This window comes from Narcine bancroftii, chromosome 5, assembly GCF_036971445.1.
Source record: "Narcine bancroftii isolate sNarBan1 chromosome 5, sNarBan1.hap1, whole genome shotgun sequence".
In the NCBI taxonomy this organism is placed as follows: Eukaryota; Metazoa; Chordata; class Chondrichthyes; order Torpediniformes; family Narcinidae; genus Narcine; species Narcine bancroftii.
The window spans coordinates 116,193,809-117,338,808 of record NC_091473.1 but is presented as its reverse complement, the minus strand read 5'-3'; the positions used below and the strand labels follow the sequence as shown (position 1 = coordinate 117,338,808).

Sequence of the window (1,145,000 nt, the reverse complement as noted above, 5' to 3'; positions counted from 1 at the left end):
ATATGATGTATCACTAAGTTTAAGTGGCCAATAAATGGGATTAAATATTTTTGGATTAGAGCAGATGACAATTTGAAGAATTTATATAAATTGAATTATCTTCCCTTGCCTCATAAAGTTGAAGAGAACTTAAAGAAGTGGATGACATTACCTATTACTTTAGTAGGGAGAGTTAATTGTAGAAAGACGAACATTTTTTTGAATAATTCAATATCTCTTTCAGACATTATCTATTTTAGTACCTCAGAAGTTTTTTTAAGGAATGCAATGAATGGATCCGGATATTTTTTATGGAAGGGTAAAATGTCTAGAGCACACATGTCAAACTCTGGCCCGCGATATAATTATATTTTGCCCGCAAGATCATATTAAATATATATTAGAGTTGGCCCGCTGGCCGCCGTGCCAGTATAGCGCATGCACACTGAAGGTGAAAATGAAGACGGCGGAGGTGTGGAGGGATCTCAGAGTCCCGAATCCCGGGGATCGGAGCACCGCACTCAGCCCGCCCGGCACATAGACACACAGACGCGGCTGGAGTTGGGGACCATCCTCGCTGGGTCTGCACTTCAGCGGTGACGCCGGACCGAACGTCTCGTTGGCGATGCCTTCCCCCTCGCTCCATGCGCGGCGGACCCTGCCTCCCGCTCCTTTTGTTGGAGACGAGCCTGGCGCCGTGAGATCGCAGTTTAATCCCTCTCCAACCATGGGAGGGGGGGTGGGAGCAATGCGCTCTTCTCAGCCAATTCCTCCACCGACCCGGACGCCGGCGTTTCAACGGGGGGTTCGGGTGCCTTCGTCAGGCGACCGACCTGTTGGTCCAAGACAAGGGGAGAGCGTACAAACTCCACACAGACAGCACCTGAACTCGGGTGAACGTGGAGCTGCGACCCCACATTCCACATCAGGACTGTGTGTAAGATTGGGAGCAGTGAGACGGAAGCTTATTTTGTTCCTGTGATTTAAGCCTTTCTTGGGGTGGGGGGAGGTCCTTCTCTGACCACTTGCCTAACAATTAACCTAATCAGATGTGGAGTTACCACAATACAACAGTTCTCAACCTTTTTATTTCCACTCGCGTCCCTGTGCCATTGGTGCTCTGTGATTAGTAAGGGATTGCTTAAGGTGGTCTGTGGGTGGAAAGAAAAAGTTTGAAGACCACTGCTTTAATCATCCCTCATTGACTCATCATGTGCACGGTTTCAGAACGCTAAAGGAAATGGGCCAATGACAATTTTTCTCAAGCAAAATATTTCAGTAACAATTGGGTCTAGAGCAGTGATTCACACCCTTTCCTTCCCACTCACATCCCACCTTAAGCAATCCCTTACTAATTACAGAGTTCCGATGGCATAGGGCACACATGTCAAACTCTGGCCTGCGGGCCAAATTTGGCCCGCAATATAATTATATTTGGCCCGCAAGATCATTTCAAAAATGTATTAGAGGTGGCCCGCTGGCCGCCGCGCCAGTATAGCGCATGCACAGTAATACAACAAATCCCAGAATGCATTGGCGTCAGCCTGCTAATCGCCCCCACCTCCTCTGTTACGTTGCAGGGTCTCACCGTGGACTCTGGTTTTGGGGCCTGGCCGGTGTCAGGGGAAGCCAAGGCCGCTTCCCAGCACCCGGAACCGGAGGCCTCGGGCCTGACCTCGCCAGGACCGTTGCCCACTCCCCCTCCCTGCCGCAGGCCGATCCGCGATTCATGGTGACGGGGCCACTGATCCACCGAGATGCCGCCCTGCAGCGAGAGCCGATGCCCCCGCACTGTCGTTGTCCAACCCGATCGCCTTCAAACCCCGCCCTCCCGCACACAGGCCTGAGTAAGTATTATGAACTTTAATCTCAGGATAAAACGATCTTCCAATAGTTTCATGGTTAAAAACGGTCCTGCACCTGGATACAAGCTCATTAGGCATAAAACTTGAAAAGTGTGTCAATCAAAGGATATCTGTACCAATGGAAAAAGGGCATGGCAAATAACCCTGCTAGAGTTCATACCCACAATCAGTCACCCATTTGATTGTTTCAGGAATCATGTTATTCTCCCACATTCTCAATAGCCGTCAGATTTTACTATTCAACAGCACACTAGCAACATTTGACAAATCCTCTATAGAGAAATATTATTTATTGAATATTTTATTTCTCATTTGTTAATGCTTCTGGAAAGAGTTTATCCAAAACTATTATTAAACATTTATTTTAATAAGAAAAAGTTTAATATTACATATGTTGAAAGAAGAGAAAACATGCAAATGTTGTTGAAAATTTTCAATAAATATTTAGTTCGGCCCTCGACTTAGTCCAAGTTTTTAATTTTGGCCCTCCGTGAATTTGAGTTTGACACCCCTGGTCTAGAGTATCGATGCAGAAATTAACAAGGAAATATGAACTGGGGGGGACTGCAACTCACAATTTTTTAATAATTATTATGGAGCAGCTCAGATACATTTCATTGCATCTTTTTTTGAAGAAGAAGAGACCATACCGGCATGGATTAATATAGAATTGGGGAAAATTGGTGAAAGGTCAGCTGCAGCATTTATCTATAAATGGAGTTCAAGATGGATGAAAGGAAATAAAGATATACCTTTGATGAAGCATTTAATAAATATTTGGGGTAAGATAGATGGGGAAATTGGAACTAAGGGAGATATATCACCTCATACCCCTTTGTTCCAGAATAATTTGATACCTTTCTCGCAAGATAATAAATTCTTGAAATTGTGGTCCAATAAAAGAGTTAGACATGGAAGATTGCTATGAACATGGTCAAATGAGGGACAAATATGGAATAACTAGAAATATGCTTTTTTGTTACTTTCAAATAAAATAATTTCTAAGAGACATATAGGACCAGAGAGTTTGTTACCCCCATCTAGTGAAATGAAAACTCTTGTTAGTCAAGGAACAGTACTTCTGCAATTTATATTTTATTGCAAAGAACAACCTGTAAACTGGGACTTTATAAATCTCAACAGAAGTGGGAACAGGATTTGAGTATTACTATTGATGAACAAACATGGATGAATTTGTGCAGAGACTGTATGTTAATATATTTAAGGTACGATATATATTAGTATGGTATAATATTTTCCATCAATTATATATCATGCCATACAAGTTGCATAAAATAAAATTGGATTTATTAAATAAATGTTTTAGATGTGGTATAGAAGAAGGTACCTTTTTGGATTCCACATGGGCGTCTCCAAAAGTTAAACATTTTTGGGGAAATGCTAGAACAAATTACTGGTATTCCATACCCCACAAAATCCTGATTTATTTTTATTAGGGAACGTGGAAGGAACAAACCTTAAATTGGAACATTCATCAAATTAAAGGAAATTTGTGAAAGTAGTACTGGCAGAAGGAAGAAAGTGTATTGTACTTACTTGGAAGTCGGACCCATGTCTGGGTGTTGACAGACTATACATAAGATAGGTATTGCGGGTTAATTTGTTCTCTTCCAATCACTGATTCCTATGACCTCACCAGACGATGTAGATAACTACTTGATGGTTAAGTCCTTGGTGTTCCATGGCCTATCATTAGTACAATTCAGTAGTCTTTTGCTTTTTCTATTTTCATCATTATGTTATTGTATAATATTAACGTGCATAAGTAATGATTGATTTATATTTTGGGATTGGGGGTTAGGGAGAGCTTTAGCTTTAAGGGGAGGGGGTGTAACGCTTTTGTAGTCAGAGTTAATCTGTATGCAAATAATGGATGTAAATGAATGTTATATACTACATGTATGAAGACTTTAAAATAAAGTATTAATAAAAAGAATGCAGCCCTGTGGTGCTCCAATACTGATGGAGATTGTGAATTTGTAGAATGAAATCATAATCGTGGTTTGCCTGGTCAACTCTCATAATCATTTCAAAATGCTCCGAAGGAGGACGCAAGATGAATGGAATGGATAAGAATCAGACCAATTGTTTGAAGTTACCTGGATGAATCTTTCAAAACGGGATACTGAAGCCTTTTCTAATGTTTCTCAATGTCTGTGATTCTATAGGCTCTCAATGATTGACTCAGTGAAAATCTATTTTTATTGTACAAGGCTTATGGTTATCATATCTGCAAAATCCATAGTCAACATTTTATTGTCTGTTTATTTAGTTGAAATATGTTATTTAATGATCATATCCCAGCTTGGTGAGCTGAGGTAGCAGCAAGCAAGCAGAGAACTCAAAAGACTGTACAACAGGCTTTATTCTGGTAAAAGTTTGAACACCAGTTCATGCTTTGGTGGCTCCCGTGTGACTGGCTCAGGAGGGGCCGGCTCAGGTCTATATTCAGGTCAGCTGATTGACACCGGGCCAGGTGGAGTGGGCCCTTAGGTGGTCTTTCTGCAGGTATAGAGATCGTCCCCTGAAGTGGGCTGGTGGTCGTATCACCACACCCAGAAGGAGAAGCTCGATTCTCTCAGCATCAAAGTTACAAATTGATGTTTCCTCCCTTACTGTGGGTGCTCAACAGGTCAGGTAACATCTGTGAGAAGAGAAGCAGTTAAGGTTTCAGTCTGGAAACGTGCTTTTAAACAAGGAGAGAAAATCAAGTTTACAGGAGGAGAGACGGCAGGGAAGAGATGGAGAGAAAAGAGATATCTGTCTGTCTGATGTTAATGTGGCTCATTGGGCCAGAGTATATGAACAGGGTAAGAAAAACTGAGACAAGATGAGGGAGAGACATAACTCTATAACTCCATGAGACAAAATTTGGTCAGTTCAATTCTGATACAGACAAGAATAATGAATTGCCTAAAAATGGCGAATTCGACCATGTGCTGAGATGGTTAGATTAAAGCGTTGTTTCTCAAACTTGCAGAGTATCTCATTGTAACAATGTAGAGTGCCACAGAACAAAAGGTCAGAGGGAGAGTTGGATGGTGAATTAAAGTGCAGGACACTGTTTGTTCAGGCTCATTATTGAAGACTGAATACAAATGTGCCACAAAGTGAGCATGCAGTCTGCATTTGATTTCTCAAAACTATTGTTGGGCACTATCAGTAGCCCCAATAATAACACAGACAAAGACTGAGGGGAATGATAGGCTTTATTGTACTAGAGACTGCTGGCCCTGGTCCAAGGCTAGGAATGAGCAGAAAGGAGAGGGGTCTCAACCTTTATGGCCTGGGGTGACATGGGCAGGACTAAGGGAGGAGCCAAGGTAGAAGGACACCCGGAGAGCGGGCCAGCCAGTACATATAATCATATCAGTACATTCACCCGCTCTTTTAAAAAATGGAACCCACCGGAAAACAGACAACAAAACCGGGGGTGATAACAGCAAGGATTGCAATAACAATACAGTAGGCACAACAGTCGCAGTATTATCACTTATTACAAGGGGCGAGAGAAGCAGACACCCTCACCGGCTAGAGGTTGAGCCGCACGGACGGCCTTTTCTGTCTGCCAGACGGCTGTGGAACCGGTGTGCTTGTACAGCGTTCCTCCGGAGAGGGGACCGATGGGGGAGTATCCACTGTAGGGAATGTCTGAGATGGGGTGCTAGCAGTGAACTCCTGGAGTGCTGCAAGGCAGACAGCTCAGGCTCCAGGGTCACGCTCTGATGCAGCACAATTGGGTCAGCGGCATGGTCAGTAGCCGGCAAGGTGGTCTCAGGGTCTCCAGCTCTTGCCAGGACTCGATTTAGCACATACCTCACAAATTCATATTCAAAGTTTGCATGTATGAGGTGCACTGCTTCAACCAATGGGTCTGTCTTATGGCTCCTGATGAGCTTCCAAAGCAGAACTGGCCCTGGGGTTGTCAGCCAGGGAGGGATGGAGGAACCATTCACCGTTCTCCTAGGAAAAGCAAAGAGGCATTCATTCGGGGTGGTGTTAGTAGCGGTGCACAGTAATGACCGGATGCCATGGAGAGCTTCGGGCAGAACGTCCTGCCAGCGGAACACTGGCAAATATCTGGACCTAAGGGCTAGGAGCATCACCTGCCAGATGGTACCATTCTCCCTTTCCACCTGGCCATTACCTCTGGGGTTATAGCTGGTGGTCCTGCTGGTAGCTATGTCCCTGGCCAAAAAGTACTATCACAGCTCCTCACTCATTAACGAGGTCCCCCGGTCACTATGAATGTAGTGGGGGTACCCGAACAGAGTGAAGATACTGCTCAGGGCCTTGATGACTGTAGCCAAGCTCATATCTGGGCAGGGGATTGCAAGGGCGAACCTGGAGAATTCATCCACCAACGTCAGGAAATAGGCGTTCTTATTTGTGGTTGGGAGGGGAAATCGTCACTAAGTCATTCGAAAGGGTGAGTGGCCTTAATAAGGTGTGCCTTTTCTGGTCAGTAGAACTGAGGCTTACACTCGGCGCAGATTTGGCAGCATCTGGTCGTGTACAGGAGGTTTTGTGTCTTGACAAAATGGTACAACCTCTTGACTCCAGGGTGACACAGATGGTGGTACAGGATCTAGAGATGGTCGAGATGTGTGCTGACACACGTCCCTCGGGATAGGGCATCCGGGGGCGTGGGGGCATTGAGCTTACCCGGCCAGTACAAGACGTCATAGTTGTAGGTGGACAATTCAATCCTCCACCTCAGAATCTTGTCATTCTTGATTTTACGCCATTGTTTGGCACTCTAGTGACTGTCCTCTGGTCAGTCAATAGGGTAAACCTCTTACCAGCTAGGTAGTGTCACCAGTGGCGCACTGCCTCAACGATAGCTTGAGCCTTCTTCTTGACGGAGGATTGCCGGAGTTCAAGACCGTGCAGGGTGCGGGGAAAAAAATGCTACCGGCCTGCCTACCTGCCTGGTTTAATGTGGCGGCCAGTGTGACACCAAAGGCATTTCTTTCCACCTGAAAGGGGACATTTTCATCCATGGCATCCTTAGCGGTGTCTCCTCGAATTTGGTCAAAAGCAGCCTGGGCCTCCGCCAATAATGGAAAGGTGGTCGTACAGATTAGGGGGTGGGCCTTATTGGTGTAGTTGGGTACCCATTGTGCATATGAGAATAGCCCCAGGCACTTCTTCAGCGCCATTAGGGAGTTTGGGACAGGGAGCTCCATGAGGGGTCACATGCGGTCTGGGTCGGGGGCAATGACACCATGTGCCACGATGCATCCAAGAAGTGCCAGGCTCTCCGTGTTGAACATGCATTTGTCCTTGTTGTATGTCAAGTTGAGGGACTTGGCCACTTGCAAGAACTTTGTGAGATTTGCGTCGTGGTCCTGCTGATCATGGCCACAGATGGTGACATTGTCAAGGTAGGGGAGCGTTGCCATCAGCCCGTGTACCTCCACCATCTGGTCCATCACTCTCTGAAAGGCAGAAATTCTGAGGGTAACCCCGAAAGGCACCCGCAGGAAGTGGAAAAGTTTCCCGTCCACCTCAAAACCCGTATAGATTTGATCGGCTGGACAGAGGGGGAGTTCGCGGTAAACTGACTTAAGGACAATGGTCAAAAAAATTCTGTATTTAGCGACCTTATTAACCAAGTCGGCTATCCGGGATAGTGGGTATGCGTCCAACTGGGTGAAGCGGTTGATGGTCTGACTGTAATTAATTACCACCTGGGGCTTACTCGCACCTCTGACCATGAGGACCTGCGCCCTCCAGGGACTGGTGCTAGGGGCTATGATGCCCTCCGCCAGGAGTCATTGAACCTCAGCCCGGATGAACTGCATGTCCTCCAAACTATAGTGCCTACTTTTGGTGGTGATTTGTTTGCAATCCGGGGTGAGGTTCGCGAACATTGACGGGGGGGGCACCCGTAGAGTGGTGAGGTTGCAGGACACTGCCAGAGACTGGGTGCTGAAACTACAGGACGGTGCCGGAGGCTGAGTGCTGGGACCACCAGGCACTGCCGGGGACTGGTGGCTGTGGACGTTAAGCGGTGGTTGGGGGCCCCCGAACGCCATCGTCACACTCCTGAACTGACTCTGAAATTCAAGTCCCAGGAGGATTGGCATGCAGCGGCGAGCCATAATTAACAATACAAAATCGTTATAACATTCCCCAACCATAATCGGCAATGCTACACAATGCCCCCAGATACTGGTTTGTTGGTCCCTTGCAACCATTGAAACCATCCCAGTCATGGGTCGGACCAGGAGGGAGAGTCTCTGGACCACGTTGGGTTGCACAAAACATTCCATGCTGCTGCTATCAAAAAGACAGTTGGTTTCATGCCCATTCACCTTGAACCGCATCATGGAGTTCGAGATTGGGTGAGGGCTGGCTTGATTCAGAGTGACTGATGCCAGGATAGGCATCCCTTCATCGTCGTCATGTAGATCCCCTTGCGGGGCAGAGGCGTCGCAAATGCTTGGACTGCCCACAGAAGTTGCATCTCAACGATGCTGTTGGCATAATTGCAGCCGTGGTCGGGTCGGTAACACCCAACGCTGAGTCTCATGGTGGACATATGGAGATGGCCTGCTTCTGCCCGCGATCGACACTGCGTGGCGCTGGGTTGAGTCTAAAGTCCTGATCAAGTTGATAACCTTTTTGAGTGGGCGCGGATCCTCCTCGAGGAGTCGTTGGGGATGTAATCCGACCTCAGACCCGACATGCAGTCATCTCGAATCAGTTCTTCCACGCACTGAGCTAGGGATATAGTGGCTGTGGGTTCTCCCAAACAGTCTTTTCCCAGTGTGACCAGGGACCAGACGAACTCTTCAGTGGACTCACCAGGCTGTTGTTTTCTGGATGCCAGCAGGTAACGGGAGTATACCACATTCACTTTAGGCTTGTACAGTGCCCACAGCTAAGCCATCGTTTCTTTGTAGGTCACACTGCTTTGGATGGTCAGGAAGGCCCTCTGGCTGACTCATGCCTGAAGAATTTTTAACTTCTTCTCATCAGAGTTGACCATCTCAGCAGCAGCGTCGAGGAAGTTGTTGAAGCAGTTCATCCACTGCTTGAAGAGCACCGAAGCACCTGGGACTTAGAGGTCAATTTCTAGCCGTTCTGGGCGCAGCAATTTCTCCATTACTGAGACCTCCAAGATCCAGTACAATAAATTGTTGGGCGCTATCAGTAGCCCCAATAAAAACACGGACAAAGACTGAGGGGAACAATAGGCTTTATTGTACTAGAGACTGCTGGCCCGGGTCCAAGGCTAGGAATGAGCGGAAAGAAAAGGGGTCTCAACTTTTATGGCCCAGGGTCACATGGACAGGACTGAGGGAGGAGCCAAGGTAGAAGGACACCTGGTGGGTGGGCCAGTCAGTTCATATAATCATATCACTACAGCTATGAAATGGTAAATACTTCATAAACAGAGCTAATTTCATAGTCCTTATGATTGCAGTGAACTGGAATTCAGTGTCTGTGTGTTGTTCTGATGGGCGGCTCCTCCACTGGCTCCACCCTCACTTACCCCAATATAATCCCTGGTTTTCCTGCCTTACCTCACCCGAGGACTATTGTATCTACCAACCATTGATTGTAAGCTATTAAAAGTATGTTTGTACTCCTCACAAGTCTCTGAGTGCAATCAGTCGCATTACAATGATCTTGCAGAACTTGATGCTACAAGCTTGCCTTGATACTTTGAGATTTCTAAATGTTTTTTAAATGATAATGATACAAAAAGGACTGTTAATGACCTTGAACGACATTGATTTAACAGTATCTGCAGGAGAGGGATGAGCTCTTCAGGCCATTGGTATGGGCAGACATTTATTGGTCACATATGCTTCTTGTATCCCCTTATCTTCAATTCTTTTATCAATCAACCTCCTATTAAATGCAGCAAAATGCAAGATGATGATTTTTGTAAGAGAAATAAGGGCATAAATGCATTAGAGGATGATAAATTAACTGGGATAGAGAGAAAACAAGAGATGTAAACAGTTTTAACCATTCTGTGATGGTGCAACACTTTGATCAGGTGGAATTTCTAAACCTTTTATAATTCTGAACACCTCTATCAATCCCCTCTTCTATTTGCGAGATAAAGGAGCACCAGATATTCAATCACTTTCTGATAGCTGCATCCTCTCAATTCTCTTAATATCTCAGTAAATCATTCTTTGGTGCTTTAGTATCTTTTCTGTGTTATGGGGAGTGAAACACATATTCTCCAGGTACAGTTGAACTGAGTTTCGATTGGAATCAGGTATTATATGTCCATGTCTGGATCTCATTTCCCAAGAAATGATCCAAATACATAACACATTTAATTTAAAAAAAAATGACATACAGGACAGAAAAAGTTGCCAATTGCGCCCAATTAACCTACAAGTCCCGCACATTTTGAACGGTGGGAAGAAACCAGAGCACCAGAGGAAACCCACACAGACACAGGGAGCATTTTATGAGGTTATCAATTGGGGCTTTTAGTAAATTAGGTATCATTATCCCCTGATTTCATGAAATAAAGTGATGTAACATCAGATCATTTAGTTCATCTTATATTGTTCAGTTAGTTTTATGTCAAAAATGGCATTTTATACTAATTTTCTCTTGTTTTTTCTCTATCCCAGTTAATTTATCATCCTCTAATGCATTTATGCCCTTATTTCTCTTACAAAAATCATCATCTTGCATTTTGCTGCATTTGATTTGCCATTTATTTACCTTGTCTGCAACTCTGTTTAAATCTTCCTTTATTGCAGGTATGGCTTCCAACTTGGAATTCATTGCAAATTCCTTCGAAGATCCACTTTTCTGTTCTTGAGCAATAGATCTGTCCCCTGTTCCCTATCTCCATGCCAATTCTTTCGATTACCAATGTAATTGACTGCATTTCCTGACACTAAACTAAAATCAGTGACCAGTTGCACAGTAGAGAATCAGAAGCGGATGGCTGAAAGGATTTAGTATCGATGTTTAATTGTTACTGTGTAGCAGCCGTGTCGCATGCCGAGTGGGCGCACAGTGCAGCAATGTGATCTGTCACCGGCGCGGTTCTGCGCGCACGGGGAACCATAATGCGAACATCTGCCTACTCACCAGTTTATCAATGGCTCCTTTTTTTTTGCATTATTTTCTACTTGGAGACTAAGTAACTCTTACCTGCTTTAGAGCATTTGCATTAGATATTCAATACAGAGTGAACTCTCAAGAGTGCCAAGGTACTGAGGTTGATGCTTATTTTTAATATACCGACATATATTTGACAAGAAGATATGGCAAACAAATTTAAACAAAATACTAAAAGAGCAGCAATGAAAGTTGAGAAAGGTTCTAAGTATTTTGTTTCTTTCAAAGAGTCACAGTTATACAGCATGGGTACAGGCCTTTTGAACCAACTTGTCAATGCCAACTACGTTTCCCATCTGAGCTGGTTCCATTTTCTTGTGCTTACCAAAATCCCTCTAACCCATTTCTATCTGTGTACCTGTCCCAATGTCTTTTTAGTGTCAGACATCTGCCCACCTTTTCCACTTGTTCTGCCAGCTTGTTCTATATGCATCACCCACCATGTGAAAAGGTTGCTCCACAGGTCCCCTTTAAATTCCATCCCCCTCACCTTCAACCCTTAGTTTTTCATTTGGGACTCTCCTAACCTGGAGAAAAGATGTGAATTTTCTCCTTATCTGTACCCCTCATTATTTTTGTATACCTCTGTAGAGCTCGTCGAAAGAACCAAAGACTTGTTGATCCAAACCAAGGCTTTTATTAGCAAAAGACAGGAGCTCTTCACAGGTGGCCGACCAGTCCGGAATGATCCGACCTGGCTAGGGACACAACCCTTTAAGGCCCAGACAATAGGCGTGGCTTAGCTCTCAGCCAATCGCTGTAAGCACAGTCTAGATACAGTAACTATATACACTATGTACATTGGTGATAGATCTGTACTATCACAACCTCTATAAAGTCACCACTCATCTTCCTGTGATCCAGTGATAAAAGTCCTAGCCTATTCAGCCTCTTCTTATAACTCAAACCCCCTCCAGTCCCAGCAACATTCTTCTAAATCTTTTTTGCATCCCTTCTTGTTGGTTTCTAGTTTAATGACATCTCTCCTGCAGCAAGGCTACCATAACAGCACATAGTATTTCAAGTGTGGCCTTTCTAATAATACAGTGGTTAAACGTAAAGTAATTAGTGAGGCATTATGAAGCAAAAGAGAAAGCTTATGTTGAATGAAAAAGTAATACAGCAGACCAATTAGTCAGTGGCTTCAGTCAAAAAATTTTGGTATTACTTGACTATATAAGAAAAATGCTGGATATGTTTTTGGCTTACATTCAGACTAGTGATTCCCAAAGTAGGTGCTCCCACCCCCTCCTCCCCCCACCATGGGTGGTGGAAAGATCCAAAGAGCAGTGGTCAGGGGGCGGTGAAGAAATGGGCCATGTTCCAAAGCTTAAATCTTTTTATTTTTCAGTTTGCTGCAAATTTTAATGAAGAAGCCAGTTCAGTAATTTTCTGGCCAGACTCAGGGTGGCAGTAGTGAGGAAAATAAACGGTGACAAGGCCTTCTCGCGAGAGCTGGTCTCGGTGGCCGCCATGTTGTTCTGGTGTCACTTCCACTCCCCCTGCTCAGCACCACAACAACCACTCCCCCTCAGTGCCACCACTGGCCCCCCTCTCAGCACTGTAACCACCAGCCCTCTCAGTGCCATTATTAACCCCCCTGTGGTGATATGTTTCTTTCATTATATGTAGTTATTGTTGGCTACTGTATATATGGAGCTGGACCGCCCACTGATCACTCATACCCTATGACTCCTCCTCCATGGTCTTGGGCCATAAAGGTCAAGCCACCTCTCCCTTTCCTCCATTCCTATACCTGGATCCGGGCCAGCAAGGTTCTTCTGTATATTAAAGCCTATCATCCCCTCAGCCTAGTCTTGGTGGTTAATGATAGTGCACTACACCCCCTCTCAGCACCGCCATCACCACCCCTCTTAGCGCTAACACTACCCCCTCTCTGCCGCCACCTCCCCTTCTTAGCAATGCAACTACCCCACTCTCAGCACTACCACTAACCCCCCTCTCAGCACTGCCACTACCCCCTCTCAGCGCCACCACTATCCCCCCCCTCTCAGTGCTGCTCCCACCACCACCCCTCTCAGAGCCGTTACTAACCCTTCCCCCCAGAACTGTTGGGATGTGGCCTGGAGGCCAAGTGGGTGGCAGCCCAAAAATGTTTGGGAACCATTGATTTAGACTATCAGTCCATAAGATCCAGGAGCAGAATTAGGTAATTCAGCCCATCAAATCTGCTCCTCCATTCCATCATTAGCCGATCCATTCTCCCACTTAGCCTGCCTTCTCCCCATAACCTTTGTAATCCTGACTATTCAGATACCTCTCAATCTCTGCCTTAAACACACCCAACAACCTGGCCTCCACAGTTGCCTGTGGAAGCAAATTCACCACTCTCTGGCTAAAGAAATTCCTCTGCTTCTCTGTTTTACATGGGCACCCTTCAATCCTGAAGTTGCACCCTCTTCCCCTTTTGGGAGAAGAAGGGATATAAACCAAAAAAGGTTGCCTGTTTTTTTAAAATTGTAATAAAAAGGATTTTCTGTACCTTTTTATCTCATCAACTTTCTTTCATGTGGAAGCAATGATTTCTCACAGGAGTATAATTCACTGCATATCACATATGCTTGAGTTCTCTAAGTCTTTCCGAGACTCATAAACAAATCTAAAAGTGTGCTTACTTTATCAACTAGAGCAGGGGTGTCAAACTCCAATTCACAGAGGGCGAAAATTAAAAACTTGGACTAAGTCATGGGCCAAACTAAATATTTATTGAAAATTTTCAACAACATCTGCATGTTTTCTCTTCTTTCAACATATGTAATGTTACACTTTTTCTTATTAAAATAAATGTTTAATAATAGTTTTGGTTAAACTCTTTCCAGAAGAATCATTAACAAATGAGAAATAAAATATTCAATAAATAATATTTCTCTAAAGCCTTTAAGCTCCTTTTAAATGTATTTTTTTTCACAAGCCAACAAGTCAAAAAAATAACAACTTGCTTCAATGAAAATCCAATCTTTCAACTATGAACAGTCCAAAGTTAACCAAAGAAAATATTAATCCAAGCTTAGCTCTGATGCACCTGGGTCTAAACCAGATACTTGGCATCTCTTCTTAGATGCAAGGTCATCAAACTCTGGGGTCAGAGTTTGCCTCCCACCTGTCTTGAAAGGTCCTGTTTTCTATCTTTCGTTTGGACATTTTTTGTAAGGGGTTTATTACATGTGAATTAGGCGACAGGTCGCAGATACTAATGAAAGTAAAGAGAGGAGGTGGGGGCGATTAGCGGGCTGACGGGCCGGCGCCAATGCATTTGCAAAGCATTCTGGGATTTGTAGTATTAGCTGTGCATGCGCTATACTGGCACGGCGGCCAGCGGGCCAGCTCTAATACATATTTGATATGATCTTGCGGGCCAAATATAATTATATCACGGGCCAAATTTGGCCCGCAGGCCTGAGTTTGACATGTGTGAACTAGAGTTTCTGCAGCTCTTTTGCCAAAGTTATAATGAGCAAGTGAGTTTTTCCTGACCCATATCAGCTTTTCTCCTTTCAAATTATTGCAGAGGTATTGAAATCCATATTATTAGAGAGTAAATACAATTATTACTATCAGTAATGCTTGTAATGTTTCTGGGTAATCCTGGCACAATTTTCTTCATTATATTTTCTCCCTATTCTCCCTATTCCCATGTCATGACATAAGAGGCTACTTAAATGTTATTTATTTCCAGTGCGGTAGAACCCTAGTCTGGCTATTTATTCCTAAATACACCCAAATTAACCTACGTTTCCTGTACATTTTTGAAAGGTGGGAGGAAACTGGAGCAACCAGAGGAAACCCAGACAGACACAGGGACAACAATGGATTTAAACCGGACTCTGGCATTATAATAATGTCGCACTAAACACTATGCGAGCGTGCCTCCCTTTAACCATGCTGAGTTTTATTGTGGATTATTGATGGGTGTTCAGTCTGGTCAACCAACCTACATCACCCATGCTAGGAAGTGTACCATGACCTGACCAGTGTTCAAGTAAAAAGGTGTGAGATATACCCATTCCTTGGCTATTTTGCACTAAATTTACTGGAATGTATCAACTGGTGACATCTAATGCTTCTTATCTTATATCCAAACTTGGGCCTAACCTTGTTGTAACCATGAAATCTAATCTAATAGCTTTTCTTCCCACTCCTACACATCAAGGATCTACCCTTGGACTTTCCTGTGTCACATTTATTTGTTGCCCCTTGTGTGGTTTCCATACTTGGGCCATCAAATTCTGTTCAAGGAAAGCAGTGAAATGTAAAAAGGGAACAAGAGTTATTCCGATTATAGCTATAAGCTTTGCTATTTATCACCTGCTGAAGTATTTTGAATGAAACTTAAAAAGAATGAGTGGGAATCAGTGCCCCAAAAACAAAAGCAATCAATGCATGAACACAGGCAGAATCACGTTTTTGTGGCACCATTGCAGGAACTGACTTGGGAAAGTTCATGTCGTATACAATAATAATATAATCTTTAAATTTGCTGACAATACCACTGTTGTGGGCTGTATAAAAAGGAGTGATGAGTCAGCGTATAGGAGGGTGTACTAATAACAACCTCTCACTCAATATTACCAACACCATTGGATTTGGGCAGAAGAGGAAGAAGGTTGACATAGTAAAATTGTGTAGGAGTGGGAAGAAAAGCTATTAGATTAGATTTCATGGTTACAGCAAGGTTAGGATGAAATCGGCAGAGTGCAAACCAGCCAGATCGATGGAGGAGATGGATTTCTGTATTGAAGGCTGAGTGAGGTGGCGGAAGACCAGGAGGGAGATCACATTTGCATATGATGCAATTAATGACTGATAAAGACCCAGCTTTGTAATATAGGACATCCAACAGGTTGATTGGAAGAAAACTTGAAGGTGGATTGTGGGATTGATGAGGAGGGAAAACCAATTGTGGTGGACCGAGACAAAATTTTCAGATAGTGGAGTACTTCTGAGGAGAAAGGAGACAGGTCAGTACCGGTGGGAGGTGGGGGGTGGGTGAGAGGCATGCTGGGGAGGGTAGGAGGGGGAGGAGAGAAAGAGAGGGGTAAGGGGGAGCGAGAGAGAGAGAGAGATGCTAACAACATCTTCCAGCTCATGTGGAAGGCGGAAAGAAAATATTAACAGCAATGTCCTTGTTAAAGAGGAATTTAGAAAAAAGTTTAAAGATATGCACAAAACATATTTCATTTGACAACAAACGGTTTGATACTTTCTTGAACAGATGAAGAGATATTGTGGTAAACTTGCTGTTAGAACCGTGCTATGTTCACAAGATACTGATGATAGATAATTTTGAAGAAGAAAATATTTATGTACAATTACTTTCTTGCTTATAAACTCAAGTCATATGGGGTGCTTTCCATTTTTCATGCAAAAATGAAGTAAGTCAGGGTCTGTCACAATAAATAGGGATTCACCTCTTTAAACAGAACATATTTTAATGAGATCCAAGTTAGCTGTGTACCCAATGGGGAGTTTAATGTTATACAATAACAAGCAGTCCTGACAGATAGTGGCAAGCCCCTGATAAAAGCATCACCCAGCTGAGGCCTGCAGTGAGTCAGATTTTGCAGACGCTGATAGATAGTCTTCAGTGACAGGCAGAGGAGAGTGTTTGGATCAGCAGAGCTGAAGTCAACAGCAAAAATTACTTGGAGATCAAGAGAAGTGATACAAAGCAAATCTTGTCACCTATTCATTCCCTCTGGAATATTCAGTTCATTCTGCAGTTCCTCCGCATCAGATATGCTTCCAGTGTTTAGTATTTGCATTGAGTACAGCCTATGGGCAGGATGGTGTGGAAACAAATTGTACACACGGCAGAAAGATCCTGGATTGTGCCTATAAATTCTCACTTAGTTTATAGTATTCCTGAAAGGCCCAAAAACAGAAGCATTGAGGAAAGGCTGGTTACTTCCGCCCAGAAGGAAAAGAACGCCCTAGCATGGGAACCACACAAATCTTGTAAAGTGTTGACATTGGGGCCTTTCCTACACCAAGTGATTTCTAGAGCAATCTTTTCTCACTTAGGTTTAAGTTTGACAGTTATACATTTTAGAGTAAAATGTAGTAGCAATATGCATTTTTGGGTGGTCGCAGAGGAAGCCAAATCATTATATATATATATATATATATATATATATATTTAAAGTGGAGATAAATATATATGTTCAGCAGATTGAGGAATTAAGGGCTATGGGGTACAGGCACAAAACAGAAGTTTAGGCCAGCAGAGGTGAGACACACTCACATTAAATGGTGGGCCAGAATTGAGGGACCTGGTAGCTTATTTTGTTCCTGTTTTCTTGTGCTCTTGCAATAAGATATGGTATTGGGTTTCTGATTCAGACTGGAGGTGGGATTCTGAGATTAAGATTTGCAAATTTAAAAAAAAAGCTATTTTACATCAGAGACTGCAGTTGCTTCAGTTACAGAAAGACAGTCCGAAAAGAAACTGGCAAAGTGTGATAGCGACTGGACTTCTCCTTAATTTTGTTTATACTGAGAATCAAAGAAAACAATAATTCATCGCAGGAACAGAAAACACTGGTTGCACTCAGGAGGTCAGGCTTGAGGCATACCTTTGGCGTGTCGCATTTACAATTCAGATGGTCTATATTTTCATTTTATCTTCATTACAGAACAATGCACTTCACCGTGGCAAAGGGATCTTGTTGTCGTGAATGTTTTCCTGAATGATTTTAAAAATTTGCAAGGAAATTTAATGACCGTGGGACAAATTTTCCCAAAAGAGCTGAGATATGATGTTCACATTCAGACTGTGACTGCCTCATAAAAAGAGGAAGAGAGAGGATGGGAGGTGTATTGTCAGGCTTTGTTAGGGTGATGCTGAGGATTTGAAAACAATTATTATTTAGAATTATGCAGCTGTGTTAGATTACAAATCATACAGCTGCTGCAGGGAGGAGGACATTAATAATTTATTTTTAAGGAATCAAGAAATCATAATTTCTTTGCCGCTGGACTTAAGTGAAGGGAAGTAATACCCTGAAACAAGAAAGGCTGCAGACGCTGTGATTATAGTAAATACACAACATTTCTGGAGAAACAGATGGGCTCAGGCCCAAAACAAATTGACTTGTATATCTTTGAATCCTCTGGATGCTGCAGGACTTTCTCCAGAAATGTTGGGTAATTCACTTAAGTCGTACCCTGCTATTTCCTCCTTTTCTGCACCAACGAAAGTGCAGAAGCTGGCCCCGTTGTGTTCAGTTGGCTCCATTCGTTGACAGACGCCAAGTGGCTAACTGGAGGCAATAGCTGACAATCTTGATTGGCTGGTTAGTTGAGCCAATACCCAACAAAGCCTGGGAATGGCCAGTAGTTTGACTCAGTTTTCTCACTGGTTAAAACAAAATAGTTTTGCAATAAAATTGAGACCCATGCCATCCAAAAAGCAGCCAACTCCTTACTAAGCGAGTATTAATCAATGAAATGAAAATAGCAAGTATTAAGGGCAATGCTTGAATTATTTATTCATCTCATGCATAAATAGTGTACTGGGATTAGCAAATCACAATCGAGTATTGATATCCTGAATGATGCATGTTTCACACAAAATAAACTAATCCATTAGCTTTGTCTTACAGTAGTCTTCATCATAAACCTTTCAGAAGATTGGATAAACACAAGGAAGTTACAAGAAGGTCTTGAACAACAAGGAACCTCACTGTTACCATTTCTGGGTTATTCCATTGGTAATAAGAATGCTTTGCTAATTAGGGGGCATGACATCTGCTAGTGGTAGTGAGCTGTGATTGTGATTGAGAAGAACAGCACTTATAATACGCAATGTGATAAAATAAATAATTAAAGGATGGTAACAGTGAGAAAGATACCAGATGATTGTAGACTTATGTATAGACCAAATAAATGATGGTGCAGAAATGTGGCACATGAAATATAATAGGAGGAAAATGAAAGACTTGCATTTATATAACATCATTCACAGCCTCAGTTTGCTCTAAATTATTTTACAGCCTATTAAGCATTTCTGAAGCCAACAACGAGAAGCTGGAGGGGGTCAGCAGGTCAGGCAACCGGTCTCCAAGTGAACCAAATGTATTACTCATTGAGGGTGGGAGTAAAGCAAACATGTTTTTAAAGCAGTCCATTCACGTCGTTAATAAACTTAAAGAAAAGCTCTGTGAAAATTCACTGGCCATTTCACAATCACAAAACCATGATTTATTAATAAAGAGGGTTAAATAAAGGAATAGGATAGCGATCTTCAAGTAACATTGTTTCCCACAAGCACACATGGATGCCTTCAAACATATGGATAAGGAAGCACACAGTGCTCAACATAGTAGGAACTGGCGCAAATCTAATAGGTGCAGTGGACGTAGGTGATGGCAAGTTATCAACGCCACAGAGTGATAGAAATGGTCCTGTTAGTCATGCAAGGGAAATACACACCAAAATAAAATAATGTCTAATTTTAAAAGTAGCAGTGAAGAGGAAACTTCCATGAAAGATTTGTTTTGTAGTTTCCTATTGGAAATTAGGATAGTGGGAGATAATGATTAGGTTGAAGACTATCAACCATGCAGCACAAAATAAAATTCACCTCAGGCAGGTGCTGATACGGACTTCGCCTACTCAATCCGTTTCATCAAAAGTAAAACAGACAAATAAAAGGACATTTGGAAAATTTTTATGTTTTGAAGTTTCAACCCGTGAACTGTAACATTAAAGAAGATGAAAATGATGAGATTAAAAATCACTGTAAATCAGGATTTTTACACTTCACCTCTAAAACATAAATGAAATCAAAAGCCTTCAGTTGCTTGGCAAGTGATTATAAAATAGAATTAGATCTAAAATTTAATGTACAGGTATCATTGGTATTCCAAGCATCCCTTGTATTGTGGAGAAGGACAGAAATATAGGAAAAATTATTTTCATTTATCGGGTGGGGTTTTGCTACGGCATGGACTAGTAGGGCCGAACTGGCCTGTTCTGTGCTGTAAGTGGTTATATGGTTATATGGGTGTCTTTCACATTTCTTTTAGAACATCCAAAGCATCTTTTACATAAATACTGAACTCTTTTAAAGTGTAGGGAAAACTGAATCAACTGGTCCACAGTTGCACCAATGAAGTATTGGCCAGGAATCTCTGAATAATTCCTTAATTCTTCCTTGGGTCTATGCAAAGGGATCTTTTGCATTCATTTGAAAAAATAGAAGGGGCATGCTCCAATGACTCAACTGTAGATTAGTTCAAAGAACTCAAAATATATTACAGCGGTGATTAAGACTAAATTTATAGAAGAACCAGGATACAGAAAACAAGATTGAATTTTCAAACTTGCAAGTATGTGGCAAAACAAAAGGCATTCCTCAAATCTAAAATAACATGGGAAATGCAAAAAGGAAGATGTGTACCCATGTGTGAGAGTTAAGGGTGCGTCAGTGCACTTAAGTCTCCCTCATGGCCCAACCAAACTCCAAAATGCGAACCCACTGTACATTCCCCATGTGCACAGGAATCAAGATGGCCGCACCCAGCCTATGGACAGCAGGACACCGAATAACAAAGTAAGTATGCACATTTTGGCTCTTGCATACCCTGTATCCCTGTTATAGTTTGTCAAATACATCAACAATCTATGATGTAAAAAAATTTGATTAAAAAGATTCTGGTACTCTATGCGCACAGGCAAAATTCCAACTTAAGTCCATTCCAAGGAGATAATCCCCAACTTACGACTCATCCTTCGGTCCTAATTACAGTCATAAAAGTTGGGGACTTCTTGTTCTGCAAAACTCAGAAAATGTGAGGATCTTGATATTTTATTGGATAGCATGGACATGCTCTCCAAGGCAGAGCTAAATGTAGAGGCTACAGGTGATTTTGTTGAAGAACAACATGTGATTTTTGGAAAAACTGGATTTTCATTAATGAAAGGCTCCAACAATCAATTGACATGATGAAAAGATTGTGAAGCTAAAATTAATTTTGCTCAACATGATTCCAAACACTAAAATGTCAATGCAGGTCAGATTGAGAGATTTAGTTAAACATTGTAATTTGGGATTTTATTGGCAAGCCCTTTTAGGAGTGTGTGTGTGTGTGTGTGTGTGTGTGTGTGTGTGTGTGTGTGTGTGTGTGTGTGTGTGTGTGTGTGTGTGTGTGTGTGTGTGTGTGTGTGTGTGTGTGTGTGTGTGTGTGTGTGTGTTGAGCAATGAGAGAATACAAACAAATGTCTTCAATGTCCAAAATCTTAATTTTGAGAAAGCAAAAAATATTGTGGCTTTGATGAAAATGACATTAGGAAATGTGAAGGAATTTCAGTACGTTCAAGCAACTGATGTGATATTATTGGACAGTATCAGACTTCCCCATTAGATTTCAGATTTATTGTCAGAGTACACACATGTCATCACGTACAACCCTGAAATTCCTTTTCTTGCGGGCGCAGCAAAATTAGTGCAAAGAAATCTACACAATGTACACATGTCAACAAATAAAGAAACAAACTGAATGTGCAATACAGAGAGGGAAAGAAAAACAATAAAGTGCAAACTAAGAGTCCTTAAATAAGTCCCTGATGAGTTCATTGTTGTGAAGTCTGAGGGTCGAGGGGTAGCAGCCATTCCGGAACCTGGTGGTGCGAGTCTTGTGGCACCTATACCTCTTTCCAGGTGGGAGCAGCGATAACCGAGCATGTGTTGGGTGGTGTGGATCTTTGATGATTGCTGCTGCTCTCTGACTGCAGTGTTCCCCATAGATGTTCTCAATGGTGGGGAAGGATTTTCCTGTGATCTTCTGGGCTGCGTCCACTACCTTTTTGCAGGGCTTTATGCTCAAGGGTATTGGTGTCCTTAAACCAGACAGTGATGCAGCCAGTCAGCAAACTTTCCACCACACATCTGTAGAAATTTGCTAAGGTTTCTGATGTCATACCAAATCTTCACGATGGGCTTTCTTCATGCTGCCATTAGTGTGTTGGATCCAATAAAGATCCTCCAAAATAGTGATTCCCAAGAACTCTGATCCTTCCAATGATCCTGAAGTCAACAATCAGCTCCTTGGTTTTGGTGATATTGAGTGCAAGGTTGTTGTTAGTGCACCATACAGCCAAGTTTCAATCTCACTGCTTTATGCTACCTACTTGTTCCTTTTTTTCCAACCCACTACTGTGGTATTGTCAATGAATTTATAAATGATGTTGTCGTACTAAGCCACACAGTCATAGGTGTAAAGTGAATGGTGCTCCAGTACTAATGAACATTGTTGGAGAGATGTTCTTACCAATCCTCACTAATTGTGGTCTGGATTTGAGAAATCTTTGATCCAATTACATAATGGAATGTGGAGTCCTAGGTCTTTGAGTTCGTTGATCAATCTTGAGGGGATGATGATGTAATATGCCAAACTGTAGTTGATGAAGAGGATCCTGATGTATGCATCTTTACTGTCCAGGTGTTCCAGGGCTTTATGTAGAGCCAGTGAGATGGCATCCACCGTAGACCTGTTGTTAAGATAGGTGAATTGGAATGGATCCACGTCGCCACTCAGACTGCTTCAACACCAGCCTTTCAAAAGACTTAATCACTGTTGATGTGAATGCCACTGGTCGACAGCCATTTAGGCATGTTACGACACTCTTCTTGGGCACCAGTATGATTGACACCTGTTTGAAACAGGTGGATACCATGCCTTGCCAGAGTGAGATGTTGAAGATATTCATGAATACATTGGTAAGTTGGTCAGCACAGAATGTTAATACTCGGCCTGGTACTCCATCTGGACTGGCATTGTAGGCATTAGGAGCAATTACAGCAGATAAACACATGCAACCTGAGGTAATGAGATTTTACTGTGGCTTTTGACAAAGTCATCTCTGACATTCTCGTAAAAGTCCACATGATCAAATAGACAATGGCAGCAAGGGAAAGACAAAAGTTGATGTGTGTTTTTTGACTGGAAGGCTGTTACTGGAGGGGTTCAGAGAACCACGGTGCCTTACATTTTGTAATACATATCAGTTAATTAGATGTTAATGTAAGGAACATAATAAATCCAAATGATCAAAAAACTAGTCATGTCCTTGACAGTGAGAGAAAAGCCTTAGACATTGGGAAGATATAAATGTGCTTGTTAGTTGGGTAGAAATGTGCCAAATTTAATCCAGTTAATTTTAAATTAATGCATTTGATGAGTTGCAACATGTTAAAAGAATACACAATAGATTGGTGGAGGAGCAACGGGACCTTGGACTATATTTTCTCAGATTCTTAAAGGTACCAGAATAGGATAATAAGATGGCTACGTAGACGCATGAGGTGATTTCCTTCATGAGCAAAGACTTAGTATATATGCTGGAACTGTATACATCAGCTCTTCAGCCACAGCTTAGGCACTTGGTGTCACTTCTAGTCAACACATAACATAAGATGTGAATGCGCTGGCGAGGATGCAGAGGAGATATATGTAGATGTTTCCAGGCATGGAAAATTGTTGCATGAGAAGCACCAAAGATGAGTGAACTTTATTCATGCTCACTTCTGTGCACAGTCCAAGAATGCCCGCAACCAGTGAGATTGGACTGTGATCCAAAGTTCTTTGGTGCTTAACAGGCAAATGGTGACCACTCATAAAGGTTTTTGCTGGTTTTCAGAGAGATTCCTTTTCCAGGACAATTCCTTCTCAATCAGTCTTGCTGACAAAACTTGTCCCCTTCTGAGTTCTCCAGATGATCCTCTTTCTTTCAGGTCACCTGCCAGATTGCCAGTCTTCTCCTTTGACCAGGCAGTCTCCCAAAGTTGGCCAGCTTTGTCCTTCTGGAAAGCATTTCCGTGTGCAGTTTGGGTCACCAAATGAGAGGAAGGTGATAAACAAAATCGAGAGAGTGCAGAGAAGGTTCACGAGAATGTTGACAGGATGTCAGGGTTTGAGTGACAGAGAAAGGTTGAGCAGCCTGGGGCTTTTTTCTCTGGAGTGTAGAAGATTGAGGGGGGATTTGATGGAGGTGTTCAAGATTTTAAAAGGGACAGAGAGAGTCAACGTGGATAGGCTTTTTAAATTAAGAGTGGGGGATATTCAAACCAGAGGCCATGGTTTGAGATTGCAGGGGGAAAATTATGAGGGGAAATTTCTTCACACAAAGGGTGGTTGGGATGTGGAATAAGCTTCCAGCAGAGGTGGTTGAAGCAAGGATGTTATTTACATTTAAGGAAAGACTGGATAATTACATGGAGGGGAGAGAATTGCAGGGCTATGGACCAGGTGCTGGTCAGTGGGACGAAGAGGGTGGGGATTTGTTCCGGGATGGACTCGTAGGGCCAAACTGGCCTGTTCTGTGCTGTATATGGTGATATGTGATATGGTGAGGGAAGATTTACTACATTTATTTTGACTAGAGAAAGCTGAGGGGAGATATTTAATTGAGATGTATAACATTTTGAGGGGACTAGACAAAACATATAGGACCTATTTCCTTTAACAAATAAGGAAAAAACAGCTGTCTCCTAGCCTGACCTCTTATGAGTAAAAAATAATGCCATGTAATGTTAAATTGTACTTTTCTCTTTAACAATATACCCCCCGAACTTTTTTTTGAAATTATAACTGTTCCCTGCCCATTAATTTTATTTTTGCAATTCATAGGTTGAATTGCCTGGATAGCACACAAAATGTCATTTTTTCACATTATCCAGGACAGATAACACTAAACAATTCTATTCAAAATGGCTACAGATTTAGAGCCAGTATTAGAGAACAATGAGGAAACTCTTTTCCACTTAGAATGCAATAACAATTTATAACTTGCCATCTGAATGGGTGTTAGAGGTAGAAAACACTCACCATATTCAAAGAGTGCTTGCATGTGCACTAGACTTGCAAGGAATCAGACCTAGTTCTCGGGGTGGGAATAATCCTCAATGACACAATGGGCCAAATGTCCTCCTTCTTTATGGTAAACATTTAATGATTTTTTTTGAGTGGCAGAAGTAAGGATGTCAGGCAAACCATATAGTTTCTATCTGCCCACTTCAACCATGTAATAACATTTGACATTTGGCACCGGCTTGCCGAGGCAAACAGGATGTGGCTGACATAGAAAATTGCATTTTATGGTTTGCCTAGAGGCAAAAATAATATGCCTACTAAATGCACCAAGAGAAGGACTTTGATTGCTATTTAATTTTAAAATGACATCGATGCATGCAATGTGGAATAGTATCTGCACAGCAAAGAACAACATGATGAAAAAGTACAGTGAGCTCACAATTATCATTGAAGATGATGTAGTTTGAGTGCAGATGCAGTTACGGAATAAGACACCCACAAGGCACAAAAATCCCACTAATGAGAAACAAAGGGACGTCAAGCTGCCAAAATAAGGGTGACAGGGAGCACTTAGGACTAACACTCTCTGCTACAGTTCAATACTGGTAGAGTGGGAATGGAGAAGCAGGGGCAGGCAAATATGAAGCATGCAAGTCACTTCTCTTGCAACTTCCACAACTATAGCTTGTAAACGCTAGTTGTAGGAGTTGAAAGAGAAATGGCTTGTTTGTTCAGAGTTGTGGATTGCACAGACCTTGGATGACCAGTTGCGAGCAATATTCTGGTAAAAGTGACAGGTCCAAAGAAAAGTGAAAATGGATGTTCAAAAATTTTCAAAGCTTGTGATAAATCTAGCTAATGAAAAAAAGTTCAAAGGCTTGAAAGAGGCACCAAGAGCCTGCTTTTGAGATAAAGGACTGCTGGTCCTAACTACCATTATTAATTCTGAAAACTGTATGTGTGCTGCGGGAAAGAGAACACCAGTTTAACATGGTTAAGAAAGTTGGACACACCATCCATATGATTAAGCTAACTGAAGAAACTCAACAGTGGAAACATGACTGACACAGAAGCGAAAGAAGTATCAAGAGTATCAGGAAACTCAGTTTGGAACTGCAATAAAAGGGGTGTCAAGTTATATCAGACACAAGGGAGGACTTGTCTGAGTTAACAGGCTGATACTTCTTGAAAGGTCATCATATCCATCAGGTATTAACAGACAGGAACAAAGGTAGCAACATGCAGATGATGCAGTAAATTTAGCACTGGACCAAACACAACTGAAGTGTGGAAGCTGCACTGGAGCCTTACTTTAACTCTTTTCCTTTTCCAGCATCCGGGCATCCAAACAATTGTTGCAGATGCAATTCATTTGCACTTCTTCCTATCTAGTCTTCCAATGTGCTCTCCTTTACATCAAGGAACCAAATGTCGATCGAGTGTCCAGTCTGTGGGGTATGTGCATTCAGCCCATACCACTTTTAATCCTCTGTTCCACTCCCACACTCTCTGTGTATGGCCTCCTGCAATATTATAATAAGCCCAACAGAAGCTTAAGGAAGAACAGCTCATCTTCTGTCCGGACACCTTGCCGCCTTCCAGACTCCATATTGACTTCTACAACCTCAGATAACTCACTTTTACTATTGGCATCAGAACATGTGATTTCTCTTGAAAGCCACCAATCAGTGACATTGCTCAGTTTTACTTCCTCCATTGGCACTGCCTGAGCTGCTGGGCATGTTCTATAAGCCTGCAGCTTGTAATTTCTTGCACTCCTTTGTATTCTCACTCTTAAACTGTCTCCATTAATCCATCAAAAGAATGCCACTACAAATTCCTCCCATGGCAACTCTGGACTTTTATTTCTTTTAGAAATATTCCCTTTGACCTATCTACCCTCCAACCCCCCCACCCCCCCCCCCCACCCCATGTTCTTGTAATATAAAAGTAATGTTTTCTCCTTTCTCCTCTCTTTCCCTGATTTGATAAATGGTCTTAGATTCGACACATTAATTCTGTTTACATTTTCACAGTTTCACAATTTCTGTTCTTATTTCAAATTTCGATTTTCATTTAATTGTTACAATAAATAGTTACATTTAACTTAATGTTCCACGTCCGAGTGATGAACAATTATAATGATACTCAATACTAGACGAGTTAAAAGGAACCCACAGTGGACCACAGGCAGTGTAACCCAATGACCACCAGTGAAATTTAGAAGAATATGAAAAGATAATAAAACTAAGATTACGTATGAAATTAATGGATTCATGATAAAAGATCAAATTGTATCAATTTCTCTCCACTTGTTTCTCACCTCCCACCACAGAGCTTGGAATTGAGTGTCTATTTCAGGAATCTGGTGTGCCTTCTGCAAGTGGCACAACCTGCTAAGTATAGCTGACAGTGGATAACTATGCCCTTGGTGTTGAGAAGGTTAGCCTGGGAGAGGACATGGGCATTGATTTGCTTGTCCAACCAGTGAACACAGAAGATTTCGCAGAGACAGCAATGGAAATTTATTCCAGTGCCTTCAGATGCCTACTATAGAGGGCAGGAGTCCAAGTTAAGATCAAGCAAGAGATTTGGTAATGCTTGGAATGACACAAATTGCGTAATGTTGTAAATTATTCTGCACATTAAAAATAACAAGTTGATTTCCCTGGCCTACATTACACAGGAATATAAATTCAGCTAACATTGGAGGGGAAAAGTAAATGCAGATCTTACTGCCAATGTTCATGCTGTTCAATAGGAAGGGGAAATGGTGAAAAATACCACAAATTTAATGTTTACTCAAGGAGTTTACATGCCTATAATGCACATCTTCAGTTTTCAGCTTGAAAGACACAATGTAAGGCCAGGACAGCATGCATTCAGAAACTGTGTGCTGCTGGATAGAAATGGTCAGTTAATGTTTCAGGGACCATAAATGTTGACTGCCCATGGATGCGGCTTGATCCATGAAGTTTCAAGAGGAACTCATTGTTTGCAAAAGATTCCTAGTATCTACTGCTTGGGCATTTTTCTGCATTCAGAAACAGTTAGGTATTGCTTGTAGTTTAAGGTGATACATTCACATAATCACAAAATCTCTTGAAGAAGATCCTAAAAATTAGTTTGAAATTAAATAGGAATTCTATTTTATGGATTGGCATATGAAAAATGATTGTTTTGATTATGGCTGCAAATACCTATCAACGAAAAAAGAATAGTGTTCCACAAGCTGTTAGCTTTTAGTAACCATATGGTTGATATAAAACACAAAAGCTGCAGATGCTGGAATCTTGAACAGATTAAGAACTGTTGCAGGAATTCAGCAGGTCAGACAGTGTCCATGGGAAGGAATAGTCAGTGTCTGAAACAAAGATTAAAATTGAGAAGTTTACATATATAAAGGGGGAAAGGAGCTGGGGGATAGGACCAGAAGTGATAGAGCATAGGTCAGAAGGTATGGCAGGTGGAGAGACAGATAGAGGAACATCACATTCAAAAGGGTGGGGGGGGGGGGGAAAGAAAAGTTAGAGAGAGAAAGATTGGAATCAGATGGGGATGGGAAGCTTAGCAAAATTTAGAGAAAAAAAATCAATGCTTAGGCCATTAGGTTTAAAGCTGTCGAGGATCCTCAACTTGATCCTCAAGTTTTGGCTTCACCCTGACAATGTCATTGTAGGAATGGTTGGGGGAGTTGAAATGAAAACACTGCATAGGTGACTGCTTTGCCGAACATCTACGCTCAGTTTATGAATCTAAACTTCTGTTTCCTGGAGCCATCCATTTCAACTCCCCCAACCTATGCTTTGAATCAGTAGGGAAATCCAGCCCTGTTATTATAGGGTGAAAAAGGCCATTGCTGCACTCTGGGAAAAGAAAGACTTGAGTGTGGAGAACAATAATTTTATACTACACTATTCTGCAGATGTGGATATACATAAGGCTTTATGTACTGTAATTTAGATGCTCATTTTTTATATTTATTATCCCAAAATGCTTTTTATAGTTTTCATCATTGTGTTCTTTAAAATTTGATTATAGGTGATGCTCCTTTAACAGTCATTCCTCCTGCCCATCGAGTTATCAGCATGATGGTTAAATGGTGTAAGTCTTATTTTCCTAACCATATCCATTATCATATCTGTGTAATCAGCTACTGTTTTATGAGTTATTTACATACACCAAATGCTTAATCCCATTTTTATTCTTTGTACAAAAATGTTTGCAGAATATGTCCTTTTTAACTATAAACCATATTTCTTTCTATTGATTGACATTTACACTGTATGCCTATGTACGTAAGAACTGAGCTAATCTACTTGCATGGTTATCAGTCTCTTGTTTCTTTTGGAAACAGTCTCTCTGTTCCTGTTCCTTTATTCACCTATTCATATTAATTTACTCCTGTCGTTGGCGATCTCTTGGTCTCTTTTCCTGCTTCAGTGTGTCATTTTCAATACCTATCAATCTCTTTTTTTCTATTTTCTTTGTTGTTTTCTTCTCAACCATTCTTTCCTTCCCTCTCTTTTTTTTTGGCTCAGATAAAGCTATCTGTTGTCTGATATTAATTCTTTCAGGTTCACAGGTTCAGAGATTAATCAAAGTATCAGAACCATTCGGAGCTTTTCTTTCAATAAAATATGATCGTGGCTCCAGTACAAAAAAAAAATTGGGCATGCACAGAATTGTTCCATCTTTGCCTCTGATCTTAGACAACTGAGGAGCACAAATAGGATAAAAAAAAATGTTTCTCTGGATTACAGTACAGCTGGGAAATAATATCAAAATAGCAAACATAAAAGAGAACAGATTTAAAACACTTCCACAGAGTTTTTGTGCTTCTAAAGCACATGAAGTACGTCATTTAAAATGCAACATTTCATCAACTCTAGAGGGAATGAACCCAATCTCAGCATTTGCCTCTCCTCCCCCTCTCTTTTGTGCATATGTGTTTATTTACCAGCACACAGCAGCAAAACTGATGGATTCACTGAATCTGCTCATGACTTAAAGAAGGACCTACGTCCGCTTTCTCAAGGGCAAGTTCATTTTAGCTTTCCTGCTGTCGCTGAGGTATTAAAGCAAATCAGCCATGAAATAAGCTTCTTCCTCTATCCTTAATCTAGCTGTCCGAAGTCATTCACAAAGATGTCAAGTACACTTTGTCTAAAGCAACTCCTCCCCCATCCCACCCCTGCCTTTGGGTTTTGGAGGATGAAGTAGGATACAAGTGTGAATCTGAAAATTAGACTAGATAGAAAGATACATACACACATGAATTCAGGGCATGTCATTCAATATCCTACCTCAAATGCAATATTGGCAATGTACAGATCATGTCATCTCACCTACAAAGTCAGTTTTGAAATAATTTAAAGATATCTCAAAAACAGTCACACAGTCATATTCATGCACATTTACTCATTTTGTGAACTAGAAAGATCATTAAATGGATGTTATATGTCAGACGGAAAAACCCCATATAAATAGGGAATAGAATGTACAGCCAGGTTTATACAATAACACTGCTGTTAATAATAGCTTACAGTCAGTGACCTGCATTTGTCTCAAGCAATTGAATCTATAAATCATTTCATGTAAATTTGTGTAAAACAGTAGACCATTTTATCTTGAGAAACTTTAAGCTTTATATTGTGTGACTGAATTCGCATTAGCCCTCACAGAATAGTTTCCTGCCGAAAGGAGTAGAAAATATCACTGGGCAGCAGAATTTTATTAATCTTTCAATATGACCAAGTTCCACCTCAATGCAGAAGTGGGATGTCTTGACCAGAGTAATCAAAGAGAATACAGTAGTGTTCAATCAGGCACCGAGAAAAATTACAGTTGAAAGCAAAATTAATGTGTCATTTTAATTTTTCTGTTTCAAATATGATTACTATTCTGTGCTGGTTTGTTAATGTAGTCCTTTGCTTCTGAGGCAGGAAGTTCCAGGTTCAAGTATCATTCCAGGAACTTGATGACTAAAGCTTAGGCTGATTTTTCAGTGAAGTTCGGAGGGAGCGTTGCATTGCTGGAAGAAGTATCTTTGGTTAAGATATTGAACAAAACCCCTGTCCGACCTCACAAGGAAGCCAAGAAAGAGATTTACTTCAGTACCCTGAAAAAAAAGCATCTCTCAACCTGCAATACTGAAACAGTTCATTGGGTTTTTATCAAATTAAAGTTTGAGGGAGCTTGCTACGTACACATTAACATGATGGGCCAAATGGCCTAATTCTGTTCCTATGCCTCATGGTCTTATGGTTTACTACAGCACAAAAAGATCTATCTGCACTATTGAAATGCCACCTTTTTGGTTGAACCCACCATAAGCCTGAATGTTTATTATCTCTTTCCATATGTATACTATTGGTGTTTCTATATATATATATATATATATGTATATGTACCTATTTGATTGCAGCAATAGTTTTGGTGTGTATGTACACTCCCCTGATGTCTATGACAATAAATCATTATTAAGATCATTATTCACTGGTATAAGAGCTGAGATTCAAATATAGGCCAGCCTCATATACACAGTTATATACATCGTGCTCATTACAGATTCATAAGTAGACCTTAATAAATTTATATCCTTTAGCTTCTGTGTTTTTTTTTTCAAAAACCTCATTGAATCCTACCTTCCTTTCTTTTTAAAATATTTTTATTGAATTTAACAAAAACCCTTTACACAAGGTTTACTAATGTTAACATAAATCAATTCATATCTCATACATATCACATATCAATTGTAAATTAGAAGCAAGACTATAATTATTATATAAATTATTTCACTCAGAACATCAAATTCTGTAATTATAATCATTAAACAATTAAATCATAACTCGTACTATGTCCAAAAATAATACTGAATACAAAACTTATATAAATAACACATGTAAAATTCCCTTATATAAGATATTTTATACTTCTCTGATGAGATCATGTTGTTCAGTAATATGATCCATAATCTGTAGATAGAATCCTACTTTTCTAATAAAGTTTTCAATTTTCACTTTAACCTTTTTTCAACAACGTTTTGTACTTCTTTTTTAAAAAAAAACTATTTATTTGAAGAATCATTGATAGTAATACAAAATACATTCCATAAAGACAATTTTATATGAGTATATATTAAAAAAATAAATCAAATCCCCACCCCCCCCCCCCCACCCCATCAGCCAACTCTCTTAGGGAGAGCTAAAAATATATAAACAGAAACTAAAAGTATATAATAAATCAAAATATATCTAAATGCATATATTCCAAATATGGTAACCACTTAACAAAAAACGAATAATTGTCATGTAGATTATATGTAATTGTTTCCATAACAATACAAGCTTTCAATTAATTATGCCATCGCATTATATTAATCACTATATTATCTTTCCAGTACTTGCTACACATTTTCGAGCTACAGACAATGCTAAATATATAAGTGCAATTTGAAATTTATCTAACCCTAACCCCCTTAAAGGAATCATATAACCCATTAAAAATATAGATAGATCTAATGGTAACTTAAAATTATATGTTTTCCAAAATTAACTTAATTTCATCCCAGAATGGTTGTACATGCACACAAGACCAAACAGCATGTAAAAAAGTTCCAGTATATATACCACATCTAAAACAAGAATCTGAATGACTAAAACCATATTTTTTCAATTTCTCTAGTGTCAAATACAACTGATGTAGAAAATTATAATTAACCATTCCATACCGCACATTCGTCAATTTATTAACACTATCATGGCACATATCTGCCCAGTAGTCTTCAGGAAAAACAAAAGATAAATAATTTTCCCATTTAAGCTTAGACTTTTCCCATTCCAACTTATCCATATTGTCTTGTAATACTTGGTACATAACAGAAATATAACCCCTTTTTGGTATAGAAGAAATCAAAGACTTGAATTCCATCAAAACAGGTAAAATCATCTCTCTACCATACATATTTTTCACCAAAGATCGAAGTTGATAATAAACAAATAAAGAATTTTCAGCAATATCAAAATGCTCTTTCAATTGATTGAAAGAAAGGAACTGTCCTTCTACAAAACAATCCTGTCGTGTTTTTATACCCTTAGAATCCAAACTCTTTAAATGACTATTAAACATTGAAAAAGAAATAAGCTGATTATTATATAATGGAGTTAAAAATGACAATTTACCTTTTGATCCTAAAATCTTATTTTTTAAAATCCATAATTTTAATAAATGTTTTAATATTGGAATATTATATTCCCTCAACAAATTTACATTCTATCAAAATATAAATTGATACATCTCGACTTCAGAAATACTGGCCATATCAACTTTAGCCTAACTTGGGGGCTGGTCCAAATCCATCAATCTACTAATAAATTTCAACTGGGCTCCTTCATAATAATTTTGAAAATGAGGTAATTGAAGCCCACCTAGCGGATACTTCCAAGGAAGTTTATTTAATGCTACTCGTGGTAGTTTACTTTTCCATAAAAATTCTCCCATAACTTTATTTAAATCCTGAAAGAAACTCTTTGAAAGAGAACACAGTATTGATTGAAATAAATATTGAATATGAGGAAAAATAATCATCTTAATACAATTAACTTGACCAATTAAAGTTAACGGAAGATCTTTTCACTTAATTACATCTGCTTTAATCATTTTTAATAATGGAACATAATTTGTATAAAGATTGATACTCAGTATTTACAATTATTCCTAAATATTTAATTTTATCAGACCATTTGAGTTTTATAATATTTTTATACTCTGAATAATCTCCTTCTCCGACTGGCAAAATTTCACTCTTGTCCCAGTTAACTTTATATTGTAATAAACATTCCCGCAAATGTGGCAATGATTGTTCTGGCTTTGTTAAATATATCAAAACATCATCTGCAAATAAATTAATCTTATACTCTTCATCCATAACTCTCATCCCTCTTATCTGTTCATTCTGCCTTATTGTTTGAACTAACGGTTCAATAGCCAATGCAAACAGAGCTTGTCGAGTTGAACTCATCAATTTAAATGATGATGAAACTTGACCATTTGTCACCACCCTAGCAGTCGGATTTGTATATAAACCTTTAACTCAACCAATAAAAAAAGGTCAAATTTAAACTTCTCCAATCCTTTAAATAAAAAATCCCATTCGACCCTATCAAAGGCATTTTTCCGCATCAAGCACAACCACCGTTGGGCTGCCTTCGATATGCATTGACCAAACTAATTAATCGAAGAATATTATCTGAAGCATTTCTATTTTTAATATAACCTGTTTGATCAACATGTATCAATTTAGGTAAATACTTAGCAAGTCGATTTGCTAACACTTTTGCCATAATTTTATAATCAACATTCAATAAAAAAAATAGGTCTATATGAAGACACTTTCAACGAGACTCTATCTTTTTTCAGGATTACAGTAATTAAAGTACTAGAGCAAGATTCTGGTAACTCATACTGTTCAGTCACTTGTTGTAATACCTCGCCAATCACCGAAGATAAATCTTCATAAAAAGTTTTATAAAACTCCTCCGAAAACCCATCATCGCCTGGTGACTTCCCATTGGGCATTTCCAACATAGCCACCTTAATCTCTAATTCTGTCAATGGAGCTTCCAGATCCATAACATTCTCCTTTTCTAATGCTGATAATGTTAACTTAGATAAATAAGAATCAATAGAACCACTATCTTGTTTCCCCTCAGAAGTATATAATTTTTTATAAAATGAATAAAACTGATCATTAATTTCCTGAGATTTATAGGTAACTGCTGAATTATTTTTTACAGCATTAATAATCCATGACACCTGTTCCTTCTTTAATTGCCATGAAAGTACCTTATGTGCCCTCTCACCCAACTCATAATAACGCTGCTTAGATTGATTAATGAAATATTCAAATTGATAAATCTGCAACGTATTATAACGCAATTTCAATTTAGTCAAAGCCACTTTTTAAAAAAAATCTTCTGTCACTTCCTTCTGAAATTGCTTCTCCAATTCACTAATTTGCTTTTCTAATTCAAAGCTTTCTGCCATATACTGCTTCTTAACTTTAGTGGTATAACTAATAATCTGTCCTCTTAAATAAGATTTTAATGCATCCCATAACACAAAACGACTTTTTACTGAATTAACATTTTCAGACAAAAAAGTAATCTGTTCTTTAACAAAAATAACAAACTGGTTTTTTCAACAACATTGTGTTAAATCTCCATCTATAAGATGAACGTACCACTTCTGAACTTACATAAGAAAAAAATAATAAAAAATGATCTGATATAACTCTGCTTTTATATTCTGCCTGTGATACCCTTCCTTGTAAATGTGCCGATACTAAAAAAAGTCTATTCTAGAAAATGAATCATGTCAATGCGAATAAAAAGAAAAATCCTTCTCTGTAGGATTAACCCTTCTCGAAATATCCACCAAATTTAAATCCGTCATTGAGGCCCCAATTTGTATCGCCATCTTTGATTTCTTTATACTTTTTGGGGATCTATCCAACAAAGGATCCAAGACACAACTAAAATCTCCCCCAACTAAAATATTTTCATTAGATTGATTTAATAACAAAAAAGCATCCGAAATAAAACACTCATCGTCCACGTTAGGTGCATAAACATTAAGCAAAGTCCAAGATTAAGTAAAAATTTTACAATTCACCTTTAAAACCCTTCCAGAATTCCCTTCCATAGTTTGCAACTCAAAAGACAAATTCTTATGAATTAAAATTACTACACACCTTGCCTTAGAATTAAATGAAGAAAAAAAAACACATGCCCAACCCAATCTCTCTTCAATTTCAAATGTTCATTTTCAGTCAAATGTGTTTCTTGTAAAAAAAAGCAATATCAGTTTTCATTTTCTTAATATAAGCCAAAACTTGCTTTCGCTTAATCGGATTATTTAATCCCTGAACATTAAAAGTTGCAAATTTCAAGTTAGACATCCTTACAAATTAACAATATAATCACCTACTACAAAATATCGCTCCCCTTCTTGTAAATAAAAACCACTCTCACTCCCTTAAATATTTTTAAAAAGAAAATATATATATAGAAAAAAAAATAATTATTTTCCCCCCCCCCAAAAACAAACACTACCCAAAGGTTGTAACACCCTCAAAAACTGGGTGTGGTAAACCCCATTAGTGGCAGATGACTATCAAAGATTTCAGTGCAATCCACCCCCCCAGCCAGAAATACATAATTCTCATCAATACAATCCAATACTGGAAATATATTCAACCCAATGACTCCATTGCCAATTATTGTTCTGGGTCTTCAATGTCAATAAGACTTTGTGTTAAAACCTCTTTCTTTCCATTTTTTCCATTCTTCCCATTCTGTCCATTTCCATTTGCCCTCTTTTTGGCCGAAGATGGTGAAACTTTTCCATGTCCTCATAAATCTGGTAATGAATTAGCAAAAATTAATTCATCATGATCATTCTCAAAAAATTGAGATTAAAAGTTACCATAAAAGATTTTTAACACAGCAGGATATCGAAAAGCAAATTTATAGCCTTTCCGCCACAGTACTTCTTTACCCGAATTAAATTCCCATCATCGCCTAATAATTTTTTGACTCAAATCTGCATTAAAAAATACTCTGTTATTTTGAATCATAATTAGAGATTGACTTTGTCTTTCCTTCTGTCCCGCCAACCGTAATATCATTTCTCTGTCTTGATAGTTCAGACACCGAACTAAGACTGCTCGTGGTGGTTGTCCCGGTAACAGTTTCTTTTGTAAAGCTCGATGTGCCCTCTTCAATACTAAACCTTCCGAAAAAAACTCTTTGCCCAACACCTCCGGAATCCAACTCTTGAAAAATTTTATTGGATCAGACCCTTCAATGACTTCTGGAAGACCCACAATTTTCACATTGTTTCTCCGACTTTGATTTTCCAATGAATCAATTTTTTTCATTAAGTCTTTCTTCTGGATTCCCCAATCCACAAACGAATCTTCCACTTTCACTATTTTTTCCTTATTATGCACAACTTGAATTTTACATTCAGAAAAGGCTGCTTCAATTTAAAAAAAAATTTCTTGCACTGTATCTACTGATTTAATACATTTACTGACATCCCTCTTAAGTGTAGATATATCTTCAGACATATTAGATATTTTAGTTGTCACATCCAAAAATCCTTGAGTTATTTATTTAGACATATTGTTCATATGATAGGCAATCCCTTCCAAAACTGTACAGACTCCATTCCAGGTTCCAGTTCCACATCTTGAGGCCGACCTTCTCTAGACTCCATATAACCATATAACCACTTACAGCACAGAACAGGCCAGTTCGGCCCTACTAGTCCATGCCGTAACAAATCCCCACCCTCCTAGTCCCACTGACCAGCACCCGGTCCATACCCCTCCAGTCCTCTCCTCTCCATGTAACTATCCAGTCTTTCCTTAAATGTAACCAATGATCCCGCCTTGACCACGTCTGTCAGAAACTCATTCCACATCCCTACCACCCTTTGCGTAAAGAAATTTCCCCTCATGTTCCCCTTATAATTTTCCCCCTTCAATCTTAAACCATGCCCTCTAGTTTGAATCTCCCCCAATCTTAATTGAAAAAGCCTATCCACATTTACTCTGTCTGTCCCTTTTAAAATCTTAAACACCTCTATCAAGTCCCCTCTCAATCTTCTACGCTCCAGAGAAAAAAGCCCCAGTCTGCACAACCTTTCCCTGTAACTCAAACCTTGAAATCCTGTCAACATTCTCGTGAACCTTCTCTGCACTCTCTCTATTTTGTTTATATCTTTCCTATAATTTGGTGACCAAAACTCTACACAGTACTCCAAATTTGGCCTCACCAATGCCTTGTACAATTTCATCATATCCACCCTACTCTTGAATTCAATACTCTGATTTATGAAGGCCAACATTCCAAATGCCTTCTTCACCACACCATCTACCTGAGTATCAGCCTTGAGGGTACTATTTATCACAACTCCTAAATCCCTTTGTTGCTCTGCACATCTCAATAGCCTACCATTTAATGCATAGACCTATTTAGATTTGCCTTTCCAAAATGTAGCACCTCACACTTATCTGTATTAAATTCCATCAGCCATTTCTCAGCCCACACCTCCAGCCTTCCTAAATCACCTTTTAATCTACGGTAATCTTCCTCACTGTCCACAACACCACCAATCTTTGTATCATCCGCAAACTTGCTATCCAATTCTCCACCCCTACTTCCAGATCGTTAATATATATAAAAAACAATAGTGGACCGAGGACCGATCCCTGAGGAACTCCATTAGTCACCGGCCTCCAATTGGACAAGCAATTTTCTACCACTACTCTCTGACACCTCCCATCTAACCATTGCTGAATCCATTTCACTACCTCCTCATTTATACCAAAAGCCTCCACCTTTTTTCCTAACCTCCTGTGGGGAACTTTGTCAAAAGCTTTACTAAAGTCTAAATAGACAACATCCACAGCTTTCCCTTCATCAACCTTTTTTGTAACCCCCTCGAAAAACTCAATCAGGTTTGTCAAGCATGATCTACCCCTGACAAAACCATGCTGATTACTCCCTAGCAATCCCTGTACCTCCAAATATTTGTCAATACCATCCCTCAGAACACTTTCCATCAACTTGCCCACCTCCAATTATTCCTGGGAACTGCTCATTAAAGCTAAGTCTTCTTCTTCCGACATTGTTAGGCCCTTCCCGGTGCGGCTGCATGTCTGTGGTTGGGACGCCGCCGCTCAGGCCCCCCCACAGCCCACACGGACCCTTGAGGCACTGCACATGCCTGGCAAGGCTAGGGACTGTGCAGAGGCAGCTTCCAACGCCATTCTGCGTGTGCTTGGCTCACCCGACAGCAGCCCGGGCTCAAGGGCCCTTCTCTCAGCTGGGTTGCCCATGCGTCCGACATCGTGAACGCGCGAATGAACTCCAGCCAAACTCGTCAACATGCCGGTGCCATCTTGTGGAGACAAGGTTGGCACCAGTGTAATACTCACCCTGGCAGGAGTTCACTGTGCCTTGGAAGTTCCAAACAACAATTCGGGACAGGTAGGCCTCAATTCTTCAGCACTTTTAAAAGGTAATTTCTTCTGTAATTGAGCTTTCGTTTTTTTTAACATTAGTCACCATTAGTCACTAAAGATACAACTTTTATTCACTTAGATAAACTTTAAAGATGGGTGCTTAAAAAACTGGTTGAGGAGGAGTGGGATCACACATCTGCCCTTTACGCCATCTTGCCACGCCCCCCATTTTGTACATCTTAAATTTTCTGTCAGCATACCATAAATTCAAGTTTTGCTACAGCTGTTAATCGAAATATCCTGAAATATTCAGGACATATTTGTTGGTTTATGCAGATGAACCAAGCAGAGGCCAGAAATATGGAATCACTTAGCTTTTAATGTAACTGAAATACTTTCATTCACTCTTTCAACTCCTAACGACATTGAAATCAGTAAGTCTGCTTCTTACAGATGACATCGATAACACCTGTCAATGAAGATTTTGCTTCCTTAACACTCTTGAGTGTATTTTATGGATTTTGGGCTGATGATCATGAATATCACCTTAAAATTCTCTTATGTACTGTTTTGTGGATATAACCTATTTTTCTGATTTCCTGTCATATTTTTAACATGCTTCAAGGATACAAAACCACGAAGTTCAGGTTGTCATTGTAAATTTGTGTTTTGCATTCGCACTTGGACATTTTCTCTGCTGTTCTTGGCGCGGTCGTTGACCAACATGGTGAAAGGTTTCACCAGGACATTGCGACCATGGAAAATTGGCATTATGGCAAATAGAGTCATCAATGCTGGTTGACAAATGTTAGACACTGATATGTGAAGCTTCAGATGCTTGTGATGTTTCTTTTTATTGTAATAAAGAAACTTGTGTTCTTTTAAAACAACCATACATTATTAGCTAAAGTACACATACACGGCCTTGTAGAGGCATCCATCTTAAATCCAACCGAAACTGTCACAAATTAATCTCTGACTCCCTCTAGTGGTCAGGAGGATCACTAGCACCCTATCACTAAAATGCTGAGTACAAATGAAAATCAGCGGAAAAATATTTTTAGCTTAGTTGACACAATGTGTCAGCATCATTATGTGATTGAACATGCTAAGTTCAATAAAGGTTAATTTAATGTTTCTCCAACTTCCTACATGATACAGAAAATCTGAAATTATTGTTGTATTCAGCTTGACGTTGTCTATCATAATCCCCAAATTATTTTCAGGAAGCAAACATTAAAAAAAAATTGTTGTCCAGTGTAATGGACCATTTTCATCTGCATAACTTAACAAACCTCTTGGTTATACGAGCATCATAGCTGAGTCCATTTTGATTTCATTCTTAGGCTCAAGTGTGTGATTTTAATAGATATTATTGAATTGCAAACAAAAGTAAGAACTTTTGTGTAGCCTGTTCTTCATTTGAGAAATCAAGAGTGCATCTCTTCAGGAGATCATCAAAGATTCCATGAAATAATTTAAAGAAGAGCGAGACGTTTTCTAAGTGTCCAAGTCCTCACTCACTCATCATGAGTTGAAATGCGGTTTCTTGTTGTATACGAAACTGTCATTGTATTCTTCCATTGAGAAATAATCAATGTTCTCTGGTTGGTCATTGCAAATGAGTGTCTTTAATAATTTCTGAGCAGCATTGATAAGATATCTAAGAAGCCTTTTTTTTCTAAACTGCCACCTTCTAATTATTTATAATTGGATTGATTTTTTGATAAGCTCGCTCAGCTATCAAATCAATTACATATATTCACTCTCAAAAGCATTCAACTCACCTTGAGCATTCAAGAATAGTGAAAAAAGAGCCTTTGATCATTTGATTGTACATTGATTATCAAAAAGCCAGGTAAGACATCCTAAGACATGTAGTCATACATACATCATAGAGCTAATCTTTCTTGCTTGTTTTTTTAAAGGGAAGAAGAAAGAATACAAGTTGATGACGGTAGAGAAAATAATTTTACCATTAAAGTGGAACCTCAACCATGACAAACTCCCCTGACACAAGAGTTAATCAGGAAAGTCAGGAGATGCTGTGATTGTGGTGAAATGCACAAAAGTCCAGGTCACGCAACATTAATAGGATGTAAAGTTAACCAACTTTTCAGGCTTGAGACCTTCAACAAGGTAAGACCAAGGACACAGGCCTGAAATGTTGGTTACCCTTTACTTCTTATAGATGCTGTGTGTCCTGCTGAGTTTCTCCAGCACTTTTTGTATTGCCTGACACAAGAAGTCAGATTTTGCTTTTTACTGCAAGTCTTTGAACATGTCGAGGAACTGAAACAATAAGCAGTTAGCAGCAGTATGATCTGCACTCAAAATACCACCATAAAAGGGTGGGAATATTCTCCTCTTGAAAACATTACATCTAGAGATTCTTTCAAATATTAAGGCTATATCATGCAACCTCTGTAATGTTCTAAAAAGTTCTAAAGTAGCCATAATATTCCATTGTGTGTTTTAAGAGTAGACCTTGCATTTTAAGCCATAGGGATCCTTCAAGTATTCTGCTGCAGAATCATTGGACCTTACCAAAAAGCTCTGCCTCATTATTCTCGAGGGCAGGGACCATACCCTCAAGTTAATAAGAGGCTTATGAGGATGCTGACCATCCAACTTGCGAGCACCTTTTGTTCAAAGGGTTTACATGGACCCTATCTGAAGATAATAATGGTGAGGAAGGGCTCCAACAGGATCAATATTCTCACAAGGATGGTCACAACATTTCTTTATTACATCCACAGCTCTTTTCACATCTTTTAACACAATTCCTTCCATTGTACTCTGTATCTCTCTCACTGACATGTCTTTTCCTTCCCTTCGAAATTCCATAAGGAGTTTGTTTGTTCTCCCCATGTCTGCATGAGTTTCCTCTCGTGCTCCTCTTTCCTTCCACCCTTCAAGACTTATGGGGGGTTGTAGATTAATTGGGTGTAATTGTCTGGTATAGGCTCATGAGCTGGAAGGCTCTGTTTCACTGCTGTATGTATGTATAGATGTGTCATGAGCCTGCTGCTTTCCGGAGTCTCTCTCTCTTTCTCCCTTTCCCCACTGCTCTGGTGGGTTGGTTAATTAGCCACTCTAAATTGTCCTTGGTATGTGCATGAATGAAGGAACCTGGAGGGATTTGGTGAGTAATAAGGAGAATTAAAAATCGGATCTGTGCAGGATTACTATAAATGGATGATTGATGGGTTGTTCTCTGGGCTGAAGGGCCTGCTTCTACACTGAATGTTTCCTTAACTCTATGAATCCAACCTTTGGGCAAGTGTGGCCTCTGACACACAATGACTACTTGAGTATAAATAACTGGAACTGACCGTTAGAGGGGTCTGTTGATGGTCCACCACAACTGCACGTCGAGATATTGCACTTCCTCCCTGTCAGTGAGTGTTGAAGTGGAGAATGGGAGCTGCAGTGGCCACCTGAGTGAGGGGCTGCACTCTGGAGATGGCAGCAATGGCAGCAAACACCCATCTGTCTTCGCCATTGAAAAATCACCCATTTTTGCACTAACTGTAACTATCCTTTTATATATTTTTATTTCTCTGTTTGTCTTTTGGTGCATGGTCATTTTATTATACTATTTTAACTGATGTATCTTATGTAACTGCATTGAGTAAGAATTTTGGTGCATCTGTATATTGTACTTATGAATTTGACAATAAAGTCTCAGAACGCACACTCCCATGCCTACTGGCCCGCTCCTGAGGGGTATGATGGAGAAGTAAATGATATCTTGTTTTGTAAAGCAGAGCCTTATTCAGCAGTGAGTAGCAAATTGTGATGAATGGCATAAATCAGTAGCTGGAGGTCGAAAGATCCTGAAACTGTGTGAGGATGACCTTGGCTTTGACAGTGGGAGCAGTGTGTGCACCTGCGTGAGGTTTGATGAGATCGCAAGCCTCAGTGAGGATGACGGTGTAGAAGCACTGCCTGCGTCCATATTTGCTGCTCTGAGTAAAATAAGGGACCCCGGGAAGCCTGGATGGATAAGCTCAGATGCTGAGCTCTGCAATGTGGTTCGTGCATTTGCCGAGTGCGCCTGAAAGCCATCCATTAGTGAAGATGAGTGTTCTGAACACAAGCAACAGAAGATGGTTGAGCAAAGAGAGCTGGAGGGACTCGACAGGTCAGGTAGCATCCACGGAGAACATTGCAAGTCAATGTGTCGGGTCAGGACCTTTTCTTCACACTAAAAGGGTCCCAACACTAATTGCTGATTGATTGTTTCCCTCCATTGATACTGCTTGACCTGCTGGTTGTTCAATCCATATCGTGAGTCAGTTTTGTCAGCAATGTGCTTGAGAGTTCAAGGACATGTCAGTGCTGAGTGTGAGCCAAGTGTAGAGGAAGCTGTGTGTGGTGGACCGTAGTCTGATTTTGAATGTGTGATTAGCCCCGATTATTGCTTTTAAACAAATCGCAATCAGCAAAAGTTGATGTTGTGAGATCGACCGACTGTTGTTTTTCTGACGTGGTTGAATTTTCCGATTGCATTTTTGTTGTTTTTGTCTGAGAAGCTGAATAAATGGAAAGAAAAACATGCTAATGGTCATTGCAATAGCTATCTTTGTTGTCCTTTTATGCAAGCATCCTCAATTATGCGTGGGTTCGATTTGTTCTTCTTACGAATCATTGCTTTCAAAATAGAATAGAAATCATTTGTGCAAGACTCACCCAGGTTCCAGGAGGCAATACATTATTTTAACCAATGCTATTAACCAGCACCCTGCTATAGCTATTTTGCTTTAATTTTCCCACTGCATCAATCCCACACTAAATTAGATAATTTTGTACTCCTAAAAGAGATTTCCGTAGCAATGATAAATGAACTAGAGGAGTCCATGTGAAGCATTAATATTAGGATACTTTATATTTTGCCTAAGAGCACAAAAGTGACCTTGCACTCCAATCCAACAAATTCTCACTAAATGATAATGAAACAGGTCTCTGTGCAGTAATTTACAGTTGCCCAATTATACTACAGCCCATGAAAAACAAAGCTGTTGGCCCTTATCCCACGAAAGCTTTTCTATCCATGTACATGTTCAAATATTATTTAAAAGTTGTAATTGTACCCACCTCATCAACTTCCTCTGGCATATACGCACCACCCTCTGTGTGGAAAAAGGTGCCCCTCAGGTTCTTTTTTAAATTTTGCCCACCTCAACTTAAAACTGCACCTCTAGTTTCCCATTCTTCTAACCTGCAAGAAAGACTGTGACTATTTACCTATCTATGCCCTTCATAATTTTGTATACCTCTAACAAGGTCATCCCTCAACTTAGTCTGTTCCTCCAGTCCCAGTAACATCCTCATGAATCTTTTTTTTACACCCTTGTACATTTTAATCACACTTTTCCATTGGCAAGGCAACCAGAACAACACATTGTATTCCAAATGTGGCTTCACCATCATCTTGTACAGCTGTAGCATGATGTCAGAATCCCATACTCCATGCAATGACCGTGAAGGCAAGTGTGCCAAAGGCTTTCTTATCCACCCTGTCTACCTGTGTCATGAATGTCTGCAAATTATATACTGGTACCCCTAGGCCTCTCTTTTCTAAATCAGCAGAAAGATTTAGGAGTAACGGTACATCGTTCCCTGAAGGTAGAAACTCATGTGAATAGGGTGGTGAAGAAGGCTTTTAGTATGCTGGCCTTTATCAATCATTGCATGGAATATAGGAATTGGGAGGTGATGTTGAGATTGTATAAGACGTTGGTGCGGCCTAATTTGGAGTTCTGTGTGCAGTTCTGGTCGCCTAATTATAGGAAGGATATAAACAGAGTGGAGAGAGTGCAGAGAAGGTTTACCAGAATGTTACCTGGGTTTAAGCATCTAGAGTATAGGGAGAGATTGGACAGATTAGGTCTTTATTCTTTGGAGCGTAGAAGGTTGAGAAGTGATTTGATAGAAGTATTTAAGATTATGAAAGGGATAGACAAGTGGATGTGGATAGACTATTTCCGTTAAGAGGAGGAAAGATTAAAACAAGAGGACATGAGTTAAGAATTAAGGGGCAGAGGTTTAGAGGTAACATGAGGGGGAACTTCTTTACTCAGAGAGTGGTAGCCATGTGGAATGAGCTTCCGGGAGAAATAGTGGCGGCGGAGTCAATTGTATTATTTAAGAAAAGGTTGGACAGGTATATGGATGAGAAGAAGATGGAGGGTTATGGGCATTGTGCAGGGAGGTGGGACTAGAGAGGGGTGTTTGGTTCGGTGTGGACTAGAAGAGCCTAATGGCCTGTTTCCGTGCTGTAATTGTTATGTTATGTTAAGGTTATCTAGTTGTACCTTCATGTTGTACAGACTACTGTACCAGTTAAATGCCTCAAAATTCATCTCCAATCCAAAGTGCCAAATACATCATAAGGCAAGCGCGGAGCATTCTGAAGTTCTATTGAGGTCATTAGAAGCAAATGTTGGAAGCATAGTGGAAATGATACAGCACATTAACTCCTTCTGATTGGGATCTGCTAGGCAAGTTTTATTTTACCTGGGGCTGCATAATGCTGTGAATGTGGAGAAAATAGGAGGGAAATATTGAGAACAAAGACAATCCTCATATCTTTCAGAATTTAAGTGCTCTGTTTCTTCTCTAGAGGTGGATGAACACTAGTTCAGCTAGCTGTGGGTAGGCAACTAGTTGGGAGTACTTTAGAATATTTTACACTTTGTACAATTATTTATTCATTATGAGTTTAAATTTTTGCTCTTATACTATGGAAAAGATTAGAACTAAACTCAATTCTAATCTATTCCTATTGTATTGAATTTAAAACACTGAAATGCTGGAGGAACTCAGCTGGTTTCTCAGCATCCATAGGAAGCAAATATATAGTATAAACACCTCCTTCCTCACGACCATTTGGGTGCTAAAATAATCCTTCCAAGTGAAGCAAAACTTAATTTGTGAATCTGCAGGGATCAACTGCTGCGGCCAGTGCTCTCATTGTGGTCTCCTGAATATCAGAGAGACTCAGGGTCGGCACTAGATGTATCGGGGGGGACATTAGTGATTTTGAGGGGGGCTCATTTAGCAGGGTGGGGGGGATGCTAACAGGGACTCGTCGACGGGTCAGGGTAGGTACTGGTAGGGACCTGCGATGGGGGTGGTGGGGGGGTTGCTGGCAGGGACCTGTCAATCTAGTGGGGATAGGAGGTGCTGGCAGGGTCCTACCTGTCATTAACGCCATCTGCTCCTCTGACTTGGGGCACCAGGATGCTCTTTTTATTGCGTCAAGCATCACTAGACACTATTGATGTTTGATGCACACTAGTGTGGCAACCAGGGGTGGGTGGAGAGTCACCAGCATGCATCAACCTAGACACTACTGACGTGGGAGGGAGTGGGGCAGGTCTGACTGCCAGGGATGACCATGACTGTATGGAGGGTGCACAGCACCTTGTTTGGGGGGAAATTCCCACGGATGCCAACACCCCCCCCTCACCCCCCACCCAGTGGTAGAGACTAGAAGATTGCTTGAGCACCTCTGCTCTGTCCACTGCAATAGTATGGATCTCCAGTGGGAATCTATTGCAATTCCCTGCCCCATTCCCTTGCTGACATGTCTGGCCATGGTCTCATGCACTGCCAGACATTGGAGGAAAAACAGCTCATCTTCCGTCTGGGCACCCTCCAACCAGATGTAATAACTTGAGCTCCTTTCACTCTTGCATCCCACTAAATCGGCCATTCAGTGTCCTGGGATAGGAATGGGGGTTTGGTGTTTCACACTAGACCACTCCGAACTGGGACTCTGAATGCTTTCACACTTGCAAGGGTTTATCCCTGGCATTTAGTCTGTTCTACCTTTAATAGAAAGTGCCTGCAATGCATTTGCCCATTTCACACTTGCCTGATCTCAATGCCAGCATCTGCAGATTCCGGGGATTGTTCTGGGGTCAAGGCCAGCAATCCCCGGCATGAGATGATGTTATATGATGCCAGCATTGAGTAGATTTTGCTTTCACACTTGCCACTTTAAAGGCCGATTGGCGTTCGATTCCTGGGATCACTGGCAAGTGTGAAAGGGGCTATTGACTTTTTCAGTTTCTGTTAGAAACTCCTCCCCCAACTCTTCCCCATCCCCTTTTCTCCAGCTCTGCTTCTCGATCACTCTTCTCTTTTCCCTCTGTCTCCTTTCACAGATTCAAAATCTATTCTCACCTTTCCTCTTATAGTACCCAATTAACACCTTTTATTTGGGTCTGTACTCCTCCCCCTCCCATTCTTTCCCAGCCTTTTTTTACTTACACCCTGGAAGGGCTAAGGCACTAAAAGTCATTCATATATTCTTACCTCCTTTGGACACTACAAGACCAGCTGAGTTCTTCCAGTATTTCTGTGTTCTGACTACAATCGCAGCATCTGAAGACTTTTGGGTTTCACTCTATTGTATGGAATTTGCCAATGCATTGAGATTAAGCACACATATTTCCAAAGATGTTATGCATTTGTAAGACAGCTTGTACAGACTTAAAGCTGTCTGTGTCGATGTTACCCTGCAAAGCATACATAGCACACAGGGATGCAAGAAACTGGATCTATCTTGAGCAAATAATGAAAGGATGGAGGGACTTAACGAATCAAGCAGCATCCACAAAGAGAATTGAACAGTCAACATTTTGGGTTGGGTCCCTTTCCCTAGACTATGTAGCCTCTTTATGGATGCTGCCTGAGTGCTTGAATCTCTATGGTTTCTCATTTCTTTACTCAGCCATACTGCGGAACTCTCCTATCCAATTAGAATCACAGAATGAAGACAAACATGGTAGGCCAACATATCCTGGCTTAAAGAGACATTACCTCAGAGCTTGTTTCTGACAATGTCCCTTAAAGAAAATGATGCACGTTATATCTCAATACACACATGTAATGAACAATAGCTATAAACCTGCCCAATTTATCAATTTATAGTGTATTCATGATCTCCTTGCAGGGTTTGGTGTTATATCAACTTCTGGGCTGTTTGGTTCTGGATTTGGACTTGAAAAAGATTCACCCTTGCTTGGATCACTACTTCACTTCCCAATATCTGAAATGGATCAAACTCAAATGTAACTTCATGATTGAATGGTTCAACATCCAGCTTTGGTTCCTTTCTGAGATCATATAATCTTGAAAAAAAGATTAATAAAAAATGTTGCACATGCAGCACGGTAACAGGCCATCTTGGCCCATGAGTCTGTGCTGCTCAATTACACCCAATTAACCTACACCCCCAGTACTTTTTGAATGGTGGTAGAAACTAGAACTCCCAGGGAAAACCCATGCAGACACAGGGAGAACGTACAATCTCCTTACAGACAGCGTGGGATTCGAAACCTGGTCCTGATCATTGGCGCTGTAAAGGCGTTGTGCCAATCGCTATGCCAACCATGCCACCACATGAACAGCTGATTTTGTCACTAGGTGGGTATCATCTGCAGAAAGAAAAGTAGTTAACATTCCAAATCCAAGACCATTCATATGAACAGAGAAAGAGAGAAACAAGTTAGTCTGAGTAACATAAAAAGTTGAGGGAGGATAATAATTAAGGAGCAGATTGAACCAGGAAGTCTACAGACACTGTGACAAAAGGTGCTAACACTGGACAATGAAGATTTTGCTTCCTGAACACTTTTGGGTGTATTTTATGGATTTTGGGTTGCTGATCACAAAAATCACCATAAACTTTCATGGTAAGTTGACGGACCAGGTGGACTTCACATCCATCCCATCAACTTTGCCTCTGGGATGGATAACATCTATGATTCGATTCTTTTCATTGGATGGGTTTATCCATTTGTTTGGAAAGGCAGGTGCAGGATAGTGTTTTGTTTTAGTTTTATTTAATCTTAATGTTTATAAATTTATGTTAAATTTCATTATTTGAACAGATTCATGTTTTGGATAAATATCTATTTCATTTCCAGCATCCGCGTGATTTGCTCTATATTCTAATTTAATATTTTAATGAAATCATTCAATGATTTAAACAGATTTTTTAAATCATTTTATCCAAGTCATGTATAAACAGTTAAAAATGAAAGGCCTTCAGTATCTCCCAGATCAAGGCCTCAATATCCAACTGAAACACAGTTGGTGCTCAAGGACTGTTGGAGAACCATCCTGGAGGAAATCTGGATCCGTGTTACTGCAAGAATTGTGCAAGTCTGGCAAGAGGCATTAGCTGATCCAAGCATGATCACAATCAATTTATCTGTCAATAGAGATCTTTCATTCATTAAAGATGGATCAATATACAGTGGGATCTGAGGGTCTGACCTTAATTCCCTGAAAGTGGCCACATAAGTAGCTATATTGGTAAAGAAGGCACTTGTAATGCTTGCATTAATTGTGGAGGAAATTGTGTAAAAGAGTTACGAAGTCATGTTGCATTTCTCTAGGCCACATTTGGAGTAAAGTGTGCAACTCCAGTCACCCCTTTACTAGAAGAATGTGGAGGCTTTGCAAGAGTGCAGAGAGATTGACCAGGATGTTGCCTGGATAAGATGGAATGAGCTATGGAGTGAGGTGGGACAAAATTGATATTTTCTCTGGAGATTTGGAGGCTGAGGGGAGACCTTAGAAACTCATAAAATTATGAGAGGCATGCAGTCAGAAACTTTTCCCCAGCATAAATGTGTCAAACACTGGAGGCCAAGCATTAAAAGTGAGAGGGGGAAGTTTAAAGGAGTTGTGTGTGAAAATTTCTTGTTTACAGAGAGAGTGGAATGGAATAGTTGTATTTAAAAGATTTTTAGATGGACATATGCATATGCAGGGAATGGGGGTGGGGTGGGTGGGGTGGTGGGAATATGGATCATGTGTGTGCAGAAAAGATTTAGTTTAATTTTGTGTTAGGCACAGATATTGTGAAGTATATGACCTATGTTCTAAAGATTGCTATGTCCTGAGAGAGCCAATTCTGACAAAGAAACCATGTTGGATAGCTTGATTGCTGTTTCCATAGTATCAATGTAGTGGTAATAATTGATAACTGATGAAAGAAGAATGACCAGAATTTTTCTCTGAGTGCAAAAACCACAAATGATAGCCAAGGGTCACAGTATTGGAAACTACCAAGATTACACAATGTGGGAAGATGGCTGGAAAATTCCAAATACAGTAAAACCCCTATTATCTGGCACCCATGGGGATTGGTAGATGCTGGATCAGTGTATTTTCTGGTTGTTTAAGATTGCTGGTTGTGTGGATTGGCGATCTAATAATGAGGTGCACCAATTTTAAACTTGCAGTTTTTTAAAATTTTTCTCAATTTTTTTTGCTGGTTGCTTGAGACAGCTGGTTTCTTGAATTTCAGACACCAGAGGTTACACTATATAATGATAAGCTGACAATTTTAACCTTTTGTAACACGTCGAATGACTCAAAGACGTGTAGACTCAAACCAAGGCTTTTATTACCAAAAGACTGGAGTGTAGTACATCGAGGTCAACCAGTCCAGACTGACCTGGATCTGATCAGGTGCAGCCCTTTATGACCTGGCCAGTAGGTGTGGCTACAGCTCTCAGCCAATCACTAGCATGGCATACAAATATATACAGAGGTGACCTTTAAATTCTAACAGGTTATAAAAGGGAAGGAAGAATGAGGCAGAGATGCATCCATACATACAAAACTAATACACACATACACAAGAAAATGGATTTCAAAAGTTGCTCCTATGGTAAAGAATAGAAGCTACATTAGTGTGAAGATATCCTTCCATTACCAACACCACAGAACAACTGGCAGTAATTGCATAGTGGCTATTATTAGCTTTTCAGGTAATTTTGATCAGTCTCTGACAATGCCCTCTCCCTAACAACACTGCAGCAACAGCCCCTTGAAATTCTGATGGAATGCAAAAGGTAGATCTCGTCATAAATACAGTGCAAAGGTAATTCAGATCACAGTCCTTTCTTTGAGGCCGCATGCATTTCAAGTTCAATTATGCCAATGCATTTAATAACATGCACACGACTGCTGCATGACTTCCCATGGTGTAAAGTGCTTTGAGTGCCACAGTCGAGAAGCTTTCCTAAAATGATCATTGTCAAAATTGAAGTTTGAAAGAACCACTAAATGTTTTTCTAAATTTTGAAATTATTACAAATCAAGTGACTGCCAGCATGTTGTAAAAAAAACCTAACCATTCTTACTTGAAATGTAGTTATGCCTTACATTAAAGGATTTATGTAAGGCCCTGTCAGTGAGCTGTCACTTTACTGCTTTGGTTAGCAGAGGAAAAAGGCCTGAAATTCATCTCTCAAGGCTGATTAGGCCTCCCTTCCCTCATGCTTCATTCACTGACACTAATGAAACAGGTCCCTCAGGCTTCCACCTTCCTGTGAGGGCCTCTGGGAAATGGCTGCTCTTCGCTGATAAACCCCACAAGTAATGTGTCTTCATGCAGGTGCAGTGAGCCACAAAGAGAAAGGTGGGAGGAGGGGAATTGTAGTGGAGAGGAAAGAATGACTGGGTTGAGTTGTACGTCCTTAATGATTCTTTTATCAAGGAAATTAGTTTTGAATTTGGAGTCTTGGATTGGCAACTGACAGTGGCAATGAATACATTTCATTTAAGGTGTTGAAACCCTTTCTAATGAAGTATGAGATTACTGGCTATATCGAAAGCAATAAATGGCACCTACTGCATTACTTTTGTGATGTCTAATGACTTTGGAAACATTTCTTTTTGTGTGAAGTGATTAGAATTCAAAGCAAGGCTTACATTTCTTTTTTGTTTTGGATGAAATATTACACAGAAATAAAGATCTGAATAAAAATAAAATCATGAAATATCTTCATTCTTGAAAACATTAAATATGTTACAGTTCTTGTGTATTTTGCTGTGCTTGATAATTAGGAATTGAAATAGAAGAGCAAATTCTTGCTTCTATTAGCTTGAGCACTGACAAATTTAGCATATTGTACACAGGTTGGAATTTCTTTGAACGAAAGAGAGTTATTTATGAAAGAATTTTCCACACTTAGCGCAGGCAAAACTAAAACATTCTATAATCAAAAGAGAATTATCATAACGATGAGACCTCGGGAAAGATTCATTTACTGTGTTAATATGTCATGTATTCACTGCCTACCCAAATTAAAATCCCCTTAATTCATTAGACACCAAAAATATGACAGACTTGCACAAGGTAGGTAAAAGAAAACAAAACCAATATTATTTTTTAAAAATTTTATTTAATATTTTCAAATTACATAAAAAAATACATATAAAGTAACTATAACTATATCCCCTCCCCCCTTATTAAAAAACCCAAGGATCAAAAGGAAAACAAAAGCCTCCCCTCCAACCCCCTCCCCAAAACCTTACAAAAATATATTCCCTGATTGAGTGCCAACCTTACCACAATTACTTAATTTCTATAGCCATATATTGCAAATATAAACCCCACATATCAATAAAAAAGACTAATTATTTCTTACATTATATGTTAGTTTTTCTAAATTTAAATGAGACTGCAGTTCATGATGCCATCTACGCAAACTTAATTGTACATCATTCTTCCATGGAACCGCTCTACATTTTCTTGCTTTTGCTAACCCTAATCTTAGAAAAGCCAAATATGGTTTAGGCATTTTTGAGTCAACAAATGGAACATTAACATAACCCAACAAACATAACTTTGGATCCAATCGAATATCCATTTCAAACAAATCTCTCAAAAAATTTATAATTTCCTCCCAAAAATATTTAATTTTCTTACATGACCAAACTGAATGTACAAAAGTACTTTTATGCTCCCTACATCTAAAACATAAATCTGTTATTTCCATATCTCTTCAATTTCTCAGGAGTTCAATATAATTGATGCAAAGAATTAGAATTAACCACACTATATCACACATTAATTAACTTTGTAACACTATCATCACACATTTGTGACCACTCCTCCCATGCCAAAACAATATTTAAATCATTTTCCCATTTCTCTTTAACTTTATACACATCTACTTTCTCCAGTTTTTCCTGCAACAACCAATACATATTCAAAATAAAACCTTTTTCACTTTTATCTGCAATTAGTAATTCAAATTTCGTTTGACTTGGTAAATTAATTTCCTTACCATAACTGTTCTTTAAAAAATCTCGAAGTTGATAATGAACAAACAAAGAATTTGACGCAATACCATATTTTTCTTGTAACCTTTTAAACGAGCAGAACTTCCCAGCTTCAAAACAATCTATAACATTAACTATTCCTTTAAGTTCCCAATTTTTAAAATAAGGACTATTCAATGAAAAGGGAATTAACTTATTCTGATATAATGGTGATCTTGTCAAAATTATCCCTTTAGACCCTATAACTAAATTGTGATTATACCAAATATTCATTATATGCTGTAAAACAGGTAATTCAAATTCTTGTAACATTAATGGATTCCATTTATAAATAAAATGCTTAATATTATCTTCCAAAATCTGATCCATCTCAATCTTTGCCCATCTAGGAGACTGTTCAATATTAAATAATCTATTAATAAACTTTAACTGTGCCGCCTCTTAATAATTATAAAAACAAGGTCATTGCAAACCACCTAATTCTTAATGCCAAGTCAGTTTTTGTAAAGAAACCCTCGATAATTTACCTTTCCATAAAAATAACCTAATAGCTTTATTTATTTCCTTAAAAAATCTTTTTTGGTATCATACAAGGAATAGACCGAAAAAGGATATTATTTAAATATTAATCTTTATACAATTCGCTCTTCCCATTAATGTCAATGGTAAATCTTTCCACTTATCTAAATCAACTTTAACATCTTTATATAATGGAAATTACAAATCATTAAACACTTTATAAAACTCTACCGTAAATCCATCCTCTCCAGGAGATTTCCCATTAGGCATTGATTGCAAAGCTTCTTTCAATTCTAATTCACTAAATAAAATATCTAAATTCTTTACTTCAACTTCATTCAACACTAGCAAATTTAAATTAGATAAAAATAAATCAATTTGATCCATTTCTTGATCACCCTCTGACCTATATAAATTTTCATAAAATTTAAAAAATTCATCATTAATATCTTCTCATTTATAAGTAATTTCCACATTCTTCCTAATAGGATTAATTGTCCTTGATACTTGCTCAGTATTAAGCTGCCATGCCAAAACCTTATGCACTCTTTCTCCCAATTCATAATAGCGTTGCTTAGACTGCAAAATAATTTTCTCATATATATATGTTTGTAAATTATTATAGCACAATTTCAATTTAGATAATTGCATCTTATTGTCCTCTATACATTTTTATTGTAATTTCTTCTCCAAACTTTCAATTTATTTTTCCAAATTTGAACTTTCTAATAAATACTGTTTATTATCTTTGTTGTATAGCTAATAATTTGTCCCCTCAATTGTGCTTTTAAAGCATCCCACAAAATAAACTTACTTTGAACTGAAGTTTCATTCATTTGTAAATAAAAAATAATTTGATCTCTCATATACTTAATAAAGTCTCTTCAATAACATTTCATTAAACCTCCATCGATAAGCTGTCTCAGTTAATTCAGTACGTAAACATCTAACTAATAGTAACGAATGATCTGACAATAATCTACTTTTATATTCTGCGAAATTAAATCTACGTTGTAAATGCGCAGAAATCAAAAATAAGTCTATTCTAGAAAAGGAATTATGTCGAGCTGAATAAAATGAATAATCTTTCTCAGTTGGATTTAATTTCCTCCAAATTTCCACTAAATTTAAGTCCTTCATCATCTCAATTAGTCTTTTCGCCATCTTAGTTCTTTTAACAATTTTTAGAGATTTATCCAACAAAGGATCCAAGCAACAATTAAAGTCACCTCCTACCAATACATTTCATTTGACTGATTCAAATTAAAAATGCTTCTGAAATAAATGTCTGATCATCTTCATTTGGAGCATAAATATTCTTTAAAGTCCAACTTTCAGAAAAAATCTTACAATTATCAATTAACAGTCTTCCAGCATTAGCAAAAAAAGAGTCTACAGCAAAATATTTTTTATTTACTAAAATCGCCACCCCTCTAGCTTTAGAATTAAATGAAGACAAAATTACATGTCCTACCCAATCTCTTTTCAACTTCAGATGTTCTTTATCTGTAAAATGAGTTTCTTGCAAAAAATGCAATATCTACTTTTAACTTCTTAATATAATCTAAAACACGCTTCCTCTTTATTGGATGATTTAAACCTTTAACATTAAAAGTTGCAAAACTTAAACTACTCATGAAGTGCCAGTTGATGAAGTAGACAAAAATGATGTGGTCAAACAATAATCATGGCTTTTATTAGCAGAAACTCATGGTACAATAATGAAAGTCAATAGGTGCATATACAGTTATACCCAAGGGGAGTGTCCTTAACAGTAGAGATAATGCACAGCCAATGTTAGTACAGCAAGGCTCGCCAGAGGGGAGACAGGCAGCTTGGCAGACATTCACCACAACTCATTACAACTTATATAATGGCACTCGATCTTCCTCACTTAACTTAAAAAAACCCTTAACAAACAATAAACCACCCCCACAAAAAAAATCCTTAACCCCCCCCAAAAACTGCAATGCAGTAACCCCCCCTTATTAACCGGGTACAGTTAACTCCAACAGTGGTTGATGATTTCCGACTTAGCTGGGATGATATCTTTTCCCCAGCCGAAGAGCAACGGAACCCTTCAGGTACTAGATGCTTCCAGAATTTCTTCTTGTGGATCCATCAATTGCTCAACTTCCAGTTGCTTTTCAGCTTTCCCATTTCCAGCTTTGCTCAACACCACCAACGGTTTCGAAGAAAAATCCTGGTAAAGAGTTAGCAAAAGTCAAAGCTGCCTGTGGATTTTCAAAAAATTGAGATTGATACTGCCCATAGAAATTTTCTTTAATTGCTGGGTATCTAAAAGTAGATTTATACCCTTTTTTCCATAAAATTGCTTTAGCAGTGTTGAACTCCTTCCAACTCACAACAACCACATGACTCAAATCTGCATTAAAAAAACTTTACTGTTCTGAATTACCATTGGGCCATTCATACGAGCCTGGAAAACCGCAGCATGTAAAATCATCTCATGGTCTTGATACCTCAAACATCTCACCAAGACAGCTCGAGGCAGTTGCCCTGGCAATGGCTTTTTTCTTAACGCATGGTGTTCAAACCCTCTGGAAAATATTCTGGACCAAATATTTCAACAATCCATTCTTTAAAAAACTTTGTAGGATTTACTCCTTCAAAACCTTCTGGCAACCCCACTATTTTTATATTATTTCTCCGACTTTGATTTTCCAACGATTCCATCTTCTGTAAAAAAAATTTCTTAATCTGCCATCCAGCTACTGCTTCTTCAACTTGGTCCACTCTACCTTCTACATTTTTAATTTTATTTTCGACTTTATCCACTGCTGTCAAGCATTTATTAACATCCACCTTCATTGAAGCAATCTCACCAGATGTGTCAGTGATTTTAAGTCTAATGTCTGAAAGCTGTTGGTCAACATTTTGAAAACTGGTGGAAACATAATCCATCAAACTTTCATTCTGCTTTGTAACTGTTTCTAACATTACCATCACATAGAAGGGGGCAAAGGACTCATAGTGCTGGGAGATGTATAAGGTGACGGTAACTTTAAAGATGTAGAAGTACCTTCTACTTTGGATGCAGCTAATAAAAGTTGATTATCTTCTTCCTCCAGGTAATACTCAAGCTTCCTCATCCACTTCTTCCTGTAATTCAGCCTTCTGCACCTCTCTTGGTTGGCTGCAGGTCTGCTTCTCACCCAGCCCCCGCAGCCCTCACTCGCTCAAGGGTTTTGCGCATGTGCAGCGACCGCATAGCACTGGTAGGCTGTCCCTGGCACAAGACGCAGTTGTAAGCGGCATGTCACACCCCCTCCCCCCAACACTGCCCCACGTTCGGCTGCGCTACTTGATGCACTCAATGCGGCAGACTCACTACGTCACACACCTCCCGTAGTGACATTAAAGACATGGCAACGGCGCCATCTTACGTCGCTCTATGCATAGAGGATGCCGTCGCTACCGCCAACCTCGCTGAAATAGATCGCTGAGTCTTAGGCTCCATCTCCAACTGACTTCGAGGCTCCAAATCTTCAGTAAGGCCAGATTTTTCAGATTCTTCCATTTTCTTCAAATGCAGTTTTTTTGACTGTTGAACTTTAGTTCTTTTAACCAGTTTCCTTCTCATATCATATATAGTATTTTCATAAAACTCTCAAACATATATTAAGTCTTTAAATTCGGGTTCTGAACTTTACAGCTGAGGAGAGATAGGTTCCCACCTCTTCAACCTATGCCATCTTGCCACACCCCCCCCCCCCCCCCGCCACAAAACCAATAGAAAACAGAAAACAGAAAGCACAAGAAATTGCCTGGTACCTGTTTCATTAGTGTGAGTGAATGAAGCATGAGGGAAGGGAGGGATAGTCAGAGCTGCTCATTAACAACCAGAGAACCAAGTTAAAGAGTTCATGGAGGAGGAGAATTTCCCATCTTCAGTGATGTTGAATCCAGGATGTGAATTCCAAGGCCAAGGCAGAATCATATACAAAGCAGATCACCCATTTTGGCTTTCTCCTGATATTTCCACCATTACAGAAGGTAGTTGTCAAACTATTTTATTCACTTCACATAATGCTCAGAGCACGGTATTCAGCAATGGCTATGGATCCAGAGAACATCCCAGCTGCAGTACTGAAGCCCAGTGTTTCTCAACCAGCACCATTTCTTGTCAAGTTGTTTCATTTCCAGTTACAATACAGATATTTACCCAATAATGTGAAAAATTATCCACATATGTCCAGTTCATAAAATAGGCAGGAAGAATCTAATGCAGTCAAGTATCACCCGGATGTCAGTTACTAATCATCTGGCAAGTGTCAGTGGCAGTAGTATCAAACAGAATTTACTCATAACATCCTATGATCTGAAGTCCAGCTTGGGTTTTGCCTGATCAATTCAGCTTCAGATGTCACCACAAATTCAAACTAAAGAGCTAAATTCCAGTGGTGAGGTAAGATATCATGCATCCTTTAACTAGTGTCTCCTTATATAACTCCAGTGGGACATCGATGGAGCACACAGGACAATGACGGCAATCTGTTTACACCTGGAGCAAGGAATGAATATGGTGTGGATGGGCATTTCCATTGGCCTAAGATTCCAGGTTTCTCGGGCTTTCTATGTTTACTATGAAAGAGTGCCTGGCTTGATAGAAGGATGTGTACCTGGGACTTGGACAGACAACCCATCTGAGTCTATTGGGAAGGAAGGAATGATATGAATGGAAAGACAGTTCTGTGACAGATTATATCATATTTTATATTGTATATAGATATGTTTTTGAAGGAGATAGATTGTGGGAGTAGTGTAGGTCACAAACAAACACTTCACAAAACAGATCTCATTTAAAATGCAAGAGCTCTGCTCAAGCCAGACAGTCCAGGCTCTGAGTGTCTTGGCAAAAACTTTGAAGAATGCTTATAGAGTCTTCACAAGTAGGTGTTAATTGGACATGCTGTGGAGTAATGGATTATCGTTTTGAAAGCAACAGATGAACGGACTCAGAAGATTGGGTCCGGTGTCGCAATCTGTCTGAATGCAGTTTCCTGTTCTAAAAAGGTCATGTGGTTTTGCAAGCAGAGAGAGAGGAGAGACCAAACGGGCTTTCTCTAAGATAGAGAGAGAGAGAGAGAGAGAGAGATTGGAGAGAGAGATTGGAGAGAGAGAGAGGGGAGAGAGAGAGAGAGAGAGAGAGAGAGAGTGAGAGAACTGATCTCTGCAGCATGGCAAGCTGGCAGCTTGTTTAAAAACCCCATTTTGAAGACAGGTTATGAGTTGTAAGTTCAGCCTGTTGAAACAATCCATGTGGTCCATACAAGAGGAAATTGCTGGCTAGAATGTTTCTCCTGTTTTTTCGGCAAGACACTGAAGTAACTGATGGAAGTAAATCAGTTTGTGTGTGTCCAATGAGCAACAAATCTCTCTCTGAAAACTGACAAGAACCTTCCTGAGCGTTAACCATTTAACAGTTTCCATGAGAGCCTGGTGAAAATTCATAAATGTTAAATTCTGTGCACAGAATTGCCTGATACCAGTGAACTTGGAGGAGTGAGAAGTGAGATTGAACTATGAATCAAAGAAGTTTTCTGAACTTATACACATTCATACATGTACACTTAGAATTAGAAGGGGATTAAATTAGATTAAGTTAAGTTATTAAGCAGCAATTGATATGCACTTCAACAAAGGATTATTTAAACAAAAGTTGCTTTTAATCATCTTTGAACATGAAAATGGAATCAAACTTGAACTTATCTCTATTGAGTCACTTAACCTACTTAACCCCGCTCTAACTCTAAGCACATGTGTGTGTAATGTGTGTGTAAGTTCAGCAAAGTTCTTTGATTCACAGTCCAATCTCTCTGGTTGCAGGCAATTCTTGTACTGTGCACAGAATAAAGTTCACCAGGCTTTGGTGCTTAACATGCAAGGGTTCTTGTTGGTTTTCAGAGAGAGAGTTTTTCTTGTTTCAGGTTAATACAGAGTTTCTTTCTGTTTCTCCTATTCCAAGGGAAATACTGGACAGCCAGTCTTCTCCTTTGGCCAGGCCGTCATCCAAAGCTTGTCAGCGTCCCTCTGAAACCGATGTCTATGTCTCTCTCTCCTCTCTCTCTCACTCCCCCCACCCCAAGTCTGAGAGCAAAGCAGGCTTTTTTCTCTGCTCTCTGTCTCCAAAGATCACCTGACCCTCCAGACAGCATGTTCTGTTTTCCAGACAAAGCTGCTACTGCTTGTTGTTACATTTGTTGCCCTTTTGCAAACAACAGTCCATCATGAATCTGAGCTCTCTTGCAAAAGCTCCTGCAAAAATTCTGTGCTTTAAAGTGTATGTGTGTGACCTGCTCTTACAAACCTTTCCCAATTTATTTCCCAAACACCTCTATATACTCTGTCATATAAGTTAAAGTTTGATCCTGTTTTCATGTTTAAAGATAATTAAAAGCAATTTTTGTTTAAGCAACCATTTGTCTTGGTGAATATCTGCTGCTGGGTTTTGGGGTCTTCTGGGCCCGTAACATTTGAGGGATCATCTTTTCAGATTGAATATTTGGAGTTTTGGGTTCTTAAACTTTTGGAGTTTTTGTGATTTATTAGTTAATTGATTTTTACAAGCTAACTTAAAGCTTGTATGCGTGGGAAAACAGCAGTAATGGATGTTTGAACATTTTTGTCGCAACCATCACCTGCAGAGCTACAGAGCAAGAGAAAAGAGGAAATGATGCTCATTGCTAAGGCATTAAAGCTGGTGGAAGTCAAGTATTGGATGAGGAAAATACAAATTCAGAAGATTTTAGTTAAATATTATATAGGTGAGGGAAAATTTGTTGAGGAAGACTTAGAACATATTCCGGAGGATAGATCTGTTGAATTACAATTGGAATTGGAGAAACTGAGGGTGGAAGAAGAAAGAGAGAAATTGAGGGTGATGGAAGAAAGAAAGAAACAGAACTTTGAGTTGCAGAAACAACAAAATGAAGAGGATAAAAAACTGAGGATATATTATGAGGCAGAGGAAAGCTGAAAAATGCAGGAAATATTAGTTAGAGGCAGATAAAAAATGAAGGAAAGATGATGAAGGACAGAGAAAATGTGACATGGAAAAAATTGAAAAAGACAGATAATTTTAATTAGAGAAATTCAAAATTGAGATGGAGGGAGGTAAGAGAATTGAGGCTATAAATTCTGGGGATAGGTTTTTGGCAAGTAGAGAGGTAAATCTAATTCCTTCTTTTGATGAGGGAGACGTAGATGTATATTTTCAGCTTTTTGAAAAGATTGCTGAGAGCTCAAGATGGTCAAAAGAAAAATGGCCTCTTATGCTCGAAAGTGTATTGAAAGGAAAAGCACAAATTGCATAATCTATTTTGACTCCAGAACAAATGGCAAGTTATGACACTGTTAAACAAGCAGTACTGAAAGCTTATGAGTTGGTTCCAAAAACATATAGACAAAAATTTAGGAGTTTGGAACCAATCTTATGTGGATTTTGCTCTGGGAAAATCTGTATGATTTGACCGTTGGTGCACCTAAAAAGGAATAAATAATGATTCTGACAGATGAAGAGAATTGATATTAATTGAGGAAATTAAAAGGTGTGTTCCAAATGAGATTAAATTATACCTGATGAGAAAGATGTGGGGATGTGGCAACAAACAGCAAGGTTAGCAGATGAATATGCCCTGATTCACAAAAATACATTTGAGAATAGTAGGCATTTTCAGAGAGTGAATGTGGATCAGCCTAGTAAGCCTGAAATTAAGTCTGGGGAGAATGTTAAGAGAAAAGATGAAGGTAAGGTGGGAAAGGACAGAACTTCTGGATTTGTGTCATTTTTGTAAGAAACCTGGTTATGTTATTGCAAATTATTTGATGTGGAAAAAAGATGAGAAAAGGAGATATTACCAGTTGAATTTAAGGAGAACAGATGTTCCATACCTGGTAAGGATGTTATGGATGTATTCAAACCTTTTGTGTCAGAGGGCTTGGCTTCAGTCAAGGATGGAAAATTACAGGTTCCAGTTAATAGAGATTCTGGGGCTGCCCAGTCACTGTTGTTGGAGAATGTTTTAACTCTTGATCAAAAGACAGACACAGGAGAGCTGACTTTGATTAGTGGTGTTGGAGATGAGGTAGAGTCAATATCTCTTCACAAAATAATGTTGAATTCAGAATTAGTTAAAGGACCTGTTGTAGTAGAAGTTATTTCAAAGTTACCCATGCAAGGAGTCTCATTTTTATTAGGGAATGATTTGGCAGAGGATAAAGTTGGGTCAGTTTTGAGATTAACAAATAAGCCTGGTAAGGATGACATTGTAAGATATATCCTGCATGTGCTGTAACAAGGTCTTTGTCTAAGAAAATGATCAGAGCAGAGGAAGATCCAGCTGATAGAGATTTCCCAGTACTTTTGAAATAATCCTGAAGAAACAAGTTAATTGTGACAGTCAGGATTTCTTTTTATCAAGGAGAGAGTTAATTGAGCAGCAGATGAGAGATGCTGATGTTACTGAGGGGAAAAAGCTGTAAACGAGGACAAGATTAAAGAAACAGCCTGTGGATATTACTTGAAGGATTAATTGTTAATGAGAAAATGGAGACCTCTTGATGCTCCTGCTAAAGAAGAGTGGGCGGAGATTCATCAGGTGGTCATTCCTAGAATTTACTGGAATAAAATTTATAAATTAGCCCATAGTACAACTTTGGGTGGTCATCTTGCTGTAAAGAAAATCATGAATAATATTTTGAGCCTGGTTTGAAGAAGAATGTTGTAAATTAATCCCGGATGAGCCCCCAAATGTTACAGGCCCAGAGGACCTGAAAATCCAGCAGCAATATAAATTCGCCAAGATAAATGGTTATTTAAACAAAAGTAGTGTTTAATTTTCTTTAAGCATAAAAACAGGATCAAAATTTAACTTATTACTATTAACTTAATCTAATTTAACCCCCTTCTAATTCTAAGCGCACATGTATGAAATGTGTATAAGTTCAGAAAAGTTCTTTGATTCACAGTCCAATCTCACTTCTCACTTCTCCAAATTCACTGGTATCAGGCAATGCTTATTCTGTGCACAGAATTTAACATTTATGAATTTTCACCAGGTTAAATGGTTACCGCTCAGGAAAGTTCTTGTCAGTTTTCAGAGAGAGATTTGTTGCTCGTTGGACACACACAAATTGATTTATTTTAGTGTCTTGCCGAAGAAACTTGCCCCATCAGGGATTTCCAAATGATAACCTCTTCTTATGCAGGTCATCACAGAATTTCTTTTTGTTTCCCTTATTTGAGGTGAAATATTCTAGCCAGCCATTTCCTCTTGCATGGACCACATGGGTTGTTTCCACAGGCTGAACTCAGAACTCACAACCCATCTTCAAAATGGGGTTTTTAAACAAGCTGCCAGCTTGCCATGCTGCAGAAACCAGTTCTCTCTCTCTCTCTCTCTCTCTCTCTCTCTCTCTCTCTCACTCACTCTTAAAGAAAGCCTGTTTGGACTCTTCTCTCTCTCTGCTTGCAAAACCTCGTGCAAGGAATTTAGGGCTGTGAGTGAAAGTATTCAATAACAGCAGCATCTCTTCATGTACTTTCTTCAGAACCTGCTCTTGACATGACTAAAATTGTACCACATGTTTAATACACTTGCCAACAAATCTTCCTCCATAATGTATCAAGTATAGTCTTTAAGTATTGCAGAAATAGTCTTTGATACTCTCAAAGGAATATGGTCTGTTTTCACAAGGATTTCTATTCTGACCTCTGACTGGTTATGATGCCAGTGACATTAGAGAATGCATTTTCTGGGTTGTACTTGCTTCCTCTGGAGGACTCAGGCCAAATGTGGCTCATCCTCAGTTGTTGCTAAGCGGAGGTGCCGCAGCTCATTACTGCATTTGCTACTGCTGTCAGTAACTGGTACCTTGACAGTCAAAGTGTATTTTATGTCTCAGGTTCCGACTTCGTCATAAATCCATCTACGGGTTGGTAAGTTACTTTACTGCAACTCACTCTTGCACTCTAGTAAAATGCAGCTAATCAATTTTTTGCTGTGGTTTCCTGATGAATTAAGGTTTTAATTTCAAAACATGCTTGAGATAAACCTTTGTTATTTTACATGTCATTTTATCCCATTGAAAAGCTACATAACATGCTTAAGATATATAATGTTACAAGATAATATAATCTCAACATATGGGTGTGAATAGAAACAATAATGTGTGAGAAAATACACAGGAAAACTAATTTTCTGATTCTGTCAGCATTAAATCTATTCCATAAATGTTCCATCTATTTCCGTAAATGCACTGGTTAATATGGAGAATGGTTTTGAGGGTACGTATTCTTTTGTATCTTGCCTCGAGGCTGGTCTAGATGAAAAGTGTATGGCAGTTACTCGGTCGAACGCAAGTTACTCAGTAAACCAATTTGTGATTCATTTACAAGATGTAGGTATGACTGGTAAGTCCAGTTTTCATAGACCATCCATGATTGCTCTTGACAAGGTACTGTGAGCTGTGTTCTTAAAAGACTCCCCAAAACTCTGAACATTGTTAAACTCTTCATTTAATGCATGATAATCAGAGGACACTTTAACCGATGTTAAGTGGAAAGTGTTAGTCCACAGCCTGTTATTCTGTATGCAACTGGCATGGAATCTTCTGGTTATAAACTGGATGTGGGGGGAAAAAACACTGTAAATTTATTTATGCATCATCAACTTGAAACTTAACTTTAACCCCCCCCCCTCTCTCTTTCCCCCCCCCCCTCTCTCTTTCCCCCTCTCTGTGATTTCCTATCATATTTTATTCGTACATTGCCCACAAAACAAGCTGTTTTGGTCAGTCCAAGCATGCATGGGCTTGTACTCAATGCAAATGTCTTAGGCCTGGGCATGCTTGGAAGGCATTTAAAGATGTTGGTGAGAATTTTCTTGGCAACTATAGATCACCAACTACATCCAGCTGATTGACAACATGCTTCAAGCATTCAAAACCATGAAATGCAACATGCCATTGAAAATTCATTTTCTGCATTCACATTTAGATGTCTTCCCTCTTGATCTTTGGTGCAGTCAGTAACCACATGGTGAAAGGTTTCACCAGGATGTAGTGACCATGGAAAACTGCTATCAGGGCAACTGCAATCCATCAATGCTGGCCAACTATTGTTGGAAACTGAAATGAGAGTCATCAGATGCTGAGTACAAATGAAAATCAGCGGCAAAATATTTTGAGGTCAGCATCATGTTTCAATTAAACATGCTAAATTCAATAAAAGTTAGATTAATGTTTCTCCAACTTCCTACGTGATACAGAAAATCTGAAATTATCTTTATGCTCATTGCTACCATAATTCTAATTGTTTTTCAGGGAGCAAAACTTTTGAAAAAAAAAATTGTTGACCAGTTTAAATATCCAAGTTTGCAGCAGATAACTTTATGAGATCCTCAGAGGACTGGCAGTTTGATCACTGGATGTTCAACACACCGATGAAAAGGCAGAGAACCTTGAGAAGCTGGCGAAGGAATTGCTGAAGAAAGTTTAGTTATCACAAATAGAATCCTGCTTGAGCCAGGACATCTGTGAGAAGAAGTGCTGAATACTTAAGGAAGACAACTGGAAGCAGCCAAAAACATGCAGGCAGGCCACTACCATAAAAGACTTGCCATAAATTGGGAGACTCAGTAAGGTTGAAATTACATCAGACCAACAGCTGGCATGACAAAGATAGTGAGGGTTCAATACTCAATCCCTACCAGATCACGCAAACCCATGAGAGAGGAGCACTTCCTGTATCAAGAAGCAGGAAAGGGAAGAGGCAGGCAGTGCAGGGCACCCCTGTAGCCATTCCCCTCAATTTTGGATACTGTTGAGGGGGAGAGTCTGGCCCTGTGGCTAAGAAGGAAAGGGAGGAGAAGAGGTGAGCTGTAGTGATAGGGGATTTCATAGGGGGACAGATAAGAGGTTTTGTGTAAGAGATCACGTATCCCATATGGTATGTTGCCTCCCAGGTGCTAGGGGCCAGGACATCTCAGATTGAGTTCACGGCATTCTCAGGAGGGAGGAAGGGAGCCTGATGTTGTTGTCCATATAGGGACCGATGACGTGGGTAGGAAGGGTGAGGGGCCCCTGCAAGGAAATTTCAGGGAGTTAAGTTGAAGGATAGGATCTCCAGGGTTGTGATCTCAGGATTACTACCTATGCCACGTGCTATTGAGGTTAGAAATAGGAGGATAATGCAGCTTAACGTGGTTAAAGACATGATGCAGGAGGGAAGGCTTCAGGTTTCTGGATCATTGGGCTGTCTTCCAGGGTAGGTGGGATCTGTTCCAACAGAAAAGTTTGCATCTGAACTGGTGGGGGACTAATATCCTTGTGGGAAGTTTTGCTATTTGATGCTCCGGTGGGTTTAAACTAGATTTGCAGTGGGCTAGGAACCAGAGTGCCAGAGCAGATAGAGGAGTGGAGGAGGGAAAAAAATGATGTGAAAATTGTATGCACCATACGAAGTCAATGGGTTGTACATGGTGGAAATGTTCTCAGGTGGATCTATTTCAATGCAAAGAGTAGGAAAGGCTGACAAGCTTAGAATGTGAATTGGCATGTGGAATTATGACATTGTGGCCATTAGTGAAACTTGGTTGCAGGAGGGGCAGGACTGGCCTGTTCTGGGCTACCATTGCTTTAGACATGATAGAACAGAGGGCCGGGGTGGTGGTGGGGTGGGGGGGGGGGGTGTGAAAGGGAGAGGGATGGCATTGCTCATCAGTGAAAATATAACAGCTGCACTCAGGCAGGACAGGCCAGTGAGCTCATCAAATGAGTCTATGTGAGTGGAACTGAGGAATGGGAAAGGTATACCACATTTATTGGGTTTATTATATCCTGCCCAATAGTCAAGAAGAATTTGAGGAGCAAATCTACAGAGGTGCAAGTAACATAAGGTTGTGATAGTAGGAAATTGTAATTTTCCACATTTTGACTGGGACTGTAAAAGGGTTGGATTGCTTGGAGTTTGTCAAATGTGTTCAGGAAAGTTTTCTAAATCAATATATAGCAGTACCAACTGGAGAGAGTGCAATATTGGATCACCTTTTAGGGAATGGGACAGGACAAATGACAGAAGTATGTGTAGGGGAACATTTTGAGTCCAGTGGCCGTAATACCATTAATTTCAAGTTAATTATAGAGAAGGATAGGTCTGGGCCTAGGATTGAGATTCTAAATTGGAGAAATGCTAATTTTTGAGGAAATGAGAAAGGATCTAGAATGTGTTGATTGGGATAAATTGTTTTCAGGCAAGGATGTGCAAGGTAAGTGAAGGACTTTCAAAGGTGAAATTTTGAGAGTACAAAGATTGTATGTTCCTTTCAGGATTAAAGGCAAGGTTAGAAGGATTTTCAAGGGATATTGGGGATTTGGTTCAGAAGATGAGAGAGGTGAGTAGCAGGTGTAGGCAACATGTAGCAAATGATGTACTTGAGGAGTATAAAAAATGCAAGAAAAACTCAAGAAAGAATCAGGAAGAATAAAAGAAGACATAAGGTTGCTTTGGCCGACCATGTGAAGGAAATTCCTAAGGGTTTCTACTAGTATATTAAGAGCAAAAGGATAGTAAGGGATAAAATTGGTCTCCTTGAAGATCAGAATGATCGACTTTGTAAAGAGCCAAAAGAGATGGGAGAGATTTTAAATGTTTTGTTTTCATCAGTATTCACTCAGGAAATGGGCACAGAGTCATTGAAAGTAAGAAAAATAAGCAGTGAGGTCAACGAACCTATACAGATTAAAGAAGAGGAAGTGCTCACTGTCTTAAAGCAAGTAAGGATGGATATATCCACAGGGCCTGACAAGATATTCCCTCAGATCTTGATGGCGGCTAGTGTAGAAATTGCAGGGGCTCTGGCAGAAATATTTAAAATGTCTTTGTCATGGGTTCCGAGGGATTGGAGGGTAACTCGCATTGTTCCGCTGTTTTAAAAAATGTCCAAAAGTAACCCTGGAAATTATAGGGCAGTAGTAGGTAAATTATTGGAAGGTGCTCTAAAAGATCAGAAATACAATTATTTGCTTAGCCAGGGACTGATTAGGGATAGTCAACAAGGCTTTTTATGTGGTAGGTCTTGTTTAACCAAATGGTTAGAGTTTTTCAAGGAGGTTACCTGGAGATTTGATGAAGGAAAAGCTGTGGGTGTTGTCTACATGGACTTTAGTAAAGCTTTTGACAACGGCCCACATGGGAGGTAAATCAGTAAGGTTCCAATGTTAGGTTTTCACAATGGTTGGACAGGAGAAGTCACAGAGTAATGATGGATAATTGCTTCTCAGACTGGAGGCCTGTGACCAGTGACGTACATCAGGGATCGATGCTGGAGCCATTGGTATTCGTCATCAGTGATCTGGATGATAATGTGGTAAATTGGATCTGCAAGTTTGCGGATGACACTAAAACTGGAGGTATTGTGGACAGTGAAGAAGGCTTTCAAAGCTCATAGAGGGATCTAGACCAGTTGGTAAAGTAGGCTGAAAAATGCCAGATGGAATTTAATTCAGGCAAGTGTGAGGTGTTGCATTTTGGAAGGACAAAGCATGAAAGGACATACAGTAAATAGTAAATGGTAGGGCACCGAGGAATACAGTAGAACAGAGAGATTTGGGAGTGCAGATACATAATTCCTTGAAAGTGGCATCACAGAAAGATAGGCTTGTAAAAGGAGCTTTTGGCGTATTGGCCTTCATAAATCAAAGTATTGAGTATAGGAGTTTGGATGTTATGTTAAAGTTGTTGAGGCCAAATTTGGAGTATAGTGTGTAGTTTTGGTCACCTAACTACAGGAAAGATATCAATAATATAGAAGGCGTGCAGAGAAGATTTACCAGGATGTTGCCCGGACTTCAGGAACTGAGTTAAAGGGAAAGGTTAAACAGGTTAGGGCTTTATTCCCTGGAGCATAGAACAATGAGGGGAGATTTAATAGAGAGAGATAGACAGAGTAAATGTAGATAGAGTTTGTCCACTGAGGGTAAGTGAGATACAAGCCAGAGGACATGGGTTCAGGGTGAAAGGGAAAAAGTTTAAGTGGAAGATGGGGGGATCTCACACAGAGAGTGGTGGGAGTGTGGAACAAGCTGCCAGCAGAAGTGGTGAATGTGGGCTCAATTTTAACATTTAAGAAGAATTTGGACAGGCATGAGAGAGGGTTATGGAGAGCTATGGACTGGGTGCAGATCAATGGAACTAAGCAAACAAAATGGTTTGTCACAGATGAGAAGGGCTGAAGGGGCCTCTTTCTGGGCTGTAATGTTCTATGGTTCTGTCAGAGGAACAGGGCCATCTCAGAAGAATTAGCAAGGGGGCTTGGTGACTAATGCACAGACGAAGAAACTGACTGATGCGCTGCAGAGCTGTAGAGCAAAACTAACGTCGTCGCAACAGAGTCAGGTGAACTACAAGTAGTTAGATCAAATCAGGAGTCATTACTCTGAGGACTTTGTGTTAGTAATTAGACAGTTATATGGATGTTTGTTTATCTTTATTATTTTCATTATTAAAATATGGATATTACACATGTGCCATATAGAGAATTAGAGATTATTCTATTACTGCTGCAACATCCTCTTTTCAGTTGATTAACTGCTTCTATTGTTTCAAGTGTTTTGGGTCAAAAGCAGGCTGCTTAAAAGAATGTAAGTAGATTTGTAAACTGTTTTGTGAATAAAATACCTTTGTTAATATATAAAACCACCCACTATTTCTAAGATCTTCAGGAGTCAATAAGGGAGGTACTGAGAAAGGTAACTCCCTGCTCTTCTGCAGAATAGTGCAAAGGGATCTTTAGTATCCTCCTGAGAGGACAAATGGCTTCTTGCTTTACTCTCAACAGAATTCAGTGTCAGGAGCTGGGTATAATCAGTGGCCAATACGAATGCATGCATTTTCAAGACAAGTCAAGCTTATTATCATCTGATTGCACAAGTGCAACCTGGTCCTCGATGCAAAACACGCAGACACACAACCAGGCAGATGAACAGACAGGCTGAGCAGACGGTTTTGTGCGCATTTAACCAAAAGAAAGGAAATGCAACAAACCTTGATACCTTGATAAGATTACAAAACAATAATCCAATCAAGGTGTTCAGGAGTCAGACTAAAACCTCTCAAACCCAGTGGCAGTACTAGTCTTGTTTCATCTGAACCTCTCAATTAGGTTATTGCTTCATTATCACTCCAATCACCTATTCCTCTTCATAGATCAGAGTCAAACTAATTTGCTTCTAGCACTGACTGAGCTCTGTACAATGAGGAGCTGCAGAGCTTAATGAAGATTTTAAAAACATCTTGCAGATTAAACTTCCCTAAGCATAATTTTCTGTTCTAAATGATTGAGTTAGGAGGTCCTCAGGGCTTTCAGAAGGGGATTCATTCATTCTATCCTATTCTATCAAGGAAACTTATTTGACTCAAGTTCTTGCCTCTGGGCAATGTTATTTCCTTTCATTTTCCCTTGTGGTCCCAGCATTTAAACTCAAAGGCAGAACATTGTTTCTAGTTCATTCTCCCTGCAGGTAGCTACAGGGTATTTGATTTTCCAAAATGGTCGATTAATTGGACCATCAGCAATGCTGATAATCCGCAAAGCAGGATACTTTTAAAATTTAGACAAAGGGAACTCATCGAAGCAATGCATGCCTTTTCAATACTTGCAAGAAATATTTGCACTCACTAGTATATTGGGAACAATTTTTTTCTCCACCTCTGAATTTATTTATCAGTTTGGGCTTTGTCTTGAAGAAAGAAGCTGAGATACTTACAGGTTTACTGCAAATTTAATATTGGAAGTGCTTTCACAATAACATGCTCTCAAGAACTTCAAAAGCTTCAAACTGAAATAACAATAACCTGGATTAATTATTTGATGATTGTATGAAATTATTACTGACAAAAGACCTCAATCTAGTGTAACTTCAATTCCCTTTCAATATGAGTAAAACTAACTTTGATTGTATTTTCCTGACTTTTTTCCATTGCTGTGGTAACAGGTTAGACATCTGTACATTGTCATTTCGATGTTGTCAACACAATCATGGCAATTCTCCACTCTCATCACAGAAAGACTGTGGCATGAAATTCTGATTGGTACCACCCATTGCTTTACTGTTGCAGATGCCATTTGGATGTCAACATTAGTTACAGATGAAACAGAATTGAAGTTTGGGAGTTATTTTCCGCTCAGACTAACACAGGACAAGGGACTTTGGACAGACTTGTGGTTAAAAAAAAACCCTTTATTTTTTTCCCCCCACAAATATTGATTTGTGCAACACAACAGTTGGAATCAACTTGGAATTCAGAATATTTTGTAAAACATCAATTCAGCCCTTCAATTCCATTAAAACCAGGAGGAAATCAAACAAAATGGTAATATCAGGACAGGTGGCCAAACTCTTCTGAAAGGTGTAGTTTGTTCAACAGGAGTTTGAATGTAAAGAGATGTAGCAGTTTGGGAAGGAAATTCTGGTCCTAAACAGCTGAAGACACAGCTAACAATTATGAGGTTGATTGTGGAAAGTGATCAGATTTGGAAACATGTAGATTTGTTGCATGGGGGGAGATGGCAGAGAAAAATTCAGGGCAGGCATAGGTTATTTTACCCTTTAAATCTGCTATGCCATTCATCGGGATCATGGATGATCTACAGCTATTCCCATATCCTTTGATTCATTTAATATCCAGAACTCTGGACATCTTTGTCTTGAATAATTGAATAATCTCCTCAGTTCTCTGAGTCAGACAATTCCAGAGGTGAACCACCTTTTGATTGAAGGAATTTCTCCACTCCCTCAGTTCTAAAGGTGGAACCCTCTGTCTGAAACTGGTTAGGAGAATCTGACACTTTATTTGGAGGAAACTTTGCCCATGAAACATACATTTGTAAGTTTATCAAGATCGTATCTCATTCTTCTGAACACCAGTCAATTTGGCCTTCTTTCTTAATTTCTTCTTGTATGAAACCAGACCATCTCAGGAACTCGGCTAGTGAATCTTTGTTGCATTTCCTCAATGGAAGATAACTCCTTCTTTAAGTAAGGAGACCAAAATTGAATGCAAAATGGCACCAAAGTCCAATATAACTGCAGCAAGATGTCTTTACTCTTACAGTCAAATCCTCACGTAATAAAAGCCAAAGTTCCACTCATCATGAGAAGTTGTTGTTTCTGGCAAGGCTCGAGGGAGGGTTTGTGAATTTACATCATTGAGAACTGGTGCACAAATGCCTCAGTTGTAAAGAATTTCTGCTCAGCAGAAATAAAGTATTGGATGATAAAATGAAGACCCTTCTATCTGCCCAAGGAATACACAGCCATGATGTTAACTGCAGTTTATGTACCACCTTCAGCTAGAGAGGGTGATGGAATGAAGGAGCTTTATGGTGTCATTTGCGAAGCCCAGACATCCCACCCTGATGGTGCCATTATTGCAGCTGGTAACTTCAAACACACCGAACTAAAAGCAGTTCTTCCATGGTTTCAAATGCATGTCAACCTTGTCACCAGAGGAGCAAAGGCCCTAGATCGGGTGTACACCAAGGTCCCTGGTATGTACAAGGCTGCTCTTTGCCCCTACTTTGGATATATCAGTCCTGCTAATAGCAGCATACAGATGGATGGCAAAATTAACAAAGCCATTTCACCAGTTAATCTTAGTTCACTGCATTCACCCCTTCCTGCAGAATTAGCGTCTGAGGATGAAGACAGAGAACACAGATTCAGCAAGAAAAAAAATCAGATCATATACAATTAATTACAGATTTAAACGATCCGGGGGTCTGAAAATCCTGGAAGAGTGCCTCAGCATCGGTGGGCCTTTGGCTCTTTGGGTCTCCTAGTTCCCTCATAGGGGAGGTACAGTGGGTGGTAGGGTCTCCAGTTCTATGATGGAAGGGGATGATTCTTCCTCCTGAACCGAATCTCCTGTGGCCCTGATTGGAGGTGGTGAAAAAGGGTTCTAGAACTCATGGGTCACAGATGTGGCAGGGGTGGATGGGGTGGTCACAGCAGTGCTACAGATTGCATTGAGACCATGGACTGGAGAGTTTCAGGGAGACAGCCACCCACAACAGTCAAGATGTATACAAGGTCAATGACTAGCTACATCAGCAAGTGGATTAATGATGCCACTGAGATCAAGTGGTTCACAAGCAAAGATAAACAGAAATAATGGGTGGGTGCAGATATCTGAGCATTTAAAGCTTGTGATGTTGCCTTCAGGACAGGAGACAAGATGGCACTAAGATCATCTAGGGCTGAGGAAGAGCAGATTCGGGACCACCTAGTCATGGGAGTCCTCTTGAGATATGTGATACTTGAGTTGAGTAAGAAAGACTTGGCCAGCCATGTTGAAATGGCTAAGTCCCTTGAACAGGCCCAACTCAAGACCGACGACCTCAAAGCCAACGACAACGCTTTCCCCAGAGAACCCTTCCCAGGACCGGCAGGATCCACTGCCCCTACCCTTATGGCAGCTACCTTCCACACTAGGGAGAGCTTCTTCTGTAGTAGAAGCCAGCAACTTCATTCTCGATGCCCAGTTAAGGGCTCGGTCTGCTCCAGCTGTGGTAAGAGGGGACATTAGACAAGGGTCTGCCGTGCAAAGGGAACCCCTAGGAAATCCACAGCCTGCACAGCTCCCGACTCCAACTCCAACCCCAAGCCATCACCCTCAGCCCTGAACTCGCCAGAGCCTACCTGCTGTCCTACATGCCAAAGGAGGATGGCAGTTGGAAAATGGTGCAAAGGTCCCAGCGGCCATCTTGCCGCAATTCAAATTTAACGCCATCGTCGTCAGAGGAGGAAGAAGGACGGCCATCCTGCTGTGCCACGAGGTTGACACCATCTTGCCTGCCAGCGCATCAGGAAGGAGGGGGCTACTCGAGCGAAGAGGTCTATGAAGTCTCCGGGATCCTAGCATCGATGGTCTGGACCAAGACAGACCACATCAACTCAGCAACTCTCTGGTGACTGTCAAGGTAAACGGACACTCAACGAGATGCTTAATTGACACCGGTTCGACAGAAAGTTTCATAGACTCTTAGACTGTTCGGGAATACAAAGTTAAACTATATCCTTCTAATTACCATATATTTTTAACATCTCATTCGCACTCAACTTATATTCAAGAACATTGTACTGTACATTTGTCTTTTGAATGGGGGGAATTTTGTAAACTTCAGTTGTATGTGCTTAATAATTTATGTGCTCCTGTACTGTTGGATCTTGACTTTTTGTGTCACCTTAAAGAGTATTCTGGTCAGGTAGGAGTCACGTGATGGAGTAGTGGCCGGTAGGGGAATTCCAGCCCTCTCCAGAAAAGTAAAAAAAAGGTAGAGAAAAAACAAAGTCACTAACACAAAAACCATAACAAATTGAAAGTGAACATGTGGAGAAAATGGTAGCAAAGAAAGAAAAACCAAAAACAACAGGAAGAAAAGAAGAAGGAAGGATGTCGGAAGAGGAAGGTGAAGGCCTTACCGGTACGAGGAAGCCCGCCGTGGAGAGAGAAGCCCGCTCCCTGAGGTCAGTGGAAACCCTGAACTCAGGACTACAAAGATGGCTCACGGAACCAAACAAAAGTGCGCAACTGCGCATGCGTGAATCCTCGCGCATGCGCGATGCACAAGGCAAAAACAACACCGACGGGAGGGGGGACCAGCTGAGGAGTAAATCTCCACAGCCGAAACATACAAGTATAACACGACAGCAAGACTCTCAACAGGAAAACATAGAAAATAACGGGAACAAGAAGGAAGAGAATAAAAATAGGAAATCAAAGGAACAACAGATGACCAACTCAGAGGAAGATGACCAACACTAAGACACTTTTAATAAAAATAAGAAGAACAAAAATAAAATAAACAACCCAACAAGAAAGTCAGAAGAGACAGAGGTAAAGCACACAGATCCTGGAGTGGACTCAGAAGAAGAGGAGGGAGAACATCAAGCTCTACACAGAGAAATGGAAGATGAAGGGAAGGGACAGTACATGGATAAAAAAAAATTAAAGAATATATGGAAACATTAAAAGAATGGCTGACACAAGAATTCAGTGAAATAAAAAGAAGAATAAAAAGTACAGAAGAAAAAGTGAATAGATTAGAGATGATCATGACAGAAATAGGAAAAAGAGTAGAGAAGGTGGAAGAACGAGAAACAGCCATAGAAATGGAGGTAGACGACTTAAAAAAGAAATTAGAAGAATCTGATAAAAAGGTTAAAGAAACACAGGAGCTGTTAGCTCAGAAGATAGATATAATGGAAAACTATAATAGGAGAAACAATATAAAGATAGTGGGCCTTAAGGAAGATGAAGAAGGCAAAGATATGAAATAATTTATAAAAGAATGGATCCCCAGGGTCCTAGGAAGAGCAGAATTACAGGAAGGAATGGAAATAGAAAGGGCACACCGAACATTAGCCCCTAAACCACAACCACAACAAAAACCAAGATCCATTCTAGTAAAATTCCTAAGATATACACCAAAAGAAAATATATTGGAGAAGGCAATGAAAAAAATAGGAGAAGACAAAAAAACCACTGAATACAAGGGTCAACATTTTTTTTTCTATCCAGAACTCCTGAAGAAGAGGAAGGAGTTGAACGCAGCAAAAATGACCCTATGACAAAAAAAAGGTTATAAATTTATGTTAAAATACCCAGCGGTACTTAAGATAGTTATCCCGGGGCAGCAAAGCAAACTATTCTCGGATCCAAAAAAGCACGAAAATTTGCAGAACAACTGCAAAACAGACAGAGAGATGAAGAGATGTAACAAGAACAAAAATGACAACAAACTATATATATATATATTAAAAAAAAAGAGTATAAGTAAGAACTAAGAAGGGAAAGAAAGGGAAGAAAGGAAGTAAGGAGGGAATTAAGAGAGTGACCTTTGTTATTTATGAAGATTAAAATATTTTCTGGGGGTGGCTGGGTGGGGAAGAATAACAGTCACTGCAAAATCAGTTGACGCTTGCGAGCGGATTCGCAAATCCAAATGGAGAGGGAAGATATGGTTGCCCGACAAGGGACAAAGGGCAACTCAGAAAGGGGAGGGACTATTGGGGGTTAAAGGAATTTTAGATATGAGAATAGTGGAAATATTTTATGTTTTAGAAATGTTGTCCTATAATGTGTTCAAAAAAAGAAAGCAGAAATGGATAAGAAGGGAAGGTGGTGATGAGGAAACGGAAAAGAAAGATAAACAAAGTATGAAATGACTATGTTGAACTATATGACTTTAAATATTAATGGAATACATAACCAAATCAAAAGAAAGAAACTTAAATTTACTGAAAAAAGAAAAAATTGATATAGCATTCGTACACGAAACACATCTAACTAAAGTGGAACACAAGAAATTAAAGAGAGATTGGATAGGACATGTAACAGCAGCATCATATAATTCAAAAGCCAGAGAAGTAGCTATATTAATCAATAAAAATGTACCAATCAAAATAGAAGAGGAAATAATAGATCCAGCAGGGAGATATGTAATGATAAAATGTCAGATATATTCAGAATTTTGGAATTTACTCAATGTATACTCACCTAATGAAGAAGATCAAAAATTTATGCAAGATATCTTTTTGAAGATAGCAGATACGCAAGGGAACATACTAATAGGAGGGGATTTTAACCTTAATTTGGACTCAAACGTGGATAAAACTGGAAAAAAAAACTAACAGAAAGAACAAAGTAACCAAATTTATAATTAAATCGATGCAAGAAATGCAACTTTTGGATATGTGGAGGAAACAACACCCAAAGGAAAAGGAATATTCATATTATTCGGGTAGACACAAAACATACTCAAGGATAGACCTATTCCTGTTATCAGCCCACATTCAAGGGAGAGTTAGGAAAACGGAATATAAAGCTAGACTATTATCGGATCACTCACCCCTGTTATTGGCGATAGAGCTAGAGGACATCCCACCAAGAATGTATAGATGGAGATTAAACTCCATGCTACTTAAAAGACAGGATTTTAGAGAATTAATTGAACGACAAATTAAAATGTACTTTGAAATAAATACGGAATCAGTGAAAGATAAGTTTATACTATGGGACGCAATGAAAGTGTTCATCAGAGGGCAAATAATAAGATGAAGAAGGACTACAATCGGGAAACAGAACAGTTGGAAAGGGAAATAACAAATACAGAAATAGAATTCGCAATAAAGGAAGATACAACTAAAAGAAGAGAATTGGCAGACAAAAAAATAAAATATGAAACACTACAAACATATAAGGTGGAGAAGAACATAATGAAGACAAAACAGAAATATTATGAGCTAGGAGAAAAAACGCACAAAATTCTTGCGTGGCAGCTTAAGACAGAACAAACTAAAAGAATTGTATTGGCATTAAGGAAAAAGGACAAACAAATTACATATAATCCAATGGAGATCAATGAAAACTTCAGGGAATTCTACGAACAACTATATCAAACTGAAAACGAAGGGAAAGAAGACAAAATAGATGAATTTCTAACTAAAATTGAACTACCAAAATTACAAACAGAGGAGCAAAATAAATTAGTAAAACCATTTGAAATGGAAGAATTACAGGAGATATTAAAAAAACTACCGAACAATAAAACACCAGGAGAGGATGGATTCCCAATAGAATTCTATAAAACATTTAAAGATTTATTAATTCCTCCTCCCCTGGAAGTAATCAACCAGACTGATAAAACACAAAGCATACCAGATTCATGCAAAACAGCAATAATTACAGTAATACCAAAGACAGAGAAAGATCCACTAGCACCAGCATCATATAGACCAATATCTTTACTTAACACAGATTATGAGATAATAGCTAAACTATTAGCAAACAGATTGGCCGACTATGTACCAAAAATAGTAAATCTAGACCAAAATGGATTTATTAAAAAAAGACAAACAACGGACAATATCTGTAAATTTATTAACTTAATTCATGCAGTAGAAGAAAATAAAACTCCCACAGTAGCGGTTGCTTTAGATGCAGATAAGGCCTTTGACAGAGTAGAATGGAATTATTTATTTAAAGTACTACAAAAATTCAGCCTACCAGAGAAATATATTAATTGGATTAAAGCATTATATAAGTGGCCATTGGCGAAAGTGACAGTAAATGGATATATATCAAAACAATTTAACTTAAGCAGATCAACAAGGCAGGGATGTCCACTAGATAGGGTTCGCGTTAGCTATAGAACCACTAGCAGAATTGATAAGAACAGAAAATAAAATAAGAGGGATCAAAATAAAAGAGAAGGAATATAAAATCAGTCTATTTGCAGATGACGTTATAATATACTTAACAGAACCAGAAATATCAATAAAAGAATTACATAGGAAATTTAAGGAATATGGAGAAGTATCGGTGTACAAGATCAATGCAAATAAAAGTGAAGCAATGCCAATGAATAATGCGGCTTTCACAAAGTTTAAGAAAGAATCACCATTTAGATGGCAAACACAAGCAATGCAATACCTAGGTGTACAACTAAATAAAAATCTTGGCCATCTGTATAAACTAAATTATCATCCATTATTGAAAAAATTACAAGACGACTTAGAGCATTGGAAAGACTTACCACTAACACTGATAGGAAGGATAAACTGTATTAAAATGAACATTTTCCCAAGGATACAATACCAATTTCAGTCATTACTAATTCACCTAACAGAGAAATTCTTCAAGGAGCTAAAGAAAATAATAAGGAAATTCTTATGGAAAGGGAGGAAACCGAGAATAGCACTAGATAAATTAACAGAATGGTACAAACAAGGGGGCTTACAGCTACCAAACTTTAAGAATTATTATAGAGCCGCACAATTAAGATACCTATCAGATTTTTATCAAACAAGGGAAAAACCAGATTGGACCAGTTTAGAAATAGATAAAATAGGGGAGAAGATATCTGAACATATACTATATAAATGGGATGAAAAATTGGTGCAACGTAGGAATTCACCAGTATTGCATCATCTGCTCAACATTTGGAAGAAGATTCACGTAGAAAGGAATAAAACAAATTACCAACTACCAAAACTAATATTGACGCAAAATCAACTAATCCCTTTCACAATAGATAACCTTACCTTCAGAGAATGGGAGAGAAAAGGGATCAAAAGAATAGAAAATTATTTTTCAGGAAATAAATTATTATCCTTTGAACAAATGAAGGATAAATAAAATATAACTCACGATACAATGTTTGCATACCACCAACTGAAAACCTACTTGAAGGACAAATTGGGAAACAGTCTGAGGTTACCAGAAGGAAGCAATTTTGAATATGTGATTACAGACACAATGATAATTTAAAAAATTATAACAAACATGTACATCAAACTGCAAGAAAAGGAGAACAAGGAAACAAACGAGGAAACAACCTAAACAAAAATGGGAACAAGATCTAAACATAAAGATGAAGAATGAAACATGAGAAAAGCTATGCTCCGGAACTATGAGAAATACAATAAACATGAGGTTACGCATGATACAATATAACTGGATACACAGGCTATACATTACACCTCAAAAGTTAAATAAATGGGACCCAACAGTATCACACAGATGTTTTTGCTGTAAAAAGGAAACGGGAACAACAATTCATGCAATTTGGACATGTGAGAAAGTGAAAAAAATTTGGGAAGATCTAAACCAGATATTAAATAAAATCACAAAAAGCAATATACCAAAAAACCCAGAGATCTTCCTCCTAAGTAATATAAGAAATAAAGAATTTGGACTCGATTTGGATGGAGCACAAAAAAGATTTGTTATGATAGCCCTAGCTGTAGCAAAACAATGTATTATGTCAACCTGGAAATTAAAAGACAACTTGAGAATACAACAATGTTATATAGAAATGAATAAATGTATTCCATAAGAAAAAATAACATATAATTTAAGAAATAACATCACAATATTCGAACAAATATGGGAACCATACATGAAACACAATAGAGAAATCCTACCATGGACCTCCACCACCTAAAATAACAGAAGGAGAAGACAACGAAATGAACTGACTCAATAAAATTTCTTGTTTATTTTTATTAAGTGACAACATTGTTTAATGGGTTAAATGCATCTTATAGATTGAACTTCAAATAAATGGGGAAGGGGGTGAGGGAGGGAGGGAAGGGAGGGGGGGAAATGGGGAGAAAATGACACTGTATATATTCAAGAGAAAAAATGTCTGTATGTATCTTGGTCAATATGGTTTATAGTGTGAAAAATAAAAAAAATTTAAAAAAAGAGTATTCTGGTCTGCTCCCTCCCATAACAGTTCGGAACAGATAGCCTTTAAAATCAGAGCCAACATGCAGCCTCTCCCCACCTTTCTTCCCAAGCCTGTCTCCGAATTGCAAGCCGATTGCTACAAAGAATAGGCAGTGCAGTCCTGCTGATTGAGAGTTCAAAAAATCGGAGACTCAATGTCTGCTCAATGAGAAAATCATTGAACCAAGCACTAGCCCATGGAGAGCGCAAGGGGTGATAGTAAAAGGGAAAAATAAGTCCAGGCTAGTAATTGACTATATCCAAACAATTAATAATTTCACACTCCTGGATGCATAACCCCTTCCTCGAATTTCGGACATGGTGAATGATATTGTGCAGTATCGGGTCTATTTGACCATTGAACTGAAGGCTGACTATCACCAGCTGCCAATCCGTTCCAAGGACCACCCCTATACTGCATTTGAGGCAAACGGCCGACTCTATCAATTCCAGAGGGTTCCTTTCGGTATTACCAATGGGTTTTCGATCTTCCAGAGGCATATGGACAGGATGGTGGATGAGTACAGGTTGAAGGCTACCTTCCCCTACCTCGATAACGTCACCATCTGTAGCCACATCTTGGAGGATGATAATGCCAACCTTCAGAGCTTTCTCCACACAGTGAAAGCCCTGAACCTCACTTATAACTCCAACAAATGTGTGTTCAGGACTAAACAGCTGGCTATTCTGGGCTACGTGGTGGAGAATGGTATTAATGGCCCTGACCCTGATAGGATGTGCCCCCTGTTAGAGCTCCCTATTTAAAGAATCATGAAACCTTTGAAGAGATGCCTGGGGTTTCTCTCATATTATGTCCAGTGAATCTCTCAATACACCAATAAGGTTCTCCCCCGCTTAAAATCCACTACTTTTCCCCTCTCAGCTGAAGCCCAAATGGCTTTTACCTATGTTTGAAGCCACATTGCTACGGGCATGAGAATGTACCTTTCCAAGTGGTAAGTGATGCTTTGGATGTGGCTCTGGCCACTACCCTTAACCAGGCAGGCAAGCTGGTTGCATTTTTCTCCTGGACGCTGCAAGGCCACAAGCTCCGGAACCCCTCTGTGGAGAAAGAGGCTGAAGCCTTTGTAGAGGCCATCAGCCACTGGAGTCACTATCTGGCTGGTAGGAAATTTACACTCCTCACTGACCAGCGCTCTGCAGCATTTATGTTCAATATCGTCAAGAGGCGGAAAAATTAAAAATGACAAAATTGATTGGTGGAGGATCGAACTCTCTACCTACAATTATGGCATCACCTATCGGCCAGGTGCCCTTAATGAGCCTCCAGATGCCTTATCCAGAGGAAACTGTGCCTCAGCACACACCAACCAACTGTGGTCTCTGCATAATGAGCTCTGCCATCCAGGGGTTACCTTCGTCAAGGCTTGCAATCTGCCCTACTCAATGGAAGATATCAGGGAAATGACCAGGACCTGCCAGGTCTGCATGAGTGCAAGCCACACTTCTACTGCCCCGTTAAGGCACCCTTGATTAGGTCATCCAGACCCTACGAATGGTTCAGTGTAGATTTTAAGGGACCTCTCCCCTCCATGAATGGGAATACATTTTTTCTCTATCATTGTTGAGTATTCCCACTTCCCATTCGCTCTTCCATGTCCAGACATCTCGATCTCATCAGTAATCAAGGCCCTAGATTCTATTTTCACCCTGTTCAGGTATCCCGGCTATATCCAAAGAAACCGGGGCTCATCATTTATAAGCAAAGAGCTACATCAGTACCTGCTGGCAAGGGGCATTGCATCCAGCAGGATTACTAACTACAACCCCCAGGGGAATGGGCAGATTGAAAAAGAAAACGCCACGTTTAGGAAAGCTGTCAAATTGGCCCACAAGTCAAGAGGCCTCCCAACCTAATGCTGGCAGGATGTCCTACCCATGGCTCTCCACTCAATTCAGTCGCTGCACTGTACAGTGACCAATGCAACTCCTCATGAGTTTTTATACAATTTTGAAAGAAAATCGGCATTGGGACCTACACTCCCAACCTGGCTCACCACACCAGGTCCGGTCCTACTAAGAAAGCACGTGAGGAGAAGCAAGACTGAAGCCCTGGTGGAGAGAGTGAGACTACTCCATGCCAACCCCACATACGCCTGTGTGGAGTACCCGGATGGCAGGGAACACACCGTCTCTATCAGGGACCTGGCACCCACCGGAACAGAGTCCATTGCCTCAGGTGACCCATGAGTTCTAGAACTCTTTTTCACCACCTCCAATCAAGGCCACAGGAGATTCAGTTCAGGAGGAAGAATCATCCCCTTCCATCATAGAACTGGAGACCCACTGTACCTCCCCTATGAGGGAACCAGGAGACCCACGAAGCCAAAGGCCCACCAATGCTGAGGCACTCCTCCAGGATTTCCAGAGCCTCGGTTCATTTAAATCTGTAAATAATTGTATATATTCTGATTTTTTTTTCTTGCTGAATCTGTGTTCTCCGTCTTCATCCACAGACCCTAATTCTGCCGGAAGGGGTGAATGCAGTGAACTGAGATTAACTGGTGATGGGTTGTATTGATGGCTGACTCCTCCCTCAGGCTCTGCCCCCATCTGCCCATATATAACCCAGGTTTCCCACCTAAACCCTGAGCCCTACTGAAGACTATTGTAAGACCCTACCCTTTGTTATAAGCTAATAAAAGCATGTATTCTCCCTCCAGTTGTGAGAGCTTTTATTCACACCACAATGGGTAAGGTTATGTTAGTGGAGACAAAATTGCTGCTCATCTCCTTTGAGTAATGAGGTCATGAACAGATTGGTCAGTTTGGGGCAGTGGGTAGAGAAAGGGATGGACTCAATGTCTTATAATTGGACCTGTGGCAGAGATTGAAAATAATAACCTTGGTGTTAACTGGAAGACACTGGCTCCTGGGGAAGAGTATTACCAGTGGAAGATAGTAGCAGTCGTCAGGACTAGCCTTTTTTAACCTGTTTATGTAATTTCTGGAGCTCTGTTGCATAAGAGCATTGGAAAGAGTCTTACGAAACCTGGTACATTGCCATTCACTAGAGGCATCATCAATGGCTGGACTCCTTCAGCTCCTCTGAATGCCTGGAGATGCATTTAGACTGCAGGCATTCTGTGAAAATCTCTAGGAGTCCAGGAGGTAAAATAATGTGAGCGTGCAGTGGTCTCATGCAGGAAAGAAACCTCAGATGTGCTGGTGGTGTTGGCATTACCTGGCATTCTCACAGACAAAATTAACATAAAAACATCAGTAAAGGTAATAACTCGAGAATGGACATTACAGTTTCTCGTACCTTCTCTCCAATTCAATAAGATCGCAACGAACCAGTCTCAATCTGATTCCCAAAACACTTGGTTTGTTTAAAAATCTAAAATATATTAAAGCTAGTCTTAAATGTTTCACTAACTTATCATCTACACCATTCTGCAGAAGAGAATTCCAAGCTTTGTAAGTGTTTAAATGAAAATGATCTTACCTCAGCCCTAAATGCCCAACTAAGGAACTATTATAGATGACACTTTCCAATCTCTCATAATTGTCAATTTCAAAACATGTCGTCTTCTAAGAAATGTAAGCTTTGATATTCCAAATTACAATCTTATCACTCCAATAAACCAAACTTTGTAGTTGCAGCTTTATGTAGCCTTTTATTAGTTGATATAACCATTTGCATAACTTCATATCAAGATTTTCAAAATGAGTAACAAAACATTTAATTATATTTAAAGACATAAAGATATAAAAAATGATTAGACGATGATTAAGATAAATAAGATGAATTCAAAGAAAAGTATTTCGATCTCACATATCTTTCCTGGTTCTCCAAAGAGTGAACATAAGCTCAGAGTCGGCATGGATATTACAACATATGACATCATAGTAACTTTGGTAACTCGACAAAACAACATCTTTCTTAAAGGGATAGTCATAAAATTAACAAAAATCAAAAACACAAGGTTTCAACCTTTACAACTATGCTGCCCTGGTTCAGACACAGTACTGAGGCAAATTACCCCTTAATATCTATCTCATAAGCCCTTCTCAGAATACTTCAGGTTTCAGTGAGATCACATCTCGCTGTTTTAACTTCAAAGAGAATACATTGATCCATAAAACTTAATAGAGAAACATTTCTGTTCAGGAACCAGTCTTGTGAACTTTGGTCACACCATTTCTAAGGCACATACACTATTCTGCATTTATGGAGGCCAAAACTGGAAATAGGATTCCAGGTGTGGTTTTGGAGCATGTAGTTCTCCTTGATCTTTGTTCCAACTCTGAGCAATCCCGCTTTCTCATTTCCCAGGTTTTATCTTACTTCCTTTTCAAAATGGTAACTCTACATCCAATTTTTACAATTTTTACTTTCCAAGGCTCAGTCTCAAACCAAGCAATATTAATAAACTCAAATGATTTGTTTACTCTGAGCCATTTGTCATGCACCCTTAATTTTAGATTTTTAGTTACATTAAGTTTCAAATTTTTTTTATATCTACACCCTCCTCTTTAAAGCCATCATCAATTCCTTCAACTAATATGTTTTTTTACACAGCTGCTGCATTCCAGAAAATTGTTCAGAAAATTCCGGAATGCAGTCTGTGTAAAAGGTCCTGGTAAACTATCATTCCGGAACATTATTTTACCTCCTGGACTCCTAGAGATTTTCACAGAATGCCTGCAGTCTAAATGCATCTCCAGGCATTCAGCAGCGACAGGGGGTATGAATGAGATGCTTGAATGAGGTGCTTGATGACGGGTAGTGTAAACGCGCGGTGAGATCCGAATGTTTGGTGTTCTGGTCATTACAAGTGCAAGAGGCCACTCCAGAAGGTAGGTGTGATAATTGCCGAGGGAAAAACTTGTCAGTTATATGTAAAAAACATATAAAATGGTTAATTTTTGCATTCTTGTCCCATCTGGCTCACAATGCTCTCACCCCTTAATTTCCCTTCCCTCAGGCAATCACTTAACCTTTACTTCTTTCAGCGTTATCTCAAATGCCAAGAGGTAATGTGGATTTGAAGGCGAGTATGGAGGAGCATCATTGTGTTGTGTTCCGGTGTTGGTGTAAAGGCTATGCTATCACTCTCAGTCTCATTTGTGCTGTTGTGAGCAAATGTCGGATAGAGACCTGTAATTCATCACAGCAAGAAGAATATAAATGGGAAGCGACCTTCAATTTGAAAAAAAAAGCAATGGGGCAGGGAAGAAAAAAAATGCACCTGGGTTTTAACACTGCACATGTAATTTTTTGATCTGTGTATCCCCGTTTAAATTTACAGAATATAAATGACCTGTTATCAACTGTAGGTTAAACTCATATTGTCCCTTTGCATTGTAAAGCACTCTCAAAGCCGTTTTTTGCTCTGCAAAGGTGGTGATGAGCTTCCAGTTTATTTTCATTATGTCTTTTGTTTTTTGAGACTTGGAGAATCGGCCAGTGGCACTGGAGGATAATTATTGAACCTATTCAGTTCTGTAGCCTTAGTTGGTAGTGATTAGAGTTACCAGAGTGGAGATAATTATGTTATTTTCTTCCCAATGGCTATGTGATTAGTAATTATACCTTAAACAACAAACATATTCATTTAGTGGCTGTGAGAAAGGAAGATGAAGGCTGTTTGACCTGAATGTACTCCATCTGAGCATGAGAGAAAGAAATGACAGGTGAGTGTGCTTAGCCGACACTGCACGAATGGCACAATCACAGGAACGAGAGTGAGTATCAATCACAGATGGCGGTGAAGCTCACAATGTGGCTAAAACAAATTAACGACATGAGGTATGTCAGGGCTGGGGGATTTCAGATTTATTGTCAGATTACATACATGGCATCACATTGCTTTTCTCCTGCAGGTGCGGCAGAATTACCACTAATTGGGGGCACAAAAAAATTAACTGGGCACAGCATAAACATGTAAACAAATAAAGAACTGTAAACAGATAACGTATATAAACAAACTGATAGTTCAATACAGAGAGAACAAAAAGAAAATCAATAAAGTGCACAAGAGCCCTGAAATCAGTCTCTGATCGAGTTTGTCATTGAGATGTCTGATGGAGGGGTAGCAGCTGTTCCTGAACCTGGTGGTGTGAGTCTTGTGGCACCTGTACCTCTTTCCTGATGGCAGCAGCGAGAACAGAGCACGTGCTGGGTGGTGTGGGTCTTTGATGATGGCTGCTGCTGCCCTCCGGTGGCAGTGTTCCCCGTAGATGTACTCAATAGTGGGGAGGGTTTTGCCTATGATGTTCTGAGCTGTGTCCACTACCTTTTGGAGGGCTTTATCCCTCAGGATATTGGTGATACAAAATCTTCGGAGGTATCAAGAGTTAGATGCAGAATAAAAACTCCTTCAGTCTTAGAAAAGCTGCATTGATGTAATAGTGAAGTTTCACTCTCACTGATTTCAGAGTGAGAATTCCAAATTATCGGCAGTTTTGTGAAGTAAAACAAATATATTATAATTTATGCATTAATGAGAAGGGATTTTTTAAAATGCGTCATTCTGAGGCTAATATGGAATCATCAAGCTAGTGTGCAAATCGCTGTGAGATAATTGACCAGTCCATCTAGTTTTAAGGAGAATTTATTGATTGTGCATGGACAAAGAAGATTTGTTAATCAAATCCTGATAATGGCAAGACCTCTTTAAACTTGGTTACATTATATGGGATGATACTTTAAAAAAAAATTTATTCATACATTTTAAAACCACAAATAAACACTTATTTCACAATATTACAAATACATGAGAAAAAGAAGTAAAAAGAGAGAAACGACCTGCACCCCACCTTCTCATACCTGGATAACATCATGATCTGTAGCCAAGGCGTACAAGGCCAAGACACGAACCTCCAGAAATTCCTCACCAATGCCAAACACCTGAATCTGACCTACAATAGGGATGTGCGTTTTTTGCACTACCTGATTGGCAATCCTTGGCTGCGTTGTGGAGAATGGGGTCATTGACCCTGACTCTGACTGCCTGAAGCCTCTCCCTACAGCCTCAAGGCCCTGAAAAGGTGCCTGGGGTTCTTTTCTTATTAGCCCAGTGGGTTCCAAATAATGCGGATAAAGCCTGCCCCCCCTCCCTTTCAGGTCCATATCCTTCCACATTACAAATGAAGCACGGACAGCCTTCTGCCACATAAAGGAGGACATCATGAAAGCCGCAACGTATGTGGTGGATGCATCTGCTCTCTTCTAGGTGGAGAATGATGCATACGAATTTGCACTGGTCGCCACCTTTAATAAGGCAGATCACCCCGTTGCATTTTTCTCCTGTTCCCTCCAGGGCTCTGAAGTCCAACACTCCTATATAGAGAAGGAGGCTCAGGCGGTAGTTGAGGCAGTATGGCACTGGAACCACTATCTAGCTGGCAGCTGTTTTACCCTGCACATGGACCAACGGGCCGTGGCATTCATGTTCAACAATAAACAGCAGGGTAAGATAAAGAATGATAACATTTTGAGCTGGAGGATTGAGCTCTCCATCTACAATTACAACATCTTTTACCGACTGGGGAAGGTCAACGAGCCCTCAGATGCCCCGTCACGAGAGATATCTGCCAGTACTCAGATGGATCGCCTCAAACCCTCAATAACCTCTTCCATGAGATTTTTTCACTTCATCAAATCTCGGAATATGCCATAATCCATTGGGGATTTCAGAGACATGACCAGGGTCTGCAGGGTCTGTGCGGAGTGCAAGCCGTACTTCTACCAACCAGACAGGGCACTTCTGATAAAAGCCATGTGCCTCAAGCGCCTGAGCATGGACATCAAGGGCCCCATTCCCTCTACCAACCGCAATACATACTTCCTCACGGTTATTGACATGACCACCATAATAGTCATTGGGGCCCTGCGCAACGTGTTCACCCTGTTTGGGTACCCATTGTACATCCACAGCAACCAGGGGTCCACATTTATGAATGATGAGCTGCACCAATTCCTGCTGTCCAAGGGTATCGCCACCATCAGGACCACGCTTATAACCCCTTGGGTGAACAGTCAGGTAGAGTGAGAGAGAAAACAGCATCATGTGGAAGGCCATCCTCCTTGCCCTAAAGGCCAGGGGACTGCCTGTCTCTCACTGGCAGGAGGTCCTTCCAGAGGCGCTCCACGCCACTTGATTTCCGCTATGTACTGCCACTAACTCTACCCTACACAAAAGAATTTTCACCTTCCCCAGGAAGTCTGTGTTGGGGACTACCCTACCCTCCTGGCATCATCTCCAGGACCGATTCTGCTATGAAAACACGAGAGGCTATAAAACCTTGGTCATAAGGGCTCAGTTTCTTCACGTGAACCCCAACACGCATATGTAGCCTACCTGGATGGGTGTGAGGAAACGGTCTCCATCCAGGACCTTGTGAATGTGAGTGCCTCTGAGGAGCACACCCACCAAACAACATGCCCCTTCCTTCCGTGGACATGCAATACGTATCATTGCACCTTCCCCCCGCCCAAGTCACTCTGGCCAAGCCATCAAACTCCCATCAGGCCAACACAACGCTCGAGGTCCAGGACGAGACAACGGCCCCTGCTGCAACCCCACAACTGGCATTCCACTAGTCAGTACAGAAGATTAAGCCATCGGACTACCTTAATCCGTAAGACTTTGTTCCCCACGTCACCCCATCAGACAATAAAAAATACAAGGGGTGAATGTGGTGAACTGTTGAACTGCTGTATTCCTGATTAGCTGGTTCTGCCCTGTTCTCTGACTGTACCTGTGGCCCCTCTCTCTTTTGACCTTGTATAAAGCTCTAACACCTTGACTCTTCCCCAGAAAGCCCGGGTCATGTCATAGGATGAGGTCCTTGTCCATTGTGAATAAAAGCCTGTAAATCAGTGATTCAGTCTCAGCCTCTCGAGTTATTTACTGCGCATCAGTACATACTCAATTTTAATTTAGGTTTAATCACTTTACTATCACCTAGTAAAAATAACATTGAATCCTGTGGGAATTTAACCCCCATTATTCATTCTAATAAGTAACCTATTTCCAACCAAAAAGGTTTAGTCTTAGGATACTGCCAAGTAGAATGCAGAAATGTACCAACTTCCCATTCACATCTAAAGCATAAATCTGAAAGGGTATGATTCAATTTATTTAACTTTTGGATGGGATGATACTTGAAGAACTTTGGACATGGCATCTTTGATAAAACTATGATAACATCAGAGATTAAATCAGATAAATCAAGTTGAAATCTCTCTGTTGTACTGTCACTGTCAAAGTTGTCAGTGGAGTAGTTCAACAAATTAAGGAATTTTCCTCAGGTTTCTCTGCCTTACGATAGGATTCATTGTGTTGAATGAGGTGATGGTGAAAGATGAACAATAGCAGAGTTCTGGGTCTCCCTTGTTCATACTTCAGAAGAGCAGATTGATGGGATCATGAGATAAGTTCTTGCAAACATCACAAGCTAATTGTGGCCATTGTGAGTGTTAAGAGATATCAGGTTGCATTTAAACAAGAAGTGACCAACATCCTGGCAGACAGGTTCATTAGTGCTACTACACTGGTGGGTGTAAACTAGATTGGCAGGGGATGAGGTGGGATCCCATGCAGGACAGAGGCAGTTGAGAGATTATGGATTAAGGATGAAAGGGGGAAATCTTAAGTGGAGCATCTTCACACAGAAAGTTGTGAGAATGTGGAGCGAACTGCCAGTTGAAGTGGTGAATGCAAGGTCAAGTTCATCATACAAGAACATTTTGGACGGGCATGGATGGGAGAGATATGGGTGCAGGTCAGTGAAACTAGGCAGAATAATGGTTCAGCATAGACTAGAAGGGCCTGTTTTCTGTCTTGCGATGTTCTATTCTTCTATGGTGAGAAGTTGGTCTGGCCGATTCAGGGACGGATTAAGGTATTGCGGGGCCAAATCTACGTGGGATTCGAGGCCAACGGCAAACTATTTCACTTCCTGCGGGTGCCTTTTGGAGTTACTAACGGTGTCTCTGCTTTTCAGAGGGTTATGGATCGGATGGTGAAGGAACACAAGCTGATGGCATATCTCGACAATGTCACTATTTGCAGCCACAACCAGCAGGACCACGACGCTATCCTCGCCAAGTTATTACGTACGGCCAAGTCCCTCAACTTGACGTACAATAAGGACCAGTGCGTGATCAATACAGATCGCGTGGCCCTTCTCGGATGCTTTGTGGCACATGGTGTCATTGCCCCAGACCCAGACTACATCCCAACACTCATGGAACTCCCAGTTCCAAACACCCTAAAGGCACTGAAGAGGTGCCTGGGGCTGTTTTTCTATAATGCACAATGGGTGCCCAATTATGCGGATAAAGCCCACCCCCTGATTAAGTCCACAACCTTCCCATTATCGGCGGAAGCCCAGGCTGCTTTTCACTAGATCCGATGACACATCGCAAAGTCCATGATGCATGCCGTGGATGAAACCATCCTGTTCCAGGTTGAGAGCGATGCCTCCGACTTCACACTGGGTGCCACACTTAACCAGGTAGACAGTCCGGTAGTGTTTTTTCCCCACACCCTGAATGGTCCCGAAGTACTGCACTCCTCCGTCGAGAAGGAGGCACAAGTGATCATTGAGCGGTGTGCCACTGGCGACACTACCTGGCCGGCAAAAGGTTTACCCTGCTGACAGACCAGAGGGCAGTGGCTTTCATGTTCAATATGAAACAGCAGGGTAAAATCAAAAATGACAAGATTCTTAGATGGAAGATCGAGTTATCTGCCTATAATTATGATATCTTGAATCAGCTGGGTAAACTCAAAGATCCCCCAGATGCCTTATCCCAGGGGACGTGTACCAACGTGCATCTCAACCGTCTCCAGGCCCTACATGATAATCTGTGCCACCCCAGAGTCATGAGGCTGTACCACTTCGTCAAGACTCGGAACCTCCAGTCGTCCATAGAGGACAACTGGTTGTGGACCAGACACTGCCAGATCTGAGCGGAATGTAAGCCACAGCTTTACCGGCCAGAAAAGGCACACCTCATTAAGGCCCTTCGAACAACTCAGTGTCGATTTCAAGGGCCCCCTCAAATAGGAATGCCTACTTCCTGATGGTGGTGGACGAGTTCTCTAGGTTCCCCTTTGCTATTCCCTGCCAGGATATGACCTCGATGACGGATATCAAGGCGCTGTGCAGCATCTTCACTCTGTTCAGGTACCCCATAGTGAACGATGGTCCTCGTTCATGAGTGAGGAACTGTGACAGTCCTTCCTAGCCAGAAGCATAGCCACCAGCAGAACCACCAGCTATAACCCCAGGGGTAATGGCCAGGTGGAAAGGGAGAACACCACTGTCTGAAAGGCAGTGCTCCTGACATGCCAGTGTCCCTCTGGCAGGATGTTCTGCCTGAGGCACTCCACACCATCTGATCGCTGCTGTGCACCATTACTAACACCACCCCACATGAATGGCTCTTTGCTTTCCCTAGGAGATCGGCGAATGGTTCATTCATCCATCCCTCCTTGGTTGGCAAACCCAGGGCCGGTCCTGCTATGGAAGCATGTCAGGGGCCATAAGTCGGATCCACTGCTGGTAGCAGTGCACCTCATTTATGCCAACCCCAATATGTGTTCATGAGGTATCCTGATGGCTATGAGGAGACTGTTTCAATCCGAGACCTGGCAAGGGCCGGAGTCCCCAAAATGTCCTGTCTGCCAATGACCAGCCTACACTACACTACACAGGAGCACATTCCTGGAGTCTGAGCTGCCTGGCTCCTCACCCCAGGAGTCAACCCTCCGCGAGATATCAGACCATCCATTCCCCTGGGAGACCCCAGCATCACCCTGACCCAAACTGTTCCCACCCTGGCCTCTCCTGCGACGGCCTCCTCCCCCAAGGAACAACGCATAGATACACCAGCCCCTCGTCAGTCCGGCAGAATGAAGAAGTCACTGGTGTGACTGAACCTCTAGTCAGAGAGAGAGAGTCTGCCTTTCCCATTATTTTTCTCTTCCTCTTTCTCTCTCTCTCCCCTTCCTCATTATCATTCCCGGGGTATTTTAAAAGAAGGGGTGAATGAAATGATATGGTATTGTATGTACTGACAAGCATAGGCACGGGCTGGCCCACCCTCCTGATGACATCTTCTCCTAGATTCATCCCTGGACTCCTTCCCTGTGACCCAGGCCATAAAGGTCAAGCCACCTCTTCCTTCCCTTCACTTCCCTAGCTTGGACCCTGGCCAGCAGTCTTGTGTGTAATAAAGCCTATCATTCTCCTTAGTTTTTGTCTCCATAATTATTGGGGCAACTGGTAGTGCCCAACACATATCTTACAAAATCTTGGTGAATCTTACCTGCAGCAACTCTAGTGCCATTACATTCTTCCTGTAGGTCTCATCCATGTTGAGCACATTTATCAGCTCACAACATACATGCCAAACTGATTAATAGAAGTAATCCCTGAAAAATCAACACTTCCTTCTTCCATCCTCATTTTAATTATTGTTGAACAAGTCCAGGCTTTGCCATTATAGCTCTAACTTGAAGATTGTTTTTCATAGAGATGTGAAGAGTTCCCTGAAATGCACCCTGAAATTTTATTTTAGTTTGAAGCTACAAACCTGCAATTTAATTTGAATTAATATTGTGCATTAACTTTGTCTATATACTGAAAGGACAGAATTTCAAGAATGAAATATTTCCATTTTTCAGCCCTTTTCAGGTCTTGTTGAGTATGTGTCAATTTTGACAGAGAACCATCAAAATTTAAAAAAAATTACACTGACATAGCAAAAAAAAGGGTCTCTATTTAAATCCTGACATTTTCTTTGTTTGTTAAAATAATTTTTCATGAAAATGTATTATGCAGCAATGCTGTGTATATATAATGAGATTTGATTTATATTTCTATCTATCACTCTGCAACCAAGTTACCAGGTCACACAACTCTTGCAAATCTAAATCAAATCATATCTTAACAACTTTCATTACTCAGGTTAAGGATCTCATAAGAACAGGAGAGATCAACTTTCGACAGTTGGTGGTTTTGGAAGAAAAGTGACAAAGCCAAGCTCTATTGTCAGTCAAGGTTTCAGACTTCAGGGTGGTATGAAAATTAAGGTCAAAAAGCATTGCAGTATTTAAGTGCTGTCAGGATTAATATAGTGAATGAAAGCGGTCCAGTCAATCTTCCAGCTATAGAAGTAATGAAACAAGAGGATATATAATTGCTATTCACCATCCTGAAGCTGTATTTCTTTTATGTGCATGTGCAGGTTTAGTTATGTGCTGGAATGATTTACTGAATATTTTGGACCACATTCACTGCTCTATTTTTATTTCCTATTTTAAACCTAAAAATTAACATTTTATTTATTTTCTGAGTGGCAGTACATGTACAATGACATTTTGTACGAGCAAGCACTACAGTGTTATAAAAGGCTAGCAGTTATTATAATGCAATACATTTAACATTTAAAAAAATACTTATTTGTTCATTAAAGTTTTCTTTAATGGTTATTCATTCATTATTTTTAAATTATAATTATTCTCTCACACCCATCTTCCTATGCAATGGTTAAATCTGTTACAAATAAATCATAACCTCTGACTAGACAACCTAATACTTTTTTATTTTAGTTTTTCTAAAATTGGGAAGATGAACACTATAAAATGTATTCATAATTAAAGCTGTTAACTCATTCCTAACTCCAGGCAAGAACTTGGAATGGTCAATGAAAGCAGGGTACGGGTATTGACAAATCATAGACCACTCAGAGACAGTACAACACATATTTATTGCACTTTAGATCCATAAAGAACACTTGCCATCCCCACTTCCCACATCTCCATTTCTTTCCATACTCAGGTGCTGGTGATAGATTGATGACTGTGGCTAATTTCCAGATTGCTTTTTGCCTACCTGTTTGTTTTGCTTTGTTGCTCCAGCATATTGCCAAATCCACCACGTGCACTGACCTCCTAGCTGTTGAAGACAGCCAACATCATAAAGGACTTCCATCACCCAGGCTGTGTTCTCTTCTCATTGTTACCTTCAGACAGAAGATATATGAACAAGAAGCCGGGCACCTTGAGGTTCAGGAACAGATTTTCTCCATCAGCTATCAGACTGCTGAATCTCTCCATCCTACCCTAACCATATTACTACAAGAGAACCAAAGATCTGTCTACAATACTGATACAGCATATCTTTACACATTGGCCAACTGTGATTATGCATTATTTATTTTTTCTCTCTTATGTAATGTACCAAGGAAGCTGCAGCAAGTGAGACTTTCATTGCCTCTATACATTTTATCTACCGTATGATAGTTGATAGCATGTGATAGTTGATACTATGTAAAAGTCAACCCCTCTTTTTGGCCCAAAAATCTGGTATTTTCCATATATCGTGTATAAAAGTTGACCCCCTATTTTCAGACCCGGCCGCCCACCCACTGAACTCATGACACCCTGACCACCATCTCTCACCCAAGCCACCTGCGAACTGGAGCTCCGACCACAGACTTATGCCTAGGTCCCGGCCACCCACCTATCTGAGCTCCTGACGTCCCGACGACGAACTCTTGCCAAGGCCCCGTCCGCTTGCCCACCTATCCGACATCCCAAAAGCAGACTCTCTCCTAGGTCTTGCCCACCAGCCCATATGAGCTGCCGAAACCCTGATCGCGGACATATCATCCAGTCCTGGCTGCTCGCCCGCCCATCTGAGCTCCCAATGCCTTGAATGATGTAAGTATTTACCATGGTCAAAAGTAGTATGCATATAATAGTCGACCCCCTCAATCTTAATCTAAAAATTGGTCCCCAAAATTTGACCATTATATTCAGTATGTATTTGACAATAAACTTCATTCATTGTTCCTTCTCCATCATATTTGGTCAGTGCATGGGATATTCCTTTAGATTGCCAGGTCTTGTAAATTAATATCTAATCCTGCATGTGTCCTAGAGATATCTTTAGTCAGCTCTAAATCATAGTACTTCTACCAATTTATTGTCCTGCAGCAATGGCCAATTTTAACATCCATTTTTCAATTGTTCTGACAGTTGCTGTTCAAGCATTTTTTTTCCCCAAATTTACATTTTGTTTTTCACAATCAAAAATTATTGCTGTTACATTATTGTCAATCAAAAATCATTGTTCTTACATTGTTGTCAGTTTTTGTCAATCAAATTTTTTTCCTGTGAAATTGTAATGTAAAATATAGAGATTCTATAGTTGGGTGCTGCAGACCCTGAATAGATGAGTGCAGAACCTACATTTCCTTGCCACAGAGAATTGGCAGGCACTGTTGCATAAATTGACCAAGTTTTCTCAAATTCTAGAGATCCATGGGGAGAAATCACTGATGCTAAAACATGTAAGATTTGAAGGCAATAGAACCAAATTGTGGAAGGGAGAACAGCTGCCACTCGATACTCTCATGTGCACTTAGTACTTGTAACTATTGATATATTTCCCTCACTCCTTCTGGAGCTTGAGCCCGCAGTTAAAATGTCCAGAAAACAGAGAAGCCAGAAATTTTGACAATCCAATGTAACATAAATGTAATAAATATAATCTTGCAACAAAACACACTTGAAAGCAGTTTATGTATTTACTGGAAAGAATATTTCACCAAACAAAAAATGAAATAATCTTTTCTCCTTAGAATTGATTATGAACATTGAATGGAGTAAAGGGAGATATTTATCCTCTTTCTAGCTGTGAAATAATCAACTTTAAATTAATTTAAAAGTTCTAACTGTCTACAGTTTATTGCATTTCCATGCTTTTTTTCAATTCATTTCAATACACATACATATATACACACAAACATACAGACAGACAGACATACAGCATGGTAACAGGCCCTTTTGGCCCATGAGCCTGTGCTTCCCAATTACACCCAACTAACTTACACTGCCGGTACATTTTGAAGGGTCGGAGGAAACCAGAGCATCCGAAGGAAACCCACACAGATGTAACAGTTGAAATGCATTTTAATAATTTTTATTTTCAATTCTGTATTTGTGAATTTTATCTCAATGAGTTATTTATATTTACCTTTATTTTAATAATGTTTCTGGTGTGAACAATTTTTCGGTACATACCTTTTCTGCATCTCTTAAGCCCTTCCCTTCATGTTCTTCACACTAGAGGTCAGTGTGAGGAAAAATTACTGCTAGGCTATTTTATTGTTTTATTTGAAAAATGAATTCTTTATGTTATCAGTCTTTTTTTTGAAAACTTTATTTATAATTTTAAAATACAAGTGTTTTTTATTTACGCAAGGGGAACTCTTTTTTATATTTGAATTAGCTGTGTAAGTTGTTTTTTTAGTAAAATATTGCTAATTTGAATTTTGCAACTTTTAATGTTCTGGGTCTTAATAATCAAATTAAACATAAGTGTGAATTGCGTATATTAAAAAGATGAAGATTAATATTGGTACATAAAAAGATACCGTTTGAATTGGAATCATTTTCTGAAACAGACGGCAGAGTTTTGATGGTGAATTGTAAAATCTTTGCAGAATCGTGGACATTGTTGAATGTTTACGTACCTAATGTGGATGATGAACGATATATATCTGAAACTTTTTTGACTTTGAATCAGGCTTTGAAAATATTTTAATTGGAGGAAATTTTAATTGTGTTTTGGACTCATTATTGGATAAATTTCCAAACAATGTAGAGAAATCTAAGATGGCTGTACAAATGACATCATTGATGAAAGATTTGAATCTGGTTGAAATTTGGAGAAGATCAAACCCAACAGAAAAAGATTTTTCTTTTTAATCATCGCGTATGACTCTTTATCTAGAATTGATTTGTTTTTAGTATCGGCACATCTTCAGGCTCGGATTATTCAGGCTGAATATAAGAGTAGGATTGTGTCCAATCATTCTATGTTATTTATATCTTGTGTTGGTTCTGAAGTCATGGAGATTACTTATCGTTGGAGATTTAATGCAATGTTATTGAAACAACCTGCATTCATTAGCCATATTAAAGAACACACTGCATCCTTTTTACAGATAAATATTAATTTGGTACAGAGTAATTTTGTTTTATGGGATGCTTTGAAAGCATATTTGCAAGGTCAAATCATGAGTTATTCGGCAAGATTTAAGAAACAATTTTTGGCAGAGTGTTAGAATTTGGAGAAAGAAATAGCAGTTTTGGAAAAAAGATTTTCAAAAGAATTCTACTGAAGATAAAAAAAAAAGCAGCATTGACTAAATTGAAACTTCATTATAATACAATGCAAATGTATCAATATGAACAATTAATAGATATATAAATGTTATTATGAATTAGGGGTAGAGCCCATGAGGCATTGCCTTGGCAGTTGAAAGCTGAACAGGCTTTGAGGACTATTAATGCTGTAAAAAGGAATTCAACAGTTACCTATAAACCCCAGGAAATTAGTGATCAATTTAGTTTATTTTATCAAAAGTTATGTACTTCTGAAGGGGTTCAAGAAAATGGTTCTATTGAGTCTTTTTTTAAATCTGCTTTAGATTTGCCAATTTTAAGAGATGAAGACGTGAAGAAATTGGAGGCTTCATTTACAGATTTTGAAATTAAGGAGGCTATACAGGCTATGCCAAATGGGAAATCTCCTGGAGATGATGGGTTTACTGTAGAGTTTTATAAGGAGTTTTATGAAGTTTTATCTCCTATATTTATGGACGTACTTAAACAGGCAACAGATGAGCAATAATTACCAGATTCTTTTTCAAGAGCGATAATTACAGTAATTCCAAAAAAAGAGAAACCCTTTGAAAGTAGTTTCATATTGACCAATTTCTTTATTAAATGTAGATTATAAAATAGTAGCTAAAGTATTAGCAAACAGACTTGCTAAATATTTATCAAGCAGGTTTCATTAAGAATAGGTATGCTTTCGATAATATTCTTAGATTGATTACTTGGATCAATGCGTCGAGATATCAGCCCAACCAACCAATGGTTGTCGCACTTGATACAGAAAAAGCATTTGATTGTGTGGAATGGCATTTTTTATTTAAAGTATTAGAAAAATTTAAATTCAGGCAACTTTATACTAGTTAGGTTAAGGCATTATATAAAAAATCCAGTTGCTATGGTGGTGACAAATGACCAAGCTTCTTCATCATTTAAATTATCGAGATCAACGCATCAAGGTTGTCCATTGTCACCAGCCTTATTTGCATTGGTCATAGAGCCATTAGCTCAAGCAATTATACAAAATGATAAAATTAAAGGAGCAAAAATTGCAGAAGATGAATATAAGATTAATTTATTTGCAGACAATATGTTGATATATTTAACACATCTGGAACAATCTCTGAAACATTTGCAAAAGTGTTTGGAGCAATATGGAGTAATGTCTGGGTATGAAGTAAATTGGGATAAAAGTGAAATATTACCAGTTTCAGATGATGATTATACTGAGTGTAAACAGAATACAAAGTTTAAATATTAAATATTTAGGGGCAATTGTTGACATAAATTATCAATCTTTACCTAAATTAAATTACGTACCATTATTAAAACAAATTAAAATGGACTTGAATAAGTGGAGAGATCTTCCTTTAACATTAATAGGTTGGGTGAATTGTATTAAGATGAATATCTTTCCGCGTATTCAATATCTTTTTCAATCAATTCCATGTTCGCTTCCAAAGGCATTTTTTTCAGGAATTGAATACTGCGTTGAGGAGTTTTTTGTGGAAGGGTAAGTTAACTAGGGTAGTATTGCAGAAATTGACTTGGATATATGCTTTAGGTGGACTTCAACTGCCTCATTTTCAGAACTATTATGAGGCTGCACAATTAAGATTCGTTAATAGGATGTTAGATGTTACTCAACTTTCTGGTTGGGCTAAAGTTGAATTGGCTTGTATCTCTGAGTTACAGGTTCATCAATTTATATTTAAGTGGAATTGTTGTTTGTTACAGGGATATAATATGCTGGTTTTAAAACATCTATTAGCGATTTGGACTAAAAGAAATTCCATTATAGGTTCTGGGGTTAAGATTATGGCCCAAACCTTGTTATATCAAAATAAAGTTATTCCTTTTTCATTTTTTTTGAAAATTTTATTTAAAGATTTTACAAAATGTTAAACATAACCAGAAAAAACAGCAACAATAAAAAAAATCCCTTTACACCCACCCCCACCCCCCCACTTCCTATCTAAGCTATCCCATCCCACCCACCTACCCCTCGGAGCTGTAACAAAAAAAAAGGATTATTTCCAGTTATTTAATAGAAACTGTTTGGTGTGCCAACTCTGTACATATCATCTACTTAAGATCTATAACCATATGTTCTAAATATAGAATCCACATTTTAACCCAAAAAATTTTTTTTGTAGGTTATGTTATTTTTTGCAGATATAAACATGATTCAGAATAATCTTGCACAAACTTTACTCCTTTCATTTCCCAATCTTTCATATAAGGGTTATTTAAAGAAAAAGGAATCAATTTATTCTGATATAATGGTGATTTAGCTGAAAATTTTCCTTTAGGTCCTATGATCTGATCTCACTTATACCAAATATCCATTAAGTGTCTCAATACAGGTAACTTATACTTTTGTAATAATAAAGGGTTCCATTTATAAATAAATTTACTTATTTTATTTTCAAATATCTGATCCAATTCAACCTTTTCCCACATAGGTGGTTGATCAATATCAAATAACCTATTAATAAATTTTATTTGCACCACCTCATAATAATTTTGAAAATGTGGTAAAGGAAGTCCGTCTAATTCATATTGCCATGTTAATTTTTGCATAGAGACCCTTGACAATTTACCTTTTCACAAAAACATACAAATCTTTTTGTTTAATTCCTTAAAAAAATTATTCGATACTGCACTTGGAATAGACTGAAAGAGATATTGTATATGGGGATACATATTCATTTTTATACAATTAACTCATCCAATTAAAGTTAATAGTAGATCTTTCCATCCATGTAAATCAGCTTTGATTTTTTTAACAACGTTATATAATTTTAACAATATAAATCATGAAATTCTTTGTTCATCATAACTCCTAAATATTCAATTTTGTTAGACCATCTAAATTTGGTATAATCTTCATCTGATATAGGTAATATTTCACTTTTATCCCAATTAACTTTGTAACCTGAAAGCATATCAAATTTTGTAATGGTTCTAAAAAGTCTTTAGGATATGACAAATATATCAACACATCATCTGCAAACAAATTAATTTTATACTCTTGTTCACCTATTGTAATTCTTTTAATATTAGAATCTTCTCTTATAGCTTGAGCTAAAGGTTCTATTACTAAAGAAAACAAAGCTGGTGAAAGTGGACAACCCCGTCTAGTTGATCGAGACAAATTAAATGCTGATGAAATCTGTCCATTTGTCATCACCCCTGCAGAAGGATGAGAATATAAAGCTTTAACCCAACCAGTGAAAAGTGGTCCAAATTTAAATCTTTCTAACACCTTAAACAAAAAGTTCCACTCAACACAGTCAAAAGCTTTTTCTGCATCTAATGCTAATATCATTGGTTGATTAATCTGTGTCTTGACACATTGATTATTGTGATCAATTTGGTAATATTATTGGCAGAATATCTACTTTTAATAAATCCTGCTTGATAAACATGTACTAATTTTGATTAAAAAATAGCTAATCTATTAGCTAATACCTTTGCCACAATTTTATAATCCACATTTAATAAAGATATTGGTCTATATGAAGCCACTTTTAAAGGATCCCTATCCTTCTTTGGAATAACTGCTATCAAAAAGACTCTGGGAATGAATCTGTTTCTGTCGCTTGTTTCAATACTTCTGTATATACAGGAAACAGCAAATCATTAAATTCTTTATAAAACTCCGCAGTAAATCCATCCTCTCCGGATGATTTCCCACCAGGCATAGATTGCAGTGCTCCTTTAAGTTCCAAATCAGTAAATGGACTATCTAAATCCCTAATATCCATTTCATTAAATAATGGTAAATTTAAATTAGATTTTAAAAAATTCAATCTTATCCAAATCTTGAGTACTTTCAGATGTATATAAATTTTGGTAGAATTTTAAAAACTCCTCATTAATTTCCTGTGGTTTATATGAAGTCTCTGAATGTTTTCTGATGCATAAATCATTCTTGATACCTGTTCAATTTTCAACTGCCAAGCTAAAACTTTGTGTGCTCTCTCTCCTAATTCATAATAATGTTGCTTCGATCGTTGAATCGTTTTTTTCATATTTGTAAGTTTGCAAAGTATTATAGGGAAGTTTTAACTTAGATAATTGTATCTTATTATCTTCAGTAGAATTCTTCTAAACTTTTTTTCTAACATTGCAATTTTGACTCTCTATCAAATAATGTTTTTTCACTCTTGTTGTATAACTAATAGTCTGACCTCTCAAATATGCCTTCAAAGCATCCCACAAAACAAATTTTCTCTGTACCGAACCTTCATTAAATTTCAAATAAAAAACAATTTGATCTCTTATGTACTTAATAAAGTCAGGTTTTTTTTAACAACATTTTCATTGAATCTCCAATGATAAGCAGTTTGTACCAACCTCAGGACTCACACAAGAAACTAATAACAATGAGTGATCAGACAATATTCTACTCTTATATTCAGCATGAGTAAATCTACCCTGCAATTGTGCCAAAACCAAAAAATAAATCAATTCTAGAAAAGGAATTATGTCGGGCAGAATAAAAAGAGAAATCTTTTTCAGTTGAATTCAATCTTCTCCTTATTTCTAACAAATTTAAATCTTTCATAAGTTCAATTAGTATTTTAGCCATTTTAGTTTTCTTCACAGTTTTTGGAGATTTATCCATCAATGGATATAAACAACAATTAAAATCCCCTCCTATCAAAATATTCTCATTCAAATAGTTCAAATTTAAGAAAGCATCTGTAACAAATTCTTCATTATCTTCATTTGGTGCATAAATATTCATCACCGTCCAAGTTTCTGAAAATATTTTACAATTAACTGTCAGCACTCTACCAGCATTGGCAGAAAAGGAATCCAGAACAAAAGGTATTTTTTTATTTATCAAAATCACAACTCCTCTAGCTTTTGAATTAAAAGAAGATGCAATAGATATGGGGATAGTGACAAATGTCATTAGATATGGGGATAGTGCCGGAGGATTGGCGCATTGCGCATGTGGTTCCGTTATTTAAAAAGGGTTCAAGGAGGAAGCCTGGCAACTATCGGCCTGTAAGTTTGACGTCTGTGGTAGGTAAATTAATGGAGAAAATTCTTAGAGATAGTACTTATAAACATCTGGATAGACAGGGTCTGATCAGGAGCACTCAACATGGATTTGTGGGAGGAAGGTCATGTTTGACCAATCTGATTGAATTTTTTGAAGAGGTGACTAGGAATGTGGATGAGGGTAGCGCAGTGGATGTTGTATATATGGACTTCAGTAAGGCCTTCGATAAGGTACCACATGTAAGGTTAGTTAGGAAGGTGCAGTCTTTAGGTATAAATTTTGAGATAGTCAAATGGATTGAACATTTGCTGAAAGGGAGAGGCCAGAGAGTGGTAGTGGATAATTGTCTGTCAGGTTGGAGGCCGGTGACCAGTGGTGTGCCTCAAGGATCTGTATTGGGCCCATTGTTGTTCGTTATATACATTAATGATCTAGATGATGGGGTGGTGAATTGGATTAGTAAATATGCAGACGATACTAAGATAGGTGGAATAGTGGATAATGAAGAAGGTTTTCAAGGATTGCAGAGGGATTTGGGCTGCTTAGAAAAGTGGGCTGAAAAATGGCAGATGGAATTTAATGCTGATAAGTGTGAGGTGCTTCATTTTGGTAAGAAGAATCAGAATAGGACATATGTGGTAAATGGGAGAGCATTGAGGAATACAGAAGAGCAGAAAGATTTAGGAGTAACGGTACATCGTTCCCTGAAGGTAGAAACTCACGTGAATAGGGTGGTGAAGAAGGCTTTTAGTATGCTGGCCTTTATCAATCATTGCATGGAATATAGGAGTTGGGAGGTGATGTTGAGATTGTATAAGACGTTGGTGCGGCCTAATTTGGAGTTCTGTGTGCAGTTCTGGTCGCCTAATTATAGGAAGGATATAAACAGAGTGGAGAGAGTGCAGAGAAGGTTTACCAGAATGTTGCCTGGGTTTAAGCATCTGGAGTATGGGGAGAGATTGGACAGATTGGGTCTTTATTCTTTGGAGCGTAGAAGGTTGAGAGGGGATTTGATAGAAGTATTTAAGATTATGAAAGGGATAGACAGAATGGATGTGGATAGACTATTTCCGTTAAGAGGAGGAAAGTTTAAAACAAGAGGACATGAGTTAAGAATTAAGGGGCAGAGGTTTAGAGGTAACATGAGGGGGAACTTCTTTACTCAGAGAGTGGTAGCTGTGTGGAATGATCTTCCGGGAGAAATAGTGGCGGCGGAGTCAATTGTATTATTTAAGAAAAGGTTGGACAGGTATATGGATGAGAAGAGGATGGAGGGTTATGGGCATTGTACGGGGAGGTGGGATTAGAAGGGGGTGTTTGGTTCAGTGCGGACTAGAAGGGCCTAATGGCCTGTTTCCGTGCTGTAATTGTTACGTTAATAACATGACCTACCCAATCATGCTTCAATTTCAAATGCTCTTTCTCTGTCTTGTAAAAATGCAATATCCACCTTCATCTAATTAATATAATCCAATATACGTTTCCGTTTTATCAGATGATTTAGCCCTTTAACACTAAATGTCGCAAAATTTAGGTTATTCGTTGTTCCCTATAGAGTGACACCCAATGCAGCCAACCCTTACACTAAGTTACACCTCCTTCAAAAAAAACCTCTCCTAATAGAGACCTCTCTCTAATAAAAAGAAAATTAAAAATACACAAAAACAAAGCTTAAAATTAATACAAAAAAAACCTCCCCCCCCCCGAAAAAACTGCAAAGCAGTACCCCCTCGTTTGACTGGGTGTGGTCAATACCACCAGCGACAGATGACTTTGAATTCTGCAGGGTCATCTACCTCTCCCCAACCAGACCTTCAGAAGGTACAGTCCATTATCTTATTGTCCAAACTGACTTTGAGTATCTTCCACCACTTCAACTAGTTGTGCCGTTTCCAGCTTCTTTGTCCCATTCCCATTTCGATTCTTAGTCTTGACAACATTTACCAATGGTTTCATTGACAAATTGTGGCTCAATTTATTATCTGGCAAAGAATTGGAAAAGGTTAATGCATTCCTGAGCTTTCTCAAAAAACTGATATTGGTATTGCCCAGAAACACTTTCAACACTGCTGGGTATCTAAATGATGATTTATAGCCTTTCTTCCACAACACTGTCTTGGCCTGATTAAACTCCTTATGTCTCTGCTTGACCTCCTGACTTAAATCCGCATAAAAGAAAACCCTTCTACCCTGAACCATTATTGGATTCTGATCAACACGGGCTTTCTGCACAGCAAGACATAAAATTGTCTCCCAATCCTGATATCTTAGATATCTAATTAAAACTGCTCGTGGAGACTGCCCTGGAAAAGGTTTCCTTCTTAATGGTCGATGAGTTCTGTCCAATTCTAATCCTTCTGGAAATTATTCCATCCCCAATATTTCTGGAATCCACTTACAAAAAAATTTCGTAGGATCCTGTCCTTCAATGTCTTCTGAAAGTCCAACTATTTTTACATTATTTCACTGACTTTGATTTTCCAGTAAATCAATTTTTTGCAAGAATTCATTCTTCTGAGTGTCCTGTCCTGTTACCAATTCTTCAATCTGATCCATTCTATTTTCCACCTTCTTACATCTCTCTTGTACTTCATCAACTGCAGTTAAACACTTATTAAGATCCACTTTCATAGCTGTAATTTCTCCACACATATCAGACATTTTCCCTTTTACCTCAGTAAATTGTTCATCTATATTATGAAAACTAGTAGTCATATAAGTCATAATATTTTCATTTTGCTTTGTTAATTCATCAAACATTGTAAACACATCAGGTCTAGGTGAAAGATTTGTTAAAGTAGGTGAATTAACTAATTTAAAAGGGGAAGCCATTTTTGTAGCTCTGGGCCTACCTTCTATTGCTTCTGCTGCCATCAGTAACATTTCTTGATCATCTTCATCTAAATATTCTACATGTTCCTCTTCTTCTTCTTCTGGTGCCAAAACTTCCTCCCTGGCGGCCCTGCTGCGGGTTTGGAACTCAGTCCTCATCAGCACAACGTGGAACGGGTCCCCCTGGAGCTCGGAACCAATCCAGGACTTCACGGAAGCGCAAGGTCGTGCGCATGCCGAAAGGGCACATTGTGCAGTAGTGAGCATCAGTCAGCATGTCACTGCACATCAGGACGCTGCCAATCACGCTCTCCCACTCATGCCCCGACATGGCCACATGGAGCTCACCACCCTTGGCCGTGCAGGTGACATCGCGCCTGCACGTCCTGGCTGACTGCCAGGATACTTGCATCGGTGCCATCTTTCGCCGGTCTTTGCTTCGGGGCATTCAACCTTCCCTCGGATTCCCCTGGAGACGTCCTCTAAGGCTTCAGGTCCATGGCAAATTGATCCTGATGCTTCTTTTGAATGGTAGGCCCAGTTTCTTCACTTTGTCCAACAACTTTAATAACCAATTTTTTTGACTTCTGGCTTCTCCCTCTCTTCATTTCTTGAAACTTCAACACTTAAAACTCTGTCTGATAGGCTTTTTATATTTTAACAGTCTTTAAATTTCGGGCATTATTTAGTCCAGTCAGGGAGAGATGAATCCTCATGTCTTTGTTCTACACCATCGCGCCAATCCCCCTCCCCCCCCCCCCCCCCCCACCAAGTTATTCCTTTTTCAATGAATTATTTGTATTTAAAGATTTGGAATTCTAAAGGTATAAAGGTGATCAATGACTGTTTTGAAGATGGACAGTTTCTTTCTTTTACTAGAAATGTTATCAGTCTTAATGTATATTGTTCATTACTAATATTATTATGTTTTACAGTTGGTTTTGTATTGTTTTGACCATTATTGTACGTTTTAGGGATGTTTTTATCTAATTTGTGTTTTGGTGCCATTACCATGTGTTGGTTATGTGATCTGCATAGTGTTGCTGAGATTTCATTGTGTAAATTCTGTCATTTTGCATGCTTAAGAACAAAGGTGCAGAAAGGTTGAAAAACCAGAAGGCAGTTGATGTGTTATGTCACTTTCTACAGGTACAAATGTTCCTTGTCAAATGGCTATTCTTGCTAGTCAGTTTTTCTATGCAGTTTTTAACTCACCCACCGGATGTCACTGTTTTCAATTTTGTACACAGTTTTTCATAGTTTGAGAAGACTTTAAAATGTGAAATGTTTTCCTGCAAATTTAGCTCTCATCTAATATCATGTACACTGAGTTGAGTACATATGAAAATGTTAAAATAAGGTATATGTCCTTAGTTTGAGGAAAAGAATGAAAAGACACACTGCCAGTTACATTGCTAGAAGAATAAAGGTGCAGAAAGGATGAAAAACCAGAAGGCAACTGACTTGTAATGTTGTTTTCTACAGGGAGCAAATAAATGCTGGAAAATAATTTTGTGAGTCGTCTCTTTTTCTATGCCCAATGCAAACTGGTTTACACTGGTGCCGTGACTCTCTGGACTTTCAGATCAGCTTGATGCTCATCACCATGGATGCTGTGCTGCCTTCCCAATTTGCAATTCAAGATTATTGTGTGGTCTGATTTAGATAAGACTGTGGATTTGGGGATAGTGCTTTAAATCGCTTATCCTCAGTGAGTTAGCTACTTCTAAGTACTTTTTTGTTCTTTACCATAACTTGTCTTTCTGCTTTATTTTCTTCCTTTATAAATGTACACAATGTGGGTAAATTTAATAGATGAAAGGATTTGCTACAATAATAATGGATGGGTCTGCTGGTCCTAGGTTACCAGAAGGTAGGGGCTTTGAGCTTAGTGATATTGCAGACAGTAGGGATGTGGGACATCCAAAGCACATAACCTGATAGTTGTGCAGATACAGAGTTGTACACTGGTTGTACTCCTGGTGCTGGGTCTGCGAGAGAGGATCCCCACACGTCCACACTTGACAGTGACATGCATGCCATCCACCATCTCACAGACATGTTTAAGCAATTATGTGCTCAAATTAGTGAATCCATTGCAGCAGATCTGAGGTCGGCTGGGATTGTAAGCAGGAATAGTGACCACCAGGCTACCTCTGCCACCCAGAATACACAATGTGATGTTGACAGACATGTGACAGTCCATGTTAAACCTGACAAAGAACTCCAGACACTCAGAGATGACAACACTGACAAACACTCCATTCAGGACTGGATCAACATGACTAAAATCCATCTTGGAAAGCAAAAAGTTCCTGTGTATGACCAAGCAGAAGAAATTATGACCCATTTGATGAGCAAGGCCAGAGACGATGTGAAGATTGCCTTGTACTGAAGTTTGAGATTGATTTTAACCAGGAATCTGAAAGAATATACAATATTCTCCTCTACTATTTCAGTGATGCCCCCCTCATGTCTCCCTCTAACAGACTTTTATGCTACTCTGCCCAAGCACAGAGAAAACTCAGTCGACTAGTGGATAAGGCTGAACAAGGCAGCAAACCTGACTTTTGAGGGCTTGTGCAGACAAGGAAAGTGAATGGAGCATGTGATTAATGAAGTGGCACTCATGCTTGCCAAGCATTGCCCTGACCCTGAACTATCCTGTACAGTAAAGTGTAAGCTAATTCACAAGTAAGTCTCACGTGATGTTCAGCTGAGGATTGATGATTATCGGAGAGAGTTGAGGGTTAGCAACAGAACCACTGGTGTTGCACAGCTTAAAAGAAACACACCACGACAGTTACCTCTGAGCAGCCCAATCTACCTTCATCAAGCCTGGCAGTGTCTGAGCAGTGCAACTCTCTGAATCCCTCACCTTCCCCCCTCTAAGGCTCATGTGTATCATCCTCCTTGCTCCCTCATATGTCTGTCCCAGTTCAAGGTGGTCCAACATGCTCTAAGCTCTGCCCTTATACCGGCTCTGGCACAAAATATTCAAAAGTCAGGCTTCTCACTCATATGGTTGACATGTTTCAGGAGTTGATGAAGAAAATGCAGCAGAGCAAGACTTCTCATCCGAGGCAAGGTGGGAGGTTCCAGCGTGCCTCTTGTGACAGGCATCCCAGAGAAGCAGTTTGTAAGGTCTATAATGACTCAAACCATACCACCATTTCACACTGCAGGTCTGAAAGATTGCATTTTGCCTGTCTCTCCTTGGGCCATACCTGAATGAATTGCCCTGCTAATAATTCTTTCCAACCCTAGGCTGAGGGAAACTACCTGACCTGTATTCGGAGGGAGGCAGTACAGGTCGCACCAAACTCTGAAACTGATGACCTGTCTGACGCTGGGAGAGTTTTCACATCTGTGAGAAACTTATGTAATGACTCTGAAGTTGTTGTTTATCAGAATATTCACAAAGTTGGCAGTAGTGACAGTCTTTTCTACACACCTGTGGTAATGGGTTGGACAGTGAAAATGAATGGAATATTGGACAGTGGCTCAAAGGCCTGCAGCATCAGTGAAACAGCCGAGGTGATACTGAGAAAGGCTGGGGCGATTATGGACAAAAAACAGATTGATGTGAATGTTGTCCTTGTTGATTGTTAAATCAAAGTGTGCTTTCGACGTAGAGATGGAGGTAGATGACTGTAAGATATTCATCCCATCATGATAAGTTGTTACTAGGGACCAATGTTTTCAAACACATCCTACATCAGTCTCAGCTATGTGAGTCCTATTGGAAGTCAATGTCCAAACAGAGACCCTGAAACTGAACATTTCCTCTCTATACTCTGGTCTGTGCCCCTGTAGAGGTGAAGATACTCCTGACAAGTTCAGTACTGTCAGATGTAACTCAGATACCTGCCTCGAGCTTGGCCATGACTATCTCATCTGGGGAAAACTGCCCAAACACACCATTGTTTCCTCAGGCAGCAATATCATGACAGAAGCCACACCAATGAGAGAAAGATTCTGCCAAAGATGAGCACAGATCAGTTGGGCTAAGTGCTGTTGACATTGACTCCTGCGAAGTGTCAAAGGTCTGTTAGAAGAAGATAGCTGACCTTGTTTTGAGGCACAAGGACATCTTTTCATGTCACCATCCTGACTGTGGGGAGACGAAGGGCTTTGTGCACCTCGTACACAAATCATTCAGACTCTCATGCAGATGAGTGCCCCCTAGCCAGTACCAAAAGCTGCACCAGACATTGAGCGAGATGGAGAAAAAAGAAATCATCAGAAAATCAATGAGCGAGTGCGCATCGTTATCGGTGCTTGTGTAGAAAAAATCCGGAGATCTTTGCATCTGCACAGATTTTTGCTTGTTGAATGAAAGGACACTGAAAAACGTTCACCCTCTTCCCCCTCAGGCAGATGGTTTTGCAGCGCTGGGAGGCAACTGCCTTTTCAGTACGATGGATTTGATCTCCAGGTTTTACAATATGCCACCCCATGAAGAGGACAGGAAGTACTCTACCTTAACCATTCCCATGGGCCTGTATGAGTACATCTGCCGCAGGGCCTCTGCAACAGCCCTGAGTTTTATGCACAAGATGACTACCATTTTGGGGGATCAAGACTATTTGAGTCTGCTATGTTATTGGAATGATTTGCTGGTGTTTTCCCCTGATGAAGCGATGGCCTTGCTGCATCTGGAGATGGTGTTGGTCCCCCCCCAAAAAAGTGATTCTTCCTCAAGAGGTCTGTAAAGTTTCTCGGTCACATAATAGATGAGAACAGTGTTTCAAATGACCCCAGTAAAGCACTGACCTCATAGAGCCTGATGGCGTGACCTCTGACCCCGAGGAAGAAAAGATCCTTTTTGGGGATGATAGATTACTATTAACACTTCATGCCCAGATACCCTGCCATCGCCAAGCTGCTCTCTGATTCTGCTGAAAGAGGTAAAAAGGAAAGGCAAACATCTTAAAAACAAACTGTCAAGCAGGAAGTTGTGCGTGTCCAACTGGACACCGGAGCAGGTACAGGCCTTTGAAAACCTGAAGTCTTCACTGGTTCGCAGTGACGTCCTGACCCATCCCGACTTCACCCAGCCCTTCACACTGTTAACTGATGCATCCTTGGATGGCATAGGAGGTGTTCTATCTCAAATTCCAGAGGGTAAACAATGAGCTGGACCTATTGCTTTTGCCATCAAGTCGTTATCTCAGTCACAAGGGAACTACCCGGCTCACTGATTAGAGTTTCTGGCTTTGAAATGGGCAATCTGTGACAAGTTCAACCAGTGGCTGAATTCACAGTCTGGACTGGAAATAACCCGTTGAAATAACCAGCTGAAGCTGGACTGTTGTGAGCAACACTGGGTAGTCAAGCTGGCAAGTTACAATTTTGATATAAAGTATGTCCCAGGTCGACTGATCACTGTAGCTGATGCCCTAAGCCATATACCATTTGTCAAGGAGAATGTTGGCCACAGGCTGCTCACTGAACCGTATGCAGGTCTTCTCACTGAGGTCAAAGATATGTCGAGTACCTCAGTCCAAAATGTCTTCCGATCATCCAGTGGTCACAAGAAACCCTCTCCAGTGAGTAGAAATGGCCAGTCTGCATGCTATTCACTGCACGTCCACGCTCAATCTGTTGCAGTAGAGGACGTGTCTGCTGTACTACAGTTGCTCATTAAGTTGGATTTTAGTCTGAAGGTCATGTTATTGAAGTGTTGCAGTACCTACCTCAATTGATTCAACCTGGGAAGGACACCGGAAAGGACCTCCGCGATAAGCAACACATGGCTGAGATGTCAGTCGCTGAATATGATCAACTCACATGGTTGAACCTGGATGAAATGCTCTTCTTTCAAGAAGATTCATAAATTGTGCACTCAGAAAAGATAGAATGTCGCTAGCTCTCTCGTGTTATGTTCTATGTTCAGAGACATCGGAGGCTTTCTAGGAGAGAAGATTTAGAGCCTATCTCTGTCACAAGATACTTGAAGCACTGGGATAAAGTTATTGTGAGAAATTATGTGCTGTACAGGAATTCGAGTGTCCAGAGGACAAAAGCAAAGCACTTACAATATATTGTTCCTGACTCACTTAAGGTTGAGGTTATACACGGAATTCACGATGAAGCCAGACATCAACCTCAGTTCAGGAGCCTCAGCTTGATGAGATAGAGGTTTTTTTCTGCCTAAACCTTGAACGAGATGTGAGAGACTATATTCGTCAATGTCAGCGATGTATCGTCAGCAAGACAGGTGAGCCTGGAGGAAGAGCCGCCCTAGGAGAACATAACATCAACCAGGCCACTGGAACTAGTCTGCATTGATATCTAGTCGGCTGAAGACTCTGGAAACAAGTCTATTGATGTCTTGGTGATACAGACCATTTCGCCAAGATGGCTCAGGCGTTTCCATGTAAAGCAGGTGCCAAGAGTTCCCTGGAATCAGTATTTCTGTTTTTTTTTGGTTTTCCAGAAAGGAAACATAGTAACCAAGGTGATCATTTGGAGAGTCAGCTGATAAGTGAGCTTCTCAGGTGTCAGTGAATCACACACAAAACTTTACCATCCAATGGGAAACAGGAGTGTGGAATGATTCAATCAGACCTTAGGTGGCATGATCCATACATTGCCCCTGAACAGAAAGCCAAATGGCCACAATGATAACTTCTCAGTCCATGAGACAACAGAATAACCCCCCCCCCCCATTTTTATCTTATGTTTGCCTGTGTTCCCCATCTACCTGTTGATGCCTTCTTTCGTACTGTCTTTCATGACTCTGATGTGACAAATTATGATAAGTATGTGGCATGTCTCACGAATGATTGCCCAGGACCATGCTGTAAAAGAGCAGAGTAGACATACTCAGCTGTACAACAAGAAAGTTAAGGTTTCCCATATTGGAATCAGTGACAGAGTGCTCTTGGCCAACGGGAAGGAAAGAGGTAAGATGACCAATGGAGATCAACCATCTACACTGTGGTGGACATGAACACAGAGATGCACACATACAGGATCTGTGACACAATCACTTGATGGGAGAGGGTGACCCACAGGAACCTACCGATACTAGCAAATGTCCTCCTTGTACCTGTACATGTGAAATGTCTGACCTGCCTCATCCATGCCTGTTACAGAATCCTCAGCCTCAGGAACTGATGATGTAGGAGAAGCAGAAGAGACCTTGTTTGAGAGGGAGAGCAAGACTTCTCATGTTACTAGTGACTGTGGAAAAGGGACAGGTCTGTCAACTGATCCAGGGTCTGTGGAGTCTTAGATGAGAACTACAGATTGGATTACACAGTTGTCTGTACCAAGTTTGTCGGGGGAAAATGTTACTGACATCAAGTGATGTCAACTGCCAGGACACCTCAGTTTCACCTGGGAGTCACATGGAGGGTCAGTCTTTAATATGTGATTTTAGTTTTGTGATGGCCATGAATATTCCAGCATATAGGAGTCAGTCAAACCCATAGGTCAGGTCAAGATTTGGTTGCCTAGTCAAACCTGTGAACAGGTTCATACAAACAGGATGTTGTTCAGGACAAGCTCAATGTAAGACTGTTTGGAAATCTGTGCTTCAGACGCTACTTACTAACACATTAATCAGATAGCCTATGGGTTAAGAAGTTCTTGTTCCACTGTTTCACTTTCTTCACAGTCATAGGCCTGCACTACACATGTGCTGAGGTCTTGTGGGGTATACAAGGCACCCTGCTACCAGTTGTTAGATTAAGGGACAAGCGCTGCTCTCACATCACTTCATCCCAATGGGATACCTTGGTGCTGGTTTTCTTGTCAGTTGACGTATTTTCTTTCATGCATTCTGTTTACTGGAAGCTCATATTCTAAAAGGTTTGGGGGGGGGGGGATGTAACAGCTAAAAGAATATTCTCAATTCTGTATTTGTGAATTTCATCTCAATGAGTTATTTGGATTTACTATTATTTTAATAATGTTTCCGTTAGGAATAATTTTTGTGGTGCACGCCTCTTCTGCATCTCCTAAGCCCCCCCATCTTCCTGTTCTTTACATTGCCAGTATTAGGAAAAATTGGTGCTGGACTATTTTATTGTGTTCTTTGGAAAATTAATTGTTTATGTTTTCAGTCTTAATGTATATTATTAATTCCTAATATTATTATATTTTACAGTTGGTTTTGTGTTATTTTGACCATCATTGTAAGTTTTATGAACATTTATATAACGTGTTTTGGCGCCATTACCATGTATTGGTCACGTGATCTGTGTAGAGATGCTGAGATTTCATAGTGTGAATTCTGTCATGCTTAGTAGCAAAGGTGCAGAAAAGTTGAAAAACCAGAAGGCAATTGACCTGTTATGTTGCTTTCTACAGGTACAAATTTTTCTTGTCAAATGTCCATTCTGGCCAGTCAGTTTCTCCATGCAGTTTTTAACTTGCCCACTGGGTGTCGCTGTTTTCACTTTTCAATATATAATTTTTCATAATTTGAGAAGACTTTAAATGTGAAATGTTTTCCTGACAAATTTTATCAGTTCTCGGCAATATTGTGTACACTGAGTTGAGTAGATATTGAAATGTTAAAATGTGTAGTTTGAGGAAAAGAATGAAAAGATCCACTCCCAGTTACAGAAGAGCAAAGGTGCAGAAAGGATTAAAAAAAAACAGAAGGCAATTAATGTGTTAAGTTGCTTTCTAACGGGAGCGAATAAATGCAAGAAAACAATTCCGTGAGTTGTCCCTTTCTCTATGCTCTAGGCAAACTCATTACACAGACACGGGGAGAACTTGCAAACTCCTTACAGACAGCATGGGATTCAAACCCTGGTTACCGTAGCTGATGCTGTAATAGCATTGCGCTAATCTCTACGCTAAGATTGTCACCCACAATACCTCTTTCTTTAAATTTAAGGTTCTTTAATAAATATGTCTGGTGTGCTGCATCCTAACTTCAAAGAATTTTTCAATTTAACATGATGATTGAAATCATCCACCTCCGAACCTTTACATTAATTTTCTTTTATTGTTAGGAAATCATTTGTATCATCCTTAATATATTGTTTATTCAAACCAAATTGTGGTGTAATAATCTTATGAGCTTCTTTCTTTGCCTTTATTTTGAGAAGCTCATTGAATAATGTGATGCTCAATTCACCTTCCATTAGACACCATAACATAAGCAGCTGCAATGAGAAATGTAAGAGAGTTATTTGATAGGTCAGAGTTCTACAGTAATCAAGTTCACATTAAATCATTTTCACTAATTGACATTGAGTTACACAATTAAATTGGCACTCTAAGAATTGATCCTCCTTATGGGCATCAATTCTGAATTAAGGGAAAAACTAAAACTGTAGATACTGGAATAACCATATAACAATTACAGTCCGGAAACAGGCCATTTTGGCCCATCTAGTAATCTCCTCTAGTCCCACCTACCTGCAAGTTGCCCATAACCCTCCAATCCCCTCTCATCCAACTTTTCCTTAAATGACAAAATTGACTTTGCTGTGACCACCTCTTCTGGAAGGTCATTCCACTCAGCCACCACTCTCTGAGTGAAGAAGTTTCCTCTCTTGTTACTTCTAAACTTCTGCTCCCTAACTCTTAACTCGTGACTTCTTGTTTGAATCTCACCTACCCTGAAGGGAAAGAGCCTATTCACATTTACTCTATCTATTCCTCTCATAATTTTAAATATCTCCATCAAATCTCCCCTCAACCTTCTACGCTCCGGGAGGAGTCACGTGATGGAGTAGTGGCCGGACGGTGAACTCCAGCCCTCTCCAGAAAAGTCGGGAAAAACAAGAGAAAATACAAAGGCACAGAAATACAAGTTAAAGAAAAGTGAATATAAAGGTGGAAAGAAGATGGAGACAAAAGGAGAAAAATCAAAATCAACGGAAAGAAGAGAGGAAGAGAAGACAACGGAGGAAAAAGGTGAAGGCCTTACCTGTCCGAAGAGGCCCGCTGTGGAGAGAAGACCCCACTACCTCAGGTCGGTAGAAAGAGAACTACAACAATGGCTCACAGAGCCGAGTAAAAGTGCGCAACCGCGCATGCGCGACTCCTCGCGCATGCGCGATGCGCATGAAAAAAAACACACCGACGGGAGGGGGGACCAGCTGGGGAGTCGATCTCCACAGCCGGCAACGACAGCTGCAGAACACCTGCAGCAAGAAGAGACCACAGAAGACAATGGAAACAAGAAAGAAGAGGAGGAAAGGGCAGCAAAGAAACAACAGATGGTCAACCTAGAGGAAGAAGAAGAGGAAGAGGAAGAGTACAGGGAAATAGAAGAAGAAAAGAAAGGCAAGGTAAAGGAGGTACTTGCTCTTGTTAGAGGATACATGGAGTCATTTAAAGAATGGCAAACACAGGAATTCAATGATTTAAGAAGAAGAATAAACAACACAGAAAAGAAAATAAATAAAATGGATATGACCTTAACAGAAATGGGGAAAAAAATGGACAAGATGGAAGAACGGGCAATAGCAGCAGAAATGGAGGTAGAAGACTTAAAAAAGAAATTGGAGGAATCTAATAAAAAAACTAAAGAGACACAAGAATTACTAGCCCAAAAAATAGATATAATGGAAAATTATAACAGAAGAAATAACATAAAGATAGTGGGCCTTAAGGAAGATGTAGAAGGCAAGAATATGAGGGAGTTTATAAAAGAATGGATCCCTAAGGCCCTAGGATGTCCAGAACTACAGCAAGAAATGGAAATAGAAAGGGCACATAGAGCATTGGCCCCTAAACCACAACCACAACAAAAACCAAGATCTATTGTAGTAAAATTCCTAAGATATACTACAAGAGAAAAGGTACTGGAGAAGACAATGGAAAAAGTAAGAGAGGGCAACAAACCACTGGAGTATAAAGGGCAAAAAATCTTCATTTATCCAGATATAAGCTTTGAACTCCTAAAGAAGAGAAAAGAGTTCAATGCAGCAAAAGCGATTTTATGGAAGAAAGGATATAAATTTACACTGAAGCATCCTGCGGTATTGAAAATATTTATTCCAGGACAACAAAACAGACTATTCTCGGATCCAGAAGAAGCACGAAAATTTGCAGAACAATTACAAAAATAGACTGAGGGATGAAGACGGGTAATGAGAGCAAAAATTATCACGATTGATATGTATGTGGGTAAAGACAAAAATAGACTGAGGGATGAAGACGGGTAAGGAGGGTAAAAATGACCACGATTGATATGTATGCGGGTAAAGAGGTATAAGAGTGAATAGAGACAATGGGCATATGTGAAAGTATCTGTAATTAGAGGAAAACATAGAGAGTATAGACAAGAATTAATAAGGGAAGGTAATGGAATAGAGAGAATAAGGAGGGAACTAAAAGAGTGACCTTTGTGACATATAAAAAACGAAATCTTTTCTGGGGGGGGCTGGGTGGGGGGAAAAGAGCGGTCACTGCAAAATCAGTTGACGCTTGCGAGTGGATTCGCAAATCCAAATGGAGAGGGGAGATGTGGTTGTCCGACAAGGGATAAAGGGCAACTCAGGAGGGGAAGGGGAGATTGGGGATAAAGAAGATAGAAATAGGAGAATAAGGAAAATGTTGGATGTTGTAGGAATGTTGTCTGGTAAAGAGTTGAAAATAAGAAAACAGAAATGGAAAAGGAGGAAAGGTAATGATGGAAAAACGGAAAGAGAAGATAAACAAAATATAAAATGGCTACGCTGAACTATATGACTCTAAATATTAATGGAATACATAACCAAATTAAAAGGAAGAAACTACTAAATTTACTGAAAAAGGAAAAAATAGATATAGCATTTGTCCAAGAAACACATTTAACTGAATTGGAGCACAAGAAATTAAAGAGAGATTGGGTAGGACATGTAACAGCAGCATCGTATAATTCAAAAGCAAGAGGAGTGGCTATATTAATTAGCAAAAATGTGCCATTTAAAATAGAAGAGGAAATAATAGATCCAGCAGGGAGATATGTTATGATAAAATGTCAGATATATTCAGAGCTTTGGAATCTACTTAATATATATTCACCTAACGAAGAAGATCAAAAGTTTATGCAAGATATCTTTTTGAAGGTAGCTAATACGCAAGGGAACATACTAATAGGAGGGGATTTCAATCTGAATTTGGATCCAAATATGGATAAAACGGGGAAAAAAATTAACAGGAAGAACAAAGTAACCAAATTTATAATTAAATCAATGCAAGAAATGAAACTTGTGGACATATGGAGGAAACAAAACCCAAAAGAAAAGGAATACTCATACTACTCGACTAGACATAAAACATACTCAAGGATAGACCTATTCCTGTTATCAGCCCACATACAAGGGAGAGTTAGGAAAACGGAATATAAAGCTAGACTATTATCGGACCACTCACCCCTGTTATTGGCAATAGAGCTAGAAGACATCCCTCCAAGAATGTATAGATGGAGATTAAACCCCATGCTACTTAAAAGACAGGATTTTAGAGAATTTATTGAAAAACAATTAAAAATGTACTTTGAAGTAAATACGGAATCAGTGGAAGATAAGTTTATACTATGGGACGCAATGAAAGCATTCATTAGAGGGCAAATAATAAGTTATGCAACCAAGATGAAGAAGGACTATAATCAGGAAACAGAGCAGTTGGAAAGGGAAATAATAAACATAGAAAAAAAATTAGCAATAAAGGAAGATACAACCAAAAGAAGAGAATTGGCGGATAAAAAAATAAAATATGAAACATTACAAACATATAAGGTGGAGAAGAATATAATGAAGACAAAACAGAAATATTATGAACTAGGGGAAAAAACACACAAAATCCTAGCATGGCAGCTTAAGACAGAGCAAACTAAGAAAATGGTATTGGCAACAAGGAAAAAAGACAAACAAATTACATATAATCCAAAAGAAATTAAGGAAAACTTCAGAGAATTCTATGAACAATTATACCGAACCGAAAACGAAGGGAAAGAAGGGAAAATAGATGAATTTTTGACTAAAATTGAACTACCAAAACAACAAATAGAGGAACAAAATAAATTAACAGAACCATTTGGAACAGTAGAAATACAAGAGATAATAAAAAATTTACCAAATAATAAGACACCAGGAGAGGATGGACTCCCAATAGAATTCTACAAAACATTTAAAGACCTAATAATACCGCCCCTCCTGGATGTAATCAACCAGATTGATGAGACACAAAACTTACCAGATTCATGTAAAACAGCAATAATTACAGTGATACTAAAACAAGGGAAAGATCCACTCTCACCAGCGTCATATAGACCAATATCTCTGCTAAACACAGATTATAAGATAATAGCTAAACTATTAGCGAACAGATTAGCAGAACAGGTACCGAAAATGGTAAATTTAGACCAAACTGGATTTATCAAAAAAAGACGCACAACAGACAATATTTGTAAATTTATTAACTTAATTCATGCAGTAGAAGGAAATAAAGCACCGGCAGTAGCAGTTGCTTTAGACGCAGAGAAGGCCTTCGACAGAGTAGAATGGAATTACTTGTTCAAAGTATTGCAAAAATTCAGTTTACCGGAGAAGTATATTAATTGGATTAAAGCATTATATAAGGGACCGTTAGCGAAAGTGACAGTAAATGGACATGTATCAAAGCAATTTAACTTAAGCAGGTCAACGCGGCAGGGATGCCCACTATCACCATTATTGTTTGTGCTAGCTATAGAACCACTAGCAGAATCGATAAGAAGAGATAATAATATAAAAGGAATAAAAATAAAAGACAGGGAATATAAAATCAGTCTGTTTGCGGATGATGTGATAGTGTACTTAACAGAACCAGAACTATCAATAAAAGAACTATATAAGAAATTGAAGGAATATGGAGAAGTGTCGGGATACAAGATAAACGTAAATAAAAGTGAAGCAATGCCTATGAATAACGCGGATTTCTCAAAATTTAAGGAGGAATCCCCATTCAGATGGCAAACGCAGGCAATAAGATACCTAGGTGTGCAAATAAACAAAAATCTAGGCCAATTATATAAACTCAATTACAATCCACTAATGAAAAAATTACAGGACGATTTAGAGCATTGGAAAGAGCTACCACTAACACTGATAGGAAGGATAAACTGTCTTAAAATGAACATTTTTCCAAGGATACTATACTTATTTCAGGCATTGCCAATACAACTGACAGAAAAATTCTTCAAAGAGTTAAAGAAAATAATAAGGAGATTTTTATGGAGAGGGGGGAAACCGAGGATAGCACTAGACAAATTAACAGAATGGTATAAACAAGGAGGCTTACAATTGCCAAACTTCAAAAATTATTATAGAGCCGCACAATTAAGGTACCTATCAGATTTTTATCAAACAAGGGAAAAACCAGACTGGACGAGACTAGAATTAGATAAAATAGGGGAAAAGATACCTGAACACATATTATATAAATGGGACGAAAAATTGGTACAACATAGAACTTCTCCAGTATTACACCATCTCCTCAATATATGGAAGAAGATTCATGTAGAAAGAAATAAAATAAATTACCAAATACCAAAACTAATATTGACGCAAAATAAGCTACTCCCTTTTACAATAGACAACCTTGCCTTTAGAAAATGGGAAAAAAAAAGGATTAAAAGAATAGAAAATTGTTTTTCAGGAAGTAGATTCTTATCCTTTGAACAAATGAGTGATAAGTACAATATAACGGGAGATACAGCGCTGGCATATTACCAACTGAGATCCTACTTGAAAGATAAATTAGGAAGCAACTTGAGTTTACCAGAGGGAAGTAACCTTGAATATGTGATTACAGATACAATGTTAATCAAAAGATTTATAAAAAATATGTATATTAAACTGCAAGAAAAGGAAAATGAGGAAACAAATGGTAAAACTAAACAAAAATGGGAACAAGATTTAAATATAAAGATAAAAAAGGAAACATGGGAGAAGTTATGCTCTGGAACGATGAGAAATACAATAAATACGAGGCTGCGTATGATACAATATAATTGGTTACACAGACTATACATTACACCGCAAAAGTTAAATAAATGGGACCCAACAGTATCTGATAGATGTTTTCGATGTAAAAAAGAAAGGGGAACAACAATTCATGCAATCTGGACATGTGAGAGAGTAGAAAAATTTTGGGATGATCTCAATCAGATATTAAATAAAATAACAGAAAACAATATACCAAAGAATCCAGAGATCTTTCTCCTAAGTAACATAAAAAATAAAGAATTTGGAATTGACTTGGAGGATGCACAAAAAAGATTTGTTAAGATAGCCCTAGCTGTAGCAAAAAAATGTATTATGTCAACCTGGAAATTGGAAGATAATTTGAAAATACAACAATGGTATATAGAAATGAATAAATGTATTCCATTAGAAAAAATAACATATAGTTTAAGAAATAATATTGAAATATTCGAACAAGTATGGGAGCCTTACATTAAATACAATAGCGAAAACCTACCGGGAACAAACATTACCTAAGTTGATGGAAGGAGAAGAAAAGAAAAGAATGGACTCAGTAGAATTTCTGGTGTATTTTTGTTGAATGACAACATTGTCTAACTGAATTAATGCAACCTAGATTGTATAACTAAAATGGATGAGAGGGGGGGGGATGGGGGGGTGGCTTGGGAGGAGGGAGGGGTGAGGGAGAAAAAGTCACTGTAAATGTGTGGAAAAGAAAAAGTGTATATCATGGCTATTGTGATTTATGGTGTGAAAAATAAAAATTTTTAAAAAAAAAATAAAAATAAAAAAAAAAAACCTTCTACGCTCCGATGAATAAAGACCCAATCTACTCAATATTTCTTTGTAATCTTGATTCGGAAATCCAGACAACATTGTAGTACATCTCCTCTGCACCCTCTCTAGCTTATTGATATCCTTCCTATAATTTGGGGACCAGAACTGCACACAGTTTTCTAAATTTGACCTCACCAATGCCTTGAATAGACTCAACATTACTTCCCAACTCCTGTATTCTATGCTTTGATTTATAAAGGCCAGCATACTAAAAACCTTCTTCATCACCCTATTCACATGAAATTTCACCTTCAAAGAACAATGAACTGTTATTCCTCAATCTCTCTGTTCTTCTGCATTCTTCAATGCCCTCCTGTTTACTGCATTTGTCCTATTTTGATTATTTTTTCCAAAATTAAGCTCTTCACACTTTTCAGTATTTAACTCCATCTGCCATCTTTCAGCCCACTCTTCTAAGCATTCTAAATCCTTCTGCAATCTCTGAAAACCTTCTTCACTATCCACTACTCCACCTATCTTTGTATCATCTGCATTTTACTAATCCAGTTTACCACTCCATCATCCAAATCATTAATGTAAATGACAAATAACTAGGGACCTAATACCGATCCCTGAGGCACACCGCTCATCACCAGCCTCCATCCTGACAGACAGTTATCCACCATAACTCTCTGCCATCTACCATCTAGCCACTGTTGAACCCATGTGACTATCTAAAAATTAATACCTAGAACTTGAACCTCCCTTACCAACCTTTGATGTGGAACCTTATCGAAGGCCTTACTGAAATCCATAGAGACGACATCTACTGCTCTACCCTAAACCCATCGACCCATCGACATTCCTAGTCACCTCCTCAAAAAATTCAACAAGATTGGTCAAATATGACTTTCCATGCACAAACCCATGTTGAGTATTCCTGATCAGATCCTTTCTCTCTAGATACTTATATATATTATTTCTAAGAATACTTTCCATTAGCTTACCAACCAATGTTTGACCGATGTCAAACCTGCAGGCCTATATTTCCTAGGCTTACTCCTTGAACCCTTTTTAAACAAAGGAACCACATGTGTGATACACCAATCCTCCGGCACTATGCCCCTCTCTAATGACTTTTGAAAAATCAGTCAGAGCCTCCGCTATTTTTTCGCTGACTTCTCTCAAGGTCCTGGGGAAAATCCCATCGGGACCTGGAGATTTATTCACCTTTATAAGCTTCAAAAGCTCCAATACTACCTCATTCCTGATCTCTACATTTTACATAATTACCCCTTTTGCTTCCCTTATCCTGCACAATTCAATATCCTTCTCCCTAGTGAATACCAAAGAAAAGAACTTGTTCAATATCTCCCCCATCTCATTTGGCTCCGCACCCAGTTGTCCACTCTGATTCTCTAAGGGACCAATTTTATCCCTCACTCTCCTTTTGCTATTTATATATTTATAAAAACCCCTTGGATTTATTTTCACCCTGTTTGCTATAGCCACCTCATACCTTCTTTTCACTTTCCTAATTTCTTTCTTAAGCTTCTTTTTACAATCAATGTATTTTCCAAGCATCTCGTTTAAACCTTGTTTCTTATATTTTATTTGAACCAAATTTTTAATCTCCCTTGAAAACCACGGCTCTCTTGAACTTTTGGCTCTGCCTTTTATTCTAACAGGAACATAAAGATTCTGTACTCTCAAAATCTCACCTTTAAAAGACCTCCAATTCTCCTCTACATCTTTTCCATAAAACAAATCATCCCAATCCACTCCTCACAAATCCTTTCTCATCTCTTCAAATCTGGTTTTTCCCCACTCAAAAACCTCAATTTTTGGACTAGACCTATGTTATTATAATTATATTGAAACTAATGGCAATATGATCACTGGATCTGAAATGCTCCCCAACAAATACCTTTGTCACCTGCCCTATCTCATTCCCCAACAGTAGATTCAACACTGCCCCTTCTCTTGTTGGCACCTCAAAGCATAGCTGCAAAAAACTATCCTACACACATTTTACAAATTCTAATCCATCCAGCCCTTTCACAGAATGTGTTTCCCAATCAATGTCTCCCCTTTCTACTTCATTCTGGATAAAGGGGCTTAACCTGAAAAGTCGATTGACCATTTGTCTCCATAGATGCTTCCTGGTCGAGCTCCAGCTTCTCTTTGTTAACTCAATTCCTTTGAATTGTTCAGATACCAAAAGAGTTTCCATCAGTTTTCAATTAAAAGGTACAAATGTGAAATTAATAGGAAGGCAGCCTGGAGAAAGGGCTTTGTGATTTTGACCGTTCTTGAGGTCAGGAGTCCTTTATTCCATTCTTTGGAAACCAACCAAATTTAGTCTTTGCAAACAAAGAATTTTGTATACATCAAAGAAAGCCATATCAGAGCTCAAGATGTCAGAATCAAGTCAATCAATTATTGTCAGCTCAATGTCAAGTTAGCATCAGAAAGTGGAGCATTATGGAGAGAATTAATGGAACAATTCCACCTACAGCAGTGTCAAAGGATGCCTAGTATATTTTTTTGGTGGGAGGAAGGGTGAAATGTTCCTGCAGCATAATGTTGCTCATTAAAGGAGGCAAAATATTCTTCTGCACATTTGAAAAAAGAGTGCCTTCTCAGGACTTGTAGGTGTACTGTCCATAATACCCTTGGGCTAGTTAGGAGGCTTCAAGTAAATCTATGGACAGCAAGGCTTAAAATGGTCTGCAGATTTTATTTCATTTAACTATTTCAGGCCTTAAAAATCTGCTCCCATTCTATTCCTCTGTTCATCTTTCTTTTTCTAGCCACTCATTATTTTCAAGAATCCTTTCATCAGTTTGTTCCTTTCATGTCTTGATCTCCCCACCCACATCTACCACATCCACCCTGTTCTATACTGAGGAAACCTAGAACTATTTTATGTTAGAGCATGAACACTACCACTGTAAGAGCGCATCACCCTTGACAGTGGTGCATGTATTGTATCAATACGTGACCCAGTAGCTGAATGTGAGTAAAGAAATGTGCTGTTAAACTTATTTATAAGCCTTTCTAGTGTTTATTAAGACCTCCGATGGTACAACTTGGACACAACATAGTGGCAGCAGTGGGATAGATCGAACCCCACACCATATAAAAATAAATAGATAAACAAGGAGAGAAGGAAACAAAGAAAAAGCAGCATTATCTGATTACCAGTTGCTGGAGAAGAACATGGCCGCAGCAGAAGCAGTGTTTCACCCAGCGATGGACGGGAAAGCCGACGACGTCATAGAAGCATTCAAAAAGTTCAAGCAGAAGTGTAACCTGGCATTCAAAAGTTTCCTTAAGGGAATCACACCAGAGGAAAAGGTTAGTTACATCCTTCTTTGGATGGGGGAGCGAGGACTAGACCTGTTTAAGAGCTGGGAGCTGGCTGAAGAGGAAGAAAATAATCCAGAAAGGATATTTGAAAAATTTTCCTCTCATCTGGAACCACAATCCAACCAAAGAATAAAGCGATAAGAGTTCCAGGGATTAAAACAAGAGCCTGATGAGTCAGTAGGTAATTTCCTCACAAAACTAAAGAACATGGCAGCAAAATGCACATTCAAAGAAATCAAGGAGAGAATAGTCGACCAACTAATCTGGCGAAGCACTCATTCCAAAGTGTAAAAAGCTCTCATAGGAAAAGACAGCTTGAAACTAGCAGATGCTGTAGATGCAGCTAGGGCCTTTGAGGAGGCAAATGCAATCCCTTTCCATGCAGGCCAACATGCAGCAAGGTGATAGAAGGGTCGATGCCATAAAGCGCACACAGAGAAAGCCGCAGACATCTGAGAACTGTAGGAGGTGCGGCAGATTACAACCCTTCAAAATGCAGGACCTGTGGGAAGGTCAATCACCGGGAAAAGATGTCTAGGTCTGGCACAAAAAGAGAGAGAAAACAAGAATAGAGAAGGAAAGTATACCACGTCGAGGGAAGCAACAGCAGTAGCTCCGGCACACTGACACTCGATATCGAAACAATACTCCTCCATGAGACATCCAAAAAAGGGAAGAGAGGAAAAAGTGAATTGCACACCACGATCCAAGTGAAAAGAAGCATCAGAAACAAACTGACAATATTCAACTTGAAAATAAAGTTGGACACTGAATCACAAAACAATGTCCTCCCGCTCAGATTTACCGTCAGATGTTCTCCGAGAACATGGGGAACGGGTACCCGGAGAAAGGCACACTAGAAGCTGTGAATGTCATGCTCACAGCCTACGGTGGCCTCGTGATTAAACAACTAGGAAATGTCCAAATAAAAGGCAGACTTAAAGGAAAGAGCATCATATTCACAATCTTCGTTGTTGGCCCCAACGGACCAGCAATCCTAGGCCTGAATAGCTTCCAGGAATTACAACTAATCTCTGTAAACAATAAGATCAGTGAGAAGAAAATGTCCAAGAAAATCAATAGTGACATCCTGCTTCAGCAACGCCGTCCAATCACAAGCAAGGTGGGCTCAGGGACATGTACCCTGAATGCTTTGATGACACAGTCAGGTGCTTTGGAAATTTCGAATACCACATAACCATAGACCCAGGATGCAAACCAATAATCCATGCTCCATGGAAGGTGCCAGTAGAGCTGAAACAAAGGCTAGAGCAGGAGCTCGAAACAAAATGGAAGAAAAATGAGTGATAGTGTAAGTGATGGAGCCAAGTGACTCTAATAAAGGAAAAACTGAATGGCCACCTGAGGATATGTCTGGATCCAAAAGACTTAAACCAAGCAATCAAAAGGGGTCACTATCCAACACCAATGCTGGAAGACATCACTTCTGAACTAGTGGGATCCAAAATATTTAGCAACCTCGACGCAAAGAATGGATATTGGAACGTGAAGCTGAATGAAGAATTGACACTGCTCACAAGTTCTTGCAACTAGCTTTAGGCCTAAAAGTGAATCAAGATGTCTTCCAGTAAAGGACAGATGGGACCTACAGGGGATGCAGTGGCGCTGCTGGTGGAAAACCCACGATCTTCGCCTACATGAGGCCATGGAGAGAACAAGAGGAGCCAGCATCAACTCAATGCATATAAATGCATCATTAAGGAGAAAGAGTGGCAATTCTTCAGAATGGTGTATACATGTGATAGGGTCAGGCCAAGCCATTGCTGAAATGAAACACCCATAGGACATATAGGACTAAGAAGCTTTCTTGGCCTGATCCAGTACATGTGTTCCTTCACCCTACACATGTCAGACCACACAGCCAACCTCAGAGAGTTTCTGAAAGCGAATCTGGAGTTTCAGTGGTCACCATCGCATCAACAAATTTTCGACAAGCTTAAGGAAGAGATCTGCAGAGAAATAGAACTGAGCTACTACGACACATTACAATAGATGCTTCCATCAGAGGCCTTGAGGCAGCAGTGGTGCAGGAAGGAAAACCGATAACCTCTGCCTCAAAAGGCCCTGACAACAGCAGAGACCCAATGTGCCAATATCAAAAGGGAGATGTTGGCAGTCATATTTTTCACAAATTCTTCTATGGGAGACAGTTTATGGTAGAGAGTAATCATTGCCTGCTAGAACACATCCAGAAAAAGAACCTCAGTAAGGCACCAGCCAAATTAAAGAGGCTACTGCTCCGGCTCCAATGTTATGACTTCACCTTGAAGTTCAGGCCAGGGAAGGAAATGGTGCTCGCTGATGCCTTGTCACGTCTTTCCCCTGATGAAAAATACAAAATGAAAGACATGAGATCAAGGTACACACCTCGTCAGTGTGACCAGTAACAAACTAAACCTGATTAAAGAAGAAACCATAAAGGATGAAGTGTTGCAGCTGCTCTTGCAACAGGTGATACAGGGGTGGCCAGAAAGGATAAAACAGGTACTGCCTACAATACGCCAGTATTGGTCTGTCAGGGACAACATATCCCTGGAGAATGGTGTACTGCTGGCAGGGTCTCGGCTGATAATACCAGAGACAATCCAAAAAGAAATTCTCCAGAAAATACACCAAGACCACATGGGAATGGAGAAATGCAAACTTAGAGCAAAGTCAGCAGTTTTCTGGACAGGCATGTACAAGGACATTGAAAAAATTGTGGCGACATGTCCAGCATACCAGAAATACAGAACTAAAAGAAGAGATGATTCCTGTTGAAATACCCACCAGGCCATGGCACACTGTGGGAGGAGACCTATTCACAGAAAACCAAGAGTGGTATCTCATTGTGTCCTGCTACTACTCCAAATTCCCCTTCATCAGGAAAGTGAAGGACCTGAGAGCACCAACCATCACTGCTGCAGTACGAGCACTCTTCACGGAACAGGGGAGTCCTGAACAAGTGATATGTGACAATGGGACACAATTCACATCACTTGAATTCAGAGAAATAGCTGCAGAATATGGGTTCACCATCACCACATTACCTCAAGGGCCATGGATTTGTTGAGAGGCATGTACAGACAATTAAACACACTCTCACTAAGTGTTGAGAGACAAAGGAAGACCCTTACCTTGCTCTTCTGTCACTGTGAGCAACACCCTTTAGGGCCAGCAGAGATTCTGAATGGCAGAAAGTACAAGACAACCCTGCCAAGCAAAATCTGTCCATCAGATGACCAAGAGGAAATAAGAAGAAAGTTGACTAACATACAAGATTTTAACAAACATTATATAACAAACATCACCAGAATTCTTTCACAGGGCAACATGTGCATGTTCAAGAGCCAGTGATAAAAATTTGGAGTCCAGCAAAGATTGTTAGAAAAGCTGAGACCCCCAAGGTCACAGATCATTGAGACAGAATCTGGCAGGCAGCTGAGATGAAACAGGACCCACATTCGCCCAACACCAGATCCGACACAAAAAGCACCAGAAGTATCAGCAGTTTCTGTAATTCCATCAACTTGTGAGGGAACGTGAGGTGAAACCCCCCCCCCCCCCGACCAACAACACAGCAACAACTGCACAGCAAGCAGCAGGAGAACCCACAGGACCAAACAGTTGCTACAAGGTCTACAAGGTGGAGAAGAAACATCCTGTCACCAGCAATTCTGTGGAAAAGAATATAGAACTGCAAATGTGTAAATAGAATAGTTAATTCTCAATTGCAATCGCAGATGAAGAAGCAGTAACAATTTATTTTTAAGAAATTTTAAATTTAAAAAAATTAAGAAGGAGGGATGTTGTATACTGACGAAACCTGAGACTATTTTATGCCAGAGCACTAACACGGTAAGAGCCACATTACACTTGAGAGTGGTGCATGCGCGGTGAGATGCATTGACCCATGGAAGGTGCCAATGCATTATACATGACCCAGTGGCTGAATGTGAGTAAAGAAATTTGCTGTTAAACTTATAAGCCTCTCTAGAGTTTATTAAGACCTCCAATGGTACAACCTGGACACAACACACCCTAAGGCAACAACTGTCTTGCCATAAATTTTCCCACTCCCTTCCCCATTCACCCAAAGATAATAATTTATTGTCAAGGGAAGACTTGCAGTGGGAATCTTATGAAATGACTTGTGGAAGGAAGGAAGGAAACTGCAGGACTTCAGGAATTCACTTCTTTCCTCTTGGCATTGACTAACATTGTGCCATCACAGTGGGCTTTTCCATTGCTGATTCCTGCCAACCCTCCTAGGAACCAGGTAAAGTTCCTGGGAAGGCTGCACCTCCAGAGGGGCCTTTCACACTGCAACATGAATTATCTGATAAATCGTGTTGCATGACGGGCGAACCAACCATTAGATGCACCAAATTCAAACCCATATTTTTTACCTATTTATTTTGCCAGTTGCTTGAGGCTGTCAGTGGCTTGAATTCTGGATAACGGGGATTTTTCTTGAGATAGATAAAGGGAGAAGGAAGCTGAGAGAGGGAAGCAAGAGGTGATAAGGTACAGGACAGAAGGTGTGAGAGGTGGAGAGACAGGTTGTCTGAATGACCACCAGAAAGGAGGGAGGGGTGTTAAGAAATGTTAGAGAGGGGGGAAAAAAAAGTACAGACCAGGTAAAGAAGAGATGGAAGCAATGGAACCAGATTCGGGAGGGGGTGTGGGGAGTTACCTAAAGCTGAAAAAAAAAATCAATCAGCCTTAGGTTTAAGGCTGCACATGAGAAACAGTGAGGAGAGAAGCAGAATGATCATTCCAGGTCCTTGATCGTCTTGCATCAGAATAGCTGAATAAACTGATTGAAAGTGTTGGAAATGGGTCAACTATTTTGTAGACATCAAGCTCCCACAAACAGCTCAATGAAAATACCTGGATAATCTATTTCATTTGAGAAATTCTGATTGGTAGATAAATAACGGGTAAAATACATAAAAAACACAAGAAACTGCAGATATTAGTAATCTAAAATTAAAAAAACTGAAAATATTGGAAACACTCAGTTAATCAGGCAGTATTTGTAGAGAGAGAAGCAGTGTTATCATTTCGGATTGAAGATCTTTCATTGGAACCAGGGAAGAGAGAATATTAAGTTAACTAAATTGGAGAATAGGTGTGAAAGGGAATCATGGGACAAAGAGAATGTTTCCAATATTCTCAAGGATGTCATGGTGATAAAGTTGTGAAGGTCATCCAATGCTGGGTTAAAGTGTAGAAGAAATGTGATGAGATGAGTGTAGTTAGTGCATGAGGATATAAAGGAATGTGTGAAGATGTGAAATGCAGAGCAGCAGGACAAACCCACCAAGCCAGGCAATGCTAATGGAGAAAGAAAAATTGACCCAATATCACAGGGTAAATCACTAATTTTTCTTTAGAGTCATGCTAAGGTATCTTCTGTGCCCACCTGAGAGATCTGCAGTTTAACTCTCCATCTGCAACAAAGTAGCACCCCCTCACTGCTGACATACCGCATCACTTTAATTTCTGGTGTGACTTAAACTCAGTTCCTGTTAACTCAGAGGCAAGAATGTGGCCAACTGAAGCACATTCAATAGGTTTTGGTGTTAACTGTTTACCTGAAAGATGCAGCAGGCATTCCTGAAGACCCTTAACAAACTCCCATAAACACAATGCCTCCAACTCAGAGTCTGCAAATTCTATCATAGTCAGGTTGGCAGAAGCATTTATCTGTTGTGTGAACTAAGCGACACAGTGGTGAACCTTTCTTGCAAATAAACACATAGTAAAGAAATGAGTTTACCATCAAGAAGCAATGCAGACCTGTCACATCATCTGATATCCCTTTGATTGTAATTGGAATTGTAGGACAAAGGTTTACAATAAAAATTGGATGGATGGTGGCATGGTTTAAAATTTATTTTATTTTTTTTTCATTTAATGTTCTGTTTTTATCAAGTTGTAAACTTTTTCAAAAAATTGCAATAATTTTTCACTTTTAAATTACAGTACTTATTTCAGTTTTATTGTGACGGTACTTTTCTATCTAGCAAATTTCTTGAAGACATTCCAGGGAAAAGATCTCTTTATTATGCTGTTGGAGAGACAGTCACTTTCAAGCCATGCTAATCCAGCATCAGACCAGGTAGGTATGGAATCTAGGAGTTGGGGGGGGGGGGGGGGGGCAGGAATATCTGCTGTTCACTGAACTGGCAAATATTTTACCCAAAAATCATAGCTCCCAGCCATAGATTTTAAATTGGTGATAATTAGTATGTGCCCTGAATCTGAGTTTCATTACAGTTGTTTTTAAGGTTTAAGTTGGATGTCCCGGTAATTGCACCCTGCCTTATCATACCTTATCAAGGTACATTGTATGCTGTCTAAGGGAAGCCTTTCTTCTAAAATGTGCATAATTAATAATTACACCAAGTATAAACCCATCATTGGTACCCAGAGCTACCTCTAGAGGGCAATGACCAGAAAGTTTCCAGGTTCAACATGTTCCTTTGCAGCAAAATAGACTAGTGCTTTCTTCCAAAACAAATATTTAGAACATTACAAGTGCACATAAACTTTATGTACAAAATTAATTCATAAAAACTTAAGAAATAGGACCAAGAGTAGGTCATTTGGCTGGTCAAGCCTGCTCTACATTCAATGAGATCATCTCCACCTCCCTGACTTTTCCCCATATCCTTTAATTGGCCTGCTTTGTAAAATCTATCCAACCCCGTCCTAAATATATTCAGTGAGGTAGCCTCCACTGCTTCAATGCGCAGCGAATTCCATAAATTCATCACCCTCTGGGAGAAGCATTTCTTCCTCATCTCTGTCCTAAATCTACTACCCTGAATCTTGAGGCTATGACCCATATTTCTAGGCTCTCCTACCATTCAATGCCAACATTCCCAGAAAAAAAATGTAAAAATAATGTGTGAAATTGGTATTTCGACAGGCCTGATATAACATTAAGTTTGAGTACCTAAGCATTCAGATTATTGTTAGATTCACAAAGTGCCACTGTTCCTCTACACTATACTGCATGCTGGTTGTTAATATGCATTGTTGCTTGTCATTGACCTTCCTTCCCCTGACCCTAGCTCTCACTCTCTTCTGTTAAAAATCAGCAGTTTAGAACAAAACCTCTTAATTAATTAATTAGACCACTAGTAGATAAAACCACGTAGCACTGATTCAGTACATAAATTGCTTTTTACTAGTACCCAGCAAAGAGGGGAATAAATGGGTTTTCTATAGGCTGGAAGACTTGAACCATTGGAGTATCAGAGGGAAATGGTGCTTAAATCCAGGTATTTAGATTTCAGTTTGGCCAAAGGAACTGTATGGTCATAATTACATGTTTTTCTGTGCTGATCATACCAAACTAGATGAGACTGAGCATGGAGGGGATGAAAAGAGGCTTCAAGGGGATATAGAGATTCTGAATAAGTAACTGAGAATATGGCAGGTAGAACATATGATGGCAGCTCATTTCAGGCTGAGTTGAGAAATTTCTTTGCTGAGGGGATTAGAAATCTCTACTTTGGAGAGTGGATTCAAAGCAGAATTGGTAGATTTATTAATGGATCAGGGGATATGCGGACAGTGAATGTAAATAGAGGTCTGGTACAAGATCAGCCCTTGATCTTGATGAATGGCTAAGGAAGCTTCAAGAGCTAAATGGCCTCAGGAGAGTGGACAATATTTGGTCACAAAATGATGGATATCTCCATCTTATTTTTAATATTGACGTTCCTCACAACAAGATTTATCTTCCCCATCACAGATTTACTTACTGGGGTTTGTAGTTTGGCATTACTTCCAGAGTGTGACCATAAAGAGGAAAGTTGAAATGAGGAAAGATGATCAGAAAAAGCCTTATTTTAATTCATTTCAACCTATGTTAATAGAATGCAATTAATCATTAATTAAATAATTGATTGTTTATATATGTCCCTTTTTCCATTCTGTGTTGAAAACGTGGGCCTCTGCAACTGAATCATCGGAAGACCAAAGTCAGTACGAATTGGAAACAACGTCTCTTCCTCACTGGCAATCAACACAGGTGCACCTTAAAGATGTGTGCTTAGCCCACTGCTCTACTCGCACTACACCCATAACTGTGTGACTAGGAACAATACAAATTCCATCTACAAATTTGCCGATGACACCGCAGTCAATGGCAGAATCATGGACGGCAATGATGAAGTGAGATAGATCAACTAGTTGAGTGGTGCCATAATAAAAACTTTGCACTCAACATTAGCAAAACAAAGAGCTGATTGAGGACTTCAGGAAGTGGAAGTCATGAAATCACGAACCAGCAGTGGAAAGGGTTAAGAATTCAAATTCCTGGGTGTCAACATCTCTGAAGATCTATCCTGGGGCCTTCATGACGATGCAATCATGAAGAGGTCTCAACAGCAGCTATACCTCATTAGGAGTTTGAAGGTATTTGGTATGTTGCCAAAGACTCTTGCAAATTTCTACAGGTGTACCATGAAGAGCATTCTGACTGGTTACATCACTGTCTGCGCTGCCAATGCACAGGAAGGAAAAGAGTTGTGAACTTGACCAGCGCCATCATGAAAATCAATCTTCACTCCTTAAGGACATTTACAAGAGGTGGTGTCTTAAAGAAAGCAGCATCTATACTTAAGGACCCTCACCACCTAAGACATGCCCTCTTCACACTGCTACCAATCAGGAAGGTGGTGCAGGAGCCTGAAGACGAACACCTGATGGTACCAGAAATAGCTTCTTCCCCACTGCCATCAGATTGATGAATGGACAATGATCCACAGACACGACCTCACTTTGCTCTTCTTTGAACTAATTTCCTTTTTAAAAAAGGTAATTATAGCAAATTTGCACCTGTAATACTGTTGCTAAACAACACATTTTGTGGCACTTCCGTGACAATAATCCTGATTCTTTTTTGACTGGTTGTACTTCATTCATGGTAGAAAGGATCTAAAATATTTTAATCACTTGTTATAGTTTTGGATGGAAGTTTGGATTGTTTTCCATGACTTTTTGGTTTTAGCTTTTATCGAGTATCTGATCACTGGACTCTTGCCTCTGGTCTGGGAATGAACAAGTGTCCTTGTGGATTATATATTGTATTCTCGAGCTGGTGACTCAAATGGTGTTATGATTGGACTTTTTTCTTAATCCACAGCCATGTGTTCACAGTGCACTGAAATGAAAATGTAAACAGAGGCCTAATGGCAACAAAATCCTATTCATTATAAATTATTAAAACAGGATTCAAAGATTATCAAAGAAATAATAGCCTAAAAGCAATCACACAAGTTTCAAAATATTTATAGCATTTTTCACGATTTTTCTGTAAAATGACTGTGTCTAATTACAAGATGTTCACAAATAAGTGAAAAAGGGCATGTTTCAGAGACTGGACTGTTTATTCTGTGAAATACACATGTAGCTTTTTAGCAAGCTGGGAAAATCCAATTTTAGAGGAACATTGCTTTTGGAATCTAGGCTCATTTAGAATGCATTGAAACTTCATATTCAATTACATCGCCATTCAATTTTTAACTAATTGATTATTCATTGTAACACCTATTCTTATGCCAAATGATTACTTTCTTTTACAGTGAAACGAACAACTTGTGACTAGTTCATTCTTTCTCTGGCCCTTGCAACCTATTCATGACTTTAGGCTCGACACTTTCTCTTCAGGGAGAGTAAAGAAGAATTATTACTTTAATAACTGAGAAGTGAGTCAACTCTGACCAATAGAAAAAAAGTTTGTTGCTTTCAATGTTCCATTTAGTGATTTACTATCATCCCAAACATGTACTTCCTGGTCATTTTCAGTGATGAATAAAATAGTTCCCTTCTTCCTCATGGTAAATACAGTAAACACCCCCTTGGTATCCAGCACCTATGAGGATTGGTAGATGTCGGATAAATGAATTTTCCAGTTGCTTGAGTTTGCGTATCGCGTGATTGGTGAACTGACTGCTGGGGGCGCCAATTTTAAACTCTTGTAGTGGCAGCTACACTGCTACTGAAAGAACACACAACCAGACGGGTTGAGCTCAGTGAGCAGAACTGATTTATTGCAGGCTGCTGGGCTGGACTTATACTCCCAGCCCGGACCTGGCTGAGATCCGCTCTGGGGGGGCGCTGACATCACTTGGGAGGCACATGATCCCCCAGCGTGGGCTTCTGAGCCCTGTGCTGAAAAGAAAGGGAAACCCCTGATGACGCCATTTTGGCTGGCTGCCTCGCCGTGTGGATTACAAGCGGGGCTGGTTCGCCTGCCTAGTGGTACGCCGCCACACAGCCCCACCCCCCCACCCCCCAGAACCCATACCAATGTCCTTTTAAGCTGAGCGGCCTCACTTCTTGGGCTGGGCCACAATCACTGGTTCAGTGGGGTCAAGGTGCATTGGCTTCAGCCTATCCACAGTAAACAGTTCCCACCTGCCACCGACGTCCAGCGTGAACGTAGACCCTGAATGCTGGACAACCTTGTATGGCTCCTCATAAGGTCTCTGCAGAGGGGCCGTGGGCAGGCCCCGCTGAATAAAAACGTAATCTGCGGAAAGCAGCTCGCTGGGGATGTGAGATGGCAGTGTGCTGTGTCTGGGCGGTGGTGGGGGTCCGAAGGAGTCCAAGCAGTTAATGCGGCGACTGCTGGGGGTTGTGAGGCGTGTTGATGAACTCACTAGGAAGTACCAGCGTGTGCCATAGACAAGCTCAGCTGATGACGCCTGCAGATCCTCCTTGGGCATGGAGCAGATGTCCAGGATCACCCAAGGCAGTTCATCCACCCAGTCTGTTCCGATGAGGCAGACCATAAGTGCCGAATTAAGGTGGCGTTGCAGACGCTCGACCAGCCCATTGGCCTGCGGGTGATAGGCCACGGTGCGGTGTAGCTCGATCCCCAATTTGTTGGTGCCCAGAGCACAGGGGTGAACTGGGTACCCGGATCGCTGATGAGGTGATTCGGAACACCGAACCAGGTGACCCAACCATGCAACAGTGCACGGGAGCAGGAGTCCGTGGAAGCATCTGGCATCGGGATCGTCTCGGGCCAACGAGTGGTGCGATCCACCACTGTGAACAAGTAATGGTTGCCCCAGGAAACGGGTAAGGTCCTGACTATGTCCACGTGAATGTGGCATGTTCCCGGACATTCTCGAACTCTTGCACATGTGTCCTGGTGTGCCTGTATACCTTGGACATCTGGCATGTTCTGGCCCAGCCCACGATCTGCTTCCGCAGCCCGTGCCAGATGAACCACTCTGCCACCATCCGGACCATGGACCTGATGGATGGGTGCAAAAGGTTGAGGATGTGATGGAAGACTTGCCTGCGCCACTGCTGGGGGACCACTGGCCGTGGGGTGCCCATGAAGACATCACACAGGACGGTGCTTCTGCTGCTCGGAGTTGGGAGGTCTTGGAACTGTAGGCCCGTGATGGCAGTCCTGAAGGGTCGCGTCTCCTCGTCAGACTTCTGGTCCTGGGTGAGCTGGTCGAAGTCGAGGCCGGGCATCAGCACGCAGAGAGCCGGTCGCGAGAGTGCATCGGCGAACACGTTGTCCTTCCCAGCCTTAGCTGAATCTTGGTGGTAAACTCCAACACAAAGGAGAGATGACGCTGCTGGTGGGCTGACCAGGGGTCCTTTACCATCGCAAGTGGCTGGGTGAGGGGTTTGTGGTCAGTGAAGATGGTAAAAGTCCTCCCCTCCAAGAAATAGCGGAAATGCCTCACCGCCAGGGACATGCCCAGGAACTCATGGACAAAAGCACTATACTTGTGCTCTGGTGGGCAGAGAAGCCAGCTGAAGAATGCCAGCGGCTTCCATTGTCTGTTCACCTGTTGCTCCAGGACGGCGGCGACGGCTGTGGCAGAGACATCGACGGAGAGCGCCATATGCAGGTCGGTGTGCGGGTGGGTGAGCATGGTAGCCTTCGCGAGGGTGTCCTTGGTGGCCTCAAATGCACTGCAGGCCTCTGGGTTCCAGGTGAGCGTTTTGTGCTCGGCTGTGATGAAGGCGAATAGCGGTTGCATGATGCGCGAAGCTCCTGAGATGAATCGGTTGTAGAAGTTGACCATACCCTCAAACTCCTACAGCTCCTTGAGGTTGTCCGGGCATGGGAACTCCCTGATAGTGGCGACCTTTGCAGTGGTGGGCATGGCTCCTTCTGCCGTGATGGTATGGCCCAGGAACTGCATGGACTCTTTCCCGAACTGGCACTTGGCCGGGTTGATGGTAAGGCCAAAGTCAGCCAGCCAGGAGAAAAGGGCACGTAGGTGTGCCTTGTGTTGCACCCAGTCCTTGCTGGCGACGAGAATGTCGTCCAAATAAAGATGAAATCCAAGTCCTTGCCCACAGAATCCATGAGGCTCTGGAAGGTCTGAGCGACATTCTTGAGCCTGAATGGCATGTGCAGGAATTCGAACAAACCAAAGGGGGTGATGATAGCCAACTTGGGTATGTCCTCAGGGTGCACTGGGATCTGGTGATATCTGCGCACCAGGTCAACCTTGGAGGAGACCCTTGTGCCGTGCAGGTTGGCCGTAAAGTCCTGGATGTGAGGGATGGGGTAATGGTCAGGAACGGTTGCCTCATTGAGCTGTCGATAGTCTCTGCAGGGACGCCAGCCACCGGAGGCTTTTTGAACCAGGTGGAGTGGCGAGGCCCACGGGCTGTCGGTCCGCCGAATTATCCCCAGCTCCAACAGGTGCGAAAGCTCCTCCTTCGCTACCTGGAGCTTGTTAGGTGGGAGCCGGTGCACCTTGGCGTGAACCGGTGGGCCCTGGGTGGGGATGTGGTGAAACACCCCGTGGCGTGGTGAGGCAGCAGAGAACTGTGGCTTGAGGTTTGTGGGGAACTCGTCCAGGATTTGCTGGAACTTGTCTCTGTGCATGCTGATCGTGGCCAACTGCGGTTGCTCCAAGTGGGAGGCGTCGAGGCAAATGGCCTAGAAGGTACGGGCATCCACCAGGTGCCAACCTCAAATGTCCACCAGAAGCCTGTGTGCGAAGAGGAAGTCTGCAACCAGGATGGCAGTCAGGAGCGACGAGACGGTGAACCTCCACGCGAAATTCCGTTGGCTGATCTGGAAGTGGACTGTCTTATCTCCATACGTCCGGATTGCCATTGCATTGGCTGCACGGAGGGGAGGTCCATGACATCTGTTCCTGGACTCGATGGCCGTGGCCAGGATGACGCTGATCTGGGCTCCAGTGTCAATGAGGAACCGCCGACTGCTGACTGAGTCCCGCAGGTAGAGGAGGCTGTGTCCTTGGCCAGCCACTGCAGCAATTAACAACGGCCAGCCTGGTCATTTCCCTGGAACGAGCAGGGTTGACGACACTTCCGAGCCTTGGCTCCCCAGCGCTGGTGGTAGAAGCAGAGGCCTGAAGCGGATTCTGTGACCTTGGTTATGCTCTTGGGGGCCCCTGCAGGGGCCGGGTTCTCTACCGCAATGTTAGGGGCGGGTTTGGCGTGGTCGTGCCTGTGCCTTGTGACCTTCTGGACCACTGAGCCTTCTGAGAATCATGCAAGCCATAGCTCTTCGGGCTTCTGAGTGACCTTCCTCAGGTCAGTGAAGCTCTCCTGAACCAGCAGCAGGCGGATGTCCCTGGGCATATGTTTGAGGAAGATGTTCTCGAAAAGTGGGCAGTTGGTGTGTTCACCAATGAGCGTGAGCATCTCGTCCATCAGTTCCATCGGGGACCTGTCCCCCAGGGCTTCAAGGTGCAGCACCCAAGCGGCATGCTGGTGTCTGGATAGTCCGAGGGAACTTGCAAGCACTCGCTTAATGGTTTCGTACTTGTCCTCAGCGGGTGGGTGCTGAACAAGGCGCAACACGCTTCTGGTGGTGGCCTGGTCCAGGGCAGCGACCACATGCTAGAATTTGGTTGTGTCGGATTAAATCTGGCGGAGGTGAAACTGGGCCTCCGCATGGCCGAACCAGGTCTTCAGCTCCTGAATCCAGAATTCAGGGAGTTTTACGGCTATAATGCTGATCCCAGGCTCGCTCATGATGGGTTCAAAGACGTTTGAACCAGTCGGGGTCACCAATTGTAGCGCCGGCTACATTGCTCCTGCAATAACATACAACCAGATGGGTTAAGCTCAGTAAGCAGACTAGTTTATTGCAGGCTGCTGGGCTGCACTTGTACTCCCAGCCCTGACCTGGCTGAGAACCGCTCTAGAGGGCGCTGACGTCACCTGGGCATCACGTGGTCCCCCAGTGCGGGTTTCTGAGCCCTGTGCTGGAAGGAAGGGAAACTCCCCCCAACGGCACCATTTTGGCCGGCTCCCCCGCCGCGTGGCTTGCAAGTGTGGCCGGTTCGCCAGCCTTGTGGTGAGCCGCAGCAGTATGTCAATTTGGAGATGGGGAGAAAAAACTTCGTGAAATAGAGTTCAGTAACTTCAAAATACTGTCTTTTCAGTCTATCATTTTACATAATACTAATTGATCTCCCTTGGGATTTACACTCAATTAAGTAATTTTGGAAGTAATTAAGTAATTCATCTCCTGTTGTAGATAAATGATTCAGCTAATTTGTGCACAGCAAAGCCCCATGAGCAACATGGATATAAACCACCAGGTAATCTGCATTTGTAATGTTGATGATAGATAAATATTAGGAATAACATGGTGAAGACTGTATTTCTTTGATTAATGACTGACATCTTTGTGTTCAACCATGAGAGCAGATAGGGTATTGCTTTATTATCTCAATGAAAACAAACTGGTATTTCTAAGAGTGTAAGTACATCTTTGGTCATCAATGTCAACCTTTGTTGAAAGGTGACTTCTTACACCTGGGAAGTGATTCATGCTGACCAGAATCTCTTCATTGTGAGGAGATGCTGTTCTCTAGTAGAGATAGATTAATAACATTCAAGTTCAATTTTATTTGTTATCTGATTGTACCAGTACCACCCAGTGAAAAAGTGTTCCACAGTGCAGAACAGTGCATAACACACATAGAGACAAACAATACATGTACACACTACTTATGTACATGTATTAAAATAAATATTCTTAATAAATGGTAGAGTTATGGAGAATTGTTTTAGCAGTTATTCTCACTGCCCGAGGTGAGAAACTGTTTCACAGCCTGGTAGTGCTGGCTTTGATACTTCCGTTGTGGAGTAGCTGTGGGTGGGATAGTAATGATTTTGCAAGCCCTCATTAAACAACAATGCCAGTAAATCCCATTGATGGATGGATGGTGGGGTGGGGGGGTGGGGGGGGATGGGAGAGCCTCCCTAGTGATCCTCTCTGCCACTTTTTTGTGGATTGACCTCTGATCCATTGCTCCATAGCAACCATACCTCACAATGATGCTGCCGGCCAGGACGCTCTCAATAGAGCTCCTGCAGAAAGTTGACAGGATGGTGACCTGTATCTGTTCTGAATTGGAAGGATCCTGCTGATTAGCCACATTCCAGCAAGAAGTAGCCTCAAGGCTGATACTCGGGTAGATGGTGTGGTGAAGAAGGCATTTGGAATGTTGGCCTTCATAAATCGGAGTATTGAATTCAAGAGTAGGGAGGTTATGATGAAATTGTACAAGGCATTGGTGAGGCCAAATTTGGAGTACTGTGTGCAGTTTTGGTCACCAAATTATAGGAAAGATATAAACAAAATAGAGGGTGTGCAGAGAAGGTTCACGAGAATGTTGACAGGATGTCAGGGTTTGAGTTACAAAGGTTGAGGAGCCTGGGGCTTTTTTCTCTGGAGCGCAGAAGATTGAGAGGGGATTTGATGGAGGTGTTCAAGATTTTAAAAGGGACAGAGGGAGTCAACGTGGACAGGCTTTTTCAATTAAGGGTGGCGGAGATTCAAACCAGAGGCCATGGTTTGAGATTGCAGGGGGAAAATTATAAGGGGAACATGAGGGGAAATTTCTTCACGCAACGGGTGGTTGGGATGTGGAATAAGCTTCTGGCGGAGGTGGTTGAAGCAAGGACGTTATTTACATTTAAGGAAAGACTGGATAATTACATGGAGGGGAGAGGATTGGAGGGGTATGGACCAGGTGCTGGGCAGTGGGACAAGGAGGGTGGGGATTTGTTCCGGCATGGACTAGCAGGGCCAAACTGGCCTGTTCTGTGCTGTATATGGTTATAAGCTAGTAGGAGATCCGCTGCCGTATTGCAGTGTGGAAGATTGAGGAGGTTGGTACAAATAAACAGCTTTGCTTGACTCAAGTCCTCACTGGGAGAGAGGGCTCGTATATCATCAGAGAGCACACAGAGGAATAACTAAACTGAAGAATGATCCTCCACAACATTTCTCAACCCATGGGGTGGAAGGGCTCAGGCCTCCTTTACCTGCTGAGTTCCTCCAGTGTGTTTGTTTCCTTTACTACAATTACAGCGTCTGTAGACGTTTATGCTTCACTCCTAATAGAGTGAAATGCTTTGTAATATTTAAAAAAAGGTTCAATTTGACAAGATGTGGTGTCCATTCATAGGCTACTATCATAATTGGAAGACTTAAGAAGTTTGGATGGTCCAGAAAAGCTTTGTCGAGAGTCTGAAAGTTGTTATTCGATCCATATCTTTACAATTTTACAAGTTAACCTTGATTAGAGGGATGGGTTAGAGGATATTTGTTCTCTCTTTTTTCATATTTTCTTTTTGTAGATTAATTAGTTAAATATGGGTTTAAATATGGTTTATCATGGATCATATCCTTAATTAAGATAGAATTTACCCTTTGTTTATATAAAGGGATTGCTTAATTTTAGTCCTATCCATTTTTTATCCAGAACCATATTTTGTAGTTTGTTATATTAGATTACTTTTTATGTAGGAATTACATAATGAAACTCAATTAAAATATTTTAAAAAGAAAATAAAGGGCAGTAAGGCTGATGAACCGTGATTTGTGCCATCTGTGATAAAGACTGCTTGAAACCTTGAAACCAGCAGTAAACCCCTGGTCGACTGTCCAGCAGTGAACTTCACCTCCTGTATACTTAATGGCATCAAAACATTGTAAACATAACAGCAACTAGTGTAACTAGTAGAGCTACTTCACCACATTTGCAGCAACAGGAAACAGTTTAGTGTTCTATCTCTATGGATAAGTGATCCATTATCATATTGTCAAGCAACCTTATATTCCTTGTATTCAGTTCCCTTTTAGAAGTTTATATTGAATCTGACACCAATTTTGGCCAGCATATTCCAGACCATCAGAACTTACTATGAAAAAAGCATTCTCCACACCTTGCTGTTTTTTTTATAATTGCATCCTCAATGCTGGTTCTTTACTATTTCAAAGACCAACTGTCCCCAATTAATTTGAAGAACCCATGCTGCTCCAGAGGAAATAGTGGTTATTTGTTTTCAAAGGAAAAACTGAGTACCGTACAATCCCCATTATCTGGAATTCAAGCATCTGGCAGCCTCAAGCAACTGGCAAAAAAAAGGCAAGCAAAATACATTAGTAAAAAATATGAGAGTGTGGCGGCACACCACTAGGCAGACGAACCGGCCCCGCTTGTATTCCACGTGGCGGGGCAGCCAGCCAAAATGGCGCCGTCGGGGGTTTCCCCTTCTTCTCAGCACAGGGCTCAGAAGCCCGTGCTGGGGGACCACGTGACGTCTGGGTGACGTCAGCACCCCCCAGAGCGGTTCTCAGCCAGGTCCAGGCTGGGAGTATAAGTCCAGCCCAGCAGCCTGCAATAAATCAATTCTGCTCACTGAGTTCACCCTGTCTGGTTGTGTGTGTTATTGCAAGAGCAGTGTAGCTGCCGCTACAATTGTTGACCCCGACTGATTCAAACATCTTTGAACCCATCATGAGCGAACCTGGAATCAGTGCTATAGCCGTCAAGCTGCCTGACTTCTGGGTTCAGGAACAGGAGACCTGGTTCGGCCACGCGGAGGCTCAGTTTCACCTCTGCCAGATTTCATCCAACACGACCAAATTCTACCATGTGGTCACCGCCCTGGACCAGGCCACCACCAAACGCGTGCTGCACCTCATTCAGCACCCACCCGCCGAAGACAAATACAAGACCATCAAGCGAGTGGTCACCAGATCCATCGGACTACACAGGCGCCAGCATGCCGCTCGAATGCTGCACCTCGACGCCTTGGGGGACAGGTCACAGATGGAGCTGATGGATGAGATGCTTGCGCTCATGGGTGATCACACCAACTGCCCACTCTTTAAGCACATTTTCCTCAACCATCTGCCCGAGGACATCCGGCCATTACTGGTCCAAGAGAGCTTTATCGATCTGAGGAAGGTCGCTCAGAAGGCCCAAGAGCTATGGCTTGAGCGATTCCCAGAGGGTTCGGTGGTCCAGCAGGTCACGAGGCACGGGCATGACCACACCAAGCCCTCCCCTAGTGCTGCGGTAGAGCATCCGGCCCCTGCAGGAGCCACCAAGAACATAACCAGGGACACAGCATCTACTCCAGTCCTCTGCTTCTACCACCAGCGCTAGGGAGCCAAGGCTCGGAAGTGTCGTCAGCCTTGCTCGTTCCAAGGAAATGACCAGTCCAGCCGTTGTTAATGGCTGCGGCAGCTGGCCAAGGACACAAACTCCTCTACCTGCAGGACTCAGTCAGCGGCCGGCAGTTCCTTGTCAACACTGGGGCCCAGATCAGCATCATCCCAGCCACCGCCATCAATTCCAGGAACCGACCATGAGGACCTTCCCTCCATGTGGCCAATGTAACAGAGATCCGGATGTATGGAGACAAGACAGTCAGCTTCAAGATCAGCTGACAAAAGTTCTCATGGAGGTTCACTGTCTAGTCCAGGGGTGCCAAACTCAAATTCACGGAGGGCCAAAATTAAAAACATGGACTAAGTCGAGGGCCGAACTAAATATTTATTGAAAATTTTCAACAACATCTGCATGTTTTCTCTTCTTTCAACATATGTAATGTTAAACTTTTTCTTATTAAAATAAATGTTTAATAATAGTTTTGGATAAACTCTTTCCAGAAGCATTAACAAATGAGAAATAAAATATTCAATAAATATTATTTCTCTATTGAGGATTTGTCAAATGTTGCTAGTGTGCTGTCGAATAGTAAAATCTGAGGGCTATTGAGAATGTGGGAGAATAACATGATTCCTGAAACAATCAAATGGGTGACTGATTGTGGGCATGAACTCTAGCAGGGTTATTTGCCATGCCCTTTTTCCATTGGTACAGATATCCTTTGATTGACACACTTTTCAAGTTTTATGCCTAATGAGCTTGTATCCAGGTGCAGGACCATTTTTAACCAGGAATATATTTATCACTGTGACATGAAACTATTGGAAGATCGTTTTATCCTGAGATTAAAGTTCATAATACTTACTCAGGCCTGTGTGCGGGAGGGCGGGGTTTGCGGGCGATCAGGTTGGACAACGACAGTGCGGGGGCATCGGCTCTCACTGCAGGGCGGCATCTCGGCGGATCAGCGGCCCCGTCACCGTGAGTCGCGGATCGGCCTGCGGCAGGGAGGTGGAGTGGGCAACGGTCCTGGCGAGGTCAGGCCCGAGGCCTCCGGTTCCGGGCGCTGGGAAGCGGCCTTGGCTTCCCCTGACACCGGCCAAGCCCCAAAACCAGAGTCCACGGTGAGACCCTGCAATGTAAACAGAGGAGGTGGGGGCGATTAGCAGGCTGACGCCAATGCATTCTGGGATTTGTTGTATTACTGTGCATGCGCTATACTGGCGCGGCGGCCAGCGGGCCACCTCTAATACATTTTTTAAATGATCTTGCGGGCCAAATATACCCGCGGGCCAGAGTTTGACATGTGTGGTCTAGTCCCTTCCGACTGCCATCCTGGGTGCCGACTTCCTCCTCGCCCACGGGCTTCTTTTGGGATATTCGGGGTAGGCGCCTGGTGGACGCCCATACTTTCCAGGCCATTCACCTCGATGCCTACTGCACAGAGCAGCCACAGATGGCCACGATCAGCACGCCCAAAGACGAGTTCCAGCGAATCCTGGATGAGTTTCTGCTGAAGTCAGCACACCTCGATCCCACTGAGCCCGCGGTCGTTGCCCAGCCCAAGAAGCGAGGCTACCCGGCAAAAACGGACATTGGCACCAGTTCTGGGGGGGAACCTGTGTGGCGGCTCACCACAAGGCAGGTGAACCGGCCCCGCTTGTAAGCCATGCGGCAGGGCAGCCGGCCAAAATGGTGCCGTCAGGGGTTTCCCTTCCTTCCAGCACGCTGGGGGACCACGTGACACACAGGTGAAGTCAGCGCCCTCCAACGCAGTTCTCAGCCAGGTCTGGGCTGGGAGTATAAATGCAGCCCAGCAGCCTGCAATAAACTAGTCTGCTTACTGAGCTCAACCTGTCTGGTTGTGTGTGTTATTGCAGGAGCAGAGTAGCCGCCACTACAGTACAAAATAACCTAAGCAGAACTAACTGATCAAATAAAAAGTTTTCAATTCCAACACATTGCAGACTATCCTTTTAAAACAAATGGATTGTAGCACATTAGACTGAGATCCATGATTAATAGGCTTTAATCAACTTAAGACATCAACACATCTCAGATGTTGCTGACCCGGTTCCAAGGCAGGTACTGAGGGGGAGTTTGGGCTTAACAGTCCTTATAGGGCAGGGGGAAGGGGTCAGGGGGCAGGGCAGGGGGCAGGGCAGGGGGCAGGGCAGGGTGCAGGGGGTGGGCCAACCCTTACAGTACATTCATACAGACAGTGCTAATAGCTATACAATGGTTCCACCCCTTCTTTTAAAACAATGTCCAGTGGGGTGAAGTGAGTCAATGTCCATGACAAGTTCAGCCTGTCTGGGGTCTCGTCTGTCATTGCGACTGTTGTAGGGTTTGCTGTGGCTCAGCTGCTGGCTCCCAGGTGGTGTCTTGTGTGACAGGCCTCTAGAGACTGAGGGGGATTAATAGGACCATGGGGCTGCTTGGACTGGGGATGGAGTGGGGCACAGGACACAATTAGAGGGGCCAGCTGGCCAGGGTTACCATGATTGGTTGGTTGAGGGGTCCCCTGCATGCGCCAGGTCTTGGGTGGAAACTGTGTCCTGCTGCCCATTCTGCTACTCTACTTAAGTGTATTGGGGGATCGTGTGGAAGGGATGGACCTTCTCGACTGGAGAGACAGTCTTGTGGCTTCTGGTATGTCTCCAGAGCAGGACGAGCCCAGGGGTCATCATCCAGGATGACAGTGTGGTTCCTGACACTGACTTCCTGGGGAAGGAAAAGAGATTTTCATGCGGTGTTGCATTAGCAGTAGTACAGACGAGGGATCTGGTGGCCTGGAGCACCTCAGGGCCACTGGGAGTTAGGCAGGCCTTTCGACCTGAGGCCTAGGAGAATTGCCTTCCATACACTGGTGCTCTCCCTCTCTATCTGGCCATTCCCCGGGGGTTATAACCTGTGGTCCTGCTTGTGGCTATGCCCTTGGCCAGCAGGTACTAGCACAGCAGGGGGAAAGGTTTGTTGAACAGATAGTGCCTCCAGTGGTGCACAGTTTCCACTATGGTCTGGGCCTCCTTCTCAATGGCTGAGTGCCGGAGTTTGGGGTCCTGGAGGTTTGGGAAAAATATTCCATGGGCCTGCCCACCTGGTTGAGCGTGGCAGCCAGGACAAAGTTGGACGCATCACTCTCCACCTGGAAGGGGATGGATTTATCCACAGCATGCATCGCCACCTTGGCGATGTCGCCCTTGATGCGTGCGAACACCGCTTGGGCTTCTGCCGACAGGGGAAAAGTTGGTGATTTCACCATGGGGCAGGCTTTGTCTGTGTAATTCGGGACCCACTGGGCATAATATGAAAAGAAGCCCAAGCACCTTTTCAGGGACTTGAGGTTATGGGCATGTGGTCAGGGTCGGGCCCAATGACGCCATTCTCCACCATGCAACAGAGCCCACACATCCTCCCTCACCATCATTTGGAGCCTCAAATAGTTCTTCTAAATGAAGGAACACTTCACTTGTAAATCTGCAGGAGACATCTACTGCATCCGTGAGGTGGCAGGATGGTATGGAGGGATCGACCAGTGAGGCTGTTTGGGTGGAATTGAGGGTTGGAGGAGGCAAGAGGGTGCTAATAGGGGTGTATTACAGACCACCAAATGGGCCAAGGGAATTAGAGGAACAAATTTGTAGGGAGATAACGTATATGTGTGAAAATCATAGGGTAGTGATCATGGGAGATTTTAACTTCCCACACATTGATTGGGATACCCATACGGTTAGAGGGCTGGATGGACTGGAGTTTGTTAAATGTGTTCAGCATTGTTTTCTAAATCAGTTAGTAGAAGAACCGACTCGGGATGGTGTAATACTGGATCTCCTGTTAGGGAACGAGCTAGGTCAGGTAGTGGACATTAATGTTGGAGAACCAATTGGGTCTAGTGATCATAATTCTGTTAGTTTTAGGGTAGTTTTAAGGAAGAGCAAGGAGAGGCCTAAAGTTGAGATTCTGGATTGGAAAAGAGCAAATTTCGAAGGAATAAGAAGGGATTTGGGGAGTATTGAGTGGGACAGGATATTTTCAGGTAAGGATGTTAATGAAAAATGGAGGATATTCAAAAAAGAAATTTTGAGGGTACAGAGTAGTTATGTCCCAGTGTGGATCAAAGGAAAGGCTGGAAGTCATAGGGAGGCTTGGTTTTCGAGGAATATTGGAAATTTGGTTAGGAGAAAAATGGAGGTGTACAAGAGGTATAAAGAGCAGGGAGCTGAGAAGTTGAAGGAAGACTACAAGGAGTGTAGAAGGAATCTTAAGAAAGAAATTAGAAAGGCCAAAAAAAGGCATGAAGAGGCTTTGGCTGACAGAGTAAAAATAAATCCAAAGGGTTTCTATAAGCACATTAAAAGTAAAAGATTAGTGAGAGATAAAATTGGACCCCTTGTAGATAGCGAGGGTAGGCTATCTGAGGAAATGGGGGACATTTTGAATGATTTCTTTGCCTCGGTATTCACTAGGGAAAAAAATGTTGAACTAGTTGAAGTAAAGAAAAATAGTGGGGAGGTCATGAAGCATATAAGGATAACCGAGGAGGTAGTGATGGCTGTGTTAAAAAAGATAAAGGTGGATAAATCTCTCGGACCGGACAAAATATTACCTAGGACACTCAGGGAGGCTAGTGGACAGTTAGTGGGGCCATTAACAGAGATATTTAGGATGTCACTGGCCATGGGGGTGGTACCAAAGGATTGGAGGGTGGCGCATGTGGTTCCTCTGTTTAAGAAAGGGTCCAAATGCAAACCTGGGAATTATAGGCCTGTAAGTCTGACATCTGTGATGGGCAAGTTGATGGGAAGTGTTCTGAGGGATGCTATTTACAAATTTTTGGAGGTACAGGGATTGATAGGGAGTAATCAGCATGGTTTTGTCAGGGGTAGATCATGCTTGACAAACCTGATTGAGTTCTTCGAGGGGGTTACAAAAAAGGTTGATGAAGGGAAAGCTGTGGATGTTGTCTATTTGGACTTTAGTAAAGCTTTTGACAAAGTTCCCCACAGGAAGTTAGGAAAAAAGGTGGAGGCATTAGGAATAAATAAGGAGGTAGTGAAATGGATTCAGCAGTGGTTGGATGGGAGGTGTCAGAGAGTAGTGGTAGAAAATTGTTTGTCCAATTGGAGGCCGGTGACTAGTGGAGTTCCTCAGGGATCGGTCCTGGGTCCACTATTATTTGTTATATATATTAACGATCTGGATGTAGGGGTGGAGAATTGGATAAGCAAGTTTGCGGATGACACAAAGATTGGTGGTGTTGTGGAGAGTGAGGTAGATTACCGTAGATTAAAAGGTGATTTAGGAAGGCTGGAGGTGTGGCTGAGAAATGGCTGATGGAATTTAATACAGAGAAATGTGAGGTGCTACATTTTGGAAAGGCAAATTTAAATAGGTTATATACATTGAATGGTAGACAATTGAGGAGTGCAGAGCAACAAAGGGATTTAGGAGTTATGGTAAATAGTACCCTCAAGGCTGATACTCAGGTAGATGGTGTGGTGAAGAAGGCATTTGGAATGTTGGCCTTCATAAATCGGAGTATTGAATTCAAGAGTAGGGAGGTTATGATGAAATTGTACAAGGCATTGGTGAGGCCAAATTTGGAGTACTGTGTACAGTTTAGGTCACCAAATTATAGGAAAGATATAAACAAAATAGAGAGAGTGCAGAGAAGGTTCACGAGAATGTTGACAGGATTTCAGGGTCTGAGTTACAGGGAAAGGTTGTGCAGACTGGGGCTTTTTTCTCTGGAGCGTAGAAGATTGAGAGGGGACTTGATAGAGGTGTTTAAGATTTTAAAAGGGACAGACAGAGTAAATGTGGATAGGCTTTTTCAATTAAGAAAGGGGGAGATTCAAACTAGAGGACATGGTTTAAGATTGAAGGGGGAAAATTATAAGGGGAACATGAGGGGAAATTTCTTTACGCAGAGGGTGGTGGGGATGTGGAATGAGCTTCCGGCAGATGTGGTCGAGGCGGGATCATTGGTTACATTTAAGGAAAGACTGGATCGTTACATGGATAGGAGGGGACTAGAGGGGTATGGACCGGGTGCTGGTCAGTGGGACTCGGAGGGTGGGGATTTGCTATGGCATGGACTAGTAGGGCCGAACTGGCCTGTTCTGTGCTGTAAGTGGTTATATGGTTATATGGTTATCCGGTACTCCTTTCGTGGCCTTCTCTACATCGGAGAGATTGGATGCAGATTGGGAGATGGCTTTGCTGAGCACCTCTGCTCTGTCTGCATCACCAGCCCCTTTCATACTGACAAATTCTAGTAATTAACAACCAATACATTAGTTAAGGCTCCAGTGTGAAAGCTCCTTAATTGGCATGCAGGTGTCAAATCACGCAGGGATGGACCAACTAGGTATGTTGTGTCATCCCTGGGGTCATCTGATGGATATCTCCCAGTGGCCAACTGTAATGGAAGATTTAAACTGTGTTTTTTACTTTTCCAGCCTTTGCTTCTGCAAGGCTGAGAACCTGCTTGTTGTTTTTTAGAATCAGCAGACATAAGGTAAATTCCACCGTGGGGCCAGAGATGCAGTTATCTGACGAAAGGACATCTGTGTACCAAGAACATTTAATCTTTCTGCTTATTTTGGTCACAGACTGTCAGAGGCCTAGCCTTGATGTAAAATAAACCATTGTATTCAAAGTGATAAGCTGAAAATTATGTTATTTGATAGAAGCCTTGCATGCTAGCTTGCTCGCTTATCTTTCTTGCTGTGCTGGGAATAGGTGCTTGGGTAAGCAGTTTTTGGGTAATATAAGCCATGGTCCCACTGCTGAAGTTTGAGACTCTCCGAGAGGTGGCAACATCTCTCAGCAAGAAGAAGAACTTCTAGAGACCAGCCAATGTCCTGGTCGGGGAGGTGGAGAAGCTGCTACCAGCGCCCTGACAACCTACTACAAGTGTGCAGTCATTGCCTCGCTTCAGCAGTTGCGATGAGTCCAGGCGTTGATAAGTATAGTTGGGAAGGGCTTGCATATTGTAGTTTGAAATCAGCTTTTGAATTTGTAATAAACATTTGTATAAACTGAACTGTTCTCAGTGTGTGTGTCTATTTTCTTTCGGTAGCTCAAACACTGTGACCAATCTAAAACAAACAAAATGAGAGGTATAAGTTTACCCAAGACACCAACCATTTCAATTCTGCACCCCACTCTTGTGCCAACATGTCTGACCATGGCCTCATTTTGCCAAACCAAGGCGACCTGTAAATTGGAGGAGCAGCACCTAACATCCTGTCTGGGCACTTATCAACCAGATGGCATTAACACTGACTTCTCAGGTTTTGCCTTGACAACTCCCAATTCTCTCTCCCCTATCCCTCTGTCTTCTTTCCTCCTGCTCTTCACTCCATTCACAGAGCCAACCACCTCCCTCTGTTTGTTGGTGTGCCTTCCCTTCCTTATCCACCTATTGCCTCACCTGTGGGCCTGTGCTCTCTCCCCCCCCCCCCCAACCCTCCCTGCCCACCATTTTATTCTGGCACTTGCCTACATTTTGCTCATACCTTGATAAAGGGTTCAAACATTGGTTATGTATCTTTATCTTTGCTGTAGAAAATAGGCTGTTTGACTTGCTGAGTTCTCCATTATTGTGTTTTTATGGCAGATCTTGGTCTCTATTTCCACTTTCCTGCCTCTTCTATACAATCCTTATTGACCTCCCCACAGATCAACATTCTATCTATTCTAATATTGAACATATTCAATGCTTCAGCCTCACAGCTCTAGGCAGAGAAATTCAAAGACTCCTGTCACTTAAAGTTGAGAAACTCTTTCATATTCCTGTCTTTAATGAGAGATACTAATTCTGATGCAATGCACCCTGATTTGAAATTCTCTCATGAGGGGAAAAATCCTCATAATATTAACACTGCCAAGCCCAATCTGAATATTTGATGTCTGCATAATACCACACCTCCTCCCATTCTTCTAAATTCTTTCCTCGTAAGTCAACGCCTTGAACCAGGAAACAAATTAAATGAACCTCTTTTGAACTGTCTCCAGTGCAAGAATATTTCTCTATAAATAAGATGAAAACTATAGACAGAACTCCAGCCAGAAAAACTGAACAAAAGTGCCTTATTTTTATATTCCATCCTTTTTTTTTTAACTAAAAGCCAACTTAAGCTTTTGCTTCTGAACTGGTTATCTCACAATTCCCTGCAATATACTCCATTGCTATTTTTTTTTTTGCTTGCTTGCTTTATCCATCTATTTTGGTTTGTAACTCTTTGCACACTTTTCACAACCTATTTTGCCCTTTCTCTTGCACAGCTACTGAATGTGCTACAGTGTGCTTAGCTTCTTCTTTTCAATCATTTAAATAATTAATGTTGCAAGTGAGGGCCTGTGATGTTTCTTTAATTAGAATAAAGAAACTTGGGTATTTTGAATTAATGATATTTTGTTAACAACTCACAACCTTATGAGGCATCCATTTTGCATCTAACCTGAGCTGGAATATTCATCTCCTACTCCTTGTTGTGGTCAGGAGGATCACCAACTCCAAATCACTATATCCCCTTTCCTTAAGATGTTCAAACTAGCAACATTACATGGTAATACGGTATTCATTTCAATTTAAAGCAGAGGTTCTCAACCTTTTTCTTTCCACTCACATACCACTTTATGTATTCCCTATGCCATAGGTGCTCTGTGATTAGTAAGGGATTGCTGAAGGTGGGTATGTGGGTGGAAAGAAAAAGTTTGAAAATCACTGTTTTAATTGTACCTATTTGACTCGTTATGTGCACTGTTTCATAACTTCAAAGGAAATGGGCCAATGGCAATTTTTCTCAAGCAAAATATTTCAGTAACAATTGGGTCTAGAGCAGTGATTCTCAACCTTCCCTTCCGATTCATTTACCACCTTAAGTGATTCCTCACTAGTCACAGAGCACTGATGGCATAGGGATTACTTAAAGTGGTATGTTGGTGGAAATAAAAAGGTTGAGAACCACTGATTTAAAGTTAAACACAAACATAAACAGAAATTTCAGCAGCACAAATTTTTAAGTGTGCATTTCCATTTTGTGTTAGAGATTCAGCCTGTCAGGTGCTTTGATAACACATGTGGATCTTCTCAACACAGACACATGTGTCAGCTCCACTGGTTCACTACTGTCTAGCACTGGTGATGTTGTCTCTGTTGCTGTGCAAGCTGGATCTTGCAGTGTCACTTGCATTTTCAGCAGGCTCTTTCAATTCCTCCTCAGTATTTGACCCTCCTCTATTCTGACCGTGTAGGATCTTGGATTTACTTCCTCCAGAACAGTTGCCTTTTTGTCCCAAGTATTGGAATCTTTGAGTCTCACTGTGACATGTTGTGTCAGTGGCCCTAAGCTTCTTGTTGACTTGTCATAGTTTGAAGGAAGTGTGGTGCATAGACTACATCACATCAGGAGCTCAGTGGGTGACATGCCATGTTCAAGTGGTGAAGTTCAGTAACTTAACAAAACTAGATAAGGAACTGAGTCACTGTCTTGTTTTTTTTTTGAGTAGCTGTTTAACTATGTGAATTCCTTTCACTGCTTTATCATTTGACTGTGAATGCAGAGGAGTTGAACTTACATGTTGAAAATCATACTCTTCTGCAAAGTTCTGGAATTTTCTACAACTGTAGCATGGTCCATTGTCACTCTAGATAATTTGAGGAATTCCATGATGTGCAAAGGTCGATTTCATATATTTAATCACACAAGCAGCAGACATGTAAGGAAGCAACACAATCGCCAGATAGTTCAATAGTCAATAACTAGCAGGTAATTCTTTCCATCCAGGTGGAACAGATCATTCCCAACTTTCTGTCATGGTTCCTCTGGTAAGTCCGTCATGATCATGGGTTCCTTTAGCTGCTTTGTGTGATGTTTCGAACAGGTCTCACAGCTGGAAACCATCCTGTCAATGTCTGCATTTACCCCTGGCCAATAAACAACAGTTCTGGCCCTCCTCTTGCAGTTTTTTCATTCCATGGTGCCCCTAATACAGGCTTCTCAGCACCTACTGTCACAGTAATTGAGGAATAATAATTCTACTATGTCTGAGCAGAAGCCCATTGACAACACTGAGCTCAGCTCTGATGCTATAATATGGCTGATATTCACCTCTTGGCCAACCTTCATTCAGATCCTTGATGACCTTTTGTAGAACTGTGTCCTTTTCTGTTTCAGCTGCAATCTGCTTGAATTTCATGTCAAATACAGGAAGAGATTCAGTGATCAGGTTCACGTGGAGATTCACATTTACCTCAATGGAACTCTCATTGTGTGCTTCACTCTATGTCATTGCCCTGGACAACACATCAGCCAGCACAATAAATTTCCATGGTGTATACACCAATTCAAAGTCATAACATTGTAGATTCATCTTTAGTCTTTGGATTCTCAATGACATCTCAGTGAGGTTTTTCTTGATTATTGCTATTAATGACTTCTGGTCTGTCTCTGCTATGAATATTGGTAGACCAAACACAAAACTGTGGAATTTCCCAAGTCCATAAACCAAACCTAGGCACTTTTTCTCTATCTATGCACATCGACATTCAGATGTTGTCATCGTCCTTGATGCGTATGCCTCTGGCCTCCAATCTTCTCCCATAGCCTGAAGTAGTACGCCACCTATTTCATCTTTTGAAATGACCGTAGATATTTTTGTTCTTCTAGATGGATCAATGAATATGAAAAGTACCAGTTCTGTAGTTGGAATGGTCTTCAGTTATCCACTTGATTTCACATTTGACATGTAACAACTTCCTCATGTACATTGTTTTGAATGAAAGGTTTGGTATGAATTTACCAATGAAATTGATCATTCCCAGAACCCTCAATATGCCTTTTTTGTCAGTGGGTCTGGGCATCTCTAAAATTGTTTTCACCTTGCTCTTGTCTGGTTCCACACCTGCTTCCAACAGCTTATCTCTCACAAAGGTGATTTATTTCACATCAAACTGCCATTTTGCTCTATTTAACTTTAATCCACACTTCTGGATATCCATTGTAGCACTTTTATGAGTCTCTGATTTTGTTGCTCCAACGTGGATCCCCAGAGGATCTTGTCATACATGAACACACGTAACACATTTATGCCTTCTCTGATGTGCTCTATTGTCCTGTGGAACACTTCCAGAGCTGAGGAAATTCCAAAAGGCATCCTGAAACAGCAGTATCTGCCAAACAGTGTATTGAAAGTACAGAATTTTGTGCTATCTTCATGCAGTTTTAATAAGCCCTGGGATGCATCCAATTTGGCAAAAAACAGTAATTTCATCCCTGGTTGGAATCTGATAATGTTCCCTCTATATAGTGGTATTCATGTCTTTGGGGTCCATGCACATGCGAAGGTAATTGTTCATTTTTTTGACAAACACCATTGAATTCACCCATTTGATGGGCTTCTCCATTTTATTTATGACCCATAGTGACATCATTCAGTTGAGTTCCTGTCTGATGTTTTAGTGTTTTTGAGTTCTTTTAGTGGCACTGGAACCCGCTTTGGGGCATGCACTACTGCCTGTGTGCCCTCCTTTAACTGTATCTTATAGGTGAATGGTAGAACACCAAACTCCTTGAAGATGTCTGGAAATTGATCCAATATGTCCTCTACGTTGTTCTGTGCATTGGCACTGTTAATGTGGTACACCCTCTTGACTACGTTTTTACTTGCTTTGTCACCAAGTGGTGAATCATGTCCATCTGGGATTACTGCAAACATGAAGTGGTGTTCTTTACCTTTAATGTTTACCTTGAATCTACATGTGCCTTTCTTGTTGATGCGCTGTCCCTTGTAGGCCTTGAGTTGAACAGAATTTGGATGGATGTGTGGCTTTATCTTCATTGCACTGATATCGCACTCACAGATCAAATTGTCTTTTGCCTGTGTCCAGCTTGAAAGGAATATCTGCTCCATCTGCATGCAATGCCACTGTCCACTTGGCCTGCTCAACTCTGTTCACACTTGGCTATTTGGTATAAATTCTTCCTGCGCCGCCATTTCCACAAAGAGTGCATCACTGAGGGCAGTTCTTCTATAGTATGCACATTTTCACCTTTGCTTTGTTTCCCTTTGGAAAAACGTTGCTTTGCATAATGATTTTGTCCTTTGCACTATTTACAGACTTTTCCATAGGCTGGGCATTATTTTGATGGATGTTGAGTGCCATTGCCACATCATTTACAATTGAATGTCTCTCCATCGTTTGGTTGTTTCCTATGTCTCGTTCTCTTTTTATGTGCATTCCAGTCACTGTAGCTACAGCTGTGCCTTTGTTTTCACATGCCCTTGCACTCTCACCAAACTTTCTTGCATGCTGCAGAGCTAATTCACTGGCGTGGCACATCTTCACAGCTCCAGCTATAGCAACCTCTCTCCACTTTCATGTCAATAATTCTGAGCACAATTTGATCATGGATCATTGAATCTTGCACCTATCCAAAATTGCATGCTGAATGAGATACATACCTCTCAAACATTTCATTTTACTTTGGTGAGCAGTGTTCATCAAACATCTGGATAACTTTATCAAACTTGCCCTGGTCAACTGCCTCGGCAAAAACGAACGTGTTGAAAAAACTAGTGTTTGAGGTCTCGCCATGGTAAGTAGCATCCGGTTTGCTATTGAGTCTAATGGCTTGCAGATACAGCATGACTCTTTGTTTCAACAACTGCCATTCATGGTCAAGGCTCCCAGTCCAATTCACAGCATCAGGAGGCTTCACACTTTCCATGTCTCCTGCTCATACTGATCTTGATGTTTTTTTAAAAATTCTAATAAAAAAATCTTTGGTTGTTTTGCATTAATTATATTTTATTAACAATTCACAGACCTCGTGGGGCATCCATTTGCATCTAATCTGAGGTGGAACATCCCTCTAGTAGTCAGGAGGATCACCAACTCCCAATCGCCACAGGGCCTTGCACTGCTCTCCATGGCAACCCACTACTTGCCTGACATAAACCATCTGTTTCTGTTTCTGTATTTTTGACGAGCAAGAAAGTGCACCAATGCTTATACATTCTTAGTGGACTAAGGGAGTTCAGCATGTCATCCCTTGTCGCTCAACAACTTCTACAAGTGCGTCATCAAAAACATATTTGCGGGATGCATCACGGTATTGTATTCTCAGGATTGGAAAAATATACAGAGGCTAGTGAATGCAGCTCGGAACATAATGCAAATGTTTCTCCCTCCCCATCTAGGTCTCCCATTGCCTTTGAAAGGAAACTAACATATTAAAATACCAATTACACTCGAAACACAATGGAGAAAGCTTAAGAGTGTGAAACCATGCATCAACTGGTTTAAAGACAGAATTCTTCCTTGCAGCCATCAGACTCCTGAATGTGTTCCACTAAAGTGCCATCATGCTGCCTTTACTTGGTGCTAATTGATCTTCATTTTCATTGTAATCCTATACTCTGTAAATTGTACTTTCTACGCACTTGTATAAACGTTAGAGCAAACTGTTAGCCTGAAATGTGGTTTATGTATCTAAGATCGTGTTATATGGCGAGCTCTCCACTGGCCACCGTGACAGAGGTGCACCAAAGAAAAGGTACAAGGACTGCCTAAAGAAATCTCTTGGTGCCTGCCACATTGACCACCGCCAGTGGGCTGATATCGCCTCAAACCGTGCATCTTGGCGCCTCACAGTTTGGCGGGCAGAAACCTCCTTTGAAGAAGACCGCAGAGCCCACCTCACTGACAAAAGGCAAAGGAGGAAAAACCCAACACCCAACTCCAACCAACCAATTTTCCCCTGCAACCGCTGCAACCGTGTCTGCCTGTCCCACATCGGACTTGTCAGCCACAAACGAGCCTGCAGCAGACATGGACATACCCCTCCATAAATCTTCGTCCGCGAAGCCAAGCCAAAGAAAGAAAGAAAGTACACTGTTTGACCAGCTGAGTTTCTCTAGCATTATGTTTTTATTTCAATGACAGTGTCGGCAGTGTTTTACTTCTTGTTATTGACATCTGTCAGACCATCTGGGTTTATTCTGCTGCATTCTGTCTCTTTTCTTTCTTGAATGGGGGCTAATGTTTGTTCTTTTCCAATTTGACTGCACTTCCCAGAATCTAGGGAAATTCAAGTAATCAAACCAAGCCATCTCTGTAACTACTCCTGACAAAAAAAAGCAGCCATCCAGGCAATCTTTTGACTTTCGTCCTAATAGTTTGCCCTTTTATATTTGCTTTAAATTCCTCTCTCCCTTTGTTATGGGATTTTCTACTGCTATTGAGATGCTTTGAATATCTCCCGTCGTATAAAGGAATGCAAAATATTTGCCACCCCTTATTTTCTGACATGAAATTCCTCAATTTTATCTTCTATGGGACTGATGTTTACCTATGATATTTCCTTCCTCTTAAACTTATAGAAAATCTTCCTATGTGGTGTTGTTTCTTGCTAGTATTCTCTCCAGCAGATCATATTTTATTCCCATAACCTATTTTCCCCTTTGTTTAAATCATCTTTTGCTAATTTCTAACTTTTTCATAATCTCCCATCTTAAGATAAATCTTCTCAATTTTGTACTCCTTTTTAAAGTTCATATTATCTAAACATCCTGAGTTAGCCATGGACGAATCAATCCTTTTGCAGAGTCTTTATTTCTCTGTGGGTCAATCTTATGAGATGTCACCTTAAATGTCTGCTATTGCTTATCTTCTGTTTTACTTTTTAACCTCTTTTCATGCTGGATTTTCGCCGACCCTTCTTCATACCTTTACAGTTGTCTTCATTTAAGGTACAGATATTTGTTCCAGACCTATGTTTCTCATTCTCAAAGTGAATTTGAAATCCTGACTTATCATTCATCCCAAAGGATTCACTGTTATGAGGATCATTCATTAATTCTGTCACATTACACAAAACCAGATCTAAAATAGTTTGATCCCCAGATGATTCCACAATACATTATTGAACAAATTGTCGTAAATATACCCCATTAACTCATCCTTAAAGCTAACATTGCCATTTTCTCAATCCAATCTATACGAAGATTAAAGTCACTAGCAATTATTGCAGTAACTTTCTTGCAAGACCCCATTATCTCTTGATTTATATTCTGATCTCCCATATGTTTACCATCAAGGGACTACACCCTCCAGTGACTTCGTTCCCTTGCTATTTCTTATCCTTATCCAAAATTATTCTACTTCTTAATTGTGAAGATTATTTTTTCACCACCAATTTAATCTAACCATTTCTGAACAGTTATGTAACTTCCTTTTCCTTTTGGTCTATCTTTCCAAAATACCAAATATTGTACCCAGAATATTTAGTTCCAGGACTTAGTCATTCTGAGATATGATTGTAATGTAACTATTGGATCTGATCTATTTATTTCTATCTTGTTTTAAAATTGTCATGTATTAAAATGGAGTGATAAAGTTTGCTTTATAAACAAGGCAGCTGGACATCTCATGCATACCACAAGACACAGCACAGAAGTGCAGAATTACAGAGAGAGATTTTAAATCGTACAGAACAAAAACAAAATAATATTACTATTGTGAGGCTCATTCAGGAGTCTGATATTGTCTGATAACAATGGTAAAGAAACTGCTTGAATCGTGGTGTGGGATCTTCTTGATGGGGTGGTGGGGAGGGGGGGTGGTATTGAATAGAGTGTGGCCAGGATGGGATCTTATGTTAACATGTTGCCTGCTTTTCCAAGATAGCAGGAGGTTTAGATGGAATCGACAGGGGTTGGGTGGGAAGGAGAGATGGCATATGTGAAGGCCTGAGCTGCCTTTACAAACCTCTGTAGTTTTTTGTGCCCTTGGGTGGAGCAATTCCCATACCTCGCTGTTATGACCCTGCCACTATAGTGCATTTGTAGACATTGTTGAGGAATACAGGTAGCTTCTGAGGAAGTAGAGGTGCTGGTGCATGTTCTTGAAACTTGCATCGATATGTGTGGACCACATCATTGGAGATGTTTACTCATAGGAATGTAAGCCTGTCTCCAATTTCCAACTCATCACCATTGATGCAGACCAGGGAGTGAGCTCCTCCTCTCTCCTGGAAGTCTATAACCATCTCCTTAGTCTTGCTGATGCTGAAGAAGAAGTTATCATCATGGCACCAAGCCACTAGTCCCTCTATCTCACTCTGGAACGGTGATGTCATCTGTAAATTTATAGATAGATTCAGTAAGGTAATTAAATACGTATGGGGAAGTTTTCCACGGTTAATTAAGGCACAGTATATTTGAGCAAGGAGCTTAAGTTTGGACTGAACACAACCTTGTTCTAAAATTGTCCTAAATGCTGGAGGAACTCAGCCGGTCTTTCAGCATCCATCGGAGAACAAGATATATTGCCGACGTTTCGGGCCTGTGCCCTTCTTCAAAGGAAGCATTCGTTCAGCCAGCTTAAGTACTTCATTTGATTCTCATCATCATATTGCATGAGCAAAGATTCCAAGAACATTTACAAAGACTTTGCGGTGACAGGGATGTTTTAGCTGCATGGAAATTTTGAGGACGTTGGAGTTCATTTGTTTCAAAAAGAAATGCTGAAGTAAGACTTAAATGGGATGTAAAATGTTTTGAGGGTCAAGCTACAATCAATATGAAGGGCCAATCTTATTCATTGGTAGTGATAAAAAACCAGGATGGATTAGAAAGTAGATAAGAAAATTGATTTTTATCCAGATCATGGTAGGGTCTGGAATCTACTGCCTGTGAGAGAGGCGGAAACAATAATTCTCATCACAACACATTGCTTGGATATGTACTTGATAAGCATTAACCTAAAGGAGCAGGTCGGTAGCTATTTTTCAACTGCACTAAATGAAACGACCAATGGCTTCCTTCTCAGTGGTACTTTGTCAATGCGTTTATGATTTCATGAAGAAAAACATGAGGAAACTAAAGTTCACGGAGACAATAATATGGGATCTTTTCCGACGACGCTCTGCCTAATAATGAAATGGCTAAGAGTGGAGCCAAACCAGGGGAATTCCACCCAACTAAACAAAGGAATCAGAGAAACAAGCTACAGGTTTGTACCAGTGAGAGGGCTTTGGCAAATAAGATAAAGGAAAACACTAAGGAATTCAACAAGTCTATCAAGAGTAAAAGGATAACCAAGGAAAGAATAAGTCACCTTACAGGGAACACGTCAATGTTTAGAGCGACGAGAGGTGGGCTAATTCTTGAATATTTTCCTTATTCTATAATTCCCTCCATCACACTGGGCATGAAGACTTACAAAAATACATTGGCATATGGAATCTGAGCCAGAATGGGTTGCTCAGATTCCACAAATTCAGTTAATTGAAAAGCTTCTTAATGGAAACCAGGCAGCAGAATTGACACCTCTTTACTCTCATACATTATTCCTCTTGAAATAAATGCTAACATAGCATTCACTTTCTTTACTGCCGATCCAACCTGGTGGTTAAGGTTATCCTGCTCGAGGATCCCCAAATCCCTTTGCACTTCTGAATTTTGAATTTTCTCCCCATCCAAAAAATAATCTGCCTGTTTATTTCCTCTTTCAAAGTGTACAACCGTACACTTCTCAACATTGTATCTCATCTGTCATTTCTTTGACCACTCTCCTAAGATGTCCAAGTCTCTCTACAACCTTTCGGTTTATTCACCACTTCCTACACCTGTCTTGGTGTCATCTACAAACTTCGCCACCAAACCATTCAATCCATAATCTAAATCATCAATATGCATTGTAAAACGAAGCGGCCCCAACAGCAACCCCTGCAGAACACAACTAGTAACCAGAAACCAACCAGAACAGGATCCCTTTATTCCCACCCTTTGCTTTCTTTCTGCCTATCAGTCAATGTACCATCCAATCTAATATCTTTCCTGTAATTCCATTGGCTCTCATCTAATTAAGCAGCCTCTATGCATCACCTTATCGAAATCCTTTTGAAACATCCACAGTTTCTCCCTTGGCTACCCTACTCGAGATTACCTCAAAAAACAGACGAACTACATTTGCAACCTTCCAATCCTCCAGAACCATGCCAGATTTCTGGATAATCAATTCCAATGCCTCCACAATCTCGGAAGCCACCTCCTTCAGAACCCATGAGTGCACATTATCTGGTCCGGAAGATTTATCTATCTTTAGTCCATTCAGAGCTGAGTAACTCTCAGATCTTGGCCCCTGGATATTTGAGACTCACTTTCCCGATGCAGCAAGATGATTTGGAGCTGCAGTCATGACACAGTAGGACTCTAGATCTCCTTATGATTCACCACAGGTTAACTACCACTAGCATTCACTTCCCACTGAATGCATGGAAAATTACCACACCACAGTCACAAACCAATTAGCAAAGGATTATAGAATAACAATGAGAGAAACAGGGGAGCCTGAATAAAACATTTGTTTATTTTGAATTCATTTAAAAAAGCATTGGCTTGTACAACAGGCAACAATTCAATATGGTTTTCATAATTTCATCAGTCCACAGCCTCATCTGAATAATTGATAAAGTATCTCAAAACCTATCTAGAAAGGTTGTGTCAGTGTTTGGGGAGTGGGAAGGGGGTTCTGGTAAAACTGTGAACAGCTGGATTTATTGAACTTGCTTCATGTTTTTTTTCTTAGCTGTGCCTGACACAATTTTGAGTTGCGCACCCCTCACACTGAAATAAATACATGATTGAAATAGGCTCTCGTATACTGAGTACAAAATGCTGGTTAGTGTGTGAACATTAGAGTTCAGGCTTGAAGAGTTAACGCAATCACTGGACAGGGTTTATCCGCTCTGTCCTGCCACTTATCATGTGTTCAGTGGCCTCAAAAGTCTTCTGATGATGACATTAATCTAGTCCTGCCCTCATTTCACTGGTTGTCAGTGAATCTTTCCACCCCCACTGAGGGTCCCCACATTAATGATCTGCGACAGAATTACAGGACTGCCTTGTTTTCTAAGAAACCTATTTTACTGCAGACTGTCATTTGCTCTAAACATGTAACAGATTTTCAGAAAAATGCACAGAGCTTTGGTACTGTAGTCAAATCAACGAATGTTCCCTCCTGTGCCATGCTTCATTGGGTGAGGACTGGAACACAGTCTGAAGATTTGACAGGGGAAAAAAAATAGGTCATGATTTGCCATCTGTGTCACGATAGCTTTGTGACTTACAGAGACCCAAAGTATTTATTTATAGAAGGGGCTGGGGAAAAGCTGAGAGATTTCTTACCCTTGAGAAACAAATGTCTTTTGACCATGACCTCGAAGGAGGACTAGGTCTGTGATCACAACAGGCAGACTGAAGCTCATTTTTTGAGGAAGAAGAACGTTAAAGCTGTTGGTGGTAAAGTAGGTAATTTGTCTGGATATATGAACATTTTGTTGTCGAACTTTGCCATTCTGCCCAAAAAAGTTTGTATCATTATCTTCACCAGGCGAGGATACAAGCTCATGGCATTCAAAAACATTACTGTTTTTTTTATATAATCAATTCTCTCGATCTCTTCAGTAGAATAAAGAAATGAGAACTCTGCTTCAACAACAAATGTGGCAAAAAAAATCCTCATTCTAATCACCTTCTGCGCAAAGAACTTTTTATGACTTCCTATTTCAATAGAAGTGATATTAAATTTCTCTCACTGTTCTTCTCACAAACCAATAAACATATTTTCAATTCAACCATGGTTTGAGAAGACATTTGGCAAATTATCCCACAACCTTGTCAGCTGGAATAGAATTTCTCAACATTCTCTCTATAATTATAAATACTCACCCAGGCATCTATCTAATGGATTTCAATCATCAAAATATTGTGAAGTCACAAGATCACAAGATAAAGGAACAGAAGCAGGCCATGTCTATGCACTAAGCTAAACTAAACTCACCCCTAATTCCAATTACCAGCCTTTTCCCCATAGCCCTTGATAGCCTTACTAATGAGATACCTATCCACTTCCTGTTTAAATACTCCCCATGATCTGGCTTCCACTGCTTTGTGCAGGATGAGTGGCTTTATCTTCATTGCACTGATATCGCACTCACAGTTCTTCCTCCTCTCTGTTTTAATTGGATTACTTCTAATTTTAAGACTATGATCCCTTGTCCTTGACTCACCCTTCAAGGGGAACATTTTACCCACATTCACTCTGTCAAAGCCTTTCAATATTCAAAATTTCTCTATGGGATCCCCCTTAATTCTCCTATACTCCAAGTACAATCCTAGAGCTGCCAAACGTTCCCCATACGTCACCCCCTGCATTTCAGGGATCATCCTGGTAAATCTCCTCTGCATCCTTTCCAACAACACAACTTTTCTGAGACAGGGGGCCAAAAACTGCACACAATACTCTAAATGGGGTCTCACCAGTGCCCCAGAGAGCCTCATTAACACCTTTCTATTCTTATACACTCTACCCCTTGAAATGAATGCATTCACCTTCTTCACTAACAATCCTACCTGGGCATTAACTTTTAGATTACTCTGCACAAGGATGCCCAGGTCTCTTTGCACCTCTGAGGATTGAATTTTCTCCCCATCCAGATAGTCCTCTGCCTGTTTATTTCCACCGCCAAAATGTAGAACTGAACACTTCTCAACATTGTACTTCATCTGCCATATATTTGCCCAGTCTCCCAAATCTGTCTGTATCCCTCTGCAATTTTACGGTTTCTTCAACAGTTCCTGCTCCACCACCTATCTTGATGTCATCTGCAAATTTAGCTGCAAAACTATTTAGTCCACAATCCAAATCATCAATATAAATTGTAAACAGCAGCAGCCCCAACACTGACCCCTGCGGAACTCCTCTTGTTGTAAAAAGCCATCCTGAATGGGATCCCTTAATTTCACCCCTTTGGTTTTTGTTTATCTGCCAATTTTCTATCCAATCTAATAGCGTCCCTGTAATTCCATAGGCCTTCATTTTATTTATCAGCCTAGCATGCGGCACCTTATCTAAAGCCTTTAGAAAATCCAAGTAAATAGCATCCACAGCCTCCCCTTTGTCTATCCTACCTAAGATTTCTTCAAAAAACTCTAATAACTTAGTCAAACATGATCAAGTCTTTAAAAAACCATGTTGACTGGGACCCATCCTGTCATTCATTTCAGGTATTCATAACTTAATCATTGAGGATTGACTTTAATATCTTCCCCACCACTATCGTCAGACTTATAGGTCAATAGTTCCTTTTTTTCTACTTCCCACCTTTCTTGTACAACAGAACCACATTTGCAACCTTCCAATCCCCCAGAACAATGCCAGAGACTAATGGTTTCTGGAAGATTGTCACCAATGGATTTTCAATCTCCAAAGCCACCTCTTTCAAAACCCATGGGTGTACCTCATCTGGTCCGGGAGATTTACCTATCTTTAATCCATTCCATTTACCTAGCACAATTTCTCTTGTAATCTTAACTGTACCCAACTCTACTTGCTGAAGCCTCTGCCTATCAAGGATATTACTAATGTCTTCCACAGTTAATACAGACATAAAATATTGATTTAATTCTTCTGTCATATCTTTGTAACCCATTATAATGTCCCCAGCATCATTTTCTATCGGTCCCATGTCAACACGTGCCTCTCTTTTATTCTTTATATATTTTAAAAAACTAAGTATATTTTTTTATATTATTTACCAATCTCCTTTCATAACTCATCTTTTCTTCCCTTATGACTTTCTTTATTTCTTTCTGTAAGTTTTTAAAGGAATCCCATTCCTCTGATTTCCCACTAGTTTTAGTTTCCTTGTATTCCCTCCCCTTTGCTTTTATCTTGGCCTTAACTTCTTTTGTTAGCCACATTGGTACCATCTTTCCTTTGACTACTTTCCTTTTTCTAGGAATATATCTATCCTGCATGCTTTTTATCATTTGCAAAAATATCTTCCAATCCTGCTCTGTTGCTCCTACTAGTTTGCTTTTCCAGTCGACTTGGTCCAGTTCTTTCCTCATACCACTATAACTTCCTTTATTCCACTGAAAAATTGATACATCCGATAACCTTTTTTCCTTTTCAAATTTGAAATTAAATTCAACCATGCTGTGGTCACTGCTTCCTAGAGGATCTCAGACCTTTAACTCCCTAATGACTTCAGGTTCATTGCACATGGCCCAATCTAGAACTGTGGATCCCCTGGTGGGCTTCTCAACAAGCTGTTCAAAATATCCATCTCTTAGCTTTTCTACAAACTCACACTCCTGTGATCCAGTAAATTCATGTCCTTTCCAATCCCCTGCCATATTAAAATCTCCCATAATTAATTTTATATGATCCTTGCGACATGCCCTTTGTATTTCTAATTCTATCTCATAGTCCTCTTCCCGGCTGCTGTTTGGGGGCCTGTACCTGCTAATATAATCTTTTTACCCTTGGCATTTCTTAATTCAACTCATACTGATTCTACCGTTTTAGACCCATGTCCCTTCTTTCTATTGATTTAATGATATTACTTACCAGAGCCTCCCCTCCACCTCTACCCCCCTTCCTATCTTTTCTATACACTGTGTATCCTTGGATTTTGAGCTCCTAATCGCATGTCTCATTGAGCCACATTTCAGTAATGACCACAATGTCATACCTTTTTAGTTGAATCTGAGCAACCAGGTCATCCTCCTTGTTTCTGATGCTTTGTGCATTTAAGTGTCATGTCCGTAAGTCGAAAGCCATTATCTTTGATCCCAATTACAAAACTCTCGGTTTTCTCCCTGACATCATCTAAAACAAAACCAGGTTCTTTGCAACCTTAGAGCAAATTATGACCTGGCTACTGTTCCAGTAACTCAGCCACTTATCATGCAGACCTGGTCAGCTGAAGCTACCATAGAAGTCCTAAAATCCAGACTTCTTGGCGATTGGGTCGATCCATATTTTCTGGATTCTTGGGCAGTACTTTTAAAATTAAAATTTAAGGAGGAATAAAGAAGAAATGAACAGATATGTTTTGATAATTTATTCATTAGCAAATACAGCATGCTTCATTTATCAAAACGAGCAGTTTTAAAGAAAAATAAAGTCAACACAACAAAAAGTGTGGTCATTTGTTGCCACTGTGCATCGGTGGTGCTTATGCATGCACAAAAGCACGTTAAATTTTTAAAGTTTGAGAGTTTTTGAGAAGTCCAAATTCTTGGGTGGTCCAGGTATCTGGCATCTGGATTTTTGGACTTTTACTATAGTAAGAATTTTGGACATATTTACATTGTACAAAGTATATGTCAAGAGATTCATTATCAATTCCCTGTGAAGTAACTTTGGATGGCAAACTTGCTATATAAATTTAAGTGTGTTGATGTTGAATCTACATTGGGCCCTTTCCATTTTCATTTGTTCTATGCATGTACTGTGTAAATCCACCTCTTTCACAATGATCATAAAATTAAATATATCCCCATCCTCATTGTTTTGAAGTCCAAGATTCCTTTAACTCTCTAAAGCCAGCAACTAGAGCGAAGCCAGAGAACCATGTGATATGTATCTGCAGTTTGTCTCACAGTTGTAATATTTTTATATTTATGATAATTTTTTCTTTCATTTAATGCTAATGTTAATATTTGACATGCCCTGTTCTTGCGGAGCTGCAGCAAACAAGAATTTCAATGCTTCTTTACATTTTATTTATTTATATGTCAATAAATCTCACCATCATCAGTGATGTATTTCTTGTTATTTAAAGGAAAATATGATCAAGACACCACTACCTGGGGTGTGTGAGCATGTGTAATTGCTTTTGTTAGTGGGTGGATGGAGAAGGGGGAAGCAAAGGGATAGGCCAAGATGGAGAAGAAATAAGATTTTTTTAAAAAAGAAAGAAATCTGAACAATTAAACAACTTTGAAAAATCTACAGTCAAGAGAAATATAAAATGGAACAGCAATTCCAACTACAAATGGATTACAATAATCTGAAATGGAATGCTGTAATCTGTAGAGCAAAACGTTTATGTTTTGCTGACACTGTGAAAGTGAGCAGCTCTTTCATGGCAATTTTGCAGAATCTGTTGATGAATTCTCCTAATCTCATTGAGAGAATTGTGAAAGAAGCATCATACAGACTAGTCTCAGGAACCACATATTAATTCAGGGAGTTCAGACAATAAACTAAAGAATGTAAACTAATTTTATAGCACTTCTCATAACTAAGGTTAATGACTTAATTTGATCCCGCTATTTATGTTTTAGTGGATGATATTGTCCCGTCAAGATCTAAGCTGAGTAACTCTCTATAGAAGGAAAGGGTGGCAAGACCACATGTGATCAGAATGGCCACGGTTTCGGCTTGCGTAAAAGGATTAAATAATGGGACAACAGAACACAAATTTTATAATTAAATAAATAGCTGGCTCCTTCTGGTTGAGATCTGTGGATAATGTATTTTGTCGAATGAAGTACCTCTTTGGCTAGACTAAAGGGTGTTCAGAAATAAATTTCACTAAAATAATCTGCTGGGAAATTATGTGCATTTTAATTGAATGCTCTTTACAAGGTACAAGAGTTCATGCAATCAAAGGAATGAAGTCTCGGGAGTGTAATTGCAGTGAAAGTTAAAATGAAGAAACAAAATTCTGATTGAAGTCACACTGAGTTTGCAATGAAGGAAGGTTGAGAGGAAGGAGATACAGTTCCTAGTATGTTTTTGTTATTTCAAAAAAAGGGAAAATATACATCCTCCCAAATGGTCAACTTGGAATACAATTCAAAACTATTACATAACAACTTAGCAACATGAACTGTCAAGGTCACTGTCTATTAAGTGAATCACCAAATATGATATTTTGATAATTACAATACATTAAAATTATGTGAATTGAAAAAAATAATTAATTTTTAAATGTTAGAACTAATTACAAAGGCTGAGAGTTCAGATTTCCTTCAACCATTTCATTGAATTTTTGAAACCTGCCTCCTCAAGGACCTCTTGATTAATTTCTCAAAACTCAAAGTTCAGGTAATCCAAGACCCTAGAGAAAAAGAAATGTAGGCTTCAGAAAATCTAAAAGCTTATCAGGAAAGATTCCATTATTTGAATCAACTATATTGCTTTTATTTATTGTAAAGTGTATTTCTGAGTTCCAATCTGATAGAACTTTGGTCCATCAATTTTATTTCTTTGGATCCATTCAATTTGACAAACCCGTGACTTATAACCACTCAGTAGGATAAGAGCAGCAGGTACATGGGTACGCCACCACCTACAAGATCCTCTTTTGGTCACTTGTCTTGGTGATTTGGAAATCTATTGCTGATCTTTCAGTGTTGTGGTTATAAAATCCAAGAATCCTCTAACTTAGAATTCTGTACCTTCACTGACAAGGGAAGCAGTAGTTCAACACCCTTATTCTTGCCATCACATTTAGATCAATTTAGGATGAGGACTGAACAGCAACATCCTGTGACATCGTAAATGATTTATTTCCCATCCAATTCAGAATGAATAGCTAGATGAGAGGAACTGATCAGATATGAAGTACTTTGGAATTGCAATATGTTGGCAAAGATCATTCTTTCAATGCCATCACTGGCCAGTCTGGTTAAACAAGCTTGATAGCTAACATGTGAGAGTATCTACAAATTGAATGTAGTAAAAGTAGACCAGTACTTGCAACATCAGGGATGTAGGATTGGCTCTCCCCTCTACTGAGTCCAACTACATCTCCTGCTGCCTTCAAACCAGGCTTGAGAGTGCATTTGTGCTGGCCTGAAGTATGAGCAAGTAATTCATTCAAAACACTATTAAACAAAGGTCTTTTTTGCAGAAATAGATCTGAGAATTGAATATTAGAAGGTTAACAATATATACCTTAAATATCAAATGAAGATTTGACTTTGAATAGTGCTAAATAATCTCACTAAAATCCGCCACTGTAGGAATAACGGAGAACATGTTAATGGCTGGAATCTCACCGAAGGAATGTTCAGAACTGATTATTTCTGCACTGAAACAAGGCAAAGAATTGTGACCTCCCTTCACTATCTTCCTCTACAATGGGGCCTGGTTTACTAAAATGCTCAACAAATTTCAGAGCTCCCTTAGCATCAAGGGTTGCTGTTCAGTTTTAGAGGGAATTGGAGAGCATGACTTCCAATTTTGGATGAAATTAGAATGAGCCTATGTATTTATTGAGTTGCATGCCCTACATATGTATAGCTAGCTTTGTAAAGTTAGGGAAAATACCTTTTTGCAAAATCAGAAACAGCAGGAAGGGAATTAATGGAGAGGCGATGATAATAATTTATATTTAAAGAATTAAATTCAACATTGAAGAGCTTGGCCTAACAAGTTCTTGAGCTTGATAACTAACATGCAAGTTTAGACATTGAAGGGGCTTGAGTGATGAAGGATGGGAGATGTCTTAGTAGAGGTATATAAGATTATGAGGGTGGACAGCCAGCACCTTTTTGCTGAGGCGACAATAGCAAATACCTGAGGCCTTCTGTTTAAAGTCAGTGGAGGAAAATTTATGGGAGATGCAGTGAAACTTCCAGGAAGTTATTTGAGTCAGAGTGGTGGGCGCCTGGAATGCTTTGCCGGATGGGGGTGGGGGGGCAGGGTTGGGGTAGTTGGGGCTGCTCGTACAATAGCACCATTCAAAAGACACTAAGATGAGATTTAAGAAAATAAAGGGTTTTTCGGCATGACATAGGAAAAATTATATTGTTGTAGGGTAGGTTCACATAAATCGGCATCACATCATGGGCTTAAGGGTCTGTGTTGTGCTGTAATGTTCTATATTCTAGAGATAGAACTGGGCAATATCAGTTTTACTATTGTAATTAACATCCTGTTCAATATCCATTATCCACAGATTATGGCTCCAGCACGTACTACCTATTGGATCCTTTGGCAGAATCTCCCAGCTACAGGACCACTGGCAGCAATTCAGAATTAAATACAATGTACAACACAGAAACAGACCAGGGCATGTTCACTGATCACTCCAAAGTTTAACTCCATTCACACGTCCACTGATATTTAGTGTTTTTACTAACTAAATGTTGCTCCTTATACACTGAAAAGCCAGTGATGTTCCTTATTACTACATGAGTATAACCATATAACCATTTACAGAGTGGAAACACGCCATGTTGGCCTTTTGAGTCTGCACCAGTTCACTGATTTTGTGCGCCATAAAATAAGAGCATATTGAATATTGAAGATAAACAAACCAATTAGTCATGCAAGAAGGCGATAGCAAAATATTATTAGTATGATAGCAATATATACCAACCTTTTCGTACTCTGGTAATGCTTGAAAATTACTGGGTGAGCTATTGTGAAAATCTTAATATTTCACTTTACATATTTTTCATTCAATAACATTTTATAAATAAGAATAATTTGCACATTTGTTTTTCTTTTAGAATATATATTTGGAATCCAGTTAAATGTATATTGCACTGCAATGCACATTAACAGGTAATTTCCAGTTGATTTATTTCATCTTGTGCAATGATGGGTCAGATACTGATTACTGTCTGGAAATTATACAGTTTGACTCACAGATTAATATTGCCTTTCATTCAGTGCAGTGAGCTGAATGCTTCATCAGATAAACCCCTTGTTAAACTGTTCATCTGTCAAGTAAACTCCCTATTAAACTGTTAATCTGTCAGGTAAACTCCTTGTTAAAATTCTCACATGTCAGCTAAACCCCTTTTTTATCATACAACTGTCAAGTGAACACTGTTAAACTGTGCACCTCTCATTCTCCTGAACTTCCTGCTGTGATATTTTGCTGAAGAAGATGGAACTTAAAAGTAAACAATGACCAAGTCATAAACATAATATTATGTTAATACATTTGCATCCAATGGAAAGAAAATATTTTTTTCTGAGAGTTAATATTAATATTTAAATTCCTGATCAAGATCCATTGTGTTTGATCTCCAAACAGAGCAAGGGCAGCAAGAGCATTAAAACACACCCATTTCCAACTTCAAGATTCAAAATTCTTTTACTGTCATGTCTTTGGCTTGGCTTCGCGGACGAAGATTTATGGAGGGGTATGTCCACGTCTGCTGCAGGCTCGTTGGTGACTGACAAGTCCGCTGCGGGACAGGCAGGCACGGTTGCAAGGGAAAATTGGTTGGTTGGGGTTGGGTGTTGGGTTTTTCCTCCTTTGTCTTTTGTCAGTAAGGTGGGCTCTGCGGTCTTCTTCAAAGGAGGTTGCTGCCCGCCGAACTGTGAGGTGCCAAGATGCACAGTTGGAGGTGATATCAGCCACTGGCGGTGGTCAATGTGGCAGGCACCAAGAGATTTCTTTAAGCAGTCCTTGTACCTCTTCTTTGGTGCACCTCTGTCTCAGTGGCCAGTGGAGAGCTCACCATATAACATGATCTTGGGAAGGCGATGGTCCTCCATTCTGGAGACGTGACCCACCCAGCGCAGTTGGGTCTTCAGCAGCGTGGATTTGATGCTTGCGGACCAGGTCAAGTACTTCGATGTTGGTGATGAAGTTGCTCCAATGAATGTTGAGGATGGAGCGGAGACAGCGCTGATGGAAGCGTTCTAGGAGCCGTAGGTGATGCTGGTAGAGGACCCATGATTCGGAGCCGAACAGGAGCGTGGGTATGACAACGGCTCTGTACACGCTAATCTTTGTGTGTTTCTTCAGGTGGTTGTTTTTCCAGACTCTTTTGTGTAGTCTTCCAAAGGCGCTATTTGCCTTGGCGAGTCTGTTGTCTATCTCTTTGTCAATCCTTGGATCAGATGAAATGGTGCAGCCGAGGTAGGTAAGCTGGTTGACTGTTTTGAGTTCTGTGTCCCCAATGGAGATGTGGGGGGGCTGGTAGTCATGGTGGGGAGCTGGCTGATGGAAGACCTCACTTTTCTTCAGGCTGACTTCCAGGCCAAACATTTTGGCAGTTTCCGCAAAACAGGACGTCATGCACTGGAGAGCTGGCTCTGAATGGGCAACTAAAGCGGTATCGTCTGCAAAGAGTAGTTCACGGACAAGTTGATCTTGTGTCTTGGTGTGAGCTTGCAGACGCCTCAGATTGAAGAGACTGCCATCCGTGCTGTACCGGATGTAAACAGCGTCTTCATTGTTGAGGTCTTTCATGGCTTGTTTCAGCATCATGCTGAAGAAGATAGTAAAGAGGGTCGGTGCGAGGACGCAGCCTTGCTTCACGCCATTGTCAATGGAGAAGGGTACGGAGAGCTCATTGCTGTATCTGACCCGACCTTGTTGGTTTTCGTGCAGTTGGATAACCATGTTGAGGAACTTGGGGGGGCATCCGAGGCGCTCTAATATTTGCCAAAGCCCTTTCCTGCTCACGGTGTCAAAGGCTTTGGTGAGGTCAACAAAGGTGATATAGATTCCTTTGTTTTGTTCTCTGCACTTTTCTTGGAGCTGTCTGAGACCTGTTTTATTCATGTAATAAAACAGAAAATGTAATATGACACAAAATTTCCTTTAATCTACTATAAGGCAGTCACTGGCCAAGGCATCAGGAGGTCTGGTGAGTAGGTGGCCGGGGCCTGGGTTCAAGTGAGTGGTCGAGGATTTGGAAGCTCAGGTGAGTAGGCGTCCATGGTGTTGGGAGCTCCGATGGATAATTTAATGAGAATGTGGCTTCTATAAAACTAACCTAGAAATGAGGATTTTGTGAAATATCCCAGTTTCGCACATCCAATAGTCAGATTCAACCCCCTCTCTGTCAATTTTAGGTCAGGCACCCTGTCCAAAGACCTACCACATGATTGAAACTCCAATTGAACAGCATAAGAAGAAGTTGTGCCATTCAAATTGTGCACTGTTACTCCTCAATTTATACAAGAGGTGTCCTCCAGGAAAATGCATCACAAAGTGAAAATTCATAAATCTATTCATTTGTATCTCTGGTTTTGTTTTATAGTTGATTCTCAGTCAAAAAAGAAAAAAAAAACATTTTAAAATATATCAACATAAGTGTTTGTAATAATGAAAATTTACTCTATATAACAAATTCTTAAATTAGATAAAAACCCAAATAATATTCAGGGGGCTCACTAGATGATGGAAATAAGAGATCTTGACAGAGTAGACATCAATGACAAAGGGATCATTTGTCTCAAAGTAAGGGCACATCCATTTAAGCAAAGATGAGCAATTATTTTTTTCTCAGAATCCAGTGACTCTTCAGAACTCTTTTTCTCAAAGGCTCAAAGAAGCATCATTTTCTTCACTGCAGATTCTTGATAAGTAAGATGGTAAAAAGTTAATGCATAAAGGTGGGAAGAGTTAAAGTAGTGATCAGATCAGCTCTGATCTTTTCAAAAGTCAATGCAGACTTGAAGTGGCAAATGGTTTCCTCTTGCTTTTAGTTTGTATCTTCATATGTAAATGGTGGCATGGCTTTACATGTGATGAGGGAAGGTGCAGAATCATTACTGGTATCTGGATGATCAGGGTATTTGAGACTCAGAGCTTGGTAGATGTATGGTTCTTCCTATTGGTGGTTGATGAATGAGGCTTAAAGAGAGTGCAAGTGAAAATATGGACATCTGATAAAGCTCGTTAAGCAAGTGTGATGTTTTCTCTATACTCCCTATATTTTCTTTGAAGATGGCCATCATGTTCCTGTTATGTCTCTCAGTTACTTGGGAGGCTTCTTAAATAACTTAGAGATGCAAGATTCAAATAACAAAAGAGACTTAATGATCTCTTCTACCATCACAGGACACTGTTCACACACTCCTTTACATATACACACGCCCCATAGTGGTGCACAAAAGTAACTACAGTGAGATGGGTGTATTCTTACACGGTTACAAAATAGTTCACATCTTCCTGATTATATAACATCCCTCCCTCTCAAGATAAAGAAAAATTTAGTGTTCTTTATCACTTTCTTTCCAGTGCAACTTAAGTAACTGGCTAGGAAGATGCCAAATAGAGTTGGGTCCAAGTCTTCAACATCGGCTGCAGGCGGAGTCAGTAACAACATTCTCAATATTGGGAGCAGTGCCACCCACATCAAAGAAGTCGACTCAGGCTCCTGGACAGGAGCATGGATGTCGGGATTCCTAGCAGGAGTGAGGACCTCGGGATCCCGGGCAGGAGCAGGGTCCATAGTCAGGGACTAACCATTGCTAATGAGGCATAGGACACTGGTGGAAACATTTTTAAAATTCATTGAGGAGAATATCTAACGTTTGGTGTTGCATTTATCTTCTATTGTAAGTAGAGATCTTTTTTTTTTGGTCAATTGGGTAAAATTGGTTGGCATGGACTCATGGGCCAGAAAGGCCTGTTACTGTGCTGTATGACTACATATTTTCAGGTGAATTTTCCACTTGTGGCATCACGTCGGCACTCAAAAAGCTCACTGCTGTTTGTTGCTGCGGTTTAACCGCTGATACAGATATTCTGCTGATGCTACTGTGCTACTTAGTTCCATTGTTCCAAAGTCCAAAAAACCTCAAAAACTGAAAAACCTCTGGTCCCAAGCATTTCGGATCTGGGGTACTTGATGGTCTCATGTTCCTCTCATATTGTCTGTTGCTCAAACTCTAACTCATTTGTAAGGTTGTCAGCATGAAATTCCAATAACTCTTTTGCATCATCCCAGTTTACTTCATCTAATCTTTTTGCCAATTTGATAATGTCTTCTAAAACATTTTTCAGGTACTAAAGCCCAATGAGAGTCCTGTATTTCCTCCAAGCACCATTTATTTTTGAATGGGTAACATCATTACAAGAGCTGCTTATATTGTACTTCTTCCAAATTTCCTCAATGGTGGATTTGTCCTTGCCATTAATTTCTGAAATAGCTTGCACCATTAAATGCTGTGAAAGGAAGCCTTGAATGTAGTGATAGAAGATGATCCATGGGTTGAAATAATAAGCTGATGCTACAGAACAAGAATGCAACCCAACGCGATGTCTGGTGCATCGACAGCAATTGCTAGGGCACTGTTTTCCAGGTTATTACACATACAGTATTTTTAAAAGTTAAATGTAGACATAATGTTTTTAAAAATTAAATTTTTAAATTAAAAAAAATGTAGTCATACAGCACAGTAACAGGCCTTTCTGGCCCATGAGCCCATGCCACCCAATTTTACCAAATTGACTGACAACTCCGGTACATTTAGAAAGGTGGGAAGAAACCAGAGCACCCGAAGGACACCCACACAGTCACAGGGAGACTGTACAAACTCCTTACAGACAGTGCTGGATTCGATCCCCAGTCACTGGCACTGTAACAGCATTGCACTAACCATTATGATAACCATTTTGTTCAATGAAAAGGGAAAGGAATTACATAATTTAACCTTGTGGTGAAGAGGCTGCAACACCATTCAAATTTTTTGCTAGATTACTTCACCAGAGTTAAGGAAAGCTTACATTCATAGACACCATTGTCAGTGATTCTAAGCCACATGAGATACATTCTCCAATCCAGACAACATCCTGGTAAATTTCCTCTATACTCTCTCAAAATTTTGCACATGCTTCCTGTAATCAAGCGACCAGAACTGAGCACAGTATTCCAAATGTGATCTAACCATTGTTTTATAGAGCGAAAACATTATCTCACTGCTCTTGAAATCAATTTCCCTGATTAATGAAGACCGGCATATCATAAACCTTCTTAACTACCCTATCAATCTGCACGGCCACCTTGAGAGATCTATGGATTTGAACCCAAGGACTCACAGTTAAAAATCCTAATTTGAACTTCCAAAATGAATCACTTCATAATTTTCTGGATTGAACTCCATCTGCCATGTTTCCACCCAACTCTCGTCAGCATTTTATGTCTTTTCTTTAAATTAAAATTGAAATTAATAATTAATCAATAGACTCTTAGATATTCAGCAAATCAGGGGATTTGAGTTAGTGCAAGGAAGTGACACTGAGGTAAAAAATCTTTGACAATGGTAGAGCAGTACAAGAATTTCCTTCTGTTTATTTTTTTCCTGTATTTTTTTAAATTACCAATGAACATGCATTGAAACAACATAAAATATATTAATTATATCCCATACACAGTACTGGCAAAGTGAAAAATTTTGGACTGCAATAGAACTAGACAGATGGAGTTAAACAGGTGATGCAACTCATAAAGCAACGATCAGGTGTTGCCAACTTGCCAAGACTAGGTTTCAAAATATTGTGAGAAATAAAAATGAAAGTTATTTCATTAAACTTCTCAGAGAGAGAGCACACAAGTGGCTAATGTTGCAATGAGCAATGATTTCAACACTGCATGAATGCAAAGCATAGAAAGAAAGTGTAGAATGTAGATTTAGAGCCTTTTAGATGCAAGGAAAGTTTAGGGGACCATGATTACATTTTGTGAAATGCAAGACAGATAAAGAATTTATGGGGAAACTCAACAAATCAGACAATGTCCATTGGTAGAAATAGTCAGTTAACATTTCATGTTGGAACTATTTATCAAGACATGTCAAGTGTTAGCATTGTGTTGTGTGGCAAACAATGGCGTCCTCGAGTTTGTTGCTCGAGCCTGCGCCATAATCTCTCTCAGGAAATTTGCAGTAACCCCATCTGATGGACTGAAACTGATTCAAAATGATTCTGCCCAGATTGACTTGAAACTGTTTATGTGGCATCAACTGAGGCATACTTCACTACTTGACAAATCTACACTTGCTGCTTCACACACCAGTTAGCTGGAACCACGCCATTGAATGCCCAGTGCAGCACTCAGAACACTTCTTTCACATTTCAGATTCTCCCCGTGCAATTCTACATCATACATCAATAAACTACTATTTATTACTACATTAAATTATCTTTCTACCCAAGTGTTAAGAACTCATGCAGCATAAAAATGAATTGCTCTTCACGCTGCAAGGTCACATTAACGTTAAATATTATGCAGCGTGATGTATCTTTTAAAATATATTAGCTTGTACATTTCTGTATTATTTATTTACTTTTCAATAAAGTTTATTTTGCTTATCATAAAATATATCACCTGGATTATTTATTTAGCAGCAATAATGTTTCATGCTCCAATAAGTAGCATTATGTTTGAGCAGTAGGTTTCTGGTGGAGCTGTGCTATCCGCATGAATGAATGCATGAAATTTATATCTCATTTTCCAATTCGTAATCCAGTTTCCAAGTCAGAAAAGCTTCTTCAATAACCTTGAAATTCTATTTACAAAGCATTAATTTTTCTCTGCCTATAACAAGGAGGTGCAAACAGCACATCTTTCTTTGTAATTCATGAATTCAGCATTATTTTACCAACCTCGGGTCTAGGAATGTTTGATTGACAACCAGCATCTGATTCTAAGCTGATAACCATTAAAAAATGCAAAGGTTTTGTTATGGATAGGTACAAGCTTTCTGTTTAAAGAAAGGGTCTGAATGAACAACCCTTTCTTATTTGAACTGTATTGTTTATTTCAATGCATAATATTGGTATAAACAAGTGCATGTCTGCTAAATGTATGAATGAATATTTGTGTGATAGGAGCAGAATGAGGGAAATATAACAAGGAAGGTGAAGACTAATTGGCAAGGAACAAAATTTTATCCATGGCCGTTTGAACCAGCAACAATCACCACAAAGCACCCTCTAAGGCACGATTGCAATTTACTAATTTCTCAGATAACTTTCAAAAGGTTTGCTTCATGAGAAAAAAGTTGGAGATTATGATGGACAACTTCGAGCTGTACACAAAGACAATTTCAGATTTGCTGCATCACTTAGGAAGTTGGAAAAACATTAAATTAACTTTAATTGAATTTTGTAATGTTTAATCGTATAATGATGCTGACACGTAGCATTAGATCATCTGACCTGAAAATGTTGTGCCACTGATTTTCATTTGTACTCAGCATCTGATGCCTCTTGTATCAATGTCCAACAATAGTTGGCCAGCAATGATAGATTCCAGTTTCCCTGATAGCTCTTTTCCATGGTCGCCGTGAAACTTTTAATTATGTTCATCACAGACTGCACCAAGATCAGCAGGGAAGAAGTTCAAGTACGAATGCAGAAAATGAATTTACAATGACATGATGCACTTCATGGTTTTGTATTCTTGAAGCATGTTAAAAATATGAGAGGAAATCACAAAAATAGGTTATATCCAAAAAAAACTGCATGTGATAGGAAATTTATAACGTGATTTTCATGGTTAGCAGGCCCCCAAACCCATAAAATCCAGAACCCAAAAGATGTTCAGGAAGCAAAATCTTTGTTGTCCGATGCAATTTAACTTTTTTTTTTAAACTGAGATGTCAAACTCACATGTACTTTTCAGTATTGAGCAAATTTCCACATGGGGAGCTGGATAAGCATTACTTATTCCAAATAAAATGAATTTATGTAATGAAATTTAAATCAAAATCAAAATTAAAATGGATCAAATTGGAGAATTTTATATTTTATTTCAAAAGTTCATAGTTTTTAAAATATGCCAGTGAATTTTCTTTATTTCCAGACTTCACTCTAAATCCTGTTTGCAGATTAATCTTGTTCTCTCACTGAAGCATCCAGTTATAGTTGGTGGTAGATGAGAATCATCCCTCATTCCTAGAAATGCAGAAACAAGAAGTCCTGAAATTCTAGAATTGTTTATTGTCATACATTAAGATCGTGAAAAACTTTTTTCATGATATCCAGGCTAGTGAACCGAAACTGTATCTAGTACAACAGACAGTGAAAGAATTAAAAACAAGGTGCAGTGGATAGTGTAAAAATAAAACAAAAGTACAGGGTATCATTTCACATAAGATAAAAGTGCAGATTATGGTGTTGAAGAGAACAGTATAATTAATACTGCAAAGTGTCACGTTTTACGAATCCATTCAAGAATCTGGTAACAGCAGGAAAGAAGCTCCCCTCAAATCTGCCGGTGTGTGTTTTCAAACTCTTGCATATTCTGACTGACGGGAGTGGAATGGGGTGTGATTATGCCCTTTAATATGTTGGCTGTATTCTGGAGGCAGTGGGAGATGAACATAGAGCCAATGGAAGGGAGGTTGATTTGTATGATGGCCTGGCTGCGTTCTCATCTCTTTGTAATTGATTGCAGTCTTGGGCAAAGCAGTTCCCATATTATGTTGTGTCAATGCTGGACATGATACTTTCATGGAATACACCAATAAAAATAGTTAAGAGACATTGGGGATTTGCTAAATCTGCTTAGGTTTCTCAGAAGTACTGGCTTTGTTGACCTTTCTTGCCATGGCTTCAACATGGTCAAGGACAGGTTATTGGAGATAAAACTTAAAGCTCTCCACCATCTCCACTTCAGGGTCATTGATGTAAACAACATTTTTTATTACTCTACAGGAGCTGGCACGTCATGTGCTTCCACCAGCAGCAATTGAGAGGCACAAAATCAGATGGGTTGCATTTAACTCAAAATTTATTAACAATTGTCAATAATAGAATTAACTCAATAAACTTAACACCCAGACATAAGCAAGCCTTCGGATGAACGACGCCTATCTGGTGTAGGCTTCATGGTCAAGAACTCCATTGCCTCCAAACTCGAAAACCTCCCGACAGGCCACTCGGACCGGATCATGTCCATGCGACTCCCCCTTCAAAACAAGCGTCTCATCAGTGTCTATGCTCCAACCCTCCAGGCGGAACCAGCAGAAAAGGACAAGTTCTACACTGACCTGCGCAACCTCATCCAACGCACCCCTACAGCCGACAAGGTTGTCATCCTTGGCGACTTCAACGCTCGCGTCGGCAAAGACTCAGAAACCTGGCCAGGAATCCTGGGCAAGCATGGCGTCGGCAAGTGCAACGACAATGGGTGCCTCCTGTTGGAGCTCTGCGCAGAACAGCGGCTTGTCATTACAAACACCCTTTTTCAGCAGAGGGAGAGTCTGAAGACTACCTGGATGCATCCCCGATCCAAACACTGGCACCTCCTGGATTACATCCTGGTGCGAGAAAGTGACAAACGAGATGTGCTCCACACCAGGGTCATGCCCAGCGTGGAATGCCACACTGACCACCGGCTGGTTCGCTGCAAGCTCAACCTTCACTTCAAGCCAAAGCCCAGGAACAGTAAAGCCCCCAGAAAGAGGTTCAATGTTGGAAACCTGCAGTCAGACGAAGCAAGAGGAAACTTCCAGGCAAACCTCAAAGCAAAGTTCGACGATGCAATCCGCCTCACGGACCCGTCCCCTGAAACCCTCTGGGATCAGTTGAAGACTACCATACTGCAATCCACTGAAGAGGTACTGGGCTCCTCCTCCAGGAAAAACAAGGACTGGTTCGACAAAAACAGCCAGGAAGTCCAGGAGCTGCTGGCAAAGAAGCGAGCTGCCCACCAGGCTCACCTTACAAAGCCGTCCTGTCCAGAGAAGAAACAAGCCTTCCGTCGCGCATGCAGCCATCTTCAGCGCAAACTCCGGGAGATCCAAAATGAGTGGTGGTCTAGCCTCGCCAAGCGAACCCAGCTCAGCGCGGACATTGGCGACTTCAGGGGTTTCTACGAGGCTCTAAAGGCTGTGTACGGCCCCTCACCCCAAGTCCAAAGCCCGCTGCGCAGCTCTGACAGCAAAGTCCTCCTCAGCGACAAGATCTCCATCCTCAACCGATGGTCAGAACACTTCCAATCTCTTTTCAGTGCCAACCGCTCAGTCCAAGATTCCGCCCTGCTCTAGCTCCCTCAACAGCCCCTTAGGCTAGAGCTGGATGAGGTCCTCACCCAGGATGAGACATATAAGGCAATCGAACAACTGAAAAGTGGCAAAGCAGCAGGTATGGATGGAATCCCCCCAGAGGTCTGGAAGGCTGGCGGCAAAACTCTGCATGTCAAACTGCATGAGTTATTCAAGCTTTGTTGGGACCAAGGAAAACTGCCTCAGGACCTTCGTGATGCCACCATCATCACCCTGTACAAAAACAAAGGCGAGAAATCAGACTGCTCAAACTACAGGGGAATCACGCTGCTCTCCATTGCAGGCAAAATCTTCGCTAGGATTCTCCTAAATAGAATAATACCTAGTGTCGCTGAGAATATTGTCCCAGAATCACAGTGCGGCTTTCGCGCAAACAGAGGAACTACTGACATGGTCTTTGCCCTCAGACAGCTCCAAGAAAAGTGCAGAGAACAAAACAAAGGACTCTACATCACCTTTGTTGACCTCACCAAAGCCTTCGACACCGTGAGCAGGAAAGGGCTTTGGCAAATACTAGAGCGCATCGGATGTCCCCCAAAGTTCCTCAACATGATTATCCAACTGCACGAAAACCAACAAGGTCGGGTCAGATACAGCAATGAGCTCTCTGAACCCTTCTCCATTAACAATGGCGTGAAGCAAGGCTGTGTCCTCGCACCAACCCTCTTTTCAATCTTCTTCAGCATGATGCTGAACCAAGCCATGAAAGCCCTCAACAATGAAGACGCTGTTTACATCCGGTACCGCACGGATGGCAGTCTCTTCAATCTCAGGCGCCTGCAAGCTCACACCAAGACACATGAGAAACTTGTCCGTGAACTACTCTTTGCAGACAATGCCGCTTTAGTTGCCCATTCAGAGCCAGCTCTTCAGCGCTTGACGTCCTGTTTTGCGGAAACTGCCAAAATGTTTGGCCTGGAAGTCAGCCTGAAGAAAACTGAGGTCCTCCATCAGCCAGCTCCCCACCATGACTACCAGCCCGCCCCCCCACATCTCCATCGGGCACACAAAACTCAAAACGGTCAACCAGTTTACCTATCTCGGCTGCACCATTTCATCAGATGCAAGGATCGACAACGAGATAGACAACAGACTCGCCAAGGCAAATAGCGCCTTTGGAAGACTACACAAAAGAGTCTGGAAAAACAACCAACTGAAAAACCTCACAAAGATAAGCGTATACAGAGCCGTTGTCATACCCACACTCCTGTTCGGCTCCGAATCATGGGTCCTCTAACGGCATCACCTACGGCTCCTAGAACGCTTCCACCAGCGTTGTCTCCGCTCCATCCTCAACATTCATTGGAGCGCTTTCATCCCTAACGTCGAAGTACTCGAGATGGCAGAGGTCGACAGCATCGAGTCCACGCTGCTGAAGATCCAACTGCGCTGGGTGGGTCACGTCTCCAGAATGGAGGACCATCGCCTTCCCAAGATCGTGGTGTTATATGGCGAGCTCTCCACTGGCCACCGTGACAGAGGTGCACCAAAGAAAAGGTACAAGGACTGCCTAAAGAAATCTCTTGGTGCCTGCCACATTGACCACCGCCAGTGGGCTGATATTGCCTCAAACCGTGCATCTTGGCGCCTCACAGATTGGCGGGCAGCAATCTCCTTTGAAGAAGACCGCAGAGCCCACCTCACTGACAAAAGGCAAAGGAGGAAAAACCCAACACCCAACCCCAACAAACCAATTTTCCCCTGCAACCACTGCAACCGTGTCTGCCTGTCGCGCATCGGACTTGTCAGCCACCAACGAGCCTGCAGCTGACGTGGACATTTATCCCCTCCATAAATCTTCATCCGCGAAGCCAAGCCAAAGAAGAAGAATACCAACAACAGACATTCATAACGTGTATGTGGGGGAAAAACCCCAGACCATGACAGTCTAACCCCAAAATGCCCCAAAAGAAAACTCCCCAAACAAAACCTCAAGTCAGTCACTTATTCAAAAGAACAGTCCACAGAATCTGGTCTCCAGATGTTGATTTCTTCACTTAACTGTGCACAGGTAACAACCACCATTAATTTCTTCACAAAGGGAATTTTCACACAGTGATCCCCTAGTCACGAACACTAGGTTTTCATCTCCGAAGCCCCCTTTTTTTAAAAAAAAAAGGTTTGTCAAGTGACCTTCTAAAACCTTGTCTTGGGTTGTCAAATGACTTCTGCCACACAAAGTCCTCCCCTTGAAAGAGGACTGGAGAAGCACAGGTCAGACACACACACACTCTGGGAATCAAAGAGTCACAAACTGCTGTCAGGACAACAGTGCTGGCACTCATGGACAAAGCTGCTCAGTCTCCCTTCTTCCAACTGAAGCTGCTGAATGAGCACACTGACAGACAGTTCAGACACCCGTGAATGAAGCAACTCAGCCTCCTGCCTGCTGAAGCTGCCGGGCACCCACACACAGATGAGCCATAGTCCAACTAACATTCACCTTTCTGACAGTACAAACTCAGCGCACTGGGCTCTTTTTGATATGTTATTTAAGAATTTTAAAATCACATCCCATGTATACATATTCAATAAAACTACAAGAAAAAAAATAATTACACATGATACATTATATACAAAACCCTCCTCATCCCTCCCTCCCTTCCCCCCCCCCCAACCAACCTTCCCCTAAAATATATCAAAGAAAGAAAAAGGACAAAGGAAAAAAGAAAGAGTTGGGAGAATGTCAAAAAGACAAAGTCTTAATACAAATAATAATGAAACTGGGGGTTACCAATAGGATGGGCTTTCAGAGAGCCCTTCAAATTTTCAAACCAACGTGTTGTAAGTATGGGCTCCATATTTTATTAATTATTACATAAATTATGTTATTTTCTCAAGTGAAAAGTATGCAATTCAGCATGCCATCTCTCCATCCTTAAATTTGTATCTGATTTCCAAGTAATGGCTATGCATTTCCTAGAAACAGATAAAGCTAGTTGTAAATTTTCATTTTCATACATAGTTAACCTTAATTTAGGTCTAACCACTTTAATATTATCCAACAAAAATAACATCAAATCCTGTGGAAATTTAACTCCTAATATTTTTCCCCAAAAAATTCTTAGTTCTAACCAAAAAAGTTTTACTCTAGGACACTTCCAAGTAGAATGCAAATATGAACCCACTTCCTGACCACTTTATCATATTGTCTTTATATAATTGCATCCAATCATTTTCATCTATTTGTCTATTTAAATTTATGAATTCCTAACTTAGGAGTTTCTTTTTAAAGTAGTTTATACATCACTGAAATAAATTTATTCATACCACCCTTAAATATCAATAATTCTAAATCATTCTGCCCAAGTATAATCAAATTAGGACTAACTTATCAACCAAGAAAGCCTTAATCTGATACAAACTGAAAAAAAGTATTATTTGGGGCACTGAATTTTTCCTTCATTTGTTGAAAAGTAATAAATTTACCAGTTTCAAAACAATCTTCTATTTTCTTAATCCCCATTTGACTCCAACTCCTCAAAAATTGATTATCCTTAGAAAAAGGAAGGTCTATTTTGATATAAAGGCATTTTTTGAGAAATCAAACCTTTTGCACCTATTTCATAATCTATTTTATTCTATAATTCAATCAAATATTTTAAAATAGGTGGATCTCTATTTCCTATTAACATTTTTGAATTCCATTCATAAATAAAATCCTGCATACTGTTTTTTCCTATTTTACTCAATTCTATTTTAACCCAGGCTGAAGATTTATCTACATCAAACATCCCTTTAATAAATTTCAAGTGAGTTGGCTTACAATTGGGGAGTTGCAAACCTCCTAATTCAAATTTCCTGGTCAATTTTTCCAGACACACTCTAACCATCTTTCATTTCCATTAAAAAAAATTTCTATTACTCAAATGTAAATCCTTAAATTTATTTTGAGGAATCCAACAAGGAATTGATTTACAAAGGTATTGAACCCTTGGAAAAATATTGATCTTTATACAATTCACTCTACCTACTAAGGTTATGGGCAAGTTATTTCACCTATTAAAATCTTCTTTAATTTTATTAAATAACAATAAATAATTCAATTAATATATATATATAATTTAAATGATTATCAATTATAATCCCCAACTATTATCCATCCTCTGACCACTTAGAGCAAATTCTCTACATTGAGTATAATCACCTTTAACCAAGGGCATAATATCACTTTTGTCCAAATTAATCTTATAACCTGATATTTCACCATATTCTTCCAGTCTTATATATAATTGACGCAAAGAGTTTTTGGAATCTGTCATTATAAACAAGACATTGTCAGCAAATAAATTAATCTTATGTTCCTCTTGACTAACCTTTATACCCTTAAGTACAATTGCTAAAACAAAGCTGGAGATAAAGGACATCCTTATCTATTTGATCTAGACAATGGAAAAGCAGAAGAAATTAGTCTATTAGTTACAACTTTAGCAGAGTGATTTTTATATAAAGTATTAACCTAATTCATAAATGTAGATCCAAAATGAAATTTTTATAAAACCTTAAATGAATAATCCCATTCTAATCTATCAAAATCTTTCTCAGCATCAAAAGTTACTGCCACCGATAAGTTGCCCTTCTTTTGAGATAAATGTAATAAATAAATCAATCAAGCAACATTATCGGCAGATTGGTGTTTTTTAATAAAACCAGTTTGATTCATATGAATTAAATTCAGTAGATACCTAGCCACACTATTTGTCAAAATTTTGGCTATAATTTTATAATCATCATTTAATAAAGATATTAACCTATAAGATTCAGTTTTTAACTAATCTCTATCTTCCTTGGTATCACAGTTATAATTGCATTTGGAAAAGATTCAGGTAGAGAATGGATCCATCATGTGCTTTCTTCATGAGGTTCTTCACGACCTTGACAGAACTCTCTTCTAGGCCATTAAACTTTGGGTGATATGGCCTTGAAATTATATTTCAAAACCCACAAGTATTGGCAAAGGACTCAAATTCACTGCTCAAAAATTGTGGACCATTGTCTGATGCTACTTCACAAGAAACTCCATGCCTCGCTCTTATATGGAAGGATAGCTTAGAGATGGAAGGGTTGATGCTATAAAGCACACACCAAGAAAGCCACAAACCCCAAAGAACTGCAGGAGCAGTGGCAGACTACATCCCCCTTGATGACCTCAAGAAATGTCCCACTTATGATTCTAAATGCAGGACCTGTGGGAAGGCCAATCACTGGGAAAAGATGTGCAAATCTGGGTCAAAGAAAACAAAAAGCCAAGATGCAGGCAGAAAATACATTACTTAGATGGAAGTGACAATGGTGAGTCCGCCGCATTAGTGGAAGTCGTAGAAACAATACATCTGCACAAGATGTCAGAGTGAAAACGGAGAGCGAAATGAGTTACACACGATGATCCAAGTAAAGAGAATGATCAGAAACGGGCCTACTACATTCAACCTGAAAGTAAAGCTGGACATCGAATCACAAAGCAATGTCCTTCCACTCAGATTCTACCACCAGATGTTCTCTGAAAACATAACAAATGGATATCTGAAGGAACGCATACTAGAGATTGAAATCATCACACTCACATTCTATGGTGGATCCGTGATCAAACAGCGAGGTAAAACCAAAATCAGAAAACTAAAGAAAAGAACATCACGTGTACATTCTTCGTGGCAGACGCTGAAGGACCAGCAATTCTAGGTCTGAGTAGCTGTCAGAAGTTACAGTTAATCTCCGTAAACCATGAGATCCATGAGAAGAAAATGTCCAACAGAATCAACAGCGACACCCCTCTCGAGCACCTACCCCCGATCACAGACAAGGCCGAGCTCATTAATATGTACAATGAAGGCTTCATTGATACAGTCAGGTGCTTTGGAGACTTTGAGTACCACATCACTGTAGATCCAGACTGTAAACCAGTAGTTCATGCTCCAAGGAAAGTGCTGATAAAGCTTAAAAAAAGAGCTAGATCAAGAACTGAAGGGAATGGAGGACGAGCAAGTGATAGCAAAACTAATGGAGTCAACTTACTGGCTTAAATTCTATAGTAGTAAAGTAAAAATTGAATGGCCACCTGAGGACATGCTTGAACCCTAAAGACTTAAATCAAGCCATAAAGAGGGGTCACTATCCAACATCAACACTAGAACACATCACACCAGAACTAGCAGGGTCCAAAGTTTTCAGAAAGTTAGATGCTAAGAATAGATATTGGAACGTAAAACTGGACAATGATTCCACACTGCTCTCAACGTTCAATAATCCAGTTGGTCATTACAAGTTCCTGCAACTACCTTTTTGGCCTCAAGGTGAGCCAGGATGTGTTTCAACAAAAGATCAATGAGACCTACAGAGGGTTCAAGGGTGCTGTTGACATCGCAGATGACTCCCAGGTCTATGGTAGAGATGAGAAAAGTCATAATCTTCACCTACATGAAGTCATGGAGAGACAAGAGGGGCTGGCATCAAACTCACTGCAGACAAATGCATCATCAAGGAGGAGTGGCAAATCTTCAGAATGGTATATGCACCTGATGGGATCAAGCCAAGCCCAAAGATGGTCACAACCATTGATGAGATAGAACACCTAAAGGACAAAAAGGAACCATGAAGTTTCCTTGGTTTGGTCTAGTACATGTGCTCCTTCATCCCACACATATCAGACCACACAGTCAACCTCAGAGAGCTGCTGAAATGTGATGTGGAGTTTCAGTGGTCACTATCACATCAGAGAAGTTTTGACCAGCTCAAAGACTTAGTCTGCAGAGAAGTGGAACTGAGCTATTATAACAGAAAATAAAACCCCATCACACTACAAGTAGATGCTTCTACCAGAGGCCTTGGGGCAAGAAGGAAAACCAATAACTTTCTCCTCAAAAGCCCTGACAACAGCAGAGACCAGATATGTTAATATTGAGATGGAGCTGTTGGCAGTCGTGTACAGTTGCAAAATATTTTAAATAATCGTCCACAGGAGACAATTTGTGGCAGAGAATGATCATCGTCTGCTGGAACATATCCAGAAAACGAACCTAAGCAAGGCACCAGCGAGACAGCTGAGGCTACTTGTCTGACTCCAATAAAATGACATCACCTTGAAGTACAAACCAGGAAAGGAAATTATACTTTGCGATGCCTTGACATGCCTTTTTCCAAATGAAAGCTATGGGGATCAAGGTACATTACCTTGTCAGTGTAACCAACAGCAAACTAAACCAGATCAGGGAAGAAACCACTCAAGATGATGTGCTGCAGCTGCTCTCCCAGCAGGTGGTACAGAGATGGTCAGAGAAGAGACAACAGATGCAGAATGCAATACGTCAGTATTGGTCTGTCAGAGATGACATATCACTGGAAATTGGTATTCTGCTGGCAGAGACACGACTGATCATATCTGAGACAATGAAAAAAGAAATTCTCCAGAAAATACATCAAGGCCACATGGGAATGGAGAAATGCAAACTTAGAGTAAAGTCAACAGTGTACTGGTCAGGCACCTAAAAGACATAGAAAAGCTGGTGGCTGCATAACAGATAAACCAGAAGTACAGGAACACATAACAGAAGGAAGAGATGATTCCCACTGAAATACCTGCCAGGCCATGCCACACTGGGAGCAGACTTGTTCACTGAGAACCAAGAGTAGTATCTCATTGTGGCCTGTTACTGCTCTAAGTTCCCATTCATCAGGAAAGTGAAGGACCTGAGAGCATCAACCATCACTTCAGTGGTAAGAGCACGCTTTGCAGAACTGGGGATACCTGAGCAAGAAGCATGTGAAAATGGGACCCAATTCACATCGCATGAATTCAGAGACCTGGCTGCAGAATATGGGTTCACGATCACAGCATCATCCCCACACTACCCCAGAGGCCATGGGTTCATCGAGAGACATATGCAGATAGTCAAATGCACACTCGCCAAGTGTCGAGAGACAAAGGACGACCTTTACCTTGCTCTTCTGTCACTACGGGCAACACCCTTGAGGGCCGACATGAAATCTCCAGCAGAGATTTTGAATTATAGGAAATATAAAACAACACTGCCAAGCAAAATTTATCCTCCAGATGATCAGGAGGAAACCTGAGGAAGGCTGGATGATGTACAAGAGGGAGGTCGTCAGTACTACAATAGATATGCACAATCCTTACCAGAGCTCGTCAAAGGGCAGCATATGCATGTTCAAAAACCATTGATGAAAACCTGGAGCCCAGCAAAGGTTGTCAGTGAAGCTGAAATGGCAAGGTCCTATATCATTGAGACAGAATCTGGCAGATGACTGAGATGGAATAGGGTCCACATCCGCCCAACACCAGATCTGGCAAAGCAGAGAGCTGCCCACAACAGCAACACAACCAACAACACCGGCAACACCAGCAACATGAGCGACAACGCCGGAAACACCAGAAACTTCTGCAACATTAACAACTAGTATGACAAAGCGTGGCAAAACCTCAACCACGAGCACCACGTCAACACAGCAAGCTGCAGGTGAATCGCGGCAAGCAACACTACCACCTACACACATACCAGCATCAGTCACCACAAAATCTACAAAGGGGAGAAGCAATATCCTGCCACCAGTGCAATTCAGCTGAAAATATGTGAAATTAGGAAATTTTATTTTTATAGTTCATATGTTTAATTCACATTTTAAGTAGAGGTAAAAAAGCACTTTTTTTGAGGAGGGATGTTGTATATTCAAGATACCCTTGACTATTTTGTTGCTAAGAACATGAACACTTTAATAGCCATATCACACTCATGAGTGGTGTATGTGCACAGTCACATAATGTATTATGACACATAATGTATTGTTACGCAAAGCAGTAAAAATGGTGTAATTACAACAAGAAAGTTCGCTGTCAAACGTGTCTCCCGAGTGCTTTATTTTGTCTTTCCACTTACAAAGTGGACACGACAGTGTTGCTCTTCCATTTTGCTGGTGGTCTCAGTCTGGCTGAGCATGAGACCATAGACAGACATGTCAGCAAGGGAATGGGATGGGGGATTGAAATGGGTGGCCACTGGGAGATCCACGCATTGTGATGGACAGAGCTGATGTAGTGAAGTCTCAACATCACTGCCATCTTCCCCCTCCCCCTCCATATCTGATCACCATCCTGCCAGCTCCGACGCAAGTGTCTTGGTCAGGCCCTAGGCACACTTGTGCTGACAACCCAGCTCACCTCCATGCCAATGGCAACAGTGAAAAGAAAGGAAGCCTACAATTTTCTCCTCTGTCATTTGCAGAAGAGGTGAAAATACTCCCAAGATTTTGTATGGGACCATATTTAAACTCAGCCCTGCTCACGCTTTGAGGAGCTTTGCCCGTTTAGTGGGGCAAAACTGCATGTGTCCTGTTAGTTGTCAACCAAGTGTCAGCACTCTCCCACAGAGTCCATCCACCCAGTCTGACTGCCATCAGCTATGTACAGGTTTTAAATGGTCTGTTATAGGCACTGACGTACTCCCAATATTCCAATGAAATGAAAACCTTTAGAGGGTAATTTGGTATTAAAATATTGTGACGGCATCACTCCATTGGTCAGTGGTAAGGACCAGTTGGGGTCATCCTATACAAAGGGTATAGATCAAAACTTACATTTTTTTTCTTTTTCAATATTTTTATTGGTATCATCAAGTAAATGTTACATAGGTACATGATAATAAAGTAGTAACAAATCACACATATTGTACAACTCTTATTATCTGAAATCAGATTCTCCAAAATCCGAGGATATCCAAAACAAATCAGAAATCCTCATTTATCCAAAATATTTTCAGACCCAAACTGACTGGGCACATCAGGCTCCTGACAGCAGCGGACCTCAGGATCCTGGTGGCGGCAGTGGACCTCGGACTCCCAGCAGCGGCAGCAGCGGACCATGGGTTCCCAATGATAGTGAGGATCTCAAACTCCCAGGCTGTAGTGGGACCCTTGGGCCCCTAGCACGAGCGGGGCCTCAGTGGGGAAGTATCGGTGATTGGCATGGTCGGCAGTTTTTTTTGGTGAGAATTAAACATTATTTTAATGCTTAAAAAACCTTACCTTATTGCTTGTTGCAGTTTAAACACTGATACAAGTGATATGCTGTTGCTACTGGCCTGTTTTTAAAAAATGACCAGTTTGACGAAAAAAATGGATCCAGACCCAACTATTTTGGATAATTGGAGTGGTGCTGTAATAATAAAAATGGTGTTGAGACTGATCTTACATTAAAAAAAACACTATACTAATTGTCAACACTAATTATCTTCAGAGGCTACTGGCTAAACAAACCCATAGCTCAAAACTTACATTTTAGGTGGAAAATCTGGGTCGTCCTCAATGCCGGCATATAGGGCAGTTACACTTTTTCCAAGGAAGGGGAGTCAAAAGCTAGAAGACATAGATTTATGATGAAAGGGGAGAGACAAAAGGAACCTCAGGGCTGCCTTTTGTCACAGGGGTTGATGAGTATATGGATGGAATTGCCAAGGCAGTGGCAAAGACAGGTACATTGTATTGTTTAAATGAGAGGAATTGGAAAGGTTCAGAGAGATACGAGCCAAATGCAGGTATATGGGACTAACTTCTGTCGACAAGTTGCTGAAGGGATTGTTTCTGTGCTGTACAACTCTACGATTGGCTAATACTGGAGAACAGCCTGTAATCAGACTAGGATTTTGAATTGTTGAATGTCTAATAGCTTTAAATTTATAATCAGTTTTATTTTTGTGTAAGAATGACAATTATTTTGTGTGGAAATGAAAGAGTTATAAAAAATAAACAAATACTGTATATGATAGTCCCTTAAGCACCAGCAACAAGCAAATATATAACTTTGGATGAATATTTCCAGTTTTGTTTCGAAACTAATAGATGTCTGAATTTATCTTAGCTATTCATATTTAAAAGCAAGGACTGGAATCAATTGTAGAAATCTGTAATTGGAGCATAAATGAAACCACCCTTGTGAAGGATTAAAAAAAAAAGAACCATATGAATCTAAAATGAATTAATCTTCAAAGCTGCTCCCATTTGATAAATAACCTCAGTCTAATGAAAACACATTGCATGGTTTGGCCCAACTAATGCACCTGATGAAGGCGAGAGATAAAACCCTTATTGATGACTGAAAAGGTTAGTTGGTGCCCTTAAGGTGCAAGACAGTTAATGAGGCCTTCCTCTTGACACAGGGCCCCTGCAGAGTGGGCTGAGTTCTTCACAGACTGCCAAGCTCCTGTCATGGGGAGACTGGAGACTCCACGCTAAAGTGCAGTGAATTAGCGAGATGGATAGAGCGGAATTACATCTTGGAAAATTGGATGAGAGGATCTCAACCTTAAGTCAACTGAACCGAAGATCCATTTATAGAGACAGACAAGAATATAATTATTAATTTTTTTAAGGATATGCAAAACTCAAAATGAATTCAAAATTACAAGTTTTCACAAGAGATTTGCTGCCAACTGCAGCACTACCAATACACTGATGTGTCACATTTAAAGAGGACTGCTGTTTAAACATCTCTGTTAACAATTAGGAGATACTGAGGTCTCATCTTCCAAATTTAATTTGTGGATAGTTAGTTACCTATCAAAGATGCAATACAAAATATAATCAAATAAAGAATTCTTTGTGTTAGTAAAATGTTTACACTTTATTATTTTATAATATAAAATAATAAAGGCAGTAACAAGGTTTTCCCAGGAGTTACAAGACAAGCTTCTGCTAGCCTATAGGGTTCATGTAAAGAACAGCCCACTTCTGTTTGAAATACTGTACTTGTGTTTATTCCAAGTCACTTGTTTACCATGAAATATCACTGACCATGGTGTCATAGCATCTCTGGATCACTTTGCAACAATAATACAATTGTTAATCCTGCAGGCTAACAATGCAGATCCCCAAACTTCTATGAGCAATAACCTAGTCTGAAGATACAAAACCAGCAAAGTAAACAATATGAACAATTCAAAAATATATTTCCCAGAAGAACAAGAAAAATACTTTAAATATACATAATCAGTTGCAACCAAACTGACAGAGAACTTCAGATAATTGTTGTGGATTTCACAATCCTATCTCTCACTGTTTATAATACGGCAATGGTTAACTGAAAACTTGTAAGTTTCCTGGAAAGGGAAACAGAGGAAATGAAACCATTGCAGCTATAGATTTATAGATTGTTTCCAAAATGGCTGACTTTAATTTTGACTGAAAGGTTGAGCGACATGAAAAAAATTCTTACTATATTGTTTTACAGTTTCAATTTCCCATGCTTCTCTTGACACATTTTCACCGATGAAAATGTGCAGGAGGAGTTAGGAGCCCGACTCATTTGGGACTCAAATTAAATTTAGACATACAGCCCATGAGTCCGTGCTACCTAATTTACACCCTGAATTTACTGTGCTGATATCTATTCTCCAGAATGAGCAATATGTCCACTTCTGCCTTTCACAAAAGTTTACACCCTGATACGTTTTTGATCGGCAGGAGGAAACTGGAGCCCCTGGGGAAAACACACACAGACACGGGGAGAATGTACAAGCTCCTCACAGACTTGTGTATGCTTTAACTTATATAGGGTATAAAATTGCAAAAAGCAGATGGAGGAAAGACAGTGGGATCACAGATGTTTCTTGCAATTTGCAACAGTCACCAATTAATTGTACGTTCATGGTCGTCCTCAATCCAGAGACCAGAGGTGACTCTGATCCCAAGTCTGAGCTCACCCAGCAAGTGGAAGGCACAAGGCAACACCACCCCACTCTTGTCATTTGTATTTCTAACAGAGAGTTACTTGGCAGTTTCTGAGTGTACCTTCATAATGTGGCTTTGTTACAGTACCTAAGAGGTGCAGTCTGCAGTGCCATTATTTGCCCTTTAGTGAGTTGAAGAACTGGGTAGAATATAGAACTGAGCATACAGGACAAGCTGTTCATTTCTTGATGATCTTTAAAAAAACTTTTGATCTCAACCTTCTAAACAAAAGATGTGATTGTTACTTATTTCACACGTTCACAACTCTAAGATTGAGGAGAAACTTCTTCAGAAAGTTGTGATCATGTGGAACTCCCTGCCACAGAAAGTTGTTGAGGCCAGTTCATGAGATAGACTCAAAAAGAAGTTGGATGTGGCACTTATGGCTAAAGGGTTTAAGGGATTATGGAAAGGAAGCAGGAATAGGAGACTGAAGTTGCACGATCAACCATGATTGAATTGAATGGTGGTGCATACTCGAAGGGCTGAATGGCCTACTCCGGCTCCTGTTTTCTCTTATTCTCAGATTCCATCCCTGCTGTATGTATGTGAAGCTTATCAGAATGAGTATGCATATTTAAAAAATTTAATTTAGAGATAGAGCTCAGTAACATACCTTTCCGGCCCACAAGCCCTCACTGTCCAAATACACCAATTAATAAACTAATCCCGTAAGTCCTTGGAACGTGGAAGGAATCCGAAGCACCTGAAGGAAATTCAAGCGGACCAGGAAAAAACATACAAACTCCTTACAGACAGCATTGGAATTGAACCTGGGTCACTGGCACTAACCATGCTATCCTGTACCAGCTGTACCACATGGGTGGTTTTAATATGGTAGTGCAATTGTCACTGAAGGAATATCACATGGACTTGGATAAATAGAGGAAAACAATGGGATTCAAAACTTTTGGCATTGGAGAAACTTTTGTGAAAGGCAGAAATGGACATATTTCTCATTCTGGAGAATAAATATCAGCACAGTAAATTCAAAGGTAAAATTTACAAAGCCCATGGAATTAATATACTGAATTACTAATATTCCGTACATTAGGTTCTTGTCAAAATACATTGTCTGCAAAAATGGAGACACATGAGAAACTGAAGATGCTGAAACCTGGAGCAAAAACCAATCAGCTGGGCGAAACTCTGCAGGTCAAGTTGGATCAGAGGGAGAAAAATAACCATTGATCTTTTGGGTCACAAAAAAGTCGTGGAGGGGAGATGTCGGTGTAATGATATCTGTGACATTGCAGCGGACAGTGACCTGGTGTTCATTCTGTCCACTATCGACCATACCTTTTCTTCCCTGATGCTATTGGCCTCACTGAAAACCTCCAGCAGATTGATTTTTGTCTGGAGATAAATTTGGTTAAGCTGTGTCCAGCCATGATCTGGAATATACTGTCTGAAGGTGTGGTGTATAGGGATCCACCTCAAAAGATAATGGTGTAGCAGCAGCTACTAACTCTGAAACACACCACAGAACGCTGAGGGACTTCAGTTGAACTGATTTATTCAAACTTCGTGCACGCCCTTTAAAGGCGGCTGGCAGTGACGTCATCGCATTCACCCAAGGCACGCGCTTTAACCTAAGCCATGAGGCACTGAGGTCCCCTGACGGTGCCATCTTCCCGCGGCAGAAAAAATTTTTTGGACCTTTGTATTCTTGAACCGGCTTACGTGTCCCGCTGCTTGGGCGGCCAACCTCGTCGTTTTGGTCGGGGCGTCAGTACTGGCTGGCTAAGGTCCAAGTGTGCCACCTTGAGACTGTCAACTGTGAATATCTCCTCCCTGCCCCCAATGTCCAAAGTGAATGTCTTGCCTGAGCATTTTAGGACTTTGTAGATGCCCTCGTAGGGGCACTACAGGGGCGCGGGGTGTGGGCCTCGCCGGACGAAAACCCAGTCTGTCGTGGCCAGCTCCTTGGGGATGCAAGACAGGTAGCTGCCGTGGTGGGGCGCGAATGAGGCAAGCTTGTCCCACAAGTCTGCCAGTAGGGTCTGATTCTCGGTCACAGAACCAATGCTGGGGCCGAGGAACTCTCTGGGTAGTGACAATGGTGCGCCGTAGACCAGCTCCACGGACGATACCTGCAGGTCTTCCTTCAGAGCCATTCTGATGCCAAGCAGGTCCCAGGGTAATTCATCCATCCAGTTAGGGCTGGTGAGGTGTGCCATGAGAGCCAACGAGATGCCGGTGAAAACGCTCCATTGGACCGTTGCCCTGGGGATGGTGCACGGTGGCATAGTGGAGCTTGATCCCCAAGAGGTTTGCCAGCTGTGACCAGAGGACAGATGTGAACTGGGCACCCCTGTCATTTTCATGTGTGCCAAAACACTGAACCTGGTGATCCATTGGGCGAGCAGAGTTCTGGCACAGGACTCGGTAGAAGTGCCTTTTAGCAGGATGGCTTTCGGCCACCTCGTCATGTGATTGACCACAGTCAACAAGTGGCAGGTGTCCTTGAACACAGGTAGGGGACCCACAATGTCAATGTGGATATGCTCGAACCACTTGGTTGGCGGGGGGGTCAAACTGTTCCACCAGAGCCTTAACATGGCGCTGGACTTTAGAGGCCTGGCACTGCGTGCAATTTCTCGCCATCTGGGCAACTTGTTTCTTGAGGCCATGCCGTACAAATTGTTCTGTTACCATGCACACCGAGGCCTTGACTAAGGAGTGAGCCAAGTCGTGGACCATGCTGAAAACCTGCAGCCTCCATTGCAGTGGGACTACTGGGCCTGACGAGCCACAGGAGACGTCGCAGAGCAGCATATCGGGGCTGTCTGGCAATTTAAGGTCCTCGAGGCGGATGTCTGTGATAGTGGTGCGGAAGGCCTGTGTTTTCTTTGACACCCTCCTGCTGCGCTAGTTGGGCGTAGTCTAGGCCGGGAGCGAGGCTATGGATGGTGAACCTTGAGAGCATGTCTGCAGTGACATTGTTCTTACCCGCTTGGTGTCGGATGTTGGTGGTGAACTCCGATATGTAGGACTGATCTCGCTCTTGGCACACCAACCTAGTGTCTTTGGACATGGCAAGGGCCTGAGTGAGTGGTTTGTGGTCAGTGAAAACCATGAATGGCCTGCCCTCCAGAAAGTACTGGAAGTGCCTGATGGAAAGGTACAGGGCCAGGAGCTCCCTATCAAAGGCACTGTATTTTAGTTCTGGAGGGCGGAGGTCTTGATGAAGAATGCTTGGGTGCCACTGGCCATTGACTAATTGCTCCAGGATGCCTCCAATGGCCATGCCAGAAGCATCCACTGAGAGTGCGGTGTGGGCATTGGGCTGTGGGTGGGCTAGTAGGGTGGCACTCGCCAGGATGTCCTTCATCATGGTGAAAGCGTTCTCGACCTCTTCCGTCTACTTTTGGCGGCAATCAGTGCGAACAACGGCCGCATGATGCGAGCTGCCCCCGGGATGAAACAGTAGTAGAAGTTGACCATCCTTGGGGGACCAGAATCCTGGCAGAGGTATTTGCTAGGGCTACTCAGGATCCTTTAAACTAGAATGGTTGGGGGGAGGGAACAAAATAGTACAGAGCAGTAAGGAGAAGGTTAGAATGCAAACAAAGAAAGTTTGTAGTAAGTATTTGAATATGGATGGGCAGGTGATAGAGAAGGGAAATGCTCTGGAAGAAGATGAAGGGCAATTGGCAGGAAAAGTAAATAATGTTATTAAAGATGAGGGAAAACAGGGATTAAAAATTGGGAAATCTCTGAAATTCATATATTTTAATGCCAGGAGTATTGTAAAAAAGGTGGATGAGCTGAAGGTGTGGATTGATACTTGGAAGTATGATGTGGTAGCGATTAGTGAGACATGGTTGCAGGAGGGATGTGATTGGCAACTGAATATCCCTGGGTTTCGTTGTTTTAGGTGTGATAGAGTCGGAGGGGCAAGAGGAGGTGGGGTTGCATTGCTTGTCAGGGAAAATATTACAGCGGTGCCTAGGAAGGATAGATTAGAGGGCACATCCACGGAGGCTATTTGGGTGGAACTGAGGAGTAGGAAAGGAGAGGTTACACTTGTAGGGGTGTATTATAGACCACCCGGAGGGGACCGAGACCTAGAGGAGCAAATCTGTAGGGAAATAGTAGATATTTGTGATAAGCACAGGGTTGTAATTATGGGAGATTTTAATTTTCCACATATAGATTGGGAAACACATTCTGTGAAAGGACTGGATGGGTTAGAGTTTGTGAAATGTGTGCAAGATAGTTTTTTACAACAATATGTAGAGGTGCCGACCAGAGAAGCAGCAGTGTTAGATCTACTGTTGGCAAATGGGATGGGTCAAGTGACGGAGGTTAGTGTTGGCGAGCACTTCGGGTCCAGTGATCATAATGCCATCAGCTTCAATGTCATTATGGAAAGAGAGAAGTCAGGGCCAAGGGTTGAGGTTTTTGATTGGGGAAAAGCTAGATTTGAGGAGATGCGAAAGGACTTGCAGGGTGTGCATTGGGACAATTTGTTTCATGGGCAGGATGTAGTAGAAAGATGGAAGTCTTTTAAAGATCAGATTTTGAGAGCGCAAAAGCTTTATGTTCCTGTTAGGTTAAAAGGAGGGGCAAAAGGTTTGAGAGAGCCATGGTTTTCAAGGAATATTGGTTCGAAGAAAAAGGGAGGCGTACATTAGATATAAGAAGCATGGAGTTAAGGAGATGTTTGAAAGATACATTGAATGTAAGAGGAATCTTAAGAGAGGAATTAGGAAAGCTAAAAGAAGGTACGAGGAAACTATGGCAAGCAGGGTGAAAACCAATCCAAAAGAGTTCTACAAATATGTTAATGGTAAGAGGAAAGCTAGAGACAAAATTGGTCCCTTAGTAAATCAGAGCGGAAAACTGTGTGTGGAGCCTAGAGAAATGGGGGAGATATTGAACAGTTTCTTTGGTATTCACTAAGGAGAAGGATATTGGGAGATGTGAGATAAAAAAAAGCAAATTGGGTAAATATGGGAAATATAGAGATTACAAAAGGTGTAGTTTTAAGGCTTCTGAAGAATATAAAGGTGGATAAGTCTCCAGGACCAGACGGGATCTTCCCCAGGACATTGAGAGAAGTGAAGGAGGAAATAGCAGAGGCTCTGGTGGTAATTTTCCAAATGTCATTAGATATGGGGATAGTGCCGGAGGATTGGCACATTGCGCATGTGGTTCCGTTATTTAAAAAGGGTTCAAGGAGGACGCCTGGCAACTATCGGCCTGTAAGTTTGACGTCTGTGGTAGGTAAATTAATGAAGAAAATTCTTAGAGATAGTACTTATAAACATCTGGATAGACAGGGACTGATCAGGAGCACTCAACATGGATTTGTGGGAGGAAGGTCATGTTTGACCAATCTGATTGAATTTTTTGAAGAGGTGACTAGGAATGCGGATGAGGGTAGCGCAGTGGATGTTGTCTATATGGACTTCAGTAAGGCCTTCGATAAGGTACCACATGGAAGGTTAGTTAGGAAGGTGCAGTCTTTAGGTATAAATTTTAAGATAGTCAAATGGATTGAACAATGGCTGAAAGGGAGAGGCCAGAGAGTGGTAGTGGATAATTGTCTGTCAGGTTGGAGGCCGGTGACCAGTGGTGTGCCTCAAGGATCTGTATTGGGCCCATTGTTGTTCGTTATATACATTAATGATCTAGATGATGGGGTGGTGAATTGGATTAGTAAATATGCAGACGATACTAAGATAGGTGGAATAGTGGATAATGAAGAAGGTTTTCAAGGATTGCAGAGGGATTTGGGCTGCTTAGAAAAGTGGGCTGAAAAATGGCAGATGGAATTTAATGCTGATAAGTGTGAGGTGCTTCATTTTGGTAAGAAGAATCAGAATAGGACATACGTGGTAAATGGGAGAGCATTGATGAATACAGAAGAGCAGAAAGATTTAGGAGTAACGGTACATCGTTCCCTGAAGGTAGAAACTCACGTGAATAGGGTGGTGAAGAAGGCTTTTAGTATGCTGGCCTTTATCAATCATTGCATGGAATATAGGAGTTGGGAGGTGATGTTGAGATTGTATAAGACGTTGGTGCGGCCTAATTTGGAGTTCTGTGTGCAGTTCTGGTCGCCTAATTATAGGAAGGATATAAACAGAGTGGAGAGAGTGCAGAGAAGGTTTACCAGAATGTTACCTGGGTTTAAGCATCTAGAGTATAGGGAGAGATTGGACAGATTAGGTCTTTATTCTTTGGAGCGTAGAAGGTTGAGAGGGGATTTGATAGAAGTATTTAAGATTATGAAAGGGATAGACAGAGTGGATGTGGATAGACTATTTCCGTTAAGAGGAGGAAAGATTAAAACAAGAGGACATGAGTTAAGAATTAAGGGGCAGAGGTTTAGAGGTAACATGAGGGGGAACTTCTTTACTCAGAGAGTGGTAGCCGTGTGGAATGAGCTTCCGGGAGAAATAGTGGCGGCGGAGTCAATTGTATTATTTAAGAAAAGGTTGGACAGGTATATGGATGAGAAGAAGATGGAGGGTTATGGGCATTGTGCAGGGCGGTGGGACTAGAAAGGGGTGTTTGGTTCGGTGCAGACTAGAAGGGCCTAATGGCCTGTTTCCGTGCTGTAATTGTTATGTTAATTCTTGGAGACCCTTGAGGGTGTCAGGCTTCGGGCACTGGCATATGGCTGTGACCTTCTCGGGTGATGGGGTAGCCCCATCCGCAGAGATGGTATGGCTGAGGAACTGCAGAGGCTCCTTGCTGAACTGGCACTTGGCCACGTTGACGGTGAGGCCGAACTCTGCCAGTTGAGCAAATAGTGCATGGAGATGGACTTTGTGTTCATTATGGTCCCGACTGGCGATGAGAATGTCGTCAAGATAGATAAACACGAAATTCAGGTTTCTCCCCATTGCGTCCATCAGCCATTGAAATATCTGGGCTGCATTTTAAGGCCAAAGGGCATCCACAGAAACTTGAATAGGCCGAAAGGGGTGATGATGGCTGTCTTGACGATATCATCGGGGTAGACTGGGATTTGATGGTACCCTGATTCAGCTTGACCTTCGAGAACATTCGGACGCCGTGCAAATTGACCATAAAATCCTGTATATGCAGAATGGAATATAGGTCTGGCATGGTCCCATCGTTGAGGTGACGGTTGTCCCCGCTTGGGTGTCAACCCCCGGAAGCCTTTCCGACCATGTGAAGGGGGGAGGCCCAAGGGCTATCTCCTGCCATTTATAAGTTCCACCAAAGACTTCATGTCAGCCCTTCAAGGTGTTGCTTGTAATGATAGAAGAGCTAGATATGGGTCTTCTTTTGTTTAACGACACTTAACTAGTGTGTGTTTCACAGTTTGCACTTGTCTTTCAATGAACCCATGACCTTTGGGGTAGTATGGGGATGCTGTAGTGATAACAAACCCATACTCTGCAGCCAGCTTTCTGAATTCTTATGACGTGAACTGTGTTCCATTGTCACATATTATTTTCTTGGGTATAACTTGTTCAGCAAAGGGCATTCTCATTTCTGAGGTGACAGTTGATGTTCTTAAGTCTTTCAACTTTTTTGACAAATGGAAACTTAGAGTGGTAACAGGCTAATATTAAATATTGCTTTTGATTCTCGGTGAACAAGTCTGCTCCGACTGTGTTCCATGGCCTGGAAGGTACTTCTGTGGAAATCATTTCCTCTTTTTGTTGTGTGTTTCTGTTGATGCTTTTGGATATCTTCTTCGTCTGGTTCTCATAATTGACAGAGATCAACAGCAACTCCTGGCAGCTATCCAGATCTAGAATTACTGGTCCATCTGCATCTACCATGTTGAATGTACAGAGGATGATCTTTCCCCTATGGCAGACATTGATCTTAGCTCTCCCTAGCTGCTTGATCATGGGTCCACTATAGGCCGTTAATGTGACATTTGCAGTTTCCAATACACCGTCTTTTGGAAACCCTTTTATTATGTTCTCTGGGAACATCTGGCATAGAGTCTGAGTGGAAGGACGTAGCTTTGTGATCTAGTATCCAGCTTCATCTTCAGGTTAAATATTGTAGGCTTGTTCTGGATTGTTCTCTGTGTTTGTATCCTTGCTTGCAACTCACTTCCTTCTTTCATCTCACCCATCATCTCATGAAGATGTATGGATTCTATGTCCATTATCTGGTTGTTGGGAGTCCTCATTGTTGTTTCCTTTTATGTGGTGGATCTTCTTGTCTTTTTTCTTCACTGGTATTACTGTTTACTTCATACCAGACTTACACATCTTTGCCCAGTGGTTTGCTTTACTACAGGCTCTATATTCAGAACTTTATGTAGGGCATTTGCTTTGGTCATCAAAGGGGTGTTGTCTGCCACATTTCCTGCAGGTCTTAGGGGTTTGCACTTTTCTGATTGAGTTTTTTATAGTATCAACCCTTTCTTCTCTTTGCTGTGGGTGAGTCTGCATAGATAGGGATTTCATTTGCATCCTCGTGGCTATGAAGGCTCTGGCTGTGTCTATAGCTTGGTCCAGCTTCAAGCTATCCTTCCCTACAAGTGACTTTTGCACTTCGGGATGAGCACTCCCCCATATTAGTTGATCAACTAATCTTTATATCCTTAAATCCGCATTTTGCAACAACGAATTTTAGTCTAGTGAGGAAGTTATCAACAGTTTCATCAATCTCTTGCATTAAGCTTTGAAATTCATAGCGTTTAATTCTATGATTAGACCTGGGTTCAAGGTGAGAAGCAAACTTTGCAAATATCTGCTCTGGACCATTTTTATCCAGCTTTGTAAGCTCCCAGCTATTAAATAAGTCAAGCGTTGCTCCCCTGTCTAAATAAGTATATAACTGACCTTCTCCTCTGCTGTTGTATTTTTAAAATAGCTTTTGAATGGTAAATTGCTCCCCTGAAACTTTTTAAATGATTCAACAATGTCTTCAGCCTCCCAGTCCATCACTAGGTGAACTGCTGTTGCTCCAGCCATTTTTTCAGTCACATTTTTTCTCTTCTTTCCCTTCACATTTCAGTGACTTACAATCAATTATATGGCTTTATTCTTGTTCTCTTACACCACTGCCACCATGTTACGTCTCTATGTTACTTGGGAGGCTTCTTAATTAACTTAGAGATGCAAGATTCAAATAACAAAAGAAACCTTACTTACTGATATCTTCCACCATCTCAGGAAACTGTTCATATACTCCTTTTACATATACATACGCCCCACAGTGGTGCACTACAGTAACTACAGTTACTGGGTGTATTCTGACACGGTTACAAATAGTTCACATTATTCTGACTACATAACAAGCAATATTACTAAAAAAAAATCAGCACACAAGCCAAATTAAAGTGAAGGAATCATTCGTCCTTTGAGTTTATCCTGCTATTCATGTGGGCACAATTAGAATTCAAGCATAAAACAAACTACTGGAGGAACTTCCCTTAAGCAACCGATGAAAATGCACAGTTGTTGTTTCAGGTTGAAATCCTGCTTGAGGCCTGAGAAATTAGAGAGAATACAGAGAATACAGATAGTTTTAAAGAGTGATGAGAAGGCTCAATAAGTGATATGTGATCAGTGGTGGATTAACCATTAGATTGTGTAGGTTTAATCCTAAGGGCTGGAAAGGGAGAGCAGCCTGGCAGGAGCAGGGACCTGGGGCTTGACAATTTTTTCAACCCCAAAAAGATTAATCAACCCCTTGGCATTTTTGACCCCCCTGGATATTCCCATTAACTCCCAGGGATTGATATCAACCATTTTGGAGACCCCTAATACCAGTTATTTAACATAACTTAATGTCACTTTATTCTATTCAATGAAAGTTGGGCCTGGCGGGGGGGTGGGGGGGGGGGGTGTAAGGTCAGGGGGAGCCTTACTAAAGCTCAGTCTAGAGAACCGGGTGGTACTTAATCTGACACAGTGGGTGACCCATGAAGGGTGAAGATAACAGATGGAGCCAGGAAATAATGGGGGGAGGGTGGTGAAGGGTGAAGGTGTTGACAGCTCCTGATAGAAGGTGATTGGAAAGAAAGAATGCAGAATAACCTCAACTGTTCTTCCTCCTCTCAATGACCTTTCACACTTTTGCACCCTTGCCAAGCTCTTAAAATATTTTCTAGGTATATGTGCTCAGAAATGGATTCAATACTCCAGCAAGAGTCAAATTAACATTTAATAAAAGGCTTCGTGCAAGTTACTATCATCGGGTGTCATAGTTGGTGTAGCAGTTAGCGCAACCCCTTTATAGCACAAATGATCAGGACCGGGGTTCGAATCCTGTGCTCTCTATAAGGAGTTGGTACCTTCTCCTCGTGTCTGAGAGGGTTTTTCCTGGGGCCTCCAGCTTCCTTTCACTGTTTGAAACATTACGGGGGTGCAGGTTAATTGGGTGTAAATGGGTGGTACGGATTCTTAGGCCAAAATGTCCTGTTACTGTGTTAAATGTCTAAATTTAAAAAATATATATTCCCTGCATTCTGGATCCTGCCTGCTTTGGTAAGTATCACGTTAACCAGCCCCACCATCAATGACTTAGTGTACCAATATACAACCAGGTTTTCATGCATGTATTGTTTTATAAATTATACATTTCCCTCCCACCCCACCTCCCCTTCCCAATGTCTCAGGCTTCACCATTGCTACCAGCATGCATCACCTCACACTTGTGTGTCGTTTTTCATCTGCCCTGTGACTTCCACTACCATTAGCTCCATAAGGTTGTCATTCAGCTCACCTTCACCTTCCTCACCCCTTCATAAGTTTCACCTCATCTGCATCCTTCAAAATTTGCAACCTATACCCAAAACCTCTTTCATCAATGCATCGTCTACAGGGAAAATACCCACGAAAATAAACACATACTAGATCACAATGAGACTGAGAGGTAGAGAGTTATACCAAATCTTGTATAGATTGTTGGGATGAAATTTTCATGTCGTCTTATTCACTATTTTAGTTGATTACAAAGGCTCATTGCGTCGAACCAGCAATTTAGAGAAGCATAATTTGCATTAAAATTAAATGTTACAATACATACCATATAGACGTATTAATCTAAACCAAATAATGTTTGATATATGAATGATTTTTTAAAATTTATTTTTGCTTTTTTCCATATACATAGAAAAACTCTCCACTATTAAATACACACACACACACACACACACACATATATACAGACAGACAGAGACAGACAGACAGAGATAGACAGACAGATAGATAGATAGATAGATAGATATCAAACCCCCCCCCCCCCTTCACAGTATAAATGCACATACCATCAGGGCTCACATTTATGTTGATCATCAGAAATTCTATATGAAGAAATCACTTACATTTATACTTTAGCAGCATTTATTATTATCCTTTTCATTATTTTAGCTATAAATATAATTGAACCCCATATGATCCAAATATTGGTACCATATCTTAATAAATATCTCATATTTGTTCTTCAAGTTTTATATAATTTTTTCCATAGGTATGAAACTATTTATCTCAGCAGTCTATTGTGCTATATGTAGAGGAGAGTCAGATTTCCAAGTAATTGCAATACATTTCTTAGTCACTGCTAAGGCTATTTTAACAAATTAAATTAGGAATTTAGTTAGTTTATTACTTACTTCAATGAAGTTACCCAAAATATAAAGCTCTGGTTCGTCCCTGTTATTCTTGTTAATATTTCAGTAATATCCTGCCAGAAAGGTCTCACCTTCACTCATGATCATACAGCATGTAAGAACTTTCCCATTTCTATCCCACACCTAAAACACATTTCCAATATTTCCAATTTTGATTTATGCAACTTCTGTTGTGTGAGATATAATTGGTGTAGGAAATTATATTGTACTAATCTGTATCCTGCATTTATAATTGACGTAATGCTATCCAAACATCAGTCAAACCAACATGTTTCCATTATTGCAACCCCTAGATCCAACTGTCATCTCTCTCTCAAACTCTGTAATCCTGGTTTTGCAGTTTCATTCTGGAGAGCATAATACAACTTGGATATAAATTTAGATTTAGATTTAATTTCAAGTGGGGCCAAACTTCACTCCCATTTTTCTGTTAAGAACAATCTTAGCTTGAGAAAACAAAAGAAAGTCCCATTTATTTGTTAATTGTTCAAAAATCATGAGATCCCTCCCTATAACAATCATCAAGATATCTTATTCCTTTATCATACCATGAATTCAATGTTTTGTTTCCCAGATTCATAGGCAATAGTACATTTTTACATAATTGTGTTCTTAATGATATACCTGTTTATTTTTCCCCAATACACTCATTTATTTCTTGCCATATTTTAATCATATGTATTAATATAGGGTTATCCATCTCTTTTGTTATTAACAACATCCCTCTTATAAATAAAGTATTTCGCTGTTTCTTCTTCTATTGAATTCAATCCCTTATGGATCGAAGACTGTCTTCTTCTTCAAAAAAAGATAAAAATCTTGCTTGTGCTGATAAATAATATTTCTTAAAGTCTGGAAGTCCAAGTCATCCAATTTATAGTCCATGTTAGCTTTTCCAATGAAATTCTCAGCACTTTATTATTACATTGGAATTTCCTTATGTAATTATTCAATAATTTAAAGACATTTTTAGGCAATGATTGAAAAAGATTCTGTAATCTTGGCATCACTTTCATTTTAATACAATTTACACTTCCCACTAGAGTAATCAGCAGGTCTTTCCATTTCTGTAAATCTTTCCCTATCTTTTTTTCTAAAATGTATATGTCTGTTAATTGTTATCTGTCATTATTCCTAAATATTTTATTCTATCTATCTTCCATTTAAATATAATACTTTTATGACATCTTCTAAATTCAACATTTTCAATGGCATTATCTCGCTCTTGTCCATATTTATTTTATAACCTGATATTCTTACATATTTTTCTAATGTTGTTTATAATTTTATCAATGATTCAGACAGGTCAGTCATATATAATAAAGCACAACATCAGCCAAAAAACTAATGTCATGTTCTTCCTGTCCAAATTTGAAGCCCTTAATCTCTGCCAGAGGTTCAATAGCTAGTATAAAAAGTGCCGGAGACAGAGGACACCCCTGACTACTTAATCTACTCAAGGGAAAAACTGCTGACATCTGATTGTTAGTTATAATTTTGGCTTGTGGTTTATGATAAATTTTATGCCTAAACCAAATTTTTCAAATATTTTAAATAAGAATGACCATTCTAATAGATCAAAAGCTTTTCCTGCATCTTGTGACAGAGTATATAGAGGTGTTTGGGAGATAAATTGGGAGGTTTATTCAAACAAGTCACCCATAAACACTTTAAAACACAGAATTTTTGCAGGAGCTTTTGCAAGAGGCTCAGACTCAATGATGGACTGTTATTTGCAGAAGGCAACAAATGTAACAACATGCAGTGGCAGCTTTGTCTGGAAGGTCATGTGATCTTTGCAGGCAGTGAGCAAAAAAAAAACAAGCTTTGATCTTAGAGTTGGAGGGGGTGAGAGAGAGAGAGAGAGAGAGAGATCAGTTCTAGAGGGACAAGCTGGCAAGCTTTGGAAGACGGTCTGGTCAAAGGAGAGGATTGGCTGTCCAGTGTTTCTCTTGGAATAGGAGAAACAGAAAAGAACTCTGTGTTGACCTGAAAGAAAGAGGTTATCATTTGGAGAACCCTGAAGGGGACAAGTTTAATCAGCAAGACACTGGAGTGGCTGATTAAAAAGGAATCAGTTGTGGATATCCTGGAACAAGAAAAGCACTCTCTCTGAAAATCAACAAGAACCCTTCTGAGTGGTAACCATTTACCTGTTAAGCACCAAAGCCTGGTGAACTTTATTAATGTTAACTCACTGCAACCAGTGAGATTGGAATGTGAACCAAAGAACTTTGCTGAACTTACACACATGTGTGCTTAGAATTAGAAGGGAGTTAAGTAGGTTAAGTGAGTCAACTGAGATAAGTTAAAGTTTGATTATATTTTCATGTTGAAAGATAATTAAAAGCAACTTTTGTTTAAGTAAATCTGTCGTGGTGCATATCTATTGCTGCTGGGTTTTGAGGTCCTCTGGGCTCGTAACAATCTAGAGAGATAGTTATGCTTGGATTCAATTTTGATTTTGCCATATGTATTATATTAAATAGTCTAATTAGGCTATTTGAAAAGTGTCTTCCTTTTACAAATCCCACCTGATCTGTATATATTAATTTTAGTAGATATTGTCTCAGTCTATTAACAAATGCCTTTGCCAATATTTTATAATCAACATTTAGCAGTGATATGGTCTATATGAAGAAGTTTTAAATGGGTCTCTACCCTTCTGAGGTAGCACTGCAATTATAGCAGTTGAGAAAACTTCCGGGAGGGTTTGGATCTCCACTGCCCAGTCCAATACATCCATTATAAGTGGTATCGATAAGCACTTAAATTGTCTGTTGAACTTGGAAGGAAACACATCCTCCCCCAGAGATTTATTAGATTGTAAAGTACCCAAGGCTTTCTCAATTTCTTCTCGTTTGAAAGAGGCACCCAAATCAATTTATTCTCTACATTCTAATTTTGGAAGTTCAACATTTGTTAAAAAATTTGTCCATCTTATTTTCATCTCCTAATAGTTCTGATTTATATAGTTTCATATAATATTGTCTTAAAGTATTATTTATTTCCTTTTGATTATATGTTATAATATTAGCCTCTGTTTTTATTGCATTTATCATTCTAGATGACTCCTCTGCCTTTACCTGCCAAGATAAAACTTTGTGTCTGTTTCCCTAATTCATAATATTTTTGTTTGGCTTTTAATTTTTTTTCTCCAATCTATATATTTGTAATGTGCCATATATCAGTTTTTTAAATTCTCCAACAGTCTATATTTTTCTTGTGACCCTGTTCTCTGATATTCTTCTTCCAATTTTGTTATATTTTTCTCTAGACTATTTAGTTTTGTAACATATTCTCTCAAGATTTTTGATATAGGAAATAATTTGTCCTCTAAGATAAGCTTTAAGGGTATACCATATTAAAAAGACAAAAGATTAGTTTCACAAATAGTTCTATCTGTCTCTTAATAAACTCACAATAGTCCTTCCTTTTCAACAGTATGGCATTGACACACCATCTGTATATATTTTCTTGTTTTTCTATTATAGCAATAGTTAAAAGTTAATGCTGAATAATCTGATAGAAGTCTTGCCAAATATTCTGTTTTTACCACTCTACTTTTTAATTGGACAGACATTAAAAACAAATCAATCCTTGTATGTGAATCATGTATCCTTGAGTAAAACAAATAGTTTCTTTCTATGGGGTTAAGCTGCCTATATATATATCAATCAAATTTAAATCCTTCATAAATAAGTGTTATTTTTGCAGCCTTTGCCCTTGTCACTCTACTGGTTGATTTATCCAGTATTGGATCTAGACAGAAATTAAAGTCTCCTCCAACTAGTACATTTTGTTTTCCCTCTTCTTTTAAAACAAATTATATCTTTCATAAAGGCTTTATCATCATAATTTGGTGCAGAGATGGTTCTGCATAAATTTTACAATGTGCCATTACAAATCTTCCAGATTTGTCAGTCAGTGTCTCTTCTTTTATTACTGGTATATTTTTATTAATTAAGATCACTACTCTTCTTGCTTTTGAGCCAAATGAAGTCAATATTATTTTCCCCACCCATCCTCTTTTTAATTTAGCATATTCTGATTTGTTAAGATGCATTTCTTGTAGAAAGACTATATCTGCCTTGAATTTTTTTAGGTGTGCCAAAACCTTCCTCCTCTTCACCAACCCATTTATCCCATTAACATTAAGACTAATAAATTTTAATGTTCTATCCATATTGATTTTTCAACAATTTTCATTTAACAATAAAATCTTTTCAATTGTTTAAATAACAGTGATCTTTCCATTAACAAAAACACATAGTCCCTGCTCTGAAGGTGACACAAGCAGGAAATCCTGAGAGCCCGTGGAATCTCTCGAGGAAGAACAACCCCTCCCTTCAGCGCCATCTTTTATAGATACTCAAAATCGGACGCCATTCTCCCCCTTAGAACAAAAGCTCCACCTTACGACTATTTTTCCCAAGATTTTTCTCTTTTCTAAGCTCTCCATGAAAATTTCAATCTAGTTTATTTTTAACTTTTCATAAACCTCGCAGGAAGTCTTCCACCTCGCTCTTAGTCTTGAAAAATCAGCTATTTCCTTCTGCTATTTCAAACCTCAGTTACAGGTTATAACCTGGAATATTTCAAGTTTTTGGAAAACAATTGTCTTTTTATATTGTTAAACTCCTTCCTTTGCCTATTCAAAGTAGGACTAAAATCTTGAAAAAAAATAGCACTTTTTCATGGCCAATCTCAGGCAGACCATTATTTTTCTTATTCATATGCTGCTCCCAGAATTGTCTCCCATTCCCGGAAACTCAGAAGTCTTACCAGGACCAGTTGTGGTGGCTGGTCTCCAGCTCTCGTGTCTGAGGATCCAGTGAGCCCTTTCATTTTTTGTTCTCAGCTGCCTTGTTTTCTTAGTAGTTGTTTTGTCCATTTCTTAGTAAAACATTCTTAAGTTTAAAGTTTTAATTGTCTTTTTGATACTCTTCACAGAAAGTTCAATCAAAACATGTCTGTCAAGGTCCTTAGTATGGCCACACCCCTTGATCTATGAATGATTTAGATCAGTCCCCTTAGATAGCTGGGAGGTGGTTCTTTCAAACACAGGCATGTTGTGAGCTTCATTTATCTGGAGTCAGCAGGGCCCAAGTCCCTAGAAATACAATACTATTTTGAATGGATACCTTGTAGAAAGGGAAATGGTGACACCTAGTGTAAATGAAAGAAGTGCAAATGCATATTAACCCATTAATGCCCTGTAAATCTGTATTTCCACTGGTTCAGCAAATATTGTAGCAACCACAGTCACTGGAGGACTTTTATGAAACAGCTTTGGACCTTGCTGTTATTGGTGCTAATTGGATGAGGAAGTCTATTTTTGGAGAAGTATTTTTAGTTTAATGGAAAAAGTTAATAGGGCACATTTTTAATAACTCATCAACCAAAGTCATCTCCAAAGTCAGCCAGGATTTTTAGTCTTCCCTAGATTGTTCTTAGCATTGAAGTTCTAGAACTAATAAAATTCACACTAATACCCCTTTAGGCAGTGCAGTTTAAAAATCCTTTTGTTGGGCGCGCACATGCACAGCAGTCTGACACCATTTAAAAATGGCCAAATATAGTTTCTTTTAAAAAATGAGATTTTCCATCAAGTGTTGTATATGAAATGCTAGAGCTGGAATGTTTCCCACCTTTTGGGAACACACAGTATGACAAAAATGAGTGGACAATGGAACGTTTGCTCCTCTGGTAACTAGGATGGACCCATAAATACCATCTACAACTCTGGCTCAATCATCCCAAGTAATTGACAATGTAAAGCAGAACGCCTGGTTATTAAAATAATTTACTGTTTTCCATAACAGCAATTTAATATTTTCCAGATTTCTCATTTATAGCGATATCAAAGAACTGCACTTAATTCAGTCTGACTTGAAGACCTTGTATGATGCAGTTTTACAAGAAATGCAATATTTACTTTGAGACAGAACTTCCTAACTGCTGGAATGCATTTTATTTAACAGTTCAAGGGAATAAATTAAACTAGAGAATATTGTCACACACAATCTTCTCTAAGTATGGATTCATGTAAGGGCTTTGAAATAAGTCTCCTTTATTTTCCACACTTCCAATTTTACCTTCTGACCTCTCAATTGAAACAAAAGCGAGGTTTCCCTTGTCCCCACCTTCCACATTCAACAGATTATCCATCCTCTATAATTTCCACCACCTTCAATGGGATTCCACCAGATGATGCACTTTCCCCACTCCTTTCAACCTTCTTTGGAACTTCCAGGTCTGTGGCTTACTCCATCACTCTTCCCACAGTATCTTGCCAGGCAACAATAAGCAATGACACACCTGTACTTTTAACTCCTCCTTTCCTACCATCCAGAATCCCAGTCTTTCCAGTTTTTTATCCTGCATTCAGTGCTCACATCAGTTTCGTCCGCATGGGAAAGCAAATCTTGAATTTAGAAAAATGAGAGGGGATCTTACAGAAATGCATAAAATGTTTAACAATAGTTTTGGTTAAACTCTTTCCAGAAGAAGCATTAACAAATGAGAAATAAAATATTCAATAAATAATATTTCTTTATAGCCTTTAAGCTCCTTTTAAATGTTTTTTTTTCATAAGCCAACAAGTCAAAAAAATAACAAATTGCTTCAATGAAAATCCAATCTTTCAACTATGAACAGTCCAAAGTTAACCAAAGAAAATATTAATCCAAGCTTAGCTTGCTACACTCTGATGCATCTGGGTCTAAACCAGATACTTGGCATCTCTTCTTAGATGCAAGTTCATCAAACTCTGGGATCAGACTCTGAGCTAAGGAAATCTTCAGGACTGAATGAAGGTGCTCGTCAGTAAGACGACTCCTGTGTGGTGTTTTGTTTATCTTCATCAAAGAGAAGAGTTGTTCGCAGAGATACGTGCTGCCAAACATTGACAGCATTTGAGCAGCTTGTGCACAGAGTTGGGGCAGTGTGTCGGGAAGGAACTGTGGGAACTGCGCAGCGCCGACAGAGTAATACTTTGACTCGAGTGTGTCATTACACTGGAGCTCAATCAGCTCCATTTGGAGGTTGGTTGGAGCACTTGTCACGTCAACCGCAAACGGATTGCTGAGTAGTTCAAATCTGCATTTCTGGGCTTCAAAGTCAGCAAATCATCGGGAAAACTCCCCACGAAGTACGCTTAGTTTTTCAGCAAACTCTGCACTGGGCAACACGGCAGGCGAGATCTGTTCTTTCATAATTTGGCAGCACAGAAAATGAGCCATGTTTCCCTGCAGCATCTGAGTCTCCCACAAGCACAACTTGGTTCTAAAAGCCCTCACTGCACTGTACATGTCTGTAATGACGTGCCCTCGTCCCTGCAGCTGCAGGGTTAGCGCATCGAGATGGCTCACGATGTCACACAGGAATGCCAGCTCACATTGAAACTTTTTATCCCTGAGCTCTGTTGTGTCTTTGCTTTTGCTCTCCATAAACAGACATATTTCTTCACGCAGCTCAAAGCATCTCTTCAGTACTTTTTCTCGGCTAAGCCATCGCACCTCTGTGTGATAGGGCACGTCTCCGTATTCTGACCCTAACTCCTCCAGAAAGGACTTGAACTGGCGGTGATTTAAACCTTTTGCTCTTATGAAGTTAACTACTCGAGTTAGTGTTCATAATATGCTCCATTTTCAAGGCTTTGCCACACAAGGCTTCCTCGTGGATTATGCAGTGGTAAATTGTAAGCTCACCTGCATGATTCTCCCGCATCTTCTCCCGAATCCTGCCCACCAGTCCACTTTTCTGACCACACATCGTGGGCGCACCATCTGTCGTTAGTCCCACAAGTTTATCCCAAGGCAGCATCATTTCACTGAGACATTTGGACACCTCCTCGAAGATTTCTTTTCCTGTGGTTGTGCCATGCATGGATTTTAATCCTAAAAGTTCCTCTGTAACGGAAAGTTTTGTGTCCACTCCACGGATGAATATTGATAGCTGGGCAGTATCTGATGTGTCGCTGCTCTCGTCTACAGCAAGTGAGTTTCCCCTTCTCCTTCAGTTGTTCTTCTAGATTAGTAGCAAGCTCACAAGCACGCGCAGCCACGGTGTTTCTGCTCAGGTTCACATTTAAAAACGCTTGCTTTTTATCTGGGCAAATGACATCGCAAACTTTGAGCAGGCACTTTTTAACAAACTCTCCCTCCGTAAAGGGCCTGGCTGATTTGGCGATCTCTGCGGCCACAATAAAACTAACCTTTACAGCAGGCTCACTTTGGGATTCTGCTTTGGTGAACATAGTTTGCAGTAAAACCAGAGTTCTTTTCATCTCCTCCACCTTCTGGAGCTTTTGCTTCTCGTTCAGAAAGGTCCAGCGGGCCAGCTCTAATACATATTTGATATGATCTTGCGGGCCAAATATATCATGGGCCAAATTTGGCCCGCGGGCCTGAGTTTGACATGTGTGGTCTAATTGAATGGTGGAACAGACTCAATGGGCCAGGTAGCCTACTCTTGCTCCAATTTCTTATGTTCTTATCATCCATCTGGGCACACGGTAGTCCTCAAGACTCTGAACCAATTCATGCTAACAGGATCTTTTTATATTAATCCTATCTTTTCAGTCCTCAGCCTGTAGTCTTTTATGCCAAGGCATTTTGGGTACTCATTGTAAATAAATGTGAGAATTTCTGCTCCAATAATCTCTCAGGCTGCATGTACCAGGCTGTAACCACCCTTTGACTGAAATGGTTCTTTCTCAGATCCCCTTTGAACCTCATCTCAAAACTACACCCTTCAATTTTACACATCTCCTCTATGCCATTTTTTTTAAAACTACCTTGTCTGTGCCCCTCCATTTTGTACACCTTAATCAGGATCGCCACCCTCTCTCAATGATAGAAAAACAGCAGACATCAGAAACCTGATAAGCAGAAATTATCTTGTTGGCAGCCATTAATGCAAAGAAGAACCAGTATTCATAAAAAAATCCTGTTCAAATGTAAATTACAAGCAGTAATCTATTGAAATTAAAAGACAATTTTGTAATCAAACAGAACTGTCTACAGAACACAGGCTAAGTGTCCACAGTCAGACACCTTCAGCTGAGCAATTTTGCATCTTGATATAGAGATCAAGCAAAGTTCCATTCGAAAGTGATTTTGTCATTTAGCCGATAGGCATATTTACTCTTTCAATGACCGGGGTACTTGTGTACCAAGAGAGACAGTCTCCAACTCTAATTTTAGGTGTCTTGGTTCTCTGACCTCAGAAACTTTAGACCATTCACATGGATTACTTTATCCCAGCAAAGGCGTTTGAACATTCAGCGGTATCTTGTAAGTTGGAGTATGCTAATAAATATACAATAAGCATGTAATTCAATGGAATCATTTGTTGGACTCAAAATATTTAAGTAAACAATATTAAAGCTGTCAAATTTGCATTGATTTTTATCTTTGTTAATTGCTTTGTATTCATTCTTAATCAAGACTCACTTCTTGGTTTTACTGTATAAATATTTTATTTTTTTGACATTGTTTTTTTTTTCTTTTCCTTTTTAGGGGTGGGTTGAGGGAGATGAGTGGATATATACCACATGTATAATTTCTTTTGAAATAATTTGCAATTGAATATAATGTCACATAAGAGGTAGCTTCTTCACTTAGAGTGGTGGCTGAGTGGAATGACCTTCTGGAAGAGGTGGTTGCAGCAGGGTCAATTTTGTCATTTGAGGAGGTTGGATGGGAGGGAGTTGGAGGGTTATGGCAGGGAGTGAGTAGGTGGAACTAGTGAAGTTTCACTTAAATCGGTGCGGACTAGAAGGGCCGATATGGCCTGTTTCTGTACTGTAATTGTTATATTATATATGATTAAAAGTATAAAAACTGATCATTTGATCAGAAGGCAGCAAACCAAATCACACACAAGCATCACAGGACAAAACAGGAGTGAATAATTAGCTTTTATTGAAAAACTTGGAAACATAATAAGCCATTAAACAAAACATTAACAGGCAGCACATCATAGCTAAAGTCACAAAATTTAAATGCAACCCCTTTTTAGGTTTCTACTGAATAATTAACATTAACCTCAGCAGATTTTAAAATCCACGTAAAATGAGGAAAAACAAGAACAAAAGAGGGCAGGTAATAAATCGCCGTCAAATTTCATTTTCACTCACATCACCCAGCCAGGTGGTTAGAGAAACAATGGGAGAGGGGCCACAGATTTACTCAGAGATAAGTGTCTATTACTTGAGACCACTTGAAGTAAGTGCAAACTGGGAATAAATAAAGATCAACTCCTTTGTTCAATCTTACATTGTTTAGTATTAGATGTGTACTGTTAGTTCTGCAGCTTTAACATGATCTGTACTTCAATAAAACATTTTCAAGTGCAATGATCAACACAAACTTTTGAAAAAAAATCCATGCTTCTTTAAAATGATTTGATTCCAGTGAATCTTACAATACTGTTACATTTTTGTCAAATTATTTAAATTATCGATGATTTCAGTACTGACTCACTGCATACATACTCACAACTGTACTACCAAATACCATTCCAACTTCAAATTTGCTGATGACCCCATGGTTTTAGACTGACTATCAAGTGACAAGATGGAATGGAGAAAGGCGATTGAGAGTCCTATGGCTTGGTACCACCTCTCTTTCAACATCAGCAAGATAAAGGAGCTGATCATAGACTGCAGGAGCAGAGGTAGTGTCCACACCTCTATTCATCCACATCAATGATGCTGAAGCAGAGACAGTAGATAGCTTCAAGTTCCAATGCCCTGACCTAGACCAACCATGTTGATGGTACAGTCAACAGAACACACTAATGTTTCTACTTTCTTAGAAGACTAAGGAAATTCTGGATGGTACCCCCCCCCCCCCACCCCTCAACGCTTCTACAAGTTGACTGTCAAAAGCATACTTGCTGGATGCATCTCAGCAGAGTATGAGATCAGTTCCACCCAAGATCAGAAGTAGGTTCAGATGGCAGTGAGTGCAGCTCAGAACATCACACAAGCACCCCCTACCATCAACTTCATTTAAAACTCCTGCTGCCCAGCTAAGGCAGCCACTATACTGAAGAACCCACCCCACTTGACACACTCTTCTCTCCACCCCCCCCACCCACAGCAGGGAGAAGGTTCAAAAGGGTGGATTTGGACACCAACAGGCTTAGACAATTTCTTCTCCATACTGATTTAACCCCAGAACTGTGCTGTTATGCTACACTTACTGTGTACTAACTGATTTTTTTCATTATAATTCTATGCTCTGTAATTGTGCTTTTTCTATTTTGTACAGCTGTATGAGTATTAGAGTTGATTTGTTAGTCCACTCACAGAAGAGACCTTCTCACTGTATTAAGTGACAATAAACTTGAACTTCAACCTTTCCATGCAATCTGCCTGGAGGATTCATGACAAGTATTCATGAGGTTCTTCAAACATTCTAATTCTAGGCATTATCTGTTGCTGTGCATCAAAATCATGATCCATTGCAGATGTATCACATCAGATCCACACACAACTTTAGTCATCCAGAGATTGCTCCAAATTCTGACATAGCTCAGTAGTACTTTCGCCTTTCTAGACATTCAGAATCCCTTACATGAAACAGTATCAATTTTAATGCTCATCATTTCTAAATATTGTAGTATAAGCAAGTGGTCAATGGTTCCTTTGGCAGTTTGGGCCACAAAACATTCTTCTTAACTTAAACAATGCCAAATATGCAATACATCCTTTAGTAGGAGGGGCCTTAAAATTGGCACAGAGGTGCAGAATTGCAATAGTCTGCCATTTGTGAAAAGTATGAATAAAATGAATGGATTGCTTTGGTACAGCACGACACCTCAGGAACACCACCACTAGCAATTCCACGGTCAGTGCAGGAAGGACGGATTATTCTGCTTATGTTTATCAGAAAGAGGGATAAATAAAGGCAAAATTGAAGTAAAAAGAAACACAATGGTGGTTCATCCAAAACTCTAGTCAATGAAACCATAAATTACAGTCATGATAAAAATGACCAGCCCTTTTTGCAGTAATCAGGCTGATTTAAAAGTGCACGAGCACTACACTAAAATCATTCAGAAAGCAGTTCATTGTGCACCACTGCCTTAAATGCATAGTTTGCTGTGTGTGGCACGGTTAGTGTAGCAGTTAGTGCAATTCTGTTACAGTGCCAGCGACCAAAGTTTGGATTCCACGCCATCTGTAATGAGTTTGTATGTTCTCTCGGAGTCCTACCCTTCAAAAAGTACAAGGGTTGTAGGTGAATTGGGTGGCACGGACTCGTGGGCCGAAAGGGCCTGTTGCTGTAATGCAAGTCTAAATTTAAAATTGAATTCAAATAGGACAATCATTTTTCCATTATATATCTGTCATTTTATAAAATTAATCTGCAAAATATTTTCAATCTTACAATAATGAAAGTAGATTGCTAGAATTTAAACAAGATCTAAAAAGTGTTGTTAACCAAGATAGAGTCAGCGTCAACAAGACAGATTCAAAAACACTGATTCCTTGCAGAAATCGATTTTAAAGTTATAAAATCATTGGTTCCTTCACTGTAACAGTAGTCTTCTTTGTACAATATGCTGCTGGATTTTTGGTGTCTTTTCAGCTTATTCCAATTAACAGTTTTCTGTAAACAAGGTCAAAGTGAATGACCATAAAATCATTTAAAATAAAAATTACAACACAGAGTGAGATTGACTCAACTTAATCTCATCTTTCATCACTTGAAGAGCCATGAAATATAGTGCAATGAACTAAAAGGGTGCTCTGAGACTTTCTAAATGTACTGTCACCACAATCCTTTCTCGTCGTGAGTTCCAGGCATGTGACTCACTGAATAAAACACATTTTGCTCATTTATCCTGAAATATATTCTGTGGAATTAAATAGCAAATTCTTGCTTCCTGTACAAAATTTGAAAGGGTTATGCTTAAACTTGCTGCAGAACAATTTCAAAGCTGAAGGAAGACCCTTCACATGCAAATTACATGGCAATAAAGATTATTTTCATAAAACTTAACTTTGAATCTGATTAATCTAATTTTCTACTTATTAAACATCTCCTTAAACCATAGCCATAATCTGTATTAATATGGTACTTCACTATGTACACAGACCTCTACCTTTGAAGTTCATTAATGTGGCATCAGACAAAGGCCATGAGAGGTGCTAGAAGGGAAAAATGAAACATAACTACATTTTAATCAATATTCATCATTCCTTTCAGTTGAGAGGAACAGCATCTCATACCTTTCCCTACTTGCAACTAAGTGTCAAAGGATATTTTTAACCAGTGGAAAGGGACAAATCCCAGAGTTCATTAGTGCGTAAATAATCTGAGGATGACATGCCTGCTGCCTTCAGGACAGTAAATCTAAGAAAAACATCTGGCCCAGATGGAGTACCTGGCTGAGTACTAAAAATCTGAGCTGATCAATTTACCAAGGTATTCATGGATATCTTCAATATCTCACTCCAGCAGGGTGGGGTACTCCCTATTTCAAACAGGTGTCAATCATACTGGTGCCCAAGAAGAGTACAGTAACCTGACTTAACGACTATAGACCAGTAGTACTTACATCAACAGTGATGAAGTGTTTTGAAAGGCTGGTGATGAAGCAGATCAGCTCCTGTCTGAACGGTGACATGGATCCATTCCAGTTCGTCTATTGCAGAAACAGGTCTATGGCAGATGCCATCTCACTGGCCCTACGCAAAGCCCTGCAACATTTGGACAGCAAAGCTGGATACATCAAGATGTTCTTTATTGACTAGTTTGGCTTTTACTACCATTATCCCCTCAAAATTGATCAGCAAACTCCAAGATCTGGGAGTTAACACCCCACTGTGTAATTGGATCATGGATTTTCTCACCTCTAAACCACAATCAGTGAAGATTGGCAAGAACTTCTCCTCCACAATCTCCATCAGTACCAGAGCACCACAGCGCTGTGTTCTTAGCCCTCTGTTCTATTCACTTTACACCTATGACAACAATAACACCATCTACAAATTTTCCAACCATGTGACACTAATGGGTTGTATAAAAGAAGGGGGATGAGTCAGAATACAGGAGGGAGATTGAAAACTTGACTGAATGGTGCACCAACAACAACCTTGCATTCAATGCCACCAAAACTAAGGAGCAGATTGTTGACTTCAGGAAAGCCAGAACAATCCAGTGATCAATGGGGGATCAGAGGTGGAGAGGGTTAGCACATCTTGGGAGTCACTATCTTGGAGGATCTTTTCTGGACCCAATACACCAATGGCATTGTGAAGAAAGCACGTCAGAGCCTCTACTTCCTCAGGAATTTGTGGGTTTGGTATGACATCAGAAACCCTGGAAAACTTCTACAGATGTGTGGTGGAAAGTGTGCTGACCGGCTGTACATCAGGGAACGCTGCCATCAAAGGGCAGCAGCAATCATCAAAGTCCCACATCACCCAGCACATGCTCTGTTCTCAGTGCTGCCATCAGGAAAGAGGTACAGATGCCACAAGACTCCCACCACCAGTTTAGGAACAGCTGCTACCCCTCCACCATCAGACTCTTCAATAACAAACTCAATTAAGGACTCTTACTTGGGCACTTTATTTTCTATGCCCTCCCTGTATTGCAGTTTGTTTACATTTATTATGTTTACAGTCTTGATTCCTTACATATTCACGCTGTCCAGTTTATTTTCTCCACTATCAATTAGCGGGAATTCTGCCGCACCCACAGGAAAAAGGGTTGTATGTGAATGTCATGTATGTTCTCAGACAATAAATCTGAATCCTATCCTTCAGTTACTTGCTGGAAATGTATCTATATCTTTTTTTTTAAATCACTAATTTTAGAATGGAAAGAAGTAAATACAGGGGAGGAGTTATAAATGGTGAGGTGCTGAACACACAAATGATTTTTTTTGTTTAGCTTTAATTGGTGGGGATAAATATCACAATCAATAGACCGTCCGACAGGGTGGTTCGGATATTTAACAGGTTGCAGAGGAAACTATAGCTGCTCAATTTCAACATTCAAACAGATACATGGATAGAAAACGCTTAGAAGAATATGGACCAAAAACAGATAAATAGGGCAAGCCCAGAATGACAACCCAGTCAGCATGGATGAGTTGGGCTGAAGGGCTTGTATCACTCCATGACGAAAAGTTCAATTCTATCCCTTTGTCTCATCTCAAGAGAATTTATAACACAGAATACTTTCACCTTATTGTACTTGTGCCAGTCAAAAAAAAACACAACTTAATTCCACCTGCCTGCCCTGTAGTTCATAGCTCTTCAAGGTCATAACAAATGCGGCAATGGTTTCATCCTCAACCACATTTTCAGGCAGTGCGTTCTGCACCCTGACCACCTTCTCTGACTGAGAATATTTTTTCCTTGTCCCCTGATAATGGATAGCTTGTTTCCATGTACACTGTACAATATGCATATGCACCTAATTCTTGCTTGCTTGTCTGATCCTTCTACCATTTTCAGAGGTCAGGAAAGGCCTTGAAGTGAATTGGTAATTAGGCCATGGAGTTCTAGTCATGCAAAAAACATCAGCAAGTAATAATAAAGATGCAAGACATTCATCTGCCTTGGAAAAAATAAAGCCAAAGAGGCGATAAAGCCATGGAGATGGTACATTTGGGTGCAGATCAATCAATTGCAGAAAATGGAACTAGGTGATTTTCATGAGGACAGAATTGGGGCTTCGACTGCAGTGAAGCAGGGCAGCAACGATGAACCCAGCAGGTCATGACTGAGTACCAAATTAAGTGACTTTTGTCAAGGCAAATGAATATAATGGCAAACTCAGGAATTAATACTTGAACAGTTAGATGGCACAGCAATAATTGTAAAGCAGAAGGTATACCCAGAGGTAAAGCAAGTACACAGAAAATTTTCATTCTTGCTTTGATGAGGTGCACAACTCAGAGCTAAGAGGTATACCAGTACTTTTTTTTAATATATATATATATATATATATATATATATATAAATAAAAGTAGAGAACACAAAGCTGAGTGGAGATTAAACTACAAATGGATAGCACACATTTTTAGTTTGGGAACAGAAATCCAACATGAAGTCTATTTCATTGAGTTATGTGGCTAGTCTAACACAGCACCCTTTTTACCATAAAGTACAAAATATTCCATGGTCAGGTGCACATTTGGGCAAGAGAATAATAAATGTCAATATCCTCCAAGAAAGCCACCGTCAAGAACAGGGCAAGATTTTTTACAATGTGAACACAGCAGGATCTTTGCTAATGCAATTACAAACAATTTGAAGCATTTCAATATTCATCCACTATTAAAATTCCAAAGAAAAATCGATCATTTCAGGATGAAATGATTAGTTTGGTGTTCTCTTCCTCAGTTTAATTCCTTCTCCAAAACATGTGCAATAAGTATACATTTAAAAGCATTATTATCAAAGCGACTCAGTGCAATAGGCATTTGTGCTTCAGGTCAATAGGGTGAAAAACACATACTCACATACATTAGAATTCACCACACTCAGGGACCATGTGTTATGTATTGACCACCTTATTTGAAAAGCTTTAATAAACAAACATTAAAGTCTATATCATATTTTCTAAAACACCACTTTCCCTCTCACACTAAAAAAAAAATCCTTTCAGGTAAGATCTTGAGAAATTGGAAAATAGGTCAATTTTGATTGTGGCAGTCTTTTGGTGAAATGCTGGAAATTCCTTTGCATAGGAAAAGCACATTGCTCAGTATTAAAAGACCATTCAAAAGCACAAAGTTATTCAGCTGCAGTGTTTGGCAAGATGGCTTTGATGGTCTTTGCCAAAATAATTATGGAAAGTTTAGCCAAAATACAAATAATAAAATCATTTTTTTGCAACATTAACCTGCTTCTGTTGTTATTTGCTGGCAAAAACTACATCACAAGAGAGCTCTACATAATAAGACCCATGAATTCAAACAAAAACAAGTTGCACAAATGGTTCAACAATACCTAAATTTCATTATAATTACATCTCTAACACATATTTGGAAAATGAACAGTAAAAATCTTGACTGGTGACTGGCCTGGGGGACTAGTTGGAAGAGGTAAACGAGCAACAGGTGAAATTTAGCAGGAGTAATGAATGATTTGTGATTAACAAGAATGAGATCTGCATTAAAAATTGATGAAGCCCAATTTACTGATGGTATCAGCTAGCAGCTGCATCAGAATTCGCAATGTTCAGTGTTGGCTAAACAAATGTCTCATTTTCCTCACGATGTTGCCTTGTCCAAAAACTCCAAATTAAACAGCAGCACAAGAGGGTAAATGTGACAAGGCTTTTCAGCACAAGGGCAACAAAGCAAGTTGTGACACGCAGACATGTGCAGAACAGTCCCTGACATAGGAAAGTGTCTATGGACCATGCAGAGATGTGATTCCATGGAATAAGAAGCCTCAGTACTTCCCGGAACCACAAAGTCGATTCAACTTTCTTAAAAAAACAATATGGTTGAATAATTTGATTTAAAAATTCTAAGCAGCAATGAGGTGGCTTGTGAATTTGCGAAAGAGAAATCAAAAAAGAGCAGAAATATTTTTTGATTTGCAGGAATGGGAGCAGCAAATAATCAACAATTTTCTCCATAGATCTTAAAATATAGAACCTTCTTCTAGCCGCCCCACCCTCATTATATAAAAAAAACATTTGCAATTGACATGAGGACCTGTTACAGATAATTCAAGAGATTAAAGGTAATCTTTGCAGGATTTACACTGATTTTGTCTTTTTCTGGATGTAGGTTTTATAGTAAAAGTTGGTGAACAGTATAATAATGGAGATGATGTAGATGAAGACGAAAAGGTTAAACCCATCTGGGAAGTCGCAGTCTGTGAAGAGGTTATAGGAAGTGTGAACAGCGATGCCATAAAACTGGAGCTAAAAAACAAAACAGAACATGTCAGTTATATCAAATGCAAACGTGAAAACAGCTCACCTACTTTTGATTAGCAACACGGTGAAATAAGCAGTTGGGAAATCGTTGAGGGTGAAGAGAGAAATCCAGTGAGCTGAGGGATTTTTAGTCAAGCACTGATGGAACGAGAAAGCCAACAGAAGCCGTACCACCCTAAGATTTTGATTCCTCCCTCCCCTTTTTTATTCATTAGCAAGTCCACCATCAGGGAATCTACCAAAATGCTAACACAAGTTTGAGATTCCAATGCCTTACAGTTCCAGCAAACATGACTTTCCCATTTACATCATTTTAGCTTTTAAACTCGCCGACTGTGTGAAGAGTCCTTGTTCAACTTCAATTGCACAGGTAGACCCCGACTTACGATATTTTGAAGCTATGATGATCAGTATCCATTTTGAATAAAGGTAAGTCGAGGTCTACCTGTATCAACATGGTTGCTTTTCCTTCTCTGAAGGAAATGCTTCACTCCAATCAGCACACGCAGATTGTTCCCCCACCAAAACATCCTTTCAGTGCTTCTCTTGTAGTAAAAAAAAGATTTGGAACACGTGCAGATTGCTGTTGCTGGGAAGGGAGAGAGAAATTGAAGAGGGAGAGAGACCAATGGCAATCTGCACTTGTGTACCAAAACACAATGTAGGTTGCGAAGTGGCACCACTGTCCCAAGTTACTCGGCACCATCTTGGGAGGCTGACGCCCCGCTGCCACTGGCAGGGTCCCGGCAGGAGCGGCTCAGGAAACTACCTGGATAATTTTAGCTTACATGTGAGTCGCGGAACTGAACCCAAACTCAATACGTTACAAGTTGCAATTTTGTGAACAAAGCCGGCATCCAGCATTATAAAGGGAGACTTGCTTTCAGTATCAATGTGAGTTACAGATTTGATCACAATTATGAGTTGTCAAGAAAGAAAAAGCAATAACATCAGTGCAGTGGAAGAGCTAATTCTGAAAGCCGCACCTGAAGCATGGAATCATCCAAATGCAAATCCTTAACACAAAAGTAGGAGCATCAGGTAGATTGAATTTTCAGGTATGTTTAATTTTATGTCCAAACCAGGATTTTTTTAGTACTCCATTATTTTTAAATTTACACAATGAATTACCAACATACCAGCTGAAGCATTGTGAGATAACGCTTCCACCACAGGTACTTGCGCATGTGTGGTCCCATAGCAGCAACGCCATAATACAGGTACATCACAATGTGGACAAAGGAATTCAATAAGCCAATAAAGAAGGCTGAAGACAAAGAACGTAGATTAGTGAATAGTAATTACATTTTTTATCCATAACAAGAGCAAAAACCAGCATTTGAAATATTACTGGTTTCACATTCCTACTTGTTCAAGCAAAGAAGAGGAGGCATGGTTGGCGTAGCTGTTAGCTCAACGCCTTTACAGCGGCAGCAATCGGGACCGGGGTTTGAATGCCGCGCTGTATATAAGGAGTTTGTACATTCTCCCCCTGTCTGCGTGGGTTTTCCCCGGGGACTCTGGTTTCCTCCCACTGTTCAAAACATACCGAGGGTGTAGGTTAATTGGGTGCAAATTGGCCGGCACAGACTCATGGGCTGAAAGGTCCTGTTACTGTGCTGAATGTCTAAATTTATAATTTATAAATTTAAGAGGATTTGTATACAAGATTATGAGAAGCACAGATATGTTGAACAGCCAGCACTATTTCCAGGGCCACAATGGGCAGTAGCAAAGGACGAAGGTTTAAGTTAAGGAGGAGAATTCATGGCACTTGAAGGAACACAGTAAAATAGGCAGAAGTTAGCTCCGAGAAATATTGCTTGACAAACCAACTGGAATTCTTTGAGGAGGTTATATGGGTGGAGCTGAGGAATGGGAAAAGGTATGACCACACTCATGGGGTTGTATTATAGAACACCAATAGCCAATGAGAATTGGAGGAATGAGTCTATAGAAAGACAGAAGACAGGTGCAGGCTGCATTAGTAGGAGATTTTAAACTTTCCATATATTAACGGAGACTCCCATACTGTGAAAGAATTGGATGGCTTGGAGTTGTCAAATGTGTTCATGAAAGTTTTCTAATTCAATATATAGATGTACCAATGAGAAAGAATGCAATATTGGATCTCCTATTAGGGAATGAGACAGGACAGGTGACAGAAGCAGGTGTAGGGGAGCATTGTGGGTCCAGTAATCATAATGACATTAGTTTCAAGTTAATTATGCAAAAGGATAGGTCTGGGCCTCGGGTTAAGACTCTAAATTGGAGAAAGGCCAATTTTGAGGAAATGAGAAAGGATCTAAAATGTGATGATTTGGATAAGTTGTTTTCGGGCAAGGATGTGTGTGGTAAGTGGAAGACCTTCAAAGGTGAAATTCTGAGAATAGAGTTTCTATGTTCCTGTCAGGATTAAAGGCAAGGTTAACAGACACAGGAAACCTTGGATTTTGAGGGATATTGCAGAACCTCTGAAAAAAGAAAGAGGTGTATAGCAAGTATAGGCAACATGGAGCAAATGAGGTTATTCGAGGAGCATAAAAATGCAAGAAAAACTTCAAGAAAGAAATCAAGAAGATTAAAAGAAGACACGAGGTTGCTTTGTCAGACAATGTGAAGGAAAATCCTAAGAATTTCGACAGGTATATTAAGAGCAAAAGGATAGTAAGGGACAAAATTGAAGATCAGTGGTCGGCTTTGTATGAAGCCAAAAGAGCTGGGAGAGATCTTAAATGTTTATTTTTTCATCAGTATTCACTCAGGAAATGGGCACAGAGTGGAGGGAAGTAAGGAAAACAATCAGTCAGGTCAATGGAACCTATACAGATTAAAGAAGAGGACGTGCTTGCTGTCTTAAAGCAAACAAGGTTGGATAAATCCCTAGGGCCTGATAAGATATTCCCTCTGAACTTGAAGGAGCTCATTAGAAATTGCAGGGACTCTGGCAGAAATATTTAAAATGTCCTTAGCCACGGGTGAAGTCCTGGAGGATTGAAGGGTTGCTCATGTGGTTCCCTTGTTTAAAAAGCCTCCAAAAGTAACCATGGAAAATTATAGGCTGTTGAGCCTAATGTCAGTAGTAGGTAAATTATTGGAAGGTGTTCTAAGAGATCGGATATACAATTACTTGCTTAGCCAGGGACTGATTAGGGATAGTCAACATGGCTTTGTAGCATAGGTCACGCTTACCCAATCATATAGTTTTTCCAAGGAGTTTATCAGGAAAGTTGATGAAGGAAAGGCTGTGGATGTTGTCTACATGGATTTTAGTAAAGCATTTGACAAGGTCCCATATGGGAGATTAGTCAGGAATGTTCAGACGCTAGGTATTCACGGTGAAGTAGTGAAATGGATTGGACAATGGCTGGACAGGAGAAGCCAGAGAGTAGTGGTGGATGATTGCTTCTCAGACTGGAGGCCTGTGACTAGTGGGGTGTCTCAAGGATTGGTGCTGGGACAATTGTTGTTTGTCATCTTTATCAATGATCTGGATGATAATGTAGTTAATTGGATCAGCAAATTTGCAGATGACACTAAGATTGGAGGCATTGTGGACAGCGAAGGTTTTCAAAGGTTGCAGAGGGATCTGGACCAGTTGGAAAAATGGGATGAAAATGGCAGATGGGATTTTATGCAGACAAGTGTGAGCTGTTACATTTTGGAAGAACAAACCAAGAAAGGATGTACATGGTGAATGGTAGGACACTGAGGAGTGTGGTAGAACAGAGGGACCTGGGAATACAGATACATAATACCCTGGTGGCATCACAGGTGGGTAGGGTTGTAAAGAGAGCTTTTGCATAGTGGCCTCCATCAATCAAAGTATTGAGTATAGGAGTGGGATGTTATGGTAAAGATGTAGAAGACATGGCGAGGCCAAATTTGGAGTATTGTGTGCAGTTTTAGTCACCCCAGTTAAGTGGCTGTGCAGAGTCCCGGGATAGGAAGGCATTTGTTCGGTTTCCATTGGACTGCCTTTAATTGGTGCATTGACTGCTTTTCCACAGAACACAACTCATCCCCAGGGATCAGAGAGTCTACCTTCAAACGGAATGCAATGGATGGAAGTTGTCTTTTTTCCACTGGTTTAATCAGCACTCCGGCATCAGCTAATTGTTTTCCTTTTCCACTGGACTCTTAACCGGATAATTCCCCGTTAATTCCTGGGACAAGTTGCTAGCGGAAAAGGAACAAGTACCATGTTGGAGGGGAGGTGGGAGGCGGTGACCTGAATGGTTTGATGGGAAAGGGGGGCACTGGAGGTGGGGGGGGGGGGGAAGGTTGGGTGGGACAACCTTCATTCATTAGAAAACATCGTTGCCTACCCACATAACTCAAGTTCATACTACATCCTTGTGAACCTTTTCAACAGCCTCCCCAGTTTAATCGCATCCTTCCATAGTGACCAGAACTGCATGTAATATTCTAGAGATCATTTTAAATAGAGCAAATACTTGCAGAGAAATATGGTGAGAAAACTGATGAAGTCATGTTCAGTTACGCATTTTGTTCAAAAACCCATTGTTTTAATGGACCGAATGGCCCCATTGGCACGGCAAGATTCTAATTTTCAACAACGCTTCAATGGTTTATTGTGACAATAAAGGAACTTGTTCCACAGAGTGGACAATGTGATGGGTGGGCCGTTACGAAACAACAATAATTGACAGTCTGTATTATTATTTATTTTGAATCAAAGCAAAATAGAGGTTATCTACTAATTTACAAATTAATGAACTGCAACTTACTTTCTAAGATTCGACATTGAATAGAAATAATTAATTGATCACTGCATTTCCCCCCCAAAAGTCCACTAACTGAATACTTACACTGCCCCCCTGGTACATATTTCACTCCCGCCCACCAATTGAAAATCATCGTGCCATGGTGGTAAACATGAAGAAATGTGACCTGATTGTGTTTTTTCCTCAGAATAAAAAATACCTGCCAAAAGGAAACGAGATGGAGTTAACAGACAGGAGCAAAGTGAAAAAGTAAAAGATTGCAAGGCCTGCATGGAAAACTTTTCATGTGTAATAAAAGGCAGAATCGACTTCAGTGCATAATAAGCCTCTGTGAATCTTGCCCCTTGCCCCATGTTGACTGTCGGCTGAGAGGGCTGTGCAAAAAATATTTTTTTTAAATTATTGTTACATTTCTTCTTCATTGAAACAAAGTTCTGTATCCATGCACATTCTAACATAGTTAAGTTCAGTAATCATCAAGGTCATTACATTTGAGACACGTTATTCGTGATTCTCTAGTTTTCTTTGATACAGGAAAACTTCTCCATTACCAGACAGCACCATTAGCCTGGATAAAATACTCAAGTGCAAAAATCTCAGATCTTTATTCAGATCATATTTTGAAGCCATGGAAATCATTTCCTACTGGGAAATTAAATTTCTAATAGCATTACATTCAGTCTCGTCTTGTGTGAGACTCCGCTGAGGGGAATGCCAGAAGAATTTAGCAGCGCCGCATCAGAAGATTAGGCTTGGCATGCTCATTAAGTTCTATGGGTAAGTTGATGCAGAATAATGAAGTCGACAGCCTGACAATTAACTACACTTTTTAAAACTTAGCATACCAACACATTTTGCGATGTTTTGATTTTAAGGCTCCACATAAAAAGCGACTAAGTGGTACAAGTAGAAAGTTAACAGTTCGTTCTACTGTCTAGTAGCCAGTAGCATTCTGAAACAAAGATACTGACCAAAAGTGGCAAATATCCAAGCCACAACAATATTAATGGTACTTGATAGTCATCTTGACTGTATTTCTTTTTTATTGCAATAAAAGTGAGAAATATAATCATTGATCTTTGTTGCAAATTCAATTGCACGCAAATGCTCATCTGGTTCTGCCAGTCAAAGGGAGACATAGTTCCGAATTCATACAGCATCTCATCCTTTCCTTCATCACCATTGCAAAGCAGCACTGTAAATGAGTGATCGAATATGAGTGACCGTTGCATTCAATCTCAACAACCCTTTATCATTTCAATGCCTGGTTCATCTACCTCTTCTCAATTTCTTTGAGGGAAGATGTTCACCAGGCTTGAGAAAATTTTGGTTCTTCTTTCGACTACGATATAAGACTCGTGAAAAATCAGTCCAACAAGAAAATAGGAAGGACTTTATCTCTGAAGAGGTGCATTAGACTATATTAATATATCTAACTTCTGGAATCTACTGACTTTATGACAAGAATTCATCAAGCAGATATAAAAGTGATTCTGTACTGGCTTGTATCGAGAGCCAAAAGTAACATCCTTTTTCTATTGCATTGACAAGGGGCAGGGGTATTATTTCAGAATGTATTATCATCGTTTTAATAACCAATATTCAATCCACTATTACATGCTAAAGAACACAGAAACATAGAAGATAGGAGCAGGAGTAGGTCATTCGACCCTTCGAGCCTGCTCCGCCATTCAACGAGATCATGGCTGATCTTAAAGTTCAGTACCCCGTCCCCGCCTTCTCTCCGTAACCTTTAATACCCTTATACTGAAGAAATATATCTAATTCCCTCTTAAATAGATTTAATGAACCTGGCTCTACTGCCCTCTGTGGCAATAAATTCCACAGATTCACCACCCTCTGGGTAAAGAAATTCCTCCTCACCTCGGTCCTAAATGGTTTGCCTATTATCCTCAAACCATGGCCCCGGGTTCTGGATTTTCCCATCCTTGGAAACTTCCCATCTGCATCCATTCTGTCCAGTCCTGCCAGAATTTTATATGTCTCTATGAGATCCCCTCTCAATCTTCTAAACTCCAACAAGTACAATCCCAATTTGCGCAATCTTTCCTCCTAAGTCATTCCTGCCATTCCAAGTATCAGCCTGGTGAATCGCCTCTGCACTCCCTCCATTGCAAGAACATCCTTCCTTAGATAAGGAGACCAAAACTGCACACAATACTCCAAGTGGGGTCTCACCAAGGCCCTGTACAGCTGCAGTAAGGTATCCTTGTTCCTATACTCAAACCCTCTTGATATGAAGGCCAACATACCATTTTCCTTTTTAACCGCCTGCTGTACCTGCATGCTCGCCTTCAGAGACTGGTGTACAAGTACCCCTAGGTCTCTCTGCACTTCCCCATCTCTTAATCTATTGCTATTCAAATAGTAATCTGCCCTCCGGTTTGTATTACCAAAGTGGATAACCTCACATTTATCCACATTGTAGTGCATTTGCCATGTATCTGCCCAGCCCCTCAATTTATCCAAATCACATTGGAGCTTCCTGACCCCCTCTTCCGTGCACACAACCCCTCCTAGCTCAGTGTCATCTGCAAATTTGGAGATATTACATCCAGATCATTAATGTAAATTGTGAACAGCTGGGGTCCCAGTACAGATCCCTGTGGCACCCCACTGGTCACTGCCTGCCACTCAGAAAACGAGCCATTTATCCCAACTCTCTGTCTTCTACCTGCCAGCCAGTTCTCAATCCACATCAATACTTTGCCCCCAATCCCATGAGCCTTGATTTTGGAAGCCAGTCGTTTATGCGGGACCTTATCGAAGGCCTTTTGGAAGTCCAGGTACACCACATACACTGGCTCTCCCCCATCTATTCTACCTGTCACCATCTCAAAGAATTCCAATAGATTTGTCAAGCACGATTTACCTTTTGTAAATCCATGTCGACTCCGTCCGATCCCTTCTCTGCTAGTCATATGCTCCGCTATTACATCCTTAATAATGGATTCCATCATTTTGCCCACTACTGATGTAAGGCTCACTGGCCTATAATTCCCCACTTTTTCTCTACCCCCCTTTTTAAATAGTGGGTAACATTAGCTACCCTCCAATCCATGGGTACTGATCCTGAGTCTATCGAGTTCTGGAAAATAATTCTTAAAGCATCTGCTATCTGAATGGCCACTTCCTTAAGTACCCTAGGATGTAGATTATCAGGCCCTTGGGATTTATCTGCCTTCAATCCCATCAATTTCCACAACATCATGTCCTTAGAGGTACTGATTTCTTTCAGTTCCTCCCATGCATTAGTCTCTATGTTTCCCAACATCCTTGGGAGGTTATTTGTATCCTCTCTTGTAAAAATAGAACTAAAGTAAGAATTTAATTGGTCTGCCATTTCCTTATTCCCCATTATATATTCCCCAGATTCCGAATGCAAAGGACCTACTCTGGATTTCACCAATCTTTTCCTCTTGACATATTTATAAAAGCTTTTGCAGTCACTTTTTATATTTGCCGCAAGCTTACTTTCGTAATTTATTTTTGCTCTCTTGATTAATCCCTTTGTCCTCCTTTGGTGCATCTTGAACTGCTCCCAGTCTTTGGTTGTGGTACTTTTTTTGGCCAATTGATATGCTCTCTCTTTGGACCTAATGCTGTCTCTAATTTCCCTTGTTATCCACGGTTGAGTCACCTTTTTTAGTTTTTTTTTTGCCAAACCGGTATAAACGATTTTTGCAATTTCTCCATTAGATCTGTGAATGCTTTCCATTGTCTATCCACAGTCAACTCCCCCATAAACACCACCCAATCAAACTTACTCAACTCCCGTTTCATACCATCATAATTCCCTTTATTTAAATTCAGGTCCTTAGTCTCGGTTTTAATTTCATCACTCTCCATGTCGAGTGAGAATTCGATCATATTGTGATCGCTCCTACCCAAAGGGCCTCGTACAACAAGATTGTTGATTAGCCCCTTATCATTAAATAATACCCAATCTAAAATGGCCTGCTCCCGAGTTGGTTCCTCGACATATTGGTCTAGATAACCGTCCCGTAAACATTCAAGGAATTCCTCCTCCTCTGTATTTTTACCAATTTGACTAGTCCAATCTATTTGCAAATTAAAGTCTCCCATGATGACAGCTGTTCCCTTATTGCACGCTTTTCTAATTTCTCTTTTAATGCCTTCCCTCACCTCTACACTACTATTTGGAGGCCTATATACCACCCCCAATAAAGTTTTCCGCCCCTTGCTATTCCTCAGTTCTACCCATATAGATTCCGCATCTTCCGAGTTGATATCCTTTCTGTCAATCGTGTCGGTCCCTTCTCTCACCATCAATATTACCCCACCCCCTTTTATTTCTTGCCAATCCCTCCTAAATATCGTATTCCCCGGGATGTTAAGTTCCCTGCAGCCATGTTTCTGTAATCCCAATCAAATCATATTTGTTTATCTCAATTTCCATAGTTAATTCATCTACCTTATTCCGAATGCTTCTTGCATTAAGATATAAAATCTTCAGATTTGCTTTTTTCATCCTCCTTGCTCTTTCTGATTTTTTACTTTCGCTGCCTAACCTAACTTTTCCTGTTTTATCTTTTCTGTCCTTTGCCCTATCATACAGGTTCCCACCCCCCTGCCAAATTAGTTTAAACCGCACCCGACGACTGTACCAAACATATATTTGCATGCGTGGTTTTGATATCTATTATACCAGACTTGTAACATTAATTACTTAAAATCTAGAAGGGAATTTCCAAGAAAACAGTTAACACACAGATAAGTGAATTGAAAACATTAGTCCATGTTTCAAAACCTTTTATCAAAAAAAATTCATAACCCAGTATGAGCTGAAATGTTGCCTTTAAAATCCATCAAAATCATGAAAATAATTGAAATTACTTTTTTAAAATAAAGATATTCACTTACTGTATCCATTAGTTCAATGACTTTGGAGAAGAAAAACCACCAGCAGACATTTGCCATCTGAAAAGAGAGAAAGACAATAGCAAAAGCCGCAAAATCTAAAATTAAAAAAAACATAATACTTGGCACAGACTCTTTCTAAAACACAGATTTACATTTTGTGATAATTACAACTGATCCATGATATATTTTTTAATGAATTGTGTATTTTTACTGGGTTTTGTGCTGTTTTTTGAGCAATATCATTAAATTTCCTGCTTAGTCCTGCTTAGTTACACATTTTGTCCAACAAATCTGTAATGTTAAATATATCAATTTGTTTTAATTCAAGTCAAATTTCCAAATTCTAATTTGATTATTCTAAGATTATTGCAATCAAGGAGTTTGTACATTCTCCCCATGTCTGTGTGGGTTTTCCCTTGAGCTCTGGTTTCCTCCCACCATTCGAAACGTACTGGAGGCGTAGGTTAATTGGGTGTAAAATGGGCAGGACGGACTCATGGGGCAAAATGGCCGGTTATCATGTTGAATGTCTCAACAAACTGAGAATATTACAATTCCATGCATTGTTTACACTAGTGCTTCTCAACTTTTATTTTTAAACCCAATGACCAATTTTTCCTTTACTTGGTGTAGACCAGGGGTGGGCAACCCTTTTTTAAAAATTCACATTTTACCATAAGTATTCCCTATGCCATAAGTGCTCTGTGATTGGTAAGGGATGTCTTAAGGTGGTATGTGAGTGGGGGAAAAAGTTGAAAACCACAGATTTAGACAACTGATACTGAAATATTTTGCTTGAGAAAAATTGTCATTGGCCCATTTCCTTTGGAGTTATGAAACCGTGCACATAACAAGTCACTAACAAGGTACGATTAAAACAGTGGTTTTAAAACTTTTTCTTTCCACCCATATACCATCTTAAGCAATCCTTTACTAATTACAGAACACTTATAGGGAATATTTAAGGTGGAATGCGAGTCTTTTCTAAAAAAGGTTGCCCACCTGTGGTGTGGACCATCACCATTAAATCCATGGATTACCAATGTGTTGGGAGTGTGGCTGGCAAGCTGAAGTGTCCTTCTAGACCATAGATGGGATTTTTTTATTTTTTCATCATCAATCTTGTTTTACATATCACATTTATTATATCAGTAACATTTGCCTTTACTGCATCATGTGGACCACTTATAACAACACCATGGACCATCAAGGGCACTAAACTGGGTGGCAGTGTGGGGTGTGAGGAGGATGTAAGGAAAATGCAGAGGGACTTGGACAGGCTGGAGGAGTGGGCGGCTAAATGGAAGATGAATTTCAATGTGAACAAATGTGAGGTTATTCATTTTGGGGGAAGTAATAGGAAAGCTGAGTATTATTTAAATGGAGACAAGCTAGGGAGTGGGGAAGTGCAAATGGATCTGGGTGTACTTGTTCACCGGTCACTGAAGGCTAGCATGCAGGTTCAGAAAGCTGTGAAGAAGGCAAATGCAATGTTGGCTTTCATAAAGAGGGGATTGGAGTATAGGAACAGAGACGCCCTTCTGCAGTTATACAGGGCCCTGGTGAGACCCCACCTGGAGTATTGCGTCCAGTTCTGGTCTCCAAACTTGAGGAAGGACATACTAGCTATAGAGGGTGTGCAGTGCAGATTTACAAGGTTAGTTCCAGGGATGGCAGGGTTGTCATATGCAGCAAGGCTAGAAAAACTGGACTTGTATCCATTGGAGTTTAGAAGGATGAGGGGGGACATGATTGAGATATACAAAATCATCAGGGGGATAGACAAGGTGAAGTCTGATTACTTGTTCCCAATGATGGGGGAGACGAGGACTAGAGGGCATAGTTTAAGAGTACAGGGTAGGCCCTTTATGACGGAGATGAGAAAGCATTTTTTTACCCAGAGAAGTGTAAATCTGTGGAATGCTCTGCCACAGAGGGTGGTAGAGGCGGATTCGCTGACTATGTTCAAAAGAGAGTTAAATAAGACTCTTGTGGGTAACGGAGTTAAGGGTTATGGGGATAAGGCTGGAAGGGGGTACTGATGGTAATGATCAGCCATGATCTAAAATGGCAGTGCTGGCCCGACGGGTCAAATGGCCTACTCCAGCTCCTATTGTCTATTGTCTATTGCAGACCATAGGTCAAGAAATATTTGTTATATTTTCAAACAAGGGACAGCTGGACACACTGTAATGATGCACTAAGGTTAACAAAAATTGTTCTGGAGGCTCTCAGTAAAAGATAATGCAATAATTATGAAAATATTTACAGAAGAAAAATTCTTCAACTGTACATCTTCAACGTGAACATACAAAAGTGGAACATCCACTTGGAGGTCAACTTTCTGTGATGGAGTTTGGTTAGAACAAGGAGGAAATCACCGATACAGCACAGGGATGAAATGAAGTTATTGGAAAGGGACATGAACAATAGAAGCTAGTGTTCAAATTAAGTTCAAACATTGGTCAGGAAAATCTTCCACTATTCAGGCACCCATTATTCCATCATTGTATCCATGGATATTTTAAGAATAATTCTACATTTTATATAAATTATTGACACCAAAACTGGTGTCATCCAGCTGTGAACAAAGTTTAAAAATTTCAAGCCATTATACAAACAGTTGTAATGTATCCATTCACATTATGGTGTTGGAAATGTCTAATTTATCAACCTGTGAATGTAAAAGTAAATGGTGGCCAGGTTTTGCGATGTCGTTACATGGCATTTTGAAAATTTTAAAAAGTGGGATAAAATCCAGAAAAGTTTGAAAAATGCTGCAAGAAGGTTAAAAAAAGGTAGGGCCGCAGACCCACGTAATTTTCCTGGGCTGACATTTTCACACCACAGGTTCATGGGAGGGTTCCCAAGAAAATTTCCCGGGAATCCCCATTTTACAGGCAATGTGAAAAGGCCTATTGATACAATCAATGGATGGGAGGTCGGAATCTGCAATGTTTGTTACCTTGCAGCCTTCCCCGCTCCTAGGTTCCCAAACTAGGTTATGATGCAATCTGTCAAAATACTTTCTACATTGCACCTGTGGAAGTTTGATAAAAGTATTCATCGACATGCCATTTCTCCTCCGACACCTTAGAAAGAAGTAGTGTGGGTATTTCTTCTTTACAGTTGAATTGATGTGCTGGCCCCGGGTGAAGTCTTCATAAAAATGGACTCCTAGGACCTTGAAAGTTCTATTCCGATCCACCTCTGTCTTATCAATGCGGACAGGTGTGTGGTTCCTCAGCCTGTCCTTTGTTGAATCAACAATAAGCTCCTTGATCTTCATGACATTGGGAGCAAGACTGTTGTTCTGGCACTACCCAAGCAACCAGTCGGTCAAAGTGTAACTAACATTGCCTGTTCTCAATATGCAGAATTACAATTTTTTTTTTAAACTCAGCAACTATGATCACACACATTTCACATCATGGAATTAAAGAACAATGCTCCATGTCAAGCCTTCCTTTGTTTACTGTTAACAAAGCTAGCTTTCAGTAAAAAAAGTAACATGCAAAAAGATCAAGCACATCTGGTTCCAAATGCAAATTTTATAGGCACCAATGACACTCCTATGTTGCAAACAAAAGTATCTGACAAGAGATCCAAATCTCCAACAGAGTATGCAACTGGAAATATTGTCATTATAACTTTTGATCTCGCATGCTTTTTCCCCCGTTTCAAACTCTAAAACTTGAAAGTAGTATCTTTGAATGAGAATAGAGCAAAATAAACTAGAAAGAGCAAATAAAAATTGCATTCCAAAGTGTTCTAATTTTTATTTCATGAAAAGACTTATGAATATACTGTGGAATAACAAATGCCTATTCTATAATGCTTCCCTAACCCATAAATCAATCAAAATTTAAGGACAATATTACTGCACACCCTCAGAGTCATGCTTCTTACCCGCAATCCAAGTTCACTGTTGCTGTAATCCACAGGCTCACATAGATAGCTGTAGTTTGCACGAATTGATGTCACTAGAAACTTGAATGCAATATTTTCACATTATCAAGATGAACAAATGGAACAACTGCAGATGCCGGAACCTTGAGCAGACACAGAATTGCTGGATGAACTCAGTAGGTCATACAGTATCCATGGTAGAAAAGGTCAGTCCAATTCTCGGATCTGAATCTTTTATTGAAACTTTGATTCACCATTTCTATCAATGGATGTGGTCTGACCAATTGAGTTCCTCCAGCAATTCTTTGTCTACTCAAACAACAACATAGTTTATGTCAAGAGATGCAATTCACATGAGATTATTAAGAGAATGCCAAGCCTCACTCCACAAATGATAACAGGAGCAGGAAGGTAACTTCAATGTATTTTAAATATACAAAAACAGTAAGCTTAAAAAGTCATTTCTGTCTGCTTTTGTTTCAGTTTAGAAATCTGCTGCCTTCAATATATTTTACATATTTGGAGTGTAGGTATCAATGGGAAGGTCAAGTCCATCAAGCTCGTGGGAAGTCCACTGCTTGCATAGAGATTAGAGTTAAATCTATAAATCATCCTTCTTCATTATCACTGGGTCAAAATCCCTGAACTTGTCACTAAACTGTATCATGGGTATCTTTAGCACAAGTTCTGGGTTGCTCACTTACACTGTCATGAAGGCAGTAAATGATGGTTCAGCCAGAAGATATTTACATTCCACATTAAAATGTAAAGAGTATTCAACATATCATGAAATTAATGCGAATTTCTAACTTGCAAGAAATCTCAACTCCCACAAATAAATATCAAAAAGCTAAGCTGGGTGTTATTTATAACACAAATTCTTCAGTTATGTGTATAACATTCCTGAGCAAAATATAGAAGAACAAACATTATTGTATTTATTATTCCTTTGCTGCTCTCATTATCCAGTTATTAAGGCAAATCTCTGCTATGCAAGCTCATTCTACACAATCAGATGGTGAACTTTAATGTTATTTCTTAAATCATTAATGAACCCCATACTCCAGAGATATATGGGACAAGCCTAGTTTGCCAACAAAACAACTTAAATTAATAAAATCAAGAAAGCATATGGCTTAAATAAAATGTAAAATATTCTCAATTACAGTTCTAAGGAAATATACATACCTCCCAGAAAATGTAAGCTGAAATTGCAACAAGTGCAAAATTGTAAACAATGAGTATGTATTTCAGATTGAATGGTTCTCGGCTCAGCATATACTTTGGTCCATATTTGCAAATTAGAAGATACACAATGAAGGTTACAAAAACAGGAATTGGCGAATAAACCAGGAACCAAGGGTCAGTCCTTTTGTCTAGAAAGATTTTTTTTAAAGAGACAATTAGAGTAAAAAGGCTTCAATTTACAAATATACAAAATTTAAAACTCATTTTTCTCACACCATTTTGATTTGAAAAAAAAAGGTCTTGAAACAGAGGTGTGTGCATTACCTGAAAATATTCTTATAAACACGATACAAGTTAATTGAACATTATAATAGGATATTATGCTCCAATGGTACAAATACTGGTTAGACTGCACTTGGAACATTGTGTGCAGTTCTGATCACAACTTATAGGGGGGAGGTGGTTATTCAGGGCTGAGTACAAAGGAGATTCACCAGGGTGTTGCCTGATGGGAAGATTTGAGTCATGAAGAGGGAATGAATATTGTTATTTTTTTGCCAAGAGTGATGAAATCTGAGTGGTGATCCAATAGTGGTATACAGAATTATACAAGACAGAGTAGTCAAGATCTTTTTTTCTGCATGGTAGGGGCATCAAAAACAAGAGGGCATATGTCTAAGGTGAGAGGAAGGAGTTTTAAAGGGCACTTGAGAGAAAAGTTTTTATATTACATGAAGAGTAGTTGATATCTGAAACTTTCTACCAAAGGAGATAGTGGAGACACACAAGCACAACATTTAAAAGGCATTTGGGTAGAACAGAGAAATACATGCCTATTAAAATTTGATGGAATTAGTATAAATGGACAAAAAAGCCAGCATGAGGCATCATAGACTAGGGATCATTTCTGATTTGTCCAACTCTATCACTTTAGCATGAGGCACAGGGAGTCATCCTGATTACACCACTGCTTTTCCACATTCTACTTCTCAAATTCGCTTTGTGGGACCCTCATTCCACCTATGTAGTTTGTACCAATGCAGAATATGACCTCTGGCTGCTCATCCTCCACTTTCAGAATGTTCTGCACCAGCTCAAGAGATTCTTGATTCTGTCACAATGGTATCAGAGAGGGAGTTTAAAAAAAAGGTGATGGAAGATGATTCTTTTTCTACTGGTAGGTCTAAAGCAAAAAAAAATTAAAAGAGAGGCAAGGTCTAACAGGAGTGGCCATTTTGAGAAACGTCATTGATGTCCAAGTGCAAAGACTTTGATGAAGGAGGTTTCAATGGGAAGGATGAGTATTGACAAGATAAGTCAATGTAAGGTCTTTCCTCTTCCTTTAAACCCCGTAATAACTTGAGGGGTAGATTTGGCATTTAGTAGAGTGATAGGTCTCTCTTGTAAAATGTGTGAGAATTCAGTGTCCCAGCAGGAAGTGTGTCCAGCTGCTGCTCCTCTCTGACCACATGGATCAGTTGGAGAGGTAGATGGACTCACAAGAGGAGGCAGAATATGTCACTTCAAGGAGGTGGCCATATCACAGGTTCAGCCAAAGTGTAGATTGGTGACCACCACGACAGGAAGGCAGGCAGGAATGCCTTGTGGCTAGTCCCCTACCCAATAGGTATATTGGATACTGTTGAAGAGGTGAAATTGCCTCACAGAGGAACAAAGCCAGCAGCCAAGTTAGTGATGCTCCATCTGTCTCTGCTGAACAGTTGTAACAACATCTAGATGAGCAGGCTACATGACAGTCAGGGGGAGAAAAAGGCATTTCAGTGGCCAAGTGTGAGACTCCAGGATGTTATGTTGCCCTTCTGTTGCCAAGGTCAAGGATCTATGGGAGCAGGTAAAGAACATTCTGAAAATGAGATGGTGTGCAGCCAACAGTCTTTGACATGTCTGTACTAATGACATAGTTAAGAAGGAGGTGGGTCCTGCAAAGGAAATTTAGAGAGTCAAGGAGAAACTCTAAATGGCCCTCTCAGGCCATTATCTCAGGATTACACCCCCGTATCACAGAGCAGTGAAAACAGAAATAAGATGATGGCTAAAGAGCTAGTACAGGAGGGAGGACTTTGGGTTTTCCCATTATTGGCAACTCTGCTGGGAGACTAAAAAATGGTACAGAAAGGACAGTTTGAATGGAGAGAATACCAAGGTCGTAGCAGGGAGGGTTGCTCGTGCAGGGTGGGTTTAAACCAGTAAGGCAGGAAAAGGGACCCAGAAGGCAAAAAGTCTCACATGTAGAAAATGCAACAGGATAGTCCAGTAGGTAGAGAGAAGGGAAGGAAAGCATGAGAGGGCGAGTAAGTTTAACCACATTTACAGGCAACACATGCGAGCTGAAACCAGGGATCCACATATCAAATTGTATTCTTGTTGCAATCACAGAAATGTGGTTGAGGGAAGAGTAAGTCTGTTCGCCTAATGTTTTGGAGCTTAGAAGCCTCATGTGTGACAGATCAGGAGACCAAATAAATTTTATACTGCTGATCAGGGAGAGCATTATGGGAATATTTTGGGAGGATATCCTGGAAAGATATGGGGCTATATTGGCAGGATTTAGGTGTAAGAAATAGGAAGTCATTTTGATGAGACTATTACATTGACTTCCAAATTGTCAGGAGGAATTGGAAGAGCCAATATGTAGGCAGATCACACAACCATATAAAACCAATAGGATGGTACTAGTAGGGAATTTTAAACTTTACCAATATTGACAATGCTTACACAGGTAAGAATTTGAAGAGGGGTTTTTTTGAAGCAGTATCGAGGAAGTCTTACGAAGGAGTAAGTTTTACTTGACCTTATCTGAGAAAACAAGGAGGCACAAGAGATTGAAATATCTGCAGAGGAATCCTTAGAAAACAATGACCATAGTTCAGTCAGTTTCAAGATGGTCACCTTGACTCCTAAAATGGGGGGAGGTGGATTGGGAGCAACTGCTTGAAGAAAATAAACATACGTGGGAGGAGTTTAAAAGTGAGATAGTCAAGAGTTTGCAGTCAGTGTGGTGCTTTCTTACCTCCATTTTCTACGGCCCAGTCATAAAAATCTCTCATCTTCTCCCAGGTAGAAGCCATGGAAATCACAAATGTCTTGATCAAAAGTTCTGAAACATGTTAACATATGACAGTGAAATTGACTGAAGAGACACAAGTTGAACTGTTTTATTATTAATGGACTTTAGAAGCCAACAAAAATAAAACATTGTAAACATTCCAAAATTGGGCATTAGGGGCTGGACAAAGCCTACCCAATTTTCCTTCTTACAAGGATATTGCTCAGCTACTTATTGACAACTTTACACAATCAAACTGAAAAAGTTAGAAAAATGAGAAAAGCCTGTGCCTTGGCATTCAGGAGGAGCACGTTTAAGGTATGACACACTGTCGGTGGAGAGTCTATCACCCATGGCACATAATTTAAAAAAAATGTTTGATTATGCTAAAGCTCCAAGATTGTTTGGAAACATTAATTGTGTTCAGGCGAATGTTTTAAAATGCCCACACTAGTTTATCACAATTGCTTTCAACTAGGATGAATGAAAGCATTCTTTATATAGGATTTATGGCACAGAAATGGGCTATTCAGTTCAGCATGTCCGTGCTTGCATTTATACTCCACTTAGGCCTCCTTCCACTTTTTCTCACTCAAGTCTCTTCATCATTACCCTCTATTCTTTTTTGGCCAATGTGCTTACAAATCTATTCCCTAAATGCATCTAATCCAGTGGTTCTCAACCTTTTCCTTTCTACTCACATACCACTGTAAGTAATCCCTATGCCATTGCTGCTCTGTGATTAGTAAGGGATTGCTTAAGATGGTATGTTACACCTTAAGGTGGTATGAAATATTTTGCTTGAGAAAAATTGTCATTGGCCCATTTCCTTTGGAGTTATGAAACTCAATTAGGTACAGTTAAAACAACACTAATAAAACCAAAAAGACCACCTTAAGTAATCCCTTATTAATCATAGAGCACTGATGGCATAGGGTTTACTTAAAGTGGTATGTGAGTGGAAAGAAAAAGGTTGAGAACCACTGATCTAATCTATTGAACTAAATCACTCTGCTTTTTTTTTTAACCAAGTTCCATATTCAAAACATTTTTTGGGTGAAAAGGTTTCTTCTGAAGACTCTACTGGATTTCTGGTAACCATCTTATATTGATAAACTAGAATATTTTTCCCACCCAAAAGTGAAAAAGTAATTTCTCAATTCATTCCTGTCAAAACCTTTTGGTCATTGTGAAGATCTCTGATCGTTCACCCCTTAATTGCCTTTTCCCAGAAGAAACCAGTTTATTCATACTTTCCTGATGGATATACACTTGCATCTCAAGTATCATCAGTTTCATCTTAGTCATAGATTAATTGAGTTATACACCATGGAAAAGGTTCTTCAGCCTCTCTCACCTTAAACCTGATCTTTCTAGTTATTAGAATTATCCGTACTGAGATAGACTGAGTTATTCACTTTATCCATGCCCCTCATGATTTTATAAACGTCACCAAGTTCACCCCTCAGCCTCCTATGCTCGAGGGAGCTCAGCCTAGAACCTAAGCCCTCTAGACCTGCCAATATCTTGTTGAATGTCCTCTACACCTTTACCAATTTATTTATGTCCTTCCTGGTGAGACCAGAACTCCACGTAGATACTCAGTGTGGTCTCATCAACGTCTTGTACAGCTGAATCATGAGGTTCCAACTATTGTACTATACCCCACCCAATGAAGGCAAACAAGCCAAACATCATCTTCTCCATGTCATCCATCTGAGTTGCTACTCTCAAGAATCTATGCTCCTGTATCCCTAGGTATCTGTGTGCTACAACACTCTCCAGGTCCCTGCCATATACTGTGCAAGTGATCTAACTTACGAAAGTTCAGCATCTCACACTTATCAGAGTTGAATTCTATTTGTCACTTCTTGGCCCATGGATTGAATTAAAATAAGTTTCCCCATTGCCCACCACACCATCAAATTTGGTGTCATCTGCAAAGTTACTAATCATACAGTGCATAACTGCCTTTCAGTCAAACCTGCCCTCACTGAAGAAAAATTTCCCACTCACACTCATCCCACCTGCCTGTGTTTGGCCCATAGCCCTCTAAACCTAACACATCCATGTTTCTGTTTAAATGTTTCTTAAACGTTGAAATAGTACCTGCTTCAACTACCACTTCCTGAAGCTTGTTACATACACCCGCCACACTCTTAAAAAAAAAGTTACTTCTCAGTTTCCTGCTAAATCTCTGTGGCGACTGGAGGGAGAACAACCACTTTTATTAGTTTACAACACACATAGGGTTCACTAATAGGCTTCAGAGGGGTTCAGGATTTAGGCGGGAAACCCAGGTTATATACGGGCGAGACACTTCTAGTGAATCCCAGTTCACTACATTCACCCCTTCCTTCAGAATTAAGGGTATGTGGATGAAGAGAACAAGGGTTAGAAGCCAGTAACAGACACCAAAGAGAAATATTTACAATACTATTTACAGATTCAGGTGGTCCGGGGATTGGAGATCCTGGTGGAGTGCCTTGGCACTGGGGGGCCTTGGGCTCCTTGAGTCTCCTGGTCTGCCTGTGATGGAAGGGTAGTGGGCTGGGGCCCCGCCTCGACAATAGAGGGGGGTTCACTCTCCTCCTGAACCGGATCACCTGAGGCCCTGAGTGGGGGTGGGGAGAAAAAGCTCAGTAATTCATAGGGCACTTGAGGCAATAGATCCCCTGTTCCAGTGGGTGCCAGATCCCTGATGGAGACGGTGTTCTCCCTGCCATCCAGGTACTCCACATAGGCGTACGTGGGGTTGGCATGGAGCAGTTTCACCCTTTCCACCAGGGGGTCGGTCTTCCTTCTCCTCACATGCTTCTTGAGAAGGATTGGACCAGGACTAGTGAGCCAGGCTGGGAGTGTAGTCCCTGATGCCGACCTTGTCGGATATAAACATGAGCTCATGAGGAGAGGTATTGGTGGCAGTGCAGAGAGGCGACCGAATTGAGTGGAGTGCGATGGGGAGGACATCCTGCCAGCATGAATCTGGAAGGCCTTTTTGTTTCAGGGCAAGTTTGACTGCCTTCCAGATCATGGCATTCTTTTTTTCAACCTGCCTGTTCCCCCCGAGGGTTGCAACTGACTGGACGCGATGCCCCTCACCAACAGTACTGACACAGCTCATCACTCATGAAGCTTGAGCCCCAGTTGCTATGAATATAGCCAGGATACCTGAACAGGATGAAAATAGGATCTAGGGCCTTCATAACCCCTGGATGGCAGAGCTCATTGTGTATGACTGGTGTGTGCGGAGGAACAGCATCCCCTGGTCAAGGCATCTGGAGGATTGTTAAGGGCCTCTGGTCTGTAGGTGATGTCATCACAGACGAGTGCTTTGTCGCATTCATGTTCAGCAATGCCAAGAGGGGAAAAATCAAGATTGACTTTGCCCCTCTTGGCATTGCTGAACATGAATGCGACAGAGCACTGGTCTGTGAGGAGCAGAAATTTTCTACCAGCCAGGTAGTGCCTCCAGTGCCTTTCGGCTTCTACAATGACCTGACCCTCCTTTTCCACAGACGTTCCAGAGCTCGTGGCCTTGAAGCGTCCGTGAGAAAAAGGCAACCGGCCTTCCCACCTGATTGAGAGTAGCAGCCAGGACTTCGTCCAAAGCGTCACTTTCCACTTGGAAAGGTACATTCTCGTCCACAACGTGCTTTTGCAATGCAACTTCGGATGTAATTAAAAGCCGTCTGAGCTTCGGCCGAAAGGGGGAAAGTATGGCCCCTTGTCGGCATACCACTTGGCGTAATATGAGAAAAACCCCAACAGGGGGCGCATCCTATCAGGGTTGGGGCCAATTATGCCATTCTCCACTATGTAGCCAAGGATAGCCAGTCGTATAGTCCTGTATGCACACTTATCAGAATTGTAAATGAGATTCAGAGCTCTCACCACATGGAGAAATTGGCATCGTGGTCTTCCACAGTGTGGCCACAGATGGTGACAATGTCGAAGTAGGGGAAGGTAGCCTTCAATCCATACTCATCCATCATCTTGTCCATATGCCGATGGAAAATAGACACCTTATTGGTAATACTGAAAGGGACCCTCCAGGACTGATAAGAGTCGACCGTTAGCCTCAAATGTCAAGTACGGGCTATTCTTGGAATGGATTGGCAGCTGGTGATAGGCAGATTTCAGGTCGATGGTACTGCTTGATACTGTGCGATATCATTCACCATATCCGAAATGTGAGGGAGGGGGTATGCATCCAGGAGTGTGTATTTGTTGATTGTTTGGCTATAGTCAATCACTAACCTGGACTCGTTTCTCCCTTTACTACCACCACTTGCCCTCTCCACGGGCTGGTGCTGGGCTCAATGATCCCCTCCTCCAGCAGGCGCTGGGTCTCTTTATGAACTCCCTGTCTGCTGCGCAGTGCCTCCTGCTCCTGGTGGCGATGGGCTTACAGTTGGCGGACAGGCTCGAGAACAGTGGTGGGGAGGGTTGATGTTCATCATGGAGAGGCTGCAAGTGAGTCCTGGTTTTAAGGGCCCTCCAAACCGGTATCGGGGGAAGAGGACCAGAAAACTCCAAGGTCACGCTTCTAAGGTGACACAGAAGGTCCAGGCCCAACAATACTGGACCACACAATTCATCTAAAATGTACATGTGAAATTTACAAAATTACCCCCCCTTCAAATGACAGATGAACTATGCAATGTTTCTGTACATGTGCCGAATGGGATCGGGATGCTAGGAAGATTCGGTAATTAGACGGGTACATTTTTAAGTTATATTTTTGCACAGTTCCTGAGTTTATGAAACTTTCCGTGGAGCCTGTGTTGATCAGGCACTTGGTCGAATGTCTGTTTACCTTCACCATCACCATCAAGTTGCGCCGATCACATGCCACAGCAAGATGGCCACCCTCTTTCCTCCTCTGACGATAGCGCTGAATTCTAAATCAGCTGCTGTAAGATGGCCACTGAGTCTTTTCGCGCCGTTTCCGTAGGCATTGAGTTGTGCAGGTAATCTCAGGCGAGTCTGAGGCAGACAGTTTGGGGCTGGAATCGGATCCAGGAGCGGTACAGGCCGTGGACTTCCCCTGACCTCCCTCCGCACTATAGGGTAAGCAATGTCCCTTCTTCCCGCAGCTAGAGCACACCGAGTCTTTGGCCGGGCAGTGGGAATGGGGGTACTGTCCCTTGCCACAGAAAAAGCGCTTATGGACTCAGGAGACAGCAGCCGTTAGAGTGGGGCGGCCGCCATAGCAGGAGCAGCTGGTCCTTGTAAGTGCTCACCCGAGAGCACGAGTTTGCTGGCCTCGAGGTTATCATTCTCAGGACTAGTCTGTTCCAGTGATTTGGCCAGCTTAACGTGACTAGCAAGGTCCTCCCTTCCTGACTCGAGCAGTCACTGCCTCACGAACCTCGAGTGAACCCCTATGACCAGTGTCTTGGATCTGTTCATCTTCCTGGACGTGGCCCGAAGCAGCCTCATATCTGCACTTTACTTAGCCAGTGTCCGCAGATCCAGCAGGTAGTTGTTAATCAACTCTCTGGGCTGTTGGCGGCTTAGGGAGAGCCAGTACCTCGCTAGGACCTCATTCGGGGCCTTCACTTAGTGGGTCTTCAGCACCTTGACGGTGGCCTCATACGTCGGGCAGTCTCGGATGATTATGTACCCCTTTGTCCCTACCCTTGAGAGGAGCGCCGACCTCTCGAGGACGTCTGTATGGAAGACATCTCTGGTCACATTCAGGTAGACCTGGAAGCAGTCTAGAAAATGTATGAACTCCTCACCCGCATCGAGGGACTGGGGGTCTATTAGCAGCATAATGGGATTGAGTAAAGCCTCCATCCTTGTTTGTTAAGCTAATAAAATTGTGGCCTAGATAAAAGCTCACAATTGACTGGATGGAGAACAAGCGCTTTTATTAGCTTACAACGAATAGTTTACGAATAGGCTTCTGAGGGGTTTTGGGTTTAGGCAGAAAATCAGGGTTATATAAGGGCCCCAGGGGGAGGAGCAGGGAGGCAGGACCAGTCATCAGTACAGCATACTTCTAGTGAATCCCAGTTCACTAACATCTCTGCCCCTCACCCAGTATCTCACAATGGACTAATTTAGAAGTGGTACAACTTATAGTTGCTATGTATTTGCGAGACAGATGTGTACTCTTTCAAGCAGTACAAAGTATACCTTACATTTACCCAATTACTTGCCAGTGCACAGTATTTACTAACAGTTTCTTAGATTTTTACCAAAATTCACAATAATTTCCATTGTGCCACAGTTCACCCATTTTTCACTTCCATAACCAGAAAAGCCATGAACTAGATAAATTAATTTTGGGACTACCAGGAAAAAATTCCTTTATCCAAGTGTTGGCCTGCTTTTCATTAGCTTGTTCTCATGAATTCAGGATACAGTTATGTACAATAATAAGAATCATATTAGTTAAATATTTTGTAGATAATCTTGTTATATCAGAAATATCCATGTACTTGGAAATTACATTATAATTTGACACACTATTAATGCAACAGTCCTTCCCAAATTTGCATGATTGCAACATTGCAGTACAAAACATTTTTGTTACACATAAAGACTAATTCAACTACCAGAATCAAAAATCAATTGGTATATAACAAAGAGGGTCTACAATGGGTTAGTATCAGGCTCAAAAGCAATATAGACAACAGTACTTTCATTGGACTTATTATGTAATACTTTTAGATTGGCACACCTCAGGATCATAAATCACATAATCTTTTATTGCATTATGTTGGAGAAAATGCATTTAATATAGCATTACGGAGGCAAGGCAACCAAAACTGGTTAAGTTTGCAGATGACACAACAGTAGTTGGCCTCAAAAGCAACAATGATGAGTTACTCTACAGAGAAAAGGTAGAAAGTCTTGTGAAATGGTCCAAGAATAACCTGAGTCTCAACGTGGACAAGATAAAGGAGATAATCGTAGACTTCAGGAGGACCAGGAACGACCACCCTCCACTACATGTTAACAACTCTGTAGTGGTGAGAGTGAAGAGCACCAAGTTCCTTGGAGTTCACAACTACAGACTTATAGTGGACACTCAACATCTCCTCCCTTATCAGAAAGGCACAACATTTCCTGAGAAGCCTATGAAGCAGGTAAGGCTACCAGCCACTATGCCATCCTTCTATAGGAGCTCTATCAAGAGTATTCTGACCAGCTGCACCACAGTATGGTTGGTGCAGAGAAATGGATCAGAGGTCAATCCACAGGACCAAAGGAACTTCCTTTGGGGGTTGAGGAAAGTTCAGCTTCCACCCTCCACCCTCAGTACATTCTACAGGGGATACATTGAGACCATCCTATGTAACTGCATCACCGCCTGATTCAGGAACTGTATCAATCTCAGGATGCAAGTCCCTGCAGTAGATAGTAAGGACTGCTGAGGGACCATTGGGGTCTTTTTCCTTGTGACGACGGACATTTATAACGGCCGTTGTTTGTGGAAAGCTATAAACATTGTGAAGGACTCAACACACCCCTCTCACAATCTATTCTCCCACCTACCATCCTGGAAGAGGTACTGAAGCTTTCGGGCCCTTATGACCAGATTACGAAACAGCTTTCTCCCCCAAGCTATGAGGCTTCTGAACTCCAGGGGTACACAGGGCTAGCATATGTAGTATGATAATTATGAGTGATGTTATTTATAAAAAAGTTTCTGATGTAATTTATCCATGTAAATAACCAGCTCCATGCTTTGGAGAAACACTATATTGTTTTTCTACTGTATACTGCAATGTTTATGGTATGAATGACAAATAGGTGCAACTTAACTATAACTGTTCACACTAACTAACCGAGACTCTTATATGCACAAAGCAATATCTATTTATTTATTTAGTTAGTTATTTGTATAGGTGAAATATTTGTCATGCATATGTATTGTTTGCATGTGTGTTATGTCTGGTCGTGTGTTTTTATGTTCTGCACCAATGACCGGAGAACGTTGTTTCATCAGAGTGTACTTGTACAATCAGATGACAATAAACTTGACTTGAACTGGAAGCTAAATATTATGAGTGCTTGGCATTTCAGAATAAAAAAGCAGAAAGGAAAAGGTGGTTTGGCGTTGTTAAGAAAGAATGAATGGAGTACAGTCGTGAAAAATAACCTTGGTTAAGAAGAGGTGGAATCAGTTTGGATAAAAATACAAAATAGTAAGTAAAAGGTGGGGTTAACTTATAGGTCCTATAACACTATCTACTATAGGATGGAGTTACAAATCATAGACTAATGCATGCCAACAAGAAAGCTATTGTACAAAACATGGACAATTGATACTGATACTGATCGAAAACGAAGGAGACAAGCTCTATTGTATTGGAGATGGTTTTTTAAAACAATGCAAGATGCAACTAACCAGCAAATAGCATTTTGAAGATCTGATCATGTCCTGTGAGAAAAGATTATTAAATGATCTGACATTAAAGGGGAAGAGTGATCTTAACTCATAACAGTTTAATATCACTGAACAATTAAGATTTTGCTTCTTGAACACTTTTGGTGTATTTTATGAATTTTGGGCTGCTGATCACAAAAAGCACCTAAAATGTTCTTATCATCAAATCAAGTCAAGCTTATTGTCATCTGATTGTGCAAGTACAACCCAATGAAACAGTGTTCTCTGGTCATCGGTGTAAAAAGATACAGACATGATGCACATATAAATTTTCGAGACAGGTTAAGTATTATAGCTACAAAAATACATAAACAAATATTACTTTGTACAAATGAGAGTCTTGGATGGTTAATGTGAGCAGTTCCTTTGGTCATTCAGCATTCTCACTGCCCATGGAAGCAGTTTCTCAGCCTGGTGGTGCTGGCTTTGATACTCCTGTATCTTTTCTCCAATGGGAGCAGCTGAAAGATGCTGTGTGCAGGGTGGAAGGGGTCCTCAATGATTTTGTCCGCTCTCTTCAGACTGATCCCTGTAGATCACGTTGATTGGTTGGGGGCGGGGAGGGGGAGGGAGACTCCAGTGATCCTCTCTGCCACTCTTATAGCCCTGTGGATTGACCTTCTATCCATTTCTCTGCAGCAATTGTACCACACTCTGATGCAGCTGGCCAGAACAATCTTGATAGAGCTCCTATAGAAGGTTGACATAATGGTGGAATGGTGGCCAGAGGCCTTGCCCACTTCAGTCTTCTCAGAAAGTGCAGTGCGCTGTTGTGCCTTCCTGACAAGTGGGGAGATGTTAAGTGTCATTAGCGCTGTTTTTTAGATATAACCTATTTCTGATATTTCATTTATATTTTAAGTCTTCTAGTGTATCGCCCACAAAGCAAGCTATTCTGGTCAGTCCAAGTATGCCTGGGCATGTATTCAGTGCAAGTGCTATGCAAATGTTATCCTAGGACTTGGTATGCATGGAAAGCATTTAAAGATGTTGTTGAGAATTTTCTTGGTAACTACAGAGCACCAAACTACATCCAATTGATTGACAACATGCTTCAAATATACAAAACCACAAAGTGCAACATGTCGCTGTCAATTCATTTTCTGCATTTGCACTTAGACTTCATCCCTGTTGATCTTGGTGCAGCCAGTGACAAACATGATGAAAGGTTTCACCGGGACATTGCAGCCATGGAAAAGTGGCATCAGGATAACTGGAATCCATCCATGCTGGCTGACTACTGTTGGACACTGACATGAGAGGCATCAGATGCTGAGTACAAATGAAGATCAATGGCAAAACATTGTTTGGTTAATTGAACTAACAGTTGCATCATTGTGCGATTAAACATGCTAAATTCAATAGAAATAAAATGAATGTTTCTTTAACTTCCTATGTGATATAGCAAATCTGAAATTATATTGTTCACCTTGATGTTGTCTGTCATAATCCCCAATTTTTTTTCAGGAAGGAAACTTTTTGACATGCCTGAAGCTACCATCTTAAACTTAAATAAAGGCAATTAATATCAGGCACAAAAAGTAGCAAAGACTAAAGTGGACTGGGACTAATGGTTAAAAGACAAGTCACTGGAAAAGAATGGAGTTTGCTGGTTAATTGAGAACATTAAATGTAGATTAGCTCAAAATAACACTTACATGGTGGTTATCCCAGGTGGTTTGATGTCTCTATAGCAACCTCTCAATATCTGATTGAACAAGTCATTCAAAGACCATGTGCATGAGGAATGAAATACATGGATGTTAAGTGTAGAAAAGTAGTTTACAAAAGGTGGTGGAAAACATTACGGTATAAATACTTATAGGTATTTTCAAAAATGATATAAAGACCAGTATGATCCATATGTCTAATTGAGAATAACATCAAATTGAAAGAAAGTACATAAAACATTCAGATCAGTGGCTGGCCAGTAGATTGGAAATATTGTACATTTCGGCGTACAAGTCGAATCTTGAAACCTTCAAAAATTGGGGTTGACTTGTATGCCTAATGTTGAAATTCATGGAGGTTTTGTCCATGTTTCTGATATTTGCCAATGCAAATTGGTGTTTCTGCCAGTTATTTATAACAAACTGTTGAAAACTTACAGCTTTGTGATCAAGATCTTTTGATAGTTCTGAGCAATTTTTTTTGTTATAATACCAGAATTTTTCCTGTTCACGAAACGATTGCACCAGCCTCCTGTAGCATCAAATTCATCACTGAGGTCTGGGTGTGACCTTGCCCATTTCAGTGCAAATATTCTTAGAGTGACTAAGTAGCAATCTTGGCCAACAAGTGATTCCTCCTCTCATCTAACATTACCTTTTTGGTATTTTTTTATATATAGAAGTCTCTCATTTCTTTTTCCAATCTCTTACCAACTTATCATGCATATCAAATTTTCTTGCAGAAGCACAGTTGTTAGTTTTCTTGGCTATTTCTATCACTTTTACTTTAAAACTCACTGCATACTTTTGCCATTTTGATGGAGCCTCCATGATAACAATCACCTCCAGCCAACACCAAGCCGATCAATCATCGCGATTTTTGGGGATTGACTTACACCTTCAAATGACCAGCAATGCGATTTTTATGTCCAATATTTAATAAAACCTTTAAAAATTAGGCCAGAAAAGGGGGGAGGGGGTCGACTCATCTGCTGGTCAACTTATACTCTGAAATATACGGTTTTTCAGATCAAGATAATAAATAATAAAGAGAAAACAGATGCCAATAGTAAACTAACAACATGTGTAAGAACTAAGTTATATAAAAGGGTACCAATATGATAAATGGTTGCTGCTTACAAGATTTGAGAGTGGGAATTAATAGTGCGAAAATAGGAAATGGCAAAACTTGAATCTGTATTTTGCATCTGTCTTCACAGTAGAAGATACATCCAAATAATATTATAAAACCTTAGGCTAAATTAAAACTTAAAACTGCAATCTCAAGAGAAAAATGTTACATACATGACAGCAGCGATAAAGATTAGCCCAGATGGTGAGATATTTAAAATAATCAACAATTATATAACACCTAATCTAATTTAACTAACTTATCTAAACTTAACTAAATTTATATACATTTATCTAACTTAAACCTTAACTATGTGTGAATATATTGGTGTGTTGGGAATAACCCAAGCCACTACAGCTCAAGGGTCAATTCTTGAATTGTAATTCCAAGTTAAAAGTTTAGAAATTCGGTGATGACACATGGGCTTTAGATTGGTGAGGCACGCAGGCCTCAAATGCATGGAGAGGCACGCAGGCCTCAAATGCATGGTGAGGCACGCAGGCCTTAAATGAAATTAAATTCCTGGGTGTCAACGTCTCCAAGGATCTGTCCTGGAGTCTCCACGTTGATCCAATCACAAAGAAAGCTCACCAGTGGCTATACTTTATGAAAAGTCTGAGGCGGTTCGGTATGTCTCCGAAGACTCTTGTAAACTTCTACAGGTGTATTGTGGAGAGCATTCTGGCTGGTTGTAGCACTGGCTGCTGTGGAGGCAACAACTCTCAGGACAAGAATAAACTCCAGAAGGTTATTAACTCGGCCTGCAACATCACTCCATCAAGGACATCTACATGAGGCAGTGTCTTTAAAAAAGCAGCCTTTATTCTCAAAGACCACCACCATCCAGACTATGCCTTCTTCATTCTGCTACCATTGGGGAAAAGGTTCAGGAGCCAAAAGATGAACACTCAGAGGCACAAGGACAGCTTCTCCCCCACTGCCATTAGATTCTTCAATAATCAATAAACCAAAGACATGTCCTTACTTTTAGCGCACTATCATTTTTATTGACTTGTTCATGACAATAAATCCTGTTTCTGATTCCGATGAAATTAGCAGTTCTTGAATTGGGTGAAAGAGTCCGGGAGGGACAGAATTTTGATTATTCACGACACCCTAGTTGAGGTGCTTCGGAAAAATGTCCTTTTTAGATGAGAGCCTTCTTCATCATTTAGAGTGCAGTTATTTCTTCTGCAACTTTAAAACCCTTTCGTGGGTCAGTAGAAGTCATCTCTCATTCCTCTGTTAGCAAAAGGAGGAAATCTGACAATTCTGTGCATAAGCACACAATGAGGCCAAGTGGGTTTCTCAATCCCACAAAGGAGGTCAAAGAGATGCTTCCCTTGCGCTGCCTTCTTAAAATGGCCCCTTGAACCAAATGTGTATTTAGTCTTAATCTGCTGGTCACATGGTCTCTGCACCCGAGTTTCAGAGACATTGCCTTCCTTGTCTTCAAATTATCCATTTAGGAACATGATGTCTTCCTGCTAGTTTCACAGTCACTTCAAACCCTTCAAGCAGATGGTTAAATCTGTTCTCTTAAAGGCACAGTCCCTCACAAATAAAATGAACTGAAAAATGGTGGGGGGGGGGGAATGTCATAAGTGGTTCTGGGGAAATGAAAGGAACTAAAAGCTGACTCATCCCCAGGCCCATTGACCTTCAAGGATTGGCTCCATTGCTTGTGATTCTCCAAAATGTCCTATATTCTGTTAAGGTCACAGTTGATTTGAAAAAAAAATGTAATGTTACTGCTAAATTGCTAAATCCATTATGGTAGAGTTAGAAACTTTTAACAAAATAAGCAACGGCAACATATTATTGAAGGAAATCATGTTTGACAAATGTATTAGAGCATTTTGAAGATGGAGGGTGGATAAAATGGAACCAATAGATGCAATGCATTTTGATAGCCAGAAGAAATGTGATGAGGCATTACATTAAAAGAAGTTATTATATCAAAAAATGTTATTATGTAACCTAGCAATTGGTTGAATTAAATGCTATACATTAACAAGGACAATGAATTGGCTAATTAAGTGGAAACAGAAACAGGATAAATGGATACTTCTCAAGGTGCAGGCAGTAAATGGTGGGATACCATAGGGAGTACTGCCCGAATCTTGATTAGCTATAGTAAATGACTAAGCTGAAGGCATCAAATTTGCTGACAAGATGAAGTAGGAAAGCAAGTTTTCAACAGGATGCGGAGTGTGCAAAGGAAAAAAAGAAAATGGAAGACAGAGAATAATGAGTGGAAATGCCAGGTATTCACTGATATAAAATAAGAAGCAGAATTTTATTTAAATGGACAGATTATAGAATTCAACAGCACAGAAAGACATGGGTATATGTTAGATAAGTACAGTAAATAATTAGTAAAGGGAAATGGAACACAAGTCTCCATTGCAAACAAAAGTCCAACTGCAACTGTACCAGGGAAAGTTTTGAATGAAGTCTTTCTCATTTAGGGTAAGATCTATTTTTTATTGGAGGTAGTAAAGGTTCATTTGGTTGATTCCTGAGATAAAGGAGTTGCCTTCTTTGGAAAGGTGGTGCAGCTAGGATTTGTCCTCTGTGGAGTTCTGAGAGATGTAACAAGACAGATTCTGAGAGGATGCTTCGCCCCTTCTGGCATTTAAAATGAGAGCAAAACCAGAATGGCTTCATCCTTCAAGAATGACTGTATATATTTGAAAAGGAAAATGTATGTATCTTGATCAATATGGTTTATAGTGTGAAAAATAAAAAAAATTTTAAAAAAAGAATGGGTGAGGTTCACACAAGGTTTAATCACTGAATATATTCAAGGCTAAAATTAACAGATTTTTGATTGACAGCAAAGTCAAAGACTACAAGGAACAAATTGGAAAGGGGACCGAGACCAAGTTTGGATCAGCTGAGATTTTACTGAATAGTAAAACAGACTTGAGGAGCAAAAGGGTTCTCTTGCTTGTATTTGTTAACTTTTTGTGCATTAATACTCTTAGAATGACCCAATGTCAATTACTCCTGTAAATGCTGATTCACAAAGGACTTTATTAAAAGACATTTGCCGATGTTTCAATCATTCTAAAGGAAAGAGAGCTGCCATAAGATTCTCTAAGCTCATTTGCATTCCCTTAATCATCGTCCTTTAGAAATAATAAAAGTTCAGGCCTAATGTGCACAATCCTGTTAACCACACAAGAATGGATTTAACCAATCTTAAACTATTATAATTACATTAACAACAGATTTTCAAAAATGTGTGCAATTAGCTTTATCGACAGAGGACTAAAGATGAAATAAGTGGGAGTTGGTGCAGAATGTTTTTGTACATTATGGAATCTGAGTGTGGGAGGTGGATTTCAGGGCATGGAGGTTGCACAAGAATCACTCAATCCTGCCAAAAGATATTTAGATGAAAATCAAAGAAAGTAACTTTATGCCACTAGTAATGGTGAGGTACCTCAAAAACTTTGGGGGGGGGGGGGAGAAAATCAATAGATTTGACTACCTATTATAGAAAGAATGCATAATCAATAGCAAAGGTGTAGAGCCATAAAGACTTTAACTCAAGATTCAGAGAGCTGAGAAATTGAAAGGTTACATTAAATACATTTTTGAATATTCTATGGCCCATAAGATCACAAGATAAAGGAACAGAAGTAGGCCATTCGGCTCATCGAGCCTGCTCTGCAGATCCACCCCAAGCTAAACTGTTCTCACATCTATTTCCAAATTCTGGCCTTTCTCCCCATTTCCCTTGATTCCCTAATTATAAACCTATCAATCTCCCCCTTAAACTCCTCAATGATCACACCTCCACAGCTGTATGTTGCAACGAATTCCACAAATCCACAATCCTCTGGCTAAAGAAATTTCTCCTCATCTCTGTTTTAAATGGGTCCTTTCTATTCAAAGACTGTGCCCACCTAGGAAAACATCTTATTCACATCTACTCCGTCCAATCCTTTCAGCATTCGAAATGGTTCTATGAGATCTCCTCTCATTCTTCTATACGCCAATGAATACAGTCCAAGAGCCAATAAATATTCCTCATATGTTAGCCCTTGCAATCCAGGAATCATCCTGGCAAATTTTCTCTGTACTCTCTCCAACATCATTACACCCCTTCTAAGATAATGGGCCCAAAATTGTACACTGTACTCCAAATGAGGTCTCACCAGCACCTCAGAGAGCCTCATCAACACCTCTTTACTCTTATACACTATTTCTCTTGAAATGAATGCGAACATAGCATTCACTTTCTTTACTGTGGATCCAACCTGGTGTTTAACCTTTAGGTTACCCTACATAAGGACCCCCAAGTCCATTTGCACTTCTGAATTTTCTCCCCATCCAAATAATAATCTGCCTATTTATTTCCTCTTCCAAAATGTACAACCGTATATTTCTCAACATTGTATCTCAATTGTCATTTCTTTGCCCACTCTCCTAAGCTGTCCAAGTCTTTCTTCAACCTTTCAGCTTTTTCAACACATCCTACTCCACCACTGAACTTGGTGTCAACTGCAACTTAGCCACAAAACCATTCAATCCATAATCTAATTCATCAATATACATTGTAAGAAGAAGCGGCCCCAACATCAACCCCTGCAGAACACAACTAGTAACCGCCAATCAACCAGAACAGGATCCCTTTATTCCCACCCTTTGCTTTCTGTCTATCAGCCAACATTCCACCCAATCTGATATCTTTCCTGTAATTCCAAGGTGTAGGTAATGCATACCATGAATTGAACATTTAACATGATGAACTTGCACTGAAAAAATTGATAAAATGAAAACATTAAAAAATATCTTCTTATCATTACCTAAACTCTTTAAGAAAGGCAGAATGATCACACAAGTTAAAAGAGAATGTATTTAAGACAAGAGTCAGAGTAGGTACAGCACAGAAATGGTCCCTTTGACCATTCCATTGGTGAGAAAGACTAGAACTAGGGGACAGACAGTAGCCTCAAGACTCCGGGTCATAGATTTAGGATGGAGATGAGAAGGAACTGCTTTCCTCAGGAGGTGATGAATCTACGGAATTCACTGTCTATTGAAGCAGTGGAAGCTACCTCAGTAAATATATTTAAGAGAAGGTTGGATATATATTTTATATTGAAGGGCAATTATGGGATATGGAGAAAAGACAGGAAGATGAAGATGAGCCTATCATAAGATCAGCCATTATTACATTGAATGGTGGAGCAAGCTTGACAGGCCAGATGGCCAACTCCTGCATCTATTTCTTAGGTTCTTATTACCTTGATGCCAACATTTCCATTCATCTACACTATTTTGTCCACATTAAGTCTGTATCTTTCTTTGGTTTGCCTCATCAGTGCTTCTGTAGATATCTCTTAGACCTAGTGACTGTATCCAATTTCACCATGACCTCTGACAGCAAGTTCCAGATTATAACTACTCAGGAAAAAAAACCTTTCCCCTTAAATCCCCTTTAAAATTCCTTTATCTCACCTGAAACCTGTATTCTCGTGTTTTGTTAATAGCCTTACCAGAGGAAAATCCTGCCTATTTATCCAATCTGTACCTCTTATAATTTCACATAACCATCAGGTCACAAGTGTGGAGACCAGAACTGCACACAATATTCCAAATGCAATCTAACCAGTTGTTCTAAAGTTACAAGTGGATGGATTACACCCTTGGGTTCTGAAATCAGTATCAGTGGAGACACTGGTAATGATCTTTCAGGAATCAACAGATTGGAAAAATCACAAATGTCACCCCACTATTCAAGAAGGGAGGGAGGGAGGCAGTAGAAAGGAAATTATAGACTGGCTAGCTGGATGTCAATGGTTGGGAAGATGTTGGGAGTCGATTGTAAAAGATGAGGTTATGGAGTACTTGGTAGCACATGGCAAGATAGGCCAAAGCCAAATGGTTTCCTGAAGAGAAAATCTTGCTTGACAAACATATTGGACTTCTTTGAAGAAGTGACAAGCAGGCTAGATAAAGGGGATGCAGTGGATGTTGTGTAATTGGATTTCCTGAAAGCCTTTGACAAGGTGTCAACACATGAGGCTACTTAACAAGATAAAGCACATCGCATAACAGGAAACATACTTGCGTGGGAGGAGCATTGCCTGATTGGCAGGAAGCAGAGTTGGAATAAAGGGAACATATCCTGATTGGCTGCCAGTTGCTGGTGATGTTCCACAGGGCTCAGTGTGTGGCTATGTCTTTTTATGTTGTATATTATTGTATATTCAGATTAAAAATTTATTGTCAGAGTAAATACATTACACCACATGCAACCCTGAGATCTTTTTCCAGCAGGCAAAGCAGAATTACTTCTTATTGGCAGAGTTAAAAAAAATTCAACAAACATAAAAACAAATGTAAACAAATTGACGGTGCAATACAGAGAAACTAAAATAAAATCAATAAAGTCTGATGGTGGTGGAGGAGGAGCAGCTGTTCCTGAACTTGGTGGTGTGAGTCTTATGGCACCTATACCTCTTTCTTGATGGTAGTAGTGAGAGCAGAGCATATGCTGGGTGGTGTGAATCCTTGATGATTCCTGCTCCTCTCCGACGGCAGCACTCCCCTTAGATGTTCTCAATGGTAGAAAGGGGTTTTCCTGTTATGTCCGTTTGCAGGGCATTACCTTTACTAGTATTGGTGTCCCCATCCTAGACCATGATGCAGCTCATCAGCAAACATTCCACCACACACTGGTAGAAATTTGCTAGGTTTGCCAATGTCATTCCAAACCTCCGCAAACTCCTGAGGAAGTAGTCATCAATTTTTTTTTTTGTCATTTGACTGTATAAGTCCAACCCAACAAAGCAATGTTCGCCTGTCCTTGATGCAAAAACATGCAGATATACAGCCAGATATAACACACATAAATAATACATTTGCAAGACAAATATTACATCTATAAAAATAAATAAATAAATAGATTTTGTGTTCTGCAGTGAGAGTCCTGTATGTTTGGTGTGAGCAGTTCCTTTGGACGTTCAGTATTCTCACTGCCCGTGGGAAGAAACTGTTCCTCAGCCTGATGGTGCTGGCACTGATCCTCCTGTATCTCTTCACCAATGGGAGCACCTGAAAGAAGCTATGTGCAGGGTGGAAGGGTTTTGCATGCCCTCTTCAGACAATGACCCTGGTAGATTGCATTGATGGGCCGGGGGAGGGGGGAAGGAGGCTCAACTGATCCTCTCTGCCACTCTTATGATCTTGTAGATTGACATATGATCCACTTCTCTGCAGCAACCATTCCCCACTGTGATGTAGCCAGCCAGTATGCTCTCGTTAAAGCTCCTACAGAAGGCTGACATCATTGTGGCTGGTAGCCTTGCCTGCTTCAGTCTTCTCAGGAAGTGCAGTCACTGTTGCACCTTCTTGACAAGTGAGGAGATACTGAGTGTCCATGATAGGCCACTAGTTAAGTGAAGTCAAAGAAACTTGATGCTCTCCACTCTCTTTACTACAGAGTTATTGATGTGTAGTGGAGGGTGGTCATTCCTGGTCCTCCTGAAGTCCACAATAATCTCCTTTGTTTTGTCCACGTTGAGACTCAGGTTATTACGCTCTCACCATTTCACGAGATTTTCCACTTCTTCTCTATATTGTGACTCATCATTGTCGCTGATGGGGCCAACTCCTGTTGTGTCATCTGTAAGCTTGATATAGTGATGGGTCAGTCACATGAACAGGAGCGGGCCGAGCACACAGCCCTGAGATGCGCCAGTGCTCAGCATGGTGGTGCTTGATATTCTACCACGAACCTAGACAGACTGAGGTCTTTCCATTATATAGAGGCTCTGATGTGTTTTCTTCTCAATGCCATTTGTGTGTTGGGTCAAGGAGACCTCTCTTGGAGTAATGTGTGCAGCTTTGGGCTCTTCATTTAAGAAAGGATATGCGAATATGGGAGAGGGTTCAGAGGAAGTTCATAAGGATGATTTTGGCAATGAAAGTGTCATCATATTAGGAGCATTGACAGCTTTTGGCCTGTACTCACTGGAAATTAGGAGAATGAGGGAGGTTCTCATTGAAACATTTCAAATTTTGAAAGGTAAAGACCATGTAGAAAGATCATTTCCCATGCTGAGAGATTCTTGGATAAGAGGGCACAACTTCAGGACCAAAGAGTGTCACTTAGAAGAGATTAAAATTTTAAATGGAAGGATAACATTTAAATTTACACATTCAACACAGTAACAGGCTCTTTCAGCCATTGAACCCATGCCATTTAATTACATCAAATTGACCTACAACCCAGTAGGTGTTTGAAGGGTGGGAGGAAACGCACATAGACACGTGGAGAGCAAACAACTCCTTAAGGAGAGTCTGGATTCAAATCTGGCGCTGGCGCTGTAACAGCGCTGTTCTCACACTGCTAACAGTGCCATACAATGTGGAACAATTTATTTCGATAGAGGGTGGCAAGTCTGTGAAATTTATTGTCACAGGTGATTGTGAAGGCAGAGATTGGCTATATTTAAGGCAGAGATTGATTGATAGGTGCCAGGGTAGCAAAGGCTATGAAGAGAAAGCCAGGAAGTGGGGGTGAGTGTGTGAAAAATAGTTGAAAGTGATTAAACTCGCACCATTCTGTGAAAAGTGATGGAATGCAAAGTATGTAGATTAGAGCTTGAGAGGAGACAGTACTAGCTAGTGGCCCCCTTCTTGTCTCGAGCCCCAAGAATGCGAGGATCTGGTTCAGGCTGGTACAGTGACCTAAGGTAGTCTATAGCTAGTACTGCGCTTGCTTAATATAGACATGAATATTAACTTAGACGACCCTAAGGAGGGAATGAAATAACTAACATAACATGCGATGTATGAAGAGGGAGGAACTGAGTGATACCTGGATTGATGGAAAGGGAGAAGGAGAATGTTGTAATGTATTGGGATTCGGATTGGAAGAAGGTAAATGAAGGTGGGGTGATGTTGAGCACAGGACTGTACAAAGGAGTGATGATTCTGAACATCCGGTGTGTCTCCAGACCAGGGACACCCGACTCTGCAGACTCGAAATAAACCGGTTCTCCAAGACTTTGTCTCTAGAGTAGTGATTGTGAACACTTCATATTTCACAAGAGGGAAATTAGATAATCTTGTTTAAATGGCAAACCCTATTTCTTATGGTTTTTACATTACCTCTCAAATGTTATATTCTTAGCCCCAATCTTTAAGAGCAAGTATGTCATATACCTTCTTCACTACCCAACTTTCCTGCCAGTCACTTTCAGGAAACTATGGACTTGAATTCCAAAGCCTTTTGTTCACAAATATTTACAATACCAGGTAATCCTTGACTTCTGACCAACGCAAGTTACGCCCACCCAACCAAATTTTTTTAAAAATGTTTATTAAAACTACTGTACAAGTACAAATTTTGTATTAAAAGTACTGTATACAGTGGTCCTCACTCCCAGTGGCAGCCAGAGGTCGCCGTTCCTGGGTTACAACCAATCCGAGTTTCGACCAACCAGTTGATCCCAATTATGATTGCAAGTCGGGGACGACCTGTACATGTTCTACTCTGCTGAACTCTGCAAAAAATGTACCACATCACACTTGTCAGAAATAAATTCTGCCCAACTTCCCTTCTGATCTATATCCTGCTTCATGTAGCCTTTGACAGCCTTCCTTGCTATCCACACCAACAATTTTCATGTCATCTGCAAACATTAATAATTCCTCCTTTAACAGATCCAGTATATAGTCAATAACAACAAGGGGCCCAGCAGCAATACCTGTTGAACACCTCTAGTTATGAACCTCCATTCAAACAGGTTTTCTGTCACAACTACCCTCTGCCTCCCATTGCCAAGCTAATTTGAGGTCCATGGATCACAATGTGCCTTAACCTTCTGGACCAGCCTATCTTATGGGATCTAAAAATATGGAAATGAACTGTTTTCTGCACATAGAAAGTGGCATCGCAATCTTTACTATACTTGTAAAAAAAAATTCCAATATTACTTCTCAATATAAAATTGATTCTCTATGCAGAGTATTACCACAAACCCAGACTTAACCCCACCTTTTATCTCCAGAAAATTAAGTAACATGATTTCATGCAGTAAAATGCAAGTGTGTCACTGCATCTTAGTATGGGAATTGTCCAAAATGCTTAACTGAGCGACACTTGCCACAGATTAGGCAGAAGTAAATCGTAGGACCATGTAAAACAACCAGCACAAATAATAACTCTTTAAACTTGAACTTTCTTCTGTTTTCTTCTCTTTTCCATCTCACTGATATGGCTCCCAGAACTGTTGGCTATGTCAGGTTTTTTTTTTCAAGATTCCTTTATTGTCATACATAAAGGCAATAACATTACATGTAATTGCCTTCTGCCAGCCATAAGGCAAGCAAACCTTTCACACTGCCAATACCGCGTGGGTAAACTGCCTAATTTAGCGGGTACGTTCCCGGTAATCACACGGTGTGAAATGTCCCAATCTGGCAGGGCGAGTTAAATTCAACTGGCTCTGACACTTGGTGGGGGCAAGTGTCAGAGCCCGGCTGAGTTAACTCACTAATCATCTTCTTGTGGTGGGAAAGCACAACCTGCTCTCGACCTGTCCTCACTGGAGGCAGAAGCCCCCCCCCCCCTCTTAAAATGCAAGGTTGCTGATTTATCAGTGGGAAAGGCTCCCGAGGTGCAGCATGCCCGGTATGTTTAACCGCTTCCGAGGAGGGTTGGCAGTGTGAAAGGGGATATGAGTCACCATTAGGTGTTGCCTTTCCTGGAACCACCATGTAATTTGTTGGAGTAAAACACTAAAGTTTGCAGACACAGACTGAAGTAAAAACACAATGCTGGAGAACAATGTACTTTATCTTCATTACCTTTGTTATATAAAGTATGCTGTTTGACCTCCATTGTGTTTTTATTTTAATTTAATCTGTTGATGTCAGTTCAACATCTTTGCAAACTCTCAGTAGAAAGGGTCCTTTGGAAAGCTTCTATTTTCTACCTAATATGGAAAATTACTCCATTTGTAAGTCTGATAACCAATTAATAATAACTGGAAGAGTTAAGCCTGGTTGATTAACAACAAATTAACACCAGAAACTTTGTTCTCATACATGACAATGAGAACATAGAAGCATGGAAAGATTCTGATCTTTCTAGCCTGCTGAGGGTGAAGTAAATCACATCACCAATTGGCGGCAGAGAGATCAGATTTCTTGTTTAGCAGATCTGTATTTTAGCGAATTCTCATTATTTTGTGTAATCTTGGTTAACTAGGTAGTTCCTGCCATGAATGCAATAAATAAGGGTGCCATCTAGAGACAAGTTCTGCTCTCCGGCATCCATTTATTTGATTATTTATGCATAGCTTCCAGTACGTTTAATCTGTACAAGAAACTGTTGTAATGTTACTGAATCTCCTTGCCATTTTAAGTCCTGAAGAAAAAAGATAGACATATAATGTTGTGCCTTCTGCAATCTTGGGAGCTTCTATAGGTTGTTTTTTTGCAGTACTCCTGGTGTGCTGAATATTACAATTTGGGGATCAGTTTCATGCAGCAAAATCTAACGAATAGTATTTTGGGAATGACTAAGGAAGAATATTTTGGCCATCTTCATAGAGGAGAAATATGAGCTTGAATAAAGTTTGAGAACAAAGGGAACATCTGGCCGTGGTTTCACATCTCAATGGGGAAAAGAGGGATTTCCAACACCACAGTGCTCCTCAGTATCATCAGCCTCAATGTCTGCTGGTGTAGGATTTGAACCAATAACCAAAATCAAGTGGCCAAAGTGGTTTCAAATGAGCCAGGAACAGTTAAGGCATTGCTGGCAAAAAAGAAACTCATCAATTGTCTCTTGGGTAGAGGAGTCACGTGATGGAGTAGTGGCCGGACGGTGAACTCCAGCCCTCTCCAGAAAAGTCGGGAAAAACAAAAGAAAACACAAAGGCACAGAAATAAAAGTTACAGAAAAGTGAGTATAAAGGTGGAAAGAAGATGGCGACAAAAAAAGAAAAATCAAAAGCAACGGTAAGAAGAGAGGAAGAGAAGACAAAGGAGGAAAAAGGTGAAGGCCTTACCTGTCCGAAGAGGCCCGCTGCGGAGAGAGAAACCCGCTCCCTCAGGTCGGTAAATAATGGACTACAAAAATGGCTCGCAGAGCCGAGTAAAAGTGCGCAATTGCGCATGCGCGAAGTATCGCGCATGCGCGATGCGAATGAAAAAAAACACACCGACGGGAGGGGGGACCAGCTGGGGAGTCGATCTCCACAGCCGGCAACGACAGCTGCAGAACACCTGCAGCAAGAAGAGACCACAGAAGACAATAGAAACAAGAAAGAAGAGAAGGAAAGGGCACCAAAGAAACAACAGATGGTCAACCCAGAAGAAGAAGCAGAGGAAGAGGAAGAATACAGTGAAATAGAAGAAGAAAAGAAAGGCAAGGTAAAGGATATACTTGCTCTTATTAAAGGATACATGGAGTCATTTAAAGAATGGCAAACACAGGAATTTAAGGATTTAAGAAAAAGAATAAACAACACAGAAGAGAAAATAAATAAAATGGAGATGACCTTAACAGAAATGGGAAAGAAAATGGACAAGATGGAAGAGCGGGCAGTAGCAGCAGAAATGGAGGTAGAAGACTTAAAAAAGAAATTGGAGGAATCTAATAAAAAAACTAAAGAGACACAAGAACTACTAGCTCAAAAAATAGATACAATGGAAAACCATAACAGAAGAAATAACATAAAGATAGTGGGCCTTAAGGAAGATGAAGAAGGCAAGAATATGAGGGAGTTTATAAAAGAGTGGATCCCTAAGACCCTAGGATGTCCAGAACTACAGCAAGAAATGGAAATAGAAAGGGCACATAGAGTATTGGCCTCTAAACCACAACCACAACAAAAACCAAGATCTATTGTAGTAAAATTCCTAAGATATACTACAAGAGAAAAGGTACTGGAGAAGACAATGGAAAAAGTAAGAGAGGGCAACAAACCACTGGAGTATAAAGGGCAAAAAATCTTCATTTATCCAGATATAAGTTTTGAACTCCTAAAGAAGAGAAAAGAGTTCAATATAGCAAAGGCGATTTTATGGAAGAAAGGGTATAAATTTATACTAAAGCATCCAGCGGTATTGAAAATATTTATTCCAGGACAACAAAACAGACTATTCTCGGATCCAGAAGAAGCACGAAAATTTGCAGAACAATTACAAAAATAGACTGAGGGAGGAAGACGGGTAATGAGAGTTAAAATGATCACGATTGATATGTATGTGGGTAAAGACAAAAATAGACTGAGGGATGAAGACGGGTAATGAGAGTAAAAATGATCACGATTGATATGTATGCGGGTAAAGAGGTATAAGAGTGAATAGAGACAATGAGCATACATGAATGTATCTGTACTTAGAGGAAAATATAGATAGTATAGACAAGAATTAATAAGGGAAGGTAATGGAATAGAGAGAATAAGGAGGGAATTAAAAGAGTGACCTTTGTGACATATGAAAAGTGAAATCTTTTCTGGGGGAGGCGGGGTGGGGGGAAATAGCGGTCACTGCAAAATCAGTTGACGCTTGCGAGTGGATTCGCAAATCCAAATGGAGAGGGGAGATGTGGTTGTCCGACAAGGGATAAAGGACAACTCAGGAGGTGAAGGGGAGATTGGGGATAAATAAGATAGAAATAGGAGAATAAGGAAAATGTTGGATGTTGTAGGAATGTTGTCTTATAAAGAGTTGAAAATAAGAAAACAGAAATGGAAAAGGAGGAAAGGTAATGATGGAAAAACGGAAAGAGAAGATAAACAAAATATAAAAGGGCTACGCTGAACTATATGTCTTTAAATATTAATGGAATACATAACCAAATTAAAAGGAAGAAACTACTAAATTTAAATGAATAAATGTATTCCATTAGAAAAAATAATATAGGTTAAAAAATAATATTGAAATATTCGAACAAGTATAGGAGCCTTACATTAAATACAATAGCGAAAACCTACCGGGGACAAACATTACCTAAGTTGATGGAAGGAGAAGGAAAGAAAAGAATGGACTCAGTAGAATTTCTGGTGTAATTTTGTTGAATGACAACATTGTCTGACTGGCTTAATGCAACCTAGATTGTTTACCTAAAATGGATGAGGGGGGGGGTGGGGGGGTGGTTTGGGAGGAAAGGGGGGGGGGGGAGAAAAAGTCACTGTATATGTGTGAAAAAGAAATAGTGTATATCATGGCTAATGTGATTTATGGTGTGAAAATAAAAAATTTTAAAAAAAAATTAAAAAAAAATTGTCTCTTGGGTTTACATTTGTACTTAAATCTCCAAATGTTATAGAATTTTTCATCTGTTCTTCTGTGCAGGTTTGCCTTCAAGGATAGCAACTTTTAGAAAAATGTATCAAAGATTTGTGCTAAAGCACATGCTCAATGAATATGAATAGATTCACCCTACTTGGATGCAGCCATTTGACCACTGTTAGGATCAGACCAATATAGGGTGAAGCACCATTCAAAGAACAGCAAGCTTCCTGTGCCAATATTTATACCCCTCTAACAGCATTGCAAATCTAAATGATCCTATCATTGTCAAGCTATTTCTTGTGACACCATATGGTTTTACTGATGTTGTATATCCTATACCCCCCCGGGCAAATAGCGCCTTTGGAAGACTACACAAAAGAGTCTGGAAAAATAACCAACTGAAAAACCTCACAAAGATAAGCGTATACAGAGCTGTTGTCATACCCACACTCCTGTTCGGCTCCAAATCATGGGTTCTCTACCGGCATCACCTACGGCTCCTAGAACGCTTCCACCAGCGTTGTCTCCGCACCATCAACATTCATTGGAGCGCTTTCATCCCTAACGTCGAAGTACTCAAGATGGCAGAGGTCGACAGCATCGAGTCCACGCTGCTGAAGATCCAGCTGCGCTGGGTGGGTCACGTCTCCAGAAGGGAGGACCATCGCCTTCCCAAGATCGTGGTGTTATATGGCGAGCTCTCCACTGGCCACCGTGACAGAGGTGCACCAAAGAAAAGGTACAAGGACTGCCTAAAGAAATCTCTTGGTGCCTGCCACATTGACCACCGCCAGTGGGCTGATATCGCCTCAAACCGTGCATCTTGGCGCCTCACAGTTTGGCGGGAAGCAACCTCCTTTGAAGAAGACCGCAGAGCCCACCTCACTGACAAAAGGCAAAGGAGGAAAAACCCAACACCCAACACCAACCAACCAATTTTCCCCTGCAACCGCTGCAACCGTGTCTGCCTGTCCTGCATCGGACTTGTCAACCACAAACGAGCCTGCAGCTGACGTGGACATTTACCCCCTCCATAAATCTTCGTCCGCGAAGCCAAGCCAAAGATATCCTATAATAAACCAAAAAGTGAACTTAAAATTGATACTTCATTTTGATGCACCTCAAGATTATAAAAGGTCCTGAAAAGAAATAGAAAGCTCGACCAATTCCGGCCATGATATTTATCAGTTCCCACCAACAAATTACAAGCTTTTTAAAAATTTCAGCATGTTTCCTTTTCCAGTAAGTTTAGGCAATATTCCCTCTGGTCTTATATTTAAGCTGTCAACATAAAAACAATCACAGAACAGGACACGTGGATCATGACATTCACATCAACTTTTCAGAAATTGACCTTCAGAATTAATTAAAACAAAGAACTCCAAATGTGGGAAATGTGAAATAAAGCATGAAATGCCATAAGTACACAAATCAGGAAGAATTTCTCAATGCCGGTTTCAGGTAAATGACTTTTTAAATCAGAACTTGATGCAAGAACTTGAGGCTTTAACTCAGCTTCTCTCTTAGCATTTGTTACCTTGTCTGATGAGTCCTTTGAAACAAACTGCACTTCTGAACCAAGGCAAGGAGCAATTCACAGCACCCATTCAACTTGAGGATAGTATCTAGCAGATCTTCAGATCAGAAGCCTGTTTCTTGAGCCACAAATCCTCAATCGACATTGTCTCATGTCAGCTGCCTCGATCTCTTTCAGCTTGGAGTGCTGAGCTTTTGTTTCAGTGGACCACAGCCTTTTGGAGGATGTGGCATTATCAAGGCTGATGGATAATTTGCTCTTCCCAGCTTGCAATTTGCTGTCAATGTGCTTTTAAAGCATGCCTTCTAATTACCATAGGATCTCTGACTCAGGGCTAGTGAAAGTTGGAAGGTTCTCCAGGAAGTTAAGAACATAGCTTTGAAAAATATTCAGAGTTGCCGCATGAGCCCGTAGCACTTGTTATGTTTGGGGGGAGGGGGGGAATTGGTTTCAGTCAGGAAGCTCCCTCACAATTCCACTCCACCACAATAGCCGAAGTCATAATGAATCTCAAAACGGGTAAGCAAATAAGTTCTGCTGAAGACGAAGTCCTCAAAATGAATTTAGAAAACGTATATTTGAATTCAATGGTTGTGAAAGCAAAAGCTACAAGGTAGAGATTTCCAGTTGTCTCAGTACTTCCCTGCCTCTCGCCACAAACACTTTTCCTTGCCAACATTATGCGGTCATTGATCATAGACTAGCTTCCTGATGTCAAATGAAATCGCTTACAAGCTTCTTCCATGGGGATGCCAATCTCCGAACATTTCCAAGTTCTATGAGCACCGGACAGTATGAAATACGTCAATGTACTGATGAAATTAATTTCAGTGGAGAGAGAGGAAATTTGTATGGACCCAGGTGCAGAGCAGTTGGGCTGAACAGTTTCTGTGCTAAACATATCACGGAATTTTTATTTTGGGTTTGTAATCAGAAAATAATCGTTTCAGCAATTTTGTGCATATGGCTAAACTGCAGATTGAACACCCTTTTAATTTGATTTGAAAAGTAATTGCATGTCAAAGATTGCCACATCATACCACAATGCAACAGATCTGGAATATTGGTGTCCAGAGTTCTTTTAACCAACAGCTGTTTCATTGGGTGAAAATGTTATTAAACTGATAATATATTTATCTACAAAGATGACAAGATCATGTGCAAGTCAAGTATTTGGTTTTCTACTTGTTCCTATTTAGTCAATGAAAAAATGGTCCACCCATCCACTCAGGAACACAATTAGGAATATAATAATGAAGTAGCACAAAACAAAATTAAATATAAAAATAATAACTATTTTTTTGGCCACCTGAAGACCGAAGTTAAAAATGAAAATATCAACAAAATTGATATTGCAAGAAAAAAGAATGGCATGTCCTCATTTCATGTATATCTTCCAATAGTAGATCAAGGATCAAGGTAGTTAAAGGCTATTTTATTTGCAGTGACAAAAGACAAATCTAATCTAACTACTCACATTGATTCTTTATGCATCTGAGTTTCTCCAAGTATTATAAATCTGGTAAGCTTCATGTACTCAGAGCAAACAATAAGTATTATTCAACAATTTAATCTAAATTAAATTTATATTCATGACATTTTATGCAATAATCATTCTCACTGCTCAACCTTGGGTCTGGAAGAGAGGACAAACATTATGAAAAAGCCTATCAGTGTGTTACACACTAACAACCCTTTTAATTATGTTGGGACTAAAGGTTTTTGTTAATACTAACACAGGAACAGCAATGGAAAATTTACCAGACAATGGCAAATTCAAGATAATAGTTTTTATTAAACTATTAATAACATAACATTTCTTATTTAACCCCATTATGTGAAAATGTAAGAGAGTGTGTGTGTGTGTGTGTGTGTGTGTGTGTGTGTGTGTGTGTGTGTGTGTGTTTATATACAGTAATTCAAAGTCAATCTAAAAGTCTTGCTTGAAGGTCTTCAATTCTCAGTTCAGAAATAATTAGAAAGCAATTTTAAACTTTATATCTTCAGGTCTCTTTACCACAAAGTGGTTTTCCAAATGAAGAATCTCCCCTCTTCTCAAAGACAGTGAATGTGGTTATCTTCTTCCACAATGAAGTCACAAACCAGACAAGGGATAATAAAGGAAGTGGCCATACACAGAAATAGACCCAGTAGAAATCTGTCCTCTTTTCCAAAGAGATAGGACAATGGTCTTCCTTATTTCAAAAGCCACTGATTCTGTGTTTCCTTCCTTCTAGGAATAACACACAACAAACAGCACCAATTCTGTTTACTGTAACTCAACTCTGTCTTTCACAAAGTTTCAATCCCTGCATGTCACGGGGTTTTGACTTCTGTGAACTCCAAGCTGAACTGTTCCAAAATTGAAGTCAAAATGTCCAAATTTGGTAATATATTTCTCCAAATCAGTTGACCGTTATCTCATCACCAGGGTAAATCCCAATTCTTGGAAACCACGTGACCATCAGTTTTAGTTCTACCAAAATTCTGTTCCTTTTCAAAACCATTCCATATCCATAACAACCTCTGACTTCATCTCTGTTCAAGAGGCTTATGTGGCTTTGATTAAAAATAGATGGCTTCCTCAGCAGTTCTTGAATAATTAAGACTGACTTGAAATCCATTAGCTCTGTCTGTCCAAGACAGTGTTGACTCCGAGAATGAACCCTCTTCTCAGAGAACAATAGTTCTCTATAAATGTGCTGTGACCTGGTGAAACCCTCTATCAACCCACAGCTAACTTACTAAGAATACATCTACAGTACTTTAACTCAATAATTTACTATACTAAAACATTTTTTATAATATAAATATAGTCTAACATTAAATTAAAGATGAACATAAATCCATTACAAGTGAAAGCTCCTGTTAACAGCACAAATGAAGAAAACAGACAGTTTTCTTTGTCAGCAGCTAAAAAAAGAAATGACACAAAATGGCTGGTTTGAGGCAATCAACACTTCAAACACCAGAATTTAGCAAAAAGGTAGTGAGAAAATAAAAGTCCAATTAAACATGCACAATTCTAATATTTGTATAGATACACAATGTTACACAATTTATAAAATATTACTATTCACGCATAATCTTCAGCTGCATCCACTGGAGCAGAACTCCAAATTGGTTAATTTATTATTCTAAACCAATTTAACAGATTCAACTCAGCAGAGAGCAAGGAAAGGATGATCTTGCCTTCAATTATATAGTTTAAATTATTTTTTAAATATAAAAGTCATATATTTAACCATTAAGCAATAAAAGATGCTTAGGAATCAGGTCTTCATTCTTGTTATGAATATTATTGATTCTGGCATAATGATGAATTGTGTGCCTTTTCATCTATGGCAAGAAGGTCACCATAACTTGCTCAAATAGCTTTTAAAACCACATTGCAAAACATCCCATCAGCATCAACTGTCTCATCTGTGGATCAATTTCTAGTTCCCATATTGTCATCTGTAATTATTTCAGATTGGACAGAAAAAAGGGGAAGCAAGACAGCCTTAATCACAAGAATATTAGAAATGCACGTGTTAACAAGTCACTCTCAAAATAAATATTACTCTAATTTACAGGATAAGACCTTATTTCAATGGATCGATCCATGACTAAGACAAAAAAATAAATTCATAACCTGAATATAATGAGGTTTTGGTAATGCAAGGATCACCAAACTATTTCTAGAACAGTACAAATGAAGAAAACAGACAGTTTTCTTTGTCAGCAGTTAAAAAAGAAATGACACAAAATGGCTGGTTTGAGGCAATCAACACTTCAAACACCAGAATTTAGCAAAAAGGTAGTGAGAAATGGCAAGGGTTGCTGTTAATTCTGAAAACAAAGGAGGGGAAAAAACTGTTGGAGGAACCGAGGTCAAGCAGCATCTGTGGAGTGAAAGAGTGAGTGCACTATGCATGCAAACCGGCTCCCAAAATGGCGGTTGCACAATGGCAAAGCGGCCAGCTCCCAAGATGGCGCAGGGCTTTCTTCATCGGGGAGAGTGTAAGGTAAAACATCATGAGATGGGAATGTGTAGGGAGTTACCCTGTACAAGGCTGTAACAAGAAGGGGAGGTGTCCTTGTACTCCTGTTAGGTAAAACATCATGAGATGGGAATGTACGGGGCAGTAACAAGATGTGAATGCATCCTTGTACTTACAAGATAAGAGAGACATTGATGGATTGAGAGGCAGGAAGCTAGCAGGGAAAGGATAGCAACAGTTTTAGTCATTGGACAAGTAATGATATGATGATGTTCTAAGCACATATCCAAGGGTATAAAAAATCACCATTTTGCTGATAACGGCAGAATGCATTCTCCGACTAACCTGGTTGGTCGCAAGTGTTACAATCCGGTAATAAACAACAAAGAACCCTGATTTCGACTCAGCCTGGTGTTTGTCTCACTCATTCATGAACAAAGCAGACCTAACAAGAGACAGGACACATGCGGGAAGAACCCTTCGTATTCGCCGGTGATGTCATTTCTGCCAGATGTGGCGAAAACACAAGTACGTATGAAGTCAGAGCTGCAGGCCCAAATAAAGCAGTCTTGAGTCCAACTCCAAATGTGTAAGTTGTCATTATTTTAGCAATGTGTGTAGCACATCACAATTGGTAACCCCGACGGTTCAGACGTTATTTGGACCAAAGATGACTGACTCATCCTTACATGCAGTCACGTTGAAACTACCAACCTTCTGGACGTCGCAGCCATGCGTGTGATTTGACCAGTTTCAAATTTGGCGAGTAACCTCAGACTCTATGCGTGGCTCTTACATAGTAAGCTCCCTGGACCAGGAGATGGCAAGCCATGTTGCAGAATTTATATATGCACCTCCAGCGGAGGGAAAATATGCAGCATTCAAAAAGCTACTCATAAGGACCTTTGGCCTCCCACAGCACGAGCAAGGCATATGCCTGCTTCACCTGGACGGTTTGGGGACAGACCCCCATCAACATTGATGAACAAGATGCTGACCCTGGCTGAAGGGCACAGATCCTGCATCATGTTTGAGCAGGCATTCTTGGAACAGCTACCCAAGGACATACACCTACTACTGGCCAACTCTGATTTCAGCGACCCCCAGAAGGTGATGGCCCAGGCAGATGTGCTGTGGATTGCTAAGAAGGAGTGTGGCGTCCACCGAATAGGTTATGAGGCCCCACAAACAGAAGCAGTCCAGATCGGGCCCAGCAATAGAATGCTCGTAGCCAAGCGAGCAATGGTGTTTCTACCATCAACGGTGGGGCACAGAAGCCTGCTGTTGTCACCCACGCTGCATGTTCCTGGAAAACACCAGAGCCAGCCACCGCTGATGGCTATGGCAGCTGGTCACTAGGACAGCCTCCTGTATGTCTGGGACAAACAGTCCGGACGCAGGTTTCTGGTCGACATAGGAGCAGAGATCAGCATCCTGCCCCCGACAGGGCAAGACACCTACAGCGGGAAGACTGGACCCACCCGGAGGGCAGCAAATAACAGCACGATATGGACCTATGGCACCGGCACAGTCCAACTGCAGTTTGGCAACAGCAGATTCACGTGGGAATTCAAGACTGGCCGCCATGGACCAACCCCTCCTAGGGGCAGACTTTCTACGAACGCACAGCTTACTGGTAAATCTACAAGGGAGAAGATTTGTCCACTTCAAGACATTTCAGACATTTCCCTTGGGTGTAGCCAGGTTACCAGCCCCACACCTGGACCCCATTGCACTCTCTGAGGATGAGTGCACCAGAATCCTGGAAGACTTCCTAATGGTGCTGGCCCGACAGTTCTTGTCAACAGCCATCATCACCCCATTTGGCTTGTGTGAGTTCTTCTGCATGCAGTTTGGACTGAAGAATGGCACACAGCCGTTCCATTGGCTAATGGACACAGTGGGATGCAATCTGGACTTTGTATTCATCTATCTGGATAATATCCTGAAAGGCAGCAGCAGTTGCCAAGGAACATTTGTCCCATCTCTGCAAACTCTACACTAGCCTGAGCGAGTTCGGCCTCATGATCAAATGCCAGTTTGGGCTCAACACCACAGATTTCCTGGGCCACAGGATTACCAAAGACCATGTGATGCCACTATCTACTAATTCACCAGGCCCAACACAGTCAAGGGCCTGCATGAGTTCATCAGCATGGTAAATTTCTTTTTTTTTTAATATTTTATTTAATCAACATGTATAGGATCATAGTAACTAACAATGACAATCAACTATAATAAGTTAACAAATATATGCTGAAAATATATAGAAAAAACTAAAAACTAAAACTAAAAAAACCCTCCAGACTTTCCCACCCCTCCCCAAACCTAATCTAATCCCATAGCTAAAATACATGATATCATAAATGCATAATAATTAATTTGGATTGCATCAGAGGACACAATAAACCCATCTAACATAAAATAGGTATTCTTTCACACATGGTGAATTTCTATCACCACTTCATACCCTCAGCAGCCCTCATCATATGCCCCTTGTTCACCCTGATGTCGGGTGAGGCCACAGCCACCTTCGTGCAAACAAAAGAAGCCCTGGCAGACGCTATGGTGGTGACCCATCCCAGGGTCCTGACTTCTCTCTCAGTGGATGCCTCCAACGCGGCAGTCGGTGGGGTGATGGAACAGTTGTTCGAAGGATGATGGAAACCCCTGGCGTTCTTCAGTTGACACTCAAGGCCGCTAGAGCTCAAGTACAGCGCTTTTGACCAGGAGCTGTTGGTGCTGGCCATCCAACATTTCAGGTACTTCTTCGAGAGCAGGCTATTCACCGCTTTTACAGACCGCAAGCCATTGACTTTCGTGTTCACGAAGATGTCCGATTCCTGGTCAGCCTGGCAGCAGCGACTTCTGTCCTACATCTTTGAATACACAACAACCATTAAACATGTCTTGGGAAAGGACAGCGTTGCGGCAGATGCACTTTCCAGGCCGACCATCCAGGGCAGCATGTCTCAAGGGGTCAACTTTGCAGCACTGGCAAAAGCTTAGAAGGCAGACAATGAAATGCCTAGCTACAGGAATGTGGTCTCGAGTTTGCAACTACAAGACATCCCCGTAGGCCCAGGTGGGAAGACTCTCCTACGCGACATCACTATCGGTCAACCTCACCCCTTCATCCCAGCAGCATGGATTCGGCAAGCTTTTGACTCCATACACGGGCTTGTGCACCCGTCTATCAGGACAACTGCCCACATGGTCACAAAAAGGTTCGTGTGGCACGTTCTCCAAAAACAAGTCAGGGGATGGGCAAAAACATGCACTCAGTGCCAAGCAGCCAAGGAACAGCAGCACACCAAAGCCCTGCTGCAGCAGTTCGCACCCACCCACCAAAGATTCAACCACATCCACGAAGATATCGTGGGGGCCCTGCCAGTGTAGCAGTATCTCCTCACTGTAGTGGAATGCTTCATGAGATGGCCATATGCAGCCCCAATGCACCGACACAACCACTGACTCCTGCGCCTGAGCACTGGTCGCAACCTGGGTGCACTTTTCAGACTGCCGGCCCACATAACTTCCAACAGAGGTGCTCAATTCACCTCCAGCCTATGGTCAGCCCTAGCAGCTACATCACACAACTGCATACCACCCACAATCAAACAGGTTAGTAGAGCGTTTCCACAAGCACCTAAAGTCGACGCTATGGCTTGCCTAAAGGGGTCCAACTGGTAGACAAACTTCTCTAGGTCCTACTAGGAATCCACACAGCACACAAGGAAGATTTGGACACCTCGCCAGCCGAGTTGGTTTACAAAGCACCTCCCCCGGTCGACCCTGGTGAGTTTGTACCAGTGGTCCAGGACAGACTACACAAGAAGCTCGGTACCCTGGCCCCCATGCCAAGATCACGGCACGGACAGACCCAGACCTGCAATCCCAAAGATCTACAGAACTGTAAGTTCGTTTTTGTAAGAAGTGGGGGGAGGGGGGGCATCGGGAACCATTGTAGAAACTGTATGAGGGGCCATTCAAGGTGCTCAAGAACAACGGGTCCACATTTGTTTTGGACATTGGGGGAAAGAGGAGGTTTTCACAGCAGACTGACTTAAACTGGCACAAGTGGTCTTGGCTCAAATGGTGGAGGTCCAAACACCATGGCACAGGGGCAGATAGCCCAAACAAAATCTGATCCAGACTCTGGGTGTCAGGAGGTGTATCGCCGGTTCTTTGGGGCGGGGGGGGGGGGGGGAGGGAGGTGGGGAGACAGTTATGTGGTGGCCCACTCACTACACATGCGAAACGGCTCCCAAAATGGTAGCCACATGTCGGCAAAGAGGCCGGCTCCCCCAAGATGGCACGGGGCTTTCTTCATTGAGGAGAAAAATCCTGTGCATGGGTAGAACCCTTATTATTCGCCAGTGATATCATTTCCATCAGAAGCAGTGAAAATGGAAGTGCGTATAAAGTCAGGGCTGCAGACCCAAATAAAGCAGTCTTGAGTATAACTACAAACGTGTACATTGTCATTACTTTAGTGCTGTGGGTAGCTTTGCTACAAGATGATGTTTTGTGTTTCAGATCAAGATCCTGCAACAAGGTAAAAAGCAGAATCCTGTTCAGCGGCATCATTCTGAAGTAAATTATATTCCCTTCAATCACATTTGGCTATATTTAATGTTCATTACAGTAAACCAGTGATTCTCAACCTTTTTATTTCCACTCACATACCTCTTTGTATTCCCTACGCCATAGTGCTTTGTGATTAGTAAGGGATTGATTAAGGTGGTATGTGGATGGAAAGAAAAAGGTTGAAAACCACTGTTTTAATTGTATCTAATTGACTCGTGTGCACAGTTTCATAACTCCAAAAGAAATGGGCCAATGACAATTTTTCTCAAGCAAAATATTTCAGTAACAATTGGGACTTGAACAGTGGTTCTCAGCCTTCTCTTCCCACTCACATACCACCTTAAGTAATCCCTTACTAATTACAGAACACCGATAGCATAGGTATTACTTAAATTGGTATGTGAGTGGAAAGAAAAAGGTTGAGAACCACTGTTGTAAATAGACAGCAACATCGGAATTAACCCAGAGAAGTCATTAAGACATAGCAATATGTACCTCAAAGATACCCATCAAAAAAGTTACATGTTGTGATGATGCACGTTTGTAGTGGTGAACCAGCCCCACTTGCCACACATGGTCAGTGGGGCAACAGCAAACAAGATGGCATCATGTGATTGTCTCTTCCAGTCCAGAAGCGCCAATGCGGGGGGCGGGGCCAGAGACAGGTTTAAAGTCTGCAGCGCATTATTCAAAGTAAAGCAGTTGTGTTACTGGAGCTCTCAGCGTGTTGTCTCAGTCTTTTTGCTGCGCTTGCACACAACCCGCTACACGAGTGATCCCAATGAGTCTCCATGTCCTGAAGACTCAGCACAATGGAACCCACAGCTGTAGGTGCCATTGCATTGAAACTGCCAACATTCTGGACAAAGAGGCCCCCCCCCCCCCCGCACTTGGTTTGGCCAAGCGGAGGCCCAGTTCCAGATCAAATAGATGACCTCCAATTCAACGAACAGCTTCTACGTCATCAGTTCACTCGACCAGGAAGCTGCCTCATGGTTCAATTACCTCATCCAGGTGCTGCCAGAGGCTTTTAATAACCTCCTCTTAGGCACATACAGCCTCTCACAACGCAAGAGAGCCACCAAGCTCCTTCACTTGGATGGCCTAGCGATAGGACCCTATCCACTCTCATGAACAAAATGCTCACACTGGCAGAAGGCACAAGCCCTGCTTCATGTTCAAGCAGATGTTCCTTGAGCAAATACGGCACAAGTGGATGTTCTCTACCATTCCAAGTGCGAGGACATAGACTCAGTCAACCATGTTACATGGCCGCCGCCGAGGACAATGCCCAAGTCCAGTCCACCAGTGAACAGGCCCTGCCTTGTCAGAGAACAGAAAGACCTGACCCAAAATGGTGCTTCTACCATCAGCTTTGGGGGGGGGGGGGGGGGGCATCAGCACGCAGGTGCCGCCAGCCATGCTTGTTAGCAGGAAATGACGCAGCCAGCTGACCGAACAGCCTTCTCCACGTCTGAGACAGGATCTCAGGCTGCAGGTTCCTCGTCAGGGACGGAGATACACACAAGATCCCATGGCCTCTCCCTGCGCACTGCTATTAAAACATTTGACAAGAGGTGAATTCCTGTACGTTTTGGCGAGACCACCTACAATTGGTCATTCATGCTGGCTTTGGTGGACAAACCTCTATTGGGTGCGAATTTCCTTCGGGCACACTCCCTACTGGTAGACCTCCAGGGCAGACGATTAGTCAATGCTGAGACTTGTCAGACACTGCCCCTCGGCACGTCCAATGTGCTGTCGACCCAGCTAGTTTCCGTGCAGACTCCACATGGCCAATACAGCTACCTCCTCACTAGCTTTCCTTCCATTCTGCACCCCCAATTACTGCTGCCATTCACTGCACCACACTGTGAGCACTGGCCCACCACTGCGGTCGCGAGCCCACCGCCTGGCCCTAAACAAACTCAACCTCGCCAAGGAAGAGTTTAAATGCATGGAAGAGCTCGGCATCATCCTCTGTTCCGATAGCCCGTGGGCCTCACCCCTCCAGCCAAAGTCCAATGGCAGCTGGAGACCCTGCAGGGACTACAGATGCCTCAACAATGCCTGACTGCTACCCAACTCCCTATATCCAGGATTTCACAACGAACCTCCTTGGCTCCAAGCTATTCTCTAGTCAACCTGATCCAAGAGTACCATCAGATCCCCATGCATCCAGATGATGTCCAGACACCTGCTATCAGCACTCCATTCGGCCTCTTCGAGTTCCTTTGCATGCCCTTCGGCTTGAAAAAATGTGGTGCAGACATTCAGCTCCTCATGATCGTGATTGGCAGAGGCTTGCCTTTCCTTTTTGCCTACCTCAATGACATCCTGGTAGCCAGCAGCACGTCCGATGAGCATTATACACCTGAACCAGCTTTTCAAAGAGGTCCCAGCCAATACAACAACACTAGTCCACCTACAAATTAATGTAGCGATGGACCTCACAGTCAACACATCAAACACAGCAGTAGGCACTGTCCTGGTAAAATTCATTAATGACTCATGGAGACCTCTCGCCTCTTTCAGTCGCCACCTACAACCGCCTGAGCTGAAGTACAGTGTATTCGACAGAGAGCTGCTGGGCCTCTAACTGGTCATCCACCATTTCCACTACTTGCTGGAGGGGCGGCCGTTCACTCTCTACATTGACCTTCTCCAAGTCCTCCGACCCATGATCCACCCAACAGCATGTTAATTGGATCTGCTGTGGAGTAATGGATTATTGTTTTGGAAAGCAACAGATGAACAAACTCGGAAGATTAGGTACGGAGCCGCAGTCCATCTGAGTGCAGTTGGTTGTTCTCAAAGGGTTGTTGTTCGGGTTTGTGTGGGACCCACAGGTTAAGAACCAGACCAAAGTTGAGGTACAAAGCAAAAGTTTATTCCGGGGATGCAAACTGGACAACAAGGTCAATATGCTAGGCAATCCTCTACACACATACACATATCATACGGAAGGGCTAAATATACACTTTGGATATTTGAACCAACAGAGGACTGGGGGAAATTACATGAACGTACACATTCAACAGTTAGGATCAAGATGATACTACATGCCCCCACCCTGTGACTGGTACAGACACGGTTCTTGCTACCTGGCCTCGAGACTCACCCCAACCCAGTGTGAAAGGTTAGCTCTTTGGACTCCTTGTGGCACGTAAGTAGCGAGTCCATAGAGACAGAACAAAGGGGCACATGGATGGCCCTTTATAGTTCTGCAGGCAGTTCTGGGGTGCCAATCACTCAGGGCAGTCTGAGCACCATTGGCTGCTGTGGCCAATGGCTCGAAGCCAAGTGAAGGGGCTCAGCAGGGGTCTGCTGAGGTGATTCACCTGCGCCAATTGGGTGAGGGTCAGGGTTGAGTCTGGGCAGAAAACCATTCTCCATTGGACGGGGACCAGCGGCCAGGGTTGGCTTATGGAGTCGTCACAGAGAAGCGTAGTGCCATTGGCATTAAATGGGAGGTCTTGGAGCTGCAATCCCATGACTGCAGTTCTGAAGCTGTTCATTTCAGGATCATCTTGCTGGGCGTGAGCCAGATCATGGTAGTTGATGTCCTGCACTAATGCAATGACCGCTGGTCTGGAGAGTGTGTCAGTGACAATTGTGTTTTCCGGAGGGATGGTGAACGGCAGTGGTGAATTCAGACATATGAATATATCCAAAGTGTATATTGAGCCCTTGCGTATGGTATATGTATGTGTGTAGAGGGTTGTCTAGCATATTGACCTTGTTGTCCAGTTTGCATCCCCGAAATAAAAGTTTGCTTTGTACTTCAACTTTGGTCTGGTTCTTAACCTGTGGGACCCACACAAACCCGAACAACAACCCTCTGAGAACAACCAACTGCACTCAGATGGACTGCGGCTCCGGACCTAATCTTCCGAGTTTGTTCATCTGTTGCTTTCCAAAACAAGAATCCATTACTCCTAAGCATATCCAATTAACATCTACTTGTGAAGTCCTTATTGGCATCCTTCGAAGTTTTTGCAAAGGTACCTGGAGCCTGGACTGTCTGGCTTGAGCAGAGCTCTGGCATTTTAAATGAAATCTGTTTTGAAGTGTTTGTATGTGACCTACACTAAAAACCCTGCTGCAATTTATCTCCTTTAAAACATATCCATAAAATAATCTGTCACACTATAAATAAATGTTATAAATATTTAAAACACTGAAAGACTGAACAATTTATTCCAAGGCATTTAAATTCTGAAATAAACAGAATTTTAAGAATTTATTCATTAACTTGGGTGATGAAAAAAGCAACTGCAGTGAAGAAACCTACAGGACTCTTCTTGATTAGAAATGTACCAAGGAAGCAGTGTACATGGGAAGGCAAAATAAGAAAACATAACTTCTGAAACTTTTTTGTTATCATTATCTTGTAGAATTGGTTATTGCTGAAGTCAAGCCCCAACTGGATAGAATAAAACCCCCCAGTATCCAGCACTTATGGGGATTGGTAATGCTGGATCACTGAATTTTCTGGTTGCTTGAGAGGATGTGTTGCGTGATTAGTAAACTAACCACTAGGGGGGGCGTCAATTTGAAATATATGCATTTTTTACCGATTTATTTTCTACTTTTTTTTGCCGTTTGCTTGAAATCTGGATAACGGGAATCAAGGGTAAAAGGATAAGGGTTAGAAAATAATATTTAAGATAAAAGAAAGATCCACTATAATCTTGATGAATGATAACAGGCTCAATGGACATATTAAATGGGCCCCATAGCCATATACCATATAACAATTACAGTACGGAAACAGGCCATAATCGGCCCTTCTCGTCCGCACTGATTTAAGTGAACAGTCTGCAAAATCATCGAGGACCCCCTTCCACCCAAGCACACGGCATCTTTCTGCTGCTCCCGTCGAGAAAGAGATCCAGGAGGATCAGATCTCCTCCTCCTCCTAATTTTCTTATGCTATTGATCTACTTGGATAATTTAATCATAACACAATAAATCTTATGCTAACTATTTTTGCATTTATACCATAATTGTGAAGAGATAAGGCATGTCAACAATAACGATTGTAAACAAAACTTACTGAAATCCTATGAATATCTTGGACTTCCTCATACATGTTGGCAAATACTATTATCCTTACACATACCAATTTCTTTGTGTCTATACAACATTTCAGGTCAGTTTACTTTTCTTCCTTCCAAATCACCACCAACGATTTAGGAATTCAACTTCCAATCTCAAATTTAGTTTGGAAAACACATCTTTGCATAAAATTACATTCCACATTTTAAACTGTCATCAAGATTGCTTAGGGAAATCTATATTGACAGTACTCATGGCAATACAGGGCAAATTACTTTCTAATTAGGCTTGCTGAGGCAATACAAGCAATTCTAGCAGTATATCAATTTTCCATAACCTCTTGTCAATCAAGCTAGTAACATGTTTAAACTCTTTTAATAAGTAAAATGAGACTAGGAATGGGTGTATCCATAGAAAGCATGGTTTTAATTAGCATGCTTCACCACTCACAGCATTGCTCAGTGAGCCAATGCTTTCCTAAGCAAACCGTCTTTTCATAAATACATCCTCTCTCTTAATCAATTCATTTGCCGGGTCTTGCATTTGTTCTGCACACCAATTCCTTCCTCACATAAAGACGAAAACAACGGGTGGAGAGTACACAGCTGATCCAAACTCTCACCAAATCAGCCTATGCAGTTCCCTCATCACTGTTCCACTTTATAAACTATGACCATCACTCCACCTCAAACACTTGTTCCTCATTCTCTTCAGTTTAATTGAATATGACATTATATCCTCAAACCTTTCCCCACATAGGAGAATTTTAATTTTGAGAATAAAGGATGCACATAATATTTAAGACTGAGGAAACCTGATGAAGATTTATGAAATTATGACATGACACTACAGTTCAAAAAATTTCTAACCCTAGGGATAATAAATAAGTCACTATTTTTTTTTAATTTAGAGGGAACATCTTTACAAAGAGTAGTAAAAATCTAGAACTCCTTATTGAGATGGGAGATGCCATCTCACTGGCATCCCTGGAACACCTGGGCAGCAAAGACGCATAACATCAGGACACACTTTATCAACTACAGTTTGGTATTTAACACCATCATCCCCTCAAAATTGATCAGCAAACTCCAAGACCTGGGAGTTAACAACCTCCAAACCACAATCAGTGAAGATTGGTAAAAACTTCTCCATCAGTACTGGAGCACCACAGAGCTGCGTTTTTAGCCCCCTGCTCTGCTCACTTTACACCTACGACTGTGTAGCTCGGTACAACAATAATACCATCTACAAATTTGCCAACGATAACATGGTAGTGGATTGTATACTTCAGGAAAGGAGAGCCAGAGGTATACAAGCTACTGATCAATGGGGGATTAGTGGTGGAGAGAGTGAGCAAATTTAGATTTATCCTGGACCCAATGCACCTATGGCATCGTGAAGAAACCCTCAGGAGTTTGCAGAGGTTTGGTATGATACCAGAAACCTCGGCAGATTTCTAGAGGTGTGGTGGAAAGTGTGCTGACCGACTGCATCACAGTCTGGTGTGGGAACACCACCCCTGAGCATAAAGCCCCGCATAAGGTAGTGGACACAGCCCAGGACATCACAAGCAAAACTCTCCCCACTATTGAGTACATCTACAAGGAATGCTGCCGTCAGAGGGCAGAGCAGCAATTATCAAAGACCCACACCACCCACTTTGTTCGCCATCAGGAAATAGGTGTAGGTGCCACAAGACTCGCACCATCAAGTTCAGGAACAGCTGCTACCCCTCCACCATCAGACGGCTCAACGACAAGCTCAATCAGAGACTCATTTAAGGACTCTTACTTGTGAACTTTATTGATTTTCTTTTGTTCTCTCTGTATTGCACAGTAATGTTTACATTCATTATCTGTTTACAGATCTTTTATTTATTTTTGGACTACCAATCAGTGGTAATTCTGCCATGCCCGCAGGAAAAAGGAATCTCAGGGTTGTATCTGATGTCATGTATGTACTCTGACAATAAATCTGAAATCTGAATGTTGTGCTTGAAGCAGGTAACAGAAATAGAATTATTAGTTCAACACAAATATCAGTGGGAGCAAGAATCATAAGGTTATGGGGTAGCAGATTATGAAATAATCAGAGCTGTGTGAAATATAAACACTAATATCGCCTCAAACCGTTCATCTTGGTGCCTCACAGTTCGGCGGGCAGCAACCTCCTTTGAAGAAGACCGCAGAGCCCACCTCACTGACAAAAGACAAAGGAGGAAAAACCCAACACCCAACCAACCAATTTTCCCTTGCAACCGCTGCAACCGTGTCTGCCTGTCCCGCATCGGACTTGTCAGCCACAATTGAGCCTGCAGCTGACATGGACATTACCCCTCCATAAATCTTCGTCCGCGAAGCCAAGCCAAAGAAAAGAAGAAAAGAAAGAAGAAAGAAAGAAGAATACATAAATAGGCTTTCAGTCCTTTGTTGAGCTGCAAGTTCAACATAACTTTGGTTAATAACCTCCACGATCAAAGTCCAAATGCATATGGTGGTCTCTTCATCCATCCAGCTTTATGAATTTAATTACAGTAAATTGAACAAAGTTAAAAATATACATAACTCCTCACTATTATTGCCAATGGCTGTGGTAAAATTCTCGAATGGTAAAATTTTCGAATCAAAACACTCCTATTAGAGAGACCCTAGACCTGACATTGGTCAGATGATGGAATCATGCACTTGAGAGTGTTGTGAGTAGTTCTGAGCTCCCAATCCCTTTTCTGAAATAAAAGGATTATCATAAGGAGCATTTGATGGCTCTGGTACTATACTCGCTGGAGTTAAACAGAATCAGGGTGGGGAGTGGTGGGAGAAATCTCATTGAAATCTATCGAAGACTGAAGGCCTGGATAGAGTGGACGTGGAGAGAAGGTTTCCTTTGGCAGGAGACAAAAACGACCCTTCAGTAAAGAGATGAGGCGGAATTTCTTTCCCCAGAAGGTGGTGAATGTATGGAGTTCATTGCTGCAGACAGCTGTGGATGCCAAGTCACTGGAAATATTTAAGATAAGTTCTTGATTCAGAACGGAATCAACAGTTACAACAAGAAGGCAGGAGAATGGGTTTGAAGAGGATAGTAAATCAGACACAGTAGAATTGTGTGGCAGATTAATGTGCTCAATGGTGTAATTCTGCTCCTATGTCTTTGCTTTTCGCATAATTATTCCAGTACTGCACTGCAAATTACCAGCTTAGATACACTGTCTTTGCGACACCTCACGCTCAATAAATGCAATTCTTAGATGATACTTCAGTTTCTACATGATTTTTAAACACCCCAAGGTCCTAAAAAGTGATAAATAAAGATTCTTTGTTCCATTAAGTGCTTAAGCGCTGGGTGAAAAGCTCATCAGAGTGAACATTATGGAATGCAAACAAGCCAGGACTGATTGGTGCACATACACAGCCTACATCCCACCAATAGGAAGCAAATATATGTCACTATTGATATGCCTGCATCCACAACAAGTCTGGGGCTGTTCAAAACAAAACTTAATTTGGACCAACAACTGATTTCAGAGTCAACCCAAGTATCCTTAAACCTAAAGAAAATCTTCAGAAAATGTATCTTTCTATACTACCCTTTGAAAGTGCCCCAACTCTAAGGACATCAGAGACTGCTGGAATTTGGAGCAAAAACTAAACTGATAGAAGAACTCAGAGTCAGACACCATCTGTAGAAAGAAAGAATGCTGGACAAAAGTGGCAACTTTCTGTCTGCCTTATGGTAGACAAAAGTTAAAGAATTTCATATATGTTACATTCTAAATGTAGTATTACATGACAATAATGGAACCTTTACTTTTAGTGTAGAGGTGAGGGAGGAGCTAGGAAATGGTTCTGTTGAGCAGAGTTGATGGCCAGATGGAGCCAGAAGGGAGAAGAAAGGGTGGAGATCGCAGCAGAAGATGTGCAGCAGTAATTGGAGATATCTGAGGGCCACTGATTATGGAACTGATGAGAAAGGAAGATAAGTAGAACCGGGCAAAAGATCAATGATGGTCAAACTGGAACAGTAGGGAGAGGGTATAGGGGAAGCTATCGAACAGTGCAGCTCAGAAACAAGCCCTTCAACATGGGTGTCTGTGTCAAACATGCTGCTTAAATTAAACCAAAACTCTGCAGCTTACAGATCTTAGATAACCCTCCATTCCTTCATATTGAGTGTGTCAAGAAGACTTTTAAATGCTACTAAAATGAGTGAAGTGTGAGTGATAAGCAGATGGAGCCAGTTGGGGAAGGAGAGGGGAAAAAAAAAGCTAGACAACTGGGGTTTTGTGGGGGTGGGAGAGGTTAGAAAGAAGATCTAGGAGAGAACCGGGGTGGGAGGGGTTATAAAGAAGATCTAGGAGAGAACCGGGGTGGGAAGGGTTATAAAGAAGATCTAAGAGAGAACCGGGGTGGGAGGGGTTATAAAGATGATCTAGGAGAGGACCAAGGTGGATCAGAAGGAAAGAAAAGAACCAAGCAGATGCAGGTTACCTGAAATTGGGGAATTCAATGTTCATAGCCTCGAGTTGTCGAGCACTCAGGTGCTGTTCCTCTAGTTTGTTCGCCTCACTTGAGCATGGAGGCTACATAGGAATCAGGAGTGCAGAGTGGACATGGGAATGTAGAGTCCCCCATCCAAAGTGGAAAGTGGATGGGGGACTCTACAAACCAAGGAGGTGAACAGTTTGATCTTCATTTACAAGTAACCACACACCTTTGGTTCCTTTCTTTCTCCTTCTGCTCTACCCAGATCCTCTCACACACAACTTTCCCCAGTTTCTTTCTCCTCCCCCCTGTACATGCCATCCCCCCTGGACATATCCTCCCTGGACATGCCCCCCTGTACAAGCCCCCCCCCCCAACCCAACCTGTGCTCCCTCTAGTCCTACTCCTGACTAGATTCCAGAATCCCTCGCCCCTTCTTGTTCATCACTCCTCACCCTGCCCCCCCCATCCCACCCCACCCCACCCCACCCCACCCCCAAACCAACCCTCTCCTTCCACACGTGCCCGCCTGGCCCGCCGGGTCCCTCCGCCCGAGTTTGCGCGGCCGCCACCAGCGGATCTCGAGCCCTATTCAACAAGTGATGCAATCAATGACGAGCGGCCGGCGCCGCGCAAACTCGGGAAAGAAGAACAAAAGGAGGCCTCGACCCTTCGCTGCGGTGTCAACTTGTGGGGAGTTTGGGGGGGTGGGGGAGGAGGGGAGGGGGGAGCACCAGGGCCGAGCCGCACTCACCTTGTGGGCCGCTGGACGCTGCGCGAGTTCGCCCGACCGCGGAGACTGGGCGGGACCCCGCGATGTTCGGACGGGACCAGGCAGCTGCCGCCCCCCCCCCCCCCCCCCCTGCGCTGCGCAGCGCATGTGTCGGGGAGCAACAGATGCCGCCGCTAATTCCACCCCCCGCGACGCGGGGCAACTCTTCAGGGGAACTTTTCCTTCGGAGTGAGAGTTGCGAGCAAAGTGCGTCCAAGGTTTAAAACAATAATAATAACTAACGACCGCTTTCAATTCACCCCCCCCCAAAAAAAAAGTGACTTCCAATAACGGCGCTTGCCTGGATCATTCTCCTGGTTCAGCTTTCATTTCGCGACGGGCGCCCTCTTTTGTGGGCTGCCTTCCAATGGGACCCCCCAACTTCATCCCGCGGATCGCGATATTTCCTTTGGGTCAGTGAAACCCCGTCTCTATGGACCCCTGAGGTTGTCCTGGGGAAAGAAGGCAGAGGATGGTGGTCGAGGTTGTTCCGTCTCTGTGCACCCCTGAGGTTGTCCTGGGGAAAGAAGGCAGAGGATGGTGGTCGAGGTTGTTCCGTCTCTGGACCCCTGAGGTTGTCCTGGGGAAAGAAGGCAGAGGGTGGTGGTCGAGGTTGTTCCGTCTCTGTGCACCCCTGAGGTTGTCCTGGGGAAAGAAGGCAGAGGATGGTGGTCGAGGTTGTTCCGTCTCTGTGGACCCCTGAGGTTGTCCTGGGGAAAGAAGGCAGAGGATGGTGGTCGAGGTTGTTCCTAAGGCAGAGGATGGTGGTCGAGGTTGTTCCGTTTCTGGACCCCTGAGGTTGTCCTGGGGAAAGAAGGCAGAGGGTGGTGATCGAGGTTGTTGCGCCTCTGTGGACCCCTGAGGTTGTCCTGGGGAAAGAAGGCAGAGGATGGTGGTTGAGGTTGTTCCGTCTCTGTGGACCCCTGAGGTTGTCCTGGGGAAAGAAAGCAGAGGATGGTGGTCGAGGTTGTTCCGTGTCTGTGCACCCCTGAGGTTGTCCCGGGGAAAGAAGGCAGAGGATGGTGGTCGAGGTTGTTCCGTCTCTGTGCACCCCTGAGGTTGTCCCGGGGAAAGAAGGCAGAGGATGGTGGTCGAGGTTGTTCCGTCTCTGTGCACCCGAGGTTGTCCCGGGGAAAGAAGGCAGAGGATGGTGGTCGAGGTTGTTCCGTATCTGTGCACCCCTGAGGTTGTCCCGGGGAAAGAAGGCAGAGGATGGTGGTCGAGGTTGTTCCTAAGGCAGAGGATGGTGGTCGAGGTTGTTCCGTCTCTGGACCCCTGAGGTTGTCCTGGGGAAAGAAGGCAGAGGGTGGTGTCGAGGTTGTTGCGTCTCTGTGGACCCCTGAGGTTGTCCTGGGGAAAGAAGGCAGAGGATGGTGGTTGAGGTTGTTCCGTCTCTGTGGATCCCTGAGGTTGTCCTGGGGAAAGAAGGCAGAGGGTGGTGGTCGAGGTTGTTCCGTCTCTGTGGACCCCTGAGGGTGTCCTGGGGAAAGAAGGCAGAGGATGGTGGTCGAGGTTGTTCCATCCCTGTGCAACCCTGAGGTTGTCCTGGGGAAAGAAGGCAGAGGATGGTGGTCGAGGTTGTTCCGTCTCTGTGCACCCGAGGTTGTCCCGGGGAAAGAAGGCAGAGGATGGTGGTCGAGGTTGTTCCTAAGGCAGAGGATGGTGGTCGAGGTTGTTCCGTCTCTGGACCCCTGAGGTTGTCCTGGGGAAAGAAGGCAGAGGGTGGTGTCGAGGTTGTTGCGTCTCTGTGGACCCCTGAGGTTGTCCTGGGGAAAGAAGGCAGAGGATGGTGGTTGAGGTTGTTCCGTCTCTGTGGATCCCTGAGGTTGTCCTGGGGAAAGAAGGCAGAGGGTGGTGGTCGAGGTTGTTCCGTCTCTGTGGACCCCTGAGGGTGTCCTGGGGAAAGAAGGCAGAGGATGGTGGTCGAGGTTGTTCCATCCCTGTGCAACCCTGAGGTTGTCCTGGGGAAAGAAGGCAGAGGATGGTGGTCGAGGTTGTTCCGTCTCTGTGCACCCCTGAGGTTGTCCCGGGGAAAGAAGGCAGAGGATGGTGGTCGAGGTTGTTCCGTCTCTGTGCACCCCTGAGGTTGTCCCGGGGAAAGAAGGCAGAGGATGGTGGTCGAGGTTGTTCCTAAGGCAGAGGATGGTGGTCGAGGTTGTTCCGTCTCTGGACCCCTGAGGTTGTCCTGGGGAAAGAAGGCAGAGGGTGGTGTCGAGGCTGTTGCGTCTCTGTGGACCCCTGAGGTTGTCCTGGGGAAAGAAGGCAGAGGATGGTGGTTGAGGTTGTTCCGTCTCTGTGGATCCCTGAGGTTGTCCTGGGGAAAGAAGGCAGAGGGTGGTGGTCGAGGTTGTTCCGTCTCTGTGGACCCCTGAGGGTGTCCTGGGGAAAGAAGGCAGAGGATGGTGGTCGAGGTTGTTCCATCCCTGTGCAACCCTGAGGTTGTCCTGGGGAAAGAAGGCAGAGGATGGTGGTCGAGGTTGTTCCGTCTCTGTGCACCCCTGAGGTTGTCCCGGGGAAAGAAGGCAGAGGATGGTGGTCGAGGTTGTTCCGTCTCTGTGCACCCCTGAGGTTGTCCCGGGGAAAGAAGGCAGAGGATGGTGGTCGAGGTTGTTGCCCCCCCCGTAACATTGCAGCAAGGATGGGTGTTGAGATGGGTGAACTTTGTTCTCTGTTAACCTCTTCACAACTGGAAGGGGCTGGCAGGAGGTGATACAGGATGCCCACCCTCTGACTGACTGACAGACTCTTTTCGCCATACTATTTTCATTGCCAGTTCGCTCAAGTTTCTGCTGAATGGTGGCCAGACGGAGATGGACGGTGTGGAGCTCGGCCGAAGACCCACCGTTCATGTTTGGATAGTTTTGATGTTTTGCAATCCCTCAGTTAGTTTTCCTGTTTTTAAATGTTTTATTTATTGCTAAATAAATGTACTTCTTTTTGCAGCTTTGCCAACTTAGCACTTTTTTTTCTGTTCTTGGTGCTGGCCTGACATGACCTTCTGTGTGCCTCATTTTGACTGGGTTACTACTTGGTCTTATTTCAGTAGCTCAGCAACTCTTTTGTAAGGTGCAACCAGTTGCCCCAATAATCACGGAGACAAAGACTGAGGGGAACGATCAGCTTTATTACACAAGAGATTGCTGGCCTGGGTCAAGGCTATGGAAAATGAGGAGAGGAAGAGGGGACTTGACCTTTATGGCCTGGGTCACATGGGAGGAGTCTAGGAGAGGATGTCATCAGGAGGGCAGGCCAGCTGGTACATTCAACCATATCATTACATCTCTTTAATCTGCCAAGTTATTATGCTGCTTCTGATGGTTTATAATTGCTCTAGAATGTCCAGCTTTGAACCCATCAGATCTGTTCTGACCCTAACCAATGTAATGCTCATAACAACTAATGCCAATGTGGGCAATGCTGCCTACTTCATTCCTGATGATGAGATGTAGTAGATTTAGCCCTTGTTGGTTCATTCACTACAAGTTGCATGCCTCTCTTGTAGCTACAACCTTCGAGACTCACTTGTGTCTGTCAGTGGTGGAGCTGCCAAGCCAATCTTGATGCTGAATGTGTTAGTGAATTCCCACAGTGCATGTTATTTGTTGATTCTGTTTTCAGTGCTCCATTCAAACTTTCAACATTGAAAAGCATTAAATGAGGTGGTAATCAGGGAGAGGCGTTATCAGCCCACTGGCGGTGGTCAATGTGGCAGGCACCAAGAGATTTCTTTAGGCAGTCCTTGTACCTTTTCTTTGGTGCACCTCTGTCACGGTGGCCAGTGGAGAGCTCGCCATATAACAATTGACCACCGCTAGTGGGCTGATAACGCCTCAAACCGTGCATCTTGGCGCCTCACAGTTTGGCGGGCAGCAACCTCCTTTGAAGAAGACCGCAGAGCCCACCTCACTGACAAAAGCCAAAGGAGGAAAAACCCAACACCCAACCCCAACCCACCAATTTTCCCCTGCAGCCGCTGCAACCGTGTCTGCCTGTCCCGCATCGGACTTGTCAGCCACAAACGAGCCTGCAGCTGACGTGGACTTTTATCCCCTCCATAAATCTTCGTCCGCGAAGCCAAGCCAAAGAAAAGAATCAGGGAGAGGATTCCTAGCCCATGTTGAACATGATTTCCAGGTGGCATGTATGTTAATTGTAGCAGCTAGCGCAACACTATTACAGCACTGTTTATAAGTTCTCCCCATGTGTGCATGGATTTCCTCTGGATCCTCTGGTTTCCTCCTACCCTCTTAAAAATGTACGGGGTTGTAGGCCAATTGGGTGTGTGACAGTATATAGATATGTTATTTGTGGGGTGTGTTTTTGTGAGTTCAGTCTACCACTTGATCAAGTTCTCCCATGGGTCCCCACATATTAAGACCATAAGACACAGGAGCAGAAATAGGTTATTCAGCCCATCAAGCAAAACATGGAAATTTGCAGACAGTGAGGTTGAAGTAAATACATCTTCTTTGGCTTGGCTTCGCGGACGAAGATTTATGGAGGGGGTAAAAAAGTCCACGTCAGCTGCAGGCTCGTTTGTGGCTGACCAGTCCGATGCGGGACAGGCAGACACGATTGCAGCGGTTGCAAGGGAAAATTGGTTGGTTGGGGTTGGGTGTTGGGTTTTTCCTCCTTTGCCTTTTGTCAGTGAGGTGGGCTCTGCGGTCTTCTTCAAAGGAGGCTGCTGCCCGCCAAACTGTGAGGCGCCAAGATGCACGGTTTGAGGCGTTATCAGACCACTGGCGGTGGTCAATGTGGCAGGCACCAAGAGATTTCTTTAGGCAGTCCTTGTACCTTTTCTTTGGTGCACCTCTGTCACGGTGGCCAGTAGAGAGCTCGCCATATAATACGATCTTGGGAAGGCGATGGTCCTCCATTCTGGAGACGTGACCCATCCAGCGCAGCTGGATCTTCAGCAGCGTGGACTCGATGCTGTCGACCTCTGCCATCTCGAGTACCTCGACGTTAGGGGTGTGAGCGCTCCAATGGATGTTGAGGATGGAGCGGAGACAACGCTGGTGGAAGCGTTCTAGGAGCCGTAGGTGGTGCCGGTAGAGGACCCATGATTCGGAGCCGAACAGGAGTGTGGGTATGACAACGGCTCTGTATACGCTTATCTTTGTGAGGTTTTTCAGTTGGTTGTTTTTCCAGACTCTTTTGTGTAGTCTTCCAAAGGCGCTATTTGCCTTGGCGAGTCTGTTGTCTATCTCATTGTCGATCCTTGCATCTGATGAAATGGTGCAGCCGAGATAGGTAAACTGATTGACCGTTTTGAGTTTTGTGTGCCCGATGGAGATGTGGGGGGGCTGGTAGTCATGGTGGGGAGCTGGCTGATGGAGGACCTCAGTTTTCTTCAGGCTGACTTCCAGGCCAAACATTTTGGCAGTTTCCGCAAAGCAGGACGTCAAGCGCTGAAGAGCTGGCTCTGAATGGGCAACTAAAGCGGCATCATCTGCAAAGAGTAGTTCACGGACAAGTTTCTCTTGTGTCTTGGTGTGAGCTTGCAGGCGCCTCAGATTGAAGAGACTGCCATCCGTGCGGTACCGGATGTAAACAGCGTCTTCATTGTTGGGGTCTTTCATGGCTTGGTTCAGCATCATGCTGAAGAAGATTGAAAAGAGGGTTGGTGCGAGAACACAGCCTTGCTTCACGCCATTGTTAATGGAGAAGGGTTCAGAGAGCTCATTGCTGTATCTGACCCGACCTTGTTGGTTTTCGTGCAGTTGGATAATCATGTTGAGGAACTTTGGGGGACATCCGATGCGCTCTAGTATTTGCCAAAGCCCTTTCCTGCTCACGGTGTCGAAGGCTTTGGTAAGGTCAACAAAGGTGATGTAGAGTCCTTTGTTTTGTTCTCTGCACTTTTCTTGGAGCTGTCTGAGGGCAAAGACCATGTCAGTGGTTCCTCTGTTTGCGCGAAAGCCGCACTGTGATTCTGGGAGAATATTCTCAGCGACACTAGGTATTATTCTATTTAGTAGAATCCTAGCGAAGATTTTGCCTGCAATGGAGAGCAACGTGATTCCCCTGTAGTTTGAGCAGTCTGATTTCTCGCCTTTGTTTTTGTACAGGGTGATGATGGTGGCATCACGAAGATCCTGAGGCAGTTTACCTTGGTCCCAACAAAGCTTGAAAAACTCATGTAGTTTGGCATGCAGAGTTTTGCCGCCAGCCTTCCAGACTTCTGGGGGGATTCCATCCATACCTGCTGCTTTGCCACTTTTCAGTTGTTCGATTGCCTTATATGTCTCATCCAGGTACTGGGCTTCTCCTCCAGGAAAAACAAGGACTGGTTTGACGAAAACAGCCAGGAAATCCAGGAGCTGCTGGCAAAGAAGCGAGCTGCCCACCAGGCTCACCTTACAAAGCCGTCCTGTCCAGAGAAGAAACAAGCCTTCCGTCGCGCATGCAGCCATCTTCAGCGCAAACTCCGGGAGATCCAAAATGAGTGGTGGACTAGCCTCGCCAAACGAACACAGCTCAGCGCGGACATTGGCGACTTCAGGGGTTTCTACGAGGCTCTAAAGGCTGTGTACGGCCCCTCACCCCAAGTCCAAAGCCCGCTGCGCAGCTCAGACGGCAAAGTCCTCCTCAGCGACAAGATCTCCATCCTCAACCGATGGTCAGAACACTTCCAATCTCTTTTCAGTACCAACCGCTCAGTCCAAGATTCCGCCCTGCTCCAGCTCCCTCAACAGCCCCTAAGGCTAGAGCTGGATGAGGTTCCCACCCTGGATGAGACATATAAGGCAATCGAACAACTGAAAAGTAAATACATAATGCTGGAGTAATAGGTCAAACAGTAATGATAAAGATACATAACCAATGTTTTGGGTTTAAGCCCTTCATCAAGGTTATTCAGCCTGTAGCTGACCACTACAAAGAAACACACACACACACACACACACACACACACACACACACACACACACACACACACACACACACATAGTTTGGCAGGTTAAGCTCACTCACTTTATTAGGGTTGGAAAGGCTGATTTAATACTGTTCACATTCCTGCCATTTTTGCTGACTGCTTGAGTCGCCATATGAATAACAATATTCATAACGATAGTGGGCGGGAACATCCATGCATATGAAGGCCCTTCTTCCCCACCCTGTTTCTGCTGCATTAGCTGGGCAGCTTGACCAATGCCATTTTAGGGCTGTTGGTCTGATGCTGCCCCAGCTTCTACCCCCATTGGTTCGTTATCCTGGGAGTCGCTTTGGCGATCTCTGTCCGCGTCTGCTGGCCCAATCTCCGCAATTTCATGCTGCCACATGAGCCCCCACCGCCCCCAGAACCAGCATTACAGTCTATAGTGTCCATAGGTATAGTCCCCAAAATCTTTTGTGGTCTGCCTCTGCGTCAAGGTGTTGATGTCTTTTAGGGTTCTGCTGGGTCTGTGGAGGCAGGTTTGAGTCTATCTGTAGTGAAGAACTTTGGTTTACCACCGATGTCCAGCTCAAAAGTGGCTCCGTTGTTCTGGATGACTTGAAAGGGACCTTCATACGGCTTCTGCAGTGGTGAACGGTGCGGTCCTGTGCGTACAAACACGTACTCACAGTCCTTGAGTTTTTTGGGGATGTTGGACTTGGCTTGTCTGTGTCTGGAGGGTGGGATTGGAGCCAGGTTGCGCAACCTGTCCAGGAAGGTGGTTGTCTCCTCCTGCTGTCCTCTGGCCTGTGGAACAAAATCCACAGAAACTGTGAGTGGGGATCCATAGACGAGTTCAGCGGAGGATGTGTGGAAGTCTTCTTTTGGCGCTGTTCTGATGCCCAGTAGTGCCCATGTTAGCTCGTCCACCCAGTTGGGGCCCTTGAGTCTGGTGACGAGGGCAGTCTTGAGGTGCCTGTGGAAACGCTCCACCATGCCGTTGACTTACAGGTGGTATGCTGTCGTGAGGTGAACTGTGCGCCTCGGTCAGAAGTGATGTGCTGTGGCAATCCGTATTTTGCAATCCAGGATGAGAGGAGTGCTTTGGCACAGGACCTGGTGGATCTGTCAGCCAGGGGGATTGCTTCTGGCCACCGGGTGAAGCAGTCGACCACTGTGAACAGATACCGGAAACCCTGAGAGACTGGCAAGGGTCCCACTATGTCCACAAGAATGTGGTCAAACCTGCGTTCCGTTGCCTCAAAAGGCTGTGGGGGGACCTTGGTATGTCGCTGTACGTTGGCTGTTTGGCACTGCGTACACGCCTTGGCCCACCCCCGGACTTGTTTCTGCAATCCATGCCACACGTACTTGCTGGCCACCAGCCGGACCATAGTCCTGATGGATGGGTGTGCCAGCCCGTGGATGGAGTCAAAAATTCATCGCCTCCATGCCATTGGGACAGTTGGTCAAACCTGCTCAGTGGCCATGTCACACAGGAGGGTGGTAGTATCTGTGCCATCTGGAATGTCCTGATGCCGAAGGCCTGTGACAGGGGTCCTGTACTGCGGGATCTCGTCATCCTGCTGCTGTGCCTCTGCCAGTGCTGTGACGTCCAGACCATTGACCAGGGAGTGGATGCTGTGTCTTGACAAGGCGTCTGTGACCATGTTGTCTTTGCCCGAGATGTGCTTGACGTCCATGGTGAACTCCAAGATGTAAGACGAGTGTCTCTGTTGGCGGCTGAGCAGGAATCGAAGATTTTAGCCAGGGCAAAAGTCAGTGGTTTGTGGTCCATGAAAGTCCTTCCCTCAAGAAAGTACTGGACGTGGTGGATGGTGAAGAACAGCGCCAGCAACTCTCTATTGAAAGCACTGTACTTTAGTTCAGGGAGCCACAGATGTTTGCTGAAGAAAGCTAGTAGGTACCGACTTCCTTCTATCTGCTGCTCCAGGACTCCACAAATCACTGTTCCTGAGGCATCGATTGTGAGGGTCATGAGTACATCTGGTCTGGGGTGGGTCAGGAGTGCAGCTTTGGCCATGGCTTCTTTGGTTTCCACAAATGCACGTGTGGATTCGTCGTCTCAGGTTAAGTCCTTCTCCTTGCTGGACATTAGGATGAACAGAGGGTGCGTCACTTGAGCAACTGCTGAGATAAACTTGCGATAAAATTTACTCTCCCCACGAACTCCTGCAGGCCTTTGGTTGTACTGGGCTTCGGTAAGCTTCAGATGGCCTCTACCTTGTCGGGCAGTGGTGTGGCCCCGTCCTTTGTAATCCTGTGGCCCAGGAAGTCGATGGTGTTTAGCCAGGTTGATGGTGCAGCCGAACTCATGCAGATGACTACATATATTTCAGAGGTGCTGAGTGTGTTCCTGTCGGGTTTTACTTGCCACGATCGTCGAGGTAGACAAAAGTGCTGTCCGGGTCTCGGCCCACTGTGTCCATCAGTTGCTGGAATGTCTGTGTCACATTTTTGAGCCCGAATGGCATCCTCAGGAACTTGCACAACCCAAATGGAGTGATGATGGCCGTCTTAGGGATGTCTTCAGGATGCACCATGATCTGGTGATTTCCTCGCATGATGTCCACTTTTGGGAATATTGTTGCCCCATGCAGGTATGCCACAAAATCCTGGAAGTGTGGCTCGGGGTAATGGTCCAAGGTGGTGGCTTCGTTGAGCTGGCGATAGTCGCCACATGGTCTCCAGCCCCCTAGTTGCTTTAGGCACCATGTGCAGGGGCAAGGCCCATGGACTGTCTGACCGTCGAACAACACCTAACTCCTCGAGCTTATGGAACTCCTCCTTGGCCAGTCGAAGCTTCTCCAGGGGAAGTAGTCTCCCCTTGCGTGGAGAGGTGGGCCCTTAGTCAGGATGTGATGTCTGACGTCATGTCGAGGCATCTCCACTGTGAACTGAGGGGAAAGGATTGCCTGGAATCCCGCTAGCACCTTGGAGAACTCCGAGCTGTGGATGGAGTCCAGGTGCAATGCCGGAAACCTAGCGCCCTTCAGTGCGATGATCTGGTAGGTCTCGGTGTGGATGAGTTGCTTACCCTTAAGGTCCACTAGGAGGCTCTGGGCTCGCAGGAAATCCACTCCGAGGAGTGGTTGATTCACTGTGGCCAGCATGAACTCCCACGAGAAGTGACTGCCCCGAACTGCAGCTCGGTCCTACGAGTGCCATAGGTCCGTATATTGCTGTTGTTGGCAGCCCTCAACGTGGGTCCTGCTGGCCTGCGCCTCGTGTCCAACCCTGTTGGGGGTTATCACGCTGACCTCTGCTCCTGTATTCACCAGGAAGCGTCAGCTGGACAGACAGTCCCTGATGTACAGGAGTCTCTCTTGGTGGCGAGTGAACGATGGCTGGCCTTGTCATTTCCCTGGAACCCGCAGAGGGACTGGCATCGGCAGATCTTGGTGCCCCATCTCTGGTGGTAGATGCCCCATCTCTGGTGGTAGAAGCACCATTTGTCGCTGGACTCGCTCCTGCCTCTCATCTGCTGAACCTTCCTTTGGACCGCTCTGGTCTGATTGTGGGACTTCTTTATGAGCCCCACGGTAGCCGAGCACTTCTGTTTCTGTTTCCATGTCTGCCCGTGCTGCAACTTTCCGGGGATCGGTGAAATCCGCATCCACCAGGAGCAGTTGGATGTCTTCAGGCATCTGTTCCAGGAACACCTGCTCGAACATGATACCGGGCTGCTCATCTCCCAGGAGGGCCAGCATTTTGTTGATGAGTACCGACGGAGATCTGTCTCCAAGCCCATCCAGGTGGAGCAAACATGCCCCTCGTGAGTCTGAACTTCTCAGTTAATAGCTCTTTGAAGGCAGTGTAAGTTCCTTCCGATGATGGCCTCTGGATAAAGTTGGCCACTCTGTCTGCAGTCTGCGGATCCAGGGCGCTGACCACATGGCAGTACCGGGTGGTCTCTGCTCTGATGCCTCAAATCTGGAATTCAGCTTCCATCTGGTCGAACCACATGCCGGGTTGAACTGTCCAGAAGGTCGGGAGCTTCAGGCTGACTGTGTTGACTGCTGCTTCGTTCTCCATCGCTTGGTTTAGATTCCTTCTAAACTGTTAGGGTCACCAATTGTATCCGACCACTACAAAGACACACACACACACACACACACACACACACACACACACACACACACACACACACAGAGTTTGGCAGGTTAAGCTCACTCACTTTATTAGGGCTGAAAAGGCTGCTTTTATACTGTTCAAGTTCTTGCTGTTTTTGCTGATTGACTGAATCACCATTATGAATAACATTAGCGGGCTGGAATGTCCATGCATATGAATGTCCTTCTTCCCCAGCCTGTTTCTGCTGAGTCAGCTGGACAGCTTGACCAATGCCATTTTAGGGCTGTTGGTCTGATGCTGCCTCAGATTCTACCCCTGCTGGGTCGTTGTCCTGGGAGTCGCAATAGCGATCTCTGTCCGCGTCTGTTGCCGTGCAATAGCCTGGCCCGATCTCTGCAATTGCGGGCTGCCACCAGCCCATCAAGACTGTCACCACTTAATCATGAGATTAATTTTCCCACAGCTCCACTACGTGGCCTTCTCCCCATAGCCTTTGAAGCCTTTGCTCATAAAGTACCTATCAATCTCTGCCTTATATACATTCAAGGGTGTGACCTCCACATCAGCCTGTGGCAACAAATTTCACAGATTTGCCACCATCTAGCCAAAGAAATGACTCCACAACTCTGTTCTAAGCGGTCACCCTCAGTCCTGAAGTTGTGCCCTTTTATCCCAAGGGGATATGCTTGAGAAGTCTGAGGTAGTCAGGAAGCCCAGTTAAACTTGCCTATGTCACATCCACAAGTGATTTGAACAGGAAAATGGCTGACTTGCTTATTCCGGTGACATCGGTGCGTGCGAGTGTCACCAGGCAGCCAGCATCTGAACATCCAGCAGTAGTTCCGGTGAGTACGTGGCATGTCAATGCGGGGGTGGGATTCCCCTTAAATCGCCAGGTTGGTAATTTAAGGGTCCCAGGAGGAGCTGCAATTTAAAAGAGGCTAATGACTAGTGGAGTTCTGCAGGGATTTGTTCTAGGACCACTGGTCTTATAAACGACCTCTGAAGAAGTGGAAGGATGGGTCAGTAAGATTGTAGACAATGAGGAAGATTTTAACTAATTTTGCAGGAGAATGGGAACCAGAGTGTCAGAGCTGATGAAGGACAAAATAGAAATAAACCAACAAGCAGGTCATGCCTGACAAACCTACTACAATTTTTTGAGGAGATAGCAAACAGGTGAGACGGGAAGAAGCAGTGGATGTCGTGTACTTGGACCTTTGAGAAGGTAGAGCATTGATTAATAGGCAGGAAAGAGAGTGGGATTAAGGGGATCCTATTCAGGTTGGATACCAGTTACTAGTGGTGTTCCACAGGGTTAGGGTTAGGGTTAGATGGGGAAAAATTCAAAATTTGGAGTTGCAAAGGGACTTGAGAGTCCTCGTGCAGGATACCATAAAGGTTAACCTCCAGGTTGACTCAGTAGTGAAGAAAGCAAATGCATTGTTGGCATTCATTTCTCAAGGAATAACACACAAGAGCAGGGATGTAATGATTAGACTCTATAGAGTGCTTACTTGGAGTACTATGTACAGTTTTGGGCGCCTTATTTGAGAAAGGATGTGCTAGCACTGGAAGGGCTCAGAAAAGATTTACTCGAATGCTACCAGGAACTAAAGGGTTAGCATATGAGCAACTTTTGTCTGCTCTTAGACTGCACTGTACTGAAGGATGAGGGGTGACCTCAGAGACATTTTGAATGCTGAAAGGCCTGGACAGAGTAGATGTGACAAAGTTGTTTCCCATGGTAGGGGAGTCTCAGGCAAGAGTAGCAATTTCAAAATAAAAGAGCACCAATTTAAAACAGAAAGGTGGAGAAATTTCTTCAGCCAGATGGTCACAAGTCTGTGGCACTTGTTGTCACAGATGGCAGTGGAAGTGAGGTCATTGGGTGTATTTAAGATGGAAATTGACAGGTTTTTGATTAGTCAAGGCAAGAAAGGTTACGGGGAGAAGGCTGTGGAGTGGGGCTGAGTGATAAGAATCAGGTCATGATTAAACGGCAGAGCAAATGTGATGGGCCATTTGGCCTACTTCTGCTCTTGTATCTTGTGATATGAAGGTTGGAGGAGTTGTGAATTGTGTTGAAGGTTGTCGTAGGTTTCAAAAGAATGTAGACAGGATTCAATCTTGGGTGGATAGTGGTACATGGAGTTCAACCCGGATAAGTGTGAGGTGATGGATTTTAGAAAGATGAGTACAGGGTTAATTGAAGAACAAAGGGACCTTGAAGGTGTGACAGAATATGTTGTGTTTTATATTCTATATAGATATGATTTTGGGAGATAAAGTATGGCAGATTTTTTTTTAGTGTAGGTCACATACAAACACTTCAAAAGAGATCTCATTTAAAATACTGGTGCTCTGCTCAAGCGAGACAGGTCGGCTCTGAATACTTTTACAAAAGCTTTGGGGAGTGCCCAAGGGACTTCACTAATGGACTGTTGTTTTGAAAAGCAACAAGATGAAAGAACTCAGAGAATTAGGTTTGGAGCCGGAGTCTGTCTGAGAGGAGGTTGCTGTTCTAAGAAGGTCATGTGGTTTTGCAAGCAGAGAGAGAGAAAAAAAAACAGGCTTCTCAGAGGGAGAGAGAGAGAGAGAGAGAGAATTGAGTTCAGCAGCAGCAGCTGGGATTCGAACAGGACAAGCTGGCAAGCTTGTGGAAAACCCCATTTTGAAGACAGGTTGTGAGTGCTTAGTTCAGCCTGGTCAAAGCCCTTGTGGTCCATACAAGAGGAGAAGACTGACTGCCTAATGCTTCACTTGCAACAAGATAAATCAAAAGGAACTCTGTGGTGACCTGAAAGAAAGAGGTTATCATCTGTTAATCCCTGATGGGGCAAGTTTCTTCGCCAAGACACTGACGTGGCTGATCAGAAGAAATTAATTTGTCTGTGTCCAACGAGCAACAAATCTCACTCTGAAAACTGACAAAAACCTTCCTGAGCAGTAACCATTTACCTTTCCAACACCAAAGTCTGGTGAAATTCATAAATGTTAAATTCTGTGCACAGTATAAGATTTGCCTGCAACCAGTGAATTTGGAGGAATGAGAAGTGAGATTGGACTGTGAATGAAAGAACTTTTCTGAACTTGCACACACATTACATACACATGTGCTTAGAATTTAGAAGGGGTTGTTAGGTTAGTTAATAGTAGTAAGTTAAACTGTGATTCTGTTTTCATGTTTAAAGATAATTAAAAGCAACTTTTGTTTAAGTAACCGTTTGTCTTGGTGAATATCTATTGCTGGTGGGTTTTGGGGTCCTCTGGGCTCGTAACAAAGGTCTAATCCATACATCTCTCTAGCTTGCTGTACAGGTTGAGTGGCTAGTTAAGAAGGCCTATGTGATGCTGGGCTTCACTAGTCAGGGATTTGAGTTCGAGGTAGTGTAGCAGCCTTATACATCTCTGGTGAGACCATATTTGAATATTGTTTTCAGTTCTGATTAGGAAGGATGTGGAAGCCAACGAGGGGGTGCAGAGGAGATTTACCAGGATGTTGCTTGGATTGGAAAATGCGTCTTATGAAGCAAGGGTTATCAGAGCTTGGACTTTTCTCTTTGGAACAAAGAAGGATGAGAGATAACTTAATTGAGGTCCATACGATTCTGATAGAGATAAGGTAGACATCAGCACCTTTTTTGCAGGATAAGAGTAGTAAAGTGGAGGAAAGAAAGTTTAGGGGAGACATCAGGGATAAGTTTTTTTTATCCAGTTGTGGGTGCCAGGGGTGGTGGTAGAAGCTAGAATTTAAGGGGCATATCAGAGACTCCTAGACCGGCACCTGGGTGAAAGAAAAATAGAGGGTTATGTCGCCCTGTGCTGTAGTGTTCTATGTATTATACAGAGTGCTCATTTAAAACTTGTGATTATAGGAATTTCTTCCACAGATGGTGTCAATCTGTGGAATTCCTTACCTTGGAAACAGTGGTGGATCAACCATTAGACTGAGTAGGCTAAAGCCTTGTGGGCACAACTTGCCCAAGATATTTCCATACTTTTGCATATATTATATTTACCATGTCCATGACTGCAATTGTAGTTCAATTCACAAATGTGTTGGAGCAGGTTACACAGCATCTATATGAAGAAAAGAGCAGCCTGGTCTCGATTTATCTTTCACACCGACTGCACAGGTGAAGCCATTGACTGTGGGCCAGAGTTGGCACTGTGCTGTTGCTGGGGATCACCCCACATCAATGTGCGGTAATTTCTGGGAGCTGGCAGCGGCATGAAGATTTGCAGTGTGTGCAAGGAGGGGGCTCCAAAATACCTGTCACTTGCACTGGTAAGTGAATAATAGGAGGTGTGCGCGTATGGTGGTGTCTGACCGGTGGCCGGTACTACTAAATGTGAGCCCAGTAGTGAGTAGCACCCAGGTGGCCAGGCCTTCGCTGGGGAGAGAGGATTGGCGGGGGCGGCCTGGGCAGGGGCAGCCAAGCCTGTTGCGGGGAGCAAGGTGTGCCTAACGTAGCCTGGGCCTGTGGCAGGGCAAGATCAGGGGGGTCTTACTAAAGTTCGGCCTAGGGCCCAGGAGTTGTTGATCTGCTACTGCTCAGAAGATGGCGGTGTTTCAAGAGGAGAAGGAATATCAATTTTTCAATGATACTGAGAAATTCAGTGCTATGTTGAAATGGCACAGAAGAGGAATTGAAGCTAGAGGCATGTCAGCCACAGTCCTATAGATTGGTAGGCAGACTTAAGAGAGTTGGTGATGCTCTCCTATTTCACTGTCTTTTCTTCAATAATTTCATTCTCATTAATTCCCTAATATATACTGCTTTTTATGGTCTGCCTTTTACAGTTGCAAAGAAAAATTACATTCTCTTTGTTTTGGTTTCAAATGTCAGAGCATTTTCTGAGTTAGCCTTGTCTTTGCATCTTTCCTCTTTATTCTTTTGGTTCTCTCCAATTTGTGAGTCATAACATCAGAATCAAAATTTATTGTCACAAACAAGTCGTGAATTCGGTGTTTTTCGGCAGCATCCATATACACCACCTTATAACAATTAATAACTTTTTTTTAAAATAGTGCATGTAAAAGTAAGGCAGTGTCTTTGGTTCATTGATTATTCAGGAATCTGATGGCAGCGGGGAAGAAGCTGTCCCTGTGCTGCTGCGTGCTTGTCTTTCGTCTCCTGTACCTTTTTCCTGATCGTAACAGAGTGAAGAGGGGATGGCCTGGGTCGTGAGGGTCTTTGAAGATAGAGGCTGCTTTTTTTTAAAGACACCGCCTCATATTGATGTCTTCGATGGATTCCTGTGATGTCGTAGGCCGAGTTAACAGCCCTCTAGAGTTCATTCTTGTTCTGAGAATTGGCACCTCCACACCAGACAGTGATGAAAACCGAATGCTCTCCACGGTTCACCTGTAGAAGTTTGAGAGTCTGGCGAGTCTTCTTCATGATTGCATCGACATGGAGGCTCCAGAACAGGTCCTCAGAAATGTTGAGGTTCAGGAATTTGAAGTTCTTGATGCTCTCCTGAGGACTGAGCCTTCAATGAGGACTGGGTTGTGTTCCCCTGACTCTCTTCTGAAGTCCACAATCATCTCCTTAGTTTTGTTAATGTTGAGTGCAAGGTTATTGGCACATCTCCACTCAATGAGCTGATCCATTACCCTCCTATATGCTTCCTCATTGCCGTTTGTGATTCTGCCGACAACTGTGGTGTCATCGGCAAATTTGTAGATCCCATTGGAATTGTGCCTGGCCGCATAGTCATGGGTGTATAATGAGTAGAGCAGTGGGCTCAGCATTAATTGCAGAGGTGCACCTGTGTTGATAATCAGTAAGGAGGAGATATTGTTTACAGTTTGAACTGACTGTAGTCTTCTGATGAGGAAGTCAAGAGTCCTGTTGCAGCAGTGGGTGCAGAAGCTTAGAGTTTGTAACTTCTTGACCAGCACTGAGGGAATAATGATGTTGGCACTTGCATCCACATATTACATTCTACCATACTGATAAATTCTTCTAGCCTCAGAAATAAAATGGTCTATTTATTAGCTCCAAAATAATTGTTTCACACTTCATGAGGCTGCTTTGTTTTTCTAAACAATGAATCGTGGAAATTTTGGACACACTGCAAATCTTCATGCCCTATCTATATAGGCAAGTCTCCACTCCATAATCCGTTATAATTAAAAACTGCCAAAATTGTAGTCGAAGAAATCTTCAGGAGTGTTTAAAATCCAACCACTTCAATTCCATACCTTATTGATATAATGACATGTCTGTTCATGGCCTCATACTGCCAAGTTGAAGACACCCACAAATTGGAGAAGCAACACCTTGCATTCTATCATGGCAGTGTCTAACCAGATGGAGTCAATCTTAACTTCCTCAATTTCTGTTAACTTCATCACTGTCTATGACTTTTGCTGGTCTCTCTGTTTCACTTCATCCAGTTCCTCACCCCCTTCCTTTCCTTCTATCTGAGAGCTATCCTTCTTGGCCCACTGCCCTCTCCCCATCATTTCTTAACTTCTGCCTCTCACCTGTATCTACATATTGCCTCTTATCAGTTTGTCTCTGTTCCTTTCCTTTCCTTATAAACTCTTTCTGTCCATTGATCTCTCCAATGGTTGAATGTGAGACTTGTAAATGTTTCTACAGTTTCTCTGGCAGCTCATTCCTGCTACTTCAGAAAGGTTTCCCTTCAAGGATCCTCGCCAGCCCCCACAGCCTCTAGTGACTCTCTGCTTCCAGGCTTAGGGAGGTGAGGTGTACAGAACCATCTAGAAAGTTAACCCTTGGAAAGCCCCCAGCCCAGACAGTGTACTGGTGTGAACCAACTGGCTGGAGATTTTTGGACATTTCCCAACCTTTTGCTACAGCATTCCTGCTTCAAAGGGCATCCATCATTATGGTGCCCAAGAAGAACAAGGTGACCTGCCTCGATGACTATCTGATGGTGGCACTGATGTATGTTGTGATGAATTGCTTTAAGAGATTGGTTTTGAAGCCAATCAACTATCTCTGAAAAGAGCTAAACCCTCTTCAATTCAATATGTCACAACAGATCAATGACAGATGCCACCTTGCTGGCCCTCCACTCTGTGTTGAATCACAGGAACACCTAGGTCAAGGTGTTACACTTTGACTGCAGCTCAGCAGTTAACACCATCATGCCAGTAAGTTTCATGACTAAGCTAAAAGATCTTGGATTCTGTTCATCTCTCTGCGACTGGATCGACAGCATTGTCTTCGGTAGATCCCAATCAGCATGGATCAGCAACATCTCCTCCTCACTGACTAACAGGGGCACACCAACACTGCGTACTTAGTCCCCTACTTTATTTCCTGTATACCCATGACTGTAAAGCCAAGTTCAGATCCACTTGATCCATCAATTCTCTTATGACACCAGTTTTTGGCCGAATAACTAGAAAAAATGAGCAAGAATTTAGGATGCCGATTGAGGGCCTGGTTGGGTGGGCCAGAGCAACAATCTTGCTCTCAATGTCACGAAGGCTAAGCAGCTGATGGTTGATTTTATGGAGGAGAGGCTGAGGTACCATGTGCCTGTCTGCATTGATGGGAAGAAGGTGGAGAGCATCAGAATCTTCAAGTTCTTTGGAGTCCATATTTCAGATGACCTTTCCTGGAACCAGCATGTCGAGACAACTGTGAAAGAGGTACTCTAACACTCCTAGTTTTTGAGGAGATATGGCATGTCATTGGATACAGTATCAAACTTCTATAGGGGCACTGTGGAAAATATACTGGCTGGTTGCATCACAGCCTGGTTTGACAATTCGGTTGCTCAGGAGCACAAGGTAGTAAATGTTGCCAGGACCATCACAGCCTCTGATCTCCCATCCATTGCAAACATCTCTGTGAGCTGCGGCCTCAAAAAGGTAGTCAACATCTTAAAGGACCCCCATCACCCTGGTTGCAATCTCTTCTCACTGTTACCTTCAGGCAGAAGCCTGAAAACCAGCACCTCTAGGATTAAGAACAGTTTCTTTCCAACAGCTGCAGACTCTTGAACCACTCCTTGGTACACTAATCATATTCATAATCAACAACACAAAAGGTCTGACTCCACTTTTGCATGTTCCTTTTTATGGACTGATTACTATGGATGTTTATTATCTACCTATCTTGTGATCTTTTAATTGCAATTGGTTTGCATTTTTAAATTTAGACAGAGAGCACGGTAACAGACCCTTTTAGCCCACAAGCCAGTGCTACCCAATTACATCCAATTAACCTTCAGTCCCTCGTATGTTTTTTTTTGGAATGGTGGGAGCACCTGGAGGAAACTCAAGCAGACATGGGGAGAATGTACAAACTCTTTACAGCAATGAAGGATTTGGATCCGATCCTGTAACAGCATGGCACTAACTAATACACTAACCGTGCTGTCCTATTATTTTTATACCCTTACTTTAAGTTACAAGATCAAACCAGCAACCACAAAGAAGGCATATCACACAGGGGTAAAGATGAACAATTACTTTATTAACAGAAATTCACCTTCAAACTTTAATTAAAATTCCCCCCTTTTATAATAATGCCCACTGGTTACTATGCAAATCTCTATAACAGTGTGAAACTAAAAAATTCTCCAGCCTAAATATAACATACATAATCAAAGTCAAAGCTACACTTCCAACCAGCCCACAGAAAAACAGACACAAAACACACAAGACTCACAAAACTTTGATCTCAACTGAAGTAAAGATCATAAACAAAATTCAGTTTGTTTGGTAAACTGAAGCCAAAAGATCTTTGAGAGAGAGAGAGAGAGAGAGAGAGAGCACAAAATTCGAAGTTGTCTTGTGTTGCTTGCAGAGAGAGAGAGCACAAAATTCGAAGTGGTCTTGAGTTGCTTGCAGAGAGAGGAACCACTGGCTTGGTCCAGATCCTTCTGGCTGCCTTCAGAATGTTCATCCTTTTTGAAATCCCAACATTCTAAACTGTCCTCCAGACCATGACTCATGCTCTGGGCCTTCTTCTACTCCACAGCACCACCCAGTCCAGAAATTTTTTTCATTTTCTGCACATGCTCAGTCTGTCTCCCACTCTCTCAGCAGTCCACCTTCACCTTGGCTCTCGAAGGCAAACTGTCACTTTTTAACATAAAACCACACAACACATATACCAATACACAACACAGAACTCTGTAACACCTTCCCTGCTTTAAAAAATTTGGTCAACATGAACAAATTTATTACATAAATAAAATAAACACTCCATTTTTTTACAATAAGTATTTGATTAGATTCATATCTACCCAGATTAACATCTTGACCAACAATCTGCTATTACATTATCCATCCCCTTTGTGTGTCATAATTAAATCATACTCTTGTAATAGTAAGCTCTAATTTAATAACTGTCTGTTCTTATTTTTCATTTTAGTCAGAAAAACTAATGGATTATGATCAGTATATATTATTAATGGTTTTTGAGCAGTACAAATATACACATCAAAATGTTGCAATGCTAAAACAAGCGCTAATAACTCCTCAATGGTTGAATAATTTCATTGATGGTAGTTAAACTTTTTGAGAAGTACAAAATAGGATGTTTTACACCATCACCATCCTTCTTCTGTAACAGTACAGCACCAACCGCTTCGTCACTGGCATCCATGGCTAAAAGGAATGGCTGTTCAAATTTAGGGGACAAAAGTACAGGCTGATGGCATAAAATGGTCTTTAACTTCAGAAACGCTTTCTGGCATGCATCTGATCAGCTAATTTTTTCTTTCTTTCCAAGTAGTTTTGTTAATGGGAGTGCTATTTCTGCAAAGTTTTTACAAAATCTACAATAGTAGCCAATCATACCTAGAAATCTCTGAAGAGCTTTCTTATTACCGGGGATAGGGAACACAGTGATAGCCAATACATTTGCTCCAACCAGTGCCACCTGTTCTGTCCTACCACATAACCCAGATAAATTACAGTGGCATGTCCAAACTCTCTCTTGTGCAAATTCACTGTGAAGTGTCGTTCCACCAGTCTCTGAAATAACTTCTCTAATTCAAGCATGTGTTCTTCCCATGTAACCATACTAATTACTAAATCATCGATGTATGCACCTATGTGCTCTAACCCTGAATTACTGCATTAATCATTCTCTGAAATGTGCCAGGTGCATTTTTCATCCTGAAAGACATAATATTATACTCATACAATCCCGAAAGTGTAACAAATGCAGAAATCTCCCTGCCTTTCTCTGTCAAAGGAACACACCCATATCCTTTTAAGAGATCAATCTTTGTAAGAAATTTAGTCTTTCCCACCTATCTATACAATCATCTATTCTGGGAATAGGGAACACATCAGTCTTTGTCACCATGTTTTCCTTTCAATAATCTGTACAAAACCTAATTGAGCCATCTGGTTTAGGCACCAGAACACAGGGTGAACTCCAATTTGAACTTGATTTTTGGATGATGTCATTTTTGAGCATATAATCCACCTCTTGATACAACAATCTGCTCTTTTCCTGATTAATGCTGTAAAGATGCTGCTTAATAGGTTTAGCATCACTGACCTCCACATCATGACAAGCCACAACCACATCATGACAAGGCACAGTAGTTCTTCTTGGAACATCTGGGAATATATCCTTAAATTTCGTAAGTAATATCTTCATTTCTTCCCTTGCTGATTTAGTCAAATGATTTAACTTGGTGTCTAAATTTTGCAAAACTATAGAATTTTCCAGCTTGGGGCTTATCACTTTCTATGCTCCATGACCTTCCCCAAAACTTATCTCCTCCTTACGTTCCTCTATAACTAGCACCTTGGTTGGAATCCTTGTCTCCTCCTCAGTCATTTTCTCAAAGTAAGGTTTAAAAATGTTCACGTGACAGACCTGTGTCTCTCTTTGATGATCAGGCATCTCAATGACATAGGTGACCTTGTTAATTTTTGATTTCACCTTACATGGTCCTGAAAACTGAGCTCCTAAGGGGTTTGACTGCATTGGAAACAAAACTAATACTTTGTCGCCAGGTTTAATGTCCCTAATTTTTTCCTTTTTGATCATACCAAATTTTCATTTTTCCCTGAGCAGTTTTAAAATTTTTCCTTGCCATCTTGCAAGCCTGATGTAATCTGTTTTTAAATTTGAAAACATAATCCAACAGATTTGATTGTATATCATTATGCATCCACTGTTCCTTCAACATTAGTAATGGACCCCTGACTTCGTGACCAAACACCAACTCAAATGGACTAAAGCCAAGAGACCCCTGAGTTGCCTCTCTAACAGCAAACAATAACAAATGGATTCCTTCATCCCAATCCTTGTTAAATAAGTAATTTAATTAAGTTCATTAAGGTTGAAAATGTAGGCTGTATTTCTCCTTATAACTTTTGTTTATGGTGCTGTCTTTAACACTATTGATAACTGTTCTTCTCTGCTATTCATTAAAAGATCTGTCTAATTTGAGTGGATATCCTGATGTGGCAAGATGTGTGTAAACATAGTTTGACACATTCCCATTCATTGCAGATTTATTGTCAGAGTGCATGCATGACATCACATAGAACTCTGAGATTCTTTTCTTCTGCACAATTACCACTAATTTTTGGTAGTGCAAAATAAAACTGTACACAGTATATACATATAAACAAAAAAAACTGTAAGCAGATCATGAATGTAAACAAATCAGTTGTGTAATGCAGAGACAATAATAAAAAAATCAATAAACTGCACAGGAGTCCTTAAATGAGCCCTTGATTGAGGTTGTTGTTGAATACTGGAAATATGAAGGAATATTTAGCCTATTGTGTCATCCTAAGTACAAGTTACTTAGAAGACTCGTAACAAACCTCATAAAATTCTGGATTTAAACTATGTTTTTGGTCTTCAGTATCAAAGTACTTATTTTCTTTTTTTTTTATTTGATTCTAATTCGCTGTATACCCATGAATAATTGTCAAACACTGCTCTAACTCCATATTTAAATTTGTGGATGATGCAAATATTATAGCAAGGATCACAGGCAGGGACTAGTGATGGTGCCAGGACTAGAACTTCTTCCCCCACCCCCAACCATGTCAGCAAAACTAAGGAGCTGGTAATAGACCTCCAGAAGACGGATGCGGCTCACTTCCTTGTCTGTATTAACAGGCTGAGGTGGAGATTAAAAAAAAGGCTTTAAGTTCCTAGGACTAAATATCTTCAATGAGGTGCACGTCAGCACCTCTATTTCCTCAGGAGTTTGTTGAGGTGTAGTGGAAAGTGTGCTGACTGGCTGCATCATGGTCTGGTATGGGGACACCAATACTCCTGAGGGTAAAGCTCTGCCAAAGGTAGTGGACACAGCCCAGGACATCACAGGCAAAACCATCCTTACTATTGAGAACATCTACAGGGAACACTGGTGTCAGAGAGCAGCAATCATCAAGAATCTACACTACCCAGCATGCACTATTTTTGCTGTTGCCATCATGAATAAAGCATGGATTCCACAAGATTTGCACCACCAGGTTCAGGAACAGCTGCTACCCCTCCACCATCAGACTCTTCAACAACAAACTCAATCAGGGACTCATTTAAGGACTCTTACTTGTGCATTTTATTGGGTTTTTTTAAAATCTCACTTTATTGCACAGATTTATTATAATTATCTCTTTACTCTTTATTTGTTTACATTTATACGCTGTATTTTTTTTTTTGCATTACCAATAAGTGGTAATTCTGCCTGGCCTGCAGAAAAAAAGAATTTCTGGGTTATATGTGTTGTCATATATGTTCTCTGATAATAAATCTCAATCTTCAAGGTTATATTATTGTGGTTATGGATAAATATGTCTGTAAAAGATTTAGATTGTGGGAGGGTTTAGTGTAGGTCAATTCACAAACAGAGTAACACTTAACAAAAGACATCTCATTTAAAATGCAAGAGATTTGGTGAAGCTAGACATTGAGGCTCTGGTTGATTTTGCAGAGACAATGGAACTGCTTTGGAAAGAACTTCAAAAGGAGGTACAAATTGAAACAGAGTCCAGGATCAAGTACTGATAAAGTCTTTCAAAGATTGGGTTTGGAGACTTGGGAGAGGTATTTGTTTTTTTACAAGTAGAGAGCAGAAAGAAAAACAGGATTCTTCTCTCAGAGAGGGAGAGAAGTCAGTTTTTCAGTAGTAGTTGAGGCAGCAAAATGGCAAGCTAGCAGGCTTGTTGAGAAACCCCATTTTGAAGACTGGTTCTGAGTTCAGCCTGTTCAAAACCCTTGTAGTCCTTACAAGGTTGGCTAGAGTGTTTCTCCTGTAATGAGGGAAACAAGAGGAACTTTGTAGTGTTCTGGAAAAAGAGGTTATCATTTGGAAAACCCATGATGGGGCAAGTTTCTTTGGCAAGATACTAAAGTGACTGATTGGAGGAAATCAGTTTGTGTGTGTCCAACGAGCAACAAATTTCTCTCTGAAACTAACAAGAACCTTCCTGAGCGGTAACCATTTAACTTTAAGCACAAGAGCTGGGTGAAGATTCATAAATGTTAAATTCTGTGCACAGTATAAGAATTGCCTGATATCAGTGAACTTGGAGAAGTAAGAAGTGAATGATTGGACTGTGAAACAAAGAACTTTCCTGAATATAAACACACTATGTACACGTGTGCTTAGAATTAGAGGCGGTTATGCTATCTTAAGTTAATAGTAATAAGTTAAAGTTTGATCTTGCTATTATGTTTGAAGAAAATTAAAAGCAACCTTTGTCTTGGTGAATTTCTATTACTGCTGGGTTTTGGAGGCCTCTGGGCTCATAACACCAGCAATACAATTGCTCCCCAAAGTAACAGTTTTGACCTATGGTGAATATTTTTTAAAAACTAGTTAAAAATTAATCCAGGGCTTTACTGTCTGTATGAATTATTCAGGGAGACTGGTTGCTAGACTTGTTAATCAACATCACTGATCAGACACTAGAGGTGTGCTGTAGCTGGTTTATGAATTGATTTTTAAAAAATCCATGCTGCAAATCTCCAAGGATTGGGGTGGCTTCATTGAGCTGGGACAGGGCAGAGATGGGCAATATTAATATAGTGGATGTTGGCAGTATTTCCTCAGAATAGAGGGACAGATAATCCTATACCCATCACCTCCAGTGTCTATTTGCCCAGCCTTAATTTTGTGGATGTAGAGGGCTTGAAAAGCAGATGCTCCATGCCGGAGAAGCATCCTCCAAGGTGGTGCTGAGTCCATGAGGTAAATAAGCATCAGTGTGTATCCTTGTGTCTTATTTTGTAGGTCTCTACTGTCAAAGTCTTTTGAATTTTCTGTAACTGTCTGTTGGTGACATCAAAAAACCTCTCCGAACATTTGAAAGGAGAGTTAAAATCATTAAGCAAGTCGGATTGAACAAGAAATACTATTAATTAAAAATTATTAAAGCAAAATCACGCATGCCACTTACCTGCACTGATGTTTTCCTGCAGGGTTAATAACCCAGATAACATAAAATGTGTGAGCCATTCCTTGCCCTACCTGGTGGACAATTTGCATTTTGATTATCATTGCAACATGTGAAACCTCCAACAACAACCTCAGTGTTGAGTCCATCAGACACTCTGTAAAATCCGCTCAAATTAATTGCTGATAGGACATTTGAGTAAAACAAAACTGCATGCAATCGTGACAGCATTTAAATATTGTCTGCAAATCTATTTGATGGAGACAATTACACACGAGTGACCTCTAACTTTTATGAATGAAGTATATTTTGGGGAAAAAATTGTGAGTACAGCTTGGAACACATTGAAACTAGCTCTGTTTAGCCCTTGATTTTCCACCATATGTGTTGTAATGTTTAGCTTATCTACCATTTTGTAAAACAAGAATGGTCCTCCATTCCAGCTCTCTTCTTTGGCTTGGCTTCGCGGATGAAGATTTATGGAGGGGTAATGTCCACGTCAGCTGCAGGCTCGTTTGTGGCTGACAAGTCCGATGCGGGACAGGCAGACACGGTTGCAGCGGTTGCAAGGGAAAATTGGTTGGTTGGGGTTGGGTGTTAGGTTTTTCCTCCTTTGTCTTTTGTCAGTGAGGTGGGCTCTGCGGTCTTCTTCAAAGGAGGTTGCTGCCCGCCGAACTGTGAGGCGCCAAGATGCACGGTTTGAGGCGATATCAGCCCACTGGCGGTGGCCAATGTGGCAGGCACCAAGAGATTTCTTTAGGCAGTCCTTTTACCTCTTCTTTGGTGCACCTCTGTCATGGTGGCCAGTGGAGAGCTCGCCATATAACACGATCTTGGGAAGGCGATGGTCCTCCATTCTGGAGATGTGACCTACCCAGTGCAGTTGGATCTTCAGCAGCGTGGATTCGATGCTGTTGGCCTCTGCCATCTCGAGTACTTCGATGTTAGGGATGAAGTCGCTCCAATGAATGTTGAGGATGGAGCAGAGACAACGCTGGTGGAAGCGTTCTAGGAGCCGTTCCAGCTATACTTCTTAAAACTGACCAAATATAAACACAAATTGTTCATCTAGTCATTTAGGGCACTGCATACAGCCTTGGTCAGAACAGTGGGAAGGTGATACCATATAATTGGCTCCAAAATATTGACCCATCTCTAAACTGGAATCGTATCTTCTGTCATTTGTTTGGTTTTACTTCCAGGCATTAATTTATTTTGATATTCTGTGGTGGAAAGTTTTTCACTGAAAGTTGTTGTTTGTCAATGAATAATCAAAATGAGATTTTTGACAGATAGAAATATTTGAAATGCTGTACATAAAAGTCTATAGAGCTTCTATCTCTCAGCAATCCCAAATTTTAAAAGATGAAAAATGATAATAGTGGAATGATCTTTTACTTTTTACAAAAAATAGGGCCAGAAATTAAAACTTATACATCTCTTTAGTCCTCCTGATTATTATATTCACACCCAACTGATAAATTCCAAATGATCTTCCATGTTGTAAGGTAGAAGGCTCCTTTCTCATGATCTTCCTAGGTTTCAGAACTGGTCCCGGAGACTTATCAATCCTAATGTTTTGAAGAAGATCCACCATTTCCTCAACATCTCTGAGGATGTATCCTAGAGCCTCCATGTCGATGCAATCATGAAGAAGGCTCGCCAGTGGCTACACTTTATGAGATTCTGTATGTGACCGAAGACTCTTGTAAACCTCTACAGGTGTATCGTGGAGAGTATTCTGGCTGGTTGCATCACTGTCTGGTATGGAGGTGCCAACACTCAGAACAAGAAAAAAACTCAAGGGTTGTTAACTTGGCCTATGACATCACAAGCATCAGACCACTCCAACGTGGACATCTACATGAGGCAGTGTCTTTAAAAAAAAACAGCTTCTATCATCAAAGACCTCCACCACCCAGGCCATCCCCTCTTCACTCTGTTACGATCAGGAAAAAGGTACAGGAGATTAAAGACTTCTTCCCCGCTGCCATCAGATTCCATACCAGGCAGTGATGTAACCAGCCAGAATGCTCTCAACAGTTCACCTGTAGAAGTCTGACTTGCCAAATCCCCTCAGACACCTCATAAAGTATAGCTGCTGGCGAACCTTCTTTGTGATTGCATCAATATGAAGGCTCCAGGATAGATCCTCAAAGATATTGATGCCCAGGAATTTGAAGTTCTTGACCCTTTCTGCTACTGAGCCCTCGATGAGGACCAGTTTGTATTCCCCTGACTTCCTTCCTAAAGTCCACAATCATCTCCTTGGTTTTGCTGAAGCTGAGCGCAAAGTTGTTGTCATTACACCATTCAACGAGCTGATCTATCTCCCTCCTGTACGCTTCCTCATTGCCGTTTGTGATTCTGCTGACAACCGTGATGGCATCAGCAAACTTGTAGATGGCATTGGAATTCTGCCTGGCCACACAGCCATGAGTGTATAATGAGTAGAGCAGTGGGCTAAGAATGCATGCTTGGGGAATGCCTGTTTTGATGATCAGTAAGGAGGAGATGTTGTTTCCAGTTTGTACTGAGTGTGGTCTTCCGATGAGAAAGTCAAGGACCCAGTTGGAGAGTTGGGTACAGAGGCCTAGAGTTTGTATTGAAGGTGAGCTGTATTCGATGAAGAGCAGCTGTATGTATGAATTTCTGTTTTTGAGGTGATCCAGAGCTGAGTGGAGAGTCAGTGATATTTCATCTGCCATGAAGTGATTGTGACAATAGGTGAATTGCAACAGGACTAGATCTTTACTTAGGTACGTGTTGATTCTGGCCAAGACCAGCCTCTCAAAGCATTTCATCACAGTAGAAGTTAGTGCTATTGGGCAGTAGTCGTTGAGACAGCCAACGCTACTCTTCTTGGATACTGGGATGATTGATGCCCTTTTGAACCTGGCGGGTACCTCTGACTGCATCAATGAAAGGTTGAAAATGTCCGTGAACAGTCTGGCTAGTTGGTTGATGCAGATTTTCATTGCCCTGCCAGGTACGCCGTCAGGGCCTGAGACCTTGCAAGGGTTCAACGTCTTGATTGATGTTCTGACATCACCTCAGAGACAGATATCACAGGGTCTTCAGCCTTTTCAGGGATTCTAATAGGAGCTCTTTGGTGGATCTTCTCAAAGTGGGCATAGAAAGTGTTCAGCTCATTGGGTGGAGAAGCATCACAGTCATCTATAGTGTTTGCCCTCACTTTGTCAGTTGTAATGGCTTGCACGCTCTGCCATAGCAGGCTTGTATCTGTCTCTGTCTTTAACTTCCTCTGGAATAACTACTTTGCTTCAGAGATGGGCTTCCACAGGTCGTACCTAGACTTCTTGTAAAGATCTCGACCCTCAGCCTTGAATGTTCTTTTTACTGCTTACCATTAAATCCACTCAATTGATAAACCAAAAACTTACCAGATTTATCACCAGGAATGTAAAATTGACTTTTAACCTTCAAAAGTTGGCATTCAAGAAAAGATCAAATTTAGTTTTAATTCAATCCATTTTTTGTATACTTCTGAATTATTAGTTTGAGAGTATTGTTTAACTGTTTAATTTGTTTAATTAACTCAGATCTTTCTTTCGTCTTCCTTTTTTTAAAATTAACAGTATACGAAATGATTTGCCCTCTAAGAAAGGCCTTCAAAATATCCCATATAACTGAGGTAGAAGTCTCCAAAAAGATATTAGTATCAAAAAGAAAGCTTTCTGTTCTTCCATAAATTTAACAAAATCTTTATCTGATTATAATACTGAATTAAAACGCCAATGTATTTTAACTTGAGGGAAATTCGGAAGAGTCAATAATAATGTAATAGGGGCGTGATCAGATACGACAAGAACTAATTAATGAGAAAAAGAAATACTCTATAAGTAGGATAAGAAAAACGTCAGACACCTGAAATGCCATAATCCTATATAAAAGAATGTATTATAATGCAGATTTATTTAATGTGGCAGGGTTAGAAGGTAAACTATCCAAGATAGGGTCCAACCAGCAGTTGAAATCCCTGCCTAAAATAAGTGAATATAAACAAATCTGGTAAAGAAGTTAAAAAAATTCAAAAAACCTCAGATCATCAACATTAGGAGCATAAACATTTGTGAAAACCACCATTTTATCATGTAATTTCCATGAAACAGTAATAAAACGACTGTTAGAATAATGATTAATAAGGACTGATACTCCTTTAGATTTAGCTTGAAAGCAAGAATGGTAATGCTGTTTCTTCCACCACAACATCATGCATGAAACATCACTGCTTCGAATATGTATCCTGTAAAAAAAAATAATCACAGGTCGACCACTGAACTGATGCCACGTGCGTCCACTGGGCACCACCATCTTGAGACAGCCGGGACCTGGCTGCACATCGACGGGATGACATGGTCAACATGGGCACATACCCGAATGCCCACCCAATGCACCCCATGCCCTGGAAGGAAGCCGCTGGCCACTACTCACCTCATCCATTGAGGAGCAGTGACTCGGACCCTGAGATGGTCCTAGCATCCACCACCTTAAAAAGGGACATTCTCCATGGACTCAAGCGCTCAATGATGGATATCACTGTCGATGCCTGTTCGATAGCGGTAGTACTGAGACCTTCGTGCACCCAAATGTGGCCCGAACACTAAAGCTCAAAATCTATCCCATGAACTTTTCCATCGCTTTTGTTGGTCAGGACAGCTCCAAAATGGCATTCGGGTGCTGCTCAGTGGAATTGACAGGGGGGAGGGGAGAGCATACCAAGGGTGCAGGCTCCTGGTTAAGCCCCAGTTCTATGCTGCAGTCCTCTTAGAGCTGGACGTCCAGTGCCACCTCAAAAGCCTTACCCTCGCCTTCGGTGGGCCCCTCCCCCCACTCACATTCCACAGCACACATCCCAGTGACTACCCCCGATCCACCTGTGACCTCTCCTCGCTATGGGTAACCCCTCCCACCCTCTTCAACTACCTTACATCAGACTGCAAGCCCACAGCTGCCAAGAGCAGGTGCTATTGTGCAGCCGACAGGGCCTTCATTAAGGTAGAAGTGAGGCGGCTTCTGACAGTAAGTATCATGGAGCCCAATGCCAGTCCCTAGAGAGCCCAAGTCCTGGTGGTAAAAGGGGTAGCAAACCGAGGAGGATAATTGATTTTAGCCAGACCCTAAACCAGTACACCCAACTGGAGGCTTGCCCCCTACCCCAAATAGGTGACGTGGTCAATGAGATAGCCCGCTATAAGGTCTTCTCTACGATTGACCTGAAGTTGGCCTACCACCAGGTCCCTATCCGCACCCGGGATAAACCATATACCACCTTTGTGGCAGACGGATGCCTCCACCAGTTCTGCCGGAACCCATATGGGGTCACTAACGGGCTCTCTGTTTTCCAGTGGGAGATGAACCGCATGGCAGACCGGCAGAACCTAAGAGTGACCTTTCCGTAATTGGACAATGTTACCATCTGCAGCCACGACCAGCAGGACCATGATGACAACCTGGAGGAATTTCTCCAGACAGCCGAGTAGCTGCACCTCATTTACAACAAAGAGAAGTGTTCAGCACCACCCACCTCGCCATCCTAGGTTACATCGTGGAGCATGATGTCATTAGTCCTGACTCAGAATGCATGAGTCCACTAATGGAACTGTCCCTCAAGGCCCTCCACAGGTGCTTTGGGCTTTTCTCCTACTACTCCTAGTGGGTCCCCTGTTTTTTAGACAAAGTCTGCCCGCTGGCCCAAGCCACCACCTTTCCTCTTCTTTCCCCCCACCCCCCCCACCCAAGGCGTAAGCAGCTTTCGCTCAAACCAGGCAGGTTGCTGATGCCATGATGAATGCCGTGGACAAGGACACCCCTTTCCAGGTGGAGTGCGATGCCTCTGATGTTGCCCTTGCGGCCACCTTCAACCAAGGGGGGTGACTCATGGCCTTCTCAAGGACTCTCAACGGTTCCGAGCTCGGGTACTCCACCATTGAAAAGGAGGCACAGGCAATTGTGGAAGCGGCCTTTCACTGGCACCACTACCTGGCAGGCAAGAGATTCACCCTCCTCACCAATAAACGTGCAGTGGCTTTCATGTTCAGTACCACCCATAAGGGCAAGATCAAGAACGATAAGATCTTGCACTGGAGAGTCAAGCTGGCCATGTTCAGCTACAACATCCAGTACAGACCAGGGAAGTTCAGCGACTCCCCCATCGCCCTATATGACCTGTGCCACTGTGCAGTCTGACGAACTGCAGGCACTGCATGGTTCCCTTTGTCACGCGCCTGTACCATTTCATCAAGTCCCGGAACTTCCCCTTCACCGTCCAAGAAGTCAGGACCATGACCGAATCATGCAGGGTCTGTGCGGAGTGCAAACTATGCTTCTTCTGCCCGTCACTTTGTCAAGGCCACTCGGCCCTTTGAAAGGCTTACATCGACTTCAAGGGGGCCCCTGCTTTCCAGGAACAAGAATGTCTACTTCCTCACAGTAATAGATGAATACTCCCATTTTCCCTTCGCCATCCCTTGCCCTGACACCTCCACAAGCACCATTATCAGGGCACTGACGCAGATCTTCGCCATGTTGGGATACCTGGCATTCATCCACAGTGATCGGGGGTCCGGCTTCATGAGTGAGGAGCTGTGCCAGACCTGGTAGTGCGAGGGATTGCGACTAGTCGTACAACTGGTTGCAACCCGAGGGGCAACGAGCAGGTGGAGCACAAAAATGGGGTGATCTGGAAGGCAGTCCTCCTAGCCCTGAGGTCCAAAGGCTGATCCATTGACTACTGGCAAGAGGACCTCCCCGAGGCACTCCATGCCATTAGGTCGCTCCTGTGCACAGCTACTAATCCGACACCTCATGAGCGCCTTTTCTCGTTCCCCAGGAAATCAGTGACTGGTGTCTCCCTCCCAGCTTGGCTCAAATCTCTGGGACTGGTGCTCCTCCACAAACACGTGCAGGCCCACAAGTCCAACCTGCTGGTCGAGGAGGTGCCCCTCCTCCACGCCAACCAGAACTACACCTACATCAGGTACCCAAGTGGCTGTGAAGACACTGTCTCGACCAGGGATCTGGCACCAGCAGGCCCCTGCATCACGACTACCTGACCTAACCCCTCCCCACCATGGGTACCCTTGGCCCACCTAGGCTGTCAATCAGCTGACCTGAATATAAACCTGAGCCGATCCCACCTGAGCCATTAACACAGGGAACCACCAAGATTTGAACTGGTGTTCAGACTTTTACTGGAATAAAGCCTCTTGTCTAGTCTTTTGAGTTTTGTTCTTGTTTGCTGCTACCTCAGCTCACCACAAAATGTTTTACAGGATAATTTAGGCCTTTTAATTTCCAACTAAGAAACTTAATAGAATTAACCATGATCACTCAATTATAAAAATAAATGCTAAGAGTAATAATAATTTCAAAAATTCCAGTGTGCAGACGCACAGCTGTGTTCGTGCAATATGCTCAACAACAATCTCCGGAGCCTGCCGAAGGCCCGTTAAACAAGAAAGAACAACTCCAAAAGCTGGGATGAAAAATAGCCATAACAATAAAGCACCATGACAATGCAAAATAAAAAACACCCATAGACCCACCCCCAAAGTCTACCGAATAGACTAACAGCACACTAAATAAATCAATAAACCCACCATGTTCCAGTAGAGATAAGGTGTACCTGCTCAAATACAAAATAATAACATTAGCCCTGTGGCTGTTCATATCAGACCAGAAAAAATCATGTTTTGACTAAAATACAATACACATTAAAAATAAAATGCTTGAAGACCTATCACAAAGTTTTAAAAAGTCTATAACATGATAATTTTTTTGAAAATCCCATTTTGTTAGAAAAGTCTTAACTACAATCAAAGTGCGTCGATTTCTTTCCTTTCAACCACTCCAAATTAAATCAAAAATCAGCAGTATTAAACATCACAATAGAAAGGACAGAGTCACAGCAAAGGGCGCAAGTATTGAAGATGGAAGAGTCAGGAGGTGCAAATTTGCTCAGATTTCCCTAACCTTAACCCTAACAATGCTTTCCCTGTGAAAGTCTTGAAAATGAATGAACTTTTAACATCAATCATCTACTCCCAGGCATCATCCACTGTACTAAACCATTTCTTGTAGTCACTGGGAAGAGAAATGTAAAGACGTGCTAGAAAGAGCAATGAAAGCTTACACCCATGCTGAAATAGCTCCATTTAAATGGCCCACTGCTTTATAACTTCTGGAGAATAATCTTCCAAGATTCTGAATTGTTTGCCGTGATATTTGAGTGAACTTTGATGATGGGCTTCGCAGATCAGCAGTTGCTTCGTTAGATAGTGGTGTAGACGTATACCAAGTGTCAGGTCACTCATCTGAGTGCTACTGGTACAGTATAATACAGTACTACCTGTCTCATGGTCGGGTGGTCAATGACTGGCTCCCCCACCAGGCCAGACACCCTGCAGGATGAACAACAAGACCTGTCAATGGGCAGACAAACCATCTTGTAGGGTCAACAGCCATCTAGCAAACACATGCCGTGAGGTGCAGAAAGGGCATCTCTTGCAGCGAAGCTTTGTCTAACTGCAACAGAATTTCCCCCAGCCATCTTGGACCTCATCCGGCCGCTGGATCTTGGAGTGATATCAAGAGGGTGAGTCTTAAACAATGCAACCCCTACTCAACTAAATCCATTCATGCACACGCTATTCCTTTCTGAGGAGTGGGATATCTTCCTATCAAACCCCACAAACTGACTGAAAGGAACCATCATCATATTATAAAATGGATAGCCAGAAGAAGAGACATATAACCAATTTAGATTTAGGCAGTGGTGAATGATGCGCTCAATCAACCTCTGGTGGTTTCCGAAACCTCTCTTCCTCAAACACCGTGACCAAGAGGTTAGAAAAAAAATTATTAAGCATACCAGCTTCAGAACCTTCTGCAAGCCCACGATATGCAAGTTCTGACATCTACTTTGTCTATCCAAATCAATAATTCTCACCATTAATTTATTATTATCTTCCAGGTGACAAACCTGTAGTGCGCGTCGAAAGAACCAAAGACTTGTTGATCCAAACCAAGGCTTTTATTAACTAAAAGACTGGAGCATATCACAAGTAGGTTGACCAGTCCAGAATGACCTGGTCTGGCTAGGACCAATCCTTTAAGACCTGCCAGTAGGCGTGGCTACGCTCTCAGCAAATCACAGTCATCCTACACTACCATCTGTACATATGCACATTGGTGTTAGAATCTGTACTATCACAAAACCTGGTCACTCAAATCCTGTAAAGTAGATTCTACCACAGCCAGACACTCATTTGAGAGCATAAAATATGAAATTCAACACCTTTGAAAGTTTATAAAGGTAAACGGGAAAAATAATACTGAAAGTACAGAGCTGTGATAAAGATGACTACTCCATATCCCACCCAACTGGAAGTCCTTCTTCCTTTTAACTCGCTCCCCCATCTGTTTTGTCAATCATTGTTCCCTTTTCCTACCATCTTTTCCTTCTCAGTTTGACAAACCTATCCAGAACCACACATAAGTGGTCCCTAAACATCCTCCATATTACCTCTGTGGTTTCTCCTGAGAACATCTGTTCCCAAATTACGCACCCTAGTTCCTGGCTCATCCCATTGTAATTAACCCATCTCTTTCCCATTTTGTCTGCTTTTATTTCTGCCCATGGCTATGCTACAATGTCACCTTAACAGATTTATTACTCAGTACTAGATCCAGTAGAGTCTCTCCTCTAGTTGGTCGGTTCACATATTGTATCAGGAATCCTTGGACACATCTGACAAATTCTGTCCCATCTATCCCTCTTGTAGTAAGGATGTGTCAGTCAATATTTGGGTGGCAAGTTTGGCAAGAAAGGGAGAGATACAAACAAGAGGACATGAGCTGGGGGCAAACTTTTAGAGGAAACATGAGGGGGGACTTCTTTACTCAGAGTGGTGGATGTGTGGAATGAGCTTCCAGATGAAGTTGTGGAGGCAGGCTCGATAATAGCATTTAAGGGGAAGTTGGCCATGCATATGGATGGGAAAGGAATGAAGGGTTACAAGTTGAGTGTAGATCATTGGGATTAGGTGGGAGAAAGTGTTTGGTGTGGACTAGAAGGGCCAAGTTGGCCTGTTTCCATGCTGTAATTGTTATATGGTTATAGGGGCAACATGATTATTGAAGTGGTTTGTGCAATGCTGTTACACAGCCAGCGATTGGGACTGGGTTTTGAAACCTGCACTGTCTGTAAAGAGTTTGTACGTTCACCCTGTGTCTGCTTGGGTTTTCCCTGGAGGCTCTCATTTCCTCCCACTGCTCAAAATGTACTGAGGGTGTTAATTGAGTGTAAATTGGGCCACACAGACTCGTGGGCAGAAATGGCTTGTTGACGTGCTTTACGTCTAAAATAAAAGTTGAAGTTTCTCATAACAACAACCCCGTTATTTCTTCTCCATTCCAAAATCTGCCTACTAACCTGTTACTCCGTAAATTGAGGGCAATTTTGGGGCCAATAAGCTAGTTCAACTACATTGATTGCTCCCTTCCTATTTCTGACTTTATCCCACACTGACTCAGTTGACACTCCCTTCATAGTGTCCTCCCTTTCTGCAACTGTGATACTAACCCTAACCAATAATCCGACATCCCCCCTCTTTTACCCCTCCCATCCTATCCCTTTTAAAACATATAAACCCCCTGTGCCTCCATCAGCCAATCCTGTCCTTGCACCGGCCATGTCTCTGTCATGGCCACAACACTTCACAGATTCATTCACGTCACCCATAAGCTATTGTGAGAGTGGCACCAGGGCAGGATGAGTAATGCTCACTTTCAAGAGATGAACCAATTTTTTTTTGTATGTGAAACCTCATTATTGGGCTCTTCATGTTCCATTTAGAATATCACTTAATATGTTTATTTTGTTTAGACTTCATGTTCCCCTTCAGAAACCATGTTGATTAGTGTTTACTATTAGATTAACATAACAGCAATCTTCAAGTTTACTCTCATAACTTCTTATTTTCCATTAATTGTAAGTAAATTTGAAGGTTCTGCAGGTATTTTTTTTGTTAACTTTCTTTGACTCAGAGCACTGTAGTAACTATTCTTTAATCAATTACAGGTAGTATCATTCAATTATCCAATGGTTCCTCAAACTTCATTTCTCATGATATTTGTACCTGGAATCTTTGAATTAGTTGTGATCAATTCTATCCATTGCTGTGGATTTATTTGTTAGATACCCTTTTAGCACTCCCCCTCCACTGATGTTTTCCTCACATTTTACCTTAAAGCAATAATACCTTTATAATTTAATGAGATTAGCATGTGACTGCTTGAAAATAAAGTTAGACTTTGTGCTAATCTTCAATCTTTCATTGTCTTATTGGGTTTCTTTGGCATTTGAAGTAATATTTTCTCAATTTACTTGAAATGATGCATAAGTTTCCTTTGTTTCCTCAAGTGCTTAAAACTTGCAAGATGAAGTGTCCTGAACTATAGGACTCATAGCTGTGAGTTGCTATGGTGAATGGAATTTGGTCTTTTTTTTTCCAAAGTGAAAGAATCCCAACATAAATAACTAGTTAATCAAAGACTGGTATCTCATTCACGTGTATATTTATGTCTTTGAAGCTTGGAAGTCCTAGAAGAAATTAATGTTTTTCTAATGAGAGGCCTGAAGCTATGTTGTACAAAACAGAATGATTTAGTAGTGTGCAGACCACTCAAGGTAAATAAGATTCCAGTTGTTACCTCTCATGTTTGAAATAATATTTCCCTTTTTATGAATTCTATAATAGCAAAAGAGAAATTAAACCTGTTTAATTTTAGAGAATTAAACCTTTTTTAAAAGGAAATAATATCTGCATTGCCACCTGCAAATTGGCCCAGGATTGATAAGATTTGGGAGTTAAACGTGGCTCAAAGACTGGTGCGGGAAAAGTGAGTTTGAATTCTTTGGACATTGGCACCAGTATTGGCGAAGGAGGGAGCTGTTCCAATGGTATGGGCTCCTCTTGAACTGTGCTAGGACCAGTATTCTGGTGAATTGGAAAACAAGGGCTGTAGATAGAGCTTTAAACAAAATGGCACTGAGGTGAATTCTATAGTCTGGGAAAGTATGGATAAAGTAAAAGAAAAGGAGTGTATGAGACATGTTGAAGTCTCATAAATTGTTCTGGAGGACTGGACAATTTGCAAACGTCAGACTTTAAGAAGGGAGAAAGATATAAGACAGGAAAGTATAGCCCAGTTAGCAACACATCAGCAGTTGGCAAGATTCTAGAGTCCATTATTGTGGATGAGGTTTCGGGCTACTTGAAAGGACAACATAAAATAAGCCAAATTCAGCATGGTTTCCTTCAGGGGAGATATTGCCTGGCAAATCTGTTAGAGTTCTTTTGAGGAAGAATGTGCAGGACAAAAGAAAGTCGGTGAATGTTGTTTACTTGGATTTTCAGAGGGGCTTTGACAAGGTGCCACACACGAATTTGCCAAACAAGTAAGGAGCCTGTGGTATTACAGGAAAGATAGTAGAATGGATAGAAGATTGGCTGACTGGTAAAAAACAAAGAGTGGGACTAATGGGTGTCTTTTCTTGCTGACTACTGATGATTAGTGGTGTTCCACAGGGTCGCTGTTGGATCCGCTACTTTTCATACTATGAATGAATGATTTAGATGACAGAATTGATAGTTTTGGAGCCAGGTCATGGATGGTATGAAAATAGATGGAGGAGCGGGTTGTGTTGAGGAAGTAGGGAGTCTTCAGAGGGACTTGAATAGGTTAGGAGAATTAGCAGATGAAATACAGCATCGGGAAGTATATGGTCATGCACTTTGGTAGAATGAATAAGAAGATTTCTTTTTTAAATGGGGAGAGAATTCAGAAAGTTGAAGTCCAAAGGGACTAAGAAGTTTGCATAATTCCTTAAAGGCTATCTTGCAGGTTGAGTCGGTTGTAAGAAAGGTAAATGCAATGTGCATGTTCATTTTAAGAGAACTAGAATATAGAACACTAAAGCACAGAAAATAGGCCATTCAACCCTTCTAATCTGTGCTGACCTTCTCCCATTCCATACCCTCCAGACCTCTTCCATCCATGTTCCCAATTTATTCTTAAAACTTAAGATCGAGTCTGCATTCACCACAATGTGGCACACTCCCACCACTCTCTGAGTGAAGAACCTTCCCCTAATGTTCCCCCTAAACCTTTCCCCATCAGCTTAAAACTATGACCTCTTATATTTATCTCCCCCCAATCTAAGTGGAAAAAACATATTCGCTCTGAGCGTGAACTTGCTGGAGTTCAGAAGTATGAGGGGATCTTATGGAAACATTTTGAATATTGAAAAGGCTAGTTAGAGTGGAAGTGGGAAAGTCTAGATACAGTGGTTCTCAACCTTTTCCTTTCCACTCACATACCACTTTAAGTAATCTCTATGCCATCGGTGCTCTGTGATTAGTAAGGATTGCTTAAGGAGGTATGTGAGTGAGAAGGAAAAGTTGAGAATCACTGCTCTAGATCCAATAGTTATTAAAATATTTTTGAGGAAAATTGTCATAGGCTCATTTCCTTTGGAGCTATGAAACTGTGCACATAATAGTCAGTTAGGTACAATTAAAACAGTGGGTTTCAAACATTTTCTTTCCACCCACATACCACCTTTGGCAATCCCTTATTAATAACAGAGCACCTATGGCATAGGGAATACTTAAAGTAGTATGTGAGTGGAAAGAAAAAGGTTGAGAACACTAGTTTAGAATCAGAGGACTTTGAGAACAGATGAGAAGTATTTTCAGTCAAAGGGTTGTGAATCTATGAAATTCATACCCCAGACTGCTGAGGAGACTGACCTTGGGTATATTTAAAGCAGGAATTGATAGGTTCTTAATTAGTAAAGGTGTCAAAAGTTATGGGGAGAAGGTAGGAGAATGGGGTTGAAAAGAAAAATATACCAGCCACAATTTGAATGGTGGAGTCTACTCAAAGGGGCAAATAGCCTAAAGTTGTGGTTTTATTAGTATCACTAATTTGAACATGGTTGGCGTAGCAGTTAATGCAACACCTTTACGGTGCCAGTGATCAGGACTAGACTGGGGTTCGAATCCCGCGCTGTCTGTAAGGAGTTTGTATGTTTTCCCTATGTCTGAGTTGGTTTTCTCTGCGGAACCCAGTTTCCTCCCACAGTTCAAAATGTACTGGGGGTGTAGTTAATTGGGGGTGTGATGGGCCCAGAGGACCCCAAAACCCAGCAGCAATAGAAATTAATCAAGACAAGTGGTTACTTAAACAAAAGCTGCTTTTAATTATCTTTAAGCATAATTAACTCCTTTCTAATTCTAAATGCTCGTGTATGTAATGTGGGCATAAGTTCAGAAAAGTTCTTTGATTCACAATCCAAACTCATTTCTCACTCCTTCAAGTTCACCGGTATCAGGCAATTCTTATACTGTGCACAGAATTTAACATTTATGAATTTCACCAGGCTTTGATGCTTGAAAGGTAAATGGTTACCACTCAGGAAGGATCTTGTCAGTTTTCAGAGAGAGATTTGTTGCTTGTTGGACACCCCCTTCCGATCAGCCACTTCAGTGTCTTGCTGAAGAAACTTGCCCCATCAGGGTTTTCCAGATGATATCCTCCTTCTTTCAGGTCACCAGAGTTCCTCTTCTGTTTCCCTTATTTCAAGTGAAACATTATGCAGCCATCCATCGCCTCTTGTTTGGACCACAAGGCCTTTGAACAGGCTGAACTAAGAACTCACAACCTGTCTTCAAAATAGAGTTTTTCGACAATCTTGCCAGCTTGTCATGTTCCAGTCCCAGCTGCTGTAGAATTGTAGAACTCAATTCTCTCTCTCCCTCCCTGAGAAAAATGCATGAACTTCATTCAGACAGACTGTAGCACCAGATCTAATCTTCGATTCCATTCATCCGTTTCTTTCCAAAACAATAATCCATTACTCCACAGCATGTCCAATTAACACCTACTTGTGAAGTCTTGATAGGCATTCTTCAAAGTTTTTGCAAAGGCACCCAGCCTGGACTATCTGGCTTGAGCAGAGCTCTGGCACTTAAAATGAGATCTGATTTGAAGTGTTTTGTATCTGTGTCTCTTCTTTCTTTCTCTTCTTTGGCTTGGCTTCGCGGACGAAGATTTATGGAGGGGGTAAAAAGTCCACGTCAGCTGCAGGCTCGTTTGTGGCTGACCAGTCCGATGCGGGACAGGCAGACACGATTGCAGCGGTTGCAAGGGAAAATTGGTTGGTTGGGGTTGGGTGTTGGGTTTTTCCTCCTTTGCCTTTTGTCAGTGAGGTAGGCTCTGCGGTCTTCTTCAAAGGAGGCTGCTGCCCGCCAAACTGTGAGGCGCCAAGATGCACGGTTTGAGGCGTTATCAGCCCACTGGCGGTGGTCAATGTGGCAGGCACCAAGAGATTTCTGTGTGTGACCAAACTAAAAACCCCACATTCTATCTTCCAAAAACATAATATAAAATATAACATAATCTGTCACAGGTAAATTGGGTGATACGATTTGTGGGCTGAAATGTTACTGTGCTGTATGTCTGAATAAATAAATAAAACACTCCCTATTATTCAGGGACAAAGCCACAAGAGGGAGCAATTCCAAACAATGTAAAAATGCTAAGAGAGATTGCATGAGATGCAGAAGAATTGTGTTTCAATTAATCAAATTCAGGATTTAGGGAAAAATTCAGTATGTGTTTCTCTCATCCTTTGAGATAACAATGGATCTGGAAAAAGGAAATGGACAGGAATCAGAGAGTAATACTTAACCAAGAGACCTTTGCATTAACATGTAAAGCCATCAATCAATTTTATGGTGTGAGACACATGATTTTGAGGTTTTGGAAAGAAGGATATTGAGTTAGAGCATATGCACTTGTTAACAAGCCCTTTGGCCCAGAGAGGCCATACCAAACATCTGTATATTTTATCCTGTGTTCATTCCAGTATTTTTTAACTTCAAAGTTCAAATTTATTGTCAGAGTACATACATGACATCACATATACACTTGATCCACACATTTTGATCAATCCTCTGGCAAATGCTACCAATCACCTACTTGAGGGGAAATTAACCTAGCAACAATCTGCATGCCTTTGGGATGCGAAGGTTTCAGAGAAGGTGCAAACTGTACAGAAAGCACTGGTTGTCAGGATCAGACCCATATCACTGCAGATATGATGCAATGGTTGTATTAGTGGGGTTATTGAGATACATTTTTTAGCAGGTAATGTTTTGTGTAATGTCAACAAAGAAACTACAATATATTCAGTTTTTAACAAAAGAATCTAAGACATTTGGGGGTCAAGAGCAAAAGCAGCACACCTCCCTAATCACCATTTAGGGCCCAAAACAGTCCTTCCAAGTGAAGCAACATCTCCCTTGTGAATCTGGAGGGGGGTCATCTATTGCAAATAGTGCTCCCATTGTTGTCCCTTCTACATCGGAGAGACTGGATACAGACTGGGAGATTGCTTTGTTGACCACCTCAGCTGTGTCTGTCGCAATATATGGATTTTCCAGTGGCCATCCATTTTAACTCCGCATCCCATTCCCTTGCTGACATGTCTGTCCGTAGTCTCATACTCTGCCAGACTGAGGCCATCTGCAGGTTGGAGGAACAACACTTTACATACTGCCTGGACACTCTCCAACTGGATGGCATTGACATCAACTTCTCCGGTTTCTATTGAAACTCCCCTCCCCCATCTTCTTTCCCCTGTCTCCTTTCCTACAGTTTGAGTACTCTTTCTCTTCCCTTTTCCCTTTCTCTCCTTTCACAGAGCCACTTGTAATTCTCATCATTCCCCTTATCATAGCTAATTAACACTTGTTTTCCTGTACTCCTCCCCTTCCTATTCTTCCCCCTTTCTTTCCCTGACTTTTAATTATATTTTTGCACATATTTTAAGGAAGTGCTCAGGCCAGAAGCATCGATAATATATCTTTACCATCTGTAGACACTGCTGGACCGGCTGAGTTTCTCCAGCATTTCTGCAATTTGAGTTACTAGCTCTTGTCTGAAGACCTGATGGATCACTGTTCCTCCCTTGCTCAAAAGTCAAACATCTTTAGTAGGCACAGCTTTTCACCAGTCTGTCCAATGCCCTAAGACCATTCAGGAACACCCTGCCAACCCATCTGTTCATTCAGTAATAATGCTGTTTGATAGCTGTAAGTATTTTGGTTGCATTGTAGTATGTTTCTTGAAAATCTGCAGAGATTATTACTTATTGGGATCTGCAAGAACTATCAACACTGATGTCAGTTTTGGACAGAATCATACTTTTGGCCCAAAGTAGCATACTGGTGAAGGAATAGAGTCATTCAAGTCAGTGAGAAGGATCTTCCCTCAGGGGAAAGTGTATCCAACATTTTCCACCCCTGAGAATTGTGACAACTGTCAGAATTATAGTGTAGAGACCTTGTAAACTGGCCTTATTATATATACTTTTTTTTTTAAATTGGAAAGGAATTTATCAAAATAGAAATAGACTTTCTATTCTGAAGAGAGTTTAGAGTCAACTAAATTGCATTCTGGGCTCTTTTGCTTGTTAGCCTATTGTTTGAGTATCTTTTGAATGTTGAAATTGTACCTTCTGCAGTTTCTGCTGACAGCTTGTTCTAGATATGGACCACTCTTGGAATGGAATGAGTTCCCCTCTAAAATCTCTTCCCAATGACTAAGAATAGTCTACCCTCGGGAAAAAAAGGACCAGGAATTTACTTTATCCACATACCTCATGATTTTGTAACCTTCTACAAGGTAGCAGAGAGACTGAGAGATTCCCTTCCATCTCCTACACTCCTACACTCCAGAGTAGCTCGTTGAATGGTGTAACAACAACTTTGCGCTCAATGTCACCAAGACCAAGGAGATGATTGTAGAGGACGACAGGGGAACACAACCCAGTCCTCATCGAGGGCTCAGTAGTGGAGAGGGTAGAGAAATTCATATTCCTGTGCATCAACATCTCAAAATCTGTTCTGGAGCCTCCATTTATATGCAATCACAAAGAAGGCTTGCCTCCTGCTATACTTTGTGAGGTGTCTGAGGAGATTCGGTATGTCACTGAAAACTCTCATAAACATCTACAGGTGTGCCATGGGGACAGTGATGTAACCATTCTGGCTGGTTGCATCACTGCCTGGTCTGGCAGCGCCCACGCTCAGGACAAGAATAAACTCCAGAGGGTTGTTAACTCAGCCTGCGACATCACCGGCACCAGACTTCACTCCATTGAGGACGTCTACAAGAGGGAGTGTCTTTAAAAAAAAAAGCAGCCTTTGTCCTCAAAGACCTCCACCACCCAGGCCATGCCCTCTTCATGTGCTACCATCAGGAAGGAGGTACAGGAGCCTAAAGACACCCACTCAGTGGCACAAGGACAACTTCTTCCCCGTTGCTGTCAGATTCCTGAATGAACCAAAGCCACTGCCTTACTTTTCATGAGATATTATGTATGTTTGCACTATGACTTGTGCATTACAATAAAATCTGATTCTGATAAAGACCCACCCTCTCCCGACAACTCAAGTCCTCCAGTCGCAGCAATATCCTGGTGAATCTCCTCTGCACTCCCATCCAATTTATTGCTGCCCCTCACTCATGCAGGGGTTTTTTTTAAGCGAGAGTCGAGCGTCAGGCGGGCACGAGCATGGAGCTGCAGCCGCGTCGATTTCATTGGCTGGCAGGCGGCCGTGCTTGCAAGGCCTGCTGGGAAGTGAAGTCCCCTGGTCATCGGGTGGCTGCAGTTCCGGTGTTCATCCGCCAACCTGGGCTGCTGGTCTCCCCATTCTTCGCACTCGGGCGGTTCTCGTTGATCCTGGTGGAAGGGGGGTTTCGGCCCGAGACGCCGACTGCCCACAGCGTTCACTGCTCGCCGTGGCCTTGGTCGCCGACCACGTGACCGACAGGCGAGATCGCCGACCACGTGACCGCCCGGCGAGGTCGCCGGCCACGTGACCGACCGGCGAGGTCGACGACCACGTGACCGCCCGGCTCTGTCGCCGTCCCCGAGCACATCTCAGCGACGGAGGTGGGAGGGCAGTTGCGGAAAATGAACGGCTGTACTCTACTTTACGGCGGCATCACTGCGGCCTTTTGGTCCACCATCCTCGTCGTCGGTAAGGATTTGACCGAAGCGGCGGGCGGGCGGCTCGTGTGGGGCGGCGGGCGGGTTGTGGGGCCTATGCGCGCATCCCTTTGCTGCTGGGAGCACTGACCTTCCCTGCACCGGCTCTTGCATTCCTCGCTGGGGACTCCCGGACCCGGGCCTGCTGACTGCAGTCTGCTGTCTGACATTAAAACGTCGCCAACTGCGTCACGTCGAGGATTTTTAAAATAGATTTTTCCTCCCACCTTCTTTCCAAAAACCCTGGTGGAAAAACATGGGCTGGGATGAAGTGCGGGAATTCACCCAACGATGGGCGACCCTGTTGTCATATGAACCCTCGCGGATATGGGGGTCGCCCATTTGACATGAGGTTTAGGTTTTAATCGCCCGTTATTTAGTGCTGGAGAGAAGGGGACAAGCGCCGGCAGCTCTTTCAATCTTTCGCCCCTTTGAACCCAAGCGAGAATTTCTCAAGGATCTGCCAAAAATAGATGTCCCTCGCCCACTTTTATTTTGCCTGTTCTAATGGCTCCTGCCCAGATTTATCATTTCCTCACATTTTTTTATCTTAACTGTCCTTAAACTTGTTTCTGGAGTCCTCTGTGTGTCTCCCAGTTATTGTAAACTGGCCTTCTAATGTATGACCGTTTCAAACATTTGAAAGGAGTGATTGAAGGGAATTTAAAATCAAACAATGTGGAACAGGCCCTTCGGCCCAACTAAATTAGTATTCTAGGCATGTCCCTTTAGCCTTTATTTGATCCATATCCTTGTAAGATTTTTGTTTGATTATCTTTTGAATGTTGAACCTTCTGCACTTTTTGTTGCCAGCTTGTCCTCTGTGGACCACCGTCAGAGTGGAAAAAGTGCCCCTCAGATCCCTCTCCTCTGACTTAGAATAGTCTACCCTGGGGGGGGGGGGAAAAAAAAGGACTAGGAATTCACGTCATCCATGCCCATCATGATTTTGTAACCTTCTACAAGAAAGCAGACTGGGCGGATTCCCCTCCATCTCCTACTACAATCCAGGGAATAAAGAACCAGCTGATCCAAACTCACTCTCCACCTCAAACTCAGCTGGTGAATCTCCTCTGCACTCCTTCTAACTTTCAAAAACTAACTGACCAGAAGTTCACACAGTGCTCAAATGTGGTCTCACCACTGCCTTGTCTTGGCGGAAAATGGATATCACCCTAAAATCAGCATCCTTATTAAAGCATATAAGGTGGGAAGACTTCACACAGGATTGCAGTAGTGGAAAAAGTTCCTCAAAATGCATCGGGTCAGCAGCTTGAGTATTTTCAGCATTTTCTTTTTATTTTGCATTTAATGGAGTATTTTAATAAGAAACGGCAATATGTCAAGATGAAGTGTAACTTGCAAGTAAGGAAAATCCCAAACACTTGCTGTCCTTATCACTCTTTATGGTAGAAGGTCATAAGTTTGAAAGATGCAGTAAAAGAAGCCTTGGTGAATTATTGCAGAGCATCTTATTGGTGATGCTCATTGTGTCCACATTGAGTTCGTAATGTTTAAGCTGTTTTGGTTGGTGTTGAACTCTGGTTTGTTGGAACTGCTCCCATTCAGAAATTCACAAAATTCAGACTGTCACACTGCATGTGTTGATTTTTGGTTCATGTATTAAACCAAAGCCTTGTTTCTCCTCTCGAAATAAGACATCTGACAGAAAATTATTTTTTTTCTTCTTGCCTGTAAACTGGTCTCCTAAAATAGATGGGAAGGAGTACTGTCTGTTTTGTATTTCAATAAGGTGAAATAACTATCATAATGCCATCTGACCATGGCTCTATATCCCTAAATATCATGAGATAATATTTATTCCTCAACTAACGCTGTAAAATTGATAATTTGGTCTGGACACACTCTAACTAGATGGCATTGACATCAACTTCTCTTCCCCTCTTTCCTCCCAATCTAAAAGTCAAAGAACAGAAATGCCGGAGGAACTCAGCCTGCCTTGCAGCAACCATTGGAGATAAAGATAGATTACTGATGTTTTGGGTCTGAGCCCTTCCTCCAGGTATGAGTGAAAAAAGACAGGCATCTGAATTAAAGGCTGGGGAAAGAATGGGATTGGAAAATGGAAAGGTGAGAATTGATTTTTTTTTCTCTGAAAGGAGAGAGAAGGGGGGAATAAAAGAGGAAAGGAAACAGAAGAAGATGGGGGAAGGGTTCTAATGGAAACTGGAGATGTCTGTCAATGCCATCTGGTTAGAGGTGTTGTTTGTCTGATTTGTGGCTGGTCTCAGGCTGGCAGTGCATGAGATCATGGACAGACATGTCAGCAAGGGAATGGGGCAAGAAATTAAAATGGCTGGCCACTAGGAGATCCACACTATTGTGGCAGACAGAGTTGAGGTGTTCAACAAAGTGATCTCCCAGTCTGAGTTCAGCCTCAAATGTAGAGGAGACCACAATGGGAGAACTAGATGTTTATGACCCCTGTAGATTCACAGGAAGGACTCTTGGCTCCTGATTGATGGTAAGGGAGGAGGTGTGAACATAAGGTGTGAAGCATTTCCTGTGGTCACGGGGTAAGTGCCAAAGGGGCGATTGATGGAGAGGAAGTTGTGGACAAGGGTGTCAGATAGGAAGTGGACCCTGGAAGGAGAAGGGATCTGTGTTTTGTGGCAGGTTGGCATCGTAGGTGGTGAAAATAGCAGAGGAGGATTTGGCAATGATCAAATTGTACCAATGTCAGTTTCACTGTAAAGAATTTTTGGCAACCTCAGAAATTAACAAGTATACTCCCTCATTCATAAGTTTTGTGAATGTCCAGAACTACAGGAATATTGGGGAAACATTCTTTAAAACTCTTATCACAGATTCTCAGGATTAAATTCGAACAGTGCCCTTTTATTGCTTTGTTTGGTTATTCTGTAGAAGAGAGAATTTCCTTGAATTTCACTCAAAAAAAAAATTAGCTGTTATTTCATTGATGGATTGACGAATAATTTTGATAAGATGGAAAGAAAGCATAGCACCAACTGTTATACAATGTTTTGTTTTGCTTGAGTTTGGAGAAAATTATATATAATGTTAAAAGAGCTCAAGGTTGAATTTGACAAGATATGGGGCTCATTCATGGATTATTATAATTTGATTACTTCGGCAGGGGTGCTCTGGGGGTTTTCTATCCAACGTCCGAGAGCCGATACTCAATTCTTTACAATTTATTTGCTGGTGACCATGTTTAGTGGGATAGGTTAGATTAGTATGGGGGTCTTTTTCTTCCTTTTTCTTTTGTTCTGTAATATTTCTCTATCAAATTAATAAAAATATTTTAAAAAGAAAATAAGTACTTTATCTAGAGAGAACCTGAAGGATGGTGTTATTATTATTGGATATCTGAAATATTTGTTTAATGCCTATATTGGTATGTAGAGAAGATGGCATTTCTTAAAATATTTGGGAGCTTTTCATTGTGCTCAGTTGGAGATGATACATGTGTGTTAAGTGCTGTTTCGGAGTAGCTTATAACATTGCATTTTATGCAGAAGTATGCATATTTGTTGAACAAATTGAATAATCTCAAATTACTTGAGATTTTTTTAGTTGCATGCTGTAATTATGCACATAGAATAGAATTCAGAAGTATGTGTACAAACTTGCTATCTGGACTTGGAGGCAAAGGTACAGTAAAAATTTAATCATGTGAAATGTTTTTGTATAAAATTGGAAGTTCTGAGGTTGCAAAATTGTTTTGCTAAATTTGTTGAACTTCTAACCATTCAAAGCTGATTGAACCATTCAATTTTGTAAGCAACTGGCTAACTTCCAAATTTGGTTTATACAAATACTTTTGCTATGCCAGTACATTCGGAGTTTAGAGCCTGGGTGGGACTAGTGGGTGAAAGAGTTTGGTTTTTTTTTTGCAGTGAAGAGCAAAATTGTGTAATCTTTAGTCTCAAAATTGATGTGTTGCAAGTATTACAGTTATCAAAAAGGAAGTAAAGAACTGTGATTTCAAACAAAAGCATTTGATTGTGTTGTCAGTCTGTAATTGCATAAAATTTTGTTTTCTGATGATTGTAGACTAATGCAGTTTTAAAATGGTTAACTATTCTTGTGTGGTTTTTCAATGATTGTTTAAAACATGACTAGAAAATATTTTACACTGAAAATTCCAAACCAGGAATTGAGGAGAGTTATTTGTACTAGACATGTTTCAGGAATATTTTCCATGCAGCTTATTCTATAATGTAGCATTTTAAATTTGTACATTTGTTCACATGTAGCAACTTGCATATTTGAACAGTAAATTTGAAACCAATATATGTAGCTATTGGACATGTTATCTTTGTGCTTTGATTCCTACTGTGAGATTCATTTGCACTTTATTTTTTAAACCACAACGAAGACGCAGTTTGAATTGGAAAGTGCAGTTTCAAACAAAAAGGGTGATTCTGTTGAGTATTTTTGTCCTAAAGATTGAGAAGCTATTTGTGTTCAGAGCCTGATTTTGTTTTTTTTTTATTATTGGGTTAAAATTAAGCAACACAAAATGGCACACGTATTTGGATTTTTCTTGTGGACCTTCCAAAAACAGTGAAGAAACGCTGAAAAAAATTTGTAGGCCACCTTTAGAGAAACATTAAAAATATTAAAATCAAAATGTTAAACTTCAAAAACTTTACTGTAGTCCAGGAAAAAGGTTATGATGGGATAAACACATGAAGGAGGAGTGAGTAACAAGCTTCCATTTTTAGCCTCTACTCATCATATTGGCCAGATATAACTTTATGCTCAATGCATCAGTGCTCATTCCAGACCAACTGACAATAGGCATACCAAGTCTCTATAGAATCTGTTCAATTCTTTGCAGTGTGAATGCTAGCAATCATGAGGCATTTGCATTTGGTTTCCAGCATAATGCCATGCAGCATTGGAGAAGATGTTGATTCTTGCCAGGTTGCTGATATTGCAGCACACAGTATTAGGGAGGGTCAGATTGGAACTCAGCACTCAACAGTGTGCTGTCTATGCAGATTTATTTTGTAAAATACAGATAAATGTGTGTGTATGACAAAGAAGACTGAAGTGCTTCAACAAACCAGTGCTCTGTTGGGTATGTTTAAAAAAAAAATTATGTAATTAATCATCAAGTGTAAAACAAATTTTGAGAGCTGCAAGCATCTTGTGTACAGGTATTAAGAATTCTTTGTCTTTAAACAAGAGGAACATGTTATTTGCAGTAAAGGAAACTGAAAATAAATATTTGGCATAAAAAGAAAGTTCCTTCATTAGGCCTAATTTTTGAAGCTGATCAATTTAGTAGATCAAAATGAAAGCTAGATTGGTGATGGCAGATCCTCCATTTTCAATTTTTCAAGACTCCTTGAATAGCAGAGCAATTCTAACAATGCAAAAACTGGTTGAAAAATTAGGATAAATCTCATAAGGAACCATTTGGGTGCATTGGTGGGAAAATGAACAGAAACTATTGCCAAGGATAAAATGGACTTAAACATGTGATATGCCAACTTGCATGTATTTGATAGAATAACTGTTATTTTATGAAATGAGTGAAGGTGGTAGAGCAGATGTTGTATAAATGGACTGAATGCCCTGAAGTATTTTTATAGTCATACTAGGCTCTTGAACCTCCTGGAGATAGCTCAGATGTTTTTGGTGTAGGTGAGAACTTTAAATTTTTAGGCAATGTATAAATTATATCATTTGTTAAGTGACGTTTGTGTACTGTAGACTGAATCTTCCTAAAACTTTTTTAGAGAAAATGCTCTCTGTTATTCAAGAATTCAACTCTCCGGCGTTGGGATTCATTTTTTTTGCTACATAAAAATGTACAGCTTCACGTTTAGCTGGAAATAAACAGCACTTTAAAAAAAAGAAAAGAAATGATTAGATATTTCATTTCAGTGAGTTACTACTTCAGAGATAAATATGACTAAGGATACTAACAGCCTTGAATCTGCATTGGCACACTTAGAAGTCCTGTGCAAGTGGCAAAGGAGAGCAGATACGGTCTCTTCTATGAATTGCAAACAAAACGCAGTTAGCATGTTAAATAATATTTATTTATAAAATGCTGTTCTGAAATAAATTATTTTTCTATTGCAGGCATTTGTTACACGATATTTGACCTTGGATTTCGCTTTGATATAGGATGGTAGGTAACTTTTATTAACATTCAGTCGGCCCTTTTTAAAAAAAAAAAAATAAATTGATTCCTAAGATAATTGGTACATGGTGATTAAATTGAATACACTCTGGACAATCTAATCAAGTGTGCATCTGTGTAGGTTGCTTATATAATCTAAATGTTGCCATTGCTAAATTGCAAAAAACGTCACTTTCACATATTAGTTGATGGTAACGCAAAAAGGGATTGTATCATGGATTAACAGGATTTTGTTTATTGATTATTAGTTTCATTAGAGGAAGCCCTCACCTCGCACCCTCTATTAGGCAGGGTTGTTGCTGTCATGTGACAGCACTGCCCCCTACCTAGTCAGAGGATACGCCAGCTGCCAATCAAGGTTTGGTTCTGCCCCACACCTTGCTTTTGGATCCATGTAAATTACCTGGACTGCACTCTCCAGTTTGCCTGTATTTGGCCTTGGGGCATTGGCTGTTGTAATTGGATTAACCCTCCCAGCACTGAGCTAATATCTCTGTAAATGACCTGGGCTGCATCCTCCAGCACTATAAAGGTGCCATGTGCTCTTTGTTCTCTCTCCTTGCCAGCTTGAGATGTGGAAGGGTGCTGGAGAAACTGTTGGTAAGATGTGCATTGTGAAAAGGATTGGTGTCCCTTGTAGCATAGAGTTGTGTCTGCACTTGGGCATCATATATATGATGATTGTATGTACCAGTTCATTGTGTGTGTATTTTGTTCCCATGTTATTTTCCCCACGTTAATTATTAATTGTCTGCTGAGTGTGTGTGTTGCATCAATTGCGATTTCACACACTTCCTTCTGTAATTAAAATCCTTCCATACCAAAATTGAGTTCAGAGTTCTTGCCTTTGAGATCTACCAAGCCTGTCTCCTCACTTACAACACCCTCTCATTTGAACTTCACCACACCTAACTTACAAGTGTATCATTTCAGATGTGAAACAAGAAAATTCAAGACCTACACTGGTCATTGCTTCAACAAACATAGATAGAGAAGCTGAAGGGATTCTGCAGGTCAGGCAGCATCCAGAGAGCAAAGACAGTCTCAGATGCAGTTCATAATGAGTATTTCTCATCACTACTTACTGCGGAGGCTAGGGAACTCCAAGAAATAAATAGTTGACCTAAAGAGAATCAACAGAAGAGGTGTTGAAGGGCATAAAACAAGCAGAAGTAGAAGCAAGATGGTTGGTTTCTCCAGCACTTTTGTGTATTGCACTACACCCCAGCATCTGCCGACTTCTTGTCTACCTTCAAAGATAGATAAGTCCCTGGGTTCTGATCTTAGAGCATTATGGGAAGAAATTGCAGGAGTCCTGGCCAAGATATTGGGATCATCATTAGGGCATGGGTGAGATGCCAGAAGACTAGAGGGAGACTAATGTCACTTGGTTTTTAAAAAAAAAAGCTAAGGACAAGCCAGTGAGCTTAATATTCATGATGTAAGTTTTACATTATTTTTAAATTTAGACATGCAGCGTGGTGACAGGCATTTCAACCCATGAATATGTGCCGCCCAATTTACACCCAATTAATCTATGGTATGTTTCGAACAGTGGGAGGAATCCAGAGCAAACCCAGAAAGAAACAGGAAGAATGTACAAACTCCTTACAGACAGCACAGGATTCAAACTCCAGTTCCAATCGCTGGCACTGTAAAGGCATTGCACTAACTGCTACATTAACAATGATGCCCATATTTATTATTGGAGTTATTGGAGGAAATTTTGAGAGAAAGGAAAGACAAGGAATGTGGAAGGATAGTTGGCATAGCTTTGTGAGTGAGAAATTGTCTTAGAAATAGAGTATTTTGAAAAGGTAACCAAGACTATGAATGAGGACAGGGCAATAGACATTGTTTACATGGACTTGCAAGGCCTTTGACTTAGACCCACAATGATAAGCTGGTGTGGAAGATCAGATGGCATGATACTTGGGAATGCAAATGTTTATTTTCATGAAAGTAGTGACTGGTAAATAGGATGTTTAAGAAAGTATTTGGTGAATTTGCCTTCATTGGTCAGAACAAAGAGCCTGTTTCTCTGCTAAACTGTTCTTCAGTCCATGTGTCTATGCTAAATTTTATATCCAAATCAAACTAAAGCTTTCCTTCCACCTGAAGATACAAATATGAAGGGGATGCAGGGATATCTATCCAAAAGCTGAAATGCTGCTATTCTGTGTTCACCATTACTCCTGGTATCATGACCCAGGCACTCAACTTTCTCTCTGTTTATTTAAAAAAAAATTGCCCTCCACATTTCCCTTAAACTTCGCCCCCCCCCCCCCCCCTCCCCCCACCTTCAATGCATGTCCTCCAGAATGATGCTTTCTCCTGGGGGGAAAAGATTGTGATTGTCCACCCTGTCAATGCCTTGCATGAATTTATAAACTTCTATCTGGTACCCCTCAACCTCTTTCTCTAGAGAAATCCATTCCAGTTTGTCCAATCTCTCCCCATCAAACATGTCCTCTAATCCAGGCAACGTTTTGGGAAATTTCTTCTGTACCCTTTACAAAGCCTCCACATCCTTCCTTACTTGCATGTGACACAAGTCGCAATACTGAGATTATAACCCAAGAAGTTCTGCTTTTTAAACTTGCTACCAAATTCCTGGAATTAATTCTGTAGGACCACATTGTCCTTCTAACATGTGTCATTGGTATCAATATTATCCACAACCTTTAGCTGCTCTCTCTCATAACATCTCGTACCCACTCAGAGACATTGAACACACGAGTAAGAATGTCCTGTTTTAACTCTACATTAATGAGACCATGCTTCTGTCAGTTATGGTCACCCAACTATAGGAAAGATAAAGCTAGAAAGAGTACAGGGAAGATTGAGACTGGTGGGCTTCAATTATAAGGAGAGGCAGGATAAACTGGGACTTTTCTCCTCTGAGGCTTAGTGGGACCTGAGAGGTTTATAAAATCATAAAGGGTATAGGTCTGCAGTCTTTTTCCCAGGGTATTGATTTAAGTCTTCAAGCATAGAGAGGGGAAAAATTTAAAAAGGATCTTAAGGAAATCGTGAAACAGCTGGCGCTCAGGCAAATACAACAAAAACATCACCGCGGGAGTTTGAAACAGCCAGTGATCGGGCTATTTAGATTCCATGGGAGTCACAAACAGCAGACGCTCAGCACATTTAAACATTGTGAGTGATTTAAAGGGACTGTGCACGGACCATTTAAGCACCGCGTGGGCTACCAGCAGTGGATCGACGGGCCAGATAAAGAAGACCCAACTATGTGAATGCAAAGGTGGTGGGGGGAGGGGGGGAGGGGGGGTGGGGGTGTGTTACAGGTCAAGCTGAGAAGCCAGGTCCTGAGGCTTCTGCTCCTTACCATCCTTTTGGCCAATGTACAATCCTTGGAGAACAACCTGATGAATTCCAAGACAGATTTCAATATCAGAGAGTCATCAGGGAGAGCTGCATGATGTATTTTATAGAAACATGCCTAAACATGGACATTCCAGCCCAAGGGCTGCACCCTCCACTGACCGGCGTCTGGAAAAACCAGGGGAGGTGATGCTCGTCTCATCAATTCATCATGGTGCACAGACGTGGCAGTCCTGTCCCAATCCTGCTCCCCCAGCCTGGAACCTCTGGTGATCAAGTGGTTTGAATTCTGCACTGTCTGTAAAGAGTCTGCATGTTCTCCCTGTGTCTGCTTGGGTTTTATCCGGGGGCTCTGGTTTCCTCCCACCTTTCAAAACATACTTCTGTGTAGCTTAATGGGGTGTAAATTGGGTAGCACGGACTTGAAGGGCTGAATTGGTCTGTTACATGCTTATACTTAAATTAAAAAAAATTCTACTTGCCAAGGGAGTTCACTGCCTTCATCTTGGTCACATTGTACATTCTGCTCCAGACTAAGGTCAGACTGTAGCATGACCGTACTTTGGCAAATCTACTCACATGGCTGTACTTCTGGTGTACAAGACTGGAGATCATAGCACGAGTGGTGAAGACGGCGAGGTGTGGTCGAGGGAGGCAGAGGAGCATCTGTTGGACTGCTTTGAATCAATCGACTGGAACATATTTAAGAATTCATCCATAGACTTGAATGACTATCTAACAGGTGTTACCAACTTCTTCAAGACCTGTGTGGATGAGTGTGTGCCCATGCACACATGCCTGGTGTTCCAGAAGCCCTGGATGAATCAGAATTTGCAGTGTGCTGAGGGTGAGAACAAGGGCATTTAAGGCAGGGCATCAGGATCTTTACAAGACATCCAGGGTAGGACTTGCAGAAGGCCATCTCAGAAGCAAAGTGTCAATTCCATCTGAAACTAGAGCCAGAGACAGGTACAAGTCAGCTAATGGCAGGGGGTGCAGGCCATTATAGCCCACAAAGCAAGGGTAAACCTATAGATGGCTTTGAGGCTTCATTACCCGATGAGCTGAACACCTTCTATGCCTGCTTTGAGAAAAAGAACCAAACTAGACTACCTGACATCAGAACATCATTCAAGATGGTGATCCTTCGCAAGGCGTCAGGCCCTGACAGTGTACCTGGCAGGGTTTTGAAAATCTGCGCCAACCAACTAGCCAGAGTGTTCATGGACATTTTCAACTTCTCATTGCTGCAGTAAGAGGTTCCTCAACACCTACTGCCTAGTAACACTAACTTCTACTGTGATGAAATGCTATGAAAGGGTGTTCATGGCCAGAATTAACACATACCTAAGTAAAGATCTGAACCCACTGCAATTTGTCTATCATCACAGCAGATACAATATTGCTGGCTCTCCACTCAGCTCTGGATCACCTCGAAAATAGCAATTCATACATGTGGTTGCTTTTCATTGACTATGACTCAGCTTTCAATACCATTATTTCCTCTGGTCATGAACCTACAAACTTGAGGCCTCTACACCTTTTTCACCCCCCCTCCCCCCTACAACCATGCCCTGCAACTGGATCCTTGACTTTCTCATTGGAAGACCACAATCAGTACAAATTGGAAACAATGCCTCCTCTTCACTGATTACCAACACTGGCGCACCCCAAGGATGCGTGCTTCGCCCACTGCTCTACTCCTTATATACCCATGGCTGTGTGGCCAGGCGCAATTCCAATGCTACCTACAAGTTTGGTGATGACACTAGCATACATGTTAAACAGAGGAGGAGAAAAATGACAGCTCTGGCCATTATGCTTACATGTGCCCTGGTGCTGACGTCACTTGGGGAAAAACAAGTGGATTTAACATGCCATCAAATATGATATGTTATATGTGACAGTAGATACAGACGCTGTGGACTTGCACATCCCACCTCTTTTGTTCAGAATGCCAGTATGCTGTCTTAAATCGTGGACAGAAATGGAGATTTGCACTTTTGGTCATTCCTGTGTGAACGACCAATGCCGGGATATCGGAGACTCTTCATTATACTAAAACTGCTCATAATTTTACCATTCTTGTGTTTCTCAGGTCAATGCCTTATCTGGTAGGATGGTCACACTGTTCACTCATGTACAGTTTGGAATTTATTAGGATTACTGTTACAGCAATGCCCAGAATTTGGAAAATAAATGAACTTGCAAATGCTAACAAAATCGATTTACCTTTGGATTTATTTCTAAACCGTACTTTGATCCAACTTTGCTCTCTTTAAGACATTTTTAAAAACAATCTCTCTCAATAAGGCTTTTAACTACTTTTCCTGAAAACCTTCCCTTAGCTCGTGGTTGATTAAACTGAAAGCAATTGATTGTATGTGAAGCAACTTTATATCTTGTTTTTTTTTGTTTCCTCCATTTTGTGTGTTTCAGCTACTCAAATATTGAGCTTCATCCTGGAATTGGTGTTCTGTGACCAAGTTAACTTGCATGTTGTAAAATGTGGAAGAGCTTGTGCACAAGTGAAAATTTGGCAGAGGTAGATCTGCTATCTTTGGTGTAGGTAGGAAACTTTCAGACTTGGTTTTGTGTGTTGGAGCAAAGGGCAGAATAAGAATTGAAATGTTAAGTTAGAATTTTGCTTTAGTCCATTTTATTCCATTCTGACACTTTTGAATCCTACAGTGAGACTAAAATGAAGTAAGGTATAGTGACAAAATTCAGTTGAAGTTGGGAATTTTCGTTAGGGCCCTGTAATCTATAATGCCTGATACTGGATGTGAATGATCTGATTTCCACATATGAAATTGTCAGTTTCTTGCTGCTCTTGTGATAGTAACACTTGAGGGATTTCTTAAGGTGGTTTGTGAATGGAAAGAAAAAGTTTGAAAACCACTGTTTTAATCGTACCTAATTGACTAGTTATGTGCATGGTTTCATAACTCCAAAGGAAATGAACCAATGACAATTTTTCTCAAGCAAAATATTTCAGTAACAATTAGGTTTAGAGTAGTGGTTCTCAACCTTCTCTTTCCAATCTCGTACCATCTTAAGGAATCCCTTACTAATCAGCGATCACTTATGGCATAAGAATTGTTTAAGGTGGAATGTGAGTTTAGAGGGGCAGTTGAAAACCACTGGGTTAGAGTGATTATTTATTATGTTGTCTGCTGGATTGGATTAAGATCAGAGACCCCGTTGAGAATTTCAGTTTAACGGGGAAGGTAATTTTCTTAAAATTTATTTTGGATCAGTTAAATTTTTTTAATTAGCTATGTTTATGTATTTTGACTATATTTTAATTTACTACATTTTAAAAAGATTTGCAACAGTGAATAACTGCCACAGTTTTATCAAATATCAGAATTAACTATAGCATTAGATGGCAGGGGTTACATAATACGCTGTGGCTGTGGAATTTTTGATATTTTTGATCAAGAACACCCGGATTGGGGCCACTGAAGTTAGAAATTAAAGATCACAGATACCTGAGCAACAGATTCAGCCAATAGTTTATTACACCAGAACAAGTTAGAAGTAAGGGTGTGGGGTAAATTCATAAAATGAAATATTATTGTTGTATACAAGGTACAAGTGCACCGAAATTCTTATACAAACAGTATAAGATACACCAAAACATTAGTTTAAAATGAATATACCACTATGCCAAGACAGAAAAAGATGAAGCATTTACAGTTGTAGCTAGTGCAAGAGAAAAAAGTGATGTTTTGTTAGTGCTGAGAGATGTTTTTGTGGTCCTATAGTAGTTTATAGTAAGGGTAGTATGAGGAAATTCTAGAATCTTGTAGGTGATGAGAAAGAAACCTTGAACCTCAAGGCATCTGTATCTTCTGCCTGAAGGTAGCATCAAGAGAGAGTTGACTGACTACTTCTTTCCATGGATACTGCTTAACCTGCTCAGTTTCTTTCATACTTTGTGTATGGTTCCAACATAATAAAAAAAAAATCCCTGTAACATTGGTCAAAGTCTGTGTTGATGGGGCTGTGTTCCTTGAGCCTATTTTTCTGTTTCCTGCCAAAATCCCTGCCAGATGTTTACTTTTCTATCTAATGATTCAAATACCTTAAAATGGGGGAAAATACTAAGGTGCTGGACTTCAGGCATCTTTCTATACCTAAAATAAATCATGAAATTTTGTAGACACTGGTTGAAGTAAAAATACAAAATGAAGGAGAACTTCGGTCAAACAGTGCCCTTTATGTAGCAAAGGTAAAAATACATAACCAATGTTTTGGGCATAAGCCCTTCATCAAGGTATGAAAGTGTTGGCAGGCGTCTGAACAAAAGGATTGGGGGGCGGAGAAAGGGGAAGTGACAAAGGCAGAAGATAATAGGTGGAGAAAGGAGAGAGGGGACAGCCGCGATCTGGGGAGGAGGGATGACTAGGTGGGTGGAGGGGGAAGGGAGGGGAGAACTGGAAAAATTGGAAAGGGGGATGGGAAAGAAAAGGTGAATTGGTTTGCAGAAATCTAAATCTAATTGAGCACGCCTGCCATATGCTGAAGAGAATATGCACAAGCCCCTGAAACAAGCTGGAGATGGCTTTAGTAGAGGCCTGGCAGAGCATCACCAGAGTACATACTCAGTATCTGGTGATATCTATGAATCCCAGACTTCAAGCAGTCATTGCATGGAAGGGATATGCAACAAAGTACTGTATTAAACATGAATACTTTAATATACATACTATTGCACTATCCCAAAGAGGGTGCCCTGAAATGAGGGGGTCTATGTACAAAAAGTGTTGCATTTTCTACCCAGTCAAACCAAAATGTGTACAAATAACCTTGAATAAAATTTGGAGTGTGCACTTTAATCACATGTGAATTGTTTGATTACAAATTTAAAACTGTTGAGCACAGGGGCAAATAAAGGAAAAGAAATGTCTATGCCCCAAACATTATAGAGGGCACTATTTTGTTGTGGTGCCAGTGATATAACAGTGAATAGAGAGACAATGTGATAGTATTCACTGTTGACCACTTTCTAACAATGCTCAAATTGAAGTAGGCCTCGTATCGTCCCGAGACAAGAGTTGTCATCCTCTTGAAGCACTTCATCACAATAGAAGGATGTCCCTCTGGCTATTTTCGTTGAGGCAGATAAATTTGCTCTTTTTGGCCACTGGTATGATGGATGTCCTTTTGAGGCAGGTGGGGACCTCTGACTGTAACAAGAGGTTGAAAATGTTTGTAAAATCGCCAGTCAGTTTGTCTATGTCGGTTTTGAGGATGTGGCCAGGTGCACTGTCTGGGCCGGATGCTTTCTGAGGATTCACCCTCCTGAAGAAGGTTCCTTAGCCACAGCTTTAGACTCTGGGACCACAGAGTCAACAGGAAATGTGGCGTGGAGTTGGTGATGGGGGTCATGAGGTGCTTCCCTGTTTTCTCTTTTAAAGCTGGTGTAGATTGTACTAAGCTCATTTTGAAGAAATTAAGTCTAGATAACATGAAAAATAATTGTCCTTTTTTTTGCACAATTTTATATTACTTTTTCCTGTAGGTCCATCTTTTATTTTAACTAAAGGTTACAAGACATTTACTTATTGTGAATATTTGGTGCATAATAAGAAAGAAAGGAAAAAAGAGGAAGAATTTCTGTACATGGTGGTTTGACTGAATTCAAACAAAATATCCTGGATGAATTTAATGTTGTTCATTGGCTTTGGTAGCTTCAAATGAATTCCCTTTTACAGTGGTTCTTGTTTTTTTTTAAGAAAGCCATAATTTAAAAGGTTTGAAACTTCCTCCTCCATTCCTTGACCAAACAATTGTTGCAACATCTTTTTAGAGTGATGTTTTGAAGGAGGGAACCTTATAATTCACAACTCAAAACTGAAGAAAATTGTTCCCTTCCTTCTCAAAAGTCATTCCATGTTTGACCTCTAAGGTTTCTCAATCACATGTCTTGTGATCTTATGTCTAATGCTTGTTGTTCACTTTAATTGCTACTGTACTCATGACGAGTTGAATTAACCCACTGAAAAACTTTTAACTGTAACTCAAACTTAACGGTATTGCCAACCTGCATCAGTAAGGCATGACAGTAAGTTACTGTTTGACTTTAGCCAGTGAAGATAAATTTAGCCATATCCTGCAGCTCATCAAGCTTTTTGTAATCTACCAGAAAGATGCTTACAGGTTCCAAACATTGAGTTGCAGACGTAAAGCAAGTTGGAGCTCAGAGGAAAGAAAGAACTGTGGCAGCCCCTCACAGCTCCTTTGGGGTGCCTCACAAAGTGAAGGATGAACACGAGGATCCAGCAGGCTGCATGAGGCCCGCAGCGCTGCCCTCCAATTGGCCACAACTAAAGGAGCCTCACTGGCCTATCGAGAAAAGCAGATGGCAAATGCACCAATCAGCGATGAGGGGGCTTGAGAATAAATAACAGGGCTGTGAGCCCAATAAAGCTCAGTGTTAACTGCCCTCAACTGGGGTTCATGTCATTCTTTCTGGGAACAGCATATTCTTTCTGAGCTAACCTGCATACAGCTATAACCTCTCCTGCTCTATAGACACTGCAGAGGCATAGCTTGTAGTAGTTAGCTACAGTACCTTATTTGATGGCATATAAGACCCACTATTTCCCCCAAATAATGTCATAAAAATAACCCCCGGGTCTTGTATGTGAAGTTGAAATTAGGGTGATAATGGTGATTAATACCAACAATGATCTTCGTCGCTGCGCGGCTCACTGGCATCACCGCTATCTATCGTTGGGGGCTGGTGGCGGGCTGGTAGTGGTGGGGCTGGCTTTTGTGAGTCTCTCCTGGTGGCCCACTCTCGGTCTCCACGCTGATCCCACTCCGCGGCCCCCACCCTGACAGCCTGTCACCAGTCCTCTACGCTGATCCCACTGCTCCACTCCATGCCCCCCACCCTGACAGCCTGTCACCGGTTCCCCCATGCTGATCCCACTCCGCTCCCCCCACCCTGACAATCTGTCACCAGTCCCCCACACTGATCCCACTCTGCGCCCCTCCACCCTGACAGCATGTCACTGGTTCCCCCATGCTGATCCCACTCCGCTCCCCCCACCCTGACAATCTGTCACCAGTCCCCCACACTGATCCCACTCTGCGCCCCTCCACCCTGACAGCATGTCACCGGTTCCCCCATGCTGATCCCACTCCGCTCCCCCACCCTGACAATCTGTCACCAGTCCCCCACACTGATCCCACTCCGCACCCCTCCACCCTGACAGCCAGTGCTGATCCCACTGCTTATTTTCTGCAAAAGCTAAGCTGCTTTTTTTGCCTTAAATTACAGCAGTATTATTTAAAATATTTTTTCCTAATTACGTTTTGTCCCTTTTTTCCTTCTATACTGTATACAAGTAAACAGCTACATATTTGAATAACATTAAATGTTTACCCATAAATACACTAAAAAAATTTCTTAATATTCCCTGCTGAAATGGGGTGGGGGGGGGGGAAGGGGTCTTGTATACCTGTGGGTCTTGTATATTATCAAATACCATATTACATGGATTAATTTTTTAAATAACTGAGAGATCCAATTCACCAATTCTCTCTCTCTCTCACACACTGTTTCATGTTCAAGTATGTCTGTATCTAAACATAATCTGATGGAAGTAGTGATGTTTGTATTTTCTTTGCTGGCATCAAACAACTTTTGTAGACTGTATGTAAACTACTTTAACTTGCTACGGCAAAAATACCTGTATTGACTTTTAAGAAGAAAATTCACATCATTAACTTGTTCCAATACTAGATACAAAATCCACAAATTGGGAATAGATTTTGACTTGATTAGAGAAAAAGAAATCAGTTTCTTTGATACCAAGGTATTTATTTCTTACTTTGAGTTGATATTTTGCAGCTTCTCCCAGGACTGAGACCTGTCCCAATCTTTGTGGTAGAATCTTGCTAGATCCTGATCGTACTGACTATGTTTATGTAAACTTGCTGTTCTTATTTTTGGTTTAAACATATTATAAACAGTAAGTGACCTTGCAAATTGATAACTCTTTCAGCTAAACACTTTAAAATAATATTTTTACATTGTGTAATTCTAGCAATTAATGGCACATTAGACAATCTGAACAAAAGAACCTTTCAGAAAATAGGAAAATGTGCTGCCCTAATTGTGGAAATGTACATATGTAATTTTGATATTATCTCTGAACACTAATGACTATAATCTATATTTGCTTAAAATCTTTCTTGTGGACAATTTTGTATTCATTTACTTGCACATTTTGATGAAACATTGAGGAAAACTTGCACCATGTATCTGCAGAAATCTTAAATTCGAAATGCAAAATGAGCAGTAGATCATTTTTTTCACAATAATGCATTTTACTACTTGTAGGTTTTTGACAGAAACATCTCCCTTTATGTGGGCGAACCTTGGAATTGGATTAGCCATCTCTTTGTCCGTTGTGGGAGCTGCATGGTAAGTGTTATCAGTGTTATTAAATAAACAGTCATGAAAACTTGAGGAATATATGTATATATTGTGTTTTCTTAACCATTTTGTTTTGAACCTATTTTTCCTTTAAATTGTGAACAGTTTAAAATTGCAGGAATTTGCAATGGATGTCCTTTTCTTTGAGGAATCTCTGATAATTAAATGGTCCATGCAAAACTGGGAAAGATTTAGACTTATTTATGACCATTGTGTATACCAAGAAATGGTGAAAAGCTCTCAGAGGCTAGCAAAGAGTAGCCAAATTACAAAAAAGTTTTCATTATAAAAGGAAAGATAATGTCCCCTCAGAAATGCCGAGATCATTTCACCTCCTCTGATGTATCCACTTCAACCATTATTCCTGTGACCACAGTGGCTGCCATCGCCGCAACTACTTGTTCCCATGTTGTCTGGCAGCAGAGGGCCTGAACCCTTATGTCCAGCTTCCTGCTCTCTATAATGTAGGCAATTGGATGCAGGAGTTTGATGATAATGATCTGGAATGATATAATGCCTTAATGTTATAAGGCATTATAATAAATGCACTTGTTGTTTGGATCAGTCATATCCTGGCTACCACAGTAAGTTAAATGGTTTGTGATTGTCATACCTGGCTCCTACAGTCATTATTGCTGACTTCTTCATTAAATGGAAAATTATGGATTTTATTGGAAGTAAAAGATTCAGTTAATCATGTTCTTTTCTTCCTTTGATATTCAGGGGAATCTACATCACGGGTTCAAGCATTCTTGGTGGGGGTGTGAAAGCACCCAGGATTAAAACAAAAAATCTTGTCAGGTAATTTTGAATTAACTTAATTACCAATATATTCAAAATTAAATTGTATTAAAAAAAATGAATTGGAAACTTCTTGGGAGAAAGATTTCTTTCTACAAATCCTTAGAGTTTATAAAGAATTGGAGGGGTGATTTGCATTTCCAATTTGCCTGTATGCAATAAAGATGTTTAGTGAGTGGAAACAAGTTTATAACATTAAGAAAGGGAGTAATGGCAATTTTAATTTTCTTTTTACAAACTTGTATTTTTTTTAATCCATGGGGCTATAAATTGTATAATTCTGCAGTTTTTACAGTTTGGAGTTCATTGTTGGCTTTTAATGCATAAATGTAGACCTGCACAATTCTAACTTCATCTAAAACGGTGGTTCTCAACCTTTTTCTTTCCATTCACAAACCATTTTAAGTATTCCCTATGCCATTGGTGCTCTTAAGCAAGGGATTGCTTAAGGTGGTATGTAAGTGAGAGGGGTAAGTTGAGAATCACTGCTTTTACTGAAATATTTTGATTGAGAAAAATTTGTCATTGGCCCATTTCCTTTGGAGTTATGAAATGATGCACATAACTAGCCAATCAGGTACAATTAAAACAGTGATTTTCATTCCACCCACATTCCCCCTGAAGCAATCCCTTAATAATCTCAGAGCACCTATGGCGTAGGGAATACTTGGTAGAATGTGAGGGGGGGGAAAAAAAAGGTTGAGAACCACTGATCTAAAAGAAAAAAAATCAGTATTGATATTATTAGTACAGAAAAATAATTTCCTCTTGTACATTATTTAGGAAGAAAGGATGTGGGATACTTTAAAAAAAAACAGTTAAGTCAACTCCTCTCACAACCAAGCACCAATTAATGTAATATGTTGAATAATTCTCGATCAAATTTCCACTGTGACCTAGAATTGGGCAGCTAGCTACATCAGTGAGTAGAGATTATTTATTTAAAAGAATGCCTGAAAGTGTCCAGAGGAGCTTAATATTCTTGATATGAATGTTTCTATTTGAATTAACATCGAGCATGTGAAATACAGGCATCCTCATGAACTAAATATATGTAATTCCATCAAATATTCTTTGAGTGCATTGGCTCAGAAGTTAGACATTGAACCATTAGAACTGTTGATGTTGAGAATAATTCTAAAGATCAAACCTGAATTTTAACATTGCAGTGAGTTACTGTGAGAAATGGGTAGCTAGAAATGCCTGCTAATATTGGTTTTGAATGAGAGGAGTCCTAACACGCAATGATGAACTCGTGGGAAATCTGGAAGTATTTATAACACTTTTAAAAAATATTTTGTATTGCAGCATCATTTTCTGTGAAGCTGTGGCAATTTATGGGATTATCATGGCTATCGTCATCAGTAATATGGCAGAGGTATGTGAGTTCTTAGTATAAATGTAGGCCATTTTATATTTGATGAAAAAAAAAAAAAAAAAATCCTCTGAAATGTAAAAATGTTCAGTAGACTAAACTGTAGCTATAAAAAGCTAAAATGTCTTAAATTCTGCAAAATTTTCAAGTTGGCTAATAATTCATGCACACATGTATTCACAACTTAATGCAATGTTTCCACTGTCCTAGCTCAAAATATTGAATGGACACAAGCTACATAACACAAAAGGCAACAGCTGTTAATCGCCATAGTCTGAGGTGGAAGTGTTTGATCATTTTTGTTGATCAAATGAGGTTCTGATCTCCAGAGATGTTAGATAATTTTGTTTTCAAAAATGTTAATACAATATAGGTTTGTTCATACGTTCCGCACATAATGCAAGTCCTATCCTTGCAGAGGTATGCGCAACTTAATGTCCACAATGCATTCTGTGAAATTGGGTGTTATACAATGTGGACTTGGTGTGAGCACTATGTTATATACTTGGCAAAACTATATGGGATACTGAAATGAATCTGTCAACTTTTTATTTCTAAGTTGGGATCAGTGTGGGGTCCGACATGGGGCCGTGGACAGAGAGCAGGGCAGTGAAGATTAGTGTGGGGACTGACATGGGGCTGTGGTGAGAGAGTGGGGCAGTGGGATCAGTGTTGGTATACAGTATACAATTTCCTACAGCTAGTGATCACGTTGACTAAATTTCTGCCATCTTGCTTGGGATAACAATAATTATGCGACCCCAGATGCATATACAGTTGGATGTTGCCTGAACAGATGTTAAGCAGCGCACATATGAATTTCTTTATTTTTAATATTTTAGTTTTGAATTTCACACTCTTACAAATTCAAACATAAAATGCAATATCTTCCATCACCAATGTAATATCCAGAGTCTGTTTTTATCTTTTGCCCCGATACAGCCAAGAATTAAGTCATATAAATAATACAGATATAAAACCCAAATACTGGTAGGGTCAACGACCCCTACAGAAACCTAGGAAAAAGCCTAAGAGAGAAAAGAAAATCTAAGGTAACCGAATAATCAAAGGTAAAGAATAAAAGGAAAAAATGACTAACAACATGTTGCCTGCACCACATCACATATCATTGATCCAAATTATTTCTCTGATGGGAAGGATTGTTTCATTCCCCTTATTCTAAAGGGGAATAGTTATATCTGCAGACTCCTATACTGATTACAAGGTTGCCACACTCTAATGAATGTGTCATATTTCCTCCTTAAATTATACATGATTTTCTCCAGGGGAGAGCAACTCTGCATTTCCATATTCCATCGTGTAATGTTTAGTTAGGAGTTGGACTTCCACGTGACTGCTAGGCATTTCCTGTCTATCGCCAAGGCTACCTTCACTAACTGAATTTGGTATTTGGACTGTTTAAAACACATGTCCATAATTTTCCTCAAAATACCTTTGTAATTTTTTTCAGAATGTCCCCCAGGTCCTTCCAGAAGGATCTCACCTTTACGTGCAGCCAGGATGAATGGATAAAGGTTCATATCCCTGCACCTAAAGCACATTTCTGAGATTTCTGGTTTAGGTTTATGTAGTTTTTGAGGTGTGACCTACAGTTGATGCAGGAAATTGTATTGCACCAACCTGTACCTGGCATTAATAACAGCTGTCATGCTGTCCTGTCACAGATCTGACCAGCACCGGTCATGGATTGTTGTGTCCCAAATCTGTCTCCCACCTTTCACTCGACCTGTGTAAGCCTGGCTTCAGGCACTCACTTTGGAAAATAAAATACATCATGGTAATAAACATGTGCACATTTCCCCCATTTAAATTAGAATTTCTATGTCACTGCACACCATCAGGGTCATAGATGGTCCCAATTTGTCCCTCAAAAAAAAAAAAAATTTTGTAGATAGTAGAAAAATATTCTATTAGACAAATCATATTTATTCCTCAATTGCTCAAATGGCATGAGCTGCCCTCACTTGTAACAATCCTTGATACACCTGACCCCTTTCTGGCACCAGATGTCCAGAATTTTATTGTCCAGAATCATGGGTATTAAGTTGTTCTGGGTCAAGGCCATTTTGGGAGATGCAATCCAATACATTGACTTATTTTTTTGCCATATCAGAAGTGTGGTGGTCAACTGTTTTCTTTGAAATTAATTTAGTGTCCGATTTATATATAAACTCTCCTGCTCATCTACCAAATGCAACCCAATTTGTGCCCAGGAAGGGAAGGAGGGCCCCTTCCTCAAAGAGTGAGGTGATAAATCTCGCCTGGGCTGCCCAATAATTTTTTTGAATTCTAGCAATTTTAAACCCCCCAGTTTGTAATCCAAAGTCAATTTTTCCATGGAGTTTCTGGCCACTTTTCCATTCCACAGGAACTTTCTGACACATCTGCTGAGCCTCTAAGAAACTGGGGCAATGGAATGGGTAACAATTGAAATAGATATTGTATTCTTGGCATCACCTTCCTTTTAATACAGTTAACTCTGTATTAAAAGAGAGAGCATATCAATTGGCCAAAAAAAGTACTGCAACCGAAGACTGGGAGCAGTTCAAGATGCAGCAAAGGAGGACAAAGGGATTAATCAAGAGAGCAAAAATAAATTACGAAAGTAAGCTTGCGGCAAATATAAAAACCGACTGCAAAAGCTTTTATAAATATGTCAAGAGGAAAAGATTGGTGAAATCCAGAGTAGGTCCTTTGCAGTCGGAATCAGGGGAATATATAATGGGGAATAAGGAAATGGCAGACCAATTAAATTCTTACTTTAGTTCTGTTTTTACAAGAGAGGATACAAAAAACCTCCCAAGGATGTTGGGAAACATAGAGACTAATGCAAGGGAGGAACTGAAAGAAATCAGTATCTCTAAGGACATGGTCTTGGGGAAATTGATGGGATTGAAGGCAGATAAATCCCAAAGGCCTGATAATCTACATCCTAGGGTACTCAAGGAAGTGGACATTCAGATAGCAGATGCTTTAAGAATTATTTTCCAGAACTCGATAGACTCAGGATCAGTACCCATGGATTGGAGGGTAGCTAATGTTACCCCACTATTTAAAAAAGGGGGGTAGAGAAAAAGCGGGGAATTATCGGCCTGTGAGCCTTACATCAGTAGTGGGCAAAATGATGGAATCCATTATTAAGGATGTAATAGCGGAGCATATGACTGGCAGAGAAGGGATCGGACGGAATCAACATGGATTTACAAAAGGTAAATCGTGCTTGACAAATCTATTGGAATTCTTTGAGATGGTGACAGGTAAAATATATGGGGGAGAGCCAGTGGATGTGGTGTACCTGGACTTCCAAAAGGCCTTCGATAAGGTCCCGCATAAACGACTGGCTTCCAAAATCAAGGCTCATGGGATTGGGGGGCAAAATATTGATGTGGATTGAGAACTGGCTGGCAGGTAGAAGACAGAGAGTTGGGATAAATGGCTCGTTTTCTGAGTGGCAGGCGGTGACCAGTGGGGTACCACAGGGATCTGTACTGGGACCCCAGCTGTTCACAATTTACATTAATGATCTGTATGAGGGGATTGGATGTAATATCTCCAAATTTGCAGATGACACTAAGCTAGGAGGGGTTGTGTGCACGGAAGAGGGGGTCAGGAAGCTCCAGTGTGATTTGGATAAATTGAGGGACTGGGCAGATACATGGCAAATGCACTACAATGTGGATAAATGTGAGGTTATCCACTTTGGTAATACAAACCGGAGGGCAGATTACTATTTGAATGACAATAGATTAAGAGATGGGGAAGTGCAGAGAGACCTAGGGGTACTTGTACACCAGTCTCTGAAGGCGAGCATGCAGGTACAGCAGGCGGTTAAAAAGGCAAATGGTATGTTGGCCTTCATATCAAGAGGGTTTGAGTATAGGAACAAGGGTACCTTACTGCAGCTGTACAGGGCCTTGGTGAAACCCCATCTGGACTATTGTGTGCAGTTTTGGTCACCTTATCTAAGGAAGGATGTTCTTGCAATGGAGGGAGTGCAGAGGCGATTCACCAGGCTGATACCTGGAATGGCAGGAATGACTTATGAGGAAAGATTGCGCCAATTGGGATTGTACTCACTGGAGTTTAGAAGATTGAGAGGGGATCTTATAGAGACATATAAAATTCTGGCAGGACTGGACAGAATGGATGCAGATGGGATGTTTCCAATGATGGGAAAATCCAGAACCCGGGGCCATGGTTTGAGGATAATAGGCAAACCATTTAGGACCGAGATGAGGAGGAATTTCTTTACCCAGAGGGTGGTGAATCTGTGGAATTCATTGCCACAGAGGGCAGTAGAGGCAGGTTCATTAAATATATTTAAGAGGGAATTAGATCTATTTCTTCAGTATAAGGGTATTAAAAGTTACGGAGAGAAGGCGGGGACGGGGTACTGAACTTTAAGATCAGCCATGATCTTGTTGAATGGCGGAGCAGGCTCGAAGGGTCGAATGACCTACTCCTGCTCCTAACTTCTATGTTTCTATGTTTCACCAACATTACGGGCAGAGTTCTCAATCTACCAAGGTCATCCTCAATCTTCCTGAGCAAAGGGAGATAATTAAATTTGTGCAAGTTGCGTAATCCTTATTTTTTAATCCCCTGATATTTAATGCCTTCTTGCAGCCATTTGAATTTGCTTCCCTGTTGATATTGTCTATAATTCCCCCTTCATCAGAGGCATGATCTCACTTTGTCCAGATTTACCTTGTACCCTGAGACCTTCCTGTAATCCTCCAATGTGGTCCTCAGCCTGGCGAATGACCGCCCCCACACCCTGGATCCCTCAAATACACTAACACGTTACCAAATAGATTGCTTTTATATTCCCTCTGGCCTACCTTGAACGCCTTCATGCCTGGATCCAGCTGAAAGGCCTCCACCAGTGGATCAATGGTCAATATGAACAGCACTGGGGATAATGCATAGCCCTGTCTGCTAGACCTACTTAATGGAAACACTGGAGATGTATGCCTGTTTGTAATAATGTTAGCTTGAGGTTTATAATAGTGTCCTGACCCAATTAATGAATGTTTGTCCCAGTCCAAGTTTCTCGAGCACCTTGAACAAAAAGTCCCATTCTAATTTGTCAAAGGCCTTCTCTGGATTCAGAGTGATGGCCACTCCTGGATATATTCCTGACTGTGCCAGATGTACTATATTAAGCAATCTAGCTATGTTGTTTGTTGATTGCCTCCTTACTACAAATCCAGCTTGATCTGGATTCATTAATTTTGGCAAAGCTAGCGCCAGCCTATTGCCCACTGCTTTTGCTACAATTTTATACTCTGCATTCATTATTGAGATGGGCCTATAAGAGGAAGGACTCATCGAGTCCTTGTCTTTTTTTTGCGATCACCGTAATGATTGCTGTTGAGAAAGACTCCAGGAGAATATGTCCCCACAGCCTGATCCACCATCTTCATAAGGAAGGGATCCTCGAACTCCTTATAAAATTCCACGGGGAAATCATCCTCCTCTGGTTATTTGTTAGCTACAATGTGACCAAGTTCTTTTCAATCTCTCCTCCAGGGGGGCATTCAGCTCCTCTTGATCCTCCTGTTCAAAATTGCAATGGCAGCAAGAAATAATTATTTTAGTGGGATCACCCGCCAACACTTTGATTTAGAACTTCCTAAATATTTTATTTCCTTTGGTTTGTGTGGAATTTTGCCTTCTCCCGTTTGAATTGCATTGATCTTAAGACCTCTTCTGCCCTCACCTTCCAGGTCAAGACTTTATGGGCCCTCTCCCCAGTTCTTAATATGCTTGTCTAGATCTTAAGATCAACTTTTCGGTCTTGCATGTTTACAGTGTATTATATTTGAGCTTTTTATTCATTAAATTCCTGTATTTTTTTTCTTTTCAACCTGCTCTTTGATAGTGTTTTTCCAATTTAGCTATTTCCTGTTCCAAATTGTTGATCTCCTCTATGTGTCTCTTTTTAATATCTTTGGTATATCCAATTATTTGGCCCCTTAAATAAGCCTTCAGTGTCTCCCATATAAGGAAATTATCATCAGTAGAGGGGAAATTTGTCTCCCAGAACAACTCTATCTGAGCTCTAACAAAGCTACAAAATTCTGGTTTCCCCAACAGCAATGGGTTTGAGTGCCATCTATATACCGTGACCTGCTTATCTGGCTTTATGATGGACAGAGTCCAGGGTGAACAGTCCGATAGCAATCAGGCCATGTACTTAGTCCCCACTATCCTCCTCTCCAAAGAAATTAGTTCTGGTGTAGGAATCATGTCTCGAGTAAAGTTAATAGTAATTTTCTTGGATTCATCCTTCTCCAGTCATCTAGTAAATTCAATTCTTTCATAAAGGCCAGGGTGGACTTTGCTGCCCTGGCTTTTGTTACTTTCTTTGCTGACTTGACCATGACTGGATCCAGGCAAAAATTGGAAGTCCCCTCCAACCAAGGCATTTCGTTACCTTCAAGAATATATCTTGTATAAATTGTTCATCATCAAAATTCAGAGCATAAATATTCATGAGTGTCAGGAGTATATTTGACAATGCATCATCACAAATCTCCCAGCCGGGTCAGTGATCACACCCCGGACCACCACTGGGCATTCTTCCCTATCAGGTTAACCACTCCCCTGGCCCTGGAACTGAAGGAAGACATTGTCACCTGGCCCACCCAGCCACTGTTTAACTTTATATGTTCTTGGTTTGTAAGGTGGGTCTCCTGCAGAAACACTGCCGGCATCCTTTTTAGGTGTGCCAAAACACTTTCTCTTTATCAATCCGTTAATCCTATTCACATTAAAACTTGCATACATAATTATGTAATCCATTACCATAGAGCCCTTCCAATGTCTTCTCCCCCGTCTATTCCTCTGGTACTTGTCTACTTTCCCATTTGACTTTGGTAGATATCTGGCGCAGTCGACCGTGCTCCAAACAAAATCTAAACAAACTAAAAAGACTAGAACTAACAATTCAAAGAAATACAAAAAGTACCCCCAACTAATTCTTCCCCTTTCCTTCAACCTCCAATCTACTCCTACATTTCTGAGCACCAGTACCCAAAATATTGTTGCCAATTCCCCTGCCATTTTGGGACATGCCTAGTGCACCTATCTCACACTTACCCTAGTCTCTCTCCCTTCTTTGAACTTCCCATAATAATAATCCTTTTAACTTAAGCCATTCTTTTTAGACAGTAACACAATGAAACATACCCATCATAATCATTTACAATATACGTAATCAATAATAAAGGTTGTTATACCATTCAGCAAGGTGATCTATCTCCCTCCTGTACGCTTCCTCATTGCCATTTGTGATTTTGTTAATAACTGTGGTGTCATCTGCAAACTTGTAGATCGCATTAGAATTGTGCCTGGCCATACAGTCATGAGTGTACAATGAGTAGACCAGTGGGTTAAGCATATGCATCTTTGTGGTGTGCCTGTGTTGAGGAGACATTTTTTCCAATTCATACTGACTGTGGTCTTCTGATGAGAAAGTCAAGGATCCAGTTACAGAGGCTTAGGGTTTGTAGCTTCTTGACCAGCACTGAGGGAATAATAGTATTGAAAGCCAAGCAGTAGTCAATGAAGAGTAACCGTATGTATGAATTGCTGTTTTTGAGGTGATCCAGAACTGAGTGGAGAGCCAGCGATATTGCATCTGCTATGAAGCAATTGTGACGATAGGTGAATTGCAGTGGAGATGACACTTCCCAGCTTCTAATATTTCCCAATCTCAAAACATGTCATCTTCCAAGAAAATGTAAGCCACGATTTTCCTAATTGCATTTTATTCATCCAAATAAATTAAACTCCTTAATTGCAGCTGTAGATAGCTTTAATTTTTCATTGATAAAAGCAAATAAACAATTTCATAGCTTCACATTTCATAATGATGAGTAAAACAAAGCATATTGATAACGGTATTCAACTTCAAACAAATAGAAATGAATTAAAATGATAATAAATGATTAATAATGATTAATTCAAAGAAAAGTTTCTCAAGTGAGCTTACTCTCCTTCCATGGTTATTCCAAGAATGAGAACAAGCTCCTTGTTCGCTCAGATATTATGACATATGATGTCATAGTAACTCTCTTCTCTTTGGCTTGGCTTCGTGTATGAAGATTTATGGAGGGGTATGTCCACATCTGCTGCAGGCTCGTTGGTGACTGACAAGTCCGATGCGGGACAGGCAGGCACGGTTGCAGCGGTTGCAAGGGAAAATTGGTTGCTTGGGGTTGGGTGTTGGGTTTTTCCTCCTTTGTCTTTTGTCAGTGAGGTGGGCTCTGCGGTCTTCTTCAAAGGAGGTTGCTGCCCGCCGAACTGTGAGGCGCCAAGATGCACGGTTGGAGGCGATATCAGCCCACTGGCGGTGTCAATGTGGCAGGCACCAAGAGATTTCTTTAAGCAGTCCTTGTACCTCTTCTTTGGTGCACCTCTGTTCGGTGGCCAATGGAAAGCTCGCCATATAACACAATCTTGGGAAGGCGATGGTCCTCCATTCTGGAGACGTGACCCACCCAGCACAGTTGGGTCTTCAGCAGCGTGGATTCGATGCTTGCGGACTCTGCCAGCTCGAGTACTTCGATGTTGGTGATGAAGTCATTCCAATGAATGTTGAGGATGGAGCGGAGACAGTGCTCATGGAAGCGTTTTAGGAGCCGTAGGTGACTATGGTAACTACAAAACAACCATCTTTCTTAAACGAAAAGCAATAAAACAACCACAAATATAAACAAGGTTTTAACCTTTACATGCAGTGAGTCCAGATCTTTGCTTGGGTTTGTGTTAATTCTGGCCATGACCAGCCTCTCAGAGCGTTCCTTCACAATAGAAGTGAGTGCTACTAGGCGGTAGTCATTGAGGAAGCTCACACTATTCTTCTGCACTCCCTGCCGTAGCTGGCATGTATCTGTCTCTAGCTTCCTACAGAATCGCCACTGCTTCAGAGATGGCCTTCTGCAGATCTTACCTTGACTACTTATAAAGATCCTGATCCCTGGTCTTAAATGCCTTTGTTCTCGCCCTCAGCAGGTTGCGAGTCCTCTGATCAATCAAGGGCTTCTGGTTGTGCGCGTGAGCACACACTCATCCACGCAGGTCTTGAGGAAGTTGGTGACACCTGTTACATATCCATTCAAGTCTATGGATGGGTTCTTGAATATGTTCCAGTCCACCGATTAAAGCAGTCCCTCAGTTGATCTGGTGCCAAAACAACTCACTGCCTCAAGCTAATGTTTCAAATATGATACATTGTTGTACCGCTCATTTTCAAGGATAACAGAGCAGCCATTCTCAACAGGGGCCACAGTACATTTAAGAATAGCATGGACTGAAATCCAAAATAATATTTTTCTTTATGGTTTATATGGTTTATGGTAGGAGAAGTTCAGAAGAAACTAAACAAACTTGACTCCATCACAGTGAAGGAGCCCATAAACTAGAACCTTAAACAAGTTATAGCTTTTTAAAAAAAGGTTAAGAATGGTTGAACTTCGAGCATCAAAAACTTTCCTAATATTTGTTATTTGAAGACAAATAGGTGGATTTCCATGGTGCCTTTTACATCCCTTTCAGAACACTCCAAATCTCTTCACATTAAAAATTTGATCCAAAATCTCGATTTGTCTTAAATTCAGATTTTTGCCTATATTGTAGAACATTACACCACAGAACATGCTCTTTGGCCCATGATGTTATGCCAACCTATATAAGCCACAACCGTCTAACCCTTCCCAACTACGCTCTACTTTTCTTGTATCTCTTTACTTGACTGAGTCTTCTAAATGTCCCAATTTTACCAGCCTCTACCACCATCCCTGGCAATGCTTTCCTGCTACCCACCAACCTTTGTTTTTAAAAGAAAACTCTTGACTATCCTTTAAATTTTCCTCCACTCGCTTTAAATGGATGTCCTCCAGTACCTGCTATTGTCATCCTAAGATAAAGGAACTGGCTATCCACCATTATCTATGCCTCTTACAGTCTTGCATACCTATATACCTTGTCATTAACTGACATATTTAAAAGCATAGAAAGCACTTGTTGCATGTGGGTTTCTGACTCAATTTGCTGATTATGGAACCAAGTTTTGACGAATGGTTGGAAGGACCTGTTGACAGAACAAACTGAAATTGACAAAATGCAAGAAAGTAGATTTAAATCATATAACAAAGGATTTTATTTGGATGAGTGGTGTCGAAGACAGTGACCCAAGTTTAATTTGGATCTATTTTTCTCCCCATAGCCATTCAGTGGCACTACACCCAAGACTATTGGAGCCAGGAATTATCAAGCAGGTATTTGTTTTTCTTGTGTACAAATCTTTAAAATTTAAGTATTGAAGTTTAAAATAGAACTTGAAAGATGATTTTAGTCAGATCTTTGCAAGTGATCTTGCATGGTTTTCCACCTCCCTCCCCCTCCCACGTGACCATTAACGTGAGCCAAATACACTTGTAGCCAATCCCAATCTTTAGGATGTGGGAGGAAAATGATGTACCTGGAGAAAATCCACAGTGACCAGGAGACTGCAAACTCCAGAGAGCACCTGAGTTCCTGGAGCTTTTGAGACAATTGTATTACTTGGGAGTGCCACGAGATGCAACTGCCAAAATAAAGTATTCAAGATGTTTTAGCAGTTTGGTTACATGAATATTCATTTAAAATATATTAACTCAAGGAATACTTCTATCACTGGTTAGTATTTCAATGGTACAATGTGTACCTAATTTATTGGTTATAATATTGAGTAAATTCTGCTTTCATTGTTATTGTTTTTGAAATGTGGGTCCAAGAGTAAACCATTTAACTTTGATTTAATTTCAAACTTGGTTAATGTGTTTAATATTTGCCTTATCTTTATTTATCTGCATTATTTCCTACTCAATATTTACTGATCTGTAATTTAAAAAAATCTATTTTGATTCTTTTATGGGAGGAAACTTCAAACTTGTACCTACTTTGAAATCAAAAATAGATTCCTGACCTTGCTACTAAAATGATTCCTGAACTAACTTCTCAAAGTGCTTTTAGATTTGTTTATAATGTATATTTTCATAAAAATAAACTTAACAGCTTGTTTTTCTTGTGTTTTGTTCAAGTGCTTTGGGTAGATTATACCTTGCAGTTGCTTTTCATTGGTTATTCTAGTCAAATACTGTTATGTGAGCTGGACAAAATAGAAAACTGGCTGGGTTTCTTAATTGCAGACTCTGGCTTATCAAACAATGGATGCATATTTTTATTTGTGTGTGAGGAGGAATGATTACTTGGTTTTGCTGTTTCAATAAAAACACAATGCTGGAGAAACTCAGCAGGTCAAGCAGTATCCTTTGTATAGCAAAGGTAAAAATATATAACCGGTGTTTTGGGCTTGAGCCCTTCATCAAGGTATGGGAAAAATATCAGCAGGCATCCCAACAAAAGATTAGTGGGGGGGGGGGGGCCATGTGGTCACAAAGGCGGGAGGTGATGATAGCAGTGATCAAGGGGAGGAGGGATGGCTAGGTGAATAGAGAGGGAGGAGAACTGGAAAAGGGAAGAGGAAGAGGAGAGCAGGTTAGAGAAACTGGAAAAGTCGATGTTAATGTCACCTGGCAAGAGAATGCCCAGACGGAAAATCAAGTATTTCTCCAATTTGTGAGTAGTGGTCTTTGTGGGATAGTACATAAGGCCATGGACAGATGTGAGTATGGGAGTGTGGCTACTCCTTTGATTTGGAGGAAGTGAGATGAGTTAAAGGAGAAGTTGTTTAAATTGAGAATAAGTTCTATTATAAAAGGGTGCTCCCTTTGTGGCCTTCTCTACATCAAAGAGATAGGGTGCAGATTGGGAGATCGCTTCATTGAGCATTTTCTCTCTGTACTCACCAGTGACAGAGACCTCCCAGTAGCCAACCATTTCAATTCTGTGTCACACTCTAATACTCACATGTCTGTCCATGGCCTTGTTTACTGTCCCATCAAGACCACCCGCAAATTGCAGGAACAACACCTGATTTTCTATCTGGCCATTCTCCAGCCAGATGGCATCAACTGACTTTTCTGGTTTCTGCTAATCTTCTCCCCCACTCCCGACCCCTTCCCCTTTCCAGTTCTCCTCCCTCCTTTCTCCCTCCATTCACCTAGCCTCCCCCCCCTTGATCACTGCTGTCCCCTCTCCACTTATCATCTCCTGTCTTTGTGACCACACCTCCCACCCCCTGACTCTCTTGTTTAGACACCTGCCAACATTTTTTCATACCTTGATGAATGGCCCAAGCCCAAAACATCAGTTATGTATTTTTACCTTTGCTTTATAAAGGACACTGTTTGACCTGTTGAGTTTCTCCAGCATTGTGTTTTTACTTCAACCACGGTGTCTACAAATTTTCATGTTTTACTTTGCTGTTTCACTCTCACTTTTTTTAAAATCAAAAATGTCTGAAGCTGTGGTCTGGTTAATTATACAAACCAGGCATTGCTTAACAACTTTGGACATTGTATTGTGTTCTGTCAGTAGTTGTCTCATTTCCCTATTTTGTTTGCAGGCTTTTCTATGTTCGGGGCAGGCCTAACTGTTGGATTTTCTAACCTCTTCTGTGGAATCTGCGTTGGTATTGTGGGTAGTGGTGCTGCCTTAGCAGATGCTCAGAATACAAGCTTGTTTGTCAAGATCCTGATAGTTGAAATTTTTGGCAGTGCTATTGGGTTGTTTGGAGTCATTGTGGCTATTCTACAGGTAAGCTTGTCAACTAAATGTTTTGGGGGATGTGCACACTCCAAGGATAGTTTCAATATTTTTTAAACTTTAAAAAAAAAAGTTTGTGATTCTCTGTTAAATTTTAAATTATTTTTCTGGAAGGATTAAACCTATTGGATTTGAACCTATGGGCTATAGGTTGGCGTTTCTGTCACTTTTTTTAATTTAAATTTTGTTTGAAACGTGGCATCCTTCAAGCTGTCTGCTCTATGGCAAAGCTGCTGGCAGCAGAATCTCCCAGCCTCTGCATTGGAGGGCCACCTTTTACCTTGATCCAGGGTTCACTTTATTTTGTCATACTTGGGCTTCAGAATATCAAAGACCTGGAAGGAACAAGATCAGTGTGTCCTCGAAGAAAGGAAGAACTCTGTTTAAAGCATCCCACAGGATGCTGTCCCACAGGAGTAAATAAAATTACCCAAGCTGCACTGCTTTTTATATATTTATTCATTGGATTGGTTAAATATTAGATTAATACTTTTTAGGGGTGTGGAGTGTATTTGTGGAAAGAAAAATCAGTTAACGTTTTCAATTGCAGATGCTTCTGAGCTATTCATTTTCTCTTCAACAATGTAAAAGAGTCAAATCAGGCATGCGATTAATGTTAAATATTGCATCAAAATCTCTGCTACCCCATCCACCTGAAGTCATATTCACCTTTTTTTTTAAAATAAGGGGGCTCCTAGTCAGAATGTAGTAATGATGCAGGCCTTGGGATCTTAAAAAAGGGTCAAGAAACATTAGTTGGACAGACATTTTCTTCCCATTTGTTACTGAAGTGCTTGAGAACAGTGTGAGTGTGCATTCTTGTTTTTAATTCATTTTACTATATTTATCTTTTGTCTTTTATGAAGTGGTAAGTAAATGTGAATAACTTCGTGCCTTTTGTGGATGAATGTGAGATTTTGCTCGAGCTTTAAACCACTAGTCTCCCCTGTCTTGACTTCCTTGGTCCAGGCACACAGACCCTGTGGTAAGCCGTGATCCTCAAAGAACTTGTTAATCTGGACTGATTGAATAAATGTGTTAGAGTGAAAGAATGAAAGAAAACAGCAGGTGTTGAAAGTTCTGACCCAAATGTTAAGTAACTTGGGAACCATTTTCAGGGTTACTTTGAGGCTGGTGTCATCAATGAATGTCCATGGGATCTCCATATGCATCAGTGATTGATGTGGAACCATTATAGGGTACTGGAGTTTGGTATGATCATTAATTAGCATTCTTTGTGACCACTGCAGCCAATCGTTGATGATTGTTTCCATTACTTTTTTAAAAAAAAAGTCTTGCTTGATGAACAATATCAATTATTTATTTAATAAAATGTTGGATCATATTTTCCAATGACCCTACAGAACTGCAATGCAAGCATAGATGACCAACTGATTCTTCAAGTTGAGCTTGTATTGCAAAGGTTGATTCATCATGTCTATAATAATGTATTCCCAATCACATTGTTTGACCATAAGTCTTAGGAGCAGAATTACAGCTTTCAGCCCATCGCGATGCTTTGCTGTTCAAATTATGAGTGATATATTTTTCCTTTCAATCCCTTCTCCACATAGCCTTTTAACATCCTTGCTTTAAATATACTCAGTGACTTGGCCTCCACAGCCATCTGTGGCAATGAATTCCACAGATTCACAACTCTCCAGTTGAAGGGTTCTAAAGGGATGTCGTTTTTTGAGCTGAGCCCTCTGGTCCTGGACTGCCACCACTGGAAACATCTTCTCCCTGTCCAATTTTTTTTGCACTTTAAATATTTGGTATGTTTCAATGAGATTAAGATTTCAAAATTCCTTTATTGTCATGTAATAATAAATTTTAAAAAAAGTCACTTCCTGCAGGGTTGTTCTCCAGGCTTCTTTATGGGGGTGTTTTTCTTTCCCTCCCCCCACCCCCACCTATTCTGGTGTCCTGTTCTGGTTCGCTGCTTCCCAGAGTCTGCAACTCTTTGAGGTTTGCTGTCAAGCAGAAGCTCTGCCATCTTGCAGGATTTTAGTTTAAAAATGGCTCCTTTAACAGTCCATATAAAACCTGTAACTAGGGGTAGGACCGGTCATTTGAAACCTTTGGAGCAGTGCTGCCATTTTTTTTATTCGGATCAAGCCAAATATCTAGTCTAAAAACATGTCCCAACCTGAAACATTGATTGTGTTTTTTAATTAAAAGCACAGTCAAAGAAACTGTAATGGGTCCCAATTTGCTTCCTTATATAAAAGAATTGCTGTAAGTACTCAAGTGTGACAGAAACTGTTAAGAGGGAAACAGTTCATGTGCTTTTGTTTGAAATGTATATCATTTTATTTCTTTAAAACAGACATCAAAAGTTAAAATGGGAGATTAGACTTCATGAGGACCTGGAGAGTCTGAAGTTCTGGAAATGAAACAAAGATCGGTTGTAAATATTTATTTAAGTGTATATTTTCCCAGTATGTTGTTTGTGGTTTTTTTAAACACAGTTACTTTAAGGATGATTGATGTATTTGGATGTGATTCCTGATCAGTTCTACAAAATAGGCCAGGTGCTGACTAACAGTATTCCATAGTTTAATGTGATAATTTATTGCCCACTTCGATTCTGGAATTGGACCTGTAAGACTGAATATTGAAGACTTCTTTCATTGTCACATCCAAGCAAAGAACTTGATCCTTTGTGATATGGTATACTCGAGCTGAAAATATTGATACCCTTACTGTGATCCTATAGGAGACCAATGGGTGAGATGGGACAAAAGTGGACTCTCTATTTATATACTTCAGTTGGGAACTCTTTTGTTTTTCTTGTCAATGTAACCACACGAATGAAGTACCAATTTTTTTTTATTGTGGGTCTTCATTGATTCTATCTCTTCCCATTCCTGCCCCTATTACTGTTCTAGCCAATGCAATTTTTAAAGAACATCATGTATTCCAGTTTATACTTAGAGAAGTTTTCATCGGAGACATTACTTGCACCAATTAGGTTCGAGTATTTGAGTTACTCTAACAAATGCAACTTAAATATCCAATTACGTAACCGTGTTTAGATTTAATAAAACTGCATCAACATTAAGACATTGAAGCCTAAATCAGGCTGAACCTGGTTTGTTTGACCTTCATTTTTTTTGTCTACCATGGTGTATTAATGTAACACAAAGGGTTCATCACAACTTGATCATGTATTTCTCTTGCTCCCTGCAATAATCAAATGTAAATTAATCAGTTCACTCGTGCACTAGAGGCCTGGTTGTAACATTGATTCTTTTTTTTGGTGTACTGAATGATGATAATTTTTGTATGAAAAGAGTATCTGAAAATTACAACAAGATACCATGATCAAAATTGCCTGAATGTTTCCATTGACAGTGACGAATTTGTTTTGAGCACTCATTTGACTTCAAAATGTTAATTAATCTTTGCAAATTAATTATAAATGACATAGAGTGAATCAAATTTTGGTTAGCGTGGACTGAAATAAAAATTGAATTGCTTCCATCAATAACATGCTTGAAAATAATTTGCTAAATAAACTGGAAAGCTGAAGAAAATGGTTCTTCCTAAAAATGGTTCATGAGCTTAGTTTAATTTCCAAAATTTGGGTTTTGAAAAGTAGTGGCATCATGTGCTTTTGTCAATGACAATTTTGTAATGTTTTAGATGGTGTGCCATGTTGGCAGAATGCACAATTCTAGATTAATTGTCCACCCATTTAAATATTGTTTGTTGGTTGAATTTGTCCTGCTTCGTGTTACATATGAAGTGAAAGCATTTTCACTATCATTTGTTCCATCTTTTACATAATGCCCATAATGTCTTTGTTCCCTGTTGAAGTTTAAGGCTATTATTCTTAATACATGGTTCCCTAAGTCTGTTTTAAATCCTGTAGTAGTAAACTTGTCAAAGGAATTGATGGAAAGTTCCAGTGTGAATTTCAAGGTAAAAATATGGCCAGGAGGATGTCAGGTATGACAAGAAACATGTGCATGTAGTGGCATAGTAAATCAATGATAATTAATTTGCTTAGTTTCAATGCAAGATTGTTTATATAATGCTGCAGGTTATTCTTGTCAGCTTGAATATTCTGAACCAAGTTTATATTCAGTTTGAATGTAACAAAATGAAAGTTCAAAATGCAGAATTCAGTCACACTTAAATTAATTCCAATTATGGCCGCAGGATCATTGTGTAAAGTTTTGTCACTTAGTTGTCAAAGACCAGGGGGTTGATTTATCGGTGGGGGGGTGGCTTCCCAAACATTCCTCCCACATCCAAGGACATGCAAGTTGTAAGTTATATGTCTACTGTAAAATTCCCCATTGTTTGGTTAGTGGAATCTGGGGTGGGAAATAATGTAGTTGGTGGAAATGTCAGAATAGAGTTGGATTAGTACAAGTGGGCACTCTGATCAATGTGGCCTCGGAGAGCTTGGTTCTTTGACTATGACTAATTTAAAAGCTGTATATTTGAGGGTTTAGTCATAAACACGTTTAGTCAGAATGTAACATGTAGCTAACCTATGAAAACTTGAAGGCAATGAATGAAAAATGTGTTTTATTCCACAACAGACTTCACCTTTTTAAATGTGGAGATTTCTTTTAAGTTAGATGAGGTTTATCATGCAGTACTTGAAGCAGATCTTTGATGTGCCTGGTCTATTTATTATTGTCTGGTGTAAATTTTTTCGAAGTTGTGGCCTATTGATGATTTTTAGTCCTATCATTAAGATATGATTTGTTTAAAGTAACTGTCTTTATTTGCTCCAAGATCTAATTTTGAAATTGTTTGCTTGTACATATACATAAGCATTAAAACACTTCCTGGGAAGTACTTGTAGAGTATCGATGTTTTTCTGTTTTCTTAACTAAATATTAAAAAACAGTTTTATTATCAGTTTTGCATCCTTTTTGAATGGCTATCTGTTAACCCATTCAGAATGTAATCTCCAAATGTATTTTGTTGTGATGCATTTTAACTTTCAACATGATGACTCTCAAATCATACAATAGTTTGAAATGTAAATGAACTGGAATGAAATTAAAAATTCCTATTGCTTGAATTTGCAGGGTTACTTTTTTGTTTGACCATTGTTCCAAGGAGAAAAGACCCAAGTTCACTCCAGGAAACATCTTTTTTCTCTCTCTCTCTCTCTCTCTCTCTCTCTCTCTCTCTCTCTCTCTCTCTCTCTCTCTCTCTCTCTCTCTCGCTGCATCCACACCTTAGCATTTTGTATGTTAATTTGATGGTAATTGAGTACTCTTGTAGTCTTTTCTATTTTGATGTGAGAGTAATGACAAAGTAGCAATAATCACAGCAGACTGAGGTCATATTTATTCAAGTGACTCTTTAAGGGTCCATGAATCATCATTTTACTCTAAGAGGGGAGGCAAAATGATTCCAGTATTAAATGAGAACCATTGAGGGCAAAAATCACTAGAAATTGTCCTTCTCTACATATTTTCATTGCTAGATTTGTAGCTAAATCCAATTGTCAAGTAGAACTGATTCACAAAAGTTGTTGAATTTAGTTACAAATCAACCATGTACATTCTCCCATGGAATGACTATTATGTAACAGTCTATGTTCAGTTTAGCAGATCTAATTTACAATGGCTTGTATAACACAGTTAGCTGTATAAATGGAAAATGTAGCTTTCAAAGTACAATTGTGTAGTGCACTAGATAGGGCTTTGTACATTTTGCTAGAAAATGAGTTTTTAAAGCAAATTATTTGCTTTCCAATTTATCTTTTCAGCCCAGTTCAACAATAGTTTGTATCTTGATGGAACACTGCACATTTATCAGAGATCAGTATAATGGGTTGCAAATTGAATCAATATTTTTGAATGAATGATATTCTAGCATCCAGCACTCTTATTTCATGATGTAAAATTACAGAGCTTTTCTCATATTGTACTGTACCAGAACTTAGTAAAATGTGAAAAAGACATCTACATGCATTTAATAGAAAATTCATCTGACTACCAGTAGTTTCTGCAGATTTGCAACAGATCTTGTCTACAATATGGTGATTTTTAATACTCAGGCTCTTTGATTGTCCAAGTACTTATTTGAGGTTATTTTGCATTTATTTTATCGTTATGTAAAGGATACTAGAAAATTATATCTGATCTCTTTGTAACAGACTGCTAAACTATTTCAGACATTGTGATCCAATTGAAAATGTGAATGGACATCCTTGTGGAAAATCTTTCAGGAACATGTTCTGAGAGGGCTCCATTTCAAGATTCAGCTTGCAAAATGCACGGAGAAATTAAGTATTTTAAAATCATTGATGTCGTGAGACGTGGAGCCTATTGCTGTACTGTTCTATCTACACTGAATGTGCCACATTAAACTAAAATGTGCTGCTTTCTGTTCCCTGCGTGTATATATGCCCTTTGAGAAGCCTCTTAAAGTGCAATGATCATATCTATTCCACATTTTTTTTAAACTTTCCCCAGACATCTTTTTGAAGCTTCACCCATTCCCCCTTTACCCCCCCCCCCCCCCCCGCCCAAGCTTAAATGTATGTTCTCTGGCATTTGACATTTTTATCATGGGATAGACATAAAATCTTCTTTCCCATTTGTGCCTCGCATTTTATAAACTTTTATCAGGTCTCCCTTTTGCTTTAAATAACCTGTTGGCAAACTGAAACCATGTGTTTCTCTTGTCAACTTGAGGCATGTTCTTAGCTATTCTCTGCATTGCTTCCAACATTCTTTGATATAAACAATTTACAGGCATTGATTACAGAACCAAAGGAATCTAGCCCAGAATTCACTGAAATATTTTGAGTTGTTATTTAAATGACTGATTGGTGTGACAGAATAAAAATCAGTCTCCTTCAGACAAATATTGTACATCTGATTAAAATATCAATGTTCCATTTTACCTTGGCTTATCCTTGAATTGAAATTTTTTTTTGCAGTATGTTGAGAACAACATCTTGCATTTGTTCTATTGAAGAGTCTTGGCCTATTTCTCTTTCCACATGTAGCCTGATCTGCTGACAGCTTCTGGCATTTTCTGCTTTTGTTAGATTTCCAGTATCTGCAGTTTGATTCTTTTAATGTTATTTCCCAAGATGAGTTTTAAATTACCAACCAGAGACACCGTAACATTGTGGATAATTTTCAGTCCAATGTGGTCAGAGGGTCAAAGAATTGGGCTCTATTATAGAAACATAGAAACATAGGGCAGTTAAGGGTTCATCACATTTGTGGGTCTGAAATCACATGTTGATCAGACTGAGTAAAGGATGCAGATTTCCTTAAGAGATGTTTTGAACCACTTGGGTTTCTTTGGCAGTTTTGAAGTTTGGCTAAAATATTAAAGAACTATAGATATAAAATGTTAATTTCTCTCGAAAGTGGGGAATGGATTGCCAGTTTGAGAAGTGGGGAGTGATTTGCTATTTACAGTACTGGTTTGTAGCAATTGACCTTGATGCTGTTTGTAAGGGTTGATTCTGACAAGTTAAGTATTGTTGCCATCTGCTGAATTTTTGGTGGGATTACAATTTAAACATTTTGTTTTGCAACAAGTTGTACATGGAACTTGGGAAATTGCAACAAATCAAATGTCAAGTTGCAAGTACAGTAGCACCAGAGAAGCATAAACTTTGGAAGTCAGATCACATGGGATTGGGATTGGGATTGAGGGTGAGGTGGGCGATTAGATACAGAATTGACAGAGAATGGTAGTGGAAGGTTATTATGCAGATTGGAGTCTTGAGACCAGAGAATTATGCTCTGTCCACTGTTTTCAAATCTAAGTATGGATGACATTGAGGTTTGCAGATGAAATTGGTGCTATAGTGGACAATGAAGGAGAGCCTCTGCAATTAAGAAAGAATCGGATGAACTGAGAAAGTAGGCCAAGGAAAGGCAAATGGAATTTAACTCTGACATGGGCGAGGCATTGCACTATGGAAAATTAAACCAGGGCTGGACTTGCACAGAGAATCGTATTCCCCTGTGGAATGTTGAACAAAAGAGTAAGAGATGCAGCTACTTAGTGGCAATGCAGGTGGGATGGTGCAGAAGGTAATTGTTTCGTGAACTTTCATCGGTCAGCACATTAAGCACAGGAGCAAGGACATCGTGTATTAACGGCACCCAAACGAGTGAGAACGTGCAGAATATTTTGTGCAGTTCTGGTCATTCAGCTACAGAAAAGATGTCATTAGGGCTAAAAAGGGTGCAGAGAAAATTGATGTTACCAGGATTGGCAGGCTTGATTCATAAGAATGGGGATTTTTCTCCTTGGGATACAAGAGATCCCTCATGAAATGTAGAAAATTATAAGGGTCATAGATGAGGGAGCTAATCATCGTTTTATTTCCCACTGTAGGAAAATGTAATGTTTGAGGATATAGATTTCAGATGAGAGGAAAAAGATTTAACAATTACCTGAGGAGCACCTTTCTTCCACACAATATGGCAGGTTTATGGGAGGAGTTGTAAGAGAAAGTGGTCAAAGCAGGGACAGTTGTAATGTTTAAAATTAAACTGGTCCAAGGATAGGAAAAGTCTGGAAAGATGTCAACCAAATACTGACAAATGGGACGAACTTGGTCAGCATGGATAGGTTGGGCTAAAGGGGCGGTTGTGAGGCAGAGAAAGTAGCCTTGTTTTTCTACATTGGTTGTTGCCTTACTGAAGTATGTAGTTGCTGAGTCATTCAAGAGGGAAACTTGGGGGTTGATCAAATTTGTAGGTCTGGAATTACAAATGTCATCTACCTGCTCTGTGTCACCACCAGCAAAGGCAAACTTGGAGTTGTTGGATATCTTTTTTTGTTATTCACTTGAATGTTCCTTAATGGGCAGAGGTCAAAACACACTGCTTCTGATGTCAGCAGCTTTAAAGCAGCACTATATCATATTAAATACTTGTAATAGTCTTGTGGATTCAGTAATTTTTCTGTGACCCTAGCCATTGGTCTTCTGAAGTGGTCCTTTTTCATGCAAGGTTGTTGCTCTGTCTCAGTAATTAAAACTGTTCACATGTGAAATGTAATATGCAAAGGGGTATGATGTGAGGAAGTTGTAAAGTCAAGAGAAACAGCCAATTTGAGCACTACATTTCTTATATTTTTCAATGAAAATTGGGTTTGGGGAAGTTGTACCAGTCCCTCCATGTATTGCTGGCCTCATTCTTTACCAGGCTTGAACATTCACTTGTATGTATCTCTACTGCATGGGTATACAAGGCCAACTTCCTGATTTAATGAATACTTTTGATCATTCTTGAAAGCTATCAAATCACTCTTAATCTTAGTAGATTTGTAACTTATTGCTGCACCGCATTTGTGTTGTCTCCAGGTATAAAATCCATGCATACAAAAACAGGAATATTTTTTCTCTGGAGATCCATATCAATTAATTGATGAAAATAGAAACAATGCATTAACATTTAAACAAGTTTTGTAGTTCTGTCTCAAGTCCTACAAAAAAACACCATCAATCTTGACTCCATAAATATTGTTCAATCCATATCTTAGCATTTTTCTATTTCTTGCAAATATGCGCTGCATATTGAAATCCTGGTGATGTACAAGTTGAGGAGCTGCTACTTTACAGCAAAACACACCAAGATGGTGCAAGCAATATGCTAATAATGTTCTTCAAGTAAAGTGGTAATAATTTGACTTTGCTTTATTTCTCATTTACCTAAAATTCTTCACTGACATTGAAGTGCCTTTGGAATATCTAGAGGTTATGAGAGGCACATGATAAGTACAAATTTTTTTTTGTTGGGTAAGTAATTTTGTGGTTCTAAAGCTTGTTGATTGCAGTTGTAGATTGAGTAGGACAAATAATATTTTTGACATTCATGAAGCAGTTAAAAAGAATGTTGGTGAATTTTATAGCCAGTGGCTTTTAGAAATCCACTTACTCAGATGAATTTTAGCATAACATCAATGGGTTATTATAAAGGCAACTTCTGGGTAGTCACAACATGGCAATTGAGAATATATATTTATTTAATCCTGTTTCTGAAGGCAGGGTCAGCAAGTGTCAAGATTGATTAATTATTTAGTGAGCTAAATTAGATTTGGAGAGAAATCTGATTTATTGCATTCAGGAAGTAATTCATTTAATACAACTGGGAATTTAGTTATTTCAGGTAGTGAGTTAAGTATTTATTAGCTTTATTTACTTGTTTCATTATTTGTTTCGAGCAGTTAATTATTTATAGATTTCAATCTACTGCTTATTTTTGTTAGAGAAATTGTTCATTTGAAGCACTTCAAATGTAAAAGGAAGTTCATAGTTCCATAAATGTGAAAATACAGCTCACATCAGTTTTTGAACAGGATTTGCTAAACAAAATCAAATTGCCGGAAACCTTCAGCAAATTAGCCAGCTCTGTCTTTGACTGTCAAACCTTAACGTCTTGTACTGCACCTTCACTACAATTAGAGAATATTATGGGTTTCGATCCCTCATTCAGGCTGGAAGATTAATAGTTCAATGTATAGTTAAGAGTTATGAAAAGGGTGGAATATCAATTTATGTAGCACTGTAAAACTGTTCTGGAGAGAAACTTTTGTTAGACTCCATTTAAATAGTTAAATTGGATCAAGGCAAGGAGCCAGATAACGACTGGTGGTAAATCTGACTTTAAACACCAAGTTTGGTGCAAAGAAAAAAAGGATTTTTCAGGAAAAGATGCATTTCAAAACCAATCATTATGTACGCATAACAGAATATGTAAAATTGAGTTCAATTTCAAGGACTGGGAATTAAAATATGAGTGTTCAATATATTCACAAAATTATTGAATTAACAATGAAAGAAATATCTTTCTGTTTTATTCCATTGCCATTCCCCCTTTGTAAATAATCTCCAGTTCACTATTAAAAATACTCAAAATATCAGTGGTGCTAATTGTGGCCTCTTGGTCATTCCCAAATTTACATGTGCTGGTGTGTTTATTTACCAAGGTTATACCTGCTGAAATTGCCTTCATAAGTAGTTCTATCTCCCAATTTCTCAAAACTGTGTTTTTAATTTTGTCTTTGATATCTGCCTTGAGTGCCTTTTGTCAAGTTTTGCTTGATATTAACTCTGCAAAAGACTCTCCATAAAATAGACATTGTGATCTAACGATCATTATAGAGTGTTTGCAGAGCGACCAAAGATGGAAACCAATTACTTCAGAAAACAATTTTTGAAAGAGGAAAAATGGAAGAACAGGAGCTGGAAGTGTAGAGAGGCCCCATGGAGGATTTAAAATTAAAAGGTTTGAATAGATGTTTAAAACATGGGACAGCTATTTCATAATGAGGTGGTTTGGTCTATTGAGCCACAAACTGACCTGGTATTGGCATGGATCTCAGAAGGAATGAGTAGTATCTGCTGTAACATGTTTGAAACGTCACAATTAATCTCAGCATTGCTTGATTTGTGAGAATGTTTGGGAACGTAACTGTATTGTACTTTTCAGAAAGCTACACGTTAATTTGGAGGAATTCAATTGCATCAGCTGCAAGATCAAGCTCAACTCTGATATTCTCTTAAGATTCATCATGAATATAATATGGCAGTAGGAAACTGATCTGTGAAAAGAGAGTAAGACTGATCTATACCTACTGGAGTTTAAAAGAATGAGCGGTGAGTTCATTGAAACAGCACATACTAACAGGAAAGATGCTGAGAGAATTTCTGCAGATTGGGGAGCCTGCAATTGAGACCCATGGTTTCAGGAAGAGCTGGTGCTTAGTCTTGAGTCTGTACATTCAAAATTGAGGTTGGCTGATTGTTTGGGGCATTAATAGAATTGAGGTATGGATGGAAGTAAAACATGAAAATCTGTAGACACTGGTTGAGGTATGGATGGGTTTGGTTAGGGACTATTTGTTATCGTTACAAGACAGGCTACAGTAAGGATAGAGGAAGGTTAAATGAGCAGATGGAATATAATTTGAAGTTATCCAACTTGGAAGGAAAGCAGTGGAAAAAAATTAAAACCTGATTGAATTCAGTGTGATCTGAATCTCTATGCAGGTAACACAACAACTTGGGCAAGATATTTCACAGGATAAGTTTGTATTCAGAACAGGCTCAGCAGTTTATCAAGGCATTTTTTTTTAAAAAGACAGCAAGAGACCCATGCTGCCCAATTAACCTGCAACCCCCATACATTTTGAAAGGTGGGAGGAAACGAGCACCCAGCGAAAACCCACACAAACACGGGAGAACATTCTTACGGACAGCACCAGATTCAAACCTGGGTCTCTGCTGCTGTAATAGTTGCTCGATTCGCTATACCATCTGTACTGCTGTAACCAATGGTATTATTTTTGCTAAGTTGTCTCGTATCAAAGCCCTGAAAATGATGAGAGAAATCAGAAGCTGTGTATTACTTTGTGGATTGATCACTACCTGAAGTAAGACTACATTCCATGAATGAATTTTTAAAATATATACTGGAATTCTTGCAAATAGATTGGAAAACAAATGAAGTGGTCTCTCTGAAATCATAAAGGGGCTTTGATTAGAACACAGAAGTTTATGAAAGTTGAGTGCACTTCTCTATTTTTAGTTTGTCCAATTTGACTTTATGTGCAATCTACTGCTCCATCTGTAGCTTTCTGTTTTCATCGAGCAGTTGTCACTTCAAAAATCTTTTTTTCCTGTAACTTTAATTATACCCTATTTCTAATCCAGAATTGTGCTCACAAATGTCACAAGATCCTTCAAGTTGTAAAACTGAACCTGAAAGGGATCGCTTTAATTTATAAATAGATATTCTGTCTGCTTCTCAAATCATAGCGTTCTTGCATGTCATGACAATGTGGTTCATTAAACAATTTGACATTCAACAGCGCCTAATATTTAAAGTCACAGCAAGTCATGCAAATGTATTAAACGTTCAAATTCCAACTTAAATATGCTGGTTGATTTGAACTGCATTGAATTCTAGATATTGCTAGAAATAAAAAATTGGGGTGTGGGTATTGTTAGCAAGGCCAACATTTAATACCGATTCTAATTGGCCCACAAAAAGTAATGGTGAACCATCTGCAATATTTTAGGGGAAGGCATTTCCACGTTGCTGCTTACAGAGTTCTCAGGATTTGGACAATGAAGAAATGGCATTGCATATTCTGTACTGACACCATCCTGATTTGAAGGGAATATGCAGATTCTTGTTTCCTCAAATCTATTGTCCTTGTCCTCCTTGACAGGAGAGGGCCAGGTCTAAGAACTGCCATTGATATAATCTAGTTGAATGGTCCTCTCTGCTGCTCTTGTGGTCCTGTGGATTAACCTCTGATCTATTTCTCTGCAGCAACCATACCACACCGATGTAGCCAGCCAGTATGCTCTCAATAGAGCTCCTGTAGAAAGTTGACATTGATGGCCAATAGCCTTGCCTGCTTCAGTCTTCTCTAGAAGTGCAGTCGCTGTTGCACCTTCCTGATAAGTGATGATGTGTATTCACAGTAGAACACAAGTTAAGTGAACTTCAAGGAACTTGGTACTCTCCACTCTCTCCTCTACAGATGTCAGTGTAAAGAGGAGAGTTGTCATTCCTGATCCTCCTGAAGTCCAGGTCATCTCCTTTGTCTTGTCCATGTTGAGACTTGGGTTGTTACTCTGGCAGCATACCTCCTCTTTGTAGTGCGACCCGTCGTTATCGCTGATGAGGCCAACTACTGTTGTCATCTGCAAACTTGATGGCACTGTTAGAGCTTGATCTGGCGACGCAGTTGTCGTCAGTAGCTCAGGTGCTCAGTTCTGGAAATCTATTATTTGGCACTTTTATGACACTTGCAGTTGATTCCATCACTATATTCTGATTTTAAAAACGTGTCCCATCATTGGATCTCTCCTCCACCGTTGCTTTTTAAAAACAAAGCTAAACCTGCTATTCTTGGATCACTTTGGTCACTTTAATGGAACAATGGGCAGGAAAACCCTCTTAACCTTCATGCCTCCTGGAGTGCACAATTAACAAATGAAAATAGATACTACTGATCAAACTAAGATGAAAGCAGTACTGGAAACTTGCTGGGTCATGGGTGCAATATTAAGCAGTAATTTGTTCATTTGAAATTTCTAACTTTAGCAATTATAAAAGTTTGATAGTTCACCTGTAATAAATCAAGATACTATTTATTTTGATTTGATGCTTAGTTCACACAAATCTTTGACACTGAAGCAGCTTTCCTGGAAATGACCTTCCTTCTTTTTATTGGATCCATGTGAAGCATAAATTGACTACATTTTATGTAATGACATCAATACCCACTTCCATAAATGGATTTAAAATCTCAGGATGTTATCAGACAAAATTTGAAATTGAGCTGTAGAAGTGTTAGCAGGCTTTAATAGATGTTTAGAATTCTGAAAGCAATTTTGCCAATTACTAAGCGATTAAAATGTTAAAATTGTGATCTCTTCATACCTGATTATTAAGCAATTTGAGACATCTGAAGTCAATGAGAAGAGCTAATAAATGCAAGTCCCTCTTATAAAGCCTTTTGTTTCAAAGTTCAAATTTCCTCCAAGCTTTATTACGTTCCTTCCCTTGCCCTCCCTACACCACGACTTGGAGATCACATTTGAAAAGGCACAAATCTTCATTTCAAACTCCTACAATGGAAATATTTATACTGGAGGAATGTCAGTGAGATGCTGTTACTTGATCCTATTGCTGGAATCTGGAACTTGGGTTGTCTGGATGAGGAAGTAAACACAAGCCATCAATGCACAGGTATGTACATTTTTTTTACAATATTATGTGAAGATTTTCATCTTGAAATCCAGCCAAGATTTCCTTCATGTCTGTGCTTTACAGGTCCAAATTTTGTGAATTCTTTGCAAATTGCTTAAAAAAAAAGGAACACATTCTCTGCATCCATACACTGGTTTCAGGGAAATAAACAGGTTCAGCACAGGTGTAGGGTCTTAGACCCATCGTGTCTCCATTAACCATGATGCCGAGTCAAATTAATTCCCTCTGAATATATTTTTTTATTTTTATAGACTCAACAAACTATAAGCAAATCAATTTGAGATATGTGGTATGTACACACGCACACACACACTCTTAATCCCATCCCTCCCTATCTCCCTCTCCATACAATTGATGAAGCAATCAATAAACTTGTATTAATACAGAATGAATTAACTACCATCAAAAAAAAACTGCAACATCTTTGCAAGTATGGGGAATTAATCAAACTGTGCCAATATAATTCAAATAAGGTTTCCATATTTTAACAAATGTGTCATAATTCTTCCTTGTAAGTGATCTTCTTTAGGGGAATGCATCTCTGCATTTTCGTATTCCATCATGATGGTTAACTGGGAGTTGGACTTCCAAGAAAGTGCTATACACTTTCTTCTAAGGTGGCCTTCACAAAAGAAATTTGGTGTTTTGATAACACTCATGTTGCCACTGTCTCCCAAAAGATACACTTCTGGATCTTGTGGTAAATCCACTTCTGTAATTTTCTTAAAGTCTTCAAAATTCACCCAAAAAGTCTTGATTTTGTATATAGCCAGGTGGAGTGGACAGAAGTTCCAACCTCTACACCATATCTAGTTTGTTTTATGTAATTTTTGTGGTGTAAGGTATAAATGATGTAAGAAATTATATTGCACCAATTTATATCTGGTATTAATGATTCCAATCATACTGTTCATACAAAGCTCTTGCCACTACTGTTAGTTAATTTTTTTATCCAAGTATGACTCCCACTTCTCCCTAGATCTATGTAAATTTGGTTTTGAACTCTCACTTTGCAATATGTAATACATTCTAGATACAAATTTATATACATTCCCCTGTTGAATTAAAACCTTGACGTTGTTGCATCTAGGCAAAATCATATCTGGTCCTTATTTTTCTCTTAAGAAAGATTTTAGTTGTAGATAGCAGACAAATGTTCTAGTAGACAAATCGTATTTATTTCTTGTTCAAAAGTCATAAACTGCCTTTATGTATAGCAATCCTCGATATATCTGATCCCTTTCTGGCACCAGATGCCCAGGATTTCATTACCCATAGTCAAAGGTATTAAATTATTTTGGATCCAAGGCTTTTTTGGAGATATTCCAATTTTTAATCCAATACATTGATTTATTTTTTTTCCCAAATTTGTAGTATTTATTTTAGTAGAGGGTTACTTGATTTCTTTGAAATTAATTTAGTATTCCATTTGTAAATAAATTATTCTACCTTTTCATCTATCAAATGTAGCTTAATTTGTGCCCCAGGACTGGATAGTCTCTCCATCAAAAATAAACCCCCTAAATTATCCCACGTTAATTTCTCTGTGGAGATTCTAGCCACCCTACCATTCCATAGGAACCTCCTGACACCTTCATTAAATACCTTTTTTTAAAAAAAAAGCTCTGGCAGGTAATGATATGGGCAACAATTGAAAAAGATATTGAAGTCTTGGCATCACATTCATTTTGATACAATTATCTGTGACCACTAGTATAGGCAGAGCTTTCAATCTAGGTAGATCCTTCTCAATGTTCCAGAACAAGGGGACGTTATTAAGTACGTACAAATTACTTAAAATTTTACCTCCTTTAATTTTTAAATATTTTATGCCTTCTTCTAGCCACTTGAACTGACTTCCTTGTTGATATTGTCTATAATCCCCATTTGTTAAAGGCATAATTTTGCTCTTATCCAAATTCACCTTATAACCTGAAACTTTCCCATAATCTTCCAGTGTGATCCTTAACTCAGTGACTTTCAAATATACTAATACATCATCAGCAAAAGATTGATTTTATAATCCACCTGGCCCACCTTGAACCCTTTTGTCCAGATCCCATCAAATGGTTTCCACTAGTGGTTCAACTGCCAGTATGAACAGAGCTGGGGATAATGGGCAGCCCTGTCTACTGGACCTATTCAATGGACAAATTGGAGACATCTGTCCATTTGTATTAAGTTTAGCTTGGGCTTTATGGTAAAGTGTTTTCACCCAATTAATAAATGTTTGGCTCAATGCAAATTTATTTGGTACCTTGAAAGAAAAGTTTCATTCCAATTTGTCAAAGGCCTTCTCTGCATTAGAGCCATGGCCACTCCCAAATCCAGTCTGACTGAGCTAAATGTATTTTAGAAAGTAATGTAGTTGTTATGTGTGCACTCACACAATTAAGACTTAGAGATGTGATGTTTTCTCATCATTTACTTCTATTAGACTAACACGGCTACTGACACACAGGGTCTGGGTAATACCCAACTCTCTTTTCCCACCCCCCCCCCCCACACCACATGATAAATACTGACTGGGCCCCTTCAAACTAATAAGATTACATCAGGCCCTGGACTACAAGTGAGAATTAGAATACATCTCATGAGTAATTATAAATGGGAACATATTTAATAATAATCAGGGCACATAGTCCTTCTCGGGTGGTCTTCTTTCTCTTTTGGACCGCCTCAGCGTGGTTTGCTGTGCCAGTCTTTGCTTGGGACTCGTAGATAGGTCGGTGGCAATTGGCCGCCTTTGCTGACCGGTGGCAACTACCCATCTTCGCTGCCCTCCTGGCTGCGTGTCTCAGTTACTGGACTCCTTGACTCTGTGATCATCCCTGTCGTTTCCCCCCCCCCCCCCCCCCCAACTCGGCCTGAAGGGTGGGATGGTCGGGGCAGACCATGGAAGGTCTGGTTCAACCTCCTCCAGTTCATAAGGCAATTCATGGACCTTAGTGCCAGTCAATGCTCAATGTGTCACTTCCACATTCTGTCCCCCACTAGAACACTAGCAGGTGCTCAATTTTTGTAAGATTACTCCCACCACCCATGGTCTTTATATTGTCTATAATCTTGTACCAGAACACTCTCGCCCACTTCCAATATTCCAGGTGAGGTTTGTAGCGATGCTGTTTTTTTTTTTTTTTTTTTTTGCAACCTGAGACCCAGATCTGGATGAACTGTGGACAATCTGGTCCATAGGTTGCGCCCAAACATTAGTTCTGCTGGGGTGCATTTTGTGGTAGAATGCAGCATGTTTCTGTATCCCAATAGGAAATTGATTTTGTGTGTCCAGGAGGCATTTACAAGTTTCATGGTTTCATTGCTTTTTTGAGTGTACAAAACATTCTGCCTCCCCATTAGTACTTGGGTAATAGGGTGCAGACAAAATGTCTGATATTGTTGTCGTGCATAAACTTTTTAAGATGTTCTGATATAACTTAATGAGGCAATCCGTAAGTGGCAAAGATAATTCATGGACAGTCAATAGTGGGATCTGCTTTGGTGTTTTTCAGCTGTGAAACTACTGGCCATTTGGAGTGTGCATCCAGTGATCAGGAAAGTCTCACCCATGAATAGTCCATCAAAGTTTATGTGAATCTGATGCCAGGGTTTGGATGGCCATTTCCATGGGTTAGCTTCAGCTTGCTGCATTTTTGGCTGCTTTGACTGATATGCTTTGCATTCTCTTACTGTTGTTTCAATGTCTCTGTCTATGGAAGGCCCAGATGTGCAACTGGGCCAGTGCCTTCATTTGTACCATTCCTGGATGGTTGTGGTGCAGTTCATATTACATGGTAGTTTGCCATTTGGCTGGAATAATTGTATGGGTACCCATAGTAAACATCCTTCTTTGACTAATAGTTCATGGCGGCATGTATGGTAAGGTTTAAGATCTTCTGCAATGACCAGATTTGGGCCACCCATTAAGGGTGAAGTATAGGATCTTGCTTAATGTTGCCTTTTTTGGGGTTTCCTTTCCAATCATCTGGGCTGTAATGGGCCGTTGTTGAAGTTGTTCTTGGTTGATAGATGCTGCCTCTGCCGTCCATTTAATAATTTCTTCGCGTTGTTCTGTCTCAGATAGCGGCATGTATGATGAGACAACTGCATGGTTGTTGAGTGTTCCTGGTTTATGTTTTATACCATAGTTATACGCTGCTAGTAGCATTGCTCATCTTTGATTTCTGGTCACAGGTAATACTAGTATACCTTTGTGTGGTCCCAGGATTAAACTAAGTGGCTTGTTGTCTGTGATCAGGGTGAATTTTCTTCCATAAACATATTGGTGAAATTTTTTTACACCAAAAATTATTCCCAATCCTCTTTTTTCCAGTTGGGCGTAATTACATTCACTTGTGGTTAATGTTCGCGAAGCATACGCTACCTTTTTCTGTGATTTGGTGAGTACCACTCCTAGTCCCACTGGTGAAGCATCTACAGCTAGTGTAAGTTCTTTACTAGGGTCATAGTGGATCAACATGTTATTTGTTGATGTTAGTATTTCCTTTAGTTGATCAACTGTTTTTAGTTTCTATGTTCCAATACCATGTTTGATCTTTCTTGAGTAATTCAAGAAATTATGCAGTGGGCTGCATAGTGTAGACATTTTAAGGATATGTTTTGGGTAGTGATTAACAAGTCCTAAGAAGGATTGTAATTCCAATTTGTTGGTTGGGTATGAGGCCTTGCGAATGGCTTCTGTTCCTGCTGGATTCACCCCATCGTTGTCGATTGTAAACCCAAGATATGTTACTGAGGGGAGCATGAAGACACATTTGTCCTTTTGTAATCATATATTAGCCTGTTGTAGTCTTGGTTTAAACCTTTTCAAGGTTTTGAAAGTCTTCACTGATGTTTTGGCCCATGATAATGATCTAGGTGATGCCCAACTTGAGAGTCCATGTAGTAATTTGTTCATTCTTGCTTGAAAAATCGCAAGAGCTGCTGATATTCCATAAGGCCCGTGTGTATAGGTGATTAGTCCAAGATGGGTATTGATTGTCACATTTCCCTTGATTTTTTTTGTCCAATTCTATCTGTTGATATGCTTGTGACAAATCTAGTTTTGTGAATTTTTGCACTCGGTTTAGTGCTTGGAACAATTCTTCTGCCTTGAGCATGGGGTGTACGGGTACTTGAGTGATGGATTGATAGTGACTTTGTAATTACCGCAAATGTGAATCTCACCGTTCGCTGCCCAATCACTATATTGTATTGGTTATAATGTGCCTTCATGTTTTAGTCTGTTTAGTTCAGCCTCGATTTTCCCTTTCATAGCAAATGGGATTGTTCTGGCTTTGAAGAATTTTGGTTCTGCATTATCTTTTAATTGCAGTTTGACTTGAACACCTTTGATTTTCCCCAATTTTTGTTGGAAAACCACTGCATGGTTGTTGAGGATTTGGTTGAGTTCTTGCTGGGAGGTGTCCATTGTAATGGAAGATTTAAACCGTGTTTTTTTTCACTTTTCAGCTCTTGCTTCTGCAAGGCTGAGAACTTGCTTGTGTTTTAGAATCAGCAGACATAAGCTAAATTCCACCGAGGGGCCAGAGATGCAGTTATCTGAAGAAAGGACATCTGTGTACCAAGAACATTTAATCTTCCTGCTTGTTTTGGTCACAGACTGTCAGAGGCCTAGCTTGATGCAAAATAAACCATTGTATTCAAAGTGATAAGCTGAAAATTACGTTATTCGATAGAAGCCTAGCATGCTAGCTTGCTCGCTTATCTTTCTTGCTGTGCTGGGAATAGGTGCTTGGGTAAGCAGTTTTTGGGTAATATAAGCCATGGTCCCACTGCTGAAGTTTGAGACTCTCCGAGAGGTGGCAACATCTCTCAGCAAGAAGAAGAACTTCTAGAGTCCAGCCAACGTCCCGCTCGGGGGAGGTGGAGAAGCTGCTACCGGCACCCTGACAACCTACTACAAGTGTGCAGTCGTTGCCTCTCTTCGGCAGTTGGGACCAGTCCAGACGTTGATAAGTATAGTTGGGAAGGGCTTGCATATTGTAGTGTGAAATCAGCTTTTGAATTTGTAATAAACATTTGTATAACCTAAACTGCTCTCAGTGTGTGTGTCTATTTTCTTTCGGTAGCTCAAACACTGTGACCAATCCAAAACGAACAAAATGAGAGGTATAAGTTTACCCAAGACATCCATGAACAGACTTCCAGCCAGTCTAGGGGAATATGTTATAGCCAGTATCTTCTGAAAAGTGCTGATCCCTGGGTATCTATGATGAGGGGAGAGAAAATTTATGGTTGCTGCTGTTTGTATTGGACTTCAACTGTACATTTTTCAAACACTTGATTCTGTCTCCTGTAACAGATCTTGAGAGTTATTTCAGTTGTTTTTACTGGGAGGCATGGTAGCAAGCGTTCCTTTTCATGTAATGGCATTAGGGCATCTCTGTCCCTGTGTCTAATTCCATCTTCAGGGGGTGTCTTTATTTTTAGCTGTATAAAGATTGCTGTGTTTCCTCCGTTTATTCCTTGGATGTGTAATATCTCTGGAGCTGAAATTTCAGGAGCTTGAAGATCAGTCATTGGGCTGTTATCATCATTGCTAGGTTGCCTCCCTCCCTCATCAATTGTTTTGACTTTAGCTGCCTGCTTATTTGCAGGCCACTTGCTCTTTAAAAGCAGAGATTTAGTTTTGATATCGCCTTCTGTTTTTTAATGGTTGCATTTAGAATTTTTGAAGGAACAGTTTTCTGGTCAGTGATTGTATTTCCCACAACGGAAGCATTGTTGGTGGGAAGACCTCCGACCAGCAGGTCTGGTTGACCCACATCCAAGTTTTCATCTGCCATTTCAGAGCTGCAGGCAGCCCTGTGTGCAATAAGTCTTCATACATTGTTAATAACTTTTGTCTTGCTTTGCGATTTGCTAGCCCCATCGCTAATCTGTCTCGCAGTGCCTGATTTAGAAACTGCTCGAAATGACAGTGCTCCGCCAGTTTGCGCAATGATACCAGGTATTCACTTTTTGTATCTCCTGGTCCTTGTCTCCTTTCACAGAATCGTTGCCTTTCTGCCATAACTGGTGGTTTGGGACTTAAATGGTTCCTTAGAGATGTGCATAATTTGTTGAATGTCTTCGTCCTTGGATCCTCTGGGGCTGGCAATGTCTTAAGGAGGTCGAATGCTTTGCTGTCCATTATATTGAGGAACGGTAAAAGGGCACGTTTGCAGTTTACTGGACCTTCCATAATATTGTGGGCTACGCAGTAGTGGTTAAACCATTCTACATAGTTATCCCAATTTCTACTTAGTTGAATTCCCCGAATTTTCCCTCCACCATCTTGGCGCACTTTCACCTTTATCTTTTGGCAGAAATTTGTTGGGGTTGTTAGGTAGTCGTTTTCTACCTTTTGTTGTTTTCCTTCTCACATTTGATGCATGGAGAATGTGGAGGGTTCATGTCGTTCCTTGTCACCACTGTTATGTATGCACTCACACAAGACTCTGAGACATGATGCTTTCTCATCCTTTACTTCTATTAGACTAATATGGCTACTGACACACAGGATTATATACAGTGAAACCTCATTAAAAGGTGATTTGTTAATCCGCGGAATCAATAATAGCACGGGTGTCTGTGGACCCCAAACTGCTGAGGGATGGGCTAATGACAATCAGCTGGCGACCCAAATCCTCGCTGCCTGACAGCACCCCTCCCAGCTGCCCCTGCCCCCAATGCGAGATGTTCCTGCATCTGTTCCATAACTTGGCTGTAATGTGGTATGAATTCTTGGACCCCAACTACTGCATTCTAATGAGGTTTTACTGTATATGAAAGGGTAACATGATGTGGGCGTCATGATTTCCAGCAGAGGGCAGGCTTATACCCATCAGTGGTTATGTTGATAGTCTTATTTCAACAAATCTAGTTTTATCTGGATTCATTAATTTTGACAATTTTTCATCTAATGTTTTAGCGGTAATTTCATAGTCCATATTCAGTAAGGAGATTGATCTATAATTTTTCTTTTGGTGGGGGGGGGGGGATTACCGCGATGATAGCTGTTGAGAAAGATTCTGGGAGAGAATGTGTCTCTGCTGCTTGATCCACCACCTTCATAAGAAGGGGCATTAGAAGATCTTGAAATTCTTTATAGAATTCAGTGGGGAAACCATCTTCCCCAGTGATTTTCCAGTTTGTAGAGCTCAAAGTCCATGTAATCTCTTTATTTGAAGAAGTGGGTTTAAGCTCATCTTGATCTAAGTTCAATAGCTCTAATGGATGCAATAGCTCCTCTATTTGTGTATGATCTTTCCCAAATTCAGATTTATATAATTCTTTATTAAATCTTTTTAATGTTTCATTTATTTCTTTGGGTTTCTATGAGATCGTCCCTATCTGTATTGCATTAATTATTCTCAAGGATTTTTTCTGCCCTTATTTGCGGTCACGTCTCCAGAATGGAGGACCATCGCCTTCCCAAGATCATGCTATATGGCGAGCTCTCCACTGGCCACTGTGACAGAGGTGCACCAAAGAAGAGGTACAAGGACTGCCTAAAGAAATCTCTTGGTGCCTGCCACATTGACCACCGCCAGTGGGCTGATATCGCCTCAAACCGTGCATCTTGGCGCCTCACAGTTCGGCGGGCAGCAACCTCCTTTGAAAGAAGACCTCAGATCCCACCTCACTGACAAAAGACAAAGGAGGAAAAACCCAACACCCAACCCCAACCAACCAATTTTCCCCTGTAACCGCTGCAACCGTGTCTGCCTGTCCCGCATCGGACTTGTCAGCCACAAACGAGCCTGCAGCTGACGTGGACATTTACCCCCTCCATAAATCTTCGTCCGCGAAGCCAAGCCAAAGAAGATTTGCTACAACAACATTTTATGGGTTTTGTCCCCCCAGTTCATAAAACTGCTGTCTAGATCTTAAAATTAGATTTGTCTGTTTGTAATGTGTTGTATTTGAGTTTCTTGTCCATCAGATTTTTATATTTCTCTTCTGTGCCCTTTGGTTTTTTTTTTGTTGCATCTCCTGTTCTAAAGCACTAACTTAATTCAAGTGTCTCTTTTTTATACTTGTATCCAATTACTTGGCCCCTTAAATAAGCTTTCAAAGCATCCCAAATTAAGAAGTTGCCCTCAATAGATGGGCAGTTCATCTTACAGAACAACTCAATTTGAATTCCTGCAAATATACAAAATTCAGATTTTTCCCAACAGTAGTGTATTGAAGCATCATCATGGGTTGTTCGTCTGGCATTATAATGGATAACATCAAGGGTATTGTCTAGAGTAAAAAGAATAATCTCTTTTGGATTTAGTCATCTCGAGATGTCAATAAGAATTAGATCTTTCATAAAGGCTGGAGTAGATTGAGCCACACTGGTCACTTTCTTTGCTGACTTCTCCATGACTGGATCCATCATCGGGATGTACTGGGACCTGATGATATTCCTGCATGAGGTCCACTTTGGAAAAGATCTTTCCCCTGTACAGGTTGGCCGCAAAGTCCTGGATGTGCAGCACAGGGTATCAATCTGGCATTGTGGCCTCATTGAGATGACGGTAGTCACCACATGGTCTCCAACCCTGAATGGCTTTGGGCATCATGTGCAGGGGAGAAGCCCATGGGTTGTCTGACCACCAAACTATGCCAAGCTCTTCCAATTTCTTGAATTCCTCCACCAGTTGGAGCTTCTCCAGGGGAAGACATCTTGCTCATGTGTTGAATGGTGGACCTTGGGTAAGGCTGTGATGTTGTGATCACCATGGTGAATTGGGGGGTGAGCACTGCTGGGAACTCTGCCAGGATTTTGGCGTATTTGTCCATGGATCACTGCACGGAGTCCAGGTGGGGTCCTGGAAGCATGGTGTTCTTGAGGGGGAAGGTTTGGAAAGTCTTTGGACCAATCCAATCCTTAAGGTCCATGAGCAGGCAGAAGGCACGCAGAAAGTCTGCCCCGAGGAGCGGCCATTCCACTGCGGCCAGCCTGAATACCCACGAGAAGAGGGTGCCTCCCAACTACAGTTGGACCTTGCATGTACCATAGGTACTGATTGTGCTGTTTTTGGCAGCCCTCAGCGTAGGTCCTGCCTGCCTGTTCTGTCCTGTATGATGTGGGCAGGATGCTGACCCCTGCTCCTGTGTCCATGAGAATTTGCTGTCCAGACTGGTGGTCCCATATGTATAAGAGGCTATCTTGTTGACCATTAGTGACGGCTGGCCCTGGTGTTTCCCTGGAACATGCATGGCGGTCTGCATCAGCGGGCTCTGGAACCCCATCTCTGGTGGTAGAAAAACCACTGGTCATTGTGATCACCTCTTCTGTGGGGCTGTTGTTCCTTCGGCAGGTCTGCACAGGTCTGGCTGTGGGGAATAGCGATGAGCCGTATGGATGCCAAGCATTCTCTTTTCTGCTTCCACAAAACATCTGCTCATGCTGCAACTTTCTGGGGGTCACTGAAAATGGTGTCTGTCACGAGCGGTTGGATGTCCTTGGGGAGTTGCTCCAGAGATGCCTGCTCAAACATGAATCAGGTCTCATGTTTGCCCAGAAGGACCAGCAGCTCATTCATTAGAGCCGACAGGGATCTGTCCCCTAGCCCATCCAAGTGGAGCAGACCTGCTCCACTCTTGCGCTGTGAGAACCTGAAGGTCTTGATTAGTAAGTCCTTGAAAGTGGTGTAGGTGCCTTCTGATGGGGGCTCTTGGATTAAGTTGGCCACCTGGCTCACTGTGTCCTGGTCCAGGGCACTCACCACATGGTAGTACTGAGTGGATTCTGCTAGATCTGAAACTGTGCCTCAGCTTGGTCAAACCACACGTGTGGCTGATTCATCCAGAAGGTTGGCAGCTTGAGGGCGACTGTGTGGACTGCTGGTGGCTCACTCATCGTTGGGTTTAGATGCAGTCTAAACCATCAGGGTCACCAATTGTAGCCCACCATTTCCCCTTTTGCTGACGTAATGGCCTGCTTAACCAAAAAAAATGGGGTTACCGCACGAGGGTATATTCCTACTTAACAATAATGTCTTCCCTATGTGGTGTCCCTGTCTGTTGGCTGTGCAGTGGGGCCAGCGCCATTTTGTGGTTGCTAGCCCTTATGCTTATTTCATCTGCCGATTCACTTGCTGGGGCCAGTGCCACTGCACAGTCTGCTAGCTTTTGGTTGGACTCAACATCCAGGGTGCTGGCCCGATGGCAGCGGGCCGCTACTGTTCAACATCAATTGGGTGGTCCCTGGGATGGGCATAGTGTGTGGTGGAGAAGGGCACCAGGTTTTCAACAATCATTAAGCATATGAAGGATTTGAGTGCAGATATCCATTCCAGCAGGAAATGTGACAGAAATGAGGTACAATATTGCAACAAGAAGGTAGAGCCTTGCTTGACACTGGACCAAGACTGGCATGGTTTTGGATCCACTGGTTAAGATCATAACAGACATAACATCATAAAGTAAATGTAAAATGTTGAAAAAAATAAATGGTGGTGTTGCTGGAGCTACTGTATCAAAAGAAGCTAATAAATACAGTTCTTGCTCAACTTGAAACACTTTTTGTCTCAAAGTTCAAATTTCATCTAACCTTTTTTTGTTCCTTCCTTAGCCGCTTGGTTAGGTCCTGGAAGAGCAGAGACCCAGTGCTGCTCCAAAGAGTACAACATGCCAGCAGTTCTGTATAGATGTTAAACTGCTTGTTAGAAGAGTCGATGGTGTTTGTAAAACTAACATCCTGCAACCACGGGTCTGCAGCAAAGATGGCAGCACCTGTGCTCAGCAATAGCCATGATTAGTTTCAGACTCCTATGAGCAGTGGACCAGTCCAGGGTACATAAAGAACAACCACCATTTGGAAACATGGGATACATTCTTAGAGCAGCTCGTGATGGACCCCACCAAGGGATTACAGTTCTGGATTTGGTGTTGTGTAACGATGCAGATTTGATAAGGGACTTTGAAGTAGGGGAGCCATTAGATAATAGTGACCATAATATGGTGTTTTAATTTGCAATTAAAAATGACTACCAGCCCCCCCCACATCTCCATCGGGCACACAAAACTCAAAACGGTCAACCAGTTTACCTATCTCGGCTGCACCATTTCATCAGATGCAAGGATCGACAATGAGATAGACAACAGACTCGCCAAGGCAAATAGCGCCTTTGGAAGACTACACAAAAGAGTCTGGAAAAACAACCAACTGAAAAACCTCACAAAGATGAGCGTATACAGAGCCGTTGTCATACCCACACTCCTGTTCGGCTCCGAATCATGGGTCCTCTACCGGCACCACCTACGGCTCCTAGAACGCTTCCACCAGCGTTGTCTCCGCTCCATCCTCAACATCCATTGGAGCACTTTCATCCCTAACGTCGAAGTACTCGAGATGGCAGAGGTCGACAGCATCGAGTCCACGCTGCTGAAGATCCAGCTGCGCTGGATGGGTCACGTCTCCAGAATGGAGGACCATCGCCTTCCCAAGATCGTGTTATATGGCGAGCTCTCCACTGGCCACCGTGACAGAGGTGCACCAAAGAAAAGGTACAAGGACTGCCTAAAGAAATCTCTTGGTGCCTGCCACATTGACCACTGCCAGTGGGCTGATAACGCCTCAAACCGTGCATCTTGACGCCTCACAGTTTGGCGGGCAGCAACCTCCTTTGAAGAAGACCGCAGAGCCCACCTCACTGACAAAAGGCAAAGGAGGAAAAACCCAACACCCAACCCCAACCCACCAATTTTCCCCTGCAACCGCTGCAACCGTGTCTGCCTGTCCCGCATCGGACTTGTCAGCCACAAACGAGCCTGCAGCTGACGTGGACTTTTTACCCCCTCCATAAATCTTCGTCCGCGAAGCCAAGCCAAAGAAAAGAAAAAAGAAAAAGTGAGAAGGAAAGAAAGTCAGAAGTATCAAAATTACAGTTGAATAAAGGAGATTATGCAGCCATGAGGGAGGAACTTGCCAAGATACCCTGGCTGGGAGAACAGTGGAACAAAAATGGCAGGTATTTCTAGGCATTTTTCAGAAGGTACAGGACCAGTTCATTCTAAAGAGGAAGAAAGGTTCTAAGGCTAGCAAAGGGCAACTGTGGCTGACAAAGGAAGTCAAGAACAGTATCAAGACCAAGTATATAATAGCAGAGGAATGGAAGCTAGAGGATTGGGAAACCTTCAAAGAGCAAAGGAAGATAACTAAGAAAGCTACACAGGAGGAAAAAATGAGGTACGAGAGTAAACTCGCCAATAATATAAAAGGGGATAATAAAAGCTCCTTTAGGTATGTAAAGAGGAAAAAATTAGTTAGGACCAAAATTGGACTCTTGAAAACAAAAATGGGAAAAATTATCATAGGAAGCAAGAAAATGGCTGACTAGTTTAACAGATGCTTTGGATCTGCCTTCACCAGGGAGGATATAGGTAAAGGCCAGATGGGGGTAGAGGTCCTGTGGTATTGAAGGAATTGATATAAATTCCAACGGTAATGGAGGAACTGATAGAAATCCAAATTCAGAACCATGTGGTCTTATGTAAATTGAAAGGACTGAAGCAGATAAGTCCCTAGGGGGCTTAGGGAGGTTACTCTTGAAATTGTGGATGCATTGGTCGACATTTTCCAATGTTCAAAAGATTCAGGAGAGGTGCCTGTGGATTGGAGGGTGGCTAATGTTGTGCTGCTTTTTAAGTAGGGAGGGAGGGAGAGAATGGACAATTACAGACCAGTTAGCCTAATGTCAGTAGTGGGGAAGATGTTAGAATCTATTATAAAAGAAGAAATAACAGAACACTAGTATCACTACAAGTCGGCATGAATTTCTGAAGGGAAAATCGTGCTTGACTACTCTGAAATTTTTTGAGGATGTGACAAGAAGGGTGGGCATGGGAGAGCCAGTGGATGTGGTGCACTTGGACTTTCAGAAGGCTTTTGATAAGGTTCCACACAGGAGATTAGTAAGCAAAATCAGAGCACGTTATTGGGGATAGGGCGCTGACATCGATAGATAATTGGTTGACAGACAGGAAACAGAGTTCGGATTAAAGGGTCATTTTCGGGATGGCAGGGTGTGAGATGTGGGGTCCCACAGGGTTCGGTCCTTGGTCCTCAGTTGTTTATTATGTATATTAATGATTTGGATAAGGGGATTATAAGTTAGCAAATTTGCAGATGGCACAAAACTGGGTGGGAGCATGAAGTGTAAGGAGGATGTTGGGAAAATGTAGAGGAACTTGGACAGGTTGGGTGAGAGGGCGGATCCATGGAAGATGCAGTTTAATGTGGATAAATGTGAGGTTATCCATTTTGGTGGCAGGAACAGGAATGCAGATTATTATTAAAATGGAGTTAAGTTAGGGAGTGGGGAAGTGCAACATGATCTAAGTGTACTTGTACATCAGTCACTAAAAGCTAGGATGGAGGTTCAACAAGCTGTGAAAAAGACAATTGGAATGTTGGCCTTCATAAAAAGGAAAATAGAGATGAGGAATAAAGATGTCTTTCTGCAGTTGTACAGGTCCCTGGTGAGACCACACCCCCTGGAGTATTGTGTCCAGTTCTGGTCTCCTAATTTGAGGAAGGACATCATTGCTATTGGAGGAGTGCTCCCACTGGATTAACACTAGCAAACCTTCCCACAATGATATCTCCCCTGTTCTTCTTTGGTAAAGGCTCCATCTTTGAGCTGTGAACATAGTTGATGATGAGTTCATGATTATACAAGGGATGGTGGGGTTGATGTTTGCTGATAGGTTGGATAAACTGGGGTTGTATACATTGGAATTAAGAATGATGAGGGGAGATATGATTGAGGTATATAAGATTATTAAGGGATTGGACGATAGAAACTGATGACATGTTCCTGATGTTGGGGAGACCAGGACTAGAGGCCATAGTTTAAGAATACAGGGAAGGCCTTTTAAGACAGAGATGAGAGAATTTTTTTACTCAAAGAGTTGTTGGTCTGTGGGATGCTTTGCTGCAGTTGGTGGTAAAGGCGGGTTCTCTGGATGAGTTTGAGGGAGTTGGATAAGGTGCTTGTGGACAGGGGAATTGAGGGTTATGGGGAGAAGGCAGGGAAAGGGTACTGATAGTGGAAGATCAACCATGAACTAAATAAATGGTGATGCTGGCTTGATGGGCCGAATGGCCTACTTCAGCACCTATTGTCTATTGAATTGATGTGGGTGAATATCAGAAATAGGGAGGGAGCAATCACTGTGCTGGGAGTAGTCTACAACTCCACAAATAACCCTCTGGATACCGAGGAGCAGATAAGCAGGCAGATGTTGGAATGGTGCAGGATATGCAGGGTTGTAGTTATGGGTGATTTCAACTTACCTAATATTGACTGGTACCTCCTTACTCCAGGAGGGGTGGATGAGACTGAATTTGTCAGTGTGTCCAAGAAAAAAATCTTCACACAGTATGTGGACCAGCTGATGAGAGGAGACGCCATACTGGATCTAATACTGGGTAATGGACCTGGTCAGGTGGTGGACCTGTCAGTGGGAGAGAATTTCAGTGAGCGTGACGGCAAGTCCGAGCTTTAGCATAGCTATGGAAAAAGATAAAAGCAGACAAAATGTGAAAGTGTTTAATTGGGGAAGGGCTAATTACGATGGGATGAGGCAGGACTAGTGAGAATAAATTGGAAACATTAGTTCTGTGCTTTCTCCCTTGAACAATGTGGAGGAAGTGTAGGGACCACTTGTGGTGGGTTCAGGATAAGTTTGTCGCACTGGGACGAGGAAAAGTGGTAGGAAATGGGAACCATGATTAATGAAACAGGTGAGGTAGCTAGTTAAGAGGAAGAAGGAAGCATATATTAGATAGAGGAAACAGGAAGGGCTCGTGAGAAGTGTATGGTAGTCAGGAAGGAGCTTAAGAAAGAATTTAGAAAAACTTGAAGGGGACATAAAAAGGCAAGTAACATTAAGGAGAATCCCAAGGCGTACTCTATGTATGTGAAAAACAGAAGTATGACAAGAATGAAGGTGGAGCTGCTGAAGGATAAAGGAGGCAACATGTGCATGGGGCAGAGGAGGTTAGCGAGGTCCTAAATGAATACTTTCCTTCAGTATTCACAAGGGAAAAGAACCCTGATCAGGGTGAAGCCAGAATAGAACAGGCTTGTGTGCTGGTCAGTGTTGAGATTAAAGAAGAGGAACTATTGGATCTTAAAATATTGCATCCTGGGGCCAGATGCAATATACCCCAGTTTGGTGTGGGAAGTGACGGAAGAGATAGATGGGGCAGTAGCTGTGACCTTTGAGCCCTCTTTGGCCACAGGGGCTATGCAGGAGCATTGGAAAATGGCAAATGTAGTCTCCTTGTTTAAAGATAATAACGACTGGTAAGTCTTGCGTCTTCAGTGTCGCCGCTGCACAATTGCTCAGCAAAAGGAGGTGTAAGGTACTTCTTCTGTCTGAGAGTCTACAGAACACCCTAGGGCAAGTTGCCTAGCCTCCCAATCAGGGTCACATCAGGAAATGGATTGCAGATGATGGATGTTTTTTTACAAGCAGGTTCGACAAATTTGAATTTATGGTTTTGAAGCTAAAAGCGCTGGGGAGATGAATCTGCTGATTAATGGCCAGGGTTACCCATCCAGGATGAACACTGAAACTGAAAAAGTTAACGAGAAACCACCTCAGTATTTTTCCCTTGTATAATCATGAACTCATCATCAACTATGTTCACAGCTCAAAGATGGAGCCTTTACCAAAGAAGAACAGGGGAGATATCATTGTGGGAAGGTTTGCTAGTGTTACTCCAGTGGGTTAAACTAGATTTGCAGGGGGATGGGAACCAGAGCAGACAGAGGAGTTGAAGAGTGAAAAGATTATGTGAAAATTGTATGCAACATAAAAAGTTAACAGGTTTTAGGTGGTGGGAATGTTCTCAGGTGTATCTATTTCAATGCCAAGATTATTGTCGAAAAGGCAAGAGCTTAGAGTTTCGATTGGCACATGTAATTATGACATTGTGGCCAGTCGTGAAACTTGGTTGCAGGAGGGGCAGGACTCGCAGCTCAATGTTCCAGGTTTCTGTTGCTTTAGATGCAACAAAACAGGGGGAGAAAGGGGGAGAAGTGGCATTGCTCATCAGGGAAAATATTACAGCTGTGGTCAGTCAGAATAGACCAAAGGGCTCATTTATATGGGTGGAGCTGAGGAGCAGGAAAGATGTGACAACACTCTTGGGATTGTATTATAGATGGCCCAATAGTCAACAAAAATTGGAGGAGCAAATCTGTGAAAAGATAAAAGACATAGGGAAACGTCAGGTTATGATAGTAGGAGATTTTAATTTTCCTCATTGACTGGGACTTCCATACTGTAAAAGGACTGGATGGCTTGGAGTTCATCATATGTGTTCAGGAAAGTTTTCTATATCAATATATAGAGGCACCAACTAGAGAGAATGCAATACTTGATCTTCTATTAGGGAACAAGACAGGACAGGTGACATAAGTATGTGTAGGGAATATTTTGGGTCCACTTATCATAATGCTATTAGTTCATTATGGAAAAAGACAGATCTGGGCCTCAGGTTGAGATTCTAAATTTTGAGGCCAATTTTGAGAAAATGAGAAAGGGTCCAGAATGCGTGGAATGAGAAGTTATTTTTGGGCAAGGATTTGTGAGTTAAGTGGAGGACCTACAAAGATGAAATTTTGAGAGTACAGTGTTTGTATGTTCCTGGATTAAAGACAAGGTTAGCAGGCATAAGGAACTTTTGTTTTTGAGGGATAATGGGGATCTGGTTCGAAAGAAGAGAGATTTATAGCAGGTATAATCAACATTGAGCAAATTAAGCACTTGAGTATAAAAAAGATGCAAGAAAATTTTTTTTAAAAATCAGGAAGGCTAAAATAAAGTTGCTTTGGCAGAAAATTTGAAGGAAAATCCTAAGCATTTCTACAGGATAGTAAGGGACAAAATTGGTATGGAGCCAAAAGAGATGGGTGAGATCTTAAATGTTTATTTTTTCATTAGTGTTCACTCAGGAAACTGGCCCAGTTGTGGGAAGTAAGGAAAACGAGCAGTTAGGTCATGGAACCTATACAGATTAAAAAGAAGGAATGTTTGCTGTCTTAAAGCAACTAAGGCTGGAAATGTCCCCAAGGCCTGACAAGATATTCCCCCGGTCTTTGAAGGAGCTAGTGTAGAAATTGCAGGGGCTCTGCCAGAAATATTTAAAATGTCCTCAGCCACAGGTGTCATACCGAAGGATTGGATGATAGCTGGTGTTGTTTCTTTGTTTAAAAAATGATTGGGAATGATTTTTCTTTAACTCTGGTTCAGAGTCGCGCTATCTCTTTTGCCTCTCTTTTGGCAACGTGTGCCATTTTACTTAAATGTAAGGATGATGTCATGTCAACTCATGATCAGTGGTGTATAACATCATATCTTGTTTGAATATGGAAAAGATTCATTATTCAGTTAATAATTCAGATACATGATTTCAGACGTTATGGGGGTACTATATGACTCACTATCTTACTTTATAATTTTACTTCAATTTAATTAAATTATCTGACTCCTATCTTTTCCATATTTTTTCCGTATTTTTTTAAATATCTTTATTTTTCTTTTAATATTAATCAGGTATACAAGATATCTGGGAAAGCTGCTAGGCAGGGGGTTTTGATTTTTTTCTTTTTTCTTTCAATTTTTTGTTATTAGTTTTTTAAAAATATATATTTTGGAATATGGATTATGGATATGATTTACTATTTATGTTTTTGCTATACTGAATGTTTTATTAAGTTTGTGTAACTATCCATATTATTTTATTGAATTATATTTTTTAAATAAGTTCTTTATTAAAATTAATAAAAATATATATTTAAAAAAAAACAAAAAGGTTCCAAAAACAACCCTGGAAATTTTAGGCCTGTGAATCTGACGTCAGTAGTAGGCAAATTATTAGAAGGTGTTCTCAGAGATTGGATATACAATTATTTGGAGAGCCAAAACCTAATTGGGGATAGTCAACAAGGCTTTGTGCATGGTAGGTCATGTTTATCCAGTCTTGGAGTTTTTCAAGCAGGTTGCCAGGAAAATTGATGAAGATGAAGAAAAGGCTGTAGATGTTGTCTCTGTGGCCTTTGACAAGATCCCACATGGAACATTAGTCAGGAAGGTTCAGATACTAGGTGTTCATGTTGAAGTAATGAACAAGATTCGACAATGGCTAGACTGGAGAAACTAGAAAGATGTGGTGGTTGATTGCTTCTCAGGCTAGAGGCCAATGACTAGTGGTGCACCTCAGAGATTGGTACTGAGACCATTGTTGTTTATCATCCAGATCATTGATAAAGATGACAGTGGTAAATTGGATCAGCGAGTTTGCAGATGACACTAAGATTGGAGGTGTTGTGGACAGTGAAGAAGGTTTTCAAAGCTTGCAGAGGAATCTGAACCAGCTAGGAAAATTGGCTGCAAAATGGCAGATGGAATTTAATGCAGACAAGTATGAGGTGTTGCATTTTGAAAGGACAAATCAACAAAGTGCATACATGGTAAGTGGTAGGGCACTAAAGTGTGGTAGAACAGAGAGATCTGAGAATACAGATACATAATTCCCTGAAAGTGACATCACAGGTGGGTAGGGTTGTAAAGAGTTATGGCATATTGGCCTTCATAAATCAAAGTATTGTGTACAGGAGTTGGAATGTTATGGTAAAGTTGTATAAGGTATTGGTGAGGTCAAATTTGGAGTATTGTGTGCAGTTTTGATCACCCACCTACAGGACAGATATCAATAAGATAGAAAGAGTGCAGAGAAGATTTACTAGGATGTTGCTTGGACCTCAGGAACTGAGTTATAGGGAAAGGTTAAAGAGGTTAGGACTTTATTCCCTGGAGCATAGAAGAATGAGGAGAGATTTGATAGAAATATTTAAAATTGAGAGGTATAGACAGAGTAAATATAGATAGGCTTTTTTTCCACTGAGGGCAGATGAGATCCAAACTAGAGGATATGAGTTTAGAGTGAAAGGGGAATGTGAGGGGGAACTTCACACAGAGTGTGGTCGGAGTGTGGAATGAGCTGCCAGCTGAAGTGGTGAATGTGGGCTCAATTTTAATGTTTTAGAAGAATTTGGTCAGGAACACAGATGGGAGAAGTATGTGAGGGCTATGGACAGCATGCAGGGCAGTGGAACTAGTCAAATAAAATAGTTGAGCACAAACTAGATGGGCTGGAGGGGCCTCTTTCTGTGCTGTAATGTTCTGTGTTCTATCTCCTCTACAATCTCCATCAGCACCAGAGCATCACAGGTATCATTAGCTCCCTGCTCTACTCCATCTACAAATTTGCTGATGGTAGTGGGTTGTATATTAAGGGGTGATGAGTCAACAGACAGGAGGTTGATTGAAAACTTGGCTGAAAGTGCACCAACAACATTTCCTTAATGTCACCAAAACCAAGTAGCTGATTGTACACTTCTAATTTTTCCTTCCTGATGATCAAATAAGTTCTTAGGAGTCACTATCACGGCGGAACTTTCCTGGACCCAACACACAAATCGCACCTGAAGAAAGCGTATCAGTTTTCTCCGGAGTTTGATATGACTTCAGAAACCCTGGCAAATTTCTACAGAGGTGTGGAGGAAAGGGCTGACCGGCTGCATTGTGGTCTGGCATGGGGACATCAATCCTCCTCCTCACAAAGCCCTACAAAAAGGCACTCGCAGCCTTGAACATCAGAGGTGAAACTCTCCCCATCATCGAGAATATCTAGGAGGAACTCTGCCAGCGGCGAGCACCGCCAATCAAGGATCCTCCCCACTCAGCACAGCCGCCCCACTCAGCACAGCCGCCCCACTCAGCACAGCCGCCCCACTCAGCACAGCCGCCCCACTCAGCACAGCCGCCCCACTCAGCACAGCCGCCCCACTCAGCACAGCCGCCCCACTCAGCACAGCCGCCCCACTCAGCACAGCCGCCCCACTCAGCACAGCCGCCCCACTCAGCACAGCCGCCCCACTCAGCACAGCCGCCCCACTCAGCACAGCCGCCCCACTCAGCACAGCCGCCCCACTCAGCACAGCCGCCCCACTCAGCACAGCCGCCCCACTCAGCACAGCCGCCCCACTCAGCACAGCCGCCCCACTCAGCACAGCCGCCCCACTCAGCACAGCCGCCCCACTCAGCACAGCCGCCCCACTCAGCACAGCCGCCCCACTCAGCACAGCCGCCCCACTCAGCACAGCCGCCCCACTCAGCACAGCCGCCCCACTCAGCACAGCCGCCCCACTCAGCACAGCCGCCCCACTCAGCACAGCCGCCCCACTCAGCACAGCCGCCCCACTCAGCACAGCCGCCCCACTCAGCACAGCCGCCCCACTCAGCACAGCCGCCCCACTCAGCACAGCCGCCCCACTCAGCACAGCCGCCCCACTCAGCACAGCCGCCCCACTCAGCACAGCCGCCCCACTCAGCACAGCCGCCCCACTCAGCACAGCCGCCCCACTCAGCACAGCCGCCCCACTCAGCACAGCCGCCCCACTCAGCACAGCCGCCCCACTCAGCACAGCCGCCCCACTCAGCACAGCCGCCCCACTCAGCACAGCCGCCCCACTCAGCACAGCCGCCCCACTCAGCACAGCCGCCCCACTCAGCACAGCCGCCCCACTCAGCACAGCCGCCCCACTCAGCACAGCCGCCCCACTCAGCACAGCCGCCCCACTCAGCACAGCCGCCCCAAGCTACCATCAAGAAAGAGGTGAAGGTGCCACAAGATTCATACTGGCTGCTTCCCCTCCACTTCCAGACTCCTCAATAACAAATGACTCATTTAAGGACACGTTGCACTGTATTGATTTTTTTTCTCTTTGTATTGTACAGTTTGTTCACATTTCTTTATTTGATAGTGCAAAAAAAAACCCAAATCAGCCATCTATGGTCATTCTGTCTCGTCAGCAGGGAAAAAAAAAGAATCTCAGGTGAGACATGCAGCACAGTTACAAGCCCTTTCGGCCCACCAGCCGGTGCTGTCCAATTGGCGAGAGCACCTCGTCCGTTTTGGAGGAAACCGCGGAAAACCCACGGGGCCAAATGTAGCGACTTCGCCAAATGTATCAACTTCTGACAGAGAGAGACAGACAGCGCGGGATTCGAACCCCTGTCCCGATTGTCACAGCCTGACGCTCACCGCAACCCGATGCAGGCTGACCATAAATCTGAAACGTTACTCAAAGTTTTCTCATCTGTGATGCAAATTGTATGACCCCCCCCCCCCCCCCCTCCCTCCCCAAGTGCGATCAAGAGAGCATGGACTTTCCAGGAAGGGCTGTCACATTCCAATAACACCGCGTCTCACGCAGAGAGGCTTGAGCGGGCGGGGAGACGATCTGGACTGAATGATCTCATCACCTTCCCCGAGCCGAGCCCACCCCACCCACGTACTCCACCCACCCACCCACACACACACACACACACACACACACACACTGCACCCCCTGGTGGCAGGCTCGAGTTTGATCCTTGCGGGATTCCGTATGTTTCTTACTGTCAGCTTCGAAGGCGAATGTTATCATTACAACCGGCGCTGGCAGCGAGCGACACAGAAGCCCTCCCCTCCCTCCCGCCGGTCAGCTCCTCGCTGCTTCCCTTTCCCGGGTCGCCACCTCGAATTCATAAGATGTTGCAGCGGGATGTCGCACAGATCGTTGTTGCAGGGAAGGTGTGAGATTGCATTTTCCTGCTTTTTGTTCCTCCCCACTCTCGTTTCCAAAAGGCTTTGTGTCTTGGCAGTCTGAGTGCCTTCGTCTGGCGCCTAGTGATTGCACTGGCCACTGGGTGTTTTTTTTTATCCACACTCCCTCGTGTTGCAATTTCTATCGAGTTATCTTCATCAATGAAGCGGTGAAAACCGAGGCTGAAGATTTATTTCTTGTAGGACATGTATCGGTGCTACATTTTACAGTGGGAAAACAGGTGAGCTCGCCTCCTGTGTTTAAAATGCGTGAGCCTCTCTCAGTGTGTGATTAAGCACGAATCAAGTGTAATGCAACATTTCGGATAATTTCTATACTCCTCGATTTTTTTTTGGAGGGCCCTAATGAGTGAACCTTTGGATCTATACAGTTCAACGCAGCGGAATGGTCATCAAGTCTCTAGGCGATGTCAGGAGAGCGCTTCTTCATGTGCCACCAAGATATTCCCATCACTATGGGTCGGATTTGAGTGCTTTTTGCAATCCTCCTCCATCCATCCATTTCTCTTTACTTTCTGTTGCCCCTGGTGTTATTTCTGCTTCATATTTCCCTGAATGAGAATGCATTTGTAGTCACGTTCCCGCGACCCCGTCATTCCACAACACGTTAGACGTGTTTCTTTTTCACCTTTCGCGCACCTTTCTTCCCGGCCAGTAGATTTTCGGGGGGGGGGGAAATAAACGACTTGACTGCACTCCCCTCCCCACTCTCTGATATCTGCCCGAGGATGTGTTCATTTGTGGAATAAGAATGATGTTAGCGGAGTTCCGTGTCTTCAGCATCGGATATAAGAGTGCCAGCATTTAGTGTCTTAAAATCATGAGTAATCTTGCTTATCGGACTTGGTAAGATCACTGTGTTCGTTTTTGCAGACGTGTTTGTGCCCCTTTCTAGTCATTTTTATTTGTTTCCCAATTAACCATTTTAGAATTGACTGAAGAATATTTGCCTTGTCGTGAAACCATGTGTTGAATTGAAGTTTCAAACTGAACATGTTGCAGGAACAATGGAAAAATAAATCCATTCTGAATCTGCCTCTGGTTGCAAGCTCTCTCTGATAAATCCATTCTGAATCTGCCTCTGGTTGCAAGCTCTCTCAGTGCTCTTCCAGGGCAGATTAAATGACACAAGGTGGACATTTGGCTTTCCTGTTTCTCCACTACTTGATTTGCATCTGATGGCTAAACTCAGCCGTCTCAAGTTCCTCTGTTTTGCTACTGTTTATTTACTTGAGTGAGATTTGCGACTGATTTGTTGTTCCACTCGATGAGCACAGCTCGGTCAGTAAATCATGGCAGTACTTTACATCCCTTTTGAGGTTCAATCTATCGTGCTACCTCTCTGTTAGAAAGAAATGTTTGAATATTCTAACCCTTTGCTTCAAGGCATTCACATTTGATTTGCTTTCTTACTACCAATAAATTAAATACTACTTGTGGTCCAGAAAGATAAGGATATGGGAATTAGCTGCAATAAACACAGCAGAATGGCAAAGTAGGCTGTCGAAACAGTTGGCATTCAAAGCAGCAGACTGTCAAAGTGAGTTGAAGCAAAATTCAACTTTGTGTACATTATTTCAGCTGAAAGCCGTTGCAAATGTTTGAATGCATTGAGCTTTTGAGACTAACTGCACAATTTCTGCTAAACAAGTTATCTGGCCCGTCTGAAAAACTGATTTATATTAGTATAGGCCTAGGGCAATAATACATTTGAAAATTCCATGACCTCAGAAAATAGTATTTAATCCTTTTTTTGTCCACGTTTAATTCAACAGGCTTTTGCTTCCGATATTGCTGGCTTCCAGATTTTTTTTTCATTCCGATTGGCTGCGCCACCTGTTCAATGATTTCCCTGATCATTAACATTTTACATCTCCTACATATGGCGGCAGTCAGAAGGTCAGGTGGAAAATTAGGATGTTCACACCATAGAGCTTGCTGAAACTTCATGGGTAATTTTCCTTCTGGTCAGTGGTGAACACTTTCCAAGTTGAATTTTCAAAATCATTCAGGAATGAAAGAAAAATCAATGCAGCTGTGTCTTCCTTTAATTGTGGTGTTAAGTTAACTAGGTTGGACTGGGTGGTGAAGATGATGTTTGCCGTGCTTTCCTTCATTGGGCAGAGTAGGAATCTCAAAAAGCAGGACATCACGATACAGCTATACGTAAACTTGGAGACGCAGTTCTGCAGTTCTGGTCATCCAGCCACATCAAGGATGTCATTATGTTGAAAAGGGTATAGTAAAGATTCACCAGGATACAACAGGAGCTGAAGAGAAGGGCTGGATAAGCTGTTTTTTACTACCTGGAGTGTAGGAGGTCGAGGGGTTAACTTAGGTAATATATAAAATCCTGAGGGATGTGTGATGAAATGAATGCTCTTGAAAATGAATGAATGCCTTTTTCTAGAAGAGTATTCTAGAATGAGTGTGCATAAAAATAGGTGAGAGAGGAGAGTTTTAAGAGACTGGAAAGGGCAACATTTTCACTAAGAGGGTAGTGCATATCTGGACTGGGGTGCCAAAGGAAGCTACAGAAGCAGGTACAATTATGATGTTCAAAAGATATTTGGACAGATGTACGATAGGAAGGGTTTAAGAAGGAAATGTACAGTTTTTTTTAAATGTATTACCATTAAGTGGTAATTCTGCCTCGCCTGCAGGAAAAAAAGAATCTTAGGAACAACCCTGAGATGTTATATGATATCATGTATGTACTCTGACTGACAGTAAATCTGAATCAGAAATACAAGCAAATGGGACTGGCCTAGAATATTAGCATGGACAAGTTGGGCTGGTCTTTGCTGGATGGTTCAATGATAGATACTATAGAAGTGCCAGTTGATGAAGTAGACAAAGACGATGCGGTCAAACAATAATCATGGCTTTTATTAGCAGAAACTCATGGTGTAATAATGAAAGACAATAGGTGCATATACAGTTATATCCAAGGGGAGTGTCCTTAACAGTAGAGATAATGCACAGCCAATGCTAGTACAGCAAGGCTCGCCAGAGTGGGGGAGACAGGCAGCTTGGCAGACATTCACCACAGCTATGTTATATACTTCACTACATAAAGGAAAATGCTGGAGATGCATGGGTCTGGCAGCATCTCTGAAGATACAAACTGGGTTTTCTTTGAAGAGACCCACTCTAATGTGTAAATGACAATTTCTGCTTTAACTGCGCTTTTACTTTTGTGCTAGTTTTCTCTTGTTGAGCACAACATGACCAGCTGTTTAATCATGGCTTGCAAATGGTAATGACAGCATATTTGTTCAGTAATATGGGGGGGGGCTGAGGAAATGACTCAAGGAAGCAAGTTCAATTCCTGCAATGGGAACAGGAATTGTAAATTCCTCTAAGGTAAGTACATAGAATAAAAAGCTGGTATCAACAAAGGTTCGTATGCAGTTACTGGTAACTATGTTTTTAAAAAAATCCTGTGGGCAATGAAATTTGGCTTCCAATCAACTTTGGATGTTTGAGACTCCATAATAGTACAATGGCCATGACTCACAACTGGTCTTTGATTTAGCCAGCATGGCTATTCACTTGGCTGTACCAAATCATTTGACCAGTGTACCTGACAGGCATACTCAGTCCAGTCTACAATTTAAGAATATTCCTACTGACATCTGGGTTAAAGCTGAAGAGAGAAGTGCTGTGAATTATCTAGCTGCAGCTTGACAATGTGAATGTAACTGATGAGAGAAATTAATATTTATATTTTCATACTTTATGAAACTATTGTATCAATATTTTGAATCCAGTTTTTTTTCCTAAATCTCTTATCATCGATCCTTGAGTTCAAGAGTCCAGAGGTCATTGAGTTCAAGAGGTCACGTTTTCAACTTTACGCATCTCTGGTTGGACCACACTTACAGTATTGTTTTCCGTTCTGTTCACCTCATTGCAGGAAGGATGTGGAAGCTTTGGAGAGGGTGCAGAGGAGATTTACCAGGATGTTGCCTGGATTGTAAAATAAGTCTTCTGAGACAAGGTTAGCAAAGAAGGATGAGAGGTGACAATAAAGCTCTGCAAGATCTGAGAGGCATAGGTAGGTGAACAGCCAGGGCAGGGACAGCACACATCAGAGGACATCTGTACAAAGTGACAAAGTGAAGGAGGAAAGTTTAGGGGACCCACCAGGGGTAAGTTTTTTTTAACACTGAATTATGGGTACCTGGAAAACCTTGTCAGGGCTGGTGGTGGAGGCTGAAACATTAGGGGCATTTAAGAGACTCTTAGACAGGTACATGGATTGAAGAAAAATAGAGGGTTATGAAGTAGGAAGGATTTAGGTTTTTTTTGGTAGGAATGTATTGGTTGGCAGAAGGCCCTATGTTGTGCTGTAATGTTCTATATTCAATGTTCTTTGCTGATCTTGCCGTGTGATATTGGCTTTTAAATTGAGGGCAAGTATAAATGCACAAACATTCATTGTGCACTTCAGTTCCATGTCAGTCCTTCAAGCTGTTGGGAAGGTCTGGGTATCAGCTATGACCAGTCTTCCCCCTTTGGCACTAATATGATCGCTTTGCAACAAGAAGAATAGAATTGAAAGGTGGAAGCAGGATTTCAGTGTGTCAGCTGGCGAGTGTAATGCCTTTTAACTTTTGAGAATAAATTTGATCAGGTTACTGAAGATGTTGTGGTTCACTACTAGAAACCCAAAGTTGAAGGGGAGATAAATTGCAGACCCAGAGAAAAGAACTAGGTCTAATTAGATGGTGGATAATCGATAATGAGTTTGTTGTCATATACATTGTACAATTTACATATGCACCAAAATTCTTACTTGCTGCAGCCAAGCAGGTACTTAATTGAAAAAGACTACAATGGGAAATTTGAATTAAAAGAGTCAATGAAAACAAAAGATATAAATAATATTCAGAGTTTTCTTCGTGCAAAAAATAGTGACTTTGGTGTTGGAGGAGTGTAATTAGTGTTCTAAGGAGAGGTATAGAAGCCTGATATTGAACCTGGAAGTGCTGGTCTTAAGGCTTTAGTAACCTTTTGCCTGAAGGTAGCAATGAAAAGGGGTTGTGACCAGAGTGAATGGTGTCATTTATGATGTTGGCTGCTTTCTTGAGGCAGCACCTTGCATAGATATCTTCAATCGATGTGATTGACTTGGCTATGTTTGCTACCTTCTTCAGCTTTCTGTGTTCCTGGCATTCGAATTACCATTCAGTATACATTCCACAGTGCACCTGTAGGTAATAGTGCATTTGAATACATGCCAAATCTCTTCAGACTCCTTACAAAGTAGAGGTGTTGGTGTGCCTCCTTCACAGTTGCTTTAATGTGCAGGCTTCGCCAGAGGTCTTCTGAAATATGGACTCCCAGCAACTTGAAGGTACTAACCCACTCCACTTCATCAATACAGACATGAGTGTGATCCATTGGCTTCCTATTCCTAAAGTCAAGTGTAAGCTCTTGGTCTTGTTGACATTGAGAGCAAGATTGTTCTTCTGGAACCACCCAACCAGGTTCTTGATCTCCATCCTGTATACTAGCGGAAAAACAATTCTTGTAACTTGTTCCAAAAAGTTGTGTGAATTTGCCCAAAAGGGCTTTGCATTAGGACAAGACCACGTAGAATGCAAGAAAGTTTGTACATCTTCACTACATCTAAAGATTTAAAAATTGATCTGATAAATCTGATTTAAATCTATTCAATTTTTGTGGTGTAAGATATAACTGATGTAAAAAAATTATATATAACTAATCTATATATTACATTAATAGTATTGGTCATACAATCCCTACATAAATCTGCCCATATTTGGTCATCAATAACAATATTCAGATCAGTTTCCCCCCTCTTTCTGGACTTATGAATTCTTTGTTTCGGAGTTCCTACTTGTAATAAAGAATATATTATAGAAGTAAACTGTTTAACAATTCCTCTCCTAATGAGAAGTTCTTCTTCAGTACAACTTGGTCCTAACTTACCCCTCAAATATGCTCTTAATTGAAAATAGCAAAAAAAGCTTTCTATGAGTTATACCATATTTATTTCTCATTTGCTCAAATGACATTAATTGACCCCTTTCATAACAATTTTCAAAATTTATAATCCCTTTACAAAACCAAATATTAAAAAATTGATTATCCTTTAAAAAAAGTTATGAGACATTTTAGATGATATAGACCCTTTTACACCAATCTCATCATTTATATTATTCCAAATATTAATCAAATGCTTCAATAATGATGTATCCTTATCACCAACCATCAATTTTGGTTCCCACTTATATATAAATTCTTCTGCTTTTCTCTCTGTTTTATTCAAATCTATATTAACCCAAGCCGATTTTTCACTTTTGAATAAAAGAAGGAAGAAATATAATTTGCTCCGCTCGATAATAGACCTCTCAATTCATATTTCCATGTTAATAGAAGCTCTTGACATTTCACCTTTCCAAAGGAATTTCCTTGCATATTTATTCAATTCTTGAAAAAAAAAATTGAGGTACTAAATTGGGTAATGATTGGAAAAGATACTGTATTGGGAATATATTCATCTTAATACAGTTGACCTTTCCAACTAAAATGTTGGTAAATTCATTTTAATAAAAATATTCCTCAATCTTTTTAAATAATGGTAAATAATTCAATTTATATGTATTTTTCAAATTATTATCCATATGTACGTATGCCAAAGATTTAATACCTTTTTTTGGCCATTTAAACTGAGTATAATAACCTTCCGTTAATGGCATAATTTCACTTTTATATCAATTTATTTTATAACCTGAAACTTAGCCATATTCTTCCAATTGGACATATAATTTGCATAAAGATATCTCAGGCTCAGTCAAGTATGTTAAAACATCATCTGCAAATTAATTTTATGTTTTTCTTGACCTACCCTGAATTTCTTAATTTCAAAATCACTTGGAATTGCATGAACAATCTATTCTATAGCTAAAATAAACAAAGCTGGAGATAAAGGGCAACCATGACTACTTGATCTCTCTAGTTGAAGCGGTACAGATACTTGTCTGTTAGTCACTACTTTAGATTTAGGATTATTATACAGTGCCCTAATCCAATTTACAAAATTCAATCCAAATCCAAATTTCTCCATAAAAAAAAAAATCCCATTCCAATCTATAAAATGTCTTTTCTGTATCTAAGGCCACTGCAACACTCAAATCATCTGTTTTTGCACTAAATGAATTATACTCAGTAATCTAGTTACATTATCTGATGACTGTCTCTTTTTTACAAAACCTGTCTGGTCCATATTTATTAATTTAGGCAACAGTTTATTCATTCTATTTGCCAAAATTTTCACAACAATTTTATAATCTGCATTTAATAGCGAAATAGATCTATAAGATGAAGATTTTAAGGGATCTCTATCTTTTTTATGAATCACTGTAATTATAGCCATCAAAAATGATTCTTGGAGAGTATGAGTTTCTGAACCTGATCTAATCCTTGCATAAATATATGAATTAACAAATCTTTAAATATATAAAATTCAGGTGGAAATCCATCTTCTCCTGGAGATTTATTGCTCTGCAGTGAACCCATGGTTTCCCTCACCTCTATCTCAGTAAAAGTAACATTCAGTTTGGTTTGCTCTTCCAAATTTAATCCAGGCAACATTATCTGTGATAAATAGGACATCACATTTTTCAGTGAAACTCGGTAGATTGCTGAGCTCGTGATATTATTACAATCTTTATCCAAACACAAGAATTCTGGAGATAAATTCTGTAAATCTGACATAAAACTGAAAGTTCTAGAGAGCTCAGTAGGACAAATAGCATCTGTGCAGAAAGTAACAAGAGTTTTAGTTCAGTGGTATTTGAAGAAAGCTCAAGGAAGGGCCTGCTATCATGATATATCTCTAAATTAAAAATAATTCTTCTGGGAGGTCATGAATCTAAAGGCTCTTTCCGGTGGATCCTCCACCTTGAGGGCAGCGGCAGGAGCGGTCTTAACTTGAGGACTCACCTTTCAGGTGGCAGCCCTAAAAGGCTGCTTGCAATGTTGCCTGGTCCTCATGAAAGGGTCTATTCATATCCAGAGGCACCTCGTAGCACCTCTGGATCTGTGTTTCCCACAACTGTTCCAACTGCTTGGTGGATTATGGGTAAGGAAGATCACCATTGGTATGCCACATTTTGAGCCGCAGAGAGTGGCCCTAGTGCAGGAGCAGCCAGCCGGTTGTGACAGCCCTCACTGATTGCCCCCCGACGTCCCCCACCAGCCGCCCATGCCCGCCATCCGCCCCTGCCCTGACAGCCCCCCCATTAAAAAAAAATAAAAGTGGCGGGGGCGGTTGTCAGGCAGTGGGGCAGGGGGGGCTGTCAGGCAGCGGGGAGTTGGGGCATCGGCTGATAGAATCATCAGCCTGCCCCCAGGCTTAAAACGGGTGCACATTCATGAGCGGGATCTGCCGATTATCCCTCCCCGAGGAGGGTTGGCATCAGCCCCTCAGAGGCACTTCTGCTGGATTCAGGTGAGTATGTCTTTAGCTGCAAGGGGTGAGATTATGTGGCTTTACACTGGGGTGCTCAGGCCAATTGAAAGGGCCTTAAAATGTATTCTCTTTTTAATTCCTCCTCCTATTTCTTGCAGCTTTTAAAAAAAATTCATGAGATCTACAGGGAACTGTCTATGGTATCCAGGCAGCTTTGTACCAAGTATGGCTTCGAGGGGCTAGACAACATTAAAGTTGTTTTGCTCCTTGATGAGATGACGATGAGGGGATTGAGAGAAAGCCTCATCAGGCAGAAATCCAAACACAGACTTGAAGCGTCCATAGGAGGTAAAGATGTACAACTGACATTTCAGGCCTGAACCCTTCTTCAAGGGGCTCAGGGCCAAAATGTCAGTTGTATATCTTCACGTCCTCTGGATGCTGCTCGACCTGCCGAGGTCCTCCAGGATTTCCATCTTTTTACTACCATTGCAGTGTCTTCAGCCTTTCGCATTTCAGTCAGGCTGGAGTCCAACCTAGCAGAAGGAATTAATTTTGTTGTTGTTGCCTATAAGGAGATGATTGCTTGAATTCCTCAAGCCATTGTGTTAAGGCCTGTCTCGTCAGTGACTTTACTCCTTTATAAAGTCACTGTTCAGTTGTACTTGCAGTTACTCAATTTTTTTTTCTGATTGCTGAAAAATACAGGATAATGTTTGGCCTAAGGATGCTAAATAGCAAGTAACGCCCATGTTACACAAACCCAAGCACTGACCATTTCTATAAGAGAGGGTCTTATTACTTCGTCACTTAGACATAGAATTACTGTGGCAGAATGATGATGAGAGACTGCAATGAGAATCTCATTTGTTTCAAAGTCCTTCCTCTATCTGCAGGGATGAAATATAATGCTCATCACTTTGCATGAATGATTTGCAGCCTCAAGAATGCTCCAGTTTAACACCCTGCAGGGGAAAATAGCTGCTTGATTGATCCACCTTGCATCACCCTGAATGTTAATTCTTTCCCCCCCCCCCACCAACCAACCACACCCCCAACACCCCCCCCCCCCCCCCCCCCATGCTAGGACATCTTCAAGTAAAAAGACAGAGTGCTGCAGGAACTCAGCATCTCTTGCAGTGTGTATATAACTGACGTTTTGGACTTGATCTCTTCTTCAAGGCATGAGTAAAGAAGCAGACGGATGCCCGCATTCAAAGACTGTAAAGAAAGGCAGGAGGAGGAGCACATATCAGTGGACAAAAAGTGTTAACTGAATATGGATAGGATGGCAGGAAAGATTGGGATTAATTGGAGGAGGAGGGTTGGCTCTGGGGGGGAAGAGGAGACAGAGGGGGAAGGGGAAAAGAGATAAGGGAAAGGAGACACAGGAATAGATGCGGGTGGGGGTGCTAATGGAAACCTGACAATTTGATATTGATTCTCACCGGTTGGAGGATGCCCAGGTGGAATATGCGGTGTTCCTCCAATTTGTGGGTGGTCTCAGTCTGGTAGCGCATGAGACCATGAACAGACGTGTCGGCATGGGAGTGGGGCATGAATGGGATGCTGCGAGACCTGCTATTTCTCGACCACTTCTCTCTTTTTACTCTAATCACAGGACACTTTCGTGTTTCACTAGTACATCTTCAAATTGCACTTCAGCAGCACCCCGCATTGTTTTGAGAGCACCTCAACCCAAGGCACCTGCCTCCTTGATGTACATGCATAAAAGGCATATGGGAACTCTACCACTTGCGGGACCCTCTTAAAGTCGTGAGCTTTCTGATTTGGAAATAATTCCTGCTTATTTTTTGACTCTGCGTCAAAGGTGTGAAGCTGATTGCCATGTAGCACCATAGGAATTCCTTTGATATATCAACTGCAGTGATATGAGAAAGCCATTCACAACCCCTGTTTTCCCTAGGCAGTGAAGGGTGGAAGTTAATGCTGGCCTTGCTGACAAGGCTCTTGTATAATCCTGGCATAGTTATGTCCTATTTAATTATATATACACCAAATAGTTCTCATGATTTAGTCACATTAAAAACCAGTATAATTGCACCCAACTATAATAATTGTAAGTCACCTGACAAACTGCGGGAAGAAAGAAACTGTCAGCAATTAAACACCAAGATGTTTAATCACATGAGATACTGAATTCAAGGCTCCAATTAACAAAATATTTTGTGAATTAAATGAATGACAAACCATTTTAAAAAAATTGGAGCAGCTGTAAGTATTGGCTGCATCTAGTAGAATATCTTGCTTAACTTTCAATAGCTCCGTGCTTCTTCTTTGTTGCAAGAATATGAAATTTGACATCAGAGAAATAAATACTGGGAGTAAAATGAAATAAAACCGTAGTTTTACTTGGGATTTCTATCTTAGCTGGTTTCTTCAGAGCACGTTACGTTCAGCAGCTGTCATTTGAGCGCTCCTTGGACTGCTCTATGTTATTTGAAATCCCACAACGTTCTGACTTTCATATTGACTGAGCATTTGGGAAAGGCATAATGTGATATAATAGTATCATGGTCATTACCTTGTCATCATGGTAGCAGTGCTCCTGGGGTGAGGTGTCAAGTTTTCACCAGGCCAAACAGCGTTAACGTTCGGGGCTGATTACTGTTCCAATCAGAAAAATGTTAAAAAAAAAAGTTTCGACTTGCAGAAAGGGGCAGAAAGGTCAGTAATAGATGCAGAGTATAAGACTAAACTACTTGTCTAAGTAGCAGTGGGGTTTGGAGACATACTAATCTGAAGTTGGCTGGATTACACTCATCATATTAACTTTATTTAAGTAATATGTTTTACATTTGATAAAAATATCCACAGAATTTTACAGAATTGAAATCTAATTCACAAGTGGAGATTTAGTGGCATGTAACCTAAAGTTTGGTTAAAGAGGTAAATTTCAACTACCACTTTAATTTGTAAATGACCAATTAAAGTGAGTAAAATGACCTTGGGTACTCTTTTGCCATGCAAGTGCATTTATTATATCTATGTTGTCCTTCATAAACATTTATTTGACAACCAGCAAGAATGGAACAAATAGGGCAGGTGGTGTTTCCATGTATGGTCTCCTTGAGAATACTGTCCCAAACTGCCCTGTTCGACTTTCTTTAAGGAGTTCGTGACAATGTCTTCCCGTAACATTGCGAGAAATTAATAACTTTATTTTATTTAGATTTTTAGTTTCTTCTAGGAGGGGAGAATAATCTACAGAGGATACAAGGAGCCATCCTTGTCTCCTCTGATTTATGTTGACACATCTGGGGACTTCTGCCAATGTTCTGATAGGACATGTATGAGCTCTCTCATTTGTTGTAAGAAAGCATCTTTATTTTTAAAGCTCAGACTTTCCAGTGAAGTTTTTAATGAAAACATTAGAAGACCTTTAAAGAATCACCATAATTGAAGATAGGTTCTAATTCCAGTGTGACAGTTAATTACCATGCTAATTTTCATTATAAATGTTGCCATGCAAATTTCTAATGGAACATGTTGAGAAAATGGTTGGGACAGAGAGCTTGTTATGTAATAAAAGAAAATTGGGTGATTATTTTAAATAGAGAAAGTATACAAGGTTAAGAGGAGAAAGCAGATTAGTGGAACTGGTATTTAAGTTGTTCCTACAAAGAGATAACACACACCATGGTGTGCTGCATGTAGAATGTAGAACAGTCCAGCACTGAATCCATACCTTTGGCCCATGTGACTGTGCCAAACTCAATGTCACAATCATTCTAAAACTCTGCAACTTGCATGTGATATATCTCCCTCTAATACCTTCATATTCCAATGTCTTTTAAATGATACTGTTGATTGCTTTTACCACTCATCCTTCCGTATGAAGCAGAATATGTTGCAGTTATGTTCTCTGCCTACTTCTACCACCCTTGCTTGGGGTGAGAATTTCAATTGGCTTCAGTGAAATCTAAGATCTAAAAATATTTTAAATGGCTTCAAGACAACTCTTTTGGATTGGTCTAATTTTCCTTCAAACCACTGTTTAATTTTAATGGGCTTGGTCATTTAGGTTTGGGAATGAAGAGAAATTTAGATGATAGTGAATCTTTGCAGTTGTCTTGCCAGCACACAATGGATGCTCAAACCCCAAGATAGCTTTTTGTAATTGGAGAATTTGGGAACCGGAAAGGAAGGGAAGTTGAGGAGGATCAGCTCTAGGATTGAATCGTTAAAGACATTTGCTATCTTTTGCTCATCTACTCACTATCCGTGATAAGGTATTAAAGGTGCTTCCTTTATTTGGCATTTGTATCTTTCCTTATTTCAAGTAAAGTCAAATAGATTATCCACTGATTATGGCAAATAAATCACACAATCATCAACTTTACACTGGTGGAGATGTGTCACTGATTGCTAGAAATAAAGACATTGAATGCAAATACTTTCCATGGAACAGAGGGTAATTATTTAATGGCACCAAAAGAACTTGCACTTATTCTATTCCAAATATCTTCGTCCATTAGAGTTAGTTAATTTGTGGTGAGTACATGGTGTCTGCAAGCGATGAAAGCTGGCAGAAACGATGGCAGAATGTAAATATGCGATTACCTATCTTGGAAGGAAGAATTTAATAAAACAGGTACAGCTGTTGTGTGGCAGAGACAGGGGGAGAGATGGATCTGAGGATTAGGTACAGCAAATATTGAGGAAGGCCAATGGAACAATGGTATTTTTAACAAATAAAATGAACACCGGGGGTCAGGTTCTTGTGTTCCAATGGTAGAGGACATTGCTGAGACCATAGCTGGGGTATTCCACACTTTCATGATCTTATTTAAGGAAGGTTTGTCTTATTAATTCCTTGGACAAGGGAGTTGTTATATTGAGGAAAATGTCTTTCTGGAGTTCAGAAGATTATTGTGTTACAAGCTCATTAAAACTTGTATTCTGAGGCCGCTTGACAGGCTTTATGCTGACAAAATATTTTCTCAAGAGGGTATGTTCAGAACCAGTGATCACAGTTTTTTTCTAATGAGTCCAGCCTCTCCAGAAATTTCTCTCTCAATCTTCCATAACATAACATAACAATTACAGCACGGAAACAGGCCATTAGGCCCTTCTAGTCCGCACCGAACCCAACACCCCTTTCTAGTCCCACCTCCCTGCACAATGCCCATAACCCTCCATCTTCTTCTCATCCATAGACCTGTCCAACCTTTTCTTAAATAATACAATTGACTCCGCCGCCACTATTTCTCCCGGAAGCTCATTCCACACGGCTACCACTCTCTGAGTAAAGAAGTTCCCCCTCATGTTACCTCTAAACCTCTGCCCCTTAATTCTTAACTCATGTCCTCTTGTTTTAATCTTTCCTCCTCTTAACGGAAATAGTCTATCCACATCCATTCATTGTACAGGGGTAGCCAGTTAAATCTCAGAGGAGGAGCAATTTCTTTTTTGAGAATTTTGAAATTCATTTTCCAAGAGCTGTGGATACGAGTCATTAAATATATTAAAAATTGAGATGGAACTTTAAACTACTGGGAGGAACATGGGTTACAGAACTTGGAAAGTGAAGTTCAAGATTTGATTATCCATATATTGTTAAAAAGCAGTGGATGCTTGTGGCTTTCCCCTGCTCCTGTTGTGTATTTGGAACCTACCACACCTGTTCACCTTGTACATTGTTGTGCTTAAGTTCATTCTAGGCTCCGAACGCCTGTCGGTTTGACCAATCCTTTAGTCGATAACGTTCCTCAATGATGTGCGGCATTGTATACTGTTTTAAGGAAGAGTAAATCAAGGCATAAATGTTATTTTTATCATAAACAGTATAATATGAAGCCAAGCCTTACCGTGAGGAGAAAACTGATATTATGCAGTTCTAAGTTCTGATCACCGTTGACTAGCTCTTGAGATATAAGATTTATTCCAATATGCCAATGAGTGCAATGGTGCAAATCGTTTCTGGGCTCTGATCCAGAAAATCTATCCCTCAAGACATTGCTGTTACCTGAAAACACAGATGCAGACAAATGGTGAAGTCAGCTGTGACACGTTATTTTGTTGGAATCCATTGGAATAATTTTTCTATCAAAACTTTCTGAAATACTGTATTCTGGCATCCACTAATAGTTTGTATTTTAATTTTATGTTAATTATGCAAAATGAGTAATTTCTATATTCAATTCCTCACTTCCCACTTAATAAGTTGCATGTTTCTAACAACAGGCTGAGAGTGAGAGTAGAGATGAGCTTTCCCACTGTTCAGTCACTGATAATACTGACATGAGGTTTGTCAGATCTTTGCAGTTGTCCATTTCTTTCTTCTCTATTGTGGTGTGATGCAATTTTGTTTTCTCTTTGTGATTGAGAATGAACAGCTTCAACTCAGTTTTGTGGGTCCTAAGGTAGGTAAGGTGTTAACTGCTAACTCTCACAGATCTTACCGTAAAGGGATAAAGAGAAGGCAGACAAACTTGGGCTTTTTTTGAAGAGCATCGTAGGCAGAGGGTAACTTGATGGGTTTATGAAATTATGAGAGTCATAGATAGTGTGGACAGTTAGAATTTTTCTCCCAGTGCAAAAATGTCACGTACTAGAAAACATGCATTTAGGGTGGGAAAGTTTAAAGGAGATGTGTGGGGCAATATCGCCACAAAAATGCAAGGAATGTGCTGCCAGTAGGAGTGCTGGACGGGGATACAATAATAGCATTTAAGATGTTTTTAGATAGATGTATGAATCTGCAGGGGAAATAAAGGGATAAGTATCATGTGCAAAGCAGCAAAGTTTTAGTACATTTGGACATTGTTTTGCCTAGACATGTGAGTGGAAGGGCCCCTTTCTGAACTGTCCTGTTTTATCTTCTATGTGGTATAGAAATATCCAATAGACAGTTTGTGAAGTGGTCCACTCTTTCTGCCATTTACATAAACTGTGTGTAATCCTGATGCATGACCTCTGTTATCAATATCATTCCAAATGCTCCTTTCCCACTTTCAGAAATTCTGGGCTAGAGGTTCCGATGAGGCAATGGGGATGTTGCACTTCTTCAAGGAAGCTCTGGGTATGTCCATGATTCTTCTTTTCTGTCTACCTGTCTCCTCCCACACCAGAGTAGGAATTAGAGTGCATGTATCAGATACATTGAAATGACACATCCTGTTCAGTTTGGTTGCCAGATTAGGGCCACATAAGCTGGTGATGTGGCCAGAGAGAAGATGCTGATGCTGGTTCACATATCCTTTGAGTGAATGGAGAATTTTGTGGCAAAATCTCTTAAAGTTTTCCTATGAAAGCATGTCAGAATAAATGAAATTAATGTAGGATTGGTGTAAATGGACACAAGTTCATGCTTTTTACATATGAACATTAATAACCGTGGTGCAAAGACTGGTCTCCTGTTGTCTTGGTCTCCCTTGCCCTAGATCTCAATCTTGCTCTTTGTAGTCACCTTACCCTTGTCTGGTTTAGATTTTTCTTTAAAGATTTTTTGCTGGAAGTGCGAGCTTGTAATAACATAATTAAAGGAAACCAAGCGTCTTGGAGCCAAGCAAATGTTTTTATGACAGGTTGCACTTGTACAATCAGATGACATTAAACTGAACTTGAGACTTAAACCTGGAAAAGCAGCTGCCTTGGAAAAGCAGCCGACACATTGAAAGATTCATCCCTTCCCGGACACAGTCTCCTCCCCCTCCTGTCTGGAAGAAAATTCACAAGTACGAGGTCAAGCACCACCGTTTTCACAAAGTTTTTTTCCCCCCACCGTTTATCAGACTCCAGAATGAATCTAAAAATAGTGAAATTATTCTACTTTGCTCTGTAACAACTAATCGCTCCCTGAAATTCTGCTCTTTTGTTCTGTCTCTTACTTGTACTTTCTCCTTTCTTTGGCTTGGCTTCGCGGACGAAGATTTACGGAGGGGTATGTCCACGTCTGCTGCAGGCTCGTTGGTGACTGACAAGTCTGATGCGGGACAGGCAGGCACGGTTGCAGCAGTTGCAAGGGAAAATTGGTTGCTTGGGGTTGGGTGTTGGGTTTTTCCTCCTTTGTCTTTTGACAGTGAGGTGGGCTCTGTGGTCTTCTTCAAAGGAGGTTGCTGCCTGCCGAACTGTGAGGCGCCAAGATGCACGGTTTGAGGCGAGATCAGCCCACTGGCGGTGGTCAATGTGGCAGGCACCAAGAGATTTCTTTAAGCAGTCCTTGTACCTCTTCTTTGGTGCACCTCTGTCTCGGTGGCCAGTGGAGAGCTCGCCATAGAACACGATCTTGGGAAGGTGATGGTCCTCCCTTCTGGAGACGTGACCTACCCAGCGCAGTTTGATCTTCAGCAGCGTGGATTCGATGCTGTCAGCCTCTGCCATCTTGAATACTTCGATGTTGGTGATGAAGTCGCTCCAATGAATGTTGAGGATGGAGCGGAGACAATGCTGGTGGAAGCGTTCTAGGAGCCGTAGGTGATGCCGGTAAAGGACCCATGATTCAGAGCCGAACAGGAGTGTGGGTATGACAACGGCTCTGTACACGCTGATCTTTGTGTGTTTCTTTAGGTGGTTGTTTTTCCAGACTCTTTTGTATAGTCTTCCAAAGGCGCTATTTGCCTTGGCGAGTCTGTTGTCTATCTCTTTGTCGATCCTTGCATCAGATGAAATGGTGCAGCCGAGGTAGGTAAACTGGTTGACTGTTTTGTACTATGTATTGGGAATTTAACAAGTCTGCTCACAAAACGTCCATCATTGCATCTTGGGACAGGTGACGTTAATAGACTTGGACTTAAAATGAAAGATTGTAGTATTTAACAGGATGAATGAGGAATTTTGGATTAATTTGGATGAATTTAGTGCTAGAAAGGTTATTGCCAAATCAATTGTTCTCTCTGACCACCTGAAACATCTACACTATTTTACTTTTGAAAATAATGTCAAAATAAATAGAGAAAGAAATAAAGACCGAGAAGGAGACTAGCAAAGTACTTTTTCAAAATTAAACTTGCATTCCTAAAATTTCAAGAGACTTCACATTTGTTTTGCTTTGGCATAATTAACAAGTTCTTGTTGCACTAAAAGGATATTTAGACTGAAATGGATGAAACGTTTGTGCTACATTTAGTTCATTTGAATGTGCGCACACAGCGACTTTATCTCGTTCAGTGTATTTTTAGAATGAGCCGTGCAGTGCAGCTTTCGTGAGCTAATGTTGGTGGGTGAGGTTGTGGTCAGAACAATTGAATGCTTGAGTCGATCGTAAATCTGCCCCATGCTTGAATTTGCTGTACTGTTTGCACATCAATAATTCAATGCTGTATGCCTTGATGTTTTTTTTAAAAAAGTCTAACCTTTATATGGTCAATGAGACAGTAATATTGATGGCATTAAGAAGTTGCAATGTCAGACTGCAATGATGCTCTCTGGAGAGACCCACAAAGTTATAATATATCTGCTGATAAATAGCTGGTTGTGGGCACAATTAACAAAACATTGAATTTTGTGCAAATGTTTGTTTTGAAGAAGAAATGATTGATGCTCTCGAAATATTTTCAAGAAACAGTTGAAACGTTGTTTCATGTTTCTTCTACGGAGCATGTAATTAATATTCTGTCATTTTATTTGAAATATGAGATGCCTGATGGAATACTGTGTATTTAAATCTGAATACCAGCCTGTGAGGTCTTTTATAACATGTTTCCTTTGTTCTGTCTATTAGATCCTTGCATGGTAATTGAAAAATTATCTCCACTGCTTCTGATCTCAAGACATTGATCTCAGTTATTTTTGAAAAGATCTTTTGATGGGGCAATTCTATACAGACTTGTGAATTAGAAATAGGAGTTGACCAGTTGCCTTCAGGAGCCTGCTTCCCGATTTAGAAATATCACAGCTGATATGATATTGTAACCTTAAATCTATATTATATTACCATCCATCCACAGTAGTTTCCCTCCCCACCCCTCTCTGCTTTTCACAGGGACCGCCTTTGTGTGCCTCTCCGGACTGCTCATTCCCCCTCACCAGCATCTTGAGCACTTCTTGCTGTCATCACAGTAAGTGCAAAACCCATCCTGTCACCTCCATTCAAGGTCACAATCCAACCTTCCAGGGGAGGCAGACTTTTACGTGAACTTTGTCCAAACTAGCCTAACCGCATTCCTCTTCATCATTGAGACCATTGGGTGACTTTACCATGCACCGGCACTCCATCAGTGGGGCCAAGCAAGGGCTCCCAGTTGCTCACCATTTTAATTCTCCTCACCATTCCCACAAAGGCGTGACATGTCCGACCTTGGTCTCGTCCATTGTCAGGATGAGTCTGAATGTAAACTTGAGGAAATACACATTGTATTTCTTTTGGACAGCATTCCCAACAACATGAACAGTGAATTTTCCAATTTTTGGTAACCACAACCACTTTTGTTTCCACTGTTTCATCTCTTCTTTAACTACGTCTGTTTTCACTTTTTTTAAACCCCTCTCCCCTTTGTTATCTTTTCTTCTCCTTGTCTCTCCAACTCTTCCCCTTTCTTCTGTCCTATACCTATCAACTCAGCCCCCCCATCTCCCTCTTTATATAGTTGATATTTCCCTTTCCTACTTTAGATTCGGTAAAGGGTCACAACACGAAATGTCACTAACCATTTCTCTCCAAGGATGCTACTTGACTCACTAAACCCACATAACCTTCTGGCCCCAATTATCAATAATCTATCTGCCCCTGCCAGAAAATATTAAAAGACTCTGTTTGTGTCTTTTTAAATTTTTTTTTAATTTTTCACACTGTGAATCATGTCAACCAAAATATGTACAAACATTTCTCATTAAATTTATACAGTGACCTTTTCTCCCTTCTTTTCTCCCTTTCCCTTCCTCCCCTCCAAAACCCATTGGTATTCAACATATACAATACAATAAAACCATAAAAGAATATCTTCACACAAAGGAAAATAAACAAGAAAAATGCGTCATCTATTTATTACACACTGAATCTAGTAGTTTTGTCTTCTTATCATTTTCATTTTAGGGGATGGAGGTCCTAGGCATGCTCTCTTTAATATGTTCCATATATGGTTCCCAAATTTGTTTAAACATTGTGACTTTAATTTTTAAATTATATGTTATTTTTTTCCAATGGAATACATTTATTCATTTCCATGTACCATTGCTGTACTCTCAGGCTCTCTTCCATTTTCCAAGTTGACATTATACATTTTTTTGCTACTGCTAAGGCTATCATAATAAATTTTTTTGTGTGCTTTATCCAATTTGAGGCCTAATTCTTTACTTCTTATGTTATTTAAAAGAAATATCTGTTTTTTTTGGTATGCATTTTTGTAATTTTATTTAGTATCTGATTTAGTTCTTCCCAAAATGTATTCACCTTCGCACATGTCCAAGTTGCATGTATTGTTGTTCCCATTTCCTTCCCTCAGTAAAAACATCTATCTGATAATGTTGAGTCCCATTTTTTTAAATTTTGAGGAGTAATATATACCCTGTGTAACCAATTATACTGTATCATACATAACCTTGTGTTTATTGTATTCTTCATAGTTCCAGAACATAACTTTTCCCATACTTCATTTTTTACCTTTATGTTTAAATCCTTTTCCCACTTCAGCTTAGGTTTATGGTTTATTTCATCATTCTCCTTATCTTGCAGCTTAATGTACATGTTCGCTATAAATCTTTTAATTATCATTGTGTCTGTTTTAGTGCCTTTTGAGGAGAAAAAGTTCCCAAGGCTCTGAAACCTCAGAGAACTTTTTAGTTGCCTTATCTCTGTCTTCAGTAGATAGCCCACTTATTTGTAAATGCTCATTCTTGGTTCTAGATTCTCCTGCAAGAGGAAACGACCTCTCCACCTCCACCTGACGCAACTCTTCAGGATCTTGCAGGTTTCAATCAAGTTCCCTTTCACTCTTCCAAACTTTTAGATCCATAAACCTTCTTTGAGACATATCCAATGCATTAGATCCTAGTATAAGGAGACTAATATTATACACAGTTGTTTTTAGATGAATAATGCAGGGCTGTGGTTCAAACAGCAACAGACATAATGATAGGGTAATTGAAACTGATTATGTGTATTGTGCAAGGGAAATCCCTGGGTTCCATGGAGTTTTCTAATTTAGTGAAAGGTAGCAGTTTGCTTGCATTACTGGAGACAAGGCTTGTTCTACAATTTCTGGGTTTGTCTTGTTCCACTATTAGAATGGACTTGCCAGAGGGGAGTATTATACAGGTGGAAGGACATGGTTCATGGGTTCCATTTATAATTTTGCGTCTATGCCCATTATCAAGAGTGGTTCATTAACACTACCACTAACTAGGCCAGCCAAGTTGAGAAAGTGATAGATCTATGAGCTTGCTAAAGTAGAAAGTAAATCAACATGAGGGGAAAACTTACTTGGTACATAAATCTAATATAAAGCTGGAAAAATCTGGAAATGCTCAGCAGGTCAGGTACATACAAGGAAGGTGGCAGAAATTGAAAAGTAATGCAAAAAAAAGTTCTGTCTCTTCAGTGAACTCCACCATCGATCTTTCCATCTTTCCATTCTGCAGCATCCCCTTTTCACCTTTATGAAAGGATTATTGCTTTAGCAATTTCCTGGTCTACTCTTTCGTTTCCAACATCTATTCATACCTATTCTCAACCTCTGGAGAACCATACAATCCATCCAGATGAATCAGTGGTTCACTTGCACATCTTCCAATCTTCGGTACTGCATTCATTATTCAGAATGTCGCATCCTCGAGATTGTAGAAACCAAATGCAGATTGGGGATTGCTTTGTGGTGCATTCAGTTTAATTCTCTGTCCCATGTTCACTCTGATAATCTGTCTGTGGCTTCTTGCTCTGTTATAACTGGGCAGGTGATGGCCTTCTGAACTCTATTTTGAGTTCTAGAATTTCAGTGATTCACTTCTGTATGGGAACTGGACAGTTCTTCTTGAGGTCCTATATCAGAGATCTTGGATGAATTTCTCTGTCTCTTTCCAGCAGTACTGCTTTTTAATTTTTTTCCCCCTTTCTCTCCTCTCTTCTCTCTCTCCCGTCCCTCCTTGTTAAAGTGAAAGTTCAGACTTATTGGTAGTTCAAAAAACTGTACTCAAGAAGATATGCATGCGTGTAAGCAAATAAAGAAATGTAAACAAACAGAGAGAGAAAAAAAATCAATAACGTGCAAAAGTAAGAGTCCTTCAATGTGTCCCTGATTGAGTTTGTTGTTGAGAAGTCTGATGGTGGAGGGGGAGCAGCTGTTCCTGAACCTGGTGGTTCAAATCTTGTGGCACCTAGACCTCTCTCCCTATAGCATGTCAACTGGATGTTCCATTTCCAACTGTTCACACAGCACCTTGCCTCACCCTATTGCAGGCATTCCCTCTGTACCTATCCATTCCCTCCACACTCACTTTGCTTCTTAAAACCAACTTGTTTTGTCTCCACCAGTTCTGTAGAAATGTCCTTGACCTGAAATGTCAATTGATTCATTTTCCACAGATGCTTTGTGAAATGCTGAGTGTATTTTGCATTTTCTGTTTTTAACTTGACTTTGCTCTGGGGCAGAGCAACAGTCAAAAGAGACTGTAGTAGAGTCCTTGAAGATGAAGTGCCCTGTCTTCACATGAAGAACACCCTTCATCATTTTGTATAGTGTTCATTTTGTGCTCAGACTGTGAACACGAGACGTTGTCAGTTTGGACATGTTTTGCCATTTCTTCATTCCTATTTTACCTGATCTATTGGCACTTTAGAAATGCCTTTGCCATGTGGCCCAAATTAGTTCAAGTAGCTGGTCTATCTTAAGCCAACAGGGCAATAAACTTTGATGTGTAGATATTAAGAAAGAATATTGAGCAATTGAACCTTGTTCATTTTCTATCATGAAATTGTTTGGAATTCACCACACAAGCATGTGTAAGAGTGAATTAATTCACATTCTTATCTGGCAACCATTTTAAATTATGTAGGCTATAAATACACCCAGCATCCCACCAGGATCTCTGTAGGTTACCAAGTAAATGAATGAACTGTTCCTTATTAGCTCTTAAAGTATTCAGCAGCAAAATCAAGAGATAATAATTGTTTGTGAATTTTAAAATGTCAATGATACTAAAAGGTTTAGTACGTAAATAATTAGTAGAAATGGTTCAGTGTTGGGCTAAATTGCAGGCACAGTTGTGCCATAGTAATTCACTATTAACTCCAAGCTGATTTTGAATTTATGGTGAAGATCATTGTTTGATGTTCATGTGAATTGGTGAGATTATTTCAGGATTAAACTCCTTGGATAGCATTAGTGATTTAATATATCAGATTTCTAATCCTGCAGTCAGCAATATTTCCAGATATCAGAACTATATCCTTATGGGCTGGCACGGATAAGCTCTCATTTTTGATTATCCTTTTGAAAAGAATTGTAGACCTATGACTAGACAGGTTCTATACCTTTTCCTTACTCATCTGCCTATGTTGGAAGATAAATTTGAAATGGCTTAAATAGCACCTTCCCTGATATTAGGCAAACCTTCATCATTAACTTTTATAACCTTGCTGTCTAATCAATTTTTAGGCAGAGAACTTGCACCCAGTACCACATCGCAGAAATAATAGATGAGTGAAAAATGAAGAGCAGCATCGAGCCTCTATATAGATATAAAATCATCAAATATATGCTTAATAGTAAAAAAAATTGTTCTCCATTTCCAGACATCTAGATAGTCTCTGGAGCTCCATGTGGCGGGCATCTGGTGATTGGAACATGGTTGGAGATGAAAGGCACTGCCTCTTTTCTTACCTTCCCAAGCCAGGACATCCCTTGGACATTATGTGAAATGTTGGATTTCTTTTGTTGCCTTGCACTTTATTTAGGCAGTTTGAGCAAAAGGAGGAAAACCATGGGTGTGTGTGAAATATGCAGAGTGAGCGCAAAATATGCAGACGGCTTCTGTGCACGGCTTGGTGTTATGATGGAAACTGCACTGTACAAAATGCTTCCTAATCTCATGAAAGTTGAAAATGTTTGGAATTACTTGTCAGAGCAACATTGGTTGAGTAGGAGCAGAAGGAGCCTGGTTCATGCTGATTTTACTCTATACGCACAGAATGTGTCTTCAAGGTACTTATAGCACGCTTTTGTCATTGAGAACCAGCCTGTAGAAGTTCTGAGCCTGTCTCTCGATAAATGACTTGAAGTCACTTCTGTAAACTCTCTTTTGTAGATTTTGCGCCTTGAACATTTTTCTCATCAGAGATAGTTCCACTGGAGGGTAGAGGGTGGGAGGAGTGTGAACTTCTAACATGGAGCATCAAATAATTATCAGCAGTGGGAATCCTCAGTTACTTCTTTATTTGATTTTCTTTTCACCCCCTTCCTAACCCAGAAGCTCTAAAGTTTGTTTTAAGTATCCCTATTTCTGTTCTGGCTAGCAAACAGCATGGATAACGATCCAATCTTCATGCAAGGTTCAGTTGTTCACTGAACATTTGGACATGTGGGAAAAGTAATGCTTCCAATATCATGATTGTGGAAGTGAAGTCAAAGGGCAGGTGCAGAGTTCCCAGATTGCCTCTGGAAAAACCACGGGAGAATCTTCAGATAATGTCCCCTTGCCCACCCCACCAACTCTAGAACTGGCCAGTTTTTGAGATTGCAGGTCTCCTATGAATGACTCCAAAGACTGAGAGGGAGATGATGGGTTTGAAGACATTTTAGATTGTAGGTGAACTGACTCCATGTGTTCGAATAGGGGGATAGGGGGAGAGGGAGGTCGATCCTTATGGCCAAGTCACATGGGGAGGAGCTACTGCTCCTTCAGGAGCAGGAGTACCTCACTTGCTCCTCATGTTCATCGATTATGTGTATTCCTTCCATGATTTGCACTTCCCTCCAGAGACATTTGTACCTCTCTCTCCTGTATAACACAACATCTTCAAGTCCAGTCAAGTTTATTGTCATCTGATTGCACAAGTGCAACCTGACAAAACAACGTTCTCCAGACCTGCATACGACCAGACATAACCCATATACAGACAAAACATATACAGAAGTATTCATACGTACAAATAAATAACTAAATATTTTGTGAATATGAGAGCCTGGGATGGTTAGTATGAACAGTTCCTTTGGTCGTTGAGCTTTCTCACTGCTCGTGGAAAGAAGTTGTTCCTCAGGTGAAGGCTCTGATCCTCCTGTATCTCTTTCCCAATGGGAGCAGCTGAAAGATGCTGTGTGCAGCGTGGAAGGGGTTCTCAGTGATTTTGCGCACCCTCTTCAGGCAATGGTCCCGGTAGATTGAGTCAATGTGGAGGTGGGGGGGGGAGGAGGGAGACTCCAGTGATCCCCTCTGCCACTCTTATAGTCCTATCAATTGACTTATGATTCAGTTCGCTACAGAAACCGTACCACAGTGTGATACAGCTGGTCAGTACTCTCTCAATAGAGTTCCTGTAGAAACTTAACATGATGGTGACTGATAGCCTTGTGATAGTACAGACCTATCACCAATGTATATAGTTACAATATCTAGAGTATGTAATGACTGTGCTTACAGCGATTGGCTGAGAGCTTAGCCACACCTACTGTCTGGGCCTTAAAGGGTTGTGTCCCTAGCCAGGTCGGATCATTCCGGACTGGTCGGCCACCTGTGAAGAGCTCCTGTCTTTTGCTAATAAAAGCCTTGGTTTGGATCAACATGTCTTTGGTTCTTTCGACGAGCTCTACAAGCCTTGCCTGTTTGAGTCTTCCATTCCTCAGGGAAAGCCAGACATCTTTCATCAAAAGAAGAATCAAAGTGAATGCAGAGGGTGGATAAATTTTTTGAAATCTCAAACATTATGAGCCTGACCCCTTACTAGTTCTTGTTCAATGAAGCCGCATGTGAAATTCTCATCCAAGGATGATAATTTTCCTTCACTAATCTGTTAGGTTTTACCAATGATATCAGGAGCCTGAATTGGCTCTGAAGCTTCCTCCATACATCCACAAAGCTCTCCAATATTTTAAAGGAATGTTCATTATCGGAGATAATGACAACTTGAAAGGTCATAGCCATCATAAATTACTTTTTAAACTCAATTAATGCAGTGACATTTTCATATTGCTGGATTTTGCAATCTATTCAAATCTAGCCCAGAGAGATGAAAGTCGTATATCTTTCTAGCTATCCATTTTAAAACTCATTGTCCCTTCTCAATACAGATTGCTCGAAGTCAGACGTACATGTTGTACAACTGCTGGTTCAATACCGACTGATATTAACTTGGAAACCTTGGGTGTTGGAAATTGGAAATGTTCACCGTGATGTGACTGGAGTTTACATTGTAGCTGGCCATTCTCCCCTGTGGAACTACTGTCGAGCTGTCAGTGTAAATTGGCCCAATGTAGTGGTGTGTTTATACATTTGTTTGCAAAATATAGAATGGATTAATGTTGTGATAGTACAGATCTATCACCAATGTACATAGTGTATATAGTTACTGTATCTAGACTGTGCTTACAGCGATTGGCTGAGAGCTAAGCCGCACCTATTGTCTGGGCCTTAAAGGGTTGTGTCCCTAGCCAGGTCGGATCATTCCGGACTGTTCGGCCACCTGTGAAGAGCTCCGGTCTTTTGCTAATAAAAGCCTTGGTTTGCATCAACAAGTCTTTGGTTCTTTCGACGAGCTCTACAAATGTTTGATATGAATGCCTTTATTTCTTTGTTTTTCTTTAAACAGCATAGATCTTAAAGATTTATTTTAGCAAGACAGAGCATCCACCTGATGTTTTCCATCTGTCAAGGACCAATCTCCAAATATGGGAATGGAACACTAATTTCATTAGGGTCAAATGGCTATATCATTAATCCTACAATCAGAAATTCCACTGGAGAATGAAAAGTTCCAGAAGTAACAAGATAATTAATTTATTTCTGGTGACTCTTTGATGTGATATTGGCACGAAGAATTTACCTGACTTCAAATGGAAAAGTGAGACAATTTACATTCACTTGAGTCAGGTAATGAATGTATAATAGTTTAAGATTGTGCCTTAACTATGCATAAATAGTTGGTCATTGCAATAAAGTGTCATTTCCATTTTTTTGGTATTTGAGTTCAACATGAAATTTGATCTTACAGCTTTTTAATTTGACGATAATGTTCCTAATAATAATCGCAATGACATTTGAATAAATTGATGCATTTTGAACGCTTTCTAATTCCAATAAGCATATTTGGATTTTTTTTCTGCCAAATACATTCATACTGTGAATACTATGTATTTGGAAATGTTTCTATGTTAGCTGCTTAGATTGTTAATTGAACTTTTTTCTTTCTGAATTGTACTTAGCGCTGCAAGATGCTGATTCCAGACATAAAATGAAACAGAGTATGTAGTCCTCTATAACCTTAGGAATATAGTCCTGAAATAAAAATTTACATGTGTTTTGTATTCTCCAGCAATTGCAGCAGAACTTTACAAATTTGACACTCAACACACAGGTACAAGACCATAGACAATTGGCATTTTATAGTGTCAAAATTGCTTCCTTTCACCTCCAGATGTTACTCCCTTGAAAGTTGGCCTAGAATCATTTACAATCAAGATTAAATCAAATCTTCTACCCCCCCCCCCCATCCCCACAAACCTATTAATTGCTTGCCAACTCCTCTTCCCACTTTATTGATAATACACGGGCCAACCTGAAATGTTAACCGACATTTTAAGATTCCTTTATTGTTATACATTAGTAAAGAACATATAATATTACATGAAATGTCCTTCTCCTTGCAGTAAGAAAGGCAGAGAGTCACCATTAGTGTTCCCTGGCACCCCTTACAATACGAGAGAAAGAGAAGGAAAAGAGAGTCACTGAATGTCCATGGATTTGCCTGGAGCACTCCTGCAGCCACACATACTCCATTGGCAACCCGAGCTCCAGATTCGAACTTCCAATGCGATCAGAAAGCCTTCAGCATCTGAAGTCCTTCTTGCCCTCAGCACTCCTTGAATCACTGATATCTGGTTCTCACAAGCCAGTCTCCAGCAGCCCACAGACCATTTGTGTCCCCCAACTGCAAGTCGCCCGCAGCCTTTGTGGGTCTCTCAGCCACTGAGTCCCTTGCTCATCTGCTGCCATGGTCACAGTCCCATAGGATTGTCTCCTCTTGCTTCTCCTTCTCAGTGAGGTGGGGGGGGGGGGGGGTGAGAGGTGTTCTTCCCATTTTTGGTGCCCTGCATCAGTCCACTGCTCCATGAATCTTCAACCCTTTGTGGCCACTGTCGAGCACAGGCACTGCCATCTTGGGCATAGGCCTGTGGTTGCAGGATTCTAGTTAAAAATTCACAGATGGCTTTTTTAACAGGCCATTGAATGACTATACTGAGCCACTGGCATTAGGATCAGGCAGTTGAACCCTTTTGGAGCAACATTGTGTCTCTGTTCTCTGCTATTCCAGCTCCATACCAGTGGCAGCACTGCCGTTGCGGCAGCTCGAGCAGCGCCACCACTTTTTTTCCCTGGATGCTGTCTGTTTCACTGAGTTCTTCCAGCCTCTCATTGTTCGCTCATAGATTCCAACACCTACGGTTCAATCTCCACCTCGCAATCCAAGTGCGCCCCCAGCCACTTTATTTGTACAGTGAAAACTTCTTCAGTTTTCAAAGCCTGATTCCATGGATGTACTGAAGTGACAATGTAGTGCACATCACAATTGGCATATACTATGTTTCAACAAAGAATGACTGAATGTAGTTGTGGAGATATGTATATACTACTGTGTATGAGTGACTGGCCTGCCCACTGATGACTCGTTCCCCAGTAGCTCCTCCCCATGTGACTTGGCCATAAGGATCGACCTCCCTCTCCCCCTATCCCCCTATTCGAACACATGGAGTCAGTTCAGCTACAATCTAAAATGTCTTAAAACCCATCATCTCCCTCTCAGTCTTTGGAGTCATTGATAGAGCATATCAGTAGTTTGTACCCATTTGCTCAATGCTGTACAGCAGGGGTGTCAAACTCAAATTCACAGAGGGCCAAAATTAAAAACTTGGACTAAGTCGAGGGCTGAACTAAATATTTATTGAAAATTTTCAACAACATCTGCATGTTTTCTCTTCTTTCAACATATGTAATGTTAAACTTTTTCTTAATAAAATAAATGTTTAATAATAGTTTTGGATAAACTCTTTCCAGAAGCATTAACAAATGAGAAATAAAATATTCAATAAATAATATTTCTCTATAGAGGATTTCTCAAATGTTGCTAGTGTGCTGTTGAATAGTAAAATCTGAGGGCTATTGAGAATGTGGGAAAATAACATGATTCCTGAAACAATCAAATGGGCATGAACTCTAGCAGGGTTATTTGTCATGCCCTTTTTCCATTGGTACAGATATCCCTTGATTTACACACTTTTCAAATTTTATGCCTAATGAGCTTGTATCTAGGTGCAGGACCATTTTTAACCAGGAATATATTTATCACTGTGACATGAAACTATTGGAAGATTGTTTTATCCTGAGATTAAAGTTCATAATACTTACTCAGGCCGCTCAGGAGGGCGGGGTTTGCGGGCGATCGGGTTGGACAACGACAGTGCGGGGGCATCGGCTCTCGCTGCAGCACGGCATCTCGGCGGATCAGCGGCTCCGTCACCGTGACTCGCGGGTTGGCCTGCGGCAGGGAGTGGGAGTGGGCAACGGTCCTGGCGAGGTCAGGCCCGAGGCTTCCGGTTCCGGGCGCTGGGATGCGGCCTTGGCTTCCCCTGACACCGGCCAGGCCCCAAAACCAGAGTCCACGGTGAGACCCTGCAACGTAAACAGAGGAGGTGGGGGCGATTAGTGGGCTGACGCCAATGCATTCTGGGATGTGTTGTATTACTGTGCATGCGCTATACTGGCACGGCGGCCAGCGGGCCACCTCTAATACATTTTTGAAATGATCTTGCGGGCCAAATATAATTATATCACGGGCCAAATTTGGCCCACGGGCCAGAGTTTGACATGTGTGCTGTACAGTGTTAATCAGAGGTTAAGCTGCTCTGTTGCAAGCAAAAGGCATATTGAATGTTCCAGGGGGCTCCCATCCACATCAATTTAAACTGTCTTGTTAGGGTATTTCTTGCACAATGTTACGAGAATTTAAAAAAAATTACAATTTATGCCATCTTCTATATCATTAATATCTATAGGTGAGCATTCTTATTCAAGGGTCTAGGAGACCGAATCCAGTTGTAACTATTATTTCCCTCAAATGTCTGTATTATAAAACATGAACCATCAATATGTACTTGAGAGTATTCAGCCTATCATTATCATAGCCTTTTGAATTAATCCTTTCTGTGACTTTGACTCAATCCTAGCTCACCCTCAGCCACTTGTGCAGGTGAACTACTTCAGTTTTCAAAGCCCGATTTCATAAATGTCCTGAAGTGACAATAGATTACACATCATAACTGACATACTATTGAATGGAGTTTTGTATTCTTTTGCACAGTGTTAATCATGCATTGTTAGAGGCTAAGCTGTCATGCATTACAGTTAATAATCTTTAATTCAGGATATGTATTTTTCATGATCTGTTTTGCCATATTTAGGGAGCTCTTTTTGAATTATTTCTCACTGATGTCAAAACCTTGGCAAAATCCCACCCCTTCATATTCTGGGTTTCGAATGATTTTTTTTAAATTACAGGAAAAGGAACATATCTTTGGCTTGGCTTTGCGGACGAAGATTTATGGAAGGGTAAATGTCCACGTCAGCTGCAGGCTCGTTTGTGACTGACAAGTCCGATGCGGGACAGGCAGACACAGTTGCAGCGGTTGGAGGGGAAAATTGGTTGGTTGGGGTTGGGTGTTGGGTTTTTCCTCCTTTGTCTTTTGTCAGTGAGGTGGGCTCTGCGGTCTTCTTCCAAGGAGGTTGCTGCCCGCCGAACTGTGAGGCGCCAAGATGCACGGTTTGAGGCGAGATCAGCCCACTGGCGGTGGTCAATGTGGCAGGCACCAAGAGATTTCTTTAGGCAGTCCTTGTACCTCTTCTTTGGTGCACCTCTGACACGATGGCCAGTGGAGAGCTCGCCATATAACACGATCTTGGGAAGGCGATGGTCCTCCATTCTGGAGACGTGACCTACCCAGCGCAGTTGGATCTTCAGCAGCGTGGATTCGATGCTGTCGGCCTCTGCCATCTCGAGTACTTTGATGTTAGGGATGAAGTCGCTCCAATGAATATTGAGGATGGAGCGGAGACAACACTGGTGGAAGCGTTCTAGGAGCCGTAGGTGATGCCGGTAGAGGACCCATGATTCGGAGCCGAACAGGAGTGTGGGTATGACAACGGCTCTGTATACGCTTATCTTTGTGAGGTTTTTCAGTTGGTTATTTTTCCAGACTCTTTTGTGTAGTCTTCCAAAGGCGCTATTTGCCTTGGCGAGTCTGTTGTCTATCTCGTTGTCGATCCTTGCATCTGATGAAATGGTGCAGCCGAGATAGGTAAACTGGTTGACCGTTTTGAGTTTTGTGTGCCCGATGGAGATGTGGGGGGGCTGGTAGTCATGGTGGGGAGCTGGCTGATGGAGGACAAACAAAGGACTCTACATCACCTTTGTTGACCTCTCCAAAGCCTTCGACACCGTGAGCAGGAAAGGGCTTTGGCAAATACTAGAGTGCCTCAGATGCCCCCCAAGGTTCCTCAACATGGTTATCCAACTGCACGAATAATAATCCTGTAATATCTAAATCTTTGATTTTCTGAAATGTGGGAATGTGGATGATAAAATAGAAATTAAGGTTCTTGACAATTTGGTATTTAAAATCCAGGATTGTTGTGGCCATTCACTTCATGGAGTCATGCTGACACTTTGTTAGCTACACTGTTGATTGGTGTTCTCACAGAACAGCATGTCAACACTGACCCTCGGAATTCATTTTTCTCCCAAGCATCTTTTACGTTTTATTGAGGATTTTTGATAAAGATTTTTGATAAACTTTCTCAAACGTCATTTGCTCACACTGTACAGCAACGCCTCCCATCTGATGACTGATCCCTGTTTGAATCGTCCTTCCTCTGTTTTTCCTCCAATTGGTTCCTTTAGCCTTGTTTGCTTTCCTCTCAGCATTCCCCTTCACTGAGCCCTATGTTTTCCCACACTTCCCACTCCCATCCTCCCTCTATCTCACCACCAACCACTTGCTCACTCCCAGAGTGGGTCTCTCGCCTGACCATGACCAATTTAAATTTAAATTCAAGGTCATGACAAATGGTTAACTCCTCTGCTGCCCCCCCTCCCCACCACTACTAGAAGTTTGCAACCTTGTCTAGACTCCCAACCCTTTATAAATCCTCAGAACAATTTTCAGCCTCCAAATTGGCATTGACTGATGTCAGTAGATGGCAGTCTTCTGGGGAAGGCATCTCCCTTGGTTGTCACCATTACCCTAAACTCATCTTCCATGCTGCCTCTAATTTCACATTCTGTCTACCTATCTGTGCATGTGTATGTTTTGCTCATGTTCTGACTGCCTTCCTTGCAGTGTCAAGACCACATGGTTGTTGCTTTGCAATTGCATTCAATATTACAAGGCTTCATCCACATGCATTGCCCACAGCTCAGAAATGGACTGGAAGCAAGTCCTTCTTGGCCCTCAGCAACTGAATATGACAAAGATGGTACATTTATCATAAATAAAAATAAATTTCCTCCAACCATTCTATTCAGGCACATGCCTATATTGTGTTCATGGCTTGATTTCCTGCACCCCCCCCCCCGCCCCCCAATCATTTTATTTAGGCGGCTACCTACATTTTGTTCATACCTTGATGAAGGGCTCAGACCCAAAATGTTGGTGATCTTTGATATATAAAGTACGCTGTTTGATCTGCTGAATTTCTCCAGCATTGGGTTTTTATTTTCAATCATGGCATCAGCAAAACTATCCATATGCTGTTGCAGCAACTGGGTTTGAATCTGGCGCCATCTGTAGGGAGCTTGTGCATTTTCCCCATGATCATATGGGTGCTCTGGTTTCCTCCCATGCTCCAAAGATGTATGGGTTGGTAGGCTGATTGGTAACATGGGTGTAATTGGACGGCGCAGGCTCGTGAGCTGGGTGATTCTGTTACTGTATTATCTCTAAATTAAGATATATCTAATGGTGCTCATGCCCTGTGTGATCTGTGTTATTCATATTTAGCCGTGTTTACTTGATCTTAGTCTTATTGTATGAAGATTTAGGGCTGGATATTCAGCTAACTAATACGTCAGCAATAGAATCAAGCCTGCCCTTTGTTGATTGAATGTCAATCTGATCCAAGTCTCAATGTGGAAGAGTTACTAAGATTAAAATGACAAAATAATGGATATACAGTAGGTTCTGCAATAAGGAAGAAAGATTTTCTTTCATTTAAACAGCAGGTTTTTGATCTTGGGATATTCTAAAGTGTTACTTTAATAATGCAAGCAACTACTACAGCAAATTGGGACCTAACTCAGATCTACCAACAGAACTAAGAACATAGGAGGAGCAGGAGTAGGCCATTGAACCTGCTCTGCCACTCAGATGTCAGATTTATTGTCAGTCTTGTGGCATCTAGACCTCTTTCCTGATGGCAGCAGTGAGAACAGAGCATGTGCTGGGTGATGTGGGTCTCTGATGATGGCTGCTGCCCTTTGACGCTTGCGTTCCCTGTGGATGTACTCGATAGTGGGGAAGGTTTTGCCTGTGATGTCCTGGCCTGTGTCCACTACCTTTTGGAAGGCTTTAATGCTCAGGGTTATTGGTGTTCCCATACCAGATTGTGATGCAGCCAGTCAGCACTTTCCACCACACCTCTGTAGAAATTTGCCAGGATTCTGGTGTCATACAAAACCTCCGGAAACTTCTGAGGAAGTAGAGGCGCTGACATCCTTTCTTCACGATGCCATTGGTGTGTCGGGTCCAGGAAAGATCCTCCAAGATGGTGACTCCCAAGAACCCACATTTGCTCACCCTCACCATCTCTGATCCCTCAATGATCACTGGATTGTTTACCTCTGGCTTTCTTGACGTCAATAATCAGCTCCTTGTTTTGGTGACAACAAGGTTGTTGTTGGTTCACCATTCAGTCAAGTTTTCAATCTCTGACTCATCCCCTTCCTTTATACAACCCATGGCTGATTCCTCAGTTCCATTTACTCACCTGTTTCCCTATCTCCGTTACTTCTCCTATTCTTTAAAAACCTGTTCATCTGTGACTTAAATACAGTCAGTGAAGCAGACTCTACTGTATCCTTAGGCAGAGAATTTCAGATTCACTACTCTCAGGGAGAAGCAATTTCTCCTTAACTCTTTCTTAAAATCTACTCCCCCAAATCTTGAGGCCTATGTTCCTGTAGGCAGGTTAGCTCAGCAAGAACACTGATGGGCACTACCAGTTGTCCCAATAACCACACATAGACTGAGGGGAATGATAGGCTTTATTGTACTGAAGACTTGAGCTGGCCTGAATCCAAGTTAGGGAAATGCAGGGAAGGGAGAGGTGGCTCGACCTTTATGGCCTAGGCCACAGGGGAAGAGTCCAGGGGAGAGTGTCATCAGGAGGTGGACCAGTCTGTGCCTTTACCAGCCAATGAGTATGTTTGTACAATCCAAATAATTACAAAGACACTGTTCCCAGAAAGAACATCACGAACCCCAGTTGAGTGTAGTTAACACTGAGCTTTATTGGGCTCACAGTCCTGCTTTTATTCTCAAGATGAGGGGCGTGGTCAAAGCCCCCTCAGTGCTGATTGGTGCATTTGAGATCCACTTTCCTTGATAGGCCAGTTAGGTTCCTTTCGTTGTGGCCAGCGCTGCGGGCCTTGTGCAGCCTGCAGGATCATCGTGTTCGTCCTTCATTTTGTGAGGCAGCCGAGGTGGTTGCAAAGAGCCGCCACAAGAGAAAATTACTTATAAGTTGTGAGATAAATGTCATTTTTTTGGAAAACATGGAGCCCATATTTACAAAATTTTTGTTTGTACATTTGATTGACTTTCTGAAAACCTCACTTCTTAGTAACCTCCAGTAGATTTTTCTGTATAAATGTTTTATTTCTTGGCATTCTCCGGGGTTGAGGGGGATAGGAGTACATTACCATATATAATAATTTTTAAAAAATAGTTTACAGTTGAATGTAATGTAATTATATTGTGGTTTAAAATTTATAAAGTATTTTAAAAAATGAGTATAGTACCAGGCTGCTCACTAGGCCCTTTCCCACTGCAGTCTAAAATGAAGATACCTGGGAAATATTCCTGGGCACTCTCCTGTGAACATGCGGTGTGAAAAGGTCAGTTTGGGAATTTTAAATGGGTCTGTGCCCCTACATCGTAGGTAGGGCTGCGGCCCCGGGAAATTTTCCCGGACCACCCTCTCCCTGCAATGTGAAAAGGCAAATGGCTGAGCAGGGGAAGCCTCATGACATCAGCGCTTGCGGGTTGCGTCACGTAGACAATTAAAGTCAAAACCTACTTACCTTCTGACAACAGCAGGCAACTTCAGCAAGTCAAGGCAGTGGCACAATAGCGGATGAATTGCCATCCTTGTTAACCATAATCCCTCAAGCAGCTGGATTTCCCAGAGCAGTTTCAGCTGCACAAGGGATTATGGGAAACAAAGTCAGCCATTCATCTAGCATTGTAGCATCATCTCAATGTGCTAAAGCTTAGGGGGGCTTGGAGGGGGTGTGCGGGCTGGTGGCTGGTGGGGGGAGGGAGCTAGTGGGCGGGTGAGCGACTGACAGACGGACGGGGGGATGAACTTACTCTTACTCCTGCGAGTGCGTAATGTGTCATCAGTTGGGGGTGGGGCCGCCTAAATTGCTGAGGAGAGCAAATTCCCAGGAATTTGGACTGTGGTGCGAAAGGTCTGGATGGTCCTGAATTCCTGGGAATTTCACCAGGACAAAGTAGGATCTCTGCTCGCCTGCGGTGTGAAAACAGCTAACCTCTCCTCATAAGATGGCCAATCAATTTCCATAATCACCTGGCAAAACTCCTCTGTATTGTCCCCAAAGTTCAGATTTATTGTCAGAGTACATACATGATATCACATACAACCCTGTGGGCGAAGCAGATTTACCACTAATTGGTAGTGCAAAAAAACTGTACTCAAGAAAAGATATGCATACAAAAGAGAGGAATGCAAAGAAAGAAAGAAATGTAAACAAACCATTTGTGCAAACTGACAACGACCCATTCGAGCAATGACCAATCACTTGATCCCAATTACAGTCGTAAGTTGAGGACTACCAGTACAGAAAATAAATATTTACTATTTCAAGTTTATTGTCATCTCATTGTACAAGTCTTTCTTTGCCTTGGCTTCACGGACGAAGATTTATGGAGGGGTAAAATCCACGTTAGCTGCAGGCTCGTTTGTGGCTGACAAGTCCGATGCGGGACAGGCAGACACGGTTGCAGCGGTTGCAAGGGAAAATTGGTGGGTTGGGGTTGGGTGTTGGGTTTTTCCTTCTTTGTCTTTTGACAGTGAGGTGGGCTCTGCGGTCTTCTTCAAAGGTGGTTGCTGCCCGCCCAACTGTGAGGCGCCAAGATGCACGGTTTGAGGCGATGTCAGCCCACTGGCGGTGGTCAATGTGGCAGGCACCAAGAGCTTTCTTTAGGCAGTCCTTGTACCTCTTCTTTGGTGCACCTCTATCTCGGTGGCCAGTGGAGAGCTCGCCATATAACATGATCTTGGGAAGGCAATGGTTCTCTATTCTGGAGACGTGACCTACCCAGCGCAGTTTGATCTTCAGCAGCGTGGATTCGATGCTGTCGGCCTCTGCCATCTCGAGTACTTCGATGTTGGTGATGAAGTCGCTCCAATGAATGTTGAGGATGGAGCGGAGACAATGCTGGTGGAAGCGTTCTAGGAGCCAGAGGTGATGCCGGTAGAGGACCCATGATTCGGAGCCGAACAGGAGTGTGGGTATGACAACGGCTCTGTATACGCTAATCTTTGTGAGGTTTTTCAGTTGGTTGTTTTTCCAGACTCTTGTGTAGTCTTCCAAAGGCGCTATTTGCCTTGGCGAGTCTGTTGTCTATCTCGTTGTCGATCCTTGCATCCGATGAAATGGTGCAGCCGAGATAGGTAAACTGGTTGACCGTTTTGAGTTTTGTGTGCCCGATGGAGATGTGGGGAGGCTGGTAGTCATGGTGGGGAGCTGGCTGATGGAGGACCTCAGTTTTCTTCAGGCTGACTTCCAGGCCAAACATTTTGGCAGTTTCCGCAAAACAGGACGTCAAGCGCTGAAGAGCTGGCTTTGAATGGGCAACTAAAGCGGCATCGTCTGCAAAGAATAGTTCACGGACAAGTTGCTCTTGTCTCTTGGTGTGAGCTTGCAGGCGTCTCAGATTGAAGAGACTGCCATCCGAGCGGTACCGGATGTAAACACCGTCTTCATTGTTGAGGTCTTTCATGGCTTGTTTCAGCATCATGCTGAAGAAGATTGAAAAGAGGGTCGGTGCGAGAACACAGCCTTGCTTCACGCCATTGTTAATGGAGAAGGGTTCAGAGAGCTCATTGCGGTATCTGACCCGACCTTGTTGGTTTTCGGGCAGTACAACCTGATGAAACAGCATTCTCCAATCCTCGGTAAAAAACATGCAGACCCACAACTGGACATAACACACATTTAGACAAAGAATACATTTGCAAGGGGAGAGAGAGTCCATTGATCCTCTCTGACACTATTATGGTCCTGTGGATTGACCTCCAATCCATTTCTCTGCAGTCTGTACCATACTGTAATGCAGTAGGCCAGGATGCTCTCGATAGAGCTTGTACAGAAGGTTGACATAATGGTGGCTTTAGTCTTCTCAGGACAAGTGAAGAGACGTTGAGTGTCCACGGAAGGTCACCAATTAAGTGAACTCCAAGGAACGTGGTGCTTTCCACTCTTTCTAGCACAGAATTATTGATGTGTAGAGGAAGGTGGTCATTCATGGTCATCGTGAAGTCCACGATCATTTCATTTGTCTTGTCCACGTTGAGACCCAGGTTGTTACTGTCGCACCGTTTCGTGAGATTTTCCACCTCTGTAGTGCGACTCATTATTGCTGATGGGGCCGACGACTGTTGTGTCATCTGCAAACTGATGACACCGTTGGAGCTGGATCTGGTGATATATTTGTGTCACAGCAGCTTGAATAGGAGTGGGTTAAACACTCTGGCGTCAGGTGCGCTAGTGCTCAGCGTGACAGGGCTGGACCTTCTGCTACGGACCCAGACTCACTAATTTGTTATATTTATTTTTATAAGGTAGTTTATATGAATTGTTTGTGCTTATCTCTTTAAGAAAAAGTATTGTTTGTAGTGTTACCATAGTGACTATGACATAATATGTTGTAATATCTGCACAGACTAAGAGCTTGCATCTCATTCTTCGACGAACCATGAAGGAGACGTGAGCTCAAGATAATTTTCTTTTAATCCATCTTATTTTGACTTAGTTCATCTTACTTTATCTTATTTCTTCTTGTATATCTCTTTAAAGTTGAATATCGTTATATCTTTAAATACAGTATATGCTTTGTTTGTTTACCATTATGAAAATTTTAATGTGAAGTTACGCAAAATGTTTACCCGTCTTATCAACGAATTAAAGCTACATAAAGCTGCGTCTACAAAGTTTGGTTTCTTGGATTAATAAGATGGTAATTGGAAATATTGTCCCCATGTTTCCTTGAAGAGGACATATTTTAAAATTAGGAAATATCATAACCTGTAAAGTGTTGTTAATACCTCACAGATCTGGCCTCACCCAGTACCTTGTCCAGTTGCAGCATTTAATTGCTCCTAAATTCAAGCCCCTAGCAATGAAGGGCTACATTGCATTTGCCTTCTTGAGAGCCCGCTAGCACCTGCAAGCCAACCTTTTGCAATTCATGCACAAGCACTCCCAAGTCTTTCTGCATGGCAACATGCTGCAATCGCTTGCCATTTAAATTTTACATTTTTCCTTCCAAAGTGGATAGCCTCACATTTACCAACATTGTACTCCATCGGCCAGACTCTTATCCACTCACTCAACCTATCCATATCCCTCTGTGGATTCTCCATATCCTCTGCACAATTTGCTTTTCCACTCAATTCCACAAACTTGGACACACTACCTCTTTCAGATCGTTAATGCACATCTTGAACAGTTGCTGGCCCTGCATCAACCCCTGTGGCATACCGCTCATGACAGATTGCCAATCAGATAAACACTTCTGTATCCCAACTCTCTGCTTTCTATTGGTTAATCAATCCTCTATCCATGATAATACATCATCCCTAACTCTGTGCATCCTTATCTAATGTATAAGTATGTTATGTGGCATCTTACTGAATGCCTTCTGGAAATCCAGATAAACAACATCCATCTGTTCCCCTCTATCTACCGTACTTGTTATATCCTCAAAGAACTCCAGTAAATTTGTCAAACAGGTCCTGCTGCATCTGCCTAACGGATCCATTGCGCTCCAGATGCCTCGTTATTTCTTCTTTAATGATAGCTTCAAGCATTTTCCAAACTACAGATGTTAAACTATTTGGTTTAGAGTTCCCTGTCTTTTGCCTGTATCCTTTTTTGAATAGTGGTGTGACATTCACTGTCTTCCAATCCAAGAGGACCTTCACAGAGTCCTGAGCATTATCATCAAAGCTTCGACTATAACCTTTACAATAAGGAATAGGAGAGAGATAGGGACAGAAGCCGAAATCCTGGAAGAAACAGAGCCTCAGGATACAATGACACACAATTCACTTTATCTGAAATGAAGAATGACTGCATTTGACTGAACGCACGATATTTGATTGTTGTCATATTGCAATGTGACTTTGCTGGGAAGCAGGCTGAACTACTGCTACGTCACTCCCATGAACCACAGAGGCATGCAATTACATTCCGAGAGATAGTCCTCTTGGAAAAAAAAATGACGTGCGTCATGCGGGAGAAAGCCAACAACTTTTGCTGTTACTGAGATGCATTAATATGTATCAGCGAACTGATCTCAGCTGCACATTATCACCTTGTCACAGTTCCTCTGGTATAGTGTACTTGTCAAGTCTCACTTCCACAGTTACTTTTTCACATCATTGGAAAATGTAGTTTTTTTTTTATACAACTTGTTATTTTCTTATTTAAAAAAAGGGAACTTGATCTGACAGTTTCCTTGAAAGGAAGGAGAGACAGAAATGACTTGCATGTAAAGAGCACCTTTCACAACTTCATAAAGATCTTCCTCTGGAATTAGGGAATAGTTGTTCCCCACACATAGAGATGTCGTATCTGATCATGCAGTTCTGACTTGGTGTTAAATAGCGTAACACTGGACAACAAATATTTTCAAAAGGTTTGTTTCCTGCAATTGGAGATTATGATAGACAACTTCAAGCTGAACACAAAGATGATTTCAGATTTACCGTTTCACTAGGAAGCTGGAGAAACATTAAATTAAGTTTTATTGAATTGAGCATGTTTAATTGCATAATGATGTTGACACATTGCATTAGTCAACTGACCTTAAAATATGTTTTGATGTTAAAATATGTTGATTTTTGTTTGTACTCAACAACTCTGTAGTAGAGAATAGAGAGCACCAAGTCCTTTGGAGTTCACTTAAATAGTGACCTATCATTGACTCTCAACTTGTCAGGAAGGCACAACAGCGACTGCTCTTCCTGAGAAGACTGAAGCAGGCAAGGCTACCGGCCATCATTATGAGCTCTATTGAGAGCATCCTGGCGAGCTCTATCATCGTGTGGTGTGGTTGCTGCAGAGAAATGGATCGGAGGTCAATCCACAGGATCATAAGAGAGGCAGAGAGAATCACTGGAGTCTCTCTCCCCTCTGTTGACATGATCTACTGGGATCATTATCTGAAGGGTGTGTGGAAAATCGTTGACTCCTTTCACCCTGTACCCAGCATCTTTCAGCTGCTCCTGTCTGGAAAGAGTTACAGGTGTATCAGCACCACCAGGCTGAGGAAAAGCTTCTTCCCATGGGCAGTGAGAAAACTGAACGACCAAAGGAACTATTCATTAAACATCCAAGACTCATATTCATGAACCAATATTTATTTGTATAGATAAAATGCTTGTCGTGAATATGTATTGCTTGTCTGTTTGTGTGTTATGTCTGGTTGTATGTCTATGTGGTTTGCACCGGCCAAAGAAAACTTTTGTGAGGTTGTAATTGTACATTCAGATGACAAGAGACTTGACTACTCAGAAACTGATCCCTCCTATGCCAGTGTCCAAAAACAGATGGCTAGAGTTGATGGATTCCATGGTTGCCTTGATACTGCTTTTCCATGGTTGCAGTATCCTGGTGAAATCTTCCACCATGAGGTGTTTAAAAGAGTATCAGGTACAGTGGTTCACAGAGAAATGAGTCTGGACACAAGTGTTACAAAAACAGGAATCTTTATTGAACACGCAGGAGATAAACAGTGGAAGACTTCAAACGATATTTAATTACTCTACTATGAAACAACTATCTGGACATTCACATTGAACCCAGGTTGGACTCTTATACCAGTGGTCACCTATTTTCTACATGCTCACGCACGTGTAAAACTCTACAGACAGGAACATTCTAAAACACTCCCAATTCCCTGTACCAACGGGGATGTGGATCTTTGCAAACACTGATCTATTACAGTATTATGGCTCAGCTAAAGTGTAATGCACACCTTACCCACCATCCTCCATTGATGACAACAGTAACTACCTGGCGTAGATGATGTCCCTGGCTTGGACCACGAGGCAGAGATAAACTGAATGACCAAAGGAACTGCTCACATTAAACGTCCAATTTCTTTGCATGGATGTTTTATACAGAGCTGAGCTGGGCATCTAGTCAATGATGAACCTAAGCAATTTAAATGAGCCAAAGGCAAGGTGTGCACTAATGGGAGACTGGAGTCCATCCTTGATTGGCAGGTGATGGAACTTCCAAATAAGTTTCAGAAAGGGAGGACATGTAACCTTTCACAATCCACAATGTTCCATGTGTTCCTCCACAATCCACATATAGCATTCCACTCCTCAGAAGAAGTCACTCACCAATCACTACAAACACAATGAATTACTAGTTTCTCGACTAAAATCTAACTAAAAACATTTTTAAAACTCTGCAAATCCAGTGGATTGATATACAGTATACACAAGTGCCTTTTGTATGATGGCTAAGGCACATTATCAAATTCAACACCTCACCAGCTCCTTCCTCCTCCCTCTCACCCCTGACCAAACAGGGTTGTTGTGTTCCCGATGGAGCAGGGTGCTGTAGGATCTACTCCCCAGTGTGAGAGGGGAGAGAAGAGAAATAAAATTGTCTGTGCACTGACTCACATACCTGGATACTCCAGCTTAGCTGGCATATTGGTGCACCTTGACTATTAACATAAATGAGCAGGCAGTGCAAGGTCATGCGTAAGGTGCTAGAGCCCTCTCTTGGCTCACACATCCTGTGCCTTGGCTTCACATTTGGATGTTCCCTCGACACAGAGCCCATTGCCCTGCTATCCCATGGTGAGGCAGGGACAGGCTGGCAGACATGCATTCAGGGTGTATCTGTATTCTCGTGGGAGCAGCCATTTTTGGGGGGCTGTGACAATCTGACACCAGGATGACATTCCTGCTCACATCCCACAGGTGTGCCACATATGCCTGTGCTGGTTTTTCAGTAATAATTGCCAGGATGAATCAGGACTGAAAGTTGGCCAAATTAGTACCCACTTCATGAGGAGTTATTTTCTGGGTTTTTTTTGGGGGGGAGGAACACTGTCATTGCCAAGTGGTTGCAAAATATATATAATATTTATTGTCAGTGGATGATCTGCAACATTGTAATTAAAAGCTGAAGCAGCAATTTCTTACAAACTTCAAAAAGAGTGTGCTGAGAATCATCAGTAAAGAGTGAATACCACCGCTCAGGGTTCAATTAAAAAAGGCCCATTACAAAGGCTGTAATTGAAAGGTGCATGATCTAGGTGAATGTCGTTAAGCAGGAATTTCCTATGTCTGTGTCCATGGCAACAGCTCTTGCCTGTCTCCTGAAAAGTTCTCTGCATAATTCATGACAATAGCTCCTGCAGCCAAATGGAGCTGATGGTGATGGCTGGAAGACTGTGAGGGCATCGCAGCAGTCTGTTTTGATGAGAGTTTTGTAGACCCTCACATTGAGAAGAATAACAGCTTGAAGGGTAGTCTTTTCCCGTGTGTGGGGGGATGGGGAGCTAACTGAAAAGATAGATTAGTCCGGGGCCACCTCCAGTGGTGCAGGACCAGAGGGGAGGCTGCTCCAGCTCAGAGTGGGTAGTGCACAGGAAGCTCCACCCGAACGGGGCTTCCCCTATAATGCTCTCTCCATAGAGCATATATATCTCTGTGAGTCACCAGCAGGGTGACATCACTGAACTTCCCCTCAGCCCTGAAAACTTGAGTGGGTGCTCCCCGGTCCATGTACTCCGATCCCTCTAGGAGGGTAATGGCTTCCCGAACAGTTTTCTCAGTCACCAGTCCTATGAGGAACAAGACCACCCCTGTAAGGTTGGGGTGTGTGGTGGTGATTAAATAGCCCGCTAAGGCACAGTCACCTTCATGCTCCCTGGGTAGTGGTACTCGCAGGCATCCAAGTAGATATCCACAATCAGAGCCTACTCCTAACAACCTGTGTCCCAATGCCAAAGGTGTGCCACTGCAGCTGGCAATACAGGCCCCATTCTAGGAGGGCAGAGAACCTGGCCCGGACCATAGTCACCACCCATCCCCATAGGGTGCTGCTGTCATTTGACCCCTTCTGGTGACTCCTACAAGGCATTGTCAATTGTCTATTGTTAAGACAGAGAGCCCAGGGTGCTCACTTCCCAATGAGAGAGGCAGACATTGGGGGCCCCCTCGTCCCACAGTCATGGCAGTGGCATGGCCATGTGTTTGGAGGGCTGCTGGTATTAATGGTCCCATAGCCCAGTTAGCTCCTTGGCGGAGAGGTCCTGTGTCTCCATTATCTTATAGTGACCACATATATGCCTACCTGAGGTTCCCCCATTTTTAGCTACCTCCCCATTTTGGAGGGTTGGCAGGGTGCTCTCATGGCAGATCTGGAACTGCATTGTCACTGGTCGGGCTTGCAAAGGCTTAGGCATACAGGGGTGAGGACATGTGTCAAGTGACTCAGTTTTCTCCTGATCATCATCACCATCCATCCACACATACCCATCTACTCAAACACATGTCGATCCCCTCCTCCCGCTGGACAATGACTTGGACTTTGATTGGGTCAAGCAGCCAGCCAGACCAGTGAGCTGCTTACAGCTGCTGCAATTCAATCAGCTTGGAAGCTGCCTCCATGACTTTCATTTCTAGGTTGGTCACTCACACTTGGCTAGTCTGCACTTCCTCCTGTAGTGCACAGCAGTGATGCTGCAGGGAGTCTATCTCCCTATCTTTCTGGGCACCCTGATTAATTCACTCGGATGTGATACCCCACTAGCACCCAAGTAGGGATATCAGTAACTATAGGGCTCCTCCATGATTCCTCCTGGCTCCAGGAAACCCTGATTCCTCCAGGGGGAGACCACATGGTGTCATATCTTCACTCCGTGGGGGTGCAGCCTTTTGATTCAGACAGGCCGAACCCCTGACAATCATTGGTCCACCTGGGGATTTTGTATACCGACCCCCGGGGTTCTTTTACTAGCTGTGGGTCACCTCCTGCTGCACCCTTTGGTGAGCAGATGCATAATAGGACACCCACACACTCTCTCGTTAGCACAATCTCCCACATGGTTAGTGCACTACGTGTGTCCAGTCAAAATTCTTTGAACTCTGCTTGCAGCGCCAATTGTGTTTGAAAGAGTATCAGGTTTGGTAGGTGTGTAGTAGCACTATGCAGGACTACAACTCTCAGAAGGCATCAAACCGGCTCTGCGATGTCGGTGCGTGATGACATCAGCATGTGTCAAGCACATGATTCTGGCTTTTAAAAGGTTGTGTGGTTGATGAAGAGTAAATCTGTTTGATTCACTCTAAAAATGTCTTTCGTGGATATCTCATTGTGTCTACTGTGATTCCAGTGGCCACATTTGGTGACCCCAGCGAGTCCAAAAAAGTATTTTTGGACAAACATGAACTCTGCAGCCATTGCTATGAAGCAGCCACCTTTCTGGACAGCTGAGCCTGAACTGTGGTTCCAACAGGCTGAAGCACAATTTCACCTTCGCAAAGTCGAATTGGACACCACTCGTTATTACCATCTTGTCAGTGCCCTGGATCAGACCGTCGCTGAGGGTCGGCGACTTCCTACAGGATCGACCACGTACCAACAAGTATGATGCTTTAAAAGCACTTTTATTGCAGGTATATGATATGTGCCGTAGGGAAAGAGTAGCCAAACTACTGCACCTCAATGGGTTGGGAGACGGTGCCCCTTCAGAACTAATGGATGAAATGCTGTTCCTGCCAGCAGTAATTCGAGCAGCTTTTTTTTAGAGTGAATGCCAGATGATGTTAGGCTCTTGTTATCCAAGTGTTCATTTGAAGGCCCAAAGGCTGTAGCGGTGGAGGCAGACATTCTATGGCTGGGTAAAAAGCACAGCAAAGTAAGGTAAGACGAGTCTGCCCAATCAACCCCTCCAATATTGACCCTGTGTCACACTCTAGAGCTCTTAGCACATTACTCCCTACAGACAGGCAATGCCCCAAGACAAGCAGGCAGCCTGTGGACACCTTGTCTTGGTGTTATTACCACAGGCTTTGGGGAGTAAATACCTGCAAGTGCTTTCCACCCTGCTTGTTTGCGGGAAACTCCCTGGCCAACTGCCAGTAAGGGCTGCGGTGGCTGGTGAGAAACCTGCAAGCCTACTGTATGTAAGGGACTGGTCGTCCCAGCAAAAATTTCTCGTAGAAAGGGGTTCAGAACTTTTTTTTATTTTTTTTTTTTTTTTTAAATTTTTTTTATTTTTCACACCATAAATCACATTAGCCATGATATACACAATTTCTTTTTCACACATATACAGTGACTTTTTCTCCCCCCCCCCTTTCCTCCCAAACCACCCCCCCACCCCCCCTCTCATCCATTTTAGGTATACAATCTAGGTTGCATTAATCCAGTCAGACAATGTTGTCATTCAACAAAATTACACCAGAAATTCTACTGAGTCCATTCTTTTCTTTCCTTCTCCTTCCATCAACTTAGGTAATGTTTGTCCCCGGTAGGTTTTCGCTATTGTATTTAATGTAAGGCTCCTATACTTGTTCGAATATTTCAATATTATTTCTTAACCAATATGTTATTTTTTCTAATGGAATACATTTATTCATTTAAATTTGGTAGTTTATTCCTTTTAATTTGGTTATGTATTCCATTAATATTTAAAGACATATAGTTCAGCGTAGCCCTTTTATATTTTGTTTATCTTCTCTTTCCGTTTTTCCATCATTACCTTTCCTCCTTTTCCATTTCTGTTTTCTTATTTTCAACTCTTTATAAGACAACATTCCTACAACATCCAACATTTTCCTTATTCTCCTATTTCTATCTTATTTATTCCCAATCTCCCATTCACCTCCTGAGTTGTCCTTTATCCCTTGTCGGACAACCGCATCTCCCCTCTCCATTTGGATTTGCGAATCCACTCGCAAGCGTCAACTGATTTTGCAGTGACCGCTATTTCCCCCCACCCCGCCTCCCCCAGAAAAGATTTCACTTTTCATATGTCACAAAGGTCACTCTTTTAATTCCCTCCTTATTCTCTCTATTCCATTACCTTCCCTTATTAATTCTTGTCTATACTATCTATATTTTCCTCTAAGTACAGATACATTCACGTATGCTCCTTGTCTCTATTCACTCTTATACCTCTTTACCCGCATACATATCAATCGTGATCATTTTTACTCTCATTACCCGTCTTCATCCCTCAGTCTATTTTTGTCTTTACCCACATACATATCAATTGTGATCATCTTAACTCTCATTACCCGTCTTCCTCCCTCAGTCTATTTTTGTAATTGTTCTGCAAATTTTCGTGCTTCTTCTGGATCCGAGAATAGTCTGTTTTGTTGTCCTGGAATAAATATTTTCAATACCGCTGGATGCTTTAGTATAAATTTATACCCTTTCTTCCATAAAATCGCCTTTGCTGTATTGAACTCTTTTCTCTTCTTTAGGAGTTCAAAACTTATATCTGGATAAATGAAGATTTTTTGCCCTTTATACTCCAGTGGTTTGTTGCCCTCTCTTACTTTTTCCATTGTCTTCTCCAGTACCTTTTCTCTTGTAGAATATCTTAGGAATTTTACTACAATAGATCTTGGTTTTTGTTGTGGTTGTGGTTTAGAGGCCAATACTCTATGTGCCCTTTCTATTTCCAATTCTTGCTGTAGTTCTGGACATCCTAGGGTCTTAGGGATCCACTCTTTTATAAACTCCCTCATATTCTTGCCTTCTTCATCTTCCTTAAGGCCCACTATCTTTATGTTATTTCTTCTGTTATGGTTTTCCATTGTATCTATTTTTTGAGCTAGTAGTTCTTGTGTCTCTTTAGTTTTTTTATTAGATTTCTCCAATTTCTTTTTTAAGTCTTCTACCTCCATTTCTGCTGCTACTGCCCGCTCTTCCATCTTGTCCATTTTCTTTCCCATTTCTGTTAAGGTCATCTCCATTTTATTTATTTTCTCTTCTGTGTTGTTTATTCTTTTTCTTAAATCCTTAAATTCCTGTGTTTGCCATTCTTTAAATGATTCCATGTATCCTCTAATAAGAGCAAGTATATCCTTTACCTTGCCTCTCTTTTCTTCTTCTATTTCACCATACTCTTCCTCTTCTTCTTCCTCTGGGTTGGCCATCTGTTGTTTCTTTGTTGCCCTTTCCTCCTCTTCTTTCTTGTTTATGTTGTCTTCTGTGGTCTCTTCTTGCTGCAGGTGTTCTGCAGCTGTCGTTGCCGGCTGTGGAGATCGACTCCCCAGCTGGTCCCCCCTCCCGTCGGTGTGTCTTTTTTCATTCGCATCGCGCATGCGCGAAGTTTCGCGCATGCGCGGTTGCGCACTTTTACTCGGCTCTGCGAGCCATTTTTGTAGTCCATTATTTACCGACCTGAGGGAGCGGGTTTCTCTCTCCGCAGCGGGCCTCTTCGGACAGGTAAGGCCTTCACCTTTTTCCTCCTTTGTCTTCTCTTCCTCTCTTCTTACCGTTGCTTTCGACTTTTCTTTTTTTGTCGCCATCTTCTTTCCACCTTTATACTCACTTTTCTGTAACTTTTATTTCTGTGCCTTTGTGTTTTCTCTTGTTTTTCCCGACTTTTCTGGAGAGGGCTGGAGTTCACCGTCCGGCCACTACTCCATCGCGTGACTCCTCCCTCAAGGGGTTCAGAACTTAGTGTATTTCTACCCACCAGTTTTGGCACACGCCATCCTACCCCAGACCTGCAACTACGAGTAGTTAACAGTTCCAACATTCTGACTTTCGGCACAAGGAAGTTTGAGAATCATCTCTTCACTTGGCCATTCTTTATAGCAGCAGTATCCCGACCTATGCTCGGTGCAGATTTTCTTCTGACTCGTTCATTCCTCATTGACTTAAAAGGGCGTCAGCTAATAGATGGAACTACTTTTCAGACTATTCCTCTGGTGGACGCCTATACCCTGCTCTGGGCCTCCAAACATTAAATAAAAAAGATGAATTCTCCAAGCTGTTAGAAGATTTCCCTTAGATTACTACTCTATGATTTTCTGCCTCCACTGCAAAGCATTTGTACTAAGGGTTCACTTATTCATGCTAAAGCGTGTCACTTGCCTCCAGAGAAACTGCGTTTAGCTAAGAAAGAGTTTGTCAAGATGAAGGAATTAGGTGTCTCCATTACATATGGTCCCGAAACACAATGGAGGTTGGCTATCATGTGGAGATCACAGGAGGCTTAACAATGCCACTTTTCCGGATCGTTATCTGATACCTCAGGATTTCTCAGCTAATTTGCATGGAGCGAAGATTTTCTCCAAAATAAACTTGGTGTGGAGCTACCACCAAGTACTGGTAGAGCCGGAAAGACATTCCAAAAACAGCAATAATTACCCCATTTGGGTTGTTTGAATTTTTACAAATGCCATTCGGATTAAAGAATGCCGCTCAATCATTTCAACAGGTGATGGATGCTTTAGGACGTGGTGTGACCAATGTCTTCATTTACCTCAACGACATTTTAGTGGGCAGTGCGACTAAGGAAGAACATTTGGAACATCTTCATACACTTCTTATTCTTCTTCAATACTTTGGACCGACCATCAATCCAGATAAATGTGTTTTTGGACAAGAAACGAGTGATTTCTTGGGGCATAGGATTACTCAGGAAGACAGGACTCCACTTCCATCCAAAATAGAGGCGATTACCAAATACTCAAGACCTGCTACAGTTAAAAACCTGCAGAAGTTCTTGGGAATGGTAAATTTTTTACCGTCAGTTTCTTCCGGGAGCTGCTCATATCATGAAACCTCTTTTTGATTTACTGTCCGGAAATGTCAGAATCATCCATTGGACTGAACAGGGAAACAACACCTTCTTGAAGACAAAAGAATTGCTGACTCATGATGCCATGCTCAGCTACCCAGTTTTAAAGGCAGCCACCACACTTTCGACAGACGCTTCCAGTATTGGCGTAGGAGATGCACTTCATGCGGACAATGGAAACTTAGCGTTCTTCAGCCTCCATCTTCGTGAAGCAGAGAAGAAATACAATGCTTTTGATAAGGAGCTTTTGGCCATTTACTTGTCTATTTGACACTTCTGTTATATTTTGGAGGGCAGAGATTTTACTATATACACTGACCACAAGCCCTTAACATCTGCATTTTCTAAGGTTGCAGAGCCCTAGTCAGCGCGACAACAATGGTAATTATCATTAATTTCAGAATTTTTCACAAAAATAGTACATATTTCCAGAAAAGACAATGTCGTAGCTGATGTACTTTCCTGCTCTGTTCCACTCAAGGTTTTGTCTGTAGATCAGGGTATTGACTACACAGCTATGGCCGCGGCCCAAGAATATGATCATGAGATGAATGTTTATTGGACTGAAATCACAAACCTGCAATTGAAAAATGGAGTTAATGTAAACTACTCCTGTGTGATAAATCAATGGGGCACCCATGCCCAGTAGTTCTGGCATCATAGAAACGTCGAGTATTTGACTCTGTGCATGGTCTCTCACATCCATCGATTAGATCGACCGTTTGTATGGTTTCCAACAGGTTCGTGTGACTTGGTCTTAAAAAAGACTACACCACACATGTCAAACTCTGGCCCATATTTGGCCCGCAAGATCATATTAAATATATATTAGAGTTGGCCGGCTGGCCGCCGCGCCAGTATAGCGCATGCACACTGAAGGTGAAAATGAAGACGCCGGAGGTGTGGAGAGATCTTAGAGTCCAGAATCCCGGGGATTGGAGCGCCGCATTCAGCCCGCCCTGCTCCCAGACACACAGACGCAGCTGTTGGGGACCATCCTCGCTGGGTCTGCGCTTCAGCGGCGACGCTGGACCAAACGTCTCGTTGGCGATGCCTTCCCCCTCACTCCGTGTGCGGCGGACCCTGCCTCCTGTTCCTTTTGTTGGAGACGAGCCCGGCGCCGTGAGATTGCAGTTTAATCCCTCTCCAACCATGGGAGGGGGGTGGGAGCAACGCGCTCTTCTCAGCCAATTCCTCCACCACCCCGGACACCGGCGTTTCAACGGGGGGTTCGGGTGCCTTCGTCAGGCGACTGACCTGTTGGTCCAAGACAAGGGGAGAGCGTACAAACTCCACACAGACAGCACCTGAACTCGGGTGAACGTGGAGCTGCAACCCCACATTCCACATCAGGAATTGGGAGCAGTGAGATGGAAGCTTATTTTGTTCCTGTGATTTAAGCCTTTCTTGGGGTGGGGGGGGTCCTTCTCTGACAACTTGCCTAAAAATTAACCTAATCAGATGTGGAGTTACCACAATACAACAGTTCTCAACCTTTTTCTTTCCACTCGCGTCCCTGTGCCATTGGTGCTCTGTGATTAGTAAGGGAATGCTTAAGGTGGTCTGTGGGTGGAAAGAAAAAGTTTGAAGACCACTGCTTTAATCATCCCTCATTGACTCGTCATGTGCACGGTTTCAGACGCTAAAGGAAATGGGCCAATGACAATGACAATGAAAGAGTTTATCCCAAACTATTATTAAACATTTATTTTAATAAGAAAAAGTTTAACATTACATATGTTGAAAGAAGAGAAAACATGCAGATGTTGTTGAAAATTTTCAATAAATATTTAGTTCGGCCCTCGACTTAGTCCAAGTTTTTAATTTTGGCCCTCCGTGAATTTGAGTTTGACACCCCTGGACTACACAAATGGTGAGGTCATGCATTTCCTGCCAGAAAGTAAAAGTTCTGCGGCATACTAAAGCACCACTGCAGTCCTTCCCGGCAGTTACTCATCATTTTTCTCATGTCCACGTGGACATTGTTGGTCCACTTCCTGTTTCAAGAGGATACTGTTATCTTTTTACAGTAATAGACAGGTTTACGCAGTGGCCTGAGGCTTTGCCTATGGTAGATGCTACTGCAGACACTTGTGCTCTGGCATTCCTCAGTTCCTAGTTTTGGTTTACTGGTGCATTTTACTTCAGATAGAGGACCACAATTTACTTCGTTGCTGTGGACAGCCTTGTCTTGCTTGTTCGGTACAACAATTCATCATACAAATGCCTAACATCCCCAGGCCAATGTAATGGTGGAAAGGTTTCATCAACATCTTAAGTCAGCCTTGATGGTTTGGTTAGAGGGCCCGAACTGGGCTAATGAGCTATCCTGGGTATAACTGAGCATTAGAACAACTCCATAGGAGGACCTCCAACCTTCATCTACAGACTCATGCATGGTGTACTGTTGGTGGTCTCAGGGTAGTTCATCCCCCACCATTCCAACTCCAATGATAATCCTAAAGAACTGTTGAGCAGGCTAAGGGAGACCATAGGAAAATTGACCCCTATACCACCATCGTTGTTTGGAGGACACTCTTCCTTCATGCCTGAAGACTTCAAAAACTGCAAATATGTCTTTGTCCATTGGGGAACACTTGCTCAACCTTTACAGATGCCTTATGAAGGACCTTATAGGATACTCAGACAAACTAAGGCGACCTGTATTTTCAGCATTGGAGGGAAGCCACAGTCTCACTATTGACAGGCTTAAACCAGCTCATGTGGACAAGCCACTCCACTGCAGCAGCCAACAGTCTGTTGCAGAGCTCAACCACCTAAAAGACAGACAAACGTTTCTGCCGGTTCTGTCGGGGGGGGGGTGCAAGCGTGGGGCGGGGGGGGGGGGGGGTTGCAGGCGTGTAGTGGCATTATGGAGGCACTACACTCCCAGAAGACATCAAACTGGCTATATAATGTCAGTGCATGATGACGTCAGCACGTGTCGAGTGTGTGATTCCGGCTTTTAAAAGGTTGCATGGGTTATGAGGAGTAAATCATTTGATTCACTCTAAAAACACCTTGTGTGATTATTTTAACATGTCCACTGTGATTCCAGTGGCCTAAGGTTAACAGAGAGAAGAGTCTGGACATAAGTGTTACAATTGCAGGTAACCTTATTGAACACATAGGAGACAAACGGGAAGATGTCAAACAATGCTCAATTACTCTACTACTAAACAACTACATGGACATTCATATTTGACCCAGATTGGACTCCGATACCAGTGGCCACCTATCTTCTACACACTGGCACACATGTACACACTTCTGATTCCCTGTACCAACGGGGATGTGGCTCTTTGCAAGCACTGATCTATTACAGTATTATGGCTCAGCTTAAGTGTAATGCACACCTTACCTGCGACTCCTCCACCATTATTCACAGTAGCAACTTGGTGTAGGGTGACGTCCAGGGCTTGGACCACGAAGCAGAGAGAAAGAAATGTGCATCGATGTTTAATACAGCTCTGAGCTGGGCGTCTGTCCAGTGATGACCCTAAGTCATTTGAATGCTCCAATTACATGGTGTGCACTAATGGGTGGCCAGAGTCCAACCTTGATTGGCAGGTGATGCGACTTCTGAATAAGTTTCAGACAGGGAGGACAGGTGACCCTTTGCAATCCACAATGTTCTAGACAGAGAGGCCACATGTTTCTCCACAATCCACACATAACGGTCATTGACTGCACCAAGATTTGAGCCCAAAATGCATCAAATGAACTTAAAAATGTTCAGGATCCAAAATCTTCAATGTCCAGTGTAATTATTGTACTTTAAACCCTCATGCCCTGAGTGTGTACTTGTGATTCACTGATGACAAAGTAATTACTGAGTTACAGAGAGTGACTTCTCAAATGCTGCATTTCATGCTTTATCTTTAAAAAGTATGGGGAGAAAGCATTTGGAAACAGATGGTTCCATACAGTGTCAGCATTTATTAGCTTCAATCAAGAGGAGGAGGAAACTTCTCCAAGTTGCTTACCCAAAATTTATCCCTTAATTTATGCTGTAAAATATCGACTGGGGTTTCACTATGTATGAATTATAGTCTACTTCAGAGCAATTGATTTACTGTAAATGAGTTTGGAATGTTCTGATGGTGTATATACTGAAAGTAGAGAGCACCAAGTTCTTCGAAGTCCACTGAAGAAGTGACCTATCCTGGACACCCAACATCTCACTTGTCAGGAAGGTGCAACAGCATTTCTTGAGAAGGCTGAAGCGGGCTAGCATACTAGCCACCATCCTATCAACAGGAACTCTCTCAAGAGTGTCCTGGCCGGCTGCATCACAGTGTGGTATGTTTGCTGTAGAGCGTTGGATCGGAGGTCAATTCACAGGATCATAAAAATGACAGAGAGGTTTGTTTCCCTCTCACCCATCCCCGCTGCCATGAATTTGACCTACCAGGATCATTGTTTGGGGCTTGCAAAATTATTGCCTTGCCAGTAGCATCTTTTATCTACTCCTGTCGGGAAAGAGATACAGGAGTATCAGAGCCGGAAACATCAGGCTGAGAAACAGCTTGTTTCCACGGGCAGTGAGACTGTTGAACAACGGAAGAACTGCTTATATGAATCCTCCTATATTTATTTCACTATATATATTTATTTTTATTTATGTATATATGTGCTGCATATGTATCATTTGTATATATTTATGTGCTTGCATGTTTTTGCACCAAGCTCTAGAAAACGGTGTTCATCGGGTTGTACTTGTAAAATCAGATGATAATAAACTTGAACCTGAACTGAATGCCATCCAATGAGTTGGAAACAAGGCTGGATTAATAGCAAGATTTACAGAATATCTTGTCTGTTCACTTGCCAAATACCAAAATAAGCAAAGTCTTGTTACAGAGTCACCAGTGTTCAAAGAGATAGTTAATTGAGTGAGATGTGGAATTATTCAGTCATTTCTATTCTGGCTGTGAATTTTACTGTTCATATATCCTATTAACTGAGTATTTAAAAGGTACATGATTGTATATAATATGACCTGTATTCACTCTTTCCAATGTTTTTTTTTTGTATTTTTATTTATCTTTTCTTAATCTATCCATGTGGTCCCAATATCACGAAAGAATGATTTGTGAAGTGGGGTTGGGGTGGGAGAGAAGGTGGAAGCAGATATTAAATTTAGACATGCAGTACAGTAACAGGCCCTTTCGGCCCATGAGCCCGTGCTGCCCAATTACACCCAATTGACCTACACCAGCAGTACATTTTTAACAGTGGGAGGATACCAGAGCACCCGGATGAAACCCAGGCAGACACGAGGAGAATGTACAATCTCTTTGAGGCGAATCTGGGTTGCTGATGCAGTTACAGCATTGTGCTAACCGTGCCACCCTGGTATGATGGTGACTGTTAAGAGGCATTTAGATAGGCATGTTAATGCACTGTGAATAGATGGGTATAGATCATGTGCAAACCAATGAGCTTAATGTTTTTTTGCTTCAAGATTGGTATAGGTGATATGGGCCAAAGGGCCTGTTACTCTGCTCCACTGATCTATGAGTCAATTTCATTAAAATATTTACCAGTAGGTCATCTGCATTACCTTTGGTACAATTAAAATGTGACCACTATTATTCTATTTTTATCAGGTTACATAATGGTATGCGCAGGTCATGAAACCACAGCCTGCTCGGGTAAATACAAAGTCTGTACTTCATTCAACCTTCCAAAATTTTAAATTTAAATATTAAAAAAATCTTTTGCAGTTTTCCTCCCTAATCTCCACTAAATTGAGGGTAACAAATTATAGAATATGTGGTTCTGCTTTTCTAACTTGAGAGGAGTAATGTGCATTATTGTGCGCTAAGTGAATGGAAACTGTTGACTTTAGGCTCTCTTTGATAGTCATCTTTATAGTTACAGCACATTTGAAAGAAAATAAACATCCCTCTCTGCCAAAAGGTAACCTGCTTTTAATTGTTACATATTTTAATGTAGTCCAGTGGCAATGTTGTTGCTCTCTTTTCCCATCCCCTCCTCCCCTTCACAGCTACTGTTTAAAACATTCAAAGGGTTTAATGAGTGTACCATTTCACTTCACAGGTAGTACTTGGAATGTGACTGGATCCTTGGAAGACGAGCTCATGTACTGCTTCACTTGCCTGCTGTGTACAGAAAATGACCAGACTGATGTTAGGAAAGACTTTGGAAAGAATATGCAAAGCAGTGCTCTTGCTGTGTGTAGTGCACTTTCTTATAATGATGATCTTCTACTTGGACGTCTACACCCAAAGGTTTGACATATTCAGCCGCTTTAACAATAGGAATTATTCCAAGCTGCATCAGTACTTTAACATCTCAAAGCCTAATGGAACCTCACTGACCATCCTGGGGGGTGAAGATCATTTTCTGCCAAGCAGGAAGTTGGAAAGTAATCTTACAGTCACAAAGAAGCCTTTACCATTATGTCCTGATGTCCCACAAGGGTTAGGTAAGATGCTGAATTCAACTTTTTTTAAAAAGAAAATGCTTGATACATGTTGATCTGTAAAATGCATTGTTGATTCTGGTTGTCTAGGTATCTGAATTAATAATGTGGATTATGCTGAGACTTTAATGCCAATAATTTATTTACTTTTTTTTATGTTGTTGCTATATTTCGCTGCAGTGATTTGAAGAGACTGGAATAGACTGTGCTTTCAGTTATTATTTTCTGCTTGATTGTAGAATGTCTCCATCATTTCGGTTAAGCTTCTGGGAGATATTGATTAAACTGGGTTCAGAATTTATTTTGGTGGTTTTGTCTCTGTATTCTTCGGAAAAAAAAAATCAAGGGTAATTTTAAAGGAAAGGAATTACAAAAAGGATATTTCAACTAGTTATTTAGAGTGGATTAGCATAAAATTCAAAATTAGTTTTCCGAAAAACTCCCCACTATATCTCTGCCTTTGGGTTGCTCGAATAATATCCACTGCTAATTTCGTATTGGATTGAAATCTGCTGTTTAAAACATCTTCATGTCTGCATTTGGAATCAGCTTTGTTCAGGTGTAACCATTACGATAAGGTGAACAACTAATTCTGGATTATGTAGTACTTTTTGCAGAGGCTGTTAAATGTAACATTAGAAATCTGTGAGTGGAAGTTTTTATATGAAAGCAGAAAATGCTAGAAACAGTCAGTAGGTCAGAAAACATATGCAAAAAGAAAAAATACGGTTAATATTTCAGGTTGAGGATCCATCAGAATTGGGACAGAGAGAAAGCAAGTTAGTTTTAAGTTGCTGTGAATGTAGGGAAGGGAAGGAAAGAGCAAAGTGGAGATGAGAGCTGTGAATAGTTGCTTTGAGATATTTTGAAAAGGTACTATGTCCAGAGGGATGCCTTTCTGATATCTATAACTGATACTCAACAGTTGATATCGAGCTGGCAGCCTTCTCTCCTCTTCTATTTATTATTCTTTATAAATGCAACCAACAATTGTTACAAAAGATGAAAATAGGCTTATGAAATGAATGACAGGCAATGCTGCTTGACAATGTCATGGTGGAAGAAATTTTGGTGAAAGAGGCTTTGAGGTATACCATTCGTAGACTCAACCTGTGAGAAAATTTTATAGAAATTCTCAGGTGGCATTTAAGCATCGCCACGTGCAACAAAATCTGTACAGCTCCTTCAGATTTTACATTGCTTTGACATCTTAATGTTCCTTTGTTACTTCTCTAAATGAACATTTTAAAGCACAAGTCTTGAAAGTACTGAAGCAGCATCTATTCTCTTGACCTGTTTCCTCCGTGGTATGCCGAAAATATTCAGTGGGAATGAAGCAGAAAATGCTGGAAATGTTCAGCAGGGCAGCATCTATGGAGTGGGAAACGGAGTTTATTGCTTCAAGTCAGTAATATTTCATATATCCTGTGGGCTATTGCCCTGTTTTCCTCTCAGAAAGGTTCCTTATCACAGTTTTCCCATGTTTAAAATCAATGACTTTTGGGATTTGACAGGATTAACACAATTTTTCACGCCACTGCCTTTTGGATTAAAAAAATAATGGTGTTGGAGTCTTGGCAGCAGGATGATTTATTTCTCTGAGAATACCGTCGTTTCCTTGGTCTCAACTTGGTGGAGCTAAAATAGATTTGCCGGGAATGCTGACCTAATATTTCAACAGTGCAAGGAGAAATTGTATTTGGCTTCCTTCAAATTATTCAGAGTTCAACGAGGACCAAGGAACTCCCTTGAATCCATTTCAAAGTGGAAAGCGAAAGCTTTGTTAAGCAAGGAATGGGAAATCTGTACAGGTGAAAGTCTGTAATTGATCTTGGATAAAATAATTTGCAAAATTAACAATTTTGTGGGACTCGTGCCCACACTAGTGCTTTTAATGAAGTGCTATGATAATTGCCTGTTCAAATATATGAAATGGGTTATTGACGAATTGCATGCAATCCTTGGTTACTTGAAGGCTTTTATTCCTAACTACCCTGTACGGAGACCCTTTTTATTCCCGAATCATTATCTATGAGATGCTATGTTAGAAATAAGCAGCCTGGGGATGGAGTGGTGGTAGTAATGAAGTATGTTTGTGGATATCTCATGCCAGATTGTTTAGTTAAGGCCAGGTGCTAAATTTAGGCTAATCTCCATATTTCCTTCATCAATGTAGCCACCTGTATTTTTCTCTCTGTATTCAGGATCATTTAAAGTGACAGCCAAGAAATGAACAAAGCTGGCTCTACATATCCCAGTGAGATTTCACTTTGGTCACTTTGCTCACCGCTGTGTACTCCCATTAAAAGCAGCACGCAATGTACGTTTTGTGAGATTGAAGTAATAAATAATAAAATGTATCATGTCAATAATCTTGAGTAACTGAACCAAACGGTGTCCTGATGGGTGAAAGAAACAAACAGCTGTCTTTACAAAGTGAACATGCGCAGGGAGGGAGTGATATAAACTCGAAGGTAAACATCCTAAACCCAGCCCCCCCCCCACTCACCCCCACCACACTGAACTTCTCTTCTTTAATGGTATAGCTTTGATAACTTTATCTAGACAATGCTAAGATGGTGCTTGTCAATGACATCCTTGGTTTGTAGGTACTTGGCTCCTTCTTGTACCACGTTCTGAGGCATTATGAGGACTCATTATGAATATTATGCTTGAGCAGATCCTGAAAAATATGACAGTAAAAGTACCACTGCTCCACAGGAAGTCATAACCACCATACCTTTAGTGGCAGCAGTGCCAAGGTAGCATATCCAGCCTTGTATGCTTGCAATGGACATGATTAATTTATCTTGACAGCGTATTTATTTTAGAACCTAACTGCCAGCATTAATATTGATGGCTGGCAGCTGCATTTGAAAATCTAATTTCTCATTGAAGTGTGATTGCACCAAGCTTTCCCATAGCAGAATTCCACCCACTTCAGTAATGTGATGTCTCAATAATACTTCAGTCTGCTTTGGAGACTCTGCTACACATGGAAGCACTGGACATTTGGAGACTCTGCTACACATGGAAGCACTGGACATTTTTATATATTATGAAACAAATGATATGAAAACAGGGTGAAAAAAATTGATGAGCAAGGCCATTCCTGGCAGATAGGCTAATTCGGCAATTCCACACAGGTTCTGAGGATGAAACAGGGAGATCAATTGCTGTTCCTTTGGTTTTCCAGTGATTGTATGGAGAAATGCAATGATTGCCTTGCAAGGCCTAAGGCCCTGACGGCATACGTGGCAGGGTTCTGAAAATCTGTGCCAAACAACGAGCTGAAGTGTTCACGGACATTTTCAACCTCTCATTGCTGCAGTCAGAGATTCCCACTTCCTTTAAAAGGGCATCAATCATCCTGATGCCCAAGAAGTGTAGTGTGCGTTGCCTCAACGACTATCACCCAGTAGCACTAACTTATACTGTGATGGAATGCTTGAGAAGCTGGTCATGACCAGAATTAACCTGTATGTAAGCAACATTCTGGACCCACTGCAATTCGCCCCTTTCACCATAATCGCTCCACAGCAGACGCAATATCACTGGCTCTCGACTCAGATCTGGATCATCTCAAAAACGTTGACTACTGCTCAGCCTTCAACACTATTATTCCCTCAGCACTGGTCACGAAGCTCCAAACCCTGGGCCTCTGCACCTTCCCCTGCATCTCGATCCTTGACTTACTCGTTGGAAGACCACAGTCAGTACGAATTGTTAAAAATGTATTCCTCCTCAACACAGGTGCACCTCAAGGATGTGTGCTTAGCCCACTGCTCTACTCACCCATGGCTGTGTGACAGGCACAGTTCCAGTGCTATCTACAAATTTGCTGATGGCACCACGGTGGTTGGCAGAATCACAAACGACAATGATGTAGCATATAGGGGGGAGATAGATCAGCCCAATGAATGGTGTCATGTCAACAAACTTGCGCTCAATGTTAGCAAAACCAAGGAGATGATGGTGTTTCAGTAGTGAAACTAATTAAAGGGTTAAGAACCTCAAATTCTAGGGTGCCAATGTTTCTGAGGATCTGTCCTGGAGCCTCCATGTTGATGCAATCATGAAGAAGGCTCCCCAGTGGCTGTAATTTGTGAGGTGTTTGAGGAGATTTGGTATGTCACCGATGACTCTCGAAACCTCTACAGGTGTACCATGGAGAGCATCCTAGCTGGTTGCATCACTGAGGGGCCAATGCTCAGGACAAGAATAAGCTCCAGAGGGTTGTTATCTCGCCTGCGGCATTATGGGGACCAGGGTTCACTCCATCAAGGACATGGAGATGGGACGGTATCCTAAGAAAGCAGCCTCTATCCTCAAGGACCCCCACCACCCAGGCCATGCCCTCTTCCCTCTGCTGCCATCGGGGAAAAGATGCAGGAACCTAAAGACGGGCACTCAGCAGCACAAGGTCAGCTTCTTCCCCACTGCCATCTGATTCCTGAATCATCAATGAAGCAAAGTCACTGCCTTACTTTGAGTTTTCATGTACTATTTTTATTTATGAAAAAACATTTATTTTATTTATTACGATTTTTATTTTGTGAGGTGGTTTACATGAATGTTTACACTGTGATGCTGCCACAAGACAACACATTTTGTGACTTGTTCACGACTATAAATTCTGATTCTGAGATTTCAGGGAGGCGAATAGTGAACAAGTTTTAGGGCTTTGGGACCACTGAGCTGCAAAGAGGAACAGATGAGAACATTTTGTTATTGGAAAAAATAATTAAGCTTAGGGAGGTCTGAGCAACGTTTTTATTTAATATTTTATTTTTAATTTTCAAAAACTTGGATAAATTCAAATAAACAATACATTTGTCCAACAATAGTGTCTATCATCCAGAGTCTATTTTATCTCCTACCCCTGCCCCCTCCTTCTTGTATCCTAACATAAAAAAGAAAAACATACACATATATATATATGCAAAGAACAAAATATTGTTAAAGTCAAAAAAAGAAGAACCCAAACAAACCTAAAATGAAAGGATAAGAAACAAAATAGAAGAGCCACTATTGGACGCTAGTGTGCCATGACCCACTTCACTGATCTCAGGCATTCCACTACTGGCTTGGTTGTTGTATTCACTTTATCTAAAAGGGGTATCATTACATCTGTTCACTAATGTGCTGAGATAGGGTTGCCACATCCTAATGAATGTGCCATATTTCCTCCTCAAATTGTACATGGTTTTCTCCAGGGGAATACAACTCTCCATTTCTGTATTCCATCGTGTAATACTTAGTCGGGGGTCGGACTTCCACGTGACCACTATACGCTTCCTGGCTACTGACAAGGTGACCTTCACAAACTGAAGCTGGTAACCGGACAGTTTAAAATCATGTCCATAATGTTTCACAGAAGGTACAATTCCGGATCCTGTGTAAAATCCACCTTTGTAATTTTTTTTCAGAATGTCGCCCCAGGTCCTCCCAGAAGGATTGGGTCTGAGCAATGTTATTTTAAAATGTTGATGGCAAACAGAAGGCGGCTGATGTATTGAAACAGAAGAATACTGATGCATTGAATTGTGCCACAAAAAGTGCAAGAACATAATAATAGGACTTGGGATGAGGCATCTGATCCATTGTTTCTAAATTATTCATCCATCATTGTCATGACTTAATTAGTTTAATATAATAATCAAGAAGAAAAGAATGCAGAATCAATTTCCAGTATGACCTATATTCTTGACACTGAAGAAATCTTTTTTAGGCGATCACTTTCAAGCTGCACTTACATTATTTAGCTTCTGTAAGCAGTATTAACAGATAATACTGGCATGACTCAAACCATAGAAGAACCATAGAATTAACTCTTATCTATAAGGTGCACCTTTCTGGCTCCACCATAGTTGATATTGCTGTCTGTTCAAATCTGCTATTATCATTATCATCTCTTCTCCAAAGCACAACCATGCCGCGTCTCCAGCCCTGATTAATTCTCCATTTCTTCAACAAGTGTTGCTTCTCACACTCATCTTTCATTAAACTCTGTTTAAATCCAGTTTTCCTCGGTACTGTAGCATCTTTTAACTTGTTCCCATTTCTGACTGAAATTACCAAATGTTCCTCAACCTCCTTGACCAGTTTGCTATCCTGCTATGTGAGACTTCTTATTTGTTTTTATTCTTATTGTTCTAGTCATAGTTAGAGAATCGCTTGCAATGACATAGCTTCCTGTTTCTGCATCTTTTCTGCTTTGCAAATTGTCCTTCAAAATTTTCTCTTCTATTTGCTGCTTCTGTGAGTCATCATTTGAAAGTGAGTCCTGATCTGAAAAAAAAAACCTGACCTACCTTGCCATGACCTATTTTAGGCTCACCACTGCTTTTTTGATATCCAGTATTGCATGGTAGTTATCATTTCCAACGCAGTTTTGGAAAGACTAAAGCCATTGCCTTTAGTATCTCTGTTTAACAGTCACAAATTCCTGCCTTTTTGCCATGCTTGAACCTGTGGAGAGCTTGTAATTAATGCTAGCTTCAGTTGACTACTTCATCTTCATTAACATTGGCCAACAAATCTGCTTCACTTGAACAACTCCTGAAATGGTCACCCATGCCTTTGAATATCGTAAACTGTTCTCCCCATCAGGCAGTATTCCAATACCTTTCTTGTGTCCTCCAATCGATATTTGTACCTGGTCAGAGGATACCTCAATTATATATTTCTGCTTCATCTTTTCACATCTCACCTTGGCCTTTCCCCTCCCTCTCTGTGATGTAATTCCGCTTGTAATTTGTTGAGATCTCTTCCGATCTCCTCCCATGCTTTTCTTTATTCAAATCATTCCCTATTTGTTAGCTATTAATTCAACTGTCCAAGTCCCAAATTTTAGTAGGGCCTCTTGACCGCGGCCTATTTCCCTTGTTGTGGTGTAAGTTCGGGCATGGCTGAGATGGAAAAGGAGGAATTTACATGAATCTTCCCCAAGGAAGGACCCTGAGCAAAGAAAAAAAGCACAGAATTGCTGGAGGAACTCAGCAGGTCTCGCAGCCTCCATAGGAGGTAAAGACGTTTCAGGCCTGAGCCCTTCTTCAATGTAGAAGTAAAGAACAGGAAGGTGTCAGATTAAAGACTGACAAATGGCAGGGGGAGAAGTGCAGACCAACAGGAGGAGTTACTTTAATTGGATATGAAAAGAGGAGACATGAGAATTGATTTTGGCTTTGTGAAAGAAGACAGAAGGAAAAGGGAAGACAGAGAGAAAGGCAGAGCTGGGGGAGGGAAGATGGGGGAAGAAGAAGGGGCGTGGGTTTAATGGAAACCAGAGAAATTGATGTAAATGCCATCTGGTTAGAGGGTGCCTAGATAGAAATTGTGGTATTGTTCCTCCAATATGTAGGTGGTGTCAGTCAAGTCAAGTTTATTGTCATCTGATTGTACATGTACAACCTGACAAAACAATGTTCTCTGATCCTTAGTGTAAAGCATGCAGACACACAACCAGATATAACACACTACTGACAAACATTGCATATGCAGGACAAGCATTTCATCTGTACATAAAAACTATTGTTTCATGAGTATCGGATGGTTAGTGTGAGCAGTTCCTTTGGTCATTCAGCATTCACAATGCCTGTGGGAAGAAGCTGTTCCTCAGCCTGGTGGTGCTGGCTCTGATCTTCCTGTATCTGTTCTTCAACTTGAGCAGTTGAAAAATGCTGTGTGCAGGGTGGAAGGGGTCCTCAATGATTTTCTGTACCCTCTTCAGACAACAATCACGGTAGATCATATCAATGGTAGGGCATGTCAATGGACAGATATGTCAGCAAGGGAATGTGATGGGGAATTGAAATATGTGGCTACTGGGAGATCCACGCTATTGCGACAGAGAGAGCCGAGGCCCTCAGCAATGCGATCTCACAGTTTACGTCCAGTCTTTCTGATGTAGAGGAGACCATCTTCTGTCTGAGCACCATTCAATCGAATGGCAGTAACATCAATATCTCTAGATTCTGTTAACACCTACCCACCCCTTTCCCCCCCCTTTCACCTTTCACTCAGCTTTGCCTCTCTCTCTCTTCTCTTTTCCATCTGTCTCCTTTCACAGAGCCAAAATCAATTTTCACCTCTCCTTTAATTATATCATATAACCATATATAACAATTATAGTATGGAAACAGGCCATTTTAGCCTTTCTAGTCTGCACCAAACTAAGTACTCCCATCTACCTGCACCCTGCCCATAACCCTCCATTCCCCTCCCATCCATAATACCTCTCCAACTTTTCCTTAAATGACAAAATTGACCCTGCCGCCACTTCTCAGAAGCTCATTCCACGTAGCCACCACTCTCTAAGTAAAAAAGTTTCCTCTTATGTTACTTCTAAACTTTTTCCCCTTAACTATCCAATTAACATCTTTACCCCCATCCTTCCATTCTTTAGTCTTTATTTTGAAGCCTTCCTGTTCTTTGCTTATTCCTTGAAGAAGGCCTCAAGCCTGAATCGTTGGTCATATATCTTTACCTCCTATGGATGTTGAGAGACAGGCTGAGCTCCTCCAGCATTTCTGTGTTTATTTTTCTACATTCACAGCATCTGCAGACTTTGGTATTTCACAAATTTAAGAAAAAATCATAATTCTAGCAGGGCTAAAATTGGTACCGGGAAAGAAATAAAAATCCATACAAAATGGATAAATCATATGGTCCAGATCGGCTGATGCTAGGTTGCTGAGGGAAGTAAGGGAGGAAATCGCAGAGGTGCTGGCTGTAATTTACCAAGTGTCTATAGATACAGGGTATTTTCAACCTGGAATATTTCAAACCCAGTCAGAGGCCTTAATTAAGAAGTCACTTTTTTGGTTCACCATGTCTATACTGAGCATAAAGTACTCATCAACGTGAATCCTATTGAACAGTTCTTGAATCACAGTCTTGTAGTCTCAGGATTTGGTTTGAACAAGGGTGTCACATCTGATTCGTGACAACCTCATTCAAAATAACTATCAGGGATACACACAGTAATTGCAGAGCAGTAGGGTCAAAGCTTCCAGAAACTTGGACTGTACTCCTTGGCGTTTAGAAGAATGAAGGGGTGTAGTGTGGATTGTGGAGGGTCACATGATCTCTTCGGCTGAAACCAAGTTGGAAGTCACATCATTTTCCAATCAAGGTTGGACTCTGCCCATTCATTGGTACATGCCTGACCACTGGTCCCTTTAATCACCTTATGATACTGTAAAGTCCACCATGTGCAGTAGCACTTTCTCTTTGCTCTTCAATCTTGAGGTGAACCCTGCTCCACACCAGGTCGCGAACTGTGGACAACACTGGAGAAGCTGGTGGCAAGGTGTTCACCATACAGGATTGCATTGGAGCGTCATTAGACAAGGAACGGCAGATAGTGTATTGTAATCCTTGGTTGTTTTATGTCTGTACAGTTGCTAGTATCGGTCAAGTTAAGTCTGATGTGACTGGGTTGTGCTTGTGACAAGTCCAAAAGATAGTAAATTCATGGTCAGTAATGAGGTGAAAATGCTGTGATAAGGGTAAAAATGTGTTTGAAAGGAACATACTTAAAAGGTATTTATAAGATGTGTTCAAAAGGCGCCCAAAAAAATAGAAACTAATAAAAGGGTTAAAATGCCAAAATGTTTTTAATTCGTTCATTGTTTATTTCATTCTTTATTGGTGAGAATGGACCCATAATAGTATTACAGTGTCTCCACCCACATTACCCAGGGGGAAACATCACCCGATCATGTTTGTGACTATTTCTCCCCATTTTCAGGTATGTTGTGGGTATTCCACACTGGTGGAGTGGTTGTGATCTTTTTGACTAAGTAACAGAGAGTACCCAAGTGGGAAAGCCTGTTGAAGTGATGCATGTGGCTTTTGAGAACATGAAATATAAGGGAGCTGACACCAGAATTGTCCATGGAATAAAGGGGCTGGAGCAGCATGGATAAAATTTGACTGTAGGGAATTGTACAGTGGAGTTACCCAGGGGCCACCAAAAGGATTACTTTTCTTAATATATAGTGTTAAGAGTTCTGTGTTGTGTATTGGCCTATGTGTTGTGTGGTTTTATGTTAAAAAGTGACAGTTTGCCTTAGAGAGCCAAGGTGAAGGTAGACTGCTGAGAGAGTGGGAGACAGACTGAGCAAGTGCAGAAAATTATCTAAAAATTTCTGGACTTGGATGATGAACCACCACTGTGGAGTGGAAGAAGCCCCACAGCATGAGTCATGGTCTGGAGGACAGTTTAGAATGTTGGGATTTCAAAAAGGATGAACATTCCGAAGGCAGCCAGAAGGATCCAGACCAAGCCAGTGGTTCCTCTCTCTGCAAACAACACAAGACAACTTTGAATTTTGTGCTCTCTCTCTCTCTCAAAGATCTTTTGGCTTCAGTTTACCAAACAAACTGAATTTTGTTTATGATCTTTGCTTTGGTTGAGATCAAAGATTTGTGAGTCTTGTGTGTTTTGTGTCTAAGTTTTTCTGTGAGCTGGTTGGAAGTGTAGCTTAGACTTTGATTACATATGTTATATTTAGGCTGGGGAATTTATTAGTTTTACACTGTTATAGAGATTTGCATAGTAACCAGTGGGCATTGTTATAAAAGGGTGGATTTTGAATTAAAGTTTGAAGGTGAATTTTTTGTTAATAAAGTAATTGTTCATCTTTATCCCTGTGTGATGTGCCTTCTTTGTGGGTGCTGGTTTGATCTTGTAACATAATTTGGGGGCATCGGCTGGGATCAAACCAATTTGGAAGCTTTAGGGTCGATTGACTTATGCTTAGTTATCAGTCGTCTGAGTTTGACTCAACCTCCAGCTTGAAATTAAAAATAAATGGCGAGTGTATAAATCACCAGCAGAAAAACCAGCAACTATGAATATTGACCAGTTCATAGCGAACCCTTCAGTGGTTAATTTAAAAATGGCTAAAAAGTCTGAACTGATGGTTATAGTTGGCAAGTTAAAGCTTCTTACAGTAAGAACTGGGATGAAAAAAAAGGAAATTGCGTGAAAGATTGTTAAACACTATGTAGGAAAGGGGGTATTTGAAGAAGCTGCATTAGAACAGTTTCCAAAGGAGAAAACTTCAGAGGAAGTAAAGTTGGCTTTGAGAAAACTAGAGTTAGAGGAAAAAAAGAAAGGCAGAAAGGAAAGCCGAACGGGAAGCAGTAAGGCAGGCAGAAATGGAGGAAGGGCAGCCGCAAGGGAGGGGAGAGAGAAAGAACAGAAGCATGAGCTAGAACTAGCTAAATTAAAGCTGACGCTAACCCAAGGAGAGGGAGAAGCCCAAAACCCACGTGCTGATCAGGAGGAGAGGTTTCTGGTCAGTAGAGAAGTGAGGTTAGTTCCTCCATTTGAGGAAGCTGAAATAGACCAGTATTTTCAGCATTTTGAGAAAGTAGCTGTAAATTTAAAATGGCCACCAGATCAGTGGTCACTCCTGCTACAAAGTGTTCTTAAAGGGAAAACCCAACAGCTGTATTCATGTCTCACTGTACAACAAATAGCTGATTATGAATTTGTAAAGCAGGGTATACTGCGATCTTATGAACTAGTCCCAGAGGCTTATAGACAAAAGTGCAGGAGTTTAAAAAAAGCAGCAACCCAATCTTACCTGGATTTTGCTTATAGGAAGGTTGTGTGTTTTGATTGGTGGTGTGCCACAGTGAGAGTAGAAAATAACTTTAATTTATTGAGGGAAATCATTCCGATTGAAGAGATTAAAATTTGTGTTCCTGATGATATTCAAGTGTACTTGGCAGAGAAAAATATAAAAACTTGGCAAGAATTGGCTAAATTTGCGGAGGAATATGCTTTAACTCACTAGTCTAAGTGGACACCAGGGTAAACCTTTCAAAGGAATACTGCTGATAATTCAAGTAGAGTAGAAAGAAAATCTAGAAGTGAGGTTAAAGGAAGAGAGGAAGAGAAATGGGTGAAGAAAATAATTTCGAGTATTATTTGCCACTATTGTAAGAAGCCAGGGCACATAATAACAAATTGTCCTATACTGAAAAGGAAGAAAGAGAAAGGGGTGGTACCAACTGCCTGTGTTCAGAGTGAGAAAGTTGGGGATATTTTTAAACCATTTATGACTGAAGGTTTAATTTCAGTTAAAGAAGGATCCAATCAAGTTCCAGTTAAAATCCTGCGGGGTACTGGAGCAGTCCAATCACTTGTATTAAGCAACATTTTGAATTTTGGTGAGGAGACCGATACTGGAGATGTGAATTTAACTAAAGGCATTGGTGGTGAAGCAGAGCCTATACCTTTGCATAGAATAGTGATGAAATCAGACTTAGTTAATGACTTGGTTACGATAGGGATAAGATCAAGTCTTCCGGTGGATGGAGTTTCTCTTTTGTTAGAGAATGATTTAGCAGAGGGTAAAGACATACCTGCGGTGAAATTCACAATTAAGCCATTGGTTTATGAGTCCGAAAAGGATTTGGAAATCTACCCTGTGTGTGCCGTTACTAGAGCCATGTCTCGAAAAAAGGTAGAGGTAGAGAAAGTCTGTAGTGGAGGCAAGCATTGAGGACCAACCTGAGGATCCAGCTTTGCTGTTGTCAAGAGAAGAATTAATAGCTAGACAAAAGCATGATCCTGATATTGCTGGGATAAGAGATAAGATTCTGTCTAACCAGGAAATTGAAACTGTGCCAGTAGGTTACTTTGTTCAAGATGGAATATTGATGAGAAAATGGAGACCACAAGTGATACCTGCCAGTGAAAACTGGGCGGTAGTAAGGCAAGTTGTAATTCCCAAAACTTACAGGAATGAAATATTAAAGTTGGCTCATAGTACACCTTTAGGAGGTCATCTTCGAGTGAAGAAGACGGTAGAAAAGATAAGGAAACAGTTTTATTGGCCGAAATTAAGAAAGGATGTTGTGAACTTTTGTAGAACCTGTCACACTTGTCAACTGGTGGGCAAGCCTAATCAAAGTCCACCAGTGGCACCTTTACAACCTATCCCTGCTTTCGAGGAGCCCTTCTCAAAAGTGATAGTGGATTGTGTTGGCCCATTGCCAAAAACCAAAGCGGGAAATGAATATTTGTTAACACTCATGTGCACAGCTTCAAGGTTTCCAGAGGCTATTCCTCTGAGAAATATTAAAGCAAAGACAATTGTGAAGGCTATGCTAAAATTTTTCACACTGTTTTGCCTACCAAGGGAAATTCAATCAGACCAAGGGAGTAATTTTATGTCTGGAATATTTCAACAGGTCGTGTATGAATTGGGAGCTCATCAAATTGTGTCACCTGCCTATCATCCTGAAAGTTAAGGGGCCTTGGAAAGGTTCCATTTAACTGTGAAAAATATGATGAGGGCTTATTGCATGGAAAATAATAAGGATTGGGATGAAGGAATCCATTTGTTATTGTTTGCTGTTAGAGAGGCAACTCAGGGGTCTCTTGGCTTTAGTCCATTTGAGTTGGTGTTTGGTCACGAAGTCAGGGGTCCATTACTAATGTTGAAGGAACAGTGGATGCATAATGATATACAATCAAATCTGTTGGATTATGTTTTCAAATTTAAAAACAAATTACATCAGGCTTGCGAGATGGCAAGGAAAAATTTTAAAACTGCTCAGGGAAAAATGAAAATTCAGTATGATCAAAAAGCAAAAATTAGGGACATTAAACCTGGTGACAAAGTATTAGTTTTGTTTCCAATGCAGTCAAACCCTTTGAGAGATCAGTTTTCAGGACCATATAAGGTGAAATAAAAAATTAAGCAGGTTACCTATGTCATTGAGATGCCTGATCGTCAAAGAGAGACATAGGTCTGTCACGTGAACATGCTTAAACCTTACTTTGAGAAAATGACTGAGGAGGAAACTAGGATTCCAACCAAGGTGCTAGTTATAGAGGAAAGTAAAGAGGAGAAAAGTTTCATGGAAGGTCATGGAGCATAGAAAGTGATAAGCCCCAGGCTGGAAAATTCTATAGTTTTGCAAAACTTAGACACCAAGTTAATGCATTTGACTAAATCAGAAAGGGAAGAAATAAAGACATTACTTATGAAATTTAAGGATATATTCCCAGATGTTCCATGAAGAATTACTTTGGCTTGTCATGATGTGGAGATCAGTGATGCTAAGCCTATTAAGCAGCATCCTTACCGAGTTAATCAGGAAAAGAGCAGATTGGTGGATGAAGAGGTGGATTATATGCTCAAAAATGACAGCATCCAAAAATCAAGTTCAAATTGGAGTTCACCCTGTGTTCTGGTGCCTAAACCAGATGACTCAATTAGGTTTTGTACAGATTATCGAAAGGTAAACATGGTGACAAAGACTGATGCGTTCCATATTCCCAGAATAGATGATTGTATAGATAAGGTGGGAAAGGCTAAGTTTCTTACAAAGATTGATCCCTTAAAAGGATATGGGTGTGTTCCTTTCACAGAGAAAGGCAGGGAGATTTCTGCATTTGTTACACTTTCGGGATTGTATGAGTATAATGTTATGCCTTTCGGGATGAAAAATGAACCTGGCAGATATCAGAGAATGATTATTGCAGTAATTCAGGGTTTAAAGTATTGGCTATCACTGTGTTCCCTATCCCCGGTAATAAGAAAGCTCTTCGGAGATTTCTAGGTACGATTGGCTACTATCATAGATTTTGTAAATTGCCCTCCCATTAACAAAACTACTTGGAAAGAAAGAAAAATTCATCTGGTCAGATGCATGCCAGGAAGCATTTCTGAAGTTAAAGGCCATTTTATGCCATCAGCCTGTACTTTTGTCCCCTAACTTTGAAAAGCCATTCTTTTTAGCTGTGGACACCAATGATGAAAGGGTTGGTGCTGTATTGTTACAGAAGAAGGATGCTGATGGAGTAGAACATCCTATTTCATACTTCTCAAAAAAGTTTAACGACCATCAACGAAATTACTCGACCATTGAGAAAGAGTTATTAGCGCTTGTTTTAGCGTTGCAACATTTTGATGTGTATATTTCTACTGCTCAAAAACCATTAATAATATATACTGATCATAATCCATTAGTTTTTCTGTCTAAAATGAAAAATAAGAACAGACGTTTATTGAATTGGAGCTTACTATTACAAGAGTATGATTTAATTATTACACACATAAAGAGGATGGATAATGTAATAGCAGATTGTTTGTCAAGATGTTAATCTGGGTAGATATGAATCTAATCACATACTTATAAAAAAATGGAGTGTTTATTTTATTTTAATTATGTAATACTTCCATTAATGGTTAAAAATTTGTTCTTGTGGACCAATTTTCTTTTAGCATGGAGGTTTTACAGAGTTCTGTGTTGTGTAATTGGCCTATGTGTTGTGTGGTTTTTATGTTAAAAAGTGACAGTTTGCCTTAGAGATCCAAGGTGAAGGTGGACTGCTGAGAGAGTGGGAGACAGACTGAGCATGTGCAGAAAATGATCTAAAAATTTCTGGTCTTGGACGATGAACCACCACTGGGGGTGCTGTGGAGTGGAAAAAGGCCCAAACCATGAGTCATGGTCTGGGACATGGTCTGGAGGACAGTTTAAAATGTTGGGATTACAAGAAGGATGAACATTCCGAAGGCAGCCAGAAGGATCCAGACAAAGCCAGTGGTTCCTCTCTCTGCAAGCAACACAAGACAACTTTGAATTTTGTGCTCTCTCTCTCTCTCTCTCTCTCAAAATTCTTTTGGCTTCAGTTTACCAAACAAACTGAATTTTGTTTATGATCTTTGCTTTGGTTGAGATCGAAGTTTTGTGAGTCTTGTGTGTTTTGTGTTTGTTTTATGTCTAAGTTTTTCTGTGAGCTGGTTGGAAGTGTAGCTTAGACTTTGATTACATACGTTACGTTTTGGCTGTTGAATTTATTAGCTTTACACTTTTATAGAGATTTGCATAGCAACCAGTGGGCATTGTTATAAAGGGGAGGGGGATTTTGAACTAAAGTTTGAAGGTGAATTTTTTGTCAATAAAGTAATTGTTCGTCTTTACCCTTGTGTGATATGCCTTCTTTGTGGTTATGTAATGACCAGTAATGACTTAAACTTTATAATTTCAAAATTTTTCAAAAACACAAAGCTTGCAGAGTACAGTGAACTGGGATTCACTGGTAGTGTGTTGATGGCTGGCTCTGCCTCTCAGGTCCACCCCCATCTGCTCACATAGAACCTTGATTTCTCGCCTAAACCTAGAACCCTTTCGAAGATTACTTTAGAAACATAGAAACATAGAAACATAGAAGATAGGAGCAGGAGTAGGTCATTCGACCCTTCGAGCCTGCTCCGCCATTCAACAAGATCATGGCTGATCTTAAAGTTCAGTACCCCGTCCCCGCCTTCTCTCCGTAACCTTTAATACCCTTATACTGAAGAAATATATCTAATTCCCTCTTAAATAGATTTAATGAACCTGCCTCTACTGCCCTCTGTGGCAATGAATTCCACAGATTCACCACCCTCTGGGTAAAGAAATTCCTCCTCATCTCGGTCCTAAATGGTTTGCCTATTATCCTCAAACCATGGCCCCGGGTTCTGGATTTTCCCATCATTGGAAACATCCCATCTGCATCCATTCTGTCCAGTCCTGCCAGAATTTTATATGTCTCTATGAGATCCCCTCTCAATCTTCTAAACTCCAGCGAGTACACTCCCAATTTGCGCAATCTTTCCTCCTAAGTCATTCCTGCCATTCCAGGTATCAGCCTGGTGAATCGCCTCTGCACTCCCTCCATTGCAAGAACATCCTTCCTTAGATAAGGTGAACAAAACTGCACACAATACTCCAGGTGGGGTCTCACCAAGGCCCTGTACAGCTGCAGTAAGGTATCCTTGTTCCTATACTAAAACCCTCTTGATATGAAGGCCAACATACCATTTGCCTTTTTAACCGCCTGCTGTACCTGCATGCTCGCCTTCAGAGACTGGTGTACAAGTACCCCTAGGTCTCCCTGCACTTCCCCATCTCTTAATCTATTGCCATTCAAATAGTAATCTGCCCTCCGGTTTGTATTACCAAAGTGAATAACCTCACATTTATCCACATTGTAGTGCATTTGCCATGTATCTGCCCAGTCCCTCAATTTATCCAAATCACACTGGAGCTTCCTGACCCCCTCTTCCGTGCACACAACCCCTCCTAACTTAGTGTCATCTGCAAATTTGGAGATATTACATCCACTCCCCTCATCCAGATCATTAATGTAAATTGTGAACAGCTGGGGTCCCAGTACAGATCCCTGTGGCACCCCACTGGTCACCGCCTGCCACTCAGAAAACGAGCCATTTATCCCAACTCTCTGTCTTCTACCTGCCAGCCAGTTCTCAATCCACATCAATACTTTTCCCCCAATCCCATGAGCCTTGATTTTGGAAGCCAATCGTTTATGCGGGACCTTATCGAAGGCCTTTTGGAAGTCCAGGTACACCACATCCACTGGCTCTCCCCCATCTATTTTACCTGTCACCATCTCAAAGAATTCAAATAGATTTGTCAAGCACGATTTACCTTTTGTAAAACCATGTTGACTCCGTCCGATCCCTTCTCTGCTAGTCATATGCTCCGCTATTACATCCTTAATAATGGATTCCATCATTTTGCCCACTACTGATGTAAGGCTCACAGGCCGATAATTCCCCGCTTTTTCTCTACCCCCCTTTTTAAATAGTGGGGTAACATTAGCTACCCTCCAATCCATAGGTACTGATCCTGAGTCTATCGAGTTCTGGAAAAATAATTCTTAAAGCATCTGCTATCTGAATGGCCACTTCCTTAAATACCCTAGGATGTAGATTATCAGGCCTTTGGGATTTATCTGCCTTCAATCCCATCAATTTCCCCAAGACCATGTCCTTAGAGATACTGATTTCTTTCCGTTCCTCCCTTGCATTAGTCTCTATGTTTCCCAACATCCTTGGGAGGTTATTTGTATCCTCTCTTGTAAAAACAGAACTAAAGTAAGAATTTAATTGGTCTGCCATTTCCTTATTCCCCATTATGTATTCCCCTGATTCCGACTGCAAGTGACCTACTCTGGATTTCACCAATCTTTTCCTCTTGACATCCCTACCCATAATTATAAGCTAATAAAACATTTGTTATCCCTCCAGTCGTGTGAGTTTTATTCATGCTACAATTTTATTAACATTCCCTGATCGATAGAAACGTTACTCAAGCCAGGTGTGCTATTGATAGACCCTCTATGCCCTGATGCACCTGAGGAGTTCATATACTGGCTAGACTGCTACCAAGCCTACCTGAACATGACCAGAGACATCTTCCAAACCAATGAACTCAGGAGGTCCACATTTGTTTCGAAAGTAGGAACGAAATGGTATGCAGTCATCAGGGACTGCTCTACATATGATGCTACCGTCGAGACATTGAAGGCTTGGTACCTGAAGTTGCGAAACGAGGTCCTAGCATGGCACCAACTCGCTCTACATCGCCAACGGCCAGGAGAAACCATTGATCACTACCTGTTTCATCTGTGGATGCTTGCCAAGAAGTGCAGGTACGAAGTGGTTACGAGCTGCATTGGTGATGAAGAACAGATCTGGGACACTCTAGTTGCGGGGATCCTCTCGAGGTACATGAGGCAGTGATTACTCAAGTTGGGTAAGAAGGACGTGTCTAGCCATGTTGAACTGGCCAAATTGTTGGAACAGGCTAAGCTCGAGAACAACAACCTTAAAACCAGTGAGCTCACTCATCCAGTTGACCCTTTCCAAGGACTGGCTGCTCCCGCTACCCCAGCCCTAACGGTTGCTCTTCCCATGCTAGGGAGTGCTTTATCTGCAACAAGTCACCGCATCCCCAATCTTGTTGCCCAGCTAAAGATCCATTGTGTCCAACAGTGGCAAGAAAGGGCATTGGGCGAGGGTCTGCCACACGAGGGGAAGCCTGCGACCTGACCCTCTCCCAGATCCGATTCCAGCCCCAAGCCGTCTGCCCCAAATTCACCCGAACCCACTTGCTGTGCTACACACCGACGGAGGGTGGCAGTGACAGTGAGGAAAATGTGTGAAAATGCTTGATGGCCATCTTGCCGTGACCCAGATTCAAACTCAGCACCATGATCTTCAGACGAGGAAGAAGGATGGCCATCTTGCTGCGCCATGAGGTTGACGCTATCTTAGTCACACAGTGCAACCCAGGATGGGGGGAACCATTCAACTGAGGAGTATGGAGTCTCCGGGGTCCCAACCTTGATGGTCCTAGATCAGAACAGACCTCACCAGCTCAGCAACTCCATAGTGACTGTGAAGACACTAAATTCTGCAGGAAGGGGTGAATGCAGTGAACTGGGGTTCAGTGATAGTGTGCTGTGCTGTTGGCTGACTCTGCCCCCATCTGCTCACATATAACCGTGGTTTCCCGCCTAAACCCAGAACCCATCCGAAGACTACTGTGAAACCCTACCCATAGTTCTTTGGCTTGGCTTCGCGGACGAAGATTTATGGAGGGGGTAAAAGTCCACGTCAGCTGCAGGCTCGTTTGTGGCTGACAAGTCCAATACCCATAGTTATAAGCTAATAAAAAGCATTTGTTCTCCCTCCAGTCATGAGAGCTTTTATTCGCCCTACAAAGGGATAATAAATTAGGTAGATTTTGAGGAGATAGGGTGTGGCAGATGAAACTTAATACTGAGAAATGTAAAGCATCACATTTTGGGCAGGAAAAATGAGAAGAGGTAATAGGGAGAAACTGTTCCCATTGTCAGGAGGATCAAGAAGTAGGGACGTAGAATGAAGGTTATTGGAAATAGAAAGGAAAATCATTTGAGGAGTGGTTGTGGATTGGAATGGGCTGTAGTTGTGGCAGATTTGATTGGAGCAGCCTAAAGCAAACTGAATAAATATCAGAAAGAAAAAAAATGCTAGGCCTTGAGAAGCAAAGTTGGATGATAACTGAATGGCCTTCATCTGTGTTGTAATTCTCTTTATTTTTAAGAAGACTTTAAAGCAGTGGTTTTCAACTTTTTTCATTCCACTCACACACCACTTTAAGCAATCTCTATGCTATTGGTGCTCTATGATTAGTAAGGGGTTGCTTAAGATGGTATGTGAGTGGGAAGGGAAGGCTGAGAATCACTGCTCTAGACCCATTTGTTATTGAAATATTTTGCTTGAGAAAAATTGTCATTGGCTCATTTCCTTTGGAGTTATGAAACTGTGCACATAACGAGTCAATTAGGTACGATTAAAACAGTGGTTTTCAAACTTTTTCTTTCCACACACATATCACCTTAAGCAATCCCTTACTAATCACAGAGCACCTATAGCATAGAGGATACTTAAAGTGAAATGTGGGTGGATGCTTTAAAGCCTTCCTCTTTGCTATACTTTTGGTTGTTGGTCCAAATATCTCCTGCTGTTGCTTTGTATCAAATTTTGTCCGACATTGTTTCTGACAAACAGATTGGGATGTTTAACAACATTAAAGGTGCTATTCAAATGTAAATGGTTGCATTTTACTGGCCATTTATTATATTTTCAACCTTTTTCTTAAACTTTTTCTAATTTATGAAATAAACTTCCATCTCACATGATAAATAATAATTGGATTTAATTGGAAATAAGTTTCTTGCCCTTACCCTAAAAAATGTTTCATGTGTTTTGAACGAAATTTCAATTTCATTATTGCATGGGCGTCATGGTTAGTGCAATGGTTAGCACAAAGCTATTACAGCCCCAGTGACCTGGGTTCAAATCCTTCCCAGTGAAGCAACTTGTGAATTTGTGAAAGTCATCTACTGTATCTGGTGCTCCCATTGTCTCCCATTGGAGAGACTAGGCGCAGACCAGGAGATTATTTCGTTGAGCACCTTAGTTCTGTCTGATGCAATATCATGGATCTCCCAGTGGCCACCCATTTCAATTCCCCATCCCATTCCCTTGCTGACATGACTGTCCATGGTCTCATGCACTGCCAGACTGAAACCACCTCCAAATTGGAGGAACAGCGTCTCGTTTTCCATCTGTGTATCTTTTAACCAGATGGCATGGACATCAACTTATCCCTTTTCCGGAGATTTTTATGGAGAGGGGGGAAACCGAGGATAGCACTAGATAAATTAACAGAATGGTATAAACAAGGAGGCTTACAATTGCCAAACTTCAAAAATTATTATAGAGCCGCACAATTAAGGTACCTATCAGATTTTTATCAAACAAGGGAAAAACCAGACTGGACGAGACTAGAATTAGATAAAATAGGGGAAAAGATACCTGAACACATATTATATAAATGGGACGAAAAATTGGTACAACATAGAACTTCTCCAGTATTACACCATCTCCTCAATATATGGAAGAAGATTCATGTAGAAAGAAATAAAATAAATTACCAAATACCAAAACTAATATTGACGCAAAATAAGCTACTCCCTTTTACAATAGACAACCTTGCCTTTAGAAAATGGGAAAAAAAAGGGATTAAAAGAATAGAAAATTGTTTTTCAGGAAGTAGATTCTTATCCTTTGAACAAATGAGAGATAAGTACAATATAACTGGAGATACAGCGCTGGCATATTACCAACTGAGATCCTACTTGAAAGATAAATTAGGAAGCAACTTGAGTTTACCAGAGGGAAGTAACCTTGAATATGTGATTACAGATACAATGTTAATCAAAAGATTTATAAAAAATATGTATATTAAACTGCAAGAAAAGGAGAATGAGGAAACAAATGGTAAAACTAAACAAAAATGGGAACAAGATTTAAATATAAAGATAAAAAAGGAAACATGGGAGAAGTTATGCTCTGGAACGATGAGAAATACAATAAATACGAGGCTGCGTATGATACAATATAATTGGTTACACAGACTATACATTACACCGCAAAAGTTAAATAAATGGGACCCAACAGTATCTGATAGATGTTTTCGATGTAAAAAAGAAAGGGGAACAACAATTCATGCAATCTGGACATGTGAGAGAGTAGAAAAATTTTGGGATGATCTCAATCAGATATTAAATAAAATAACAGAAAACAATATACCAAAGAATCCAGAGATCTTTCTCCTAAGTAACATAAAAAATAAAGAATTTGGAATTGACTTGGAAGATGCACAAAAAAGATTTGTCAAGATAGCCCTAGCCGTAGCAAAAAAATGTATTATGTCAACCTGGAAAATGGAAGATAATTTGAAAATACAACAATGGTATATAGAAATGAATAAATGTATTCCATTAGAAAAAATAACATATAGTTTAAGAAATAATATTGAAATATTCGAACAAGTATGGGAGCCTTACATTAAATACAATAGCGAAAACCTACCGGGAACAAACATTACCTAAGTTGATGGAAGGAGAAGAAAAGAAAAGAATGGACTCAGTAGAATTTCTGGTGTATTTTTGTTGAATGACAACATTGTCTAACTGAATTAATGCAACCTAGATTGTATACCTAAAATGGATGAGAGGGGGGGGGGGTGGGGGGGTGGCTTGGGAGGAGGGAGGGGGGAGGGAGAAAAAGTCACTGTAAATGTGTGGAAAAGAAAAAGTGTATATCATGGCTATTGTGATTTATGGTGTGAAAAATAAAAAATTTAAAAAAAAAAAAAAAAAACATCCCTTTTCCCTAATGGAACCCCCTCCCACACAATTCTTCTTCCCCTTCTTCTTCCCTCTAATTCTCTCTCTCTCTTCCCTTTTCCATCTGTCTCCTCTCACAGAGCCAAAATCAATTCTCACCTTTCCTTTTAATCATATCCAATTAACACCTTTTGGCTGTTGGTCTGGACACCTCCCCCTCCCATTCTTCCCCCTTATCTCTCATCTTTAATTAAGATCCCTGCCTGCTTTTTGCTTATATTTTGGAGAATGGCTCAGACCAGAAATGTCAGTAATATATCTCTACCTCCTATGGGCACTGTGAGACCAGCTGAGTTCCCTAAGCATTTCTTTGTGTTTTTACTCAAATCCAGCACTGTCTCTAAGGCAGTGATTCTCAACCTTTTTCTTTCTGCTCACATGCCACTTTAAGTGTGCCCTATGCCATAGGTTTTTTTTGAGTTTTTCAAGCTTTGTTGGGACCAAGGTAAACTGCCTCAGGATCTTCGTGATGCCACCATCATCACCCTGTACAAAAACAAAGGCGAGAAATCAGACTGCTCAAACTACAGGGGAATCACGTTGCTCTCCATTGCAGGCAAAATCTTCGCTAGGATTCTACTAAATAGAATAATACCTAGTGTCGCTGAGAATATTCTCCCAGAATCACAGTGCGGCTTTCGCGCAAACAGAGGAACCACTGACATGGTCTTTGCCCTCAGACAGCTCCAAGAAAAGTGCAGAGAACAAAACAAAGGACTCTACATCACCTTTGTTGACCTCACCAAAGCCTTCGACACCGTGAGCAGGAAAGGGCTTTGGCAAATACTAGAGCGCATCGGATGTCCCCCAAAGTTCCTCAACATGATTATCCAACTGCACGAAAACCAACAAGGTCGGGTCAGATACAGCAATGAGCTCTCTGAACCCTTCTCCATTAACAATGGCGTGAAGCAAGGCTGTGTTCTCGCACCAACCCTCTTTTCAATCTTCTTCAGCATGATGCTGAACCAAGCCATGAAAGACCCCAACAATGAAGACGCTGTTTACATCCGGTACCGCACGGATGGCAGTCTCTTCAATCTGAGGCGCCTGCAAGCTCACACCAAGACACAAGAGAAACTTGTCCGTGAACTACTCTTTGCAGATGATGCCGCTTTAGTTGCCCATTCAGAGCCAGCTCTTCAGCGCTTGACGTCCTGCTTTGCGGAAACTGCCAAAATGTTTGGCCTGGAAGTCAGCCTGAAGAAAACTGAGGTCCTCCATCAGCCAGCTCCCCACCATGACTACCAGCCCCCCCACATCTCCATCGGGCACACAAAACTCAAAACGGTCAACCAGTTTACCTATCTCGGCTGCACCATTTCATCAGATGCAAGGATCGACAATGAGATAGACAACAGACTCGCCAAGGCAAATAGCGCCTTTGGAAGACTACACAAAAGAGTCTGGAAAAACAACCAACTGAAAAACCTCACAAAGATAAGCGTATACAGAGCCGTTGTCATACCCACACTCCTGTTCGGCTCCGAATCATGGGTCCTCTACCGGCACCACCTACGGCTCCTAGAACGCTTCCACCAGCGTTGTCTCCGCTCCATCCTCAACATCCATTGGAGCGCTCACACCCCTAACGTCGAGGTACTCGAGATGGCAGAGGTCGACAGCATCGAGTCCACGCTGCTGAAGATCCAGCTGCGCTGGATGGGTCACGTCTCCAGAATGGAGGACCATCGCCTTCCCAAGATCGTATTATATGGCGAGCTCTCCACTGGCCACCGTGACAGAGGTGCACCAAAGAAAAGGTACAAGGACTGCCTAAAGAAATCTCTTGGTGCCTGCCACATTGACCACCGCCAGTGGGCTGATAACGCCTCAAACCGTGCATCTTGGCGCCTCACAGTTTGGCGGGCAGCAGCCTCCTTTGAAGAAGACCGCAGAGCCCACCTCACTGACAAAAGGCAAAGGAGGAAAAACCCAACACCCAACCCCAACCAACCAATTTTCCCTTGCAACCGCTGCAATCGTGTCTGCCTGTCCCGCATCGGACTGGTCAGCCACAAACGAGCCTGCAGCTGACGTGGACTTTTTACCCCCTCCATAAATCTTCGACCGCGAAGCCAAGCCAAAGAAAAAGAATGCCATAGGTGCTCTGTGATTAGTAAGGGATTGCTCAAGGTGGTATGTGGATGGAAAGAAAAAAGTTTGAAAACCACTGTTTTAATCGTACCTAATTGACTCATTATGTGCACAGTTTCATAACTCCAAAGGAAATGGGCCATTGGCATTTTTTCTCAAGCAAAATATTTCAGTAACAATTGGATCTAGATCAGTGATTCTCAACTTTCCCTTCCCAACCACATACCACCTTACCCAATGCCTTACTAATCACAGAGCACTGATGCCATAGGGATTACTTAAAGTGGTAGGTGAGTGGAAAGAAAATGTTTGAGAACCATTGCTCTTAGGAGTTAGGCTGTTCTCGCCAAGATTGCTTGGGTTTCCTCCAGTTTTCTCCCACATTCCAAAGATGTATGGGGTTAATTGGTTATTTGATCACATGGGTGGATTTGGGCAGCATGGACTTGTGGGCTAAAAGGGCCTATTCCCATGCGGTATCTCTAAATTAAAATAATTTCTATAAGAAACATATTTTGTTTGATTTGGGAATACCATTAACTTGCCAAACATCTTTTGGTGTCATGGGAATATATTTTTGGACTTTCTGCAAATTAGTTATGAAGGGTCCTGCAGTGTGTGGAAAGATGCTCATGGTAGATACTGAGCATGTTCCCAATGGGAAAAAGAAAATGCGAAGGTTCAATCATGCAGGGGCTGCTTTCATTTGCCAGCCAATATATTGTAGTAATAACATGAGCAATTTTCAAAGTCATTCCCTCATCCAAGGAAAATATATACAGGAAGGGGAGTTGGGAAAAAAAGAACAAATGAAAAATATAAAACAGTGATATTGTTACCCATTGAAAAGGCTATGTGCAAGCCCTGAGAATTGGTATATTTCCAATCAGATTGTGAATTTTGGTGTGGGCAGTGAACCTCTAAGTGGGACTTGGTGCATATTTAAAATTTCATTTGATTTAAGAAAATAAATAAAAGTCATTTGTGTTTCTTTATACAAATAGAATGCAATTTCTTTGAAAAGTGATGTTCTGATATGTAAATATACATTTTGCACACATGGATTTGTAATGAACTGAATATGCATTGAAAAGATTCAATGATAAGTGAAGTGTTGCATTATTCTAGATTAAATATTGCCAACGCAGTGATATGTAAAATGATACGATGAGAGTTTTTGTTTCGGCATAATTTTTTTCTCCTCTAGCTTTCAGTAGATGATTTTAAATTGCAATTCCAATTTAAATGCAAAGAACTTATAAGTACATATTTCTGGAAAATAAAGTGAATACAGTAAAACCCAGAATTCAAGCAACCAGCAAAAAAAATGAGGAAAATAAATAAGAATAAAATAATTAGGTAAAAATACACAAGTTTAAAATTGTAAGAATATATGTTCTCCGAAGTAACTCATAAACCTTTGGCGAAGATGGGAACATCCGGGAGAAATAGTGGCGGCGGAGTCCATTGTATTATTTAAGAAAAGGTTGGACAGGTCTATGGATGAGAAGAAGATGGAGGGTTATGGGCATTGTGCAGGGAGGTGGGATTAGAAAGGGGTGTTTGGTTCGGTGCGGACTAGAAGGGCCTAATGGCCTGTTTCCGTGCTGTGATTGTTATGTTATATATTCAGCCAGCAGAGAGCTTTGGTCATGCTTTGCTCATAGCAGCTGTTTGAATAAAGTTGAAACTGCAATGGCTTGCTCAGGATAGTTGATACCACTCACCAATGGGGTGACTCTTTAAAGTGTCTCCTTATCCCTGCTTAGTAAGAGTTGTATCATCAGAGGCTTTATCTGTAAACTTGAGGGGGGGGGGGGGGGGAGAGAGTTAATTAGCTATAATGTTATTGTACGTTCTTCGGGTGGCTCAATGGATGGGGAGGAACCTCCAGATGCAGTGACGGTTAAATCTTTTCAAAGAATGTGACTGAAAAGAAAGTAAAATTCTTTAAGTTTTATATATTCTTGCAAGTCGTTTGTTCAGTGCAAGTACAGTATTGTATTTTTGTCTTTAAAACTGTTTATTCTTAATGCAGGTGTATTATTTGTGCATTGGAAAAGTAAGTCTCAAGCAACTGGAAAATACACATACCCGGCATCGACCATTCCCCATAGGTGCTGGATACCAAGGGTTTTACTGTAGTTGGATGCTTTGATGTCTTTTCAAATTTAATTTTCTATTTGTTTTTTGAGTGATTCAGTAAAAGGTAAAGATAATGCCATTAAATTGATTAATATGATGCAACAGAGAGTCTGATTTTCATCATTTCTCTGTGACGCTGCCGCAAAACACCGAATTTCATGCTTACTCATGACAATAAATTCTGAATCTTATTTTGATTCTGAAGGTAAAGGTTCCATTATTGCAACGTAACACTACACTTAGAATGTAACAAACATGAAATTCTTTAACTTTTGTCTACCGTGAGGCAGACAGAGAGTCACCGCTTTGTCCAGTGCCCCTCACAGAAACCCACAGCACCTGGTGTTCCCAGGCGGTCTCCCCTCCAAGTACTGACCCAGCCTGAGTCTGCTTAGCTTCCGAGATCATTAGCTGGTACCCTCCAGAAATTTGGAGTCACTAATGTTGTGATTAATATGAGGCAACAGGGAGTCTGATTTTCATAATTGCAGCCTCATGGTAGGCTGAATAACCTAATTTTTAAAGCTTTCTTTAGCGGATAAAATGGGTCCCACTTCAATTAAAATCCAATTTTATTAAAATATGAAGAGTGATTGGGGTACTCCTCAGTTCAGCAGCCTAATTTCCACCCCCCCCCCCCCCCCCCCCATTTTTATCAAAGTAGTACACAAAGACTGCAAGGAAACAGATAATGGAGCTGGCAACAGAGCTGGCTGGTGCAACTGAAGTGTTCATCAGGAGTAGATGACCCATTCCATCTCTGGGAGATCCTTCAGATGTTGCTGTCCTTCTCAAGGCTGGTAGCTAATTTTGTTTTCAAAGTTCAGACTTATTGTCAGGGTTCATGCATGGAATCTCATGCAACCCAGAGATTCATTTTCCTGCAGGCCAGGCAGAATTTCTACTTATTGGTAAGTTAAAAAAAAACTGTAATCAAAAAAAGATACTTGACAGAGCATATAGATATGTTTTGGGGAGATAAATTGGGAAAGGTGTGTTCGAGTCGGTCACATATAAACACTTTAAAACAGACCTTATTTAAAATACTGGAGCTCTGCTAATGCTAGACATATCGGCTCCACAGCTTTTGCAAGAGAGTTGGAGAGTGCCCAAGAGACTTCACTAATGGATTGTTGTTTAAAAAAGGCAACAGATGAAAGATCTTGTTGGAGCCACAGATTGTCTGGAGCTGTTCTAAGAGGATCATGTGGTTTTGCAAGCAGAGAGAGTCAAACAGGCTTTGTGCGTGTGTGTGTGTGTGTGTGTGTGTGTGTGTGTGTGTGTGTGTATGTGTGTGTGTGTGTGTGTGAGAGAGAGAGAGAGAGAACTTCTACAGTGTTACAGCTAGCAACAGCAGCTGGGACTGGAATAGGACAAGCTGGCAAGTTTGTAGAAAACCCCATGTGAAAGACGGGTTATAAGTTCTTTATTTCAGCCTGGTCAAAGCCCTTGTGGTTCATGCAAGAGGAGAGGACTGGCTGTCCAATGTTTCACTTGGAATAAGAGAAACAAAAAGGCACTATGTGGTGACCTGAAAGAAAGAGGTTGTCCTCATTGAGGGCTCAGTAATGGAAAGGGTCAAGAAATTCAAGTTCCTGGGTGTCAACATCTCCAAGGATCTGTCATGGAGCCTCCATGTTGATGCAATTACAAAGAAGGCTGACCAGCGGCTATACTTTGTGAGGTGCTTGAAGAGATTCGGTATGTCGCTGAAGACTCTCGTAAACTTCTACAGGTGTACTGCGGAGAGCATTCTGGCTAGGTGCATCAGTGTCTGGTATGGGAGGTGCCAAATCTCAGGAAAAGGAAAAGCTCCAGAGGATTGTTAACTCGGCCTGTGACATCACAGGCACCAGACTTCACTCCATTGAGGACATCTACATGAGGCAATGCCTTAAAAAAGCAGCCTCTATTCTCAAAGACCCCCACCACCCAGGCCATGCCCTCTTCACTCTGCTGCCATCGGGAAAAAGGTTCAGGAGCCAAAAGACGAGCAGTCAGTGGCACAAGGATGGCTTCTTCCCCGCTGCCATCAGATTCCTGAATAATCAATGAACCAAAGACACTGCCTTACTTTTCATGCAGTACTATTTTTATTTTTTATATTATTGTTGTTTGATGGATATAATATGATTGTTTTCACTTGGATGCTGCTGCAAACACCGAATTTCACGACTTGGTCATGACAATAAATTCTGATTCTGAATTATACTCCCTTCCGTTGCATCAATGCAGACAGATGTGTGGTCCCATGGCCCCTACTTACTGAAATCAATCACAAACTCCTCTGTCATGGTGATGTTGAGAGGAAGAATTTTATTCTGTCACCACTCAGTCAGTTTCTTGATCTCCATTCTACATTGTGATTTGTAATTTCCAGATAGTTGCCCAACAACGGTTGGTGGGGAAGATGCAGAAAATGGTGTTTCAGTGCACTCTGCTTTGTTGTTAGAGTTCATGGGCTTCGTAAAAGCTGTCAGAGAATCTTGTGCAGGTAACAACAGTACATTTTGCAGATAGTACACTTTGTATCTTTGGTGCATCGGTAGTGAAGATAATTAATTTTGGGGGTGATTTATGGAATGACAGTTTGATAGGTTTTCCTTGTCATTTACGAATTCTTACATGCTCTTGGAGTTGCAATCATGCAGTCAAATGAAAAGGGTTTCCATTTCAAACCTCTAATGTGCCTTTTGCAGAAAGGCTTCATGGAGCTGAAGTGCAGCCTCCAAACTACCCTTGACGCCACAGTAGTCGGCCGTGATCCCCATACCTCCCAAGATATTGATGGTGAGGGATTCAGTAATAACAATATAATTGAAAATCAAGTGCTGATGGTTAGATTTCCCTTTGGAAATAGCCATCGCTTGGTTCTTGTAAGGTTCTTGTATTACTCACCATAGCATGCCTAAGTACTGTTTAGATGCCAACATTTTTCTGAAAAGTTACAGATAGAGATTATTTGTAGCCAGGCCCAAGATAGGCGGTGTTTCCCCTTCCTCTTCACTCAATAATGGATGTGTCTGAAGTTGGCATTGATAGCCTGAGCTGGAAAGGAGCATTTCAGTCTCTGGCAGGGAGAAAGCCAGGACAGGTAAGGTGTTGGTGATCAGGTGGCATGGTTGTTATGGCAGTTAGCGTATCACTACAAGTGACCCGGGTTCGAAACCAGTGCTCTCTGTAAAGAGTTTGCACGTTCTCTCCATTTCCTCTAGGTGCTCCGGTTTTCTCCCCACCCTCCAAAATATACAGGGCTGTAGGTTAATTTGGGTGAAATTGGGTAGCTCGAGTTTAAATCTGCTTCTACTGTGCTGTAAATAAAATAAATAAATAAATAGAAATATGGGTGTGATGACTTTGAGTTCTTTGTGGTTTTAATTTGGTGGCACTGAAACCTTTGCCCTTTTGCAATGAGGCACTGATATTTGATGTGTATATTTACTAAGCCAAAATCTTCTATCTCCCTGTAGCTCCATGGAACAGATTGCATATCTAAACTCAATGATGTTCTATTTTGAGGATTAAACAAATTGCAGCATTTAACGTTAAGATAACTCCTATTGTTATTTAAAGTCAGACCAATGTGTGTTAAGCAGAATATAGATCAGCTTTAATCTGTAAGTCATTCAAAACTCGTTAACCTTTTCAGTTTTAAAATGGCAGAATTTAAAAAGGGAAATGGAAACAAAATTGACCTAATTGTCACTGGTAATAAATTCTCATTAGTTAACACAGCAATGCCATGGGTCAGGTTAAATTCACTGAACTCTTGATCATTGTTGAATTAGGATGGTCAGCTCAGACATCTGTATTCATTTTATAGTAAGACACACTTGAGATTGTCTGTCTCTCATTTCTTTGACATCAGGATCAGAATTTATTGTCATGAACAAGTTATGAAATTCTATGACCCTGTAGAGTGCACGCTACACCAAGTATGGAGTAAGAACGACACACACACACAGTCGAGTTGAGGTCAAAGACTGATTTATTGCTCTGCCAGCTCTGTTTATATTCACTCCCTGCCTCTGATGACATCAGTGACATCATCGCAGCACTAGCCTCTGACTGGCTGGCATTCCCCCTGCTGCCCGCTGTGCGGGAGGTCACGAGGGATGACGGCCATGGGTCCTGTAAGGTAAAACATCATGAGATGGGAATGTGTAGGGAGTTACCCTGTACAAGGCTGTAACAAGAAGGGGAGGTGTCCTTGTACTCCTGTTAGGTAAAACATCATGAGATGGGAATGTACAGGGCTGTAACAAGATGTGAATGCATCCTTGTACTTACAAGATAAGAGAGACATTGATGGATTGAGAGGCAGGAAGCTAGCAGGGAAAGGATAGCAACAGTTTTAGTCATTGGACAAGTAATGATATGATGATGTTCTAAGCACATATCCAAGGGTATAAAAAATCACCATTTTGCTGATAACGGCAGAATGCATTCTCCGACTAACATGGTTGGTCGCAAGTGTTACAATCCGGTAATAAAGAACAAAGAACCCTGATTTCGACTCAGCCTGGTGTTTGTCTCACTCATTCATGAACAAAGCAGACCTAACAGTCCCTGCGAAATCCTTGCAATGGCCGCATTCGCCAGCCATTTTGTGAGCCAGGTTGTGACTCAGTTTGTGGGCTGCTAAACAAATCCCCCCCCCCCAGAATCGGCGATCGGAATATCCATTGCTGCTTTGGGCGGTCTACCGCTGCTTTGCCGGGGCTGAGTCTCGACTGGCTGGCTAATTTCTACATGGGCCGGTTTCAGGTGGTTAAAGGAGAAGGATTCCTCTTTACCGGCAATATCCAATACACATGTCGACCCATTATGCCTGATGACTCTTGTTTGGCCTTTGGAGGGGCCCGGTGCACTCCCCTTCGTACAAAAACCATATTTGCAGGAGTGCAAGTCTTTGGGGAAGAAAGATTTTGGCTGGCCGTGTGGTGGGTGCTATCACGAGACTGGACGCAGACTGGGAGATCGCTTTGTTGAGCACCTTGGCTCTGTCTGCTGCAATAGTGTGTATCTCCCAGTGGCCATCCATTTCAATTCTCCATCCTATTCCCTCGCCAACGCGTCTGTCCATGGTCTCATTCACTGCCAGACTGAGACTACCCCTAAATTGGGGGAACAAAATCTCACCTTCCAACCGGATGGAATTCATATCAACTTCTCTTGCTTTCATTAACAACCCCCCACTTCCCCACCACCACCCCCTTTTTTCCCCTGTCATCTCTTCTTTCCATGTCTCCTTTCGCACAGACATGATAAATTCTCATCAGGCCTTTATCACATCCAGTGAACACCTTGTGTTGATCTGGATTCCTCCCCCATTGTTTGAATTCTGAGATTTTCTGATACATCCTGATTCTGCCTTTTCTGATTTTTCCTTCAAGAAGGGCTCAGGCCTGAAACATCGGTGATATATCTTTGTCTCCTATGGATGCTGAAAAGACCGGCTGAGTTCCTCCAGCATTTCAGTGTGTTTACTATAATCACAGCATCTGCAGCCTATTGTGTTTCACTCATGGATAAAAGGTCCTTCAACACGCTGCATTTGTGCTGACCATCAACTTCCCATTTCTCAGAAGCAAAGGAGAGAACCAGGATCACTGCTGCCCAACAAACCTTAAACACAGCGCAGTTCTGAGGCTTTGATCTTTAAAACCTGTATTGCTCCCTCAGACAAAGCCCAAGATAGTGGAAAGTTTCATTAATAACACCTCTCTTTCTTTGCTGAACAATGAATCCTGAGTGATCCAATGCGCGTCGAAAGAACCAAAGACTCGTTGATCCGAACCAAGGCTTTTATTAACTAAAAGACTGGAGCATATCACAAGTAGGTCAACCAGTCCAGAATGACCTGGTCTGGCTAGGAGCAATCCTTTAAGACCTGCCAGTAGGTGTGGCTACACTCTCAGCCAATCACAGTCATCCTACACTACCATCTGTACATATGTACATATACACATTGGTGATAGAATCTGTACTATCACAGTAGGGACATAAACCTTTAATTGTTGGAGGACAGCAGGAGTAAATAGTAGATCATTATTGTCTTGTAGATATTGGCCTCATCTTTTATCTTAATTGTTGACAAAGGTTCTCCTACCTTTGTGAACACCCCTACTCTTTTGTGTGGATTACTGCCAACATTTTTCCATATCTTGATGAAGGGCTCAAATCTGAAACGTTGGTTATGAATTTTTACTTTTGCTATCTATATAAAGGACACTGCATGACCAGTTGAGTTTCTCCAGGTTTGTGTTTTTACTTTTGATACTGGTCTTACTTGAGATTGATTCTATAGTAGTCCCATTGTTTGGGATGGTGGCTTGCCTTATGTTGTGAAGCTAGCATAAGATGGAGATGAATTTCTGTTGGCAGTTGAATTTAAGGAGGGTGTTCCATAGTTCCTCCTCACTGACAGTCAACACAGGCACACTTCAAAGATTAGCTCACTGCTCTACTCTCTCTGTACCCATGACTGTGCGGCACAATTCAAATGCTATCTACAAATTTACCAATGGCACCTCGGTCTTTGACATAATCACAGATGGCAATGAGGAAACATACAGCAGTGAGATAGATCAGCTAGTTGATCAACAACAATAACCTGGCATTCAACGTGAGATTGCTGCTCCCTTGAAGTTATTGCATGGTGAAGATCATGTCTCTAGCTCAGCACAATCACAGTGCAATCTAGCATGGGGAATAGACATTAACCATGCCCACATTCCCAAAAGAAACCCAGGTGGACAGCTTTCATAACTTTGTTCTGAAATTAGATGATAAACGATGAACGTAAAGACTGTGCCATATCTCCAGTGCCTCAGGGACCATCCTGACTTCTCATGTTGTCTGTCAAAAGTTTGCTTCTTCCCCTTGTAACTGTATATGTTTCCTTTGGATGCTTTGATTTCCTGCCATATTCCAAGAAGTTGTTAGAAGAATTGGCCTCACTATAATTGCACCAAGTGTAGGTGGGTGGGAAGAGAATTAAGGCAATAGGATGGAGGAAATGGGGACATTCTGAGAGCTAACATATACTCTATGAGTTGAATGGCCACTCTCTATGTTGTGATGAAATGTGAGGAGATGTAGCAGCACTATATTTGGCATGGTTGGGCAGCATCAAGTCAGGACTACATCGATGATGGTGGAGCAAATAATGTTTATTACGGTGCTGCACTTTCTCCATACAAATGAGTCATGTTCTCAGCAACAATTTCACAGGGATGAGTTTGACGAGCAAACTCTACTGCATATGAAATTTCACTGGAAATGATTATACATTGCACTAAAATTATCTGAAGTAGCCAAGATGCAATCTCAAAAAAAACTTACAAATCCTCTAACCTGCTTTTCATGCAATTGCACAGCCAAAATAAATATTGTCACTAGAGAGCGGTTGCAGACTTGCTGAGAATATATAGGTCAGCAATCTCCTAATTCACTTTTCTGGACGTATTCAATACAATTTTTTTACAGTTGTGAAGGTCATGCGTCATTTATCTGCCCACCTCGCCAATTCCATTTATCCGCCTTTTATTTGCCAAGAGCCACTCAGATTGGCAACTAACCATTTAATACTAATGGAATTGATCTCTAATGGTGGCCATGTCATGGTGAAGATGAATTTGACCTGACACCTGATAAACTCTGTGAGCCTATTGCAATAAATAGATGTGCCCATTTATCATAATATTCTGTTCGAATCCAAAATGTTTGTGTTTGGTTTGAGCTGAGTGAATGTTTTGAATTGGTTAGAGGGTAATCGTTTAATTTTAAGATAAGTAGAAATTTTTGCAGAGGTTAATGAATTGCTGCAGTTCTGCACTCCAAAGGGGACTAGATCATTCAGGGTATTTAAAGAGTAAGTAGATCCATCATTGAAAGATCAGGGAATTGAGACCTTTTCGGATCTGGTGCATAAGAGAAAATGATGCCTGGGGCAGGTCAATCAGGATTATGTAGAATAGTGGGATAGATTTGAATGGGCAAATTGCTGATTCCTGCTCCTATTTTCTAATATTCTCATTGTTTTGAAAAAGGTGCTAAAATTTCTGTGTTTGGATTTTAAAAATCCTGAAAACAAGATGCAAGACGGAGGCTTTCTCCATTTCCATTATCTCTTGAAAAATGAGAATCCGGTTTTGTTCTTAATAATAGCTATTCTATATTTCAGCGTATAAGACGACCCTTGAAGAACCCAAAGAGCATGCCAAAAGCAGGGGTCGTCTTACAGACCAGCTACAAAAATGTGACCTTAAAATTCTACTCAAAATTTGACCCACTCAGATGCCACCCTTCCACAAATTTTCAAGATACCTGTATATGAGAAATGGATTTTTATTTTAAAAAAAACGCATCTAAAATCCTTTAAAATCACTATCACTTATCATCATTTGTGGCAAAGGGCTCGGCAAGCACATCTGGAATCTCACTGCATACGCTGTCATCATATGGGTCCCAGTGTTTTTTTTTGTCATATGACCAGATTTTCCCTGTTTATGAAATGCCTGTACCAGCCTACTGTACCTTTAAAATCCATACTTTGTTCTGGGATTGACCTTGGCCACTTCAGAGCATATGCTCTGATTTTATTTCTTGCAATCTTGCCTCTGTTTGAGTACCCATTCTGCAACGTGATTTTCCACTCTGGCCAGTGAATGATTCCTCTTCTCATCGAACGTTACTTCTTTGGCACTTTTCTTAAAACGTCTTCATTCTTTCTCCACTCTCTGACCATCTTCTCAATTATGTCAAATGTCCTTGCAGCAGTACAGTCGGTATTAAATTTAAATGGAAGATGGATGGAATAAAATATCTTGGAATAGCAACTGATGATAACTTGCAAAATCTGTACAAACTAAATTATGCTCCTCTTCTTGGGAAAATAGAAAGAGACCTACAAAAATGGAGAGACCTACTGATTACTTTGGTGGGAAGGGTTAACTGCATCAAAATGAAAGTGATGCCGAGGAGTCACGTGATGGAGTAGTGGCCGGACGGTGAACTCCAGCCCTCTCCAGAAAAGTCGGGAAAAACAAGAGAAAACACAAAGGCACAGAAATAAAAGTTACAGAAAAGTGAGTATAAAGGTGGAAAGAAGATGGCGACAAAAAAAGAAAAGTCGAAAGCAACGGTAAGAAGAGAGGAAGAGAAGACAAAGGAGGAAAAAGGTGAAGGCCTTACCTGTCCGAAGAGGCCCGCTGCGGAGAGAGAAACCCGCTCCCTCAGGTCGGTAAATAATGGACTACAAAAATGGCTCGCTGAGCCGAGTAAAAGTGCGCAACCGCGCATGAAAAAAAACACACCGATGGGAGGGGTGACCAGCTGGGGAGTCGATCTCCACAGCCGGCAACGACAGCTGCAGAACACCTGCAGCAAGAAGAGAGCACAGAAGACAATGGAAACAAGAAAGAAGAGAAGAAAAGGGCAACAAAGAAACAACAGATGGCCAACTCAGAGGAAGAAGAAGAGGAAGAGGAAGAATACAGTGAAATAGAAGAAGAAGGGAAAGGCAAGATAAAGGATATACTTTCTCTTATTAAAGAATACATGGAGTCATTTAAAGAATGGCAAACACAGGAATTTAATGATTTAAGAAGAAGAATAAACAACACAGAAGAGAAAATGAATAAAATAGATATGACCTTAACAGAAATGGGAAAGAAAATGGACAAGATGGAAGAGCGGGCAGTAGCAGTAGAAATGGAGGTAGAGGACTTAAAATAGAAATTGGAGGAATCTAATAAAAAAGTTATAGAGACACAAGAACTGTTAACTCAGAAAATAGATATAATGGAAAACTATAACAGAAGAAATAACATAAAGATAGTGGGCCTTAAGGAAGATGAAGAAGGCAAGAATATGAGAGAGTTTATAAAAGATTGGATCCCTAGGATCGTAGGATGTCCAGAACTACAGCAAGAAATGGAAATAGAAAGGGCACATAGAGCATTGGCCTTTAAACCACAACCACAACAAAAACCAAGATCTATTTTAGTAAAATTCCTAAGATATACTACAAGAGAAAAGGTACTGGAGAAGACAATGGAAAAAGTAAGAGAGGGCAACAAGCCACTGGAGTACAAAGGGCAAAAAATCTTCATTTATCCAGATATAAGTTTTGAACTCCTAAAGAAGAGAAAGGAGTTCAATACAGCAAAGGCGATTTTATGGAAGAAAGGGTATAAATTTATACTAAAGCATCCAGCGGTATTGAAAATATTTATTCCAGGACAACAAAACAGACTATTCTCGGATCCAGAAGAAGCACGATAATTTGCAGAACAATTACAAAATAGACTGAGGGATGAAGACGTGTAATGAGAGTAAAAATGATCACGATTGATATGTATGTGGGTAAAGAGGTATAAGAGTGTATATGTATAATGTGCATACGTGAATGTATCTGTATTTAGAGGAAAATATAGATAGTATAGACAAGAATTAATAAGGGAAGGTAATGGAATAGAGGGAAGAAGGAGGGAACTAAAAGAGTGACCTTTGTTACATGTGAAAAGTGAAATCTTTTCTGGGGGGGCTGGGTGGGGAGGAGTTACGGTCACTGCAAAATCAGCTGACGCTTGCGAGTGAATTCGCAAATCCAAATGGAGAGGGGAGATGTGGTTGTCCGACAAGGGATAAAGGACAACTCAGGAGGGGAAGGGGAGATTGGGGCTAAAGAAGTTATAAATAGGAGAATAAGGAAAATGTTTGATGTTTTAGGAATGTTGTCTTATAAAGGGTTTAAAATAAGAAAACAGAAATGGAAAAGGAGGAAAGGTAATGATGGAAAAACGGAAAGGGAAGATAAACAAAGTATAAAATGGCTACGTTGAACTATATGACTTTAAATATTAATGGAATACATAACCAAATTAAAAGGAAGAAACTGCTAAATTTACTGAAAAAAGAAAAAATTGATATAGCATTTGTCCAAGAAACACACTTAACTGAATTGGAGCATAAGAAATTAAAGAGAGATTGGGTAGGACATGTCACAGCAGCATCGTATAATTCAAAAGCAAGAGGAGTGGCTATATTAATTAGTAAAAATGTGCCATTTAAAATAGAAGAGGAAATAATAGATCCAGCAGGGAGATATGTAATGATAAAATGTCAGATATATTCGGAGTTTTGGAATCTACTCAATGTATATTCATCTAATGAAGAAGATCAGAAGTTTATGCAAGATATTTTTTTGAAGGTAGCTAATACGCAAGGGAACATACTAATAGGAGGGGATTTCAACCTGAATTTGGATTCATATATGGATAAAACTGGGAAAAAAATTAACAGAAAGAACAAAGTAACCAAATTTATAATTAAATCAATACAAGAAATGCAACTTTTGGATATATGGAGGAAACAAACCCAAAAGAAAAGGAATATTCATATTACTCGGCTAGACATAAAAAATACTCAAGAATAGACCTATTTTTGTTATCAGCTAGTATGCAAGATAGAGTAAGAAAAACAGAATATAAAGCTAGAATACTATCAGACCCTTAATATTGACAGTAAAGCTAGAGGACATCCCTCCAAGAATGTATAGATGGAGATTAAACCCCATGTTACTTAAAAGGCAGGATTTTAGAGAATTTATTGAAAAACAATTAAAAATGTATTTTGAAATAAATACGGAATCAGTGGAAGATAAGTTTATACTATGGGATGCAATGAAAGCGTTCATTAGAGGGCAAATAATAAGTTATGTAACCAAGATGAAGAAGGACTATAAACAGGAAACAGAGCAGTTGGAAAGGGAAATAGTAAATATAGAAAAAAAATTAGCAATGAAGGAAGATACAACTAAAAGAGAATTGGCGGATAAAAAAATAAAATATGAAACACTACAAACATATAAGGTAGAGAAGAATATAATGAAGACAAAACAGAAATATTATGAACTGGGTGAAAAAACGCACAAAATCCTAGCATGGCAGCTTAAGACAGAACAAGCTAAGAAAATGGTATTGGCATCAAGAAAAAAAGACAAACAAATTACATATAATCCAAAAGAAATTAAGGAAATCTTTAGAGAATTCTATAAACAATTATACCGAACTGAAAACGAAGGGAAAGAAGGGAAAATAGATGAATTTTTGACTAAAATTGAACTACCAAAACTACAAATAGAGGAACAAAATAAATTAACAGAACCCTTTGGAACAGTAGAAATACAAGAGATAATAAAAAAAATTACCAAATAATAAGACACCAGGAGAGGATGGATTTCCAATAGAATTCTATAAAACATTTAAAGACTTATTAATTCCACCCCTCCTGGATGTAATCAACCAGATTGATGAAACACAAAGCTTACCAGATTCATGTAAAACAGCAATAATTACAGTAATACTAAAACAAGGGAAAGATCCACTCTCACCAGCGTCATATAGGCCAATATCTTTACTAAACACAGATTATAAGATAATAGCTAAACTATTAGCAAACAGATTAGCAGAGCAGGTACCGAAAATGGTAAATTTAGGCCAAACTGGATTTATCAAAAAAAGACGCACAACAGACAATATTTGTAAATTTATTAACTTAATTCATGCAGTAGAAGGAAATAAAGCACCTGCAGTAGCAGTTGCTTTAGACGCAGAGAAGGCCTTCGACAGAGTAGAATGGAATTATTTGTTCAGTATTGCAAAAATTCAGTTTACCGGAGAAGTGTATTAATTGGATTAAAGCATTATATAAGGGACCGTTAGCGAAAGTGACAGTAAATGGACATGTATCAAAGCAATTTAACTTAAGCAGGTCAACACGATAGGGATGCCCACTATCACCTTTATTGTTTGCGTTAGCTATAGAACCACTAGCAGAATTGATAAGAATAGATAATAATATAAAAGGAATAAAAATAAAAGACAAGGAATATAAAATCAGTCTATTTGCGGATGATGTTATAGTGTACTTAACAGAACCAGAACTATCAATAAAAGAATTGTATAAAAAATTGAAGGAATATGGAGAAGTGTCGGGTTACAAGATAAACGTAAATAAAAGTGAAGCAATGCCAATGAATAATGTGGATTTCTCAAAATTTAAGAAGGAATCTCCATTTAGATGGCAAATACAGGCAATAAGATACCTAGGTGTACAAATAAACAAAAATCTTGGCCAATTATATAAACTCAATTATTATCCACTAATGAAAAAATTACAGGATGATTTAGAGCATTGGAAAGATTTACCACTAACACTAATAGGAAGGATAAACTGTATTAAAATGAACATTTTTCCAAGGATATTATACTTATTTCAGGCATTGCCAATACAACTGACAGAAAAATTCTTCAAAGAGTTAAAGAAAATAATAAGGAAATTTTTATGGAGAGGGGGGAAACCGAGGATAGCACTAGATAAATTAACAGAATGGTATAAACAAGGAGGCTTACAATTGCCAAACTTTAAAAATTATTATAGAGCCGCACAATTAAGATACCTATCAGATTTTTATCAAACAAGGGAAAAACCAGACTGGACGAGATTAGAATTAGATAAAATAGGGGAAAAGATACCTGAACACATATTATATAAATGGGATGAAAAATTGGTACAACATAGAACTTCTCCAGTATTATATCATCTCCTCAATATTTGGAAGAAGATTCATGTAGAAAGAAATAAAACAAATTATCAATTACCAAAACTAATATTGACGCAAAATAAGTTACTCCCTTTTACAATAGATAACCTTTCCTTTAGAGAATGGGTAAAAAAAGGGATTAAAAGAATAGAAAATTGTTTTTCAGGAAGTAGATTCTTATCCTTTGAACAAATGAGAGATAAGTACAATATAACTGGAGATACAGTGCTGGCATATTACCAATTGAGATCTTACTTGAAGGATAAATTAGGAAGCAGTTTGAGTTTGCCAGAGGGAAGTAACCTTGAATATGTGATTACAGATACAATGTTAATCAAAAGATTTATTACAAATATGTATATTAAACTGCAAGAAATGGAGAATGAGGAAACAAATGGTAAAACTAAACAAAAATGGGAACAAGATTTAAATATAAAGATAAAAAAGGAAACATGGGAGAAATTATGTTCTGGAACGATGAGAAATACAATAAATACGAGGTTACGTATGATACAATATAACTGGTTACACAGACTATACATAACACCTCAAAAGTTAAATAAATGGGACCCAACAGTATCTGATAGATGTTTTCGATGTAAAAAAGAAATGGGAACAACAATTCATGCAATCTGGACATGTGAGAAAGTAGAAAAATTTTGGGAAGATCTCAATCAGATATTAAATAAAATAACAGAAAACAATATACCAAAGAATCCAGAGATCTTTCTCCTAAGTAACATAAAAAACAAAGAATTTGGAATTGATTTGGAGGATGCACAAAAAAGATTTGTTAAGATAGCTCTAGCCATAGCAAAAAAATGTATTATGTCAACCTGGAAATTGGAAGATAATCTGAAAATACAACAATGGTATATAGAAATGAATAAATGTATTCCATTAGAAAAAATAACATATAGTTTAAGAAATAATATTGAAATATTCAAACAAATATGGGAGCCTTACATTAAATACAATAGCGAAAACCTACCGGGGACAATCATTACCTAAGTTGATGGAAGGAGAAGGAAAGAAAAGAATGGACTCAGTAGAATTTCTGGTGTATTTTTGTTGAATGACAACATTGTCTGACTGGTTTAATATAACCTAGATTGTATACCTTATATGGATGGGGGGGGGTGGCTTGGGAGGAGGGGGGGGGGAGAAAATGTCACTGTATATGTGTGAAAAGGAAAAAGTGTGTATCATGGCTAATGTGATTTATGGTGTGAAAAAAAAAAATGAAAGTGATGCCAAGACTGAAATAACTTTTTCAATCGCTGCCTATTCCGTTACCTAAAAACTTTTTTTAAGCTGCTAAACAACCATATTAGACAGTTCCTATGGAATAATAAGGTATCAAGAATTGCACTGGAAAAACTGACATGGGACTACAGGCTGGGAGGACTTAAGACTTCCAGATTTCAAAAAATATTACCTCGCTGCACAGGCTAAATTTTTTTTCAGTCTTCTTCACTGAAGACAGGCCCCCCCCCCACTCCCCCATCCTGCACCATCTTGGGTTCAAATGGGAATATACTCAATGGAGGAGGGGGAAGCAAAGGAGTTGATATTCAAAAATGGTTAATGGCATTATCTCACTTTTATCCATATTTATTTTGTAGCCTGATGTTCTTCCATATTTTTCTAATGTTACTTGTAATTTTTCCAAAGATTTAGCTGGTTCTGATAGATGCAATACAACACCATCAGCAAATAAACTGAATTTGTGTAGTGTTTGCCTGACTTTGAAGCCCTTTATATCCAGATCCCTTCTTATTATCTCTGCTAGAAGTTCAATAACTAAAATAAATAGCGCTAGGGACATGGGACATCATTGTCTACTTGATCTACTCAAGGGGAACACCGCCATCAATTATTCATCAAAACATCTGATTATTTGTTATTATTTTAGCTTGTGGTTTATGGTATAAAGTTTTTATCCAAGTTATAAATGTTCTGCCTAGACAAAATTTTTCCAGTGTTTTAAATAAAAAGGGCCATTCCAAACAGTCAAATTCTTTTTCCACATCTAGGGAAACTGTAATTCTTGGATTTCATTGAGATTTGGCCATGTATATTATATTAAATAATCCTCAAAGACTATTTGAGGACTACCTTCCCTTAACAAATCCTGCTTGGTCCGTATGTATCAGTTTTGGCAAGTATTGTCTTAACCTATGAGCCAATGCTTTCGTTAGTATCTTATAATCAGCATTTAACAGGGATATTGGTCTGTATGACAAAGATTTTTTGTAGGCCCTTTGTTTTGGTAACAGTGTAATAATCGCGGTTGAGAATGACTCTAGGAGGGTCTTTGTTTCCACAGCTTGGTCCAGGACATCCATTAAGAGGGGCATTAATATTTCTTTGAATTGTCTATAAAACTCAGGTGAAAATCCATCCTCTACTGATGATTTATTAGCCTATAAGGTGCCCAGGGCCTTTTTGATTTCTTCCCTTGTGAAGGGGGTATCTAATTCTATTCTTCCTCTTCCATCCTTTGAAGTTCGACATTCAGCAAAAATATTTCAATTTCGTTCTCATTCCTAGTAATTCTGATTTGTATAATTTTGTGTAAAATTGTCTAAAAGGGTCATTAATTTCTTTCTGCTTATATACCAGACTGTATGTTTCTGTTTTCATAGTGTTTATAATTTTTGATGACTCCTCTCTTTTAATCTGTGAAGCTAAAACTTTGTGTGCCTGTTAACCAACTCATAGTAATGTTGTTTAGTTTTTAAATATAGATTTTACAGTCCTATATATTTGTTTTGTATAATAACTTCACTTTTTATTCTCCAGTAATCTGGATTCTTCAAGTAGTCCTGTTTGATTTTTTTTTCTAATTCTTTAATATCCTTCTCCAAACTATTAAGTTCTAGGAACATAGGAACATAGGAAGTAGGAACAGGAGTAGGCCAAAAATGGCCCATCGAGCCTGCTCCACCATTCAATAAGATCATGGCTGATCTAATTTATGACCTAACTCCACCTACCTGCCTTCTCCCCATATCCCCTAATTCATCTATCATGTAAAAATTTATCTAACCGAATTTTAAATATGTTTAATGAAGCAGCCTCAACCACTTCCCTGGTTAGAGAATTCCAAACATTCACTACTCTCTGGGAAAAACTATTTTTCCTCATCTCTGTCCTAAATCTACTCTCCCGAATCTTGAGATTGTGTCCTCTCATTTTAGTTTCCCCGGCCAGCTCAAAAAATCTTCCTACATCTATCCTATCCATACCCTTCATAATCCTATATGTTTCTATAAGATCTCCTCTTATTCTTCTGAACTCGAGTGAATTAATCTTTCATCATAAGTCAACCCCTTCATCCCAGGGATCAACCTAGTAAACCTCCTCTGGACCGTCTCCAAAGCCAGTATATCCTTCCTCAAATATGGAGACCTGAACTGGACACAGTACTCCAGGTGCGGTCTCACCAGTACCTTATACAGTTGCAACATTACCTCCCTACTCCTGAATTCAATTCCTCTGGCGATGAAGGCCAACATTCCATTTGCCTCCTTAATAACCTGCTGTACCTGCAATCTTACTTTTTGTGATTCATGCACAAGCACTTCCAAGTTCCTCTGCACAATAGCATGCTGTAGTTTTTCACCCTTTAAATAATACCATATGTTCCCTCTTAAGATTCTTTGTATAGGATATAATTTGTCCCCTAAATATGCTTTGAGCATGTCCCATGTCAGAAAATTATTATTAGTAGATGGCAGATTTTTTTCACAAAATATTTCTATCTGTCTCTTTATAAATTTGCAGACGTCTGTTCTTTTAAGCAATGTAGTTTTGAGATGCCATCTGTATACATTCTCTTGCTTTTCCATTGCTGCTACAGTTAATATTAATGGAGAATGGTCTGATAGAAGCCTCGCTAGGTATTTTGTTTTTATCATTCTACTTTTTAACTGCGCATACATTAAAAATAAGTCAATCCTTGTATATGAGTTATGCATCCTTGAGTAAAAAGAGTAGTCTCTCTCTGTGGGATGTAATTGCCTCCATACATCGATAAGGTTTAGAGCTTTCATATATCAAATGTGGTTTTTGCTGCTTTTGCCCTCATTTGCCCTCATTCTTGCCTATTTATCTAGTAAGGGCCCAAGCAATATTTTTTTGTCATCCTTCTGCTGTTTTTAAGAAGATGTCCTTCATAAAGACTTCATCGTCATAATTTGGGGCATAAATATTCATAAATGTATATGCTTCTCTTTAAATTTTACAGTATACCATTACATACCTTCCGGCTTGATCATTTGAAGTATCCTCTATTAACACTGGTGTATATTTATTAATTAGAATCACCACCCATCTTGCCTTTGATTCAAAGGAAGATGATATTATTTGTCCCACCCATCCTCTTTTTAATTTATCATGTTCCAATTTAGTAAGATGTGTTTTCTGCAAAAAGATTATATCCATTTTAAATTTCTTTAAGTATGCCAAGACATGCTTTCTTCGCCAGCCTGTTTATCCCATTAACATTGAGACTAATAAACATCAGTGTTTTATCCATACCATTCCTCACACTATTGTTTAAAAGTAATGTCTTCCCAATTTTCTAAATACTGTCATGACATTTCCCTATTAAAAGACATTTCCAACACATACATTTCCCCTTCAAGAAACACACACACATCCCTAGCTCTGATAGTGACATTATCAATAGTACCCAGAAGCCTGTGAAAAAAGCCTGTGGGTTCTTCTACTGAGGAACCACCTAGCTGCTTACCTTACCACCTTTCTGACTTTTCAGAGCTCTCCATATAAACAAATATTTTTTTATTTTAACAGTGAAAACAAGACAGCTCAGTAATATTAGTTTAAATCGTCCCATTTTGAAATGGTCTTTTCAGCCCTTTCAGCCGGTGAATTTCATCTTTTCATAACTTACTTAAAAATTCTTCTTCTTTATTCTTAAAAATTAATTGATTACTTTCTGAGACATCTACCCATAGTGTTTCTGGACAAATCTTTGAATATTTAAAGTTTTTAGATCACAGTTGTCTCTTTACCTCATCAAATTCCTTTCTTTGTTTGAACAAGGCAGGGCTGAAGTCCTGGAAAAACATTTGCAATGTCCATCACTAATGGGCCATTATTATTTTTTGAATATGCATATGCTGCTCCCAAGATCGCATCTCTTTCCCAGTAACTTAGTCTTACCAGGACTGGTTATGGTCGCTCTTTGCCAGTTCTTCTGGGTCCAAGGGTCCAGTGAACCCTTTCTATTTGCAATTTTGCATTTAATTTATTTCATCCTAGCATTTGTGGGATCCATGTTTCAAAGAAACTCACCATGTTTTTTCCCTCTATTCCTTCTCATAGTCTAATGATTCTTGCATGTTATGTCTGCTGAAATTTTCCATCTGGTCGATCTTGTCCATCAGTCCCTTCTTTCCTGTGCCCTATATTTTTGCTCTTTCTTCCAGTGCTTTCGGCTGTCTTTTGTTTTGTCCAGCTCAGCCTCTGAATGAGTCATTCATTCAATTAAGTCTTTCACAACTTCTTTAATTTCCATTACCTTCTCTGATCTCTCTCTCACCGCTGATTCCATACTCGTAAAATGACACAATAAAGTTTCCAACATGTTCAGGGTGGAGGCTATATCTTAGGCCGACTCCCCAGCTCTGCTGGCTTCCGTCATTCTCAAGGCCCTGGCTGTGTCCCTCTCCATCAGACTTCCACTCGATTATCCTGGATGAGCAGTCACTTCTTCAGTTTTTGTTCTCGATTGTCTCAGTAATTTCGTACTTGCTTTATCCATTTTTAATGATAATATTCTGGTTTTTGAGCTTTTTAAACTGTCTTTTTAATACTTTTTGTGGAGAGCTCTTTCTAAACACTTCTGCTCAGCTCATAAGCATGGCCATGCCCCCCACTTCAATGAATTTTAACGTAAAACATACTTCATACTTTCTTCAATTTGCTGCAGGCTCCATGATAACACCCACCTTCCGGCCATGCCCAACAGTTCAGTCAATATGAAACCAGCTCAGTCAACACACATCATTTTTGGGGATGGGGTCATCATAGACACCTGAGATATGATAAAATCATGAAATTCAGGCTGAAATTGGGTACTTGTATTATCTGAAGGTCATTTTATACACCAAAATATCTGGTAATTGTTTTATACATTTAATATTAAGATATCAGAAGATCTTTTAAACTGTGCAGGTTAGAGTCTGAGAGATACAGCACATCAAATGAATCAAGAGAAGAAATTAGAAGTGAGAGAGCATGGAAAATGGGCACCTCCACTTGTAACTGGCAATGACTTATCTTAAATAGTAATTATATCAATGTATTTGATCAGATCGATGTCAAATTTAATCAGCAAATGGAAAAGCATTAAAATCAGCACCTAGTAGATGTGGCATGACTTGCAAAGCCTTTAAATATTATTGTAATATTGTGACAAGGGTGAAAAGGGCAGACATTAATATATATTTATAAACCTACCGTAAGAAACTGCATGAAATTAAATATTGCCTGAGTGTTAGCACAATGGGAAGTGCATTCTTTATGACAAGCATTCAGAATGTGCTCAGAGGGAAGTGAAATTTATTTTGTGGAGGATTTTCTGCCTTCTTCTTGATGGTCCTGTTATTATCTTTCTAATAGTCTGAAAATGTTATTTTTACTCTAATATTCAATGTATGAGTTTGGTTCAGAGGCAGGTGCTAATGAATAAACAGTACCTCTCTTTAATGGTTTCTAAGATAAAGTTGGACTTAATGGTGAAGAAACCCTATTGTAATCTCCTGCTCAGTCCATGACTCCACAAGACATCTGTCTTCTGTCCTGTCCCTAACCCAAGGGGTTTCTATTTCCTTGACTGCTCTGACCATACAGTGCCTATGATCCTCAACTATGTCTAACTCCATGGAATCTCTGTGTCCTATGTTGCTCTTAAATCTATTCAACCACTGGTGTTCTAGTAACCTTAAGCCCATGGGCCCTCGGCCAAGTGCGCTGTCTCTAAACCAACAGGGCCTATGTCTCCTATCCCAAAGAGCCTCTGACTCTTTTAGTTCTAACACCATGGGGTTCGGAGTCTGGTGCTGCCTTTATCTCCAGAGGATCTCTGTCTTCCCTTGCTGCTTTCAAACTCCTTGCTTATCTGTCTCCTCAAATGTCCTCAATCCCACAGTGCCTCTGACTGCCACCCAGCCACTAACCATTGGGGAGGGTAGCCCTGCTGGGTCCTTGACCCCTGCAAATTCTTCTGCTGCCCTGGATCACTTAAAGACTCTGAGGACAACCTTCAAAGAAGATAAAAGAAGATGAGCATTAGCTTTGATTGCAATATACCACTGAAGATTATTGCAGGCTGTAAAATTGCTGGGTTCCAGTTGTAAACATGCATTATGTACTATAAATGTGTACTTTAGAAAGTACCACTTTAATTCAATGGTTTATCCTTCTGGAGTGCCAGAGGTGGAGCAGGAACCACTGGAGATTTATTTCAGTGGTAGTTTGGAAGTGACTGTCTTGTTCTTTGAGCTGTTGTATGAAGAAAAGTCTATCCCAGTGGTTCTTAAACTTTTTCTTGTCACTCGCATACCACCTTAAGTAATCCCTATGCCATAAGTGCTCTGTGATTAGTAAGGGATTACTTAAGGTGATATGTGGGTGGGAAGGGATGGTTGAGAATCACTGTTCTAAACCCAATTGCTACTGAAATATTTTGCTTGAGAAAAATTGTCATTGGCCCATTTCCTTTGGAGTTGTGAAACCATGCACATAACAAGTCAATGAGGTACGATTAAAACAAGGGTTTTCAAACTTTTTCTTTCCACCCACATACCACCTTAAGCAATCCCCTACTAATCACAGAGTACATATGGTATAGGGAATACTTAAAGTGGTATGCGAGTGGAAAGAAAAAGGTTGAGAACCACTGTTACCAACATAGCTATCCACACTTTATCTGGTGTCAGAAGTTCATTTTTGGCAGTTATTAAAACAGATTTGGTACATTTTATAATAACTTTGATATGCAGTAAATAAGTGAATTTGCAAAGTCCAATTCAATAATTTCCAAAAAATATTGGTTAACTTTTTTCATTCTCTCCTTTCTCTTTTCCTTTGTGATTTCTTCTTTTCATTTTCATTTTATTTTTGAGTTTTTCACTCTTTAATTTTTTAAGTTTTTAATTGAGTTTTTAATTTTAATTTTTAATTTTCTGTCCTTTGGTGTGATTAGGGATCTGGTTTAAATGAACCATTAACAGCAAATTTGCATATTTGATGGATCGATTGGACCAACAAGGAGTGAGATTATATGTGCTAAGGAAATGTCCTTGTGTGGGGTGCAAAAGTACTGTAAGTTCTGGAAATCACCATTTCGAGGGCTGCCGCTGATTGATGTGAACCAAAGGGCTGATGCACTTTGCAATTGTCCCTCAGCTTTTCTTTAGCGTTGTGATGCTGCCTCATTTACAATCTGAATGAGAACTCCTTTTTTTTGACTGATATTATTTTAGAAATGCTTTTGACTAATTAATAAATTTCTAACTGTATTTGTTTTTTTTAAAAAATAATTTAAGTTTAATTATTTGAGTGAGATTTGGATGTTTTTAAAACTGTGCCAGTCAATCAAGAAATTTAGAGGATGCTTCAACAGCATGAGCTTAAAGTGATATGAGCCAAATGCAGGCAAATGGGTACACAGCTTGGTCAGCATGGGCTGGAGGACCTGTTTCTTTGCTGAAGCCCCATCAGGAAAGGATTGGATATATTATAGAAAATCATTTATTTCAAGGGGAAATATGAAAGAGGGCAGTTCAACTATGGTAAATCTCCTGTTATCCAGAATTTAAACAATCAGCAACCTCAAGCAACTGGCAAAATTCAAGGCAGATAAATAAATAAATATCAAGATACATAAATAATTAAATAGAGGTTTAAAATTGTAAAATTAAATCACATAAGCCCTTGGTGAAGATGGGAGCAAATATTCAGCCAGCGGGGTGGCTTGGTCATGTTTTGCTTATAGCAGCTGCTTGAATAAAGTTGCGTTTGAATAAAATGGCATTGCCCAGGATGAAGAGCTGTTTTTTTTAATATAATTTTTTATTTTTCACACCATAAATCACATTAACCATGATACACATTTTTTCCTTTTCACACATATACAATGTCATTTTCTCCCCCCCCCTCCCTCCTCCCCTCCCACCCTACCCATCTCCCCCTCCCGTCCATTTAAGGTATAAAATCTAGGATACATTAAACCAGTCAGACAATGTTGTCATTCAATAAAAATACACCAGAAATTCCACTGAGTCCATTCTTTTCATTTCCTTTTCCTTCCGTTAACTTAGGTAGTGATTGTCCCCGGTAGGTTTTCGCTATTGTGTTTAATATAAGGCTCCCATATTTGTTCGAATATTTCAATATTATTTCTTAAACTATATGTTATTTTTTCTAATGGAATACATTTATTCATTTCTATATACCATTGTTGTATTTTCAAATTATCTTCCAATTTCCAGGTTGACATAATACATTTTTTTGCTATGGCTAGAGCTATCTTAACAAATCTTTTTTGTGCATCCTCCAAATCAATTCCAAATTCTTTGTTTTTTATGTTACTTAGGAGAAAGATCTCTGGATTCTTTGGTATATTGTTTTCTGTTATTTTATTTAATATCTGATTCAGATCTTCCCAAAATTTTTCTACTTTTTCACATGTCCAGATTGCATGAATTGTTGTTCCCATTTCTTTTTTACATCGAAAACATCTATCAGATACTGTTGGGTCCCATTTATTTAACTTTTGAGGTGTAATGTATAGCCTGTGTATCCAATTATATTGTATCATACGTAACCTCGTATTTATTGTATTTCTCATCGTTCCAGAGCATAACTTCTCCCATGTTTCCTTTTTTATCTTTATATTTAAACCCTGTTCCCATTTTTGTTTAGTTTTACCATTTGTTTCCTCATTCTCCTTTTCTTGCAGTTTAATATACATATTTGTTATAAATCTTTTGATTATCATTGTATCTGTAATCACATATTCAAAGTTACTTCTCTTTGGCAAACTCAAACTGCTTTCTAATTTATCCTTCAAGTAGGATCTCAATTGGTAATATGCCAGTGCTGTATCTTGAGTTATATTGTATTTATCTTTCATTTGTTCAAAGGATAATAATCTATTTCCTGAAAAACAATTTTCTATTCTTTTAATCCCTTTTTTCTCCCATTCTCTAAAGGAAAGGTTATCTATTGTAAAAGGGAGTAACTTGTTTTGCGTCAATATTAGTTTTGGTAATTGATAATTTGTTTTATTTCTTTCTACATGAATCTTCTTCCAAATATTGAGTAGATGATGTAATACTGGAGAACTTCTATGTTGTACCAATTTTTCATCCCATTTATATAATATATGTTCAGGTGTCTTTTCCCCTATTTTATCTAATTCTAATCTAGTCCAATCTGGCTTTTCCCTTGTTTGATAAAAATCTGATAGGTATCTTAATTGTGCGGCTCTATAATAATTTTTAAAGTTTGGCAGTTGTAAGCCTCCTTGTTTATACCATTCTGTTAATTTATCTAGTGTTATCCTCGGTTTCCCCCCTTTCCATAAAAATTTCCTTATTATTTTCTTTAACTCCTTGAAGAATTTCTCTGTCAGTTGTATTGGCAATGCCTGAAATAGGTATAATATCCTTGGAAAAATGTTCATTTTAATACAGTTTATCCTTCCTATTAGTGTTAATGGTAAATCTTTCCAATGCTCTAAATCATCCTGTAATTTTTTCATTAGTGGATAATAATTGAGTTTATATAGTTGGCCGAGATTTTTGTTTATTTGTACACCTAGGTATCTTATTGCTTGCATTTGCCATCTAAATGGTGATTCTTTCTTAAATTTTGAGAAATCCGCATCATTCATAGGCATTGCTTCACTTTTATTTACGTTGATCTTGTAACCCGACACTTCTCCATATTCCTTCAATTTCTTATATAATTCTTTTATTGATTGTTCTGGTTCTGTTAAGTATACTATAACATCATCCGCAAATAAACTGATTTTATATTCCTTGTCTTTTATTTTTATCCCTTTTATATTTTTTTCTGTTCTTATCAATTCTGCTAGTGGTTCTATAGCTAACGCAAACAATAAAGGTGATAGTGGGCATCCCTGTCGCGTTGACCTGCTTAAGTTAAATTGCTTTGATACATGTCCATTTACTGTCACTTTCGCTAACGGTCCCTTATATAATGCTTTAATCCAATTAATATACTTCTCCGGTAAACTGAATTTTTGCAATACTTTGAACAAATAATTCCATTCTACTCTGTCAAAGGCCTTCTCTGCGTCTAAAGCAACTGCTACTGTTGGTGCTTTATTCCCTTCTACTGCATGAATTAAGTTAATAAATTTACAAATATTGTCTGTTGTGCATCTTTTTTTGATAAATCATGTTTGGTCTAGATTTACCATTTTCGGTACATACTCTGCTAATCTGTTTGCTAATAATTTAGCTATTATCTTATAATCTGTGTTAAGTAAAGATATTGGTCTATATGATGCTGGTGTGAGTGGATCTTTCCCTTGCTTTAGTATTACTGTGATTATTGCTGTTTTACATGAATCTGGTAAGCTTTGCGTTTTATCAATCTGGTTGATTACTTCCAGGAGGGGCGGAATTAATAAGTCTTTAAATGTTTTATAGAATTCTATTGGGAATCCATCCTCTCCTGGTGTCTTATTATTTGGTAATTTTTTTATTATCTCTTGTATTTCTACTATTCCAAATGGCTCTGTTAATTTATTTTGTTCCTCTATTTGTAGTTTTGGTAGTTCAATTTTAGTTAGAAATTCATCTATTTTCCCTTCTTTCCCTTCATTTTCAGTTCGGTATAATTGTTCATAGAATTCTCTAAAGTTTTCCTTAATTTCTTTTGGATTATATGTAATTTGTTTGTCTTTTTTCCTTGATGCCAATACCATTTTCTTAGCTTGTTCTGTCTTAAGCTGCCATGCTAGGATTTTGTGCGTTTTTTCACCAAGTTCATAATATTTCTGTTTTGTCTTCATTATATTTTTCTCCACCTTATATGTTTGTAGTGTTTCATATTTTATTTTTTTATCCGCCAATTCTCTTCTTTTAGTTATATCTTCCTTCATTACTAATTCTTTTTCTATATTTACTATTTCCCTTTCCAACTGCTCTGTTTCCTGATTATAGTCCTTCTTCATCTTGGTTACATAACTTATTATTTGCCCTCTAATAAATGCTTTCATTGCATCCCATAGTATAAACTTATCTTCCACTGATTCCGTATTTATTTCAAAATACATTTTAATTTGTTTTTCAATAAATTCTCTAAAATCCTGCCTTTTAAGTAACATGGGGTTTAATCTCCATCTATACATTCTTGGAGGGATGTCCTCTAACTTTACTGTCAATATTAAGGGTGAATGGTCCGATAGTATTCTAGCTTTATATTCTGTTTTTTCTACTCTATCTTGCATACGAGCTGATAACAAAAATAAGTCTGTTCTTGAGTATGTTTTATGTCTAGCCGAGTAATATGAATATTCCTTTTCCTTTGGGTGTTGTTTCCTCCATATATCCAAAAGTTGCATTTCTTCCATCGATTTAATTATAAATTTGGTTACTTTGTTCTTTCTGTTAATTTTTTTCCCAGTTTTGTCCATATTTGAATCCAAATTCAGGTTGAAATCCCCTCCTATTAATATGTTCCCTTGCGTATCTGCTATCTTCAAAAAGATATCTTGCATAAACGTTTGATCTTCTTCATTAGGTGAATATACATTGAGTAGATTCCAAAACTCCGAATATATCTGACATTTTATCATTACATATCTCCCTGCTGGATCTATTATTTCCTCTTCTATTTTAAATGGCACATTTTTACTAATTAATATAGCTACTCCTCTTGCTTTTGAATTGTACGATGCTGCTGTTACGTGTCCTACCCAATCTCTCTTTAATTTCTTATGCTCCAATTCAGTTAAATGTGTTTCTTGCACAAATGCTATATCATTTTTTTCTTTTTACAGTAAATTTAGCAGTTTCTTCCTTTTAATTTGGTTATGTATTCCATTAATATTTAAATTCATATAGTTCAACGTAGCCATTTTATACTTTGTTTATCTTCCCTTTCCGTTTCTCCATCATTACCTTTCCTTCTTATCCATTTCTGTTTTCTTGTTTTGAATCCTTTATAAGACAACATTCCTAAAACATCAAACATTTTCCTTATTCTCCTATTTAAAACTCCTTTAGCCCCAATCCCCCCTTCCCCTCCTGAGTTGTCCTTTATCCCTTGTCGGACAACCACATCTCCCCTCTCCATTTGGATTTGCGAATTCACTCGCAAGCGTCAGCTGATTTTGCAGTGACCGTAACACCCCCCCACCCAGCCCCCCCCGAAAAGATTTCACTTTTCATATGTGACAAAGGTCACTCTTTTAATTCCCTCCTTATTCCCTCTATTCCTTTTCCTTCCCTTATTAATTCTTGTCTATACTATCTATATTTTCCTCTAAATACGGATACATTCATGTAGGCACATTATACATATACACACATATACCTCTTTACCCACATACATATAAATCGTGGTCATTTTTACTCTTGTTACATGTCTTCATCTCTCTGTTTGTTTTGTAGTTATTCTGCAAATTTCCTTGCTTCCTCTGGATCCGAGAATAGTTTTTTTCCATAAGATCGTTTTCGATGTTTTGAACTCCTTCCTCTTCTTCAGGAGTTCAAAACTTATGTCTTTTTAGTTTGCAGTCTTTTGTACTCTCGTTACACGTCTTTATCTCTCAGTCTATTTTGTAATTGTTCTGCAAATTTTCGTGCTTCCTCTGGATCCGAGAATAGTATGTTTTGTTGTCCTGGAATAAATATTTTCAATACCGCTGGATGCTTTAGTATAAATTTATACCCTTTCTTCTATAAAATCGCCTTTGCTGTATTGAACTCCTTTCTCTTCTTTAGGAGTTCAAAACTTATATCTGGATAAATGAAGATTTTTTGCCCTTTGTACTCCAGTGGCTTATTGTCCTCTCTTACTTTTTCCATTGTTTTCTCCAGTACCTTTTCTCTTGTAGTATATCTTAGGAATTTTACTAAAACTGATCTTGGCTTTTGTTGTGATTGTGGTTTAAAGGCCAATGCTCTATGTGCCCTTTCTATTTCCATTTCTTGCTGTAGTTCTGGACATCCTAGGATCCTAGGGATCCAATCTTTTATAAACTCTCTCATATTCTTGCCTTCTTCATCTTCCTTAAGGCCCACTATCTTTATGTTATTTCTTCTGTTATAATTTTCCATTATATCTATTTTCTGAGCTAACAGTTCTTGTGTCTCTTTAACTTTTTTATTAGATTCCTCTAATTTCTTTTTTAAGTCCTCTACCTCAATTTCTACTGCTGCTTCTCGTTCTTGCACCTTGTCCATTCTTTTTCCCATTTCTGATAAGGTCATATCTATTTTATTCATTTTCTCTTCTGTATTGTTTATTCTTCTTCTTAAATCATTAAATTCTTGCGCTTGCCATTCTTTAAATGACTCCATGTAATCTTTAATAAGAGAAAGTATATCCTTTATCTTGCCTTTCCCTTCTTCTTCTATTTCACTGTACTTTTCCTCTTCCTCTTCTTCTTCCTCTGGGTTGGCCATCTGTTGTTTCTTTGTTGCCCTTTTCTTCTCTTCTTTCTTGTTTTTGTTGTCTTCTATGTTCTCCTATTGCTGCAGGTGTTCTGCAGCTGTCATTGCCGGCTGTGGAGATCGACTCCCCAGCTGGTCACCCCTCCCGTCGGTGTGTTTTTTTTCATGCGCGGTTGCGCACTTTTACTCGGCTCAGCGAGCCATTTTTGTAGTCCACTTTCTACCGACCTGAGGGAGCGGGTTTCTCTCTCCACCGCGGGCCTCTTCAAACAGGTAAGGCCTTTTCCTTCATCTTCCGTTGTCTTCTCTTCCTCTCTTCTTACCGTTGGTTTCGACTTTTTTTTTCGTCGCCATCTTCTTTCCACCTTTATATTCACTTTACTTTGATTTTTATTTTTGTGCCTTTGTGTTTTGCTTTGTTTTTTCTGACTTTTCTGGAGAGGGCTGGAGTTCACCGTCCGACCACTACTCCATCACGTGACTCCTCCCGATGAAGAGCTGGTTGATGCCGTTTGCCATTGGGGTGATTCTCATAAAGTATCTTCTTATCCCTGCTTAGTAAAAGTCTTTTTTAAAATCTTTATTAGTCTATTATCAGGTATATTAGTAACGCTTTATCAGTAAACTTGGGGGAGGGATAGTGGGGTTAATTATAATGTTATTGTTCATTTCTCAGGCGTCTCCATGGAGGGGGAGGAAGCTGCAGAAGCAGCAATGGTTAAATGTTTTCACATTATGTGACTGAAAATAAAGTAAAATGCTTTAAGGTTTATATATTCATGCAAGTGAAACTTGTTCATATCTGTACATTGTAGTACTTTTGTCTTTTAAATTGACACTAGAAGCCCTGGCAAATTTCTACAGAGGTGTGGTGGAAAGTGTGCTGACCAGTTGCATCATGGTCTGGTATGGTGACACCAATACCCCTGAGGGTAAAGCCCTACTAAACATGGTGAACACCACATGCAAAACCCTCACCACTATCGAGAACATCTACAGGGAATGGTGCTGTGGTAGGGCAGCAGAAATCATCACGGATTCACAGCACATGCTCTGTTCTCGATGCTACCATCAGGAAAGAGGTGTGGGTGCCAAAAGACTCGCACCACCTGGTTCAGGAACAGGTTCACCATCAGACTCCTCAACAACAAACTCTATCAAGGACTAATTTAAGGGCTCATACTTGTGTACATTATTGATTTTCTTTTGATTCTCTCTGTATTGCAGTTTATTTTGTGACAGATTATGTTATATTTTATATTGTATATAGATATGTTTTAAAGGAGATAAATTGTGGGTTTTTTTTAGTTAGGTCACAAAAAGATACAAACAATTCACAACACAGATCTCAATTTAAAATTCCAGAGCTCTGCTCAAGCCAGACAGTCCAGGCTCCAAGTGCCTTTGCAAAAGTTTTGAGGAATGCCTATAGAGATTTTACAAGTAGGTGTTAATTGGACATGCATTAGAGTAATGGGTTATTGTTTCTGAAAGCAACAGATGAACGAACTCAAAAGATTAGGTCCGGTGCCGCAGTCTGTCTGTACGCAGTTTGCTGTTCTAGGAAGGTAATGTGGTTTTGCAAGCAGAGAGAGTCAAACAGGCTTTTCTCTGAGAGAGAGAACATTCAATTCTACAGTCCAGCAGCAGAAGCTGGGACTGGAACATGACAAGCTGGCAAGCTTGTGAAAAAACTCCATTTTGAAGATGGGTTTTGAGTTCTTAGTTCAGCCTGGCCAAAGCCCTTGTGGCCCATACAAGAGGAGATGGCCAGCTGTATAATGTTTCACTTGAAATAGGGAAACAGAAAAGGAACTCTGTGGTGACCTGAAAGAAAGAGGTTATCATCTGGAAAACCCAGATGGGGCATGTTTCTTCAGCAAGACACTGAAATGGCTGATCGGAAGGAATCAGTTTGTGTTCAATGAGCAACAAATCTCTCTCTGAAAACCAACAAGAACTGTAACCATTTACCTTTCAAGCACCAAAGCCTGGTGAAATTCATAAATGTTAATTTCAGTGCACAGTATAAGAATTGCCTGATACCAGTGAACTTGGAGTTAGAAGTGAGATTGGTTTGTGAATCAAAGAACTTTTCTGATCTTACACACACATATGCTTAGAATTATAAGGGGGCTAAGTTAGGTTGTTAATAGTAATAAGTTAGAGTTTGATCCTGTTTTCATGTTTAAAGATAAATAAAAGCAATTAAAAAAAAACATTTGTCTTGGTGAATTTCTATTGCTGCTGGGCTTTGGGGTTCTCTGGGCTTGTAACAATTTACATTTGTTAGCTGTTTACTGTTCTTTATTTGTTTACATTTGTACATTGTGTACAGTTTTTTTTTTGCACTACCAATGTTGTGCCAATGTTGTCTGCAGGAAAAAGAATCTCAGGGTTATATGTGATGTCATGTACGTACTCTGACAATAAATCTGAAATCTGTTTATTCTTAATGCAGATGTATTAATTAGGCTTTGTAAGAGTGAGTCTCAAGCAACCAGAAAACTCGCTTATCTGACAACTAACAGTCCCTGTAGGTGCTAGATACCAGTGGTTTTATTGTATATGTTTTATTGTATATAGATTTATTTGGAGCAATCATTGATTTGATAGATTGAGTGGCCTCTTTCTAAAGCCAGTCGATTTTGCAATTCATGAAAATGTTAAATACCAAAAGCTTTAAATCCAAATCTGTCAACAAACCATTATTACATTTCTGAGGGCCATCTGACATAATGTTATAATGACATTCTTAAATGCATGAATTTTCACTTAGTATCATGAACTTTTCAAATTTATTATTTTAATATTATAAATCTCTGACTCCAGCATAACTGTTTGCTGTCAGGAGTCAGGGAGCATTGATTTAGTATCTCCATCTGTTCTGCAGTTTACTCATGTGACTTTTTTTTTAGAAGAGAATTTCTTAGGTGTGTATTAAAGAGAAATAAGTGTGTTCAACTGATTCATTTCATGGTCCATAAAGCTTTCTAGAATATTTGTTTCAACTTTCATTGAATACACATTTCATAGAAGTAAAACAGGAGGGCTATTTTAAAGATGTTGCTTACTCTCTGTTAGATTGGTACTTTGTGCTCAAGTCTCAAAGGTGCAAATCTACTCTACAATAGAAGCTCAACAAGTAGGAAGATCACAGCAAATGTTCTTTTGGCAAAAGCATGATTTTTGGCTTTGAGTAGTGGGGTAAGTAACCATTCTTTTTCATTGTGTGGGTTCTCACATCAAAAAATGCAGCCAAAAGCTTTGCCATGCATTTTATTTTTCTTACTACTGGTAATTAATTCTGCCAGTTTAGTACTTTCATTGACTCGTAAGCCCTTGGATACTTCACACATATTGACCTTGAGCTTTGACCATGGAAGTGGAGAGATTATTTGATTGTTCATTTAAGCTTTTCACATCTGCAAGTTTATGATGGGTTTGGCTTTGTTGTGAATGAAGAGGTTTGGTAGGTCTCAAAGGACTCTGGACACAGTTTTGGTAGGGAAGGATTTTATTTACAGAAGACAAGTATGAGAAATGGTAATAGATGCAGCACACACACACACACACACACACAAACAAGCAAGTGAAAAGTCAATATGATGCCTACTACCACTTGACTCTGTGCAGGCTTGGCTCTATGCTATTTAGGGACAAAAATCAATGCTCCCAATCCTATTTAGTACACAGCTCAACAACAGTTTCTCCAGCGTTGTTCCACATTCCTCAGCCTGGAGTGAAGCAGGGAGGTCCCCCAAAAATGGTAAAAGAGGGAGAACAAATGGCATCTTTCCAGTGCTGGAGTGTTCGGCCTAGGTCATTAGCAGGGTTAAATGGCTTGGTGTTAGAAGGGTTAATCCAATTACAACAACCCAAGGCCAAGTACAGGCAGGTTGGAGAATCCAGTCCAGGTAATTTACATGATCCAACGGCAAGGTGTTTACTAATGGGTGGGGTGGAACCAAACCTTGATTGGAAGCTGGTGTGTCCTCTGACTAGGCAGGGGGCATTGCTGTCACGTGACAGCCACGACCTTTCCCAATACATCTTACAAACAGTTATAAGCAGAAGTCCTGGTTTGATTTTTCTGCATCTTCCTCCAAATCTAAAGCACAGATGAAAAGAAAGGAATTGTATATACGGATGGGCTTTTGACATTGCAAGTATGAAAATTGGGCCAACAGATCTGTGTCAATCTAGGAAATGTAGAACACTTTTTAAATTAAGCCTGTGGCTCTTTAATATACTTTTCTCAATTTAATTCAATCCTTTTAGTTTAACAGGATATCAGCTGGCAGTTTGCTATTGTTACCAAGTCAGTGGTAAGAAGATGTTGGTATTAAATGGTTGGTTGAACTGATAAACAGCAGTTCACCTCAATTCAGTTCTGTGGCATCATAACAACCAAGGGCTGGTTACCCCTGTAAAGTTATCAGCACTTGCTGTTTCATTAAAACCTTTCTGACAAAAAATGTCACAATCCTGATTACTCTGGATGACTTCATAAGAAGGGCAAGAGTTAAGGAGTCGCTCGTTATGTCAAAATCATTCATACTGAAGGGAAACGGAAAAGCCTAGACAAAATAGATATAGAAAGATTGTTTTCCATAGAAAGTCTAGAACAAGAAAGGATAACTTCAGGATTGAAGGGTGCCCTGGAACAGAAATATGTAGGAATTTCTTCAGCTAGAGGGTGGTAAATCTATAGAATTTGTTGCCACATGTGGTTGTGGAGGCCAAGTCATTGGGTGTATTTAAAGCAGAGATTTATTGGTTCTTGATTAGCCAGGGCATCAAATGTTGTGTAGAGAAGGCCAGGGGCTGAGTGGGAAAATAGATCAGCTCATGATTGAATGGTGGGGCAGACTCAATGGGCTGAATAGCCTATTTCTGTTTCCTAAGTTTAATGGTCTGAAAATATTTGGGTTTGTGTTGTGCATTTCACATCTTGAAATTTTCCCAAAGCCCCTTACTTAATAATGTTTCATGCAAAATTATTATTAGGAGACAAATGGAGATGTTCATTTATATTGAATGTGTTAACATCAGCAGATGACAAGGCTTTTGATAGCACTGGTCAGAGGCCATTGATCAGTTGAATGAACTCTATTTTACACCTTTTTCACACTGAGGGCAAAGTGGCTGACAGGGCAAGTGGTAGAGCTAGATACAAGTGAAACATTCAGGACATTTAGAAAGGTATATGGATGGGGAAGATTTGGAGGAATATGAACCAAACCTAGGCAAATAGGATGAGCTTAGGTAGACAATTTGGTCTTAATGGGAAAGGTGGGTCAAATGACCTGTTCCATGCTATAAAAATATAACTTGTCATTTAATTTTATGGGATCTTTTGTATTCAACTGAACATTCGGATGGACCTCCAGCATAAAAACAGCAGTGTTTTGGAAAATGAAGGGTGATCACATCGAAATGGACAATGTACTGACAGGGATCCACTAGCGGAATACAGGGTGCACATTTGCTGTGGTTGGGAGTGTCTAGAAACAGGTGTCATGGTCTCAGGATATGGAATTCATTGTGAGGGTGGCCAAATCAAGAAGGAGATTGATGGATTGAAAGCCTCAAACAAAGTCAAAGGCTATAGATAAAAAGCAGAAATATCCTATTGAGATGGAGAGATTGCGATTGAATGGTGGTGCAAGCTGGAAGGGTTGAGTAGACAAATCCTGTTTGTTTTTTCTGAGTGTCTACTTTTCCATCAGGTGAACTCACCAATTCTGGAGCCAGTCAGGCGAATCTTTGCTATATTCCCTTCGAAGACAAATATTTCTCTTTTTTTAGGTCAGAAAACTAGAATTCTATGCAGAGCTCCAGAGGTAATCTTAAAATAAGTCATCTTTACTCTTATTCATCAAATCTTTGCATCATAAAAATCATTTGAAGAAGTTGTTTGAAGGAAGGTTACACTGGACTGTTAGAATAGGGGAAATTTTAGAGGACTTGACGGTGAAAAAAACTGAAAGGGTGCTTATAAGTGTCTTTGGAGCAGTTTAAGTGTCTTAAGGCAGTTTCTTTAGGCATATTTAAGGCTGAAATTGATAGAATTTTAGTCAGTAAGGGAAGGGAGGAAACAGTTTGAGGATTATCAGAGCAGTCATGCTCATATTGAATGGCAAAGAAAACCCACAGGGCTGAAGACAATTCTTTTGGTCTCATGTCACCTACCTTTCAAATTGCTTGCTTCACCTGCATGTTGCTTTTCACTGTCTTGAATACAAGGACATTAGGCTTGATTGAACATCTGAGTCTCTCAGTCTCTCATCATTTAAAACATACTCTAAGTTGTGTGCATTCGAGTGGATAACTTTACATTTTCTACATTATATTGGTAATTTAATTTCTTTTACTTTTTTTTATTCCTTGGTGTATACTCTCATTCATGCCTATAAGGGATGTTCCTTTCCCTTATTTAGTGTAGAAGTCCTTCTGGTTTGTTTATATGTTGCTCATAGTTGGTTTCTATTTCTTTTATGAACAGTTCCTTATCTAAGATGGGAATATTCTGCAATAGTTGTTATATTCAATGTTCGTTCGCAGGAGAAGACATGTTGATATTTTGTGAAATTAAATTATGAAATGTTGTAGAGCCACCAGTATTGTCCATTCCCAGGGGCAACAAGTCACATTGTTCAGAGATGCAAACATGAATGTAAAATGTAGTTAAACATCAAAGTTGAGGATTAATAATTTGTTAAAGTCTGAAATAGATCTTACATAGTTTTTTTTCTCTTTCCCAGAAAATAGCAGACATTAAACTATGCAGCAATTCAGAATGGGAATGATGGCTTTATACAGACCTTGGGAAAATATCAGGAGCGGATATTTATCACCTCATCAAAATTAGGTGAAAATGCAGCCCCTGTACAAGCAGGAATAAGTAAAGGTGTGCGGAGAGCCATTATTGTTGGTATGAATTGCTGACTGGTTTAATACTTGCTATTTTCTGGGAAAAAAAGATCAGCATAACATCTAACTCAGCTTTAACAAATGATTTGCACGCACTCTCTCAGTGACTACATCCGAATCAGAATTTATTGTCATGAACATATCATGAAATTCACTGTTTTGCAGCAGTTCTGTGAAAATATTGATATAAATTACAATTAAATAAATAAATTGGTGCAAAGGGAAAGTGAGATTGGGCCCATTCAGAAATCTGATGGCATAAGGGAAGAGGCTGTCCTTGTGCCTTTGGGCATTTGTCTTTGGGCTCCTGTACCTTCTTCTTGATGGTAGCAGTGTGAAGAGGGCATGACCTGGGTAGTAAGGTCCTTGAGCAGGAGTGGGCAACTTTTTAACCATGTGGGAGTTGGATGGCGGACCGCGCTGATGGTACCATAAATGAAATAAATACTGAAATACAGGCATTATATAATTTAAGTTTTCAATTGTCTCTGCTTAAAGTATGTCATGTACAGTGTATGAACGTAAATGACAATAATTTATCAAAAGACAATCCCAAGAAAAAATTCAAGCAATGAGATCAACCATATTCCTTCCAAAAATCTACAATGATGTATTTCAGATCAGGAAGGCATCTTCAAATCTGTAAATTCACCAAAAATCACGAGTTTGTCACTAAAATTACACAATTAAAAAAAACATAAAAGCCAAAAAGGAGAAAAATTAGACACAATGAAAACAAAATAATTAACCCCAAAACAGACAGCAGCTCAATCAGTGGGAAACTTGATTTAGTTTGTTGTTTGAAAGCATTTCGATATTGGGTGACATAGTTGTTGATGCCAATAGCAAGACACCGTCTAAATGGGCATTAGTCATATTTTCAAGTGGTTCTTGGTGTACTTCATTTTTAAGAACAGTTGCTCACACATGCATTTCCTGTACTGCCAAACAGTTATGCCATCTTTTTTGCGTGCTCCACCAAGTTTTTATAATCCCCATATGGAAGAAGATATTTTTTGTAGGAGTCAATCAAGAAACATCATCTGCATTAAATTTGGATTTCAACTGATCGCTGCACTGCTTCACAATACTGTTGAGTTTAATGAGAGGACACGACTAGAGTTTCACTTGAACGATGTCTCTTCAAAGGCGTATTGAATATAATGAAATATAAAGCAAATAAAATCAAATAGATAATTACCTGAATAAAAATATTGATATAAACTGAGGAAACAGAAATTTAAAAAAAACCAGAAAACTCATCTTGGCTCGATTTCCAGTACAATTGGTGTGAACCTTTCGAAAATGTGAAAACCAAGTTCTGACAAAGAATAAGTACTATGCAACAATTTAAGTCCTGAAACCAACTGCTGAGCACAGCTATGACAATGTGATTGCCTCAGGGTGACATCTATTAACTCTTTGGGTATTTATTTTTTACTCATTTTTTAAATAAAGTTAACAATATTGTTGGTCCTTTTCAGTTCCACATTTATTTTTCAAAATTTAACAAAACGTTTCCAATTTGCAATTTTTTCCTTTTTCTTTTGCACTACTTGTATCGATGGGTTGGGTGTACATGGTATTTTTGCATTGGGCTGCAGGCCGGATAAATTTGGATCACAAGTCACATCCGACCCGCGGGCCATAGGTTGTCCGCCCCTGTCCTCGGCTGCTTTCTTAAGATACAGTCTCTTGCAGATGACTTCAATGGAGGGAAAACCGATGCCCGCAATGACGCTGGCTGAGTTCACAATTCTCTGTAGTTATTTGCTTGTTCTGTGCATTGGCACCTCCATACCAGACAGTAATGCAACCAGTCAGAATTCTTTCCACAGTACACCTGTAGAAATATGCAAGCCTTTGGTGACATACGGATTCTCCTCTTCACAAAGTATAGCCACAGTGAGCCTTTTTCGTGATTTCATCGACACAACAGGTCTTCAGAGATGTTAACATCTAGAAATTTGAAGTTCTTAACCCTTTTCCTCTGATGAAGGGACATTAGGGTCAAAGGAGATAGAATCATTATGGGTTGAATTAAGAAATGTCAAGGGTAAAAAGACCATATTAGCAGTTATATACAGGCCCCCCAAAAGTAGCTGGGAAGTGAATAATGAGCTATAGCAGGAAATACAGAGGGCATGCCACAAGGATAATATCAAAGTAATTATGGGGGATTTTAACATGGCAGGGGATTGGGAAAGATAGAAAAATTCTGGAAGCCAGGAGAGAGAGTTTGTAGAAAACCTAAGAGATAGCTTTTTTGAACAGCTTGTTAAGGAGCCCACCAGAGGATTTGCAGTTATGTATTGGGTCATGTGCAACGAACCCAAGGTCGTTAGGGAGTTAAAGGTCATAGAACCTCTAGGAAGCAGCGATCATAACATGGTTGAATTTAATTTAAACTTTGAAAAGGAAAAAATACCATCGGATGTATCAATGTTTCAATGGAATAAAGGAAATTAACGTGGTATGAGAAAGGAACTGACTCAAGTAAACTGGGAAAGCAAACTAACTGGAGGATCAGAGCAGGACTGGAAGATATTTTTGCAAGTAATAAAAGGCATGCAGGATAGATATTTTCCAAGCAAAAATTTGTCCAAGGTAAGATGGTACCATTGTGGCTAACAAAACAGGTAAAGGTTAAGATAAAAGCAAAAGTGAGGGCATAAAAGGAAGCTAAAATTAGTGGAAAATCAGAAGACTGGGATTCCTTTTGACAATTACAGAAAGAGACAAAGAAAGTCATTTGGAAAGAAAAGATGAGCTATGAAAGGAGATTAGCCAACAATTTTAAAAACGATACTGAGTTTTTTCAAATATTTAAGAAATAAAAGAGAGACACATGTTGACATAGGACTGATAGAAAACGATGCTGGGGAAATTGTAATACGTTATAAAGAGCTGGCAGAGGAACTTAATCAATATTTTGCATCTGTTTTCACCCTGGAAGACATCAGTAATATCCCGGACAGTCAGAGGCTTCAGGGAGTAGAGTTAGATTCAGTTAGGGTTAGTAGAGAAATTGTGCTAGGCAAAATAAATGGATTAAAGATTGATAAATCTCCCGGGCCGGATGAGGTGCATTCATGGGTTTTGAAAGAGGTGGCTTTAGAGATTGTAGATCCATTGGTAATGATCTTCCAGAAATCAATAGACTCTGGAGAGATTCCAGAGGATTGGAAGGTTGCAAATGTAGTTCCGCTGCTTAAGAAAGGTGGCAGGAAGAAAAAAGGAAACTGTAGGCTGATTAGTCTGACGTCAGTAATTGGGAAGATATTAGAGTTAAGGATGAGGTGATGGAATACCTGGAGATACATGACAGGATAGGTCCAAATCAGCATGGTTTTTTAAAGGATAGATTCTGCCTGACCAACCTATTAGAGTTTTTTGAAGAAATCTTAAGTTGGATAGACAAAGGGGAGTCTGTGGATGTTATCTATTTAGATTTTCAAAAGGCTTTTGGTAAGGTGCCTCATATTAGGCTGATAAATAAGATGAAGGTTCAAGGAATGACAGGGATGCTATTAGACTGGATAGAAAAGTGGCTGATAGGCAGGAAGAAAAGTGTTGAAATTAAGGGTTCCCGTTCTGGATGGCTGCCTGTAACTAGTGGTGTTCCCCAGGGGTCAGTATTGGGGCCGCTGCTGTTTACAATTTATATTAATGATTTGAATTGTGATATAAATGGTTTTGTGGCCAAATTTGCAGATGACACTAAAATAGGTGGTGGAGCATGAAGTGTAGTAGAAACCGTAAAGTTGCAGAAGGATATAGACAGATTAGGAGACTGGACAAAATGGCAGATGAGATTTAACATCGAGAAATGTACAGTTGTATATTTTGGTAGTGGAAATAAACAGGCAGAATACTATTTGGATGGGGTGAAAATCCAGACCTCAGATGTGCAAAGGGTCCTGGGTGTCCTCGTGCAGGAAAACCTAAAAATTAATGACCAGGTGAAATTGGTATTGAAAAAAACAAATGCTATGTTGGCATTCATTTCAAGAGGAATAATGTATAAGAGTAAAGAGGTGTTGATGAGGCTCTATGGGGCACTGGTGAGACCCCATTTGGACTACTTTGTGCAGTTTTGGGCTCCCTATCTTAGAAGGGATGTGATGTTGTTGGAGAAGGTGCAGAGGAGATTTACTAGGATGATTCCTGGAATGCAAGGGTTAACATACGAGGAGCGTTTAGCAGCTCTTGGGTTGTATTCATTGGAATATAGGAGAATGAGAGGAGATCTCATAGAGGCATTTTGTATTTTGAAAGGTTTAGATAGGGTGGATGCGGGTAAGATGTTTCCCTTGGTGGGTGAATCAAGGACAAGGGGTCATAGTCTGAAAATTAGAGGTTATCCATATAAAAAAGAGATTAGCAAGAACTTCTTTAGCAAGAGGGTCGTGGATCTGTGGAACTCGCTGCCGCATACAGCAGTGGAAACCAGATCACTGGGAGTATTTAAACAAGAAATAGACAAGTATCTATTTAGTGAGGGCATCAAGGGATATGGGGAAAAGGCTGGAAATTGGAACTAGTGTAGAGTAGCTTAGTGTAGATTTATGGAACAGACTCGATGGGCCTAGTGGCCTGATTCTGTTCCTTTGTCTTGTGATCTTGTGACCCCTCAAGGAGGACTGGTTTGTGTTCTCCCGATTTCTCCCTTCTAAATTCCACAATCAGCTCCTTAGTTTTGCTAACATTGAGTGTAAGGTTGTTATCAACTAGCTGATATATCTCACTCCTCTACACTTCTTTGCCATTTGTGATTCTGCCAGTGACATTTGAATTATGCCTAGCCACACAGTCATGATGTAGAGCAGTGAACTAAACAGGCATCCTTGTGGTGCATGTGTGTGTTGATTGTCATAGAGGAGGAGCATTGTTTCCCATTTGTTCTGACTGTGCTCTTCTGACAGGAAGCCATGGATCTAATAGCAGAGGTGGGCACCGGCTCCCAGGTTTTGGAGCTTGTTGACTAGGACTGAGGATATGATGGTGTTGAAAGCTGAGCTGTAGTCGATGAAGAGTAGTCTGATGTACATCTTTCTGTTGTCTAAGTGATCCAGAGCTGAGTGGAGAGCCAGTGATATTACGTCTGCTGTCAAGTGAATGTGACAGTGGGCAAATTGCAAGGGGTCCAGATTTTAACTTGGGTATGTGTTCATTCTGACCATGACCAACCTCTCAAACCATTTCGCACAGTACATGTGAGTGCTACTGGGTGATTGTCATTGAGGTAGATCCCTCTACACTTCCTTGGCATTTGTATGATTAATGCCTTTTTGTAGCAGGTGAGAACATCTGCTGCAGCAATGAGAGATTGGAAATGTCTGATTGGAAATGTCCAACACTCCAGCTAGTTGTTTGGCACAGATTTTCAGTACCCTTCCAGGTATGCCATTTTGGTCTGATACCTTGAGAGGGTTCACCCTCTTGAAGGATGTTTTGACATTGGCCACAGAGACAGATTTCACAGGGTTGTCAGCTTTCGCAGGAATCCTTGTAGGTACAGTTGAATGCTCCTTTTCAAAGAGAGCATAAAAGGTGTTCAGCTCATCAGTTAATGAAGTATCACAGCCATTTATGATGTTCTTGTAGGATGTTATTGTCTGCAAGCCCTGCTTTAGCTGGCAAGTATCTGACTCCGTTTCTTGCTTCCCTGAATCTGATGTTCTGAATTCCGAAAGATCCAAAAACCAAAAACCAAATATTTTTAGCTCTGACATGACGTCACAAGTTGACATGACTTGCCCATGTGGGGATCTGATGCTCCGTTGGCCCCAATTTGGTAACAAAAGAGCTCAGAACTAACCAGGATAACAGACGCTGAATGGCTGGATGTCGGCTCAGAGAAGCAGGCTGGCATCTTGAGCCATCAGTAAATGACTGGAGGAAGTTGGCGGTTCAGGCAGCTTATGTGAAGAAATTAGATGCAAGGGTTTGAATGCCAATTGTCTTCATTTCAAGTAACTCCCTCCCCTCTGTCTTTCAATTTCTTCTTTACCCTCCACTGTACATGGTTTACAAACTGCATGCCGCTGTCTCCCAGCCACAAGCGGTTGGAAGAATCCTTTGTCCTGGCGTCATCAAGGAGAGTGGCCTCCCGGGCAGGGGTGGGAACCTTGGGCTCCTGGGCAGGAGTGGGAACCGTAGTCAGGACTGGCAATGGTGGGAAGGTGTCAGTGACTGGTGACAGATGATGCTAATGTGCTGTTTTTATGTTTTTTTGGTTTTGTTCCAATAACTGAAAAAATACAAAAACCGAACCATGTCTGATCCCAAGCATTTCGGATACGGAGAAATATACTATACTGATAGGGTTAATGGCCATTCGTTATCATGAAGTGATGAGTTTTCTTTTGTTGTCATTCTGTTCCATGCCATTGTTATTTGGACAGTTGTAGCCCAGCTGAGGGGAGAATACGAGACGTGAACCTTGGAAAACTGATGCATTGTGGAACAGTGCACTGAAGATAAATCCTAGTACTTAGTTTGTAGAGGTGACATTGAAATATATATAATAAAGTAATATTGCTCATATTAAAGCAAGTAATGAGGTCTATGTAAGTTATTGCTACCCTTTAGAACCAAGACCATGCTAATTAGTACATTTTAAATGAACGCCTCAGCCCATTAAATTTGGTACAAATGAACCTTGTAAGCCATGAAGGCCAAATTCCAACTCTTGCATTAATGAATTAGTACATTTAGATTGGTACCACACAATATGAAAATATAAGAAAGGAGAGAAAGTCAGATATATTGACGGTAGATAATTACTAATTATTAATCTGCCTGCTTTATAATGATTTATGCTTCACATCTGACCCAGAAGTGCCATAGTAAATCACTTCGACAGTAAAGCTGAAATTGCCTTGCCTTAGACGTTAGTGTTATTGCTGTGCAGCTACTCTCTGTACAATCTCCATAAATCTCTCCATATTTCCGGTGAGATCAAGAATGAATTATTTGAATAGGCCTTGCTGTTCTTCTCCCTCCCTCTCCTGAATTTTTGGAACTCCCAAGCTCATAGTAGTGAAAGTTGCTTCTCATTGATCTAATTCCCATTGGTTAGGTCAGATTAGATATTAAAATCTCCAGCATGGCAAAAAAAAATCTCATCTCTTTAAACTGAAAATAGCTCAGAATTTTTTCTTTTGTTATCTTTCTGATTGTAAATTTAACAGGAAAGTCAGTTTAGCTGATTTAGTTTTGATATTTAAGGTTTATGGGATTTGAGTTTGTTTTCCATGTCTGATTGGGAAACCTCGTGCTTTTGCGAGATTGTCATCAGTGAAGTCTTTGGAAAGACATTGATCTTTAGTTCCTTGCTGTAAATTAGTGAAGACTATTGGATGCCCTTTATACTTGCTCCACTTCACAAAATTCCCTTTTTTAAACCCTCTTCATGTTGAAGTTGTGTTTTGAAGGTAAAGATTTGTGGTACAGTGTTGAACCCCAAATTTGACTCTGTTCAGAATGATCCAAGTCCAGATCTCATTGGTAAGCATTATGATCAATAGAAGAATATTCTCATGTAATCTCTGTACCTACCTAATGGTGGTTGTGAGCTGAAGGAATTCATTAGTGTCTTGACTTTCTGGTCACGAATAACGTTATGTTAGTTACCTGGAAGACGATGATTCATTTGTATTTGAGTCAACAGGTGGCATCATCAAAGATGTTGCAGATAAAAACTTGACGCGAGGAAATGAACAGTAATGCATTTTAGTGGGAAGTATGAGAAGAGGCAAATAATGTAAAATGGATGTTTCCAAGAATGACAAATACACAAATTTTTGTGATTAAAAAAAGTCATGCAACATGACATTTGATTTCCTTTTCCATGAGTGAAATACAGGGCAACCATTTCTGGTTCATTTTGTTTAATTTCCAAGAACTTGACTTATACTTCTTAGTGTGAGTTCCTTTTGGAACCCAAACACACTTTTTTATATATGGGTGTCTGTGTTGGAAAGGTTCAGTTGCAGATACAGTACTGTTTTTCGTTTTGCAAAGCAATCTTAAAACCTATTGAACATTGGCTGCAATTAGATATTGGCTTAGAAATCCATATTTAATGGAAGTGGCATTTCTTTTCTCAGCATTATGCGTCAACTGGAGTGAAATATGATTGTGATAATTTTTAGGTGATATACAGCCACTCTGGAAATCATCTCTCTGCAAAATTATTGGTTGGTCAGAAGGCAGAAATTCTTCATCTAACACCACTGTGTATTTCACCATGCAGACAGCAACAATTCGAAGATTAGCTCACTACCTCCTTCTCAAGGGAAATCAGATAACAGTCAAGAGATACTGACCTTACCAGCAGTACCTAAAGTCAATGAGTTTTATTTTGTAAAAAATCATCCACTTTGCCATTTCCTTATGTGTCTCAATTGTGACTTTTGGAAGTTCTACTTATGGGACATTTATGAAATCTGGATTGCATGAGGTTTCGGAAGAAGACAAGGAAGAGTTTAGTTGAGGGTTGTGAACAGAGGTGCTGGAAGTTATAGTGGTAAACTAAAAAATCTGCAAATTCTGGGGTCTAGTGCCTACACAAAAGTGGTGGAGAAACTCTGCAGGCCACGCAGCATTAATAGAATGTAAAACGCAGTTCCTGTTTTGGGTGTGCCATGTTCCTGATGAAGGGCTGAGGCCTGAATTATTGACTATCTTCGACTTTCTGTGGATGCTGAATAATCTGCTGCGTTTCTCCAGTTAAATTTAAATCCCTTTAAAGAAACACAAGGACTGACATATGTCAGTGAAGTTAACTTTTGTTGGTTGTGGCTTACAAACAGCTCGTCTTTTCTCTACTAAGCTGTGTAATGTTGGAATTATTGTTAAAATGCTGCTATCGAGCTTTGAATGCTGAACCCAAGAACCTCGACTCATTTCTTTGACTGTTCCTGAATTTTAATCCCTGGTAAATTCACAAAAATGAAACACAGTTCTCACACTGTGGAAAGATTTTGCAACTGAGAATATGTGTGGCTAGGGATTCACAAAACAGGTCACTGTACTCTGCCATTGAGCTGTGCCCTCTCAAGAGGCCGGGCCAGCATTTGTTGTGCAAGTTCCTATAAATATCACAGTATGTGATGTTCAGATATTTCACATCATTTAGCTTGAGCTCAATGTGAGTGCTTCACATTGTGTTGGAAAGTTGCTGTGGGAAAAGATGTTATTGCTGGTAATTAAGTCTCTGTGGAAGTTTATTTTGGTCCAACTGATTTCAGAACACTGTTTCCTGGTGCCAAATATATTATACACTGTTGAATATTCATGACACCTGTTTCGTTCTTACAGCCTGGATGAACTTTAGATTTTTGTACAGTGATGCTAATTTTGAAATCAGAATAAGAAATTTATTGTCATGAACATGTTACAAAATTGGTTGATTTGCAGCAGCTTTACAGGTGTGAACACTGCTATAAATTACATTTCTAAAAATTAAATATATTAGTGCAAGCAGAAGAGAAAGTGAGGCAGTTTTCTACAGTTCAATGTCCCTTCAGAGATCTGATGGCAGAAGGGATGAAGCTGTTTTTGTACCGTTGGTTGTACGTCTTCAGGTTCCTGTACTTCCTTCCAGATGGTAGCAGTGAGAAGAGGGCATGGCCTGGTGGGTGAGGCTTTTTGATTTCTTGAGACACCGCCTCTTGTAGATGTCCTCAGTGGAGTGAAGACTGGTGCCCATGATGGTGCTGGCCGAGTTCTTTTCAGGAGATTTTTATCAAATCTTTATCAAACCTTGTCATGTGCGCTGGCACCTCCATACCAGACAGTGATGCAACCAGTCCAGAATGCTCTCCACAGTACACCTGCAGAAATCAGCAAGAGTCTTCGGTGACACATCAAATCTCCTCAAACTCCTCACAAAGTATAGCCATTGGTGAGCCTGCATCAACATAGAGGCCCCAGCCTACATCTTCAGAGCTGTTAACACCCAGGAAATTGAAGTTCTTAACCCTTTCCTCTGCTAAACCCCTCAATGAGGACAGAGTCAGAATTTGTTGTCATGAACATGTCACAAAGTTCGTTTTGCGACAGCATTTTTACAGTGCAAATATTACTCTAAAATTACATTTCAAAATAAATTAATTTGTGCAAAAATAAAAGAAAAGAAAATGAGATAGTGTCTGTGGTTCAGTGTCCATTCAGATATCTGGTGAATAAGCTGTCCTTGTGCTGCTGTTGGGTGCTCATCTTCAGGTTCCTGCATCTCCTTCCTGGTGGTAGAAATGTGAAGAGAGGATTTGTCCTTCTCCTGATTTCCCCCTCCAGAAGTCCACAATCTGTTCCTTAGTTTTGGTAACGCTGAGTGCAAGATGTTTTGGAACACCGCTCAACCAGCTGATCTATCTCACTTCTGTACGCTACCTTGATGCTGTCTGACGACCATGGTGCCATCAGTCAATTTATAGATGGCATTTGAATTGTGTCAAGACACACAGTCATGAGTGTAAACCCTTGTGGCTGACACTTATATATGCTCTAAAATGGCCTAACAAGGTTCTCTGTTGTACACTTACCTTGAGCAATTATAGAAGGACAACAAATAGTGGGCTTGCTAGTGATCCCCAGATCATAAAAATTAATTAAAATAATATATTTTTTTTGTCTATTAACTAGCATAATGAAAAAATACACCAGGTTTGGTTTAGATGATTCAGCAGGATCTCATGGTGATGAGGGGAGTAGTAAAGACAGTGGACTATTGTTGCACTGGGTTTGGTTTCTTAAGGAATGAACACTGAGGCATCTATTATTTAAGCATTTCTTTCTCCAGATCTCTAAAAAAAAATATTTAAATGTAATGAAAAGAAATTAAACATTTATTGTGTAAATATTTTGTTTCATGAGTTAGGAAATTGGATTGAAAATGACAGGGTATATTAATGGCTATTAGCAAGATTGTTTGAGATCTACATTCCCATCTGAAAACTTTATCAATTGGACAAGAGTGAGATGTGATCGCCATAAGTAGATTTGCAGGACACTGGACATCAATGGATTGGCACTCAGGTTTGTACTAACTGGGGAACTGCAGGCGAGTGACAAAAATTTTTTAAATCTCCAACTTAATTCTCAAAATTTCTCTGTTTATAATTTAATAATTTAAAGGGTGGGGGGGAACACCAAAAGAAATTGCACAAAAATACCTCCCTCAAAATAACAGCTTCCTTTTATATTACACATTTCATGTAAGGCAGGGGTGTCAAACTCAAATTCACGGAGGGCCAAAATTAAAAACTTGGACTAAGTCGAGGGCCGAACTAAATATTTATTGAAAATTTTCAACAACATCTGCATGTTTTCTCTTCTTTCAACATATGTAATGTTAAACTTTTTTCTTATTAAAATAAATGTTTAATAATAGTTTTGGATAAACTCTTTCCAGAAGCATTAACAAATGAGTAATAAAATATTCATTAAATAATATTTCCCTATAGAGGATTTGTCAAATGTTGCTAGTGTGCTGTCGAATAGTAAAATCTGAGGGCTATTGAGAAAGTGGGAGAATAACATGATTCCTGAAACAATCAAATGGGTGACTGATTGTGGGCATGAACTCTAGCAGGGTTATTTGCCATGCCCTTTTTCCATTGGTGCAGATATCCTTTGATTCACACACTTTTCAAGTTTTATGCCTAATGAGCTTGTATCCAGATGCAGGACCATTTTTAACCAGGAATATATTTATCACTGTGACATGAAACTATTGGAAGATCGTTTTATCCTGAGATTAAAGTTCATAATACTTACTCAGGCCTGTGTGCGGGAGGGCGGGGTTTGCGGGCGATCGGGTTGGACAACGACAGTGCGGGGGCATCGGGTCTCGCTGCAGGGCGGCATCTCGGCGGATCAGCGGCCCCGTGAGTCGCGGGTCGGCCTGCGGCAGGGAGGGGGAGTGGGCAACGGTCCTGGCGAGGTCAGGCCCCCCCTGAGTTTCTGCCGGACCCCCCTTGACCTGCTGAGTTTCTCCCGGACCCCCCTTGACCTGCTGAGTTTCTGCCGGATCCCCCTTGACCTGCTGAGTTTCTCCCGGACCTCCCTTGACCTGCTGAGTTTCTCCTGGATTCCCCTTTGACCTGCTGAGTTTCTCCCGGACTTGACCTGCTGAGTTTCTCCCAGACCTCCCTTGACCTGCTGAGTTTCTCCCGGACCCCCCTTGACCTGCTGAGTTTCTCCCAGACCTCCCTTGACCTGCTGAGTTTCTCCTGGACCCCCTCCCCTTGACCTTCTGAGTTTCTCCCGGACCCCTCCCCCTTGACCTGCTGAGTTTCTCTCATACCCCCCTTTGACCTGCTGAGTTTCTCCCTGATCCCCCTTTTCTTTCCGTGCCGGTGTCCCAGGACCTTTCCAGGGCAGTCTCCGCGCTCAGGACTGCGCTGGGTTCCCGGTCAGCGGTGGAGGAGCAGGTGAGCGCGGCTAATCCCGATCCAGCCCACGCCACTCCTGAGATTGGTGGGGGGTTCCACCCTACCTGCCCGACCAGCCTCACTCTCCACGTGTACTCCGGGTACCCGCCGCTGGTCCGGTGGGAAGGCGCAGGGCGGCTGGCGGCCGGCGCCCCCATCGCCCAGCGGGGAGCCCCAATCTTCCCTCCGGCGTTCCGACTCCATCTGCAGCTCCAAGAAACGCTGTGCCTCTGGGGTTCCGGGAGCTGGGAAGCGGCCTTGGCTTCCCCTGACACCTGCCAGGCCGCGCTGCGGTGGGGGGATGGGCGGGGGGACACGACAGCGTGTTTATAAAACCACCCACCACTACTTTTCAAGGACCAGGATTTTTCTCTCTCTCTCTCACTCTGGGACATAGCGGTTACTGTGCATGCACTATACTGGCGCGGCGGCCAGCGGGCCACCTCTAATACATTTTTGATATGATCTTGCGGGCCAAATATAATTATATCGCGGGCCAAATTTGGCCCGCGGGCCAGAGTTTGACATGTGTGATGTAAGGCATCACAAGATGCTTTGCAACGGTGTTATAAAACAAAAACCTTTGAAGTTTTATTGGAATAGCATTTAGCCAGATGGCAAAAAAAAATTGTCATTGAAATGTTCAGTGGGACACCGCGCCACTGTTGCAGTTATATTAATCTGGAATTGGACAGAATTGGAAAAATATGTGCGTCAGTGATAATTGAAGTGGGATGGAGTTGGGGTTAGTCATTATATTTGTTAATGTATTTAATTGCATTTGATTCCATTTATATTTGCATTATCCAAACCAAATTAATATTAAATTAGAGTGACATTTTACTTCTAATTTGGATTTTCCATTTGGTTATTTGTTCAATATGGTTTTTTCCCTGAGTCTCATTTTGTGCTCGCTTGCTGTTGTCTGCACATCAAGCCATTCTCCAGCTCTGCACAGCTTGTTAATTAGCAGTAGACAACTATACAATCTAAATAGAATGTGACCCAAGCATTAAAGATGCTTCCCTTGTTCTACTTTCCTCTGAACCTCTCCTTGACTATTAAAAGGACTGTGCATAAAATGCATTTAAGAATTAAAAGCATTGATTTTCCTTGACATTGTTCCAAATTTATTGTACCCAAAACCTATGACTGTAAGCATGGAAGTTTTCATCCTGCATCCTTTCCCTCTTCATTTCTGCTGAACTTGAGAAACATTTCAATACTCTTCATCGATTCCTTGAAAATGTGATTAAAACCCTGCCAATAGAACTATAAAACCATAGAACATTACAGCACAGAAAACAGGCCCTTTGACCCTTCTAATCAGTGCCAGACTATTATTCTACGTAATCCCACTGACCTGCACCCATTCCATTGCCCTCCATATACCTCCTATCTATGTACCTGTCCAAATTTTTCTTTAGTGTTAAAAGTGGAACCACATTCATCACTTCAGCTGGCAGCTCGTTCCATACTCCCACCACACTCTGAGTGAAGAAATCCCCCCTCAATTTTTCACCTTTCATCTTTAACTGATGTCCTCTGGTTTGTATCTCACCTCACCTCAGTGGGAAAAACTCTACCTTTACCTGATCATTATTTTACACACCTTTATCAAATCTCCCCTTATTCTTCTAAGCTCCTGGGAATAAAGTCATAACCTGTGTTACCTTTCCCTGTAACTCAGTTCCTGAAGTTAGACCATAAAACATAGGAACAGAAATAGGCCATTCAGACTATGGAGTCTGCCCCACCATTTAATCATGATCTGATCCATTTTCCCATTGCCCATCTTCTCCCCATAATCTTTGATGCTCTGGCAATCTCTTCTTTAAATACACTCAAATGAATCGGCCTCTAAAACTGCCTGTGGCATCAAATTCCACAGATTTACTACCCTCAAGAAATTCCAGCGTATCTCTGTTCTCAGCAGACATCCTTCAATCCTGAAGCTGTGCTCTCTTGTCCAAGGAAACAACCTTTCTACATTTACTTTGTCCATGCTTTCCAGCATTTTACTTGTTTCGGTGAGATCCCCCCTCATTCCAATGAATACAGGCCTAGAGATGTCAAACTCTCTTCATGTGTAATAATTATCATATGAAGAGGGTTTAACAGCGTAAGAACATCTCTTGAGGAGCCTAAAACTGCTCAAAGTACTTCAAGTGAGGTCTTATAAAGCCTCAACATCACATCCCTGCTCTTGTATGATTTTCCTCTGGATATGATTGCCGACGTTGCATTCACCTTCTTCACCACTGACTCACCCAAGGAGGTTAACCTTTAGCTTATCCTGCATGAGGACACCTGTACTCAATATTTTGATTTATGAAGGCCAATGTGCCAAAAACAGTCTTTACAACCCTATCTTTCAGGGAATTATGTATTTTTTGATTGAATGGTGGTCGTTCCTGGTCCTCCTGAAGTCTCCTTCATCTTTTCCATGTTGAGACTCAGGTTGCACACTCAGTCTCACATTGTGTAGATGGGCAGTTGATGTTGGGTGCAGACCTGGTCACCTGAAGGGTCTATATTCTATGATTTGACTTAAAGTGCAATATTTCTTCACCCGTGTTCCACTTATCTGTATTTTCTGTGCTTTTGTTGCCCTGAATGCAGTGTTTTCTAGTGTACTGTCCTGTCACAAATCACTGCAATGGAGTCAACAACTAATAAGGCCAGGATTATGCTGGCCTTTATCATAATACGATTTGAGTGCATGTGTAAGAATATTTTGTTCCTATTATGTGGGGTCCCAGTGAGACCACACCTATGGATGGCAGGTCTGGTCTCCCTACTAATGATGGAAATAGTTGCAATAGAGGAAATGTGGTGTAGGTATTTGTCCAGTGAGGAAAGATGGACCAGCCTCTGCAATCTATAAAATGGACACACAATCCCACTGAAACATGCTGGAATAATCTTTCCCTTGGCTTGAGTGTGTAGAATAAGGACATATATATCTAAATATTTTTATATATATATATATATATATTTATATATATGGGGGTTTGTCTTTCAGGAGTGAAATGAGAAGAAATTCCTTCAGCCAGAAGATAGTGAATCCATTGAAGCTATTTCTTGAGGGCTTTGCTGGTTCATTTACTGAATATATTCGAGACAGAGATTGATAACTATTTTTGTCATTAGGGAAATTGAGCAATATGGAAAAGTGGTGTTGGGATAAACTTATTAATGATAAGTTGACCTACTTCTGCTTCTTTTTATCATTTCGATACATTTTTATATTCTCACCATTTATAAATTCAGAACCTAAATTTGCATCTGATGTGTTCAAAGATCCCTCAAATCTTTTCAGCAACATGTGTGACAGAAATTAGAAGTTAAAATTATTTGTTTTTGATCTTATTTTGTGGCCAGGTTGCTATTAGGATGACGCCAGACTCCAGAGTTATATCGATGGCTTCACAGTGTTAGGTTGTTCAGTTCCTTGTGTTTTCTGATGGAAAAATCACACTTCAATTAATATTTATTACTTTTGTGTGTATTTAGCTTTTTGCATTTTACTGACTGTACAGGTGTTGAGTCACACAGATATACATTTGTACCACAAGCATTTACATCTGCACTCCTGGTTCAAGTGCTACTGAAACCACATGCCCTGGTTTAAAACTTTAATTTCCCTCAGGATCAATGTCTCCAAGTTGAAACTTTAGAAGGATTGCTTAAGTAATTGGGTGTGTTGCTCAATGTATTCTGCACCTTCCTCCAATTCACTGAGGAGATTAGAATGGCTTTCCGAGAAACAAAGGTTGCTGGTAACTTATTGAAGGAATGTCATTTATCTTTGATGATTTGTTTTGCTGGTAGCTAAAATATTTATCATAGAATGGTGAGTAGAAGAGGTAGGTTTGAAGTGGAAATGAAAGTGGGTAAGAGGTGAAAGATTTGAAGCCTGTTGTAAATTTTCTTCGAGACGTTATATGTTGCTTCCTCCTTTAATAGTAAATATCTGTAAAATAACCATGACCTTTCTGATAGTGTGAAATGGAGCGGCAATAAAATAATTGACATGAAACTGACTCATGGTAGTTGCAGTAACACTAATGGTGTTTAGTGGGGTGAAGGCATTCAACGCAAAATACACACTACTGGAGGAAATATACTGGGTGAAACAGGATCTGTAGAAGGAAATGGATAGCTGATGTTTCAGGTTGAGAACTTTTTAAAATTTAGATATACAGCAGGGTTACAGGCCAACACCCCCGGTACGTTTCGAACAGTGGGAGGAAACCCACGCAGACAAGGGGAGATCGTACAAATTCCTTACAAACAGCGAGGGATTCAAACCCTGGTCCTGATTGCTGGCACTGTAACAGTCCTGGGCCAACAACTACGCCTACCATGCAGCCCCATTTGGATGTTCCTCCAAATGTTTGCTTTTTGATCCAGGTTCCACCATCCCTGCATTCTGTGTCTCGGTTAAGATATCCCAAAATGGGAATGAAGAAATACTCCACAGTGAAGATGAAAATTATGTCCCTTGATTATTTAGAGAAGGCAGTTAAAATATGTTGGTAGTGTATAAAAATGCAGATTGTAATTGTGCTGAGATTTCAGCGAGTGAAAGCAACACTTTGAGAACTGATGGTGCACAGTCATCCAGGCCGTCCATATGCAGTATCCTTACAGCCCGATCATAGTGGGAGAGGCCAAATGTGCGGATTAACAGGGCCTTGAGTGCCTCATACTTGTCTGTTGACAAGGGCTGATGCAGAAAGTTGATAACATGGCCCGCTGTTTCCACCATGTTGTAATACCTGGTGGCATATGAGACAATTTGCCTGACCTGGAAATGGGCCTCTGCTTGCTCAAACCAGACCAGGGATTGCGTGGTCCAGAAGGTTGGCAGTTTAAGGAAAACTGCATTCTGTAGAGCTGAGTCGTTCATGCTTGGTCCTCATGCCATAGGACCTTCGGGGTCATCACTGTGGTCGCACTGATCGCCGTGAGTGAAAGCAACACACTGAGTCGAGCAGGGTCCAGTTGAACTGTTTACTGTTTGAATCAGTGCACACTTAAGAACCCTCCCCCCAGAAGCCCCTGCGCTTTGCGAGGTGGAAGTGACGTTGGCTTCCGTGTCGAGGTTTGCCCTGCACTCAGAGCCCTCCAAGTCGCCGTTGGCTGCAGACTTGCCCACAACTTTGCATACTGCGTGGGTGAGCTGCTACAAGATAGACAAAGAGGTGCATTATTTGGTTAACCTGCTTGGCTCTGAAACCCACTTACTGTATATCTATGTCCTTAGGTGGAGTTTGCCTTGAACAGCAATTCTTTGATCCTGTAGCGTCTGTACCAATGAGTTAGTGTATCTCGGACTACTTTCTCCACATCCTGCAGTTCTTCTGAGACACTGAGGAAGCTACATCTTTCAGTAAATGAGCCACTCATTCTGTATTCCCCAAGCTTTGTCTGAAATCAAATTCTGTCACCATATTGTGTTTTCCAGTCAACTAATCTTGACTCTTCAAGTTTCAAATCAGTTCCTTTCCCATGCTTGGTGTTTGCCTACAAATTTAAGCAAACTGAAAAATTTACACAAAATAATATTTTTATTTGAAGGGTTCACTACCTTTATTTGACTCCAGAATTTTCCCAATTCATTGCCTATCTCTTCCTTTTGTAGAGGAAATGGAGGATGGTGTAGAGAGAGGGAGAGGAAGAGAGAGGGAAAGACACATTAATAAGCTACCATTCCCTCTCTACCTCTTCCCCCTTTCCCTTTGCGTTCATGATAGTCAACTTAAATAATAGAGGTTGGAAATCTCCCAATATTACCGTAAATATTCATGTATAATGCGAAAAATTTTCTACTGAAAATTGAGCTCAAAGTGGGGGGGGGGGGGGTCACATTATACACGAGGTTATTATTTTAACATTTTTTTTCTGCCAGGTTTAACAATAAGTAAGATTATTAGCAGCTTCCTCCATTGATGGCAGCGCGACTGGGGGGGTGGAAGGAGAGATGGCAGCATGAGATGGGTGGACGAGGAGGGAGAGACGCCAGTGCAAATCAGGCGGGCAAGGGGAGAGACGCCAGTGTGAATCGAGCGGGCGAGGGGAGAGAGAGACACCAGCGTGACTCAAGCGGGCAAGGGGGGAGGGACGGCAATGTGACTCAGGTGGGCAAGGGGGAGAAAGACGCCAGTGCGACTCGTGCAGGCAAGAGGGGAGAGATGCCAACGCCAATCGGGCGGGTGAGGGTAGAGAGAGATGCCAGTGCGACTCAGGCGGGTGAGGGGGGATAGACGGCAGTGCAATTCGGGCAGGTGAGGGGGAGAGAGACGCCAGCGTGACTCAGGCAGGTGATAGGGGAGAGACACTAGCACCAATCAGATGGGCGAGGGGAGAGAGATGCCAGAGCGAATCAGGCAGGCGAGGGGAGAGATGGCAGTGCAACTCGGGCGGGCAAAGGGGAGAGAGACGCCAGCATAAACTGGGCGGGCAAGGGGGAGAGAGATGCCAGTGTGATTCGGGCGGGCAAGGGGGGGAGAGACGCCAGCGCAACTCAGGTGGGCGAAGGGGAGAGAGATGCCAGTGCAAATCGGGCGGGCGAGGGGCAGGGGATCGTATTATACATGGGGTAAAATTTTCCCCCCTTTTCCCCCTCAAAAATGGGAGAGGTCACATTATACACGAAATGCATTATACACAAATATTTACGGTAATTGTGCATACATGATGAATGTGAGCCTTTAGACTTCTATCAACTCTTTCACCAATCATAGTAAAATTGGCTTATTGTCTTACTCTGTTTTCCCCATCTAATCTTTCTCAGGTCTGGCTCTGTGACAGATCTGTAACTAAATTCCAATGGGTTCACTGAATTTTGTAAGTAATAGTTAGGGAAGTGCCAACAGAGGCTAAAACACAACAGATAAAATAAGTTGGTTTGCCAATTTGTTTAGTGATGTACCTCATATTCTTTCTCATCAAAAGAAAACTTTGAAGGACAGGAAATATATCCTTCTATTCTAATCCTAACCCTGCTATCAACCTTTATAAAATGTGGTATGATCTGCAGCAAGCTGCTTCAGAGCAATTAGAATTATTTTGACCTTTTCCTCTGAATATAGAGATATTCACCAACACTGTTGGAAATTATTGATGTGGCTTTTCCCCCCTCTCTCTCTCTTCCTCTCCCTCTCTCTACCCCATCTCCTCTCTTTCCCTCCCTCTCTCTTTACCTCCCCACTCCCTAGCTCCCCCTCTCTCTACCCCGTCTCTGCCTCCTCCTCTCTCTACCACCTCCTCTCTCTACCTCCCACCTCTCTCTCTCTACCTCTCTCCTTTCTCTCTACCTCTCCCCTGTCTCTCTCTCTTCCCCTTTCTCTACCTCTCACCTCTCTCTCTAACTGTTCCCCCTCCCTAGCTCTTCCCTTTCTATATACCTCTCTCCCTTTTTCTCTACCTCTCTCCTTTCTCTCTACCTCTCTCTCTCTACCTCTCTTTCACCCCTTCTCTCATTGCCCCTCTGGTTTGATGCAACCTTTTCTTTCTCCTTTCCCTCTTGTAAGACCATGAATTGTCTGATTTAGAAATATTTGATTTGATCATACCACAACTGTTAGCACCACAAAGATGCTTTCTGATAGAGAAATGTCTGAGTTAGTGGCAGTCTAAAAGTTGATCATGAGTTTTTTTTTGCACTTGTGAATGCCAGTTGAGGACAAGCTTAACCACATTAGGCCTTTCCTGATTTCCTTGGGATGACTTGTAACTTTGTTGACATATTGTGGCACAGTAGAGGCCCAAAAAATCTTGTAATAATGCTAATAATGTTATTGTCATACAATAAGTACAATGTACATATGCCCCAAAATTCATACCATACATTTTGGCATATAAATCGACTGGCAGATAGGTCGACCCCCCCCCCCCCCACTTGTTTCAGTCTAATTTTAGGGGTTTTATGGTATATTTTATGGTATTTGGGCTGTCCAGGCCTCCCAAGAACAATTTTTAAAACACCCCAATCACAAGTAACAAAGCTGTAAATTAAGTACAAAAATAACCTTGGCCTACCAGGCTGGAGCAGCGATGGCCCACAGAGCTGGAGTGGTGACACTGCGCTCCAAGCGGGAGCAGGAATCTTGGCCTACCAGGCAGGAGTGGTGACGGTTGCCTCAGGGCCCCAGGTAGGAGCGGTTATGGTGGAGCCCAGTGATGAGGAGGTACTTGCAACATCGACTTAGACGCCAAATCGACATTAATCTGTTTTTGGTGAATTTAAGGTCTCAAAAGTATATCCAGTGGATAAGTGGAACTCTACCCCACCCCCCCACCCACCTTGAAAAATCTTTTTAGGGTTTCACGACCAAAATATATGGTCATTGTTGGAAATAAACAGGTACTTTTGATAATAAAAACACTAATATAATAGGCATTAAATTACCCCAGTATTGGAAAGAGATGAAATAAATAATAAATAGAAAATACAGATAAATAGTAAATATTCAGTTACAGATAATGCAAGAAATACTATGTTCAGTAAATTATATAGTGCAATTGTGCAGATAGGTGTTTTTTTTTAGTCCCAGAGTAATTAATTTATCAGATAGTAAGGAGAAGTTCAATAACCTAATAGCTGTTAGGGGAGGGTGTTGATTCTGTACGTTCTTACCTACAGAACCTCCAAGAGGTAGCAGGGTGATGGTGGTCCTGCATGGCTGCCTTCTTGAGGCAATGGCTCACACACATTTCTTCAAATGATGGGAAGCCAGAGCCAAAGATGGACCTGTGCTAAACTATTTTTTCTACTTTACCCCCCTGATCTGCACTCAGACCATGTCCCTCCATACCCCTCTCGCCTATGTACTGCCCAAATATTTCTTAAATGTCATAATTGAGCCTGAATTTACCAATTCACCGGGCAGCTCGTTGCACACTCCTCCTCTCTGCATGAAGTTCCCTCTAATATTCCCTTTAAACTATTCCTCTTTCACACTCAACCTAGGTCCTCAAGTTTTTAACTTCACCTAACCTCAGTGGAAAAAGCCTCCTTGCATTTATTCTATCTATACCAATCATAATTTTGTATGCACTGAATATTTAGAAAGTTGAGGCGATGGTGCACCTTCTTCACGGTTGCCTCGATGTGTTGGATCCTGGAATGGTCTCCTGAAATATGGACTCCCAGGAACTTAAAGGCACTTATGGATTTTAATAAGACATTTGACAAGGTCCCCCATGGGAGACTCATTCAGAAAGTCATGAGGCATGGGATCCATGAAACCTTGGCTGTGTGGATTCAGAAAAGGCTTGCCTGTAGAAAGCAAAGAGCAGTAGTGAATGCGAAGTGTTCTGCATGGATGACCCAGAGGAAGATGTTGAAGGGTGAATCAGTAAATTTTCAGATGATGCGAAGAATAGAGGTGTTGTGGATAATGTAGAAGGTTGTCCAAGGTCAAAACAGGATATAGACGGGATGCAGAGTTGGGTGGAAAAGTGGCAGATGAGAAGTGTGAAGTGATGCATTTTGGAAGGTGGAACGTGAAGGTGTAGTGCATGGTTAATAGCAGTGTGGAAGAACAGAGGGATCTTAGGTTCCAAATCCATAGATCTCTCAAGGTTTCCAGCAAGGTTGATAGGGTAGTTAAGAAGGTTTATTATATGCTGGGTTTCAGTAATTTGAGGATGGAATTCAAGAGTTGTGATGTAATGCTACAGCTCTGTAAAAGTCTGGTTGAACCACACTTGGAATATTATGTTCAGTTCTGGTCGCCTCATTACAGGAAGGACATGGAAGCTTTGGAGATGGTGTAGAGGAGATTTACCAGGACATTGCCTGGATTGGACAATGTGTTTTATGTGGCAAGGTAAACTGAGCTGGGGCTTTTCTCTTTGGAGCAAAAAAGGATGGGTGGTGACTTAATAGAGATCTACAAGATTATAAGTAGTATTGTTAGGTTGGAGAGCTAGCACCCCTTTCCTAGCAAATTTGTTTAAGGTGAGGGGAAGAAAGCTTAATGGGTTAAGCTTTTTTTTTGCACAGAGAGTAGTGGGTGTCTGGAATTTATTGGAAGGGATGGTGGAATAGGGATATTTAAAAGACCCTTAGATAGGCACATGAATGCAAGAAAAGAGAGGATTACAGGTGTGAGGCAGGGAAAGTTTAGATTGTTGAGTAGGGTTACATGGGTAGGCACAATGTCATGAGCCAAACTGTAATTTTCTATGTTTTATCTGTTTGGACGATTATGTTCAGGGGGCAGCAATTAGTGTTGGAACAAGTTAGCAGAGAAGGAAAGAATAGATAACATTTCCATTGCCTGCAGCTGTTCTGAGACCCAGACTGGAAATGTATTTACCACGGTGTCTGATGAACTCAGCAATAGGTCAATCTACATGTCCCATATGCTCTGGGAAGGCTGAAGTGCATGAATGCCAGCTAGTTGGTTGAGCTATTCAAGATGGTTTAAATAAAATTTTCAATTATGGTTTAATTCAATAAATTAAAATCAAAATCAAAATAAGATGAAGAACATATGCTTGAAAAAAATAACTCAGAACACAAAAGATATAGTATGAAAACCATTATTGAAGTGTTTTAATTTATTATTAATAAATCAATAAACATAAGGTACAGGTCTAAGGCTATTTTCTCTCATTAAAAATTTTATTCATCTGTGCAATTTCAATGGGATCAGATCCCTGATATATATTAAAAAAAATCATAAAAAATTAAAACAGCTGCATCACCCAGGGTGTTTAAAGATGCAGAATGCACAATAATATTTGCACCTTTGGTTTGTTTGGTATAATTTTGGATCTTTAAACACCCTGGGTGATGGAACTGTTTTAATTTTTTATGATTTTTAAAAATATATCAGGGATCTGATCCCATTGAAATTGCACAGATGAATAAAATTTTTATGCTGAATAAAGATGTAACTAATCAATTAAATTCTTTCAAGCTCTTCAGAATGTCCCAACTCATTGTCTCATGACTGTCCCACTGCTGGATGTATGTTTTCAGACAATTGGAAGAAACACTCTGGAATTGTTCAGTTTGCTTTTTGTCCATACAGACTGCTCCTGGTTAAAATAAATGATTAATTATCAGAAATACTTTGACAAATACTAAGGTTGATCTTGGCCTCAGTACTACTCTCGGTAGCTCTTGACCATCCTTTGTTTCAATTATCTGACAATTAACTATGGTTTACTGAGAATCATACTCATAACCCAAGTTATAATATCCTAGTTGGTTCTCATTTCATTTGTAAATGGGCATCCTTATTCTGAATCCAGGACCTGAGTTCTAAATATTCCCACCAGAAAAAATATCTTCTCAATATCCACTCATTTAATGTCCTTAGAATTGTGAATGCTTCAATAAGATCACCTCTCGTTCTTCATTATATATCAGTCCATTCATCCCAGTATTTATGATATCTTCAACATCTCACTCTGCAGGGCATGGTACCCACTGGTTTCAAACAGGCATTAATCGCCCCGGTGCCCAGGAAGAGTGAGGTATCCTGCCTTAATGACTACCAACCAGTGGCACTCACATCAACGGTGATGAAGTGTTTTGAAAGGCTGGTGTTGAAGCATATCGGCTCCTGTATGAGTGGCAACATGGATCTATTCCAATTTGCCTATCGTAGCGACAGGTCTACAGTGGATGCCATCTCAAAGGGCTATGTTCTTAGGCTTTACTCACTTTACATCTAAGACTGTGTGGCTTGGTACAATCTTGCCATTTACAAATTCGCTGATGATACCCATGATAATCAGTTGTATAAAAAGAGGTGATGAGCCAGCATACAGGAGGGAGATTGAAAACTTGGCTGAATGTTGCACCAACAATAACCTTGCACTCAATGCCACCAAAACCAAGGAGCTAATTGTTGACTTCATAAAGGGAAACCCAGATGTGTACGATCCAGTGACCATTGGTGGATCAGAGGTAGAGAGGGTGAGCAAATTTAAGTTCTTGTGTGTCACTATCTCAGAGGAACTTTCATGAAACCAACACACTAATGGCATCATGAAAAAGGCATGTCAGCACCTTTACTTCCTCAGGAGTTTGTGGAGGTTTGTTATGACATTGGACACTCTGGCAAATTTCTACACATGAGTGATGGAAACTGTGCTGACTGGCTGCTTCACGGTCTGGTATGGTGATCCCAATATCCCTGAGTGTAATAGGCTGCAAAAGGTAGTTGACACATCCCAGAGCAAACCTCTTCCTACCATCGAGAACATTTATGGGGAATGCTGCCATTGGAGAACAGCAGCAATCGTCAAGGATCCACACCACTCAGCACATGCTCTGTTCTCACAGCTACCATCAGGAAAGAGGTATAGGTGCCACAAAGCTCACGCTACCAGGTTCAGGAAGAGCTGCTACCCCTCCACCATCAAACTCTTCAACAACAAACTCATCCAGGGACTCATTTAAGGACTCTTACTTTTGCACTTTATGGTTTGCTTTTTTTTCTCCTCTCTGTATTGCACAGACAGTTGTTTACATTTGTTTACATGAGTACATTGTGTACATTTTTTTTCACTACCAATTAGTGGTTATTCTGCCTGGCCCACAGGAAAAAGAATTTTAGGGTTGTATGTGATGTCGTGTATGTACTCTGATAATAAATCTGAAATCCGAATTTGTTTGGGATAAGGTCAAAAGTTATGTATCGTGGTATTTATGCAAACTTAATAATGGTTTATAATATACTATAATGGAGGTCAGTGCAAGGGACTGCAGTTGCTGGATAACCAGAGCAGCACAAAAAATGCTGAAGGAACTTAGCAGGTTGGGCATCATCCATGGAAGGATGTTGCTTTGTTCACTACTCACATCTGTAATCAATGGAGAACAATAGTTTCAGGTTGAAATCCTTCATCAGGAATAGCAAGCCCAAATAAAATGGTTAGGTGTGGAAAGGGGGAGGAGTACCTGCTGGCAGATGATAGGTGAGTACAGTTATTGGGAGAAAGAAATGGGGGGGAAATAAAATAATAAAGCTCAGAGGTGACTGGAGGAAGAGGCTGAGGATAATGCATTCTGATAGGGAGAAGGAAGGAGTGCAGTAAGGTGCTGGAGAAGGAAGGCATTGAGGGAGGGGAGGGGATAAAGAAAGAATGAAACTGGAGGAAGGAAGGCATAGAGGGTAGGTAGAGAGGGGAGGGGAAGATGAGGAAGAATGGAGGCAGAACGATGAGGGAAACTGAGAAGACAAGGTTTGAAAAGACAAGGATGGAGATTACCATTAATTGGAGAAGTTGGACAGGGGCCTGCTAAGTTGGAATATAAGGTGCTGTTCCTCCAATTTGTGAATGGCCTCAACTTGGCAGTGCAGTAGAACATGAGTAGGCATGTCCTTATTGGAACGGGAAGTGGAAGTATCGTGGCTGGCCACTGGGAGAACCTGGACGATTGGGCAGATGGAGTGAAAATGATCAATGAAGTGATTCCCCATTCTGCGCCCGGACTCCTCAATATTGAGAAGCTGTAAAAGGAGTACAGGATGCAGTAAATCACCCCTGCAGGTTTGCAGGTGAAGCATTGCCTCATGTAGAAGGAGAGTTTGGTAATGAGGGAGGAGGTGTTGTGTAAATGAGGTACTTCGTTTAGTCACAGGGATAAGTGCCAATGTGGGGTATGGGAGGGGAGATTATTTGGCAGTGATGAGTGGATAAGGTGTAATGGAGAGAGCAATCCTTGCAGAAAGCAGTAAGAGGAGGGGAAGGTATGTCTGGAGTGGGATCCTATTGGAGGTGGCTGAAATTCGGAAAATAACACATCGGATACAGAGGCTGGTGGGGTGGCAGGTGAGGATGAGGGGAATCCTATCCCTGTTATGTTATGGATGGGTGGGCTGAGGGCAGATGAGCAGGAATTGGAGGAGATGCGGGTGAGGGCTGCATTGAGGGGAAACCATATTTACTGAAGGAGAACAATTCAGATGTTCTGGAAAGGAAAGCCTTATCATACTAACAAATGTAGCAGAGATGGAGGAACTGGGAGAGACTGGGTGGAAAGAGGTGTAGTCCAAGTAGCTGGAAGTCAGTAGTCCTTTGAAAAGGATGTTGGTAGATTGCCCATCTTCCAAGATGGACCGAGAGATCGAGAAAGGAGAGAGAGGTACCAAAGATGGACCAAGGGAATTTGAGGGCAAGGTGGAAGTTGGCAGCCAAAGTTAATAAAGTTGGTGAGCTCATCATGGGTGCAGGATGCAGCCCCAATGTGGTCATGGATAAAGAATTGCTCTTAAGTTGGCCTTATCTCTATGGAACAGTAAGTACTAGGCAAAACCTTGCTTATTTTTTTTCGTATGAAAATAAAATAAATTGTTAACACACACCTCTTTTATTTGTAAAGTTATCATTGCAAACGTTCTAGGAAGTACTGTACAAGAACATAAATGACAACATTCTCATGAAAGGAGTGCTCCATAAAACCCACCACACTTCATTTCAGTAGCTGAGACAAAATCTCTATTGAGTTAATGTTTCAGGTAGTTATTGTAGAGCGAGGATGCACTTTCTGCTGTTTATCCTTCGTTGGGTCAGAGGTAGCATAAGGTGGCAGAAGGTTCCCAGACTCCCTGTGAAATATATTTGGCTGTTCAGCTGCCCAATGGAAGACACATGTCTTGAGGTCCACTTCACACAATCCTGTGTTTCGAAAGATGAGTTCAGGTTTTAAGAGTGGAAGCTTTAAGGATGGTGGGATGCAGATGTGTAAGTGGAGCTGAGATCACAGCCAGATCAACCATGGACTTACTAAATGGTGGTGCAGGCTCGACAGGCCAGATTGCCAACTTCTCTTCCTATTTCATATCCTAGTTGTATATGACATTTTATTTTTCACTTTTGAACTGATTCTTTAAAAGGTGCCTTTGCATTTTAGCAGTTTCTAAAGATGTCCTATGCTGATATGGTGAGGAATTCAAGCAAGCAGTGAAGCAATACTGACGGTCTAAAAGAGAAAGAATGGTAAACCAGCAAATTTCTATGTGTGAACAAGATTGCAAATCTGGAAAGGGGAATATTAATGCAGAAGAAAGCTCAGTGTTAAATTTTATCCCTATTATCTGTTAAGAGATAATATTGATGATTATGAGTCCAAATATGCAGATTACATTAGCATATATTAGACTGAAATGTATTTAAGCTCTGGTTTGAAACTCCACTGATTTTGAAGACATGGCAGGATGGTTCAGGGTCTATTACCAAATAGCAAATAGGATTTGCTCTGTATTTTCACAGGCACATTATGAAAAGCTTAAACCAGTCTTCCATGTAAAGGCATATATATTCATACCTCAAAAGAATGAAAGGTGTCCACTCTATTGTGCGTTTTTGAAAAAAACAATATTACCTGAATGACAAAAATTTTAAAAAAAATAAGCCATGCATCTCTTTGAATCTTACAGTATAGAAACAGACCCATAGGCTCAGCCTGTCCATGCCAAACAACTTGCCCTCTTGCTTTAGTCCTACCTGCCTTCATTGCACCCTCCAAGTCCACTCATCCATGTAATTAACCAAGTGTTTTTTTAAGGAAGCTGACATAGTTGCCTCTACTGCTTTGTCTGGCAGCTTGTTCCATACACCCACCAGCCTCTGAGTGAAGAACTGTCCCCTCACGTCTCTTCTAAATCCCACCTCCCTCACTTTATATTTATGCCCTCTCACAAGACATAGGAGCAGAAGGAGGCCCATTGAGTCTGCTCTGCCATTCTATCATGAGCTGATCCATCCTCCCACTTAGTCCCACTCCCCAGCTTTCTCCCCATAACCCTTGAGACCCTGACTAATCAAATATCTGTTAATCTCTGCTTTAAATACACCCAACAACCTCACTTCCACAGCTGCCTGTGGCAACAAGTTCTACAGACCAACAACTCTCTGACTAAAGAAATTTTGCCACATTTTTGTTTAAAATAGACACCCTTTTATCCTGAAGTTGTGCCCACTTGTACAGGACTTCCCTACCATGTGAAACATCCTTGCCATATCTTAGTCTGTCCAGGCTTTTCAGCATTTCAGCCTCTGAGGTCCCCTCATCCTCCTGTACAGTCCAAGAGCCAACAAATGTTTTCTCCAATGCCAGCTTGTCTTTTCTCAAATAAGGTGTCCAAAACTCTACCCAGTACTCCAAGTGAGGTCTCACCAAATCTCAACATTACATTCCTCCCCTTCCATGCTGTTCCTCTGGAAATGAATGCCAACATTTTATTTACCTTCTTTACTGCCAACTTTAACATTTAGGGCATCCTGCATCTTGTAATTTTGAATTTTCTCCCCATCTAAATAATATTTTTCTCATCCATTTCTTCTACCAAAGTGGATGACCATATACATTTTGGCATTGTATTTCATTTACCACCCCTTTGCCCATTCTCCTAACCTATCCACGTCTCTCTGCAGCCTTTCTGTATCCTCAGCACCACCCACCCTACCAGCTATTTTGGTATATCTTCAAATTTAGCCATAAAGCCATTTATTTCATAATCCAAATAATTTCTATAAAATGTAAAAAGAAGCGACTCCAATACTAATCCTCGCGGAACATCACGGGTAATCAGTAACTAATCGGATTAGGATCCCTTTGTTTCTATTCTCTGTTTCCCACTGATCAGACAATGCTCTACCCATGCTAGTACCCTTCCTGTAATCCCATGGGCTCTCATCTTGGTTAGCAGCCTTATACTACATTGGCATTTTGCCAAACACATTTTGAAAGTCCAAATGTACACCACAACCACTGCATCTCCTGTGTTTCAGGAAACCATGTTGAATTGGGCCAATCTTTTCATGCACTACCAGGTATTCTGTAGTGGATCCTTGACAATTGACTCCAACAGCTTCCCGACCACCGACACTGGCTAATAGGTGTATAATTTCCTTTATGCTGCCTTGCTCCCTTCTTAAACAGCAAAGTGACATTTGCAATCCTCCATTCCACTGGAACCATGCCAAAATCCATCAATTTCTGAAAAATCATTACCAATATCTCCACAATCTCTAGAGCTACCTCCTTTAGAACCTGAGAGTGCATTCCATCCGGTCTGGGACACTTATCTACCATTTGACCATTTAGTTTCCCAAGTATCTTGAAAGGGGAAATTATGAGAGTATAGAGTTTGTTTGTTCCTATCAGTATTAAAGGCAAGATTAGGGGGGGTGGGGGGAACATCACATGATGTGCTAGGATTAGGATGTGGAACCTAACCTTCCTGGAAAAACTTTTTAAAAATTAGGTTAAGTAATGTTCTGATCGGTTAAAAGTTGTTTGAAAGACATATACAACATTTTTAGACATGTCTCCTGAAAAAGAAAAAGCTGCTGCTCGTTTACCTGGAGCCCAACATGATGAAAAGACAAGAAGAGAAGCCAGGCCTATCTTTGCTGAAAAGTAGGGAGCTAGCATCCAGGCTGCTCCCTGGGTGAGTGATCCTTATGAGGTGTCATCTTTTGACGTTGCTCTCCCAGTGAGATGACATACAAGAAGAAGAACCCGTAAGTGACGTGTGTACATGCATGCATGAAAAACAGAGGCCTTCAGCGCACATCAGAAGACTTGGACTCACAGACAACTAATAGTGAAGAGGATGAAGATCAAGAAGGAGAGCAGCAGCAGCAAGAAGAAGCGGTAAAAAGAAAAGAAGCTAGAATTGTAGAAATTAGACAAGACTAAGGCTAAAGATACATTGAATGTTGAGCTATGGGGAAATGTAAAGGGAGAAATAAATAGTGTTGGAGGCTGTCAATAAAATGAAGAAAAAAATTAAGTAAACTAGAAGGCTCAATGAAAAGAATGCAAGAAGATCTGCAACAAGTAGAAGATAGAGTAAACTATAGTAGAAGATACAGCAGCTTTAAACATAGAGAACAAGACGTTGCAGCAAAAGGTCGATGTATTGGAACATTTTAGTAGGAGAAACAATATTAAGATTGTGTGTTTCAAAGAAGGTGTAGAAAAGCAAGATTTGATTGGTTTTCTTCTGGAATAGTTTTCTGAGATGTTGGAAGCTGAACTTTTTCATCGTTCCATAGCGATTGAAAGAGCACACAGAGCTCTTAGACCTAAACTGCTTCCAACTCAAAATCCACGATCTATATTGATTAAGTTTCTTTGGTACCAGACAAAGAGAAGATTTTATCTCTGGTAGCAGCAAAGGCAAGAGTGACAGTAGGCCCACTTCAATATGAAGTTCCCAAAGTTTTGTTTTACCCTGATATAAGTGCAGCTTATTAAAAAGAAGAGAATTCAATCCACTTAAGAAGATTCTTTGGGGGAAAAAGGATAGAGGTTTGTTCTGCTCCACCCAACAGCTTTTAAGATCTTCATACTGGGTGAAGAAAACAAGTTCTTTTTGAATAAAATCTCCCATTTCTTCAGAGGGAGTGAAGAATATGATGATCGGTTAATGTTTTAACTTCTTTAATGGACTGAATTTTTTGGCTGTTCTGAGAAGGAGGAGTAATTCAAGATATATATTAATTACTTTTCTCTCTATTATTGTCCATTTTGTGTATTTTATGTTTTTTTTTCCTTCTAACTAAGTTTGGAATCAAGATTTAAAGTACCGGGGGGTTGGGGAGGGTGGGAGATTCTAACTTCTATTGGATCATGTGGGTAATTGTGACTCCAGTCATGGCTCGTAAAGCAGAGGGAAGTGGTGTTGGATTACATTATTACAACACCTATTGGGGATGGTTCTTTTTGCTTATATATATAGTTGCATGTTTTGTTCTAAGTATATATTTTTAAAAATTATTTAAGAATTTTGCAAAATATTACAAAGAGAGAAAATATAAAGATACAAATACAGATATATAAAAAAAGAAAAAGAAAAAATACAAAATATAAAAAATAATGGTAATGGTAATATCCCCCCACCCCGTCCCTCCGTCTACTACCTACATCAGCTTAACTCCCTCCCCCGCCCCTCGTAGCCTTAAAAAATTATACATTTAAAATTAATTAATCAACGTGCCAACTGTTTACATAACTTTTACTTAAGATCAATAGCCATACAATCCAAATGTAAACACCACATTTTAACAAAAAAATAATTATTTCGCAAATTATGTTATTTTTTTCCAAATATAAACACGATTGCAGTTCATTATGCCATCTTTGTATATTCAATTCCACATCATTTCTCCAAGTTATCGCTGTGCATTTTCTTGCAACCACTAACCCCAACTGCAAAAATGTTAATTGTGGCTTATCAGCCAATCCCAAAGTAACAGCATTCATGTAACCCAATAAACACATCATTGGATCCATTTGCAAATTGATTGTAAATAAATCTCTCAAAAATTTAACAACTTTTTCCCAAAAAATTTAACTTTCTTCCATACACAATGCATAAAAGTAATTGTCTTTTCTCCATATCTAAAACACAAATCTGTTAGACTAAATCCATATTTCAAATTCACCATACTATATCTCACATTAATTAGTTTTGTAACACTATCAATACACATATTTGACCATTTCTCCTAATATCTAAATCTCTCTCCCATTTCTCTTTTGTCCTATACAGCCCAACTTTATCCATCTTTTCTTGCAACAACCTATACATCCTTTCGTTTCCTTGTCAACCATTAAAATCTCAAACTTAGATTGACTTGGTAAAATTAAATCCTTACCAAATTGTATTCACAAAAAATCTCGAACTTGATAAGAAGCAAAAATAGAATTTGCAGAAATAACAAATTTCTCTTGTAATCTATTAAATGTAGAAAATTTACCCGCCTCAAAACAATCTTGTATAATACTAATTCTTTTCAATTTCCAATTTTTCAAATAAGGATTATTTAAAGAAAATGGAATTAGTTTATTCTGATACAATGGTGATTTAATCAAAATTTTCCCTTTAGAGCCTATAAGTTGATCCTGCTTATACCATATATCCAGTATATGTCTTAATACTGGTAATTTAGATTTTTGTAACAATAAAGGATTCCATTTATAAATAAATGGACTCATTTCTTTTTCAGAAATTTGATCCATTTCGACTTTAGCCCAGATAGGTGGTTGTTGAACATCAAACAACCTATTAATGAATTTCAACTGTGCCACTTCATAATAGCTTTAAAAATGTGGTAATTGAAGTCCTCCCCATTCGTATCGCTACATTAATTTATGCATAGAAACCCTAGGTAATTTACCCTTCCATAAAAATAATCAAATTACTTTATTTAATTCTTTAAAAGTTTATTCAGGATCACACATGGAATAGATTGAAAAAGATATTGTATACAAGGATAAATATTCATTTTTATACAATTTACTCTCCAAATTAAAGTTAATGGCAAATCTTTCCATTTCTGTAAATCAATTTTAATCTTATTCAACAAAGGTATATAGTTCAAAATATACAAGTCCTGATATTCTTTATTAACTATAGCTCCTAAATATTTAATATTATCAGACCATTTAAATTTAGTAATCTGTCTACAATCTAAATAATCCTCATTTGATATCTGCAATATTTCACTCTTCTCCCAGTTAACCTGACAATATGCCATATTGATTTAATAAATTTTGCAGCACCCTCAAAGATTCTTTAGGATATATTAGATATATTAAAACATCATCAGCAAACAAATCAATCTTATACTCTTTAATGTCCAAATTTTGCCTAATAGCTTGAGCTAAAGGTTCTATTACCAAAGCAAACAATGCTGGTGAAAGAGGACAACCTTGTCTGGTTGATCGAGATAATGTAAAAGCCAATGAAATCAGACCATTCGTCATTATTTGTGTTATAGGATTAGTATATAAAGCTTTAACCCAGGTGGTAAAGTATGGTCCAAATTGAATTTTTTCTAAAACCTTAAATAGAAATTTCCACGCAACCCTATCAAAAGCCTTTTCCACATCCAACGCCATTATCATTGGTTGATGAGCTTGTCGTTTAGCAGCAATAATTATAGAAATCAATTTAGTGACATTATGAACTGAATATCGACCTTTTATAAATCCAGCTTGGTCAACATGTACTAATTTTGGTAAATAATTAGCCAATCTATTAGCTAATACTTTTGCCACAATTTTATAATCTACATTTAATAACAATATTGGTCAGTAAGAAAACACTTTTAATGGATCTCTATCTTTCTTTGGAATAACAGTAATCAATGCCCTCAAAACAATTCTGGAAATGAACCCATCTCAGTTGCCTGTTTCAAAACTTACATATAAACCGGAAACAACAAATCGTTAAATTCTTTATGAAATTCTACTGTAAACCCATCTTCGCCCGGGGACTTTCCACCCGACATTGATTGCAGTGCTTCCTTTAATTTCAATTCCATAAAAGGACTATCTAAGTCATTAATATCCTTCAGAGTCAATGATGGCAAATTTAAATTAGCCATAAACAAATCAATTTGCTCAGTATTTTGTCTACTTTCGGATGTATAAAGTTCATTATAAAATCTAAAAAAATTCCTCATTAATTTCCTGAGGTTTATAAGTAATCTTCAAATATTTCCTAATTGCATTAATTGTTCTTGATGCTTGTTCTGTTTTTAATTGCCAAGCTAAAACCTTATGTGCTCTTTCACCTAACTCATAATAACGCTGTTTCGATCTTTGAATCATTTTTTTCATATTTATATGAATGCAAAATATTATATCGTAATTTTAATTTAGTTATCTTTTCTTTCTTTTTTCTTTTTTTTATTTGGATTGCCAGAAGAGAGTTGTGTATGCACACTGGGTCTGGAACAATAGAGTTATGGGAGGAAGACTTACAGGCAGAGGTGGAAGAAATAGTGAATTAGGAAGATGAGTAATACAGTTACATTCATAAATTTTAATGTGAATGGTTTAAACAGGATGGTGAAAAAGGAAAAGACCATTGATGTACCTTGATGTAGACATCTTTTTTGCAAGAAACTTATTTAACTGAAAAATAATATTTGAAGTTAAAGAGAGAGACTGGATTGGATATGTAGTAGCTTCTTCTTTAAATTCTAAAGCAAGAGGTGTGGGTATTTTGGTTAAAAAGAATATTCCAATGAAAATACAAAATGTAGTCACAAATCTTGCTGGAAGATATATGATGGTACATTGTCAAATATTTTCAGAATGATAGATGCTTCTCAATCTCTATGCACAAAATGTAGACCTGTCCATGCCAGTAACACCATGGCGAAGTTTGCAGATGAGGGGGAGATGAGTCTGCCTACAGGAATGAAATCCTGAATCTGAACGAGTGGTGCTGGGCTCATAACCTGATCCTAAACACCACAAAAACAAAGGAAATCATTCTGGACTTCAGGAAGCACAGGTCTGACCCGCTCCCCCTCTACATAGATGATGACTGTGTGACGAGGGTCCACAGCTTCACCCTCCTGGGCATCAATATCTCAGATGACCTCTCCTGGACTGTAAACACTTCAGCAGTCATTAAAAAGGCCCAGAGGCGCCTGTACTTCCTGAGAATGCTCAAAAAGAGCAAGGTGGGTCAGAATCTGCTGATTACCTTCTATAGTTCCACCATACAGAGCATCCTGCTGTACTGCAGCACAGTAAGGTTCTCCCATTGCACTGAAGGAGAGCGGCAAAGACTTCAACGGGTGGTGAGGGCAGCAGAAAAGATAATTGGATGTCCTCTACCCTCCCTGAAGGATCTCAACACCTCCCGTTGCCTCAGTAGAGCACAAGCAATAATAAAGGATCCCACCCACCCTGCCCTGCATCTGTTTGACCTACTACCCTCTGGCAGACGCTACAGGTCAATCAAGACAAGAACAAACAGACTCAGAAACAGCTTTTTCCCCCAGGCTGTCACTACACTAAACACACATATCCACAAATTCCCCTCTCTGTCCTCCACATCTATTATACATACAGCCGACACCCCCCCTCCATTCACATAAAGGACATATATTGTAAATTAAATTTTTTATTTAACTTCTATGGAGCTGCCTGTGGTTGTGTCGCTACATTGGTAACCTTGTACTGCTGTCATAAATCTCGTTGTATAACTTCTACAATGACAATAAAAAGCTATTTGATTTGATTTGATGTAGATGATCAGATGTTTAGCAGATGTACATGATAATATCTTGATAGGAGGAAATTTTAGACCCAATTTTTGACTGAACTACAAGAGGAACTGTAAGAACTAGAGCAGCAAAAGCATTCTTGGCATTAATGAGAGACTTGAATTTAATAGATGCATAGAAGAGAATTCATCTGAAAGAAAGAGATTACTCTTTCTCTTTGAGTAGGCATGACTTATTCTAGAATTGACTCATTTTTAATATCCGCATAAATATAATGTAAGATATTAGATGCTGAATATTAACAAGAATATTATTGGATCATTCAGTGTGCATTGTTAATGACTATTATAATGCCAGATAAAGAAAAATTGGTATATAGATGGAGTCTAAACTCATCATTGTTTCATTGCTAAAAAAAAATATTTTTTTTGTGATTTTATTAATAAGCAAATTCTGTTATTTTGTGACACAAACTTGAATTTGGTGAATGATAAATTTGTAATATGGGATGCCTTAAAAGCTTATTTTAGAGGACAAATTATGTTTTACTACTAAAGTTAAGAAAGATTATATAAAAGAAGTAGATCAGTTGGAGCAAGAAATAAAATTATTGGAAAAAGGTCTTCATAATGAAGTTCTGTAGATAAGTGTACACAATTAATTAATAAAATAAAAATTTCAGTATAATATATTACAAACTAATAGAATTTTAAAAATGATAACAAGAACTAAACAGAAATACCCCGACTTAGGTGGATGAGCACATAAAGTACTTGCATGCCGATTGAAATCTGAACAGGCTTCAAGAACAATTAATGCAGTTAAAAATGATTTGAATGTGATTAGTTATAAACCTCAAGAATGAAACAAAGTTTAAATTTTTTTTTATTCTAAATTATATAGTTCAGAGTCTTTAAAAGACAGTGATAAAATGGATAGATACTTAACGAGGATAAATTTACCTACATTAAACTTGGAAGAACAAATAGAATTGAGTGCATAATTTACACGATTAGAGGTAAAGGAAGCAATAAGTTAATTGCAAAGTGATACATTTCTGGGAGAAGATGTTTTTCCACCTGAATTGTGTAAAGAATTTAAAGATGTATTGACCCCTATTTTTATGGAAATGTTCGATCAAGCATCAAAAACTCATAATCTTCCAGATTCATTTTCAACAGCAAGAATTATTTGGTACCAAAAAATGACAGAGATCCTTTAAAACCACCTTTTTACAGACCAATCTCATTATTGAATGCAGATTATAAAATACTGGCTAAAATATTGGCGAATCGAGTTACTAAATCATTACCGAAATTAATAAACATAGATCGGACATGATTTGTAACAACTTAAGTTAAAGCACCAGAACCTGGTGAATATAATAAATGTTACATTCTGTGCACAGCATGGAAGTTTACCTGATACCAGTGATTTTGGAGAAGTAAAAAGTGAATGATTGGACAGTGAAAAGGAACTTTCCTGAACACATAAACATTACATACATGTGCGCTTAGAGTTAGAAGGGGGTTAAGTTGTTAATAGTAATAAGCTAAGTATTGATCTTATTATTATGTATTAAGAAAACAAAATCAGTTTTGTTTAGTAGCCATCATCTTGATGAATTTCTGTTGCTGCTTGATTTTGAGTCCTTTGGGCTTGTAACAAGTGGGGGCATGTCCGGGATCTTAAATATTTGGAGTGTTGGGATCTTAACCTTTTGGGATTTTTGTGATTCATTGGTAAATTATTTTTCCAAGCTCATTTAAAGCTTGTGTGTGGAAAAACAGCAGCAATGGATATTGGAGAAATTTTGGAACAGTCGTCACTTGTAGAGCTGCAGAGAACAAAAGAAAATAGGAACTGATGGAGATTGCCTTTGTTAAGGCTTGTTGAAGTCAAAGGTTTTATGAGGAAAATAGAAATAAAGAGAATTATAGTGAAATATTATATAAAAGATGGAAAATTTGAAGAGAAAGTGTTAGAAGATTTTCCTGAGGATAAATCTTTTGAAATGCAATTGCAATTGAAAAAAATAGAGTTGGGGAGAGAGAGACAGACAAAGGGAGAGAAAAAAAGTTTTGAGGAAGAGAGAGGAAAATGTAAACATGAAGCCGACAAATCAGAAAAAAAGAGAAAATATGAGTTGGAAGAATCTGAAATAAAGAGGAATTGCCGAAATGAAACTCGAGATAGAGAGGGGTAAGAGAACTGAAGCTCGAACTCCTGCAGAGAGTTTTATGGCTAGTAGAGAGGTTAATCTGGCTCCCCCTTTCGGTGAGTGTGATAATGATACATATTTTCAGCTTTTTGAAAAGGTTGCACAGAACTCAAGCTGGCCAAAAGAAAAATGGCCTCTTCAGCTCCAAAGTTTAATAAAGGGAAAAGCACAACAGGCATACTCCATTTTGTATGCAGAGCAAGTGGCAAATTATGAGACTGTTAAACAAGCAGTTTTAAATGCTTATGAGTTGGTCCCCAATGCATATAGACAAAATATTTAGGAATTTGAGGAAAGTGGGGAACCAATCTTATATGGATTTTGCACTTGAAAAATCAGTATGTTTTGACCGTTCATGTACCTCAAAAGGAATAAATAATGATTTCGACTGAGTAAGAGAATTGATATTAATTGGGGAAATTGAAAGGTGTGTTCCCAATGAGATCGAATTGTATCTGGATGAGAAAGATGTGGGAACATGGCAAGAATTGGCTAGATTAAACTTACAAAAGCATATTTCAGCGTAATAAATCTTTTCAGAAGGTTAATGTGGAACAGACGAGTAAACTTGAACTTAAATCTGGGGAGAATATTAAGAGGGTAAATTAGGAAAGGACAGAATTTCAGGTTTTGTGTGTCATTCTTTTAAGAGACTGGCTCATGTACCTGCAAATTATTTAGTGTTGAAAAAAAAAAGAGAGAAAAGGACATATTACCAGAAGTTTGTATGTAACAAGAACAGAGATTTCATACCTGGTAAGCATTTTATGGATGTATTCAAACCTTTTGTGTCAGAGGGCTTGATTTCAGTAAAGGAAGGAACTTTCCAAGTGCCAGTTAAAATTCTCAGAATTACTGGGGCTGCCCAGTCACTGTTGTTGGAAACTGTTTTAACCCTTGATCAAAAGAAGGACACAGGAGAGACAACTTTCATTAGAGGTGTTGGTGGAGGTGTAGAATCAATAATAGCTTTGCACAAAATAGTGTTGAATTCAGAGTGAGTTGTAGTAGGAGTTATTTCAAAGTTGCCCATGCGAGCAGTCTCATTCTTACACAGGAATGACTTGGCTGAGGACAAATTTGGGTCAATGTTGAGATTAATAAATAAGCCAAGTAAGGATGAGGTTGACGAAGATTGTGTGATATATTCTGCATGTGCAAGATCTTTGTCTAAGAAAATGATGAGAGCAGAGGAAAATACAGTGGATAGAGAGTTGCCCAGTATTTCTGAAATAATCCTGAAAGAGCAGGTTAAATTTGAGCATCAGGATTTGTCTTTGTCAAGGGAAGAGTTGATGGAGCAGCAAAAGACAGATTCCGATCTTACTGACTTGAAGAAGGCTGTGGATGAGGAGGAGATTAAGGAAATGCTGTGTGTATATTACTGGAAGGGTAAATTGTTAATAAGTAAATGGAGACCTTGTGATGTCCCTGCAAATGAAAATTGAGCAGTGATTGATCAGGTGGTCATTCCTAAAGCCTACCTGAATGAATTTTTTTTGAATATTTTATTTTTGTTTTTTTTTAAATTATACATTGTGACATTTAAATATAAAATATATTTAATGTTTACTCACAAAACACAATGAAAAAAAAGTCCCTCCCTCCCTCCCCCCCTTCCATACATACAGATCCATTCACTGTCAGAGCTACATATATTTTAATTATATAGAGTACAGTTGGGGAAACTATATATATTTACATTTATATATAGGTTAATGTGGAACAGATGAGTAAACTTGAACTTAAGTCTGGGGAGAATATTAAGAGGGTATAAAAATAATATAATAGTTTTTATATTTAATAGTTAATTTTATATCTTTTTTTCCAATTTTTATTACTGTATCTGGGCCCCTATGTGGTCTAGGTATGGCTGTCAGACCTTAACAAAAGTGACATATTTATTCTTTAAGTTATATGTGATTTTTTTTCCATAGGTAAACAGCTGTTCATTTCCGCAGTCCATTGTGCTATAAGTAGAGGGGAATTGGACTTCCAAGTGATTGCGATTCAGTTTTTTTGCTACTGCCAGTGCTATTTTTATAAATGAGATTTGATATTTGGTCAATTTGTTGCCTATTTTCATGAAATTACCTAACAGATATAGGTCCAGGTCACCCATGAAGGTCACTCCTGTTATCCTGGTTAACTTTTCTGCGATTTCTTACCAAAGTGGCCTCATTTTCACGTACGACCACATGGCATGCAAAAAGTTCCTGTTTCAGTCCCACATCTGAAGCACATCTCTGAAATCTCAGCTTTTGATCTGTGTAACTTTTGTGGAGTAAGATATAATTGATGTAAAAAAATATACAGAACTAATTCTTATCCTGCATTTATATTTGAGGTTATGCCATGTGACCAGCTTCTTTCTGAAATTACTGCACTCAAGTCCGACTCCCATCTTTCCCTTGACCTCTGCAACCCTAGTTTTTCTCTTCCGCTCTGGAGAACATAGTACATTTTTGTTATAAATTTGGATGTATTCCCCATCCCAACCATTTGTTCAGTTTTACTAATTTCAGGTGGGTCAACCTTGGTCTCCATCTTTCCCTTAAGAACAATCTAAGCTGGAGAAAACAGAAAGAGGTCCCATTACCCACTCTGTATTTGTGTTTTAATTGTTCAAAAGACATAAGGGTTCCTTCCGTGTAACAGCCCTTAATATATCTTATACCTTTGTCATACCATGAATTTAATACTCTATTGCCCATGTTCATAGGCAATAACACATTTTTACACAATGGTGCTTTTATTGATATCCCTACCTTTTTCCTATACATTCATTAATTTCTTTCCACATTCTAATCATATGTATTAGAATGGGGTTATCCATCTTTTTCTTTTGTGATTTGAAACTCACACCCACACACACACCCACACCCACACACACACCCACACCCACACACCCACCCACACACCCACACATACCCACACACCCACACCCACACACACATCCACACCCACACACCCACACCCACATCCACATCCCACACACACCCACACCCACACACCCACACACTCACACCCACACACCCACACACTCACACCCACACACCCACACCCACACACACACCCACACCCCACACAAAGCTACATTTGCGCTTTGTGTAAATTAAGTTGGAGTTAAGTTTAGAGATAAGTAAGAAATGTTATATCAATAGTTTAATAAAAACTATTATTTTGAATTTACCATTGTTTGGTGAATTTTCCAATGCTGTTCTTTTGTTAGTTCATAACAAAATTTGATAGTTCATAACACAGTGTGTGTGTATTTATATATATCATATACACACATATATATATGCGATACGGTATAACTCAGATTATCTAAAATGGTTGGGACTGGGCTTGTTTCGATAAACTTTTTATTGGAGAACTGGTCATTTTTTTAAAAAAACAGCCCAGTAGCAACAGCAAATCACTTGTAACAGTGTTCATACAACAACAAAAAAAAACAAGGTTAGCTTTTTTTAAGCATTAAAATAATGTTTAATTCTCACCAAAAACATGCTGGCCACTGCTGATCACTGACACCTCCCCACCGAGGCCCTGCTCGTGCCGGGAGCTCAAGATCCATGCTGCCGGGAGCTCAAGGTCCATGGCTGCCGACGTCCCTGGTCAGTCCAGGTCCGAAAAAATTTCAGATCAATGAGGATTTCTGATTTTTTTTGGGATATCCTCATTGATCTGTAATTAAAAAAAAATTGGATAATTATGGATTTTGGAGAATCCAATTTTAGATACTTGCACATGCATACACACACACACACACACACACACATACACACACACACAATACATACACATATATATGTACATATGTGTGTGTATGTATGTATACATGTATGATTGTGTACATATACAACCGAAAAGTGATGGTTCTTGCACTAAACCCTGAGGCACTCCACTAGTTACAGTCCTCCATTCTGAAAAATTACCCTCCACAACTACTCTGTGACTCCTATCACTGAGTCACTGTTTTTTATCTATTTGGCTAGCTGCCCCCCTATCCTGCATGTTCAGTTATCTGTACCAATCTACTATGTGAGGCCTTATTAAATCCTTTAACTTGCATTAACTGCCTTGCCCTCATCTGCCCTCTTTGTTATCTCTTCAGATATTGTCCCAGCTTCTTTCAAACTCCTGCCAATCTGTAACCTTCCACAACTTTCTCAGGATGATGTCAGTTTTAGTAAATGTGGAGACAGAAACACAAGCTTCAGAAATCAACCCGTCCATCATTTATTTTTTACATCTAGATACTTTAGATTGCTGAATTGCCCTTTGCCCCTTTAAGGCTGTAGATGCCAATTGCATTCAGTTAAATAATCCAATGTACAATTGTTTCCTCACTCTGGAGGTTTTTTATTTTAAACTGCAGTTGGCAATTTCACTCAAACGCTCTAGACATTCTGTCTGCTGTGTGGAACAAATTGCCCAAGGCAATTTTGTGATAATGTCATCAACCTAATGGTTGAAACTTGACCCCCTTTGCTGCCAACATTAGAAATTTGAACTTTCATCCAGACATGGTCCAGCTGTTAAGTGAATAATGTCCCCTCTGAACATCTGTTAATGATGGTTAGCAATATTAATTGAGTTGGTTCATTAGCCCTCAATTTCTGATTAAGATTTAATCCTCAAAGCAACAGAGGGTGCTAATGAGGTATTGAAATCACAAGATCAGTAGTGGATTAACTACCACCCGGGCCCCTAGGCTGAGCTTTAGTAAGGCCCCCCAGCATTGGCATCGTGGGGGGGCCTTACTGAAGTTTGATATTAAGGGTGAGCCCTCCATAATACTCACAACCTCATTCACATATGATGTACTGTTTCCAAAAATAGTCTGCAGGTTTATCAGGAGTTATTTCTAATGTAGAATGCACTTCCAAAAAAACTGATTGATCAAAAGTAATCAAATAATGAGGAAAATGTCCCTTCTATCAATGAACTGAGAGTCACTTTATTTAACTAGGAGCTGTTGTGTACTGAAGGCATTCCAGAATTTATTAATCGATTAGAATTTGGGATTATCATAAATTGTTAGCATTTGCCAAAATAGATGAAGGAAAGACTATGAATGTTTTCTCCATGGACTTTATTAAGGCCTTTGACAAGATCCCACATGGGAGGTTAGATCAAGAAGTTCAGACACTAGGTATCCATGGAGAGGTTTGATGCAATTACTCAAAGATTATGTTAGAAATTAAAGTACCTTTAAAGAAATTGCTCGAGACAAAAATTGAGAACAAAGAACATTTATTACTACAACAATGCAAAGTTGGGTGCTTCCCCTTACCCTGGGAATACACACAGACACTGGGGCTCACCCAACTTTTATACAGTTGATTTCAGTGTAGGAATACCCTCCCCCTTACATTCTTCTGCCTCCTGCTGGAGAGGTTTGGCATTAGGCAATCCTGCCTGCCTACGTGCAATTTCAGAATACTTGGAGGACCAGGGGGGGGTATCCTGTCGGTGTCCCTTCATGTTATTGTCCTTATTCACACCTTCCTGATTCTCAGGGCTACAGTCTCTTGATATGCAGAGTTGACTCATTCTATCTAGGGTTGGCTAATTTCATATGTATAAATCTGTGTATGGTTAGCTAATTAGAAATGTATGACTTGGTACTTCTGTCCAGGGCTAGGAGACCCTTATCTGATCCAGACTACCTCAACTTCCTACATTCTATTGTACCTTACCATTCCTTATCTTAGTCCTATGGTCTTGTCACAAAGACTAGAAGATACTTATGTTAATCGTGCTGACTCTGCTTTCCTGCATCCTAAGCCCCAAGCTTATCCTGTTTGAACTGGTTACAGCCATTTTACTGATGAACTTTAGTTTCTTCCATGTTCATAATTTTAGATCAATTTTCCCATCTCTCACAATCCTCACTTTTCTTTTAGATCAGTAATACTGATCTTTCACCATGATCAGTGTTACTGATCTTTGGTTACTAGTGTCAGTGTGACTGATCCCCCCCCCCCTTCCTCACTTTTCTTTTAGATCAGTAATACTGATCTTTCAATTGTAAGGTGTAGTTTTACCCAGCTGGTCAATAACCGAATTGTAACACCTGTGTAAAGTCTTTAGGTGGGGAGCACCATGAAGGTCAGAGTAGCGAGTCCAGCTGCTTATTAGGGTTGTGAGTATCAGGCTCCAGTTCTCAGTAAAGAGTCTAGTCCATCCCACATCAGTCCGAAGTTGCCACGTCTGAACATGGGCATGGGCAGATTCACGTTGAAACATTGAAGCAGTGTCTTTTAACCACCCGACTTTTGTAAGCATTGTCCTGACGAAGTCTGTGAGAGACGCTGCCTTCAGCAGCGAACGAGTAGTCAGGCGGTTCCGTTGAATTGTGGCTAGTATCTGATGTCCTCTTCAGCCCCGAACCCTAGGGCCACCGATCTCCGAAGCCTGATATTAAAGTGTCAAGTAGCTCACGTTGTTGGAAACTGGTGCTCCCCTTCACGGGGTGATGAAAAGAGACCAAGCTGGGGGGGGATTGTTTCTTGTGATTTAACTGTGTGTTGCAGCTTGTCTGCTAACATTAGCATATGTATCATTGAACTTGTGAGTTGCAGCCTGTCTGTGTACATTAGCATATGTATTAACTCTCTCTCTCTCTGTTACATGTACAATCCTGACTACCATTCTGTCTGTCTTTGTCCCACCATGTCCTTTGTGCTATCGCTTCAAAACTCCTGTCTTTAATACCTGTGTAGGCTAAGATACAAATTAGATGTACTCCACTAAAGCTGTTCAGTTCCCCTGGTCCGTATTGGAATCCCTTGTTAACCCATATCCCACTATGACTATACATTAAATCTATGCCCTGTCTACATTCTAAAGGAGCACAATTGTAACCTCTGCTGCCCCTATTCCAGGGGGACTTAAAACATTAACGAACAATATTCCAAAAAATGAGTAAAACAACAATGAAAGTAAAACCCATTGAAAGCAGCAATAAAATATAACAATAACTGAATAAACAACAAAAAATGTAAAGCTCATTGAAAACAGCAATAAAATACAATAATAACTGAATAAACCACAATAAATGTAAAGCTCATTGAAAACAGCAATAAAATACAACAATAACTGAATAAACCATTAAAGAAACGAAAAAAAATGTTAAATTACGGCACTTTGTCACGGCGCAGTGTAAGTTTCAGGTCTGATGGATGAGGAACTGCACGCCAGGTTGAGGTTTGAATCTGTGTGTCGTGATGTTGTGGTTCAGAAGCTGGTTTAATTCTTTGAATGTGGGTCCAGCCTTTCTCTCTTGTTCTTACTGCGGTGTCTGTAATTAAAAGTACACAGAAGGGACCATCCCAGGCAGGTTTTAGTTGATCCTCTTGCCATGCTTTTACATAAACCCAATCGCCAGGTTTTAATAAAATGAATAACAATCTGACTTTCCTTTGTGTTAGTGTAAAAATTGTAAAATGAAACACAAACCATATTTGCATGGGTTTTGAATATGTTAGACCTTATTAAAATGCAGTTGGAGCTGCTTGTCTGTATGGGGCACAACCCTCCAATTTGTTAGAGTGAGTACATAACAGACATTGCAGCACAAGAGCCCCTGCAAGAGAACTTGAAACATATTCAACCTTTAGTTCTGCCTTAAGTAAAATGCCTTGTGCCACAGCTCACAGGAGCTGGCCTTATTTAAAACAGTCTGTAAAACAGGCACCAAAAAAAGTTAAAAGATGTTCTTATGAAGATTGCACACACAATCATTTAAGTACAGGCTAGTTTCTATTATATTCCACTTAAAGTTCTGCTGCATGAATCCTGGAGCTTGTGGAGTCATTATTGAATCAAGAAATATTGGTACCATGCCAATCTCATTCTAACATGCCAATTTCTCCAGTCCTTAAGTCAAGATGTACTGAATAGCATCTGGTACAAGATTTGTGAGTTATTAATGATATTATTATTCTTATGCACCCAATTGTTCTGAACGATGCCACCAATTTAAATCATATTCCACCTATTGCAGTACTCACACAGCACCATAGACCAGTTCGCAGGTTTATTTCTCCATTAAGCTGAATCCAGTTGCGCAGGGTTTACCTCCGTGATTATTTACAATGTAACTTCCGCACTACCGGATTTAAATATAAACCTGATGAATGGGGGAAAGTTATCATGAATTAAATAACAGCGGCAATACAGAGAAATTGTGCTGAGGCATTAATTTCACTCCAGAGGAAAATGCACCAGAGAAATGAATGATTAAACTTATAGGAATCCCCATAGGAATCCCCAGAGGTATCTTTATTCTCCAGAGGTGGGTGATCTTTAAACTCACGGACCTTGACTGCTGAATGTGTAGAAGAAATGTATTAAATGTGTTGATAGGGCTCCACGAGCCTGCAGCTGACGTGGACTTTTTACCCCCTCCATAAATCTTCGTCCGCGAAGCCAAGCCAAAGAAGAAGAAAGGGCTCCATACCTCTAACTGCAAGACAAGAGCCTGAAGCCTCAATTTCAAGTGCCACAGTGCACTTAAAGGGACATGCACACTCCCCCTTCAACTGGCTGATCCAGCCACTTTACACATCAGATCCTTTCTTTATCTCACATACACTTAAAGTTAAGATGTATAGAACTCACCCTATTTGCGCAAACATTTCTCCCTGCAAATGTTATAACATCACTCAACTCTCAGGTACTCCCTGTGCAAAATCACATTTAAATACAATTTATTTCATAAATTGGAATTAACTGGTAGTTAAATTCGCTAATTCTACAGTATTGAAAAATGATCATTTATGACATTTAATTTTTTTGGCATGAATTTTAATCAATATTGGTCAGTGACTGAAGTGGGAAGTCGTGATTTATGAAATTATCTCTGGTCTCTACTCTCCCACTCCCTGCACTTCTCCCAACATTCAGGAGCTGGCACACAGTCCCTGCCTTTTTTTCATGTTACTCATCTACTATTCCTTTAACTGCTTGCATCAAAATGTTAGCCTTTGCTTTCTGCTTATCCTCAGATGTCTGGACAAATGCTTTTTGTGTGATCTGTAGAAGCTGGGTTATTCCCTGCTCATGCCAATTTTCTGTCTTTTGTAATTTTCTCTTAATGTCTGGGGCTGAGTTGGTAACAAAACCTGTTAGTACCAATTGTTCCCCTGCTGGGGATTCTATGTCGAGACCCCCATATTGTATATATATATGGTCCCAAAAATTGGTCTAACTGTTCAGCACATCCCTGGGGATCTTCTATCAGGGAGGTCAGTTCTTTCTTAAAGTTACACACTTCAGTACTGGTCAGGGGCACATTTACGAAACCGAGACCCTCTCCCATGGGAACTTCCCGCAGTGGTCTCATCCAATTGGTTTCTGGCTTATTAGGTCTGGGTTCCTGCTCCCTGGGAAATGAATCAAAGGGTTCTGCCCTTTCTTCCTGAAGAGTCTCACGCTGTTCTGAATTAAAGTTACCTCTCTCTCCTGCCAACAGAGGTGGTAATCGAGTGCTTTGTGAGCAAGTTATCATACCACTCCTGCTCTCTTCTCTCTTCTCTAGTGGTGGGGGAGGTGGGGAAGGTGCAGAAGGGTAGGCAATAGGAGGGGAAGGAAAGATAGGAGCCGGCATAGGAGGAACATAAGGTGGAGGGAGGGAATGTAACACATCCCAACCCTGTGGTTCAGGGACAAGAGGTTCCTCCTCTCTCTTATCCCTGAATTCTTTCTCATTCAAAACCAGCTGTTCAATGGATCCCTTGAGCCAGCAGGCTGCATATTCCCTGCTCTCAACATTGTCTTTCTGGTTTTGATAGAGCCATAGGTTCAAAGCTTTACACATCCATTCATCCTCGGATCCGAATTTTGGCCAGTACACGGAGCTCCCTTTAACCGGGTATTGAACCCATTCATTACAACAATACCTGACCATCGTCAGTTTGTCTTTACCGCGGGTCTTTCCTGTGCCCCACTCAGATAACATCAACCCAAGCGGGCTGTACGTAGCTATCTGGTGGTCACGTCCTGTGTCAGGACTCTCATCTCTACTGCCCGCTATTCCCATGCTTAGGAACAAGTAAAATACTCTTACCGAGTTCTGGCAGTACTGCTCTAGCGCGCGTCCTTCCGCCGTTTGTTCTCAATGCCTCTTCTCGGATATCACTCGCTTCTTCCACTGACCAGCCACCCGTCGCCCGTGAGTCCAGCTGAATCAGCCGGGGTGCACCTACTCTCGTCGTCGGGGTACTCTGTCAGTGGAGGGAGTGTGATCCCGGACGAGCCCCCATTTGTTAGAAATTAAAGTACCTTTAAAGAAATTGCTCGAGACAAAAATTGAGAACAAAGAACATTTATTACTACAACAATGCAAAGTTGGGTGCTTCCCCTTACCCTGGGAATACACACAGACACTGGGGCTCACCCAACTTTTAAACAGTTGATTTCAGTGTAGGAATACCCTCCCCCTTACATTCTTCTGCCTCCTGCTGGAGAAGTTTGGCATTAGGCAATCCTGCCTGCCTACGTGCAATTTCAGAATACTTGGAGGACCAGGGGGGGTATCCTGTCGGTGTCCCTTCATGTTATTGTCCTTATTCACACCTTCCTGATTCTCAGGGCTACAGTCTCTTGATATGCAGAGTTGACTCATTCTATCTAGGGTTGGCTAATTTCATATGTATAAATCTGTGTATGGTTAGCTAATTAGAAATGTATGACTTGGTACTTCTGTCCAGGGCTAGGAGACCCTTATCTGATCCAGACTACCTCAACTTCCTACATTCTATTGTACCTTACCATTCCTTATCTTAGTCCTATGGTCTTGTCACAAAGACTAGAAGATACTTATGTTAATCGTGCTGACTCTGCTTTCCTGCATCCTAAGCCCCAAGCTTATCCTGTTTGAACTGGTTACAGCCATTTTACTGATGAACTTTAGTTTCTTCCATGTTCATAATTTTAGATCAATTTTCCCATCTCTCACAATTATGTTGAGAAACCAATAGGCTTTTATTCACTAAAGAACAAAGGCACATCCATACTGCTTGACCTTCCTGCACTGAGGAGGGGGCTGTGGAACAGTCACTTTTATACAGGAGCCTGTGGGAGGGGCCAAAGGTACAGCCAGCCAATGGGGGTGTCTGACCGGACAAATACATACAGCAGTGGTTTACCATAAGGTTGTAAACTGGATTCGAAATTGGTTGAATGGGAGAAGACAGAGTGGTATTGGATTATTGCTTCTCAGACTGGAGGTCTGATGTGCCTCTGGGAGGTCTGGTGTGCCCCAAGGATCAGTGCTGGGACCATTGGTGATAATGTGGAAATTTGGATCAGCAAGTTTACTGAGTTGTCGTGGAGAGCAAAGGCTTTCAAAGTTTGCATGGGTATCTGGACCAACTGGAAAAATGGGCTGAAAAATGGCACATGGATTTTAATGTTGACAAGTATGAGGTGTTGCATTTTGGAAGGACAAACCAAAAAAGGTTCTACATGGTAAATAGAAGGGCACTGAGAAGTACGGAAGGACTTCTGAGTATACAGGTACATAATTCCCTGAAAGTGACGTCTCAGATGGATAGGGTTTTAAAACGAGTTTTTGGCCTATTGGCCTTCATAAATCAAAGTATTGAGTAGAGGAGTTGGGATGTTATGGTGAGGTTGTATAAGACATTAGTGAGGTAAAATTTGGAGTATTGTATGCAGTTCTGGTCACCAAATTACAGGAAAGATATCAGTAAGATTGAAATTGTGCAGAGAAGATTTAGTCTTCAGGAGTTGAATTCCAGGAAAAGATTAAACAGGTTAGGACTTTATTTCTTAGAGCATAGAAGAATGAGGGGAGATTTGATAGAGGTTTACAACATAATGAGGGGTATAGACAGAGTAAATGGAGAAGACTGTTTCCACTTAGATCAGGAGAGATAAATAAGAGGACATGGCTTTAGGGTGAAAGGGGAAAGGTTTAGGGGGAACTTCTTCACTCAGAGAGTGGTGGGAGTGGGGAACGAGCTGCCTTCTGATGTGGTAAATTGTGGATTCGCTCTTAAGTGTTAAGAATAAATTGGATAGATACATGGATGGGAGAAGTCTGGAGGGTTATGGAATGGGTGCAGGTCAGTGGGACTAACAGAATGATGGGCACAGACTAAAATGGCCAAATGGCCTGTTTTCTGTGCTGTAGTGTTATATGGTTCTATGATTCATTACACTGTGAGCCAACAGTGTCCTTGAGGATATACGTGCACAATTAATTGTATGGAGAAATTCAAAAGTTACTGTTTTGTTAGCTTCTTTGTTGAATTTGTCAGAAACCAAAGAACTGGTCAAAATATCAACAACGTCTCCTTACCTCATGTATAATTTAAGGCTCAACCGCATTCTTACATAGGAATACTGCGCAGCATTAAAACTGACCCATTTTAAAATTGTGTATGGATTATAATTCTTTCAGATATAAAATTAAACAGATTTTGAATGTGTTTATGATATCTAGGATGATGACAAAGAGCACTATTTGTCAAATTGAATGGCTGGATCGCGGGATTGTGAGATCATGGTGGGGAGCCATCCTTCAAGCATTCCCCTTTGTAATTGATCACCAAATTAAGGCCATCCCGTCTCACTAATTAATAGACCATTTTGGTTTCCAGGCTAAGAGGAAAAAAAATCTTGTTTGGCCCTTTGCAGTTTTATAAATTGTTGGAGCTGAGAGTTTCTTTTAAACAAATTTTGCATTCACTTGGAACATTAGCATTCAGCCAAGCCTGTCAGCGTAATAACTTCAGTCTCCCAAGCTCTGAGACAGAATTCCTTTTGAGTTGTTTTTGTCGAGTTATTTGAACAAAACTCTTTGAGTTGCAGAATGGCTGTCAGATCTGAAGAGGAGGAAAAGAATGATCTGCCGTATGTTTTTGTCACGTTTAATTAGCTATCCAGGGAGAATATATTTTAGTTTTTGCTCTTTCATACATTCGTATCCTTATTCTTCAGATTATTATAATTACTGAGGTTCACAAGGAATGTTAAGATAAGATTCCTTGCATAACTTTTTTTTAAGCTGTCTGCACAAAAGATCATGTGAATTTCATAATGGTTGCAACTGATTAACTTCCATTTCTAGTGATTGTTATGGCAAGGTGTTAGCCTTGTGTCAGTGGTAACTCTCGTCCTAAAGTGGAAATATTGAATGTGAAATGAAAGCGACTTGTCAGCTGCTTATGTTTTCATGATATATCTTGTTGGATTCTAATAACGGTCATGCTATCTCAATGTACATTTTATGTTGGTGCTGCACTGTTTCTATGTAACTGGGAGGAGCTCCAAATTAACCGAAGGTATTGTGGGTACTATTGTTATAGTCAATAGGAAGTGTAAGTTCTGAGCCATTGGGGTGAGCAAATAACGTTGCACAACTCTCAAGTGGTGCTATACACCATATAAATGCATTGCACAATATTTGCTCACCCATAAATGATTATATTTTTAATTTACATAATCTTCTAAAAAATAGTTTATTGTAATAGAGGCTCCAATACCTCAGTGGTTAGAGCACTGGTCTTGTAAACCATGGGTCACAAATTCGATCTTCGCTGCGGCCTCCCCACCCCCCTCCTTACGGTAGACAAAAGTCAAAGAATTTCATGTATGTTACATTCTAAATGCAGTATCACATGACAATAATGGAACCTTTACCTTTACCTTTAAATCGACAATTTGTACAGAAATATCTAATTGAAGTTCAATGTTTGTCATGGTAGAATGACCTAAATAGTTTCATGATTCTGGCCGTCGCCATTTCAAATCAGTGTTTTGTTGAGGAGTTTGCTTAGTGCATTGAGAGTTGGTAAATTGCCTAAGGTTGATAATATGCTGAACCTCAGTTGCTTCGCCGACAAAATAGAGAGTGATAGGATTTACAGCACTCAGTATCACTCAGAAAGTATTCAATTTTCTTTCAAAGAGTTACACTGGACAACCATTTTTCTCCAAGGGTTTGTTTTCAGGAAAACAATTGGGGAATATAATAGACAACTTCAAGCTGAGTACAAAAAATTATTTCAGGAAGTTGGAGAAACATTAAATTAACTTTTATTGAATTTAGCATGTTTAATCGCGTAATAATGCTGAGATACTGTATTACTTCAACTTACCTAAACTGACCTGATTTTCATTTGTATTCAGCATCTGATACCTCTTGTGTCCGTGTCCAACAATAGTCGGCCAGCATTGATGGATTCTAATTGCCCTGATACCACTTTTCCATGGTTGCAATGTCCTGGTGAAACCTTTCACCATGTTCGTCACTGACTGCACCAAGATCAGCAGGGAGGATGTCCAAGTGAGAATACAGAAAATTAAATTTCAATGACATGTTGTACATCATGATTTTGTATGCTTGAGGCGTGAGGTGTGCATGGTAGAAGCATAGGTTATATCTAAAAGAAAATGGAACATTTTAAGGTGATTTTCGTGAACAACAGCCAAAAATCCATAAAATACATCCTAAAGTGTTTAGCAAGCAAAATCTTTGTTGTCCAGTGTAATTGGCTCCTTTCCATTGATAACCAGAAAATAGATGAACCATTCACGTGTATAGTCTGCACGTGATTTTGGAATCCAGTGTGTGTTTTCAATGAATTTTGACTCTGGAACTCTCAACCCCACAGAATTGTGGAAGTGGTCATTTCAAGGTAGAGATTAACATAACATTTGAATTACAAAGGGCGGAGGAGAGGAATGAGCATGAAAATGATGTTGAGGCCAAAGTTGATCAGATGTTATCTTAGTGAATGGTGGTAGAAGCTTGAAGGGGCAAATGAGTTACTTCAGTTTGTTATGTCCCACTGTTCAAGACGCTTGCAACATTTGGATTGCAACAGAAATCAAAGATTTTTTTTGTATCTTATCTGTAGTTATAAAGTGAGTATTAAGCAAGAATTTCTCATTGCCTGTTAAATAAAAGAAAATAGGAGCACCATGTAGATCTGTATAATGTGTACGAAGTTGTTTTTGAAGCTCAATAAATATATTTTGATAAAAAAAGATTCTCAATTGCTATTCACTTCTCTACAAAAAAATATATATATTTTCATGAAACTTACAGTTCCATAATCTGGTTGTGAATTCTCAACCATGCATCCAAAGCTTTGCATGGAACATTTATTTAACTTTCACAGGCATGCTTACCATTTTATGTGCCAATATGACAAGCCTTAGAACATTTTACTAACAGTTGCTACTGTATATTGCAGTGTAACACATTTAACTGTGTAAATGGAAGAAAAAAATAAATTCAGCTCCAGAAGTATGAAACAGAGAAGTGGGGGGGGGGTTTAAAAAAAAACCCAGATATTTGTGACGTCAACTTCACAGGAATATAAATTTGTGCTTTCAAAAGTTTGTCTTCGATTGTCAGCACTAAATGGGTGCTGAGTATTGGTTCCCCATTGTACCCTCTTCCCAGCATATGATTCCATTGAAGTCAATGGGACGACGGCTTGGGTAGATGATTCCCCAGCATCAACCCCTGCTAGAAACTAAAGTGATATTTACGTTCAATTATTTGTGACATACTCAGTGTAGAACATAGAAATCTACAGGCCTTTTGGCCCACAGTATTGTGCCAACATAATTAACTATTCTACCAAATGCCTTGAATTTCCCTACTGCACATCCCTCCATTTTTCTCTGTAGCTACTTCCACTGTTGTTAGCAAGCATTCCACTACTCTCTGTATGAAGGACTTCTTTCCTTCCTGCACTTACTCCCAAGCACTTTAAACTTATTCCCCTTGGTGTTAGCAATTTCAACCCTGGGAAAAATGCCTCTGGACATCCACACGATTAATGCCTCTCACCATCTTGTTCACCTCTAATGGGTCACCCTTCCTCCTCCGTTGCTCCAAGGTGAAAAGATCTAGTTCATTCATGCTATACTAACAAGGCCTGCTCTCCATCATCCTTGTAAATCTCTTCTGCACCCTCTCTTTAGCATCAGTAACGATCAGCTAATCGTTGATTTTTATTGATGGAATTGAACTGTCTTTCAGCTGAAATATGCATATTCCTTAATTTGATAATTTCCTTCACAGAATATTTTTTCAGAAACTGATTCCTTCTTGACAATAGTAACAAATGCATCTTTGTTTTTGGGGCAGTGAGGAGCGTCAGTCAGTCGGAACCATCTGAAACGATAACATTGGTTTTCTCTGGCCTTTATAGATAACATTACTTGTGATAGAGTGAATTACAAGGGTACTTTGATCCTTTCTGCTTGTGTTTATCAGTGTGACCTTTTATTCTTCTCAGAATGTTTAGTATTTCATTACACAGTGTAGTCATGTGAACAAAAATGAAGATGCTGACTCCACAGATAAGATAATTGGCAGTCATCAGTTCTGGGAGCTAAAGAAAAATTTCTATGTTGAGGCTCATTCTTTTAAAATAAAATCTAAAGGGCAGAACTTTTCAGAAGAACTATTTTCAATATGGATTATAATTAATTATATTATTTATATGGCCTGTCAATTTTCTGTTAATTTTTACTTATATAATTGCAAATTAAAAAATCTGAGAACATGCCCAGTTGTACAGTAAGTAGAATATGAAGATTTGTTTTACCTTTCATTTAAAAATTACCTTTTGATATATTTACAATGGTGCAGTTTTATTTACACAGGTTATAATCAGGGACAAGCATTCTCAACAAAGCGACTTAGTTCTTCACATTTGTGCGACCTAATTTAAAAAGTTAAAAATGATTCACGAAACAAAACAAAACCATCTCATTCATTCTATGACGCTCTCTGTTTTAAAATGGGCTGCGGCTGACATTGAACTCCTCACACACTCTGAAGTGATTTTTCCATCAGACATAGGAGGCTATTCAGCCCATCGAGTGTATCCCATCATTTAATCATGAGCTGATCCATTTTCCCACTCATCCCCACTGCCCAGCATAACCTTGAATGCCCTGGCTAATCAAGAATCTATCAATCTTTGCCTTAAATACACCTAATGACTTGGCCTCCACAGCCACCTGTGGTGACAAATTTCACAGATTTGTTACCCTCTGCCTGAATAAATTCCTTTGTATTTCTGTTCTCAGCAGATGCCTTTCAATCCTGAAGTTATGCCCTCTTGTCCCAGACTCTCCCACCGTGGAAAACAATCTTTTTTACATCTATTCTGTCCATGCCTTTCAACATTCAAAATGTTTCAATAAGATCACTCCCGATTCTCCTAAATTCCAATATATACTGGCCAAGAGCTGTCAAATGCTCCTCATATGATAATCCTTTCATTCACAGATTCAACCTTGAACACTCCTTTGAACACTTTCCGAATTAAACACATTAAATATCAAGGTGTTTGTTCCACCATAAGCATTTATCAAGTGCAAGAACAGATTGTGGATTTATGCCCAAATCTACTTCTGATTTTTTTAAATTAATTTAGATTGGTAGACCATTTTGTTTAATGCTGCCCACAAAGATATGCAATTTATGAATCACCAAGACCAGAGGAAGCAACTTAAGATGAATTGCAAAAGACGTGTCATCATTTTTTTATTAAAAGGCTGCCCTGTAGGGGCGAATGGGAAGCAGTGCAGATGACTTAAAATGCAAATAGCAGAATGATTGAAATGACTAATCACCTAACTTTACTGCCTTTGGCAATTTTGCAATCTTAAAACAATTAGGGAATAAAGAAAATGGGTCAAAATTAGTGCAATAATAATTGACCTGAGTTTTTGGAACAGAGATCTGTGAGCTGATTGAAGTATTTGGACACTGGGAGTTTGACTTCTGTGAGTTGAATTAAAATGTCTTGGATCGTCACAGAGCTACACAATAAAAAGATTTTGCCTGATGATTACATCAGCTATAATTGAATGTTCCAGAATTTCTCTAAGCAGCCGGCATTCATCTGCGAGAGCTTGAACGCATGCTTTTCGGAATTATAGTCGGCCAATATGTGGATGTGTGTGCTTTATACAGTAACTCTTCAGTTTTCTTCATTCACACTATTGAATCTTCCTGACAGCCATGTTCCAGCTCTTCCTGCTGTGACAATGTGGTGGTACACCACCAGCCTACTGCAGGAGGCAACCTCTGAACCTGTAGGAGTGTAAGGGGACAGGACAACACTTGGCCGGCTGTCAATCAGTCAGCCTGAATGAATCAAGCCCCACCCGGTCAGGTGTCAATCACCCTCCGGGATATAAGCCTGTGCCGGACTCCCGAGGCCTCACTCAGAGTTGCTGCAGCCACAGCCAGCCTGGCTCTGTGGAAGTCTTTGTAGATTAAAGCCTGTGGTACAGTCTTTACCTTGTGTGTGTCTGATTCTGGTTAATAGTGCACCACAGACAGATTATGTTTTATTTTATATTGTGTATAGTTATGCTTTAAAGGAGATTAAATTGTGGAACTTTTTTTAGTATAAGGACTTCTCAAGTAGGTGTTAATTGGACATGCTGTGGAGTTGTGGATTATTGTTTTGGAAAGTAACAGATGAATGAACTCAGAAGATTGGGTCCGGTGCTGCAGTCTAAGTTTAGTTTGCTATTCTAAGAGTGTTACGAGTCCAAAGGACCCCAAAACCCAGCAGCAATAGACATTTACCGAGACAAGTAGTTACTTAAACAAAAATTGTTTTTAATGATCTTTAAACATGAAAACAGAATCAAACTTTAACTTATCTCTATTAACAACTAAACCCAACTTAACCCCCTTCTAATTCTAATCGCATGTGTATGTGTGTGTAAATTTAAGAAAAGTTCTTTGGTTCACAGTTCAATCTCACTTCTCATTCTTCCAAGTTCTCTAGTTGCAGGCAATTCTTATGCTGTGCACAAAATTTAACATGTATAAAGTTCACCAGGCTTTGGTGCTCAAAAGGTAAATGTTTACTGCTCAGGAAGGTTCTCATAGGGTTTGCAGAGAGAGATTTGTTGTTTCAGGATTTCCACAACTGAGGTACCACCATTAGTCACCTCAATGTCTTGCTGATGAAACTTGCACCATCAGGGTTCTCCAGATGATAACCTCTTTCTTCCAGGCTTCCACAGAGTTCCTTTCTGTTCCACTTATTCCAAGAGAAACATCAGACAGATAGCACTTCAAGCCATCCACCACTCTGGAGTTTGTTTCAGTTCCAACAAGCTTCTCCTGCTTGTTTCAGCTGACTCCTCAGTCTCTCTCTAACTGCCAGAAAGCCCATGTGACTCTCTCACTTGCAAAATCCCCTGACCTTCTTCAGCAAACAATAGGAGTTAGTCTTCTTGGTCAAGCTGTTGTTTTTAGGTAAACAAAACCCAGGAGTGATCTTTGAGTGAGCACTTTGCAGAATGGTCAGAAGTCTTGTAAAAATGTTCAACACAGCCGACCTGACTCCAGTCCAAGACAATGGTCTATTCATTTCATGACATGATTTCAATTAGCACCTACTTGTGAAATGTGCATAACATTCTCCATAGTTTCTGTAAAGTCATGAAATATGAATTCAATATTTCAAATAAGATCTGATTTAAAGTGTGTGTATGTATGTAACCTACTCTAATTTTACCAATTTATCTCCCAAATATATTCCATTACATATTCTATCACAAGGTCATGTGGTTCTCTCTGAGAGAGAGAGAGAGAGAGAGAGAGAGAGAGAGAGAGAGGTGGGAGAGAGAGAGGTGGGAGAGAGAGAGGTGGGAGAGAGAGAGAGAGAGAGAGAGAGAATACAGTTCTATAGTTCAGCAGTAGCCGCTGGGACTGGAACAGGACAAGCTGCCAAGCTTGTAGAAAAAACCCATTTTGAAGACAGCTTGTGAGTGCTTAGTTCAGCCTGGTTAAAGCCCTTGTGGTTCATACAAGAGGAGATGGATGGCTGTATAATGTTTCATTTGAAATAAGAGAAACAAAAAGGAACTCTGTGGTGACCTGAAAGAAAGAGGTTATCATCTGGAAAACCCTGATGGGGCAAGTTTCTTCGGCAAGACACTGAAGTGGCTGATCTGAAGGAATCAGTTGTGGATAAATCTCTCTGAAAACCGACAAGAACTTCAGAGCGGTAACCATTTACCTTTAAAGCACCAAAGCCTGGAGAAATTCATAAATGTTAAATTCTGTGCACAGTATAAGAATTGCGGGATACCGGTGAACTTGGAGGAGTGAGAAGTAAGATTGGACTGTGAGTTAAAGAACTTTTCTGAACTTATACACACATTACATACACGCGTTTAGAATTAGAAGAGGGCAAATTAGGTTAAGTTGTTACTAGTAGTAAGTTAGAGTTTGATCCTGTTTTCATGTTTAAAGATAATTAAAAGCAACTTTTGTTTAAGTAACCATTTGTCTTGGTGAATTTCTATTGCTGCTGGGTTTTAGGGTTCTCTGAGGCTATAACACTACCTCCCCTATAAAATGTAGGGAATTATTAAGAGAACAATAACAAATTTGTAATGATGTAATTATTATTTGTCTTGAAGTATTAATTAATAAAAAACATTGTAAGATCCATTTGGCTTATCTTGAGTCACATATTACTTTAAGTAAAAAGTCATCTTTGAGTTACCCAGATTGTAATGGATCTGCTAGCTGCTTTAACTTAGTGCCAAACACAGTAAAACGCTGGCATCCGGCACCTATGGGGATTGGTAGATCCCGGATAAGTGCATTTTCTGGTTGCTTGAGACTTACTCTTACAATGCCTAACTAATACACCTGCATTAAGAATAAACAATTTAAAAGAAAAAAAACTATACTGTATTTACATTAAATAAACATCAGCTGCATGAATATATAACCCTTAAAGCATTTTACTTTATTTTCAGTCACATTCTTTGAAAACATTTAACTGTCACTGCATCTGCAGGTTCTACCCCCTCCACAGAGCCACCTGAAAGATGAACAATAATATTATTGATAATTTGCATTCCCCCCCCCCCCAAGTTTACAGATAAAGCCTCTGACCAGAGCAATTCTTATTAAGCAGGGATAAGGAGACACTTTAAGACCCCAATGGTAAGCGGCATCAACCAACTCTTCATCCTGGGCGACACCTTTGCTCTTTCACTCAACTTTATTCCAACAGCTGCTATGAGCAAAGCACAGCCAAGGAACTCCGCTGGATGAATATTTTCTCCTAAATTCACCAAAGGTTTATGTGTTAGTTCAGAGAACATTTAAATTTACAGTTTTAAAACTTACATATTTTAACCTACTATTTTAATTCTTAATTATTTTATTAAATTTATTTTCTTTGATTTTTTTTTGCCGGTTGTTTGAGGGTGCCAGTTGCTTGAATTCCAGATACCAGGGGTTTTACTGCACTAAATTGCATTGGAATCAGGTGAATATTAGGGACCATGTGGAACAGACATTCAGCCTGATCATGGGCTAGACAATTCAATTTGGAAAGTAGAAAATACCACGTTCACTTAAAAAAATGCTTTCTCCTTAGTAAAGGCTGCTTGCACCCGCAATTTTAGTGCTCTCCAGAAACTTATTATCCTTTCTGAACAAATATAACTTCTGGTTGAGGGCCCTCTCCAGTATCATTGGGTAAAAATAGTTTTCCTTGACCTTCTTGCTGTCCTTCTGGTCTCCCTACTCTCTTGATTTGCTTGTTTGTTGTGTTATTTTAGGCTGTAACAATAGTAGCAACTTAAAGGTATTTTTCCCACTCTTGAAATTAGGTCATCCTGTGTCCCTTATGAAAGAAATTGAGGCCAACCTGTTTAACCACCTGCAAACATAAAGCCCTGAGACAAAGATGATTGTTGGAAATCTGAAAGTACAGGAACCGCTGCAATTGGCATTGATCATTTAGGCACTTTTGATTGCTTTCTTTTTGTTGTAACACATATTCAAGGATGAGAAGGAGCAACTTCTGGGCACTGAGGAAATATGAGAATTAAACGGAAAAGTAGAATGGGTGTAAAGATTTATCGATGACCTTATTGAAGTTTGGAAGAGTCTCAATAGGACATATATTCTCAAAAAGAGTCAATATTTTAGGGTCATGACATGTTATCAGGACATTTTTAATTAAAGATCAATGTTAGCTTCAGAATATTTCTCTCTCTCTCTCTGCAGATGCTTCCTAATCATTGATTATTTATAGCATTTTTTTAAAGTCTTGATAGTTGGAATCAGTATTGGTGTTCATCTCTTCTGTCCTCAATGATCCCCACATAATCCCCGCCCTCCTACGCCCACCCCCTTTTGACAATAAGCAGAAATGAGTGTTCCTGATATGGCCCAATCTGTAACTTCCCCAGATTCAATGAAATATTTATTACATTCTACACCTTGGCCAAGAAGATTTTTTAAAATTAAAAGCAGAAACTAATTTCTTGTTGATCAACCCCATTTCATCTCTGCAATCAAAGCTACTCTTCCCAGAAATTAATCTGTTTCTTTCTCATCACATGCTCCACTGATTCCAGAGATCCATCAGTTGACTTTTGAAACCATGTACTGTGAAGTTTTTTGCATTTTCTAGTAATTTATTGGATTAAAATGTGATCATATTTTAGGTGAACAAGTTCACCTCTTTCTGCTCTTTCTTGACATTTTTTTAAATACTTGGAATCCAGCATTTGTTTATTTTTCCCAAATATTTTGACACATCCATCTTTTCTGAGCTGCACCCCAGACTCATTGTATTTAGACATTTTGCTCTATATGTTTGACTTACTAAACAAATTGTCAGCCTTGTAAGCATTAGTACCAGATTTCCACATTGGGGTAATTACTAACAGGCACAACACATTTAAAGCAATGGACAAGTTATTCTTTCCTAATTGTAATAGTATGAAACTTATACTTCAGGAAATCATGGGTTTGTGGTTCTTTCCAAAGATTAGTGTTGATGATCCAGGAATGCTATCGTGTCAGATGTATCCCCTTTCAAATGTGTTGATCCAAAGTCCCCCACAGCATTATTTTTTGGGAAATTCAACTTGATGCCTCACAGTTAATCTTCAGTCAGCATGTCTTCTGTGTTGTGGGATCTTGCCTACATTTCAATCATGACGGCACTTTAAATTAGGACAGCACAGTTAGCGTAGCGGTTAAGTGCAATGTTGTTGCCTGGGTTCAAACCCATTGCTGTCTGTAAGGAGTTTGTACATTCTCCCTATGCCTGCGAGGGTTTCCTCCAGGTACTCCAGTTTCCTCTCAACCTTCAAATACAATGTACCAGGCTTGTAGGTCAATTGGGTGTAATTGGGCGGAACAGGCTCATGGGCCAAAAGGACCTGTTACTGTGCTGTATGTCTAAATTTAAAATTTTAAAAATATGTATTTCAATTAATTTTAAATGCATTGTAATGACCTACAGTCAGAAAAAGTGTCATATGAAATAAATCTCTCTTTTTCCTTCATTCCCCACATCAAAAATGATTGATACCAATGAGGAGGATCGAGGCCATTGAATTAACCCATGTCATAATGTCTGATCCCTTGGCATCAGCTTGATGTCTCTTTACACACTTTAAAAAAAAAATTGCAACATGGTAGAAGCCAATTTTGCCTATTGAAACAGATGCCACCCAATTAAACTACCAATTCTGTACCTTTTTGGAGGGTAGGAAGAAACCGTAGCACCTGGGGAAAATGCACACTAGTCACAGGGCGAGCATCGAAACTACTTACGGATGGTGCCAGATTCCAACCTGGCTCGCTGGCGCTAAATAATACAGTTATATTTTACATGTCAAAATGAAAGCTTAATTAAAATTTGGAAATACTCCAGAGGATCAGGAGGGATCGGGTAAGAGTAGCAGACATAATGTTCCAGATCAACACTCTTTCATCAAAATTGGGAAAAGTGAGAACTGAAATAAATTTTAAAAGAAAAGGGGAAGGGCAGAGTGCACTAAAGGGAAGCCCTGAGACAGGAGAGGGGCAGGCAAGATTGAAAGACATGTTATAGTGGAGTTGGTTGAAAGAGCATGTGAAGACTTCTGTTCAAAATAAGGCATGACTGGGGTAAAATACACAAAGGAGGATGATTGAAATCTGAAGCATGAATGAAAGACTGAATTCCAAAGGAGAGGTAAGAGTATCTTCCCATCAGATTAAGCCAGTAATTGACAGCCTGTGACCAACCCTTCTCAACCACCTTTTGACACCCAGCACCTCCCCCGTCCCACCCAGAACTTTTCTCAAAGTTTATGGTACCCCTTGCTTGTGAAGCTGTCAAATTTTGGTTTCTTCCGTACTTCTCTCCTACCAACAATGTAAAAAAAAATGAAAGAAAAGAAGGCTTTTACTTAAATGTGTTGTGGCCCCAGGGAGAATGGCTGGCCTGTAGTATCAAGGCACATTGGTAAAACTGAAAACAATGGGCATCAAAGTGGAAAACACTCCAGTGTTGGGAGTTGTATCTTATGAAAAGGAAATGGTTATAGGCATTGTGGTTACTCAACCCAGGGCATCATTTCAGGAGTTCCTGAGGGCATTGGTCAAGCCACAAACCTCTTTATCAATGATCTCACACTCCAGACTCAGAAGTAAGTGTGTTCTCTGACGATTGAATAATGATTAACATCAAGGCATTCTGTTCAAGCTATTCTGCCAGGCAACACTAAGGCATGGGGCAATAGGTGATTTAAAAAAATCATGTCAGGAAGGTCCCAACTCTTAATACTCAATAATGTTACTATTGCCAAGTTCCCTACCATCAACATTTGGGGGGGGAATCACTTTTGCCAAGAAACTCAACTGCACTCTAGCTACAAGACACAAATCAGGAGTGTGGTGGCGGAACCTCACCTTGCCAAGATGAGTGCAGCTTCACCAACTGATAGCAGAAAAAAAGCATGCTGTATGACTCAAACATTGTTGGAGGTTTTCCCCTTCTTTCCACTCCTGCTTCTGAAGTGCCAGTTGATGAAGTAGACAAAGACGACGTGGTCAAACAATAATCATGGCTTTTGTTAGCAGAAACTCATGGTACAATAATGAAAGACAATAGGTGCTTATACAATTATCCCCAAGGGCAGTGTCCTTAACAGAAGAGATAATGCCCAGCCAATGTTAGTACAGCAAGGCTCGCCTGAGACAGCTTGGCAGACATTCACCACAGCTTTCTCCCTCACTTTTCCCCATTGTTTTCCCCGTCATTTTTCTCATCTTTGTATTCACTCCATCACCAGTTTTCTTCCCCATCATATCCTGCAGATGCAGATTCAATGATGTGTTTGCTCTGAAATGGGTTGGACTTGAAAATAAACATTACTGGTGAAATATTTCAGGAAATTGCTTGACTTTTAATATTCCACTGTCTTGATCATAATCATCTTTTCCTACTCTGACAGAATATAGATAATGTTTTTGGGAGATAAAATGGGGCAGGGTTTTTAGTGTAGGTTGCATACAAACACTTAAAAACAGATCTTATTTAAAATACTGGAACTCTGCTCAAGATAGACATGTCGGGTCCAACAGTCTTTTCAAAAGCTTTGGAGAGTGCCCAAGAGACTTCACTAATGGATTGTTGTTTACAAAAAGACAACAGATGAAAGAGCTTGTTGTAGCTGCATTTTGTCTGGAGGGGAACTTGTGTTCTGAGAGGGTCATTTGGTTTTGCAAGCAGAGAGAGAGAGTAAAACAGGCTTTTTCTCTCTGAGAGAGAGAGAGAGAGAGAGAGAGAGAGAGAGAGAGAGAGACACACACACACACACCACACACACACACACACACACACACACACACACACACACACACACACACACACACACACACACACACATGCACGCACACACACATCACTTCTTTAGTGTATAGTCAGCAACAACATCTGGGACTAGAACAGGACAAGCTGGCAAGCTTGGTGACCTAAAAGAAAGAGGTTATCATCTGGAGAACCTTGATGGGGAAAGTTTCTTTGGCAAGACACTTAAGTGGCTGATTTTAAAAAAAGGAATCAGTTGTGGGTGCCGGCGAACAATGAATCTCTCTGAAAACCGGCAAGAACCTTCCTGAGTGGCAACCATTTGCCTTTTAAGCACCAAAGCTTGGTGAACTTTATAAATATTAAATTCTGTGCACAGTATAAGGATTGCAGGATACCGGTGAACTTGGAGGAGTGAGAAGTGAGATTGGATTGTGAATTAAAGAACTTTTCTGAACTTACACACACATTACATACATGTGTGCTTAGAATTAGAAGGGGGTTAATTTAGGTTAGTTAAGTCAGTAGTGATAATCTGAAGTGTGATTCTGTTTTCATGCTTAAAGATAATTAAAAGCAACTTTTGTTTAAGTAACCATTTGTCTTGGTGAATATCTATTGCTGCTGGGTTTTGGGGTCCTCTGGGCTTGTAACACAACTTTTAGGAAATGAACCCTTTACACCCTCATCAACATAGGGAAGCAGAAGCACACAAAGATGCATAACATAACTGGAAATACATTACATTATCCATTATCTGCTCAAACACAAGATTAGAGGATGAAGTGCACTATTGCCTTCAATATACCAGCACTGCATTTGGCTGACTGAGAAAAAGGGTGTTTGAAGATCAGGACCTCATCAGCCAGGTTCCACCAGACAGCTGAGATGCCTGCCATCCTGTCTGTTTTTTAGATTTGGACCACTTAGTTCAAGGCATCAGGGGCACTGTCTGCGAAAAGTCCTACAGATCCACTAGGATGAGAAGCAAAACATCTGTGATGTCAAGGCCAATCTCCCCAGCACAATGGAACTAATTACTATAATTTCTTTCAAGTCAGCCACATTTATTAGCAAGCCCAGTGTCAAATTCTCAATGCAAGAGCTCTCTGTCATAGGAAAGATTACTAGATGGATAGAGGAAAATGGTGTTTGAAGATTAAAACCTGAAATTTGGTACAGAACAAAAGATTCAAACATTCTTTCAAAGTTTCCTTAGGGGAGAAAAATGCAATATCCTCTCAGGCTCCTGGGAATCCTTGGTTCACACCTGCTGAAACTGGAGTCGGAGCATTTGAAATGACACAGAGAACCTTGAGATTGTGTAAATGGAAAACCCAGAAGCTCAACATGAAGAATGGAAGGAGAGTCCCATCTCCCAAACTACTCACTCCACTGATTCATAAGGTACTGCATTCCTGAATGGTGAAATTGTCTGCCGATCCCTCATTAGTAAAGGTAAAGGTTCCATTATTGTCAGGCAATACTACATTTTTTTAGAAAGTAACATTCATGAAATTCTTTAATTTTTGTCTACCATAAGGCAGACAGAGAGTCACCACTTTGTCCAGTGCCCCTCACAGAAACTTACAGCACCTGGTGTTCCTAGGCAGTGTTCCTAGGCAGTGTTCCCTCCAAGAACTGTCAAATCTTGTGCCTGCTTAGTTTCCAAGATTAGACAATCCCAGGCGTATACAGCTGTCATCTCAGAAATGTAATAAGTCATCCTCAATCCTGAAAGACATCCTAAGAAGAAAGTGTTAGCAAATTTGGTCTAAGCTTGTGCAAAATTTGAAGTAAATCTTGGCTTTGAAGTCCATGCATTCTCACCCAGGCTATTATCATGTTCTTGGTGCAGAGGCAGAGACAATTCAGCCCAAGCTTGTCATCCTAAAACAGCTCCACCAGAAGAAATGGCAGCAGAAGTGTGAAGACACATTAACATGGAGGTTTTAATGCCAAGAAACCCTGAGGCAATTTTCACAGTAAAGGCATGAAAATCAAACCAGATAAAAGGATTAGAATGCCATGAATGCATTATTTACTGTGGGAGCTGAGATAAATTAGGAACTGCTTTGAAGATCACAGTGCACTTTCTGTCTTTTGATGAGATGAGCTTTCAGTTGTACTTTTCAAACAAACCTCTGACATGGGCAGAATCTGCCTTTTGAGGCCAGAGATCTGTTAACAATACCTGTTGCTCTTGTCACATTTCACCAGGTCAATTTATGGAGGATCGCATATAATCTTCAATCCTAGCTAATCTCAGTTCTGCTGCAATAATTCCTCCATCACCATATAATTGATAAAACTCATTAATATTGCACATATGTAAGTTGTTTATCAACATCATTTATAAAAAAATTGAATTTACAGGAAACACCATTACTCCAGAATGGTACTAAAATGCCTCATTTTTGCCAAAGGGAGGAAGTTACAGAGACAGATAAGGGTGAGGTCCAAGAAAGATTTCTAAACAGAGGGAAAAAAAATTGAAAATTAATTGGGCTGAGGATGTCCTGCAATCGGATCATTTACCGGCATTCTCTCGTACCTTGAAGGGCCTAGGTCTAAACGTTGGTTCTGTATTTCAACCGTTTCTGCATAAATGACATTGTTTGACCTGCTGAGCTTCTCCAGCATGTTGTGTAGTTTTTTTTCAACCACGGTGTCTACAGATTTTCGTTATTTATTTCAAACTAGGAGATAGCCTTCAATTTTCAACTGCTGCTATCCTATCTGAATGAAATGGGGAGCAATTTAAAAAGGGTCTTTGCAGCTGGATGCTGCTAAAATTAGTTGTAGTTCTACATGATTTGTGTGAAAGCACCGACACCGCTGTCTCTTGAAACATTGCCAAATTTGACTTCTAGCTGGAAACCATTCGTGTGTATCACCAGGCCGATAAAATGAAGTTTGCTCTGGCATGCTGTTGTGCATGTGCAAGCCATTTTGTTAAACTTTGGGTAAATTATTCTGTCTCCGACTCTGGCTTCTTGAAGACAGATGTGTATTTTTTAATGTAAAGTTCACACACTTTTGAGATATTAACTAATTAGGAGTATCTGCATCCAAAAAACTGTCAGAATTGTACATTCAGTGTGCTTATTTGCCCACTGAAGATTTTGTAGTTTTTTTTTGCAAAGACAGCTTTTAATTGAAGCTCAACATAGCTAGTTTAGAAGTTTAGCTCTTTCATTAACTATCTGAAATCTTCATTATTTGAATTAACCTTCAGAACTACTTATGACAACACATGAATATATTTATTCATAATCCAGACTGTTTCAAAATGTTTGTGCTTTCATTTTCTGTGCTGTAACATCTGATGTTATAAATTCTTTGCTGCATATGTGTGGAGGTGCCATCACTGTGCAAGTACTTTGTGAATATTTGAATTTCTTAGACATTTTTAAAATAGTTTAAATGCAAAATGCTATCTATTTAAAACCATAGAGATCTTCAGTGAAGGTGTAAAACATATAAAAGTGAACTGGCAAGAAGAGGTAAAGGACAAAGGAATGTCACCGGGGAATAAAGTTGGATTCCTGTAGTTTACAAGGGTGAAATATGAAAGTCTGCAGATGCTGTGATTGTAGTAAAAACACACCAAAATGCTAGAGGAGTAATGCTGGTCTTTCAGAATTGAGACAAAGTTATATTGCTGACATTTTGGGCCTGAGCCCCAGGAGTAAACAGACCTTGAAGAAGGGCTCAGACCCTAAATGTTGGTAATATATCTCTGCCTCCTCTGGATGCTGAAAGACTGGCTGAGTCCTCCAGCATTTCAGTGTGTTTTTACCCCAGTGGCTTACAAGCCAATTTAGTGCTTTTGAAAGAAACTATACAGGTTTACCCCATTCTACGAATATTCCCTTCATGAAAATTCACTTTTACGAAGAAACCTGTATTCACTTTTACAAAAGGGTTTGAATAGGTTTTCACTTTTAGGAAAATAGCATTTAGTAGTAGTGGATGTGTCTTTGCTTTACGCCATTTCAGGTTACAAAAGGTTTCATAGGAGTGCTCTAGTTTTGTAAAGCAAGGTATACCCGTATTTGTTTAAAAATTTTGTAAGATGCAAGAACAATAGAATTGAAGAATTGAATAGTTTGCCCAATTTCATTAAAATAATTTCAAGCATTTTATGGAGAATCAATTGCAGGTCTGTTATTGTGAGGTTTTTCTGCTAGAAGCTCAGATATGATGGGCAGAATGACCTCACCCTGTGCTGTAACAATATGTGATTCATTTTTCTAGATGAAGTCGTTTATGGAATTTGCTTCAGAAAAAAAAATCCAATTGTACCTTTGTTTATGTATACATCACATTCCCAAAGCACTTGATGTGCTTTTGATGTATGTCTATTTCTGACTCATGTTCTGGCAATCAGGTGATTAGACTGAGCAATTTATTCTACCATTGGTGCTATGTTATTTAGTTTTCATAAATGTTCATGCTATCATCCCATGTGCACTTTTCTGATAAAAAATTGAACATTGAGTCTCAGCCTTTGATCTTTCTATACTCACAGTAAGATGAGATTGTGAACCCAGAAAATTAAATGAAAATATCCCCACTGCAACATATTTTTATCATTACTAGCTCGTCATATTGATTTTCACATACTAAATGTCATGTAGTACTGCAATGGATTTATGTTAATATTAATCTTCAGAGTTAAGTTTAGAATTATAGATTTCTGAGTAAAGTTAGTTTTTGGGTGGACAGGGCACATTTGCATTTTACAAACACAACTAAGTGCAGCTGGCAAATCTCAGAGACTGGTTGTTTGTGGAAATTATTCAGTGGAAACTGTAAACAGGGCATGGAATCAGAACAATTGTTCATTTACTTTTGAAGTGGGTCAAAGTGGATGGAAATGTTTTTAACATATGGATGTGAAGTGATTGAAATAACTTGACACGTGACATGTGGTAAGACATTTAGGAGAAACATATTACTGAACGAGAGGCATTTTGAGACCAGAAAATGCCTGGCCAGCCTGTAGGTAACACAAGAAGTTGGCCATCCAGTAAGTAAGACAGGATTGAAATACAGAAACCAGAAAAAGATGCTGTTACATTACTCCTGGTCAAAGGAGAACACAGAATAAAGCTTTTGAATGAGGAAGACCATTTTTCACTGTCTCCTTAAGATAAAGAGGGCAGTTCAACCATGTCCTTTTCTATGTGGGCACTTAATTTAACTCTTGTCTGGGTTTGTGAAATCATCATGGAAGAAAATAGCCACATTCGCTGTCTCTTTGGAAAAGAGGACAGATTTTTCATTTAGAACACAGATTCCAAAATCTCCATGGAAGAGAGAAAATTGTTCATATGAAGAAACATTGCTCTGAAAACAACTCTACAAAAGAAATTTATGAGTTTTAAAGAAGTCTGATGACTTGATGTTTCAAAATACTTCATTATTGCTTTTGAGCAGCATTATAAAGGAATCTGATGCTCACACTTTCTCCATAATTGCTTTTGAACAGCTGTAACGACTTTGAGTTTCAACACAAAAGCTTTCTGAGACTGAACTTTAAAATCATCTTTCGAATCAAACTTAAACTGTAATGGTTTGGATTTTAATACACACACATGTATACATTTGTGCATAGTGAGGTTAAGTTTTGAGTTAAGTAAGAAGTGTTATAGAATTAATAAATAATAATAATGATTATTCTTTTATCAAAACCATTGTCTTGGTTATTACCATTGCTGCTAGTTTAGTATGTAACAAATACGCTTTGTAAATTGGCATCTCTTTACTGTTGTGCACGAGTATCCACATGCCAGACCTCTGCACCCTTAGCAAGTGTAACACTTGCTTTCACACCTTCTTCCTCACCACCATCCAGGGTCCTAAACCGCTCTTCCACGTGAGTCAAAGATTCACGTGCACCTCCTTTTACCTCATTCATTCGATGCACCCAATGTAGTCTCCTCTACATTGGTGATATCAAACACAGACTTGGGGACCATTTCACAGAATAATGGCCAACCTGAAGTCCCAATGCATGCCATTTCAACTCCCCTTCCCATTCTCTCTCCTACCTGAACCTGTCCCTTCATCAGAGTAAGGTTCAACATAAACGAGAGGAACAGCACCAAGGTAGACTACAGCCCGATGATATGAGCCTAGAGTTTCAGGTTAAGAGTCCCCTCTCTCCTCTGTATCCTATTCTGGTCTTTCCCTCCCCCCCCCCCCGCATCCTTTTCCACCTATCCCTCCCCAGTACTCCACCCAGTCCCCCTCTTTGGTTCCATCTTCTTCCACCCTCAGTCTTTTTCCCTGAACCCTCCCCACCACCTACCTCCCAAACCCATGCCATGTAGTTTAATCTGGTGTCTCTTTATGCCAGCATTCTCCCCTCTTATCAGATTCCAGCACTGGCAGCCCTTGTTTTCTAATCACCCATTCTGTCCTGTATGACTCAACTTTCTCGAGATTACTTTGTTTTTTTTTGTCTCTCTCTCTCTCTCTCTCCTGTTGCCAAGCATCTGCCTCTGTCCATCATGCTTCACCTCTCCCTGATTCACCAGTCCCATGTGGGGCCTCTATCCCACTCCTACCTCTTTGCCCTAGCTCCTCCTCATACCCCAGTCTCGATGCAGGGTTCTGGCTCAAAGCACCAACCATTACATTTCCCCCACTGTTGACTGCTGAGTTCCTCCAGCAGATTGCGTTTGGCTTCACACATGTATGTACTGTATATGCCCACTGATGTGAAAACATGAATATCCATGCAGAAGAGCATGGTCATCCCCAGTTGTCCTGTACACAATGCCACAGGATTAATGCCTTGTCCTAAAAACAGAGTTGGAAAACGAAGAAGTTGGTGACCCTTAAACAAAACCATGCACACACAACCTCCAATCCAAAATATTAAGTTTAGAACCATGGTTGCCAGGGGTGTCATAGACAATCCCAGTAGGACTCTTCTATTAGAGTTCATGAACTCGGGCACTTTGACATTGACATCTCCGCACTGAGTGAGGCACCGGGGGCAGGAGGTGCCAATTTAATGGACATGGTAATGAGTGCACCTGATGTCGCACAGCACCTCAGGAACTACCCAACGGCCTGTCCCATCTGTGCAAGAATCAACCACTGCGGATGCAAGACATCCTCGATTTCAAGGAGCTGCCTAAGGTATGTTCACCACAGTATAAAACGTTAAAATCTGTGGGCTTGTTGATCACTGTGGCAGCAGACTGATTGCACATAGCACCAGATCACTCTGCTCTGTACAATGTGGGGCAGGAAAGTGTACCCCCAATTGAGTGCCAATTTTATCCACAAGGAGAATGATGGTAACATTTGTTTAACCCTACATTTTAAAAATTGAAACCTATTTATTTCAGAGAGGACAAATTGAGTGGCAGCTAGGAAGAGCATCCGGCTTTAAACTGTCTATAGAATTGGATTGGAGGGGTCCTAATATATGAGCTGACCAAGAATCATATAAGTTTTAAAATTATCAAATTTCCATAAATTACTTTTTGTAAACAACAGATGTATATTGTTGTCATGTTGGCTCTTGGTGTTTCCCAATGCATCCATTTTATATCCCTTATCATGTGATTGATAGCACACCAATGAACACATTGCTGGGATGACAATATCATTGATTACAATTATAATAACCTGAAGAAAGATAGAACATTATAGACTAACACATGAGTGCCTCCCATTAGAATTGCATTTTCCTGGTTTGTGTCAATATAATGAGCATTTGTCATATGGTGACCTAATTCCATATTGCACCACACAATTCAATCGGCAGAAATTTGGGAAGAGGCAGGCAATTTAGCCTCTTGGCTCCTTTTAACTCATTGAAGAATTGAAATGGATTGTTGAGTTGTGCTTTATTTCAGCTCCAATTTTCTCTAATTTTATATCATTTAGTTTGTTTTGCAGCCTTCAAACATGACTGATGAGACACTCTTTCACTGTCTATGTTTACCCAATGGCTAAAAGTTGGTAATGCTCCCTTTTCATCCAAAACTGAGGAACCACTATTGAAAGAGCAACCAAAGACAAATGTTTTTTTTTCTTGGGCATTTCCATCATCCCGTTGACGGCATAAATAGCAGCAGCTGCTTGAACTTGGAGAATTGCCAAAAAGTTCAGAAATGTGCTTATTCTACTGCATGTGAATTGGCTTTACTCTGCGCCATCAATCTCACTCTCAGCTCAGCTGAAGAGAATACTCCTGCTCACTGACAGAGCTCTCTTCAGTGGAGGTCATGTGCAAGTGAATGCTGGGATCTTTTGATCCACAACATTCCTGATTGAAGATTGCTATATTCCTGCAATGAACATTTTTAATACTGTATTCAACTTTACTCTTTCTTGATTCTGCAACAAGAGTGAAAGTATTCACAATATTCACAAGTCAAAGTTACAAAAACTACTTTATTATACATTAACATGCAACCACCCTCTCTCACTGCCACCCTCTCACTTGGCAATCTTCTCTCTTGGAAACTCTCTCTCTCTCTGCAAACCCTTTCCCTCTGCAACCCCCTCTCATGGCAATCCTCTCTCTCGACAACCAGCTCTCTTGGCAACCTTTTCCTTTGGCAACCCTCTCTTGCTCTTCTGGCACTGGTTGTGATCCAGCCCAAGAGAAGTCCCAAAGTATACAAAGGCTTAGCCCTATCTTATACTTTTCAACCTTAATAAAACCTTACTTCAGTAGTTTTCCATATTACCTTTCTCTGGTGGCCATCTACAATGGAATCTGACCTCCCTGTATCCTCTTATCTGATGCTAGGCAAGGGTTTCTTGCAAGGCTATCTCTTTCCCAAATTCAACATTTATTAAAATGAGTCCTACAGCAAGCTGAAAAAAAAACACACACAAATGCTGGAGGAACTCAGAAGGTTGAACAGTGCCTTCATTACTCCTACAGCAAGCTTGTGAGTTTCACTTGCAGGATTATGGGTTGTGAGTCAGGTTGGGTTCAATTGATCTGGAGTAGGTTTTTAATGGGTTAACTCAGAATTGTGGGCCAAAAGGTCTGTACTGCACTGTCATATTCCAGATTCTCATACTTTGCTTAAAGAAATCAAGAAATCACCATTTTTGACATGAATCAAGGAAGCTATTGTGCATGAACAAAGGAGGAATCAAACATTTCATTCAATCTTTCCTGACAATTCATCTTGTTTTTCTTCCATTGTTAGAGCAAAAATTGAACCCAGTTTTAGGAATATGATGGTAAAGTTAACTTTCTTTGTCTAGAATTATCCCACCATCCAAAACAGATGGAACTCTGCTTGCACTCAAGGAACTCTGGTTGTGAATTGGTAGTAGCTCTGTTTTGGAGAAAATACGTAAATGAGGTTTAAGCAGAAAGTAAAGTACTCGAGATGGCAGAGGTCGACAGCATCGAGTCCACGCTGCTGAAGATCCAGCTGCGCTGGATGGGTCACGTCTCCAGAATGGAGGACCATCGCCTTCCCAAGATCGTGTTATATGGCGAGCTCTCCACTGGCCACCGTGACAGAGGTGCACCAAAGAAAAGGTACAAGGACTGCCTAAAGAAATCTCTTGGTGCCTGCCACATTGACCACCGCCAGTGGGCTGATAACGCCTCAAACCGTGCATCTTGGCGCCTCACAGTTTGGCGGGCAGCAACCTCCTTTGAAGAAGACCGCAGAGCCCACCTCACTGACAAAAGGAAAAGGAGGAAAAACCCAACACCCAGCCCCAACCCACCAATTTTCCCCTGCAACCGCTGCAATCGTGTCTGCCTGTCCCGCATCGGACTTGTCAGCCACAAACGAGCCTGCAGCTGACGTGGACTTTTTACCCCCTCCATAAATCTTCGTCCGCGAAGCCAAGCCAAAGAAGAAAGTTCAAGGAAAAATGATGTACAGGATTACAAAAAACAAATCAAAAAAGATCAATGAAAAATGTATTAATTGAGAAACAAATCAAAGGGAATTCTGGAAATACTGAGCAAGCCAGGCAGCAACTTTGGTGACAGAAACAAGAGTTAATGTTTCAGGCCAATGACCTTCTCTTGAGCAACCATATTAATACCATTTAACATTTTGTCATGAGCCACATTACTGTTGCTTCCTTATGTGTTTAATCATATGTTATTCCCATGAGTTGGATTGATACCTCACATTGTAAGTTTTCATGGCAGTTATTATGCACGAGAATTTGTCAATGCTCAGTTGTATTCTGCTCCCCAGAATTGGAGCTCTAAACCTTGCACTCAAACCGATGGAACTGCCAAAGAAAAATAAGACACTTTGAACAAGAATGATTGCATTGGGTAAATATAAGTCTGCTGAAATCTCATTCTGAAATCATGATCCAAATGATCTGAAAACTTCAGCCAAGATTGTGAGATAAATCTAGCAAGTCTAGCTCTCCTGAATGACATCTGTGTCAGCCAGTTTGGGCTGCTTGAAGTTTTACATTCAGACTTCCAGTACAAGAATCTGAGACGCGGGCAGAATGAAATAGGTTAGGATAGGATTCTTTGGCTTGGCTTCGCGGACGAAGATTTATGAACTGGAGAGCATGTGTTATTTCTGAATTAGTGAATAAATAGTTCATTGTCCTGTACATCATTTCTGCAGTACTTCGTTGACTTTGGGATGTTTGTTGTTTGAAGTTTATTGTCAAACACACATGAACAATGCACAGATACAATAAAAGTCTTACTTGCTCCAGGTTTCTGGGTACATAAAACAAAATGACATTTTATGCAAAATTAAAATTTGGCCCGTGATATAATTATATTTGGCCCACAAGATCATATCAAATATGTATTAGAGCTGGTCCGCTGGCCACCGTGCCAGTATAGCGCATGCACAGCTAATACTAGAAATCCCAGAAAGCTTTGCAAAAGCGTTGGCGCCGGCCCGTCAGCCCGCTAATCGCCCCCACCTCCTCTCTTTACTTTCATTAGTATCTGCGACCTGTCGCCTAACTCACACGTAATAAACCCCCCACGAAAAATGGCCAAACGAAAGACAGAAAACAGGACCTTTCAAGACAGGTGGGAGACAGACTATATGTTCATCATTTTAAAAGACAAACCTGTTTGTCATTGAAGCAAGTTGTTATTTTTTTACTTGTTGGCTTGTGAAAAAAATACATTTAAAAGAAGCTTAAAGGCTATAGAGAAATATTATTTATTGAATATTTTATTTCTCATTTGTTAATGCTTCTTCTGGAAAGAGTTTAACCAAAACTATTATTAAACATTTATTTTAATAAGAAAAAGTTTAACATTACATAGGTTGAAAGAAGAGAAAACATGCAGATGTTGTTGAAAATTTTCAATAAATATTTAGTTTGGCCCACGACTTAGTCCAAGATTTTAATTTTGGCCCTCCATGAATTTGAGTTTGACACCCCTGATTTACAGTCTCTCTGCAAATCTCTGACTTCTGTGGTCCATATGTGGGCTTTTATATGTAAAAAAAGTATGGATGAATATGGCTATATATTAATCAAGAGATACATAGGGCAGCACGGTTTGCATTGCGGTTAGTCCAACCCTATTACTCCTCCAGTAACCTGGCTTCAAAGCTGGCACTGTCTGTAAGGAGTTTGTACGTTCTCCCTGTGTCTGGATGGGTCTTCCCGGTACTCTAGTTTCCTACCATGTTCCAAAGATGTACAGGGTTGGTAGATTAATTGGGTGTATTTGGACAACACAGGCACGTGGGCTGGAATGGCCTGTTTCTGTACTGTATCTCTGAATTGAAATTTTAAATTTAAAATGTTTGATAAAGGAGCGATGCCGTAGCCTGGGCATTTTTATTTAACAGAGAGAGGAGAAGATGCTGAGCAGGCTGAAAATGCCGAAACACCTGGGGAAATGAACAATCCCCGAGGACAAGGCTAGGAGTAAACTTTGCACTTGGTATAATGATAGTAATGGAGCTGTTGGAGAATTGATGTGAACTATAAATGTCATAAAACAAGAATGAAAATAAAAGTCCGCACAAAATAATACCTAATCTGAAGGACTCTGTCCTCCAAATATCCACCTGGGTTACAGGGTAGGGAGGTTTAGGTACTTTTTTTAAAGGAATATGGGTCGGCGCAATATCGAGGGCTGAAGGGCGTGAACTGTGCTGTGGTGTTCTGGGTTGACACAAGTACACATTTCAAGCAGTGAAAGGTGTGCACATTTAATCACAGATTAAATAAGATGGAAGATCATTCAAAATATTGGATTTGGTGAAATTTTTTTTAATTTGATTGCAATATATAGTCACATGTGAAATTTTTTGAGAATGTGATGAGGAGGGTGGACATGGGAGAGCAGTGGATGTGGTGTACTTGGACTTTCAGAAGGCTTTTGATAAGTTCCCGCACAGGAGATTAATAGGCAAAATCAGAGAGCAGGCTATTAGAGGTAGGGTGCTGACATGGATAGAAAATTGGTTGACAGACAGGAAACAGTAGGGATTAACAGATAACTTTCGGGACAGGATGTGAGAAGTGGGGTCCTGAAAGGCTTGGTGCTGGGTCCTCAGTTGTTTATCATATATGTTAATGATTTAGATAAGGGGATTATAAGTTAGCAAATTTGCTGATGACACAAAACTGGGTGGCAGTATGTAGTGTGAGGAGAATTTTAGGAAAATGCAGGGGGACTTGGACAGGTTGGGTGAGAGGGCGGAAGCATGGAAGATGCAGTTTAATGTGGATACATGTAAGGTTATCCACTTAAGTGGCAGGAACAGGAAGGCAGATTATTATTTAAATGGAGTCAAGTTAGGGAGTGGGGAAGTGCAATGTGATCTAGGTGTACCTGTACTCCAGTCACTAAAAGCTAGGATGCAGGTTCAACAAGCTGTGAAAAAGGCAAATGGCATGTTGGCCTTCATAAAAAGGGGAATAGAGTATAGGAGTAAAGGTATCTTTCTGCAGTTGTACAGGGCCCTGGTGAGACCACACCTGGAGTATTGTGTCCAGTTCTGGTCACCTAATTTGAGGAAGGACATCATTGCCATTGAAGGAGTGCAGTGTAGATTCACAAGGTTAGTTTCTGGGATGGTGGGATTGACGTTTGCTGATAGGTTGGATAAACTGCGGTTGTATACTTTGGAATTTAGAAGGATGAGGGGAGATATGATTGAGATATATAAGATTATTAAGGGATTAGACACGACAGAAACTGATTACATGTCCCCGATGTTGGGGGAGACTAGGACTAGAGGCCATAGTTTAAGAATACAGGGAAGGCCCTTTAGGACAGAGATGAGAGAAGTTTTTTACCCAGAGAGTTGTTGGTCTGTGGAATGCTTTGCCACAGACAGTGGTAGAGTTGGGTGCTCTGGATAAGTTCAAGAGGGAGTTAGATATGGTTCTTGCGGGCAGGGGAATTAAGGGTTATGGGGAGAAGGCAGGGACAGGGTACTGAAAGTGGAAAATCAGACATGATCTAAATGAATGGCGATGTTGGCTCGATGGGCCAAATGGCCCACTCCAACACCTATTGTCTATTGTCTTAATTGTACTCCTCAAGACTCCTGCTCAATCCTCTGACTAATGATGCCCAGATCCCATAGGCCTTCTTAACTATCCTATCAACTTGCACGGCAACCTTGAGAGAGATATGGATTTGGACCCCAAGTTCCCTCTGTTCTTCCACACTGTTAAGTATCCAACCATTAATCATGTATTTGGTCTTCAAGTTTGGCATTCCAAAATGCATCACATCACACTTATCTGGTTTGAACTCCATCTGCCACTTTTCTGCCCAACTCTGCATCTGCTCCTCCATCCTTCATATTATCTGCAAACTTACTGACCCATCCCTCTATGTCTTCACCCAAGTCATTTAAAAAAATTGCAAAAAGTAGTAGTCCCAGAACTCCATTACTCACGGACCTCCAGGTAGATTATTTTCTTTCCACTACTATTCTCTGCTTTCTACATGCAAGCCAATTCTGAATCCACACAGCCAAGGTTCCATGGATGCCATGCCTCATTACTTTCTGAACGAGTGTCCCATGGGGACCTTGTCAAATGCTTACTAAAATCGATATGCATCACATCTACCACCATACCTTCATCAATTTATTTTGTTACCACCTCAAAACACTTAATTAGGCTCATGAGGCATGACTTTCCCTTCACAAAGCTATCCTTGAGTTGACTGCACTTCTCCAAATGCTAATAGATCCTATCCTTAAGAATCCTCTCCAATAGTTTGCACACCACTGACATCTATAACTCCCAGGATTCTCTCCATTACCTTTTTTAATTAAGGGAACTATATTTGCCATTCTCCAGTCCTTCAACACTTCCCCTGTGACCAAAGAAGTCTCAAAGATCATAGCTACTGCTGCAGCTATCCCTCCCTCACTTCCCACAACAACCTGTGGTATATCATGTCTGGCCCAGGGGTCATCAATCTTGAAGTTTTTTAAGAAGATCTAGCACTTCCTCTTCCTTAATCTCTACATTGCCTAGCACACGAGCCTGTTCTATTCCAACCTCACACTGATCAAGGTCATTTTCTGTAGTGAATACTGAAGCAAAGTATTCATTTAGGACCTCCCCAACCTCCTCTGCCTCTAGGCACATGTTGTCTTCTTCATTCTTCAGTTATTTATGTATTTATAGAACATCTTAGGGTTTTTCTTCATCCTACTTGCCAAGGCCTTCTCATGTCCCCTTCTACCTCTCCTAAGTTCCTTCCTGGCTACCATATAATTCTCATGGGTCCTTCTTGTTCTTGCTTCCCAAATCCAATGTATGCTTCCTTCTTCCTCTTAATTAGCTGCCTCACCAGTTTTGTCAACCACAGTTCCCTTTTCCTACCATCTTTTCTCTGCCTAAGTGGCACAAACCTGTCCAGAACAGTGAGCAAGTGGTCCCTAAGCATCTACCACATTACTTCTGTACCTACTTGTTCCCAATTTACTTTCCATAATTCCTACCTCATCCCATCATAATTACCATAATTAAATTCCCCATTTAAAGACTATAATTTTGTCTGCTTTTATCCATGCCAATAGCTATGCTAAAGTTTAGGGTTACAATGACTGAAATGCTCCCCCAGCGAGAGGTCTGTCACCTGACCGGGTTCATTACGCAGTACTCGATCCAGTCTGTCCTCTCCTCTCATTGGCCGGTCCAAACACTGTATCAGAAATCCTTCTTTGACACAGCTGACAAATTCTACCCCATCTATCCCTCTTGCAGTAGGGAGGTGCCAGTCAATATTTGAGAAGTTGCAGTCTCCTTGCATTGAAATACACATTTTAAACCTTCCAGCTGTCATTTATGCCTCCTCCCCTGCCTGTCTTTCCTCACAACCCAGAACACATTGCATCATCTTTTCCACCTGCTCTATTCTCTGCCCTCACATTCTAGTTCCCATCCCTCAGCCAAACTAGTTTAAACTCTCCCTAACAGCTCTAGCAAACCTGCCTGCCAAGATAATAATCCCTCTCTAATGCAGGTGAGGACTTTCTTTTTGTACAGGTAATACCTTCCCCAGAAGAGATCCCAATGATCCAGAAATCAGAATGCCTGCCCCCTGCACCAACTCTTCAGACGCACATTCATCCACAACTTTCTATTCCTAATTTCACTGGGGTGTGGCAATGGCAGCAATCCTTGAGGTCCTGTCTTTCAGCTTCTTTCCTAACTCCCTATTTTCCCTCTCCAGGACCTCATCCATACTTTGTCTGTCATTGATACTAATGTTGACCACTACCTCAGGCTGCTCACCCTCCCACTTAAGAATGCCGTGGATTCGATCTGAGACATCTCTGACCCTGGCACCTGGGAGGCAACGTAGCATCTGGGAGTCTCGATCTTGTTCACAGAACCTCCTATCTATTTGTCTAACCATCAAATCTCTGATCACTCTAGGTTTCCTGTTCTACCCCCGTCCCTTCTGAGATGAAAAACTAGGCTCTGTGCTCGAGACCTGACCATTGCAGTATGTCCCTGGTAGATAGTGTCCCCCCCCAACAACATCCGAAACATTATGCTTATTGCTGAGGGGAATAGCCACAGGGTTGCTCTGCACTGACTACCTAATCCCTTCCCTCTCCTAACAGTCATTCATTTACCTGACTCTTGTATTTTGTTTGTGACTGTCTTCTTATAGCTTCAGTCTATCACTTCTTGGCCTCCTGAATAATCTAACTTCATTTCCTTACCTCTTGCAGGTATAGTCATCAGGGACAATGTGGTCTCCGAGATTTCACACCTCCTGAAATCAGAGCATTCACTAACCCAGCTGCCATCTCCACTACCTACTCTTTGTTACGATGCAAATATCTTACCTGACCTTGACATCCTGAGCCTCTGCTCGCTAAAGCCTCTAAATCCCCACTCCTACAGTGGGCCACTCTCACATTGGTTACCACACACTGGCCAATGTGCTTCGACATCCCTTCTTTTTATATGCAGCAGGCTTTATCTGTGCCCCAGTCTCCAACTAATCATCACTCCACTTACCATTTAAACTCTCGTGAAACAAAGCTCAACTCCCAACTCTCGCCAGTTGCCAAGTCCTCAGGAGTCTAGGATAAGCAGTCTGATAGATTATATACAATTCTGCTTAAAAACTGTAAACTAGTACACATTTTGCTGATGATCCACACTATTTCTTCGGCTTGGCTTCGCGGACGAAGATTTATGGAGGGGGTAAATGTCCACGTCAGCTGCAGGCTCGTTTGTGGCTGACAAGTCCGATGCGGGACAGGCAGACACGGTTGCAGCGGTTGCAGGGGAAAATTGGTTGGTTGGAGTTGGGTGTTGGGTTTTTCCTCCTTTGCCTTTTGTCAGTGAGGTGGGCTCTGCGGTCTTCTTCAAAGGAGGTTGCTGCCCGCCGAACTGTGATTTCAGTTAGAACGATTGGCCAGAATGTAGTTATTGAAATGTTCAATGTTCTGTCATTGAAGGTTCATTTGGGATCATTGTTACTGTCTAATTGGGAGAAGAAGGAATATAAAAAAATGACCTCTATTCTAATTGTGAATTATTTTGGAGATTGTTGTGGATTGGTAACCACATCAAACACCTCATTGACAATCAACACCTCAAGGATGCACGTTTCACCCACTCTTTATACACCCTTGACTGTGTGGCCAGGCACAATTCAAATATCATCTGCAAATTTGCGGATGACATTATGGTTGTTGGCAGAATCAAAGATGTCAAGGAGGAAGAATGCAGGAGTGATATAGATCAGCTCGTGGTGTCACAGCATCAATCTCACACTCAACAACAGCAAAACTAAGGAAATGATTGGGGACACAAACCAGTTCTCATCGACAAGTCAGCAGTGGAGAGGGTAAGAAACTTCAACATCACTGAAGACTTATCCTGAGGCAATTATATCAATGCATTCTTGAAGAAGGCATCCCAGCGACTATATTTTGTTAGAAGTGTAAGGAGATGGGGTATGTCACCAAAGACTTGCAAATTTTTACAAGTACACTGGGAAAGAGCATTATGGCTGATTGCATTAATGCCTGGTATGGAGGTCCCACTGGTTAGGAACAAGCAACAGAGAAAGTGACTTCTTTCATCAAGGACCCTCACCACATAGGCCATGCCTTTACTCACTGCTACCATCAGGAAGGAAAGTACCAGAGCCTGAAGGATGAGTTTATGGAGTACTTGAAAGCACATGACAAGATAGGCCAAAGCCAGCATAATTTCCTGCGGGGAAAATTTTACTTGACAAAATCTATTGGTGTTCTTTGAATAAATGACAAGAAGGCTGGATAAAAAAGATGTTGTGTATTCAGAATTTCAGAAGGCCTTTGTAAAGCTGCTGCACTTGAGGCCACTTAAACAAGATAAGAGCCGATGGAAGCATACTAGTGTGGGTAGAGCATTGGCTGATTAGCAGGAACCCGTGAGTTCGAATGCAGGGATCATATTCTGGTTGGCTGCCAGTTGCTCATGGTGTTCCACAGGGGTCGGTGTTGGGGCAGATTCTTTTTAGGTTTTATATTAATAATATAGATTATTGAATAAATGGTTTTGTTGCCCAGTTTGCAGGTGCTACAAAGGAGAGTGGAGGAGCAGGTAGTGTCGAGGAAACAAGGAGGCTGCAGAAGTAATTAGACAGATTAGGAGAAAGGACAGAGAAGTGGCAAATGAAATTCATCGTTGGAAAGTGGACGGTCACGCACTTTGGTAGAAAAAGTAAACAGGCAAATTATTTTGAAAATGCCCAGATGCAGAGACCTTGAAGTCATTATGTAGGATAACGTAAACCAACCTGAGTCTCAACATGGACAATACAAATGAGGGGATAGTGCACTTCAGTAGCATCAGGAACGATTACCTTCCACTACCCATCAAAAACTCTGTAGTGGAGAGAGTGGAGAGCACCAAGTTTCCTGGAGTTCACTTAACTAGTGACCTGTCATGGACACACAACATCTCGTCACTTGTCAGGAAGGCGCAACAGCAACTGAGAAGACTGAAGTGGGCAAGGCTACCAGCCACTTTCTATAGGAGCTCTATGGAGAGCATCCTGGCCAGTTGCATTACAGTGTGATACACTTGCTGCAGATAAATGGATTGGGGGGGGGGGGTGGGTCAATCCACAGGACACTGAGTTGCAGAGATGATCACTGGGGTCTCCATTCCCCCCCCCCCCCACCCCCATCAATGTGATCTACTGGCATCATTGTTGGAAGAGGGCGCACAAAAGCATTGAGGACCCCTTCCACCCTGCATCTTTCAGCTGCTCCCGTCAGGAAAGAGATACAGGAATATCAGAGCCAGCACCATCAGGCTGAGGAACAGCTTCTTCCCATGGACAGTGCTGAATGACTGAAGGAACTGCTCACATTAATTACCCAAGACTTACATATTTATGAAGCAATATTTATTATTTATTTGTATATATGAATACTTATCCTGCATATGTATTGTTTGTCTGTATGTATGTTAAGCCTGCAGCTGACGTGGACATTTACGCCCTCCATAAATCTTCGTCCACGAAGCCAAGCCAAAGAAGATCTTAAGTCTGGTTGCATGTCTGCCTGTTTTGCACCAAGGACCGGAGAACGCTGTTTTGTTGGGTGGTATTTGTATAAGTAGATGTCACTAAACTTGACTTAAAGGTGAACTTGCATGTTGAGTCAGTGGTGAAGAAGTCAAATGAAATGCTGGCATTTATTTCAAGAGGAATAGAAAATAAGAGCAAGGATGTGATGTTGAGGCTTCATGAGTAGTGCGACCTCACAGAGTATTGTGAGCAGTTATGCTGAGGTTGGAGAGAATTCAGAGGATGTTCAAAAGGTTGATTGCAAAAATGAAAGGGTTATCATATGAGGAGCGATCGACAGCTTGTCCTGTACTCTATTAAATCTGGGAGAATGAAGGGGATCTCATAGAAATATTCAGAATATTGAAAGGAATGGATAGAGTTGTGGTGGTGCGTTATTACACCACTAGGTCACCAGGTGGCTCACGTGGTGAATTTGCATATATAAACCTGTGGAGACCCATCCCCCCCTTATTTTGGCCTAGGCATGCACAGAGGCAAGACCTCAAGACCTAGCTGTATATATTAGTCTATTAAAATTAGCGTTTTACCTGCACTCTGCTTTGTGTGATTTGATGCTGGTCGCCATCAAGAGTAAATGTAGAAATGTAGTTTCCCATCATGGGAGAGTCTAGGACAAGAGGGCACAACTTCAGAATTGAAGGCTGTCCACTTAGAAATGCAGAGGAATTTCTTCAGCCAGAGGGTGGTAAATCTATGGAGTTTGTGGCCACAAGTGGTTCTGGAGACCAAGTCACTGGGTGTATTTAAGACAGAGTTTGATAGGATAATTTTGTTCTGTGAAGAAGGTCAGGCAGTGGAGCTGAGTGGGAAAGTAACTAAATGGTGGGAATAAAATACGAAAGTCTGTGGATGCCATGATTTAAGTAAAAACATAATGTTAGAGAGACTCAGCGGGGCAGATTTGATTGGCTGAATAGACTATTCTGGTCTTTTGCCTTATGGTCTTATACTCAACATTATAAAAACTGCTTCTTCCCCTCTGCCATCAGATTTCTGAATGAACAATGAACCCTCTGGACATTACCTCTCTTTTCTCTCTTTTTTGAATGTTATTTTTATTTTAAAAATCTCGTATTTACAGAATTGTAATTAATAGCAATTTTGTACCTTATTCTGCATACCTTATTCTGCCCCAAAACAACAAATTTTGTGAAATGCATTCATGACAATAAACCTGACTCTGATTCTGTCGTCTGTCTTCCTTTACCACTTGAATTCTATTCTGATCTTCATTCACTTTATACAATGGTTTATTTGAAGATTTTATAAAGTTGGTATTTGTCCTTGAGAAGCACGTGTACAAAACTCTCCTTATTCACCAAATTTTACCCTTGTTTAAAGACGTAGTTTAAAAAGTGTTAATGACATTGAAGTTTCTGGCATAAAGTATGTGCAGAGGTCAAATTAACATTCAATTGAGGGATACTCATTAACCTAGGATTACCTCTGCTGCCATTTCAATTTGTGCCTTACATGTTTGTGCTGAGTAACTGCTCCAGGCCAATTCCCCTGCCAATATCTTCAGCAATCACCATTAATGCGCAAATCAGAGCAATGGAGAAATAAAAAGAGTGAGGTTAAATGACTTCATAACTTGGAAAGTACTGCCACTGTTGAAACTGCACTTCGAAAGATTCACTGAGAAACTTGTCCTTGTTATGTATTTAAATCCATTGACTGTAGTAGCTCTATTCAGTGAAGATTAAAGATAGGTTCCATGGTCAGAAGGGGTCCCAGGGGAGGAAGATGGATGCTCTCTTGTAAATCAGTTGGATGTCCTGTTATGGAGTTTGCTTCTTTTATTAGATACGTTGCAATTCTGCAGCCAGTAGATGATGATTTTCATTATTTTATTATTCAGTGTAATAACATTTTACTCAATCTGGACCTGTATTGCAGTGGTGTTTGTGGCTTTTGTTTGAAGCTAAATCAAACTATGTGATTATGCCATGGTCAATTTCCAAAGAAAATCAAATTAATAACAGGCCTAAATGACGTACTGGCTGTGGCTTTGACGTCCACCATCATGAAGTGTTTCAAGAGGCTGGTCATAGCTCATATTAACTCCAACTTCCCAGCCAGCCTCGACCCACTCTAATTCACCTATCGTTACATCTCCCTGGCCCTACGCTCAGTCCCGGAGCATCTGGACAACAAGGGCACCTTGGTCAGACATTGACTACAGCTCCACCTTCAACACAACATTGCCAAGTAAACTCAACCCTAAAGTCTATCACCTTGAACTCAGCACCCTGCTCTACAACTTGATCTGCGACTCCCTGCGTGCTAACTACAGTCAGTGAGAATTGGTGACAGCACCTCTTCTACAATCATCTACAATCATCATCTCAGGCCTCTACTGCAGTCCTTGTACAGACCCTGTAACTCACATGACTGGTGTCGAACCCTGCATCCAACTCCAGATCTGAATGACATGACCTTCATTGACTGGATCCCAAACAACAAGACAGAATATAGAAGGGAGATAGTAGAAGGGAGATAGAGGGACCAGTGGCTTGGTGCTGTGACAACAATCTCTCCCTCAATATCACCAAGACTAAGGAACTGGTCTTCAGGAAGATGGATGGGTCGAGCATTGGCTGATTGGCAGGAAACAGAGAGTGGGAATAAAGGGATCCTATACTGGTTGGCTACCAGTTACCACTGGTGTGCCACAGGAGTTGGTGTTGGGACCGCTTCTTTTTCAGTTGTATATAAATGATTTGAATTGAGGAATAAAAGTAAAAACACAATGCTAAAGTAAATCAATAGGTTGAACAGTGAACTTTATGTGGCACACCCAACGTTTCAGGCTTGAGCCCTTCATCAAGTACGAACAAATGGGAATAGATGGCATTATGGCTAAATTTGCAAATGATACCAAAAAAGGTGGTAGGGTGGGTGATGCTGAGGATATGGAAAAGCTGCAGAAAGTTGTAGGAGAAAGGCAAAGAGGTGGCAAATGAAATACAATGTTGGAAAGTGTATGGTCATATACTTTGGTGGAAGAAAGAGACGGATAGGCTATTATTTAGATGGGGAGAAAATTCAAAATTCCAATGTGCAAAGGGACTTGGGAGTCATGGTGCAGGATACCCTAAAAGTTAACCGCCAGATTGAGTCGGTGAAGAAGACGAATGCAATGTTGGCATTCATTGCTAGAGGAAGAGCAGATAAGAGCAGGAATATAATGTTGAGACTCCAGAGGGCACTGATGAAACCTCACTTGAAGTTCTGTGTACAGTTTTGGGTGTCTTATTCGAGAAAAGATGCGCTGGGGTTGGAGAGGTATCAGAGAAGATTTACTAGAATGATACCAGTAATGAAAGGCTTAGCCTACGAGGAACATTTTTCAGCTCTTGGACTGTACTCGTTGGATGAAGAAGTAACCTCATCGGGACATTTCGAATGCTGAAAGGCCTGGACAGAGTAGATGTGCATGGTAGGGGAGTCTTAGACAAAAGGGCACAACTTCAGGATTAAAGGGCACAACTTCAGGATTAAAGGAGATGTGGAAAAATTTCTTTAGTCAGAGGGTAATGAGTCTGTGGAACTTGTTGCAACCAAAGGTTGTTGGGTGTATTTAAGGCAGAGATTGATAGGTTGATTAGTTAGGGTATTTACAGTTATGGAGAGTGGGGACTCATTTAAGGACTCGTGCACTTTATTCATTTTTTTTTCTCTTTCTCTGTATTGTGCAGTTTGTTTATATTTCTTTATTTTTTTACATATACGTTGAGTAGTCTTTTTTTGAGTGGTAATTCTACCTTGCCTGCAGGATAAAGAATCTCAGTATTGTTTATGATGCCATATATGTACTCTGACAATACATCTAATTTAAAAGATTCTATGATATTTTAGTTGTAAAAACATAATGCTGGAGAAACTCAGTATAAACTCAGTCAAACAGTATAACAACTAGCATATCCTATCTTATTTTCTTTGCTAAAATAATTACCACTCCTGGCAACATCCTTGTACATCTCATTTGCTCCCTCTCCAGTGCAACCCCATCTTTCCTGTATTGCAATGATTGTATGTTCATCTGCACCTTTCCTTTTACAAAATGTCCTAGCCTCTCAAACATCTGTTTTTTAAATGGTGTTTTTTTATTCAATAGAGAGTAAAGAATAGAAATGAAAAGCTCTGGTTTAGCTTAAGGTGGGAAAAAATAGTAGATGAACGCCAAGGTCAGAACCAGACCGTAATAAACTTCAAAGACCAAAGGAAACTGCATCTGATAATGCAAGAGATCTTTTTGGGTGGAGAGCCCCAATTATGTCGTTGCAGGACATGGAGGATTTTAGTGGAAGATTTGACTGATTTGTCCCCTTCTCGTATTGTCTATTCCAGATGACCTGCACTGGAAGGCTGCAGCCATTCCCCCACAGAATGACTGTTAAAATAGCAATCATGTTTCACTGGTATAATCAGAGCTTGCTCATTGCATTTAAGGAAAGGCCCTGTTGGTTTGCAGGAAGTGTATCTCTTGTCTATGGAGAAGAGAAGATAGAGTCTTGCAGGCGACTTTAACTGCCAGGTTTCTGCAAGCAATTAAAATTGTACTATTGCTAACAAAAAGTGTGTTTTTGATGATATATTTAAAAACTATAACATCATAAATTGACGTTCAGAAATTTCTCAACAAAATCAGTAGGAGTAGTCCATCTATAAAGAAAACAATTTTTAGCAATATTTAAGCAACAATTATCACCAAATTGGTGGTGGTGATTTCTTCTCTCATTGAATGCAATATATTTCTTTTGATTTAAATTTTTACCTACCCAATGGTAAACTGATTGGAATGACTACTTGTTTTACACATTGCCCTGTATCAATGAAAGTAAAATTACTTGGGGATATAAAAGCTGGGTTTGATTCAGTCAGTGTTCTGCTTAGCAGGTTCCTGTTGACATTAATACTTCATACTGAAGAACAATTCTCTGGATTTGTCCATGGAAATCACTGAAAAATGTCAATCTTGATAATCTCATTGCTATCTTCCCAAAAGGGAAAGAAAAAGGTCACAGAACAGGAAAGCGGCAATGCCATCAGTGTGTCAATGTTAAAGAAACTGTCTCAATACCTGCCATGGTCTACTTAAGAATCTAATAGTGAAGTTAGTAGAATTCCATCCAACATCTTGACAGATGAAAGGAGATGTGTCAGAAGTAATCAGTTGAAAGTAATTTGCAGTGGTTTGAGAGGCTTGGGCCCATTGCCAGATGGAGGCGGGAGCATTCTCTGCTTCCTCGCTAATCTGTGATCTTGGGCTGCCTCCTGACTCTTGGTGGTGACTGCACCACTCTTGCCCCACTTCTCTAGATTGAGCAGCTGAGAACAAGGTTTTCATGGTGATCAGTTGAATGCCAAATTACCAGAATGGTGAATGGAAAATCAGTTCTGTTGATTTCCCTGTTGTAATTCGAATTTCCATCAATCAGTCAAAGAAGCAGAGGAATTTTGTTTTCTTGGTAGCAGGGAAAGGCAGGATTTTTAAAACAATCCTACAGGTATTCTCTGGTTAAGTTATCTGGTCATCTAATTGGTTAATTTGACATGTACTGACATCCGTCTAAATGGAAGAAAGGTAAATGATAATTCTTAAAACTTGTAGATTTTGTCATTTGTTGTGATCTATTGCTGTAAACATAAATTGTGGTCATTGTAAGGTGATTTTTAATTAACAACATTTATTTTTACAGAAATACTTACAGCCAGTAGATAATGTCCTGAATAACTGCAGCTCCACAGTTTTTTTTACTACGTTGGTGTCACAATTTACATAACCAGATTCAAGTTAATTACAAAATTTACATAATGCTAGCCCCCTGTGAGACCTCTCTTTTCCACGCAGTTGGCAAACTGCAGAAGAGAACTGAACAGTGTCCATAAGATCAAATCAAATGACAAAACCTTACACTGTATATACTCAGCATGAGCTCAGATGTCACTCGTCAGACCCACTGTGGTCAAATTCCAGGAATTAATTAGAACACAATTTGTGAAAGTTTGGCTTGGAGGGAATGCAACAGTCATTATTTTGTGATAGAAATGAATCTCATTTCTTTAAATACCCAGGAGGATAGCATTTCTCTCCCTCCTTTTCAATTTTGCATCAAAATGAATATTGGTTTATGTTTGGATCAAATATAAATTAAAGGATTGGTAGTTTCATAGAAAAGAATATGTTTTTCTCAAGTGTCTCTTAATTGGGACAGAGTTAACAGAGGAGACCCATAGATATTGATAATGTATGTTGTGGTGTGTAATGCATTACAGCATTCAGAATTCAAGTTGACCCATTGCTCTTCAATGGTTTTTATTTAACTTTCCTATTCTTTTATAAAGTATTCATGATTCTACTGGTAAACATTAATTGAGTGGAATGTTTAGAGAAAGTCCATATATGGATTTTTTTTCCTGCGGATTTAACTTATCATTTCTATGGGATGGACAAGTAAAAGAGAGGGCTCCCCATTCCCCTTCAGGTCTTCTGTGTAATCTGTTCCCAGTTACAGTCCAAACTGTCAATCTGGAAATGCACAAAAAGGAAAGGTTTGGGGTGCACCTCAGTAGAGTCTAGCTACCCAACATGAGCCAACATGACATGACTATATATGGTAGGTTTCAGGTGTGTCCTTAGGCTTACCCAGGTTGGGAGTGGTCATGGGTAGGTCAAAGTTGAGTTGAATTTTAATTTTATGCTTGCACCTTCCACTACTTCCCCAGTGCCATGGCTAAGGTTAGCAGCTTTTAGAGACATAGAACACTATAGCACAGAAACAATCTTATCTACCTGTGAACCACTTTCAAGGAATTATGTATCTGTGCTACAGCTTTCCTCAGTGCCCTACTCTTTACCGTATATTGTCCTGTCTTGGTTAGTCCTCATAAAGTGCCACACCTCACACTTGTTTGCTTTATATTTGTGCAGCCCATTTTTCAAGCTGGTTCAGATCTCGTTGAAAGCTTTGATTGCCTTCTTCAATGTCCACATTACCTACAATTTTTGTGGCATCTGCAAACTTGCTGATTCAATTTACCGCATATCATGCAGATCTTTGATGTCGATGACAAGCAGCATTGGATCCACCACCAACTATTGCAGCACACCACTAATCACAGGCCTCCAGTCAGAGAAGCCATCATCTACTACCACTCTCAGGCTTTACCTGCAAAGTTACCTCATCCTGAATACCGAATGACTGAACCTTCCTGACCATCCTTCCTTGCAGGACCTTATCAAAGGCTTTTCGAAAGACCATGTGGACAACATAAACACCCTTTCCCTCATAAACTTTCCTGGTAATCTCCTTGAAAAACTCTATAAGATTTGTTAAACATGATCTAACACCCAAAAAGCCACATTGACTTTCTCCAATCAGTTTCTGGCTATCCAGATACTTGCGTATCTGATCTCTGAGAATTACCATTACTGATGTCAGCCTCACCAAACTATAATTTGCTGGATTAATTTTTGAGCCTTTCTTGAACAATGGAACAACATTCAATTCTCCAATCAATCCTCTGGCACGTAACCCATTTCTACACTTGCCTCCTTCAAGGACTTGGGTAATATTTTGTCAAACCCTCAGGATTTATTGAACCTTATTGCCTCAAGTCAGCAAGCACCTCCACCTCTTTAATCTGTATAGGCTCTATAACCTCACTGCTTGTTCACCATACTTCTCTAGACTCTTTGTCTGTTTCCTAAGTAAATAGAGATGTAAAAAGATCCACTCACTTTTGACAACATCCATAACTGCCACTCCGATCTTCAAAAGGACCAATTTGGTCTCTTGCTATACTTTTACTCTTTTACGTCAAGTCAGATGAAAACTCCAACTTATTTCAAAGAGCCATTTGTTGATGGTAGCGCTACTGACTTGTCAAATGACTAATGTTGATCCCTGCAGTTCTTTCTGTTATTTATTGATTTTAATAATGATTTATGCAAAATTACCTCAATTGATTTGTAAAAGCAGCAAATTCAGGGAATAGGAAAATGCATGGAGGCTGCTACATTGCTCATTTAAAAAGAAAGGACTTAGTAATACTGCAAGAGAGCATAACAGCAGCAAACGTTTATTTGCTTCCCCCCTTAAAAATGGAATAAAATGTCCAATGTTGTTTCTGGAGTTTAATCATTTAAAATTTGATTCCAAACCATACATGGAAATCAGAGAGAAAAAATAAATGATAAACAGGTAGGTTCAGAGATGGATAGGTTCAACAGGAGGTGCTGTGATGGGGGTGTGCTGGGGTCATTGGGAATTGGATGCACTGCCAACAATAGGCCACCACTTTTAAGAATGATCACAACACTAGAATTGGAGCAGAGTAGATACTTTGGGGGATTGTGAAGCTAAAAGAGGTCACTGGGACACAGAGTCCTAATATGCTTCCATTGTTCACCTGCCCTGACAGTTCAAAGGGCACTACATTATAGTTTAAGTAACATGAAGAGTTAATTCTTGTTCATGCATTCTTTGCTAAATATGTAAATATATTACCACAGCAAATTGCCCATAAGGTAACTAATTTACTGTCTTTATTGGATTTCCCAATGAAAGAGAAACATTTCATGTCTTTGCGTGGAAAATAATATTTCTTTTAATTTTATTGCAGTTGGAAGACTGTTGATAGAATTCAGCTCCCTGATGACAATGGATAAGGTTCAACGAGAGAACCCAGATGTACGAGAGGGAGGAAAATACACGCCTTCTGACTGTATAGCTAAGCAACAAGTTGCCATCATAATTCCATTCAGACACAGGGAACATCACTTGAAGTTCTGGCTCCATTATTTGCACCCCATTCTCCGCAGACAGAAGATCAACTATGGCATTTATATCATAAACCAGGTGAGTGTTGAACCATGAAGTTGTAACTGAAGCAAGTACACCTTTTTATATTTGGCAAGAATTAAATTTCAGAAAATAATGTTATGAGGTGTTTTCTTATGGTATTAAAATTCTGATCTTTATTTGTGGTATTGATAATCAAGACACTTGTCATAATCGAAATCAGTTAATTTAAAGAAGGAACTCACTGCCATTTCTTGCCTTGATCCAAACCCTTTCTTGATCAAAGAGGAAAATTAAGTGATGTTTCCAGTCCATCAGTTTGATGCATAAGCCTTGCTGAACTATAGGATACAAATGCCTAGGCTAATTCTGTGTTTCTGCCCTTGTTCTAAGAGAAATTACTGCTGCAGAGAAATACTATAAATCAATATCACTCTACTGGCAGTAACACAAAAACTTGCCACCACTGGGTTTACAGCAAGAAAAAAATGTTAATCCCCCCAAGGAGTCAAAGCCCGAGTCCTGAACTTTGATGCGGCACAAATGAAAACAATTATTTGAGTCCATTTTATCCTATAAGGATGTTTGGGAACATAACATTCCTCAGAATTATTCCCAAATGTACATACATCACTCATGTAATCTATAAGTGTTTTTTTTTAAATTCCCATGGATAATACCAGAAAGATTCTGTCTAGCACCAAAATGAACAGTGCAAATACAGCTTGTTGTAAATACGACACGGTTATTTGAAACCTGTATCCTGGAAAAGTTGGTGAAAAGTCTAAAGTTATGGTGACTATTTGGGAGAACTTACAAGTAAATTCCCATGGAACTTAAATGATTAAATGTGGAAGAATGTGATTTGTTTGCTATCGCCATTAAGAATATTTGTCAATTCTCTCATTACAAGTCAGGTTTGTGCCTACCAAGTAGGAAGTACTTTCAAAGACTCTGTATGGAAGGAAAAGATGAAGTATTGAGTAAAACTATTTATCAGTCAAAATGTCATCTTGACAAGGAACATAGCAAATATTCAGATTGCCTATGCATGTTCTCTGTTATGATGGCAATTACATTGTGGTGCACTGTTAGCCAGAATCAGACACACACAAAGACAAAGACTGTACAACAGGCTTTAATCCACAAAGACTTCCACAGAGCTGTGGCTGCAGCAACTCTGAGAGAGGCCTCGGGAGGCCGGCACAGGCTTATATTCGGAGGGTGATTGACACTCGACCGGGTGGGGCTTGATCCATTCAAGCCGACTGATTGACAGCTGGCCAGGTGTTGTCCTGTCCCCTTACACTCCTGCAGGTACAGAGGTTGCCCCCTGCAGTAGGCTGGTGGTGAACCACCACATACATAGCTCCTTTAAGTACCATCAGTTCCCATTGTTTGTCTTGGACAAAAAATCTTTTTTATAATTTTTTTTAGCAGATTACTGTCAGCACTTAATCATACTTTACTGGATAGGTGTTATTGTCGAACTGGATTTTACTGGATCTGCCCAATGTCATCCTGCACCAGACTTCAAAGTTCAGATTTATTGTGAAAGTACATACATGACATCACATATTTCATGCGGGGAAGGCAGAATTTCTTATCGGTAGTTAAAAAAACTGTACTCAAGAAAAGATGCATATACAAAAAAGAGAAATGTAAACAAAGAAATAAAGTAAACAAACTGTGCAATACAGAAAATAAATATTCTATAATAAATAATGTACAAAGTAAGGGTCCTTAAATGAGTCTTTGATCGAGTTTGTTATTTAGAAGTTGATGGTGGAGGCGTAGGAATTGTTCCTGAACCTGGTGGTACAAGTCTTGCAGCAGCTACACCTCTTTCCTGATGGCAGTAGTGAGAACAGAGCACATCCTAGGTGGTGTGCATCTTCGATGCTCTCTGATGGCCGCGTTCCATGTAGATTTTCTCAATGGTGGGCAGGGTTTTGCCTATAATGTCCCGGGCAGTGTCCGCTACGTTATGCAGGGCTTTCCGCTCAGAGGAATTGGTGCCCCCGTCTCAGGCAGTGATGCAGCCATCACACCAAACCTCTGCAAACTCCTGAGAAAGTAGAGATGCTGACGTGCTTTTCTTCATGATGAAATTCATGTGTTGGATCCAGGAAAGGTCCTGTGAGATAGTGACACCCAGGAATTTAAATTTGCAAACCCTCTCCGTGTCTGATCCCCCAATGAATACTGGATCATATACCTCTGGTTTTCCCGAACTAAAGTCCACAATCAACTCCTTGTTTTGGTGACATTGAGTTTGAGGTTGTTATTCCACCATTCAGCTAAGTTTTCAATCTCCATCCTGTCAGCTGACTCATCACCCCTTTTTATACAACCCACTGCCATTGTATTGTCATCAGATTTGGAAATGGTGCTATTATCGTACCGAGCAACAAAGACATATGTGTAAAACAAATAGAGCAGGGGGCTAAGAATGCAGCCCTGTGATGCATCAGTACTGATGGAGATTATAGAGGAGATGCTCTTACCAATCCTCACTGATTGTGGTCTGGAGGTGACGTAATCCACAATTCAATTACAGAGTGAGTTATTGAAGGCCAGGGCTTGGAGTTTGCTGATGAGTTTTGAGGGGATGATGGTGCTGAGTGCTGAACTGTAGTTGATAAAGAGGATTCTGATTAATGTGTCTTTGGTGTTCCGTGGCTTTGTGCGGAGACCATGATGTAGATCTGTTGCTGCAGTAGCCAAATTGGAACAGATCCATGTCACTGCTCAGACAGTAGCTGATATGCTTCAACACCAGACTGTCAAAACACGTCATCACTATGGATGAGAGTGCCACTGATCAGTAGTCATTGAGGCAGGTTATCACACTCTTCTTTGGCACAGGTATGTTTGAAACAGGTGGATACCATGCCCTGCCAGAAATGAGATGTTGAAGATATTTGTGAATACATTGGCCAGTTAGTCATATAACCATATAACCATATAACCATATAACCACTTACAGCACAGGACAGGCCAGTTCGGCCCTACTAGTCCATGCCATAGCAAATCCCCACCCTCCTAGTCCCACTGACCAGCACCCGGTCCATACCCCTCTAGTCCCCTCCTATCCATGTAACGATCCAGTCTTTCCTTAATGTCAGTACAGGTTTTCAGTATTCAAGCGAGTACTCTATCCAGACTGGATGCTTTCCTTGGATTCACTCTCCTGAAGGCAGCCAGCATATCATCCTCAGATACTCACAGTAGAGGATCATCAGGAGACATGGGGGCATGCAATAGTTCTACCTTGTTCTGGTGGCCAAATCAGGCATAGAAGGCATCGAGTTCATCTGGGAGTGAAGCTTGGTTTGGTTTTGGAACTGGTTATAGCATTTGCACCCTGCCACACCTGACAGGTATCTTTCTGTTTGCATTCTCATCCAGAATCTCCACTTCACCTAGGAGATAACTTCTCGTGGGTCATGCCTGTGTCTTGTGTAGTATTCTAGATCTCCGGATTTAAATGCCTGTGATCTAGCTCTCAGCGGATTCCACATTTCATTGTTCATTCAGGGCTTCTGGTTGGGGAAAACTCTGAACGATTTGGTGGGGACACATTCGTCCATAGCTGTTTTGATCAAGTTTTAGGCCTGAGTGGCAGCTGAACCTTGAATAGCACCCTGAAGAAGTGCTTTGCCATAATATTTTAACAAAAATTTTCTCAGCTGGCACAAGACAGCCAGCCAGGGCTGTCACTAGTTTCAAAGAAGGTACTAGAAATAAATACAATTTTAATAATTAAAGACTATTAAAAATAACAACAGAGTGAAAATGTAATATATATATATTAGAAATAATTCTCCTAACAAACAGAAATAAAGAAATAATTATAATATTGCACACACAAAAAAACCGAATCTACTAAAAAAAATATAATGGAAACAAACAAACAAACTAAAAACAAGCAACTGAGCGGCCTATCCCAAGGATCTGTCAAATAGTTTAAAACATAGCTCCAGTTCGGTCCACACCTAGATAACAAAACAGCAAGAATTAGATTCCATCTGGAAAGGAAGAGTTAATTCATTTTCACTGTTTGGAATTTATATATGATACTTATACTATGTAGACTTGGAGAGACCAAGTTATTTATATTCTCCTTTTGCTGTGTATGTTATGAAATGTTAATAAAAAGATTGAAAAATCAAGAATAAATAACAACAGGAGTTACAAAATTTATAGCAAAACTTTTAAAAAAAACGTTCATAGTCATATAGGCCCAGGAACATTACAGCATAGTTCAGGCCCTTCAGCCCATCATATTGTGCTGATTGTTGTAATCCTACCCTATACATCAATATATTTACATACTTCATCCTTGTTCTACAATATCCACTGAAATCACTGAGATTGTGGAATTGGCACCAGATCTTACCTGGCACATAATTTGAGAGATGATTTTACTTTCCCTTGGTACTTTTCTTGGGAACCTCTCCACTTGGTTCAATGGGGAGTTAAGTGCCTGAGCATACACACAAACAGCAGCTACTGCCTCTTGCTACATCTAGGTTCACCATATTTGTAAAAGTTCTGGATTTGCTAGAATTTACCTGTCAAATCCACAAAGGAGAGCAAGGGATGATGGTTGCCTTTTCAGAGATGTTTAGGAATCTTTGTTTTAAATCTTCATATTTGTGCCATTCATACTCGGTTTTTAAATAACTTTCTAAAAGTGCATATTATGAAGGAAAACTTGTGAACTGTTTTGTGGGCAGCGATGAGTTACAAAGAGTGCCCTTTTATATTTACACATAAACAATTCCAGAATGCTTTACAGCCATTGCTTGTAAAATGTAGTCAATCTTGTTATTCACTAATACATAAACAGCAGTCAATTTTTGTACATCAAGGTCACAGACACTGCAAGCTTAATGGAAACTTTTTTGATGAGGGTGATTGAATAAAGCACTATTGGTCTCTACATTTCAGGATGCCTAGTGCCTTTGAGTAATGCAATGGAATTTGCAAAGCCACTCTAACGTGACATTTGGGCTTACAATTTAACATTACGTTCAAAGACAGAGGTTTGATAAGTAGTGTTTTTGTTCAGGAACCTGCCTACTTTGATGAAGGGCTAAAGTCGATAACATTGGTTATGTATCTTTATCTTTGCTACATAAAGAACTCTATTTGACCTGCTGAATTTCTTCCGCTTTGTGTTTTACTCTGATAAGCAGTTTTGCACATTTACTGAGAGATGCAGCATGTAAATATGCCCTGCAGTTGAGTCCAAACTGACCATTAACTACACATTATTTTCACTCAGTAATACTCTATTTTTAATTTCAATTTTCTATTCATCTGCTTTTTTTCATGAGTCCTTCAAAACACACAAAAATGGTTTAAGTCTTTCTTATTACCATTTTTAAGGTTTTACTGTTGTTTCTGCCAAAAATAACTGATTGATCCCCTGAGGAACTTCAGGTCCATAGTCTTAGATGACATACCAGACATGGTAATAGTGTCAGACCGCACAATCATTATAGAAGTTAGGGCGGCACAGTTAGCATACTGGTTAGCGTAACACAGCGCCAGCCACCCGAGTTCGAATCCAGTGCTGTCTGAAGGAGTTTCAATGCTCTCCCCATGACTGCGTGGGTTTCCTCAGGGGGCTCTGGTTTCCTTCCATGCTTCAAAATGTACAGGGATCGTAGGCCAATTGGATTTAATTGGGCAGCACGGGCTTGAAGGCTCGTGGGCTGGTAGGGCCTGTTACCGTGCCATATGTCTAAATTTTAAAAAATGTTAAATATTAAAAATTAAAAGTTAGATGCATCAGGAAATCTTATTCTCCCACGCTTCCATCAATCCCTCCAGGTTCTACCCCTCGTCTATAATGGAGCAATTTAAGTAAAGAATAACAATGTTTATTATCTTTCATCTGTGATCTGGCTCTCAGCGAATTCCACATTTCATTGTTCATTCAGGGCTTCTGGTGGGGGAAAACTCTGAACGATTTGGTGGGGACACGTTCGTCCATAGCTGTTTTGATCAAGTCTTAGGCCTGAGTAGCAGCTGAACCTTGAATAGCGCCCTGAAGAAGTGCTTTGCCATAATATTTTAACAAAAATTTTCTCAGCTGGCACAAGACAGCTAGGGCTGTCACTAGTTTCAAAGAAGGTACTAGAGATAAATACAATTTTAATAATTAAAGACTATCAAAAATAACAAGAGTGAAAATGTAATATATATATTAGAAATAATTCTCCTAACAAACAGAAATAAAGAAATAATTATAATATTGTACACACAAAAAAAAACTAATCTACTAAAAAAACATATAATGAATATGCCTGGAATTCTTACTTGCTGCAGCCAAACAGGTACTTGTAAAGACAAACTATCATAGTTAAGTAATTTAGTTCAATTAAAAGGCAATAATACACAAGATCAATTATGAAAATTCACAGTAATATGTGTGGAAAAGAATGGTTTGCAATATTGCAGACAGTTCATGATTAGTGTACCAAAGTGAAGTTCAAGAGTCCCATAGCTATTGGAAAGAAACTGTTATTGAACCCAGAGGTGCTGGTTTTCGCCTGAAGGTACCGGTGAGAAGAGGTTGGTCAAGATGTTGGCTGCCTTATTGATGCAGTTTCTGACACAGATGTCTGCACTGGATGGGAGGTCAGAGCCTGTGAAGGACCTGCCTATGTTTGCTACCTTTGGCAGCCTTCTGCACCCCTAGGCATTTGAATTACCCTACCAACCTGCAAATCTTTGGGATGTGGAGGAAAACTGGGATTCCTGGAAAGCATGGATGATTCTGTCATGATTCAAAAGGCATTCCTTTGAAGCCTATCTTGTTAAAAAAATAGTGTGCAATTGAGAATTTTATGGTTTGATTTGAAGTAATGATGATGATGAAACTGATGCCATGGGGGGGTGGGGGGAAGAATCATCCTAATGTGGTCTCAGATCAGAAGCACTTGATATGTTAATCTCCTCCCTCAGGGGAAAGGTCTGGACAATTAAGCTGCAGTTCCCTAGCCAGAATATTGTGTTTCTCTGAATACCATGGCCCCCAAGCCGAAAGAATTTTCCCAAGATCCAAATTTTCGTCGGCCACCGTAAATTGTGCGTGTTCTTTCATTACCGCTATTACTTTCCCACACTTACTCTAAATTGCTAGTTTGACTTTCCCGTGACCACTATAAATTGTGCATGTTTTTTCATTGCCGCTATTACTTTCCCACATTTACTATAAATTGCTAGTTTGACTTTCCTGTGACCCCTATAAATTGTGCGTGTTCTTTCATTGCCGCTATTACTTTCCCACATTTACTATAAATTGCTAGTTTGTCTTTCCCGTGTCCCCTATAAATTGTGCGTGTTCTTTCATTGCCGCTATTACTTTCCCACACTTACTATAAATTGCTAGTTTGACTTTCCCGTGACCCCTATAAATTATGCGTGTTCTTTCATTGCCGCTATTACTTTCCCACACTTAGTATAAATTGCTAGTTTGACTTTCCCATGACCACTATAAATTGTGCATGTTCTTTCAGCATGTAAAAATATCCTCATATAGTGCACACACACATATGACGCATGGTGTGGGGGGTTGTGCCTGGTTTGTGAAATATGCATATAATGGGTGTGTTATATGTGTAAAATATGGTATTTGTGTAAAGCTATTTGATGAAAGTTTGAAAGTGGCATCACATGTTGGCAATTAAAGCTTTGGCAAAAAAATTGTAATATTGATTCCTTTTCTATTTTTCAATCATACCCTCCAATGCAATGTATCTTAAATACATTTAATGTATCTTAAATACATTTGAGTAATGAGTAATGAGTTTCAAGAATGCAACTTTTGTCTCCACCTTTTACTGATTTTGGATCAAGGTTTATTTACAGGAGATGAGAACTTAAACCTCTTTCCCCTATTCAATCATATTTTTCTGAAATGTCAAAGAGAAATATAGCATAAATTCTCCTGCATTTTATTCCTTATACTTTATAGTGCACTTAATTTGTTGGCTGTAAGTTCTGGAAGAAAAAAACACAGCTGCAGGAATTAAAGTACAGGTCACTGATGTAGGATCTTGATCTGAAATGTGAAATCTCCATTTGCCTCCGCAGATGCTGTTTGACCCACTGATTTTCTCCAGCGATTGATTTTTACTCTAGATTCCACCATCTGCTTTGCATTGTTTCTCCATTGTTGAATGAAAATGGATTTGTAAAAATAGGTCGTTATATTATAAGGATCAATGAATCATAAACATACTTTTAACAATTTGTGAACATTAGCACCTTTGGTGAAAATAAAATATGGATAAAAATGTTTCCAAAAGTGGACATGGTTCCTGAACAACACATGAGCTCAAAGTAATAAATACAAACTAATTGTTTTATATAAAGGCTAAGTCATTGTGCAATTAAAATTTTTAGTTTTTTTTTACTTGAATTTAGTAGTTATCTGTTGGATTGCATCTTATAGCTAGAGTACATGGAAATCTTCTACAGTGTTTTTATTCAAAGAAGGTGATTCCAGTCTAGACAGTCTAGATAGCCTGAATATGCATGAGATTGTCTGATTTCAGAAGCTAAGCAGGTACAGGCCTGGTCAGTACTTGGAGGGGAGACTACCAGGTCTGTGAGGGCTGCTGAACTGGTAGACAAAAGTCAAAGAATTTCATGTATGTTACATGCTAATGTACCTTTGCCTTTAGTTCTGTTTCATGCTAATGTACCTTTGCCTTTAGTTCTGTGGCTGTGGGCCACATTCCAAACAATATTAAGCCCAGCAGTTTTCAGCCACTCTGGCTCCTTAAACAAGCCATTTAAAGCTGGACTAGGTGGTTGGACCCTGCGGGGGAGCATTGAGGTTTTGCTATCTGCTGTAACAACAGTGTTGTTGTTACAGCAGCTTGAGCAGTGCTGACATTTTTTTTCTCTAAAAATTGGCCAGGGGCTACAGTTGGCCCATGGGTCACAGGTTGGCAACCCCCAGTCCAAATTATAAATCTAGCTTGGCCCAGTTCTGGATTGCAGCAGATTACTGCTGGGCCTCCACACAAGCCCTAGGGCATTCACCTCTTCCAAATCTATGTGTGAGAACACAGGTGTGATTATTTCAAACCTTGAAAAGAAGCTGTTTGCCCTTTTGGGCACTCAGTTCATTTTCATTTTTTTCTGAATGTTGATGCCAAATGGTTTGCTGCAGAAAAGTGTCAAGCACTTGTATTTTAGATCACCTTTCATGTTCTCAGCAAGTGCCAAAATCGTTCTCAGCAATTCTTGGTATTAGAAACCCTGCTGACCTGATAGCTACAAAAGCAGACCCTTCAGCCCACAAATACCTAATTGATCATCACCACTCCTTTATACTATCCCTACGTTAATATAATTTTTTTTGTTCCCACCACATTCTCATCAACTCAACCCCAGATTCTACCACTCACCTGCACATTAGAGGCGATTGACATTGGTCACTTAACCTACCAATCTGCGCATCTTTGGATGTGGGAAGAAACTGGAGAGCCCAAGAGGAAGTTCCAAACTTAAGTGAGATATACAGTACGGTAACAGGCCCTTATGGCCCATGAGCCCATGCCCCTCCAAATACATCATTTAACCTACAGTCCCCGTATGTTTTTAAAGGGTTGGAAGGATCTGCAACACCTGGAGGAAACCCATGCAGACACAGGGAGAATGTACAAATTTCTTACAGATTCGAACGCATAATAGTACTGCTGAGCTAACCATGGCAGCCAACATCCACTATCCCTGTATTTCTTTCTGAATGGCCAAAGACTCATTGTCACATGTGGTATTTTCTGTAAATTTAGCCTCAGCTACAGAGCCTTAACGCAAAGGAATTCAGGACAAATTTATACAGCTTATTTTTAAAATGCAATCCTAAAATTACATTCAACCTGTAGCATTTATCAGCCAATATATTTTTCATGTGCTTTGGTGTGAAAACCTCATAGTATTCCAGACTCCCCACAATTCTAGCATTTTCATCTATTTGTAATTAATGCCCTTGAGATACAAGTTTACTGTGTAGCGAAGTATTCTATACTGAGCTACTATAGATATCGGTGTACACATTGTGGAATCGCTGTGCACATTTTCCAGTTGAGGTTTTCACTGGGAAGTTAATATACACGCTGTGCAGTCTTGTGCAAGACTCACAACTCCAGGCTTGTATGCTGGGCTTGTATACATCACTGCTTCTGTCACATGGACCGGAAATGACTTCATCAGTGATGTCATCAGCTCAGATAAAAAAACCTGTGTTGGATGCAGATCAATTTCCTGCATTTTCCACAGTACATCTGCCATTTTGGAAGTGACTTGTTGGTAAGTGGGTCGCCACAACTGTTCATTTTCCACATTGACCTCTCAACCACCGATAATTGTCTGATTTGACTGACCTTCAGTTCAGGATCAGCAGAATTTTCTTCTCTATAAATATTGGGAAATTTGAAGTCATTTCCTTTGCCACCCTCTTCTTCCATCACACGTGTTCCTGAATTACCTCCCTGGAATTTGTCGGAAACTGCCTGTATGCAGCCTTGATCTTGCATTATGCTTCCTACCTTCACACCCAAACGATTAATAACTATCACATCAACAAAGTTCCCAGCACTGATCCCAACGGTGCATCACGTTATTCATTCACAAGTAAGAGTGAATGAGGTCAGTGGAAAACTGGAAATAATCAATGTTGCATCAGCTGTTTAGAAGGAACAGATCTAAAGGTAAGAAGCTAAAAGGAGATATTTATTTGGATTGCCGATTTTTCAATTGAGAGGAAAGGACATGAGACACCATAGGTAGTGTAATGGTTAGCAGGAAGTTATTACAGTATTAGTGACCCAGGTTCAAATCTAGCCCTATCTTTAAATGAGTTTGTGCATTTTTACTGTGACCTGCATGGGTTTTCCCTGGTGCTTTCATTCCCTCCCACCCTCCAAAATGGGCAGGGTTGTAGGTTAATTTGGTGTAAATGAGCAGCATGGGTTTCAACAGCTGGAATCGGCTTCTAAGGCATTGTAAATAACAATTAAAAAAACATATCTAGTGTGAGGATTCCTGGCCAAAATTTATGAACACAAGTGGTGGTGCAGAGAATACAGGTGACTGTTTGAAGCTAGAAAGAGGGTTCCAGGAAGTCTTTCTGTATGTATAGGATTTTGCTGAGATCAAAGTTGATTCACATTTATTGTCTCCAGACCAAAGGAAAAGGTATTAGGCAAGAGTGCTGTTGGTTCACAAGATTGATGCTAGACATGAAGGCTCCCTTCTGGGGAAAGACTGAACAACATGGGCCTATTTATAAATATACATTTTGAAAGAAAGTAGGAGACATCATTGCTGTTCATCATATTTTTAAAAGGATTGACAGATTAGATGTTGAGAAGTATCTAGGATCCCAGCGTAGGATGACAAAATTCATTGGTATATCTTTACTCCAGAGCACTGGAGATATTCAGCTGGTTTTCATAAGGCAGAGATAAATGTTCTGGACCTAAAAAAAATTAGAGTATGGAGAGAGATGGAAATGTGGAGTTAGTGTACACATTATCTGTGATCTTATTCAATGGTAGCAGAAACTCAAAGCCCTTCTTGGATTGTTTCCCCCTCTTCCTTGGGTTATGATTTTACTGCTAATTCTACCTGTTTCCGTGTAGTCCATGTTGTTGGGCTATCTGACCATCCCAATTAGTAATGTCACCATTATGAAACTTGACCACAATGTAGAATTGTTAAACCAAGAGAAACAGGCAAAAGGATGCTGAGGTTTTCCAAATTCTTAGGATTTCTTGACAATCCTGCGTTCTGCATCTTTGAAGTGTTAACAAAATGCATTGGTTTTCTTGGGCACCTGGAAGGTGAAATGATAAAATTGTTGAGGGGAAGAGGAACAGGAATAGGCGAGGAACAGGGAGATTGAAGAAGAGGGATTAGGTATGAAGATGTAAGCTTGAAGAATTTTAACCTCACCACTAGCCATGACCTCACCGTGGGGGTTGGCATGTAATTGTCTTATCCGTTCCTCTCCACTTAGTCTCTGCTCAATCCCTGATGTGTGGGATATTCTTCCTGCCAGAGAAGGGAGAGTATTAGTGGACATCATTGCTTTCTGTTTAGGTCAGGGGTCGCCAAATGTTTTTGGTTGTGGGCCACATACAGTAATGGGCCAAATAATATAAAGCCCGACAGGTTTCAACCAGTTACATTGTAACAAAAATGGTCTTTTTAGAACAGAAAACCCCTGAGCGATCAAAAATTCATTTTCTATCAAAATAACTATACAACACAACTGAATGTTTTAACTGTTGACATTACAGTAGTTAACGGATGTGCTCACATATTACAGCAGGTATCTGCTGCTCTTGAATTTAATTTAAATGAATACATTAAAACTCTTTAAAACCTATTAAAAAAGGAATGCAAAATAGAAAGCTGGGAGCAAAGTAAGAACAGGAAAATGATCCAGATAGGGACAAGGCGGTCCCCAACATTCTTCCACAATACTCTGTGAATACTCATGGCCCAAGTATCCACTTAATGATCATGTTGCAATGTGTAAATCTGTAGATAGCCTATGAAAGATTAACAGATGCCGTACAAATTAAACAAACACACTTCCCCTTGACTTCTGTGAAAAAGTATTCATTTTCCTACCATGTCGGAAACATTTGGCCCTCCCTTACTATTTTCTGTATTTTCAGTATTTTCAGTTCCACCATGCTTAATCAACTGAGATAAATGCTTAATTGATGAGCAATGTTTCAAGAGCCAGTCTAGTGGTTGTTCAAATTGGCAGCGACATCTAGTGCTGAAATGAAGAAGTGTGATGTACCTGCAGTGCAATTTATTGTTAGAGACTATGTTCTGACTGGTCATATTCCATTTTATTTTTAAAATTCACCCTGGGCCACTTACAAATGGGAAATGGACCACAGTTGGCCAGGGTGCCCTAGTTTTGCCACCCCTGGTTTAGGTGATGTGGCTGTTGCATGTGGTGAGATTTGGGTGTGATATAAGCTTGCAGGAATGTTGACTGCAAGAGTGGAATGGAACAGCATACTCCTTGTAGATCAAAAATATTAGAAGGTGAGTTGGAGTGTGATGAATTGAGCAGTGTGTGATTCACTAACGAGGACCTGATATTTGAAGCTGTGTTAATTTAACTTGGGGCACTGCATTTCTACATTCAGGTCATTAGGGTTTAACCTCTATCATTAACCTCAATGGTCATTTCTTCCCATTGGCATCGAAGTAGGGTCTCTTTGGCTGCTGTGGAAGTAAGACGTCTCTCTTGAATTAGACCCTGCACCAACACCTCCAGAGCTTCTACCAAAATAAATAGGAGCCTGCTCCCTTCTGCAATAAGCTGTTCTGCATTGGTTCTCAGGTCAGATTCACCTCCTGCATAACTGCCATCCCCTGTTCCGAATACAACTTAGAAGCAGCAAGATACTTCTCTGTGGTAGAAGTTAGAGATTACAGATGTTGAATCTGCTACAAAATACAAACTGCTGGAGGAACTGAGCAGGTCAAGCAGCAATTATGGAGGGAGGAAAGTAGTCAGAATTTCAGGTTGGGTTCCTGCATTAGGATTCAAGTGGTGCTTTTGGCTCACATTATTGACACTGTTGCTGCGTTGAACCAATCACAGGGTAGAGTGTACATCCTGATTGGTGGGCGGGAGGGTGTGTGTGAAGTTATCACATTGAAACATGAAAGTCTGGAGATGCTGCAATTTTAGTCAAAACTCAGAAACGCTGGAGGAACCCAGCCAATCTTGCAGCATCCAAAAGAGCTAAAGATATATTACTGATGTTTCAGGCTTGAGCCCTTCGTCAAGGTATGAGTGAAAAAGACACGTGTCTGAATTAAAGGCTGGGGAAAGAAAGGGGGAAATGGTTTTTTTTCATTCATTTCTTGAGGAAGGGCTCAGGCCCAAAACATCAGTAATATAGCTTTACCTCGTTTGGATGGTGCAAGAGTGGCAGAATTCTTCCAACGTTTCTGTGTTTTGACAACAAATATTGAGTCTGGGTTGAATTACTTCAGAACTGTATTTGACCAGAAACACCTGACAGATACCCACCCAAGAATTTCCTGGCAGCAATCTGTGGGCAATGCTTGATGTTTACTGCTCAGGAAATTGTAACTTAGAATTAACATTCCAGCAACTTCACTGAAATATTAGAGGCCTTTCAACAAGGTCAGATAGGCCCCATCACGATAACTTACCCCCACAGCCTGTCCCTTTAACTACCTCACCTGTTGCAGTTTTCACCGTGTTAACAAAATTTACTTCTGAAAAATGAGATTTTGTGCTTTCCCGATAGCAGAGAAAAGAGCAACAAGCCCTTCAAATCTTGCCGGGTGCAATATCTGTACCTCAATGAAAACAACGGAATGGTTAGCGTGAATTATTTTCTACCATCCGTTCAATGCAGTCATGAAGATTTATAACACTTCCATTTTTTTTCTATTTCTTCTAAAGAAGCATCTCCCCAAGCTATTGTCAAAACTAAACAGTTGATAGATCCAGCTGTTGAAAGTTAGCATTTCGTACCCATTGAGGAGATCTTCTTTAAGGCATTTTAAACAAATAAACGTGCCTATCAATAATTGAATGTTTCCTAGCGGCCATTTATCACAATGATTACAGATTAAAAGGTAAATTTAAGCATTTAATGATCACCATGTTGTGTGGGCTTGCTTTTTGTGGATTTTTTTCATTGTGAATCTTACTGATATAGCCCTTTTGATACACTTCATGCATTTTCTATAAAGCTACCTAAATGAGTCAGGCTCCAGCATGTGTGTAGGTAGCAATAACTAACTTGTTTTATCAAGTTATTTGAATGCAATATATCTTGGGATTTATTTTTACATAAAAATGACCATTTATTTTAATTCAAGGAGCATTGTTCACAGAGCCCTTTAACTGTCTAAAATTGTGTTTCCCACCTCTCTTGGTTAAACCAGAAAACTTGTATCTGTTTGCTAATGGGAAAATGAGTTTAAACTAGATTTTCAGGCATGTATATACAGAAATCAAAGATTTATACATAATAGAAATGTTCTCAAGTGTATTTATTTCAATGCAAGGAGTATTGTTGGAAAGGCAGACAATCTTAGGTTGTGGATTGGCACGTAGGATTACAACATTATTGATATCAGTGAGACTTGGTTGCAGGAGAGGCAGCTCATTATTCCGGGATTCCATTGTTTCAGATCTGATAGAGGGGGAGGGATGAAAGTGAGAGGAGTGGCATTGCTAGTCAGGGAAAATATCTCAGCTGTGCTTAGACAGGACAGCACAGAGGGCTTGTCTACAGAGGCTGTATGGGTGGAGCTGAGGAACGGGAAAGGTATGACCACACTAATAGGTTTATATTATAGACTGCCTGATAGAGAGAATTGGAGGAGCCAATCTGTAGAGAGATAGCCGACTGATGTAAGAAACAGAAAGTTGAGATAATAGGAGATTTTAATCAACCCAAAAAGGTTTCACAACAATGCTAAGGGGGGGGGGGGGGGGTCTTTCCTATATTTCTTTCTTTCTTTCTTCTATGTATGCAATCAAGTATTATCTTTACTATTGGATTTTATGATTATTTATTTCATGAGGAGCCAGGATTGATGAAGGGGAAATAGCTTGGAGATTTGAATTAGGAGGTCTACAGCTTCCAAATTTTGAGGACTATTATAAAGTGACCCAGTTAGGATTTCTTCTTCCTCCTCTTGAGGCTTGTGGGCTGGAGCTATATATGGGCTAATATAGAAATGAATAAAATAGGTGAGTAAACAAGAAGGCCATAGATGCAAAAGAAATTGACCCTGTTTATCTTGAATAATATAAATGTTATTAACTGGTCAAGAAAAAAAAAGGAATAAAATCTATTAAAGATTGTTATCAAGGCAGATATAGAATGAAAAAATATAACAAATGTGAGATACAGAAGGATACATTATAATTTCATAAACTAGTTATATATTACACTGCAAAAACTTAATTGAAATCAGACAGTTCCGAAAAGTGCTTTTTGCTGTAAACTGGATATAGATACATTTGTATACTTTATGGACAAGTCCTAAATCAAATACCTTTTGGACCAATTAATAGATTTTGTTTCAACTGTTATCAAACATACGGTATATAGAAATGTGAAGTTGTATACCTTTGGAAAAAAAATACATATAAATTTAAAGAATAGATATGATGAATTTCTGAGAATTTGGTTTTCATACACTTAAAAATTGGTTTAATCATTTTATAGATAACTTATTTCAATAGGTTAAAATATGATTGATAAGTACTTTATTACTCCCCTGCTCTAATTCATTTTATTTCACTTTATTTGACGATATTTATATATTTTTTATACACAAATTTTGAAATAATTTGAATATATATAATATATATTATATAGTGGGGTCTTGCTTTACTATTTATTATATATTTAAAAAAATATAACTAGTTGTAGTTACTAGATATACTTAAGTTTTAATTTACTAATTAGATAATATCCAGTATTGTGATAAATCTAGTCTAATATATTTTAGAGATAACTGTAGTTGTAATTGTTAAATACATTTGTTATAATTTATTAATCAGATAATATCCAGAATTATTATTAAACTTGTCCATCTCTTTTTTTTTTCTTCCTTTGCTTATTCTTTTTCCCTTTTCATTTTTTTTTTCTGTGTGGGAGAGAACAGGGGTGGGGGCGAAGAAAATTATTTAAATAAAGCATGTATTGATTTTGATATACAAAAATTTCTTAGTTTTGCTAATAAAATAACATTTGGGGGAAAAAACCTATAACTCAAAGGAAATAAGTCAGTCCAAAAACTGTGCTAACTTAATTTCTTTGTGAAAATGTTGTTCTCTAATCTGTTTTCATTATACAGGTACACAATCCGGACATCTAAAATCCGGAAAGCTCCAAAATCCAGCAAGTGGGGAGAGAGACGGCAGTGCGAGTCAGGCGGGTGAGGGGGAGAGACTGCCAGCACGAGTTGGGTGGGTGAGAGACTAGCAGCGCGAATTGGGCGGGCGAGTGACCGGCAGTGAGTCGGGCAGGCGAGAGACCGACAGCACAAGTCAGGCGGGTGAGGGGGAGAGACTGCCAGCACGAGTTGGGCGGGCGAGTGACCGGCAGTGAGTCGGGCAGGCGAGAGACCGACAGCACAAGTCAGGCGGGTGAGGGGGAGAGACTGCCAGCACGAGTTGGGCGGGCGAGTGACCGGCAGTGAGTCGGGCAGGCGAGAGACCGGCAGCATAAGTCAGGCAGATGAGGGGGAGAGATGGCAGCGTGACTGGCAGGGGCGAGGGTGGATACGGCAGCACAATTCAGATGGACTTAAATCTGGCGTTCCGAAATCTGGAAAAATCCAAAATTCTGAGCACACTGTCCCCCAAGGGTTCCAGATAAAGGATTGTGTACCTGTACTTCTATTAATTTTCTTTTAAATTTCAACCTACGGCACGGTGTTAGGCCCTCTAGCCCACAAACCCATGTTGCCCAAATTCACCCCTGTGACCACTACTAGCCCCATACATCTTTGCTATGTGGAAGGAAACCGGAGTGCCAGATACAGGAAGAATGTACAAACTCCTTACACACAGTGCCGGATTTGAACCCAGTTCTCTCACACTGTAACTGTGCCACCCTTTATTCTTTAATATTATTTAATAGTATCCTTTAATGTTATTCCTCATTTCAATTCCACTCAGAAAAAAACATACAAATAAATGAAAGCTTTGTGAAGGTGTAGTTATCCTAGGCTGATAGTGGCTTAGGCCAAATTTTCTATTTCTATTGGATGAGAGATCCTGACCACAAATGAACTCTTCCTCCATTCCACAAGGCCAAAAGACCCATTGCTATTTACTCAGTCGGAATTGCAGTCTTTTTTGAAGGATATAATATTTGGCGACCAGAGATAATTCCACCCTCTGCCAAGATTGTGCTGCATCTGACCTAGAGGGAGCTCAAAATGTGCCAAAAAGAAGAAAATGCTTCACTTCTCAGCTGATGAATACATTTCGGTTTATTCTCTGCTGTGTACTATATGTGATAATGATCGTCTGGCATTAGGAGTTTAGCTGTAAGCACATTCCTTTCCTTTGCACTGTGTTCAGACCTGGCAAGGTTTCTACAGACTGTGTGATAGAGGCGGAACCGGAGGCTGAACAAGCAAATAATTGTACCTCTCTCAGCAATTGTTTCTTGCTCAGTAAAATCTGCATATTATACCCTGCAGCCAAATATATTGGCTACATTGATTTGTCAAAGTACAGATGATGTTCATTGGGAAACCTGATTTGTCAAATGTTTGATTTCTTGATGCTGAATTCTGCTAAGTAATGGAGTATGTTTTTGGCATCCATATGAAGCTTACCAATAGTCAATCACAGTAACTAATGCAAATTAAAGAAAATGTGCACCCAAAACAATACCATAATGGATCATGGAATTTATCAATGAATTTGCAGCAACTTAAATACAATTGAAGTGCATATGATAGACTGATGGCGATGGGTAATGTAGCTCGGCTTCCACTCTCTGTGCAGACTGTACCGAGCAAGTTTTAACAACAAAGACCCATGACTCTGGAGTATATGTAGATGATTTTATGCAAAGAGCTTTTGAAGGTTGGCTCATTTTAAAATTGGCTTTGTTTTCCCAGTGGTTGAATTATGGTTGTACGTAATGATCATTGAAACTCTGTGGAGGATAGGCAAAGTTAATATTACTGCTCGGGTTGCTAATCGGGAGTGTGCCACAGCTGCTCTCAGAGAGGGACTAATGAAGGAGTTAACTACTGAAACATTGTGGTAGAGATCAGAAATAAGAAAGTTGCTTCCACTCTGATAAGGCCGTTCTATGGGCCTCTCAATAACTACTGGAAGGTGGAGGGACAGACATGCAGATGGTTTATGGGAAGTTATAAAAGAAACAGGGTTGTTTTAGTGGGAGACTCTAATTTCCACAATATTGACTGGGACTTTCTTAGTGCCGGAGGCTTAAATGTGATAGAATTTGTTAAGAATGTCCAGTCGTAATGCTCTGTTTTGAGGTGGAAGTGTCCTGTTAAAGGTGCACACCTAATCTGTGCCTCTATCAGCCACTCAGGTCCAAAGGAGCACATAACTCTGCTTTACCACCCCTCCCCCACCACCCCCGCTTGATTGCAAGGATGATGACTCATTAGTCACCTTACATTCCACTCCCAGATTTTCTGACTGGGTTGACTCTCTTGGCCTTCTTCTATCCCGATATCCATAGGACAGTTGCCTCAAACTGAAGGGATTTGGTTCAAAAGTGTTAATGTGAGCTCATGACATTTCATGTCTGTAAGTTCGACCTCCGCCAAATCTCTTGAAAATTTAGCCCGGGGACTGCAAGAGTTGTAGTTTCCATGTCTCACCATTGCTGAGCTCAACAAAGAACTGACAGACGGAGAAACTATATGCTGTTAGAGGGAGAAATTTACTTCCTTGGTTCTCCTTCTCTAATTGCTGCTGTGTGGGAAGTCTACAACACACTGATAGCTAACAAGCTAGCAGTAGGGAATTACCTCCACCTGTGCATTGTCTTGTAATTTAATGGCACCCTTTCACATCGTAATAATTTTGCAGAATTTATTTAACTCAATCTGGTGAAATTTGAGATCGCTTGGTAATTCACTCTTCTGTTTATGCATGATCTCAACACCACGTTTGGAAGTGTGCGTGCGTGCGTGCGTGCGTGCGTGCGTGCGTGCGTGCGTGCGTGCGTGCGTGCGTGCGTGCGTGCGTGCGTGCGTGCGTGCGTGCGTGCGTGCGTGCGTGCGTGCGTGCGTGTGACCAACACCATTGCAGCTCAGGCACAATTCAAAAAAGTCGAATCAAAGTTTAGTCTTAGAAATCCTGTGTTGAAACTCTGAACTGATGTTCAGAAGAAATTATGGAGTAGGTGATATTTCTCAAAATTCACAAATCCTTGTCGAGTTGCTTCCGGAGAAATGTTCTTTCATACAAAGATGGTCATAACTCCACTCTTCCTTGCTTAGGGGAAACAAAGTCTGTGACTTTCACAATGCTTCCACGAATCTAGGCAAAGGTTAGACAAAATAACTATCAGAACGGTCACAATCCAAATACAGGAATTATCCTGTTCCTTTATGGGTAAGTCAAAAATGACCATTGCAATGGTCACAGTAGGTCACTGATTTCCCCTGACAAGGAGAAACAACAGAAATGTCCATCTCACACCAAGTTACTTCATTTCTGTCTCGAAGATCTCTGGATACTTATGATGCTTTGTTAAGTATTGCTTGATCAATACTGAAATCTTTTTTGTTGCAATTTCCCAAAAACATGATTCATAAGCATATGACCTCTAAATGCCCCTATGGTCTTTCTTGTATAAACACCATTGTTTCCTGTTCTTCCAAAGCATTAACTTTGTTGATAGTTATCATTTAATGCTGCCTTCTGTCTGACATCAAACTGTGGATAGTTTTGCTGTGAAAAGGTGCTTTGTTAAGAAATATTTTCAGCTGGTTTAACCCTTAAAGTGTAGTTACTAAATAAAATGTGAACTTATAGCAATAATTCTTATTTGAATTAATTCATTGTAAATCTTGAGGGGTTGCAGACTCTGTGGGGAACCACAGACTGGGGCGGGGCAACAGAATCAGGAAGAAGACTGCCGCAGAGAAGGAGAAGCATAGTCGGTGACCATGGCAGCAGACCCATCGAGACGCTCAGCAGCCGAAGCACCCACACTGACTGCAGGCTGCTGGACACTGGATTATGGGAATCAAGTATGCAGAACATCAAGCACCATCACGCTGAGCACTGGCGCATCTCAGGGTTGTGTGCTCAGCCACTCCTTTCCTTGCAACTGATGTGTGACTGCAATGCCAGATCCAGCTCTAATGGTGTCATAAAATTTGCATGTGACACAAGAGTAGTTGGCCTCATCGCAACAACAACGAGTTGCACTACGGATAAGAGGTGTCAAATCTCAGTATCAATCTAAGTCTCAATGTGGACAAAATGAAGGAGGACCAGGAACGAGCATTCCACATCAACAACTCTATAGTAGAGAGTGGAGGGCACCAGGTTCCTTGGAGTTCACTTATAGATCTATTGTGGACAATCAACATCTCCTCCCTTGTCAGGAAGGTGCAACAGCGACTACGTTTCCTGAGATGATTGAAGCGGGCAAGGCTACTGGCGCTTCTAAAGCAGTTCTATCAAGAGCATCCTGGCCAGCTGCATCACAGTTTGGTATAGTTGTTGCAGAGAAATGGATTGGAGGTCAATCCACAGGACCATAAGAATGGCAGAGAGGATCACTAGACCCTCCCTGTCAGCACCCCCATCCCTCCCTCTCATAATCAACAATATCTACCAGGTTCGTTGTCTGAAGAGGTGCACAAAATCATTGAGAACCCCATCCACCCTGAACACAGCATCAATGGACATTATCTACTAGGATCATTGTCTGAAGAGGGAGCACAAAATCAATGAGAACCCCTTGCATTCTGCACCTAGCATCTTTCAGCTGCTCTCATCAGGGAAGAGATACAGGAGTATCAGAGCCAGCACCACCAGGCTGAGGAACAGCTTTTTGCCACGGGCAGTGAGAATGCTGAACGACCAAAGAAATTGGTCACACTAACCATCCGAGACTCTCACATGTACAAAGCAATCAAAATCTATCTATTTATTTATTTATTTATTTAGATGAAATACTTGTTCTGCAAATATGTTGTTTGTATGCATGTTATGTCTGGTTGTGTGCCTACATTTTGCTCTGAGGACTATAGAGCACTCTCTCGTCTGGTTGTACTTGTACAATCAGATGACAATAAACTTGAACTTGACTTGAGAACTGGGATTTGAAAAGGTGGTGAAGGCAAGAAGGGCTCCTGAAGGTTTCCTGATCATGCCAGAGGTTTGGATCTGGAGCTTGGGTTACAAATTTGAAATTAAATCCTTGTGGCTGCAGAAGCTGCGAGAGCACAGGAGGTGCATCCATGGACATCAGTGTCTCAGAAGGGACTCCCTTTTGCTTCTACTTCTCCTATCATTAGGCGTGGCTGGCAATGCTCACCGCAGATAAAAGTTGAAGTATATCAGGTATATTACATTTTTAATGTATTATTATGTGACATTAAAAGGAACATTTGAACCTTTAAACCTTTGAAGTTGACAATTTCGTTGTTACAGGTTTCAAAATGGGAATAGCTCAGAAACCACAAAGTGCATTATTTTTTGGGAACAATTATTCTTCCATATATTGAAAGATCAGCAACCTGGTTATGAACCGTGCATAACGAGCAGCAATAGACAATGTTTAATTTTAAAACACTAATCTTGTTTATTTTTATTAAGTGACGACATTGTTTAACGGGTTTAATGTATCTTATGGATTGAACTTTGAATAAATAGGAAGGGGGGGGGAGAGGGAGGGAGGGAAGGGAGGGGGGAAAGGGGAGAAAATGACACTGTATCTATTCAAGAGAAGAATGTCTGTATGTATTTTGGTCAGTATGGCTTATAGTGTGAAAAATTAAAAAAATTAAAAAAAAAATTCACTGTTGAAGCGCAGGCCTTTGAAATTTGATGCCCAGAATTGATGATGAACTGATGTGAAGACTGGAGTTGTCGCAGCTACTGACTCAGGAATTTTCCTTGTGATGCCTTTGAGGAAATGTCCATCCACACAAGCTGTGGTCATAACACTCCTGGTCCTTTTGTAGGTGAGACTTGAACTGGGCGGCCTCCATGAAGCTTCAAAGATCCTGCCATCAGTCTCTCCAAGTGACCATCACTGTTAGTCACAATCAAAATGAAGCAATTTGCTTCCCAAAAAACCCCCTAGCACAGGTCAATCCACTGAAAAGGCCCAGTCATTCACAGAGCATGCTTTACTCTGAACTTGACAAATGGCTGGTCACAAGAGCTGCTTCCAAAAAGCTGCTTCTCTTCATCAGTCAGAATGGTTCTTCATTACAAAATCACCATGTCTTTGCAAATGTGTCGAATCTGAAGCAGACTGTAACCAGCCTTCCCTCAGTTCCTCCAATGAATTGAATTGTCGCTAGGCTGTGACTTGTGTTGTGATGGTGCTTGTATAAAATGTTAACTGTTCCAATGTATTGAATTGTCGCTAGGCTGTGACTTGTATTGTGATGGTGCTTGTATGAAATGTTAACTGTGACCATTCAGTTCCTCCTGTCTATACTATCCCTTACAGTGATAATCCCATTTTACTAAAATGGGAGCTCATAATAAACTTCATATTCTGTGGAAAAATGTACAGTGGAGTGATCAACTGCCAACAGACCAACCAACAGTCGACACATAGGCTGGTATTTATGAAAAAATTAGAAATACCAGTGAAATTTCTGATAATTAGCTTATAATTTGCAATGTCATTATGTCATTTTACCACAGCTTCTTGAACCATATTGTGTGTTCTTAAATCCTTTGTATTAAAGGCTTAATTTAAAATTTAGTCAGACTGCAAATTAAGTTAGTAATTATAGATTAGCAATTGTAAATACCATTTTCTCCTTTCAGTGTGGAGGTCATTTTCATTTTTAATTTTTAATTTCTGTCACATCAGTTGCTATTGTACAAAGTCCCCCAGTACATTTGGCTCAAGTCCACCGCACTTGGGCCTTAAGAAAAAGAGACACTTATAAAATAGTATAGAGTTGAATTTTAAAACTGGATTTAAAAAAATGAAAATATATATGGTTTCATGCACAAACATCAGTGTGTTTTTGACCTTTGAAGTGCCATATCAGGGTTGTGATTGCTGGTTAAATTTTATAGCGCCAGTGTTTTGAAACCATTTAATTTTTAAAAAAATTTCTGAGGCTTGCATAAATTAAATGTTTTGTATATTTGGATCAAGATTATATATTCTGCAGCAATGACAGATAAGAGGTGACTGTTGAGGTATATAAGATATGAGGATGTAGATGGGGTGCCCCATGGCGACAGTAGCAAATTTCACAGGACATCTGTTTAAGATGAGTGGAGGAAAGTTCAAAGGATTCTTGGATGGGACTTGATGTAAGACAAATAAAGTGTTGTAGGTGTGAGGTAGAGAAGGATTATATTATTGTGGAATCGATTTAAAGAGGTCAGCACCATATCATGGGCTGAAGGGCCTGTACTGTGCTGTTATGTTCTTTTATATGTAACTGTATGTTATAGATGGGTCACGTCTCCAGAATGGAGGACCATCGCCTTCCCAAGATCGTGTTATATGGCGAGCTCTCCACTGGCCACCGTGACAGAGGTGCACCAAAGAAGAGGTACAAGGACTGCCTAAAGAAATCTCTTGGTGCCTGCCACATTGACCACCGCCAGTGGGCTGATAACGCCTCAAACCGTGCATCTTGGCGCCTCACAGTTTGGCGGGCAGCAACCTCCTTTGAAGAAGACCGCAGAGCCCACCTCACTGACAAAAGGCAAAGGAGGAAAAACCCAACACCCAACCCCAACCAACCAATTTTCCCCTGCAACCACTGCAATCGTGTCTGCCTGTCCCGCATCGGACTTGTCAGCCACAAACGAGCCTGCAGCTGACGTGGACTTTTTACCCCCTCCATAAATCTTCGTCCGCGAAGCCAAGCCAAAGATGTTATAGTACAAATACTGCTGAATTCCTCTTTGTCAGGAAATTATGAAGGATGAAGTTTGTATTCCAATCTAGAAATTTGAGTCAGGTTTCCATCACATGAGTTCATGCCTATACACTGAATTAGTTAGTAATGGTTGTCATCTCAGAAGGACAGTCTGTATGCCTGAATTGAATCTGCTTCTAAGCCAAAAGTCACACTTTCAAATCAGGACTGCCTGTTATCCTGGCTGCCTGACTTATGGTCAGGCACAGTGTATCATCTTGGTAGTGAATAGCTTGATATGGCAAATGGTATATAAGGAAGGTATTCTTGCTCAGTAGTGGGAGATATCGTTTGCAGGCAAACATACCTTGTTAAAAGTGGACAATGGATCATCAGTGGTAATTCAAATCCTCCTTTTCCACTGGAAATTGGTCAGGTGGGCTGTAACTTTGGCCAAGGGTTCACTTGCTGATGTTTCCCTCCTCTCCCCCAATCTTCAGCATGTTATCATTTTCAGAACAGGCAAGATGGGAAACTGATGGGGTCCTTTGTCAAACATGCAGATGGCATAATTAGACCTCTACTCCTATTTATCTGTGGATTTCCTGGCAGATAAAATGAGAGAGTGAAGCAACCTGTATCAGAAGGGGTCAAACGATACTTTAGGGCAGTGGTTCTCAACCTTTATCTTCCACTCACACACCACCTTAAGTAACCCCTTACTATGCCACTCCATTTTATGTGAGTGAGGGAAGAAAGGTTTTGTACGTCCTTCCCGAGCCTTCATGGGTTTTCTCTGGGGGATCCGGTTTCCTCCCACTTTTCAAAACATACCAGGAGTGTAGCTTAATGGGGTGTAAATTGGTCAGCACAGATCATAGGCCAAAATGGCCTGTGATCTGTGCTGTACATCTATTTTTTTTTAAATAGCCAGTTACTATATATGCCTCCTACCCAGATGTGAAGCTCAGCAAACAAGCCCTTCAATCAATTTCATGATTAAATAGTGTTAACCATCTGCCTGATTCCTAGCTATGACTATTTACTATATTGTTCTCTTTTGAAGAGGTGCTGGTCCTCAGGAAATCTATTGATTTATTGATGCTGGATTCATACAGATTTTAGATCTCCGATTTCTTTTCAGATTATATACAGGACATCACAAATAATTCTGAGATTCTTTTTCCTGTGGGCCAGGCAGAATTACCACTTGTTGGTAGTACAAAAAGAGACTGTACAGAATGTGTACATATAAACAAATGTAAACAATTGACTATGCAATACAGAGAGGATACAGATATAGAACATGGAGGATTTGGAAATGGGGCAGAAGACGTTTACCAGGATGTTTCCTGGTTTAGAGATTGAGTTATGGGGAGAGGTTGGACAAACTTGTTTTTTTTTCTCTCTCTGGAGCATTGGAGACTGAGGAGAAACCTAATAGAAGTTTATAAAATCATGAGGGGCATTGATGGGGGTGGACAGTCAGAATCTTTGCCCCAGGGTTAAAGTGCTTCATACTAGAATATTTGTGTTAAAGGTGAGGGGGAGGAAGTTTATAGGAGATGTGTGGGGTAAATATTTTACACAAAAGGTAGCATAGGTGCCTGGAATGGGCTGCTGGGTTTCGTGGTGATAGCAAATGCAATCATAGCTTTTAAAAGGCTTCTGGGTTGATGTCTGAATATGAAGGGGATGGAGAGATATCTACCAGGTACAAAAAGCAGTATTTTAGTTTTATTGGACGTTATTTTGCGACAGATATGTGGACTGGAGGACCTGTTCTTGTACTGTTGTACATGCTATATGTCTAGATTTACTTGATGTTTCAGTAAGTCAGAAAAATGAGAAGAGCATAGATATGCTCAGGGTCGGTATCATAACAAGTCTTAGCAGGGGCATTAGGGTAACCATGATGGGTGGGGAACAAACTGATAGTCAAAAACTCACTCAGCAGGGAAGAACTTAGGCCAATATGTGCTGGGAGCAACTGACATTGATTAGTTTACTGGCAGTATTACCTGCATCTCCAACCTTTGACCCTCCGATTGGTTGAGGCCTGAGGCCTCATTGTTCAATCTCCCAGCCTCCATTATCTGAAGCCAAGACAATCTATACCTTCTACTACACTTCATATTCCACCCTTGCAGCTATTTACCTCTTCACCACCCACTTCCCTCATCATCTTGGCTCTATTGTATTATGCAAACCGAATGATCCATTTTGTTCTTGACCAAGGTTCATTCAGCTGATTTCCAGGATGTGGATTGGTCTGTGAGGAGAGATTAAGTTTAAAAAAAAAGGCCCATTTAGTTTTGAGGTATGAAATTTGATGTTATTTGAACTAAAATTTAAGAAATTTGAGAGCTCATGAAAATACAATATGTTGTTATAATGTATCCCCAGGCAGGAGTGTCTAAAATTGGGAAAACTTGTTAAAGAATAAATAGATGGCTGTAATTTGAGATTAAAATAAGGATAAAGTTTATCACTTAAAAAAAAATGTTTGAATTCTTCACCCCAGTCTATGTTCTGTTCTTGAGTATATTTGAAAAATATATTGATTGATTCTTGGGGAAAAAAGGAGGGATATGGATTGGTCATGATATTGGAGAATGGCAGAGTAGTCTTTCAATGTCAAAAGATCTACTCGCTAATTGTAGTGTGCTTCAGAAAATATTGAGAAGAAACTTCATCAACAGGCGATTTGTTCTCACTTCATTTTTCACAGAATGTGAATGGTGGCTTTTTGTTGCGGCCATTATATATCAACAGTTAACGTATCACATTTAGTAACACTTGAGAAATGTTCTTAGAACCATAGAACCATAAGACATTATAGCACAAAGAGCCTTTGGCCTTTCTAGTCTGTGCCGAACTATTTTTCTGCCTGGTCTCACTGACCTGCACTCAGTCCATAGCCCTCCATACCTGTCCCATCCATGTACCTAATGTACCTGTCCAAATTCTTCCTAAATGTTAAAATTGAGCCTGAATTCACCACTTTAGCTGGCAGCTCATTCCACAATACTCAATACTTTGATTTATGAAGGCCAATGTGCCAAAAGCTCTCTATACAACCCTATCTACCTGTGACACCAATTTCAGGGAACTATGTATCTGTATTCCCAGATCCCTCTGTTCTACCGCACTCCTCAGTGCACTACCATTTACTGTATATGTCCTCACACTTGTCTTTATTAAATTCCATCTGCCATTTTTCATCCCATTTTTCCAGCTGGTCCAGATCCCTCTGCAATCTTTGAAAATCTTCCTCATTGTCCACAATGTGTCTTATCTTTGTGTCACATGCAGACTTGCTGATCTTATTTAACACTTTATCATCTAGATCACACATGTCAAACTCTGGCCTGCAGGCCAAATTTGGTCCGCGATATGATTATATTTGGCCCGCAAGATCATATCAAAAATGTATTAGAGGTGGCCCGCTGGCCGCCGCACCAGTATAGCTCATGCACAGTAACCGCTTTGTCCCAGGGTGAGAGAGAGAGAGAAAAATCCTGGTCCTTGAAAAGTAGTGGTGGGTGGTTTTATAAACACGCTGTCGTGTCCCCCCGCCCACCCCCCCACCGCAGCGCGGCCTGGCCGGTGTCAGGGGAAGCCAAGGCCGCTTCCCAGCGCCCGGAACCCCAATAGCACAGCGTTTCTTGGAGCTGCAGATGGAGTTGGGATGCCGGAGGGAAGATTGGGGATCCCCGCCGGGCGATGGGGGTGCCGGCCGCTAGCCGCCCTGCGCCTTCCCACCGGACCAGCGGCGGTTGCCCGGAGTACACGTGGAGAGCGAGGCTGGTCGGGCAGGTAGGGTGGAACCCCCTGCCAATCTCGGGAGTGGCGTGGGCTGGATCGGGATTAGCCCCGCTCACCTGCTCATCCACCGCTGACCGGGATCCCAGCGCGGTCCTGAGCGCGGAGACTGCCATGGAAAGGTCCTGGGACACTGGCACGGAAAGAAGAGCAGGGTCCGTAGAACATTACAGATCAGAAACAGGCCCTTCGGCCCTTTGACTCTACCTCGTGAAAACCCAACACTGGAGAAACTCAGCGGGTTAAACCGTATCCTTTATCCAGCAGAGAGGTTCCTGACAATGTTTGGCCCTTGATCCCCCTCATCAATGTATGAGCGAAAGTCTGTGGTTCTCGTAAAAACACCAGAAGGGAGAAACTCAGCAGGTCAAAGGGGGTCCGGGAGAAACTCAGCAGGTCAAAGGGGGGGTCCGAGAGAAACTCAGCAGGTCAAGGAGGAGGGTTCCGGGAGAAACTCAGAAGGTCAAGGGTAGGGGGTCCGGGAGAAACTCAGCAGGTCAAGGGGGGTCCGGGAGAAACTCAGCAGGTCAAGGGGGGTCCGGCAGAAACTCAGGGGGGGCCTGACCTCGCCAGGACCGTTGCCCACTCCCCCTCCCTGCCGCAGGCCGACCCGCGACTCACGGTGACGGGGCCGCTGATCCGCCGAGATGCCGCCCTGCAGCGAGAGCCGATGCCCCCGCACTGTCGTTGTCCAACCCGATCACCCGCAAACCCTGCCCTCCCCCACACAGGCCTGAGTAAGTATTATGAATTTTAATCTCAGGATAAAACGATCTTCCAATAGTTTCATGTCACAGTGATAAATATATTCCTGGTTAAAAATGGTCCTGCACCTGGATACAAGTTCATTAGGCATAAAACTTGAAAAGTGTGTCAATCAAAGGATATCTGTACCAATGGAAAAAGGGCATGGCAAATAACCCTGCTAGAGTTCATGCCCACAATCAGTCACCCATTTGATTGTTTCAGGAATCATGTCATTCTCCCACATTCTCAATAGCGCTCAGATTTTACTATTCGACAGCACACTAGCAACATTTGACAAATCCTCTATAGAGAAATATTATTTATTGAATATTTTATTTCTCATTTGTTAATGCTTCTGGAAAGAGTTTATCCAAAACTATTATTAAACATTTATTTTAATAAGAAAAAGTTTAACATTACATATGTTGAAAGAAGAGAAAACATGCAGATGTTGTGGAAAATTTTCAATAAATATTTAGTTCGGCCCTCGACTTAGTCCAAGTTTTTAATTTTGGCCCTCCGTGAATTTGAGTTTGACACCCCTGATCTAGATCATCGATATAGATGACAAACAACAATGGTTCCAGCATTGATCCCTGAAGCACACCACTCGTCATATCCCTCCCGTCTGAGAAGCAATCATCCACCACCACCACCCTCTCTCCTGCTTAGTCACTGTTAAATCCAATTTAATACCTCACCATAAATACTGAATATTTGAACCTTTCTGACTAACCTCCCATATGGGACCTTATCAAAGGCCTTACTAAAGTCGATGTAGACAACATCCACAGCCTTTCCTTCATCAACTTTCCAGGTAATCTCCTTGAAAAACTCTATCAGGTTGGGTTAACACAACCGACCATGCACAAAGTCATGTTGACGATCCCTAATCAGTCCCTGGCTATCCAAAGAAAAGTACTAGTATATCCCATCTCTTAGGACACCTTCCAATAATTTACCTTCTACTGACTTCAGGCTCACCAGCCTATAAGTTCCAGGGTTACTTTTGCAGCCTTTTTTAAACAATGGGACAACATGTGACCTCTGGCCCCACACTCATGGCTAAGGACATTTTAAATATTTCTACCAGAGCCCCTGCAATTTCTTCACTAGCCTTCCTCAAGATCTGAGGGAATACATGTTTCCTTTAAGTTAGCAAGAACCTCCTGCTCTTTAATCTGTATTGGTTTCATGACATCATTGCTTGTTTTCCTAACTTCTTTGACTCTGTGCTAAGTTCCTGAGGAAATACTGATGCAAAAGACTAATTGAAGATCTCCCCCATCTCATTTGGCTCCATACATAGCCAACCACTCTGATCTTCAAGGGGACTAATTTTGTTCCTTACAATTCTTTTGCTCTTAATATACCTGTGGGAAACCTTAGGACTGTCCTTCACACTGCCTTCCAAAGCAACTTTATGTTTTCTTTTAGGTTTCCTGATTTCTTTTCTGAGTTTTTTCTTGAATTTTTAATACTCCTCAAGTACTTCATCTGTTCCGTATTGCCTTTACCTTCTGTACACCTCTTCAGAACCAAATTCCCAATATTCCTTGTAATCCAAGGTTCCCTATGCCTGCTAACTTTGCCTTTAATCCTGAGAGGAGCATACAAACTCTGTAGTCTCAAAATTTCTCCTTTGAAAGTCCTCCACTTACCTCGCACATCCTTGCCAGAAAACAACCCATCCCAATCCATACATTAGATCCTTTCTCGTTGCCTCAAAATTTGCCTTTCTCCAATTTGGAATCTCACCTCAAGGCCCTGATCTATCCTTTTCCATAATTTACTTGAAACTAATGGCATTATGATCCCTGGTCCCAAAATGTTCCCCTACACATACTTCTATGACCTGTTCTGTCTTGTTCCTAAATAGGAGATGCAGTATTGCTCTTTCTCTTTGCAGGATATTGATTTAGAAAACTTTTTTGATTACATCTGACAAACTCCAAGCCATCCAGCCCTTTTATGGTATGGTTTTTCTGGTATTTTAATTATCTTCTTGCTGTAAGCCTTTTTTTACTTCTGCGTTAGCTGCACAATTATTTTACTTTGGACCTGAACAAGCATTTAGCTTCATAACCTGAACATTCAGCTTCATCGAAGATAGGAACCAATGTAAATGTCAAATATTCTGTTTCTACTGAGCAAATGGTTAAAAAATCTCTAAAAATCAATGGACTTTATGTAGTTTCATATCACTGGTTGTTCGACAATACCATCTTCCCTTCTGAAGTAATCACATTCTTTTCGCCTTCTATCATTAAGTTTAATTCCATCCTGCGACTTTTCTCATTGAAGCTATTCTGAGATACAATGCTCCATAAAGCATTGTCCTGTCCTTTGCCCTCATGTTTACTATAATCTATTCCTCTTTCATCTTTGGACTCTCCTCATTCTCTAGTATTGCACCTTTTTACCTTCTTGTGCAAATACGGAGAGGCGAGATGGTCCAGCCCATGTGTCTGAGGTTCTGACGCTGCAAAAAACATCCATTCTCTAGTAACTCCTAGTTCATGCACGCTATTAAAGATGAACGGACCCTTACTGATTAAGCGTTATTCTATAGTAGTCAATGTATTTGTGATCTTCTAAAGCTTAATGTAATGTATCTAAGTGGAAGGACGAAGTGGTGCGATCACAACCCTTTTTGTTAGCATGGCAGAAATTCTCAAATCCACAAAGGAAAACAACAGAGCAGACGGAAACTGATTGCGGGTTTTCTGCAAAATATTTGCACAAATGATGCAGGATTCATAACATATTTTAAGGATAAATCAAATAATTAAGGAAACAGCATGGTAGAAGGTTTTTCCAGCCAATGAAACCCATGCAGCCCTATTACTCCCAACTAACCTACCAACCCTGTATGTTTTGGAGGGTGGGAAGAAACTGGAGCACCTGGAGAAAACCCACATAGGTCAGGGGGAGACTGTATAAACTCCTTACAGACAGTGCTGGATTCTTTTAAGTTAATGTTGCAATAAATAAAAAAAACTTGGATTTTGAATTGATATTAGAAGCTTGAAAGTGTTAAGAAAACAATAAATTGTGAAATAGATAATTTATCTCAGTGAGACTCAAATTTCAGTATTTTAATTTATATTGACATTCAGGGGTTGCAAAAGATGCATTTATCATCTTCAGTTGCCTTTAAGGAGGTGGCAATGAACAGACATCTTAACGAGTTCATGAGGTAAAGGTACTTCCTTGCTGTTATGAAGAGAGCTCCCTTGGCCATGTTGAAAAGAACACACATTGATCCAATAGTTTATCAGCTGATATTTTCTTCCTCTTGAGAATTGTGTGTCACTTAGAAAGCTGTAAGTGGTGGTATTGTTGAGACCTGTACTGATGTTTTCATGGTGGTTAAGGTTGTAAGCTTGTGAGGTGCTCCTGAAGTAGTCAGGCTCATTATTGAATGAAATATGTTAGACGAATATATAGAGGCTTCTTGTGGCTTGAATAATATATTAGAAAACTTACCTTATTTGAAACCTCTTTGATTGTAAATTCCATGGTTCAGCACCAAACCCAATTAATATCTGAAATGTATGGTCTTTAGACTGCAGGCATGTAATGGCACAATCAAAGAATTTTGCCGCTACACAGGCAGTCTAAAAAGGAATGTGCAGGAATTCTGAGTCAATTACTGTACCGTGATTTATCCTGCAGTACCCCTACAACATTTTAGAGGAAGCCTGCAGTGTAAATCGTACCGGAAAAATTCGTCGACAGTCATCCACTTTACTGCACGTCCAACCACCGGGTCTGTTGCACTCAGATACTTGCAGTCTAAAAAAGGCACCCAGAGTGAATGACCACTCGGGCAATAATTATGTTTTTTTTCCACTATTTTCTTGACATTGCAGTCTAAAAACCATAAGATGTAAGATCTGATTTGCATATTAGGATAAGAACATTGCATATCTCCTCAACAGTTCCTAATGTTCTCAACTCCCCACCACCCATTTTAAGACAATGTGTGATATAGTAAAGCATTGTCCCAATCAGGGTGGAAATCTTGTGGACTATTTTTACACCATTAACATTGATTTTGCGCAGTTAAACCAGCTCCATGTTTGTATCCGTTTGAAGTTGAACTATCAATGAGATTTCTTACCTTGTTGAAACTTCTTTGGTGGAGTTCCCGTTGGTTGTAAACTGCATGGTATATGGACCAAATTAATATTTGAAATGGCAGTTGATATTTACACATTGGTAAATATTTAGCAATTCAACTATAATTTAAAAAAATTATTGCTTGATTGCCATGTCATTATACTTATATTAGCAGCTCTGTTGTTAAGACTGTTCCTAACAACATGACCATGTGAAAAAAAATCATTCGCCAAAAGTTTTGAATGAGGAATGGTGTCATTTCTCCAATGGTGTGACCCACATTGGAGCCTTTTTGTTTCCCTTATTTGAACATTTTCTGAGAGAATGACTCTGGTTTTATGCTACCAGTAGAGTATTTCCCCCCATGGTGGGGAGCTGGCTGATGGAGGACCTCAGTTTTCTTCAGGCTGACTTCCAGGCCAAACATTTTGGCAGTTTCCGCAAAGCAGGACGTCAAGCGCTGAAGAGCTGGCTCTGAATGGGCAATCCCCCCACATCTCCATCGGGCACACAAAACTCAAAACGGTCAACCAGTTTACCTATCTCGGCTGCACCATTTCATCAGATGCAAGGATCGACAATGAGATAGACAACAGACTCGCCAAGGCAAATAGCGCCTTTGGAAGACTACACAAAAGAGTCTGGAAAAACAACCAACTGAAAAACCTCACAAAGATAAGCGTATACAGAGCCGTTGTCATACCCACACTCCTGTTCGGCTCCGAATCATGGGTCCTCTACCGGCACCACCTACGGCTCCTAGAACGCTTCCACCAGAGTTGTCTCCGCTCCATCCTCAACATCCATTGGAGCGCTTACATCCCTAACGTCGAAGTACTCGAGATGGCAGAGGTCAACAGCATCGAGTCCACGCTGCTGAAGATCCAGCTGCGCTGGGTGGGTCACGTCTCCAGAATGGAGGACCATCGCCTTCCCAAGATCGTGTTATATGGCGAGCTCTCCACTGGCCACCGTGACAGAGGTGCACCAAAGAAAAGGTACAAGGACTGCCTAAAGAAATCTCTTGGTGCCTGCCACATTGACCACCGCCAGTGGGCTGATAACGCCTCAAACCGTGCATCTTGGCGCCTCACAGTTTGGCGGGCAGCAACCTCCTTTGAAGAAGACCGCAGAGCCCACCTCACTGACAAAAGGCAAAGGAGGAAAAACCCAACACCCAACCCCAACCAACCAATTTTCCCCTGCAACCGCTGCAATCGTGTCTGCCTGTCCCGCATCGGACTTGTCAGCCACAAACGAGCCTGCAGCTGACGTGGACTTTTTACCCCCTCCATAAATCTTCGTCCGCGAAGCCAAGCCAAAGAAGAGAGTATTTCCAATTTAGCACTTCCTTCTATCTCCAATGAATCTTCTTGACAACTAGCCTTCCAGTATTGATTGTAACAGAGATAGGTAGTGACTGTAACCTTTTAAACTCATTCCAGCTATTTTTGTTTATGTTAAAGATGTGATTATGTTACTTTACTGGGAGCTATTAAACTTGATGTTTACCTTTATATGTAATAACATTATATATTACTCAGTGTCAAGTACTAAAGAAAATGTTACTAGACTAGCAAACTTAGAGCTTATAGTTAATTCAGAGACAAAAGTTCATAAACCCAGAGCAGCATTTGGAAATTTTTCACAACAGTAGTTAAATTAATCAGGAATATAAATCTCAGTCAGTGCTGGATGGTTGTAAGAACCCAACTGCCTTTCAAAGAGAATAGGGAGAAGTACAAGTGATGAAAGGGCTGCTCCTTCACAGCTCCACCCACACATGTTCATTCCTAAGCTCCAGTTCTACTTGTATGGAGACTCCATAGAACATAGAATATTACAGCACTTGCAGACCCTTTGTCCCTTGATGTTGTGATGACCCATATATTCCTACCAAGAAAGAGAACTAAACCTTTATTTTACTTTCATTCATGCATCTGTCTAAGAGTCTCTTAAGTGCCCCAAATCTTTCAGCCTCCATGTAAAAAGCTTACCTCTGATGTCTCCTGTAAATGTTCCACTTTGTACAGATGTGTTTGATACTCCTGCCCTGGGGAAAAGGTGCTGCCGGTCCATCTTCTCTGTGCCTCTCAGAATCTTGTAGACCTCTATTAAGTCACCTCTCATCCTTTTTTGCTCCAAAGAGAAAAGTCCTAGCTCTGTTACCTTCCCTCTTAGACTTATTTTCCAATCCAGGCAACATCCTGGTAAATCTCCTTTGCACCCTCTCCATACCTTCCACATCCTTCCTATAAAGAGATGACCTGAACTGATATAATAATATAAGTAAAACAATAGGTGTACGACCCGGGTGGGGGCAAGGGGGCAACTGCCCTCCCAAAATTGGACAAAACAGTGGGGAAAATTTGAGCAAAGCAAGAAGAAAAAAATTGTATAGAGAAAGCAAAAATATAAACAAATTAACAATAATGGTGTCCCTGCTCCACCACGTCCCAGCCCTGAGCACTTTATGCCCAGGAGACTGCGCATCTCACCTCCAACCCTGGATCCAGACATGGGCCGCGGCCTCCTCTGGGAGCCAGCTTGTTGCTGGAGCAACACCATGTAACGTCAGTGTTCAGACCCTGTGATGGAAGTGTGCATAGACCATGGCTGGCCATCACGAGACAGGGCGATTTCAGCTCAGGCGCAGGACTGCTGCTGATGGATGGAATGACTTGCTGTGAACTTCCTGCCTCTCTGTGTGATGACATCAGAGGGTCTGTTTAGCATTGTGCCCACAGCAATACACCTTCTCCCAGGTGATGAAGTGGTCTTAGACAGAGTGGGGTTGGAGTGGTTGGAGATGGTCCTCCTGCACCCAGTGCCTGCGCCAGCAGCTGGTTGGCAGAGGATGCAGCACAGAGTTGAGATGAAAGGTGGCCCGGTTGCAGTGCGGGTCCTGTGTAAAATTTTGGGTAAATCAACTCCTCTGCCCCTCTTAACCAAAGAGTCCCCACACACCCATGAGTAAAACTCAAAAGTGTGCAGACACCATGGTTGATGTAAAACCACAATGCTGGGGAAATTCAGCTGATCCAACAGTAGCAAATATAAAGGCTTGAGGCCAAAATGTGGGCAGACGCCTGAACAAAATAGTAGGGTGGGAGGGGCTGGTGGAGGAGCATGGTCCCAAAGGCAGGAGGCAATAGGTAGATAAGGGAGGGAGGACACACCACCAAGCAGAAGGAGCAGGGATGACTGTGAATAGAGAAGGAAGGGGTGGAGAGCTGAAGGAAAGAAGACAAAGGGAAAAGGAAGGAAGGGAGGGAGAACAAGAGTAGGCTAGCAGAAACTGGAGAAGTCTATGTTAATGCCATCCGGTTGGAGAGTGCCCAGACGAAAAATCAAATGTTCTTCCAATTTATGGGTGGTTTTGGTGGAGTATTACAAGGCCAAGGACAGAAATATGATCACAAATGGGGCGTGGAATTGAAGTGGTTGGCCACTTGGAGATCTGAATGGACATTTTCTATGCTGAACGTTCTTTAGGGAAGGAAATCAGCCACCTTGTCCTTGTCTGGTGTATATGTGACTCCAAATCCATGGTGTTATAGTAGGCATTAACTGTTTCCTGCAGTGGGCTAACAAACACTCTCCATTGCATCAAAACTACTGTGGAAAACCAATCATGGCCAGCACCTTACATGCAGTTAGAAATGGGTGATATCTATATCTCATGAATAAGTAAAATAAAATAGGTTGCATAACATTTCTGCCAGTCTGCTGCACAGAAACCAGAGCCAGTTTGCGATTGCATTAACTAAAGAATAAAATATCTTCAACAATTCTCCCTAAGTCAGCTGCAATTTTGCGCTCCTCATTTACTTTCCTCGTACTTTTTCCTTCTTGAGAATCTATTATTTAAAGCATTGTTCTACTTGAAGAGACTGCTGTGAAGCTTTATTTCTGTGTTCATGCATAATATTGAAAATAGCAGTGAATATTAAAGAAAAAGATTTTTTGAGAGTGAATGAGCCTAAAATGGTACTCATTAGATGTTTTCTTTGGTTTAAGATAAATTCCACAGCTTTGAGCACATTAATTGAGATTGGCATTACATTTTTAATTAAACTTTATTTATTTGAAGAATCATTGATAGTAATACAGAATACATTCCATAAGGAGAATTTTATATGAATATAAATATTTTTTTAAAATAAAAAAAACAAAAAGAAAGAAAAAATAATGAGAAAACATATAAATCAAATCCCCACCCCACCCCATCAACCAGCTCTCTTAAGTAGAGCTAAAAATATATAAACAGAAACTAAAAGTATATAATAAATCAAAATGTATCTAAATGCAAATATTCCAAATATGGTAACCATTTATTAACAAAAAAAGAATAATTGTCATGTCGATTATATGTAATTTTTTCCATAACAATACAAGCTTTCAATTCATTATGCCATCGCATTATATTAATCACTATATTATCTTTCCATGTATTTGCTACACATTTTCGAGCTACAGACAATGCTAAATATATAAATGCAATTTGAAATGTATCTAACCCTAATTCCTTTAAAGGAATCATATAACCCATTAAAAAAAAATAGATGGATCTAATGGTAACTTAAAATTATATAAGTTTTCCAAAATTAACTTAATTTCATCCCAGAATGGTTCTACATGCACACAAGACCAAACAGCATGTAAAAAAAGTTCCAGTACATATACCACATCTAAAACAAGAATCTGAATGACTAAAACCATATTTTTTCAATTTCTCTGGGGTTAAATACAACTGATGTAGAAAATTATAATTAACCATTCCATATCACACATTCTTCAATTCAGTAACACTATCATGGCACATATCAGCCCAGTAGTCTTCAGGAAAAACAAAAGCTAAATCATTTTCCCATTTAAGCTTAGATTTCTCCCATTCCGGCATCCATATTGTCCTGTAATACTTGGTACATAACAGAAATATAACCCCTTTTTGGTATAGAAGAAATCAAATACTCAAATTCCATCAATACAGGTAAAATCATCTCTCTACCATACTTATTTTTCACCAAAGCTCGAAGTTGATAATAAACAAAGAACTTTCAGCAATATCAAAATGCTCTTTCAATTGATTAAAAGAAAGAAACTGTCCTTCTACAAAACAATCCTGTCATGTTTTTATACCCTTAGAATCCCAACTCTTTAAATGACTATTAAACATTGAAAAAGAAATAAGCTGATTATTATATAATGGAATTAAAATTGACAATTTACCTTTTGATCCTAAAATCTTATTTTTTTAATCCATAGATTTAATAGATGTTTTAATATCACCATATTATATTCCCTCAACAAATTTACATTCCATTGAAATATAAATTGATATACCTCAACTTCTGAAATACAAGCCTTCTCAACTTTAGCCCAACTCGGGGACTGGTCCAAATCCATCAGTCTACTAATAAATTTCAACTGGGCTGCTTCATAATAATTTTGAAAAAGAGGTAACTGAAGCCCACCTAATGCATACTTCCAAGTATGTTTAAATAATGCTACCCGTGGTAGTTTACCTTTCCATAAAAATTCTCTCGTAACTTTATTTAAATCCTGAAAGAAACACTTTGAAAGAGAACACAGTATTGATTGAAATAAATATTGAATACGAGGAAAAATATTCATCTTAATACAGTTAACTCGACCAATTAAAGCTAACAGAAAATCTTTCCACTTAATTAAATCTGCTTTAATCTTTTTTTAATAATGGAACATAATTTAATTTGTATAAAGATTGATACTCAGTATTTACAATTATTCCAAAATTTTAAATTTTATCAGACCATTTCAGTTTTATAATATTTTTATACTCTGAATAATCTCCTTCTCCGACTGGCAAAATTTAACTCTTGTCCCAGTTAACTTTATTTCCAGATAATGTTCCATATTGTAATAAACATTCCCACAAATATGGCAATGATTGTTCTGGGTTTGTTAAATATATCAAAACATCATCTGCAAATAAATTAATCTTATACTCTTCATCCATAACTCTCATCCCTCTTATCTGTTCATTTTGCCTTATTGTTTGAGCTAACGGTTCAATAGCCAATGCAAACAGAGCTGGTGAGAATGGACAACCTTGTCGAGTTGAGCACGTCAATTTAAATGATGATGAAACTTGACCAGTTGTCACCACCCTAGCAGTCGGGTTTGTATATAAAGTTTTAACCTAACCAATAAAAAAAGGGTCAAATTTAAACTTCTCCCATGCTTTAAATAAAAAAGTCCCATTCGACGCTATCAAAAGCTTTTTCCACATTGGGCTGCTGTCGATATGCATTGACCAAACTAATCAATCAAAGAATATTATCTGAAGCATTTCTATTTTTAATAAAACCTGTTTAATCAACATGTATCAATTTAAGTAAATACTTAGCAATTCGATTTGCTAACACTTTTGCTATTATTTTATAATCAACATTCAATAAAGAAATAGGTCTATACAAAGACACTTTCAATGGACTCTATCTTTTTTTCTGGATTACAGTAATTAAAGCACTAAAACAAAATTCTGGTAACTCTTACTGTTCAGTCACTTGTTGCAATACCTCCTCAAACACTGAAGGTAAATCTTCATAAAAAGTTTTATAAAATTCCACCGAAAACCCGTCGTCACCTGGTGACTTCCCTTTGGGCATTGCTAACATATCCACCTTAATCTCTAATTCTGTAAATGGAGCTTCCAGATCCATAACATTCTCCTTTTCTAATGCTGATAATGTTAACTTAGATAAATAAGAATCAATAGAACTAGTATCCTGTTTCCCCTCAGAAATATATAATTTTTAATAAAATGAATAAAACTGGTCATTAACTTCCTGAGGTTTATAGGTAATTGTTGAATTCTTTTTTACAGCATTAATAATCCATGAAACCACTTCCTTCTTTAACTGCCATGCAGGTACCTTATGTGCCTTCTCACCCAATTCATAATAACGCTGCTTAGATTGATTCATTAAACATTCAAATTGATAAGTCTGCAACATATTATAATGCAATTTTAATTTAGTCAAAGCCACTTTTTTTTAATCTTCTGTCACTTCCTTCTGAAATTTATTCTCCAATTCATCAATTTGCTTTTCTAATTCTAAACTTTCTACCATATACTGCTTCTTAACTTTAGTGGTATAGGTAATAATCTGTCCTCTTCAATAAGCTTTTAACACAAAACTACTTTTTACTGAATTAGCATTTTCAGACAAAAAAAGTAATCTGTTCTTTAAAAAAAATAACAAATTCTTTTTTCAACAACATTGTTTTATATCTCCATTTATAAGATGAATGTACCATTTCTGAACTTACATAAGAAAAAAATAATAAAGAATGATCTGATTTAACCCTGCTTTTATATTCTGTCTGTAATACGGTTTCTTGTAAATGTGCTGAATCTAAAAGAAAAAATCTATTCTAGAAAATGAATCGTGTTGAGACAGTAAAAAGAAAAATCCTTCTCTGTAGAATTAACCCTTCTCCAAATATCCATCAAATTTAAATCCTTCATTGAGGCCCCAATTTGTATCACCATCTTTGATTTCTTCATACTTTTTGAGGATCTAACGAACAAAGGATCCAAGACACAATTAAAATCTCCCCCAACTAAAATATTTTCATTAGCTTGATTTAATAACAAAAAAGCATCTAAAATTAAACACTCATCGTTCACGTTAGGTGCATAAACATTAAGCAAAGTCCAAGATTCAGTAAAAAGTTTACAATTCACCTTTAAAACCCTTCCAGCATTCCCTTCCATAGTTTGCAAATCAAAAGACAAATTCTTATGAATTAGAATTGCTACACCCCTTGGCTTAGAATTAAATGAAAAAGAACACATGCCCAACCCAATCCCTCTTCAATTTCAAATTTTCTTTTTCACTCAAATGTGTTTCTTGTAAAAAAGCAATATCAGTTTTCATTTTCTTGATATAAGCCAAAATTCACTTTCACTTAATTGGATTATTTAACCCCTGAACATTAAAAGTTGCAAATTTCAAATTAGACATCCTTATAAACTAACAATATATTCACTTACTACAAAATATCGCTCCCCTTCTAGTAAGTTAAAGTGACTCCCCTCCCCTAAATATTTTTTTTATATATTAAAAAAATAAAAATTATCCCCCCCAAAAAAAACTACCCAAAGGTTGTAACACCCTAAAAAACTGGGTGTGGTAAACCCCACTTGTGGCAGATGACTATCAAAGATTTCAGTGCAATCCACCCTCACCCTCAGCTCGAAATACATCATTCACATCAATACAATCCAATTCTGTAAATATATTCAACCCAATGACTCCATTCCCAATTATTGTTCCGGATCTTCAATGTCAATAAGACTTTGTGTTAAAACCTCTTTCCATTTTTTCCATTTTTCCCCATTCTGCCCATTTCCATTTGCCCACTTTTTGGGCGATGATGGTGAAACTCTTCCATGTCCTCGTAAATCCAGTAATGAATTAGCAAAAATTAATGCATCATGATCATTCTCAAAAAATTGAGATTGAAAATTACCATAAAAGACTTTTAACACAGCAGGATATCGAAAAGCAAATTAATAACCCTTCCCCCACAGTACTTCTTTAGCCGAATTAAATTCCTGTCGTCGCCTAATAATTTCTTGACTCAAATCTGTGTAAAAAAAAAACTCTGTTATTTTGAATCATAATTGGAGATTGACTTTGTCGTGCCTTCTGTACCGCCAACTGTAATATAATTTTTCTGTCTTGATAGTTCAGGCACCGAACTAAGACCGCTTGTGATGGTTGTCCCGGTAACGGTTTCTTTTGTAACACTCTACGTGCCCTCTCCAATACTAAACCTCCCGAAAAAAAACTCTTTGCCCAACACCTCAGGAATTCAACTCTTGAAGAATTTTATTGGATCAGACCCTTCAATGTCTTCTGGAAGACCCACAATTTTCACATTGTTTCTCCGACTTTGATTTTTCCAATGAATCAATTTTTTTCAGTAAATCTTTCTTCTGGATTCCCTAATCCACAAATGAATCTTCCACTTTCTCTATTTTTTCCTTGTTATGTTCAAGTTGAATTTTACATTCAGAAAAAGCTGTTTCAATTTTAAAAAAATTTCTTTTAAAATTTAATACATTTACTGACATCTCTCTTAAGTGTAGATATATCTTCAGACATAATTAGATATTTTAGTTGTCACATCCAAAAATTTTTGAGTTATTTGTTTAGACATATTGTCCATATGATAGGCAATCCCTTCCAAGACTGTGCAAACAGACTCCATTCCAGATTCCAGATCCACATTTTGAGGCCTACCTTCTGTAGACTCCACCCCCAATTGTTCCCATGAATTGCTCGTTAAAGGTAAGTCTTCCTCTTCTTCCAACATTGTCGGGCCTTTACCAGTGCGGCTGCGGGTCTGCACACTCGATGGCAGCATCCCAACCACATTGGGCCGCCACCGCTCGGGCCCCCCACAGCCCACATGCGATCCAGTAACTCACGGACCCTTGAAGCACCGCGCATGCCCAGCAAGGCCAGGGACTGCGCAGAGGCAGCTTCCAACACCATTCTGCGCGTCCCCGGCTCACCCGATGGCAGCCTGGGCTCAAGGGCTCTTCTCTCAGATGGGTTGCCCACATGTCTGACATCGTGAACGTGTGAATCAACTCCAGCCGAGCTCATCATCATCAGCCTGGCAGAAGTTCTCTGTGCCTTGGAGGTTCCAAATGACAATTCCATGGCTTTAGCTGAACAGGTAGGCCTCAATTCTTCAGCACTTTTAAAAGGTAATTTCTTCTGTAATTGGGCTTTTGTTTTTTTAACATCAGTAGCCATTATTATCCAATAATGTTCCCAAAAATAAAGATACCACTTTTAATCACTTAGATAAACTTTAAAGATGGATGCTTAAAAAACCGGCTGAGGAGGGGTGGGATAGCACGTCTGCCCACTACGCCATCTTGCCACAACCCCAAGATTGGCATTACTGAGTAGAAGTGCTACACCATCAGAATTGTGATGTTTTAGATTAGATGCTAAACAAGCCCTCTCCACGACTGAGCCCTCACTAAGGACTGGGTTGTGTTCCCCTGACTTTCTCCTGAAGTCCACATCAACTCTTTGATTTTGCTGATGGTGAGCACAAGATTGTTGTCATTACACCATTCAACAAGCTGATCTATCTCCCTCCTGTATGTTTCTTCATTTTCTTTTGTGATTCTGCTGACAACTGTGTCATCAGCAAATTTGCTTTGGAATTGTGCATGGCCACACAGTCATGGGTGAATAATGAGTAGAACAGTGGGCTAAGCACGCATCACTTGGGATGCACCTGTGTTGATAATAAATGAGGAGGAGGCGTTGTTTCCTATTCGTACTGACTGTGCTCTTCCAATGAGAAAGTGACATATCCATTCGCAGAAGGGGTGGGGGGGGGGGTTCATAGACCTAGAGTTTGTAGCCTCTTGATCAGCTGAGGGAATTGAAGGCCGAGCTATTGTCTATGAAGAGCAGCCATATGTATGAATTGCTGTTTTTGAGGTGATCCAGAGCTGAATGGCCAGTGATATTGCATCTGGTGTGGAGCGATGGTGACGAGAGGTGAATTGCATTGGGTCTAGATCATAAACCCCTTTGGGTTTATGATCAAATGTGACATATTCTGAAGCAAGCAAATAGGTGAGAATGATGCAGAAGTTTAGCAGCACAGCAGTAATTATGAAATAATATACCTTTTTAAAGTGGCAAACTTACTGATAGTTTTGTTGGGATAAACTGGAGCTCCAGCAATCTCCAGCCTTATAAATTAAGGGTTGTTAATATCAGTTAAAAGCAGAATTTAACTACCGTAAAGAGACCCAATGATGTGTCATATTATGATAGAGGAGGCTCTCTGTAGATAAAATACAGGTTGGTCCTCTTTAATCCGACAACATTGTGACCTGGCCATTGCCGGACCACAGAAAATGCCGGAAAACAGAAATTGATCCCTAAGGGAACACTTATTAACACTAGCACCATTGTTTGCACCTCTTGGTTTCTTGGATGACATTCTGAAGGGCTAAAATACAGCTGAATATAAGAAATTAATAGGACTGTATCATCAAAACACTTGGCTGCAGTGTAAACAGATTTTGACTCATTAGTGCTGCTAACAGCGCCGCCCTGGTGGTGGATCCACAAACTAATGGCGGCAGATTCAATGCCAGACCATAGGAGTTGCCAGACTAAAGAGCTTTGGCTTAGAGAGGTACAACCTGTACTATAATTGCTTCAATAAAGTCTTTGGTCATGGTCATTTGGATACAACAGATAAAAATCACAAGATGATACAGAAAAACACATGGTAAACCTCTATCCCCGACTAGGGTTTTGTGTCTGCCACATTGACTCACTTCCTAATACAGTATTAAAAATCAGGTTAACCACATAAATTCTATAACTATTTGGTGAAAGGGGAAATGATCTTTGTGCAATGCTCTTTTTGTTTAATAGGTTATATTTACAGTGACCGTGGTTATGCAAAATAACTATTTGTCTCTTCCTGGTTCTAACGCAACTGCAGTTTGAGAAATAAGATAAATAATCAGGTTCATGCAAACAAGGATTGATGTATGCTTCAATAAAAATGCATTCATTTATTTCTTGCGAAAATGGAATATCATTATGTGAAGTTTTTATAAACTGTTTGTGTCTTGGTAATTAATTATTCAACTAAGTAAACCCAGCAACCAAGTGGAAATCTAAAAGAAGGATTTTGCTGTTGAACTGGAAAGATTAAGAAGCTATTGCTTGAATTCCCATCAAATCTGATGGTATGAACCTATAGAGGGGAATGATTGCAATGGTATGTAGAAAGGCATTGTTTACACTGTTCGGATATTGTTTCACAAAGATCCAGCATTTCATTTTTTAAAAAGTAGTGAAATTTTATTCATTAGCTCTTGATTTTGTTAGAAGTGAATATTTTATGACAGAGTGTAAGAAATGAGCTCTTGACGACATCCTTCCCTATGCTGCTAATAATGAGCTGGTCAGGTGTTGATTCTTTCCCCTGAGTAACACGTTTAATGTCAGTAAGCCACTACAATTCTCTTCTTTTGTCATATTGATTTCTGTCAGTAAGCCTATGGTGCAGAATTAAAAACCAGGCATGTCAAAACTGTATATATAAAAAAAAAGAACACCTTGTTTAATTTGTGGAACACAAAATGATCTGACTTTAAAGTTCATGTAATTGCTCGATACAATCTGAGCCCTTGACAAGCAGCAGTGAAGGGATAAATCTATTTAATTTTGTTCTCGGCAGTGACCTTGTGGCAGGTGCCACGTTGGGAGGAGGAAGTTTCAGGAACGTGTCCTGCATGTGAGTGCAAAAGGCAAAGCTAAAATAATCACAACCATGTTCAGCTGAAGTGTTGTATGGATGATCCCACTTGGCTTTTTTTTTAAATGCCTGCCACATAAAAGCTAGTCTCCAGTCAATTTGATTCTTTCCACATAATAGCAAGAATTGGCAGAGAGCAATGGATACATTAAAGCCAATAAGACCAGGCATCATCCTGGCTATGGTATTAAAGACAGGAACTTCAGACATCGCTGTGTAGCTTCACCAGTGCATTTAATGCAGACTTCTAAACAATCTTGGGGAAGATTGCTTTGTTCAGTAAAAGCAGGACAAATCCAATTTGGCTGATTACCAGGAGACCAAGCATTCTACTTTCAATCAAATAGCACTTATTCATCAATAGCCAGCTCAATAATGCCTAAAGTAAAATGAGCTTGATTACATTTTGTAGTGTTCTTGAAGGGCTCAAGCCCGAAACATTGGTTCTGCATCTTTATCTTTGCTATATAAAGTACAGTGTTTGACCTGTGAGTTTCTCCAGTATTGTGTTTTTACTTCAACCACAGTGTCTGCCGACTTTCATGTTTTACTTCAATAATGTCTAGTTTGGCTTTCATCAGGACTATGGACTAAAGAACTAAAATGTTGAGCTTATACGTATGAAACTGAGTGCCCTTGACACCTTTTGACTTGGTGTGGCATCACGGAACGCCAGCTAAACTGAACTCATAGCTGTTGAAGCTTTATTATCCCAGCTTTAGGACAGTGTTGCAAGTTACCTGATCTCCTCCATCGCTGGAAGCTTAATTATTGGCTTTCTTCTATCACCAAGTGCAAAATGGGGATGTTCACTGATCACAGAACAACAAGAAAATTGGGGATTATGATACACAGCCTCAATCTGAACATAAAGATAACTTCAGATTTGCTGTATCATGTAGGAAATTGGAGAAACATTAAATGAACTTTTATTGAATTTAGAATTTTTATTTGCATAATTATGCTGACACTGCTTTCAGGTTGACTGTATATCTTGCAAAACAAATGTGATGAGCCCAGGGTTTGTCTTCGTCACTAATTTTACAACCGAAGTAAAAATCATAGGCTTTCTTAATAAGTGCAGTTGTGGTACGTCTTTGAGCCTCAAGCGTGTTCTCGCCATGAATGTTACAGAATGTATCGGCTATTGCAACATTGACAAGAATATCTGCTGCATTGAATCTTCCTGAAGACAATAAATGCTATTGTTAAGTACACTCACTATGCTATTGCCTGAAGATCATGTGCATCAACATCTATATCAATGTAATGCACAGTATTTGTATATGTGAGCTGTTTTTTTTTTAGTCTGTCTGCATCTATCCTGATGAAGCATGCCCCAGGCCAAAGGCAACATTTGCATAGCATCTACTCTGAGTGCATGCCTAGGAACGCTTGGACTGACTAAAACCGCTTTCTGTGTGGGAAATATGCAAGTAGACGCCAAGTACGGGAGGAAATTACAAAAATAGGTCATATCAAAAAACTGGCATGTGATTGGAAATTTCTAAGGTGATCTTCATGATCAGCAGTCCAAAATCCATACACCCAAAAGCGTTCAGGAAGCAAAATCTTAGTTCTCCAGTGTAATCACACAATGTTCAATTTCAATTGGATATGAGTGCACAAGGTCACAATGGTTTTGCAAAGGAAGGTAAAGCAAGATGCGATGTGGATTAGATTTAAAACTTGGAATGCTGGGGAGGGACCAAATGGCTTTTGAGGATAAAACACCTTTATACTCAGAGTCGAGTCGTGATCTGGAATTCACTGCTGCAAATGTATCAGAAACAGCATCAATCGACATTTCCTGAAGAGAATTGGATGAATATGAGGAAGATCTACTTTTCCTAAAGGATAAAAGTGGAGGAATGGGACTCATTGGACTGCTCAAGTTGAAGCCAGAATAAAATCAGTGAACTAAAAGGCACAAATAGGTGCTTGTCCTTTACAAAGGTTTGTTCGCTTAGTGTTCAGAAGATTACCATCATCCTCCACCTCACACATTGAAACATGATATTCATAGAGATCCACCCATGTTTTTAATATCAAATTATTCGACTATGCTCCCTTCTATTTTTCCTATCAGAAGGGGATCATTATCCCCTTGTGCCCTAATTTTTTGTAAAAAATGTATAATTTTGAGAGAAATTTGGGGATTTTGTGTACCACAGGTTATTGTGCTCAGTGTTATGCTTCCAGATGCTGTGTGTATTCTCAATGTGTCAGTGAACTATCATGTCTTTCAACATAGCTTTTGTCCAATATAATGACGATTCCTTACTTCATGTACAGTAATCTTCAGGAAGGTGCACAGGGTGTGCATTTTACATGTGTTTTTTTTTTTCTGTTTTTTTTTGTGTCTTTAAGCAAGGTGAAGGCATGTTCAACCGAGCAAAGTTACTGAACATTGGCTACATGGAGGTACTGAAGGATGGAGAGTATGACTGTTTTGTATTCAGTGATGTGGACTTGATCCCTATGGATGACAGAAATCTCTACCATTGTTATGACCAGCCACGTCACTTTGCAATTGCCATGGACAAATTTGGATTCAGGTGAGATCATTGTTAAGTGATATTACAGAAAACCATTTGTTTCTAATGTTAAATGATTTTTTTAAAATATCTTCCTACCAGTAATTGGAGCCTGCTCACTCTGACATCAGTCTTGAATCCAAATAAGAACGGCACAGTTGAAATCGTGAAAAATACAAACTGATAATCAACAACATGAAATTTCAGTAGCAAATGTACATCTTAGCAGAACTGTGAATCAGCATCTTTTTTTTTTAACCTCTCCATTAAGATTTTAATTCCGTAGCCTAATGAATTTTTATCTTCTACCATTGTGCAGGCACACGTTCTCAAGAATATTACAGAGGATTACAGAATGAATTACAGATAAGAGAGTGCTGGCTCATTTTTTTATTTGAATGTGCAGAAAGAAACTTAGTTATTTCAGGATGAGACATTGATATCTTTCTGACCAGCCATAATCCTGCATTTAATTTTTTTAATACAGTAGATCTTTTAAAAGGAGAAACATCCTGGACCATAAAATGAAACATTAAGTAGATTAGAGAGATGTACATGGCCATTTAAAAAAATGAAATTGTCAATAATGATGAATCTCACAATTTATTGCTTCCTTCATTAGTTAGGCTGCATTTGGAGCATTAGCTGGCATCTGATGGCCCCGTGATGGGAAGGAGAGATTTACCAGTGCATTGCCTGGATTAGAGGGCATGAGCTACAGTGAGAGGTTGGACAAATACAGATTGTTTTCTCTGGAGCAATGGAGACTGAGGAGAGATCGAACAGAAGTTTATAAAATTATGAGTGGATGGTCAGAATCTTTTTACTAGGGTAAAAATATCAAATATTAAAGGACATGCATTTAAGGTGAGAGGGGAAAGTTAAAAGTAGTTGACAGAGTGTCTAAAAAACAGGGATAGTGGTGGAACCAGATATGAGCATTTAAAAGGCCACTAGATAGACACATGAATATGCAGGGATGGAGAGGTATGGATCCTGTTCAAATAGAAAAAGTTTGGCTTAATTATGTGGGCTGTGGGGCTTTCTCCTATGCGGTATTGTTCAGTGTTTGAAATTTCTGCCAACTGTAGTGGAATCTAATCGCTCACCACGTCTTCCCCTGCCCACCTCTATCTGCCTACCATAGGGATTGCACCACTCGTGACTCCCCGGTCCCTCCCCATTCACACCTCCCTGACCACTTTCATTTTCTCTTACAACTAGTAAGTGAAACATTTGTCCCTACATATTCTCTCTCTCCAGACTTTGCAGGTAAAGCAAAGATTCACACGCATATTTTCCAACCTCATCCACTGCATTTGGTACTCCTGATGTGGCCTTCTCTATGTCAGCGAGAACCAGTGCAGGCTTGGCGTCCATTTCACAGAGCATCTGCACTCTGTCTGCAGGTCCACTCCAAGGACCTGGTTGCCTGCCATTTCAACTTCCAATTTTATGCTGATCTCTTCATCGTCTTCAACCCAATGGTGTGAACATTGAATTTCAGGTAGACTTTACATCCTGTGTTTCTCTCTCTCTCTCTCTCCTTCCATCTCTCGTCTTCTGTCCCTCCCTCTTCCCTTTTGACCTAACTTTGGTTCTCCTATTTTTGCCTCCTTTCTCATGCCCCCGTTGTACCTTTCATGATTCATCCTCTTCCTGGTTGCATCCAGTTACTATACACACATTTTACCCACTGAATCCTCTCTCCCATCTGGTGAATGAAAATACTAGAGCTTGCTTTACATAAAAAAGCAAATCAGTGAACATGCTGCACTCCCCCACATCAATGGGTAATCTATCTTAACTCAAATATAAGTATATCCTAACTCCCACATTCCATGCTGTCTTTCTCCAAGGTTGCACAGAAACTGATTGAGTGTCTTGGTCTTCTTACATTTTTCCTTCTTGAAGCTGAAAGGAAAATTCCACTCAGGATGAGAATTGCACCTCCTCTGGCAGAGGAGGCTTGGGCAACCTTCAACCGCATCAAGTCCGATATCGCCAAGGCCACAATGCATGCTGTGGACGAATCCATCCCTTTCCAGGTGGAAAGCGATGCATCAGACTTCATCCTGGCAGCCACTCTTATTTGGGCTGCCAGGCCCATGTCGGCGATTCGCGAAAGGGGGTATATATCCAATCGAGTGTATCTATTGATAGTCTGACTGTAGTCAATGACCATTCTCCATTCCGCACTACCACTACCTGCCCTCTCTGAGGGCTATTGCTGGCTTCAATAACTCCTTCCTCTGCCCAGATGAAGGCCTGACCTGGCGCTGTAGTGGTGAAGGGTTTGCAGTCAGAGGTGAGGTTGGTGAACAACAACAGAAGGGGTAACTTTAAGTATGGAGAGTCTGGAATTTGTGCATGGTGAGTGATTTGGTTGGTGGACAAAGTTGTTATATATAGCACCCTGTACCGTTAAAGTCACTATATAGAAATCCCAAACGTTCACTATATATGACTTGGATGCCAGGGAGACCTTCTGGTACACCAGCAGAACTGTGAGAGAGAGGTGCTGCACTGTGTCAGGATATATAAAACTCTCCGTGCTCCTGCTATCGAACAACCAACTCGTCAAGTGGCTGTTTACTTTGATGTCCATTATCGACCTGGCGAGTTGCTGCGGACGGTTCTGGTTGAGGGTGATGGAGGCTACAGTCGGGTTGTTGCACCTCACTGCAATAGAAGATGGCGGCCCCCAGGGCTGGATCCAGAAGATGGTGGCCTCCGCAGCCTGCACGCGGCGCAGCTATGTCCTGAAGATGGTGGCCCCCATGGATTTCACATGGTGCTGTTGGACCTGGATGATGACGATGTTGTGGAAGATGGCTCCCACAACCCGCACACGGTGCTGCTAGGAAGGAACTTACAACTTTGGTGTAGTGGCCCTTCTTTCCACAGCTGGAGCAGATTGAATCCTTCACTGGGCAGCATTTCCTCTGATTGTTCCCCAGGCTGCAGAAGTAGGACTTTGGGGGTTCCTGAAACACCACAGCTGTGGTCGCGCCATTACCAGAGATTGTTGAAAGCACTGGGAGGCTTTCCCAGAACATTGCTGATGTAGTCTGGTCATTAGTGGAGCGAGGGTGGGGGTGGTGCATCCCAAGATGGCTGCAACTGGGATGACCATGAGGTGGCTGCATTGTCGGTCGAGTAGGCCTCCATGTTCTGGAGAGCCACCTCCAGCGTACCTGCCAGCTTGACTGCTCTCCACAGACTGAGTTCCCCTTGCTCCAAAAGTCTCTGTCATATGTAATTTGACCTGATCCCCATGATGTAGGAATCCTGGATCAGGACCTCTGTATACTCTGTGGCAGACATGGCTTAGCTTTCATAGAGTGCTCACAGGGCCCGAAGATATTCGGCGTTTGACTCACTAAGTTGTTTTCAATTCACTAAAAGGTGTCTAGCATAGACAACATTGATTTTAAGCAGGTATTGCCCTTTGAGGGTGTCCATGGCCTCCTGGTTCGTTGTGACATCCTTGATCATGGTGTACACCAGGGTGCCAACCCGTAAGTGCAGTACTTGCAGTTTGTCAGTCTCTGATGGCACAATGGTAGAGGAGGCCTGCAGGAATGCTTCAAAACAACACAACCAGTGTTCTAAGCTAGTAGATGACTCAGGTGATTGAGGGTCGATTTCCAATTTTTCTGGTTTGAGGATCTGTTCCATTGTAAAAAAACTTCAAGTGAATTATGTCAAATTACACCATCAATAACTCAGGAGACTGTCGTGGAGAAACCAATACCTTTTAATTCACTTGAGAATATAGCATATCCCTACTGTTTGGTTGTCTCGCACAGAGTTGCAGGTGGTTGCGGAACAGTTACCTTTATACAGGAGCCTGTGAGCCTGTGGGGAGGGACCACAGGTACAACCAGCCAATCGGTATGCTTGACCAGCTAATTATACATTACAGGAAGTTCAAAAAGTATTTGTCATTGTTTATTGAACAAAGCAGTCTCTTGAAGGCCAATGAGGGGTTCTGCTTTTGTTTTTAGAAAAAGAATGACTGTACGCTAAACTGTAGAACAAATGGTTTACAGCCTTTATCATTTCAAGATGCTTTGATGCTTCTAAAACTCAAGAGAAATTTATTCTCTGAGAATAAGGGTAATATCTGATGCACAAAATTCTCTTCCGTGTGTCTAAACTTGGGTTTCCATATTACAGATTGAAGTCCAGCTGACCCGAGGGGACTGGTACATAGCAATAACAGAACATACACAGCACTCATTACAATCTGAAGCAAAATAAAAGTGAATGTAAACAAAGTTCTGTAATTGTATCCTCTGACAGGAAAATAGTTCATCTCTGTTATAATGGTACCAAATCCATAAAGGAGGCAAATGTGTACTTGAAAATATTCCTCTGACCATAATATTTTCCAAAAACAAACTGTGAAATAATTGATCGTCTTGATTTTTAAGGTGAGACTCCTATGGCAGATCTACCAGAATTTAGAAAGTAGGAGTGACAAGAGCTTCACCAGGACTTTTCTACAAAAGGACCCTTGTTCATTGCATATTATTATTTAAATTAAGCTGTGGCTATGACCTGCCTCTTGACATAATTAGTATTCCTGGCTGTATTTTGCTCCCTCAAAAGGATATAAAACTTGCAGATGGTCCAGTGGCAGGGGATGCTTCTTGACAGACTTTCTTATTCAATGAGATCTAAAGCGAACTGAAAACATTTGATGCAATAAATGTACCTTTGAAGATTAATATTATGTCAAGATTGGCAGAATAAATTCAAAAGAATAATAATTAAACATTGATATAAAGTAGAGCTTGCAGCAACATTAAATAATGAATCTTATTTTAAATAACCTTTGTTTTTTGTTGTCATCTTTATAAAATATTGTCATTAATTTGGTAAATATAATACATTCTTCTATTTGAAGGATAGGAAGACCATTAATGTTATTTGAAAATTGTTACAATAATGTCAGTATATCTTAGGCCCAATGAATGACAATAAAATTACATCAATGATTGTTTTAATACCACCTACAAAATTAATACAAGAAAGAACAGACCATTTTTATTTAAAATATAAAGTGATGGACAAGTTAGTTTCTAACATGATGCACTCTTGCCTCTGGTAAAACGCCTTGTTGTTGTAGCTTAATGGGTTCCTAAATAAAGCTAGAGTGAACTAATGCTACTAATCACAGCATAAGAATCACCTTCCATTGTTTTCTTCTGCATTCATTCGAGAAACCAGTTACTCATTATAGGTGATGACTTTATGTACCCAACAGCATTTCAACTATTGAAGAAATAATAGCTTTGACAGTGAGGTGTTAGCTACTTCAAAATACTGGCGTTAACACATGTTCTGATTTACATGGGAAAATGTTCATTTCCCATGATAGAAATTGCCCATTTTTCCAACTGGAGGACCAATTTTATGTCCAACGAGCAAGTTTGTTTCTGAAGATTATGATCTGCTTTCATTTAGGACTGAGAAAAAAGACTTCTAAATAGTGGTGGCCATGTCGGAGAGTAATGACGGACACCTAGAATCACTTTGGACACTTAACTAATCCCAGGTGTAAATTTAAAAAAATATTAATGTTGTGCATTTCAAGTCAGAACCTCTTAATGTGCATGAATTAACTTTATAAATAATACCACTTGTGAGTTTTCTCTGCGGATCCTTATAATTATTAGTAAAATAAACCAAAGAATTCTCTTGAATTCTATCGCCAAATCCAGTCTGTCTTTTTTTTTCTCTACTGCTGGCAAGTTCTCAATAAGTTGTAACAAACTGTTGGCAGAAGAAGTTTGCTGATCACACATAACGACATGGCCATACCTCAGTAGCTCCATAGTGCAGCATCCTCACAGTCAGACAATACTCCCCTTATATACCACTGAAAATCACAGTTGAGCCCAAACAAACTGTGCATCAAAATACTTTTTCACTATCATTCAGTGAAGTATTGATAAGTCCTGATATAAAATTATCAGTCTTCTTTTAAACTAGCAAATTATGTCTTGATTTCTAAGCACTTATAGAGATTTATGATAAAGAATTATAAAACAGAGCAGTGGTTTAAGCTTCTGTTAAACATTCTGTTCTAAACGCTGCAAAATCCTATTTGAGTCATCCTGCTGGTTGCACAAGCCAACAGGGAGATTCATGGAAACTGTGAAGCTATAATTAATGCTGATTAGATATGGCAGTTGTATATCTCTCAGGCTGGGGATTTCCCTGGAGCTCCTTCCACTCCACAGCCTAAATTTGGCTGAAGTCTTTGTAATGTTTGAAAACATAGATGTAAGTAATATATGGAGAGTGGAATTAGAACACGTTGTCTGAAGAGGTGGGGGAGACATGCATTCTCACGATAAAATATCTATATATGCACTTGACTCACCATTAAAAACTGCTAAGTGATGGTAAATTGCTGTGGTATAGATGAACACTTAATGGTCAGTATGGATATGATGGACTGAAGTCCCTGCTTCTATACTTATGGCTTTGATACCTTTGTACAGTAACTGAGTATGAACTTTTAAGGCTTGGCTTGAATCAGTGGACATGGGACATGTCCCTCAGGAAGAGTTGGTGTGCATTGGTACTGTGTCCCCATGGAAAGTCAGTAGCCGCATGACTCAGCAGGAAGTGTCAGTACATGAGGGAACTATTCCCCCAGGAAGAATAACTGGGTGTGGGGACTATTCCTCTCCACCCGCCTCCTGCTGGTGTGATTGGGGTCCCTCACTGTCAGTGTGTGTGGGATCCATAACTGGTTTTAATTTATCCATCTACTATGTATGGTGTTCAGCATATTCGGTGCCCATGACACTCCAGGGCCTCAGGAAGGAATAATATTCCCAGCAGCACTTTGCAGAACTTTATTTGTTAAGCTCCTTCGAATAATTCCAGAACTGAGGGAGAGCAATATACATTGGAAATGAATTGGTTATCCATCACTGGGAATCTGCCCCACAAGTTGTAGCTGTGGAACGTTGGGGAAATCTATTCAAGCTGTGTGTGAGTGTGTAATTGGACACCACCGTCGTTGTTTTCGGTTGGGTAAGGTTATTTGGATATGGGGCCATTTATGAAAATGGAGCTGAAGTGCAGAGTTTGAAGAAAGGGTTGTTTCAAAATTAGGTCATTATTAATTTCTCAATTTTAAAATAGGAAATGTTGGCTATCCCAATTCCCTGCAGCATTTCAAGATTACCCACTAGTTCATAGAAGAGGATATTTGACCCATATTCAAATTTTGCTGTAAAATTCCATTTGCAGAAGAACCAATCAAATGATATTTTGAAACCACTTTGATCCAGCAATTATCTGATCATAGTTGGCTAACCACCTCATTAAAGAGGAATGCTTAAACAATTATTATCAATTACCACGACAAATTTTATGGTCCCTCATCAATGATTCAAGTCACTTTCCTGGTTATTTGTCTGAGACGCAAACAAACCGTTCACAATCTTTTTAAAATATTTTTATTTCATTGTTTGCATCATTACAAGAGAAAAAATAATAAAACATTAATCAAATATCCATAGCTAATGATACAAAAAATACTTTTATTTTTCTCCCTATCCCCCCCACCCAAAAGTAAGAAAAGAAAGAAAAACCTACCATTTAATATACAATATTATTAGCATATACAATCCTTAATTGTTATTAAAAATTACTAATTAAGAGGAGTGGATAAAATAAGTGGATGGAAAAATATCTATAAAATTCATATATGGTTTCCAAATATTATAAAAATGTTCAACTCGATTCCTTAAACTAAACGTAATTTTTTCCAAGGGTATACTGTTTCGCATCTCATTATATCATCTACTTAATAACACTTCTCTATCATCTTTCCATTATATTGCTATACATTTTTTTGCTATTGCAACACTTAAAAAACTTTCTTGTTATCTGTCCAATTTCAATTTTATAGCTTTTTCATAAATATCTCCAAGTAAAAATATTTTTGGATCCTTTGGTATCTTTACCTTCATAATTTGCCCTAATAATAAACTCAGTTCATTCCAAAACCTTTCCACTTTTTCACAAGACCACAATGAATAAAAAAAAACGTCCCTATTACTTTCACACATCAAAAACACTTATTTGAATAATTAGAAATAAGTCATTTAACTTATGTGGAGTATTATATTGAACCATTTGATATCTAACATAACATTCGTAACACTTTCATTACATAATTTTGACCAAACCTCCTCCTGAATTTGTATATTTAAATCTTTCTCCCATTGGATTTATGATTCATACAAATCTTTTTACTTTATAGTCTCTTATAATTTAATATTCAAATTAGTAATATTTTTTTTTCTTAACAACAAATGTATTTATTATTATATCTTCAAATTGGGTTTGTTTAGGGAGTCTCTTTTTCAAATACATTTTTAATTGATAATAAGCAAAAATTGTATTATTTTGTATATTATAATTGTTTATAATAATAAAAAAACAATTATTTATAATAATATATTATTATTATTATCTTTTAATTGATGAAAAGTTAAGTAAAAAGATCTTAAGAAACAATATTTTATTCTCTGTATACCTTTACTATACCAATTATTAAATAAAGAATTATACACAATATCAATTCTATTCCATATGTTTAAAATATCTTTCAAATTGGAAAAACCTTTAGTTCCTTTAAACATCTCACTATTCCATTTGAACAAAATTAACTCGGGAATAGTTTCGTCAATTTTATTCATTTATCTTTGAATCCAAGCTGGTTTTTCATACCATTTATAACAGGAGGTCAAAAACCTCAATTGAGCTGCTTTAAAATACTTCTTAAAGTTTGGTAGTCTAGTCCACCCTGATCAAATCTACACATTAATTTTTCTAAACCAATTCTTGACATCTTACCTTTCCTTTCCAAAGAAATTCATATTTTATTCAAGTTTTGAAAGAAAAATTCTGGTACTTGAATGGGCAATGATTGAAACAAATATTGTATCCTTTGAAAAATATACATTTTAATTCAATTCACTCATCCTATTAATGTTATTGGTAAGTCTTTCCAACTTTTCAAATCCTCTTCCAATTTTTTTAACAATGACAAATAATTTAGTTTAAACAAATTATATTTCTACTAATTTTAATTCTGAAGTATTTAATTGCTTCATTTTGTCATTTAAATTTTGTCAATCTTTTACATTGAGAGTAATCCATATCCACCATACGTATTACTTCACTTTTATCATCATTCACTTTATAACCCGATACTAACCCATACTCTTTTCATCTCTCATTCTACTTATTTAAAGATATTTCTGGTCTCATTAAATATACTATAACATCATCAGAAAATAAACATTTTATGTACTTTATTACCTACCTCAAATCCTTTAATTTCATTTTCAGTTCTAATTGCTTCTGCTAATCATTCAATTGTTAATGCAAACAAAAAGGGTGATAATGGACAGCCTTGTCCAGAAGAACTTTCAAACAAAAAGGATTGTGAGATTTGTTTATTTGTAATCACTTTTGCATTTGGTTAATCATACAATGCCTTTATCCAGTTTATAAAAGTATTTAGAATCCAAAAAGCATTAAATGTCTCAAATTTTTTAAAAAATCCCATTCCAATCAATCAAATTCTTTCTCTGCATCTAATGCTACCACTACTGTGGGAATCTTCCTATTTTGTGCTATATTTACCAAACTTTAAAATTTAACTATGTTGTCTGCTGCTTTTCTATTTTTAATAAAACCAGTTTGATCTAAATTTATTAATTTTTGCAAAAATTCAACTAGCCTATTAGCCAACAATTTTGATACAACTTTATAGTGTGTATTCAATAATGATATAGGTCTTTATGAAGAAGGCTGTAAACAATCTTTCTCTTTTCTTTGGAATTGCAGTTATTAATGCTGTTTTAAAAGATTTAGGTAGATCATAAACCTCTTTCATTTGACCTAATACCTCCATCAGTACAGGTATTTATAGCTTCTTAAACTATTTATAAAATTCTGGTGGGAAACCATCTTCACCTGGCACCTTATTATTCTGTAGAGACATTAGAATCTCATAAACTTCTTTTTCTGAAAAATCTTGGACAGTCTTATCTTTTCGTCCTCCTTTAACACCAATAATTTAATTTATCTTAAATAAATTATCATCTCTCTTAGACTCTGAACAATAAAGTTTAGCATAAAAATCTTTAAAATTATCATCTATTTCCTGCATTTTATGTTATCTGTCCTGAAAATGTCTCTGTAGCAATTATTGTGTAAGAAATCTGTTCCATTTTTAATTGGCATGCTAAAACTTTATGGAGCCTTTCACCCAACTCTTATTTTTGTCTGCACAGTATTAAGTCTTAATTTCTTCAACCCTAACAATTTTCTCTTCTCCTCATATTTATGTACTTGAATTTCCTTCTCCAATTTTGTTATTTATTTTTCTAATTGAGTTACTTCTTTCATATATTCTTTCTTTATTTTTGAAGTATAACTTATTATTTGATCTCTAAAATATGCCTTCATTGAATCCCATTATACAAACTTACATGCAACTGAATCCTTATTAGTATGTAGTAAAAATTTGATCTGTTAACTCAAACCTCCATCTATAACCTACCTTTTGTTCTTCTTCCAATGAAATAGACAAAATTAAAGGAGATCTGATCAAATTCACACTTGATATTCCACTCTTTGTACTCTATATTGAAGTTGTACAGAAATTAGAAGCATATTTATCTGCAAATATATATTAAATTGAAAAGAATAAAAAGAATAATCTCTTTCATTTGGGTGGATTTTTCTTCAAATATGCACAAAATTCATATCTTCCATTAAATCTATTTTTGCAACCTTATTTTTAACCATTCTATCTCCTGATCTATCTAATTTAGGGTGAAAAGGAAAATTAAAATCCCCTCCCAATATAACTTTTCCCTTGCAATTTCATAAATTGCCTTGCATAAATTTGCCATCATCTACATTTGGTGCATATATATTCATTAAGGCAAATTGTTCCGAATAAATCTGACAATTCACCATAACGTATCTGCCTGCTACTTCTATAATAATATCCAATATTTTAATTGGTAGACTTTTATTAATTAATATTGCTGTACCTCTAGCCTTAGAATTAAAAGATGATGCTATTACTGTTCCTACCCAATCTCTTTTTAATGTTTGATGTTCTTTTTCTATCAATGTTCCCTGTAAAAAAAAAGCTATATTTTAAAAATAATTCATAGGGAGAGAAATGCTATTGATCAATGGAGTCTCCCTTCGCCCCCTCCCCCATCGCCGTGATCTACCGGGACAATTGCCTGAAGAGGGCGCACAAAATCAGTGAACTGGTGCGGACTCGAAAGGCCAACATGGCCTGTTTCCGCTCCGTAAATGGTTATGTGGTTATATGGTTACATAAACTAATAATTTTTTCTGCTTTATTTGATTCTGAATCCCATTCATACTAATAAAATTCAATTTATCAGACATCTAAACTCTCATAAAATCCACTAACTGTCCAACTTTCCATCTCCACTCCTCCTACATCCAAAGTACTAACTAAATATTTCATAATACAATTGTTAAATTTGGGTGTATTAAAGAGAAAAAAAGAAAGGAAACAAAGAAAAGAACAGAAACCCTGCACCCCACCCCCACCAAAGGCGTAAGTTATTAACAGTACGTCTTTATACCTGTGATCTATAGGAGTTGTGATCAAAAACCACAACTGCCCACTAGATTTCGTGGAGGCCAGGCTCATACTCTCACCTAACTCACCTGAAATTATACTATCTCTTATTCCTCAAATCTACTCCAACTTACAATGATCAATTTTGTTTTTTTACACAGATCAATAGGTGTCTTCTCTAATATTCTCTCTCCTCCTAAAACTTAGATAATTTCATTATACATCCCAACTGCAATTTTTCCACTTCCTCTCTTTCTTCAAATATCTCCCAATTCTTGTCTCATTTTCTCAGGCAACGAATCTGCAAACAATTTCGCTTCATTGGGTTCCGTAAAAAAAAAAATATATATTTTTACTATCAGGAACAAAAATATTTAACACTGCTGGGTTCCTTAAAACAAAAATGTAACCTTTTTTCCATAGCACATTTTTAACAGCATTAAATTCTTTTCTTTTTTTCAACAAATCAAAGCTTATATCAGTGTAAAAGAAAATCATTATCATTATAAAACAATGGCGATTATCTCTCCTTCACTTGCTTTGCAGCCAGCTCCAAGATCTTCTCCCTCACTTCATAACAAAGCAACTTGACCAGAATCGAACATAGCTCCTGATCTGGCTGTGGCTTAGGTCGTAATGCTCGATGAGCTCTTTCAATCTCAGTTACCCACAAAGTTGGTGGAATCCAACATTGTAAAAATCTCTTCATATCTTGTCCTTCATTGCCTTCCTTAAGTCCAGCAATTTTTATATTCTTTCTTCTGCTAAAATTTTCTAACATATCAATTTTTCAAATTAAAAAAAAATTTTTTCACACTATGAACCATATTGACCAAAATACACATAAACATTTCGCTCTTGAATATACACAGTGTCATTTTCTCCCCTTTTCCCCCCTCCCTTCCTTCCCTCTTTCACTCCCCCTCCCCACCCACTCAACGTTCAACATATATGATACATTAAACCCATTAAACAATGTTATCACACAATGAAAATATACAAGAAATTTGTGTTATCTACTTTTACATACTGGGTCAGTTCATTTCGTCTTCTTCTCATTCTGTCATTTTAGTTGGTGGAGGTCCGTGATAGGACTTCTCTGTTGTGTTCCATGTATGGTTCCCAAATTTGTTCGAATACTGTGATGTTATTTCTTAAATTATATGTTATTTTTTCCAATGGAATACATTTATTCATTTCTATGTACCATTGCTGTATTCTCAGGCTATCTTCTAATTTCCAGGTTGACATAATACATTTTTTTGCTACAGCTAAGACGATCATAATAAATCTTTTTTGTGCTCCATCCAAATCAAGTCCAAGTTCTTTACTTCTTATATTACTTAGAAGAAAGATCTCTGGATTTTTTGGTATGTTGCTTTTGTGATTTTATTTAATACCTGATTTAGATCTTCCCAAAACTTTTCCACTTTCTCACATGCCCAAATTGCATGTACTGTTGTTCCCAATTCCTTCTTACAACGAAAACATCTATCTGATACTGTTGGGTCCCATTTATTTAACTTTTGGGGTGTGGTGTATAGCCTGTGTAACCAATTATATTGTATCATGTGTAACCTCGTGTTTATTGTATTTCTCATAGTTCCGGAGCATAGCTTTTCCCATGTTTCATTCTTTATCTGTATGTTTAGATCTTGTTCCCATTTTTGTTTGGGTTTACAGCTTGTTTCCTTGTTCTCTTTCTTTTTCAGTTTGATGTACATGTTTGTTATAAACCTTTTCATTATCATTGTGTCTGTAATCACATATTCAAGATTGCTTCCTTCTGGTAATCTCAGCCTGCTTCCCAATTTGTCCTTCAAGTAGGTTTTCAGTTGGTGGCATGCAAATATTGTACCGTGAGTTATACCATATTTGTACTTAATTTGTTCAAAAGATAATAATTTATTTCCCGAAAAACAATTTTCTATTCTTTTGATCCCTTTTCTCTCCCATTCTCTAAAGGAAAGTTTATCTATTGTGAATGGGATTAGTTGACTTTGCATCAGTATTAATTTTGGTAGTTGATAATTTGTTTTATTCCTTTCTTTGTGAATCTTCTTCCAAATGTTGAGCAGATGGTGCAGTACTGGTGAATTCCTATGTTGCACCAGCTTTTCATCCCACTTATATAGTATATGTTTAGGTACCTTCTCCCCTATTTTATCGAGCTTGAATCTGGTCCAATCTGGTTTTTCCCTTGTTTGATAAAAATCTGGTAGGTATCTTAATTGCGCTGCTCTATAATAATTCTTAAAGTTTGGTAGCTGTAAGCCCCCTTCTTTGTACCATTCTGTTAATTTATCTAGCGCTATCCTCGGTTTCCCCTCTTTCCATAAGAATTTCCTTATTATTTTCTTTAGCTCATTGAAGAATTTCTCTGTTAAGGGAATTGGTAACGATTGAAATAGGTATTGTATCCTTGGGAAGATATTCATTTTAATGCAATTTACCCTTCCTATCAGTGTTAGTGGTAAATCTTTCCAATGTTCTAAATTATCTTATAATTTCTTCATTAATGGCTGCTGATAATTTAATTTGTATAGATGGCCTATATTATCTAGTTGTATACCTAGCTATCAAATTGCTTGTGTTTGCCATCTAAATGGTGATTTTTTCTTAAACTTTGTGAAATCCGCATTATTCATTGGTATTGCTTCATTTTTATATGCGTTGATCTTGTACCCCGATACTTCTCCATATTCCTTCAATTTCTTATGTAATTCTTTTATTGATATTTCTGGTTCTGTTAAGTATATTATAATGTCATCTGCAAATAGACTTATTTTATATTCCTTCTCTTTTATTTTTATCCCTCTTATTTTATTTTCTCTTCTTACCAGTTCTTCCAGTGGTTCTATAGCTAACACGAACAGTGAGGGAGATAGTGGACATACCTGCCTAGTTGACCTGCTTAATTTAAATTGGTATTATATATATCCATTTACTGTCACCTTCGCCAATGGTCCCTTATATAATGCTTTAATCCAATTAATATTTTTCTCTGGTAGGTTGAACCTCTGTAGTACTTTGAATAAATAATTCCATTCTACTCTGTCAAAGGCTTTCTCTGCATCTAAGGCAACTGCCACTGTTGGTGTCTTGTTTCCTTGTACAGCAAGGATTAAGTTAATGAATTTACAGATATTGTCTGTTCGTCTTTTCTTAATAAATCGAGTTTGATCTAGTTTTACTATTTTTGGTACACAGTCGGCCAATCTGTTTGCTAATAGTTTAGCTATTATCTTATAATCTGTGTTAAGTCGAGATATTGGTCTATACGATGCTGGTGTTAGTGGATCTTTCCCTGTCTTTGGTATTACTGTAATTATTGCTGTTTTGCATGAATCTGGTATGTTTTGTGTTTCTTCAATCTGGTTCATTACTTCCAGGAGAGGTGGAATTAATAAGTTTTAAAATGTTTTATAGAATTCTATTGGGAGTCCGTCCTCTCCCGGCGTTTTATTGTTCGGTAGTTTTTTTAATATATCCTGTATTTCCTCTATTTCAAATGGTTTTATTAATTTATTTTGCTCCACTTCTTGCAATTTCAGTAGTTTAATTTTTGATAGAAACTCATCTATTTTGTCTTCTTTCCCTTCGTTCTCAGTTTGATATAATTGCTCATAGAATTCCTTGAAGTTTTCATTGATTTCTGTTGGGTTATATGTAATTTGTTTGTCCTTTTTCCTTGATGCCAATACCGTTCTTTTAGTTTGTTCTGTCTTAAGTTGCCAAACTAGTATTTTGTGTGTTTTTTTTTCTCCTAGCTCATAATACTTCTGCTTTATTTTCATTGTTCTTCTCCACCTTGTACGTTTGTAGTGTTTCATATTTTATTTTTTTGTCCACAAATTCTCTTCTTTTTGTTGTATCCTCCCTTGTTGCTAATTCTTTTTCTGTACTTGCTATTTCCCTTTCCAGCTGTTCTATTTCCCGATTGTAGTCCTTCTTCATCTTAGTTACATAACTTATTATCTGCCCTCTGATGAACGCTTTCATTGCATCCCATAGTATAAATTTATCTTTCACTGATTCCGTATTCATTTTAAAGTACATTTTAATTTGTCGCTCAATTAATTCTCTAAAATCCTGTCTTTTAAGTAGCATGGAGTTTAATCTCCATTTATACATTCTCGATGGGATGTCCTCCAGCTCTATTGCTAATAATAGGGGTGAGTGATCCGATAACAATCTAGCTTTATATTCCATTTTTCTAACTCTCCCTTGGATGTGGCTGACAACAGGAACAGGTCTATCCTTGAGTATGTTTTGTGTCTACTGTTAGGTCTGCTTTGTTCATGAATGAGTGAGACAAACACCAGGCTGAGTCGAAATCAGGGTTCTTTGTTCTTTATTACCGGATTGTAACACTTGCGACTAACAAGTTAGTCGGAGAATGCATTCTGCCGTTATCAGCAAAATGGTGATTTTTTATACCCTTGGATACATGCTTAGAACATCATCATATCATTACTTGTCCAATGACTAAAACTGTTGCTATCCTTTCCCTGCTAGCTTCCTGCCTCTCAATCCATCAATGTCTCTCTTATCTTGTAAGTACAAGGATGCATTCTGTTACTCCTTAGTACTGGGTGACTCCTTCTCCGGTCCCATCTCATGATGTTTTACCTAACAGGAGTACAAGGACACCTCCCCTTCTTGTTACTGCCCTGTACAGGGTAACTCCCTACACATTCCCATCTCATGATGTTTTACCTTACAATCCCTCCTTTGTCCTCTTTAGAGGACAATCTCGCCCTGACTATGCTACCACCGCGTTACATTATTTCGCCTATTATTGCCAAGCTCTATACGGGTTCTGTTCACAGGGTAGTTCGGCTGGTGGGCGAGGGTTCCCCCAACCCTCCTTTGCGTACACCCCCCATCCGTCACCCCGATCCCATTGCCCGTTTACAAGTTTCATCCCATTTGCCCCCAAGCAAAAAACTAGCTAACCCCCCGTACATTAGTAAATTCCCAAGTTAACATATGGTCTACAATCTAATTCATAATACTTGTTCTACAATCTGATTAATAATGTTTGTGTTACAATCAATGTTATAATATTTGGGTTACAAGCAAGGTTAAAATTATATGTGTAACAATCTAATTCACAATCCCTCCTTCCCATCACATTCCCCTTCAGACTCCAGATCGATCTCAGCAACTTTCTCCGTCTCCTGTAATGTGAGATAGTCTTGCTCCACAGCCTGCACAGCTTGATATTTCGGAGGCAGTTCATCACGGTCAGCAAGGGCTGTCTCTATGGTCCTCGTGACCAGCGTTCGAATGCATGGAATACAACAACAGCCACAAGTGATAAAAATTGATACAGAAATGAACAAACCCAGCAAAAGTTGTCCTAACAATGTGCTCCATCTCCCAAACACTCCCTGTAACCAGGATAAAACAGGATTGGAGACTCCAGACTGGGCTTTTAATTCTTTCGCCAATGCCCTAAGTTTCGTTAACCCCTTAGTGAGTGATCCATCTGGCCCTGTGTTATTAGAGATAGAAGTGCAGCATAGATCTCCAAACATAGCACACACTCCACCTTTCTCTGCCAGGACCATATCAATCGCTATCCTATTCTGAAGTGTCATAAGGGAAGTTTCTGACAGTTGTTGATGTATTGCCTCAACAACGTCCCTGGTCAAATTTGCAAGGCGCTGGACATTATAGTGAATAAGGTTGATCCTATTAACATTCTTATTTACAGTGATGGGAAAAATTGCACTAAAAACAGGAAAGCTTTCAAACCCAGCTGCAATCTCATCGGCTAATTTAAATTCGTCCGGAATATTCCGGGCTTGGCCAATGGCATCAATCCATACCCCATCAGGGTTCCTTCCTCCCGGCCCCAAGAGTCCAACACTCCTCCTTTTTCTCCACAGCCAACTCTCTGTGTGGCGCAATTCTAGGGAATCCTCGTCTCCCTCCTGCATTTTGACAATCAGCACTGGCGCATTAAGGGTTACTAGAGCACACCGACCATCCCAGTTAGCAGGGAGCCAGTTGTACAGCACTCTTCCTCCACAAAACTCATCTGTGTAGTCATTCAATCTGCTACAAGTCTCCTTAGTTTCAGATTCATTTTTTTGTTATGGGACCTCAAAATCATCCCCTGTATATGTTCATGATAACCAGTAACCTGTTTGGCTGCCCTGTCAGGCACCCATGTGGCGTTTTCCCTGCTAATAGTAGGTCGTCTACATACTGAATCAGTGTAACATCTTCCGGGAGCTTTAATTTCATTAGGATTTCGCTAAGGGCCTGATTGAACAGTCCTGGACTGTCCTTATAACCCTGAGGTAATCTAGTGTATGTGTACCGATGTGCTTGGTAAGTGAAAGTTAACCAGTCTTGCCATTCCTCAGCTAAATTCAAGCAGAAGAATGCGTTTGCCAGATCAATGACAGTATAGTATTCGTGCTCCGGACTCAGAGCCCTAAGTGCTACATATGGGTCTGGGACTGGTCTCCCGATGGTCTTGGTAGCCAAGTTAATTTCCCGGAGGTCGTGTACCATCCTCCAGTCTTTTCTACCCTGTTTGGGAACAGGCATGATGGGCGTGTTCCACATACTGTCAGGTGCCGCCCTTAAAACCCCTGACTCCATTAACCCTTCTATCGTTCCTTTAATACCCTCCTCCTGACTGGGCGACAAGCGGTATTGTTTTCTCCATATTGGTTTCTGCCCGGGGTTGGCCAATTCTAGAAATACCTCTCCTTTTATTACTCCCACATCATAGGGCCCCGTTGTCCATATATCTTTCAGATTAGAAAGATATTTGTCTGAGTCTCTGTGATCAATATTTTCTCCTTCTATGGCTCGGTCTCTTTCTACTTTCTCATTCACAACCTGGTCCCATGCTTCAATATTCAGTCTGACAAATTTTCCTCCCTCCGAGGTGGAATATCCCGGGATTTCTGTCTGCCTGTATTCACACCCTATCGCTTCCTTTACCATCGGACCCAGCTGTCGAGCGTGATGATCTTTGGCAATACCCAAGGTCACATGAGGCACACTTTCTACTCCTAAGCAGAACCACTCCATTTGTTCTTCTGTCATGACAACCATAGCAGCTATTCCCTCCTTACCTACAAAGATAAATGGACAATGTATCGTTTCTGTCTTCCCTTCTTTTAGAGAGTCCCACCTCTCCTCATATTCCTGGTCCGGGTGGATGGTGTAGTTTAATGTAACATGCATAGGATCTAGTGGATAATGGTAATCCCCATACCGAGGAATACTGGCCCTCCACTCAAAAAACTGTTTAATCAGCCCTGGGCCTGGTTCATCATACAGTAGCCGACTCCAGAAAATACTTCTGAAGCGTTAGATGGGGTCATTACTATAAACTGTCCTCCCCTTCTTATTGTATCCCCTGGGTATGTTAACCGAAGGCCCTTCTCAGAACATTGTATGGTTATTCCTAGTTTGGTAAGAATGTCCCTTGCTAATAAATTAATGGGGCAACTTGGCACAACCAGGACAGGCGTTTTAACCCTTTGTCGTCCAAATGTCATGTCGATGTTATCTGTATAGGGCTGTGTTTCCCTTATCCCGGAGAATTCTATTGTAGATAATGTTTTGCCCGAAAATGTGCTCCCTGGGGGTTTTTTAATCACTGTCGTAACTGCTGCCCCTGTGTCAACCATAAATTCAATTTTTTCTCCATTTACCGTCCCCCAAATTTTTGGTGGCTCCCAGGGAGGCGTGATTTTTGATTCTCCTGGGCACCTTCAATAATCAAAATCAGCACCTTCCTCAATATAGTCATTACACTGAGGTGCCTGGACTTGTTGATCACTCTGCCACCCCCCGATTCTCTGGGGCCCATCAATGTGTCCACCCCTACCCCTTGCTTGTCCTCTTAAGTTTCCTCCTCTTCCCCGATAGCCTCTAATAGAGGGTAATCTTTTTCCCTTTGCTCTCCCAGCCTCCGGACAGTTCCGCTGGTAGTGTCCAGGATTTTGGCAGTACCAGCATACTGCATGTTCCCCTCTATACATTGTACCTAGCTGTCTTTCCCAACCATTTCTTACTTGGGGTCCCGGATTTATCACTGGCCCCATGACCTGTGGGACTATCTGTTGGGCCGCTAATTTAACCCCTATATGTTCTATAGCTCTCACCAATTTATCGGTTGTTTTGTCCACCTCCTTCTGGGACGCACTTTCTGACTTAGCATGCTCTGATTGACGATGTCGTTTGATTGCATGTGTCAGGTGTCTTTTCCACAAATCCTCTGACATTGTCTCTACTCCCACAATGTCCCTTAATTTTGCTTGAACCGTAGCAGGTAGTCCGTTTATTATCCCATTACGAAAATGAGCCCTTCCTAAGGGGCTGTGGTCGGGTCTTTCTCCAGTCCCTGTTTCCCATAAGTCCCATGCTCGAGTGAAATACTCGTGTGCAGTCTCTCCTTCCTTTAGTTGAAGGGTTACCAAGGCATCCAAACTATAGGGTGTAGGAAATGTCTCTCTAAGTGCTTCCCAAAATTTATTCCAAAGTGGGTTAAATTCTATTTCATCCCCCAATTTACTGCTTCTTACAATTTTCTCTATTTGCTTCAGGGCCCCTTCTGCCTTTAATTTTATCATGATAGTTCTGACATCTGCGAGTGCTAATTGTTCTTGGCAGGTTTCTCGCTCAAAACAAGAAATCCATGGACTAGCCCCATTACTCAACGGAGGTAGTTTTTTCATTAAACTCTCTAAGTCCATTCGTGACCAGGGTACATATTTTTGAGTTCCCCGTCCCGTGATCAGTAATGGGCATTGATATCTCAATTTTGGGGATTTCTGCTCCTTCTTTACTCTTGGCATGCATTTATTTATCCCACCTTGTTCTGACTCTTCTTCGTCACTGTCACTGTCCCTATCAGCTTCCAATGTCTCAGGGTCAAAGGTATATTGGTCACGTTCATCTCTAAGATAATCTTTTCGGCCATAGTTTAGTTGTTTCACATCTTTCTCTTTTGTCCTAACTATGTCCAGGTAGGCATGTCTATTTTTCTCCCTCCCGAGTCTTTTCCTTTTACTTTCCTCCCATGGTGGATCGTATCTCGTTTCCTCATCTGTACTACACTTTTCGTCCTTTACTCCTATTACCATTCCTTCAGCTTTAATTTCTCCTGACAGTGTTGTAGTTATCTTTTCCACTTCCTTCAATACACCTACCATTAAATCTTTTTGATCCTCACTGATCTGCCCCAGCACATTAATATCTCTGTTTAAGTTTTTAATGTTATCCTGAACCTTTTTCATGTTCCATTTCTGTATCTCTAACTCCTTTTCTATTTTCTTGGACTCCAGAGGGGTCTCTACATCTATTACTCCCCCTTCTATTTTTATTAAAGGGGCCTGTACCTCGTCTGATGTATCCCTATTCCCGAGGTTCTTGTCACACCCCAGTGTCTCAATATCTGAATATAAGGGACGTGACTCCAGTGTCCCATCTGGGGTGTCAGAGAGAGAGAGAGAGAGAGAGAGAGAGAGAGAGAGAGAGAGAGAGAGAGCATAGCGAGAGAAAGAGATAGAGAGGCAGATACACAGAGCACAAGAGATAGAGAGAGAAAATGCCTTGCACTGGCCCCACTGGGAGAAAAGTCTTCAGATTAACACTTTCGTTTCAAAGGTTTTAAAAGGTTCTCATCCTGTGATCACTGGTCTGGATCAGATTGGGTCTCCCACCACTGGGAACTATCACTCCTTCCTTCCCTCCCACCTCGAGTGAGCTACACGTCAGCCCACAATGTCTGCCCTGATCCCGCAATGGTGGGGGTGCGGGAAAAAGGGAGGGAGAGAGGATAAAACAGGATCCCATTTGATGCGGAGCTGGAATTGTGGGCACAAAATTAAAACCAAATTGTATTTCTCTGCCCTGCCCAACCTGGGGATTTCAGGGCAGCACCGCCACAGATTGGGATTGGGAGGGGGAGTGGGTGAGAGAGGAGGGGGGGGAGAAGAGAGAGAGGGGGAGAGAAGAGAGAGGGGGGGAGAGAAGAGAGAGGGGGGAGGGTGAAAGGAGGGAGGGAGAGAGCAAACCCGGACACTTCGTGGCTGGAAACTGGAAACAGGCACTTTTCCTTTCCCTTCTGTGTTTTGTTTCTTCCAGCTTATCTAAGCCTCTACGTTTTAAAATTTTTGTTTCCCTCACCTGTCAGGAACATCTCAGTGCCCCCGGGTAACCAACCCTTCTTCCTCCAGCGGTCTACACATTTTCGGAGCATTTTTTGTTTTTCCAATGCCGCATTACTGGTATTTCGCTCCTCTAATTCCTGATTAATTTCCTTAATAACTTGGTCAAAAGTCTTAGCAGGCAACTGTACAGCCATAGCTGCGGGACCGCTTTCTAATGCCTGTTTTAATTTAGGTTTTTGTCTGTTTAGGGGATCTATGTCAACGAAAATTGCTTTTAAAAATGTCCCCTTGCAAGCTGGATGACTAATATCTTTTAAAAGAACAGTCTCGAAGTCTTGTCCTCCAATTGACTTCAGACTGTCCTGTATACTCTGATTGCTCGTTTTCCATTCTCTGTTTTCCCAAAGGGGTCTGAAAGTTAAATTACAACTAGAAAACCAAATATTTGGGCTATACTTTTGTCCTGTTTCCCTGTACCAATCTATGAATTTACGTAACTTTATCTCCTTGGTGATGTTGGGAATACCCTCATTTAACTTATCAAAAGTATTTCGAATAAACTGGGTGTCTCTTAGGAGTTTGTCAACTTTTTCATTAATATCTCCTACCTGATCCGGACACAGCTGTCGCAGCCTTCTGTCGTCGTTCTTGTTCACCAGGCAGGCGTCCCTGAGTACTTTTTTTTGTTGTCTCAAGGTCTCTAGTGTCTGCTGTGGTATTCCACCACGGCGAATTGGGGAAATAAATTCTTAACTTCTCAAGTGTACAGACATTATCATACCTACCGGACATTTATAAGTCAGTCTCTCAGATACAATTGAGGCCAATAAGCCTGAACCTTTGTTTTCTTTCAAAGCCCAACCTTCACGTGGGAGATTTCTCCTCTTAATAACCAGTTTAGGGCAGAAAACTCAGGTCCTCAATTGTTTATAGACCACCTTCTCACTCTATTGGACTTTGCAACGACACAATAAAGACTTTTAAACTCTAGTAGTTTCTTGCGAAGCACTTAATAAATGTCATTCAAACACCTTAAGGACTTTTATCTTGTCTGTAATCACTTACGTGTTACAATCCTGGCATGCGACCTTCAATTGTGGTCGTCTAATTTGTCCGATCTCCAGTTCTTACTGACAATCATAAAGATTTTAAAAAAAAAAAGAGAATTTTGTTAAAACAGGCTTCTCTGGACCTTTTTATCAGCCGGCTGAGATGATTGTCAGAAAAAACAGAAACCGTCGTCCAGTGTTCACTCACCCATCACGTCGGGGTCACCAAATTGTTAGGTCTGCTTTGTTCATGAATGAGTGAGACAAACACCAGGCTGAGTCGAAATCAGGGTTCTTTGTTCTTTATTACCGGATTGTAACACTTGCGACTAACAAGTTAGTCGGAGAATGCATTCTGCCGTTATCAGCAAAATGGTGATTTTTTATACCCTTGGATACATGCTTAGAACATCATCATATCATTACTTGTCCAATGACTAAAACTGTTGCTATCCTTTCCCTGCTAGCTTCCTGCCTCTCAATCCATCAATGTCTCTCTTATCTTGTAAGTACAAGGATGCATTCTGTTACTCCTTAGTACTGGGTGACTCCTTCTCCGGTCCCATCTCATGATGTTTTACCTAACAGGAGTACAAGGACACCTCCCCTTCTTGTTACTGCCCTGTACAGGGTAACTCCCTACACATTCCCATCTCATGATGTTTTACCTTACACTACCCGAATAATATGAGTATTCCAAAAATTGCATTTCCTGCATCGATTTATACATAAATTTGGTTACTTTATTCTTTCTGCTAGTTTTTTTGTCCAGTTTTGTCCATCTTTGAGTCCAAATTAAGGTTAAAGTCCCCTCCTATCAGTATATTACCCTGCGTATCTGCAATCTTCAAAAAGATATCTTGCATAAATTTTTGATCCTCTTCATTAGGTGCATATACATTGAGCAAGTTCCAAAATTCTGAATATATCTGACATTTTATCATTACATACCTCCCTGCTGGATCTATCATTTCCTCCTCTATTTTGATTGGTACATTTTTACTGATTAATATAGCTACACCTCTGGCTTTTGAATTATATGATGCTGCCGTTACGAGCCCTACCCAATCTCTCCTTAATTTCTTGTGTTCCACTTCAGTTAGATGTGTTTCCTGCACGAATGCTATATCAATTTTTTCTTTCTTCAGTAAATTTAACAGCCTCTTCTTTTTGATTTGGTTATGTATTCCATTAATATTTATCATCATATAGTTCAACATGGCCATTTCATACTTTGTTTACCTCTCATTTCCGCTTCCTCATCACCATCTTTCCTCCTTATCCATTTTTGTTTTCTTTTTTTGAACTCGCTGTAAGACAACACTTCTAAAACATAAAATATTTCCACTATTCCCACATCTAAAATTCCCTTAACCCCAAATGTTCCCCCCCCCTCTCTGAGTTGCCCCTTGTGCCTTGCCCAGCAACCACAACTCCCCTCTCCATTTGGATTGCGAAGCTGCAATGGAAGATTCTAACCTGTTTCTTTAAACTTGCAGCTCTGGGTTCTGCAAGGCTGAGAACTTGCTTGTGTTTTAGAATCAGCAGACATAAGCTAAATTCTACCAAGGGGCCAGAGATGCTGTTATCTGACGAAAGGACATCTGTGTACCAAGAACATTTTAATCTTCCTTCTTGTTTTGGTCACAGACTGTCAGAGGCCTAGCCTTGATGCAAAATAAACCATTGTATTCAAAGTGATAAGCTGAAAATTATGTTATTCATTAGAAACCTAGCATGCTAGCTTGCTTGCTTATCTTTCTTGCTGCGCTGGGAATAGGTGCTTGGGTAAGCAGTTTTTGGGTAATATAAGTCATGGTCCCGCTGCTGAAGTTTGAGACTCTCCGAGAGGTGGCAACATCTCTCAGCAAGAAGAAGAAAAACTTCTGGAGTCCAGCCAACGTCCCGGTTAGGGGAGGTGGAGAAGCTGCTACCGGCGCCCTGACAACCTACTACAAGTGTGCAGTCATTGCCTCGCTTTGGCAGTTGGGACCAGTCCAAGCGTTGATAAGTATAGTTGGGAAGGACTTGCATATGGTAGTGTGAAATCAGCTTTTGAATTTGTAATAAACATTTGTATAATCTGAACTGCTCTCGGTGTGTGTGTCTATTTTCTTTCGGTAGTTCAAACACTGTGACCAATCTAAAACGAACAAAGTGAGAGGTACAAGTTTACCCAAGACAGAAGCCGCTCGCAAGCATCAACTGATTTCGCAGTGACTGTTATTCTCTCCCACCCAGACCCCCAGAAAAGACTTTTATCTTCACATATAACAAAGCTCACTCTCTTAATTCCCCCCTTACTTCCTTTCTTTCCTTTCTTCCCCTTCTTAGTTCTTACTTATACATTAATTTTCTTTATATGAAATTTGTCGTCATTCTTGTTCTTGTTACATCTCTTCATCTCTCTGTCTGTTTTGTAGGAGTTCTTCAAATTCTCGTGCTTTCTCCGGATCCGAGAACAGTCTGCTTTGCTGCCCCGGGATAACTATTTTAAGCACCGCTGGATATCTTAACATAAATTTATAGCCTTTCTTCCATAGGATCGATTTTTCTCCGTTAAACTCCTTCCTCTTCTTCAGGAGCTCAAAACTTAAGTCTGGATAGAAAAAAATTTTTTGACCTTTGTATTCCAATGGTTTTTTGTCTTCTCTCATTTTTTTCATTGGCTTCTCCAATATATTTTCTCTTGTCGTATATCTCAGGAATTTTACTAGAATGGATCTTGGTTTTTGTTGTGGCTGTGGTTTTGGGTCTAATGTTCTGTGTGCCCTTTCTATTTCCGTTCCTTCCTGTATTTCTGGCATTCCTAGGACCCATATCTTCCATATCTTCGCCTTCTTCATCTTCCTTAAGGCCCACTATCTTTATATTGTTTCTCCTATTATAGTTTTCCATTATATCCATCTTCTGAGCTAACAACTCCTGTGTTTCTTTAACTTTTTAATCAGTTTCTTCCAATTTTCTTTTTAAGTTGTCCACTTCCATTTCTATGGCAGTTTCTCGTTCTTCCACCTTGTCTTCTCTTTTCCCTATTTCTGTCATGACCAGCTCTAATCTATTCACTTTTTCTTCTGTACCTTTTATTCTTCTTTTTATTTCACTAAATTCTCATGTCAGCCATTCTTTTAATGCTTCCATATATTCTTGAAATTTTTTTAAATCCATGTACTGTCCATTCCCTTCCTCTTCCATTTCTCTCTGCAGAGCTTGATGCTTTCCCTCCTCTTCCCCTGTGTTCGCTCCAGGGCCTGTGTCCTCTACCTCTCTTCCTTGTATCTCTGTCTCTTCTGATTTTCTTGTTGGGCTGTTTGTCTCAGTTTGCTGGGTATTTTTTTTTTAAGGTGTCTTGATGTTGGTCCTCTTCCTCTCGGCTGGTCATCTGCTGTGTCTCTGATTTCCTTTTTTCATTCTCCTCCCTCTCGTTCCCGTTATTTTCTATATCTTCCCACTGGGAGCCCTGCTGTCGGGTCTTTCTCAGCTGTTCAAGCTGTGGAGTGGAACTCCACAGCTGGTCCCCCCTCCCGTAGGTGTTGTCTTTGTCGTGTGCATCGCGCATGTGCGGTTGCGCACCTCTGTTTGGCTCCGTGAGCCATCTTTGTAGTCCTGCGTTTGGTGGGTCGCGACCCTGCGGGGTTTCCACTGACCTCAGGGAGTGGGCTCCTCTTTCCATGGTGGGTCCCTGCTTCTTTGTATAGGTCGACCTTCACCTTTCTCTTCCGGCGTCTTTCCTTCTTCTTTTCTTCCTGTTGTTTTTGGCTTTTCTTTCTTTGGTGCCATTTCCTCCACACCTTTATTTTTTATTTGTTGTGGTTTGTGTGTCTGCGGCTTTGCTTTTTCTTTACTTTTTTCCTTCTTTTCTGGAGAGGGCTGGTATTCTCCTACCGGCCACTACTCCATCACGTGACTCCTACACATCAATTTTTAAAGTTAATTGTTCTTTAGTTTCAGCCACCTCAGCTTGATCCTTCTTCAATTTCTCTTTAACATGCTGAATTTCAAATTCATTACCTTTAATTTTTGCATCCATGACTTCAAATTTTTATTCCATTTGCGACATCGTCCTCTCCACCTTCTTTGTAGAACCCTAATTTTCAATTATACCCTCATTACATTTTTTAACTTCCATTATTAACTAACAAAGTTTGCTATAAAGAATCCATTTACTTTTTCATTTCTGTTGTGGATATAAAAGACTCCTTTATTTTCTCCTGTCTTTTGGCCAAAACTCTCTGTTCAACGTTCATTTCTTCTTCTTCCTGCTCCTCTTCCTGATCACTGGAGCTGGAGGCTTCTTGAGCTTTTCTTAAAATTGCCTCCTTTTTCGTGCTCTGTGCATGTGCGACTCCTCATGCATGCACAGAGCCACTTCTTCACCCGTGGCAGTCAGCAATTGTCAAGTGAGATCTTGTACAGCAATGCCTAAGGTCTTCATAGCTCCAGATCTGTCACCACAGGCACTTGCTTTCCAGAGAGCTCCAGGATCCTTCTTCCAGGTTGGCCTCTTTTTTATCAGTTTTTTTTCTTGTTCAAGTTCTTGAAAAGTAACAGTCAGTTTATCTTTCTTAGGAATAATTGTTTATTGTTCTGAAGGTCTTCCGATAGCTTCCTCTTCTATTTTCTTGCAGTCAATTCTGGCCTCTTAATTCAAGTCTAGCCCCACGTCATCACATGGCATCCCCCCCCACCATTCACAATCTTGACATCTTTTTGAACCTAACCTGAACATCCACCCAAATATACTCTCCACAATAAAGATGATCTTACCTTAGACGGGATGCAATGAAGTAAGATGAATAGAATCACTCATTAAACATTTCTCAGTTTAATAGACCAAATTTTGCTGGGTGGTTTATGACCTAACGATGCAGCTAGCTGACACTGCTGAGGGCAAAGGACCAGTAACTAGGCATTAGGTTATGTTCTGAGGACTTGGATTGGAGGCCTGTGACCAGTCGTGTTCCACTGAGATCAGTGTTTGGTCCAGAGTAGATTGTCATTTGATATTAACAACTTGGATGACAATGTAGAGTAAGTCAAGTCAAGTCACTTTAATAAGTCATTCAAACCATTCATTGCACGATAAAGATGAGATAGCGTTTCTCCAGGACCACGGAGCAGATTTACATAAATATAAGTTAAAATATTAAGACATGTACAATAAAAGTCCATGGTACACTATCACATATGTTCTGGGAATTCAGGAGCCTGATGGTTTGAGGGAAAAACTGTTGCCAACAGTTACATCCAACTGGATGTAAGGACCTGAGTGCTACCAGATGCCAGAAGGGAGAAAGGTTTATATGAGGGGTGTTTATTGCTTCCTGCATGCATTTGATGTTGTAGAAGTCTGTCATGGTAGGATGAGAGACCCCAATGATCTTTTCTGCTGACTTTACTATCCTCTGCAGGGTCTTGCAGTCTGAGGGGGCACATCTTCTAAACCAGGTGATGATGCAATTGCACAAAATGCTCTCAATACATCCTCTGTAGAATGTAGTGAGGATGGAGGATGGGAGATGAACTTTCCTCAGACTTTGCAGGAAGTAGAGCCAGTGGCAGATTAGCTACCACCCAAGCCCATAGGCTAAGATTTAGTAAGGCCCCCCCAGGGTCGGCATCATGGGTGGGTGGGTCATTCGTGGGCCATGCCCCAATTCCCCTCCTTCCAACCCTCTTTCTCAGTTTCTCACACTTGGAGTTGCGTGTGCCATGGCTTATTGGCTGGTTTAGTGGAATTTTTCTAAACTCCGTAAACTTAAGGACAAATCAATGCATTGTGGTGGTATATTTAATTTTGGAAGAAAATAGGGAGGGCAGGGGGAGGGGGAATAATTTTTAATCGGTTGTAGTTCCAACGATTGTGTGTTTTAAATGGTAGATTCTGCTATTTAAATTGAAACTTATACCCGCTCTCATCATAAGATGATTTTGTGTGGATGTGGGTCATGTCAGTTTCAATCTTTAAAGCTGTTTTATCCTTTACCACTCTTTTTTTGGTTAGTATTGTGGTTTTGCTGTTCATTTTGGAGAGAAGGGTGAATTAATTCTAAATAGAGACTCTCTGCTCTTCTCCCCTCACCCTCACTCTCTCATTGATGTCATTGTTCTCAGTAGATGCTGCCTGAGCCACGAGGGCCTTTTCCCAGGCAGCTGGACTGCCCATTATTCCCCCTTCCTGCCCGTCCATTGGCCACACACCTTGATCCACGGCTCATCAACCACTCTGCTCGGATCCACCATGACGAGCCAAGAACCTCTGACCCCGAACAGCACAACCCCCTCCGGCTGCCATGCAAACCGTAGTGCAGGTAAAACCCTTTGGCCCACTGTATACCTGCTGTCTGAAGACCACGTTCTGGATTGTGTTGTTTTCCATCTCATTTCAAGAGTTTATCTAACTCAGTGGTTCTCCACATTTTTCCACTCACATACCACCTTAATTAATCTCTTACTTACCACAGAGCACCTGTGACATCCTATGCCATAGAATAGATGCTCTGTGGTTAGTAAGGGATTATTTAAGGTGGTATGTGAGTGGAAAAATAAAGGTTGAGAACACTGATCTAAAGATCCTGCCTCTGCCTCTACCAGCTCAGCCAGAAGCCAACATAGTTAACTTATCCACGCTGCTTACACGGTCAATAGCCCACGTGGCTATAATTCAGTGTAGAGAAGGGTGCATGAGGAGGGGAGGGGTTGGGGCAATAGTGAGGTGCCTTTTCGCTGGTAGTAGTTTGTAAATGCATGCATGATGAGCCGAGCTCTGCAACAGGAGGCAGATGCCATAGACCTAAGGCTCACACTTGCATGTGCTTTTTGCAAACGCATGGCATGAGCATTGATTGAGCGACTAGAGGAGGAATATGACTACATTAATATATATAATGTTGTACTTAGTACTAGAATCATTAATCCATAACACGACTACAGCACATAAAACAGGCATGATAGAACCACAGATAGAACCATTAAACCGTAGAATGAACACTATGGCTAACAGCACAGAAAGGCTATGATAGAACCATAGATAGAACCATTAGAGCACCAAAGGTATGGGGACACCAGCAGTGGTCAGTGGATGTTGGACAACAACAAGCCACACACAGTTTGACTTGAAATATCCCCTGCCTTTCAACTATTCAGTGTTTATTGCAATTTGCAAACAATACAATTTCCAGAAACTGTTCTGTCATTCATAATTTAAACCACATGAATAAAATAATTAAAGTGATCACTTATTCTACTTCCGTGGCAGAAAGTCCAATTGAATCAGTTGTGCCCGACTTTTCCATGAGCAACGATGGCGCTGCATGCATGATGAGCCGAGCTCTGTAGCAGGAGGCAGATGCCACAGACCTCAGGTTCAGACTTTTGGGCACTTGTTTCAAACACACAGTGTGAGCATTGATTAACAGGTAGCATTGGGACCGAGGCCCCACTAATGATTGGGTGAACGCTGCTTCTGCAATCGCGAGGTGCGAGCCTTGATTGATCGACTAGAGAAATACAACTACACTAATAAGTACTTAGTACTAGTACATAACATAACATGCATAATAAAATACCATGAAGATAAGTTACATGAATTAATTATAACAAACCTTTTATTCCATATCATTATCTATCACAACTCAGTCACATCATGCTGTTTCTTCGCTGCCTAGATTATTTAAATGGTGTTCACTTGGCTTATAGAAAAGCGAGTGACTTGTGGTTGGGGAGGGGTTTCATCAGGGGTATGATTAAATATAGCAAGGAACTCATTAGGAGCCTAGGCCCCCTCGAGTCCCGACAAGCGTGACCCGGGCCGGCAGTAGGCACGGAACTACCTAGGTAACCTATTCAAGTGGCACTGGTAGTTCGGTGCTTCACCTGCCAGACCAGGTTGTGTCATGCTCGTTGGGAATTCCCCCCCCCACCCCACCAATCCTCCACCTTCCCAACTACCAAACTATTAGATTTTTAATGTCTCTTCGACCAATTTCGATGTTAAAAATCTAATAGTTTGGTAGTCGGAAGAACTGAGGAAGGTGGAGGATTGGGGGAGTGGGTGCCGGACAGCCACTGGGGGTTGAATTTTTAAAGCAGCTTGCCCAGGTCGCCCGGAGCCTGAGTTGAGGCAGCCAGTTAGTTAAGTAATTAGTGGCACTCTTGTTGTGGGTGTGGCACCGCTGGACTGGGTCACAGGATGATACTGAAAGGCCACCTCTCTGTGACCTCAGTGAGGTGGCTTTTCAGTCAATCACAGTGGTGCCCACCAGAGTGCCACTAAATACTTAAGTGTCTGCTTCCAGGCACTCTTTGGGGTGAGGCGAACTGCTTTTCAAACTGCCCCCCTCACCCCCACCCCCCCAATCATACTAATTTTCTCCACCTTCCCATTAAACAATTAGATCTTAACATCTAATTCAGTCAGAGTACAACCAACTTGATGTTAAAAATCTAATCGTTTGGTGGGAAGGTGAGGAAGCATCAATTCACAATCATCGCACACATCACATGCTGCAATTTTTCAAAATAAGCAAATCTTCTTCGTGATGCTGCTGGCCCGCCACCGCCAGCTCCCAGAAGCCACCGAGCGCGACCCCCGGCAACTGCATAACACTTAATCTGGCCATGTCCACACTACTGCTGCTTCTCCCGCGCAGGCACAGATGCAGTAAGTAAAGACCAGGCTGCAGGCACCTACCCTTAACTGTGCAGGCACTGAAGCTTAGGACCTTGAGCCCCCTTACCCTCCGAGCCCCTAAGCGCAGCCTACTCAGCCTATTGGTTAAGCCGCCACTGAGTAGAGGTGCTACTGGGCTTTCTTGGCTATGGAGCTGGTGTTAAGGGAACAGGTGAGATTCTCTGCCAACTGCACACCAAGGAACTTGATACTCTTGATGACCTCAACGGTCAAGCCATCAATGGTCAGCAGAAAGTGATCCTCCCGAGCCCTCCAGAAGTCGACAACCACCTCTTTTGTTTTTTTAACTTTCAGATACAGATTGTTGGCTCTGCACCAGTTCGTTAACAACAACACCTCATCTTTGTACACTGACTCCTCATTCTTACTAATAAGGCCCACTACAGTCATGTTGCCAGCAGAATGAACAGCAGTGGACTAAGCAGGGGCCCCTGTGCTCAGTGTGATCGACTTGGAGGAGCTGTTTCCAATCCGGATTGCTTGAGGTCTCCCCAACAGGAAGTCAAGAATCCAATTGCAGAGCGAGGTGTTTAGACCCAGCAGGTTCAACTTCCTTATCAGGTATTGAAGTGTGCTGAATGCTGAACTGAAGTCAATAAACAGCATTTGAACATACCTGTCCTTAGTTTCCTGGTGAGTGAGGGCTAGATGGAGGGCAGTGGTGATGGCATCATCTGTAGAGCAGTTGGGCCTGTGTGTGAACTGCAGGGGGTCTAGTGATGGGGCAGCAGGAGCTTGATGTGTCCCATAATGAACCTCTTGAAGCACTTCATGACAGTAGATGTGAGTGCGACAGGCCAATTGTCATTGAAGCAGGACACAGATGACTTTCGGCACAGGGACAATGATGGCGGCTTTGAAGCACTTTGGGACCATGACGCTTTTCAGGGTGATGTTAAAGATGTCGGTGAGAACATCTGCCAGATGAGCCGCACATTCCCTGAGCACTCTTCCAGAATTGTTATCTGGTCCAGCAGATTTCCAGAGGTTGACTTTGCCTAATACTCTCCTCACGTCGGCCTTCTTCACCGCCACATTGTTTTTCTCCTCAAAATGCATGTAGAAGTTGTTCAGTGCTTCTGGGAGGGAGGCATCACCGAGCACAGGCAGATGGTGCAGTCTTGTGATTGGTGATTTCTTGGATGCCCTTCCACATGCGTCACATGTCCTTGCTGTCCAGGAAGTGACCATGAATGAGCTGGGCATGCGCACGCTTTGCTTTCCTGATGGCCTTAGACAGCTTGGCTCTTGTAATAACTATGGCTACCTTGTTGCCCGCTCTGAAGAAAGTCTTGGTTCCTCAACAGCACATGCACCTTTGCAGTCATCCATGCTTCTGATTAGAGCAAGTAATGATGGTCTTGGGCACAGTGACGTCATCAGTACACTTACTAACGTAGCTGGTTACCAATGCTCAATGCTCCTCCAGATTGATGCAGTTCTCATCAGTTGCTATTTCCTTGAATATGTGCTATTCAGTGCACTCAAAGCATTCTTGAAGTGTATGAATGGCTTCTGCTGGCCAGGTTTTAACCTGCCTTAGAACTGGACTGGAGTGTCCGGCAAGCAGTCTGTATGCTGGGATTAGCATTAGAGAGATGTGGTCTGAGGTGGGGGTGGAGCTCTATGCATCGGACACCATGTTACAACTGTGTTGGTGTGTAGGTGAGACTGCACTTGGAGTATTATGCACAGTTTTCTTTACCTGGCTGTAGGAAAGACATCATTAAGGTGGATATGGTGCAGAAAAAGTCTCAAAAGAATTTTGCCAGGACTGGTTGCCTTGAATTATAAGGATAAGCTGAATAGTCTGGGACTTTTCTCCCTGGAACATGTGAAGCATCAAGTTTATAAAATTATGAGGGGCAGAGATATACTCAATCATTTTCTCCTGAAGTAGGGGAATATAAACTAGAAGGCATAGAATTGAGAGAGGCCACAATGTAATGGTGGCTACCTTTTGATATAGATGTTGGTGGATATATGAAAGGAGTTGTCAAATAAAGTGGTAAAAGCAGGGACAGTTGTAACTTTTGGATCTGTAGTACATGGATTGGGAAGGTTTGAGGGATCTGGACCAAACAAAGGCCAATGGTCAGCATAGATGAATTGTACGAAAAGACCTGTTTCTATGTGTGATGTGCTGCAGTGAGAACAAAAAGCTCAAACTACGAAGTCTTAATTAGCTTATAACTTGCACACAAGGTTCAGTATCCCTTCTGGCACAATGTACTCTACTGCTTATACAAGGGTTGGCGTGAGCATTTATATGTGGCCGGTGATTGGCAGGGAGTAGGTGGAGCCAGCCTCCCAGGTTACCTCCCTGCAGGTACAGTGGGTTGCCCCCTGCAGTCGGCAGGTATAAATGTAGACAGGCACAGGCAGTCAACAGACAGTCCAGTGGTTGTAACACCACACTATGGTGTACAACTCCATGACTTGCCCTCTGAACTCTTCGGACATTCTTTGACAGAAGACAAAGCTTTGGACAATGATTTATCTTCTATCAAATGATTGGACCATTTTTAAAAAAAAATTTTGGTTCATAGAAGACAGTTAACTACTATTAAAATTCAATTAAATGATCAAGAAAAAGTGAAAAATTCTTGTTGATTTGAAACACATAAAACCAGAAATAATTTAAACAAAACTGAAGGAAAATAATTTGCAGAAATTGTGCCTTCAGTTTTGACTCCTAATCCACAGGTCACATGGTAGGAAACATTGAATATATTTTATTTCACAATGACAACATCACCCTAGAACTCCCATTAACAGAAAAACACTTAATGGAGTGGGCCCTGTGGGAGCCTTTATTTAAAAACACTAAACTGGCTAACTTTCCATCCTGACTCCTCGTGGCTGTCGTTGCAGGGATCCAACACAGGCACTTGGAGCACCTGTTGAAAGAGAAGGCGAGCAGGAATGGCATCCTGGTGTAAAACATCAGCCCAGAAAATTGGGCACCCCAGGTACACCCTGGATGTATACCTGCCAGCCTGCCCCCTGCCTCCCCATGGGGTAGCATGGTTTCAGGCATTTGGGCTCTGTACGTTGGGAGCAACAAAGCATGATGTGCAAGCCAAGAGAGGGCTCCGGCACCTGATGGATGACTTTGCCTGCTCACAGACATTGGTGGTAAGGGTGCTCACATTTGCCAGCTAAGCAAATGGAGAAACCAGGCATATGAGTTGGTGAGCAAACAAATTCCTTTTTCTACCCTCCCCTCTGACACTGGGGACCAGCCCCCAGAGGACCCTGCCCCATTGGTAACAATGACCCTGTTTGGTCAGAGTTGGCTGATGAGGCATTGTCATTGAATTCGACTATAGGCCTTGTCCAGCATTCGTAAGGCACCAGTGTATATATTGACCCACTTGATTAGTATTGTTTTTTTAAACGTCTTTTTGATTTTACTTATAACTTGTACATAGAGTTATTGATTGTTTCATTATTGGTGAGTGGTGTGACCTCTGAGGGGTGGATTGTATTGGGAAGGATTGTGGCTGTCATGTGAGAACACACCAGCTGCCAATCAAGGTTTGGTTCTGCCACACCCATTAATGCACTCTTTCTTGTTGGATCCATGTAAATGACCTTGACTGAACTCTCCAGCCTGCCTGTACTTGGCCTTGGGTCATTGACTATTATAATTGGATTAACCTTCCTGGCATTAATCCATTTGACCCTGCTATCGACCTGGGCTGGAACTTCCAGCACTATAAAGGTGCCATGTGCTCTTTGATCTCTCTCTTTGCCAGTTTGGGACCACCCTGCTTCACTCCAGGCCTAGAAATATGGAAGGGTGCTGGAGAAACTGTTGGCAAATGTGCACTGTTAAAAGGGTTGGGAGTGTTTAATTAGTGTCCCTTGTAGTACAGACCTGGGCCTGCACTGAGTCAAGGGGGGGTGGGGCATTGTAGTGATTTTTCCTTGATCATTGTATTTACCAGTTCATTGTATGTGTGTGTATTTGTTCCCACGCTATTTTCCCCACATTTGTTATTAATTGTCCACTATTTCTTTCCCACGGCTGCTGTAAACTGCATGTATGTGTGTGTGTGCTTGTGTTTGTGTGTGGCTGTGTGTGTTGCATCAGTTACCATTTCCCACACTTGTCTTCTATAAATAAAATCTTTCCCCATCAAAACTATGTTCAGAGTCCTTCCTTTCCTGTTTCATCACGCACAACACGCAAACAGAGTTCCACAGTGGAGCATGGTAAAATTGCAACGCTCTTGTCTTTCAATTTAGTCGGTGGCAATCACCTTTAGCAGATCATCAGTTAAAGTCTGAGATGCTAACATTTCCCATCAGTAAATGTTGACTTTCCTAGAAAAGTCTCCCTCATGTTTTGCAAGGTCAGAGAAGGTGTTAGCTTGTAATGACATAAGTTGGTTAAATACCTATTTCTGGATGCAACATCCAGTTGGCATACAAAATTATAAGATATAGGAGCAGAAGTAGGCCATCATTGAGTCTGCTCTGCCATTCTATTGTGTACTGATCCATCCTTGTACTCAGCCCTACTCCCCGGCCTTCTCCTCGTAACTGTTAATGCCCTAAGTAATCAAATACACTCTATGTTTTGTGCTGTTGCAGTCATCTTGTTACTATGTCTGTTAGAATCAAATGTAATAGTGGATATTCCTTTGTCGGAACAGGTTAACGTGACAGCAACTCAAAGAGTTTAACTGTATTTGCATAGTCAACAAAACTTGTTCAATTTACTCAACAGTGGTAATCTCCCACAGGATCCAATGTTATTTTCATTGAGTGATATTAAGGGTGTTAAACCTAAAGTGAAATTGAATATGTATCAAAAGAAGTTTGTACAAATTGCTTTAGCAATAGTAAGAAAGTGTATTGCCATAACTTGGAAGTCTGATACGGATTTGGGTATAGAAAGTTGGCATGTTGAAGATCGAAGTTGTATACCACTTGAGAAAATTACTTATAAGTTAAGAGACAAATATATATTTTGGAAAATACAGAGCCCTTATTTACAAAATATGGGTATTAATATTTAAGGAACTTTTAAGTAACTGGTATCCCTTTTGAGAGTCTCTTGTCCCTTTCTTACTTTCTTTTTTTTACTCTTTCCTTTCATTGTAGGGAATAGAAGAGGGGATGGGGTGGTATCTATAGGGAGGCTTTCTTATCTTTTTATATGCCACACGTATTTGTATTGAATTGAATTATATTTCATTATGTGCTTTATTTGTGTGGTTTAAACTATACAAATAAAATTTATTTAAAAAGTGGTAATCTCAATTGTTTTTACTACAGCAGAATCTGTGCTATTTATCTTTATCAGAACAAATATCTTCAAAATTTACTGCCTTGTTTAAGAAAACACATGTAAGTATGAATTTAATGGCTGGATCTGCAAATAATTTATTGTGGTCAGGAACAGTGGCTTGCAATGTATTGGGAGCTATCAAAAATTGTTAATAGATGTTCAAATTAAGAATATTCTCATGTCCTGATCAGGAATATTTGCTTTATGTTTGGATAAAGTATGATTGAACATAATTAGATAAGTTTTGAAGATGTTGTACAAAAACATAAATTACACCAGGCAATAAAAAGAAAATAACTCATAAATCAGTTATGCGACACAAGAGAATCCAGATACTGGCATCTGGAGAGTAAAAAAAAACTTCTGGAAGAGTTGCAGTTGTCGGGGGAAAGAACTCGTTTACGTTTTGGGTCATGACCCTATATCAGGATTTTGTTTAGATCTTCACATCCCATGTACATATAAAGGCCATGGGGAATAAATGAACATATTTATTCCCCATGGCCTTGCGCCTTCTGCAAGAAGACTCACTGTTGAAGGGCTGAGGTGTGTAAGGTATCTGTGCAGAATCATTCTTTGATTTTAAGAAATGTCTTTGCAAGTTTACATGAAACCATAATGGAATCTAGATGCACCAAAAAGAATGTTGTGAGGATTTCAGAATTTGCTGTTATGAAAAAAAAAGATTGTCAAAATGCAGGGTTAACAAAAAGCCTTATTTTTTAACCAATATCCTTAAATTGATGCAGTCAGTGAGAAGCCTATTGATGCTTGTCAGTTTTCTCCAATGAATTTTCTGCAGTTGCACATTTGGAGAAAACTTACATTTAATGGATTGGCCTCGTCCTTCTTCCCAGTAAGTCAGACTTGAAGATGAATTAAACCCAATTAATTAAGAGAAAATGACATATCTCTGTAGTTGTCTCTGAATATAATGGAATTGAAGGGCTCAGGTTATAATTTGAGGATCTCTTGTATTACCACTCTAGCATGGATAAATCACTGATGAGACAAAAAAAATTTTTGGTAACTATATATCTCTTAATTATGACTGCTTCCCATTGATTGCAAACTGTTGTATTCCATTCTGTGCCATTTATGTGTCTTTTTATTACTTGGAATGAATGCCAAAATACAGAATTCAGCTTGTTTCTTGCTGACGTGATTTTTTAAGTGTATGGTTCCCTTTGCTATGGTGCTGAACAGAAACCAATATCTTGTGAATGTGGAATGGGCCAAAAACTTGCTGCGAAGTAATGAAGGTTTTAAATCACAAAGCCTTATTAATGTATAAATCAGCCAGAAAATTCAAGCAAAAGAGTGCTGAGTCATGAGTTGTGAATCAGTATTATTTGCTGGTCAATTTACGCTGTTCCACCAGTTACATAACAGGGCCAAGTCACTCTCAACCTCCCAAATGAATTGTAAGATTTGTGTGATTTGCATCATAAACTCATCAGAGAGTTGGAGCTAAAACTTAATACTGTGATGGAGACTGTTGACTGGATTTAATGAGTGGCGCAATGAGTGTAAACTACTGGAGGTGTTTGTACTTTTGCCTCACAGCTCCAGGGATCCAGATTCGACTCTCACCTCAAATGATCTGACTGTGGAGTTTGCAGTCCTCCCTGTGACCACATGGGTTTCTTCCAATCACACCTACTTACACTCACATCCCAGAGATTTCATGGTGAATTGACTGACTACTTGCTAAGGGTTAAAATGTACAAAAAATGTACAAAGGGAAATTGATGGGCATATGTAACAAAGAATAGGCTGCAGGAGTTGATGGAAATAAGAGGATGTGGTTTGCTAACTGGGAATTAGCACGATCTGATGGCCCAAATGCCCTCCTTCTGTTCAAGTATATATAAGTACAATTTTGACATTATTACATCAATTAAACTCTCATGCTCAGCAGGGAAAATATTTGAACTCCAAAAGCAAAAGAGCTACAGATGCTGTGAAGTCCAAATTATTGCATTATTTTCATTCTTCCCATTTTCTCTCTCTCTTTATATTGGTTCTTTTCTTCATTTTATTTTTCTAAATCAACAGTAAAAATCCAAAAAATCCAGATGTCAGAAATCCAGACGAGCCGAGAATCCAGACTTCTTGAAAACTCTCAAACTTTTCAAATTTAGCGGGCTTTTGTGTGTGTGTGCCTGCGTAAGTGCAACAGATGCACAGAAGTCATGGAAGTGAACAAATACATATTGATTTGGGTTTTTTTTTATATGAAAAGATGTTTTGTTAATAAACTATCAACATTTACGTGATCATCTCTTCTTTGTTCTCCTTATATGTGAATTTTAAAAATATTTCCTGAGAATCTGAAAATCCAGAACCATCCAATCCCTGAGCAGTCCAGATTTTAGGACTTTTACTTTACTTGATTTGCCATTCATTCGCTCATTCCCCTTTTCCATGGCTCTTTCTTCCTCTTATTCAATCTTTTCAATTACTGAGGTGCCCTGTTTGTCCTGTTCTTCACAACAGTCCTAGATGCTTTATTTATTGCCTTGAAATTCTTATTATCTATTCACACTCCAGTAAATTACAGGTCAAAATATTTTGAGTTGAGAAATTCAGGAAAATGTCCAACAAAGAGCAGAAATCACAAATTACTGAACTTCATTTGGATTAGTCTCATTGCTAATTCATATAATTGTCAGTTACGATAAAAATAAATCAGGATATTATAAATATTTATTTGAAGTCGAGCAGCATATATCAGCAGAGGGTTCCCTTGATCCCACAGGCTGTGGTATGCATTGGCAGGATGTAAGCTTATCCACGTGATTCTCAGCATCTTGGCTTGTTGTCAATAGCAAATATAACCTGACAGCATCGACTTGTTTGTACATCTTCTAGTGTACCAATACACAATCTGGCTGAGTCAAGTATGGAGAAACATGCTTAAATATTGTGGGCCCTTTTGAAAAAAGAATGAGAAATAACTTGGTACTCACAAAATATCAAAGATGAAATGTAGGCAGACACTTATTAAATGCTTTTTATGAATATATCATTCCAAACATTGCAATTCCATTGTGAAGTGGTTGTTTAGTACTCGAGAGCCAGTGGTCCCTGCTAACTTTCTGCTTTCTCTTGTTAGGCTCCCCTACAGCGGTTACTTTGGTGGTGTCTCAGGATTGAGCAAGGAGCAGTTTTTAAAAATAAATGGCTTCCCAAACGAATACTGGGGCTGGGGCGGTGAGGACGATGATATTTATAACAGGTATGGCAGTTTTAAAATCATTAATATTTCTGACTTACGTTACAAATATTTAAATAGTTTTGTTTTGAAAAGATAACAGTAATAATATATAAATTATAATAATGACATTTTGGTTATTTGTTCCTCATTTAGTCTTGCTCTGTTTACAATCTACAGTTTTTGGTGATTTACTTCTGTTTTAGTCAAGTTTCCTCAAAGAGTGTATGTTCCCTTTTGATTCTTTACAACTAACTTAAATATTCCTGGATTGTATGGTTTATTTCTTTGCATTTTTTACTCACTTGACTATTCCTTCTTAATCTATCCCTACTCTTTTCACTTTGGTGAATACCTTTTTGGCAATGAGTAAAGAAATAGTAGCTGAGAATTATACTGTGAATGACAATGAGTCATGAGCACTCATTGTTGGGACACAGGCAACCTGAAAGCAGCTTTTGAAGCTAACACATGTAGTTAAATTTTTATGTCAGAAAGTGACTAGTGGAACTCTGCAGGGATCTGTTCTGGAATGTCTGTTCTTTCTGATTTTTATAAATGACCTGGACAAAGAAGTAGAGGGATATGTGGATAATATGAAGGTTGAAGGCTGATGTAGGTTACAACAGGATATAGATAGGATGCAGAGTTGGGCGGAAAAGTAGCAGATGGAGTTCAATTCGGGTAAGTGTGATGTGATGCATTTTGGAAGGTCAAACCTGAAGGCAAAATACATAGTTAATGGTAGTATGTTTAGCAAAGTGAAGGGACAGAGGCCAGAGGCACTTGGAATCCAAATCCATACATCTCTTGAGGTCCATGCAGATTGATAGGATAGTTAAGAAGGTCTGTGAAGGGCTTCATTAATCAGGGGATTGAGCTCAGGAGTCATGAGAAATGTTACAGCTCTACAAATCTGGTGAGATCACACTTTGAATATTGTGTTCACTTCTGGTTACCTCATTACAGAAACAACTTGGAAACTATAGAGAGGGTGCAGAGGAGATTTACCAGGATGTTGCCTGGATTGGAAAATATGTCTTCTGAAGCTAGGCTAGCAGAGCAAGGGCTTTTCTCTTCGGAGTGAAGAAGGATGAGAGGTGACGTAATAGAGGTCGACAAGATCATGAAAGACATAGACAAGGTAGATATTCAATACCCTTTTCCCAGAGTGGGAGTAGCAAGCACCAAGGGACATCTGTGCAAAGTGAAGGGAGGAAAATTTAGGGGAGACATCAGGGATATATTTCTTTACACAGAGAGTTGTGGAGCCTGGGATGATTTGCCAGTGGTTGTGAAGGCGGAAATAATAGGGGGATTTAAGAGACTCTTAGACAGAGGCTTATGAAGTAAAGAGGGTTTAATTTTCTTTTGGTCAGTATATAGGAAGAGGACATGAGAAGGCCTTGGCGAATAGGATTAAGGAAAACCCCAAGGCATTCTTCACTTATGTGAAGAACAAAAGGATGACAGGAGTGAAGGTAGGACTGATTAGAGATAAAGGTGGGAAGATGTGCAAGGAGGCTGTAGAAGTAGGTGAGTTCCTCAATGAATACTTCTCTTCAGTATTCACCAGGAGAGGCACCTTGATGATGGTAAGGACAATATGGGTGGAATAAAGGTTCTAGAGCATGTTGCTAATGAGAGAGAGAATTTGTTGGAGTAGTTAAAATGCATTAGGACAGGTAAGTCCCCGGGGCCTGATGGAATATTCCCCAGGCTGCTCCACAAGGCAAAGGAGGAGATTGCTAAGTCTCCATCTATGATCTTTGAGTCCTCGTTATCCATGGGAATGGCACCAGAGGATAGGAGGTTGGCAAATGTTGTTGCCTTGTTCAAAAAAGGTAGTAGGGAAATTCCAGGTAATTATAGACTAGTGAGCCTTTCATCTGTGGTGGGAAAGCTGTTGGAGAGAATTCTTTGGGTTAGGATCTATGGGCATTTAGAGAATCATGGTCTGATCAGGGACAGTCAGCATGGCTTTGTGAAGGGCAGATTGTGTCTCATAAGCCTACAGAGTTCTTTCAGGAGGTAACCAGACATATTGATGAGGGTAGTGCAGTGGATGTGGTTGACATGGATTTTAGTAAGACATTTGACAAGGTTCCACATGGTAGGCTTATTCAGAAAGTCAGAAGGCATGGGATTGAGGGAAGCCTGGCCATGTGGATTAAGAATTGGCTTGCTTGTAGAAAGAAGAGGATCGTGATGGAGGGAGTCATTCAGATTGGAGGGTTGTGTCAGTGTAGTCCCTCAAGGAACGGTTCTGCTTCTCATGATTTTTATTAACCACTTGGATGTGGGGGTAGAAGGTTGGCAAGTTTGCAGATGACACAAAGTTTAGTGGTGTTGTGGGTAGTGTAGAGTATTGTAGAAGATTGCAGAGGGTCATTGATAGGATGTAGAGCTGGGCTGAGAAGTGGCAGATGGAGTTCAAACCGGAGAAGTGTAAGGTGGCATACTTTGGAAGGACAAACTCTAAGGCAGAGTACCAAGTTAATGGCAGGATTCTTGGTAATGAGGAAGAGCTGAGGGATCTGGGGGTCCATGTCCACAGATCCCTGTTAAGAAAGCTTATGAGATGTTAGCTTTCATATGTTGAGGAATTGAGTTTAGGAGCCACGGGGTAATGATGCAGCTCTACAAAACTCTGGTTAGTCTATACTTGGAGTACTGTGTCCATTTCTGGTCACCTAATTATAGGAAAAATGTGGAAGCATTGGAAAGGGTGCAAAGGATATTTACCAGGATGATACCTGGTTTAGAGAGTATGTATTATGAGCAGAGATTAAGGGACCTAGGGCTTTACTCTTTGGAGAGAAGGAGAATGAGAAGAGACATGATGAAGGTGTATACAAGATATTAAGAGGAATAGATAGAGTAGATAGCCAACACCTCCTTCCCAGGGCACTACTGCTCAATATGAGAGGATGGCTTTAAGGTAATGGTTGGGAAGTTCAAGGGAGATATTAGAGGAAGGTTATTTTACCCAGAGAGTGGTTGGTACGTGGAATGCACTGCCTGGGTCAGTGGTGGAGGCAGGTACATTGGTGAATTTCAAGAGACTACAAGACAAGCATATGGAGGAATTTAAAGTGGAGGGTTATGTAGGAGACATGGTCTAAAGGTCAGCACAACATTGTGGGCTGAAGGGTCTGTACTGTCCTGTACTGTTCTATGTTCTATATATGGGTCGGCACAACGTTGTGGGCTAAGGGGCCTGTACTGTGTTGTAGTTTTCTATTTTCTATGTTAAAATACCTAGTGTGGTGGGAAAAGTTTCTTCTGCAAGCAATCAAACAATTTATCTCTAGCATTTGAGCACAATTTAGAGTATAGGGTTGCAGTGAAAAGGAAGATCAGTTAGCACCAAGCAAGGGCAGCAGGACAGCTCTGTTATGGACCCTGGACAATTTTATTTTTTGACCAGCGTCAGAACTGAACCTATAGCAGGAAAGAGAGGATTGTGCGCTGCTGTGAAGCGCTGAAGTAGTGCTGAGAAAACTAATAGCTGCGTGGGAAGTTCTGAAACAGCGCTGGGAAATGACAGCCAGCAGAAGGATGAGAGCCATGTGCTGGAAGCTAGTGGGCTTGCGGGGAGTGTGTCCACTGTAATCAACCTCTTTCCACCAATCAGGAAAGTTGAAGGCACGTTGTGGGGCAGTTGAAAAGCATAGCGTGCTGAGTTTTGAACAAGTTGGTTGATTAGTCGTTTGGTCAGAGGGCAGTCAGTCAGATGCTCAGTCTGCGTATGCGTGCTCACACGGCAGCTTCAGGAAACAAGAGGCTGAGTTGCTTCGTTCACGGATGTTAGCACTGCCGTCTATAACTGTCTGTCAGTGTGTTCACGCAGTAGTTTTAGTGGGAGAAAGGAGACTGAGCTACATTGTCTGCGGGTGTCAGCACTGAGGTCCTGACTGCAGTTTGCGCCACTCTGACACCCAGAGTGTGTATGTGTAAGTGTATCCGATCTTTCAAGAGGAGGACTCCGAGTGACAGGAGTCACTTGATGATCTAAGACAGGGTCTTTAGAGGGGAAGGCTTGTGTGACAGAAGGTCACTTGTTAACCCTAAAGTGGGCTTCGGAGACGTGAACTTTGTGTAATGACTAGGAGGTCACTGGGTAAAAATCCCTGTGTGAAATGTTGCCACATTTGAAACTCGGGAAAATCTTAAGTCTACAGTGATCATGGCCATTTGTCTGTATGCCCAAATAAAAGACCAGCGTGCAACCAAACTAAGATTTCAAACCTGGAGACCAGCCTCTGCGAGCTGTTCCTTTTTGACTGATGGACTTGATGTGTCTGATCTGAAGTGTCATTTTGAGAGTTTCTTTTTGGGCATTTTGAGCTTGGACTGTAATGGTCTGGGTTTTTTTTTTCCACATACACCTTGTTAATGTAGAGTTGTCATAAAGGCTTATGTTTGGGTGTTAAGTTTATTGAGGTAACACTATTATTGTTCATTTGTTTATAAATTGTGTTAAAATTAACTCATCTGTTTGTGCATCTCTCACAGTTGCTACCAGTGAGGTGTAACACAGGGAAGAAACTGTCTTTTAGACTGTTGGTTTGTGTTTTCACACCCTTAAGCCTTTGCCCTGAGGGGAGGAAGGAAAAGAGAATGTGTCCAAGGTGTGATGGGTCCTTCAGTTGTTGGCAGTCTTTCCTAGGTAGCAGGAGATGTTTCATGGAGGGGAGGGAAGTTTTCGTTATGTACTGAGCTACATCAAGGCCATTCTTTGGATACCCCTGCTTCATCCATAGCGACTAGGGGACCTTATTCATGAGCGACGAGCTGTGGCAGTACCTGCTGGCCAGGTGCATTGCCATGAGCAGAACCACCAGAGGGAATGGGAAGGCAGAAAGGGAGAAACCCACTGTCTGGAAAACCATCCTACTGGCCTGAGGTCACGGGGCCTCCCCATTTCACACTGGCAGGAGGTCCTCCCAGACGCGGGTTTGCTGGCAAGGACCCACCTGTGGGTCCCACCTCTGAAGTGGGACACGAGGGTGCTTTTTTTATTACATCAAGCATCACTAGATACTACGGGGGGGGGGGGGTGCAGGTGGAGGGTCGCTAGCATGCATCAACCTAGATGCTCCTGATGTGAGAGGCAGTGGGAGTGGGTCTGTTGGCTATGGATGGCCACTACCATTTAAGGGAGCACAGCACCTCAATTGGCGGGCTAATGCCCATGGATGCCCCCCTTGGCACTGACCCTGAATTTAAATGATTTGCAAGTTTATCTTGCTGAAGGACGGTGAAAGTTTGTAGATTAGGAATAGCACTGCATCAGCCAACTTGGCACATTATAGCTTCAGGACTCAGGTCATTCCAAGCTTGCATCCACAACATTTTTTCTTCCTCTTCTGGTATTTCAGATCATGTTCATCGCTTCATATTTAATCCATTGATAGGTCTGCCTTTACCACCCTCTCTCAGGCAGTACTATCACCAGGCCATTCATTCCCTTCTAATCTCCATCCTATCACAGTCTTTTCTTCTCTCCATCCTCCCAGCCCCACCCACCATCCCTCTCCTCATTCTCTTCAATATTAAACATGGCCACAGATATTTGCCTGACCCATCATCATTTTCCATTTTTATTCTACATCCTGTTGAATGAACTCTAACAGTTTTTAACGAGCGCCATGCCAAAACTATTGCTTAAGAACCTCCTCACTCTTTTTTAAAACTTTAAAGTTACTATGTTGAAGATCATTTAGTTCATTACTTAAAGTAAGACACCTTGTGAAAATGAACGTTGAACATTTTATTGTAACTTTGTAATCAATATTTTACTTACCACCTTCATTTGAAGTGAATGTTGAAATATTTATTTTGCTCCCCATAAAATGTTTGAAAAGCCAGTTAAGAATATGGCTTTTTACTTCATGGTTTGCTGGCTGCAAGAATTCTCCAACATTCTCACCTGCTCAGCCAGGCTGATGACATCATTTTTACAAGTGAGGCCCCTACTGATGATGCCTGATGACATCACTGATACAAGTGAGGTCCAATAGCTTATGCATGATGACATCACTGAGATACTAATGAGACCCAACAGATGACAACTGACCAAGTGTGCACCACAGCGATTGCTAGATCTTCAGGCAGATTTTTATTCCAGGTCAGCAGTGAGCACTGTCGCTCTGCTGTTAACATTATTTGGGTTACTGGTACATTTATGCATCTCAGGTTAGAATATTACACAATGTACACATTATCAACAAGACGTTAGCTTCACTGTGAGCATTCAGGAGGATGTATGGCACGAACATACGAGCTTTCAAGCAATGAATTTCAGCAGAAATGTTTCTGATGAGAGTACAGTATAATTGACAATGAACAAGTGATTAAAGGGAATTCTGAAAATGATGGAAGTGAACTGCTGCATTACCATTCTTCCAGCTCTTGGTACAGATACCAATTTAAGGACATTTACAACCATTCATAAATTGTAACAGCTTTATTCGTGTATAAGTTGGCCTCATGGGACTGGAATCATATATACAGTAATTAAAAATGAGTACAGTTGATACACAGATTATTCTCAATTAAATAAAATGTGATATCTTGTCTCAATTAGCTAAAATGTACAAATTTCAGTAGTAGTTATAATTGTTTTGAATTGATTAACTATGCTTTTCCACTCAAATATTATTTTGAAATAGTCAGTGCTCTTTGATCAGAATTGATGGTATAATTAAGATCAACAAGATGAGTTGAGAGTTTATTATCATATATAGTAAAACCCCTGTTATCCAGCACCTATGGGGATTGGTAGATACTGGAAAAGTGAATTTTCTGGTTGCTTGAATTACATGTTGTGTGATTGGCAAACTAACTGCTCGGGAATGCCGATTTTAAACTCTTGCACTTTTTTAACCTATTTATTTTTCACAATTTGTTTTGCTGGTTGCTTGAGGCTGCCAGTTGCTTGAATTCCAGATACAAGGGTTTTACTGTACATAAGGACATTTCACAAAGCCACTGAAGTTCATACTTGCTGCAGCCAAAGAGGTATGCACGATACACCAACCACAATAGTATAAATTAAATTACTACAATATGCCAAGGCAGAAAAAATGTATTAAATATAAAAGGATAGATAAATACAGTAAATAGTTGCAGTTCATGCAAGAAAAAAGTTAACTTTCAGTAGTGCCGACAGATGTTGTGGTGGTTCCATAGTAGTTTTTGTTTATGATTAAGGTTAGGGTAATATGGGAAGGTTAACAAGCCTCATAGTTGTTGTATAAGAACTGTCTCCCTTGTCCAGTGTGCAAATGAAACAAGACTCAAATTAAAAATAACTTTTATTTGCTATTTATTGATTTACAGAGCCAAAGACTTACACTTTACGATTTCACTTTACGATTTTCAAGAAATAACACTAAGTTGATGGTCTAACATTCTATCAGCTTCTTTAGACAAATTCTTGGGGTGGCACTTTTGGTCTAGCGGTTAGTGCAATGCCATTGGAGCACCAACAATCATGACTTTGGTTTGGAGGAGTTTGTATGTTCTTCCCATTTCTGAGTGGGTTTACCCCGGGGGCTCTGATTTCCTCCCATCCTTCAAAACGTACAGGTGGGTTAATTGGGTGTAATTGGGCAGCACAGTCTCGTGGGACAAAATGGCCTGTTTTACCACGCTGTATGTCTAAATCTAAATCTGAAAGTTAAATCATCATTTGCTTTCAGTTGTAAACTTTCTGCCTGTCTGTTCAACACAATCAGACATACATTGGAATTCCTTTCATTCCTTTGAAGTGAAAGTCATGTCTTGGAAAATTGTTCATGGAGTTGAAATTTATTAAGCTTGTACACATTGCTGCAAGATATTACTAATGAGTTGACACTTGGCCTCATCAATCCTGAGAAATTTTAACACAGTGGGCTATATTTTTGGGAAGCAGATGAATGTGCTGCATCAATTATGAAACTCTTCCCTCTTGTGTAGCATCTGGTGACTAAATATGCATGCTTTCATTTTAAATGCACTTACTCCATCAAACAGTCACCATCTCCAATAATTTTTGACAATATCAAAGATATGAATGCAACAAATTTTCCTTGAAGAGCAATTTTATATTTTAAGATTTGTAAAGAATTTTTAAAGTTATGCAGACAAGATATACAAGTCCAACAGCATAAAATGTTATCTTAAGACGACTTTTATTGAGCAGGAGTAAGAATTACTTGTTTGAATAAAGAAAGGCAAGATAATCTGTGTGGCGACTATTTTCTTTGATAACTGCTTGCTGGATATTAGAATATCATTGTTATCTATGACTTGTTCAAACAAATCCATACTAAAGTTGAGTTGAGTTTTTCACAGTTTATTAAACATTATATCAATTACTACATTATTACAAGCTATTAAAACTTTGTTAGATGGTACTAAAACTATGATTAAACGGTCATTAAAAGTTGTCGTAACTCTTCTATGTCTGCATTTTCATAGAACAAAGAAAATCAAACAGAACATTTATCTCAAACATGCAGACAAAACTAGCTATGGCCTTGAAGCAAAGATGTGACTAGGAGACAGCATGAAATATGTCAGCATCTACTGGCTGCTTGCTGAATTTGCTTGCAACTTGCATTTTAACCCTTACAATACCAGCCCCTAATTATTATCTAAAAAAAACCATAACAAAGAAAAAAATTCAAAAATAATACATAGGAGTGTCTCTATCTGTGTGTGTATATATATATATATATATATATATATATGTTAAATTTCAAAAGAAACTGAAAGTCAATTATCAAAGTTTTCTGCCTCTTGTAAAAGACAGATTTTGGTAATTGGTCTATTCAGAAAGCCAGTTCTGGTTAACAATTTCTTTTAATTTATCAGGATTTTGAGGCCACTCCTTTTGAGGCTGTAGAACAAATCGAGGACTGGACACCCACATTTTATTCTTCATAAAAGAATGACTTTCAAACATCTGGAAGCCAGAGTGGCAAGATTGTTAATTGCGTTAACATAACTCCATCATGTTGGATGTGAGATTTATCAATTTCTGTGATTCTGTTAGCCACTAAATTTCAAAACCTTGTGGTTTTATTGTTGAGGTATTTGAACACAGTACAAAGTATAGAGACTTTTAATTTCATCTGCAACTCTTTTTTTCAACATGTGCCCATTCTTCTCACTGTGGTAGCAGCTGTCTACTCCATTCATGGGATAGTGTCTGATTTTAGTGGAGCCATTCTGGCCTTTCCCATTGCAAATCCACAATGTACCTAGTCATTGTTATCATGTAGTAACAGGTAACTAACAGTTCCATAACTGTCTTCACAGGCATCAGCATAATGATGCAATTGAGCAGATGTTACAGTTCCAAAATTTGCGGGTTTGAAGTATCTGTCAATCTTGAATTCTTTCAACATATGAAGATTCTAATCCAACACGTCCATCCTCTTCCTACACAACTCTTGCAGGATCTTCTTGGCAGTTAGGAAAACTGGTGCCAATAATCCTAAGAGGATCATATATTGAACTGACTGTTGATAGAATACCCCTTCTTGTTAGAGATTGGTCCTTCAAAATGATTTTGAACTTAAAGACGTCGCAGTGAACACACCATATTTCACCCAACACCTTCTCCACAGGGAGGTTTTCATGGTCTCAGTCCAAATTCTTCATTTCTCTTGTGATCTCTCTTTCATGATTGACAGCCACTACGTGGCGACTGTTACTTGTCCATTTAGGAAGTAGAAAGCCTCTATTGTTGCAGATCGCTTTTAACTCAAGATAATGAGTTATTGCTTCTTTGACTGTAGCTGCAGAAATGAGACCGTCATTCATATAGAAGTTATTCCTGACGGTGCTTATAGCTTGTTCCAGATTGTCCTCAGCACGCTTTCTAAGGGGAAAATTCACACGACTTGGTGATGAAATAACTCCAAATAGATACCCTGTCGTTCTGTATTCTACCATGTTTTGACTGTAGTCTCCATCAGTCCACCGTCATGGTCATCATTAAGTACTTTCACCTGATGGAACATCACTTCACTGTGTGTAGTAATGCTGACATGTTCTTTACGGAATCTAGTTAAGACTCATACTGGTCAAATCAGGACCCTATAAGAGTTGAGAATTTAGTGAAACTCTCCGAAAGGTTGGTCCACAATCAAACACCACACAAACTTTTTTTCTGTGGATGCGAAACCCCATGGTGTGGTAAGTACCATTTTTTTGCCATCACCATGTTCCAAGATATCATCTGGTACTTTCTCTGCATATCCTTTGGATATCATATCAGACACACATTTGGTCTCCTTTAAGGTAATCTATTGCATTAATGATCATTAAACACCTTGCCAGATTTTCACCGATTCTAAGAACTGCTGTTCCCTGATGCACTCGGGAAAGACATTCTTAAATTGCTACTCCCACAGCAATATCTTGTTGACACTTAGAGCTGATTGATTTTGAACCTCTTTTCTTTCTCCTAATGGTCCATTAATTCCAATCAAGCATAATTTTGACCGTGTTATGTCCATCTCCTACAATCCTTATCATATCTAGTGGTTCCAGAGCTTTTGGTACATCTGAACCAATCAGCAACGCAATCTCAGAGTTGATTTTGAGTGAAAAAACATTTTTCAAATGCATCCACAGTTCAATGTTGTTTTGATGTGGGATGATTCCTTTTTACACAGGCATAGTTTTCTGAGAATTGTAAGGTAAAACATCATGAGATGGGAATGTGTAGGGAGTTACCCTGTACAGGGCAGTAACAAGAAGGGGAGGTGTCCTTGTACTCCTGTTAGGTAAAACATCATGAGATGGGACCGGAGAAGGAGTCACCCAGTACTAAGGAGTAACAGAATGCATCCTTGTACTTACAAGATAAGAGAGACATTGATGGATTGAGAGGCAGGAAGCTAGCAGGGAAAGGATAGCAACAGTTTTAGTCATTGGACAAGTAATGATATGATGATGTTCTAAACATGTATCCAAGGGTATAAAAAATCACCATTTTGCTGATAACGGCAGAATGCATTCTCCGACTAACTTTGTTAGTCGCAAGTGTTACAATCCGGTAATAAAGAACAAAGAACCCTGATTTCGACTCAGCCTGGTGTTTGTCTCACTCATTCATGAACAAAGCAGACCTAACAGAATATACGCCTGGGAGTTCACAAAAATCATTTTTATTCAGTCCAGCAACCTCTAGGCCTGAAACAATGTTGGTTTCAATGTTTTTAATGACCTAGAGTTCTCAATAGAATTTTTAACCTTCTTCCTTCAAGATAGATCTTATTCATTAGCGACATGGTGCAAAATGATCCAGTGCTTCCTGGGTCAAGAATGGCATAAGTATATACTATTGCATTTTCTTTCATGGCCTTGACTTGCATAGATACTTTTAAGTTTTCAGTTGTTTTCTCCAGCCCCAGTAAGACCATTTGTCAATACCTAGGTTTTACCACTGTTTTCTTGTCATTTGTTCCTTTTCCGTATTCTTCTTTTCCTGGATGATATATAGCATTTTGGGATGCTTTTGACTATATATGTCACAGCTGAGTTGCTTTTTGCAGTTTTTACTGATGTGTCCTTTACACAGACAGCCAAGATATACTCCATTTTCCTTCAAAAAAGCAATTTTCTCACTATGCGTCTCTTTTCCATCTATGCACACTTTTCCAAAGTATGCTTGTCATTGCAGAGCAAACATTTCTTCACAACAGGCAAACTTTCATTTTCCTTAATTTCTTTATTCGCAACTGTCACTGAGGTGGAAAATGTACTTAGTTAAAAAATTTGGTTGAGGGTCTCAACTTCCTTACTTACTGTTTGAGTGCCTTTGATCTTTCCATACACTGGATCTGTGACAATGTCCACTTGCCTTTCAATGAACTCCACCAAATCCTTAAAAGAAACTGTAACATCTTTTCTGGAATTTCTTAACTGAACTTCTCCATAATTCTTTCATCTGGTAGGGTAAGTTATCTATAATAATTAGCATATTAGTAGATATAGCAAGCTCTCCTGGATGGCCAATCTCCATCATGACATCTTAAAAAGGTGTAAGCTTGAAAACTCTTCATGTCATCCAGTCTTATAGTCCACCATGAAAGTGCCTTCTGTACATAAGCTGTAAAAATTTCATGCTTTTTGCCAAAATGCTTCTTTAGTAAAAACTTAGCCTTTTGGTATCCTTCATTTGGCAACTCTTTACAAGATCTTGTGGGTGTCCACTTGTGAACTTTTCCAAATAATATAGACAATTTTCTGAGCTTTTTATCTTAATTTCTATACTGCGTTCAAAGTTTGTCATAAACGCTTGGAATTGAAGTGGGTCACCACCAAAAATTTGAACCTTTATCTTGGGCAGAGAACAGAGAGTCTGTAACCGAGTTAACAATGCAGCTAATTCTTCTTGCTTTCTCATGCCTGGACATAAGTTACTTTGTTCATCCAGATTTCTATTACCTGCTGGGAGCTGGTTGTACTCTGCTTTGAAAGATGGCATTAGTCTCACATCTCTGTCCAATGGGGTCATTATTGGGGTTTGAGATTTTGCACTTGGCTAGTTCAGGTCCATACACGTTTCGTAACTGTGGCGAATCCAAGGGGGATAATACTCGTGAACAAAACAAGGTGGCCAGAACAGAGGGAGTAAAACAGAAGAGTCAAAACAGAAGGGACAAAATTGAGGGGAAAATCCCCCCTCCTCCTTCTCTCCCCCTCTCTCTCTCCCCCACCCTGTCTACAAACCCTTCTGCCTTGGAAAAGCAGGCAACATCCCACCCTGACTACACACTTAGTCTTGGCATTACATACTTTCCTTTTCTGATGTCCTTTCTCCAAACGTAACTCCATAGTGTCAGACGTTGTAGATAATTTACTTTGACTGCCACATACCTCGGAGCCTTCTAGTGCTTTTGACCTGGCCTGATTAACAGCAATTTCTGTGTCTAGATCCAGTAGCTCCTTTTTCCTACTAAGATCTAATGGAGGCTCCAATGCTTAAAGGAGAGGGAATCAAACTCCAAAGAGAAAATCCATCTGCTGCACTGCAAGGCCAAATATATATATTTTTTTAAAATTCTTCAGAGGGCTGCTTGCTGCCCTTCATTTTTATGTTTGTCAGATAAGCACAACTACATCTTGATATTTTTGTTAGCAGTCCATATAAGTAGATGGGTGACAGTCAGGAGAGAGAAAGGGAACAGGCAGACAGTGCAGGGCACCCCTGTGGCCATTCCCCTCAATAACAAGTATGCTATTTTGAATACTGTTGGGGGGAACTTACTAGGGACAAGCCACAGCTATCAGGTCTCTGGCACAAAATCTTGGTCCTGTGGCTAATAAGGGAAGGGAAGAGAAGAGGCGAGTTGTAGTGATAGGGGATTTCATAATTAGGGGGACAGATAAGAGGTTCTGTGGAAGAGATCAAGTATCCCGGATGGTATGTTGCCTCCCTGGTGCCAATGTCCGAGATATCTCAGATCAAGTTCATGCATTCTCAGGAGTAATGGTGAGTAACTAGATGTCGTGGACTATCTAGGGACCCATGACGTTGGTAAGAATGGCGAGGATGTCCTGCAAGGAGAGCTCAGGGAATTATGTCCTAGATTGAAGGACAGGACCTCCAGGGCTGTGTTCTTAGGAATGCTAGTAAGGTTAGAAATAGGAGGATAATGCAGATTAGCATGTGGCTAAAGACCTGGTGCAGGAGGGAGGGCTTTTGGATCATTGGACTCTCTTCCAGGGAAGGTGGGACCTGTTACAATGGGATGATTTCCATCTGAAGTAGAAGGGGTCTAATATCCTTGCAGTAAGGTTTGCTTGTGCTGCTCCGGTGGGTTAAAACTAGATTTGCAGTGGATGGAAATCAGGGTGCCAGAGCAAATAGAGGAGTGGAGGAGGGAAAAGATGAAGTGAAAATTACATGCACTGTTAGATGTCAATGGGTTGTACGTGGTGGAAATGCTCTCAGGTGCATCTATTTCAATACAAGGAGTATTGTAGGAAAGGTAGAGGAGCTTGGCTCATGATTGGCACGTGGAATTATAACATTGTGGCCATTAGTGAAACTTAGTTGCAGCAGGAGCAAGACTGGCAGCTCAATGTTCCGGTCTTCCACTGCTTTAGACATGATAGAGCAGGGGAGATGAGAGGGGAAGGAGTGGTTTTGCCCGTCAGGGAAAATATCACAGGCAGGAAAGACCAGAGGGCTGGTCTATTGAGGCTATATGGGTGGAGCTGAGGAACAGGAAAGGAATGACCACTTTCATGGGGTTGTATTATAGTCCGTCCAATAGTCAACAAGAATTGGAGGAGCAAATCCGTAGAGAGGTAGCAGACAGCTGCAGAAAACATAGGGCTGTGATAGTAGGAGATTTTAACATTCCACATATTGACTGGAACTCCCATACTGTATAAAATAAGGCTGGATGGCTTGGAGTTTGTCAAATGTGTTCAGGAAAGTTTTTAAAATCAATATATAGAGGTACCAACTCGAGAGAATGCAATACTGGATCTCTTTTTAGCAAGGCTGGCGCTACCATTAGGCCAACCAGGCAGCCACCTTGGGAGCAGACCTCAGATGAGCGCTGTAGAGGAGAGATTCCAACAGCTCTGGCACCTCAGTGTCTTGAATGACATGGATCTGACTAATATGGTATACGTACATGCATTAGTATGGTAAGGCAGAGGGAGGAAGTACGGCGCATGTTGAACATCACATCAGATACTGCACCAATCGCTCAGCCCAGTCAGCAATCCCCTCCCCGCTCAGCCTGGTCAGCCTCACCCCCACCTCCCAGCCTAGGGCACCAAATAGACTGGCACCATTCCTGCCTTTTAGATGACTGAAGTTTGTGTAGGGGAACATTTTGGGTCCAATGATCAGACAATGTGAAGAAAAAACATAAGGGTTTCTACAGATATATTAAGAGCAAAAGGATAATAAGGGAGAAAATTGGTCCTCTTGAACAGAGTGGTCGGCTTTGTATGGAGTCAAAAGAGATGTGGGAGATCTTAATTTTTTTAAAATCAGCATTTGCTCAGGAAACAGGCAGAGAGACAGTCGTAGAAAGTAAGGAAAATGAGCAGTGAGGTCATGGAACCTATACAGATTAAAGAGGAGGAAGTGCTTGCTATCTTAAAGCAAATAAGGGCCTGTCAAGATATTCCTTCAGACCTTGAGAGAGGCTAATGTAGAAATTGCAGGGGCTCTGACAGAAATATTAAAGGTATGAGCAAAATATAGGCAGTTACCCGAATTTTGCTCACACCTTGATGAAGGGCTCCAGCCCAAAACTTAAGTTATGTATCTTTATCTTTGCCATATAAAGTAGATTGTTAACATGCTGAGTTTCTCCAGCATTGTGTTTTTCCCTGAGTAATGAAAGTATCAGTGTTCCTGGTGCATCACTGATGATGCATCATCACTTCCTTCTGAAGAAAACCAAATTAAACAAGTGATCCCAAATGGTCTGTTTTTCTCTCAGTTAAAGTTTTGAAATTTGTCCCAAATGCTTTCTTAAAATAATCCCCATTTATTTTAGAATATAAAGATCAATGTAATGGTGCTCCCAGGGAATTTAGATGGCATAATAGTAATGTAATTTATAATATCACAGTTCTCTGCAAAATAACAATTAAACTCAGCCTTTCCAATGAAATGGAACCTCTCTTGTAGCATTTCAGTGGATAAATTAAAGTACATAGAATTATGTATTCATGATTTATTTTCAATCTTTCAGCATTAGACATTTCATTTACCTAAATTAAAATGATGGTAGGTGTTTTCAATTTAATTGAAAATGTTTGAACATTTTCAGCATAAAATCTGTGGCAGAAGTAAGACAATAAGAGATCTATTATTTTCAGAATATATTTAAATAATGTACCCATTAAAATAACATAAACAGAGTTGCAAGGGGGTCGGAACCAGAGTGTCAGAGTTAAAGCCTGCAGGCAAAGACAGAAATAATAAGGTTGACCATGGTGGGAATAATGTTCTTAGTTGTATCCACTTTAATTCAAGGAGTAATGCAGGAAAAGCATTATCCTCCTCCTGCCTCTTGAGTGTGATAGTGTCCCTGTGTAACTCCTGTCTTTCACCCCCTTTGCCTCTCAAATTATCTGAATGTCATCCAACTCCAGCTCCAGTTCTTTTACCCACCTTGTCAGGAGCTGTAGCTGGATGCACTTCTCCCAGATGAAGTCATCAGGAATACTGCTGGCTTCCCTGATGTCCCACGTTCTGCAAGAGGAGCATTCCCCTGCCTTGGCTGCCATTCCCACTGTTTCTGACTAGAGGAAAAAAATGTATGATATCTAAAACCTGCCTATTTGCTGAATCCTTTTTGTTTCTCAAATAGGGTGGTCCTTTCCTACTTTCCTACTATCCCTCACCTCTTAGCTGTTTTCGCCAAAGCCTGTTGAACCAAAGGCTTACCAGTCTGACTCAGCCTCACTTATATAATGATACTCAATTTCTTCCTCCAATCAGCTTCTTTCTGCTGCCTCGCCCCTTTTTAAATTCTAACTGCCCTTCATTAAACAAAGTATTGAGTGCAGGAGTTAGGATGTTGTGTTGAAGTTGTATAAGGTCAAATTTGGAGTATTGTGTGCAGTTTTGTCACCTACCTTCTGGAAGGATATCAATAAGATTTGAAAGAGTGCAGAAAATATTTATAGGGATGTGGCTGGGACTTGAAGAGCTGAGCTATCCGGAAAGGTTGAATAGATTAGGACTTTACTCTCTCGAGTGTTAGTGAATGACGGGAGATTTTATAGAGCTATACAAAATTATGAGCTGTATAGATAGAGTAAATGCAGGCAATCTTTTCCCACTGAGATTGGGTGAGACATGAATGAGAGGAAATGGATTAAGAGTGAAAGGTGAAATGTTTAAGGGGAACATTCTGGGGAACTTCTTCAGTTAGAGGGTGGTGAAAGTGTGGATCAAACAGCCAACAGAAATGGTGGATGACAAAATACAAATTTATTGTCAGAGAACAAACATGACATCACATCCAACCCTGGGATTCTTTTTCCTGTGGGCCTGGATGAATTACCACTGTACAGCTTCGATTTTGATCTTTAAGAGAAACCTGTATGGGTACATGATGGGAAGGGTATGAAAGGATATGTAGTCCGGGTGCAGGCTGATAGAATTAGGCAGAATAATATTTTGGCACAGACGAGATAGTTAAATGCTGTAATGTTCTATGGTTCTATCATTTTACTTTCTCTGAAGTTAAACAAAAATATTTGTTTAATTATAGGTAAATAATTATAAATAATAGGTATTATTTTACCTATTCTTAAATATGTATATTTTTTATATAACCTTTTGTGAATGAAGTGGTATTTACAAAGATTATTTATCATTCATAACTCTTCATTCTTTCCCTTATTAGAATTGCTTATATTTTCTGTTTGGATCTGTGTGCCCTTTGATGAATGCACTGGGTCAGTATTTGTGATGAAGTGAGTTGAGATGTGATTTATCTATCTGAAAAGCAGCACTTGTGTGGAATAGCAATGGCACCACTGCATAACACAACACACAAAGCAGTAATGAACCTTGTAAGTCAATTCTCTTCTCCGTGAATTCTGGAATGGAGCATTTGAATTCCCAGAGGCTTTTATTCCTGTTAGCCACTGATTTAGGACACAGAAGGCTCTATTTTGCAAGCATGTGATTCTCATAGATATATACTAAAAGATTTTGTTGTGATTTTTAAATTCACTTATTCTTTAAAAATAAAGTCTTTAAGTATGGCAAATGGTTTAAAATAATATTACAAATAGAATTAACTGGATGAGAAGAAAGAATAAAATGTAAGCATATAATAACAATGAGAAAGATTTCAGATTTATTGTCACAGTACATACATGACGTCATATACAACCCTGAGATTCTTTTTTCTGAGAGCAAGGCAGAATTGCCACAATGGGGAGTGCAAAAAAAAACTGTACACAGAGTCTATGTGAAAACAGATAAAGAATTGTAAACAGATAACAAATGTAAACAAACTGACGGTGCAAAACAGTAAGAATTTAAAAAATCAATAAAGTGCACGAGTAAGAGTCCCTGATTGATTATTGTTGAAGAGTCTGATGGTAGAGGGGTAGCAGCTGAAACTGACCTGGTGATGGGAGTTTTGTGGAACATATACCTCTTTCTTGATGCTAGCATGAGAACAGAGTGTGTGCTGGGTGATGAAAGTCTTTGATGATTGCTGCTGCTCTCTGATGGCGGCATTCCCTGTAGATGTTCTCAATAATGGGGAGGGTTTTGCCTGTGATGTGTTCACTACCTTTTGAAGGGCCTTACCCTCAGGGATATTGGTGTCCCCATACCAGGCCGTGATTTAGCTGGTCAGCACACTTTCAACCATTCATCTGTAGAAATTTGCCAGGGTTTCTGATGTCATACCAAACCTCTGCAGACTCCTGAGGAAGTAGAGGTGCTGATGTCCTTTCTTCATGATGACGTTAGAGTGTTGGGTCCAGGAATGTCTTCCGAGATAGTGACTCAAGTTCTTAGGAGTTCACCCTCTCCACCTCTGATCCCCCAATGATCACTGGATAGTACACCTCTGGCTTTCCTTTCCTGAAGTCAACTGTCAGCTCCTTAGTTTTGGTGACATTGAGGACAAGGTTGCTGTTGGTGCACCATTCATCCAAGTTTTCAATTACTCATCACCTTCCTTTATACAACCCACTACAGTGCTATCGTTGCCAAATTTGTAGATGGCGTTATTGTTGTAGCAAATCACACAGTCATAAATGTGAAGTCAGTAGAGCAGGGGGTTAAGAACACAGCCCTTTGTTACTCCGGTACTGATGGAGATTGTGGAGGAGATGTTTTTACCAATCCTCACTGGTTGTGGTCAAGAGGTGAGGAAATTCATGAGCTAATTACATAGTGGGATGTTGAGTCTCAGGTCTTTGAGTTTGCAGATTAGTTTTGAGGGGATGATAGTGTTAAATGCCAAACTGTAGTCGATAAAGAACATCCTGACGAACATATTGGAAAAGGTAACGCAATTACAAGCTTTTTGTATTAAAATCAATAAGCGAAGACCTAAGAGGTAAACCTGCAAAGAAATCCCAACTGAGGATCCCCAAATTACCCACTCAAATATAAATTGACAGTAAGATAGCTGAAACCTTGCCAGGGAGTTGAATTAAATATTGCTAGCCTTAATTTCTTGAGGAAAAATTACAAAGTGCAGAGATAATGGTTTTACATATTAGTTGTCATCTCAGATTCAAACGGAATCTTTGGAATTTATTGTGGAAAGCAACAGATCAGTCATATTACTTGGTAGGGACTGAGAGAGGTATTAAAATTGAGGAAGATAGTTCTGCATAAACTGAACAAATGCTACAAACTAAATAGTAATCGTGAAACATTCTAAAAGCAATCTGTAATAGGAAAAAAGAAACAGGAGAAAGAATCTCAGGGTTGTATGTGATGTCATGTATGTACTCTAACAATAAATCTGAAATCTAATAGAAAAAATGTTTTGTGATTGTTTATGCTAGAACTATTTTCTTGGTCAATATATATTTAACTAAAAAACAAAGGTGATTTGTTTCAAAGTGCTCAGACCTGAAATCTTGGTTATATATCTCTACCTCCTGTGAGGCCTGCTGAGTACCTGGAGCAGTTTTGTGTTTTAAAATATAGCAGGGTTAATGATGCAATGGAAGCACAATTTCAGTTCTTTTGCAGGTTTCTTGCAGTTCATTTCAAGGACCAAAAGATATTTATGAAACAAAGGAATTTTCAACCAGGTGACCAATGATGTTAGCCAATCAACATTATTAAGTCCAATATCAATTTACATGAGTGGATTCTTCAGTTTCCGTCAGTATTATTCAAGTGTTTTCTAAAAAAAATTTGGAGCATTTTGGCAGTCTGTTCTCTTGACTTTCACTAAAGCTCTATTCAATTAAATATGATACCATGCAATTACATTTGTGCACTTTTGTTGGAGGAAGAATCTGCAGTTTATTGGTTTATCGGAATAAATAATATATTCAAGATTCAATTTATTATCTTGGTAATAAAACAGGATCATTTTATATAAAATTTCTTTTTGCCTTCTGCAAGGCAGACAGATTCGCCAGCAGCAAGAATTGCCCAAGGTCTTTTTACAGTCTTACAGTCAGACTTACACTGTAAATAAAATATTTAATTATTCACCATAACTTAAACCACTATTGTTAATTATGTTTAATTGTGTAAAGTAACTAGATATGAGAAAGTGATGGCTTATGTCATATAAAATTTGTTTGCTTCTTTATTAAGTAATAACTTGATCAAAATTGAAAATGTGTTGCTCCATATCACCAAAATGATAACACTGGGAAACACAAATGCTGGAATCTTGAGCAGACAAAGGGTTGCTGGAGGGATTCAACAGGTCAGACTGCATCCATGGGTAGAAATGTTTAGTCAATGTTTATCAAGACTTTAACAACTTGAGCTGATCTCTTCATGCAGAATTCCTTTGCCATGTTCATCGCTATTAGATTTGTTATTTTGCTCCATGGTTATTTGATTTGACTCAAATATTGATGATGTAACATCATATTAGGAGTGATAAGAGATGACCTAGATATGGCATTATTGCTTTTCACTCTGGGAAAGGTACATTTCCATAAGACGGAGGTAAACGGCATTCCATAATCAAACTTACAGATTTTTATTCTTTAGGTAGGCACCAAATGTGTTCTAATGGTCCAAGTTTAGAGTAACCAAATATTTCTACCATTGCAGAAAGCCTTTCATATACAAATGAGAGTGAAAATTATTGTCCTGAATTTCCATTGTGCCACTGTTATATTTCTATAAACACATAGTTCATTACAATGGAATTTCAAATGTATATACCAATGTAATTCTGAATGTAACATTCCGTATACATGATACTTCCTGTTAACTGAACACCTGGTCATTAGCTAATCTTTACACCTTCAAGTCTGAATAGAGAGCTTGGGAGTGTGAAAGCCGGGTTGTGCTTTCAAGAAAAGAGAGAAGATTGGCAGACTCAGAATATTATTTCAAAGTTAGTCACTTGTTAAAATATTGCTGATATAAATGCTTTTATTTAAAAAGTGCTGGCAGTTGTGAAAGTTAGAACAAGACAAGATCAACTGAAGATAAAGGATAACCATTAGGAGAAGAAAAATGTAAAACTGCCTGAAAGATGGACACAAAAGAAATAAACTGTGAATTTTTGTCATATCCCAGTACAATTCAAATACATAAAAACACTCGATCAAGATAAATGACGATAGATTCAGGTCTGGAGAATGTCTTCTTGCACAATATTCTGCATAATATCCACTTGGATCCCAATTGACATTGCTAGACAGAAGAAATTGCTTAAATGCAGCCTTTTTTTCTCTTTTCTAAGAAAAGATATGATGTGCACAAACTATTCAAGGCAAGAAATGTAAGGGTCATCCATGTAATACAAATGGGCAGCATCAATTGTCGTGTTTTACTGGAGAAAAGTGAAACCTTTCCACCTAAAAAGGCAATCCCTGCTACTTCTCTGAATAATCCAGAATAGCCTTTGTTGCAGCCTGCTATTGATCTCTTTGGTTAAAAATTAGACCATTATATGGATGTTATTGGGAATATTTAAAATGTCTTTGGCCAAAGGTGAGGTACCAGAGGGTTGGAGGTTAGCTCATATTGTTCTGTTGTTTAAAAAAGGATCAAAAAATGGTCCAGTGAGCCTGACATCGGTTACAGTAATGTTCTTGGAAGGCATTCTAAGAGATTGAATATACAAATATTTAGATAGTCAGGGATTGATTAGGGATAGTCAAAATGGCTTTGTGCCTGATAGGTCATGTTTAACTAATCATAGAGTTTTTTTGAGGAGTTTACAAGGAAAATTGATGAAGGAAATGTTGTGGATGTTATCTACATGGAATTTAGTAAGGCCTTAGTAAGAGCCAGCTCTTCAGCGCTTGACGTCCTGCTTTGTTGTGGATGTTATCTACATGGAATTTAGTAAGGCCTTAGTAAGAGCCAGCTCTTCAGCGCTTGACGTCCTGCTTTGCGGAAACTGCCAAAATGTTTGGCCTGGAAGTCAGCCTGAAGAAAACTGAGGTCCTCCATCAGCCAGCTCCCCACCATGACTACCAGCACCCCCACATCTCCATCGGGCACACAAAACTCAAAACGGTCAACCAGTTTACCTATCTCGGCTGCACCATTTCATCAGATGCAAGGATCGACAATGAGATAGACAACAGACTCGCCAAGGCAAATAGCGCCTTTGGAAGACTACACAAAAGAGTCTGGAAAAACAACCAACTGAAAAACCTCACAAAGATAAGCGTATACAGAGCCGTTGTCATACCCACACTCCTGTTCGGCTCCGAATCATGGGTCCTCTACCGGCACCACCTACGGCTCCTAGAACGCTTCCACCAGCGTTGTCTCCGCTCCATCCTCAACATCCATTGGAGCGCTTACATCCCTAACGTCGAAGTACTCGAGTTGGCAGAGGTCGACAGCATCGAGTCCACGCTGCTGAAGATCCAGCTGCGCTGGATGGGTCACGTCTCCAGAATGGAGGACCATCGCCTTCCCAAGATCGTGTTATATGGCGAGCTCTCCACTGGCCACCGTGACAGAGGTGCACCAAAGGAAAGGTACAAGGACTGCCTAAAGAAATCTCTTGGTGCCTGCCACATTGACCACCGCCAGTGGGCTGATAACACCTCAAACCGTGCATCTTGGCGCCTCACAGTTTGGCGGGCAGCAACCTCCTTTGAAGAAGACCGCAGAGCCCACCTCACTGACAAAAGGCAAAGGAGGAAAAACCCAACACCCAACCCCAACCAACCAATTTTCCCCTGCAACCGCTGCAATCGTGTCTGCCTGTCCCGCATCGGACTTGTCAGCCACAAACGAGCCTGCAGCTGACGTGGACTTTTTACCCCCTCCATAAATCTTCGTCCGCGAAGCCAAGCCAAAGAAAAGAAGAGTAAGGCCTTTAACAAGGTCCCGCTTGGGAGGTTAGTCAGGAAGGTTCAGTTGCTCAATATTTGTGGTGAGGAAGTAAACCTGACTTGACATTGGCTATATGGGAGAAGCCAGAGAGTAGTTGTGGATAATTGCTTCTCAGACTTGAGGGTTGTGATTAGTGGTGTGCCTCAGGGATGAGTGCTGGGACCATTGTAGTTTGTCATCTATATCAATGATCTGAATGATAATGTGGTAAATTAGATCAACGTTTGCATATGACAGAAGGATGAGAGGAGTTGTGGATGGCGAGGATGGTTTTCAAAGCTTGCAAAGGGATCTTGCCCATCTGTAAAAATGGTCTAAAAAATGGCAGATGGAATTTAATACAGGCAAGTGTGAGGTGTTGCATTTTGTAAGGGCAAACTGAGGTAGATCATGCATGGTAAATGGTAAGGTACTGAGGAGTGTGATAGAACAAAGGGACCTTGGAACACAGATATATAATTCCCTGAAAATGGTGTCACAGGTAGATAGGGGTTTAAAGAATACTTATGGAATATTATTAAGTATAGGAGTTGAGATGTTCTGATAAAGTTGTTCAAGACATTGGTGAGGCCAAATTCGGAGTATTATATGTAGTTTCGGTCACATAGCTGCAGAAAATATATCAATTAAATTGAAAGAGTGTATTGCTGAGACCTGAAGAACTGGGTTACAAGGGAATTTTAAGCATGTTTGGACTTTATTCCCTGGATTGTAGAAGAATGAGGGAAGATTTGATAAGAGGCAGTCAAAATTATGATAGGTATAGATAGAATAAATGCAAGTAGGCTTTTTCCACTGTGGTTGGGTGAGATATAAACCAGAGGATATGAGTTAAGGGTGAAAGGGAAGTAATTTGTGGATAACGTTAGGGGGAATTTCTTCCCACGTTCGTATGAGAGTGATGGGAGTAAGGAACGAGCTGCCAACTGTAGTGGTGAATACAGGATCAATTTTAACTTTTGAGAAAAATCTGGGCAAGTACATGAGAGGGATATAGAGGGATGGAGGGTTATGGAATGGGTAAATATCAGTGAAACTAGGCAGAATAATAGTTTGGGACAGACTCGAGGGGCCAAAGTGCTATTTCTGTTCTGTAATATTCCATGGTTCTATGGAGTCCGGATGTTGTTTTCAAGGATGTAGATGTACATGTATGATATGCTTTTTTTTTGGTCCAAAGCACTACGTGATTCAGGTACAAATGGGGAATCTCAAATTACCCGACTAATGATCAGTTTCCCCAGTTTATCAAATTTAATATTTATTCTGAAATAAATATTGAAAATGCACAAAAGATCAATGAAGAGGAAACGGAGATCAATCTTTTTGACAAAGTGGTATTGTCGAATTTGAAATCTTGATTATTTCTACAATAATTTAATTGGAAAAGGAAAGCAAATTGATGAAAACAAATGTTGTCTCTGATTATTAAAAATGGCAGGTGGTGAACGTTGGCAGGCAGACTGAACCCAACAATGGTCAGTCATGATTAAAATTATCCTTGGTTCACTGCATATTTGCTGACTTTCTAAGGCTCCACAAGAAACCTGATCAGCAGGGCAAAGCATTGATCGAAACTGTTCGATTTTGTTCCAGTTGCGAAATATTAAAAGCTGTCGATCACGCAGACTGGGACTTGGTATCCTGTGAAGTAAAAGATAAATTTCAAGTATTATTGGCCATTTTATCCTTTTTGCCCTTGATCACCTTTCAGATGAGCTACTGAAAAGATGCTGCACTGAAGAATTTGAATCATAATTCCAAAAAACAGTTTTAACAAGTAACGTAATATGTTTAACCGAGAGTGTTTTTCTGTATGGGGTAGTCATGTTTTATATGGATATCTAGTCGCATTCTGTGATGGAAAAATCATTTGAATTACAGTAGAGATATTGATGAGATGTCAATGGGTTTTAATCATGGAATAATACAATGGCACAGAAAGTTATAAAGCAGTTTATGTAATGCTTTAAATCTTTACTGTGCAAGCCTTATCCTCACAAAATTGAGCAGAAGTCGGAGATAATTTGGTTCATTGTAGCTGTGCCTGTTCTTTGAAGAAACTCTTTAATTCCACTCCCTTACTTTATCCATTGTGCTGTTAGGTTTTTTTTAACTATACCTATTAATTTCCTTTTGAATACTGCGATGGATTTCCTTCTGTCACTCTTTCATGCAGTAAATTTTACTTCTATTGACTTTTTTAACCTCTTTTTTTTGTGTGTTTACGTTTACTCATTTTTATTAACCAAACTGCTTTGGATGTCTTCTCTTTCCCATCTGTTCAGAGGCAACCTGGGACTCACTGAAGTGAAATTCATCCTATATATGCACCGTGTGTGTCTGTGGCAGCTCAGTCTCAGGTGTCTATCTCTCTTGTCTTGTACCATCTGCTAAGATGCTGACAAAAACAACCTAGAAATGGGTTTCAGCAGCCTGGTGACAAATTCTAATAACGTACCCTATAGCCATGCAGATATGTCTTGACATACACAGAATCATGAGTGAGACACCATGTTCTGCGTCTCCATTGGGTCACATTAGTGCGACATACCACTGCCTCATTGAATTTCACTAATGTTCTCCACTCTAGCATGAAGAAACTAATTTAGAATTGAGTAAAATATTCGGCCATGAATCCAGCTCTGCACCTCATGAATTTGCAGGAAGAATGCCCTGTGCCATACTGACAAACACAGTAATCATATTATTACAGACACTGTGATGGATTATGTCTGCCTGTCCCGCATCGGACTGGTCAGCCACAAACGAGCCTGCAGCTGACGTGGACTTTTTACCCCCTCCATAAATCTTCGTCCGCGAAGCCAAGCCAAAGATATAGTTATGTTTTAAAGGAGATCAATTGTGGGGTTATTTTTTAGTGTAGGTGTTGCCCATTCAGAGCCAGCTCTTCAGCGCTTGACGTCCTGCTTTGCGGAAACTGCCAAAATGTTTGGCCTGGAAGTCAGCCTGAAGAAAACTGAGGTCCTCCATCAGCCAGCTCCCCACCATGACTACCAGCCCCCCCACATCTCCATCGGGCACACAAAACTCAAAACGGTCAACCAGTTTACCTATCTCGGCTGCACCATTTCATCAGATGCAAGGATCGACAATGAGATAGACAACAGACTCGCCAAGGCAAATAGCGCCTTTGGAAGACTACACAAAAGAGTCTGGAAAAACAACCAACTGAAAAACCTCACAAAGATAAGCGTATACAGAGCTGTTGTCATACCCACACTCCTGTTCGGCTCCGAATCATGGGTCCTCTACCGGCACCACCTACGGCTCCTAGAACGCTTCCACCAGCGTTGTCTCCGCTCCATCCTCAACATCCATTGGAGCGCTCACACCCCTAACGTCGAGGTACTCGAGATGGCAGAGGTCGACAGCATCGAGTCCACGCTGCTGAAGATCCAGCTGCGCTGGATGGGTCACGTCTCCAGAATGGAGGACCATCGCCTTCCCAAGATCGTATTATATGGCGAGCTCTCCACTGGCCACCGTGACAGAGGTGCACCAAAGAAAAGGTACAAGGACTGCCGAAAGAAATCTCTTGGTGCCTGCCACATTGACCACCGCCAGTGGGCTGATAACGCCTCAAACCGTGCATCTTGGCGCCTCACAGTTTGGCGGGCAGCAGCCTCCTTTGAAGAAGACCGCAGAGCCCACCTCACTGACAAAAGGCAAAGGAGGAAAAACCCAACACCCAACCCCAACCAACCAATTTTCCCTTGCAACCGCTGCAATCGTGTCTGCCTGTCCCGCATCGGACTGGTCAGCCACAAACGAGCCTGCAGCTGACGTGGACTTTTTACCCCCTCCATAAATCTTCGTCCGCGAAGCCAAGCCAAAGAAGGTCACAAACAAATACAAACACTTCACAACACAGATCTCATTTAAAATGCCAGTGCTCTGGTCAAGCCAGACAGTCCAGGTTCCCAGTGTCTTTGCTTTGCTGAAGGACTTCACAAGGTTGTGTTAATTGGACATGCTATGGAGTAATGGATTATTGTTTTATTAAGCAACAGATGAATGGATTCTGAAGATTGGGTCTGGTGATGCAGTCTGTCTGAATGCAGTTTGCTGTTTTAAGAGGGTCATGTGGTTTCTCTGAGAGAATTCAGTTCTACAGTTCAGCAGCAGCAGCTGGGACTGGAACAGGACAAGCTGGCAAGCTTGTGGAAAGCCCCATTTGGATGATGGGTTGAGTTCTTAGTTCAGCCTGGTCAAAGTCCTTGTGGTCCATATAAGAGGAGATGGGCTGGCTGCATAATGTTTCACTTGAAATAAGGGAAACAAAAAGGAACTCTGGTGACCTGGAAGAGGTTATCATCTGGGAAAACCCTGATGGGACAAGTTTCTTCTGCAAAATACTGAAGTGGCTGATTGGAAGGAATCAGTTGTGTGTGTCCAACGAGCAACAAGTCTCTCTCTGAAAACCAACAAGAACCTTCCTGAGTGGTAACTATTTACCTTACAAGCACCAAAGCCTGGAGAAGATTCATAAATGTTAAATTATGTGCACAGTATAAGAATTGTCTGCAACTAGTGAACTTGGAGAAGTGAGAAGTGAGATTGGTCTGTGAATCAAAGAACTTTTATGAACTTATACACACATTACATATACGTGCCCTTAGAATTAGAAGGGGGTTAAGTTAAGTTAATTGTAATAAGTTAGAGATTGATCCCGTTTTCATTTTTAAAGATAATTAAAAGCAAGTTTTGTTTAAATAAGCATTTGTCTTGGTGAATTTCTATTGCTGCTGAGTTTTGGTGTCCTTTGAGGCCATCACAACAAAAGCAGCCCCCTAGAATCAATAAACATAGAATCCCCCTCATCCTCACGTATCACCCCAGCAGTCTTCGCATCCAACACATAATCCACTGGAATTTCCAGTACTTACTCCAGGACCCCACCATTAGACACATTTTTCCTTCTCCTTCCCTCTCAGCCTTTCATGGGGACCGCTCCCTCTGTGATGAACACTTCCCTCCCCAGCCGTCACCCACCCTCCCCACCCCTGGTACCTTCCACTGTGGTCATAGGTGTAATACTTGCTCCCACACCTCCACCCTCACAAAGGTCCGAGGTCCTAAACATACCTTTTAGATGAAGCAAAGCTTCACCTGTACCTCCAAATAACTCATTTACTGCATCTGGTGCACCCTCTGTGGCTTTCTCTACATTGGAGAGACCGGTCGCAGATTAGGAGATCACTTCGCCCAGCACCTCCTCTCAGTCCACAACAAAAACGACCTCCCCATAGCCAACCATTTCATTTCTGAGTTACACTCTCAAGCTCACATCTGTCCATGGCCTTTCATACTACCCTATCCTGACCAACCGCAGATTGGAGAAACAACACCTCATTTTTCATCTGAGCATCTCCAACCCCAGAGCATGAACATTGAGTTTACTGCATTTCACGAATCAGCTTGCCTTTTTCCCCCATCACCTCCACGTTATTCTAGTTCCCACTTCCTTTCTCTCTTCACCTAGCCTAGACTCCTCCCCCCTTCCTGCAGTCTTCCCCTCCACCTATCATCTCCCACCCTCACCACCCCCTCCCCTTCCCCCTTTTCTTCAGACATCTCTCGTGTGACCCCACAACTTAATGAAAGGCTCAAGCCCGAAACGTTGGTGATGTACCTTTGCTACTTAAAGGCACTGTTTGACCTGCTGAGTTTCTCCAGCATTTGTGTGCTTTTTCACTTAGCCACGATGTCAACAGAATCCTGTATTTTACCTAGGATATTATTACCTCAGTGTCTGGTGCCTGTGATATCATGATATCATGAAGTCATACAGCACAGAAACATCATGTCCTATCAGCATATTGTCTTGCTGCCCATCTACAATAATCTCAATAATTGGTCCATAGCCTTCTACACCTTGGTAGTTCCAATGTTTTTGAATGCTGTGAGAGTACCCACTTCCATCACACACTCAGGCAATGCAATCCAGATTCTAATCACTGGGTGATAAAACCAGTCTCATCTTAACCTTTCCCCCTTACCCTATACCTATGTCCTGCTGTTTTTGAAATTACTGTTGCCAGGATGTTTGCTACTATCTACCCTTTCCTCAAACCTTTGCATTTGTTTTTTTTTAACCAAAACTAGAGAAACAAAGTAGATGTAGAAAGATTGTTTTTCATGACGGGAGAATCTAGGACAAGAGAGAATAACTTCAGGATTGAAGGTCGTCCGCTTAGAATGGAGATGCATTGGAATTTCTTCAGCCAGAGGTTTATAAATCTGTGGAATTTGTTTCCAGAGGCAATTGTGGAGGCCAGGTCATTGGGTGTACTTAAGACAGAGATTAAATTAGGTTTTTGATTAGCCAGAGCATCAAAGATTATGAGAAGGAGTGGGGCTGAGTGGGAAAATGGATCAGCTCATGATTAAATGGCAGGGCAGACTCGATGGGCTGAATATTCTATTTCTGCTACTATATCTTTTGGTCTTAAGATGCTTAGAAATTTATTATGCAGCTTGATGGAGCTCAACATTGGTGCATCGTGAGCTTGGTTGCACATCCCACAGTTGGTGTGCCACATTAGAGCTTTATATGCATGCAGTACTGGGCCAGGGGTATGTGCGCTTTGTAGGTGGATTTTGTTTGCAATCCCCCAGTCCAGCACTATTTTCTGGAGATTTCCACTGAGGCTAGGAAATCTGCCCACTGAATCTCCACCACAAGAATAATTGTAATAAAATGAATGGGAAAAATCTAAAGCTTGTGGAGGATAAGTAGAGCTTTTTATTTAAAGCAAAAAGAGAAATGTAGGCAGTGCTCAGCAGGTCAGGCCACATCTGTGGAAAGAGAAACTGGGTTAACATTTGTGATCAAAGATCCTTTGTCAAGAGACAAAAGAACCTTAGGACCATAGAACCAGAGAACACTAGAGCTCAGAAAACAGGCCATTCTGTCCTTCTAGTCTGTGCCAACCATTATTCCACTAGACCCATTGACTTGCTCCCATTCCATAAGCCTCCAGATCCTTCCATCCATGTATCTATCAAATTTATTCTTAAAACTTAAGATTGAGCCCACATTCACCACATCAGTTGGCAGCTCATTCCACACTCCCACCACTATCTGAGTGAAGAACTTTCCCCTCTGGTTTCCCCTGTGACCTTGTAAAGCTGCAAGGTGGGGGGGGTTTGTCTCTTTCATGGGAAAAACAGGGTGATCATCGGGATAAGCTTTAAAAAAGGTTATCTGGATATTGAGTGAATGGGAGCTATTAGAGAGAGGAAAAGATAGACAAAAGAAACGTAGGGGTTGCAAAATTCTAAAAAAGAAAACCTATCTGCCAGATCAGGCCTGGTATGTCCTCCACATCCAGTGAAGGAAAAAAAAATGTGAAAAACAGCAAACAATCTCAGCCAATATAACAGATTGGTGACTGATACTGAGAATACTGTCTTGAGTTTAGAAGGCTGCAATGCACCAGTCAGAATGGGATACTGTTCATCACACTTGCATTGCATTAGTAACAGTGCAGGAGGCTACAGGCTGGTAGATGTGAATGGGAGTGGGAAGGTAAATTAAAACAGATGGCAACGGGAAGCTCAGAATCGCTCCAAGGACTGAGTGCATGTGCTCTGTGAAGCAGTAACTCTATCTGCATTTGGTTTCTTCCTGATATAAGAGAGACCATTGTGAACATTGAACGTGGTCCACTAAGTTGGAAAAAAATCCAAGTGCAAACATCTAAAACAAGTTTTAGCATATTTATGATTTTATCATAATTCTAAACGATGATTAAGATCAATAGATTAAGGCAGATCAAGTGTCCGCACAAGCCTTAGCAGCAGAAGTTAATTGAAGTAGTATTGTCTGAGGTATAGTGATCCAACTAATTGCTTTCAATCATTTCTCCTGACTGTTAATGGAAGTGAGCCCTTGAAGAGGAAAAAAAATTGATTGGCTTCATCTGGTTCGAGAGAAGATATGGTGCATGAAAACAAAAATGTGGTAAATAAAATTACCAAAGTGTATCTTCCTGTTTCTAATTTGAATCAAAAAAGCTGTTGTATTGGACAAGGTTTCCTTCTTCTGATTATCAGTCAATGGTTGTCTCCACATTCCTATCCTGCCCTGCAATTCCAGTGACCCAGGGTGATGCTGACATCATTGCTGCCTATGAGGAGATTCTACATTCTCTGAATGGTCTGGTTTCCTCCAACAAGCTGAAAATGTATGGGTCAGTAGGCTAATTACCCCAAGTATCAATGGAACAATGTCAGAAAGTGTAAGGTCGTGCACTTTGGTAGAAAAAACGAAATGGTCAGATTTTTTTAAATGGGGAGAAAATTGAAAATACCCAGATGCAAAGGGATCTGGGCGTCCTTGTGCAGGATAGCATGAAATTAAATTGCATGTTGAGACAGTGGTGAAGAAGGCATATGCAATGCAATTCATTTCAAGAGGAATAGAAAAAGAATAGGGATATGAAGTTGAGGCCACTGGTGATACCTCACTTGGAGTATGGTGAGCAGTTTTGGAAATGTGCTGAGGGTTGTTCAAAGGATGTTTCCTGGAATGAAAGGATTATCATATGAGGAGCATTTGACAGCTCTTGGCCTTTATTCATTAGAATGAGGCAGTTGGAATCTCATTGAGTTGAAAGGCATGAACAAGGTAGATGTAGAAAGGTCGTTTCCCCATGGTGAGAGAGTCGAAGAAAAGAGAACCCAATTTCAGAGTGTATGCTTAGAACAGAGATGTGTCGGAATTTCTTGAACCAGAGGGTGGTGAATCTGTGGAATTTGTTGCCACAGACAGTTGTTGAGGCCAGGTCATAGGCTCTTTTGAGGGGGAGGACGTGGAGGGGGAGGACGTGGACAAGTCCTTGGGCCTGCGCAAAGGAGCATTTAGGTGGAGTGCAGTGTGCGCAGTACTGGCCCCACCCTTTACACCCATGGTTCGTGTGCCGCGGCCAAGCAAGCTGGGACCTGGCAGCGAGGTCCTTGGGTCGTAGATTTTATATCGGAGTGGCCTTCTCCTATGCAGGTTTCTTACCCGGGCTGGAGGGGCCTGCCTCCCCTCCTAGGTCGGACCATACCTGGTGGAAATCCAACCTGTTGGCCTCCTCCTGCTTCTCGGGGCCTCCGCCTGCTTCACTCTGCCGAGGCCGGGGCCACCGCCTCCCCCTCGCTTCTGCCCGGACCGGGGCCTCCGCCTGCCTCACTCTACCGAGGCTAGGGCGGCCGCCTCCCCCTCACTTTTGGCCGGATCGGGGCTGCTGCCGCCTACCTTCTGCTCGGACTGGGGCCGGAGCCGCCGCCGCCTACCCTCTGCCTGGACCGGGGCTGGGGCCGCCGCTGCCTTCCCTGTGCCCCTATTGGACTTGTCAGCCACAAACGAGCCTGCAGCTGACGTGGACATTACCCCTCCATAAATCTTCGTCCGCGAAGCCAAGCCAAAGAAAGAAAAGAAAGAATAGGCTAGAGCATCAAAGCTTATGGGAAGAAGGACAGGCAGTGGAGCTGAGTGAGAAAATGGATCAGCTCATGATGAAATGGCAGGACAGACACGATGGGGTGAATAGCCTATTTCTGCTCCTTTATCTTCTGGTCTTATGGAATCAGGGAGGAATTTGTGAACATGTAAGAGAGAATATATGTCAGAAAAATGAGTTGGGAAAATGGGTTTGAGGAATTACCCTGAGAAACATGAGATGTGTAGCAACACAAGGCAGAAAAGAAGCCAGAATTTTGCTCTGTTATAATTCATCTCACAGCCCAATACTTGCCAACCATCATTGTCAAAGTCCCTTATTAATTAGAATTTGGAAGAAATGGGCAAGATTTAGGAAGAGTGGGAAAATGGTAAACAATAGCTGAAATTTTATTCTGCTAATGTCCATACCAGACTGCAGTATAAGGCACAGATGGGCCATGATTCAGTTGTGAGCTGAACATTTTTGTTTCGAAACATGATTTTCTGGAGTGCACTTACAATTACCAAAAGTTAAAACATTTTTCAAGATGATTGCAAAAGAGAAGTCTGTGGATGATGATATCAATGTGAGCTATGTATATCTTCTTCTCTTTCTCTTTGGCTTGGCTTCGCGGACAAAGATTTATGGAGGGTTATGTCCACATCTGCTGCAGGCTCATTGGTGACTTACAAGTCCGATGCGGGACAGGCAGGCACGGTTGCAGCGGTTGCAACGGAAAATTGGTTGGTTGGGGATGGGTGTTGGGTTTTTCCTCCTTTGTCTTTCGTCAGTGAGGTGGGCTCTGCGGTCTTCTTCAAAGGAGGTTGATGCCCGCCGAACTGTGAGGCACCAAGATGCACGGTTGGAGGCGATATCAGCCCACTGGGGGTGGTCAATGTGGCAGGCACCAAGAGATTTCTTTAAGCAGTCCTTGTACCTCTTCTTTGGTGCACCTCTGTCTCTGTGGCCAGTGGAGAGCTCGCCATAGAACACGATCTTGGGAAGGCGATGGTCCTCCATTCTGGAGACGTGACCCACCCAGCGCAGTTGGGTCTTCAGCAGCATGGATTCGATGCTTGCGGACTCTGCCAGCTCGAGTACTTCGATGTTGGTGATGAAGTCATTCCAATGAATGTTGAAGCTGGAGCGGGGACAGCACTGATGGAAGCATTCTAGGAGCCATAGGTGATGCCGGTAGAGGACCCATTATTCAGAGCTGAACAGGAGCATGGGTATGACAACGGCTCCATACACGCTGATCTTTGTGTATTTCTTCAGGTGGTTGTTTTTCCAGACTTTTTTGTGTAGTCTTCCAAAGGTGCTATTTGCCTTGGCGAGTCTGTTGTCTATCTCTTTGTCGATCCTTGCTTCAGATGAAATGGTGCAGCTGAGGTAGGTAAACTGGTTGACCGTTTTGAGTTCTGTGTGCCCGATGGAGATGTGGGGGTGCTGGTGTTCATGGTGGGAGCTGGCTGATGGAGGACCTCAGTTTTCTTCAGGCTGACTTCCAGGCCAAACATTTTGGCAGTTTCCGCAAAACAGGACATCATGCACTAGAGAGCTGGCTCTGAATGGGCAACTAAAGCGGCATCGTCTGCAAAGAGTAGTTCACAGACAAGTTGCTCTTGTGTCTTGGTGTGAACTTGCAGGCGCTTTAGATTGAAGAGACTGCCATCCGTGCGGTACCAGATGTTGAGGTCTTTCATGGCTTGTTTCAGCATCATGCTGAAGAAGATAGTAAAGGGGGTTGGTGCGAGGACGCAGCCTTGCTTCACGCCGTTGTCAATGGAGAAGTGTTCGGAGAGCTCATTGCTGTATCTGACCCGACCTTGTTGGTTTTCGTGCAGTTGGTTAACCATGTTGAGGAACTTGGGGGGGCATCTGAGGCACTCTAATATTTGCCAAAGCCCTTTCCTGCACACGGTGTCAAAGGCTTTGGTGAGGTCAACAAAGGTGATGTAGAGACTCTGCACTTTTCTTGGAGCTGTCTCTACATCACCTTTGTTGACCTCACCAAAGCCTTTGACACCGTGTGCAGGAAAGGGCTTTGGCAAATATTAGAGTGCCTCAGATTCCCCCCCAAGTTCCTCAACATGGTTATCCAACTGCACGAAAACCAACAAGGTCGGGTCAGATACAGCAATGAGCTCTCCGAACACTTCTCCATTGACAACGGCGTGAAGCAAGGCTGCGTCCTCGCACCAACCCCCTTTACTATCTTCTTCAGCATGAGGCTGAAACAAGCCATGAAAGACCTCAACAATGAAGACGCTGTTTACATCTGGTACCGCACGGATGGCAGTCTCTTCAATCTAAAGCGCCTGCAAGCTCACACCAAGACACAAGAGCAACTTGTCTGTGAACTACTCTTTGCAGACAATGCCGCTTTAGTTGCCCATTCAGAGCCAGCTCTCTAGTGCATGATGTCCTGTTTTGCGGAAACTGCCAAAATGTTTAGCCTGGAAGTCAGCCTGAAGAAAACTGAGGTCCTCCATCAGCCAGCTCCCCACCATGACCACCAGCACCCCCCACATCTCCATCGGGCACACAGAACTCAAAACGGTCAACCAGTTTACCTACCTCAGCTACACCATTTCATCTGAAGCAAGGATCGACAGAGATAGACAACAGACTCGCCAAGGCAAATAGCACCTTTGGAAGTCTACACAAAAGAGTCTGGAAAAACAATCACCTGAAGAAACACACAAAGATCAGCGTGTACGGAGCCGTTGTCATACCCACGCTCCTGTTTGGCTCTGAATCATGGGTCCTCTACCGGCATCACCTATGTCTCCTAGATCGCTTCCATCAGCGCTGTCTCCGCTCCATCCTCAACATTCATTGGAATGACTTCATTACCAACATCGAAGTACTCGAGCTGGCAGAGTCCGTAAGCATCGAATCCATGCTGCTGAAGACCCAACTGACCATCACCTTCCCAAGATTGTGTTATATGGCGAGCTCTCCACTGGCCACCGAGACAGAGGTGCACCAAAGAAGAGGTACAAGGACTGCTTAAAGAAATCTCTTGGTGCCTGCCACATTGACCACCCCCAGTGGGCTGATATCGCCTCCAACCGTGCATCTTGGTGCCTCACAGTTCGCCGGGCAGCAACCTCCTTTGAAGAAGATCGCAGAGCCCACCTCACTGACAAAAGACAAAGGAGGAAAAACCCAACACCCAACCCCAACCCACCAATTTTCCCTTGCAACCGCTGCAACCATGCCTGTCTGTCCCACATCGGACTTGTCAGTCACCAACGAGCCTGCAGCAGACGTGGACATATCCCTCCATAAATCTTCGTCCGCGAGGCCAAGCATATATTGTGCATAGGTATTAGATGATGGATTACTTTTCAGTTCTGTTGTTTTCTGAACATTCCCAGTCCGAGAACATTCATTGGAAATGTGAAGGCAGAGATTTCAGGTTAATTTTTTGACTCTTAAAATTTTTAGGATCCATTGTACAGCTGTATGAAATTGATTTTACAACAGTTTTATTGTTATCCAGATCAGAAGAATTTCAGCAGGCTTCCCTCATTACCCCAACACAATAGATTAAGGGGAGCATAGAGAATGTCATTTTTCTTTTAATACTAGTCATATATACATTTGACAATGCAGTTAGGTAAGGGGTTGAGTTTTTCTCTCTATTATTTTATTCTTTCCTTTTTTCATATATTTATTAGTTTTTTTTCCCAAAAAGAGGTATATACTATTCATAATATGAATTATGGGTGGGGGGGGGGGGGTTGTGGCAAGGTGGCATAGAGTCTAGACGTGTAATCTCGACCTCTCTGGCCAGACTTTTAAGAACCCGTTTTTAACTCTTTGTTTTCAAGTTTAAACTTTTTTAAAACTTAGTTTAAAGTATCAAGGAACTGTTATGGCCATTAATGGTAAAAAGATTAAACCTCAAGTGCAGAAGAAACTACATTTTCGGAGTGTTGAAGATTTATGGCCTAAACAGCCTGCTACAGCCTCAAGTTTACTTTCTTCCATGCCTAAACCACAAAGATTGCCTGTGGGAGCTGAAAAAAAAAATGAATACTACCCACCAGAAGGACATCGCTGGAATTACCCGTTCTCAGGAGGAAGGTGCGTGTGCCCCCGAAGTGGATCCCAATTTTGGCAGCCTGCCGACTTTAATGGAGGGAGCATGCAAGCAGATGACTCCATTGCTTGAAATGTCTCAGGAAGTACTCCAATCTGAATATCTTGATCTCTTCCGTGAGTTTTTGAAATAACAACGGGTTGCGGGGGGAGACTAGCGTCGACCCCCTGAGGAAGTTAGGGTGCCGTCGCTGGGAGTCCAGACCCGCAGTAAAACTGTTAAACTGCCTGTTGTTGAGATGCAGCAGGAGCTGCAGTTACCTGGTTCTGCCACTACGTTAGAGAAAGCAGGGCTGAGCTTTTCTGAATTATAATGTAAACAGTTAATCGTTATCATCCAGCCTATGTTGAATTTTCATTTTATTTAGTCTTTAATTTGTGGTTTCTTTTTCTCCTATTGGAGGGCCTTTTTACGTTGATTTGAGTCTTTATATATGGATATTATTAGTTTTTAGTAATATTAGTAGATATGTCAAAGTTGAGGTTTGCTACTTTTAATGTTCGAGGTTTAAACAGTCCGATTAAGCGTAGACGTATTTTGGCGTATCTGGGTCAGGCTAATGAGAATATTTTAGTTGGTGATGATTTTAATTGTGTTTTGGAACCTTTATTGGATAAGTCCCTGAAGAAAGTTAAGAAATCTAAAATGGCAGTTCAGGTTCAAGCGTTGATGAAAGATCTCAATTTAGTGGATATTTTGAGACGTCTTAATCTGACAGAGAAAGATTTCTCCTTTTATTCAGCTAGACATGAATCGTTTTCAACGATTGACTTGTTTTAGTATCGGCACATTTACAGGGGAAAATACAACAAGCGGAATATAAAAGCAGGGTGATTTTGGATTATTCTTTGTTATACTTTACATATATAACTTCTTAGAAACTTCAAGTGGCTTATCGTTGGAGGTTTAATATAATGTTGTTAAAAATACAGAATTTACTGATTTTTTTGAAAGAACAAATTAATTTCTTTTTGAAAGAAAATTCTAATTCTGTTCAAAGTAAGTTTGTAGTATGGGACGCAATGAAAGCTTATTTAAGAGGACAAATAATTAGTTATACTTCTAAAATAAAAAAGAATCGATTAAATCAGAGTCTTGAATTAGAGAAACGGATTAGTGAGTTAGAAAAGAAATTTCAGAGAGACATTACAGAAGATCAGAAAATAGAATTGTCTAGGTTGAAACTGGAATATAATACTTTGCAATCTTATCAATTTGAATGTATGATTAATAGGACTAAACAACAATATTATGAATGGGGAGTGAAAGCACATAAGGTATTGGCATGGCAATTAAAGAATGCTGTTAGACGGAATTTACTTCTTACGTATAAACCTCGTGAGATTGATGATGAATTTTGTTCATTTTATAAAAAGTTATATACATCTGATGGAAAACAAGAAAACGGATCGATGGATCTTTTTTAATCACAGTTGAACTTACCGACATTAGAGGATGTAGATATACAGGAGTTGGAAGTACTATTACTGATTCGGAAATTAAAATGACTATGATGGAAATGCTGAATGGTAAATCGCCTGGTGATGATGGATTTTCGGTCGAATTTTATAAAAAATTTTACGATGACCTCTCCACAGTGTTTGGAGATGTACTACGTCAGGTTGGAGAACATTATGAATTGCCTGAGTCTTGTTCTAGTGCTTTAATTAAAGTAATTCCAAAGAACGATAGAGATCCTTTGAAAGTATCTTCATATAGACCGATTTAGTTGTTGAATGTAGATGATAAAATTATAGCTAAAATTTTAGCGAATAGATTGGCTAAGTTTTTACCTAAGCTGATTCATATGGATCAAACAGGTTTCATAGAGAATAGATATGCCTCGGATAACATTTTACGTGTGATTAGTTTGATTAATAGATTTCAACAATCTTCAGACCATCCGATAGTGATATCTTTAGATGCCGAAAAAGCGTTTGATAGAGTTGAGTGGAATTTTCTGTTCAAAGTTTTGGAGAAATTTAAGTTTGGGCCTTTCTTTACTGGTTGGATTAAGGCTTTATATGATAAACTGGTAGCTAGAGTATTGACGAATGATTTGATTTCGGAACCGTTTAAACTGACCCAATCTATTCGTCAAGGTTGTCCTTTATTACCAGCTTTGCTTGCGTAGTGATCGAATCTTTGGCACAGTTGATAAGACAGAATAAATGGATACAAGATATTAAAGTTTTAGATAAGGAATACAAAATTAATTTATTTGCTGATGATGTAACTAACAAATCCAGCTCAATCACTTTTACATTTGAAGGAGTGTTTGATGCAATATGGACGTCTTTCTGGATATAAAGTTAATTGGGGAAAAAAGCGAAAAATTACCGGTAAGTGAAGGAGATTATTCAATTTATAACAATATTCTTAATTTGAAATGGACGGATCGAATTAAGTATTTGGGTATAATTATGGATGTCAATTATCAATCTTTATATAAATTAAATTATGTTCCATTAATAAAAAAATTAAAACTCATTTGATTAAATGTAAAGATTACCTATTAATTTATTGGGTAAAATAAATACAATTAAGATGAATATTTTTCCACGTGTACAATATTTATTTCAATCTATTCCATATTTACTTGATAATATTTTTTTTTGAGATTTGAATAAAATGGTTAGGGAGTTTTTATAGAGAGGTAAATTTTCAAGAGTAGCTTTGAATAAATTAACTTGGAAATATGACCTAGGGGGACTACATTTACCACATTTTCGAAATTATTATGAAGCAGCCCAACTTAAATTTATTAGTTCATTGATGGATTTGGAACGGCCCCCTAGCTGGGCCAAAATTGAGATGGCAAATATCTTTGAATTTGAAATACATCAGTTTTTGTTCAGATGGAATGTAAATTTGTTACAGCAACATGATGTGCCTATACTAAAACATTTAATGAAGTTATGGACAAAGAAAAAGAAAATGATAGGTTCTCGTGGTGAACTGTCGGCCTTGACTCCGTTGTATAATAATCAACTTATTTCTTTCTCAATACATAATCGAAGTTTATTACATTGGAGATTTAAAGGTGTGGAAAATTTGGGAGATTGTTTTAAAGAAGGTAAATTTTTATCTTTTGATCAGATGAGAGACAGTTATGGTATTAATAAGAATTCTTTGTTTCTTTATTATCAAATTCGATCTTTGGTAAAGCATGTGTTTGGTAGAGATATGATTTTACCTGAAATGACTTAATTTGAGACTTTTCTTATAAAGGTACCAAAGAAGGGTTATATTTCAGTTATGTATCAAATATTACAGGATGGTATGGATAAAAAGGGTTGGGATAAATCTTAAGGTAAATGGGAAGTGGAGATTGGTTTTATTTTTTCCGAGGATGATTGGTCAGATATTTGTTATGATAGTGTAACTAGACTGATAAATGCACGTTATGCAATGATTAATTATATTTTTTTACATCAACTATACTTAACACCTGAAAAATTAAAAAAATATGGTTTTCATGAATCAGATTTGTGTTTTAGATGTGGTAACGCTGTTGTAACTTTTTTTCATGCTGTCTGGTCATGTATACAATCTTTTTGGAAGAAAGTACAATTGTTTCTGGAATACCGGTATAAGATTAAAATACCTTTAGATCCGACAGTATTTTTATTGGGTAGTTTGCAACCTCTGAAAGGTCTGGGATTAGATAAATTTCAACTTGCTTTTGTATATTTAGCATTATCTGTAGCGAAAAAATGTATTGCTAGTACGTGGAAAGATACAAATATGATTGATATTAATAGATGGCATAATGAGATGGAATATTGTTTAATAATGGAAAAAATCACATATGTTTCGCGAGATAACTATAGTTATTTATTAATAAGTGGTTGTTATATTCAGAATATTTACATTTTGATTTATATTGATTAGATCTTAATATGTATGTTTAATTTTTCTTTAACTTTTTTCTCTTTATGGCTCTCCTTAGGAGAGTTGGCTGAAAGGGGGGGTTCCTTTTTTTCTCTTTCTCTTTCTTTTTTTCTTTTATATATATATAAAATATAACGTTCATGTTTAGTTTATTGTTATATATGTTACTTATTATCTGTATTTTGAATGAATAAATAAAGTTTAAAAAATAAAAAAAAATAATATGAATTATGGATACGATTTACAATTTATGTATGTTAGTGATATATGGATTATCTTATTTAGTTTATGTAACTGTCCACACTATCTTATTGAATTGTACTAATTTTATTTGTATAAATTCTTTATTAAAATTGATTTTTAAAATATTAAAAAGAAAAGAGAATGTCTCAGAGCACATTAGAAATTTATGTGGGAGGGGGGATGCTCTTTTTAACCCAAAATGTGTTTTTTTTTCATTGGGGATACCATGGACTGTATATCAGGAGCTCAAACATGGTGATGAATTCAACTGCTTGAGTGGCATCTGTGGGGAGGTAACAATCAATGATATTACAGGTCAAGATGCTGCTTTCCATCATGTCTATTGACAGTTCTTTACCCCACACATGCGACTTGATCAGCTGAATTCCTCCAGCAATTGTTTTTGCTACATTTTGTTTTGTATTTATGAGTTAAAAAAAATAAGACATTGCAATCTGTTTTAAATAGCAATCTAAGCACTGTGGAAGCCTGGTGATTGCAATAATCGAGTGTTGGAGAGCCAGGTGATGTGAAAATGTTTTGTTGATTTGAGAGATCTTTGTATTATTAGCAGAGGTGCTTGCACTTTTGCCATTACAGTAAGCTGAGGAAATTGCATGGCATGGCACAAATGATAGATTCCAACACTTTATTTCATTTTACATAGGTTGTCTTGAAGAGCTAAGCATAGTGTATTTGAACCTGGACAAAGCAATTATTTTCAACTACCTGATTCAATTTTTACAACAGCAATTACTCTCCATTATAGTCACTTGGATGCTAAAAGAATGTTGTTGACGATGACTGGTTCAAACAATTTCATACTGAAGTTAGGTTGAGTTTTCCAGAGTTTATTAAATGATATTAAACATTGTTTATAAGTTGTTATATGGTCAATAGAAAATGTCAGAAGATCTTCTTATCATCCATCCTGCAGAACAAAAATCTCAACTCTTACCTCCCAGGCAAACAGAGAAAACTAGTTACGACCCTGAAGCAAAGATGTTTGCTTTGGAGACATATAAAAATTTGTTAAACAAAAAAAATAAACAGACAAGTAGCAAGCATGAAACACATTTTAACCCCAGCAATACTGGCCCCTAATTATTATTTATAAAAATAATAATTACCATCATCAAGAAAAAAAATCAAACATAGTACATAGTAGTATATATTGGGTAAAGTCCAAAAGAAAAACAGTCAATTATCAAAACATTCTGCCTCTTATAAAACACAGATTTTAGTAATCAATCTGTTCAGAAAGCCAGTTTTTGTCTTGATCTGAACCAGATACACAAATCCTCTTTTGTCCTGAATGGTATCAACAATCTTCCCCATAAAGCAGGAATTTCGAGATGCTGAATCATCTGCGATGATCACAACATCCCCGGGGATAAAATTCTGCCTGATTGTAGACCATTTCTGTCACCCCTGCAACAGGGGAAGGTATTCCTTCACCCATCTTTACCAGAACAAATCCAATATAAATTGCACCTGCTTCCCCCTATGGTAAGCATGTATGTCTTCTTTCTGAAACTGTCCTGCTGGCATTTAAAGTAGTCTTAAGGAGTAAAAGGTGTTTTGGGGTAAGTGCTTCCATGTCATTTGGATCTGTAGAAGTTTTGGTGATTGGACAACTATTGAGGATAGCTTCAACTTCACATAAAACTGTGTGAAGATCCTCCTCATTAAGATTCAGTCCATTTAGCATGGAGTTGAAAACTTTTCGCACTGATCTAATCAATCCTTCCCATACACCTCCATGTTGTGAGCCAGCAGGTGGATGGAAGATCCAACTGATTCCATTCTGGACTAGTGTTTCTTGAATCTGACCTTGATTCCAGTCTTTAAGTGCTTTCTTCAATTTGTGTTGAGCTCCCACAAAGTTTGTAACCTTGTCAGATCGTAGTTCTTTCACCTGACCATGCTTGGCATTAAAACACCAAAGGGTATTATTGAAGGAGTCTGTGTCAAGTGATGATGCCACTTCGATGTGAAACCCAGCAGCAATAGATATTCATCAAGACAAATGGTTACTTAAAGAGAAGTTGCTTTTAATTATCTTTAAACATAAAAATAAAATTACACTTTAACTTATTACTATTGATGTACTTAACCTAACTTAACCCCACTCTAAGAGCACATGTATGTAATGTACGTGTAAGTTCAGAAAAGTTCTTTGGTTCACAGTCCAATCTCACTTTTCATTCCTCCAAGTTCACTGGTTGCAGACAATTCTTATACTGTGCACAAAATTTAACTTTAATAAAGTTCACCAGGCTTTGGTGCTTAAAAGGTAAATGGTTACCATTCAGGAAGGTTCTGTTGGATTAGAGAGAGATTTGTTGTTCCGGGACATCCACAACTAATTCCTTTTTAATCAGCCATTCCAATGTCTTGGTTTTTTTGAAAACTTTATTGATTTAAGAAAATCATTAATAGAAAAGCAATATACAGTCCAATATAAGTAATTTTATATAATGTTATCCAACTGCACGAAAACCAACCAGGTCGGGTCAGATAGAGCAATGAGCTCTCTGAACCTTTCTCCATTAACAATGGCGTGAAGCAAGGCTGCGTTCTCGCACCAACCCTCTTTTTAATCTTCTTCAGCATGATGCTGAAACAAGCCATGAAAGATCTCAACAATGAAGACGCTGTTTACATCTGGTACCGCACGGATGGCAGTCTCTTCAATCTGAGGCGCCTGCAAGCTCACACCAAGACACAAGAGCAACTTGTCCGTGAACTACTCTTTGCAGACGATACCGTTTTAGTTGCTCATTCAGAGCCAGCTCTTCAGCGCTTGACGTCCTGTTTTGCGGAAACTGCCAAAATGTTTGGCCTGGAAGTCAGCCTGAAGAAAACTGAGATCCTCCATCAGTCAGCTCCCCACCATGACTACCAGCCCCCCCACATCTCCATCGGGCACACAAAACTCAAAACGGTCAACCAGTTTACCTATCTCGGCTGCACCATTTCATCGGATGCAAGGATCGACAATGAGATAGACAACAGACTCGCCAAGGCAAATAGCGCCTTTGGAAGACTACACAAAAGAGTCTGGAAAAACAACCAACTGAAAAACCTCACAAAGATTAGCGTATACAGAGCTGTTGTCATACTCACACTCCTGTTCGGCTCCAAATCATGGGTCCTTTACCGGCATCACCTACGGCTCCTAGAACGCTTCCACCAGTGTTGTCTCCGCTCCATCCTCAACATTCATTGGAGCAACTTCATCTCCAACACTGAAGTACTCGAGATGGCAGAGGCCGACAGCATTGAATCCACGCTGCTGAAGATCAAACTGCGCTGGGTAGGTCACATCTCCAGAATGGAGGACCATCGCCTTCCCAAGATTGTGTTATATGGCGAGTTCTCCACTGGCCACCGAGACAGAGGTGCTCCAAAGAAGAGGTACAAGGACTGCCTAAAGAAAACTCTTGGTGCCTGCCACATTGACCACTGCCAGTGGGCTGATATCGCCTCAAACCGTGCATCTTGGTGCCTCACAGTTCGGCGGGCAGCAACCTCCTTTGAAGAAGACCGCAGAGCCCACCTCACTGTCAAAAGACAAAGGAGAAAAAACCCAACACCCAACCCCAACCAACCAATTTTCCCTTGGAATCGCTGCAACCGTGTCTGCCTGTCCCGCATCGGACTTGTCAGCCACAAACGAGCCTGCAGCTGATGTGGACTTTACTCCTCCATAAATCTTCGTCCGCGAAGCCAAGCCAAAGAAGAAAAAAGAATATATATATATATATATATATATATACACATAAACACAAAAAAAGAAAGAGAAAAAAAATTATACCCCTCCCACCCCATCAGCCAACTCTCTTAGGGAGAACTAAAAAAATAAGGAAAAATATATAATACATCAAAGTACATCTAAATGTGAAATGCAATTTATATGTAATTTTTTCCCTAACAATACAAACTTTCAATTCCTTATGCCATTGGATTATATTTCCATGTACTTGCTACTCATTTATGAGCTACAGACAATGCTAAACATACAAATTCAATCTGAAATGTATCTAGCCCTAATCCCTTTAAAGGAACCATGTAACCCATTTAAAAAATAGATGGATCTAGTGGTAACTTAATGTGATATAATTTTTCCAAAATTAACCTAATTTCTTCCCAAAATGGTTGTACATGCACACAAGACCAAACAGCATGTAAAAAAGTACCAGTACATACACCACATCTAAAACAAGAATCCGAGTTACTAAAACCATATTTTTTCAATTTCTCTGGAGTTAAATATAACTGATGTAAAAAATTATAATTAACCATTCCATACCGTACATGCGTCAATTTAGTTACACTGTCGTAGCACATATCTGCCCAATAATCTTCACGAAAAACAAAAGCTAAATAATTTTCCCACTTAAGCTTAGACTTCTCCCATTCCGGTTTATCCATATTGTCTTGTAACACTTGATACATAACAGAAATATATCCCTTTTTTGCTATAGAAGAAATCAAAGATTCAAATTCTGTCAATACAGGTAAAGTAATCTCTCTACCATACATGTCTTTCACCAGAGCTTAAAGTTGATAATAAATCAACAAAGAAGTTTCAGCGATATCAAAACGTTCCCTCAATTGATTAAAGGAAAGAAACTGTCCTTCTACAAAACAATCCTTCAATGTCTTTATACCCTCAAAATCCCAACTCTTTAAATACTTATTAAATATTGAAAAAGGAATAAGCTGATTATTATATAATGGGATTAAAATTGACAATTTACTTTTTGATCCTAAAACCTTATTTCTTTTAGTCCACACCTTTAATAAATGCTTTAATATCGGCATATTATATTCCCGCAACAAATTTATATTCCATCGATATATAAGTTGATGCATCTCAATTTCAGAAACGCAAGCCATCTCAACTTTCGCCCATCTTGGGGGATGGTCCAAATCCATCAATCTACTGATAAATTTCAACTGGGCTGCTTCATAATAATTTTGAAAATGAGGTAATTGAAGCCCATCTAATGCATGCTTCCAAGTAAGTTTATGTAATGCTACCCGCAATAATTTACTTTTCCATAAAAATTCTCTCATGGTTTTATTTAAATCCTGAAAAAATCCCTTTAAAAGAGGACACGGTATTGACTGAAATAAATATTGAATTTGAGAAAAAATATTCATCTTAATACAATTAACTCGACCAATTAAAATTAACGTGAGATCTTTCCATTTAATTAAATCTGCTTTAATGTTTTTTAGTAAAGGAACATAATTTAACTTATGTAAAGATTGATGATCAGCATTTACAATTATTCCTAAATATTTAATTTTATCAGACCATTTCAATTTTATAGTATCTTTATATTCTGAATAATCTCCTTCTCCAACTGGCAAAATTTCACTCTTATCCCAGTTAACCTTATATCCAGATAATGTTCCATATTGCAATGAACATTCCTGCAGATGTGGCAATGATCATTCTGGGTCTGTCAAATATATAAAAACATCATCTGCAAATAAATTAATCTTATATTCGTCATCCATACCTCTTATCTGTTCATTCTGTCTTATTATTTGGGCTAATAGTTCAATAGCCAATGCAAACAAGGCTGGTGTCAATGGACACCCTTGTCGAGTCGAAAGCGTCAATTTGAACAGTAATGAAACTTGACCATTTGTCACCACGCTGGCAATCGGGTTTGTTTATAGAGCTTTAACCCAACCAATAAAAAAAGGGCCAAATTTAAACTTCTCCCACACCTTAAATAAAAAATCCCGTTCAACCCTATCAAAGGCTTTTTCCACATCAAGCACAACCACCATTGGATGGTTGGGCTGCTGTCGATATGCATTGACCAAAGTAATCAATAGAAGAATATTATCCGATGCATTTCTATTCTTAATAAAACCTGTTTGGTCAATATGTATCAATTTAGGTAAATACGTAGCAAGTTGATTTGCTAACACTTTTGCTATAATTTTATAGTCTACATTCACTAGAGAAATAGGTCTATATGAAGACACTTGCAATGGATTTCGATCTTTTTTTGGAATTACAGTAATTAAAGCACTGGAGCAAGATTCCAGCAACTCATGCTCTTCAGTTACTTGTTGTAATACATCCTCAAATACAGAGGATAAATCTTCATTAAAAAAATTTGTAAAATTCCACAGAAAATCTGTCATTCCCCGGTAACTTTCCATTTGGCATCTCCTGTGTAGCTTCCTCAATCTCAAAATCTGTAAACAGAGTTTCTAATTCCATAACATCTTCCTCCTTTAATGCTGGTAATGTTACTTAAGATAAATAAGATTCAATAACACCACTATCCTGTTTCCCCTCAGAAGTATATAATCTTTGATAAAATGAATAAAACTGGTCATTAATTTCCTGAGGTTTATATTCTCCAGATATCCACCAAATTTAAGTCTTTCATCAAGGCCCCAATTTGTATTGCCATCTTTGATTTCTTTATACTTTTTGGAGATCTATCTAATAAAGGATCCAAAACAAAATTGAAATCTCCCCCAACTAAAATATTTTAATTAGCCTGATTTAACAACAAAAAAGCATCAGAAATAAAACACTCATCATCTACGTTAGGTGCATAAATATTAAGCTAAGTCCAAGATTCAGCAAAAAAATTTACAATTCACCCTTAAAATCCTCCCAGCATTTCCTTCCATAGATTGTAATTCAAAAGGCAAATTCTTATGAATTAAAATCGCTATCACCACTTGCTTTGGAATTAAATGAAAATAAAAACACATGACCAACCCAATCTCTCTTCAATTTGAGATGTTCTTTTTCAGTCAAATATGTTTCTTGCAAAAAAAGCAATATCAATTTTCATTTTCTTAATATAAGCCAAAACTCATTTTTGCTTAATCGGGTTGTTTAACCCCTGAACATTAAAAGTTGCAAATTTCAGATTAGACATCCCTACAAATTAACAATATGATCATTCACTATGAATCACTCCCCTTATATCTTTAAATCACTATCCCTCCTCTAAATATTTTTTTAAAATTCCAAACCAAAAATTTTTATTAACCAAAAAAAAAACTACCCAAAGGTAATAAAGCCCTACAAAAAAACTGGGTGTGGTAAACCCCACTAGTGGCAGATGACTATCAAAGATTTCAGTGCCATCACCCCCCCCCCACCACCAGAAATACATTATTCACATCAACATAATCAAATATAATTAATATATTCAACCCATTGACTCCATTCCCAATGATTGTTCTGGGTCTTCAATGTCAATAAGACTTTGAGTTAACACTTCTTTCTTTCCATTCTTCCCTTTTCTCCCATTCTTCCCATTTCCATTTCCATTTATCTTCCTTTTAGGCGACGGCGGTGAAAATCGACCATTTCCTCGCAACTTTGGTAGTGAATTAACAAAGATTATGGTCATTTTTTAAAAATTGAGATTGAAAATTACCATAAAAGACTTTTAACACTGCAGGATAACGAAAAGCAAATTTGTAACCCTTCCGCCACAACACTTCTTTAGCTGAATTGAATTCCCGAAGTTGCCTAATAATCTCCTGACTCAGATCTGGGTTAAAAAAACCTCTGTTATTTTGAGTCATCGTTGGAGTTTGACTTTGTCGTGCCTTCTGCACTGCCAACCGTAATATCATTTCTCTATCCTTATATTTGACGAATTAAAACCGCTCTTGGCGGTTGTCCCGGAAGCGGTTTCTTCCACAACGCTCTATGTGCCCAGTCCAACTCTAGGCCTTATGAAAAGAACTCCTTGCCCAACATCTCGGGAATCCATTTCTTTAAAAATTTTATTGGAACTTCAATATCTTCTGGAAGACCCACAATCTTCACATTATTTCTCTGACTTTGATTTTCCAGTGAATCAATTTTTAAAAATAATTCCTTCTGAATTCCCCAATCCACAAAAGAATCTTCCACTTTCTCCACTTTTTCCTTATTACATTCAACCTGATTTTTACATTCAGAGAGCTGTTTCAATTTTTTTTTTTAAATTCTTGCACTGTATCCACTGATTTAATACATTTATTAACATCACTCTTAACTCCAGTCATATCTTCAGACATAGTATTCATTTTAGTTGTCACTTCCAAAAATCCTTGAGTTATTTGTTTAAACATATTATCCATTTGATAAGCAATCCCTTCCAAAACAGCACACATAGACTCCATTCCAGATACCAGTGTCTCTTTTTGAGGCCTACCTTCTCAAGTTTACACTTCCAGTTGCTCCTGCGTGCTGCCCAGTAAAGGTAAGTCTTCTTACTCTTCAGATGTCATCGGTCCCTGTAGAGGTCGTCGAAAGAATCAAAAACTTGTTGATCCAAACCAAGGCTTTTATTAGCAAAAGACAGGAGCTCTTCACAGGTGGCCGACCAGTCGGAATGATCCGACCTGGCTAGGGACACAACCCTTTAAGGCCCAGACAATAGGTGTGGCTTAGCTCTCAGCCAATCGCTGTAAGCACAGTCTAGATACAGTAACTATATACACTATATACATTGGTGATAGATCTGTACTATCACAGTCCCTTTCTGGTATGGCTGCAGGTCTGAACACCCAACGACGGCACCCCAACCATGTTGGGATGCCACCGCTCGGGCCCCCCCACCACAGCAACTCCCGAACCTTAGATGCACCACGCATGCCCGGTAAGTGCAGGGACTGCCCAGGTGCAGCTTCCAATCCCACTTTGCACGTCCCCGGCCCACCCGACGGCAGTGCGAGCTCACAGGCTCCTATCTCGGCTGAGTCACCCACGCGCCCGACATCACAGGCAGTTCAGCACCAACCAAGCTCGTTGTCGAGCTGGCGCCATCTTGCAAAGGCAGGATTGGCACCAGCGTCATACTCAGCTGGGCAGGGGTCCTCTGTGCCCTAGAAACTCCCAAAATCGACTTATTGGCTTCAGTTAAGCAGGTAGATCTCAGTTCTTCAACACTCTTAAAAGATAATTTCTTCTGCAAATGAATTTTCATTTTTTTACACTAGTTGCTATTGCAACCCACTAATGTTCCAAAACAAAATTAAATCACTTTTATAAACTTTAAAAATTGCTACTTAAAAAAACTAGCTGTGGAAGGGGGGGATCGCACATCTGTCCTCTACGCCATCTTGTTGACGAAACTTACCCCCAGATGATAACCTCTTTCTTTCAGGTCACCAGAGTTCCTTTTGGTTTCTCTTATTTCAAGTGAAACATTAGACAGCCAGTGCTCTCCTCTTGCATGAACCACAATTGCTTTGACCAGGCCGTCTTCCAAATGTGGCTTTCCACAAGCTTGCCAGCTTGTCCTGTTTTAGTCCCAGCTGCTGTTACTAGCTGTAACACTGTAGAACTGATCTCTGTCTCTCTCTCTCTCTCTGAGAGAAAGCCTGTTTGACTCTCTCTGCTTGCAAAACCACATGACCCACATGACCGGCTCCAGAAATATCTTTAATCTGTTGCCTTTTGTAAACAACAATCCATTAGTGAAGTCTCTTGGGCACTCTCCAAAGTTCTTGCAAAAGCCATGGAGCTGATATGTCTAGCATTAGCAGAGCTCCAGTATTTCAAATAAGATCTGTTTTAAAGTGTTTGTATGTAACCTACTCTAACAAACCTTTTCCAATTTATTTCCCAAAAACATACCTATTTACTCTGTCACCATATATAATATGTGTGCGTTTTTGTTTGTGTGTGTGTGTATATGTGTGTGTGTGTGTGTGTGTGTGTCTGTCTGTGTGTGCGTGTGGGTGTCTGTATATACAGATATATAATATCTTTATTTAATTTGCTGTATACCATTCTTCATTTCTCTTTATGAAGCACCTGTTTGTGTTATTATAGGTGGAAATAAGAACTACATTTCCCAGCATGCAATGCACACATTTGGCTGGAAACCAGAGGTGATGTTTATGAGGGGAATCACGAGTGTTGTTGTTTGGAAGTCGTTGAAAGTCAGTTGAAGCAGCTCAAGGAAAATAAAGTTGGTTAAGTGTCAAACTCATGCAAAGTCATTCTTCTTGAAAGAACAAGCATGACATGGTGTTAGAAGTGTCTGAGTGAGTAAGAGAAGACAATAGTTCATAAGCATGGATAAATTAAGACTTCCCACATCAATGCAGTTTACCAGAAATCTAGCCGATAATTGGAAATGCTTCAAACTGTGATTCAACTTTTATTTAGCGGTCTTCCGGCTGGCTGCTGCATGGATTAGGAGCAGTAGTTAGGTGTTCCTGTTTTTTTTTTAAATTTCTTCCTTTCACTCCTTTCTTACATCCCAACCAAAATGCTTTATACTTTACCCCTTGTTACTTATCATTGCTAATTATTGTAAATGACTACATGGAGCACTAAAGCTGGAAAAAATGGCAAAAAAGAGGAAGAGGCAGCCAGATTGACTATGGACTCCATTTCTGATCTTTTAAACAAGCATACACGGGAGATATCTGAAACCATAAAAGAAAGTCAACGTGAAGTCAAATCTACATTTGAAAAACTTTTGGAGTCATTATCAAGAATTGATGTATGTCTGGGATCTGTGGAACTAGACTTGGAAACAGTTAATTATCGTGTGGACAAATTAGAGGAACTTTGCTCAGGATTGCCTGCTAACAACTCTAAATTAACTTCGAAAGTTATAGACTTGGAGAGTAGAAGCAGAAGATAGAATACACGATTCCCAAGTCAACTCCGGGTCACAGCCCATGTTCGGTTATTCTGCAGTTTCATTGCTACCAAATAAAAAAATTAGTAAGTTATGAAGCTCGTTGGAAAGGAATTCTTCAATATCATGAACAACAGATCAGATTTGTTGACGATCTTTGTCCTGAAGTGATGATTCTGTGTTCAGAATACAAAGAAGTCATGACTGAACTGTATAAGAAAGATTTCAAAACTGCTTTGTTATACCCACCACGTTTTAAACAGCAGCCTTCTGATTTTGGTTGGTTGGGAAGGAGGGTGGGTATTTTGGTTTAGGGTGTGTAAGATGTGTCATTGAATGGCTTCAAAAAGTGGCCGCCTGGTGTTTGCTGATAATTCATGCCTGGTTTTCTTTGTAATGTTAATTAAAAACCATGAATAATTTAATCAAAGTTCTTTCTTGGAATGTAAATGACTTAAACAATCCAATTAAGTGAAGAAAGGTGTTTGCACATGTTAAACAATTGAAGGCTGAGATTGTTTTTTAACAAGAAACTCATATTCAAGACTGATTATTCTCAACTTATCTCAAAATTGGAAGGGCAACTCTTTTTATTCATCCTTCAACACTAAAGTCGGAGGGGGGGGGTGGTCCTCTATTTTAATTAATCAAAATATTCCTTTCATGCATCATAATGTTATTATCAGATAAAAATGGTCATTACATTATTATTACAGGCAAATTGTATAATAAAATAGTAGTTTCTGCTAATGTGTGCACCCTAAACATTGATAATGCGGGATTTTTGAAAGTTTTTTTTTCACATCTCTACTAGATTTGAGTTTTTACTCATTGGTGGTGGGTGAGGATATTCATTGTTGGTTAGACCCTGCTTTGGATTTGAATTTGCTTTCTTGAGTAAATCTGGTTCTGTAATTCATTCTTTTTCATCAAACTTTGATATTTCAGATGTATGGCATTTTATTCCCAGTAGGAGAGAATATTCTGTTCACCATACTTACTCATGGATTGTTTTTTCTTTAATAGACCCAATCATGTGAATATCAGAGTATAGTGATTTCTGGCCATGCTCCTGTATTTTGTCTATGAATTTTCCAGTTCTCCTTCCTACCTAGAGGCACTGGTGTTTTAATTCTACTTTGCTTTCCGGTTTTTGAAATTTAGGGAGGAACATATAACTTTTTTCTTTAACACAAATTCCTCTTCAACAATTTCTAATTTGATTGTTTGAGACACTTTAAAAGCTTTTTTTAGAGGGAACATTATTTCTTATACTTCTAATATAAGGAAGAAAACTAAAAGAAAGATTAGATTTAGTTAATCAGATTAAACAAATAGATCATCAATATGCACAAGTTAAATATCTGGAATTATACAAAAGGAGAATTGAACTTAAAGCTAAATTTGATCTTCTTTCAACCCGATTGAACAGCAAAAGTCAATTTTATATTCATAGTGAAAAATCAGGCAAGTTCTTGGCCAATCAATTGAAGGGAATTGCTGCTAACCAACAAATTATTAAGATCTGGATGGATGATAGTAATACTACCACAGACCATTATAAAATAAATGATACATTCTGAGAATTCTATTCTAGGCTTCATACCTCGGAATCTATTAATAATAACAGTTTAATGTTGAGTTTCTTGGATCCTTTAAATATTCCCAGGCACTCTCTCTAAATAATTAAGTTTGGAAGAACCAATCTCACAAGATTAAATCGTTTTGGTATTTCTTCATTAGTCAGGTAAAACTCCAGGACCTGATGGGTATCCTGTAATGTTTTTCAAAATCCTTTTCTAAATTGCTCATAACTCAATTAAGTTCTGTGTTAACTGATTCATTAAAACATGGCAATCTGCCATTATCTTTTAATGAAACTTATATATCCCTCATAGTGAAAAAAGGAAAAGATCCAGCCGAGTGTTCCTCTTACAGACCAATTTCTTTATTGAATGTTGATATGAAAATCTTATTTAAAGTTTTGGCCTGTCGGCTGGAGAACATTTTACCATTACTTATTTCTGAAGATCAGACTGGTTTTATTAAAATAATTCTCATTATAGTGTACGTCATTTAATGGATATTTTGTATTCACCTCCCACCGCAGTCTCGGAATATGTTCTTACATTAGATGCAGAAAAAACATATGATCAGGTGGAATGGGGATATCTATTTATGATCGTGGACAATTTTAATTTTGGACCAAGTTTCATTACATGGATTAAATTATTATATTCAAGTCCTACTGCTTCAATTCATACTAACTTACAACAATCCAAACCTTTCAATCTTCAGCAGGATTACCTGTCAAGGTTTTCCTTTAAGTCCATTACTTTTTGAGTTAGCTTTAGACCCTCTAGCAATTGCATTTTGCAAGTGCAGAGATGTTTCAGGGATCAATAGGAAGGAAATTGAACACAGAGTTTCTCTTTAAGCAGGTGATATTTTGCTTTTTATATCAAACTCAGATATTTCTTTATCTTCCATAATATTTTTACTTTTTTAATTTAGTCAGTTTTCAGGATATAAGAGTGAACTGTTCCCTTTAAATGTCCCTGTTCTAATGTATTCTAATTTTACCCCCCTATTCCACCCCCCCCAAAAAAAAGAGAAACTAAAAGAAAGAAAGAAATAAGGAGAATAATTTCAATCATTCATTCACTCTACAGTGCGGAGATTCAGCTCCACTCACAACCAGTTTCAGATTTTCAAATTGGAATAATCTAAATATGGTCTCCAAATCTTTTTAAATATATAATATTGATCTCTTAAATTATGTTATCTTCTCCATTGGTATACAATTCCTCATTTCTGAATGCCATCTTTATAAATTAAGCTCCATCTGATCGGTCCATGAAACAGCTATAGGTTTTGAGCTGGATCTCAAAAATGCCATTTGAAATTTATCTAGTTTGTTTAACAAAGCCATTTTAGTAAGTTCCCCAATTAAGAAGATCCTTGGGTCTAGGGAAAATTGTATTTTCATGATTTCTTGAAAACAGTCTCTTAATCTAGCCCAAAAACACAATTTTATCACAAGACCAAACTGAATGCAAAAAGGTACCCTTCTGCTCATTACAACAAAAACACAAATCTGAAGCATTCAGTTTATATAGTTTCAAACGCTCTGGAGTTAAATATAATTGATGTATAAAATTATAAGTCACCAACCTATACCTAATATTAACTAACTTTGTCAGAGTGTCTCTATTAATCTTCCTCCAACTATCCATGTCAAACTGAATTCCCAAATCTTTCTCCCATTTAAGTTAATGATTTATGCAGATCAATCTTAGACATTTTCCGTTGTAATAATTTATGTCAAGACAACACATCTCCTTAAAGAAGAAAAAAGATAATAACATATATAAAAAGAAACGCCTCACTCCCCTCTCTTTACCACCCACCCACTAAGTAACATGTACTATCTCCCCAAAAACATGGGTAGCACCCCAAGCCACTCAGCGAGTGATGGTTTTGGCTGAGTTGCCATGTGTTCATACCCACCCCCCCCAGACAGATTTATCACAAACTCAAAGTTTACATCTCAAGTACAGCTGGTTTCCTCCAATTCTTTATTCACCTGGTCTTCATTCATCAAACCCTCTTCCGAATCGCTCGAACTCTCATGCTGCTTTTCTTCCAGTTGACCTTTCTTCTCCTGCTTTTTCTTCCCCTTCGAAGACTCGTCTTCACTTCCATTCTCCCTCATTTGAGTTGGGGAAGACCGACCTTTCTTAAGATCTGGAAAAGACTTCGCGAATTTCAAAGCTTCCCTCTCATCGTCAAAAAAACGAGAATCATAGTTACCATAGAAAACTCTCAATGCCACAGGAAATCGAAAAGCAAATTTATTGCTTTTTGCCAAAGGATCATTTTTGCCAGGTTAAATTCTTTACACCATTTAATCACATTCTGACTGAGGTCACATATCAAAAAAAAACTTCTATTCTGAACTATCAATGGGCCTCCATGTTCTTTTTCATTCTTTACTGCCAGTCGTAAAGTTAATTCCCTATCTTGATATCTCAGGCATCAAATTAAAACCGATCGGGGTTGTTGACCAGGTGTTGGTTTATTTCTTAAGGCTCTATGCACTCTATCCAATTCCAACTCCTCGGCACCCAACACCTTCGGTATCTATTCACAAACTATTTCACTGAATCTGAACCTTCAAACTCCTCGGGTAATCCAACTATCTTAACATTATTCCTGCGGCTTTGATTCTCCAACGTGTCAATTTTTAAAAAATAAATCTTCCTTTTCAAATCTCCATAGATTTAAAACAGTCCTCCAGTTCTTCGCCTTTTTCTTTCACTTTATCCAAAACCTTTGCATCTTTCATCATTTCTGCTTTAAATTAGAAATATCATCTCTAACATTAGCCACTTGTTGATTATCAACTGTCATGTGTTGTAACATAACTTGAAATTGTCCATCAAAATATTCTTTATATTCTGTAAAAGGCCGACCCTGAACAGTCTTCACTTTTCCAGGCTCTTCTTCTTCTGGTTCACTAATCAGTTCTTCTCCAGAGCTGTGTCCTTGTGGTTGGTCCTCTCCCCCCTCCTGCTGCCCCTTTAAATTCTTCCATAGTCTTCTTAGCTTGCCTCTCCCCCTCCCCTTGGATATGTGGCCTACTCTCAGTTGATCCAGACTCACTGGATCGACGAGTAGCAGCCCCCCCTCCCCCCACCTCGGGATTAACATACTTGGTATTGTGCGCATGCACACCGTCTCGTCAGCTTCAGGAGGTGTTTCCCAATGGTGCTGCCGGCAACCGTCGGTGTCTGCGGGGTGGGGGGGGGGGCGGGGGAGGAGGACTAATCGAGGTTGCAGGTTCCATTTCCAAGGTAGGCCAAACTTGTTGCTTGTTTTAAAGTCAGTTTTTTCATAGTTTGAGCTCTAGTTTTCTTCTTCGCTGTAACTAATTACTTCTTAAATCACAGTTTAAGTACTTTGATGTATTTTTTGGTCATTTCAACACAGGGTTTTATTCAAATCTACTGATTCTTAATTTAGAACCAAATTCTTTCATTGCTCTTTTTAGAATTCTTTGAGAAGATAATGTTTTATTAACTCCAATTAAATATCACATTTTATCTTTACTTCATTGCTTGCCAGACACGCTATTTTGATTAAGTGGAAAGATAATACCCCACTTATTCATGCACAATGGCTAAGAGGTATAATGTCATATTTAAATTTGGGGAAAAAAATAGGTATGCAATTAATGATTCAAACATTAGATTCCAAATGTTATGGACTATTACCATAATCTCTTGGTTCAGTGTTATTATAAAATTGTGGCACTGTGTTATGCCACTTCAGAGTGAGCTAATTTGTTTCATTAACATTAACTTTCAAACTTGTTTAGGTCTAGGGGTTTTTGATATATTCATATTTATTATGTCCATTCTTTATTATTATGGCTGTGCTATGGGAATTCTTATGCACGATTATTCTCATCGTGTTTTACTTTATCATTTTTCTTTAGCACATTCCATAATTGTACTGTACAAACTGAAAATCAATACAAATATTTTTTTAAAAAGAACATTTATTTAGAGGCTCGTGGAGTAGGAGAGACCAATGGAAAATGGAAAGCGTCTCTGTTTCTGTACATGATGGATGAAGATGCCTTGGACATCTATAACAGTTTTCAAATTGATGAGGCAGCATTCACATTTGACATCCTGATGACAAAATTTGAGGAGTATTTTGTTCCAAGTAAAAACGTCATGCTTGAGAGATTCAAGTTTTTCTCCTGTGACCAGATACAAGGTATGAGCTTTGACCAATATTCGCACCCTGAGTAAGTCCTGTGAATTTGGAGATTTGAAAAATTCACTCATTAAAGACAGAACAGTTTGCGGAATGCCAGTTAATGGTCTTAGAGAAAGACTGTTGCTTGATAAAGATTTGACTTTGGAAAAGGCTAGTGGAACAGAGACCACATGAGCACAAGCCAAGGAGATGCACAAGATAAATACAACAGTTAAGGAACTGCACAGGATAGACACAACAGTGCATGCCATGAAAACAGATAAGCAGAGCACCAGGAGTTTCCCAAAGGAATGACAAAGCAAAGTGGTAAGATCAAACAGCAAAGGGAGCAGGTGCAGAGGTAGACATATTCCAAAGATGTGTCCTGCCTATGGAAAGTCCTGCTATAAATGTGGGAAGAAGTACTGCAAAGCAGGGGATACCAAGAGAAAGGTATACACAGTGGATGAAGAAATGGAGGAATTCTTCATGGATTCGCTACAGACTACTGCTGACAAAACAGAATGGATCATTCCAGAGACTGAGGAATGGTACATCCAAGCTGGCCAATATAACTGATTCTGCTTCTGGTAACAGTGATGCTCTTCATTTCGCAAAACAAGAAATAATGAGTATTGCAGGCAAGTCGAGACACTGGCCTGTGAAATAGATGCACTGAAGGGAACGAATGAATCCCTTGAGTGCCAGATGCAAGATAGAGGACACCATTTCCCAGCTTGAGGATGAAATGAATCATTTGAAGGATGAGATGGCTCACAATTTGCAAGAATATCAGGAGCTATTGACAGTTAAGATGGCTGCCACATTGACCACCGCCAGTGGGCTGATCTCGCCTCAAATCGTGCATCTTGGCACCTCACAGTTCGGCGGGCAGCAACCTCCTTGGAAGAAGACCCACCTCACTGACAAAAGACAAAGGAGGAAAAACCCAACACCCAACCCCAACCCACCAATTTTCCCTTGCAACCGCTGCAACCGTGCCTGAACTTGTCAGCCACAAACGAGCCTGCAGCTGACGTGGACATTACCCCTCCATAAATCTTCGTCCGCGAAGCCAAGCCAAAGAAAGATATGTTGATATTGCAACTTACAGGAAATTACTGGAACGTGAAGAAAACAGGATTTCCATATGCCATTGCCCTCACTTGGATCTCTGAGCCTCTCTGACGCCATGTTTGAGCAGCAGCCTAGATACTTGTGCTCGGGTAACAATTTTCAAGCACAGCCTCTAACTAGGGAAAAGAGATACAAAGTGAACAGCGTCTACTCTATGATGCTTGCAGAGATACTGGTTCAAGTTTAAAGCAGCTGGCTCGTGGGAATCCGCAAGACAGTTTGATTGTCCCTCCTTCTTCTTCCAGGATTAGTTATGTGGTGCCGATCTGGTCGCGAAGTGTGAGGCTTGTGAGGAGCAGTGCTCCTACAGTTGCCTCAAGCAGCAACTTGGACTTTGCCTTAGTGGATGCCATGAACTCGGAGTACAAAGTGAACTACGCCAATGAGAAGGCTGAGAGGATTGAGCTGAATGATCACCTCACCAACTTCCTCAGCAAGGTGAGGTCACTAGAGCAACAGAACAAGATGCTCCTGGCCGAACTAGAGCAAGTGAAGGGTAAACACCTGACCAAAATGGGGGACTTGTATAAACTGGACCTGAGGGTGTTATGTTTCCATATTGACTAGATATGCAATGAGAAGTCAAGGAGTGAGGTGAAAAGGAACAATCTGGCAGCTTTCGAAAAGGATGTGGATAATGCCTGTCAGGCATGCTTAGATCTGGAGCTTTAAAATGAGGCAGACAAGAAGAAATTATGTTCCTAAAGAAACTTCATGAAGAGGAAATTCAAGAATTGCTAGCACATATCTGGGATTCGCAGATCAAGGTTGAGATCGATATTGTCAGACCTGACCTGACAGCAGCACGTCAAGGAATTCGTTCTCAGTTTGATAAACTTGCTTCCAAAAACAGCTGAGACTGATTGAAAGCTGCTGAGTGGAAAGAGACTGGCCATGGAATATAAATACTTTTATCATGTAAACATAATATTGTGTTTCTGTTTTAGTTTTTTTTAAAGGGGGAAGATGTGAGCTAAAAGAACTACGTTTCCCAGCATGCAATGTGTGCAGATGGGCAGAAACTGGATATGGTGATGTATATGAAGGGAGTCAGTTGCAAGTCATTTGAAGGAACTCAAGAGAAATAAAGTCAGTTAAGTGTTAAAGCCATGTAAAGTCGTTCTTCTTGTAAGAACAAGCATAACACTTTGGCTGCAGCAAGTAAGAATTTTGGTGCAAATGTACATTGTAAAATGTATTTAATGATAAGCACATTATTATCATAATCAAATATTTGGGGGAAAAAATCACCCTTCACCCTTCTGCAATGAATTCCTATGAACGTCAGTCGTTTATGTATATATGTACACATCTTATGATAAAAGCCATTGTACAATCTTCTTGCCTGAATATAGAAATGGGAAAGCATTCTTTGTGCTGTTTTGTATAAGCTAGACATTTTAATCAATATTTATTTCATTAAGCTTCCCAAGCGAATTCAGCAATATGAGTTGCTATTTGCTTTGATTATAAAACTGGTCTTTTTTTTAATCTATGGTAATTAGTTAGAAAAGGAAAACAGAATGTTTAAGTCAAGAGAATTCAACTCTCATTAGATTATATTGAATCTGTTCAGTTACAACAAGATCACATGGGTGTGACATGAATGTCCCATTCAGATGCTGGAGGCAGGTGCAGCAATAATTTTTATTTTCAGTGCAGGGGGACATCTCACACTGAGCAGGAAAAATGCCACGAGACTGTACATTCAGGGAGGCCGAGCAACAGAATTGAGAGAAGTTCCAGTAAGGTTTAGAAATAAGAGATCAAAGACTCCAGGAGCAATAGCAGAAATTTGGAGTGCTGGAGTATGGGCATTAAATCATCAAGACACTGTCAATATGTTAGTTCTGGATATGGATGGCCCAATTTCTGAGGAACAGATGGCATGTGGTGGCGGGGTGGGAGGGGGGGAGACAAGACTGAAGTCGATTATTTTGACCAGGTGAATGAGGCAATTTATTTTTTTACAGCAAGCTTTGACAGGTTGATGGAGCTGGACTTTGTGCAAGTAGGAAAATATCTCACAAAAGAGCATTTCAGAAAGATGATACCTAAACAATGTTGCTTGCCTTTCACTTCCTCTTGATGCTGTGTGACCTGTTGAGTTTTTCAGCACTCGTGTATTACACTCGACCCCAGCATCTGCAGATTTTCTTGTTGAAAGTATGTTGTTTATGATAACGATTTATTGTCAGATATATACGTACCATGCACAAATGCACCAAAATTCCAGCTTGCTGCAGCCACACAGGCACCTGTGATGCACAAACTGCAATAGTAGAAAACAAATGCAACACGTCAAGATAGAAAAAGAGGTATTAAATATAAAAGGATATCTAAATAACTATTTAGAGTTGCAGTTAGTGCAAGAAAAAATAAGTGATGTTTCACTAGTGAAGGCAGATTGTTTAGTGGTCCTGGATGTTCGTGTTAAGGTAATATGGGAAGGGTTAAGGGACTGATAGCTATTGGGAAAATTATTTTCTTAAACTTAAGAGTTTACAATATGAAATAAGGACAAGGGAATCCTTTTAAAAAAAACTTACTCCAGTGATAACAGTTACATGGAGTTCCAAATTTTGCATAGCTCAATATAGAGAAATAATATACGCCTGAAATTGATAAAGCATTGAGCAATTTGGAAATTTTGCATGTTTTTTTTAAAAAAAATGCTTAATCTTGCAAGCAATTGCTTGTTCAGATTCTGTTCATTCTATATAATCTGTTCTTACGGTCCTATCCTGTGCTTCTCTCTCTCTCAATGAACTTCAGTACCTCTTGTTTCCACCCTCATGCCTCCGACTTCTTGTTGCTGCCTTCACTGAATCTCCCTATCTTTTCTCACTCCGTTGGTGTAATTGTGTAGCACAATAGGTATCAAAAGGAATTGATACATAACTTGTATATTTTAACCATCATCTGAACTCTGAGATTATACTCCTCCTGTGCATGACATTGCTTCAATAACATCCGTCGATGATTTTGTGCTCTTTGTTGATTTTTGGCATACATTGGCGTGGGACTTGCAGGGAAATGTTGGCAGTTTGATGTCACATTGACCTGGGACAGACAGAAAGCTTGGAGCTCCCATGCAAACTTGCTGGTTTTGTAATTTCCCATCTGTCTACCAATGTTATGCTCCAACTCTAGAATGTACACTTGGTGAAATTACCCAGAATTTATACTGAAAGGTGTATCCACTAACCAGGCACCAGGTCAGACCAAGTGCAAAAACAGTGAGGTCATTGGATTTTATTATTTTTATCCAGCTAAGAAAATTATTTCATGGATTTTAATCTTTCAGAGGTATTCAGGAGCTATATTCAGAACCATACAATGTATTTGACAGCTTAGACAACCAATAAATCTTAAGCTTTTTTAAAATTTAGACATGCAGGAGGGGAGGACATACAAAATCCTTTCAGACAGCACAGGATTCGAACCCAAGTCCCAATCAGTGTGGTACTAAATGCTACATTAACCGTGCTGGCTTTTGTCAGTTGTCGAAGTTTGTTTCAATCATTTCATAGTCAGAACTTCTTCCCACCATCCCTCCTGTGACAAGGCCCATAATCAAGTCAGGTCATGCCATTTTGTATTTGGATCGCCTCAAGCAGGATGCCAACATTAGTGGATCCTGAAAGGAGAAGTCTGTAGCGGGGTTAAGTGTGAGTAGTAAAGTCTGGCCCACAGAACATTGCCCCTGGGTTCATTGTCATTGCTGTGTGTTGACTGTGGCACGAAATAGTTAATGAGTCTTATGATATAGTGCTAAAATAATATAAATAATTTGGTGATGTTTACCGGAAAGTTTTCTGAATGATAGAATCTTAAGATAATCCTTCTTTCGATGGTAAGTAGAACATAGAACATGGAAATCTACAACACAGTGCAGGCCCTTCAGCCCACATTGCTGTGCCGACCTAATAACTTACTCTATTTGTTATTTGTTTACATATTTGGTATTCATGTCATTGTTATTTGCTGCTCTATTAACTTTTATGTGATGCTTTTTCTAATCTGTCATTGTTCTTCAGAATAACACTAAAAGGTATGAAAGTATCCCGACCAGATTCCAGGATTGGAAAATACCGAATGATAAAACATGAACGAGACAAGCACAATGAACCTAACCCCCAGAGGTAGGTTTGACGCAGACATTGATGCCCATTCATATAAAGACTCCATTACATGGTGTTGTTGGTCCAAGAGTGTTGAGAATTTTCATTTATCTGTGGGTGACTAGGAGAGAGCAAAATCAAGCTTGCATCAAGTCCTTCGGGTGCTCTTATTCATGGTCGTCCGCCATGGCACAGAATGGAAGTGAAAGAAGAAACCCAGACTGTGTCATGTCCACCTTTCCTTAGGATAATAATGCATATGTTTGCACTGTGTTGAGGCTTGAATTCAGCAGGGGAAAAGGAAACAGTTCACCAGCCCTTCTATGCAAAACATGGTCTGCACCAGAGCTCAGTGTGAGAGAAGAGAAATCGAGTCAAATACAGGATGGATAGGAAACAAATATAACTTACCATTATAAATTCTCAACATTCTTCCCATCCATAAAACCCTATTACTCATTTACTAAAAATATTTGTTTTATTTTAAAAATATTTTTATTAATTTTACACATATCATAAAATGATATGGATAATTTTGTATAGAATTAATAAAACATTCAATGAAATGAAAATATACATGTTATAAATCATATCCATAATTTGCATACTTCACATTCCATAATAACAAAGAGAAGAGAAAAAATAAAAAGAAGAAAAAAGAATTTAAAAAAAACCTTGCCTAACAGATGCTTTGTGATTAATATTCAAAGAAAAATGAAGGTAAAGGGAAAAAAAGAAAGATACGAGTCAGACAATTTAATTACCATAAGATGAAATTATAAAGTAAAAAAGTGAGTCATAAATGACCCCATAACATCTGAAATATTGTATCTAAATTATTAATTGAATAATGAATCTTTTCCATATTCAAACAGGACATGAGGTCATGCAGCCACTGATCATAAGTAGGTGGGGCAGCATCCTTCCATATAAGCAAAATCACATGTCTCACCAAAAGTGAGGTAAAAGAGATAGCATGACTCTGAACCAAAGACAGAAGAATCGTTCTCTCCTATTGTGCCAAAGAGAGCCACCAAAGGATTCAGTGTTAAATCTAGGTTAAAAATTTTTGACAAAATATGGAAAATCTCTCTCCAGTATTTTCTAGACTAAGACAAGTCCAGAACATACGAGTTATTGACGCTTTCCCGCTCTTATACCTGTCACAGCAAGAAGTCATATTCGAATAGAAATGAGATAACTTAGCTTTAGACATGTGTGCTCTGTGTACCACTTTAAATTGTAATAAGGAATGGCAAGCACATAATGAAGAGCAATTAACCAACTTAAGAATTGTATCCCAATCCACATTCAATAGAGTCAAATTTAAATCCTGTTCCCAAGCATTTTTAATTCTAACTAACAAAGTCTGATTTAAACATTACAATTTCTCGTAAATAATGAATATTAGACCTTTACAAGAAGGCGTTAAACTAAAAAAATTCATCTACAAAATTTGATTCAGACTCTCTTGGAAATTCAGATATTTGTGATTCAAGAAAATGCTAGACTTTTAAATATCTAAAAAAATGAGATTTGGGCCCGTTAAATTTAACAGAAAGCAGCTCAAATGATGCAAAATATCCATCAACGAACAGATCCTTAAAATTTTGAATACCCTCTCTGTACCACCTTGAAAAGTAGCATTGTGTAAAGAAAGTTGAAAAAAAAATGATTAGATATTGAAATTGAGAAATTATGAAATGCAAAATGTTTTCTAAATTGTGACCACATTCTCGTAGAATATTTAACAATTGGATTATCTATGAACTTAGTTGCTACTGACTTCACTCTCTCTCCAAAAGAGAAATCACCTGTTTGTTTTTTCCTCTCTCTGCTTGTAAACCAAAAAAAAACGCTCCTAAGGCTCCAAACCCAATTTTTGGAAGATCTTATCAGTATTTGAACCTGGACATGATCAACATTAGGTTCTATTTGGACCTCCTTTTGAAGTCCTTTCCGAAGCAGTTCCGTTGTCACTGGTGACACTTCAGCAAAGCTCTTACATTTTAAATGAGATGTCTTTTGTGAAATGTTACTCTGTTTGTGAAATGTAACCTAAATTAAACCACCACAATTTATCTCTTTTAAAGATATAATTTATCCAAAACTATTCTCACATATCCCATAACAGTATTCCTTTATTTATTAACAGTATATGAGATGATTTGCCCCCTCAGAAAAGCCCTCAAATATCTCATATAACTTGAATAGAGATGTCCAAGGAAAGATTAGTAATGACAAAAAAAACGAGCTGTTCTTCTATCAATGTAACAAAGTCTTTATCTGATAATAACATTGAATGAAAATGCTAATGTAGTTTATCTTGAGGAAAATTAGGAAGAATCAATGACATTGTAACAGGGGCATGATCAGAATGAGTTAGTGGAATTAAATAATTATTAATAAAAAAAATAATTGATATGTGAGTGCGATGAACTTGGGAAAAGAAAGAGTATTTTCTATTAGTAAGATAAAAAAATGGCAGGCATCTGAAATGCCTGTCTGATTAAAAAAAAGAGTGTATTAATGAAGCAGATTTGTTTAATGTAGCCAGGTTAGAAAATTAATGATCTAGGATAGGGACTATCCAGCAGTTGACATCCCTGCCTAGAATAAGATAAACTTGAATCCACAAGGAAGTTAAAAAAGTCTTTTTTAAAACCCGGGTCGTCAACATTGGGAGCATAACCATTTGCGAAAACCACAAATTTATTGTGTAATTTCCCTGAAACAATAACAAAACAATGAAGCAACATTATGTATTAAAAGGAATATTCTGATTAATGAGAATTGAAACACCACTAGATTTAACTTGAAAGGAAGAATGATATTGCTGCCCTTTCCAAGACATCAAAAGTGCAAAACATCACTGCCACACATATGTGTCTCCTTTAAAAATATAATCGCAGAGTTGTTGTTAATGTGAGGCCACTTTCCTTCATTTTACTGGATGAATTAGGCCTTTTACATTCCAACTCAGGAACTTAATAGGATTAGCCAAGAGCATTCAGTTATAAAAGATAAACACTGGCAGTAAAGCTAATTTCAGAGATTCCAATGCACATGTGCAAAGCAGAGTTCATGCATCATGCCCAAAGACCTCTGGCCTGCAGTTAGCCTTATTAAATCAGGGAGTATCTGGAACCAAGACAACCATAACAAAAAAGCACCATGGCAATGCAAAACACCCATAAACCCACCCCCATTCTTCTCCAGTCCCAACCCCCAAAGGCTGTTGAGAAGGCTGACAGCATGCTAATTAAATTTAGAATCCCAATTATCTTCCAGTTGAGATAAAGTGTTCTTGCTCTAAACCAAAGTAATAACAATTCCCCACAGATGCTCATAAGAATAAGCTATGTTTAGTCAAAAATACAATGTATGGTCAGAAAAAGGATTTAAAAACCTCTATATCTTTTTTAAAATGTTTTACAAAATATACAAAATAAAATTATTTATCCCATTTTAGAAAAGCAATCTTTATCATAAATAGTCAAATTCTTTTCCTTCAGTCACAACAAATTCAAGTAATTCCCAATAACTATGCTTTCCTGTAAAAGCCTTAAAAAAAACAAATGAATGAACTTTAACATGTCAAAATTCAGTCATTAGATCAGAAAAGCTATTCAATTAGTCATTCAGTAACTGGAACGGGAAGGCTACGAATATACTCCCGATCTTCCTCCACTGAACCAAACCATTTCTTACTCTGATTTGGAAGAGAGATCCAAAGTCTTGCTGAAAATAGCAGAGATGGCTTACACCCACGGTTGTACAGCTCTGACATAACTTCTCTGTAGATGGCACGCTGCTTTATAACTTTGGGAGAGTAATCTTCAACAAATCTAAATTGTTGATCTTGATAGTGCAGTGTACCTTTCCGATGGGCTTCATGAATCAGCAATTCCTTTGTTTGATAATGATGTAGGTATATAGTCATCGAACGTGGTTTTTGCCCAATTTAGGCTTGGGCGACGTGTTCTGTCAACCTCAATGTTGGAAACATATCATTCCCAAACACCATTACCAAAAACTCAGAAAATTTTGGTAAGTTTACTAATTTCAGTATCTTCTACCAAACCTACAATACGCAGGTTTTGTCTTCTACTTCGACTTTCCAAATCAACAGGTCTTGTCGTTCGCCTCTCGTTTATCATCCAGGAGTTTGACCCAGTCAAACCTTTAAAGTAGATTCTAGCGAGGTTGATTGTTCACCCTGTTTTTCAGTAGAAGTTCAGACCTGTGTAAGTTGATTCTCCAGTGCCAAAAGCTTATCTTCTAGTCATTTAAACTCTGCAGCAAAAAAACGTTTTGATTTCTTCAAGTGCTTTGGAGGAGCCCTCAATAATCGTGTTTGGCTGTGGATCAGCTGGAGTTTCTTGTTTCTTTCCATTTTTTTTCCGATCTTTCCACTTCTTGTAGCCATCTCAAACAAAGAATATAAATTGTGACACCACTTCGAAAGCTTTAAAAAAGTAAACAGGGGAAGAAAGTATGCTGAAGGTATAGAGCTGTAAAAGAGACGTCTACTCCATGTCGCACTCTAACTGGAAGTCTCCTGGTAATATTTTATCAGCTTTTGTTCCCTACTTAGCGCAGACTGTGCAGGTAGTCCCCGACTTGCGACTATAATGGGGATGGAAGGATTGGTTGTAAATCGGAATTGGTTGTACGTCAGGGAGTGAAGACCTCGGGCTGCCGACGGGGAAAGGAGACCTTGGGGTGCTGTTGGAAATGGGAAGTGGGGACCATTGAATACAGTACTTTTAATACAAAATATGAACTTGTACAGTAGTTTTAATAAAGATTTTTTTTAAATTTTGGTCATAAATTTTAAAAATAATTTTGACATAACATGCATAGTTCAGCATTTGAGGACTACATGGATTACGAGACATCAACCTGGGTTTAAACCTGTGTGGAAATCGTACAAATATAAGACAAGCCTCACAATCCTTTAACCTTTGTGATGTTTGAATGGTTGATCTCTATCGGTAGCTGGGCAAATGGGCAGGAAGAAAATGTCATGTGTTTAGACCACTATCTGCATTTGAAGAGACAATAAAGGTCCTCAAGCTCAGCAAATGTCGATCCTTCCTCCGGGGTCCTCAGCTCCACAGCACATGGATAGAGGCAGTTGCCTTGGAGACATACAGAATGGAATCAGGCCCTTTGACACCCCCCCCCCCACCCCTCCGGGCTAATCAGGTCCACATGTAACTAATCCTACGTTCATCCCATTTTGTTTTCCCCCAACTTCCTGTCACTTCACCCAGATTCTACCACTCACCTATACACTTGGGCAATTCAGAATGGCCAGCTAATCTACCAACCTCTTTGGAACGAAGGAGGAAACCTGAGTACCAGGAGGAATCTCGCGTGATCACAGAGAGAGCCCTACACAGACAACATCAGAGATCACCATTGAAGACCTGTCACTGGAGCTGAGCGGCTTACTTCTCCACTAGCTGTCCCACTGTGATACCCCAATGATGTGTTAGAATATCTAAAAAATTGTTACTATCAAGAATTATTTTGTGGTTTTGGCTGCCAGTGAAACCATGAAGACTGTCTGACCTGGCTATTGATTCTAATTGTATTTGGGCCTCTCAGTCTGTGATCCAACTTCAAAGATGAATCCCTGCCACCATTTCACAAAAAAAAATTAAAATTCTATTGAGGTCGGAGTGAAACCTATCTCTCCCATTCTGAACACTTTTGGATTAACAGTACTTAGTCTTCCACCACTGAGCAAGGATTTGTATTCCATAGTTAAGCTTGGGTGACTGTGATTCTGTCTCATGGATTGATCACTGACCACAAATTCTGGGTAATTTTGTGCAAAAAGTTTAGAGTGACTCTCACCAACTTTTTCCACATTTATTGATTGTATTTATTTAGACATACAGCACGGTAACAGGCCCTTCTGGCCAACGAGCTCATGCTGCCCACTTACACCCAATTGACCAACAGTCCCCATACATTTTGAGGGGGTGGAAGAAAACTGGAGCACCTAGAGAAAACCCACTCAGAAATGGGGAGAATGTACAAACTCTACAGACAGCGCCGGATTCGAACCCGGGTCTCTGGCGCTAAAACAACGTGGTGTTAACCATGCTGCTCTTCACATATTTAAGCAAGAGATTTACTGATCAGTCTCCATGGTCTCTTTTAGGTTATGGCAGCAAGGGATGGTGATTCACACTATGCTTTCATTATTATATATATATAAAACCATATAACTGTTACAGTACGGAAACGGTCTGCCAGTGATTGTGATGTACTCTTTGAACCTTGGTCAACCAAAAATTGTAGCAGTTATTGGAACAAGTACTTTGTTAGCTGAGCAGAAAATCAAATTAGGTCACATATGGCAAAGGTCTCTGGGTATCGTGAGAGGCTAATTGAGACATGTAGCTATTTTCTGAAATTAATGCAGCAAAATGAGATTTCAGACAGACAACTGGAGTGCTGCTCTTCCAAGCCACCTCATGCTGACATGTGTGCCTTCTGCTCTATCATCACTCTCACTGCCATGTATACAAGAAATGACACTTTTAAGACCTGTCAAATCTAATTTCAATAAAATAAATATTGAAGGAAGGCAACAGAGTTTTAAAGTTCACTCTTAACCTCTTGCGTAAAATCACCCAGCATTTGTGGTGAGTCACCTGTGTTTGGCACTGATCTATGAGAAAGGATCTGTGTTCAATGCTAAGGTTGATTAGCTCTATATTATGAACATATTGTCTTTGTTCACAGGAATCCATTAAGGTTTAATCACACTGGTGGACATCAGAATCAGGATTTATCGTCATGAACGTCATGAAATTCAGTGTTTTGTTTTACCCCCTCCATAAATCTTCGTCCGCGAAGCCAAGCCAAAGATAGTGCAAACATACATATTATAATCATCTTACAACATTACTATAAAGATAAATAAAATGAAATAATAATATTGCACGAAAAGTAAGAAAGTGTCTTTGGTTCATTGATCATTCAAGAATCTGATGGCAGCAGGGAAGAATCTGTCCTTGTGCCGCTGTATGTTCGACTTTAAGGTCCTGTACCCTTTCTCCAATGGTAGCAGAGTGAAGAGGGCATGGCTTGGGTGGTGGTGGATAGAGGCTACTTTTTTAAGACATTGTCTCATGTAGATGTCCTCAATGGAGTGAAATCTGGTGCCTCTGATGTTGCAGGCCTCTGGAGTTTATTCTTGTCCTGAGAGTTGTACCAGGCAGTGATACAACCAGCCAGAAAGCTCTCCACAGTATATCTGTAGAAGTTTACAGAGTACTTGGTGACATAATGAATCTCCTCAGACACCTCACAAAGTATAGCTATAGGCGAGCTTTCTTTGTGATTGCATCAACGTGGAGGCTCCAGGACAGATCCTTGGAGATGATGACACCCAGGAATTTGAGGTTCTTGACCCTTTCCATACTGAGCCCTCAGTGAGGACTGGGTCATCTTCCCCTCTCTTCCTCCTGAAGTCCACAATAATCTCCTTGGTTTTGCTAACAATCATCTCTTTGGTTTTGCTAATGGTCATTGGTGAATTTTGTTTGGTCGAATTTTTGGACTGACATAATTCAGTCTCTGAGCAATTGCAATTGCATTTCACAATGGTTGGAAGTTTGATCTTCTGATGTGTATTGCTGAAAAAATGATACTAAGCACCCACATTTTTAAGCTAAAGTACTTAGAATATGGAAAACAAGTATCTTCACTTAAATAGTATAAAAACTGGAATAAGTGACTAGTTAACAGTGCAAAAAGAAACCATTTGGTCTATCACAGGTATGCTGGTCCCAGCAGTGCAATTCTATCAGCCCCATTTCCCCTCTCTTGCGATACTTTCTTCCTCACACAACTCCATCTATTCCCCTTAATGATTTTTGAAAATTGTAAAATGCTGATGGACTTCTTCTCCTATCCTGAAAACATCCCTCACCTACAACTCCCAGCTACAAGACATGATAATATTGTTTGTTATTCACTATTCAGTGGAGAATGGTAGGATGAGTACGAGGCATCCAGAAATAAAATCTCTCTGAAATTGGGGGTGGAGGGTGTACAGTTTATGATTTAAGTCTGGATTCAGGCTGGATCTGATTATATTGCTCGAGGACAAGCTAGTGATAAGCGTATCAAAAACATGAAGGCACACATTTAAGATGAGGAGTTTTGAAGAGGATCTGAAGACAGTTTTCAACACAGCGAACAGTTGATATCTAGAATGCAATGCTAGAGAAGGAGTGGGATCAGCTAAAATATAAGAGGCATTTAAACAGACACTTAACTAAGCAAGACACAGGAGGATACTGCATTGCTGTGGGCAAATGGAATTAGTGCAGATGAGCAAAAGTGGCATCATAGACAAAGGGGGCTAAAGAATTTGGTTCTATGTTCAATGACACTATGACAATAATTATGGTTAAAGTAGTGCTAGGAGAGCTCGCCATAGAACACGATCTTGCCAAGGATTGCTTAAAGAAATCTCTTGGTGCCTGCCACATTGACCACCGCCAGTGGGCTGATCTCGCCTCCAACCTTGCATCTTGGCGCCTCACAGTTCGGCGGGCAGCAACCTCCTTTGAAGAAGACCACAGAGCCCACCTCACTGACAAAAGACAAAGGAGGAAAAACCCAACACCCAACCCCAACCCACTAATTTTCCCCTGCAACCGCTGCAACCGTGTCTGCCTGTCCCGCATCGGACTTGTCAGAGCCTGCAGCAGACATGGACATACCCCTCCATAAATCTTCGTCCGCGAAGCCAAGCCAAAGAAGTGCTAGCATATGGAAAGTTAGCAGTATTCGTGAACTCCCATCTCACATGCACCCTTATCAACTAAACAGAAAAATGACAAGATAAAATCTAAGGGAAATTAGTTTCTATCTAAGTGCTCCACTTTAGTGTTGTGATAACAAATTAGGCAGCCGTGGTGCAAGATCATACATTAATGCCCCATTCAACAGAAAACATTGAGAGTTGACGGTTGCAGCTGTTGCTTTAAAAGTAGAACAGCTTGTGTATTAGATTGCCTGCCCGGAACAGCTCATGGAACTACTTGCATGACTGGTCTGAGATGCTGAGGGTGAGTTGACATTCAAGGCCACTGCCACCTCCATTCATGTGGTACCCACGATATCTCTGACATATTTGCTGACACACAGATCCAGCAATCCACACCTGAGCAGCTCAGCCAGGCTTGCTGAACAGACTTGGTGAAATTGTAATCATCTCTGCCTGAGAACATGCCCCCGTGCTCTGCTTGGATTGGCATGCCAGCTGCTTTTGCAGCAGGCCAACATGGTGCAGTCAAGCTAGCTGACAGTTCAGTGAGTGAGCCAAGCTCTGTTAATTTAAGAAAAACTTTGCAGATGTTGTAAATTCGCAACCGAAAATGTCAGTCAACATTCATCAAAAAAATGCAAATGAGATTGTTTTCAGCAGGTACTTGCACCCAAAACATCTGCTTAATGTCTCTAATGTTTTCTGTTGCAGCTTCTGTTAATTTTTCTAAACATGTAGCAAATACAGTCTTCACATAGAAACCTCATGCTTATACTGTTGCACACCTCCTAATTGATTGCATCTATTTTACACAGGAGTTGTACCATTCACTATTCGGTTGATATGCAAGGAAGCTGATCCAAGAATCTCTTGCATAAATGTTCTTGTAACATTAATGCAAAATTGTTGAATTTGGATTTTCTTCCATCTATCACCCCCAGACCAGGTGGAGTTTTCATTGTAGATTGATTGAAGAGCATTTTTTGACATGCAGTAAATATTTGATGGAAGTATCCTGAGTAGATATTCATGAATACACATCTGCCCGAAGGTTGATGTTAAATTCTCTTCATCAGAATGGCAGAGGTAGTGGGACACATATTTCAGGAATGGCTAGATCTGCCATAATGTTATTGAATCCCAGAGCAAGCTTATGGGCCAGATAACCTGCTCCTGCTCCTATTTCTTATGTAAACGTGACATTGAGTTTATTGATGGAGCTGGTTTCCTATGTGGTCGGAATATTAGAGGGATCTTTAGTCCAGAGGCCCACTATTACTGTCTTGAAATTTAATTGTCTCTGGGTAAGGGCTCCTCAAATCTTAATTTTAGAGTTGGACACAGTAATGGGGCAACTGGTTTCCCACTCTACCATCCGCACTCCACCGCTCCTGCTACTTCCATGTGGGCCTGCAGAATTTAATGGAAGGGCGGCTGCGGAAGATTTATTTCTTTTCGCAAGAGACAATGGCCTAGATTTAAAGCTGATTGCCGGGTTAGACTGCATGGGGTGCACCATGCTCTGGGGCTATGGAATGTGTTCCTGGCAATCAAAACAATTGTGAGATTGATGGGAATTGTTAGTGGGTTTTAGAGTACATCTGATAAGGGGTGATTGTGATCAGGAAGTGGGGTTCATGTGACCATCAGAGTTGGGGAGTGAGGGATTGACAAGGCAGTGGCAGCAAGGGGTCAAGTGGAGAGCGACTAAATGTTTGGAGAGTTGGAGGTAGATCACAGATGGAGAGTAATGTTAGGCAAACCATGAGATGGGATCGATAACCCCACTCCTTTTTCTAGTAAACACTCCTTTTCCTGATCCACCAGCAGTACTCAAAGCACCTGTGTCTTGGATCTGACAGCTCTGTCCTTTTTTCAACTTCTGCATCTCCAAGCTCAAGGAATAAAGTGCTGGAAGACAAATAAATCAATCTCATTTTAATTAAATGTACAAAGGTAACTGGTGAAATATACCTGCTTTGAATGCAACTTTATTAAAATGTCATGACTTTTTGGAGAAATCTTATTTCCCAAATGGAAAGCAGTGTTGTGAAGGCAGAAAGCAGAGTATCTTTTAGCTACAACTCGAGAGTGTCCTCTGCTGCTCTACTGTGGTACTGAGTCGGTGCGGTTCAAGTCCCCTTGGAGCAATCAAAGCAATTGCCTGCTAAAACTCATTGAGATGGATGCTTCCTATTTCTAATATATACTTCCTTCTTCCTCTTGAGTCACTGCCTCACCTGTTTCATCAAACAGTTTCCTTTTCCTACCATATTTTTCATGTCCCAATGGGACAAACCGATCCTGAACCCAACACAGGTGCACCCCACACTTCCTCCACATTAAAAAATTTTTGAAAAATGAAGGAATATTTATTCTTTCTACCAATGATTTTAGACATTGTTGAGCTGTAGCCAGTTGACACTTTCCCTGACTTTTTTGAATTTCACAGAAAGTCGTGGCATTATGTTTCTATGAGTTGGCTGCAGATCAGCTACAACTTTTGGATATTCCAATTCTTTGTCTAATTTAGACAGGGGCATTTTGGAAATTATATTGAGTGAATGTTGAAAATGCCTGTTATCCTAAGTAACCACAAACTTTGTCGATCCTGTTTAGATTTGCACAGCTAGAATCTTACTGTGAATCTCTTGTTGTACCTATCTTTTCATCTCCAGACTTCTGTTTGTTCCTTTGCTTCGGACTTCCATCTTATTGTTGTGGTGCTTGACAGTTTGGATCAGAATTTAGAGAAAACTCGAAGTGCAAAATTAGGAGAAGAAATTTGGATCTAGTAAAGAACAGCTGATAAGTACAAGAAAACCCAGAAATGGGAAATGATTTTAGTGAGAGTTTATCAAATAAACACAAGAGAGGGAAGCAGCAATTTTGGAGAATTTGATTTCTAGAAGAAGACTTCCAAATTATATTTGCCTGTCCTTCATGAATTTGAGGAGCAAGAGAGGGGTAAATGATCAAACTATGCACAAAGGGTTATTTTAATTTGAGAGGACTCTCTGGCTTCTGGAAAAAATATAATGATTTATCATGATCTCTAATGATCAGACCATCTAATCCTTCTTTTGAATGGCTCGGTTAGGGTAGCAGTTAGCAGGCAACCAGGGTTTGAATCCCACGCTGTCTGTAAGGAGTATGTACATTCTCCCTGTGTCTGCATGGGTTTCCTCCACGTGCTCCGGTTTCCTCCCACCTTACAAAACTTACCGGGGTTGTAGGTCAATTGGGTGTAATTGGGCAACATGGGTTTGTGGGCCAAAAGGACTTGTTAACGTGCTGCATGTCTAAATTTAAAATTTAAATTTTAAATTCTGAAATTAATTATTTGTCAGGTGACTCATTAATTCCTGCATATCTCATTTCCTTAGCATCCGATCAATCTGAAATATCCTGTCCCCATAATATTTATTGTAATTGCAGTGAACTGCTGTGCATTCATTTATCCTGCCCTTTGGCTGTACCCGTGGCTCCGCCCCCTTGACTCTCTATGAAGGCTCCAACACCATAACCTCTCCCCTGAAAGTCTGGGTCATGACCTTCAAGTTTATTGTAAATAAAAGCCTATTGTTCAGTAACCCCAGTCTTTTGAATTATTGATAGCTCATCAGTAATCATTGGAAAAGTCACACCGGAACAACTAACTGATGTCATAGAGTTTTGAATTTATCTTTCTGTTTTAGCCAAGTTTTATAGTTGAGGAAATATAGCATCTTTTGTTTACCTTTGCAAGAAATAATGAACTTAATCTTCACCTATTGGCACTGTCGTATTTCTACTGCTGGTTGCCACTTCAGAATGTGTTACATGGTCCAGACAATGAAATCACTGGTGAGTTAAGGACTGCTGTTAGGTTTGATAAGAGCACCTTCTTTGCCGACTCTATAGTTTTGAACTCTGATGCATCAATGTTTTATCCTGCAGGTCCTGCTTCCACAAATTTCCTTTGATCTCACTTCCTTTGAGATCCTGCTCAATCACATGCTCAATCAGATCTGCAACTCCTATCCTCAGGTCCTCCATCAACAGACCCCATGCCAGTCCACATATCCTCTCCACACACTATCATCCCACCCCACCCCCATACCAGGTCCTGACACAATTGCATTTCACTGTTCCATTACTCCACCTATTTCAGCCATGGCTCAAGTCCTCCCTATTCCCAAATCATACCTGCTGGATTTTTTTTTCATGTACCCCTTATCTTAAAAGTTTCACAGTCCATCTACTTTGTTCTGTTACCTTTTCATCCACAGGATTTATAGAGGCATGTCTGCATTCTTGCATCAGTTATAAATGAGCCTCAAGAGCTGGTATGGGCCCCCATAAAGCTTTGGTTTAATGTGCCTCTTTGGGATTAACCAATTTCTTGACCCAAATCTTAAATGACCATTTTGTAGATTGGTAAAATATTACCTCGCCTCATAAAATCTATCTTCATCCAGAGAAACTGCATTAAAATCCCCCTTATCTGTAATTCAAGCAACCAGTAACCTCAAATAACTGGCAAAAGAATTGCAGAAAATATAACCATATAACAATTACACTACAGAAACAGGCCAATTTGGCCCTTCTAGTCCGCACTGATCCAAGTACCCTCCTCTAATCCCATTTAACAGCACTCTGCACATATCCCTCCCATCCATATACTTATCCAACTCTTTCTTAAATGACAAAATTGACCCTGCCTCCACCTTTCCCGGAAGCCCATTCCACACAGTAACCACTCTCTGAGTAAAAAAGTTCCCCCTCATGTTACTCCTACACCTTTGCCCATCAACTCTCAACCCATGACCTCTTGTATCCATCTCTCCTACTCTCAATGGGAAAAGCTTTTCCACATCAACTCTATCTATCCCTCTCATTATCCTAAACACCTCTATCAAATCCCCTCTCAGCCTTCTACGTTCCAAGGAATAAAGACCTAATTTGCTCAATCTTTCCTTGTATTCCAGATGCTGAAACCCAGGCAACATTTTTGTAAATCTTCTCTGCACTCTCTCTCCTTCCTATAAATCGGTGACCAGAACTGCACACAGTACTCTGAATTTGGCCTCACCAATGCTTTGTACAGTTTCATCATTACTTCCCAACTCCTATATTCTATGCACTGATTTATATAGGCAAGCATACTAAAGGCCTTCTTCACCACCTTATCCACATACGCTCCTACCTTCAGGGAACAATGCACCGTTATTCCTTGATCTTTCTGCTCCACTGCATTCTTCAGTGTCCTCCCATTTACCACATATGTCTTGCTTTGATTATTCTTTGCAAAATGAAGCACCTCACACTTATCAGCATTAAACTCCATCTGCCATCTTTCTGCCCACTCCTCTAAGCAGTTTAAATCCCTCTGCAATCTTTGAAAATCCTCTTCATTCTCCACAGTTCCCCCTATTTTAGTATCATCTGCATATTTACTAATCCAGTTTACCACCCCATCCTCCAGATCATTAATATATATGACAAACAGCAATGGTCCCAATACCGAACCCTGAGGTACACCGCTTGTCACTGGCCTCCATCCTGACAAACAATTATCTACTACTACTCTATGGCACCTTCCTTCCAGCCACTGTTGAATCCATTTGACTATCTCCAAATTAATACCCAAGGACTTAGCCTTCCTAATAAACCTCCCATGCGGAACCTTATCGAAGGCCTTGCTGAAGTCCATATAGACAACATCTACTGCTCTACCCTCATCAACATTCCTAGTCACCTCTTAAAAAAATTCAACAAGATTGGTCAAACACGACCTTCCACGCACAAATCCGTGTTGAGTGTCCCTGATCAGACCCTGTCCCTCCATATACTTATATATACCATCTCTAAGAACACTTTCCATCAATTTACCTACCACAGACATCAAACTTACAGGCCTATAATTCCTAGGCTTGCTCCTTGAACCCTTTTTAAACAAAGGAACCACATGTGCAATACGCCAATCCTCCGGCACTATATGACATTTGAAAAATCACTGCCAGAGCCCCCGCTATTTCCTCACTAACCTCTCAAGGTCCTGGGGAAAATCCTGTCAAGACCTGGAGACTTATCCATCTTTATATGTTTCAAAACCTCCAGTACTACCTCTTCCTTAATCACTATAGTCTCCATATATATCCCCTTTGCTTCCTTTACCCTGCACAGTTCAATATCCTTCTCCTCAGTAAATACTGGCTGAACTCCTATCTATGACAACCTCACTCTCCCTGACCAGAGCAAGGTCATCGGGCTGCAGCTCTAGTTCCCTAACATGGTTCCTGAGGAGCTGCAGCTCAGCACACCTGGTGCGGATATGGACATCAGGGAGGCTAGAAGACTCCATGACTTCCCACCTCTGACACAGAGAACAGCAATCTGTTCTCACACACATCCCTTCTCTCTCCTCCTTCCTCAAATAAGTAGGTACAAAATACGAACATTTAAAATTGGCACCCCCCGCAGTCAGTTTGCCAACACACAATCTCAAGCAACTGGCAAATTCATTTATCCAACATCTACTAATCCCCATAGTTGCCAGGTACTGGGGTTTTACGGTACTTGGTTGATTTAATTAGGTGGGGGAGCATTTTGGCGAGAGTGACCACAACTTCCCTAGCTTTACTATTACTGTGGAAAAGGATAAAAGCAGACAAAATGAGAAAATGCTTAATTTTGGAAGAGCTAATTATGATGGGATGAGGCAGGAACCAGCAAAAGTCAATTGGAAACAGATGTTCAAGGGAGAAAGCACAGAACTAATGTGGAGGAAGTTTAGGGAGCACTTGTGCTGGGTTCAGGATAGATTTCTCCCACTGGGACAAGGAAACAAAATGGTAGGAAAAGGGAACTATGGTTGACAACACAGGGAAGGCAGCTAGTGAAGAGGAAGAAGGATAATAGATACAGGAATCAGGAAAGGCTAATGAGAAGTATATGGTAGCCAGGAAGGATCTTAAGAAAGGACTTAGGAGAGCTCAAAGGTGCCATGAGAAGGCCTTGGCATGTAGGATTAAGGAGAGCCCCAAGGTGTTCTGGCATATGTGAAGAACAGAAGGATGATGAGAATGAAATTGGGGCCTCTAAAGGATAAAGAAGGCAACATGTGCCTGGAGGCAGAGGAGGGTGGGGAGGGCCTAACTGAAGACTTTGCTTCAGAATTCACGACAAAAGGACCTTGATCAGGATGAGGCCAGAATAGAACAGGCGTGTTTGCTGGACAGTATTGAGATTAAGGAAGAGGAAATGTTGGATCTTCTTAAAAACATTAAGGTTGATAAGTCCCTGGGGCCAGATGCGATATACCTCAGGTGGCTGACGGAAGTGAGGGAAGAGATAGCTGGAGCAGTGGCTATGATCTTTGAGTCCTCTTTGGCCACAGAGGAGGTGCCAGAGGATTGCAGAATGGCAAATGTAGTCCCCCTGTTTAAAAAAAGTAATAGGGAGAATCCTGGGGATTATAGACTGGCAAGTCTTAAGTCAGTGGTGTGCAAACTATTGGAGATGATTCTTATGGATAGGATCTATGAGCATTTGGAGAAGTACAGTCTACTCAAGGATAGTCAGCATGGCTTTGTGAAGGGAAGGTTGTGCCTCACAAGCCTAACTGAGTTGTTTTAAAAAGGTAACAAAAGAAATTTATGAGAGTAGGCAGTAGATGTGATGTACGTGGATTATAGTAAGAAATTTGACAAGGTCCCCCATGAGAGACTCGTTCAGAAAATCATGAGCATGGAATCTATGGAACCTTGGCTATGTGAATAAAATATTAGTTTGCAAATAGAAAGCAGAGAGTAGTCGTGGAAGGAAAATTCTTCCTGGAGGTCAGTGACTAGAGGAGTGCCACAAGGATCTGTTCTGGAACTCCTGCTCTTTGTGATTTTTATAAATGACTTGGATGAAAAGGTGGAAGGATGGTTCAGTAAGTTTGCAGATGATACAAAGATTGGAGGAGTTGTGGATGGAGCTGAAAATTACTATAGACTTGATACAGAGTTGGGTGGAAAAGTGGTAGATGGAGTGCAATCCGGATAAGTGTGAGGTGATGCATTTTGGAAGGAAAAACAAGAAGGTTGAGATAGGGTTAATGGTCAGTAACTTAAGAGTGTGGATGAACAGAGGGCCTTTGGGGTCCAATTCCATATATCTCTCAAGGTTGCTGAACAGGTTAATAGGATAGTTAAGAAGGCATATGCGATGCTGGACTTCATTAATAGGGGGATTAAGTTCAAGAGTAGAGAGGTTATGGTGCATCTCTACAAATCTCTGGTGAGACCACCCTTAGAGTATTGTGTTCAGTTCTGGTCACCTCATTACAGGATGGGTGTGGAAGCTATGGAGAGGAGATTTATCAGGACAGTACATGGATTGGAATATAAGTCATATGAAGCAAGTTTGCAGAGCTGAGACTTTTTTCTTTGGAGTGTAGAAAGATGAGAGGAGATTTAATGGAGGTCTACAAGATTATGGGAGGCATAGATAAAGTAGACAGCCAGGCGAGGAATAGCAAACACCAGAGGACATGTGTACAAAGTGAAGGGAGGAAAGTTTAGGGGAGAAATCAGGGGTAAGATTTTTTTTTACCCAGAGAGCTGTGGGTGCCTGGAAAGCCTTGCCAGGGATTGTGGTGGAAGCTGAAACATTAGGGGCATTTAAAAGACTCTTAGAGACATGAATGGAAGAAATCCCTATGGAGTATTTGGTACTTTTTAAAAGAAATATATAGGTCACCACAACGTCAAGAGCTGAAGGCCCTGTACTGTGCTGCAGTATTCTATCTTTTCTAAGTTCTAGCTGTGTCAATAGTGCTATAATTAAAGGCTTAGTTGCAATGAAACTAATTTTAAGCAAAAATCTGTCCATGATCAAAAGGACTCCTTGAAAATGCTGCCAATAACTAACTCATCTCGTGCTTTCCAAAAAGCCCAGTAATGTTTGGATTTGGAAAATAGATGCCTCACTTAAAAGTTCAAGTTTATTTTTGTCTGACTGTTCATAACCATCCACACGAAACAGTGCTTCTCTGGGCCATGGTACACACAAGATACATTTCTCACAAATTCAGCACATAATGATCACATATATACATATAAATTATATGAAATAATTATGTATAAAAATTGTTCATTTCATTTATAAGGGACCCAAGGTTACACGATTCCATTCATCAATGTCACACTCTTCAGGAAGATGCTATTTCCCAGCATGGCAATCCTAACACAGCTTACAAACAAATAACGAATACACTCACTCGTTTCTTTCAGCACACCATGAAGTCAACTTTCTTTTGATTATCCACTAGACACAATATTGCATTCTTCAACTACCCAAACACCACCCAGCCCAACTCCTCTGACCTTCTCATTGGGTCACGCTCTCACTGTCCTCCTCCTGATGAAGTTAAGTATGCAACCACGACAGAGGTTCCTGTACCCTCCTTCCTGATGGTCATAATTCAAAGAAACTGTGCGATGGATGGTCAAGATCCTGAATAATTCTTTGAGCCCCAAGTTAATCAATGCTCCCAGTGAATGTCGTTGATATAGAAAAGGGAGACTCCAGTGGTCTTCCCAGCCATTTTAGTGATACTTACTCTCCATTGATTTCTGGTCTGATGCTTTGCAGCCACCATATCACACAGTGATGCAGCCAGACAGGACACTCCCAATTGTGCTCCTGTATAATGTTGTCAAGATAGGAGCCAGTAGCTTAGCACTCCTCAACCTCCTTTGGCACCTGCCTGATTAATGAGGGGGTGTTGTGGATCCAGGATATCATACTTGATATCCACAACAAGGAACTTTGTGCTCTCAACTCTCTCCATGATGGAGCCATTGATGTGTAGTAGCGAATGGTTGACCTTCTTAAGTTCACAATCATCTCCTTTGTCCATGTTGAGACTCAAGTGTTGTTCCTGCACCATTTGTTGAGCCTCCCAACCTTCTCTCTGTAAAAAAAATTGTGCAGACAAAAAAAAGCTGTTTAATTCTCCCTGCACGAAATGATAAGAGTGTAGATAGTACACGTGAAGCATTGCTAAAAACAAGTGTAGATCTGTGAGGTGTAGGATGTAAGAGACAATAGTGTTGGAACACAACATCAGAAAGCAACATTTCAGTTATTCCACAAATGCAGATTTTCTTCATTGCATGTTGAGTTTTGGTTTCCACACATCCACAGCTCCAAAGAACAGTGCAGATAATTTTTATTTGTGGAAATAAAGCCTCCTTGTTGACTTCACATACCAGCATCTGTTGAACTATTTTGTTAGGTTGTCCTGGCTTGCATTTTGATGTTAACAATGTAGATCTGATTCTTGTGTACAAGAGAACATTGTTGTGTGAGAAAGATTACAATGGTGACAATGAATGAGGATGTCTACTTCATTGATCTTGTAGTATAGCTTTCAAATGAATGGGCTCTAATGATTAAGATGCAAGCTGTGGACAAACCTTCTTCTTTATCCAAGATCCATCAGATGGTGGAGTTTCCAGTGAAATGTTCTCAGGGTGTCCCTGCAATCAGATCCTTCAATCATGATTACACGTTCTGGTTCAGCACGCAGGTGGTTGGGGAACTGACTGTCCCTTTCTCTCAAAGGAGGTGAGGGATAAATGCCAACAAGCACACACATGTTAAACAGGCTAAACGAGTGCTGAATGAAAATATGCACGGTTTCCTGACAATGAAACACTGCCACAATTGTTTGATCCAGGGAATGGGGTACCTACCTTCTTCTGGTTACTTGCTGAACTTTGATCTCAGCCAATTATCCATTACTTATTCTGCAATCATTCATGCTGCCATTCTCCGTGCTTGCAACCCTAAAACATCGAATCCTGTTATTTCCTGGAAAAGTATTGTAATGTATCATTAAATGAAAATTGTGATGTCTGACTCTCTTCACGTTGACACCCACCCAAACAAAAGAGATAAAATAAATGCTACATTTGTACTTAATAACAAAAGGTGCAATTCAGAGTGTTTATTGAGGAATAATCAATCTTTGATTTGATGTATTTGCATAGAAGTGTGTATGTTTACAAGCTAAAAGGATGCCATTTATTTATCCAGAAATGAATCAATCCCAAATTAATTTATTTCCTTGATTTGTCTTTGGGGTCTAGGGTGCTTCAAATGTTTGTTCTCATACTTGATGTATATATATTCACATTTCACCAGATGGGGTGTAATCATCTATGCAAAATAATTCCTAATCTCTAATTTGCTACAAATTTAAAGTTGCCAATTTGATATGGATTCTACAACATAGTTATAGCTTGGTAGTCATGTAACTGGAGAATTTTGATCAAGAAGTGAGATTAGATTCCACTATGGAAACTATAGTTGCAGATAACTAAATAAATGTGGATTAAAAGAGATGTTCTAAGTAATAGTAAATGGCAGATTATAGTCAAAGTACCAGCTCGTCCACTATTGGCTCTTCAGGGAAGGGAAATGTCATCCTTACTCAGTCTGCCTTAAATATGATTCCAGATGTTAATTTCCTCCTCAGTTTAATTTCCTCTTCCGCCACTCCTTGGCAGCACAGTTGGCATAGCAGTTAGTGCAACACTTTTACAGCGCCAATGATCAGGACCAGAGTTCGAATCGTGCACTGTCTGTAAGGAGTTTGTACATTCTCCCCATATCTGCGTGGGTTTTCCCATGGGCTCCAGTTTCATCCCACCTGTTTGAAACATACCTGGGGTTGTAGGTTCATAGGGTAACACGGACTTGTGGGCCAAAATGGCGTGTACTGTCTATTTTTTTAAAATTAGGGGCAAACGGGGACTAAAGATAAATTCTGCTTCTGCCAGTGGCAGAATTAAATAAAAACAAGAATTCCCTACACCAGAGGGACATGGAGGTTAAATCATTGAGGGTATTGAAAGATCAGAGAATTGAGGACTCTGGGGAATAGGCACAGCTAAGAGCCAGTGCAGATCAGCCATGATCAAATTGCATGGTGGGAGAGATTTAAGGGGTCAAGCGGCTTGCCCCTACTATTATTTGTGTCATTAAATATCGCTAAATATTTAAACATTAAATATCCTGGATGTGATACAGCCAATATTATAAAGGACCCAGATTACCCTGGTCACAACCTCTTCTCGTTATTATCTTTGAGAATATGTTGTCTGCACTGGTCCTCAAGTAAATCACTAAAGGGAAGTGGAAGCAATGTGTTCGAGTTCAGGTTTATGGTTACATGTACCAAGATGCAGTGATAGAAGTTGTTTTCTGAGCAGACGAGTTAAGTATCTCATGCAGAGTGCAAGAAATGAGACAGAACAGAAGTGCAGAGTTACAGAGGGAGATCAATTGATGTGAAGCAAAGGCATATTTTACTATTTTGAGGAGTCTGATAAGGATGGGGAAGAAACTGTCCTTGAATCTAGTGGTGTGTGGTCTCGTACTCGTGAATCTTCTTCCTGGCGGGTGAGAGGTGATGAGTATGTGGCCAGGTTGGGATGAATCTTGTAACATGCTGGCTACTTTTCCAGTGCAGTGAGAAGTTGTTCATGGCCTGAGCCGCACATGTTCACAACCCTCTGCTGTTTCTTGCGGTCTTGGGAGGAACAGTGATGCACTTGATAAAATGTTTTCAATAGTGCACCTGTAGCAGTTGTTAAAAAAAAGCAGGTGACATGTCAAATACTCCAAGGCTTGGTCTTTCCCTCTAGCCATGCAGGTTCATTTCCTTTCCCTTCAAAGTTCATAATTATTGTCAGAGTTCATGCATGATATTACATATAACCCTGAGATCCTTTTTTTCCTGCGGGCCAGGCAGAATTTCTACTTATCGGTAGTGCAAAAAAAAACTGTACTCCAGAAAAGATACTTATACAAAGAGAGCAATGTAAATAAACAAAGAAATATAAACAAACAGTACAATACAGAAAAAAAAATCAGTAATAAATAACGTGCAAAGAATCCTTAAATGACTTGTTTTGAAGTCTGATGGTGGCAGGGTATCAACTGTTCCTGATCCTGGTGGTGCAAGACTTGTGGCATCTATACCTCTTTGCTGGTGGCAGCTAATGAGAACAGTGCATGTCCTGGGTGGTGTGGATCCATTTTTAAAAAAATGTTTAATTTTTTATTTTACATAAGAAAATTAACAATTATAAAATTTCAATAATAATATACATATAAATATTTAATTTTTTATATAACAAAAGAAAAACGCACATTCAAAAACCCTAACTCTACTCCTTTCTGTTCCCCCCCCCCCCTTTATTAAATACCTTTTTCGTACAATGACAGAACTCACAATTAGATTAACCTCAAGATTCAGGGAGAGTTCACTTTTGAATTTGGCAACATTATTACCAACATAGTGGTTGCCATATTTTAAGAAATGTATTGCACTTGTTCCTTAAATTATATGTTATTTTTTTCCCATTGGTGTACAGCTATCCATCTCTGCTATCCACCTCGCTAAGGTAACTGGAGAGTCCAACTTCCACGTGATTGCAATACACCTTTTTGGCCACTGCTGGTGCAATTTTAATGAACAAAATGTGAAACTCTGTAAGATCGTTACTATGTCCATAAAATTCCCTAAAAAATAATGTAAAGGTCACCCTTGTAATTCTTGTTAATACTTCAGAGATTTCTTGCCAAAAAGGTCTAAACTTCACACATGACCAAGCTGGGGCTGTGGGGATCCTTGAAGATTGTTGCAGCTCTCCCACAGCAGCATTCCCTGTAGATTTTCTTGATGATGGGGAGAGTTTTGCCTGTGATGCATTGGACTGTGTCCACTACCCTTTTGCAGAGCTTCTGCTCAGAGGTATTGGTGCCCTCATACCAGGCCGTGATGCAGCTGATAAGCACACTTTAGATTATACATCTGTAGAAGTTTGCTAAGGTTTTTCGATGTCATGCCAAACCTCCGCAAACTCCCGAGGAAGTAGAGGTGATGATGTACTTTCTTCATGATTACATTACTATGTTCATATAGTTAACTGGTTACCCTTTCAAAATTATGATTGTATCTGGTTGTATCCTCTCAAAAATAGGGTTTTCAGGATATCTGTCCTTTGCTCTCCATTGAGTTCTGTAAAAAGATCCTGTTGAAGGGGCTGAGGAAGCCAAATGTGCAATTACAGAATAATCCAAATCATGGACCAGTGGTGAGGCAGGTCAGGCTGCACTAGGAGAGGTGGGCATGAGGGAGCTCCAATTAGTGTCCAGTACTTGCAGGTTCAATGTGAGTTGGGCCCTTGCATTAAATCACCTTTTATTTAGTTCACAGATTAAAATCTTGAAAACGTATGGGGTTATTTTCATAATTAGTGGCTTGTAGATGATGTTTAATTTGCCCGGGACGGTAACCAGTGTTCCCTGGCACAATCTGTCATAGGGCTGCCCGAAAGTTGAAAGTAATATTTCTGACAGAGTGTCTGCTTGTGATTTCTTCCCACCCTGACGCATGGGCTTCAGTCAGCTAGAATGTGGCTTAATTTTGCATTGGACACTGCATTGGGTAAAGTAGTTTTGATTAAAAATTTGCTGTTGGTATAATTTTTCCTTAAAGTAGTTTACTCAATTAGACTTTACAGCACCAATGATTGGGACCGGGGTTCAAAACCTGTGCAAACTGTAAGGAGTTTGTACATTCTTCCCCGTCTGTGTGTGTTTTCCCCAGGGGCTCTGGTTTCTTCCCCCCATTCAAAATGAGCTGGGCGCATAGATTAATTGGGTGTAAATTGGGTGGCACGGATTCGTAGGCTGAAATGGTATATTTAAATTTAAATTTAAATTCTCATCTAATTTCTAAAGTTTGTAAATAAGAACATACCGTCTGTGATTTTAAAAAAATACAATGCTGGAGAAACTCAGCAGGTCAAACAGTGTACTTTATAGAGCAAAAATAAAGATACATAACCAACATTTCAGGCTTGAGTCCTTTATCAAAGTATGAGAAAAATGTAGGCAGGTGAGAGAGGGGGAGGTGTGTCATGTTGCAGGTGACGGATCATTTCCAGGCCATTTGATTCATAGTTATTTTAACCAGTGGTAGGTTTTCCTACATTGTAGTAACAATGGCCTGGCTTTACAAAGAAATCAAAATCAGGCATAGGTTTCTAAAGATGCTTCTGGCAGTTCAATTAGTTGTTGGGAAGTCTCCATAAAGAAAACATGAAAGGAACTTAATCTGCACATCTATTTTCCTTGATTTTGTATTGAAATATAAATACTTTCTCTTTCAGGTTTACAAAAATCCAGAACACAAAGATAACCATGAAGCAAGATGGGATTAACTCCTTGAAATACAAACTGGTGAACATAACCAAGTACCCGATGTACACAAACATCACAGTGGACATTGGCACTCCACCACCTCGGGTTTCAAGGGGATAGTAGGCCACATTGTTCTCATGCAAACAGTTTTCCTGTTACTTCTTGTCTCGTTATGGACGGTCTTTCTGTCTGTCATTCTCTGTCTTTCTCTGCCTATCTTTCCAAAGAATTACAATAAGTAAAACATAAAATAAAGAAAACTAACAAAGCATGTGGAAGTGAGAGGCAAGAAAATGTCCTCTTGCTCTATAAGAATGCTGAAATCCTGCCTTCTGGAATTGTGAGATGTAATCGGACAAGACCAGGTTGCACTGATCTGGGAAGATTTATTCTTTTTTAAATTCTTTTATTTGTGTGAAATCAAGTGGAACATGAAATTCTGTTCAATCTCTAGTACTGTTAACAAAATCCTTGGCCTCTTTGAAGATGGCTTCCTCTAACAAAAAAAAACTTGCTCTGAATCTGGCTTCCTGGAGTGTCATTGCCCCAAAATCTTGAGGCAGATTCCTTTAGTTGCTGGTGAGATCTTACATTTCAAGAAGATGTGCCTGTGAGGTCATTGTGGGTCACACCTATTTTAACTCTTTGAGTGCTGAATATTCTTTGCAGCTTTCAGAATCGCTGTATGCTCAATTTTTCTACCATATAACATAAAAAAGTTTCTTGTAAATTTCTAATATTGAATGTTATAAAATTATTAAAAAACAAAATTAAAGGAAAATATAAAAATCTCTGGATTTACAAGATTTGATAAACAAATAGACAGAAAGTGCAGCCTTGTGTTTTTTTTTATACACCTTATTCATTACTCAAATTTAAATAATCTCACCTTTGCAATAAAAATGTATATTAATGAAGCATCATCTCAGGGTATTCTTGGGCCAGTGAAGAACTTTATTGAAATGCAGTCACTTGGAAAGAAACAGCAATAGCTGACTGAATGTGACAAGGGCTCGCAAATGGCAATGTGATATTTAACATAATCTGTTTAAATAATGTTCGTCACCGAGCTTGGTGGTTGTTTTTGCTTATTTAATTCAAAAGCTAAATTGAATCCTTGATAATGGAGGGGCACCTTTTACTATTAATAGCTTGCAGATGAATTTTAATGTGTCTTGAACAGTAATCAGAAACCTTCTAAGGTAGCTTCCTGGGATTAAGAATGACTTGCTTCTGGTTTAATTCTGTGGGTTCTGAGATGGTTGATAATGCTAATGTAAAATGAGGCAGCAGGAGCTTGATGGGAAAACCAGGTGGAGAGTTTGGGAAGTAAAGCGACCTTATTTTCTGTGTAAGTTGGATACTCACATAAATTTGAAGTCCTCAGTGCCATCCTAAACATTCTGATAAAGGAGTTAAATGATCCTTCTGTGACCTGCAGATGTCTAAACTTAGCTGGGATAATGGCAGTTAGGTTTCCCATTGAAGCAAATTCCCAGGGGACACTGTTATTGAGTTGCCCACTCGAACTGGGATCCAAGTGTGGGTGGAAATATTGACCACCATCTTGCTGTGCACTGAATCTTGAAATCTGGGTGATTCTCCAGCTTCATTTCTTTCTCCAGTCGAAATCATACTGTTCACTGTTTTGCAGCAAAGTAGGTCATTTTAAAGTGAAATCGCTGCAGTAAATGCAGCAGACAACTGGTGCATTGTAAGCTCACACAAATTTAGACATACAGCGGTTACAGGCCCTTTCATCCTATGAACCCACTGCTCCCCTCCATACACCAATTAACCTACAACCCCTGTACATTTTTGAAAGGTGGGTGAAAACCCACACAGACATGGGAAGAACATGCAAACTTCTTACAGATAGCGCCAGATTTGAACCCGGGTCGGCTGGTGCTGTAATGGCATTGCACTAACTGCTGCCCAAGTCTGACAACTAGATACTCTGCTCCTCTAATGCTGGGATATGATAAATATTCCCCAGACATTTTTGATGCAGTACTACAGAACATTTTCCATGCACTTAAAGGCAGCAGGTGAACCTTTATATAACATCCTGTAGCAGCTGCGAACCAAGTTGTAACCCGTCTCATGAAATGGCCAGCGAACGCAGCGATCGCAAGGGTCCCACGCAGACCATAAGCCATCGTCCCACATGACTTCCTGCATGGTGGGAAACAGTGGGCAACGGTGGGATCATCAGCCAATCGGGGGCTGGCGCTGTGATGACGTCACTCCTATCGTCAGAGGCAGGGAATATAAACAGAGCTGGCAGAGCAATAAATCAGTCTTTGACCTCGACTGTATGTGTGTATGTTTGTATATTGTTCTTTCTCCACACTTCATGTAGCACGCATGCTACATTGGTGACTCCAACAGGTCTAACAGGTAGTTGGACTCGAAGATAATGGACCAAGTAGCTGTCCACATGGTCTGCCTAAAGCTGCTAACATTCTGTGTGTTACAGACACACATGTGGTTCGAACAGGCCAAGGTCCAGTTCCACCTTCGACAAATCGCCGATGTCGACTTCCTTGACATTGTTAGTGAGATTGCTCGACCAGGACACTGCAGTGAGGGTCATCGATTTTCTACGGCAGCCTCCGGAGGAAGGAAAATACGTTGCCCTCTGTGGTGATACAACCACAGCACTGGGCCGCGTGCCTACCAGCCTACTGCAGGGGTGACCTCTGTACCTGCAGATAGTCAACCTGGGAGGCTGACACCACCTGGCCGGCTGTCAATCACCAACCTATAGATAGACTTGAGTGTCCCCTCCTGGGCCAGTCACACACATGGAGCCATCGCAATACGACAACTAGTGTACACAGTTTAAGTGGATTAAAGCCTGTTGTACAGTCTTTCCTGTGTTTTGTGTCTGGTTGCTGCACAACAGCACACCACACCCTCAAACAGCTACTAACTACACTTTCAGGGTATCACCGCATGAGTGCACCACCCGCTTGCTGCACATGGATGGGGTTTGGGGGACAAGGCCAAATCTGCTCTCATGAGTGAGATGCTCGCACTCGCTGAGGGGCACAAGCCTGTCTGCTCTTTGAGCAGATGTTCCTGGAAGAGCTGCCTGAAGATATCTGATGCTTGCTTGCTGACAAGGACTTCAGCGACCCAAGGAAGGTCGCAACTTGGGCAGACTTGCTCTGGAGACCGAAGAAAGAAAACGACGCCTCGGTGAAACAGATCACCAAGCCCCGACCCCAGCTGGCAACATAGCAGATAGAGAAGCAAGTGGACTCCCCCACCCAGCCACATTGCTATTATCGTCAACGGAGGGGTGTGGGGGTCTGTCGATGCCACCCACCCTGGGTATTTCTGGGAAATGCCATGGCCAACCAGCATTAATGTTGCAGTGGTTGGCCAGTGTGACAGCCTCCTCCACATGTGGGACTCTCTGTCAGGAAGACAATTCCTCATGGGCGCTGGTACCAAAATAAATATCCTCCCACCATGGTCTATGACATCCAGATCGCCAAGCCAGTCCCGGCACTGAGGGCAGCAAACAGCACCTCTATACAAACTTATGCCACCCGCACCATCTCCCTATGATTTGCTGGCCACCGACTTAAGTTGTCTTTTACTGTTGCAGCAGTGGTGCAATCACTCCTGGGAGCCAATTTCTTGCATGCACACTGCCTGCTGGTAGACTTAAAAGGGTGGTATTTGGTGCAAGCCAGGACTTTTCAGACGATGCCCCTGGGGGAAGCCAAGCTACCGGCGCCCACCTCAGTTCTGTCACGTTGTCCGACGACACCTACACATGCATTCTGGCGGAGTTCCCCTCAATCGTGGTGCCACAATTCTCCTCCACGGAACCAAAACAATGGGTGAGGCACATCCTCATCGAGGTCCCTCCGCTCCATGCCAGGGCACGCCGCCTTTCCCTCAAAATGCTTGCCATCACCAAAGAGGAATTTAAGAAAATGGAGGAGTTGGGGATAGTGTGGCGGTCAGACAGCCCCTGGGCCTCCTCATGCACATGGTCCAAAGGCAGCAGGAGTGTGGAGGCCGTGTGGTGATTACTGATGCCTCAATGAGACCAGCACACTGGACAGATACCCCATGCCCAATATCTAGGACATTACCACCAACTTATAAGGGGCACGGGTGTTTTCAAAAGTCGATTTAATCAGGGGTTATCATCAAATCCCAGTGCACCCCAAGGACATACTCAAAACTGCTATAACCACCCCCCTTCAGCCTGTTCAAATTCATGACAATGCCCTTCGGCCTTAAGAATGCTGCTCAGATTTTTAAGCGGCTGATGGACATAATGGGTCGGGATTTCCCATTCATGTTCATCTACTTGGACGATATCCTTATTGGCAGCCTCAACCATTCAGAGCACACGGCCCACCTCAGACAAATATTCACCCACCTGCAGGGTTTCGGGTTGACCATTAACCCCACCAAATGTCATTTCAGGCACAATTGATTTCCTGGGGCATCTTATGGACAGGTACGGGACAAAACCACTGCCCGAGAAGGTGGAGGCTGTTCGGGGTTCACAAAACCTCACACTGTGAAGGAGCAGAAGGATTTCGCCAGTATGATTAACTTCTACAATCAATTCATACTTGCAACAGCTCAGGACATGTGTCCCCTTTTTGCACTCATGGCAGCGAAAAATAAAGGCATTGACTGGGACAGGGAGGCATTCCAGAAGGGGAAAGATGCCCTGGCTAACGCTACCTTCTGGTTCACCCGAGGCCAGAGGCACCAACCTTCTTTACGGTGGACACCTCCAGCACAGCAGTCGGAGGGGTCCTCAAACAGCTAATTGACAGAAAATGGCAGCCCCTGACCTTCTTTAGCAGGCACCTCTGGCCATTTGAACTTAAATACAGTGCCTTTGACTGGGAGCTATTAGTGCTGTACCTGGTGGTCAGATGCTTCCAATACTTCCTGGAAGGCAAACAATTCAAAGTTTTCACAGTCCACAAATCTTCGCCTTCCATAATGTCAGGCCCGTGATTGGCCAGGCAGGAGAAGTACCTTTCCTAGGTGTCTGAATTCACCACAGACATCCAACATATTGCCGCAAGAAGAACATGGAGGCTATTACACTCTCCTGTCCCGCCATCGAATCCATCCACGCACTATCCCAGGACATAGATTATTCAGCCCCAGCAAGGGCACAACATGACGACCCTGAGATCCCAACGTACATTACTGTGCTTTCCGGGCTGTGGCTGGAGGATGTCATCATCGACCCTGGCAACCAGATACTCCTCTGTGACCCCACCCCATCGTGCCAGCAGCATGGAGACGGCAGATCTTCAATGTGGTGGACAACCTGGTGCATCTGGCCATCAGAACTACAGTAAAGATGGTGGCCAACAGGTTCACCTGGCATGGGCTCTGCAAGCAGGTCAGTCAGTGGGCCAAAGCCTGCATCCTCTACCAGGCATCCAAAGTGCAAACTCACACTAAAGCACCTCCCCAGACTTTGAGCCAGGACATCATAGGTTCAGCCATATTCATGTCGACATCATGGGGCCACTACCGGTGGTTGACTGCTCCACAAGATGGCCTGAGGTGGTCCCGATGGCCGATATGACCACAGAGTCCTGCAACAGGGCACGAATCAACACTTGGGTGTTCAGGAACGTCTCACCTCCAACAGGGGAGCACAGTTTACCTTGGGGCTCTGGACGACATTAGCCAAACTGTTGGGAATCCAATTCCACCATAACATGACATACCACCTGCAGGCCAACAGGTTTGAGGAGCAGTTCCATAGACACTTAAAAGTAGCCATGATGGCCCAGCTCAAGGGGCCCAACTGGGCGGATGAACTGCCTTGGGTCCTTCTGGGGATATGCACCATGCTGAAAGAGGACTTTAATGCCTCCACAGCAGAAATGGTCTACAGCACACCCTTGGTAATCCAGGGGGAGTTCTTGGCCACTGCCAAGGATCCAGAAACCCCCATGGTTGCCCTGAAACAGCTGAGGGAAAGACTGGGTAGGTACCCTAGCCTTTCCACAGGCCCTGCCGCATGGCCATCCCAAATGTTTCATCCCTAAGGACTTGCACAGCTGTGAGTATGTTTTTGTGTGAAGGGGAACGCATAAGGCACCCTCCTAATGGCCATACGAGGAGCCGTACAGATTTCTCGGACACAATGGATCGATGTGTATATTGGACATTGCCGGCCAAGAGGAAACCTTCACCCTCAACTGTCTGAAACTGGCCCTTGTAGACATTAGTCACCCAGTCAAGGCTCAGCTCCTGCGACGCAGAGGTAGGCCGCCAAAAGTGGCATCAGACACTCCGATTGTCGATTCTGTGGGGGGAGGGGTCATGCAGTGGCCCGTGACCCGGCTCACAAAATGGCCAGTGAATGTGATGATTGCGGGAGCCCCACGTGGACCAATAGCCATTGTCCCACGTGACCTTCTTCATGGCGGGAAACAGCGTGCAACAGCGGGAACACCAGCCAGTTGGAGGCTGGTGCTGTGATGACATCACTCCTGTCTTCAGAGGCAGGGAATGAATATAAACAGAGCTGGTAGTGCAATAAATCAACCTCGACCTCGACTCAACTGTTTGTACGTTGTTCTTACTCCACACTTCAAGTAGCGTACACGCAACAACCCCTAAGACAAGTGCTCCCTTAGACCTGCACTGGAATGGCGACCTAGATGTTATAGTGATAAAATGTAGCTACAAACTAGTGACAAGTTATGGTGAACAATTTTTGAAGGGAAGAATGCAGAAGAGAAAACAATTGGGAAAGCAACCACACTTCCTACAGATGCCTACAGCTACTCTTGGATTCATCAGCATTCCAATGCATTGATCCATGTAGTCTGTGTTCAATGTACTTACCACTGATGACAACCAAGGAGAGAGTACTAAAAGTCAAATATATCAGTGCCAACCTTACTTGCAGCAACATTAAAAATGCCCTTACTTCTCAAAGTGCCAATTAAAAATAATTGCTTCTGTGAAATGTTTAAAACTGCATTTCATAATGTTAAAATAACAACCACATGACTCCAGACTTTATTAAGAAATTAGCACAATTAATTGGTGTGGAGTCAGGGATGTACAGGGTACCCCTCAATGAAATAAGGGCTGAGGGCCATGGTGTTGGAGCATGATGGGGGCAGCCTATTGTGGAAACTCTCTCTCTCTCTCTCTCTCTCTCCCCCTCCCCACCCAAAAACAAACTTCTGTTTCATTGGGTGCCTGAGATTTGGAATGTGGCACACCGGCAAATCATATACCACATCCTGCTCAGGTTTATAAATAGCTCTGTCTATTTCTACCGTATCAACCAAGCACAAGATTATCATGATAAATTCCCAGAATACAGTGAAAGAAATCACTGTGTCACAGTGGAAACATGGCAGTGCTTGAATAAAACATCCCAGCAAAGTAGAATAAGGTTGGCAGAGAATTTTATATAGGAGTAAATAAAAATTCACACAAATTAATATAGGTTGGGGATGTATCCTGGACTTCTGACACCACAGCTTGGATGGCTGAGGGAAGAAATTTGAGTCAGTATTTACAACATCATTATTTGTGTAATTCTAGTTTCTTCTGAAGAAGATAATGATTGTTAAGCTCATGTAATGGGCTACAAGACCGATCCACTGGAATGATCTCAAGTAAATAAAACTGCACATAATGACATAAATACTGACACTGAATTTCAAAATTACTTCCTGGAATTTACTTGCAGTATCTGAGCATTCCTAGCAAGGCCAATATTTTATACCCATTCCTCATTTCACTGGAGAACCAACTGAAGTGGTGACGTGGTGACAGTTACATGGATGGGAGGGGAATGGCGCAATAGGGAATGGGTACAGGTCAGTGGACTAGGCAAAATAATAGTTTGGCACAGACTAAAAGGGCCAGTTTTTCCATGTTATAATCTATAGTTTTATTGAATATTAAAATTTAATTCAAGATGATCTGTGGCAATATTTGTAATTATTCTTGGCAAATGGAGAAGGTAAGTGGTAATTTGATCAATAAGGTAGGACAAAACTGGTATTTTTCAGATATAATTTTGACATTCAATAGGTCAAGTAGCATCGGCAAGGAAAGAGTAAGTATGTTTTTGGAGGATGACGTTTCATCAGAACTTGAAAAAGTTACCTCGATCATTTCTGCACTTCTTATGAAACAGTGGGAAGGCCTTCAACTCATTGGGTTCATAATGGTTCCAAATAGAGTCATTTTATCGGTTTGATTCCACTTCAAAATCAGCATCTGTTGAAAGCATGTATTTTATCAACTCTAGTGGAAGAACTGTGACATGTGTGACTTAGTAGTAAATACTCATCTGTGTAACATAGATGCAGATATAGGTGACAGCTCCTGGACTAACCAAGGGTAGATGATGTAATGTGTGTCTCAGGTTATATGAAGTAAGAGCAAGAATAAAAGAATAAACATTATGCCTCTTTGGAACTGCTCAGGCCTATATAAAATGTACATTTAATTATTCCATGGATTATGACAAATATTTTGCTTTCAGCTGCAATACTTTGTTATTTCATTTTTCAAACTGATTAATCTGGGTTTTTGATTCTTTATCAGACAAATAGTTCAGTTGCACAGAAAATTATTTAGACAATGACAAGTTTATTCATCTACTTCCCATCAGATCAATGTTTAAGTTAAGATTTCGAGGAAAAAAAATCGTCAACTTCTCTTTCTGTGACAATATATTTTCTTGACATGATCTCTTGTGATCTAATGTGTCACAGATGAGAAAGAATCGGTATGTTTATGATCTCAGGCACAGAGTTTTTTAAAAAGTTACTACCTTTGACAGAATAATCAAGATTCATAAAGAATTAAACAAATCAGAAAAATCAGTAATGTTGAATTTATCCAATAATTGTCAGTGTGTAACTGTTTACATCCGGTACCGCACGGATGGCAGTCTCTTCAATCTGAGGCGCCTGCAAGCTCACACCAAGACACAAGAGAAACTTGTCCGTGAACTACTCTTTGCAGATGATGCCGCTTTAGTTGCCCATTCAGAGCCAGCTCTTCAGCGCTTGACGTCCTGCTTTGCGGAAACTGCCAAAATGTTTGGCCTGGAAGTCAGCCTGAAGAAAACTGAGGTCCTCCATCAGCCAGCTCCCCACCATGACTACCAGCCCCCCCACATCTCCATCGGGCACACAAAACTCAAAACGGTCAACCAGTTTACCTATCTCGGCTGCACCATTTCATCAGATGCAAGGATCGACAATGAGATAGACAACAGACTCGCCAAGGCAAATAGCGCCTTTGGAAGACTACACAAAAGAGTCTGGAAAAACAACCAACTGAAAAACCTCACAAAGATAAGCGTATACAGAGCCGTTGTCATACCCACACTCCTGTTCGGCTCCGAATCATGGGTCCTCTACCGGCACCACCTACGGCTCCTAGAACGCTTCCACCAGCGTTGTCTCCGCTCCATCCTCAACATCCATTGGAGCGCTCACACCCCTAACGTCGAGGTACTCGAGATGGCAGAGGTCGACAGCATCGAGTCCACGCTGCTGAAGATCCAGCTGCGCTGGATGGGTCACGTCTCCAGAATGGAGGACCATCGCCTTCCCAAGATCGTATTATATGGCGAGCTCTCCACTGGCCACCGTGACAGAGGTGCACCAAAGAAAAGGTACAAGGACTGCCTAAAGAAATCTCTTGGTGCCTGCCACATTGACCACCGCCAGTGGGCTGATAACGCCTCAAACCGTGCATCTTGGCGCCTCACAGTTTGGCGGGCAGCAGCCTCCTTTGAAGAAGACCGCAGAGCCCACCTCACTGACAAAAGGCAAAGGAGGAAAAACCCAACACCCAACCCCAACCAACCAATTTTCCCTTGCAACCGCTGCAATCGTGTCTGCCTGTCCCGCATCGGACTGGTCAGCCACAAACGAGCCTGCAGCTGACGTGGACTTTTTACCCCCTCCATAAATCTTCGTCCGCGAAGCCAAGCCAAAGAAGAAGAACATGTACTAAATCAATGCAAATAATGCTCTTTGTCAACAACAGATGAAAAATTAGGGTGAAAAGGAAGGGCACAGTTTTGAATCCAGCAACCTATCTGTAACAAAAAACCTTTAAAAAGAGGAACAAGTGATGAGATTCAGCAAAGCAATGAATGAAAGATTCCCATCCCCTTTTTCAAAGCCTCTTTTACCTTCCCTTGCAATATAAAAAAGTCCTGGAGAATGCAGCTCGAGATGGAGAGTCATCCTGATATAGTGCTAATCAAGAGAGACCAGAGATGCTGGAAGAATGGAGACACACACCAAATGCTGGTCAAGCAGCATCCATGGAAGGCAATAGATAGTTGATGTTTCGGGCTGAAAACTTTCATTATGGACAGCAAGGCCAGATGCCAGAAAAAAAAGGATGGGGGGGGGGGGTGGTGGGGGAGGGGAAGGAGCACAGGTTGGCAGGTGAAATGTGACCACAGGTAAATACATATAGAGACGGTGGTCCCAATGTGACACCATTGTCCCCATGCCGAAGAAGTCATCTGTGTCTTGCCTCAATGACTACTGTCCTGTCGCAGTCACATCCATTGTCATGAAGTGCTTTAGAGACTCGTCATGGGGCACATCAAGCTCCTGCTGTCTCCATCACTGGACCCCCTGCAGCTCACATACAGACCCAACTGCTCTACAGATGATGCTATCGTTACCACCCTCCATCTAGCCCAAGAGAGACTCGTATGTTTGGCTGGTGTTTGTCGACTTCAGTTCAACGTTAAACACAATTATACCTCAGTACCTCATAAGGAAGTTGAGCCTGCTGGGTCTAAACACCTTCCTCTGCAATTGGATTCTTGACTTCCTGTCGGGGAGACCTCAAGCAGTCCGGATCAGTAACAGCACTTCTAAGACCATCACACTGAGCACGCCCCCCCACCCCCATGGCTGTGTTCACTCTGCTGACCCACAACTGTGCAGCTAAACACAGCTCGAACCACATCAAGTTCACTGATGACACAACTGTGGTGGACCTTATTGGAAAGAATGATGAGCCAGCATTCAGAGATGAGGTGCCGTTGCTCACAGACTGGTGCAGAGCCAACAACCTGTACCTGAATGTTGTCGACTTCAGGAGGGCCAGTGGGACTATGGTCCACTGACCACTGATGGCTTGATCTTTGAGGTCATCAAAAGTATCAAGTTCCTTGGAGTGCACAGCGGAGAATCTCACCTTGTCCCTTAACACCAGCTCCATAGCCAAGAAATCCCAGCAGTGCCTCTACTTCCTGTAAAGGCTGAGGAAAGTTCATCTCCCACCCTCCATCCTCACTACATTCTACAGACAATGCATTGAGAGCATCCTGTGCAACTGCATCACCACTTAGTTTGGAAGCTGCACCACCTCAGACCGCAAGACCCTGTAGAGGATAGTGAAGTCAGCAGAAAAGATCATTTGGGGCTCTCTTCCTATCATGAAGGACATCTACTAAATTGGGATAAAAGTGAGATATTACCTATATCTGATGAGGACTACTCAGATTGTATGCAAATTACTAAATTTAAATGGTCAGATAAAATTAAGTATTTAAGTGTAATTGTTGATAAGGAGTATAAGAATTTATATGGTTTAACTTATTTACCTTTGTTAAATAAAATTGTCTGATTTAAATAGATGGAAATATTTACCATTAACATTGATTGGTCAGGTAAATTGTATCAAAATGAATATATATCATCGTATTCAGTACCCGTTTCAATCAATTCCATGTCCTATACTGGGGAAATTTTAAAAAGTATTAAATAAAGTGATACATTCTTTTTTTGTGGAAAGGCAAATTGTCTCGAGTATCGATGCAAAAACTAATGTGGATGTATGATTTGGGAGATCTTCAGTTATCACATTTTCAAAATTATTACCAGGCAGCGCAGTTGAAATTTATTAGTAGACTGTTTGATATCGACCAACCATTGATGTGGGCTTATGTGGAAATGGATCAGATACGGGAAAGATCAAAACATCATTTTATATATAAATGGAATATTTTGCTTTTACAAGCATATGTTACCCATACTGAGTCATTTGTTTAAAATATGGAGTAAATGGAATCAATTTATAGGTTCGAAGGATGTATATTTAATTAAAACTCCGTTATATTAAAATCAGTTAATTCCCTTTTCTATGTATAATCCTTATTTGAAAGATTGGGACTCAAAGGGTTTGGTATTAATTGAAGATTGTTTTGAAGTAGGTTCATTTCTTTCATTTGATAGACTTAGAGAGAAGTTTGGCATATCACAGAACATATTGTTTGCTTATTATCAAGTATGTGATTTTTTTAATGAACTGTTTTGGTCGGGAAATGATACTGCCAACACAATCGCAGTTTGAAATGTTACTTATGGATAAGGGAAAGAAAGGGTTTGTTTCTGAAATGTATTCGTTGTTGCAGGTAAAAATGAAGGTAGGTATATTGAGAAATAAATGGCAGTGTTTGGCAATGGCTAGGAAATGTATAGCAGTAACCTGGAAAAATGATGTGGAGTTAAATATACAAAGATGCCATAATGAAATTCAATCATGTTTACATTTAGAAAAAAATTAAATATAATTTGCAAAATAATTATTCTTTTTTTGAGAAAATGTGGACTCCGTATTTGGAATATATGAATTTAGATGTTAAGTATTTTTTTTAATTTTTGTTTTGATTGGTGAATTGATATATTGCAACCTAACCCACTTTGTTTATAAATACTTTTTAAGTGTATGTTAAGCTCTGAGGGGGGAGGGTTAGTAAGGGGTGGGATAATAGGGTGGAGGGTATAGGGGGTAGATTTAGATGGATTTGTTTTTCTTTGTATTTTGCATTTGTATTTTGTAAAATTTTAAATAAACTTTTCCAAAAAAAATAAAGGACATCTACAACACTCGATGCAGGCGAAAGGCAATAAATATTGTGAAGGACTCCACACGCCCCTCACGTAAACTGTTCTCCCTTCGGACCTCTGGTTAGCACTCGGGCCCTTATGTCCAGATTGGACTACAGTTTTTCCCCCAAGCCATCAGGCTCCTGAATTCCCAGAACATATGTGGAGAGTGTACCGTGGACTTTTACTATATACGTCTTAATATTTTAATGTGTCTAACTTTTATTTTAACTTATATTTCTGTAAATATGCTCCGTGATCCAGGAGAAACGCTATCTCGTCTTTACCATGTGAGCATGGTATGAGCGATAAATAAAGGTGACTTGATGTAGGTTCACAAAGTGGACCTACTGATATTGCCTACAAAAGTAAACCATTTTCCTAATTTTTCAGGTGGGTGAGGGCTAGATGGAGGGTGGTAATGATCGCATCATCTGTAGACCAGTTCTTGGTTTGCATTTGTTATATGTGTACGCCTTCTCCCAACAGATTTGTAATGTAAGTGCCTTAATTATGGTATCTGCCAGCATCAAGACCACTTGCATCATTCAGTCTCTCTTGGTCCCCCATCCACACATGGACGATTTTCTATTCTTCTCTGAAACTTAAAGTGCAGCACCCATTAAATGAGGGCATCATACTAAAGTTACAAATATAAGTTGCAGCTTATGATGACAATGAATTAATTCTAAAAGGTCACAATAAGGTAAATGTCCTATTGTGCTGGTTGCAGTATTTACAGGAACAGAAGGCCATTTTATGAACATAACTTCACTGAGAAACTGAAACGTCCTTGACAGCAGCAAGGAAGAAAAACTGCTTTTTCCTTGAATGGAAACTTGAAATAGAGTAAGAAATAGAAACCTTTTTGTTTCTTATTGCATTGGTTATCTGGACTTCTCATCAAACTACAGGCTTTTTAAGAATCCAATTGAATGTTGTAACATTGTTCACCTATTGTCAGAATTTTGGAAATATGAAAAACAATAATTATTAAACCATAATCTTAGGATGGTTTAATTAGAATAAATATCAGCTTCCATGTAAGTTTGCCCCAAAGGTTAATCAATCATGCAGGCATATGGCAGTTGTAAATAAGCACAGAATAACACATATGCTTGTACATGTACACAAACTGGGTAAATACTTCCAGACCACTCCGTTTTTTTTCAATATTATCAAGGCTGCATATTTTGGACAATAATGCATTCATTCCATCACAGTTCCTTAAATTCTTCTGATTAACCTCCTGATTTCCATAAATAGTTTGCTGAATATAATTTTCCTGCTTTCCATATCATATTTTTTTAAATAATGCTGGCATGGAAAGAAAGTTGTTAGCAGCAAAGAATATGTCGGTGTGTTCCTCACACACACCAGATACAAATTTACAAGCAAACAATCAGCAGGCAAAAATGTGAATCATTTTCAGTGAATACAGGGCAATCACTAAATGAGTGTTATTGTTTCTCCAGCACTGTTTAATCTGTTCCCTGCCATCTCCATTCTGCCCAACGCAGTCACACAATGTCTGGTGGAGGTAGAAAAAAAACAGAGCAGCAAATAAAGCACCTAGTTCTAGCATGGGCTAAATGAGTTAATACATACAGAAATATTCCTGATTTTGTCTTTCAATCAGAAGCAGAATCTGGTTCACCTCATACATGGAAATGTTTATACATTTGCTTGTGAGGTAGAAGAAGGCCAATTTGGCTGATTGAATCTATGCTAGTTCACAGGGCAATCCCATTCCCCGCTGATTTTCCTTGTACCCTGTTCTCCCCACATTCCCATCATCTACCACTCACCCATTAACTCAGGCCAATTAACCTAAAACCTACATGCCTTTGGAGCATGGGATAAATTGGAGCAACCAGAGGAAACAAAGGGATAATCTGAAAACAAACACAGACCATGCCTCTCATCACTTTTACCTTGGGATAATTTGGAACAAAATATTAGATCAACAATATTATCCAAATGCCTTTGATATACTCTCTCACGCACACACACCAAAGCTTGCAGAAGACAACCAGAGGTAGAATATTTCTGCATAAGACTTCTCTGGTTTCAGTTCCAAGCATCTGTTACTGGATATCTGTAAGCCAAATGTGGGATCTACCTTGATTTATGCATCCTAAATGATTTCATAGCTTGAGATCTGGTCATCCTTTAGAAGGATTCTCTATTATTTTGAACACAGTATCTGATTTTATTAAAATTTTTCCAACTCTGTAGATAATACGTGTTAAGCTAAAGTTTGTCATTTTGGATGAATTTGATGCCCATGATCTGCATATCAATTTGACATTAAGTTTGAGTTAAACTATTGCAGTAGCTTACCTGAGAAACAGAATGATTTACTTGATTTTATGTCAGGTGTGCAGCCCTACAAGTGGAATTGATAAAAGTACAGATGGAGATGAGATCATAGTGAGTACAGGTTTCTACAGGTTCAAGTTCTGTACTCAACCAGAAGCCGATTTGAGATGCTTTGCAAGATTCAAGACTCCTTTATTGTATTGTAATAGTACCGAACATGTACTGTTCCATAAAATTGCTTTCTGCCTTCCTCAGGCAAAGAGAAGCCATTAGTGTTGCCTGGTGCCCCTTACAGTAAGAAAGAGAGTCCCTTCAGAGCAGGGGTGTCAAACTCAAATTCATGGAGGGCCAAAATTAAAAACTTGGACTAAGTCGAGGGCCGAACTAAATATTTATTGAAAATTTTCAACAACATCTGCATGTTTTCTCTTCTTTCAACATATGTAATGTTAAACTTTAGGATATAACTTTAGGAGGATAATGTTACAGGTCAGGAGTAGGTAGCTCAAGTTCACCCTTTGCTTGACCTGAGGGAAACCTATTTGGTCCCTGTGGAGATGTAGTCAGCATTCACAGGCTGTGTCCATTTTGGCCTGCATCAGGTCTCAGCATTTCCTGCTCACTCCTCAGGCTCTAGGCCTCTATTCACCCTCGACCCACCATCCCTCTACCTGACCAGTCCTTTACCCAACCTCTACTCACCCCTCACTCCACTCGCTCTGCCTCTACCCACCCCATCCTATACACGCCCCTCTACTGCCTCTCCCCGTCTCTCACCCTCTAATCACCCCTCCCCTACTCGCCCTGCCCTTCCCCTTTTTACCTCTTCCCTATCCACCCCTTCTTCTACTCATCCCTCCCTCTAACTGCCCCTCGCACCACCATAACTTCCCCTGCCCATTACTCCTCACCTACACCCTCTGCCCACCCCTGCTTACCCACCCACTCAGGCCCAGCGCGCTGCCGATCAGCCAGTCGTGCGGGGCTCGTGCTGCCCGGGGGCCGTGCGCAGCCTGCCATGCCCATCGTGCCGACAGGAAATCACAGGCGCTCGCCAATCCGCCGCACCGCTCGACAGGTGGGAGAAGTGACTGGTTGTGCGGGGAGCCTTCCAACTGGCTTGCCGGCTGATGACATCGACAGACTTCTCGTGTTACAATTTCTCGTGTTACAATGGGGAAGGATGTGCAATGAAGGGGGAGGATGGTGGGGGTGACATTACCAAAAAACAGCATCGGCTCTCGCTGCAGGGCGGGCCACCTCTAATACATTTTTGAAATGATCTTGCGGGCTAAATATAATTATATCGCGGGCCAAATTGCCAGAGTGTGACATGTGTGCTTCAAAGTCATTGAGTTTCTGTGGATTCGCCTCCACCCTCTTGTTCAGCAGTAACTCCAGCTCCAGGTCCAAACCTTCATCACAATCAGGTAGCCTTCTCGCCCTCAGCATCCTCTCAAATCTCAGCTCCAATTGCCTCGTTCCCGTGAGCCAGCATCCTGCAGCCCATGCAGGTCCCCTGACCACAGATCACCCGCAGCCTGTGTGAATCACTCAGCACTGAGCCCCTCACTGGTTTGCTGCCATCGTCACTGTCCTGTAGGGTCATCCCCTCTGCTTCTCCTTCTCAATGGGGGGGGGGGGGCGAAGTGTTCTTCCCATTTCTGGTGTCCTGTGCCAGTCTGCTGCTCCCTGGAGTCTGCAATCCCTTGTGATTGCTGCTGAGCACAGGCTGTGGTGATATGTAATTACACCACTAGGTCACCAGGGTCATCCTGGTGACCTTTATATAAAGCAGTCCAAAGCTAAAGTCTACCCTTCCAGGTTTTTATTGCAGAGAGACAAGACTTCTTAGTGTACATATTAGTTTATTAAATTGTAGCTGTCTTATACTTGCACTCCTGTTGTGGTTATTGTCAGTACACAGGCGTCGCCACCTTAGGCACAGACCTCCATTGTTGCAGGATTTTACTTACAAATACTGTACTGTTGCCTCCTTTAAAAGGCCATTTAAGGCCTGTATGGAATCACTGGCATTAGGGCTGGGTGTTTGTATGTTTCAGAGCAGTGCTGTGTCTCCACTCTCCAAGGTCTGCACCAGTGGCAGCGACACCATTACAGCAGTTCCAACAGCGCCATTTAAAACACATGAAGATGTGTTTGAAGTAATCAGGAAGCTACAGAGAAAATATCACTTAGTGTTACATATGAGCTATCAGACAACAATATATCCCCAAAGATGTGTTCCAGTAGCAGGAATCTGTACGTTCTCCCTGTGTCCATGTGAGATTCCTCTGGATGCTCCAGTTTCAACCTATATTTCAGAAATGTGCAGGGTTGGAAGGATAATTAGTTTCATGGGTGTATTTGTGAGCAGCACAGGCTTATGGGCCAGAAGGGCCTGTTACCATATAACCATTTACAGCACAGAAACTGGCCAGTTTGGCCTTACTAATCCATGTTGAACATCTTCTCTCCCCCATTCGCACTGACCTGAATTTGGCCCATAAACCTCCACACCTCTCCCGTCCATATACTTATCCAACCTTTCCTTGAATATTACCATCTAACTCACTTCTACCACCTCTGCCGGATGTTCAATCCACACCCCCATCACTCTCTGCATGTTTCCCCTAAATTTTTCCCCTTTTACTCTCAGTCCATGCCCTCTTGTTTGAATCTCCCCCACTCTCAGTGGAAAAAGTCTATCCACATTGACTCTATCTTTCCCCCTTATAATTTTGAATACTTCTATCAAATCACTCCTCAACCTCTATGGTCCAGGGAATAATGCCAACAAGTTCTTCATTATGGATCCACCCTTTGTTGAAACTCTTTGGATGAAATTGATCCCAGATGGCATCTTCAGCCACAGATAACTTCCAAAGGTGTATTGAGTGTCATTAGAAATGAATTCCAACTATTATGTTCTACATCCCAAAATTACTGCTTGGCATCCAGCACACTGAAGGATATTGCTCTGTTCAGATTTGGCAGGAAAACTTAAATTGTCCTTTGGATAATTGCACCCTTCAGTGCCTTGATCGGATTATGTGGGTCCAAACAGATCTTCAGTTTGTGCACATATGCTAAGCTTGATACCCGAGGAGTGGTTTATCTGTCACTCATGCTCTGTTTCTGTCATTCTTTGAAGTTTAACTTCTTTCTCTGATAGTTTTTATTTTTAATTTTAATGGCTTAGGAATTTTAGCAAGGTGAGCTTGATTTTACATATGTTAGGGTACATATTTTTAAGATGTGAAACAGAGTAGGAAACAAAATTTATAGTATTGATGGCTTAGATCTTTAATAAAAGGGGATTTACAGTTTTGGGTTCATGCAGCCTTTCAACAGATGTGTCACACAGATCTAATACTGATTCAGAATGCTGAAATTTGTCTAATGTTCAGCATACGATTTTGCTAATAAATCTATCTATTCCATGTGTACTCCTCTGCCGTACTTATTGAAACATGCTTCTGTGACCTAACTTAGACTGTGAATCAAGGCAGCAATAATTGATTATTTCATGTTGCATTCTTTTAAATCACTTGGGAAAATGATAGCCATCAGATCAACAGTTTGCCATCTCATTTCAGCCTGCTCAACCTTTCCATGTAATTCAAACCCTGAAACCCTGGCATTCTTATAAACCTACTCTGCACTTCCTCGATACTGTTTATATCCTTCCTGTAATTCGGCAACCAAAACTCCACTCAATATTCTAAATTTGGCCTCCCCTATGCCTTATACAATTTCAACATAATACCCCAACTCCTATATTCTATAATCTGATTTATGAAAGACAACTTTCTTCACCACCCTATCCACATGTGATTCAACTCTCAGAGAATTATGTACTATGACTCCTAAATCATTTTGTTCCACTTCTACCATTTGACGTGTATGACCTATTTTGATTAATCCTACCAAAATGTAGCACCTCACATTTATCAGTATTAAACTCCATTTTCCATCTTCCAGCCCACTCTTCTAACTGTCCTATATCACTTTGTAAGCTTTGATAATCTTCCTCGCTGTCAACAACACTGCCAACCTTTGTATCATCTGCAAATTTACTAATCCAATTTGCCACCCTATCATCTAAATTGTTAATATATATGACAAACAGCAGTGGACCCAGTACCGATCCCTGAGGCACTCCACTCGTCACTGGTCTCCAAGTCGACAAACAATTTTCCACCACTACTCTCTGGCATCTCCCATCCAAACATTGCTGAATCCATTTCACTACTTCATCATTAATACCTAATCCTTCCACCTTCCTTACTGACCTCTTATGGGGAACCTTGTCAAAAGCCTTACTAAAGTCCAAATTGACAACATCCACTGTTATCATTAAAATTAAAAATAAAAACTATCAGAGAAAGAAGTTAAACTTCAAAGAATGACAGAAACAGAGCATGAGTGACAGATAAACCACTCCTCGGGTATCAAGCTTAGCATATGTGCACAAACTGAAGATCTGTTTGGACCCACATAATCCGATCAAGGCACTAAAGGGTTCAATTATCCAAAGGACAATTTAAGTTTTCCTGCCAAATCTGAACAGAACAATATCCTTCAGTGTGCTGGATGCCAAGCAGTAATTTTGGGATGCAGAATATAACAGTGGGAATTCATTTCTAATGATACTCAATGCACCTTTGGGAGTTATCTGTGGCTGAAGATGCCATCTGGGATCAATTTCATCCAAAGAGTTTCAACAAAGGGTGGATCCATAATGAAGGACTTGTTGGCATAAAAGCCACAGCAGATCATCCTATTGTCTTTAGAGGCCAGATGTTACAGAAGTAGACATAGACTGTGACAGAAAAACTCGACAGATGTAGAGCGAACCTTTTGAAGTGAGACATATAAAAACTCAGATTCAAGCTGAAGTAAGTTTCCTTCATGGTCCATGTGGTCTCTTATCCAGTAAACAGTAAAGCTTGACTGATGTTACTGGAATACAGTATTTTCTATGATTTATAGAGTCCAGTCCTACTTGAGTAAGCTGTATAAACCAACAAAGCTGCAAATTTTTAAAAATTGTTTCTGTAAAACTGCACATTGAACTTATAGTGTAAAAGACATCAATTCTTAGCACGAAGGCTTTGGAATTTTGACAAGGAGAGCTTGATTTTACATATGGTTAGGGTACATATTTTTAAGATGTGAAACAGAGTAGGAAACAGAATTTATAGTATAGATGGCTTAGATCTTTAATAAAAGGGGATTGACAGTTTTGGGTTCATGCAGCCTTTCCACAGATGTATCACACAGATCTAATACTGATTCAGAATGCTGAAATTTGTCTAATGTTCAGCATACGATTTTGCTAATAAATCTATCTATTCCATGTGTACTCCTCTGCTGTACTTATTGAAATATTTTTCTGTGACCTTCTAACCTAGACTGTGAATTAAGGCAGCAATAATTGGTTATTTCATGTTGCATTCTTTTAAATCACTTGGGAAAATGATAGCCATCAGATCAACATCTCATCTCAGCACATTAGAAGAACTATTTTTCAAAACTCCACCAATGAACATGTTAGCAACAAATTGAGAGTAAAATGGTCTCTTGCATTGGGCATGAGCTGTGGTGGTACACCACCAGCCAACTGCAGGGGACAACCTCTGTACCTGCAGGAGTGTAAGGGGACAATCAGTCGGTTTGAATGGATCAAGCCCCACTCGGTCGGGTGTCAATCACCCTCTGGGATATAAGCCTGTGCCGGCCTCCCAGCGCCTCACACTGAGTTGCTGCAGCCACAGCCATGTTCCATGTTCTCACTTTGAAGTGAATATGGTGGTTGAGTTTGAACAGCTTGACCAAAGATGGGTTGGGGGGGAGGGGGTAGTAGTAGAGGGTTTGTCCTGAGGCACAAACTTTTCAACAGGGCTCAAAATTATTCTTGCTAATATGACATTAAGCTGAGGTTGGGCTCTCAGCTAAGGTGGTTCATGAAACATAGAACACTACAGCACAGTACAGGTCCTTTAGCCTTCGATTTTGTGCCCACATATATATTCCTAAAAAAGTACTAAACCCTCTATTATTTTTCTTCCAACCATGTGCCTCTCTAAGAGTCTTTTGAATGCTCCTAATGTTTCAGTCTCCACCACCATCCCTGGCAAGACATTCTAGGAACCCACACTGGCTGTCTACCCTAACTACGCCTCTCATAATCTTGTAGACCTCTATTATGTCTCCTCTTATCCAAAGAGTCCCAGCTCTGCTAATCTTGCCTCATAAGACATTTTCCAATCCAGGCAACATCCTGTAAAATCTCATCTGCACCCTCTCCATAGCTTCCACATCTTTCCTATAATGAGGTGACCAGAACTAAACACAATACCTGTGGTCTCACCAGAGATTTGTAGAGTTGCAACATGACCTCAAGACTCCTGAACTCAACCGTCCCCGCCCATTAATGAAGCCCAGCATCCCATAGGCCTTAACTATCCTGTCAACCAGCATAGCGACCTTGAGGGATGTATACATTTGAACCCCAAGGTCCCTCTGTTCATCTACATTGTTATGTAACTATTAATTCTGTATTCAGCCTTTCGGTTTGTCCTTCCAAAATGTGTTACCTCACACTTATCTGGATTGAATTTCATCTGCCGCTTTTCGCTCAACTCTGCATCCTGTCTATATCCTTTTGTAACCTACGACAACCCTCAGCACCATCCACACTTCCTCCAATCTTCATATCACCCACAAAATTACAAACCTATCCTTCTGCTTCTTCAGCCGGGTCATTTATAAAGATCACAAAGTGTTAGAGTCCTAAAACAGATTCTGACAGAACTCCAGTAGTCACTGACCTCCAGGCATTGACCTCCATTCTCCAATCCTTCAGCACCTCCCCTGTGGCTAAAGAGATCTCAAAGATCATGGCTACTGCCCCAGCTAACTCTTTCCTGAAGTACTCGAGATGGCAGAGGTCAATAGCATCGAGTCCACGCTGCTGAAGATCCAGCTGCGCTGGGTGGGTCACATCTCCAGAATGGAGGACCATCGCCTTCCCAAGATCATGTTATATGGCGAGCTCTCCACTGGCCACCGTGACAGAGGTGCACCAAAGAAGAGGTACAAGGACTGCCTAAAGAAATCTCTTGGTGCCTGCCACATTGACCACCGCCAGTGGGCTGATATCGCCTCAAACCGTGCATCTTGGCGCCTCACAGTTTGGCGGGCAGCAACCTCCTTTGAAGAAGACAGCAGAGCCCACCTCTCTGACAAAAGGCAAAGGAGGAAAAACCCAACACCCAACCCCAACCCACCAATTTTCCCCTGCAACCGCTGCAACCGTGTCTGCCTGTCCCGCATCGGACTTGTCAGCCACAAACGACCCTGCAGCTGACGTGGACATTTACCCCCTCCATAAATCTTCGTCCGCGAAGCCAAGCCAAAGAAAAGAAAGAGAAAAGAAAAGAAAAAGACAGCTACCTGGAGTATATCACTTCAGGCCCCAGGGATTTATCAATATCATTTTTTTAAGAAGATCCAACACAGGAACATTTTGCCTCATTTATGCTTTAGCGACCATTCTTATCATCCTTTTATTACACATACACAAGGAACACCTTGGGATTCTCCTTAATTCTACATGGCCAAAGCTTTCTTGTGCCTCCTTTGTACTCCCCTAAGTACTTGCTTAAGCTCCTTCCTGGCTACCATATATTTCTCATGAGCCTTTCTTGTTTCCTGCTTCCTCTATCTAATACATGCTTCCTTCTTCTTCTTGACTAATTGCCTCATCTGTTTCATCAACCTTCATTCCCTTTCCCTACCATCTTTACCCTGTCCCATTGGGACAAACCTATCTTGAACCTAGTGCAAGTGCTCACTACATTTCCTCCTCATGTTCTGTACTTTCACCTTTAAACATCTGTTTCCAATTTATTCTCACTAGTTCCTGCTTCATATCATCATAATTATCCCTTCCCCGATTAAACATTTTCCCATTTTGTCTACTTTTATCCTGATCCTTAGCTATGCTAAAGCTCAGGGAGTTATATTCACTCTCACCAAAGTGCTCCCTCACCAAGAGGTCCACCAGCTGACCAGGTTCATTACCCAGAATTAGATCCAATACCTCCTCTCTTCTCGTCAGATGGTCTACATACTGTGTCAGGAATCCTTCTTGAACACACCTGACAAATTCAGTCCCATATATCCCTCTTTCAGTCAGGAAGTGCCAGTCAATATTGGGGAAGTTGAAGTCTCCCACAACAACCACCCTGTATTTCCTACACCATTTCAAAATCTGCCTCCTCATCACCTTCTTGGTATCTCAAGGTCTATTTTAGGGTCTATAGACTACTCCTAGTAAAGTGATTGCTCCCTTCATATTTCTAACTTCCACCCACATCATCTCAGTGGATTCTCCCTCAGCAGCATCCTCTCTTTCTACAGCCGTGATACTATCCCTGACCAATAATGCAACTCCCTGCCCTTTATTACCTTTCATCCTATTCCTTTTAAAACACCTAAACCCCAGTACCTGTAACAACCAATCCTGCCCTACCTCCAGCCAAGTCTCTGTAAATAGCCACAAAATTGTAGTTCCACATACTGATCCATGCTTTTTTAAGTTCATCCCCTTTATTCCTAATACTCCTAGCATTGAAATAGATACACTGAAATAAACTGACTACTTTTATATTTTGTTCCCTGTCTATCCTTCCTTACAAGCTCAGAACATCATCAGAAATTCATCAATTCAGAAATTCTGGATGAAGACTTCTGCAAATATTCAGCGTTGTGTCAAATACAATTCTTCTACTATTGGGAATGGAGTCTCCCTTTTATTTAGTTGTGTGATTTTTCTCCACCATTCATGACAGAGCTGCACTGATTTAACTGCTTCTCTTTGTTGTGGAATTGTTTAGTTCCAGAATATGCCATAAAAGAAACTATGCCGTGAATAAATCATGAAATGCCCATCAATATCTGTACTCTGCTTTTATTATAAAATGATGTTTTAGACCAATATCATTGTGTTTGCAGTAGAAAGTCTTAATGAATGCAACATTGATGTTTCCAAAGAAACAATCTATTGTAGATTGTGAATGTACACTAAACACTGGAAATATGCTCAGAAGTTATCTTCATATATCCCCCCCCCCAACCCCCACACACACACACACACACACACACATATTTTTTTTAAAAACATATACAGCGTGGTAACAGGCCCGTGCCACCCAATTAACCCCAATTGATTTACAACCCTAATATGTTTTGAAAGGTGGGAGGAAACTGGAACACCCAGAGAAAACCCAGGGAGACAAGGGGAGAATGTACAAACTCATTACATAAAGCATCTGATTCAACCTAGTCACTGGCGCGGTAACAGGGTTGCGTTAACCACGATATTATTATGGAAAACTAAACTCCAGGTCCAGGTGACTGAGTGAGTTCAGACCTTTCTTTTTAACTAATCAAGTATTGAACATGTAGAATTGTTGGCTACTGGTGATGTTTTACAATGAGCAGACAAATGTGTGAACTTTGTCAAAAGATGAACCTCAACCTGAAGGTGGGCAATATCGTTACACTTTGAAGAATGATTCAAGCGCTCACTTTGCACTGGAATCAGAGCTGTCTGGGTTGAGTTGAAGACAAAAAAAACTAAACCTGAAATTTTTCAACAATCAAAATGGCAGGAACGAAAAAGAAAACTTTCCATAAAAAATTTCCATGAACAATACCATGTAACAATGAACATAGAAGAAAATCACGAAAGTCTGCAGACACCATGGTTGAAGTAAAAACACAATGCTGGAGAAACTTAGCAGGTCAAACAGAGTCCTTTATATAGCAAAGATAGAAATACATAACTTTAGCAGCCCACAAACTGAGTTGCGACTAAGCTCACGAAATGGCCGGCGAACACGGTGATCGTGAGGGCCCTGCAGGGACCAATGGCCATCGTCCCGTGTGATCTCCCGCCTGGCAGGGAACAACGGGCAATGGAGGGAAAACTGGCCAGTTGGAGGCAGGCGCTGTGATGACATCATTCCTGTCACCTGAGGCAGAGAATGAATATAAAAAGAGCTGGCAGAGCAATAAATCAATCTTTGACCTTGATTTGATTGTGTGTGAAATTCTTACTCCATACTTCTCATAGCACACTCGCTACATAATTTCAGGCTTGAGAATGAACACAGAACTTGGTTAGACCTCTGCTGTTCATAATTTACAAAAAAATGGTGAACAGCTTAACCCAAAAAAATTCATGATGCACTAAAACACATTACAAATACTATTTTTTCCTACATAAGTATTTTTGCTATCTTGTGAATTGTTGAAATATTATGTGCCAATACTGTGAAACTGAAATACTTTCATGAAAATAGGGAAGGTAACATTTTAGTAGGAGGTTGAAACTGACTCACTCTCCCAATATTTTAAAGAGTTTCACATTATTTGTGGTTGTTAACTTCAGCACTGCGGGTACATCCCAGTTTGAATTCCAGCAAATAGGTTGACGGCATCAAGCAGAAAAACTTAGTTGCTTTAAATATCATTTAATAAACAGCAAAACAACAAGCTAACTGAATAGAGAGCAATTATCTAATAGTAAATATGTTGTAAAACTATCAAGCAAGTGCATTCAAGAACGTGAAATAATGCCAAATAGAACCCCTCAAATATCAAGGAGTGAAGCCAATGAAAACACAAAGCAAACACTTTCCCAAACATCTCAGAATATAGCGAGGTTTTTAACAGGATAGACAAACAAAAAAAATAGAGTTAATATGGCTCATTCAACTAATCCCTGTATATGTCTTCTTTTGTGTTTTAAACCTTGCTAAGTTTCTCTGTAATACTTTAACTCTTGTAGGTGCTTGATTCATGGAGTTTTGGGCAACATTTAATAAAGCTGCATCCAACCCCAGTCAATGTTGTTCAACCAGAATAATTCCCAGGTTATCAGCAAGGATTGTTTTGATCTGTGTCTTTCATTTTATACTTTGGAACAAGGTGCCAACAAACAAAATAAACATAGAATCCAACAACATAGACCATTATAGCATAATACAAGCCTTTCGGCCCATGATGTTGTGCCAACCTATATGAACCTACCTCATACCAATAACCCTCTATTTTCTTTGCATTTATGTGCCAAAGAAACTTTAAAATGTCCCTATTGTACCAGCCTACATCGCACCCTGGCAATGCATTCCAGGGACCCACTACTCTCTGTATAAATAACTTACCCCTGACTTCTCCCCTAAACATTCTTCCACTCACCTCTTACAGATGTTTTCTGGCATTTGCTACTTTCCCCTGGCCTTGTCCACTCTATCTATACCTCTCATAATCTTGTAGACCTCTATTAAATCACCTCTCAACCTTCTTAGCTCGAAAAAGAAAAACACATTCTCTAATCTCCTCTGCACCCTCTCCAAAGTTTCCATATCCTTCCTGAAATGAGACAATCAGAAATGAACACAATATTCCAAGTGCACTCTTACCAGAGTTTTGTAGACCTCAACATTACCTAATAGCTCTTGAACTCAATCCTTTGACTAATGAAGCCCATCATACCACAAGCCTTCGAAACTTCTCTATCAACCTACACAGCAACCTTGAGAGATCTATGGATCTGTTTTTTTCACACTGTTAAGAATCCTTCCATTAACCATGCACTCCACCATCAGGTTCCACCTTCCAAAAAGATTCACCTCACACTAATCCTGAATGAAATCCAGCTGCCACTTTTCCACCCAACTCTGCATCCTGTCTTTCTCCTGTTGTAATTTATGACAACCTTCTACGCTATCCACAACACCACCAACCTTCATGTCATCTGCCATCTCTCCCCTTCTTTATCTAGGTCATTTATAAAATTCACAAAGAGCAGGGATCCCAGGGCATATCTCTGTGGAACTCAATTAGTCAATGACTTCCATCCACTACTACCCTCTGCTTTCTGCAGGCAAGCTAATTCAAAATCTACACAGCCAAGATTCCATGGATCCCATGCCTCATGAATTTCTGAATGGGGGACCTTGTCAAATGCATTAATAAAATCCACATTCACCACACCTATCACCCAAACTTCATTAATTTATTTTGTCACTTCCTCAAAAAACATAATTATGCATGTGAGGCCTGCTGGCTATCCCTGACAAGACATTGCTTCCCTAAATTCTCATGAATCTTGTCCCTAAGAATTCTCATCAATAGTTTGCCCACCATTGACATAAGACCGGTCTATAATTCTCAGGATTCTCCTATTACCTTTTTTTAAACAACGTGACTACATATGCTATTCTCCAAACCTCTGGTACCTCCTCAGTGTCCAGGGAGAATCCAAATATCATTCCCAATACCCCAGCAATTTCTTCCCTTGCTTCCTGTAATAACCTGGGATATATCTTCTCTGGTCCCAGGGACTTAACAATCCAAATGTTTTTAAGAAGATTCAGCACCTCCCCTTTCTTAACCTCAACATGCTCCAGCACTTAAGTTTAAACCTACAGCACCTAATAGCCTGAATATACCTAGGATTCTCCAATCACAGAAGCTAAGCAGGCTCAGGACTGGCCAGTACTTTGGAGGGGAGACTGCCTAGGAACACCAGGAGCTGTAGGGTTTGTGAGGGGTGCTGGACAAAGTGACAACTCTCTCTCTGCCTTACAGTAGACAAAAGTTAAAGAATTTCATGTATGTTACATTCTAAATGTAGTATGTGACAATAATGGAACCTTTACCTTTACCTTTTTTACCTTTCTTTACTGACCTCACATTGATCAGTTTTTCTCTCTCTAGTGAACACTGAAGCAAAGTATTCATTTAGGACCCTCTCAGATAATGTTCTGATTTTTTTTAAGGATGAATTGCAGAAAGAATGACTACTGACAGTACAAACTGAAAATTGCCATTTGTAAGCAGAAAGTCACCTGTTATTTAGGAAGGGAAAGAACCAATGACATTAATAAAACCAGTGAATCACTCTTAAAGGCAGATATTCCCACCATCATTTCTCCAAGGGCTTTCCATTCATGATTTTATCAACTATTCGTAAACTTACAAAAGACATTCAACCAGGTGAATGACCACTGAAGACTTGTTATTTTTGTGCTTCGTACAAAAGCAATAAAACATTTGCTTCTAAACAACTATCTGACATGAGCTACAAGATAACTGACTGTATTAAATGCTAACTCAGTATTTGGCAATAGTGGAAATATAATTAAGGTCAAAAGGAAACCACTATACTCATTGGTCTCCATCATATCTTTTGATGAAACCACCAAAATTTCTGTCTCCCCTGAAACTGCCTGGCTACTGAGTAAGAGAAAAACAGTTTTTACTCAGAGAAAAACTCTGTAATGATGCCAAAGAAAGAAAAAAAACCTCAGGACTGATAAATTTTCAGAAATCAGCCAAGTAATACCTCAGCATTGATAAGCAAAGGGATCTTTTTTTTTAAAAAAATGAGAGCATTAATCATGCTTAAATAAGTAACAGAGAATGGAATAAGTGAAAATGCATGCCTTACAGACCGAGACTGGAAAAATTACCATAGGGAATAAGAAATTGCAAAGAATGTAAATATTTTGCACCTCCCTTCACAAAATTTGGAAAAAAATCTGAAAATAAAGTGAGTCAGAAGTTACAAGAAAATAGTGTTAGTGAAAAGAAGGTATTGGAGAATATAATCTGATGACCTACATACCTAAGTTTTAAAAAGGCAGCCATGGAAATTGTGGATGCACTGGTGTGATAGTACAGATTCTATCACCAATGTGTACATGTACAGATTGTTGTGTAGGATGTCTGTGATTGGCTGAGAGCGTAGCCACGCCTACTGGCAGGTCTTAAAGGGTTGCTCCTAGCCAGACCAGGTCATTCTGGACTGGTCGACCTACATGTGATACGCTCCAGTCTTCTAGTTAATAAAAGCCTTGGTTTGAATCAACAAGTCTTTGGTTCTTACGACACGCTCTACAACTGGTTATCATCTTTCAGATTTTAGAACATTTTCTGCAAATTGGAAAGTGACAGGTGCAACCCCAATGTTTAAGGTGAAGAAAGAAAACAAAAAGCATAGAACAGTTAGTCTGACATAAGAATTCAGAAAATATTACGATCAATTATCAACAGGAAACGTTATATTAATAGGATTAGCAAATCAACATTGATTTACATTTTTTGATCAACACATTTGCACAAAAGGACAAGACATTGGATATGATGTGTCTGAACCTTCAAAAACTTTGCAATGTGCCACATAAGCTCTTGAACACATTGGACTGGAGATAATACACCAATGTAGATCAAGAATTGGTCAATGTACTGAAAATTGAGTACAGGAATAAATAAATAATTTGGAGGTAATGAAGCTTTAACTATGGGTATTAATGGAGTAGTGTTGGGGTCTAGTTGTTCAACGCAAATAATTTTGATGTGCCAATCAAATTTAATATACTTAAATCTGCAGATGATGCAAATGTGGATGACAATTTGCATTTTGAGGAGAATATATGAAAGCTAATGCAAAAATGAGGAAAGTGTAAAAATGTCATCAGTCAGAATCTTTTTCCCCATTATACAAACATCAAATGCTGGAGGACATGCACATAAGGGCATGGCAGGGGAGATGGTTTTCGGGGGATGTTTGAGTCAAATTTTAACCAAGACTTGTGGGTGTCTGGAAGGGCTGCTGGGGATAGTGGGCAAAACAGACATGATGAAAATGTTTAATAGGCTTCTAGACTGATATATAAATATGAAGGAAGTGTAGGGATAGGTTCATGAACAAGAGAAAGAGGTTTAATTTAATCTTGTATCATGTTCAGCACAGAAATCATGGCCAAAGGACCTGTTCTTGAGTTATATTGTTATCTATTTTGTCTATTTTGGTAGAAAATATAGAAAAGTATGTCATTCTTTTAAATGATAGGATGTCCTTTCATATAAATCAAAGACTAACCCTAAATATGTGGTACAACTAACTAACTCTAAATCATCTATTGAAAGAGGATTTGAGTACATGTATAAATATGTCATAGTGAAATTATATATGTCCTGGCAAGACTATATATATAGTTTTACAGATCTGGTCTCTCTACCTAAGCAAGGGTGGACAATGGGAATGAGAAGGTTATGAGAAATTCATCAGATAAATTGCCTCCCAAGGAACCGGGGATTATGCAAATTGGCGTATACTCTCCGAGTCTAAAGAACGAAGCGAATACAATTCAATGGCCTGAAAAGGTAGATGCAAGGAAGATGCTTTACCTGGCTGAGGTGGTCAGAGATGATGCAGATATCTAGAATAAGGAGACAGAATATCAAAATAAAGGATAGCCATTCTTGACTGAGGTGAGATAAATTTCTCACCTAGATGGTAATGATTCTTTGAAATTGTGCACCCAAAGGAGAACTAGAAGCTCAATCTTTGAGTCTGTTCAAGAGGTCATGTTTCTTGGCTATCAGAGGTATTGAAGGATGAGGTGTTAGTGCAAGAAAATGTAGTGAGGTAAAAGGAAAGCAATGATCTTATTGAATGACGTGAGGGACCAAATGCTTGACATCTATTCTTTTTTATTTTCTTATATTCCAACTTTGTCCCCATTTTCTCACCAGGCATAGTAATTGCTGAAAAATTAACCTAGAAATTTTTGTTTTTTTGGCACTGGAGAATTTCCCACTGCAATGCTACTGCAGAATTTTTTTTAAGTGAATAATTACAAGCATACAACAGTTTGATATTGTCATGGTCTTCAGACTATAGGCCTTCTTTCAAGGAATATTACATAATGTATTCATTCAGAAGGTTGGCTCTTAACTTTACCTTCAGCAACACTTTTTCTTCTTTCTATCAGAGTTGGGCAGAAAAGTGGCACCATATGTATATATATATACATATACAGCAAAATCCCCGTTATCGGGAATTCAAGCAACTGGCGAAACAAAATACGGAAAATAAATTGGTAAAAAAATCGGAACGTTTAAAATAGGCATGCCTTGCCATTCGTCCTCCATTCATGTAACGCACAGTCTCAAACAACCTGAAGACTCGCTTATCTGACATCTATCAATCCCTATAGGTGCCGGATACCAAGAGATTTACCTTATGTACAATGTTGAAAAATAGCATTTAAAAAGCATGATGTTGAAAGAAACAACTTAGCATGTTGACATGCTATATGAAGAAAGGTTATTGCTATGTATATGTGTCTATTTCAAAGCTACACCGTTTCTGACATCGAAACAACCTGCACAGCAAAGTGAATTGGACAAGTGTGAAAGTATCAGCTACAATCTCATGCGATGGTCATCATTTAGAGTGCAATGATGAATCTTCACACACTTGGCGACACGATTGCCTTCCCAGTATCCAGCATCATGGCAATGACAGTAGGTGCATTTGTCAATCCACACAGTCGTCTCTCCTAGGATCACATGACTTTGGGAGGAGTCACTGTAACAATTTGGACCTTAAAAAGCATAGTGCAAAAAAAGATTATTCAATTTTGATTTGTAAATTGGAGGTGATTGCACAAACTATCAGATAATAGATTATATCTAATTTGCAAAACTAGATAATGCTGGAAAAGAACAGAAGGCTCGGTCATCTGTCATAGTGTCATAGCATCAATAAAATCACAGCAGGAAAGCAAAAGAAGACAAATTGTATCTCCAAGTCCAGGGAACTGCCAAAGTACTTCTAAGGTAGGGAATAGTAAAAGAAATTGATGAAAGTAGGGCAGTTGATGTGGTCTACATGGATTTTAGCAAGGCTTTTGAAAAGGTGCCCCATGAGAGACTCATCCAGAAAGTCATGAGTCATGGGATCAGTGGAAAATTAGCTGTATGGATAAAAATAAATTGGCTTGTATGAAGAAAACAGAAAGTAGTAGTGGAAAGAAAGTGTTCTGCCTGGAGGTCGGTGACTAGTGGAATGCTGCAAGGATCTGTTCTGGGACACCTGCACTTGGTGATTTTTGTAAATGACCTGGATGAAGAGGTAGAAGGATGGGTCGGTAAGTTTATGGATGACACAAAGGTTGGACGAGTTGTGGATGCAGTGAGGTTGTTGAAGGTTACAAGATGATATAGACAGGATGCAGAGTTGGGCAGAAAAGTGGCAGATGAAATTCAATCCAGATAAGTGTGAGGGGACGCAATTTAGAAGGACAAATCAGAAGACTGAATACAGGATTAATGGTTGGTTACTTAAGAGTGTGGATGAAAAGAGGGACCTGGGGGACAAATCCATATATTCCTCAAGGTCGCCGCATAGGTTGATAGAATAGTTAAGAAGGCCTATGGGATACTGGGATTCATTAATGGAGGATTGAATTCAGGAGTGGAGAGGTCATGTTGCAACTCTACAAATGTTTGATAAGATCACTACTTAGAGTATTATGGTCCGTTCTGGTCACCTCATTATAAAAAGGGGGTGAAAGCTATGGAGAGGGTGCATAGGAGATTTACCAGGATGTTGCCTGGACTGGGAAACAAGTCTTATGAGACAAGGTTAGCAGAGCTGGGACTTTTCACTTTGGAGCGTAGAAGGATGAGAGGGGACTTGATAGAGATCCTGTTTCCAAAGGCATGGCCAGCAAATACCAGAGGACATCTGTACAAATTGAAGGGATGAAAGTTTAGCGGAGACATCAGGGGTAAGTTTTTTTTTACACAGAGAGTTACGGGTACCTGGAATGTCTTGCTGGGTTGGTGGTGGAAGCTGAAACACTGTGGGCATTTAAGAGATGCAGACAGATATATGGATGAAAGAAAAATAGAGGGTTATGGGGTAGGGAGGGTTTAATATGGGTCGGGAGTGATATATGGGTTGACACAATATCGAGGACCTAAGGACCTGTGCTATGCTGTATTGTTCAATGTTCTACGTATTAGTCACCCAGCTAATACAGAAAAATATTACATTTGCAGAGTACATTAGCAGGTAACATGTTTCCAGTTTTCCCCTTTTGAAATTCTCTTCCTTGCATCAGCCAGTTATTGTTTTAATTTCTAAAAGGCAGTTTCAAAAAGGGAGGAAATGAAAACACAGCTTTTGAAATTAATTTAGAGCTATCATAAGCGGCAGTAACAAAAACAACTGAACAACACTAAAAGACACGTCCATTGCCATCTTTTCAATTCTCTAACTATTGTTCTGTTCTGGAAAGTTGGGAGCATCTTATATTTTCGGCCACTGAACAATTCAGATCACCAGGGAGAAAGGGCAAGCACTACTGCTAAGTTTACATTCAGGACAGAAGCAGTTCCCCACACACAAAAAAAGTTAAAGTTCCAGATGTATAGAGTTTAGCTGAAACAGCGCAAGTTGCATATCCTATGTACTTGATTTCTCCAGATTATGACACGAGAAGCAAATTCAGCCAGTTGACTTCAATATTATTGACAAAAAGAAATGTTGTTGGAAATTAGACAGTGATGTAATACCAGTGTACAGCGTGATATCTAATTCATAAATACATATGCACAAGAGCTGTTATATAAAGACCTCTATATATGGTGATAGGATGCGAACCAGAGGAATTCCCTGACTCCTTAAAATGTTCTGAGAACTATAATTTCAGAAATGTGGAGAGCTTAAAATGAACATAAGATTTGTCAATTCTGGAAAAAAAGGTCCCCACCTTATTATATCTGGATAAACATGATTTTCTCTGTGATTTGCAACTCTTATCAATTCTTACCGTCCTTACACTCTGGACAACACTTTCCTTTCTCATATATTGGATTAACACACAAGGGTGGTGCACAATCAGCGACCATACAGCGTGCCATTCCATCCATACCACATGTGCACTGTTCGCATTCTGACGGCTGAAAATCAGGAGGAAAACTTGTTTACTGGAGTGAAGGCTCTTCAAGAAGTCCATTTTAAAATAAATTACATTTCCAAAGGGGACATAAAATAGGAGAGTATTCAGCTCATTCAATCATTCAGTTATCCATAGATTAGTAGATCAACTCCATTCACATGTCCACAGTACAAATACTTTTATATCTTTTTCTAACAACATTTATCTCAATCTCTTGAAGAGTTCAATAGGACCCAGCATCTGCAGATTTCCAGGAAGTTAGAGTTCCTAATTGCCATTTGATATTCATTGGATTTTCAATGTATTGCCATTTTCAAACTCCAATAGCAAAATTTGACCGTATTCTGAAATTCCTTCACCAGAAAAACTTTGTTTTCTCCGTACGACATCTCTTTATCATTCAGAGACCTCAAACAGATGACTCAGGTTAGGAAACAAACAAATAAAAACCTTGTTTATAGCCCCTTTCACACTTGCAAATGATCCCAGGAATCAAATGCCAATAGGCCTTTAAAGTGGCAAATGTGAAAGCAAAATCAGCTCAACGCTGGCGTAAGATAATGTCATCTCATGCCGGGGATTGACGGCCTCGACCCCAGTATAATCCCTGGCGTCTGCAGATGCCAGCATTGCAATCAAGCAAGTGCGAAAGGGGTAATTGCATTGTGGGATTGAAATGACCCAAGTTTTTGCATAAGTGTAGAAGGAAAAAGATTAAAATGAAGATATAAACTTTGTCATGGGCAAGTTGCAGTGGGAGAGACAGAGAGTGGGGAAATAAATAGCAATAGCTGATAATTTTTAAATAGCATGGGAAAGTTGGTAGCACTATAGCGCAAAATTTATAAAGACCGTGGGAGAAAAGCAATGGCGGACCTGACTTCCCAGAATGGCATGGAGCAGAGAAATCCTTCTATGAATGCTCCATGCATGCAACCAGGCATACAGCCCTTTCTCTACCACATGGAATTATGGGAGGGCAGGTCTGCCATTGCTTTTCCCGTCACAGTATTTATAAATCGTATGTGATAGTGCTACCAACTTTCCAATGCTATATAAATTGAGTGCTATAGTGTTATAAACTTCCCCACACTATATAAATTGTGTGCTAAAGTACTACTGACTTCCCCACCCTGTTTAAAAATTGTCCGCTATTGTCCCTTATAAAGGTTTATATAGTTCGGCACAACAACAGCAGGAGCGGAAGGGCTCATACTGTGCTGTACATAAAGCTTAATTATGTTATAATTAGGCATGATTAATTTTGTTCAAATGTAAGATCATAATACATCGATTAGGTTTTAGGGCAGGTTCATGCGTCATGACATCACCAGTAGAAGGTAGAACTTGCTCCTTGCAAGTGTGAAAGTGTTCACTCTCCCAGTTAGGAGTGGTCAAGTGTGAAAAGCCAAACCCCCATTCCTATCATAGGACATTGAACAGCCAATTTAGTGGAACCTGTCTTCATAATTTTAATTTGTGTTGTTCTTGTACAAGGTTTAAAATATAACAATCTCTGAGGTTCTGGGGCCAAGATGCAGTATTCCACTGGGTATCTGATCATGGATTGATGTAATTCAAAATGTTTTATGCATCATCCCCAAGATATTCATATCTTCCAGTTTATTGATTGGGATTGAATACATGTAAGATCTAACCAGTGTTTTATAAAGGTTCCAAAATTAATCTTTGGAAAATGGCAGAGAGTGGCCTTGAGGACACAGACAATGTAGGACTCACAAATAAATAGATGAATGTGCCTGCAGCAGTTTGAAATGAGGCAGCAAATCAGATGAGTGATGTTATAGAGATGGGAGTAGGTGGTTTTTGTGATGGCAATGAAGATCATCGGGTTCCATCAAATGGTGAAGGTCATCAGGTTCCATCAAATGATGAAGGTCATCAGGTGCCATCAAATGATAAAGGTCATCAGGTTCCATCAAACCCAACAATGAGTGAAAACATTCTGGTTTCGTTTTGAAAAGTAGCGAGGAAGGGATGACTAGGGAACAGTATTTTAAAATCAGGGACCAAAAGTCACAGTCATGGTCTTTTCCTATTTAACTTGAAGATATTTCTACCTTTCAATACTGGCGAGTCCCACAAAAAAAAAATTACTTGTAGGAACCTTGCTGCCATGTTAAGAAAATAATCAAAGTTCAACTGGATCCATCGCTTGACCGGAGAAAAGCAAAACTTTTGGTTTCCAAATGAAAAGGTCTAACAAGTTTACATCAGCCAAGTTCCCAATACCCCTAAAAAACAACGTGCTGATGTAAGGGTCTCAGACACCTAAGAAATATGTATGTCACTATGTGAGTTATTTGCCAAATCAGATAATATATAATCCAATTTTAAAATATTCTGGAATTATTGCCCTTATATTTATAAAAAAGAAACAAAAATAAAGCATTAGTGAAAAAGACAGTCTGTCAAATGCTACATGGGAGAGAAGGAGGGAAACAGATATTTAACCTGAGAGAATCAAGCAGACATTTACAAGACACCATAACACTTTTGTCAATCCAGCACACTTGGCATTTTGGTGCCATTCTGACAGATTATTCTGACATTTTATTCCAATTAATACTCCAAAAGAGTTATAATTTTTACTTAGATGTGACACAGCAGGTGGTAAATAAGCAGAGGCATGTTTAATATAGCAGTCAGTGCAACGTTATTACAGTGCAAGAAACCCGCATTAGAACCTGGTGCTTTCTGTAAGGAGTTTGGATGTTCTCTCTGTTTCTATGTAGGTTTCCTCTGGGTGCTCCTGTTTCTTTCCACCTTCCATAACTTTATGGGTATATTTGGGCACCACAGGCTTGTCCACAATCAATGAGGATTGGAAAGAAGATCTCCTCTACAATTTCCATCAGTATGAGATCATCACAGAGCTGGATTCTTAAATCCCTGCTCTACACACTTTACACTTATCTCTGTGTGATTCAGTACAACAATGACAGCTACAAATTTGCTGACAATACCACTCTAGTGGGTCGTATAAAAGGGAGTGGTGATTCACCATACAGGAGGGGATTGAAAACTTAGCTGAATGGTGTACTCACACTCAATATCACCAAAACCAAGGAGCTGATTGTGGATTTTAGGAGGGGAAAGCCAGAGGAGTATCACTGGGGGATCAGAGGTGGAAAGGGTGAGCAAATTTAATTTCCTGGAAGTCACTATTTAGGAGGACCTTTCATGGACCCAACATATGAATGTCATCGTGAATGAAGCACGTCTGCACCTCTACTTTCCCAGGAATTTGCAGAGGGTTGGTATGACATTCAAAACCTTGGCAAATTTCTACAGATGTGTAGTGGAAAGTGTGGTAACCCATTCATCACAGCCTGGTATGGAGGCTCCGATACCTCTGAGTAGAAAGCCCTGCAAAGTGGACATAGCTCAGTGCACCACAGGCAAAACTCTTCCCACCATTGAGAAAATCTACATGGAACGCTGCCCTCAGAGAGCATCAGCAGTCATCAGGGATCCACACCAGACGGGACATGCTCTATTCTCATTGCTGCCATCAGGAAAGAGGTATATATACAAGACTCATATGACCAGGTTCAAGAACAGTTGCTACCTCTCAACCATCATACTTCGAAACAACAAACTCAATCAAAGACATTTTAAAACTCTTACTTTTCACATTACTATTGAATATTTATTTTCTGTATTGCACAGTCCGTGTGTTTGCACTTCCTTATTACTTCCATCTCTCTTTTGTACTTTTATCTTTTCTTGAGTACAGTTTCTTGCACTACTAGTAAGTAGAACTTCTACATGGCCCACAGGAAAAAAGAATCTCAGGGTTGTATGTGATGTCAAGTATATACTCTGACATTAAATCTGAATGTAAATCTGAATTAAATCATGCTATATTTCTAAATTTACATTATTTTTTACTGAAAACCTACTGAGTGTCAAGAGAACAAGGGAAATAAGAATCAAATACTTTTTAAGGGACACTATGAATTAGGACCCTGATGCAATAAAGTAAGAATACAATTGGAAGTCTGGTGACTTTAAAAGAAATAGGGAGTTGGGGGGTGGGGGGGGGGGAGTGTGGAAACCAGGCTCTGGTGTGTTTAAGGGAGGATAGGAACTGGTGTGCTGGGGGAGTTTGGAAACCAGGATCTCACTGAACCAGAAGCAAATCATAAAAATTTCAGAACTGTAGAGTTTTCTTGTAAATGGGTATCAATCTGAATGATAACATTCAAGGAATCTTCTAACAAAGGAACTGAGCTGTAGTTAATGTGACTAAGAATGGAAAATCATAAAGCACTTGAAAGGCAATGAGTACTTTCCAAGTGCAGACCAATTACATGCATCAACAGGCTTTAGCCTGAAGGCTGTTAGGGATTTTTAGACATAATGCCATAATTCAGGAATTATGTGGATTGCAGACATTAATATAAAGAACAATCTTCAAAAGTAAATCAGTGCAAATGTAAACAATAAGCAGTAATCAGTTTTAAGATGAAAAGGATAGTTTTGTAATAAACACTGTCTACAGAGCACAGGCACAAAAGGTTCAAGGGTTTGCTTTATTGTTACACAATACATTAAAAATGGGGACACACGATTCAGGGGAGAGAGTAGACACAGAAACCAGAACTTCAGGAAAAGTAAAGGTAAAAGCAGAAAAATGCAGTCAGGAAAGCTAAGAAAGGAACAAATACAAAAAAAAACCCAAACAGAAACAGAAAGTGTAATAAAAAAGAAAGAAATGGGGAAGGCAGAAAGAAAATCTACCTTGGCAGCCTCGATGTCTCGCGACAACTAGGAGAGGTGGTTTGGTGGTGATGAAGATGGTGGAGCCTGCTCCAGGGAAGGCATCTTATAAAGATCAATGAAGGATGCTGTGGTGGTGGTGGCGGGTCCAGAGAAATATACAGGCAGTACTGTGGGAGCAGCACTGCCTGCAGGGTGAGGAGAATCCAGCGAGCGGCGGGAGCAGAGTGCCGGCAGCTGTGCTGGCGTTAGGGGTGCAGACGATCCTGGTCCCGCATTGGAGGCCCATGGGAAAGTACAGGCAGTGTCGAAGGCTTTGGCGAGCAGTGCAGACTAAGCCGCAGGAGCGACGCTGCCAGTGGAGCAGAATGAGCCCAGTGGGTGGTGGGAGTGGTGCGTAGGCAGCACGGGTGAGTCAGACCTAGTGTGGGAGGTGATGGGGAGTGGCACAGATGGCAAAGAGGAGGTGCTGAGGCCCAACATTTTGGGAGAAAGAAGATACATCATGGGGAGAGTGAGGGCTAGGAGCCCTCCATAAGAGACTGGATGGAGGCTGTGGTGGAGGCCGCAGAAAACAAAATTTTAAAAATTAAAAGAACTGTCAATGGAGATGAGAGAGATTAGGAGGGCTATTGCAGATTTGTCTGGGAGGGTAGCTGAGGTAGAGGAGACAATAGGGTAGGGAGAATAGAAAATTATAGAGATGCATGGGTAAAAGAGAGAGAAAAGATATGGCAAATATTGGACAGGCTGGAAAATTTTAGCCACAGAAATAATATAAAGATTGTAGGGGTTAAGGAAGGAGTTGGGTGGAGGGACCGATGGCTTTATTCAGGGACAGGAAAGAGTCGGGGGGGGGGGGTGTGGTGGATAGAAACCTCCAAATAGAAAGGACCCACCAATCCCTTTTTCCATGGCCAGGTCCAGGTCAGAGACCTTGATCTGTCCTGATTAGACTCCTGAGGTATGAGGATAGGAAGTGGATTCTTCGAGTGGCAGCTGTGGGTGCGAGGTCCAGTGGAGCTTGAAGGGGGTAAAGTTTTTTTTAACTGGATATCAGTACAGCACTACTAAAAAGATGTAAATAATTTGACCCAGTCAAGAAGTTCCTAAAGCAAAAGAGAATTAATTTTACACTGCTCCATCTGGCAACCCTGAAAGTGATGTTGCCAGAAAAGGTGGGGGGGGGGGGCTGGTGTGAAGAAGTTTTTTTTATAGAGGCCAAGGTGGCAATGAGGTATATAAATACCTCAATCGCCACCCAGGATAGTCCCTGAGGAAAGCCACCGGGGAGAAAGTTAAAGATAAAGGAGGACCTGGCTATAAATATTGTAGATATAACAAAAAAAATGATTATTGTACTTTGCTTGTTAATAATATAAAAACTAAATAAGAATTTGTTGGGAGCTCTGGGGAAGTTGGGGAGGCTGTGAAGTGGATAGATGGGTGCAATGAGCACGCTCCAAAATACAGATGGCAATTGCAGCAAAGTTTTGTGGATTGGTGCCGGGGGGGCTATTTGAAGGTATTTTTTGTCCTTTTACCCAACACCCAACCCCAACCAACCAATTTTCCCTTGCAACCGCTGCAATCGTGTCTGCCTGTCCCGCATCGGACTTGTCAGCCACAAACGAGCCTGCAGCTGACGTGGACTTTTTACCCCCTCCATAAATCTTCGTCCGCGAAGCCAAGCCAAAGAAAAGAATTGTTATGGAAAAGAAGTAAAGATAATACATTTTTTTACCTTTTGTTTTAGTTTTCCAGAATTTATTTTGAATGTGGTCAGCAGAGCCAAAAGGACTGAGTGAAGGCCAAATGTTTTGAAAGAGAGGGAATCTGGAGAAAGAATACTGGGGCAATGGAGGAAACAGTTCAGTTTTTGAGCTTCAATGTCAATGGCTTAAATGGATCCGTTAAGAGGAAGTGAGTCCTGGCACATGTTAAAAAAATGCAGGCAGATATGACCTTTTTACAAGAGATCTATTTTACAAGTAACGAGCATCAAAAATTAAAAAGGGGTTGGGTGGGACAGGTGATAATGTCCTCCTTTAATTCCAAGGGTAGGAGAGTAGCCATTTTAATAAGGAAAAATGTTCCAGTAAGTGTGGAAAACACGGTCTTAGACCCAATGAGAAGATTCGTAATGGTACACTGTCAAATAAATTCAGAACCCTACACACGAATGAATATATATGCCCCAGCTTTGACAATGAAAAATTTATCCAAAATATCTTTTTACACTTGGCAAAAGGGCAGCAAAATATCTCAATTGGACAGAATTTTAATTTTTGCCTGGATCTGGCATTGGATAAAACTGGGTCAAAAGTGATAAGAGCCAGGGCAGCAAAAACAACTCTAGCCCTCATGAAAGAGTTATATCTGGTGGACCTTAGAGATGTTGGCATCCGAGGGAGAGGGATTACTCCTTCTACTCAAAACATTATTCTTACACCAGAATTGATTTGTTTCTAGCCTTGATCCAGCTGGAGGGCAGAATTGTAGAAACTGAATTCATAGCAAGGCTATTATCAGATAATTCACCTTTGACTTTAACCATTGTCATGCCAAAAAAACAAGCCACGGTGTACAAGTGGCATCTTAATCCACTGCTATTGAAAAAAATGGAATTTTGTAGTTTTATTAGAGCTCAAATAGAAATATTTTGTGAGACAAACTGTACCTCTACTGTCAACATATTTCTGTTATGGGATACATTAAAAACTTATCTATGAGGACAAACAATTGGATACACTAAAGTTATTAAAAAAGAGTACATGAGGGAGGTCAATGAATTGGAACAAGAGATAACTTAATTGGAAAAGGACTACCTGAGGAAGAATACAGAATGCTAATAAATAAAAAGATCAAGTACAATACCATGCAAACATATAAGATGGAAAAAGTGATACTGAGATCCAAACAAAGGTATTATGAGCCGGGGGAAAGAACCCATAAGGTACTATCTTGACAGCTGAGGGCAAAGAAAACTGCGAGGACAATTAATACAGTCCAAAAAGAGGCAGACAGAATCTCTTATAAATCAAAAGAAATACATGAACCATTTAGGCAGTGCTATATGCAATTATATATAACTGAATCAATGAGTGATTTTGATAATGATTTTGTTTCATTTGGAATTATCAAATTTAGAGCCTGAGGAGTAGGAAGGATTAGATATTCCCTTCTCCATTGAAGAAATAGTAAAAGCACTGAGCTTGCTACAGACCAACAAGCCTTCAGGCGAGGACAGGTTCCCCCAGAATTCTGCACAGAATTTAAGGACGTTTTGATACCATTGTTCATGGACATGATGGAATAGGCAGTCGAGACCCATACTCTTTTGGAAACTTTTTCAAAGGCAATAATTACGGTATTTCCCAAAAAGGATAAGATCCATTAAAGCTGTTTTACTATAGACCAATCTCACTTCTGAACACAAATTATAAAATAATAGCCAAGGCTCTGGCAAACAGATTGGTTTTGTATTTGCAAAAGTTAATAAATCCGGATCAGATGGAGTTCATGCAGAAAAGATAGTCGGCAGACAACATAAGTAGGCTACTTAATATAATACATCTAGCACAGTCAAGGGCGGACTCAAGTACAGCCGAGGCACTAGACATGCAAAAAGCTTTTGATAGAGTGGAGTGGAACTTCTTGATTAAAGTGTTGGAAAAATTCGGGTTGGGACAATCATTCTTAAATTGGTTCAAGGCATTATACCATAAACCTAAACCCAAAGTTGTTACCAATGGGCAAATATCTTCAGCTTTCCCACTGACCAGGTCTACCAGACAGGGCTGTCCACCGTCTCCGGCTCTATTCATGTTAGCTATTGAACCATTAGCAGAAACCATTCACCAGGATCCTCACATTAAAGGATTTAGAGTGGGCCAGGAAAAACACAAAATCAACTTGAAAGAACTGGTAAGGTTATTGACCAGGTTACAGACTGTACTGGAGAATTATGGTAAAATCTCAGGATACAAAATCAATTATGATCAGAGTGAAATAATGCCACTAACAAAAAGGGATTATGAGGAATATCAATGAGAGAGTAAGTTTAAGTGACCTCAAAAGAAGATAAAGTATCTCTGGATAAGAGTGGACAAAATACCTAGAAAATTCATATAAACTGTATTATCTCCCTCTGTTTAAGAAGATTGAGAAGGACCTACACAGATGGACAAACCTGCCCATAACGTTGGAGGGCAGGGTTAACTGCATTAAAATGAACATGATGGCAAGGCTACAATATATTTTTCAATCTTTGCCCATGCCATTGCCCCAAAGTTTCTTTCAGACAGTTTCTTTGGAGGAATAAGGTAGGCAGAATCACCATGGAGAAACTGACTTGGGATTACAGCCTGGAAGGAATGAGGCTCCCAGACTTTAAAAAATACTGTTGGGGGGCATCATCATTCTTTGAGCAAGTCACAAATTAGTCTACACATGGTAGGGAAGAAGTTAGTAGGAGAAATTATATATAATGGGATACTAACTTAATAATCCAAAAAACATACAACCCTATATTAAAGCACATAATTCAAACATGGCAAAAGATAAACCAGATAACTGGGTTAAAAGTTGGGCTGTCCCCCAAAATGCCCCTAACCCAGAATAAATTAAGTCTTATAAATGGGTAACAAGGTCCTGGACACTTGGTGCCAGCAAGGGAAGGGGAAGCTCATGTCATTCGAGCAACTAAGAAACAAATTTTATTTATCAAATAAGACCTTCTTCTGCTATCTTTAATTAAGATCCTTTCTGAGGGATAAATTAGGTCCATCTATGGCCCTGCCATTGTGTAGTGATATGGAAGCTCTAATTTGAAATGGGATCACACGTAAATTCATCTCTGCTATGTATCTCCTGTTCTAAAGCGAGTGCCCGAAACCAGGTCTCCATAAAACAAGACAAAGATGGGAGCCAGACTTATTCCTGAATGATGATAGGTCCGACTTCTATTGGGACAACATGACAGCAGTTATTAACACCAGGCATAGACTGGTGCAATACAATTTTTTGCACCAGTTATTACTTATGCCACAAAAATTGCATAAGGTAAAACCAGAAATCTTGGAATTGTGTTTTAGATGTGGCATTGAGACAGGACCTTTGTATATTCAACCTGGCTATGTGCCAAAGTGAGACCCTTATGGGTAAAATTAGAGGACATTTTTGAAAAAAAAACTTACAGGGAGGGATGGAGTATCCACAGGATCCAGCATTGTTCTTGTTAGGGCATATTATGGACATGAGTCTGAAGTTTTCCAAACATCAAATTCAATTTGTAAAAGTTGTCTTGGCGGTAGCCAGGAGATTTATAACCCGCTAAGCACAATGCAATGGAACACAGAGATGCGGAGCTGTGTTCCCCTGGAAAAAATTACCTATAACTTAAGAGTTAAGTGTGGCAGCCATATTTGCGATACATTGAAGTGCAGGAGTGATTAACCTTCCCAATGGAAACAGTAGACAATAGGTCCATACAATAGGCTCACATAAGTTCTGGAACATCGAGAATGAGATAATTTAGAGGCCTGGCTAACACCACCTCCCCTTTTTTTAAAAAAGTGTATTTGCATTGTTATTTTTGGTAATTAATATATTGTCGCAACTGTGTTGCAGTGCAAAATGAAGAATGAGAAAATGATCAAATGTAGATGAGTTGAAGTTCAGTAAAAGTCATTTACTCAAACAGTCCCTGCAGCTTTTTAAAACCCCACGCGTTCCAAATGATGTCATTGCATTGTGACATCATGACGTCACTTGGAACCTCCTTAGCCGGTTCAATTAAGCCTCCGTTGTCTTTGGCCTGCTGGAATACTACAGTCATCTCCATTGTCCACTCGAGTTCTTTGGCATCGCTGGACATGAGGTTGAAGGGGGATTCCATAATATGAGCTGCAGAGGGTAGAAAGCGGCAAAAGAAATTGACTATCCCCACAAATTCCTGGAGTCCTTTGACGGTATCAGCCCTCACTAATTTGAGGAAGGCTTCCACCATGCTTGCCAATGGATACCCCGGCTGCTGACCCAATGTCCCAAGAACCTGATAGAGGACTCCCCGAATTTGCACTTGGCAGGGTTCACAGTTAACCTGAATTCCTGTAGGCGGCAGCAGAGTAAACACAGATACTGCAGGTGCTCTTTGTGGGAATGGGTGGTGACATGTATGTCATCCAAGTATACTAAAAGAAAGTCTATGCCAAGCCCCACTGCGTCCATCAGTTTCTGGAATGTTTGTGCAGCATGTTTGAGCCGAAAAGGCATTCTCAAAAATTCGAAGAGGCCAAACGGTATTATGATGGCAGCCTTGGACACATGCTCTGGGTTTACAGGCATTTGGTGGTACCCACACACCAAGTTCATTTTAGAAAATATCCTGGCCCCATGAAAATGTATGTTGGGCACAGGGTAGAGGTCTGCAGTGGTAGTATTGTTGAGACGCCTGTAATCCCCACAAGGTCTCCAGCCTCCCGTGGCTTTGGGCACCATATGTAGCGATGAAGACCATGGACTATCAGGCCTGCATATGATTCCAAGTTCCTCCATTTTGTGGAACTCTTGTTTTACAAGACGCAACATGTCAGGTGGCAGGTGTCGAGCTCAGTCATGTAGAGGAGATCCTTCTGTGAGGCTGTAATGTGCGGCACCACGTTCAGATGTGGCAGTGGAGGACTGGCGAGTGACAATGCCTGGAAACCCCAAAATAATTTTGGAAAATTCATTGTTCGAATACTCCACAGCGTTTAGGTGCAGGACAGGTAGTTTGGCTTTTCCAAGGCGAAAAGTCTGTAACGTTGTGGTGATCACCAACTGGCACGCTTTTAAGTCCACAATTAGTGAGTGGGCTCAGAGGAAGTCAGCACCCAGCAATGACCAAGACACAGCAGCAAGAATGAACCAATTAAGGGGTATAGTCTGTGTACTGTATGTACGACTCAAACTGTTATTCAGCACAGTGAGCACTGGACCCACACTCCTGATACAGGTGTCAAAGACCAAAGAAGGAAGGACACTAACCTCCACACCTGTGTCGACTAGAAATTTGCGCTGGGAGAGTTTATCCCAGATGTAGAGTAGGCTGTTATGGTGGCCAGCCGCCATAGCCTTGTCATTGAGTCATGCTTGTCTGGGGGAATGTACTCCCTTGTTGCCGGTACTCATGGAGCCTGGGCTCATGGTTGTGATGTAGCACTAATTTTGGTGGGTCTTGCACCTTGCTGTTTCGAGAGTCAAAGAATGTCTTTATGGGCGGCCACTGTTTGAGAGTTATCAAAGTCCTTGTCAGTCAACATGAGGCGGATGTTTTCTGGCATATGCTCTAAAAACAACTGCTTAAAGAGCATGCAAAGCCTATGGCTATCTGCCAGTCCTTCATTAACTCCAAACAGGTGTGGTCCCCCAGGCCATCAATATGGAGGAGCCACGCAGCTCACTTGTGTCGTGAGAGACCATAAATCTAGAGCGGGGGGGGGGGTGGTGGGCTTTTAGGGCTTTGTAGTTGTTGAGAGCTGGTGGTCCCAAAGGAAATCCACTACTCGACCCCTCCTTGTCCTGGTCGAGGTGCTTATCACATGATAGTACTTAGTGCCATCCACTTCTATCTTGTGAATGTGGATCTGCACTTCAGCTTGCCTGAACCAAACTTCAGGTTGAGTGGTCCAAAAGACAGGCAGTTTGAGTGAAACTGCTGCATTGTCCACGCTGGGTTCAAAGTCCATTTGGGCTTGTTGGGGATCGATGTAGCAACTGTGTCACAGTGTGAAATGAAGAACGAGAAAATAATCAGACAGAGATGAGTCAATGTTCAGTAAAAGTTGTTTACTCAAACAGTCACCTGCAGGTTTTTAAAACCTGCATGTTCCAAATTTCGTCATCACATTATAATATCATGATATCACTCGGAACCTCCTGAGCCGGTTCAATTAAACCTCTGGTGAGCCGCTACAGTATGTCTCTCTTTGTTAAGGTTGTGGTGGGAGGAGGGGATGAAAGGTGGGGGGAAAAAAATAAAGACTCAATATAAAAAACTGAATCTGTAAAACTACAAATAATTTTTTTTAAAATACATTTAAAATATAATATACATGATATACTTCACCCTTAACAATAGGGAAAGAGAAGCAAAAGAGGTTACTAGTCCACAGCAGAAAGCCACTAAAGTGATATGGTTTGTAATTTGGCATGATGGGGGTGGGGGGGCGGCGGCGGGGGGAGTGTTATTTGGCATAAAACACACAGAAATGCTGGAAGAACTCAGACAGTCTTGTAGCATGCGTAGGAGGTAAAAGATATATTACCCATGTTTTGGGCCTGTGCCCTTCTTCAAGGCATAAGCAAAAAGCAAGCAGGCGCCTAAATTAAAAACTAGGGAAAGAATACCAGGGGGAGGAGTCCAGACTAACAGACAAAAGGTGTTTTGATATGATAAGAAGTTGAAAATTAATTTTGGCTCTGTGAAAGGAGACAGAGAGAAAAGGCGGGGGGGCAGGCAAGAGAGTGAGAGAGAGAAATTCAGGAAAGGAGATGGGGAACAAATCGAGGGATTGGGATTAACAGAAACAGGTTGATGATAATGTCATCCGGTTGGAGGTGCCCAGACGGACAGTTCCTCCTTTTTTCCATAGGAGGTAATACATTAAACCAGGCATCAGATGTCTTCAGCAAAGTTATTTTGCATCATTATGACAGAGAACAAGGAAGTTCCCAACCAGGTTTATTTTGTCACTTAGCACACCAAACATGGTTATGTGACTATTTGCTCTGTCAACCAAAAATTGGGACATTTGAGTACCCAGAGGTTCAGACATCACAACACCAATTTTGTGTATCTGGTTTATCTTTCCACAGAAATGTTTAAATGATCTATATGAATTATTTTTATTCCAGTTAAGGTGTTTTAATATTCAGAAGTATCTTGTTATTCCCATTGTAAATATGTAATTCAATGGAACCATTTGTTCAACTCAAAAATATTGAAGTAAAGAATGCCATTATGGCTTTTCAAATTTTTAAATTTAGATGTACAGCACAATAACAAGGCCTTCTGATCCAAATACACCAATCAACCTACAACTTCTGTTAAAGGGTGGAAGGAAATCAAAGCACCTGGAGGAAACCCATGCAGACACAGGGAGTACATACAAACTCCTTACAGACAGTGCCGGATTTGAACCTGGGTTGCTGGCACTGTGTAATAGGTTTGGTCGAAGCAACACAATTTGAAATTGTTTTGAATCATTAGCATCTTGTTTAGATTCACCTTTGTTCTGAGCAGAATAAATCCTCAATGTACTTTGAGTTTGCAGGGATTCTAAAGAAGGCCTCGGAGAGAATGCCTACTTTCCTTGATGAATAAAAATCTTTTACATCCTCCGTCTCCAGTGACTTAGTTCTCTCTCTTTGGCTTGGCTTCGCGGACGAAGATTTATGGAGGGGGTAAAAGTCCACGTCAGCTGCAGGCTTGTTTGTGGCTGACAAGTCCGATGCGGGACAGGCAGACACGGTTGCAGCGGCTGCAGGGGAAAAATGGTTGGTTGGGGTTGGGTGTTGGGTTTTTCCTCCTTTGCCTTTTGTCAGTGAGGTGGGCTCTGCGGTCTTCTTCAAAGGAGGTTGCTGCCCGCCAAACTGTGAGGCGCCAAGTTGCATGGTTTGAGGCGATATCAGCCCACTGGCGGTGGTCAATGTGGCAGGCACCAAGAGATTTCTTTAGGCAGTCCTTGTACCTTTTCTTTGGTGCACCTCTGTCATGGTGGCCAGTGGAGAGCTCGCCATATAACACGATCTTGGGACAGTTACAACAAAGGGCTGCTGGCACTTCGTTGGGCTTTTGGGATTGGAGACAAAATAATAAATGCTGCTATTTAAGAGATTACAGTTGATACACTATGATGTGCTATTTGTACATCTGTTTTGTATATTCTATGGAACAGAATAACATCTTGGAAAGGAATGTCAGAATTCAAATTGATTCCTTACATGCTTCAGCATCCAGCAGGACAAAGTGAAGGAAGCATGCAAGAGTCTGCATTGGGAGGTGGAGGTGGTGTTGGAGTTAAGAACACCAACAGGAACAAAACGGCAGCCAAATACTGTGAAAACAGGAGAATGTGACCATCAAAGGTGAAAACAAAAGATTGTCTAAGATTGGAGATCGAAAAAAAATCTGAAAACAAAATATAGTAATCGCCACTGGAAATGAATGGGTCTGAGATCGTTTGACCAGGAAATGAGTTAAAAAGAAAAGAAAGTAAGGACAACAAAAGAAATTAAAACAAAGTGAATAAAAAATTGAAAAAGGCCAAAACAAAAGGTGTATTTTTGTAGACAGTGTGACCAGCATCCAGTTCAGGTTTATCATCCATCTGATGCAGTCACTACCACTTACCCTATTCTTCGTAATACTGTAAAACCCCTGATATCCGGAATTTAAGAAACTAGCAGCCTCAAGTAACCAGCCAAAAAAATTGTAAAAGTAAATGCTCTCTGAAGTAGCACATAAATCATTGGTGAAGATGGGAGCAAATACTTAGCCAGTAGAGAACTTTAGTCGTGCTTTGCTTGTAGCAGCTGTTTGAATAAAATTGTGTTGAATAAAACTGTGTCACTCAGGATGGAGAGCTGGTTGATGCTTATCCCTGCTAAGTAAATCACCCCAGTCAGAGGCTTTATCCGTAAAGTTGGGGGTGTGGGGGATTAATTATCTATAATGTTATTATTCGTCTTTTGGGCAATTCCAGGGATGGGAAGGAATGTGCAGATGCAGTCACAGTTAAATGCTTCAAAGAATATGACTGAAAATAAAGTAAAATGCTCTAAGGTTTAAATATTCATGCAAGTGAAGTTTATTCAGTGTAAATACAGCACAGTATTTTGCTTTTTGTCTTTTAAACTGTTTATCTTAATGCAGGTATATTAGTTAAGCATTGTAAGAGTATGTCTCAAGCAAGTGGAAAATACACTTATCCCCATAGGTACTAGATACCGGGGATTTTGCTGTACATAACCTTCCACACATACACAATGTTATCCCCTCAGCACACGCAGACACACACCTCTCTGCCCTTGTGCACACGCGCACACACCCCTCTGCCCTCATGCGCGTGCACATACACACGCATGCACATGCACTTCACATTATAGAGAGTGAGGCAAGTAGTTTTTAGCTTGGGAACAATAATGATCAGTTTCACAAGATGGACAGAAAAATACCAGATGAAATTTACATTTGACTTAACACCACTGATTCTAGCCACTCTGTACAGACTTGTAACAACCAAGGATTACAATTCACTACCTGCCATTCCTTGTCTAATGTGGGCACTGCTCCATTGGTTTCCATCAGTCCTGATCCCCTGTGTAGTGCACACCTTACCAATGATTCCTGCGTTATCCACAGCTTATGACCTGGAGTGGAGCGGGGTTCATCCCAGAACCGAAGAGCGAAAAAGGAAGAGCAACTGCACATGGTAGACTTTATAGCAGAGTAAGCTGGAGGGTCTGGCCCAGGGAATCACTTGGTGATGAAAGGGGCCAACGGTCAGGTGTGCACTAATGGGTGGATGCAATCCCACCTTGATTAGCAGGTAATGCAACTTCTGACTAAATTCCAGTTGGAGCATGGATTGCCAATGAATCGAGCAAGGCTCTATGTGGCTGCAGGCGACAGGAGCACTGGAGGCGAATCCACAGACTTCTGAAGGGACCCTCTTTGCTTCTCTTTCCACTAGTGTTTGGGGTACCCGGTAATGTTCATGGTGACTCTTTGTTTACCTTATGGCAGTCCAAAGTTGAAGTATATCACGTATATTACATTTTTAATATAATAAACAGTATAGTTAGCTTAATGGTTAGTGCAATGCAGTTACAGCGCCTGCAATTGTGATCCAGGTTTGAATCCCATGGTGTCTGTAAGGGATTTGTATGTTCTCCTGTGTCCGTGTGGGTTTCCTCTAGGCATTCCAATTTCCTCCAACCCTTCAAAATGAACTGGGATTGTAGGTTGGGGAGCAAGGGTTTGTTGGCCAAAAGGGCCTGTTACCGTGCTGTATGTCTACATTAAAAAAAAATGTATTACGTGACATTCAAAGCACACCCCAATTCAACGGATCAGTCAGATAACCAGAACAGGGGGAGAATTAAGAATGACAAAATCCTGCGCTGGTGGATAGAATTGTCTACATTTAACTACGATATTCTATACCGCCCCAGGAGACTCAACGAGCCCCCGGACGTGCTGTCCAGAGGCACTTGTGCCATCCTTAACCACATGTCCCAGTTGCAGAACTTGCACAATGAGCTGGGCCACCCGTGAGTCGCTAGACTGTTTCACTTCATTAAAACCCAAAACCTCCCATTTTCAGTCGAGGAAGTGAGGTCAGTGAACAAGAGCTGCCCCATCTGAGCGGAGTGCAAACCACAATTTTACCGGCCAGACAAAGCCACCCTGATAAAAGCTACCAAACCTTTTGAGTGCCTCAGCCTCGATTTTAAAGGCCTGGTCCCATCCAATAATAGAAATGTCTATTTCCTAAATGTAATAGATGAATATTCCCATTTCCCCTTCGCAATCCCATGTTCTGATGTAAAATGCCTTCAGGCATATTTAGGTACTCGAACTACATACATACACACAGACAGGGGAGCTGCATTCATGAGCGGAGAAGTACAGCAGTACCTGCACGAGAGAGGGATTGCTACCAGCCGCACTACAAGTTACAATCCCAGGGGGAATGGACAAGTTGAAAGGGAAAATGCCACTGTCTGGAAAACGGTCCTCTTGACTTTAAAATCAAAAGACCTGCCTGTTACTAGATGGCAAGAAGTGTTGCCAGAGGCCCTACACTCTATACGTTCTTTGTTGTGTCCTGCCACTAACATGACCACACATGACCATATCTTTTCTTTCACAAGGAAAGCCACGACGGGCCCAGTGCTGCCTAAATGGATGATGACACCGGGACCTGTTCTCCTCCGGAAGCACTGCAGACCCAACAAAGCGGACCTGCTGGTGGATCAAGTGGAGTTGAGGCACGCGAACCCTCAGTACGCCTTCGTCACATTCTCAGATGGAAGAGAAGACTCGGTGGCCACCAGGGATCTCGCGCCGGCCGGATGTGTGAACAACGCGGAGGAAACACAGATGTCTACGGATCAACAAGGAGCGCAGCAGCAGTCACTAGAACAGTCGTCCATCGAGTCACCCCAGAGGACTATACCACCCACCCCGGAAATCAGGACCCTGGGTATGCCCACCCCACAAAATATCACCACCCTCGGCTTGATGGTTGGACCTAATCCCATACAAGAGGATCACCAGCCCACACGGCCACATGACCAACCAGTACTTCCCATTCCCACACCTCCACCAAGAAAGGCCGAAAGACCGCACACCCCACCCCTATACCACTACCATGGAAGTCCAGAAAGCAACGGAAGCCACCAATAATTTTGGACTTATGAACTTACAAGCACGGGAAGGAGGGGGGGTGGGTGGGGGTAAGGGATAATTTTTAAGTTGGGGGGGTGAATGTGGTGATATGTAATTACACCACAAGGTCACCAGGGGTCATCCCTTGTATATAAAGCAGCCCAGAGCTACAGTCTAGCCTTGCAGAGAGACCTCTTAGTGTACATATTAGTTTATTAAAGCTGTCTTACACTCGCACTGCTGGTGTGGTTATTGCCAGTACACTAACCCCATCACTAATAAACACACGCGCGCCATGCCCCATTCCTCTCTCTCTCACAGCTCAAACATACATGCACTTGCCCGCCACCAATGCTCCATTCACATATGCGCCTTCACCTGGAACCGCTGCCCGAGCTCATAGACGTGGCCCCGGTGTTCGCAGCCGATCCTCTCGCAGCGGGGGCAGCAGTCGTTCGGGTAGTGGCTGACATGGATGCAAGGGGGCGGCAGGGCCGGGCAGACGGTGCGGCCACAGACGGGCCCCTCGGCGGTGCACTCGCACTGCGTGCAGTGATCCGAGTCCAGGGAGAACCACTCGCCCTCGTAGTACACGCTGCCGTTAGCCTCGCAAACACCGGGCATCGGCAACGCCGGGCTCCCTCTCACCAAAAGCGGCAACAGCAGGACGAGCGGGAGCGATCCGCCCGTCTGCGCTGACATGCTTCCTTCTGGCACGGTTGCTGGCTGCGATCTGAACACTCCCGTTCTGTTTCATCATCTGCAACTAAGTCAAGTTCAATCAAAATTCCAAGGAACCGCGATTAAAATGCGGAGTCTTGCTCCAGACTGGATTCTCTGCTTGCGTTTCCAGATTGTTGATACAACGGTTTGAGGATCTCCACGAAGATGGTATGGAAAAAAACACCATGCGTCAAATAGTTGTAAAACAAAATAAACTTCGCCGTGACTAGTCAGGAGATCTAATTTGCAAGGAGAGAGAATGAGACGAACAAATAAACGTAAGGGGGTCAAATACCAACGGCAGGCAGCCACAAACTGGTTTCATGTAAGGAAATAAATTATTCTTTTTTTTATATACATATGTCGTCGATCGAGGTTCTCCGCTCCGAATTAACCAGTTACCAGGCTTCTGGTTTTCCAAGTGAGCTTTGTCTGCCGCTGCAGCTTACTTGAATACTTCAGAGCGTCTCCGATCGGACCAAACAAGAGGTGTGAAACAGGATTGTCGCGCTGGAGAGACTCCAGCAAAGGGTGTGAAACAGGATTATCGCGCTGGAGAGACTCCAGCAAAAGGTGTGCAACAGGATTGTCCCGCTGGAGAGACTCCAGCAAAGGGTGTGAAATAGGATTGTCGCGCTGGAGAGACTCCAGCAAAGGGTGTGAAACAGGATTGTCGCGCTGGAGAGACTCCAGCAAAGGGTGTGAAACAGGATTGTGGCGCTGGAGAAACTCCAGCAAAGGGTGTGATTCGTCCGTTAACTGCGGGGGGATTGAGCGTGCTTAATGTTGGACTGGATCAAAAATGCACCTCAATCAGTCAAAATTTCTAACACGGAACTCTTGTCTTCTAACGTCGCGGAATTTTAGCCGCGTGCTTTTCAGAATAGAGCCCTGCCTGCCACTTGCAGAAGAGCACTCGACCTGCTGGAGAAGGGAAATGCGCGTCAGGCCCCACAGCGTCAGTGAGCATTTGAATCGTTCACTCTGCTCAGCATTCCGAGAGTGCTTCCTGATCTGATGAGTATTCGGAGCGTTAGTTGTGATTCAGCAGTTAGAAGATTGTATTTTGTACCATTGCGCAGGAAGATGCTGTGTAAGCTGTGTGGATATAAGCAGAAATGGTAACTAGGGTAATGAGAGGCTCTGTTAAAACCCTGACCCCTATCCAAGTTCTGGAAAAGTGTTCAGGAAATTAAACTAGCATGGTCAAAGTCTGTGTATTGTATGGTGGAGAAAAATACTTGATTGACAAAAAAAGTAGGGAAAGTGCCAAGAGAGAAACCAATGCAAAGGAGACGGAGAAACTGGAAGAAAGGGAGATTCTTGGAAGCAGGAATGGAGAAGGTGTGTGGTCATACATAGACTGAGGTTTAGTGTAGTGAAAGCACTCTTTCTTTCTTCTTTGGCTTGGCTTCGCGGACGAAGATTTATGGAGGGGGTAAAAAGTCCACGTCAGCTGCAGACTCGTTTGTGGCTGACAAGTCCGATGCGGGACAGGCAGACACGATTGCAGCGGTTGCAGGGGAAAATTGGTTGGTTGGGGATGGGTGTTGGGTTTTTCCTCCTTTGCCTTTTGTCAGTGAGGTAGGCTCTGCGGTCTTCTTCAAAGGAGGTTGCTGCCCGCCAAACTGTGAGGCGCCAAGATGCACGGTTTGAGGCGATATCAGCCCACTGGCGGTGGTCAATGTGGCAGGCACCAAGAGATTTCTTTAGGCAGTCCTTGTACCTTTTCTTTGGTGCACCTCTGTCACGGTGGCCAGTGGAGAGCTCGCCATATAACACGATCTTGGGAAGGCGATGGTCCTCCATTCTGGAGACGTGACCCATCCAGCGCAGCTGGATCTTCAGCAGCGTGGACTCGATGCTGTGGACTATTGTATAGATAAATGATATGACCTTTTATGCTCTCACTGGCCAGCTCGTGACTCCTCCCCTTTATCCCCCATAAAAGCTGTCATGTCCCCCCAGTTCGTGTCCGGGTCAGGGAGAACCAGCAACACAAGGGATGCTGTCCATCTCTTGCTAGTAAAAGCCTTCAATTCCAGTAACTTCAGTCTTTGCATAACTGATCGTGCATCAATTTTATTAGCAAGACGGTTTCTTCAGAACATGGACAAATATTTGAAGCTGGACTGCCTAGAAATCGACCCGAGAGAACCTGAAGCAGCCAACAAATTCGCACTCTGGTACTGCCGCTCCGGAAGATTCCTCGCAGCCTCTGAAGCTGCAATCCGGGCCGACGAAGACAAGCTCCATCAGGCACCATCTACCGGATGGTCTGGGACTGCCAGACAGACGGAGACACCATGGACATCCTGAAAGACCAGTACAAGTTAGAGGGGAATGAAGTCTATGCATGGCACATACTCCACTCAACCTTCAATGACTTTGTCAGGGCCCTGCAGAAACTTGTGAGGGATTGCAAGGGCCAGGCTGTGAATGCAGAGCAGCACACTCAGCTGCTGATCAGAGAAGCCTGAGGAGCAGGATTCCACTCTGATTATGTGAGGCAGAGGTTAATCAAACTGGCAAACACCCTGGACGGAGTCATCCACAACGCAGTATTGTTCTCAAGCGAATACGCGTCTGTCTCATGGGGGGAGGGGAACACAGGCGCCACCATCTTTAATGCAGTCACTTCTGCTGCTATTTCCAGCGACCTGGAATACTCGCGTGTGCACACCGTGAAGATCACCGGTCGCGATGACGTCACTTCCATCTGCTCCCTCTTCCCTTCCAGCAAACGCTTACCGGGCTGGGTGCATGCCATGGGGGCTGCCGGCAGCCAGTGGAACTCCTCAGTCACTGGCATCAGTAGCGCTGGATCAGTGCAGAACACACCAACTCTCCAGATCCATGATGGACAGTGGAAGCATGGTGAACTTCATCAATCTGAACACTGTACAGTACCTTATTCCCTTGGGGTGCAGCCCGGAAGGCACAGCATCTCCCTCGCCTTCAAATCCAAATCGTCTGAAGTTCTACTGTGACACTGATTACTCAAGGCATGGTATACTGTGATGTCAAGCTCCTAGTACTGCCCCAACTCTGCGCACCTGTCCTGCTGGGGTTAGACTTGCAGTGGAACTTAAAGTGCGTCACTCACCATGGAGAACAATGGCCCTCACCCTCCCCTCACAGTCTGTGACAAACAGTTTATGAACCACATGACCCTTCCTCACCACCTGGCTGACCAGCAGCCCCAATCCCATGGGGCCAACCAACAGCCCCAAACTCAATCACCGCATCCGAAATGCTCTGGAATTCCCCCCCCCTCCCTTGTTCACTAACCTCACCCCAGACTGTAAGCCATTGCCACTAAAGGTTGGCCATATAGTGCCAGGAACAGGTGATTTATTAAGTCTGAGGTAAGACACTTCCTTGCCGAGGGGAGTGATAGAGCGGATGTGAGGCCCTGGAGACCCCAAGTCATTGTAGTGAAAAGTGGGGAGAAATACCGGATGGTCATTGACTATTCCTAGACCATCAACAGGTTCACCCTGCTTGACACATAACCCCTACTGCGCATATCTGACATGGTGAACCAGATCACTCGATACAGGGTGTTTTCAACCACAGACCTTAAGTCTGCTTATCACCAGCTCACCATCTGCCCTGAGGACAGGCAATACACTGCTTTTGAGGCGGTAGGTCAACTGTACCACTTCCTGAGAGTCCCTTTTGGGGTCATGAATGGGGTGTCTGTTTTTCAAAGGGAGAGGGATTGGGTGGTGGATGAACACAGGCTGCAAGGCACTTTCCTATACCTTGATAACATCACCATCTGCGGCCATGACCAGCAGGACAATGACGAGAACCTCTAAAAATTCCTCTACGAAACGTCTCAACCTGACATATAACACAGGGAAGTGTGTCTTCAGCACATGTCACCTGGCTATACTAGGCTGCGTTGTAGAGAATGTAATCATCAGTTCCGACCCTGACCACATGCGCCCACTGTTAGAACTCCCACTGTTCCAAGGCCCTGAAAAGGTGCCTGGGAATTTTCCTCTATTATGCTGTGGGTTCCCAGCTATGCGGAGAAGGCCTGTCCCCTCATCAGAGCCACCGTTTTCTCAATCGGCAGAAGCCCGCGAGGTATTCGACCGTATCAAAGGCGACATTGCAACGGCTATGATGCACGCAGTGGATGAGTCCATCCTGTTCCAGGTGGAGAGCGACGCATCAGTCTTTTCCCTGATGCCACACTAACCAGGTGGGCAGGCCCATGGCGTTTTATTGCTCACCCTCCAGGGCCCCGAGATCTGTCACCCCTCCTTTGAGAGAGGCCCACGCTATCATTGAAGCAGTATAGCATTGGAGGCATGACCTTGCCGGTAAGCATTTTATCCTGCTGACTGACCAATGGGCAGTCGCCATGTTTAACAACCAGCAGTGGGATAAAATCAAAAATGACAAAATCCTGAGGTGGAGAATTGTGCTCTCCACCTACAATTACGACATTCTGTACTGGCCCAGAAAACTCAATGAGCCCCCTGACGCTCTGTCTCGAGGGACATGTGCCAGAGCACAGTTGCACGCATTGCATGATGGCCTCTGCCACCCAGGGATCGCCTATTTTTTTAAATTTCATCAAGGCTCGTAAAAGAACATCAGGATGCTGATCAAATTTTGCCGAGTCTGCACGGAGTGCAAACTGCGCTTCTACCAGCCTGACCAGTCATACCTGATCAAGGCCACTCGCCCATTTGAACGTCTATGGACTTCAAAGGACCCCTACCCTCCACGAACTGCAATGTATATTAACATCATCAATGAATACTCGCGGTTCCCCTTTGCCATCCCCTGCCCGGACATGACTGCAACTACCGTTATAAAGGGTCTGAACAACCTGTTCACCATTTTTGGATACCCCTGCTACATCCACAGCGATAGGGGTTCATCCTTCATGAGCAATGAGCTGCATCAATATTTGCTGACCAAGGGCAGGACCACCAGCTATAATCCCCCAAAGGGAATGGCCAGGTGGATGGAGAATGGCACGGTCTGGAAGGCAGTACTACTGGCCATAAAGTCTAAGGGCTTCCCCATCCCCCACTGGCAAGCAGTCCTCTCAGAGGCCCTCAATGCTGTCTAGTCCCTCCTGTATACGGCCACCAAAGAGACATCCCAGGAGACACTCTACATTCCCCAGGAGATTGGCGTCGGGAACTACCTTACCGACCTGGCTGACGTTCCCTGCGCCCATCCTGAGGACCCATAAGTCCGACCCCTCTGCTCGAGAGGGTCCAGCTGCTTCACGCTAACCCACGGTACACCTACGTGGCGTTCCCGGATGGACGCGAGGACACAGTATCCATCCAGGACTTGGCACACGCGGGAACATCTGGGACCCCCCCCCCCCCCCCCCAGCCCCTGTCAAGATGGTGGCGCCTGTGTCCCCCAGGAGACAATTCTGCATTGTGGATGGCTCCGTCCAGGGTGTTTGCCAGTTTGAGGTAGGCTCAGTCTTTTCTGCTTGAGTAACCTCTGTCTCACATAATCAGAGTGGACGCCTGCTCCTCAGGCTTCTCTGATCAGCAGCTGAGTGTGCTGCTCTGCATTCACACCAATGGCAACTCTTGGTCAACCTGACCAATGTAAAAATACATGATATTATGACGTGACAATAAAAGGAACCTTGAAACAGCTCTGCTCGTTGTCAAACCATCTTGTGTTCTGTCGTTTCTCTGAGCGTGAAGGTTAAAATCAGGGCAGGGACCACTGTCGTGGGGGTGGGGTCAGGGACATGGGGAGTGGAGTCGCGCTGGGACTGTTTGTATAGTTTTGACACGCTGAAGTTGCATGGACACGGTCATATCCATGGAGCGGGCGAGCACGGTGTCATTGCAGCGTTAGCGGCATTGGCAGGAGCACCGGCGGCATCCGCATGGCTTGTTGCCCACTTGCAATCACGTTTATTGTCATCGGAAGAACAACCCGACAAAGCAACGTTCTCCAGTCCCCGGTGCAAGGATCGGTGGAACTTACATGAGGCCAAGAATGATGCTCAGCCCGGGTGGGGGCTTTTTTTTCCAGCGTTCACCGACGGCTTGAAGAGCGCGTTGCTGAACGGGCTGACCCTGTCCCTCGACTCTCCGAGTTTGAGCGGGAGAACGGCGCCCCAGCCGGAAGAAGACCGTTCTCGCGAGAGGTGGCCGTTCTCGCGAGGGGTGGCCCTTGGAGACGAGAGTTTGTGACGGCGACGCTGCCGGACCGAGGGCGAGGTGAGTGTCCTGGGTTATTGATGAAGGCCGTTCTCGCGAGGGGTGGCCCTTGGAGACGAGAGTTTGTGACGGCGACGCTGCCGGACCGAGGGCGAGGTGAGTGTCCTGGGTTATTGATGAAGGCCGTTCTCGCGAGAGGTGGCCGTTCTCGCGAGGGGTGGCCCTTGGAGACGAGAGTTTGTGACGGCGACGCTGCCGGACCGAGGGCGAGGTGAGTGTCCTGGGTTATTGATGAAGGCCGTTCTCGCGAGAGGTGGCCGTTCTCGCGAGGGGTGGCCCTTGGAGACGAGAGTTTGTGACGGCGACGCTGCCGGACCGAGGGCGAGGTGAGTGTCCTGGGTTATTGATGAAGGCCGTTCTCGCGAGGGGTGGCCCTTGGAGACGAGAGTTTGTGACGGCGACGCTGCCGGACCGAGGGCGAGGTGAGTGCAGCGCCGAAGGTGTGTGGTCTCCCTCCTGGGTTATTGATAAAGGCCGAGATCACTCAAATTTCTGTGGTTCAATAGCGAACCGAGTTGGGTGTTTTGGAGTAGAGTGGGGAAATAAAATGTGTTTTCAGAGAAATCATGAGCCGCCCCCCCCAAAAAAAAACCCGACCTATCACAATTTCTCCAAAGAGTATGCTCAGTGAGTGGGGAAAGATACAGCAGGTGGACCAGAGGGGCAATGACATTATCCATTTGGGGAGGAAATAGAGAAAACAAGAATTTTTGGAGGCTACAGAATGGCTGGTTACAAAGGCCACCTCATTAAATGCTAAATTAAAATGTAAGCACGGGAAATCATTTGTCAAGCGAGAGGAATGTTGGCTTTTATTGCAGTCAAGAGTGCAGATTCGAGAAGTCTTTGTGACAACTATGGAGGGTGAAGGTGAGGCTGCACGTGGAGTAATGAGTACAGTGCAGAATTTTGGTATTTAAACAACGGGGAAGGCTGGCTTTTAGTGCCTGGAGGTTAAATAATAAAGAAGAAAAGGTGAGACCACGACTCTCCTCCATCAATGTGGGATATAGTTACTTTGGAGGGGGTTTGGTGACGATTTAGTTGTTTGGGGCTGAAAGGGTTGTCTCATGAGGAATGGTTACTTGTATTTGTTACAGTTTAAAAGAATGACATATTTTCATTTACTGTTCTCTGGAGCTGAAATTGGTACATGTTGTGAGAATGCCTCTCATTGTGGGACATAAGAATGTCAAAATAAGGAGCTGAGGGTTTATGACAAGCTGATTTAATGCTCTGAGTATTTTGCATTAATATATTTTGGAGAGTTTTGAAGGCTGAATCATATTCTGAGAGAAATGATAACAGAGAATCAATGGGCCATGGGGAATGGACAAGAAAGTGGTATTGAGATCAAATTCATATGCGTCATGATCTCGTCAATAAGACAAAGGAGATGATCATTAACAGGAGAGTAAGCTTGGGGGGTTATTTTACCTATTCCTGTTCCTTGTCGTTTCTGAATGCATGGATACCTTTCTTGGTCCTTAAACTCTGACTTTTATGCTCTTACTGTTCCTTCTGAGAGAAGACTTTTTAGTTCCCTGTCATTCTATTTTCTCTTATTCAACTTTATTTTCCTTTTCACCTCTCCTCTCAACAATGAAATATCCAGTGTGTTCTTTGTTATGCATATCTATTTCTTTGTTTGATCATATTTTGTTTCTATTTTGTCATTCACAGAGCTGTGGGTTCAGTTACTCTACTCTTTCCTGCCTTGTAGGGATATACATAGCTGATGTAAGAAACATCTCTTCTTTGGAGGTCACCCTGCATTCCATTACTACTCTAGCTGTTAATCTTTGCTTCTGCTTTACTTTGATCAAAACCTCGCAAAGACCATTGAAGTTAGCTCTTTTCTAATGACAAAATTCTACCTGAGATTGTATCTTGCTGCTTTTCATTATGAATCTAAATTTGTGCTGTGTGTTGGGGAATAAATAACACCTTATTCTTCAGAACAAGGTTCCTCTTTCCTTGTTTGGCTAAAAATGTATCAATCAAGCAAGTCTCATTGAACAAATTCTCTTTCTTCCGAGTCCTCAAAATAAGCATATCTTATTTTTTCCATATATTTATTTCCTTGCACATTTGCTCATTCATCTGTTTTCTATTATTTTGCGGTCTTCATATTTCCGATTTATTGTCAGAGACATCACATACAACCTTGAGATTCTTTTTCCTGTAGGCGAGGTAAAATTACCACTTTTTTCCACTGACAACACAGTTAATTTGTCATGCAGCATCCTGGGATAAGAAGCTGTTTCCACTGGCCACCTTTAACTGGGATACTGACTGCTTTTCCACTGAACACAACTTAACCCCAGGGATTGGAGAGTCTACTTTCAAATGCAATAGATGGAAGTTGTCCTTTTTCCACTGGTTTAAACTGCACGCCAGCTTCAGATGCCACTGGGGATATGAGTAGGGGTTGTGCAAAAAAAACCTCACTATACACATGTAAACAAAAATGTAAGCAAACTGCAATACAGAGAGAAAAAAAAACAATAAAATGCAAAAGTAAGAGTCCTTAAATGAGTCCTTCATTGAGTTTGTTGTTGAGTCTGAAGGTGGAGTAGTGGTAGCTAATCTTGGACCTGGTGGTCCAAATGTTGTGGCACCTATACCGCTTTCCTGATGGCAGCAGTGAGAACAACATATGCTGAATGATGTGGATCATTGATGATTGCTGCTGATCTCCGACGGCAGCGTTCCCTGTAGATGTTCTTGATGGTGGGGAGGGTTTTGCCTGTGATGCCATGGGTTGTGTCCACTATCTTTTGTAGGAATTTCTGTTCAGAGGTATTGGTGCCCCCATACCAGACTGTGATGCACCAGTCAGCACACATCTGCAGAAATTTGCCAGGGTTTCTGATATCATACCAAACCTCTGCAAATGCCTGAGGAAGTAGAGGTGTTGCCATGCTTTCTTCACAATGCCATTAGTGTATTGGGTCCAGGAAATATCATCTGAGATGGTGACTCCCAAGAAATTAACTTTGTTCACCCTCTTTATCTCTGATTTCCCCCAATGGGTTACTGAATTGTACGTACACTTTTGGTTTTCCTTTTCTGAAGTCAACAATTGGCTTCTTAGTTTGTTAGTGACATTGAAAGTGAGATTTTTGTTAGTTCACCTTCAGCCAAATTTTCAATTGCCCTTCTGTATGCTGACTCACCGCCCCTTTTTATACATCCCAATACCGAAGTATCGGCATCGCATTTGTAGATTCTGTTGTTGTCGTGCCAAGCCACACAGGTATTGGTGTACAGCAGGGAACTAAGAGCACAGGCCTGTGATGTAATTTCAACAGCATGATGGTTACTTCCTTCTTAACACAATCCAAATGGATTCTATCCCTTTAGTATATCCTCTCTCTAGCATTTCAATTGGGAGTCAGCCGTTTTTGCTGTTTGGGTAGCCCTTGATTGTCATCTTGCATTGCTTTACCCTGAGAGTGGAAACGTGCTCTGAACTTCCTCTCCACAGCAGTCACCACTCACTCGTTGTCTCAGCCCTGCTGTTTTGTTAGTGTATTCTAAATAAAGATTTTAAAATATGAAATACTACAACACAGTACAGGCCCTTCGACCTTCGATGTTGGGGAGACTTAGATATTCCTTCCAAAATAAAAATACTAAACCCTTTCTGGCTTGTGACTTTTTTCATCCATGTGCCAGTCTAAAAGTCTCTTAAATGCTCCTAATGTTTCATCCTCCACCCACCATCCCTGGCAGGCATTCCAGGCACTCACAACTTTGTGATTTTACATATATATATATACACGAAGATTTATGGAGGGGGTAAAAGTCCACGTCAGCTGCAGGCTCGTTTGTGGCTGACAAGTCCGATGCGGGACAGGCAGACACGGTTGCAGCGGCTGCAGGGGAAAATTGGTTGGTTGGGGTTGGGTGTTGGGTTTTTCCTCCTTTGCCTTTTGTCAGTGAGGTGGGCTCTGCGGTCTTCTTCAAAGGAGGTTGCTGCCCGCCAAACTGTGAGGCGCCAAGATGCACGGTTTGAGGCGATATCAGCCCACTGGCGGTGGTCAATGTGGCAGGCACCAAGAGATTTCTTTAGGCAGTCCTTGTACCTTTTCTTTGGTGCACCTCTGTCACGGTGGCCAGTGGAGAGCTCGCCATATAACACGATCTTGGGAAGGCGATGGTCCTCCATTCTGGAGACGTGACCCATCCAGCGCAGCTGGATCTTCAGCAGCGTGGACTCGATGCTGTCGACCTCTGCCATCTCGAGTACTTCGACGTTAGGGATGAAAGCGCTCCAATGGATGTTGAGGATGGAGCGGAGACAACGCTGGTGGAAGCGTTCTAGGAGCCGTAGGTGATGCCGGTAGAGGACCCATGATTCGGAGCCGAACAGGAGTGTGGGTATGACAACGGCTCTGTATACGCTTATCTTTGTGAGGTTTTTCAGTTGGTTGTTTTTCCAGACTCTTATGTGTAGTCTTCCAAAGGCGCTATTTGCCTTGGCGAGTCTGTTGTCTATCTCATTGTCGATCCTTGCATCTGATGAAATGGTGCAGCCGAGATAGGTAAACTGGTTGACCGTTTTGAGTTTTGTGTGCCTGATGGAGATGTGGGGGGGCTGGTAGTCATGGTGGGGAGCTGGCTGATGAAGGACCTCAGTTTTCTTCAGGCTGACTTCCAGGCCAAACATTTTGGCAGTTTCCGCAAAGCAGGACATCAAGCGCTGAAATTACCCCTGATATCTCCCCTAAACTTTCTTCCTTTCACTTTGTAGAGATGTCCCCTGGTGTTTGCTATTCCTGCCCTGGGGAAAAAGTGCTGGCTGTCCATCCTGTCTATGCCTCTCAGAATTTTGTAGACCTCTATTAAGTCTTCTCTCATCCTTTTTCCAATCCAGACAACATCCTGATAAATTTTCTCTATGCCCTCTCAACAGCTTCCATGTCCTTCCTATAATGAGGTGACCAGAACTGTACTCAATACTCTAAGTGTGTCTCCCCAGAGATTTGCAGAGTTGCCACATAACCCCTGAACTCTGGAACTCAATCTCCCTATTTATGAAGCCCCAATACCATAGACTGCCTTAACTATCCTATCAAATCGCATGGTGACCTTTAAGAATGTATGGAGTTGGACCCCAAGGCAATGTCCCTCTGTTCATCCACTCCCTTAAGTAACTGACTACTAACCCTTTACTCATCCTTCTGGTTTGTCCTTCTAAAATGCATCACCTTACACTTATCCAGATTGAATTCCATCTGCCATTTCTCTGCCCAAATCTGCATCCTATCTATATCCTTTTGTAACCTTCAGCACCATTTACAACTTCTCCAACCTTTGTATCATCTGCAAACTTAGCTGAACCCTCTTCATCTTTGCAATTTATAAAACTCAAAAAGAGCAAGGGTCCCAGAACAGATTCCTGCAGAACTCCAATAGTCACTGACATCCAGGCAGATTACTTTCTGAACACTACTACCCTTTACTTTCTACACAGAAGCCATTTTTAAAAAAAATACAAGTTTCCGTGGATCCCATAACTTTCTGAATGAGTCTCTCTGGGGGACCTTGTCAAATGGCTTTCTATAGACCACATCTATCACCTTACCCTCATCAGTTTTTTTTTAAACTTCCTCAACAACTCAATTAGCCCTGTGAGGTAAGACCTTCCTTTCACAAAGTCATGTTGTCAATCAATGAGTAGACAGTACTTCTCCAAATGTTCATGGATCCTATTTTTAAAATATTTTTATTTGATAGAGAAATATTACATGTATATATTGTTTAGATATTAACAATATAGCTTTTATAATGCAACAGAATATGTCATATATAAATGATACATTGTCGTATAATTCTCAAAAAAAGTGAAATATCTGTATGAGAATTTCACCTCATATTCTAATACTGAGATATATTTGTGATTATCTAAATAGACCAATCTCTTCCAGTTGTAGGGAAAAAAAACCCAAAAATAAGAACAAAAGAAAATAAATTGTAAAGAATCAAGTTTCGGTTCATGGACATTGCATAGAAAATCCCCAGAGCTCCCCGCCTAAGTAATCAAGTTATGATAGCAGTCCATGAATGGGCTCCCTATCTTGTCAAATTCAATCTTGAACTCTTTAACATTATATCTATTTTTTTCCAAAGTCAAGCAAGACATAACATCCTTTAACCATTGTAGGATTCCTCTCCAATAGTTTGCCCACCGCTGACATAGACTCCCTGGTCTATAATTCCCAGGATTCTCCCTATTACCTTTTTTTAAACAAGAGGACTACATTTGCCATTCTTCAATCCTCAGTCACCTCCCCTGTGGCCAAATAGGATTCAAAGATCATAGCCACCACCCCAGCTATCTCTTCCCTTACTTCCCAAAGCAACCTGGGGTATATTGCATTTGGCCCCAGAGACTTGGCAATCTTAATGTTTTTAAGAAGATCCAATGCTTTCTTAATCTCAGCATAATCCAGTACACAAGCCTGTTCTATTCCGATCTCATGCTGATCAAGGTCCTTTTCTCTTGTGAATAGTGAGGCAAAATATTTATTTAAGACCTCCCTAATGTCCTCCGTCTCCTATAGTGGCCCCACCTTCATTCTTGTCATCCTTCTGTTCTTTACATATGCATAGAATCCTTTTGGGTACTTCTACATGCCAAGGCCTTCTCATGCCCCTTTTGAGCTCTCCTAAATCAACCACAGTTCTTTCCTACCATCTTTTCCCTGTCCCAGTGGGTCAAGCCGATCCTGCACCCAGTGCAAGTGCTCTCTAAACTTCCTCCAAATTAGTTCTGTGTTTTCTTCCTTGAACATCTGTTTCCAATTTACTCTCACTGGTTCCTGCCTCATCCCATCAAAATTAGCCCTTCCCCAATTAAGCACCTTCCCATTTTGTCTGTTTTTATTCTTTTTCATAGCAATGCTGAAGCTCAGGGTGTTGACATTCTCACCAAAAGGGTTCCCCAATGAGAGCTCTGCCACTTGTCCAGGTTCATTACCTAGTATTTGATACATTATGGCCTCTCTTCTTTTTGACTGGTCTGCATACTGTGTAGTTCAATCTGGATAAGTGTGACACACCAGACAAATTCAGCCCCATCTATCTTGCAGACTTCTTGCAGACAACAAGTGTCAGTCAATGTTAAGAAAGTTGAAATTACTCATAACTACAACCCTGTATTTCCTGCACCATTCCAGAATCTGCTTGCTTGTCTGTTCCTCAGTGTCCTGAGGGCTATTTGGGAGCCTATAAACTACTCCCAGTTCGGTAGTTGCTCCCTTCTGATTTCTGACTTCCTCCCACACTGGCTCAGTAGATGCTCCTTCTGCAGCATTCTCCCTTTTTATAGCCATGACACTACCTCTGACCAGTAATGCTATTTCCACTCCTCTTTTACCTCCCATCCTCAGACCTAAAGCACAGTACCTGTATCGGTTAATCCTGCCCTTCTTCCAGCCAAGTCTCTGTTACAGGCACAGCATTGTAGTTCCATATACTGATCAATCCTCCCAAGTTTTTCTTTTTTATTCCTAATACTCCTAGCGTTGAAATAGACACGTTTCACATCCTCTAACTAACTACATTTATGTTTCCTCCCCTACCTGTCCTTCCTCACAAACTCAGATCACATTGCACCTTGCTTGTGATCTTCTGATCTATTCTCTGCTCTCACATTCTGGTTCCCACCCCTCTGCCAAACTAGTTTAAACCTACCCCAACAGCTCTAGCAAACTTGCCTGCCAGGAAATTGGTCCCTTTCCAGTTTGGGTAAGCCCATCTTTTTTGTACAGGTCAGACGTTCTCCAGAAGAGATCAATGATAATTTTATATAGTCTCTTAGCTTTTGAACACTAATATTTACTCAAATATCCTTAGGTGTGAAAGCACTTATTCATATATCTGACTTCCTTTTCTCCACAGATTCCACCTGGAAAATAATTGTCAATTCTTAATGCAATCATCTAAGGGACAGTCTCCTTATTCTAATGCCTTTGAATTTGACACACTGCTATGAATCTAAATGAGAACGAAGACAGCAAACTTACAGATAGCTATGAACAACCTTCATCACTGTGGAAACTAATTGAGGAATGTGTCCCTCCATGTGAGAGAGATGAAATTAGAATAATTCTGGGAGAGTCAGCAGTGGACCTCACTCTGGACTTGCATGGAGAGGCAAGGAATATAACTTCATTGTCATTCCATACTCTGGATAGAAGTGTATTTAAGTGATTAAATATTTCATATGTAGAATCCTAGAGGATTGGACCATTTCTTCTGTTGTGCTTGCTTTTAGTCCCTAACTGTAAAGTTATCCATCCTCCAATATCTGATCAACATTAGATATCATGATCTTTTTGGGTTACTTTCAGCTTTTTGGATGGGATGGGGGAAAATCTCTCCTTGCACAAATTTTATCCAGTGGTTTTAAATGGAGTATACATATATTTGGTCATTTATTTGCTCTTACAGCTTGGTTTCACTTTTCTCTGAATAAAGAAAAGGCGTAATTCAACAATGTCTTATGGTTGGAAATGTTACATTTAAAAGTATGGCATTAGAGGCATTGTACCATTTTTTTAACTTAAGTCAGAAAGATGGTAATCTGCTGAAGTAACTCCTTGGCTGCCAGACTAATTCTGAAAGAGTCATAAAGAATAAGTAACCTGCATAAAAATGAGCATCAAATCCCTAAGTTGATCAGCAGGAAGGAACATTTCCAATTGTGAATAATTTAACAATTCTGAAAAATAATGACAGAATAGCCTCATAAAATATGCTTTTAAAATTTAGAATAGGCAATAAATGTAATACCGTTGGTTGATCTTTCAACCAGGCTCCAGATTTGTAAGGGAAGTTTTATTCAGGTTTGAGATTAACAATTATACCAGGCAAATTGTGTATGAGAGGGATACTGTGTCAGAGCTATGGTCCCTTAACTCCTCGTTCTTCATAATGCACTGTAATAAATGGGTGGAAAGGCTTTTATGAAGAAATTTTATTTGAAAAAGCAACATGTTCTAAGTCTTTGCTGTGGAATTTGTTGCACTAAGTTCTGTAATAATGGTCAAAATTTTAACAGACAGCTGAATTATACATATCTGGAGTGAGGGGGAATCTATGATCTTGTAAACTAGGTTTTGCGAGTTTGTTCCTCACTGGGTTTCCATTTCTGTGAGGGGCGCTGGACAAAGTGGCAACACTCTGTATTCCTTACAGTAGACAAAGTTAAAGAATTTCATGCATGTTACATTCTAAATGTAGTATTACATGACAATAATGGAATGGTTACTTTTATTTCCTTTGGCCATTTTAAGGTTAAATTTATCATTCAATAAAAATGGTTAAGATAAACATAATGTTTGATATAATTGGAGCAAGACACCCCCCCCCCCCACCTTATACTTGATCTCTTTCAAACAAGGCCAATATGTAATTTGCCTTTCTAATTGGTTGCTGAACTAATTACTATGTATCTCATTAAGAAACAACAGTGGATGAGCTGTGAACTAATTAAATTGGAGACCGAATGAGAGAAGGAATGGCCTACTCCAGTTTCCTATGTTTAAATAGAAATCTTAGACGCTGTAAATGTATCAGGAATTATTTAAACTTGAACACAAAGTTCAAAGGATTTCAAGCCGAGTAAAAAAAGAGTACGTGTCAAAAATAATCTGATAATTTCCCATGCAAGTGGAATACATTCTGGTTGACAGTGCTTCCCTGAAACTGAAAAGTGTTCTCTTGCTGTACCAGGAATAATATGATCTTTAAAGTTTGAGTAAGTATGCTGCCTTGGAATGAATGCAGTGTTTTACTTTTTTCATTTTTTAAAAATTGTTAGATATGCTGTTAGTTTTTTTTCTAGAATTTTATTTAATATTCAACTTTTTAACACATGTATATATTTGACTTGGCTGTCTTTGTCATGGTTGGATTGGAACTTAAATTCAGATGTAAAGCATCCTGTGATATTTTTAAAAAATCTTAAAGTACTTCATGAAATACATGTTTTATAATTAATTTGCCAATATCAGAAATCAATTAAAAAGTGACCACAACAGTAGATGCTAATCAAAATATTGCAGGAAGTGGAAATATAAAAGTTATACAGAATATGCTGAGAAAATGAAGAGAGAGACTGTTGATGTGCTAATCTGGATCTTAAAAAAAACAACGTTGGAGGAACTCAGCAGGCCAAGTAGCATTTGTGGAGCAAAGGGATAATCAAAGTTTTGGGTCGAGACAGGGTGTATAGGGGTGATAGTAAAAAGAGGTGAGAATGAGAAAATGAGTTTTAAATTACAGGAAAGGTGGGGGAAGATTGGACAGTATAAAGAGAATGTAGCAACTACTATATAATTTTTTTTAAAAAAAAGCTCGGATGCTAAGTGAGCTCTTTTGACACTTTTGAGAAACTCACGTCAAGTTTTAAAACAGATTATTAATTAGCACAAAAAGACTCATAACATCCATGGTAACATTCTTATACTTGGAAATGGTAAATGTCTTATTTATAACGACCAGTCTCTTTATTAACATAAAGTTCAATCCTCTCAGTAACGGTCAACAAAAATATCGGAGCCTCACCCACTGCCTAACCTGCCAGTACAGCCAACACGGGCTCACTAACTGCTCTCTAACTGCATGCAAACTCCGCGCATGTGCCAACCCAAGTCCATAGCACATGCGCATTGTAAGATACCAAATGTGCGCAGCCTCTGTACCCCGGAACAATGCCGACGCCTATGACTACTATCAATAATGGTAAGCCATGAGCTTTTGGCTCTTACACAGGCCCCTAAATATTGTCTCAAATAATAATTGAACAATTATAAATAATCAAATACAGTAAATTCCAATATTATGTAGATCTCCTTCATTCTTCAGAGGTTATCAGCACATAGCCTTGAAAAGAGTGATCTTTATCACCACTGTGGACCAGTCTGTGCAGTGGGCAAAGGGTAAGTTCCATAAAGGACCATATAAAATCACTTTTGGGCTTGTCAAAGTTCCTCAGTCTCTTGTAGAAGATAGACTTTGTTGATGGATCTGTTGAGAAAGCCAGTTTTGGTCTTGATTCGAACAGATGAACAAGTCCCCTTTTGTCCAGAACGGTCGCAACAATTTTTCCAGTTAGCTAAAAGTTTCGAGGCACTTAATCATCCATGATGCTCATGATGTCTCCTGGTGTGAAGTTGTGTCTGATATTAAAGCATTTCTGTTGTTTCTACAGTTGGAGGAAGATATTCTTTAAACCATCTTTTCCACAACAAGTCCAACTTATACTGAACTTGTCTCCACCTGCAATGAGCATATATGTTTTCATTCAGAAACTCTTCCGGTGGCATCGATAGGTTAGGAGCAGGTAATTCGTGGTAATTGTTTCAAGGTAATTTGGATCTGTTGAAGCCTTGGTGATTGGACGACTGTTGAGGATAGCCTCAGCTTCACATAAAACTGTGTGGAGACCATCCTCGTTGAAACTTTGCACATTTAGGGTGTAATTGAGAACCTTTCACACTGATATAATTAATCTTTCCCATACACCTCCGTGGTGTGAGTCAGCAGAGGGATGGAAGATCCAATTGATTCCTTTCTGTGGCACTGAATTATGGATTCGATCTTGATTCCAGCATTCAATTGCTTTCCTCAACTCGAGCTGAACTCCCACAAAATTGGTGCCATTGTCAGATTGTAGTTCTTTCACTTGAACACATCTGGCTATAAAATGCCGAAGGGCATTGATGAAAGGTCTATGTCAAGTGATGATGCCACTTTGATGTGAATTGCTCTTGTAGCTAAACATGAAAATGACACCATAGCGCTTCACAACACACTTAACTTCAAAGGGTCCAAAATAATTGACTCCAACGTATGTGAAAGGAGGTTCATCAGGGAGAGTCTCTGTCCAGGGGCAAATCTGCCATCTGCTCTTGTCCAGGAGTAGTATTTATATCCCAACAAACTTACTTTTTCACAATTTTTCTGATTGACACAGTGGCACCAGGAATCCAATATTTTTAGTGTAGTCTGGATGACATGGTTGTGACCACCATGACCCACCTCTTCATGAATGTGTCAAAGAATCAGATTAGAGATATGAAAATCTTTGATCATTATGACAGGGGTCACCCACCAACTCTTAAAACATCATTTTCCAGAATGGGGTTGAGTTTACGAATGTGGATAGTTAACATTCATTCCTTTTCTCAGACTTGAGATTTCATTTGCAAATCCCTTCTAGCAAAAGCAGATTATCTCCATTTCAGCATCAACCAGTTCCTCAACTGTGAGACCACTATTTTCTTGAGTCTCGAGATTTCCTATCTCTTTTGTGCAGACCTCTCTGATGGATATTAACTAGATGAAATTGAGCAAGAACACCGCTTGCTTTCTTTTCCTCTTTCTGCTATGATATAGAAACAGTCTTTTAAATCTGAACATCCATACTACTGCCCTTTTCAAATGAGTCCGGGATGAGAAATAATAGATTAAGCGGCTTACTGGATCAACTTCTTCAGGTGATATATGAACAGCATTTACAGGTATTCTCCTGATTTCAGAGTCCTCTGGAGAGTTTCCTCCCAATCCATCAAAATTTTGAGGCCACTTCCTGAGGTCAAAGAAGAAATTGAGGCTGGACACCCATATTTCTTCAGAAAAGATTTGACTTTAAAATCTCGAAGCCATGACTGCTGGATTATTAACTGTATTGCATGTGAGATTTTGACAATTGCAGCAATTCAGTTGGCTACAAAAGTTATTGGTCATGTATTTGAGCACAGAGGTGCCATTGATCCAAACTATGGAGTCTGCTAGTTTAATCTGCAGCATTTTTCTCCACTCTGTGTCCATTGCGCTCACCATGGTGGCAGCACTCAACTCCATTTGAGAGATGGTGGCTGGCTTGAATGGAGCCTCTCTTGCCTTTTCCATCACAAACCCATAATGTGCCTGTCCTTGGTTATCATTCAATAACAGGTAACTGACAGTTCCTTAACTGTCCTCACAGACATCAGCAAAATGTTGAGCAGATGTCACCATTCCAAAAATTGTGAGTTTGAAACATCTGTCAACCACAGTCTTCCACTTTATGAAGATCCTGAATCCAACACATCCATTACTGTTCAATGGAGACTGGTATAGTTTCATCCTAACCAATCCTTTTCCTGCACAAATCTTGCAGGATTTTCTTTGCCAAGGGAAAGGGGATTATATATTGAACTGATTGTTGAAAGAATCACCCTTCTTGTGAGCGATTAGTCTTTCAAGATGATTTTGAACTTAAATATGTCAGACTGAAGACACCATTATACACCTAACACCCTCTCCACAGGAAGGTTGTGGAAATGTGCAGATTCTTCATTTGCTGTCTCTGTTTCAGGTATGGTAGTCAACACATGACGATTGTTCCTTATCCACTTGGCAAGTAGAGAGGCTCCCTTGAAAGAAATTGCTCGTAGCTCATGATAAAGAGCTATTGCATCTTCTGAAGATGTAGAAGTGAGGTTGTCATCACATAGAAATGGTACTTCCAGCTTTTTAAAAAGTTTTTACACAATGAACCATAATCAATCAAAATACATAAACATTTCCCTCTTAAATATACACAGAGGTATTTTCTCCCCTTTTTAATTCCCCCTACCTTTCCTCCTTCCTTCCCACCCCCCTCCAAACCCATTAAACGTTCAACATATACAATACAATAAAACCATTAAACAATGTCATCACACAATGAAAATAAACAAAATTGTGTCATCTACTTTTACACACTGGGTCAGTTCATTTCGTCTTCTTCTCATTTTATCATTTTAGGGGATGGAGGTCCGCGGTAAGTACTCTGTTGTGTTCCATGTACGGTTCCCAAATTTGTTCAAATAATGTGACTTTATATTTTAAATTATATGTTATTTTTTCCAATGGAATACATTTATTCATTTCCATGTACCATTGCTGTACTCTCAGGCTCTCTTCTGATTTCCAAGTTGACATTATACATTTTTTTGCTACAGCTAAGGCTATCATAATAAATCTTTTTTGCGCTTCATCCAGTTTGAGGCCTAAATCTTTACTTCTTATATTACTTAGATTTTTTGGTATGTTGCTTTTTGTGATTTTATTTAAAAACATCTATCTGATAATGTTGGATCCCATTTATTTAACTTTTGGGGCGTGATATATGACCAGTGTAACCAATTATATTGTATCATGCGTAACCTCGTGTTTATTATATTTTTCATAGTTCCAGAGCATAACTTTTCCCATATTTCATTTTTTATCTTTATGTTTAAATCTTTTTCCCATTTTTGTTTGGGTTTATAGCTTATTTCATCATTTTCCTTCTCTTGCAGCTTGATGTACATGTTTGTTATAAATCTTTTTATTATCGTGTTTCTGTAATTACATATTCAAGGCTGCTTCCTTCTGGTAATCTCAGTCTGCTTCCCAATTTGTTCTTTAAGTAGGTTTTCAATTGGTGGTATGCAAACATTGTACTATGAGTTATTCCATATTTGTACTTCATTTGTTCAAATGTTAATAAATTATTTCCCCCAAAACAATTTTGTATTCTTTTAATTCCTTTTCTCTCCCATTCTCTAAAGGAAAGGTTATCTATTGTAAAAGGGATTAGCTGATTTGCGTCAATAATAATTTTAGTAGTTGGTAATTTGTTATTTTCCTTTCTAAGTGAATCTTCTTCCATATATTGAGTAAGTGATGCAATACTGGTGAGCTTTTATATCATATCAGCTTTTCATCCCACTTATAAAGTATATGTTCTGGTACCTTCTCCCTTATTTTATCTAGCTCTATCTTAGTCCAATCTGGTTTTTCCCTTGTCTGATAAAAATCTGATAAATACCTTAATTGTGTTGCTCTATAATAATTTTTAAAGTTTGGTAACTGCAAACCACCTTCGTTGTACCTCTCTGTTAATTTATCTAGTGCTATCCTCGGTTTCTCCCCCTTTCCATAGAAATTTCCTTATTATTCTCTTTAGTTCTTTAGTTCATTGAAGAATTTCTCAGTTAAGGGAACTGGTAATGATTGAAATAAGTATTGTATCCTTGGAAAGACATTCATTTTAATGCAATTTACCCTCCCTATCAACATTAGCGGTAATTCTTTCAATGTTCTAAATTTTCCTGCAATTTCTTTATTAGTGGCTGATAATTTAATTTGTACAGGTGGCTTAAATTATTATCTATCTAATAGCTAGGTATTGGATTGCTTGTGTTTGCCATTTAAATGGTGATTCTTTTTAAAATTCTGTATAATCTGCATTACTCACTGGCATCGCTTCACTTTTATTTGCGTTGATCTTGTACCCCGATATTTGTCCATAATCCTTCAATTTCTTTTGTAGTTCTTTTATTGATATTTCTGGTTCTGTTAAGTATACTATGATGACATCTGCAAATAAACTGATTTTATATTCCTTCCCCTTTATTTTTATCCCTTTTATTTTATTTTCTGTTCTTATCAGTTCTGCTTTGGTTCTATTGCTAAAGCGAACAGTGAGGGAGATAGTGGACATCCCTGCCTAGTTGACCTACTTAATTTAAATTGGTTTGATACATATCCATTTACTGTCACCTTCGCCAATGGTCCCTTATATAATGCTTTAATCCCATCAATATATTTTTCTGGTAGGTTGAACCTCTGTAATACTTCAAATAAATAATTCAATTCTACCCTGTCAAAAGCTTTCTCTGCATCTAAAGCAACAGCCACTGTTGGTATCTTATTTCCTTGTACTGCATGGATTAAATTAATGAACTTAAAGACATTGTCCGTTGTTCGTCTTTTCTTAATAAATCCAGTTTGATCTTGTTTTACTATTTTTGGTACACAGTCGGCGAATCTGTTTGCTAATAGTTTTGCTATTATCTTGTAATGTGAGTTAAGTAGAGATATTGGTCTATACGATGCTGGTGTTAGTGGATCTTTCCCCGTCTTTGGTATTACTGTAATTATTGCTGTTTTTGTGTTTCTTCAATCTGGTTCATTACTTCCAGGAGAGGAGGAATTAGTAACTCTTTAAATGTTTTATAGAATTCTATTAGAAGTCCATCCTCTCCAGGCATTTATTGTTCAGCAGTTTTTTTTAATATATCCTGTATTTCCTCTATTTTAAATGGTTTTATCAAGTTGTTTTGCTCCTCTTCTTGCAATTTCGGTAGTTCAATTTTAGCTAAAAACTCATCTATTTTTGTCTTCTTTCCCTTCGTTCTCAGTTCAGTATAATTGTTCATAGAATTCCTTAAAGTTTTAATTGATCTCTGTTGGGTTATATGTAATTTGTTTGTCCTTTTCCCTTGATGCCAATGCAGTTCTTTTAACTTGTTCTGTTTTAAGTTGCCAGGCTAATATTTTGTGTGTTTTTTTTCTCCGAGCTCATAGTACTTCTGCTTTATTTTCATTATGTTCTTCTCCACCTTGTATATTTGTAATGTTTCGTATTTTATTTTTTGTCCGCCAATTCTCTTCTTTTTGTTGTATCTTCCCTTGTTGCTAGTTCTTTTTCTGTACTTGCTATTTCCCTTTCCAGCTGTTCTATTTCCCGATTGTAGTCCTTTTTCATCTTAGTTACATAACTTATTATCTGCCCTCTAATAAAGGCTTTCATTGCATCCCATAATGTAAATTTGTCTTTTACTGATTCTGTATTTATTTCAAAGTACATTTTAATTTGGCGTTCAATTAATTCTCTAAAATCCTGTCTTTTAAGTAGCATGAAGTTTAATCTCCATCTATATGTTCTTGGTGGGATGTCCTCTATTGCTAATAACAGGAGTGAATGATCAGAAAGCAATCTAGCTTTATATTCCGTTTTCTTAACTCTCCCATGGATATGGGCTGACAACAGGAACAAGTCAATCCTTGAGTATGTTTTATGTCTACTCGAATAATATGAGTATTCCTTCTCGTTTGGGTGTTGTCTCCTCCATATATCCAATGTTGCATTTCCTGCATTGATTTAACCATAAATGTGGCCACTTTATTCTTTCTGCTAGTCTTTTGTTCAGTTTTATCCACCTTTGGGTCCAAATTAAGGTTAAAATCCCCTCCTATCAATATATTCCCCTGCGTATCTACAATCTTCAAAAAAAACATCTTGCATAAACTTTTGATCCTCTTCATTAGGTGCATATATATTGACCAAATTCCAGAATTCTATTTTTATCTGACACTTTACCGTTACATACCTTCCTGCTAAAGCAATAATAAAATCTATTATTTCCTCCTCTATTTTGATTGGGTACATTTTTTTTTATTAATATAGCTACACCTTTGGCTTTTGAATTATATGATGTTGCCATTACGTGCCCTACCCAGTCTCTCCTTAATTTATTACGTTCCACTTCAGTTAGATGCGTTTCCTGCACGAATGTTTTATCTATTTTTTCATTTTTCAGTAAATTCAATAGCCTCTTCCTTTTGATTTAGTTATGTATTCCATTAATATTTATAGTCATATAGTTCAACATGGCCAACTCATACTCTGTTTACACCTCATTTCCGCTTCCTCATCACCACCTTTCCCCTTTTCCCCATTTTCATCTCTCAGTTTTCCCTTTTTGAACTCATTATATGATAACACTTCTAAAACATAAAAGACTTCAACAACTCCCACATCTAAAATTCCCTTAACCCCAAGTGTCGTTTCTCCCCCCCCCCTTTGAGTTGCCCCTTGACCCTTGCCGGGCAACCATAACTCCCCTCTCCATTCGGATTGCGAACCCGCTCACAAGCGTCAACTGATTTCGCAGTGACTGTTATTCTCTCCCACCCAACCCTCACCAGAAAAGACTTTTATCTTCACATTTAACAAAGCTCACCTTTTCTTTTTTCCCCTCTCCCTTATTTCCCTTTTCTTTCCCTTCTTTAGTTCTTACTTATACATTATTTTTACATCTTTATAAGTAGTTTGTCGTCGTTCTTCGTTCTTGTTACATCTCTTCACAATTCTTGTGGTTTCTCCGGATCCAAGAATAGTCTGTTTTGCTCCCCCGGGATAACTATTTTAAGCACAGCTGGATATCTTAACATAAATTTATAGCCATTTTTCCATAGGATCGATTTTGCTGTGTTAAACTCCTTCCTCTTTAGGAGTTCAAAATTTATGTCTGGGTTAAAAAATATTTTTTGACACTTGTATTCCAATAGTTTTTTGTCTTCTTATTTTCTTCCTTGCCCTCTCCAATATATTTTCTCTTGTCATGTATCTCATATATTCAACTAAAACTGATCTTGGTTTTTGTTGCGACTGTGGTTTCCGGACTAGTGTTCTGTGTGCCCTTTCTATTTCCATTCGTTCTTGTATTTCTGGCATTCCCAGGACCTTTGGGATCCATTCTTTTATAAATTCTTCATTATTTTTGCCTCCTTCATCTTTCTTTAGGCCCACTATCTTTGTTGTTTCGCCTACTATAGTTTTCCATTATATCCATCTTCTGAGCTAACAACTCCTGTGACTCTTTAACTTTTTTGACACTTTCTTCCAATTTTCTTCTCAAGTCATTCACTTCTATTTCTACAGCTGTTTCTTGTTCTTCCTCATTTTCTAATCTTTTCCCTATTTCTGTCATGACCAGCTCTATTCTACTCACTTTTTCTTCTGTACTTTTCAATTTTCTGTTCATTTCACTAAATTCTAATGCCAACCGTTCTTTTAATGCTTTCATTTGTTCTTGAAATTTTTAAAAATCTAAATACTGTCCATCTCTTTTACCTTCTATTCCTCTGTGCAGAGCTTGGTCTTCTTCTTCTTCTGTATCTGCTTCTGTGATTGTGTCTTCTACTTCTCTTCCTTATATCTGTGTCTCTTCTGACTTTCTTGTTGAGCTGCTTGCCTCAGTTTGTTGGGTGTTTTTTTGCATAGCTTGTTGTTGGTCCTCTTCTTCTGGGCTAGTTATCTGTTGGGCTTCCTGTTGCTGTTTTTCTTTCTTATCACTCTCTTTCTCGTTGCTTTCCTCTTCTTCCAGCTGAGAGCCCTGCTGTCGGGCATCTCTCAGCTGGTCGCGCTGTGTAAGTTCACTCCATAGCTGGGCCCCCCTCCCGTCGGTGTTTTCCTTTTCCTTGGTGTGCACAATGCGCACTTCCACTGTCGGGAGGTCATGTCACTGCGGGGCGCCACTAACCTCAGAGAGCGGGCTCCTCTCTCCACGGCGGCTCCCTGCCTCTTCATGCAGGTAAGGCCTTCTCCTTTTTCTTCCGGCGTCTTTCCTTCTTTTTTCCCCATTGTTTTTGCTTTTTCATTCTTGGGTGCCATTTTCTTTCATTTCTCCACACCTTTATCTTTAATTTGTCGTGTTTTGTGTTTCTTGAGCTTTACATTTTCTTCTTTTCTGGAGAGGGCTGGTATTCACCTACCAGCCACTACTCATCACGTGACTCCTAAATGGTGCTTACAGCTTGAGGGCTAAATTGTTTTCTATTGTCCTTGGCACACTTCCTAAGGGCAAAATTCACACAACTTGGAGATGAAGTTGCTCCAAATAGATGCACTGTCATTCTGTATTCCACCATGTTTTTACTGATGTCTTCCATCAGGCCACCAGGGGAACCGTAACAAGTCACGGTCTTCATTTGGTACTTTCACCTGGTGGAACATTGCTTCAATTTTGCTTTTCTATGGCTGTAAATATGTTTTATTCTGTTCACTGTTGCTTGTAGGAGGTAATGTAGCTGGGGATGTCACATGTGCATGTTCAGACGGATTTCTGATGCTTGACTGGAAAGTTAAAGGAGCTGTGATGAGAGATTGGAATTGAGCTACAGCTGGGCCTGCAGTTACTATTATTGGTAACACCATGCTTTGGGAGGATTTGTCCATGTGTATGCATGTCTTGTAACTGTGGTACAAAAGGATCTGTCTTAACATTAAGTGTTTTCTTTTCCTATTGTCCTTTCTCAAGATATGACTCCATACCATCAGATGCTTCAGTTCAGTTACTTCGAACACCAGATCCCTTTGAGATTCCTAGTCCCCTCTTATTGGCCATATTAGCTGCAATATTTGCATCTGGATTGAGCTGCTCCTTTTTCCTCCTTACCTGGCTCCTTAGCTGCTCCTCCTGCTTCCTTAACTGCTCTTCCTGGCTCCTTAGCTGCTACTCCTGCTCTTCTAAAGCATGTTTATCCTAAAACTATTTTTGTTGTGCAACAAGAGCAGCCACTTCGTCCTGAGCCCTTAAACATGCAGATGTTGTGTACTGGAAACTCTGGAGTTTGATCCAGAAGAATTTGTTTGCTTCTCCTGCTTCCAACATTTGACACACTGTCCCCGGTTGTATTTTATCCTGTATGTCAGATGTTGCCTTGATACTTAACTCTCTCCATCTGGAACTGAACATTCTTTGCATCTTCAACCTATTCACCACCATTTTGTGTCACATCTTCAGTCATTTTCAAGTTGCTGACTTTAAAATCAGGCGATGTCTTCTGCAGTGGTTTTAATCATACCTCAGCATCAGCGGTGGCGGCACCCATTTTGCGCGCCTCCATCCAATCGTCCGCTGAGCATGAGCACCAAGCATGCACAACACAAGTACAAAATCAACAGTCCCCAATGGACAAGCAGCATTACAACCAAACTGTGTTCAAATTAATAAATACACAGAAGGAATCCACAAAAGTAATCTACAGCTTTTGATGGCTTTGATGCACTGCTGTCAATGAACGAGTTTCTACCATGGCAGCAGTTAATGATATTGCTGTGATTGTCAACAAATGACTTTGCCAGCATGACCATAGGATGTTCTCTAGGATTAGAAGTCCTGGACCCCTCTGTGGCCGATGTTCAGACTGATGGAGGCAGATTGCTATCAGTGGCCTGCCCTCAGCATTTCCAACATGGCCACCATATTGCTTTCAGTATGCTCCAAACAGAAGAGGGGATACAGTCCAAATGTTCCAACAATACCCATTCAATCCAACATCTGTTTTCTTTGTAGTGATTACTATCCATAAAAAATCACTCGAAGGGTAAGGGGTCTCTACTTTTGATGTGTTTGAGGAATTCATGACGATGAATTTTAAAATGGTTTATTAATTAACAAAAAAAGAATTGTAACATAACGTCCATGGTAATGTTCTTAAACTTGGTGATGGTAACTGTCTAATGTATAGCGACCAGTCTCTTTGGTAATGTAACGATCAATCCCCTCAGTAACGGTCACTCACCCACTGTCTATCCCGCCAATACAGTCAATGTGGGCTCACTAACTACTCTCCAATTACATGCAACCCCCGTGCATGCGCCAACCCAAACACTTGTGCATACCAAACACTTTCAGCCTCTGGACCTCTGAACGCTGCCGATGCCCTTCACTATTGTCAACAATGGAAATCAACGAGCCTTTGACCCTTATAGGGAATATACTGTATCTGTGACTCTTATAGGGAATATACTGTATCTCTTGGGGAGAGCTTGTGTGGACTTGAAGGGCTGAGTATTATTTTTCTTTGTTGGCATAAGTTTCTATGAAGAGGAAGTACTCCCAATATATATAGTCTGTGATGCCATTTTCAAGGTTTAATTTGATGCATAATTTCCTTTTAAAATTATTTTTATTCAGTTTTATCATATAATGATATATTTTAAGTCAATTTAAATTAAATATATATATTTGGATTGGTATATAGAAATAATAATACATGGATTCGTATTCCAATCTAAACATATAGTGAATAGTTTATAAAAAAAAAGGAGGAAAAAAGGGTTGATTATAAAGATCTAACCCAATCCACCAACCAAGGTTGAAATTGGTATTCAAGCAGACTTGAAATTGACCAATGGCCTCCGGAGATCTGACGAAACATGTCCATTTACTGCATCCCCAAACCTTGATCATTTCAATTAGGAAAGTAAGCTATAAATGGATCTTAATATTCCTAACATTATGTTTGAATGTTTTCCAACAGAATTTCCTAAAGTTGACCTCTAAAATTCAGCCCTCAATCCAAAATTAATTCTCTCACAAGAAATAGATTATCACTATCTCTTTATTTTTGGAAACCTATCTGGATCAGCTTTCTAAACTCTATCTGGCCAAAATTGGAGAAGAATGGGCCCAAAGATTAGCTATTGTGCTAATGTGGCAGATGATGCTTGTGCTCATGTTAAAATAATGAGACCACACCTGAAGTTCTCACCCAGTGAAGAGTGTTTATTATAGTGTTATCAGGCTTAATGTAGACCCACAACATGTGACCTGGCATCATGACATCTGAAGTGCTAATGACCTCATGACATAGCTACGTTGAGTAGGCCAGGGCTTCTCAATAGACCTACAGGTGCTGCTGAGTCTCAATGCCTCGTAGCTTTAGTGGCTAGTTGCCAGTAGATAGGAGGCTGTTGTGTCTAGCTGTCACAAGACAGGAGCTGCCCACTCCCTCAAAGTGTACCGCTACACAAATACAATAAATGTTTAGAACCATAGAACATTACAGCACAGAAGCAGGCCCCTTTGTCTCCAAGTCTATGCCAAAACATATTTTTGCCTAATTCTACTGACCTGCACCCAGTCCATGCCCTTCCATACACCTCCTATCTTGTAGCTCTCCAAATTCTTAAATGTTATGTAACGTGCCCAGCGGACCCCAAAACCCAGCAGCAACAGAAATTCACCAAGACAAATGGTTACATAAACAAAAGTTGCTTTTAATTTTCTTTAAACATAAAAACAGGATCAAAGTTTAACTTATTACTATTAACTTCTTACTCTTCCAAATTCTTACACTGTGCACATTTATGAATTTTCAACAAGCTCTAGTGAAAAGATAAATGGTTGCCGCTCAGGAAGGTTCTAGTTGGTTTCAGAGGGACATTTGTTGCTCATTGAATGCACACATTGATTTCTTCCAACCAGTCACTCAGTGTCTTGCTGAGGAAACTTGCCCCATCATGGGTTTTCCAAATGATAATCTTTTCTTCCAGGTCACCACAGAATTCCTCTTTTTTCCCTTATTTCAGGAGAAACTCTCTAGCTAGCCATTTCCTCTTGTAAGTACCACAAGGATTTTTCAACAGGCTGAAGTCAGAACTCAAAACCCATCTTCAAAATGGGGTTTTCCACAAGCTTCCAAAAGCCACTGCCGAATGCCGAAGTCATTTCTCTCTCTCTCTCTCTCTCTCTCTCTCTCTCTCTCTCTCTCTCTCTCTCTCTCTCTCTCTCTCTCTCTCTCTCTCTCTCTCTCTCTCTCAAAAACCTGTTTGGTCTTTTTCTTTTTCTCTCTGCTTGCAAAACCACATGACCTTCTTAAAACAGCAAACTCAACCACACAGATTGTGGCACCGGAATCAGTTTTTTGAGCCTGGCCATCTGTTGCTTTCAAAATAATAATCCATTTACTCCATAGCATCAGTCCAAATAACATGATCATAGGCATTCTTCAAAGTTTCTAGAAAGTCATTGTGGACATGACATCTCTCCTTATGCATAGCTCTTGCATTTTTAATGAAATCTGTTTTGTGAAGGGTTTTTTTGTTTGTGATGACGCACCAAACCCCCACAATCCATCTCTTTTAAAAAGTATATTTATATATAATATAAAATATAAAATAGCCCATCACAATTAAAATTGAGCCGGCATTCACCACTTCAGCTGTAAGCTCGCTCCACACACCCACTACTCTCTGTGTGACCCTCATGTTCCCCTAAACTTAACCCTTTTATGTCCTCTGGTTTGTATCTCACAAACTCAGTGAAAAATGCCTAACTTCATTTACTCCGTCTATCCCTCTCATAATTTTAAATACCTCTATCAAACCTTCCTTCATTCTTCTAAGCTCCAGGGAGTAAAGTCCTAACCTGTTTAACCTTTCTCTGTAACTAATTTTTTGAAGTTCGGGAAACATCCAAGTAAATTGTCTCTGTGCTCTTTTAACCTTATTAATATCTTTCCTGTAGTTAGGTGACCAAAACTGCAGATAGTACTCCACATTTGACCTCATCTTGTACAATTTTACCATAACATCCCAACTCAGTACTTTGATTTATGAAAGCCAGTATGCCAGAAGCTCTCTTTACAACCTTATTCACCCACGGTGTCATTTTTAAGAAATTTTATATTTTTGTATTCCCAGATCCCTCTGTTTTATCATTTACCATTTACTGTGTATATCCTTTCTTGGTTTGTCCTTCCAAAATGCACCACCTCACACTTGTCTGCATTAATTCCATCTGCCATTTTTCCAGCTGGTCTAGATCCCTCCGCAAGCTGTGAAAACCTTCTTTACTGTTCACAACGCCTTTTATCTTAGTGTCATCTGCAAAGTTGCTGATCCAATATACCACATTATCATCCAGATCATTGATATAGATGACAAACAATAATGGTATCAGCACTGATCCCTGAGGCACACCACTAGTCACAGGCCTCCAGTCTGAGAAGCAATCATCCACCAATATTCTCTGGCCTCTGCAGTTGACCTATTGTTGAATCCAGATTACTACTTCACCATGAATACCTAGCATCTGAACCTTCCTGACTAACCTCCCGCATGGGATTTTGTCAAAAGCCTTACTAAAGTCCATGCACACAACATTCACAGCCTTTCATTCATCAACTTTCTTGGTGACCTTGGAAAAACTCTTATCAGATTGGTTAAACTCGACCTTCCACGCACAAAGCCATGATGACAATCCCTAATCAGTCTCTGGATCTCAATAATTGTATATCCGATCCCTTAGACAACAATCCAATATTTTACCTACCACTGACTTCAGGCTCACCAGCCTATAATTTACAGGGTTACTTTTGGAACATTTTTTCAACAACGTAATTACATGAGCAGCATGTAATCTAATCCTTTAGCAGCACAACTGTGGCTAAGGACATTTTAAATATTTCCGCCAGAGCCCCTGGAATTTCTATATCATGGCCCAAGAAAATATCTTGTCAGGCCCTGAGGATTTATCCACCCTTATTTGCTTTAAGACAGCAACCACCTCCTCCTCTTTAATCTGAATAGATTCCATGACCTAACTCATGACCTCACTTCCTGTTTTCCTTACTTCCCACGACTCTGCATGTTTCCTGAGTGAATAATGATGGAAAAGAAAACATTTTAATATCTCTCCCATCTCTTATGGCTCCATACAAAGCCAACCACTCTGATCTTCAAGGGGACCAATTTTATGTTCCTTATTAGCCTTTTGTTCTTAATATGCCTGTAGAAACCCTTCAGAATTTTCTTTTCATTGTCTGACAAATCAACATAATTTCTTTTAGCTTTTCTGATTTTTTTTTTTTCTTGAGGTTTTTCTTGGATTTTTATACTCCTCAAGTACCTCATTGAGGAGTATAAACCTCTCTCTTTTTCCGAACCAGATCCCTTGAAAACCAAGGTTCCCTATGCCTTTAATCCTGACAGGAACACATACAAGCTCTATGATATCAACATTTCATCTTTGAAGATCTTTCACCTCCACTTGCCCCAGAACAACTTATTCCAATCCACACAATCTTGATCCTTTCTCATTTCCTCAAAATTGGCCTTTTTTCCAATTTAGAATCTCAACCTGAGGCCCAGATCCATGCTTTTCCTTAATTACCTTGGAACTAATGGCATTATGTTCACTGGACCCAAAATGTTCCCCTACACATACTTCTGTCACCTGTCCTATCTCATTCCCTAAAAAGAGATCCAGTATTGCACTCTCTCTAGTTGGTACCTCTATATTTTAATTTAGAAAACTTTCCTGAACACATCAGATTTAATGGAGGGATCTAGATAGACTAGCTCAAAATTCATTCCAAAACTGGCTACATCTGTATTATAATTGTTGGGGTTGGGGATTAAAATACAGAGCTGAAGCCAGTTCTCTGTGATTCTGTCTAGGAGAACCAAACCTCCATTCCATTTTTCTGAAACTGCAACTGGACAGGTGCATGAATGTTTTGGACCACTTCCCTCAAATGTGCTTGTGACCGTCTCCAAATTTGGCATTGTACCTCTTTGTTTTACCAGATGTATATTCCATTGTCAAGTCAGCCATTGAAATTTTGGACTCCGCAGATGAATTATGTATCCACTAATACAGGTGCAATCAAGTGATTTGTTCAAAATTAAGATAAACTCTCAATGACATCATGCTTGTTATTTCATTGAGTGTTATTCATATTCGAATGTGTTGATGTTGAATTCTATTTTGGGCAACCAGTTCGAAGCATACAACTATAAAATTGTCTGTCCCAACATTTATAATCTTTACATTCTGTTATCAACCAGGTAATTTTACTAATGCTGGGTTAAACCATTTTTCTAAAGGCTTCATGCAAGAATTCTGGGTTTTTAGTTCATTTTCACAGGAATAGAATCCCAATAAATTGGATTGTTTATGGACTTGCTTCTTTATGTTGTGAGGTTTCACTTTTTGGAAATGTGTACCCCCGAAACTCTTTGTTTTAGATTCAAGCACCCCTGGGAGGGGGCATTTGCGCCATTGCACGCACCCGCCCAAAATAAGGTATTGTGACCCATCCCCACCCACAGTACTAACATCACTAGTGTTACTCGTCTCCACATGATATAAGCAACGTCTTTGTCTGTTACATTGGATGGAGTGGGAAGTGTGACGGCAGTGGCACACAGAGGTTCATGGTAGGTAGGTAGGTAGGCACCACCCCCTGCTGAATGAGTTTTCGAATGTCAGATTGTGCCCCCCTCCCCCCAATGGTTACCCTAATGCCACCCCACTAGACTTGTTCTGATACTGACCCTGGATTCAAGATTCCTTTTATTATCATGTAATAGTACAAAAAATGTAATACACACAAAATTTCCTTCTGTTTGCTGTAAAGCAAACAAAGAGATGCCATTAGCATTTCCTCACACCCCTATCAGTCAGAGAAATAGAAGTAAAAGAGAGTCTCTTCAGAGTCGAACAGTGGTTGTGGATTCGCCTACATCGCTCCAGTAGCGTCTGCAGCCACATAGACCCCTGCTCCGTTGACAACCTGAGCTCCAGATCCAAACCTCTGATATGAAGGCCTTCTTGCCCTCTGCACCCTCTTGAATCTTCCCATGACCCAGTCTCCAGCAACCCACAGCTTGTATGGGTCCTTCAATTGTGTCGCCAACAACGTGCAGCCTGTATGGGTCCTTTACTCCATTCATATTACCATACTGCCTCTATGGACCCTCAGGTGCCTGAATCTGTCACTGTATTGGCATGAGAGCCAGGATATTTATAATCATGAATGAAATCAGAAATATTGGGAACAATGTCCCCAATCTCAAACATAAACTCTTGTTAATCCGCAGATATTGCTTATCAAGTATGTTCTTTTTTATATCAGATTTTCAACATCCAGGTTTTCTTTTAGTTTTGTTGTCTGTGACTATAATTGATCTTAGTAATCAGACTTTTAGGAAGCCGAAGCCTGTTACTTAATGTTTCCTGTTAGCAGCAATGCAATTAAAATCAAATAAATACTTTAGCTCAGCATAGTTCTCTGCTCTAATAATTAAACTCTACTTTCTCTTTCGCAGTATACCCTGTATTTTTTTTGTTTTGCGTGGCAATATTCCCTGCTCTTTTGTTTTTATATACTGTGTCTTGGTACCCACATCAGTAACAATTCGATTTAATTGTTACAGTTTTCTTAGCATAAGTTTGGCAGCAATTTTGATTTGCATCACATGTTATTTTTGAAACAACTAATGATTCGCTATAACTGCTTTGAGTTGTTTGGTATTTGAGTATTTGGTTGATATGATGAATACTGAGGCTCTAATCTCATTTTAGATCAAAGTAATTGTAGATAATATAAATTTGAATGTTATGTGAATCATTGGTTGAGATTACAAGCTTTACAACATAATTATGTTTTAACAACATTGATACAGAAGCTAACTGATTTCATGGCATCCTCTTCAAAAACAGAACGTCAACATAAATATTTTATTTTATAAAATCCACAAACCTGGCCTTGTGTTGCGGACCTTAAGGGATAACATATGATGGTAAATTCATGATTTATGATGTTTTGTAATTCCATAACTTCTCATTAGCTTTCTCTAAGCCCAATCTATTTAATAAATGAGACCATGTTATCATTAGTCAATTGTATTCTCTGCAGGATATCAAAGGTTATGGATCAGTGTATGATGGAATGGCAGACCAGACTCAGTGGACTGAATGGCCCACTTCTGCTCCTATATCTAATGATCAAAGTTTATTGTTTGGTTTCTGCAGTAAGTTCTTTAATCTCTCTATAGTTTTCCATATATGTCTTAATTTTAGGTGGCTATGCTGTTGGAAATCTGGCGATCAATGAGAACAAGCAAATTGACTCTCTCTAAACCACAAGTCTCGCGTGCAGTGCTGCCTGAATCTCCTGCCATCAAAGACCTGCTTCGCCATGAACTTAAATTTCTGCTCCTAAATATTCTAAACAAAGCACACAAAGAGGGCAGGTTGAGTATTCCCCTGGATTTTGTATTCCTTGCATGGGTTTGGTGTTTGTTTAGTATTCTGAATATACAGATGTGTGACAGTGAGAAAAGAATCACAAATCAGTCACTAAGTATTGTCCAAATATGTTTCCTTTTGTAAACTATCATGCCGGCTAATCCAGAAGGCCAGTTCATATGAGATCCTAATTGAGCTTTTGAATTGAAGACAGAATTGGCATGGTGGTAGTGGAGGGTTGTTATTCATATTTGAGGTCTAATCACATGGATTAGTACTAGGTCTATTGTTTGTTATTGATATGCACAACTTGGATGACAATGTAGTGGTTGACATGGTTAGTAAGTTTGTAGAAATCCACAAAAATTAGTGGTGGTCGTGGACAGTCAAAAAGGTTGTCTGAGATTACAACAGGACCTAGATAAAATGGGAGTGGCAAAGGAATAGCAGATGGAATTTAACTGTGACAATGTAAGGTGTTGTGTATTAGTGGGTTAAAACCATGGCAAGGCTTGCACAGTAGATGATATAACCTTGGAGAGTGTTGTCGGACAGAGACCTCAAGGTGCAGGTACATAGATCTGTGAAAGTGACAACAATGGTTGCCCAGGTAGTGAAGAAGGCATTTCATTGGTCAGGTCCCAGAGTCAGGAGATGGGAGGTAGAAGGTTTTGGTGAGGTATCATTTGGAGTAATGTGCATAGTTCTGGTTGTCCAGCTATTGGAACGTATCCATTTAGATGGGAAGAGTGCAAGAAAAAATCATGAGAATATTACTACAACTGGCAGGTTTGAGTTGAAACAACCTCCTGCTAAAATTGCCCAGGTATACTTGGATGGTTTCAATACATAAAAAATGTGCGTTCAGTGGGTGTTTTTCCTTATTATCTCAGATGGGATGTCTAGATCAAAAATTACCAAGCTAGATATGCTGCAGGTTTATTTTGGAATAAAACTATTTAGTTAGTATCACATCCGTCATATTGTAGATATAAGAGTCAAGGAACTCATCTTTTACATTGTTGCTTTTTATTGAAAATATGAAGTATTGTACAGTCTGTCAGAGCAAAGGATTGATCCCTATTCAAAGTACTGAAAGAATGTGTAAAACATTGATTTGCATGAACCTTAATATATATGAAGGTCTCTCATTCTGAGGAATTAGTATGTTTGCTTTGAAATTAAATCCTATGTAAAATGTGATGGGTTTGACCATAGTCATTTAGATATCTAAGTAGATGACCAATTTGGTCTGGAAACACTTGAGGATAATTCTGAATTAATTTCCAAACAGAAACGTTATTACATTTATTCACTCCCACCTTCTTATTCAGGCTGCACTTTGCTCACAACAAATGGTTCAGGCCTGGAACGTTTCCTACAGATGCTGCGTAACCTGCTGAGTTTATTCAGCACTTTTGTGTATTGTTATTACACTACAAAGGGTTTGAAATTTTCAAAGGATTTAAATTTCTCACTCCTGGGGAGAGATGGGCAATGGAAAGAGTAGAATCTATCATAAGTGGTGTTCCTTATTTGTTACCGTTCACTTTCAAAATTATTGGGGTAGCAGACAAGTTGCATTTTTGTGCTGAAGTCTGATGGATGTACTCATTTTGCTTTAGGAATGAGTCTGATACTCTTTCATCATATAATCCCGATGTTGTCAATTTTGCACTGGGACAAAATAAAGCTGAAAGTGGAGCAAATGGAAATGTGAATGAAGAGGGTATGAAAAACAAACAGATGGTGCTACAGAGCTCTCAAACAACCAGCAACTGTGAAAATGAAAGGTTAGTGCCATAAAATGTGTGTGTATGTATTTATTTTGCACGTTATTGCACACTATGTAAATATGGCTAATATTGAATGATATATTTTTAATTTTTAAGGCATCGTGTTGCTGAGCCCAATAATTCCAGGACCATTAATCTGAACTCCACAGGACCTGAGTATAGGTGTCAGATTTGGGTTAGTTGGAGTCCAAATCCTGCCAAAACATTTGAATTCAAGCTGGGTCATTCCTTTATTCAAGTAGTTTTGACTTGTGTAAGTGAGTCACAGCTAAGATAGGAATAGATCAGGGCATTGACCTGGGATAAAAGGGTTTACTTTAGAGGATTGGTTTCAAGCCAGTTCTGTGGCTCAGTGAGAGAGCAGGTAGATAATGTTTCCTTGGTTCGTTTTGGATTGCCTGTGCTTAGGTGAGCAGAGTACTTTTGGAGTCAATGGAACATGCACACCAATAGAACATCAGTAAACTTGCATGTATTTTTATCAAGCTATTCCACAAAAATATTATTTCTGAACCTTTTTCACAACTTGCCATCATAAGAATTGAAGCTCAAATTTGGGTTTCTGGTCCATTGACATCAACCAATAGCTCATTGTATATATTATTAGTCATGACTTCTATCAGTGTTTTGGAACTTAAATCCATTCAGTAATTTATGACGGTAATAACTATTCATTATATTTATTTCTGTTTTTTGGTAGCACGTGAAGTAATGGCCAAGGTTGCACTGACATATGTAGAACTGCCTCACATCTGTATAGTTCTTTAAGACTGAGTGTCTGGCTTTGACTTCCCTATTTCATAACTTCTGGGCAAGTAGCATTGCCAGAAAATATTCTCACTGATATCCTACAGCAAAAGGTCACATTCCTTGCTTAATTTGCAACTTGGTATATGGAAGCTTGTCATCATTAGATGTGATGATGTGTATGTACTATAACACCATAGAATAGCACCATAGAATGTTGCAGCACAGAAACAGGCCCTTCGGCCCTTCAAGTCTGTGCCAAACCATCACTCCCCCCCCAGTCCCACTGAACTAGACCTTGACCGTAACCCTCCAATCCAAATTGTCCAAACTCTTCTTAAAAATTAAAATTGGGCCAGCATTCACCATTTCAGCTGGCAGCTCGTTCCACACTCCTACCAGTCTCTGTCTGAAGAAGTTCTCCTTAATATCCCCTCTAAACTTTTCCCCTTTCATCTTTAACCCACGTCTTCTGGTTTGTATCAGTGGAAAAAAACCCACCTACATTTACTCTGTCTATCCCCCTCATAATTTTAAATACCTCTATCAAATCTCCCTTCATTCCCTGTAATTCAGTTCCTGAAATCTAGGCAATGTTCAAGTAAATCTTTTCTGTACTCTTTCAATCTTATTGATACCTTTCCTATAGTTAGGTACTGTATATTCATCCTTTGTATCGTTAAGCTTAAAACTGATCTTAGAATTCAATTATACATTCAGATATCTGGTTCTTTATGTTTCAAAATGAGAAAAAGTGTTTGAGTCAAATCAACTCATCTACCAAGATAACACTTTATCTTCTGTCATATATTGGTAATAAATGGGACAGTTGGCTTTCCTGGCTCCAAGAATGCAGTGAGTCAGATGGAGGCAAGTGTCAACTTTTTTATAGATGTGGTTACAAATGAAGTTCTTCTATTATTATATTTGGTAATGTTGCTCTTGTTGGTTGCACTACCTTCCATCTTTATAGATGTCCAGTCAAATGTTTTATGAATAGTTCAAGTTTCTTTTTATTTATTTGTCACATAATAATACATTAAACATGTAACAGGTATGATATACTTTAACTTCTGTCCGCTGTAAGGGAAACAAAGAATCGCCACAAGCCTGGCACCTAAACCAATAGGAGAAAGAGAAGGAAAAGAGAGTCCTTTCAGAGTCACTGAGTGCCTGTGAACCCAGGTCCATGAATCAATAAACTGTTATTTCCTTTTTGCTGTTATTTTTGTATCTTTGTCTCTCTCTTTGCTTACCACCTCTCCCTTTTCCCACTCTTTCATTTATAGTTGCAGATCAAAGCACTTTTCTGCACAACTGGTGAAGTACTTTTTTTTGTCACTGGGAGTGTTGAATCGTGCAGGTCAGTATGGGCCCTTCAGCTCATGATGTTGTGCTGACATAAATAAACCAATGCTACCAATCTAAATCTTCTCAACCTCACAGCTCATAACCCTTTGAGGTACACTTTTAATTATCGTTCTGAAGTTCAATGGGTTTTGTTATGTCACTAAATGCCTCAACTATTTTGTTCACAAGTATTTGGGTTAAAAAAAACTGAAGCAATACTAAACAGTTTTTGTTTAAATAATTTTTTTTAAATTCAGTATCTAATTTCTGAGCAGGTATTTGAAATTATTATTTAATCTTTTTGGAGGGAAATTATGTAAAAATCCTGAAATGTGACAGATATCACAAAGCTGGCAAATGTAAGATGAGTACTTGTGGCACAGTTAGCGTAGGGGCAGTATGGTTGGCAAGATGGTTAACCAGTTTACAGTGCCAGCAATTGGGACTGGGGTTTGAAACCCATGCTGTCAGGAAGGAGGTTGTATGTTCTCCCTGAGTCTATGTGGGTTTTCCCCAGGGGCTTCCGTTTCCTCCCAGGGGTGTAGGTTAATTGGATGTAAATTGGCTGTTCCCATGCTGTTGGTCTAAATTTAAAATTTAAACATTTAACCAGCATACTTCTGATCCTGTGATGCAGCAAATAGAATAATCTTCTCTGCATACAATTCACCAGCTGTAAAGATTCACCAGCTGTAAAGAGGTGCTAGGCTATTCTGTCTCTGATAGATTGTTTAATTAGTTTTCATTTCATTACGTTTATGTATCAACCTTTCATTCTCATGTCAACCGTGACATTCCTACCAAGTACTGTAGAAACCAAGATGTTTGCTTCTATCTGATGCTATGTGCTTTTAGCTCTCAAATTTTCACCTGAATCATAATTTTGCTTGTCCTGTCTATATAGAAACCTGTAGTGTAGCCATAAATAATCATGCTTGTGAGTTGACCAAAAAAAATTCTTTTAACAATGACTGTGTTATTGAAAAACTTTTCTTTCTTTATTCTTTCAAGAAGACTGTTTCAAAGATTGTTGCACTCAAACTCTGAGGATTTCTATGTTCAGACCATAGAAATCTTGTTTGAGAGCTCATAGTGAATAGGCCTTCAAAGAAAAATGCATTTCACCCAAGATGGAAATGATAAAGAAGGGGCAGGGATTGTCGGAGAGAGACATGGCCTACAAGGTGAGGGGTGGCTAATTCTTTTCAGGTGGTAGTGATGGTTTGTACATTATTTGGACCATGGAAGATATGACTAATTGAATTAACTAACTCAATAAAGCAGAGAGATTCCCATTTGGCAGCTCATCATATTATACCCATTGTGATTGTTTTTTTTCCTGACCAATATAAAGTGATCCCACTGTTCATGACCATGTAGCTTTCTGTTCCTCTACTTCAAATATTCCTTCCTTCCTTAAAGCTGTAGGAGTCCCTGTCTAATTACTCTCTGTGGTAAATTGTTCTTTGCTCTATACATTCCCTTTAACCTCATCAATTTAAATTGATGCTTGCTTTTATCACCACCACAAATAGAAAATTAAAAGCATGCGGCAGTGGAAGAAACACAGCCACCATGTTGAGAGTCGTTAACGACTGTTTTTATTCCAATTCAGCGCCCCCCTTTAAGGGCAGCATAAGCGCAGTCACCTGGTGCATTGTGACATCATAATCGCTGCCCAGGGTGCGCACTGGAAGGGATGCTGGAGTCAGAGAGAAACCTCTGACGACACCATCTCGCCATGGCTGCCCCGCCCCATGGCAATGCAAGCGGGGCGGTTCGCCATGGGGATGTGGGCCGCCACAAGCACATAATGGAGGACATGAAGGAAAACGACCAGGCCAGCCACCGTTGATGGCTGGCCACACAAACAACCTCCTTCATCTGTCACATGAAGGAAGTTGTTTATGTGGCCAGCCGTCGCAGCCATTAACGGTGACTGGCCTGGTCGTTTCCCTGAAACCTGCAGGGCTGTCAGCACTTATGGGCTTCTGTTCCCCAGCACTGGTGGTAGAAACACCAGATCGACTCTGGCTTGGTCTTGGGAGCGGCTTGCGGTTGGTTGGCTCCTGGTCGTGCCACCTGGTTGAGTGCTGCCTCGTTCTCCCTCTTCATGTGTCAGAGGGCATCTGTACAGGCTGCTGCTCTCCTTGGGTTCCAGAAGTCTTCATCTGTGAGGAGCAGCTGGATGTTCTCCAGCATCTGCTCCAGGAATATCTGGCAGAAGAGAAAACAAGGCTTGTGGTCTTCTGCCAGGACCAGCATTTCGTCCATCAGCACCGACAGACTACAGTCCCCAAGCCCATTTAGGTGAAGGAACCTGGAAGCCCGTTGCTGGGGAGTTAGGCTGAAAGTTCCAAGCAGCAGGTCTTTGAGGACGGTGTATTTGCTCGTAGCTGGGGGGTGGGGATGATGTTGTCCACCCTCACTGCCGTATCTTGGTCCAGAGTGCTCACGACATGATAGAACATTGTGACGTCTGAGGGGATGTTGCAGAGTTGAAATTGTGCTTCAGCCTGCCTGAATCACGTTCTTGGTCAGTAGGTCCAAAAGGGGGGAAGCTTGATGGAGACATTGTTAACCTCTGCTGAATCCATGGTGTTTTGAGTCCAGGAAAACATCTGGGCTCGTCGGGGTCACCCCTGTGGCAGTGTGAGCAGTGGAAGAAACACAGTCACCATGTTGAGGGTCGTTAACGACTGTTTTTATTCCAATTCAGCGCCGCCCTTTAAGGGCAGCATGAGCGCAGTCACCTGGTGCATTGTGACATCATAATCGCTGCCCAGGGTGTGCGCTGGAAGGGATGCTGGAGTCAGAGAGAAACCTCTGACGACACCATCTTGCCATGGCTGCCCCACCACATGGCAATACAAGCGGGGCCGGTTCGCCATGAGGATGTGGGCCGCCACAAGCACATAATGGAAAATGTAGGACCTGGTATTCTATTGCAATCTTTACATTTTTTTTTCAAGAATGACCAATTTAGAGGAAAATGCAGGCAAATTTTGCATCCAATTCCTCATACGCATCTATTTCCTTCTAAATAGAGATCATTTCCATTCCCTGATTCCAACACATTTGATGGAGCAAGTGGTACAGGCTCATCTATACTCTACTTCAATGTAGCATGTGTGGAATAATGTATTGAGTAAATTAATTGATAACTGTTAGTTTATACAGAGATCATACCAATCTGTGATTTGTTTACTGTATTACACTGCTCTTCATGCTGTGGCTAACTTGACATCTATTTAGCTCTGGGTCTGTTCAAGGACTGTTTGTGGTACCATGCAAAGTCAGAATGATCATTTGCCTGATTCTCTTTAACATATAAATATCAATTGGAAGAGAGTTATTAAAATTTAATGGTACTAAAATAACACAATTCTGGGCAGTTTCAATCAGAAATGCAGTTCACAAATTTAACCTCCTGTGCATTGGAACTGAGCTGTAAGCTTCTTGTAAAAAGAAGAAAAAGTTGATTTGTTTGTCTTTGTTTAAAACTAAATGTGGATGATGATTGCAAAGATCACTGGATTATGGAACATCTTTTCAGTCAGCTTCTTAAAACTCAATGTGCAATAATGAGGTTACATAACAATTCAATATCATGCTGTCGCCTGTATTTTAACTGCACTAAGCTGAGTAAGCAGGTTCACTTTTCAGTATTTAATCACCCAAACCAGTAAAATACTCTGTACTTAGGATGGGGAAGACCTCGTCCCTTGGTGGATCATTCTTCCATCCACTCCCCTTCTCAAGCGAACCCCTGTGCATTTGCAAGGGATACAATGCATCCCTTTTTTTTTAACCACCATCCAGGAGGCTGTGCTCATCTTTCTGGCAAACCAGTGATTCGCTTGTCCTTTTTCTGTATTTAATGCTGTCATTGATATGCACATGTGCAGAATTGGAGGACCACAAAATAATGCATATTAATCTCATATATAACAACATTCTGAAAATTGATCCCAGAGTAAAATTAGCACACTTTTCCTCCAAATTGCACATTTCTAGTTCTTTTTTTGTCATGCGAACCTTATTTTAGAATTAAGTTACATCTCATCACTTAGAGCCTCATGCTTTTTTCTTTTTTTCTTTTTTTGGGGGGGGGGTTCTTTTTTTTTCTTTTTTTTCTCTTTTTTTCCTTTTTTTGTTTGTTTCTTGTTGTTGTGTTTTATTGAGTGTAGGAAATGTCTAAATTGAAGTTTGCTTCTCTTAATGTTCAAGGTTTAAATAATCCTATTAAGCGTAAGAAAGTACTTGCTTATTTAAAAAAATTAAAAGTTGATGTTGCTTTTTTACAGGAAACTCATTTAACAGATAAGGAACATTTGAAACTCAAATGTGAATGGGTTGGGCAAGTTTTTTATTCTTTGTTTAATTCTAAGGCAAAAGGTGTGGCAGTTTTGGTACATAAGAATCTACCATTTCAGTTACAGAATGAAGAGAAAAATGGTGGAAGATTATTAAAATTAAATTGTACAATATTTAATGAGGCATGGACTTTGCTTGATGTTTATGCTCCTAATGTTGAGGATGCAGCTTTTGTTGCGGATATGTCTTTATTACTTGGACAATCGAACTCTAATGTGATGATTGGGGGAGATTTGAATGTGGTGTTGGAGCCTTTATTGGATAAGTACCCAAGAGTAATTAAGAAGTCTAAGATGGCAATCCAAGTGATTAATATGATGGCAGATTTGAATTTAATTGATATTTGGCGAAGAGTTAATCCTACAGAGAAAGATTTTTCTTTTTATTCCTCGCGACATAATTCTTTTTCTAGAATTGATTATTTTTTAATATCAGCACATTTGCAGGATAGGGTTACATCTGTGGAGTATAAGGCTAGATTGGTTTCGGATCATTCATTATTATTATTAGAATATTTGAGTTCACAAGATGTTCAGAAAGCTTCAAGATGGAGATTTAATACTATGCTATTGCAAAAACCAGAATTTATTATTTCTTTAAAACAGCAAATTGAAATTTTTATTGGTATTAACTGTAATTCTGTTTCTAGTCATTTTGTTTTATGGGATGCAATGAAAGCTTTTTTGTGAAGGCCAAATTATCAGTTATGCCTCTAAAGTAAAGAAGGAGAGAATTAAAGAGATTGAAGACTTAGAGGAAAAGATAACTGCTACTGAAAAAGAATTTCAAAAACATGCTACCAAAACGCAAAAGAATCAGTTAACTAATTTAAAATTTAAATATAATGAATTACAAACATATCGGTTTGAATGTTTAATGAATTGAACTAAGCATAAGTTTTATGAATGGGGTGAGAAAGCTCATAAAGTTTGGTCATGGCAATTAAAAAAGGAACAATTATCTAGGATTATACCAGCGATTAGAAAGAAATCAGGTATTACTTTTAAGCAAAAGGAGATTAATGAGGAATTTTGTAATTTCTATAAACAATTGTATACTTCAGAATGTAAAGATGTAACTGGAGACGCAATAGATTCTTTCTTGGAAAATATTAACTTGCCACAATTGAATCAAGAAGATAAACAAGAGTTAAATAAACCTTTTACAGAAGATGAAATAGAAAGGGCAATAAGAGACATGCCGAATGGAAAGGCACCTGGTGAAGATGGGTTTTCTATAGAGTTTTATAAAGTTTTTTATGCTGATGTATCTTCTATTTATAAGGATGTATTACAACAAACTTACAATACTTTTCAATTACCTGAGTCTTGTTCTAACGCAATAATTACGGTTATACTAAAAAAAGATAAAGACCCTTTACAGGTTTCTTCTTATAGACCAATTTCGTTGTTAAATGTAGATTATAAAATTGTAGCTAAAATTATGGCTAATAGATTAGCTCAATATCTGCCTAAAATTATACATGGTGATCAAACGGGATTTATAAAAAAACAGGTATGCGTCAGATAATATTTTACGGTTAATAACCTTAATAAATAAATCTAAATTTCAGTTGAATTATCCAATAGTGGTTTCATTGGATGCAGAAAAGGCTTTTGATAGAGTGGAATGGAAGTTTCTGTTCAAAGTACTTGAGAACTTTTGTTTTGGTTCTTCATTTATTGGGTTGATAAAGGCTTTATATAATAGCCCGAAGACTAGAATTGCTGTTAATGGCCAAATTTCAGAATCTTTTAGTTTGACAAGATCTACTAGACAAGGATGTCCGTTGTCACCTGCTTTATTTGCTATAGTTATTGAACCTTTAGCACAATTAATATGTCAAAATGAAAATGTTAAAGGTATGAGAGTTCTGAATGAGGAATATAAGATTAATTTATTTGCTGATGATGTTTTATTATATTTGGTGGATCCGGATATTTCTTTACTTGCAATTCAAGAATGTTTAGAAATTTATAGCCAATTATCTGGTTACAAAGTAAATTGGGCTAAAAGTGAAATTTTACCAATTTGTAAAGGTGATTATTCAGTATATAAAAATATTACAAATTTGAAGTGGACTACACAAATTAAATATTTAGGAATTAATGTTAATACGGAATTTCAAGAATTATATTCAATTAATTATTTTCCTTTAACAAAAGGATCAAATTAGATTTGATTAGGTGGAGGGATCTACCTTTGGGTTTACTAGGGAGGATTAATACCATAAAAATGAATATTTTTCCTAGAATACAATATTTGTTTCAATCAATTCCTTATTTTAAAAAAAAAAGTTTTTTAAGGATTTATATAAAGCGATTAGAGAATTCTTATGGAAGGGAAAATTTCCGAGAGTAGCAATGAGAAAATTGATGTGGGATTTTCAATTTGGAGGTTTAAGATTACCGAATTTTCAGCATTATTATGAAGTAGCTCAATTCAAATTTCTTAGTGCATTAATGAATATGGACGACCCACCTAGTTGGGTAAAGATAGAAATGGCGGTTATTTTAGAAAAATTTCCTCATGAGTTTTTGTTTCGATGGAATAAAAATTTATTACGAACTTATGATGTGCCAATATTGAAACATTTATTGAATTTATGGACAAGTAAACTTAAAAAATTGGGACTTAAAAATATATATACTGGAATATTGCCGTTATATAATAATCAACTTGTTCCTTTTACGGTCTCCAATGCCACTTTGAAACAATGGGAAAAGAAGGGAATAAAAAATTTATCTGATTGTTTTTCTGAGGGTTGTTTTTGTTCCTTTGACGAATTACAAAGGAAATATGGTATTAGTGCAAATTCTATATTTGTATATTATCAATTAAGATCTTTTGTAAAACAGTTATGTGGTCGACATATGATTTTATTGCCTGAATCTAGTTTTGAAGAATATGTACTTTCAATATCAAAAAAGGGATATATATCTGATTTGTATTGTATTTTACAAGAAATTGATAGTAAAAAAGACTGGGATAAAGATAAGTTGAAATGGGAAAAAGATTTAGGACATAAAATAGCTGAAGAAGCTTGGATGGAAATTTGTCAGAATAGTATTCGGAAATTAATTAATGCTAGACTAGCGATGATTAATTATAATTTTATTCATCAGCTATATTTATCGCCAGAGAAATTAAAAAAATTTGGTTTTAGTAAGTTGGATTCTTGTTTTCGATGTGATCAGACGGCCAATACTTTTTTGCATACTGTTTGGCTTTGTGATCGATTTCAACAATTTTGGAAAGGTATTCAATCTGTTTTTAACAGTTTATATAATATCCATCTTGTATTAGATTCCGATATATTTTTATTAGGGAACATGCAATCATTAATCGATTTAGGTTTAGAGGATTATCAGATTTCATTTATTTATTTAGCTTTAGTTGTGGCTAAGAAATGTATAGCACTTACTTGGAAAGATAGAAATATACTAACTTTAGATAAGTGGTATTTGGAAATGAAATTTTGTTTGACTATGGAAAGGATATCTTTTTCAATTCAGGATAAGATGTCTTTTTATAAGTTAAAGTGGACTCCGTTTGCTAATTATATGCATTTAAGTTTGATTTAAATATATGTTTAAGTGTGATATTTTAGTATATTTTAGTATTTGTTGTTGTTAGAATTTTTTTAGGTTAAGTTTTATCTCTTTTTTGTAAGTGGGTATTTTTTTTCATATATAATATTGTCAATTTTATTAACTCTTCACTCTTTATTTTGGGGGAGGGTTGGACTAATTTTAAGTTAGACTATTAATATTGTGTTACAATTAACGGGGGGGGTTATTTTGTGTAGTTTTCTGATGTAATATTGTAATCATATCTTTTAAATTTTTTTTCTATTTTTCTTTAAATCTAATTCTTTATTGTATTCATGTTATAAAAATTTTAAATAAAGTCTTTAAAAAAAACTTAGAGCCTCATGCTAGTGGAACTCTAAAAGCATCTTTGGAAAAGATACAAGATAACGTACTTCTTTGGAAAAGTAACAGGCCTGTACTCTGTCTTCCCAGAATGTCTGCTGAGATTGACAATGGATGGAAACACTGACATACACAACCCAGGGTCCTGCAATTTATTATGCTACTGTGGAATGATCATGAGTTCATAGGGCAGTTGAGAGAAATCCTGTTAACATCCATTTTGGTGGTAGCAAAGTTAAATTTATGTCTAACAGGAAGAACCCTTTCCAGCAAATTGTTCTACCTCAATAGTATTTTCTGAACTCATCTGAAGCATAAGAAATTCTTATTTTGTTGTCACATACAATGTAATTTTAGTAGAATTTTTAGAGACATGTTGTTATTTCATAACACTATTGAAAGATCTCATTAATTTTACCTTTTTCTTGAGAGTTTATTGTAATTAAAAAATGCAAATATGTACAGTGAACATAAATTCATACAAAAATACTGGAGGAACTCAGCCATTAAGAGTTCCTCTAACATTTCTGTGTTTGTACTACATTCACAGCATCTACAGACTTTTGTGTTTCGCACCAAAATTCATACTTGCTGTTAACAGTTACCTAAATTACTCCAACTGAAAAGATATAAATTTAAGTACCATAATATAGTAAGACAGGAAAAAAAATCAGTACTGTATATAAGGGCAGATAAATAATAGGCTGCACATTTAATGTAGTGGTTAGCACAATGTTATTACAGTGCCAGTGACCTGGGTTCAAATCCGATGATGTCTGTAAGGAATTTGTATGTTCTCCCTGCATGGGTTTTCTCTGGGTGTTCCTGTTTCCTTCCACATTCCAAAGATATAAGGAATTGATAGAGTAATTGGTTACATGGGTGTATTTGGGTGGAATGGGCTCATGGGCCAGAAGGGCTCATCACCATTCAGTTGTTAATTACAGGTATTCACATTTTCAGTTAATACAAGTTTTTTAAAAAAGTGGAATTTCATTAGTGTAGGCAGATCTTTTGATTTTGGAGTAGTTTATGATGGGGTAGTATTGAGAAGTTAAATTGCCTCCTAGCTAATGGGAAAAAAAAATTGTTCTTGAACCTAGAGGTACTAAACTTCAGATTTCTGTTCCTCTGCCTGAAAATAGCAGTGCTCACTTAAATTTGCAACAAAATATTCAATAGAAATGCACTTTCTGTGTAAAACTTGGCTTACCTATGTGGTTGAGATGAATTTTGAATGAAGGGTTGGATTTAATGCAGATTCAGATGAAAAAAGCAAATGGACAACAAATTTATTTTCAAAAGGTTTACTTCCTGAAAGAAAATTGGGGATTATGAGAAACAACTTTAAGCCGAACCCAAGATAATTTCAGATTTGCTGTATTACATAGGAAGTTGCAGAAACATTAAATTGACTTCTCTTGAATTTGGCAAGTTTAATCATAAAATGACGCTGACACATTGTCTTAGTTCAACTGACCTAAAATGTTTTGCTGCTGATTTTCATTTGTACTCAGCATCTGATGCCTCTTGTTTCAGTGTTCAACATTGATGAATACTAGCGGCCCGTTTTTCCATTGGCGCAATGTCCTGGTGAAACCTTTCACCATGTTATGTCATTGACTGGACTAAGATGAGCAGGGAAGAAGTTAAAGTGCGAATGCAGAAAATGAATTTTCAATGACGTATTGAAATTCGTGATTTTGTAGGCTTGAGGTAGACTTCAAATATGATAGGAAATTATAAAAATATATCTTAAAAAAACGGTCTGTCATAAGAAAGTTTTAAGGTGTTTGCAATGATCAGCAGCCCAAAATCCATAAAATACATCCGAAAATGTTCAGTAAGAAAAATCTCCATTGTCCAGCTGATCCACTCAAGTGCAGCTGAAGTTTAATATTTTGACAAGTAGTAATCCTTTCTTTATCCTAGTTTTAGCTGGAAATCTTTGGATTGCATCTGCAATGTTCAACAATGTCATTCTTATTGTTTGGTTTTGTAGCTGGCTGATAGTAAATTACTTTGACACTGGGTGCTTTGAATGTAATCTTGACACTACAGACTCTTACCATCTCTTCCATCCCCTTTTAGCCATTGCTTAGTAAGCTTAATGTCTGTAATTGGAAAAATGCTGGAAACTTTCATTAAGGAAGAAATTGTGATCGAAATTGTTCCATCAGTCGTCTGCCTGGATTTAGGAAGGGTAGGTTATGCTTGAAGATATAATGAGTGCAATGAATAGAGGGAAACAGTGGATGTTGTGTTCTTGGATTTCCAGAAGGTTTTTGATAAGATGCCCCATAAAAGACATCCATAAAATAAGGAAGCATGGAGTTGCATGTTCGGTATTTAGCGTGGTTAGAGGATTGGTTAACTAATAGAAGGCAAAAAGTTGGTTTCAAAGGCTATTTCACTGGTTTGTATCAATGGTGGGCATATTGCCACAGCGGTTCATGATGGGCCCACAACTGTTCATTATGCATGCGGATAACTGGAATTCACTGTCTGTGTATTGTTCAGATGGTTGGCTTCTCCCTCATCTACCCCAATATAAACCTGTTTTCCTGCCTTACTTCAGATTCACCTGAGGACTATTGTGACTACCAGCCATTGATTGTAAGCTATTAAATGTGTTGGTACTCCTCTCTTGTCTCTGAGTGCAATCAGTTATGTTACTATTTTAATAGCCTAACTTTGAAACTGGATGGGAGCCCTGTTGAAGACAGGCATGCTCCAAGTCAACCCTCTGTCCCCTGAGGCCCTGGAGGAATTTGTCTACTTGAGTGCTTCCAGTCCTACCCGATGGTCACACAAGAAGCCTTCAACTCTGATAGTCTCTGGAGATTGGCACTTCTCTCTCGAGTGGGCCCCAAAAGATATGTTGTCATCAGAGACTGTGCTACCTAAGAGTTGGCCATAGAAGGCTTGAAGGCCCGTTACATGAAGCCTCAGAACAGCATGCTGGCAAGGCATTGACTCTCTCAACGTTGGCAGCGTCTGGGTGAGTCGCTGGGTGAATATGTTCTTAAACTGTGGACCCTGACCAGAAAATGCCACTATGAAGCAGCCACGGCCCGGGTGAGAGAGGAAGAACAAATCTGGGACACCTGTGTGGCAGGAGTGAAGTTGAGATACGTGAGGCAGTGACTGCTAGAGTTGGAGGAGAAAGACCTGGAGCTGGCGAAAGCACTCGAACAGGTCCAACTAGGAGCTGATGACCTCATGGGTGAAAATGGTGCTTTTTCAGAGGACCAGGTCATTGGTGATCCCCCCCCCCCCAGCCCCAGCGCTGACCGCTGCGGCCATGCGTGACTGGGGATGCTACTTCTGTGGACGGGCACAGCACCCCCATCCCCGATTCCCCACGAAGGACTCTGTGCACTCAGGATGTGGTAAGCAAGGGCACTGGGTGAAAGTCTGTCGGGCTAAAGGGAACCGAAAGAGGGCGACCTCATGTGCAACCCCTGAATCATTGCTCGACCTGTGCACGAGTCCTGAAATGCTGGCCTCAGCCTCTTCGTTCTGCTTGCTGCGCTTCGTAGCAGAACCTGCCACCAGAAGTGAAGCATCGCAGGAAACCACGGTGCCCATCTTGCCACGCCTCAAGGTTGACGCCACCTAGTCCTTTGTCGGATTAAGATAGAGGGCGGCTATCTTGCCGCGCCTCATGGGTGATGTCATCTTGTCTACCCACGGGCCAAGAGGAGAGAATTGACATCCGAATGGGGAGTGACAGGGTTTCCGGAGCACTGGCATCGGTCGTCCTGGATCAGGCAATACCTCACCAATTGAATAACTCGATGATGGAGATGAGGGTAAATGGACATTTGACTGATTGCTTCGTAGACACTGGCTTCACTGAGAGCTTTATAAACACTGAGATGGCTCTGCGGTAATTTGAGAGTGTACCCAACCGACTATCATATTTTCTTAGCTTCACACTCATACTCTCTGATCCAGGGATATTGTATAGTACATCTAACTGTAAAAGGGGGGAAATTTTGTAAGTTCCAATTGTATGTACTAAAACATTTGTATGTTCTTGTGTTGCTGGGCCTGGACTTCATGTGTCACTTTAAAAGCGTGACAATGGAGTATTCTGGCCCACCCCCTCCAATCATGGTGTGGAACAAAAGATCCCAAAATCTGGAGGCCAAATGCAGTCTCTCCACCCTAAATATTGATCCCCTGCACTGTTTCTGAACCTGACTCCTGATTACAAACCAATAGCTACAAAGAGCAGGTGATACAGTGTGGGGGATTGGGAATTTATTAAAGCCGAGACAGCGGCTACTCAAAGAAAACATAATTGAGCCTAGCAACAGCCCACGCAGAGCCCAGGTCATAGTCGAGAAAGAGGTAGAAAAGTCCAGGCTAGTGATTGACTATAGCCAAACAATTAATCATTCCTGGAAGCATACCTCCCCCCCCACCCCACCACCTCGAATTTCGGACATGGTAAATGAAATTGCGCAGTCTTGGGTATATTCGACCATTGACCTGAAAGCTGCGTACCAACAGTTACCAATCCATTTTGAGGATTGCCCCTACACAGCATTTTCCCTATCAGTTCCGGAAGGTCCCTTCTTTTGGTATCGCTAATGGGGTCTCGGTCTTACAGAGACAGATGGACAAAATGGTCGATGACTATGGGTTGAAGTCCATCTTCCCTTATCACCATTTGTGGACACTCTCTGGAAGACCATGACCATGACGCCAACCTCCAGAGCGGCCAAGGCCCTGAACTTCATGTACAATTCCAGTAAGTGTGTATTCGGACAAAATGTCTGGCAATCCTGGGCTATGTGGTGGAGAATGACATAATTGGCTTTGACCCTGATCGAATGCGCCCCCTGTTAGACCTCCTGATCCTGAAGACCATGAAAGCATTAAGGAAGTGCCTGGGCTGCTTCTCTTCCTACACCCAGTGGGTCCCTCACTACATAGATAAGGTCTGCCCCATTTTAAAGTCCACCTCTTTCCCATTGTCGGCTGAAGCCCAGGTGGATTTTGACTACATTTGGAGCTACATCGCAAAGGCCACCATGTGGATGAGAATGCACCCTTCCAGGTGGAAAGTGATGTCTCTGACATAGCTCTGGCCGCTACCCTTAACCAGGCAGGCAGGCCGGTTGCCTTTTTCTACTGCACCCAACAAGGCCATGAGCTTCAGAATCCATCTGTGGAGAAAGAGTCTCAAGCCATTGTAGAGGCCATCAGGGACTGGAAGCATTACCTGGCCGGCAGAAAATTTACATCAGTGATTGGTGGTATTTATGATTAATAATGGAAAAAGGGGAAAAATGAAGGATGATAGATCGCTAGGTGGAGAATCCAACTCTCCACCCATAATTACGACATAGCAAACAGGTACAATACTCTCAATGAACTTCCAGATGCACTGTCAAGAGGAAGCGATGCCTCTGCACACACTGGCCAGTTGCGGTTACTGGACGATGAGCTTTGCCACCCAGATATCGCAACTCCTCACGAGCTTATGTTTATGTTCCAGAGGAAATCCACGTCTGGGACTACTCTCCCGTCTTGGCAAATGGCACCAGGGCCAGTCCTGCTGAGAAAGCACATAAGGAGGAGCAAGACAGACCCCTGATTGAGATAGTACACCTGCTGCACGCCAACCCAACGTTGGCCTATGTGGCATACCCTGACAGCAGAGAGGACACTGTCTCGATCAGAGACCTGGCACCTGCCAGAACTGAGGATCTGATACCTCAAATGAGCCAGGAACTACTGAGTGCCCCACACAGAGTCCCAGAGGACAGTGCTTGGGAAGTGGTCCAATCCACCCCACGACCTGAGCCGGAGACCTCGAGATCCACTGACCCTGTTCCACAGGGGGTCCAGGAAGTTCGGGAAGCCCAAAGTCCTACAGTACTGTGGAGCTTGACCAGAATTACCAGACCCTCTGACAGACTTGACTTGTAAATATTTGTAAAGTATTAGTTTTTTGAAAGAATGATCTCTGTTTTTCACCCACAGGCTCTATTCTGAAGGAAGTAGTGAATGCAGTGATCTGGAATTCGCTGTCTATGTCTTGTCTAGATGGCTGGCTCCTCCCTTGGCTCCACCCTCACCTACCCCAATATCAACCCTGGTATTCCTGCCTTACCTCAGATTCACCTGAGGACTATTGTGTCTACCAGCCATTGATTGTAAGCTATTAGAAGCATATTTATACTCCTCACTTGTCGCTGAGTGCATTCAGTTGTGTTACAATGTATTTTAACAATTTGAAAGATGGGACTCAGTGTAGTATATCAAGATTTGCTGATGACGATAAATTGAGTGGAAACACAAATTGTTCAGAGGATGTGGAGAGTCTGCAGAGAGATGAGGACACGTTAAGTGGGTGGAAAAGCATCTAGCAGATAGAGTATAATTATTTCAATGATGAAAGATTGCAGCGTGCAGTTGAGCAGAGGAACTCTGGAGTTCTAGTGTCTGAATTGCAAAAATTTGGTATGCTGGCTGCAACAAGTTATCAAGAAAGTAAATGGGATGTTGGCCTTGATTGATAGAGGAGTTTAATTTAAGTGCAGGAAGGTTCTGCTGCAACTGTATAGGGTATTGGTGATAATTCATCTGGAGTGCTGCGTGCATTTCTGGACTCCTTACCTGATAAAAGATGTGCTGGCTTTGGAGGCAGTGCAGAGAAAATTCACAGATTGATTGCAGAGAAGAAGGGGTTGGTTACCCAAGGGGTCTCATGGAAACATACAAAATTATGAAAGGGATGCACAAGATAGAGGGTGGAAATTTGTTTCTCCTGATAGAACTAGGGAACATAGCCCTAAGGTTCCAGGGGTAAATTTAGGATGGAAATGAGGAGAAATTGCTTATCCCAGAGATTAGCGAAACTGTGGAAGTAGTAAAGGCTGCCTTGTTAATTATATTTAGGATACAGTTAGATAGATTTTTATATGGCAGGAGAATTAAATGGTTATCGGGAAAGGCACTCGGTGGAGTTGAGTCCATAGTCGTATCAACCATGATATTATTGAATGGTGGAATTCTGGTCAAGCTCCACAGTACTGTAGGACCCAGTTATTGATGGGTCAGATAAGCTACTCCTGATTCTCTTACTTATGCTCTTCATGATTTACCTCACATTTATTTTAAAATTGCTACTCAGCAAAAATGGAATGAAAAATAAAACACACAATAAATAGTATTTAAACAAACATGGGCCTTGACCAAACTCAAAGTGTTCCTATTTATTTAAGTCTATCATCTCAGTTTGTTATGGATCTGCTGATTAATTAATTTTTAAAAATTAATTTTTCAGTTATGTTCATTTCATCTGGTTAGATTGCTAATTTGTACATTTCAAAATCATTTACTTTTGAATTTTTAGATTGTGTTCACCACACTAGTTTCTAGGGATCCAGGGTGTTGATGCAAAAGAACAGAGAAGTGGAGGAGGTTAGTATCTTCAAGTTCCTGGGAGTCCATATATTAGAGGTCCTCTCCTGGAGCTAGCACATTGAGGCGACTGTGAAGAAGGCACACCAACTCCTCTACTTTTTCAGAAGTCTGAAGAGATGTGACATATCTATCGAACTTCTGACTGGTTTGGAAATTGAGTACTCAGGAATACAGAAGGTTGCAGAAAGTGGCAAATCTAGCCATGGGCACTGACCTCCCAAGCATTGAAGCATTACTTCAAGAACTCAGCCAGCATCATAAAGGATTCCTATAAATCTGGTCACACTGTCTTCTCCCTGCTACCTCCAGGTAGATTGTACAGAAGCTTGAAGTGCAGCACCTCTAATTTGAAGATTTTTTTTTCCCTAACCACTATCACTCCCTGTACTACTCCAATCAGTCATAAACTACTATGGGATCACCAAAAGATCTATCTGCATGACAGAAACATCACTTTTATTTGCCCTAACTGCAACTGTGAATAATTATATATCTATTTACATCTATCATCTCTTTTATTGTCTCATGGCAAATTGTGTTTTTATTTGTAGTTGTGTATCTTGCATACCTGTGTGGCTGTAGAAGTTTGCTGCATCTATACATTCTACTTGTGTATATGACAAACTTTCAGACTCGTACTCAGCTGGGAAATTCAAATTCAAAATATTAAATCAAACTGCAAGAGTAAAAGAGTTAAGTTTTAATAAGGGTGACTATGTAGTCACCTAAGGCAGGAACAGGGTACTACTGATTGTGGATGATCAGCCATGAGCACAGTGAATGATGGTGGTGGCTTGAAGGGCTGAATGGCCTACTCCTGCACCTGATCATGATTTAATGTTGCAATAATATGAACCCTGCCATTTGTGAAAAAGTTTGTAAGTTGCTGATTTATCATATACTTGCTGAATAGTTTCTTGAGAAAGAGTTAAATTATGAGTAATTTTTACCAAATTAATTGTTTACATCAGATCCAGCAAAACACTGGGAACTTTTGTATTATAAACATATAAGCATAGAAAACTTGCAGCACAATATAGGCCCTTCAGCCCTTGTGCCGAACATATCCCTACCTTAGAAATGACTAGGCTTTCCCATAGCCCTCTATTTTTCTAACCTCCATGTATCTATCCAAAAGTTTCTTAAAGGACGCTAACATATCTGCCTCCTCCAAAACCTTACCCCTGACATGTCCTCTAACTATTCCCCAGCACCTGAAATGCAAGTCCTCTTGTGGCAACCATTTCAGCCCAGGGAAAAAGCCTGACTATCTGCACAATCATTGCCTCTCATCAGCTTAAATACCTTTATCAAGTCACCTCTCATCCTCTGTTGCTTCAAGGAGAAAAGGCTAAGCTCACTCAACCTGTTTTCATAAGGCATGCTCCCTAAACTAAGGCCACATCCTTGTTAATCTTCTCTGCACTCATATGGCTTCCATATCTTTCTGGTAGTGAGGTGACCAAAAATGTGTACAGTACTCCAAATGGAATCTGACCAGGGTCCTATATAGCTGTAACATTACCTCTTGGCTCCTAAATTCAATTCCACTATTAATGAAGGTCAATATACCATACGAGTTCTTAACCACAGAATCAACCTGCGCAGCTGCTTTGAGCGACCTATGGACTCAGACCCCCTCTGATCCTCCACACTGCCAATAGTCTTACCATTAAAACTATATTCTCCCATAATATTTGACCTTCTCTAGTTAAATTTCACATTCTTTGCTTTGATTAGACTTGGTATATTGCGTATGGTTCTGTATTTTTAAAAAAAATCATCCACAGAACTGTAATTTAGGGAGTGGCACAGTTACTAACTTATGGATAAGTGTTTTTGCAGCAAATAACCATCTGAAATGCTATTTTTGTATATATTTATCATTCTAACTTTGTAATTTATTTCTTTTCCAGTTTTTCATGTCTTTCCCACTTAAAGGATAATGTGGAAGTCATAAAGGACAAGGTTAATGTAACAAATGTTGATGAGATTGTGACGCATTTACAGTGAGTTTTGGTTTAATTCTAATATTTTAATATTAATTCATTACAGTTAGAGTATCTAAAATAGTGTAGACATAAAATAAAGTATCATTCCCTTCATGATTTGTACATTTGAGAATTATTTGTGATTCATTAAAAAAATTTGGAGAGTTCTATTTTCATGTAGTTTTCCATATGAAAACTCAGCAGTTATCTTTAAATCTCATTATTCTATCTGTTGCCAAATATACCATCTGGGTTGCACTGAACATCCCATAAAGACCAAAGAGAAGGAAAGAATAATTTGGAAGTTCCTGACTCCAAAGGTAATCTGGTGTTGAAAAAAAAATCAGAATAATTATTTTGGCAAAGAACTTATTGTCTTGAAATGGATGAAAATTGCATTATTTTGCACTTCAATTTACTTAAATATGTTTGAAATATTCTGACCTTGTAATTATCAGACCAGCGTGGAAACTAGAGTAGCTGAGTTCTGCAGCTGTAAGTAATTGAGTGGTAAAAAGTGAGCAATGCAGCTATTGCTTCTCCAAGATTCTCTTTATTGCTCTGTCCACAGGATGCACAAAAATACTTGGTTTGCTCTGCAAGCAAAGCAAAACAGAATGACCAAATTGACATTTTACCCCCCCACCCCCATTTTCTGATTTATTTTTTTTTCTGAGTGACTGTCCCTTTAAGAGACCAGATTTAGCAAAGACCTGCAGGTTTTGCAAAGTGACTGTGAACTAACAGCAGCCTTTGAAGACAACATGTTCTTAACTTGATACATTTGCAAAAAAACCTTGGAGAGACCATGTGACCAGCTTATTTGAAAAGGAAGAGCACAGGCAGCCCATGAGGTCTTTTGAAGGAAGCAAAAGAGTCAACAACTCTTCAACCTCCTTTGTGATAACGAGAAGCCCACTTGGCCTCATTGTGCGGTTATAGACAGAATTGTCAGACCCTACCCTTAGTAATAAGCTAATAAAAGCATTTGTTCTCCCGTTGTGAGAGCTTTTATTCATGCTACAATTTTATTAGCTTATTCCCTAACGATGGAAGTGCTACTCAAGCCAGGTATACTACTGATAGACCCTCTGACCCCGACTTGGCTGAGGAGCTCACATACTGGCTAGACTGCTTCCAGGCTTACCTGAACGTGACCAGAGATGCCTTCCACACCAATAAACTGAGGAGGTCCCCACTCATTTTGAGGATAGGAACAAAAGGGTATGCAGTCATCAGGGTACACATGATGCTACTATTCAGGTGTTGAAGGCTAGGTACTGAAGTTTCAAAACTAGGACCTAGCGAGGCACCGACACATTCTACATGGCCATTTGCCAGGAGAGACTGGATTTGTGGACGCTTACCGAGAAGTGCATGTACAAAGTGGCTATGTGCCGCATTCGTGAGGAAGAACAGATCCGGGACACTCTTGGTGTGGGGGTCCAATTGAGGTACATGACGCAGTGACTGCTCCAGTTGGGAAAGAAGAACCTGGCTAGCCACGTTGAGCTGGCCAAATTGCTGGAACAGGCCAAGCTCGAGAATGACGACCTCGAAGCCAGCTCACTTACTCACTCAGGTGGCCCCTTCCAAGGACCGGCTGCTTCCATTCCCCTGTCCTAACGGCTGCTGCTTCCCATGCTGGGGAGTGCTTTTTCTGCGGCAAGAGCCAGCATCCCTGATCTCATTGCCGTGTGTTCCAGCTATGGCAAGAAAGGGCATTGGGCAAGGGTTTGTTGCATGAGGGGAAGCCTAGGGAAGCCGGCAGCCTGCATCACTCCCGGATCCACTTCCAGCCCCAAGCCTTCTGCCCTGAATTCACCCAAATCCACTTGCTGCATGACATGTCGACAGAGGGTGGCAGTGAGGAAATGGTGTGAAAAGGCTTGGTGGCCATCTTGCCAAGACTCAAATTCAAACTCAGCGCCATCATCTTTGAAGGAAGAAGGAGGGCAGCCATCTTGCACACCATGAGGTCGACGCCATCTTACCCAAGCAGGGCAACCCAGGATGGTGGGGGCCACTCAAGTGAGGAGCAAAGAGTCTCTGGGGACTTAGCCTTGGTGGTTCTAGATCAGGACAGACCTCACCAGCTCAGCAACTCCATAGTGACTGTGAAGATGAACGGGCATTCCATTAAATGCCTAATCAACATGGGCTCTACTGAAAGCTTCATAGACTCACGGACTTTGCAAAAATACAACCTGAAGGTGTATCCTAATTACCGCATATTTCTCGCACCTCATTCGCATTCTACACATGTTCAACAACATTGTATAGTACATCTGTCATTTGAAGGGGAGGGAATTCTGTAAATTTCACTTGTATGTGTGCTCCAGTGTTGTTGGGTCTGGACTTCCTGTGTCACCTTAAAAGTGCCACACAACCCAGAATTGCTAACCGAGTGGTCCGGAAGACACACTTATCGAAATTGTAGGTGAAATTCAGCCGAATTGCAGTCTGAAAAAATTTCTCAAGGGTGGCATCATGATCCTCCGTGACATGGCCGCAGATGGTGACATTGTCCAGATATGGGAACGTAGCAGTCAGCCCATTCTGATCCATCATCTGGTCCATTTCCCGCTGGAAGACCGTGACGCCATTTGCGACCCCAAAGGGTACCCTGAGGAATTGATACAGCCACCCATTCGCTTCGAAGGCCGTGAAAGGTCGGTCTTCTCGGCAGATGGGGAGCTGATGATAGACCGAATGTAAGTCAATGGTGGAAAATACACGGTATTGGGTGATCTGATTCACCACATACCAATTGCTTATTTGACTTGGGGTCAACTGACAGTTTTATCCGCCCAGTCCTGGCCCACCGTTGCGGACTGGCTATTCTCCCCACTGCACAGAGAATTTCATTGGCGACCAGATCGCACTCGACTGGGGTAAAGGGGTACTGTGTGGTGACCCTGAAAGTCCAAAGTTCACAGACTTCAAACTATTAGTCCTTCTCCAGGAAGGGACTGGATTTTCAGTGCCAGTTTCAAACTGTTTCCCTGCGCTCTCCAGGAGGACTTGCACCAACATACAACGAGGAGCTCCACGAGGAGCTCTGCCATCCAGGGGTCACTAGGTTCGCGCACTTTGTCAAAGCTCGCAACCTCCCCTACACGGTCGAAGAGATTCGCTCCATGACCCAAGCCTGCCCGGTGTGCGCTGAGTGTAAGCCCCACTTCTTCCGTCCGGAGAACACCCACGTCATCAAAGCCACCCGCCCCTTTGAGCGTCTCAGCGTAGACTTCAAGGGGCCCCTACCGTTGACCTCACACTCCACTCTCTGTCTGTAACCACTCCACCCCAGGAACCTCCTGCCAGCAGCAGCCCAAGCTACACACCCCTGTGCCCCAGGGCCTCACCTGTAGTCTCTCCACCCTCTGATTTGCTCCGCCAGTGCTTTTCGCAAACCTCACCCCTGGCTGGAATCCTGTGGCCACCAAAAGCCGGCAATATAGTTACGAACACAGGAAATTTATCACAAGCGAGGTGCACAGACAGTTGGACGAGGGCATTATCAAACCAAGCTCGAGTCCACGGAGGGCCCAGGTGATGGTGGTTAAAAACAGGGAGAAGCCGTGGATGGTGGTTGACAACAGCCACATAGTCGAAGCAGTACGTCGTTGGAGACACTACCTCACTGGCAGGCGCTTCACGCTGCTGACCAACCAACGCGGGGTCTCCTTCATGTTTACCAATACCCAGCGAAGTAAGATCAAGAATGACAAAATCACCAGGTGGAGAATCGAGCTCTCCACCTTTAATTATGACATAGTGTATTGGCCTGGTAAACTCAACGACCCGCCAGATGCGCTCTCCAGGAGGACTTGCACCAACATACAACGAGGAGCTCCACGAGGAGCTCTGCCATCCAGGGGTCACTAGGTTCGCGCACTTTGTCAAAGCTCGCAACCTCCCCTACACGGTCGAAGAGATTCGCTCCATGACCCAAGCCTGCCCGGTGTGCGCTGAGTGTAAGCCCCACTTCTTCCGTCCGGAGAACACCCACGTCATCAAAGCCACCCGCCCCTTTGAGCGTCTCAGCGTAGACTTCAAGGGGCCCCTACCGTTGACCAACCATAACACCTATATCCTTACAGCCATCGATGAGTACTCCCACTTCCCATTTGCTGTGCCCTGCTCAGACATGACTGCCTCCTCAGTTATAGAGGCCCTGTACACCATCTTCGCCATCTTCGGGAACCCCAGTTACATCCACAGTGACGGGGGTCATCGTTTATGAGCACAGAGCTGCGGCAGTACCTTCTGGAGTGTGGTATTGCTTCAAGCAGGACCTCCAGCTATAACCCACGCGGTAATGGGAAAGTCGAAAGAGAGAACGCCACCGTCTAGAAAGTGGTTACGGTTTCCCTCCGGTCTAAAGGACTCCCCACCTCTCGCTGGCAGGACATGCTTACTAGTGTCCTACACTCTATCCGCTCCCTCCTATGCACCGCGACCAATGACACCCCCCATGAAAGGATGTTCTCTTTTCCGAGGAAATTCGAGTCAGGTACAACCATACCGGCGTGGCTCATGGTTCCCGGTCCAGTCCTCTTACAACGTCACATCCGGTACTCAAAGAATGACCCCTTGGTTGACTGAGTGACTCTGCTCCATGCGAACCCGCGTTATTGCCTTCGTTGAGTACCCAGACGGGCGGGAGGACACAGTCTCAGTAAGGGACATAGCCCAAGCCGGATCAGGCGCAGCAGTTCCTTTAACCCAAGCTCCCCCCTATTCCTTCACCCCCAGGTCATGTGCTTGAACAGAGGGACCAGCACCACCCCACCAGCTCAGGCCAGACTGTCGATAACGCCATTGGGGAATTGAGCGAAGCAGTGGCTGCACCCGACGAGCCTGCTGGCGACATGACTCCGGCGACCCCAATCCCAGCGCCACGGCGATCACGCGGGATGGTCAGGCCCCCTGACCGGTACAGCCCCTAATCTCCACCCACCCTGGGGTCGGTTCTCAAAGAAGGGGTGAATGTGATAGTACAGATTCTATCACCAATGTCTATATGTACAGATGGTAGTGTAGGATGACTGTGATTGGCTGAGAGTGTAGCCACACCTACTGGCAGGTCTTAAAAGGATTGCTCCAGCCAGACCAGGTCATTCTGGACTGGTTGACCTACTTGTAATATGCTCCAGTCTTTTAGTTAATAAAAGCCTTGGTTTGGATCAACAAGTCTTTGGTTCTTTCGATGCGCTCTACAATATGTTACCACTGACTCCTGGTAACTGCCAACCCATGCCCTCTCAAATGGAGACGGAGTATTTGGGAATTTCAAGTCCATGCATTGAGAGCACACAGAAGCCCTGCATAATACCCACCTCCCACACCATTAGCTATTTTATGTCCCATCTGCTATTTCTACATTGGCCTCATTAGCCATCTCAGAACCCATAAAATTAGAGTAGTGGAAGCAAGTCATCTTGAACAAGATTAACTGAGGAAAAAAAAATCAAAGTAAGTAAACTGCTCCAGTTAGATATGTAGTGAAGAAAAGCCTGTCCACAGTTTAATCTGATGTCTCTGACCTATCACTGATGTACTTAGTCTGTTAAAATATTGTAGCCTAGGCTACACTGGCATGTACAGAATATAAAGTTTTCTTCTTCTGCTGTCTTATATTCAGCAAGACTGAAGATACTAATGGAGCTCATTTCGCTAGATTATTATTATGTTATGTATTTTTCTCTTCATTTCCCAAAAGTGATGTCATCTTGGGATTCTCTCACAGAAAATAAGCAGTAAAAGCTTTTGGATGTATTTTCAGGAATTTACTCAATAAGTCATGACGATCAGGTCTCTGGCTCAGAGTCTGGCCCCATTGCTAAGAAGAGTGTTGTAGTGATAGGGGATTCCATAGTTAAGGGAACAGATAAGAGGCTCTGTGGAAGAGATAGAGTATCCCAGATGGTACGTTGCCTTCCTGGTGCCAGAGGTATCTCAGATCAGGTTCACGGCATTCTCAGAAGAGAGAGTGAGCAGCCAGATGTCATGCTCCATATAGGGACCAATGACATAGGTGGGAAGGGTGAGGAGGTCCTACAAGGAGAATACAGGGGATTAGGCACAAGGTTGAAAGACAGGACTCTAGGGTTGTGATCTCAGGAATGCCACATGTTAGTGAGGTTAAAAATAGGAGGATTATGCTGCTTAACATGTGGCTAAAGACTTGGTGCAAGAGTCGTGTTTCTGGATCATTGGACTCTCTTCCAGGAAAGTGGGACTTGGTCTAATGCAGCAGTTTGCACCTGATCTGGGGGGGACACTAATATTCTTGCAGGAAGCTTTGCTAGTGCTGCTCCAAGGGGTTTAAACTCAATTTGTAGGGGGATGGGAACCATGGTATCAGAGTAGTTGGGGAAGTGGAGGGGGTAAAAGATGAAATGAAGATTGCATGCAAGATCAGAAATCAAAGGGTTGTACACCCTGGCAGCACAGTGCCATCCATTGCCACCCCCCATCTAACTCCTAACGTGGCGGCAGGGGTGCAGTGCTGCCGAGCCCGGAGTTTACGGAGAGCCACACCGGATTGTGGCGACAGCTCGAAGCAGCAGCAATGGGCGTCTTTGTTACCCTTAATCCCCCATGCTTCAGAGTGCTTCCAGCCAGTCGCCGCTTGCTTCTCTCCCACTGGGTGCTGGGGGCCAAGAGTCACATTTCCACCGAAGGTAAGAGAGAGCCCCAGTCGGAATGTGGGCGAAGGAGACTTGGGGGGTGGGGTCTTCTCCCTCTGAAAATGGAAAATTTATTATGGGAAATTAACATTACTCATATGTAATGTCATCTACCAAAAAAATGTGCCAGTTTTTAGAGGTTGCCAGTGTTTGGAATCCTGGATAAAAGGTTGAGTATACAGGTTGGAATGTTATGGTAAAATTGTACAAGACACTGGTGAGGCCAAATTTGGAGTATTTTGTGTAGTTTTGGTCACCTAACTATAGGAAAGGTATCAATAAGATTGAAAGAGTACAGAAAAGATTTACTTGAATATTGCCTAGATTTCAGGAACTGAATTACAGGGAATGAAGGGAGATTTGATAGAGGTATTTAACATTATGAGGGGGATAGACAGAGTAAATGTAGGTGGGCTTTTTCCACTGATACAAACCAGAAGACATGGGTTAAAGATGAAAGGGGAAAAGTTTAGAGGGGATATTAGGGAGAACTTCTTCAGACAGAGACTGGTAGGAGTGTGGAACGAGCTGCCAGCTGAAGTGGTGAATGCTGGCCCAATTTTAATTTTTAAGAAGAGTTTGGACAATTTGGATTGGAGGGTTACGGTCAAGGTCTAGTTCAGTGGAACTGGGGGGGGGAGTGATGGTTTGGCACAGACTTGAAGGGCCGAAGGGCATGTTTCTGTGCTGCAACATTCTATGGTGCTATTTGTTTCTGAAATGGTGCACTTCTTGTCTCTGGAATTTTTTTTACAGAAGTTATGAGAATGATTCCTTGGATGAAGGATTACATTTGCAAAGGTGTATTAGAGAAGATGAAGAATTTTCTTCAGAGAAACGTGAGGGAAGATCCAATGGATAGATAAACTGGTGTGCATCATGGGAGACTGGCCCTTTTGGTGGAGGAGTCAAGGCTGGGAGCTAACAAGTTCAAAATAAAAGGAAAGATATGCAGCGGCGTTAATCTGGCCTGATTTTATGGTGAAGGGTTTATTCCATTGTGTCTTCCAAGAGAAAGTTGGATAAATCTTTAGTGAGAAAACTTTGGAGAGTTACAAAGGGCTGGCCTGAGTGTAGGTAATGGCAACAATGGAACTTGTGAGTTGCTCTGTTAAAACATTGGTGCTGACGTGATGTAATGAATGGCTTCCTGTGGTGTAACTACAGTTGTCTGTTTCCACTGCAAAAATCCTAATGCAAATACTCATAGCCAGAAACAGGAATGCACACTTGCCTTCCTGTTCCAAGACAGACTGATGACAAATTAAGGGTTTATTTCAATCTCAGCTGTGTTCAATGAATTTATCATGGTGGTTCTCTTCATTACCTCCTAATCTCAAAGCGATTTCATAACAAATAAAAATTATAGGAGATTCACAGCCTGTTTTCTCCAGTTATTAAATTTGATTCCATTACGTACAAGTCAGGCAGTTTAGAATGACTGTAACAGTTCCTTTGGATAACTAGCAAAAGATAAATTATTAGTTAATTTTACTGTCATTCACCCTTGTCCCCTTACCTGTTCTTTGCAGGTGTGCAGAATTTCATTTATTTATGATGGTGGTGTGCCAGAAATGTCCTTCATGAGCTATAGGACAAAGCCTGTTAGCTCCTATTTCATTACTTCAGTTTACTTTTATAGGAAGTAGGAACAGGAGTAGGCCAAAAATGGCCCATCGAGCCTGCAGATATGTTTTATATTACTTTTATGTTTTTACATTTTCATCATGTCAGCTATCAAAATACAGATTTTCATTGTACTCCTGATGGTATTCTTTGTTACATTTAATTTTCAAACTACTTCTTTTTGTCTTCATCTTTTAATTGACCTTTTAGCTCCAACATAATACAGTAGGCTTGTAGAGTAGTCTTTCACGCTTGTCTTGTAAAGCCACCTAGCCACTGGCATCTACTGTTGGTACGAGACTTACAGCAGTGCCCTGTGCATTAAAAATGTTTTGAAACCTAAGTTCTAAGCAATCCTTGGAATAAAGTAGACTAACGTTTCAAATGGGGATGCTTAGGGAATGATTCAATTTGATATGCTCTGGGTGCATATGAAATATGATTTGTTTCCTGAATGATGGTTCTCATTTTTGAAGGAAATCTGGAAGTGGTAACGATTGTCACTGTTCCTGGTTGGAAACGAACATTTCAGCCATGTAACACTGGGGAGAAAAAAAAGTAATTGCTTCTGGAATTCTCAGTCATTATCCAATCAATATTGTTTTGCTATTTTCTTAGTATGATGTGCTCAATTTGTCCTTTTTACTGCAAGAAAAATTGTAAAAACAACAGTTTGAAATGAAGTACTTTGGTTGTTAAGAAAAATTAAAGGCTCTAAATAAAGACGTGCTTATTGCCTTTATTTTACAACTTAATTGATATAACAGTATTTTGATTTGCCAACATTAGTTGGAAGTACTTTTGGAAGTTTCATCATGAGACATTCTGATTACATGACATCAAACCATATAACATCTGCAAATGTCATTGCTTTTATCTGTATGAGTATTTAGTTTCTAATCGTTGAGTAGCTTTGACACAATGTTGTACCTTTCCCCTTTATTGGTTTCTTAAAGACCTGTCTGCCACTTCAGATGGGCATTCAATTTATCGTTTCATTTGAATGATGGTAATACAACAAGATAGCATTTACTCAGTACTGTAGTGAATTACCAGTTTAGATCAGGGTGACAGGATTCTGGATTGAACAACAATAAAATTGGATATATCTTGTATATTTCAAAAAGTGAAACTACAAATATTAAAATATAAGTTTTGTGTGTATTGTCTGTATGTATCTAGTGTAAGGGGGATAAAAACAAATGAAAATACAAAATTGTCAAACTTGTAATGGAATTTTGCATATCTGTCAGGGTAGAATGTACAAACAAAACAAATACTTTACATTTATCATTGTCCCTCTGTCATGTGCTTTGTATTTCATGCAATGTAGCAACATAGAAACTTCCTTTTGCTGGATATCTGGCTATGTTTTAAAAAAAACCAAAACTGTTACTTGTGTAATCAGAAGATGTGTTCCTAAAAGATGGTGCCTATGCCATTATGTTGTTGGGAATAGACTAAGAAAAGAATGAATGATAAATTTTAAGCTTGATGTACGCATCAACCACTGTGAATGTTCAAATTAATCTGAAGATAATTTGTCTGATTATTTTTATTGAATCTGTGGGTCTATAAGGAGGAGCAACATTTTCAATCAGCATTTTCAGACTATACGAGACCATAAAATTTTGGAGATGTAGGCCATTTGGCCCATCAAGTCCGCTCCTCCATTCCATCAGAAGCTGATCCATTCTCCAACTCAGCTCCTCTCCCCTGCCTTCTCCCCATAACTCTTGACTATTCAGATACGTATCAATCTCTTCTTAAATATTCCTAATGACTGACCTCCACAGCCACGCATGGGAGCAAATTCCAGAGGTTCACCATTCTCTTTTGAATGAAATTCCTTCACATCACTGTTTTAAATGGGCGCTGTTCAATCCTAAAGCTGTGTCCTCTTGGCCTAGACTCTCCTACCATGGGAAACAACTTTGCTACATCTACTTTGTCCAGGCTTTCCAACATTCAAAATATTTCTGAAGTCACAACTTATTCTTCTGAACTCGAGGAGTACAGTTGAAAAGCCATCAAACATTTCTCATAGATTAATCCCTTCATTCCATGAATCATTATTGTGAACCTCTCTGAACCCTCTCCAATGCCAGCACATCCTTTCTTAAATAAGTAGCCCAAATTATACTGTGTACTCTGAGAGGCATCTTTAATGCTTAGATCTGAGAATTTGTGATATTTCTATGAAAGGTAGGCACAGGTCCCTACAAGGTCCCTCATGGTACAGAAGGTACAGCTGCAGGGGATGCACAGAGAGGATTGATTGTTTGGTTTCGGAATTGTTATCTAAGACAAGAGGTAGTAATGAAATAATGCTATTCGACTGTAGGTCTGCGACCAGTGGTATTCCACACATCATTGATGGGTTGCTTATCGTTTGTGATATGCTGTACATCAATGACTTGGATGAAAAAGTGGATGAGTAGGTTAGTAAGTTTTCAGAAGACACTGGTGGAACAGTGGAAAGTGTAGAGGGCTATCAAAGAATACAACAGGATATAGATCAGTTATAAATGTGGGCAGAGAAATGCCAGCTGAGGTTTTATCTAAACAAGTGTGAGGTGTTGCATTTTGGGAGGTTAAATCTAAGGGGAAATTCAAGTTCAAGTTTATTATCATTCGATTGTACAACTAGATGAATCAGTGTTCTCCAGTCCTAGGTGCAAAAACATCTACAGACATAACACATGTAGACAAATGATGCACATGCATTAATTATACAGTCAATGGCAGGAGTCTTAAAAGCACTGATGTGCAGAGGGATCTGGGAGTCCTGATCCATAGTACCTTAAAAGAGGCCATGAAAGTGGTGGGGAGGGGTGGGGGGGGGCAGTGGTAAACTTGGTGTATGACATGTTTGTCTTTATTGGTTGGGGCATTGAATACAAGGGTGAAGAAATAATCTTGAAGGAATGTAAAATTTTGGATAGACTATGCTTAGAGTATGGTATGCATTTCTGGTCTCCCTCTTGCAAGAAGGATGTCAAGGCTTTGGCGATTTATCAGAATGCTGGGTTAGGTGACATGAGCTATGTGGAGAGGTTGGACAAGCCTAGATTGTTTTCTCTGGCATGTCAGAGGCTGAGGGAAGACATGATCTTTATAAAATTATGAGAAGCATAGATAGGATAGGTAAAATCTCTTTTCCCAGGTTAAAAAAAAATCACATACTCGAGGGAATACATTTAAAGTGCAGGATGGAGTGGAGTTTAAAGGAGATGTGTGAGGTAAATTTATTGACTCAAGAAGTGTTGAATATCTGGAATGGGCTGCTGGGTTAGTGGTGAAAACAGATACAATAGTTGTGTTTCCGGCCTCCAGATAGTCGTGGAAATTCAGCAAAGAGAGCAATACTTATCCTGTGCAGCAGGATTTTAATTTTGGCATTATGTTTGGTTCAGACTTCATTGACTAAAGGAATTGTTCCGGAGTTGTATATTCTGTGATTTCCCCCCCCCCCCCCTCATTCTGAGTTTTTATTTTGTCAATGTCTAAATGCTTGTGAAAAAGAATGTCAACATATCATTTCTGCAGCATTTTAATTTTAGGAGATTGAAATTATGGATGAACAATACAAGATGAAAATTGGAGAGAGATCTAATTTTAGCTATTACTATTTTAAAAAAAAATATTTGGACAATCTAGATTATGACCTCCAATTGTAGACTTATTGCTCTAACATTGGTTAGTTGCCCTTTGGATATTTTAAGCAATTCTTTTAAATATTGAGTATGTATCCTTATATTCTGCAGATCCATTTTGCAAGAAGAATCCAAAATGTTGGAGAAATATATCCAGTTCTTGCAGGTAAAAAGTCTTTGAAATCTTTTGATACAATTCATTAATTATTTGTTTTATGATAAATTTATTTTGTCTTGTTTATCTCTGAGATCTTATTCATAAATCTTTTTTATATTTGAATGCAGTCCTATTTAACATTGCAGTTTGAAATGGAATTTTCTACAAAAAATGCATATGTTAACAACAGGTTTTAAATGAAGTGCAATGTTTTGATGTTTGTGCAGGATTGGTTACTTGTAAATGTGGAATCACTATTTGCTTTGCAATCCTCTTTTCCATCCCTTGCACCCAACATCTCAAGGATGGAAGAAAATAGGAGCAGGAGTTGGCCACTAGGCCCCATTGGAGCTTACCCTGACATTCAATATGATCATGGCTGATCTGTGTTGACCTCAATACATCTTCTGAACCAGTCCCCCTTCATCCTCATTCTTTGATCTTTCAAATATTTATTGTCTCCATCTTAAATATTTTGAATAACCTGGCCTCTGCTACCCTCCAGGGCAGAGAATTCCAGAGATCCATTGGGAGAGGTTTTTACACATTTCAATTATAAATAAACAGCCCCTTTTTTTTGGAGCTAAATCCCGTTGTTTGTGACTCTCCCACTAGTTTAAGCATCTCTACATACCCTTTAAGATTTTGTATGTTTTAAAACTCTAAGAAATATAGACCCAAACTGTCTCAACTCTCATAATAGGACAACCCTCACATCCTCAAATTTGCCCGATGAATCTCCTTTGGACTGCCTCCAATACTACGACATCCTTTTTGAGGTAAGGAGATGGTGTTTCAGAAGGGACTTCACCAACATCCTGTGCAACTGTAATTAACCCTTCCTATTTCCTCCACTCCAATCTTTACTTCAATCACAGCAAACAGAATATGTCAGATGGCTTGCTACAAAAAAGGGTTTAACTCTATACACTACTGAATTAACTTGAACTGTTCAAATTCAAAAAGCTAAAAAGCTGCAGAATCGTGAACAACGTCTATTCCAAACTGAGGGAGTGCTGCACTATATAATCTGTAACCTTTTGCGATGAGAAGTGGAGGCTTCATTTTCCCTTTTGGATATAAATGCAAGGGAATTATCTTGGTATCCAAAGAAGCTTGTAGTAAGAGTAAGGTAATTAAATTGAATAATATTTATATCAAGATCACAACCCAACTCCACTTGTTGGCTTGGATTGATCCTTTTGCATCATTAATGAAGCCTTTTTTGAATGAATATTCATTAGCTTTGAATTTATCATCTCCAGCACGAGTTTCCCATTGTTAATGAATTGAGATAGTAGGACGGAAAGTTCAAGATTCAATTTCAAGATTCAATTTATTGTCATGTAATAAAAACAGTGTCTCATTACAATAAATTGCCTTCTATCTTGCTGTAAGGCAGACAGATTTGCCATCAACAGAAATTTCCTGAAACGCATCTTACAGTCAGAGAATTGTGGATTCACCTCCAGCGCTCTCGCAGCCTCTGCAGCAACACAGTCCAGTCCAAACCATCAGCAACCCAAGCTCCAGATTCAAACTTCCGACATGATTAGGAGCACTTCAGCGCCATTGACACCCTCTTGCATCCTGGTTCTGATGCCAGGTACCCTTCCAGCCAGTATCCCGTCAACCCGCTCACTCTCTCGCCCTCACTCTCTAGCCCTCTTGCGCTCCCCTCGCACCCGCCCCACTCTCCCCCTCGCCCCACTCTCCCCCTCGCCCCACTCTCCCCCTCGCCCCACTCTCCCCCTCGCCCCACTCTCCCCCTCGCCCCACTCTCCCCCTCGCCCCACTCTCCCCCTCGCCCCACTCTCCCCCTCGCCCCACTCTCCCCCTCGCCCCACTCTCCCCCTCGCCCCACTCTCCCCCTCGCCCCACTCTCCCCCTCGCCCCACTCTCCCCCTCGCCCCTCTCTCCCCCCTCGCCCCTCTCCCCCCCTCGCCCCTCTCCCCCCCTCGCCCCTCTCTCCACCTCGCCCCTCTCTCCCCCCTCGCCCCTCTCTCCCCCCTCGCCCCTCTCTCCCCCCTCGCCCCTCTCTCCCCCCTCGCCCCTCTCTCCCCCCTCGCCCCTCTCTCCCCCCTCGCCCCTCTCTCCCCCCTCGCCCCTCTCTCCCCTCTCGCCCCTCTCTCCCTCTCGCCCCTCTCTCCCCCCTCGCCCCTCTCTCCCCCCTCGCCCCTCTCTCCCCCCTCGCCCCTCTCTCCCCCCTCGCCCCTCTCTCCCCCCTCGCCCCTCTCTCCCCCCTCGCCCCTCTCTCCCCCCTCGCCCCTCTCTCCCCCCTCGCCCCTCTCTCCCCACTCGCCCCTCTCTCCCCCCTCGCCCCTCTCTCCCCCCTCGCCCCTCTCTCCCCCCTCGCCCCTCTCTCCCCCCTCGCCCCTCTCTCCCCCCTCGCCCCTCTCTCCCCCCTCGCCCCTCTCTCCCCCCTCGCCCCTCTCTCCCCCCTCGCCCCTCTCTCCCCCCTCGCCCCTCTCTCCCCCCTCGCCCCTCTCTCCCCCCTCGCCCCTCTCTCCCCCCTCGCCCCTCTCTCCCCCCTCGCCCCTCTCTCCCCCCTCGCCCCTCTCTCCCCCCTCGCCCCTCTCTCCCCCTCGCCCCTCTCTCCCCCTCGCCCCTCTCTCCCCCCTCGCCCCTCTCTCCCCCCTCGCCCCTCTCTCCCCCCTCGCCCCTCTCTCCCCCCTCGCCCCTCTCTCCCCCCTCGCCCCTCTCTCCCCCCTCGCCCCTCTCTCCCCCCTCGCCCCTCTCTCCCCCCTCGCCCCTCTCTCCCCCCTCGCCCCTCTCTCCCCCCTCGCCCCTCTCTCCCCCCTCGCCCCTCTCTCCCCCCTCGCCCCTCTCTCCCCCCTCGCCCCTCTCTCCCCCCTCGCCCCTCTCTCCCCCCTCGCCCCTCTCTCCCCCCTCGCCCCTCTCTCCCCCCTCGCCCCTCTCTCCCCCCTCGCCCCTCTCTCCCCCCTCGCCCCTCTCTCCCCCCTCGCCCCTCTCTCCCCCCTCGCCCCTCTCTCCCCCCTCGCCCCTCTCTCCCCCCTCGCCCCTCTCTCCCCCCTCGCCCCTCTCTCCCCCCTCGCCCCTCTCTCCCCCCTCGCCCCTCTCTCCCCCCTCGCCCCTCTCTCCCCCCTCGCCCCTCTCTCCCCCCTCGCCCCTCTCTCCCCCCTCGCCCCTCTCTCCCCCCTCGCCCCTCTCTCCCCCCTCGCCCCTCTCTCCCCCCTCGCCCCTCTCTCCCCCCTCGCCCCTCTCTCCCCCCTCGCCCCTCTCTCCCCCCTCGCCCCTCTCTCCCCCCTCGCCCCTCTCTCCCCCCTCGCCCCTCTCTCCCCCCTCGCCCCTCTCTCCCCCCTCGCCCCTCTCTCCCCCCTCGCCCCTCTCTCCCCCCTCGCCCCTCTCTCCCCCCTCGCCCCTCTCTCCCCCCTCGCCCCTCTCTCCCCCCTCGCCCCTCTCTCCCCCCTCGCCCCTCTCTCCCCCCTCGCCCCTCTCTCCCCCCTCGCCCCTCTCTCCCCCCTCGCCCCTCTCTCCCCCCTCGCCCCTCTCTCCCCCCTCGCCCCTCTCTCCCCCCTCGCCCCTCTCTCCCCCCTCGCCCCTCTCTCCCCCCTCGCCCCTCTCTCCCCCCTCGCCCCTCTCTCCCCCCTCGCCCCTCTCTCCCCCCTCGCCCCTCTCTCCCCCCTCGCCCCTCACTCCCCCCTCGCCCCCCTCGCCCCCCTCGCCCCCCTCGCCCCCCTCGCCCCCCTCGCCCCCCTCTCCCCCCTCGCCCCCCTCTCCCCCCTCGCCCCCCTCTCCCCCCTCGCCCCCCTCTCCCCCCTCGCCCCTCTCTCCCCCCTCGCCCCTCTCTCCCCCCTCGCCCCTCTCTCCCCCCTCGCCCCTCTCTCCCCCCTCGCCCCTCTCTCCCCCCTCGCCCCTCTCTCCCCCCTCGCCCCTCTCTCCCCCCTCGCCCCTCTCTCCCCCCTCGCCCCTCTCTCCCCCCTCGCCCCTCTCTCCCCCCTCGCCCCTCTCTCCCCCCTCGCCCCTCTCCCCCCCTCGCCCCTCTCCCCCCCTCGCCCCTCTCCCCCCCTCGCCCCTCTCCCCCCCTCGCCCCACTCTCCCCCCTCGCCCCCCTCTCCCCCCTCGCCCCCCTCTCCCCCCTCGCCCCCCTCTCCCCCCTCGCCCCCCTCTCCCCCCTCGCCCCCCTCTCCCCCCTCGCCCCCCTCTCCCCCTCGCCCCCCTCTCCCCCTCTCCCCCTCGCCCCCCTCTCCCCCTCGCCCCCCTCGCCCCCCTCGCCCCCCTCGCCCCCCTCGCCCCCCTCGCCCCCCTCGCCCCCCTCGCCCCCCTCGCCCCCCTCGCCCCCCTCGCCCCCCTCGCCCCCCTCGCCCCCCTCGCCCCCCTCGCCCCCCTCGCCCCCCTCGCCCCCCTCGCCCCCCTCGCCCCCCTCGCCCCCCTCTCCCCCCTCGCCCCCCTCGCCCCCCTCGCCCCCCTCTCCCGTCTCGCCCCCCTCTCCCCCCTCGCCCCCCTCTCCCCCCTCGCCCCCCTCTCCCCCCTCGCCCCTCTCTCCCCCCTCGCCCCTCTCTCCCCCCTCGCCCCTCTCTCCCCCCTCGCCCCTCTCTCCCCCCTCGCCCCGCTCTCCCCCCTCGCCCCGCTCTCCCCCCTCGCCCCGCTCTCCCCCCTCGCCCCGCTCTCCCCCCTCGCCCCGCTCTCCCCCCTCGCCCCGCTCTCCCCCCTCGCCCCGCTCTCCCCCCTCGCCCCGCTCTCCCCCGCCCCGCTCTCCCCCCTCGCCCCGCTCTCCCCCCTCGCCCCGCTCTGCCCCCTCGCCCCCCTCGCCCCCCTCGCCCCCCTCGCCCCCCTCGCCCCCCTCGCCCCGCTCTCCCCCCTCGCCCCGCTCTCCCCCCTCGCCCCGCTCTCCCCCCTCGCCCCCCTCTCCCCCTCGCCCCGCTCTCCCCCCTCGCCCCGCTCTCCCCCCTCGCCCCGCTCTCCCCCCTCGCCCCGCTCTCCCCCCTCGCCCCGCTCTCCCCCCTCGCCCCGCTCTCCCCCCTCGCCCCGCTCTCCCCCCTCGCCCCGCTCTCCCCCCTCGCCCCGCTCTCCCCCCCTCGCCCCGCTCTCTCCCCCCCCCTCGCCCCGCTCTCTCCCCCCCCTCGCCCCGCTCTCTCCCCCCCCTCGCCCCGCTCTCTCCCCCCCCTCGCCCCGCTCTCTCCCCCCCCCTCGCCCCGCTCTCTCCCCCCCCCTCGCCCCGCTCTCTCCCCCCCCCTCGCCCCGCTCTCTCCCCCCCCCTCGTCCCGCTCTCTCATATTAAGTTGCATGTGTGTAATAAAGATATGCAGGTTCAAACGTGAAGATTGATCATTTTGTTAAATGCCTTTCCAGAACTTTTTTGAACAGGGGGCCCACAAATTATTGCTCTTCGATTGCTCAAGCAAGGCAGAATGCACAACCCCACTCTACTGCAAAATGGTCTCCATGCCACATTGCACCTTGTATCTCTTCAATTTTTGTAAACCCAGCTCCCCAACTCCAAGCTTCCATTTCAAATATCTCATCAACCAACATTCCCCAATATAACCAACCACTTCCTTCCTCTGCAGCCCCTCATCATTCTGATCCCTCTCTTCTCCCCAGTTCTAGCAAAACACAACAGATTTTCTGCCCATCAACTATCTAGGCTATGGCTGGTTGGCTGGTGGTCATGAAATAGAGAAGATAAAATGTGATCTTATCATTAAATTCTTCAGGATGTCCAGGTTACATGGGCTTTTCTGTTTTATGGATATTTGAACCTACTTCCTTGGTGAAAATAACACCACCACTGTTTGACTTTCGTTTTAGTAAGTTTTGTTTCATTTCCGCTTGAAACTGCTGTTAATATACTTAAGAATTTCTTGGAAACAAACTAAAAACCCATGGGTTACTCTAGTTAGAATGGGCAGCAAACAAATTTCTCAATGTTCTTTATCAAATTAACTTTTTTTTTCAATTTGGATTTCAAACTAACCAAATGTATTCCATTAGTTAAGCCTTAAGTTGTTTTTTTTTTCCCTCTGGATACTGATCAATCTTCTATTTATTTCAGCAAGCTTTCATCTTGCTTCAGTGAAAGTTTATTTGCCTTGAGGGGAAATGCAATTTATTTACTGTGAAAATATAAAACATTACTATTCATTTAACATCTCAAACCATTTGCTTTCATTATGACTCCATGGATCTATTTTCTGAAGTAATCACTGATGAATATTTAGCATCTGGATAAAACAGCTCCTATCTACAAATATACAAGATTTCTAACCACATCTGTTTCACTATTTTTCATTTGGATTGTTTTGGTTGTATTTATTGCAGTGTTTTTTTACCCTCCTGTGGAGTTTTAAAGGATCATTATTCCTTGGAATATTTAGCTATCACGAATCCTAAATATCTTATTCTTCAAAACCAGCATGCCTATTTTTGATTTAAAGTTCCTTTTTTCTCCACAATGTTTGCACATCATGTAGTGCACATAACTGTCAACAAACCTGCATTGTGGCCTGGCGAATTGACCTTTACCTTGTAGAGGCCAAGTGCCTGCCTCAGATACCTCGTCATACCTCCCTGGATCACAATATCATTCGGAAGAAAGAAAAATAATGTACTGAACATTGAGAAACTTTTACAATGAACACCACTGTGAAAGACGAAAGATTGATGTTCGTAGTAAAATTAAAAAACAAACAACTTGGCTATAATCCTTTAAAAAAAAAATTAAATCAAAATATTCTCTAATTTACCATTGAAAGTTTGTTACTTTGGAATGTGAACAGGAAAAACTTGTTTTAAGTTATTTCGGAAACAGAACTATAGCATTGTTTTGTGTTGTCTGTAGGAGTGTTTAGAAGAAGAGCATAATTGCAGCTTGAACCTTGAGGTACAAACCACAGTGCCGTCAATTGCAGGTATGTGCTATTGTGGGTTTCATGCTTTTTATGAATATTTTATTTATAATTTTTCCAGAGAATTTCAATAATTTCAACAATTACAATTATCAAGTGTATTTACATTCTCTCTACTGAGTCTGGTTTTATCTCTCCCTCCCCCCACAACACAAACTGATAAAAGGAAAGGAATACAGTGACCATTTAATTAAAGGATTTAACTCACATAAAATGACAAAGCCATTTGTTTAACGTTAAAAAAAAAGGACTTTTATCAAGGACAAAAAAGGAAAAAGAAAAACATATTATTCATAGTCTGCTGGAGCCAAAAATCAGTCTCTCAGGTCTCTTATATTCATCTTGACTTGACGTGATTGGAATTCCATCCCATCAACCCCCTGAGAGGTGAAGAATTGAGGGGGGGAGGAGCAGGTGGCAAAGCGCAAAGGACCGCACCTATATCCTTGCACCTATGTAATGCAGGTAGGGTTGCCAAATCTTAAGAAAGGATTCATATTTTTTCTTTGTTATGTGATCTTCTCCAAGGGAACACAGCTCTGCATTTCCATATTCCAGTGTGCAATGCCCAGATGAGAGTCCGACTTCCAGGTAACTGTTATACACTTCCTGGCCACAGCCAGAGCAATCAAAGCAAATTGGATTTGAAATTTGGACAGCTTCATTGTAAGTCTTGTGTCCATGATGTTTCCCAACAGGAACAACTCTGGGTCCTGTGGAAACTTTTTACCTATAATTTTCTCTAGGGCCTGGCCTAGTTCTACCCAAAAGGGTCTTACCTTGGAGCATGACCAGATTGAGAGCACGAAGGTTCTTTTCTCTATGCCACACAATGTTTCAACATTGATCCAAAATTTCCGGTTTACCTTTATTCAATTACTGTGGCGTGAGATATCGTTGATGAAGAAAATTATACGGCACCAGCCGGAGATAATGGACACCCCTGTCTGCTAGATCTAGATGGTGGGAAGGCTGAAGACACTTGCCCATTGGTCACAACTTTAGCCTTGGGCTCATGATATAATTTATCATGATCCAATTTATAAAAGTTTATCCCAACCCCATTTTCTCCACCACTTTGAATAGTCTCACTCCAATTGGTTGAATGTTTCCTCTTCATCCAGAGCCACAACTACACTTAGATTGCCCCTTGACTGTGCCAGGTGAATAATACTTAACAGTCTGCTTATGTTATCTGCAACCTGCCGCTTTTGCAAAAAACATGTTTGATCAGTATTTATTAATATTGGCAAATGTTTCGCCAATCTATTTGCCAAGGCTTTGGCAAGGATCTTGTAGTCTGTCTTCAGCAACAAAATGGGTCTATAAGAAGACGGTTTCAGTGGGTCCCTGTCCTTTTTAGGAATCACCGTAACAATTGCTGTTGAAAAATATTCTGGGAGAGTATTCATCTCCATCACCTGATACACAACCCCCATGAAAAGGGGTTTCAAAAGATCCTTAAATTCCTTGTAGAATTCAGGGGGATACCCAAGCTCAGAGATTAACTCACCTGCCAGTACACCCATTGCTTCCTTTATCTCTTCTGTTGTAAAGGGAGCATTCAGCCCCTTTACTGGACTCAAATTTGGTAGTTTCAATTTTGACAGAAAATCATCTGTTTTTCCTGATTTACCCCCCCCCCCCCACCCCTCCTCGACTCTGTTTTGTATACTGCCAGAAAGTATCATTGATTTCCTTTGGCTTATATGAGATCCTGTCATTCCCCTTTTGTATTGCATTGATTGTTCTCAAGGCCTGTTCTGTCCTCAGCTGCCAGGAGAGAACTTTCCCAATTAGGCCCTTTCCCCAAACTCATAATATTTCTGCCTTGTCCTTAGAATGGCCTTCTCCATTCTATAGGTTTGGAGTGTATTGTAGCTGAGCTTCTTGTTTGATAATTCACTATATTTTTCCTCCGAGTCCATTCTTTGAAAGTCTTTTTCTAATCCGGAAATCTCCTGTTCCAATTGTTCCACTTCCCTCAAATATTCTTTCTTAATTGCTTTAGTATATCCAATTATTTGCCCTCTCAAATATGCCTTTAAGGTGTCCCAAATTAGAAATTTATCTGCAGTAGATGTACAGTTAGTTTCACAGAACACGCCTATCTGAGTTCTTATAAAACTGCAAAACTCCATTTTCTTCAACAGCAATGGATTAAAGCGCCACCTATACATTATCTCTTGTATATCTGGCATTACGATCGTAAGTGTTGGGGGAGAATGATCTGACAAAAGTCTTGCCGTGTACTCAGTTTCCATGATCCTTCCCTTTAATTGGACTGATGCCAAGAATAAATCTATCCTGGTGTAGGAGTCATGTTGCTTCGAGTAAAAGGAATAATCCGTCTCCCTTGGATGCTGCCTTCTCCATGAATCTATTAAGTTTAGCTTTCTCATAAAGGCTATGGTGGCCTTGGTCGCCTTGACACTTGTTACTCTTTTCGTCAACTTGTCTAGGACAAGATTCAGATTAAAAATTAAAGTCCACTCCAATCAGGATGTTTTCTCTACCTTCCCCCAATTTCAAAAATACATCTTGTATAAGTTTCACATCATAAAAATTAGGGGCATATGTATTCAGCATGGTCCAGGGTTCTGTACCATTACATATCTTCCTTCTTTATCCTTGACCACACTCTCCACAGGAACATGTTTCCCTATCAAAATTGCTACTCCTCTTGTCTTAGAATTGAAGGAGGACAAAATTATCTGATCTACCTATCCTCTTTTTAACTTTTGGTGCTCTCCTGTGAAATGTGTCTCTTGAAGAAAGGCTATGTCTACTTTCATTTTTTTGATGTGTGCAAGACTTTCTTCCTCTTCACCAATCGACTTAATCCATTAACATTAAAACTCAAATATTTAATTGTATTAACCATTGCCTTGGAGATTCTCCTCACATTTGTGCCCTCCTCAAACCCCCACTATCCCCCATCCAATGCCCCTCCAATCCTTTATTCTCGACCCTCTAGACCAGCTTGTCGAGTCTGCGACACACCCTTTAGCAACATCAACATCAATGACACTGACACGCACATAGCATCTTACAGCAATAAACCCATGCCCCCTTACTACCTTTTCTACTGACCCATTCTCTTCTCTATCTCTCTTCTCCCCCCCACCCCTGTTCTCTAACTTTTGTGCCCTGAATGTTGGCACTATCTCCCTCTGACTTATGGATCATGTCTGATGCACCCATCCTCCTCCCCTGTTCTACTGCCCCCCGAGCCTTCCCAGATAATCCTGTTTCTTATTAACTAGCTTATGTACATAGAAAACCCATTACTTAGTTAACTTTAATTTTGTAAACTTCAACCCACACATTTAAGAAATAACAAAATTTCAACCTAAAGATTCAACCCTTAACTACCCAATCATCCTTTCCTGACCTTCACATTTTACTTTACATTTTTCCCTCCAATTTCACCATTGTTATTCTTGATTATCCCTCTTCAATTTTAAGACAAATATTAACCATATATTGTGGCGGCGCATATCCTCATGGCAAACCGGCCCCGCTTGTATCGCCACGTGGCGGGGCAGCCATGGGGAAATGGCATCGTCAGAGGTTTCTCTCCGACTCCAGTATCCCTTCCAGTGCACACCCTGGGCAGCGATTATGATGTCACAATGCACCAGGTAACTGCGCTCATGCAGAGCCCACCTCACTGACAAAAGGCAAAGGAGGAAAAACCCAACACCCAACCAACCAATTTTCCCCTGCAACCGCTGCAACCGTGTCTGCCTGTCCCGCATCGGACTTGTCAGCCACAAACGAGCCTGCAGCTGACGTGGACATTTACCCCCTCCATAAAACTTCGTCCGCGAAGCCAAGCCAAAGAATTGGAATAAAAACAGTCGTGAACAACCCTCAACATGGTGGCTGTGTTTCTTCCACTGCTCACACCGCCATAGTATTTTACATTTTGACTGTTTCCTTTGTCCTTTTATATTCATTTTTTGACTCATGACAATTTGTTGGCATACTTCTGTGCCTCCTTACAGTCTGTGAAAAATTATTTTTCCCCCGGCCATCATTATTTTTAACATTGTTGGGTGGCTAAGAGTGAACTCGTATCAATTCTGTCTGAGAGTCCTTTTTATTGAGTTAAATTCCTTCCTCCTTTTTAACAGTTCTGCACTGATATCAGGGTAGAAAAATATTTTTTGCTTGTTAATTTCCATTGGGCTTTCCCTTTCCTTTGCGCCAACTGCTGCTGCATGCAAAATTCTCTCCCTATCCTGGAATCTTAGTAGCTTCAACAGGATAGACATAACATAACAATTACAGCACGGAAACAGGCCATTAGGCCCTTCTAGTCCGCACTGAACCAAACACCCCTTTCTAGTCCCACCTCCCTGCACAATGCCCATAACCCTCCATCTTCTCATCCATATACCTGTCCAACCTTTTCTTAAATAATACAATTGACTCCGCCGCCACTATTTCTCCCAGAAGCTCATTCCACACGGCTACCACTCTCTGAGTAAAGAAGTTCCCCCTCATGTTACCTCTAAACCTCTGCCCCTTAATTCTTAACTCATGTCCTCTTGTTTTAATCTTTCCTCTTAACGGAAATAGTCTATCCACATCCACTCTGTATATCCCTTTCATAATCTTAAATACTTCTATCAAATCCCCTCTCAACCTTCTACGCTCCAAAGAATAAAGACCTAATCTGTCCAATCTCTCCCTATACTCTAGATGCTTAAACCCAGGTAACATTCTGGTAAACCTTCTCTGCACTCTCTCCACTCTGTTTATATCCTTCCTATAATTAGGCGACCAACGTCTTATACAATCTCAACATCACCTCCCAACTCCTATATTCCATGCAATGATTGATAAAGGCCAGCATACTAAAAGCCTTCTTCACCACCCTATTCACGTGAGTTTCTACCTTCAGGGAACGATGTACCCTAAATCTTTCTGCTCTTCTGTATTCCTCAATGCTCTCCCATTTACCACGTATGTCCTATTCTGATTCTTCTTACCAAAATGAAGCACCTCACACTTATCAGCATTAAATTCCATCTGCCATTTTTCAGCCCACTTTTCTAAGCAGCCCAAATCCCTCTGCAATCCTTGAAAACCTTCTTCATTATCCACTATTCCACCTATCTTAGTATCGTCTGCATATTTACTAATCCAATTCACCACCCCATCATCTAGATCATTAATGTATATAACGAACAACAATGGGCCCAATACAGATCCTTGAGGCACACCACTGGTCACCGGCCTCCAACCTGACAGACAATTATCCACTACCACTCTCTGGCCTCTCCCTTTCAGCCAATGTTCAATCCATTTGACTATCTTAAAATTTATACCTAAAGACTGCACCTTCCTAACTAACCTTCCATGTGGTACCTTATCGAAGGCCTTACTGAAGTCCATATAGACAACATCCACTGCGCTACCCTCATCCACATTCCTAGTCACCTCTTCAAAAAATTCAATCAGATTAGTCAAACATGATCTTCCTCCCACAAATCCATGTTGAGTGCTCCTGATCAGATCCTGTCTATCCAGATGTTTATAAGTACTATCTCTAAGAATTTTCTCCATTAATTTACCTACCACAGACATCAAACTTACAGGCCAATAGTTGCCAGGCTTCCTCCTTGAACCCTTTTTAAATAACGGAACCACATGCGCAATGCGCCAATCCTCCGGCACTATCCCCATATCTAATGACATTTGGAAAATTACCGCCAGAGCCTCTGCTATTTCCTCCTTCACTTCTCTCAATGTCCTGGGGAAGATCCCGTCTGGTCCCGGAGACTTATCCACCTTTATATTCTTCAAAAGCCTTAAAACTACACCTTTTGTAATCTCTATATTCCCCATATTTACCCAATTTGCTTTTTTTTAATCTCACATCTCCCAATATCCTTCTCCTTAGTGAATACCGAAGAAAAGAAACTGTTCAATATCTCCCCCATTTCTCTAGGCTCCACACACAGTTTTCCGCTCTGATTTTCTAATGTAGCCTCTGGCCAGAACCCAGGCATGGGGTGGCAGACCTATACGCCTTTTCTATCTCTGTTGTCTCCCACTATATCTCTACCCAATGTCTTTGGTATCCAATCTTGAAATCCTTTCCTATACTCTCCTTTAATCCAACGATTTTGACCTTTTTCCTTCTGCTGCGGTTTTCAAGAGAGCCTATTTTTAACCATATCCTTTCTATGAAGTCTAGTTTTTTTATCTTTTTTTTCTTAGAGGCGTCTCTCTCCCTCATCCACTGCTTTCTAAATGTCTCTTGGGCAAGGTTCTATCACCCTTCCTCTTCCCCCATTATCAGGTTACCCCTTCTGTCTTCTCCCATCCTGGTCACCTACACTTCCCTTCACTGTAGGCTCCCCCTGCACCTGTCTGCAGGTTGCTCCTCTAGCTCTCCCTCTCCATTATCGCTGCTACTCCTCCGTCTCCCACTACTGCCCCTCTGCCTTCCCGCACTCTTGTGGGTTCAGCTTCTGCTCTCGCCAGTTTCCCCTGTCTATCCAAAAGTTCCCCTCTCTCCAGGCTGCTCCTCTCCCATCTCCTGGCCACCATTACCCCTCTGTGCCTGATCTCCACTACCAGGGTCTTCTCCTGGGCTCTTTCTCCAATGCTGGCTCCCAATCGCCCATTGGTTCTGCTGTTCTTGAAGAGCCTCCAGCCTTTCTGGTTCCTCTTGACGCCAGCGACGTCCCCGACACTTCCCATGGTTCTATTGATCACTTTTCCCGCTTGTCAGTTCCCAGCTCCTTCTCTAGCCATTCCCCCTGATTTTGACTCACCTCTGACTGCTTTCTTGTTCTGCTCTTCATTTTGTAGGGAGGGTTCTCCTCCACTTCATTTTTCTTCTCCAGCACTGGCCTTGGGTCTCCTCTGCCATTTTGGGCACCATGAGGTGGGCTGCCTCAACTGCCAGTGTTGCTTTTTTTCTTCAGCTGCTCCTTTTAGTGTTTGTCTATTTTTCATCGTTTGTGTCTTCCTGTCTCCTCCTATGTTTTCTTGTATTTTGATGGTTTTCAGTGTCTTTTTTCCTTCTCTATCTGGGAGCTCTCTGGGCTTAGTGCTCACTCCTCAGCTCTTATTACCCAGGTTTCATGCTTCAATCTGTACTGACAAAGAAGCAATATGTCAATTAACAAAATATACCACAGTCTATTACCAACAAAATTTTGTTGACAATCATCACATTGCGGGATAAAATTTTGCACAAAATTTTATCCCGCAATGTGATGATTTTCTTCAGAGCATGTACTTGATAATTTTAATGTAGACTCCTGTATGATTTCTACGCCCTTTAAACCCTATATAGATTGATGTGTTGAGTGATTTTTTTTTTGTTTCTAAATATGAGAAGATCACTTTTTCTGAATGTCTGAATGTTTTTACAGCTTCTGTTTTTATCTTCAGAATTACGAGAGGAACGGAAAATACTAGAGCGTGATCTGAAGCTGTCACCTCCATCAACACAAAATCTGGCACAGGTTCACAAACCATCTTGGTGCAGATCCTCCCAGAAATTCTGCAGGTAAGATTTAATCAGATCTCTGCTTCCTGCTGCTCAGGATATAAATGAGGAGGGAGGCTCGGTCTTTTGACAGCACCAATGATTCCCTATACCTTGAAGTTTGGCAAATTATGGATTCACTCTGAATGTTCAAAATGAAAGTGTGCTCATGCATATATTCCTTGTACTTGGTCAAGCAAACTACTAGAAAGTTAATAATGTTTATTATACACAAGTACCAATGTACAAACACATCAAAATCTCTTACTTGCTGCAACCAAGCAGGTATGTGAAATATACCAATTACAATAGCTTACATTAAATTGACCCAGCATGAAAGGGATGATAAATATAAAGGATAGATAAATAAATATTCACATATAGTGCAAGAAAAAAAGTGGCATTTCAATAGTGCAGATTGGTCTTTATGGAGGTCCCGAATAGTTTATGGTTAAGGTAGTAAAGGAAGTTCCAGAGCCTGATATCCATTGGATAAGAGCTGTTCTAGAATCTGTAGATGCTGGTCCTCAGGCTTATGAACCTTCTTCCCAAAGGCAACAGTGAGAAGAGGTTGTGACCAGGGTGAAGGGGGTCCTTTGTCACTGGCTGCCTTTTAAAAAAAAAAAAAAAAAATTTTTTCACACTATGAACCATATTAACCAAAATACACACAAACGTTTCCCTCTTGAATTTACACAGTGTCATTTTCTCCCCTTTTAACCCCTCCCTTACCTCCCTCCTTCTCATCCCCCTCCCAACCCACTAAATGTTCAACATATATAATACAATAAACCCATTAAACAATGTCATCACAATGAAAATAAACAATAAAATTGTGTCATCTACTTTTACACACTGGGTCAGTTCATTTCGTTGTCTTCTCATTCTATCATTTTAGGGGCTGGAGGTCCACGGTAGGCCCTCTCTGTTGTGTTCCATGTACGGTTCCAAAATTTGTTCGAATAATGTGACTTTATTTTTTAAATTATGTTATTTTTTCCAATGGAATACATTTATTTATTTCTATGTACCATTGCTGTGCTCTCAGGCTCTCTTCTGATTTTCAAGTTGACATTATACATTTTTTGCTACAGCGAAGGCTATCATAATAAATTATTTTTGTGCTTCATCCAGTTTGAGGCCTAATTCTTTACTTCTTATATTACTTAGAAGAAAGATCTCTGGATTTTTTGGTATGTTGCTTTTTGTGATTTTATTTAATACCGGATTTAGATCTTCCCAAAACTTTTTCACTTTCTCACATGCCCAAATTGCATGTACTGTTGTTCCCGTTTCCTTCTTACAGCGAAAACATCTATCTGATACTGTTGGGTCCCATTTATTTAACTTTTGGGGCATGATATATAGCCTGTGTAACCAATTATATTGTATCATGCGCTACCTTGTGTTTATTATTTTTCTCATAGTTCCGGAGCATAGCTTTTCCCATATTTCATTTTTTATTTTTTATGTTTAGATTTTGTTCCCACTTTTGTTTGGGTTTACAGCTTATTTTATCATTCTCTTTCTCATGCAGCTTGATGTACATGTTTGTTATAAATCTTTTAATTATCATTGTGTCTGTAATCACATATTCAAAGCTGCTTCCTTCTGGTTACCTTCGCCAGCTTCCCAATTTGTCCTTAAAGTAGGTTTTCAGTTGGTAGTATGCAAACATTGTACCGTGAGTTATTCCATATTTGTACTTAATTTGTTCAAAAGATAATAAATTATTTCCTAAAAAACAATTTTCTATTCTTTTAATCCCTTTTCTCTCCCATTCTCTAAAGGAAAGGTTATCTATTGTGAAAGGGATTAGTTCATTTGTGTCAATAATAATTTTATTAGTTGGTAATTTGTTCTTTTCCTTTCTACGTGAATCTTCTTCAAAATGTTGAGCAGATGGTGTAGTACTGGTGAACTTCTATGTTGCACCAGTTTTTCTTCCCACTTATGAAGTATATGTTCTGGTACCTTCTCCCCTATTTTATCTAGCTCTAACCTGGTCCAATCTGGTTTTCCCCTTGTTTGATAAAAATCTGATAGATATGTTAATTGTGCTGCTCTATAATAATTCTTAAAGTTTGGTAGCTGTAAGCCCACTTGTTTGTATCATTCTGATAATTTATCTAGCGCTATCCTCGGTTTCCCCCCTTTCATAAGAATTTCCTTATTATTTTCTTTAGCTCATTGAAGAATTTCTCTGTTAAGGGAATTGGTAACTATTGAAATAGGTATTGAATCCTTGGGAAGATATTCATTTTAATGCAATTTACCCTTCCTATCAGTATTAGTAGTAAATCTTTCCAATGTTCTAAATGTTCTAAATTATCTTATAATTTCTTCATTAATGGCTGATAATTTAATTTGTATAGATGACCTACATTATTATCTAGTCTAATACCTAGGTATCGGATTGCTTGTGTTTGCCATTTAAATGGTGATTCTTTCTTAAACTTTGTGAAATCCACATTATTCATTATTCACTTTTATTTGCTTTGATCTTGTACCCCGATATTTCTCCATATTCCTTCAATTTCTTATGTAATTCTTTTATTGATAATTCTGGTTCTGTTAAGTATACTATGATGTCATCTGCAAATAGACTGATTTTATATTCTTTTTCTTTTATTTTTATCCCTTTTATTTTATTTTCTGTTCTTATCAGTTCTGCCAAGAGTTCGATAGCTAAAGTGAACAGTGAGGGATATAGTGGACATCCCTGTCTAGTTGACCTGATTAATTTAAATTGGTTCAATATATATCCATTTACTGTCACCTTTGCCAATGGTCTCTTATATAATGCTTTAATCCAATTAATATATTTCTCTGGTATGTTGAACTTCTGTAGTACTTTGAATAAATAATTCCATTCTACCCTGTCAAAGGCTTTCTCTGAGTCTAAAGCAATCGCCACTGTTGGCGTCTTGTTTCCTTGTACTGCATGGATTAAGTTAATGAACTTCCAGATATTGTCCGTTGTTCGTCTTTTCTTAATAAATCCAGTTTGATCTAGTTTTACTATTTTTGATACACAGTCGGCCAATCTGTTTGCTAGTAGTTTAGCTGTTATCTTATAATCTGTGTTCAGTAGAGATATTGGTCCATACGATGCTTGAGTTAGTGGATCTTTCCCCGTTTTTGGTATTACTGTAATTATTGCTGTTTTGCATGAATCTGGCATGTTTTGTGTTTCTTCAATCTGATTCATTACTTCCAGGAGAGGAGGAATTAATGTCTTTAAATGTTTTATAGAATTCTATTGGGAGTCCGTCCTCCTCAGGCATTTTATTGTTCGGTAGAATTTTTAATATATCTTGTATTTCCTCTATTTCAAATGGTTTTATGAATTTGTTCCTCTTCTTGCAATTTCAATAGTTCAATTTTAGCTAAAAACTCATCTATTTTGTCTTCTTTCCCTTCGTTCTCAGTTCGGTATAATTGCTCGTAGAATTCTTTAAAGTTTTAATTGATCTCTGTTGGGTTATATGTAATTTGTTTGTCCTTCTTCCTTGATGCCAATACTGTTCTTTTAGCTTGTTCTGTTTTAAGCTGCCAAGCCAGTATTTTGTGTGTTTTTTTCTCCTAGCTCGTAATATTTCTACTTTATTTTCATTATGTTCTTTTCCACCTTATAAGTTTGTAGTGTTTTGTATTTGATTTTTTTTGTCCGCCAATTCTCTTCTTTTTGTTGTATCTTCCCTTGTTGCTAGTTCTTTTTCTGTACTTACTATTTCTCTTTCCAGCTGTTCTATTTCCTGATTATAGTCCTTCTTCATTTTAGTTACATAACTTATTATCTGCCCTCTGATGAAGGCTTTCATTGCATCCCATAATATAAATTTGTCCTTCACTGATTCCGTATTTATTTCAAAGTACGTTTTAATTTGGCGCTCAATAAATTCTCTAACGTCCTTTTTTTTTTTAAGTAGCATGGAGTTTAATATCCATCTATATGTTCTTGCTAATAACAGAGGTGAGTGATTGAGTGATCAGATAACAATCTAGCTTTATATTTCATTTTCCTAACTCTCCCTTGGATATGGGCTGACAACAGGAACAGGACAATCCTTGAGTATGTTTTATGTCTACTCGAATAATATGAGTATTCCTTCTCCTTTGGATGTTGTCTCCACCATATATCCAAAAGTTGCATTTCCTGCATTGATTTAACCATAATTTGGCTACTTTGTTCTTTCTGCTAGTCTTTTGTCCAGTTTTATCCATTTTTGAATCTAAATTAAGGTTAAAGTCCCCTCCTATCAATATATTCCCCTGCGTATCTACAATCTTCAAAAAAATATCTTGCATAAACTTTTGATCCCCTTTATTAGGTGCATATATATTGACCAAATTCCAGAGTTCTGAATATATCTGACATTTTAACATTACGTATCTCCCTGCTGGAGTTATGATTTCCTCCTTTATTTTGATTGGTACATTTTTATTGATTAATATAGCTACACCTCTGGCTTTTGAGTTATATGATGCTGCCATTACGTACCCTACCCAGTCTCTACTTAATTTCTTGTGTTCCACTTTAGTTAGATGTGTTTCCTGCATGAAAGCTTTATCTATTTTCTTCTTTTTTTCAGTAAATTTAATAGCCTCTTCCTTTTGATTTGGTTATGTATTCCGTTAATATTTATAGTCATATAGTTCAACATGGCCGTTTCATACTTTATTTACATCTCATTTCCGCTTCCTCACCACCACCTTTCCCCTTTTCCCCATTTCTATTTCACAGATTTCTTTTTTTGAACGCACTGTATGACAACACTTCTAAAACATAAAATATTTCAACAACTCCCACATCTAAAATTCCCTTAACCCCAAGTGTCTCCCCCCCTCTCTGATTCACCCCTTGTCCCTTGCTGGGCAACCACAACTCCCCTCTCCATTTGGACTGCGAACCCGCTCGCAAGCATCAACTGATTTTGCAGTGACTGTTATTCTCTTCCACCTAACCTCCTCCAGAAAAGACTGATCTTCACATTACAACAAAGCTCCGCTGCTTTTCTTCTCTTTTTCTTTTTATTTATTTATCTTCCTAGCTATTTATTTATTTATTTTATTATTAAAGTTGTCATTATTTATTTTTTTATTTTTTTTATTTTTTTTAAAAAAACCCTTCTTTTTTCTCCTTCTCCCTTACTTCCTTTTTTTTCCCTCCTTTAGTTCTTACTTATACATTATTTTTACTTCTTTATGTGTAGTTTGTCATTGTTCTTTGTTCTTGTTACATCTCTTCATCTCTCTTTCTGTCCTGCAGGCATTCTGCAAATTCTTGTGCTTTCTCTGGATCCGAGAACAGTCTGTTTTGCTTCCCCGGGATAACTATTTTAAGCACCGCTGGATATCTTAACCTAAATTTATAGCCTTTCTTCCATAGGATCGATTTTGCTGCATTAAACTCCTCCTTCTTCTTCAGGAGCTCAAAACTTATGTCTGGGTATAAAAAAAATTTTTGACCTTTGTATTCCAGTGGTTTTGTCTTCTCTAATTTTATTCATTGCCTTCTCCAATATATTTTCTCTTGTCATGTATCTCAGGAATTTTACTAAAACGGATCTTGGTTTGTGTTGTGACTGTGGTTTCGGGGCTAATGTTCTGTGTGCTCTTTCTATTTCCATTCCTTCCTGCATTTCTGACATTCCCAGGACTTTTGGGATCCATTCTTTTCTAAATTCTTTCATATCTTTGCCTTCTTCATCTTCCTTAAGGCCCACTATCTTCATATTGTTTCGCCTACTTTAGTTTTCCATTATATCAATCTTCTGAGCTAACAACTCCTGTGTTTCTTTAACTTTTTTGTCACTTTCTTCCAATTTTCTTTTTAAGTCGTTCACTTCTATTTCTACCGCCATTACACGTTCTTCCACATTTTCTAATCTTTTCCCTATCTCTGTTATAACCAGCTCTATTCTACTCACTTTTTCTTCTGTACTTTTCATTTTTCTTTTCATTTCACTAAATTCTAGTGTCAGCCATTCTTTTAATGCTTTCATTTGTTTTTGAAATTTTTAAAATCTCTGTACTGTCCATTCATTTTACCTCCTATACCTCTGTGCAGAGCTTGGTGTTCTTCTTCTTCTGTGTCTGCTCTTGGGTTTGTGTCTTCTACTTCTCTTCCTTGTATCTGTTGGGCTGCTTGTCTCAGTTTGTTGGGTATTTTTTTTCCCCATGATTTCTTGATGTTCATTCTCTTCTTCTGGGCTGGTTATCTGTTGTGTCTCTTGCTTTTTTCTTTCTCACCCCTCCCGTTCCCATTGCTTTCTTTATCTTCCAGCTTGGGGCCCTGCTGTCGGGCCTCTTTCAGCTGTTCGTGCTATGGAGTTTCACTCCACAGCTGGTCCTCCCTTCCGTCGGTGTTCTCCTTGTCATACGCATCGCGCATGAGTGATTCCTCACACGTGCGCTGTTGCGCCCCCCTGTTTGGCTCCATGAGCCATTTTTGTAGTCCTGCAGTCGGTGGGTCGTGACCCTGCGGGGTCTTCACTAACCTTGGGGAGTGGGCTCCTGTTTCCACGGCGAGTCCCTGCTTTTTCGTGGAGGTAAGGCCTTCACCTTTCTCTTCTGGCGTCCTTCTTCCCGTTGTTTTTGGCTTTTCTTTCTTGGGTGCCATTTTCTCCACCTCTTTATCTTTTATTTGTTGTGATTTGTGTGTCTGGGGCTTTGCTTTTTCTTCACTTTTTTCCTTCTTTTCTGGAAAGGGCTGGTATTTTCCTACCGGCCACTACTCCATCACTTGACTCCTCCCACTGGCTGCCTTTTTGAGGCAGCATCTCACATAGGTGTCTTCAATGGATGGGAGATCCCAGAAAATGCAGCTAATTTTCCATGGATTCCATGTCTCATGACTTTCTGGATGAGTCTAGTGTGGTGGACCTTTTCAAACACATTAATAAAATCCCCATAAATCACATTCACTGCTCGTGAGGCATGATCTGCCCCTCACGACGCCATTCTGACTATCCTAATAAGTTTGCGCTTCACCAAATGCTTGTAAATTCTGCCCTTAAAAACCCCCTCTAATAATTTGATGCAAGACTCATTGGTCTGAAATTTCCAAGATTATCTTTATTAACTTACTTAAACAAGAAAACTACATTTGCCAAACTCCACTCCTCAGGTACCTCTCTTGTGCCCAGGGAGAATACAAAGGTAATTGTTAAAAGACCAGTAATCTCATCCCTCTCTTCCCGATAATCTGGGGTGAATCACTTCTGGTTCTGGGTACTTATCTCTCCTAATGTTTTTGAGAAATTCCAAAGCTACCTCCTTCTTAACCTCGGCAAACTCCAGCATATTAGCTTGTTCTACGCTGACCTCTTTTCAAAGCAAAATATTTATCAAGGATGTCCCTACCTCCTCTCTCTCCAGGGATATTTCCCTCCCTCTTTATCCTTGAGTCCTACCCTCATTCTAGTCATTCACTTGCATTTCATGTACATATAGGATACCTTGTGGTTTTCTTTATTTCTACGTGACAAGGTTTTCTTTGTCCCCCTCCTAGCTCTCCAAAGTCCCTTCTCAAGTTCCTTTCTGGCAACCTTATAATTTTTAAGAGCTTTCCTGATTTTTGCTTCCTAAATTTTGACTCTGCTTATGTCCTCTCCTTGACTAATTGTTCCATGTCTCCTGTCAATCTATCTATCTCAGTGAGATAATCCTATCCAGAACCCCATGCAAGAGATCCCTAAACATCCTCCCCATTTCTGCAGTGCATTTCCCTGAGAAACACTGTTCCCAATTAACATTCCCAAGTTCCTGCATAATACCATTAAACAGGTAATTCGTTCTCCCCCAGTAAAATACTTTCCCATATTGTCTGCTCCTCTCCTTGTCCATATCTAAGCTAAAGGTCAGAGACTCTGAAATGCTAGACCACTGAGAGGATCATCACCTGTCTAGAACTAGATCCAGTATGGCCTCTCCACCAACTGTCAGGAATCCTTCTTGGACACACCTAACAAATTCTGCCCATCTAACCTCTTTGTACTGAGGTGGTACCAATCAATATTGAAATCACCCAAAATAACAACCCTGTTATTTTTTTGCTTTTTTTCCAAAATCCACCTACTTATTCACCCCTCATTGGTCTCAAGGCCACTGGGGGTGCCTTTTGAATACTATCAAAAGAGTGATTGCTCATTTCCTGTTTCTGATTTCCAACAACATTACCTCAGTAGATGATCCCTCCTCAACATCCTCCCTTACTGCAACTATCACTACCCCTTCCCCTACTTTTTACCTCCCTCCCTATCTCTTTTGAAACTTCTGAACCCTGGAACATCAAGCAGAGAATCCTGCTCTTGTGACAGCCAAGTGTCTGTAATGACCATAACATCAATTCCATATACTGATCAGTGCTCTAATTTCATTGCTCTTATTGTTAATACATCTTGCTTTAAATACGTTTTAATCCATTTATGTTGTATCCATGCCTTTCCTTCAACACAGTCTCACTGCACATTGCATCTACCTTTTCACCAACCGCCCCATCGACTGACCTAGTACTCTGGTCTCACCCCGCCCCCCCCCCCCCCCCCCCCGCCAACCAACTGCCAACTTTGTTTAAACGTTTCCTAAATTAGGCCCGGTTCTCTTCTAATAAGGCGTGTACAGAGATTAAAGGGACAAAATCACACTCTGCTCAGGTGAGCATCAATATTACTGATCAACCAGGGTTCAGTAAGCATGCACTGACTTGGTGTTCACCAGACCATTAACTTGTCCTTAATAGGGCTTCCATGAAGGTGGAAATTTGTGTACAAATTTGTGCATGTCACTTGCTTAGAAGAGAAACAATATACAATAAAGCTCCTCGTATCCAGCACCTATGGGGATTGGTAGATGCCAGATAAGTGTGTTTTCTGGTTACTTGAGACTTACTCTTACATTGCCTAACTAATACACCTGCACTAGGAATGAACAGTTTAAAATAAAAATATTGTACTGTACTTACACTGAACAAATTTCACTTGCATGAATATAAACTGTCACTAGATTTGCAGGTTCCTCCGCCCCCACAGAGCTGCCTGAAAGATGAACAATAACTTTATAGATAATTACCCCCCTCCTCCAAGTTTACAGATAAAGCCTTAATAATATACTATTAAAGATTAAGACTCTTCCTAAGCAAGTATAAGGAGACAAAGAGTCACCTCAATGGCGAGCAGCATCAACAAGCTCTTCATCCTGAGTGATGCCATTGCTGTTTCACACAACTTTATTCAAACAGCTGCTACAAGCAAGGCATGATCAAAGCTCTCTGCTGGCTGAATATTTGCTCCCATCTTCCCCAAAGGTTTATGTGTTACTTCAGAGAACATTTACTTGTACAATTTTAAACTTCTGTATTTTTTCACCTAATATTTTATTTAAATTTTTTAAATTTATTTTCCTCAATACCAGAGGTTTTACTTTAAATATGTTCATGATACAAGTTCTATATAATCATGTTGCATATAAACTCTTTGTTGATATAGGAGAATAGTTAACCCATCAGAAGGAGGTTGCTCCTCAACAGAAACAACTGGCCAATCAGAATCAGATCTAGAGCAGAGGATGAAACTGCACAGTGTAAAACCTCTGGGCAAATCCAGTACTTGTGGAATTAGAGACACTTCTACAAGGTTGAAATACTCTGGAATACTCACCACATCATCTCAGATAACTTCATGTAGGACTGCGGACTTCTCAATACCCAGTGATCACAGCAAAGAAACATCAACAAGGTGTGTTGCATCCAAAGGTACATGTGGTCATGTGGTATACTGTAACATTAAAACTCACAAGAACATTCAATCACAGAAAATGGATGATATATCAAGAATTTTAAGTGCAAACCAGTTGGAGTCTGCATGTGATAGAACTTCTATGGCAGAATCAATGTCATTTAATGAGGAAAGACAAAAAGCATTGATGTATTCCTGGTCATCTAATTGTTTGCCAAGTGGACACCAATCAGTTGCTTTTTCCACCCAGACTGGAGTTCATTGCACCACACAACCTAACAGAATATTATTATCAAGTTCAAAAAACCCTGTTGAAGATCTACCTTCCGTGCCTAAACAGGATGGCTATATTCTTAATCCAGCACCACCTACCACTGAGAAGCCCATTGGTACTCAGGGCAACCACACACGTAGATTGAGAAGAGCCTGCATAGACCGACTTGCTGGTCATACATAGAATGAGGCTGGACTCCAGTGAACTAGCTCTGGTTTAGAAGTGTGGCAAGATTTGAAATGTCAACTATAATTTTTAAAAATCTCAATTTTAGCCAAAGTTCCTGAAACTGTGGCATTTTGATGAATTTACTAACATTCTATTACCTGTGTTTTAAATTATTTTGTGTACTTAGTAAAACTAAAAATGACACTAAATGCCAAAGATTTTAATTTTCTTACAATATGGAAGAAAGCATGCAAATTTAAGTAAACTTTTTTTTTCCTCTCAGACTTGCTTTTGAAATGCTGAAATGAATTGTTCATAATCTAAAATGCCCTGACACCATTTTATCCAAGTTAAATGCAATTTGGACTTTCCTGGGTTGAGTGTTATGTATGGAAAAACACACAGAAATGCTGGAGAACCCACTGGTCTTTCAGCATCCATAGGAGATAAAGATATATTACTGACATTTTGGACCTGAGTCCTTCTTCAAAGTATAAGCGCAAAATATATGAATAAAGACTAAAGAATGACAGGAGGTGAAGGCTAGACCAACAGCCAAAAGGTGTGAATTGGATATGATGAGGAATTGATATTTGGCTCCATGAAAAGAGATAGATGGAAAAGAGAAGCGAAAGAGAGACAGACAGATAGAGCTGGGGGGGGGGAGAAGAAAGAGGGTGGGTTTTACAGAAACCAGAGAAGTAGATGTTGATGCCTTCTGGTTGGAGGGTGCCCAGACAGAAGAAGAGATGTTGTTTCTCCAAGTGAGTTATATGTATGTGGTGATATGAATATGTAACTGCTGATGGCTAGCTGGCCTGTCCCCCACTGGTGACTCGCTCCCTGGTAACTCCTCCCCTTGTGACCCTGGAATAAAGGTTGACCTCCCTCTCCCTGTCCTCAGTTGAGCATGGAATCGGGCCAGCTACGTCTAAAGTATAATAAAGTCTATCATTTCTCATTCTACATCTTTGGAGTTATTGATAGAGCCTATCAATCTGTTATACTTTAATCTCCATCATTAAATAGGTGATCGGGTGAGGGCTACCCTGATCTAAGATGATGGACGTTGTAAGGTAAAACATCATGAGATGGGAATGTGTAGGGAGTTACCCTGTACAGGGCAGTAACAAGAAGGGGAGGTGTCCTTGTACTCCTGTTAGGTAAAACATCATGAGATGGGAATGTACAGGGCTGTAACAAGATGTAAATGCATCCTTGTACTTACAAGATAAGAGAGACATTGATGGATTGAGAGGCAGGAAGCTAGCAGGGAAAGGATAGCAACAGTTTTAGTCATTGGACAAGTAATGATATGATGATGTTCTAAGCATGTATCCAAGGGTATAAAAAATCACCATTTTGCTGATAACGGCAGAATGCATTCTCCGACTAACTTTGTTAGTCGCAAGTGTTACAATCCGGTAATAAAGAACAAAGAACCCTGATTTCGACCCAGTCTGGTGTTTGTCTCACTCATTCATGAACAAAGCAGACCTAACAACGTTTAGCACCAGGTCGCTGTTGGAGGGGGAGCCGGTTCGGTAAGACGGCGGCCCACATGTTGACCACATGGTCATACCAGGAGAAGAGGATGAAGAAGGTGGAAGTGATGTCCTGTATAACAAGCAGGTAGCTTCTCTCGCTGGGCAGCATCGCTGAGGGTGCTTCAGCTGGCTGCAGAAGTAGCACTTAGGGTGCTCGGTGGGGTCGGGGCCTCTCTATACTGAGGCAGTCTGTGATGCCATGTCCAACATGTGGCAGCGATGGATTCAGTGTGGCAGAGGGCTGAATCTAAAGTCTTAATGAGCTAGAGGGCTCTCTGCAACAACAGCCTGTCTTTCTCCAGCAGTCGCTGGTGGATGTAATCGGACCTCACCCAGCCATGAAGACATTCCAGATCAGCTCTTCCAGATACTGGTCTGCCAATACTGGGGTAAGGATATTGCCCCTGCATTCTCACCCCGATCATACAAGACCCAAAGGAATTCATCCAGAGTCTCACTGGGTTGCTGTTTTCTCAAGGCCAGGCGGTACCACGAGTAGGCTTCATTTACCCGCAATCTGTAGAGGTTGCGGAGCTCGGTCATGGATGCGGAGCAAGTTGTCCAGCCCCTAATCACCAACTATGCACGGTGGCCGATCCTCACACACAGTAACTTGAGTTTCTTCTCTTCAGAGTCCACAAATCCTCAGAAGCTTCCAGGAAGTCTGAAGCACTTGATCCACTGCTCATGCAGCTCCGGAAGTCTACGGGTCAAGGTCTAGTCTGTTGTGTCACAGCAGTTTCTGCACCCCATGTGCACACACTGGCTCTCATCCCTGGGACCTGTCCTGCTGCAGAAACATGCGAGGAGTCACAAGTCCGACCCGTTGGTCAAAGAGGTGTAACTCCTGCATGCTATCCTCAATATTCCGAGGTGATGTACCTAGACGGCCATAGGACACGGTCCCCATCCGGGACCTGTCGCCTGCCAGAGACCCCTGCCCCCTCCCCAGTCTTTCAACCCAGGTCATTACCTACACCCACACTGCCCCCATCAGGGACTCAGTGCAGGTCAGTGACCTAATCCCACCCACCATACCATACACCCCGAACCCTGCTCCAGCTGCTGCGACCACCACGACCGCCACCTCATACAACCAAGCCCAACCTCGGATGGAGCCAGCCCTTTCTCTCCAGTCTCAGGACACACGACCGGCAATGGAGCCCACTATTGTACCACCGGTGGAACTGTGCCTGCCACAGAGACAAAGGAGACCACTCAATCAGCTGAGCCTCTAGGACTTTTAACCCGGCGAGGTTTTTGTTTTAAAAGAGGGGTGAATGTGGTGATATGAATATGTAACTGCTGATGGATAGCTGACCCATCCCCCACTGGTGTCTCACTCCCTGGTAACTCCTCCCCTTGTGACTCTGGGATGAAGATTGACCTCCCTCTCCCTGTCCTCAGTTGAGCACTTTGAAATCAGGCCAACTACGTCTAAAGTATAATAAAGCTTGTCATTCCTCACACTACAGCTTTGGAGTTATTGATAGAGGCTATCAATATATTATATATTTGAGCTGCCTTGCTAAGGATCTCCTAGCTTTTACTCAAACAAATTTTCTGTGCCTGCCTCGCATTTACTCTTTGCTGCATTTTGTCCAAAAGAAACCAATCGGAAATGTTTCCGTTTTACAATTGGTGACTGTTTTGAATTGTTACGGCAAGCTAATGAATCAGGCATGATTTACTACCTTTATCCAAGCGTGGCTGTTAGCATATGAGCTTTTTCTTGCCCCTGATTTTAATAAGCCTCCTATGCATGCTATTTAACATAACATTAACTGCAAACTTTCCTACAAAAAAAAACTGCAGGAATTGTCAAAATACTGAAGTAAGCTCGAGGAACTATAGCTCACACATGTCATAATTCCTTTTGGTTGTTCTGTCCTATTGAAAGGAGATCTCCTTGTGCAAGGTCCAATTTGATGTAGATTACTTGAACAGTAAGAAATGTAATTTGTGCTAGTGTAGCCAGACAAGCCCAATATTGGAGTGCATTCAGCAAAACAGCAAATGGCGTGTGAGATTTCTACATGTAGGTATGCACATCTGACTTTCTGGAGAAAATCTGACAGTTTTTTTGGCACTATTTCCCGAAAGATCCCACTTAATGTCTCTGACATTCTTCATTTGGAGAATGATAAATGACCAAAGGAACTGCTCACACTAACTGTTCGAGTCTCTCATATTTAATTCACGAAGCAATATTTATTTATTTATTATATAGATGAAGTACTTGTCCTGCATATTTATTGTTTGTGTGTTATGCCTGGTTGTGGGACTGTGTGCTTTGCCCCAAGGCTGTTTTGTTGGGTTGCACTTGAACAATCAGATGACAAGATACTTGACTTAATTTGAATACGAGTATGAATATAAAATACAATTTATGCCACATTTTCTGCACAAGGTTGGTTGAAAATATGCAATCCATTGAATAGTATTTTTCTATGTTTTTCCTTTTCTACCATGTTATTGATTCTTTTAATACCAGCAAACAACATTTGTTTCTAATTTTTGTTTGCAATCCATCTTTTTGGAAAACACTGGCTGAATTTGCATGACATTTGCTATCCAATAACATAATTATAGTGCAACAAATTCTCATCTATTGATTTGGCAATGAGGGAATTAGGCACCAGAGCTCCACTGAAATTATAATAAATAGAAAGGAACTGCATGATTAATTCCATTAGAAAATTATTAATTGCATTGAAGCAGACAAGGCTAAGAGATTCTAATTGAGTGATTTTTTTTTTTGTTGTTGTTGCACATTTGAGCTGTTTTGAACCATGAATGTTTAGAGGCCATTTCCTAACCAGTGTGACAGATTGTATATAGATATGTTTTTGGGAGATAAATTGGGGCAAGTTTTTTAGTGCAGGTCACATACAAACACTTCAAAAGAGATGCCATTTAAAATACTGGAGCTCTGCTCAAGCCAGACAGGGCAGCTCCTGGGGGCCTTCGCAAAAACTTTGGGGAGTGCCCAAGAGACTTCACTAATGGATTGTCGTTTTGAAAAGCAACAGATGAAAGAGGTCGGAGGAGTGGTTCGGAGCCGCAGGCTGTCTGAAGTGCAGCTTCCTGTTTTAAGAGGGTAATGTGATTTTACAAGCAGGGAGTCAAACAGGCTTTTCTCAGAGAGAGAGATCAATTCGGCAGTTTTACAGTCAGCAAGCTTGTGGGAAAAACCCAATTTTGAAGAGGGGTTGTAAGTTCTTAGTTCAGCCTGGTCATGGTCCATACAAGAGGAGAGGACTGGCTTCCTAATGTTTCACTTGAAATAAGGGAAACAAAAAGGAACTCTGGGGTGACCTGAAAGAAAGAGGTTATCATCTGGAAAACCCTGATGGGGCACGTTTCTTCGGCAAGACTCTGAAGTAGATGATTAAAAGAAATCAGTTGTGGGTGTTCATCGAACAACAAATCTCTCTCTGAAAACCGACAAGAACCTTCCTGAGTGGTAATCATTTACCTTTCAAGCACCAAAGCCAGGTGAACTTCATAAATGTTAAATTTTGTGCACAGTATAAAACTTGCCTGCAACCAGTAAAACTTGGAGAAATGAGAAGTGAGATTTGACTGTGAATCAAAGAACTTTTCTAAACTTGCATTATATTACATTACATACACGTGCCCTTTGAATTAGAAGGGGGTTAAATTAGGTTAGTTAAATTATAGTGATAAGTTAAAGTGTGATTCTGTTTTCATGTTTAAAGATAATTAAAAGCAACTTTTGTTTAAGTAACTATTTGTCTTGGTGAATATCTATTGCTGCTGGGTTTTCGGGTCATCTGGGCTTGTAACATTAGTGACCCCCATTTTATTTTCATTTAGATAACACTGGTCATTATGCTCATATCTTTCTCTTGTACAATTCCTCTCTTCCCTTTGTAATTTAATTTCTCCTTCCACAGACCAAGTTTTGCATTTTATTATTTCTCCTCTCTACCCACACTAATTTCTTGGCACTTTCTTAAAAACCTATTGTTTTTTTTATATTTCATATGGAAAATGTTATTAATCTGAAGTGTTAATTATTAACCTGTGGTGACATGCCACTAGGCCGACGAACTGACACTGCCCGGTGAGTTCATCAATGCACCTCACAACCTCCAGCGGTCGCTGCACGAGCTACTTCCCCACCTCCGGGCCCACTTGGACTTCTTCGCAACCCCACCATCACCCAGACATGGCACATGGCCATGTTATGTCCCCAGCAAGCTGCACTCTGCACAGTGTTTTTATTTGGCGGGCCCTGCCCGTGGCACCTCTGCATAGGCTTTACGAGGGGCTGTACAGGGTTGTCCAGCATTCAGGATCTACGTTCATGCTGGACATCGGTGGCAGGCGGGAGCTTTTTACTGTGGACAGGCTGAAGCCAGCTCACCTTGACCCCACCGAACCAGTGATTGTGGCCCAGCCCAAGAAGCAAGGCCGCCCAGCTAAAAAGGACATTGGTGCCAGTTCTGTGGTGGGGGGGAGGGGGCTGTGTAGCAGCATGCCACTAGGCAGGCGAACTGGCCCCGCTTGTAATCCATGTGGCTGGGCAGCCGTCCAAAATGGTGCCGTCGGGGGTTTCCCCTTCTTCTCAGCACCAGCCTCAGAAGCCTATTCTGGGGGACCATGTGACACCCGAGTGACATCAGCGCCCTCCAGCGTGGTTCTCAGCCAGGTCTGGGCTGGGAGTATAAGTCTAGCCCGGCAGCCAGCAATTAACCAGTTTTCCGCTCACTGAACTCAACCCATCTGGTTGTGTGTTCTTTCAGTAGCAGTGTAGCTGCCGCTACAAACCATAAGTTTTCTTTCTTATCTGTTGTGTATTGTATTTGCAGTCTTTTCTAGCAGAATCGGACATTTTTGCACCGAATGTTTTAGCACTCGCATTTGGTGACAGACATGGCATTTAATTTATTATCATTTTAATTAAATATAATGGAAGAACATCTCTGCACTCCCCTCACCTGCGGTGACATCTCCGCACTCCCCTCTCCCGCGATGTCATCTCCGCACTCCCCTCTCCCCTTGGTGTCATCTCCGCGCTCCCCTCTCCCCGCGGTGACATCTCTGCATTCCCCTCTAACCGCAGTAACATTTCCACACTCCCCTTTCCCCCCAGTGTCATCTCCGCACTCCCCTCTCCCGCGATGTCATCTCCGCACTCCCCTCTCCCCGCGGTGTCATCTCCGGACTCCCTTCTCCCCACAGTGACATCTCCTAACTGTTAACACCAAAATGTCCAGCCCAAATTGTGGATGACAAACTGGAAGCCATAATATCTGGTGCCAAAATATCAGTGTCAAAATGTCCCAGACCCATTTTCTGGTTATTTCAGATCTGCAGATCTATTTTCTCTGACAATCAGCAATGATCTGATTAGAATTGTCATTGAAAAAACTGTTACAGTCATACAAAACATTGGTTAGAACACACTGAAATACTTTGTACAGTTCTGGTTGACATATTGCAGGAAGGATGTAGTAGGAATCGATTAAAGAAATTGCCAAGGATGATGCCTAGAATAGAGGGCTCAAAATAAAAGGTGTGTGTTCCAAGCTGAATGTAGGAGTCTGAGGGGGTGGCTATAGAGGTTTACAAAATTATGAAAGGCACAGACAGTATACACAACATCTTGTTTCCAGGGCAGAGGAGTTTAGAACAAGAGGGAAGAATCTGAAGGTTATCTTTGTGGCAAGCCTTTTTCTCAGTCTGAGGGTGTTGAATATTTGGAATGGGCTGCTAGAGGAGGCAACACCATTTGAATGTTTAAAATGCATGCGAATATGTACCTGGAAAGGATAGGATAGGAAAAATCATGGTGTCAATATAGGCAAATGGGATTAGTGTAGATAGGCATTGTGGTCAGTATGAAGGAGGTGAGCAATATTTTTGTATACTTGTATGAAAGGGATTGGGATGTGCCTGACCTGCTACTACTTTCAATATTTGTAATATTTTTGTTTAATAGATTAGGACAAATAGCATCTTGCAGGCATAGGGGGTGTGGAGATGATTGAAATAGTAGTTATGAGTGACTGGTATTGCAGATAACCAGCAGTTCGTGGTATAGTTTGGTACTGGGATCGCAATTACTGTACTGCCCACCAACAAAACAAGTTGGAACTCGTGTGTGATCTTTTGATTGTAATTTTAAAAGAATTACTTTTTCATTATGTAATCATTTTGCTGAAGGCCAAATGTAGAGGAATTGTTCATTGATCTTTGGCCAACCACAGGAGCCTTCTATTTCAGAATAACTAAAGGTCTCTTCAGATGCAACTGCACACCTGCAGGTAATGAAGAGCAAAGCTTTATAAAGGATGATTGACCTTTTCTGAGCAGTTAAATGCTGGATAATTTTTTTTTCTGCTTCCATTTACTTTTAAGTGTTGGATCAAAAAGTTTATGTGCTTTGATCTTTAATGCATTCAAGTTAAATAGGAAATCAAATGTCACAACAATGATTTTCTGCCCCCATCATTTCTGATTCCAAACAGCCCAGTAAATGGGCAATAGGAATACCAGGGACTAATCGAGGTATGTACATTTTATAATGCACTTTATATATGTAATTAAATAGTATATAAAATAATATCAATAGTTTCTGATGAATATAAGAGTCCCAATCACAAAAAAAATCATTTGTTTTTTACATCCTCACCCTCTCCCATCCCGATTTCAGGTTGGATTGCACAAATTTTCAGATGACTTGCTCCATCCTGCTGCCTTTGATGCAACTTGTTCCAATCTGTTGCATTCTGTTACAATAAGTGCATGAATTAAACTACTCTTCCTGCTCTCTTTATTTAGAATTCCTCACTTCCCAGGCTCCTAATGCATTTTAAATAACAGAGGATCCAACTAAAAGTGAGCCAAAAGTTAAAAAAAAATTACCTTTTTGATGTGGGATACCTCAATAATCTGAGAAATGTGGTGGCAGCATTGACGATTGCATCAGGCAGCCGCAGCATGGATTCAGAAAGGGCAGGTCTTGTTTGACAAACTTGTTTGGAGTTCTTTGAGGATATAATGGGTAGATAGAGGGGAAGCAGGTTGAGGTTGTATATTTGGATTTACAAAAGACATTTGATAAAGTGCCACACAAGAGATTTATGAATAAGATACAGATGAATGGAGTTGAGGGAAGTATATGGGCATGGATTGAGGATTGGTTAACTGATAAAAGGCAGAGAGTTGGGATAAATGAGTGATTTTCTGATTGGCAGACAGTGCCACAGGGGTTGGTGCTGGGTCCGCAGCTGTTCATCATTTACGTTGATCATTTGGAAGAGGGGACAGAGTGTAGTGTAGCCAAGTTTGTGGATGATACTAAATTGATTGGAAAAGCAGATTGTACAGAGCATGTAGAGAGGCTGCAAAAGTATATAGTTAAGTTAGGTGAGTGGGCAAAGGTCATTTATTTTGGAAGGAAAAATAGAAGAGCAGATTATTATTTAAATGGTTAAAAACTGACACATGCTGTTGTGCAGAAGGACTTGGGAGTACTTGTGCATAAATCAGAAAAAAAGTTGAGTTGCAGGCACAACAGGGTATTAAGGCGGGAAATGGAATGTTGTTCTTCATCACTTAGAGGAATTAAATTCAAGAGCAGGGAGTTCATGCTGTAACTAGACAAGGTACTGGTGAGGCTGCACCTGGAGTACTGTGTGCAGTTATGGTCTCTGTACTTGAGGAAGGATATACTGGCCTTGGAGGCAGTCCAGAGCAGATTCACCAGGTTGACCCCAAGATTAGGGGGTTGACCTATGAGACTAAATCACCTGGGATTATACTCACTTGAATTCAGAAGAATAAGAGGAGATCTTATAGAAATATATAAAATTAGGAAAGGGCTAGATAAGATAGAAACAGGAAAATTGTTTTCACTGGTAGGGGAGACAGCCTCAAAATTCAGGGGAGTAGAATTAAGACGGAGATGAGAAAAACCTGTTTTTCCCAGAGAGTAGTGATTTTGTGGAATCACTTCCATAATGGAAGTGGTTGAGGCTACTTCATTAAACATATTTAAGCTTCAGTTAGATATATTTTTACATAACAAAGGAATTAAGGGATATTGGGGGGGTGGAAAGGTAGGTAGATGGAGTTGAGTCAATTATCAGATCAGCCCTGATCTTATTGAATGGCGGAGCAGGCTCGATGGGGCGGATGGCTGACTCATGATCCTATTTTCTTGAAATCAATTACATCCAGGGAATCAATGCAACTCTTGCAAAAGTAAAAGGAAACTGGTAAATGGTAGTACAGTGTTCTTGTAAGAAAGTGGCTGACAAAATCAGCACACAATGGGTTAACCAAACATTGCAAAATAACAGAACTATGGTACTCAAGTTTTGCTCCTAATGGCTGGCTCCAAATAAGTATTCATTTCTGTCTGAATTGTGCCAGGTAGCAAATTTGGAAACATCGCAGAAAAGCCATTTTCACTTGCAGGCCAAGTTCCTGAGCTTTGGTTTTTCAATCCAACTGAAATGGTTTCCAACAATTGAATAAAACTGAAGAGGCCCATATGACATGATCATTGGCTTTATAGGAGAGTTGGAATAAAATTGTTCTCAAAATTTTCTTTTTTAATTTTTTTTTCATTTGCATCAAGGCATGCAAATTCATCATACAATGCAATAAAAACAGTACAAAATGATATATATTTTATTTTTATCCCTCTCCCCCAAAAGAAAAGAGAAAAAAGAAAAAAAAAACACCTGAATTTATTTATCATTCACTATTCATATATTCCGAACATTATTCTATCCTGTACATATTAATGGGGAGGAGCGGGTGTCATGGATGATGTGGATGGATCTTACTGATTAAATCCATATATGGTTTCCAAATCATATAAAAATTCTCTGGTCGATTCTTTAAATTATAAGTAGTCTTTTCCAATGGTATACAGTTTTGAATTTCCGTATGCCATCTATCCAATCTTATAAAATTATCTGACTTCCATGTTCTTGCCATACATTTCTGTGCCACTGCTATTGTTACACTCAAACATTTTTGTTGATATTTGTCTAACTTCACTTTAGTATCAGTGTCATATATATCACCAAGCAAATATATTCTGGGATTTTTTTGGTATCTGTAGCTTCATAATTTGTCCCAATAATATATTCAAGTCTTCCCAAAAATTTCCCACTTTTTCACAAAACCAGATTTCAAGTAATAAGGTTCCTGTTTCTTTGTTACATTTGAAACATTTGTCAGATCAATTTGAATTAAGTCCATGTAATTTATACGGAGTGTAGTATAATTGGTGTAAAAAATTATTGTATCATTTGATATCTAATTAATTGTATTAATTACACTCTTCTAGCACAATCTTGACCAGGTCTCATCAAGAATTTGTATATTTAAATATTTTTCCCATTTTTAAAAACTTGTATAGTTCCTTTTTCTGCATTGTGTCTTGTAATTGTATTATAATACATTTCTCATATAAATGGAAATATTATTAAATACTCAAATGGACTCTTCTGTATTTCTCTTTCATTTGTTCAAAAGTCAAGAAAAAAGAACCTAAGAAACAATCTTTTATCCTCTTTATTCTGTTATTGTGCCAGATATCAAAGAAAGGATTATTTAAAGTAAAAGGAATAAGTAGATTCTGCTTTAACATCATCTTAGCTATTTGGTAGTTCTGAATTCCTCTTTCTATATGAATTCCATTCCATACCTTGAATAAATGTTTTAAAATTGATACTCATTTCAAAAGTTCATCATTCTATTTATACAAAAAATGTTCTGGATTAGTTTCTCCTATGTTATTCATTTCAATAGCCGCTTTCAGGTGGAATCGCCCGGAGAATGCGGCTCTGGAGCAGGCTGCAAGTGTCTGCAAAGGGACATTCAGGTGGCAGCGCTGAAGGGTGTGTTCTACCACTGTTACAGAGTTCTGTGTTGTGTATTGACCTATGTGTTGTGTGGTGTTAAAAAGTGACAGTTTGCTTTTAAGAACCAAGGTGGAGGTGGACTGCTGAGAGTGTGGGAAACAGACTGAGCAGGTGCAGAAAATTATCTAAATATTTTTGGACTTGGACGATAAACCATCACTGGGTGCTGTGGAGTGGAAGAAGGCCCAGAGCGTGAGTCATGGTCTGGAGGACAGTTTAGAATGTTGGGATTTCAAAAAGGATGAACATTCCGAAGGCAGCCAGAAGGATCCAGACCAAGCAATTGTTCCTCTCTCTGCAAGCAACACAAGACAACTTCAAATTTTGTCTCTCTCTCTCTCTCTCAAAGATTTTTTGGCTTCAGTTTACCAAACAAACTGAATTTTGTTTTTGATCTTTGCTTCAGTAGAGATCGAAGTTTTGTGGGTCTTGTGTGCTTTGTGTATAAGTTTTTCTGTGGGCTGGTTGGAAGTGTAGCTTAGACTTTGATTATGTATGTTATATTTAGGCTGGGGAATTTATTAGTTTTACACCATTATAGAAATTTGCATAGTAACCAGTGGGCATTGTTATAAAAGGGGGGATTTTGATTTAAAGTTCCAAGGTGAATTTTTGTTAATAAAGTAATTGTTCGTCTATACCCCTGTGTGATATGCCTTCTTTGTGGTTGCTGGTTTGATTTGTAACAGCCACCTGAAAGGTCTGAAGTGGGGAGAGGGGCCACAGAGCAAATTCTGGCTCCTGAGTCTGGGCAGGGACAGCCATCTGACAGCTTGCCTCCCTGATGCCTGACAGCCCCCTCCTCACTGCCTGAAGTCCCCCAGCATGGGACTGCAGGGCTGGGGCAGCCAGTGGGGGAGTACAGAGCTGGGGTGGCCAGCGAGAGAGTATGGGGCTGGGGCGGTCAGCAGGGGAGTATGGGGTTGGGGTGGCCAGTGGTAGAGTATGGGGCTGGGGCGGCTAGTGGGGGACTGTGGGGCTGGGGTGACCGGGGGAGAGTATGGGGCTGGGGTGGCCAGCAGGGGACTGGGGGCTGGGATGTCCAGCGGGGCAGTATGGGTCTGGAGCGGCTGGCAGGGGAGTATGGGGCTGGGGCTGCCATCCCCAAGAATCCTGACTTATCGAAAGCTGTCACCTTTTAAATTTAGCAGGATTTTGTGTCGTTACCCCATCGGCCACCCTAGCCCTGTAGTTCCATGTCGGGTGACTGTCAGGCAGCAGGGAGGATAGATGTCCGCAGCGGGGAGGATAGATGTCCGCAGCGGGGAGGGTAGGTGTCCGCAGTGGGGAGGGTGCCTGAGCTGCTTTCAGGTGAATGGAGGATTCTTGGAACAGGATATTATACCTACAGGAGAAGGGTTAGGTAGGTAAACCTCCTGGCCAGATTCTCCACTTTCAGGAAGCCACCTGACAGCTGCATAGGAGTACAATAGGCTGCTTTACAGTCAGGTATTGTGGCCACCTGAAAGTGTCTAATATGTGCCCATGCTGTCTTCTCCCCACTTTGATAACAGGAGGATAGAAATCTTAATTGAGCTGCTTTATAATAATTTTTTAAATTCTGCAACTGTAAACCTCCCAGACCAAATTTCTAAGTTAGATTTTCAAAAGCTATCCTTGGCATTTTATCACACCAAATAAATTTTCTTACACTTTTATTTAATTCTTGAAAAAAAACTTTATTGGTATAGGAATGGTTAATGTCTGAAGTAAATATTATAACCTCAGAAAAATATTAATCTTTATACAATTTACCCATCCTATTAAAGTTATTGGTAAATCTTTCCATCTCTTTAAATCTTCATTATTTTTTTTGTAATGTCAGGTAATTTAATTTAAATAAATTATTTAAATTTTATCAATATTAATTCCTAAATATTTAATTGCTTCCTTTTGCCACTTAAACCTCATCACCTGCTTACTTAATGTATAGTCCCCATCATTAATAGGCATCATTTTACTCTTTCCTACATTGACTTTATAACCTGATATCAAATCATATTTTGCCAATCATACATTTATTTTCTTCAATGATATTTCTGATTCTGTAAGATATTATATCATCTGCAAACAAGCTAATTTTATGTTCTCTATCTTCTATCGTAATATCCTTAATCTCATTATCTTATCACTTCTGCCAATGGTTTTATAACCAATGCAAATAAAAATGGAGATAATGGGCATCCTTCTCTAGATAACCTTTCTAATGGAAAAGGTGTAGATATTTGCCTATTTGTGACCACCTTAGCTTTTGGATGATTATACAAAGGTCTTATCCAATTTATAATAGTTTGGAATTCCGAAAATATTCAATTCTTGAAATAAAAAGTCCCATTCTAGTCCATCAAATGCTTTATTTGCACATCTAAAGCCACTGCTACTGCTGGTATCTTTTATTTTTGGGCTATATTTAATAAACATAAATTTAACTATATTGTCCACAGATCTTCTATGTTTAATAAAGCCATTCTGGTCCATATTTGTTAATTTAGGTAAGTATTTAGTTAATCTGTTAGCCAATAATGTGGATACAATTTTATAATCTGTATTTAATATGGATATCAGTCTATAAGATGATGGTAATTAAAAAAACCTTTCCCTTATTTTGGAATAACTTATTAATGCTGTTTTAAAAGATTCTGGTAAGTCATTAGTCTCTCATTTGATTCAAAAATTCCATAAAAGCAGGAATTAACAAATCCTTAAATTCTTTATAAAACTCTGGAGAGAAACCACCATCTCCTGGAACCTTAATATTTGGCAAAGACATCAAAATATCATATACTTCAACATCCATAAAGGAATTGAATAATTTCATTTTTTCATTGACATTTAATTCAGGCAATGTAAATATATAACCATATAAGAATTACAGTACGGAAACAGGCCATCTTGGCCCCTCTAGACCACACCGATTTAAGTGATCTCTAGTCCCAACTGCCTGCTCCCTGCTCATAACCCTCCAATCCCCTCATATCCATTGCACTTATCCAACCTACTCTTAAATTACAAAATTGACCCTGCTGCAACCACTCTTCCAGAAGGTCATTCCACTCAGCCACCACTCTCTGAGTGAAGAAGCTCCCTCTCATGTTACTTATAAACTTTTGCCCCAATTCATGACCTCTTGTTCTAATCTCACCAACCCTCAAGGGGAAGAGCCTATTCACATCTACTCTATCTATTCCCCTCATAATTTTATATACCTCTATCAAATCCCCCCCCCCCAACCTTCTACACTCCAATGAATAAAGACCCAGTCTACTTAATCTTTCTTTGTATTCTAGAGACTGGAATCCAGGCAACATTTTAGTAAATCCTCTCTGCACCCTCTCTACCTTATTGATATCCTTCCTCTAATTTGGGGACCAGAACTGCACATAGTATTCCAAATTTGGCCTCACCAATGCCTTGAGCAGTCTCTACATCACCTCCAAGCTCAGTGATAGATATTCATCTATTTTTTTCATCATCCTTTAAAGTTTGGACTGATATAATTGTTTATAAAGATACCTAAAATCATCATTAATTTCTTGTGTTTTATGTGTAATTTGACCAGTTTCTCTTTTTGTTGTTATTATTATTGATAATTGCTCTACTTTGAGTTACTATGCTAAAACATTATGGGGTCCATCACCTAATTCATTATATTTTTGCAGCATGTGCAGCACATCTCTTTCTAATTTATAAGATTGTATTGTATTAAGTTTCAATTTTTTTGCATTCCATTAATCTTTGTTTCTCTTCATTTTTATGAGCATACCATTCCTTTTCTAAATACAATAAATCTTTGTCTAATTGATCAATTTTCATCTATTCCTTCTTTATTTTAGATGTGTAACTTACTATTTGTCCTCTTAGCTAGGCGTTCATAGAGTCCTATATAATAAATTATTTCATTAAGTGTTCATTAATTTCTAGAAAAAAACTTTATCTGTTATCTCATAAATTCACAAAAATTCTTCCTCTTTAAAAGTACTGTATTAAATCTCCATCTATAACCTACAATTTTTTCTTCTTCCAACACAATTAGCATTGCTAAAGGTGAATGATCTGATAATATTCTTGGTTGATATTCAATCTTATGAACTCTAGCTTGTAATTGTGGAGAGACTAAAAACATATCAACACGTGTATACATAAAAGAATAAAAAGAATCGTCCCTATCATTAGGATGAATTTTCCTCCAACTATCAACAAGTCTCATCTCATTCATTAAAACTGTCACAATTTTAAATAGTTTATTTTTAACAATATTTCCACATGATCTATTTAGTTTTGAATCAAAAAGTAATATCAAAATCTCCACCCATTATTATTTTCCCCTGTGCACTTGATAATTGCATAAATATATCTTGTATAAATTTCCCATCATCTTTATTTGGTGCTTATATCTTCATTAATGTCCAATATTATGAATAAATTTGACAATTAATCATTACATGTCTCCCTGCTTTATCTATAGTTGTATCCAATATTTTAATTGGTAAATATTTATTTATTAATATAGCTACTCCTCTGGCCTTGGAATTAAAGAAGCCAAAACAGATCAAACCCAATCTCTTTTTTAACTTCCCATGTTCTATTTCAGCTAAACAAGTTTCCTTTAATAAAGCTATATCTACTTTAATATTTTTCCTATAATTTAACAATTTTTCCTTTAATTGGATTCTGCATTCCATTAATATTAATAAAATTCAATTGGTGCTATTTAGTACCAATATTAAATATTCTGTCGATTGATCATCCCTTTCTGACTCCTTTCACTCCCACTAAAATAACAGCTTATGTTGCAATATTCTTAGTCACTCCAGGCTTAAAATAAGAAAAGATAGAAATAAGAACTAAAGGTGAACCCCCTCCCCCCAGAGATGTGTGATGTTATGTCTCTATTCCCCTAATCTATTTGGGATGTGATCCTGTTATGTGCCCAAAGGACCCCAAAACCCAGCAAAAATAGACATTCACCAAGACAAGTGGTTTTTAAAACAAAAGTTATTTTTAATCAACTTTAAACATGAAAATAGAATCAAACTTTAACTTAACTCTATACTTATACTATACTCTATACTAACCCAAATTGCCCCTTCTAATTCTAAGCGCACGTGTATGTAATGTGTGTGAAAATTCAAGAAAAGTTCTTTGGTTCACAGTTCAATCTCACTTCTCCTTCTTCCAAGTTCCCTGGTTGCAGGCAATCAGAATTTAACATGTATAAAGTTCACCAGGCTTGGTGCTTGAAAGGTAAATGTTTATCGCTCAGGAAGGTTCTTGTAGGGTTTGCAGAGAGAAATATTTGTTGCTCCAGGACTTCCACAACTGAGGAACTTGCCCCATCTGGGTTTTTCAGATGGTAACCTCTTTCTTTCAGATTACGACAGAGCTCCTTCTGTTCCCCTTATTCCAAGAGAAACATCAGACAAATAGCACTTCCAGCCATCCTCTGCTTTTGGAACTTTTCATCAGTTCTTCCTGGATTGTACTGTGTCACACACACACCAGCTAAGAGGGTTTCTCTTTTCTCTCTCCCTTTCTCTCCAACTGAAACTCCAAAGAGAGCATGTGACTCATGTCTTACAAAACCCCCACCTTCCTGAGAAAAACAACAGGAGTTCTTTCTTCTTTCAAGTTGTTATCTTAGGTAAACAATCCAGAATTTACCTTCCTGTGAGCACTCTGCAGAAAGGGTACTGATAGACAGCATGACTCCAGCAAGACAATGGTCAAGCATTTTATGACATAGTTCAATTAACACCTTGTGAAAGGTGCTTACATTCTGCAACGTGAATTCTTCGGTCTTTCAAATAAGATCCATTTTAAAATGTGTGTATGTATGTGACCTACTCTAAATCTTATAAATTCTCCCCAAATATTAATATTGTTACAATCCAAATCACATTCATACACGTGACTTCATAGTGGTTAAGCTCATGGTCCCCACTAACTCATTTGATATATCAAACAATCTTTTACTCTATTTTTATCTAGATTCTGATTCTCTCGTAGATCTTTTGAAATATATGTAGATCACTTAAAGGTTAAACCCTCCTTCCCATTTAAACTCTCTCGAAATATTACTTTTTCCCCCAGTTACAGCAAAACTTTTTTCCATCTAATAATACATTGCTTTTCCAGGCAATGAATCGGGATATACCTTTGCCTCATTAGATTCCATGAAAAACTTATTTCTCCCCTCTGGAACAAAGACCTTCAAAACTGCCGGATACTTTAAGACAAAGGCATAACCTTTCTTCCATAACACATTTTTAACTGCATTGAATTTTTTCCTCTTTTTTAACAACTCAAAACTTGTATCAGGATTTAAAAAAAATCTTATTCCCATTATAAATCATGGGTGACTATCGTTCTTTAGCTTGCTTCACCACATTCTATAGTAATAAAGATTCTGCACTATCAAGACAGAAAGTTCTAAGTCTTGCTGTGAAAGGAGCGAAGGAATGACAAGATCCTTTGCTTTGGGAAGGGGATAGAATCTTATTCTATCCCGATTTGAGTGAAGATCTGTTGAGAAGAAGGAAAGAATTTAATTCAGCTAATAAAATCCTTTATGATAAAGCTTACAAATTTGTCCTTTGATACCCTGTGACTTTGAAGGTCTTTATTCTGGAATAACAGGACAGATTTTTATTTACTAATTTTGCTCAAACAGAAGAATACACTCCGAGTCTTTCTGAAGCACAGCCTTTACCAAGGACTTGTTGCAATGAGCTATTCTCTTCTTTTTATTACAATTTTATAACTGGGATGGAAGAAATTTAAAAAATATTCATTTTTTATGTCCTTTTTTTCTTTGATTTCAGGGTTGCTATTTTAATTATGGTTAACTAATTAATTGATTAATTCTATTAACTAAGTGATTAAAGGTTATATATTGAATGGACCAAGGGAGTTGGGAGGAGTGGGATTTGTTGACTTCTGCAGGATTATGTGTGTACTTGTAACCTTAGTCACAATACGCAAGATGGAGAGAGTTAGTGTTGTACTAGACAACACTTATTGGGAGGGATTTTTCTTATATTGTATAGGTATGAATTTATAAATTTTTTGTATTTTTGTTTATTACTCTTTCTTTTTTTGGAATGCTGGAGGAGGTGCATCCAGATACATAGACTTTTAATGGATTTAGAGGAGGCTTAACCATAACCATATAACCATATAACCACTTACAGCACAGAACAGGCCAGTTTGGCCCTACTAGTCCATGCCGTAGCAAATCCCCAGCCTCCTAGTCCCACTGACCAGCACCCGGTCCATACCCCTCTAGTCCCCTCCTATCCATGTAACGATCCAGTCTTTCCTTAAATGTAACCAATGATCCCGCCTCAACCACATCTGCTGGAAGCTCATTCCACATCCCCACCACCCTCTGCGTAAAGAAATTTCCCCTCATGTTCCCCTTATAATTTTCCCCCTTCAATCTTAAACCATGTCCTCTAGTTTGAATCTCCCCCTTTCTTAATTGAAAAAGCCTATCCACATTTACTCTGTCTGTCCCTTTTAAAATCTTAAATACCTCTATCAAGTCCCCTCTCAATCTTCTATGCTCCAGAGAAAAAAGCCCCAGTCTGCACAACCTTTCCCTGTAACTCAGACCCTGAAATCCTGTCAACATTCTCGTGACTTGCAGGAGGAGGCGAGGGAGAGGGATTGACAGTATTTGGCTTAGATGAGTAAGGTGATTAAGTTTGTAAATTTTAATGTTAATGGGTTAAAGAGAACAATAAAAAGAAAGAGTGTGTTAACGTATATTAAGACATTGGGAGTTGTAGCTTTTCTTCAAGAAACAGATCTAATTGAAAATGAACATTTGAAATTAAAAAGTGATGGGGTGGATACGTAATGTCATCTTCATTTAATTCTAAAGCAAGAGAGGTGGCAATTTCAAGAAAAAAAAGAATATTCTGATCAAAGTTCAAAATATTGTTACAGATGCTGCAGGCAGATATGTAATGATATATTGTCAAATATTTTTGGGAATGTGCACATTTTTGAATCTCTATGCTCTGAATATTGGCATTGAGAAATTTATTCAAGGTACTTTTTAAAAATTTAGCAGAGGCATATGAAAATATTTTAATAAGAGGACATTTTAATTTTTACCTAGACCCATTGGTGGATAGATCCACTCGAGTAATGCCGTGCACAAAAGCTGGTAAAGTTACATTGAGTTTGATGAGAGATTTGAATTTAATTGATGTATGGAGAAAAATCCACCCTAGAGAGAAGGACTATTCATTATAGTCTAGTAGATTTGATTCTTAATCTAGAATCTATCTATTTTTGGTTTAGGGTCAAATACAAACTAGGATTTTTGAAGTGGACTATAAACCGAGAATTTTATCTGATCATTCGCTTTTGTTAATAACTATGGAAATATCTGATAAAGGAGAAGGTGATATATAGATGGAGACTAAATTCTTTATTGGTGAAAAGGAAAGATTTTGAGACTTTGTTCAAACCCACATTCAGAGATTTTGTGATATATATTTGGACTCAGTAAATAATACATTTATTATATAATAAAGTAATATCTATGAGGTCAAATTGTAAGTTTCACACCTGAAATTAAAAAGGATTATATGAGGGAAGTAGATCAATTAGAAAAAGAAATTAGTTTTGAAAAAGGATCTTCAAAAGCAGGTTTCTGAAGATAGGCGTAGACAATTGATTAATATTTTTTTTTATATTCTATTACAAACATAAAGAACTGAGAAAGCTATTATTAGAATGAGACAAAGATACTATGATTTAGGTGAGAAGTCACATAAAATACTAGCAATTAAAAGCAGAATAAATTTCAAGAGTAATTAATGCAATTAAAAAGATACTAACATAATTATGTATAAACCTCAAGAAATAAATGATTATTTTGGAAACTTCTATATGAAATTAAATACTTCAGAGTCTTCAGGAGATGAAGCCAAAATAAATAATTATTGATCACCGATAATATTGCCTAGGTTGAGTTTAGAAGAACAAACAGAACTTAATGCTCTGTTTACTGAGGCAGAACTAGGAGAAGCAATGAGCTTATTACAAAGTAATAAATCTCCAGCAGAGGATGGCTTTCCATCTAAATCCTTATAAAGAATTTAAGGATTTACTAATTCCTATATTTGTGCAAGTACAAGGCTTCACAAACTCATAATCTTCCAGAATACTTCTTCAATAGCAATAATTACTGTGATTCCTAAAAAAAAGATAGAGACCCTCTAAAATTTTCATCCTATAGAACTATTTCAATATTAAATGTAGCAAAAATTTTGGCAAATAGATTAAATAACTTGTTACTTAAATTAATTAATATGGATCAGACAGAATTTGTTAAAAAAAGACAATCTTTGGAAAATGTAGCTGGATTGCTGAGTATAACTCATTGAGCACAAAAAATGGGTGATTTGAGTGTTGCAATGGCTTTAGATGCAGAAAAAGTATTTGATAGATTAGAGTGGGATTTTTTGTTTAAAGTTTTAGAAAAGTTTGATTTGGATTGAATTTCTTAAATTGGATTAGAGCATTATATAATAGCCATAAAGCTAAAATAGTAACAAATGGACAAGTCTCTATGCCATTAAAATTAATGAGATCAAGCAGACAAGATTGTCCTTTATCACCAGCCTTATTTATTTTAGCTATAGACCTACTTGCCCAGGTAATTTACTCCAATTTACAAATGAAGGACTTTAAGGTGAGTCAGAAGGAACATAAAATTAGTTTATTTGCAGATGATGTTTTTATATATTTGACTGACCCTGAGTCATCTTTACAAAGATTATATGCCCTTTTGGAAGTTTTGGGTTATAATGTAAATTGGGATAAATGTGCCATTAGCAGTAGGTAATTACACTCAATTTCAAAGGGATATGCGGTTTAAATGGCCAAAAGAAGATATTAAATATTTAGGGAATGTACAGATAACAATTTTAATAATTTAATTATTTACCTTTTTAAAAGAAATTGAGGAAGATTTGAAAAATTGTATAAGGTTGAATATATTTCCAAGGATACAATATCTTTTCTAGATGTCACCAATTTAAAACCTCAAAAAATGTTTCAAGAATTAAATAAACATGTTAAGAAATATCCTTGGAAAGGAAAATATCAAGAGTTTCTTTAGAGAAGTTATTGTGGAAATATGAATTGGGAGGTTGTAAACATTTTTTGACATTTGTTGATCAATTATAATATTTAAGTCTGTTTCCTATCTCTGTCTAGATTGATGTAATCCCAGTTTAGAAGTTCCTGCTTGTAATAATGAATGTATGATAGGTAAATTTTTTAACAATCCCACTCCTAATAAGAAGTTCTACTTCAGTACAACTAGACCAAAACATAGTTGGTCCAAGCTTATCCCTCAAATATGCTCTTAAATGAAAATAACAAAAAAAAAAACTATTATGTGGTATAGCATACTTGTTTCTCAATTGCTCAAGTGGCATTAATTGACCTGTTTCATAACAATTTTCAACATTAGCAATTTCTTCACAAAACTATATACTGAAAAACTGATTATTTCTTGTAAAAGCAAAAAGAGGATTTTTGATCAATGGCATTTTAGGTGATATAGACCCTTCACCAAAATCATAATTTATTTTATTCCAAACATTAAACATAATAGTGTCTCTTTATCAGCAAACAACAACTTTGATTCCCACTTATAAATAGTTTCTTAGGCTTTCTTCTCTCCTATCTTATTCAGTTCTATATTAACCCATGCTAATTTTAAATTTTTTATAAAAGAAGCAAGAATTCCCACCAGTGTCGCTCAATAATAATTTCTAAAATTTCTTCAGTATATAGTTTTGTGAAAGAATTGCTAATATTGAAAATTGTTATGAAAGATTAATGCCACTCGAGCAATTGAGAAACAAATATGCTATACCATATAATAGACTTTTTTTGTTATTTTCATTTAAGAGCATATTTGAGGGATAAGCTTGGACCAACTATGTTTCAGTCTAGTTGTACTGAAGGATTGTATGTCTAATACTATTAAAATAAGATATAGATTAGTTCAATATAATTTTTTATATCAATTATATCTTACTCCACAGAAAGTGAATAGATTGAAATCAGAATTATAAGACCAATGTTTTATGTGTGGTGAAGTTGTAGGATTCTTTATACATTCAACGTGGTCTTGACCCAATGTGAGACCCTTTTACGTAACTTTTTGGTACAAGTTACAGAAATTGTATTTTCTGCAAAGTCCAGACTTATTTTGTATTAGGAAATATTGGAAGTACAAGTCCTAAATTGAAACTATCAATTTATCTGTTGGAATTTGTTAAATTAGCCTTAGCGTTAGCAAGAAATTGGAAATTACTTGGAAATCAGATACATCTGACTATGCCAAGGTGGCATGCTGAAATTCAAAGTTGCATTCCTTTAGAAAAAAACATTATAATTTAAGAAAGAAATACTGTTTTTACAAATTTGGTGCCTGTATACTTCTCCTCTGTATGTTTAGGTTAGATCTTGTCATTTGTACTGGACAACATCTTTCTCTGCAATCCAAAAATTTATTTTCTTTCTCTTTTTCTTTCTTTTCATTTCTTTTTAAAAATATACCTATAATTTTTTTTTTCAGATTGTGTATTGTTTCTTTGAGGGAGTGGAGGGAGGATTGTTTTAGGGTGGGGTGAAAACCATCATGTATGTATTTTTTTATATCTGTTGTATTATAATAATTCTAGTTACAGCATGTATGGAATTGTAAATAAAATATTCAAAAAGAAAAGCATGCCCTACTTCAATGCAGCAGATTTTACAAAGCCCTTATTGGCCTCCGCACCATCTCAGAGCCCACAGAAGTGGAGTGGAAGTAAGTTATTGTCAATCCCAAGAGACTGGTTAAGAGAAAACGAGTGAGGAAACAATGATAAAATATGCACAAAACAATTAAAATACTGTACTTAATTTGTACACTACTGTACCATCCTAAGCAGATGAAATTCAATTACATAATTAATACACAAAGTGAACAATTGTGGAAAGAGAAACAGAGCTGAATATTCAGGAAGTAACTTCTCAAAACTTTTAAGCATCTGATGAAGGGTCATTTCCCAGTAAGGTTAACAGATACAGTCTGATCTGCTAAGTGTTCTCAAAATTTTGTTTACATTAAAAAATAATTACTACAGCTGCAGTTACCGATAAGTAGAAATTCTTCCAGGCCCTTGGGTAAAAGAATCTCAGGGTTGTATGTGATGTTAGGTGTGGACTCTGATAATAAATTTGAACTTTGAATTTTTCATTGCAACTGCTTTATCTCAGTGAAAAGGTTAAAAGAGTTGTAAAACACAACAAGACCACTAGGTGGCAGGAGAATACTATAAATCAATTGAAAAATAGTGTTTCAATGTTTGGTACTAATACATACAATTAATAACAATTAATGGAATTACATGGGATTAACTGTGTTGTAGATCAAAAATTAGCTAAGAAACAATTAAAAAAGCAAGCCATGGGGAGGACTGGAGGAAGCAAAAGTGGTATGAGCCAGAGGTGAAACTAACAACTGCACTAAGTTTGACCCCTTTAAAACCAAAATTCTTTTGATCTCTGATCTGAACATTTGAAGATTCACAGCTCGCTGCAGTAGAGAATGTCAGAGATTTAAGTCCTGAGACTATTTTGAGACACTCCAGCTAAGGGAAACCACCTCTAATCGGGATGACGTACAGGAGCCTCAAGACGAGCACTCAGCAACACAGGGACAGCTTCTTTCCCACTGTCATCAGATTCCTGTGTAGTCAATGAACCAAAGACATTGCCTTACTTTTTGTGCACTATTATTTTTATTTTACTTTTTTATATATTATTGTTGTAAGATGGTTCTGATGGGCACTACCAGTTGCCCCACTACCAGTTGTCCACACAAGGACAAAGACTGAGGGGAACGATAGGCTTTATTGAACAGATGACTTGAGCTGGCCCGGATCCAAGCTAGGGAAGTGTAGGGAAGGGAGAGGTGGCTCAACCTTTATGGCCCAGGCCACAGGGAAGGAGTCCAGGGGAGAATTTCATCAGGGGGTGGGCCAGCTCGTGCCTTTACCAGCCAGTGACTATGTACAATCCATATCATTACATTCACCCCTTCATTTTAAACAGGACTCCCCCCCACCACTTTTCCAGAGGTGGAACCCACAAACAAAAAAAAATTCTGTCTAACTAGAGGTTCAGTCACACCGGCGACTTCCTCCTTCTGTGGGACCGACAGGGGAGCAGGTGTGTCCGTGCTCTGCTGTTCAGGAGGGGAAGCTGCCAAGGGTGGGGGGGCAGGGGGAACTGTCTGGGTCAGAGTAATGACTGAGGGCTCATGGGGGGGGGGGGTGGGTTTGATATCTCCAGGGGGATCGACCTCTAGTATTGAGTTCCCGTGTAGGGGGTTGGTGGTGGAAAAGGCAGTTTCGGGATCTCCGGCCCTTGCCAGGTCTCGGATAGGCACAGTGTCCTCGTGGTGTATTGAGGGCTGGTGTGAATGAAGTGGAGCGCTTCCACCAGTGGATCCGTCTTATGGCCCCTCACGTGTCTCCGTAGTAGGACTGGCGCTGGGGTTGCCAGACAAGGAGGAATGGAGGAACCATTTGCCGATCTCCTAGGGAAAGCAAACAAGCGTTCATGTGGGGTGCTGTTGGTTGTGGTGCACAGGAGCGAACGGATGTCATGAAGCGCTTCTGGCAGAACGTCCTGCCAGTGGGACACTGGCATGTTCTTAGACCTAAGGGCCAGGAGCACAGCCTTCCAGACAGTGGCATTCTCCCTTTCTACCTGGTCATTACCCCTGGTGTTATAGCTGGTGGTCCTGCTGGTGGCTATGCCTCTGGCCAGGAAGTACTGTTGCAGTTCCTCACTCATGAATGAGGTCCCCCAATAGCTGTGGATGTACTCCGGGTACCCAAACAGGGTGAAGATACTGCACAGCGCCTTGATGACCGTCGCCGAGGTCATATCCGGGCAGGAAGTAGGCATTCCTATTTGCGGTGGGTATGGGGCCCTTGAAATCGACACCAAGCTGTGCAAAAAGGCGTGTGGCCTTAATAAGATGTGCCTTGTCGGGTTGGTAGAACTGTGGCTTACATACAGCGCAGATCTGACAGTGTCTGGACATGGACCTGATAAAGTCTCGATAAAGTGGTACAACCTTGTGACTCCGGGGTGGCATAGACTGTCATCGCGGGCCTGGATGCGGTTGAAGGGCATCTGGGGGATCGTTGAGTTTACCTGGTCAGTACAAAATGTCGTGATTATAGGTGGAGAGCTCAATCCTCCACATAAGAATAACAATTCCCCCCCCCCCCCCACTATCAAAGATGCCACACAGTTCCCCCGGATACAAGTCCGCTGGTCTTTTGCTGCCATTGACAAGGATCCGGTCATCTGCCTTACAGGTATCAACAGTGTATGGGCCATATTGGGGTGGATAAAACTTTCAGTACTACCACTATTGAAGAGGCAGTTTGATTTGTGCCCATTCACCTCGATCTGCATCACGGAGTTCATAATTGGATGAGGACTGATTTGGTTCAGATGGGTGCATTGTCTTCGTCGTCAGTGGGGAGATCCGATGCCTAAGATTCCAGCCTCCATGTTGACCACGCTGCCAACGTCGATGAAGGCGGAAGTGGCGTCATCAGGGCAGAAATAATGTCATCGTTGAGGGCTGCCACTGTTTAATGGATAGGGGCGGCAGAGAGTAAGATGGAGTCCCCCCTTACCGTGCACATGGCCGGCACCGGAAGCTCCTCAGCCATATACACTGTGCTGCTTTGGGATGAGGCTCTGGACCTACAGACTTATTGATAATGCCCCTTTTTCCCGCAGCCCGAGCAGGAGGCTCATTTCGCGGGGCTGAGACGTGGTAGGTGTTTTGCCGGGTCTCAGAAGTAGCATCCCATAGATCCCAGCGCCACTGCAGCTGTGGTCGGGTCAGCCATACCCGACGTCGACTCCCAGGATGGCAGCCCTCATGGCGGTACATACGGGTAGGCCCACTTCTGCCTGCGATCGACTCCGTGTGGTGCTGGGTGGAGTCTAAAGTCCTGGCCAGTTGGATTGCCCATTTCAGTGGTAGTTGATCCTCCTCGAGGAGATGTTGTCAGATATAGTCCGACCTCAACCCCGACATGCAAGCATCCCGGACCAGGTCTTCGACGCACTTGATCCCCGGCTCAGGGACTGTGGGGTTTCCCAAATTGTCTTTTCCCAGTGTGATCATGGCTCGGACGAACTCCTCTACTGACTCACCAGGCTGCTGTTTTCTGGATGCCAGGAGGTAACGGGAGAAGACTTCATTGATCTTGGGCTTGTATAGCGCCCGTAGCTCAGTCATTACCTTGGTGTAGGTCGTGCAGCTTCTGATGGCCTGGAAAGCCCTCTGACCAACTCTTGCCTATAGAACTTTCAGCCTCTTCTCTTCCGAGTCGACCACTCCAGCAGCAGCCTCAAGGAACTTGTTAAAGCAACTGATCCACTGTTCAAAGAGTTCCGATGCACCCAGGACTTGGGGATCCACCTCTAGCTGATCAGGGTGCAGCAACTTCTCCCTTACCGGAGACATTAAAATTTTCTGTACAATAAATTGATGGGCACTACCAGTTGCCCCAATAACCACAAGGACAAGGACTGAGGGGGAACGATAGGCTTTATTGTACAGAAGACTTGAGCTGGCCCGGATTCAAGCTAGGGAAGTGCAGGGAAGGGAAAGGTGGCTTGACATTTATGGCCCAGGCCACAGGGGAGAGTGTCATCAGGGGGCGGGCCAGCCCGTGCCTTTACCAGCCAATGACTATGTGTAATCCATATCATTTCAGTTTCATAATATGAATGTTTGCACTTTGATGCTGCCACAAAACACCAAATTCATGACTTGTTCATGACAATAAATTCTGATTCTGAATTACTTTCTGATCATCTTCTCATTTCCTAAATTTGAGCTAATCCATCACTTTAAAAAAAAATGGGGGAAGATCTCACTTTCAAAGAAGAAAAATAGTGTATTTTTGTTGTTTGTCCCCAACAGCAACTGTATCCATCTGGGATTCAGAGAACAAGCCCATCACAGCTCTCCAGGTGTAGTTCTTGAAAATGCAGCAGGGTGAAAGACCTTCTATTTGCTGCATCATTTTATAATTCTATGCTGGTTTAACACACCTAATATAGAGGAGATTTAACAAGAAAGCAGCCTCAGTCCTCAAGGACTCTCACCATGCCCTCTTCACACTACTACCATCAGGAAGGAGGTACAGAAGCCTGAAGATGAAGGCCCAACAGCTTCTTACCCTCTTCCATCAGATTTCTGAATGGACAATGACCACAGACACTCTCTGACTTCCTCTTCTTTTTGCACGAATTTATTTTAAATGCAATTTATAGCAAAATACGCACTTGAAATGCTGGTGCAAAGCAATGAATTACATGATGTGCTCGGGACAATCATTGATTCTGTTTAAAAGAAAAATATAGAAATGTTAGTCAGTTTTCATTTTTCCCTTGAGCAAACCAATCCACACTGCATGGTGCAGCATGAGTAATGTCACTAAGACATGGGAGCCGGTATGTGTGGTATATAGGTACAATGTTCTGTGAGAATCATGGAATTGCCATCCCTATCCTGGCTTCCATCCCAAATTTTATGCTTCTCAGTGACAGGACCCTGTGCCCTGATTTGTACAGTGCAAAGTTCATGGATTTTGAGGCAGGACAAGGAGAAAGGCCTTGACTTGGAGGAACATGCACAGCGAGTGGCTTTCATTTAAAAATGCAGAATCTGTGCACTATTTTTCTGACAGACATGAGAGTGCTGCCTTCAGAGTTCATCTCTGAATGTATTCTGAGGATACAATGCTTTTAAAGAATGAGTATTTAATTGGGGATTAAAAACATTGAAGATTGCTTTGAAGCAAGGAAATTTGTATCTTTTATTTGGATGAAGGAAATATTTCAATTCCTAGTAATTTTTTTTGCTCTTATCAGGTAAAAACCTTTCTATTGTAAAAATTAGGCCACAATTTAATATTACCTAGACAATCTGCTTTGGAATTATTACTCCCTTAAAGAAGAAACAAATAAGTTTATTTCTAAAATGTTTAAGTTAAAGGTTCATATATCAAGATTAAAATGGGAACCTGATTTAAACAGGAAGATAGATGAAAATGTTTGGAGAAATTTATATAATGATATTATGACTAAGGTTATAAATGTAAGATATAGATTAGTACAATATGATTTTCTACATCAATTATATTTAACCCCTCAAAAATTAAAGAAATTTAATTTAATTTCCTCAGATCTGTGTTTTAGATGTGGTGAAGAGATGGACACATTTCTTCATTCGATTTGGACCTGTTCCAAGGTTAAGACGTTTTGGATGCAAGTTAGATTATTTTTGGAGAAAGTATTAAAAGTGAGTCTTCTGTTTTTATTAGGGGATGTTAAGTCGTTTGCCTTAGGATTAAGATTAACTCTGTATCAAATTGAATTTCTACATTTAGCTTTGACTATTTCTAAAAAATGTTTGGCCATTACCTGGAAATCTGATTTAGTTTTATGAATGCAAAGATGACAAACTGACAAGATAACATATAATTTGAAATAAATATCACTTTTTTGTAAAGGTATGGAGCCCATACCTAAAAATTCTTGGTTTGAAGATTTAATCCCTTAATCTGTTCCAATGTGGAGTCTCCGTTTTCATAGCTACATAGCTGAAAGTTTTTAAATGATGGTCTCCTTTCTTCTTTCTTAATAGGTAGAAGGGGGAGGAGGGTAAGTTTTCGTGGGGAGGGAGAGGGAGGTTGGGGGGGTGGGTTATTCAATTATATACTTTCTGTATTAATATAATTGATGTTATATGATTTTAAAATTATAAATAAAATATTTTTAAAAATAACGAGTATCTGACACATCCAATATCATATTTTATTTCCCCTGCTCCACCTATTCACTTCATACAATATCGTCATTCCTATTGGTGGTTTGGATTTGTCTATGTGTTACTCCTAAGATGTTTTTGCTATTCAGTCAGATTTTTTGGTTGCTTCTACAACAAGCCCGACTTTCTACTTCTAACTTTATTGTTGGAAAACAATGCAGACTACTCAAGCTAAGTATCACCTGAAACCTTTGGTAATAACTGTTTCAAGCAGTCTTCTTTTTCTTCTGGCTCTCCATCCTATAGGATGATGATGGTTCCTTTCATTCAGTCTGTGGGGTTTGATCTAAATGTCCTGGAGGGGCTGTACAGGCCGATCCTTGATGGACCCTGCATGCCACATGACAGATGCGGCATCAAGGGGGCAGCAGGGAATGAAGCTCCGTTGTGGCATCTCCTGTATCTTTTCTCTGTTGCTCTTTGAGCTTGTTCTCAGCACCTTTTCTGATGGTATCCCTCCACCATGAGTGATCTTGAGCCAAACCCTCCCACGTTGATGGGGCAATGTCAGCTTTATTGAGGCTCCTGTGTAGAACATCCTTGTACTGTAGTCGCCGGCCTCCTCGTTTTCGGGTACCACTGGACGGTTGGCCGTACAAGATGTCCTTGGGCAACCTTCCATCAGGCATTCTGACAACCAAGATTGAAACTGCTGGGATTCTGACTCGAGAAAGGACCTCCATATTGGAGTCCTTGTCTCACTAGGTGATCTTCATCAGAGAGCATAGGTAATGCTGCTGCAGTTGGTCAAGTTGATATGGGCACCACATCTCACATCCATAGAACAAGGCTGCTATGTTAACAGCCTTGTTCACCTTGCACTTGGTAGCCAAACTGATGTTCTGTGACCAAATCTTATCTTTCAGCTGACCAAAGGCAAAACAGGCCTTTCTGGTTCCTGACTCAATCTCTTCATCTAGCGAAGCTGAGAATGTTATAGTACTGCCCAGGTAGCAAAACTTGTTGGCAGCATTGAGATGAGTGTTAACAATGAGGACAATTGGTTCTTCGTAGCTTGAACCAGGGACCAGTTGGTACAAATTCTTTGTCTTTTTCAGGCTGATAGTCAATTTGAAGTTCTTGGTAGTAGTGGCAAAGTGACTGGTGATCTCCTACAAGTCTTCGAGAGAGAAGGAAACCATTGCGCAGACATCTGCAAACTGTAGCTCGTGCCACAATGTCCTCAGTCTTGCAAAATTGAGGAGCCCGTCATCACCTCTCATTTGTAGGAAGATTCCTAATTTCAGGTCTGTTGTAGCATCCTGAAGACTGCAGCAAATAATAGTCCAAACAGTAGGAACCAAAACACAACCCTGTTTTATGCCATTGCTGATGGGAAATAGGTCTGACAACTCACCTCACATATTGATGTGGCCTTCCATACCTTAGTTGAACTGATAGATGATGTTGGTTAGGCGTGGGGGGGGGGGGGCAACTAAATTTTGGTAATTAAGATTTGTGCTAACCATCTGAGTATGAAATGTGGGTTCTCCTCCATCAAGGGAGACAACAGCTGCTGGCAACTGGAACAACAAACAATCTGCTGGAGGAACCCATTGCTCTGGAACCCTTCATCTCAAATTCTTCTAGCAGATTATTTCTCTCCTGCATCTACCTGGTCACTTCCTCCTCCTCCATCTTTCAGTCTGGACACCAGCTTCCCTTCCAGATCTTAACTTCCATTTCTGGTTGTGTATTCTAAAGTATGGCCGTACTGTTTTCTCTGTGTACATAAGTGTGTTTGCACTATAATCCTGTTTGGACAGAGGAGTCAAGAAGGGAAGGCAGAGGCCCAAACCCTGGGCCTCTGTAACTGGATCCTTGATTTCCTCATCAGAAGACCACAGTCAGTGTGAATTGGAAACATTGTCTCCTCCTCACTGACTATCAACGCAGGCACCACTCAAGGATGCATGCTTAGCCAACTGCTCTACTCACAATACACCAATGACTGTGTGGCCAGACACAATTCCATTGCTATGTACAAATTTGCTGATGACACCACAGTTGTTGGCAGAATCACAAACGGCAATGAGGAAGTGTACAGGAGGGAGATAGATCAGCTCGTTAGGTGGTGTCACACCAACAACCTTGCACACAACATTAGCAAAACCAAAGAGATGATTGTAGACTTCAGGAGAAAGTCAGGAAAATATGATCCAGACCTCATTGAGGGGTCAGTAGTGGAGAGGGTGCCAACAACTCTGAGGATCTGTCCTGGAGCCTCCATGTTGATGCAATCATGAAGATGGTTTGCCAGAGACTCTACTTTGTGAGGTGTTTGAGGAGATTTGGTATATCACCAAAGACTTGTGAAAACTTCTACAGATCTACCATGGACAACATCTGGCAGGTTGCATCACTGTCTGGAACAGAGGTGAATATACTCAGCACAAGAAAAAAAAAACTCCAGAGGGTTGTTAACTTGGCCAGCGATATCACAGGGACCAGACTTCACTCCATCGAGGACATCTACAAGAGGCGATGTCTTAAGAAAGCAGCCTCTATCCTCTAGGACCCCACCACCCAGGCCATGCCCTGTTCACTATGCTACCATTGAGAAAAAGGTACAGGAGCATAAAGATGAGCACTCACTGGCATAAGGACAACTCCTTCCTCGCTGCCGTCAGATTCTTGAATGATCAATGAACCAAAGACACTGCCTTAATCTGATTTTTCGTGCAGTTTTTTTTTGTAAGATGGATTATAATGTGTGCACTGTGATGTTGCTGCAAGATAATAAATTCTGTGATTTGTTCATGACAATAAATTCTGATTCTGAAGTTGTATGGTGTAAGGAGAAATCCCAGATGTCAGAGCCTTGAGTGACCAAAGAGAAGCTGGAGGGTCTCGGTGGGTCAGATAGTTTCAATGGAGAGAAATGTTTAGTCATATGTCACATTTGCCTTGCTGCAATTTAACAATCTCACAGTCTTTCTATGAGCTTAAACCATACCGACGCTGCTGGAACTGCTATAATGGCAGTACTGCGCTGGTGTGGACCTGCGAGGAGGAAAGTCTCAGCACTCCCCCTTGGGTTCCAAACACCCAGTGTGACTGCCATTGGCTCCATACAAGCTTTAAATGGCCTGTTAAAGGAGCCGTTTTAAAATCCCATGACTGCAGGATCTGCCCCAAGGTGATCGCGTTTATGATTGGCAGCAGCTACAAGCAGACTCCAGGGAAGTGGACGACTGGTGCAGTGTACCAGAAAACAGGGGAACCACACTGCTGTTTGAGAACCAGAGGAGACGACCCATGAGAGCAGGCCAGAAAGGGATTCTGAGGCTGAAGAAAACATTCAAGGCGAGAAACCCACCAAGTCTGTGGGCTGATGGTGACTGCAGTCAAAGGACTCAAACCAGGCTCTGGACAGCGGGAGACTGGCTGATGGAGAACCAGGTATTGAATCAGGATGTGAGAGAAGGCTTCCTGATCATGTCAGAGGTGTTCAGGAGTTCAGTTTGCTGATGGTTCGGACTGAAGGCTCAGGGAGCATTGGAGGCAAAACCTTGGATATTCAATGACCTTGGGGGGCTTTCTTTTGTTTATCTTTCTCTGGCTGGAAGGAGTACCGGGCAATTTTTGCTGGGGGAAAATCTTTATCTGCCTTATACTGTAGTAGACTAAAGGAAATTTCATGTTATATCATATTTTCTGTTTTATTATATGACACTGAAATAATCTTGAATAATAATGCGTGCAATCAAAAAGCAAAAAGACAAAATCTGCATATGGTGGAATTCTGACAAGATTATCACTTGTTACTTGTTAGGAAGGTGCATCAGCGACTGAACTTCCTGAGAAGACTGAAGTCGGCAAGGCTACTGGCCACCATTATGTCAACTTTCTATAAGAGCTCTATCAAGTGCATCCTGGCCGGCTGCATAACAACGTGATCAATCCACAGGACCATAAGAGTGGCAGACAGGATCACTGGATTCTGTATCCCCACCCCCACCCCCTTCCCTGCCCTCCCCATTGACATGATCTACCGGGATCACTATCTGAAGAAGAAGTGAAAATTATTGAGGACCCCTTCAACCCTGCACTCAACAACTTTCAGCCGCTTCCATCGGGGAAGAGATATAGGAGTATCAGACCTGGCATCACCGGGCTGAGGAACTGCTTTTTCTTACGGGCAGTGAGAATGCTGAATGACCAAAGGAACTGCTCACACTAACCATCGGAGAATCTCATTTGTACAAAACAATGCTGGTTTATTTATTTATTTGTTTGAATCGATAAAATATATTTGTCTTGCATATGTATTGTTTGTCTGTATGTTTGGTCGTATGTCTGCACATTTTTCACCGAGGACCAGAGAATGCTGTTTCATCAGGTTGTACTTGTACAATCAGATGACAATAAATTTGATGTGAAAAATACTCATATCTGGAAGCATCCTTGGAGAGATTCAAGTCTATTTCTCTTTTGGGTGGTGGAGTGTGATGGCATGAGGGAAGGAGATGAAACAAGGACTCTCCTGTGGGAAAATTTTAAAGCCCAAAAATAAAAATTTTGAAAATAATTTACAGACATTAAAAAATCTTGGAACCTACCTGCAATGTGCCGAGCATGGCTGGGAGAGGAAAGAAGACAACAAAAACCAAGTAAACAGTGAGTGAAGAAACGAAGGAAGTGGAGAATGTACGATGGAGCTGGGCCTCGGGTTCCAGAGCTTTCACGGACGACATGAGCGATGTCAGCCTTCCTGAAGATGGCAGCAAAGCCACCTCTCCGGGGAACTGGGGAAGATGGCGCTGGAGCTGTGCAGATCTCTCCTAAGGAGTATCAGAACGTTGTGCGTATGCATGAAAGGTTACCTCTGCACATGCTCAGTAAGGAACAGCAGGCTTCTGAATGGAGACTCAATAGTGCCACATCTGGTGCCTGTAGAATGGAGGTACTACAACTTTGGACAGAGCTGTCAGAAACACCTGTTTTTCTTTTGACAGGTAGTGATATAGAAGGAAAAGAAAACCAAAGTGCAATGATAAAGAAACTTCATTATTGAAAGGGCAATTCCAGATGTTAAGAGAAGATATACAAAATATTAGAAGTGACGTGAAAGATGTCAGATCTGATATGATGAAGTATGCTGCAGAAGTTAACAAAGTTAAAGAAAAAGTTCAAAGAGTGGAATTAGATGTGCAGATTGCTAAAAATGATATGGATATTTGCCTGGACAGAATCGAGAAGGTTAAAACTTCTGGGAATGTCTGGGACATGCAGAGGAAAGAATTGCTGGATAAGATTGATATACTGGAAAATCATAGCAGACGTAATAATGTTAAGATCGTTGGTCTTAGAGAAGACTCTGAAGGTAGTGGAATTCCTGTGGAATTTTTTCAAAAATGGATTCCTAAAGTTCTGGGTGAAGAAAATTTTCTTAATGAAATTAAATTAGAGAGAACACATAGTGATTTAAGGAGGAAGCCACTGCCAACTCAACCACCCTGGGCTGTATTAGTGAAATGCCTAATAAGAATTTTTAAAGTTGTGGTTCAAAAGGCAAGACAAAATATGGGACCTAGGATGATCGATGGGAATAACATTTTCTTTTATGCTGATTTGAGTAAGGCGGTGGTGGATAGAAGAAAATAGCTTAATCCAGTGAAGGTAATACTTTGGAAGAAAGGTTATAAGTTTATGATCATCATACACCTCGCTACATTAAAGGTGTTTCTAAATAATAACTAATCAAAATGTTTTATGGCAGTGGAAGAAGCAAGAGGTTTTGGAGAATCTCTTCCTTCAATTAAAGAAATCACTAGGGAGAAGGAGATACAAGTCCTCAATGAGAAATGCAAAGAGAGGTGATAGAGATAGAGCTTACACCTAAAAGAGCCATACTATTACAGGTTTCAAGCTGTTAAGAGGAGCTGCAGACAGGTCCAGAGGAACAAAGTCAAACAGTTATAATTGATAATGACCAAGTAAATGCTGACTTGGAAGTGGCTGCTGAAAGATTGTTTTGAATATAATTTATATTTTCTTTCCCCTGGGGGGGGGGGGGTGGATGTTATTCCTTGCTTGCCTTATCCATCATGTGCCATATTGTGGTGGGAGCCACAACTCATATGGTGGAGGGGGCTAATGCTGTTTATTTGTTATGAAGCATTTTTTTTGGGGGGGTCTTTATTTTCCTTTCTTTTTCTATATTGTTCTTTGGAACAGAGATGTTCACAGCAGTTGCTTGTTTTGGATGAAGGAGACCTGGAAGGGTGGGACTAGAAGAGACTTAGATTTAAATAATGGATAGTAATTATAGTAACATTAAATTTTCTTAATTTAATATTAATGGGCTTCATAGTTCAATTAAAAGAAAAAGTATTTATGTTTATATGAAAAAGATGAAAATTGATATAGTATTTTTACAAGAAACTCATTTGACTGAAAAAGAACATTTGAAATTTAAAAAGAGAATGGGTTGGTAGAAGTGGTATCTTCATCCTTTAATTCCAAAGCAAGAGGAGTAGTAATATTAATAAAGAAAACATTACCAGCGAAAATTCAAAATGTTATAACAGATCCTGTTATATGTTTTGGATCATAGTCAAATTTAGACTGAAATGTGTACACTTATGAGTATCGATGCACCAAATATAGATGATGAGAATTTAATGCGTGATACTTTTTTAACATTTGCCAGTCACATGAAAAAAAATTAATAGGTGGTGATTTAAATTTTTTAATTAATGTTTGGATCCTATATTGGATAAATCAACTAAATTGGTAACAAAAACTTAAATGGCTAAAATTACATTGAGTTTGATTAAATAACTGAATTTAATAGATATTTGGCACAAGTTAAATCCTCAGAAGAGAGATTATTCTTTCTATTCCCAAAGACATGATTCTTATTCAAGAAATAGATATTTTTTCTAATTTCTGCACAGGGAAGAATGAACTCGATCAAATAAAAATCTAGAATTTTATCAAATCATTCTCCATTTTTAATGGTATGTACAATTCCTGGTAAAGAAACCTAACCATATAAATAGGTATGCTGTTAAAAAGATTGGACTTTTGTGATTTTATAAGAAAACAAATTCAATATTTTTGGATATAAATTTTAATTCAGTAGAGAATAAATTTGTTATATGGGAAGCACTTAAAGCGTATTTAAGGGGATAGATTATTAGTTTTTCAGCTAAAATTAAGGAAGATTATTTGAAAGAGATTAATCAGTTAGAAAAAGATATAGGAGAATTGGAAAAAGAGTTGAAAAAAATCTTCTGAAGAAAAGAAGACAATTAATAAACAAAAACTTTATTTTCATACTATTCAGACATATAGAACTAAAAAATTAATTCAAAATCAAAACAGAAATATTATGAATTGGGAAAAAGGGCTCACAAATTTTAAGCCTGGCAATTAAAAGCAGAACAGGCATCCAGAGTAATTAATGCAGTTAAAACACATTCTGGGATTATTAAAATCACAATAAATAAATGACTCTTTTGTAGCTGTGCGCTACTTGAAAGAAGACACACACACTGAGTGTAGTCAAGTTAAGCTCCAAGTTTTATTAGGGATCAGGCCCAATTTTTATACATGCACTGTTCCCGCAGTAGCTCCCCTTAGCTGATGCCACAACATGCATAACAAAAGCAGGTTCCCTATGCACAGGTACTTTCCTGCATAACAATACCCTTCTTCCCCATACACTGTCCTTGTCTATTAGTTGTGCAGAAAGGCCAACATCATTTTGGGGTCACTGGCCTTTAAGCTCCCCTTTCCATTCACCTGCTGGTTCACTTGTTGAGGCCAGTGTCACTGCGTGGGCTGCTGACCTTTGGTTGCATTCGCTCATGGAGCGCCAGTTCGATTATCACCACAGAGGGCCACCACATTTTAAAGAGTTTTATTCTCAATTATATCTATCAGAATTAATTCAGGATGAAAATAAGATTAATACATTTTTTTTTATCTCTAATAGATTTAACTAGTTCAAATGCTCAAAAGCAAAAATATTTTAATTCTCCTTTTACAGCAAAAGAGGTAATTGAAGTAATGAGTTTATTACAAAATAATAAATCACTGAAGGAAGATGAGTTTCCTATAGAGTTTTATTAAAAATTTAAGGATCTTTTGATACCTCCATTTATAGAGGTATTAAATCAAGCATTCGAAATACATTCTCTTCTGGATTCTTTTTTAACAACAATTATTACTGTAATATCTAAGATAGACAGATATCTATTGAAACCGGCTTCATATAGTCTGATTTTGTTATTAAATGCTAATTATAAGATATTAGCTCAAGTATTAGTTATTATTAATTTATGAAATTTTTATGTGTAAATTATGGTCAAGAGATGTTATTACCAGTAGAGACAGAATTAGAATTATTGTTATGTAATGGAAATATAAAGAAATTTATTTCAAAGATGTATTGGTTAATAGAAAAGAAAGCTTAAAAAATAGGGCTTCACAATTCTAGACAAAGATGGGAAGTAGATTTGAATAAAGAAATATATGAACGAGATTGGATTGGGATATGTAGAAAAAGTTTGAAAAGCACAATAAATGTGAGATATAGAATGGTGCAATATAATTTTATTTATCCATTATATTTAACACCATATAATTAAAAAATTATATCAGACTTTTTCATGTTTATGTTTTAGATGTGGATAGGAAATTGGTGCATTTTTGCATTCTACTTGGCAGTGTCCAAAAGTTAAACCTTTTTGGTTAGAAATGGGTAAATTATTGGAACGAATAATGGGGATTAAATTCCCACAGGATCCAATGCTATTTTTATTGAGTGATATTAAGAATATTGAACTTAAGTTGAAATTGAATATGTATCAGAAGAAGTGTGTTCAAATTGCTTTAGCAATGGCAAGAAAATGTAATGCCATAACTTGAAAGTCTGGTATGGATTTGGGTATAGAAAGATGGCACACTGAAGTCTGGAGTTGTATACCACTTAAGAAAATTACATAATTTAAGAGACAAATATTATATATTTTGGAAGTTATGGAGCCATTATTTACAAAATATGTGTGTGAATATTTAAATAAAGCCCTGACATTCCCTTCTCCTTAATGTCTCAGTATAAGAGACTTTAAAATAATAGGTGCCCCTTTTGAGGGTCTCTTGTCCCGTTTTTACACTTTTTCTTTTTTCTTCTTTTGATAGGGGGAGGAGGAGGGTGATATGGGGGGGGTGTCCTTATTTTTCTTTTCTTTTATATACTATATGTATTTGTATAGTTTTGAAGTATCTTTAATTATGTGTTTTATTGTGTGGTTTTAAACTAATAAAATTTTTTTAAAGTCTGTTTCTCTTTTCACAGATATTTCCTGATCAGCTGAGCATTTCCAGCTTTTCCTCTTTTATTTTAAAGTATGGCTTCTTGGATATAAGTAACTAATCCTCTTTGTATACAGATATGTATATGTATTTTGTATATCAGTGCATTTGTGAAGACAATACAGCTCCTCTTTAATATTTATCTGAAAGATTACTCTATTCACTCTGTGTGTGTGTGTGTGTGTGTGTGTGTGTGTGTGATTAAAGTCTTACTCTTAAGTTTAAAAAAAATTTCAGCACCATTTTAGACTTGCTTTAAGGTCTTAAATTCTCAGTTCAGAAATAATTATAGAGTGCTTTTAAATATCGTATCTTCGAACTCTTTATTCACAATTCTTTTGATGAGATGTCTTTAAATAGAAGTGACCATCTTTTAAGCCACAAATGTACCTCCTGTGAAATGTACTTCCTGTCTTCCCAGGATCAAATCTTATTTTCACTGAAGATTTTGGAATTTATTTTCCACACAAAGAATCTGTGCCCAGACAAGGGTTAAATGAAGTGGCCATACAAAAATGGACCCAGTAGAATTCTGTCCTGTTTCCCAAAGAGACAGCAAAGTGATTCTCTTTATTTCAAAAGCCACTTATTCTGTGTTCCCCTTTTCCCAGGAGTAACACACAACAGCACCTATTCTGATTACTGTAATTCAACCCTGACTTTCACAAGGTTTCAACCCCTGTATGTGTCACAGGGTTTTGACTTCTGTACTCTTCAAACTGAACTGATCAAAAATGTCTGAATTCAATAATATATTTCTCCAAATCATGCGACAGTTACATCATCAATGAGGTCAGTCCCAATTCTTGGAAAAATCATGACTATCTGTTTTATTTCTACCAAAATTCTGTTCCTTTTCAAAACCACTCCATATCCATAACAACCTCTGGCTTCATCTCTGTTCAAGAGGCTTAAGTGGTTTTGTTTAAAAACAGATGGCTTCCTCAGAAGTTTTTGTTGAGTACTTAGATACTTCAGTTTTAATAAAGCAAACACTCCATTTCTCTTGAATAATTGAGAACCACTTCACATCCATCAGCTCTGTCTTTTCAAGGTGCTGTGACTCCGAGAATGAACTTTCTTCTCTGAGTACAATGGTTCTCTGTAAATGTGCTGTGACCTGTGTATGACCCTGTACCAGCCAACACTAACTTATTAAGAATGCATACAAAATATTTTAACTTTATAATTTACTTTACTAAGACATATTTTTAATAAATATTACTTAACCTTATCCTAAATATTACTATTAACATAGATCCATAACAATATTTTGTATTAAAAATATTGTATTCAGTGGTCCCCAATTCCCATTGGCAGCCTGAGGTCCACATTAAAGGTTCATTTGTTGAATGTTGCATGACTTTGGGCATGCGTGGTGGAGTGAATCTGACTTACAACCAAACCAGAGTTGCAACCAATCCTTTGAACCCCATTACAGTCGTAAGTCAGGGACTACCTATATATTGCTGCTTTCTTGATCACTGCCATTTTTTTTTGCCTAATTTATATTTAATACAGATAAAAACCACCTTTGTAGAAAGCAGCAGCAACACTATGGAGACCAATCACCAATCACCAATCACCAATCCAAGCAATGATAAGCAGCATCAACAGGACATATAACAGCAGCAGTCAATTCACCTCAACAAGTTGGATGGATGGCCTATTCACCTGAGTCAGTATTCTCAGCAATAAAGGGGAAATAATCAAAGGTCTCTACAGATAGTGGGCAGAGATGTTATTCGGGATGTTCATTTCACTGGCACAGCTACCAATTGCCAAATTATACCAATTGACTTACAACCCCTGTATATTTTGAGAGGTGGGAGGAAACCAGAGCATCCAGGGAAAACACATGCAGACATGGGGAGAGTATACAAACTCCTAACAGACAGTACTGGATCCGAACCCAGGTCGCTAGCGCGGTAACAGCGTTGCGCTAACCGTGCCACCCAAATAACAATCTATTTCCATGTCATAATAGTGTGAGACCTGGAGGGGATAAACTACAGGTTATACTGTTCCCATGTGCCTGCTGTCTAAATGGTAAATGTGTTTATATTAAAGGTTATGTTGGCTTGGTTCAGATGAATAATTGCAGTCTTTTTTAAATGATATATTCTAACCACCAGGTACTGATGGTAGTTGGGCTACCAATTATCCATATGCAATTTATCCCGGATGGCATCAAACTCCCTGAGTATTGAAGTGGCACTCATCCAGGCAAGTGGACAATATTCTATCAGACGAATTATATCTGATTCTATCAGATTATTGAGTATGTTCAGGACATAATGAATGCTTGATGGTTGACATAAACTCTATGGCTGGCCAAGGGCCTGTTTCGTGACCTGGAGTCTAGTCTGACAGATTTTTCGATTTCAAGGAAATGAGGCCTTTTGTAGGTAAGTGTCATGGGTGGCACAGTTAGCGTAGTGGTGAACACAATCTATTACACTACTAGTGATCCAAGTTCAAATCTGGCCCTCTCTGTAAGGAGTGTATACATTCTCTAAGTGTCTGCATTGGTTTCCTCTGGGCACTCCAGTTTTATCTCACCTTTCAAAACATATGGGAGTTGTAGGTTAGTTGGGGTATTTGGGTGGAATGGGCTTGTAGGTTTGAAGGGTCTGTTACTGTACTGGAGATCTAAAAGTAAAATTAATATTACTTCTGGCTTGTACCTTGTCATTGGTGGAAAAGCATGGGAAATCAGGATAAGAGTGATTTACTGCAGAATATCCAGTCTCTACCTACTCTTCTAAATTTGAGAGTTTCTTCGACTGTTCCAATTGAGTTTCTGGTCAATTCAGGGATTTTAATGCAGGGTACTCAGTCATGATAATTCCATTGTAAGTCACATTTAAGTTATTAGATCTCTTCAGATAGGGATGATCATTTCTTGTGATGTGCAAGAAATCCTGTCAGATGCTTTCAGAATCAGTTAGTGCATCAAGGACATTTACTTGTTCTGTGAATACAGCCCTAATCAGTACAAGACCAATGTTGTGGCCAAACCAATGTTGTGGTGGCTCTGTGATTCCTGTTGGACAATAATCTTCTTAGTATTATACCTATTGAAAGACAAAGAATGAGAGATGAAGACAAAGTGTCGAAAGGAAACAATCAAAAAAATAAACTTTATGATTTAGAAATTCTGAAATGGGTTCAGACATGTTCCAAAGTAGAGTTGGTGATTATTTTGCCTGGTTTCTAAGAAATAGCAGTATTAACAATTATAACTTTTTTTCAGCTGACTTTCTCAGGAGGTTTAGCTGGTTAGATGCATGGTATGTGGGAAATACAGAAAAATCTATCAAGAACATATTACCAGAATGGAAATTCACAACAGGGGGTAAGCTGTTTCCTAAAACTTGTTTTGAGATAGGTTTGTCTTGTTTCTAAGAAATAGAAGAGTAAGTAGTAAAGATAAAGTCCTTGACCTTCTTCTCACAGAAGTGATAATGGGCAACAGTCTTCAAAAGACAAATGATTCTCCAGCTCACAACAGAACCCCATTCTAGATAAAAGGTTATCTCATATGACACTCCCAGGCCCTTGACTCTTCTGATAGAAAATGGGCAAATACATCCTTTCATTGACTTGCTGAGTTTCAACAGGAAAGACAATTTGCTGAACATTACTGGAGAAATAAATCGTCAACAGTAGTCAATTATTTCAAAAAGTTTTGCTTTAAAGTTTATTTTAAAATCACGAATAGATGAAAAGATGGTTAGCAGAATTAATTCTGGCTAGATTTGTTGATGGCTATGGGGGCACTTTTAAATTTCAACTCCCTCCTCTACTCCCACTTCTCCTGCCCCTCCTGTATTCTAACATAGTATTCTCAATGGGGGTCTCAACATATTTAAGTAAAAGCCTTGTTTTCTTTTCAACTCGCGTAACATTATATTTTTTAATGATTTTTAAGCAGTCGTTAGGAAAGAAGAATGGAAGAAACAAAAATTGACTACTTCACAGAGAAGAGGGCCCATAAACTCGAGCAGTTCTGGGGGTTGGGGGAGGCATAGCTGAATAAAATGTTGAGCATGGCTATTCTAACATGTCTGTCTGAAAAATAATTCAGTTATTCAAGGTTCTGGTGTAACTGTGTACTTCAATTTGTCTTTCATTTCTACCTTAGAAACATAGAAAATAGGTGCAGGAGAGGGCCATTTTGGCCCTTCAAGCCTACACCGCCATTCATTATGATCATGGCTGAGCAGTACCCGGTTCCTGCCTTCTCCCCATACCCCCTAATCCCCTTGGACACAAGGGCCAAATCTAACCTACACTTAAATATTGACAGGGAACCGGCCTCAATTCCTTCCTGTGGCAAAGAATTCCACACATTTACCACTCTCTGAGAGAAGAAATTTTTCCTCATCTCAGTCCCCCTTATCTTTAAACTATGGCCCCCGGTTCTGGTTTTTCCTAGCATTGGAAACAACCTTCCTGCGTTTAGTCTGTCTAAACCCTTGAGAATTTTATGTTTCCATAAGATCCCCCCCTCAATCTTCTAAATTCCAGAGAATACAAGCCTAGTCTATCCAACCTTTCTTCATATGCGAGTCCCTCCATCCCCAATATCAGCCATGTGAACATTTTCTGCACCCCCTCCAAGGCAAGGATATCCTTCCTCAGATAAGGCGACCAAAACTGCACGCAGTACTCCAGGTGTGGTCTCACCAAGGCCCTGTACAGCTGCAGCAGGATCTCCCTATTCCTGGACTCAAATCCTCTCGCTGTGAACGCCAACATACCATTCGCCCTCCTCACCGCCTGCTGCACCTGAACGCCCACTTTCAATGACTGATGCACAGCAACACCCAAGTCTTGCTGCATCTCTCCTTTTCATAAACAGATACCATTTAAATAATAATCCTCTTTCTTGTTCTTACCTCCAAAGTGGATAACCTCGCATTTATCCACATTAAACTGCATCTGCCATGTCCTGGCCCACTCGCCTAACTTGTCCAAATCACCCTGCACTCTCCTAGCATCCTCCTCACAGCTAACCCTGCCACCCAACTTCGTATCATCTGCAAATTTCAAGATACTGCTATCTATTCCCACATCTAAGTCATTGATATATAATCATAAACAACTGAGACCCCAGCACTGAGCCCTGCGGTACCCCACTAGTCACTGGCTGCCATTCTGAAAAGAACCCATTTATTCCTACTCTTTGCTTCCTGTCCCTCAACCAAATCTCTATCCACCTTAATACCATACCTCCTATACCATGTTCTTTAAGTTTATGCGCTAGTCTTCTGTGCAGAACCTTATCAAACGCCTTACTAAAGTTCAGATATACCACATTCACTGGTTCTCTCCTATCCACTCTACTGGTTACATCCTCAAAAAACTTTTTTAGATTCGTCAGACATGATTTTCCCTTCACAAAACCATGCTGACTCTGTGTGATGATACCACTACTTCCCAAATGTAGCCGAATTGCATCTTTAATAACCGATTCTAGCTCCTTCTCTACTACCGATGTCAGGCTAACTGGTCTGTAGTTTCCCAATTTCTCTCTCCCTCCCTTCTTAAAGAGTCGGGTTACGTTGGCCACCCTCCAATCCTCAGGAACTAATCCAGTATCCAAAGAGGTTTGAAACATTACCACCAACACATCCACTATTTCCTGGGCTACTTCCTTCAGCACTCTCGGATGCAGACTATCCGGCCCCAGGGACTTATCCGCCTTTAATCCCTGCAATTTAACTAATACAACTTCTCAACTTACAATTATTTCCTTTAGTCTCTCCATCATAATAGATCCCTGATCCTCAATAATTTCCTGTAGATTAGTTACGTCTTCCTTGGTGAAGACAGAACTAAAATAGTCATTCAAACAGTCTGCCTTACCCTTGTTCCCCATGATCAACTCACCTATTTCTGTCTGCAAAATATTTGAAAATGTGCATTAAAAAATGGTCTTAAATTTCTAATAAAAAGTTTCATTTTGAAAAGTTAGGGGCCCCATTTATAAAATACTACCATAAGTGGCAGTTTTAGGTGATAATGGGGTACTCTACTGCTGATCCGTCTGTCTTGTGGATGTCATGACTTAATCTATCTTTGAATTTTTCTTGCAACCTTGATGAGAGGGAGGGGTTCGATTTGTATTAGTTTTAGGTTATTTTTCTTTTTCCTTTTGATAAGTGGATTTATGGGGTATAATTATGATTATCGTAGATTATGTTTCTTTTTTAGACTATATTAAGGTATAATGAGGTTTGGAAGACCCGATGCCAACCTCCAGAGCTTTCTTCATGCGGCTAAAGCCCTGAACCTCACTTATAACTCTAGCAAGTGCATGTTCAGGATAAATGTCTGGCTATCCTGGGCTATGTGGTGGAGAATAGCATTATTGGCCCTGACCCTGATAAAATGCCCACGTTAGAGCTCCCCCAGGACGATAAAGGATTTGAGGAGATGCCTGGGGATATTCTCATAATTATGTTCAGTGAATACCTCAATATGCTGATAGGGTTTGCCCCTCTTAAAAGCCACTACTTTCCCCTCTTGGCTGAAACCCAAACGGTTTTTAACTACCTCCGAAATCACATTGCGAAAGCCGCCATGAACCCAGTAGACGAGAAAGTACCTTTTAAAGTGGAAAGTGATGCTTTGGATGTAGCCCTGGACATTAACCTCAACCGGCTCGTGGGTGGTTGCATTCTTTTCTCAGACGTTGCAAGGCCACGAGCTCCAGACCCCCTTTGTGGAAAAGGAGGCTCAAGGCCCTGGAAACACTACCTGGCTGGTAGGAAATTTACACTCCTCGCTGACCAGCGCTCGGTTGCTTTCATGTTTAATAATGTCAAGGCGGGCAAAATCAAAAATGACAAGATTGCTAAGTGGAGGATCGAGCTCTTCACCTAGAATTATTACATTTTGCCTATTGTCCAGAAGCCCTTAATGACCCTCCTGGCCTTATCCAGAGGAAGCTGTGCCTCTGCACACACCAGCCAACCGTGGTCTCTACATAATGAGTTCTGCCATCCAGGGAACACCCACATGGCAAGGCGTGCAATCTGTCCTACTCCATGGACGACGTCAGGGAAATGTCCAGGTTTTGCCAGGTCTGTGCGGAGTGCAAGCCACACTTCTACTGCCCCACAAAGGCGCACCTGATCAAGCCATCCAGGCCCTTTGAACAGCTCAGTGTTGATTTTAAGGGACCTCTCCCCTACATGAACAGGAACATTTTCTTCCTCTCTGTCATTGATGAGTACTCCCTCTTCCCATTCACCATTCCATGTCCAGACATGTCCACTTTGTCAGTCATAAAGGTCCTAGATGCCATTTTTGTCCTGTTTGGGTATCCCAGCTATATTCATAGTGACTGGGGCTCATCCTTTATGAGTGACGAGCTATGTCAGTACCTGCTGGCGAGGGGTATCACATCCAGCAGGACTACGAGGTACAACCTCTGGGGGATGGGCAGGTTGAAAAGGAGACCGCCACAGTCTGGAAGGCTGTCAAATTGGCCCTGAAATCAAAAGGCCTCTTGACAGGAAGTCCTTCCTATGATGCTCCAGTCCATTATGTACCACGACCAATGCTACTCCTCACGAGCTTCTATTCAATTTCAAAAGAATTTCGGCATTGAAAACTACACTCCCAACCTCCAGTCCTTCTCAGGAAGCACATGAGAAGCAAGACCAACTCTCTGGTGGAAAGGGTGAAAACTGCTCCATACCAATCCCGCGTATCCCTATGTGGAGAACCCGAATGGCAGGGGGGACACAGTCTCCATCAAGAACCTGGCACCCGACGGGACAGGGGGTCCATTGCCTCGTGCCCTGTGAGCCATGGTGCTCATTCTCGCCAACCCCAGTCAAGGCCTCAGGGGATCCAGTTCAGGAGGAAAGTGCATCCCCCTCCACCGTAGAGCCAGAGACCCAGCCCGCCTCTTGTCCCTCACAAGAGTACTAGCAGACCCAAGGAGTCCAAGGCCCTGTGGTGCTAAGGCCCTCCACCAGGATCTCCAGACCCCCGGAGCAGTTAAACCTGTAAATAACTGTATATTTTTCAACTTTTTTTTCTGAATCCATGTTCTCTGTCTTCATTCACAGACCCTAAATTCTGAAGGAAGGGGTGAATGCAGTGAACTGGGATTCACTGGTAGTGTGTTGTGTTAATGGTTGGCTCCACCTCCTGGCTCTGTTCACATATAACCTTGGTTTCGCACCTAAAGCCAGAACCCTTCCAAATACCACTGTAAAACCCTACCCATAGATATAAGCTAATAAAAGCGTATGTTCCTCCTCCAGTCATCAAAGCTTTCATTTATGCTACAGAGGCAATGCTTGGGATTTGAATAGCTAATTTCATAGAACTTTTTGGGATCTCTTATAAAATGTCCTTTCTGGTTACGGCGGATAATCAGGCGAATATAAGAGTAAATTTCCATGTGCTAAGTATTTGTGTGAGACTTCATCATTACCCAATGGCAAATTTGGGACTTAATACACATGCAAATATGGAAACTGCTTTCATCGACTCACTACTGGACTGTGAATATTTTCCCAATCTAGGAGCAGAGAGGGATCTCTCAATTTGCATATGATAGAAAGAATTGGAAGAAACCCAAATGAAAAGACAATTTAGAAGATGCTGAAGCAATATATTAATTCAGAATTTCTGAAATCAACTGGTGTTTTTTTAAACTAGTGACTAGTTAATTTAGATTTATTTTTCGAGTGTTTAATGGGGCACAAAAGAAAATCAAAGGGTTGTAAAATATTTTAGGCTGTTTGTGTGAAGCTAGTTCGATGGGTCCCAAGGGCAACAAATTTAAACACTGCTGAATTGTAGTTTTTATTTACACATGGGCAAGTCGCAACAGGGGTAAAAGACTCACACATAAATACTCATCGGATTAAACAACACACCAGCAACCACTCACAGATAGAAAACTGTACAATCAAATTACAACATATGATACTTGCCACCCCTTGCCACAGCTCTTATCTAAACTAAACTAGGGACAGTAATTTTGAAACATACAATACTACAGCTCCCAATCCTTTGTCTGTGTACACCTTACCAACGACTCTTCAGTGCTGCCCATATTTCCCAACCTGGAGTGGATCTAGGATTCATCCCAGAAGAGGCAGATAGCTCTGTACCATCAGCTGGAGTGTCTGGCCCAGTTATCGATGAGTAAATTAAAGGGGCCAAAGGCCAGGTGTGTGCTGACCTGTGGGCAAGACTTGACTTCCAACAAGGTTCTAGAAGGAGAAGCCACATGACCATCTACAATCCACAACACATAGCCTTAAAGTTTGAGTTTTGGTAAGATTTTTGACCTTAATTTTTGGTTGAATTTTTCAGAAACATTCAGAGATTTTAATTAATTAAAAATATTTTAACTGTCCTGCACTGGTATGGAAGATGTGACTAAACTGTTAAGATTATTTTCTCTTTCTGAGGGCAGGTCTGTTTTGACCATTTAATTTGATGTTCGTTATAACACCAAGGTTTTCCACAGGTTCCTCCTGGACAGATTGCCAGATACAAATTCATTTTCCAAAATCATGGCTTTAAACGCACTGACATAGTTGATGGGAATATGTGGATGGTTTTGATATCCCTACTCCATAGCAACTGGATCTTCAGTGTTCTTGTATCATTAAAGTCCAGCTATTAACCTCAAAGCCCACACAGTGGGAGTATTGAAACCCAATTCCATTGTAATCACCAGTTATGAAGTCCTGGGAAAAAGGCATATTTTTAATGAATATTTGAAGGAATGGCTTAGGTTAGAATTTTATTATGTATTAATGGCTACAAATACTTTGAATTCTTTTGAAGAAACCTTTGCATGTTTTAATTTCACACTTTTTGGAAAATAGTTGATTTAATGATAACAAAAGAAGAGAAGTTTTCTCAATGTTAAAAAAAACAAATTTCAAATATTGTAGGTTGATTAATTTTTTAATTCATATTTCAGACCAATTCTAAAATAAACATACTCTGGAATCTACAGGTTCCATTTTAAAGCTTTGCCAGGTTTCAGCTTGTAAATGAATAAAATTTACAGCAGTCTTATCTGATGTAATGAAAATTGTGCTAACATGCAGTTCTGCTACAAATTCTCTTACTGTTACATTATCCCCTCAGCACCAATGGGGCCTGTTGCATAAAATTAGCCATGGAAAGCTGAACGAATCTGACATTTCTTGATATAGTTATTACAGTGAGGTGAAGAATCAACATAACAATTTTGTTTTGGTCAATTATGATGTCATTAAGCACAGTTATGAATTTGGCATGTAAATGTTAATATTATGTCGGCAGTGAGAACAATTAAGTAACTTGTGGTCCAATCTACTGTAAATATTGATGATAAAGATACCATTCATGTATCCTATTTCAAACAATAAGTGAATAAAATGTAATGTAATGTGATGTTAACTGAGGGCAACTGCCTAGTGTTGCTTCATGGTCATAAAGAATGGGCTAGGAGAAAATGATACTGTGTATATTCAAGAGGGAAATGTTTGTGTGTATTTTGGTCAGTATGGTTCATAGTGTGAAAAATAAAAAAAATTTAGAAAAAGAATGGGCTAGAGCAGCCTGAGCGTATCTCACTACCACCAATAGATGGTGATATCTCCTTGTTAATTTAGGGCAGAATGGATATTTTAATGTAATGAGAAAAAAATTTGACGAGGCTAAGTTCTGTTATTTCCCAAGCGTCTTCCTGCTAAATCTCACAATTTTACATCTGCATCAAACTCTACAGTAAACACATCTTTCAGCCTGATGCACATTCTATAAATGAAGTCTTCATCCACAATAACCACAAATATACTGTACCCGATAGTCATTTAGCTAGAAATTAATTCCCTTTGATATTTTTAAAAGTGATATAATGTAGCAGCTTTGACTTTTACCCTATTTCTCAAAATCACTTCCCTTCACTTCTTGCACCATCAATAAGAATTTCTACACGTGGGTTCTACTGTGGTAACCAGCTGCAGCACAGGGTATGAGTGAATGTGAATTAATGTATTCAAATCATGACATCAGGTGAACTCTGCCTGTATTGGTTGGCAGAGGGTGCACTTAGACTCCGAGACAGCCCATTATTATTTTAAAACAGATATTTAGGATGCATTAGCAAGGGCATTTTCCATGCAATCACCAGTATCTCCTCATTGTAAAGTGTGGCACAGGCTGCCAGTATAGTTACTCAGTTGGACCTCCTGTCTGGGCAAATAATTCTATTGGTAAATCAGGAAAAAAGGAAAATGCAGATATTTCGATAATTGGGCAGGACAGCCAGACCTCCACTTACATCAGTTTGAATTGTTGAAAAAAAAAGTTTAAATGGATTCTTTTTTTCAATTTTAACCTTTTGCCTCAATGAAAATTCATGCATCAGTCATTTCACAACACAGAGAAATTCTATAATTCAGAATGACTGATCGGAGCCCCAAGCATATATTTCTATTTTTTGTTAATGAGTGGGAAACTAATTGTTACCAGATTACTTGAAGGTGAATGATAATTGGGAAGGTCCACTTGCAGTAGAAAACTAGCTATGCAGTTCTTATGAGTTGTTGATGTTTTGAAGATTCATCTTGAAATTTGATTCAGCAAACTGAATCTGAGAGGAAGAGGTGGAGGAGGGATATTTATTATCAATGGTAAATTATACTGACAGACTTTGTTATAATGGCATTTGACTTGCAGAGAAAATTGATTTAATGAAACAATATTTTTTATGACACCTCTTCGATAAGAGTATTAAATGTTAAATAAGATAAACAATACTCAATCTCATTCTGAGATGTGATTTACAGCTTTTGTTAATGACTGATTTATGCAACTGACCCCAAACTGCAAGAGATTTATGTAAGTATCTTCTTTTATTTTTTATACTGTATATATATATTTATTTCTCGGTTCTAAACACTGAAAGAATCGAGTAAACTTTCATAAGTATAAGACTACAGGTTACAGTCACTTGAAACAATATATACGATCAAGAGAAAACTGTGTACACAATTATACCTTCCTTTTTGAGCTATTGGCACATTGGAAAGTAAAACCTTCCTTTATTTTTCAGCACACAGAGCTAAAAGGAAAAGAAAGGTGGTGCTCAACTCAAATTATGCATTAAATAGAGTATGAGTATTTTGTATAGATATATGTCAGAGGTAGGAAGGAAGCACGGGTTACAAAGATTTTCCCAACAACCTTTAATGAGTGAATTTGCCATTCAGAAAAGGTGAACAAATTGGGCAATCGCAGATGGGATGGAACACTTGATAGATTACAAATCTACATATTTACAGCTATAAATAGGCAAAAGGTTGAAAGGTTTGACAATCATGGGAGAGAGATAAGAAAAAATGCATGGACTGAAAGCAGATTGAATAGAGAATAAAAAGAGCATTAAAATGAACCAGAAACTTGGCTCAATCCAGATCATTGTTTGCACTATAAAAGTTGTGTGCTTGAGTAACTTCACAAAAAAGTGAAGATCATAAGCTAATCTCCCCTCGCCCACCCACCCATACCTCCAAGCTGCCCCACCCATGTCACCCAACTTAAACATTTCACTGTAGGGTTACACACAGTATGTATGAGAGCATACTGCGTGTTACTAATAGGGTCATGTGATATTGTGATGCTTTCTATGTTTGAACAGTCCAAGGTCTGTAGCAGTGTAAACATTATCTAGAGATAGAGAGTGTGTGTGTCATTCTGAATGCATGCACATATCAAAGATATTTCCAACATTATGTAATAATGGGAGCCATGAGCTTTGACCTTGCAAACATCATTATTTTGAAGCAAGCAGCAAACCATTTAAAGTAAAACCATTTATTTTTAAATTAAATGATTTATTGCTGACATTGAAATAACCTGGATTGAAAAGTGTAGTAGCCTCTGAGATCTATGAATGGGGTGCATTGGCACTGGTAAAAGGTTACATGTACTATATGGGTAACAATTACCTATCCTGGAGTACAAATGAGGCAGACTTCTCAATGACCTCTGTGTCAATTTAATGAGCCCGTTAGCTATTAAGCACTTACTCGTGTGAACAAATTATTAGAAGTCATGCTCCACTGAATTGATCTTAATCATTGGATGTTTTGCGTTAGTTACTTTATTGAGAAAAAGATTTATTTTAGCAAAAATAAAGTCTGCCACTGAATATTAATTAATACTAATATATCAGTATTAGAGCAGCCTAGTGTCACCAGGTCAGGAAGCTGCAGAGAAATTAAATATCTGGGTCAAACTTCCTTAGACCGAAACATAACATTCAATTGACTAAACCATATGAAAAAATACTTTTCCTAAGACTGCTGTATGAATTAAGGGACAGTAAATTCAGCTTAGCATAATAAAATGTGTAATTTTTTGGTTGTAATTTGTAAACTATTTTCCATTGGGTTTAGAGCATGATTGGAGTGATTTCTCAGTATGGCATTTTTAGCAAAAATCAATTCTCACTTTTCCTCTTATCATGTCCACTTAACACCTTGTTGTGGGTTTAGACTCCTACCCCTCCTATTCTTCAGTCTTTATTCTGACACCTTCCTTTTCTTTGCTTATACTTTGAAGAAGTGCTCAGGCCCAAAACATCGGTAATATGTCTTTACCTTCTATGGGTGCTGCGAAACAGGCTGAGTTCCTCCAGCATTTCTGTGTGTTTTTACTTCTAAAAGTGATTGAGTCATTTGTACAGTCTGCAAGGATGAAGTGTGTATTACAAGCCTTACCCTGAAGAGTGAGAAACCATTGACACTGATGCTGATCACTTCTTGATTAAAAAACCCCACATTTTTCATGTGGTTTTCATGGCCCAAGAACATCCTAAAGTATTTTATAACCTTTGAAGTTGTATTTTCTTTATTCTTTTTTCTTGAAATAATGCTCTGGACTTGTGTACGTCCACCTGGAAGTGAAATCAGGTCCCGGGTCTTAAATCTCATCCTGAAGATGGCATTCCTTTTGTGTTAAAATAATGTATTAATCATTTATTCTTGTTACTGTAGCTGGACTTAAACCTTCAATCTTCAGCCTCTGAAGCTATAGGTTCACTATTCACAGTGCGATCTAGATTAGTACGGGCTGGTGACTCAATTTGTCCAGCCAAGGTTAAACCCCATAGAAATATGAATAAACAAAAAAATTAATGGTGGGAGTGGTTTAGCATAAATTAAACATGGAAAAGGTTAGTAAGGAGAATGCGGAGCTTCTTATTGGTAATATCTACTTTGTCATATTGCACATTTCCATGGAATCAAGGTTTTAACATTATTAAGCATATGTAATGGAATCTACATAAATGTGTTTTGCAGCCAGGCACAAAATCCCATTGTGACCATTTTCATCATGCAATTGTTCTGACATATACATAACTTTGTTCCAGGCTTGATGGAACATTTATTTCCATTAAATGGAAATTCCAATTCAATCAACATTTGAATCTAAGCACAAAAATCTCTTGGCATAAACCCTTTTGCATTTGTAAAGTTGGGACTGGAATGTACACTGTACAATTCAAGCACTTCACATAATTTGACACATAATGTAACTATACATGGATTTCAAAGACCCACCAATAAATGAGGTGACATTTCATTACGACTTCATTTTGGCAGTGGTGGGAGTGGAGAAAGAGGGTTGGAGTTGATTTAAAAAAGAGATTCAAAAAAAATGGTTAAATCATCTGTTTGTACTGTTTACCTCTCTTGTCAAGTTGACTTGCAGGGGTGTAATTCTAATTTTAGGTTATTGGGTTTAGGCTTTCCCTTTAAGTTGAGACCAGTGGGGAGATGGCAAAGAGTTCATGGTAGTATGAACTATTTTGAGCTATATCCTGTGAATTTAACCATGATCGATGGAAGACAAATTGACATGGATGATTTCTGTGGATTGATTGGTGGATCGGGGTGTTGTAATTTTGGTTATTTAGTGAAGTACGTTTAATCCTTTCAGCCTTAATTATCTCTGAGATTTTGAAGCTGCCTTAAGTAGACCTTTTAAAGGTTAAGCTATTCAACAAGTAATAATGTGTTTGTTGCATTAAATTATGGAAATTGGATCCTACAAATATTTAAACAGCTTACTCAGACTTTGGGAAGGGATGGTAGATGCCCATTTATAAATTGAATCAAACAAGCTTTGGGTGTTGCAAGAATGTCCAATATGACTACCTTATAAATAGGTAACAAAATGTTTTGTTCAAATGGTATTTTTTTTCTGTTTTTGCAGGGCATGGGTAAAAGATGATGCATAAAATGTTATTGTCTCCTCTCTCCAGTATGGCTAAAGACCTAAACAAAAGAGGTTTTGAAAACTAAGTTGATTATCTGAAGGGAATCTGGGTTTAAAAACTCAGAAAAGTGTCCATTATGGCTCTCATCTGCATACTGGGCTCTTCTTTCTTGGGGTGTTTTTTTTTGTATCACTACTTCTGAAATCTTATTTGTTTCTTTTTGCAAGATATTTTTTTAACAAAAGTAAACTTAGCACCATATCCAAAAACTGTTCACATGGACTGTGGTAAAAGTGTTAACTGATTACCTGAAGTGGTGTGTTCCTCTAAATTATAAGAGCTCAAAATTCTTTAATTGACTTTTCATTAGAAAATTGCTGCCTTTAAGATGTTTTAATAACAATATTGTTTTTTTTAACTTCCCCAAAACAGAACAAATCAGATAATCAGTAGATTCAAATATGTCAATGATGTAGAAAATTAAATACTTGATATAAGAATGCAATCAAATATTGTGTATACATGCATGTCTGATACGATTAGAGATGTGAGAAGCTATTTAACTTATGGCAAGGACATATTTTGCAAATAGAAATGTCAGAAACTAGTGTCCATAAAGTTGTTATCTCTATTTGTTCTAACTAAACCAATGCAAATTGCGTAGAGCTCCAGTACAAACAATTTAAATATTTATGAAATAGCTTTTTTGTGTTCTGCATAAATTGACAGAAACAACTTGCTATGGTAACAATATTAGAATTACATTTACAAATAAGGAACAAACCTAAAGGAATTAGGGCAACTTTTAACCATGGGATAGTTTAGTGTGGTGAAGAATAGGTTACTTGGACTTGTTCTTTAACTTGTTCCCTTCACAAGCCATCTTTCCACCTTTTCAGCAATGTATGTGTAATGCATTCGTGTATGAAGCAATGATTTTGAGGAGTAGATAGACACAAACAGATGTCTGATTAAAAATTCAAGTCAGATAAAAAAACGGTAAGGACTGGAAAATTCTGATTTCAGTTGCAGTACTAGTAATTTCCACAAAAAAAAGGATAGAATTCAGCAAAATGACAACAAAAATAATTGATTTGTTGAAGAAAAGGTTAAATATTAAGTTCTACTGATAATTTTTTAAATGAATATAAAGAAAAAAAGGATGCAGATACCTGAAGGAAGAACAATTAAATTGTGTTGACTAGTTGTAAAATTCCATGGTTCGGTCAGGAATTTATAGTGACAGATCCTTTCACTATTAGGTGAAGGCTTATCTTCATGACCCAAATGCCATCACCACCCCCACCACAAATTAATTATTTTCTTTGATTTTAAAAATGATTTTGCCTACACATTAGGTTTCTGTGTTCTGGCAGAACCATTGCTGCCCTGGATGCTGAAGTTGTGCTCTAAGCTTTCTGTTGGTAGTTGCTCCTTTTCTCGCTCCTTATCTGGATTGAGCTGCTGGATTTCAAGGTTGAACTCATAGGATGAGCTGCCCAGTGCAGCATATCGATCAGTACGGTGCTCCAGTAAAGCAGGTCCCCAGTCCTTGCTTGGTTTATTTGCATTTCTCAGACGCTGAAAAAGCAAGAGAGAGACCTGCGAATCTGGACTTGGTAACTACAAGACCATAAGATATGGGAGCAGAAAAAGGCTATTCAGCCCATTGAATCTGCTTTGCCATTCAAGCATGAGCATATCCATTTTCCCACTCAGCTCCACTGCCTGGACTTCTCCACACAACCTTTTATGCCCTGGCTAATCAAGAGCCTCTCGAGCTCTGCCTTATGACCTGGCCTTCACAACATCCAGTGGGAATGAATTCCACTGATATACCACCCTCTGGCTGAAGAAATTCTTATGCATCTCTGTTTCTAAGCAGATGCCCTTCAACCCTAAGGTTATGTCTTCTCGTCCTAGAATCTCCCACCATGGGAAATGACATTTCTACGTCTACCTTGCCATTCCTTTTAACATTTGAAATGTTTCAATGAGGATCCCCCCCTCCAAAAAAAAATTTCCTGAATCCCAATAAGTACAGGCTAAAAGCTGTCAAATGCTCTCTGTATGAGTTCTGCCTAAGGTTGAGAAGAAGAATCTTGAACACTTCACAATTAGATTGCCAAGTTGGCTTGCACACATTTCTTTACATTCATTTCCTGCAGTAAACTAATATTGCAAGTTTATCTTCAAGAAGAGTGAAATTTTCACCAAGTTTGAGGTTATACTGCTTTAAAAAGAAGTTAACCAAATGCAGCTTTACTGCTGCAGTTAATATACATATGTTGAAACAGTTTTACTAATGATTTCCTCTCTTTTGCTTTCACGATATAGTTTTTCTATTCTCATACAAGTGCTATAATGTTCCTGGTTTACTTTCAATTCTTCTTGCTATAAAGGAATAAAACTTTCAAACAATGGAGATGGCATAAATGACCACAATTGTAATCTCCAAATAACTGGGATTGAATGAAGGTGAAAATGATTTCATTTGGAATGGAAGGAACATGGAATTATTTAAAAATTTAAAAATTTAGTATGGTTTATTTTTTTTCCAATTTTTCATTCTAGGGATGTGGGCTTCGCAGCCTGAGACAACAATTAGTTGCCATCCGTAAATGCCCCTAAAAGTGGTTGTGTGCCTGCCACCTTAACTTGCTGCCCATGCTGAATATTCACTAGGAACAAGATAAATTAGGGTCTGAAATTCAGCTTGATGGAATTTTGGAAACTAATGACAACCTGCTTCTGTGGCTGTAGCTCAGTGATTGTGCGGTTTTCTACCCATTTAAATGGTATAAATAATGTTCAGTGGTTTTCAAACTTTTTCTTTCCATTCACATACCACCTTGAGTAATCCCTATGCCATAGGTGCTCTGTGATTAGTAAGAGATTACTTAAGGTGGTATGTGAGTGGAAAGAAAAGGTTTGAAAACTACTGTTTTAATCGTACCTAATTGACTCACTAAGTGCATGGCTTCATAACTCCAAAGGAAATGGGCCAATGACAATATTTCTCAAGCAAAATATTTCAGTACAAGTGGGCCTAAAGCAGTGGTTCTCAACCTTTTTTTCCCCACTCACATACCACCTTAAGTAATCTCTTACTAATCACAGAGCACCGATGGTATAGGGATTACTTAAAGTGGTATGTGAGTGGAAAGAAAGAGTTTGAAAACCATTGATCTATGTGAAGGGTGACAAATTGCCAGCACCATACTGATCGATATATCAAGAAGAAATGCATGTAAAAGAAAAACATCAAAATTCACAACTGATATAAAATTGCTCCAAAATTTCTCAAATTAATGCCTTCCTTATCAGGATTTACACTTTGAACTTGATCTCTCAATTCTTTTCTTTTTCCTACAATATTGCCTGCCTTTTAAAGCAGGTCCTGCTCTCATTGAACCATTATTCCAACCTGTCTAGGAAGTGATCACCAGATCTGCAGAGGAAAAGATGCCCTCAAAGTCTCTTGGAAGAAATGAAACATTCCCCACCCACTCTAAGGAACCTTGGTCTCCTGACTATTCAAAATGGAAAAGTACTGGGGTGGTACTGATAATCTTGAGTCTGTGCATGAGGACCATAAATATAAATAGATTTTTAAAAAAAGCCCTGTATAAATAGATTACTGTATAGACCATCCACTTTCTACCCCATCTGTAAAAGATACTGGAGTTCCCACTTTGGCCTCATAAGCTTCCTGGAAACTCCAAAACCAGAGTGGGTTTAAGTCATCCTCAATACCAAGGGACTGCCACAGATGACTTCTTTCTATTTTCTATTCTCATCTTTAAATTGTCACATTGTTGCTCTTTGACATTTCTTAATGTACAGGGAATGTTATGGGAACACAGGTTTAAATTAGTTGCTGTTCTGCTCACTTACCTCTAAAAATGTGTTGCCATCAGTTGTGCAAATCTTCCAAAGGGCATAAATTGGAATACAGACCACCGAGGAGAGGGCCATCAGAAAACCAAGAGCGATTGCCCACGTTGGGTACACGTAGTCATTGTAATTGATGGGCTTATACTGGACCACTGTGAACACCAGTATGAACTAGAAAGGAACAAATAAAAGTATGATGGACTTCAAAACTAAATTCCTGATCAATGCAGTTTGTGATAAAGTGCCTTTTTTCATGGTGAGAAATATTCTAATTTATTTATGCCATTCCTCTCGAAAGCATTCTTTTGTCTTCAGTTTCTTTATGTCAGTCTGCTGGTGACTAGCCACTGTTCTCAGTTATTGGAAAATCCTCTATCATGTTCGCCACACAAAAGGACATGTTTGGAAGCAACTCCCAGGGCACGTTCAGCCCTGTACTAGTTATTAGGAGTGGGTGGTAGAAAAGGGAGAGTTCCTTCCTTCTCACAAATAATATTTTTGTGAGAACTATTCCTGTGCAAACTGGCTGCCATTACACAATATAACAACTATATTACAACAAGGAATGCACTTTAAAAATAGCTTGTTGGTGTAAACTGATCAGGGACTTGCATTTATGCAGCACCTTTCACATCTCATGTAGCACATCCTTTTAAAAGAAATCAAGCTTCTATTGGCACACTGACTTTACCACTGGCACCAAGTGGCCAATGCAAAGGAGAGAACCACCCAGGACAGGGTATTGTAGCACACTATCATTCTTCCACTGGAGTAGGAATTGGCTACCAAATCAAATTGTCCCCTGATGCTGACAATGCTTTGAAGGGAAGTGATCAACAAGAGTTTGCAGAAAGAGAGAAAAGAAGGTGAGTCACCCTGGGCCATTCCTGCTCCCTCCAAAAGGCCAGTTATAAATGGCCCTGGCAGAGGCCTGGAAGCAGCGCAGCCACTCTCTTCCTGGCCTGGGGAATGGTATGTGGTGAATGCAACATGTAAACAGAGGAAGACAAAGAAAGGTTAATAATTGGGTGAACAAAAATAGTATTCTCCCATATTATTCTCATGCTTTAATACCCTTTAATTACCGTAGATACACGTGTAATAATCTAATTTTGTGGACCAATTTTTAGGGTAAAATTTAGGGAGTTGACTATTACACGCATATTACTTTTGATCATGGTAAGTGCCTGCATCATTCAAGATATCAGGAGCTTGGATGGACAGGTGACTGGGAGATGTCCATGTTTGGGGCATTGGGAGCTCAGATGGATGTGCAGGAGGGTAGGACTGGGTAGTTAAGTCTGCATTTGGAGCTTGGATTGGTGGGCGTGGCTTTGGTGAGAGTTGGACGCTCTGGTGGGTGGGCGGATGGGGCCAAAAATAATGGGGGGTTGGAGTACTTTTACATATGATCATGAAAAACACCAGCTTTTGGGGCCAAAAATAGGGGGGAGGTTGACTTTTTCATGGTACCGACTATTACACGCGTATATACAGTAATATATAGCTGATCCTCACTGAACAAAGCGAACATTTTTACATAATTGAGAGACAGTGTAAATTTGGCTATGGTAGTTTAATTTCAAGCCTCACCCCCTGCCCCCATCTCACAAGCCTAGTATGTATAATGCAGGCTAGGTACAAGGTAAGTGTTTTCAAATCTGCTTGAATAATATTCCTCATCCAGCAGCCACTCAAGATTAAAATCCTTCCCCACAGCATCACATTGACATGCACAATTCCTTAACCAGCAATCATCTGTTCTAATGCAAATGCTGCCTAGCCTAGAGTACTGCCAGAATGGTCTACTTTCCTTGTATCCATTAGTAAGTTATCTTTGTATTAAAATTCACATTCTGTTTTTATGCAGACTTCAAATTTGTAATGTGAAATGTTGACTACAATTTAGTGTATGAATGTCAAAGCTTTCAAAACAAAAATCAACCTGTGTCTTGATGGAATTTGAATCTAGTTGTTGAAAATGTAACAACAGAGTTCTAACACAACGTGTTTAAGATAATTGACTTTTCTGCATGGAAATGTGACATTTTGCTTTTCACTGTTTCAAAACAGTTTTATTTATGCAACAGTTACTTACAAAGATGATACTGGGAGATACAAAACGCCAGCAAATTTGGAAGAAGATTGGAGGTTGAAAGCCAAGCATCATTTCAACATCCTTGAAATATTTATCATGTCCTGAAAAAGGGCAAGAGAGAAAAAAAAAATTCAATAAAAATTATAAGGGATGCTTTATTATATATCCCAGAGGAAACACTTAAATGTACACATAGATGAGCATATCCAGCATGACATACACCTCATTTATTTTGTAAGTTATTCACAAAGGGCATTTGATTCATTTTCTGTTAGTATGTTTGTGAAGCGAGCTACACGCATTGATGTCATCAAAGTTGAGAAACAAGAAGGTAGGGCTGCAGGTAAAAGGTAAATGGGAGATTTCAGGGAGACAATATTCCTGGTAGAGTGAAGAGCAAGTTTGACAAGTTTAGATAAATCTAGTTGACAAGGGATATTGAAGTTCTGCTCAGGAAAAAGGAAGTGCATGGTTGGGTATAGGCAGCTGGGATTCAGTGAATCCCTTGAAGAATGTATGGAATATAAGAGTACACTGAAGAGACAAGTCAGGTGACAAAAAGATGTGATATCATTTTGGTAGAGATAGATTTTACAGGATAACGAGGCAGGTCCTTTAACCCTTTGGACTCTGACCATTTTTATCATATATACTCTGGGTAAACAAAGGGAATGAACCAACAGGTGGTTGGGTATAAAACCAGGATATGGATTATAAGCATTTGTTGGTAGTCCCGGAAAACTGAGACAGAGAGTCCAAAGTGTTAAGTATCAACAAAGTGATCTTTGTGTAGAGCTGCAGGAGATTGGAGATTAAATACTTTGATAAGTTTCTAATTTAATTATATATATTTTTAAAACTTTATTTACATTAATCGTATACCCTCTACATTTATCTTAATGTTGGGCATTTAAATTATTTTAAATTTCTTGACAGCTTGGACAGAAGGCTAAGCTCTGGTCCCAGTTTTAAAGTCTTGGTTTTCATTGGGAATTTGAGTAGAATCTCTGCTCCATGCCTCCCTCAACTTTATGTCCGATGTCCAGAGTTTGGAAGACTCAGGTAATTGTGGCAACTGTGAATAGTAATTATTTCATCGGTTCTGTCATTAATGCAGATGTTAGGAATACAAAATTTTTTTAAAACGATGGAAATACACAGTTGTGCAGGTTGCATCTGTGGATACAGATGTCAAAACTGACAAAGGATCCCATATCTGAAACATTAACTATTTCTCCTTAGAGATACTGAGGGTTTCCAGCATTTCTGCTTTTAATTCTGCCAATTAATCCATCATGTCTGCTTCTTTGGCAAATAAACTGCCTGAACAGATTATTACATGCTCCAATTTTTAATTCATTTTCATAGAGAAAAAATAAGAGAATAAATCAAGCTGCAAGTTTGGGAGACTGACTGTGAGCTGACAGACTAGGACAGCGTGTACTCAAATTGAATACTTCTGGAGAGAGGGAGAGCCTGAATGCTCAGGTGCAGAGACCATGTGACCAGCATGATCAAGACACAGTGCACTGTTTGCTCAGGGGCCATTTTAAGGAGCCTACACAGGAGCAACAGCTCTTGGAAGTAATACTGTGCTGGTGGCTTTGTGTGGTGATAGACAATTTTTCTGATTTCTCTGTGTTAAAGGGGAATGAGTAGGGGCCATTTTAAGGAGCCTACACAGGAGCAACAGCTCTTGGAAGTAATACTGTGCTGGTGGCTTTGTGTGGTGATAGACAATTTTTCTGATTTCTCTGTGTTAAAGGGGAATGAGTAGGGGCCATTTTAAGGAGACAGCACTTGGAGAAGCATCCTTTGATGTGCTGAAGAGCCTTGTGTGGTAATAGACAATTTGTCTGATTTCTCCATGTTGTAGGGTAATGAGTATACCACTCTGTGACCAAAAGGGAAGGTCACTTTAAATGACTGACCCACGAAAGGGTTCTGGAAGCTTTGTGAGAATTATTCGCTTCTTGTCCCCTATGCAAATAAAAGGGGAGTTTTGATTGCCACTCGTCTGAAAAGGACATTTCTCTGGAAGCACCTCAACAAGGATTTTGTGAGTTTATTAAAAGTCTGTCACCCTGGACTCTCCCACCTACTTTGTGAACTTCTTTGCATCAATTTCAAGCCTGCGTGACAACACTGAATTCTGAGACTGAACTTCGAACTGCCTTTCGAGAATTGTGCCTGAACTGTAGTGGCTTGGGGAATTCTACACACATATGCACAAGTATATTCGCGCATAGCTGGGAGTTAAGTTGATAAGTTTAGATAAATTAGATAATGTGTTATATTACAGTTAATTAATAATTAACAATATTATTTTAAATATAATACTGTCTGGGCTAATTTCTATTGCTGCTTCTGGTACATAATAAGATGGACAATATATGTTCTCTTGCATGTACTCAAATCATACCAAATGACATTAAATTAGCCTAGGCTGCATTGGACGTGGTTAAATCCTTACTGATACTCACCATAAATATACATGATGGCAATGCACATAATGCAGGAAATCACCACAAGTGAAAAGCTGGCTGCATAGTTATCCATGAGAAGGAGCCAGTAAATACCAGCCTATGATAGAAAAATAAAATAATAACAATCATTTTCTACCTTAACAAATTTATTGAGATAAATAGAACTCAAAATTCTTTTACCCTCCAGTAATTGTGGTAAAGACCATTGGGTAGGGAGCAAAGCTTGTTCATCACAATGATGGCTTATATCTGCTCCTTTTGCCACTGCTCAGCCAATGGAGGCAGACCAGTGATTGTCTCCATCTGGGGAACTTGAGAGAGGACTGGGGAGAGAGGGATGATGAAGTTCAGATTTAGCCTAAAGTGAGGGAGAAAGTCAGGACTTTGGGATCAGAAACCCACATTAGATTGGTCTTTTTTCTGAGTGTAGAGGAATCCAAAATGAGAGTGCACTTAAGGTTTAAAATGAGGGGGCTGGGGTTGGGGGTTTGAAAAACATCTGTGGCATAATTGGTCAGAATATATAAGGACTAGGTGAAAATTTAAAGTTGTCCAAATTTCTCCAGCATCATGTATTAATCTGACCAGATGGAAGTTGACTCTTAGTGGTATGATGGATAAATGAGTTGGAAGAACACTGAGCTGTAAATTGCTCATCATTTGCCACGAACATGCATGCAGAATGTCTTCTGGCCTGCAAGCAAGTCATACAAGTGTATCACAGTGTATAGGATACTGACTTACACAATCAGCACATGAAGGAAAGAAAGTTTGTGCAGGGTATTTTGTTGCTCAAATCTGTTAAGCCTCCCCATAAATATTCACAATTTTTAAAATTGTTCAAACTACATTACAATTTAATTTTTTAATCCAATGGATAAGTAATTTGTCATAACCATACATAAAATCATGATATATGCGGCCATAAAAGCTTAAGGAGCACCAACATCATCCTGAACATTAACAGTGAGAAACTGATCCATGCTGTTAATTTTAAACATACAGCATGATAACAGGCCCTTTCGGCCCACGAGCCCATGCCAGCCAATTGACTTACAACCTCCGACCCCCCACCACCCCCTCTTTGAATGTTGGGAAGAAACCTGAGTCCCCAGGGAAAAACCATGCAGACAGGGGGGAAAATGTACAAACTCCTTACAGTGCGGGATTCAAACCCCAGTCCCTGATCATTATTGCTGTAACAGCGTTGAGCTAATTACTGTGCTAACTGGCCCACCCTGTTATGTGACTTTATACTTGATGAAGTTATTGCTCTAGTTCAGAGGCTCCCAAAACGTTTTAGACCATCGACCTCTTGATGGAGTCCTTGATCTCTCATCTACCCTCAGGTATCTAAGTGTTCTTTGTATGTCAAGGGATGGGGGTGTCGGGGAGGGGGTGGCAGCGCTGTCCAGGTGTGGGGGTGGGTGGCAGCGGCACTGCCTGGCGATGGGGGGGGGGGGAACGTGTTGTTGGTGCTGGCTGTCCATCATTCCTCATCTTTCCGTTAGCTCTCGACTTTATTATTAGACGGCTGAAATTAAATATAACATGGCAGCCACCAAGGCCAGCTCCCGCAAGATGTTGACCATCAATGCCTGCAAGAGGTTAGTCACCCAATGTGATAGTACAGATCTATCACCAATGTACATAGTGTATATAGTTACTGTATCTAGACTGTGCTTACAGCGATTGGCTGAGAGCTAAGCCACGCCTATTGTCTGGGCCTTAAAGGGTTGTGTCCCTAGCCAAGTCAGATCATTCCGGACTGGTCGGCCACCTGTGAAGAGCTCCTGTCTTTTGATAATAAAAGCCTTGGTTTTGATCAACAAGTCTTTGATTCTTTCGACGAGCTCTACACCCTACCATAGTCATGATTTTCCATAGATACGTCCCAGCTTTCGACCTCAAAAGTTCAATCGACCTCCTTTTAACCCCCAGGCATTTATTGACCCCTTGGATAGTCCCATCAACCCCCTAGACCACTTTGGAAACCCATGCGCTAGTTGGTTATAGGATAGAGAGATTCCTAAAACATGACTAAAACTGTAATTAGTAACTCTTTAATAAAAATTAAATGAATAAATGTGTTGGAGAAACTCAGCAGGTCACACGTTTTGACCTAGGATCTTCGACTAGATTTACTGACACAAGCCTGAAACATTAATCACCCTTCCTGACCTGCTGAATTTCTCCAGCATACATGTGCATTGCACTTGACTCCAGCATCTGCAAACCTTCTTGTTTAACTTAATAAAAGTTTAACTAGGATCAAAGTTAATCTTCAATATAATTCATCAGAAAAGATCTCCTGTTTATATAAATAGAGTAATGAAATTCGTGCATTCTTTATGGACTTACTTGTGTAGTTAGTGAGATACCTAGAAAAAAGCCAATAATGGCAACTGCTAACGTGACCAAGGATTTTCGTCTGCGAATCCAATCACTGCCAATTTCATCAACGATAGCAGTGACCAATGTTTCCAGCAGACAGAACTGGGGAAGTAACAAAAAGCATTAGTCTTTGCCGAATAATATTTACTATACCCAGCACTGTTGGGAAATATTGTTTTCTAATTATACACTTTATTGTATATATCTTTTATACATTCACTATCAGATATGGTGGTCATGTACTCAATAACTGAGGGAAATAAGTCACTCCAAAATGAATTCTTGGGACATATCCCTCAAACTTCAACAATTCTTAATTCTTGTGTGGTTTCTGGCCCAAGTATTGTTATTCTGAATCATGTCATAACTCAAGAATTTGCTTGCAACTCCAGCACAGATGCTCCATGTTTTGAAGTGAAATGACAATGAAGCTGAAAGTCAGTGTAAATAGTGGTTTCCTACAAGGATGGAATTATACCAAGATCCTGTCCTGTTTTAGTGTTTGCTTTACAGAATTTAGGATAAATAATGTTACATGTAACATTATAATATTTAATGCAAAATACCAAGCAAAATACTCAAAAAGTGCACTATATAGAATGTTACATGTAATGTATAATAATTGTAGTATATAGTATAACATTATTATTCTGCATAAATCATATTATCAAGCCTATACAATATTAAACATGGTAAATAATATTTACCCTTCATAATTCATATATTTCCTTACATTCATACTATACAGAGAATCATATAGCACAGGATGCCATTCAGACTCTTGCACCTCTGCCAGGTCTTTGAAAGCATTCTGTTCCCCAATCCTTTCCCCACTGTCTTGAAACGAGTTTCCCTTCAAATATTTCCATAATTCAAAAAAATTTGTCATGTTTCCATTTCTGACACTCTTTCAGATACTGCATTCCACCGACCAACCAGTGTGCCACTGGGAACAGATTCTCCTTATTTATATATTAAATCCCTTCATCGTCTAAAATGCCTCTATTCAAGCTCCCCTTAAACTTTGCTGTCCTTATTTGAACAACTGTGGTTTTCTCGTCTCTTTGAGTTGCAGCCACCCTCGTTCCCTTCTAGTCAATAGATGGTACTGGGTAGTGGATGCAATACTCCAGCTGTTCTGCTTTATGGGAGGGAAAAAAGCTGTTAATACCTCAGTACTAGCCACAAGATGCCAATGTGTACCAAAGTATACCTGTCAAATAATAGTAAGAAATTATTATTTAAAAAATAAGCTATGCATTCCATAATGGAGCCTGTTTAAGAGTGGGATTATGCATGGTATCAATGAGATGTTAATGATGTTGATGGTGACTCAGCCCAGGCATCATGTTAATGGTACTGCAGTATAAGTTTTTTTCCTCCCTGGGTGGGTTCAGTTTTTGTATGCAATGAAAGCAACCTTGCTGACTGGGCTGACACACTGCCTTGCACAGCCATGGAGAATCTTTCAGAAGAGCGCGGCTTGTTGTATGGGGTTGGGTACCACTCCATCTCCACGGAAGGAAAGTACCAGGCTGATGAAAAGAAAGAGAAAAACACAAATCTCTTTTTTTTAACAAAGAAAAGGCTGATTTTTTTTTTTTCTCACCACCTTCACGGTATAAATACCAGCAAAATGCAATATTTATACACTATATGAATCCAACAGACATAACTTCCTTGTCATGTATTACCTGGTGGTTTGCATAAACATTGTATTATGGCTAAGATTTTTTTAAAAAGACAAGAAATATGGTGAAATTTTTTGCTGTTGTGCATTACTGCTTGGGCTGTCAAAACTGGCGTATTCACTTCTGCTTCTTCGTCTTCTTCATGGCTCAAGAACTGCTCCTGTTCCTGTTCACAGAGTCGAGTAAATGGCCAATAAAGTTCCCAATAATTTTAATATATGATATTCCTTTTATTAATATTTTAATGTTCAGCAGCTACAATAGTCCAAAAAAAAAAACAGCTTGAAAGAATTGTCAAAGTTTTGGGTTGAAATCCTTATCAAGGTTTGACAGATCTTGATGAATGGGTTTCGACCTGAAACATCAACAGTTCCTTCTTCGGCCACTGATGCTTATTTCTCCATTGAAGTCCTCCAGCAGATTGTTTTCTTTTTGCTGTAGGCTCCAGCATCTGCAGCCCCTTGTGTCTCCTTTGTTTATAAATCGAGGTCTCGGTGTTTTTTTAGGAAAATCAAATGCAATCTTTAGTCTGTATGATGTGTTAACAGTTATTTTTAAAAACATATTCCAAGAATCAATTTTAAATCACCTGCTGAGGATTCAATAAAAGCAGGAACATTCTTTCTTGTCAAGGCCAAATGTCATCCTGGTATTCAAGAATGATATTTACAATTTCCACTTCAGCCGACAGTTGGAGTTGACATACTAGCAGGCTGCAAAACCTTTTATTGTCTAATCTGGTTTTGCCTCAATGTACAGAGAAAAGGACCATCACTGCACCCATCTGTAACCTAGATATTGTCCATACCTATGATATATATTACATTAATGCAATAAGCACCAGATTTTGGGGATGAATTGCCTCCTGTTCTGTGATGCAGAGTTGAATTCAAACAATTTTTATACCAGATTAATTCTAAATATAGAACCATAGAACAATTGCAACACAGGAACAGGCTACCTTGGCCCTTCTAGTCTGTGCTAAATCATTATTTTCCTAGATCCACTGACCTTCACTCTGCCCATAGCCCTTCATATCTATCCTGTCATGTACCTGCCAAATTCTTCTTAAATGTTAAAATAGAGCCCACATTTACCTTGCTCCCACCTGTCTCTGTTTAAGGAAGTTCTTCCTCATGTTCCCTCTAACCTTTTCCCCTTTCACCCTTAAACCAGTTTGTATCTCATCTACCCCCAATATATTTTGAAACATTTTAGTATGTGGTATGTTAATGCATGAGGTATGAGACATTATTTGAAAATGGCATGTTTTGTTACATCATTTGCTATAACATGCGGCATTGTTGAGAAAGATTTGAAATTGGATCATAGATTTTAGACAAAGCAGATGACATCTTATTTTTTATATCCTGTTTCATATTCAATAAAAGCTAAGTAATTGAATTTCTTTGAAACATCAATGCCTTTCCAGTATATGGAGAAAACCAATATGGCATTCCAAAAATTTTCTTTGAGGAGTTTGTTAAACATCTTTTCTCATAAATCTGTAGATTTATTATTCCAATTGAAGATTGCGATTCAAGGTGGAATCATGAAATGTATCTCTCACCTGTGTACCCAACCCCAGCAGAATCAACATGAAGAAAAAGAGAAGAGACCAGAAGGGTGAGATTGGCAGCAAAGTCAGAGCCTCTGGGTAAGCCACAAAGGCCAGGCCAGGACCATGGTCTGCCACATTTGAGACATCAACTCCTAGATGAGCAGCCATGAATCCAAGAATGGAGAAGATGACAAAGCCAGCATAAATGCTGGTTGCACAGTTGGTGATACTGATAATGATGCTATCCCTGTAAAAGAGGAAATTACAAGTCACTTGTTAATGAATTAAAGAGCTAACTGTATCCATTTTCAAATATCATTATTTTCCATTCAGATCGGTTTTGGGGATTTTTAAAGTGCATAAGAAACTGAACTTTTATTCCCCTCTGTTTCTTCCCACAGGTTGAAAGGGACTTTATCTGAACCAGAAGAGTCCTTCTCCTCAATAAAAATTGATTTGGTAGATATTCAACTGTGTACAGAGATGCATAGGGACCACATTCATCTGATTAATGGAGACTGACCACCAAAATAACCAGAATACATATTTATTTCCTCTTTGTCCTCTGTAATCAGTTTAGTACCTTTACGATGGAGGCCTGGGGCGGAAAAATGGTGAGAGTCGTGAGAGTTCAGGCACTAGAAAAGGACCCTATGTTGCGATCTGAGCAATCTTGACACTGGAGGAGAGAGGCAGCCATATCATTTGGTAAACATGTAGGCAAAATGAACATCTTGATAAATCACCTTGGGCATCTCCGATGCAATTTAATTACATTTTCCCAAATGAGATGTATACTCAGAAAAATGGAAGGCTTGTAAAGCACAAGCATTTGGGCACCTCTCACAAAGGATGGGTTTCTCATGTTCCCTTTTAAAGGGTATCAGCAATGATGATATAAGGTTAGTTAAATAATTAAAATGGAGAGACACTGGAACTTTACCAATTATAGGTCATGAAAATATCAAATTATAGTTTCACTGCAGAAATTTTAGGCCTTAATTTATGCAGAATTTCTCATGAGCTATTCATGCAGTATCTGATGTGATCATCTGTGCCCTGCACTCACTGCCACAGTGTTCACTGAAGGAAGCTAACATGTGGTCAAAAGAGAGGTAAAGCTCAGATGAAGGAGTGGGGTCAATGCTTTGCCTCCAAACTGAAATAGAGCAAATATTTCCTTGTCTGACCTTCAACACACCAAAGACTTTCACAAAGATGTGAGATTCCAATTTAAGCAAATAATTTAGAAAATAGAATTTTTTTAAAAATCAGGCTATTGAGAGATTTTGGAAAAAAATAAAAGTGGATCTATTTCCTGTTCAAAGAAAAATGTATTTGCGTTGTTGTTCTTGCACAACACATGATACCAGTGCAATGATTCACAATGAACCACAGTAAAGTAATTGTAGTACTCCAATTGTCCATTAATGAGAGGCTGAACTTGATGTAGCACTAACATTTCTGAAACTCATCTCTGAAAGAAATCAAGAATAATATGCTTTCAAAGGGGGAGGGGGAGGGGGAAGGATTCTTGAAAATGCTCCCAAACCTGTAGCAATTGTTGTGGAACTTGTTGTAAGAAGCCATGGTTATCAGGCCACCCCAAGCACATCCTAGAGAGTAGAAAATTTGTGAAGCAGCGTCTCCCCAGACCTGGAATAGAACACAAATTGAATCGACATTGATAATTTTCGGATCTTCACATTGATTTTTGATTCATGTCTTCTGAGGATTATGATTGCCTTGAGTTTTCCTCGAAACCTACTCTGTAGGAAGGTAAAGACGACTGCACTGGCAGTGTCATCGAATGGGAAAGTACGCAGATACGTGCTTGAGGAACTCGGCAGGTCGTGTAGCGTCGATAGGAAATAAAGGGGTAAGCAACGTGTTTGGCCTGAGTCCTTTGTCAAGGTATGAGCAAAAATCAGGCAGGTCTGAATAAAATGGCAGGGGGGGAGAGGCCAAGAGGTCATAGGTGGATATGGTGGGAGGACAGAAGAGAAAAAAGGAAGCAATTGATGGAGAGGGGATGGTTCTGAATGGAGAGGGAAGGGAATGGGGTGCCAGAGGGGAGGGGGAAAGAGAGAGAGAGAGAGAGAGAGAGAGAGAAAATCTGGTTTGAGAGTGCCTGGACAGAATATCAGGTGCTGATCCTCAAATTTGGTTTTGGCCTCATCTTGACCATGTATGGACAGACATGTTGGTGTGGGAATGGGGGATGCAGAATTTAAATGGTTGGCTACTGGGAACCCCTGCTATTTCCACAGACAGAGTGAAGATGCTCAATGAAATGATCTCTGAGTCTGCGTCTGGTTTCTCCAATGTAGAGGAGGCCACAATGGGAGCACTAGATGCAATAGATGATCTCTGCAGATTCCCAAGTGAAGAGTTGCTTCAATTGGAAGAATTGTTTGGAGCCCTGAATGGTGGCGAGGGAGGAGGTGTGGGTGGCAATGTCACATTTCTTGTGGTCACAGGGGTATGCATCAAAGGGGTAATTCATGGAAAATGATGAGCAAACAAGGGATTAATGAAGGGAGCGGTCCCCACGGAAGGCAGAGAGGCAAGGAGAAGGAAGATATGTCTGGTGATGGTATCACATTGTAGGTGGCGGAAATTGTGGAAGATAATGTAGTTAAACTCTCGGTATCTGGCATCTATGGGGATTGGCAAATACTGGATAAGTGAATTTGCCAGTTGCTTGAGATTGTCTTTTGGGTGATTGGAAAACTGACCGCTAGGGTTACCAGTTTTAAATGTTTGAATTTTTAACCTATTTATTTCCCATGAATTTTTTTTTTTTTTTTTGCTTGTTGTTTCAAACGGCTGGTTCCTTGAATTCCGGATAATGGGATTTTACTGTACGTTGGATGCAAAGGCTAGTGGATAGTAGGTCAGGACAAGGGGAATCCTTCTCATGTCTAGTGGCGGAATGGGCAAGGGCAGATGTGCAGGAAATAGAGGTGAGGCGGGTAAGGGCTGAGTTGATGGTGGTAGAGGGGAAGCCATGTTTTTGGAAGCATTGATTTTCTGGTGCTTGCCTGCAGGCCTAAAATGTTGATTATGTGTCTTGGCTATCTCAAGAATGCTACATGACCTGCTGAGTTTCTCTAGAACCTCTTGTGGATTAAATAACAATCATGGTGTCTGCAAACTTTCTTGTTTATTTTCTTCGGTCAATTCTGTTTTTTTTTGTTGCTGATCACCTCCACCAACACCATCACTAATATGAACAGTTTCTCTCTTCTTTGACTATGCTCCTGATGATGTTCATCCCCTCTCAATCTCCTCTGACCAAACCTGACTGAGATTGGGAAGCTAGCAATGAAGGGAAATTTGATCACAAATCCTTCTCTAACCATTAACAGAATAGAATGTTGATGGGTTTTGACTACTTTAACTGCATTAATAAGTGGTGAAAACCTATAAATATGAGACCAGTTGAAATTGCAACCCCACGTCTTTCTCCATTGTTTGGCCTTACTCTCTGACAGTTCTGAACAGTGCATTGAGGACTAGTGCATGAAGAACAACAGAGTGAAGTATCTTTATATAGCCTTGAGGAAAGCAGTACTTTCTGATCAAGATATAAACGACTCACTTTTGCATCCAAAATCTTGTCCCATTGAGGAGTGAGATAGTACATGATGCCAGTTGCAGCTCCATCCAGAGTGATCCCACGGATAAATAGAATAGTCAGCACAACGTATGGAAATGTTGCTGTAAAATACACCACCTACAAGAATAAAGCGCTCTTATCACCTCCAGCATGTATAGATACAGGCTGTATATTTCATTTCAGCAGTCTTCCAACCATACACATCAATATCGACCTCCAATTTTTAGTAACCCCCTCCCTCTATTCTCTTTGCTTTCCCTCATCCCAGTGTCTCCCTCCCCCTTCATCCCAGTGTCTCCCTTCCCCTGGCTCCCCAACCTCCTCCCTTACTTCTTCCTATAAGAGAGCATCTTTCTCAGCCCTCCCCCCTCCCCCTTCTTTCCCCTCCCACCTGAATCCACCCATCAACTAGCCTCGGGCTAGTTCTCCCCCCTCCAACCCCCCTCTTAATCAGGAATATGCCTGATTTTTGGCACACCCAAAAAAGTGTCCAGACCCCATAAGTTGAATGGCTATTGCTTTCCATGGATGCTACACAACCTGCTACATTTTCCTACACTTTTGTGTCCTGAACTAGACCCCAGCATCTTCAGAGTTTACCACTATTGATGACTGGTGTCCAGCAGGTTTCTTAACAGAGAATATAGCAGGAATATAAAAACAGAATCAGAAATCATGTTTAAAGACTGTTTCCCTATTCGTAAAGGGATGAGTGAATTATTGTCTCATTTGTGGTGAAAGCAAGCACATCCCAACAATAAAGGCTTAAACCTTTTGAAGGTAAACTACTTTTACAGAAACATTTTGGTTTTCAAATGTGTTTGAAACATTCATTGCACCATCTTCTGCTTTGCTCTGCTTGGATTTCATAGCACAGCTGCAAATGTTACATCATGATCGAACAAAACAGAACTCTTCAAATATGTTCCACACCTAGTTAGCAACCATTTCCCTCAACATTCAGAGTACAGTGCATGCTCCATAGATGAAGAACAGTTTCCATTAAGACATTGACATGGATTCCCTGCTGCAGAATTGCAAAATGGAACACCATGGAAAAAGTCCCTAAAAATGGGAAAACAGCAATTTCTGAGACACTGAACCCATTCTTGGAAGGAAATACTATGTCTTCCAACTGCCTCTCTGTCAAATGACAACAGGATAGAGTGCGCCATTTCTTCTGAACTGGGAAATAATTAATTAAATCTACTGTGAAAGATGTTCATCTTTTTGAAAACTATCCAAATTGAAAAGACAAAAGACTACCTGAGCTAACTATTTTCTCCCTTGAGAACCTTCATGATTAATCAAGGATTCAGGCAAACAACTGGGAATAAAATTATCTCACAGACCACTAAAATTTCATGAAAGTGGCCCTGCTGAACTGTAAAGGAGCCTTCATAACTACTTATATAGTCAGAATCACCCTATTCTTTTGATGGCCATTTTAATTTTAGATTGTGTTATGACAAGTGATGCTGATCTGACCCTCCCAATGTATTTGCCTGAGACTGAAAATCTGATAGCCTCTGTTTCATACTTGTCATTAAGGAAATTGTGTGAAATCTAATTGATTCAAATGAATTTAGTTTATTATAAAGAAGATGAAATGAGGAACTACAGGTGATAATCTAGGTTTTACCACTATTGTTATCAATGGGAGTACCTTCATGTGTTAGAATAGGATTTGCACACTCCCCACACTGGCATACCTACCAGACTGACCTCGATTTTGGATGTATCAATTCAATTAAGATTTTTCATTGTTATTCATTTGTAGGGCATGAGGCTCACCGATAGGGCCAACATTTATTGTCTATTTCTTATTGGCCTTTAGAAGTTGTTGGGCAACTATATCCTCAAATTGCTACCAATTTCTCTGTTGCAGGTACACCTACATTGTTATCTAGTTGGCAATTCTAAGATTTAGCTATAATGGAGATGAAGGAATGGTGATATATTTCAAATCAGGATGTTGCGCGAGTTGGACAGGAGGCCACTGCTGACAGAATCTCCATGCCCTTGCTCCACTTGTCCTAAAACAAATTCTTGGATAGTTTTTCTTTTTTTAGAATTAAGCCCCATTTTTAAAAAAACTGGAACAGACTTCACCTCGGGTGTTGACTAAAAGCACATCTGACCCAATATCTAAGGAACACACTGACAACAATTTCTAATGTACAGATACTTGTCTCTGCTCTTAATAATTTATTCTGCTATTGATCTTGCAGGTTAAGGAAGAAAGCAAGATGCAAGATGAAGATATACTGTTTTCCTGTAATCATTCTTTGGAAGAGTGTCCAGGTAGTAGCTGTGTCTTCTTTGTCTGTTGTTACCTTAATTATTTATGGCTAATTTGTACAGATTCAGAGATTAAGCTTTCACCTACAATCTTATTAACATACTGGAAGAGGAATGGAACTAGTGAGGGAGAACGTGGCTATAGTCTTATGTGATCCCTTTCATGGAGACACATGTAAACATTTAACCCTTCCTCCAAAATTCTTGTCCTTAGCTCCAGCCATTCACCAATGCCTTCCATTTGTAGCATTCCCACCTGTGTATTAAGTAGCTTTGAACTTACTTTTCCTGATGACTTCACCCCTTTAATGAGGCATAGAAAGACCACAACCCAGGCCACAAAGAGGCATCCCAGCAAAGGCAAGCGGACCTCTCCAAAGTTTCCAATGCCATCTGAGATCTTGAGTACATAATAACTGTAAACAAAATTGTCATAGTCAGGACTAATATCAAGGCTGGTATTGTACTCACCATCTCTAAACTTAGGATTAATCCAGGCATAGCTTACCTTGGCCTCGGCATCAACAGAACAATTGATACTTTTGAAAGAAAAACCAATTAGGTCTAATATCCCAATAAGAAGCAAAGATTTACAGCTTTATTATCCTTCAAAACGGTTTAATTTTAAATTTATTTTTAATTTAGAGTTACAGCACAGTAATAAGCTTTTCCGGCCCACGAGCCCAGGTACACCAATTAACCTGCAAACACTCTATGTTTTTGGGGGCTGGGAGAAAACCAGAGCACCTGGAGGAAAGCTACGTAGGTTATAGGGAATGTACAAACTCACAGCTAAAGTAGCTTCTTAGAAGTAGTAAAATTCTTCAAAAATTCATGGGGATAAAACCTAAGGCACATTTTCTGTCATAAAATAAAATTGCATTCCTTGTAGGCTTAATCATGAATATAAGTTCTGGGGTTCTCTGGCATTTTGAGGATTCAATTCTTTAAAGATGGATATTAATTAAAATGTGATGGACGTTGGTTACTCTATGGGACAAATGAGATGAAGTTCTAAGACTAGACCCACAAATAAACAAATGAGACTCCAGGTCAAGCACTATCACTCTTTCTGCTCAGCTTTAATTGTTCTCCTCAGCTTGGGACAGGCAAGTTCCCAATTTGGAAGCGCACCCTCCCATTGCCACTATACCATCTCTTCCCAGGGAATAACCAAATGTCCATGTCACTCCTGGACATGTGAGTTTAGTCTAGGACCTAATAGCCTGAATACGCCTGAGAATGTCTGATCTTGGAAGCTAAGCAGGCTCAGGACTGGTTAGTACTTGGAGGGGGGTCTGCCTAGGAACACCAGGTGTTGTAGGTTTCTGTGAGGGGCGCTGTACAAAGTGGCGCCTCCTGTTTGCCTTATGGTATACAAAAGTTAAATAATTTCATGTATATTACATTCTAAATGTAGTATGATGTGACAATAATGGAATGTTTACCTTCACCTTTTTATTCTGCAGGATAGTTAGCTTTGGGTTGTTAATCTTGTGAAGATTTGGAATTCATCACTGAATGCCAGCAATGTATAAATATGAAAGATAGATGCAAAATATGCAGGCCTCCTGCAGATGGGAAGTCTAAAATAACTGACATGGTTAGCATAACACTGTTACAGCACCAGCGACCTGGGTTTGAATCTGGTGCTATCTGTAAGGAGTTTGTACGTTCTTCCCGTGTCTGCATGGGTTTCCTTCCACCCTTCAAAAATGTACCGGGGGGGTGTAAGTCAATTGGGTGTAATTTTGTGGCATGGGCTGGTGGGCTGAAAGGGCTTGTGACCGTGCTGTATGGTTAACACTGACAAAGAGAGATTTCTCTCAATTATGAACATTAATTTTATAGTTACCAGCATGCTCCTTTAAAGGAAAATATTTTGAAATTCCTAGTATGGTTAGATACCCTCTGCTTTGGTCCATGAATTGATGATAGGAAGATCTGTAACTGTGTTACTGAAGCCTTATATTCTCATACTGAATTCAATCCAAATCAAACTGTGATGAAACCAATTTGGGCTTGATTAATTGTAGGGAAGTGTTTTAGTGGGACAACAGCTTTCTCCATTCAAAGTTCCAATCAAAGTCCCTTAAAAATATCTTCTATTACTTCCTGCTGCAGACAGAGAGCTGTGTATTTATAGCAGCAATCCAATAGGAAAATTTTACTGTCTTTCAATTAAACACTGACTTTTAAACATTATCCTGTTTTAACTTATCAGCTGCAGATGCCTTAACAATTGTTCTTTCTGGTTAGACGGATTTCATTGTTATTATTCCATTTCTCAACATCTTTTAGCCGTTTCACTGTTGGCATTTTAACTTTTTATTTCTGCGATAAAATTATCCACGGTTCTTTGTAACACAGCAATAGTGGAAAAGCATGATTAATTTGCTTTTAATGAAGTCTCACAGCTTAAATGGTGGACTGCTCAGTGGGCAGAAGCACAGAGATTTGTGATCACCTTAATCACGATGTACATGCAGTTTCATTTTATCATCGAGCACCGTAAAAGGTATGCATAGTTTGCTCATCACAGCAGAGGAGAGAACAGTTACACCAGATTTTCTGTCAAGCTGTAACCTTATTTTTGGTGATAAAGATCCACAAGAACAGAATTAATAGGAGCATCAGGTCTTTAAGCTTGCCCTACCATTGAATCATACCAGGGCTGATTTATACGGGCCTCAAAATCCTCTTTTTCTGCTAATTCTCCATTTCCCTCTATTTCCGGATCTATCAAATATACAGTACCCTCCATAATGTTTGTGACAAATACTTTTTTTCCTTCATTTTCCCCTGTGCTCCACAGTTTTAAACTTGTAATCACATGTGATTAAAGTGCACATTCCAGATTTCATTCAAGCTTATTTGTATTCAATTTGGTTTGACCATGTAGAAATTATAGCACTTTTTACACATAATCCCCTCATTTTGGAGCACCATAATGTTTGGGACATTTGGCTTTGCAGATGTTTGTGATTACTTGGGTATGTTTAATTGATTCATTAGTGCAGGTATAAAAGAACTAGGCTTGGTTCTGAGCTTTTGATCACCTTTGGAATCTGTAGTTGTCATTTTTCAACATGAGGACCAGAGTTGTGCCATTGAAAGTCAAATAAGCCATTATGAGGCTGAAAAACAAGAATAAAACAGTAAGGCACATCACTCAAACCTTAGGATGACCAAAATGAACAGCTTGGAACATCATTAAATAGGAAGAGCATACTGGTGAGTTGAATAATCACAAGAGACTGGTATTCCAAGGAAGATCTCCACTGTTGATGACAGAATAATTCTCATCATAATGATGAAAAATCCCCAAATGCATGTCTGACAGATCAGAAACATTCTTCAGGAGGCAGGTATGGATGTGTCAATGACTGCTGTCTTCCAAAGACTTCATGAACAGAAATACAGAGGCTACAATGCAAGATACAAAACACTAGTTAGCTACAGAAAGGCTGGCCAGATTACAGTTTGCCAAAAAGTATTTAAAAAGAGCCTGCAGAATTCTGGAAAAAGGTTCTGTGGACAGATGAGATGAAGATTTACCTATATCAGAGTGATGGCAAGAGCAAAGTATGGAGGTGTAAAGGAACTGCCCAAGATCCAAAGCATACCACCTTTGCCATGGTTTCCATCTTGCAGTGTAGCCTCTATATTTCTGTTCATGAAGTCTTTGGAAGACAGCAGTCATTGACACATCCACACCTGCCTCCTGAAGAATGTTTCTGATCTGTCAGACATGCATTTGGGGATTTTTCTTTATTATGATGAGAATTCTTCTGCCATCAGCAGTGGGGGTCTGCCTTGGAATACCAGTCCCTTTGTGATTATCGAGCTCACCAGTACACTCTTTCTTCTTAATGATGTTCCAAACTTTAATTTTGGTCATCCTAAAGTTTGGGTGATGTCTCTGTTTTATTCTTGTTTTTCAGCCTCATAATGACTTCCTTGACTTTCATTGCCACAACTGGTCCTCATGTTGAAAAATAGCAACTACAGATTCCAAAGGTGATCAGAAGCTTAGAAGCAAGTCTAGCTCTCTTCTACCTGCACCAATGAAGCAATTCAACATACCTGTGTACTCACAAACACCTGCAAAGCCAAATGTCCCAAATATTATGATGCCCTGAAATGAGGTGATTATGTATAAAAAGTGCTGTAATTTCTACATGGTCAAACCAAAATGTATACAAGTAACAATGAATAAAATCTGGAATATATACTTTGATTACATGTGAATTTTTTGATTACAAATTTAGAACTGTGGAGAACAGAGGTATCCACCTTCTAATATATACCCAAAAGGGCAGGAAATTCCTGTGATGAAAGAGATTTGGGAACATTCAGAGGGTTGTTTAAACTTATTTGTCACATTATACCCAGTACAGCAAGAGGAATTCTCCCAATCAGATATTTGGGAACGGTTTATTGAATGTATGTTACTGAAGGTTTTGGTGTAACCTGTGCAAATGATATGCAGAAAACAGCTCAGCAAGTTTGTCCTTCAATTCGATGTCCTCTCATCATGCCATTGTCTTTTGCTTCCATTTGCCTCCCTGCTTGGCCTGTGAGAAACTATTGCAAGACTGATGCTGAACAATAACTTTCAGAGCAGAATAAATGGTAGGGATTTGCTTGGTTCCTTGGTTTTTAAATTAACTTGCAGGATTGAATAAAAACCTACAGCTAGGAAGATAAATTTTTTTAAAAAAGTATTTAAATCCAAGCTTGATTTTATCTGATGCTGTGCCAGTGCTAACTTAATGCCTTGAATGGTAAAGATATTACTACATACCCAAACTTCGTGAAGGGTAAAATGACAGCTATGATTCTAAATGGCCCAAATTATGCACATTTAGAATATACGAGGACAGGTTTGGGCTCAGACTTGGACAGTTGACTCTCAGCACATGATTAGCTTTCAGTTATTGCACCTGAAATCTGCAGCTCTCTCATTAACCCCTTATCTAAACATTGCAGTCCAATGCCAGAAGAGGAAGAAATGAAACAATGGCTTAGGTATGCCAACTGTCTTGGGTGGGTTTGCCAAAGACTGACAGATCTGGCAAATATATAGAAGGTCTTGGATGAAACTGTAATTTGGATCCCTGAATATTGAAGAGGGATTTTTTTTAAATTTATTCTGATTTGAAAGAACATAATTTGGAGCAGGGATCAGCAAAACCTCCCATTATCCCTTCCCCCTGCCATCACTAATCCCAGCCAAGGATACTATATAAGTATTAATGGATGGATTCTCTCCATCTACCATTGATAGCCCTGGAAATTGCTTGAAAGAATTGAGATTTAAAAAATTCTCTCCAGGACCCAAGGAAATCTAGCCAGATATGAGATGAAAGTTCCTAGTAGGAGCCCTGAAATATAAATATTTTTTGTGTGCACATTGGTGAATTTACAAAGGACTGATGGATTGTGTACAAACTATGCTTTGCATTGAGAAGAAAACTGAACATCAAAGACAAACAGTAATAACACATTGTACTTTAGTCCGCTATCAATACGTTGCTCTTATATGGGAAAGCCACTCTTACTTCCAATACTCCTCGCTAGGACTGGTCCTCTTTACAGTTTGGTTTAGCAACGATGAGATATTTTGTGGCAACTCAGTGAAGTTGACAGTTCTATTGGGATTCAGCATGCTGCTGCAGTTATCCTTGTTCCATTTATTATTGCAGTATGTCCATGGAAGAACTGAAGTCATGGAGGAGAAGAAGTAGTAGAAGGCGATGCTAATGACCACATTGTAGTAGATTCCAATGTACGAGGACACAACCATCATCCCATACCCGACTCCTGTTCACATAAGAAGGGACATGTTAAACAATTCTACCTTCCAGGGCTATCCTGCATATGATTTAGTTAGAAAATTTTATTTTCACTGAGGCAAAAATTTTCAATACTGGGAAATATAAGCAAAATAGGCACATACCTCCATCTCAGGTTAAGATGTATCTAATGTTGATGGAATTCCTATGCATCACAAAATATTGATGTCTATTTCTGTTGAGTTATGTGCACATAAAGACCCTTCACCTTTGAGGCCTTTGGAATGAAAGTGTCAACTCTGTGTCAAGATTTTCAGTCATGGAGGCTCTGATGTGCGGGCTCCTTGGACGATGATGAAATTGTACTATTCCCACCATGACTTCATCGTAATGTCAAGGGGAACTTTTAACTACAGGTATACTTTTAATGAAAGAGAAATTGGAAACAACAAAACGCAACCAGAAATAAACTAAGGACTATGAAGAGCCACAGCAAAAAGGCTGACTGCAATTATCATGCAACTTGGCATCAGAATGCTCCTTTATGTGCATTAATGAAAATAAAGTTACTATTAAGTAGATCTGGTGAGTAAGGGGTTGGAGGAGTGGAGATATGAGGACAGTGGTCCCAGGGATTTTGGGATTAGAGAGGTGGGGAATTAATTTTCCTCAAGTTCCACCTGAAGCCAGCCAGATGTACCATCTGGCCAGGATTTAAAACAGGAGCTGGTGTTAAGGCAAATCTTGGTACCACTGAGAGCATAAGAAATGGGCCGTTGCCTCAGGTAATTATGGAGTCACTTTGATGGCAAAAGGCCCTGAACCCATGACTCTATACTCATCCTATTTTATCTTCCAATATTCCTAACAGGTTTCACCAGTTCACCTGCATGCTCGGGGCAACATACAGTGGCCAATTAACCTACCAAGCCACATGTTTTGGGGCATGGGAGGCAATTGGAGAAAATGGAAGAAACCCATTTGGTCATATGTGCACACTCCACAAAGACACCAGCAGAGGTCAGGATTCAACTCAGATCACTAGCACTGTGAAGTAGCAGTTCTGTTAATTGGGAAGTTTGAAACAGAAGAAATAGAAGTTTAAGCCCTGTCAAGTCTTGACCCTGTTCTATATGGCAAAATCATCATCTGTCTGACTGCTTACCTCCACTTACCCTGCCTGCTGCCCTTGACTCTTGATCCCTTTAGTCCAAAAGTCTTTCAGCTCAGAATATACACTAACTTGGCACACAGAGCTCTCTGGAATATGGGACATGGGAAACATGATGGGCAGCAGACGCTGTAATTGTAGTAAACACACCAAAATGCTGGAGGAACTCAGCTGGTCTATTCAACATCTATAGGAGACAGATATATTGCTGACATTTCAGGCCTCAGAAAGTCTCAGAATTCAAATAAACAATCCTCCATCAAGTGTGTCAGGCTTCCAAACCGATTTTGTTTTAGACTCTACAGGTCACTTTGTTGAATGCTGCCAGCTTTCTCTTCCGGCTTAGGTCTCCCGAGGGGGCTATCCTCAAGTGGAATACCTCCAGATGCAACTGCTACAGTTATACCTTCAGTCTGCTACTGTGGGAACTTTGTTGAATTTCACAGCGTTGATCAGGGGGTGCCAAGTGGGACATGACTCAGACAGTTGAAATTTCTCATGGTGGGTGGGCAGAGAAAGAGTTTCAGGGGGTGGGTGATTTAAAATCTACCCTGTCTTTACCTGGTGAATTAGTAAACATCATACAGGAAAAAGATTAAAACAATTCTAGAATAGCACAAAACTTGTCAAATTCAGGCACTGGATTTGCAGCTGTCTGGAATAATTTGATTTTCGTAAGTCTCCTCAATTTGTGTATGATATAACAAGCATCTGACAAGTTATCTTGGAAAATAGCCTTGTCCTGATAAAAGTTATTTACGTGTCATTGGGACACATGTAATGATTAGCAGACTGTAACGAGACTTCTGAAATAAATACTCTACTCTGTCATTGTAATGGATTACCAGGACGACAGAGGAAATTTTAAATGACCAGAAGCTGATTCTGGTCATTTAAATCCATGGCACCCAATTACACCCAAATTAACCTGCAATCCCATACGATTTGGATTTTGGGAGGAAACCAAATTACCCAGAGGAAACCCATGCAGAAACGGAGAGAATGTACATACTCCTTACAACCAGCACCAGAATCGAACCCAAGTCACTGCTGGGGTAATAGATTCAAAACAAAACTTTTGGTGAGAATCCCTATCCCATTACTGTTGAAAATGAAGCCAGAACATTCAGGATGGCATCAAGAACCTTGAGTCCCTTTGTCCAGAGCACGTGGAAGCTGAGGTAAAATGGCAAAGGTCTTTATTTTTGAAGGAATACCCTGTATCACCTGCCCTCGCCCCCCTCCCCCGCCTGCCACCCCCAACCATGGGAGAGTCTATGATTCCCATCAGCCACCTCAGAACTGGAGTGGAAGCATGTCATCTTCAACACCAAGGGATTGCTGAAACAAGGGCTTGCATACACATCAAAAGTGCATTACTTCCTCCCATAGAACAAACTATTCTCTCCCAGCATTTAATTTGGTTTATTGGCAAGAACTCAGTTTCCTGGGAAATACTGCCATATCCTCCAAATACACATTCTTCTTTAATGACATCCATCTTTCCAGTGCTGCTTATTCATTCCACTATCTGCTGAATTGGAAGTGAATATTCTTACCTTTGAACATAGGGTTAACCTTCCACACACCAAGACAACCTTGGCTGGTGAACTGCCCAAAGGAAAGCTCCAGAAAAAAAAGGGGAATACCACAGAAGACCAGCATGATGATGTAGGGAAACATAAAAGCACCTTTAAAAAAGAAGATCCATCATTACAGTCGATACAGATAAATTCTGAGAATAAGCAGGAAAGTGTACCCTCAGATAAAATTGCAATAGCATTAAACTTAACGATAAACTGCCTGTTCAGTTTGTATAATGGCAATGATGAATATGATGACGGTTTTGGTTGTTACTATGTGCTAATTAAGCAAATAATGTTATTTTTTAATATGTCTCATGAAGACTTAATAACCCTAAATGGATGTGCAAGTTACAGAACTGTTACATTCATAAATAAATCTAATTTAATAAGATGTCAGCATTTGGCAGACAGTTATACCATTTTTGTGGTATTTTTTATACCCATTCCTGGCATTGAAACACCATTCACCATTCCCAATTGCACTGGAATTGGATGGCCAGAGTATATTTAACATGGGTGACTCGTTAAGACATGCATCTGTTATCTAAAAGACCTAGGCAATATTCATTTAATATTGTGCAGAGTGCCCATTATGGTACAAATTTCTTCTGACTTCTGAGAAGAACCTGGTAAGGTCAAAGCTCCACCTTCTGTCTTCAATGAAAAATGTTGCCTTGATCTCTTTTTTTTTTGGCCGCATAATTGCACACAATTGCAAAGATGCAGCTGGTCTGGGTTGGAGCCAATTCTCCATGCCAGCATCTTCCCTATCAGAAGAAGCTGAGGTGATATCATATTATGAAATGAGAAGTCCAGAAGGGTGCTGGGTGCTGGGGAAGTATGTTGGGAATGAACAAATTATTTTGCATGATGTTGCATAGCCAAATGGTGCAACTCATTTGTTTGGATACCAAATAAATCCTCAGTCTCATCATTTTAGTGTTATTGGATGGGAATTGTTATTAATTTCCTGGAGATACCTTTCAACAGACAAGGGAGGAAAATTCCTCATGAAATGTAAAATCACCCGTTATAAAATGTTAATGCATGTAAGCAAAATGCTGGAGGATGTAAATGCAAACATCCAACACTTTTTAACAAAATTCAACCTAGAGCTTTCCTTAAGAAGATAAGAAAGATGTAGGTGATTTTATAAATATAAACAAAGCCTTGATTGAAATGATACAAGTTAATGTGGCAACTAATTTGATTCTGAAGTGTATATTGCTATCTAGCCTTACATCGCCAAAATTGTACAGTGAATCAGGACTGCATGCCCAACTTTACACCCAATATTCACCATTCATAAGGTCCTGCCTTGTTAGATTAATCCTATTTATTGTTGGGGTGAAAGATTAGAACTATATACACAAGAGAAAAAAGTGTATTACCCATATAACCTTTCATTGTTGAAACTGAGACTTATTTCAGTGCAAGGAGCTACCTTCCTTTAACCTTGTAGCTAATAAAAACTGCAAAATTATGCACAGTAAATATAATTCAGCAGCAAAACTGACAGGTTATATAGGTTTTATACATTCACACATTTGATTTTTGCATAGATCATATAATTAATCAGATTCCATTCTAATTTGGGCATGTATTAACATGAAATAGATTATATTTTGATTTATCTCTATTTAGTTGTGAGATTGCACAGCAATGAATGAAGGATCAGGTCTTGTACATGTTTTGAGTTTGATTCATTTTCTTCAGATTACTTCATGAGGCAGGCAGAATGCCTGTGAATGGATTTAAATGGGAGATGCCTCTGCATCAAGATTGGACTTCTTTCCCTACAAATTCTCACTGAACAAGTATCCTGCAACAACAGCATGGAGTTTTGGATTGGTTTGTCCAATTCTTGATGCTGTATTGTTTTTTTTATGATATTTTCAAAATATTATGTTCCTATTTCCTAAGTGTAAAAATAGGGTTTATTTAAATATCCCCAACACAAAATCACTACTTGAAAATGATCATTTACTGAGGTGAACAGACAGTGAATGCGTAGAACTTTTCCAATGTCAGCTTCCGCCTACACAATAGAAAAAGGAAATAAAGGTTGGTCCAAGTGAGAGTGTCAGCTCCATATGAACCTCCTCCCACCCATCTTCGCCTGAGTATGGACTGCCTCAAGACAGCCACGCACAACCTGAAAAGGTCCGGGTATATATGCTGGTGATATTTGCATGTGACACAAATGCAGCATTCCGCATGCAAGTGACACTAAGTTAAAGAAAAAGGCATGTCAATAAGGTCGTCTGGCTGACTCCCTTCAAAAGGGAAGCTTCTTTCATTTATGAGATTAAAACACATTTATTTTTTCTCTTCAGATAATTCAGGATTCAGTGAGTGCCAAATGCTTTGTCCATGACAGTGGTCTGTGAAAGGGGATAAGAATCGAGGGTTATGCTAATGGACATAGAAAAGGAAAGGCATGAAAGCAGATTGTAAGGACACATCTCAGGATGGATTGGTTGGGTCAAATGTGCTCCTTTTGCCCTGTATAATCTACAGGCATGTGAGTGAGGTTAAAAAAAAAAGAGGAAAGAGACAAATGCTTGTATGAGGTGTGTGTGTGGGTTGGGGTGGGGGTGGGGGTCAAGGCAGCGCAGCGTCACTTGTGGAGGATTTGGGGGACAGCGCCCCCCCATTTGGAAAATTTTTGAAAATGTTCACACAAAATTACAAGTTTTAAACCATTAAAAACATTTCATTTTAAACAAAATCAATTGTTCTTTTTTTTTACAGGGAGCACAGACACTACCATCTGTACCCAGATTCCAAGCCCCTTCCAGATCACCAGGAATACCTGCTTGACCTATGCTCAAACTAGAGTGTCTGGTTCTCCTGACCCAAGCAATACTTGCCCATAACTAGCACCTAGCATGCCAGGCAGTGCCCTTGCCCAACTTGCATCCAATCCCCAACTGCTACCCTACACCCAAACCCCAGGCAGCGCCCCTGCCCAACCTGCACGCAATCCCAAGGCAGAGCCCCTGTCCAATCTGCACCCAATCCCCCGGCAGTGCCCCTGCCCAACTTGCACGCAATCCCCAGGCAGCACTGCTGCCCAATCCTCAGACTAAGCCCATGTTCAATCTGAACCCAATCTCCAGGCAGCACCCCTTTCCCAAACTGCACCAAATCCCCAGGCAGTATCTGCCACCCTTCAATCTCTAAATAGTGCCATCCAGTCCTGTGGCAGTGGATTCTGCAACCCTTACCTCTTCTCTCCCCAACCTTCTGGAAGGCAAGAGACTCCTTCCATGGGACAGCCATCACTTCCCTCACCCACAGGACCTCACTGCACCATCCATTCACAGTCCAGCTGCCCAGTGCCACAAAGCGGGCTCAGGATTTCCTCTTCACAATGTGTTCCAGCTTGAATTTCAATTAAGGCAGCCTCGAAATGCTACAGTTACCTGAACGGAGCTGCTACTCCTGCCTCCTTGGAGGCCAATACTCACTGTGCTCACTTGCCCCGGCCATGCAGCCGGGCACACGTAGGAGCACTTGCACATGCACAGCCCACCTCTCTCATGGCGCGCCATTCATGTGTCATTGGTCTAAACAATGATGATGAAGGGAGGAGCGAGCGAACGAGCGATTGAACGGCCAGTCACAGCTGCAGAGGCAACAGTGCTGGCGAGTGAAGGGATGAAAAATGCAGAAATCATTTTAAAAATTCAGAAATCCATGGAAATGTGGAAAATTCACATGGCCAAATCTAGGAAATTCTATATAAGCATTATCTACATAACAGACAAGGGAACTTAAGCTTAAGGTGACCAAGCTAGTGTTTCAGGACCATATGAACCTCTGCCCACCCATCTTCACCTGACTGTATTAGCCACCCTTTATCGTACGTGTAACAATAAAATTGAACTTGATATCCCTCATCTTTCTCTAAGGGGCTTAATCATTCCTTCTCTTCCCCCCACCTCCACCAAAAAATCATTATTATTTGTTTCAGTTATTTCACATGATCTTCAAGAACTTTCTCTTGAACTTTCATTTGATTTATTTGCAACTATTTCATTTTTGAGTCCTATTGTACATTTTCTTCAAGTGAAAATATCTTATTTGCCCAAAAACACTTTCATAATTGCCAACACCTCTCTCAGATTACCCCTTACTTTATCTTTAAAAGAAAGGAGTTTTAGCCCATTTAGCCTACATAAAGAGAATTTCAGACATTTGAGAATTCATTAGACCTAGAATAACAAACACCTAAGAGAAAATGGACACTTAAGAATGATAAATACTGAGAACATATTTTACTGCAGATAGCAGCCATTCAATGTGACACTATCAGGTACCTGGGAATACGATAGATCACCAATCACACAATAAGAAAACAGACATTTCTGGGCAAGAGATGAGATTCCTTTATTGAAAATTATCAGAAATGATGCAACTGGCAATGAGTTTAGTCAAAATAACAAACAACTGAGAATGTGTAACTGAGATTTAATTCAACATGCACATGACACAGAGATAAAAAGCCATATTGACATTGTGGTATTGTAAGAAAATTGGGCAACAGAGAATTCAACACAGAGGAAGAGATACTTCAAAAGGTATGAGCTTGAGAAAAGCAGACTCTTGAGGATGTAACCAATTTTGAGAACAAGTCATAAATGTGTCTCTGAGAATATAACATATTGAATGCAACAGACAAAAGTGATACATTGAATGTCAAAATTCTGAGAATTGGACACTGAGAATAAGACAGAAAATGACAAACCCATAAAGTTGTAACACTAAGCATGTATCATTCTGACAAAAACAACTGGCAATGCAGCAGACTGAGAATATGACACAATGAAAATAACAAACGCAGGAGAATATCTTACAACAAAAATAACCTGACGAGATGGCATATTGAGAGTGTGAAACAAGGAGAATAAAGACCAAAAGTTTGACTGACTGTGAATACAGATTGAAAATGTGACAAACTAAAAATAACCAACATTTGAGAATTTCACAGGGTTAATAGACTGAGAATGTCTCAGAATGGTACGTTGAAAAAAGATGAAAACGAGAACGTGGCATATTAAGAAGCAATAACTGACAATGGGAGGCTGAGAGCACATTATTAAATATGCAACTGGCTGAGAATAACAGATTGCAAGTGTGACACTGAAAACAACAAACATTTGAGAATGCGGCAGACTGAATAATGCTTCAAACGTGGCACATTGCAAATGATACAAATATATAACAGTGAGAATGGTGTGAGATTGTAACAAACTAAGAATAATAAACATGAAAACTTGGTGCACTGAGAATAAGACTACAAGCTGAACAAACATTTGACAATCTGACACAATGTGAATGATACTGAGAATGCAATGCACGATGTTTAACAGACTGAGGATATAGTACATTGAGAATAATGCATAGTGAAAATAACTCGCTGAAAATAACCAACCAATAAAGTTGTCAGAAATGATGCAGACTGCAAATATTGTGTCAAAACCATATGCCATTTGTACAAATGAGTCAGCTATTTATTCCTGGAAGGAAAGTAGTCCAAAGATATGTGGTCTTGCTCATATATGAGAACCTACATGCAATCTGTATGCAAATATATCATGTTAGTTAGAGAGACATATTGAATTCCAGTGTAAGTTTTGTGCCACTTCAGTCAGATTGGTGGTGAAATGATTCATGGAATAGATCTGATGATCATTTTCATCACCTTGCGGAAGCTAAGAGTTTCTTTGCATGGATAAGGACAAACTGAGTTTAGATTTCATTAATCCCTCAGGTACTGGACATGTCCATATCACACTAGGCACAAATATCTTAAAGGGAGAGTGAAATAGTAACTCATACTATATTCATTACAGTCAGATAAATGCATGCACACATGCAAACACAGAGTACAGTTACAAACATGCAGATTTAAATGTGAATACTCGGACAAAAGCTCAAAATTTATTTGCATTCTCACATTTATAAACACCTGCACATTCACAAACACGTCAACATACAACTGTGCAAATATGATTCAATGGACATTTACATACAGTTATAAATACACACACGTTCAGTGAAAATTTGAGAAATTTTACGTACCTCCGCCATTTCTGTAGCACAGGTATGGGAACCTCCAGACGTTTCCAAGACCTACAGCATAACCGACGCTAGTGAGGATGAACTCTATTTGATTAGACCAGTTCCCACGCTTCAAGTTCTCATCTTTTTTCACCATCTCACCTGGAATAGCACCATTCTGCAAAACATTCAAAGAAAACTGTCAGTTCCCAAGGAACTAAGCCCTGTTACACTTTATAGACTCCTTCATTACTTCAGCTTTAGCATCCTTACTTTTTCCTTTCACCTAGTTTCACCTAGTCCTTACTTTCTCCTTTCACCTTACTTTCTCCTTTCACCTCGAAGTGAGATTGGACTGTGAATTAAAGAACTTTTCTGAACTTACACACACATTATACACACATGTGCTTAGAGTTAGAAGGGTTAGTTAAATTAAAATGTGATTCTGTTTTCATGTTTAAAGATAATTAAAAGTAACTTTTGTTTAAGTAACAATTTGTCTTGGTAAATATCTATTTCTGTTGGGTTTGTGGGTCCTCTGGGCTCGTAATAGTGGCCATAAGACAGACAAAATGAGCAAAAGGTGTCAGCTGGAGAGAAAACTGGATATGGCATTATAGACTGTCTACAACCTTTCCTCTCTAATTCTCTTTCCCTTCAGGCCAAGTTAACCTAAAACCAGTTTTCTATAATAGATTGTTATATATCACCATTATATAACCAAGAAGCACCCTAAATTAAATGGGATTATTGAATTAGTAAGTGGGGTTTCCAGTGGCTCTGTGGACAGTGGACCTGCACACTGTGAGAATCTGCTTTGCACATCAGAAGGGCCCTTCTATTTGTCTGCTGGAAATGCATGAGGTAAGGCCCACACTCAGTAAAGTACCTTAAATTTGTCATATTTCTTTGTTTTCAATGTTAACTCTGCCTTTCTTCCACATATGCTACCTGATCTGCTGAGTTTCTTTTGGCTTCATTCCACAAATCATTTCAGTGATTTCGGAGTTTTAAAAACATTCTACTGTATTCTTTGATCCCTGAGTGCCTTCCACTAGCTTTTACTGCCAATGTACTGGTTTGGACACAACCATGCCCTACATAGTTTAATAGTGCAATGACTGTCTGTCTGTCTGTCTCTCTGTCAATCTCTCTCTCTCTCTCTAGGTAGGCAAATAACCCGTTAACTGAAATGTTTGAGAAGTGCCAGCATATTGACAATTCCTTGGAGAGAAAAACGATGGTATTCTATGACCATTGAAGGCAAATGAGCTAAATGCCTTCTTCCCCATCTTGCTTATCCTTGTCACATTGGCATTCACTAAGTGTTTCTGGGTCAATTTCCATAGTTTTATCCCAGTTACTCAGTTACTGTTGCTGTGCAGTATTACAGCACATCCTGACATGCAATAGCACCTCTGATTGAAATAAGCTTTGAGCTCATTTGGTCCATCCATTCTGTGGCTCACTGAATGAGAAGGACAATCAATTAAATTTGTCATTATTAGTAGAGAAGGGGAAGTACCAAAAGTTGCATATGATTACAGAAAATATGTGCAGGAGTAGGCCATTCAGCTTTTAAAGCCTGCACTAATATTTACTGTATATTTCGCATACAAGTCAAGTCATGAAACCCCAAAAAAATCTCTCAAACATGGGGATCGGCTTATATGCTGGATATACCATAAAATCCTTAAAATGAGGCTGAGAAGGGGTGTGGGGTGGGGGGGGGGGGGGGAGTCAACATATGCCAGTCAAATTATACGCCAAAATATGTGGCAATATGATCTTCTTTCCATACCCATTGATCCATTAAGCCGTAAATGGCATGTCCAGCTTTCTTTTAAATACTGTATATCTAACAAAATGACCTCAACAATTTTCTGTGGGAGAAAGTTCTACACGTTCAAAACTCTCTGAGTGAAGAAGTTTCTCTTTGATGACTTACCCCTTCCCTGCAGACTATAGCCCGAAACACTGATCATCTTTTACTTCCTCTGGATTCTCTGTGCCCTGTTGAGTTTGCATCAGAGATGGCAAATTTTCTTGTTAAACTCCTTAGACAATTACCTCTTATTCTAGACATCCACAACCTCAAGAACATTCCTCCTGCATATACCTGTCAGAATGTTATGGGTTTCAATGGGATCCCCTTTCATTTTTCAAAATTCCAATGAATATCATCCTAGTCCATCCAGTCTTTCTTCGCAACATAGTCCTTTCATCACAGGAATCGGGGTTGGCGAACATGTCCTGTACTTCCTCTATAGCAAGAATGCAAGTTGCAACTCTAACTTCATGAGGAGCTGAGGCTTCCACACTGGAAATTTCCTGGGAAACAAACTGAAATCCACATTCTGCAAGTCTACTAGGAAATAAAGGCTACCCACTGGGAAGTTTTCAATTGGCCGATAGATCTGCTGGGTTTGATCAGAATAATCTGCATTGCCCTCTGGTTTCCAAGCCTTGCTCCCACAATTTAGTGAAGAGTGGACATCTCAGCAAAGTGTGGTGAGTGGAATCCATAGGGCGATACACAGGAAAGTTATGAAAAATTGGTGTGAACACAGATTTTTTTTCAAAGAACAGTTTGTAATATTTCAAAGGAAAAGTGCAGAAGATATTCCTGAAAAGTATAGTTAATACCCAGTATATAATATATTGGATAGAAATAACAGAATTCCTGCCATTAGCTTTCAACAGTAATGCAGCAAGGGTGGCTTCATCTGAACCTCTTAATAATTGTGAATGAGCAGAACCAAAATACACTCTCTGCAACTCCCATCTCAGCCATTCAGTGCTGGTGGCTACCCTTCTATATCCCAGTCAGGACCATATCTACTGCTCCCTCTCTATTTCAAAGCCAGAGTCGCCTGTTTTTCATTCAACTTAAAGGTGACATTTTTGAAGAATTTTTCCATCAAATTACTGCCAACACAGTCTAAACCAGGCAGAGTCCTGCTAGCTAGCAATTCTGCAAATTTTGAGGTGTCTACTAATCATCTGAATGAATACACACAGATGAACCACAGAAGATTAATTATGAACACTAACAAATTGGCTGGCAACACATATACTATAAAATCATTTTCATTGAATTTAAGGGTTAAACATTCTATCGCTTAAAGAGCCAACACCTTTATCCTGGGTGATAATAGCAAATACCAGAGGACACCTGATTTTATTTGAGTGGAGGAAAGTTTAGGGGAGACATCAGAGTTAAGATTTTTTGGTCAGACAGTGGTGGGTGCCTGGAATGTATTGCTGGGGGGGTGATGGTGGAGGTTGCTACAACAGGGTCATTCAAAGACTCTTTGGTAGGCACATGGATATAAGAAAAATAGAGGATTATGGGTATGAGAGAGGAAAAAATTAGATTGTTGTGGAGGTTTAAAAAGGTCAGCACAACATCATGGGCTGAAGGGTCTGTTCTGTGCTACAATGTTGTATGTTCTATGGGTAAAGTACTAAAAGACAAGAGGGTGGCTAATGTTGTTCTTTTATTAAAGAAGAGCTGCAAGGAAAAGCTTGGGAATAACAGAGTATTGAGCCTAACATCAGAGGAAGATAAGTCATTGGTGAGTATTCTGAGAGACAAGCTCTGTGTGCATTTGGAAAGGTAAGGATTGTCATTCTGTGTGGAAAATCATGTCTCAGATATTTGAAGAGGTGAGGAGTCAATAGGAATGATAAGGAAAGGAACTTATACATTGTTTACAAGGGTCGTTAGCAAAGTCCCACATGGTCAGCTGCGATGGAAGGTTAGAATACAAGGGACCAACTAGTGACAAAATTGGTTTGTGGAAGAAGTCAGAGGGTGGTAGTGGAGGGCTGTTTTAAGACTGAAGAAGTCAGAGGGTGGTCGTGGAGGGCTGTTTTAAGACTGAAGAAGTCAGAGGGTGGTAGTGGAGGGCTGTTTTAAGACTGAAGAAGTCAGAGGATGGTAGTGGAGAGCTGTTTTAAGACTGAAGAAGTCAGAGGGTGGTAGTGGAGGGCTGTTTTAAGACTGAAGAAGTCAGAGGGTGGTAGTGGAGGGCTGTTTTAAGACTGAAAGCCTGTGCAATTATTGCTGGGTCCACTGGACTTGTGTATTAATGATTAGGATGAGAATGTAACAAATTTGTGGATAACTACAAAATTGGTGGTATGGTGGACAGTGAAGAAGGCTGTCTTTGATTAAATTTTTAATTTTTAAAAAAGTTAGACATACAGCACAGGAGCAGGCTATTTCGGCCTAGTAATGCCATGCTGCCCAATTTACTCCCAATTAACCCACAACTCCCTGGGAAAACCCATGCAGACACGAGGAGAACATACAAACTCCTGACAGATAGCGCGGGATTCGAACTCTGGACCCGATCGCCGGTGCTGTAAAGGCGTTGCACTAACCACCACGCTGACCGTGCTGCAGGCTCTAGATTAATTGGGAAAGTGGGCCGAGAAATGAAAGATGGAATTTAACTCAGATAACAGTGAGGTGATGCAAAAGTAAAAACACAATGCTGGAGAAACTCAGTGGGTCAAACGTAACCCATGTTTTGGGCTTGAGCCCTAGTTTGTGAAGTTAGATCAGGGCAGGGCTTATATAGTAAAACAGCAGGGCGTAGGAGATTGTGTAAAACGGGAAGACTGAGGGGTGCAAGTACACAGGATTGAGTCTTGAAATTACCTATATAAATTTGTGGCAAGATACTTGAATAGTACTAAAATATAATCTTGAGAATACTGCTAAAATGATGCTCCCTGTGAAATCATTCATGTTTAGCACAGGAATAGTGAGGGTTACTCCTCTATTGCAGTGTCTCTAAGCTTGAGAGCACAGCATTTTTGTGTATTTTGAAATCCTAATTTCAATGAGAAAGCAACAAGAAAATCGTAAGCTGCATTAAGTTCACAAACTTCTGGAAACTATAGGATAAGCTAAGGATATAACCTCTTCTGTGATGAATCTGTCAGGGAGTGCATATGACTGAAGAACATACATTTCAAAAGGTTACACTGAACAATTCTCCCAAACGGATAAATTTCTGGCTGCTCGAAAAAACACAAATGTACTAATTGGAAGGGTTGAGGCACAAAAGACTGAAGATGTTGTAGTAAAAACATAGAAATGCTGGAGGAACTCAGCAGGTCTTGCAGTGTCAATAGGAGGTAAAGATATATAACTAACGTTTCAGCCTGAGCCCTTCTCCAAGGCATTGGAAGGGCTGCTGAGGTTGGGGAACTACACTGTGTTGGTGACACAGAGAGAAGTTTACTGTCCAGTTCACACCTGACCAGGAAATGACTCACAAAGATAAGTTTTGCAACATGGATAACATATTAAATTAAATTTTATTTACAGCACAGTAGAAGCAGATTCTGGCATTTAAGCTTGTGCCACCCACTTTCACCCAAATTAACCTACGACCCCGTATGTTTCAAAGGGTGTGTGGAAACCAGAGCAGCCAGAGGAAACCCACACAGACAAGGGGAGAACGAACAAACTCCTGGTTCGTTGGTGCTGTAACAACATTGCACTAACTGCTGTGCTAACCGAGCTGCCCTAATATTAATATTAATTTACCCTGGACAGTAAAACAATTTCAGAATCAAAAATGAAACAAAACGTAACAAGCTGGGGAATGACATACATTTGCTGACAAAGGCATGACTGTACTATTGGAGTCAGCATATTATACAATCTGACCCAGTTAGTTGAGCCAACCTTTTGTCATTCTTCTCCTGGCTGTGATCTTGTCATTTAACATATCCTCAGAGCAGTCTGCAACCAGTGCGGCTTTGTGTTTTTAAGTTGCATTTCCGAACTTTGCCCAAAGTTCTTTGAAATAAACTTTTATTTTATTGTTGTAGATTTCTATGTCGATCACATGGTGCAACTCCAGCATCAAGCCACCCACAGTGATATCACCCGACCTACATTGTTCTAGTGCGAAGGAGAAACAACAGCACTCCAGGTGCTGGAAAAAATACAACATTCCAGAGACTTCTCCACAGTGCTGGAGCACTTGGCATACAGAGGGATTTTCTTTCTTATGAACTACCCATTGTAAGTTTTTTTTTAAAGTTTTGCATCAAAGATCAATTCTCCTTTAAGATGGGAAAGAAAGAAACATGTTTGTAGTACATAACTTCATTGATGAAAAGCATTCTATCTGAGTAGCGTCTCTGTAAATCCATTCCAGGCACCTGTTTGTATTCAATCAACAATGCATGCCAGCTGGATATTTTTAACTTAAAACAACGAAAATTCATGTCAAGTTCCAAAATATGTCACTCATGCAACCCTTCATGATTATAGCATGTGTCACTGCTCTTCATTCTTATTATGGCAACTTTTAGGGAGAAGTTTCCAGAAAGTCTATTTCTTGGGACAGTTGCCTACCTGCGGCAGACATACAGCAGAAGTTCTTCCGATCTTTCTGTCATTTCTTTTGCTTAATAAAGACATTTGGTTAATTTACTGGCTATGTTCCAGTATGGTAGAAAGTAGTAATGATACAGCTGGGTGCTTTTAATTGAAGCAAATGTCTTCTCAACAGTAAATTTTAAACAGTAGGTCCTGATAAACTATTATAGTAAAATCCCCATTATCCAGAATTCAAGCAACCAGCAAAAATATCAAGGGAAATAAATAGGTTAAAAAATACAAAAGTTTAAAACTGGTGCCCCCTAGTGGTCATTTACCAATCACGCAACACACAATTTCAAGCAACCAGAAAATTAATTTATCTGACATCTACCAATTCCCTTAGATACCGGATACCAGGGGTTTTTACTGTATATTACAATACATGTCTGCCCATACTAACTCTTTCTTTTTGTTTTAAAGACATCACCTCATTTATTATGTAAATTGCCAAAGTGTCACACTGTAATTCCACCCTCTCCAAAAGGTGACAGCATAGATCATCAATATGACTAGGTTACAAAGGCTGTGGACCTAACCTTTTGTAATGGAAACACAGAGTGTTTATAGCGCAGAAGTCCATTTGGCAACTGAGCGTGTATTGGCTCAAATACATGAACATATTGGTTTGTATCCAGTCCCAATCCCCACCTGCTCCCCACAGTTCCACAAACCCTTTCCTTTCAGGTACTCAACCAGTTCTTTCTAAGCCTACAATTGAAGCCACCCAGCCATGTTTTACAGTCACTGTTTGCAAATCACCTTCATTCGGGTTTATTTTTCGATCTACTCTTGTTATTTCTTTCATGATATCATTCCAGGCTCCTCTGTTTCAAAGAGAAGTAGCTTCTCCAGTATCCACAAAATCAAAACCCTTCTCTAGTGTCTGCAGAACAAAACGTCTTCTGCAGTATCCACAAAACCAAACTCCTCCAGTGTCCACAAAACCAAGCCCCTTCTCCAGTATCTGTGGAGCCAAACCCCTTCTCCAGTATCCACAGAAGCAACTCCCTTCTCCATTCTTTTCACAGAACCAAAACCATTCCCTATTCTATCCACAGAACCAAAACTCTTTCCCACTCTATTTACAGAATCAAAACCAATCTATCCACAGAACACAAATCTCTTATCCTTAGAATAATTTTCACATATTTCTTTTGCACACTCTGTAAGGTGTTCACAATTTCCCTAAAATACACCAGCCAAACAGGAAACCACATTCCAGTGGTGACTAAACCAGTGTTTTATAAAGGTTCATGATGACTCATCCAAAAAGTCATGAGACATAGGATCGGTGGAAAATTATCTGTATGGATAAAAAAATAGCTTGTTGGAAGAAAGCAGATATTAGCAGTGGAAGGAAAGTATTCTGCCTGGAGATCAGTGGTTAGTGGAGTGCTGCAGGGATCTGTTCTGGGATCCTGGCTCTGTGATTTTTATAAATGAACTGGATGAAGAGGTGGAAGGATGGGTCAGTAAGTTTGCGGATAACACAAAGGTTGGAGGAGTTGTAGATGAAGCTGAATGTAGTCGAAGGTTACAAGAGGATATGGACAGGATGCAGAGTTGTACAGAAAAGTGACAGATGGATTTCAATCCAGGTAAATGTGAGGTGATGCATTTGGGAAGGACTAACCAGAAGGCTGAGTACAGGGTTAAAAGTGTGGATGAACAGAGGGATCTTGGGGTGCAAATCCGTACATCCCTCACAGGTTAATAGGATAGTTCAGAAGGCCTATGGGATGCTAGGCTTCATTAATAGGGGGACTGAGTTCAGGTCATGTTGCAAATCTACAAATCTCTGGTAAGACCACACTTAAAAGTATTGGGTTCAGTTCTGATCATCTCATTATAGGAAGGATGTGGAAGCTATGGAGAGGGTGCAGAGGAGGTTTACCAGAATTTTACCTAGATTGGGAAACAAGTCTTATAAGCAAGGTCATCAGAGCTGGGACTTTTTTCTCTTTGGAACATAGAAGGATGAGAGGGGACTTGATAGAGGTCTACATGATAATGAGAGGCATTGACAGGGTGGACATCCAGCACTTATTTCCTAGGGCAAGATCAACATACATTAGAGGACATATGCACAGAGTGAAGTGAGGGAAGTTTAGGGGCGACATCAGGGGTAAGTTTTTTTTTACACAGAGAGTTGTGGGTGCCTGGAATGTCTTGCAGGGAATGGTGGTGGAAGCTGAAACATTGGGGGCATTTAAGAGTTGCTTAGCAGACACATGGATGAAAGAAAAATAGAGGGTAATCGGGGGTGGGGGGGGGGGTTTAGTTCTTTTTTAGGAAGTGATATAAGGGTCGGCACTATATTGAGGACTGAAGGGCCTGTACTTTGCTGTATTGTTCTATGTTCAATGACTTTCTTGCTCTTGTACTTCTTTGCTTCTTACTTATAATGCCCAGAATCCTGTACAATTTTAACCTGCCCTCTTACTTTAAATGAATGATGTATTTGCACCACCAACTGTTTCTGTTTATACCTCTTTTAGATTTATGTCCTCCAAATTATATTGCCACCCTCCCATCTGAGCTCCTGACACTCCAACCGCGGACTTACCAGCCTGTCCTGGCCATTCAAGCTCCCGATGCCTTGAACAATGGATGCACTTACCGAGGTCAAAAGTTTGACCCATGTAAGACTCAAACCACCCCCCTCCCCTCCTCACTCCACCCCTTTATGGCCCAAAAAAGTGGTCTAAAAAATTCAATGATTACACGAGTATAAAAGGTATATTATTATTCTCCTCAGAGTATATCATTCAGCTGTAGATTTGGAAATTGCGGCCTATCCAGACAAATGCAAATCACTGAGAGCACAGTTGTATGTATCCTTCTCACTGCCCTTCACAGCTGGAATAGGCAAACACTGCAGATGCTCAGAATCTGAAATTAAAAATGCTGGGAATATTATGCATCTACACAGAGTTAATGTTTCATATCATGTCTCTTTGATAGAGGGGGATGCAGGTGAACAGACAGAAGCAGCTACAGCTTTAGAAACCTGCTAATCACTTTAAAAACAGCAAAGGATGCAAAGACCTTCATGTAATCAGCAACATCTGTTATGAAAATGGACTTGAAAGACTTATTGTAACATGAGGATATGTGCTTCTGGTGAGCTAATGACTTTAACAGTGCACACCATTCATTGCACCTAGTCTCTAACATACCCAATACCAACATTATCCTCTGATATGTAAAAACAAAAGACACCAAAGTCCTTTTTGTTGCCTAATGACAGTTTCATAAATTTCAAATACTGGTACATGTTTTCTGCCTTGTGAGCGAGACATGTGTTTGTTTGTAAAATTAATTGTAATTCTCTGTTGGGATTTTAGATATGATGCTTTAATTGCAGTGAATAAAGAAATATATTCCCGTCACGTTCGATAATTTTGAAGTTGAAAAAGTGATGAAAATTTTTGATGATGAGACAGATGTTTGAACCACTGAGTTTAAAATGCATTGCGATTTGATTTTCAGTTTCCAAGACAATTGCAGTGAATCGATAAATTTGTTTAAAGTTTATTTGATTTTTAAATTTTATTTACAGCACAAAGAAACTGTATCGGGCCATTTAAACCCAAGCTGCCCAATTTCTCCCAAATTAACATACGACCCCACACGTTTTGGAAGGTGGAAGGAAACTGGAGCACCTGAGGATAAACCCACGCAGGAACAGGGAGAAATGCAAAGTCTTTACAGGCAACGCCGGGTTCAAATCCGGGGCACACCAATTTAAAACTTCTGTATTTTTTTTACCTATTTATTTTCCGCAATGTTCTTGCCGATTGCTTGAATTCCGGATAACAGGGGTTTTACCGTACAAACTAAATGATCACACGAGAGAATAAAAATAGCAAGATAGATAAATGTTCACTGTGACAATTAGTACAAAAAATGGTGTTACAATAAATAGCGCAGAGCGATCTTTAGTGGTCCTGGAGTAGCGTGATGGTTAGGATAGTACAGGGAGGTTGAAGAGGCTGAGGGCGTTAGATCTCTGTAAATTGTACTCTTTACATGTTTGTATGAATGTGAGAGATAACTTATTAGTTGGTTTGCAGAATGCACATGGTGCACTGAAGAACCAGGATTAAACTGAATGAGATGCATTATGACAGACAAAATTTAAATAAATTCTTCTCTTGCTGAATCACTTTCTTTATTTATGAAGGGACATTACTTTGAGAGTATTGTAAAGACTGTGCCTTTAAGGCTGATTGCGAGTGCCAGTAAAATTGGCTCCTGCACACACTGATGCAACAAGTGCCATGGGGCACTTGCCAGAAAGAGACAGTGCCGAACTCTGCTGCAAGTTTGATAGGACTGCCAAGGGTTTGCAGTGGAATGGACAGTGCGACCATTATTCTCGGGTAGGAAGTCAATGAATACTGGGTTAGATGTTCTGGCTCTTTGTCCAACCAGCAAGTCTGCACTCATGATATAAGCCATTGAGATATTTGCTGATGCCAAATAAGTGCTGGAGTATTGGCCAAGGGCTGCATTGACTTCAAGACATGCAGTTGAAACTGACTTCAGTGGAATCCAACATGCAGGGGGTGGGGTTAGCACAAATGGCAGGCCAAACTTTTGCAGTGTTTAACGATAGAGTCCAAAGATGAATTTCTCCCCATACTCTCACTTGGATTGGCTGCTTTTAAGGGCAACTGCTTTGAGAAATATTAGTGAGCTGGAAATCCTAACACTGAGAGCAGAGCATCTGTACAAGAAATGCCCTCCCATCCTGTAAACATTAGCATTCTTCATTTTAATCAGCAACATTTTATAAAAAGAATCCTGATTTCATCTATCAAAATGTTAAAATTATCACTTGCATTTAATAACCAATGTTGCAACTGTGCAACCCAGTTGCCATTGGATTCAGGCTTTGAATCATGATAAAAACTTCATCCATTCAGTATTCACTCAAAGCAATGGAGTATAATCTGTGCAAAAGAAACTTCACTCAGCAAGGTTAATCCAAGGACAACCTATGTTCAAACCTTGAGACACACAAAACTTCAGTACTTTTCCATGTTATGCATGAAATGTGCTGCAGGGTGAACAGATGTACTGCCGCTATTCCATCAAACTTACGCTTGATTGGCGTGAATGCACCGAGTGGAAGTTGGCATGCTCACATGGCACATGGTGCACTGAAAAACCAGAATTAAACACAGTCCACTGAACTCTGCAGATAAATATTGCACACACTTTAGGTGGACAGACATTTAAAGGGGATGCCACTCCATTTCTCCACCTGTAATTCAGATTGGCCACGGTAAATGCTTGTGAAAAGAGCATTCAAACCTCACAGCAAATAATTACATTGTGTGAAAGCTTAGTAAATGTGGGTGAAGTTCAGTACTCAGTTTCATAAGATTAGAACATATTAAAGTAATCAGTCTAACATCTCACTGAATTATGCAGCATGGAAACATGCCCTTGCCCGGCCAAGCTGCCTATCTAAGATAATCCCATCTGTCTATGTTTGGCCCATACCCCTCTAAACTTAATAAAATAAAAACAGTATCATATAACATGAAGTTACTTTTGTTTTCTGTGAGGCACCAGCAGAAATTGTTTGAAGTGCCACTTACAGCCAGAGAAAGAGAAGGAAAAGAGAGATCTCCCCCAGAGTCACCGAATGCCCATGCATTTGCCTCTTGCGCTCCCACTGCCACACAGAGTCCAGTCCAAACTATCCCGAGCTCCAGATCCAAACCTCCAATATAATTAGAAACCCTTCAGCATGGCCCCCTCTTGCATCCCGGTTCTGATACCTAGCAAATTTTCAACCAGTCCCTAGCAGTCCGTAACCTGGTGCGCGTCCCTTGACTGCACTCTCCAGCAGGTCACATCCTCCATGGATTCCTCATGTTGAGACAGTAGCAGTGCACCACCTGTGTGGGTCCTTCAGCTGCAGAACCCCTCAATGGTCCAGTGCAATGGTCAGCGTCCTGTTGGTTGTCTTCTCTGCTTCTCCTTCTCAGATGGGGTGGGGGGGGGTCCTCCTTATTTTCTGGTGCCCTGCAGCAGTCCTCCATTTCCCCAGTGTCTGTAAACCCTCATAGCTGCTGCCAATCATAAGGACGCAGACCCTGAAGTCATGGAATTTTAAATAAGACTACCAGTTCCTATGGTAGTTTATTCCATATAACCAAATTTGTCCTCAGAATCTTTCCCTCTCCATTTCAAAGTTATGTCCTTGCATCCTTCCTACAATATGGCAATCAGAACTGCAGACAACACCCAAGTATGGTCTCACCATCATTTTGTATTTTATTGTCCCACTTCATGTACTCAATGTCATTTTCCATTTGCATTTTTCATCACCCTGTCTACCTCTGTTGCCACTATCACAAAAAATGTACTTGTTACCTGTAAAATACAACATTCCCCAGTGTCTTGCACTTCAATGTGCAAGTCTTGACATGGTTCAATTTCCCCAAGTGGATTACATCACAGAGTTAAATTCCATCAGCCATTCCTTTTCCCAGTTTCCCAGCTGATTAATATCCTTTTGTAACCTTACACAACCATCTTCACTGTCCAAATGTTTGTGTAATCTGCAAATTTACTAATCATCCCACTTACATTGTTATCCAGATCATTAATATAGATGACACACAACAGCGGATTTAACGCAGCTCCCCACAGCACTGGTCATAAGCCTCCAAACTGAAAAGCAATCCTTCACTACCACTCTCCACTCCAAACCACCATCAATGTTGTATCTAGTTGGCGAATTCACCCTGTTTCCATGTGTTCTAATTTAAATTTAAATTTTAAATTTTAAATTTAGACATACAGCATGGTAACAGGCCATTTCGGCACACGAGTCTGTGTCACTCAATTACATCCAATTAACCTTCATCCCTGGTACATTTTAAATGGTGGGATGAAACTGGAGCCCCCAGGGAAAACCCATGCAGACACGGGGAGGACACACAAATTCCTTACAGACAACACGGGATTCAAACTGTGGTCCTGATCGCTGGCACTGTAATGCCCAGGGGCGTAGCCAGGTTCTAACGTTAGGGGAGAGAGCACAGAAGAAAGGTGCCACGACACATGCCGGATAGTGAATCAATGGTTGAATGGTGGGCTGCACTGATTTATTAGTGGCCTCTTGGGGGAGGTGGTTGACAGCGGTGGAGGAGTGGTGGGGTGGGGGGGGGGGGGTGGGTGGGAATAGTGCCACTTTTGAAAAACGTGCTCAGGCTCCCCCTGCACCCCCTAGCTACGCCAACCGTGCTGCTCAAATGTTCTGAAACACCTACAATACAGGACCCTTATAATCAAGTGGTTTTCAACCTTTTATTTTACCCATATACCACATTAAGTCATCCTTTTGTAACCACAGAGCACCTATGGCATCCTATGGTAACCACAGAGCATCGAAGGCATCCTATGCCTTGTGAGTGGAAACAAAAGTTTGAAAATCTCTGTGGTAGTCCATTTAGATGATGTCTAACAATATGCCTTTGTCATTCCTCTTGGTCACTTGTTCAAAGAAAAACTCAATCAAATTCATGAGACATGATTTTCAAAGCTCAAAGCCTTTCTCTAATCAGGCTATGCCTTTTCAAATGCAAATAAATCATCTTAGAATCAAAATATATCCATGTGAAATAGACATCCATGGTTGCTAAGTGACCATAAATATTCTGCATCTTATAAAAAACATGCACTTACATCAATATTAAGATGATTCTAGTGTGGGTACTTAACATTTCTTCCTTTCCATATGAATTGCCTGCATTTAACAGCATGTACCATAGTTGTACCGAAAGATATCCCAATCAAATTATTATTGTTTTCATCAGAATGTGTAGTCATATTTAGAGAAAAAGTGGCTAACTGTACTTATTAATTGAGCCAGCTGGTTGTACAGAAGAGACAGCTTGGCTCATCCAGAAATTAACAGAACGTTAATACCTCACCTTGCCATGAAAGAATGGAGGGCTCTGTGAATGTTGAAGGAACACAGCTTGAGAAGTGAGAGGAAGAGTGAGGGAGGTTGTCAATGTTTTAACCATATTTTTTTCTTCTTTGCATCTCCCTATGGTCACTCTGTGAATAGGTCAAATTACAAGATCAACATCCCCATGACCCACTGCAAGTACTCACATCCATGGATTTGCAGATTGCCAATGGTAACAGAATTTACAATCTAAATTTCTGCAAATGGAAGTTCTTCTTCTGCTTGGACAGATGTGATGGTACCCCAAGTTTTGTCAATACCTAATTAAGCATAAAACCCCAATCGCTCAATTTCACTTTTCTGGATTCCAGGTCAAGAGGGCATAAGTTCAGGATAAAATGGTGACAATTTAAAACAGAGCCACGGAAAAATGTATTTAGTCAGTGGGTTGTGAGTCTGTGGAACTTGTTGCCACAGGCAACTGTGGAAGCGAGGTCATTGGGTGTATTTAAGGCAGAGATTGACAGGCATTTGATTAGTCAGGGCATCTAGGGTTACGGGGAGGAAGCCGGGGAGTGGGGTTGAGTGGGAGGATGATTAGAATGGCAGAGCCGACTCAATGGGACAATGAGCCTATTTCTGCTCCTATATCTTGTGATGATCCTTCCTAGTCCACTTCTCATCTGCTGGCCCATATGTTACGCTTTCCCCTTTCCACTTTATATTGGTCACCTTCCCTCTCCATTCTGATGCAGTGTCTCAACTCAAAACCTTTCCCACCTCCCTCACCACCACAGATGCTGCATGATGCTCTAAATTTCTCCAGCAGTTTGTTTGACCGCTCCAGATTCCAGCATCTGCAGTTTCTTGTGTCTTCCACACAACTTTTAACGTTGAGCTGGAGTGTTCGAGGGAAACCTCAAAAGAGAAGCCAAGCATTAGTAATCCCACAATGCGTGAGAGTTTAAATCTCACCTATCATGGTTTTATGACCATGAGATTAGATAGTGTTCAATATACTCTTGCATTCTAATATTTCCAAAAATATAAATTCAAATTATCACTGCTCTTTGTTGAGAGATTATGGTCATTCATGACAAGAATAGTTTGAGTAGAGATTTATCACTTAATCTCAGTGATGAACGAATTTCCTCACTTCAGAAATGACTGTGATTTAATTTTTCCAAATGTGTGTTAAGGCACATGGGAATGGCTTTATATGTCTGCAGCCTGAATAATTTATTCTGTGGTTTCTGTCGTTCCTGTTCAAGGACACAAATGGCAGATTTACAGTGAGCTAGCCAACATTAAAGAACAGAGATCATGACCCAAATTTGTTGCACCTGGACAATTTTTTTTTACTAATAAGACCTGGGAATTCCTCATCTGGCAATCAGCTTTAATTTTGTGTTCAGTTCCAGAGACCTACAGGTTGACACATTAGAGAATCTGCCACCTTCCCTGGCAATAGTACGGCTTCACTTGGCAATAGTGTTAAGAATTCTTGGCAAAAATTAATGATCTAGAGAAGGCTGGCAGAAACAAAAGCTGGATGTTTGTGTTTTTACAGGGTGCCAGGCACTGCGACCTGTGGAGGTTGGTTCCAGCTTCCTACACAACAATAGTCAAGTAAGCAGTGGCATGAACACAGAGATATTTTCTCACGGCAAGTCACTCTTTGTTAATGCCTGAAACAAGTTCAGTGAAATGTTTGACTTTCAGTTACCTAATTCAGTTACATGCATGGTTATGCGCTTTAGCAACCGTAATTTCCGCCACATACAATGAGATCCCACCACCAATCACACCTTCCTCTCTCTTCTCCTCTCCACCTTCTGCAGGGACCACTCCCTCTGTGACTCCCTTGTCCACTCCTCCATTCTCACCAATTGCCCCCTTGGTACCTACCCCTTTGACAGCAGGAAATGCTACACGCGCCCACGCCTCCTCCCTCCCCATAATTTGGGGCCACAAATAGTTCATTCAAGTGAAGCAGTGCTATCTATGGCATCCAGAGCTCCTGTTGTGGCCTCTCCTCTACATCGGAGAGACTGGACACAGACAGGGAGATTGCCTCATTAAGCACCTTCACTCTGTCTGCTGTAATAGAGGGGATTTCCCAGTGGCAATCAATTTCAATTTCCTGGCCCATTCTCATGCTGACATGTCTGTCCATGGTCTAATGCAATTCCCAACTGATAACACATGAAAATTGGAGGAACCACACCTCCTTTTCCATCTGGACACCTTCCAACCAGATGGCATTAGCATTGACTTTTCCTTTTCTGTTAAGCACACCCCCCACCCTGTCTCTCCCTTTCCCTATCCCCATGTCTCCTTTCCTTTTGCATTCACAGAGCTACTCCCTCCCCCAATCAATTATCAGCCCTTTTCTACTGCCTCCTATCCATTCCCACCTATGGCCCCTTGCCTGTACCTATGGCCTGTGCTCCTCCCCCTGGCCTTCTCCCCTTTTCTCCCTGCCTTTTTATTCAGGTGCCTGCCTACTGTTTTCCTCATACCTTGAAGTGAGGTTCAAAACATTGATTATATATCTTTATCCCCTACAGACGCTGTGAGTTTCTCCAGTAATTTTTTTTGTATAAACTACGATCCCAGTGATTTTCTTGTTTCTGTTATTTGCAACCATATATTCCAGTTTCTAAAAGGGGGAATTTCCACTGCAGAAGTCTTGAATCAATTAAACACATGGGGAAATGCTCATTGTGGCCCTCTGAGAACAGGTAGGGAGTACTTGGGCACTTGCAATAAATACTTATTTTAACTCTTCGAATTTCCTTTGAATGGTTATGGTTTAGGTCTTTATTAGTTCTGACCCTCTTGGGGGAAAAGGGTATTTTTGTTTGTTGTTTTATGTTGCAGGTACCATCTCCTTATTGTCTTATTTAGGAAAGATTTCCTATGAGAAACATTTTATTATTTTGTGTTTAACTGCCTTTCTGTTCAGCTATCTTACCCCCACCCATCCCCCCCCCCAATGAAGACACATTCATAAACCAAAGAAAAACAATCAATCAGTTTTTCCCTCCTGAGTGCAGTGAGAGACTGTCATTTCAATGTGTTCACAGGAATCCCAACCATCATTAAAACAAATAGTTTTTGTATTCCCATGGCTGAGCTCTTTCAGTTGGTCCGTTCTGTTTCCCCAACCACATTGCCAATACTGTATTATGTCAGCTGTGATCCTGCAGCAAGCTCCCTGGACCCTTCTCGTGCTCTTCACTTCTGTTCTACCGATCACCACCCCTAACAATCTTCTTCCCTTTCCAGCTGCTCATATCCTCCGTCAAGCAAGAAGATTTAGAAAAACAATCTTATGTTGTAAAATAAATTTCAAAAAGTAGCTTGGAATATTTGAGATTAATGAGTGGGGAAATTTTAATTTTGTTGTCTGTGGAATTTTCTGAGGAGACAGATAAAGTAATTTTAAAAAAAGCTGATTTCCAAATGATTATGCATCTTGCAATGGCAAGTCTAAACAGTTAAATACTTTCCATGGATAAAACCATTCGTGATCATTTTCATTCATTTCACTGAATGAAGGCTTGGTTCTGTCTGGTTGACCAACATACAGTACAACTCCGATTATCTGAAATCGGATTCTTCAAAACCCTCGTTTATCCAAATTTTTTTTAAACATTTCGGATAAATGAGGATATCCAAAAAAAATCAAAAATCCTCAGTTATCTGCAATTTTTTCGTAGCCAAACTGACTTCACAGGTTGAAAAAAATTTCACCCGATGTGAAATTAGAACGACGATTGTCCTCATTTCAAGTACCTCCCTCCCCTCTCTCTTTCCATTTCTTTTTTACCTTTCCCTATTGACTTTTCTCTCCAACTCTCCCTCTCAAACTGCACATCACTGTCTCCCAGCTGCAAGCGGTTGGAAGAAACCTTTGTCCCGGCATCATCAAAGAGAGCGGCCTCTCAGCCAGAAGCAGGACCTTGGGCTCAGTGGTGTCCCCTCCCCTTCACTCCCTCCTCATGTCACCAGATGCCGACTCTGAACCCCCCCCTCGACCTATGGTATGAGTGTATGGTAGGCCAAGGGGAGGATTCGGAGTTGGGACTTCAGCAACCGGGGAGACAGGAAACCGGCAACTCGCCAGTGGGTATTCCACTGGCCCGGGAAACTTTCCCGGGGATGAATGGTGCCGGTGGGTTCATGTCGGGGATTGGCAATGGCTGCTGGGAGGTCTCGGGAATCAGCGGTGGCCAGCATTTTTTTTGGTGAGATTAAACATTATTTTAATGCACATTGATACAAGCGATTTGCTGTTGCTACTGGACTATTTTTTTTTAAATGACCACTTATCCAAAAAAACAGTTTATCTGACATGGTCCTGACCATGTCAGATAATTGGAGTTGTTCTGTACTTACTTGTTTCAGTTGGTACCATTGATACTAACACACCTCTATAGTGTAATTTGAATGTGTTGCTGCCATTTCTGTATCATGCCCCTAAACATCTGTAAAATTTCTTGATGACAGTTACTAAATACCACAAAATTTCAACGACAGCAGTTTCAAATTACTATGGAAGGCAACTTTATAATAAGTCTGTGGGGCTCTGCTTCTATGTGTTTGATCTGATCAAGGATTATTATTTTTCTTAATTTGTTTTCAAATTCAACAACATTAGTTCTAGATCCCTAATAGAAGTTAAGGCAACTGAGGAGCAATTGATATTATGACTTGTAACAGATTAAATAACTTGTCACAAATTAATGACAGATCACTGAGTCATCGGCTTATGCAGTATGGAAACAGGCGCTTTGGCTCAACTTGCCCAGGCCCTTCTAAACCGGTCCCTATGCCTGCGGTAGGTATCTTAGTGTACATGGTTATTCTTCAATCTTCATTCATCAATCTGCAAATTCACCACCAGCCCTCATTTCAACCTTCAGTACTTCTAACAATTCTCTAGCTCTATTTAGTGGTGCAAACTTTAACAAATTTTGCTACCCTGATATCCTTTCATGTTTTTCCCAGCTGCATATATTTCGTTTTTCTTCTCTTAAAAAGTACTAATAATGTCTATTTTGATTATTTCCAGGAAAATGTGCTATTCTTTGAAGACTTTTCCAGAAAATATTTTACCTCACTTCTTTTCTCCATAATCATGCTCTTGAAAACATTAATGACTTTTTGATGGATACCCAAATCAATAGAACAGCTTTCTCCGTTTGCCCCATGAAACCTCATGTAATCTTGAGACATTTTATCGAATCTCAATTCTAGTTTCCCTACTCCAAGAGTGCCAAATGTCTCCACATGACTACCCTTCCTGTTTTTTGGCACCACAGATAAGTAATGTAGTAGAACCAGATGTTCAATCTACAGCACCGCGCTCCTACAAAACTACACATTAAACTCCCTCCAAGGCTTGACCATTGCCTTTTTAAATTATTGAAATTTCTTTGCTATTGTGCTGAACACTATTTATTAAACCTTTTACTGACTTTAGCTTGCACATAAATGGATGTGGGAAGGTTTTAACTCTGGGATAATTGATTGGAGTGAGGAAAATTGCCAGAGAGATATAACAGCACTTTTTAAAATAATGTAGTTTCATGTAACAAATGGTTACATGCTGTTTGGAGTACACGAGTGATTTAATGTATTCACTAGCAGTGAAGATTGGGGCTACAACTCTGCAATTTTCCCTCATACATAATTTTTCCTTCCAGAATATAAAAGCTCACACTTCAGCACATTGCATTAAATCTGACATCTACTCGTTCACCAGTAAATCATTTAACAATGCTCTCCCTTTTTTGTAAAACTTTTATATTTGTGTTACCCAAAATATTTACACGGAATTCCTGTGCCAAACTCTATTTATTGGTAGATAACTAATGAAAAAAAAAACCATCGGATTCAGTACCGAACTACTTTACTTGCAACCCTTCTCTTTTATAATAATGTACATGTTTCCTGCCAGTCACATTTTTATTTGTGTTTGCAAGCTTGCACCTGCAAGTCTCGCGTGAAAAGTTTTTCTCTGTAGCTTCTGAGAATTCTATTCCACCCGTGTTCCTTTTATGAGCGCATTAGAGTCTTCTTCAAAAGAATGCTGCTAAAACTGTCAAACACAATAGGTTGTAGATTGGTTGTGATAGAGCGATCTTGGCTGTCGTTTATTCTCTGATTAATCTTTAAATACTCAATCATTTTATGGTAAATTAAAATTGCACCTACATTTAACCATAACCATAACCATATAACCATTTACGGAGTGGAAACAGGTGATGATGTCTATCCAGTCTGTCATTATCTAGTTTAACCATCAAGAATAGGAGCCAACCAACAAAGATGAAAACAAGTTCAATTTGCTCTTTTATCCCAGTCACTAGCGAAGTTTCTATTTTCAGTATCATATAAGAAATCACTTGTGGCAGGTAACCAGAAGCTTAATTTTCCAGCGATTCACAATCAATGCATGGAAAATGAAGCCAGGGTATGTTTACCGTAGGGACAGAGGAAAATAAAGGCACAGCTGTCCTTCTTGTCCTCTTCATCTCAAAGCTGCTGGCTCCATATGGCACTGGTGAATTCTGAACGGGGTCAGGGGGATTGCGGCTGAACTGCTTGAGTAAATTCTATCTGTAGTCAAAACAAAACATGAAGAGATGAGGGAGAAAAATATGGCTTCATCTCCTGCAGAGGAAAGGAACGCCAGTGCCATGAGCTCCAAAACAGTTTCCATAGTGTTTTTCATTCGGGAATTACAAAAACATAAAAAAGAAACATCCAAAACGCTCAAAAACTTGGACAAGATTGACCTGTAATGTTTAAACCTACAAAAGCCATTACAATTGATTAATACATTCCAAATACAACCAAATTAGAAAGTGTGGCTGCTGCTTCATTGAAATGCACTAGTTAAGAAATTACCAACTAGCTTTTGTTACATCCTATCTATTTAAATGACTGGGTATAAATTTAAAGATTTCCTAAATTGCAATATTCCAAGTTAATAACCCATTTCCAAAATTGAAGTTTAGGTCAAGTCTTTTAGAATCAGAATTTATTGTCATGACCAGATCACAAAATTTGTTGGTTTTTTTTGCAGCATCAAATAGCAAACATTTATCTGGAAGTCAGCCTGAAGAAAACTGAGGTCCTCAATTCGCCAGCTCCCCACCATGACTACCAGCCCCCTCACATCTCCATCGGGCACACAAAACTCAAAACGATCAACCAGTTTACCTATCTCGGCTGCACCATTTCATCTGATGCAAGGATCGACAATGAGATAGACCACAGACTCGCCAAGGCAAACAGCACCTTTGGAAGACTACACAAAAGAGTCTGGAAAAACAACCAACTGAAAAAATTATGAAATAAATAGAAATAGTGCTAGAAAAAAAAGATAACGTAAGGTCGTGTATATGGTTCTTTGATCATTCAGAAATCTGAAGGCACAGGGGATAATCTGTCCTTGTGTGTCGTCTTCGGACTCCTGTGCCTTTTTCCCGATGGTAGTAGAGTGAAGAGGGTGTGGCCTTGGTGGTGGGGGTCCTGAGGATAGAGGCTCTTGTAGATGTCCTCAATGGAGAGAAGAATGGTGCCCGTGATGTCGCAGGCTGAGAGAAGAGAGAGAGATTCAATTTATTGTCATTGTCTAGTAAAACTAGCAACAAAATATCACAGATCTCAGTATCCTGAGAGTTGGTACCTCCATTGCAGACAGTGATGCAACCAGTGAGATGCTCTCCACGATACACCTGTAAAAGTTTTTGAGTCTTCGGTGACATACCAAATCTCTTCAAACTCCTCACAAAGTATAGCCACTGGCAAGCCTTCTTCGTGATTAGATCGACATGGAGGATCCAGGAAAAATCTTCAGAGATGTTAACACCCATGAATTTGAAGTTCTTGACCCTCTCCATTGCCGACCTCTTGATGAGGGTTGGTTTGTGTTCCTCTTGATTTCCTCCTGTAGTCCATATACTTCTCCTTGGTTCTGGTAACGATGAGTGCAAGGCTATTGTTGTGACACCACTCAACTGGCTGATCTGTCTCCCTGCTGTACGCTTCCTTTATTGCCGTCTTTGATTCTGCTGACAACCGTGGTGTCATTGGCAAATTTTTAGATTCCATTGGCATTGTGCCTGGCCTCGCAGTCATGGGTGTATAGTGAGTAGAGAAGTGGGCTAAGCAGACATCCTTGAGGTGCACCTGTTGATAGTCAGTAAAGATGAGTTGATTCCAATTCATACTGACTGGTCTTCTGATGCAGAAGGGGTGTAGAGCCCCAGGGTTTGGTGCTTATTGAAGGAATAATGGTGTTGTTGAGCTGTAGTTGATAATGAACAGCTGTACATAGGAGTTGCTGTTATCTAGGTAATTCAGAGCTGAGAGGAGATCCAGTGATATTGCATCAGCTGTGGAGCAATTAGGGCAGTAGGCAAATTCCAATGGGTCCTGTCCTTTATTAGGAATGTGTTAATTCTGGCCATGACCAATCTCCCAAAGCATTTCATCACATTAAATGTGAGAGCTACTGCACAATAGTTGTTGAGGCAGCTCACTCTGATCTTCCTGGGCTTCGGGATGATTGATGATCTTTCGAAGCAGGTGGGAACCACCAACAGCAGCAGTGAGAGACTGAACTGTCTGTGAACATTCCAGCTAGTTTGTTTGGGACAGAGTTTCAGTACCCTGTCAGATACACTGTCAGGGCCTGATGCCTTGCAGGGGTTCACCCTCTTGAATGATGTTCTGACGTCAGCCTTGGAGACATATATCGCAGGATCATCAGCCTTTGCAGGGATTCTCGTGGGCACTGTTGAGTTCTTCTTCTCAAAGTGTTCAACTAATCGGATAATGAAGCATTACAGCCATCTATGGTGTTTAACTGCTCTTTGCAGGATGTGATGATCTGCAAGCTCTGCTGTAGCTGGTATTGGTCTCTCTCTCTAGCTTCCTCCGGAATGCTTTCTAGCCTTCCACAGGTCGTATCTGGACTCTTTGTAGAGATTTATTGTCATGTAATAATACATTTAGCTGATACACATGATATACTTTTGCCTGCTGTAAAGCAGAAATAGAGTTGTCATTAGTATTACCTGCTGCCTCTTACAGTATGAGAGAAGGAGAAGCAAAAGAATCCCTTCTGGGTCATTGAGTGCTCATGGATTCACCTCCAGTGCTCCAGCAGCCTCTGCACCCACACAGACTCTGATTTGTATCTATTAAAATTCTATTAAAACCTGTTGAATTTAATTTTGAAGCAGACTACAATACAGGTCTGTTGCACCCCTTCAAACACTTGCTGAATTCTCAAATCAGTTAAAATAGATCCTCTGTAATGTTCTCCATGATTTGGAAACTAGTTGAATGGCCTCATCTTTTACTCTGTTAATGGAAAATGTAACACCAGTTTGCGCAATCTTTATGTATAATCTTGCAGCTTGATATCATTCAGGTATATCTACACTTCACTCTCTTCCTGAAGTGTGGCTCCCAAAGCTGCTTGTGGTAGACCAAGTGTGTTTTAACTAGCTATTGTATGCAACCCCCCTCACATTTCCATCGGGCAAACAAAACTCAAAACGGTCAACCAGTTTACCTATCTCGGCTGCACCATTTCATCGGATGCAAGGATCGACAACGAGATAGACAACAGACTCGCCAAGGCAAATAGCGCCTTTGGAAGACTACACAAAAGAGTCTGAAAAACCTCACAAAGATTAGCGTATACAGAGCCGTTGTCATACCCACACTCCTGTTCGGCTCTGAATCATGGGTCCTTTACCGGCATCACCTACGGCTCCTAGAACGCTTCCACCAGTGCTGTCTCCGCTCCATCCTCAACATTCATTGGAGCAACTTCATCTCCAAGCTCATTTCTGAGTAGCCTAACATAACTTTTTCCAATGAGGAATCTTCAACCTAAATATTAGAACACTCGTCTTGACAACCAGGGGTCATGGGTTTGTTCCTTGCTGGGGCCTCATTTCTGTGAGGGGTGTTACAAGCCCACAGGACCCCAAAACCCAGCAGCAATAGATATTCACCAAGAGAAATGGTTCCTTAAACAAAAGTTACTTTTAATTATCCTTAAACATGAAAATAGAAATTTAACTTATCATTATTGACTTACTTAACCTAACTTAATCCCCTTCTAATTCTAATCCACGCTGCTGAAGATCAAACTGTGCTGGGTAGGTCACGTCTCCAGAATGGAGGACCATCGCCTTCCCAAGATCATGTTATATGGCGAGCTCTCCACTGGCAACCGAGACAGAGGTGCACCAAAGAAGAGGTACAAGGACTGCCTAAAGAAAGCTCTTGGTGCCTGCCACATTGACCACTGCCAGTGGGCTGAAATCACCTCAAACGGTGCATCTTGGCGCCTCACAGTTCGGCGGGCAGCAACCTCCTTTGAAGAAGACTGCAGAGCCCACCTCACTGTCAAAAGACAAAGGAGGAAAAACCCAACACCCAACCCCAACCAACCAATTTTCCCCTGCAACCGCTGCAACCGTGTCTGCCTGTCCCGCATCGGACTTGTCAACCACAAACGAGCCTGCAGCTGACATGGACTTTACCCCTCCATAAATCTTCGTCCGCGAAGCCAAGCCAAAGAAGAAATGTATGAAGTAGTAATCTAACTGGATGCTTTCTGGATGTATGCTTGGGACACAGCAGCTGTACCCCGAGCTTGGGGCCACTGGACCCTTAAGCCTGAGGTCGAAACAGCTACATCTTTGTGCCTAAAGTTGAGGCTTCCTAACATAAGCTCCTTACAATCGGCACACATTGACCACAGTCAGAAATTGAGTCATGCAGCCGATACCTCTGCTCACTTTGGAACACAGCCAGTGTCATCTGCAGCTAAAAGATTTGAGTTGTAGAATAAAGGGGACAGCTGTGGCCTTTTATTTTTCATATTCCCTGCAGGAATTTTTCCATGGTTGATTTCCCATGCAAAGACTGCCGAGTATGTGTATATGGGTCGGGTGTTGCTTCGTAAACAAAGAGAAGACCCTATTTGTACACATTGAGTTTTACAGACAGCAAAATGTATTAATAATCAGACAATCTATGTCTCCCTTTTCTCATACATATCTCTCCATCTTAATTTTGTCAAGCTCATTTCTGAGTAGCCTGACATAACTTTTTCCAATGGGGAATCTTCAACCTAAATATTAGAACACTCGTCTTGTCAACCAGGGGTCACGGGTTTGTTCCTTGCTGGGGCCTCATTTCTGTGAGGGGTGTTACAAGCCCACAGGACCCCAAAACCCAGCAGAAATAGACATTCACCAAGAGAAATGGTTCCTTAAACAAAAGTTGCTTTTAATTATCTTTAAACATGAAAATAGAATCAAAATTTAACTTATCACTATTGACTTACTTAACCTAACTTAATCCCCTTCTAATTTTAAGCGCACATTTATGTAATGTGTGTGTGTAAGTTCAGAAAAGTTCTTTGGTTCACAGTCCAATCCTACTTTTCATTCCTCCAAGTTCACTGATTGCAGGCAATTCATATATTGTGCACATAATTTAACATTTATAAAGTTCACCAGGCCTTGATGCTTGAAAGGTAAATGGTTACTGCTCAGGAAGGTTCTTGTCGGTTTTCAGAGAGAGATTTATTGCACAATGGACACCCAGCCACCTCAGTGTATTGCTGACAAAACCTCCCCCCTTCAGGGTTCTCCAGATGATAACCTCTTTCTTTCAGGTCACCACAGAATTCCTTCTTGTTTCTCTTATTTCCAAGTGAAACATTAAACAGCCAGTCCTCTCCCCTTGTATGATCCACAAGGGGTTTGAGCAGGTGGAAATAAGAACCCATCTTCCAGTCCCAGCTGCTGTTGAATGCTGTAACACCGTAGAAGTGATCTCTCTCTCTATCTCTCTCTGCAAGGCTGTTTGACTCTCTCTGCTTGCAAAACCACATGACCCTCTTGGAATAACTCCAGACAATCTGTGGCTCCATCAAGATCTTTCATCTGTTGCCTTTTGTAAACAACAATCCATTAGTGAAGTCTTCTTGGGCACTCTCCAAAGCTCTTGCAAAAGCTGTGGCGCCAATATGCCTAGCATTAGCAGAGGTCCAATATTTCAAATAAGATCTGTTTTAAAGTGTTTGTATGTGACCCTACTCTAACAAACCTTTCCCAATTTATCTCCCCAAAACATATCTATATACTCTGCCACAGGGGGGCTTGACAAAGTAGTGACTCTCTGTCTTTCTTACAGGGGGCAAAGTTCAAGAACTTCATGTATGTTGCTTTCTAAATGTAGCATTACGTGACAATAATGGAACTTATGCCTTTATTAACTTTTAACTGTGTCTCAACTTCCACAGATATTGATTGACATGCTGAGTGTTCCAGATTTTTTTTTCTAGCTTTAGTTCTGAGCATGAATGAGCTCACAACATGCCATGATTAAGCCCCATGTCATATGCATACTGATGAACTGGAATTGTTTCATTGTATTTTCACAAGCTTAAATGTTTTAATGAGCAAGCAATGATGTGGCATGGGGTAGTTCCAGTAAGATATTTGTTCAAACCTGCTGCCCCAGCAATTGCCAACTGGAAAGAACAATCCACAGAGATTATTACTTTTTCTGAAGAGCTGAAACATCACGCCACCAGATGATTTTCTCAAGTTACACGCAATCTCTGTTCAGAATCTTTAAAGAGAGCACGCTGGCAGCGAGAACATATGGTTGCTGAAGAAATTAATGGGGACTGCACTCCCGCTTTTCCTCTTTTTGGTCCTTTCAATAAATGGCACTAACACCGGAATAAATACTTTGACACAAGGTTTTTGTGGAAGTCTTATGTCATGGGTCAGACTGCAGTCGATCATTAAAGTCTGGGAATGTACAGCTGATTCCTGTTAAAAATTAATTACTTGCCTCGCATATGTTCTTGCTTGTCCAAGACACATTCTTAACAAGAAGTCACACCAAATTATGCGTCAGCATGGCAATTCCAGATTGTACTCTCGTTTTCTTTTTCTATGGAAAGTGGGCCTTCTTGACAATGGATCTGGTGTTGGGGGACCAGGACAAATTCTCCACAGTAACTTGTATATTGAAACCCACTTTTGGAGTGAGGTTATTGAATGTGTATGTGTCAGTCGTGTAACCTTGCAAAAAGTAGTCATTGAAGATGCATTCCAGTATTTCATTTCATCTGCTGCATTTCCAATTGGAAATTAATCCAAGTTACTGTGGGTATAAAACCTGGCCTTCCTTGTCTACCTCATATCTGTTTAGGGCTGTCCTTCTATTGAAATTCTAGTCGAGGTATTGATTCCATGGAATCAGTGATGAGGTCTTTCCTTGGAATGCTGTTCCTCCATTGAGAAAGTCTGCTGTTTCTTGCTATAACCCTGGGTACTTTGTTTGTCCGTGAACTACTCTTTGCAGACGATGCCGCTTTAGTTGCCCATTCAGAGCCAGCTCTTCAGCGCTTGACGTCCTGCTTTGCGGAAACTGCCAAAATGTTTGGCCTGGAAGTCAGCCGGAAGAAAACTGAGGTCCTCCATCAGCCAGCTCCCCACCATGACTACCAGCCCCCCCACATCTCCATCGGGCACACAAAACTCAAAACGGTCAACCAGTTTACCTATCTCAGCTGCACCATTTCATCAGATGCAAGGATCGACAATGAGATAGACAACAGACTCGCCAAGACAAATAGTGCCTTTGGAAGACTACACAAAAGAGTCTGGAAAAACAACCAACTGAAAAACCTCACAAAGATAAGCGTATACAGAGCCGTCGTCATACCCACACTCCTGTTCGGCTCCGAATCATGGGTCCTCTACCGGCACCACCTACGGCTCCTAGAACGCTTCCACCAGCGTTGTCTCCGCTCCATCCTCAACATCCATTGGAGCGCTTTCATCCCTAACGTCGAAGTACTCGAGATGGCAGAGGTCGACAGCATCGAGTCCACGCTGCTGAAGATCCAGCTGCGCTGGATGGGTCACGTCTCCAGAATGGAGGACCATCGCCTTCCCAAGATCGTGTTATATGGCGAGCTCTCCACTGGCCACCATGACAGAGGTGCACCAAAGAAAAGGTACAAGGACTGCCTAAAGAAAGCTCTTGGTGCCTGCCACATTGACCACCGCCAGTGGGCTGATATCGCCTCAAACCGTGCATCTTGGCGCCTCACAGTTTGGCGGGCAGCAACCTCCTTTGAAGAAGACCGCAGAGCCCACCTCACTGACAAAAGGCAAAGGAAGAAAAACCCAACACCCAACCCCAACCAACCAATTTTCCCCTGCAGCCGCTGCAACCGTGTCTGCCTGTCCCGCATCGGACTTGTCAGCCACAAGCGAGCCTGCAGCTGACGTGGACTTTTACCCCCTCCATAAATCTTCGTCCGCGAAGCCAAGCCAAAGAAGAAAAGAAGAGATATATTTCTTCAGTATAAGGGTATTAAAGGTTACGGAGAGAAGGCGGGGACGGGGTACTGAACTTTAAGATCAGCCACGATCTCGTTGAATGGCGGAGCAGGCTCGAAGGGTCGAATGACCTACTCCTGCTCCTATCTATTTCAGAAAGGGCTCCAGGTACATTTTCCAATGAAGTGTTGTGAAATCAAAATCAAGAAATGAACAAAAGCCATCATCTGCTCTCATGGGACACTGTCTTGATAATCTGCAGAGTAATTTACAGAAAGATCCTTCTCAAGATCAACAGATCACAACAATGACCCCTTAGCACCAGTAACCTCGGCTGCACCCATACTGGTTCCCTTCACTCTTATGGTTTAGAAAATGGCACTGCCATTTCTTCTGAGTTAAGGACCCATATGGATGTGAGATTAAACACTCCCAACACTTTTTTTTAACTGTGGAATCTTCATTCTCAGCACATCATAACATATTTTATTCTATTTGGTAAAATAAAACTGAGATGGAAAAGCATCTCAACTCTGACATGTACGGAAATTAAATTCTGAATCATAGGCCACGTGTTATGGAGAAGAATAAGAGTAAGGTGAATGAGATGGCCACAAAGAATAGTTTGGGATAGGTAAATAACCTGTATCTGTTGACTCTGTTTCATTTGCAAGATTTCTGCATGCAGCCAACATCAATGTTGCAAGTGGCTTATACCATTTTGAAAAGCAAGTGCTCTTGAAAGCCAATGGGCATCTGCTGAATAGAAGCTGCATAGAGCTGCAGGCAAGGATTTACTATTGAAGGTGATCCTGGGTAATCATCAGGTGTTGAACTTTTGCTAAGAGCTCTGCACTTGTTCATCTCCTTGTCCCTTTTCTACCAGGATCATCCATTACTTACTGGAACTGCATATTGATTTCCCACCAGTTGATACCAAAGCTCTACAAGATTTTGTCTTTAAAGTCTCTCAGACCATTAGGGATACCTGTTGAATTCCACAAGGAATTAGTCAAGTCATGCCAAGACGTGTTTATTTGTTGTTCATACCATAACCATTGCAGTGTACAGTGAAAACGAGATAGTGTTTCTCTTGTCCATGGAGCTGATTATTCACATGGCTAAATTACATCTGATACTTTTTTTAATAAATAACACCCTTTATAAATATCATGTTACATTATGCTAGCCCTGTGTTCCCGGAGTTCAGAAGCCTCATGGCTTGGGGGAAAAAACTTTCACAGTCCGGTCATGGGGGTCCAAGTGCTTTGATACCTCTTCCCAAATAGCAGGAGGAAGAATAGATTGCAGGAGGGGTATGTGGAGTCTTTCACAAATGTTTATGGCTTTCTGCAAACTATGACCATTTTAAATGTCTATCATGGCAGGGAGAGAGATCAGCAGCCTTTACTATCCGCGTTCTGAGAAGGCAAATTCCCAAACCAGACGGTGATGCAGTTACATAGGATGCTCTCAATGCATCCCCTGTAGAATGAGGTGGGGTTGGAGGGCGGAAGCTAGACTTTCCTCAACCTCCACAGGAAGTAAAGGCATTGTTGCGCCTTCTTGACAATGGATCTGGTGTTGGGGGACCATGACGAATTGGTGCTCGACAGTGGAAACCCCCGGACTCTCCTGGAAGTCAACCACCTTCTCCTTTGTTTTATTGATGTTGAGATGTAGGTTGTTGTCTGTGCACCAGTCTGTTTGCATCTCCTCTCTGTAAACTGACTCATTGTTCTTGCTTATGAACCCTATATCTGGGAAAACTTGGCCTGTAATTTTAAAAGGTAGTTCATTGCTCGTGCATGAATTTATACGAAAATTAAGTATTCATTGATGAGACATGAAATTCAAGTTCTTTGGTCCTCTGTTTATCTCACGTGAATGAATGGAGGAACACTGACATTTCCAGAGACACACAAGAAACTGCAGATGCTGGAGACTGGAGCAAAAAGTAACCAGCTGGAGGCAGCAGCTGGCCGAGTGGCATCAGTGGGAGAAAAAGAGTTTGCTGACATTTCAGGTCGGAACTCTCATCATAGATTTCAAGATTAAGGTCAACCATGCAAATGACACCGAATCGACAGATGCAGGTTTACATATCTCAACCATTTATCTGCCTAAGATCCTTGTCAATGCTTACACATTTGATGCATGATTATGGGTAATAGTGGAGAGGATGTAAGGAAATGGCTTCAGGAAGGACACAGAAAAGCACCTTAGGATCGAAGCACTTTAATTTGATACTGGTCATTTTTCAAAAGCTTTTGTCGAATGCAAATCCTTTAATATGCTTTTGTTTCTATCTATTTTCTTACTCATAAGCAGGCGCATCTGAGTTCCATTTTGAAAATTCAGGTTCAAGCTTATTATTATTTGATTGTACATATATAATCTGTCAAAACAGCATCTCTCTGGACTGTGGTGCAGGCTCCAAAACATACAATACCCAGTACACAACAATCACTCCATTAAAACAAACACATCGCTAGCTGGACAGTGGAATCTGGAGCGGAGCCCTAGAGATCGGATCCCTAATTACTATCAAAGTGCAGCATCCCTTCATTTCCCCTCTGGATCAGATGCAGCCACAGGTAAACCCGAGATCGTCCACCTCCAAGTAAAACAGTCGGGAGCGCGGGCCTGCTTAGATTCACTTTGGGTCTTACGTGAATGCCAGCTGGCTCAGCGCACTCCTTGCACACCGTTTATGTTAACCTCTTCCCTGAGTTTCAGTTGTAGGCTTCAGGTTGGTGTTAGGGCTCGCTGCCTTCATTGCCATTTTCTCACAATACATTCATGACCTAGTCCTCTGGCTTGGCAGACCTGCATGTTTTTACGTTCCTTGTATTTAGCAGTGCTTTCCAATCGTTGACAAGACAAGCAGAATGAGAGATTGCACTTTTGTTTGGAGCCAAAGTGGCCACTGCAACATGAGCATCGCCATCTTTTTCCTTGAGTGCAATCTCTTCCCAGCTGCTGATTGATCAGTTGTAAATTTTGCACTTTAGTTTCATAAAGTGCCATCACTTTTTCATTTGAGTCATAAATACCCCATACTTACTTAAGATTCTGGTCATGATTTCCAGCAGAAATTTCTCTGGGTGTGAGTTTTACATATTAATAGCTGGAGACAAGATAAGAGGGGAAAATGGGTGGCATGGTTACTGTAGTGGCTAGTGCTACACTTGTTACAGTGACCCGGGTTCGAATCCGCCGCTCTCCGTGAGGAGTCGCATGTCCTCACCGTCATGCGTGGGTTTCCTCCACACACCTCAGTTTCCTCCCACCCTTCTAAAACATACAGGGTTGTAGGTTAATTGGAATTGTTTGAGTGGCCTGGGCTTGTGGGCTGGAAGGGCCTGTTACCGTGCTGAATGTCTAAATTAAAAGATTTAAATGTAAACCTGATGGAGATATTGTGACTACAGAGTACATTGATCTCAGAGAGAAACCATTTGTTTGTTATGAGGGTACTTGTCTACGTTAAAAAAAAGAACTGTTTGGCAATGTTTAGGAGAGAGAAATGCCACAGGCTCCTTCCAACATGATAATGTTTCTTGGTGAGCAATATGATGTAATGGTAACACTGATTTATAAACAAATAAAACATTCATCAAATAATTCTTCAGAATTATTTACAGAAGGTTCTTTTGTACATAATTGCTGTGCGACTGTTAATCTTGTGCTCATTATAATATGGCAGCTGGATTGACAGACCTGATTGTGTCTTAACATCATATTTCCTCAAAATGGTCGTTCCTGCAGGGATGCAGATGCACGGCCAAATTTCTCCTCATTTAAAAGCTGTGGTCCATAAAATACTGATATTGACAAACAAGACAGTTCCAATGAAGAAGGAAAATCCAACTTTCTTTCAATCCAAACGTGGTCATTAATCTTTTAAGCCTTCCGTGTTGTTAATCTGGCCATTGCAGAATGCGCCATGGACTGAGAGAATCATTATGCCTTCACTCAGTATAGCAACAAAAGTCAGGGTGTTGACAATCAGGGAGTGGATCTGTGACTCTATAATTTGATGTTCAGGCACATGCAATTCATTTTAAAATAATATTTTTGTTTTAGTACTCCCCAAAGACAGGAAAACCGGGAAGGGGGGGGTGGGTGGGGGAGGTTCTATTCTTCTTTTACTGGAATGCCAATTCTGTCTCTCCACGGGTTTGACTGTTCGGAGAACAGTCAAAAATTTCACAAAAGAAGCAGACTTTCCTTTCCCATTTTGTACGGAGATTTCAAAGTGGATTGCATTCTAAGAAAAATGGTGGCACTGCTGGAGCTGATGTAATGGCGGTGCTGTCGCTGGTATGGACCTGCAAAGAGCAGGGAGAAGAGATAAGGTGCTTCTCTGCAAGGTTCTACTGCCCAGTTGAACTTTATCGATGGCTCTGTATAGACTTTAAATGGCATGTTTTTAAAAATCCAGCGACGGTGGGATCTGGACCCAAGATGGCAGTGCCCTTGTTCTGCAGCAGCCTCAAGGTGTTGCAGTCTTCGGAGAAGATAGAGGAATTAGGGGATATGGGGAGAAGGCAGGTAGGTGGAGTTAGGGCAAAAATTAGATAAGCCATGATCGTATTGAATGGCGGAGCAGGCTCGATGGGCCATTTTTGGCCTACTCCTGTTCCTACTTCCTATGTTCCTAAGCAAAGGACTGGCGTGGAGGCTATCCCCCCCCCCTCCCCCGTTTGAGAAGGAGAAGCAGAGGTGGCGGACCAGCAACTGACTCTGCGGCTGAGAAACACACAGGGTGGGTTGTTGGGGACTAGAGGTGAGAAACCCACGCAGGCTGTGGCCTGCTGGCGTCTGCAGTCAAACTACTCACACCAGGTTGCAGACTGCTGGAGACTGGCTCGAGTATGCCTGAAGAAGAGGTACCAGATATCAGAACCAAGATATGAGAGGGTGCCGAGGACACTGAAGGCTTTCTATCATGTTGGGGGTTTGGACCTAGAGCATGGGATGCCGATGATTTGGACTGGTCTGTGTGGCCGTGGAGGCTGCAGGAGCTCTGGAGGCAAATCCATGGACACTCAGTAACTGTAGCGGGGGGAGGGGTCTCTCTTTTGGTTCTCCTTCTCTGACTGTAAGGGGAGCCCAGAAATTTCTGCTGATGGCAAATCTTTGCTTTACAGCAGATGAAAATCAATTTTGTGTAATATTACACCTGTTTTACTACATAACAATAAAGGAATCTTAAATCTTACCAGCAGAGGAGACAAATATCTATTTTATTACACATACTCTTGAACCCTCTGTGAATTGGCCAAGCTCAATTTACATTGTTGACACAGCTGTAAAGCTTATACTTTACTCCAAGGAGCAGATAACAATTAAAGGCTGCCGGCTACTTGCAGTGCAAAAGAGTCCACAATCATCCTGGAGCAATCCCTTCAGCTAACAATGCATCCAAACTAAGGGTCAACTGGAAAAAGTATACAAACTACTTTTGCCATATTTACAGTATTTCTATTATAATCTGTATAATAAACTCCAGTAGCTTAGTGGATAGAGCACTGACCTTGTAAACCAGGGGTTGGGAGTTCAATCCTTGCTGGGGCCTCATCCTTGTGAGGGGTGCTGGACAAAGTGGTAATCCTCTGTCTTCCTTATCCCAGAGAAGTGTGAATCTGTGGAATGCTCTGCCACAGAGGGTGGTAGAGGCAGATTCGCTGATTATCTTCAAAAGAGATATAGATAAGACTCTAGTGGGCAAAGGAGTTAAGGGTTATGGGGATAAGGCTGGAAAGGGGTACTGATGGTAGTGATCAGCCATGATCTGTAAAATGGTGGTGCTGGCTCGACGGGCCGAAGGGCCTACTCCAGCTCCTATTGTCTATTGTCAGAGAATTTTCAATGTACCTTCATTGCAACATAGAATTCCCCATTTCTTGGTGGGTGTTTGGGGGATTGTCAGTACAGTGAAGAGAGTAATATTTCTTGGTCAAGTAAATTAATATTTGTGCTAAACTAAACAGCTCCTTGCATGTGTCATGTACTTATTTTACCTGTAATAATACTGGGGGAAATTATGTGGAAACTGGCCATTTCCTCTGAAGAGAGCTGTCAAATTGGGACATAAATCACTTTACCTACCCAATCATACTTTGATTAGACCCTGCAGTGCTATTTTGACAATGACTTCAAGGGGTGAATGTGCAGACCCTCCCAAAGGCAGTGAAGAAGCCGACTCTAGCCGCCTCCAGGTGGAATTGCTGGGAGAATGTGGCTCTAGAGCCGGCTGCGGGTGTCTGCAAAGGGACGTTCAGGTGGCAGCGCTGAAGGTGGTGTTCTGCCACCTGAAAGGTCCGCAGCGGGGAGAGGTGCCGTGGAGCAAACGCCGGCTCCTGAGTCGGGGCAGGGGCAGCCACCTGACAGCCCTCCTCCCCGCTGCCTGACAGCCCCCCCTCCCTGCTGCTGACAGCCCCCTTTCCCGTAGCTGACAGACCCCCTCCTGCACCAGCCGCCCCAGCCCCATAGTCCCGTGTTGACCGCTCCAGCCCTGATGTCCCATGCCAGGGGGCTGTCAGGCAGCAGTGGAAGGGGGGCTGTCAGCAGTGGGGAGGGTGGTTGTCAGCAGTGGGGAGGGGGGCTGTCGGTAGCAGGGAGGGGGGCTGTCAGCAGTGGGGAGGGGGCTGTTGGCAGCGAGGAAGGGGGCTGTCAGGCGCGGGGAGTTGGGTCGCCGGCTGATTGTCGTCAGCCCACCCTCTTCTAGGCACCTGAAAGCTGCTAGTCGCTGTGCCTTGCTGCTTTCAGGTGCCTAGGGGGAGCGCTCAGAAGTGGAGAATATACCCCCCTGAGGTGGGGTGAATAAGTGCTCCTCGGGGACGGGTTTTCCACTTTTAGGTAGCCTCCCGACAGCTGCATTGGGGTATTTTAGGCGGCTTTACATTCGGGTATTCTGGACACCTGAAAGTGGCTACTGAAATAGGCTGAAAACGAATCTAATTCCGCAATGCAATACTCAAGGGAAGCACATGTCCTTACAGAATTATTCTTTATCTTACAACCAGGATGAATTTTTATTTTTATTTTACTCTCTTGCTTTAGTCCATCATGTGTTTACTTTTCTGATTCCAACTTTTGACTTCACTGTTTTGTTTGATCTCTCAAACCCCTCAACAGTCTTTTCCTTCTACCACACCGAAATAATTTTATCCATTGTTTTCGATTTATCCCCTTTGCTTCCAGATTGAATGGAAGCATTTCCACCAGGAACTGGCAAAGTTTTAATCTAGGATGATTGAGGGTTGATCCCACATGGGTGTTTAAAGAAATCCACAATTCTTCTGATGTGAATTCACAACAAAGAACCATAATCTTAAAATAGGATTTGGCTATTTTAGATATAAAACCAGGAGGTATCCTTTCACATGAGTGTGTGGGTGCAGAATAAAATGGGATTTTCAGAATTAACGGAAAGATTTCAGGTGGAAAATCTGTGGGCCAAAGTCAGAAAATAGAATCAAGGTGTTGATCAGCCGTGAACTGATGAATGGCTACATGAACTTGAATATTTAATTAGCCGATGGTTCTTCTGGATCACTGAACTGTTTCCTTGGATTGTTTTGCAGCAATTTTGCACAATGAACTCGAAGGAAATGCTGTATACAGCTTCCCAAGGGAAATGTGAAGAGTGACACTGAAATTAGTCTCAAAAATTTGTTTAGAGAGTGCTCATATTTTAAGTGATCCCTGAAACTAAAATAATTTTGAGGAAAATAATGTTTTAGTGGCATTGCCCAATGGGAAGAAGGGTTTCTGGCCACACACTCACATCTTGCAAATCTCACCGCATTAGGAAGAGGCAGGTATGTCACCTGTCTGGCACAAGAACATTTCCTGCCAGTTTGACAACACAATTCTACTGCTAGAAGTCATAGAGCAGATTCTCAGGCTGTCAACCTGTCGACATTATAGGTGTTAAGAAAGAGGCAGAGAATGAAATTGGCAACCGACAGAAATGTTTGCTTAAGAGTTTCAAATTCTGAGTCCCAGGTTACAGTAGGGGACCCACCTCACAGGGGATCTCGATGCCACTAATGCTTAATATGGTTTTCACATAACCGCTGCGTAATGGAAAATTATTGCAAAATTCCCACAACGCAGGCTGTGTAAAAAATTTGGATCGGAAATGAGTGACTCATTCCCGTTCTGAAATTTTTCCTGTGGCAGCCTTAGACAATTTTGCGGGTTGCCTGCAGTCTAAACTGAACTGCAGGCAGTCCACGACGATGGGCTAATGAATATGACGTACACAATGGCGCATGATGAGGCATTCAGCTCGCGACACTACAACACAGGATCTTTAAATGTGCATGCATGAAACACTTCAAATTAACATTCCTTCAAATAATGCTATACTCGCTGCTCTGTAGATCAAGAGCCATTTTACTCTTCTGTCTGGAGGCGTTTTTGGACGCAGATGAATGACGTCACTGACGATGTCGATGCAGTGAAGCTGTATGTCGCACACAGGGTCTATGTTATGGTCGATGTCGATCCATGTTCAGCCTACGAAAATACCTCAACTCAGGTATTTAGTGTAAACTTCCTTTATGTGTGAATGGTTACTTCGGAAGGTAAGCGTGAAAAATGTCGACGACAAATAATCACAGTGGTTGTGTAAAAACCATATAACAGTTCATCTCCAAAATTCACTCAACCATATAAAGAGCACAATTACAGAGTACAGGGGAACAATGAAAAGAAAAATCAGTTAGCACCAAGCAAAGGCATCATGACAGCACTGTCAGGGGGTTCATTCAAGAACCTTATGACTATGGGCAAGAAACTGTCTTTAAAGTTGCTGGCGTGTGCTTTCTCCCTGATGGGAGGAGGAAGAGAGTGGGTTCGGGGTGTGATGGGTCCATCAAGATTCAAGAACATATAATGTTACATGATATTGCCTTTTGTTTTCCATAAGGCAAAGAGTCACCATTAGTGTCACATGGCATCCCTTACAGTAAGAGAGAAAGAGAAGAGAGTCCCTTCAGAGTCACTGAATTCAGCTCCAGCACCCTCGCAGCATTTAATACCAGTCAATTAACTGACCAGAATGTCTTTGGGAAGTGGAAGGAAACTGGAGCATCTTGAGGAACCCCACATTGCAATGAACAGTTCATGGAAACTCCATACTGGCAGTTCCATGATCAGGATCAAACCTGGGTCCTGCAGAACTGCGAAGCTAAAGCACTAACTGCTAAAAGCTAAAGCACATGCTGTCACTGCTGTGAAATAGAAGAGCAAGATGAGTACCACACAAGCATATTAAACGTAACGTTGCTATGTTAACAGAACATGTATCAGGCAGAATTTTGTTTAATCGTGTAATTTGTTGCTCTGGAACAAAAATGATTTCCCAAAAAGAAATTGCATTCATTGTGGTTAAGGTGTATCTCCACTGCATTTCTGGGACACCTTTGATATGTCTCCCAGCAGCTGGAGATGCAGACGGAGTCCATGGCAGAAAGGAAAATTTATGTTCTGTTCTGAGCTGCATTCACTACCTTTGGTAGTTTCTTCTGATTGGTCAGTTTGAATGTATTAATGCAGAAGAGCAGAAAGCAAGTTTGTAAAGTGGATCACAAGAACAGATTCCACAATCTGTAAACAAAGCTTTAGTTATTTTATTGTATGTAACTGAGAATCTAATATTCCAACTGCATTAAAGGAATGTTTGATTTTGTTCAATGTTGAAATACATTTTAAAGTTACCATAGTTCCTTGGAATTAGCTTGTAAGGTATGAGGACCTAACAATTGCTTGTACATTGAGTAAAAATTTATACTAGTTCTGAAAATAAAAGTTAATTACATTCTTCTCAAAAACTGTGTTTTAGTACAAGTTAGTGACTTGAAATACATCTCAGTTACACTTCATGACGTGAAGTTCACTACAGAGTAAAGCCTCTGTATGTACAGAAGAATATAGGGATGATACCAACTCATTCAGCCCAGCCAGTTTCTACACATTTAAGGTTCAGGCTGACAATTTCCACAATTAATTTTCATGATCACAAAACCAAAATCAGCTACTTGTTTTTCTTTTAAATTGGAAGCAATTTGGTTTCCATTTTAACATATTTCCCAAGTTAATGTTTGCTGCTCTAGTCACTCCAATCAACAGTTCCTAGTGTGAAAATGTTGTTAATCTGATCTTGTGGACATCTTGACATCAATTCATGGTAAACTGTGACCTTACACAACTAACCACACTATCTTATCGTCTGTTAATTATTTCAAAAGCTTAAACCAAATGCTTTATATTTTACATAATGAAAATGTTTTGGATTCCTTGGATGCTGCAGGGAATTATTTCCATCTCCTCTTTGGTGGTGATCACCCAAAAACTGCAAAAGTGTTCCTCTGCTTTCGGCACAATATGACTTCTTATCTTTGAAGATTTCAATATCTATGTCATTTCGTCTTGCCCTCAAAGGATTATTCATGGACTTAATTACCACAACATTGGGGGATATTTGAGCCTTTTGATCCCCATTGGTCCAATTCTCCTCTTATTTGATTGTAATTGTGCAAACATATTCTCTCTCACATATGCCAAACCACCCCCTTTGATTTTTTTTTCCACTTACCATGACCAGGGGCAATTGATAGCAGTCAGTATCCTATCAGCACATATTTGGTATGTGGAAGGAAATGGGAATGCATAGAGGGAAGCTCAGAGTCAAAGGAACAATGTACAAGCCCTGCACAGACAACAGCCGAATTCCAGATTGAACACAGGGCACTGGAGTTGCGAACGTGACACACACCACTCTTATACTTGTGCATTCCAAGGCATCCTTCATTCCTGTGCCCTCAAAATTTAGGTTCTCCATTAGCAGGCTGCCTGGATTCTGTCTTATAACCATATAACCATATAACCGTTTACAGCACGGAAACAGGCCATGTCGGCCCTTCAAGTCCGTACCGGTTCACTTGAACAACTCCACTAGCTCCTCCGCAAACTCCTGAGGAAGTAGAGGCTTTCTTCATGATGCCATTGGTGTGTTGGTTCCAGTATGGGACAGCATTCTGTGTGGAATCACCAATATTTTATGTACTTAGTGCCACACCCAATGAAGCCAATCATACCATACACTTCTTTACCACCATATCTACCTAAGTGCAAGACCTCACTCTTCTCCAGATTAAGCTTCATCTGCTATTTCTCATTCTATAACCATATCTGATTAAAATCCTGCTGCGTGAAAGTGAGGTCAAAAATAGGGGAATAATGCAGGTTAACACATGGATGAAGACATGGTGCAAGAGGGAGGGCTTCAGTTATATTGGCTGTCTTCCAGAGAAGGTAGGACCTGTTCCGACAGGACAGTTTCCCTCTGAAGCTGGAGGGGACTGATATCCTTACAGGAAGATTTGCTAGATCTGCTCCAGTGGGTTTAAAATATATTTGCAGGGGGATGAGAACTAGTGCCAAAGCAGATAGTGGAGTGGAGGAGGGAAAAGGTGATGTGAAAATCATATGCAATGTTAGAAGTCAATAGGGTGTATGTGGTGGAAATTTTCTCAAGAACATCTATTTCAATGCTAAGAGTATTGTAGGAAAGGAAGACGAAGTTAGATCATGGATTGGCATGTGGAATTATTACCATTAGTGAAACTTGGTCGCAGGAGGGGCAGGACTGGCAGCTATTGCTTTAGTTGTACTAAGTTGCATTTGTGCATCACTGTGCAGTTACTCACCTGCACTGGACTTGGAGTCAAGAGATTCACAACACAGAAACAGCCCCTCTGGCTCAATTCTTTAATGCCAACTGAGTTGTCTCCCTGATCTCATCACATTTACTTTCTTTTGGCATATATCCCTCTCTATTTGTCCTATCCAAGTAGCTGTCTAAAAGTCTTCTGCATTTTGTGACTGTACCTTCCCTGACAGCTTTATCCGTTCCCTGACAGCTCATTCCATATACAGGAATACCCCACTTCACGAAAGTAAAGTGTTCCTATGAAATATTTTTTAAGCCGAAATGGTGTAAAGCGAAGACCCCATTCAAATTTATATTGGATAGCGAACACAAGTTTCTTTGTAAAAGCGAATTTGCGTAAAGCGAGTATTTGTAAAGTGGGGTATACCCATACTTATCACGCTCAGTGTGACCAATCTGCCTCTCAGCTCCCTTTTAAATGTCTTGATCTTATAATCATTCTTTATTAACAAACCTCATTATGCTGTCCTTATTTATCCCTGTGACTGTGTCTCTCTCTTAATCACCTACAATATGTCATGGCTCTATCACTGAATCTAGGCTCTAATTTCTGCAGTCACTTTATGGAGAGTTGGTAGCTGGTGATCACCGTTTCACAAATAAATCAAAGTTCCAACTAACGCACTCTGTCCCAATTGCACTCCATTTCAGTAAACCTTGTTCCTCAAATAATTGCATTTTGTTTTCTTTCTATCTCGATCTCAATCTTAAACTTCCTCATTGGCTCAGCAACACTTTTTGAGAATGCTACAAATTCTTATTTCCCTTTGGGGCAGAAGAAAACAGATGATAATTTTTCTCATGAACGTTGTGAATCTGATATTAAAATAATGTGCCCGTCCTATGTATTAGTTTACTGAAAGATTGCAAAATGTTTTCTGCTTTGGAGGCAGTGGTTGCATCAGACTCACTGCATTTTAAAGCATTTAACTGGGCAGGTGTCCGAGTTTTCAAGTACACTCTGAAAATGTGCGGTCTACTGCTGAAGTCGGGCATCAATCCATGGACACCTGCACTGTGCAGGTGGTCTCATGGAGTTTACACAGTGGCCCAGAGCTCCTAGATTTTATGCTTGGAAATCTTCCCACTGAGAATGAAGTAGGTTAGCTTGATACAAGTACACTAAAATCCTTGTTACCCGGAATTCAAGCAATGGCAACCTCAAAAAGGAATGAAGGAAAATAAATAAATATATAAATAGGCAGACAGGAAGAAATAAAAATTTTAATGAAAGTTTAAAATTGTAAAAGTAAACGTTCTCTGAATAAACACATAAGTCTTTGGTGAAAATATGAACACAAGAACATAAGAAGTAGACCATCCGACCTGCCCAGCCTGCTCCACCATTCAATTAAATCATGACTGATCTAATGGGAGCAAATATTCAGCCAGCAGGGTGCCTTGGTCACGCTTTGCTTGTAGCAGCTGTTTGAATAAAGTTTGAATAAAGTTGTGCTTGAATAAAATGGCATCGCCCAGGATGAAGAGCAGGTTGATGCCACTCACCTTCGGGATGACTCTCTTAAATTGTCTCCTTATCCCTGCTAGTAAGAGTTTTTTTCTAATTTTTATTAGTACATTTACTTTTATAAGTACTAATATACTAATACAACTATATTAGTAAGGCTTTAACTGGAACTTGGGGTGGGGGGGAGGTGCCATGTTATGATGTTATTGTTTGATTTTTGGGTGGCTCCATGTAGGGAGAGTGAAAATAAAGTAAAATGCTTTAAGGTTTATATATTCATGCAAGTGGTGTTTGCTCAGTGCAAATGCAGTGGAGTATTTTTGTCTTTTAAACTGTTTATTCTTAATGCAGGTATATTAGGCATTGTAAGAGTGAGTCTCAAGCAACCGTAAAACCACTTATCCGACATCTGTGAATCTCTGTAGGTGCCAGTTACCAGAGGTTTTACTGTACATCCATAGTGGACCAAAGGAAGAATACAAAAAGTTTTTTAAAATTGGTTTAATTCAGTTATTTTAAATGTATTTAGTTGTTTGCAAATGTTTATAGAGTTTTAAATAATAATTACATAGTTTTAATTTTATTATCATTTTTTAAGTTTCCACCTACTTTTGAAAGCTGGTGAATGTCAAAGTCTTCATGAACGGCACTGAGTGCCAGTGAGGCTGGATCTGGGCCTTGCTGGCTGTCAAAGCCATTCTGGGAGCACAGCCATCCACTTCTGCATCCAACCAGCGTAGTTGGCCCGCCAATGGAAGCCAGTATTCAGGACTATGCAGGAAAAGCGAGTATTGTCTAAGGGCAGGTGACTAGCAAGTTCGAGCCAGTCCTTAATCTTCTGACTTTCATCTACCAACTTCCAGGATCAAACATCAAGTGAAACCAGGTTAATTCCGCAAACAATTGCTTGTGCAGAACTTAGTGAAACACCTTTCTGAAGTCCGTATATTCAAGGGCATAGACACTCCTCATTCTGACATATCAGTGACTTATTCAAAGAGCTTTGATACTCAGGTCAAACAATGACCTACACTTCACTGATTTAGTGTAAAACAATGAATGCTTGTCCATGGGCTGCCACTGTGGGTATGACGATAGATTAGAGGAGCTTTTCTGCAACTTATGTTAACCGGGTAGGCCTATTTCTCCTAGACTCCTGTTTAAATAATAAAGTAGGTCATTCAGGATTTAACTGATGTTTGATGAAGGAACTGGGAAGGGTTAAGCTCAAATTGAGAAGCACACAGGATTTTGAGATTACTTTAGATTTATAACAATGAATGATAGTTATTGTGAGCTTACGTTCCATTTTTAATCTATCTAGACTAAATCAGAAGATGCACTAGCTTAAAAACAGGACATGACATTATGCAAAATAGTTATTGTTTAGTTTTCTTTAAGTCTCACTGTTGTATTTGATCAAATTAGATAAATAATGAGTTCACTTAAAAGTCATCTTACAGATAAAAACCTGGGGCTCGCTTTGACAGTTTAACTATGTTTTTTGAAGCATTGTTTGTTGATGGAGCAAAGAGGCTTAAAATAAGCACAGACATTACAATTATTCTGCCCTATTAAAAAATTTAAGCAGTGAAAAAAAATTAACATACAAATCAGCATTTTAAAGATGATACGATTTATTTTACAGTTAAATTTTTTCTCCTCTGCTCCAGGTTATTTTTACATGGTCTGCTACAAGTGCAGAACAATGAAACGCCAGACTGTGAATAAAACTGAGCAATTGAGTGCAATGAAGCAAATGTGACCCCATAATAATAAATCTAACACTTTTCATGCTTAAGAGAAGATAGCTGAAAGAATGACAAGAACTACTTTAAAGTAAAGTACTGCAAAGTATTCATTAAATGTATGATTTTTCACTTAGGTGTGAATTTTGTGCGGTTCCAAGATGACAAAACCCTCAATGGTCTGTCAATATATTCTGAGTTTGACAACAAATACTGGTGACTTAATTGAGATATACACGAGATGAAATTGTTTCCACGAAATGAACTGTAGATTGTAAACATTATTAAAATCACACACTATGCATAATTAAATGAACGGTAGTGCAACATGCATCAGAAAATAATTTAAATAGAATTATGAAAATGTTGATTTCTTGACCATCAAGTCCTCCATGAACAGGTACAAAAATGAATATTTTAAAGTATTTAAAACTAAAAAAATCCAAATATAAAGTTACTATAAACCTTCGTTAAATTAGTGGTGACCTCTACGAGACAACAAACCACAAGTTAATCTGTAAAGGCTTGGACATTACGATGATAATGCCATCAATAAGTGATTCCGTAAATACATGACCATAGGATCATAAGATATAAGAGCAGAAGTAGGCCATTCCGCCCATCGCATCCACTCCACCACTCTATCATGAGTTGATCCATCCTGCCACTCAGCCCCACTCCCCAGCCTGCTCCCCGTAACCCTGAGTAATCAAATCCCTGTCAATTTTTGTTCCACAGCTGCCTGTCTCAACGTTCCACAGACTTGTGATCCACTGGCAAAAGAACATTTTCCGTATCTCTGTCTTAAATTGACACCCTTTTATCCTGAAGTTGTGTCCTCATGACCTAGACTCCCTTACCATGGGAAACAACCTTACTACATCTACACTGCCCAGAGCTTTCAGCATTCAAAATGTCTTTATGAGGTCCCCCCTCATCTTTCTGTACTCCACTGAGTACAGTCCAAGAGCTGATGAAGGTTGATCATATGTTATTCCCTTCTATCCAGCAATCATTCTTGTGAATCTTCTCTGAACCCAGCACATCTTTTCTGAAATAAGGAGCCCAAAATTGTACCATGTACACCAAGTGAAGCCTCATCAATGCCTTATAAAGCCTCAACATCACATCTCTGCTCTTATATCCTATTCCTCTAGATATGAATACCAACAATTCCTTTGTCTTCTTCACCAGCAACTCAACCTGGAGGTTAGCCTTTAGGGCAGTGGTTATCAACCATTTTTCTCCACTCATACCAGAGGAAACAAAATGGGTGAGAACTACTTCTTTAGGGTATCCTGCACAAGGACTCCCAAGTCCCTTTGCACCTCCTAATTTTGAATTCTCTTCCCATCCAAATAATACCCTGCCCTTTTATTCCTTCTACCAAAGTCCATGACCATATACTTTCCAACACTTTATTTTATTTGCCACTTCTTTGCCCAATTCCTAATCTGCAGCCTCTAGATTTCCTTATCAATAGGCCTTTTCATAGTCGGCTTCCGCGTGGAAGCTGGCTAAAAGCAGAAGGAAAAGGTATTTCTTACCTTTTCATGCATGCCCAGAAAAGCTTGCTCTGATGTCCCCTTTCAGCCTGATGGCTGCTGGGGCAATGATGCGGGGTTCAGGAGGCGTGACTACTGATCTCATGACACCATACATACGGGCCGAACAATGGCTGACTTCGTTACCCATAATCATCCACTCAGCTGGAACTGCTTTGCGTTTCGTAGCTGCATGGGGGATTATGGGTAGGGTAGATGACTAACACTCTGACACGCATTGAGCCGCTGGCACCAACGAGCATCCCCGAAGGCCGAAGCAGTCTGATGAGTTGCTAGAGGCCGGAGTGGCTGGCGGGGCTGTCACAGCCCACCTGGCCACCTCTTGACAATATGACCCCTGCTGCCCTGATGGCTCCTGCCCTGACGGCCCCCGTCAGCTGCCCCTGCCCTGAGGGGGTCATGGAGGGCGAGGGATGAGTGAGTGGGAGAGAGAAAAGTGTGATGGGTCATGGGCTGACATCATCATGCCACCCCTAGCCAGCTGCTTCCAGCGGTAGTACATTCATGATGTGTGGTGGAATACTCCACTCCACTGCTGACTTTACCTCGAAGAGGGATTGGAGTCATCGCATTGGAGCTGGTTGGGGAGCTTTCATTTTTAAAAATATTTTATTTATAAACTTTAAACCACAATGTTAATTACATTTCATTAAATTTAAAAATTATTCAAAAGGTTAAACATGTGTTATATATAAAAAAGAACAAAAAACCCTACTCCCCCTCCTACCTCCCTCCCCTCCCCACAAAACCCCTAAAAAGAAAGAAAAAAGAGCAAAAAGAGATTGAAGAAAGAAAGACCGGAGAGGGGACATTCATGAAGGCAAGTTTTCTAATGAGAGGGTGGAGAATCTTTGACTTTACGTTCAAATATTTTTGCTTTATGAAAGGGTCTATTACCTATCCCTCCACCAGTCTGCATCGTCCGCAAACTTAGCGACAAAGCCATTTATTCTGCAATCCAAATTATTAGCATACAATGTAAACACGGACCCCTGCAGAACACCACATAGTTGGAACTGATGAATTACGTTCCCCCGTAAGAGCAAATTGCACGTGGACCTTTCCAGCCTGGGTGCTTCCTGTGCGATTTAGCGGCTTATATATTCATTGATGAATATGAAGAGCTTTTGAAGTGTGATGTGGTCAACTCGACACAAAAGCGAACCAAGGGCCTGACTTTAGACAGATTTTCTTGTACAGATGACCCCTTATACGGCTGTTTGGTCAATGCCAATTTACCCTTGCAGAATTCATAAATCACGAGGTATGGAATAAAATACGCTCTCAAGGAATTTATATGAAAACGTTAAGTAAATAAATGCATATTTCGTAACGCATGAACAGATGATGAGGCTTCCCATAGATTGATTCGGGTTTGATACAGATAGTCTCTGTTCATCCAGCACATTTGGGAGTTTTGGTGGAGCTGAACTCACATTTTTCCAGAATATTGTGTGCTACTCCAATTAATATTCCAACATTTCACATCAGAATTATAAATTTTTAAATGAATCTGCTAAGTTTAAAGGTAGGTTTAAAGTTTAAACAAGGCACCCATAAGACTCAAGGGACTATGGGAAAGAAAATCACATGAGAATGAGGGAGTGCAGGAACTGGAGCCAACTGTTTTCAAGGGAGTGCGGGAACCAGGACTCCAGAGTGTTAAAGGGAGTATGGCCACTGGGATCCCAGTCTGTTCAAAGAATGAGGGAACTGGATCCCAACATGTTCAAAGAATTGTAGGATCTGTGAAGGAAAATTTGTTCAAAGAAATGTGGGAACATTGACCCGATGAGCCAGGGGCTCATTCCTCGGGATTTCTGAATAATCTAATTGCAAATTATCAGAATTTTACTATCATTTGAAAAGAATTATAAATGGAAAGAGGATTATAGAGCTCCAAAATCCATGATTGCTGTGATGTTCTGGTTAAACAAATAATGTAAAATTGTGGGTTTTCTGACAAGAAAATTTAGAGTCTTGTCGTGCAATGCATATATTGTTCTATTTTATTTACTGGTACTTCATTTACATCACATTTGTTGAAGTATTCTTTTAACAATAGACCTCTGCATTATGTCTTACAGATGTGCTATTATTTTCAGTATGTGGCTTTTAATTCAAGCTTTCCAAAGATAGAAATAACATTTCTAAACCATTAGAAATGTAGTATTTTTAGAAGATGTGTTCAAAGTTAATTTCAGGAAAGGCTTCAAACCTATGATCCATAATTGAGCGCTCAGTAATCATACGAATTTTAGCATCTGCCAATACCTAAAACAGCTCCATTCATCTCCTTTCCACCAAAAATAAAAATGAAATGGCATTTTGCATTTGTTCCTGTTGTCAGGAATTGGCATCAATTAACCAGAACATTTAATTAGCACATTGCACCGTCGTGATCTGACAGCCGGTAATTTCTGTACATAACCAGAAGGCAACACAATCTGCTTCTTGCACGTGGCTGTGATATTTTGGGCTTGTGAATGAAGTAAGGAGACCAAGGTACCTTATATGCCAGGCAAAATATCACTATGCTGGTTTTAAGTTATATGTTTACACAAGGATTCTGCTGCTACCAAACAATTATCTCCTTGACTGGTAAAATAGAGTGGCATAAATGCAATGTCCTTTCACCAGATGCAAAAATAAGTCCAGCCCATGCAGAGAAAGAAGACTTTTATCAAGAGCCATTAGTAATACTGTGGTTACTCAACCTCATCTGGTTGTATAGAACAAATCTTCCTTCCTCATAGTTACATAAGATCCTGCATTTTTGGCAGTATTAATCTAGTTTCCGGCGGGCAAGAATCCAAACTGCAAAACTGCTCATAAATTGCCACAAATTCTCATTAAATTGGCAATCTCATTCATAAGGACCATAAAGATGGTGCTTTAGAGATAGAAATGTCAGAAAGGTTGATGTTATTGTACATAATAAACACTATAGAATGAGGAATACTAAACATACATCTGAAAAGGCACTTTCAGGTGCCCAAAATACCCCGATGTAAAGCCGTCTATTGTACTCCAAAGCAGCTGTCAGGTGGCCACCTGAAAATGGAGAACCCAGCCAGGAGGACCCTCCTCCTGTAGGTATAATCTCCAGCTCCAAGAATCCCTTGTTGCACCTGAAAGCAGCAATGGGACTACGGCCACAGTCCACAAGAGCTGGCGTTCGCTCAGACATGACTCCTTCAGCTGGCACGTTCAGGAGACAGAAAAGCGTCTTCTCTGCAGCCACTTGAACGTCCCAGCTGCACTCCCCCAGCCGCGACTGCCGGTGCATTGTCTGCGTCCTAGCACCTGAAAGCGGCTTAAGATACATGACTTGGAAGTGATTGGTGCTGATAAGTGGATTAAAAAGTAGTGAAACTTTACATACTCCCCTGCTATCCTCTGCCTGTTCAAAAAGAGAATATTCAAAGCCTTTAATTCCAAACAATGGTCCTCATGGGTGCATTTTAAATATCCAAACCCCAAATTCATATCAAATATAAACAATAGATGAACTCCTACCATTGTAATCCCTCTTCACCATTATTTTATTATTCAATTGTTTTTTGCAAGTGATCTTGCTGAAGCATTTCTGTTGATATTCCTTGAAGTTGATCGTGCAAACTTATCATACCAGCACCATCTTCTGTTTTGTACAACCTTGAAATATTTGGATCCCAGATCATAAAATGCTTAAACAGTTTTCTTATTTTCTACCTGCCAAGAATGGTGTTCCTGCATCTCTGTTCTTTTCAGTTGACTCTTGTTTCAAATTGCTTCTTTACTTCCATAATTTAGTTCATGCTGTTTTGCTTGGCTTGGTTTTCCTTCCCTTCCACTCATGTTCTTTATCCCATTTTATATTTTGTGGATACTTTCCTAATCTGCTTCTCAGTATTTGGTGATATATATTTAGGGATTAAGATTACTAAAAAACATAAAGATTTGTTTAGGACTAATTTTTTCCCTCTATTGGACCTGATCGGCAGTTTACTTACCAATTGGTCACCATTATCCCTATCCATGATAGGCCGAATTAATGCTATTAAGATGATGATCTTACCTACATTTTTATATATATTCCAAGCTATACCTATTTTTGTTCCTAAATCTTTTTTTGATAAGGTCAATTCTAAATTGTCCTCGTATATCTGGCAAAACAAGAATCCTAGATTGGGAAAAGATATTTACAGAAATCTAAACTAGAGGGAGGGTTGGCATTACCCAACTTTAGAATTTATTACTGGGCAATTAATATTAGTTACTTAAGGTATTGGTTGAATTATTCAGAATTATCTCTAAATCCCCATTGGGTAAATTTAGAAATTAAACCGATACAAAATTTTTCAATTAGCTCTATTTTGGGAGCTGCTCTCCCTTTTACTCTTACTAAATTATATAAACAAATTGATAATCCAATGGCTAAACATACACTACGTATATGGTTTCAATTCCGGAGATTTTTTGGCCTAAGTCATTTTATCTTGGAAACTCCTATTGTACTAAATTTCCTTTTTCATCCCTCTCTTATTGGTCAAGCTTATTTACTCTGGAAAGTTAAAGGTATAACATGCTTTTCGGATTTATTCTTGGATAACTCTTTCATGTCATTTGAACAATTATCCATGAAATATGATTTACCTCGATCTCATTTCTTTCGATATTTGCAGATTAGGAGTTTCTTAGTTTCGACTTTACCCTCTTTTCCCAATCGGGAGACTACGATTGTTTTAGAGGATATACTATATTCAAAATTCCCTCCAAAAGGTGTGATATCTAAATTATATAATATAATTACAAAAATAAATTCTGGGACTTTTGAAAAGTTTAAAAATGATTGGGAAAGAGAACTCAACCTTCATATTTCCAATGAAAATTGGAATAAAATTCTGCGACTGGTAAACTCTTCTTTTCTATGTGCAAAACATTCACTAATACAGTTTAAAGTTGTTCATAGAGCTCATATGTCTAAAGATAAACTCCATCGCTTTTATTCTCATATCGATCCTATATGTGATAAATGTCAATTGGAAATAGCTTCCCTTACACATATGTTTTGGTCCTGTCCCTCTTTACAGAATTATTGGAAGGAAATTTTTTCCATTATATCTACTGTTTTGAATATTGATTTACAACCACATCCCATTACTGCAATTTTTGGATTACCTATGATAGATTTGACTTATTTATCTCTTCCTGCGGATCGTATGATTGCTTTTCTTACACTAATGGCTAGAAGATCTATACTATTGAATTGGAAAGAGGTTAATCCTCCCACTGTTTTCCAATGGTTTACCCAAACTATACTATGTTTAAATTTAGAGAAAATTAGAAACTCTGTCTATGAATCCCCTTCTAAGTTTGAGTTAACCTGGCGACCATTTATTCAATATTTTCATTTGTGGTGAGTTGATCTGGCTCTGTTTTCTTTCTATGATTATGTATGATAATTGGGCTGTAAGATGAGATCAGAGTGATCGGCGTGGTTTAGCTATATCTGTAGGTTTTTTTTAAGTTTTTTTTTAAGTTTTTTTAATTCAGATTTGTTTTTTCTTCTTTTTTGGGGTTTTTTTTTCTCTTTTTTCATATATTGTTATTAATTATATCTTTTTTTTAGAGATAGTTCACACCCTAAACTGATCTAAATTTTTTTTTATGACATATTTTTATTCTGTAATATTATTGTTTAATATCTCTGTATTAATTCATTACTTACTATGTATTTTTTATATCTCTTTGAACTGTATGTGTTTATAAATTATAATAATAATAAAAAGATTGAAAAAGAAAGAAAGTATTTGGTGAAGAAGTATTCATTGCCCCACCATTGGTCGCCATTTCTGGTGTCTGCCCTGGATTCTGTTGAAACAAATCAATGTATTTCTTGCATTATGACTATTTTCTGGAACCACCAGCTGAGGGGATGTAACCTAAAGCCCTTTATTGTGATCTGGGGTACATCCAACTTTCTCTGAATCGCCTTATTGATTTCAAAGGAAAGTTATCTTGGGTACAAATACAATCGCCCAGGACCTGAAATATATCCCCCTTCATATGAAGAAAGGTTGGATAGACTAGGCTTGTATTCTCTAGAATTTAGAAGATTGAGGGGAGGATCTTATAGAAACATATAAAATTCTTAAGGGTTTAGACAGACTAGAGGTTTTTCAGTTGGTTGTTTTTCCAGACTCTTTTCTGTTGTCTTCCAAAGGCGCTATTTGCCTTGGCGAGTCTGTTGTCTATCTCAATTTCGATCCTTGCATCCGATGAAATGGTGCAGCCGAGATAGGTAAACTGGTTGACCGTTTTAAGTTTTGTGTGCCTGATGGAGATGTGGGGGTCTGGTGGTCATGGTGGGGAGCTGGCTGATGGAGGACCTCAGTTTTCTTCAGGCTGACTTCCAGGCCAAACATTTTGGCAGTTTCCGCAAAGCAGGACGTCAAGCGCTGAAGAGCTGGCTCTGAATGGGCAACTAAAGCGGCATCGTCTGCAAAGAGTAGTTCACGGACAAGTTTCTCTTGTGTCTTGGTGTGAGCTTGCAGGCGCCTCAGATTGAAGAGACTGCCATCCGTGCGGTACCGGATGTAAACAGCGTCTTCACTGTTGAGGTCTTTCATGGCTTGGTTCAGCATCATGCTGAAGAAGATTGAAAAGAGGGTTGGTGCGAGAACACAGCCTTGCTTCACGCCATTGTTAATGGAGAAGGGTTCAGAGAGCTCATTGCTGTATCTGACCTGACCTTGTTGGTTTTCGTGCAGTTGGATAATCATGTTGAGGAACTTTGGGGGACATCCGATGCGCTCTAGTATTTGCCAAAGCCCTTTCCTGCTCACTGACAAAAGGCAAAGGAGGAAAGACCCAACACCCAACCCCAACCAACCAATTTTCCCCTGCAACCGCTGCAATCGTGTCTGCCTGTCCCGCATCGGACTTGTCAGCCACAAACGAGCCTGCAGCTGACGTGGACTTTTTTACCCCCTCCATAAATCTTCGTCCGCGAAGCCAAGCCAAAGAAAGAAGACAGACTAGATGCAGGAAAGTTGTTTCCAATGCTGGGAAAAACCAGAAGCAGGGGTCACAGTTTAAGGATAAGGGGGAAGTTTTTTAGGACTGAGATGAGGAAACATTTTTTCTCTCAGAGGGTGGTGGATCTGTGGAATTATTTGCCACAGGAAGTAGTTGAGGCCGGTTCCTTGTCAACATTTAAGAGTAGGTTAGATTTTGCCCTTGTGGCTAAGGGGATCAAGGGGTATGGGGAGAAGGCAGGAACCAGGTACTGATCAGCCATGATCATATTGAATGATGGGGTAGGCTTGAAGGGTCAAATGGCCTAATCCTGCACCTATTTTTCTGTTTCACAGTTTTGCTCATGTATTTCATCACTTGCAAAACATTTCTAGCTTTGAATTTTATACTCTTATTGGCTGTCGACCCATCGATTGCTTGTCATGATGAGACGAAGATTTGGCAAATTTCTCTGGACGTGAGAATATTCTTTTCTTGCTATCCCAAACAATTGAACTGCTCATCTGGGAGGTAACAGCCGTGAAATAGTCACGGGGCAGCACAGTTATCAGAGAAGTCAGTGCAACATTGTTATAGCACCAGCGACTGGTTTCAAATCCAGCGCAGCCTGTAAGGAGTTTGAATGTTCTTCCTGTGTCTGCATGGGTCTCCTCCGTGTGCTCCTGTTTCCTCCCACCCTTCAAAACGTACATGGGTTGATTGAGTGTAATTAGACGGCATGGGCACATGAGCCGGAAGGGCCTGTCACTGTCTAAATTTAATTTCATTTAAATTTTAAAAATGATGGAATGGCATCGAATTGGCATCACAGTCTTTTGGATTTGAACTTCTTTTCCATCAATAGCACTGTCAGTTTGTCCATGACCTGTTGCAAGGATTTGTTAAGTATTAGTTAAGCCTCCATCTATAGTCATTATTAATTACTTAGTATCTTGGATTTGTTCACACATTCTTGATTTAATCTTTAGTAATGCCCTAACTTGTTGAAATGAATACAAAGCATGTCTGGAAAACATAGGAAATTGGCTATCTCTGCAATCTCCTCTAATATTCCTTCCCTTCACCTCTTTACCTTCCTTTCCATTACTTTTATATCCTAAAAATCGCTCCATTGCCCCTTCTGATAATTCATATATTTTTTAATGATGATATTAATTTGAATTGTTTGTCAACATCACAGTGAAATGCACTGGGATGTTTCTATATGATAAAAACACAACAAATGTGCAAGTTGTTGAATGACAGTCAGCAAGTCTTCAGCTTTAGCAACTTTCTCTATGTTACCTTAAAAGCAAACATAATCCGCTTGAATTCTCCATATCTCAATGGACTTCTAAATTGCCTATCATCAGGTAGAACCATGCCTGTGGTACCACTCATTTATTTTGGTGAAGCTCCAAGCAGTATTGGAGACATGCAGTATGTTGTGAGTGAGGAAAGAGGTTTGGTAGGTCTCAAAGGCAAGGTCTCTGAACACAGTTTTGATGGGGAAGGATTTTATTTACAGAAGGCAAGAGTGGGAAATGGTAACTGACGCAACACACACACACACACACACACACACACACACACACACACACACACACACACACACACACACACACACACACACACACAAAATGAACTGGTACAAAGAATGATCAGGGAAAAATCACTACAATGCCCCACCACCCCTTGACTCAGTGCAGACACGACTCTATGCTGCAAGGGACACTAATTAAACACACTCAATCCTTTTAACAGTGCAGATCTTACCAATAGTTTCTCCAGCACCCTTCCACATTTTAGGTCTGGAGTGAAGCAGGGTGGTCCCAAGCTGGCAAAGAGAGAACAAAGAACACGTGGCACCTTTATAGTGCTGGAGGGTCCAATCCAGATCATTTACAAGGTACCAATAGCTCAGTGTCTGGAGGGTTAATCCAATAACCACAGATAATGGCCCAAGGCCAAGTACAAGCAGGCTGGAGAGTCCGATTCAGGTAATTTACATGGATAAAGGTGTGCACTAATGAGTGAGGCAGAGCCAAATGTTGATTGGTAGCTGGTGTGTCCTCCGACTAGGTAGGGGGCAATGCTGTCACATGATAGCCACAACCCTTCCCAATACACAGTATTAGCATAATAAAGTTTTGAAGTAAAGATACATGAACGATGTGACACAGAATTATAGCAGTTATTGTAATTAAAATGTCTATATCAGAAATACGAGAAAATTTTATCTAGCTTCTAAATTTATCTTGAACTTCATAGCATTTTCTCCTTTCACATGTTAGATTTCAATCAATGTTCAGAATTATGCATATTGCAAGACTTTTGTTTCCATGAGCACTTTAACTTGCAGACCAGTTGTTCTTATTATTTTCTCTTGGATGTCTGGGCCTCGTTTGTAAGGTCAATATTTATTACTATTCCCAACTTCCCCTGAGGTGGTTTAGGTGAACTGTGCACTGAATGGATTGGTAGGTTGTTTCACATGGCAGTTAAGAACTGATTGCAATGCTGTTAATCGACATTTGCATCTTGACCAAACTAAGAAAAGTTGAAGCACAAAGAACTTTGAAAACAAAACCAAAATACCACAGATGCTGCAAACCATTAGATGCTTGACCCTGAATGAATTTTATTACAATCTGGAGTTAGGGTTTGCTTCTGTTTGGGTTCTAATAAATTTCTTTAGTTTGGCTTGATAGTTGAGCTTGAAAGAAATATATTTTTAACTAAATGATCTTCAGATTAATTAAACCAGAAGGGAAAGTTGTGTTTTTATATTATCAGAGCAAACCATCAATTCGCAGTCAATGTAAAACAATGATTTGTAATGGAGAGTATTCTAAATAATCATAAATAAACAACAACTGACATTGTGAACTGAGAATACAAACCTCCAAAAGGTTTAAGATTATAATTATAAATTATGACATTATTACATGAGGGTCACAGATAAAATAATCTTACACTATTGTGAAGTCAATTTAAATTTTATTTATGGCACAGTATTCTGGCCATTTAAGTCCATGCCACCAAATTACCCTCAAATTAACCTACACTAACTATACATTTTGGAGGGTGGGAGGAAACCGAAGCACCAGGGGAAAACCCATGCAGACACGGGGAGAGTGTACAAATACCTTACAGAAAGTGCTGGATTTAGTTCATAGAGCACCTATTAGTTTCAGAAGCGGCGGTAGTGAATAAGAATGATCTATCTATACACATGAGAGAGAGGATATTTGGTGAGCTGAGGTAAAGTAAGGTGGATGAGGCAAATTGGCAAAATATCGAGCAGTGAAATAGTCTGTCAATGTGATGTACATAACATGCACAACTATCTAAGTCATGGTGATGTCTAATCGTTGATATGGTACATATAATGATGCAAATCTAGAAAGAAAAATAATGAATAAACAGCATATTAAAGGACTATTCTGTATCAATCGTCCCACAATTTATGTTGTTTTTCTTTCTCTCACCAGAAGTAATTCAAGAAATTTAATCATTCTAATAAACAATGCTTCTTGCTTGCATTGTATTCATTTTTTTAAATCTCTCACGTTTTAAATAAGAATCCTTTCCAGGCACTTGAAAATGATTGCACAAATCAACATGGGTGGTGAATCTGCAATGAAATTTGCAATCTGGTTTTCTGCCACACTTCTGCCATGAGCATAGACAAACATGCTCTCACAGTAACACGAGAAAGGATTGGCTAAATTTAGTTTGTGAGTTTTTCTTGCTTTCTAGATGTTTCTTCAGAATGCCAAATCTGACATTTCAGTTGATCTTCTCTCATGGAAGAGAGTTTGACTTACTAACACTGCCTTTGGCAAACCAAAAGGTACAAAGCTAAACATATCCAGGAAGGGTATATTTGTCAAAATACAACAGCAAAAATGAAGTTGCTTTGTGCGGGAGCAAGCCATGCGTGTCCTGTAGAGACCGACAGTTACTAATCCATGTTTTAAAATTTCATTCTTTTAATAGGGTACAAAATGTGACTTGGCTCTATTACATAAGAACCTATTTTATGTAAGTACGCTACTGCAGATTAGTCTCAATTACCAGTCATGCAGACAATATACGAGCTATAATGGGGACATGCCTTAGGCTTGGACTATACTGGGAACTTCACATTCTCAATCATAATATTGTCAAAAGAGATTTGGAAGAAGAAAGGAGAGTGGAGTGTTGGTGAATAATTTGCCACTGCATAATGAGTTATTGCATGGAACTGTGTTAAGAGGGGAAAAGCAATATTATTCCCCGTATACTTTAAGGGGGTGTACAGATAATGGCAGTCAAGGAAGTAACTCCAAAAGAATGAATATTTATTGACTTGTATATTTATAATATTTATTGTGTCCTGGTGGCATACTGAACTCTATTAAAATAAGCAAGGTTGGAGACAGCAGAGCCTAAACATTTTGAACTCATCCCTACACATGCAAATGGTGTTTAGCTTGAAAGTAATATTTCTGTTTATGAGTGGGAGGTTGACCAGCAAGTGAGAGGTGATCTTAAGATCAATTAATCTCATAATCAATTAATCTGATTGAATTTTTTGAAGAGGTGACTAGGAATGTGGATGAGGGTAGCGCAGTGGATGTTGTCTATATGGACTTCAGTAAGGCCTTCGATAAGGTACCACATGGAAGGTTAGTTAAGAAGGTGCAGTCTTTAGGTATAAATTTTGAGATAGTCAAATGGATTGAACATTGGCTGAAAGGGAGAGGCCAGAGAGTGGTAGTGGATAATTGTCTGTCAGGTTGGAGGCCGGTGACCAGTGGTGTGCCTCAAGGATCTGTATTGGGCCCATTGTTGTTTGTTATATACATTAATGATCTAGATGATGTGGTGGTAAATTGGATTAGTAAATATGCAGACGATACTAAGATAGGTGGAATAGTGGATAATGAAGAAGGTTTTCAAGGATTGCAGAGGGATTTGGGCGGCTTAGAAAAGTGGGCTGAAAAATGGCAGATGGAATTTAATGCTGATAAGTGTGAGGTGCTTCATTTTGGTAAGAAGAATCAGAACAGGACATACGTGGTAAATGGGAGAGCATTGATGAATGCAGAAGAGCAGAAAGATTTAGGTGTAACGGTACATCGTTCCCTGAAGGTAGAAACTCACGTGAATAGGGTGGTGAAGAAGGCTTTTAGTATGCTGGCCTTTATCAATCATTGCATGGAATATAGGAGTTGGGAGGTGATGTTGAGATTGTATAAGACGTTGGTGCAGCCTAATTTGGAGTTCTGTGTGCAGTTCTGGTTGCCTAATTATAGGAAGGATATAAACAGAGTGGAGAGAGTGCAGAGAAGGTTTACCAGAATGTTACCTGGGTTTAAGCATCTAGAGTATAGGGAGAGATTGGACAGATTAGGTCTTTATTCTTTGGAGCGTAGAAGGTTGAGAGGGGATTTGATAGAAGTATTTAAGATTATGAAAGGGATAGACAGAGTGGATGTGGATAGACTATTTCCGTTAAGAGGAGGAAAGATTAAAACAAGAGGACATGAGTTAAGAATTAAGGGGCAGAGGTTTAGAGGTAACATGAGGGGGAACTTCTTTACTCAGAGAGTAGTAGACGTGTGGAATGAGCTTCTGGGAGAAATAGTGGCGGCGAAGTCAATTGTATTATTTAAGAAAAGGTTGGACAGGTATATGGATGAGAAGAAGATGGAGGGTTATGGGCATTGTGCAGGGTGGTGGGACTAGAAAGGGGTGTTTGGTTCGGTGTGGACTAGAAGGGCCTAATGGCCTGTTTCCATGCTGTAAATTGTTATGTTATGTTATTATGTTATAATTTTGGACAAACTTTACAAATACACATTTGAGATCAAATTAGTGAGCATTTAGCAATACATTGTGTTGTTCATGATATCATCTGAAGTTGAGTAACATTAGGTAACAGCAAGAAATACATTGTAACATTATGTTTTGATTCTTCCAGGCTGATCCATTTATGTACAATAGAAATTCCTAATAAAGAAAACCAATGTAAATCTGATCCAAAATATAATTAGCTTTCCTCACTTACCCTCTTTCGCTGCTTGCCTATTCATCTTAATTAGATTGCTGCACAGTGGGCAAATATACATCCAGAAACCAAAAAAAAAACAAAAGATGATATAAAGACTAGCCACTTTCAAGTGCTCGGATGCAGATAATGCGCCGGCAAGACGTGGCTGGGGGAGTGTAACTGGGACATTCAGGTGGCCACGGAGAAGACGCCTTTCTGTCATCTGAACGTGTCGGCTGAAGGAGAGCCGCATCCGAGCGAACGCGGCTCCTGTGGACTATGGCCGTTGCCACTGCTGTGTTTCCTTCCCCTCTCCAAGCCCTGCATCTCTTTTGAGATATCTTCAGACCTTTAATGTTGACTTCTTATTTATATCAGCATTTAATTGTGCCAACTTTGGCAGCCCTGCTTTCTTCTGTCAAGGTTCTGAGTTTTGGAAGCAATGTACTATTTTTTACTGAGTTTTTGGTTAGTTAATCTAATGCCCCAAAGTAGTTTTTTTATTTAAACAGAATAAATGCTTTGCGACGTTAAAGTCACTAACTAAACGTAAGGCGCTGCTGTTAAATTTTTACCTACCTGATGGTGATAGAAACAAGGAGTCTGTCTTGGACTGCATTCACAATGCTGCATTCAGGTGCAACAGGGGATGCTCCGAGCTGGAGAATATGCCTACCCAAGGAGGGTTAGGTAAGTGCTCCTCGGGGCCGGGTTCTCCACTTTCAGGTGGCCACCCAACAGCGGTATTGGGGTAGAATAGGCGGCTTTACAATTGGGTATTCTGGCCCCTTGAAAATGGCTAAAGATATGTCATCCTTGACAATGACGGAGTATTTCAAAGTGTCGTAGTACAATAATGCACCTTTGAAATGATTTTCCAAAATGTGACAGGTATTTAAGGCTGCCAATTTTTGACAATATTTCAATAAGCTTCAATTCTGACTAAAGCTTCTATCCAGCAAGTACATGCCATGGAACATTGCAGTGCCATTGAGAGGTCCCCATATATTACAGAAGTGCTGCCCAACATTTGGACAAGCATTCCAGATGGACTTATCGCCTGATGAAACATTGAAACACAGAATGGCAATGCTTATATTAAATCTGCAATTAAAATAATAAACAATGTACAACCCTAAATTAATTAGTTGGATCCTCTTCCATAAACCCAGCCCGAGGGTTTGGTTTCAGACTACCATATTACCACACACAGAAGAGTGAGAACCTGTTCACAAATAATTCCCAAACTGCTGCATTGCCTCACAAGCATGTCCAAAATATGTTTTCACAACTTCGTACTTAGTAACAAAGGCACAATTACTTGCGAAATATGACTAATATTTTTGATAAACCAAGTGCGTGCCACTGCATCCAGACCAAAATTATTTTCTGCGTTCTTTAAATCAGAATCTAGGTTTCTCATCTCTGAAGCCCAAGTACATCCGTCACATTAATAGACTAACAATATCTTCATGGATTGTTGCGATTAATTGAGCTGACCATTACTAAATCAACAGTGGGTTATATTGGTTGTTATATTTATTCATAAGCTGAACACAAATGCAGAAGACAGTAATTGTATTTCCAAAGTAAATTGTACATCATTTGAAAAGATTGGAAATGTGCATTAAATGGAAAATAATATATACTCCGATAAATATTCTGTTGAAGCTTCAGTCTAGTATTTTTTGGTCCAGCAACCTCTGTGATTTGGCATGTTTTGAACTTGTAGTTATAGCTCTATACTGATTAAGTAATTCTAATTCTAGTTAAGATATGTGCTAATCTGTAGCTAATTAACCTATCAGTACAACTTTTGAAATCTCAGCTGACAGCAGAATTTAGGGTTACAAACTGTTCATTGAACCCGAATGTGACGGGGTGGGAGGAGGGTGGTGTTAGGGGAAGGTCCATGCTTAAAAAGAACAGTTCTGCTGCTCAGAGGAAGGTGATCAGGAAAGATTTCTAGGATCCTGTACCAGAAAAGCACAAGAAATAAGAACAGGAGTCGGCCAGCTGGCCCTTCAAGCTGCTCCGCAATTCAATAAGACCTGGCTGATCTGGTTGTGGACTCGGCTCCATTTCCCTCATTGTTCCCCATAACCTTTAAGTCCCACATTCTGCATAAATCTATTAAATATGTTTAATGAGGCGGCCTCTACCCCTTCCTGGGTCATAAAATTCCATGGATTCACTACTCTCTGGGAGAAGCAGTTCCTCCATCTCTGCCTTAAATCTATTCCCCTCAATCTTTTGTGTACTCTCCTCTGCCAGTAGAAACAACCTTTGTGCTTTCTATTTTTTCCATAATTTTATATTTCTACATTGATTCCCCCCTCATCCTTTGGTCCCAGGCTACTCAATCTTTTCTCATAAGATATCGCCTTCATTTCTGGAACCAACCTGGTGAATCTCCTCTGCACTGCTTCCAAAGACAGACTTTATCTTTGCTATATAAAATATGCTATTTGATCTGCTGAGTTTCTCCAACATTGTGTTTTTACAGTCTATTCTTACTCAGGTAAGGGAACTAGCTCTACACACCAGTCAGGTCCCAAGAGTTCTACAGTTGGCTCTTTGACCCTGTTCTCCCATTCAACACAATCATGGCAGATCATTTCCTTCACCAACCTGCTGCTACCTTCATTTTTAAAAACTGCATAATCAGTCACGTCAAGTATCAGATTTACATGTCAGTAATGAGGATATGAATAATTTTCAAAGCACTTGTTTAGTAAACCTGTTTCAAATCTCTGACATAATACTGATGTACAATTCTGGTGGAGAATTCTGTCCAATCTTATGAGAGCATAATGACAATATTATTATTCTATCAATTTCTTTCCCTTCTCATGAATCCACCAAAAGAGATGAAAGGAACCAGCCATAATTCCAAAGCTCAGGGAGGTGCACAACTGCACTCAGAGAATTCTCCCCCATCCCATACACACCTTGTCTAAATCTCAGGGGCAGCGTCAGAGAGGGGATACATTAATATATATATATTTTTTTAAATTTACAGCACAGTAAAAGCTGATTCCAGCCACTTAAACCCGTGCCGCCCAAATTAGCCTACAACCCCATATGTTTTGGATGGAGAATGAAACCGGAGCACCCGGATGCAGACACAGGTAGAAAGTACATACTCCTTATAGACAACGCTGGTTTGGAACCTCAGTGCCTGGCACTGTAACACCGTTGCACTAACTTCTATGCTAACCATATGGAACATATGATCATTGGTGCACGAGCTACTAGAGAACATAAAATCAATCGTACAGGCCTGTCGTCCCAATGTGACTCCACCAAATCATGTCAACCTCACTAATCGCTGTATCCCTTTATTCCCTATCTGTTCGTGTGAATGTCAAAATGCCTCCAATTGTTATATCTGTTGCCAAGAATGTTAACGTTGCACCATAAAGATAAGAATGAGGTGATGCACTTTAGGTGGACTATTAAGGGGAGGACATATACGATGAAAAGTGGAATCTAAGGGAGAACTGAGGATGATGCAAGACGCAAGACAGAAAGTGCCCTGAAAGCAGCGGCATGGGCTGCTAAGGAGGTTAGGAAAGCATTTGGAATCCTTGGATGAGCTGGAACAGTGGATATAAGAGCAGGGAGGTTATGGGGCAACTTTATAAAACATAGGTGGAGGACTGGGTGCAGTTCTGGAGATGATGCAGCAGAGACCCAGCAAGAGACTGGCTTTCAGTTCTGAGGAGAGAGTGGGCTTGTTTTTCTTGGAGGGCAGGGTGCAGAAAAGGGACTGGCCAGAGAACTACAAAACTAGGAGGGTGCAGAAAGGGTAGATAATAGGAAAACTTTTACTAAGCCCAAAGAGTCTAGGTTTAGAGGAGGGGGAATAAGAAATTTAAAGGTGATCTGAGGAATAACTTTTTCACAGAGAGGGTGGTTGAAATATGGAAATGTAGTACCTGACGAGGTGGTGGAGGGAAATAAAGTAGCCAGCAAGCATCTGAATTGTCACCGCACGGAAGTCTATTAACCAAGTAGATAAACGTACAGTACATTTCTGATCACCCAAAAACCAGTTAACCAAAATTCTCAGTTATCCGAAAGTTTGAAAGTTGAAAAGAAAAGATCTTTTCTTAAATTTATGCAGTTATCTTATTTTTTTTTAAATCAGAGATCACATTGTTTTTTTTGGTAAGAATTAAACATTATTTCATGCTTGAAGAACCTTTTGTTGTTTTTTTTTCTTGTTGTTTAACCACTGATATAAGTATTTTGCTGATACTACTAGCCTGCTTAAGGCAATTATCCGAAAATCTAGTTAACCGAAAAATGTCCTGTACCAAGCATTTGCGATAATCAGAAATGTACTGTCTAAGTGCAGCTATTTGATGGTTGGCATGGGCAAAATGAGCTGAAGAATCTGCTTGTGTGCTGAATGACTATGACAAAGTCAATGGACTTTTTTTATTTACAGTGGAAGCCGATTCTGGCCCTTTACACCCATGACCCCTAATTACATCCAAATTAACCTATAACCCTGTACGTTTTGAAGGGTGGGAGGTAACCGGTGCAGCCAGAGAAAACCCACTCAGAAAGGGGGAGGACGTATAAACTCCTTATAGACTGCTCCGGATTCAAACCTGGGTCACTGGTGCTGTAATAGCACTCCAATAACTGCTGAACTAACTGTGATGTCTGTGCAAGCACACAATCAGCTCCTCAGACAGAAACTTTGCATGTGGGCCTTGAAGGACGGCCAACAAGCAATATTCCAGATTAGAGGCCAGTGTGTAAAATTATATTTTTACTGGCATGATCTGAAAAATTGTTGACAGACAGAAAAACATAATGTTGGAATAAATGGGTTTTGCAAAGGCAGTGATGATCAGTGAGAAATCTATGTGTAAGCCCCAGCTTAGTCACAGTAGATATGAATGATCTGGATGAGGGAACAAAGTGTAATGATGACATGAAACTTGATGAGATTATGATTTGGAATGAAGATGTACAGAGATGCCAAGATGATTTAGATGGAGTGAGTCAGAAAATACACGGTGGTTGCAGGATAAGATGGATAAGTATGAAGTTATCAATTTTGGGAAGAAAAATAGGTAGACTATTAATTGAGTAATGATGTATGTTTGTGTACGTTAGTTACTGAAAGCAAACTGCAGGTGAAGAAAAGAAAGTAGCAAACCAGATGTTGGCTTCCATTACAAGAGCTTTTGAGTAAACAAGCAAGGATGTGATATTGAATTGGCCTTCATGAGAATACACTAGAAGTACTGTAGATTTATTTTTATTCCGAAGAAAAGATAAACATGCATGTGGGGTTCTGCAAAAAAAGTTTTCTTAGACTAACTCCTGGGGTGCCTCAACTGTCATAAGGGAAGAGTGCAGACTAACCAGGCCTGTACTCACTGGAGTTGAGAAAAATGGGAGGGTATCTCATTGCAACAAATGAACCAGGGCCTGATAGGCTGGATACCATATGGATCTTTCCCCTTGTATGGGGTGTAGAATCAGGAGACACAGTGTCAGGATACAGAATAAATGACTGAGATGGTGAAACCATCTTCTCTCAGAAGGATGAAGAGATAAAAGTCTAATATTTAAATAAAAGATTGGCAGATTTCTAGACACAAGGGCCTGGGGAGAAAATGAGAAATGGAACTGAAATACATTATCATTCATAATTGTATTGAATGGTGGTGCCAACTTGAAGATCTACCGCATCTATTTTCAATGGTGCAATGGGATTCGATAAGCTTTAGATGGATTAGGTTTACATCACACAATCTTCTCAGGCTTTCACAAAAGTGACAAATGCCATGGCAACATATGCTTACTGTGGTGATATGTATATACTGTTCTGTGCTGTCCTGTGTATAAGTGGCTGGCCTGCCTGCTGGTGACTCGATCACCTGTAACTGGTCTCCCTGTGACCTGGCCATAAAGGTTGAACTCCCTTCCCCCTTCCATTCATTCGAGCACATGGAGATGGGCCAGCTAAAATCTAATGTATATTAAAGCCTATCCTTCCTCACTCAGCCTTAGGAGTCACTGATAGTGAATATCACTTATCAAATCCAATTTTCTCTTGCAACATTTCAGCCCAAATACAATTTACCATATTACCATCCAGATCATGACAAACACAAAAGTCCAAGCACTGTTTCTGAGGCACACTACAATGGCAAATAATTTAATTTAAACAAATTATTTATATTTCTATTAATTTTAATTCCTAAATATCTGATTGCTTCATTTCTCCATTTAAATGTTGTCAATCTTTTATATTGAGACTAATCCATATCCACCATGGGTATTACTTCACTTTTATCAACATTAACTTTATAACTCGATACTAACCCATTTTCTTTTAATCTCTCATTCAACTTATTCAAAGATATTTCTGGTCTCATTAAATATACTATAATATCATTAGCTAATAAACTAATTTTATGTTCTTTATTACCTACTTCAAATCCTTTAATTTCATTGTCTATTCTAATTACTTCTGCCAATGGCTCAATTGCTAATGCAAATAAAAAGGATGATAATGGAGAACCTGTCTAGAAGACCTTTCTAGCAAAAAAGGGTTGTGAGATTTGTTTATTTGTAATCTCTTTTCCTTTTGGTTGATCATACAATACCTTTATCCAATTTATAAAAATATTTGGAATCCCAAAAGCATTAAGTGTCTCAAATAAAAAATCCTGTTCCAATCAATCAAATGCTTTCTCTGCATTTAATGCCATAGCTACTGTGGGAATCTTCCTATTTTGTGCTATATTTATCAATCTTAAAAAAAATTATATTATTTGCTGCTTTTCTATTTTTAATAAAACCAGTTTGATCTAAAAATTTTAATTTTGCCAAAAATTCAACTAATCTATTAGCTAACAATTTGATAGTCTGTATTCAATAATGATTTTGGTCTATATGAAGAAGGTTGTAGACAATCTTTCTCTTTTTTCAGAATTACCATTATTAATGCTGTTTTAAAAGATTCTGGTAAACCATGAACCTCTTTCATTTGATCTATTACTTCCAGTAATACAGTTAATAATAACTCCTTAAACTCTTTATAAAATTCTGGTGGAAAATCATCTTCACCTGGTACCTTAAAGACATTAGGGTCTCATAAACTTCTATTTCTGATAAATTCTCAGATAATCTTAACTTTTCATCCTCCCTTAACACCGGTAATTTAACTTGTCTAAAATAATCTTTTATTTTATTATTATCTTTCATATATTCTGAATTATAAAATTTAACATAAAATTCTTTAAAATTATCATTTATTTCCTGAGTTTTATGTTATCTGTCCTGCTGATTTCTTAGTTGCAATTATTGTTCTAGAAATTTGTTCCTTTTTTAATTGCCACACTAAACTTTTATGAGCCCTTTCACCCAACTCATAATATTTTTGTCATGATCTCATAATGTCTTTCTCCACTCTATAAGTCTGCACGGTATTAAGTCTTAATTCTCCTCATCTTTATGAACTTGAATTTCCTTCTCCAATCTCATTATCTCTTTATCTAATCGAATTACTTCTTTCAAATATTTTTTGTTTATTTTTGAAGAATAACTTATTAGTTGACTGCTCAAATATGCCTTCATGGAATCCCATAATATAAACTTACTCGCAACTGAATCTTTATTAGTATCTAAAAAAATTAACTGTTGCTTCATATAAGCACAAAATTCCTTTTTCTTCAACAGTTGTATTTAACCTCCATCTATAACCTTCCTTTTGTTCTTCTACCAATGAAATAGACAAAATTAAAGGTGAATGATCTGATAGAACCCACGCTTGATATTCCATTCTTGATACTCTCTATTGAAATTGAGCAGAAATTAAAAACATATCTATCTTTGAAAATGTTTTAAATAGAAAAGAATAAAAAGAATAATCTCTTTCATTTGGATGGACTTTTCTCCAAATATCCACTCAATCCATATCTTTCATCAGATCTGTAACCATTTTTGCTATCTTATTTTTCACTATTCTATCTCCTGATCTATCTAATTTAGGGTCCAAAGGAAAATTAAAATCCCCTCCCAATATACCTTTTCCCTTGGCATTTGATAAATTCATAAAAAAGCATCTTGCATAAATTTGCCATCATCTACATTTGGTGCATTAAGTCCATTGTTCCGAATAATTCTGGCAATTTACCTTAAAGTATCTTCCTGCTACATCTATACTAATATCTGATTTTTTTAACTAATAAATTTTTATTAATTAATATTACTGTACCTCTAGCCTCAGAATTTAAAGAAAATCCTATTAGTGTCCCTACCCAATCTCTTTTTAATTTTTGATGTTCCTTTTCCATCAAATGTGTTTCCTGCAAAAAAGCTACATCTGTTTTAATTTTTTTCATCTAAATGAATAAATTTTTCTACTTTATTTGATTCTGAATCCCATTAGTATTAATACTAATAAAATTCATTTATTAGCCATCTAATCTTTCTTTCATAAAATTCAGTAACCATCCAATTTTCCATCTCCACTCCTCCTACATCCAAAATACTAACTAAATATTTCATAATACAATTGTTAAATTCAGCTGTATTAAAGAGAAAAAAATAAAAGAAACAAAGAAAAGGACAGAAACCCTAACCCCTCCTCCCCCCTCCAAGGTGTACATTGTTAACAATGCATCTTTACGCCCCTGTTCTGAAGGAGTTGTGATCAAAAACCACATCCGCACACTAGAATCCATAGAGGCCAGGATCATACTCCCACCCAACTCCCCTGAAAAATTATACTGTCTCCTTATACCTCTTATTCAATCTCACAATCACCAATTTATTTTTTACACAGATCTAGCAGGTAAAAATTTCCTCCCTAATATTCTCTCTCCTCCTAGACTTATAGCATTTCATTATATATTCCCAACTGCAATCTTTCTGCTTCCTCTCGCTCTTCAGATATCTCCCAGCTCTTGCCTAATTTTATCAGGCAGTGAATCTGCAAACACTTTTGCTTCATTGGGTTCTGTATAAACTCTGATTTTGCCCTCAGGAACAAAAACCTTTAACATTGCTGGGTACCTTTTAAAAAGTGTAACCTTTTTGCCATAACACATTTTAACAGCATTGAATTATTTCCTTTTTGTTTTACAACAAATCAAAACTTATCTCAGGGTACAAAAAAATCATATTATAAATCAATGGTGATTGTTTCGCTTGCTTCATGGCCAACTCCAAGATATTCCCCCTCACTTTGTAATGAAGCAACTTGACCAGAATCAAACGTGGCTTTTGATCTGGCTGCAGTTTAGGTCATAATGCTCGATGAGCTCTTTAATCTCAATATCTCCTTGAAATTCAGTGACCACCAAAGCTTGCAGAATCCAACGTTATAAAAATCGCCTTCTTTAAGTCCAACAATTTTTATATTATTTCTTATCCTGAAATTTTCTAACATATCAATTTTTTTAGTAAATTGATCTTTAGCTGAGGCCGCTTCAGCTTGAACTTTCTTCATTTGCTCTTTAACATGTTTAATTTCAAATTCTTTATCTTTAATTTTTGCATCCATCACTTCAAATTTTTGTTTCATTTGAGACAGCGTTCTCTCCACCTTCATTGAGAACCCTTATTTTCAATTATACCCTCATTACATTTTTTAACTTCCATTGTTAACTGTTGCAAAGTTTGCTGGAAAGTATCCATATACTTCTTCATTTCAGTTGTGGATATATAAGACTCTTTTGTTTTCTCCTGTTTTTTGGCCAAAACTCTCTGTTCAACATACATTTCTTCTTCTTCCTGCTCCTCTTCCTGATCATTGGAGCTGGAGGCCTCCTGAGCTTTTTTTTACTGTGCTCTGCACATGCACGACTACCCTCCGGAGAGCTCCAGGATCCTTCTTCAAGGTAGGCCTCTCTTCTTTATCAGCTTCTTTTTCTTGTTCAAGTCCTTGAAAAGTAACAGTCATTTTATCTTCCTGAGATGGCATTGTATATTGTTCTATAGACCTTCCAATAGCTTCCTCTTTTATTTTCTTTCAATGTTCAGGTTTTTTTAAATTTCTTTAAACTCTTTTTGAATGATCTTTAAACATAAAAACAGGATCAAACTTTAACTTATAATTATTAACTTAACGCCCTTCTGATTCTAAGCTCACGTGTATATAATGTATGTATAAATTCAAAAATAGTTCTTTGATTCACAGTCCAATCTCACTCCTCCAAGTTCACTGGTATCAGGCAATTTGTACACTGTGCACAGAATTTAACATCTATGAATTTCACCAGACTTTGGTGCTTCCTGAGGTTACCGCTCAGGAAGGTTCTTGTCAGTTTTCAGAGAGAGATTTGTTGCTCGTTGGACACAAACTGATTCCTTCCGATCAGCCATTTCAATATCTTGCTGAAGAAACTTGCCCCTTCAGGGTTTTCCAGATGACAACCTCTTTCTTTCAGGTCACCACAGAGTTCCTTTTCTGTTTCCCTTATTTCAAGTGAAACATTAGGCAGCCAGTCCTCTCTTGTATGAACCACAAGGGTCTGAACTAAGAACTCAAAACCTGTCTTCAAAATGGGGTTTTTCCACTAGCTTGCTAGCTTGTCCTGTTCCAGTCCCAGGTGCTGCTGCTGAACTGTAGAATTGAATTCTCTCTCTCTCTCTCGCTCTCTCTTTCAGAAAAACCATATGACCCTCTTAGAACAGAAAACTGCATTCAAATAGACTGCGGCACTGGACCTAATCTTTGAGTCAGTTCATCTGTTGCTTTCGAAAACAATATTCCTTTACTTCGCAGCATGTCCAATTAACACCTACTTGTGAAGTCTATAGGCATTCTTCAAAGTTTTTGCAAAGGCACTTGGAACCTGGACTATCTGCCTTGAGCCAAGCACATGCATTTTAAATGAGATCTGATTTGAAATGTTTGTATCTCTGTGTGACCTAACTAAAACACCCACAATCTTTCTCCTTTAAAACATATCTATATACAATATAAAATAAAACATATGTCACATACCCAATTCAAAGCTTCCATCTCCTTCCTGTAATAACCATAAAACCATATAACCGTTTACAGCACAGAAACAGGCCATGTCGGCCCTTCAAGTCCGTACCGGTTCACTTGACCAACTCCACTAGCTCCTCCACAAAATCCTGAGGAAGTAGAGGCTTTTTTCATGATGCCATTGGTGTGTTGGTTCCAGTACGGGACAGCATTCTGTGTGGAATCACCAATATTTTATGTACTTAGTGCCACACCCAATGAAGCCAATCATACCATACACTTCTTTACCACCATATCTACCTAAGTGCAAGACCTCACTCTTCTCCAGATTAACCTTCATCTGTTATTTCTCATTCTATAACCATATCTTATTAAAATCCTGCTGCGTGAAAGTGAGGTCAGAAATAGGGAAATAATGAAGGTTAATACATGGATGAAGACATGGTGCAAGACGGAGGGCTTCAGTTATATTGGCTCTCTTCCAGAGAAGGTAGGACCTGTTTCGACAGGACAGTTTCCCTCTGAAGCTGAAGGGGACTGATATCCTTACAGGAAGGTTTGCTAGATCTGCTCCAGTGGGTTTAAAATATATTTGCAGGGGGATGAGAACTAGTGCCAAAGCAGATAGTGGAGTGGAGGAGGGAAAAGGTGATGTGAAAATCATATGCAATGTTAGAAGTCAATAGGGTGTATGTGGTGGAAATTTTCTCAAGAACATCTATTTCAATGCTAAGAGTATTGTAGGAAAGGAAGACGAAGTTAGATCATGGATTGGCATGTGGAATTATGACCATTAGTGAAACTTGGTCGCAGGAGGTGCAGGACTGGCAGCTATTGCTTTAGACGTAATAGAACAGGGATGGGAGGTTTTAGGGGAATGAAAGGGCCAGAGAAAAATATCACAGCTGTGCTCAGACAGAACAGATTACATGGGTGGAGCTGAGGAATATGAAATGTATTTATTATAGATCACCCAATAGTCAATGAGAATTGGAGGAGTAAATCTGTCGAGAGATAGCAGACAGCTTCAGGACAGTAGGGGATTTTAATTTTCCATATATTGACTTGGACTCTCATACTGTAAAAGAGCTGGATGGCTTGGACCTTGTCATATGTGTTCAGGAACATTTTCTAAATCAATAGACAGAAATACCAATGCAATATTGCATCTCATCTTAGGAAACAAGACAGGACAGATTACAGAAGTATGTGTAGGTGAACATTTTGCGTCCAGTGATCATAATGCCATCAGTTTTAAGTTAATTATGGAGAAAAATAGGTCTGGGCCTCAGGATGAATTTCTAAATTGGAGAAAGGCCAATTTTGAGGATATGATAAAAAAGACCTAAATGCGTGGATTGGGATAAGTTGTTTTCAGGCAAGGGATGTGCGAGGTAAGTGGAGGACATTCAAAGGTGAAATTTTGGGAGTACAGAGTTTGTATGTTTCTGTCAGGCAAAGGAAATCTTGGCTTTTGAGGGATATTGGGGATCTGGTTCGCAAGAAGAGAGAGGTGTATAGCAGGTAATGGCAACATGAACCAAATGACATACTTGTGGAGAATGTCTGCCAAGCTGCCAGTCTCCCCTCTGGCAAGCCTTGCTGTACTAACATTGGTTGTGCATTATCTCTACTGTTAAGGACACTCCCCTTAGATATAACTGTGTATGCGCCTATTGTCTTTCATTATTGTACCATGAGTTTCTGCTAATAAAAGCAATGATTATTGTTTGACCACATTGAAAGACAATAGGTGCATATACAGTTACACCCAAGGGGAGTGTCCTTAACACTAGAGATAATGCACAGTCAATGTTAGTACAGCAAGGCTCGCCAGAGGGGAGACAGGCAGCTTGGCAGACATTCACCACAGTCAACCCCCAGCAAAAGAAGGGTTAAAATCAAAAGGACAGCTGCTAGGAAAATCTGAAGCAAGCGATACATGGATACCATGTTTGGCATTGAGAATACTCTAACAGCCAAAATACACCAGTATCTAGCAAGCAATCAAAAAATAATGAGATGTTTTATGAATATGCCAGCCTATCAGGTTGTTTACGAATTCTGGTGCTTCTTCTCAAAACAGGTGGCTCCTTTGCAACCTTGGGAACTAGTACAGGTCCTGGGTCTGTAGTGTGGGAAGGACGGACTTCTGGACCCGCTCCAGAATCGCCAGCGTGAGGCAGTGGAGCCTCAGCATAGCCATCTGAAAGCTTACTAGGGGTCACAGACTGGGGGGGTGAGTCCAAATTCTCAGGCTCCCTCTGAGTAGGGTTGCGAGGAAGGGGCGAACCAGGCGAGGTCAGATCTCTTAGGGGTATAGTGTCAGAACTCCCGTCTGGGAATTTAACATGAGCGTAGTTGGGGTTGGTATGCAGTAGCTGAACTGGTTGGACAAGGGGGTCTATTTTACGCGCCTGAGCGTGGCTCTTCAGCATCAAGGTTCCAGGCTCAGATAAACAGGCTGGCCTGTCCATCACAGTTCCTGATTTCCTAGGAAAGGCAAACATACGTTCATGAGGTATTTGATTTGTTGCAGTACACAATAAAGAATGTAGTGCCTCAGGCCGCACCTCCTGCCACCGAGTAACAGGGTAACCAGGTGTTTTTAAAGCAAGATTAACAGTCTTCCAAACTGTAGCATTAGTTCCCCCAACCTGCCCATTGCCCTGCGGGTTGTAGCCCGTGGTACAGCTGGTAGCAATCCCCTTCCGTAGCAGGGCTCGCCGCAGTTCAGAGCTCATGAATGCTGAGCCCCTATCGGTATGAATGTAATTGGGTAAATCAAAAGTGCTGAAAATTCTGTCAAGTGACTTAATGAAAGTTACTGATGAGACGTCATTGCAAAGGGAAACCTGGAATATTCATCAATTACAGTAAGGAAATATACATTTTTGTTGTTGGAAGGTAACGGTCCTTTAAAATCAAAAGATCGGGTTGCCTTGATGAGAGTGACCTCTGGAGCTTTGAAGTATTGCGGTTTTACTTTTGTGTTTAGTTCTGAACATGTAGGCTACAGATTTATGATCAGTGACAAGAGTACATTTTCTGCTGGCTAGGAAGTGTCTCCAGTAGCAAACAGCTTCAATAATAGCCTGGGCTTCTTTTTCAATGGCAGGATATTTAAGTTCAGGTCCGCGTAATGTGCGGGAGAAGAATGCCACAGGTCTGCCCTTTTGATTAAGGGTTCCTGCCAAGGCACAATCTGAGGCATCAGTTTCCACTTGGAATGGGACATCCTCGTCAATGAACGAGAGTGCAGCTTTGGCAATATCAGCTTTAATTCTCTCGCAAGCCTTCAAGGCCATTGGAGAGAGAGGAAAAGATTTAGTGTCAAACAGAGGGCGTGCCTTCATAACCTAGTCCCGAACCCATTTCCAGTAGTAGGAAAAGAATCCCATACACCTTTTAAGGCCTTTTGCTGAGTTTGGGGGCTGGAAACTTCTTAAGGGGGGCATTCTTTCCAGTTCGGGGTGGATTTTGCCCTTGTGGACAATGTAGCCCAGAATGGGTAGCACTGTCTCGTTGAACACACATTTGCCCTCGTTAAATATAAGGTTAAGTTCTTTAGCTGTTGCTAAAAATTTCTTGTTGTCATGCTCAGCCTATGTTTTCCAACAGATAATGACATTATCTAGATAGGGAAACGTACCCTGTAACTCATACATCCTAACAATCTTATCCATTTCCCTCTGAAACACAGACACACCATTAGTGACCCCAAAAGGCTTTATAATCCTCCATCAGCCTCAAAAGCCGTATAGGGCCGTTCCCTTTTCTTAATGGGGATTTGGTGATAAGCTGCTTTGAGGTTGATAGTGGAGTACACTTTGTATTGCGCTATCTGATTAATCATTTCATTGATGCGTGGCGGGGGGGGTGGGTAGGCATCCAGGTTAGTGTAACGGTTGATTGCCTGGCTGTAGTCAATAGCCAGTCGTCTCTTAGTGTGATTTTTCACGACTACCACTTGGGCCCGCCACGGACTCTTACTAGGTTCAATTACTCCCTCTTTAAGCAAGCAGTCTCTGGGTCTCTGCTTTGATAAACTCACGATCCTCTTTGCTGTAAGAACGGCTCTTCGTGGCAATCGGCTGACACACAGGGGATAAATCACTGAATATAAAAATGCAAGAAAAACCTCAAAAGAAACCAGGAAGGTGTCCAAAAATATTTTTACTTGGGGATGTACATGAAAAGGATACAAAATTGAAATTGGATAAATATCAAGAAATTTTTTTAAGTATTGCAATAGCCAACTGCAAAGAAATGTACAGCGATATCATGGAAAGATGATAGAGAAGTGTTACGAGTGAGATGCTAAATTGTACACCTTTGTAAAAAAAATTACATTTAGTTTAAGGAATCAAATTGAAAAATTTTATAGTATTTGGATATCATATATGGATTTTATGAATAATTTTCCATCCACCTCTTCTACCTTATCCACACCTCTTAATTAGAAATTTTAATAATAATTAGTGATTGTATATGCTAGTATTATTGCATATTAAATAGCAGTTGTTTTTTTATTTCCTTTCTTTTTCTTACTTTTGGGTGGGAGGGGGGTTGGATATCATTGGATATGGATATTTGATTAATGTTTTACTCATTTTTTTCTGTAATGATACAAATAATTAAATAAAATTTTCAAAAAAAATAAATAAAAGGTTTGCCTGGATGTTGCCTGGTTTAGAGGGTGTGAGTTATGGAGTAAGGTTCGATAAACTTGGATTGCTCACTCTGAATTGTTCGAAGTTGAGGGGCTAAAATTTTATAACATCATGCCAGGCAATGATGGGGTGTACAGTCAGAATCTTTTCTCAAGAATAAAAGTGTCACATTCTGGAGAACATGCATTGAAAGTGAGGTGGGGGAGAGCAGAGGGTGAGTTGAAAGAAGATACGTGGGGCATTATTTTTTTTTTACACACATAAAATGTTAGGTCCCACGAGTGGGCTGTCAGGGGTATTGGTGGAAGCAGATCCAATAGTAGCATTTAATAGCTTCTTGAGGAAGACGTGAGTATGAAGAGGATGGAGGTGTGTGTACATACGCACACATGTGCGCACGCACACACATACACACGCACATGCAAGCAACAGGTTATTAGTTTGAGTTCAACATTATGTTCAGCAGGGCATGTTCCTGAGCTGCACTGTTTCTGTGCTGGTGTAAACCTTTCGTGGAGCCAGCACATCGAGGCAATAAAGGGCCCAGGCCCGAAACATTGATTTCCCTTACTTATTATGGATGCTGCCTGACCTGCTTTTCTCCAGTACATTTGCGTATTGGAGGTAATTGTGAAGAAGGCACACTAACGACTTTGCTTTCTAAGATTTCTGAGGCAACTGGCAGCCCATCAAATACTCAATCAAACTTCTACAGATGCACTGTGGGAAGTACAGTAACTGGTTATATCACAGCTTATTTGGTAATTTAAGTTCCCAGAAATGCAGAAAGTAGTAAACAGAAACAAGTTCATCACCACTCCAACCTCCCATCCAGTGATGGCATCTACTGTATGTGGAGGCACTGTCTCAAGAAGGCAGCAAACATCATAAATGGTACACTAACAACAACTTCGAACTCAATATCACCAAAGCCAAGGAGCTAATTGTAGTCTTTAGGAAGGGGAAACTAGAGGTGTATGATCTAGTGTTCATTGAGGGATCAAAGGTGGAGAGGGTGAGCAAATTGAAATTTCTGTGAGTCACTATATCATAGAGAACCTTTCTTGTTGCCAACATGCCAATGCCATCGTGAAGAAAGCACACCAGAGCCTCAACTTCAGGAGTTTGCAGAAGTTTAGTATGACATTGGAAACCTTAGCAAAGTTCTTCAGCTATGTAGTGGAAAGTGAGCTGACCAGCTGCATCATGGCCTAGTATTGGGGCACCAAAACATCTAACCAAAAAACCTTGCAAAAGGCAGTGGACACAGCCCAGTGCATCATGAGCAAAACTCTCCCATCATCAAGAAAATCTACAGGGAACGCTGCCATTGGAGAGCAGCAGCAATCATCGAGGATCCCCACCACTCCCAGCACAAGCTCTGTTCTCCCTGCTGCCATCACAAAAGAGGTCTAGGTGCGACAAGACTCGTACCACCAGGATAATGAGCAGTTTCTACCCCTCCACCATCAGACCCCTCAACCACAGACTCAATCAGAGACTTATTTTGCACATTATTTATTACTGAATATTTTTTTCTGCATTCCACAATTAGTTGGTTTACACTTCTTTCCTTGTTTAGATTTCTCTCTTTTGTACATGTATTCTTCTCTTGACAACAGTTTAGTTACCAAAAAGTAGAAATTCTGCTTGTCTCTGCAGGAAGAAGAATCTCAGGAATGTAATCTGACAATAAATCTGAACTTTGAACTTGAAAGGGCATCCATCAACCTGGTCACACCCCTGCTCACTTCTACCATTAGACTGAAGGTATAGAAGCCTGAAAACTAGCACCTCTATGTTCATGAACAGTTTCTATCCAATCAGGCTCTTGAACCTTCCCTAATCATAAACTATTGCGACATCACAAAGAGACCTGTCTGTACGCACTATTGAAACACCACATTCCCCACCTAAACCATGACATTTATTATCTATCTTTTATATTCATGGTCTCTTTTTAATTTAACTCTTGTGATTAAGTACTTGTTCAGCTCCAGCAAGTCAGTATACTGCACAATATAAAAGATAATAATATAATTAACATTTAAAAAAAATGTTGACTGCAGCATTCATAGTGTTCCTCCTCTTTAAGAGGTTTTGGCTGGGCTTTAAGCAGTGCATGCTTGCTTTCAGTAGTGCTCAATGATCATGTGTACCCCATTTTAATGAAGCATAGAGCAACAATGAATGCAGGCTGAATGCAGTAAGTAACTAGCAGAACTAAGCTGGTTTGCTGCCCACATTCAGGCACTGGTTAATCCATCACCATTTCTACAGCTGTTTCCAAGGGTTATCTAGTATAATGTACAACACCCATTGGTGAAGTTTTGGACAGACTGTTTTAATATCTCTGAATATAAAACCAATCCCTTCAATACATAGGCGACCATTAAAGTGCGATACCAATTTGCACGGTCACATTGCTCAGTTTCAGGCCTTCATGTTAATTATCTTTATATTTTTATCTTAATTGAAAAAAAAATCAATATGGTAGATAAATGTAATTTTGCTGAAAATAACTGTGTGATATAAGCTCCTAACAAGAATTTACAAAACATAAGTGACTGGGTCACCCTCATAATATTGCTCTTCAGATCATTCATAATGTTTAAAAGCAATCGTAAGTGTTCTCTAACTGGACTTTTATTGACTAACCCAGTAGTCCAAATGACTGAACAGTTTGCTGGGGTGCTTTTAGGAACAAGTATCAAACACATTACCTCAGCCATTATTGTTTGATATGTAGTCAGTAATGCCCTTTGGATTTCATCAATATATGAGTCAATACATAAAAATAATTTGATAGAATGCAAGTTAATCAAAAGGTTGACTTTTCAAATTAAATCATTCAAAACCAGATTTTATTCTACTGACTTTATTCATTGCATGTTCAAATTTTATTTCACTATGCTCTCTGCTTAACCTTTTATTGGTATTGGACTGTTCTTTATCTCCAGACTTATTTGTAACTGGAAACATTAGAAATACAATGGGAGAAACTGACTTGATTCCACACACACTTGATGCTCTGGTGAAATTGTTTATTCAGTATTTTGCCACCCTAACCAATGCGACCACCCAGGTGCTGCATAGAAATATAGGACTGATGTACTAAAGAATATATTTTAATCATTGAATGAAGGTCATCGAATGTTAAGGACAAAAAAACAGAAAAAAATACTAAATGAAATGGAATCACAAAATGTTGCCACCAAAGTGAAAAATATTGAAGTATATTCTGTTTCTAAATCGGTTTAGTGGTCATGTTCGAAGTATGCAAAGCAACAATCCATAGAAAATCATGAGGAAACACATATTCATCACCCATTACCAATTAACTGAAAAGTTATTAAATAGTTCCAATTCTATTTGACAGAAAACTTATCAGTGAGTTTTTAGGAACAATGGTAAAATCTTAATAATCTGGCAAGCTCTGGACGTTGTTAGTGCTGGACTGGTGGATCTTCAGGACTAATGTACATCATTCCTACTGAGACTCATTTTTAATCGCCTCTTTCCTTTTTGATGTTGCACATAATATTTTTTTCAAGGGAACCCGGCAAGTTTAACAAGCACGTGGGAAACTGGGCTTCAGCGAGCATAAAGGGAATACAGGAACCAAGGCCTCAGAGTGGTTTGTAGAACTAAGCAAGGGCTGGAAAGTAGGCAACAAAATGTACAAGAAGGTGCCTTCAGAGATGATCAACAGTAGTGATTCCGGAGATATTATTTTACATCCCACAACTTTCAAAACTCATTACTTGCATTTAAACTGAACTTGGCTGGCGTTAGATTTGGCAATCTCTTTTCCGAGTCCCTGATTTTGGGACTTCTTCAATGGTCAGTCTCCGGAATCGCTGCGGTTGATCATCTCTGAAGGCACCTTTTTGTACATTTCATTGCCTACTTTCCAGCCTTTGCTTAGTTCTAAAAACACTCTGAGGCCTTGGTTCCTGTATTCCATTCATGCCCACTGAAGTCCAGTTTCCTGTGTGCTTGTTAAACTTCTTTTATCTTCTAATCAAAGACAGGTTCTCCACTTAGCATTCTCCCCTTTATTAGCAAGAAGGGCAATTCTATTAAAAAGGAAAGAAGAGTTCCCACCTACACATAATCAATGGCTATTAGGTATTATGTCCTTTTCAAATCTGGAGAAAATTAGGCAGAATGTCATGAAAATCAAGATTTCTTTTGATAAGACAGGGCCCATTTATAGCTCACTAATTTGACTAATTAGGCGCAATGATGAATTTCACTGGGTGTGTTTGTTTGGATTCCCTGTGGCTGATTGTTCAGATTTAACGCTACTTACAAGATGAATTTTAACCTTGATTGCTGTGGGTTTTAATATTTTTTTCTTTTTTCTTACTTATCTCTTATAATATTGTATGTATTACCATTTATTGGATTTAGAATTAAGTAGCATTGCTACTGTTCCATATGTTATTATTTGTAAATCTGCAAAGGTTTCATTGCAATTGATTTACTGCTTTTTTGTTTGTTTTTCTGATAAAACTCAATAAAAAATAATATTAAAAGAAAGTTGTGGGAGATAAACTAAACAGTTGTATAACTAGAAATTGTGAAAGTAAATTGATATGGTTCTTGTTTGTTTTATGCAGTGAATCTTTGAATGGTTTGAACTAATCACCATTAATAGGGTTATAAACCAAAGTTATTGTCTGGTGTGTTTCATTGTGCACTGAATTTAAATGGCAACAAAAGGATGAAAAAGGAGATGAACCCAAGGCTTAATCTACCTTTGCAGCCAGTAAAAATGATGTAGAACTAGGGTGAATCTATTTGTCCTGGGGAAGGACTCAGCGGGGAGAGATTTAGAAAGTTAGGAATCTCAAGAGTGCTGTTGGGGGTGGGAATTGGTGATTCATCTTCAAGGTTGCTTTACCATTGTATAAGACCATTGCTTTTGTGACTGAAACTTCACTCAATTTCTGCCTATCCCAGACAACCTCCTTTGCCATTTCCAAGCTAATACATGATCCCACCACCAGACACTTATTCCCCTCTCCTTCCCTCTCTGCCTTCCATAGGGACAGCACCCTCCGTGACTTCCTTGTCCACTCCTCCCACTCCACCAATTGTCCTCTTGGAACTTATCCCTGTGACTGCAGGAGATAACTCCATGCACCCCCACCTCCTCCCTCACCACCATTTGGGGCCCCAAACAGTCCTTACAAGTGAAGCAACATTTCACTTGTGAATCTGCAGAGGTCATCTACTGTATCCAGTGCTCCCGTTGTGGTCTACTCTACATCGGAGAGACTGGGCGCATACTGGGAGCTCACTTCGTTGAGCACCTCAGCACTGTCCACCGCAATAGCATGGATCTCAGTGGCCACCCATTTGAATTCCCATCCCATTCCCTTGCTGACATGTCTGTCCATAGTCTTATGACTGCCAGACTAAGACCACCCACAAAATGGAAGAACAACACCTTGTCTTCTTGCAACTGGATGGCATTAACATCGACTTCTGTGGTTTTTGTTAAAACATACACCCCCAATCTTTCTGTGTATTTTTAACCTTCCACCCCACCCATCTTGCTTATCAAATATCTATCTATCTCTGCTCCTGCCCCTTTGAGAAACAGAGCTGCACCACCTTCTGAGAGAAAAGATTTTACCACATCTCTCTTCTAAACAGATTTCTCAACTTATTTCTCAACCATGAATCTGCCCCCCCCCCCCCAACCATCCCCCATCTAGATTCTTCCATGGAGGAAATACCCTCTCTGCATTTACTCTGACACGGCTCTTTGGAATCTTATATGCTTCAAATAATGTAAATTTCACTCTTAGTCACAGTCATTGAGTCATACAACACAGAAATACTCCCTTTGATTCATGTTGCCATACTGATCATCAAGCCCATTTAACTTAAGCCGACAAAGTGCTGCTGCAGGAACTCAGCCGATTAGACAGCACTCATGGATAGAAATGGTCACCGTTTCAGACATGAACCCTTAAAAAAAATTGTGAAATTCTGCATGAAAAGGGGTAAAGAAAATGGAGGGGGGGGGGCACAGGTAATAGGGTAGAAGAGACAAGTGAGAGATGGAGAGAAAGGTAGAGGGAGAGACTACTAGGTAAGGGGGAGGGGTGAGAGAGAGCAAAGAGAAAAGGGTAAGGATAGGTGTAAGTAAAGAAGTGATGAGAAAAATGAATGTTCATGCCGTTAGGTTGCATCCACTGTCCTTGGCCTCAGCCAAAGTCAGAATGAGGCCAAATGTAAAATTCCCCCAACCACCAAGTAAGCTATTTTTAAAAATCTCCCCACCTTCCCATCGACTCTCCACAGATTCGATGACTCAGCTCCACACTAGAGGCAACTTAAGATGACCAATTAACCAGCCACCCAGGGAAACTGCAACACCCATGAATGTTCTTGTAGTCACCGAGAAACCGTGTAATCTCAACACAGCCTGCACCAGTGCTGAGGGTTGAACCACAGTTGTTGCAGCAGTGGGGCAGTAGCTTTACAACTTGTTTCACTTTTCTGCCTCTGCTCCAGGGGGGTTACAAACCAAGCCTGTCCAAAGCTCCCTTATTTATTATAGGTATTGGTCAAGTAACTCTTCTTCTTTTACATTCAATTCCCCGAACAATTCCTGATTACTGGCTGCACCTGCATACAAAGATTTTTTTGCACTTTATGTACTAAGACACCAGGATCCCTCTGCAACCCAGAGCTAGTGAAATTGCTCACCTGTTAGATAAAAGTTTTTTTTAAAATTTCTAAAAAAATGGACAATTTTATCTACTCCCACATGCCAGATCTTGGCCCTCTCATTCAACCTATGTCCTAAGTCCTTGTATTCTCTTTACAATTTACTTCCCTTTCTATTTTTTATGTCGTTGTCAAATCCAAGTCATTTCTATAAACTGTACAAAGCTGAGGCACTGGAACAAATCCTTGTGTCATGCCAGTCATTCCATCTTGTTAGCAATCAATCCTCTCCCTATGTCAATATCTTGGGCTCTCCCATGTCTGCGTGGATTTTCGGTTTTCTACTGGGGCTCCCACCATTCAAAATTGTATTGGGGGTGTAGGTTAATGGGGTGTAAATTGGACCCGTGGGCTAAAATGGCCTGTTACCATGCTGCATGTCTAAGTTAAAATTAAATTAAAAATGAGCTTGAAACCCTTCCCCCTGCACTACCTCTACAGCTAGAATTTGTCTGCACTACCCCTGAGCAAAGTGCCTTCAAATACAATATCTGTTCAATTTCAACAGGAAAATTTGCCCCAAATAGTTTTAATAAACCATGTCAAAATCTTTCATTGAATCTGTTTAATGTATTGATTTAATGTTTGGTTCACCTTTAACCACAGAGTATGTTACTCGTTCAAAGAACTCCAATAAATTGGTTCACATTCTCTCCCTTTCACAAAAGCATATTGGCTTTGTCTGATTACCTCAAAATGTTCTAAATACACATCGTTAACAAATTGCTTCTCACGGGCCTTTAGTTTCTTGCTTTCTGTGCCTTTCCCATTTCAAAAAAGGAGTTCCATTTGCTATTTTCCAAGACTTTTTAAAACTGTTGGATGGAGTCTATTTGACCTGAAGAATTGTCATTTCACAATTCCAACAATTTTCTCAATATCACTTCTCTTGAGATTATAACTTCCCAAAGTTGCTCCCTTCTAATTCCCAATTTACATTTATTTCTGGGTTGTTACTTATATCCTTCATTATGACATTTAATTCATCTCCTTCGTTTGCTTTAATATTTTTTTCACTCTCTCTTCTATAAGAGATGTGTTCACTTTGTTAAACTTTTTTTTCATTTTAAATATCTATAGGTAATCTCATCATATGTTTATTTTACATTTCTAGCAGGCTTTGACTCATACTGTCATTTTCAAACCTTATTAATCTTTTAGCCATTCTTCACGACTTAACATTTGTCCAGTATCCTTTATCTGCCAATTGTCTTAGTACAATTTGCTTTCTTTTTAAGTTTGGAACTATCTTTTAAAATTTTGGTTATAAGATGTTAGATCCTCCAAAAGGAATTTTTCCTCTGATTGGAATATATTTATTCTGGGTATTGAGTAAAATGTCTGCAACTGCATCTCAGTTGACTAATTCTTCAACCTAATTTGCCAGTTCACCACAGAAGGATATACTCATGATCCAAGGAATGCACAAATGCTCACCAGGTTGATTACTGCACTGGGGGAGAGGTTGAGGAGAGATAAAACAGATTGGACCTACAATATCTGGAGTTTAAAAGAATAGGTGGTAATCTTACAGAAACACACAAAGTTCTTACAGACCTTGACAGGCTAAATAAGGAGGTTCTGCTTCCCTCGGCTGAGGAGTCTAGGATCTCAATACAGTGTGCCAGCCATTCAGAACTGAATTAAAAAGAACAATCTTACTTAAAAGAGTGGTGATTTTTTTTTGGAATGAACCACCCACGAGGATTGTGGATAGTTGAAGAAAGAGATAGACCAGTATTAAGTGAATCAAAGTGATGTAACTGATTGGTGGAATGAGCACGAGGTACTGAATGGCCTACTTCAGTTCCTGCTTCGTATATAGTTACATGCTTACACATCCTGTGCCCATGTAAAGACAAGTAAAAGATGAATGATCTTTTCACTGATAGTACACTCAAGACCTAAAACCTGTTCTGAGTACTCTGCAATCACTGACTGTCAATTCGCCCACCAAAGCATTTCTGGCGGAGTATGCACATGCACACACATACATAATGTGTCTCCTTTCCACACTAATCTTTCACCCAAAAATACAGGAAAGCAATTTGTACCTCAAAGAGGCCAGCTTTAATTCCATTTTGTTCATTTTGATGTCCTTGCTATCCTGTTGAATGGTTGGCATAAGGCTGTGTGCCTTTAAACTAATTACTTCTTTCAGCTATTTTTTTTATATAAATTCAGCAAGACAAACTTGGAATAGTTATGAAACAGAAAAACAATGGTGACTTCTCTCCTATATCCTCTCCCTTTATGCTCAAATTTGGTTCATGGACAATCTTTGGACACTACTGAAGAAAAAAATAGTCTATTGGAACGGTCTTTCAAGCGAACAAACTTGAGATTACTATCAGATATTAGTTATTCAATGCATCTCAGTCATCTGCAATTGTCTCTTTTTTTTTTACCATGTTGCACATCTTTTTGCTTAGAAACAATGAGCTTCACAAAATAAGAATCTCTCATCTCACTATGAAGTTTGTACTTGCAAATACAAACAGCTTAAAAACATACAAGTAGCATTTGGGTTGAGAGTCCAAATTGTGATTTTTTCAAAATCTTTTTCCGATAAGGCTAACCTTGAGATTTGTTATCAAACCTTTTCCACTGAAAAAACCATCAGATAAATACAGTGTTCAAGTAAATTAAATTCTGTTACAAAATCCTTTTCATCTGATTTTAAAAGAGAAGCAATTCTGTGCTTGAGACCATTAATAATAAAAGTTTTGAATATTGTTCACCTACCGCAAACAACCCCATTCCTAGCGAAGAATTTACCGTACAGCCTTTACCTTTTTGGTTCTTGGAGGGCAAGAAACTTGCCGGGGGTGGGGGGAAGTTTTGGTTCTCTATCAAAAGAACACACATCTGCCTCCGCGGGCAAAAAGCACGGAATCATTCAGCATTTCACTCTTGATATAAATCCCAATCGGACAATATGCCATAATGATTTTTGTTTTGCTTTGCTCCTTACAAGTGTTGCTGCATCGTCCGCTTGTCAAATTTGCAAGAAAGCAACAGAATATTATGTAGTGGAAGTATGGAGACCGGCTCTCCTCAGTAACTGCACTTACTTACACACACTGCACCACCCAAAAATGCTCTCTCTCTTTCACTCTCTCTCTCTCTCTCTCTCTCTCTCTCTCTCTCTCTCTCTCTGCGTCCCTCTGACTTTCCCTCTTTTCCTCAACTCTGGCTGAAGTTCTTTTTCTTAACAAGGTTTCTAAAATGAACACTAACAGACTTTTAAGAAGGTTTGGGACGTCTCACATGGAGGAGGCCACATAGAGTCGTCAGAGTCTCCCTGAGTAATCACAAAAAGAGACGCAGGGGAGACAATACACTTTCTTGATAAATGCCATTCCTAAGCACCTCACACCATCGCCCCTGGAGCCTCGAACAATGCTGCTTTGACGCTGACACAAACTTCCCCTTGGTCGGTGAAGGTTTTTCTCAGTATTGGGGTTAGCTCAATACAAGACAACCCTTACAAAAGGGCTTACATTCACATTCACTCTACTGTACTCAAGTTCTCACATCCTTCTCTTGCATGGTTAGTTATGATTAAAGTTTTTTTTGTAAAAATAATTTAAATCAAACTTGAACAGATTCAAATCAAAAGTTTGCATTTGTCCTTGTTGATGTAAATTTGTCTCTGTTGCACCTTTCTCCCAAAAGACCCTCAAAGAAAAATAAGGATCCTCGGATCAACGTTGATTAATGTGTGAATTAAAATCCACCTAATTTCGTGCATTGTTTTTTTCAACCTTGTTGCCATTTCCGTGCAATTATTTGCCTTCCTATCTGAAATTCAATGCAGGAAGCCTCTTCTACCTCAAAGATAAACTACTTTTTTTTTTGTTGCTTGGGACAGAGATTCATAAAATAAATGTTCTTTGAAACACTTGTTGTCATCTCCCTGGCTGAATACAGTGGCTGTGAATGAATGTTAGAGCAAGGAGATCCTGGCAATCTCACGCCGGGGAAGCAGGAAGCCACATACTGGTGCTATTTTTACTGCTGATCGCTGAAAATAAAACATGACCACACAAAACGCTTTCAAGGTCTTCTCCAGAACATAGAGCATTAATAACAGAGCAAAATTAAATCTGCCAGAGGAACACAGCAGGTCAGGAGGCATCTGTGAAGCCAGTGATGTTCATATTTTAGGTCTCGATCTGGCACATTGACAATTTCTCTGCCTCCACAGATGCTGCCTGACCTGATGAGTTCTTCCAGTGCTTTTTTTGTTGTTCCAGATTACAGCATCTGCAGTCTTCTGTGTCCTTATTAATAATGGGAAATATCATAAAAATTACAAGCTTTCTTTTTTCCGTATTAATTTTGATCAAAACATGGCAGCACACTGCCAAAAATATAGGGTTTGACCGACTTTCACATTAAGAAAAGTGAATTAAGCCAAAATTATTTAATCTGATGATGCAGTCATTCTTAAAGTGAAAATGGGTCCAATTTCTCTTTGTTTTTGGCAAGATTCTACCCTAAACGTGGCACTGAATTTATAATGCAGCAGTTTGATTTATGGACAGAAAGGATGGGGGTGGTTATTCATTTTATAAATTTTCTGAATTATATTCAGCCATGAGGTTTCAGTGAAATTGAATAACCTCAAGAGTCTGTACAATTAGCTCAGGCACTTTGCACCCATTGAATTATCAGTTACTGCTCATCTGTCTTTTGGGACTCACTGTGAAGCAAGATTCTGAGGTATGCAGTTATACTAGATACATGGTGCTCTCCACTTGAGTGACAAATGAAAATTCTGACTGGAGTTGCTGTTATATAGTCAGGAAAATATGAACTATTTTGTAACCGCGCAAGAATATACCCTTCTCTCACTGTCGAAACTGTAGTGCACCATTGTGGGGCATATGTATAGGTACAATAATATGTGAGTGTGCAAACAGTTTCCTGAGATGGTGGAAGACATCAGTAAGTAAAGTGTCTTCTGTTATTTGTATCTTGTATCTCTAAATTATTTAAGAAGCCTTCCAAGTAACCCAGAGATATGACATGAAGGGAACAAGAATAAAGTCATACAATTGATTGTAAGTCACTGAAATGCAAAGGAGAAGAAGAGAAAAAAAAATTACTGAAAAAAATGGCTGGAGGAACAGCAGTTCACTCAGTGATGGACGGGGAGTCTGACGACATTGTTGAATCATTTAAAGTTTCAGTAGAAGTGCAATTTAGCATTCAAAAGTTATTTTAAAAATGCAACAGCAGAAGAGAAGGTCAGTTATATACTTCTCTGGACAGGGGAGCGAGGCCTTGACTTATTTAATAGCTGGGAGCTTACATAGGTGGTGAAACATGATCCAGAGCAGATATTCGCAAAGTTTGCTTCTCACCTTGAACCCAGGTCTAATCATAGAATTAAATACTATGAATTTCAAGGCTTAATGCAAGAGGCTGATAAAACTGTTGATAACTTCTTCACTAGGCAAAAAATTGTTGTTGAAAAATGCAGATTTAAGGATATAGAGGAAAGATTAGTTGATCGACTAGTATGGGGGAGGGCCCATCCCGAAGTTCAAAAGTCTCTTATAGGGAAGGATAGCTTGAAGCTGGCCCAAGCTATAGACGCAGTCAGAGCTACGAGGATGTAAATGAAATCCCTATCTATGCAGACCTGCCCACAGCAAAGAGAAGGAAGTATTGATGCTATAAAGAACTCAATCATAAAAATGCCAACTCCCAAGGCCTGCAGGAAGTGTGGCAGACAACACCCCTTTGATGACCAAAACATATGCCCTGCATACAGATCTGAATGTAAAACCAACCACTGGGTGAAAGTGTGCAAGTCTGATATGAAGAAAATAGTAATACCAGTGAAAAAAAAAGACAAGAAGAAGACACACCACATAAAAGGAAACAACAATGAGGATTCTGACACCCAGATACCGGACATAGAATCCATACGCCTTCATGAGATGACAGGTGAGATGAAGGAAGGAAGCGAGTGCCACATAAGGATCCAAATACAGAGGACAATCCAGAACAAGCCTATGATATTTAACCTAAAGGTGAAGATGGATACTGGATCACAAAGCAACATCCTTCCACTCAGACTCTACTGCCAGATGTTCCCAGAGAACATAATAAAAGGGTATCCAAAACACAGTGCATTGGAATCACAAATATCACATAATGGCCTATGGTGAACCCAAGATCAACAGCTAAGGAGAGCTAAGATCAATAGCTGCCATAAGGGAAAGAACATCCTCTGTACATTTGACGTGCTAAACACAGACGGACCAGCAATTCTATGTCTGGATAGCTGCTGTGAGTTGAAATTGATCTCCGTCGATTATGAGATCCGGACAGAAAAGATATCCAAAAGGACCAACAGAAACACACAACAAAAAGAGGAAATAATTTCCACAGTAGTAGCTTCCAGGCCATGGAGCACAGTGGGAGCAGACTTGTTCACCGAGAATCAAGAGTGGTATTTAATAGTAGCCTGTTACTACTCTAAGTTTCCATTCGTCAAAAGGGTGAAAGACCTGAGATCGTCAATTATCATCTCAGAAATAAGAGCGCTCTTTGCTGAGCAAGGAATATCCGATGGAACACAGTTCATGTCACAAGAATTCAGAAAGCTGGCTGCAGAGTATGGGTTTGTTATCACTACATCATCCCCATACTACCCCAAAGGTCATGGGTTCATTGAAAGACAAGTGCAAACTGTGAAACGCACACTAGTTTAAGTGTTGTGAAACAAAAGAAGACCCATATCTAGCTCTTCTATCATTACAAGCAACACCTTTAAGGGCTGACATGAAGTCCCCGTCAGAACTTATAAATGACAGGAGATATAAAACAACTCTGCCAAGCAAAATACACCCTCCAGAAGACCAGGCGGAAACCAGAAGAAGACTGGCTGACACGTGAGAAGAAGGACGCCAGCATTATAACAAATGTGCACAAACATTGCCAAAACTCTTCAGAGGGCAGCATGTTCATATTCAAGAGCCGATGTTGAAAATATGGACCCCAGCAAAGGTCATCAGAGAAGCTGAGACGCCAAGATCACATTGTCGAGACAGATTCTGGCAATCAGCTGAGGAGGAACAGAATTCACATCCGGCTGACACAAGATGTGATGAAGTAGAAAGCTTTAATACCAGTCAAGCCTGCAACACCAACATCAAGTGAAGAGACCACAACCACTAATAACGAAACATCAACACAGCAGTTGCCAGTTGAAGCACAACGAGCTACATTACCTACACGTGGACCAGCAATTCATAGTCCAACGGTCACAGCCAAATCCACAAGATGGCGAAGGAACATACTGCCGTCAGTGTGATATCGATAAGAACTATTTAAAAATAGCTGTGTCAACAAATTAATGTACAAGTTCAGTTACTTTAAGTTGCACTGGAAAAAAAGGATAAAGAACACTAAATTTTTCTTAACCTTCAGAAGGAGGGATGTTATATAGTCAGGATAATGTGAACTAATAACTGTATGTGCCACTGTGGGGCAAAGGTATATGTATATGTGAGTGTGCGAACAGTTTCCTGAGATGGTGGAATAGATAAAGTAAGTAAAGTCTCTTCTGTTATTTGAATCTTGCATCTCTAAGTTATTGAAGAAGCCTCCCAAGTAACCTAGAGACATAACAGTTGGGGGTCATTAATAATCTTTTAAATTCTCTGGACAGAGGACTAAGTTGAGTTGTTGTGCGTATTCAAAGCTGAAATTGACAAGTTTTTGAAAGCCAAAGTGTAGAGATTGTGTGGGGAAAGTGGAATTGGGATCAGCCATAATCTGAGTGAATGGCAGAAAAGGCTTCATGGGTCATGTGGGTCCACTCTTGCTTCCATGTTTTTATGATACATCTGCCTTTGTAACACTATCCAGGATATATAGAAACCTCTATGGAGCAGGAAGAGTACCAGCCAATTGACAGCCACTGGGCTTGTCTATTTTATTGGCTCCTTCCGTCAGTAGCAGCAGTACCTTACAGTGCGAAACCAACAATTAAACTGCTAATAATGAATTCTATCATAACTAGGCACTGGTTTGGCACAATTTTGCATTATCTGTGAATAGATTCAGGGTTTCATTTGAAATCTCTTTATTTCTAAAACCATAAAAAGTAATGCAAGCATTAACGGATGACAGTAATTGAGCTCCGAGCTGGGAATGCAGTTAACACAATTCTTTCTTTCTTTGGCTTGGCTTCGCGGACGAAGATTTATGGAGGGGGTAAAAGTCCACGTCAGCTGCAGGCTCGATTGTGGCTGACAAGTCCGATGCGGGACAGGCAGACACGGTTGCAGCGGTTGCAGGGGAAAATTGGTTGGTTGGGGTTGGGTGTTGGGTTTTTCCTCCTTTGTCTTTTGTCAGTGACGTGGGCTCTGCGGTCTTTTTCAAAGGAGGTTGCTGCCCGCCGAACTGTGAGGCGCCAAGATGCATGGTTTGAGGCGATATCAGCCCATTGGCGGTGGTCAATGTGGCAGGCACCAAGAGATTTCTTTAGGCAGTCCTCGTACCTCTTCTTTGGTGCACCTCTGTCACGGTGGCCAGTGGAGAGCTCGCCATATAACACGATCTTGGGAAGGCGATGGTCCTCCATTCTGGAGACGTGACCCACCCAGCGCAGCTGGATCTTCAGCAGCGTGGACTCGATGCTGTCGGCCTCTGCCATCTCGAGTACTTCGATGTTAGGGATGAAGTCACTCCAATGAATGTTGAGGATGGAGCGGAGACAACGCTGGTGGAAGCGTTCTAGGAGCCGTAGGTGATGCCGGTAGAGGACCCATGATTCGGAGCCGAACAGGAGTGTGAGTATGACAACGGCTCTGTATACGCTAATCTTTGTGAGGTTTTTCAGTTGGTTGTTTTTCCAGACTCTTTTGTGTAGTCTTCCAAAGGCGGTATTTGCCTTGGAGAGTCTGTTGTCTATCTCGTTGTCGATCCTTGCATCTGATGAAATGGTGCAGCCGAGATAGGTAAACTGGTTGACCGTTTTGAGTTTTGTGTGCCCGATGGAGATGTGGGGGGGCTGGTAGTCATGGTGGGGAGCTGGCTGATGGAGGAGCTCCGTTTTCTTCAGGCTGACTTCCAGGCCAAACATTTTGGCAGTTTCCGCAAAACACAATTAATTAATTAATTCTGAAGTATCCATCATTCACTTCCTTGCATAGTCAGTGTCAGAAAAGATTTAATCAGGGGGGCATTAGGGTACCTGTGGGGATGCCGTGATTTCATTCAAGAACTCACTCAGTGTCGGGGTGGGGTGGGGGGGGGGAGGCAAATAACATACCTACCATGGATCTCCTCCATCCACCATGCTGTCCCTCCTTCTGGCATTTCAAACATACACACGTGCTTATAGCGAGTGGAGACGAAACCACGTGATTCATTGTCATTTTGGCATCACCCGGTGCGGTCCGTAACTCCCGAGTGACGCTAGTGCTGCAGGTGGGTGGGGGACACAATAACTCATTTGGGGGAGGGCATGGCCCGTGGATGCCCCCCCCCCCCCCCCACCGTGATGCCGAGCCTGGCACACACCATATTTGACACCTTGCACCGCTCAGTTAAATATTTTCACTTTGCCCGGCACCCACATTTCACCTCAGTGCTGGACTCTGTGTGGACATCATTGCCTGATTTTTGTCTGTTATATATGTAGCCAGGTTGCATCTACAGATTGAGGTACAGCACTAAGCAACTGCTATTGTTTTACTACTGTAAAGTAATGGTAACCAAAATTAATCCAGGCATTAGTAACTTTACATCCAGGATGACTGGATAGATTTAAATTAAAAACTTTGTTCAGCTAACTTGTTATTTGACATCCTTGTGGATACGATTACCTAGCAACCAGTGCCAGGTATCTATTATCTTGGCTATTTATTTTGTTAAACCATAATTACCATCCAATTACCCTAATCAGCAAAATTAGTACTGCACAAAAATTCACAGTATTGAATGGCTATACCCCATCAATGGATCAAGCATAGCACCTCCAAGCACAATTTCAGTACTCTTATTTTCACTTTAACTTTCACGACTCCTGTGTAAGAATGTTATTACAGTGCCAGCGACTTGGGTTCGAATCCTGCGCTGTCTAAGGAGTTTATTCATTTCCCCATGTCTGCGTGGGTTTCCTCTGGAAGCTTCAATTTCTTCCCAACCTTTAAAACATATATTAGGTTAATTGGGGCATTTGGGAAGCATGGCTCATGGTCTAGAAGGGGCTGTTACCACACTGTATGTCCAAATTTAAAATTTAAATACAGTATATGATGTCAAAAGCAATTGGAGAAATTTTCTTTGGCAAATTTCAACAGTTAAACATAGTATATTTACATACTTAGATAACATCACAAGTGACATATTGTGGACACACATCTCCTCATTTGCCAGGTAGGCACAACAGCAACTGCACTTTCTGAGAAAACTGAAGCAGGCAAAGCTATTGGCCACCATCACCAACCTTCTGTCAAGAGCATTCTGGCTGGCTTCATCACAGGGTGGTATGGTTGCTGCAGAGAATTGGATCAGCGGTCAATCCACAAGACCATAAGAGTGGCAGAGAGGGTCACCAGGGTCTCCCTCTTCTCCCCCCCCCCCCAACTCAATTGACATGATTTATTGGGATCATTGTCCGAAGAGGCTGTGCAAAATTCTTGAGGACGCTTACTATCCCGCACACAGCATCTTTCAACTACTCCCATTGAGAAAGAGAAAACAGGAGTATTAGAACCAGCACCACCAGGCTGAGAATCAGCTTCTTCCTGCGGACAATGAGAATGCTGAACGGCCAAAAAGAATTGCTCGCACTAACCCTCTGAGGCTCTAATATACACTAAGCAAAATTTAATCATTTATTTTTAATATAGGATTATTTGTCCTGTGTATGCATTGTTTGTCTGGATGTGTACCTGAATGTTTTTGCATCGAGGACCAGAGAATGCTGTTTTGTCGAGTTGTACTTGTGAAACTGGATAATAAAATTGAACTTGAACTAGAAATTATGGGAATAGAAAAAATGAAAGCCGCATTAATTAATAATAATGGAGACAACTAACGAAGAGTTAAAAATAGGTAACTTATGAAATGGAATAAATGAGAGCAAGGAATCAATTACACTGTTATAGTTAGACTGGAGACCACCAAATAGAAAGGAAGTGGGAGAGAAAAGGACCACATAAATACATGTAATTCATCCAAAACACCTAATTGTGTGGGGCTTCAACTATCTCAATAAAATTAATGGAAAGATCAAGAGAAAGGAAGGAAAATGTAGATCACTTGCTCAGTGAGCATGCACCTTCTCTGACACAAAATGCATGATGCCCAAAATAGGACTGCAAGACATAGGTTCAAAAAAACTATACGGAAATATCGTATATTTAATGAAATACGTTCCATTAAATCAAAATCAACACACCTGAAATGAAATTCTGGAGCTGAGTATGAAACTGACTGTAAAAGTGAAAGCATACACAACTCGACAAACAAAAATATAAGAGATCATTGAGCGAGGGCAAATAAAGAAAGAAACGGTGGATCCTTAAAATCTAAAATTAAAAGACAATTACTGATATATGAGCTGATGAAGAGCTGACTAAAAGTTTTTCATATTAAACATTTATGGTTTTTGGATTGCAGGCATGTAATGGGACAATCAAGGAACTTTGCCGCTACATGGGCAGTCTAAAAAGGAATGTGCAGGAATTTTGGGTCAATTCCTGCACCGCAATTTATCCTGCAGGACCCCTACAACTTTTTGGAGGAAGCCTACAGTGTAAAATTGGATGGGAAAAATACATTGATAGTCATCCATTCTACTGCACGTCCAATCACCAGGACTGTTGTACAGCCAGTAGTTATGTTAATTTTTTTCTGCGATTTTTTTTCCCAGCATTACAGTCTATAAACCATAAATGACTTTGCTTCTCTTCTCACAGATATAGCCAGACATGCTATTTCTGGCATCTTCTGTTTTAATTTTAGAAAATAGATTATGATGAGTTTAGAACAGCAAACCAGAGATCGAAAATTAAGTATTAAAAAGAGAATACCAAAAGAAAAGAAGTAAGAATTGGACCATCAAAGTTTTGATCATGATAAAGTTAGAATATGAAAATGCTTAGTTTCTGACCAACTGAAAAGGCTGTCTCAGTGGAAAAGCCAGTGGAAATGTCAAGCCATAACTATAACTATAAAAGAAGGTAGAAAGAAGGATATCAGGCAGACTAAATTTTAGGAAGTTACAGCACTTTAAAGACCACTGAACAAAAGACAGACAACAACGGTTAAGTGAGGTGATTTGAACTGGGAAGTACTCAGCTGGGATGACAGTTGCTCACCTTTTAGATAACAGGTTTGGACTCACATAAAACTGAGACAAGATGTGCAGGATCTAAATAGGCTTGCAGATGAAATTCAATACTGAAATGTTTGATGTGGTTGTTTTGGGTGAGAGCTGTCTGAAGTTACCTAGATAAAAAAAATTGGGCTTGAATTGCTTGACCCTTATTTCAATGTCGCATGATGCAAATTTGACTTTTCCAGAGTGAAATGAATAGTGACCACTCCAAGGTTCTCTGGAATTTTGCTGCCATGGGTTCTATTCCCCTCCTCTGACCAATCACCTCACACCTTCACCAGCCCTTGTTCCAATTCTCCTCCTCCCCCAACTTACCCTTCATCCACCCACCATCTTCTGCCCACATTGATAGCAGCAGTAATTACGCCAGAAATTGATGTAAGGGTGTTCCTGAAATTGTTTTGCAATTGACCAAGAAATTAATTCCACTAGCTCATTTTTGAAGTATTATAAACATGATATTTATAATGTTTAGATCTAACAACATTGTAACAAAATAAAACTGTTGGTTCTGGCACGGCATCTGTTTGTAAAACAGTGATCAATTCAGGTATGTTACAGTGATCTGCAGCCTTCCCTAAGAGAAGCAACTGAAATGTATTAATCTTGGAAATAAACTTATGCAGTGGTTAATCTATGCTGTCACTCAATGAGTCCATGGTGTATTTAATTCTGTTTTAAGCATGACATAATGATATAACTATTTTAATTGAGCCAATATTTTATTGCTAGTGTATTTTGGAAGCTGTTACTCAAGACAGAGTAAGGCAATGAAATTTCTGTGATTAGTATCTGTGGTAACTTTCCACTGTCAGCTGGAAGACCAGCCTCTTGGTCATTTTGCCCATTTCTTTTCATTTCTATTTCTTGCCATTGCCGATCTTGTGTACAAGCGATTTCTCCCCACACTAACCTGTACCTAACATTTGGTCTTTAACAAAAATTCCTTCCAGTTATTGTTACCCAATAAAAGCCACAACAAAAAAAATCTTGAGGTATTTAATACAAAAGCCAATAAAATGCCAGATCATGTACCTGGTAAAACTGGACTTCATATTATGGATGGGCAGTGCAGCCCAGTGATGCAGCCAGTGATACTGCTGTCTCGCAGCTCAAATAGATCAGGTTTGATCCTAGCCTTTTGTGATGGTCCTGTGATGTTTGCATGTTCTCCTTGTGACTTCCTGGGCTTTCCCAAATGTGTCCTGATTAGCAGGTTCAAAAGAAAGAAGGAGGAGTAGGCTATTCAGCCTTTTGAACCTGATCCTATATTCAATAGGATCGTTCCTGATCATCCCACTGGAGCGCTCTGTTGCTGCTTTTGCTCCGTGCCTGCCTTTTCCTTCGTACTGTGACAGTATATCGATATGTTTTTGGGAGATAAATTGGGGCAGGTTTTTTAGTGTAGGTCACATACAAACACTTTAAAACAGATCTTATTTAAAATACTGGAGCTCTGCTAATGCTAGACGTGTCGGGGCCCCAGACCCTTTGCAAAAGCTTTGGAGAGTGCCCAAGAGACTTCACTAATGGATTGGTGTTTTCAAAAAGGCAACAGATGAAAGAACTTATCGGAGCCGCAGATTGTCTGCAGTGGAACTTGTTGTCCTAGGAGGGTTATTGCAAGCAGAGAGAGTAAAACAGGCTGTGTGAGAGAGAGAGAGAGAGAGAGAGACACACACACTCACACACACACACACACACACACACACACACACACACACACACACACACACACACACACACACACACACACACACACACACACACACAGAGGTCAGTTCTACAATTTTACAGTCAGCAGCAGCAGCTGGGACTGGAACAGGACAAGCTGCCAAGTTTGTGGAAAACCCCATTTGGAAGACAGGTTGTGAGTGCTTAGTTCAGCCTGGTGAAAGCCCTTGTGGTTCATGCAAGAGGAGAGGACTGGGTGTCTAATGTTTCACTTGAAATAAGAGAAACAAAAAAAGCACTCTGTGGTGACCTGAAAGAAAGAGGTTATCATCTGGAGAACCCTGAAGTGGCAAGTTTCGTCAGCAAGACACTGAAGTGGCTGATGGAAGTACATCAGTTGTGGCTGTCCTGGAACAACAAATCTCCCTCTGAAAACTGACAAGAACCTTTCTGTGCGGTAACCATTTACCTTTCCAACACCAAAGCCTGGCGAACTATATAAATGTTAAATTCTGTGCACAGTCTAAGAATTGCCTGCAACCAGTGAACTTGGAGGAATGAGAAGTGAGATTGGACAGTGAACCAAAGAACTTTTCTGAACTTATACACACATTACATACACGTGTGCTTAGAATTAGAAGGGGGGTAAGTTAGGTTAGTTAAGCTAATAGAGATAAGTTAAAGTGTGATTCTGTTTTCATGTTTAAAGATAATTAAAAGCAACTTTTGTTTAAGTAACCATTTGTCTTGGTGAATATCATTTGCTGCTGTGTTTTGGGGTCCTCTGTGCTTGTAACAGTACTAAAAGCAATAAATATATTCAAGAAGGAGTTAGGTAATGATTTGATTTCAGCTACTTTCTATGGTAGAAAATTCCATGGGTTCACCATTCTGGCAGAAGAAATTTACGTTATCTATCTTCAATGGCTTATGCATTATAATTAGACAAGGAACACTCGTGCTGGACTCCATGTAATCAGGAATGATGTACTGAGTCTATCAAGTTTTGCTAGAATTTTATAGGGTTCTGTGTAATTCCTTATTCTTCTGAATTTCAGTAAATATAAACCAAATTTTTTCAATCTCTACAAATTCTACAAATACAGAAATCAGTCTCTGAACCATGGTTGCATTCCGTCTATAGTATCATGACAGAAAAGACCAAAACTATACACAAAACTTATGAAGGGTGTGTGTACAACTGGAGCAAGATATCCTCGCTTCTGTACACAAATCTATACGCTATGAAAGTTGACATCTATTTGAGTTCTTACTTGTCTGTGGCACAGTCATGCTTACTCTCAGAGAATAGTTTTTAAGGACATTCAAGAGTGGGGATCAAATTTAATCCAGATGAGTGTGAAGTAATGCTTTTTAGATCACTAAATACTGGTTGGACACATACAGCGAACTGCCATGTCCTTTGAAGTCTTGATATACAGGAAAGATCTTAGGGTGCAAGTTCATTGCTCTCTTAAAAATGGGGACGAAGGTAGATAGTAGAATAAAGAAGGCATTTGGTTGCTTTCATTCAGGTGCAGGGATAAAGTGCATAAGAACTGCAACATCATGTTGTAACTGCACATGACATTGGATAGGCCACATTTGGAATATTGTATGTATTTCTGGTCACCGCATTATAGAAAGAATGTGGCGTTACTGGAGATAATTGCGGGATTTAGGGAAGAGAAGTTTAAAACAAAATGAGATCAGTTTTAGGTGAGAGTGGAAAAATTGAAAGAATCATGAGGGTTTTGTTTTTCATGCAGAGCTTGGTGGGTTTATGGAACAAGCTGCGAGAGTAGGTTGGAGAGGCAGATACAATCATGGTGTCTATAACTCATTTGGACAGATACATAAATCAGAATGGAACAGAGAGATGTGGATCAAGTGTTGGAAAATAGGATTAGTGTGGAAGGATATTTCAGTTAGCATGGACCAATCTGGTAAGAAGGGACTGTTCTTCAACGGCATGATTCTATGACTTCCCCCCTTCCCAATCTTTCACTGTTCCAATAATATTCTGTTTTCTGGTTATTGCTTGATCTCTGGTTGATTTCCCAGGTGCAGAGTGAAGCCTCAGATTTCTTACTGCAGTGAACTGGGATTCACTGGTGGTGTGTTGTGCTCTGGCCCCATCTGCCCACATATAACCCTGGTTTCTCACCTAAACCTGCTGAAGACTATTGTATTACCCTACCCTCAGTTATAAGCTAATAAAAGCGTATATTCTCCCTCCAGTCGTAAGAGCTTTTATTATTGCAAAAATTTGATTAGCTTATTCCCTATATGATGGAAGCCCTCTGCCCCCGATGCGGATGAAGAGTTCACATACTAGCTAGACTGCTTCCAGGCCTACCTAAACGCAACCAAAGGCGTCCTTCACACTGATGAACTCAGAGGTCTGCACTTGTTTCGTGGGTAGGAATGAAAGGGTATGCAGTCATCAGGCATTGAAGGCTACTTACCTGAAGTCACAAAATGAGGTCCAAGTGAGGCACCAACTTGCTCGACATTGCTAATGGCCAGGAGAGACCATTGATGACTACCTGCTGGATCTGTGGACGCTTGTCAAGAAATGCAGGTACGAAGTGGCTACAGGCCATGTTTGTGAAGATGAACAGATCTGGAACACTCTAGTCATGGGGGTCCACTCAAGGTATATGAGGCAGCGACTGTTTGAGTCAGGTAAGAAGGACCATGTTGAACTAGCCAAATTGGAACTAGCCTTCCAATTATCGCATATTCCTTATGTCTCATTCGTATTCAACAACATTTGTCATTTGAAGGGGGAAGTTTTGTAAGATACGCCTGCATGTATTTGATGAGTTGTGCACTCCGGTGCTGTTGGGTCTGGACTTCCTGTGTCACCTTAAAAGCGTGACCTTGGAGTATTCTGGTCACATCCCCCAATAACAGTTTGGAACAGATGGCCTGGAAAATCAGGACCCACATGCACCCTCTCCACACTGAATATCGACGCCCCCCCCCCCCACCTCTTTTCCAAAATTTGTCCCCAAACTGCAAACCTATTGCTACCAAGAGCAGGAGCTATAGCAGAGCAGACCGACACAACGTCTGCTTAATAAAGGTATCATCAAACTTAGCAGCACCAGCCTGTGGAGAGCACAAGTAGTAATGGTAAAAGGGAAAAACAAGTCCAGACTACAGCCAAACTATTCATCAGTACACCTCCTGGATGCATAACCCCTCCCTTGAAATTTGGATATGATGAATGTTATTGCGCAGTATCGGGTCTATTCGACCATTGACCTGAAAGCTGCTTATCACCAGCTGCTAATCTGTTCCGAGGACCATCCATATATGGCATTTGATGCTAATGGTCATCTCTATCAATTCCAGAGGGTCTCTTTCGGTATTATTAACAAAGTTTCTATCTTCCAGAGGCAGATGGACAGAATGGTGGACGAGTATGGGTTGAAGTCTACCTTTCCCTACCTTGATAATGTCACTATCTATGGCCATACCCTGGAAGACCATGACACCAACCTCCAGAGCTTTCTCCATGCTGCTAAAGCCCTGAACCTCACTTATAACTCTAGCAAATGCATGTTCAAGACCAAACATCTGGCTATCCTGGGCTATGTGGTGGAGAATGACATCATCGGCCTGACCCCGATAGGATGCTCCTCCTGTTAAAGCTCCACGTTTCCAGGACCACAAAGGCTTTGAGGAGATGCCTGGGTTTGTTCTCATATTACACCCAGAGGATCTCTCAATATGCTGATAAGGTTCGCCCTCTCTTAAAAGCCACTACTTTCCCCCTCTTGGCTGAAGCACAAAAGGCTTTTAATTACCTCTGAAATTGCATGGCAAAAGCCGCCATGCTCACAGTGAACGAGAATGTACCTTTCCAAGTGGAAAGCAACACTTCGGACGTAGCCCTGCCCGCTACCCTCTAGCAGGTGGGCAGGCCAGTTGCATTCTTTTCTTGGACATTGCAAGGCCACGAGCTCCAGAAACCCTGTGGAAGCCATTGTAGAAGCTGTGAGGGACTGGAGACACTACCTGGCTGGAAGGAAATTTATGCTCCTCACTGACCAGTGCTCAGTCACATTCATGTTTAATAATATCGAGAGGAAAAATCAAAAATGACAAGATTGCTAGGTGGAGGATCGAGCTCTCCCCCTACAATTATGACATTGCCTATCAGCCAGGAGCCCTTAATGACCCTCCAGATGCCTTATCCAGAGGAAACTGTGCCTCTGCACACATTGGCCAACTGCGGTCTCTGCATAATGAGCTCTGCCATCCAGGGGTTACTCACTTGGCTCATTTTGTCAAGGCGCACAATCTGCCCTACTCCAAGGAATGTCCAGGCCTTGCCAGGTCTGCGCGGAGTGCAAGCTGCACTTCTACAGCCCTACAAAGGCACACCTGATCAAGTCATCCAGGGCCTTTGAACGGCTCAGTGTTGATTTTAAAGGACCTCTCCCCTCCATGAACGGGAACAGTTTCTTCCTCTCTGTCATTGATGAGTACTCCCGCTTCCCGTTCGCCATTCCATGTCCAGACACGTTCACTTTGTCAACCCTAGATTCCATTTTGCCCTGTATGGGTATCCAAGCTATATTCATAGCGACCAGGGCTCATCCTTTATGAGTGATGAGCTACATTAGTACCTGCTGGTGAGGGGAAGGTTGAAAAGAAGAATGCCACAGTCTGGAAGGCTATTAAACTGGTCCTGAAGTCAAAAGGTCTTCCAGACTCAGGCTGGCAGGAAGTCCTTCCTATGGCGCTCCATTCCATCTGGTCGCTACTATGTACCACGACCAACGCTACTCCTCACGAGCTCCTATTCAATTTCGAGAGAAGGTCGGCATTGGAAACTACACTCCCAATCTGGCTCACCACTCCTGGTCCAGTCTTTCTCAGGAAACACGTGAGGAGAAGGAAGGTCGAAACTGCTCCATGCCAATCCCACATAAGCCCATGTGAAGTACCCAGATGGCAGGGAGGACACCGTCTCCATCAGGGACCTGACACCCACTGGAACAGAGGGTCCGTTGCCTCAACTGCCCTGCGAGCCACGGAGCTCATTCTCACAATCCCCAGTCAGGGCCTCAGGGGATCTGGTTCAAGAGAAAAGTGCCAGAGATCCAGTCCGCCTCTTTTACCTCACAAGGGGACCAGGAGACCCAGGGAGTCCAAGGCCCCCGTGGTGCTAAGACATTCCACCAGGATCTCCAGACCCCTGGACTGCTTAAGTAAGTAAATTTGTAAATAACTGTATATTTTTTAATTTTTTTATTACATGTTCTCTGTCTTTATTCACAGACCTAAAATTCTGCAGGAAGGAATGAATGCAACGAACTGAGATTCACTGGTAGTGTGTTGTGCTGCTGGCTGGCTCCGCCTCCCAGCTCCACCCCCATCTGCTCATATATAACCCTAGTTCCCCACCTAAACCCAGAACCCTGCTGAAGACTAGTGTGAGAACCTACCCATAGTTATAAACTAATAAAAGCATTTGTTCTCCCTCTAGTCGTGAGCACTTTTATTCATGCTACACTTGCATACTGCCATTCCCTATATAACTACTATTATTTAAGAGAAGTCTTTTTCCCTTTCAAGTTTCTTGCCTTCACTCATATGCGTACTCAGGTCTCTCTGAGCTAATGCCTTTCTACAGTCTTGCAATAATTTTGTCTTTTACCAACAATGCTACATCACTTTTTTCCCATTTTACCTATATCTTGTTCAATATTGAATTCAGCTGGATGTTCCTAATACATCGAACATTACAGCACAGTACAGATCCTTCAGCCCACAACGTTGCACCAGCTTATATGTGGTAAAATCCCCGTTATCCGGAATTCAAGCCACTGGCAATAAAAATATCAAGGTAAATAAATAAAAAATGAAAGTTTAAAATTGGCACCCCCTAGTGGTCAGTTCGCCAATTACGCAACACTGTTTTAAAATATTTTTTAACAAAAATCCTTTACTCGAGGTTCGCCAATTATGCAACATTTACTCTCAAAAAACCAGAAAATCCACCTATCCAGCATCTACCACTCCCTTCAGGAGCCGAATACTGGGTGTTTTACTGTATACCTAAAAATAAAAACAAAACACTACCTACTATATATCCATATGTAACCATACAACAATTACCTAATAACCTTCCTTTTTTCATTAATTCATCTGCCTGTCTAAGAGTTTCTTAAATGCCCCTATCATTCCAGCCTCCACCACTATCCCTGGTAATACATTCCAGGTACAACTCTATGTGTAAAAAATTACCCATGATGTCTCCCCTAAATCTTCCTCCCTTCACTTCGTACAGTTGTCCTCTGGTGTTTGTTATTCCTGTCCTGGGAAAAAAGATGCTGGCTGTCTCGCTTATCTTTGCTTCTCATAATCGAATAGAAATCTATTAAGTCACCTCTCATCCTTCTTTGCTCCAGAGAAAAGTCCCAGCTCTGCTAACCTTGCCTCACAAGACGTATTTTCCAATCCAGGAAACAACCTGGTAAATCTCCTCTGCACACTCTCCATAGCTTCCACATCCCTCCTGTAATGAGGTGAACAGAACTAACAATATTCTAAGTTTGGCCACCAGAACTTTATACAACTGCATCATCACCTCACGACTCCTGAACTCAATCCTCTGATTAATGAAGACCAGCATCCCATAGGCCTTCTTATCAACCTATGTGGCAACTTTGAGAGATGTTTGGTGATAACTTGCATGTTTTTTTTTAGAATTATAGACACATCTGGTTTACACTATGAGGCCCAGAAATGCATATTTAGTAGACACATCTAAATTCTACCATGGGGCCCAGGATGCAGTTGAATAGGAAGACATTATCTAATTTACATTTATGAGGCCCAGAGCAGTTTACATTTGTTGGTCGCAGACTGTCAGGAGACCTTGAAGATAATTAAACCATTTGTTCAAAGAGATACGATTTGAGGTAAACAACTTTTGGGATGGTATGAGCCATGGTCCCACTGCTGAAGTGAGAGACTCTCCAAGATGTGGCAACATCTCTCAGCAAGAAGAAGAACTTCAAGACTCCAGCTAACGTCCCGGTCGAGGGAGGTAGAGAAGCTGCTACCGGCGCCCCGACAACCTACTACAAGTGTGCAGTCGTTGCCTCGCTTCGGCAGTTGAGACCAGTCCAGGCGTAGATAAGTATAATTGGGAAGGGCTTGCATATTGTAGTGTGAATTCAGCTTTAGATTTAGTAATAAAGACTTGTATAAACTGAACTGCTCTTGGTGTGTGTGTCTATTTTCTTTCAGTAGCTCGAACAATGTGACCAATCTAAAACGAACAAAATGAGAGGTATAAGTTTACCCAAGACACCTATGTGGCAACTTGGATTTGGAAGCAAGGTCCCTCTGTTTTTCCTCATTGTTAAGTATCCTTCCAATAACCATGTCCTTAACTTACAAGTTTGACCTACCAAACTTCATCTCCTCACACATCCAGATTGAACTCCATCTGCTACTTTTCCATCCAAATCTCTCTCCTGAATACATCATGTTGGAACCTGTGGCAACCTTCAGCACCATCCACATCACCTCCAACTTTCTTATCATCCACAAACTTGACCTATCCTTCCATCTCTTTGAAAAAGTCATTTATAAAGATCAGAAAGAGCAGGGATCCCAAAACAGATCCTTGCAGACTTCCACTTGTCACTGACCTCCGGGGAGAATACTTTCCATCCACTACTATTCTCTGCTTTCTACAGGAATGCCAACTCTGAATCCACACAGGCAAGGTTCCATAATTCCATGCCTCATAATTTTCTGATGGGGGATCTTGTCAAGTGTCTTACTAATATCCATAAATATCACATCTACCTCCCTACCCTCATTAATTTCCTTTGTTAACTCTTCAAAAAACTCATTTAGGCTCGTGAGTCATGACCTTCCCCATACAAAGTCATGCTGCCTATCCCTGAGAAGACTGCACTCTCTAAATGCTCATAAATTCTGTTCTTAAGAATCCCCTCCAACAGTTTGCTCACTTCTGATGGCAAACTATCATAAGATTCCCCGGTCTATAATTCCTACAATTATCCCTATTAACATTTTTAAACAAGGGGACCATTCTTCAATCCTCCAGTACCTCCCTTGTGACCAAGGAGGACACAAAGATCATCCCCAATGCCCCAGTTATCTCTTTCCTCGCTTCCCATAGCAAAGTTGTTATATCTCATCTGGTGTGCAGGACTTATTAATCTTTTTGTCAATAAGATCTAGAACTTTCTCTTTCTTAATCTTAACATGGTCCAGTTTGTTTTATTCTGAACTCATCTTGACCAAGTTCCTTTTCTCTGAGACTCTCCCATAATCTGTCAGTGTGGTCCTTAGACTAGCCAACAACTCCCAGGGTCTATCAAATACATTAACACATCATCACCAAATGGATGGATTTGTGTTCAATCTGACCCGCCTTATGACTGGATGCTGTCGAATGGTTCCCACCAGTGATTCAATGGTCAGAGCTGGCAACAAAGGACAATCCAGTCTACTAGATCTACTCAGCAGGAACACTGGAGATATTGGTCCATTGGTGATAATTTTGGCTTGAGGTTTATTGTATAATGTTCTCACCCAATTTATAAATGGTTGTCTTAATCCACATTTTTCCAGTACCTTAAACAGGGAATCCCATTCCAATCTATCAAAGGACTTTTCTACATCCAGACATAGAGCCACCCCTGGGTCCAACCCTGACTGTATCAGAGGTTTTTTTTCCATATTTTGTTTCTGCCTTTTTCCTCCTCTGCATCTTCCTGCTCATGTTCTCATCTCTCTTCCATTTGTTTAAATGCACCTCAAGAGCACTGACAAATGCTCCCAGTTATAACCCTGCTCGATTGTACAACCCCCCCCCCTCCCCACCCCACCTTCCCCAGAACCAGCCTTATTGTCCTAGGAAAATACTGTTTCCAGTATCACAAATTCCCCAGAGTGAATCCATCCACAGCTGCAGCTGCGCAATGGGATCAACTGTATCTGAAAATACTTCCTGTGCACTCATTCACTGCTGATCCTGACTTCTTGCATAGCACAGGTGTAGCATGTCACAGATTTGAGCTTCCCTGACTTGAATTACACTGAGATTAAGTTCCGCAGTTGCTTCCTTTAATTCAGAGCAGTAATCGCACCAAGGGCTTAATGCAAAGCAAAGTCTGACTTTAAGAACACAAAGAGCATGAAACAGTACCGCAGTCTTCTTTGGCTTGGCTTCGCGGACGAATATTTATGGAGGGGTAATGTCCACGTCAGCTGCAGGCTCGTTGGTGGCTGACAAGTCCGATGCGGGACTCACAATGTTGGGCCTATCTACGTAAACCTATTTTTATTTTGAATGAAAATAGTAGAAAAGCTAACTTCCTTTAGTGAACAAAGATAGTATAAAAAACATTGGAATACCTGAATGTTCCTCTAATATTGCTGTGCCTCTTGCAATGCAACACTTTTTGAACAGTTCCCCGAATCATGGACCTCCCTCATCATTGAGTTCTTTATGTCTCCATGCACCTTCCAACCTCTCACTGCCAGTGTCTGACCTTTCACGGAGATCATTTTCCCAGATCTCTTCTCATTCTTTAAAACCCATCACTGCGGATGTCTGACAGCCACAGGTTAATTGCTTACTGTAAATGATCCCTGTTGTGGGAGAATCAGATGTTGATAAGCATGTCACAGGTTACGGGGAAATAAGCGGGGGAAGATGGGGTTGAAGAGCTTGTGGTGAGAGCTGTCATCGACTTGGTGAGACAAATGGCCTCTTTTTTATGTGATGAGGAGATATGAGGTCAGGATACAGAGGCGTTAGAGATGAGATAACACAGATTTATTAGGAGGCTGATTGGGAACTGGAAATACAAAAAATGAGGAAAAATTGTGCCTTTTCCTGTTCAAATAAAGCAATTGAAAGAATAGCAGAATTCAGATGAAAGCAGAAGGTTTCCAATAAATGAGAGTAGTAGTTATAAGGATTAAAGGTAAGAATTTCCAGGTGGTTGTTGGGAAAGCCTTCTTCACAGAGTGCCCAGGTTAAGTTAATGATGCATATTTGAAAACTTTAAAAACTACTAAATGACTAAATATGGAAACTGAAGTCGAACTAATGGCAGCCTTTCAGAATTCTAACTGTACTTCAATATCTCTTAAAATGCACCACGAATCACCAAGGTTCTCCTGATTTTACTTGGCCACCTCCATTTGGGAACCACACGCAGTTGATATTCACAGCTCTGCTTTAATTGTAATGATCCACGATCACACATTGAGCGGCGTGGTTAGTGTAGTGGTTAGTGCAATGCAGTCACAGCGCCAGCGATCAGGACCGGGGTTGTCTGTAAGGAGTTTGTACATTCTCCCTGTGTCTGCATGGGTTTTCCCCGGGGGCTCCAGTTTCCTCCCACCATTCAAACGTAACGGGGGTTGTAGGTCAATTGGATGTAATTGGGCAGCCCAGGCTGTATGTCTAATTTTTTTCAATTAAAAATGTATTTAGGTGATTTATTGGGGCATATTGGTTCAAAACACATCCATGTATGAAGGTCAAGCAGCCAAAACAATAGAGATGCGGTGCAGTCAGGAGAATCAAGAGCTCCTTCTCCAGGAAGGTATGTTTTCTGCTCTTCATACATTGCCACTGAAGAACTAAAAAGAATTTTTGCTCCGGGTATAAAATAGAGCAAAGGGGGAGAAAGTAAGGAAGCAAAAATGATTCTGCAAGCGGAAAAATGAGTCAAGTGAATTTGGCTTAAAAGCAAATGTAGTCCTGCTTAAGTTGCTTCAGAAGCTTCTTTTGAGGTAAAGCAGTAAACGTGTAAATATTCTGAAACAATTTAAATGCCGATTTTGTGCTTGTTGATGCTGGGCCCAGATATGTGACCAAACTAACATAAATTCTGGGGTATTCTACCCACTGAGCATCAGGAATAAGCTGTATTGAAGATTCTGCTTTTGATTTTTAAATTAATAGATTGGATTCCAATTCGGTTAAATTGGAAAATCAAACTCACCTGCTTAGTTGTGTTATGAGCTGGTAGGAGCAGTGATACAGCTATATTTCAAATCAAGGGGTTGCCCCGAATAGTGAAACTTGATAGTTACGAACCATCACTTCAACTACCCTTGAGAAAATGTTTTTAATACTGAAAAAAATGTATTCTTTCTGCATTTTTTAACTCTGTACGCAGCAAGGGTGTTGCAAAGAGCAGTTATGATCTGGAAGTCACTGGCTGTCAGAATGATGGAAACAGATTCAATCACAACTTACAAAAGGAACTTGTAGAGGAACCAATGAAGGATATGGGGTAAGAGCTGGGAAATGGGATAGGTGAATTGATCTATTTGGAGCTGCTCTACTCGCAATAGGTTTAATGCCCTAATAATTCCATGATTCGGTAATAACAAAGCGTAAAGTGCAACTTTCCTAAAAAAAACTCACCTTGTGCATTCTCTGAGGAAAATAGGTAATCAATTCTATAACCTCGGCAGGATCATGTCTTTGCATTCAGCAGAAGTTCACCATCACTTGACACAATTTAAATAGGGGTCTATAAGCTGAAGAAACTAAAGTTTATCTCATTGCATGCCTCTCCACTGTTGTAAGGTTTTCTCTACATATTATGTGCTACATTTTCCCTTAAAAATATACTTAATACAACTTTCACAAGTACGTCCAATTAATTTTAATTGCAACTACACTCTTAGCGCAGCTCTTGTGGACATCAGTCTATCCAGGTGTGGTCAATACCTGACGTTTCCTTTGAAGGAGCCAGTGTAGAATTCTCCTCAATACTTCCTATTGTCACAAATTGGGAATCTAAAGGAATCACTGTCTTTATCTTTGGCTTGGTTTCGCGGACGAAGATTTATGGAGGGGTAATGTCTACGTCAGCTGCAGGCTCATTTGTGGCTGACAAGTCCGATGCAGGACAGGCAGACATGGTTGCAGCGGTTGCAAGGGAAAATTGGTTGGTTGGGGTTGGGTGTTGGGTTTTTCCTCCTTTGTCTTTTGACAGTGAGGTGGGCTCTGCGGTCTTCTTCAAAGGAGGTTGCTGCCCGCCGAACTGTGAGGCGCCAAGATGCACGGTTTGAGGCGATATCAGCCCACTGGCGGTGGTCAATGTGGCAGGCACCAAGAGATTTCTTTAGGCAGTCCTTGTACCTCTTCTTTGGTGCACCTCTGTCTCAGTGGCCAGTGGAGAGCTCGCCATATAACATGATCTTGGGAAGGCGATGGTCCTCCATTCTGGAGATGTTACCTACCCAGCGCAGTTGGATCTTCAGCAGCGTGGATTCGATGCTGTCGGCCTCTGCCATCTCGAGAACTTCGATGTTGGAGATGAAGTCGCTCCAATGAATGTTGAGGATGGAGCGGAGACAACGCTGGAGGAAGCGTTCTAGGAGCCGTAGGTGATGCCGGTAGAGGACCCATGATTCGGAACCTAACAAGAGTGTGGGTATGACAACGGCTCTGTATATGCTAATCTTTGTGAGGTTTTTCAGTTGGTTGTTTTTCCAGACTCTTTTGTGTAGTCTTCCAAAGGCGCTATTTGCCTTGACGAGTCTGTTGTCTGTTGTCTATCTCGTTGTCGATCCTTGTCGAGATAGGTAAACTGGTTGACTGTTTTGAGTTTTGTGTGCCCGATGGAGATGTGGGGGGGGGGGGGGGGGGCTGGTAGTCATGGTGGGGAGCTGGCTGATGGAGGACCTCAGTTTTCTTCAGGCTGACTTCCAGGCCAAACATTTTGGCAGTTTCCGCAAAACTGGACGTCAAGCGCTGAAGGCCTGGCTCTGAATGGGCAACTAAAGTGGCATCATCTGCAAAGAGTAGTTCACGGACAAGTTGCTCTTGTGTCTTGGTGTGAGCTTGCAGGCGCCTCAGATTGAAGAGACTGCCATCCGTGCGGTACCGGATGTAAACAGCATTTTCATTGTTGAGGTCTTTCATGGCTTGTTTCAGCATCATGCTGAAGAAGATTGAAAAGAGGGTTGGTGCGAGAACGCAGCCTTGCTTCACGCCATTATTAATGGAGAAGGGTTAGAAAGCTCATTGTTGTATCTGACCCGACCTTGTTGGTTTTCGTGCAGTTGGATAACCATGTTGAGGAACTTTGGGGGGCATCTGAGGCGCTCTAGTATTTGCCAAAGCCCTTTCCTACTCACGGTGTCGAAGGCTTTGGTGAGGTCAACAAAGGTGATGTAGAGTCCTTTGTTTTGTTCTCTGCACTTTTCTTGGAGCTGTCTGAGGGCAAAGACCATGTCAGTAGTTCCACTGTTTGCGCGAAAGCCACACTGTGATTCTGGGAGAACATTTTCGGCGACACTAGGTATTATTCTATTTAGGAGAATCCTAGCGAAGATTTTGCTTGCAATGGAGAGCAGCGTGATTCCCCTGTAGTTTGAGCAGTCTGATTTCTCGCCTTTGTTTTTGTACTGGGTGATGATGATGGCATCACGAAGGTCCTGAGGCAGCTTTCCATGGTCCCAGCAGAGCTTGAAAAACTCATACAGTTTGACATGCAGAGTTTTACCGCCAGCCTTCTAGACCTCTGGGGGGATTCCATCCATACCTGCTGCTTTGCCACTTTTCAGTTGTTCAAACAGCCCTATATTATCACAATCTACAACAACTGAAGCAGGAACAATCTTATCAAACTCTCAAGGCAAAACTTTACACTTGGAATGACTCCAAGTTGTGCACTGCAGTTAAAGACAGCAGGTTTGTTCCTATTCCCTTTCCAACAAAGGACATTAGCTATGTGCATAATTTCATTTATTTTTGGAGGATCTTGGTGAAGATACAATGATTCATTGCAACTATTAAGAACTTACAAATGATTATCAATAGGAGGTGAAGTTGGCTGTGTTTACAGTTACGAAGTACAATTAAACCACACTGTTTGCAGAGTAATTAACCATATATTTTACTTCAGACTGATAACTGATTTTGGTCGTTGTGACGGATCCATAATTCTCTGTTAGTTCATTCTTCTCACCAATCTCTCAAGGATCTCATTCCTCTGTATAATCAAATAGGCAAGAGGCAGGGGTTATTCGTTGATAGAAGTTCATGCCCCTCTGTCATCCCATGGAACACCTATTCAATAATAAATATACCTATCATGCCACTAAAAGGTGAGACCACAGGGAATACCCTCCTTACAGCTAAGAGAGAGCTGATGGAAAAATACGCAAATGTAATTTGTGTGGCAGAATGCCAAGGGTACGGACTTGAAGGGCCGACATGGCCTGTTTCCGTGCTGTAAACGGTTATATGGTTATATGGAAGACCCAATCACTACAAAAAGTCATGGTCAGCTGCAGAACTTGTTCAGCAAACACTCCACACTGTTCAGGCTTACGAACTCACCACTTCCACCTGTCTCAGCTGATAAGCTGCTGTGTTTCCTTTTGCTCAAAGCTGCATGTCATTCACAAAAGCAGACTTCATGCTCTAACTCTAACGCCTCCAGTCGACTAATTAATGTGCACGTGCCCATTCAGGATCGGGCAGCTGATTGCACAAAAAAAGACCAAAGAGTATGAAGGAACGGAGGCTCCTCGACTTCACAGTATTAGTCACCACTCCTTACCGGTGACAACAAAATTCTCCATGGCATGATTAAAGTTTGCCTTGGTATAGAACGTAGCTCTTTCAAGTCTTTCTTTGCAACCAGTCTGTATTTTGAACGTTGGCATTTTTTACAGTGCTGACGAACCCCAATCAAAAGAAATATGTAGCGGTGGCTGATTGGCTACACGCCTGGGCTTTCCCTCATGGCATCCAACTCTCAGTCTCCCACTTTGCCAGGCAGACTTCTGCTACAATAAGAGCTGTTGGGGTGAAGGAAGGAAAGGGAAACCAAATCTTAGCAATTCCTCCATCTCATGTGGCAATCTATTTTGAACATGTATAGGTTGATTGTTTGGGAGGGCGTGGCAGAGAAACAAAGGGAAATATATAGTGGGATTAAGAAAGTATACTTAAATGTGAAAGCGAATCTGATCGGTTTGTGAAAGAGCTTGAAATTTAACAAATAATATCACTTGATAGAATCTATTTCTTTTCCAGCTTAATTTCAGTGATGTTCGGTTCTATTGTACGTGCATGTTCTTTCCTGCTTGTATTTCACTAGTCTGTCTATGTAACACCAGAGGGACTGTTTATTTTGTCTGTCAACATGTCTCAGTGCCATATAATTACCTTTATTTTAATTTAATGGATATGCTTAATTCCACTTCAGTGAATTTATCAATAGCAGAACCTTGTTGGAAGTGATTGTGCATTGACTTCAGCCTTGGGTTAAAGACCCAGTTTATTTAGCTCTCTCCATATAAACTGTTGGGATAATTTCAGATGTCAGAAGGGCATCATGCTTCAAAAATATCAGCTAAGGATTCAGAATAATTTCATAAGCAATCTTTTAAATCTTATTTTGTTCTCAATTTTTCTTCTTGTTGGCAGAGCTCCAATATTTATCTTCTAAGGGAAGCTCAGTACTGGATGGAAAATTCCATTCTACTTTAGGCTCAGCTGAGATACAGCAAACAGTTAACATGACACCACTACATCTCTTATTCCATCTTTAATCTATTACTCTTTCACTCTCTGCCCATTAACCTCATGTTCATGCTACTCTTGATCTGCAACTGCAGGTGCTTTCTTCACAGAATCACAAAGTGGTTCAAGCAGGAAGAGGCAATTCAATCTGCCAGTTTGGTACTGACTCTATGTATGAGTAATTCCAGCTAGTCTCGTTCTTCACCCCTTCTTCATTGGTCTATAAATTCTATCCTTTTAGTTATTTCAACCAGCTTCTTTTTGAGCAATAAGTATTAACTCTCACATTCAGATTTATTGTCTTTCTTTTTAAAATATTTTAATTGACTTTTTACATTACAATTATGAAGTGTGCTACAAGATCAGAAAAAGTTACAGCAATGATCATAAGTACAAGTTCCAATGCACATTCAAGATAATAAAATAGAACATAATAAAAGAAAAACAAAAAAAATTAAAGAAAGATCGATGAGTCAAATATTAAATTTCAAATGATGTGGGGTTCGCTCATGGATTACCATCACAATCTAAAGATTTAGTGTCAATCTGAAATCTTGGCATTGTGTGGTCCCTGTCTAAGATTGTGCCACTTGGATTTATTGTCTGAGTACATGTATGACATCACATACAACCCTGAGATTCTTTTTCCCTGCAGGACAGGCAGAATTAACCATGCATCACAAGTGCAAAAAAAAATTTGTGCTCAATGTGCACAAGTAAACAAATGAAGAAATGTAAACAAATTGACTGTGTGGTTCAGAGAGGAAAAAAAAATCAAGTGCATAAGATGGTGGAGGGGTGGCTGTTGTTCCTGAACTTGGTGGTGTGAGCTTTGAGGCACCTAAACCTCTTTCCTGATGGTAGCAGTGAGAACAGAAAAAATCTGCTTCCACTATTACACTGGCAATGCATTCCAGACACTTTGCTGTGTGTGTAAAAAAAAAACTTCCTTTATTCCTTCCTCCTTGTTTCTTTTGCAAATTATCTTCAATGCAAAGATGTTAGCAGAACTGGAGGGATTGATGTATATGCAGAGACTGACATGGCTGAGATGTTTGTCCCTGGAATGTAGAAGACTGAGAGGTGACCTCATAGTATTTAAAATCATGAAGGGCATAGATAAGGTGAATGGGCACCGTCTTTTATCCATGGGAGGTGAATCAGAAGGTAGAGAGAATAGGTTTAAGGTGAAAGTGGAAAGATTTAAAAGGCACCTGGGAGACAAATTTTTCCACACAGAAGGAAGTTAGTATATGGAAAAAGAAAGTGGGAGAAGCAGGTACAATTACAATGTTTAAAAGACATTTAGACAGGTCTAAATGCATGGGAAAAATGTTGTGGCTGGAAGGTAAGTAGCACCAAAGGGCTTGATTCCAGATGCAAAACTCTATACCCCTGTGTAAAGGTTAAAACCTTGTGTTTTTTTTTTTAATTTTTGTTAATTTTGTGTCTATCCCTTTAAGAGAGTATTGTTTGTAGTGTTACCATAGTGACTATGACATCATATGATATCTGGGTGGATGGAGAGCTTGTATCTCATTCTTCGATGAAAGATACATGAGCTCAAGACATTTTTCTTTGAATTCATCTTAATTCATCTTATTTTGTCTTATTTTATTTTATACCTGTTTAAAGTTGAATATCATTATATCATTATACAGTACGCTTTGTTCAATCATCATTATGAAAATCTCAATGCAAAGTTATGCAAAATGTTTATCCATTTTATCAACAAATTAAAGCTACTTAAATCTGCAAGTACAATGTTTGGTTTATTACATTAATAAGATAGTAATTCAGAATATTGTCACTCACATCTCTTTGAAGATGACATGTTTTGAAATTGGGAAATATTAGAACTTGGAAAGTGTTATCTATATTTTTATTCAAAAAAATTATGATTGTGAAATTTGTTTAGAAGAAAGTCTCATAAAATTTGTCTGAAAGGACTCAACTTGTTAAAAGCATTTAAGCATTTTAGCCTTAACAAGAAATCCAGATTTCTGTGAGAATATGTCTATGTTGTCTGTAATTGCGCAGTTTGAAATTGAGCCAGGTCTGGCCGGACACCTGTGAACTTGAAGAGATAAGTCAATGCTAACAGCCAGAATCTGGCAGGAAGCCCAGAAGAATGAGTTTTAAAAACAACTGATAAGAACATTTGTGTGCAGAACAGAGAGACAATTCAGCCAGAGAAATCCTCTTAAATGGACCCAGCAAGATACACATTTGTTTACAGCTCCCAGGAACCAGGAAGCCAGGGGAAGACAGGCTGCAGTATGAAGAATCCAAAATGAAGAAGAAGTCTCGTCGGGCTAAAGACCTTGAATAAACAGCTCCTCTCAAAGAACTGTTTGGTCGTGAGTTGAGCCAGCAAGGTGGACCGACGATGCTTGGCAGGAGCCAGTCAACATTGAAGAAGCAGCTTTAACTACCAAGCAAGAAGAAGACTCTGGTAAGGCACAGCAGGCCTCATTTGCTGACTTAAAGGTTAGTGGAACTGAAACAGATGAATGTATGTTGCAAAGCCCCACTGATGCTGTATCAAGTAAAAGTCAGAAGATAGAAACTCAATTAGCGGTGTCTGGAAGTTCAGATGTGTATCCTGATTATAGTATTTCCAAGGTTATGAGTATAGGAAGATCATCAGTCTTCAAAGGTATCTAGAGCAGCTTCGCGTACTTCAAGCATATCAGCTATGCATGCTAAGGTGCAAGCAGGCTTGACTACTATCGAGACACAACATGAGTGGTTGGAGAAAAGACCTGCTCTGGAAGATAAAGAAGCTATTGAGAGTAGGAGGAAGATTGGAAGAAGCAATAATGCCAGAAGAAATGAAATATCCAATTATATTAGCGAAGGAATTTCACATCTCTGAATAGATTGTTCAACATATACATTAAAAAAACAGGTCATGGTGGTTGTAATCACATGTTAACAGAATTGCACCAGAAATATTGGATACTCGGTGCTTCAAAATTGATCAAAAGAATTATATCAAAATGTGTCAATGTCAACATGCAAATGCTAAACCTGGACAACAACAAATGGCAGATTTGGCCACAAGACAGTGTTTCAGCTGATAAACCCCTATTTACATACATGGGAGTTGATTATTTTGGTCCTTTGCAAGTAAAACGAGAAGAAGTGTTGGAAAACAATACGGAGCTATTTTTACTTGTTTGACTATGAGTGCAATTCATATTGAAGTAGCATCATCATTTGATACAGACTCTTTTATTAATGTTCTTCAACATTTTATCACCAGATGTGGTCAAGTAAAAGAATGATGTTCTGATAATGGACCTAACTTACAGGAGCTCAACCAGAGTTACGAAAAGCAATTCAAAATTCGAATCAACATCAAATTCATGATGTATTACTTCAAAGGGAAACTAACTGGATATTTAACCCACCCACAGGATCACATCATGGAGGTGTTTGGGAAAGAATGATTAGATCAATCAAGAAAATACTGAATGATGACAATGTTCAGACAGTATTGTGCAAGAATGAAACTATTTTAAATAGTCATTCAATAACAAAAATGTCTGTCGATTCAAATGACATCAAGACACTTACACCGAATCACCTCTTACTTCTTAAATCTAAATCTTTAATGCCTCCGGGTCAATTTCAGAAAGAAGAATATCTTTCATTATTACAAGAAAGACAAAAATAGTCAAAAGCTAAAAGCAATTTTATATTTGGAGACACTGTAATTATCATGGACGATTCTGCACCAAGAAATTCTTGTTTGGTTGGGAAAATCATGGATTTTCAGGCAAAAAAGGTTTTGTTCAACAAGTGCGAATTACCATATTTACTTTTGTATCTGTAATGATAATTATTATATATTAGTCATTAATGTTTATTATAATAATTAGGAGCCAGAATGTAAAGGTTAAAAATCTTGTTTTTGATTTTTGTTAATTTTATGCCTATCCCTTTAAGAAAGTATTGTTTGTAGTATTACCATAGTAAGTATGATGTCATATCTCATACTATCTGGGTGGACGGAGAGCTTGTGTCTCATTCTTCGACGATCAATGAAAGATCCGTAAGCTTGAGATACTTTTTTTTAAAATTCATCTTAATTTCATCTAATTCATCTTATTTTATCTTATATGTGTTTTAAGTTGAATATCGTTATCCAGTAAGGTTTGTTTATTCATCATTATGAAAATCTCAATGTGAAGTTATGCAAAATGTTTATCCATTTTATCAACAAATTAAAGCTACTTAAAGCTGCAATTACAAAGTTTGGTTTATTGGATTAATAAGATAGTAATTCAGAATATTGTCGCTCACGTCTCTTTGAAGATTATATATTTTGAAATTGGGAAATATTAGAACTTGGAAAGTGTCGTCTATACCTTGGTTCTTATTCCTCCGCCAATGCGAATATTTCTCTCTTGTCACTTGGTGACAATATGATACATGATTCATATCCCCACTCAAATTCTTTTGTTGCCATTGAGACCCGTCATCTTCTCTAACCTATCCAAATGACTAAAATCTCTCAACTGTTTAATAACTCTCTTCACACTTTCCAAAAATGTGGCATCTGGAATGAGCCACGCAAGTATTTCATAATTAACTCAGCATGTCTTCATTGCTCTGTTACTCTTTACTTCTCTTTATAAAATCCAGATTTCCCCCTAACACTTTTGAGCACTTTCTCAATCTGCCCTGCCTCTCCCAACTGAGTGTGCGGACTTGTGCACATCTCACAATTATACTTTTTACTTTTCCTCCCACATTGCACCATTTCACATATGTCAGCAAATAAATTTCATCTGCCACTAAATGCTGACATGTTACTTAGAGAATAATTGAATGGTCATTAGCAAAGAAGGAGCTGTTTAGCCCATTGAGTTTGTACCATTTAATTGTAAAACTATCTGACTGGTCCCTATTGGCTTGCAATTTTAATTCTTTCACATCCATATCCACCTTCTTTCAGAATGCAACAAGATGAATCTGCCACAACAATTCTCAAAAGCAGTGTGTTCCAAATCATAGCCACTCATTGCACCAGCCTGCCTTTATCACCCTTGGGTTCACAATTACACTTCTTACAGTATTCAATGCCAATTTAGAAATTGTGCCTTGTACGTTGTCCAAATTATGAAAATACATTTAAGAAAAGCTGTGGCCCTTGTGCCAACTTCGAGCAACCTCGCTCTGTGCTTCCATCCAGCACTTCAAAGGATTTTCATGGATTGCAACATTTCCTTACTTTTCTCTCTCCATACTCTTAAATATTATTTCACCACCCTTTGAAGGCAAGGCTGGAATCTTTCTTTTGAATTGGTTTCATGCTGAATTGGCATGTTTGTCATTTTGAACAGCAGAGTGAATCACATTATTATGGGGCTAAATATGCATGCAAATAAGTTGGCTAACTGCAATATTAATACCAGAGAAGGAGGGGAGTTTCTGAGGGCTTTATTTACTTGTTCTTCATGTGTATATTTGTTGATTTAGTAGTGAAGTGCAACAGGTTGCCAAGGACACAGAGATTTTGTTTCATTGCATCCAGGTAAGTTCAATCAAACCTGGAAACTCCTGATTTGTATGCCTCTACAACATAAGAGGATAATGATAATTAGTTCATGGTCATACACACAAGCACAAAGGCACTGATATTCTTACTCACTTCAGGCTTCTGTACCTTTGACCTGAAGGGAGCAGCAAGAAGATATTGTATCCAGTGTGTTGGAGGCCCTTCATTTTTAATTTTTAATTTAAACATACAGCATGGTAATAGACCCTTCAACTCGCGAGTCCGTGCCACCCAAATACCCCAATTAACCTACAACCCTTGTATGTTTTTGAAGGGTGGGAGGAAACTGGAGTGCCCAGAGAAAACCCACTCAGACATGGGGAGAACATACAAAAACTCCTTACAGACAGTGCTGGATTCCAACCCAGGTCGCTGGTGCTAACCACCACACTAACCATACCACCCCACGACATTAACTGTGCTGCCCTGATGATGTTGGCTGCCTTCTTGAGGCAGTGCCTCACAAAGGTCTTCAGTGGAGGCCAAGTCATTGGGTGCAAAGGCAGAGATTGATAGCTTGTTGATTAGCCAGGACATCAAAGGCTATGGGGAGAAGGCCGGACAGGGGGTCTGAGAGGAAAAATAGATCAGCTCATGATTAAATAGCAGGGAATACTCGATGGTCTGATGGATGTGACGTTAGTGCCCATGTTGGATTTGGCTATTATTACAAGATCCCGTTATAGTAAAATTGGATTATCACTGTAAGGGATAGTATAGACAGGAGGAACTGAATGGCCAGTTAACATTTAACATTTCACACAAGCAGCATCACAAGTCACAACCCAGTGACTATTCGATACATTGGATGAACTGAGGGAAGGTTTGTCACAGTCTGTTCCAGATTTGATACATTTGCAAGGACATTGTGATTTTGCAAGGGAGAACCATTTTGATCACTGAAGAGAAAACAGGTGTTTGAAGCAGCTCTTGTGGTCAGCCATTTTTATGGAATTCAGAGCAAAGCATTCTCTGTGAATGACTGGGCCTTTTCGATGGATTGACCTGTACCAGGAAGGTCTTTTGTGAAGCAAATTGCTTCATTTTGAGTGTGACTAACAGTGAAGGTCACTTGGAGAGACCGATGGCAGGGTCTTGGAAGCTTCGTGGAGGCCGTCCGTCCAGTTTGAGTCTCGCCTACAAAAGGACCAGGAGTGTTATGACCACAGTTCGTGTGGATGGGCATTTCTTCAAAGGCAAAACAAGAATTCCTGAGTCTGTAGCAGCCGCAACTCCATTCTTCCCATCGGTTCATCATTAATTCTGGGCATCAAATTTCAAAGGCCTGCGCTTCAACAGTGAATTTGAAAGACTGAACTTTGAAGCTACTTTCTAGATATTTGCCTGGACTGTAATAGCGTGAGTATAACACACACACACACACACACACGCGTATAGTTGGGGATAGATTTAGTGTTAAGGATATTTTAAGAGTTAAGACTCTAGTTTAAGAGTAAGAAATAAAGTTGGTGTTTTAAAATTAAACATTGTCTGTTCCATTGTCTATTGCTGCACGTTATGTGTGGTTCGTAACACTATGTTTGCCACTTTCTGCAACTTTCTACTTCCTAGGTACTCTAATTCCCAAAACAGACCATGATGCAATCAGTCAGTATACTCTCCACAGTGCACCTGTTGAAGTCTGATAGAGTATACGATGACATGCCAAATCTCCTCAGACTTCTTAGAAGAGGTGTTTAGTCACACTGACCTCAGGCCAATTAATTTAGTATATCCTAAACTAAGCAATCATTATTATTAATAGCTTTTAGCTATTGAATCCTTCCCCATAATAATGTGCTACCTGAGATCAATCAGGTCTACAATTAGTACAAGAGTAGCAGTAAATTTTCTGTGACTACAGGAAATACTACACTTGCACCCACACCTCCTCCCTCACCACCCACCATTCGGGGCCCCAAAGTGTCCTTCCAAATGAAGTAACATCATGTGAATCTGCAGGGGTTATCTACTGCATCTAGTGCTCCAGCTGTGGCCTCCCCCACATCGAGAGACTAGTTGCAGACTGGGAGATTGCTTCGTTGAGTAACTTTTGTCTAGTGTCATAGCAGAGATTTTTCAATGGCAACCCAGTTCAACTCCCCGCCCCATTCCTATGCCAACGTGTCTGTACTACCAAATTAAGACCATCCACACATTGGAGGAACAACACTTCATGCTCTGATCGGACTTCCTCCAATCGGATATGGTATTAACAGTGACCTCTCTAGTTTCTGTTATTCCCCCAGCCCCATCTCAATCTTTCCCCATCCCAGTCTCCTTTCCTTCTGTCTTTCGTTCACAGAGTTATCTCTCTCCAGATCAATTCTCAGTTTTTCTCTCCTGCAATCCTATCCATGCCGTATATGGCCTTTTGGTTGTTGACCTGTGCTCCTCCCCCTGCCTTTTTATTTACGCGTCTGCATGCTTTTTCCTCATTCGTTGACGAGGGTCTCAGGTCTAAAACGTTGGTTTTATATATTAGCCTCCTCTGGATGCAGTAGGCCCTGCTGAGTTACCCTAGCTTTTTTATGTATTAACCACAATCCCAGTGTCTGCGGACTTTCTTGTTTCAGGTCATGTTGAGAGTTGGCCCCTGACTTTCTGAGTGGAATGTGACCCTCAATAGCCTTCACTCACAAAACCATGAACATGTCCAAAGTGTTCATTACTGTTTTGCCCCTAAAACATTGTTCTTCTATTTTTCTCCACTGATGCATGTTGAATTTTTCAAGCAGATTTTTTTTGTTGTGTCTTGCAATCTAATATCTGATTATTGGTCTTAACAGACTGAAGTGATGTTTAAATTGGGATACAATCAGGTGCCTGGCAGGAAGTAGCCATAGTGTAACCAGGTATCACCAACCAAATTTTTTTTAATGACATCACATGCACAGGAGGAGAAAATGACATGGCAATTTTAAATGTTTGCTACCACTAAAGCAACAGAAGTCAGTTTAATTTATTTCATGCTTCATTCATGCAGGTGGTTTTTATAAGGCCACAGTTGAAAAAAGGGGAAACTACAGCAGTCTAAGGTTCCCTCAAGGTTCTCAACCTTTTTCTTCCCACCCACATACCACCTTAATAAATCCCTTTCTAATCACAGAGCACCTATGGCTTAGGGATTACTTAATGTGAGTGGAAAGAAAGAGGTTGAGAACCACTGCTCTAGAAACATACATCTATTACACTGGACAACAAAGATTTTGCTTCCTGAACACTTGGGTATATTTTATGAATTTGGGGACTCATGAAAATAACATTAAACATGTCCAATCATGTTCCGCTTTTTAGGTATAACCTGATTTTGTGATTTCCTGTCATACTGTCTCTACTAGTATATTGCCCACAAAGCAAGCCTTTTGGTCAGTCCAAGCTTGCTTGGAAAGGTACTATACAAATGTTGTCTGAGGCTTAAATAGCATGGAAGGCATTTAAAGATGTTGTTGAGAATTTTCTTGGCAACTACCAAGCACCAAAATACATCCAGCTGATTGACGACACGCTTCAAACATAGAAAACCATGAAGTATGACATGTCACTGAAAATTAATTTGCACCTGGACTTCTTCCCTGCTGATCTTGGTGCCGTCAGTGATAAGCATGGTGAAAGTTTTCACCAGGATATTGCGACCATGGAAAAGCGAATGGAATCTATCAATCCTGGCCGACTATTGTTGGATACTGACACGAGAAGCATCAGATGCTGAGTACAATCGTAAATCAGTGGGAAAACATTTTTAGCTCAGATGAACTAATGCAATGTGTCAGTATCATTATGTGATTAAACAGGCTAAATGCAATAATTTCCAAAATTCTCTAACTTCCTACGTGATACAGCAAATCTGAAATTACCTTTGTTTTCAGCTTGCAGTTGTCTATCTTAATTCTTTTTTTCCAGGAAGCAAACCTTCTGAAAAAAATTGTTGTCCAGTGTTATTTATCACAGCAGATTTTGTCCCAAGTTAAAGCAACTTGTTGACAGATGGACTCCAATTTGTGGGTGGCTTTGGTTTACTAATGCATGAGGGCATGGAGAGACATTTGGTCTTTGAGTTGAAATGGTTGGCCACTGGGAGGTCCATTCTATTGCAGCAGACAGAGTGAAGGTGCTTAATGAAACAAACTTGCAGTCTGCATCCAGTCTCTTGGATGTAGAGGAGGCCAGAATGGAGCACCAGGTTCAGTCAATGACCCCTGCAGATTCACAAGCAGAGCATTGCTTCTATTGAAAGGATGGTTTGGGAACCCAAATGTGGTGAAGGAGGTATGGGCACGTGTAGAATTTCCTGTGATCACATGTGTGAGGTACCAAGGGGGCAATTAGTGGGAAGAAAAGCATGGAAGAAGGGGGTCACGGAGGGAGCAGACCCTGCGGAAGATGGAGAGGAGAGGAGAGGGAAGGATGAGTCTGATGGTGGGATCATGTTATAAGTGGCGGAAATTGCGGAGGATAGTATGTTGGATGCAGAGGCTCCTGGGGTGGTAGGGGAGGACAGGAGGAATCCTGTCCTTTTTATGACTACGGGAATCATGACAGATCAGTGAGAAACAAAGGAGATGCAGGTAAGGGCTGAGTTGATCGTAGAGAGGAAGGCACATTTTTTGAAGGAGGATACATACCTGCCTGTCTTGAATATTTCTAGTGATCTTAGGTAATGTTTCACTGGCTTTTGCATTAAAAAATTCTTTCTATCTTCCCTTATTTTTAGCCTGTAACCCAACTCCAGATGTCCCACCCAGGGGAAGCAACATCCTCACTTCAATCCTGTTAGGCCCTGCAAAAAATTTATGTTCCTGATAAGCATTGAACCCATTGTTACTGCTGAGTGGAATCTCTACACAACTGTTCATAAAATAGGTTTGTGCCAGGATATGTGCATTCTATTACCTCTGTCCAGTTTGTAATCTCCTGCCATCAGCTCCGCCATCAGACCCACAATGGAATGTGTTCTTCAGCTACACTTTGACTTTTGTGGAAATTAAATCAGTTAAAACAAGCACATTTCCTAAAGTAATCTCAAACAATCCTATTATTTTAAGTAGCAGAGAATCCTGGTGCTTAAGCACAAATTGCTAAAAATATTAAGCTAGTATTTTTATTCATTTCTACATTTGTAAAGTAAGTGGGTTCTGTGTGTGTGTTTTTTTTTGCTGTTAATCCTTGAATATTCCTCTGCTATTCCTCAATAACACTGTTAAAATTGATAATGTGTAGTGCACCTTTCCAATTTCCCTACCCACTCTTCTTTCATTGAGGAACTCCTGCAGTTATGTTTCCTTGATGTACATAGAAGGTAGACAACCCTGTTCGTCACCTGACACATCACAGAGGTGGCATCAATTCAGGAGAGAGATGGGCAAGAGATGCTAGCCTTACAATGACACCCATATCCTATGCACAAATTAAAAGAAAACTTTCCATGAAAAGTTCATCTCACTTAGGAGAGACTTGATAGGATGGGCTTGTTTTCCTGGAAGCAGAGGAGACCAATGGGAAGTGTTAGGATATAAAATAAAATGAGTGCCATAGGTGGGGTATGGTGGGAAAATTTCAACACAGGAGTCAAAAACCAGGGGACATAGGTTTAGCAGAAGGAATCTGAAGAAGAATTCTTTCAGAACTGGTGAATGGGATTAGTGTGGATGGGTAATTGATAACACGGTGGATGGGATTAGTGTGGATGGGTAATTGATAACTGGTGGATGGGATTAGTGTGGATGGGTAATTGATAACATGGTGGATGGGATTAGTGTAGATGGGTAATTGATAACATGGATGGGATTAGTGTGGATGGGTAATTGATAACACAGTGGATGGGATTAGTGTGGATGGGTAATTAATAACACTGGTGAATGGAATTAGTATGGATGGGTAATTGATAACACGGTTGATGGGATTAGTGTGGATGGGTTATTGATAACACGGTGAATGGGATTAGTGTGGATGGGTAATTGATAACATGGTGGATGGGATTAGTGTGGATGGGTAATTGGTAACATGGTGAATGGGATTAGTGTGGATGGATAATTGATACATGGTGGATGGGATTAGTGTGGATGGGTAATTAATAACACGGTGAATGGGATTAGTGTGTATGGGTAATTGATAACACGGTGGACAGGATTAGTGTGGATGGGTAATTGGTAACATGGTGAATGGGATTAGTGTGGATGGATAATTGATACATGGTGGATGGGATTAGTGTGGATGGGTAATTAATAACACGGTGAATGGGATTAGTGTGTATGGGTAATTGATACATGGTGGATGGGATTAGTGTGGATAGGTAATTGATAACACGGTGGATGGGATTAGTGTGGATGGGTAATTGATAACACGGTGAATGGGATTAGTGTGGATGGGTAATTGATAACATGGTAGATGGGATTAGTGTGGATGGGTAATTGATAACACGGTGAATGGGATTAGTGTGGATGGGTAATTGATAACACGGTGAATGGGATTAGTGTGGATGGGTAATTGATAACACGGTAGATGGGATTAGTGTGGATGGGTAATTTATAACACGGTGAATGGGATTAGTGTGGATGGGTAATTGATAACACGGTGAATGGGATTAGTGTGGATGGGTAATTGATAACACGGTGAATGGGATTAGTGTGGATGGGTAATTGATAACACGGTAGATGGGATTAGTGTGGATGGGTAATTGATAACACGGTGAATGGGATTAGTGTGGATGGGTAATTGATAACACGGTAGATGGGATTAGTGTGGATGGGTAATTGATAACACGGTGAATGGGATTAGTGTGGATGGGTAATTGATAACACGGTAGATGGGATTAGTGTGGATGGGTAATTGATAACACGGTAGATGGGATTAGTGTGGATGGGTAATTGATAACACGGTAGATGGGATTAGTTTGGATGGGTAATTGATAACACGGTGGATGGGATTAGTGTGGATGGGTAATTGATAACACAGTGAATGGGATTAATGTGGATGGGTAATTGATAACACGGTGGATGGGATTAGTGTGGATGGGTAATTGATAACACGGTAGATGGGATTAGTGTGGATGGGTAATTGATAACACGGTGGATGGGATTAGTGTGGATGAGTAATTTATAACACGGTGAATGCGATTAGTGTGGATGGGTAATTGATAACACGGTGAATGGGATTAGTGTGGATGGGTAATTGATAATACGGCAGATGGGATTAGTGTGGATGGGTAATTGATAACATGGTGGATGGAATTAGTGTGGATGGGTAATTGATAACACGGTAGATGGGATTAGTGTGGATGGGTAATTTATAACACGGTGAATGGGATTAGTGTGGATGGGTAATTGATAACACAGTAGATGGGATTAGTGTGGATGGGTAATTGATAACACGGTAGATGGGATTAGTTTGGATGGGTAATTGATAACACGGTGAATGGGATTAGTGTGGATGGGTAATTAATAACTCGGTAGATAGGATTAGTGTGGATGGGTAATTGATAACACGGTGAATGGGATTAGTGTGGATGGGTAATTCATAACACAGTGGATGGGATTAGTGTGGATGGGTAATTGATAACACAGTGAATGGGATTAATGTGGATGGGTAATTGATAACACGGTGGATGGGATTAGTGTGGATGGGTAATTGATAATACGGTAGATGGGATTAGTGTGGATGGGTAATTGATAACATGGTGGATGGAATTAGTGTGGATGGGTAATTGATAACACGGTAGATGGGATTAGTGTGGATGGGTAATTTATAACACGGTGAATGGGATTAGTGTGGATGGGTAATTGATAACACAGTAGATGGGATTAGTGTGGATGGGTAATTGATAACACGGTAGATGGGATTAGTTTGGATGGGTAATTGATAACACGGTGAATGGGATTAGTGTGGATGGGTAATTAATAACTCGGTAGATGGGATTAGTGTGGATGGGTAATTGATAACACGGTGAATGGGATTAGTGTGGATGGGTAATTCATAACACAGTGGATGGGATTAGTGTGGATGGGTAATTGATAACACAGTGAATGGGATTAATGTGGATGGGTAATTGATAACACGGTGGATGGGATTAGTGTGGATGGGTAATTGATAACACGGTGAATGGGATTAGTGTGGATGGGTAATTGATAACACAGTAGATGGGAGGTCCTCCATCAGCCAGCTCCCCACCATGACTACCAGCCCCCCCACATCTCCATCGGGCACACAAAACTCAAAACGGTCAACCAGTTTACCTATCTCGGCTGCACCATTTCATCAGATGCAAGGATCGACAATGAGATAGACAACAGACTCGCCAAGGCAAATAGCGCATTTGGAAGACTACACAAAAGAGTCTGGAAAAACAACCAACTGAAAAACCTCACAAAGATAAGCGTATACAGAGCCGTTGTCATACCCACACTCCTGTTCGGCTCCGAATCATGGGTCCTCTACCGGCACCACCTACGGCTCCTAGAACGCTTCCACCAGCGTTGTCTCCGCTCCATCCTCAACATCCATTGGAGCGCTCACACCCCTAACGTCGAGGTACTCGAGATGGCAGAGGTCGACAGCATCGAGTCCACGCTGCTGAAGATCCAGCTGCGCTGGATGGGTCACGTCTCCAGAATGGAGGACCATCGCCTTCCCAAGATCGTATTATATGGCGAGCTCTCCACTGGCCACCGTGACAGAGGTGCACCAAAGAAAAGGTACAAGGACTGCCTAAAGAAATCTCTTGGTGCCTGCCACATTGACCACCGCCAGTGGGCTGATAACGCCTCAAACCGTGCATCTTGGCGCCTCACAGTTTGGCGGGCAGCAGCCTCCTTTGAAGAAGACCGCAGAGCCCACCTCACTGACAAAAGGCAAAGGAGGAAAAACCCAACACCCAACCCCATCCAACCAATTTTCCCTTGCAAACGCTGCAATCGTGTCTGCCTGTCCCGCATCGGACTGGTCAGCCACAAACGAGCCTGCAGCTGACGTGGACTTTTTACCCCCTCCATAAATCTTCGTCCGCGAAGCCAAGCAAAGAAAGATGGGATTAGTGTGGGTGGGTAATTTATAACACGGTGAATGGGATTAGTGTGGATGGGTAATTTATAACACGGTGAATGGGATTAGTGTGGATGGGTAATTGATAACACAGTAGATGGGATTAGTGTGGATGGGTAATTGATAACACGGTAGATGGGATTAGTGTGGATGGGTAATTGATAACACGGTAGATGGGATTAGTGTGGATGGGTAATTTATAACACGGTGAATGGGATTAGTGTGGATGGGTAATTGATAACACAGTAGATGGGATTAGTGTGGATGGGTAATTGATAACACGGTAGATGGGATTAGTGTGGATGGGTAATTGATAACACGGTAGATGGGATTAGTTTGGATGGGTAATTGATAACACGGTGAATGGGATTAGTGTGGATGGGTAATTAATAACTCGGTAGATGGGATTAGTGTGGATGGGTAATTGATAACACGGTGAATGGGATTAGTGTGGATGGGTAATTGATAACACGGTGGATGGTATTAGTGTGGATGGGTAATTGATAACACGGTGAATGGGATTAGTGTGGATGTGTAATTGATAACACGGTGGATGGGATTAGTGTGGATGGGTAATTAATAACACGGTGGATGGGATTAGTGTGGATGGGTAATTGATAACACGGTGAATGGGATTAGTGTGGATGGGTAATTGATAACACGGTGGATGGGATTAGTGTGGATGGGTAATTGATAACACGGTGGATGGGATTAGTGTGGATGGGTAATTGATAACACGGTGAATGGGATTAGTTTGGATGGGTAATTGATAACACGGTGAATGGGATTAGTGTGGATGGGTAATTAATAACTCGGTAGATGGGATTAGTGTGGATGGGTAATTGATAACACGGTGAATGGGATTAGTGTGGATGGGTAATTGATAACACGGTGGATGGGATTAGTGTGGATGGGTAATTGATAACACGGTGAATGGGATTAGTGTGGATGGGTAATTGATAACACGGTGGATGGGATTAGTGTGGATGGGTAATTGATAACACGGTGGATGGGATTAGTGTGGATGGGTAATTGATAACACGGTGGATGGGATTAGTGTGGATGGGTAATTGATAACACTGTGGACTGAAAATCCTCTTTTCATCATTATCATTTTATGACTGAATTTGCTGCACCTTCTTATGCTGCATCTGTGATCCTGTTACAAGGCTATTCTTCTCCTACATAGA

At 40.6% G+C, this 1,145,000-nt stretch overlaps 6 protein-coding genes and 3 long non-coding RNA genes across 28 annotated transcripts in view; 5 read left to right on the top strand and 4 right to left on the bottom strand.

The window, feature by feature from the left end:
• Window positions 1-220,612: 220,612 nt before the first annotated feature.
• On the bottom strand, window positions 220,613-285,989 carry LOC138763900 (very long chain fatty acid elongase 4-like). 2 transcript variants are annotated; one of them, XM_069938865.1, is made up of 8 exons: window positions 285,898-285,989; window positions 239,970-240,056; window positions 236,939-237,126; window positions 235,751-235,831; window positions 231,842-231,898; window positions 227,021-227,135; window positions 223,328-223,455; window positions 220,613-222,173 (listed from the first exon to the last, which is right to left on the bottom strand). In XM_069938865.1, the coding sequence occupies exons 2-8, from the start codon at window positions 240,025-240,027 to the stop codon at window positions 222,006-222,008; spliced, it is 795 nt and encodes a 264-aa protein (XP_069794966.1). In that variant the 5' UTR covers window positions 240,028-240,056; window positions 285,898-285,989; the 3' UTR covers window positions 220,613-222,005. The 2 variants fall into 2 exon arrangements, with proteins under 2 accessions (XP_069794966.1, XP_069794965.1); XM_069938864.1 differs by lacking the exons at window positions 239,970-240,056; window positions 285,898-285,989 and adding an exon at window positions 237,263-237,959.
• A 44,077-nt stretch (window positions 285,990-330,066) lies between these two features.
• On the top strand, window positions 330,067-370,164 carry atp6v0b (ATPase H+ transporting V0 subunit b). 3 transcript variants are annotated; one of them, XR_011357880.1, is made up of 9 exons: window positions 330,067-330,409; window positions 336,502-336,550; window positions 348,270-348,353; window positions 349,089-349,166; window positions 350,475-350,544; window positions 360,797-360,848; window positions 363,080-363,270; window positions 365,609-365,689; window positions 369,431-370,164. XR_011357880.1 is itself a non-coding variant. In XM_069938863.1 (8 exons), the coding sequence occupies exons 1-8, from the start codon at window positions 330,343-330,345 to the stop codon at window positions 365,633-365,635; spliced, it is 618 nt and encodes a 205-aa protein (XP_069794964.1). In that variant the 5' UTR covers window positions 330,068-330,342; the 3' UTR covers window positions 365,636-368,160. The 3 variants fall into 3 exon arrangements, 1 of the variants encoding a protein (XP_069794964.1); XR_011357881.1 differs by having other exon boundaries at window positions 369,413-370,164; XM_069938863.1 differs by lacking the exon at window positions 369,431-370,164 and having other exon boundaries at window positions 330,068-330,409; window positions 365,609-368,160.
• A 30,376-nt stretch (window positions 370,165-400,540) lies between these two features.
• b4galt2 (UDP-Gal:betaGlcNAc beta 1,4- galactosyltransferase, polypeptide 2) lies at window positions 400,541-784,912 on the top strand. Of its 7 annotated transcripts, none has more exons than XM_069938860.1 (8): window positions 400,541-400,931; window positions 455,704-456,091; window positions 609,165-609,400; window positions 657,437-657,624; window positions 694,468-694,536; window positions 697,596-697,718; window positions 760,037-760,141; window positions 766,886-767,060. In XM_069938860.1, exons 2-8 carry the CDS (start codon window positions 455,779-455,781, stop codon window positions 766,941-766,943), a joined length of 1,092 nt encoding a protein of 363 aa, XP_069794961.1. In that variant the 5' UTR covers window positions 400,541-400,931; window positions 455,704-455,778; the 3' UTR covers window positions 766,944-767,060. The 7 variants fall into 7 exon arrangements, with proteins under 7 accessions (XP_069794961.1, XP_069794962.1, XP_069794957.1 ...); XM_069938856.1 differs by lacking the exon at window positions 766,886-767,060 and adding an exon at window positions 784,145-784,912 and having other exon boundaries at window positions 400,546-400,677; XM_069938855.1 differs by lacking the exon at window positions 766,886-767,060 and adding an exon at window positions 784,145-784,912 and having other exon boundaries at window positions 400,546-400,931.
• LOC138763898 (uncharacterized) lies at window positions 542,495-552,461 on the top strand. The gene is made up of 3 exons (XR_011357879.1): window positions 542,495-542,528; window positions 545,472-545,557; window positions 552,283-552,461. It is a non-coding gene; the product is annotated as an uncharacterized lncRNA (long non-coding RNA).
• A 29,593-nt stretch (window positions 784,913-814,505) lies between the features above and the next one.
• On the bottom strand, window positions 814,506-838,177 carry LOC138763894 (von Willebrand factor C domain-containing protein 2-like). The gene is made up of 3 exons (XM_069938854.1): window positions 836,819-838,177; window positions 818,128-818,257; window positions 814,506-815,892 (listed from the first exon to the last, which is right to left on the bottom strand). Exons 1-3 carry the CDS (start codon window positions 837,140-837,142, stop codon window positions 815,711-815,713), a joined length of 636 nt encoding a protein of 211 aa, XP_069794955.1. The 5' UTR covers window positions 837,143-838,177; the 3' UTR covers window positions 814,506-815,710.
• A 1,052-nt stretch (window positions 838,178-839,229) lies between these two features.
• LOC138763895 (uncharacterized) lies at window positions 839,230-843,814 on the bottom strand. Its single transcript, XR_011357878.1, has 2 exons — window positions 842,804-843,814; window positions 839,230-839,478 (listed from the first exon to the last, which is right to left on the bottom strand). It is a non-coding gene; the product is annotated as an uncharacterized lncRNA (long non-coding RNA).
• Window positions 842,926-931,608, top strand: ccdc24 (coiled-coil domain containing 24). 4 transcript variants are annotated; one of them, XM_069938850.1, is made up of 10 exons: window positions 842,926-843,812; window positions 851,302-851,556; window positions 871,644-871,816; window positions 873,437-873,604; window positions 893,379-893,471; window positions 905,542-905,596; window positions 912,390-912,459; window positions 912,985-913,047; window positions 919,876-919,993; window positions 929,464-931,608. In XM_069938850.1, exons 2-10 carry the CDS (start codon window positions 851,392-851,394, stop codon window positions 930,167-930,169), a joined length of 1,611 nt encoding a protein of 536 aa, XP_069794951.1. In that variant the 5' UTR covers window positions 842,926-843,812; window positions 851,302-851,391; the 3' UTR covers window positions 930,170-931,608. The 4 variants fall into 4 exon arrangements, with proteins under 4 accessions (XP_069794951.1, XP_069794952.1, XP_069794953.1 ...); XM_069938851.1 differs by having other exon boundaries at window positions 842,926-843,830; XM_069938852.1 differs by lacking the exon at window positions 912,985-913,047 and having other exon boundaries at window positions 842,927-843,812.
• Window positions 931,609-978,833: 47,225 nt separating this feature from the next.
• The window catches only part of slc6a9 (solute carrier family 6 member 9), a 292,380-nt gene continuing 126,213 nt past the window's right edge, over window positions 978,834-1,145,000 (bottom strand). For 5 of the 7 annotated variants that reach the window (XM_069938845.1, XM_069938844.1, XM_069938843.1 and 2 more), the window contains 13 exons: window positions 1,039,683-1,039,818; window positions 1,018,859-1,019,015; window positions 1,012,742-1,012,873; window positions 1,009,778-1,010,039; window positions 1,004,497-1,004,629; window positions 1,001,895-1,002,029; window positions 999,843-999,946; window positions 998,300-998,537; window positions 995,006-995,140; window positions 992,642-992,741; window positions 990,159-990,259; window positions 988,061-988,231; window positions 978,834-985,744 (listed from right to left, as the gene is read on the bottom strand). In XM_069938845.1, the coding sequence (XP_069794946.1) occupies window positions 985,511-985,744; window positions 988,061-988,231; window positions 990,159-990,259; window positions 992,642-992,741; window positions 995,006-995,140; window positions 998,300-998,537; window positions 999,843-999,946; window positions 1,001,895-1,002,029; window positions 1,004,497-1,004,629; window positions 1,009,778-1,010,039; window positions 1,012,742-1,012,873; window positions 1,018,859-1,019,015; window positions 1,039,683-1,039,733 (1,953 nt within the window). In that variant the 5' untranslated portion in view covers window positions 1,039,734-1,039,818 and the 3' untranslated portion in view covers window positions 978,834-985,510. Of the gene's footprint in view, window positions 985,745-988,060; window positions 988,232-990,158; window positions 990,260-992,641; window positions 992,742-995,005; window positions 995,141-998,299; window positions 998,538-999,842; window positions 999,947-1,001,894; window positions 1,002,030-1,004,496; window positions 1,004,630-1,009,777; window positions 1,010,040-1,012,741; window positions 1,012,874-1,018,858; window positions 1,019,016-1,039,682; window positions 1,039,819-1,138,631; window positions 1,138,697-1,145,000 lie in introns of those variants that run through there. The other 2 variants (XM_069938849.1, XM_069938848.1) reach the window with 2 other exon arrangements.
• Window positions 1,024,696-1,029,391, top strand: LOC138762784 (uncharacterized). Of its 2 annotated transcripts, none has more exons than XR_011357144.1 (3): window positions 1,024,696-1,024,886; window positions 1,028,214-1,028,372; window positions 1,028,812-1,029,391. It is a non-coding gene; the product is annotated as an uncharacterized lncRNA (long non-coding RNA). The 2 variants fall into 2 exon arrangements; XR_011357143.1 differs by lacking the exon at window positions 1,024,696-1,024,886 and adding an exon at window positions 1,026,582-1,026,632.

Excerpts from the sequence above, each read along its gene's own strand:
- LOC138763900 (XM_069938864.1), bottom strand. The coding sequence starts at position 237,362 with ATGTTCCAAGTGCAGTCTAACCAGTATTTGTACCATTGGAGCATAATA. Across the intron at positions 237,127-237,262 it reads GTTTATAAGAATATTTTCAG|ACAAAAGGACTGACCCTTGG; the intron begins GTAATGCACACA and ends AAATCTTTCTAG. Across the intron at positions 235,832-236,938 it reads CAGCTTACATTTTCTGGGAG|TTTCTAGTGACATCAATTCG; the intron begins GTATGTATATTT and ends ATTGCATTCAAG.
- atp6v0b (XM_069938863.1), top strand. The coding sequence starts at position 330,343 with ATGAACGGCTGTACTCTACTTTACGGCGGCATCACTGCGGCCTTTTGG. Across the intron at positions 348,354-349,088 it reads TCCGTTGTGGGAGCTGCATG|GGGAATCTACATCACGGGTT; the intron begins GTAAGTGTTATC and ends TTTGATATTCAG. Across the intron at positions 360,849-363,079 it reads AGCCAGGAATTATCAAGCAG|GCTTTTCTATGTTCGGGGCA; the intron begins GTATTTGTTTTT and ends TTTTGTTTGCAG.
- b4galt2 (XM_069938856.1), top strand. The coding sequence starts at position 455,779 with ATGACCAGACTGATGTTAGGAAAGACTTTGGAAAGAATATGCAAAGCA. Across the intron at positions 609,401-657,436 it reads GCATTTATATCATAAACCAG|CAAGGTGAAGGCATGTTCAA; the intron begins GTGAGTGTTGAA and ends TGTGTCTTTAAG. Across the intron at positions 694,537-697,595 it reads CCTTGTTTAAGAAAACACAT|GCTCCCCTACAGCGGTTACT; the intron begins GTAAGTATGAAT and ends TTCTCTTGTTAG.
- LOC138763894 (XM_069938854.1), bottom strand. The coding sequence starts at position 837,142 with ATGTCAGCGCAGACGGGCGGATCGCTCCCGCTCGTCCTGCTGTTGCCG. Across the intron at positions 818,258-836,818 it reads AGCTCGGGCAGCGGTTCCAG|CCGTCAGAATGCGAACAGTG; the intron begins GTGAAGGCGCAT and ends CCTGATTTTCAG. Across the intron at positions 815,893-818,127 it reads TTGTCCAGAGTGTAAGGACG|GTCCAAATTGTTACAGTGAC; the intron begins GTAAGAATTGAT and ends ATGCTTTTTAAG.
- ccdc24 (XM_069938850.1), top strand. The coding sequence starts at position 851,392 with ATGAATCTAAATGAGAACGAAGACAGCAAACTTACAGATAGCTATGAA. Across the intron at positions 851,557-871,643 it reads CTCTGGACTTGCATGGAGAG|GTGGCTATGCTGTTGGAAAT; the intron begins GCAAGGAATATA and ends TCTTAATTTTAG. Across the intron at positions 919,994-929,463 it reads TCCTCCCAGAAATTCTGCAG|GAGAATAGTTAACCCATCAG; the intron begins GTAAGATTTAAT and ends TTGTTGATATAG.